The sequence below is a fragment of the Meles meles genome, chromosome 14 (genome assembly GCF_922984935.1).
Source record: "Meles meles chromosome 14, mMelMel3.1 paternal haplotype, whole genome shotgun sequence".
Taxonomy (NCBI): Eukaryota; Metazoa; Chordata; class Mammalia; order Carnivora; family Mustelidae; genus Meles; species Meles meles.
In genome coordinates, this window is record NC_060079.1 from 82,459,557 (window position 1) to 83,612,989 (window position 1,153,433).

General features: G+C 47.3%; 4 protein-coding genes, 1 long non-coding RNA gene and 1 other non-coding gene across 13 annotated transcripts; 2 read left to right on the plus strand and 4 right to left on the minus strand.

Moving 5' to 3' along the window:
• The first annotated feature begins 2,404 nt into the window (after positions 1-2,404).
• MYO16 (myosin XVI) lies at positions 2,405-599,356 on the plus strand. Of its 4 annotated transcripts, none has more exons than XM_045978501.1 (36): positions 2,405-2,449; positions 147,902-148,165; positions 198,638-198,708; positions 211,580-211,723; positions 239,071-239,179; positions 246,545-246,669; positions 255,762-255,887; positions 268,828-268,903; positions 271,486-271,639; positions 286,647-286,797; positions 296,079-296,189; positions 304,077-304,142; positions 314,985-315,112; positions 321,020-321,125; positions 329,066-329,183; positions 342,868-343,015; positions 380,852-380,963; positions 383,921-384,038; positions 384,871-384,942; positions 387,596-387,737; positions 416,592-416,664; positions 430,939-431,091; positions 434,851-435,051; positions 456,084-456,159; positions 460,803-460,978; positions 463,457-463,537; positions 463,829-464,034; positions 502,315-502,417; positions 518,982-519,078; positions 523,599-523,845; positions 525,778-526,049; positions 535,863-536,915; positions 555,598-555,756; positions 570,289-570,380; positions 596,628-597,875; positions 598,560-599,356. In XM_045978501.1, exons 2-35 carry the CDS (start codon positions 147,940-147,942, stop codon positions 596,853-596,855), a joined length of 5,520 nt encoding a protein of 1,839 aa, XP_045834457.1. In that variant the 5' UTR covers positions 2,405-2,449; positions 147,902-147,939; the 3' UTR covers positions 596,856-597,875; positions 598,560-599,356. The 4 variants fall into 4 exon arrangements, with proteins under 4 accessions (XP_045834457.1, XP_045834456.1, XP_045834455.1 ...); XM_045978500.1 differs by lacking the exon at positions 2,405-2,449 and adding an exon at positions 5,217-5,275; XM_045978499.1 differs by lacking the exon at positions 2,405-2,449 and adding an exon at positions 117,973-118,349.
• On the minus strand, positions 29,922-30,027 carry LOC123925358. The gene has a single exon (XR_006814965.1). It is a non-coding gene; the product is annotated as a U6 spliceosomal RNA (small nuclear RNA).
• A 189,981-nt stretch (positions 599,357-789,337) lies between the features above and the next one.
• Positions 789,338-814,389, minus strand: LOC123956102. The gene is made up of 5 exons (XM_046028335.1): positions 813,937-814,389; positions 807,424-807,604; positions 795,799-795,990; positions 792,372-792,407; positions 789,338-789,367 (listed from the first exon to the last, which is right to left on the minus strand). The coding sequence occupies exons 1-5, from the start codon at positions 814,209-814,211 to the stop codon at positions 789,338-789,340; spliced, it is 714 nt and encodes a 237-aa protein (XP_045884291.1). The 5' UTR covers positions 814,212-814,389.
• Positions 814,390-848,546: 34,157 nt separating this feature from the next.
• On the plus strand, positions 848,547-861,924 carry LOC123925000. 4 transcript variants are annotated; one of them, XR_006814887.1, is made up of 5 exons: positions 848,547-849,540; positions 852,590-852,785; positions 858,541-858,729; positions 858,851-858,949; positions 859,275-861,924. It is a non-coding gene; the product is annotated as an uncharacterized LOC123925000 (long non-coding RNA). The 4 variants fall into 4 exon arrangements; XR_006814885.1 differs by having other exon boundaries at positions 848,548-849,540; positions 858,541-858,949; positions 859,275-859,480; positions 860,019-861,924; XR_006814884.1 differs by having other exon boundaries at positions 848,548-849,540; positions 858,541-858,949.
• Positions 861,925-978,818: 116,894 nt separating this feature from the next.
• Positions 978,819-1,007,197, minus strand: IRS2 (insulin receptor substrate 2). Of its 2 annotated transcripts, none has more exons than XM_046028193.1 (2): positions 1,003,084-1,007,197; positions 978,819-981,284 (listed from the first exon to the last, which is right to left on the minus strand). In XM_046028193.1, exons 1-2 carry the CDS (start codon positions 1,007,063-1,007,065, stop codon positions 981,280-981,282), a joined length of 3,987 nt encoding a protein of 1,328 aa, XP_045884149.1. In that variant the 5' UTR covers positions 1,007,066-1,007,197; the 3' UTR covers positions 978,819-981,279. The 2 variants fall into 2 exon arrangements, with proteins under 2 accessions (XP_045884149.1, XP_045884150.1); XM_046028194.1 differs by lacking the exon at positions 978,819-981,284 and adding an exon at positions 1,000,914-1,000,990.
• On the minus strand, positions 1,007,076-1,008,355 carry LOC123956103 (proline-rich protein 2-like). Its single transcript, XM_046028336.1, has 2 exons — positions 1,008,041-1,008,355; positions 1,007,076-1,007,555 (listed from the first exon to the last, which is right to left on the minus strand). The coding sequence occupies exons 1-2, from the start codon at positions 1,008,353-1,008,355 to the stop codon at positions 1,007,076-1,007,078; spliced, it is 795 nt and encodes a 264-aa protein (XP_045884292.1).
• Between the last annotated feature and the right edge of the window lie 145,078 nt (positions 1,008,356-1,153,433).

The window sequence follows — 1,153,433 nt, forward strand, 5'->3', positions numbered from 1 at the left end:
TTACTATTTCAGTGCCAGACATCTCCATGTAAACAGAGCGCTCGCCAACGGCTGACCAGCATTTATATCTGACTTTAAGAGAAAAGTTACCTTCGGGAACTGAACCAATATTGACATTCCTAATAATGTATTGCCTCTCTGCTTGGACAGCAGAATTATTTTTTAAAACCTTATCAAAGTCAGTTGTGTATTTGAAGTCACCATGGTAACTGATGAGGCAGAATGTGATGGGGAGAGCTAGAATCCAAACAGATCGTTCACGATTGATGGGTTTCTCTCTACATACTTCTCTTTTACTTCCTTCTTCTAAGATGCTATCACAGACATTTAAATCTATAACAGAGAGAAACCCATATCAAGTACATAACCACTATTTCAGAAACATAAGCACTTCTGTGATACCAACATAAACTCTCCTGCTGAATCCATATTACTCTATTAGCCAATGCCTCTTGTTTGATGTCTATCGAGTTTTAACTGCTGGTTACCGGGGTGCGATACTGGTTTGCCTCAGGTCATGATCCCAGGGTGATCTCATGATGCTGGGATTGAGCCCCGCATCAGACTCTCAGGATGGAGTCTACTTGAGATTCTCTCCCTCTCCCTTCCTCTCTCTCCTCTCTTTCTAAAATAAATAAGTAAAATCTTAAAAAAAAAAAAAAAAAGTACTGGTGACCAGAGCTAACTTTTGGTAGACTAAATTTGTGCAAGTATCTTCTACTATAGAAATCTTACAATATACAGAAAAATGGGATGGTTTCACATAAAATGCAACACAATAAATACAGAAATGGGTAATCAGCGCATTGCTGTTTCTTAGTGCCAGTGTATAAGACGTCCAGATAACAATGAGGTGTTGGAATATATTACTTTTAATTCAGAACCATTCTCACTAGTCCATATTATCCTTAGTCCTATTGTTGAATTGCTTTGATAAATTCAATGGCCCTATACATTATTTTTATAAGAATTAAATCTGACTTGGGTCTATACGTCTGTCACATTTTGTATGGAAAACATCTCCATATCATCTCATAATATGCAAGGTAAGCTGATTCCTTGAACTGATCCGTCCTAACATTCACAAAATGTCTCTCAACTCACAGAAACATATGAAATGTAAATGAAAATTAATATAGGATCTCAGAATTACCATTTAATCCATTCCTGAACGTGCAGTGTTTAACGTCATTTAAGTAGGAAATTTTGCATTTCATGCAGAGAACTCCAGATTCTCTATTTTTCATATACCCGTGCATCACATGTTTTATTTAGAAGGCAATAATCTGAATAATTAATATGATTATAAACTCATTTGAATAAAGTTATTGCGTGTGTTACATGCAAGGCCCTTTGCACACACGCACACTTTTTAATATAGAACAGCAAAGGTCCTTGTATATACACACACAATAACTTTATTCAAACAAGCCCAGAATTAATAGAACCGAGAGCTCTCACGGCAAAACGTGGACAGTGGAACATGTTTACAGGGCAAACAGGAGCAAAATTTGGGGGGGTGGGTGAGTGTGGGATTCTATTCTGGCATGTAAATTGCAACAGAGAGCAGATCCCTAGAGAAAGGGAGCTCGCCCGTGCTTCTCTTGTCCCACGCAAAAATTCATATTTTGGAGAATTAGGACAATTCAGAAGCTCTCAAGTGCCAGGGCAGGAAGGACTGTATGGCCTCTGTGTCTTTAAAAGGGTCACTGGTCTCATCTGGTGACAACTGCCACAGTCCCCGCGATGGCCTTTGTTCTGGTCGGACTGCCCAAGGGACATGCCCGCTCCAAGTCACAACTCCGGGCCAGAGGGAAGAGGACCCGCGGCTCGGCCACCTCCTTCCCCTCCAGCTCCCCCGCTCCTCGCACGAGTCAGGAAGGAAAAGTTGGACGAGTGAGCCCCATTCTTAGGCTGTCAGCAAAGCGAGAGGCGGGAGAAGCCGCAGGGGAGGATCTGAGGAGCAGGAAGAGGAGAGGAGAGGCGCGGTCTCCGCGCGTGAAAGCGTGGGAAGGAGGGAGGCAGGAGACCTGGAGCGACCACCCCGGGCCGCCGCGGAGGGAGGCGGCTCCGCATCCCGGCCAAGGCAGGAACCGCGGGACAGCCGGAGGCAGAGCGTGGTGGGGGGCAGGCGCCGCCCCCGAGTCCTAGAGCCGAGCCGGGCGGCCCGCGGGGCGCGCGGGGAGGGGCGAGTGTGGACGCGGGTCCCGGAGGCGGGCCGAGCGAGCACAACCCACCGGACTCCCAGCGGCCGCGGCCAGCCTCCCGCCCGCCCGGCTGCGCGCACCGCGCCCGCCCCGAGCGCGCCGAGGCCCGGGGCGCAGGGGACCCGCGCCCCCCCCGCCCCCGCGCCCAGCCGCCCCCGCTCGCCCGCAGCGGCGCACCCGGAGCAGATCCCCCCGTTCGCGCCGCCGGCTGCACGCCGCTCCCGCGGCGCCTTCTCAGGCAGGTAGGGCGGCGGCGGGGCACGGGGCGCGCTCTCCAGCGCGGGGCGGTTGGCCGAGCTGCCTCGCCCCGGGTGCAGAGGTCGGCGGGGGCGCAGATGCCCCCCCTGCCCCGCGGCGCTGGCGACTCCGGGAGGGTGCGGGGTGCTCGCACCTATGTCGCGCGGGTCCCCAGCCCGAGTCCCGACGTGGAGAGGGGGGCGTGGAGAGGACGCTGGCGGTCCTTCCCCGGGAAGGGGACGCGGGGAGGTGTGTGAACGCGGGCCGAGAGCAGAAAGCCTCTGAACTCTGGACCTGGCCGAGGAGAGGCGACACTGGCAGTTTAGAGGGACCGGGGAGCCTGTCGTTGCTGCGGGAGATGGGAGGAGCCGCGCAGTCACCCACCGGGCCACTCCGGGGGGCCGCAGGGGGCCGTCTTCCTTCTCGTCCTCCTCTGGGGATGAAAAATAGCGACTACTCCAGAGAACAAAGATGTAGGGGCGAAGGTGGGCTTCCTGGCTGTGGCCTCTTCCCCCGATCCCACTGACCCCTGACCGCGACCCCCGCCGGCCCGTGTCCGCTCCATTGTCTTGGAGGCCCGGCCGCCACCCTGCGGGCCAAGTCGGCGGGGCAGCTGGGTACCCATCCGGGGCTGCTCGCGGCTCCTGCTCCGCGCGGCCTCCGCCCACCTCCCCCGGCTGGTAAAACCCACCGCTCCGTGGAGGCGCTGGGTTTAACTGGCACCTTGTACGCCCCAGAGGGAATGGAGATTGTCATCAAGTTCTCTCGGCGTGTCTGTCATTACTGAGAAGCTGTAGCGGCTCGCTCGGGCTCCGATCTCTGCTTTGGGGAGTGAGCCAATGCGTTCAAATGGTGTTACTCGTTTGGCACCTGGTAGAATTCTCTAGCCCTTGGAAGAGAAAGGATGGTGTTTTGCTCAGCAGGGCCAAGGAAAACTTAGCCGTTCTGAACCGGCCAAAGGAGTCAGGGAGCAGAAAGGCAGGCGCAAAGGCGGTCTTTATTCTGCCCCGCGCAGAAGCTCCCGGGGAGCACCGACCCTGTCTGGCTTTCTCCGAGGGTCTGGGGAAATGTTTGAAGTCTCTGTTCCGAGAAGGTTAAAATGCCTGGCGCATGTTTGCCATGGGCTCTTGGGGTGCTTACGAAGCTCCCGCAGTCTATCCATGCGTCTGCTAGTGATTTTCACCCAGAATGAAGAATGAGAACGAGAGACCCCAAGTCGTCCCGGAGCTCGGGGCATCAGAGCCGCACAGCTGAGGACAGGGCGCCAGCAGACCTACGTGAACCATCAAGTGTCCTTTTGCTGTGCTCTTGATGTTCTAGAAGCTTCTGAAGGTAATTTGTCAGCCGTGAGTTTAGGGTCCTCTGAAGCATGTCAAGTTGTCCGTTTCAAGTTTAGTTTATTAAAATGATGCAAGCGTATGTAATATGGGCTAAACATGAACAGCTGTGGTCCCTTGCCATAGGTAACCTACCTGTGTGAGCCTGTGAGGTTTATATTTGATGGGCTTTTTGGAAACCAGAATATATGACCTTGCTTTAGAGATAGCGTTAACATGCTCCAGGGACGTTTTACTTGTGATACAAATAGTCCATGTTGCGATGTTTACTTACAAAAGGAAAAATGAGTTTAACCAGGAAATTTTCATGTAGAGGGCACAATATTATGGTTTAGTTTATCTGTGTCCTTTGAGAACTGGGAGAGTGAAGTTTGCTCAGCACGTACTAAAATAGCTATTCTATGTTGAATGTGAAATAACCTTGTAAAGATTTTCCCACCCTTTGGTCTGAGAATGCTTGAAGACACAAGTTACGGTAGATACTGTGGCCGGCCATTCATGTGATCTGTGGGTAAGTCCGTGCTCCTGCACATAAAGGAGGATGTCCAGCAGATGGGAACCCACTGCAGGTCTCGAATGTTCTTTGAGAATAGGAACACTTCTTTCTCCTTAAGAAATCAGAAGATAAAAGGTGTTGAGTAAAAACATAATAACATATAATGCATATGGGACCCTAATATATATATGTGGACATACATGGGTGTATGTAACTTGCAGGTCATTTAATGTGTTAAAACCTTTGCGTGAGTGAGAAAATATATTTCCCTGGAATCAGGATATTTAAGAACAGTAGGAGGGTATGTGCTATGGTGAGTGCTGTGAATTGTGTAAAATTGATAAATCACAGACCTGTACCCCTGAAACAAATAATACATTAAATGTTAATTTTTTAAAAAATTAAAAGATAGTTCTGTATATTTGACCTGTGGTGAGTGGAGCACCTCAAATATGTACCTGCCTCTTTGGTCTTTCTACCAAACAGGAGCATTGGACAGGTGGGAAGGTAGAGGGTTTGACCATTATCCCCCTGAGAGGGAGACACATGGGGCAAAACACGGGGAGATGGTATTTTTAACAGCAGTGATCAGTCTCTTTTTCTCTCCTCACCCCTTTCTCCTGCGGTTCTCCTTCCCCCAACTCTGGGGCCATTCCTCTGTTCTGGGCTCTTCTCTGTACTCGAAGTAACACATTGTTCTATTCGAGTTTCAAAGAGCAGAGGATGAGCATGTCAAGAGAACAGGAAACCTTTCAATGAAAATTATTTAGTTAGTTTAATGATGCATATAATTTATCTTATGGGTTAAAGAAAAAAGGGCCAGGTAGTGAAAAAAGATGATTTTCATCCCAGGTGCATTGAGGGGAGGAAGCAGGCATGGGAAGACGAGTGTGTTTACCCTCAGAGATCTGAGAAGCTCACAGTAGCAACACTGGGCCACTTCTGAAGTCGTTTTCTCACCTGAGCTCTCACCTGAGCCTCTCAGCTGCCGCTGGAAGGTGAGGGTGGACGTGGCCACTCCTTCCACTCTCCCAGTTTCGCTTCCCCAACTCTGTTCCTGCTCCCTGTGGAGATCCAGGCAAAGTTCTGTGCCCTTCCAGAGCTCTCCTGCTGGTGGGTGATTGTCACATTGTGCTCTGTCTCAGGTCTTTTCACAGTGCCCTTGCAATCTCCTGCCTGGGGTGTGAACCTCCATAGGAATCTGGTTTATGCTTTCAGAATATTGAGCCCCGGGGTGCCTGGGTGGTTCAGTTAGTTAAGTGGCTGCTTCAGCTCAGGTCACGATCCTAGGGTCCTGGGATGGAGCTCCACATTGGCTCCCTGCTCAGCGGGAAGCCTGCCCCCTCTCCCCTCAACCTCTTCCCCAATGAAATCAAGAACTTCTACTCATTGGCCTCTTTAAGCAGGGACTTTTTTTTTTTTTTTTTTTCAGAGAAATGTGTGAATGATTTTTAGACCATGAGAAGTGATAAAAATGCATGAACAGTCCTGTCATGACATTTCCTGGGATGAACAGTCATTCAAGTACACAGAGAGTCAGGTGTGTGCTCCCTGGGCTGCCTAATTGAGATCCACCTGTATCCCCCCAAACCCCCACCCCCCCTCCGCCAGGAGCCTGGTAAGAGTGGATTTCCTGAGCCCTTCCTAGACCTATGGAATCAGAGTCTGGGGTGGGACAGAGGACTGTCCCTCCAGCCAGCCCTGAGTGACTTCCATGAACACTGCCTCTTAGAGCCACTGTGCCAAGGGCACTCCAGGGTTCACATTTTGCCTCCTCCCAACCAGCTAGAATCGCTTGTCCTTTCCAATGCAGACAGCAGCCTGCAGAGATTTCCCTCCTTGGTTGTTCTTGGGTTTGATTCCATCAAGGAGGAAGACCTCCCAGTAAATCAGGCCATTGGTTCTAGGAAAGCGTAGATTCACATTATCTAACTGTGGCTAAAAGGATACAAAGTGTTGCTGTTTTTTAACAAATTGTAAATTTCAAGTGGCAGGATCCTCTCAACAGATACATTTGATAGTCCAGGCTGGATTACAATGCTTTCTGTGTAATTGTGTTACAAAGAGCAGTTACAAATGACACGGACTTTAGAATTCCTGCAGTGCTTGTTTCTGTGGATATGGCGGAAGCTGGTTAGAGTCGTGGATACTACTCGCCTTCACTAGAGTTTCTCCTCCCGCCATCCAGCTGCCATTCAGACCCTGTTACAGAAACTCACCTGCACCCTTATCCCTCTGTCCCAAGGGTCGTTGATAGCAGACTCTCAGCGCTTAGCCATTCTTGGTTCCTTTGTCTCCCTCTCTGGCACTTTTCCCCTCCCACCCCCCTAACGTGGCTCCTTATCCTGTCCCTGGTGGCCCCCCTTCTCCCCGTCCATGTTGCATGAGGGCTTCTCTGCACTATCAGCCTGCATGCAGCCTCACCCCAGCAGGTCCTTGGTCTGCATACTTTCTGGTCTGAATCTGCATGCGGGACCACTTACCTGGATGTCCCCTGCCTGCCTGGCTTCAGTGCTCCAAGGGGAATTCAGGATACCTGTTCCTCTCAAGGGTTCAGCACCCCCAAGGGAGTTCAGGACACCTTTTCCTCTCAGGTGTTCAGTGCCCTAAAGGGAGTTCAGGACACCTGTTCCTCTCAGGGGTTCAGAGCTCCAAGGGGAGTTCAGGACACCTGTTCCTCTCGGGGTTCAGTGCTCCAAGGGGAGTTCAGGACATCTGTTCCTCTCTCCAGGTGGCCTCTCTCATTCCTGAACGTCACCCTCAACGCAGGGGTAGAAGCCCCATGGCAGGCCCTCCCATCCACTCTTCCCCTCCCAATCCCCAGGAGGTCTCAGTTTATCAGGTAGACATGGCTCACCATAGTCGTCTTCTTCACTCCGATCTTTCATGCGGAGGCTTGGTCAGTGTTCATCTCCTGCCAGGGCTCAGGGTTCAGTTCCTAACTTGGTGTTCCAGGCTGTCCCCTCAGATCTCGTCACAGGTGCCAGACTGATTGATCTTAAACGCCAGTTTGGCCACGAGGCCTCCTGCCACAAGCAATTTATTGTTACCCGCAGCTCCCCACACGCTCCTCCGCACAGCCTGCGTGGCCCTTCTTGACCCCTCCTGCCCACCCCGCAGCCTCCTCTCCTCTGTCCTGACTCTGATCTGCTACCTTGGACGACACCGAGTTGTAGGTAGTTTCCCCCCCAGAAGTTAGCATTTCTTGCTGCACAGACTTGATCCATTCTCTGGTGCGCTGGGAACGTGCTTCTTAGTCTGTTCAGTGGGGGTCAGATGCCACACATCTCTCCCCAGTCACCCCCATCCCATAGCTGTCCCTCTTTCAGCCTGTCCTTACCGCCTACACACCATGCGCTCCTCCTTAGGCTTCCTGCTCTGTTCGAACTCGAATGTCTGACTTCTGCACATCCTGGAGCATCTGCGTGTGTGTGTGTGTGTGTGTATGTGTGTGTAGCTCTCTGGATGTTATAGGAATGGATTTGATGTAAGCTCTGCAGAAACCAAGCTGCTGGGAGCCCTGGAAATGCCCTCTGGACATTCCGGCTGACCCTGCCCTGTGCTCGGAACACACAGAGCCCCGTCTCACATTTTACTGTGGCTCTCGTCTCTGCCACCATCCCAGACCCTGCCCCACAGATCCCTGTGACTGTGTCCTTCTCTTTCCCATGAAAATCATCTGTTCATCCTAGAAACCCGGAGAGATAGAGTAATTTATTCCGAGTTACACTGCGAGCTCGGGATAGATGAGGACTTGCGTAAAGGTCTGGTTATAAAACCTGTGCTCTTGTTACTAAGCAGAAGTTCAGTGTTTATGAGAGGACCAGACAGCTGTAGGCTGTGGACGAGAGAGAACCTGTAGCTTGTGGGGTTGCAGCCTGGGAGCTACACGTTTTATTCGTAAAGGAGAACAGAAACAAGACGATACAACACCACACACCGCAACAAAGCTGAGTGCTGCTGAGACCCTGCGGCCCTCCTAGCCCCCAATACTTGCTGTCTTGCTCTTTGCAGAAGATGGCTGCTGCGCGTGATCCAGAGGAGCAGCGGCATGAAGGTCATGCTCAGTGTAATTTATGTAGAAACTGACTTTATTGAATAATCATCATCCCCCCACCCCCAAAACTGGACATTTAAAAAGTAAGTTGTAGATTTGCTGCATTTTAAGAAGAAAACAATGAAGGTGGAACCCACATTGCATTCACTGAATGAATTGTGTTCATGGCTTGTTTCATGTCTCCTTTACCCACAAACGATTACCGTGGCAGGCTTCATCACAACCAGCAGTTTAAGTAAATTAAATCGGTTACAGCCCCCCAAAACTACGAAGGGCATTTTGGTTAAAAAATATGATTGAAGGAAACAACGTGTGTTGGAGAGGATGTGGAGAAAGGGGAACCCTCCTACACTGTTGGTGGGAATGCAAGTTGGTGCAGCCACTTTGGAGAACAGTGTGGAGATTCCTGAAGAAATTAAGAATAGAGCTTCCCTATGACCCTGCAATTGCACTGCTGGGTATTTACCCCAAAGATACAGATTAGTGAAAAGAAGGGCCATCTGTACCCCAATGTTTATAGCAGCAATGGCCACGGTCGCCAAACTGTGGAAAGAACCAAGATGCCCTTCAACGGACGAATGGATAAGGAAGATGTGGTCCATATACACAATGGAGTATTATGCCTCCATCAGAAAGGACGAATACCCAACTTTTGTAGCAACATGGACGGGACTGGAAGAGATTATGCTGAGCGAAATAAGTCAAGCAGAGAGAGTCAAGTATCATATGGTTTCACTTATTTGTGGAGCATAACAAAGAACACGGTGGACATGGGGAGATGGAGAGGAGAAGGGAGTTGAGGGAAATCGGAGGGGGAGATGAACCATGAGAGACTATGGACTCTGAAAAACAACCAGAGGGTTTTGAAGGGGCGGGGGGGGGGTGGGAGGTTGAGGAACCAGGTGTTGGGTATTAGGGAGGGCACGTATTGCATGGAGCACTGGGTGTAGAGCAAAAACAATGAATACTGTTACGCTGAAAATAAATTTAAAAAAAATACAAGAAAAAAGGTGTGGATAAAGGTGAGTTTGATGTTCAAATTCTCATAAGCTAAATTGAATTATGCATAAAAATAGGCATTTGGATATATTCTTTTTCTATAACTGAAATGTTGAATGCCTTCCTTTCACTTTTATTACTAGAATTAGTGTTTTAAAAATAAACCTGGTAGGTTAAAGCCTCAAGCATGTGGCACTGTATGCATTTAACGAACACATTTGAAATATTAAATAATTCCTTTAAGAATGATAAAGTCTTATTCAGGCATGCTCATTTTCTTTCTAATTTAGATTCTTGGTTAGAAGCAGCTGAGTTATGTGTGGTTGAGAGTCCCTGGGTAGAAATCATTTGATGAGCTCTCAAATCTTCTTTTAAAAAGTCTATTAATATGCCTTTTATCTTTATGATTTGGGACAGCGAGTCATTAGCTTTACATTTATTTCCAGTGATTTAAAACTAAATGCAAGAGCAAGACAAAAGAACTTTGGGATAAGAAATGAAGGAATTTTGTAGAACAGAATACCGAGAAAGATATTTTATATAGGCTGGCGGTGGCTGTGCTCATCTTATAGGGTGTAGAAGGAGACAAGTAACAGTTTTCTGGAGTGAAACAAAGACATTTCTCAGGAAGGGGTTTGCTGAAGCAGCACAACCAGGAGAATTCAAATAAGGATGGTAGATAGAGTTTTCCTAATATAGATAGACAAAAGAATCATCGAGGCAAGGAAATTACAGCCATAAGACACAGCACGAAGGCACAGTGCAGTAAGTGGTCAATAAGGGGGGAACTTGAGGTGGACCAGCATATGCTGAGATTCCAGATCTGCTTCTCACCCCTTGGGCACCATGAATAAGTGGGAAAAACTTTCTCGACCTCATCTGAAATGGGGTGAACAGAGTGGCTCTCTTGTAGGGTAAAATGCCAGATTGAATGAGATGCAGTTTCCTGCACAGGCTTAGCTCAGGGCCAATCACTGAGCAGAAGCTCTTTCAGTTCAGGTGGGGTTATCCTGCCTGGGGAAGACAGCAGTGCGCTCGGACTTGGGCTGAAGTTCCATTCTCAGAACGTCTAGGTGACAGAAGCAAATTGCAGTACTTTGTAAGAGCGTATCATTCAAGTGCTATGACAGACTTGAAGCTACTTACTAAGTAAGAACCTGTTGGTGACATCAACAGGGTGAAACCATTGGAGACAAAGATCCCACTAGCTTGTTGAAATAGTCTCGTGCCTGGTGGATCTTAAGAGAGTGGATTTTGAAATGCTGGGAGGAAGGACCCCAGGGGACGGACAGAGACTGTAAAATCAGATGTGGAGTGAAGACACTCCAAAGCAGCATCGCGGCTCTGCAGTCCCCTATGGTCATTATGAGGAAACAAAAGAAGTCACGTAGGAAAGGGACATCACACCCTAGTGTCTACCTGTGAGGTGACATTTGGTGAGGACGTGCGTGGGAGGTGGAGAGGGAGCAGAGTAAAAGAGTAACATGAACCCATAAGAAGAATGTCAGGATGGGACCTCATCATGACTGTGGGTTTGGAAAAAGTGCTAAAGACAATAGACAGGTTTTTGCAATGTTGGGAGTAAGAAGAGCAAGGCTGTGAATGGCCTCTGGGACTAGTGGTGTAAAAAGTAGAGATCATGGAAAGATGGATCTCCTCATTGTCATTTTGGTCCCCATTCTCTAAGTCAAAGAGAATGAGCTTAAACAAGGAAAACAAATGAGAATGTTGGACTAAAGCCCAAGGTAGATGAGGGTAATAAAACAAAAATTCGTGTATTGTAAGTGAATTCAGGTGACACTCAGGTGCATCGAATGCTGGGGAACAGACAGACCTGCAGGGATGTCCCTCGGGGTGTTCTTGGCAATCATGGGACGTGATGGAGAATGACCAAAATCATAGAGAGCCAGGCAGGTCAGATGTCCTGAGCTTCATAGAACATCCTAGAATCTATGTACCTATAGACTTGTGTCTTGATTCGCATCAAAAATAACACATTATTATATTATGTACACACACTTATTCACAAATAATTTTTAAACCATTACAAAAACACAAGGAACCAGAATAGTTCACAGAAGTCAGTCATTACAGACTCACCTGACTACTTACTTGAAAAGATAGTTACAATGAATGCTTCGCTTTGCTCCTCTGTAAAATTAGGTGAATTAATTTCTAAGGTTCCTATTTATAAGAATTTATGTTGGAGTTCAGTTTTGGGTTTGTTTTTGTTTTTGTTTTTGAGATTTACGTGCATCAAGTATTTTTTTTTCCTAGTGGCAAAACAGGAATAACAAAGTTTATGACCATAACCATTTTTAAGTCCACAGCAGTATTAATTGTTGTGCAGTAGATCTCCAGAAGGTTTTCTTGCAGCACCACTGAAATCCTGTATTCATTGAAGAGCAGTTTCCAATTTCCCTCCCCTGCCTGCGACCCTTGCAACCACACCCCACTTTCTGCCTGTACTTTGGACTACTTTAAATACCTCATATAAACAGAATCATGCCACATTTATCTTCTTGTGACTGGTTTATTTCACTGGGCGGAGTGTCCTCAAGGTTCATCTGTTTTGTAGCATTTGACAAGATTTCCTTTTTCTTCTTAAGGCTGAATAATATTCTGTTGTTTGTGTGCACCCCATTTTGTTTACCCGTTCTGCCGTCAATGGACAGTTGGGTTTCTTCTCCTTTTGGCAGCTGTCAATACTGCTGCAGTGAATGTTGGTGTGCAAATATCTCTTTGAGATTCTGCTTTCTGTTCTCTTTGTGATACATATATATCTTGAAATGAGATTGCTGAATCTTATGATTCCATTTTTATTTTTTCCAGCTTTATTGAGATGTAATTGACATATACAATTATGTAAATTTAAGGTACCCAGCAAAGTGATTTTATGTGTCTATATTGCAAAATGATCATCGCAGTGTCGTTACACATCTGTCACTCGTGTTGTTAGAACTGTGTGTGTGTGTGTGTTGAGCACTTTAAAAATCTACCTCTTATTTGTAAATGATAGTACATTCTTATTACTTATATAGAATATAGTAGGGTTAACTGTAGTCGCCATGCTGTACATTACATCCCCTTTGCTGTGTGGAAATTTTAAAGTTTGCTTTAGTCTCATTTGTTTATGTTTGCTTTTGTTGTCTGTGTTTTTACTGTTATATTCAAGACATCACTGCCATATCCAAAGTCATGAGGCTTATCTTGTTTTCTTCTAGGAGATTTATAATTCCAAGGCTGTGTTTTGGTTTTAAAACTATTTGGAGTTGGTTTTTGTGTATGGTATAGAATAAGGATCCTGCTTCATTCTTTTACATGTAGGCATCTGGTTTTCCCAGGACCAGTTGCTCCAGAGACTATCTTTCCCTTATTAGGTTGTCTTGGCACCCTCATTGAAGATCATTTAGCATTGCACATGAGGATTTATTTTTGGGTTCTGTATTCTGTTCTATTGACCTATTCCTCTGTCTTTATGCCAGTACTATGCTGTTTTGATCATGTAGGTTTGTAATACATTCTGAAATCAGAAGAATGAGATTTCCAATCTCTTCTTTGTCGGGATTGGTTTTGCTCTATGGGGTCTTTTTGGATCCTGTGAATTTTAGGATAGTCTTTTTATTTATGCAAAAATACTATTGAGGGGGGCATCTGGGTGGCTTAGTGAGTTAACTGCCTTTAGCTCAGGTCATGATGCCAGGGTCCTGGGATCAAGCCGCATGTCTGGCTCCTTGCTCAGCAGGGAGCCTGCTTCTCCCCCCCCCTTTGTCCTTCAGCCTGCTTTTGCTCGTTCTCTCTCTTTCTCTGTCAATTAAATAAATAAAATCTTGAAAAAATGCCATTGAGATTTTTATAGAGACTGTATTAAGTCTGTAGATCACTTTGGGTAATAAGGACATTTTATAATATTAAGTCTTCCAATCCATCATCACTGGTTGTCTTTCCATTTATTTATGTCTTCTCCAATTTTTTTCAACAATATTTTACAGTTTTCAAAGGACAGGTCTTTCACTCTCTTGGTTAAGTTTATTCCTAAGTGTTTTATTCCTTTTGATGCTATTGCAAATGGTATTATTTCCTTAATTTTCTTTTAAAATTCTTCACTTCTAGTGTATGAAAACATAACTGCTTTTTGTTTGTTGATTCTGTATCCTGAAAATTTGTTGTATTGGTTTATTACTTCTAATTCTTTTTTTTTTTTTGTTTTTTTTTGTGGAATCTTTAAGGCTATCTACATTGAAGAGAATATTGTCTGTGAACAGAGATAATTTAACTTCTTCCTTTCCAGTTTGGATGTTTTTCATTTCTTTTTCTTGTGTAATTGCTCTGACTAGGACTTCTAGTACCCTGTTGAATAGAAGTGGTTAGAAGGGTCATCCTTACCTTTTTTCTGGTCTTAGAGAAGACGCTTTCAGTTTTTCTTCATGGCATATTATGTTAGCTATAGTCTTTTCATGTATGACTTTGAAAAAAATATTGTGGGAATTTCCTCCTATCCCTAGTTTGTTGAGCATTTTTATTATAAAATGGTGTTGAATTTTGCCAGATGCTTTTTCTGTCATTTGAGATGATCATGTGGAATTTTGCCCTGTGTTCTACTAATGGGGTGAATTATTTTAATAGATTTTCAAATAGTAAAATGTTCTTGCATCCCAGGAGTAAATCCCACTTGGTTGTGGTGTATATTGATTTTAATGTGCTGTTGAATTTAGTTTGCTAGTATTTTTTTGAGGATTTTCCATCAATATTTACCATGGATATTGGTCTATAGTTTTCTTTTTATGTGGTATCTTTGGCTTGGTATCAGGGTAGCCTCATAAAATGAGATTGGAAATGTTTCTTCCTCTTCAGCTTTTTGGAAGAATTTGAGAAGGATTGGCACTAATTCATCTTTAAATGCTGAATAGAATTCTCCAGTGAAGCCATCTGGCCCTGGGCTTTTCTTTGTTTGGAGGTTATGATTACTAATTTGAGTTCCTTACTGGGTATAGTTCAGCTCAGATTTTTTACTTCTTCTGGGTTTAGGGTTGGTGTGTTTTGTATTTTAGCAATTTGTCCATTTCTGCTAGGTTATCTACTGCTGGCCTGCAATTGTTCATAGTAGTCTTTTAGAATCCTTTTCATTTCTGTGCCATCGATTTTATATATATATTATATATATAATATATATATAAATATAATATAATATATAAATATATATAATTTTATAATTATATATAATTATATATATAATTATATATAATATATATAATTTTATAATTATATATAATATAATATATAAATATATTATATTATATATAATATAATTTTATATTATATATAATATAATTTTATATTATATATAATATAAATATAATATATAATATTAATATAATATAATTTAATATAAATATTAAAAAAGAAAAAAATATATATTTTTTCTTTTAAAATATTTTTTATTTATTTGTTTTGTTTTTGAAATTTTTTTATAAAGTATATATATTTATATACATAAAATAAAAAATATATATGTATATATATATTAGACTGGTGACTAGAAGAGAGTCACCCACTTAATCTTGGGATATTTTGGTCTTTTAGAAGAAACTACCTCTCAAAATTTTAAAGAATGAAAAACATATATAAGGGTAAACACAATGAAGGGATGGGATATGCCTATAAAGATGAGAAAAAAAATTTTAATTTCTAAAAAAGGAGTTGATAAAAGTTGGTTGGGAGAATAAAGAAAAACAAAGTGGAGAGAATTTGCTCGGGTTGGAGGCTAGAACAAGCCCGGAGCTAGATTCAGGGTATATTTTGATCTACTAGGAGAAGTTGTACCTGAAATTTTTTAGAAGAAAATACCCTATGTGTATACAAAAAATAAAGTTAGATACAATGAAGGATAAAATATGACTATAATAATGAAGTTTCAAAAAAGATTATTATTATTATTATTATTATTATTATTGAAAGGTATTGTTAAGATAAACTAGTTAAAAAAACGTTAAAAGAGGAAAGGGTAAAAGTTAAAAAAATTAGCAGAAGAAAAAAAAATTAACCGCAAGACTAAAGAATCATGGGCAGAAAGACATGAATTCCATGCTTTGCTTTCTCCTCCTCTGGAATTCTGCTGTTCTCCTCTGTAAGTGAACTTGGTCTTGGCTGGGTTTCTTGTTGATTCTCTGGGGGAGGGGTCTGTTGTAGTGATTCTCAAGTGTCTTTGCCTGAGGCGGAATTGCACCGCCCTTACCGGGGGCGGACTAAGTAATCTGCCCGGGTTCGCTTTCGGGAGCTTTTGTTCCCTGAACGCTTTCCGTAGAGTTCCGGAGGACGGGAATGAAAATGGCGGCTGCCCAATCTCTGGCCCAGAGGAGCTGAGAGCTCAGGCTCCGCTCCTCAGTGTGCCCTCAGAAAAAAGCACTCAGTTGCTCCCGTCTCCTTGGCTTCTGGCCGTGCTCCGAGCTCACCCAGCCTGCAACCAATTCAAGGTAACCCCGAGCTGAGAGCTCACTCCTCGGCTCTGTCTCTGTAGCCGGCTTCCCTGCTCTAATACCTGCGAGCTCTGTGACACTCAGACACCCCGATCCTTCTGTGACCCCGTGGGACCTGGGGCCACGCTGACTCCATGTGGGCTTTACCCTGTTAGCCTCTGGAGTGATGTCCCTCAGTGGAGCAGACTTTTAAAAAGTCCTAATTTTGTGCTCTGCTGCTCCGCCGCTTGCTGGGCACCAGCCCCACTCCCCTGCGGTCTGTCTTCCCGTCACTTTGGATTCATTTCTCTGCCAGCCCTACCTTTCAGAAAGTGGTTGATTTTCTTTTTCTCTTCGATCTCCTGATGGATTTGTAGGTGTTTGCAATGGTTTGATAAGCTATCTAGCTGATCTCCTGCCACCTGATGTAGTCTCAGCCTGCTGCTTCTCTGCCATCTTGACCTCTTAATTTTTTTTTTAATATTCTCAAATTTTTAAACTCATTTTGTGGTCTAATATGTCCTAATATGTGATCCATCCTTAAGAATCTTCCATGTACGTTTGAGAAGAGTGTGTATTCTACTGTTGTTGGGTAGAATGTTCCTTGTGTCTGCTAGGATAAATAGGTCAGTTCTTCTCTTTGTATTGATATTCCATCTGGTTGTTTAGTCATTATTGAAAGTGGGGTTGTAGTAGTCAGAGTTAAAAAAAAGCCTGTAGCCTATGTGTGTCTTTACATCTTAAAACGAATCTGTTTTTTTAAAATCTATTCAACTACTTTATGTTTTTGTTTGGGGATTTTAAACAATTTACATATAAAATAATTATTAACAGGGAAGGACTTACTATTAACATTTTGTTAAGTGTTTTCTGTATTTAATATAGTTGTTTTGTTCTTATTTGTCCTTTTTTGCTGCCTTTCTTTATGTTTTGTTGATCTTTTGTAGTGATATACTTAGTTTCCTTTGTTATTTTCTTTTGTATATTTTCTATTTTTTTTTCTTTGTGGTTTCCATGAGGATTACGTAAAATGTCTTATTGTTACATAAAAAAGAACCAAACAGAGATGAAGAATACAGCAAGTGAAATTAATAATACACTTGATGGAATAGACGGCAAGCTGGTAGAAGCAGAGGAATGAATTAATGAATCAGAAGTCAGAGTAATGGAAAGTAGTCAACTGAACAAATGAGAGAAAAAAGAATTATGCAAAATGGGAATAGAATTAGGGAACTTAGTGATTCCATCAAGTGTAGTAACATTTGTTTTACAGGAGTCCCAGATGGAGAAGAGAGAGAAAATAGGGCAAAGAATTTATCTGAGGAAATAATAACTGAAAACATCCCTAATTTAGGGAAGGAAACAGATATCTAGATCCAGAAGGCACAGAGACCCCTCCCCCACAAAATCAACCCAAGGAGGTTCACATTAACACACATAGTAATCAAAATGGCAAAAAAAGGAGTGATAAAATTAAAATCAGCAATAGAAAAGAAGGCAGTTACATACAAGGGAATCCCCATAAGGCTATAAGTAGGTTTTTCAGCAGAAACTGCATGACAGAAGGGAATGGCTAGATATAGTCAAGGTGCTAGAAGGGAAAAATATATAGCTAAGAATAATCTATTTAGCAAGGCTGTCATTCAGAATAGAAGGAGAGATAAGGGAACTCCTGGCTGGCTCAGTCAGTAGAGCATACAACCCTTGATCTCAGGATTGTGAATTTGAGCCCCATACCGGGTGTAGCAACTATTTAAAAATAAAAAACTTTAAAAAGTGTAGGAGAGATAAGGAGCTTCTCAGACAAACAAAAACTAAAGGAGTTCATGAGCACTAAACCAGCCCAATAATAAAGAGGACTATTTGAGTGGAAAGAAAAAACCGTGAGAGTATGGAAAGCAGAAAATGGGGCACCTGGGTGGCTCAGTGGGTTAAAGCCTCTGCCTTTAGCTGGGGTCATGATCTCAGGGTCCTGGGATCGAGCCGCACATTGGGCTATCTGCTAGCAGGGAGCCTGCTTCCTCCTGTCTCTCTCTCTTTCTCTGCCTGCCTGCCTACTTGTGATCTCTGTCTGTCAAATAAATAAACAAAATCTTTTAAAAAAAGCAGAAAACACAAAAGCAGTAAAAAATAAGTATTTCTATAAAAGAACAGTCAAGAGACTCACAAAATAAAAAGGTGTACAGTATGACACTATATACCTCAAATGTTGCAGGGAGAGGAGTAAAGAATGGGTTTAAACTTATGTGACTATCAACTTTATATAGACTGCTATATGCATGCTATGTCATACACAAACCTAATGGTAACCAAAAATCAAACCACTAATATGCAAAGAATAGAGAAAGGAATTCAGGTATATCACTAAAGAAAACCAACACGCCATGAAAGAAAATAAGAGAGGAAAGAATCCAAGAAAAACTACAAAATAACCACAAACCAGGTAAAATGGCAATACATATCTATATCTATCAATAGTTAATTTTTTAAAGATTTTATTTATTTATTTGACAGATAGAGTTCACAAGTAGGGAGAGAGGCAGGCAGAGAGAGAGAGAGAGGAGGAAGCAAGCTCCCTGCCAAGCAGAGAGCCCAATGCGGGGCTCGATCCCAGGACCCTGGGATCATGACCTGAGCGAAAGGCAGGGGCTTTAACCCACTGAGCCACCCAGGCACCCCAATAGTTAATTTTAATATAAATGGATTAAAAGCCCCAAACAAAAGACACAGGAGGACACAGTGGATAAAAAACAAGACCCATTCATATGCTGCCAATAAGAGAGTGATTTCAGACCTAAACACATCTCCAGATTGAAAGTGATGGGATGGAGAAATATTTATCATGCAACTGGATATCAAAAGAAAGCAGAAGTAGCATTGCTTATTTCAGACAAAAAAAAAAACAACAACAACAAAAAACAGACTTTAAAACAAACACTGTAACAAGAGACAAAGAAGGACACAATAGAATAATAAAGGAGACCCTCCAGCCAGAAATAACGATTGTAAATTTATGCACCCAACATGGGAGCACTCAAATACACAAAACTGTTAATAACAGACTTAAAGGAACTAATCAATAGTAATATAATATTAGGGACCTCAACAAACCATGTATATTGATGGAAAGATCATCCAAACAGAAAATAAACAAAACAGTGGCTTTGAATGACATGCTGGACCAGATGGATTTAATAGATATATTCAGAGCATTCCATCCTTAAACAGTAGAATATGCATTCTTTTCAAGTGTGCACGGAACTTTCTCCAGAATAAGTCACATCTTAGGCCACAAAACAAGCCTCAACTAATTCAAAAAGATTGAATCATACCATAATTTTTTCCTGACTACAACACTATGAAACTAGAAATGATGGAAAAATTCTGGAGACAACACAAATGCATGGATGTTAACTAACATGCTATTAAACAATGAGTGGGTCAACCAAGAAATCAAAGACGTCAAAAAGTATATGGAAAATAATGAAAATGAAAACACAAAGGTCCAAAACCTTTGGGATGCAGCAGAAGTGGTTCAAGAAGGAAGTGTATAACAATACAGGCCAACCTCAAGAAGCTAGAAGAATCTCAATTAAGCAACTTGTCCTACAGAAATACAACAAGCAAAACCCAAAAGCAGCAGAAGGAAGGAAACGATAAAGATTAGAGAAGAAACAAATGATATAGAAACAAAACAAAACAAAGAAAAAAAAAGATCAGTGAAACCAGAATCTGTTTCTTTGAGAAGATCAACACAATTGATAAAACTCTAGCCATACTCATTAAAAAAAAAAAAAGGAGAAAGGACTTGAATAAAATCACAAACAAAAGAGGAGAGATAACAAAACAACAATACAAAAATACAAGTTTAAGAGAGTATTTTGAAAAACTATATGCCAACAGATTAAACAACCTAGATGAAATGGATAAATTCCTGCAAATGTAAAACCTACCAAAACTGAAGAAGAAAGAAACAGAAAATTTGAACAGACTGATTACTAGCAAAGAAGAGTGAATTAGTAATATAAAAGCTCCCAACAAACAAAGTCCAGGACTAGATGGCGTCACAGGAAATTTCTACCAAACAATTTAAGAAGAGTTAATACCTGTTCTTCTCCAGGAAGAACAAGGTAGGAACAAGAACAAGGAAGGAAAACTTCCAAATTCATTCTATGAGGCCAGCATTACCGTGATGCCAAAATCAGATAAAGACATCACACACAAAAAGAAGAGCTACAGACCAATATCCCTAATGAACACAGATACAGAAATCCTCAACAGAATACTAGCAACTCATACCCAACAATACATTAAAAAAAATTCACCACAATCAAGTGGGATTTATTCCTGGGATGCAGGAGTGGTTTAAAATTTGCAAATCAGTGTGATCCATTACATCAATAACAGAAAGCATAAAAACCATCTGATCATTGCAAGAGACACAGAAAAAAACATTTGACAAAGTACAGCATTAATTCATGATGAAAGCCCTCAACGAAGTAGGTTTAGATCGACCATATCTCAACATAATGAAGGTTATTTATGAAAAACCCATAGCTAACATCATCCTCAATGGGGAAAAACTGGCAGCTTTCCCCGTAAGGTCAGGAACAAGGCAAGGATGTCCAGTCTCACCACGTTTACTTAACATGAAAGTACTGGAAGTATTGGAAGTCCTACCCACAGCCATCAGACAACAAAAAGAGAGAAAAGGCATTCAAATTGGTAAGGAAGAAGTAATTTTTTCACTGTTTTCAGATGGCACAATACTGCATATAGAAAACGCAAGAGATTTCACCAAAAAACTAATGGAGCTGGTAAATGAATTCAGCAAAATCTCAGAACACAAAATCAATGCACATAAATCTGTTGCATTTCTTTACACCAATAATGAAGCAATAGAAAGAAAAATTAAGAAAATAACTTCATTTAAAATTGCACCAAAAAAAGTAAAATTATCTAGGAATAAACCTAACCAAAGAGGTGAGAGACATGTACTCTGAAAACTATAATACACTGGTCAAAAAAGTTGAAAATGACACAAAGAAATAGAAAGACATTCCATTCTCATGAATTGGAAGAAAAATTTCTTTTTTTTTTTAAAAGATTTTATTTATTTATTCGACAGAGAGAGATCACAAGTAGGCAGAGAGGCAGGCAGAGAGAGAGAGAGGGAAGCAGGCTCCCTGCCAAGCAGAGAGCCCGATGCGGGACTCGATCCCAGGACCCCGAGATCATGACCTGAGCCGAAGGCAGCGGCTGAAACCACTGAGCCACCCAGGTGCCCGGAAGAAAAATTTCTTAAAATGCCTATGCTACCCAAAGCAATCCACAGATTTAATGCCATCCCTGTCAAAATAGCAATGGCATTTGTCACAGAGCTAGAATAAACAAAAATCCTAACATTTATATGGAACCACAGAAGACCCCTAATAGCCAAAGCAATCTCGAAAAAGAAAAGCAAGCTTGGGGGTGTCACAATTCCAGATTTCACGTTATATTACAAAACCGTAGTAATCAAAACAGTGTGGTACTGGCATAGAAATAGGCCCATAGATCAATGGAACAGAATAGAAATCGCAGAAACAAATGCATAATTATATGGTAAATTCATCTTTAACAAAGGCAAAAGATTATTCAATGAGAAAAATACTGTCTCTTCAACAAATGGTTTTGGGGAAAGTTAGCTACATGTAAAACAATGAAACTGGACACTTTCTGTATACCCCAAAATATACTATATCTATATATATATATATATAATATATCTACTATACCCAAAAATAAACTCAAAATGGATTAAAGACCTAAATGTGAAACCTGAAACCATAAAAATACTAGAAGAGAGCACAGACAGTAATTTGACATTGGCCGTAACAATGTTTGTTTACATATGTTTTCTGAGGCAAGGGAAATAAAAGCAAAGATAAACTATTGGGACTACATCAAAATAATCTTCTGCACAATGCAGGAAACAATCAACAAAACTAAAAGGCAACCTACAGAATGGTAGAAGATACTTGCAAATAATATATCTCATAAAGGGTTAGCACCCCAAATACATAAAGAGCTTATACAACTCAGCACTCAGAAAACAAATGATCCAAATAAAAATGGGCAGAAGATATGAACAGACATTTCTGCAAAGAAGATATCCAGATGGCCAACAGACACAGGAACAGAAGCTCAACATCTTTCATCACCACGGAAATGTAAATGAAAAGTACAATGAGATATCACTTCACTCCTGTCAGAATGGATAAAATCAAAAACAAATAAACAGCAGGTATTAACAAGGATGTGGAGGAAACGGATTTGCCTTGCCTCATTGATTGGTAGGAATACCACCTATTCCATCCATCTTGGAAAACAGTATGGAGCTTCCTCAAAAAATTAAAAATAGATCTACCCTATCATCTAGTAATTGCACTACTGGGTATTTATCCCCAAAATACAAAAATACTAATCCAAAGGGACATATACACCCCCATGTTGATTGAAGCATTATTACAATAGCCAAATTATGAAAGCAGCCCAAATGCCCACTGGTAGATGAATGGATAAAGAAGAGGTAGTATATATGTAATGGAATATATATATAATAGAATTTTATCCAGCCATAGAAAGAATGAAATATTGTCCTTTGCAATGACATGGATGGAGCTACAGAGTATAATGCTAAGTGAAATACCATATGATTTCACTTTTATGTGGAATTTAAGAAAACAAACAAATGAGCAAAGGGAAAAAAAGAAAGTGACAAGATTCTTTTTTTTTTTTAATTTGTTTATTTACAGCATAACAGTGTTCATTGTTTTGGCATCACACCCAGTGCTCCATGCAGTACGTGCCCTCCCTATTACCCACCACCTGAAACAGATTCTTAACTATAGAGAACAAACTGATGGTTACGAGAGGAGGTTGGTGGGAGGTATGAGGGATATAGGTGATGGGGATTAAGGAGTGCCCTTGTGATGAACACTGGGTGATGTATGGTATTGTTAAATCAGTGTATTATACAACTTAAACTAATATAACACTCTGTGTTAACTACTCTGAGGTTAAAAAAAAACTATTTTGGGATTTTTTTTTAAACCTGTTTTAAGCTGATAATAACTTAATATAAGACCTCTAGTCTTTTATATCTGCCCCCCCCATTTTATGTTCTTGATGTCACAAATTAAATTTTTATGCTGTGTAACATTAACAGAATTTTATAGTTCTTTTTTATGCTTTGGTCTTCTGAGTTTTATACCAAAATTAAAAGTGATTTATGCACCATTACAGTGTTATAGGATTCTGTGTTTGAGTACATACTTGCCTTTATCAGAGAGTTTTATATTTTTGTATAAATATATATGCTTACATATATATTTCCTTTTTATGTTAACATATGTCATTTTAAATTTGAGGGACATCTGTTAACATTTCTTATAATGCAGTTCTTATAATGTAGAGTGGTAGTGCATCTCTTATCTTTTGTTTATCTGGGAAGGTCTATTTCTTTTTCATATTTGCAGGTTACTTTTGTTGGGTATATTCTTAATCGGCAGGTGTTTTTTTTTTTTCTTGTACTACTTTGAATATATTATCTTGCTCCTTCCAGAAATGTGAGATTTATCCCAGGAAATCTGATAAGAGCTCTCTAGTACATGATGAGTCATTTCCTCTCACTATTTTCAGGATTCTCTTTTCATCTTTGACTTTTGACAGTTTGTTCCTTTGTCTCAGTGTGGGTCTTCTGGCCTCATCCTAGTAGGGACCATTGAGCTTCTTGGATTTGATGTCCATTTCCTTTCTTAGACTTGGGAAAGTTTTAGCCAGTATTTCTTTGGGATTCTTAGAAGAAAGACAAAGAAAAAAATGGAACCAGTTAGAGGCTCTCTCTCCCTTTCTCTCTTTGACTTTCTTCTAGGAATCTCATATGAACATATTGCTTTCCTTATAATGCCTCCTATATCTCTTAGAGTTTTTTTCATTTTTCTTCTTTTTTTCCCCCCCGACTCAAATATCATATTACCAATTTTTGAGTTTTCCGATTCTTTCTTGTGCTTGACCAAGCCAGATGTTGAACCTCTGTAGTGAATTTTCTATTCGGTTATTATATTCTTCAGCTCCATAATTTCAGTTTGGTTTTGTTTTTAAGTTTCTGCCTTTTGATAATGTTTTCATTCATCATCTTCCTGATTTTGTTTAGCTGTCTCTTTTTGTTCTCATTAAGCTCATTGAACTTCTTTAATGGGGCTATTCTGAATTCGATATCAGATATTTCATTGATTTTCCTTTCTTTAAGATCGGTTTCTAGAGATTTTTTCCTTTGATTCATCTTTTCCTTTCTTTTCTTCTTCTCTCCCCCCCCCCCCCCGGGACTTAGGTTTATGATTACACAGCCATCTCTCTAGTCTTCATAGTCTGGCTTTGTACAGACTTCACCAACCAACCTAGTTGGAGATTCTGGGAGTCCCCCAAATCATTGTGAGGACACATCTTCTCTGCATGATCTTCCAATTACAGAGGGCTACCTGTTTCTTTTTAAAGAGCTTATAACCTCTTCGTCCAACTGCTGTCTGCTTGTGGTGCTGCAGAGATAGAAGGGATGCATTGGGAATTTTCTTTCAGTCTTGAGGGGCTGTGCCAACTTGCAGGCAGGGAAAATGTGGGTAGAGATCAAAGACTTTTCTTACTCATGTCATTATAGCTATTCTCGGGATTGTGCTTCCCTGGTCTACTGTAATTATGAGGCGTTTTGATCTATTTATTATTTTTGTCAAGTCAGTGTATCTGTGGGAGAACAAGGGATGGGCTTCCTCTTCCATCATTTTGCTGATGTCCGTCCATAGGCTGGAGTTCAGTTTAATTTTAACAAGGCATTCTGCACACTTTTTTGGATTTGACAGAACGCATCATTGCCTTGATCAGCGGTTACCCATACTGTGGACAGAAGACCCCAGGTGAGGCGTGAGAGTTCGACTGAACCAGATTGTCTTAAGGGCGTAGTGTCCGTTTATTGACTAGTGTCAGTCTTGAACAATCAAAGATGAAATTTAATGAGACAGAGTTGAAAGAACAGGCAGGGGAAAAAAAAGTGAAAACAGGCAGAGAGGTGTGAAAACTATAGGAAGAAATGTAAGTAGGGGATTTATCGAGGTCAAATCATTGGGGAGCAGGATCTCAGTGAAATGGGATCCCAGGTAACCATGAAGACCAGTAAGGTACATATACAACTGAAAAGTACTTTGTGAGTAGAAGTTGAACTCAGCACAAACTAGAGATAAGGTATTGATTGGCATAGAAACATTGCAAAGTGCATGCAAACTGAAAGAAAAAAGTGTCATAATTCATGTTCCCACTACTCTGTGGCAATATACTCTTTACACGTTAGTGTATAGCCCTTACAACAGTGTCTCTATGTATGAGTGTGTATGATTATGTATACATGTATGTGCACATGTGAATGGGTATTAACCACCATTCATTTTACTGTTTTTCCTGTTGCTTAGTGTTCATGTGGTCTGGGTGAAATTGAACCAAATCAAATTTGGCAATGGACTGTGATTGGGCTTAGGTTTATCAGCGTAATATTATGCTTCTTGCTCTGGTGATTCTTCAGGGTTAAGAATATGGTCCCAATGAATGTGATCAGAACTTTTCTTCTATTACTGAGTCAGTATCCATCCATCCATCCACCCCTCCCTCACACCCTTTCTCCCTCTTTACATCATCTTGCTGCAGCCATATTGCTTTTATGACAGAAACTGGCCTCTGAAGACAACCACGAGGGGATACAGTAGAAGTAGAATGAAAAGAGAAAGGGGCTCACACTCTAATCAGACTGTACATGACACATTCCCCCACCACCCACCCCACACAAACTACTTCTGACTTAGGATTTTTGCAGGTTGTAGAAGGACGGTCATTCTAATTAATTCTTTTAATTTAATATTGGTCTTTTTTATTGACAACTATAGCACTCACAAGGGAGAAAATGCATATGACACAACCATTCTCTTTAACAATTATTGTAAGGTAAACACATGTATCAAGAAATCAACTATTGTAAGCAACTCCACTACTGACTGTCTTTACTTTTATAGCATTTCTTTCTTTGGCTTTTCTGTACACTGTGATCTTTGCATCCCTGAGCACTGTGGTTTTGTCCAGACTGATTGTGAACTGTGTGCGAATGGAATCATGGAGTATTTGCTTCATGAGTGGTAGGTTACTCAGTTTCACTGATGGGTGTATCTCTTCTTCTGCACAGACCAGAATGAATTTATCCTTTCTACTGTTGTTGGGGAGTGGGCTTGGTTTTGCAGTTTGGCTCTGTTACAAATAATGCTACTCTGTCAAGTTTGGCTTGCTTCTAAACATATGCATGTATGTGTGTATGGTGTATACCTGGAAGGGAAGGGCTGGGTTATGAAAATGAACACTTTAGTTGATTTAGGTCAACATTTTTTTTTTTTTTGGGTAGTTTCTTTTTTTTTAATTTATTTCTTTACAGTGTAACAGAATTCATTTTTTATGCACCACACCCAGTGCCCCACGCAATACATGCCCTCCATAACACCCACCACCACCTGGCTCCCCCAACCTCCCACCCCCCACTCCTTCAAAACCCTCAGATTGTTTTTCATAGTCCATAGTCTCTCATGGTTCATTAGATCAACATTTTAAAGACCTTGATAGGCTGATATCTAGGTCTAAGAATCATGGGAGAATTTATTAGGGAGAATTTTAAGTTTTGCTGGCTGATTCAAAGTATTAATGGCACAAGTTCAGAGTGTCAAAGACATGCCTTGATAATAGAGCACTTGGAATAGATTTGTAGTATTAGTTGACTAATGCTTAGCACAATGAGCCCAATGTCACCATCACAAATATAGCTACGCTATCACTCATGCAACCTAGCATCTAATATCCTATGGAGGTGAATTCACATTTAGAGTAGTGTATTCATTTTGGAGAGTCCTATATAATTAAGGATTTGACGAACTGGAGTGTAGACACAGAAAATAAGCTAGAATAGTTAAAGTCTGGAAAGAACAACGTGAAAAGTTTCTCCCTGGGAGGTTTACCCTGGAAAAGGTAGAGAGAATGTTGTACCTTTCATGTAGAAAAATAATTACATCTATTTTGTCATCTCTGTATGGTTGACCTGGGACCGACAAGTGGGGTGGGAGAAGACTGTATGAAGGAATGCTTCATTTGCCTCATATTTTAATATAAACATGACTCTAGTAATTCCAAGAGAAGGAAAGAATGATCTTAAAACGTAAAGAGCTCACTATCAAAGAAGTTTCAAACAGAAAAGGGAAAAAGATATTCCTGAGATGTGTAGATGTCCTGACTCTAGGTGATGATGTGTTAGTCTTCTCCGTGTATCTCCCTTGTAGGCAAGGCAGGAAAGATCCACAGCACCAATGAGGGAAATCCTGGATAACCTTAAATATCCTGTGGAAAGCATTTCTCCGCATCCTGAACAGAGAGGCATTTCATGGTCCTAATTATAGCTTCCACTTACCGTGTGTAATGTGACTTAGACAATCGCACTTGTTTTTGATACCAATAATTACTACTTGAAAAAGGGATAAAGTCAAAATAAAGGCACAAGTAACCCCTAAGAGTAGATATGTAAAAAACTGTGCGAAACCACATTCCATCGTGATTAACCTTATATGGGGTCTTCTGTAAAGTTCTGGCTTACTTATTACAGAGCAATCTTGATTTATAGAAGCAAGAATTCCAGCAGAGGGATTTCTCATTGAGAAAAAAGAATGTCAGAATTCAAAATGCTCTAGAAAGTCAATGATGATTTGAATTTTCTAAACTAATTTAATAGAACTAAAAATGGATGTCAGGCTAAATGATAGACAAAAATTCAGTGATGTGACCTCAAATCGATGCACTGAAAGAAAGAAGCCAAATTCCTGAGCATCTTGGAAGAGATGCTGTTTTTAAAGTGTTGAAGAAAATTGAAAAATAAATCCCACTGCTTCGACGACTTTGTTTCTCGAGAGATCAGTGGCATAATACATTTCTTAAATCTGCATGAAAATCATTTTACCAGAGGCAAGAAGTCCAGATTTCACTCAGGTGAGTACAGAATAGTTCATCTTGCCTAGCAGATGTCTCTAGGTCAGTGGCCAATAACAATTTGTAACACACCAATGATACTGCAAGGCAGCCGGCTCGCTCCTGGAAGTGCAGCCTGCTTTATAAAAACGAGACGGGCTGGTGACTTTTTCTGTAGCATCGAGATCTACCCTCCTCCCACTCCCCCACATTTCCTATCCTCTTTCTTCCAAATTATGGACTTAACTGGGCTTAGCTGTTCCCTTGTGTGTGGAAAAGTACATATATAAGCAAATTTTAGGTCCTTATATAGAGATCATATACAAATTCAAACAATGTAAATAAAAATAAGATTTACTTGACCGAAATCGTTCATGTGAAAAATATCACACCCATGCATGCATACACGTACACCAGGAAAAATTCCGAGTTTCGTCCACCATCCATATGTTTTCGTGAGAGTTTGCAGAAGCTATCTCAGAAGCTGACATCATGTAAACATACAGTGGGAGGACGTTCGTGGGATTCAGAGTAAATATGCTGCCACTTCTTCCCCTGAAAAGAAGGAACCGGAGTGACTGGAGTTGTATAAATAAACTGACGATAGGAGTTTTGAAAAGTTCGGCATGTGTACATTTTTGTGTTGTATCTGTTTTCATAAGGAATTTGACTTAGTAAAGCCACATTGAGAGGGCGTCTGCCTTTCGTCTTTGGGGCGGTGACTCTGGGATCATCCATGTACAAGGTGGCCACTGACTAGAATTTTAAGTATATTGTCATCGAGGAAATGAGAAAGTTGACAATAGGGTCATCTTCTCTGGCTTCCCGTGGCTCTCTCCTTCCCTCTCTCCTTTCTCCCCGTACTCCTCCTCCTCCATGACCTGCCTCAAGTCATGTGAGACCATGTGGGACAGTGTCCGAATAACACAGCCTGCGTCATGAGGTCCTTTGGGTCCGTTCCAGATTTAATAAGACAGAAACCAAAGCGACGCTTATGGGAGTCCTTTTCAAAACCGTAACATGCCCTCTGCCCACACAGAACTATAATCTGTCAGTCAGTCAGTCAGTCAATCTATGATATCTCTGTAGGCAGGAATAGGAAATTACTACCATGATGAAACCGCAGATCGTTCTACATGAAAACAAACTCAGTTCGTATGTGCGCCAGATCGCGCCAGACTGTTTCTGCTATATGGATATTAGAGATTTTATGTCAGCATTGTGAATTCAGGTTTCTCGTTTTTGTTTTTTTGTTTTTTTAAGCTTTGCAAATAACTACTCATTTGGGGGAGTTTCTGATCTTTGTACCTTGAATTAGTAAAATATGGCACATTGAAGAAAATTGGTGCCTGCCAAGAAGAAAATTGCCTGGTAAAGATCTATGGACAATCTGATACATTTTCCACACTGTATTAAATTATAATACATGCTGAGATTCTCATCACTGTCAGATGCATGTGAGGCCCAAAGCTTTTCACATTCGCTGTGGTGTGGATACGGACAATTTAAAAGCCTTTTGTGAGTGTGTGTCATTGGCAACAAAGCTGTCACAGTGGCCCTGAGCCCCCTTCTTCCCTGCGATGGTTCCAGCAGGTCTCCCCTCTTTCAGGAGCAGAGGGTTCATCCAAGAACTCAGGTTACTCCGTGTGATGGGCAAGGCCCATCTTGCATAGGTCCTCTCCCTCGTCCCTCCTCTTCCTCCCTCCGTCTCTCCTGTCTTCCCTCCTCTCCTGTCTCTCCATTCATCCTCCAGTTTCTCTCGTCCCTTCCCTTTCTCCTTGAACCCACCCTCTGTAGCCTTGTTGTGCCAGGTGCAAGACAGAAACATCACCAGACATGTCCTCTGACATTACGGGTTCTGCCATCCTGCTGGAGACAGGCAATGAGCACAGAAACCGGGCAGGGCAGGGTAAGGCCAGGGTCTGTCTGTCTCTGCCAGAGGGGAGGGGACAGGCAGCAAGTGCCAGCCACGCTCGGATGGAAGGCCAGTTAGTAAGTCTAGAACACATGGGGAGACTGTGTGGACACGTTGTGGTGCTTGCTGGATATGTGCAGGACAGACACGATGATGGTCTGTGGACAATTTGTGTGTCATCCTTGTGCAGGGGCCATGCGAATCTTCTCTGTATCATTCCAATTTTAGTATATATGTGTCTCTGGACAATTAAGTAAGGGTTATATGATAAGGTATTGTCATTTATTATTGATATTTTGCAATTCAGTGGGCGATCAAACAGTGTTTTTAAAATGGATTCCAACTTAGTTTAGTTATCTACAATGTCTGTTTCTAACACAAATGTCTGTTAGAGGAGGAGAGTCTTGCTTTTCGGTTCCTTCTTCCTCAAACAGAATTGGTTGTAACAGGAATATATTAGGGGTGGCGTGATGCTTCCCCCGCTCACCTCTGAGTAGCTGCATGGTAAATAGGGCCATTCAAACTGATAACTGTTCTCTTTATGTCTGGTAACCTACCTCTGAGCCTGGTGTTTGGGACCTTAAGTCGTTTTGCCTGTAAATGTAATCATATTTAATGATCTGTTTTGTGAATACAATGGTTTTTCTTTCTGCGGGTAGCCAGCTGAGTCTGAATGTGGAAAAACTAAAGGAATGTGAGCAGTATACATTTCAGAAAATACAGCTGTTCTCGTGTACGTTTTATACTTTGTTCTAGGTTTATGCTCAGCGTAATTGCATTACTATGAATTTCAGACAACATAAAGAGCATGCAGATTTATATCAAGGTTCCTTCGCAATTTTTGCAAGAGTTCTTAATATAATACATCCAGCATTGTGTATGAAGGGTGCTATGTGGTTATCAGTTATTTTCCAAATTTAGTCATGAAGGGAAAAAGAAGAGAAACCTGAGTGGGGACTGTTTTGTATAGGAATGAATGATGTTCTGGGAAACATAGTCTGTTTAATGGGCTCTGTCACAGCTCAGACCTGGGCCAGAAGTGTGGAAATACACATTCTTCCCTATTCGGAAAGTAAGGACTTCTGTAAGTTCTGTGATCCAAATAACGTGCCAGAAAGCAAATCTCCGGGAAGTGTATTCCTATTCAACTCTTTTTTTTTTAAGATTTTATTTATTTATCTGACAGACAGAGATCACATGTAGGCAGAGAGGCAGGCAGAGAGAGAAGAAGGGAAGCAGGCTCCCTGCCGAGCAGAGAGCCCGATGCGGGGCTCGATCCCAGTACCCTGGGATCATGACCTGAGCCGAAGGCAGAGGCTTTAACCCACTGAGCCATCCAGGCACCCACCTATTCAACTCTTGAATGAATAACCAAATGATTATATAAATGAATCAGATTGTTTTCCTCATGGATTTAAAATTGTATTTCAGAAGAATCTAGTTCTGGAATGCCGTAATTCCCAAGAACATGCCAGTATCTAACTCTCCATGAGTCTATCGGTTCGGTGGCTGCCACCGCCGACATTCACTGTCTCACAGCTCCGGAGCTGGGAGTTCAGGATCAGGGTGGCTGCAGGGTCGGTTCCTCTGAGGGAGGTGAGGGAGAATCCATGCCATACTTCTCTGCTACCTTCTAGGGTTAGCCTGTCATCTTGGGCATGCTAACGGATTACATCTGCAATGACCCCATTTCCAAATAAGGTCAAATTCAGAGATGCTGGAAGTTAGGACTTCAGCATACATATTTGTGGGGTGGGGCAAAGTGGGACAGAATTCAACCCATCACAGAATGTCAAAGGAAGGCCTCAATCCTTTCTACATAGGTGGTACCTAGGCAGAGAATAAGATTAAATAGAGACTGTGGGTTGGAACAGACTCAGTTTGAGGAATACAAGGATGAGAAGAGCCCTCAGGCACAGCGGCGATCGTGGGACACCATCGTCAGGTCTGGTTGCACTAAGGGAAGTCTTCACAGAGGAGATGGAGTTTGTGAGTGGATGGATGTGTAGACGTTTGTCTGGTGAACGTGAACCCCAGATTTAATTCAACATGAAGCAGACTCAATTTTCTAACTATACTTGGTCCTTCTCTTGAATGGGTTGAATTGGATGAGTTCTATCAATGGAGCTGGTGGAATCGGGGTCTTCTCTTTCCTCCATTGCATCTGTTTCGGTCATGAATGTTATCCCTTCTCTCCTCACAGAATCACTCTATCCTTTCCCTCTGTTATATCTTGATTGCCGTTGCCCGACATCAGAGCTTCCTTCCAGAATGCCAAGGATGTGGCTGACAGTTTTCTGTGATATCCTTGAGTTTTCGTCTTCCCTTCAGCATCCGTCCTGCACATCACCACCGCAGTTCACTTCCTTAGTACCAACTGGGGCATGACCCTGTAGGCCCTAGACCTTCACTATCTTCTACCTGCCTGCCAATCTTAATCAAGCTACCCCATATCTTCTCACAGCCTACATTTTCAACCGACACTCCTCACATCAACATTCAGCTGAGTTTAAGAATCCGATCTTGAGAATGGATTTTAGAAATCATCTGGTTGATGTGTCCACCATATGCACGAATCCCTCAGCAACATCCCAGCCACATGGTCACATGTTATGTCTGGCCCCAGTTCCAAGAACTTTGCCTGTCACCCTGCTCACCTGTGGTCATAACCATTTTGAGCTCGTGGGTGTGTCTCTCACTTCTGAGTCTTTGTTTGCGCCACTGTTATGTCATGTTCTTCTGAGACATCTTTGTCCTCACCCGCTTCCCCCCATCATTCAAGACCTGGCGCGCATGCTACCTTTGCTATGACAAATTGCTGTGACGTTCAGATGACACCCGACCCAAGGACTGTGCTGTGATGACAGGGGTCAATGACAAATAGGATGAATTGATGAAATAAAGACTGAGGTGGAAGTAGAACGAGTACAGGAGAAAAGGAGACATGAGTGGAATTTGGGCATAAAGGTTTTTGTTAAAGGTTTTGGTAAAGATTGTCCTTCTTATAAAATTTATTTTTGAAACTACAAAGATGACATTTAAAGTCAACTTGCCTAGTTAACATTATTTCTGATGTCAAGTTAAAATGATTGCCCCATGGCTTATATTTTTAAAACCGAAGGAAAAAAATCAGACTCCTTTGAGGTGGCTGGTCCATGTCCAGTGTGTGAAGACTGAGGGTCCACACATAACGGGCACAGGGATTACCTCTGGGTCCCCAGGGGAACCTTGATCAGAATCAGCTTAGGGCATCATTAGGCAAGGTGTGACGGAGCACGGATGGTACAAGGGAGGCTGCCTCTCTTCACCTGCTTCTCCCATGGATGTACTGTTCAGTGGGACTCTACTGCCTCAGAACTAACATCACTTAACCTGTACTTTAGGAGGCAAAATGATGGCTAAATTATTTGGATCCACCAACTTTGAAGCGGTCATCTGCTGTTAGGCACTTTTAATTTATAATAGAAATAATGAAATTAAGGAGATAATGAATACCATTTCCCAAATCCTGTGAAAGTTATGCTCTGTTCACACTCCTTGGACCACAGGGGGACGTTGCCTCATTTAATAATTTCATTTGAATGGGCGTTTGGATGTCCCTGTTTCACAGTAGCCTTTGATGGTTTGTACTTCCCATCTGAAGAGCCGGGCACTTCGAGAGACGTGAGTTCTGGTTCCCCAGGCTCCGGGAGTGGCCGGCAGGTGGCCGGCTGTGTAATATTGAGCCACATCCTGATACAGCTGGTGTATTCTGATTCTTCTGAAGCATCACCAGAGAAATTAAAGTAGTAACTTCACAGGTGTGTAGATATCTAGATCGGGGTTTCTCAACCTCAGCGCTGTTGACATTTTGGACCCAGTCATTCTTTTTTGGGGGGTATCCAGTGCCTTGTAGGGTGTTAGCTACATCCATGACCTCTGTCCTCTGTGCTAGAAGCGCATCCCTCCCACACACGGTCTTAACAACTAAAAACATCTCCAGACATTGTTGAAATGTTTAGGGAGCAGAATCACCACCAGGTGAACACTGCTGATCTAGGTGTTAGGACCAACGCCATGACCGTAGTTCTCATTACATCGAGGGGCCATGTGCTTGCTGGAGGACACCTTACTCTGGGAGTCCCTGCATAATTGCTGAGCATGACAGGCAGGACTGTTGTCTTCTTAAAGGGGCTTTAACGAAAAGCCTGAAACTAACACCATACATTTATGATTCCTTCAATGGGTAGACTGCATGTAGCTGAAATGATATGCAGTTAATTGCTTTTACTCATTTTACACATTTCTCATGAGTATTACTTGAGCAAATGATGCCAGTTTTTTTTTCCTTAAGTCTGGCAACAGACGCTGCTCTTCATCTCCCTATGTGTGTGTTTGGGTGGGGGGGGGGGGAGCAAGACTGATACCAGCTGGTGAATTCAGAATTAATTATAGATTGCTTCCCTCAAAAAAGACACACTAACCTCTAATGATTTTTGGCAGATGTTTTGGCACTATTAATATTACTAGTAACTGGACAGACACTCTACTCCTCTTCTTGGAAGTGTATGTTGCAATTTTGGGGGATTTGGACACCATGAGCTTTGTTAAAGATGCCACATCCAATGATAGTTTAAGACCATACAAGGCATTGACTCAGAAATCCATTATGTAATTTACTAATTCACAAACTTTTTGGTAATCTGTGACTTTTTGTTAAATACTAATGTACAAATAAATTTCCAAAAACTACAGGCTCAGAATTAAAGGAGATATGTCTTAAAAGTGGAGGACTTCCAGCTAAGTGAAGAATGATCTCTCTTCTTAAATTGGATGGGAAAAAGAATGATTTCAACATCATTTAAATGATCCTTAAAATGTGTTACGTTCATGGCAACAATTTCGGGAGCGACGTTTTCCCCTCCCAAGCCCTGATAAGTTAATGGTTTAATTGCATTGAAATAGACTCTCCAAAAAAAAAAAAAAAAATCAGGGTTGTTATGCAACTAATATTGCTGTTTTAATAAATCTTATAAGTGAAATCACTTTAAATTATATGGTTGAAAGGAAGGCTCCTCGTCTCTTAAATAGAGTCTACACATGGTTTCCAACATCTTGCTTCCCCTTTACTCCTCAATCCACTACATTTGAATTTAGGTCAAAGTGTTTCTTTAACTGGCCTGTTGGATATTCTACCTCTGTTCTGCCTTTCTTCCCTGGGCATCAGATGCTGCTGATGCCACTGGTAATATTTCTGGCCATCACTTGCTTTTATGAAGAAGCAGCGTAATGTCAGTGCGAAAGCCCGAGCTTACTGCCCACCCACCTGGGTTCGAATCTTTGTTCCACATTTGGCCGACACGGAGAAAGCAACTACAAGGTGCCATCTTGTTATTTCTCTGTCAATTAAGGTCAGCTTATTAAATTTGGATGAAGTTACAAAATACTGAGCTCACAGATGGTGAGTTAATTATCATGAGGTTGGTGGATAAAACCAACCTTCTATACAGAATGGTTTGTAACTTCAAGTGAGTGAGCAGTTTCCAAAGACACATTTCTAGCCAATGTAGCTTCTTAAAACACATGATCGTAAGTATGGCCCTTAGAACATTTAAATTATTTAAATGTATCTTTGAGTACTTACAGAATTTTTTTTCACATTACAAAGAAACTGAATTTTCATATATTTCAAGTTTACAGTAAGATACAGATTAAGGGTAGAGCCGACTTGAGTTTGATGATAGCTAGTAAGTGAATTTTGACATACATTTTCTATTTGTGAATAAGATATAAGATAAATGCATGCTTTAATTCATCAAATTCTTATGTTAATAGTCTCTTGATCCTTTTCATGCTTCCTTATTAGACTGTTAATTAAAGTTTATAGCCTGTGGCTTCTGTTAGAGTTTTGAGTAAAGATTGAATCAAAGAGTATGGGGCTTATAATTTCTCATGTTCATACACACTCATTAAAGAAATCATTTAGCACAGATTCCTGGGGTGCTCCAACTTGCGTGGCAGTTTGAATTGTATTGTACATGAGTTGTCATTGTGTGTGGAATGGCTATTCTCATAACTCTGAGGTAACAGTGTATGCCAGTAAAGGATTCTTCAATTTGAGAGGGTGGTTTCACAACTTTCTCCTTTCTTTCTTTCTTTCTTTCTCTCTTAAAGAAAGAAAGTTATTTATTTATTTTAGAGAGAGAGAGAGAGAGAGAGAGACCATGAGCTTGGAGGGGGATAGCAGAGAGAAGGAGAAAAGCAGACTCCATCCTGAGCTCAGAGCCTTACACAGGACTTGATCCCACGTCGCTGAGATCATGACCTGAGGACCTAAGCAGAAATCAAGAGTCAGGTGCTTAAATGACTGAGCCACCCAGAGGGAGCCACATTGCACCTTCTTCGTTTTTTCTGTAAGGATTATTGACATAGGAATCCTAATTCTCATGTTTGTTTTGCCTACTTTGTTTTTTTTTAGAAAATTCTTTTTAAGTTGGCTCTTCTAACATCTCTGTGTTCATAGGTAGGCTAATGAGAGAATTCTTCAAAACTGAGGGTGTTACAATACACCCTATAAGAATTTTCCTATAATATTCCTATAATAGTTTTCTGAAATAATTATTCATGGACTTCCAAAGGAATACTATGCAGCCATCAAAAGAAATGAAATCTTGCCATTTGCGACGACGTGGATGGAACTAGAGCGTATCATGCTTATGAAATAAGTCAATCGGAGAAAGACAACTATCATATGATCTCCCTGATATGAGGACATGGAGAAGCAACATGGGGGGGTAGGGGGATAGGAGAAGAATAAATGAAACAAGATGGGATTGGGAGGGAGACAAACCATAAATGACTCTTAATCTCACAAAACAAACTGGGGGTTGCTGGGGGGAGGTGGGATTGGGAGAGGGGGAGCGGGCTATGGACATTGGGGAGGGGAGGTGAACCATAAGAGACTATGGACTCTGAAAAACAACCTGAGGGTTTTGAAGGGTCAGGGGTGGGAGGTTGGGGGAACAGGTGGTGGGTAATGGGGAGGGCACGTTTTGCATGGAGCACTGGGTGTTGTGCAAAAAGAATGAATACTGTTACGCTGAAAAAATAAATAAAAAAAAAAAGAAAAAAAAAACGTGCTCCTTGTTTTAGGATTCCCTCTTATCTCCTGTGTCTGGGGGTACGCGCCTCACTGCAGTGTTAGGTCACTGCCTGGAACCTGACTGAACACTTGGGACATTGAGAACCGTAGGATCCCTGAGCATCCCCCGAGGTATGAGGAAGAAAGATTACAGTCAACAAGACAAGTGGAAAAAAGTGACAAGCATGTACAGATGTGAAGCGTTAAGTATTTACGGGGAACTAATGCTTCATGGAACCAATTAGTACACTTACCACATTGGACAGCTTTTTCTTTATATGCTATTTTGCTTCAAAGGAAAGCATTGTGAATGGGATGTAGGGCAAAATACCATAAAGGCACAGACCCTACAAATAGTTAACCTCTTGGCCAGATGGCACACTTGAGGCTATTTGTCAAGACCTGAGGATAGAATTTGGGACAAGAAACTTTAGGTCCAATGCCAAGAAGAAGACAGGAAACTAAAGTGAGGAGACATGGCTTTATCCCACTTAAATAAATAGAGCAATTTTTAAGTGCAGTTCCTTGTATTAACTAGATCAACCTAGTTCCTTTAGTCCTTAAATTACATTCCATGGTTGGGAGGAGTAGGGGCAGAGGACGGGAATTGGGCAAGAGGAAAGATACGTTTTGGAGACAGTGTTGGGTATTTCTGTTTAATTTTATTTATTTTCCCTTCTTTTCCTCTTCTTTTCCTCTCCTTCCCTTTCTTCCTACCTTCCTTCCTCCCTTCTTATCTTCCTCCCTCCTTCCCTTCCTTCCTTCCTTCCTTCTTCTCTAGACTTTCTTCTAAGAAGATGTGGGATGGAAAGGAATGAGGGTACCTTAACCAAAGGACAAGATGGTAAGGTAAAGAGGGAAGAGGACAGGTCATGGGTTCAAATCAGTCTAGGTACCAGGTTGGGAGAGAGAGTTCAATAGTAGTGTCTCAAGTCCAAGAGAACTCCGAGACCAAAGAGCAGATCAACGAAGCAGAAGCAGAGAATTATGCTTCAGATGCTGGCTGGGCCCATGCCTCCTCTCGAGCACCGTGGCAGGTTGGGTAAAGCCTTGGTCTGGGAGAACGGCTGTAATTCCGGGTGTGCTCACCAGCTGCACAAGGAATGATCTTGACTAGTCTCAGTCTGTGTTTCCTTGATTTAAAACACAGGGATTGGATTTGCTTCACAGAAAGTGTTGTTTCTTTTGTTCCCAAAGAGGCCACCATATTTTTAACAATCTCTTTATATTTTTCTCTTTATCTTTACAAATCTTTCAAAACTTAAATACTTCAAACCATCATGACTTAAATGCTATTTCCCCAGAAAACCTTTCTTACTAATTCACCCAAATTTGAGATGACCTTCTCACTGCCAAACCCTGATATCAGCCACCAATGATACCTACAGTTTAACTGCCAAATAATTAAGTATTGTATTATATTTATTTCGTGGGTCTATTTTCTCATGTATTTTGTTCTGAGTTCTGGTCTTTGATTCTAGGTCACTAAGACTACTAGGGTATTTGGGGCATAGAGAGTTTCTTTCTTTCTTTCTTTCTTTCTTCCTTTCTTATCATTACTCAGCACTACCATGATCCTTGGAGAGAGTATGTTTGTCATTAAATACTTTACTTTTTCATTTGTTGAACTGTCAATCTGGAAACCTTACATATTTCCACATTAAACTCATTTTCATAACTTAATCAAGTGCCCTCTTTTGGAAGCTCACAGATATTCTACTGGAGAGGAAAAATAATCTCTCTAGTTTGGATTTTTATTTCCTCTATGAAAACCCTATCAGACTCAGGTCCTTGCCCAGTAGAGTGAGCGATGTTTCCTATGCACCTGGACCAAAAACCTTGAGTAAAACCAAATGGCTCATCAGGGACATCAGGGACAGGCTATGCACCTCAGTAAGGTCATTGTCAAGGCTTTTTATTTTTTTCCTTGAACCTCATACCCATTTGTGGAGCACATTACTGAATTGGCAGAGTGAGTTACAACCGATTCTGAAAACAAAACAAATACAACTTCATCCTGAATCATGCTTATTTAATAAATGCTCATTTGGTTAACCTCCAGGGTTCTCCTTTATAACTCTGCAGGAATACCAAACACCTCTTGATCCTTGATGCACCAGCCCCCATCTTACGATGGTCGCATGCTCCCTGCTTGACCTGTGGTGCCGTGTCCCTGCAGGACCCAGAACAGTAACTGCAGGGAAGGCTGAGCCTTTGCTTTCTCTCTTACCAGGATTTTCTGGATCCCCACATCTCTCCCAACATTTTTCCACTGTCCCCACAATAAGCTCGATGTTCCCAGTTCCTAGTCCCTGAAGAAAGTTTAGCCCCAGATAACCCGCTGCGAGTTCTGTCCCTGCCCATTCCCAGTCACTTCCAAGTTTTAGGGAGGGATATACCTGGGAGAAAGAAGAGCCAGAAGACGAGAGCCCATTCTTTGACAATAACCACATCTAGCGGGCTAGTAGGAGGAGACTTAGCTGAGAGGGTCCAGAAAAACAGATGTGCTGGAAAAAAAACAGATTAAGAAGGAAGGGAGGTGGTTTAAAAGATGCAGAGCAGAATGGGAGGATGAATATTTCATTGTGTGGTGTGATGGGATGACAGCACGAGCTCTTCCCTCCAGCATTGTTTCTTTCAGAAAAATTAGGTTTGCATAGGTCAGATGTCCAGCTGCTTCTTAATTTAATCGTGGGACCCTGATTTTCAAAAACAGATTCTCAGTTTCATTGTACCATGAGCGCTTTAATTATATATGATTATTGGGTCAATAAATCTCCACTTTGCTGGAGTATAGCCTCTGCAGAGGCAAGAGCATATCTGTTTGATTATCGCCGAATCCTTAATATGAGCCAGGCGCCCAGCTCAAGGCACAAAGGGAACTTTTAGGGTTTATCTTCAAATCCTAATGAAACATTGTATCACATGCTTGTACGGTACTTCCAGTTACTAGCAAGGTGTGACCTTTTTAAGGACTGTTAATCATGATGCTTCCTTTTGGAAAATTGTCTCTACCCAGCTACCATTTGGGTCTTACTTTTTTTTTATTTATCTCTATGCTATTGATTTTTTTTTCTGGAATGTTGTCAGAATTTTCTAGATTTTTTTTAAAACTTTTGTCTATGATGTCTTTTCAAAATGGAGATATTTTAATCTGATGACCTTCATAGTTCTGGATCTTCTCTTTCCGGGTCTCCTTCCCTGTTTCAGGTGTCGAGGGTACTCAGCGATCCAAACACCAGCCTTGCCGGGAGAGGGGGAGTGCTGGTGCGGGGCCAGAGCTGTGCCCCAAGGGCGCCCTCACTAGCCCTTACAGAAGTGGGGGGCTCTAGGGTGGCCCCGTGGGGCAGAAGAGAGGAGGGAGTGTGTTTTAGGGATCCATTTTAGAGCTCAAACACACAGGACTTGGGGGTAGCCCTGAGGTGGGATTAGAATAGGAGTAATCAATTAGGGTGCAGGCAGGGTCAGAGACGCGAAGGAAGGCTGGTTCTACACTTGGAAGAACCCCTACTTTAGAGATCAGAAAAACAGAGGCATTTTGGGATGAAAAAGTAAGAGGAAGCTTGAAAGAATGTTTTTATGGAAACCAGAAGAAGGATTTACTTCAAGAAGGGGGGTAATTATCTGTATAGAATTCCACTAAGTAGTTGGGTCTGGTGAGGACCAGCACCCTGGAATTTACTGGTGATCTTAAAAAGAGCTGTTGGCCAGGGTGCCTGGGTGGTGCCGTCCAGCTCTTGGTTCTGTCTCAGGTAGTGATCTCAGAGTCATAAGATTGAGACCCCTGTCGGCTCTGAGCTCAGTGTGGAGTCTGTCTGAGACCCTCCCCAACTCTTGGTCCTCCAGCTTGTGTTCTCTCTGTTTCTTTCCTGTGTGTGTGTGTGTGTGTGTGTGTGTGTGTGTATTTTTTAAAAGAAATGTGGGTCGTAGTGATGATGTCAGGATGAAAGCTGGCATGGATTGAAGACCGTGCTGGGCCAGGAAGAAATCACCTCCTTGTGTTCTCGAGGAAAGCGGGGGTGTCTCCAAGGAGAGGAGGGAGAACATTGTCACGAGTGTTTGGATGTGAGAGGATGGGCCCAATGGGAGGGAATAGATTGAAGATGCAAGATAACAGGAACTAGTCCAGAAAGTGAGATTTTCCCTGGAAAAGTGGAAGCAAGCAGGGTCCGGAGCAAGAGAGGACAGAGCAGTGGGCTTTTGCTTCACCATAAATGGAAGGAGAAGGAAACAAAAGACAGTATGGATGCAGGGGGTTTGCAGATTTGTTGGTGGAAAGATGAAAGGGGCTAGGGGATTCTGTTTAATGACTTCTGTTTCTCTTTTAAATGATGAAGTGTGTTAGCTGGTGACATCATTGAAAGTGCTGGTGAGGGGGGGGGGGGTCAGGTCGTAGAGGGGAGAGGGCCCTTCACAGCAGGTTAAGGGAGCTGATGCAGAATGAGCAGCCTGGATAGTAAAAAAAATTGGCTTCAACCAAAGAGAGATCTGGGCTTTTTCCTGGATCCTGGGAGGTAAACTATTAAACTGCTGGAGTTTCCCAAATGATACTTGGGAGCACCTTTGTTACATTGTCCCTCATGGGCTTTGAGAAATATACCTGATGGGTTATGCTAGTGAGTGAACCAGGATGTGGCTCACCACACCCGGTGGACTTGGGGTGGGGGCTGCCCATGCCAGAAAGACCATCCTATGGTTTGTGGCCGTGCTTTTGGTTATTGGTACACCTAGAGACTGACTTTGACTATATGGGCAGTAATCATCAATCATGACACTAGTAAGGAAGCCTTCGTAAAGCTCTTGAACACCAAAGCTTGGATGAACTCTGCTGGGCCCACAGTGATTCTGGGAGTATAAGGAGTTCCTGAGGACAGTGGCAGTTTGCATTGGAACCCTCCCAGGGTCTGCTGTGTGCGTCTCTTCCTTCGGGTGCTTCTGATTTGTAGATTTCCTTCTAATAAATACAACCAGGAGTAGAATACATTTCTATCAGTTCTTGCAGTGAACTTTCAAATGTAAGAGTGGTTTTGGGAAAACCCCGTGGACCTGCAGTCAGTGTCTCATGTGAGGACGGTCTCGTGTGGACTCTTCTGACTTTGGAGTTGGATCTTGCCTCCTTACAGTAAAAGTCAGAAGCCTTGTGCAGACGTGGCTGCCTCTAGGAATTGTGTTTCTGGCCTCGTAGTTTGGCTGCTTCTGTGTACTACCCATATACTCTTTGGGGGAGATTAGTTTTTTTTGTTTTTTGTTTTTTGGGGTTTTTTTTGGCCTTCATTAATAGCAACAATGTCTTGTAGTTTTCAGAGTATAATTTTCACACTTCTTTTGTTGTTTATTCCTAAGTATTTTACTCTTTTTGATTCTATTGTAACAGAATTGTTTCCTTTTCTTTTTAATTTAATTTTATTTTTTCAGTGTTTCAAGATTCATTGTTCATGCACCACATCCAGTGCTCCATGCAATACATACCCTCCTTAGTACCCACCACCAGGCTCACTTAACCCCCCACTCCCCTCCCCTCCAAAACCTGTTTGTTTCTCAGAGTCCACAGTCTCTCATGGTTTGTCTCCTCCTCTGATTTCCCCCAATTCACTTTTCCTTTCCTTCTCCTAATGTCCTCTGTGTTTTCTTAATTTCATCTTTAGATTGTTCATTCATTGCAATTGTATTGAAATACAATAGATTTTTTAATGTTGATTTCATGTCTGCAATCTTGTTGAACTCATTTCTTCCGAGTAATTCTTGATATGATCAGAACTATTCCTTGAGAAACTGAATCAGTTGTGGGTCAGATGAATGGTGGGGTCTGGACTATTGGAGTCAAGGACAATGGACAGCTGGCTGTTACAGCTTCCCCCCATTGTGCCACTTGGGTGGTCCACTTGTCCAAAAAGAAGGGGGATCCAGATGTAGAGAGATTTCAGAGACAAAGCTGATAAAACCCAAGGAATGAGTTTGGAGGCATTGGTTCATCATAGCTTTTCTCTCCCAAGCACACATGAGGCCAAATCAAGCCCTATTTGTAACAGCAACTCATCTCTGGAATGGTCACAGTGCATCAGTCACTGTCATGGGTGGGATGGGCTGGTGGCAGGGCACGGGTCACTGTAGTGTGGGTCAGAATAGCTGTGTAGTGAACACCCCTGAAAATGTCTAGCAGGTGTTTCTGGTTTGTCTGTCTGGGAAATGTGCCCCTCTCCCAACATGGAAAATGAGTGGTTTAAGAAATCATGTCAGTAAACAGAATTTACATAAAAGAAAAACTTTCTGTGGCACAGGACGTGACAAGTGAGGCAGCTGTGTGATGAGTTTCTCTGGGGCAGGCGCCGAGCCCCCAGAATATCATCGCAGGCAAGCCCTTCCATCCTTGGGGTCCTTGCCGTGCTTGAGAGTGCAGAACGTTTTCTGATGAATACCAATTAATCAGGAAAAACAAAGGTTTCCATTTGGGGTGACATTCTGTTTCCCATAGAAATGAATCCGTATTTCCTTGAATTAAAATTTGCCTCCGATAAAAAGATGCAAAAAATGTTAGGGTAGTGATTTCAATTGCACGTATCCCACTGAATATGGACAGCACCTTGAACATGATTCTCCAATTTTAGTACTGGGACTTGTATTTTACTGGTGATCTCACGCGGCTTTCTTCCACCTCCTATTTTTATGCAGCTATAGAAGCTTATTTCATTTATGTTTGCTCAAATGGGCTGGATATCCCTGAAAGTGTTAGAACTCAGACTAATTACCATAATCATCATCAATAACAGAAACATTGCCTGTTCTGATTTTAAGGGGTTCTCTTCTTGCGTATCCGCTCTGGCTCTACATTTCATTTGTCTGTGCACTGTGCATGGGTCTAATCGTGGTAGCTCCTGTTTCGGCTGTGCTAATGGGGACACTGGGAGAGGGCCCCCAAACTAGAATGCTATCTCAGTGTTACCGTTTTGGGTTATAATCGGCTACCATTTATCTCCCTTGGGCCACCATTTGTAAGTGTGGCTAAAAGTGATGGTTTCGTGCTGACTCTCCTGTTGCTTCTGGGGAAAGAGTTCTGTATTACTGAAGTAATATGCATCATCTCCAGAGGTGCATCCCACACTCACTACTCACTGGACTGTTCTTGGAGCTGTATGGTGTCTGGCGATGATTTGTAATGGCAACATAAGGCAACAAGAAGGATGGGTCCTGCTGCCATCCAAGGAGGGGACCTCAGGTTCCTCCCTTCATTGTCCCATGTGAGGTTCTTAGCTCTTTGTGTAGGAAACACTCATTTTTTCCAGTTTCTCTACTTGATCTGCTTCTGGGTGATGGCTTCTGGAAGCAGAAGCCTTTAATCCACACCAGGTCATGAATGGCAGCCAACAAATCTCAGCAGGTAACGTGAGCAACTGCACTTGGCGGTTCTTAACTTTTGCTTATTTCTTTAGCAAAGAGGGGACAGGAAGTGGGGGAAAGAACTCCACAAGCATCAAGAGATCTCAATTACCTTCACTTGTATTGCTGAAGCATAGGCTGAGCTCCAGTAACAACAACATCCCAAATCACAGTGACCTGGCTAATAGAGATATTTGCTGTCCTCGCTAATCTGTTGGCATACACAACCTGGGCCTGGCATGGTGGCCCCACAGTTGTCAGGGACCAGGAGAAAAGCCAGTGTTAACATTGGCAAGTCATCTTTGGTGAGAAGTGAGCAGCATCGTTATTTTCGTAGTAAATCGTTTATTGGTGACTTTGGTGTGAGAATTTTGACCAGAGGCATATGTTCGTGGGCTGGGGCAGTGGGAGCCTAGAGGCACCCATGGGAGTGAATGACTGTGATGATGGGGAGACAGCAGATAGAGGTTGTGGCTCATGGAAGCTCTACTCTGGGTGGAAGAAAATATCAGGACCTGGAGATCCTCCAGTGGGATTTTCCAAGGAAGCCTATCCTTATGGTTCTAAGTGTTGGAGAGATCCTGCTAAGGTCAATTCTTATTGGACATATTTGGCTCTGCACAACCCCAGTCCAAGGTCTTACGGGAGAGGTTTTTTTCTCTTATCTCTTTGTCCCTAGTGCTTAGCTCTGCGGCTAGAACACTTACAATCTCTTTGTGGAACAAATAAGTAAGTCTCCCATGGCGCTCCAGGATCCAGCCAGCTTCTGTGCTAGCCTGGATGCTAGTCCTGAACTTAGGTCTGCTCTCCACTGTCCGTAAGAGTATTTGATCTGAATTCTAAACAGAATGGACCTAAGTTTCATTTTCTTGTTTTCTCAGCTGAGAAGGGCACACTGTGGCAGTCCTCTCTCCTTGCTTCTGTCTACGCCTTGTGCCCCCTGCCTTCACCCTGCTGTTTTTCCAAGCCTGGGTGCATCACTTCCAGCTGTCTGGCTACATGGCCAGATTTAAAGACATCCTACACAGAGTGGTTATTTATCAGAAAAATTGCTTGCCTGTGTTTTGTGTTCTGTGCTTGAGTTAAGAGAAATGGATTTGATCAGTGTTTGCAAAAGCCTTTTTCTAAGAAAACGTCCTTCTTCACATCAGTAATTTCCTTGACACCCAAATAACGTTCAATATCTGTTTTGTAGATGCATAAAATGTTTTATGAGTCTATGACCCTGCCAGTGTCCATTGCAAAGCAGAACAGGACCACGTTTCTGGGATTGGCCCAAGAGCAAGCTGCAAGGACCCGTCCTCTTTCAGTTTTCAGTTTTGAGAGAGCTGGCCTTTTATCATTTGAGCAAATGAATGATGAATGACGTAAAACGTGTATTAAACTTCACGGTTTGTCTAGGAAACCAGGGCAAGGAACTAAATTGATGATCGGCCTCCCTGTGGGTCAAATAACTTATGATCTGTCAGGCAGTGAATGAAACGCTGTGGTTAAGAAAGAATATTATGGTGGTTATGTGCAGATGTTTCGTACATTGAAAAATGGGTTTATTAATGACATGCTTATGAAGAAAGTTCTAATCAGGGATTCTGTTACCGTATTTAATTAACCAGTCAGCTGTTGAAGATCCATGAAGCTCAGATCCAGAGTGAGTGATAATCAATTTTTAGTTTTGCTCTGTCCACAGCTAAGAAGAAGATGGTAGCAGATCTTAGAAAGCTCAATCAAAGATAGATCAATATTTTATTTTGTCTTTGGTCATTGATAATCTAATGAGAGGAAACACACACATGTCTTCCTTGATTCCTGTTTGGCTCTACACTTGTATGAATTTCAAGAGAGTGCAGAAGACGTGTGAGATGGAAAAAGAGAATTAGATGATTTGGTCGTTGCAAGGTGATGCAACCACTAAGCTTCAGATTAATGGCTCTGTAACCGGATTGTATATCATCAACACACTTCAGAAAAAGATATGAACGTTTAGGGACAATGATCAACTTATTTCTATAATTATTGAACTCACTTCATCCCTTTTCCGATAAAACTTGAATTAGAGGCTACATAAACCGGACTGTCATGAGGACACAGGTGGGAGAATATTTGATGTCATATTAACATACATGCAGGTGTGTGGTGGCCAGAGTAACCGCAGGAATGCCAAGGGGTATGCACAATGAACTTTATTTTATTTTAATTTTTTTAATTTAAATTCAATCAGTTAACATTAATGCTCTATTAGTTTCAGAGGTAGAGGTCAGGGATTCCTCAGTCTTATGTAAGCAATATGAATTTTAAATACCTTATTTTTATGGATTTCCCTTTGTGGCAAAGCCGGTATTTTGTAGAACAGTTAAATGACAATAGCTTTTGTGTGAAATGAAAATATTGGAAGATTTTTCTTTTGTCCATTTGGGAAAAGCCTTTATTTTGTAAATGATGGCATTTGAAGGTGTCATTCAAAGGAAATGGGCCTGGGATGAACCAGGAGCACCTTGAAGGACCCAGGTGGATAGTGTAAGGGACAGTTCTTCTCTACAAGACATTATTTAGAACTTGTGCAATTCTACACTGTTACATTCAGTGCCTCATTTCTATTAACAGTTGGAAAATTGGGGATTTTTTTGCTACTCACAGAAAGAGACCCACATTAATTTTGGTGTTGCAGTATACCTTCTTGGGAATGTACCACCCCGGTTTCTGGCCCCATTTCCATATTCAAATCAGCTTCCAAGGAGCTACCCTTAGAAACCACAGTGGAATGGCTTAGTTAGATTACAAGTACAAAGCTTTATATTTTTCCAGAAGCAGAAGTATTCTAAGACCGTGGCCTCAACGTCAATTAGACAAGAAAGAGAACTGTACTTACAAAGTTACAGCAAAGTTTTAATTTTCACATGTTATAATTATAAAGCTTGAGTGTATTACTCAGAACACACATGATAAGTAGACATTTGAAGATTGGGGACAATTTTAGATAAATATCGTGATTGCATGGGTGTTGTTTTCACTTGACATGGCCTGAGATTGGACTCGCTAAGACGACCCCAAAGACCAGTTGACATGATTGAATGCTCATCCCCAAGAATTCCTCAGCACCCTTGGGTGACCCCTTACTGTTGGCTGTTTGTCACAGTATTATTCAAATCAAATAAAATAATCACATAATAGTCAAATAAAAAATAAAATAATCAAATAATTAAATTTTAAAAATCAAATAAAATAAGCATTTACATGTTTCTTACCTGTGACTTTAAAGATTTCTGCTATGTGTATCTTCTCATCATACATCTTTATATACATCTGTGAAAATATTAAAATGAAGCCAGATATACGTACATAACTATATAAGGAATGCATCTTTTGATACACTGTAACTTTCAATAGACGATTGATCTAACCACAAGACTGTTATATTCCATACTTTTCATTTTATGCTTTTAAGGTCATGAGTTCAAACTGTTCTTTCTTCTTTTTTTTGAACATTTTACCTGAAAAATTTCCAACCTACTGGAAATAGAGATAGGAGTACAGTAAGCCATCAGATAACATTTTAACATTTATTTCTTTTATTTATTAACATTTATTTCTTGACAGAATTTTTTGGGTTTTTGGTCCTGTGACTTTCTTCAGTGTCTCAAATCCTACAGTATTTCTTTCTTGAAAGGAGTTAAATATGTACATTTAACAATGGGATGTCTTTGTTTCGATATCTTATCTATAAATTCCCAGAAAGTAGTAGCACACTGGAGTTCATATAAATATTACTATCGGTAGTTTGACTAGGTATTGGAATTTTTAATAATACTACTTTTTAAAAAATTTGTATTCCATTAGCCAACATAGGGTACTTTTTTAAAGATTTTATTTATTTATTTGACAGAGAAAGAGAGAGAGATCACAATTAGGCAGAGAGGCAGGCAGAGAGAGAGGAGGAAGCAGTTTCCCTGCTGAGCAGAGAGCTGATGCGGGGCTCGATCCCAGGACCCTGAGATCATGACCTGAGCTGAAGGCAGAGGCTTAACCCACTGAGGTACCCAGGCGCCCCCCAACATAAAGTATCCTTAAGAAACAGTTTTCTATATCTGGAACAAAGATGGAGTCAGGGAAAATTATTATGAAGCTCATCTACACTTTATGCCAGTGTTGATTTTAAAATAATTTTAAAATAATTAATAATAAATAAATAATCAGTAATTAATTAATAATTTAAAATAATTGTTACATTAAGATTATATTGTGTGCAACAGATGTAATGTTTTCTTTACCCATACGTCAACACCAACCTGAAGATGGGTGTGAACAGATAAAGCATTGTTTTGTATTCTGCAGAAGTCCCACATTTGATTTCATTTAAGTGATCATGCTTGCTTGTTTTAGGAAAAAACATTCTTCAATATCACAAGCCTCTCTTTGTGGAAGGTATCAAATGGATATTTGGAAAGATAAGAAAATTTATTATTGAGGGAATAAAGATGATTCCTTGGAAAGCTTGGCTTGAAGAAAGAAATTTACGGTTTATTTTTTATTTATTTTTAAAAAATATTTTAAAAATTTATTTATATGACACAGAGAAAGAGACAGAGAGAGAGAGAACACACCCAGGGGAACAGCAGAGGGAGGAGGGGCAGCGGGCTCTCCTCTGAGCAGGGAGCCTGACCCACGGGGCTCAATCCCAGGACCCTGGGATCATGACCTGAGCCAAAGGCAGACGCTTAACCAGCTGAGCCGGATGATTAATTATAATCATCTACACTTATTGTGACTGTAAAATGCACAATAGTAAATGCTTCCACCTTATTGTAAGGTTTAATATATGTTAATGAAATAAGGGCTTACTTTAGCAAAACGGATTCCCTAATTTTCTTATTTGACCAAGGTAAATGTACCAGGTGAACTGATTGCTTTTAATTAATGCTTTTGATCATACACTTAATGATAATTTCCTTAGTTTTTTTTTTCATCTCATACTATCATATACCATGTTAGATTTTAATGGTTTTTAGGCACTGTGTATTCATGGGTTTAAATTAATATTCTAATTCATGATGTAACTTACTACAGGAAGAATGTGGAGATCAGACCTCCGTGTGGGGGGCAAATCATAGGCTTCTTAATCATGTAAAACTCTAGATATTAGGTGACAGAAAAAAAGATGTGTTGAGTCACATTTTAGATAACAGGAGCAGTGGAAGACGGTGGAGTCTGGTTTATACCCTGGGTCATGCTCAGCGGTGACCACGACCTGGACACCTTGAGGCAGAACTGGGTATGATGCCTGGTTTTTGCCACTTTGTGGGTGCTTGGATGACCTTCCTCACTTCCATGAAACGGAGATATTTACCTCCAAGTTTCCATGAGGACCACACGTAACCATGTGGGATAGCATCTGCCATATGATAAACTCCTAATATGCACTAGGATTTGGTGGTAAAGGCTGCCATGATATTGAGATTGTGACCCTTGACCATGATGGTCTAACCTCTTTCTAGCTGTGTTGTGCTGCTGGTTTTTTACATAAGCGCAGATTCACATGGTTATAAACTACCCAGGTCTGACCGTGTTCTGTGTGTGAAAATGGTGGTGCAGACCTTAGCGAGGCCAGGGGCTAGCTGGACATGACCCAGAGTAACAGCATTTGGATGACAGAGAATTCTGGAAGCAGCAATGGTTGCTTCTGGCCAGAAGTCCTCATGGCTGCATCCTGAGCTCGCCTATCCATCTTTTGTTGTGTTTCTTGTTACAAGAAAACTGAAACTGCCCTCTTTGGGGGCTCTTCTGAAAATGGACTTTTCTCGGGCAGTTAGTTTTACAGTCTTGAAATGTATTAAAAGGACCTCGAAGGGGCATCTAAGAACTTTAAAGTGTATAATGTGTCTGGGGCACAGATTTATCTCAAAGAAATCTCTGTCTCTCTCTCTCTCTCTCACATACACACACACACACACACAGCCCCAAATGTAGTTTATTATAAAACTTGGCTGGCACTTTACCAGTGCTAAATGTTTATTTTCCTCATTTGCTTTCTGAAAGTTAACTGAGAAAATATTCACTGCGATACCATTGGACTGGTAACTAAGTCCCAGAAAGCTTAATTAGGCAAACATCATGGTCTCCACTGCTCCCACTTACAACACTGACACAACACAAATTATGCCCCCCATGGAGGTGGGGCTTATGTCTTCACTTCTCACCTCGTCTTTGTTTCTCAGTATAATCAAAATAATGGGATTTTGTATTTGTAGAACACATTTCAGAACTGACTTTCCGATCACTCAAGAAAGAGCCTCACGTGAGGTTGGTAAGTGGTAACTGTTATCCCTCGTCTAGGATGAAGTTAGACAATGGAAATCAGAGCTGGCTCAGAGTCACTTAGTAAGCTTGTGTTAGGGCCCAGAACAGAATGCAGGACTGGTGAATACTTGTCTACCCCGCCGGGTCTGCAAGCAGTCGTGTGTGTGATGTTACCAGTTGGCTCTTGTCAGGGGAGAGGGAGCCCTGATAGTAGCGTTTTCTAGTTTCTAAAGTATGCACACTTCCACCAAGGCTGGTTTCAAGCTCCTGATGTGGTGTTACTGAACGCAGAGTTGAGAAGAGACGTGGACCATTGACTCTCCAGGGCTGTTGCAATATGGCTGCTACCTACTCTTCCTCTCAGCCAGGAGAAAAGCTTTCTGGATTTCAGGCAGTCCTTTACAGAATCTTCGTTAGGTTATTTCCAAGAGCAACATGGTGGACTGCCGCAGTTAAACACAAGTAGGATATACAGTGTCTGCCATCCAAGAGGTTGTCCATAAAATTGGTAGACGGTGAGTGTGAAGGTGCACCATGTTTTGGAAGGCATTGGTTGCCCTGCCGTGGGGATCTTAGCCAGATCTCTTCAGGCTGGACGAGCAGGCTTGGGCTAATAGGTGGAATTTAAATAAGTGGAAATCTTCAGTGTGTGGACCGAGTCCTGAGGGCACTTGTCTCTTCCTTTTCTACTCTGGATCGTTCTTTTGAACTTGTCACTGCCCCTTCTAGTTCAGGTACTCCCTCATTTATACTTTGCAAGAGACGGTGTGGTTTTGCAGAAAGACCATGGAGGCATCAGAAGGTCTGGGTGGAAGAGCTGATTCGTTGCCTTTGAGTGGAAAGTGTTGGGCGAGTTCCACAGGTTTTCACTTACCTGAGTCTAAGCTTTCTTCCATATGAACTTATATGGAGTCCTTTAGAAAAATAGTGACTTCCTTGCAAGCATTTTTTTTTTTTTTGAGAAACAGTGTATTCCAAGGCTAAAAGTCAGTTTGCTAGCATACCATGCCATCATGCTGTTGCTGACGTGATGGTGTTGGTGGGGGTGACGGTGTGGGTGATGGTGGAGATGGGGAATCTGATGGTGGTGATGGCATGCTGGTGTGGATGATTCGGGCAGTGCTCCTGGGTGTGCTGGAGGTGAAGACCATCCACTCTTACTTCCAACTGTCCACTGTGGTCTTTAAGCTTCAACACTAGCAAATGGAGTTTCTTGGAAACTCATTAATTATTGTCACTAGTTGCACTAGTATGAGTGTTTCTTGGAAACTCATTAATTATTGTAACTAGTTGCACTAGTATGAGTTAGTGAAACAACATGGCCGAAGGATCCCACCCACGTGTGTCCCTCCTTGTGAGCAGTTTCCAAGGTCCTGCTCCCACCATGAGGAGGCGCTGATGGTAGCGGGCCAGCCGTAGTAGCATTTCATACAGAAATCGGAGATTGACGATCGCACTGTACCAGTCTCTCTTCCCCTTGGCCATCTTGTGCGTGTTATAACACTTTCCTGTGGTGAAAAAGAAAGAAAAGGAACTTAGCAGAGAAGAGATTCTGTTCTATCCAGAAAAAAATATGGCTTTGCAGGAAAGAAAAGTGACCTAATATTTACATGTTTTGCTTCCACCCTCTCTAAGGTGGTTTCATGCCTGATATAAGCAATATTCAATCAATGGAACCCAGGTGAGAGTCTGAGATTGAGGCTCTGTGTCTCTGTAGAGCCGTACAGGCCTTTCTTACCACATGAGAAATTTGTTTACGCTTTATTTTCATACCCTGTTGCAATCTCACTTAAAAATGAGAAAAACCTAAAAATTCTCTCTTTTTTCATGAAAAATCTAAAAAGACTGAATTATATTCTTGTTATTTCCACAAGCGAATGCTGGGTTTGTGGGAGATGTGTGTGTACGATGTTTGTGTGTCTGCCTGTGTGTGTGCACGTGTGCGTATGCTCACATACATACATCTTATCAACAACAACTTGTTTCATGTAGGAGGAAACGGTAAAGAGGGTCATCAGTCAGAATAACTCTTACACCGTGACAGGGCGTCCGAATGCCGTGTGCACAGTATAATAGAAGCCCGGGTTTTAAATGGCTGTTTGTTGGCTGGGAATGGTCTGGAATATCTGTCTTTTTTCTCTCACAAAGATTAAATGATAAGATATGATGATTACGCACTGGTTCCAATTTATTTGCTGTCAACTGGTTTTTGTTGGGTCCGCTTTTACGTTCTCCTCACGCAGAGTTCCGGGCTTGCCGGTGAATTCAGATCTCATTTTCACAGATTAATATTGTCTAACATATTGCTTGCAAAGTTTTTTTATTTATGTTTTGAGGCATAAGATAACGCCCGTCGAATTATGTTTTATATAATATTTTGATATAATAATACTTTATCTTATTTTATATAATTTATAGGATGTAAGCCTCTACTCTTAGGCTTTTTTAAAATTCTATTTTAATGCTAGAGAGTACTTACAATACTAAAGTTCCTGGAACATGGCCTGCGTCCCCATCTGTTCGGGGTTACTTTGCTGTCTCCCTGGAGTGTGTTACAGTTTTCCTCATATAGGTTTTGGAGATTGGTTGTCTTTTTATATATAGACATGCGTTCACACCTTTGAAACAGTTTTTTTTTTTTTTTTCTAGTAGTGAAACACATTACCTTTCTTTGTTTATCATATGCTTCTCTCCATGACAATTACATTCTGAGAAGAGAGTTTGTTTCATTCTGGGTTGATCCCCAGCGCTGTTCAGAGCCCATGGCGCATAATAAATGCTGAAAATGTACTTGTTGCATAAATGAAATGAGATCCACACCGGCTTCTTCCCTCTCCCTGCCCTTCCCTTCCAAGCCCATCTCTGCTATCTTCAGGCAAGGTCTTGGATGTTTTCATGATTGGTCTTTACTTATATTTAAATGAAGTTTATTACAGTTAACACTGAGCAAATAAATTCTAGGCACAAATTGCAAACTGGTAACTTAGGGCAAATTTAGCAGGCATCTTTGTTCCTTCCCTGACAAAGTGTAATGAGCTTCGTTTCTCGTGAGGTGGCACCCACAGGAACCCCGTGACTTGGCTGGCGTGCCCGGGTACACGGGCAGAGCTGGTGGTCCTGAGACTGGACAGGTCTATGTGGGTGACCTGTGTGGCTCCCTGTGGATGACCCAGGCGTGTCCCAGCCACAAAGCCTACTCTCCTTTGACCTTTCACCTGGATTCTTGTATGAATCGTTCATCACTTCTGCCTCAGAAAGTATTTTTGTTTTCTGTCTGAATCTCATGAGTTTGGTGTTGGCACCAAACAAGGAGGACCCGGCTTGAACCGAGAGCCTGCGAGGGGTTCGATGATCCTCTGCTTCTTACCTTAGTTGATTCTCCCAGTGACCCAAGAGCACAGGCGTCTAGTCCCTGCGTTTCTGCTAAAACAACCACAACACAAAACACAACACAGCAAAACCTGGACCCGCTCACCGGACGTATTTCTGTATTTCCACAGTTCCTCTTCCTGCCTAGTAGTGGCTTAATAATCTGGGGGAGCGTGATTTATCGTATCACCTATAAAGTTAGCGCATGGTCTGGCTTCTGAAAATCTTGTAGGTTAATTCTTGAATATCACCCATCGCCCCAGAAAAATTTATTTCTAGGGCCTCTTTTTAACCTCAGTACCTCTAGTAGTTCCCTCCGCACGGTGCATGCTCAATAAAGACTTGTTAATGGTTATTCTGGGTTAAGAGAGGAAGATACCGGAAACGTTTTAAGTCTGAAGAGTTGTCTGGACAGAGACAAGACGCGGTGACGGCCCAGGTGGGAAGCCCAGAGAAGCCAGGTTGGAATTTAACCTCACACAAGTGGGTCCGGCAAGTTTTGCACGGGACCAGAGTCTTCCTGGGCATCTGGGAAAAGGGCTTCCCTGTCGTGTGTCTGATGTGTGTCTCCTCACTTGAGCAGCACTGCCCACCCCGACGTCAGACCTTTATCTTGGGCCTGGGCATGCCGCGGCCCCCAGCTGGCTCTTCCGTCTTGGCTTCACTGCCTCCCCACCCAGCTGGTGCACGGATCTCCTTTAAGGAGGCCCGAGTCTTCCGCTTCTCTTCATTTCCTTCGGTCCCACCTTCATTACACTGTGGTGAAAAGAACCAGCCTCTAGCCACTGCCCAGTCCTCTGCTGGCTTCTCTCTCCTCGTCCTGTCCCTGTCATCCATCCTCAGCCCGTTCCTGTCCGACTCTTTATGCCCTTGATTATCGTTCACTCATTGACAGTTCGCTTACCCAACGTTCTAGAAAGATCTGACTACCTGCCACTGTTCTTTCCAGCTTAAACTGTGTGCTTCACTCTCATGATTCTGAAAAAATCCTGCAAGACACACACTAACATCTATCACAATATTATTACCTTTTTTAAAAAAGATTTTATTTTTTTATTTGACAGAGAGGGAGGAAGAGAGAGAGAGCAAGCATAAGCAGGAGGAGTGTCAGGCAGAGAGAGAAGCAGGCTCCCCATGTAGCAAGAAGCCAGATAGGGGATTCGATCCCCAGACCCTGAACTGAACATGACCTGAACTGAAGGCAGTTGCCCAACTGACTGAATCACCCAAGCATTCCTCACAGCAATATCTTCTAACTGGACTGCAATATTCTTGAAGACAGAAATCTGGAAAGTGCCTTACTGATGGCTATAGATTCCCATACGTGACAAGCAGAAAAATGCTCCCCCACAGGTATCGCAGGCTTAACGCCAGAACCTATGAATATGTCATATGGCCAAGGGAACTTTGCAGGTGTGATTAAATGGAAGATCTTGAGCAGGAAGATGATCTAGGATTATCTGGGTGGTTCCAATAAGACCAAAGGTCCTTATAAAAAGCAGGAGTGTTAGAGAGAGGGAGAGAATAGAAGATGTCACTGGCTGTGGAAATGGGAAAGAAGCCAGAAATCAAGAAATGCAGACAGCCTCTAGAAGCTGGAAAAACAAGGGGACAGATTCTCCTTGGGCCGTTTAGACTGAACACGTACTACTGGCAGTTGGATTCTTTCCCCCAGTGAAACCCATCTTCAACTTCTCAGTACCGGAACTATTCAATAATACATTCTTGTTGTGCATTTGTAATAGTTTGTTATAGCAGCAATGAGAAACTATGTAGAGGAGAGAGTAAGTATTTGACGTGTAAGCAGTATCTGGTAGAATGGAGCGTGTGATGGGACATATTAAGCTTTACGTCTAAGGTACAAGAGGACATCAGTTTTAGGAAGAGAAAGAACGTTGTATTGGCACATGGTGGGTGTGGGGAGAGGGGGGTCTGATGCTGGTTCATGTCTGGGATCAAGAGCTTTCAGAATATTGAATTAATGGAAATAATGTAAAAAATCATGGGGAAAAACCCAATACAACTCCCACTATGCAAGCAGACACTGAAAATGGTTAAAGTTCAGCAAACAGCACAGGGAGCAACAGGAACTCTAATTCACTGCGGGTGAGAATGCAAAATGGTGCAGCCTTCTCAGGAGGCATTTTAGTGGTTTCTTACAAAACTAGACATTCTCTTACCATAGCATCTGCCATTGTTCTCCTTGCTACTTACTCAAAGGCGTTAAAATTTTATGTCTACACAAAAACCTGTACCTGGACATTTATAGCAGCTTTATTCATAATCATCAAAAATTGGAAACAACCAAGATGTCCTTTGGTACGTAAATGGAGAAATAAACTGTGGTACATCCAGACAATGGATCATTATGCAGCGCTAAAAAGAAACGAGCTACGAATTTATGAAAACATATGGGGGAATCTTAAATGCATAGAACCAAGTGAAAGAAGCCAATGAGAAAAGGTCACATACTATATGGTTCCAGCTCTGTGACATCCTGGAAAAGGCAAAACTATGGAGAAAGTCAGAAGATCGATAGTTGCTAAGGGTTTGAGGTTGGGGGGGAGGGGATAAATAAGCAGATCATGGAGGATTTTTAGGGCAGTGAAATGACTCTGTTTGACTGTATTGGTGAACATAGGTCATTATACATTTGTCCAAACCCACAGAACGCACAGCACCAAGAGTGAACCCTAATGTCAACTATGGACTCTGCGTGTCCGCGCACGGTCATTGGTTGCAACAAATGTCCCACTGTGGAAGGGGATGTTGATAATGGGGGAGTCTATGTGTTGTGGGGGGGGGGAGGGGAATATGGGAGATCTCATTCCTTCCCCTCATTTTACTGTGAACCTAAAACCGCTCTAAAAAATGTCTTAATTAAAAACAAACAACAAGCAAAAAAAATTTTTTTTGTCCTAAAAAAAATTTAGGACAGAGGCAATTTTGGTAATAATGCAAAGTAGAAGGAATAACAGTGAGCCCATATTCCCTGCAGGCTCTCTGGCCCATCCCTGGGCAAGATCCTCTGGGCTTCTGTCTTGGGTGATCTCCCATGTAGTTGGAACGGAATCCAGCTCTGTTCCATGTCCATGGCCTTGATGGGGCCAGCTGGCGGGCAGACCATCTCACTGTCTCTGTGCACCCACAGCCTGGATGGCTGACGGGCAGGAAGAAGTGAAGCATGTGAACAATGAGGAGGGACAGCTGGCCTCGGGGGCAGTTAGCCCTGGCGACACCATCCCTCCCCCATCTGCTGTGTGATAGAGCTGCTGGGCTGCTCCTTGCAGTGGCGTCAGCCCTTTGGCAGCTGTGTCCAGGGTTCTTGGAAAGAACAAAGTCTTTGCCGTTGCCTGGTAGTCTGGCCCCACTGAACCCTTGAGCTTTTAGCTCAAAAATCACTTGTGGGTAAAGACGCTGAGCATGTGTGCTCAGTAATGTCAGAAAATCATCCTTCAAGCGACGTCGGCGCTTAGACTTAACACCTTGTACCTAAATATGGAGTCTTTTATTCCTTAAAGAAAGTATAAAAATAGTTCTCCTCTCACCTGCTAGAGTACAAACAGAGTTTAAAATAGAAAAGCAAGCTGGCAATGTGAGATTTGCCATTTGTATTCGGTCATGACTTTTAACTAAGGCAAGCGGTATTGAGTCACTTACGGCACTTGGAGATCATTCGAGTGCTGTGTCTGTGGGTCTGTAATAGAAATGGACTAAACTCAAAGAAGGGGGTAATGATTATTGTTCGTCTCTACTTTATTATACTTACCAGAGCTATCCTTCTCTTCTAAATTTGCTTTTTCAATTAAGAACACATTCACTGAACCCTGCTCATGCTTCGAAAATGAAATTACTGCACTTGGGAGAAAGCATTGCATAGTTTTTCTCTTTCCCTCTTCGTCAGCAATGTTAACTTGTTCTTTGAGGAGGCACCTCCAACAGAAATACTTTATCCACAGGAACTGTGCATGCTTGAAAATGCACTTAATGTTTTATGCATTTAAGAGCTGATTATGCTTTGTATTACAGAGCCCTGTGCCTGTGTCTTTTCATGAAGTTTCTTTCTTGCCTTTTGTAAGACCAATATAGCTCCATCACCCTGATGGGCAGTTCCTCCTCGCGCTCCTTCACGTGCTCATTTTTATCCATTCTCTTCTTAAATATTAGCAAGACAGGAAACAACATGTGTTGGAGAGGATGTGGAGAAAGGGAATCCTCTTACTTTGTTAGTGGGAATGCAAGTTGCTACAGCCGCTTTGGAGAACAGTGTGGAGATTCCTCAAGAAATTAAGAATAGAGCTTCCCTATGACCCTGCAATTGCACTACTGGGTATTTACCCCAAAGATACAGATGTAGTGTAAAGAAGAGCCATCTGTACCCCAGTGTTTATAGCAGCAATGGCCACGGTTGCCAAACTGGGGAAAGAACCAAGATGCCCTTCAACGGATGAATGGATAAGGAAGATGTGGTCCATATACACGATGGAGAATTATGCCTCCATCAGAAAGGATGAATACCCAACTTTTGTAGCAACATGGACGGGACTGGAAGAGATTATGCTGAGCGAAATAAGTCAAGCAGAGAGAGTCAAATATCATATGGTCTCACTTATTTGTGGAGCATAACAAAGAACATGGAGGACATGGGGAGATGGAGAGAAGGGAGTTGAGGGAAATTGGAAGGGGAGGTGAACCATGAGAGACTCTGAAAAACAACCTGAGGGTCTAGAGGGGGCGGGGGGTGGGAGGTTGGGGGAACCAGGTGGTGGGTAATAGGGAGGGCACGGATTGCATGGAGCACTGGGTGTGGTGCAAAAACAATGAATACTGTTACGCTGAAAAGAAATTGAAAAAAATTTAAAAAAATATTGGGGTTCCAAAGAATCCAAACGTGTTCTCAGATCCATTCTTTTCTTAAATATTGGGGGTCCATCTTTATCTGTTTTCACATAGCAGGATCCCCTGGGTAATTTCATCTTTTGGCTTCATCTTGCAACTATACCTGGAAACTTCCTTGCCTAGGTCTTCAACATCATCTGTCTCCTCTTTTAGGCTCCTCTACCCACCCGTGCAGTAGAGCCCTTTCTGTGACTGGCTCCCCGGGCCCGAGGCTGGACTCGCTGCCTGCCCCTCCCTCCAGATGCTCTTCTGCTGCTTTGTCCCACGTTCGAACAGCTGCCCACCTGCCTGTGGTTCCAATGTCTAATTCTCGATTCTCTCATCTCTGGTCTTGCCCGCTTGTCCTCTCTTGACTGTGGTTCCTCCTTGTCAGTCCTACAGTTAAGACTCTCCTTAATGTTCCTTATTTCCCACCACAGTTGGTCAGTACCATCTTAACCCCTAATCCAGCCTCCCCCCACGCCATGCATTCTTTATAGTTCATCCAGAACTTTCCCACACGTCGTCCTATTTTTGCTCTGTAAAATCTTTCCACGGTTCTGCGTTGCCTAGCGGAGGACTTCTTCACCCTTATGCTTTGTGAGAAAGGCCTTTTATGATCTGACCCCCCCGACTATTTTTCTGAGCTGATCTCTCATCATTCCACAGTAATGCTGTCATTCTAGGCGCACTACCTTTTCTGGGTTTTCCTCATGGGTACCATTGTGCGGGGAGTGGTCCCGACGCAAGGGAGCTTCCAGGTGCACCACCAGCAGCCTGTCCCAGAGGTTGCAGAACGGAAAGGCTCCCGTCACCGAATTAAAATGCCTAAATCATTCTGTTGATTAACTTCACTTGAAACATACAGGAAGAACAAAGGGAGAGAACAGAGGGTTGATGTCTATAGGACAGAAATCCAGGAGGCAGATGCCCACACTGGGGTAGTCCGAGGACACTGATGGTGATGAGGGGGTTTTCAGCTCCAAACTGAGGCTCAGTCCAGTGGCCCGTGGATAGAAGGTGCCCTGGGTCAATGTCATGTGCTTTCTGTACTGGGTTGCAGGTTCACCTGGCTGCTGTCAGACGTGGGATTTCTCTGCTTTCCTTGGGTGGAGGATGCGTGGGGCCAGTATTGCATGTCACCCAAGGATGACAGAGCTGTCACCCCAGAAGTGACAAGGCAATGGCTTGGTTCTGCCGTGGTTACCATCCAGACCCACACTCTTGTTCGGGGAAGGAGGTTTTACTTGTATTTATTCCATCTGTCTTTGGCCTGTCTCACAGCTCCCTCACTCTCTTCTCGCTTCTGCCTGGGCCCTTCCCAACCCAGGACTCATCGCTGCTGGATCTGGGGTGTGTTGCGGTGTGTTGCCAGCTACCAGCGTCCCTGCAGTTGACATCGGACACTGCTGGTGTATGTGTCCTGATCGTAGAAGGAACTGTCACGAAGCAAGCTCTCAAGTGCATCTGGCCTACTGCACGCACGTGTGGCGGCCGTGAACTGTGTGTGCCCCGCGGCCCAGCCCTCCCTCTCGCCCCATCTGCCCACCTGCCCCTCACTAGGCTGATTTTCCTCCACCTTCAGGCTCTAGCCCTCGCTTCTCCTCCCCAGGAAGCGTCCATGGGCCCGCCAGTCTGGATCGGAAGCCCTGTCTACACTGGTCCCCGTACTTAAGGGTAGTTTACCCCAAGTTCATGCTGACAGATCTGGGTGCTCTCATTGCACTGGGAACGGCATCAGCAGAAATGTGTGTTCCAGCTGTCGGATTCCCGAGTCGTCCCAGGCTGTACTGCTCCTGCGGTGGGAACGGGGCTGGTGGTGCTGACGGCCAGCGGCACTGCTGTGAGTTGTTTTCCTCGTCTCCCCTACCCTCTGCCCCCCGCCCCAGCAGATACTGTTCAGGGCTGCACCTCAGCCAGTGTTTAAGGGATCCCTGGCAGGTGTCTCGCGTGCTCATCGCCCTGACCTCTCAGTGGCCCCCAGGGGCGTTCCGCGGCCCTTCTGTGCTCCCTTCCTTCCTCTGCTGCTGGCGGTCCTGGTGCTCCGGGGACGAACAAAAGACATGCTTTCAGTCAGCCCCAGGCTGAAGACCCTTGCGGCTGCAGCGCCGACGGGCAGTCCCACCATCCCAGATGCACTGCCCTGTCCCGAAGCCCCAGCTTTCCCCTCGAGTCACGGCGGCACTGCGTTTCCTCCATGGGCTCTGAAGCTCCTTGGCGGTCTCTGCATGTGGGTGCACAGAATCGATTTGATACTCTGCTCCTGGACCCAACAGGTCAGCAAGGGCTGTGTGGACGCGCCAACAAGTGACAGAAATGGTACACTATGGTCATACCTGGGTTTCTTGCAGTTTTTCTAGTCTGATTTCTTTTTCTTTTTTTTTTAAATTTATTTATTTGACAGAGAGAGAGAGAGAGAGAGAAAGAAAGAGCACAAGCAAGGGAAGTAGCAGGCAGAGGGAAAGAGAGAAGCAGGCCACACTCCCCCCGGAGCAGTGAGCCCCATGGGGGGCTCTATCCCAGGACCCTGGGATCCTGACCTGAGCCGAAGGTGGACGCTTAACCTACTGAGCCACCCAGGTGCCCCACTGGTCTGACTTCTGTGGTTCGGCCCTATCTTGAGACTCTGACCATCTTCACTTTTCTTTTTCTTTTTCCTTTTTTTTTTCCCCGCTTCTTTCCCTGCGTCTTTGCTTTTGCTGTTCTTCAACTAACGGCAGAAATCTGAGGTCAGCGCCCACCTCACAGACTTTTCTGTCAACTCCTGTCTCCAAGTGTCCTTCCTTCTTTTGCCTTGAGTTGCTCTGTTCACGGTGTTAGCTCACGTGTTAGCTCACCAGTCTGAGCTACTGTTTTGCCATCATAACTGAGCACCAGTTACGGTCTTCATCTCTGCTTGGTGCTGGTTGTGGGGCAGGGGTGGGGGCAAAGTTAATGTGCTCCAGACTGTACCGGCTGCTCAAACCCAATCTCTGTTTACCATCTTTTATCCCACACCTCAGTGCCCTCTACTCTTCTGCTGAGGGTCTCCCCTGAACGTGGAAGAGAGCTGGGTGTTATCTAATAAGTGCAAACTTCTCAGACTGTACAGAAATCTAACTTCCGTATTTGTTCTTATTAGCTAATGTTGAACACCTAGCAGGTGTTTAATAGTCGCTGTTGACTATCCGGGTCTCCTCAGAACAGGGTCATTAGACGTTTGGACCCATGTGTGTCCCTCAGCCGATTGCTCATCATTTCAGCCACGTCTTCCACAAGTTCTCATCAAGGGCTCGTGAGCTGTCACTCTGTAGGACAGTGAATGAAGTCAGGGACACACGCATTAGCTGAACTCACTGACATTTGACAGTGCTCAGGCAGAATGGGAGAGGTCCCTGAAGGCAAGTGGCTTTCAGATTTTTTTAAATCACAAAGCACGTTAACTATTACATTTCACTCTGTGCCAAATATATTTATACACACACACACACACACACGAGTACACACTTGTAACTGAAACAGAAGTGTAAATTTTAATTGAAGCAGGAGTTTCACAAACAATGCTTGTTACCATATGGGAGAGAGTCTGATATTTTCGAGTCTGGAAATAATGCCGGTTGTTCCTCGTTCAGCCCATATCAAAAGCACAGTTTGAACAAGACCACTGTGGTTTACTTGAAACTGGGGACAATTGCCATTGATTTCTAGCTCAAAGTGGGAAATGGTATGTTTACTCTCAAACCTTAGAAGAAAAATGTTCAATTGTATAAACAGAATGGATGAAAATCGGTAAATGAACTATTGAAAGGGAAGGGTTGAAATGCCAGCTCAGCACTTACAAAGGCAAAAGGGATTATGCAAACAGAAACTGAAGGACTGCACATGCGTTTTCTCTAATTTTATTCTTATGTGGTGATTAAAAAAAAAGCATTTTAAATACATTTTAGTGGGTACAAATCAAATACTTAAAAACTCTTAAGCATTAGATTTTCAGGAGCGCCTGGGTGGCACAGTCGTTAAGCGTCTGCAGCTCAGGTCATGATCCCAGGATCCTGGGATCGAGTCCCGCATCAGGCTCCCTGCTCAGCAGAGGGTCTGCTTCTCCTTCTCCCTCTACCCCTCCATGCTTCCTCCCTCCCTCTCTCTCAAATAAATACAATCTTAAAAAAAAAAAAAACCAGATTTGAAGCTGTGGAGAGGAAGGCACAGTGGGGGCTCTGTAAGGTGTTTGCAGATGAAGTCCCTGTAAAAGGACATGGGTCGCAAGCAGCTTGAGACAGTGAAGAGGGGAAGGGGGCATTCATTCTTGTGCAGACAGGGCTGTTACACCCACCCAGCTTCCCCTGAGGGATGCTAAATGCAGATGTCCCCCGGGGAGTTTCTCAGCATCCTGGCAGAGCTGGCTTCTCCCTCTGCTCCTGCTGCCCCCCCCCCCCAGGGATGGGAGCCCACAGGAATACGCTAGAGTGAAGGGATGAGGGACAGAGCAGCACCAACTCCCTGTCACAGCCCGTCCCTTGGGACGTGCAAAACTACCGCTCTTCAGAGCACACTGTGTGACCTGTCAGTCCATCCCCACGGGCCAAGGAAGCAGTGCACTCATGAGACCTTAGATTTTTCTTCCTTTTGTACAAATATTCTCCCAATAGCATGACTGTGGGTTGAATTGTGCCCCTTCCCCCAAATCTCTGTTGAAGTCCTAAACCGCCCCCCCTCATCCACCTGTAACCCCTGAAGGTGACGTTGTCTGGAAATAGGGTCTTTGCAGAAGTCATTAGTTAAGATCAGGTCTTAGAGCAGCCAGACTCCGGTGTGACCAGCGTCCTTACCCGAGACACAGACTGGGACATGGGCACAGAGAGAAGATGGCTCCGTGAAGCCAGAGACAGAGACACAGAGACACAGGAAGCACGTGTACAAACCAGAGACCCCCGATGCCAGGTGGTAGCCCCTGGGAGCTGAGAGGAAGACATAGACTGTCCCCTGGGGAGCAGCCCTGTCCAGACCCTGATTCCGGACTCCTGGCCTCCAGAAGTCTAAGAACAGTTTTGTGTGCTTTGAAACCATGGAATTTGTGGCACTTTGTCTTGCAAACCTAAGAAACAAGGGCAGACACATCACTCTACCAGGAAGGTTGTGGAAGGAATACCGCAGTGTAGTACCACCCGATGTCTCATGATGATCAGTCAAAAATGAATCTTAGATTGGATTTTTAGTGTTGAATTATCATTCATTGGAATGAAAATACCAACGTTAAAATCCCAGGCTCAGAATGAGCGGAGAGGCCCCTCTGTAAGGGCGCGGTGTTGCTATTTGCATGAGCCAGTGCACCATACACCCAGACCTGAACCACAGCGCCCAGCGGCCTGTTACCATGTTGCACAGTTGCTATGGCAACATCAAACCAATGAATGGACCACCTCCCGGAGACAGGGAGGTGAGTAAGTGTGAAATTGATTCAGTTGTACGCAGGAATACACTCAAGCCAAATTTGTCAGGATACAATTTCTGGTAGGAAACTGCATTTTTAATTACATAGACATGATGACTATCATATTAAATATTTACTTTGGAGATTCTAGTAAAACGGTATTCAAAAACTAACTGTGCTGGGCAATTTTATGCTTTTTGTGCATGTTTTGCACTTAATTTCACATTAACACTGATTTTTGTTGCCATTCATTGAAATTTGGGTATCTAAAGTGTAATTTTTACATCGAGATGAATATTTTAATTTTTGTGCCCCTGATGTTAAACTGCTTTTATTTGCTCATTTTACATGAACATATTTAGCAAATGACTTTTTAGAATAAACAAATGAAAGTTGTTACATACATATATATATTTTTTATTTTTAGATAACATTTAAAAATTGTGTTTTGCATCGAGTGGTACAAAATATCACAAGTAGTATGAATCAGTCAAAATTTAAGCAAGTTTTAAATAATTTAGTAATTAAGCAACCTACAATCAGGCTTCATAAAAATTAGTCACATGACTTACTACTTCATTGTATTCAGAACTCATTCTTAGCCTGCAGTTAGTACACAGTGTTACTCTCAGTATGAAATCTTGATTGATGTAATGCTTTATAATAAATGGTTTATTTAGAGTAATCTGATAAAATGGTAAAATGAATAGATTTGCTTCCTTTCTTGTCTTACTTGTAATGCATACACTAGGCTTTGTCTATCCCATGAGGTTGCTGGAAACACTAGAGAGAGGAGAAGGATCTCTCTGTGATGTGGTAATTACTGTCTGGTGTGAAATGCAGTTCCTGTTAACAAAATATATTTATCAGGCATCATCAGTTTGAAGGGAGAACGTATCTCATCTGGGGGACATGCCCATGCTAAGGATTGTCTACCTCCCCATTAGTTCAACTTGTAGCACAGAAGAGCATGACTTGTTTACATAACAGAAACCAATATTTGCTCTCCCTTATTCTCTTGGCATAGACGTCCAAGGACAATGTTTGCCAGATCCTGGCAAAATGCTTGCCGACGATGCATTCCTCCGTGGGAGAAGAAACAGAGCTTTTATGGCTTTCTAAGAGTTGTATGCGGACCCCTCGATGTTTCGTATCGACTGAAACCAGGGTTGGTTATTATGAAATGAGTTTCCTTTTGTTTCGTGACCTGGAACGGTGATCATAGCCTGATATCTCCTGGGAGTCCTCAGCACACTGACATGATGCTGTCAATCAGATGGCCTTCTGTACTCGATCACATCCATTCCTGGCCAGTTGTCATTATCACGTGCACACCCACGTAGAGCCGTGGGCACCCACATTCGGGAGAATCGTGTATTTGAAATACTAACTAAGACAAGCCACTCAAGCAGGCAAGCCAAACAATCTGGCACGGAGTCACTTCTGGAATAATGGTACATTGTCTGGTATGAGAGTAATAAGCCTATTCAAAACGGGATCTCAGGAGACAAGGGAAATGTTTCTAAATAAAACCTGACTCCTTCAGTGTGTTCCTAGCACCCCTGAATCGGGACTGTCATCATCTGGACCTTCGAGTTTCCCCTGCCTGAGGAAGGTTTTCAGAATAGGCACCCAGCTATGAGAGGACATAAGAAAAGGCAGGAAGAAGAGAAAAGGGGTTTACACATCTTGAAATCCCTGCCACAGTGCACACCAGGGTATCATTTAATGTTGATTTTAAGGGTGTAACAATTTATTGATGAGTTCCGTTTTTAGGAAACTTACTACGGAAGTGCTGAGGGTCCTAGCATTTAAAATCATCTTCATAGACAATCATGATGTGATTCTGACAGGCTTGTGTGGACCAGGGCTGTTCTGTGAATTTCTGTGTGACTGGTCTGTAAGAAGCAGAGGCAACGACAGAATGTGCTTTGAAGTATTTGGACTAATATGACGTTGCCACGACATGGATTGCCTGATTAGGAGACTCATGGCATTAGCTTACAGCAGATCGGGTATGACTGATCCTAGGTGGTGTGTTGTAGGTGGTGGCGTGTGCTTCCCACTTGGGCAGAATCGCACCTTTTTTTTAGCACATTTTTTAATTGACGTGTGAAAAGCTGTAGATAATCAACATATATAACTCAGTGAGTTTGCAGAGAAGTGTACCCCTATGAAACTATCACCGAAATCAAGGCTGCCAATATATGCGTCTCCCCCGAAGTTTCCTCCTTCCCCTTATTATTATTGTTGATATTCTTTGTGTGTGTGTGTGTGTGTGTGTGTGTGTGTGTGTGTAGTAAGAACCTTTAATATAAGATGTACCCTCACGGCAAATTTTAAGTATAGAAGACAGCATTGTCTACTACAGGCAGTGTGCTGTGCACTAGATCTCCACAACTTATTTATCTCGCAGAATTGAAACTTGGTACCCTTGGACCTTCTGCTCCCTGCTCTCCCTACCCGCAACCCCTGGCAGCCACCATTCTGATCTCTATTCTCTGATTTTGACGATTTTAGATTCCACACGTAAGTGAAATCCTATAGTATTTCTCTTTGTGTTTGGTTTATTTCATTTAGCATAACGTCCTCAAGGTCCATCCTTCTATGTTCTTGCAAATGGCGGGACGTCCTTCTTTTTGAAGTCTGAGTGATAGCCCATGCTTTTTTCCCAATTCATTCCTCTGTTGATGGGCACTTAAGTTGTCTCTGTATCTTGGGTGCTTACAAACATGGGAGGGCACATGTCTCTTCCAAGTCCTGATTTCAATCACAGTACCACACATATATTGATAATTCATTTTTTTACAGTTTATTCACACAAATAATATAAGAAACACTGCATAGACTAAGGGCTTACTTATTTCAAAAGAGCTAATGCTCTTTTGATATTATTTTGATCATATTTTGATAAATATGAACTGTAACATATATAATCCAAAATATATGCATTTTAAAGATTTTATTTACTTATTTTAGAGAGAGAAAGAGGAAGAGAGAGTGTGAGTCAGGAGAGGAGGCGAGGGAGAGGAAGGGGGAAAGAATCTCCAGCAGATTCCCAAGCCAAGTGTGGAGCCTGATGCAGAGCTCAATCTCACAACACTGAGATCATGACCTAGGCTGAAATCAAGAGTCTGACGCCTATCCAATCGAGCCGCCCAGGTGCCCCTGGAATAGAAAATAATTCCGACGATGATAAACAATAAGAATAAATACAATGAAAAACTGCCAACTGCTGAGTACTGAACATGTTTTGGGTAACATGGAGAGATTTCCACCCAAGTTATATTACTTAATTCTTAAGAAAACCTCTAAAGTAGGTCATACTATTTTCATTTTAGAGAGGACAAAATAAAAATATGGGGTGGTTTTGTTACTTGTCTGAACTTTTATCACAAATGGTAGATCCGGGATTCAATAGTTTTCTCTAAATCTAGAGTTCTCCTCCCCAAACTGATGAGAAAGAAATATTTAAGTGAATGGACATTTAACTTGATAAAAAAATAGATGAGTGGAGGCAGTGGAAGGAGAAATTTCAAAGCAGAAGCAGAATGTGTGTATAAGTAAGGGGTTGAAGGCTGTCAGGTCTGTTTCCAGGTGGGAATTAGAGCAGCTTGATCAGGGTAGAAAACTAGTCAGTGCGGAATACGAGAAATAACATGGGGAGGTGGGATGTGGCCAGTATATGGATGCATTTAAATGCCAAAGATTGCACTTAACAATGAGGAAATAATATTTTTTTAGCCCCAGAAAATTGCACAGAGAAAGATATTTTTAGTCATTCATTTTAATATGAGTTAGGTGAGGAGAAACAATGGGTAGGAGAAAGAGTAAGGAGAGGGTTTGGAATAGTCTGACCTTGAGATTATGAGACAAAATGTCAGGATGGTGACAGAAGTAGAAAGGGGAGGACAGTGAGGAGAGGGATCGGGAGGACGGACTTAGGTGATGAGTAGGTATGAAGGGAGAGAGGAACTGCAGATACCCACTGCAGTTCTTGGAGCCAGGACCCCCGGAGGAAAGAAGATTCCTTGACGGCTCGTGGGCAGTTGATGAAGGAGAGTAGCTTTATCAGCCCCAGGCAATAAAATTGATTATCTGTATTGAGATACAGCAAAAACTGCAAAAAAATAGTAGCCAATAGACATTTGAAAATGTGAAGACAAAATCTGGACATGGAAAAAATGTCTTATAATTACCTGAATACCACTAAGATAACTGCAAAGGAGGTTAGTTTTGGTGCCGACAAGCTTTACAGAGTAACATAAAGAGATCTGGGTAGATGAAACAAGGATTATGAATTTGTGGGGTTTTTGTTTTTGGATTTTTTAATTTATTTTAGGGGGGGGGAAACTGGGGAGAGAGGCAGAGAGAAAGTGAGAGAGAGAATCTTAAGCAGGCTCCAACCCCAGCATGGAGCCTGGCTTGGGGCTCCGTCTTAAGACCCCAAGGTCCAACACCTGAGCTAAATCAAGAGTGGGACTCCTAACCGACTGAGCCACCCAGGTGACCCATGAATTTATGTTACAGATGGCAGTAAATCATGAACAGACATGACTAAATCAACTCTTAACATCTCCATCAAGATATAATTGACAAACCGGAAGATTCAGCCCTTCAAAGTGTATAATTCAACCATTCTGCAACCATCACCACAATTAATTTTAGAGAACTTTCATCACCTCCCCCCAAATATCCCCACACCCATTAGGAGTCATTTCCCTTTCCATCCCACCTAACCCAGGCAACGACTGAGACACTTTCCTGTCTTTATAAATTTCTTCTTATACTGGACATTTGGTATAAATGGAATCATGTATGTGTGGCCTTTTGCGACCAGCTTCATTCACTGAGCATAATGTTGTAATGTCACCTGTTTCAAAACTTTGTCTTTCACACTGACTAGTATTACTTTGTATGGCGATAACCACATCTTATTTTTCCTTTTATCGTTGATAGGCATTTCTGTTGTTTCCACTTTTTGCCTCTTAAAAATAATGTTGCTATAAGCAGTCACGAACACGTTTTTTGAGGGTGCAGGTTTTCATTTCCTTCGGGTGTACACCGAGGGGCATAAATGCTGTGTCATATGGTAACTCCAATTTTAACATCTGAGGAGCTGCCAAATCGCTTTCTAAAGTGACAGCAGCATTTTAATATCCCACCAGCGATGTAAAAAGATTCCAATATCTTCATATCCTTGCCAACACTTACTGTTTTCTGAATTTTGATTATAGCCATCTGAGTGGGTGTGATGTTGTATTTCACTGTGGTTGTAATTTGCATTTCCCTAACGACTAATGGCATTCAGCATAGATTTCTTGTGCTTATTGGCTATTTGTATAGCTTCTTTGGAGACATGTCTCTTCACATCCCTTGCCCATGATTTACTTGGGTTGTCTTTTTACTGAGTTGTAAATGTTCTTTATATTCTGAATACCAGTCCCTTAAAGCATATGTTTTTCAAATACTTTTCCCTCATATAGTTGTCTTTTCACTTGGATCGTGGTAGCACCTGCATGAAAAATGTTGAAAAGTTTGCTGTCATCCAAATAATCTTTTTTTTTTTCCCCACTTGTTCTTTCGGTTTCGTGTCTAAAAAAACATTATCTAATCCAGGGCCACAAAGCATATCCCTGCATTTTCTTCTAAGACTTTTATAGTTTTCTGTCTTACATTTAGGTCTGTGATCCATCTTGCGATAATTTTTGTGTCTGGGATACAGAAGGGTCCAGCCTTATTCTCTTGCGCGTGGATACCAGGTTGTTCCAGCATCCTTTGTTCGAAAGCTGTTCTCTCCCTTATTTGCGACTTGTCAAAATTCAATTGACCATCAACGTAAAGGTTTTTTAATGGACCATTTTTTTTTTTAAAGGAAGAGAGTCAAACCAAGAAAGAGACTCTTTTTTTTTTTTTTTAATTTTTTATTTCTTTGACAGAGAGAAATCACAACTAGGCAGAGAGGCACGCAGAGAGAGAGGAGGAAGCAGGCTCCCTGCCAAGCAGAGAGCCCGATGCGGGGCTCGATCCCAGGACCCTGGGACCATGACCTGAGCTGAAGGCAGAGGCTTTAACCCACTGAGCCACCCAGGCGCCCCTAATGGACCATTTTTTAATGGTTTTTTAATGGAGTTCTACTCCATTGACCTATATATGTCTGTTTGTGCCTGTACTACATTATCTTGATTACTGTAGCTGTTCTGTAAGGTTTGAAATTGGAAAATGGAAGCCCTCTGATATGGTCCTTCCTTTCAGGATTGTTTTCGCTACTTGGGGTCCCTTGCCTGTTCACGTACATGTTATGATCAGCTTGTCAATTTCTTCACCAATCCAGTTAGAATGTTGACAGTGTTTGTGTTGAATTCATACATCATTCTGGAGAATATTGCAGTCTTAGCAGTATGCTGGGTTCTTACCCATGAATGTGAAATGTCTTCCCATTTACTTCAATCTTTAATTTTTTAACAATGTTTTGTAGGTTTCTATGTACAAATCTTGGGCTTTTATTAAATTTATTCCTAAGTATTTGCATTATTTTGTTGCTATTTTAAATGGAAATTTATTCTTTTTCAAAAAATATTTATCTATCTATCTATTTATTTATTTGAGAGAGAGCATAGGCATTCATGCATGTGCCAGCAAGGAGGGAGGAAGGGTAGAGGGGAGAGGGAAAGGAAGCTGGAAAGAATCTCAAACAGACTCCATGTTGAGCAGGTTGCCTGACATGGGGCTTGATCTCAGTACCGTGAGATCATGACCAGAGCTGAGATCAATAGCTAAATGCTTAACTGACCAAGTCACCTAGGCACCCCTATAAATAGAATTTTAAAATTTGGTTTATTCATAATGATTGTACATAAATACAACGGATTTTTGTATGCTGCTCTTGTATTCAGCAAACTTGTCAGACTCCATTGCTAGATCTAATAGATTTTTGAGTATGAGTTCCTTGGGTTTTCTATATGCAAGATCATGTCTTTGTCAAAAGAGATAGTTTTGCTTCTTATTTCCAATATGGATGGCTTTTGTTTTTGTTTACTGTCTCATTGTCCGTGCTAGAACCTTGATTGCAATGCTGGGTAGAGGTGGTGAGAACAGGCCTCCTCGTCTTGTTCAGATCTTTGAGGGAAAATTTTCCATTTTTCACTATTAAGTGTGCAACTAGTTCGGGGTTTTGTAGATGCCCTGAATCAGGTTGAGGAAGTTCCTTTGTCTTCCTATTTTGGTGAGTGTTTCTGGCAACGAATGTTGTTGGATTTTATCAGATGTTTTTCTCTGTCTCTTGAAGTGATCACATGGTTTTTGGTCCTTTCTGCCCTCACTATGGTGTTGTATTGGTTGCTTTTCATATGTTAAACTGGTTTGTATTTCTGATAAAACTTCTACTTGGTCATGGTGTATAATCCCTTTTGTAAGTTTCTGGATTTCATTTGCTTGTATTTTGTTGGGCATTTTTGCATCTATATTCATGAAACACCTGTCTATAGGTGTTTGTTTGTTTGTTTGTTTTTATGATATCCACCTGGTTTTGGTAATACCAGCTTCACATAACAGAGAGGGAAGCACTTCCTCTTCTTCCATTTTAAAAAAGTATTTGTGAAGAATTGACATTAATTCCACATGAAATGTTTTCTGTAGCTTCCAGTAAAACCAAATGGGCCTGGGAAGTTAACATTGAAAACTGGTCTACTAGTTTGTCTAGTCTGGGCACAAGAGTCTGAAATACTTTGTAGGTCCCATCAAATCCATGAGTCTAGCTGAGGCAATCATAAAACGAAAGCTTATTTAATTCAAGACTTTATGAAAATTAGAAATAACATACTGTGAATGACTAAATCTGCTCATGATTTTAAATGGCACAGTTGTGGCTAACTGCGTTGCCTCTTCTCTGGTCTAGATATCTATTACTCTGTTTTCCAGTATGCTCTTCAGTAATTCTCTACTGAGATTGGGGCTTTCCTTTGAGATCATCATTTTTTTGGATTAAAACATCTCTTGGGACTGTTATGCACTTGCTTGAAGTTAGCTTGATGGACACAACACTTACGAGAAAGATTCTAAGGAGGGCTGAGGTGACACGGACTAAGCCATTGTAATTTCGGATTTTGGTGTAATGAAGTATGAGTAAGCCCAGATCTGATTGTGTGAGGGTTTTGTATTCCTAAGGCACAGGGAAGAAAAGATACAAAAGGGCAAAGAGTTTGCGCTGCATTTCCCATTCTTTCTTTCTTCAGGCTCCAAGAAAATGCTTGGTTGATGACTGGATCTCCTTGAACTGTGTAAGTCTGGGGAGCTGGCCCACCGATTAAGGATAAGCGGATCCAGTGGGGATGAAAACAGGGGATCAGAGGATAGCTCAGAGCTGAGAATTAGCGCCCGGAGGAAGAAAAGACAATATCGTCAAGGCTGGGGAACTATTGACAGTAGAAAAAAATAAAACAAGTGCCAGAGGTGGGAAGGACTGCAGATGTTTGCCATGATAATGAAACTGATTTGAGAAATTGCTAAAATAATGAAAGGCCGACACAGCTATTGTAGCTATTAGGAGTTAAGGTTTTCATTAATTGTATCCTGAGAGCAAGAAGTCTCAAGAGAAATTTCAAATGTGCAGGACGTGGAAGAAGTGAGAAGGTGCTCAGTGGTCAGTTTGTGTTCTTGAAAACAAAGTTGGTTACTGGCAAATTCCTGTATATTTATTTCTAAGTCTTTTCATTATCCTTGGTGCTATTAAAAATATAATTTTTTCTTAATCTTACTTTGATTTGCTCATGACGAGTGTATAAAACTACAGTTCATTTCTGTATATTGACCTTGTGTTCTGCAAACTTGCTGAAGTCTATTGCTAGTTCTAATAGATTTTTGTGTATGCATTCCTTAGGTTTTCTATATATGAGGTCATGTCCTTGTCAATAGAGATAGTTTTGCTTCTTCCTTTCCATCCTGGATGCCTTTTGTTTCTCTTTACTGTTTCAAAGTCTGGGCTAGAACCTCCCCTGCGGTGTTGGGTCAGAGTGGTGAGAGCAGGCCTCCTCGTCTTGTTCAGATCTTTGAGAGAAAGCCTTCTGGTGTCACCATAAAGTGGTATGCTAGCTCAGGATTTTGTAGATGCCCTGAGTCAGGTTGGGAAGTTCCCTTGTCTTCCTATTTTGCTGAGTGTTCCTGGCAAAGAACTTTGTTGGGTTTTATCAAATGTTCTTCTGTGTCTATTGAAATGGTCCCATGGTCTATTGTCCTTTCTTCTCTTACATGGTGTGTTGCATTGATTGCTTTCATGTGTTAAACCCATTTGCATTTCTGGTATAAATTCTACTTGGTCATGGCATATAATTCCTTGTATATGTCTCTGGACTTGATCTTCTCCTGTTTTCCTGGGGCTTTCTGCATCTATTCTCTAGTTTTCCCCTCCCACGAGCCAGAGGAGGTTGTTGCTGTAAGCGTCAAGGACCCCCGTGGTCCCAGTGTTCTACCAAACACGCATGTTCTTTGATGGGGAATCATGAAATAGACATGAAGGTAAACTTTATCCCCCATGAACCATCAAGCCTGCTCAGCGATGACGTTTCCTCAACCACTCCATGAAAATTCAGACAGGCCTGATGACTCTTCTCCTAAAACGCTTACATGGCAGAAAGGCCCGTAGCATAATGTTTTAGTTCAGGAACTTAAAATGTCCAGTGCCAGAAAATCAGAACTATTTTCAAACTGATTGAAGTTTCTTTTTTTCTCCCTTTCTGCAGCTAGGGCCCTGATAATTACTCCTGAGAGAAAAATCAAGAAGGGGAGGTTCTTTCTCTACCAAGAACTCCTCTCTTACCAGCTTCTGAATCACAACAGATGCTGTGTCTGTGACTAGACAGGTTTGACTCAAGAACTAAAATATGAGAAATGCTACCTCTAACTGTCATTTGAAAAGTGAGAACTGGACACTGAGAAGCTTGTTTATATAACAGACTTTGTTATTGGAATGCATTTCATAGTATAGAATTAAATAAGAATTTTTTTAAGATTTCATTTATTTATTTGACAGAGAGAGAGAGAGCACAAGCAGGGTGAATGTCAGGCAGAGGGAGAAGCAGGCTCCCCAGTGAGAAGGGAGCGTGATGTGGGACTCTATCCCAGGACCCTGCGATCATGACCTAAGCAGAAGGCAGATGCTTAACCAACTGAGCCACCCAGGTGCCCCTTAAATGGGAATTGTTATACAAACTATAGTAACAAGGGAGCTTCCTGGACCGCACCCATCCTTGAAGACTTTAAGACTGGAAATGACCACACTGAGCTTGTCCCAAAGGCAGTGTTGACTTATAGGAAGACTCCAAGAGACCTAGGCAAACGATACAAGCCTCATCCACATCCATAAGGATAAGCAGTCCTAAGTACAAATAAAAACTTCTGTAGAGTGTGGGTTATCTCTGGTTCCCAGGTCTCCACCAGATGCCCAGCAGCCAGTGACCATCCCCTAGTGTCTTCCTCCCCTTTCATCTTTAGTGGGTGTTGGTATATCCACTCGTGCTTTTCCGTGGCTTCTTGACTCCCACTATCAACTATTCTCCCATTATCACGAGTCTCTACCCACTGCTTCCCAAATACAAGTTTCTGGGGGAAGAATGACCTCCAGCACCTTCCTGAAGGTTTCCTCATATTTGAGAACATTAACCCTCAATTTCCTGGTGTTGTAGCTCTTCACACATGGTAGCACAAGGTTTCCTCCCATCGCTCGACCATGTTTGACTCAAGCCTTGGCTTTGATGATGTTCTTATAGGGGATTCCCTTAACTTATTAGCACATCGCCTCTGATCTAACCCTGCTATAAACCTTCCAGGTCTGTGTAACTCAGCCCCTGTTGAAACATCCTGACCTTTCTCCTCTGCCCCAGCCCAGAGGTAAGGGCAGGAGAATTTGCCATCAAGCATCCCTTGAACCTCATGATGGAAATGGAGAGGATAGGAAGGGTGGGTGTGTCAGAGCCTGCCGGGAGACAGAGATACACCAGTTGGTGTATCAAAAGAATTAGATATTAAGAATTGATAATTAGATGTCCGAACACTGAAAAGACACAAAGGAAATACCAAGGTATAAAAGAGAGGTAGGGACTGTAAGATGCAGCCATGAGACTTAGATTTGGGGTAGAAACTTGGTAAAGCTTACATTTCTAGAGGTGGGGATGGAATTTTCCAAGTTAACGGAAGACCAGCCTTGTGGGCAGTGCGTGCCCAGGGGGTCACTGAAGTGGATCAGGATGGAGGGCATCCATGAAGGAAGATGAATTAAAACTTCTCCTAGGCAAGCCACTTGTTTTAAACGATTTAGCAACCCAGAAAATAACATATAAATATGTTTAACATTGAGACTGCAAGATAGTCTAAGAATATTGAGAAAAATAAATGTGTGTGGATGGTCTTATAAGACTTTAACACACATTGCTTTCTGCAATAAAGTTTTAAATTCCTTTTTGCCTGTATGGCAGAAGGTGAGTGCTATTTTAATTAAATTAACTTTATATTCGATGGATCTATGCTGTGTGGAGGCATTTAATTAATACAATAAATGTAAACATTTTAGGGCTTCATTTTTGGAGGATTTTAGGTGAGTGAAAGGAGATAGAGGAGCTCGGATGATTCGCTAAAATCATAATAGCAAAAGGGTAGAGTGTGTGTGTTATCTAATATAAATTTCTAAATGTAGAATCTCACCCTAGTAATGTGAATACTGTTAGAGATTCTAGCTGGATCAGAATCCTAAATCTTATAGAGATGTTATACACACACAATATGTAAGCTAAATTGAACAAAATATTCAAACGTAATTCGTCTCACGTTCTTGCTTGAAGGTGGTTTCAGTAATTGAGGTGCACTTTTCTCCCCTCCCTGTAAACCTCCAGCATTCTTCTAGCTGTTTAGTTACACTTCCTGTGTTTCTGGTCATCATGGTCCCACTGGGGTTTACTGCCTGCTGTTTTCCAAAGGGCAGCTCTGGGCAGTGTTACAAGCAGGCAGGGTATGTCAAGAGTGTTATGATAAGGTGAAGCTGGTCGGGTTCTTCCAGTATTCCCAGTGAGTTTGTGAAACGAATGCACGTTCATTGTTTCCATTTGACAGAGTATGGATTATTTAAGTTCATTCGATGATGAATTTTCTGCATGTCATTAAAGCCATTTTAGGGTAAGCCAAAAACTTGTAATATTTGCTCTTTTTTTTTTCCATTTTATTTATTTTTTCAGCGTAACAGTATTCATTCTTTTTGCACAACACCCAGTGCTCCATTCAAAACGTGCCCTCCCCATTACCCACCACCTGTTCCCCCAACCTCCCACCCCTGACCCTTCAAAACCCTCAGGTTGTTTTTCAGAGTCCATAGTCTCTTATGGTTCGCCTCCCCTCCCCAATGTCCATAGCCCGCTCCCCCTCTCCCAATCCCATCTCCCCCCAACAACCCCCAGTTTGTTTTGTGAGATTAAGAGTCATTTATGGTTTGTCTCCCTCCCAATCCCATCTTGTTTCATTTATTCTTCTCCTATCCCCCTACCCCCCCATGTTGCTTCTCCATGTCCTCATATCAGGGAGATCATATGATAGTTGTCTTTCTCCGATTGACTTATTTCACTAAGCATGATACGCTCTAGTTCCATCCACGTCGTCGCAAATGGCAAGATTTCATTTCTTTTGATGGCTGCATAGTATTCCATTGTGTATATATACCACATCTTCTTTATTCATTCATCTGTTGATGGACATCTAGGTTCTTTCCATAGTCTGGCTATTGTAGACATTGCTGCTATAAACATTCGGGTACACGTGCCCCTTCGGATCACTATGTTTGTATCTTTAGGGTAAATACCCAGTAGTGCAATTGCTGGGTCATAGGGTAGTTCTATTTTCAACATTTTGAGGAACCTCCATGCTGTTTTCCAGAGTGGTTGGACCAGCTTGCATTCCCACCAACAGTGGAGGAGGGTTCCCCTTTCTCCACATCCTCTCCAGCATCTGTCATTTCCTGACTTGTTAATTTTAGCCATTCTGACTGGTGTGAGGTGATATCTCATTGTGGTTTTGATTTGTATTTCCCTGATGCCGAGGGACGTGGAGCACTTTTTCATGTGTCTGTTGGCCATCTGGATGTCTTCTTTGCAGAAATGTCTGTTCATGTCCTCTGCCCATTTCTTGATTGGATTGTTTGTTCTTTGGGTGTTGAGTTTGCTAAGTTCCTTATAGATTTTGGATACTAGCCCTTTATCTGATATGTTGTTTGCAAATATCTTCTCCCATTCTGTCAGCTGTCTTTTGGTTTTGTTAACTGTTTCCTTTGCTGTGCAAAAGCTTTTGATATTGATGAAATCCCAATAGTTCATTTTTGCCCTTGCTTCCCTTGCCTTTGCCGTTGTTCCTAGGAAGATGTTGCTACGGCTGAGGTCAAAGAGGTTGCTGCCTGCATTCTCCTCAAGGATTTTGATGGATTCCTTTCTCACATTGAGGTCCTTCATCCATTTGGAGTCTATTTTCGTGTGTGGTGTAAGGAAGTGGTCCAATTTCATTTTTCTGCATGTGGCTGTCCAATTTTCCCAGCACCATTTATTGAAGAGGCTGTCTTTTTTCCATTGGACATTCTTTCCTGCTTTGTCGAAGATGAGTTGGCCATAGAGTTGAGGGTCGATTTCTGGGCTCTCTATTCTGTTCCACTGATCTATGTGTCTGTTTTTGTGCCAGTACCATGCTGTCTTGAAGCTGGAAAGAACCCAAATATTTGCTCATTTTAAAACATTTTTTAAATGTAACTTAGTCAGGTTCCCCAGCCCTTTTCGTAAGGATGAGTGCACTTTCAGGACCTTCTCTTGATGGTGACTATTTCTGATTCAAAGAGGTGAGGGAATGCAGAGGAACTATATTAAGCTCAGAGAGAAAGCACCACAGAAAATTTGTTCTTTACTCTTGACCTCACATCTCAGTCCTTTCTGTCTGGTTCCACATTGATATGTTCAGTCTATCCTTCAGACACCGGGAGCACAAAATGAAATGCTCATGTTTCTAAACTTGTGGATCTTCAAGGAGGGGAATATTCTGACCAGGGCACCCCTTCCCAGCACCCAGCATCCCAAAACCCAGCCAGGGCAATGAGGAAGATATATAAGCAGAAAACCTTGATTCATAAAGTAAATATTAGAAAATAGTGTGGGGACAGACAGCAGGGATGATCGGCAAACCAATTTGGAGATGGCTTCTATGTCCCGTGAAGACTGAGTTGCATCTTGGGGGATTGGCCAAATAAATGGTGTGTGTGTAGGGGGAGGATAGGGCTAAGGCTTTAAGGTGCCGATGAGGTCCTTTCCTACAAAAAGGAGGAGCAGCTTGCATTAAGCAACATTATGGGCACATGGAGCCATCGCCTCAATGTTTATAAATGATTTTAACATGTGAGGAGTGACCTCCTGGGATTTTTAGGGTCATCCACTTCAAATAGGATCATATATATTAAAGCATTTAAAAAATTTTCAAATCGTAAAAAGTTTTAGAGTACTAAACTTTAATGTTTTGCGGAAACGTTGTAGGGCCAATCCATGCGTAAATATTGTCATGTTAATGAAAGCTTTCGAAGAGCAATAATGTTGAGGACTTGTAAAATTGTGTGTTGTGGGTTTTGGCTGTTACATTCTAAGCACCATGATAGGGGCACTCATGATTTCTTGTTTTCATATCTGTTTTTTTTTTTTTTTAAATGTATGGAGGATTTGTCTTTTGGACACATTTGTTATCATCATATTTTCAATCAAAGAAGTTATGCAGAATGTAATATAAGAACTACTTTTAGGAGCACATCCGTAAATCATCCTGGGATGGAGAAAGGACCATACATCAAGTTGACAGCTTTGATGGCATTATTCACTCGGAATTCCTGTACTCAGATGCAAAGGATTCTAGAAGAGCGTTTACTTAGGATCACTTTACTGATGCATGATTATAATATCCTTTTGGGTTACCAAAACTTAAAGTGCCTTATAGATTTCAACCTCAGATTTCAGTAAGAACATTACACATAAGCATTGTGGACTTAAAATATTATATTAGGAGGACTTCCCATTACACCTGACTCTATTTCTAAAACACCAAGCTATTATAACTATACAATCAAACAATGTTCTAAAAATAGCTTGAAGCCATAACATATTTGTAAGCAGAGATTAATATTGGGACCATAAATCAACCTTCTCGAGAATGACAAATACATATGAACACAGCCAGGACCTGAAGCACATGAACATTTTTTTTCTAAAATAGCAATTTGAATAAATATAAGTATGCTGCAAAGTATTAGAAAAAAAATCTAAAGAAGGAAATATGTATTTTTTTAAACGGCCTGCAATACCATTACTAAGGAACAGCAACCTTGGAAATCCTTTTTCAGAGCTCCTACATTATATACACATATCAAGTTTACACAGTAGTGATCATCCCGGAGGTGGGATTTTGTGCCCTCTCTGCTTCCCCGAGTGCTGAATGCGATCTACTCAAATGTCCATGTCTCGAAGGGAAGACTACCTGTGTCTTACAATACCTGCTTTGCCTGTGTGCGAAAAGGAGTTTGCCTCATTTACACTTGGAGAAATACAGCTATTTTCCAGAATGTTCTGATAATGGAGTTTGTGCAGAGACACGCGTCATTGCTTGCATAGCGTTAAGGAGAGGAGTTAGTACAGAAAGCAGCGTATGTAGAGTGTGGTTCGTCCTGCAGCACGGTTCTGGTGGGACCATCTGGATAGACACGGATTAGAAAGTCATGAAAACAACACAAAGCAAGGCAGAAATCAGACAGAAGAATATGCTGAAGAAAAAAGAGTAACAGTGGACCCCCTCCCTTCCAAGGCTACCTCCCACACCGAAGAGATCTGGAAGGGTCTTTATAACCAGAGCGAGGTTGGAGAAGATGCTGGGATAGGAAGGCGTTTTTATGGTAGTCATGAATTATATTTGCAAACTGTTCCAGTTGGCCTCTCTCACACCCACGGTGGGACTGCACTTTCCAGGTGTGTGTGGTTGGGTGGCACCGTGTGATGGAGTTTGGCCAAATGAGGTGTGAGAAGGTGCTCTGTGTCCTTTCCAAGCATGCCGCTCACTTGTTGGTGTGAGGCCTTGGGCTCCTTCCTCCGGAGCGTGATTGGCAATGTTCAAGCTGAAGGTGAAGAGTCACCCCCTGCCTCCCTCTGATGGGCATGCAGCGTGGAAGATGAAGAAACTCTGGCCGTTTTCAGCCTCTGAGATTTGGGGTTGATTTTGCCATGGTGTGATTTAACTCGTTCTTACTCATAAAATGGTTTGGCATTAGTGGACTTTGTGTGCAACGTTTTGGAATAGCACAAACATTTGGAATTGACTACATGTGCACTCTTTCATATTTGATCATGGAAAAGACACTTGGAAGATGTTTCGCGGCTAAGGCAGTGCAGGTGAACGGAGTCCAAGAATCAACTGCAGTTACCACAGTTCTGAGGCTTTGGGGACGGTCCCTGTTTACACCTGTCATCCTGGTGTAGTTATCGATAGTCACTTCTTTCCCTCCTAAGGGTCCTGGTTTCGATGATAAGTTATGTTGGAACTCTACAAAAACAACACGTTGACCTCCTTCTTCTTACCTTTTTCTACAGAACAGATGACTTGTATGACTTGTAATTGTCAACCTGTTTATAGATCTGATACACTTCCACACTTCTTGTGTTTACTTCTTCTGTCTCATTGTACTAGATTTCTTGATGGACTTGCTCCAGGTGTCTTCATGACTATAGTACGTATTTTCCTCTGTCTTACAACACACCAGTATTTCCTTAGCTCCTTCCTTTTCATCAACTTGTAATAAACACAAGGAAGTTTATTATTTCGTCAACTTGTAACTGCTTATACAGTAATTACTCTAAGAGCAAAGCAAATGCCAATACAGAATTATCATCAACTCAAAAGGAAAGTGATGCCCAACATTACTCATTTAAGCTTTATCAATGTATTTTCTAGGGCTCCGGTCTGACTATATGTATTGAAGACCTCGTTCTTTTCTTTTTTCTTTTTGACCAGAAATTACATCTACCTATTTAAAAAATTCAGAAACCATTCCAAGTGTTTTCTGAAATCACGACTCTGGAAAATCTGTGAGCAAGAGAAGAGTCCAAGCAGAATCCATTACCATAGTCCTTTGGTGCAAAACTATGTAACATGTGAGAAAGACTTGAAAACAGTGGTGAAATCTCCAGCTCATTGAGATTAACTTCCCAAGTTCAAGTTTCTTGGGTTTCATTCTCTCACATGAACTTTCTTCCTTAACCTTGACCTTTATTTCTAAATATCTGTAATGGCTATAGTTCAGAGTAACTATTTTGTGATCCATATTATGCCCGCCTTGAGGAAGTAATCACATGCACAATCATATTGATGAGAAACCTTTGGGTTCTTGATGAGCATTGTCAAAAAGGCCTCTGTTTTCTAAACAGCATATTTTTAGTGTAGGCTAAATTACTGGTGCATTTTTCTCCAATTCATGCTAAGAAAAAGAAAAAACTGCAAACATTCCATTTTAAAGCATTATACATTTTTACAAAAAGCTGTCAAATCTGTCTTATGAAGTGGTTTTCAACCCTTGCCGTGCCCCAGAACTATCTGAATTTTTAAAGAAGAGTAATGCTTGGCTTCACCCTTACAGGGTCCAATTTATTTATTTATTTTTTTTTTTTCAGCAGGTTTTTTTTTTTTTTTCCATTTTATTTATTTTTTCAGCGTAACAGTATTCATTCTTTTTGCACAACACCCAGTGCTCCATGCAAAACGTGCCCTCCCCATTACCCACCACCTGTTCCCCCAACCTCCCACCCCTGACCCTTCAAAACCCTCAGGTTGTTTTTTCAGAGTCCATAGTCTCTTATGGTTCGCCTCCCCTCCCCAATGTCCAATTTAATTAGCTGGAACCTAGCATTGCTATGATTTTGAAAGTTCTACAGGAATTCTAATGAGTAATCAATGTGGAGAAACACAGTTTCAGTAGATCTTAAACTTTGGTGTGCACACATTTTGGGCTGAATTGTGTCCCCAAGAGGATATGTTGAAGTCATAGTCCTGGTAACTCTGAATGTGGCCTTATTTGGAAGTAGGGTTTTTGCAGATGTGATTGGTTAAAATGAGGTCAGCCTGCAGCAGGGTGGCCCTAACCTTATGATTGGTGTCCCTATAAGAAGGGGGAAATGTGGACACAAGACACACAGAGAGGGGAATGCCATGTGAGGATATAAAGACAGAGGGTATGCAAAGGATAGAAGGCTATGTGGGGATGGAGTGGAGATGAAGAAACATATCTACCCTCCAGGGACCAAGGACTGTCCACCACACAAAAGGCAGAAGAGATGAGGGAGTGCTGTTCTCTGGAGTTTTTCAGAGATAGCATAACCTGCCAGCACCATGATTTTGCTGGGTTTCTAGCTTCCAGCACTGGGGGGGATGTATTTCTGTGCTTGTAGACCACCCATCCACGTCCTTGATTCCAGCAACCCTAGGATACTGACAGAGTGTGTTATGGTCATTTGTTGAACTCGTTAGAAATCAAGAGTTTCAGTTCCTGCTATGTAAGTACTTACATCGAAATCAGGATGTGGGTCATGGGTTGCTGAATTTTTGCTTAGTTCTGTAGACCCTTGCAGTCCATGGGCCAGCCGTGGTGACATCACCTGGAGCTTGTTGGAAAAGCACTCACAGGTCCTGAGCCAGACCTCCTGAACCCAACCTGCATTTGAACCAGACCCCATGTGATTCATGTGTATGTTCCAGTTTGAGAAGCCTCCAGAGACTCATGAGATGCCCCAAGGCATGAGCTTGGTTGCTGTAGCCAAGAAATAATTTTTAAGATGAAGAAGAGCTTCAGTCTTTAATGCAGTTTGGTTAGTTGTAAAGAACAGAAGTTATTTCCTAAACATAAAGGAAGAACACCCAGTATTTGCAAACATAGTTGAAAATTAAGTTCAACAGAAAATATCGATTTCCTTGTTTTTTAAAAGAAAGAATAATCTGGCTCTCAGGTTCATAAATGGTTAATGTCTGCATCCTTTCATTCAGAGTGCTGAGCTACTTTTTTTTTTCCTTTTTCATTTTTAGCTTACAGTGAGTGGCCTTTCATAATGATTGGAAGGAAACATTACAACAAAAGCCAATTTCATGACTTATTCTTCCTGACAATACAGATGATGTGCTTTAGAAGAAAAAGTATTTGTATTTGAGTTTTACTGTTGTTGAGCTTTCGTTTGTGTGTTAACGGCTTTCTCTTTCTTCTTCCTTGTCCTTTCCACTGTGTAATGACCTACTTTGAAGTTTCAAATAAAAAGAAGTTAAATAGGCTTTTATTTGGCTCTTGATTCTGTCTTTTTCTAGCAAATTTGGAAAAGGTCCTGACTTTGAGTATAACATGGCTGAGTGTAGAGAGAAAAGAAAGGGCTTATCCTGTTTTCCCGCTTTCTACTGGTTCACTCCCAGGACTTTTCCAGTTCGGAGGGAGAGCAGCAGACTCACCAGTATTTGTAGTCCATGAATAGAAACATTTGAGTTAAAAACAACAACAAAAAAATTAAGAGGTAAAAGATGTCCACCCACTTTTTGAGATGTGACAGCTCTGTAAGGTAGCATATCATGTATGTGGTATAGTGTAGTTAGCTACTGTAGGGATAGAAAATAATTTTCCCTCTACCCTTCTGAGCTCTTAGGGGAGACTTCCGTAACTCAGGCAGATTAACAAGAGAAAAGCAAGGAGAAGTTTATGAATATGTATACCTCATTCATGCATAGAGGATACACAGTAGAAAATGAGTAACTCCAAGAGGTGGTTTAGAATTCAGGATTAAAGACCATCTAATTAGGGAAAGTGGAGGAGGAAATGGGGAGGGGATGGGGGAGAGGAAATGATCTTTAGGAAAGGTGAAGGGTCCTTTAGAACACATGGGAGGTATGACTTTTTGTGACAAAGTTTCTCTGGGTGTGGAGTAATGTTGCAGTCTCCTGGCCTGTGACAGGAGTCTGTCTTCCCGGTTGATAAAGCTCTTGGTAAGGGGATTTATCACAACTGAGTTCTTTCGTCCTTGGGCAGGAACAGGTGCTCAGAGAAGGGCTCTCCCTGCAGGTGTCTACAGCTCAAAACAACATAATAAAGTGTCATATTTTGGGCTGGGATATTCTGCTACCCTTCATTCCGTAGAGTTTATTTTATCTTAAATGCTTACTACCAGTGTAGGGTCATTCTTAATAGGATTTGATAACAAAAGGGTTTTTTTTTTTAATTAAAATAAACAAAGTATGCTATTGTTGAAATGGAAGACTTTTTAATTTTTAATGTAGTTGACTTTGTAAACCGTGGTACCGTTTCCAAAGGAAATAGTAATAGAGGGGCACCTGGGTGGCTCAACCAGTAAGGCATCTGATTCCTGAATTCAGCGCAGATCATAATCTCAGGGTTCTGAGATCGACCCCTGTGCCAGGCTCTGCACTGGGCATGGATTCTGCTTAAGATTCTCTCTCTCCCTCTGTCCTTCCCCCACCCCAGCGGTCTCTTAACGAAAAAAGAAATAAAGAAGGAAAGAAAGAAAGGAAGGAAGGAAGGAAGAAAAAATGAAAAGTATCAGCGAAGAGATGGCTCAGCCAGTTAAGCCTCTGCCTTCGGCTCAGGTTGTGATCCCAGGGTCCTGGGATCAAGCCCCACATCGGACTCCCTGTCAGCGGGAAGTCTCCTTCTCCCTCTCTCTCTGCTGTTCTGCCTGCTTGTGCTCTATTTCTCTGTTAGATAAATAAATAAAATCTCAAAAAAAAATAGTATCTTTAGTTCCCTCAAAATAAAATAGCTCCTTTTCTATAGAGTTATACTTAAACTGAACTCTTTAGACAATACCTCTGTTGTTAGTTCTGGTGAACATGGATGGAAATGCAACATCTCCAAAAAGGAGGGTGTGCGATGAACTCAATCCTCTCCCATCAGTAGACAACGTGTACACCGACGTATGCCGGAACCTGGAGGTACCTCCCTAAAGAGCTAACAGCAGAAATAAATGCCCTGCTACTGGGGAAACTAGGTGAACCCACCATGGGTGAGAGATCACAGGTTTTTACCATGAGCCCCTCGGTGTCATTCAGGTTATTTTAACTGTGTGTTCTACTTGGATATAAATGCGTTCTTGAGGGAGTAACAAACGTGCCTGAGGAGTGTGTTACAGGTGTCTGATGAGACAATCGTACAAAGGTCCAACAGTGCCTGGCATACAGGAAGCATTAACGAATGGAAGCTATTACTTCTTTAAAAAGCCATTGCCAAGGTTGGGAAATTCAGATAATCAAATACTACGATCCTACAAAAAATACGCCGTTTTGTGAAAGTGAAGAAAGATGTGTGTGGTTCTAAGTGTATTATATACATTATAGAGGCATTTAAAATGTTGATGGGCTCTTGAAGAAAAGTGTCTTTCTTCCACTATCCAGTATAGGCTTCAATTTTAGGTTACACACAAGAACTTGCTACAGCGTGTAGAACTGAGAAAATCACCTTCTTTCCCTTTTTGTCTTTCAGAACTTTGCCAGTATTTCCTTTGTTTAATGTATGATTTCCTCAGGAAGACTTTCAGAATTTAGATTTATTTTAGTTTGTTTTAATTAGAACTATGAATTTAAAAGAGGATTACATTACACCAAGCTGAATCTTTCAGAATGCACAGGCCAAAACAGAACCAAAAACAAAAATGGAGAAAATAAAATAAAAACAAAGAAACAAAGTTTGATAGTGAAACATACAGATGCTAAGGTTAAAATCAGATAAATAAGATTAGCTCGTGGGAAATGCAGGGTTAATTCTGCATGGGGTTTTCCCTCCTCCTAAAAGGAAGAGTGAACGGGAGCTGACCCACTTACCACAGTGTGGATGAGAGGCTCCGACCAGAAGGAAAAATACAACCTTTGGAAATCCCTTCCCTGCATTTTTAGTCTCTGCCTGCAGCTCTGATCCACACTGGGTATCTGAGACATCCCTCTCCTGCCCCTGCTGCTTCCCCCACCCCCAGGCAAATGATGGGGATTCTAGTAAGTCAAAACCTGACTCTTTTCAGAAAGTCATTCTAGAAAACAAAGAAGCTCAGGTTGACCTAAGGGCAGCCCCACATTCAGCTTCACAGCGTTTGGCTCTGTTCTTTTGTGACTCCAGTACAGATCTTTAATGAACAAGGAGGGAAGTCTTAAGCCTGTGCAAGGTAAGGAGGAAAAACAAAACAAAACACTAAAGACTTGAATTTGTAAAGAGCTCTGACTTGTGCACTCCTCTTTACCTCTAGAAACACTCAAAGAGCCAGCATGATGAACGTCAAAGTCAATGCAATAAGTTAAAGGTTTACCAGTAAGACACACCAGACAGAATGAAGTGGAGAGAGTCGGGGGAGGGAGGAGGAGATGTGACAATCAGCAGCTTTATTTATTGGAGGGATCAGAGGCTGTGCAGGGCCAAGTCCTCCTTTCGTGTCAAAACACCCCAGCAGGTGGAGCAGGGCTTTGACGGCATAGTGATTAGAGAGACCAGAGGCTGGCAGAGTCCAGGACCCGGTGGCTGGGCTGAGAAGAGGTGGATTAGCCCTCTGCTAAAAACACATCACCACCTGAACTGCAGTCTGTTTAATCACTTGCAGACACAGCCTTGGGGGCTTGGTATTTAAGCCTCTCTTGGAGGGAACTCAAAGAAAGAAAAAAAAACAGAAAACAAAAACAAACAAACAACAAAAAAAACCACACAGCTCAAGTGTGAGCTCTGAATCAGGCCCCTTATAACACGTGTCAGATCCAAACTTTTTTCTAGTTGCGTTGGGATGGGTAGATTTGACCTGATTCCATTACTCCATTTAATGCTGGGGAATGAATTAAACAAGCCTGATACTCCTATAAAGATCAATACAGGCAATGTCAAGGTGGTTTTCTGATGTGACAGCCCAGGCTTCTGCAACTGGTCACTTGTTATATAACAAGTGAATTGTCTTTCTGCGACTGAAAAAATATTTCTCGAAGGCTGCCATTAAAGTGATAATTTGAGGCTTTTTCTATATTATTTTATTTTTTTGAAAGTGTTCCTGTCTTATAAGAGTTGAAAGTATCCATTTTTTGGTTGCTGTTTCATGAAATGCTTTTAACGGCAAAATAGGAATGGGCCAGTAAGTGTTAATTTCTTATGTGATTACTTACTGGAACCAAAAGCAGTATTGCTGGCCGGGCATGTCCTCAGCCCTGAGAGCAAAATCAGTGTGTGTGAACAATGGGAACATTGAACAAAGTTACCTGTCGTTTAATTGCTCCTCATGTTGGCATTTCCTTTTTACAGATATCATGGGAAAATAACAAGCGTTGTCCTTAATTAGGCAGTGGATTTTTTTTTTAAGATTTTATTTATCTGACAGAGACAGTGAGAGAGGGAACACAAACAGAGGGAGAAGCAGAGGGAGAGGGAGAAGCAGACTTCCTGCCGAGCAGGGAGCCCGATGAGGGGCTCGATTCCAGGATCCTGGGATCATGACTTGAGCTGAAGGTGGACGCTTAACTGACTGAGCCCCCCAGGAGCCCGTAGGAGGTGAAATTGCAACCCAGGTGCCATCATAGACCACGGTGTGCTTCTGTCTACAGCTGAGATCCTTCACATACAAGCATGTCTAACACACAGTCCGTGCCCCATAAATACATTTGGAATCAGTGAGTGGAGTTAACTGAAACCCTACTCAAGGACCTTCCTTGAAATTCCAGGGGGTTTCAAGGCTATGGCTCCTCCTGGCTCGTGACTGCTTTATACTAGTTACAAGAACGTTAGGATTGTCCCACACAACTGTCCATGCTCTTCCCAGCATGGTGCCGAGACTGTTCAGAAATGAAATGGGGCTTGTTCTTTGATTTTCACTCATCATACTTGAAGGAGGGTGAGAACAGAAGATCCATTTGTGATTACACCCGACTTTATTCAACATTTGGAAAATGTTCTCAGTCTTTATGTGCAGTGACTTGGCCGTCCTCCTGCAGACTCTCCTCTACCTGGACACACCCCCAAGACCTATTTCCAGAAACAAAATTATCTAGCCGAGCAAAGCCAGCTCTGCTCTAATGACTGCTGTTCACCCCAACTCTTGACTTTTTAAGGCTACATTTTCTAGTACTCTGATTTTAATGCAAAATATTTGGCTGAATTGCCCAAAAAAAGCATGAGTCGGGGGTTGATGGCGTCAAAGGGAACCGGCTTTGCGTTTTGGCTCTGATATCTGCTCATCTTGGATGTTGGCTCATTTGCCAAACTTCCCTAAGCTTCGACTTCCTCCCCGTGTAGTGTGCGTGAGTGTCACATAACACTTTCCCTGCTTCAGAGTCGTAAGCACAGTGTGAACAAGGTGCATGAGCAGGGCCCAGCCCCCGGTGGGCAGCCAGGGGCGCTCTTGTGTCGATACCGGATGAGTAATTCCTCTACTGCGGACCCTTCCACACCTAGAGGGCTTCATGTGGGTGGAAGTTCTGTCAATCATCTTCAGAAATTTTTCTACTACAAAACTTAGTACATTTAGGTGTGCCTGGGTGGCTCAGTCGGTTAGGCATCTGTCTTCAGCTCAGGTTACGATCTGGAGTCCTGGGATGGAGCCCTGCTCATTGGCTCCCTGCTCAGTGGGGAGCCTGCTTCTCTCTCTCTCTCTCTCTCTGCCCCTCACCCCCGCTCTCTCTCTCAAACAAATAAAGTCTTAAAACAAAACAAAACAAAGCACCTTAGTACGGTTAAAAATAGTTTGCTACAAGGGAATTAAGCAGCAATAATGAAATACCGCAGGAGAAGTTAGCGGGAAGAAATGGTACATTAGACTTTCTGTCATGACCAGGCCATTTGACTTTCTATTAGACAATTCTAGTACTTTGAAGTGAAAATACTTTGAAACTTAGCAACCAGGATATCAACTGCAGCACCTTTTTCTTCCTTTGTTTCACTCTCGCTCTGGGGCATTTAGTCCGGGAAACCCTTCACAGGCCTCTGATGGTGAATTCAGTCTTGCCTGAACTGATGTCACTGGGGTTTTTATAAGTAAATTAGTTTTCTCAACCTTATATTTTTCCAGCAGGTCCTATTAAAAAAGCAGATATTTTTGACTCCTGGGGAGATATCAGAGGCACATTTTTCACCATGAGGATTTTTTTTTTTCTTTAGAGAAAGAAATATGGAGAGAGAGAAAAAATGTAATCCGAGGTTCCTTTTACTTGAGCGGCGCTTAGCTGACTTTGAACTCGGTGTGTAGAGTGTTTTGACCCATATACAAACCTTAAAAAAGAGCCCGCGTTTCTGAGAAGAAGGTCAGAGCCGGCTGTGACTGTGGGCTCCATTCAGCACACTATGTCCTTTGGAGATGTGCGTCCCATGAGCGTGGAAATACAAGCTTTGAAACTAGTATTTGATGGACTTTGGGCTGTGTTGTGGACAAGTGGAAAATTAGAAAGCTTCCTAAAACCCACGTTAGAGAATTTTCTGCTGTTTATTGTAGCTATACTCCATCGTAAGAGGAAATTGTTGAAATGTTCTGTAGGTTCCATCCCAGGAGACTTTTTTTTTCTTTTTTAATAAGCGGGAACACATTTTTTGGTCACACATATAGGAAACAAAGGGAAAAAAAGTAAATCTTCCCTCTTTAGAGAGCCATAAATGTACACTGGGCTAGAACTCTGTTTCTGGACTAGTTGTATTGATTTGTTCATAATTGTAATAGGAGTCCATTTTTTTCAAGTTTCAAGATGATCCCAAACTCTTTTGTATAGTGTGAATTTGGAGATTGTGTGTGGGAGAAATCATGAGATCATCCCAAAGACCCATGGGCACAGAGCACATGCTCATGCATCCCCCCTCCCCTGGGCTGCCTTGGTCTATCCTCGCATCTCCCACACCATGTAGAACAACCCAAGCAGGGAGCGTCTGGGTGGCCCAGTCCACTGAGGCTCTGATTCTTGATTTCAGCTCAGGTCATGATCTCGGGGTTGTGATCAAGCCCTGCGTCTGGCTCTGCACTCAACCCAGCATCTGCTGGAGCTTCTCTCTCTCTCTCCGCCTTCCCCACCGCCGCCCCAACCAGGCATTCACTGTCTCTCAAATAAGTAAATAAATCCCATCAAAAAATAATAATAACCTAAGCAGGAACTAGGTTTATGATACTAAGTATTTGGTTAACTGACCTTTAAGTAATTTTGAGGAAGTGTGTTCCTGTCTTTTCTTTCCATCCTCTCTCCTTCCCTCCCTTCCTTCCTTCCTTTTCTCTCTTTTTTTAAAGAGTTTATTTTCAAAGAGCTGGAGCAAATAATCCTAAAATTTGTATGGAATCAGAAGAGACCCCGAATTGCTAAGGAAATGTTGAAAAACAAAAACAAAACTGGCGGCATCACGTTACCCGATTTCAAGCTTTACTACAAAGCTGTGATCACCAAGACAGCGTGGTACTGGCATAAAAACAGACACATAGACCAGTGGAACAGAGTGGAGAGCCCAGATATGGATCCTCAACTCTATGGTCAAATAATCTTCGACAAAACAGGAAAAAATATACAATGGAAAAAAGACAGTCTCTTCAATAAATGGTGCTGGGAAAACTGGACAGCGATATGTAGAAGAATGAAACTCGACCATTCTCTTACACTGTACACAAAGATAAACTCGAAATGGATAAAAGACCTCAACGTGAGACAGGAATCCATCAGAATCCTAGAGGAGAACATAGGCAGTAACCTCTTCGATATCAGCCACAGCAACTTCTTTTAAGATATGTCTCCAAAGGCCAAGGAAACAAAAGCGAAAATGAGCTTTTGGGACTTCATCAAGATCAAAACCTTCTGCACAGAAATGGAAACAGTCAACAAAACAAAAAGGCAACCCACGGAATGGGAGAAGATATTTGCAAATGACAGTACAGACAAAAGGTTGATATCCAGGATCTATAAAGAACTTCTCAAACTCAACACACACAAAACAGATAATCATATCAAAAAATGGGCAGAAGATATGAACAGACACTTCTCCAATGAAGACATACAAATGGCTATCAGACACATGAAAAAATGTTCATCATCACTAGCCATCAGGGAGATTCAAATTAAAACCACATTGAGATACCACCTTACACCAGTTAGAATGGCCAAAATTAGCAAGACAGGAAACAACGTGTGTTGGAGAGGATGTGGAGAAAGGGGAACCCTCTTACACTGTTGGTGGAAATGCAAGTTAGTACAGCCACTTTGGAGAACAGTGTGGAGATTCCTGAAGAAATTAAGAATAGAGCTTCCCTATGACCCTGCAATTACACTGCTGGGTATTTACCCCAAAGATACAGATGTAGTGAAAAGAAGGGCCATCTGTACCCCAATGTTTATTGCAGCAATGGCTACTGTCGCCAAACTGTGGAAAGAAGCAAGATGCCCTTCAACGGATGAACGGATAAGGAAGATGTGGTACATATACACAATGGAGTATTATGTCTCTATCAGAAAGGATGAATACCCAACTTTTGTAGCAACATGGACGGGACTGGAAGAGATTATGCTGAGCGAAATAAGTCAAGCAGAGAGAGTCAAGTATCATATGGTCTCACTTATTTGTGGAGCATAACAAATAACATGGAGGACATGGGGAGATGGAGAGGAGAGGGAGTTGAGGGAAAATGGAAGGGGAGATGAACCATGAGAGACTATGGACTCTGAAAAACAACCAGAGGGTTTTGAAGGGGCGGGAGGGTGGGAGGTTGAGGAACCAGGTGGTGGGTAATAGGGAGGGCAGGTACTGCATGGAGCACTGGGTGTGATGCCAAAACAATGAACACTGTTATGCTGTAAATAAACAAATAAAAAAAAGAGTTTATTTATTTGATGGAGAGAGAGAGCACAAGCAGGGGGAGCTGCAGAGGGAGAGGGAAATGCAGACATCCTGCTAAGCAGGGAACCTGATGTGGGGCTCAATCCCAGGGGGATTGCACCTGAGCCAAAGGCAGATGCTTAACTCACTGAGCCACTCACCCGTGCGAAGGGTGTGGTCTTTTCATTGATGGTCTTGACTCCTCCTAACCACACAGGCACAGGACATTTGATCGGTAACTTTCCAGGGGTTTGCACTTCTTGGGTCTTTCCTGTCTGTGTGTATACATTCGATCTCTCATCTCTGATATACTTTTTGGTAGTCATTTTACATATAATTGCAATCCTGCAGCACCACGTTTAGATTTTAAGATATTGGTAGGAGTTTTTGTGAAATGTCAGGAAACATCTTCCTAAAGACTAGCTGGGATGTTTGGAGTTGGCGTGTGTCATGTCTGTGTTGAGAATAAAGGGGTCAGGGAAACAGCCAGTTCTACTATGCAGAAAATCCTAGACATATGCACGTCATCCTTAAATGTTGTGATCAATCTGTCAATCTTTAAGTGGGCTACTTTTCCTAATAGGGATAGTGCGTGTGTTCTGAATTGCTAATTGGCACTGAGATTAGTTATATCTTGCTTCTAAACTGAGCCAAAGGTGGTAAAAATTTTTGAACTTAATAAAAAAATTTAATTTTTTTACTTGGTATAAAACTTTGGGGTTTATTTGGTGAATTGGGATCTTGAACCTTTGCTATGAATTATTTGAATTGTTAACAGTAACTTTTACTAATGTTTAAATTGGTCAGTGTTTTTTTAATTTTAATTTAAATTTTAACTTAAAACTACTTATTCTTTGCCTTTAAATTATGCTATTAACTTCTTCAGATTAATTTGTTAATTTTGTGTGACTAAGTCCATTTTAATGCCTTATTTTTCACAGCTCTGAGCTATATTTAGCTGTATTTATCTGTTCTGTGGTTGTGATTGTACCAGATAAAAGGGACAAAAGCAGTTAATCAACTAAATTTGACATATGTTCTTATGTTATTTCCTTGGTTTTTTCTTTTCTTTTCTTCTCTCTCTCTCTTGTTTTTTTTTTTTTTTTTTTTTTTTTTTTTTAGGGAGAAAGAGAGCATGGGGGTGGGAAGAAGCAAGGGAGATGGAGAAAGAGAATTTCTTTTGTAAAGATGTTATTTAATTATTTGTCAGAGACAGAGACAGTGCACAAGCAGGAGTAGGGGCAGAGAGAGAAGCAGGTTTCCCACTAAGCATTCCCACTAAGTCCCATCAGGACTCAATCCCGGGGCTCCAGGATCATGACCTGAGATGAAGGCAGATGCTTAACCAATGGAGCCACCCAGGCATCCTGAGAGAGAGAATCTTAAGCACACCCCAGGGAGCCTGATGCAGGGCTCGATCCCAAGACCCTGAGATTATGACCTGAGCTGAAATCAGCAGCTGGATGCTCAACCCACTTTGCCACCCAGGTGCCACGTTATCTTCATTTTGAAGGACAGACTCAATGGCACAGTACAGACTCCCATGAACGAATCATACCTGGAGCTAAATATGGCCACAAGCTCCAAGAACAGATGTTTCTAAGGAGCCTATATTAGTAACATATCTAGGAATGTTTCCTTTTGTTTAACAGGGATACTCCTCATTGGCCTATTCTATGTGAAGAAGAAAAATCCTCTCAAATGTTCTAATGCTCCACAATTTTCTAATGCCTCATGATCTTCTAATGTTCCATGATGTCCTAATGTTCCCACAAAATTCTAATACCCCACGAAGTTCTAATCCCCACCCCATGTCCTCATGCCCCACTGTGTTCTCATGCCCTATGTTCTGATTCCCCACCGTGCTCTCATGCCCCACCATGTTCTAAATCTCCGCCATGTTCTCACGCCCAACCATGTTTTCATGCCCCACAGCATTCTAACATTTCTCTGAGGAAGGTCTGGTCCTCAGAATCCCAGACAGTTGGTGTTGGTATGGAAAGAAGGGAATCTGCCTGTTCTTATGCCCCCGTGGAACATTTTGGGATGGAAGCCAGCATGCTGGGGTGTGTCCACCTCTGGTCAGTAATGCATGGCTGCCATGCACCTTGCTGGGAGCTTGTCCCCCTGGCTTGATATTGCTGCCAAACTTGAGCTCCTGGCTCTTGGCATGGGGGTTTCACCCTCTTCTCTCCGCTTTCCCCCACGGTTCCCGATCCTACAGTGCTCTTCCTCAGCTCAACTGCAGCGTGTCTAAAAATGGCCCATTTTAAAGAGGCCACGTAAACATCATTAAGCTTTCTGAGATTTTCTTAGCTAGTCAGGATAGCTTTCCCACAGCACTTTGTGCCTCTAACGATCGATAATTACCACTTTCGGCTGTGCAGATTTTTGGAAATTCTGATGTTAGCTTCCCTCCCTGTTTTGGAAGGTTCCAATTAATGTTTCCATCATGCAGACCAAGGCAGTGTTTAGCTGTGACCTGTGTTTACTGAGATGCGTTGGATGCCCCCTTCACACATTAGCTGCTGCTCTCCGCACCCCCACACCCTCTCCCACCGCTGCCACCGTGCTTTTGCAGCTCACCGATTTGTCATTTGCCATTGTCCTTGCTGTACCAGGGGCATGAGCAGCCGGAGCCTCACACCCCGGCTGGGAACTCCCTGTGATCACGCGTGAACCACCTTAAATCCATCTCTCCTCTGAACCCCTTAACAAAGTCACACTTCTAGTTTTTGTTTTTCTTTCATACTGTCATATTCCTCCTGATTTCCCTCGTATTGCTCACGAATTTTATCTACATTCCTACATGTCCGCGCCTCACCCAAGTACATTCTGAACCCGTGTGCCCACTCTGTGCAGGGCTTGAGATTTCAAAAATTATGTCCCCCTATCCAGAATCAACATGAGGAATGTGATCAGCGCAAGAAATTCTTTATCTTCATGGACGGGAGGCCAGTGAGAGGGGGCCAGTGTGTGGTGCACAGTGACACGCCTTACAAGCTCTTTTCTTCATGGCTGGCTTTTTCCCGGCTTCCCCAGAAAGCCGTCTCACTTTCCCAGGAAGCCACACACCTTGGCCTTGGCCCTGAGCTCTGCCCGTCTTCTCCCACGTCTGGCCCAGTCAGATGGCCTCTGCCTCCTGGGCTCTTCTCTGTTCCTTCTTTGCAACACAGGACAGAGCCACTGGAGAGAGCCCTCCTCCCTCCTGCTGTGTCCTTCTCCAGGTGCTTTGTACTACCCCCCTCCAAACTCCTGAGGGCCCTAATGCCTGTCACATGGGGAGACCTTGGCCTCCTGAGGCAGGGGTCCCTTCCGTGTCACTCCCAGCCCCCACTGCGGGGCTGAGCCCACAGTGGGTGCCCTGCTGGGGTGCCAGCTGCCCCCAGAAGTGAAGAAGCCCTTGTGGGAGCATCCCTGGGCTGCGGAGAGGAGAGTGTGCAGTACTAAGCCGGGGACACTAGAGGGAGACGGCGGGTGAACAGAAGGGCTTCAGCTGTGTTTGCTACGTGGAAACTTCACTTCTCCCTCCTTGTCTCAAATTTAAAAAAAAAAAAGAAGAAAGAAAGAAAAAGAAAAAATATGGTGTAAAATCTGAACTGAGTCGGCTACAAATGCTTCCTCTGTTTTTAGTACAGGCCATGATGGCCCCAGCCATCTGTAGAAAAAAGTGTCACGATGCTGGGAGACGTTCCGAGATACTCCTCTGAGTAGAACATGAAATTACACTGTATCATTAAGCAGATGGGCTGGGATGAACACCACTAATAGAAAATCTGAAACGATAAATAAGAGACCCGAGAAGGAATGCTGGGCGTGGAGGGGACGTGCTTGAGGGGAGAGTGTTGCCCGCCAGAAAGCTGTGTTATCACGTGAAAGGATGCACCTATGTTCTCACAGTCCCTCAGGAACGTAATTCGTCCCCTATAGGGAGACGTAGGGCAGGACCTCATCTGAGCAGAAGAGAGGTCACGGGACCCTCTAGGACAGACGGCTCTGCCTGACTCCCAGGGCTTCCCTTCTGTATGACCTTGAGCGATAACCTCTGCCAGCCTGGTCTCATCAGTAAAATGGAGGTAACGATGGTCTGTGTTTCACAGGGATTTGGGGACGTTTAAAGGAAAGAAGGCACATCAGGGGACAGGGACCTGCCTCGGAGGCGTGTAAGGCACATGCTGGCACTTGGGTATACCCGGTAGAGACCTTTAGGTCCCTGGGCCGGATTTCCTCACAGGTTGCTGCTTCATCATTCCTCTCATTGGCCTCTCTTCGAAGGATCGTGCTGTCCTGGAATGTTTTCCTTGGACCCTTCCTCAAAGTGCTGGGGACCCTGCGTGTTGGGTGGGGAAGAGCCGTCTTCTATGATATTTTTTTGTGAGCCTTCTGCATGTTGGTGCCTCTGGTGGGAGGACAGATGAGGCCTTGGGTGGGAGGGAACTCAGGGTCTGGTGCTCCGAGGAAGATGGCTGCTGGGCACGGGTTGATGCGGAGGGAAGGGCTCGGTGATGAAATCCTGTGAGTGTTTCCCCTTCTGCTGCATTCACACTGCGTTCCTAATAAAGCCTCCTCTTTGTATTTGCTTCCCTCTTGGCTTCTGTATTGTTGACTCTGGCAGGAGGCTCTGATAAGCAAATGGCAGAGCACAGCCCACAGGGGGACGGGTGACCTTGAGGATGAGGAAGGGGGAAAACTGACAGGACCGAGCAGGGAGAACTGGGGAAGGTGGACAAAGGAGTGTTTGCCTTTTCTGTCACCTTGGGTGTACCCGAGTTTTGTTTTGTTTTGTTCTCCCCACTGGATAAATAAAGGTCTGCTGGAAGTTCATTTCCAGATGCTTAGTGAAGAATTAAGTTTAATAAAATGATGATGGGAAAGCCCTCCGTGCCACAAAGGCTGTATGTTTGGTGTGATGAATTCTTACACGAGCTTTAAAAATTAAAGATACCATTAGGTATCACATATATCATTTTGAAAATAATGTCCCACCTCCGTCGAAAGTGGAAAGAACTTACCACTTCAGTGATCTGAAAGTCCATATAATTTAGCCTTCCGTAAATAAGAGAAAGTCAGCATAAAATGCAAGGACATGGTGCCAGTGGGATATCTCGGAGTCTTCTCGTTTCGAAGACTGGCTGTTGAACCTTGTCTTTTGTCTTCCTCTGTAAATTGCATTAAATTACAGGAAAGAGAGCAAAAAAGAAAAAAAAAAGACCTCGAAAAAGCACCTATTCAATGAATCAAATTAATCATTTAAAAAATTCCGAGTTGGAAGTTACACTGAAACCAATGAGAAGGGAATTAATTTGGAACCACCAGAAAACTGACACGGAGCCAGTATTGGATTCCATTCAATTTAAAATCAGAACAACTTTTATGTTTTACCATCTGCCTCCCCAAGGGCCTGATAAAATTTGAATACTACAAACTTTAGAGATTCCCATATGAGGACGGCTTTTTAAAGGGCCTTTAAAGAACACATAAACCCCAGAATAAATAAAGCTGGTGTTCATGTGGGCATCAAGTTAGTAATTAGTGATTACTGAAGGTGAAGTGCCTCTGTGATTTAGGGACTCAGATCGCATTAGAGGGTCTGCCCTCCGCAAAATCTCACAGAAGCCCAGCAGCAGGTCTCCTGCTCCATGTAAGAGATGAGTTCATGGAAGCCCGTGGAAGGCAAGCCCCTGGGTCATATTCACCTCACCTGCAAATGGTGCAGAGCTGGAACGGAACCCGCAGCTCTAAACTTCTGCTTTTAGGCATAACATTACTAAGCAAACTAGGCAGGAGGCATGACACAGAAATTATGTCTGCCTGCCAGATTCTCCTGTTCTGGTTGTATAATCAGGTGAGCTAGCTAGCTAGAAAGCAGGTGATAGGACATGCTTTGCCTTTTCCTTACACACATGCATGGGTGTGCCTCTTTGTAGAGATTTCGATCAACTGCAAGCATTAGTTTACAGATGAGTTATGAACGGCGTGATGTTTAAATCGCCCATTTCGTGGATGCTGGTGAAGCTACCGGCAGATGCAGACCACAGTCCTGCGTCTTAGACCTACCTGTTCACTGAGTGAGGGAGCACCTAAGGAGAGAGTAGTCTTCAAGAAGACAAAGGAAAACAAGGATAAGGTGCTGATATGAGAAAAGAAGTGGCGGTATGCTTGAATCAAGGTTTTACCAGAGCCAGTGATTATAATAAAAGATTCTATGTGAGTCGGCATACTTGGGCAGTAGACGCTCATGAGAAAATCTAGTTAATATCTGCACACTCTGGACAGATAAGTACCTTCACTTTTAAGAGTTCAAGTTCACTTTTTACTGATGGAACATTCTACATGTGCCATGTGACTGGGTTAGGATGTCAAATAAGACATGGTTCTTGCCCAGAAGGAGAGCACAGAAGACATCTAAGCAAATGGATAAGTGGAGTATCAAGTGGTAGATGCTAATAAGATCATGCCTCCATCACATCCAGGGAGATCATGCCCCATGATGTCCAGGGAAATCATGCCCCATCACATCCAAGGAGATCATGCCTCCATCACGTCCAGGGACATCATGCCCCATCATGTCCAGGGAGATCATGCCTTCATCACGTCCAGGGGAGCTCAGAGGAAGGGGTGCTATTGGGTGTGAGGCAGCGAGCTCAGTCAGGTAAGAACCGAGGTGGTAGGGGTTGACCTCAGACACTTCTTTGTCTACTGTGTGCTCACCTCCTCCTTTCAGACTGTGGGTGCTGTAATGCTGGTCACCACAAGTCATATGCATTTTATGGTCTTGCTTCTCTGCAAATCATGCCTTTCCTGCTGAACAAGAATAGAAATGAAAAGCTTAGCTCTTATTTGAACTAGAACTTGAAATCAAACCAGGATGTAATGTGTGCAGAAGTAGCAAAGATGAGGACAGGGGATTATGTGAAGACAGACTTTGAAGCAAGAAATAGCACTGCCCGTCCGAATGTGAGAGAGTATATAGGTCATGGAGACCCAGATGAAAGGGACAAGAAGGAACCTTGACTGAAGTTCAAAAGTCATGTTTCCAGCTTGGGAAGGGGGCGCTGATTGTGGCCATGTGTCAAGGTCAAGAAAGCAATTCGGACACATTGTCTGAGGATGGCTAACATTCAATTAAATGTGGTGAAAATACTTGTGTTCAGCTTTTTCTGGATATAGCAGGACACATTTCAGTGTCTGGGAAAATCGACATAATCTTTCTGGATTTGACATTCTGCCTGTAAAAACTGCGAATGTGTGAATGAGGGATTGAGTCCAGATGTGCTCTTATTTCTGGACATGCTTGAGACATTCCAAGATTTATCTTCACTCCTCCCCTCTTTAACTCTTCACACCCAACTAGCATGCCTGCTGATTATGCTCATGTAAATTTGCTTTACTGTGTGGCAAACACCCTCAAAACTTAGTGTCAAGATGGAAGAGGAAGGACTATTTCCCAAATCATTCTATGCAGCCAGTGTTTCCCTGATACTAAAACCAGACAAAGACTTTCCAAGAAAATGAAACACAAATGCCATTTGTGAATATAAAAGCAAAAGATTGGATAAAATACTCAAAATCCACATCCAGAAAATTATGACACATTTATATAGCAGGACCAAGTGGAATTTATCCTAGGAATGCAAGGTTGGTTTAACATATGAAAATCAGGGGCACGTGGGTGGCTCAGTGGGTTAAAGCCTCTGCCTTTGGCCTGTGTCATGATCTCAGGGTCCTGGGATTGAGCCCCACATTGCACTCTCTGCTCAGCAGGGAGCCCGTTTCCTCCTCTCTCTCTGCCTGCCTCTCCACCTCCTTGTGATGTCTGTCTGTCAAATAAATAAATAAAATTTTTTTTTAAAAAAAAGAAAACAGTTCCACTTACAAGTAGCATCAAAAAGAGTAAAATACTTAGGAATAAATTTAACAAAAGAAATGCAAGATTTGTACATTGAAACCTACAAAGCATTGTTAAGAGAAGTGAATGAAGTCCTAGGTAAATGTTTATGGGTTGGAAGACTTGATGCTGGAAAGAGTTCAGTGCCCCTCAAACTGGGCTATGGATTAAATGTGATTCTTATTAGCATTACAGCTGGTCTTTTCAAATACATTGACAGTCTGAGCTTAAAATCAATGTGTAAGTTCAAAGAATCCATACTAGCCAAAACAGTCTCTTTCTTCTTCCTTTTTTTTTTAAGGATTTTGTTTATTAATTTGAGAGAGACAGAGAGGGAGCAAGCACAAATCAGGGGCAGGGGGAGAGGGAGAAGCAGGGTCCCATCCAAGCAGGGTGTCTTGTACACGGGGCTCAATTCCAGGACCTGGGATCTCAACCTGAGCCAAACACAGATGCTTGATGAACTCAGCCACCCACATGCCCCAAAACAGTCTCGATGATGAACCAAATTATAGGACTGACGCTTCCTAATTTCAAAATTACTCCAAAACCACAGCAGTCAAGATAGTCGATAACGGTGTAAGGCCAGATATCTAGACTAATGTAATAGAATACGAGTCTAGAAATAATCCCTTACTTACATGTGTAATCAAGCAATTTTTGACAAAGTTGTCAAGACCATCCAATGGGGAATGAGCAGCCTTTTCAGCAAATGGTGCAAAGACAACTGAACTCTGTATGCAGAAGAATGACGTTGGGCTCATATTTCATACCATATACAAACTGAACTTAAACTGGATCACAGGCCCAGATCAAAGGGCTGAGACACCAACACTTTCAGCAGGAAGCACAGGAGTAAATCTTTTTTTTTTTTTTTAAGGTACAGGGAAAATAAATTTTAATTTCTTTTTCCCCCTCAAGCTTTATTGAGGTATAATTGACAAATAAAATCATGTGTATTTAAGGTGTGCTAATGGGATGACTGACCCATGCATGTGTTGTGAAATAGGTAAGCTCATCGCTATATCTCTCCCCTTGCTTAGGTTCCTTGTTATCTATTTATTAATTGTGGCGAGAATGGTGAAGACTTACTTTTAGGAAATTTCAGGTGCACAGTATAACATTATTAACTGTAGTCACCATACTATCCCTTAGATCCCCAGATCTTACTCATCTTACAACTTAAAGTCTGTACCCTTGACCAGCATCTTCTCATTTCCTCCTCCCCCAGCAACAACATATCTACTCTCTGCTTCTCTGAGTTGTACTTTCTAGATTCCCATAGGAATGAGATCATACAGTACTTGTCTTTCTGTGTCTGGCTTGCATAGGAGTAAATATTTATGACCTTGGATTAGGCAATGAGTTCTTAGGACACCAAAATCACTAGTGCAAACAAAGGGTAAACTGCATCAAGATTGATATCTATGTGGTAAGAAGGGATACAGTCAAGGAAATAAAAATACAACCCATGGAATGGGGCAGAATATTTGGAAATTATATATCTAATGAGAGACTTTCTTTCCAGAATATATAAAGTAATTAATTGACAACTCAACAATAAAAAGACAAATAACTCAGTTAAAAAATGGGCAAAGAACTTGAATAGTTCTTCTTCTCCAAAAAAGATATATAGATGACTAATAAGCAAAGAAAAGATGCTTAACATCATTAGTAATTAAGGGAATGCAACTCAAAACTACAGTGAGCTATACTGCATATCGACTAGGGAAGTTAAAATAAAAATGTCAGTCAGATGGTATCCTGTGGTTGCGAGGATGTGAAGAAATCAGAAGTCTGGTGTGCTGCTGATAGAATTACAGAATTCCACCACTCTGGAAAACAGGGGGTAGCTGTGCAGAATTGTAAACACAGAGTTATTCCTCAGCCCAGAAATTCCACTTCTAGGTATATAAGAGGAGAATTTAAAACCTATGTCCATAAAAAAGCCTGTATGTAAATACTCATAGCAGCAATTATAATAACAAAAATGTGACAAGAACCCAAATACCATCAATTGAAATAGATAAACAAAATGTGGTATATCCATTCAGTATTATATCATCCCACCACAGAAAAAGAATGAAATGTTGATCTGTGCTGCAAAATGTATGAACCATGAAAACATTATGCTGAGTGAAAAGAAACCAGACACAGAAGGCCACATATGGTTCGATCCCATTTACGAAATGTCCAGAATCGGTCAATCCAAAAGACAGAAGTCGATGTGTGGTTGCCAGAAGCATTCAGATTAGCGTAGGTTTAGTTTCCAAACAACCTAAATTTACCATGTTCTCCCTCCATGCTACACCATCTCCTCTTACCCAGATAAGGCACGCACTCCCCTCTTTCCTGACCTGACCACACCATTCTCCAATCTGCATTTACTATTCCTCACTCAGCTCAAATGCAGTCCCTTATATCCCAAATTAGAGTGAGTCACTCTCTCTTCAGTGCCCCGTAGCGACACATACCACTCTTGGTTATGCCAAACTTAGCCAATGACCTTCACGCCCACCCTTCTTTCCCCACCAAGCTGTATGTCCCCCAAGGACAGGTCCCATGATTTTTGTCGGTCATCTTGTCCAAATTAGCCTTCAGGGAAAGGGTTTTGCACATGGTGGTCTTTCAATAACTATTATTAAATCGAACATTTGAAGAGTAACATATTCCAATGAAAACTGAATATGTAATAGACATTAAAGAGAAAAATCTGTTCCCTTGTTCTGTATTTTATGCCCAAGTAACCAAAACCGTGAGCAGGCATTCAAAACAAAAGGACATGTTTTGAATTAACTGTAATCTCGGTTTGTTGGGAGGATTCTAGAATCTTCATGTTACAGTATGTGCTTCTGATATTTGAGAAAACAGGGGACAGCACCTCTGCCATTTTCTCCTCCAGTTCAGTCTTACCCTTTTCGTGAGGGGTCACAGGATGGTCATGACTTGGGATTCTGTCCTTAGTCAGCTGGTTTTTTTTTTCCTTTGTGTGTAAAGCCGTCTCTGGGCGAGTTAAGCTGGAGAGTCTCCTCTCTGCCCCTGAAGCCTTGTGTGGTTCTAGGGAACTATCAAGTTCTTCCTGTGGGAGCTGAACTCCTTACTTCCTGCACCTAGCAGATTAAATGCCATATTATTTTTGGAACTTTTTTGGAGACGTGTATCAGAATCTTTCAGTAACTCAGAGCAGGAGACCAAATGCAGAGGAGAAAGAGCTGTTGGAATCTGATCAGTTCTTTCCGTAACACTGGAATGTGGGAACACAGGAAAGCAGCATGGCAAAGATAAAGAATTGTTTGAGTAAAATTTTATTACTAAAAGCACCACTTTTATTGTATCCTAACTGTATACACTGTATGTTGTTATTTTTTGTTTGTTTTGGGTTTTTTTAGTGTGTTGATTAGACAACCCTGTATGTGCTGGGCTGTGAGGATTCAAAGATAAATCAGGCTAGGTTTGTGTTCATAGTTTAGTGGAGGAAAAACAAGAAATGTAGAACTTACAATGCACAGAATATGTGATCTATTATAAGCAGACCAACCAATCAAGCACAGGGCCGATATCTCTCCATCCCTACATCTTTCTTGCTCTATATTATTTCCTCCTGTTTGTGTATGGTATTTCCATTTCTAGGGTCGATGCTAGGGTGTTTTTTCTCAGATTTTCCTTTCCTAGTGATCTTCCCACTCCCATGGCTTTCGTGTCTATGATTTATAAGAAATACATTTGGCCCTGTAGGAAACTGACCCCCTCCCGCCAAAGAGTTGAAAATCTGTATATAACATTTGACTCCCCCAAACTGAACCAACAACAGCCTACTGTTGACTGGAAGCCTTATCAATAACATAGTCGATTGGTATATATTTATATGCTTTGTTATTATATGCTGTATTCTTGCAATAAAATAAGAGAAAAGAAAATGCTATTAAGAAAGTCATAGGGAGGGGCACCTGGGTGGCTCAGTGGGTTACGCCACTGCCTTCGGCTGGGGTCATGATCTTGGGGTCCTGGGATCGAGTCCCGCATTGGGCTCTCTGCTGAGCAGAGCCTGCTTCTCTCTCTCTCTGCCTGCCTCTCTGCCTACTTGTGATCCCTCTCTGTCAAATAAATAAAATCTTTAAAAAAAAAAAAAATAAAGTCATAGGGAAGAGAAAATACACTTTCAGAACTGAATTGTAAAAGTTCCACGTGTGAGAGGACCAGCAGAGATCAAGCCCACATTGCTCAGGGTCAACTGTATATACTTGGTCTCCATTCCTGTTTCTGGGATAAGAGTACTAAAACCCTTGGAATTTCCTAACTGGTGAGAGCCACAAAGATGTCTTTGGTTGTATTTTTAAGGCGGCCTTTAGAGAGCACCCAAGGATGGGGGCTGCCTGCCAAGAGAACCAACCACAGGATTGGAAGGTTGTAAATTTCAGTCTCCCCCCTGACCTTAGGGGAGGGGAGAGGGGCTGGAGTTTGGATTCATCAGAATGACGCCTCCGTAAAAACCTGGAAGGATAGAATTCCTAGAGTTTCTGAGTTGGTGAACTCACGGAGATGTGGGGACAGAGCAGTGCCCCATTGGGGGGTTTAGAAGCTTCTCACCTCTTTCTTATACCTCGTCCTACATCTCTTCCATCCAGCTGCTCCTGAGTTCTATCCTTTCATAATGAGTTGGCGACCTATGTACAGTGTTTCTCTGAGTCTGGTGAGCTGCTCTAGCAAATCAGGAGGGTGTCCCTGGAAGCTCTGATTCTGAGCCAGTGGCTGAGATGTATAGGGAACACCTGGGCTTGGGACTGCCATCTGAAGTGGGACTAGTGTCTGGGTGGAGGGTGGGAGGAGGCAGTCTTGTGGGACTGAGCCCTTAACCTGTGGCTCCTCTACTGTCTCCAGGTGGTGAGTGTCAGGACTGAGCTGACTTGGGTTGAACAGTAGGACAGCAGTGGGCATCCAGAGAGTTGCTTGGTGTTGAATGAGAAGCACACTCTCCCCACCCCCACGTTGAAACGGGTCCAGGAACCCAAAGAATGTCTGTTAACTATAGATTTCAAATGCCCATTGCCAATCCATTCCCTGCCTAAGAGCTATGTAGACCCAAATAACTCATTCTCCTGGAACATTTCCCTGACGTTGAAGAAGCAACCCCAACTTACTGTGTCTGGAACTGAGCTCATCTCGATGCCTGTTGTCTCCACGTTGCTTCTCCATGTCATGGGCAGACCTGGCGATCTTGTCCTCTGCAGTCTTTCAAACCCTGCTCATGCGTTTACCCCAAATTCTGTAAAATCTATCTCAATAGATTTGAGACTGCCTGGGTGAATCAGTTGGCTAAACAACTGCCTTCGGCTCAGGTCATGATCCTGGGGTCCTGGGATCGAATCCTGTGTCAGGCTCCTTGCTCAGCAGGGAGTCTATTTCTCCCTCTCCCTCTGCCTCCACCCCTTCTTGGGCTCTCTCTCCTCTCTCTATTGTCAAAATAAATAAATAAATAAATTCTTAAAAGAAAGAAAGATATGATATAGTGTTTCTTGATTCACTGATTGCATATAACACCAAGTGCTCCATGCAATACGTGCCCTTTTTAATACCCATCGCTGGGCTACATCAAAAACTAGTGATGTACTTTATGGTGACTAATACAACATAATAATAAAACAAATTTGAGACTAACGTCCTCCTTTTTATTTTATCTTTTGATTATGAATTTTTAAAAATCCAGAAAAGCATATGGTTTTGTTTCCTCTGTCTGAAAGGTAATGATGGGTTGGGGCTTTATTTGTGCCATGTTGTTCCTCTGGACTTGGTACCCTGCCCTTTAGGATAGATCCCATTACAATGGTTACTCAGGGATAAATAAAAGGAGAGCTGAATGGAGACCAGAACCCATATTTCCTGCACCCCGTGTTCTCTCCAGCACCAGCCCAGGCCTTGTGAGTGGCAGAAACACTATAAATATTTGGTGAATTGACAAATGATGGTTTTATAGGGACTGAAGGTGAAGACATTTTGAACAGCTCCTATATGTAATTTTTTATTCTATTGTGGGCAAGACTTGGACTTTCCATCTGCAAAGAATGCCTTCTTGCCTTTTCCCAAACCAGCCCTTCCTTCTCTACTCCTCCACCACTCTGAGGACCTCACCAAACACACAAGCACCTAGGAACTGGGGGCCCATCTTACCTCCCGTCTCTTGTGCTGCATCCCACCTCCCATCCTGGCAAACTCAGTCATTGCTTCCTGAGAATTAATCCAGTCTGCTCTGTCCCCACTGCTATGGCTCCATTTCAAGGCTTTATTATGTCTTCTTTGGACTTTTATAAGAGCTTCTAATTTAGCTTACCTCCCTGTCATCTGTTTTTCACAGAGTCTCGCGGTTTAACTTATTTGTCTAAAATCTGCTAACCAGTCTTCCTCAACTTCAGGAAAGGTCTTCATTGGGTCAGGGTCTCTTTGAAAAGCTATGCCTGCTCTCAAGACTGTCTGTGGAAGTTTGTGGGAGTCCAGATTAAATAAAGCTGCCCGAGATGATGAGGGTCTTTGTGCCATATGCAGCCTCTCCTGCCTGTCTCTTCAAGTTAACTCCAACCACGACTCCATCCTCTGTGCGCATGTCCCCGAAATCCAGCTGGCCTATAGCAGTCTTAAGCCACGGTGCCTTGGCTTGATGCCCTCTTCCGGAAACAGCCTTTCTGACCTCTCATGAGCACCCTTCTTCCTGACGGACACAGTGCTGTGGTCCCCGTTGTCCTGTTGACAGCTTACCTTTGCGTCGACCGTGTTATAATCACCCATTTACCGAGCTGGGAAATCATTCCAAGGGCTGTAACTCTTCTGTGTCTGTAAGGAGGCATCGCGTCATCGGTGCAGCCTGTCAGTCAGTGATTGTTGAAATCATAAATGTACGATGAACTACCTTTGTTTTACACCCTTCAGAAATCTTTCTTTTACTCTACCTCTCCCTGCTGTTGGAAACTGTGTTACTTTTTGTGGCACTTAAAAAATTTTTTTAGATATAATGTGGATATAGTAAAGTGCACAAACCCATAGTTCAATAAAGCTTTGTATATCTTTATATCTCTCTGTGTTGATATTTGCATCAAAAGATGCCTGATCAGAATAGGAAACATTTCCATCATTCCAGCGCCCTGTTCCCATCGATAGTCCACTTTTGAAACTTCTGTCATTGTGAATTAGCATTTTACCTGCTCTTAAACTTCATGTAAATGAAAAGTTATATCTTCGACACCCTCAAAATATCCCGTCAGGTTCGTGTGCGACTTTTATTTCAGTGATATTTCTTCACACCCATCACATTACGTCCTTCCTTCAACCACTTAATTAACACCTCCGTATTGGGGTCTAGGATGAGTATCAACCTTCTCTGTGCTCTGAAAATAATCGTATAATTTTAAGAGACTACCTATGATTGCTAGCAGCTATAATATGTTAAATTGGAAGATGAGTCTGTTAAAGTTGTTACAGCGTAGCCACTTCATGAGAATCTCAAATTCTATTCCTCTCTCCCTCTTAAATTCTGTGCATAAAAATGTATCCTTCTTCCCTCTAGGAAGTCCTACCTGTGATCTGCACATCTTTCTCTCAGCACTTCCCTTCTCTTCGCATGTCTGCTTGAGTGGCCCTGCACACCACTAGGCTGCCATGATGGATAGTCTTCGGTGTAAGCATAAACATCATTGTATTAGCATCATATTAGCATTTTGAGAGGAAGCCCACATAGGACATAAATAATCCATAATAGGATGCAGAATCAGAAGGCCTGGCAGCCATGAATAACCGTAGCTCACCTAAGCAAAGGACAAAGGGGTGGGGAACAGGGAGGGAATGGAGTCTCGCCCACCTTGGGTCCCCCAGGGCTTATTTTCTACCTCCTTTGACTCACCTTCTTCCTTTTTTTGCCTTTTTCTGTCAGTAGGTCTTTACTGTGTGCAACTTCCCTCTCTCTCTCTTCTCCCTCTATATGTCCACGATATGTAGGACTGAGTTAATCAGACAAAAGAGGTTGGGATGAGAAAGGCAGTGAAGAATGTTCCGGACAGAAGGAGAAGTGTGTGGTTAGGGTGGAGTATTGCCGTCATGCTCTAGAACCTAAAAGAAAAGGCTTGATCCCAGAGCTGGAGGGGTGTGTAGTGAATACGGGTGTGGGGGTGTGGCGTGTGCTGTGGGTGGGAACGTTTCTGTGATCCCGTATGTGCTTTCACTGTCCTGTGATTTTGACGTCTGGCTTCGTCTTTGTGACTCAGTTTTCTCTTCTGTTAAAACATAACAAAACAAAACCAAACCAACAATGATAGTACCAACGCTGGAGGGTCTGTTGGGAGGATTAGGTGAGTCGGTGCACACGCAGTAATTAGCACAGTGCCTGGCCTGTGATCAGCACCTGTCACTCGTTTGCTGTACAAAATCAGGCCTTAAGAAAAATTTGAAGCCACTTCCTAAAACCACTCAGTGAGAAGCTTACTCATAATTTACTTACTTTGTGCAGCTGGTGTGAATGTTTACTCTGGAAGTGCCAAAGGGAATGACACCACATGTATTTATGTTTTTGATACTGGAGTTTCAGCATGGTTCCGACATTTGAGACCCGAGGCACACCGCAGGTAAGGGAGGAGGACTAAAACGCAGGAGGAGGATTAATGCAAGTGACTTTTTCCCACGCCCCAGACTCTCTTCGGAAGCCAGCTCCAACAGTGACCCCTGTGGAGTCTGGGCTTCTAGAGGAGAGATGTTTGTAGGACTGGTGACATGAGGTACAGGACAATGGCGCATTAGGTCAGATCACATCTGCCCTTCTGGGGGCGGGGTGGGGGAGGGCTGGATGGCGGAAAAGAGGGGCTTCTAAAGAAGAAGGCAGATGTAGGGAGGAGATTTTGACGTAGGTGGTGGAGGGACTTACAGGTCGGTTGGGGAAGGATGCGCCATCCGCTCTCCCCACTGCCTGCTTTCCCTGCACAGCTGCCCGTGGAGACAGCCCTCCTTGTCTTCTGCTGCTGTTGCCCGCAGCTGCACAGGGGTTCCCGTGAGGCCCACCGCTACTCACCCCTTTCGGTGCCAGTTCTCCCCTGTCTCCATATGTCACATGGGAAGGTGTAGAGTCGCCTCCCCAGTTGTCCCCACCCTGGCCCCTGATGACTTCTGGAGGCTCACTGCTCACTTGGCCGCTCTGGGAACTTCGCCTTTCATCGTGCCCAGCTGTTTGTCATCTGGAACATCCCCCTGTCTCCTTCTCCACCCACCTTCTTTACCAGATGTTTTTCCACTCATGCTCCACTGTCTGCTCGGCACCCCTTCTTAGGAATACACTCTGGCCCTCATGCTTTGGGGATCTGCCTCATAAGACCACACGTTCGGGGCGCTGTGTGGAATCTTCCAGTCACTCTTACCTCCTGGTCTGTCATCTCTGCAGAGCTTCACAGGGCAGGGTCTAGGTCCGACGTGTAACTGTCACATGAGCCATGAATATGCGTATTTCCAGGGCTGATGGAATTCTCTCGAGTTGAGCTATGTGTCTAGCACTGGGCTCATAATAAGCCCAGGGTAAATGTTTACTGAGATGGGTTTTGCTAGTCATGGTTGCCTGCAAGACTGTACCAAAGGGCGGTGATGTGTACAGGACACTTCATATCATAAATATCTTTGCTAATATAAAGATCGTGCTAGGTCAGTAAAACATCAGGGCTGCGCACATTGTTTTTAAAATAATTGCTGGGAATGTGCTTGTCAGGTACTTGGCCTGTGCGTGAGAATTCCGGGTAGCGCCTATCATTATCTCCAAGTTTTCATCCGAGGAACTGGAACCCCAGGGGGGTGGTCTGACTTTTAAGGAGTGGCTGAGGCAGGATTCCTATCTAAGCATGCTCCCTGATGTGAAAGAAGGGGTCACCCACCGGAGGAGGCTTGGTGATGGACAGGGCTTGCAGTCCTCTTAGCACTTCATTAGTCTTATCCGGTGCCTATAGAACTTCCCTGCATTTACAGCTTCACTCTGAGGATTTCCTCCAGTTATACTGCGATGGAAAAGGGGGCTGTGCGCAGAGAAAGAGAGAGGGAGAGAGGAACATGCACATAAATCTTTTCCAGAGAAGACAAGAAAGTCTCCAGCTACATCCCCTGAAGTACAATGATGTATCATATTATAATAATATATTATAAATAAATGAGTCTAGGGAGATGACTTTCCCATTCATCCCAGAGCTACACACTCCCTTTAGCTTCCAAGGCAGGTTTGTGTCCTCAGGCATGTTAGTCATTAAACCAAGGTTGCTGGTGTTCTGCTCTGACAGCACCCCCGTGAAGACCACTGTGGAGAGTGGCCCCCAACAACGAATGCTATCACAACTTTTCCAAAAAGCATTGGCCGCTGAGTTTGGGGAAATAATTTGATGCCATTTGTGAACCTGAATTATTTCACTGTACATTTTTTTTTCCAAATATCCACACTTTACTATGCTGTTAAATATTCTCCTGCAAATAGAGACCACACTTTATCTTTCTTAGTCCAAAGTGGAATTTGCAACCAGGGGTTTCATTTATTTTTATTTTTTTTTAATTTTTGGCGGAATTCATTTAGAGAAAAGAAGTCATCAGTGTTTAAACTTGCCTGCTTATCTGCTTATCTGCTATCTTTAAATTCATAAGGAATATTGAAAAGGCAAATAAAGTGTCTCCTTGGGCCTCCATGCCCACGTGGAGGAGGGTGTGTCCTCCACTCCATCTCTCTGCTCTGCTCCTCTCTCTCAAGTCTAGTAAATTATGTTTTCCCAATTTAATAAATCTTTAATAAAATATTGCCACAGACATTATGCGTCATGACCCAGAAGATGCTTTGTAGCAATTCTAATTCTTGGGTTCTTCCTTTGGTGACCCTCGAGTATTCATTGAAGTTTTGGACTTTGTACGAAACAAGCAAAAGTAGTAGGTGTGTAGTTCAAATAACAATTATTTAAGTATGAAGAAACTTCCCAGGTGATGTAATTAAAGAAAAATACAGAGCCTTGGGTTACCAGGTTCTGGATTGACTAGAAAAGTGACTAGAGGGTGGGTGACGTCTAGGACTAATTTAGGCCAAAGTATATGGAGAAGAGTTTGTAGGTTATATGGGCTCAAGGTGAATTTCAGTGGATGCAGAGAAATTGAGCAAATATCTTAGTGTGTGGGGGTATGGAGAAGATTCAAATGAAGATGCTTTTATTTTTTAAAGATTTTATTTATTTGACCGAGAGAGAGGGGAAGCGGCCATGCGTGCATGAGTGGGGGAAGGGACAGAGGGAGAGAGAGAATCCCAAGCAGACTCCTCAGTGAGCATGGAGCCCAGTTTGGCCCAGTTTGATCTCACCACCCTGAGATCATGACCTGAGCCAAAACCAAGAATCAGATGTTAAAACAATGGAGCCACCCAGGTGCTCTGAGAATTTTTTTTTTAATTTTTTTAAAAGATTTTATTTATTTATTTGACAGACAGAGATTTCAAGTAGGCAGGGAGGCAGGCAGAGAGAGAGGGGAGGAAGCAGGCTCCCTGCTGAGCAGAGAGCCCGATGCGGGGCTCGATCCCAGGACCCTGGGATCATGACCTGAGCCGAAGGCAGAGGCTTTAACCCACTGAGCCACCCAGGTGCCCCAAGAGAAATTTTTTTTTTTTAAGAGGAATGCACTATCAGTTGGGGAACTAGGTAGGAGAGGTTCCAGATTTAATCCCCTCCAAATTCCTTTCTTCTCTTTCAGAAAAATTGAGATGAGCTTTTACGTCGTCAGAATACTTCACTGATGCTGTTTCTTTAGTGACAATTGTGTGTAGACCTGCCACCTAGTTGACCTTGCCAGTCAGGCCATCACTCCTCTCTACAGTCTCCTTCCTTGTCATTCAAAGTCCATTTGTACAGGGCACCTGGGTGGCTCAGTCAGTTAAGCGCCTGCCTTTGGTGCAGGTCATGATTTTGGGGAGCTGGCATGGAGCCCTGGGTTGGGCTCCATACTTGGCGGGGAGTCTGCTTCTCCCTTTCCCTGGGCCCCTCCCCCCTGGTCATGTTCTCTGTCTCTCTCAAATAAATAAGTAAATAAATAATCTTTAAAAAAGAAAAAAGTCGGGACTCCTGGGTGGCTCAGTTGGTTAAGTGTTCTCAGGTCATGATCCCAGGGTCCTGGGATCGAGTCCCACATTGGGATCCCTGCTCAGCAGGGAGACTGCTTCTCCATCTCCCTCTGACCCTGCTCTCTGCTTGTGCTCTCTCTCACTCTCAAATACATAAAATAAAATAAAAGAATATTTTAAAAAATTTAAATAAAGGAAAGAAGAAAAAAGTCCAGTTGTTTGCTCCCCACTTACAGAAAGCCACGCACCCCAACAAACGGATTGAAGAACAAGGCAGAGAACACTACTCTTTCGCTTACCATACCCGTGGAATCGCACACGCATGCACACAAACCCAGATGCTGTCCTGCAGACATAAGCACTGTCCCCGTCTCATTTCCAGTTAGTATGTCCATTGTCCACTTTGGTGAGTTGGAGCAGTATCTGGAAGCAGGGAGGTCGTCCTCGATAGTTGTAACACGTCCACTGGAGAGATTTCAAAATGATCTTAACATGCAGGTGAATACATTTGCAGAAGTTTACAAATTTCCTTTCCTTCCTAGCTACTGTAATTGCCGCACATTAGATTCCAAAGTATTTCATTTTCATTAGGGAGAAAAAATCACAAAGGGAATGTGGGGAACCAGACGCCTTGATGGAGCAATTCGAGCATCTGAGATAGCCTGTGTGTGTGTGTGTGTGTGTGTGCACATCTATAAATGCGTGTATGTATATCCATATCCATGCACATATGTGCGTACGTTATATTACTCTATACTGCATTACGTAACGTGCATCTTCAATCAATACGTGGAGTGATTTTAAAAGTGCAATTTTTTTTAACTTTACATTGCTATTCTATGAAAATGCTAGTGCTGAGGCTGATGAGAATTTTCTAGCCGTTACGTTGCATGTCCACACTTAAGCATGAAAAACAGGGCTCAGCTGCACAGAAAGGGTGGTCCAGTTGACCTTGCTAGTAACCTCTCCTTTCTTTCCAGCTGTGCAGGCCTATACTGTAAATTCCTTCCTCTGTCTGCTCCACGATTGCCTACATCTAAGTCAGATGGCTGCTGGTTCTGGAAAGAGATCTGTGTGATGGCTTGAGGGTAGGGAGGCCTGAATCTGATAGCCAGCAGTGCAACAGACTGGCTGAAATCAAGATCAGTCCCAACTGGAGGCAGATTATGGAAAGGGAGCTGGCTGGAGAGGTGGGGGTTTGATTGGTCAGGCAAGGTGGGCTTGATCCTGGTCCTGAGGCACCTGTGGGATGACCAGTGAGCCTGATTTTCCAACAAGTACTGAGTTTAGTGGTGCCTCTTTCTTCTTGACAACCCACATCTTTCCTTCTCTGTGAGCTTCAGAAAAGGGTCCCTTAAGTCTTACAGGGCCCCAGCGGACCAAACAGAGAGACAAGATGGCGGCTCCATCTCCACTGCAGCATTCAGTGATTGTGAGAGATCACACTATACATTTAATCCCCAGCCATTTTGGGGTATGAAGTGTGAGCTAAGACCCATGTGTGATTTGGTTCATCCAAGCCAGTATTTATAAGCTCAGCCTGTTCCCAGAGCAGAGGCAAAGATGGCTACTTCCTAGAGCTTGAGTTTGGATCACAAACAAAGTGTCCGTGTGATTTATGGCCTCACTCAGAATTTTTATAGCAATCTACTGTGTATATGAACCCTACCGGAACTAGCAATGTTTGTAAACTTGAATTTTAATTCCATCGTTTAACAAAGTGTGAAAAAAGTGTGGAACTATGAGAATTAGAAATTATCTAGGAGGGACATCTGGGTGGCTCAGTTCGTTAAGCGGCTGCCTTTGGCCCAGGTCATGATCGCAGCGTTCTGGGATCGAGTCCCACATCCAACTCCTTGCTTGGCAGGGAGCCTGCTTCTCTCTCTGACTTTGCCTGCCACTCTGTCTGCCTGTGCTTGCTCTTTCTCTCTCTCTGACAAATAAATAAATAAAATCTTTAAAAAAAAAAGAAATTATCTAGGAAAAGACTGGCCTAACAGATCTGTCCAAAAAGAGGTCTAAGGGGAGTAGTGTTTCATCGGTGAGCTTTCACTGGAAAACCGATCTTGAAGCTATGTATCACGCACATTCCATTTTGAAAGATATTTAATAAGTTAGTGCATAATTTTAAAATGCTCGTCTGTCACTAGAATCATTCCAGTTTTATATTTTTTATTTTGGCCAGGAAATCATTTGAAAAAAAATCTGGTGTATAATGATACTAACATTTGGAAGGAAGAAATCATGTGTTTTTATCAGAAATACTGTGAATAGTGAGCAGCTGTTTGGTGTATAAAAGAGAGAAAGGAATTTCTTTATTGTTCCAAAATGCTTTTGAAACATTATGTGTGACATTCAGAGGAGACAGCAGTTGGTCATTGTAATAACCCTGAAATAAAATAATAAGACACTTGTGCTTTATGAGTGTGTAAGTTTTGTTGTAGTAAGAAATAGCTTCTTTTTTTTTAAAGATTTTATTTATTTATTTGACAGATAGAGATCACAAGTAGGCAGAGAGGCAGGCAGAGAGAAAGGAGGAAGCAGGCTGTCCGCAGAGCAGAGAGCCCGATGTGGGGCTCGATCCCAGGACCCTGGGATCATGACCTGAGCCGATGGCAGAGGCTTTAACCCACTGAGCCACCCAGGCACCCCGAAATAACTTCTTTTAATGCATGATTGTATTTTTTTAAAGATTTAATTATTTGAGGGAGTGAGAGAGAGTGAGCATGAGCAGAAGGGAAAGAGAGAGAGGGAAAGAGAATCCCAAGCTGATTCCACACTGAGCACAGAGCCTGACGTGGGGCTTGATCTCAAGACTCTGAGATCACAACCTGAAACAAAACCAAGAGTTGGACATGCTACAGACTGTGCCCTTTCATGATTACATTTTGTCTTAGTGATCACAGTCTGTAAAACAGATAAATTACTAAGAATATAGCTAATCCGATCTAAGTCTTTCCTAACTACTACCATGGGCAACTCTGATATTATGTTTACTACATCAGAGTCACAGAATCCTGAAATGATCAATCTGATCTCCTAATACTGAGTTGAATTTCACAGGGGTGGGCAGAGATCAAGAAATTCTAACCACTTATAAATTAACATTATTTTTCTACTTTATAAAGGGAGTGACATTAATAAGGCCAAAATTATTTTCTCTCTGTATTCATCCTGCACAATTTTTTTTTGTTTGATAATAAAGAGAAACATAAAGCTGTATTTCTTGGTGGTCAGACCTAGTTCTACTAGTGTTTAGAGCACAAGTATGTGGTTTCCAGAGGAAAATAAGATGAGAGAACTTTTTAATCTGAGTGAATTATACAGCTTCTGCATAAAAGTAGACCCTAAGTATTATAATAAAGGTAGAATACATCTCTTAGGTTAGCCTCCTTCAACTCTAAAGTGGATTGGACATCGCTCCTTTAAGCTGCTTCAGAGATGTACACTCCTACTTGTAATTTCTTGCCCACTACCCTGCACGGCCTTTCATGACTGTCAGTATTTCTCCGGACGACAAGCCCTTTGAGGGGAGGGATGACGCCAGCTTTCCTGTGTGTCTCAGTGTACTATGATGTACCGAATGTCTGTGGAATACGTGAGCCAGAGAATAATAAACGCATTTGGTCATGAGCCCCCCAAGTATGGCGGGCGGTGTTATTGCTCACAGGGGACTTTTTTCAGAGTCCTTAAATGGGGGGAGGGAGTTAGTTCATAAGCAACTAGTTCATAATTTGTTTGTGGCCCAAATTAATAGCATAGTATCTTTACCAAACACACATCATGCTTTATCTGAGTCTCATATGTTTATTTTTTCCCTTCAAAGAGTAAATGGAGTCACAGAGCTCAGTGGTCTTATGACGTCTGTTGAGTGTTAATGTGGAGGTGTGCAGTTTTCAGGTAACTAAGAAATTTGCATATGTAAGGAAGGTATGCAGACAATATACCTTTGTGTTGAGAGGAGAGCATAGGGATATCTCAATGGCTAACATTTCCCCAAAGAGATGCTGGACAGCATTCACATAAGCTCATAATTACCATACGTATCTACAGAGACTTGCCGTGAGGTGAGAGACAGCCTTGCTCTCTGTCGGAAAACAGACATACATAGTTTTCTCTTACAGTCTTATGGGGAAACATTTGACACATACGGACATCTTAAATAGTAGACTCTATCTTCCTTGTATATAAAGGCATTTTTTTTTTTACTCCTGAGAAGTCCTTAAAATGGTGACTTGTGGGGCACCTGGGTGACTCAGTGGGTTGAGCCTCTGCCTTCGGCTCAGGTCATGATCCCAGAGTCCTGGGATCAAGCCCTGCATTGGTCTTTCTGCTCAGTGGGGAGCCTGCTTCTCCCTCTCTCTCTCTGCCTGCTTGTGATCTCTCTTTCTCTGTCAAATAAGTAAATAAATAAAATATTTTTTTTTAAAAAATGGTGACTTGGGGCACCTGGGTGGCTCAGTGGGTTAGGGCCTCTGCCTTCGGCTCAGGTAAAGATCCCGGGGTCCTGGGATCGAGCCCCGCATCGGGCTCTCTGCTTTGTGGGGAGCCTGCCTCCCCCCTCTCTCTCTGCCTACTTGTGATCTCTGTCTGTCAAATAAATAAAAATAAATAAATAAATAAATAAAAATAAAAATAAAAAATGGTGACTTGTGTAACACAGACTCTCAATAATTATTCGGGGAAGGAACAAATTAGTGAAGAATATGTACTACTGATAACAGCTGAAAATCCTCATTCTGATTCCTAAAATTTGAAGTATGCATTGCAGTCTTTAGCATATAGCTGACTGTTGTTTCCTTGTTAAGCTGATGACATTTCAGGGCAGACCAGCAGTATAAACTAGAATTAGGATAGGCGTTTTTCTAACCTTCGGAGCAAGGGTTAGGAATTGAACTTGCCATATGTAGGTGAGGCAGCTCCGGCTCTAGGAGGTAAAATGACTTGTTCAAGTTGATACTCTGGTAAGTGTTAGTATCTGGATTTGAACTCAGGCCCTCCTGACCAAACCTTGAACTTGGTCTTCTACATAGTACTACTAAAATGATTAGAACAATTTCTCATTGAAAACTTAAGTCATGACCTTTGTTGCATAGGTTTGAATTTTATAATCTCTGTGCTTCGTAAAGATGCTGCTCTTGGAGTTTTGCTTAATAAGGGAATCCCAGACGTAGGCTTCAACCGCAGAAGGACATACATGTTTAACATATTGTTCCTATTTGTCTCTCCGATGCCCGCGAATCCAAAACACACATTCTAGACTGTGCCAACTCACTTGCAGAGACCATCATTCAGTTTGCAAGAATAATTAGTTGCTTTTGTAAGTGACTTAAACACGACCTTTATCTTTAGCCCACATGGCTAGTGCGCGAGGGGCGTGATATTTATTTTTATTGCAAGAACTCTCGAAGACCATACATTTCTTCCTTTCTGATTCCAGTTCAGTCAGACTTATTTCATCCGGTTGTACAGTGAAATCCATTGCAGTCTGCAGAGGTAGCAGACTCCTAAATTTGTAAAGCTATGCAAACCAGAAGCTTTGGGGGGAATAATTTAAGTTTCACATTCTGCAGAGAAAACCAAAAAGATGGGTTGCGGCATGTAATGTGATTTCGTCGTTAGGCGAGGCGGACCAAACGACCTCTCATCCAAGGAGGTGGCATTCTGAGGTCCTGCTCTCCATTTCCCGTCCACACACAGCAACTGGTGGCAACTAAAAATAATGAGCTCTGCCACCAGCTGAGAATCTGGTCACAGTTGGCTCGTGGACAGCGTGCACAAATAAGATTGAGGATGCCTCGTTCGGTTTCCTCCCTTCAGCCCACTCACCAGCTCGTTTGCTGCCATTTGGAAGCTATTGCAAAGCCATTAACAGGCAGGACCGAGAGAGCCGCAGTGCAGCACGGCTCTGTGTGGACAGAATGTGGCCGCGTGTGAGCACCAATGGGAGTGGACCGTTCCCAGGACCGGGGCCCCAGGAGCCCTGTCAGTCAGCCTCCTTACAATAGCACGTGCAGCCGCCAGGGCTCCGGATCCACCGGGAGGCTGCGCTGAACTCCAGCTGCTGAATGAGAATGAGTTTGAAGCTTTTTGCCTGATCATGGAACCGAGCCTCTGTTCAGTAATGCATCCTGAGGTAAACTGTCACCTGAGTCAGGTTCTAAATAATGCATTTCCTGGGGACCACGGTTGTAGCAGAAGAGAATGCCAGAACCCGTAGCAAGATTGCTGTCTGAGATGGAAAGATGTCTCACTATCATTTCATCAAGTGCTGTAAGTAAGCTGCATATTTTACTCATGCCGTTGTCTTCTTGAAATAGGACATAGGCAGATGCCAAAATTCAGGCGGGTCTTCTGGTATACCACGTCCAGATGAGCAACATAGGACGGTGACTCGGAAAGATGTTTTACATGCTTAAACATGTTTCCTCTTAATTTCCGGTGCTGCAGTTACTTCTGTGTGATCCAAAAGCTGATAGTGTAGAAATCTTTAAAACTTGATCTTTTTAAGAAAAAAAATACATATATGCAGTAATAAAAAATAGCAATTGTTAAAAAGGAATGTGAGAAGGATATTTCTGGGTATCAGCATACATGGATACAGTGCCTGTATAAAAACTTAGCTCGTGAATGTACGGCTGAGACCATTTTAGTTGCTATTTTACTCTCAAGTTTGAAGGCTTCTGCCTGCATCCGGTGCTCAACTTATAAGCTTAATCCTTCCGAATATCCTTGACGGTAAACTTTTGTCCTTGTGTCATTCACCTTGAAGTGTTCAAGGACTCGAGTGGCATCTGTACCAGATGCTGTGTGCTGATGCTGGTAGGATGAAAAATAGTTTGTCATTGGCTTTCTGATGAGTCCATAAAGGCTTTCTTCAATGCCTGCTTTTTAACAATTTTCCGAACTAGATAAAAGCTGCCTCTGAACCTTCTCCAGATGGCAATCATGAAGAAGGAGACATATTTATAGCAAAAGTGGCTTGCTAGATATACATGCGGTACTTCTGAAAACTTCTGTACATGTATGTCATTGTCTTAAAGTGACAGATGACATTAGTAGAAAATGCTTTCCTCTTAGGGTGAGGGTTTTGTTGGCCAAGGGCATTACGATGTTCCATTTAAAGTAACATTGTGAAGGGGGCATGTTTGAATGGATCTTGAGTTTGGCACTAAAGGAGAGTGAAAAGATCATGATAATAGAGAAGGAGAAATCTTTTCATTTCTTTTGTCTTTTGTGGGAGGATGTACATAGGAGTGAAACATCTATGATGAATGAAAATGAAAATGCCTTACACTTCACCATGCACTGAGCGTGCGGGACAATGTTAATTCCAAAAGGAATTCGTTGATCAGTTTGTAAGTTGGAAAATTGACCCTTTAACAAAAATTGGGAGTGTGCAGCATATTCAGGAATTGTGACAAAAGGGTTTTTGTTTGTTTAATCCCTGAAATCTTGGGGTTATTATCTTGGTGAAATGTCTGTAGGAGGGCACTCTTGGCAGGCTTCCATGTTGCCCCTCCTGTCTAACTGCACCAGCAGAATGTCATTATTTCTCCTTCCTGTGCCTCTGCAGGGGTGGTTCCCGAAGCCCTCTGCACCATTTCTACAAGGAACCTGGGTGCTCGTTAAGAGAGGACACACCTGCTGGATGGCAGCCACAGAGCCTGGGCAGATCACAGAGGGACAGAGTGAAAGGACTCAGGGAGGATGGGGGAGCAGCTGGGCACTAAAGAGAACATGAGCCTGCCCTTAGCTACCTTACACTCCTTCTGCTCCAGCTGAATGATCTGAGTTCAAATTTGGGGAAGTTCAAAGAAGTCATGATGTCTGCTCCAGTGGAAGCATTTGAGTTAAATCTTGCAGTTCGGGTGAAATATAAAATTAATGAATAGTGAAATATTCATAGTGAAATGAAATAGTGCAATAGTGTTTCAAATACCTGGAAAAAAGTGTTCCTGATGAATTTATCCAAGTAATCACACATACTTACAAAAGATCCAATTACATTCTATGCCTGGCGTTTGGTCATGTCTCTAAAATGGCAAGGAAGCATGGAAGTGTCAGAAACTATCTTCCATGGCAGAAGGGGACAATGGGCTAAAGGAGTTCAGAAATTATATTTCACTGTGAGCTACTAGTCAGGGGATGTCTCAGAGTCGAGCTGGATCCTGAAGGATGGGGAGAGTCCAGAAGGAAAAGTTGGGCTTGTGTAGAATCAGAGGGTTTGTTGATAAGGATCAAAATCCACAGCTTTACTGTTCTCGATGCATCATTGTTTCCATACTGTGTTCCATTGTCCCTCATATGGGGGCGATCTCTTGGCAAGGCTCACGGGCCCGTTTTCTTCATGCTGTTTCTCTCTCACTTGAGCCTCCACATGCCTGTCCTGTCATCCTGCCCCGGTTCATCCCTGCACCGTGTCCACCTCCCAGCCGGGCAGCAAGATAGGGAGGGTTCGGATCCAAGAGCATGAGCTAGAGCTCTGAAAACCAGCAAGAGCAGACCCCCATGGCATCCCAGGAGGGGAGCCTTAGGTCTGGACTTGGGGAGACCAAGAAAGAATGCTTACAAGGAACTTTAAATATCACCTAGGGAAATACGCATTATTTAACGATAAAGCATGTATATACTGAAAGGTCTAAACTCGGATTCTAGCAGTGGTTGACTCTGGCTTATGGAGTAATCAGTTTTTGTGGTTCCATGTAGTATACGGAATTCTGTGAGTTATCATTATAAGTAATTGTTATATATAAATATAAAATATAAGTATTCACACATGAATTATGACTAACTTCAGAATAGAATTGTATAATGAATTTTAATTATGGGATTATCTGTTACTTTCATAAATTCACCTGTATTTTTCACAAAATTGTCTATAGTGGGCGTGTTTTCCTTTGACCGTCAGAAAAACAAACTTGAAGACCACGTTAGAGAGAGAGTATATGGAGGAAGAAATGGCTGAGACCTACAACTCCACCTACACTCCTTTCTGACTCCATGGGTTCTGGTCTAATTCGACATGTTCCATGTATCTGACATAGAAAGGTTAAAAACTAGAGTCTAAAAATGTAGCGTGGAAGCAAGATGTAGCAGAAAAGTGGAGGGGCATCGCTGCCAAGAAGTGCTGATGCTTCCCGGACCTCTGTGACCACGAGATGTCTTTGGATGGGGGTGACTCTGTCCAAGTCGTGCCTGGTGAGGTGGCGGGAAGTGAGGAGGGCAGATGCTTCAACTGAGGCACAAGAGCAAGGGGAGGGGGGTGAGCAGTCACAGCCTGTTAGGGCCATGGGACCCCGTGGAGCTATTGTTCTGGCTTGCTGCTAACGATGGGCAGAGAGGCATGAGCTCTGCCCTATTAAATCCTCTTTGATGCCTCGGGAGTCAGACCTCTGCCTGGGCTGTATCTCTCCCAGTTTACTTCTCTAAGTGTATGGGGTCAGACAGCCCTGTTTGCAATAGGAAGTGAGCTAAACTTATTTAAAATGAATGGACTCCAGACCTGTTAGTTCATTCACAACAACCAAGGATGAATCTTACCATCAAGGCTGCTATTTTGCATACTAAAACATTTCCCAGTACCAAGGTCACCTTATTTTTCCTCTCATCATGGGTTTTCATGAACACTACTCCTGCCGACATGCCGTCCCTGATCTTCCACTGACCATGCCTGCTGTTCACGAGTTAGAGCCCCGTGATGCTCAGGCTCACCGAGACGTCAGCACGCTGGTCCCTCCTTGGCTCGCCCTCTGCCCAGGTCAGGTCTGTGGTCCTTCATGGAAGCCTCCCACACCCTAGCCCTGATCTCCGCCTTGCACTGAAGTCAGAGATGCCAAGCCCAGCTTGAACCCAAGTGTCCATCTGTCTGTCCTTCCACCAGCACAGCTGGATGGTCACTGAGGCTGCAGCCAAAGCAGACTTGTTTCATGTCCGTTTCAGACTGCAACACTCTCCCTCCCTCGTGCTGTGCGTCCCCAGGAGGCACAGCGGCTCAGACCTAGAGAATCCTGACATTTCCACCCCTGAGAGGACGGAAGCCAACAGATGGAGGGTGCATCTTCCTACTGGTAAAACTGCAAAGGCACTGGTGTGCGAATTTCTCTTTGTCCACTCTCTTCTGTGATGGCGAATCGTTCCTCCTCATGTCCAAAGCCTGTTCTGGACTCTATCCCCTCTCGCCTCCCTCCTTCTGTTCCCTTCCTCTCCGCACCCTCACTCTCCTCCACTGAAGCATGTCCGCTCACATTCACACCTGGCCCGACAGGCCATCTTCAGATAATCAGACAGACCCCTTGACCTCATGTTCCTTTCTGGCCACCAACTAATTTCTTTATTTTCATGGTCATTCTTGGAAAAATTACCTATACACATGATTGCTGACCCTTGTCCCCTTTTCTACTCTACAAATAATTCCACTGAATCCCCTTAGTTAAACCTTCTTTACAGGGGCAAAATCCAGTGGATACTAGTCCTTCCTTGTGTTAGTTAATTTTTCACTTGACCTCTACCTCTTCTTTTACAGCTCCTGGGAGAGCTGGGATTTTCTCCTAGTTCACTGGGATTTTTCTCCTAGTTCACTGGGATTTTTCTCCTAGTTCACTGGCAACTCTTGATTTGTCTCCTTGCTGGCTTTCCTCGGTAGAGGTTGGCCCGACACTTAACAGTCTCTGGTTTACCTCGTCTCTCCCCGGGGCATTAAACCTCACTTGGATTTTCCCTGGTTTGTACCTCTGACTCCAACATCTCCTTTTCTCTCTCAACAACATGGGCATCTTTTCTGGTCAGTGAACATATGTCTTCCCAATATTCTTGTTTTGATTGCTAGGTCATATCCCATAACCTTTATTAAACCATTTATTATTCATTAATAAACTTCCCTTTGTGATAAGCTTTAAAACATTATATTTTAGCGTTTTGGCTTCTATTACTAAAGTATTGATTCACAAAGGCTGTGTTGTTGAATCAAATGGCGTGTGTCATTTCAAGTGTGATAGAAACTGCCAGATTTCTTTCTGCTAGGCTGGAGCACTTCAAGTTCCCCCATTGGTGGAGAACACCCATCCCTGCTTTTTTCCCAGCTTCGGGTACTGTCCTTGTCCAGATGTCGTCAGTACCTCCGTTGAAATACAGTTTCTCAAAGGTCCAGTTTTAGTCTACTAATAATTAAGGAGATTCACTCATTTCTTCTTGGCCCTATCTCTTCATATCTGTTCTCATTCTTATTTTGGACGGTTTCTTTTTTAAGATTTTTAAATTTATTTATTTGACAGAGAGAGAGAGATCACAAGTAGGCAGAGAGGCAGGTAGAGAGACAGGAGGAAGTAGGCTCCCTGCTGAGCAGAGAGCCCCATGCGGGGCTCGATCCCAGGACCCTGAGATCATGACCTGAGCCGAAGGCAGCGGCTTAACCCACTGAGCCACCCAGGTGCCCCTGGACGGTTTCTTCTTTTTCTTATCAATTTTATGTAATCTTTTATATTAAGAAATATCAGTATTTCTCTGAATGTGTGTTAAAGATAGGTCTCCAATTTTTTCTCTCTTGTTTTTGTTTTGGGTATTTGTTGGCATCTAAGTTTTTAGTAACTTATGGGAACAAGGTCTTATGGGTTTCAGTTTTATTATTACTTATTTATTACTTTTATTTATTTATTACTTCGGTTGTTCTATTTTAAAACTAAATGGTCTTCATCTTATTACAGCTTTTATGTTTATATTTTAAATTCTAGTTCTCGTAAAATTAAGTGTATGTGTGGTCACACTGCACTGCCTTCTTTTGCTACATGCACTGTGTCCACTGAGTTTTAATTCCATATTTTAATTCCAAAATACACTTGCATCTGTTTCTGCTTTCTATTCAGTTACACCAATTTCTTTGCCTTGCTCACAGCCATACTGTTTTAGTTACTGTGGCTTTATAGTAACTTTAATATGTGATAATGCAAATCCCTTCCGATTTTTCAAATATTTTTATTAGATATTCTTAAATATTTATGTTTCCATTAAATACTAAATTGTTCAACTAGTCTTTTTTTCAAGTATATTTTATTTTATTTTTATCATTTTTTTTTAATTTTATTTTTCAGTGTTCTAAGATTCATTGTTTATGCAACACACCCAGTGCTCCATGCAATACGTACCTTCTTTAATACCCGCTAATCTTAAAAGAACAAAATTCTCAACTGGGTTTAAAATAAATTTACCTTGTAATTTAAATTTAATAATATTAGAATAAGATATGTAGATTGGTAGTACCTGTAATTCCACTAAAAGTTAGTTTTAATACATTGCCTGATGTTCCAAATTGATACTTATCTTTATAACAGTACATTGATAATTATATGAATAATTATTTATATGTTTATGAGAATTAAAAGAATAATTTAATATCTTACAAACACTGTTTTATTGAATATTATTAAAATATAAGAAAAAATAAATAAAATGTTCATATTAGTGATAAGTCTAGGACTCATAAATCTAACACAATTAAGAAAAAGACAGAAATCATTAAATGTGCTGTTAAAGATAAATAAATCTTTAATGTTGGATGTCTGCGTATGACTCCAAATCTAATCTCTCTAAAAATGTACGTTCTTTGTATATTTATATTTGTATGTCTTTTATATCTATATCTGTTTTCCTGTGGTATCAGTTGGGAAGTGAGGAAACAGTTGAAGAATACATATAAAATGATAGAACTGTTACAGTGTATGTCCATCATTCAACATTTGACTGCCTTGTTCACACATTTCACGTTTATACAGACCCTTAGGAATGTCGTGGCTCCTTGTTTCCCAGTGGTCCGTCCAATGATGTATTTTTGTGTATTGATTCAGTGTTGCCATTGCATTATTAAAGTCTTGTTGTTATAGATAGAGGGCTCCACACCCCTGGCCTCACTTGACATCTGTTACTCTAATGTGATACCCTTTCTTTCTGTAGATTGTGCAGTGAATGAAAGGGGGCTCTTTATGCTTCCCGTGGATGGCTCACACTTCGTGACACTTTAGGGACAGAGACATGCCATGGTAACTTAACTGTTGAGTAGAATTGAATGGATTAAGTCGATCACATTTTCCTCTATCCCATTCATTCATTTATCCATTCATGTATCTATTAATTAATTTAGTAAATATAATCGAGTTCCTATTCTTTTCCAAGTACCAGTCTAAGGGCTAAGAATATCCAGCCAGTCAACATCACTCCCATCTTGAAATCCTGTGACTATGCTGAGACAAAGTAACAAGTAAACGCACTACTATGGATAAAAATTTTTGATAGCAACTGATGCAGAGAAAATAAGAAGTTTATAGATTTAATAAGTGACCTGGCAGCAGAATGCAATGAGAGTTGATTCTGAATAGGTTGTGAAGGGCTGACCTCCAAGTGATTGAATGGAATGAGAGAACCAGGATGTATCTTTGGGAAGGTTTTGTTAGGCAGTGTGGAGAGCAAGTGCAAAGGGCCTGGGGCAGGGATGGGCTTGTTTCACTTTTTGATTTGAAGAATCTAGGCTCCCTGAAGTTAACTTTTCCTTAACACTTCATCAATAGTTCCCAAACTCATAAATAAATAGTACATTTTATTTCAGTGCTTTTAGCTGTTCAGGCTAATAACCTATAGCTTAACCTTCACTTTTGAACTTCTTTAAACTGTTATTTATAGATGGCCCTCAAATGCCTTTCTGCCCAGGGACTGCATGTTAGCTCCCACTTCATTATCGCATTGAGACCTCAAGATCCCTTTTTTGTTCCTCATTTACCTCAAATATTTCCTTACTTTGACTCAGTGATCATCTCTAATTTCTTAACCTTTTGCTTTCCTGGAAAAGTGTTCATGTGACTCGTTGACTTATTCTGCTCTTCCGGGTTCCTCCCTTGGTCTCTCCATTCTCACCTGGTGATTTCAGATGTTTCCATCAATCACTCACACTTGACATGATGCAGTGTGCTCAGCTTCTGTGAGTGGAGAGTGTTCTTTCCTGTAAGAAAATCAGTCTAGAGAGGAGTCTGGGGACAGTGAACAAACACTGTCAGCACATTACTGTAAGTGGGTGGGCGGTGGGGAGAAAGCAGCGCAGGGTTGTGCTACAGGGAACACGAGTGAGGAAAGGGTCCATCTCCTCAAAGTGAGCGAGCAGGCATTGAAAGATGAGGGGGCATTTGCTGATGATGGATGGGTCAGAGACATGGGCAGAGGAGAAGGCCTGTATGAAACCCGGCATTGTGAGTGCATGGTGCATTCAAAGAACAACCCACAGGAGTTCCATGTGGTAGAGGAAGGAGCAATGTGCAATGTTTGGACAAAGATGATGCATTTTTATGGGGTTCATCGTAGGAGAGAGTTCGTGGAGTAGTCTTGAAGAGTAAGGGATATGATAGGCTTTGTATTTAGAACTGTCACTCTGGTCTCAATATAGTGGATGTATTAAAAGAGAGATTGGAAAGGGAAACAAGATAAGAAAATAGGCCAGATGACAGCCTCAGTCAGAGTGGGGGCAACAGGGCTGATGAAACGTGGTTTGATTTAAGCTTTATTTATAAGAAAGAACTAACAGAGCTTACTGTCTGATTATGAAAATGTCTGTGCTTTGCCCTCTTTTTCCTTATACCTGTCCTGTTAGGATTATTCATCTCCAGCATTTTGGTGGATAGATTCCAGTAAAATCTCCCTGACTGTGCTTTCGTCAGACTCTCTTGGTACATGTGGTCACAACCCAAGAAACCCGCTGTATCTTACCAGCTCTTCAGACTCACAGTGCAACTTCAGTCCATATTCTTCCTTCCTAAACATGAATGTGGAGATGGAGAAGGCCCTGTATGCTGTGTAAGCATGTTTAGACCTTTCCTAAGAGTAACTGGAATCCATTAAAATCTTTCACCCATTAGAGTGAAGAGCAAAGATTTGTGTTAGTGGGGACGAATATGGAGAATGAGTGGAGGGGAATAGCAATGGAGTAGGGGAGGCCGGTGGGGAGGCTCTCATGGTAATCTGAGCCCAGATGGAGGGAAAGCCATCTTTGTGAGTGACCTGAGGATGGAGAAGAGTGGATGAAACTGAATGATACTTGAGTACTAAGGAATCTTGGGCTATAGGACTGATTTAGGAGTCACAAAAGATGAAATAAGGGGAATATTCAAGACTGGCACTTATGGATTTGCTTGAATGACTGAGTGTGTGATGTTTCCATTAAGCTCCAGATGTGCACAATAGAAAGAGAGATAGGCCAGAACGCACTGGGCCCCATGATGTCCGAGGAGGGTTGTCTCGTTCACAGCTGTATGTACAGGTCTGACGTCAGGCCAAAGACATCTATTTAGAGACATGGGGTCATTACCATACTGGTTTCCTTTAAGCCCTGGTGCAGGAGGAAGGAGCCAATGGGGAAATAGTTGGCTCAGGTTACATACTTCCGAGAAGCAGATAGAGAAAAAGATGTTCACAAAGAAAGGAGGAGGTCTTCAGTCAAGAATAGGAGCATCATGGTGCCAGGAGGCAGGGTCTGCTGAACAGTCTGGTGCTATGAGATGAGATTAGGGCACAGGTTTGGTGAGGCTCCGCTGGGACAACAGATGGGGAGCAGTGTCAGTGGAGAAGAGGGAGTGAACTTTCAACTGCCATGTCTTGAGCCATCTCTGGAGTTATGTGTTTCTATTTCTAGAAGGAAGAGGAGAGAACGGTCAGTTGGTGGGCAGAGATGTGGTTCTCAACAAAGTTTTTCTGTTTTTAAGACAGGAAATACTTGAGTTTTTAATTTGCTGTGTCTCTTCCATGTCTTTGGAAACTCAACCCCGTGCTTGCTGTCATTAAAGTCTATGTGTTGAAACTTTAGAAAAAAAAAAATCTTTGAGCATCATTCAATCACTTGAGAAATTAAAATAATGATAAAGCAGGACAATAACCATGATGCCATTGAAGATTCAGAAGAGCCTTGGCATAAAGGCAACTTTGGTTTTCACCAATTGTCACAAATAAACTCATGCTAGTGTTGTGTTTTAAAAGTGATCGTTACATGGGCGTGACCCTCTTGGGCTACACTTTGAAAACCTCTGTTCCAGCCCACAGCAGAATTATATTTTCCTTTCTAAGGAGTAAGTCTCCTATGCGTGCAGAGTCTGTTTGAATAATCCTTAAACTATTTGGCTTTAAATTATGTCATATCTTCAGAAAACTATGTAGAGGTCATTGTGGACAGTTCCATAAACACGTCATCTCTGCAGATGGTAGTTGCTAAAAAAGCTGATTGGGAGCTGTGCTCCCCCTAAAGACAGGAGATGACACGATGCAGAATGGAAACTATGACATTGCTTGAGTCTGTGGCGCGTTCTAAATATGCTTCCATTTTGTTTCGCTCAGCATAAAAAGGTCTTTGGCTCATAGGAAGCGATCAAGGGAGGAATGACTAAAAGGCAGAAAGCTTCAGGGTCTTTTGAGTAAGGAATGAGAAGAGGCTTGAATTATTTGTTATCTGGAGAGGAGGAGTGATGGCAGAGACAGACATAAATGAATGAATGGTTTTGTGGAAATCAATTGGCTATTTTTTTTCATTCAGGCTTTTATCAGAGAAAGAGGAAGACACTTGTCTTGGTGGCTGAAAATATGTATGAAGTGGATGGATGCGGGATATGGCTCTTGGTGCCTCGTATTTTGAGCACATAAAAGCCAATTCTGCAGAGTATCATTGAGAGGAGAGAACCATTTGAGGGTTGAATTGTTTCCTAAATTTCTGGTTTGTTATGCTTTATTTGGAGCAATTTTACCTATGAGGCTCAGCCCCGGGGACTGACTTAAACCTTTTCTGTTGGTGGCCCACTGTAGGCCACACATTGTTTAACCATTTCTATTCTTCTGAGATCCTAGACAAGTCTTTTTTTTTTTAAATACTTAAAAAAAAACCTTCTGGTGTAATTAACATACAGGGTTATACTGATCCTAGTCAAGGGCTGACCCCTTCCTATTCCCACCAGTGATCCAGGAGGGCATCACCTGTGCTGGGCCAGTAAACTCAGTGGAAGTTGGGCCCAGCACAGTGTGTTGTGACGTTCTCTGTCCAGGGGAACCGTGCTCACAGGTGTGGCTGGCGTGGATGATGGAGGCAACACATGTCGTCCACAACCACCCATTACTTATGAGACCTCTTGGGCCAGTCCTGGACTGTTTTAACTACTGTCCGGATTTTTCATTTTAATCTTTAATATATCGCTTAATTTCTTTAGGGCTTGGTTCTCGATGTCCTCATTTGAAAAGTGTAGCTGATAGTGTCATCCTTCTTTATTTCACTGATGTCTGAAAGTCAGCCCGTTCGTTACTCTTGCCTTCCCTCGTTCCCTCCCTTTGCCCACCAGGCATTCATCCATGTCTGTGGTCAGCACAGGCTCGTCCATGGATCCGCTGCTTATGGTGGGGCCCTTGGGGGCCAGATCTGGGCAGGGGCTGCAGGCCCGCAGGCCAAGAAGGATCATGCAACGAAGCTGGTTTGGTGTTAAAACCCAACTTAGGTTAGTAATATTGGACACATATTAATGACACAATAACAGTTGATAAATGAAAATGAGTTATCAATAGTAATTAGTTTACGTAATGATGGTCGTTAATATTCCTTAATGAAGCCATCTTCCCTGGCCTCTACCACAATTTTCAGGGTGGAAAATGACCTCTAAACCTTGTAAGGTTTAGTACGTATGATTTTTCTTTGTACCTTTTGAAGGCCCCAGTGTGTTTCTCGACTTCCAGAAATATCACCCTTGCCCAGACCTCCTTGCCTCGCTGTTCCCATGAGACCATCTACAGAGTAGGCAGCACTGTGTCTCTTTCCTGCACGGATTCTGGGGACGGTCTCCGTAGCAGTTCCTACCAGCAGTGACGATGGTGCACAGAGGCCAAGCTACAAAAAAACAATACGGACTCGCATGGATGGGCCACGGGGAGGAGTAGGTCAGGAGGCTGGGGCCAGATGGGCTGCAGAGGCCGACACCCTTGTCTTTCCCCTTTTCCTCTGAGCTTCCTTGTGTGCATCTGCAGGGATCAATGCCAAGATGCTTGGGGAGAGTAGATCTTGTGACTCCTGGTTGCATCGTTCAGACTGAACAAGAAGCCCTTGCCGGGGCAGGGAGGTTAGGATTCAAGAGTGGGGTGGGAGGCCCTTCTCCTGAATGTTCTCCAGGTCAGGCACTTACTCCTGGCCACTCAGCAGCCCTGCCAGGGATTCAAGTTGACCATGTGTGCAGGTCCACCAGGACTCCACATTTCCCCGAACCCTGCTTGTGATCCCGAGTCTGCATGAGGAGACGGTGGTGGTTCTGCGAAAGGAAAGAACAGAGTCAGAAAGAACAGGGACTTTTTCTGTTTTGGGTAGCACACGTGTCTGTGTTTTATCATATGTGCTTACTATAGCGTTTAGTATTCTTGCCTTTCTTAATTTTGCATACATGTCCAAATATTTCAGAGGCAAACAGACAAGTCCTATAACTCCGTTTTACTTTTAGAAGACATTGTTGTTCTATTCTGATTCCAAACCAGCCATGAAAGTGTTGTATTATAGGATGACATTAAAAGTCATAGAAATAAAATCCACTGTACATTAGGGCAAGTCCTTATTCTTTCCCTTAATTCTGGTGTTTATAAGTTGGCATGAAGTTATGATGGGCCATTGTCTTATTAAAATGTTCTGAGATTGATATAATCTGTGAAAAAGAGACAATGTTGGTAATTTTGATATTATTTAGAAATAACTGAATGTGTGCCTTTCCAAATCACTTACAATTTCCCCCCATTTTTCATAAAGTTTAAAAAAATATGTAGTAATTAATGATAGTGCGACTTGAGGCTTATCAACATAAACCTATATCTGATTTAAAAACATTAAATACGGGGGCGCCTGGGTGGCTCAGTGAATTAAGCCGCTACCTTCGGCTCAGGTCATGATCTCAGGGTCCTGGGATTGAGCCCCGCGTCGGGCTTTCTGCTCCACAGAGAGCCTGCTTCCTCCTCTCTCTCTGCCTACCTCTCTGCCTACTTGTGATCTCTCTCTCTGTCAAATAAATAAAATAAAATCTTTAAAAAAAAAACCATTAAATACAGCTGCTATCTGTGAGGTGCTCCAGGGTCCAGGGGGAGACCTGGGGGGGAGAGTTGCTCCCCGGCACAGCTGTAGTTAACCTCTCTTGCATGTGGACTGCTGCGTGGCCACGGGTTAGCTGGCGGGCGTGAATCACGGTTCCACATTGGTCTGTTTGCTCTCTTCCAAAGTCAGTGGTGTGGCCTCTCTCGCCAAGGGCATCTCCTCTGTCTGGCCACCACAGCTTGGAAGCTCAGAGGCAACTATTATTCCACGTTGTCTCCACTGTCTACGTCCCACCTGCCTGGTGTCAGTTCCCACCTCTGTAAAATTCTCTCCATGCGCTTGCCTCCTGCGCTGTCCATGGTTCTGCTCTGGTGGGGCTGGGACCTTGACGCCTCAACTCTGAGAAAGCATCCTGGTGGAGCCTCCCCACCCCATCTCCCCTAGAAGATCTGGAGCTGCTCCCAATTTTTCACAGATCCCACTGTTGTGATGGGAACGCTGAAGACTTGTTGTCAGAGGCTCCCTGTGGCAGAGTTGAAAGTGTAAGAGTTTTTCTTCCCTCAGAAATGTTCTGATTCTAGTCGTTTTACTCTCATTTCTGATTTTTCACCTTTATGTGTCTTTCCATCTCTCCAGCTGACCCCCACAAATGCTTTCAATTTTTCTAAGATTGTTGCCTTTCTTCTATTTTTGTTCCCCAGTTTGAAATGAGAATTTTTTTTTCTTGTCTTTGAATTTCCAAATTTTACCTGATGTCAAAATTCAGGTCAAATGCCATGAAGTTGTACTTGACCTCCAAGTACTCAATTCTCTTTTTATTTGAGTTAACTGAGCACTTCATCCGTTTTTTCCTTGACACTAGATATATTTAGGTGACTGTCCTCTTTATCTTAGTCAAGAAGCAATATGAGCTCATCACAGTGACTGATTAAACTTATAACCATCAAATGTGTAAATACTCAGCTTTGCACACAGCAGGTTCTTAATAGCATGTTTGAACAAGTGAGATGGAGATTGAATCCTATACATGGCAGGCCCCTTGCTATGCTCTATGGATGCACCCGTGAGCAAAACTAGAGATGGGCCTTCCCTAAAGGGGTGTGAGGTCTATGGGGGAAAGGGAAGGGAAGGATATTGGCTGAAGTGTCTACTGAATTGTGAGAATAGAGTTTTATGGTAGGAAAACTGCTTCATATCATTGTGTCATGTGCACGGAGATAGAAAAATTAAAGTGCAAGAATTGGGCCCATTGGTCTATGCCTGCATGAAGAGGGTTAAACTGAATTTTCGTGCTCGAGGCCACTGGTCCTGCAGGTCAGCATGCTCTGGGGACAGTTAGGGATGCAGGCATTTGCCCTGTGAGAAGCACGGAATCCTGGTTATCATTGTGCCTGAACTTTTCCTTATGCCGATGAACTCTCAGTGGTGTGGTTGTACCTTTGTGACCAGGGGCTTCAGCTTCTACCTCTTTGCATCTCGGTTCATAGCCATGTGCACCGAGGGCATTCAGGGGCTACTTTGTTTACTGAGGAGTGACTGACTAGAGGGAATTTTTGTCTCCATCTAAAGCACAGCACACAAGAAACACGTGTGGGAAGCTTTCTGAAATTTAGAAATGGGTTATTTTAAAATAAATAATATAAAATCAATATTCAATATCGTAGGAGAGTTTAAACCTTTTTTCTCATAATGGAAATAAACTACACATCGATGGCAGAAGATAAGAGATGTCGTGCTCTAAAGGGACGTATCCTTTAGGGGGAAGAAAAACTTGTATGTTGTATATGAGTCACTTGGTTGCCGTTGGCAGAAAATCAACTTGTAAGGGTTCAAGCACAGAATGGAATTTACTGGCTTTCATGTGTGGAAAACGGCCCTTCTACCTGGGAAGTCCAATTCAGTTGGCTTCAGATACTCCTAAATATGGGGTCTGGGGATTTATCTGATATTATTTTTTCTGTCTGTTTCTCCCTTTTTCCTCTCTCTGTTCCTCTATTTCTCTCTTTCTCTGAGTCAGAAGATGTAAGTCTCGTTAGCACATACATACATCCCAGTGGGGTGATAATAACAAGTAAGAGAGGGACTTTTTGTTGTTGCTGCTCCTCATGTCCACCTATCAAATCTCAGGGCAGGGTCCTGAATTGTCCCCACTAGGGTCAGATCCCTGCACAAGGACAGTTCATCAGTCTCCAGTGTACAGGCCATTGTGATGGACTCACCTAAGTCATGTTTCCAGCTTTCCACACTGTTGAGTTGGGAGGGCTTTGTAATAACCCCACTTGAACCACGTGAAGAGAGAGAGGAGTGGTGATTTCCAGAAGGAGGGTGCTCCTAGAAGAAATAATGGGGCTCACCAGATAGGTAATGGTAGTTTCAGATACCATATGATGGAGTAGCAGGAATACAGGAAGGAAGATGGAAGGTATGTAAAGACTGGATGGTTTGTATGGTGCCTTAATTCGTAATAATCTTCTGTGGGCGAGGTGGAGCCCATGGATGATGGGCTTGAACACTATGACTAGTTTTATTGCTTACACCCATTATTTTAGGTTAACATTAAGACAAACTTCCTCTCTCTCTCTCTCTCTTTTTATTGAAAAGTCTGTCCAGGAGAGCACAGTAGTAATATACTGAAGCCAAGTGTGTTCAATGCAATAATTAAGACTTGAGGGGCACCCGGGTGGCACAGTCAATGGGTGTCCAACTGTTGGTTTCAGGTCAGGTTGTGAGATGTGAGTTCAAGCCCCAAGTCAGGCTCTGTGTTGAGCATGGAGTCTCCTTGTTAGGGTCCATAATCAAAGGAGTGAGACTGATACAAAGCAAAGGTCAAGCAAAGCTTTATTTCACGCCAAGCATCGAGAATCAAACTGACTGGTCAGGGCTGTCTCTTGCAAAGAGGCAACCCCTCCCAGCCTCACAGACTAACTTTTATAGAGGTAGTTTTGCTGGGCTATACACAGGTGGCCAATAAGATTGCAATGCACAGAGAAAACTGCACAGTCATGTTAGGTCACACACGGGCGGCCAATTGAATTACAATTCACCCTAGTAGATATATGCGTGCCCCACTGATTGGATGTCTCTACCTGGCCTGATCCACCCTTGTGTCTGGGCTTTGCAAGTTAAGTTCCTCTGGGAGGGGCGGAGTCAATCTAAGTTTACTGCATAAACAACAAAATGGCTCCCTCTGATTAAGTAGGCCCTTACATGCTTGAGATTCTCTCTCCTTTTCTCTCTGCCCCTCTTGCTTGTGCTCTATCTCCCTAAACAAAATGAATTAATTAAAAAAAAAAAGACGTGAGACAAAGAATGCCCTTATGTTGGATAAGGGGATGTTTATCTGTGAATCATACTCTCTGTTTTGACATTGCATTTTGAATTGACCGTGAGGGTACCTGAGTGACTCAGTCGGTTAAGCAGCTGCCTTCAGCTCAGATCATGATCCTAGGGTCCTAGAATCAAGCCCCCCATCAGGCTCCTCACTCAGCAGGGAACCTGCTTCTCCCTCTGCCTGCTCTGCCTCCTGTTCCCCCAGCTTGTGCTCTCTCTCTCTCTCTGTTAAAAAGGTAAATAAAATCTTTAAAAAAATAAAATAAATTGGCCTTGAAGAATTTCTCTTATCTGAATGTATCTTATAAATTGATGTGAAAGACAATGGAAATTATTTAAAAACACAAATGATAACCTAGAAATTATCTTAGCCTAGAAGGGATCATAGAAATTTTAGCATATGATTTTTCTCTAAATTTTTCCTATTTAAAAGAAAGAGGGGGAAAAAAGACTCTCTAAACCCAAAATTAAATATTAGATGTGAAATTCAGTTTTGTTTCAGCCCATTACAGAACTGAGAACATTTTATAACATAATAGTGTCAAATATCAAATATATATCAAATTACCATTTTAAATTAAAAAAAAAAACCTTTGCAAGACTTAGGAGAATGATGGAATAAAAAATTATTTATAGCCATGAAATTACAGTTGCATCGACACATACACACAAGCTTTCAAATCGAAAAAATACATTTAAAGAGGAGCTGTCAATGTACAGCCCATGCTCATTGGTCTTTTACTTGCCATTTGCGATGCTCATTTTACAGTGTTGCTTCAGGACTCAGACCAAAGGCATCCAGGAAGTTGCATGATTGACTGATGAGGTCATAGGGCTAGTCAGGGCTATGTTTCCTAAAGAGGAGCCAATGTGTTGACAGGGGCAGGTATCCCGTTCTGAGACGGCCTGGAACACCAGGGAATTTGTCTGTTAAAAACACTGTGAGGAAAAAAAAAAAAAAAAAAAAAAAAAAAACACTGTGAGGCAGGAATGGAGTGAGCTGAGTCTCTCTCCTCCAGAATCGAAGATGTCGGCTAAAGGTGAATTGTGCAGATGTGGGTGATGAACAGATGTTATTTCAAGTCTGGGGGGCCAAACCTGTGTATTTGAGGGAGAGGGTCTAAATCCGTTTTCTTCTGAATGAACCCAAAGAGGGCTTCTCTTTTGAGCTACCCGGAATTCAAGTCTGTCTTGAGACTTTAATTCCAGAGCTCCGCCGCCTGTTGGAAAGGACTGGACAGCAATCACAGCAACCTTGGAGAGACCAAAGACTGGGACCATGGTGTTCAGAGAGGCAGGGCATTCAGGAAAATTAATATTAATTATTAATTGTTAATTAATAATTAAATAAGTAATGATAATTAATAATTAATTCAGGATTTAATTTTAGCGAGATGGCATGCTATAGGAAGCATCTGAGAGCAGCCATGAGTAGGCAGTTCTGATCTTAAAGGGTCTAGACTTCCCCAGACAAGTTCTTATTGAAAGTGTATCTCATAAGGTCGTAGCTAGTTGATATTTTGATGTGGGGCTTCAAATTACCCAACTCTGTGGGTCCTGAATGTAGCTGGGCTGTCTTCTGAGAAGGAGCCTGGTCTTTCAGTGCTCTGTGTATCCGGGTAAATCTGTGTAGGGTCATTAGCACGCGGACATGATTCTGGAAACATCTATAACCAGGGAAGAGTTTTCACCACATTATACCCTCTATCAACCATAGATTTGATAAGACACGAGAGTCCACTTGAATAATGAACCGAGAACATTGCCTCAGGGTGACAATCTTCAGTTTTATTGTTATCCTGAAACAAACTCCAGAAAGAATTATAACTATAAATTTGTATCCCCCAAAAAGCTATTTATAGTAATCAAATCACTTGTCTTTAAGGAAATTTTAAATGTGCAAAACTATAGGTCAGTGTGTAAAAGCATAAATATACTCCAGAGTCTGTAGTAATTTTTATGTCCTGCGTATTTGCTTTATTCCTATTTTAATTTAAAGAATGTTTGGGGCACCTGGGTGGTTCAGTGGGTTAAGCCTCTGCCTTTGGCTCAGGTCATGATCTTAGGGTCCTGGGATCAAGCCCCACATCGGGCTCTCTGCTCGGTGGGGAGCCTGCTTCTCCCTCTCTGCCTGCATCTCTGTCTACTTGTGATTTCTCTCTCTGTCAAATAAATAAAGTAAAATCTTTTAAAAAAATAAAGAGAGAATGTTCTTCACATTCTCTCCTTAGAAAAGCATGTCGTAATTATTGGATAGAAACCAAACAAGTGATCACTTGATATATAAATTTAAAAATTTAAAGGCAGTAAGTAGGGAGATGAAAAATATTGTAGATTTTCTTGAGAAGAATTTAAATTATTTAGGTTTACCTCTCCATCATTCAGAGAAGTGTTTCAGGGAAAGATTTCATGAAACAGGCGTGGTGGACCTACATTTTGAGATATTTTAAGGCATAACATCTATATCTTCTTCCCCAGTGCAACTTCTTTGTACTATTTTCGCTCTGTAAAGAGGGTTACAAACCTGCAGTTTGATTACAAAGATGTTAAAAAATCGAGCCCTTTTTAAAGACTTCCATGCTTCAGTAGAGTTTTGTGTTTTTTTACGGCTCTGGGGGAGTATGTTGAAACTGATTATCCTCTTGTCTTTGAAAATCCTCACTGTTTCTTTGTTTCATCGTCATTTTGTACGCAGTAAAAATAACTCTGGAAGCGTGTTCTAACAATGGATTCTGCCAATAAAGCTTCTGCTAGGACGGTTTTGGGGGGTGCCTAGATACGAGAGTGTGTGTGCACCCACACACGTGGGCGTGCTCAGCACCTGTGCGTGAGTGTGCTAATTTCCTTCCCCAACAACTGCCTCCTGCCTCTCAGACTTCAGAGCAAACATTTTTATAAGGTGGGCTGAGCAATCAAGTTTGCAACTACATTTTTCATGAACTACTTACACTATGTGTATATATTTTAAGAACTCCTGTGAAATAGCCTCTTGTGTCTTCTCTCTTTTTTCCCCACTTTTTTTTTTAGGGTGGTGAAACGCATGAAATAACATTGACTATCTCAGCCATTTTAAGTGTGTTATCAGCACTTAAGTACACTCACGCTGTTGTGACACGGCGCTCTAGAAGTTTTTCGTCTTTAAAATCTGATACTCTCTGCTCATTAAACAGCGACTCCCACCTTCTCCTTCTTTCCAGTCCCTGGTAATCACCATTCCAGTTTGTTTCTATCGAGTGGAATCAGACAGGAAATGTCATTTTGTGACTGGCTTATTTCATTAGGCATGTCCTCAAGGTTCATCCGTTTTGTAGCACATGATAGGATTCCCTTCCTTTTTTAAGGCTGAATAATATTCCAATGTGCAGAGAAACCACACTGTGTTTATCCACTCACCACCGGTGGCATCTGCCTCTACCTCTTGGCCACTGTGAATGCGGCTGCAGTGAACATAGATGTGTGAATGTGTCCTCTGAGATCCTGCTCTCCGTCTTTCAGATACACACCCAGAAGTGAGACCGCTGGATCCTATGGCAGTTCTATTTCTGATTTATTGTGGAGACGTCACACAGTTTTCCAGAGAGGAAACCATTTTGCAATCCCACCAACAGTGTCCAAGGGTTTCAGTCTCTCCACATCTTTGCCAACACTTATTTTCTGTTTTCTTTTGGGGGGAGGGTAAAAGCCACCCCCTAGAGGGTGTAAGGCGATGGCTTGCTATAGCTGGATTTTCATTTCACTGAGAATTTTGAGCATTTTAAAATATGCTTTTGCATATCACCGTTGGAAAAATGTCTAAGTCCTTTGCCTGTTTTTAAATTTGGTTGTATTTTTCACTGTTGAGTTGTAAGAGGTCTTTTTAAAAATATTTTAGATAGTAACCCCTTATCACATATATATAATTTGCAGGTATCTCCTTTCCTTCTTAGGTTGCCTTTTCACTGTGTTCATTGTGTTCTTTGATGAGTGAATGTTCGCAAGCTGGTTGGGTTTGCCAGTGTTGGCTTCTGTTGCCTGTGCTTGTGGTGTCCTATCTGAGAAGTCATTGCCAAGTCCAGCATCATGAGACTGCTGGTTCCTTCCACGAGTTTTATGCTTTTAGGTCTTATGTTTAAGGCTTTAATACATATTCACTGATTTTTGCCTATGATAGAACATAAGAGCCCCACTTCGTTCTTTTGCATGTGTGTCTTATTATCTCTTCTGCTGTTATTACTTTCAGTTTTTGAAAACCTATGTCATTAGGTATGTTCGATCTGTATCAATTTTGCATCTACAAAAAAAAAATCCTTCCCTTTGGTGTAAACCATGAAATTTAACAGAAAATGAAGGTAAATGTATATAATCTTACATGTATTAGGTTGTGTTTCCTAGAAGCAGAGTCTTGAGACAATATATAGAAGGAATATTCATTAGGGAAATCCTGTGGGATTTCAAGGAATTGAACAGAAAGAAGCAGCAAAGCAAGGTAGACTTAGCTAAAAGTCTTCAACCTCCCAGTTCACTTTGCCGTGGGGTGTAAATCACGCCATAGAGTCATCTCCTCTTACGTGAAGGGGACGTGTTTCCATACTTCTGTGGGTAGAGTCATCCACTCCCTGGAAGACTGAGTCTGGCAGACCATTCTCCAGAGGAGGGAGGAGCTCTGAATCCTCCCTAGCCAATACTCAGAGCAGTTGGGAAGGGTGTACCAGCCAGTAAAGGGGATCTGAGCAGGACATCAAGGTCACCTACCCTAATATGAAATATTTGAGGTCTTTGATGGGAAGCATCCCCAAAGTCACGAATGTAAGCTGATGGAATTGAAATGCAGTTCATACTCATAAATCAGATAAATACACATTCTTGCTTATAAATGATAAAATGTATTTGCTTTCTTTTCACAGGGAAAATTATAGGGCTATTTTTTTTAGAGATTTTATTTATTTATTAGAGAGAGAGAGAGAACACTAGAGGGTGGGGAGGAGGAGAGGAAGAGGAAGAAGTAGGTTCCCCGCTGAGCTGGGATCCCGATGTGGGACTCAATCCCAGGACCCTGAGATCATGACCTGAGCTGAAGGCAGACACTTCACTAACTGAGCCACCCAAGTGCCCTGAAAATTATAGCACTGTTTGTATTTCATCTGACAATTCATTTTTCTTGTAGGAAAACTAGGGTAATAAGCTATTTCTAATCATGCCCAAATCCACTCCATTCTCAGCCTTCTGAGGTCAGCTCCTGGAGGACAGAAACATATCTACCAATATTTAGTTTAATAATAATAGTAGTAGTAGTAGTAGTAATAAATCAGTCAAGCTAAGTAGCCACATTTGCTAACTTTCTTGCCTTGTTTCCGCGTTGGTGCCCTGTGGGGGCAGGGCTCAGCACCAGACAGGAGGAAGACAATGTTACAAGAGGAAGCCATTCTTTTTGTTTGTTTGTTTCAAGTTTTTATTTAGAATCCGGTTAATTCTCATACAGTGCAATTTGGTTTTGGTATAGAATTCAGGGGTCCATCACCTACATATGTAAATACATATATGTATGAATGTATGTTATATGTATAACACCCGGCACTCATCCCACCCCATGCCCTCCTTCGTCCCCTTCCCCACCCCTCCCGTGCCTAGTTCACCCCCCACCCCCCTCCCTCCGTCAACCCTCAGTTTGTTCTCTGTCCTTGAGAGTCTCTTTTATGGGTTGCCTCCTCTCTCTCTTTCTTTGTTTCCCTTCCCCATGTTCCTCTGTTTTGTTTCTTAAATTCCACGTATCAGGGGAATCGTACACCATTTGTCTTTCTCTGACTTATTTTGCTTAGCATAACACACTCGAGTTCCCTCCATCTCCGAGGTAGCTGTTCTTGTGAGTGCTTCTGGAGTTTGTGACTTGCCTTGGCCTCAGCATGGTGGAAACCATCCAGAGTGGGACATACTCTCACCTAGAACCATTGCTGTGGAGTGTCGTTATTTAAAGAAAATGCCAGACTGTTTTCCTGTGTGGCTGTCCTGTTTTACATTTGCAACAGCAATGTTGAGACATCCTGTTTCTCCATATCCTCGCCAGCACTGGGTATTGTCACTAATTTTATTTCATTTTTTAAAAGATTTATTTATTTACTTTAGAGAGACAGAGAGAGCACAGGGGTAGGGAGGAGCAGAGGGAGAGGAAGAGAAAGTCGTGGAGTCAAGCGGGAATGGGGAGTCAAGCAGACTCCCCATTAAGCATGGCGCCTGACCTGGGACTCAGCCTCATGACCCTGAGATCTACACCACCACTAATTTTATTTTATTTTATTTTATTTATTTTATTTATTTATTTTATTTATTTTATTTATTTTTTATTTTATTTTATTTTATTTTATTACCCACCACTAATTTTATTTCTGTCTTAGCTCTTCTGATGGGTGTATAGTGATGAGTCATCACGCTTCTAATGAGCATTCCCCGATGACCAGTGCCATCAAACGTCTTCTCATGTGTCTGCTTGTCATCGTCCATCTGTGTCAGTGAAAAACGTCTTTCACGTCTTCTCCCATTTTCCAGTTCGATCATTTGTCTTTTTGCTGTTGGATGTTAAGGGTTTTACTTGTTCTTGATGGGAGTCTTTGTGGGACAGGTGCTTACAAGGACCTTCCCCCGCTCTGTAGCTAGTCTCTTCATGCTCTCAGCTTGGCTTTGACACAGGGGTGCTTTCAGTTTCCATGAAACCGTGTCCATCAGCTCATTTTTCATTCATGGACTGTGTTTTGGTGTCAAGTCTAAGAAAACCAGGTCTCCATGATCTCCTTCTACGGTCTTCCAAGTGGGTTATAGGATTCCTTGTGGATTCATTTCAATATACGGTGCGAGGTCTGGGTGGAGACCCATTTACTCCCTATGGCTGACCCCAGGCCCCGCCCTCGCTCATTGGCAACACTCTCCTCACCGACTGGCATTTGCACGTTGTCACAAACCGTGGGCTGCCTGTGTGCAGAAGTGTTTCCAGGTTCTCTTCTTCAGGGTCTGCTGATCTAGGTGTGTCATCCACCAGTACCAGTAACAGACAATATTAAAGGGTGCACAGAGGGGGCAAAACAGATTTTTTCCCTTTGAACCTCAGGGAGGGGATTACTTAGAAAACTGGCTTTTTTTTACTCCTCACCCTTTTCACTGAATGCTGGATTATTTTGTATTTGTTTATTTTTACCTGCAACATATTTCAGAAGGTTTCTAGAGTACTTACCATGGTTGTAGGAGAGAGACACATGCTCGGTTCAATAATGTGGCTCCAATTTTTCTGTAATACTGACGGGACAATGTTGTCAGTCACGTGAGTATGAAATGGTATGTTTTAAAACTTTTCTAGACATGAGTAAGGCCGTACATCTATATTGGGTTTGAAAATGTAACTTTCTTCTTGTGTGTATATACTGACTTGTGTTGAGCAAAATTCTGGCCTATCGGTGCCTAATGGCTGAGTCATAGAATGCGTTTGGCTTCCTGTGAGGATAAGTGTTTACAATGATGACTGGCTTTCCCTTCTTTTACTCATATTAGGGTCTTATTTCTTTTCCTTTTGTTGTCTATGCTGATGGAAACCTTCATTTTAAGGTATAATAAAAGAAAAGATAGAGGGCCTTCCTTTTCTAAATTTGGAATAGAATTGAAAGGTAGTGACAGACATTCATAGATGTTCTAAAATTAGCCATCCTTTCATTCCACTGAAAACATATGCACGTGGGCTGTTTACACATGTATGTGTAGACAAGATTGATCTGTGACTCTTTTTTTTTTTTTTTTGAGACATTCTCATTTGGGTTTTGGTATCAAGCTTATGCTAGTCTCAGAAAACGAGTTGAGGCCTTTTCCTTTTTTTTCTAGTCTCTAGAAAAATTGGGGGAAAACACAGGTTATCCATTCCTTAAAGGCCAGTGATATCATTTGGGCCATGCTTTTGTATATTAGTTTCCTTTTTTTGTAATTGGATTTTTAACAATTAATTTAATTAATGTAATGATTGTAAACCTATTCAAGTTATTTCTTTGTTCTTGAGTCATTTTTGGTAAGATACTTTTTTTCTGGATATTGCCCATTTCTCATGCCTGTCTTCATCTTTGCTCATCCTTTATTTCCTTTCTATCCATTTGGGCCCTCATTTCATTTTCTTCTTCCTTTTTTGGACTTCCCTTTCTTGTCCTCTCCTACAAGGATGGTGTGTCACTGGTTCTAAGATGAGATTCTCTTCTAACAGGTACATTGAAAGCTGTAGATTTATTTCTGTGCAGTGTTTTAGTTTCATCTGTGAAATTTTGATGAGATTTTCCTTGATGGTTTGTGCTGAAAAAGTATTATTTCCATTAGTTTTCTTCCTTAGATCTGCTTTATTTAGGATCAGCGTTGTGAGTTTCTGAGCATATTGGGAGATGTGGCTTCACCTCTGGAGTTGATGTTCTATTCTCAAGTATGCTAAGAAAGTACCTGTGTAATTTAAGTTCTTTGGCATCTTTTGAATTTGTTTTTCTTTGTGGCCTAAGACATAGCCAACTTCATCAATCATCCATGAATGCCTGTTCCCCTGAAAATTGGGTGCAAGTGTCTGTAAATGTCCTTGAGATCAAATCATCTGTGCTTTAACCAATTTTTATTTCCCCTTTGATCTGGCAGTCATGGAAAGAGATGCAAGAAACCTCCCACAATGAGGGGCGCCTGGGTGGCTCAGTGGGTTAAGCCTCTGCCTTTGGCTTAGGTCATGATCCCAGGGTTCTGGGATTAAGCCCCACATCGGGATCTCTGCTCAGCAGGGAGCCTGCTTCCCCCCTCTCTCTGCCTGCCTCTCTGCCTACTTGTGATCTTTCCTTCTCAAATAAATAAATAAATAAATAAATAAATAAATAAATCTTTTAAAAAAAAGAAAAGAAAAGAAAAGAAAAGAAACCTCCTACAATGAGTGCACCATGGCCCCATGAAGGTTTTGGTTGAAGGAATTTCTGGTAGTTGTACAGCAGAATAATTTCAGGAGATCATTTTCTGAGTTTCTTTTTTGTTAACTTTAGTCTTTATATTTTTGGTTTGCTACAATAAGGCATCCTGATATCATGGTACATTGGGTAGGGCCCTCCAAGACCAAAGCATGGAGTTCCTCATTTTTTAACTAGATGTTCTATAATTAAGATCTTTGCTTTTCCTTGATATATTTTATTTGCTGGCTCAATAATTTTGTTATATAGAGATGCATGTTTGTTGAGCAAGGATTTCTGGCTATGGTAAATGTCTCTAAATTTTTATCTAGAATTGCAGCATATAGCTTTCCCCACAAACAGAATAATATGGTAGATCAAGAACTCCATTACTATCATAAACTTGGCTACACTGAGGCAGTCCAGATTTAGTGAGGAAGAGCAATTAGGTGAAAAGTACGGTGCTGTTGTGCATTTTGGGAAGAGCAGAACTAATAAACATCCATTACTACTATATGTTGAATGCTAAGTCAAGTTTTTGCCATACATATGGTATTTCTGCCAGCAATTTAATTAAACAGTTTCAAGAACAACATCAACAAAAATATCCCATATCTACTATTCCAGATGCTGAGAATAAGCAGTGGATAAAATTGTCCAAGTTCCTGCTTTTTGGAGGACTTACAGATAAAAAAGAAAATACGTGGTGTATTTTAGTAAACAGCATTAGTATGAGTATAAGATACATTCTAAGTATAATGATTGATATTGTAGAAATATAATTCAGGGTGATCAATACTAAGGAGAAAAATAAAGCAAAAAATAGGAATATACATATATATTCAGGAATTCCTGAATATTTGTTGATTCTGGTGCATGTGAAGCCGTGGTCCTCCACGGTGGGCTTGATGCAATGGTTGTTCTGAAGTCGACCCTCCCTGCCTTGCGGAGAGGACCTCTTTCCATCTCTTTGTTTAGAGATGTGACTTTGGTGGCTTGAGACTGACTGACATTTGCACCATGGTAATAGGCAGACCAACAAATTAAAGATTCCATTCCCACTGCACCAGAGATGAGTGTCAAAAGTTTGCTAGAACCCCACTTGGTAGGTAGTAATGGTGTAGTCTTACCATTCAAAATTCTACAAAATATTCAAAATGTTGAATGTTCCCTGATCACCCCTCAACACTGTGAAGACAAAAAAAAAAAAAAAGATTTCTAGTTAGGGTGATGTTAATTTTTTAAGAGTTAAGACCCCTTTAAAAATATCAGTGCCTAATTGCAGTAGAAATTCGTTTCTTTCTCAGGTACAGAGTTAAGGGAAGGGCTGTTTGGTGTAGGTTGCTCCAGGCAGCAGTGGGGACACTGAGTGGCAAGACCATGGCCGTCCTTGCTGCCATGCCACCATGTTCACAGGCAGCAAGCTGTAGGTGGCTAGAACATGATAAAATGCATGTGAACATTTTTTGGTGCCAGCCCTGTGGAGCTCAAAAATGACACCTACTCACGTAAGGAGAAAAGACAACTGGTCTCCCTTTTCAGTCTCTGCCACAATAATGCAAATATGCTCTTTTAATATAAATGTGTCCTGCATGCTAATGAGCTGATACATTATTGTGAGAATGTGAGAATGAGGTTCATATATTGTTGAAGTTGTGTTAGTTCATGTGTGGCTTTTTCTGGGCCAAGAGAGCCAAAATAGCAGGAAAGAATTACAGGCAATTCCAGGGAAGAGCCCTCAGTTCAGGAGCATGGCAGGCAGAACCCTGTGAACTCTCCTCCAGGTCAGCTGGAAGAGAGTTCCTGCCCAGGACCCCTATCCCAGGGGTGCAGACCAGCCTTGCCCAGCTCAGTCTCCTGTACTTCCTCTTTATCCTTAAACATCTGCCTGCCTGGCCTGGCCTTTCCAGATTGTCACCTGAGGTATTAATGACTATTATTCTCAGTGCCTCGGTGACCAAGTTTCACAGGTTTTGGGTAGATGCCTCAAAACTAAGTTTCCTGTAACTACATTATCTTCGGGTGATATCTTACAGCTTGACAGCAACTCAGATGTGTGACACAGCTGCTCCGCCCCTAATTAGACAAAAAGAAAGTCACGGCACCTGTTATGTGTTTAGAATGTAAAATAAGTGAAAGTTTAGACCATTTAAAAATCAAAGCAGGGGGAATTATTGAACAAGAAAGTATGTTAAAAATTAATATTTTATCCGTGTAGGGATCTGAAATTTAACAGCCGTGGCTTCTGATTTTCCAAATCATAAGGGAATTAACTTATGAACATTCCTCAGTGCTCGTTTTGACAGACTGAGTGGGTTGCTCTATGGATCAGGGGCTGTCAATGCAGACTCCTTCAAGGTTAACTGAAAATTTCGCAATACGGTTTTTCATACAAGCCAAATCCCAGAGAGGACTGTCGTGTTTATTAGGTTGTCCTCTACCTTGGACCGAGTGCTCCTCGGCAGGGACATGCTGTGACGTCCTAGGCTTTACTTCTTTGGGTTTTCCAGTGGTTCCGCTGACCCTCTCGGCACTTGCTCATGCACCAGGAAAGTCATGGCAGCCCCCGGGTCCTGGGAACCCAAGTGCTGTTTTCTGAACAGATTGGAAGGCAGAAGTATTTCCTGCCATTATTAATGAGCTCTCACAGATGATCTGCTTGTGATCACGGCTTTTATCACACAGACAGACTTGAGAGTGATTTGTTGATGTCACGACCGCCGCTGTGTCTTTGTGTTTAGGTCACTGGAAAGGGAACATTTTATATGGAGTTAGCTGATGCTTCTCACATCACTCTGACAAATACTTGTAAAGATCTTGATGAAAATATAGGATTCTACAACGTCGTCAAATGCTAACGAAAAACCAGAGTAAAACTTCCCTGCTCTGCTTCCTTCCCTCCTCCCTGCTCCACCTTACATCTATTAAATATCTGGCTGTAGAGAGTCGCTTTCTCTTATTCTGTGTTTTTCTTGAGCCTTTATGGAACATTTGTGACTGTCATATAATCATCTCTTTGGCCCTGGACAAGTCATAGGCTCTCTCAACTCTGTTTCCTTTTCTTACAAAAGAGAGATGGTCTGCCCCAGTGGTTGTGAGAATAACACTTTGAAAAGTATCACATGATCCAGAAATGGAAACTGCCTGGTCACAATTCTGTGTCCTTTCAAAGGACTTGGACACCTCCCCGAAGATGAAGCAGCCATGCCCTTTCTGAGTGATCTTTCCATACACGGCATATCATCAACCACATTTGTGGGGTTACATAGTTCCTTTGACTTGCTGGAGACTTCCACCATAAATACCTGAAGAGAAGAACATCCAGACACTTCTGAACCTGTGAGTTTGATTCTCGAATTCTCAGTGTTCTAGTGTTCATTTTCTGCCAATAGTAAAATTTGAATCTAGTGGTAGATATATGAGCTTGTACGTTTCTTTTTTTTAAAATTTTTTTAAGATTTTTATTTATTTATTTATTTGACAGATAGAGATCACAAGTAGGGAGAGAGGCAGGCAGAGAGAGAGAGAGAGGAGGAAGCAGGCTCCCTGCCAAGCAGAGAGCCCGATGCGGGGCTCGATCCCAGGACCCTGGGATCATGACCTGAGCGAAAGGCAGAGGCTTAACCCAGTACGTTTATATTACAAGGGTTTTGGGTAGTGTTTATAAGGAATATCAGGTGGAAAGAAAGTGAATATTGTTTCAGTTTCAGGACAGAAAATTCAGTCCCTTAATCACTGTATTAATAAGACAGAGACCACAACAGCAAGAGTTCTATCCATGGTTCTGAACTGCAAAGAGAAAAATGTTTCACTGTTCAGCCATTATTTTGTCTCTTAGAAATGGATGTTACCAATCCCTAGGAAATGTGTTTAGCAATATATGGGTGGAAATAATCACTGCGTCACATAAACAGCTGATAACCTACATAGGTTCTGTTACATTAGATAAATAGAGTCATCGGGATAAACATTTTATTAGGTTGTGCTGAAGGACTCAGAATGGCTTTCTGCCTAGATGTAACACAGAAAGTTTAGTTGGTGTTATTCAATGATGGAACTTTAATGCATTTGTAGAACTTTTAGGCCTCTGGTGCGGGTTTAAGAAAAATAAGAAAAGATGGTGTTCACTAATATTAAGTTGTGCAAAACCACACATCTCGCTCTATGTATATGATTTATATTATTACTGTGCGATGTTGAGTAGGACATCAACTCTCTTTGCTTCTTTCCCAATCTGTGAACTGGCCTTTGCCATTTGCACGCCAAGTTCAAAAAGGAATGATTAAGTTTCTGACTTCCGTGCCGGTGCAAGAGGGAGTCAAGTGAGCTCCGTCGTGCTCCTGTATCGTTGGAGTAAGGGTCTGGCGAGCCCCATTGTGCTATTGTATCGTTGGAGTAAGGGTCTGGTGAGCTCCATCATGCTCCTGTATCATTGGAGTAAGGGTCTGGTGAGCCCTATTGTGCTACTGTATTGTTGGAGTAAGGGTCTGGTGACGTTCCCACTGTATTTCTTGCAGGTTGCTTTCAGCTATGTAACGTTTTCCGAACCCATGAAATGGAAATTGACCAGTGCTTGCTGGAGTCCCTTCCCCTCGGTCAGCGGCAGCGGCTGGTGAAGCGCATGCGCTGTGAGCAGATCAAAGCCTACTATGAAAGAGAGAAGGCTTTTCAGAAGCAGGAAGGATTCCTGAAAAAGCTGAAGCATGGGAAGAGTCAGAAAGTCCACTTTAACCTTGCTGACATGATACAGGATGCAATTATCCACCACGATGACAAAGAAGGTATGTGACACAGAAGTTTTCCAATGTGGGTTTTCATGGTTTCTGTTTGTTGTTTCCTAGTGGAGAGATGAAGGATGGTATTTCTTTTAAATGTTAGAGGTCTTTAAAAAAAAATCTGAGATAGTAAAGGAAATACCCTCTTTCGAAAGAACATAGTTAAAACTTCCAAGTCTAGTACAAGTGAACGAAATGCAAAATTTTGGTAAAATTATTGTAATATTTTTAAAAGAATTACCTACCTGGAAAGCGTGTGATTTCCTCGTAAATTGTGCATTCAAATATTTAATGAAATTTTTTTCCCAATGAAATTGTTTCCTTTGATGATGAGATTATGTTGCAAAATTCATTATTATCTCATTTTGAATTCATGGATAGAAATAGGAATAGGAATTGGCTACCATTTTATTATTCTCTTCCTACTTGGAGCTCTTCATTTCATAGCCATCCTCTCTACGGAGCTGTAAGTACCTTCAGGGGAAGCGATGCTCTCAGCCCATTTCACAGCTCCCTCCTCCCCCTCCCAACACCTTCCAGCAGTGTTGAGTGAGAGAGGGAAGCAATTTGTCCATGCTCACCAGGCCGTACTGTTGGAACATGTCTAAATTAAATTGCAGGAAGACATAAGCCCTGTATCGATTTAAAAGTCACACAACCACAAAGAGATTGTTTGCCAAGTTTTTAAATATCTTATGTAAAATATCGACAGGACAAATAATGCCTGAATTAGGGTTAAAAATTTAAGAATAATAAAATCATAAATCCAGAGACCAAGAGAAACTTTAATCTATGTACAATATATTATGTGTGTATTAATATAGAGTCTGTGTTATAACATTTGGTGAGGACACTGAAGTCATAAAATCAGAATTAATCCTGATGTAGGCATATGTCACTTGGGCAATCAAGAACCCAAGATAGGAGTCCTGCCTTCAGAAAACCTCAAATCTAAGTAGAGGGGGAAAATGCTCCTAAGAAAGTAGAAAACAATAGAAACGAAGTCTAGTATGAACGGGAAGAGCTGGGCAGTAGAATGTGATCTCTGAGGGGTTCCGGAGGGAGCTGTCTATAAAGAAGAAACCACACTTAGACAGTGTGGAGAACAGCTGCCCCGCGTGAGTGCTGGCGGGGAGGCCTGCCTGTCGGGAGTGGGAGTGAGGAGTGGGCTGCTAAGCTCTACTGGGGAAATAGGATGATTGTGAATACTTCAAGCCCTACTTTTGAAGCAGAGTGCAGTGGGATCCACTGTATGTTCCTCAGAAGAAAATGCATGTGCCACAAATAGTGTTCAGCAAAGATTAATCAGGGATGTATATCTGTAGGAGAGATGGAAGCATTAGGATAAGAGCAAGAAGCAAAGACACCAACTAAAAATCCAACGATGGAATTTCCATGTTAGATGGAGCTGGCTTGAGATAGTAGCCATGGGGATTGGATGAAAGCATGAACCCAGCAGCCATATTCCATAGGAAAAATGGCTTAATTCATCAAATATGTATTGTGCTTTTATTATGGGCCGGGCAGCTGTGAGTGAAGGAAACCACATCTCTGTCTCTGTGATGCCCCACTGTCTGGTGTGTGACCATAAAAATTAAGATAAAGTTGGGTACGTAGTATGGAGGGTAATGGAAGGAAGGAAGGAAGGTGGGAGACTCTGCAGGGAGGTGTGGGGAGTTAGTCAAAAGGATATCTGAGGAGGAGCCTTTCAGGTGAGTCCACAGCTGGGAGGGAACGTCCCAGCCTGTGGGAGGAGCCAGTGTGAATAAATCGGGAGGACGGAAGGCAAGAAGCCAGCATGGCGGGACTGGAAGGGTCATGGGAAGGATTCCGGCTTTTGTGCTCAGTGAGTCCTGAAACCATTGTGGGGGCTGGAGTGAAAGAGAGAGCTCGTATCACTTGTGACTTCATAAGACGAGCTTGGCTGCTGCACTGTGACTTGAATGAAGAATTGTGAGGACAGAGGAGAGAGGCTCTGTCAGGAAGTTTGGCACAAAATGATGGTGGCATAGACCAAGGTGGAGTGAGCATGTGGTGAGAAACTGTCAATTGGGGCATATACTTTCAGGATAGAGCTAATAGGAAATGCTGATGGGTGGATGATGGGGAGTGTATCAGTTTGTACTGCTGCCGTAATGAATGGCTGCTCCTTTAGTGTGTAGTTGCAAAGGGTAGGAGTATATCCTCTTATAGTTGTGGTCAGAAGTCTGGGGTGGGTCCCACTGGCCTGAAATCCAGGTATCATCAGGCTGCGATGCTTTCTGGAGGTTCTAGGTGAGGATTGCTTTCCTCAACTTGTCCATTTTCTGGAGGCCATAATTTCCCCTCAACCCTAGCGCCTCCTCCGTCTTCAGAGCCGGCAAGTGTTGATGAAGTGTCCCTCTCATGCTTGGAATTTCTTCCGCTCCTTTTTCTGTCCTTGTGTCTCTCTGAACAAATCTTTTGCCTCCTTCTTCCACCTTCAAGGTCCATGTGATGTAGGGGCAAAGAGCTCACTTGGATCATCTTGGATAATCTCCCTTTTTTAAGGTCAGCTCACGAGCCACCTTAACTCCTTTCCCCAGGTACTGTAACATAATTCAGAGGCATGACACCCAACGGCAAAATTATGGAGCCCAGATCCTACAGACTCAAGGATCATACTGACTCTGTTCTGTATTCAGAGGCATGACACCCAAGGGCAAAATTATGGAGCCCAGATCCTACAGACTCAAGGATCATACTGACTCTGTTCTGGCCCGAACAACCAGGAGAATGACATGTTATTAGCAGAGATAGGGATGCTGCTAGGAGGGCAGATCAGGACAGGGCATCATGTTGTTTGGAGATAAAAATTGGAGACAGATGGGCATCAAAAGCTGAAACACTATATATCACTTAGGGAATGAGAGTAGATAAAAATACAAAAAGCTCAAGAATGGAGCCCTAGGGAGCTCCAATATTAAGAATTCAGAAATGAGGTGGATCCACCAGGAGCAATGAAGAAAGGTGGAACATGAGGTGGGGAGCTGTCCTGGGAGCTGAGTGATGAGCACTTTTCAAGGAGGAGAGTGATTGACTGTCAAACACTGCTTCTCAGTCTTGGGGTGGAGACAGAATTAAACCTTTGCATTTAGAAATATGGAAAGTATAGTTTTGGTGAATTGTTGGGAGCAAAAATGAAGTGGATAAGAATGGAGATAGAGTGGGCAAAAAGGAATGGACAGTGGGAATATGGAGACCTCTTGAAGGGAGTTTTAGGTAGAGGGGAGAAATGGTGAGGTAGGTATTGAGGGAAAAGGAGGGAACTTTGGTTCATGAGAGATCATGGGAGAAATATGGGATTTCTGGGAGAAATAGTATCATGGGATAAATAATAGCGTGTATGTAGTGGAAACAAATCATGTATCTGGGCAGGAAGAACTGCTGGCACAGAAGTCAGGAAGGAAAGTCGCTGGAGCAAGGGCTTTGAGCACACACACATGATGAGATCTGGTCCTCAGCTGAGCACACACACCTGATGAGATCTAGTCCTCAGCTAGAGGGTTTGGTCTTGCTAATATTAATTTAGTTGAGGACCTCCCACGGGGGTGATGGGAGAAGAGATGCAGCCAAACGGGAGCGGGTGTGGGAATGGGAACTTAGTGGCGGCTCTCTGACTGCCTCCAGCACTTACTGATGAGGGAACCTTGGCTGTCAAAGAAGAGGGAGGATGGGGAGGAGGGCTTGCAGCCTCCAGGACAGAGGAAAACATGTACACGTGGGAGAATAAGTGGACTGGGGCGATCTGGTATGAAAAAAAGGATTTACCAACAGAATGGGGTATAAAAAACAGAAACAGAAGGACCACGTGTGACTCAAAGTTTTTCAAAGTGGATTGGGGCTCAGTGGGGAGCCTTCATCTCCCTCTCCCTCTGTCTGCTGCTCCCCCTGCTTGTACTCTTTCTGTCAGATAAATAAATAAGCATCTTTAAAAAAAAAGTGGGTTAGCATGGCTTCTCCACACATGGGTCCTTATTCTTAACTATTTGCTTTTCTACCCTAAAATTTTACTCTAGCTTTTAGAGTTCAGTTTGTCCCAACTTTACCTTCACAATTCCATACATATACACAGATGCAATTTTATATGGAATATAGTACCACCTCAGCAACAGGCACTCGGGTTTCTCGCCGACTTGCAGTCTCTTGTTAGCTCAACACCTCTTTCCAGTGGGGTCCGTAATGGTGCGGATGTACTGCGGGTCATTTGTGTGTGGGAGTTAATGTAAAGACCCCGGAATCTAAGCAAGCAGTCAGATTTGAGTTTTCCACCCAGAAGAAGCAAGGAGTAAGTGTTTTGTTTGAATAGACCATGATTAACTATGAGTAGGGTTTAATTTTTAAATTTTTTTTAATATTTCTAAAGAGTTATTTATTTATTTATTTTGTTTAGAGAGCACTCACAAGTGGAAGGGGAGGGGTGGAGGGAGAGGGAAAGAGAAAATCTCAAGCAGACTCCTTGCTGAGCACAGAACCCGACATGGGGCATGATCTCTGGACCCTGGGATCATGACCTGAGAAATCAAGACTCAGACCCGTAACCGACTGAGCCAACCAGGCACCCCTTGTTTTACTGAAGAAATTTCTTTTGGAATTGCAATGGAGAGAATGAACTGGTCAGTAAAGTTACCCATTTTGCTTGGTGTAATGACCAATAGAAGGTGTTTAAAGTGATATTAAAGTGATAGGGACAACAGGAAACTTCAGAAGAAAATTGCACACATTCACTCACAATGTTCATTACACTCTTGCTTTGCACAACAGACTATAGCAAACCTTTGCTATATACGATCTGGTTTATTCTTTATGACAGAAATTAAACAAAAAAATTCAAAAGATTCTTAGAGAAAATGTCTTCAGAAAGACACTTTCTGGGGTGCCTGGTGGCTCAGTCATTAAGCGTCTGCCTTTAGCCCAGGTCATGATCCCAGCGTCCTGGGATGGAGTCCCACACTGGGCTCCCTGTGCAGTGGGAAGCCTGGTTCTCTCTCTCCCATAACCCCTGCTTGTGTTCCCTCTCTCTCTCTGTCTCTCTTTCTCTGTCAAATAAATAAATCTTAAAAAGAAAGGAAGGACACCTCATATAATTTTCTTACTCCTAGGAAATAGTTTCTATTGCTAATGGAAGCAAAGACAATGTTCAGTAACTGAGATCAGCATTAGCATCAGATGATGAAGAAATAATTCAGTGACTCTTAAAACTCAACACAAGAGTTTGAATTTCTAATCAATTATTTCTTTAAAGATTTTTTTTTTTATTTGAGAGAGAGAGAGCACACGAACAAGTGAGGAGGAGCAGCAGGCGGAGGCAGAGGGAGAATCCATTGCTTGACCTGTCTTAACAAAGTACTATAGACTGGGGACTTCAAAAACAGACATTTATTTCTCAGGGTTCTGGAATTTAGATATCCAAGATCAAGATGTCACCAGATTCGGCTGTTAGTGAGAGAACTCTTCCTGGCCACCTCCTAGTAGATGGCCACCGTCTCCTTGTATCCTCACATGGTGGAGAGAGGAAGCTCTGGTCTCTTCTTCTTCTTGTAAAGGTACCAATCCCATCATGGAGGCTACACCCTGGTGATTTCATGTAGTCCTAATTTCCTCCCAAAGACCCCAACTCCTGATATCATCACACCGAGGTGCAGGGCTTCAATATATAGATTTGGGAGGGGCACAAAATCAGTCAATAGAAGATCACATACTATTTCTATAATTACAGCTGACCCTAGTATACACAAATGAAATATTACTTTTTTTTGAGTCTCTCATCTACTTTGGAAACTACCATGGGAGTACCAATAGACCTCACTGTTTCAGAGGAAAAGCTTTAATTTCTTGCTAATTTAAAATTTTAATTGGATTGAAAAGGCAAGCAGGCTCTTTAGAGATATTATACTCCTTTAGCCAATGTTTAACTTCTGGAAAAGTATCCAGGAAAATGTGTTTATTTCATTATGGTAATCATACTTTCATTTATCTTTTAACTACTCAAATACTGAAATGTACATGTTTATTATGTTTATAAAATTGAGATGGTAAAACATATTGCCATAAGAACAGCCTTTTTCCATTTAAATTATTGTTGCAAACTTTGTAGGTTCTATTTTTGTGTAAAGCATTTCATTTTCTCTCTTATTTCCAAGTACTTTCTTGGCTGAGTCTAGAGAATCAAATACACTTTTTCAAAGGACAACATATTATTCATGCTGATGTTTGTAACGTATCATTGAGAAGCAATTCAGAATTGTTTAATTTTATGAATGTTGCATTTTCATAATTATACATTTAGTATCTTTAGTGCTTTATTTTTCTCTTCTGGGACTTAGTGATATTTTAGATTTAATGTGCCATGTTAATATACTACATCATTTTAAAATGTGATTTCCTGGGTGGCTCAGTTGGTTGAGCAACCGTCTTCAGCTCAGGTCATGATCCTGGAGTCCCAGGATAAGTCCCACATCGGGCTCCCTGCTCCGTGAGGAGTCTGGTTATCCCTCTGGCCCTCCCCCCTTCTGTTCTTTCTCTCTCTCTCTCTCTCTCAAATACATAAAATAAAATATCTTAAAAAATAAAATAAATAAATAAAAAGTGTTCATTCTTTTCCATCTATAAAATTTTGTTCTAAATTTTGTTTTAGGGCTTTTAATTCACTTATTTTTCACCTCCCCAAATTTCCTTCACTCCCTTAAATTAAAAAAAAATATATATATACATATATATTTTTCTTTTGTGGTGAGAGATTCAACACATCGCCTCTCAGCTTGGCCCTTGGCGGTAAGTGAGCTAAACTACCAATCCCATGAGCTGATTTCCCTTCCCTGGACTTTGCTGTTTTTTCCTCCTCTCCTCTGGTTGAGTTCTGCTCACTGTCAAAGGGACGGCCAGAGTGGGGGACAGGCATTCTTTAGGCTGTGACCCTTTCCCTCTCTCTGCTCAGACCCTTCCTCCCCTTTTTTTGGCTAGAGTTTAGGAGGACTTATTTATTAACCTACGTGCATAATATTTTCTAAGAGTCTGTTCAATTCCAGTCACACAAAGAACTTTCTAAATGTTGTTACAGACCTATAATGTCCAACTTCACATATATCAGAAGTCAGCTCTTAGGGAAAAGGGGAAAAATCAAATTATAACAATGTGGAACTCTGTTTCCTTCTCTTGCCTCTCAGACCACTGACCCCAGTTTCTTTGGAGGGCTAAGGTTAAGAGCTGTGGACTAAGGCTCTGACCCTAACCCTTTCCAATTCCTGCTTGTCCTCCCGGAAGGCCTCACCTTTTCCCTTCGCATTCCTTGTCCCCTGCCCCAGGGATTCCCAAATGTGTGCATTCAGACTCCTCTTTTCAGCACCACACCTGCCTTTCCTAACTTGTGACATTCACAGTGAATATCCATCCCTATCTCCTTCCAAACCAAAAATGTTTCTTCCCTTCTCTACTTCACCTTCTTCCACTTCTTGCCCAGAAATCATGAGGTTGTGCTGATTTAGATACAAATTTGTAAGACTTGATGGTTGTCCCTCCCCTGAATAACTCGCAGGAAGTATTAACTGCTCATGTACTAGTGGGAGCCCTCTTAAGAATATACCTGGAGTGCAACAGATCCTTTTCTCCAGTATGTAGCAGATTCTCTATTAATGGGCAGAACATCTCCCCCTTAGAGACTTACAAGTAAATTATTGGGAGCACGTTTTCTGTTCCCTACCCACCCCACTCCCAGTGAGTAGTTTTGGGTCAGAGAATATATCTCACATATTCCTTAAGTGTTTCACACATGACACATGAAAGGACGCTTCTCGGTGACTTAGCCAGTGGGGTTACTTAGCTGAGCCCTCTCCTTGCCTTTACTGGGCTGGCATGGAGGTTAAAACGGTGATGGAGGGGGTGACCACGTAAATGTATTTTTTTAAATTTATTTTTTATTTTTGTTTGAGTATCTATAGAGGTAAAAAAAAAAAAAAGGTGCCAATTACGGTGTTTTCTTGCTGCCATCTGTGTTTATGAAGATGATCCGTCTGCCAGGGCACGTTTCCCGCTGGTGGTTGTGGATTTCTACTGAATGCAGCCTCTTTCTGTCCCCCTCACCTCCCCATAACCAGGTGCATAAGTAGGCAATTAGAAAATGTGGCAGCCAGTAAGTACGTTTAACTTGACCCTTAGAGAAATTGAACCAAGTCTCTGCCACCTTTAGAGCTCAGACCCACCGAGCAATTACCCAGTCCTGGTTCCCTACACCCATTTATGATGAACATAGTTGAGTGTGATGTGTGTTCACTACCCATCAAGGATGCATATTTCTAGAACTCAAAATTAGGGGTATATCCTTGATGTGAAGTGTAGATAGACCCTCCCCAAAAGAGTTGGATTCAACCAATGTGAATGTCTTATGTATTGGATACTTGGGGTTGGAAAGCAAATAGAAAGCATCATTCTGTCTTTAAGGAAGAATTGGGGAAGAGAACATTCCCAGTGAAAAGACCAGCGATGTCCTGCTGTCTGCATCTTCCGTGTTTTAGAGCAGTACCAAACCTGGGCGGAGCAAGGGAGATGGCAGCTTTCCCAGAACCACTCCGATCTTGTTGACTTCTCAGTGATGAGGACAGAAACAGAATGGGTCTGTGCTTCTCAGTGGGCACAGGAGGGTGAGGATTTGGGACAGACACCAGAACGAAAGGACCGCTTCTAGATTTTAGAGAAAAGGATGAGCTTTTTGGCGTCAGACACATGTTCACATCAGAAATCTGGAAGGCTAAGTGAATATTGCTCATAGACGTGCTGAATCCAGTGGCTCAGGGCATGTTTGAATTTCACAGAGAATTTTACAGACCTGTCTTTAGTGGACTGGTGCTTTCAATGAACAGGTAGCAGTTGCTAGGTAATTAAGGGTACCTATTTCAAAACCAGGTATAGAAACATGAACAGTTGGAAATTAAGCGCTTCTAAGTTCTGAGGGATTCTGTGCAAATTTAATGAGGAGCTCAGTATTTCACCAACACCAGATTCATATTCCTGACAAGTAGTAATTATTTTAACTGCTTGCTGTATAGTCATGACTTTACCAGGTACTGTGAAAATAACTGAAAAAAAAAAAGGAGAGAGAGAGAAAAGTGTGCTTTATAGGCATTTATGCAAATGGAAAGATACGCTGTTTTTTTTTTTTCAAAGATTTTATGTATTTATTTGACAGAGAGATACAAGTAGGCAGAGACGCAGGCAGAGAGAGTGAGAGGGAAGCAGGCTCCCTGCCGAGCAGAGAGCCCGATGCGGGACTCGATCCCAGGACCCTGAGATCATGACCTGAGCCGAAGGCAGCGGCTTAAACCACTGAGCCACCCAGGCGTCCCGATACGCTGTTTTTTTAACAAGCAAACAAACCAACTAGAAATGGATCCATTTAAAAGGAATCACAGCGGGCATTCACTAGGGTGAGGTGGGCATGAGATGAATTTGCAAGTCTGCTCTGTGGGAAAATTTCACTTTGGCAGGACTGTTTGGTCCCTACTGCCATGCACCTGAACCTTGGGAGCCTGGCCAGTGCACCTTCTGGGCCTCTCCTTCATCCCCTGCCGATGAGGGTGAGGGGTAGAGTGACCCACTCTCAGAGGTGGCTGTGAGGGTCAGTCACAGAACTTCAGATGACCCCTGTCATGTCTTACTCCATGCAGTCAGTGCTCTGAAGGGAATCAGGAGGCAGTGTTGGAACAGTTGACAGTGGCAGGTGAGGACCCTGACTGGCGTGGGGTTCGCAGACGATGGCAGTGGGTGTTGATATGTAGGAATGAACACGGAGTGTTAGAGGACTATGGAGAAATCCTATTATAAATCATGAAGAAATAGAGAAAAGACAAGACAGACAGGTGAGCTTAGCGTGTGGACATGAACCCGAGATCACGAGAAACAGCAGTGGGAGTGTACCTTTGGAAATGGGACTGAAAGGGGAAAATTCACGTTATTAAGCTGACTGAGCATTTCCTTCACTCTTCTCTGCTAAGGCAATGCATATTTTATATATGGTCAATGTTACGTGTAATGTGTTTTTCTATACACACACTCGTATTGTACGCGTATAGAGTTTCATATACTTGGTGTAGCATGTGACCATCATCTCTCTAAGCCCTTTGTATGCCTTGTCTCATTTAACCCCAAACACCCCTGTGAGGCCCTGTACGGAGTGACTCAGTGTCCTCCTTTATTCCAGGGCACCTGGCACCTCATTTGAAAACAGTCTTTGCACAACCACTGCAGGGATGATGATGTCGCTCTTGATGAGAGTGGGTCTTCAGCCAAGGGCTGGAGCTCTTAGAGAAGGAGGGAGTTTGGGCCCAGAAACACACATGGGGAAGGAGGCCAGGAGAACAGAAGACAGAGATGGGACTCCGGAGATGACTGGCGGCTCTGAGAAGCTAGGAGACAGGCCTGGAGGGGCCTCCCCTCAGGGCCTCGGAGCGGGGGAGGCCTTCCTGACCCCTGGACTTCAGACTTCAGCTTCCAGGGCTGTGAGAGAATAAATCCCTGTTTTCTGACCCCTCCATGCCCCCAGTTTGTAGGACTTTGAGTAGCGGCCTTTGGAAACAAATGCGGGTACACACAAATCCTGCCCCATTTTGTGGATTAGATACAAGGGTTTAAGGAAGTTAAACAGAGTTCTCAGGCGATGGGCTGCTCCTTAGGGACAGAGTAAGATTCAGACCCGCTTCTGTCTGGCCCAAACGTCCACGCTGCCTGCCCCTGCCTTCTGGGGCCTCTGGTGTCACTCCCACCTGTCCCGAGGGTGGCTCCGGGCTCGTCCTGGGTCCCTGCATGTGAGCTCATTTACCTCCGTGGTTCTGTACCTCGGAGCTGTTCCAGGCAGTCACAATCACCTGGCAGTTGCCACTATGGCAAGGCACGTTCCCGGAGCAGCACGAGAATCCAGGAGCTCAGGCCAGCAGAGAGCTGGCTGTGAGCCACAGAGATTCAAGGTTACTGGCCACCTTCTCCCTCCATCCGTCTGACTCCCATTCTTGCGGTGGGACCTCTGCCCCTCTGTTTCCTCTGGTACTCACAGTGCCACTCGGTAGATGTTTCTGGGGCCATTGGCATTCTACTCGTTCTGCACGGCTGGCCAGAGTGAACTGGTAAGGCTCACTCCCTCTTCCTCTCGCCTAGTACTGCCCACCCCCTCCCACTCCAGGCCCTCTGGATGACACTCCCTTCCCCACAGCTACTCCACACAATTCCGTTGACCTCTCCCACAGCCCCGTGGTCCTAATATCCAGGCCTCAGGAGAAGGGGAGGATTGGGTCATGTTAGAAGACATTGGGAAAGCAGCTAGTCCCACATCCTCAGGTTGGAACCTCTCATCTAGAATTTAAGTGTTTTTTTTTTAAAGATTTTATTTATTTATTTGACAGACAGATATCACAAGTAGGCAGAGAGGCAGGCAGAGAGAAAGAGGAGGAAGCAGGCTCCCCGTGGAGCAGAGATCCCGATGTGGGGCTCGATCCCAAGACCCTGGGATCATGACCTGAGCCGAAGGCAGAGGCTTTAACCCACTGAGCCACCCAGGCGCCCCATAGAATTTAAGTGTTTTAAGAAGAAGCAGTTTCTTCTTTGCCTGTACCAAGGCCATTTTGCCTCTCTGGTGGCTAGGAGGAAAGCTGTCTCTTTCCTCATTAATTCTGCCTTCACTGCTCGTGTTCTGCCATAGGCCAGCTGCTTTCCATTGATTGATCCCGGGGGAACATAGGGGAGAGAACAAACTGATACAAATGCATGTGGGCTCTGCCTGGTCCGTGGTCTACAATACCAAGGATGGGAAACACTCTACTGCTGTGTCCTTGGGATCTTTGTTTAAGCTTAATCCTCTGCCCAGAACATTCTCCCACCTTTCTCTTCCAAATGAACCTCTCTTCTCTGAACGTTGGAGAAGCATGTTCTGTGACATTCTTAGGCAACACTAATCCTTTCCTCCTTTGTGTTGCTAGTGCTGATTCCTTGAGGTTATAACCCCTTCCTTACACATTGGTATCTCCCAGTGGAATGGGTACCATACAAGAAAAGGATCATTCCTTGTTCCCCATACTTTCATTTTTAGTGAACATTCATGGAACCCCTGCCATCTGCCTTGCACTGTGCTGGGCACTGGAAAGATATAGGAAAGGCAGAAGGGGTTCTGGGCAGAAAGAAAAGATGGAGCAGAGGCATGATGAGAAAGTATGTTTTCTTTTACTATCCTAATAGATATCATGATATCTCCATCCCTGTTCCTAGCACAGAGACTTTGTGTGTTAGTCAAGGTTCTTGAGAGAAATTGGCCTGAGAGAATACACACGCACACACACACATACACACACACACACACAGAGGGTGGGGGAGATTTATTTTGAGGAGTTGGCCCGCACAATTGTGGTGGCTGGCAAGTTGGAAATCTGTGGGCTGGTAGGCTGAAAATGCAAGGAGGAGTCAGAGTTGCAGTCTCAAGTCTGAAATCTGCAGGCTGGAGACTCAGGCAGGGCTTTGGCACTACAGACTTGAGGCAGAACTCCTTTTCCTCTTGGAAACCTCAGTCTTTGCTCTTAAGGTCTTCATCTGATGAGATGAGGCCCACCCACATGTGGAGGGCAATCTGCTTTAATCAGAGTCAACTGATTGAAGCATGAGTCACATCTAAAAAATACCTTCAGGACAACATAGAGGGGTGTTTGACCAAATAGCTGGGCACTGTCGCTTAGTTAGGTTGACAGATAAAATTAACAAGCATAGACTTTAACAGGGGACTAATAAGAGTTAAATTAACTGAGTATTTATGAAGGTCCAGGCACTGTTCTAAGTGCTTAAAATCTATTAACTCCTTGTCTGCTGACTGTGGTCCTGGGATCTCAGAAAGACTTAAACACAGGCTTTGACCTATGAAAGGACTTGTCACAGTGCACACAGCTATTGTGGTAGACCAGGACTAAAGCCAAGGCAGGGCAGCTCTGGAGCCTCTTGACAAATAAAAACAAATCTGCATTTAAGTAATAAGACTTTATTTGAAAAGATTGTTGTGATGGGGGAACACTGAACTTAGCATTGGCGAGCATCTCAGAATCAAGCAGGAAGAGGCTTGCCTTTTCTAGGGAGGGGCTGGCAGGACCAGTGGGAAGTGTGGAGAGAAGGGCCAGGAAGTGGGGCAAGCCGAGAGCATGATTGGGTGGGTTAATAGGGCATTTTTCTCTCTGTGGATGACTTTGCTTTGGAGAATCAGCCATTTAAGGAAGATGTTCAGCCCTCAAGGCTTGCTTCAACATGAAGCAGACTGAATCCAGGGCCCTGGGGGGTGGATCTTTGTCAAGCCAAGTCAATGAGTAGGTAGCGGGCAGTTGTGAACTCTCAGTCACAATGATGCTTGTAAAACCTCAACTATCTGGGAGGTCAGTATGAGTGCTGGGAATTAATTAGCTGAAGAGCAAAATATTTGGGTGGCTTGGGTGTGTCAGATGGTTAAGCGCCTGCCTTTGGCTTAGATCATGATCTCCAGGTCCTGGTATTGAGCCCCATGTTGGCTCCAAGCTCAGCAGGGAGTCTGCTTCTCCTTCTCCCTCTACCCCTCACTTGCTTGTGCTCTCTCTCTCTCTCAAATGAATTTAAAAAAATGTTTAAAAAAAAGAGCAAAATATTCTTCCCGATGATATTGTATGGTATTATATGTAAAAAGTCAGGACATTTTTCATATTGTTGAAACTAGTATTCATTTACTTTAGCCTCTTCATATTCAGTGAGTAGCATTCTACTTCTCCTGGTTTTTACAAGTAGATTCTGATAGCACCTAGCGAGTGGTGATATGAGCACATCAATGCTGAACACATGCATTCCTTCCTTTGGAATTAAGGGCTCATGTTGTCACCCGTGTCCACCAGTGGGCTAGGTACTGGGAATACCAGGAGAAATTGTGCTTGCTCTCTGCAACCTGGCAGAAGGAGGGCAGCTACTGCAAACAAAGGCTGACACCATTCACCTCCTGTAGGAGAAGGTAGATGGGCAGTGGGGACAGCAGGTGAGAGTGGAGTGGGAGGTGACAATGACTATGGAAATGGTATTTCTCGGCTCTTCCAAGTCAGGAAACTATGCCAAAGCTAACGTTGGTCAAAGGCCAGAGGTCCCAGAAAGATATAATGTTCAAGAATTGCAAACACTAGGATATGATTGGGGTTGGGGGAGGTTGGCATTGGTCTTTGAAGACCTTGCGTGCCATGAAGGCAGCTTAGGAGTTGGAATATAGGAGAGGATATTGATTTTGCCCAAATATATTCAGTCGCAGTTGAGCATTGTAGACAGTTATGAATCTTCATATTCTCAGCATGGATGTTGCTACCCCTAACCTATCCAGGACGGTGATTTAAGGCTTCTTGTGGTTTTCCAAAGGAGTGACAACATGGTGGCAAGAATATAAAGGCAGAAATGAGCCTATAGGAGTCATTCCTGATTTTTCTCTCTGCTGTTTTACATGAATGTAAGAAGTGTGGGAGAGCATCATTGGGCTAAAAAAGCACATTAAAAAATTTTAACCTACTAGTTTTCATACTTCAGGGAGGAGGAGGGCAGATGGTGTGTTCTGTCGTGTACAATCACATATTGTCTCAAAGTTTTGTAGTTACACTCCTCTGTGTTTGTTTCTTGCTCCATATGACGTTACTTCTTAGGCCTGCTTTCTTCAGACATAAATGTCGAATGAGAATGCCCAGCAGAACATGTAAACTGCACATTCTAACTGTCCACACTTTCAAGTTTTGACTAAATTGAAATAAAAAAAAAAAAGAAGCATTTTAGTTCACTAGATTGATGCCACAGCCAGGGTCTCTGATCCATCAAATTTAAGACTGCATTGCTGCTGCTGGTGTAAATCAAGGGTTTTCTGATTCTATATGTTCAGAACAGCCTCTGAAAATAAGAGGAAAAAAGGACTCACAATTTTCAGAGGAAAAAGGCACAATCTGTCCGAGGCCCAGACTGCAGCTTGATGCATTTGCCTCGGACTGTATGATGACGGTACACTCCGCCTGAAAAGGTTCCACAGGCAAAACGTAGATTTGCATTTCTAAGATCAAACAAGTCATTTCGTGCAAGAATGGATGGAGCAGAATATACCATCAGAGTTTTTTCTGAGGGTTTTCAACACACACACCATTTCTAGGAAACTGACATTTATAAGGTCTGTTTTGTAAAACAGCCTAATGGCACCAAGGTCAAACTCATCCACTGGACCCTGACCCTCTGTCCTTCCCAAGACCACTGCTTTTCCAGCTGCCCCATCACCATGCACCACGCAGGATCGTGCCGTGGGAGAATAGGGCTTCATGTTGTCCAAAGTGGACAGGAAAGAACACTAAACTAAATGAATCCATCTCCCCTTCATTTCACTGATCCCTTATGACCAGAGCTCCTTGGGAGAAGAGCCTGTACTCACTGCCCCCCAGTTTCTCTCCTCTGTTGTCTCCTTGAAAACACCACCACCAGGCTGTCCTCCAGCTCTTCTGCCCCGTGCCTCCTGCACTTGCCATTGGTCTCCTTCCCTCAGTCCCCATCACAGTGAGCTGGAAGCCGCATCCTCTGCTATGTCTCCTGCTCAGTTGGCTTCTGGACGTGTCCTCTCTCCTGAGTCCCCTGTCTGCCTTGCTGTCCCCGCGTCTCAGTCTTCTGGGCAGGGTCCTCCTCAGCCTCCCCACTTTGACACCACAGCATCCCGAGACTTCAGCGCTCCTCCCTGTCTACCCTCCACCTCTTAGAAACCACATGCCAGGCCACATGGATGCCACGAATCCAGTCTTCATGCCCAGCCAGGACCTTCCCCTTGGACGTCGGACCTCACCGCAGCATCACACCCGCCCAGCTGCACGCCGGGCCCCCCCCACGACACCGGCTCCTCCGCGTCTTCCCCACGCGGTGAGTCCCTTCGTGCCACCAGGTGTTCACGCCAGACGTCTCGGAGGCTTTCTGGACTCCCCACTCTCTCTCCCACCCCCGGTGTGATGAGGCGCACATCTGTTCGTTCTGCCTCTGGAGGGCGCTCACGTTCTGACCACCGCCGCCCGCTTCCGTGGCCACCGCCCTCGTCGCCATCTCGCTGCTGCCCCGTCTGGCTTGGACCTTCCAGCCGCCTCCCCCCACACTCCAGTGCTTCCCTTCCAGTGGCCCCGTCCGCCACACAGTTTCAGTGGCTTTGAGGCTCCCCAAGAGTGGCACCTTTGTCCTTGCCAGGGTTAAGACGACCCCATGATGTCTGCCCCTGTCCTGCCCCACTCCAGCCAATGTACTGAGCTCGTGCTCTCCCATTTCCCCCCACACTCCTCGTCAGGCGCTCTGGCCTTCTTGCCTTTTCTCAAACAGGCCACGCCTGCTGCTGCCTCAGGGCCTTTGCACTTTGGGACACAGATGCTGCAGGGCTTTCATCCACCCGCCTGCGCCCTCCGCTGGAATGTCCCCTGATCAGAGAGGCTTTCTCCGACTCCTGGCCGAGTCCTCTTCTCCTGGGCGCTCTCCCCTCCACCCTCCCTGCTTTCCTATTTTCGCAGCCCTTCTCGCGGTGCAGCCTATCCCTCCTTAGTGTGTGTGTGCGTGTGGGCACGTGGGTGTGTGGTGTCCCGGGAGAATGCAGGTCTACGAGACCAACATCTTTCTTTGTTTCATTCCCCCCGTGGCCTCAGCTTCTACAATAATGGCTTGCAGGACAGAGGTGACAGCAACAATTGTCCAGTGAGTACGTAAGGGAAGGGAGTCTCTTCCTAAACGTGTTTTGAATGCATCCCCCTTGCCAGTCCCCACTGCCACCGCCTGCCTGTGGCCTCCGTCGTCTGCGGTCTGGGCTGGTTCCCATGTCCCTGAACTGATCACCTCCCTCCAGTTTTGTCCCCCCGCAGCTCAGTCAGCACGTGCTAAACATCGCAAGCTTTCCAAAGCACAAATAGAAATGTTCTCCCCTCTACTCAGAACTCCTGCTAATGACGCTGTAGTTTTCAGACTCCTTTTCCAGGGACTCAGCCATGCTGATCTTTCCAGAGCGATTCTTTGATGCCGCTGATGCGGCCTGTCTCCTCCTGTGCCCCCAGCCTCCTCCTGTACCACTGCGTCGCTAGAACCTCACGCACTCCCCAGCCCTTTCCGGCTGGATGCTCCCTCTTCACCCTTGGGTCTCCTGCTATCGTATAGAGCTCCAGACCTGGGGCGTCCACACAGAGAAGCCAGTCCTGTGTCTCCACACCGGCTCCCAGAGCGCCCTGAGGTGCCCCTGTTACAGTGGGTGTCACCCTGTGTATGACAACATGGCCTCTTTGCTTCTCTGTGTCCAGACCCAGCCACGGACTCTGCGGGGGCAGAACCCGCTCTCGTTCTTCACGGTCTGGATCCCAGCACCTAACTCAGTGTCGGTGCTCAGACATTGCCTGTCACGGTTAGCATGTTTATTTTGCAAATTAACATCAAATATCTCCACGCAGCTATAAATCATTTCCTCCATGTAAAGAGCTCAACAGTTCTTCCGACCTAACTGACAAGTCCCCTGTCTTCTGTCTAGTATTTATCTACCCAAACATCGAAGGTCAGTCTGTGGTCTCTGCATTAACTCATCGACTCTCTGGACTGTAGGCTTTGCAGAAACTTGCACCTGTTTGTTTCTTTATGTGGGTAGAAGGAAAGCAAAATTCCTGCTAAGAGTGCAGTCAAAATTACATATTTTTAATGCCTTGAAGGACTTCTTTTTTTAATTTTTTTTTTCATTTTATTTATTTTTTCAACGTAACAGTATTCATTCTTTTTGCACAACACCCAGTGCTCCATGCAAAACGTGCCCTCCCCATTACCCACCACCTGTTCCCCCAACCTCCCAGCCCTGACCCTTCAAAACCCTCAGGTTGTTTTTCAGAGTCCATAGTCTCTTATGGTTCGCCTCCCCTTCCAAATTTTTTTTTTTTTAATAAACATATAATGTATTTTTATCCCCAGGGGTACAGGTCTGTGAATCGCCAGGTTTACACACTTCACAGCACTCACGATAGCACTTACCCTCCCCATTGTCCATAGCCCCCTCGTCCTCTCCCAATCCCACCTCCCCCCAGCAACCCCCAGTTTGTTTTGTGAGATTAAGAGTCATTTATGTTTTGTCTCCCTCCCAATCCCATCTTGTTTCATTTATTCTTCTCCTAGCCTCCTACCCCCCCATGTTGCTTCTCCATGTCCTCATATCAGGGAGATCATATGATAGTTGTCTTTCTCCGATTGACTTATTTCACTAAGCATGATACGCTCTAGTTCCATCCACGTCGTCGCAAATGGCATGATTTCATTTCTTTTGATGGCTGCATAGTATTCCATTGTGTATATATACCACATCTTCTTTATCCATTCATCTGTTGATGGACATCTAGGTTCTTTCCATAGTTTGGCTATTGTAGACATTGCTGCTATAAACATTCGGGTACACGTGCCCCTTCGGATCACTATGTTTGTATCTTTAGGGTAAATACCCAGTAGTGCAATTGCTGGGTCATAGGGTAGATCTATTTTCAACATTTTGAGGAACCTCCATGCTGTTTTCCAGAGTGGTTGCACCAGCTTGCATTCCCACCAACAGTGGAGGAGGGTTCCCCTTTCTCCACATCCTCTCCAGCATCTGTCATTTCCTGACTTGTTAATTTTAGCCATTCTGACTGGTGTGAGGTGATATCTCATTGTGGTTTTGATTTGTATTTCCCTGATGCCGAGGGATGTGGAGCACTTTTTCATGTGTCTGTTGGCCATCTGGATGTCTTCTTTGCAGAAATGTCTGTTCATGTCCTCTGCCCATTTCTTGATTGGATTGTTTGTTCTTTGGGTGTTGAGTTTGCTAAGTTCCTTATAGATTTTGGATACTAGCCCTTTATCTGATATGTCGTTTGCAAATATCTTCTCCCATTCTGTCAGTTGTCTTTTGGTTTTGTTAACTGTTTCCTTTGCTGTGCAAAAGCTTTTGATCTTGATGAAATCCCAATAGTTCATTTTTGCCCTTGCTTCCCTTGCCTTTGCCGTTGTTCCTAGGAAGATGTTGCTACGGCTGAGGTCGAAGAGGTTGCTGCCTGCATTCTCCTCAAGGATTTTGATGGATTCCTTTCTCACATTGAGGTCCTTCATCCATTTGGAGTCTATTTTCGTGTGTGGTGTAAGGAAGTGGTCCAATTTCATTTTTCTGCATGTGGCTATCCAGTTTTCCCAGCACCATTTATTGAAGAGGCTGTCTTTTTTCCATTGGATATTCTTTCCTGCTTTGTCGAAGATTAGTTGACCATAGAGTTGAGGGTCGATTTCTGGGCTCTCTATTCTGTTCCACTGATCTATGTGTCTGTTTTTGTGCCAGTACCATGCTGTCTTGATGATGACAGCTTTGTAATAGAGCTTGAAGTCCGGAATTGTGATGCCACCAACTTTGGCTTTCTTTTTCAATATTCCTTTGGCTATTCGAGGTCTTTTCTGGTTCCATATAAATTTTAGGATTATTTGTTCCATTTCTTTGAAAAAAATGGATGGTATTTTGATAGGGATTGCATTAAATGTGTAGATTGCTTTAGGTAGCATAGACATTTTCACAATATTTATTCTTCCAATCCAGGAGCATGGAACATTTTTCCATTTTTTTGTGTCTTCCTCAATTTCTTTCATGAGTACTTTATAATTTTCTGTGTATAGATTCTTAGTCTCTTTGGTTAGGTTTATTCCTAGGTATCTTATAGTTTTGGGTACAATTGTAAATGGGATTGACTCCTTAATTTCTCTTTCTTCAGTCTTGTTGTTGGTGTACAGAAATGCAACTGATTTCTGTGCATTGATTTTATATCCTGACACTTTACTGAATTCCTGTACAAGTTCTAGCAGTTTTGGAGTGGAGTCTTTTGGGTTTTCCACATATAGTATCATATCATCTGCGAAGAGTGATAGTTTGACTTCTTCTTTACCAATTTGGATGCCTTTAATTTCTTTTTGTTGTCTGATTGCTGAGGCTAGGACTTCTAGTACTATGTTGAATAGCAGTGGTGATAATGGACATCCCTGCCGGGTTCCTGACCTTAACGGAAAAGCTTTCAGTTTTTCTCCATTGAGAATGATATTTGCGGTGGGTTTTTCATAGATGGCTTTGATAATATTGAGGTATGGGCCCTCTATCCCCACACTTTGAAGAGTTTTGATCAGGAAGGGATGCTGTACTTTGTCAAATGCTTTTTCAGCATCTGTTGAGAGTATCATATGGTTCTTGTTCTTTCTTTTATTAATGTGTTCTATCACATTGATTGATTTGCGGATGTTGAACCAACCCTGCAGCCCTGGAATAAATCCCACTTGATCGTGGTGAATAATCCTTTTAATGTACTGTTGAATCCTATTGGCTAGTATTTTGGCGAGAATTTTTGCATCTGTGTTCATCAAGGATATTGGTCTGTAGTTCTCTTTTTTGGTGGGATCCTTGTCTAGTTTTGGGATCAAGGTGATGCTGGCCTCATAAAATGAGTTTGGAAGTTTTCCTTCCATTTCTATTTTTTGGAACAGTTTCAGGAGAATAGGAATTAGTTCTTCTTTAAATGTTTGGTAGAATTCCCCTGGGAAGCTGTCTGGCCCTGGGCTTTTGTTTGTTTGGAGATTTTTGATGACTGTTTCAATCTCCTTACTGGTTATGGGCCTGTTCAGGTTTTCTATTTCTTCCTGGTTCAGTTGTGGTAGTTTATATGTCTCTAGGAATGCATCCATTTCTTCCAGATTGTCCAATTTGTTGGCGTAGAGTTGCTCATAGTATGTTCTTATAATTGTCTGTATTTCTTTGGTGTTAGTTGTGATCTCTCCTCTTTCATTCATGATTTTATTGATTTGGGTCCTTTCTCTTTTCTTTTTGATGAGTCTGGCCAGGGGTTTATCAATCTTATTGATTCTTTCAAAGAACCAGCTCCTAGTTTCATTGATTTTTTCTATTGTTTTTTTTGGTTTCTATTTCATTGATTTCTGCTCTGATCTTTATGATTTCTCTTCTCCTGCTGGGTTTAGGGTTTCTTTCTTGTTCTTTCTCCAGCTCCTTTAGGTGTAGGGTTAGGTTGTGTACTTGAGACCTTTCTTGTTTCTTGAGAAAGTCTTGTACCGCTATATATTTTCCTCTCAGGACTGCCTTTGCTGTGTCCCACAGATTTTGAACTGTTGTGTTTTCATTATCATTTGTTTCCATGAATTTTTTCAATTCTTCTTTAATTTCCTGGTTAACCCATTCATTCTTTAGAAGGATGCTGTTTAGTCTCCATGTATTTGGGTTCTTTCCAGCTTTCCTCTTATGATTGAGTTCTAGCTTCAGAGCATTGTGGTCTGAAAATATGCAGGGAATAATCCTAATCTTTTGATACCGGTTGAGACCTGATTTGTGACCCAAGATGTGATCTATTCTGGAGAAGGTTCCATGTGCACTAGAGAAGAATGTGTATTCTGTTGCTTTGGGATGAAATGTTCTGAATATATCTGTGATGTCCATCTGGTCCAGTGTGTCATTGAAGGCCTTTATTTCCTTGTTGATCTTTGGCTTGGATGATCTGTCCATTTCAGTGAGGGGAGTGTTCAAGTCCCCTACTATTATTGTATTATTATTGATGTGTTTCTTTGATTTTGTTATTAATTGGTTGATATAGTTGGCTGCTCCCATGTTAGGGGCATAGATATTTAAAATTGTTAGATCTTCTTGTTGGACAGACCCTTTGAGTAGGATATAGTGTCCTTCCTCATCTCTTATTATAGTCTTTGGCTTGAAATCCAATTGATCTGATATAAGGATTGCCACCCCAGCTTTCTTCTGATGCCCATTAGCATGGTAAATTGTTTTCCACCCCCTCACTTTAAATCTGGAGGTGTCTTCGCGTCTAAAATGAGTTTCTTGTAGGCAACATACTGATGGGTTTTGTTTTTTTATCCATTCTGATACCCTGTGTCTTTTGATTGGGGCATTTAGCCCATTAACATTCAGGGTAACTATTGAGAGATATGAATTTAGTGCCATTAGTAGCCTGTAAGGTGACTGTTACTGTATATTGTCTCTGTACCTTTCTGATCTACTACTTTTAGGCTCTCTCTTTGCTTAGAGGACCCCTTTCAATATTTCCTGGAGAGCTGGTTTGGTGTTTGCAAATTCTTTCAGTTTTTGTTTGTCCTGGAAGCTTTTGATCTCTCCTTCTATTTTCAATGATAGCCTAGCTGGATAGAGTATTCTTGGCTGCATGTTTTTCTTGTTGAGTGCTCTGAATATATCATGCCAGCTCTTTCTGGCCTGCCAGGTCTCTGTGGATAAGTCTGCCGCCAATCTAATATTTTTACCATTGTATGTTACAGACTTCTTTTCTCGGGCTGCTTTCAGGATTTTCTCTTTGTCACTAAGACTTGTAAATTTTACTATTAGGTGACGGGGTGTGGACCTATTCTTGTTGACTTTGAGGGGGGTTCTCTGCATCTCCTGGATTTTGATGCTTGTTCCCTTTGCCATATTAGGGAAATTCTCTCCAATGATTCCCTCCAATAGACCTTCTGCTCCCCTCTCTGTTTCTTCTTCTTCTGGAATCCCAATTATTCTAATGTTGTTTCGTCTTATGGTGTCACTTATCTCTCGAATTCTCCCCTCATGGTCCAGTAGCTGTTTGTCCCTCTTTTGCTCGACTTCCTTATTCTCTGTCATTTGGTCTTCTATATCACTAATTCTTTCTTCTGCCTCATTGATCCTAGCAGTGAGAGCCTCCATTTTTGATTGCACCTCATTAATAGCTTTTTTGATTTCAACTTGGTTAGATTTTAGTTCTTTAATTTCTCCAGAAAGGGCTTTAATATCTCCAGAGAGGGTTTCTCTAATATCTTCCATGCCTTTTTCGAGCCCGGCTAGAATGTTCAGAATCCTCATTCTGAACTCTTGATCTGACATATTACCAATGTCTGTGTTGATTAGGTCCCTAGCCTTCGGTACTGTCTCTTGTTCTTTTGTTTGTGGTGATTTTTTCCACCTTGTCATTTTGTCCAGATAAGAGGATATGAAAGAGCAAATAAACTACTAAAAGGGTGGCAAAGACCCCAGAAAAATGCGCTGTAACCAAATCAGAAGAGACCCCAAATTGTGGGGGGGAGAAAGGGGATAAAAACAGGTTCTGAAAAAAAAAGAAAAAAAAAAAAGAAAAAGAAAAAAATTTAAAAAATAAAACAAATAAAAAAATATAAAAAAGAAAGAAAAAATATATATATTTAGATGAACTAGTCAAAAAACTTTAAAGAAGAAAAGGGTAAAAGTTTTAAAAAATTTAGCAGAAGAAGAAAAAAGAAAAAAGAAAAAAAATTGAAAAAAGAAAAAAAAATTGAAAAAAGAAAAAAAAAATTGAAGTAGCTGCAAGACTAAAGAATCATGGGGAGAAAGCCATGATTTCCGTGCTTTGCTTTCTCCTCCTCTGGAATTGCTCTGCTGTCTTAGGAATTGAACCTGCTTTCTCCTTGATAGATGAACTTCGTCCTGGCTGGATATTTTGTTGATCTTCTGGGGGAGGGGCCTGTTGTAGTGACTCTCAAGTGTCTTTGCCCGAGGCGGGATTGCACCGCCCTTACCGGCGGCCGGACTAAGTAATCGGCTCGGGTTCGCTTTTGGGAGCTTCTGTTCCCTGAACGCTTTCCATAGAGTTCCGGAGGACGGGAATGAAAATGGCGGCCTCCCAGTCTCCGGCCCGGAGGAGCCGAGAGCCTGGGGCCCCACTCCTCAGTGCGCCCCCAGAGGACAGCACCCAATCACTCCCGTATCCCCAGCCTCTAGCCGCGCTCTGAGCTCACCCAGCCCGCGACCAGTTCAAGGTAACCCCGAGCTGAGAGTTCAGTCCTCGGCTCTGTCTCTGCAGCCGGCTTCTCCGTTCTAATACCTGCGAGCTCTCCAACACTCCGACACCCCCGATCCTTCTGTGACCCGGCGGGGACTGGGGCCACGCTGACCCCGCGTGGGCTTCACCCCGGTTTGGCCTCTGGAGCAATGTCCCTCAGTGGAACAGACTTTTTTTTTTTTTTAATATTTTATTTATTTGACAGAGAGAAATCACAACTAGGCAGAGAGGCAGACAGAGAGAGAGGAAGAAGCAGGCTCCCTGCAGAACAGAGAGCCCGATGCGGGGCTCGATCCCAGGACCCTGGGATCATGACCTGAGCTGAAGGCAGAGGCTTTAACCAACTGAGCCACCCAGGCACCCCCAGTGGAACAGACTTTTAAAAGTCCTGATTTTGTGCTCCGTTGCTCCGCCGCTTGCCGGGAGCCGGCCCCTCCCCCCGCGGTCTATCTTCCCGTCGTTTTAGATTCACTTCTCCGCCAGTCCTACCTTTCAGAAAGTGGTTGATTTTCTGTTTCTAGAGTTGCTGTTCTTCTTCTCTTCGCTCTCCCATTGGATTTGTAGGTGTTTGCAATGTTTAGATAAGCTATCGAGCTGATCTCCTGCTACCTGATGTAGTCTCAGCCTGCTACTTCTCCGCCATCTTGACTCCTCCTGCCTTGAAGGACTTCTTAATCCAACTTTTGCAATTCCAGTAATTTTATATACATATAGGGAACTGGATTTACTGTGATGACGTAGGAGGGGAAGGCATAGTTTTGGGAAAACCCCGAGCAATTCCGTTACACACCCCTCCCAGCATTGTGGACGGGATCTCACACGGGACAGAGGGTTCGCCCCGCACAGGGTACCCTGACCCATGGCATGGGGGGTTCATGGCTTCCTTAGGCCCCAGGTGACGTATGGGTGATGGTGTCGTCGCTTAGGTTGCACATTTGCATAGTGATATCTCGTCACATTCCGTGATAACAGTGATTTTATTAAAAGGTCCCTGATTTGGGGCACCTGCATGGCTCCGTGGGTTAGGCCTCTGCCTTCGGCTCAGGTCATGATCTCAGGGTCCTGGGATCGAGACCCACATCGGGCTCTCTGCTCAGCAGGGATCCTGCTTCCCCCTCTCTCTCTGCCTGCCTCTCTGCCTACTTGTGATCTCTGTCTCTGTCAAATAAATAAATGAAATCCTTAAAAAAAAATAAAATCTCCCTGATTTGATAAGAAGAGTATTTGTCAACGTGATTTTGGAGCCAAAAATGTCCAATGTCTTTCTCATGGCCTTGGTCTCTTTCTTTTTTTCATTTTCTTTTTTTTTTTCTTTTAAGATTTTATTTATTCGAGAAAAGCAAATGAGAGAGAGAGAGCATGTGAAGGAGGAGGGTCAGAGAGAGAAGCAGACGCCCCGCTGAGCAGGGAGCCCGAGGCCAGACTCAATCCCGGGTCTCCAGGATTGTGACCTGAGCCGGAGGCAGACGCTTCACCAGGGGACCCTCCCCCCCCCCCCCCCCCCGGCGCCCAGCCTTGGTCTCTCTCACAGGGCGATTTCCAAATTTGACTTCCAGAGTTCAGGCACTGCTCTAATATTCCTCTTGTATGTTTAGTCAAACGCCACACGGTGTCTGCTACTGTGCCTGAAGCTCCGTTTTTCCACAGCCCCGGTCGCTTTTCTTTACAGAAATGTGCCTTCCCCCACATGCTCATTGGTCAATACATGGTGATGTTGTTGTTGTTTTCCTCAGAAACTCCAGTTTCAAACTTAGCAGTTATTTTTGATATTTTCTCTCACCTGAACATGGGCCTTTAACCTTGCAGATCCCACCAGTGAGTTTGGGTAACTGGTCTGATCCCCACCCTGCATTTTGCCCGCTGTTGCCGGAAAGGCTGTTTGGACCTTCTGCATGGCAAACCCCTTGTCTCTTGCTGCTTCACTTTTTTTTTTTTTTAAAGATTTATTCATTTTAGGCAGAGAGAGAGAAGGAGAGAGCATGAGTGGGAGGGGCGGAGGAAGGGAGAGAGAGAAAAAAACTCAGGCACATTCTGCAGTGAGCACAGAGCCAGACGTGGGGCTCGATCTCATGACCTGGAGATTAAGACCTGAGCCAAAACCAAGAGTCGTCGGACGTGTAACTGACTGAGCCACCCAGGTGCCCTGTCTCTTCACTTCTGATGTCATTCACTTTGGGACTCCCCCCAGATGTGGTTTCCTGGCATATTTGTGCCAAGGAGGGCGTTGGTGCAAGGGAGGTTAATGGTGAGCAGAAGCAGGTGTGGTCCGTGGTTGCGGCCCCTTACAGTCAAGGATGAGAGTCCCCCCACCGCCTTGGTCTGCTTCGTCTGTTCTTCCTGGGCTCTCTGCTTCTCTCACAGGGAACGTGAACTTGAGCTCCCTGGTCTTACTTGGCTGGCAGAGGGATTGCTGCTGCACAGGGAGAGGGGATACACACCTGGCTTGTTTTCTCATGAGACAATTCCTAAGGCCATCCAGGTGCTTTCTTTCTGCCTCTCTCTCTCTTTCTGTCTTGAATGCAATAGTAGGGATGTGATGAGGCATTTGTCTTCAGAGACTTCCTTCTTATAACCCAGTTGCCACTCACGGCCACTCTCTGTGTCTCTGTTCCATGCACCGGAGACACGCCACCCCGGGGAAGAGCATCCACACCTGGGATACCTGCTGCCTCACCTCCCTCCCCTGGGAGCCTCTTAGGGATGCAGATTCCCTGTCCCCATCCTGGACCTGCTGCGTCAGAAACCGGGAAGGAGGCAGGGATCTGTGTTTTAATAAGCCTTCCAGGTGACTCTGAAGCTTCAGTTGGATTCTAAAGATTCTCAACGGAGCATGTTTGTCAAACTTAACTGGGGATGAACTGAAGTTCTCTGTCCAGGGGATGGAGGTGCTGAACATTGCGTGACCTGTGGGGCCGCGACAAAGAAGAATGACTGCCCCGTCTCAGGGGACCCCTTCCTCCTTACGGACAACAGGACGAATCTGGTCTAACAGAGCTGTTGCCCTGCTTTGCCCAGAAGGGCTGACTTCCTGCCCTTCTGTGTTTCCTCCTTCTATTTCTTGCTCTGATTTCTGTCTCGACTTGTCTGGGTTCTCTTCGTGGGCTGAGACCTGCATTGAGTAATGCCTCCTGCAGGGCCCATTCTGGACTTCCTCGGCTGAAAGAATAAAACTTCTCTGTACACCCATAGGCATTTTATCCACGAGTCTAGAACTCTCTCATTGGCATCTGCCTTCTAATGTCATTCTTGAAAGAAATGTCTTCTCTTCCAACTCTGCACTGCTCCGGATGGGGTGGTGGCTTCTCTTTGTCCCCAGCGAGTTGCCGGCCTGGGAGGGGCTCATAGCAGGGACAGCGTCTCCCCCACCTGCTCCCGGCACGGTAGTAGTTCTAAGCACCAGAAACACAGCACACTGCGGTTCGACTGCGCGGTGTGCTGAAATACGAGAAAAGGAAAAAAGGAAATGCCTGCCCATTCCGGTCCATGGCCACACTCTCACCAGGAAGCTGAAGAAATCTGCCGCTGATAAATGAGCCCGTTTGTGCGCGATTGTGCATGATCGGAGAAGCTGTAATTCCCACTTGCTCCAGCTGCAGGAGTCTGGAAGTCATTTTTTAATACCCCGGGGCAACATAGACTTGACAATTGCCTCCATTTCCTTCCCAATTGAAAATTATTCTAGAACAAAACACAATTACCATCTTGTTCTAATAAAATTTGTGAAGATCACAAACAGAGTTTCAGGTCCAACGTGAATTTAGGAAGATAAGGCTCGAAGCACAACCGGAGAATCCCAGGCAAAAGCGGTCTGAGTTCCCCTGTCACGTGGGGACCATGGGAGAGGGTAACGTGCCCGTGTCTAGAACCCCTGGGAAAGTCAGCTTGGGTTGGGGTCCTGAGAAATGCAGGAGTGTGAACTGGGAGGCTACGGGGCGTGACCCACAGGGGAAACTGATCTTTTCCACCGTGGGATTGTCTTAGGCAGGAAAAGGTTGTGTTTGTCTGTTTGGACTACCATAGAAATAGTGCCACAGACCGGGTGGTCTGAGCACCAGAAATTAATTTTCTCACTCTTCTAGAGTCCAGAAGGCTTCAGTTGAGGTACGGCAATGCCAGTTGGTGGCTCATGCTGGCTTCATGAATTAACCACCTTCACGGCCCCATCTCCAAGGACAGTCGCACCAGGTGTCCAGGCTTCAACATAAATTTTGCAAAAAGTCAGTTCTGTTCCTAAGAGCTGTATTCCTAAGAGTTCTTCTTTCTGTTCGTAAGAGTTCTTCTTTCAAGAAGACTGCGTGAGTTTGAGATCCTTTGAAAAGCAGGCATCAAGGTGAGATGAGATGTGCAAGAGACCTGGGGGAAACACCAGCAAGGGACAAGAGGGAAGGGCGCAGAGGAGTCTGGGAGAGACTTGCGAAGGCGATGCACGCGTGACCCAGGTTGTGTTAGTTTCTAGGGCTGACGTCACAAAGCACCTCAGGCTGGGGGGCCTACACGACACGAACTGACTTCCTCACGGTTCCAGCAGCTAGGAGACCAGGATCAAGGCGTTAGCACTCTAGGTGTCTTCTGAGGCCTCTCTCCTTGGCTTGCAGATGGTCAACCCACGGTCCATGTGTGTCTGTGACCTAACCTTCGCTTCTTTCAAGGACACCAGTAAGACTGGATCAGGTCTCCCTCCCCGCCTGCCCCTGTAATGACCCTGTTTGATCTTAATTATATCTTTAAAGACCCTGTCTTCCAATACAATACAGTCACCATCTGCGGTACTGGAGGGTTAGGACTACAACATACGAATTTGGGGAGACACCATACAACCCACAACACCAGTGAAGAAGAGAAGGAAGCAGGGAGTGGAAGGAGAAGTTTCAGAAGGCAGCAGCGTTCTGAGAAGTTCTCTGCTAGGCTGAACAGGCAGTTCTCCAGAATGGTCTGTCAGAGCCCAGGTCTCTCAGGAATGGAGCTGCCTTAGTGCCCTTGCTGCGCTCTGCCATTTGGGCTGGGAGCAGCTTGTAGAAGGCATGGCTGTGGCGTGGTTTGGGCACAGCAGGCGAGGCTGTCCGTCTGTTGTGTTTTTTGCTCCAGGCGGTCTGAGCAGGCATCTCTGGACACAGCAAAGCCTTTTTGTCACATGGCTAAGAGAACAGAGATTTTAAAGAGAAAAGCCTATAAATCTGGTCTCAAGAATAGAGATTCACGTCGGACTGTACAGGTAGGAACTACACTCAGGGCAGAAGGCCAGACACGGTGAGATGGCAAATACTGTCCCCACAGACTCACTCTGAATCACAAGGTGCCAGATTCCGACTATTATAATTGGAGCTGGAAAAGAAGGAATGCTGTTGTTACCAAAATTAGCAGAAGGTCTAACCCAAACAGAACCAATGCAAAGATACTATGAGATCTTTGCCCCAAAATCATCCCCTAAGCTTTTTTTTTCATTTACGTGAAATGAAAATATTTCCATTTACGTAAAATGAAAATATTCCCCAAATATTTAAAGTCAATCTGAAAGTTATCAAGATGACAGTGGCCAATTTGCCTTGGATGATTTGGATAGTCACGTGCGGTGACCGTGGTATTAGGAGGCGTGGTCATCACTGGGGGCTGGAATTGCATCCAAGATTGGAGTTGATCTGCTCCGAGGGAAGCGGAGCCATATGTATGGGTGAAGAGACAGACAAGAGTGTCCAAGGCCACATGCCGTCCTGTAAAGTGGCTGCTTACCCACCTGCCCACCCCAGTCGCCATGATCTTCCGTATGGATCTCACGGCCACCGTTAAAGGTTGACCCTCAGACATTCCCGTACTCAACCAGGTTTGACCAAGAATGGTTACCAAGTTTATATGGCCTAAGTTTGGGTTAGTTGTTTAGCCTCACATTTTATCTTATTTTTCTAGTATTTGTTGGACACAGTTGGCACACAATGATGTATTAGTTTTAGGCGTGCATCATAGTGATTTGACGTTCTATAGCCCACGCTGTGCTCACTGCAAGTGTAACTACCGCTTGTTACTGTACATGCTAGTACACTGCCCTTGACTGCACTCCCTATGCTGTGCCTTTCATTCCCTTCATTTATTCCTTCCGTAACTGGAAGCCTGTATCTCCTACTCCCATTCACCGTTTTGCTCATCCCAACACACCCCTTCCCTCTGGCAACTGTCAGTTTGTTCTCTGTACTTATAGATCTGATTCTGCTTTTTGTCTGTTTATTCATTTGTTTGGTTTTTTGACTATACCTATGAGCAAAATCATATGGTATTTATCTTTCTCAGTCCAACCTGCTTCACTTAGGATAATACCCTGTGGGTGCATCCATGTTGCTGCACATGGCAAGATCTCATCCTTTTCTGTGGTGGAGAAATCTCCCACTCTGTTTGTGTACAGCACATCTTCATCCATTCACCTATGTATGGACATTTTGGTTGCTTCTGTTATCTTGGCTATTGTAAATAATACTGGAATAAACGTAGGGGAGCATACATCTTTTCAGATTCATATTTTCATTTTCTTTGACTAAATACCCAGTAGTGGAATTACTGGATTATATGGTAGTTCTGTTTTTAATTTTTTGAGGACCCTCCATACTGTTTTCCAGAGAAGCTGCACCAGTTGCATTCCCACCAACAGCGCACGAGGGGTCCTTTTTCTCCACATCCTCACCAACACTTGTTTCTTGTGTTTTTGATTCTAGTCATTCTGACAGGAGCAAGATGATATCTCATTGTGGTTTAGATTTCCATCTCCCTGATGATTAGTGACGTTGAGCAGCTTTTCATGTATCTATTGGCCATGTATATGTCTTCTTTAGAGAAATGTGTTTTCAGGTCCTCTGCCTATTTTTTAATTGTTTTGTTTGGTTTGGTTTGGTTTGGTGTGGTGTTGAGTTGTGTAAGTTCTTTGTATATTTTTGATATTACCCCTTTTAAAGTATTTTTTTATTTTAATTTTTTTCAGGTGTTCCAGAACTCATTTTTTATGCACCATACCCAGTGCTCCATACAATACGTGCCCTCCTTAATACCCACCACCAGGCTCACTCAATCCCCCACCCCCTTACCCTCCAAAACCCTCAATTTGTTCTCTTGTCTGAGGAGACATATCTAGGAGAATGTTTCTGTGCCCATGTCCAAGAAATTACTGTTTCAGTTTTCTTCTAGGAGTTTCATGGTTTGGGGTCTCATCTTTGGATCTTTAATCTGTTTTGAAGTTCTTTTGTTATGGTGTGAGAAAGTGGTCCAGTTTCATTCTTTTGCATGTGGCTGTCCAGTTTTCCCGGCATCTTTTCCTCATTGTATATTCTTGCCTCTTTTGTCATAAATCGACCATAGACTTGTGGGTTTATTTCTGGGTTTTCTGTTCTGTTCTGTTGATCTGTGTATCTGTTTTTGTGCCAGTACCAAACTGTTTTGACTGCTGCAACTCTGAAGTATATCTTGAAACCTAGGATGTGATCTCTCCAGCTTTGTTCTTCTTCCTCAATTGCTTTGGCTCTTCAGGGTCTCTTGTGGTTCCCTATACATTTCAGTATTATTCGTCCTAGTTCTGAGAAAATTGTTCTTTGCGTTTCAGTAAGGATTGATTTCAGTCTGTAGATTGCTTTGGGTAGTGTGGGCATTTTAACAATATCTGTTCTTCCCATCCATGAGCATGGGCTGTCTTTCCATTCATTTGTGTCATTTTCCCTTTCTTTCTTTCTTTCTTTCTTTAATAGTTTTCACACAACAGGTCCTTCACCTCCTTGGTTAAGTTGATTCCTGGGTATTTTATTCTTTTGGTGCAATTGTAAGCGGAATGGTAAAAGGAGCCATATCTCTTTGCACTTTGCCCCCAACACAGATTCGATTTATAATGAGCGGTTCTACACTCTGGAAGAGTGCTGTGCAATGAACTAAGGAGTTACCGTGAGTACAGATGTGTACACAGCAAGGTGTAAGTAGAACATAAACCCACTTCCTCTGTGGGTTAGTAGACTAACTGTAATGTCCTATTCCTAAGGGTTTGGTAACAGTTACAGCGAAGGTAGTTATGGGCAGGCTCTGGGGTCAGGTCTTTAGTGTCCTGGATCATTATGATCCTACAGATTCTTCTCTGTGTTCTGTGCTGATGTTTTCTTCACAATGAACCACACTAGACTGGTCACGTCTCTCAGAGCTGATCCCCCAAATGCCGAAAACCACAGTCTTTAGGCTCAGAGTTCCTGCTGCCTCTGGCATTTTGCTTTTTGCCCTTTTGAAGCCAATTATTGGTGGATGCATGCATTTCCTAAATTTGTAGCTGGGACGAGATGAAAATACATTGAATGTAGAAAGAGAATCTGAAAAGAACTTTAGGGATTCAGACAGTGTACTTAATCTGCTAACAGAAGAATTAATAGGGACAAACGTAAACTCCAAAATATCAATGACTTCTTTGGGATATTGGTGCTCGCCTTTCCCCAGTTAATAAAATCAGAGGCTGCATTAATAGAAGTGCAGTTTCTAAACCAGGAAAGGCAAAAAGTCCAAGTGTCACATAAATTAATATGGGGGCCTTGGTGCATTTAAATACAGAGAATCTCATCAGAACTATGAAAACAGTGAGAGGCCTGAACCCATTTTTACGGAGGAAGAGGCAATGGGCCAAGGGTGTTTGGCTCAGGAAAGAGAAGGCTCACCCAGGGCAGAACGTCTCTGAGCACTTGAAGTATCGCCTGTGGAACTTGTTCCTGTAGCTTATTAATTTTTTTTTCTTATGACTTACACTTGTTCTCGTTGGAATCAGATTGGGTAGAGAAAGCCAGGGGTTTGAAGTTATACGGAAACAGAATTTAGCTTTGTGTAAAGAAGCCATTTTACAGGTTTGAAACAGTCTGCCTTGGGACATGGTGAACAAGGTAAGCAAATTAATGGAACTTCCATGTCTGGTTTGCTCATCTAAAATAATAATGCCTACTCCATAAACATATGAATATGAACTTGCAGTTTTGTACATATAAGTTAAAATTCCCACTAGTATTATTTTATTATTATTTTGTACATATTTGGATTGCTTGATTTTTATAATCTCTGCATATTATCATAGTGTGATTCTCCAGGTTCGTTACACCAAAATAATTGCATGCTCAACTCACAACCATACGCGGCGATAGAATTGCTCTAGAATTCTTGGAAAGCTCAGGATCAGATTTCTCATGAGGTTTAACTTCAAGTATAAGTTATTTTCAGTGCAAAAGTAGAAATCGATGTAGACAGAGCACAGCCTCCTAACAAATTCCTCTCCTGCCTCCCACATGTTCTGAGCAGGTAGGCACTTGAAGGGCCTGAGGGTAGGGGATGTGAAATTGAATAACTTCATCAAAGCCCTTCATGAAAACATTTTTTAGCAAAGATGGTAAGTTTTGAGATCAGCAGCATGTGTGCTGATAATTTGATTTTTAAAATTTTATGTTATTCCACAATTTTTATCACAAAGAACCTTTAAAAATACAGTGTTGGGGTGCCTTAGTGCCTCAGTGGGTTAAGCCTCTGCCTTTGGCTCAGGTCATGGTCTCAAGGTCCTGGGATGGAGCCCCACATCGGGCGCTCTGCTCAGCAGGGAGCCCACTTCCCCCTCTGCCTCTGCCTGCCTCTCTGCCTACTTGTGATCTCTCTCTCTCATTTTATCAAATAAATAAATAAATCTTAAAAAACATATACTGGTGAGAATAAATTTAGTTATCTTAATGTGTGTGTGTGTATATATATATATATATATATATATATATATATTTGACTTTAAATGTCACAGTCAAACATTTTATAAAATCACAGTAGCTAATTAAATGGATAATTTTAAAGAGCTCAAACTGTTTATCGTAAGACTGTATCATACTGGTTAAAATCAACTGTTTTACTCGAATGACCCACAAAGATCTCTCAATGATCAGTAGACATGACGGTTTTTGCAACGATCATATTTGGTAAGAACTAGCTGCACTTTCATTGTCAAGACTTAGCTAACTTAAACCCAGACAAATAACCTACTTTCTTGCCTATTCTCTTTTTATTAGCTATTTCTTAAAAAGTGAATGAATGTTCAAGTTCAGAGAGTCTTTAAAACATAAGAATAGCCACAGAGTAGCCAAAGCAGAAAAACTCAGGCAATACCAAACTGAACTTGTAAACCACTACAGCCAGCATACTTCTAGGTACTTCATTTCTAATGGAAAAGAACCAATTAACTGAGGAACAGAGAGAATGGTTTAATACAGAAACAGCCTTCAAAATGAGATCCTGTGTCTAACACCCTGCTGTGGGGACTGAAGATGCACCTGTACTCTCTGGGAATATAGTGGATTCTGTACATGCCTCCATCATTTACCAGCTCACTTCCCACTTCTCTCTCCAAGACTTGTTTCCAACCCTCACTTTTCAGCCTAGTCAGTTCAGCGCCTTCCATAAGATAGGCTCAAATCCTTTTAATGTAAAGGTGTGGTTTGGGGCCACCTAAGGTGGAGACAAAGCAACACAAAGGGAAAATACATCACGTTGAGCCTCTGTGAGTGCTTCAGGCTCTCTCCAGGCAAGGCTTGGGAGATGGAGGGTGTCATCTCTCTGTGTCTTCTGTCTCTCCCTCATTCTTCCTTCTTTTCTCTCCTTTCTGCTCTTTTGCAGTGATTAAAATAAAACCCCCGCTATTTCATTTTCCAAGGGAATCATAAAAGAACATGAACACCAGAAAGGGAAGATTATGGGGTCACCCTAGGTTATGCCCACTGCCCATTCTGTTCTGTCATTTTTGTGACTGGAACCTGGTGATAAATACTTGTGTTCAGATCTCTCTCTCCACTTTGTATTGCACACGCACACACACTTATGCACGTTGACCTCTGTTGATCATCTGAATTCCACATCCTTAAAGAGGTAAGTTATTTCAAAATTTATATTGTTCATCTCAACTTTCTGTTTAATATAAAGTTTTGAAAATTTGTTTCGTTATAAATGGCCTTAACCACGAAATAGTTGTCAAGGACTTTGTAGAAGTCAGTGAATTAAATATCATTCGGAGCACTTAAATTCTTTTTATAAATTGTTTACAGTGTCAACCTTGAAGGAAAGTTCTCGTGCCTATATATACCACCCCCAAAGTGCAAAATCATGCTCTTCACTGCATAAATTTTTTCTTATTTTAGTAGTGCATGTAGTTTGAAAAATTAAAATTAGACAACTCAGCTCATCACAAAGGATTTACAAATATGTTTTTTTAATCCATGCTTTGAGCTATAGTCTTATTTCACAAATGTATTTTAGGTAAATAATTCTTTCAGGGTTGATTACCCATCACCATTCTATTTTTTGTATCTTTATTATAAAACCAAAGGAAAAAGGTAGGTCTACTGAAAGTTGCCATGAGAAGATTCTCTTTGTGTAAGCTAGATTAAACAAAAACTCCTTTGGAAGAAAAAAAGAAAACTTGAAAAAAATATTTTGAAGGATAGGCAAGTTAGATGAGACTAGAATAGTACACGTCGATGCCAACTGTCACTTTAACACGAAAGATATGGAACCAGTTAGTAGATCTGTATAATAGAAGAGTTTTGTTCTACTAATTTTTTTCTACATATATTCTATAAACTCTGTTCTATATAATTACACTGATTTCTTAATTAAACTGCTTGAACTGATTGCTCTGATAATCAGGAGTGATTGTAATCAGTGAAATTAAGATAATCACATTAGCACAAAATGCCAGATTTTTACACACGCACACACACTCACACACATACTCACACTCATGTAACCATGCTCTAAAATACTACGCCTCTTTGGGCTTTTGTGCATGGGAGGTTTTATTTCCAGAGTGTTCCTTCATTTCTGCCCATGGCCGCCTGTGTTTGGACGTGCTGATGGGATGTCCAGTTTGTCAACTTCTCCGCAGTTCTAAGACGGGCTCAACGGCTGTACCATTTTACACCCTCTCTATCTCTGTATCTCATTGCTTCCCTGATGTCTGAGTCATTTAATTCTGTAGGGATGTCACTCGTCTGTTCTCTTTCATCCCTTCATCTTCTGGCTAGCTGCTTATCTTTACTGTCAGCTCTGCTCCAGACCGTGGCTTCCAGTGCGTTAAAGACTTCAAAGGGGCTAAGTCTTTTTGATCCAACCAAAATAAAAATCTATTTTTTTCTTAGTTTGGGGCTTCAATGTTTTTTATTACTCATAGAGGAACCCTAGAGAAATGTTTACTATAAATCCTTTTCTCCTAACCTTAGGTATGTGATAATAATCTAAATTTTCTTTGATGCTTAGAAAATACAAGATCCTAGTCTAGTACAAAAATGAAACCAGTCAAAACTTAAGCAGCTCAAGTGTGAATGTGGCAGGCAAAAATTGGACATCACAATGAGCGATCTATGGGCAAGGCCAAAAGTCTGAACATTATTTAAATAACTGTTATAAAATGGTGCTGGAACTGATTATATATGATAAAGAACTTACAATCTAAGGAAAAGGGGATAGGATTATTTAACAAATGGGCTGGATAATGGGTTAATTTGGAATCAATGAATCAATGCGTAACATTAGTTTTTGCATCCCTTGAGGCTGGGAAAGGGGGACAGGTCTTTTGCAAAGCTTGCATCTCCTCCAGCTGTTGGACTTTGTGTGTGGTGTCACACGAGGCATGGCACCAGCAGGAAGAGCTTAGAGGCCACAGGGAATTTCATTTCATGCCATGGACTGCTGGATTCATAAGCTTAATGTAAAAATATACATTTGAATACAGTTTGGTGTTCAACTGATCTCTAGTCTCCCTAAACAGATCAAGTTCCACGTATTCGCTTTATGTAATTTCTTATCTTGGAGTTGGCCATGGATCTCAGATTTCCATGACTGTTTGTCTCCAGTCCTGTGCTGGGGAACACAACACCAGCATGGCCAGATGTCAACTCACTGCACTTTTGTGTTAATAAAAAATTAATGTTTGTGATATGTGGCATTTCTGAAAAGATTGAAAACTTCTCTTGGAATTCTTTTTTTTTTCTTGCATTTTTTTTTATTTCTTTTCAGCATAACAGTGTTCATTGTTTTTGCACCACACCCAGTGCTCCGTGTAACACGTGCCCTCACTAATACCCACCACCTTGTTCCCCCAACCTCCCCCCGCTGCCCCTTCTAGACCCTCAGGTTGTTTTTCAGAGTCCATAGTCTCTCATGGTTCATCTCCCCTTCCAGTTTCCCTCAACTCCCTTCTCCTCTCCATCTCCCCATGTCCTCCATGTTCTTAGTTATGTTCCACAAATAAGTGAGACCATATGATACTTGACTCTCTCTGCTTGACTTATTTCGCTCAGCATAATCTCTTCCAGTCCCATCCATGTTGCTACAAAAGTTGGGTATTCATCCTTTCTGATGGAGGCATAATACTCCATTGTGTATATGTACCACATCTTCCTTATCCATTCATCCGTTGAAGGGCATCTTGGTTCTTTCCACAGTTTGGCGACCGTAGCCATTGCTGCAATAAACATTGGGGTACAGATGGCCCTTCTTTTCACTACATCACACCTCTCTGAAAAGGTGTCTTTGGGTATTCTATTGTTTGTTACATAGCATTTCCTTGAAAGAAAAAGAAAAAAAACCCAGGGATGAATCCCACCTGATCATGGTGGATAATCTTTTTAATGTACTATTGGATCCTGTTTTCTAGGATCTTGTTGAGAATCTGAGCATACATATTCATCAGTGATATTGGTCTGAAATTCTCCTTTTTGGTAGGGTCTTTGCTTGGTTTGGGGATCAGGGTAATGCTGGCTTCATAAAAAGAGTCAGTCAAGTATCATATGGTTTCACTTATTTGTGGAGCATAACAAATAACATGGAGGACATGGTGAGATGGAGAGGAGAAGGGAGTTGAGGGATGAGGGGCATTTCAGTTCCAACACCTGCTCTTCATGTCGCTGAGGATATGGTCTCTGCTCTACTCTAGCACAACTCAACATTGTTCTATGTCCTCAGTCCCCATTCTCTCATTTGTAAATGATTCTTACTGTTCTTGTAAGTTTTTGTTAATTATGTCCCCTAAATGAGTGTGAGAAAGTGTTTGACTCGACTTCATTGATTTCTTTCAGAAAGGGTCCATTTTGTATGTGGTCTGCCAATTTTTTGCCTATTCGGTTATGGTTTCAATAATGGAAGGAAAACCAGAAGACAAGCATGGTCTGGTTGGGTAGTACAGAAAAGTGGAGGGAGACAGAGAGAGAGAGAGGAGAAGAGAGAGGGAGAGCGAGGGAGAGAGAAATCATTTGGGTTTTGCTGTTTGTTTTTTATAAGGATTATTTCATCTTGGGTCCTGAGTGATGAAGGATTGACTGACTCAGGAATTCCTGTCCTTTACTTCGTCATTCCCGTTTCTAGCTAAACTGAAGTCTTGTTGTGCTGGGGAGTCTTTGGTTGAATGCAGGTGAATTTTGTGGCCCACCCTAATAGTTGGTTTTATATTTGATGAACGTACATAGGCAGGAAACAGACCCAAGGCACGTACCACTGTCACATAGGTGAACTTTCAGGAAAGCATGGCCCTAGAGCTGGGTTTAGAGGCTGACCAGGTGACCCTTCCAGGGCAAAAGCAGATTTATCTCTATGTCTCTCCATTGATTGAAAGGTGATGGAAAGGTACAAACTCCAGTGACAACATTTTGAAATATCCCTGAAACTTAATTCCCTTTACCCTTGCTCTGACTTTTTTGACCTTCTCTTCACATTTAATAATGAATTTTAAAGAAGATTTATTTATTTGGGAGAGTGAGAGAGAGTTGGGAGAGGGACAAGCAAACTCCTCACTGAGTGTAAAGCCCAACTCGGGGTTCTATCTTATGACCTGAGATCATAAGCCAAAATCAAGAGTTGGATGTTTAACAGACTGAGCCATCCAGGTGCCCCAGCATCGAATAATGAATTTTTAAACAAAGAACATCGTGAATCATATGTAAATGTCCAACACAGTATTAAGTGGATGCCAGGAAAGGTTCCTCTTTTGTGCCTGCTCTTTGAGGAACGATTTCTATCACGCATGCCTCATATTTTCTTGATTTTTCACGAAACGGCAATGTCCTCGACATAGCCCCTGAGACTAGCCAAGGCACTTGCTATTCATCAATGTAACTTGTCGGTGTACATGATATTGGATTTCTAAAAATGTTTAAGACACAGACTGAAAATTTGTTGATCAAGAATAACATATTCCGCATGTGGGGACATTAAATACCGATTTTGCGTGGATGGGGCCGTTCTTCGGTGTGAAGACCTAACAGCGGTAGACACATTTGTCCGATGGCTTTTGTGGTGGCGGGCACCCTGGGAGGGGGCGGGCTCACTCGATTTTGTTGAACGCTGAAGCCTCTGGCAAGTCCTGAAATTGGAATTGATAATTTCCTGGGAGGCAGCATTAATCTCTCTTCCTTAATGTGTCACATGGCACATATTTTTCTACATGAGCTTCTCTGGGGACAACTGTTATAAATGCTTAATGGGGCATGTGTCTGAGTATAAAAAAGGAAAATGTAGTGATTAATGAGACTCAGAAAGAAAGTAAGCGGTTGAAGTAGGAACGTGGGAAGTAGCACCGTGGGTCAGGGAACAGGGACAAGCCTGTGGTTTGAGGCTCCATTGAAGACCGTTAGAACCAGTGTCCATGGCGTTGACCAGACTTGAACTAGCTCCGTGTGACCAGAAACTAACCTGTGGATCAAAACTATTCCCCATATGAGGGCTAAATGTGCCCAAATTCAGCTCCTCGGAGAAAAAAGGTTCTACGTGATCATTATGCAGACAAGAAGGCTTAATTCGTACCCCAAAGCTGTTCCCTCTCTACCTCAGAATTATTGAAAAACACAAACAGGATTTATATAAATAAAATCACTTGACATTAGGTTCTCTGTTAATATAGTTTTATAAAATGTAATCATGCCTAAATATGTGTGGGGGCGCCTGGGTGCTCAGTTGTGTAAGCATCACACTATTGGCGTTGGCGCAGTTCGTGATCTCAGGGTCGTGAGATCGAGACTTGCTGTTGGCTCCACACTTGGTACAGAGTCTGTTTGGGATTTTTCTCCCTCTGCTCCTCCTCCCCCACATCCTGGGCTCTCATGGCTCCTTCTCTCTTTCTCAAATAAATCAATTAATTAAATCTTTAAAAAGTATATGGTTTAAGAAGTTTATAATGTTCAAGACATCATAACCGGGGGATTTGGGCTTTTAATTGTAGTAAAATACATCAAAAATAAAACACACCATTTTAACTATTTAAAGTATTCGGTTCAGTGGCAGTTAACACATTCACAACATGGTACATCGGTTACCAGCATAAGCAGGGGGAGCAGAGGAAGGAGAGGGAGAAGCAGGCTCCCCGCTGAGCAGAGAGCCTGATGCAGGGCTTGATCCCAGAACCCTGGGATCATGACCTGAGACTAAGGCAGACGCTGCACTGACTGAGCCCCCCAGGTGCCCCTGTTTTGATTACTGAAACTGCAGTAAGGTTTGAAATCAGAAAGTGAGGCATCCCAACTTTGTTTTCTTTCTTTCTTTTTCAAGATTGTTTTGGCTTTTCAGGGTCCCCTGTAATGCCATATAAATTCTGGGATCAGCTTTTTCATTTTTGCAAAAAAGGGCATTGGGGTTTTGATAGGGATATATCATAGCTTTGTTGAAATGCAAAATGTCCTGAGAAATGACGGAGCAGTGGGCCAACTCTTATCTCCTTTGCTCTCTTGGATAGGCATTTTTGTTCCTACTGGTGTCAGCTGTAGTAGGTTGATTTACCAAGGAATAGTTATTATATAATAACCAGGGGTTTGAAATATTAGTACTCATTATTTCTGTAATCATATAGCACATTTTTCACTGTGTTATCTTTTGGAATGAAATAAAAGACATGATAAAACTGGCAATAAATGTGCAATGATGATTTATTGAAAGTGAACTTCAGGGGCGCCTGGGTGGCTCAGCGGGTTAAAGCCTCTGCCTTCAGCTCGGGTCATGATCCCAGGGTCCTGGGATCGAGCCCCGCGTCGGGCTCTCTGCTTGGCTGGGAGCCTGCTTCCTCCTCTCTCTCTCTCTGCCTGCCTCTCTGCCTGCTTGTGATCTCTATCTGTCAAATAAATAAATCTTTAAAAAAAAAAAAAAAAAAAAGAAAGTGAACTTCATGTAATCACCACTGAGCAAACAAAGTAGACCATTGCCTGAGCCCCAAGAATGCAGGGTTGCTGTATCATTTGAAAAGTACTGGGATTTTCTACCAAATAGTGGGAGACAGGAGCCATATGCAATAGTTAGAGAACTTCCGTAAACCAAGAAGAAAAAATAATGAAATATACTATAAAATATTGGGTAAAAGACTGGGATTAGCACCACGGAAGAGAAAATCCCAAAGACTAGTAAATTTACCTAAAGATTCTCAACGTTAGAACTCATCACGGTGCTGGGAATTACCCATAAGCATGCTTACCCATAAGCATGGTTCCACTGAACAGCCAGTGCTGGTGAGAAGGTGGACAGCCCCAATTCTAGTATGTTGCTGGTGGGAATATAAAGTGGTACAGCCGCCTTTGAAAACTCTGACAATTTCTAAGAAATTCAGATTTATGCATCATCTGCCTTCTGGCAACCCCACTTCTAGGTACATGCCTTATAAAAATGAATGTATTATGTTACAAAACGACTTGTGCAGGAATGTTGGTAACAGCTATATTCATAATTGACAAAACCTGGAAACCAATCCTGTGGTAGACTCTTTGTTCTTTCTTCTGTTGTCTGCTGTTGGACCAATGCTGGAGGGTTTTAGTTGTGATAGCTTTGGTGCATCTGATACCTCTCTGTGTAACTCTTGGCTCTATTTTTAGCTCACTGAAGAATTAAAGCATTAAAAATAGTTGTTCAGACTTTCTGGTTATCTTCAGGGAGTGAGTTACTCCAAAACGTCTCGTCTGACAGAGCAACCTTTGCTCCTACGAAATTTCACCTTCCCCCTGCCCCCCCATTTCTTTTTTTTTTTTTTTTAAATTAGGGCATGGAGCCCAATGTGGGGCTTGAACTCACAACCCTGAGACCAAGACCTGAGGTGAGATCAAGAGTCGGATACTTAACTGACTGAGCCACCCAGGCTCCCCTGAAATTTCACTTTTAAAATGAGCTAAAAGTTGGGGCACCTGGGTGGCTCAGATGTCTGCCTTCATCTCAGGTCATGCTCCCAGGGTCCTGAGGATCGAGTCCCGCATCTGGCTCCCCATTCAGCCGAGAACCTGCTTCTCCCTCTCCCTCTGCCTGCCACTCCCCCTGCTCCTGCTCTCTCACTGTCTCTGTCAAATTAATAAAATCTTTTAAAAAACAAAATAAAATGAGTTTAAAATAATGCGTATCTGTGATACCTTTGGAATTCATGAAATATCGTGTCCTCTGTGTTCTGTCAACGAGTTTACCTAGGGAAGACTGGAGGGGAAATATGAAAGGATGAGAGACCACATCACCATAACGACTGATACATCAATAAGTATCCAATGATACTCTCCATTCCTGTCTTCTGAGTTTATCCTTAGGTACTGATCAATGACAGAAATACTCGAATAGTTCTCTCCCCTATTTTTTTTTTTTTTTTGAGATGTAATTTTTTTAACAACTGAGTTGGGTTACTTTTTTTAAAAAAATTTTTAATTCACGTGAAATTAACATAAGTCACAATTCTATACGTTACTCCGTGGTCATTGGTAAGGTTGTCCTAACCGGTCTCGCTCATCCCCCCATCCCGCTTTGCCTGACTTTTAAAAGCGGGTAAATAGTCGTTTTACCTTTTATTTCAAATACATCACGTTTTAATAACTTTGAGGAATGTTTGTATTATTCTGTTTCTGTTTTTGTTTTTACTGGGCTCAGACATAAACAGTATTCTGTATTAGCAATGTCAATGGGGTACTGCATTTTATCATTTTTTGAAAGTGCATCAGTGTTTTGAAGCTAAGACCCCTTCTAAAATTTGAAATATGATAAATCACCTTACAGTTCTCTAAGATGAATGGACAGTGGATTATAGAGGAGAGAGGAATGGGCCACATGCATTTATACTGTGTGCATTCTGGATTTACAGTTCCTACATGGAGGGCTGAAGAAATAAGACGCAGTTAAATCTGTGTTGCTATAAAACTGTCACTTCGGGTCTGTTCTGGAATATTTAGAGAGTTAATGATTTAGATCTGGTTTAGGTACACAGGCCACTCCTGATTCCTGCCAGGCGTATACATCACAATAATATACGTTAGAAATTCTGTAGAACAGGCGATTGAGGGGTACCTGGGTGGCTCAGTGGGTTAACGCCTCTGCCTTTGGCTCAGGTCATGATCCTGGGGTCCTGGGATCGAGCCCTGTATCGGGGTATCAGGCTGTCTAATCAGCAAGGAGCCTGTTTCCTCCTGTCTCTCTGCCTGCCTGTCTGCCTCCTTGTGATCTCTGTCTGTCAAATAAATAAATAAAATATTTTAAAAAAAGAACAGGTGAATTTGTTAGAAGTTCTTTTGTGAATATCTTGTTCAGCTCCCTGCCCGCGATGGCCTTGAAGGGAGAGGGAAGAAAAATGGGTTACAAGCAACATTGGAAGAGAGAAATGACCGATAATTTTGCAAAAAGAGTCAGGATATCCAGGCACCGATTTGAAAAGATCTACAGACCGCTCTGCTGTGTGATAACTTCTTGTCTGTCTTCTGTCTTCACCTGCTGGTGCCCATGGGATTTTAAACTGTATGAAGGCAGGATTTTTTTTTCCTATTTTTTTCTCTGGTGTAGTGCCAACTCCTAAAGCAGCGCTTAGCCCAGAAAAGGCACTTGCTGAATGTCTGTTGCCTCAATCACAGCGGCCCAAGCGGGTTGGGTGGGGATCTGAGTTAGCTCGGTGACAGTCTTGGACCGCAGTCTCAACAACTTCCAGATCTCAGGCAGAACCTCACGCGAGCTTCAAAACCTGTGAGACCCTCTACAGGTGGTCGCTGACCAGCCCTTTGGTCACTGATTTCCACTGCTTTCCACGTCTCAGTATTATAATCAAGGTGCTTTGACCTGCAAAACATATGGACAGTTGGGCACATTCTTGACTGATTTTAAGATCTGGTGACAGAACAGGTTATTTATGTATTTTTAAGTTTTAGTATTCCAAGCATAATGGGAGTTGAGAATTCATGCCCAGCCCAGTCTCTGTCCCCACCTGAGGACACCCCAACCACGCAGACCTTGACTCCTTCTTCTGAGATATCCCTGCTAAACCAAGATTCTGCTCAGGCAGGTTTGGCTAAATATGTATTTACTGAGAATAAATTGTGTGTTCTGAGGGATACTGTTGTTCATACAGCATTAGTGGTCAACTTGTCAATGGCAAATTCATGAGAAAGGATGGGCCGTGAAGACTTAAATTTGGCACTCTTTCTCTTACTCCAAGTGAGACATTTGAAGGTAATTTTCTGAGATTGTAAAATTCTAGCACATTTTCTCAAAATGAATTTAGGTGGCCATGTGCCCCAGACTCTCCTGGAATGTCTGTGTAAAATGCATGATCATCGATCCCATCCCGGAACGCTTGAATCATAGTATCTGGACATGGGACTAGGGCTTGATTCTTAAGGGGAGAGAAATGGCCCCCCAAGGTGAGCAGTCTTTTAGGGGGAGAAAAGTGTTACCCATGATTTGCTGTCCTTTCTAGGGCCATCTAGGAGACGGACAGAGCATCTGTGGCATTACAATTTTATGGCGGAGGTTGATGGGGAAAGGTGATAATGAAAAATAGGTTGAGAATCACTGAACTAGAAAAACCTGTTTTGGGGGCACCTGGGTGGCTCAGTGCATAAGTGTCTGCCTTCAGTTCAGGTCATGATCCCAGGGTCCTGGGATGGGGCCCCATGGCGGGCTCCCTCCTCAGTGGGGGGGTCTGCTTCTCTGCCTCTCCCTGTCCCTCTGCCCCTGCCCCTACTCCTGTTTTCTCTCTCTCTCTCTCTCTCACTCTCAAGTAAATAAATAAAATCTTGAAAAGGAATCTATTTAAAAAAAAAATCCTCCTGTCCTTTTCAGGCATCCTAAAATGTGGGTTCAACCTAGGCAGGAAATCTGTGTGTTAAGCAGCATTGCGGTGCAGATCTTAGGTGCTGTGGTGTTAATAACATAATCTCTACTTTCCTGCTTTCTGCCTCCTTTCCTGATTAGCATATTGATAAGATAAACCTTTCAAAGTGGTTCTTAGAAGACTATCAGTTGTTATGGAAATTCCCACATCTGTGTTTTTTGGAAATCTTTCCATTGATGTTTCTATTACCCCTTGGGGAGAAAGGACTCTGCCTTGATTTTTTGTTGTTATTCATTTTCACTTTTTATTGGGAAATTAAACCAAACGTGAGCCAACAAAACAAAGAACTTTGTACCTCCTTCAGCCAGCCTTACTGTTTGCTAAAGTTTTACCACATACAAATGATCTTTTCCTCTATCTAAAAAGGCCTGTGCGTGGCTTAAAACGGGGCCAAGATTGAGAAGCCCTGGTTCAGTTGTGTTTCCCTTGTCCTTCCCTCCGCTGATGTTTTAAATGTAAAATCTTTGTGAATAGGGACTTGAGGTCATGTGAGAATCACGTGAGTATCACGGAACACCGTGTAGCCAGATACCCACATGGGCTCCTAGAATTCTCAAAGCAGTTATGGTCCCCAGGTTGCTGTCCAGGTCCTGTCCTCCGTGTGCTGCTGGCGTGTCATCCACACAGATAAATCGTGGTACTATCTGGAGACTTGGAGTAAGTGCCGATTCCCAGCCAGACTCTTGGCTTTGGTTATGTTGGTGCTGGTGGGGACATTCCGTGGTGACAGCTGATTCTATTAGAGCTCCTTAGCACATTTTCTGATATGTTTACATCCATTTTTCTACCGCAGCAGCTGAAGTTTTAGAGACTGAATGTTTCTTTTTAAATATCAAACCATGCCCCCCACACAGACTTCTCGGTGGCGCTCCGGGCAACTTGATGACGAAGCCACAAGTATACAGGACATGCTGAATCAGTTCCAAGCTGCCCCACTCTAAGAGACAGCTTCCGCTCCATTATTCTGTTTGGTCCCCAGATGGCTGCTTCTCCTCTGGCTGTGTTCCTGCAGTTTTATTGTTGCGGAAAGACCCACAGGGGCCAGGCCATTTGACTTGACTGGCAATCTGCCCCTTGTTTTTAAAATGGATCTTGATTCCTGTTGTGATTTCTTTTCCCTATTGTCATTTTGAAATTTCTCTACCCCATGCTGTTCTTGTTGAGAATCCTTGGAATCATGCTGCCCACGCTGAGTGCTAGGTCCAGCAGGTTACCGGGGGGCCTTGGGGGCATCACAAGATCGGAGTCCCTGTGTCCTTAGTGAAACAATTCTAGATCTGCATCATGAACTTGAGAGAATTAAAGTAATTCTTATACTCATGGTCTTACAGTCAAAGTACTTAGAAAAGTGCTCAGTGTGTGTTAGTATTGAAAAATGTTCCTGGCGTAGGAAGTGTTGGGGTTTGAAGCCCACAGCCAAGAAAGAATTCTTGAGACATCTTTGGTGGAGAAAGGTGGTTTTATTGAAGCAGGGGGACAAAACCGTGAGCAGAAAGGACTGTGCTGGGGATGTGAGGGGTGACTGATTATAGACTTTCAAGTTGGGAATGGTTTAGGGATAACATAAGTCTCTAAGGAACTTTGGAAGCAAGGTTTCCAGGACCTTGATGGGACTAGCTATTGTTACAAAAAGGCCATTTATTACTGTCTACTAAAACTTTAGTCATGAGACCCTTCGGATGTGTAACGGTGAGCCATATGCTTGGGGGACGACTGCTGACATGCATCTTGGGGGGGGGTGGTTAATGGATAAAGGAACTTTCCAAAGGAATTTTTATATTTAAAGTAGACCCACAGCGCCCTGGGTTGGGCTAAGAGAGCCTTTGGCCCTTGGCAAAGTGCCAACATCCAGGCAGCTGAGCTCCTAGAGGAAAGTCCCTCTGTCTGTTTCAAGGACCTGTCGATGAGCTGTAAGTAGTAAGGAAATTTAATGTTTCTTTTGCCTTTGTTTCCCCATCACATCCTCTTCTTTTTCAGAATTCTCTGTTATGAATCAATTATTGTGGAAATGGCATTTTCTTCATTCCTTCTTTATACATGGGTACTTCACAGTGTCCAGTTTTCAGACATAGCAGACATAGGATTTAGCTCACTCTACAACTTGTGTGCATGTTTATATGAAAAATATTTCTTTATTTTGTCAACGGCTGATTTGCTCCGTTCTTCAGGCCCCACCGTGGCACCCAGGGGCAACCCAGACAGCACGTCTTCTGAATTTCCAGCTTAGTTCTGTCTGGTAATGTAAACAGCCCTTTTGGAAAACAGCCCCTCCATCTGGGGAAAAGACAGGCTCAAATTGTCCCCATTTCTTTTCTCCTTGGGCTGAGGTGTGGCCCAGTGAGAGGGGTGGGACTTACTCATGGGTCACTATGGCAAGAAGTTCTGGAATTCCTGGGTGTACTGTCCTTGTCATCCGTGGACATTCTTGGGCCCATTCCTCAAGGGCCTCGGGCTGTCCCTGGTAGCACACTGAGCTTGCCCTTCTGGCCCCGGAGAACCAGTTGTTAAAATTTCAGGAATTCGTCATTCGGTTCTAGAGCAGTTAAAGCCTACAGTAAAAATTAAAGTAGATAAACTCACAATTAAGTTGATTGTAATAAAGAGTAATACTCCAGGGGTGCCTGGGTGGCTCAGTCAGTCAAGTGTCTGCCTTTGACTTGGGTCATGAACTTGGGGTCCTGGGATGAACCCTGGACAACAAATTGTTTACAAATAACTAAATACATAGTACTCAGGGCTGACTGGAGGGCATTTGTTGCCCACAGAATGGTGTCTGAGTCCTGTAGCGTGATGTGCCGTATCCTCACTGACCCCGTCCTCTGAACTCTGCGTGGTGGTCCCCTCCCCCCACACGCTCATCTCTCCTAACTGCCTCCCATGTAGTCCTCCTCACTGCTCTCGTGCTGGATCAATTACACACTCGTCCTTCAGGAGACTGTTGCTAAATCCGCATTGCTAATATTCTACGCTCCCATTCAGTGTTTAAAAGTTGGAAGGTTTTGAGAAAATTTAGAATAAACCTTAAGTTACGGATTCTAGATACGTTGTTATGGGGTTTTGTGACGTAGAGTGATTATAAGAGTAGGAATCATTTGGAGATCGGTACCCAGCGCCGGGAGGCATGATATACTGGCCGCTCGTTGGCTCTTTCACTTCTGCCAGTTCCCCCAGGACGTGATGTCAACGGACAGGAAACTGAGGCCCCGAGAATCGGCAGCTCGCCCCAGTGGGGCCAGGCCTCACAGCCAGTCTATGGAAGCCCCAAGGTCAGTGTCTCACAGACTCCTGTTATGTGTCGTTCACTACACAGGTTCATGGTGGATTCTACTTGGAAATCAGACAGCAGGGGTGTTTGGCTTGCACAGTCGGTTGGGTATCGGGCTCTTGGTTTCAGCTCAGGTCCTGGTTTCAGGGTCGTGAGATAGAGCCCTGCGCCGGGTTCCTTGCTCTGTGCAAAAGCTGCTTGGGACTCCCTCTCCCTCTGTCCTTCCCCCTGCTTTCTCTCCCTCTCTCAAACAAATAAATCTTTTAAAAAATATCTGACAACATTTTATGAATGTTTTTCTAATAAAATCTGCCTCATACTGTATTTGTCGTGTATGCGCTTTGCTATGAAAACTTGAAAGCACTGTGTTGATATTAGTTAATTGAAGATGAACAATTCATTTGCTAAAATAATAAACATTTGGGGGAAAGTGCTGTTTATCTTCTGGGAAAACCATTGGTAAATGTATTTAATTACCTGTCTGCTGTTGTCAATGAACTGTTCAAAATTTAGGGCTAGAAGGGTTCTCGGGGTGGGGACAGGAAGTGAGTCCGTTTATCGTTCCTGTGCATAGGGAGAGCCAGGAACGGGAGGGAGAAAGGACACCTGCGGACCGTGCCACAGGGCCACTCCCAGAAATGCAGCAAGGACAAGAAGGGCCAAGGACTCACCTTCCTGAATGTTTTGATGGCTGAAGAGGGAGATGCCCAAGAGAGCAAATGGGCATCCCACGCCGTGTCAGGTTACACTTGATCCTGTAGGATTGCGGTCTTTGAGAAATTCTTTGGTCACAAAGTACCAATGTTAGGAGAATCTGGGTTGTGAGAAGAGTTCAATTCTTAATTGGAGAAAGAACATATTCAAGGGGAAGCCCCTTGGCAGGTGTACAGATGTGGACAGACTCCTACTGAGGACAGCTTTCAGGGGGAGGACGGAAGTGAAAGGGTGCGGGCCCTTGGAGCCAAGTGTTGTCACTGTTCAGAGGACACTGGGGCGTGTCTGACTTTGCTGGGGAGAGAGATTTGGACAAAAGGCCTTCTGACTTCAGGAAGGGCTGTCTGGAGGCCACACTGGGCTGGGTGTGGGTTGTCTCTGCTGTCCCCACGTCACCCCCATTTTGGAGGGACTCTTCAGTGTCCCTTTTCACCCCCCCTGCACATGACATCAACGCGATGGCCTTCCTCAAGAGGGGACGGCAGGAGTAGCCACGTCCAGCGGGACCGTTAGTGTCCCTCGTGACATGTGGTTAGCTCTGGGGAAGAGGGTGACACGCTAGATATTGGGACACATAAAGGATTGGGGGTACCAGAGAATCAAAGGGATATTCGAGTGACACTCCAGACTACAGAGAAACTTCATGGAAAGACAGTATGTTCAGTGAGGTATGCGTTTGAATCCGAGCCGTTTAGTAATGGATTGTGGTATAATGGGGGGAAAAAAAATTCACTGTTGCTTTAATTATAGTTTTTATGGAAAATGCATTAATGGCTTTTCATCAAGTCCGTGATACTGCTATTAACTGTGGAAACCACGATGGCGCTTTGGGGAGCTGATGAGATTTCCGTGAGGCTGGTCCTAGAGCCCATTGTCAGAAGCAGAGACCAGAACATTCTCCCCATGCCTATGGCATACCTTGTACTAATGAACTCACCCTTGCCGTTCAGAGGGAAACAAGGTCACCTTCCAGCTGTGCATTTGTTCTGGTAATTGGCGTCTATCTTGACCTATTTGGCATTCTTCATCTGGTGGCTTTGTCCCACCGTCCTTTTTGGGAACGGCAGACACACTCCCAAGAGGCCATCGTAGGAAGAGAAGTTTAATGTCCAGAGTATAAACTTTGTTTTAAGCCAATGGGCCCTAATGAGATAAAAAAAATAAAAGTTACATGAACCAGTGCCCCCATGAGCCTAGTGAAGTAATTTCTTTTTATTATCTTGCCCTGTAAAGGGTATACAAACGAGGCACTCGGAAACAACAAACTGTAAGAACATGTTCCCCTTTCTGAATACTTTGGGTGGCTGTAATAGAAAATCACGTTGACAGACCAGGGAAAAAGTCTGAATGTGAAGACAAAGGCCACCGATCCTACCTATATTAAGGAGGGCCAGAGGGCAGTGAATGTGCCTGTCTGGACTTTTATGGATGTTAGCATTTGAGATAATAGTGCAACACTCCACTGTTGGTTCACGGTGTGGACGGAGCATGCGCACTAACTGCCTACTCTTTCCATTTTCCAGCACTCCGGCTCCTGAAGGAGGGCGCGGATCCACACACTGCCGTTTCCTCGGGAGGGTCCCTGCTGCATCTGGTGAGAACCCTTTGACCGGGACACGTGGGGGTCAACGCAGGGAGGAGAATTAGTTGTGGGTTCAAAATCCAATAGCCAAATGTACATCTTTTTTTTTTTTTTTCCAAAACTATTTATTTAAGAGAGGGTGCAGAGAGCATGAGCAGGGGGTGGGGGGAGGAAGAAGCAGACTCCTCACTGAGCAGGGAGCCCCATTCAGGGCTCGAACCCAGAACCCTGGGATCACGACCTGAGCCAAAGGCAGAAGCTTAACGATGGAGCCTGCAGGCCGTCCTCCAAATGTATGTCTGACAGATGATCCTCAAAACGTGACACTTTCAATGATCAGGCATGGATAATGAGCTGCAGTATTTCCTAATTACTGCATTGGAGTTTGTAATTAACCTTTAACAAATGGAGTTAGACCTTCTGTCCTAAAGGAGATACTTTTGAAAATAAAGCAGATACATTGTATCTACTATAGACTGTTAGGCAGTCAGTCTACTGTATCCACTGCAGACTGTTAGGAAATCACGTTGTCTTTCTGGCTGTAGTGGATTTCCTCTATTCTCTGCTTGTGACCAGGCACATATAAATGTGAATAAAGCTCACCTACATTCTTTTGGAGACAAAGCCGTGGATGGCTAAGTGAATCAGCTAACGAATGATCGCATAAACAAGAAAATATTATGTTAGGATCATGTGCCAGAAATTTTTACTGGTTCACTTAAAAATTCAATGGAAGGATCAGTTAAGTAGTCTTAGGACTGATGTAATGATTAAGACTTAATTTTGAAAAATATCAAAATTAACATAACATTAAAGACCTAACTCAGGGCACCCAGGCCAGGGGTGAGCTGTATTTCTTTGCCGTACATTGAACTCTGTTAAAGAAGTTCGCGCTTCAAACAGCCCCAAGCTCTGGAACATGCCCCCAGCTCTCAGCCTTGATTTCACGTTGGAATCACCCAGGAGCCATAAAATGTGGACGCCTGCCTCCCAACCCCAGCCGGGTCCCTGGAGATTCTGACATCTTTCTGGGATGTGACGATTCAGAGCTCCCCCAGCTGACTCTGATTTACAGCCTAGGCTGAGAACCACCGCAGACAAGAGAAACAGGTACCAACCAAAGGCTCAAGATATCTGGGGGACACGGGCAATCACATTATGCAGTCGGCAGAATAGAAAAACAACTCAGAATAGTGATAGGAGACAGTCTGTAGAAGAAATGTCAACTGTTTCTCTCCAGCTTTGATTGAGATGGAAAGAGAGATTTCTAGATGACTTTTTCCTTGTCTGGAGGGTTTTGGTTTTGAAACCTCTCCATTTTGGACTCTGGTCATTACGTGACTTACATGAAACTGCAAAGGATCTATGCCTCCTAAGCTCCTAGATCCCGGGTCTAATGGTGATAAGAAATGCTAGCTAGACTAGGGACATGCTGCTAACAGCTTCCCACAAACAAACATTTTCCTCTTGGTCGATGTGGTTATCTCCCTAACAGGAAGTCCAGTGATCATCGTGTTCAGAAGGAGATGAGGCCAGGCCCTGCTTTGTTTTCTTGGGAGTGTCTACACCAGCCTCTGTGTCCCCTGTTAGAAGAGGATCAGGAGAGAATTCGATCCCATGCCAGTGGCTTTTGATCTTTTCTTTTCATATGTAACTTCATGTACATTTACCCCTTTCATGAAGTTTGAGAAGATGCTTAAGCTCACTGAGACTCATTTTTCCCATCTGTGAAATAGGCATATTATCTGGGCCATTGTGTTCAGAGTATTTACTGTGATGAATACACATCACAGCTGCATTGTGATGGTCAGAGAAATAGGAAAAGAACTGTTAAGCCATAAAGTGTCTTTGATATGTTAGATCAACATGTACATTACAGTGTATTATTTAGGATGCGTTTTCATATGAATTTTTTATTCACTGTAGCTCTGTGTGCCTGGGAATATGCCTGTGTGACTTTCCTCTGACAGAATATGCCTCTGACTGGAGACACAGACACACACACACACACACACACACACATGTTCTTGCCACATCTGTTCCCCAGTGATACCTAAAGGGGCTCATTTCAGTTTTCCGAGAACACACGGTCCTTCTAATTCAGCTACTGGAAGACAGACCTTCTCTGTAAACAAACGATGTGAATTCATTGTTAATATTGCCAACAGTATTATTACTGAGCATGCGTGTGTGTGTGTGTGTGTGTGTGAGAGAGAGAGAGAGAGAGAGAGAGAGAGAAAGAGAGAGAAAGACACCCGCAACTCTATATACAAAATGCATTTGCCTATAACGAACATATAAAATACCTCCTAGTAGTAGTCAAGCCAGTGGTTGCTTTCTGGCCTTCTGACCTACACCAGATGCCACTCTGTCCCTTCCCCTGGACCGCTGCCACCCTCTCTTAAAGCCTCATCCCCTTCCCAGGATAAGCAAGAGCCGCTCATCTCCCGGTCCCATCTTTGCCTACCCTGCAGGGTGTTGGCACACAGAAGTCAGATCAACCTCTCTGCTTCATCAGAATACCGCAGAAACTTCCCTTTCCACTTGAAGAAAAACCCAAAGTCCTGCATAGAGGCATATCATGACCTGCCCTGGCCGTGGCCCCACCCCGGTTCTTCCCGTCTTGTTCTCGGAGCTCCTACTGGGCCTGGCCACTGTACTCCCTCCAGGTGCATCCCCCACCCCCCGTCTTTTCCACTTGGAACATTGCTCTGCACGTGTCCACAAAGCTTATGCCCTCACTCCTTTGGGGTCTCCGGTTGGAAGTCATCTAACAGAGCAGCCTTCCCTGGCTTGCCCTGTAGGAAAGAGCAGCCTATGACCACCGTTGCACAATCAACTTGACTTTCGTCTGGCAGCGAGTTTCCCCGTAGCGTGCAGGTGCCACCAAACAGATTACAGACCCATGTGATTACATCCTAGTTCTTAGACTGTCCTCCCCGTGAGAGCAAGAACTGGGCATAGTCTCAGCCTGTTGTATCCCCAACGCCTGGGGGAGCGCCCAGTGCTTGGTACCTGCTCAGTAGACTTTTTGGGTAGGAAAGTCAATGCATTAACTACTTAATTAATTAATGTCTGAGGCCATGGTCACTCTCAGGGATGCAGAGATTCAGAACACATTCTCTGCTCATATGGAGTTTAGTTTTCCCAGGGAGGGAGAAGAGAAAAGCACTGGTTATGGCACAGCTGGGAGGGGGTAAACAGGAGATCCTGGCAGAGGACCATGAAGAGGCCATCCTGCACTGGGAGGAGAGTCCTGACACTTTCTCTGACCTTCCTGATCAGACACGATGACTCTTTCATCCAGGCTCTCCGAGCGCACGATCCTTGCTTCGCTGCAGATCTTGTCATCTTGGGCCGTGATAAATGGGCGATGTGTCTTCTCTCTCTGCTAGACTGCATTTTCAAAAACTGTGACTGTCTTAGGTACTCTTATATCCTTGGCCTGTCACGTGCAGGAAATACTCACTAGGGTGTCCATGAATGAACGGATGAACCAATGGGCCCCAGGACCTAAGGGCGTCTTAGTTAGTTAGTTAGATGTCAGTTATTCGAGGCCCAGATCACAGAGTAGGAAGACTCAGAAATGGTGGAATCAGAAGGAAAACGAAATGAGCATTCAAGGGAGAAGGCGGAGGGAAACACATTCTTAACCCTCCGTTCGGGGCGGCTGTGTTGCATTTTCATACCATCAGGCATGGGCTGCGAGCCTCAGACAAAAGGAAGGCGGGGTTGGGGTGCACGTGAGAGAGCCTGGGGATGGCCAAGGGACCCCAGGATCAGCACCGAGTCTTCCTTTCCTGGGGTTCCTGAGTAAATAAAACCAAATGAAAAATTGCGAGTTGCCAGAGAGACAAAATTACAGGGTTTCGACATGCCTTAGGTGCCGAAAAAGGCAATTTAGCCATCTGAAACGTCAAGGGCGAGGATCTGGGCTGTTAGCCCACCTTTGGGGCCTCCTGCGTTAGGAATCCTGATGCGTTACCAGTGCTGAAGCTCTAATTATGGATGCTGAGATCGACGCCTTTGAGAAAAAGGCAGCATCTGTTTGTGTGGGCCACCGAGAAAAAGCGGTGCAGATTGTTGAGATTTCTCAAGTTTTGTTGATTTCACTCAATTCTTCTTCACTGAGTTCCTGATTCCAAGAGTAGATTTCAGTGCATTTCTCTTAGAAGTACCAGGAGAACTTTGATGTTGGAGATTAACAATTCCCATCCCGTACAGGGATTTTATTTTCTTTCAAAAATTTCAACAAATACCTCCAGATCTGCTTGTTTGCCACCCTTCTGTAAATAATTCATGTATCGAACCTGCGGGAGGCATCAAGTCCTGTGATAGGCAGAGGGGAAGCCACGGCAGCAGGTAACAGTACACACGAACACTCAGAGTTAAGTCTCGGGAAGACATTATATTTGTGGATTTGGAAACAGAATCACACAGGTTTTGCTAAACCGCTGTGGGGGGTTTTATGGTAAGACTTCTAATGAATAAGTTCTTGAGAAGGAGCTTCCAGTAGTGACCAAACCCTCGCGAATGGAGCACGAAACGCAGATGCTTTTCGTGTTGTCTTGTGACAGCAGCAGAACAGTGAGGCTTAAATGGAATGTGTTAGAAATAGGAATTACTCTTTCTTTGACCTGGTGACGAGATGAGAGAGAAAGGGGGACATTCTTTGCAAAAACAGAGAAAATCTCCAAGGCTAGACCAGAGATTTTTAACAGTGGCTCAGGCTGGGGAAAGGAGGCAAAGTCTCTTCATTTTTACATGTATGTTGCATGCAATAAAAGAAATTAATAAACTTAGTTAAGACTGCATTTTTGTTAGAGGCTTAACACTACCTGTTTTAATCACTTCCTGCTCTTCCAAGAAGGTCTGGTGTCTGAATTGGCTGCTCCTTGGGCTTCCCTCTCCGCATCTTTCAAGCTTTAGGATCTGGAAGAAGCAGGGATAATTAGCAAATTACTACAATGGCAGCTGTTCCACACCTTTGTATCTTTTTGATGGAGGAGAGAATATTATATTTTGAAAAGAGTCAGAGTATTAGGACTGTGGAGGAAATGTCTCAAGAAAGATCTAATTTTAAAACTGGTCTAGGTGTTGGAGAGCAAAAGTGGTCAGTAGATACGTGGACGTTGTCCAAAGCATCTGGGCATTGACCCAGGGTATTACTATGTCCCCTTCCTTTGTTCTCCCAGAAAGTAAGGGCGGAAAGCTGTGAGGGTAAGTGCTGGTGAGAAAATGCATCATTGCAGAAGAAAATGTGCCCTCTCCAGGGGCCGTTCCTGGGAGTTTCTTGGGTGATGAGGATTGGGGGACATCCGTACAGGATGGGGCAACAGGAAGTGAGGAGGCAAGTGAAGGAGCAAGACAGACGTGAAAGGAAAATGCCAATGAGCAGGAGAACCCAACCATTCTGATGTCTGAGGATGATGCCGGAAAGGGCTGGGAAGCAAGAAGCAGTTTCCGTGGCCTGGAAATAGTGACTCCTTTAAATTTTTTCCAAGGAAGTGATTAAGTTTCAAATTTCTGGCTGGACTTTACTTTTTAACGTCCAGCATCTCTTTGGTCCATGAGAATCATGGCATCCGTAACTGGAAAGCCCGAGTCCAGGATCTTTGATCATGAGTACAGCATCCATCTGAATCTTGAATGAAAACCCTGACCTTGTTCTGTGTGGTGGGCATATTTTTATCTGGACTGCCCAGGTGCGTGACTTAGGGGTAAGAAGGCAACAAAAGTGCATTTCTCAGAATGCCACCAGGGACTGAGGGGAGTGAATTTTCCATTTTTTAGTAAATATATCACACAGGACTGGTTCATTCAATAGCAAATTCTAAAAGATTCTTTAGTAAAGTTACCAGTGAGATTTGTGTTTTGTTTCACTTTGTCTTTGCAACCATAGAACCCCATTTATAAAGAATTAGAATCCTTCACGACAGGGTGAAGGCAGGTGGGGAAGGAAATTTTTACAGATGTCTTTGAACTGTGAGCTCTGAGAAAAATCCAGTCGACTTGCACTGAGAGCACTGGTACAGAACCTTTCTTCAGGGAAGCTGGATGTCTCAGCCAGAAGGGTTTTCCCTGAGGGCTCAGTCTGAAACTGACCCTCTCAGAAAGACCTTCCATGAAGATGACATAGAATTCCTCAAACAGCCATTTCATTCCTCCTCCAGATTGTTATGCTGTTTCCTACTTTGGGGTGCTCCTCTGAGATGGCCCCATAGCTCACTGAACCTGTCCATCGTACTTCTCTTTGATTGCATGGCCCTCTTGAATTTTGAGGCTATTGACTGGGGACAGTATCTAGTCCATGATACCAACTCTTTGACTTGGCACAGCACTAAGCACAATGGTAGGGCTTCAGCGAATTCTTAATGGATTAGGAATATCTCAACCCCTACCCCTTCCACCGAGTCCTTCAAGACCTGTGTTGAGAGTGTCCCATACTGGGGTGTCCAATTCTATCAGACTGTTAGGTACCCACCCACTGTGAATCTAGAGTTCTCTGAACACCCTCAATCTCATTCAACTGGATTGTCTGTTTCCCAAGGGTATTACTATGTCCTTAAACTTGACCTGTATATTGCCAAGTGCAGCGCTGGAAGGGAGCATTGCCTGATAAAATCTTGGTGATTCAAATCGAGGCAAACCCGACGTTGCAGTTGAAGGTGCAGAGTTTGCGGTCACTTAAAAGGATAGAAGTTCTATTAGGATTTTAAAATTTCTGGTACATCTGAATCTCTTTAGTAATAGCTGGTTTTCTAATTTGAATTTAGTTCAATCAGTTGGAAGATACCTGCGCTTGGAATGCAGGTGGAAATAAGAGCTGTGATTCAGCTCAGAGGGTTCTGGGTAGATTAGGTATAGACAGGTAATTTGTAGGACAAGTATTTGCCAGAGAGAAGAAACACATCTTATTTGGCTCATGTCTGGATAAACCATGTATGTTGAAAGTATCATTAGGTCAAAATGCATTTAATACATCTAACCAACCAAACATTGTAGTTAGCTTGGCTAAGCCAACATTAGCCTACAGCTGGGCAAAATCATTGAACACAAAGCCCATTTTCTAATGAAGTGCTGAATATCTCATGTAATTTATTGCATTCTCTACTGATAGTGATACCACAGAATGGTTGCATGGGTACAGAGTGGTTGGCAGGGTACCACTTGTCTTCGTTCGCGACAACATGGCTGCCTGGGAGCCGCGGCTGCTGTCCAGCATCCTGAGAGGGGCTCGAACCGCATGTCGCCAGCCCCGGACATGATCCAAATTCAGAATTCTTTCACACCTTCATAACGTCAAAAACTCATAAACTGAACCATTGTAAGTCGGAGACCATCTGTACATGAAAAGCAAAAATGATGAGAAGTATGTTCAAGATGACATTATAATGAGTGCGATCCTTCAGTGTGATATAGTGGCAGAGAAGTGAAAGTGATTTTGTGCAGATCTCGGCACTGGCTGAAAGAGGTGGCTGGTAGGGATTGATGTTCAGTACAAGGGGCCATATGGAAGTTCTAGAGAGATTTCAAAGATTTTTAAAAATTGCAGCAAATTCAAATTCATTTTCCTACTGAAACAAATCTCCATGTGTGTGTGTGTCTCTCTCTTTGTGTATCTCTGTCTCTTCTCCATCTGTCTCTGGTTGTAGGACAGATGATTAATCATGGATTAATCATGGACAATGATTAATCCAAATTGATGCATAAGTCATGTTTCCTCCCCTCTCCCCACCACTTCCAGAGAGTTCAGAGAGAATTTTTTTTTTGTTTAATAATGGAACTGTGCTTAGCACGTGATACCCACTCGATAACTGATATCTGGATCATACTGAATGTTGTTCTGGTAACTCCTTGCTAATCTCTAACACCCTGGTGGCTTTGAAATCAGCGCAGAGGAGCAAAAAAGGGAAGTGTGCCCTGAAAATATATAGACATTGAGAAAGCTAATGTGACAGGTTTGACCCATGTTTTAAAAAAGAAAACCAAAAACTTGCAAAAGATAACTTCCATGTGTGAACAAGGAATTTAATGTGGGAATTCAGCGTTTGTAGAGAACATTGAGTTTTCTGAGTGATACATTTCAGGGTTGTTCAGGATATGGTTGTTAGCCAACCAGAAAACTAAAATACATAAAAGATCCCTTATGACAAGACGTAGGGAAAAGACAAAACGTTTAGAGTTTAAAATTGTATCTGTTATTTGGTTTCTATGGTTTTCGGGTCTTTTCCTCTGAATCAATAAGATGCATTGTATTGAGTTTGTACATCGAGAGACATTAATTACCTTTCTTTACAAACAATTCCAAACGGTGAAAGAATGCATTCCCTGAGAAGCTGTGGACTGCTGGTTAGTGCGGAGGGTGTTCGTTCTCACTAATCCTAGCAACTCAATAAACGGTGTTGGAGGAAAGAGCTGTTTGTGGTGTTGCTCTTTAAGTATGCGTTAGGAGGCAGAATGGAATGTTTTGATCACGATTGGGATATTGGGATTTAGTAATTTAGCGTGGAGCCAGTCTTCAGGGCGGCAAGCCAGGGGATGGTAACTACCGTATAATGTGGTGGAGGTTTCTAGGGGCCTAGAGGGAAGACATTCTACACTTTGAGAGAGGGTGTGTAACCCAGCGTTGCTGACGGGCTCACTGCGGACGACTGTGATTGTTGTCCCTAACTTTGATGAAAGGGGAGAGCGACCTTTTTGGGAGAAGAGGGCGAGGATGTAAGGATAGAGTGACTCTTAGAAATTAGCACATTAAGGTGAATGAATAGTGAATCCATCAGAATCGGTAAGCTGAAGGGCATCCGACTGGCTCCGTTAATGGAGCATGGGGCTCTTGATCTCCCGGTTGTGAGTTCAAGCCCCACGCTGGGGTGTAAAGCTTACTTAAAAATTAAAATTTAAGGGGCGCCTGGGTGGCTCAGTGGGTTAAGCTGCTGCCTTCAGCTCAGGTCATGATCTCGGGGTCCTGGGATCGAGTCCTGCATCGGCTCTCTGCTCAGCAGAGAGCCTGCTTCCCTCTCTCTCTGCCTGCCTCTCTGTCTGCTTGTGATCTCTCTCTCTGTCAATCAAATAAATAAAAAATCTTTAAAAAAAATTAAAATTAAAAAAAAATCAATAAGCTCAGAAAGTGGCTACGCTTTTTCAGGGACAGATGGAAGAAGAATTTTACCTGCTCCATGGAGAAGGCTGCGGGAGAGATGGTGTTTCCACAGAAATAGATTTAGGTTCTATGGACATTTCTAGGTGAGGAGGGTTTATTTGAAAGGGACTAGGTTCCAGGGGTTCGCTGAAAGAAAGTGCAGTGTATGGACTTGAGGGACCCAGTGGGGGGGGTGGATGAAGAGATCTGGCAGTTTAAGGACAGCTTCACGGGCACGGGGTCCACGTGGTCGCTTCAGGCTTTGGGCTCCACCGAGCCTATGTTTGGTTCCATGCTCTGCTCTCACCCTCTTAAAATTCTTAGTCATTTTTTAAAAAGATGTATTTATTTATTTGAGAGAGCAAGAGACAGAGCGAGCATGGGGGAAGGGCAGGGGGAAGAGAAAAATCTTAACCAGACTCCATGCTCAGCTCGGAGCCCGACGTGGGGCTCTATCTCATGACCCGAGATCATGACTTCAGCTAAAATCAAGAGTCAGATGCTCAACCAACCAGGTTGCCCCTAAATTCTTGGTAATTTTTTTAAAAAGGGGCTCCATTTTTTCATTTTGCCCTGGGCCCCACTAGTTATGTAGTTTGTCCTGCCTGGACCTTGGAGACACAGAGGATGGTGACAGGAGGATCGAGGGGAGACGACTGCTGGTTTCAGGGCTCTCTGAAGATGACCTAGTGGCAGGCAGTTCAGCCACTTTCTTGCTGCAGTAAACTGTTGCCAGAAATTGATTGAAATGATGAAGAACAACCTAAATCACGAGAAAGATTTGCTAGCTGGAAGAAAATCCTTTCCAGTGAGAATGAGGTTTACTATCTAACAATAATGTTGTAAGAACATTGTAACAGCAATGTGCAACTATCGTAATCTTTTCAGACAAGTGTGATTAGAAGGTATTTATTGCTGTCAAATTATTATTCATGATCCTTTGAAATGTGAGTCTAAAAATTACATTACTTGAGAGAGGCTGATACCATTTTCCACACTGTATCTGATTAACTCTTTTTTGGTAAAAGACAGGGAAGATCCAAACCATAGGTATCTTTGAATTGTAAATGTAGATTCCTGAGGTGGGGGCTGAGGGGGTCTTGACAGACAGGGAAGGAGGAGGTCCCATCACTGTTGATTATGCAGTGAGTTATCTAAAAGATAAAGACAGCAGAATACAGGCATGTGAATTTCCTGAAGGAAATTGGATCCAGGCCCTAATTCTAAAACCTATTTATTGAGCCTTTAGACTCTGTTCCTCATCTTATTAGTCACTGGACCCAAACCTGCAGCTCCCGTGGATGAGACTTGGGTTCTTAGGATCTTTGTTACTGTTACACAGGACGCAGTACTTCACAAAGGCAAATGTCATGTTTCAAAACCGAAACTAATCCCTCCAAGTTCACGTGTGCCATTGCCCCAGGTACTTGCATGCATCCCATACAGATGCCTGCGCATCTTCCTTCATATGGAACCTGAACCGTGATTTTGCACCATGCTCACCATACGGTCTTGAGACCGCCAGGTACTGGAGGAAGATAGGAATGTTCTTCCACGTCTGCATCATGATTGGGAAGCACAATTCATGTGTCTTTTTTCTTCTCTGGTGAAATACCAGTTCAAACCTTGTGCCTAATTTTAAAAATTGGCTATCTTGTAATTACTAATTTTAATGCAAATTAAATAATATGAAAATATAAATCAATTCCCGTAAACCCCATTTCCGGTACTATCAGTCTATTTGGTTACTGTCTGGAGATTGTCCATGTTTCACCGATGCTTGGTTCATTTATTCAAAGTCATTGATTGCTCTGTCCTACTTTGTGTAATCTATGTTACCGTCTTCAGGTTCACCAGTCTTATCTTCTGCAACAGCCAGTCTGTTGTTGATTCCATCCATTGGTGTATTTTTCATCTCCGCCCAGGTAGTTCTCATCACCAGGAGTTAAATTTGAGTCTCTTTGCTGTCTCCCATATCTCTGCTTACCATGTTCAACAGTTTCCCAGTTTTTTGAACACATGGAATGTAGTTATTGTAACAGTTTTAACATGCAGATTTGCTCATTCTAACAAGTGTATCGCTTCTGAGTTGGCTCCCGTTGGTCCCTCTCTCTCCTCTTTGTGGGTCCTATTTGCTTGTTGTCTTGTATATCTGGTCATTTTTTTCCTGGATGCTGCCATAGTGAACTTTGCCTTGTTGGGTACTGAATATTTTCATAGTTTTGTAAATAACCTTGAGCTCTCTTTGGGGGTATTGAATTATTTGGAAGCAGTTTGAGCCCTTCAGAACTTGAGTTTAGTATTTCTAGGTGGGGGCAGAAGACCTTTGAAGTCCCCTTTCTCTCTGCAGCCCTGTTCTCTCTGTGACTCTGTCCTGTATCCCGGCCAGCTTAGTCTCTGGACTTTCAGTTCAGTCTCCTCTTCAGTGACCCTGGGTGCCTGGGGTTCTCCTCACTGTGCTGCAGCTTGGAAAGTCCTTCAAGCCAGGGAGCTGGAATAATAGCAGCAGTAGGACTGCTTTGTTTCTTCGCAGCTCTTGGAAGTCATATTTTGTCTGAGTGCTTTTGCTTTCATTGCAGTTAATTTGGGCAGGAATGCCAGTCTGGGCCCTCAAAAGAGAAAGCCCTCCCATGATTTATTTTTAATTGTCTGGTCCAGGAATAGTTGATACATTGACATGATGGTATTTCCAATGATGGCATTGATTACTGCTTCTCTGTGGGAGGGGAACCTGTTGGATGCATCCAAATACTATGGGAAACATGTATCTCTCAACCCATAAATTTTGCTAATTGGTAGTTAGCTTATGTAGCTTAGGTCTTTTTTAAAATATTAATTTAGCTAATATGCATTGGAACTGATGCAGCTTATAGATATAAAATATCAGACTTATACTAGGACAGGATAATTGATAAGGTCCAGGGCAAATGAATATGTGAGACTCTTCAATAATTATTGAAAATTCTTGATGATGACGGTGGAGCCTTAAACCAAATGCAGGAACCGCCTAAGCACAACTATGGAGGTTGTGTACCCTTGGAGCCAGCCCTGAGTTTGAATGTTTTTATAAATTTTACCTATAAATAATAAATAGAAAATAAGAGCAAAACAAGTTCCTGGAGAGTTTGATTTAGTAGGCTATGAAATTTCTATAAAACACAATGATTAAAATTCATGTTGGAAGATTCTGAAATTACTAATAGTTAACTGTTCCAAGAAGGCACCATGGAGTACTTACTTGTCTTTTGCAGCTAGGCTGAAGGCTGCATTTGGATGATGGGGGATGAGTTTGGAAGGACCATGATGGGTCTTATCTGTCTTGGATGTAATAAGGGGGTAAAACTTTATTCGTCAACAAAATTGAATGACAAAGTATGTACATTTTAGAGCAGAAGGCTCATATGATCAGATCTGTATTTCAGAAAGATAATTCTGGCAAGCGGTCCGAGATTTTCTGGTAATCTTTTGTACAAATGATGAGGACCCAAAGACTGAAATTTTTTCCTCCTTCTTAATTTCTGTCCCTATATTCTCATTTTTATTTCTACTCTCTATGGATGCCATTTCCCTTTGAATCCTCCAACCCCCATGTGCCCCTTAGCTTGTAGGTTAGCTGGAACATCGTTAGCCCCATCTCTCAACCTCTAAATTGGCATTGAAGTCTTTATCTGTGGACATTTTCAATAAACCTTATCATAGTCTGAAATACATTTCTTCCTTTTTTTTTTTTCTTTCTTTCAGTGTGCTCGGTATGATAATGCCTTCATTGCAGAGATCCTGATTGACAGAGGGGTCAATGTCAACCACCAGGATGAAGACTTTTGGACACCAATGCACATTGCCTGCGCTTGTGATAACCCTGATATTGTCCTGCTGCTTGTATTAGTAAGTAAAGCAATTTAGTTTTTTACCATTTGAAGATTTGACAGCATATCAAAGGCTATATATTTAACTATTTATATTTCACAGTATGTAATACTTTGGTTGATAAAAAAATATGTATGTATGTTATCCTTTATTTTCCTGGAGTTACAAGATAATTAGAGACTCAGGCTGTGGGTCACAGAGTTCATAAAACAGATTGTGTAGATGTTGTGTGGAGCTCTACTCTGCTGGCTTTTTTTCTGGGAAATTATATGCCTTAATACTTTGCAAGTGAATCCTGACTAAAATGGTTTCATACGTGGTGTTTCTTTCAATCCATTCTCTTAATTTTTAGCCAACTAGGCATACAGTAATGAGATAGGGCATCTGTTGAATCTTATTTTCTTGCTCCTATCTAGTAAACCAGTGTCTACAGCATTTCTTTACAAGAAAATGAAAACTTTAAGTATAAAACTCTACTAGAGTATTTGTTGCTGTTGATTCCGATTATAGCTTAGATCCTAGCATTTGTCCTCATAATATACTTTAATTATTTCGGAATTGAGAGTTGGGATTTTTTTTTCTGGTGAATTTATCTCTAACAAAGATCCTTAAGAAATTATGCAGGAGTTTTAGAAAATATGCACATCTCAGGGTCTGATTACATTGCTTTTCTTTGGCAGACAGAATTGAGAAATTGAAGCTGGTTTTATTTCACGTGTGATCATAGAGTTAAATCTATAGTCTCCAAATTAACATGTTCATGGTTCTGCAGTGACCCTTTTCTCACATCAGGTACAAAGTTGTGTTTCTGACAGTTACATTCTGCAGTGATCTTCACTTACTGATCATTGAATTAATATTTATTGATTACTATTTTTACATAATTCCTGCCCTCGGGGAACTTACAGTTTATTTGTCATTCACATATTTATTGAATAACCCCTATGTTCTAGGTGCTACCCAGCAAACAAAAAGACAGTTTATGTTAGAGAGAATGGCAAGAACAAACAAGAGCAAGTCAAGTAAGGGCACCATAGAGAGATTTGATTAGTGGACTAAGCAAGTCTGAGCGGTCTCCTTGCCACCATGGAATAGCCAGCCCAGGCATCTACCCACAGGAATAATTCACTTTCAAATAAATATGGATGAAACCCACTGGCACAAAAATTGTAGCAGGAATGTGTTCCTGTCCACAACCTCAAAAGGGAGATTTATTTTACTTCCAGGATTAAGTGCCACTGTACTTGGTGTTAGTGCTGCATGTCCAATATTCTTCCCATTTTCCAAAGATTACTGATGAGTAAGTGACTGCATAAGTATTTAGTGTGTTCTGGTCTTTACGAAGAGGGTCAACCATGAACATAAAAAACACAAATCCCTGCCTCTTGGAACTTGCATTCTCCTAGGGAGAAGCCGGAAAGAACAAATACACAAATGAGTGAAATACACAGTTATGTCAACTACAGAGAACTGTGGGAAGGACAGGAGGAGAAGAGTGGAAAGTATTAAGGGGTGGCCTCATGGAGAAGGGGACACGTGAGTGAGTCGTGATTGGATTTCCCCGTGTTCTTTCACCCCAGGTGAATCAGGGATCCTTGGGAGAGTTTTGGTGGAGAAGTGACATGATCGGACTTCTGTTGGAGAAGATCCCTCTGGCTGCTCTGTTGAAAGCAGACAAGGAGGGGCAGGATGGGGGAGCCATCTGTTGTCGGTCCCCAGGCTAGACGTTGTGGTGGTGGTGGTGGGAGGTGACTCGCATCTAGATGTTTGAAGGTCAAGTTGTCCGTATTTGGTGTGGGATTGGGTGTAGGGCTTGAGGGAAAGACCACAGATCACAGATGACTCCCACTTGTTGGCCTGAGGAATAGAGGCTTAGCATTTGTGTTAAATGTGTGGAATCATCTTTTTCAAGTCTCTTAGAAAATCATAATAAGAACAATTTCAGTGAGGTGAGAGATAATTATGTGTTATGAGCTTTGGTGGAGTCGAGATGTGTGTGGATGTGTGTGTTGTTATCAGATACCACGCAGCACTAGAACGTTGCTCTTTTAATTGGGTTGCAGAAGGTGTGTGTTCATGGAGTAGGCTCAGGGACTGTGAATGTTGTCCGTACTCTTGCCAAACGATCTACAAAACTCCGAGAGATACTAATAAGTGACTTTAGCACAACCCTTTCTATGTGTCTGATATTCCTACATGTGCTTTATAGTGATAAATTGACTTAGCCCTCCTGAAACCCCACTGCGTAGATGCTAGCTTTCTCTGCCTTTTAGGGGTGAGGGACAGAGGCCAGAGAGGCCAGGCTCTGTGCTGAAGGCCCCAGAGTAAGGCGGGGACAGATTTGGTGTCATAACCTGAACCCCCTGGTCTGCTGTCCTCTTGCCAATGACAGACTTCCTACAGAACAGCATGTCCCCAGAGTGGACAGATGACACCCTGATTCTCACCGTGATATCATACATTCATTCCCCTTTAAAAACACTGATTTCAAACTGATAGTTAGAATTTGGGAAGACAGTTAAGAAACATACACTCGATTCTTGTTATTTGTGGTAGTTATGTTCTCTAAGGTCACCGCGAACATGGCATTAGTGAATGCTGAACCACGGCTCCTGGGGAAGTGCAGCATTTGGTTCCCGCGAGCCTCTGGTCATGACGTAGTCGTCAGCTGGTCTGTGTGAACTTTGTTTTATCTGTCGTTCCCCTTAAAGACACCTTTTAAAATATATACTGTCGATTCGTAAACATTGAACTCATGGCCAAGAATGCTGTATTTCATGCCCGATGGAAGCCTAGCCACACATGTGTTCTCTCCATAAGGCTTCTTGCTCCAGGAAGCAGTAGAGAACATCTCAGTATCATGCTCGGGGATCATTTGAAATGACAAAATCACCAACAAAAGGACAGAAATATGAAAGACACACTAAATGGACCACAACAGAGACTTCCGTTTGCTCTATGAAAGTTGAACAAGAAGGCACGGCCTTGTCATGTGGGATCTCCATTGCAAACATGCGCACTGGCTGGCCAGACTTGTCCCCACTCCGTGCTTGTGCACGAACGACGGTGGGTGTGGAGCCTGAGGAGACCTTGTGGTATAACGGAAAAGGTCAGCCAACAGGCAAATCTGCAAATGTGGAGTCTATGAATAGTGAGGCCCCACTGTGTTTATTAAGCAAAACAATACACACTTTCTTAGAATTTTAAGTGTGAAATAAAAATCATCTAAACCCAATACATTTTAGGAATTGGGTGGATCAAAAAATGTTGATTTCTGCAATACTTTTCAAAATTTATACAGAAAAAATTGCAGTATTTTTACAAATTCCAGCATGTAGTTGGATAGGGTTTTGGAGTTTCCTGAAATTTTATAGATTTCTACTGGAAAGTGTAAAGCATTCCCATGATGTGAGCAGTACATTTAATATATAATCCTTATTTTTATATAAAGAAATCTATTAATATACATATCTCAAATCTAAATGCCTTGCTCCCCCAAAATAAAATTTTAAAGCACTGTAATTTTTATATTTATATCTAATTATACATGTATTTAATTATATGTAATGTAAATTATAATTACAATTTGTCCACTGAGAATTTTCTTTTCCTCACTTTACTTTATTGTTGAGCATCTCACATATATACATTTTGATTTTTCATTCTACATTATCCTAATTTTAAAAATATTTTCTAAAAAAATTTTTTTTTAATTTGCTCTGTATTCAAACACTTAAGTTCTATAACTCAGAATTATCTCTAGTTTTAAAAAAAAATTTCAAGGTACACGCCATGTCCCAGATTTTAACAAGCTCTTCTATTCCTCAGGATTGAATCATAAAGGCTGATAAGTGATGAACTCAAATCATGTCACGTCTTTTTCTCTAGAAAATCTTGATTTCATATGTATTTCAACATGTTTGTGTACGTGTATTTCTTTTTTTTTTTAAGATTTTATTTATGTATTTGACAGATAGAGATCACAAGTAGGCAGAGAGGCAGGCAGAGAGAGAGGAGGAAGCAGGCTCCCTGCGGAGCAGAGAGCCCAGTGCTGGGCTCGATCCCAGGACCCTGAGATCATGACCTGAGCCGAAGGCAGCGGCTTAATCCACTGAGCCACCCAGGCACCCCCCTGTGTAAGTGTATTTCTGACGTGTTGTACCCGTGCATCTGTATCTTGAGGAACGGATACACTCAGAATCTGCGCAATCCCGTCTGTGCAGGGAGGGACGGTAGCCTTGTCTTTGCTGTCTCGTGCCCTGGGACTTCGCCGGAAACCGTTTCTGAGGAGACTTGCTCAGTTCTCCCATCTTTTCTCATATGACTTTGGGTAAAAGAAACGCATTTATTGCAGAGTTCTGAATTTTCACATCTGATTTTGCACCGTGGCCGCAGGTGCTACATTACTCTGCCCCATGATTGGTTCCAAACTGGGTCAAATCTGCACTTTTCAACAGTCCGGTGTGTTTGGAACCATCGGAAACACGTCCCTTGAATTTGGTACTAATTATTTTAGGAAAATAATTTAATTGAATAAAAGACTGGAGGTTGCTTCTACTCGAGAAAATGATGTACCTGTGTTACTGATAAATCATCTTAGACTTCTTGTCTTTCCTACTGAAAATCTTGGGAGGATATAATTTGATATTCTGTGTCCTAGGGTTATTTAATAAACCTTACTCCACAAAGGGCATCTATTAAACATGGTTACAAAAAATGAGTAATGGACAACAGAAGGCTAAAATGTCATTTTAATTACTTTTATTAACAAAATGGTGAATTAATTCTGTTACCTACTACTAGGAGACCTTTCAAGGTGTTTTTACTCTTTGAAATCGGAAGGCATGGGAAAATATTAGCAGGTGGGTAGTCATGGACTAAGCGAGGCACAGCGATGGCTTTATCATTGTTTCACTTCAGTAACAGGGGGATGATTACTGGAAATTGCACTGAATGTTTTTTCGGTCCTTGGCCTTTTGCATTTGAACATCTGACGTTCGTCATTTTTGTGCCTGTTGGATGCAGTGTGTCATGGGCCGTGTCTAATGGGTCCTATGGGACAGGATCATTTTAGCGGGTGGGGCTGGTAATGTGAGAAACCAACAATCCTTTTATAACTGAGGTAGGAAATGATATTTCAAAAACATTGCTTACTTTGTGTTAGGCGGCTTAAACTGGTAGATCAAAATTAACTCATTCCCAAACATTGCTCATTCATTGTTTTGTGGTTAAATACTGCTATACAACTTCCATATTGTTTAGTTATCATATATCCTTCCCGTTGCTTTGATCTGCTAAATAGTAGGACATGGGGTACCCTGCTATTTAAGGAGGTGATCTTCCTCCCTAGAAAATGCGCTATAAATCCAGAGGGTTCAAGGTACATCTGATTTTCCAAAAAGAGCTAGCAGAGGGCCTGGCATCGTTATCGAGTCTTTACGTAAATGACCCCATCCTCAATACTGAATCTCTCTTAGCAGTTCTCTTGCTGTCAGTTTCACTGACAAAGTAAGTTTCCAGGCTTGAATGGCTTCAGCTTCCACCTAACAGGCAAAATCAACAACAAACCGTTGACATTTTTTCCGATCTAGGCACAGCTTTTGTTACATCCGGAAAATGCGTCTGTTTCCCTCCCAAAGCTAAATTCTCCTCCTTCCTCTCTATACTCTACTAACTGCCACCTGTCAAAGGACTTTTGCCTCACGTTTCCATCCACCGTTTCCAACGTCTTTCTGTTGGGTTCCTTCTTTAGATTCATAGTTCTGTCGCAGGATCTTCCAGTAATTAAAAACTAAGGAAAAGCCCAATTAAATGTCTTTCCTGTCATTGTCACCATGGCGTCCCTCTCATTTTTATTTTTTTATTTTTTGACTGAGAGAGAGATCACAAGCACGAAGAGAGGCAGGCAGAGAGAGAGAGAGGAGGGAAGCAGGCTCCCCGCTGAGCAGAGAGCCCGATGTGGGACTCGATCCCAGGACCCTGAGATCATGACCTGAGCTGAGGGCAGAGGTTTAACCCACGGAGCCAGCCAGGCGCCCCTGTCCCTCTCATTTTTATAGTCAGGCTTCCCTGAAGAGCAGCTTGCTTTTGGACCCACTTACCACCTCCCAGCCACGCCTCAGTGTGGCCAGGCTGCCTGCTGTCCACGTGGGAACCCCAGAGTGTCCTTGCCCAGAACGCTTTTGACATGGCTGTGATGGCTTTCATTGTTTCTCCTAGTTCATTTGTCTCACAAAATCTAAAGGCAAGTGGGTCAAAGAAGGAAATCTAGCAGACATCCAGGTTTTTTTACTCGAGGTTCTATTTTTTGGGTTAATCAGAGTAAGAATTTGAAAGGAGCTACGTTGGCTTCTCAGCCCTGTTGGTGGCCATTAAACTTAGTGATTCTTGGCAAATAAGATGGTCTATTAAGTGTACAACATGATGAGTTGATGTAAGCGTACTTTGTGAAACAATGACGGTAGGTGGGTTATTGACACACCATCATTTCACATGGTGACCAGTGATTCTTACTCTGTTGTGGTAAGAATGCTTCCGAGTCACTGTCTTGGCGAAACTCCAGTGGACAAAACAGTATTAATAGTTAGAGTCGTCATGCTCTGTGTCCGGTCCTCAGAGCCGCTCCATCTAGAACCGGAGGCTTGTGCTCTGACCAGCAGCTCCCGTCTCCCCCACCCCAGCTCTTGGGAACCACCTTTCTACTGTCCGTTTCCGTGAGTCTGACTTTTGTTGTTCTTACGTTATATTTTTGTAAACCTATCATTACCTAAACCTTCCCATCGCTAAAATCTATGGTGAAAATTCCTCCTGACCTATGGTGAAAATTCTCACTCAATACTCATAGTGATTAAGACCATAAGAGTGATTTCAGAAAATAAACAATGGTGTGTGCTTCGTGATAAATCTATAACTTGTCATACAATTTTTTGAAGAACAGAGAAATACATTATACACCTTTTATAGGAATCTGACAGAAACGTGAGCACCTGAGGTTTTCCCCGGGCGTGGCAAGTTTGAGAAGCACACATTTCCACGTCTAAGGGAAACTTCCTTAGGTTTCCCTGTTCGTTTATTTAAGCTGCCATTTTTAGTAAATTATATTGCCTCTTCAAAAGTGCTTTTCATGACAAACATTTTTCCTCTATATTTAAGACAATTAAAATTTTAATAATTTGCATTAATATTGCAAAACATTTAATTTCTGAATATCCTTTTAGTAAGATGCTTTATTTTTCTAATTATAGAAGCAATTCACATTTATTTTAGAAACATTGGAAAATATAGAAGAACCAAAAGAACATAAAGTCACCCACAATCCTACTGGTCGGAGAAAGTCAATGTTAACATTTAATACATGCCCTCCTGGTTCTAATTGTGTGGGCGAGTGTAATACACATGTAATACTTGAATTTGTGTTATATACATATTGTCTATTTTATTTTATTTTAAGATTTTGTTTATTTATTTGACAGACAGAGATCACAAGTAGGCAGAGAGGCAGGCAGAGAGAGAGGAGGAAGCAGGCTCCCCGCCGAGCAGAGAGCCCGATGCGGGGCTCGATCCCAGGACCCTGAGATCATGACCTGAGCTGAAGGCAGCGGCTTTAACCCACTGAGCCACCCAGGCGCCCCCCCCTTTTTTTTCATTTTTAAAGATTTTATTTATTTGTTTGTTTGTTTGTTTGGGGGGGCAGAGAGAGCAAGCAGAGGGAGAGGGAGAGACAGAATCTCAAGCAGACTCTGCACCAAGACTGGAGCCCCACCATCGGGCTCGATCCCAGGACCCCGAGATTATGACCTGAGCCAAAATCAAGATTCAGACCCTCAACCCACTGAGCCACCCAGGTGCCCCACATATTGTCTCTTAAAGTCACAGAATTTTTCCGTGTTTCTAAATATTTCGTCCAAACATCTATTTAGTGGCTGCACAGTGTTCCAGAGTTTAGAGGCTATGACAATTTTGGGTAACTCCAGCTGTTTCCAGTTCTCACACGTTACAACCATGAGTAGTTCTGTAGTTTAAGAGAGCGGTTATTTATAGAGGAACGTGGCTATCGGTTGCATTCCTCCTGGAGTGGGGTGGAATGAGCTGAGCTACAGAGAGCTCTGAGGGTCTGTGTGGACATGTGGACGTCTGAGTCTTTCTAAACTAGACGCGCTCAGCTGAGAGGTTTTCTAGCTACTACCGACTGCGTTTCAGCAAAGGAGTTATGACGGGATGCTCTGCTCTAAGAGGCCCCTCTAATGGCTGGCCTATACCTCTGGAATGTTCCGAATGATGCGGGCCTTGGAAGACTGACAAACAGTTGCGGCCAGAGCCCCTGTTGCGAAAGGCTGGGCCATCGTGGCCCCTCAGCCACTTCACACGGGGCCTGGGCTCCGGCTGTCGGGTCAGAGACACCCGGCCATGTTTACCGACTGAGCAACACCACATAGCATTTCTGCTCGCTTCCTTCCCCGCTCTGACCTTGCCCTCTCTGTTAGGGCTCAAGAACGTCTTTGGAATGATGAAGTGTCGCCCCTTCGAGGGTATCACAGCGTGGGGAGTCCTTAAACAGTATGACTGACTGTCAGTCTGGACCAGGCCGTCTGTGTCGAGGGCACCGGGCTGGATGCAGGACTGTGAAAGGAGAGACCGGGAAAGGGATCTCTGTGTTGGAGGCTGTCAGTGGAGGTGAAGGCCACGTGCACGAGCGATACATGGCGCTGGGTGAGAAGATGTAATGAGAAGGGAGTGAGAGATGGACAGAGCCTCCTTTCCATGTAGGCAGAGCTGACCGTTTTAAATGCAAGAGTCAGTCTGTGGGTCAAATGTGGAACTCAGAGGAGGAGGGTTCTGGCTAGAACCTGGGACAACCCGGTTGGGACTAGTGGCACAGGTAGAAAGTACATTCATGACACTGACAGGAGGACCCACGTCCTCTGCGTTTGGCGATGGCCTGCATAAGGCTTATGGTTCAGGATGGTGAGTGGCAGATGGTGCTCAAGGTTTGTCCTGGCTGAGTGGCTGTTGTGGAATCCCAGCAGAAGAGCAATTAGCCTCTAAATCGGTAGTTATCTTGAATGGCGGGAAATAATGACGCTGTTATCTGTGAGATGGTCTCTATGAATGGAGGCTAAAGTGGGAGAAGAGGGATGGGCTTTACCCAGTCCCTGGTGTGGGGAGACAAGGGCATGTGCTAGACAGAAGGGTTGGGAAGACCGTCCCCCAGGAGCTGGTCACCAAGCTGAGATCTGAAGGGGGAGCCAAGTGCGTCCATCAGGCGGAGGGGAGGACAGAACATCTCAGAACCTTGAGCAGCTTGTGTACAGACTCCTTGATGAGATGAGAAAGGGCGGGTCAGAGAGTCTTTTCGGCGAAGGGGAAGAGAAAAGGATCAAGTCACTTCCACTAGCACGAGCAGATGGAGAGATGTTGGTCTTTTGATTCCAGTCATTAGGACTCCCTCTTGGACTCGGCCTTTGGAAGAGCAGACTTGCCGGTCACACTAGCTGTTTGATGTGGGTGACGGAGTATTTTTTACTTAATTCAGAACTCATCCCGGGGACTTGGGTATAGTGTTTATTACTAAATAAAGCTCCACAAAATCAGAAATGCCTTCAAAGTCAAATACAAAGAAACATACAATCTTTAAACCATGTTTAGAAAAGTACATTATTATACCAGGATCGTGCAAACTACTCCCTCTTTTGGGGTGATTCATAAGACCCCGAACAGTGCATATTTCTGAGTGCTGCTTTAATGTAGTATCTTTACTGCCCTTCCTGATTCTTGATGCCCTTATTTCTTTTTCAATATTATATCTGTTACAGCAACCAGATCTGGGTATTTTAATATTAATAAAAATAGGATGTTAGGTAACTTATACTTTAATTTTTTCATAGTCAGTGATGATATTATGAGATCTATACTTCTATGTGTGTATTATAATTTAATAAAGAAAGCTTGAGCCAGGGCTTGCCAAATGAAAATCACTCCTTGACAGGTTTGGTAGGCTATGCTCTCTTAATGGTTGAGTCTGTTTTAAAAAAATGAATAAATAACCTGAGGGTTTTGAAGGGTCAGGGGTGGGAGGTTGGGGGAACAGGTGGTGGGTAATGGGGAGGGCACGTTTTGCATGGAGCACTGGGTGTTGTGCAAAAAGAATGAATACTGTTACGCTGAAAAAATAAATAAAATGAAAAAAAAAGAAAAAAAAATGAATAAATAACATCTCAGCCTTCTGAAGATTTTTAGTTGAAGAACTGTATAATCTGCAGATAGTACAGCAGAATTTCAAGATTCTCTGTTGAAGACTGAAGAGCCATTAGTGGTGTCTGTGTAGATGTCACGGAACACACGCCTTGTCTCCCTGTGTCTACGACCGTTCACGTATTTTTGCCATTTTGTCTGGTGGGCGGCTGTTATCTAGCACTGTTTATCAAGTCTCCGGCTATTTGGGACTGAGGAGAAATGCAGTGATCCGTGTGTCCTGGGACCTGGGGAGGAGGTTGAGGGAGCGTCCTGTGAAAGATGCGACCAGGGAAAGGTGGCAAGTCAAACTAAGATGCATTTGAACTTAGGTCCTTCCAATCCCCCGGGGGGCATGTGGCGAATACAGGGAAACCTGGTGCGGTAAGGGAACCCTCTGGCCAGTGCTTCTCATTGTAATTGAGGACTTGTAGTAGTAAAAACTTTGGGTTAGAATCTCTGAAAACCAGAAATGAGGTGGACGTGTAGATGGGAGTAAAGAGTACATCTAGTGCAAGATAAGACAACTTTTTTGGCTCGAGGAAAATAGAAAAAAGAAGAAGAAAGATTGAACCTAAATGATGCCAATAGAAAATCCAGTTACCATTCCGTGTTTTCAGTTCGCCTAGGAGCAGCAGAATGGACTGAATCGGAAAGTTTAATTTCTTGATAGAACCAAGAGAGGCATTTGATGGTGGCCTGTGCATGACGCTACGACTGGGGACAGAACGAAGGGGACTCTACCGGGACAGACAAGGCAGGCCCGCTGTGACAGCTGGGAGGTTGTGCAGCGCGGGGCTTCCTCATAGGGGCCGTGTGAAGTAGGTCCAGCGGCCCCTGCTGCTTTCCTCTCTCGCTGGTTCTCAGAGTCAGCAAACGTGGGTTCTAGAATTGCATTGTTGGTCCTGCCGCTTGCCTGTCCTGCTGTCCTCAGCTGTGCAAGAGCTGCACGCTCTTACCGCCTGCGTCCATTCTCAAATCATGAAAGTGGCGAATAAAGGGGTGATCGTAGGAAAGGGTTTGGGCATCCCCTGTCCAGGGGCATCCTGAGGAGGCTTTTACAGGCCTTGCCTGGAACTGAATCGTCTAGCTCAGCAGGGCCCAGAGCAGAGCCCTTGCATCCAGGGTCTCCCTCTCACTCGGATCCTTCTAGCTTACGGGGGCTTCATAGTGCTCTGAGCCAGTGTGGGGTTCTAAGAGGAACAGAGTGTCACCAGGGACCAGAGGCAGCTTAGAAAATCTCTCTTACAACAAGACTGGGCCGTGAAATGCAGGTAAAAGCTGAGGATGCTTTTCAGGGGAGCAGGAGGAGAGAAAGGACACTCCGCCCACCGCTGGGAGTTGGCCCCACCCAGGATCCAGGGTCTCCCTTCTCTGTGACTCCTCTGAGTGGAGGTCAGTTGGCAGCGTAAACACTGGAGGGCAGAACGTTGGAGATCAGGGAGAGTTCATTGGAAGGTCACGGATGATGAGAAAATCTCAACAATGGGTTATTTTGAGACTTCGCTTCTTCTTTTTTTAAATTGTTAGCCAGCATATTCGTACTTCGTCAGGTTCAGGTGTAGAGGTCAGTGACATACCAGTTGTGTAGAACAGCCGGTGTCCATCACGCCCCGCGCCCTCCCCCCTGCCCACCACCAGTTCCATCTCATCTGCGAGTGAGACGATGCTTGATCTTAACGACGTCACTGCCTGGGTTTGCATAGTTGGTAACGCTGCCCGGCAGGGACTCGCCGGGGTTTGTCTGTTTCTGAAGTTCACGTCCATCCCCATCTCTGACACCTCTCTGTATCTACTGTCTTCCTTGCGCTTTGATGCCATGTGATTATTTGGTACATTTAACTGGACTCCTTAAATTGTAAACACCTCGAAGGTAGATTCTTTGCCTTAGAGTTTTTCTACCGTGTCTTCAGCCTCCGCTGAGAACGGCAGCTACTAAAATGCAAAGGGAGACCTCAGCACCTGGAACAGAATTATGGGATTTCAGAGTTTGGCAGGGACTCATCATCATCAAAGTACCTCATCAAAAGTACCTCATCAAAAGAGGTTCTTAAAACTATCGCAGGTGTAACGATGGTCTGGGGCTGGGTTTAGAGAAGAAGCCACCTCTCTACCTTGCAGAACACCATTGGCAGATCTGCTCCGTGGTCCTTGAATCCAGATGGGTGTCCCCTTTTCCTACGGCCGTCAGACTTACCTGCTTCTCACAGGAACTATTCTCTGAATTAGTGTAAATTCGAATGACTATTTTAGAACGAGAAAGCCATCTTCAATAAGCTCTAAGCTATCATTCTTCCTCTCAAACTCAGGATGAAAATGGAAACACTATATTCAGAAATAGTTCTGGTTAACTGACGATGTGAATTCATCCGTTCATTCGTTCATCAAGTACATTTTTTATTGAGAATCTGCTCTGTGCCCAGGGCTATGCTTGCTCCTAAGGATACATGAGCAACAAGAAAAACAGGCTCTTTGGCCATAACCATTGATACTCCGGTGTAGGAGAGAAAGTAAAAGGTGAGCATAAATGCTAATTTGTTTCTTAGTGTATAATCATTAACATATTTACATCAATGATTTTATGCATGCCGTGTGTCAAATCTCAGCTTCGGGTGACGGCTGTAATGGGAAAAATAGAATTTTGTCCTCAGGGCTCTGGGCACACGTAGACTAAGACTAAGGGATCCTCGCTGAAGGCAGAGAAGATCACTTGAAATGCTGGTAAGTCGCTATGGGTGTAGGGTATAGCGATGAGAGTGAAGGAAATATCGATGATATATGTTGAAGGTGAAATCAACAGTAATGCAGGGGTTTCGTGGTTTTTGTTTTTTGTTTTTTCTTTTTTTAATGTTAAAGAGGGAGAGAGGATTTAAACGTGACTCCAGGCCTTCTGTGTTTGGGAAATTGGAAGGGATGGTGAAACACCGGTGGAGAAATACTTTTCTGTGGGATGGCCATGCATTCCTGGTCGAACGTGTCACAGTCAGGATCCATGGAAGACGTACATGGAGAAATCCAGGAGGCAGTTGGTCCTGGGAGCTGAGACAGAGAAAGAGAAGAGAGAGAGAATCTTATTTGCATCCACGGGAACAGAAGCCCTGGAGTAAATGAGATCAGCCTGTCAAAATGTGAAGTCCAAAAAAAGAAACATTTAAAAGAGGGTCCGAAGTAAGCCAATTAGAGGACTGTTAGAGAAACAGGAATCTGCAGAGAAGACTGGAAAAAAGAAGCCAGATTTGGAAGGCAAACCAGAAATGGGTACTGTTGTGAAGTCCAGGGGAAACGTGCCGGCCACATTTCCTTGTGGAGGGGGGACCCGAAATTAACCCGAGAAGCTCGTTATTCAGACATGGGAACAGACAGGCTAGGAAGGTTGCGGACTGCATCCCTAGCTCAAATGCAAGGACACATAAACCCTGTGAGGTCTCCCCTCCATATGTGTGTAGACACTGTGGTGTGGAACAGCACAACTATAGTAGAATATTCTAGAAAAAAAAAAGAAAGAATAAGAAAAAAGAGAAGCTGATACTATGAGGCATCAGACATAAATCGCACATGGAGACCATTGGGGCAAGGTGTTTAGGAACTGAAAATATCAACTATATTCACAGTTTGCTGGTCAACAGACCTGGAAAAGACTGTATTTTCTCAGAACAAAGTATGGAATGTTCAGATGAACAACATATGATTTTTTTTTTTCCTAAAGATTCATTTGTTTATTTGAGAGGGCATGCCCAGGAGTGGGAGGAGGGGCAGAAGGAAAGACTCTTCACACAGACGCCCTGCTGCACACCGAGCCCGGCTGGGCTGGAGCAGGATCTCGGGACCCATGAGATCGTGACCTGAGCCGAAACCAAGAGTCAGACACTTAGCCAAGTGAGCCACTCAGGCGCCCCCAAAATATGTTTTTTTGAGAAAGCAGAGTACCCTGACTGGTATTGGAGAATAATTACATGAGTCATCAATGGGGTGGGAAGACGCTGGCTCATTTCATGCAGGTCTTAGTGAACGAATATTGTGTGGTTCACACAAAACCATAATACGAAGGCAAATGTGCAGCTTAGCAGGGCATGGAATATGAGTGACTTGCCCAATACTTTGAAATTATGTTCCATTTACCCTAACCACAGAGGGGCTCTTTACTAACATGGAACCCATGATTTCTTGTCCTAGCTTTTTCTTGGAAACACTTATTCAGTATGCTTGCTTATGAAATTATATCTTTTAATTGGATAGTTGACTGTTATTTATATGGTAGCCATTCATTGATTCAAACGTCACTCAGGCTCGCTCACCAGACAATCGTCGACGTGTCTCAAGTTTCCCTCCTCACCTTCGACTTCAGTATCTTTGAAATCTTCCGTGAACCCAAGAGAATGGTCATGTGTTTTCACTTCCTGTCATAGTTTTGTTCATTGTTTATTCTGAAAAATATTTTTCTCAGTATAAATATCACACATTTATTGTAGAAAATTGAAAGAAATCCATAACTGTAAAGAAGAAAATTAATAATCACTACTAATTTGATCACATAGAGATAATCACTGAGTGTGTTTTGATGTGTTTTGTTATCAGTCTTTCCTCTTCCCCACATTTTAGAATTTATACAGAATTTATCTGATACTGTGTGTATGTATTGGTAGCCTGTCTTTTTTTTTTTTTTTGGTGCAAAATAGTGGTTTTATTAAAGCATTGGGATAGGACCTTTGGGAAGAAAGAGCTGTAGCAGTGGGGTTTCTGAGGGGTGGCTGATTATACACTTGAGAGTTGGGGAGGTAAGGAAGAGGCAGGTATTCAACAGAACCTTCATATGCTAATGAGGACCTAGAAGGGATGGTGGCCTTGCCAATGTCAAGTTCAGGTTGTTCTTCCCTCTAGTAACAATGCTGGAGAAAGTCATTAAGAAAAGCCAATGAATAGAAAGGAGAACTGGATAGGGTTCGGCCAACATTTCCTTCCTTTGAGGAAAGGGGGATTGACCACAGCTTTCTCCAGAAGCCTGTCACCTGAGACTTCAGACCAGTGGCCGAGCTACTTGTCTTTAAGTGGCCAACAGGTGCCTGGTTTTAGTGCTTATGAGAAGAGTTCGTCTAAGAGGGACATCTCCCAGGAAGGAAAAGAAGAGTCCCTTTTACTCACCCTTTGGAGGAAGTGTTCCCGGGTTTCGGCACCAAAATGGTGCCAGAGAGCGAAGTTCTTGTCTCACAGAGTGGAAGAATGAGTCTGGAGAACAAAGGGGAGTGAGTGAAGACTTTAGGGTTTGAAGCCAAAGGCCAAGAAGGAATTGACATTAGGTGGAAAAGACATTAGGGTTTGAAGCCAAAGGCCAAGAAGTAATTCTTGGGGCGTGATTGGTGCAAAATGGTGGAGGGGGGGACAGGACCCCTAGGCAGAAAGAGGTGCTGCCCTGGGGTCAGGAGGGGTGGCTGACTATACACTTGGGAGTTGGGGGAGGTAAGGAAAAGTGAAGGTTTCAAAAGGATTTTCTTATGTTAAAGAAGACTCACGGGATACCTGAGGCCTTGCCATTGTCAAGTTAAGGTTGTTTTTCCCTCTAGGAAGGCATTACCAGATAGTTGGGAGCCTCCTGGAGGAACATTAAGTTCTGTATCTGCCTGGGAGAGGGGGAGGTTTGAAAGGACATTTCATTGTATCTACATTTCCTTCTGGAAGCTAGGTTGGTTATTGATGGAAATGCTTTGTTCTCGTAGATTGCTAAGACATTTGTAAATGAGTGAGACTCCTGTCTTGCAGGATTGTGATCTCTACGAGTTAATTACTTGTTTTTCCTATCCTTAGCTTTAGAGCAGCTCACAGTACAGGAGGAAAGTCACTTATATCTCGTGGTGGGGGGTGGAGGGTTGTGGGGTGTCAGCTTCTGCTTTTCTCCTAAGCTTGGCTTCTGTTCCTCATCAAAGGAATATTTCCATTAAATGAAGATACAGAAAAAGCTCTCAAGATTGAGAGGGGTCCCAACAAGGTTGCCACTGAGGGCTTTTAGGGGTGGTCTTTTACAGAAAGCTAGCCAGAGAACTTAAATCCTTGTAAGATCTCTATTGATATCACCGTAGAGCAAGGATTAGTGATAATGCCTTCAGTGGCTTACTTCCTTTAGAGGGTCGGAAGCAGCTGTTACAAGACCCGGGTGTCTGACACCTAGGACCGATGGTCTGGTTTGTTACCTTTTCTCTGGTTTTTTGAATTTTGCAAGCCTGATCCCTTGGCTCGCTACCTCTCTCTCCCTACCTAGCCCCGCCCACCCCTTACTGAGTAAGGCCCTAACATTAAGACAATTGGGAGCTTCCATGAGGAAAGTCACACATACCCCACCCTGGAGTGGGGGGCCTGGGGAGGTGGGTGTAGGGTGTCCTCTTGTGCTTTGTCCACAGCTTACCTTCTGCTCCCTCATCATTTCCCTCCTGAACAATTTTGACCCGTAAATCTTTAAGGCTGTTGAAGGTGGACAGTCCCATCTTCTGTAACATCTTCCTGCTGGATAGGGGTGTGGAGATATCCCTACCTATGGGTCAAACTGGGTAGTTGGGGAAAATACAGGGACGTGACCAAAGGGGGAGGCGGCTGAATCCAACACAGACGACACGGATGACCCTCGTGCAGTAGAAAGTCTCATCTGTCGGCGGGATGTCGCGGCTGGGAAGGAGTTGTGGCGCTAGGCGGGGAGACACAGGAAATAATAAAATAAGGCTAGTGTTATAATGAGAAAGAGATACGAGAATAAAAGACCTCTGATTGTTGACCTTCGATAATGTTCCTCCTGTCCAGGAGTTTGAGGCAGCCACTAAAGGAAAGAGAGATTCTTAAAAGCACCAATTTGAGTATTTATGTCAGTTAGAAACCCGGAAGTGGGGCGCCTGGGTGGCTCAGCCGGTTGTGTCTGCCTTCAGCGCAGGTCGTGATCCCAGGGGATCGAGTCCTACGTCCGGCTTCTTGCTCAGCGGGGAGCCTGCTTCTCCCTCTACCTGCTGCTCCCCTGGCTTGTCCTCTCTCTCTCTCTCTCCGGCAAATAAATAAAATCTTAAAAAAAAAAAAAAAAAAAAGAAAAGAAAAGAAGAGAAGAGAAGAGAAAGAAAAGAAAAGAAACAAAACCCAGAAGTATTTTGGTGGTAATCTGGAATGCATACCCAGCTTTCTGTTTTTATGATCGTGCAAGTTCTACCTTGTACAACACTTAAACGGCATCGAATGCCATTCTATCACACGGAACCGCTTCACGTATTTACTTTGGTATTTAATAGAGAAATGTTATTTGTATTTGTTTAGTAGTTGATAGAGAAATGGTACTTTGAGTGTCAGTTAGGGCTTCGACCATGTGCCTGTTAAGAGCTGCCACGGACTAAACAGCATCGTCCAGTCTCAAAGAGGGAAAAAAGGGGGGTGCTGGGTGGTCACCCCAGTGTAACACAAAACGTGTCCACCATCGTTTTAAATGTGGAAGCCTGGCCGGGTTGGCGGTAGTTCAATAAGGCGTCCATCTTTTCGTATACACATGCTTGCATCTCTGGGTCTTAGGAGTTTCTTCTACGACATGGTGTAGTGATATGTGGCTGGTTCCTACAAATGGCCTTAGTTAAGTGTTCTCCTATTTTAGACATTTTACACACATTTTCATTCCCTTTTCTATGCTTGTGGCACTGTTATTACATCATTTCATGATCCTGGCAATACGCGTTTCATGGCATAGATTATTTCATGTATGCCATTGTTTTCACTTCCGGTTTGTGTCTGTCATTCAAACCGATAGCTGGAAGCCAGATAGTTCTACGGGACTTGTTGGAAGGCTTGTCTCATTAGCCGTGTCTGTCCCTTCACGTTTTTCTTCCCGGATACAGTCCCTATGGACTCTTCTGGATGGTTCCTCCGGTTTTTATATCTATTTCATGTCAAATAACTGTGTTTATGTCCCTACACGTTGACTTTCCATCTTTGGTCTGGAAGATGCGGATTGAGGCAGTGGTCCCACGAGCCCAGGCGCCATGCCGTCTGCCCACTGCTACGTACCCATGAAACTCTGGTCATTTGTAGAAACACGTCCGGGTTTCTTTAGTATGGCTGTAAATGCTATCCACACCCGTTCACTTGGAATTCTCCAATTATCCTTTCGTTCTGACATATTTTGTTTTCTTGACATGGTTTGTTACTTAGCACGGCAGCAGGGCTGCCGATAAATATTTGCACGCTCCCAAAGTAGTAATTACTGACCTCAGGATGTTTACAGACTGAGCTGTAAAAATCTCCTCCAATGTATTGTCGACTGTTATAAAATTTAAATGGTGGTCCTACAGGTTTTAAAACTTTTATTACCAGAAAACTTCATAATCATTAATCTCAAAGTACATTTTAATTATAATAAGGGGCTTAATGCATAGTTCTTAATGAATGAAAGGATTCCCCAGTGGTATTGCTTCCTACATTATCTGCTAACAGTGTAGAAGCAGGAGGAAATTTGCATGCTTTTAGTTTTCCCTCTATGCTTCAACCATGCAAACCCACAGGAAAGTCTCTGCTCGAGACCAGGGATGAATGGATCTTCTGCCTCTGTTCCCTGAGTTTCCAAGATTGTGAGCAGATGGAAGCTCAGGAATCCTCTGGGTGTTCTGACTCAAGTACAAGAGAGATGGCCTGAGGTAGGAAGATGGTTTCTTCCTTCTCAGCCCCATTCACTGGTGCTCATCAGGATTAATTCTTACAGGTTTCTAACTGGTGCATACTGTAACTCTTACAGGTTTCTGCTGGTGCATACCCTACCTGACACCCTCCCTTCCTGATGGCCATGGGGCTTTCAACTGGAATGTCTCAGTAGAGCCTTGGGGAAAGAGGTGGCAATTCAGTGTCTCCAGGTTTTAAGGTTTAACAGTTTCTTCACCTGTTCCTTTTGGTGGCATGAATATTTCAGAATGAGAGAGGTTGCTTTCTGAATGTAACTTGTAAAATACCATTTCTGCTAATCACCCAATTCAATGGCAATAAGTGAAAAGGGATGCAGGGTACAGAGAATAGGTAGTTCCAAGAACACGAGCCTCTGTCTTTCCTGGTGGTATTTGTGGCTCTTTGGGTCAGAGCCTGTTATTCTTTTTGTTCAGTGATTTTAGGTTTCATTTTTGGGGGAGTCTTAGGCATTTTGCTTGTCTTTGTATAAAAGGAGTTTGCTGTTTTTGTTCTGATTTATTTGAAGCTTTTGTGGTTCTTTGGAGTTTGTCCTTGAAGATAGGGTTGCTAGAAAGTTTTGTTTCATTCTCAAATAATTGGTTGTAAGCAATAGTGAAGGGTCTACACAGTTTCCCTGGGTCACTGGCTGGAAGACACATGTTCAAAAACCCAAGTAGTAAATTACCAGGAAATAAATGGATCAGACAGATTTTTGGGAGATCTCTTCCAGAAGTACCTGTAAGTTTTTATTTAATCTTTCAAAAGGTGTTTTGTTGCATGTCGGTTCATTTTAAGGAACAGATTTACAAAGAGTTCCCTCATATGTCTCAGAGCACAGTGCATTTTTGTCAATAGCAGAATAGAGGGCATTCAGATATTGTCTTTTCTAGTTTGCATTAGATGCTGCACTTGAAACTTTTAACATCGCTGGACCTGTGTATTCTGGGCATGACATTTTTTTTTAAAGATTTTATTTATTTATTTGACAGAGATCTCAAGTAGGCAGAGAGGCAGGCAGAGAGAGAGGAGGAAGCAGCCTCCCTGCTGAGCAGAGAGCCCGATGCGGGGCTCGATCCCAGGACCCTGGGATCATGGCCTGAGCCAAAGGCAGAGGCTTTAACCCACTGAGCCACCCAGGCACCCCTGGGCATGACATTTTAAAAGTATTTCTCACCTTTGACTGAAATCATTTTGCTTTCTCATTGCTGGCTTTGTCAAATACATTGTTCAGTAAGAGTGAGGGGAAGGAGGGAAGCAACCAAACCAAATACACCACCTCAGCGTTCAAGGAGCTTGGACTCAACTTCCTTCTCTCTCTCTTGCTGTTTCATTCTGCCCACGCTTTTTGGAACTTGAGTTCAGGACCCAGTGAACACCTGTGTGTCAGGAAAGATGGGTGATTTAATATAGCATAGCTCATGCTCATCTTTACAAAGACCACATTTAATAAGGTATTCTTTCTTTGCTGATTGCTTTTATTAGAGAGCTGTGGTTCACTGAGTGCCTACTATATATCAGCACTGTGCTGGGCTTAGACTGAGGCAAACTGGCATCTCCATTAACTAGTAAGAGTTGGTTGTCATTTGCAGACTAAGGGGCTGAATTAGGTGTATTGCCCGTGGTCATGAAACCGGCAAGCAGCAACCCAGCACTTGGCATGGCGTCTCTGATGCCAAGCCTCATTACGTTGTGCCAGAATTCCCATCCCCTTTCCTGCTTTCTGCAAGCTCTAAGTCAAACACCCTTGACGGTCATGTCCGTGTTTTGCAGCTCCCTGAGTTCTGATGTCCCACTTTCTATCTCTGAACAGCCTGGTCTAACTTACCTCCTCAACGAATGTAAGATACCAGAAACACACAATTAAACTTCCATAGATTTCTAACTCAGAAGCCCCATGCAGACGTCTTCTCATCAAAATATGTTTCTTTCTCTTGAATGTGCATTTCTTATAGGATAGCAACTTGTATTGTTTAGTTAATACGGGATGCCACGAAGAGTTCAGCAGTGAATATTGTCGTGCTTCCCAAATGTTCTATTTTTGCTCAAGTGAATTTAAAAAGTCTGGAGATGATCTTTAACAGGTTGGGGTCCAGAGGACGTGGACACCTGAAGCCGTGGGGTAGAGTGGAGGTGATCCCTCTGGTCCCACAGTGCAGTTCCCAGTATCCTTAAACTAAAAGCTTGCAGAATGCTATCAGCATGCGTTCTGAACCGAAATAATTGCCCGTGCATTATACATTCATTTGGGACAACCTCCGTTTTTTCCTGCTAGCACATAATGCAAAATTTTTACAGAAAGAAGGGAAACCATCTGCAGTTCAAAAGCACGAAACATCCGCTCCCAGAATATTCTATTTTCCTTATCATGTTAGACGCCAACATTTTTATATTTAAGTGGAATATTTTGCGGCAGGATATTTGAGGACTGTGTAAATATTCTATTCCTCATCAAACTTTCCTTCAAACTTCCGCCTTTCCGGCGCCCAGGAACATAGTGTTAACATCCCTCGGTGATTTTCATCTGAATCGATTATGACTGGAGCGAATGCCAGGTTCTAACCTTGTCACGCTTCCTGCGTGTGTGAGTTGGGATCTGTTGGAAGGAGGAGGCTTTTCTTCTCCCCTCCATTTGGGTGTTGATGTGTTTGTTGATATCAGCGGGCGCTCATGGGCTCCCAGCTGTGGTTCTGCAGTGCAGAAACCTGGCTCACCTCAGCTCTGCCAGCGACCAAGGTTAACGTCTTCAGTGATGGGACCAAGGGACAGCACACACCCGTCCGATGGGGTACGATGGGACAAACGTGCTGTTCCCTCTGTGATTTGCCTGCCAAAAACCTTGTAAGGTCATGTGAGAGAAGGCCTTGAAAAGACAGGGGCTGGGTGTCTGAGTGGCTCACTTGGTTCAGCCACACACTGCCTTCAGCTTGGGTCATGATCCTGGAGTCCCAAGATCGAGTCCTGTATCGGGATCCCTGCTCTTCAGGGAGTCTGCTTCTCCCTCTGACCTCTTCCTTTCATGCTCTCTTGCTCTCATTCTCTCTCTCTCTCAAAAAAAAATATAAAATAAATAAAATATTTTTTTAAATGAAAAGACAGGGTCTGTTCCAAATGGGAGAGGATGAAAAAGAAAGGACAACTACATGCACGGGGGACCGTGGGTTACCTCCTGAGCTGGGGAGACACCTATCAATAATATGCTTGGAAAAATTAATGACATTTGGATGTGCATGGTGGTTTCTATAATAGTGTTTGGTAATGCTGGATGTTGTGATGCAACAACTTTTATGCACAAGAATTACCATCATTCTTATGAAATACGTACTAAAATATTAGGATCAACAGAGGTGGTGCCTGTGATTCACTTCCAAGAGATTCAGGAGGGACATCTGGGTGGCTCAGGCAGTTGAGCTTCTGACTCTTGGTTTTGGTTCCTGATCTCAAGGCTGTGGGATCGAGCCCCTCCTCAGGCTCCGTGCGCAGTTCTGAGTCTATGCAGGATTCTCTCGCTCCCTCTGCCCCTCCCCCTGCTCTTGTGCCCGCACGTGCTCCCTCTCCCTCTTTCTCACATAAATAAATCGATCTTTAAAAAGAGAGACTCAGGAAAAATAGAGAGAGAGTGCAAAAATAGAGGGAAAGTATAAATTGGTGAATTGGGGTAAAGGGCAGAGTATAAGTTTCCTAAGGTTGCTATAATGAAATACCACAAACTAAAGGGCTTAAAGCAACAGAAGTTTACTGTCTCATAGTTCTGGAGGCCAAGACTCTGAACAAGGTGTCAGGAAGGCCATGACCCCTCTGTAGCTTCTAGAAAGGCTCCTACCTTATCTGGCCCAGCTCTCGGGGCCACCTGGTTTTCCTCGGCCGTTGGCTGCATGGTCCCCATCCCGGCCTCTGTCTTCACGTGGCCACCTTTCCTCTTTGTGTGTGTCCCCGGGGCTCCTCATCTTAACTCAGCTAGTTACGTCTGCACCCACCCTGTTCCCAAGGAAGTCCCACCTTCACGGCTACTAGGGATTAAGGTTTCAGTGTTTCTGCCGGTGGGGGGGGGGGGGGCAGGAGGGGATGCCATTCAGCCCCAGCAGGTACACAGGACCTCTTTGTACTGTTCTTGCGACTTGAATTAAGCGTGAAACTGCATCAAAATAGAGTTACCAGAAAATGTTCGCCTGTAAAAAGTGGCATTTGCTTATTAAGACGCCATCACGTGCCTCTCATTAAAATTCCGGTATTCATGTGTTAGAGGATTATTACTGAATGAAAGACGTGGTGAGTATATCCACTGACATTAAATTGTAACACAAAGCAACCGATACAGTGTTTATTTACAGGAAAGGTGCCCTTATGGGTTCGTATGTCATCGGATAGGCAGTAAATAAGATTCTTATCCAGCGGGTGGCGGAGTGATATATTTGAGTTCCGTTTCCAATACCGAGGACCAGAGGTTAGGACAGGCTGGAGGTTGGGTGGCCTTCCTTAGAGAAAATGCACCCAGGGCTTCCTGTAGGAACTGTCCAGTCCTCAACTGAAGGAAGCATTTGAGGAGCGGGATTTGCATAGAGAACATTGAATACTTTCATTTCCCTTATGAATATCCCTCACGATGTGATTGATTGTCTTGAGGCCAAACTGAAGGACTTACCTCACGGTCTGCACTGTACAAGGATAACGTTTTGGTTGAGCTGTTCTCACTAACGCAAGTTTTTCTTAACGTGGGCGTTCTTTGAGTAAGACAAAGGACAGTGACGACAGTCCGTATAAGAAATGGGACCACCTGGTGATCGGGTGTGGGAAAGTAGAACTAGGAAGAGGCTTTGCACACACACAAACGCGTGCCTGCGTGCACACACATGCTTCCCAGGGCTCGGGGTGCTCCCGGGCCCTGGATACAAATGAGAAAGAATGTGTGCCTACCATCTCTTCTCACTCTCGCCATCCTTTTTACACAGTCAGTTCCTAAACCATCTGTTTTGATAAAGTACAGCATTCAGTTATTTTAGAAAATATTGTTTGAGCTTCGGAAAGCATGTCGTGATGGCTTAGCCAGTTGTTCTCATATAACAGAGTAGGTATAACCTTGGACATCTTTGTCCTGTGTTTGAAAATCTAGCCTAAAGCCCTGGCCTCGTCCTGCTTCTCTTGTCCTGGAACGAAAGTGTGGTGTGCGCTGTGAAAGGCACACACCGGCACACGGGGAAATGGAAGTTCATGTTAGCTGACGGCGCCCACATTCTGTACTGAAAATAGGGGGCCCCGTATCCACGGAAACGCTGTAATTAATCTGCGGCGCAGTTCAGAGCCCTTCTCCCTGGCTTTGATACGCGGTGCTGAAAAACCGTTTAGTGGACTCTTAGCACCCGTGGAATGAAATTTGAAATGTAACAAGAATTTTTTTTTAAAGAAATATTTAAGAATATTATGTCTGGAAGGGAAAAATATTTTAGAATATATATGTATTTTTATACTTTTTCAAATTTCATATTTAAAAGGGACAATGTGAAGGGGGTATTTTTAGCAAATGACTTATTGGTCTCACTTTGCAAAACTGAAAAGATTCATCTTACTGAGTGGCTCAAAACAAGTACTGGCACAATGTGTTATAAATGTCACTAATTCCCAACCCCATGAGCCATTTCCTTTCTGCTTGCTGGAAACCAGACCATGCTGACGGTCTTGAGGCAGGTCTCTGACATTCTGAGGAGAAGTCTTACTTTGCAAGCCCTCAGCCCCTCAGTTCCAGTGGGATCCATTAACAACTAAAAGTGCATATTAATGCTTGAGCCAGTCATGCTAAGAATGATAACCAGTCGCGAACCTTATCATTGGTGATTTTTCCCGTTTTTGTTTTCTTTAATAGGCACACAATATCGGAAGTGTGATTCCTGACACACAGCTTCTCAGGGGATCCATGGGGACCAATGTTCTTACTGCGCGTGGCTCAGCCTGTCTGGGGCCCTTTCCCAAGACCAAATGGTCAGGGGGGAGGGGGGCCAGCACCAGGACCCCCTGCACTTGGGACGCTCTCACCCTGTCCAGTGGTGGAAGAAAGAAGAGGGGGAGAGGAGGGAGGGAGAGAGAGAGAGGGAGGGAAGGAAGGATGGAGGGGAAGAAGGAAGGCAGGAAGGAAGGCGGGAAGGAAGAAACAGCAGGAGAGAGGAAGGAAGGCAGGAGGGAAGGGAAGGTCACAAATATCCACCTGAAAGAGCAAAGGCAGGAAATGTACGTATGCATGTAGTGATTTTGTAATTTTATGCAAGAACCCATAAAATAAAGGTCAGGAAATTTAGTTCAAAATGATGAAAATTATAGTTCTCTGCCTTAATTTTTAATAATTAGTCTAAGTTCATTTTTGCCTCCTCCCCCCCCCCCCCCAACCAGCAAACCTTCTTTAGTGTCTAACATGGGCCAGGCCCAATAGTAGGCAGGGGGCGGTAACGGGGACTAAGTTGTGGTCTTTGATGAGGGAAGTTTCCCACCCCAGGGAGGACTCCCTTCAGTACGGGGGAAACGGCAGGTGGCTGAGCAGCACAGACCGGTGAGTGGTGAATGGGCTGGAATTGCCGTGAGCAGCCCAGCTGAAATAGCGAGCAGCAGGTGTCTGTCTCAGACTTGTTTGAAGGAGCCTCGTTACTTCTGAGGAGAGTAGGAAGCCTTCTTTCTCTCCAAGTGCGCCATCCTCAACACCAGGCTGTCCTCCTCCTTCTTTTTGTTGTTCCTGATGATACGTGACTCTTCTGGTCACCAGGTACAGTCACTGTTGCCTTGTATGCAGATGTTTGGCGGAGATAAGAGTCTAGCGGGAACATCGATGCACTGGGGAAAAGGCGAATGACGTGACTGACTTCTGCTTGTGAGGGCTGAGGTGGATGAGGACACCGTGCAGTTCGCTCTCTCCTCATTGGTTCATTAACACGTGACACTTGAGTAGTTACGCAAAGTTGTCCTCTCCTGCGCGCACGATAGAGGAGGGGGCTCGTCAGCAGAGTCTGCTGAACCGTATTGCCTCAAGTGACTACTTTTCAAACTCTGAATAACTTCAAAAAATTCAATGCACCAAGAAGATTGTTTGAAGTCTTAAGGACCTTAAACTTCCTTGCTTCCTTAGCCAAGGAATATATATAACCTGCATTATAGAACTTAGTATGTTCAAACACAGGGGTCTCTTCATCTGACTACAGAAAATGGGATGCGGCGTCCTCTGGGTGGGGTGGTGAATGGCATAGCTCTCTGCAGGCAAGGCAGCGAGGCAGACTTGGTTTTTCCCCTTGAGTCTACTTTCAGCTCTGTCTTCACAGGATCCTTAGAGCCGTCCTTTGCAAACGCTGTGTGGACCCGGTAAGGTATAGGAAAGCTGGTTTTTTAATTCAGGTCTTGAATAACAGAAGGCGAAAATCCCCCATTTCCGCGTAAAAGATTATGAGAGTCACACGCCTTTTCATGTCACGTTAGGAATTCGGAGAGTATGTGAACTCCAATAACATCGCAGCACAGACTTGTATTCGGTAAAAGGAATAAGGAAAGACTTTCATTTCCCTGACCCGAGTTCCGTGACTCGTGAGGTGAACGGGGAGCCTTGGTCAGTGCGGACGTGGTCCCGCCATGCCCTTGAAGACAAGATGCAAAGCAGGCCTGGTAAATCGTATGGAGCTCATTAAAGATGTATGTGAGCAAATTCTTTTTCAAAGGACAAGTGCCTCTGTCATTGGATATGGGTGGCGGGGGTCGGGGGACAGGCATCCTCCGAGGCACCTGACGAAGGCTGCTTTGAAGCTGAACGAAGTGTCATGGACGTATTCAATACACTTCATCCACTGACACCTACAGATGGGGCTTTTTTCAGAAAGCAGGTTCTGGAAGGAGGGAAAGAAAGAAAAGAAAAGAAAAGAAAAGAAAAGGAAAAGAAAAGAAAAGAAAAGAAAAGAAAAGAAAAGAAAAGAAAAGAAAAAGACAAACAGCCAGAAGCCATTAATCCAAGCCTTTGGTTAAAACATGGTAGGGTGAGAAAAGCTCTCAGATGACTTTCCACAGAGAGCAAGGGCCTTGAGGCGCTTATAGGATGGTCTGGGGGAGATGGGTTGAAGTCATAGAAGAGTCCTCCGCGGAGACTCTGCAGGCACGGGGAGTTTTGCTGCGTCAGAAACAAAGCAAATGACAAGGGGGGGTTGGCTTCGCGGTCATGGGCTGGATATTCGGGGTTTGGCGAGAGGGGGCTGGGGACAGTGGTCGGGACTAAGGCCTTTGCAAAGGTCAATTGAACGGTTTTAGCCTTATTGGAGTTTCCCACAGAGTAACTGTGTTTGTCTTTTTTGTATTTGTCTTGCAACGTAATGACGGTTTCCGGCAATCCTTTGGGGTTGTATCTACCACAGACTCCCTGCGCCTGCTCCCGACTAACCCAGAAGTGAGAGTTTGGATCTGCTTCCTCCGCTAACAGCATAGGTCACGTTCTGTTTGTTCTTCTTCACTCACAGGCTGGAGCCGACGTCCTTCTCCAGGATGTCAATGGAAATATCCCGTTGGATTACGCCATAGAGGGGACAGAATCCAGCTTCATCCTGCTGACCTATCTGGATGAACATGGTAGGCGGGTGTTGAGACGCCCTAGAAAGATCGAAGGGCCGCTGGTAGAATTGCCAGTGCGTGTTTAATTTTTAGGCGTGCTTGCGTGGCTGCCGATGGACGAGCTTTCCCCAGATCGCGTGACGTGAATTCTTTCTTTCCATGGAACCTTTCGCTGTTCCCACCGTGATCGTTGTTGACTTAGTCAATGCCGTTTTGCAAGGCTGCAGAAATCTGGAGGGCAGCCGTGAAGGGACGTTTTAACAAGCATCTGAAGCCCGTGATGAGTGGGACTGGGTTTGTCATTATAATCTGTTCTCCCCTGGGAGGGGGACGGAAGTGAACCCGCACAATTGAATGTTGAGTTAATGAGAGGCAGGTCATCTGAAGTGTGTTGTCTTAGGAGCCCGTGGTCCTTGCAAGAAGCACACACCCGTGAGCAAGGGCTTAAGTCGAGGGCAGCGGGCACAGCCTCCCAGCGCCACTGTTGGTGACTTGGGAGTACCGTGTTGCAGGCAGGTGCCTCGGTGGCGGTGCTAGCCTGAAGAGATGAGCCCAAGCTCCCAGCTATGTCCCCTGACAAAGAATGTTTAATTGCACAGACTAAACGTATAATTTCATGAGTAAGTTCAGCATGAGCAAAGTGGGAGGTATCTGAAATCCTGAACCCAATATGGCATCAAGCTGGAGAAGTCTGCCCCTTTCTGTTTTTTCTTTCCCCCTTTCTGTTTAGGTATAAATAACAATAAAGAAACGCCAGTCCTTTCAAGGATGATCTTTTGTCAGCAAAAAAGTTTAAAAATGTTAAGAGCCACACAGTGCTTCTGACGCTGTCCTTGCTTCTAAGAAAAGCCCTCGCATCTGTCTCTTTGTTCCCTGCCCTTTCTGCCTCCTCCAGATCGCTTGTATCAAAAGGTTTATTCCAAGGATGGCTTAGAATAATAATAATAATTAGTACGTAGCAGCCAGCGAGTTCTTGAAAAATTATCTCATTAATTCTGGAAGCGGGATGAATACCATTATCTTCATTAGGGACAGCGTGAGCCAGGCTGTCCTAGGGAAGGTCACAGAGTCTCTGGGCTGGGATGACAGAGGTGGCGTGGGGGGAGGGGTGCGGCTCCATGATCTTGTCCTCACTCCTTGTACCTGCTCCTTACCGGAGGGTCACAGTCAGGTCTTTCATCCCCTTGTCAGTGGTGACTCGTTGGGGACAGTTTCCGTCTCTGGTGAGGGGAGGGAAGCTTGACGTCCTGCACATCCCACGGCTGTGAAGTTTATTTTTGGACCTTTGCACACCCCAGGCTGGCGGTGCCCGATTCTGACTTCGCGTGCAGAGCTCGGCCACGCGTTACTCACGGGGCTGGTGCCTTTCCACCCTTCAGCTCTTCTTCTGAGGTTTTGATAGCCACTGCGGCAGACATTTCTCTTTGAAAACTAAAACAAGCATCTTTCTTTGCAAAAGAACTCACCTGTCTGGTAAGCCTTTCCAGCGCCTCCAAGGATTTTGTTTGATAAAAAATTTTTAGTATTTGCTGGGCACCTGGGTGGCTCAGTTGGCTAAGTAACTGCCTTCGGCTCAGGTCATGATCCCAGAGTTCCAGGATCGAGTCCTGCATCGGGCTCCCAGCTCCACCGGGAGTCGGCTTCTCCCTCTGACCTTCTCTCCTCTCATGCTGTCTCTCTCTCTCTCAAATAAATAAATAAAATCTTTAAAAAAATTTAAAAAAGAAATTCTTATATTTGCAAAGGCAGTATTATCTATCTTCTATCAAGAAAAATAAGTGTATTTCTTTGGGAGGTTGATTTTATTTTTTATTTTTCATTTCTTTAGAGAGAGAAAGAGCACGAGCAGGGGTGGGGGAGCAGAGGCAGAGGATGAGAGAGAGAGAGAGAGAGTCCCAGCAGACTCCCCCTGAGCACAGAGCCTGACACGGGGCTCGATCCCACAGCCCCAAGACCACGACACCAGCTGAAACCAAGAACCAGATGCCCCACCAGCTGAGCCACCCAGGTGCCCCACGAGGTTGATTTTACATGTGATTAAGGGAGAAGGAGAGGGGGGAGGCATTGACTCTGAAGGGTTAGGAGAAAATCCATGATGACACGGGCAGTCACAGTCAGTTTGTAACATACACGTTTGCTGGAACAAATTCCATTTAATATCTCCTCCGTTTTAAATTCTGTGTTCCTTTTGTCCCTGCCGTTGCGCCGGCCTGTGCCTCCCGTCCATCTGCCCCTCCCTCAGGTCATTCAGTCTGCTCCCCGTTCCTGCCGGGGTCCCTCCTAGTGTCTCTATCGGCTGCCACGCTTGCCGCGAATACTGTCTCAGTCGATTTATTCCTGGGCCCCCTCATCGGTGTGCTTGTAGAGTTATCTGCTGTGATAGCGTGGGCCGATAGCCTCGGACACTTCCAATATCCCACGATGAGATGGTCCTTATTGCTCAGCTCTCAGTGTTTCCGCACTGCATTCTTAATAGCTGGGTGGCTGCAAGTCCTTGAATTTTCGGTGTGTGTCCCCTGGTTTCCAGGCTGAAACCTGAAACCCAGGAAACCCAGACTGAAACCCCCCGTTTTGGTGGGTGTCCCCCGGTTTCGGTCCCATCGGGATGCGTGTGGCTGAAGGCAGGTGAGGTCGGGAGCGAGCTGATTACATGGAAGACCACTCACTGGTCCCAAGTTCTGATTGTACAGTGGCCGCTGACCCCACTGTCCCCTCCGGGGCACAGCAGCTAACCGTGGCTCAGGGCCTGAGCTCCCCGGGCTGGAAAGCAAGAGGCAGAGCGCTGCTCGAAGGCATGATGCATATGGGCTCTGCAGTGCAAGGCCAACCCATTGGGTTTCGCAGAAGGCAAAGGTTATAAAATGCTCCCGCAAGGGAAGAAAGCCCTGCGGGGGGCGGGGGGGGGGGGGGAGACAGGGTGGCCCTCGACGGACGCATGGCACAGGGAAGACTGTCTGCTTTCCACCCGTTTCATCAGCCAGCTCCCTCTCTCCTTCCTTGGAAATCCATCCTTTCAGAGAAGGTCCCCGGAGCTCCTGGTCTCCTCTCCGGAGCCACCGCAGTGCAGCTTCTGCCGCTGCTGGAAGTGTCCGTGCAGAGATGGCCGCTGCCTTCTTGACAGGTCTCAATTCTGTTCTGTGCTCCCCGTGCCTCTGGGTGACCTGCGCGCCACTGCTCTCTGCAGCCGCGCTCCCCTGCGGTGACAGTGTTCGCTCCTACTCTTCTCCACACTCCCTGAGCTTTCCCTTCGTCTCTTTTGGACGTACCGCTTGCACACGCAGACGCCAAAGTGTGGGTGGCTGCCAGAGCTACTGTCTCGGAGTCTCTTCTCGTGTCCCGCCGCCTGCTATGTCGGGCTTAGGTCACCCCGTTCCTTGTGTTGTGCCCACCTGCCTGCCTGATCCCAGGAATTACTCCCCCGCCCCAGCTCAGAGATCTCCGAAGACCTTCTGCTTGGCACTGCACAATGTTTAAGAACACTAAAGTATCAGACAGCTTGAAAGAACACCTGCCCAGTATGGACGTTATCACTCTCCTTGTGTGCCCTGTCCATGTTCTATTTTGCCCTTTAGCCAAGAATCCAACATCTGAACATCACTTTTCTTTTCTAAATCTCTCACATGGAATTGTCACCAAATAGATTCTGCTTCCCTGATGTCCCTCTGATATGTCCACGTCCCTTATTGGTTACGCTGTTTCTGCCTTAGTTAAAACCCTGGGCTTTCTGGTTTTGGAACAGCCTCAGAAACTCCTTACCCCCGTGAGGGTTCTTCAGAGGACTCCCAGCTCGATCAGCGTGCAGCGACCTTGTGTATTTCTTCTTCCTGATAGAGTTCATTCAGAATGCTGTCCCCACACTGCCGTCCTGTCCTGGGATCACCCATCGCTGGGGTGGCGGTGCGCTCCAGGGGGCCCAGGACCGTCCCACGTGATGCCTCTTGTCAGGATGGAGGAAAAGGGGTCAGGTGCAGGGTTCAAACCCCTTTTGGGCTCGAACATATCTCTTTCTCTTTGCCAGAACCAGCTTCCTTCAGTTGCCTGCCCACAGCGTCCTTCGACTCTTGGATTTAGCGAGCTTAGGAAGTGGATGGTGGAGATAAAGCTGAGAGTTAGGAACTTTAGGGGCTGGGAGAAGCCAGGTCTCCATCACCGGGCAGTGGTTCAATAGTTCCCTGGGCTCGCAGGGAGCCCCAGGGAAGAAGAGATAGCGGAGAAAAGGAAAAGCGGAATGGTCACAGAAGCAATGTTGCCGTCGGGCAGACAGTCAGGGGGTGAGTTAGCACGGGGTCTGGACTGACTGGACGTGTCAGTGTGATTGCGGTTGTGGGCAAACGCCTTCTGATGGCTTCAAAGCCGAGCAGGGGGACAGTAATTAGTATCACGTGGAATCACTTGTGAATTTCGGGACAAATGATGTTTTTCTTATTTCCTAAATGAGAAGATTTTCCACAATTCTTGTCAAAATGGGAAATCTAATCAGGACTTCTATTAATGTTTTTCAGAAAACGGGGTGGAAGTGAGACTTGATTTCTTTGGAAAAGAGACAGGCTTGGCTCATTGCCCATTACAGAATAGACTTATTGTGCCCATAATAGGTCTTGGTTGTTTTTCTCATGGAGCAGCTTGAGAACTTTGCTTGACCAAGAAAAGAGGGAATTTCTGTTCTGTTGTCTTACTGAAAATAGACTTCTGCATGTTTCATAATGAGAATATGAAATGACAGTTTACTTGGTATCATATTTGAAGCAAAATTAAGTTTTAAATAATAAGACAAAAGGTCATAACAGTCCCCTCTGATTCCTTCACAACCACTGCTAGACAAGATGGCTTTCTCGTGATACATCGTAAGTCAGCTGAAGTGAGTGATCTCTACTCTGTTTCTAATTGTCTTTTTTTTTTTTTAATTTATTTGACACAGAGAGAGAGAGAGGTCACAAGCAGGCAGAGAGGCAGGCAGAGAGGCAGGCAGAGAGAGAGAGGGGGAAGCAGGCTCCCCTCTGAGCAGAGAGCCCAATGTGGGGCTCGATCCCAGGACCCTGGGATCATGACCTGAGCCAAAGGCAGAGGATTAACCCACTGAGCCACCCAGGCGTCCCTTCTAATTGTCTTTCATCTTTGAGCCCTGTTCTTCTATCATTCTGTTTTAACCCTGTGTTTCAATAATCCTCTGAAAGATACACACCACTCCCATAAGCAGGGCCACGTTATAAAAGTTAGAATAATGTAACCATCAGATTCCCCTGCTGCTTCCAAATGTGCAAAATTGAACACTGACATTTGAGGAATAATATTTTCCAAAATTAACTCACATGTTCACTTCCATCATCCTAAAAATAAGAAGAGAGTGATCGTTGTAGTTGGTTCTTAACAAACCTCAAAGCAGCTCTTAAGGGAAATCTGTTCATGCTTCCAGCATGGCAGGTGGAGATTCCAAAGCTGGTCATTGGTGGCCCTTCGTGTCTCTGCTTTGGACGCAGGATTCGAAACAACCCACATTACTCAAACAGTGCATTTTGCTTTATTTTGTTTATTTTGTTTGGTTCTTGCCTGACTCTTTATGACGAAGAAAAACACCACAAAATGAATGGCCCATAATCCCTGCAGCGGAAAGCTGAGTAGGAATGACCCCTCCCACCTACTGAATGCTGCCCACGAGCCAAGTGCTTTCCGTGTTGTTGGTAACGCATCCTCATGACAACCAGTTGAAACCAGAATTATCAGCCCCATTTTGCAGGTGGAGAAAGTGAGGCTGAGGATAAGTCACCTTCTCCCATTGGCACTAGAATTAGGTACAAGACACAACACTAAAGCCTAAGCAGCCCGACCCCTGAGGCAGGCTCTGGGCGAGAGCTGTGCCACGAGGAGGAGCTGCTGGGCTCTGAGAGGAAAAGGATGGCAGGTGTGCCGCAGGCTGGATGCTCTCTGCCCTGTGGACAGATCCAGTAAATCCTGCTGGTAGCTTCGCTCCCGTGGGACACATGTTATGATCCGAAGGACTGCGGATGTGGACGGTCAGGCAGGTTAAACTCCTTTCCCGGAGTTGCCCCCAGAGAGGTTGGCCGCAGAGGAGCATGACCAGAGGGACCGCTGCAGTGCATTGGTGCCCTGGTCCCCGGTGTCTTGCCCACCCCCACGTTTGCCATGAGGACTCAGTCATGTGGAAGAGAGAGAGAAAGAGAGAGAGAGACAGAGCTCAGAAGAGCGGCTGGTTCATAGCCACCACTGGCTGACCAACCATCATCACCATCATGATTACCTTCCCTAAGAAGAAGGTGGATCCTTTCCCCTTAGTAAACACCTGTTACGTCCAGGAACCGGTGCTGGGAATGGGAGGCGTAAACACAGAGGTAGGAGCTATGTGGAGATTCAGGATTCTGAAATCTCAGGTTAAAAATAAAGGCTTCGGGGTGCCTGGGTGGCTCAGTGGGTTAAAGCCTCTGCCTTTCGCTCAGGTCATGATCTCAGGGTCCTGGGATCGAGCCCTGCATCGGGCTCTCTGCTTGGCAGGGAGCCTGCTTCCTCCTTTCTCTCTCTGCCTGCCTCTCTCCCTACTTGTGATCTCTCTCTGTCAAATAAATAAATAAAATCTTTTAAAATAAATAAATAAATAAAGGCTGCGCCGAGGTAGGGACCGGCAGTGAGCAGGCCTGAGCCCTCAGGGGCCCATCGCCCCCTCGGTCAAGCTGGTGGACGCCTCTTCACTCCGCTTCACTAGCTTCCTCTGTATTAACACGAAGAGTCATGACATGCTTGATTGGAGCATCTCTTGAAATCTGTTTGGAAAGTTTTGGAGATAGATGGGGACATTGTGGAAATAGCTAAGGGGGACCCCATATCCCCTTCACCCGGTCCGCACATCCACAGTCCACACAGCCGTGCTGTGTTGATCTAACTAGGGCGTTAGCATGGGTACAATACTATTCACCAAACCATAGATGTATGTAGATGTTCCCAGTTCTCCCAGCAAAGGCAGTTTTCTGCTGCAGGAGACGGCCTCTCTTTTGGAAACAACTCTTTTGGCCAGGAAATGATCGAGAATAAAAAACTGTATTTTTTAACTCCAGTTCAATTCAAACAGTTTAAAATACTCTGGGCAATGCCCCTTGGGGATTTACATACGGAAACAGAGAGCCTGCCGTGGATAAGGCAGCATGTCCCATCTTTGGCGTATAATAAGAGGAAAATTATTCAAGACTGTCTTCTAGCTGAGAATAGAAGGCGTGCGGAGCAAAACAATTATACAGACTCTGAGTGAGAATTCAGAGGGGGAAGAGGGGCTTCAAAGAGGAACGCGTTGAAAGAACAGGAAGTTAAATTCAGAGCTGACCCCCAGAGGCTGAGAAGCATCTTCGCCTTTGGTTTGAAAGGCTGTTTCCCCCCCAGGAGTGGACCTGACGTCGCTGAGACAGATGAAGCTTCAGAGACCACTGGCCATGCTAACAGATGTCAAACACTTCTTATCAGGCGGTGGAAATGTTGACGAGAAGAACGAGGAAGGAGTGACTCTGGTAAGTTTGTATAAGCGCCTCAGAAATCCTGCTTAAATAGAGAATTTCAGCTGATTCCTCTGGCGTAGAATTAGGTACTATTAACTTGTAAAAATGGCTTTTTTTCCTGATCATGAAAAAACTACCTATTTATTGTAAAAGTCTGGAAAACACCTAAGTGTGCAAAGAGGAGAACAGAAATCACATATGCCACTGTTCCTCGAAAACCAGGGGTTCTGGGTGGACTTGTTTTGTTCAGGCCGTCCTTCCGTGTATTTTAAAAATTGAGAATGATTTGTATGTGTTACTTTGTCAGTGTGATATTTGAACTGGAACTTACAGGAGGATGTTTTCATTTTAATCTTAACAAACACAAATTATGCGTCACTCTGGTGAATGAATTTCTAAATCCAAGCAAAATCATGCCATTACTTTTTTTTTTTTTTTTAATAGCTGTTGGGCATAGTGGCAGTATGTGAAAACCGTACAATTAAGTTTGGGTTAATTCTGATATCAGCGTAATGTCTACCCATGAGAATAAAAAACATTTGAGCTATTGACCCACAAAATGTGCTTGAACTGGGCGTGCTAGTGTTGAAGTTAATTGCGGTAGGAAGTAAATGTATTGAGGCTCGAGGGAAAAAATTGAGAGGAATTAAGCTAACAGACAGGAGTATGGTGCTTGAAGCATGGGTTGTGTAGAAGCGTCTGGAACCAGCGACTCAGTTTCTGCCACAGAAAAAATAAGGTGTGAGGTTGAAAACGGTGATGAGAGAAGTGATTTGTCTAAATGGATAAAATGGTGTGAAACCTGATACAATTTTAGATTTATTAAATGCAGATCAAGCACCTTGAGACCTTTAGATAGAATAATCTTCCTTGATACTGATCTTGGACTTTGGAATATAAATTCCAAAAGACCATCAAAAAAATAACACCAAGTTACAAGCAAAGAAAACAAAGCATGTTCAGAATTTATTGAAAAATCACACATTCAAATGGAAAAATATTGTGATTAATCTATTGGGATATTAACCACCTCCTGTGAACAAAATAATAATGAACAAAACCACAAAAGTCCTTTTGTTTTGGGCTTACATTGCATTGGGGGAAGATCCATAATACACAATATAAATGAGCTAAATACACAACATATTAACAATGGCAGATGCAAAGGAGAAAATAATAAAATGAGACAGGGAAGTGCTGGGTGTGTGTTGACATGTTGGAGGCACACATGTAAGGTCTCACTGACAAGGAATTTTGAGTAATGACCTGAGAGAGGTCTGCACACACTGCAGGTGTGCATAGGAGCATTCAAGACTGAACGGTGGTAGGTGCAAAGGCCCTGAGGCAGGAGTGGGTGTGTTGTGATTTAGAAACAGCACAGGGGCCTGTGAGGCTAAGTAGAGTAAAGGGAAGGAGGGAGGCAGCTGGCCCAGATCACATGGGGTCTGTGAAACTGTGTGAGGACCATGGAGTTACTCTGAGTGCAATGGGAGAACATTGGAGGGCTCTGAGGAGAGCTAGACATGGTCCTATTTTAGTTCTAAAATCATCACTTGCTCTGACTGCTGTTAAGGACAGGCGGTTGAAGAGCAAGGCTGATGCCAGGAGTTCAGGTAAGAGAGTAACCCAGTGGTTGGTGGTGTGGCTCAGATCAAGCTGCAGGAAGCTGGGGGGTGAGAAGGGGCTAACTTCCACCTGCATGGGAAGAAGATCCACTGGGACTTCCTGATAGCCAAGTGGTGGGAGAGAAAGGATGACTGTGGAGTGATTTCAAGTACTTTTAGCTTGGGCAACTGGAGTGATGGGGTTGACATCCAATGAGACGGAAGGTGGAGGATAAAATGAGCTTAGGGCAGGGACAGTTTGGGGAACAGAGAGCTACGGCTGCCTCTGAACCATCTTCATGGAGGTGTTGGGTTTGTGGTTGGTTGCTAGAGTCTGGAATTCAGGAGCTGTCTGGACTGCAGACTCAGTTTGGGGAACACTAGCATAGAAACATGACACTGAAAGCCTTGAGCCTAGGTGAAATCAAAGATCTGATACAGAAGGAAAGAGAATTTGGGACCGAGCCATGGAGCTTAGGAAGAAGAGAAAGATCCAGAAATGAGATCCGGGGTGGGGAGCATGGGGGGCGGGGGAACAGGGAGAAGCTCCCAAGGTAGGAGGAGAACCAAAAGAATGAGATGTCACAGGAGCCAAAGAAAGGAAGTATGAAGAGGAGGGGGAGGAAGCTGTGAACTATTAGATACCATCGAGAGACCAAGTGACTGGAGATGGTGAATTGGCCATTGGACTTAGTAGCATGGAGGTCACTGGTCTTCTCAGCTAGGGCACTTTCTTTGGAGTGCGAGCCTTGAAATCCTGACTGGAGCAGGTAATGATTCTTTGAACACATGGCATGCACTAATGCCTAGCTCAGAAACCCAATAGATCTTTGCTTCTTTGTTTGGCACAAGACATTACAGCTTTTGATTTCTTTAAAAAAAAAAAAAAAACTCTGCTAAATTAAAATGGCATCCGTGTTTCAAATGCCACTGAACAGAAGGGCCCACCTACTTCAGTAGTGAAGCTGTTGCAAGAATCGATACAGAGCAATACATTGCTATCCTGTTCAGACATCTTCAATTTTGACATTCTTTGTGACTTTTTTTAGTTGAACAGAGAGCACAAATGTTGCAAACAATTTGTTGTGTAATAACTAAACGATCATCTCTGAGCTTTTCATGAGGAAAGTAACGGCGGTTGGGAGGCTAGGAGTTGTCCCTCGAAGATGGCTCGCAGCGTTGAGCAAGTGGAGGGTGAGATTGATTTCTTATGTCTGAATTGGTTAGTCTATCTTGTTAATGACTGCTACCCCACGCTGGCCTCCGGACAGTGCGTTCCTGTCTGTTGTTGGTGGGAACCATAAGACACTCGTCCACAGATTTCTGTATCCTGAGTAGGGATGCCTGTTGTGGCTTAAAATTAGGCATCATTTCCCACACTTACGTTGTGCAATAAAGGTAAAACTATCAAGAAAAGATGCAATGCTGCTAAACTTCTAGTATGCTGCCTTTTTCTCCTCTTGCAATAAAGTAACCAAACGTAATGTTGCTCTTTGAAAAAGATCTCTTAGTTTACACAGATAATTCTTCTTAGAAGAAAGCAAAGCCTCCAAAAAGGACACAATTCCAAAAAAAAAAAAAAAAAAAGTCATTACGAGCATATGGAAATGCATTCCTGAGTTCAAGTGCATAGATGCTCTTTGAAAATTTGACTGTAATGACTTTCAGATCCATTAGGAAGATGCTGGTTCTTTTCTCTTTTGTCACAGAATTTGGTATATAACATCTGGCCTTGGGACGTATTCACTGGGTTTGTTGGAAAAGAATTATTCATGAGATGCAAACATCAAGCAATTTTATTTTTGTCTCCCTTTGTCTTTTCAGTAGCGCTGGTTTACCCTTACTTCTGGATGAAGACTTACCCATTGCCATCAGCTTTCTGGCCGTTTTTAGGGAATAGAGTTTTTGTGGTTACTTTATATTACAAACCATAGCCTCAGTTTAGAGATTAGAGTGTCTGGTCCTATATAACCATGAAAAGTCCCAGCTTGCGTGAAATCAGGGTTCACTGATCTTTTTTATGCCATGTTACCCTCTAAACCTCGATGTAGCTGTGGGTTCCTTGTCAGACTTGTGTTTAATGTAGTAACAATGATGCCTGTATTACAGAGAAAGCCAGTTACATGGGAACATCATAATCCTACTATCAAAATTAAATTCGTGATATGTAACGCATGCGCTTCTTTATGAAGGCACTGAGTGACGGATGTAATCATTGCCAGGATGTTAGGGTAGATTTGAATATGGGGGATATTTGGAGATGTCTGCTTTGACAGCAATGTGTAGGGACATATCGCTTTCATTGATAGCATCCTAGGTGTGTAGCCGAGGTTCACCATTCAAGAAGTGGCCAAATTTCATTTGGGGTTAGAAAAAAAAAATAAAACTAACCATTTTCCCATCCAAGTTTGCAAAGTCTCTGAATCACTCCGAGATCCTGAGGGGGCTGGTGGGTTCAGGTGTTGAGGACCTGATCTCAGTGAAATCTTGAAGTCACTGCTGGTGTCCTGTTGCATCAGATTAGGGAGTCCATGGAAGGGAGGGTGGCCGTGGTCATCTGTTTCCCCTCTCATCACCGTCTCCTCTAATGTGTCAGTGACGTGGAGGAGGGGGTGCAGATGGGCAGGAGGAGACACATGGAGCTGGAAGGTTTTGGCTTGATGTTCCCTGATAGGATGTCCTGCTCTTGCTCTCTGGGCAAGAAGCTGACCCCTTCCCTAGTGAGGATGTGGGGGTTCTTCGGATATGTCACGCCCATCACTGGGATCTCCGGAGGGTCCTTCACACCTGCCTCTGCTCTGGGGAGTCAGGGGTACCCCCCAGCCTGTCTCTCCTGGCATCTCCCTGAAACAGAATGGAAAACAGACATGGCTGTCCTCCCTGTGTTTGTCTTTGCCGGTGCAACCTCATGAGTGCGGGCAGACGCCAGCATATCCGTGACTCCCCTTCGCTGCCCACGGAAGCAGAGAGCCAGGCTGTCTCTTGCCCTTTACTTTTTCTGTCAGGAATCGAAACCAGTAACCGTGTCTCCGCCAGACTCCCGAGGCCACATGGCTTCTGTTGGTGACCACTGAAGCCAAGCTCTGCCGACATGATTTAGGGAGGGACACAGGCCCCAAGACCACAGAAAAATTTTCCATGTGTCCTGTCTCCATTTCTCTCTCATTTGGACCTACCATACCCTCAGTTTAGAGGTAGAGGTCAAAGGAAATCTAGGCTGGGCACCTGGCTGGCTCAGTCAGTAGAGTGTGTGGTTTTGATCTTGGGGCTGTGAGTTCGAACCCCACCCTGGGTGCAGGTGTAGAGATAAAACATTAAAAATGTAATTAGGCAGTTTTTCCTCAACTATTTTCAGATATCCACATTTGGTCTCACTTTGAGTTGTGATACGTATTATCTTCTTATGCAGTCAAAACTACAGTAGGAAAAAATCCTCTGTTAATATTTTTTTAGAGATTTTATTTATTTGACAGAGAAAGAGAGAGTGAGAGAGGAAGCACAAGCAGGGAGAGTGGGAGAGGGAGAAGCAGGCTTCCCACCGAACAGGGAGCACAATGTGGGGCTCCATCCCAGAACCCTGGGGATCATGACCTGAGCTGAAGACAGATACTTTATGACTGAGCCACCCAGGCTCCCCCTTCTGTTAATATTCTGATAGAAATCTAGAATTGGAGAAAATTTGCCATTATTCATTCAAAATCTGGACTAATTCCCTTAGCTGCTTGAATATTTATCCCTCAAGATTGATTTTCATTTACTCCTAAGGTAATTTTCATCAAAATTTGACATTAGCCTCCTAGTGGCATGCCCGCTCTAGAGTGGGAAGCATCACAGACCTCAAATAAGACGACATTCAATGGGAATATATTTTAAATTTCACACACAGATTTCTTTTTTAAATGAGATTCACAAATAGAAGACCGAGTAAGTAACTTACCAATGAACGCCCAGTTTCCACGTTACACAGTAAAAAGGAGTTACGTCTGGGTGGTGAAAGCCCTTCCAATGTCCAAATGGGAGAGAAAGCACAAGAGGAAATGCTGAGATCATTGACTATGACAAAAATTAAAATGAACATTTGTGCATTAAATAATGAGGGAAATTAAGAGGCAGATAACAAACTAGGAATATAATACTTGGGACAGGTCTTTCAAAGTGTTGACAGTTTTAAAATCTGCAGCATTCATAGAAATGAAGGTAAAGATCTTCTCCGGTAGGAAAACAAATTGCAGTGAGAGTCAGTACCCAAAAGAAAATACAACTACCCTACAGACATATCAAAAGAGACCCATTTTTGGGAATGCAGTACATTGAATTTATTTATAGTCATTTTAGAAATACATAATGGTGAAACCCCAAAGGCCGAGGGTCTGTGAGGAAGAGCCCCTCCACACACCGCTGGAGGGCGTGGGATTGTACCAACATCGTGGAACTCAGCGTGGGCAAATACATTGAAAATTTTTTCATTATTTTAGGATTGCAATTCTGTATCTGGGAACGCGTCAGAAGCACATAGTCAGGCACAAATATAGTGATTACCAACAAAGCGATCTTCTATAAAATAAAAAATACAGCAAATGTATAAAAGCCCAGTAATGAGGAGCTGGTCAGGGGGATGATGATGCAGGACTGTGCGCTGTGCTCTCCTGGAGAACAATCAGAACAATCAGTTTGCAGAAGCACGTCCTGGTGAGGAGACAGGACAGTCCTCAGGTGGAGCCCCCTCACTGCCCGGGGTGGCTTTTGTAGGTTGATCATTCTCTGTCTTGACCCCAGAACCACACACCACCTGTGCGAGGAGGAGGCTGCCTCAGAGATGACTGCACTCCTGTGGACTTCTAATGGGGTCTGAGACTCATGTGTCTTCATCGCTGAGGGGTGCAGGACCCAGCGATGGTTTTGATCAGTGTGAGGAGGCTACCTGCCACGTTTAACACACGTCTGAGCCTCCACAGGTGGTGGGCTGGGGGAAAGGGGCAGCAAGGGTGTAAATGGTGGGCATCTCCCAGAGATAAACATTTTAATACAAGACGAGGATGTTGGGGAAGGGGCTGTATGGGAAGAAGAAAAATGCTGTGTTTAGACCAATACATTATGGAACGCACACAAGGATTGTTAGGAGCACTGACAAATTGTGGTTGTTAGGAGCACTGTGAATCGTGTGTTACCCTGGTGGCCTGGCCGACTCGAGTATTCATGCCCATTTGCCATTTCAGAGCGGCCATGCTGGAGAACAGAGAAGAACGTGGCTTCAGCCTATAGGGGCCGTGCTCTCCTGGGCTGGTCGCCTAAATTAACTCATCCCCAGCTTTTGCCTCTGTAATACCAGGACAAAGGTCATTGCCTCATGGGTCATACAGATGAGAAGGAATAACTGATAACTTTTATGAGCAGTATTTATGAAGCCGCTCTGAGATCTTGTCCTGCACTGTAACTGTGTGGATGATTTCCAACCTGCCATAATTTTCCAGGACTGTCCTTTTGCAATCATCCTTCCAAGAAGCTGCTGCTCATCATTTACAGAAACAACAGCTGTCTCTGTCTTTCTCCCAAGACCCCATAAAGTAGCAGGAGAAGAGTATTCTGAGATGCTGTAGGAATAGACACGTTCACATTTTGGCACCTGACATCTTCCAGCAATTGTCAGGACAAGGGAGGGAGGTAACGTCCATTTCAGAAATAGACATTTTAATGTCTATTAAATAGACAAGGTCTATAAAATAGACATTTAACTTAGTGATGAGAATGGTCCCTTCGGAGGGGGGGTCTGGAGGCTTGCTTACGGATTCAGAACTTGATTGCTGGCAGAATCAGGGTAGAGCCTCTAAGCTCTTACTGATTTACTATGATGAATTTTTAAAATTCTGTTGTCTCTTGTAAGGAAGTAGAAATACTCAAAGTCAGGAGTTTTTGCCTTCATTTTGAAATTGTCTCAGATTAAATTTGTCGGCTTTCAGAGATGTCGCTGGGAGCTCATGCTTTTGATAGCTTTTCTCCCAAGTGAGCCAAGACTTTCCTTCTGGTCTTTTCCTTGAGAGCAATGCCTGAGATGGCTGGGAGCTGGACTGAGTTTGGAATGGAAGAACCCAGTTTTTGCCCCGTGGAAAGCAAATCTTCTCATTAAGGAATTCATCCTTAATGACAAGTGAACTTGACTTCTCTAGTCTCAGGTGCTAACCAACAAATGGACAGTGAAAACCTTCTCAGATCCCGATGTTGGTGCTCACACTTCGGAGGAACCTTAGAATCAACTGATTAGTGTGATGTAGAATCAGTTGAGGAGCAGGTGTAAGGCAGGTTTTGCAGAAGAACAAGTATATAAAATCGTCCTTCTCTGAAATACTTGTGGATAGTTTGTTCTTGGGACTGTTTGCCAGAATACTGGCGAGGTAAATTCTATGTATAACCAAGTATGGGAGGAGTGATGTGAAACTTAATCTCTTTCTGTTTATGCCTTAAATTGGTTAAATATATTTGGGGTTTTTTTTGTTGTTGTTGCAATTAACTAGGAGAAATAAGCATGTATGTACACGGTGTACATGAACGAGCACAGTGAAGTCCAAGGGCAGAAAAGCAAATGTTTTTGCTGGATTTTGTTAATATATATGTACACGTATTTAATAAGCCTTTTGACTTTATTGTAATTTTATCTTTTTAATAAAAACAGACAGAAAGCTACAAAATTCCATGCTACAAGACCAAGAAGAAATCACTGGTTTTACTACTTTTATATTTTTTTCCTTCCATGTACTTTCATATTATTATGCTCATGAAATCAAGCACCAAGTGACTTAAGACGCAGTTTAAGTAGGACATGATGACAGTTCGCCTACAAATCCAGGCTGCTGTGTTGGAAGCGGGAATTGCCCTACCTGAAAAGTCTGAATTGTTCTCTAAACCCTGACCTCCTGGTTGTAGCCCCTGAGGCCTCCTTCCTGAGCTAAGCTTGCATTCATAAGCTAACCTGGGAGCATGCTCAAACGAGAACTACGTAATCATTTTAAGGTCTGTCAGGATTAACTGTCCTTTCCAGTGTATCTGCCCCTTTCTCCTGTTCCTAAGCACCAAGATGATCACATTTCCTGCTGTCAAATATGTCCTCGAATCTCCTCCAGTCACACAATTACAGGCCTAGAATTTCAGGGCCGGTCACTACGTGTTTGACTTTCAGGTGAGAAGAGGGTAAAGCATTCAGTTATTGCATTTTGTATGCAAAAGTGCTCAGATTATGGTACAGAGAACACTAAAGAGGGAAATGGAATTGCATGAAAAATCGCACGTTGTCTGGGTCAGAAGGGAAATAATAATTAAGCCATAAGCCTTTGTTCCAAGAAGGATACTGTCCACTTACATCAAATAAGTAAAACTGCAGGTTTGTTCTTCTTTTTAAAGGTATTTTATATTTGATAATTTATTAGCTCTCATTAAACCACTGAACAAGCTGTCCTGATGTCACTGCTTCTTTTTTAAAGTCCTTGAACAAAATATCTCCTCTCGCAGTTACATATGGCATGTGCCAGCGGCTATAAGGAGGTGGTAACCCTTCTCCTGGAGCACGGCGGGGACCTGAATATCGCAGATAATCAGCACTGGACCCCGCTCCATCTGGCGGCGAAGTATGGCCAGGTAAAGTCATCTCCTAAATTCTCATTTCTTTAAACTTCATTCTATAATAACATCATTTAAATTTTTAAATTTTAAAATTGTGTACAGTCAGGATGAAACTGGGTTTTCAATGGCATCCCATGTTGCCATTATTTTTATGGTTGAAAGAAAGCATCATCTTTTTTTTTTATTTTGTATTTTATTTTTATTTTTTCCATCTTTTTTAATGTATTATTAGCCCCAGGGGTACAGGTCTGTGAATCGCCAGGTTTACACACTTCACAGCACTCACCATAGCACATACCCTCCCCAATGTCCATAACCCACCCACCCTCTCCTGACCCCCCTCCCCCCAGCAACCCTAAGTTTGTTTTGTGAGATTAAGAGTCTCTTGTGGTTTGTTTCCCTCCTGATCCCATCTTGTTTCATTTTTTCATTTCCTATTATTGTTTTCCTACCTCCCAACCCCCCCACGTTGCCTCTCAACTTCCTCACATCAGGGAGATCACAAAGGATAATTGTCTTTCTCTGATTGACTTATTTTGCTCAGAATAATACCCTCTAGTTCCATCCACGTTGTTGCAAATGGCAAGATTGCATTTCTTTCGATGGCTGCATAGTATTCCATTGTATATATGTACCCAATCTTCCTTAGCCATTCATCTGTCGATGGACATCTAGGTTCTTTCCATAGTTTGGCTATTGTGGACATTGCTGCTAGAAAGCATCATCTTTTGCAAGGATGCATAAAACATACCGTCCTCAGGATTCTGCATATTGTCGTCAAAATTTTTGGTGAGATAAGACAAAATCAAAAACATTTTTCATAGGATGGGCTTATTATATTCTTAACATTACGTAGTCCTTATGTAGTTCATATTTTCATGAATCGTTAGTAATTCTATTTGTTCTCTATACTTTGTAGAAGTAAAGCAGGATTCCATTTTATGCTTTAGTTTTTCACTATAAATTATATTTCATCTTAAGGAACAAAGAATGAAGAGCAGATTTTTTTTTTTTCTGTGAATAGACTTTTGGTCATAGCTGATACAACTTGAGTTACTATTGCACAAATTACTTTCTCACCTGCTACCATGACATCATTAGGAAGAAACAAAATGACTTTTAAATGATTTTATGTGGGTGAATGTGACTACAGTGTTCATAATAATTAATTTTGAAATCTATTTATACAATATACAATATTTTGTGTTGGAGAAAGCCTGAGTAGTTCTGTTTTGGAAGAGAATTCATCGTTACGTAAATATGGAGATTTAGGTTAAACTTGTTGATTCTCAAACATTGGTCTAGGGTAACAGGTCATGCTCCTTAGGTTCATAGTAAGTCAAGTCTCTTAGGTACTAATGGGTATGGAAATATCCATCATAAAATCTGAACACAGCTGTTGTTAAAATAATGCATACCATTTGCATTTCACGTAATTTAGAGAAAACACATTGCTTAGGGGATGTCTTTCAAAATAATAAAAACATTATTTGCTTTGACAACATTTCCTTTATGAAAAGTATCATTTGTTAATAAGTTATTTCCAACAGACTCTTTATTAAGTACCCCAAACTCTGTATTTAGCAAATGAATGTTTGTAAAAGTAAATGGATGGCTCAAGGGAGGAGATGACAGAGAGCTGGAGTCACTTGTCCTAGGGGTTAGGGGTCCCAGGTCCCCCCAGTAGATCATGGGAGCAGTGGGGGTCAATAATCCCTGTGCACCATGAACACATCAGTGCTGCATTTCTAGCACCATAGCACACCGGGAGACACTGGGTGTCAGGTTTTGTCTTTAGTAAAAAGTACAGAAACAAACACAGAAGCAAGTTTGGCTTCCTTGAGTACAACCTGTTGGCCCATGGAGAAGAAATGGTAACCAGTGAATTATCAGAACATGCTCCTTGTAGTCAGGGATCCCTCTGGAAGGAGCTACATCTGCAAGTGAGTGAGAGCTTAATAAAATGTGACAGAATACTGCTTACTACAGTTAAATTAATAAAGGCTTTCATTTTACCCATTTTTTTCCATTTTTCTGACTGGACTTTTAGAGTTCAGATTGGGTTCATTTCAAAGAATACCAAATTGGTTCCCTTTAACCACTTTCATATGCTAATGGGAGAATAGGACTATTTTTAACAAGTTTTTTTTAAAGACATGCCTGGGGGGGATGGGGTGCCTGGATGGTTCAGTGGGTTGTTTCTGCCTTTGGCTCAGGCCATGATCCTTGTTCCTGGGATCGAGCCCCACATCAGTCTCCTGCTCAGCAGGGAGTCTGCTTCTCCCTCTCCCTTTGCCCTGTCTCCTGCTTGTGCTCATTCTCTGTCTGTCAAATACATAAATAAAGTATTTAAAAAAAAAACAGACATGCCTTGGACTAAATGCATCACTACAGCTGTTATTAGACATTTAAATAATTTTTTTTCAGAAGCCAGTGTGTGGTTTTTGTTTGATTTGGTTGCAGGTCAAATGAAATACTTGGTAGGACTTGTATTTTACTTGTTATTGTATTTTTTGGTTCTATGATTTCCATTTGGTTTGTATTGTACCTTCTATGTCTTTGATGGAATCTCCTCTTTTTTCATTTGTTTCAAGAGGATTTGTAGTTGCTTGTTGAAGCATTCTCATGAGATCTGCTTTACCCTCATCTTCAGATGATTGCGGCCTGATTCATCTTGTTGTCACTTCTTCATCTTTTCTCATTCAAGTTGTGATTTCCTGATCTTGGTATGACAAGTGATTTTTAATTATATTTTTGGACACTTCAGCTATTTTGTTCAGAGATTCTCAGTTCTGTATAAATATTCTAGGTTAGTCCTCCTGTTTACGTTTGATATGCAGACCTGGTCTTCTTCAGTGGGTTGTAGTTCCAGTAGCAGTTTAATTTTCTACCCTTTGTGGGGTTGTTTTGGTCTACGTGGCCCATCGGGTGCTCCTGGGGTCCTCACTGCTTCTTCCAGTGTCCCAAAGGGGTGGAAGAAGAGGTTTTCCCAAGCCAGGTTACCCTGTGTTAAGGTAGGGGGTAATCTGCAGGGACAAAAGACTTTTGGGGCTAGGCGCCCATTGGGGTATGCTCCCTCTTACAGGGGGCCCCCCTCCCCGCTACCCTTGCCTCTTATCAGGGAGGAGATCTCGGCTCAGTAGGAAAAGAGTGCTTTCCCTGGTACTTCGTGTGAACAGATCGTGGTGCTGGACTCACCTGATGTCCGAGGGACACGTCTGCAATGTGGGAGGGATGCTCAAACCAGGCCATCTTCTGTCCTTAAGATGGGCTGGGAAACACTAGGTCTGGGCTGGACTTCAGAGTTCTTCTTGGGTTCATTGTAATTAGCAGGGAAGATAGGAAAGAACCAGTCTAGGTTGGAATGCTTTAAAACAACTGCTGTTTCAAAAGAATTACTGACTTCTGAAAGCCTCCTGAAGCTTCATAGAGAGCAATGAAAGGAAGGTAACTTATGATTATTTTCACAAGAAACCCATCTGTGGCAGAAGAGAAACAAAGATGCTTTTGTATAACTTTCTTGTAACATGTCTACTGGGATCTTTGATTCTGCATGTTGAACGTGTCTCCATGTGACCAATTCTTCCTGACCCATATTTTGAAAAATGTCTAGATGTTTCTGTTCCACTGCCTGGAAGCTATCTGATTAAGGCAGTAAGAGTGAGTGGCTTTCAGCAATTACATCGTGCAGGCAATCAAACGGAGCTCCCAGTCCTTTTCCCAATGGTTGTCTGCCATGTCAGAGGCCAAGAGTTCCGTGTGAACCCCTTCCAGGGGTCCACAGGAAAACCTACCCTGCAGAGATGGGAAGTTCTGTTCAAGAGACTACATTTTTAAAGTGCCTTCAGTTGAGCTTTATTATAGGATAAGTATTAAAAAACAGGATCAGAGTCTGATAAAATTTGTATCAGGGAAAGAAACCTGTTTTATAGAACCATGACACAAGACTAATGAATGTATTAAACTAATAAAACAGGTTAGCTATATGGTTAAAAAAAAAAAAGGCATTTGGTTTTAGTAATGAAAGTAGATATTTTTAAAAGATTTTATTTATTTTAGAGTGAGAGAGAGAGCCTCCTTGTGCAAGCGGTGGGAGGGATAGAGGCAGAGGGAGAAGCAGACTCAACCCTGACCAGGGACCCCAACTCGGGGCTTGATCCCAGGACCCTGAGATCATGACCTGAGTTGGAGGCAGAGACTTAACCAACTGAGCCACCCAGGCACCCCATGAAAGTAGATTTTTTAACAATTTTATTTTACAGTTATATTTAACAACAAAAAAATAATGATTGACATATATACTGAGCACGATACCTGCTGTGATGTACGGACCATAAGCCCAGAATGATGGCCACCTCCTTCCTAAAGCTTCCCGGAAATCCCCATCACACACGGGTTGTATGATGCAGGAATGATGGATGAATAAGGCAAGGAGAATCCATGGATAACAGTATTCTCATGCCTCTACCTACCATCTTTGAACACTTTCTCAAACTTTGGGATCTCTGTGCCTATGTTTTCAGCCCAGGGAGAGTTCTGAACTTACATGGGAAATGGTATCCAAAACTACATTGACTTTGCAAGATGCAGAGCAATTAAGATTGATTTTACAACGACTTCTCTGGTGTGCCAGTTACGTGTCTAACCCTCATCACTTATTAATGATAAGGGAATTAAGAAACCCTTTCCAATTGCTCCATTAACTCTTTCAAGACCTGCTGGAAAATGTTTGGCCCCAACGTTTTTTTTTTTTTTTTAAGATTTTATTTATTTATTTGACAGAGAGAGATCATAAGTAGGCAGAGAGGCAGACAGAGAGAGTGAGAGGGAAGCAGGCTCCCTGCTGAGCAGAGAGCCCGACGTGGGACTTGATCCCAGGATTCTGAGATCATGACCTGAGCTGAAGGCAGCAGCTTAAACCACTGAGCCACCCAGGCGCCCCTGGCCCCAACTTTTAAAAACCGATGTCTTTGTTTTTTTATTCTTCCTTGTGTTTCCCAGACCCTCCCTACACAGACACCTGTATCTCATTCTGCCCAGCCGAGTGACAAAACCAGGTTTGTTCTGAGGAACACGCCTGCTCACGGGCTCTGAACAGGGGCTGAGCAGACCCAACAAGCCTCCCTAGTCCTCCTTCCAGGGAGTCTGGCGCCAGGGTCTTCACTCAATTCAATCAGTCAATTAATCAATTTTTACATAGTCCGGGGGTTCTAGGGAGTGATGATGGCAAGCATGCTGAGCACCACTTGGTGTGTGTCCTGGTCATTGACCCAGTTGTGAGATTTGCACAGACGATCTCTGATGCAGGGTTTCCAGAAATGGCCACGTGTAGTGTTCAAATGAGGCAGCTTTAAAAACCAATGTCACTTTATCCTCCGCTTCTCTCAAAAATGACTAGCCATCAGCTCGGTATTTTCTAATTCCTTACACGTTTATGTACCAAGGAGAGGTGAAGATCTCACCTGTCGTCTCCATTCTGCTCCATCAACACTGTTCAGCGGGGTTACCAGAATGTAAGCTCCCAGCCACGAGGACAGTTTGCTTGCCTCCTGTGCTCGGTGCCCTGCAGAGTAACCAAAGAGACTGAGGGGGCAGATCCATCAACCAAGAACTCAAAGCAAAGCCCTAATATCCAGAAGCAGAAGGGGGCTTCTCTGGTGGAATATATGACCAAACCCAAACTACGGTTCTTCAATTCAGACTAAGAGGACAACTAACAGATTCATGTTAATAGATTTTGAATCAATTGTATCTCGATTATTTTGTCAGGAAAAAACCATACAATATATAGAATCATATTTTAAAATTATTCCCCTGTAAAAATGCTATTTAGTATTCATTTTGGAAATAATAATTTAGAAATAGTTGTATGCATGGGAGATTTATAACTCTCTGAAGAAATTTACTGTAAATAAGTATATCTCAGTTTAGAAAAAAAGTTTTAGAAATGCTAACATTTTAAAAGACTAATGGCATTTTGGGAGACATTCATAGCAATTTCACTTTCTTATAAATATCTTCCAAATACAAATACCTTTACGGGGAAGGTAGTTCATAATTCTTAGCGGTTTTCTTTATTGACACTTATACTGGGATGGCATATATGTTTTAACATTCCCCTTTATAAATATGTTAACTTTCCAGCGAGGAAAAGGAGATGCTTGTTCTTGTGTAAAACTGCGGACTGAATAATTTATGTGACTGATGTCTTTTGGTTTCATAGTTCTTTCATGAGTCGTACATAAAATTTGATTCTAGCCTTCTACGTATTTCTGGCGTTTCTGATAGGATTGGTCACGCTACAACAGAAGATAGGAAAGTAACTACAGCTGCTGAAGCCTAAACACCCTTCCCTTCAAGAGCATTTTCTGTCACACAGCCTGCATATCTTCACGTTCAAAGGCGTCATTTGCATTCATTCTCAAAAACATTTTTGCCCAAGTTCATAAGAACTGAGAAATCTTAAGAGGTTTTATTTGTTTGTTTTGTTTTTTTTTAATTTCTTCTTCTCTTTGGGAGAACATGAAGACACTGGTTTCCAGCCATGCCTCTGAGCACACGCTGTTGACAGGCTCAGCGCTCTGGGGGGTTCCCTCTCTTCTCAGTGTTTACTCCTCTTTAGGGAATCCCCACCCTGCAGCCTCCAGTCCCCTCCGTGCTCCTGGCTCCCAAAGTTGCCTCTTGTTTCCCTGTCACGTTGCAGGCCCCTGAGGACCACTGCCCGGTAGGTGAGCTCTACCTGCCAGCCCTCCAGCTGCTCTCATGGACAAAGGGAGTGGTCAGCTCATTTCCCAGCCCCCCAGGGTGCTGCCTTTTCCATGTGTCATTTACTCACCACAACACTGAGCATCACCGTCCTCCTAGCTCTCCCCCATCTTCCAGTACGTCACAACCCCCGAGTCTATGAGCTTCCAAGTAGGAATTGCCTGGGGCTCTGTGAGGTAAAACCATGGCCCCGTCCAGTCCAGCAGCCTCCCTTCCCGGGAGCCACCCACCCGCCGGCCCTGTCCCCACTCCCGCACACCTAAGCTTTGTCAGCCTGGTGTCATCACAGGGTCTCCACACAACACCCTTCGCACCGCTGGGACAGGAAACACGCACTCCGTGACACAGTGTGCCCTGCCGCGGGGCTTCTGCTTCCTTCTCCAGCTGCCTTCCCCGGCCGCCCCCATCAGACTGGCACTCAGTGGTTCAGTCTTAACGTGGAGGACCACGCGGAGATACCACTTAAGTGGTCCCTCTCCCAGTTGCTCGAATTCCAGGGAGGACGCTCCCCCGTGCATCCGATGTGGCCCCCGTGTCTTTGTACCTCGTCACTTATCACCGCCAGCTGCACCTGCCTTCGTCTGCCTGCGCTGCCCTCTGGTCTGTAAGGACCCAGTGCGGACAAGGCCCTTTCTTATCAGTGTGGGGTCCCACCCAGGACACACAGTTCTGTTCTCAAACAAGGGAGCCTGCGTCTGCCCTAGAGTTGCAGGTGCCCATCGGTCCAGCCGACTGAGGCTACTCCTGTGCAGTGGGCTGTGAGCCCACAAGCTCACAACGCAGGCTGCCCAGAGGGAGGGACGGTTCCCAGGTGCACAGGTCTGTCCCTGGTGCCCCAGACAAAAGGCATGTGGGCCAAGGGACTCCAGCCAAGGGTGAGCAGTACAGGCAACACCTGCTGGGTAGCATGAGAGGTAATCAAGGAGGCTGACCAGGAGGGGATGCAGGGGGAGGAGGCTGCCACCTGGGCGAGAGGAGGGGCTGACTCTGGAAGGACCAGCAGGTACTGGCGGGATTGGAGGGCTTGTGTTCTCAGCAATGGAGGCAGGACTCTTGGGTCTAATGTGAAATCACAGTTGGGCCACAAATAGGGATAATAGTAACTTACTAGGTGGTTTTGTATTTTACATCTGAAATCCTTCACGGGCAGGAAGCACACGTTGTGAGTTCTGGGACCCTAACACTTCAGTTTCTTGTTACTAGATGAAGGGAACAGTCTCCTCTAGCATCTGAGCTAGAAACGAACTACGTCCAGATGCTCATCGTCATGGTTCAACTCTTTAAAGAGGTCATTTAAATGACCATCAAGGAAATAATTTTGCTAAATTCATCCACACTGAAGGACAACTCTCCAAAGAATGAACAAGCCCGTGTCCAGTGAAACTTGTGTGGATTTAAATTTCAGCTTAAGTGCATGCTCATCAGCCTGCAGGGTCTTTGTTTCCACGCTCACCACCCCAGCACACACACACACACACACACACACACACACACACACACGCATGCACGCACACACACACACAAACACACACAGTCGCCTCATCCTCTGGAGCCTTCGGTGAGTGTAGCAGTCTTGTACTGGTGGTGATGAATTCTTACTGGGTTACACACCCGACCTATTCACAATTGAAGCAATTTACCTAATGGTCTTTTGAGAGGGTAAAGCAAATGTTCCGGAGGAGAGTAATTGAAATTAGCACGGGCCTGTTTAATTTAGTTCTGTGACGGGCCTCGCTGATTTCTGATCGGAAGCACATGGGGAAAACTGGCTCTAAAAAAAGAAAGGAATTCCCCAAATGAGAGCGGCTTCCTCCTTCCACACATGAATGCCTCTTTTTATGGGCCTGAAATAAAATGGAGTTGCTTTTATTGCTAAAGATTTTCCTGGAGGAAACATTTTGCTTTTGTTACTGAAATGCTGTCTGGGGTTCCAGGAGAGGCTGCGGAGAGAAGTGGTTTTCTGAGAGATGGCACATTTCTCTTTGGAGGCCTGGACACCCTGAATTGGATTTACAATTGGCAAGTAATTGTTAGGTGTGTGTCTGACATTTTTGCAGAGATATAAAAGCATTTAGATTTATTATTATTCTTTCAAATTTGGGAAAGCCAAAGGCAATCTGAGCTCACTTTTGGCTTTTTTTTTTTTTCTTTTCTTCTTCCTTTCCTTCTTTTATCCTTCCCTCCCTCCACCTGTCCATCTTTCGTTTCCTTCTTCCCTTTCATGTGGTTTAAATGCAAACACATCACTCTCATCTTTAATATAAAACAAAGCTCTTTCCTGTACCTATTTCAATGTCCTGGGAAACTGCTCTCTATATTTTATCTTTTATATTTCAATAGAATGTCTCCCTTTAATAAACTCTATATTTGCAAATAAAATTTGTTGCAAAGAAATTTGTTGCACAAATTTCTATATATAAGCACTGTAATATAATTTAAATGTTACTGATATAATCCGTGTTTTGCAAAATCAAACACCGATTTTTGAATGGGCTTTGGGAAAGCTAACAAGGAGCAGACTGTTTGAAATCTAATTAATTTTTTAATGAGAATACCAACCAGAACAATGATTGGTGGGTAGGGAGATGTCTTGTGTGCCTGGATGCAAAGCTCTGTGTGTGGGGAGAGCCTTGGGTGTTACAAAAGCAAAACCTAAGATTGGAAAAGCCAGTCTCATTCTTATCAATATAATAAAGCAAGAACAGAAACAAAGGACAAATTTTGAAAAGGAGAAAGGAGGATAAGAATGCCAAAGGAATCCACAAAAAGTGGAAAGACTAGACTCATTAAGTGCATTTATCAAGTTGTTTACAGTAGCAATAAAAATGTAAAATATATAACAATATACTTAACAGAATATTTTAACGGAAGATTTCTGCAGTGAAAACTATGGAACACTGTGGTGAGGAATTAAAGAAGACCCGAATAAACGGAGGAGGAAGCCATAATCATGTGCTTTGACAGTGAATATTTTTAAGGTATCTGTGGAAGGCTGAAAAGTGGCCCCTAGAGATGTCCACACCCTGAACCTCAAAGCCTGTCAATATGCTTGTTCCCTGAAAAGACTAAAGAACTTTGCAATTGTGATTGGTTATGGATTTTGAAATGGGAAGATTTTCCTGGATTACCCAGATGGGCCCAATCTCATCACATAGATCCTTAAAAGCAGAGAGCCATTCCTGGCTCAGGGTCCCTGGGTGGGGCAGCTATGCAAAAATGGGGGATATTGTTATTCCAAGTTGGGGTATGGTCATGTAAATGAGGCCTTTGCATGTGAATAGGGAGTGTGTTTATGAAAAAAGGGCAGACACCTGCAACATGGTTGGCTTGAAATTGAGGGAAGGAGCTAGGAGCCAAGGAACATGAGTTGCCTCTAGAAGCTAGGAAAGTCAAGAAACAGATTTTCCTTGAGAGCCAGAGGGAACATAGTGCTGCTAACACCCCAATTTTAACCCAGTGAGACCTGTGTCAGACTGCTGACCTACAGAATTGTAAGATAATTTTTCTTATTTAACCCACTGAATTTGTGATATTTTTAAAAGCCATATAAAATTAATATGGTATTCACTTAAAGCAATTCCAATAAAAATCCTAAGCCTTTTCTTTTAGAAATTGAAAAGTTCATTCTAAAATTTATGTGGAGCTACAAAGTATCTAAATAGACAAAATTGTCTTAAAAAATAGGAAAATTACATATGGTTTCACTTATTTGTGGAGCATAACAAAGAACATGGAGGACATGGGGAGATGGAGAGGAGAAGGAAGTTGAGGGAAATTGGAAGGGGAGGCGAACCATAAGAGACTGTGGACTCTGAAAAACAGCCTGAGGGTTTTGAAGGGGTGGGGGGGGAGGTTGGGGGAACCAGGTGGTGGGTAATAGGGAGGGCACGTATTGCATGGAGCACTGGGTGTTGTGCAAAAACAATGAATACTAATACGCTGAAAAAAATAATTATTTAAAAAAATAGGAAAATTACAGACTTTTTTCAAGACTTACCATAAGTCTTTCACTTATAAGATTTCAATACTGGCTACAAGCTGCACTAATCAAAGTGGTCAGGAAGTGCAGTAAGGATAGACAGATCAATGAAACAGGCAGGAACATATATAGTCAATTAATTTTCAACAAAGGTACCAAAGCAATTCAGTGAGAGGAAAAAAAAGTATTTTCAAGAAATAGTGCAGAAAAATGAATCGGTGTTGGACCAAAATACGTTTGAGATTTTCTCTGTCATTTGCAAAAAAACTCACTTGAGATGGACCATGCATATAAAAGTTAAAATTATACAGCCTTTAGGAGAAAATATAGTATCGTGTTGTCATGGCCTCTGAGTGGACAGTTATTTTGAAAATAAAGAGTGTTGACCACTAGAGAAAACAATACAAATGTTACACTTTCACAAAAGCAGAACAAAGTTAAAATATTCTTCTGTTTTTTTAAAAAAAACACAAAAACATTTTCAAGAGTATGAATGGGGACGCCACAGAATGGGAAGAAGTATTTGTGATACACGTATCTGACAAATGTGTCTACAACATATGAAGAACACAGGTCGCTAATGCAAAGATAAACACTCCAGTAATAAACGGGCAAGAAGTCTTGAAGAGACACTTGCCCAAAGGAAGCCGAGGAGGGCCACTCAGCACGTGGAAAGGTGCTTGGTATCCTTTGTCATCACAGAAATAAGCTAAACCAGACTGAAATATTGCTTCATTCCTGGTATGAGAGCTAAATTTCTAAAAATGACCATATTAAGTGTTGGAGAGAATGCAAATTTAGCGATAGGCAAAAGCACAATAGCAAAGTTGTTGAGTAGAGTGCAGAGCAGCAGGACATCTTGGGGCTGGGGCGGGCGTTTGAGCTCTTTGGAAAACAGCTAGAGCTATCTAAGCCATGTTGATGGTGTCCAGACCTTTCTCCCAGCAATTTCAGTCCACATGCTTGTGTCCTGAAGAGACGTTGGCACGCGTGCACCAAGATAAATGAGAACACTTGTAGCAACGTTACTTGTAGGAATAAATGACTGCAAACGGCTTGAAAGTCCCGGGAGGAAGGCACGTAAATTATGATATATTTGTACGGTGCAGTTATACTGTAGCTGACAAAATGAATGAATCTTGTTTCAGTCCATCACCTTTGATGACTCTCAGAATGCAGGGTTAAGCCCCGAAAGCAAGGTGTCGATGAGTTTGCATGTACGGACTTCACTTCTCTAAGTGTCACACGCAGACTGAGCCATGTGTTGTTCGGGAGGTACTTCTGTACATCAGGGTGAAATGTGTGAAGAAATCATAGTGTTCTGTACATCAGGGTGAAATGTGTGAAGAAATCATAGTGATAGCTCAAAATTCATGAGAGTGGTCGACTCTGAGAAATACGGAGAAGGATAATTTTGGGAAGAAACACAGAAAGATACCATGAATAAATGACCTATTTTAAAAAGTTGGGGGTGCCTGGGTAGCTCAGTTGGTTGAGTGTCTGACTCTTGATTTCTGTTCAGGTCATAATCTCAGGGTGCTGAGAGTGAGCCCCACATTGGGCTCTGCCCTAAGTGGGAAGTCTGCTTGGGATTCCATCTCTCCCCTTCCTTCTGCTCTTCCCCTCCGTCCTCTCCCTCACTAAAATAAATAAATCTTTTAAAAAATGTTGGATACCCTGGAAATCATTTCATACTTCTCTTTCAGTGGCTCATTCACATATATATAAACTCCTTGAATTTATAATTTGTAATAAGATTTAAAGAATATATTAACCTCTCATCAGGTTGCCTTCTTCTTTTCTTACAGTGCAAGGGTTAAGTTTTCCTAACCCCCCCTGTGGCTTTTGTTCATATTGTCTGTGGGGCTCCAGTGATGGGACGGGACCAATGAGACATTAATGAGTCGCTCAATTAAAACAAAACACATATAAGGTGTAATTCCTCCCACCGGATGCCCTAAATTAAGTCAGGAAGGTGTTAAGTGAGCATTTTCAAATCCACAGCAATTTATCCCTCCTTTGATAAGTAATTCTTGGTTTGAATGTCTTTCACTTTTTTAAAAGGAGCTGGGAAAACTGGAAGTGGAGAGAGAAACGTTCAGGGTGGGATGTGCTCATGTCTTCCCCCTCCAGCAGGCTGGAAACCCCTGGAGACCACCCCCGTGTGCCTCTCCCTGGGGAATCTTATTTCAGTGAACTTTACTGTTTCAGACAAACCTGGTGAAGCTTCTTCTGATGCATCAGGCAAACCCAAACCTTCTGAACTGCAATGAAGAGAAGCCCTCAGGTAGGTTATGCGCATCCTGGGACCACTGAGCGGTTACAGACTCCTTCCTGTCCTACCAGAACTTGTTGTCCATCACAAGCATGGCCGCCAAGTGAGGCCGCCTCCCCTGGAAGCTCTGTGGCCATGCTCCATCCAAGCCCTGTTCCCGAAGCCCCTTGCCCAGCTCCTTCACAGGAGGGGCTTACACGGTGGTTCCCATCATCGGGACCCTTGTACTTCCCTGCAAGTTGCTTCTGGGGCTTTCAACTTCCCACGCAGTGATGCCTTCAATGGCAATTACTGTTGAATATATTTTTGCTGTTATTTAACTGGTTTCTTGTCATTTCAAATATACACCTATTCATTAGGGTAATTTTAAATAATATATTTTTTTCTGCACAGACAGGTATAATGCAAGAAATTGAGACTGACACCCTCCAGCTAATTTTAAACTTTCACAATCTTAATTTAATGTTACCATTTTTGATAAGTATCTTTTGAACATTTCTAGAGTTCTTTTTACCACTGTTCTTTCATAATGGTCATCTACTAATTTAAGAACAGGGATGCTGCATTCATTTTCTAGCTTTTACAATTTGACAACAAATGTACTCATGAGTTTTTTGTTTATTAAAAATAAGAATTCTAAGTAACCGAAAAGTATAGCACAGGTCATACATTACTATAAAAATCTTGAAGGTAATAAGTGAGCACTTTATGACTGAGATTTCTCATTGGATATATTTGTAGGAGTATAATGACATGATAAACCTCCAGCTTAAGACAGGGTGAGAGATTTGCTCTATTTTTTGTTTTTTGGGTTTTTTTTTTGAAGTTAAATAGTGTTTAATGTTTATTCATCTTACCTGCTAAAATAAACTGAAGATTTAACAAATGAAACTCTAAGATAGTGTGAAAGTTTCAAACTTTGGATGCAGGCTGATGTTAATAAGAGTGCAGTAATCTTGGTATTAATGACAAAGTCATGTCTTGTGATAAATATTAAAAGAGAAAGTAGAAATTTGTGGATTTTTCTATTTAATGTATTTATTGTGAAACATGTCACATTTAATATTCGTCACATTCGTCAAAGTCACTTCCCTGGCTTCTTTCCAGAGAAGAGAAGATACAATTGACCCTTGACCATGTGGACTCCAGTGTGTCCCACTCCCCCCTTTTAGGTCTAGTGTGGTAGACCTAAATGTGCCGAAATGGACACCCAAGGCAACCCACAGTCCTAGAGGCCAGGGCGTGACTAAATGTCTGGTCTAGCCTCAGCCCTGGCCACCTTAGGATAGGATGGCTGTCGTAGACGGTTTGCCTGTGTTGGCCATGCCTAGTCTACCATCAATGTAATCCATTTTCCATGCCTCGTTGGTCAAGAGAGACACAGTGATGGGCTGGCAGAAGTCTTGTGACAATCATTTGTTGATTGAAGGAAAATATTTCTTTCACACACCAGGGACAAAGAGCTATAATGCAGCGAGGGTTCCGAGTAAATGCAGGAGGGACCAACGTCTAATCCAGCCGCACGAATAATGAACCAGATAAAATAATAGCACAGAGGACAGGAAAGTAGACACCCAGATTATGACCGAGCAGAAGAAAATCGTCGCAGTATTATATTCGAATCTTGCCATTTTGTGTTTCTCGAATTTGGAGTGGATACGGAAAAAATTATCTGGGAAACAGAAGCAGTTTGGGGTGTAGGCATTAGGTAGGACAGACATAATCACCCAAGTTGAGGAAGACGGACTCCCTCCTCTTTGTTACTGGATATGATTTAACCTAGAGCAGATGGTGGTAAAATCTTGGCATAAACATCTCGTGGTGGCTGAATTAACTCATCCAGCCCATCAAGCCACATAACTCAAATCTGTAGACACAGTGGTCATGTACTTCAGTCACAAGGACAGAAAAGGAGCAGTTGTGTCCATTAAGTTCCCAATTCTTACTAAGGTGAATTTTTCTTCAAGATTTTTTGACTTCCAGGTTCAGTTGTAGTAAGTGTTCATTTGAGAACGCACGTCTGTGTTGCTGCCCAGGTATATTCAGATGTCACTGTTAACATGTGCTATGTCATACATAAGGAGGTACAACTATATTTCAGATCGAAACAACTGATCACAGAGTCTAGACTCACAGTTTTCGACATTCAACTATTTATTGGTACGTCTACAAATGGACGCTTATAGAATGCCTACTACAAGTTTTATAGTAAGCCAGTCCTGGGGAATGTGTAACCATTTTCATCATTTTGATTCTTATTCATCAAGACAGAGGAGAGTTGCACTGAGAATGAAATGACGTCACGTTCTTTCAAGCTTAGCTTCTCTGGGATTTTACATTTTACACATCGCCACTCGGTGAACATTATTTCTCTATTTTTGCATTTCATTTGTAATTAAATATGCCAGTGATCTAAAACAAGACCGCCTTTTAAAACGGTGGTACTGCAGCTTCATTCCTACCATAAACTCTTCATGTTTTTCGTTTTGCTCTGATCAATTTTCACGTTTTGAGCATGCCCGGATTACGGAAAGGGAACCGTTTTCTGTGACCTCAGCACCCACTTTTCCTGATGTTCCTCTTGCCTCTTGTAGATATCGCCGCATCTGAGTTTATTGAGGAAATGCTGTTGAAAGCCGAGGTTGCCTGGGAAGAAAGGGTAAAAGAGCGTTTATCTGTTCCTGCCTTGGCCTCCGAGGAGCCCTATGAAGAGATCCTCCACGACCTCCCCGCTCTCTCGAGCAAGCTGTAAGTGCCTTCCCTGTAGAGTGCCGACATCAGAGCTCTTGCTCATGGAGATTATTTTCTCTGCCATCCCTGCCAACCATTTTATAGTCCGTATGAAGACAGAGTTCATAACTGAATTGAAGCCGAAGGTTACTGTCTTTACCAACAAGTACTTGTGGACAGTGATGAGCTTAGCTTCATTTCCTGAAAAATCCTCTGGTTCTTTCAAACATGATTTTAGTTATAGATCAAGTGTGTCACCATGAGCCCAAAGATGATACTTTAAATGTATTCCATGTTTTTAAGTCCATGGATTTGTAAGATTTCCAGTGACCCTATGGTAATGGCTAAACTCCTAAAGTAGGAAATACAAGTATCCACTTTTTTCTCTCTGAAGTATAAAACTTAATGACTTCTGGTTGCCTAAAACATCTCCTCAATACTGATACGTACAACAGCAAGCATGAACCTCAACTTTATGCTGAGTGAGTGAAGGCAGACATCAAGGGCCATACGTTGTATCAGCCTCTTTGCATGAGATGTCCAGCGTGGGCAAATCCACAGAAAGAGAAGTGTATTAGTGGCTGCCAGTAGTGGGGACAGGGCAATGGGAAATGACTCTTACTGGATAGGGGTTTCTTTTGGGGATGATGACAACGTTCTAGAAGCAAATGTGATGCCTACACAAATTTGTGAATTTGCTTTAAAAAGAAAAAAGCATTCAATTGTACACTTTAAAAGTGCGAATTTTGGGCTGTGGGGATCCTATCTCAATAAAAGAAGGAAATACGTAAGGAAAAAATATTTCAGGTTGAAAAGAACATTTTTAACACACTGTTCTCTATTTTTGAAGATTTATTTATTTATTTGAGAGAGAGAAAGAGCAGAACAGGAGGGAGAGGCAGAGGGAGTAGGAGAGGATCTCAAGGAGACTCCACGATGAGCTGAGAGCCTGAGGAAGGGCTCGATCTCAGACTCTGAGATCATGACCTGAGCCAAAACCAAGAGCTGGACGTTCAACTGACTGAGCCACCCAGGCGCCCCTAACACATTGTCCTTTCAATAGAGAAAATAGATGAAATGAGTCAGAGCTTTGGCAGGATTAACATAAAACGTGCAGGTATTTCTTTCACAGATCTCTTGTGGCTAACTTACCAAACAGCATTTTTTTTTTAAATTAATTATTTATTTATTTATTTTTTGCTGTAGTCCATGGTTTAGCCCTGGTGTTCAGGAAGGTTTTGTCTTCTGTCTCTCTCCTCACTTCAGCATTGCTGACTTTTCTCCAAACCATTTCTATCCTTTGCCTCTGTCAGAATAAACAAATGCTCTTGTTCTGTGAAAATCCAAGTTGCCCTCCTTCAAGCCAAGTGCCTTCTTGAATGGTTTGATAACCTGGATTTTTTAATGCGAATCCTGCCCTTCAGCTCTTTCTAGAAGTTCCTCTGCTTGAAGGAATTAGAACAAAATAGAACTCCAGGAAGAAGTGGAAAGAGCAAGGGGTCTTGCCTCATTGGCCAGTTTCCCTGCTCCAGGCAGGGCCAGGCATTCCCATGAAGCTCGCTGCTTGTTTCATCTCATTATTTTGCCCAAGAAAGAATAGTGCATGTTCATCGGTATGAGAAGTGTATGATTTGGAAGAACTTACTCAGCCTTCTCTTCTTCTCGGTGCAGTCTGTGCTTATCTCCAGAAAGTTTCTTTGCCCACCTTTCATCAGCAACCCTCTTTCTGAGGACGTAACCCGCATTACCTCATCTGGATTATCATCGCCTGTCTTTCACTTTTCAATCCAACTTCCTATTCCCTTCCCTTCTACAGTTGACTCGCTCCTTTTACATTTTCCTAGGATATATTTTGTTAAAATTTTAATGAACAGTTGAGTGGTTTCTAATACCTCAACATACAAGTCAAATTCCCTTCTTCAGTATCAACTTGCGTTGATCGTCCTGTGAGGATTTGTGCACTAAATCTTGAGTGAGTTAGGACAGGAGCATCACTCCTGCTATGCTCCACCGCCAGCAGTCATCCTGTCTGTGGCTAAACATTTAATCAGGAGGAAATTCCTGCATGATTGAATTATTTCATATTCCATGTTTCTAAGGTATCATCTATTGAGAGAACATCATTAAGCAGTCTATGTGTTACCTCATTTTCTTGGTTCATGTCTCCAAATGAGCAGGTTAAACAACTCCAGAGCCCTCCCAGAGACAATCTCCCCCTTCAGGCTTCTTGTCATACTTGCCTGCGACTCCCCGCTCTGTCCTTTCTTGCCTTCTTGCCTCCTCCCCATGCTCTCTCTCATGTCGTGATGTAGATCCCGGTGTCATGGGTGCGGTGATCACCGCTAGTGAGACAGCTGTGGTGGCACATGCCCTGTGGTGTTAGAACATGGAAATGCTCTCCCAGGATCTGTCACCCTTGAGAAGTTTGATGTGGGTCACGTTTGCTGCGAGTACTCTATTTCATGGGTCCTGGAGTTGGAAGCCACAGTAGTTCCACGTTCCTGGTGGGGTGGAGTCATTGGCCAAACACTCATGGGTGCTCAGTGATTCACCGCAAGAGTTGACGGTTCCTGTGCCCTGACCAGACACCAGGATTTGTGCAGTGTTTACGGGGGTCATTGCCTTGAATCTGCAGAACAACACAAGTACACTCCCTCTTTCATTTTTGTTGTTGTTGTTGTTAATTTTTTTAATTTGAGTATCATTGACGCAAAATGGTGTATTAGTTCCAGGGGTACAATGTCTCTATCTGCCGTGCTCGCCACAAGGGCAGCTACCGTGCATCACCAGATGCCATCACAGTACACCCACTATATTCCCTATGCTGCGTCTTTTATTCATATGATGTTTTTTGTCTTTACTTATAATTTTTTTCAGTTTGGATATGTAGATACACACAACACAAGGACTTCTTTTTAAAAATTTTTTAAATTTACATCCAATTTAATTAACATATGGTGTATTATTAGATTCAGGGTAGCACAAATGCTTTCTGTTCTATCCCATGTTCTCTATCCCTCCCCCATCCCCCAAGACTCAGAACTCGAGTAACTTGACTCCTGTCATGCACATGTTGCCACTCCCCTGTTGTTTCAGTGAGGAGGTCATTTTTTTCTCCTTTTTTTTTTTAATTTCTTTTCAGCATAACAGTGTTCATTGTTTTTGCACCACACCCAGTGCTCCATGCAACACGTGCCCTCCCTATTACCCACCACCTGGTTCCCCAACCTCCCACCCCCCAACCCTTCTAGACCCTCAGGTTGTTTTTCAGAGTCCATAGTCTCTCATGGTTCATCTCCCCTTCCAATTTCCCTCAACTCCCTACTCCTCTCCATCTCCCCATGTCCTCCATGTTCTTTGTTATGCTCCACAAATAAGTGAGACCATATGATACTTGACTCTCTCTGCTTGACTTATTTCACTCAGCATCATCTCTTCCAGTCCCGTCCATGTTGCTATAAAAGTTGGGTATTCATCCTTTCTGATGGAGGCATAATACTCCATCGTGTATATGGACCACATCTTCCTTATCCATTCGTCCGTTGAAGGGCATCTTGGTTCTTTCCACAGTTTGGCGGCCGTGGCCATTGCTGCTATAAACATTGGGGTACAGATGGCCCTTCTTTTCACTACATCTGTATCTTTGGGGTAAATACCCAGTAGTGCAATTGCAGGGTCATAGGGAAGCTCTATTTTTAATTTCTTCAGGAATCTCCACACTGTTCTCCAAAGTGGCTGCACCAACTTGCTTTCCCACCAACAGTATAAGAGGGTTCCCCTTTCTCCACATCCTCTCCAACACACGTTGTTTCCTGTCTTGCTAATTTTGGCCATTCTAACTGGTGTAAGGTGGTAACTCAATGTGGTTTTAATTTGAATGTCCCTGATGGCTAGTGATGATGAGCATTTTTTCATGTGTCTGATAGCCATTTGTATGTCTTCGTTGGAGAAGTGTCTGTTCATATCTTCTGCCCATTTTTTGATATGATTACCTGTTTTGTGTGTGTTGAGTTTGAGGAGTTCTTTATAGATCCTAGATATCAACCTTCTGTCTGTTCTGTCATTTGCAAATATCTTCCCCATTCCATGGGTTGCCTTTTTGTTTTATTGACTTGTTTCCTTTTCTGTGCAGAAGCTTTTGATCTTGATGAAGTCCCAAAAGTTCGCTTTCGCTTTTGTTTCCTTTGCCTTTGGAGACATATCTTGAAAGAAGTTGCTGTGGCTGATATCGAAGAGGTTACTGCCTATGTTCTCCTCTAGGATTCTTTTTTCTTTTTTGAATAAAAGGAAGTTTTATTGATACAAGGGAAGTGTGTAAACATATTGACAAAAATGTGTTTGTACAGAAATGTGTAAACATATTGATATGCATTTTTTGTATATCTTTTTTTTTAATTTGTTTATTTACAGCATAACATTGTTCATTGTTTTGGCATCACACCCAGTGCTCCTCTAGGATTCTGATGGATTGCTGCCTCAGTTTGAGGTCTTTTATCCATTTCGAGTTTATCTTTGTGTATGGTGTAAGAGAGTGGTCAAGGAGGTCATTTTTATTTGCAATTCAAAAACTTCTAATTTGGCTTGAAAGAGGAAATGGGTGATCTAAGTTTCCCTACTACGGTCAGTCAGCTTCAGGCATGGGATAGTGTCAGTTTAGCCTAAGTGCTTCTTCATACGACAACTGAAGAAGATAGTCTGTCATCAGAAAGACATTTCCCTTCTGCAGGAATGAGGAGCACGAAGGCTCCTTGCAGTAGTCGAGCACTGATCTGCTTTTAAGCTGAAGCTCTAGTCAAAGAGGACAACATGGGACCATTATTTCCCCTCTGTCTTCCATGTTCCAGACCCTTGGTCTGGCTTGCTCTGAGTGTCTACGCTCACTCCCTGAGTGACGTGTGAGGCCATGTACTGTGGTCCTTATGGACGGAGACCCAACACCACACATTCCAGTTCAGATCCTGGCTCTGACCAGTGGCCTCTGTGACTTCGACAATTTAGTCAGAGTCGTTGCCGTATGTTGCCTCCAGTGTAGACTGTGGGCGCCATCTAGTAAAGAGTTTTCCCAGGCCTTTCTCACTGCTTCCTGGAAGGGGAGAAGCTCAGCCCTTGGAATTCCCAACCCATAGGTCTGCCTCTGCTGTCCAGGATCCATGGGGTCATACTTGGATTTAGGCTAATAAGGCACCTCATGGTAGGGGGCTGATCATGCCAGAAAATCCAGTGCTGGGATGGAAGAACTGAGCAGTGAGTCAGCCTGGCCTCCAGGAGAGGGGGAGGACCGGAGCCTGAGATCGGTGACAGAATCCATCATATCTACGGAACTAAACCTCCAGGAAGACTGCGTAAGCCCAGTGGAGCGTCCTGGTGGGTGGCCACCTCTGTGTGCGTAGGGGGGCAATGTTCCCTGATTCCCACACTTGACCCTGAAGGTCTCTGTGCATGGATGATCCCAATTCATACCCTTCCTAAGAAAGCTGTGAGAGTGAGTATAGTGCCTTCCTGATCTCTGCGAGTTGTTCTAGTGGGTTATCAAGCTGGAGAGAGTTGTGGGAGCCCCTGGGCTGGTAGTTCATTGGTCAGAAGTGTGGGTGAGCATGAGACTCCCAAACTTGTGACTGTGTCTGAAGTGGGGGCAGCCTTGCCCGTAACTTGTAGGCTCCGTGCTACAGGTACTCAGTGTCAAGAGTTGAGCTGCGGTACCATGGGTAATGACGATGGTCAGAAGTGTCTCATGAGGTGGTTCTTGATGGCTCCGTGACTTAGTATTTTTGAAACACAGCAGTCTCTGGCTCAATGTGAGACCACGTCAGCGCTTGAGAAATGACAAAACGCAGGCAGATGCTCTTCATGCATCTGTGAATTGTCAGCCTAATCATCTGATGAAAGAAGGCCTTAGAGCTAGAGCTCTAAGCGAAGACAAGAGAATGAAGCATCCAGTTTGGTGCTTTCAAACTGAAAATGACCATATAGAGAAAAGCTTATTTTCTAAGCAGCTGATAGGAAAAATCCAATGTCAGAGATGACCAGCTTTGAGTGACTGGCGTGGGGCTGGCTCTCCAGGGCTTCTGAGTCACATAGCACCTGGGATGGAGAGACGTTGTGACTGGGAGAAGTCTGGAAAGAGGCAGACCTGAGCAGGTCTGAGGACACAAGGATAAGGGGCTTGGGGTGGGTGGGTCCCAGGATGCACAGGCCAAGTGGCCGTTGATGAGGAGAAATACCTTGTGGGAATCTGTAAGAGGCAGAGTGTGAGTTTTGCAGTGTGTCCTTCTGGACCTCAGTGAAACCTGAAACTCCCGGCAGGCCTGGAGTTGGTGTTACGCAAAGCCTTCAAGGGGCCACATTTTATGAAACAAGCCCAACACGCATTTACTTAAAAGCAAGCCAACTGTCTGTGACTTCACAAAGATTTCTTCTATGGCCTTTGTTGCACAATGAAAAGAAATATGATTTGCCTAGCACTGCGGTTTCAGTCATCATTTCCACCAATCTTCCTTTAAACTGCATGACTTAGGGGGGATACACATCATGATCTACATTTCACTTATGGAGAAACAGAAACCCAGGGGTGTGACAGACCCATGGGGATAGTGAGTGAGTAGCAGCCGTGATCAGAACAACAGTCTTTGAATCCTTTGTTCATGCTCTCCAGCCTGAGGTGGCAGTAGGTTCAGGAAGATTGTCTCGAGTCTCTCCCCAGGCTCACAGCGTGCACAATCCTGTCATACAAATTAAAAATAAATAAATAAATAAATACAAACATATATATAAATATATATATATTTATATATATATATGAAGTTGCAATGAGGGACATAGCCTTTAACCCATGCCTCAACACCATACCTGGGGGCTTTTTTTTTTTTTAATATTTTATTTATTTGACAGAGAGAGAAATCACAAGTAGGCAGAGAGGCAGGCAGAGAGAGAGGAGGAAGCAGGCTCCCCGCGGAGCAGAGAGCCCGACGAGGGGCTTGATCCCAGGACCCTGAGATCATGACCCGAGCCGAAGGCAGAGGCTTTAACCCACTGATCCACCCAGGCGCCCCACCTGGGGGCTTTCTTGACAGAAATTGTCTCCTAGTAATTTAGTCCAGGGCGCTTGGATAAGCAATCCTGGAAAGTGCATTTTTACTTGTGGAGCCTGAGGCACAGTTGTGCTTGGACATTAATTTCCCAGCTCGTGGTGGTTGAACACCACCTCTCTGGTTATTCCTGGGAGGCGTTGTTCTCGTGCATTTACTCCTGACGCTGAGGGACCTGACCATTTTCAAAATCAGTGCCGCTTCCGTGACCATTTCACAGTAAAATGACATCACCTGAGGCAAAGTCGGACCAGACTCCCAGCCCAGGATTCCTCAGAGTCTTTGGAAGGAGCTTTGTGTTACAAACTGACCAGAAAGCTGTCTGTCGGTTCCATGTGAAGTTAGGAATGAATTCTGTAGCCCAGATGGGGACAGAGAGAAATGTCACATGATACAAGGAGAATTATCTGAGAATTATCTCATCTGGTTTCTAATTTTAAACCATCTGCTCTGTCCCTCAAGCATGGTTGAGTAACTAGTTGGTCTTCCAAAGTTGGTTGAGAACTAGACTTGGCTTAAGAGGAAGGTAGAGTCCGATAATGAAGATTATTAAAGATTTCCTTGACTGAGATGAATGATGATAATATTGTTTTATATAATTATCATTCATCAAATACCTCTTCAGCAACACTACTGTGTACTAGACAGTCACTGCTCACAGTACAACCTACCATCTGCAGAAACTCTCTTCATGTACTCACAGAGCTGCTGCACTCAACTAATTTTAATTTAGACTTTTAAAATTTCTTTGCAGATACCTGTTGAAAACTATTGGATGAGTATAAACTGTCTTAAAAACAGGGTCATTTCCAATTCAACTGTAAGAAACACATTGGCTTTTTTTTTTTAAGATTTTATTTATTTACTTGGCAGAGAGATCACAAGTAGGCAGAGAGGCAGGCAGAGAGAGAGGAAGGGAAGCAGGCTCCCTGCTGAGCAGAGAGCCCAATGTGGGGCTCAATCCCAGGACTCTGGGATCATGACCTGAGCCGAAGGCAGAGGCTTTAACCCACTGAGCCACCCAGGCGCCACCCCCCCCCTTTTTAAAGTAGGAGCCATACCTAGCATGGGGCCCAACATGGGGCTTTTGAATTCAGAACCCTGAGATCAAGACTTAAATCAAAGTCAAGAGTCATAGGCTTAACCGACTGAGCCTCCCAGGCACCTGACATTTTGTTTTTTAAATACAAGTTATATTTTTTCAAAGTGTTTTTTTTTTAATGTATTTTTTTTTTATTACAAAAACTAAAGTCATTTGTGGGGGGGCAAAGATACCAATTAACTCAAAGCTCTCCAAGAGCTGTTTCATTCAGAAGTGAGCTTTGGATCATTATTTTGTAGATGCAGAAAAACCCAAATGCCTTATAGTGTGTAATTTATGCAGCTGTGTTCTTAGGATTAAAATTGAGAACTATCCATTCAGTTCATGACTTCACCACCAAAATAACGGAGTCTCATATGCCATTTCTACACAATTGTTTCGGTTTCAGTTTTTTCTTTGTTGGCCTAATATAGCCCAATATAGTCAATTTTGCTTGTTTTCTAAATTTCCTAGAGTCCTAATGGGCAATAATTGTCGCTTTTGTTAGTTTTATTTTATTACATTCCTGTTTCCATTTTCAGAAATAAAATCTCAGTTCCTACAGGCACATTTGCTCTGCATGAAATGCCTTTTATGTTTATAGAAATCAGTAAGTCTTGAATAAATCCAGCAGAGTTCAGAATTGATTGTCTACTGGTATAGTACCATGCAGTTTTGTCCACAGTCGGGTTAAAACGGTCTATCCCCAGTTGACCTGAACTGTCCTTGGATGGTTGCTTTTCATTTTATTTATGTTTAGGGAATCTGTCTACCAAAGCCTTTCTTCAGAAAGTACACTCTTTTCAATCCTATTTTTTTCTGTTTCTCAAAGATAAATTTCTATTTCTAATACTTCTTTTTAAATGTAATCAAAATAAAATTTTCTCATGGAGGAAAATTTGGAAAATGCAGAAAAACACAGAAGCATTAAAAAACTCACTCATTAATATCAAAGAAAAATTATACCAGAGACGTTGAAGGTGAAAGGAAGACTTCATTCAAGATTATTGCAATACCAAGAGAGAGAGTGAACTTGACTCAGAGAGCTTTCAAATGCTGGGATGAGCTTGTGGTAAAGCCTGGGAGCTCTTAGCAGGAAGGGGGCGGTCCTTGTGAGGAGGCCCCCCAGAGTATGCTAGTTGGTGTTTATGGAAGTGAGGCTCCTTCCCTCCCACAGAGACCAGGAAACTGGGGCTCCTGCTATCAATCTAGATGGTTACATTCCAACAGAAAGTCTCCTGGGTCCTTGAGAAAGACATTGTGGAATTGTGGAATATTTGCATCTCAGAAGGACAAATGGAGAATTTACAATGGCAGTTCTCTAAAGTAAACACTCTAAGAAAAGAGAGGGCAGCCGTCTCAAGCTGGGGAGAAGACTGTCCAGAGTTTAGCTAAGAAGAGGGGACTGTGAAGTCCATTTACATCAGTAGTCTATGTTTTTGATGAAACTACTATTAATTTGGTCTATATCTTCTTATCCTTTATGGGTTTCTTTTTCTTTATTGAGTTCTTGTTCTTGCGATATAAGTACATCTTATTTTTTTTTAAATCTGATATCAAATATTTTGTCATAGTTGATAAATGTTTAATGAGTCTTGAAATAAATAGCAATGATTACTTAAAAATTATTTTTTTTCTAGAAAAATGACATTTTAATACATGTTCATAGTGTACAAATGGATAATTGGTGAAAATTTAAATACGTAGAAGTTATCTTGGGTGAATGCTGTTAATCACAATGATTATGGATAAAATGTATTTCATTTTGAAAGTGGGAAGAAGCGTAAAGAAGTGTTGTTCCATAAATCTTTAAAACAGTATCTCATGCCATCAGCCAAAGTACCTGATTTGTATTTTCTTACAGAAAATACGTGTATGACAAATATGTTGTCATTCGATCCAATTGTATTATTTAGAGTCATTTTTTCTTATATGAATGAGGGTATTTTTAACTAGTTACTCACAATTATTGTTAGTAAAAGTTCTATCATTATGTATGATATTATTGAGTGTGTAAGTGATTTTCAAAGATGTGGGTGAGATAAAGTATAACGAGGGATTCGGTCAGAACAGCATAGACCTGTATAGATCTACGTGGCTCTGTCATAGACCTGTAGGGCTTGGCGTACACTAAGACACTGCCTCATCTAACCCCTGCATGTGCAAAGCCAAAATGTGGCCCAAAGATTTTGAAGGCTTACAGGGTCAGGTTATTTCCAACTTGAAGTAAAAACTGACTTAGGGGCACCTGAGTGGCTCAGTGGGGTAAGTGTCTAACTCATGATTTTGGCTCAGATTGTGATCTCAGAGTCATGAGATCAAGCCTGGCGTTGGGCTCCATGCTGGGCATCGAGCCTGCCCAAGATTCTCTCTGCCTCTCCCTCTGCCCTTCCTCACCCTCTCTCTCTCCCTCTCTTAAAACAAAGCAAAACAAAACAAAGCAAAACCTGACTTAGCGTGAGGTCCCTGTATTCCTGGATCAATCTTCTTTCCAAGTGTACCTCTCAGTTGGAAATAGAATTGATCCTGCTGTTAATGCTGTGTTTAGGTTTGAGATAGGAAAGGAGCATTTTAGCTTTTAGTAAACTCACTTTTTCTTCCTTTTGGAAATCTTTTTTAATTGGTGACTTTATGTAGTTTCTACCTGACTGTCAAACCGCTGCTTTCTTCATCGCTTTATATTCAAAACACTGAGACAGTATATGTAAAACCTCTCTAGTTTTTCTTTGAAGACATTCTGACAAAGCTGAAAAAAAGAGGTGATTGACATTCAGGGGGATAAGTAAGGAGATAATTTGGTGGGTATGAAGGTGGATTATGATGTGGGCAGTGTGACTGGTGGTTAAGAATACAAACTCTGGGGGCTCCTGGGTGACTCAAGATCATGATCCTAGGGTCCTAAGATCGAGCCCCACGTAGGGCTCCCTGCTCCCACTCCCCCTGCTTGTGTTCCCTCTGTGTCTGTCTCTCTTTCTCTGTCAAAAAAAAAAAAAAATACAAGTTTTGGATCTCAAGTCCCACCTCCACTCCTGCCTCACTGTGTGTCCACAGCCCGTTCTTCTCTTTCTTTCCCAGTGTACTCACCTATAAAATAGGCAGAAAAGTAGATATTCCTTATACTGCTGTTCATATGAGTTAATATGTCTGGGTACTTAGAATGGAGATTATCATGCATTAAATTCCATCTAATTATTACAATGTGTTAATGGTGGTCCACTCACATTCTAGAAAATATAGAGAAAGTGCAGTGGTCTTCAAATATTTGAAGGGTTCTCATGTCAGCAAAGCAGAGGACACACCCTGGGAGCCCCAGGAGTGGTGACTACAAGTGAGGACAGCAGGCACTGTTTCACAGTTGCTCATGGAAGAAATAGGGCGTCTTTGAAGTCATGAATACCTTATCACTCAGTGGGATTCCCGCAGATCTGGATGTGAATTTTTTATAAACATTTAAATCATTCTCATTTTATAGTGACTTTCTTAAGATTAACAATCACACTATTGGGAGGGACAGTCTGCCAGGGCCCCCTCTCCATTGTTGCCCGGCGTGTCAGACTGCAAAGCATGTGTGCTTAGTCATGCAGGCCACCAGGCAGCTCAAAGGGACCACGGAGCAAACACCAGGGGAAGAGCACTGGCTTTTCTGCTGCTTGGGGCAGCGTTTGCTTCTTGTTCGAAAGAACACTTGACTCCTGACCAGGTTTCTCTCCTGCAATACAACCACGGCACGTGTAAGCGTCCGCGTAGTTTCCCCCGAGCTGGCTCTTCTGACCTACCACCATGGGACACTGTCACACATGAACCTCTGGGTTCCGTGTGTGCCATGAGTCACGAAGTCTTAGATCTCAGATCCAGGAATCTCTTGTCTTCTACGCCTCTCCATGAAATGGTGACTAGCTAACCTGTTAGTTTGTAAACACAGCAAAATCCTTGAAGCTTCACAGTGCTAAGCCCTTCGTGTGTCTCATGCTAGAAATCCCTCAGTAGAGGCTTTTCTCATGGACTGGTCTCAGAGAATGCATCTGTAACGCACTCTGTCTCTCATCAGTAGGGCTTCTCACCTACTTCAAAATTTCCCATTGGGTAAAACTTTATCATCCAGACCTCAAGACTTCACATTTCTGTAAATATGTTCTTTAGCTATCCCTCAGGCCTTTCCCTCAAACCCCGCACTCATGTAGCCCATTCACTGGTCTGATTTTATCCACACTTTTCTCGACTCTGTGGTGCGGCTGGAAGATAAGGCCCAGGGATGGCCACAAACAGTGAAACCTTGTGGTTACTGGAAGAAACCCTTCATTCCTCTCTTCCTCCCCTATGAATGTTAGTCTACCCAATCATTTGCATTTCTATAGACAGCAACAGGAAGTTGAAATAAAAAATTCATTTGTCATGACATAAAAACATCAAAATAAATCTAACAAATTATTTGCAGGACTTTAATGCCAAAAGTTACAAAATACTGATAGAGATTAATGATCAAAATAAATGGAGAGATGTGCTGTGCTTATGGATGACAGAATTCAACATTGTTCGTATGTAAATTCTCCCCACGTTGATTTATCAGTTGAGCAGAATGCTAATTAAAGTCCCAGTAGGCATGTTTACAAAAACTGACAAGTAGATTTTAAAATCTATATGAAAATGCTAATGATCCTGAATAGCTAAAACAAAAGAAGACCAAACTGGAGGAGTCAAAGTACTTGATTTCAAGCCTTAACTGTGCAGGTGCGTTAATCAAGACGATGTAATATTGGTGTAAGACTAGACTGTTGTATCAATGAAACACAATGGAACATCCCCAGATATCCCCACACTTGTATCATCAGTTGAATCTTAACAAAGGTATCCTAGATAAATGGCTGGGGAAAGGTGTTCTTTTCAAAAATGATGCTGAGACATTTGGATGGCCATATGAAAACAGAACAGACCCGACTTGTCCACAGCACCAAATGCAAAAACCCGCTCACAGTGCATCGTAGACCCAAATGTAAAGCACACAACTATGAAATTTCTGGAATAAAATCTAGGAGAAAACCTTTTTGACCTTGGGTTAGGAAACCTCTTTGGTTTTTTCCTGTTAGGAAAAGAATTTTTAGATAAGACACAAGAAGCCCAAGGCATAGGCAAAAATAATAATAAATAAATAAATCTTTGAAACACATTGTAAAGAAGATAAAAAGGTAATACAGAGACAGGGAGAAGATATTTGCCACATATGTACCTGACGAAGGACTTGAAACCAGAATATATGAAGTCAATATTCTGGCAATGAAGGTTTGAGCTCACATTTTACCAGAGAAGAGATTCTCCTGTTGGATAAGCACATTAAAATGCAAATTTGAAACCACTAACATCCCTACTAGAACGGGTGTAAGAGGAGAGAGAGGTGTTGGTAAGAACGGGAAGCCAGGGGAATGCCCACGCGCTGCTGGTGGGAACGCCACTTTGGAGACAGCTTGGAGCTTCTTCTAGGTTTCTAACCAAGCTCAAGGAAAGCAGGTGTGTGCTCAAACACCTGCATGCAAATGCGACAGACGCTTCATTCATGCTTGACAGGAACTGGACAAGCCCAAACGTTCGGTGAATGGAGAGCCCAAGCGTAGTGTGTCCCCCAGGAGACCACCACTCAGCGCTGAAAACCAAACCGTTGTGTATAAGGCAGTGTGAATGTGCTAGAAAGCATGTATTAAGTCAGTGAAGGCAGATGGAAACAGAAGCTCTCTATATGATCCCCTAAACGACAGTTTAGGAAAAGCAAAACTACAGTGAAAGAAGTAATAATCAGTGGTTGCAAGGAGCAGGAGGCTGGTGGAGACAGTGGGTTCCCCGGAGCAGGCAAGCGGAGATGGTCGGGAGTGATAGAAATCCTGTATATTCCTGGTGTCGTGGGATACACACGCACATATTTAACCGCGTGTAACTGTGTGTACGTACAGCACGGCCATCCCCACACAGTGGATTTTACGCTATGTGGATAATACCTTAATACACCTGAATTTTTTTTAAACCAAAAAGTACATTTAAGCATTAATTAGAATCACAAGTGCTATTATAGAATACATGAAATAATTATGTTTATGCGTATTTCGCTTGATTAAATGTGTATGTATTTCTGCCCGTATGGTAACATTTAGGGAAATGCTTTTTTAAATCTTACTATCATAAAGTGTTACAATGCAAATTAAACTTCTAGATTGTGCTTATTTTTTATGGACGTTACATAATAATGGCTTTCTTTTGGCCATGATGTCTACGGAACAACAACAAAAAATGAAGTACCTTGTATTTTTTTGCCTAGTTTGAGCTGTAGTGAATGAAGTAATGAGTTATTGTTTGCAGTATTGCAACATTGCAGTATTGGAATCCTTGAGCACATCATTCCTCTCTAATGCCCCTGTTACTATTTCGTTACAAACTCTAAATGTTGCCCATGATTCATAACATATTTTAAGTTGTATATGAGCAATATTTTAATTAATGGTATAATTTGTGGCTTCGTTTGTTTGCAACTCCCTTTCACATCTAAATGTCCTGCTTAGTTCAGTCATGTGTTCAACCTCAGCTTATAAATTGCTTATTGATTTGTCTCCTACAGTCCTATATACATTCGTAAGCATTTTCTTCTCAAGTTGAAGTGAATATATTTTTCTTTTAAAGTTGAAGTTGAATGGAAGTTAGAACAAATAGAAAAGTTGACAGATTCCCCATTGATTGTTTTCTCCCCCTCCATGTTGAGAAATGATTTCTTATCTGAATAAAACAACTTTCTATAGCCCAACTGTCCTGTTGCAGTCCCTCTTGATTAATGTGGCAATGTTTGTGGAAGTCTAATTACAGTATTGATTATTTCCTGCAGCAGTCCCCTGGTGTTGCCAATTGCCAAGCAAGACAGTATGTTGGAGAAAGACATTATGTTCAAAGATGCCACGAAAGGTCTATGCAAACGACAGTCTCAAGACAGCATCCCTGAAAATGCCACCGTGAATGGCCCCACAAAACCCGAGCCGGTAAGTATACCTTTACTCCATGCCTGTTTATTCCATCATGCTCTAAAATCCAACATTTTGAAACCGAACACCCAACAATATCCATTCAAAGAAAGATTCACGAATGCAAAGGTTAATAGTTTTTTTAATTCACATATATAAGCTGTGACATTATACTGACCATTAACAAACACAACTGCTTTTGTGCTGTACAAGGATTTGAATTGTATAGACACCTTGACTTACATATCAGGAATGTAAGCTTGGCTGGTACGCTAATTCCCGAGTATTTCCGATTATGTCTTTAGTCCTCCTTTTGATTATTATGTAGAGTATGGTTTTTGAAAGTATCTCTTGGTGTGTACTCTGTGTGTGTGTGTTGGGGAGGGGTAATGTGTGTGCCGCAGTGCCCAGGTTATGGGAGATCAGTCTGATGAGCTTGGAGCTATAGAAAATAGTACGTTTCCCTAGAGAAATAAATGATCTTTAAATGCTTCATGTTTTATAAATGACAGAGTAATTTTATAAATGTCAGAGTAATCCTCGAAACTGGTTTGTTTCACGGTATCTAATTTTGAATATATTAAAGACATTTTAGCTAGATTTTTCTAAGACCATCTTTTCAAGATTTACTTTCATTAATGTTTGTTATTTCAACAATAACTGATAAACATGTTTTGTAATTTTGAGATACTTTAAAATGTCAGCAGGTGTATTTGTCGTCTTAGGCTACTGTAACAAATACTACACACTGGGTACCTTAGGCAGCAGAAGCTCATTTTTCACAGTTCTGGAGACTTGAATTACAAGGTCAAGGTGCCAGCTGGTAAGGTTTCTGATGAACATCCCCTTCCTGGCTGCTTTCTCTCTGTGTCCTCGCAGGGGGGTTGAGTAGGGGAGGAAACAGAGAGAGGAAGGAATTGTCTGGTGTCTCAGAAGTGTGCCAATCTGATGGGACCAGGGCCCCACCCCTACGACCTCCTCTAACCTTCATTGGCTCCTTAAGACCCCATCTCCAAAGGGCCACATTGAGAGCCTCCACACATGAATTTGCAGGAAAGCAGCTCAGTCTGCAGCAAATTAAATGTTAGGTAAGATGGAAAGCAAAGTTCTTTCTTAACTTTCTCAAGGGTCCTATGAACTTACTATAACCTTAAATGCATGTTACTGAGTGAAAGAAGCTGCTCTGAAAAGGGTATACAGCGTATGATTCTAGTAATTGATGTTCTGGAAAAGGCCAAACCGTGGAGACAGTACAAGGATCACAGGTTGCCTGGGCTGGTGTGGGGAAGGGTGGAGAGGTGGAGCCCAGAGGGGTTTTAGGGCATTGAAGCTGCTCTGTATGATTTTACGGGGATGAGTGTGTGTCATTCCACATGCGTCTAAACCCCCAGAACGTACAACACCCAGAGTGAGCCCCGATGTACCCCACGGACTTGGGTGATGGTGACGTGTCCGTGGAGGTTCAGCTGTAACAAATGTCATCATTCTGGCGGGGAGCGTTGATGGTGGAGAAGGCTGTGAGCACGTGGGAACAGGGGTGCGTGGGAAATCTCTGTCCCTTCCTCTCAGGTTGCTGTGACTCTAAAACTGCTCTGAAAACTTAAGATCTTAGGGGCGCCTGAGTGGCTCAATCGGTTAAGTGTTCAACTCTTGGTTTCGGTTCAGGTCATGACCCCCGGGTCTTGAGACTGACTGAGCCCTTCATGGGGCTCTGTGCTCAGTGGGGAGTTTGCTTGAGAGTCTCTCTCTCCCTCTGCCCCTCCCCCAGTCACACCACACGTTCTCTCTCCCTCCCAAATAAATAAAATCTTAATTAATTGATTAGTTAATTAAAATCTTAAAAAAAGAGAAGACACTCACAACATGATGTCAAGTGTAACCCTTATAGAATGGCCTCTCTGATTTTAATGTAAGCTCTTTATAATTATACAATTTATAGTTGCATCCTAGACCTTAAAGGCAGCTGCAGTCATGTTCGGTTTGGCTGGCACCGAAGAGGGAGCGGCTGTTATTCAGGTTTCGTGTTTGTACGTTATCGATGGAACATTCATTGGTTCTCGTTGCCCTCCGTGGGCACCGTGGCCTCTCTCCTTGGCCGTGAGCTGCGTCGGTGATTTTCTCCCAAGGAAGACCAACATTATGACTAACCGGGTTATCCTTTAAGAGCGTTTTAGAAAAGGCTCGTCAAAACAAGAACATTCTGATGAACATCTTAGGGGGCAGTATGTAATGGAGACACTTTTTTTTTAAATTGAAAGAAAACTGACAGAATCTCTCCTTCCAGATTTTTATAAAATGTAGATTTTATCCAATGGTTACTGTGTGAGTGAATATTTCAAGGCTTGATTTAAACTTTTTTGGGTTTTGATAATCACCAAAATCACATAATATCTCTGAGATGACAGAATTTTTCTTCCGTTGCCTCAAAGTGTACAAGACATTCTTCCTTTGATTTCCTTTCCACTCTCCCTGTCCTTCCTTGTCTCCTCCCGGCATTCTTCCTTCATTCTAATTGTCTGACTTCTTTCCCCCCTCCCTTCCTTCATTCCTTCCTTTGTGAATATATTTCTTTAAATTTCGTTCACACTTGAAATTCCAGTTTTTATGCCACTGAGTGAAGGCACATTAGCCTAGGAGTTCAGAGAAAGGCAGATGCTTTGGTTACGTCTGCTGCTGAAAGTCTATGACTCAGAGGTTCCTTGACCTCATCAGCTCCATCTATGAAATGGGTACATGGTATAGGTCTCACAGGGTTGCTAGAAAGCTGACAGAAATGAGGGCTTAAGGTTATCACACATTTACCAAGAACAGAGCAAAAATGCAGTAAGATGTATTTATATTTTCATTGTTATTGATATAGACTGACTGTATGGTAGCTTTGGCCAGAGCGGCTGAATTTATCTGCTCTTGATGAAATTCCAGTCAGCGCATCCACAGAGTTTATTTTTATCAATGCAAGTGTAGGTGACTTCAAACACTAATAATACAGAATTATACTTTATGTGAACATTGCAACGCTTAAACATGTATTCGCCTGCATTGTCTTCATCCTCAAAATACCACTGTGGGCATGTTATTATCCCTCCTCATCGCTTAACTTATATTCAATTTACAGATTAAGATTTTTTTTTAAAGATTTACTTACTCATCTGGGAGAAACAGTGCATTTGCATGTGTGCAAGCAGGAGAGGGGCAGAGGAGGAGGGAGAGCAGCTCCCCGCCGAGGGCAGAGTCCCCTGTACAGGGCTCTGTCCCACGACCCTGAGATCATGACCTGAGCCGAAAACCAAGAGTGGGATGCCTAACCAACGGAGCCACCTAGGCGCCCCATAAATTACAAAATGACCAAACTTCAGAACTTTAAGCAAATGGCTGAGAATCACAAGTGTTTCTTTTACTCTGGGTCCTGTTCTGTGTCAGGGGGCACGGCAGGAGAGCCCGTGGACCTGTGATGGTTGTATGAACAGGAGAGGGGTTCACGGCTGCATGTGGGTACGGGGGTTTTGAAGATTGGCAAGGATTCTCTTTCTGTGGTCCACAGACACACCTATCTCCATGCACACGGAAGTATCAATCCTTGGCCAGTCAAAGCACTAGTAAGTGGAAGGACCTTTTAGGTTTTACGGTGGTAGAAACATCTAGCAGGTTAACAAGAGCAGGAGGGAATAGCTAAAAGGCTGTCTGGCCATGGTGATGAGCTTAAGTTTGGGAAAACTTAGTATTTGTCAGATGATTACCCTATTCTCTGCTAAGACCACCCAGGTCAGCTAGTTTTTCCCCTGACTTCCTCTTTCCTCCTAATTCATGAATATTCAGTTCTTTCCTCTCCTCAAGATACTCTGCTCTTCTCCCATTTGTCAGACCACAGCTTTTATCTGCCAGAACTGTCGTCTCTGCACATAGACTGCGCATCTCCCAGAGGGAAAAGCCCCAAACAAACAAAACAGTACAGGGGACGGCTCTCCGCGCCGTGTGGACCAGGGGAGACCAGGAATTGGGGAAGTCAGAATATTCCCAAACGTTAAACTCCCTTTAGATCTCAAAACATGTCTCCAAGTGTTTCTCTGAAGTTTGTCCTGACTTTCTGTCCTGAACTATATCTAGTTTATGTTCTAGATATCTCCTCTTACAGAGATAGACAGAGATACGTATCTCCATAGAAATCATAGTGGTCAGTCCTACAGGGAGGGTGTTAATCCTTTTTACATATTTATCCCATCTCTGTTTTGCCTTGTGTTGTCTTTGTTAGGTGGACGTGGGCAGTAGACATTACAGATATTAGGACATAAAGATACTCAGAGGTGACTTTTTCTTATCCTTTCCACTTGCTAGCAGGTGTCCCAGGGCTTCTGAATCTTCATACGCATACGCATCGTGAGTGGTTTTTGCGAATGGTGCTATGTACGAGTCGGGGTCTGTTCTGTTTTCACATGGCTCTCGCACTACATGTCACATTTCTTTAGTGCACACAGACTAGGGTGTCTTCTCATGTTGGCTGTCCGCTTCACAGTTCCCCTAACCCAGGGAACAGCTGTGACCCTGTGGCTGGAAATCCTTAAGAACCCCGACTAGATGTCTGCAAGAACTCTTTCGGGCTTGTCGGAATGAATGCCGGATTTCTGTTAGTACTCTTCATGCTTTTTCTAAACAGAACCCCAGAAATTTGCACTGAGCTTGTTAGAGCGGTGGTTATAAAAGGAAATTTATTATCGAAGAAATGTAAACCATTTCTTCTAAAGAAAAACATCTTGCTCTTGATTTGTCTCCTTTTTATGATGCTTTGGGAGGTGAACATGTATGCTCCTCGATGAAGCCTCTTGTCTTATTTTGGCATTGTTCAAAGCTATTGCAATCCACTATTGGCTTGTACCATATCATGGACATGCATGAACGTGTGTATATATATACGTGTACTAACGTGTGTGTATAATATGCATAGATATACATATGCACATCCACATCTGTTTTCTGGGGTGCATATTGTGTGCAGGGAGATGTGTACATTTTTGTACGTTCAGGAAATGCTTGCAAAGACACTGGGAAAAAAAGATATTTACATGCGTCTCTAAATTGATAATGAAAATTTCCTTTTATGTCTCTCTCCCTATAAAGACTTCTGCCAGTAGATTTTTTATTTCTTGGAAATATATCCTTACCCATTGGTACTTATTTTCTGAATTCCTTTCCTGTCTAAGGGCACACACTTGTGTCTATGATCCCAGGTACAGTGCGGTTGCATCAATATAAGTAAAGCTTCGACCTCGTCTCTGCCGGTCCTGAGTAGTAAATGCAGCGTAATCCCCGTCCACGCGAGCCTGGCAGCTGCCCCGGCTGTCCTCCCGCGCATCTCTCTCCCCCTCCACCGCCACCTGCCCTATTTCTTCCCGCTCTGCAGCTCACAGGACCTCATGGCCCTTACTGCTTTCTCCCCCTCCCTGCGCGCCTTCTCCTGCAGCCCGCAGGCGGCCTCACAGCGTTAGGTTCTTTTTTTTTTTTTTAAAGATTTTATTTATTTATCTGACAGAGAGAGATCACAAGTAGATAGAGAGGCAGGCAGAGAGAGAGAGGGAAGCAGGCTCCCTGCTGAGCAGAGAGCCCGATGTGGGACTCGATCCCAGGACCCTGAGATCATGACCTGAGCCGAAGGCAGCGGCTTAACCCACTGAGCCACCCAGGCGCCCCTCGCAGCGTTAGGTTCTTATGCAGCTTGCTGTGACCTCATGGGAGGCGACTTCTCAGACCCCCCCAGCAGGAGGGCACTCTCACCTTTCAGAACACCGTCCTGTCTTCCCTCGTTACACTTTTTATGACTGCAGTTTCTTACTTAAGTCCTTACTTCTCCCCCAGCAGACTGTAAACGGGTGTAAGACCTCCCCCTTTGCTCCCTGTCTGTTCTCAACTCTAGCACAGTGCCCGGCAAAGAGCCTGTGAGCGAGAAGCAGACGTGCGAAGGACTGAATATGTTGTCGGGTTATCCGTTATCTGCTAGACTTTCTCCACTGTTCCCTGATGGAGATGGTTCCAGCTTCCCCTTCTGACCTAGCCGCTGTGTGACCCAGGAAAACTGTGCAACCTCTCTGGGCGTTAAGTTCTGCATCTCCTAGTTAAGGAGGTTGGAACTATATCCATGAATTTCAAAATTTTTAAAATTACTACTTCACAGCAGATCCTTTCCCAAAAAAGGGATCTGTGAACGTGAATTCTGGGTTTTAGAGCAGATGAGAGCTGAGGGTGTCCGCTGAGAGCTGCGGACCCTGGCCGGGGTCGTTGGCAGAAGTCCATCTCCTCCTTTCTCCAAAGGCAGTTCTCAGGGAAATTGGCAGAAAGTTTCCCTCTGGTGCTCACGACCCTCTGCAGCTGTCTCTCTAGGTAACGACGCATCACTGCACACTTATCTACAGAGCAGACACCTGGCCAGGCCTCCATGCAAACTCACCCTCACGGCCTCCCGCAAGGGACACACCATCGTCTTTTATATCATAAGTGACAACGGAAAGTGACTTAGTAACGTTCGGGAAGAGAAAGGCTCAGGGCCCCCCAGCCGGGAAGGTATACCACTGAGATTGAAACACATTCACCCCTATTAGTACAAAAAGAATCGGTGCCTGAGACGTGCTTCCATTTCCAGCATTTTTAGGTGAGAAAGCTCGATTTGGTGTGTAAGAGGTTTTTTTTTTATATTTTATTTATTTGACAGAGAGAAATCACAACTAGGCAGAGAGGCAGGCAGAGAGAGGAGGAAGCAGGCTCCCTGCTGAGCAGAGAGCCCGATGCGGGGCTGGATCCCAGGACCCTGAGATCATGACCTGAGCCGAAGGCAGAGGCTTTAACCCACTGAGCCACCCAGGCGCCCCTGGTGTGTAAGATTTTTTACCCAGATCAGCGTGACTGATGGAACACGCGGTGCCGAACGCTGCCTGGGTGGTGCGGACTGCTGGTCACTTTCCCCCAAAGCATTCTGGGCCTCCGAGACTCTTGAGTAGAGCTAAGTGTTCAGTGTGGGAAAAAGAACAACACATACCGCACGATGCCAAGGCTGATTCTGACCAGCCGGGAGGGTATCAGGAGAGGCGGGACGCGCTGACTTCCATTTCCATCAGCCCTGAGTACCAACTTTCAGATTCAACTCTTGACTAGTTAGTCGATATTTCTGACAGCGTCCAGGTCCTCCAGCTATCCCTGTGGCTAATTAAAATGCCTAGTTAGCTAATGGTGATGAGACTCTGTGCTGTGCTCCATACAGGTTAATTCTGAGCCATAGGTTGAGGCCTATTTCTTTAAAATGTACGAAAGCAAAGAAAATGAACTCGGGGTGTTAGCTGAGTGTGTGTACGGCATGGGGAGAAGAGGGGCTTGTTCCTGACCTTAATGCAGTCTGGAGTGATTTACAAATAGATTTTTTTATTTGTTTATTTTACTTCTGCCATAGTCTTTTATTATTTTTTTTATATTTAAATTTTATTTTATTTTTTCAATGTTCCAAGATACATTGTTTGTGCACCACACCCAGTGCTCCATGCAATACATGCCCTCCTTAGTACCCACCACCAGGCTCACCCAACTCCCCACCCCACCTCCCATCCAAAACCCTCAGTTTGTTTCTCAGAGTCCACAGTCTCTCATGGTTCGTCTCGCCCTCCAGTTCCCCCAACTTCCTTCTCCTCTCCATCTCCCAATGTCCTCCATGTTATTCCTTATGCTCCACAAGTAAGTGAAACCATATGATACTTGACTCTCTCTGCTTGACTTACTTTACTCAGCATCATCTCCTCCAATCCCGTCCATATTGATACAAAAGTTGGGTGTTCATCCTTTCTGATGGAGACATAATACTCCATAGTGTATATGGACCACATCTTCCTTATCCATTCGTCTGTTGAAGGGCATATTGGCTCTTTCTACAGTTTGGCAACTGTGGCCATTGCTCTATGAACATTGAGGTACAAACTGATGTTTAATACACAAACAACTTTCTCTTGGAATATGGTGTTAGCCACTTACCCAAATGGTGATATTTCCCATATTAGAGCCCACTGGGTGATACCCTTCTAACTGGGAAACAGGACAAACCACTCTTCTGACCACCTGAGATTCCCAGGAAAGAATCTGAGGTTCCATTATGAGTACATTAGGATTAGAAGAAGCCTGGGAGCGCACTGACTTGAATTTACGAACTCCTGAGAAAGATTCCATTTTGTAAATCCATCGCTCACAGCAAAGAGATCACCCTACATTTAGATTTTTTTTAATGCACAGTATCTGTCAATGCCATAAACACTTAGCTGATAAACAGTAATATTTAAGTCCAAATTCTTTAACAGTGATACATACGAGGATAAGATGGGTAGTGCAAATACAAGTACAAAAGGGGAACGTTGATACAGAATACAGACATGAACACAATGATACAAAATAAACTTGCTGTTGCTAAAAATTCACCGTGAGCACCGAGGAACTCGCCTAGGCATGGATAAGCGTAGTCTTCGTTTTGGCTCCTCTCTGACAAAAGAAAACCAAGGCTGTCCTCACAGATCAAGGGTCTGCTTTGCACAACCTACCTTGTGTAGGTAAAATTAAACATGGTCCATTCCAAACTTGCAAATGATAGGTTTTCACCCAATTAATTCATCCAAATTCATCTTTTTTTAGTTGAAATATTTGGCAGTTTTATAACTCTGTCACAGGGAATCATGTTTTTCTTTACGACAGAATTATCTGAATCTCACAGCTACTTTCATTGTAAGAGTCATGTAGAGAAGAATAAAAATCCCGAGCCAAAATTCTAGAGTCTTCTTTCAAAATCTGGCCTCCTCCCCCATGTATGCGGAAGCTGCATTCCAGGCACACCGGCTCCTTCAGCACGCCAACAACAGTAATAGGAGAAGTTCTGCTTTCGCTTTGGAAACACTGCAGACGTGAGCTTTTCAGCTGCCGGCCAGAGAGACGCAGGGAAGCTCAGAGCTGTCTACGTTTTGAGTGGGGACTAGGAAAGTCAACGTGCTGGAATGATTCTGGCAGACGGATGCCTTTGCAGGACAGAAGGGGGTTTGGGGGTTAGCGTGTGAGTGGGCACCCGTGCACGGTCGTGGGCACAGGACAGAAATTCTCACGTGAAGACATTTCTCTGCAGCTTCGGAATTTTTTTGTTCCTTCTAAGTGAACCATCTCGTCTTTTAATAATGGTTTCAAACTCACGTGGTCTTTAAGCGTCTGACATGGAATTGGAATTGGAACATCCAGCTGTGAAGAGAGTTGATTGGAAAGCAATTAGAATTGATCTTTTTATTTGTCTTCCCCAGGTCAAGCTGATGCTTCCCGCTCCCAGCGATGACCTGGCGACGCTCAGTGAGCTGAACGACGGCACCCTGCTTTACGAGATTCAGAAGCGCTTTGGGAACAATCAGATTTATGTAAGTGCCCTTGAGCCTGCCCTGTGTGCTGCTTTGTCTTGCTGCCAATGACCCCTCCGTGCTGCAGATGTCCCAAGGAGAGGGCTTACGGTTGTGTCTGGTCTTGCTGATAGCGTAAGGTCGATTTCTCAGCGTTCAGCTTCCTTCTGATTCAGTTCTAAAGCAAGTTCAGCAAAGATCCAAATTTCAGAGCTGTTAAGTGAAAGTTAATACCCTGCAGGTTGACGGGTTTCCTGTTGTCGAGGTTGCTGTGGAAGATCTTGCCAGAAACAGGAGGATCTGCAAGTCACTTCTAAAACTGCTGTTTGTTTCCTGTACTTTACTTAGCCTGCTAGATCTGGAAGAGGAAGCTGAAGAGGGAGAGTTCACTGCGCTTGGAGGGTGTTGTCTCTATCTGTATGAAAGGAGAGTCTATGGTCCCTTTAAGTTATCAGGAAATGCTTTGTCAAGTACATAATTTATATACCAATCTCTGATAGCAGGATATGAATGTATGACTCAGATGACAAATAACACAAAGACTCAATCTGCTGTGGTTCTGGCCCTGGTTTATATGTGTTATTTCATCCAACATGCAGAACGATTTAGACACCGTGTCGTCTCAGTCTCCATCTCTGTCGGTCAGTCTGTCTGTCTCCCTCTGCTTGATTTTTTGATATTCAGCTGAGAGCAATTCAATCAGAACGTCTATAGAGAAATCTGATTATGCCCACGTGTGCTATTCCTTTTTGGGAACACTCTTTTTCCCCTAGTCTACTGAGAAATTGATTAAGTAATTTTCATGTCAATGCTAAGTCCGAGATTTGCTTATAAGTAATAAATCGTCAGGTGCTGATTAGCCTATGAAAATTCAGTGCAGCATCTTAATGCTTGGATAAATTGCCTGCCACCATAGATACACTTAAAATTAAATGCTTCTATCAAAATGAATGGGACTGAGTCATTGGCATCAAGTGGTGAAAGCTGGTAACTCCGCTCTCTGGGATGGCCCCGTTATTTGTGTGTTAGTTTTATTCTGTCTTCTCACCTTTGCCAACATGGTGCTGATCCTTCTTCTCCTCCACGTCCTCCTCCTCCTCCTCCTCCCTACCTTCTTACCAAGTTGCCAGAAGACTATTGCTTGAATTGTGTTTCATTTCTTTATTTCCTTCATGCTTCTCCAGTACCTCTGTCTCCCCAACATCCACTTGATCTACCCTTCACCTCGGTGGTCGCTGTCCTCATCAAGGCCTTTGCCATCTCTTTTCAACAGCCTCCTAACCATGCCGAGGAGAGCTTGTTCCCTTTCAGTCTGATCTCACCGGGAGCTAGAGTCATTCTTACCATGAACAAACGTGATCTTGACACTCCCAGTCTTAAAGCATCTCTGTGGCATGTCACTTCTCATGGGAACATGGCCGCAATCTTCATACACGATCTGGGCCCTAGATACAAGCTGATACTCTCAACCCCCCGGTGACAGCCCTCTTGCCTGTGTCAGGATTTTCCTTGGGCTGTTTTTCTTCCCCATAAGCTTTTCTTTCTACCCCATGGAATAAACACTTAGCTTTATAAACTCCCACTGGGAGTTCTTCAGTCTTTAAGTAAACCTCCCAGCCCTTTCTGATGAAGTCACGATGGATCCTCTCACGGCTCGTGATGGTCTCTCTCACTGGTGATTTGATGGTGTCCGGTTCTGTGCTAGACTCTGGCTCAGTGACGATCCATCCATACTGGGTTTGCTCACTGGGAGGCCTGGTCAAGCACTTTCCAATCTCAAGGGACAAGTACTTCCTATCTGTTTATCAGAATCACGGCTCCAACTCCTCCCCACACTGGGCCATCTTCTTAGGTCCTTTCTGCCCGCTGGGTTTCTCTTTCTTTCCAGATCATGCTTTGCTAAAGTTCACATCAAATGCACATTTGCCACTGCAGGAGACATGCTTTTCCTCTCTCCCACACCTGAAATATGGAAGAGCTTAATTGTCTCGGATCAATTTTGTGATGAGTGCTCTAAGTCAGGTGATTTGAACTCGCCTTTAATGGATAGGCAAGCCACTTAAACATTATTGATTGAATAATAACAAGCGATTCTTAAAGTGTAACCTGTGGACCACTAGAAGTATGAGGTTTTTATTACCATTCTGCTGTGGGAGTGAGCATTTAGAACCTCTTATGACAAGTTGGCGGTTTCATTGCTGTCTGTTGAGTCTAATAAGAATCCAGGTTTGCATTTTGTAGGTCTTTGTCTTTTTCAATGCCATGTTTACGGGAATTCACTTTTATCACATTTTACAAAAGTATCAGTTCATGATGCATTGGAAACAGAAGTGTTCCTTCCCACAAATACGAAAGCACTGGTTTCAGTGGCTGTTGTGTTCAGAGATGGTCACTGACCTCCGCACCCACTCCCCCTACATGTCCCTCCTGCCCCTCTTACCCTTATCCCAGGTTCAGGCTGAAGTTCCTGGTTTGAAGTCGGGACTGATCCCTTTTTAGTGTCCCACATTTACTCTCCTGCAAATCTCAGCAGCCCTCCTTTCAGAATGTACGCAGAATGGCCCTCCACCGCTGCCATCAACCCATCAGGGCCAACATAACACATGTCCGCTAAAGTAATGTCTAACCGGCATTTTCATCTCTTTTTGCTGTAATCTGACTAGTTAATGAGATGATCTTTCGAAAAGGTCTGCAAGTTGCCCTTTCCTTTCCTCCCCTGTCCCTTTTCTTCCCTTCCCTTCCCTTTCCTTTTCCCTTTCCCTTTCCCTTTCCTTGCCAAAACCCAGGAGCAAACATAACTTGCCCTTTTCTCTAAGTCTATATATATTATTTCATTTGGATATCAGATTGCAAAGGTTCCACATAGCCCGTAGCAGAAGGATGAGCCCAAACCATCAAACAAAATGAATTGTAAGAGTTGAGATGTTTGCTTGCTAAATAATGGAGAGAATAAAGGCATTTCTTTCTCTGAATAATCACTGTCACATAGGACAGCAGGAACAGAATATGCAATCAAATTTCTTTCGAACGGCAGATAAACGTGGAGATAATATTCTTTTTATAACCACAACTGGTAGGACTCAACACTCATAAAGAAAGAAACCCCCCCAACACAGGCTCCTGTTATATCTGTTTGGCTAGGTAGGCAGCTTGGCTCGGCTGAGCCACTTACCAAGTGAGCAGTCCCCCTCCAGGGGCCCCACTGGGGTATAGTGGGTCTTTTTTGTAGGGGCAGCTCAGGAGGCTAAGTCGACCAGCTTGTGTCAGAAGCTGAAGTCTCTCTCACTTGGAGGCTATTTGAAATGAGGAGGACAGACGCATTTTCCCCCAGATGACACTGCCCCCTAGCCTGGAATCCCAAGACATACCCGCCACATGCAATACCTATCACGCCATTCCCTGTCATTCCGCTCAAGCTTATAGACCCTTGGGAGCTCTTAACATGTACAAGCTATTAACAGTAAAACAGCGATAGTTTAGAAAGATGAGGAAAAGGAAATATGTAGTTTTCTAAATTAAAAAAAAATTCTTTCTCTGCAAAACATTTACAGCATTACCTTTCATCAAAGCAGCCTCCTGAGAATGTGGCATAAACCTGCATAAACTCATATGTTAGCAGTCCATGGTCAACACGCAGATCACACTTTTCTAGACTATTTTTTGTTGTTGTTCATCACAAAATACATTTGCAAAGACAGTCTCAGATTCCTTCAGTAATTAGATCAAAATAGAAATTATATCTCAATAGAAAAGTGCAATTTAGAAGCATATTTGGATTTTTATTTGGAAGCTCCTCATTTTTCCTTCCTTAGCAGATTTCTCCTTTCTCCCTCAGTCTACTTTTTTTCTTCATTTTTCTGAGTAATTTTCAGATAATTCACGGAAAGGTCCCCATTTGGTTCAATCATTTTACTTTTCTTTTCTCCTTTACTTGGCTATAGAATCCTGCCAGTCCTTCTTTGAAGTCAATGTTGTCTTGAATCACAACATGTAAAGAGAGTCACACACCACTCACGGGTGTACGGTTTCATGAATTTTCATTTGGCGAACATGCCTAGGTAACCAGCAGCTTCATAAAGAAATGGAATATTAAGAAGCCCCTTCCCCAGTTTACCCTACCCATCACAAAAGATTTTGGCATATATACGTACAGATTTGTTTGTTTGTTTTTTTTTCTGGACTTCATATAAAAGGACTCACCCAATGTGTTCTCTTTTGTGTCTGCCTGCCTGCTTGCTTGCTTGCTTGCTTGCTTTCTTCCTTTCTTCCTTTTTTTAAGATTTTGTTCATTTATTTGAGAGAGAGCACAAGCGAGAGAGCAGGAGAGGGAGAGGGAGAAGCAGACTCCCCACTGAGCAGGGAACCCGATGTGGGGCTCAATCCCAGGACCCTGGGATTATGACCTGAGCCAAAGGCAGTCCTTTAAGCAACTGAGCCACCCAGGCACCCTTGCCCGCTTTGATTCTTTGCTGTGTTTCTGATAACTGCCTATCCTGTTCCTTGCAGCAACAGCTGATTTTTACTCCTCTAAAATCAGCTGCTGTGTGGATATATCCTCATTTATTTACTCTACAGTGGAAGAACACTCGAGTTGTCTCCACTGTTTGGTGATTGAATTCTGCTGTTACAATTATGTGAATTATGTGGGTGATACTGTTATAAACCATCTTGGGCCCTTTTTGGCAACATGTGTATGCAAGTATTTCCATAGGACAGCATACAGCTGTTTTCGTGGGGCGTGACCGGAGTCTTGGAACGCCAGCATTGCAGGTACCTCCAGCCTGAGTAAATACAGTCAAACACTTTCTCATAGTGGATACACTCCTACCACAGACCTTGGTCTTTTTTTTTTTAAAGATTTTATTTATTTATTTGACAGACAGAGATCACAAGTAGGCAGAGAGGCAGGCAGAGAGATGAGGAAGCAGGCTCCCTGCTGAGCAGAGAGCCCGATGCGGGGCTCGATCCCAGGACCCTGAGACCATGACCTGAGCTGAAGGCAGAGGCTTAACCCACTGAGCCACCCAGGTGCCCCAACAGACCTTGGTCTTAATGTTTCCCCATGTAAACTCCCACTGCCACATTGCCATGGCGCCTCTGTGGTGACCAGATGACCCTGGCAAGTGGTCTGTCACTAGAACCTGTCTTCTGTTGTATGGATTTGTTTGTGCCTAAACCAGTACTGAGATATCTTAATCACTAAAGCAGCATAATAAATCTTGATCTAGAGAAGTCCTCTTTATATCAGGGAGAGTTAATATCCCTCCTTTGGCCACGTTTACTTTCTCTGGAACATTTTAAAATTTTCGGTGTAGAAGTCTTGACCATTTGTATTAGATCTGTTTCTAAGCCTCTTTCAAGCGCCGATGCTGTAAGAAATGTTATCTTCTTACTGAAAATAACAAGCAAATTTCATTTTCTTATGGTGTATTGCAAATATAGGGATATAATGACATTGGAAAATTCATGTTTTATCTGCCCAACTTGCTAAGTTCATATGTAATATTAATTTAATTGGGAATTCTTTTGGAGGCTCTGCATATACTGCATATAGTATGTCGCTAATGACTTATTTTTTCTTTTAAATCTTGGCAGTTTTGTTACTCTTGTTTTATTTCACAGGATGGCCCTCTCAATAAAAAGATGATGGGAAGTAACAATAAGCTAAGATAGGCATCCCTACCTCATTTTGGATCTCAGGGAAGATCTTTCGATGTTTTATCATTAAGCAAGTTGTTTGTAGTACCTCTGCTGTAGTTGTGGTTAAATTTCATTAATTGAGGGAGTTCCTTATATTTATAGTTTTCAAAGTTATTATTTTTAATCAAGAGTAGGCACTGAATGCCATGAAAAGTTTTTTGACTTTTGAGTCTATTTTGAGATGATCATATGGCTTTTTTTCTTCACTTTTTAGTATGATAAATTACAAGAGTTGACTTAGTAATATGAAGCCAACCATACGTTACTAGAACAAATCCTAGTTGGTTGAAGCAGATTATCTGTTGAATGTATTACTGGATTTAATTTGCCAATAGTTTGTCAGGATTTTTGCATATACTTTATGGAAGAGAAGTGCCTGTAATCTTCCTTTCTTTCGATATACTACTTAGGTGTTTTCTCTACTGTTATTTTCTGGAGCAATGTATATTTGCTCATTTTGCTTTTTTTGTTCATGAATGTTGGGAAGAATTCACCAGTGAAGTTTAAATTTTCTTTATGGAAAGGTTTTTAAACATAGATTCAAATTTCTTTTACAGAAAAAAAAATAACTAGTCAGATGTTCTGTATCTTACTGTGTTGGTTTGGTAAGATGATGGTTGTCGTCCACATTATCTAAATATCCATCGTGGCTAAAATGTGATTCCCAGTATCTCTTCAGCTGTTTTCATGTCTGTGTTGTCTGTAGTAATGTCATATTTAGGATACCAGTAGTTTGTGCAATTTGTCTTGTTTTCTCAATCTTGTTAGGGTACTCACCATTTTATTACACTGTTCAAAAGACCACCTTTTGACTTTTGTTTCTAGTCCATTAATTTCTGCTGTTATACTAATTTTATTTCTTTATATTTTGATGTAATTTGATGAGCTCTTCAAAAAGTATACTTAGATCATAATTTCCAGCCTTCCTTCTTTTTTAACATTATAAATAGCATTTAGATAATAATTTCTATACCAAGTATATGTTTGGTGGCATCTCACAAATTATGATATGTTATAATCAAAATATCTTCTCATTTGCATTGCAGCTCCTTTATTGGCTCATAGGTTATTTGCAGATGAATTGTATAATTCCCAAACATTTGGTGATTTTCTAGATATCCATTATTATAATTCTGGCATGATCAGAGTACCTACCCTATGTGATTCATGTCCTTTAAATGTAATGAAACTGACCTGTGTTCAATTTCAAAGAATGTATATTCTGCAATTGTTTGGTAACAGTGCTGTATATGAGTCAATGAGTCACTTGGTAATTATTTATTTCAAAATTTTATCTGCTTATTCCATGAGTTACTAAGAAAAAAATTGTTTAAAATCCCCCAAATTGTGAATTAATCTTTCTCCTTACAGCTGTTTTTGCTTCATATATTTTGTGCTTGATTTTAGTCTCATAGAAATTTTAAATGTTATATCTTCCTGGTTGATTTAACATTTTATCATTGTGAAATGTCTGTTTATATCCCTTTTATTTTGTGTGTGTGAAGTGAGTATTGCTAAACCACATTTTTCCTATTCTTATTGTTTGCAGGTGTATCTTGCTTTATATTTTACTTGCAAATTTTCTTAATCTATAGAGAGCACTTTAATATAGTTCATAATCTTTATCCTTCAGAATATTTAGTAGCTTTACATTTGATGTAATTTCTGATTTGGGGATCTTTAAATCTATTATTTTATTATTTGATTTCTATTTATTCCATCTGTTCTTTGTGCTTTTATATCTCATTACTTGCCCTTTTTTAAATTACAAAAGTATTTTTACTTGCTTCCTGTGCTCTATTCATTTTTCAATTGTGCATTTTATTTTTATTCTGTAGCAGCATAGAACTCATTACCACATTTATTTCCTTCAGTATATTTTGCCACATGTTTTAATTTTATATTTTTTGTTCAGTCTGATTCTCACAAAACCCCTTTAAGAAAAGCAATTCTTAGAATCCTGTCATTTCACTTGTTACATGTTTAATGGAACAAGCATATATGTTTTATTTTATTTGAATTTGACTTTTCTATTTCTTTATTTACAAACTTTATTTACAAACTTTTAAAATAACTTGCAAAATGTTAAAGTATGGCTTTTATTTATTTTCTATATTATGTACTGTGATTTTAAAGTTATATCATTTTTAATTTTAAGTGTTCTCTTTATACAGTCCCCCAACTATTTCTATCCTTTTCTTTTAACAGACTTTTATTGGAGATATCCTCTTGCTTGTTAACCCATTCAAAGAGCTTCCAATTTATTCCACGATGGTAAGTATGAAATTTAAAATATCATTTAAAAATTTGGAGTAATGGGGGGCGCCTGGGTGGCTCAGTGGGTTAAAGCCTCTGCCTTCGGCTCAGGTCATGATCCCAGGGTCCTGGGATCGAGCCCCACATCGGGCTCTCTGCTCTGCGGGGAGCCTGCTTCCTCCTCTCTCTCTGCCTGCCTCTCTGCCTAGTTGTGATTTCTCTCTGTCAAATAAAAAAGAAAGAAAAAGTTAAAAAAAAAAAATTTGGAGTAATGCTCACCAGACATACCTATTCGCATCAAATGATCAGTTAAGAAGAAACCCCAAAACAATAAGTAAAGTCAAACTTCTCAGAAAATTCTAAATTGATATTTGCATAATAATGACTTTCATTTGTTCTGAGACAAAAATGGAAAAGAATATGATCTTATCAAAAGATGCCTTTGCACTTATAATGTGTCATTTTTCTCCAATTGTAGTTACTAGACAAACTTCTAAAATTAAATAATACATTACTCTACTTTCCATACCTTCTTGACTAATTCAAGATCAGTTGACTTGCAGTCCTTATTTCAATATCATCACCTCTTTCAGAAAAGTTTTATGATGTTAAAACAATGAAAATGAGAAGGGACACTATAAAATTTTATGCATTTTTCCAAATGACTTTCCACTTTCAATTATGAGACTCCCAAAATTAAAAGAGAAATTTCTTTTGGAAAATTATTCCAGATAACTGAAAACACGACATAATTTTTGAGTAGTAATAGATTAAGAACATCATTATGCAGCTCTCTTTGTTTTTTTATTTATTTTTTTATTTTTGTAAGCACAAGCTGGTTCCAGTGAAAGCAGAATCTGTAATAGGGAGCAAGAGCATGACAAAGAGACGAGGGGAGCAGACTTGTGTTCCTGAAGCAGAGACATGCTCTTAGGTGTTGGAGGGGAAGGTGGCAGGAGAGGTTGGAGGAGAAGGGAGAGAGAACACCTTCTTTAAGCTCCCAAGGAATCAGTGAAGAATTCTTAAGAAACCTCTCCTGAGACAGAGTGCCCACTCACTATCCCAGCCACAGTCCTTCTTTCCAAAGTCACTTGAACTGTTGCTTTAAAACTGCTGCACCTTGCCAGGTGTCCTCACTCCACTCAGGCCGATCCCAGCCTTAGTCTTGGGCCCCCTGAGTGTGTGGTCACCTGTTGGGGCAACGCAAGAGCAGTCACTGGCAGTCATCTCAGGAATTCTATCAGAGGAGTTCAACCTGACCTGTGATGATGACATAGACTGCACTGTTTGTATTTTTATTTCTTTTTATGTCAGTTCTTAATAGTTTTGTTTTACAAGGATTCAGTTCATTGTATTTAATCTTCCAAAGTTTGAGGCATATCATTATTCATGAGTCCTATTTATTTTTTTAATGTTTGTAGAATTTTGAGTGATTTCTTTCCGTTCCCAATGTTGGTCAGGTATGCCTTCTCTGACTTTTTAAAATCAATTTGCTAGGAATTTCTTGATTGTATTAATCTTTTCCAAGAAAACATTTCCTTACTTAATTTTTTCCTACTATATATTTATTCTCTATGTGTTTGATCTCTGCTTTTTCTTTTTATTGTCTCCTTCTTTCTAAGTTCTTGGAGTTTCATTTGATAGTCATTTAAGTTATATAGTTATATTGCCAATTTTCTGCCTTGTATAAATAAGTATTGGGGGCTTTTAATTTTGCTTTAACCACAGTTTTCTGCATCTTTTTTTATTAAGATTTTATTTATTTATTTATTTGAGAGAGAGCGATAGCAAGAGAAAGCATGAGCAGAGGGCAGAGGAAGAGGGAGAAGCAGGTCCTTGATGAGCAGAGAGCCCGATGCGGGACTCCATCCCAGGACCCTGACATCATGACCTGAGCTGAAGGCAGACACTTAACTGACTGAGCCACCCAGGTGCCTGAGCTTTCTGCGTCTCTAATGCTTTCCATGTTCATTATTTTTCAGTTTAAGAGAGAGAGAGCGATAGAAAGAGAGAGAACCCCTGCTATTTCAAAATGCCTATTAATGTGTTGTTTTTGGCTTCTAGCTATGGTATTACATTGGATCATAGAATCAAAAAGAATCTTATGTTGAGACAAAAACCAATTTTAGATAATTGCATAAAATATATACATATATAACTATTATATAAATGCTTCTATAGATCTAGTGACCAAATTCTAAGGATTAAGGAAAACGTAACATAATGAATTCTTTTAGTACAATATTACTTGTCATGTCATATTCTATTTCAAATGGAAAAGATTGATTTTCTGGTTTCTTCATTTTTAGGGTATTAATAGTGTAACAGTTTTCTGACTTCAAGTAATGTGTTGTATTTGCAGGTTTTTCAGGAATACTTGTTAATAGAAAAAAGGAGAGACATTAAGAGACATATTTCCTTATTAATAGGAATAAAACATGATGCAATGAGATTTTTGCATGAACAGTTCATTAAAACTTAAAATAGTGAATGCGACATATAACTTATATGTATCATCCTTTATATCCGTCAATTCCAGTGGACTCTGGCATAGAATGTAAGAGGAAAATAATTATATTTGGGTAAAATAATGCATCAATGAAAAACTTACAAAACTGCCCACTTTTTATAGGTCATAATGAGATTTTACTGTGTTTGGTGCTTTTGGAATTCACTTCCATTTTGTAGAATCAAATAGTTTGCACTTTCCTGGTCTACAAGTAGTAACTTGTAATATAAGTATAGATATTGGCTGGCTATAAGGACTTCATTCTTAGGCTGAATTGGTGAGCATCCTCTGTAGCATTCTTAGTACCTTGTGATTTTATGTCAGTTACTCACATACTGAACCACATCAAGTTATCTCGCTGTCCTATGGACAGACAAGAGAAATTTTCACTTGTTTTTATGCTCACAGGTTATATAATCAAGTATATGCTTATTATCTTAAATGACAAATTCTGTTCAGATAGTTTAGTTTCTTCCCTCATTAGTTAAATAAAAGAAGAAACTGAAACATTGAATATGATTATATCTGTAAAGATTACGTAGACCAAGAGAGTGACTTCTGTGTTTTATGTTGAAAAACAAATCCATATGCATCATCTGTAGCTCACTTTAATTTTGTTACCAGTAACTGTGTTCTGTTAAGCTTTGCATAACATTCATTTCATAGGAGGCCATTAATCATGGATGCACAGCCTCTGCATTGAACTGCATTTTGAGACTAATTCAAACACATGGCAGGAAGCAGCCCTCTCCCAGAGGTGGTTTATAGCCGCAAGCAATGTTGATGTGATGCGAACAGTCACTGGGGGGAGTGGCACCCAGGGGGCCAGTAGGCAGACAGTTGTAAATGAAGTATAACCAGCAGGGAGGGGGGTCACTGTTGTGCTCCCCATTTATGTTGAAGGCGAGGCGAGTGACTTTGCTTATTTTAAACATGTAAGAGGTAGGGGAGAAGGAGAAAAGAGAAAAGTAGCCATATCTTTCTGAACAGGCTTTGCAAAAGAAGCAGTGTTATGATCAGGAACAAGAATGCTTCAGCAAACCAAGAAACATTTATCGAGTCCATTAAACACAGTATGTTATGTTAGATATTTGGGGATGCTAAGTAAGCTTCTCCTCATCCTTAAAAACTGAATGGACATTCTAGACATAATGCATAAATAATGGTAAAAATAATCAGATTTCCCTTGTAAATGAGGACAGTAAGATAGCTGTATTGAAAATGTACACTATTAACTGACGAGTCAGGAAGTTGGGAGGAAGGAGGTCTTCCCAAGTTGAGAAAGGCATTACTTGGAAAAGCAATGGGATTGTTGCAGATCCTAAGGAATGAGTAAGATTATGGTAAGGGGGAGGAAGTATACTTTGGAGAATTGTCTAGAGTCACATTATGGGGACCAAAAATATAGGATCATTGAGAAGAAGGCACAGACTAATCTTATAAGGCAAGAAGTTCAAAAAGTTAAGGAACTGAAAATCTGGTTTGGATCTAGACTATAAAGCTAAGTTAGAGAGTTTGGGTTTTAATTTTAGGAAATAAAGACTCGCTGGAAACAAACAAGTTCAATACAAATAGTGTTTATAAGTCTTTTGCCATCAGTTTGAGAACAAGAGACATTTAGGCAGGAAGAATAATTAGCAGGCACGGAAATAATTCAAGAACAAGCCTAGTATGGGGACTCTGGTGGTAGTGGGCAGAAGTTGAGTGAGTTTCTGAAAAGACACTAAGAACCTGCAGAGAATTTCATTTGAGGAACAAATAAGAGAAAAGGCATCCCTTGAGATACAGGTTTTGAATTTGTGAGTCTAAGAGAATCTATAAAAAAAAGAGAAGAAAAATTGATGAGGAAAAACCAGGTTCAGGTGAATGTACAGTTTTTGGAGGTTAAATTGAAATGTGAGGTTCTCCCTTGGATGCAAGATTAGGAATAATTCACATAGATATTTCATTTTATAAGATTTCTAGGAGTCACACCAAGTTTAAGAATGAGGTAGAAAAATAATAGAAGGCAAGGAAGGAGGAGGAAGAAGAGGATAGGGAAAGAGGCAGGGGGAGATGAAGGGAAGAGGGATGGGGAGACCACAATGACAGGGTAGATGGCTGACATTAAAGAACCGGGTCTAGAGACACCTGGGTGGCTCAGTTGGTTGAGTGGACTTTGGCGCAGGTCTTGATCCCAGGATCCTGGAATCCAGCCTCGCACTCCGGGTCCCTTTCCTCCCCCCTATCCCCCAGGTTAAGGTGCAGGCTCTCTCTCTGTCAAATAAGTAAAATCCTTAAAAAACAAACAAACAAACAAACAAACAAAAACAAAAAACAAAAAAAACAGGTCCAATGCATTGTTGAGGCAGTAATTAGAAAGGACAAACATCTTGGTGTTTGTGCCATTGTGGAACCCAGTGAAGACGTGAATGTCATGAGAGTGGACACATCAGCCATAGGTGTGCATTGGCCCTCAAACATCCATGTCAGACTGGCCTCAGATATTTCTCACTGTTCCTTTTACTATGGATTTCACAAACCAAAGACGTATCACTTGGAAATCTCAATGTGCGAAATAATGACGCCATTCCAGATAGAAGACCTGGAGATAATTTCTCAAGATTCCATTTACAAGTACACAAGGACACAGAAATGCTCAGAACCCATTTTCTCAAGGTACACAAGGACAGAGAAATGCTCAGAACCCACGTCCTCTATTGGTGGTGAGATGAAGCTCTCCCACTGTGTGAAATGGCGTCTAGTGTAGGGTGTCAGGCTTAGGGCTTCATTAAATTTCAGATCCCGCTTGCTCTTGGTCTCCTAATATTCCCACTGCATGTCTGAGTTTGGCAAGCAGCTGGGATGACTGCGTGGAGCGTATTACCTCTGGACGAGTGGGGCTGGAAAGAGGACCTGACGTTGTCTAGGGCTTATCACGCGGTAGGTCTGCTGCAAAGAGTTCTGGGTATGTCATCATATCTGCTTACGAAAGGCAGTGCAATCAGTATAAGAATTAGCATTTCCACTTTGGAGGTGAAAACACCAAGCCTTCAGCAGAATTAACAAATTTTCTAAAGTCTTCCATGAGCGGGAGGGACAAAATTTAAAACCCTTCAGCAGAATTAACAAATTTTCTAAAGTCTTCCATGGGCGGGAGGGACAAAATTTAAAACGAGGTCATGTAACCTCAGAGTAAATGTGTGATGAGCTCCCCTCAGCATCACAAACGTAGAGCCCAGAGGCAATTTTGATTATCACTATACATGATTCTTTGTAAAAAACAAAACAAAACAAACAAAAAAACACAAGTATTTTTTTTTTACAGAATATGTCCTCTATGTAGGTAGTTATATAGATAATGAGTAGGTAATCCTATCAGGCAAGTAGAGGGATGTATTTTTACAATGGCGTGAAGCCAACCACCTCTTAACGTCAGGGAGGTTCCACAGGTTAGGGGACCTGGACAGCTGGGGAGCCCCCTCATCCATTGTGGGACTGCATGGTGGCTTCAGGATTCAGAGCAAGGTAGGATTCTGCCACCTCCCAGCAGTTTGCTGAGAGGTGTCATGCATGAAAGTAGGAGAAAGGTGATTCGTAAAAACAAAACAAACAAAAAATCATTGAAAAACAAACCCTTATTCATTAGAAGCAGAGAGTCCAGCCAAGGGACAAAAGGAGGCACCCATGAATGAGGTTGGAACGCATGTGGGAACGGAATGGCGGTTGCTGTAGTTGCTGGACCCAACGAGAACATGCGGTAATATTAATAATGAAAATGACGGTGGTGATGATATCCAATCTGAAAGTTATGTGGCTTGTCAGAAGACTGAAACTGTGTAAATGAAAATCTTCAAGCTTCAAGAGAAATAATTAAGTAGAATTGATTATTATCTTAATTAAATGCACTATTATATTAAAATGATTATTTTGTATTTATACCCCTTATGAAGCCAAGTATTGGCATTTGGCAGAATTACCAACTATTACCAGGTATTACCTGGTAATTGAGTCAGGTATTACCAGGTTATAGCAATGGAATATTCTACAACGGAAACTGTGACACCGTGTAGAAAAGAGAGGGCTTTTAAGAGAAGGGATCTGAGAAGTGTTTGATTATCATAGTTTGATCATATTATAGTGTGATTATCATGAAAAAACATAGATAACCAAGATCCCTTATATGTCTAATGTCCAGTAAAACTTGGCATTAAAAGTAGATGTGACCCTGAGGATGTGAAGAAACAGAGTAGGAGTCATATATGCTCCTGGCTGTCTTCTGTCTCGCCTTGTTTGTAACATCTAATGAAATTCTCTGCAGGATTTTACAGATGGATCTTAAAAGCATTCAGTTAAAATTTGATTAGGCCCATGTTGGGCTTGGGACGTGAGATAGTGTTAGTGCAAGTGTTCAAAAGGAACAGAAATTTGTCCTGCAAGAAAATAGAGCTGGGCTAGAACTTCCTGGTTGGTTTATGAGTTACAATGTATACATCACTATTATTCATTCTTTTGATATCCGTTTTAAGTTCTGGAATATTTAAAAAATACAAAAATCTGAGAACTATTTCAAATAAGGAAGTCTTATTGGCTTGCATACACTCCTGAGATTGGGACACAGCTATAATGATGTGCTAAGAACACTTCATATCCTACTTCAATTGTAACATTTGTTTCCTGCGTAGAACAGAAAATAAAGCTTTGTTTTAATGATATGGTGTCTTAGATTAGTTTGTGTGGTATGCTATGAACACAGGCAGATTCCTTTTCATAAGCAATGACAACCACTCTCCAGAAGCTATTACCCTTTCGTCAAGTCACTTTTGTAAAAAAGATTTTATTTTTTAATTATTTGAGAGAGAGAACATGCATGTGCAGGGAAAGAGGCAGAGGGAGGGGAGAAGACTCCCTGCTGAGCAGGGAGCCCAATGCAGGACTGGATCCCAGGACCAGGAGATCACGATGGCTGCCATTAAAGAACTGAGCCCTCCAGGTGCCACTCGTCCAGCCTTCTATACGTTCACTATACATAGGAACATAACGGTTGTCCCGCTTACCTGGGGTTTCGCTCTCCGTGGTCTCAGTTACCTGCGGTCAGGGGTCACCACGGGACTGATCCTACTTCTGACATAGCATCAGAAGGTCAGCAGTAGCCTGGCGCTGCGTCACGTGTCTGCGTCACTCACTGCCCATGATCATCTTCCGTCATCCCAAGAAGAGGGTGTACATGGGACAAAGAGGTATTTTGAGCCTGGATGGCTCAGTCAGTGAAGCACCTGCCTTTGGCTCAGGTCATGATATAATAAATAAAATCTTTAAAATAAATAAATAAATAAGGTATTTTGAGAAAGACAGAGAGAGACCACACCTGTAAAACTACAGTATATTGTTGTAAGTGTTCTATTTCATTATTAGTTATCATTGGTAATCTCTTACTGTGCCCAACTTATAAATTAAACTTTATCATAGTTAGGTATATATAGGAAAACACATAATGTATATAGGGTTTGGCACTCTCTGTGGTTTCGGGCACCCCCAGGGGGTCCTGGAATATAGGCCATATGGGTAAAGGCAGGTGAGGGACACTGTACATGTGCAGAAAAACCCTGCAAAAACCATTATATTTCCATTTTAATTCTCTCAGATATATTGCTGATACATTCAGATTTATTAACTCTGCCCTTTTACAAAACAAATCTTCATTAGCCTTTGTGCTTTTTTTATGTTGATAGTTTCAGTTCTCAAAAATGTGTTCTAAATGTCCTATAGTATTTTATCGTATTAAAACACAATCCAATATTTTCATCCATTAAACCCTATATTGGCATGTTTTCTGCTCTTACAGAGAGTGCTAAGAACCATTTCATGTGTGCTTTTTGTGAATGTCCGAGAGTTTCTTCAGGGAGATTCCTGGTCAAGCCCCCCTTACATTTAGAAGTTGTTATCAAATCTCTGTTGCGACTGAACAACTAACTCTCCACAGTGCAGTGCGTGTTTCTAGTGCTGGAGAAAACTGCCTTTTGAAACCAAGCATCACCACTAATGAGCTGTGTGACCTGTGACCAGTTACTAACTCTTTGCTTTAATTTCCCCACTCTTAAAAAGGAAGATATTCTCCTACCCAAGGCATAGATTTCTAAGCCAATTGGATGGATACCAAGTGCTTAGCACAGCAGCAAGCACATAGCCAGTGTAAGCCATGACTATTATTACGAGACCATTGATAAAGTTATCAGTATTTTCTATCTGTCACCTTCCTGTTTGAAATGTCATTTCTCTGGTTACCAGAGAGTTTCTGCTTCTTTTCTCTTATTTATTGGTTATCCTTTTCTGTTTGTATTCTTTGTCAAATTTTCTATTTTCTTTCCAGTCTTATTTATTTGTAGGAGTTGTTTATAAGACACAGCTTAATTGCCTGTCTTTGGTTTTTATTGTATTACTGTGTGTGTGATGTTTGTGGTGGAACAGCAATTGTCAAATACACGATTTTGACATAGCTTCATCCTTCCCATTAGAATTCACGTTTGGGAACCCTAGTTCCTTATTCCAAAATCATGCAAGTATTATTCTGTTTCCTTGTATAAATGTTTTATGCTTTGCTGTTTATATTGAGACTTAAGTTCATCTGGAATTCATTTTCACACCTGGCATGAGATAGAGATCAGCATTCATTTCCTTTACTAATCAAACCATTCCTTTTTTTTTTTTTTTTAGATTTTATTCATTCATCAGATAGAGATCACAAGTAGGCAGAGAGGCAGGCAGAGAGAGAGGAAGGAGAGCAGGCTCGCCGCTGAGCAGAGAGCCTGATGCGGGGCTCGATCCCAGGACCCTGATATCATGACCTGAGCCGAAGGCAGAGGCTTTAACCCACTGAGCCACCCAGGTGCCCCTAATCAGCCCATTCTTAACGCCTAATGCATACAACAGTCCCTTTACGTACCCCAAGCCCACACCCATGTGTGGGCGTAGGTTGAGTTCTCTACTTTGTCCGGGTGATCTCTTCTTCTGGTGTCTGCACCAGAACCACGGTCTTTGTGGATTTTGGCTTTCTGGAGTTTTTATTGAGCTACAGTGAACATGGGTTTCTCAGTGCCCTGATGGGTAGATTTTCACGAGCCCTCAGATCCAGAGCATTTCCCGCTCTCCAGAAGGCCTGCTCTTGTCCCTCTGTGATCACCGGCACCTTGGCCAAGACACCACCGACCCGAATTCTACGGTGTAGCTTCGTTTTACCTGGTTTTGTACTTTATCTTATAGAATGTTCTCTCACGTGTCTGAAAGATGCCACCCAACATTATGCTCATGAGATTCACCTAATCATTTTTTATAGCTGTAGGTCATTTATTCTATTTAAAAAAAATTATTTCCCCTATGATTTTAAATGACTTCAAACATATGAACAATTTGCAGATAAATAGCACAAACAACTTTTTTTCCAACCATTTTCAAATGATTTGCTGGTATGCCGTCCCATCAACCTTAATACACGTGTTGTGCATTTCCTGCAAACAAAAGCATTCATTCCCTGTGAAACCTCTGTACCATCCCTGGAATCAGGAAATTCCTCCTCATGCACTGTGATCATCCGGTCAAAACATCCCATTCAGGTCTTTCCCGTTGCCCCCGTAATGTCCACACAGCCAAAGACCCAGGCCGCCATGACAGGGTGGGCGGACTTTCACCTTGTCTGGACACTTTCCTCCATCTTCTGATGAGGTTCCCACTCTCAACGGCCTTGAAGCAACAGGCCAGTTACTTTGTAAAAGAAAAATTAAGTTTGTCTGATACTTCTTCATGACTCAGACACCTCCGTATCATTCTGTGTTTCTTCTAAAATAACAGAATTTACGGGTGTTCAAAAGGACTAAACGTACCGACACCATGGCAATCTTCGTAAGTCACTATGTCCCTGAGATGAAGTTCTTTTTTGTTTTTTCTGAGAAGTTTGTAAGTTCTTCCGTGTTTCAGCGGCAGGTGCTTTCTACTCGGGTTGAAACACTTTCTAGCTCACGTTACGGAGACGAAATGTTGCCGAGAGATGCTGGGTGTGATGCCAGTCCCCACAGGTTCAGCTTCCTTCACAGGTTCCTGTCAAACTGGGTGTGCGTGAGTTGGTCTGCTTGAGGACAGCAGAAGAATTTCAAGCCTGCGAACCATGTCATGAAGGATCATTCACGTGCCTCTCTTTGATCATTGTAAATGCTTAAAACATGCTGAAAATGCATAATTTCCCAGACGTTTTGGAGTTATAGACGAGTTTCAGCTGTGGAGCTTCCCTGGCGTTTGGATCTTGGGAGTGAGTCAGCTGTGTCCTGAGGTGGAGAAGCCCGCACCTTCTCACGATGTCTGTCTCCCGCTCTGCCCGGCAGGTGTCTCAGCTCTACCTCAGCAGCACGGGGCAGCCCTGCTCCTCCTTGCCTCCTCACATCTTCTCCTGCGCCGAGAGAGCCTTTCACCAGCTTTTCCAGGAGCAGCGGCCCCAGTGCTTCATTCTCAGGTGAGGCCGCCCCTCATCCACCCTCCCACGTCACACTGATGCGCTGAGGGCTCGGCTGTGAGTTTCTCCTCCTTCCCTCTGGTTCACGTTCATTGACTTCCTCAGCCCCTGGTGGTCTCACGTATCTTTCCAATAAGTAATGTGACTCGTTACCGAGGAGAAACATCTCTGTTCTTAGAAATAGCCCCAAGTGTGGTAGAATCAATATCAACACATTTAACCTGAAACTCAATTCATTTTTAAGATTTACTACTTGGGACCAGAGCGGTTTGGCTTTCAATACAGATGATTACCCTGCAATTGTGGGTTTTCTTACCCACTTCTCGCTATTTACCTATGCTCATCTTTTACCAAGTATACACCGGAAGTATTTATACTGAAATATCATGGTAACATTAGCTCCTAAATAGCAAGATGCCCAGGACGATGATTTACATGGAAGCAAAAATACACACACACACACACACACACACGAACCGCAGGACATGGAGGTAAGTGAGATCAGGTATTGATAAAGGATTAAAGTACTATTTAGGTATTAAAATAAGATATGCATTGAGAATTACATTTCATATTAGGAGCAGCCTCTACCAGAGAGGACTTCTGTAAATCCTCAGGTTTTGACCAAGTTACAATAAGTAGTGTTGGCTGGTGGCTGAATGTATCAATAAACCTTTGCCCAACTCATCAAGTGAAATGAGAGATAGGAAATGTGAACACCTGGATAGAATGCAAAAGACATTTAAATACTTAAGTAAGCACTTATTTATACACTTTTAAGTTACTAATTTGATCAGAAGTTCGAGAGAGGGTCAGATGGATGGCTTGCAAAACATCCTTGCTCTGGTTTTCAAAATAACACACAAGTGGTTGTGTTCACCCTTGTTCTGAAGTGCCCCGGCCCCCACAGGAGAAGCCCTGGGGACAGGGTGGCCCCGGCCATTCTTGAATCAAGCAACTGTGTTCTCATCTACTTTATCTGTCTAATTGTCTAGTCTAACTTTGACCAGAAAGGGGAACACTTTTTTAAAAATCGTGAGATTGTGGGGTGTATATATATATACTAGTGTGGTCATTAATAACAACTGATGTTTATTGAGAACTTAGTAAGTGCCAGACCCTTCACGAGGAGCTTTCCACGTGTTCCCTTATCCATTGCTTTAGCAGTCTTCCAAGATATGTATTATATGTGTGTGTGTGTATGTGTGTGTGTGTGTGTGTGTTCCAAAATTCATTGATTATGCACCACACCCAGTACTCCATGCAATACGTGCTCTCCTTAGTACCCACCACCAGGCTCACCCAATCCCCCACCCCCTCCCACCCCCTTCCCCTCCAAAACCCTCAGTTTGTTTCTCAGAGTCTACATTCTCTCGTGGTTCATGTCCCCCTCCGATTTTCCCCAACTCACTTCTTCTCTCCAACTCCCCATGTCCTCCGTGTTATTCCTTATGCTCTACAAATAAGAGAAACCATCTGATAACTGACTCTCTCTGCTTGACTTATTCGACTCAGCATGCTCTCTTCCAGTCCCGTCCATGTTGATACAAAAGTTGGGTATTCATCCTTTCTGATGGAGGCATAATACTCCATCGTGTATATGGACCACATCTTCCTTATCCATTCGTCCGTTGAAGGGCATCTTGGTTCTTTCCACAGTTTGGCGACTGTGGCCATTGCTGCTATAAACGTTGGGGTACAGATGGTCCTTCTTTTCACTACATCTGTATCTTTGGTGTAAATACCCAGTAGTGTAATTACAGGGTCATAGGGAAGCTCTATTTTTAATTACTTAAGGAATCTCCACACTGTTTTCCCAAATGGCTACACTAACTTGCATGCCCACCAACAGTGTAAGAGGGTTCCGCTTTCTCCAATTCCTCTCCAACACACGTTTCCTGTCTTGCTAATTTTGGCCATTCTAACTGGTGTCAGGTGGCATCTCAATGTGGTTTTGATTTGAATCTCCTGATGGCTAATGATGATGAACATTTTTTCATGTGTCTGATAGTGATTTGTATGTCGTCTTTGGAGAAGTATCTGTTCATGTCTTCTGCGCACTTTTTGACATGATTACCTGTTTTATGTGTGTTGAGTTTAAGGAGTTCTTTATAGATCCTGACTATCAACCCTTTGTAGTATCATTTACAAATATCTTCTATCATTCTGCCGGTTGCCTCTTTGTTTTGTTGACTGTTTCCTTTGCTGTGCAGAACCAAGATATGAATTATTATTAGTATCATGATTTTAACTGTCAGGTGACTGTGTATTAGGAGGAGTAACTCATTAGTCTAGGGTGTCCAATTAGTAAATAGTGAATCTGGGATGTGAGCCGAATAGTGTGAATTGGTGAATGGTGATTAATTAGTGTAGGGCATAGTGGATGCCATATGTGGGATGGGAGCCCCATCATCTGGCTTCTGGGCCTGAGTGAAGCTTATCGACTAGTGCATGGCCAGACCCCTGCGGTCACCCCAACAAGGTTTCCAGCAGCCCACCCCATGCTTCCCTAAAATGAGGGCCACATATCCATGGATTTTCCCAAATTCTAACTGAATCCACTGAATTCTTTTGAAAGACATTGGTCCATAGCAAAGTTCTGAGTTGCCAGTGAATTGTATCCTTTGGGGATCTGCCTGTTAGAGATTTCACAGTACCTAGCAAGTGTTTTCAATAAATAAAGCTATTGATCTCTAACCCAGTGCTTTCTACATGAATTTGCTCATGGAATTGTTTTTCCAGTAGGACCTGTTAATATTATACAGAAGCAGTATTTCTTTGGGACATTTTTAGAGGCTAATAATACCATGTTTCAACCAGTTTCTCTTAAAAAAAAAAAAGATTCTTCGTTCAGGTTTTAAGCAAGATGTTTTTATGTGGCTTCTCTATCTCCTTGATTGTCTTGCCTAAGATAAAGGCTTTCTGCACTTATTATACTAATTCATTAGAATTAGTAAATTTAGAAGTCAGCTAAATACATGATTTAAAGATCATTTTTGAGAGTCTATTGTGTCTTTAAAAGATTCATTTATTTGAGAGAGAGAGTGGGAGGGAGAGACTTGGGGAAAGGAAAAGAGTCTTTCTTGAGCACACTCCTCAGGGAGCGCAGAGACCTAAGTGAGGCTCGATCTCATGACCCTGAGATCATAACCTGAACCAAAACCAAGAGCTGGATGCTTAACTGACTGAGCCACACAGGTGGCCCAAGAGAGTCTATTATATCTTACAAAAAGCATTTACAAAGGATAATTTCAGATTTGGGGTTCAAAACACAAATATTCCTGAAATAGCCATCCTATAACTTAGGACTAGGGTGGGACTTTTTAAGTTTTATTTTCAAAAATTCAGTTTGATTTTTCAATCAATTTGTTGATAATTGTAGGTACCAAATAGCACACTTGGCTTCATCTTGAGGAACAGTTTTTCATAATGTTCAGATCTTGATCCTGGGTTATAACAGAGTTTGGTGTTCACCATCATCTATCTTATCTTTAATTTTCTGAAGGCCCGGATAGATGGTTTTAATTAATTGTCAGAGCACATGTGACAAAAATCCATTATCCAAAGAGTGTGTGGAGCAGATCTAAATTAATGTTACATGCTGAACATACAAGTGACTTGTGAAATACACGGTATAGGGTCTCCCTCCATCATGTGCCAATTTGGCAAACAAGGCTATTCAGGTAAGCTTTAAAATTCTTATGGGCCCCTGATTGGCACCACCCACAATCTCTGGTCAAGTCTAATGGAATCACAGACTGGATTTGCAGATCAAGGAATGTTTCTTGAACACACTAGGGTAGGACTTTTAGTTTTAATTTGATCACCTATAGACTCAACTCTATCCTATCCCATATTATTTTTTTTTCTTTTATTTCCTTGTATTTTACTCAGTTTAAATGGAATATGGCCATTTTGGGATTTTATGAGATGGTTAAAATCCATGGGATTTTAGCCAGCTAAGAGAACTGATGATCATTTTCTCTACTCTTACCTGTTGTGATACAGTAAGCCTAGTGGTGGGGGGAGGGGAGGCAGCTCAGCCACATTCCCTCATAGGTGTCTGAGGTCTTCATGTCTGCAGACTGCGGGCCTCATCCACCTTGTAGACTCACTTGCTGTTTCGGGTTGCATAGTACATGCTTGGGAAGTACCAGTTGAGAATTTCTTGCTGAACAGTGGCTGCCTTCCACGCTATTCCTTCTCCGAGAATCAGTCCACCACCCACCTCATGCGGAAGTCTTCCCTGGTTTCTTCCACTTCTGGGCACACCGCTCCTTATTCACCTGTGGGAAGCTTGTTCCCTGTGAACAGAATCTCTACAACAACAAGATTTGTGAAACAGCCAATTATTTTGCTAAGTAAGAGAATATTTATAATAGTGAATACAAATGTAGAAGTTAAATTTCCATCATGAAAGAGCTAAATTATTTCATCTCTGAAATGAGAAGGTTAAAAGCAAATGTCTTTGAACCCAGAAAAGGAGCTCCTTCTCCTGTGCAGGTCTCTGTCCCCTGTGCCCCAAGGTGGTTATTCCAAACATCATTAAACTATGTATGGTCAGCGTGGATGAGAGGAATAGAAGCGTTTGTTAACAAGGGGAGGCTGGAATAAAAGAAGTAAATTTCAACTTCTTCTTTTCCAAAAACATCCTTTAAGCAAATTCATTAGTATGAAAGATGAAGGGAGAAGCTTGAGAAATCAGCACTAGTAAAGAGCTTTATACAGATATTTAATTTTTAAGCTCTCAGTTGAATAAAGACTCTTTTCCTGAATAAAGACTGTTTTCATGAGCATTCTATCTGGAAACAGTAAGTACTTCATTTTAAATCAATAATTACTGTATTGGATTTTTATGTTAATCTTCTATTGCCTCATGTCAGAAATGTAATATAGTTTATTTATAGAAATTAGATGAGTTATGGGGGTCTGGGGGCCTCAGTGGGTTAAGCATCTGACTCTTGGTTTTGGCTTAGGTCATGATCTCCGGCTCCTGAGGTCGATCCCCAGGTCAGGCTCCACACTCGGCAAGGAGCCTGCTTGAGATTCTCTCCCTCTGCCCTGCCCTGCTTGGGCACGCACGCACATTCTCTCTCTCTCAAATGAATAAATGAAAATCTTTTAAAAAAGGAATTTGATGAGTTATGAAGTATGCCTAAGAAATAGGAAAAATATTGTCTTATTAATAACAAGTGTGGCGAGGGTCCATTTGTTCCAGACACGCAGAACGTCCAACTGACAGCAGCCTCAAGGGGCAGTTGGCCATCTGAGGGTCCACCTTACTCCCCTGGTCACTCTGATCATCTTAACAACTTAGTTTCAGGAGCTGCTGGCTGTGTGTTCATTTTGGAGAGAAGGCAAGGGAAGCGTAGACAGATCCCATGGGTCTCCAGAGGAAGACGGAATGTCTTTCCTGGAAGGCTCAGAAAGATTCAGCAAGGTCATGTAGTGGAGCTCTAGGACACGCGTTCCCACTGTAGAGACTGCCCCTGGGGGCCACCTCACTTACCTTCATTTACAAAGCTGAGGACAAGTCGTCATTGTCTTTCTTTTCAGCTTGGCCTCCGTCTGCTGTAATTCACCTACACGTGTGGTTCTACCCTGTGAGACAATGGATGGCAGACTTGCCTCCCACTGATATGAGGCTCCAGCATCTAGAGACGTTGGGGTTAAATTCATATGGCGTCCCAGCGTCTAGAACACCACAGGGCATGTGATATAGCTCGTGTGTACTAACTATTTTGGATGAACAAATCAAAGAGAAGAGTTAAATGATACCATACATGCGTCAAAGAGCCAGTCACTCCCTCACCATCTTTGCATCTGAGGATCCTCTCTGCCCATTGGATCATTTACTACATTCTCCAAAACAGTAAACTCGGGTCTTCTCTCTCTGCTTTCTTTCAGTGGAGAAAGAGGGTCGGGCAAGTCCGAAGCCAGCAAACAAATAATGAGACACCTCTCCTGCAGATCTGGCCCGCGCAGGCCCATGTTGGACTCCAAATTTAAACACGTAAGTTTCTTGTTTGGGTTGGAGAATACGTTGAGCCAAAAACCCTGCAGTTTACCAATAAAAGGGAACATCATGATAAGACTGCAATTTGGCCATAAATTGGCCCAAGTTTGTAGAAAGAAAGGAAAAAAGAAGATGGTGCAAATTAATGCTGCTCAAGTGAGGGTTCATTTTCTTGTCTTCAAATATTTTGAACGTACTCTTCTTATGTTTGCTCAGAACAGTTAGATTGAAACATGTAATAGACTTAGAGATTGTTGTTGCTTGCCTGGAAAGTGCCACTTTGGTGTGTCACTACCTCTGAGGGGTTTGGCCTGACAAGCACCTTTTTGGGGGGGAATCACGGAGAGCTGGTAATAAAGTGTCCGTGTATATAAAAGAATTGATAACAGGAAATGTTGATGACACTGATGGGCAGGTAATAAACCTTCATCCCAATATTGTTTTTTTGGACATACAACGTTGTGTTCGTCTTAGGCATGCAACACAGTGATTGGATGTGTGTGTAGATGGCAAAATGATCACCACGATAAGTTTAATTAGCATACATCACTGTACATCATTAAATTCTTCTGTGTGTGTGTGTGTGTGTGTGTGCGTGTGTTGAGAACCTTCGAGTTTTGCTAGCTCCACAGCTTTCAAACATCTGGAGCGCTGCCGCTCGCCGTAGTTGTCAAATGTGCGTGAGATCTGCAGGACTTTCCTGTCTTATAACTGGGACTTTGTGCCTTTTGACTCCCATCACCCCATTTAGAACTGATTTCAAGTTATATTCAGTAACACCTGCTTTTACATGAAGACCCCTCATCGAGCTCCTTCATCCAGTAAAGTATTAGCAAGATTCAAGGAGGAACCAGAAAGGCCTCCAAGCAGCTCTGGTAAAGGTCAGAGAAACTCAGAGATTTTACCCAAGAACACACCTGCATGTGCTTGGCTCTTGTTCTCACGCGGTTCCGGTCGGTTCTGTTAGCAGTAGAGTGGAGGTACGAGCTTGGGAGCTGCAGAAGGATCCTGCAATGTGCATGTGTGGGAGTGGGAGCCCCTAGGGAGTGGTAGCACAGAGACGATCAATAACCGATCAGGAAAATGATCAGAACTCAAAAGTGTGCTGCTCCGGGAGTCTCCACCTGCAGGGCTAATCCTCCAATTTCATACTGTTCTAGGAAATAATTCCAGTATAACCTGTGATGATTATTCTCTTACATGTCCCCCATTACTTGAGGGGCTGTGGGGTCCTGCAGTCTGCCCTCCCGTGTGCTCAGTGGTCCCAGGACTTGGTCCCTTCCGTGTGCTGTCACACCCTGTCCTAACCCCCTGATCGGCTTCTTACTGTGCAGACACCTGCCCAGCAGCCTTCCTGGACATCCCACAGTGTGCCCCTAAGACATGGCCAGAGCGGAATGCACAGACTCCCACATTTCTCCTGCATTTCCTCCCAGGTCACCCATCAAATAAATGGCACAATCACTTTCTCATTTCCACACTGGAAACAGGCTTTCGCTTTGACGCCAGCCCCTCCCTGCTTCCCCCACGATCACAGTATCCCATCTGTCATACCTACTAGCGTTTTCTTCTCCAGCCTCCTGGAGGTTCCCTGTTCCCTTACTCTTGCTGAAGCCCCCTTTGAACACACATCTCCCCAAACTGGGTCATTGTGCCTCTGTCACTTAGTCATTTATCCAGCGACCCAGGTGGCTGCGTGTCCATTTTTCCCTTGAATTCAGAGATGCCTGCCGCATAGGAGAGGCTCAATTTCTATGTAGCATACGAATGAAACCAGGCAGAAGATATCTGTAAGTATTCCTGGCACACCTAAGGTACAGTTAGTTATTCAGAGTTACATTAATCAATTCCTTGAAAATGAGTTTAACGTGGATACACCATTTGTAGGTCGTCAGGACCCTATAAATTTGGCTGTGTGTGTGTGAGGGTACACACCACCGGCCGTACTGCACCGGCCCCTCTCTCGGTGTGCGTGTCACTGGGAGGCTGGGCAGGTGCACGCCTTGCCCCCCTAGAATCTCTCCTACATAAAGCTTGCTGTGCACACTTCTGCAGAATGACACCTGCATTTCAGTCACCAACTTGATACTTGAAAGTATCTGGTGACATAGGAATAGAAACAGTTGCTGTTAGCTCAGATCATTCCCTCAAATGGTGCTCCCTGAACGTTCAGACGTTGAGGATCTAGAAACCCATCGCCCGGAGAGAATTGTGCTATTTGTGTTTGGTTTTCTGTCCCTGCCCTTTGGACCCGCAGCTGCAGGCCAGGGTTATTTCTGCCATGGTGATGTTCACAAGGGACTATTCTGGACATTTTAGGGTGTGACGCCTCATTTAGGAACGAGAGGGACTTCTATTTAATCGAAAGATCAATGTAATGTCCTCATATTTTCTACGTTGGAAAAAGAAGTTACAAATTTCAGTCTGCTCTTCTAGACCCCCAAACTCGTGCCTGATTCGGGAGATTCTCCTCTTGGTGAAGAATGTTCCATGAATCAGTTCTGCAGCGCACCTCGGGTGACATATGTGATCACTAATGCCTCTAATTCATAACCGTTCATTACGTTCAAACTATATACTGAGAATCCGCATGATTCTACCACCACACAGCTTGAAATCATTTAACGTTTCCATCGAGCTGGGTGGAATAGCATGAGTGATCTTTGTTCAGATATTGTCAGCTTCTGACTACCGACACGTAAGAATTGGGGGATTTATAGAACAACATGGCTATAAAATAGACTTAGGTTAACTAATAGAATGATGGGATCTGTTGGCCTAATCATACTGACAAGGAACCGTAGGCTCCAATGTAAATTATAGACTAAAGCCATCATTTATTAACATCATCCTTTGTGAAAGAGCAGGCTGTGTAATTTCTAAGCGGCATTCTAGATGACTTTATGTAAATTGGCTTGCAGTTCAGCTTAAGTGAGCACAGACTAAGTGGCATTTCTTTAGACAGCTATAACTCTTCCAAATCAGTTAGCACCTGGGAATCAACACTATGATATCCATGCAAATTTCAAGTACAACTATTTCCAATCCATGCGTTTGTTTTACTCATAAATCATACAATAAGTGATTTTCTGGTCTTGTGAAATAATATTGCCCAAGGTTGACTACGGCTTGAATTCACATCAGTTATGCTTTTTTTTTTTTTCATCTGTTTCTCTCTCATTTACAATCCACATGAATATCAATTGGTGTCCAAAGTGTTTCTGAAAATTACCCAGTCCATCTTGGGGCAACGCCCAAGTGTATGTGTGGGAATTAAATACGAACGTTGGCTAAACTTCTGAATTGCCTGGAGATCTTTGTAACATCATAGGGGTTTAGTGAAATTCTGCACATTCCAGAGATGCACCTGTACTTCCTGCACGAAAGAAAAATCTGATTAAGGAGATGAGTGCGTAAGAGCGTCCTTGATGGTGAAGTTCAGTGCCCGGGGCGGGGGGAAGCTTTGTCAGGTGACCCCCCAAAAGGAGAGAAGTGGGTGAGCTGACTAGGAAAGCTGTTCAGCCAGACCCGATGGTGCAACATCGCTGAGACTCCACGCCAGCAGCCACGGTGTGCGATGCCGCCCCATGGGGCCACGTGCGTGACAGACACGCACAGGACGTTTCCACTGGGGATGCTGGCTGTGTCTAGCCCATGCAGTTTTGCCCTGGATCTTAGGATACTGCAAGAGAAAAGCAGTCATTGGAGGTTATTCTGATCAGCAGTTTCTGAAGAAGAGTCAAGAAAGGGTGGGGTCGTCGTGGTGTGGCCGTCAGCAGACAATCATGCACGTGGAGGAGCAGAGAGAATTTTCCTTGGGGTTTCCGCCAATGACTTAATTAAAGATCGTTACCTGGAGTGTGGGGAGCACAAGAACAAAGTGAAGGGGTTTGGGGTAAAGCTGGCCATTGCTAATCCCTGCTGAACCATAAGCAGCGCTCTCCACGAGGGCAGGGAGGGGAAGAGCCAGATCTGGGTGGGGTCTGGACGGCCAGAGGGAGCCAGGCTCCCAGCCCCAGACATGACCTGCCGTACTTTCATGCAGGCCACACACGTGTTATCAAGAGACACTCAGCCGTCACATCCCTGAATCTTGATCTTGTACTTCAGCTGTCTTGCCCTAAAAGTCTACGGATGTTTGCATTCTGCCCTTGCAGTGGGCTTCCGAGTTGAGTGGGTTTGAGCTCCATCACCCTGGAGACGGCTTTTGCTGCTCTGTACAGTTTCCAAACAGCTAAGATCAGTGAAGAAGGCTGTTGTTTTCAATCCCCAAATTTGAATTTCAAGGTGGAGAAGCAGGGAACTTTCTGTGGCATTAGGGTTATTGGGACATAAAAACCAGGTGTTGGGGGAAGAGAAAACTGCCTGGGACTTTTCACTCATTCCAGCCCAGATGACTTTCAGCTTTCAGGACCATTCAGATCCATTTAAATTGCTTAACTAAACATTTATTGAGTAACTGCTTTTACAGAGTGAAGGGATGGGGTCTGCTTGGTTAAGCCACGGTTTTTTATTGAGGAAGCCACAGATTTTTGCTCTTAAAAAATACCGTACATTTTGGTGGTGGTTACCACCAAAATAGGAGTGCATAGCTTTTAGAGGCACAGCTATGGAAACTTTAGAGGAAAAAACCATACTGTTGCAAATAGAAAAAAAAAAAAAAAAAAAACAAACAAACTTACCAATGAAATTTGAATACTTAGGAAATATTTACTTACTTCCCTTTGCTACGTTTTTGTTTAAAGTTTTGCTCTCGTACAACAGTCTCATTATTTTCTTTCGAAGTTAAGGTGGGCAATGGACCAATACCGGTTTTGCATCTTCTTCCTTTTTTTTTTTTTTTTCTTTTTGGCATTTCTCTTAACACATTTGTTTAGCGCCACCTATTGGCCAAGCAGATAATCAAAGATGAAAAAACGTTACTTTGGTGTAACCCAGATCTGAAGCTTGAATTCTTCAATCAGGGAAAAGAGCCCAGTGGAAGACTGCCCTATGAGCTCTTGCATTTTGCTCAATGGGTTTAGCTTCCTACAGTTGGAAGCCCTCTATGTCCTTATTGTGGTTCTAGCAGTCACTGTCCATGACACAGTAAGGAAACACACCCTATTGCAGAGAGATGGCCTGGGTTCAAACCCCAGCTCCACTATTAACAAGCTCTGAACCTTGGGGAAGTTACATAATCTCTCAATTTCCTTTTCTACAAAATGGAGACACTAGAAAGAAAATAAATATGTAATTAAGAAATATATACTTAATATAATAAAAAAATAAAACAAATATATGTATAAATGTACTTACCCATGTATATCTACGTGCGTGTAGAGTATACATAATTTTTTAAAATTTTTTATTCATTTCTTATTTTTTTTATAAACATATAATGTATTTTTATCCCCAGGGCTACAGGTCTGTGAATCGCCAGGTTTACACACTTCACAGCACTCACCATAGCACATACCCTCCCCAATGTCCATAACCCCACTCCCCCTCTCCCAACCCTACCTCCCCCCAGCAACCCTCAGTTTGCTTTGTGAGATTAAGAGTCACTTATGGGGGGCACCTGGGTGGCTCAGCGGGTTAAAGCCTCTGCATTCGGCTCAGGTCATGATCCCAGGGTCCTGGGATCAAGCCCCGCATCAGGCTCTCTGCTTGGCTGGGAGCCTGCTTCCTCCTCTCTCTCTCTCTGCCTGCCTCTCTGCCTACTTGTAATCTCTATCTGTCAAAAAAATAAATCTTAAAAAAAAAAAAAAGAGTCACTTATGGTTTGTCTCCCTCCCAATCCCATCTTGTTTCATTTATTCTTCTCCTACCCCCCTAACCCTCCATGTTGCATCTCCACGTCCTCATATCAGGGAGATCATATGAGAGTTGTCTTTCTCTGATTGACTTATTTCACTAAGCATGATACCCTCTAGTTCCATCCACGTTGTCGCAAATGGCAAGATTTCATTTCTTTTGATGGCTGCATAGTATTCCATTGTGTATATATACCACATCTTCTTTATCCATTCATCTGTTGATGGACATCTAGGTTCTTTCCATTGTTTGGCTATTGTGGACATTGCTGCTATAAACATTCGGGTGCACGTGCCCCTTCGGATCACTACGTTTGTGTCTTTAGGGTAATAGAGTATACATAATTTTATGTGTCACTTCATTTATATTATGTGTTATATACGTAGAAAAACTTTAGTGTAATGCTTGACACAAAATACATTTTGCTACTATTCTTATCAAAAATACAATGAATACTTGTTATGTGTTGGATGCTTACCATGGGCCGTGCACCAGGCGGAGAGCTTCGCACAGCAGACGCTGAGGAAGGAGCTATTCCTGTGTCAACTAAAGGAGAAGGTGGTTCGGGGAACTCATGCACCTGGCTTAGTGTGATGTAATTTGTTACTAGCACCGCTGGAATGTGGGGGCAGCTGCTTTTCCCTCCAAAGTACACGCTTTGAAATGTTACCCTATATTTCCTGTTTGGGCACGTTATTCATTATCTTTTATGTCTCTTTTCTATAATAACAAGCCAGTTTATTTTCAGATACAGCACCAAGATAGCTAGAAGCCAGAATACTTTAAAAAATCCATTCTAATCCTTGTTATGAATTTTTAAATGATTATTAAGTGTAATATACATGTTGAAAGTGTGATTTACTTACACAGTTAATTCCACAATATACTTATGTAATTGAAGTATTGGAGAAGAAGCAAAAATCAGGACCTTTAAAAATACTATTTCAAATTATTTTTCAGAATATATTTCTGCCATCACTACTCCCAATTCACTGTTATGATCTTTAAAACTAGGTTATTACAAAGAGATCTAAATTCTGAGCTTTCTGTAAAAATTCAACATGTTTCCTCCAAAATTTCAAAAGTTCAAAAACCAATCTTTTGGTATATTTTGCAAATACCACCAGTTTTAGCACTTGGGATGGTGTTTAGAATCGAAATATTATGTTGTCATCTTTCAAGATATAAAATACTTCCAGGTGAACTGAATGCCTTCATAGATCAGTATCCAGAAGGTTAAAAAGCAGCAGCAAAGTGGTTGTTTTTTCTTTTAACTTAGAATAAAATTCTCAAAGTCTACTACCACCAGAAATTAAAAAGAACCCATTGTATCAATAAGGTAATGGGTTTGTGTCCTCTCCCTTGTGGCAGATGAAGGAACTGCATTACGCTGCGGTGACTTGAAAAAGACCAAAACATACCTTTGAACTTTCCAGGTTTTCATACTTTCTGGAGAGTTGTTTGGTCATCATCATCATCATCACAGACACGATCGACTGTGATAAGAAATGGTGTTTTCTCTATAGTCAACGTTTAAGGAACCATGTCAGGAAAGAATTTCAGATGCCAGGGTTGATACGAAGATCTTCGTTAGCAACGTTTTAAAGCCCTACTTCCCCACCTCCGGAAGAGAACACCAAGTAAAACAGCTTCATCTAGAACTCTCGTTCCTGGTTCTGGGGGAGAGAACATAGTGTAGGGGCTCGGGGTTGAAAGAGTGTGTGTCTGTCCCGGTTCAAAAGAAGGTTAGAAGCAAATGTTTAAGTTCATTTGTTTGTTTCAAAAGAAATTCTCACTGTTGCCTCTATGAAATCTAATTCCTTCCCTCCAAAACCACAAAAGCATTTCTTCGGTCCTATTAAGTTTAAAAGCCTAAATAACATGTGTTGAGTTGTTTGTGTTCGTGTAAAGAGAGAGCAAAGCCAAGTGAAGCCCTCTGTGTGTCGTTATCTTATTATGCTTGAGGCAGAGGCTGCTCGTAGTTTGCCGTTGAAGAAAGAGCCACCGTACAAATTCAACACGGAATCATACAAACAACGGGGACCCTCCTGCCTCAGGGGATAGTTCTGTATCTTTGCTATTATTCCCCAGTTTTATTTTTAAAAACGAGGAGCTCAATGACTGTTTCCATCTTGCCACAGGTCATGTGCATCTTGGAGGCCTTTGGACATGCCAAGACAACGCTTAATGACCTGTCCAGTTGCTTCATAAAGTATTTCGAACTACAGTTCTGCGAGAGGAAGAAACACTTAACTGGAGGTAAGTATAAAATGAACAAAGGCAGATCTCAAGAGCTGCCAGGAGAGAGCAGAAGAACCCCAGACACAGCGACCATGGGCCTGCGCTCCTGTGTGTGTGTGTGTGTGTGTGTGTGTGTGTGTGTGTGTGTGTGTGTGTGTGAGAGAGAGAGAGAGAGATTGAGAGAGAGATCGCATGCGTGCACCCCTGAGATGCCAGGTCAGGGCTTCTAAAATTATTGTGAATTGAAAAATACTCAGAAATGTGGGGTGAACCTTTTCAAGATGATTATTGTATAAACTATATCATATGGAACCAAACCAAACATAGCTGAAATGAATCCTAGTTATTGAATGAAGAAATGACTCACATACTGCCTTAAAGTAAATGAGAACTTGAGTACCTAGTGCCTTATTGCTACAGACATTGAAATCTATTTTAAATAGAGCTGAATCTATGTTTTAAAAACGATTGAATTTAAAAAAACTAAACTAAAATAAAAATGATTGAATTAAAACAAATCAAAACAGCAAATAACCACCCAGCGAAAGCCCAACAGAACTTTGTTGTTCTGTTTAAGTAGTTAATGTGCACTTTATGAAAAGCCCTTATTTAAAATTCAACTAAGTTAAGGGTTCCTGGGTGGCTCAGTTGGTTGAGCCTCTGACTCTTGATTCCGGCTCAGGTCAGGATCTCAGGAATCATGAGATCAAGTCCCGCTTCAGGCTCTGCTCGAGGGAAGTTTCGGGGAGATTCCTCCCTCCCTCTCCCTCTGCCTCTCCCCCTGCGCATGCTCTCTCCCTCCTTTCTCCCTTTCTCTCTCTAAACTAAGGAAATACGTCTTTAATTTTTTTATTAAAATTCAACTGATTTAGAATTCACTTGGGATTTTACATCTTTCTAATCAAAACAGATTATCCATGCAAATGAATGATCTGGACGGCATTGTAGGTGGTGTGCCCCTGCACTGGGAGGAACCGAGTGCTGTGGAAACTGTAGTAACAGCCGTCAGCACACAAACAATGGCTCAGCGGAGCAGTTTTAGAAGAGATCAGTCTTTGTTGGTGTCTTGGAGTGCTCTTCAGGAAACAGAAGTTAGCTCTGACCATGCTTTAGAAAAAAAAAGCCTGCATTTTGCAGTTAAGTGTTTGTCAAAATCCATTACTACGAGGTGAAACTGGGTAAGAAAATGCAGGAAAGAGTCAGAGGAGACAACTGTCGACCTTAGGGAAGCAGCTTGAATTCTGCAACAGGACAGTCGTGTTTTAAAGATCGCGACTGCAGGCCGGGCGGGGAGACTCGTGGTGCTAGGGAGACCCAGAGCGGAGCGGTCTTGAGCCTCCGACTCTGGTTTCCGGGTCTGGGTTTTCTAACCTGCCCTGGGAATGTCCCCCCGTGGGAGAACCACAGCCTGACCTCTCCAGCTCCGGCACAACTCCCCTTGCGCTTTCAGGGCGTGGCGGGCCGAGCCCCAAGGCGGGTGGTCGTGCTGCAGCCCCTGCTGCTCCTGTGGGTGACTCAAGATGAGCCCTCACAGCACCCTGGGGAGCTTGTTGGAGATGCAGCCCTGCGGAGTGGGACTCTGTTCCCCAGGACTCCCGGTGCCTCATGGGGTCACCGGGGCTGCAGGGGCACCGGCCAGTCCATGCAGAGCCCGTCCCCGTGCTTTGCACATGTGGCGTGGGGAAGAACTCTGCTCGCGTGACTTGATGCGCTGGGGATTCCATGTTCCCTTTTCCAAGATGAAGACTTGATCACGGGCTTCTGCAGGCCTTGCCCGTTACCGACTTTGTGGACTTTCTTCCCAGACAGAATTTAGCATGTTGGTCTCAAAAGTCACGGTCTGCAAGTCGGCGGCAGAGCCGGAGCACAAGGCCGCGAGCTGCTCCTCCTGCTCCCAGGACGTCCCGGCCGACGCGCGGCTGCCCACAGGGTTCTCCAGCTTGTCCTCTCTGGGTTAGCGGCTTTGATTCCCTTCCTAGAGCCCAGGCTTGCTGGTTTGGTGACTTCCCGCTGCGTTCTTTTAAAAATCTGGCAGTGATTTTGTGGTGGTTCTACGCCCCCCGCCCAAAACTTTAAGAGCAAAACCCATATTACCAAGCCGGCCAGTGCTGGTTGGGACTCCCTTGCTGGGAGCAGGGAAGCCCGAAGTGTCCCAGGGGGCTCTGCTTTCCATGGGGAAGGGGACCGGCGAGCGTGTGTGCAGAGAAAGTGCACAGGAGCGGGAGCCTGCTCTGGATGCACCGGCAAGGACACGGCATGAAGGACACGGAAAAGCAGAGTGTCGAGGGACACATGGCACATGCCTTCACTTATTTGTGACCACGTGGAGAGGACTTGAGAACGAAGGTCTGTATGTGAGCTCTGCCCAGATGTTCCAGAGAGAAACTGTCCTCCCTGATCTCAAGGCCTTCCCAGCGACTTCCTGGGGAAGCCCCCACCATGCCCTCTCCCCAGGCCCGGGCCACCCCAGCGGGGCCAAGGTGCGGACCCCTCGTGCACCCATAACAGTCCCCGCAGGACTTCGGCTGCATAGTTCTGGAGAAGCGGTTGAAGGCTCCGAGTTCCCCAAGTCCACCCAGGAAGCTCCTGGTAACTGGTGACTGGAGTTCCTATGCCCAGTAGAGGGACCGGATGGCATGGATTGTCCCCGAGAAGACAGACCCCACATGGGAATTCTATAGAGTGTGGGAGCATGCGAGACCCACTCTGACAAAACGCTACAAGCTCAGTAGCTTGGAGCAGAAGTCCGGATCAGCAGGATGGCGCTGTCCTGGATGGCCTCTCGCAGCCTCGAATGGGTGCTGCCAAGTTTGGGGCTTGTTGGCTGTTAACAGTAATGCTCAGGTCTCAGCCTCACTTGTCACGGGGTCTGTCCCTGTGTCTCCCTCCCGACAAACACTGGTCACATAGGACCTGTCCTGCTCCGGCGTGACTACTTCTTTTCTGAAAAAGCCCGTTTTGTGTTTCACCGGACACTTACACGCTCATCCTGTTGTGTGAAGGATTAGCTCAACCGTGCATTGGACTGGGTCCCACCCTTAAAGGCTTGCCGTATAGTCGGGGAGCTGGACCTCGTCTGTCTGCATCTACTTGTCTGTCTGCGTCTCTTCATCACCAAAGGGCAGGTGAGGGTCTCGCACAATGTCGGGCAGAGTCAATGTTCAGTGTCAAGTGAGAAAGTGAGTAAGGGCCAGTTGTCCTGTGGGAGTCGCTCTAACAGAGGGTGAGAAGTAGGCAGGACCATAGAGGAACCTCAGATTCTGCACAGAGCTCAGACTCCAGAAGTCCTAAGTCTGAGGTCCAACCCATGCACCCATGACCATGGGTCATTTTGACCCCATGATCAAACCATGGGGACTAAGGTTGATTTGTAAAATGGAAAGGGGAAACCACAGAGAGCAGCCGACTGGGTGAATGAGTGAAGTAGGGTGTGTGCGGGGGGGGGACTGTGCCGATCTAGAAGCTCTTGCCCTACAGCGTGGCCTCATCCTACTGTGAGAGTACACCTGCTGCTTCCCTGCTCCATCACGGTCGCGTCCCTGGGTCCTCAGGTTGGCACTTAGTCATGTCATTTGTGGAACACATATGGGGGTTCCATAGAGAATAAGGGGGATCTGTTGCATTATCGTGACATCTCAAACTGAGATGTCAGTTTGGAACTTCTTTGTTACCCCCCAAAAAGAGGCACTGGACACTAGAGGAGGCCTGGGGCAGGTGGATACCTTTGATAATCTCAGCTGATCTCCAGGCTCCGTTTGTGAAGGAAAAACAAAAGAGATAATCGCTTAAACTACTTCACACAAATTTTCAGGAGAGCCAAGTTATCCAAACGGGTCCCCTGGAAGAGGCTTCTGAATTTTAAGTGTTCCCTAAAATAGTAAACCAAACTTGAGTAAGGTTTTTACACCTCAAACCAGGTCAAGTGAATGTAGGTTACAGGTTGATTTTGTACTTCATGGTGGTCTAGAGGTTCCCTTAAATTATCCACTTTTCTAAAACAGTGGCGACGCGTGTCTCGGACAGAATATGCTCTTACTAATTTTAAGGTTGAGAGAGGTTGCATGTTCCCTTTATAGATACTGGTGCTCCTACGGTTATAACTTAATGCCAGCTCCCTAATCAGGGACGTAGCCATGAGTTATGATAGGAAATGTGAGGCTCAGTTTTATGAAATAACGACGATAGAAAAGTGGGGACTGTTTCTTATTTTGAAGAAAATTTAATTAGTAAAGAACGTTCTAGTCTGGCTTTCAGCCCAATATGACCCCATCTGATTACTCATTTAACCATGTCCTTGTTCTGAGTTCCCCGGTGTCTGTGCCGGCACCGTCAGGACGGACTGACGTCTAGAACCTCTTACCATAGCCCCATCGGTGAGTCTGTAGTGTGCGAGTGGTAGGACGCCTCTGCCGACAGTGATGTGCTTGCACTCAGCCTGTGCCTTTTGCTCGGGACTCCGAGGTAACTTGCAGATTTGAATCCCTGATGACTCATACTTTTCATCTAAGAGTGTAGAGGGTTTTCAGGGCTTAGGTGCACTTAGGAAATTAATGGTGGGGATCAAGATCCTATCTGGTCTTTTTAAGGTCCTTTAATGTATGAAGGTTATGAGTATGTACAATGCTTTGACATAAGATAGAGAAGTATCTTTTCAGTCTTTTCCCTAGGGGACCATTTTGTTGTTTCTAAACATTCAGATATATGTGGTAGAGACCTCTGCAGTGTTTGGAACCCCAGGTCCCTCCTCACAAACCATCCTTTAGCAAGGACACTTGGCGCAGCACAGAGGGGCTCCCAGGCTGGATCTCTGTGTGGACGTTGGGCAAATGTCCCTCACCCTCTTCTCCCAACAAGAAAATTTGACACCAGACCATGCTCTCGCATATTCCTTTCAGTCTTGTTTCGCTTCACTGGGGAGAAGCTACTTTTGAAGATTTACAGGGGAGGCTGTGAAGGGCTTGCTGTATGCCCCTTACCGTGGAGAGGGCGAGCAGAGCTGCGACGGTGGTTGGGAACCCCTGGTGTGTACGCCACCCCTCACCCCTGCGCTCAGCTCAGCGAGCAGGATGGGCAGGTGACCCTTTGCAGGTGGCGGGGTGAGGCGCAGACCTCCTGTGGCAACGAGACATTCAAAACCAGAACGTTCCCCGATCCCGGATAAACCCGGCTCCCCACCGGATACTTTGTTGGGTCATAATGTTGTCTCCTCTTCTGGGACGTTGATGGAACTTTCCTAACAGCTTGACTGTGGGATTGTACGCCCATAACAATAACAAAATGAGCTGTGGTTTTGGAAGTACCAGCTGTCTGATATGAGGACTATGAGCTAAAACTTCAAAACTTTGGAAGCTGCTGTCCTGAAGTCTTTGCAGACTGAGGCTACTTTTTTTTTTAATTCTTTAATCTTTATTATATTCTTTATTATTGTTATCTTTATTCTTTAATTCTTTAATCTTTATTATATGGACACAAAGTCAAATTATTTTCCTGTTATGATTTCTTCGGAAATAAGCTTTTATGTATTTCTAATGCTTTCTTCTGCAGGGTCCATACAAATATGTTCTTTACAATGTACTCTTTGGTTTCACGTTGACGTATTTCAGTCCCCCTTAAAGTCGACTTCTTCTCATTTTGCCGATAGTCCCAACTGTCCCAACTGTCTTCCCCGACCAGTCATTGGTCACTTATATCCCTGCATAAACCGACGTGACTGTTTGCATGTTGGCTTGCGTCTGGGCTCTCCCAGGGCTCGCCAGCCTGTGGGCTCAGGTAGTCGCTATAAGACAAGTCGGATATGCCGACCCATTCCTGCCTCACCCCATTTCTTTTCTTTTCTCTCTTTTTTAGAAGGTTCAGTTAGCCAGTGTGGAGCATCATAAGTTTTTGTTGTAATTGTGCGTAACACGCAGTGCTCAACCCAACACGTGTCCTCCTTAATACCCATCACCCGGTCACCCCATCCTCCCACCCCCCTCCCTTCTGTGACCCTCAGTTTGGTTCCCAGAGTCCAGAGTCTCTCGTGGTTTGTCTCCCTCTCTGATTCCTTCCGGTTTAGTCTTCCCTCCCTTCCCTGTGGTCCTCTGCTCTTCCATACGGTTTCTCTCATATGAGAGAAACCGTATGACAATTGTCTTTCTCTTCTTAACTTGCTTCACTCAGCATACTCCCCTCCAGCGCCATCCACGTCGGTGCAAAGGGTGGATATCCCTCCCCTCTGATGGCTGCGCCTTCCTCCGTTGTACGGATGGACCACATCTTCTTTATCCCTTATCTGTTGAAGGGCATCTCGGCTCCTTCCACAGTTTGGCGACTGTGGACATTGTGGACATTCACCCCGTTTCTGACGTCCCCCTTGGGATTCCTGGCTGTGTCAGGACCGGGCGCTGCTGCCCAGTTGTCCTGATTGGAGCCCTTGGCTGGCTCACCAGCCAGAATGTCCTCTGCATCGGTGAGCGGACGGCAGCCCTTCTGCTCCGGCTCCTGTGGCCTTGAAGGCCCCCTGAGGTCCTGCGGTCCCATGTTTTGTGCATTTAGCCTTGTTTGGAACACCCTTCCCTCCAAAAGACAAACCGAGCCATTTTGTGGTATTCAGACTAGTTCTTTTTCCTAAGTCATCGCCTCATTTGCATTCATGAATGTTAATTAAGAAGGTAGCATGCTTTGTAGCTCTGTGGAAATGGAAATCAGCCACTGCCCTCAGGCTATGATTATGCCTCCGCTGTTCCCCCTCTCAATCCACAGAGCCCTTCCCGGCCCTCATCAGTCTGTCAAGCCCAGGACCAGTTCCCTGTTTTTTCACACTGTAGCCCTCACAGCCCCCTGTGCCCACGTCCTCCTCGACCTCCCCTGTCCCCCGCCCCACCTGGTCCATGTTCTCCAGCCTCACCAGACTTTTTAAGTTCCTTGCTTATATGAGGCCAAGGCTTGGTTTTCGCTCTCCGCTGCCTGGAGGAGGCTTACCTCTTCTCCTGGAACGGACAGGCGGCTCACACTGTCCTGGGTTCAGTGCAGGTCACTTCTTCAGAGAAACCTCTCTTTCTTCCCCAAACTCATTCGAAGGTGACCCTGGATCCCCAGATCCGTCTCCTTACTTATTTCTTCTATAACACTTGTCAAAATCCGAACGTGTCCTTTTCATGATTTGTTGGGTCGGTTGCGTCTGTGTCTCCTATTGGGGTATAAGCCTGTTGATGGTGCCGATCTGGTCTGCCCGGTGCAGAGTAGACCGAGGCCTTGTTAAGTATTTGTAGGATCAGTGAGGCTAAGGAAGGCATGTGACGCATCAGTACGATGAGGCCACCTTTCTTCATGTCAGGGAGGAAATTGTGTAAAGCCATCATGGACTCACTCATGTCCACAAAGAACACAAATTACTGAGAGTGTAAATAGATCAGGAAAGCTATCAATATTTAACTCTGGGCTTTTTTTTTTTTTAATTCGAGCCGATTCCTCTTCGTAATAACAGACTGTATATGGCAAGAATAGAACCATATTGTGCATCTTAGTGCCACTCTGTTCCGTGGGGTTTGGTAACGTGGCCGTGTGTGGAAGGTCTGCGGAGGGAGGCGGGCACAGAGCCCGCATGTGGGGAGGGAGGGTACTGGGCTTCTGGCTCACCCGTGCCCGGGGATGCCCACGTCTGTTTACGCGGAAACTGAAATTTACTAACAATCAGAAATGCCTCCCAATGCGTATGCCAGGGCTCTGTTATCTACTTAGGAAACTTAACCCACAGTTACAGCACACGGGATGGAAAATCTGTTAGGGCTTTTGCTTGTGGGTTTTTTTAGATAATCGTCTTCATCTCAATTATTAGCATCATCAGTTCTACTTAGTTTTGTACTCTCGATCGGACATTTTTTAGAAGTTCCACAGTGCTTTAACTGACCTCATCTCCTTTGAGGAGCAGCTTCTTTTAGTGGCGATAAGCCAGTTGGGTTTCAACATGAAAAGGCTGACAACAGAACTTAAAGGAGGCCAACATCCGAGCACCCCGGCTCAGGGCCTGGTACATGCCAGTGCATTGAATGGTGGTCCCTCCCTCTTGGAGGCCAGAGGAAGCCTGGGACCCTTCTGTCTCTCCATCCCCACGTTAGTGTGGGGACATCGAAGTTCAGGGAAGGTGGAGATTGGCAATGTCAGATTCAGGACCAGGAGCCACCCTTGGGATCCTCCTTGAGGCACCTTCCCTCATACGACCCCTTGTGTTAGTTTGGGATAATGAAGTCAAAAGAAATACGTAAGAGTGAAAGAGAGACTATTTGGATATACTAATTAAGCAATAGTATGCTTTTGGGTGACGGCTAATTGAAGATATGATGGGGCTCTGGGAAGAGACCCCAACAGGCCGTGATTTATAAGTGGGGGGGGCAGTGACAGTGAGTGCTGGAAATTTCTGGAAGGCAAAGGGAAGGGCCATGAGGGTAGGTATTTGTCTTTCTTGAAGGAGAGGAAATTTAATTTCTTCCATTTTCTTTTATAATTGAAGAAAAATTAACATGTCTGTAAAATACTTTTACTGCATATTATGTCCTAGATAATCTGAAAACATGTATGTCTTTACAGTGTCGGAACTTTCTGAGCAACATACTCATATGTAGATTTCCAGAAAGATAGAGGATCACAGATCTATTTCTGGTCAGGAATATTCCTGAAATAAGATATCTTTTAAAGCATACAGGAGGTCTTGAGAAGTCAAAAATCCCAGTTAGCCGTTTCCTTCTGTGTGGACATTTACATGAATGAGTCAAACCTCCTTAACCTATCATTTTTTATAAACTGATAATTTTATAAACATTTTTTTATAAAATGATAAAAACCTGTCATTTTTATAACCTCCATACCTATCATTTTCCTTTATTTCAGTGTCATTTCAGACACAGCAGAAAGGCTGGTATTTTCTCCATTTGGGAGAATATTAGAGTCTCACAGAAATTTGAATTTTTCATTGTTTTGTGTTTTCTTCTAGCTAAAAGCTCCTTTAAGATTTTTTTTTTTTTCTTTTCAAAATCCTACTGATCAGAATCCCGCTAACCCACAGTAATTTTATTCACTGCAGGAGATGAGCTGACTGGGATGATTACTAATTACACTGTTTTTGAATTTAGATTAAAGGTATTGAAGTCACTCTAGGATGTGGAATTTGATTAGATTTGAATGCTGTTCTAAATGAAGGTTGGACTTTGGCTGGGACAAAGGGGTGTGGGATCAGCCTTTTCTCTGAATACAGAGCGTGATGGTCAGGAGACAACGGTTCAGCTCTCCATTCCCTCTCAGTACTTCCGTGGTTGATGGCTGCAAAATAGTGCATAGGAACAACCATTGCAGTTCATTTCCAATGTGACTTTAGGAGACATTCTCTTCAACAGGGTTTATGTTATTAATGCTACATGGAAAATGTTTTCAGCAAATAATTTGCTTAAGAAAGAAAAAAAGAGAGGAAAGAAAGTGTAGTAATTAAGACCTCTCCTTGAAATTCTCACCTGATTTCATACTCAAGGAGAGATGGGAAAGAAACTATAATACCCTGTTCTAATTTAAGCATCAGCTTTGGGCAACTTATTAAAGGGATTATTTTGAAAGAGACTGTTTATGCGCTTACAACAACTTTTCTAAAAGGTTTTTAGTAAGACAACTTTTCTTAATAGTATTAATTTTGAGGTTTTGTGTTTTCGGGGGGGTTCTTTTGGCACTGATAATCATTATGACGGTCTGAACTGACCACTTTATGAATTTTACCAGAGGGAAGCACATATTAGTGGGTCCATGTTTTCCGGTAGATTTGCTATATGAAACCAGCACTGGGAGACCTCACATTTTTGCTTTTCGAGGCAGGACTTGAGAATAGTTATCGGCAGACTCACTACACAAGGTGACTTTCTAGTTCAAATGTAGGCTATCATTTTGTCCATTTGACTTCCAAGGAACTGCCACCTTTTGATCAAAAATTATTTATTTATTGACGATGGATCCTTACTTCAGAGAGGGAAACTACAGAAATTCACAGTTGCATTTGAAATTGGAATCCGTAATCATTTACTGTTTTACAAGTAAAAAAATACTCCAGAAAAACTAAAATTTTTAGCCTTTCAAGCGTTTAACCATAAATGTTGATTGACAGTAATTTCTGTCTTCCTAGTCCTACCTCAGAAGCAAAATCAGGCTTGTGATTCCCATTCTTTATCCTTTTGTCATTGTTCCGCTTCTATGAAATAAAAGGTCAATAACATGTTCTCATGACATGGGTTATTTTTGTTTGTATTTTTGTAATGTTTAAAGATGGAAACCTCAAATACTGAATATTAGGTGTTCTGCCGCAGTGTATGTGAGTTCACAAAAACCACAAGATGCCACACACTGCTCACCCTGGGATGTGCTACTTTATAAACATGTCACCAGGCACCTGGGGGACTCGGTTAAGCGACTGCCTTCGGATCAGGTCATGATTCTGGAGTCCCAGGATTGAGTCCCTCACTGGGCTCCCTGCTTAGAAGGGAGTCTGCTTCTCCTTCTAACCCTCTCCCCCTTCTCATGCTCTCTCTCTCTCATTCTCTCTCTCTCTCAAATAAATAAATAAAATCTTTAAAAAAGTAAATAAACACATCATCTGTCTTATTCATTAGTTAGGATGTAAACCTTATTATCAAAGCATCTGTTTCATTATCTACCGTCAGGCTATAAGCCATGACTTGGCTCCTTTTTATGATTTCAGTATAGGTCTTGAAATTTTCCCAATATACCTCCTATATATTAAATTGTGTCTGCATAAATTCAAGTCATGTTTGCCTTTCCTGCAGTGGGTTGCTTCCAGTGTTTGCAACAGTGAGAGACTATTGTCTATGTTTTTGGTCTTTCTATAATGTGGCCCTATACACTTCTGATCTGGTCAATAGTAATACTTGCTGGGGTCTACAGCAGAACATTTTGTAATTATACACACACACACACACACACACACACACACACACACACACATATATAAAATCACACACACATATATATACACACACACACATATATACACACGCACACACACACATATATATAATCACACACACATATATACACACACACATATATATACACACACACACATATACACACACACACATATATATAATCACACACACATATATACACACACACACACACACACACACACATATATATATATATAATCACACACACACACACCCCATAACTATATGACTTGTGCTTTCAAATTACACGAAATGAAGAAAATTCTAAAACTTTTTTGGGTGCCTTTGTTGTTATACCCAAGGACATGTTTTGTGTCAGATTATGTTTGCACACAAAAGTTCCATGCTGGGTCAAGAACAAGGTAAGGCTGTCTCTCTCACCACTTATTTTCAGCATTGTACTAGAAGTCCTAGCTAATGCAGTAAGACAAGAAAAAAATATGTATATATACAGATTGGGAAGAAAGAAATAAAACTGTCTTTGTTCACAGACAGCATGATTATCTCTGTAGAGATTTGGAAAGAATCACAACTACAAAAATGTCCTAGAACTAGTAAGCCAGCAACTCAGGATACATGATTAATATGCAAAAGTCAATTGCTTTCCTATATATCAGCAATGAATGATTGGAATTTGACATTAAAAACAGTATTATTTCCACTACCACCAAAAAATGAACTATTTAGGTACAAATCTAACAAAATATTTATAAGATCTTTATAAGGAAAACTATAAAACTCTGGTTAAAAAAAATCAAAGAAAATCTAAACAGATGGAGAAATATTCAATGTTCATGGATAAGAAGGCTCCATATCATTAAGATATCCATTTTTCTCAATTCGATCTAGAAGTTCAACACAATCCTAATAGAAATCCCAGCAAGTTATTTTGTGGGTATTGATATAATGTTTATATGGAGAGTTAAAAGATCCAGAATAGGCAACACAACTTCAATTTAAAGAGGAGAAAAACGTTGAAGGGCTGGTGCTACCCAACTTCAAGACTTACTACTGTTGGGATCAGGACATTGTGGAGCTGGTCAAAGAACAGGTGTTAGAAAAATGGGACAGAACAGAGATCTCAGAAATAGACATACATGCATGCAGTTAACTGGTCTTTAGCAAAGAAACAAAGGTAATTCAATGGAGAGATGATGATCATTTCAACAGTTTGTCTTTAGCAAAGAAACAAAGGTAATTCAATGGAGAGATGATGATCATTTCAACAGTTTATGCTAGAACAGCACGACATCTACATGCAAAAAAAAAAAAAAAAGACTCGAAATGGATCGTAAATCTAAGTGCAAAAACAAAACTGTAAAACTTCTTAAAAGTTAAGATAAATTTTTGTTGGGTGACCTTGTGTTTGGCAATGACTTTTTAATATACACTAAAAACACAACCCATGAAAGAGATAATTGATAAGCTGGACTTCATTAAGTTAAAAATGAGTGTTCTGTGCAGGACACTGTGAAGAGAATTAAATGATGAACCGCAGGTAAGGAGAAAATATTGGCAAAACCACAACGGATAAGGGACTGTTAGCCCAAAGTTATGATGAGCTCTTAGTACTCAGCAGCAGGAAAGCAAACAGCCCACTTTAAAAAAAAATGGTCAAAATATCTAGACACCTCACCAAAGAAGATACACAAAGGAATATAAATAAGCATGTGAAAAGATGGTCCCCATTATAGGTGATCTAGGAAATGCGAGTTAGGACAAAAAGGAAATACCACTGCAAACATATTAGAATGTCTGGAATACAGAACGCGTACAGCACTCATTACTGACTGGAGGGCGTGGAGCAACAGGAACCCTGGTTGATTGCTGGTGGGAGTGCAAAATGGTGCGGCCACATCGGAAGACAGTTTGGTGGTATTTACAAAGCTAAACATAGTCTTCCCAGATGATCCAGGAATCACATGCCCTCGGTATTTACCCAACTGAGGGGAAAACTTATGTCCACACATCATGTGGACACAAATGTTTATAGCAGCTTTATTCATAATTGCAAAAAAACTGTAAGCAACCAGGATGTCCTTTAATAGGTGAGTAGATAAATGAGCCGTAGTGTGTGCATATGAAGTAAATGATCAAGCCGTGAAAAGACAAGGAAGACCTTAAATACATATTCTTGAGCGAAAGAAACGGAAATGATGACAACCTGCACAGTTCACATGTGCATGGTTCTAAATGTACAACGTTCTGGGAAAGGTCCATTGACGGACACATGGAAGAAGAGCAATGGGCATCCGGAGTTAGGGAAGCAGGAAGGGAGGATAGTGGAGCCTGGGATTTCTAGGGCAACGAAATAAGTCGGTATGGGATATGTGGTATTCCGGATTTCTTAAAACCCATGGAGTGTACAACGCAAAGAGGGAGCACCAACATACTTTCACAGACTGTGGTTAGTAATGAAGTAAGAGTGTTGGGTCCTCAGTTTTCACAAATTTACTGCACTCATGCAAGATGTCGCTAAAGGGGAAACCGTGCATTGGCGAGGAGAGACCGGGTACGTTCGAGCTCTCGGGATTCTCTGCTAAATTTTTCTGCAAACCTAAAAACTGCTCTAAAAAATAGAGCCTAATGATATTTTTCAAAAGTCCTGTGTTTGAAAATGGCTGTTTTATCATCTCTTGCAATTAATTAGTTTGTGTAAATGCATGGAAATGGAACTAGTAATGCCATTTAACGGGATCACTTTTTATTTTTTCTTTAACCAGCCAGAATTTATACATATATGCTCGAGAAATCCAGACTGGTTTCACAACCACTTGGCCAGAGCAATTTCCTCATTTTCTACTTGTTGATGGATGGGCTATCTGCAGAAGAAAAATACGGACTTCACCTGAGTAATTTACGTGCGCACCGGTAAGTGACTGCGTGTTTTCTATGTAGTAATTCTGTCTTCGGGTTGTGATGGCATTTTAGCAGTCTTAAATTTTCTTCTTATTTTTCGGAGAAGCAGTGGTGAGTCAAAGGGAATAATTGGGTGCTGTTCAGCTATAACCTTCGGTGTAACAAGATTGTAACAGTGTATTACTGAATGCTGGGGCTTGAGCATGTGTCTGTCTGTGTGTATGAAGTTATGTTTCTGTTTCCCTAGTTGTCGAATCAGATTTAAATGATTAGTGCATTATAAGCTTCCATATTCCTTCGGGTATTTAGGATAGAACGTGAGTTATGCATTCCTAACCTTCGGTAGTCTTGCAATAATGGGAAGTATTATTTGGCAATCGTTATTCATTGGTAACCGATGAAATTGTGTGAAGGATGAAGACACATAAACGGGAGAGCTCGTTTTCTGCTCCGGAGGCAGAAAGCATTGGCTCGGATGCAGGTGCCTCGGTCATGGGATGGGATGGGGAGGAGGAAGTCGTGAAGGGGGTGAGCTGTGGGATGCCTTTGCGTTCTGTGCGTTTCTGCCACCTGCCCTATCCGATGCATCTCCCCCAGAAGATGGGTCCAGATTTGGATCGGAAGGAGGACACAGTGAGGAGAGTCAGCCCCATTCGGGAGAGAAGCAAGTGGGAGACGGGAGCAAGAGGGCACTGGGTGCGCTGACCGGAGCTCCCTGGTAGATGTGGCTGGGTGGAGAATGCGTGTTGCTGGTTAAGACGTCAAGGTAGAGGAGTTTATGGGGCTGTAGAGTGGATATGCCCAATGTGAGAGGTGAGGGGTTTTGAGGGGTGACAGGGTCTCAAGGGCGCTGAGCTCCTGGAATGGGGTGGAGAGGCAACGGGGCGGCCTCCAGGCTGGCCGTTGCTGTGAGGTGGGACTGCCGGTGGGGCACAGGGCTGGGCAAAAGGATGAATTTGCCGTTTGCTAACTGACCATGACATTCTTAACTACTCCCATCCCGTTTCTCTGAAGGCATTATATCCTGGAGTGTAGGTGCAGTGTGTCATGTTGAATGGGGAGGAGTAGTCAAGAGATTAAGACCTTATCAAAATCGTGTCTTATTTAGAGTGAAGGACTTTGGGGTCTATTCTGCTCCCAGACAACAGAAATTCAGAAGAAAAACGCCAGGACTGGAGCATGGGAGCTCAGTTAAAAGTCATAAAAAAAAAAGAAAACAAAAAAAGAGATGGAAATTTTAAGTTCTTAGGGCACCAGAAATTTTTTTTAAATCAAATCCTCTCATTTCATAAAGGAGGAAATCAAACCCAGAACCATAAAGAAGCTTGTGCCAAAGGGAATATGGCCTCTAACAGCGGCGCTACAAACCCATTCCCTGGAATTAGCCTTTGTTTCGCTACACAGAGCATCTTTGGTGGGAGACGTTCTCCCTGGGAGGAAAAGCATCAGATCAGAACCCCTGGGTCAGGGGTTCAAGAGAAGGCTCGAGGGAGAAAAGTCTGGTGGCTTTCTGCGTTCTGAATCTTGCTTCCAAACAACAACTCCACGTCGGTAGCAGATAATTGGTTTAGGGAGTGTGTCTGTGTGTATTTGCACACGTGTGCTTAGTATGTCAACATAGACCCCTGAAGAGTAAAGGACCAGAGTCTAATCTGCCAGGGAAGAAAGAGCTGAACTTCTGGTTCTGAGGTTTGGCCCCGCCACTCCAAGTGTGTGAGCGTGGGGGAGAAAACAAGCTTTTCTTTCTTAAGGTCCAGTTCTAGCCTTCATCTCTCTTTGCTAAAGAGAGTTTGGAATCACTTGGGCTATTTAGAAAGTCAAACAGTCAGGGGTTGCTTTGTGAGAAGCTCCAACAGGAAAGAACTCAGAAAATCATGAATCATTCAAGTCCCTTGAACAAAGAGGTTATTTTATTGAAATGTATTCTAAATATCTAATGGGAACAAAACAACATTCCTCAATAAAAAACACACACCACAACCCCAGATTCATAAAAATATCAATTGGAACATTTGTACAATGAGAATTTCTCAGGCATAATGTCCTTTCATAATAAAACAAGCTGTTTTGCAAGTTACAAGGCATTGTAAGTCACGGTGCTTGTGCTGTGTGGGTCTTCTCTTTGCAGGGTGCAGAGAAGTCTCGAGGAGTTCGTATTTGTCTGATAGATGAGCTGGGGTTGGGGTCTAATCTTCATTGGGTAATGATGTGCCTTAAGGACCGTAGTTTTTGAAATCATTTGGCTTGTTTGCAGTCAGTAGTACGAATCTCAAGTTGCTACCTTTCTAACTTCACAAATCGGTGGTCCTTTGAGTTTCCTCCTTAAAATCAGCATTCAGTAGCTCTGGGGAAGATCACCGTCTGGACACATATTATTGTGAAGAGACTGTTGCTACCGTCACACCTACTGCTCTGATTTTCTTTAAAAAGGTGTCGCTGTATCTGTTAAACAGACCGTCAGAACATGCCTTTCTTTATCAATGCGCACGGCACAGGGCAGCTCGTGCGGTGATGTCCATGAAGTATGTTGGGTCTTAAGGCAGTTGCTGCAAAGACTTGCGAGCCTGCTTCCTCCAGATGCTCCTTTCTCCTCTCCGTGAAGACCCGCTCACCATCTGCAGGACACACGGAGAGCGCATGCAGCAGTGAGGGGAGCTGGCAGCGTGCGCCAGGTCCATCCTCGTGCTCTCCTCCTCGAACTCCAAGGGGAAGGGAACATTGAAGGTGACGCTTTAGAGTTAAAGCTACAAAAGTGGCTTTTTTTTTAAACTTTGACTCTGTTTTTGGAACTAAAAGTTTTCAAAGTCTCACATGAAAATGTATGGAGGTTTATTTCCGTGAAAAATGCACCTAAAAATACTTTGCGGCTTGTGGAGTCCAACTAGGGTACCTAGACCAAGCAGATAGCACTCTTGCTTAACTGGGGAACGTACATGGTACAGACGTGAGGTCCCATAGCTGAGCTGCATGGGAACAGTATTTATAACACTTTGCCTAAGGATCCTCCCGGGCAGATTTTTAGAACAACAACAATGGTAACAAGGAAAAAGTCTTAAATGGGAAGCGGTGGAAATACGATTGCATTTTTCAGGAATTCCCACTAGATGGCGCACTCTCCACAGGGTCGGGAGTGGGAGAAAAAAAAGAAAAAAGGTTTCTTTTTTTGTTTATGGTTCCTCCTATGATTTACTTCTTTTCCTGGCTGTTTGTTTTTCACGTTCTATTTTGAATTCCTTTGTACAGAATAATATAGTCGGTGTTCATGAGAATGGAGCTTTGATCAAAGTCAGAAAGAGTCATTCATTGCTGATCTTCAACCTCCTTGAAACAGCTTTTATGGGTTTAGTCCCAGATCTGCTGCACTCTGAAATGCAGACCGGTTATTCCTAATCTTCCCTCCTCCTGATGAGCGATGGAAGGGATTGTGATGCTGCATAGTAGCATTTTCAGAAAAGGTCAGATTTTGAATTATAAGCTGAAAGCAGTCGTTGACTCAGAGCGTGTGACCTGGTTCTAACCTTGTGTGTTAGTGAAAGGAAACTCTGACTCATCGAGTATTTGAACTTGTGATTGCTGCCTGAGAGCACACCTGTCACAGGAGACGCTGTGGCAATGAACTCTCGGGGAGAGTTCTTGTGTTTTTTTTTTTTTTTGGCTGAGGATTTATTATGCACATTTAACTTCCTCTGAGAAAGTCTCGCATAACTAAAACATAGGTGAGGGTCAACTTAAATATTCTTTGAGGATGACTCTTCTGGGTTTTGCAATACAGTAAAAGATTTATTTGGCCACATAGTTTGGGCAAGCAAATCTTGAAGGCGCTCCCAAGACAAAGTTTTAGGTAAAAGGAACCAAAATTGATTTCTACTGGACTCTATTATTAGTTACCTTTTTTTAAAAAGATTTTATTTATTTATTTGAGAGAGAGAGTGAGTGAGTGAGAGAAGGAGACAGAGATAACGAGCAGGAGAGGGAGAAGCAGACTCTCCCCTTGAGCAGGGAGCCCGATGCGGGGCTCGATCCCAGGATCCGGGGACCATGACCTGAACCAAGGGCAGACGCTTAACCGATTGAGCCACCCAGTTGCCCCTATTATTAGTTACCTTAGTCGTAATCACCACTGTTGTACATACAGCTTAAGGAGCAGCACCAGTCATGTTCTAGACCTTGTCCTAGCGTCATCTTCCTTGTGCCTTTGAATCCTCACCCGGAACTGAGCAGAGGGTACAGGACCACATGCTCACGGGACAGACCCCGCCATGAAGACTCACAGGTCTGCCAGGAGCCAGATGTGAGTCCGCGTCCTACTGACTCTAGACTTCACCCTGTATTGTGTTCAGGGCAGTGTTGCCTATAAATTGGCAAGCGCTGCCTTTGCAACTTTGTGTCAAGGACATCGTTAAGGAAAATACAAGTGAAAGCACAAGGTCAGTGTTTGGTACTTTTTTTTAAATTTAAAGTAAGTTAAGCAAAACTAACTTCGGACATTGTAGACTTTGTAGCCTCTACCTTAGAAAGCAATTTGGGGTTACTTCTTCGTCAGGTAGCATAATGAAAATTTTAAGCCATAAGAGATTGCATTATCCTTGCAGAAGGTTATAATATGGGGAATGTAGAAAGGGTTGGGTCACCTCTGGGAATGGTCAGGTAAACGCCACTTGTGGAAAGCCAGTAGCACGGAGTCAAGGGCAGGGCCTTCGTCCTTGTTTTTATTCTTGAGTGATATGTACCCAGAAGAGGAGTGAGAGGGGAGGACAAAAACAAACAAACAAACAAACAAAAACCACACGGTTATCAGGTACCATGCTCTCGCTCTTGAGTGTTCAGAACCCTGCGGAAAGTATTCTAAACTGTTTTTTTTTTTTTTTTTTTTTTTTTTTTTTTTTTTTTTTAAATATTTTATTTATTTGACAGAGAGAAATCACAATTAGGCAGAGAGGCAGGCAGAGAGAGAGGAGGAAGAAGGCTCCCCGCGGAGCAGAGAGCCCGATGTGGGGCTCAATCCAAGGACCCTGGGATCATGACCCGACCGAAGGCAGAGGCTTTAACCCACTGAGCCACCCAGGCGCCCCTTCTAAACTGTTTTTATAATAAGTCTGAAGCACGGATGTGTGACTGACTCAAAGACATTTAGCTCGTAAGTCTAGTGGACAGAGTCGGGTGTGTGCGGCCTCGGACGTGCTGCTCACTAGAACTCCTCAGCAGCGTCAGATACAAACCCCGACAAGTTTAAGAAAGAAACAAGAAAAGAAAAGAAGAAGAGGAGATTGGAAGGGTGGCCTCACTCACTGAAAAAGAAAGGACCAGCCTTCCCTCGGCCATAACTACCTCCTTTCTCAGCCTCTGCCTCCTTCTTCCTCCCACACCTGTTTGTCTGCATGTTTCCCAGCATGGAGAAGGTCACGCACACAGCCCTCGCCTTCCACGTTTCAGGAACCCTGGAGAGGAAGCTAAAGCTTTCTTTTCTGTGTCCAAGTGGCCACCTTGGCAGCCTGGTTCAAGTCTCAGGATGACTCGGGCCCCAGAGTCAAGGGGAAAGGGTGGAGGACGGGGGCTGTTTAATGGCAGAAGAAAACGAGGGATCTGGGCACCAGGGAAGAGCCACACGAAGCCTGTTCCCTTGACTCTGTGATGCTCCAGCTGCCCCTGGAGGAGGGTCCGCCCCAGCTGTCAGGAACCCCGGGCGGCAGGCAGAGCTCTGCCCCGCGGAGGAACTGTGGGTTTTCCTAACAAGCTGTTCCAGATAGCTACCCATATACAAGACCGTGAGTAATGCAGACGTATCTCGAGGGGCCTGCAAGTGAAAACTGTAAGGCTTTGCCATATAATTTCTGTTTTATGCATGTTCCCCCCCAAATAGTTTTGGGAGTTAAAACTTAAAACAATACTATGAAGGGCACCTGGATGTCTCAGTTGTTCGAGTATCTGACTCTTGGTTTCCAGTCGGGTCGTGATCTTGGGGTTGTGGGATCAAACCCTGTGCTGGGCTCAGGGCTCTGCTTGACGCTGTCTCTCACTCTCCCTTTACCCCTCCCCCACCTGTGCTCGCTCTCTAAAGTAAAATACATTTAAAGAATCTTTAAAAAACCCCAAATATTATGACCCACTAACCCACAATATTATTAGGTAGCTTGTATATGACAATTTTGATATCTGAGTATACCTCAAAAATTCAGATCTACTTGAAGTCATTGATGGTGTTACATGGTGACATCATTTGTTTTTTAATTGATGGTAGCCTGATGGTTGCCACTGTGATCCTTCCAAAACTAACAAAAGCCATCACTGACTGAACACTTCCCACAGACCTTTCTCTTTGTCTGCTCCTGATAATTCTGGAAGGTCATAACCGATCTCCCCATGTCATGGATGGGGTGCCTGAGGGCTGTGGTTCCTTGGTCACCCAGTGTGGAGCAGAGGTGGTATTTGAACTCTGGTCTGTTCAGTTATCCATTAGTTTATAAATGGTTTAGAAATTATTTGATATGTGAGCTTGCATCCCAGATGACTTTTAGCACCTCTCCTAGAGCTAGAAAATCATTTGCTAAATTCAACTTTATAATTCTTTTCTCTTCAGATCTTTGACACTAATAGCACAGTCAGAATTTTAAGGGTGCACTATACATATGAATAAACATGGATACATTTATGAACAGGCATAAAAACCAACAAGAAGCTACTTGTAAGACTGTGTTAAATGTTTCACTGACAGCAAGTCCCAGACACAGTGCTCGGTAATTACTTATATTAGTTCGTTTAATTCTTTTAGCAGTTCTGTGATGTAGATATTGATATTGTTCCTGTTTTATTGATGAGCACACTGAGATCTGCAGGATATCCAACTGTCCAGGGCAGAGTGGGAAGGAACTGGGGACTTCAGACGCTCAGACGTGCTGGTCCATCTCCAGAACCCAAGTGATGAACAGCTTACCACTGACCACTGTTTGTCCGTTTGGGGAGAGCGATAGCCAGCCTAAGCACTTAGGAATGGATGGTCTGTTCTGATACAGAAACATTAATTCCATAGTCTGCACCCTCATGATGTGAAGAAAATGGATGAAAGCCTACCTTTTCTCAGCATAACCAGACTCTTACACTCTTTTCAGAGTTTTGTTTCTGTTCCTTGAAATGCCAGTTGGATTGTGTTCACTTTCCTAGTCGCCAGCATAAAAAGAAGATACCTAATCCCCAAATAGTCTCACACCTGTGTTCTTTATTTGATTTCATTTATTTACTTTTGAGGGAGAGAGAGAGAGAGAGAGAAAAGGTGCACTCAGGGGCTCAGGAAGGAGTGTGAGTGAGGGTGGGAGAGAGAGAATCCCAGGGGGCTCCATGCTCAATGCTGAGCCTGATGCAGGGCTTAATCTGACGACCTTGAGATCACGACCTGAACCAAAATCAAGAGCTGGATGCTTGACTGACTGAGCCACTCGGGCGCCCCCCATCTTTCTTCTTTAAATGCAACACCATGTGCTGACCGTTTTGATATCCTGTCTCTTCCCCGGCTGGCCTGGCCTCCCCGCCGTCCTGTCTGCACAGACTCTTATTTCCCTGCCCTTTCTTTTTTTTTTTTTTAATAATTTATTTATTTGACAGAGAGAAATCACAACTAGGCAGAGAGGCAGGCAGAGAGAGAGGAGGAAGCAGGCTCCCCAAGGAGCAGAGAGCCCGATGCGGGGCTCGATCCCAGGATCCCGGGATCATGACCTGAGCCAAAGGCAGAGGCTTTAACCCACTGAGCCACCCAGGTGCCCCTTCCCTGCCCTTTCAATCTCACACTTCACACTCATGTCCGATGAGTATTTGGTAAATACCCATTTAACTATAAAACCTGCTAGCTCAGAAATATTTCATAGATATTGCTTTTCTGTCCTATCAAATAAAGTCTTCTCGGTGATCCAAGGAAACAGGGCTGGTGAGGCCATAAGGAATTTGAAGGAAGAGATTGTTAACCCGTTCTTTGAGATTCTCTCTACTCTTGTCTCAGTCAAGGAGAGATTTAGTTTTGTACTAAAAGTTTTGTACTAAAAGAAGAAATAAACTCCGTCGACGTTAGATGGTTAGTCACCGTGCTTATCTTTCAGTTAAGAAAAAGGAAATCCAGGCGCCTGGGTGGCTCCGGTGGCCAAGCAACTGCCTTCAGCTCAGGTCATGGTCTCAGGGTCCCAGGACTGAGTCCTGCATCAGGCTCCCTGCTCAGCGGGGGGTCTGCTTCTCCCTCTGACCCTCACCCCTCTCACACTCGCTCGCTCTCATCCTCTCTCTCTCAAATAAATAAATAAAAAAGAAAGAAAGGAAAGGAAATCCACTCTCATATTAGGAAAGTTAAATGCTCTGTCTCTTGCTTTCCTAGTCAGTAAATTAAATGTAAAAATGTGTAGTAGAGAGCTTTGATGGATGCTTCGTAGTTCCCAACTACAAACTGTCCTGAAAACCAGGACTGCATTTGTGATTCACGTGCTGGTGGAAAGACTAACCACGTGAGCTCGTTTGAAGCAGAATCCAAGCGTGAATTGACACGAGTGTGTTTATAATCTTCATGCATTTCTCACCTGTTGGGGATACCCGTACGGTTCCTCCCAGTTAAAATATCTGATGAAAGCGCACTGCCAACCTTATTGGCAATATAAACATCACATTAATTTATCTAAAAAATGTGACTAATAGAACATCTTTATCTTCAGAAGTTTGGGATAACGAGTTGTGGCTTGTGTCCTCTGGTCTGTGTGGGTGTGGGACCACGGCAGTGATGTTTACCGGGACTGCCGGGCAAACCCTCATTGGAAGTGACCTCTGCGTGTGCCTTAGTGTCTGACACAGACTCCCACTCCCGAGAGCCTCCGTCCCTCTCGGCCTCCCGTCGTCTCTCTCATCTCTGTCTCTCTCCATTTAGAATTATTTCCGCCTCACAAATAAGAATTGTTTTATTGCCTTCAAAATCATGAAGAACTCTGTCAAGATGGCGGACGGGCATGGGTCCGGAGGGCCATCACTGCGCCCACGGGGCTGCTGTCCTCTGTAGGTGTGACGCTGGCCGGCTGAGGAAGCTTGTGGGGAAGGGCCACAGAGGGCACTCAGGTGTTTGCTTGGTGACTCCCTGTTACTTTACAGGGACTCCGTCCCAGTCCTGCGTGTGAGAGAGAGAGAATCTGTTTCCTCTTTTAAAACCTACCCATGCGACTAGCAAACAGCCTCCTACACTCAGGTGTGACCTGCCTCCCAACCACCACGCACCTCGGGCCAAGGCAGTAGGTGTCCCGTTATCGCTCCCATCCCGGCTTGGCCGTGTCGCCTGCTGTTGGCACCTGGCGGTCCCATACTGGCCTGCTCTGCGTCAGAGGTGGAGTGACCATCTCCATGGGACAGGTGAGCCCAGGTGAGCTGTCCCTCCCATTCCAGCCACATCTGCTCGGGGCCGGCATCCTCCCTTACTGAGTCGGTGACCACACCACGTAAAATCTCTCCACACGCACTCTCCCCAGAGGTCTTCCGGGTGCCCTTTGTAGTTCGCAGGAAGCACGGGGCAGCCACAGCCTGGTGGAAGGCAAGATGCTGTTCCTTGTCCGACTGATGGAACCACATTGCCGAAATCAATACGCATGAGGAAAGGTTAGCAAAATCCCACGCCGACGTGGCCTCTGAAGTCCCGTCCTGCCCTTGCTGACATTCAGGGGGATTGTTTGCTCGCAAGGGGGTGTCTGTGTTTTGCACTTGGTAAATAGTGTCAAAGCATCAGACGCCCCTGCCTTGGCAGTCTGGGGGAATTGTGCAGGCTGCTGTGCCTGCCCATGCTCTCCTGCGAAGGAAGGCCGGCCTCCACGGGGCGGTGCACACGTGTGGCCTGTGGGGGCTGCCGCAGGAGCCCGCAGAGCAGGGCCAGCCCTCGCCAGTGCGCGGGGAGGACCTGTGACAGTGTCCTGTGTGAACCTGAAGGAGTCATTGCTTTGCAAGAGCTCACAGGTTTGCATGAGAGCTTGGGCTCCCTCAGAAGGACTGGGGCCTTGGGAAGTCTTCTCCCCGCGTGTGTGTGGGACCTGAATTCCCGGCGTGCGTCACGTCTGCAGGCTGGTTGGCCCTCACTCAGACATATTTCAGTCGTGAAAGTTAGGTGCATTTTTTTCCCACATTTTTAAAAAGATTTTATTTCTTTATTTGACAGACAGAGATCACAAGCAGGCAGAGAGGCAGGCAAAGAGAAAGGAGGAAAGCAGGCTCCTGCCTGAGCAGAGAGCCCGATGCGGGGCTCGATTCCTAGACCTTGGGACCATGACCTGAGCCGAAGGCAGAGACTTTAACCCACGGAGCCACCCGGGCATCGGAACATGCACATTTTCTCTAGCTCCAAAGCTCCAAAGCTCTGTCAGACCCAAATGCAGCTTCATTAATGAGTCAGTGTTTTTAACTCCGTTTCGTCGAGGAATACGACTGTAGTTTCAGGTGGCTCAGGAGCTAAGTACAGATTCACAACAAACTGGGAAGACGAATCTTATATTGAAACAGATATTAAAAAGACAACACTCTAAGTCTTGGGAAAATTAAGGATATCCTCCTTAGGTGCATTTTTTGACGACAATCGGCCCAGCGTTCGGAAGAAGGGAGGGAGACTGAGAGCAGGTGTGGAGGTGAGGGGGAGGCGGGGGGGCGGCGGGGGCGGCGGGGTCAGGCCCCGCGAAGCTGTGGTTCCCACCAGCGACAGAAGGGGCCGCTCCACTGTCCCCCCCCCTTACAGCAGGGAGAGCAGAGCGTGTCCTGTTACGACCTAACACAGAACCCAAACACTCTGGAAAACGTCCCATCTCACATTTTCCCTGGGGCAGTAAAACAATTTGGATGCTTCAAATGCTTTGTCATTCTGTATCAGCTGGAGTCAGGAGAAAGATTCCTTCAAGCCCGAACGCCTGCACGTATTTAATCCTGGAGGTGACGACCTCGTAGGACTCGGGCACGCGTGCTTGGTCAGCGATCGGGGGTCTCCTCCGGCAGATCGCGTGAGGGTCCAAGCAGGCGTGCGCTGGGCCCGTGACGGGGTGGGGTTTGAATGGGGACCGTGATGTGGATGCTCGCGTAGACCCCGTGAAAACTCGTGCACGTGTGCGTGAGTGTGCGCCGCACATCTGACGTTACCTTCTGGCGCAGACGGGAAGGGGCTCTTCGAAGCGAACGGTGCTTGGGCTGCAAACCCCCCCGCCGAGTCCGCAGGCACATGGGACGGATCATGAAAACCACGAGTGACCCCACACTTGCGTGTGCGGAGAACCTGATGTGCCTGTCATCACACTCATCCCACGGCGCCGCCGGACACAAGACAACGCTGACGGGATCATCCAATGTCCCGTGGCGTTGCCCAGGCCTCCCTTAAATACGTCACATTTCCGCCTTTCAAACCCTGATCCCCAAACAGCGGGTGAGCGGTTTCAGGCAGGGACTGAAGAAGAGCCCCACGAGGTTTGCAGCCCCCGGAGAGACGCTGTCTGGCGCATCAGCAGCGGCCGGAAAGCAGCGGCCCCCAGGGCACCGGCGACCGGTGTCCCTCTTCCTGGTACGATTGCGGTGTGGTGAGGGCGGACAGGCGTGGACGGGAGACAGAAGCTTGACCTCTGGCCGGTCCCTCTCCCTGGGCCCCCAAAGGCTCCCTTCGTCCCCACCCCACCGCCCTGCCCCCACCGTGACCCCAAGCCTCCCCACTTTCACTTCCCCTTCGGCTCACCCACTTCTCTGCCCCCTCTGCCCTCCCAGTCCTGCTTTCTTGCAGATTCAGAATTTTCAGGTTTCAGGCCGGGCACACCGGGGCTTGTTTTTTGCTTGTTTGGGGAGTCCGCCAGGGCAGGACTTTCTGTGAACCGCACCACGCGTGGACGCGCAGAGCCCTGGTATGTTACAGGACTGACTCCTAAGCCGGTCCTTCCCGGCCTGCAGGTGGAGACTGGGCTCGGCCCCAAGGTGTGGGCCCTGACCTGCGGGCTGTTATGTGACATTTTGTTCGCTTGGTTCTGACCATGGTGTCTCTTCTGGGTGAGCTCTCGGCAGCAGGAGGACCCCCCCCACACACAGCGACTGCACCTTCCTCGGCCAGCGGTCAAGGCCTGGGTTGCCGTCCGGGAATCAGCGTGTCAAAACGTGTGCGCCCTGGGAGGAGCACGTGGAGCAAATGCTTGCAAGAAGGTGCTTCTGCGAGGCCCCCTGAGCCCTGGGCGATCTGCCAGCGCTCTCCAGCGGAGCATGACCCGGTCTGCGCTCCTGGAGAGTCCTCCCAAACCTCTGCACCCCCTTCCCCCGGCTACTCCAGCCTTCCACGCCCCTGCCTGAAGCTCCCTGAGCTTCACGGATCCTCATGACCCCTCAGGCTGGTTCTGTTCCCCGTGCACGGCACGGCTGCTGCCCGGGGCAGTCACGCCACCAGCTCCCCACATCTCCGTTTCGAGGTACCCGACTGCAATCCCCACGACACCCCACATTGTGACCTGTGGGTCCGGCTGGGAAGATCGAGACAGCCAGCATCCTACCTGGACCAAGTTCTGTGTATATAAACCCAGAGCTTATAGGGTGTATTTCAACAAAGGTTTTGACTTGACGGCCCTAAATGACCAGTGGCAGGCAGCAGAAAGGCTGGCTTCCTCCAGGATTCCATAAGAAGGCTCTCGCTGACAGAGTTCAGTAACAAAGAGACCTCAGTGTCAGAGCAGATAACAGCAGCCAACTCCGAAAGCAAACATCCCGAGAGCCACGCTGGAAAGCCCCAGTTTGTGGGAAATGAACCCAAACAAGGAGAGACATGACATCACTCTGGACGTCTTTATCTGGAGCCCAAGCAGTATTTCTGGGGACAAGAATACGTAGCCCAGAGCGGACATGTGCATACTCAGACCCTCTTCGGTGCCGAGAGCTCTTCCAGTCTTTGCCAATTTACCAGTGACTGAGACAGGCAGGCGTCCGCGCCCTCTTGGAGCTCAAGTTCCCACAGAGGGACCCACGAGGGGCGGTGGGTGCCACGAGCGAGAGCACGCCGGGTGCTCGGTGCTGCGGAAGGAAGCAGGCAGGGCGTGCGGACAGGGACTGGGAACGCGGGGTCCGGGGTGGTGGGGGGAGGTTCTGAGGGGTGGCCACTGAGCCGGCCGGTGTCAGCGAGCTCCGAGGACGCCAGGAAGTTAGCCAAGGTGGAATCGGAGAAAGAACGACCCGGGAAGGAAGAGGGAGCGGCTGGAGCAAACCGGGGATGGGGCGGTGCGGAGCCTTCAAGGAGCTGCGGGAGTCCTCCGTGGCCGAGGGAGGAGCCAGAGGACGGGAAGGGAGGTCAGCGCCCACAGGGACCAGAGCAGACAGGGCCCAGGGCTGTCCGTGTCTTGCTACCCGAGGGAAGACTGGCTCTGACTGTTGCACTGAGGCCTGGTCACTTACAAAGGGGCTCTGGGAGGATGGCGTCCCCCCCCTCGGTGCGACACGGCGTGGGTGCGCATCGGTGGGCCGTCCCGGGCGACACGGCCCGGCGTGTGGCATGATCCCGATCTCACACCTTCTGCCCTGAGTGCAGGTTGCTGGACCGTGGTCAGTGCCCCTAGTCTGTACCAATCCACATGTCCCACGCCGCGGGGTTCAGCCTCACTTTTTCCTGTTCTCTCCTCTTAGCAAGTAAGTGATGGCTCAGGTCTGGTGCTCTGAACGCGACCTCTCTGTCCTCGACTCCCGGCGGCTAAGAAAGCTCCTGTGTGTCCAGCAAGGGGGCTGGAGTCCTGGGGTGTCCAGGACGCGCTGAATGAAGGGCACAGGTCGTCCTTCTGGAGGCTTAGCTGAACGTCAGCCTCAGGGTCCCCCGATGGCAGGGATGGGGAGCGCAGGACGAACGGGGGGGCATGTTTCAGTCTGGAATGCCAGTGCTCCCGCCGGTCCCGGCTTTTCTGGGGCACCTTCTCAGGGCTTTGACTTACCTTTAAACCCATGAAGTTCTTGCAGGATGTTCGTTTTCAGGAGTCACAATGCAGCAGGGAGAGTGGGCTGGAGAGACGCACCAGGAGTAAGACATTCGCCAGCTGGGAGGCGCGCCACAGGTTGTCGGGGGCTCTCAGAACCTGCGGTGTTGACCTTCACTCTGCTCCCTTCTGCGCCTGTCTGTGGGCCAGTCCCCGCCGTGCCCCCTACCTGCATAGCAGACCGGCTCCCTCTCCCCATCTTCCCACTGCAGTCCGGGCTTGTGCCCAGCCTCGCCTACCTGAAGCTCTTCAAGCCTTCCTTTTGGGCTTCCTCACGCTGACTGGCCCCACCACGCTCAACCCCCTGGCTCTGCGGTCAGGTGCTCTTTCTAAAGCAGAATCCACATCCTCCTGCCCACCCTACTTAGACACCCCAGCAGGCAAAGCAGACCTCCATCTCTTGGCCTCGCCTACGGGGCCTCTAGTGGGTCCCTGCTGCCGTGGCTGGACCGTGGCAGCTGCGGTGGCTTGAAGCCCACACACAGTCACCCTCCCAGATGGCTCAAGCCTCAGTCCTCCTTGTTACCTAGGCCTGCACTCCAGCAGCGCCCGGTTGGGCTCTTCCAAGCTGAAATGGGCAGAGGTGTCCCAGCGGCCTCCGGGGCAGAGGGCAGGGAGCCCAGAATGCCCGCCACCCAGAGGCTGCAGGCAGCCGGTCCCAGGAAACTCAGGTCTCCCCTCGTCTTTCCCTCACTCGTTCAAAAGGAAGCATCGTCTCCGGGGCCCCAGGCACAGCACTCGTTTGCGAGGTGGCAGGAAAGGACATGATCACTACTCGGAGGCCGCTCAGAGCACTCAAAATCCAGGCCATCGGCAGGTGCCTTCTCAGGGACAGTGTGAGGAGTGTCGTGAGCATCTGACTGAGGGCTCCGGGGGCAGGTGAGGAGGCTGTGCCGGCTGCGGGGCGCAGGAAGCAGGAGCTGTGAGCCCGCAGATGGACGCAAGGAGCCCAGGAGGGCGAAGGCATCAGAAACAGAGAAGCAGACATGCCAGCCGAGGGGGAAGGTTTGTGGGGACACGTGGGACCCATGGGACAGGTGTCTGGAGACCAACAGCCGTGCAGAAGGGAAACAGGGGTTGTGTTTTCTAATGCCCTTTCTGGAGAGAAGTAGCCACTGTTCCACAAACAAACACTGATGGGGGCTCACTTCAGACGGGTCCCGCCCGTCCCTGGAGAGCACAGGCTGCACCGTGATGCCTGACGCTTGGCGAACATGCCGGAGGCATTCCTAAGTGAGGAGGGAGGGACGATGAGTTATATTTGCATTTTACCATCTTTTCCCTCTCGTGCCTTACTTTGGAGGGAGGCAGGAGAACTCTGTCTGATTCAGCGACGTCTCACGCCCCTTGGGGACTTGCCAGAGATTCTGGGATCTTGGGACCGGGTATGGCCCGGGTGCTGGGACTCACGGCTGCAGGATTCGGACACTCTCTAAGGAGAACCACCGTCTCGGGTGTTCGGTGCTGCACCGACCTTCCCAGGCTCCCCGAGAGCCCTGTAAAGCCCAAGCTTGTTGAGTTGATTCTCAGGTAAGACCTTCTGACCTGGAAGTTCCCTCTGAGACCAGGTAAAGTCAAGCAGGGCAAACAATTTGCTGTGTGGAAACGAACCCAAAGGACAGCAGGACTCTCGGGACCATGGGGGGAGCGTGTTGGACACATCACGGACATTAAACCCCACAAGGCTACCTTTCCCACCATTTCCACTGATAAGGAAGTGTAAAGAATGCAGAGAAGACTGAGTTCTGGAATGTCCAAAGGCAAGACCTCCGTCCGGCTCAGAACCCAGCGAGCTCTCAATGCTGTGCCATCTTTCCCCATCAAGGTCTTTCCACCAGACACACTTGCGGGGCAGTGGCCAGGACTAGCCCAGGAGGGGCTGTCTCTGAAACAACTCTGCGAGATTTCCAGAACTTTCCATCCTCCCACGTCTGTGATTTTAGAAAGCCCATCTCTTCTGGGCAGCTCCTCCAGACAAGCATGGTGAGCTCGGCTCCAGGCTGCCTCCTCTCCCCGGTCTCGGAGGGGAGGACTGCCAGCGAGACAGGGACGAGAAGCTCGCGAAAGAGAGGGAATGAGGAAAGTGAGGACGGCATAGGACCAACCTGGAGGAGAGGGAAGAGAGGAGGGTAAAGGGCAAAGGGGCCCATGCGAGTGCCGACCCTCCCTCGTGCCGCATCGGTGACGGCGGTGATGTCGTGATCGAGAGCAAACTGTGCTGTTGTAGGATTATACCGTGTTCTACATGACATGCCATTTCTTTACGGATGTTACATAAAGTGCTATATATATTGTTTCATATCCTGTATTATTAAAATATCTAACCCCACGTCTTTTATGCCTGAGCAGCCGTGTGGCGTTCGTCTAGAAGTAGGGAAAGTGTAGTATGTGGAAGGTCACCTTGAGTAGATGTTAACGTGTGTGAGAAAAACTTGTGATACATAGAAAGTCTTGAATATATGAATAATTGAAAGGAAGAATGGAGTCGTTTGTTGGGTAAAAGGAGGGTGTGAGGGCAGATCCGCAGATTTAAGGTCATGTGAGGGCCCACATAAATAGCAGTACCATGAAATAAATCTCAGAGAAAGTGAATGGGCCTGAAGCTGCATTTGCTTTGGAGTTTAAATTGCCTGAAAGTAGAATAAAGAGCGAAGACATATCGGGCAAGCAAATGATAGCTTTTCACATCAATACTGTGTTTTAGACACTTACTAAAAAATCAATCATATCTAAAAATAAACTCAAAATGGATTAAAGACCTAAATATGAGACCTGAAACCATAAAAATCCTAGAAGAGAGCACACAGGCAGTCTTCTCTCTGACATCAGCTGTGGTAACATTTTTCTAGACATGTCTCCTGAGGCAAGGGAGATAAAGCAAAAAGAAGATATTGGGACTTCATCAAAATAAAAAGTTTCTGCACAACGGAGGAGACAATCCACAAAACCAACAGGCAGCCTTCTGAATGGGAGAAGATACTTGCAAATGACATACCCGATAAAAGGTTAGTATCCAAAGTATATAAAGAACTCATTCAACTCAACACCAAAAAAACAAATAATTCAATTAAAAATGGGCAGAAGACAGGAACAGATATTTCTCCAAAGGAGATGGCCACCAGACACATGAAAAGATGCTCAACATCACTCATCGTTAGGGAAATGGAAATGAAAAGTACACGAGATATCCTCTCACACCTGTCAGAATGGCTGGAATCAAAAACCCAAGAAACAACAAGTGTTGGGAGAATGTGGAGAAAAAGGAACCGTCATGCTCTGTTGCTGGGAATGCAGACTGGTCCAGCCACTGTGGAAAATAGTACGGAATTTTCTCAAAAAATTAAAAATTGAACTACCCCACAATCCAAGAAGTACACTACTGGGCATTTACCCTAAAAATGCAAAAACCCTAATTCAAAGAAATACATGTACCTCTGTCCATTGCTGCATTATCTACAATAGTCAAATTGTGGAAGCAGCCCAAGTGTCCATCGATAGACGAAGAGATAAAAAGTAGTGTGTGTGTGTGTGTGTGTGTGTGTACACACATGTATGTGTACACACACATACAATGGAATATTACTCAGCCATAAAAAAGTGAAATCTTTCCATTTGCCCCAACACGGATAGACTAGAGAGTTAATGCTAACTGAAATAAGTCAGTCAAATACTGTATGATTCTCATTTGTGGAATTTAGGAAACAAATGAGTGAAGGGAAAAAAAGAGAGAGAGAAGCCAAAAAACAGACTCTTAACTATAGAGAACAAACTACTGCTCACCAGAGGGGAGGTAAGTTGGTGGGGGGGGGCAGAGGTTAAGGAGCGCACTTACCATGATGAAATAAATAATGAATAAATAAAATGATAAAAAGTTTAATCATCTCTTAGGCCGTAGTGTAAAGGTGAATAAGGTCCCAAATTAAGAAAATGTATAGGGCATATTCTTTGTATGCAATGGAATAAAATTAGAAACTAAATCCAGAAGTGAAGGCAAACGAAAACCTCACTAGAAAACTAAGTATTGACCCCTGGTGTTAGAAACCAGGGTATGTAAACCACACTAAATGAATAAGAATCCTTCGTGTAAATATGAAATTGTCTCTCGAAGAAATGAAAAGTCAAGTGAGATGAATAACCACAAAAGAACCAGGACAGTTCCCAAATACAGGAGGAGCCGCACGCAGGAAATTCCTAAGCATGCACTTCCAAACCTTCAAAGCACAGAAAATTGTTTAAATCCTTGTAAAAATTAAAGAATGAGCAAACTCCTCTGTTCCTTTTTCAGAAGTCAGCGTATTCAGAAGAGAAACCCCAGATTTGCAGTAAACCTACAGAAAGACGTGCGTTCGCACAAGTAATTAAGGAAATGCAAACGGAACGCATAGCTAGATACCATTTCAAAATGAGAACATTGGCAACAATAAGAAAAATCAGGAACACAAAGAGCTAGCCACTCAGACACTCCAGAGGGTTTAAACCAGTAAGACCAATTTGACGAACCGTTTTGTAATAGATGGTAAAGTTGGACATGTACACAATCATCGTAGGTTGATACGAATCACAGGGGCCGTTGGCAGTATCTGGACACAATTTTGGTGGTCACACTTGGGGTCATTGCTACCGGCATCTTCTGAGGAGAGTCCCTATGCTCCACAGGTTGGCCCCACAATAAAGAATTATGAGACCTGACCTGAAATGTCAGCAGTCCCAAAGCCAAGAAACTGTGGCTTAGGGAAACCCACATGTATGTGCATTAAAGAGGAGGAAGCAGGAGAAGCAGGAGAAGCAGAAGCAGAAGAAAAAGAAAGAAAGAGAGAGAGAAAGGAAGAAGGAAGGAAGGAGGAAGAGGAGGAGGAGAAGGAAAAGACGACGACGAGGAGGAGGAAAGAAAAACATGTACATGGTCTTCACTGACACATTTCCAAAACTGGCAAATGATTAGAAAAGAAAGTAAATTACTGCATGTAGGAAACAAAGAAATCAGTCAGGTCTGGTTATGGTAGAGTAAGAGTCCAGGAAAAGGAACCCAACTACATGTAGGCATAGAGCTTACTTATTTACAGTTGAGTTTACAAAGCAATTTGCTGAATGGTGCAAGGTAAGTCACATTTATATAATGTTAGGTAATAACATTATATAGTTTACATATTTTATAGAGGTATATGTTTATAATTCAAAAAAATTAAGATAGGGTGAAAAGAGAGACACGAAATTCGTCATGTTTATTTCATTTGATAAGGAGGTAAAATAACGTGTCCACACGGGGATGTTACAAATTTCTGCGAAATTGGCTGAAAACAATGATCTGAAGTAAATAAGTCACAAAGTTGCTTTTTTCACATTGGAGGGTGATGCTTTTTCTGTCTCTGTATTCTTCTTTTAAAACTGTTCTCATTGTCAAAATTTATAGAAAATTTAAAAATCCACATATCTATGCTGGTAACACATCAAAAGATATGCCCATACAAGAATGCATAGACAGGGGCGCCTGGGTGGCTCAGTGGGTTAAGCCGCTGCCTTCGGCTCAGGTCATGATCCCAGGGTCCTGGGATCGAGCCCCGCATCGGGCTCTCTGCTCCGCAGGGAGCCTGCTTCCTCCTCTCTCTCTGCCTGCCTCTCTGCCTACTTGTGATCTCTGTCTCTCTCTGTGTCAAATAAATAAATAAAATATTTAAAAAAAAAAAAAAAAAGAATGCATAGACAGTTATCTGACTTGTAGATAGAGAGGCATAAATAAAACATTAGCAAATACAGTCCATTAAAAGAGATTAAGTAATCAATATCAGCAACCTTAATTATTCGTATATGTCACATCAACAAGAAAAAAGAGAGAAATCAATTGGCCATTTTAGAAGGTGCCAAAAGACAATGACAGTCAACTCCAAATCTGTTTTTGTGTTTGTTTTTGTTTTAAAGATTTTATTTCTTTATTTGAGAGAGAGCATGAGCTGCGGGAGAGGGAGCTGTGAGGGAGGGAGAGGCAGACTTTCTGTCAAGCAGCGAGCTGGACTTGGGGCTCAATCCGAGGACCCGGGATCATGACCTGAGCTGACGGCAGATGCTTAACCAACTGAGCCACCCAGGTGCCCCCAAAATCTGTTTTTTATAGTAGTGAAAGGAATCTTTCATATGAACATACACACACACATAATTATCTTAAGTGGACATCACATTTGGTTGTGAAATAGATTCAGACGTTTTTAAACATTGTGTTAAAGGAAGGAAATAGAAAGCAATAAACATTATCAAGAAGGATTAGACAAAATCACCATTATTCATACCTCAGGTGATGGTCCACCTGGAAAATCCAATCAATCAATGGTGAAGTATTTTTCAATAGTGTATTTCAGTAAAGTTTTGAATTACAAACAAATTATGCAAAAGTCAGATGGCATGTACGCCCCCCACAACCACTTAGACAAATGGAGACACCACCGTTCTTGGAACAGCGCTGCTCACGTAGGAAATGCCGGTGCCCTGAGATGGAACTAACTAACAAAGACATCTGCAAGCAGAATGCAATCTTGAGAGCAGGGATTTCTGGCTCCCAACGCCTCACTGTTTTACCTGTTTTATGTACTGGAATTATTGAGATTCAGAGTTTCCATGGTGGAAAAAATTCTAAAGCCTAAAGCCATTGCTCTCAGGCATTCAGCCTGCCTATAGCAATGATGTATCCGTATGTCTGGCTTCTCCGGTCCAGGCCAACCTGCGACCTGTTCCCACCCAGTCTTCTGTGCTCCAGTAAGAGCACGTGTCATGCATCTGCGCAAGCACATTGAATGAGTAGAAGAATGAATGAGCGCCTTCACGGCCTTCCATTTGCATGGACCCTCCTCCACCTAGAAGACCTTTCCGTTCCAGATATCTCTTAGAGTCCTTTGACGCTGTCCCTGATGTCTGCTTCTGTCCTTCGTGGTCAATGGGAGGTAACCTTCCCAACTTCCCACCTGCAGGGGCTCCGTGCACACCTCTGCTGTGGGATCCCTCGTGAGCCAGGTGGTGTTTCTGTGCGGGGCTGTCTTCATGTCTTCATGCTGGCTTCAAGCCAGCACCCGAGGATTGGAGACCATGACCTACTCAGCCTGATGCCCTAGACCTTGGCACCATCAGTAGCACATAGGAGTCGTGAGATAAAATGGGTAAATCAATAAGCATTGGCGTATGTGGGAACCCATGCGCATGTGTGTGTCTAGATTTCTAGATTTGCTACAGTGATTATGCATATGAATTTCATTTCACTTATTCTATTTGAGACTTTCGCTTGTAAGTCATCAGATGCATTTATTTTACCAAACTTGAAAAACTATTTGAAATCTGAAAAATTATTGGCCATCATCCCTGCAAATGTTCCCTCTTCCTTTTTTTTTTTTGGTCCCCTTTTCTTTTTTCCTGGAACTTGTTTCCATGCCTGCTGTCCCTTCTCTGTTTCCTCCCCCAGTTTCTCTTTTATATTTTCCATCTCAGTCTCTCGGTGGTTCATTCTGGACGACTTCTCTGCTGCTTTCTTACAGTTTACTAACCCGTTTCCGAGCTCTGATGAATGTGATGTTTAACGCATGCATTGCACTGTCATTTCAATGATCTTTTTTCCATTTCTAAGAGTTCTTTGTTCAGGGAGCCCATTTCCAGTAAGCAGCAGCCAGGAGGGGAGGCCACTGGGACTCGACACACAGGGGGTCGGACCCAGGGATGGACTGAAACCACACCTTGCACTTGAATCCCCGCTCCCTGTCCCTCCCCGTTCAGGAAGAGTCCAGGGGAGAAGCGTCCTGCCAGGTGTGATCGAATGACCTTGAAAAGATGAGCCACGAACATGCAGGAAAGGGCGAGGAGCCAGACATGTGGCCATTTGTTCTTTTGTCTTCTTAAAGAATGTTCTCCCAACCGTGGTTCATGGAGAGAAAGGTCCTTCCTTTCTGGTATCAGTAGGAAAACTCACCGCAGCAAAGGAAGTTCAAATTACTTCGGATTTGACATTGTCATGTTTTACAACTTTGGGTGCTACAAGCACATTCCCCTCCTGCTTGCAAAGAAAATTAATTTTGTTTAATTAACTATGAATATTTTGAAAGATCTAGAAGCCGTTTAATTATGCATACTGACAACCATCTATTTTATGGCTTAATTGGCCGGAATCCGCCATGTTTTGAGTTTCTGCTAGGCCCAGCTCTGTACCTCCCCAGAACCCCAGAAAGCCCAGTGGGTCTGCCTTTTGTGGAAGGCACTTTATTGATTAGAGATTGGGTTTTTAATTCTAATTTATTGTTTCAAGCAGTAACTCTGTTATTTGATTATCATTTCTCTGTCTTGCATGCCGTCATTATCATTACAGGTGCGTTTCCTCTAAGTATCTACATTACTTCTGAGTTCACCTCCCTTAGACAGGGATTTGTGTGATGTTTGAAGAATCCCCCAGATCGCAAATCCTCTTAGACAATATGCTGATGAGAGCGAGTGCACTTACAGAATTGTTAACACGTTTTTCTATGAGTCATTGAAATGCATGTCTAGGGTTCCTGATGAAGCCAGTTGGTTGAAACAGGCACCGGCATTTTAGTATTTAAAAAAAAAAAAAAAAAAAAAGACCTCTTAAAATATCAGTTTGCTTTCTCAGAATTAATAATTAGATATTCGATGTTATAATATGTATTAGTTTCTATGTAATATATAATAGAGTGAGTTCTCATAGTACTATAATTTTGTCTTAACACATCTATCTCCTCTGGAATAAATACTGTGTCTCATTTGTCTTGGAACCCTCAGTGATCACAATTCTTGCCACATGTAGAAACTCAGTATTTCTGAGTGAAACCTCCCTATCTTATACTAGCAGTTGATTAAAAAAAAAAAAGAAACAAAAACCAAACAAAAACGTGACATGCCTTCTCTCATGAACATACAGTTTGTTCAAATCTGTCTTTACACAGCTTCTGCGAGTCACTCATGTGGACCTCGTGTGACATGGTCACGTCTCTTGGAACCATTTGCAGAGTCTATATTTTTGTTTAAAGGCTTCCCTGTTCATGAGTAACGAGAGGGTGGGAACCCTGCTTTTTGAGGCCTGGGGCCCGTGTGGGGAACCATGGTTGGCATTAAATTAAGCATTTTGAGATACAGTGAAGGAATTGATCAACGAAGGACATTTGCTTTATTTGCTATGAGGATAAGAATGTTCATCCAATGAAAGAAACAAATATTCTGGCCCCAAAGAGGAAAAATTCAGAAACATGTTTGTGAGTCCCGGTGGCTCAAACATGAACACAGTATTCTTGGCCCCCTCGCCTGGCAAATGCTGATTGCTACAGTGTTTCCTTCAGTATCTGCTTTACCAACAAGAATGTTATTTACTGGGCGCCTGGGTGGCTCAGTGGGTTAAAGCCTCTGCCTTCAGCTCAGGTCATGATCCCAGAGTCCTGGGATTGAGCCCCACTTTGCGCTCTCTGCTCAGCGGGGAGCTTGCTTCCCTTACTCTCTCTCTGCCTACTTGTGATCTCTGTCTGTCAAATAAATAAAGAAAATCTTAGAAAAAAAAAAGAATGTTATTTACTAGGCTCGTACGGTAACATGGGCCAGTTGCTGAAATGCAAAATAACTTACATACAGCAACTTTCCAGGTCTAGAACCTGATACAGATGTAGTACAGGTGTTTCAATATAAGATTGGGCACCTTCTAAGTGCCCTACATTATCTGACATTTTCAAAGGGATCTTGTAAAAAGAAAATTAATAAAATGGATCTTGTGTTTTTCTTTGGCTAAGATGTGTGATTGATTCCATTCAGGAGGTATTTTCAGTTTCAGCAGGAAGAGATTTTCTATGTGAGAAGGGAAGTCCGAGGCAATGCAAAAGGGCATTTGGAGTGGCCAGTGTTAGGATTCCAGCAGCTTGAACTCTGAGCCCAGGTAACCCACAGAAAGCCCAGCCCAGGAGGCAGTGTAATCCTGTCTGCCTTCCCTTCTCTGGGCTAGGCCTGCTCTGCGTCTCTGCTCCCTCCCCCGTGACCCCACTGGGCTCCTGCCTGTGCCAGTGCTCCCAGTGAAAACACCATGCCCAGGAGAGGACAGGCAAGGGGCCAGCCCTCACCCCCTCCGAAATAAAACTTTCCCCAGCTTCCCGAGATCATCATAAGCCTGAGCCAGAAAGGAAGAGGAAATATGGTGCGAGCAGTACTTTTTTTCATAATGAGGACTGTGTTTTGTTTTGTGTTTTTTTTAAGATTTTATTTATTTATTTGTCAGAGAGGGAGAGCGAGCGCACAAACAGGCAGAGAGGCAGGCAGAGGCAGAGAGAGAAGCAGGCTCTGTGCTGGGCAAAGAGCCTGCTGTAGGACCCCATTCCAGGTCTCTGGGATCTTGACCTGAGCCGAAGGCAGCGGCTTAAACGACTGAGCCACCAGGCGCCCCACGACTGTAGTTTTTAACTTGATATTTGTTTGTATTATTTAGTTCTGAGCTTGGGATTCCCTAACAAATCAGAAGGAAATACCTAATGATTTTAATCTTTCTAATTTAAGGAGCTTTTCTTTTCACCCAAGTTGAGATTCAGGGTTAACTCTTTGAAGTGTTTCATGCCGTAAATATAAATACCAGAGTCCCTAGAAGCTGCAGCTTGGGTGGAAGAAGCTACCAGGGGGATTTCTGTGAAGTCCAGGGAACCCACAGCAGCCCCCCCCAAAAAAATCCACTTAAGTTCATTAAATTATTTATTTTTTTGACAGTGGAGTTGCCTCTGAGCTTCACCATATTTGCCCTTATAATTTATTTCATGAACATTTCTAGTAAATGTAATTGGCTAGGAAAGCTAGGAAGATATTTCTGTACAGAATAATGTTGTGATAATGGTAGCGACGTTGGTCAAAGAGTGACCTGATCCTACCAGGTCGGAATATCCCTTCACTGTCTCTGGATCGGAAGGAAAGTTAAGGCGGAACACTAACTCTCGGGATTGACAAGCATATTAAGCCCAGAAGACTGATGCCTGCCGGTCTTGGAGGTTTCAGAACCCACCTTGGGAAAAACTAGTCTTTTTATCGGTTTAGTACTTTCCTAGATAAGCAATTGCTTTCTATTAGCCTTGGGTAATTTACTTGCATTTCTCATATGAACTTCTCACAGTTAGAATCGTATTTAGAGCAAAAGCACATCGTTCAAATTTTAATCCGGTTTCAGATTTTTTTTTGATTTTTGGTTAATTTTTTTAAATGTCTAGCTATCATGACTTTTAGGTGACATGCTTGGGTCTTTTCTGCAAATGTTCTTTTATGTGGAAGCGTTTTGACCTAAAAACACAATATGGTATGATCAGGGACTGCTTGTAGGATTAACCTATCATTTGCATGGCATACAATTATTTCGTGATACATTATTTCATGAGAAGTGTTTCCTTGTTACTATAAGTAGCTTAATTCTAGCGCGGAGGAGTGGATCCTGGAGTAGTTCAAAGTTCAGAACCAAACCAAGAAGAAGCAGAGCTTTTTCTGAGTGTTAATGAACTCCATCATTGCTCTTTCAGATTACTTCTGCTCTATTTTTAAAAATCCTGCATTGTACTATCACCTATGGATGATGTTTTTGTATGATATATGATTTTTTTTGAGAGGGGGGAGCTTGCACACAGGCAGGAGGGGTGGGCGAGCAGGGAGGCCCAGAGAGAGAGGGACAGACAGAATCTCGAGCAGGTCTGCTCCCAGCACAGAGCCTGATGCAGGGCTTGATCTCATGACCCCGAGATCATGACCTGAGCTGAAATCAAAAGTTAGAGGTTAACTGAGGAGCCCTGTGTTCTGAGTTTTCCTAAGATTTATAAATTTTTTTAGAGAGAGGGAGAGCGTGTGAGCAAGCACAAATTGGGGGAGGGGCAGAGGGAGAGAGAGCATCACAAGCAGACTCGCCGCTGAGTTTGCAGCCCGATGGGAGGGCTTGACCCCATCCAAGATCATGACCCCAGTCAAACCAAGGGTTGGCTGCTTGACCGGCTGAACCTCGCAGGCAGCCCTGTATGACAGATAATTTTATTGAACATGGGCAGTGTATTCAGAATGACAGCGGCAAGTCGGCGGCCCTACTTATTAGAAATTATTAGGAAATGGGAGCGAAAAGAGGTGCAGTGGAGAGAAGGTCTTGGCGTGGAGCCCACACGTTCCATCCCTTTCTTCTTGATTTTATTCGGATCAATTATGGGCAAAGAAGTATTCTTCTATGTGCTAACATCATCATTTTATTCAGGTTTTAAATGAGAACTGATACTTAGCAAAAGGGGAAATAAGGTATTTACTCTAATTTATGAACATACCCTGAAATAACCAGTTCTTAGGCTCCATTTCTGACATCAGAATCCTGGTCTTGGGCTAGATTTCTTGATGAGGGACAATCTACATTACTTGGGGTGGCAGGGGGATTTTCCTTAATTTATTTTTAAAATCTTTTAAAAATCATGTAATACATTTTTATGTTACTCATCTCGAGTTCTCTATAAAAATCACCATTTGTTGAAACGGAGGTGCCGATGTTTCTTATTCACATGATGGACACATTTTTGCATAACTTGGGTGCTGTCAGGATGCTGGGCCTTGAACTTTCGTTCCCGGGGTGTGTGTCTTTGCAAAGGGTGTGGACATGCCGAGTTTTTGCAGAAGGTTCAGTTTACCATCTGACTCATTATCTTCTCAGGAAAGGCCATGAAACTAATTAAGTGAACTATTCATATTTATTTTTTAAAAGTTGTTTTATTATTTCCTCACTCCTGTCTCCCTTCCATGTTGTCCCGCTTCTTTCCTACGACTTCTGCAAAGACGCAGGGCAGGTTTATCCCTCTGATAAGTCACGGCATGTTTGTTCCTCATACTAACCTGTCCTCACTGAATTCCTCACTGTAGTATTTAAATACTGTAGTATTATAAATTCTGTAGTATTTATGGGTTATGGTTTACTTTGCCAAAGAATGGCTGATTTTGGTGACATTGATCTCTGATTTACTCCCGCCAGTCTTTGAACGAGTAGAACTTGTGTTCACTACTTCCAAACCAACCAGCCACACTTGACACCTTCCAGGTCTGCTGAGAACCTCCCAGCTCTCCCTGGAACGGACCGGGTGTGTACGGAAACGTTGAGACGTACGTGGAAGCTTTTCGGGTGTTTATAAAACCTACTGCATGCTCGGTAACGGCTTCGATTCTGTGGGAATCCATGAGAGACTGGAGGACACGCTCTCTTTCCAAGAACAATCACATGGGTTACATTGAATGTCTATATATCGGATAAGAACAGTAAATATATATATATATTTTTAAAGATTTTATTTATTTATTTGACAGAGAGATCACAAGTAGGCAGAGAGGCAGGCAGAGAGAGAGGGAAGCAGGCTCCCTGCTGAGCAGAGAGCCCGATGCGGGACTCGATCCCAGGACCCCGAGATCATGACCTGAGCCGAAGGCAGCGGCTTAACCCACTGAGCCACCCAGGCGCCCAAGAACAGTAAATATTTTAATGTGTGGAAGGATGAATTGGAGGAAGGAGAGTGTATTGGTTAGGATTCTCGCGAGAAAACCAATAGGAGGGATAGAGATATACAGACACGATATAAATGTACTTGTGTGTATACAGAATTGGCTCCCATGGTTATGGTGGCTGAGAAGTCCTCGGATCTGTACTCCACAAGCCGGACAGGGAAGCTGCTTCTGGCCTGGCCCCTGGGTCTGGCTGGTCAGGAAGAGAATCCTGGTGAGAAAGTGGCACAGAGCAGGGTGAGTCCATATTGAATCACATGGTGGCCAAGTGCAGTGCGGGGGGAGGGCGGACAGTGTGTGCAAAATACAGCAAACTAAGAATGGTCTGGCGGGGAAGAGACTTGCCCGTGTTGGGAGGAGTCACAGAAAACTTGGAAGAGAATTTATGATGTAGGTGAAATGTTTATGAGTCGAACACGGACACGAGGCCAGTGTATCTGGGGAAGATTAATCGGAGAGAGGCTTGTGCACACACACATTTCCTTCACTCCAGAATGACACCTACCTGTCAAGGCTGGCCTTGCTTTTTCCTGGGGATCGTGGCCAAGAGATTTGCATCGAGTCGATAAAACACTGCTGCGGAGGAAATGCACTGCTTGGGGGGTTCGTGCAAAGGACATCCCAGAGAAAATGGGCCGCAGGGAACAATGGAACTTATCCAGAATGTTCTGTGGGGCTTGGGTATGTGTGGGTTATGTTTCCAGTGGAGAAAGCAAAGTGAGTTTGGGCCCAGAGATGGACGAGAGTGAGGTCTGTCTGGGGGACCAAGGGAAGTTCTGTGCGGCACGAGCTCAGAGGACACGGAGAGGCTGGAGGGACAGAACACATGGCCCCTGGTCGTGCAGGGCTGTGATGAGCCACACCGGGCAGTTAGGATCAAAGGGTTTAGGACCTGGGAAGTGAGTTCACCAGATCCACATTCCGAAAAGAGAATGTCGCAGAGACTAGTTCGGAGGTGGGCAGGAACGGGTTTCCGGAGACCCGGCTCCTGCAGCGCTCTGGGGGAGACTGAACAAGCCCCTGTTCTGCGCTGAGATGCTGGGTCCGCTGCGGCTGCAGGGAACCTGCAGGAAGGTCCCCGCTTGGGTTCACGGCGCGTGAAGAACGGAGCCGGCTAGGGGCCCTTCCACGCGGTGTCGGAGGAGAAGCAAGTGCGGCTGCTGGGAATTTCTTACCTGTCAGACTGAGAGAGTGAAGTGCGCGTCATAGAAATCAGTCATTGGACACAAAAGTAGAAGTCCCTTTTAGGACGACTGAGTGAGCCCTGCCGAGACACTTGGGGCGAGTTCCTGAGCCCACGGGCGGTCCCAGAGGAGAGCAGGATGAGGCGCGATCCCCAGATGTTCACGGTGGTAGATGGTTCTGGGTCTACGTCGCAATGTCTGTTGTGTTGACCTACTGCAAGGGTTCCAGGACAGGTGCCTACCTCAGGATTTAAACCTCAGAGGGTGATGAAGTCCATCCTTCACAACAGCGTTAGGGACATGACCTTGCACAACGCTTTTTTTTTTTTTTTTTTTTTTTTTTTTTTTTTTTTAAAGATTTATTTATTTGACAGATAGAGATTACAAGTAGGCAGAGAGGCAGGCAGAGAGAGAGAGAGGAGGAAGCAGGTTCTGCGCTAAGCAGAGAGCCCGATGCGGGGCTCGATCCCAGGACCCTGGGATCATGACCTGAGCTGAAGGCAGAGGCTTTAACCCGCTGAGCCACCCAGGCGCCCCGCACAACGCTTTTTCATAACGATCTTCCCCAGGGAGGATTTCAGTACCTGTTGAACCTTGCCGGGAGATATTTATGTATTTATTTCTATCCACCAACCGAACCATCTCTGCCCATGCACAGAGCTGGGGCCGGGCTCGGGGTGACTCGGGATGAACTACTGTGAGCTCTTCCTTCACCCCTGCAAATACAGCCCCTCTGACCATGGCTTCTTAGACAGGTGCATGATGGCCAGACCAAGCCACACATTCTGAGTAAAAACTTGTCTCCCTCCCCATCGCACTCATTGAAATATTGATCATTCTCTGGGTGTACGTCTGTGAAAAGAAAGGGAAGGGACTCCTTCCTCTGGGAGAAGGAGGGTCACCATGCTGGACACAGGGCTCGGGGCCTGGTTGCAGACTGGGGTTTGGGCCCCCCAGACACTGGCCCTAGGTCTTTGTGCTAAGACGCACCCACTGCGTTCTTGGACCTCCTCGCCCAGCTCTTGGAAACCAGTTAGCTGACTGTAAGCACTCCCTATCTGAAGGATGGTAAGAGTTTAGAATTTGTTTCACCAGATGTTTTGAAGAAATATTTTAACTGATGAAAAAAATATGGACAAACTATTCTGGGAATGTCACAAGACCCAAAGTCTTTCTGAATGCATAATTTATTAAATGGATTCTGGTTTTTTCCTGAAGACCACTGGCAGGGTTTTCCTCTTTCCAAACAAAATAGTTTGCAGCTAATATATTAATATTTTCATTGGTGGAGATTTATGTACCCAAACCTGTGGATAATAAAAACCTTATTCATATCCCATTGGGGGGGATTTAAAATGCGTTAATACTTTCCAGAGAGTTTAAAAACAATAAAGAAAAGAATTTCCTTTTGAGGGGCAAGGTTGGGGTGGCTGGGCAAGAAGGGGGCCAGTTAAGCACCTTCCTCAGTTAACTAGTAAACAGTGCTCTCTGTGTTGATGCCAACTGTTTGCCTTTGCCTTATCTGGTTTCTGTTTACATATTAAACATCCCCAAGTAGAAGGCAGCTTTGCCCACAATAGAGAAGACATTGTTCTTCTGTATTTATAAGGGGCAGGCAGAACCCTGCGGGATGCGTCATGTTTATAGTCTGTGAGCGTCTGACTTGGTGAATGGGCCACGCACGAGGCTTTAATTCGTAATGTCTTTTCTTTGTGTTCGAGCCCTGGTTCCCAGAGTGTCCTGGGCACGGGGTTGGTTTGGGCCTGGTGAATGGTGCTGCCCAGCGAGCACAGGCAGGGAAGCTGATTTTTGTTTGTTCTTTAATTCATTTTATGTGGGGAAGTAGTGGACGCACAACAGTGGGCAAAGCTGAAGGTGTATGACGTGTTGGTGTGTTGTCATACCGCTCTCCGGTCGCATAATTATTATTTCTTTTTTCGTGGTGAGAACAATGAGCATCTAGTCTCTTAGCAACTGTGACGTTTTGAAGATATGTTGACCGTATTCACTGTGCTGTCCCTCACGTCTTCAGAATGCATTCATTTGCTAGTTGTCTGTCTATTATTTTAATGTTCCTGGGACTGCTGGGAGACGGGGACCGCTGGCACCTGGAGGGGACACAGGCCCTTGACGTTCCACGGTGGAGCTTTTTTTTGCAAACAGTCATTGTTTGTATTTGATAGTCAGATCATTTCACCACTACCTCGAATTTCCAGCCCTCATGTCAGGGGGATGCCATCAACCGTTTTCTGTAGAAATATAAAGGCAAAGCTGCCGTATGGCCGAGCTCTTGCACTCCTCGGCATTTGTCCTAGAAAAACAAAGACTTCCATTACCCCCAGACTGGCATGTGAATGCTCGTGGCAGCTTTATTCATACTAGTCCCAAAGTAGAAACAATCTAGATGTTCCTCCAGTGTTCACACGGTGGGACAAACTGTGGTACCTTCTGACTGGGGAACGCGGCTCAGCAATAAAATGAAACAAGTTGCTGAGACACACAACACACTGAAATTCAAAGTTGTGTAGACATTTTTTTCCTGGTGATACATAATAGTCATTGATTCTTGGAAAATTGGAGAACATGGAACAAAAAGAAGAAGAAGAAGGAGAAAGAGGAAAAATGTACCTCCAGTCAGCCATCTATTCCTCTGTCTTTCCACTTTGGTTTCTGGAAACTTTTTGAAATCACCCGTGGAGAGAGAGAGAAAATAGCACAGCTTGGTGATTCAAAGTTATCCAAGGGACAGTGAACCACACATCAGTCATTAGAGTTGTGGAACGTGCAATGGCGCTGGGGTCTGGATGCTGAGCTCTGTGAAGACGAACCCCGGGGTTGGTTGGTTTTCTATCCCAAGCCCATGGATTCACCTCTGTTTTTAAATACCAGTTTAGTGGAAACGTTATTAAGTGATGCATTTCACATCAGTTAGGACTTTGGAGTGATTCATCCATTTAGAAACCTAGAAAGTTACTTTTCCTAGAATTTGCCTCAAGAGGGATTGACCATGCTCAATATTTGGAGAGAAGAAATGAACAGGGACATTAGGAACTGGTTGAGACAAGGTCGGCTGAGAAGTAATATTTAGCAAATCTCCTTTTGGTGACCAATTCAGCCAACACTTATCATAGAGAATCTTCACTCTTTAAAAATATAACTTTATATCGTTGATAGTAGTGTTATCAAAACTTCTACAAAATTGGACTCCCTAATTTCCAGTGTTTTTGTCCTTCTGTGTTAACGAAACCTAAGTAAGAGCTTTTAGTCAAGACTGACCTTTTTGGAGGAAGAACAGCATGACCTCCAGGGCGTCTTCAGAATAATGTGAGGACTTGGATCTGTTCCTGGAGTATTTCTACTGTTCCCAGAAATCAGGATGGACATAACTTTCCCGCCATAGAACTTTATTTTCTACCTTTGGATAGAATTAACCTCCTAAATCAGCTTGTCCTGTTTCACAGACAATGGACTTATAAATAATCCACACTTAAGCTCATGATAAACACAAGGATATGCTCCTCTTCCTCATTGGATATCTCATGCCACATTTCCCTTCACCGTTGACCAGAGGAACCAGCACGCAGTTATACGCAGTCAAGACTCGTATTGAAACAAACCTCTGACTTTGGCTCCTTTAATTTACTTCAGTGCAGATTATTTGCTTTTTTAAAAAAAAAAAGATTTTATTTACTTATTTGATAGACAGAGATTACAAGTAGGCAGAGAGGCAGGCAGAGAGAGAGGAGGAAGCAGGCTCCCCGCTGAGCAGAGAGCCCGATGTGGGACTCAATCCCAGGACCCAGGGACCATGACCGGAGCCGAAGGCAGAGGCTTTAACCCACTGAGCCACCCAGGCGCCCCGATTATTTGCTTCTTGATAGGACTGTAAACAGCGTTATCTGCGGTCCGATTGAGAACGACTGTGTTGTTATGACCACAGAGATTTAATATGTACTAATGACGTTTCATGAAGTCAAGTTAAATATGGCTTAGGCCCACGCACGTGTGTGTCTGCACGGCATGCCCGGAGTAGAAGCCGAAAGAGTTGAATCACACACTCGGGCGTTTCTTGGTGCGAAGTGACACAATGTCTTACTATGGTGACATAGCTTAGAGCATGAGTGCGGCCGTGCAGCCGCAATAAAGGTCGTCTAACACAACCTGACTCCGATGCTTGAATTTCTTGTTCAGCAAACCCAGTGAGATGGGTTCAGAGCCTCGACTGACCTCCGAACGGCAGGGATCTTACGACCTCAGAGGCAGTGCATGGCTGTCTAGGAAGTTTGTTGATTAGAAATACTTCCTGACGTTGCACTGAAACGCGCTTCCGTCTAGGTTCTCATCGCAAACTTGGATTTATGCCAAAGCCCTATTATGGAGCAACTTTTAATGAAAAACTAATATTATAGTGATGGGCTGATGACAATGGCTGTATCTGCAGATTTAGCGTGAATGTAGCCTAAATTTACATCTTGCCTTTGGTCAGATTACTGTTTGTAGCAATTGAATCCTTGGGACTATACTCACTCATGCTAAGCCCGTCTTAGTAGTGCAGTGTGAATTTGGGGTTAAGATGTATGTTTGGGTCTCTCTGACCTAGACCATCACAATTCCTTACCTTACCTCACCACCCAATGCAATGGCTTTCCCTTTGATTTTCACCACCCCTGAATTCCATTATAACATCAAAGGTGCTTCAGCCTGGCCTCCCTGGAGGCCTCCCCACAGGGGCAGAGACCCCTACACAGAGGCAGCATGAGCCCAGCAGCACTTCCCAGGTGCTCCCCTGAGCTGGGAGCTACTCTGTGTCTGGCCCACAGTGCAACCTTAGGGCTGGTCTTCCCTGCAGGAAACTTGTAACTGAGCTTGGGGAGCCCTGGGGGCTCCAAACCAGGTGCGTGTTGGTCACCACTTACAGCTGGGAGGCATTCCAGAAATTCAGCTCCCTTAGACCTTACATGGGTGCACTGATACGTCCTTTCTTCAAGGTCAACGTGAAGGTGAATGGGAGCAGTGCTTCTAAAAGATACAGTCGAGAATGATTAGTACCCCCCTGCCCCCTGCCTTTCCCTTTGCATAGAATTAGTGGAACAGGGTTAATCCATCTACAGTTTTTAACATTATACAACCCACACGTTCCTCTTCTGCTCCCTGGTAGAAGTTTCGTCTGGGACATTCCCCCGATCTGCCGAGCTCGTCAAAACAAAATAGCAAAGATTCTTGGTTTAACAAATGATAATGTCTGATGCTTCTGACACAGGACTCTGTGATACGTGTGTGTTGCCGAACATTACTGTTCCAAGTTATGTACGGGGTAGAAAGAGAGAATTAAAAAAAAAAAGATTATCTGAGTAGTAAGTGTATTCTTTTGAGTCATAAAAGAGACGCTGTAAAACTCATGGAGTTCTGAGATTTTAGTACTGGGAATTGTGGGACCATTAATTGTTAGGTGACAAGTAGGAAACACTTGCACAAATTCATCCCTGGTGGTTCTCAGCCACTGTGTTGAGATGATGGGAGGAGTTCGGTGGAGTACGGCTGTCCCGGGGGCGTCGGTCCTCCATAACCCACCATCGTTGGGAGCTCTTTCCCAGTGTTAGAAACATCTGGAAATACCATGGTATTATTGCACATGCGGTCATTAACCTCGCGTTCTGCTTAATTTATCACCAAAAATCACCAGGAAGTGAGAACCACGATCTATTCCTTTCATCTCTTTCATCTGTAGAAGAACAGAAAAACATATTTTAGAGTGTAAAATTCTCTGTACTGCCAATAACATTTGTTACAATTTCTCAAAATGTTCCTTGATTTGAATTAGTTACTCATTTGATTAAGAGCTTCATTAATGAAGAGCATGCAGACTAAAAGCTGCCCGTATGGATGAGATACAGTATTCCCGGGAAACCTGCTCTCCATGCTCCCTGCAGTGGGAGTGTAGAAACCATACCCCCACCGTATCTTATTTGATTCTCATAAAACCATTGTGAACTAGAAGCGGAGAATTTTTTAGTCAATTTTTAATCTACTTAAACTCCATTTTACAGTAAGAAAATAAAGGCTTAAAATGTCATCAGGAAGGGGCAAATCAGACCTAACTCCAAGTCTCCAGCTTCCTGGTTGTAATATTTTCTGGGCATATTTTTCGAGTATTTCCCTGTCCTTGTGTGTGGTTTCATTAATAAATATGTCAAAAGGAAAGTGAGTACTTTCAATCTCCAAAAAACAAACATAATTTTTTTTTTCTGATACTAACCTTTCCATTTTAGGATGCAATTTTGCAGATAGTGAAAAACTGTACTTCTAGGGATGATTTTAAACATTATTGAATAGTGGGAGAAAGTTTAAGTTTACATGGAAGACATTGAGTTCTATTTTGGCGGGGGGGGGGGGGTCATTTTCATGCCAACAAGTTTTCTGGCCACAGAGGAAAATGCTGCCGATTTTCAAACGTCGTTCCTCCACCAGGCAGACTGTCCTCTGAAAGTCTCGATTGTGCGTGGGTTTCTCCTGGACCATTGCATACTTAACGACCCCGTCTGCAACCACTAGGGTTAATGTCACATGGTTTCCTCCATCCGGAATGTTAACGGAAGCCACAGTGCGGGTTCTCGTGGCTGCATGCCGCAGGTCTTAGCTGCTGGAAATTCTCTACCATAAGGACACAAGACATGGGGAATGGGGACGCCGAACTGTTTGAAATGGCCAATCAGTGAAGGGCTTCTTAATTGAGGACTTTTTATTATTGTAAAAGAAACTGGTATTTTGCCCGTGTGACTCTGCGATGTTCACAGGAGCCCCTTGTCCTTTGCAAGGGGTTTGGTGATGTCTCTTGACAGGATACTGACCAAGGCCATGGGCTGCAAGTAAGTGGGAAAGAAAAGGTGGCGTCGGGGAGTCGGAAAACTCCTGTGGGAAGCAGGAGAGTTGAAAGAGGTTGCGATTTCCTATCTTTAAGATTTTTGAGTCACTGGGGCGCCTGGGTGGCTCAGCGGGTTAAAGCCTCTGCCTTCGTCTCAGGTCATGATCTCAGGGTCCTGGGATCGAGCCCCGCATCGGGCTCTCTGCTCCGCAGGGAACCTGCTTCCTCCTCTCTCTCTGCTGCCTCTCTGCCTACTTGTGATCTCTCTCTGTCAAATAAATAAATAAAATCTTAAAAAAAAAAAGACTTTGGAGTCACTAAAATTTGGTAAATTTTAGGCAGAATGACCACCATGACCCAGGTTCTCGCTGATACTGCTGCCCATCCCCCAACTCATAATCCAACTTCGGACCCCTAGAAGCACGTTAGCGTCCGAGCGCCTGCTTTGAGAGTCTGGCCGCCTCCGGACCGTATTTGTCCCCTTCCCCGGCAGGTCCGAGAGGCCGAGTCCCCCTGCAGTGCAAGGTCCGTCCTCCACTGTACCCCGGTCCAGACCCTCTTCCCTCCTCGTGACTTTCTGCTCCTCAGAAACCCCACAGCTCCCTTCCTGTCAGCCTTTTATCCTGACTCCGTGCACTTCCAACTCAGCACGTGACTGTTTCGAAGACCCTCCTGGTCCACACCCAAGGGGCTGGCTGTGTCACTTGTGGGCTTGGGATCTGGGGCTGAGGGAGGAGACACCTGCTCACAGCCCCACCTGCCCCACACCAACCCCGTCCCTGTCCTCCCCACAACACCACGCATTTCCTTATTTCTGTTGTCTCTCTTCTGTCCCCATCCAGCCGTCTTAAAAAACTGTTAGCCTTTTGTTTTGATGACTCTGGCTTATTGCGATGTTCCTCCTCCCTTCCTGAACATTCAGTTCTTTCTTCATCCTTAGAACCTGAGTGTCTGTTTTGGGGTGAGCTCACCCGGTCACATGGGTTTAGTCATCTGCACGTTGATGACTTCCAGATCTTGTTTTCTAGGGTTTTCTGAATTTCAGGTCCTTCCAGCCAATTATTTTTTGGAATTCTACTCGAACTCCTCGAGTAGTTCAAAGTCGACATGGCTCATACAAACAGGAGATTCTCTCTCAACCACACACCCCTCCTTCTGGAAAGGCTGTGGCTGAATGAGCCCACTCTGCAGTCTGTTCCCCGACATGTCACTTTGAAAAGCATCATCGATCCTCTTCCTTCTCCTTCGTCTCCATCCAGTCTGTCCCCACATCCAGCCAGGTCTGCCTCCGTGACACCCCATGCCCCTCTTCTTTTCTTAGCCAATGCTGGCCTCACCGGCTCCCCCAGCCCTCAGTAGCCCTGCCCGTTCCAGGTAATCTTTCATTGGCCTCTCAGAATACTCTTTTTCACACACCAGTCTGATCCTGCCCTTTCTTTTTTTCAAGACCCTTGGGATTACCCGTCGTTTCTAAGACATAACGGGAGCTCTTTTGTAAGAGAGACAAAACTCTGACTACATCTCCAGCCTCATCAAGTCTGGCTTCTCTCACTGTAGGCTCCAATTTTGCTGAAATACCGGTGTCCCTGTGTACATCATGCATGGTCAAGGTCGTGTGTCCTTGTGGACGTTGCTGAGTCTTCTGGGGCACCCTTACGACCTGGATTTGCTTGGAAAATTCTTATTCAAGTGTCTGTTCTTGGAAGGGAAGACTTGTCCTGTCTCACAGGTTTTTCTCATCACCCACTCTGGGTTTGGTCCCCTCCCTGAGTATCTACAAACCCCTCTCGTCCATCTCTGCTCTCCAACTTCCCTGCTCTACATCCGTGCGATGAGCCTTTGTCCTTATAACCTCAGCTGCTAGTCCTCTATGTTTGGGAAGTGATTCCCATGTGATTGTTGCACGAGAGGAATAAATCAACAGATTAATCAACCATCGCATAATTAAGAGATGTGGACAAGAAGAAATAATAAATTACTCTAAACTACAAATCTTTTATAAAAGTATTAATTACAAAGCGTAGGACAGGACCCAGCAGATTCCTACATGAACTACATAAAACCTCTGTGACCTTCTCCTTTAGGTAGGAAGGGTACAGCTCAGGTGAGAACCAAGTGAAACAGGGTCATTAGGTTCTGGTACAACAAGAACTTTTTTTTTCCTTCCTGAAACATCATATGCTATTATGTATCAAAGCCTTGTAAACACAGGGTACGCAGTGTCCAGGTGATCGCTATTATTCCGGAGACCAAAGATGGCGGAAGTGACTTTCAACCGCCAGAGCTTGACCACAAGCCAAGCCATAAGGCTGTCTGCTTTCTGTCCTCACAGGTATTTGAACCAGACCCGACCAGAAGATGTCTCAACAGCAGAGCTTTCTCTGAACAGGGAGAAATTCACTCTTTTGAAACAAGCCCTGAATGTCATTGGCTTCAGTCATTTGGTGAGTCATACCGTAAATATTCCACTGAGAAAACCAACCTTCTACTAACGTACAGATGTTATTCATTCAACGGCATTGACCGAGTCCCTATCATATTTCGGATATGGGTGGGAATACTCGTGATTTGGCCCAGAAAAAGCCTCACAGTGTCTGCCTCCTAGAGTTTTCGTTCCCGTGGGGGAGGTCGACAACACGGTGCCCCGGAGCCCAGGTCCCATGAGGACAAACAGTGACCAGAGGAGGGGCATCTCTGTTCAAGGGGGCGATCCAGGAGACCTTTTCCCCAAATGAACCGTGTGAGCAAACAGGTGAAAAACCGTGCAGTGACCGACTCCAGACAACCGGCGGATCTAAGGGAACAGTTGGCGGCCAAGAATCGCTTTGAAAAGGAAACTGATGACTGATACAGTATCTTTCTGTGCAACCTAACATGTACTTTTTACTCTTAAAGAATTACCAACTACCTGCAGGCATCGTGAGGTAGAAAAATGCGATTTAAAATGCTTAAACCCCTCCTCTGCAGTAGAAGTTTCTGTAATCACGGGAATGTTCTCAATCTGGGTAGGTCCATGCTAGAGCAGGCATTTAAAATGTGGCGAGTGCGAATGCGGGCATGGATTTTTAATTTTTCTTAGTTTTAAATTTAGGCAGCCTCGTGTGGCCAGTGGTTAATGAACCAGCACAGGCCTAGTGGGCAGGAGATCTGAAATGAGCTCAGTGTGGAGACCCCTCACCAGCCCTCGGATTTCTCTTCCCCTCACACAGTAGCTTTTCCTGGTACCTTTGGAATGCCAGTAGCTTAGCAACCCAGATGTAGCCATAGATTTACAGATCTTCTTTTTCTTATAGCCCGTTGACGGGTTTGGGTCTTTGCTTTTATTTTTTTTTTTCCCTAGCCCACATAGATACAGCTCACGGGGCAGCAAGGTGTGGGAAGGCTGAGGAGATCGGACTCACCCTAAATGAAACAGCTCTGGGCACTTCCCTGTCACCGCATTCGGAGACGGGAGTTCTAGGGCCGTGAAATCATATGGTATCTTATTTTTTCTCTTTCTCACTCTCTCTAATGATCCGATCTCTACATTTCTGTCTTTTAGTGACTCCCACCCATTTGCACTTTTCTGTCCTTGCATTTGCAACTGTTGTACTTTTTTGTTATTTTTTCCCCCTTCTTCTGTGCCTAAAATTTCTGCTTCCTTCTAGGAAACTGGGATATAGAGACGGGTAAGGAATCATTCTACCAAAGTACCCGTTGCCTGGAAACAGGGCTTTAAAAATCCATGATTGATTCTCAAAGGCAGGGCCACCAAAATATGCTTTTCCCCTAAGGTCGCTAATACGAGAATCGAACAACCCTTCTGGTAAAAGAAATACGTGCATTTTAACAAAAGACATGAAGGTAATCCTTGCGCTGTGACGCTTGAGGTTGACGGCTCTGGGGACATTTCAGTGCACTTAGGAGGGGTGGCTCGTGTCCAGGAAGGCTAGAAGAAGGTATTTCTGGGCTGGGGAGGCCCTTGAAGAAGACTCGCTCATCAAGGTGTGTGTCTCCTGTGTCCAGAGGGGCAGCAGCGACCGTCACGCGCTCTCCACGGACACAACGTGGCAGCCGTCGTCTCCCAGGGCACAGTATTCAGCATGCTGTGATTCGTAGTGCGGCCGGTCTTACTCTGTCTCCACTGCTAAACTCTCGGATCCTTGAGGTCCCAACAAAGCCTTCTTCGTGACCCTGTCCTAGAGTGCCTGCCTCGCGGTGCACTGGAAAGATCCACCGAGGAGTGACTGTATTTATTACAAAGGGGGGAGAGCAGTTGTCAGGGAGCGTGAGGAGGAAAGGGTTATTCAAAGCAGCATCACTGACTAAAATTTGAGACCATAACCTGAGATGGGCGGGTGCCAAAACCATTTGTAAGTAATGCCACGGTCCTAGAGTATCAGCCCTAAACATTACTTAGAGACTGTCCTTGGCAGCATTCTCATTTTGAAGATAATAGAGTTGTACTTTGTGGTGAAAACTAGAAATTCTAGAGGGAGTCAGAGGTACATGGCCCCACTTATATATTCATAAAGCAAGTACAAGTTTTGCTCTTAGTAAATTGTCACGGAGAGCAGCTTTTTATTTCACAAATTGCAGGTTGGGGAAATGAGAACTTAAAAGATTAAGTCACTTGCCCGGCACGGAACTTCCCTGGTGTCACTCTCAATACCATGACACTGAGAGATTGTTCTAGAGAAGTGTTTCTCGGTTCCAGCTTTTTCTTGATTTTTCGTTGTTGCCACAAAATGACTGTCCATAATCCAAATTTAAGGTCTGATTTCTTTCTTTATGCAGAGTTCCAGATTCTCAGATCTGCTCCTGCAGCAGACAGTGTCTTATTTCCTTCTCCCTTCTGCTCAAAGATAGCTCTTGCCAACACCCATTTCTTTCTCTTTTCCTTAAAATACCTTAAAAAACAATTAGCATTTTTTAATCTAGGCATAGATGTTTGTATCTTGCCTTCCTGAATTTCCCGGCAGAAGTGAGAAGTCCTATAATCACACCATCAGTTGAGCTCAGACGGGACAGCACAGGGAGACGGACAGCAGCGCCCGAGGCCTCCCGGGTCGCAGCCTCGGCACGGGGCCCTGCGTCAGCCCCGGGAGGCCGCGTGCGACCCATCAGGGTGCAGTGATTCATGTCTCAGGATGAGATTTATCTAGAAACTGTCCGTTTATGTCAGTCACTTCCTCTTTTAAGGAGCAGAGACATTGATTAGAGGAAATGTGCACTCAAGTGATTTTGTTTTCCAGCTGGAGATGGGCCGTCCTCTGACCAGACACTCCAGATCTGAAAAGGCTCAGCCCCACCAATGGGGCCTGCATCAATTTTCCTTAAGCTCTTAGGTTTTTAAAGGATTTGTCTTTTCATCTTTCTTCTAAGCAACTCTGCTCGTTTTCTGTCTTTGTAAAACGCATAGGAGGTAGAGAACCTGTTTGTGATCCTGGCGGCGATATTACACATTGGAGACATTCGATTCACGGCTCTGACCGAGGCCAACTCTGCCTTTGTCTCTGACCTCCAGCTTCTGGAACAAGGTCAGTGGAACGGAGCTCCCATTAACCTCGCGGGTGTGCAGCTTTGCAGACCAGCCGGTAGATGGAGACAGAGTACAGAAAAGCCCTGGGGAAGGCGCCCTTTCGGCAGAGTAGAATTCAGAAGGGTAAAAAAATGTATTAATAATAAAAACGATAATGAAAGAGCTGTATCCACTTTGCTCTTCTCTCTTACGAATGGTTTGGGAGATGAATAAGAGTGCGGACGTGATGTGCTCGTGCTTCCCGCACTGACCGAGTCAGTTCTTAGGCGCGTACTTGGGTTTATTTATGTTGTGCTGGATACCCTCCGCCCACCCTGCCCCCGGTGTATTCGGGGCTGCGCTGTTAGCCCAGCATTTTAAACAATATAATTACTTCCTTTCAAAGGTCTTGCCAAGACCCTCTCTCTCCCCTTTGAAGTTGCCTTGTTAGTCACTCCCAGATTTTTTCAAAATACCGTCAAGCCACAGATTGTCCACGAGCGCCCCGTCTTCACCTCCTACCCAAGTAGTTCAGCGGGGGGCTGGGAGGAACATCCAGGGCTGTCTGCGAGGGCAAGGAGGGAAGAAACATGCAGATTTCAGGCAGGAGCCCACGGGCTCATTAGTGCTGTCCCTCCCAGAAGCGGTGTCTCCAGTTCCCTTTGGTACTTAGAGCGCTCGTTTGGAGTCCTGTAATCTACGTGGTTCCTGATGGGTCTGTATCATAAACTTGCCATAACTTGGTCACTCTCGAGAGGACAGGCACTGTGCCATAATAACCATAATGTGTAATGTCCTCGCCATCCAAAAATACATACTGACCGATGCTTTCAATGCTGCTTCACCTTTAGTGGCTGGATTGTTGCAAGTTTCAACCGATGAGTTGCTGTCTGCTCTAACCACCGACATCCAGTATTTGAAAGGTAAGCGTTACTCTGCTCTGATGCTGACCTTTGGGCAGTTTGTGGTCTTCTCCAAGATGCGGAGAGCAAATGCAGCCTTCCTTTCCCCACCCCGCGGAACTGCTTCTGTGAGCTGAATGCCGAGCGAGAGAAGCATCATGAGCCCGTCGGGTCACTTGCTAGGACTCTGTGTTGGAACCCTCGAAGGTCTTGAGAAACCGTGTTGATGAACCTTCTCTCGCTCATCTGTCATTTGAGGCCAATCAGGCCATCAGTCCAAGAGGATGTACTCAGTTGATTGGAACCATTCGTGGCGCCTGTGCCCCCCATCAGCGAGGCATGTCCTGTCTCCTCTAGGGCGTGATTCGGAAGAGGAGTTGCCATTTCTTGGTCACTCTCGAGAGGACAGGCACTGTGCCAAGTGCGAGAAATGCTGGAATTTTAACATTCTAACAGATCACTAGGAAGTGGGCATCACGTTTTCTTTTTAACAGGTGAGAGGATGAAGACTCCAAGAGACTAAGTAACGTTGCCCATCAGACCGCTAGCAGGGGCGTGTTTGGAACTAGAATGTAGTGCTGTCCGCCTCCCGCTGAGGCTCTCCACACGCCACGTGCATCCGTCTCCCTGCAGTGGACGCGGAGAGTGGTTTTCCCACCCGCGCCTCGGCGGAAACCGTCTCTTCTTGAGATACTGACCGAAACCGCTGCCCTACCAACCTCCCTCTTAGTGAAAGTTTGAGAACGCAGCCTCTCTCTGATCTGTTTTCTCGAAATCACCACCGTCCGACCTGCTGCTTCTCTTCCCTGCCTGCGGACGTTTAGGGACGTGGCTGATCATTCCTGCCCCCAGTTCCAGAAGGTTCCCCTCCATGTTCCAGAACGTTACGAGTCTCCCCATCATCCAGGCGGTTGTGCAGAAGTCATTTTGATGCCGCCGCCTCCTTCTCCGCGCGTAGACCAGACACACATCAGCTCTCCTCCGCGGCTCTCTCTGATTCTCACTGCGCAGCTCTCCCTGAATCTCACTCTCTTCTCTTCGTTTCGTCGCCACGGTCTTCAGGCGTCCTTCCTTCCCTCCGTCACGGAACGACCTCCTCTTGAATCTTTTATCTGGCCTCATCTCGTGCTGTCTCCCTTCTCCACTGCTTCCCGAATAGTCTTTCTGAATCACATTCTGCAAATGTGACTTTCATCTGTGGCCCACAGCCGTTCAAAGATGCGTGCACCTCTTTCCGAGTAGACCTCACCTTTAGGGCGGCCCCGCACGCCCTTCACGTTCAGGCCAACCTCACTCTTATGCCTTATTCTGAGCCATTTTCCCACCAGCCCTCACATCTAATTATTTCATTTCTTGAACGTCTCCAAAATCATCACGTCTCATGACTTTTTAACGAAAAATGTGAACTCACCATTAACATCTAGAATTTCCTAAATGCCCATTTTTCTGCTTACACCGTCCTCATGTCTTTACTCACCCGCCATGTTGGCGACCCGACACCCTCCATGTGGGGACCTGGAGACCTGAACTCTATCATGTCATAAGTGGCACACCTGTGTTCATGGTCACCTTGTCTCTTGATCTCCATGGCCTTGAACTTATAGGTCTCTGAGTCTTCCTTATCTGCTGATTGTTTGTTTGTTTGTTTGTTTTTCATCTGCCTATCTCAGAAGGAGCTCTCCTGCACTGGTTGACGCTCGTGCAACCATTACTTCGCACGGTCATTGTCAACTACTGAACCCCCTGCTCGGCCGCGTGGCCCAGGCTCGCCGGCTGACCACGTGATGCAGTATGAGTGCTAGACTCCCCCTCCTCCCCGTCCCTAGCAGCAGAACGATCACAGGCTCACTCCAAATCACCCACACTTGTTTCCCCCCTCCCCTGGTTTCTTCTCTCGTCTTTTGTAAAAACCTTATCACTCGGGATGCCTGGGTGGCTCAGTTGGTTAAGCAGCTGCCTTCGGCTCAGGTCATGATCCCACCATCCTGGGATCGAGTCCCACATCGGGCTCCTTGCTCGGCGGGGAGCCTGCTTCTCCCTCTGACTCTGCCTGCCACTCTGTCTGCCTGTGATCCCTCTCTCCCTCTCTCTCTCTCTGACAAATAAAAAATAAAATCTTTAAAAAAAAACAAACAAAACAAAACAAAACAAAAACCTTATCACTCAAAATTTTAGTCACCATCTCTTAGAGAATGACATAAACATTTCTACCTGAAGGTCTCAACCTGTTCCCAAACTCCACACTCCCGTTTTGGTTAGCTGGACCATGTCTCTGAAAATACTTAAAATATGACTAATTTTCTGGGTGGCCAGGTTTCTGAGGGCCTTGGGGACAATTCATATTCAAGCCAGGGAGCAGCTACTGGAAAGCTGGTTAAGAGGGCCCCCGTGCCCAGAGCTGATTCCCTAACAGAAAAGAAATGATACAGCTTGCCTCGAGATCCAAAGCTGGGCTCAGTGTCAGGAGCAAGTTGGACTTCAGCATATGTGGTTGTCACTGTGGGAAACATTTTAAGGAACAACTGGCAGAGACCTCCTTTCTCAGCCTTGTCGCATCACTGTGACATCTTCTGGTGTGGGGGGATGGGTATGGGATAGAATGGCTGTGAGCGGTCTTGTCTGCTTTTACGTGACGGGAGCCATGACCTCCCTCCTCTCCTTTCTGCTGCTGCAGGGGACACCATCATACGGCGACATACTGTGGAGATGGCTGAATTTTACCGGGATCTCTTGGCCAAGTCCCTGTTCGGTCGTCTGTTTAGCTTCTTGGTGAATACCATAAACGGTTGCCTCCACAGTCAAGATGAGCACAGCAGGTAGGACTGGCGGACACTGGTCTGTGGCGATACTCCCGTGGGAGCCAACTTAAAGGGCTCCCCTCCTGCAATTATGCTGTTGTGAAAAAATCTCATTTTAACAAGTGGTTTTACTGAACAGATTTAATTGACTTTTTCGTAGGGATTTAACCCCCTTCCCTCATCCCCACATGCCCATGAATTAGTCAAATCCTATCTCAGGCATGGAGATGCGTTTGCATTCTCTCTGGACTGCAGGTCTATGTGGCTTCTGAGCACCAAGGAATGTAAAAAATATATAAACCTGGGAAGAAGACTGTTTAAGAACAGCTAAAGTACGTAATGTTCGTTGAGGAGTCCATCCTCTCTTAGGACCAACTGGGTGATGTGTTTCTGGTGAGGACGTCTTCCTCTCTCCTTCCCTTACTTGTAGATTATTGGATGAAAGGTCTCCGTGGTAATCATTTAGACTCATAGCCTTTATCACCTTTAAAACAGTAGCTTTTCAGGATTATTTGATCATCTAAAAATTACAGACCTCCACGGCATCTCCTCAATGGAAAACTGTGTGGCTATTCTTGTCACGGATAATGACCTTGAGTGGGTCGCTGAAGACAGAAGTGCACCCAGAAGTCTTCACACGTAGGCTTGTCTTTGGTGTCCACATAGAGTTCTTCAATAAATTCTTAAAAATTGCTGCCTTTGGAAGTTTCTTGGAAAATGCTAGAAGTAACATGTATTAATGGACAGTTCTAGAGAAATGTGGACATCTCAAAAGACATCAAGGACAAAGGAATAGTGACGGCCTCACTGGAATGTGCACATAGGAATTGCACAGCAGGTCGATGAGTCACAGTGCGGCCTGGGCTTTGAGATCTGGGTGTGGTATTATCGATATTTTAGCAGCTATGACTTAGAGTTTGGTCTGGTGAGGATTCGTGGATTTAGAACTGTTTATTGTCAGTGAATTTGTCATTTTCCTTTAAATATGAAGATAACCCACAGAATGGTATTAATATGCTAAGTCTTGCAAATTAATCTTGTATAAAATTATTGGCTGTGCTGCTGAAATTGACATTGAAAAAAATTAATGTTATAAATCCATCTGCGCATAGAAACTTCTAGAAAATTTCCATTTGACACATTTCTTTTTAAAGATTGATTGATTGATTTTAGAGACACAGAAAGACACAGAGTGAGAGAGAGAGAGAGAGAGAACTGGGGTAGGGGGAAAGGCCGGGGGGAGAGAGAGAATTTTAAGCAGACTCCATGCTGAGCATGGGGCCCAGAGCTGGGTTTGCTTGATCTCATGACCTGAGATCATGACCTGAGTTGAAATCAAGAGTCAGATGCTCAACCGACTGAGTCACCCAGACACCCCTCCATTTGGCATTTAAATTTTGCAGAACCCTAAATTGCATACGTACATAGTACATAGCCTCCATGTTTGACTACACACACAGGGAAAAATATACAAATACAATCCTTGGGAAGCATAGTATTTCCCTCTCAGTGGGAATATCGCCACTGTGTCAATATGTAAATTGATGGTGTTAGTGCGGTCTTTTTAAAAAATTCTTTACTAAGCAAATGAATGAGGACAGAGATTAGGACACTCCAGAAATCAAAACACGCCAGAACTTTACTTATTAGGCTCAGGTGACAATGATTTGATCCAAGTAGGCAAAAAGGAATATTAATGAAAATAGCAACAGAACCAACACTTACAATGTGTTGTATATACAATGTGTTGTATCATGTGCACTACTATATATAATGTATTATATGTAGCATATATTACTGTATCATATATCATAGCCCTATACATACTATACTATAATATATATGCACGTTCTATATAATATATAGAATATCATGATAGAGTATCATAATATATAATATAATAATGGATTATATATAACATGTAATATATATGTATTATAGACATATACAATAATATATAATATACAATATAATTATGTACATGTATAGTAATAGAAATTATTAATTATATACATGTACGTATATAATAGTGTGTATGTAATATATAATATCCATAGCATATAATAACATATATGATACATATAATAATTTGATGCCTTTATTTATTTAAAACAGTAGTGTGGGCACTAAAAAGCGCGTGCATATAAACTAGCTTCAGAAGAAATCCCGTTAAACAGCCAAGAACGACACAAGGCATCGTGGGAGCAATGGTGGCTCTGGGAAATTGTGGCGCAGATGTCCTGCTTCTTTATCCCCCCTCCTGATGAACCTCCTTTTGAGAATCCCTACACAAATCAGCGCTGTGGCTTGTTTACCACTTTCTGGGACATTTCTTTCTCTGAACTGGCACTTTGGCCTCTGAAGTGAAGGGTACACAGGGTTACTTCGGAGTTCCGTGATGCCAGCTCGCTCCTCCTCCTGGCCCGGTGGTGACCTCGGGTATTCCGACCGCGGCCCGGGCCTCCGTGGCTCCTCTGGCACGTCTGGCCAGCACCTGCTCATGGGCTTGCTGCCGCTTCCTGTCCTCGCACGTCCACGCGCACACATGCTTTCACGGCATTATCCGTCCGTGCGCGTCTTCATGTCTGACTCTTAAAAGTGGAGAAATATTCAGTGGAGTAAGGCGTGAGGAGCCAGGACACGGGTTCTGTGGGTTCTGGGAGGGAGACAGCAGAGCCGAGAGGTGCTCCCGAGTGGGGTCAGCGCTTCTGACCTCTGCTGGCAGGCAGGCTGGCTAGCCCGTGGGCCCTGCCAGCATTCGGGGTGGGGGGGCGGCCCCAGGCAGGAGAGCGCCCGGCCTCGCACCAGGGCCGCCTCCTGCACACGCCAATGGGGAAGGACCTCCCACAGGGGTGGGAGAGTTACAGCTTCTCTCCCTGGAAGGAAACCCCAGGACCAGGGCAAGGATCTCCACTTAACAAGAAGGGAGCGCTAATTTAAGAGTTGATTGGCTTGAGGGGCGCCTTGGAGGGCTCAGTTGGTTGGGCATCTGCCTTTGGTTCAGGTCGTGATCCAAGGATCGAGCCCTGCATCGGGCTCCTTGCTCAGGCTCTCCCTCTGCTGCTCCCCCTGCTTGTGCTCTTTCCTCTCTCTGTGTGGAATAAATAAATAAAATCTTAAAGGAAAAAAAAAAGGGTCGATTGGCTTGAAAGAGCCAAGGCCTATCTGATGCAAGAAAGCAGGTAGGCTCCAGGACTCCTGTACTGTGTGGTTTGGGTCTTTCTGTCCATTATTTTCAAAAGGATACAGATGAACCTACCTGTCTTCAGGTGTGACAGTCCTCCCATTTGACAGTTCTCAAGATGTGGTCACTCGATATGCAGGAGACCCCTGTGGTCTGGGAGTCCTTGGCCTCAACTCCCCTCTACATGTCAGTGACACCCCATGACCAGTGTTGGCGTAGAGATCCCATGTTTGAACCACGCGGACGTCCATGTGTAGATTCTTGTAACCTCATGTAGGAAATTGGCCACTGTGAAGCCCACAGGAGATGCTGCCTTGATTCCATTCATCCCTGCCCATCCGAAGCTAGGTAGGAGCTCCTTCCCGGGGACACAGCCCTTCTTCTCCCCCAGGAGAAATCTTCCGTCGGACGCTTCATTAATCACAGACCAAATCCTCCTGCTTACTCTTCTCAGGAGGCCTTGAGATGATTCCCAGGTCCCTTTTCCGCAGGGAGTTGCTTCCCTGATCAGGAAACCACAGTACCCTACAGCCTCCTGATCCCCTGCGTCCCGAGTGCGCTGCCCCGTAAGAGCAGCTGTGATGTGCGAACGCTTGGGGACGGTCCCCTCCCGTGCTCCTGTCTGTGCGTCTTCCTGTAGCTCTACCTAGGTTCCTCTCCAGGTCCACCCTCTGTGTTCCAGAACATCACCTCAAGCGTCCCCCCACCTGTGGGACATAGAGAGGATTCCGGATAAACTTCCTCCATCTCTCCTTCCGCCATGAATTATTTTGCCTCATCATTGTAGAAAGCCTTCTCCGGTTCGTGATACGGGTTGGCTGTTTCTAGTGGAACATTCCAAAAGGAAAGGCTTGCTCTTAAGTATCTCCCGTTCCTTTACTTAATAAAATCACAAGCCTTTTGAAAAGTTAGTAGGGAGACACATTAATTTATCTTTCGTCTGAAAAGGCCACCTACGGACAGTGTTATGTTTGCCCACTAGAAAGTATTTCTTTTATTGTGTCAACATAAGTAAAATTGTCCCCAGCCCCTGTGGTATTATTACTTATCTTGGCGTAACAACTTTGTTACAATGTGCAATTTGTGGTGTTGGGAAAACACAGGTCCTTCTCTTGCCTCACCTTCCCTTAAAGAGTGTCGTGTCAGGAGAATACATCACCGCCCCGGGAAGAACGGCGGTAGGTCCCAAGACGTTTCTGCTCGCAAGTCACATTTCTGAGAATCCTCTAAGTTCCCAAACACCCATCTGGAACAGAAATTAAAAGCATCTCAAGAGGAGAGTGCTCTCTCCTGCCGGCTGGACTGGGGTGGTAGTGGGCTGCCTTCCAGGAGGGGTGTGACGGGGCCTGGGAGACGGGGACAGGGACCAGGAAGTGAGGGACATCTTAGCTTTCTGAAAGCCGGAGGATGGTTATCCCTGACCCTCTCTGGCTCCTCACACATTCCCACTCTGGACCTCTCCTTTCACAGAACCCGGGGGTGAGGAAGGTGTTCAGTCTTTCATTCCGCATGTGTCCCCCACACTTGGGGCAGTCCCTTCGACACAGGCCCCACACACAGGGACCTGGCCCCCCACGGCTTCCCAGCTGTGATTCTTGGGCAGGCTTTCTCTGGGTCGAAGGCAGAGATGGACTCGAGAATGGGACAGTGCCCTGAGGACTTGCAGACGCTTTCATTACTCACTTTCTATCATTTTTAAACAAGACACAGGCTCTAAACAGCACCTCATTTCTGTACAGCAATCATCCATGTGATTCTGAAATGAGCTAAATGCTGGCGATTCTAGCTGAAGGAGAATGAATAATAAATACCTTGATTTAAAGAAAATGATAAAGTGATTTTTGCAGCTCCTAAATGTGGACCTGCTTCATAATGCGACACTTGAGATTGAACGTGAGATTGAATGCGCGACGTTAAATTTACTGGGACAGCTTGTTCCTAACGTGGCTCCTTCACCAGAGTTTCGGTGCGGACTCGGCGGCTTGCAGACGTTCTTGAACAGCGGAGGGGGTGGGGACCTTTGGGACGGGTCCCCAAATGTCTCGGATGCTGAAACCTGCTGTTGATTTCACTCGCTTCATCACGCCTTCTGAATGGAGCGGTTTGCGTTCCTGGCGCCAACGGAGAAACAGAACCCGTGGACGGTAATCCTTTTCACCGTTCGACACACCCTGAGGAAACACAGATGGAGAGGGAAAGGTTGGCCGGTGGAGGGGAAGAGGCTGGGCCGTGTGGTGTGGACGGCACACTTTGTTTATTTACCCTCTCACTGATTTGTTCATGCCTTCATTTGTTCGTTCATTCATTCGTTTGCATCTGCTTGTTCTGAAATCCACACTTCTGGGCAGCACAATTTGGCATGCAAATATATGCGGTAGATAAACGGAGTTTTGAGCATACATATGGAGATTTGGGGGTTTGTACTGAGCGTTCAGTTTCTTAAATATGCTTATGCTGTATTGCGTTCTTACAATATTTTAGTTGAGCTAAACATAAACATTTAAAGACTTTATGATTAGTTACTTTCGGCTTCAGTGACTTATAGAAACTTTGGAAGAGCTCCCCCCACATGTCTCCAGACGCCCAAACCAACATTTGACTCATTATCATCCTGAGTCCTTGAGTATCCAGGCTTGCTCCTCCTGATTCCACCAGGAACTTTGGTTGGCGTCCAGGGTCGTCTGAGGATAACGAGAGGACACCATGTTGTCCATGCAGTGCCTGACACAGCAGGAATGGCTGCTTGGCTAAAATCCCCCAAAGCCCGGTGGGTGTGGCTGGGTGGAAGGCTTCCTGGCTGATGGCGATTTGTCTGTGGAGATGGAGGGTTCAGAAGAGGTGCAGATAGCATGTTGGAAGCCGGGATATGGTCCAGTCTCCGTCGTTGAATTTTGGTTCGGTGACCTTGTGTGTTCTGAAGAGTGGCAAATAGAGGAAATATGTTGTTCCTTAGAAATAGGAACGTTGCCCTTCATGTACGCTTCCAGACCTGAGAGGGGTTTTCTCTTTGCTCAGAGGCTTTGCAATAAGTGGGTGACCGTGGATTCGCATCAATCGGTCTCTATCCTCTGTCCCTTCTTGTGCTGATACGTCCGAGACTCACCTGCAGAGAGCCTGACTAGTTGAGAGTGTCGTGTTGCTCCTTGATGGTTGCAAAAATGAGGTCCCCATGGCTTAGACACCATATTTCCCAGGAAGTAGGGGTTCCTTGAGGAAAAACTCACATGGAGGACGCCAGCTCTGTGGACAGGTGAGTGTGCGGTGGCTGGATGGGTTCTGGCTATGAGGAGGATTGCATTGGTGAGCAGAGAGCTGGTGCTCTCAGCGGGGAAAGGGGCAGACAAGGGGGACAGGTGGGAGAGTGGGGTGAAATTGGAACGAAGGCTTTAGGCTTTAAAAATGAAAGCCATCTTATCTTTCACTGGAAGGTAAGGGGTCGCCACTCTGGGAAATGCCAGAGTCTGTCCTTCCATCCATAGATTGAGTATGGAGAGAGAAAAGAAGGTTGTTGAGAAGGAATCGGTTGGAAAATTTCTCGCACTATCAAATGTCCCCTTTCCCACCCAGGACATGTGTAGTGTGGGTTTGAATTACACACAGAGGTGTTGCACAGATACACCAGTGAGAGAAGAAGCTAGACTATTTTAGAGAGAAGTTGAAATTTTCTTTAGCATTATTCTCTTTTTCTTTTCCTTTGAATTCACATATCAGTTCGATGGTTTGGTTCCCAAAATCATCAGTAGTATATTTTCTGCATCTCACCCTGCTTCTAAATTCACACATTTTGATAGTAAGGAAAAAGCATTTTGTAAGGCAGCATGGGACATGCTAGATGTCCAGAAAGATTTCCATCAGCACGGTCACCAAATGCCTGTGTGCTTCCCAGCGGTCTGGCGGGGGTCACTGCAGAGGATGCCGGTGTCGCTTGTGGGGGTGGCTCCCCCGAGTGTCACCGCTGACAACACGCTCTCTGAAATGAGAAGAGAGGAGCAGGTCTAGTGGGGCATAAATGCGAGGTGCTGTTGTGATGCCTGGTGATCGCCGGTGGGTCCTTTCCGCTCCAGCACCAGGACGTCAGTGTCTCAAGGAACACAGAAAATCTGCAGTACGATCGTAACAAGCAAGTTCACGTTCATCATCAGAAACACTGAGCTCCTTCATTAGATGAGACGTGCTGTTCTTCCTTAATTAGAGAGAACAAATATTTCCTGTAGGGAAAATATTATTATAGCTTCGGAGAGTTCTGCAGGCTGGCTTAAAAAAGAAACCCATGTCAGCATTTTGGATAATCTGTACTGGGTCTGAAGACTGCCTCGTGAGTGGCAGAGGAGGCCGATCTCTACCTTCATGCTCTGAGATGGGAATCTGGTGGATTGAAGGGGTGAACCGGATATACGGCTTACATTTATTGGGGGATTCTCCTGAGATTTGTTCTGCTAAGGATTCAGTGCATGTACTATTAATTTTGAGTATTTATTCATGCATATGCACATGTTTGTTGGATTTCCAAGGATTTGTAGTAGAAAGTAATATTTTTCCCGTTTATATAGAATTTGTAGGCACGTTTGCTGTGATTACCATTTATCTCTCTGATCCAATCAGGTAGCACTTAATGTACCCATGAAATGTTATGTGACTTTTTGTAGGTCAGAGTCTCACTTGAGAATCCAGTGAATGGTGTAAACACATAAACACACACACATACACACACCCAGAGTCCCTCACGTAATTTCTGGTGATTAATAGACCACACCCAGCAAAACAAAATCCGTGTGCCTGGGCTGGAATAATTCCTTAATTTGTTGACTAAAGAAATAAAAAAATTCTGAATTAATGCTTTCAGTGTGCTTCCCAATCTACCAGGAGTTCTTGAGGATTTTTAAGTTCAATTTTTTGGGGTAACGATTTTGTTGAGATTTTTTTAATTAAAAATTGTCTTTTAAAATTTTAGATGAAATGTGTGATTAAAAAAAAAATACCCTGAGGTACCTTCTAATAGATGAGTAACAATTCTTCAAACACTAGTATGATAGTGAGCATGGGACTGTTCTGGAAGGTTAGACATCACAGAGTCGATGTTTCACTGTAACCGCATATTTGTCAAGGGTCTCTCGTCCCTCAGGGACAGGGAGTCAGAAAGTTGGTTTACAAGGAGCTAAGGAGCCTGAACATAGCTGAGAGCAGAGTGTCTTTCTGCTGCTCTGCAGACCAGCCGTTTGCATTACAGTTCATGCCTGCACTGTTTGCCCGAGTATCTACTTTCCCTACCATCCCATGACCAGTTCCAGATCCCAACTCTAGGTCGTTTGTTTGCTGCCGTATGTGGGGTTTGTCATGACTTCCGCACCTCCTCCTTCTGATCCACGTGAGGCATAAACCTAAATTCCAATCAGGGATGTGTGTAACAATATCATTCTACCTCGTTCTTAAACTATTTAACCAGAAGACTTTTTTTTTCCTTTAAATGTCAGGTGCAACCTATGACTTTTTAAAAAAGACTTTTAAAAGGCCATGGATGTAGCCATAGTATTTACCAATGGTTCTTAGGGAAGTTTAATTTGTTTTCTCTTTTGCAAGGAAACACGGTCAGTTTGGGGAGGGTGAGTCTTTGAGCTACAAGCTGGTAGAGTAGTCTTCTCCAGAGTAACAGCCATTGGGAGCAACCTGGGTGAGGAGAATTGCACATCCTGGGGACCTGAAAATCTCCAAAGGCTCCAGCAGGGTCATGACCATGCCATGCTACCTACAGAAAGCTCTCCTCTGCTTTACCTGAGGGCTGGCCATCATTCCCTCCAACTGGAAGCTTACAGTAGGCTGTGCTTTCCTCCTTCCTGAGTCCAATGAGTAGGAAAGATTTTATTGAAAATAAGGGACAGATTTTTCAAAATATCTGCACCCCCCCAAGTATGGAAGAGAACTTGTTCAATTATCACCTATCTCCAGATTTAAATGTATTCTGCTCTTTGGGACTATCCATTTCACTAACTAGAGGATCTGTAGTGATTCTCAACAGTGTGGAGATGGGACAGGGCTCAATGACCATTGCAGAGCAAAGCAGTATGAAAAATAATTTAAATCTCTTTGCCAAACCACATACATCTTCCACATAATGCTCAAGGGATCCTAGGGAAAGTTTGAAATGCCCTCTGTTGTCGTTGCGGTTGTGGTGGTGGTTGTGGTTTGGTTCTGTTTCATTTGGTTTTTTGTTTTGTTTTGTTTGTTGTTGTTGTTTTAGGCTAGAATAAGTGAAGAAACAATCTACATGGTGATAGAAAAGTGGAATAAGAAGAAAATGCCTAGCAAGTCAATGTTTTTTCACTGTTATTTTGACAAATTAGTAATTTCCCCAAGAAAACATCTGACCGAATGATCTATTGAAACTAACTCGAGAATCCTAAGTAAAATCTCATCCTCTCTCTCTTTCTCTCTTTCTCATTTGTTACGTATTTTATAAATCCCTGTTAAAAGTTCAAAAAAGGTCATAGAGATTAGCTGTCCTCCTTTACAGACACAAAACTGGGAACAAAGTGGAACTTGCTTCTGAACTAAGGATTGAAAGTGTAAATGAATTGATTAAAAACCAGATGTTCACTTATCAGTTTCAGTTTTTTCCCTTAACAATTTATTGAAATGATTATAAAGATTTAAAGCCTTTGATGGATATTACAAATCAAAAAAGATGTCTGCGAGAAAGATAATCTAAATTTCTAGACCATCAGTTGATCAGCAATTAAGAGTTGGTACAATGATATTTTGTATATTACTTTATCAATTATAATGTAAAGTACTTAATTCTTAAAAATGAATTTACATTATTAATTCCCAAATGTCTCACAGAAATACTCAAACACCTGCTGTGCATTTATGGGAAAATGAAAATAGACTTACCCTGTTTTTTTCTTCCCCACTTAACGTATGTTATCTTTCTTCATTAATGGTCTTTTTTTTGGAGATGGTAGATGTATTAATCAAGAAAAGTACAGAGGGGTAGAGCCAAGTCCCTCACTTACCTACTATCTAGAATTAACACTGCTAACATTTGCCACTTCTGTTTCAGATTTTTATTCACATGGAAGAAAGAGGAAATTGCAGCTAAAAGCTGAAGTTCCTTATGTTTACCAACACAGATCCGTTCCTGCCCTTCTGCCCCAGAGATGACAATGTCATCAAGTTTGTGTAAATTTCCCACAATTTGTTTTTTTTATTTGTTTAGATGTTGGTTTTTTATTACAAATCTATAACACCATGAGCCATTAAGAACTGAAGAAATGCTATCATACAGTACGTTTATGCTGCACTTCCCTTTTTAAATCCACACGGCTTGTGAGAGTTATCTGTATTGATACATAAAGAGCTAATTCAGTCTTTTTAACCGTTGCATTTATTCCCTTCCATGAAAAAAAGCGCAATGTTCTCATCTACTTCTCTTCCGAGGGACACTGAAGTATCTTTTCATTTTTTTCTCTCAGTGATACAGTGTTGCATCCTTGTGCATGTCTCCTGAGATTCATGTTTATTATTTTCCTCCCCGTACATATTTAGTGGCAGGATGGCAGGAGAGCATTAATTTGCATTTCCCTGATGATGCACGAGGCTGACCATGGCAGGTTCTGCACCGTCCCCTGGTGATGTACCCGGAGAGATGTGCAGTGGGATTGGTTCAGGGATGCTCAGTTGTCTGACTCTAGGGCCCTATCAATGATGTCCTTCTAATTCAAAGTCCTCTTACATTTTTTTCCTAAAACCCTTCGATTTCAATACATCAGGAACTTGTTTATAGGAAGAACTAACATAATGTTATATTTTTAGTCAAATGTTCCATGGTTCCTACTCCCAGTTATCCCCCATTAGTTAGAAATGTTTCTTCACCCTCCTGATTTTTAATCTATTTCACTGAAACTGTATCAATAATATATTGTTTTAATAAGTAAGTTCTCATAATAACTTTAATTTTCTTACGTGGTTTGTTTATCGCTGGATCTTTATTTTTGCATATGAATTTTATAATCACTTTGACTCAGTCCATAAAAAAGTTCTTTGGGGATTTTGACTAGAAATACATGTATAGATTAATATGAGGAGAATTGGTCTCTTTAGATTATTAATTCTTTCATTCCATAAATATGATCTATATTTTTATTCATTTTTTTCTTAAATAGTGTTTGTATTTTTTACCAATTTCTTGAATATCTTTATTTGATTTTTTAATGTACTTTTGACTTTTTGTTGTTCTTTTTCTATTACATTTTAATTTGTTTATTGGGACTCTCAATCTTACATTTCATATGTTGATCTTCTATCTAGAAACCCTGCTGACTTTTCTTATTAGTTCTAATAATTTTCCTGTGGAATATCTTACTATTTTATAAAGTAAATGATCATAATTACTTTTTTTTCTCTTGTCTCTCATGTCTCTTATTTCTTTGTCTTCTTTTATTGCTTTGGCTAGCACTGCCATACAACATTGATAATTTGTGATGATAGCAGATATTCTTCTCTTATTTCCAAATTAATGTAATATCTCTAAATATTTGCCATCAGGTAATCTGCTTACTTCGGGTTCCAGGAGATAATCTTTCCTGATTGTTTTCAATCAAGGATGCTAAGTTTTATATGTTTTTCCTCTGTAGATTAAGATTACTATTACTCTCTCCTATTTTTTTGCTTATGTGCCAATTAAAGTGATGTGTATTTTTTATGTTGAATAATTCATTTATAATGTGAACTCTGGTCATGTCTTAGATTCAACTTTCTAGTCTTTATTAAGAATGTTTAGATTTATTTTCATTAGTGAGAAGAGATTCTATTTTTTTTCCTTCTTATACAGTCCTTTGCTGTCCGGTTTATGTGAAAGAGTAAATTGGGTAGCTTCCTCTGGTTCCTCCCCTCTACAGTGGTTTGTGCTAAATGAGGATGGTAGGCACCTTGAATGTCTGGGGCAAGTCTTTCTAAAATCTTTTGGGGAGATGGAGGATGGATTGCCTTTTGAATGCTAATTATTTTAAAGTTTTTAGGTCTAACTGGATTGTTTTGTTCCTTTTTTGAGTCATTTATCTTTTACAGAAAATTGCCCATTTTAATATTTTAGATGTATTCACCAACTAAATCATAACTTTGTTTTATAATCCTTCAGTCTCTCTGGTAGCTGTAGTTTGACAATACTGACATTCCTCATATTGATGTCTTTGCCCCAGTATCACTGATGAATCATATTTGAAGCTCGCCTGTAAGAATTATTTATCTCAAAAAATCAATTTCTTTTCATTTCTCAAGTTAATGTTACTTCTTTTACTATTTTATATCCCTATTTCAACTTTCTTAGAATTTTGCTCTTTTTTTTCCCCTGACTTCCTGAATGGAATGTATATCTCTTACCTTTCGATTATTTTGCTGACCCTGAGTCTATAAAGATCCCCTAAGGACCTAGTACCTTCCAGACGCTTACCATGTAATGCTCGCTTTGTTGTTTATTTCTAAATATTTTGTCTTTATGCTGTTTCCCAGATAAAATAACAAACAGTTTGTCAGAAAAATAAATTTGACACACCATGTTTTTCCCTTCCTCATCCTAACTGGGAAGTTTTTTTTTCCCCATTAAATAATGAGATTTCTTTGATTCTTATGAATATAGTATGAGTGACTTCTATTTCTGTAAAAACTTATTTAAATCATGGTGCTATTGCCATGACAACTGAAACTACACAATTTAGCAAAATATCTGAGACAAACCTGCTTTCTAAATAATTCTCCTTCTGCTCCATTTCCTTACCAAAACACCCATATGTATAATGATTTCCTGAAGAGCTATGAACCTTTTCTCTGTAATTGTACACTTGTTTTTCATTATTTTTTGAGATCTTTTTTTTTTAAATAGAAGGATCAAGAGGAATGAAAAATACTCAAGTTTTACCAAGGCATCATGTATATTACAATGCTCAGAAAATAATTATAAATTACCACATAATAAATACAAAATAGTCATTAAAATTTTACCACCCTTGTTATAAAAATTACCATAGACTACAGACATAATAATGGTTGAGTTTAAATATTAATCATGATAATGTGATGAATTGTTTCAAGAACAGTGCCCCTTATTGAACCAGTAAATAACTGTGTACTTTTCCCTTAAGTACATGTTTTCAGGAGATGGAAGAAAAAAGAGATTTGTCATAACTATGAGAATATGACATTTTTAGTATCAAACAGGGTTTTCCTTTTTGATAATGACTGTCGTATGATTTCCAAATATTATTGGAGACCCAAATAGATTCCCCAAAATGTGTAAGGAATTCAGTGATTTATAAGGCTAATGAAAAAAACGTTCCAGCATTCTACTTCTCGAGCTCTTCCTTGAGCCCAGATTGCAGAGGCTAAAGCTTGTCTATTTTGGACAAAGATAAAATTCATTGTGTCGCTAGCCATGCCTGCTCCCTTGTTTCAATTCTAACTGGGGAGATGCACTTGGCCTCTTTTCAGCCCTCTGGTAACCTGTCCTGCTGAAGAGATTTAACCAAATCTGTATTTATTATGTTCCTCCTTGCCTGCCATCAGAGCATCGTGGCAGGTCTGCCAGAATGAATAATGCTGTAGTGTTCGGAAACGAGAGCAGAATGTCCCATTCTGGCTCCCAGCGACCCGGCCTCCCCCTGCAGGAAACACCAGGGAGGAAATGACAGCACACCACCATGTAAAGATCGTTGGCCTTTTTCTGTAATAATTTTCGAGTTGAGGAGGATGTGCATTTTGCCATTTTTAGTTTTTGTCGGCTCCGTGCTTTTAACTTTTCTCACTTCACACACCATCTTATGAAAAATACACTTCCAAGCCCAACTTCTGCATGAATGTGATACGTGATAAAGGTACACTTATTTTTTTTTTTAAAAAGACACGATTATTGAGGTAATCATGTATGGGCTATTACCTATAAATGAGCCGGGCTTTAAGCTGAGGTTTATTGAAGTTCATACTGACATTAGCCACGAGGTAGGTAGAGTGGTCTCCCTGTTTCAGATAAAGAAACTGGAATTCAGAGAGGTTTAGTAAGTGTCCTTTGTCACACAGCCGGGAAATGATGGACTTGATGTATGAAGTCCAGTACGTCAGGATCAAAACCTGAGTTTTTTCCAGAAGGTCTCCCACATTGAAGACTGTCAGAAGAGTGATAAGAAAGTACAATTTTAAAACTTAATTTTTAAATTAACCCTTTGAAATACAGATGATTTCTTTATTTCTAATAAAATTATGGAAGTTTAAAATATCCATGTATGGACATGTTCCCAAAAGCCAGACTGTTCACTCCCTTTCTGTATCTGGGCTTCTAGAATCCTGCACAGTGCTTTGCAAAAGGGGGTGTTGTGTATATATTCACTGAAAAGTGAATGAACTAGTAAACGAATTTATTAGAAGTCACTCTTGAGAGAAGAGACTTTGGTAAATAGCAAGATGGCCCCACTTCTTTATTTTCCTCTGTGTGTCCCTGACTTTCAACACTTCTCCTACCCAGGGTCAAGTCCATTTCCCCTCCATTTGAATTTGAGCTCTGCTTGTGATTGCTCTAGCCCAGAGAACACAGTAAAAATGACAGTACACCGATTCTGAGCCCTGATCCGAGTCTATGTTCTCAGATCCTGGTCCCCACCATGTGCTTGAGTCTGGGCTCACGTGCGGTGTGGGACACTCTGTCACCCAGCCAAGGACTGGCCAAACCCCGGCCCTTGGGGGAGTTCATCCCACACCTGACGGAAGGCCTTGGCGACCAGAATAAGTACTTGCTGGTTTTAGTAACTGAGTTTCCGGGCAGTCAGTTATCAAGCAACGTCTGCTTGCTACCAATCACTGTCCAATTAATTCAGTTGTTGGGGGTCCTCCTTTGAACCACAGACATGGAGGACCCACACTGGAGGGCAGTCATTGGAAAGGCCGCTCTCCATCTCAGGGGTGACTGTAGAAATGCTGAGATGCCGCCCACTTCCCAGGGTTCCCAAACGCTCGATCCCCTCACCTTCTTGGCCCCCAAATCCCCAACCTTTGGGTAAGGAAGACTTAGTTTCTCAGAACTTCCTATTGCATTGCAAAAACATCCCGAAGTGCTCTTAGCAACCCAAAGTAGCCAGAACCTCATAAGAAGGAAGGTAGGGGTGCCGAAAAGTCACTAGGAAGGGAGAGATGACTATGTGAGAAGAATGTGAGTCTGTTGCCCACATGGGTCAAATTAGCACGTGGCCCCATTGCGCCCACCATGTCGTGAGTCTGTTACAGCTCAGTGCAGCTGGGGAGATGGAAAAGCATGGTAAGGAGAAAACAGAGCAATACTTTGCCCTGTGGCCTCTAGCTACTTGGTTGAAATGCTACGTTGATTATAGTAATTTTATTGGTTGTCTGGGTTTTAACTTTTTAAAAAGTGTAATAGGTATTATTTCTTCTTTGAAGGTTTGGTAAAAGGTTTGGTTTTGGCAGGTTTTTGATCACTGCTTCAATCTTGTTACTAGATATCGGTCTACTCAGGTTGTCAATTTCTTCCTGATTCAGTATTGGAAGTTTGTAATTTCCGGGAATGCATCCATTTCATCTAGGTTGCTTAACTTATTGGCATATAACTGTTGATAATAATTTCTGATGATTGTTTCTATTTCCTTGGTGTTAGTTGTGATCTCTCCCTTTTATTCATAATTTTATTAATTTGGGTCTTCTCCCTTTTCTTTTGGATTAGTGTGGCCAGTGGTTTATCAATCTTATTGATTCTCAAAAAACCAGCTTCTAGTTTCATTGATACGTTCTACTGTATCTCTGGTTTCTACCTCATTGATCTCTGCTCTAATCTTGATTATTTCCCTTCTTGCGTGTGGAGTTGGTTTGATTTGTTGTTGATTCTCCAGTTCTTTAAGGTGTAGAGACAGCTGGTGTATTCTGGATTTTTAAATTTTTTTGAGGGAGGCTTGAATGGCTATGTATTTCCCCTTAGGACCGTCTTTGCTGTATCCCATAGGTTTTGGACCAAAGTGTCTTCATTCTCATTGGTTTCCATGAATTGTTTAAGTTCTTCTTTGATTTCCTGGTTGATCCAAGCATTTTTAAGCAAGGTGGTCTTTAGCTTTCAGGTGTTTGAATTCCTTCCTAACTTTTTCTTGTGGCTGAGCTCCAGTTTCAAAGCATTGTGGTCCGAGAATACACAGGGAATAATCTCAATCTTTTGGTATTGGTTGAGTCCTGATTTGTAACCCAGTATGTGGTCTGTTCTGGAGAAGGTTCCATGTGCACTCTAGAAGAATGAGTATTCTGTTGTTTTAGGGTGGAATGTTCTGTATATATCTATGAGGTCCATCTGGTCCAATGTGTCATTCAATGCTCTTGTTTCTTTATTGATTTTCTGCTTGGATGATCTGTCTATTACTGAGAGTGGCATGTTAAAATCTCCTACTATTAAAGTATCCATATCAGTATGACTCTTTATCTTGATTAACAGTTTTCTTATGTAATAGGCTGCTCCCATATTGGGGGCATAAATATTTACAATTGTTAGATCTTCTTGGTGGATAGACCCTTTAAGAATGATGTAGTATCTCTGACTACAGTCTTTAGTTTAAAATCTAAATTATCTGATATGAGAATCGCTACCCCAGCCTTCTGAGGCCCACTGGCATGAAAGATGCTTCTCCATCCCTTCAATAAATGGTGCTGGGAAAACTGGACAGCAATATGTAGAAGAATGAAACTCGACCATTCTCTTACACCATACACAAAGATAAACTCGAAATGGATAAAAGACCTCAACGTGAGACAGGAATCCATCAGAATCCTAGAGGAGAACATAGGCAGAAACCTCTTCGACATCGACCACAGCAACTTCTTTCAAGATATGTCTCCAAAGGCAAAAGAAACAAAAGTGAAAATGAATTTTTGGGACTTCGTAAAGATCAAAAGCTTGTGCACAGCAAAGGAAACAGTCAAGAAAACAAAGAGGAGCCCCACGGAATGGGAGAAGATATTCGCAAATGACAGTGCAGACAAAAGGCTGATATCCAGGATCTATAAAGAACTCCTCAAACTCAACACACACAAAACAGATAACCATGTCAAAAAATTGACAAAAGTCATGAACAGACACTTCTTGAATGAAGACATACAAATGGCTAACAGACACATGAAAAAATGTTCATCATCACTACCCATCAGGGAGATTCAAATTAAAACCACATTGAGATATCACCTTACACCAGTTAGAATGGCCAAAATTAGCAAGACAGGAAACAACGTGTGTTGGAGAGGATGTGGAGAAAGGGGAAACTTTCTGTTGGTGGGAATGCAAGTTGGTGCAGCCACTTTGGAGAACAGTGTGGAGATTCCTTAAGAAATTAAAAATAGAAGATATGAACAGACACTTCTCCAATGAAGACATACAAATGGCTATCAGACACATGAAAAAATGTTCATCATCACTAGCCATCAAGGAGATTCAAATTAAAACCACATTGAGATACCACCTGACACCAGTTAGAATGGCCAAAATTAGCAAGACAGGAAACAACGAGTGTTGGAGAGGATGTGGAGAAAGGGGAACCCTCTTACACTGTAGGTGGGAATGCAAGTTAGTGCAGCCACTTTGGAGAACAGTGTGGAGAGTCCTGAAGAAATTAAGAATAGAGCCTCCCTATGACCCTGCAATTGCACTGCTGGGTATTTACCCCAAAGATACAGATGTAGTGAAAAGAAGGGCCATCTGTACCCCAATGTTTATTGCAGCAATGGCTACAGTCGCCAAACTGTGGAAAGAACCAAGATGCCCTTCAACGGATGAATGGATAAGGAAGATGTGGTCCATATACACAATGGAGTATTATGCCTCCATCAGAAAGGATGAATACCCAACTTTTGTAGCAACATGGACAGGACTGGAAGAGATTATGCTGAGCGAAATAAGTCAAGCAGAGAGAGTCAAGTATCATATGGTCTCACTTATTTGTGGAGCATAACAAAGAACATGGAGGACATGGGGAGTTGGAGAGGAGAGGGAGTTGAGGGAAACTGGAAGGGGTGATGAACCATGAGAGACTATGGACTCTGAAAAACAACCAGAGGGTTTTGAAGGGGCGGGGGGGGGTGGGAGGTTGAGGAACCAGGTGGTGGGTAATAGGGAGGGCACGTACTGCATGGAGCACTGGGTGTGATGCCAAAACAATGAACACTGTTATGCTGTAAATAAACAAATAAAAAGAAATTAAAAATAGAGCTTCCCTATGACCCTGCAATTGCACTACTGGGTATTTACCCCAAAGATACAGATGTAGTGAAAAGAAGGGTCATCTGTACCCCAATGTTTAGCAGCAATGGCCAAACCTTGGAAAGAACCAAGATGCCCTTCAATGGACGAATGGATAGGGAAGATGTGGTCCATGTATACAATGGAGTATTACGCCTCCATCAGAAAGGATGAATACCCAACTTTCATAGCAACATGGATGGGACTGGAAGAGATTATGCTGAGTGAAATAAGTCAAGCAGAGAGAGTCAATTATCATATGGTTTCGCTTATTTGTGGAGCATAAGGAATAACACAGAGACATGGGGAGTTGGAGAGGAGAAGGGAGTTGGGAAAAATCGGAGGGGGAGATGAGCCATGAGAGACTGTGGACTCTGAGAAACTGAGGGTTTTGGAGGGGAGGGTAGGAGAGTTGGGTGAGCCTGGTGGTGGGTATTACGGAGTGCATGTATTGCATGGAGAACTGGGTGTGGTGCATAAACAATGAATTCTGGAACACTGAAAAGAAATTTAAAAAATAAACAAATTTTTTTTTAAAAGTGCAACAGGATGCAAGAGATCTGGATTCCTATTCTGAGCCTGACACTTAACACTGAAGGAGTATTTAGTGAAAACTGTCATGACTTGTGAAACTGAATTTTATCAGTCCCTAAAATTGTAATGACTCTATTTCATGTGCCAACAAATGGAGGTTTGGCCTCCGTGTGTCTCTGGCTTGTTTCTGGTTTTAGGACCTGGGAGTCTCTGATTCCCAGTCAGGGTAAGTGGGGAAACAACAGGGATACCCAAATATTTGGTAGCTATTAGAATGTATTTTGCTGGACAGATTGGATCTGTTGGTAAGTTGTGGATCCCAGGACACGGTCAGGGTGGCTAATGTTGAAATGATTTTATGTTACATGTTTTTATTTTTGTTGGTGTTTTGTTTGTTTCTTTGTTCATGTGTTTTAATTTTTTAAAAATTTTTTCAGTGTTCCAAGATTCATTGTTTATGTACCACACCCCATGCTCCATGCAATACATGCCGTCCGTAATGCCCACCACCTGGCTCACCCAACTCTCCTCCCCTCCCCTCCCAAACCTTCAGTGTGTTTCTCAGAGTCCACAGTCTCTCATGCTTCGTCTCCCCCTCCGATTTCCCCCCAATTCACTTTTCCTTTCCTTCTAATGTCCTCCATGTTATTCCTTATGCTCCACAAGTAAGTGAAACCATATGATAATTGACTCTCTCTGCTTGACTTATTTCACTCAGCGTAATCTCTTCCAGTCCCGTCCATGTTGCTACAAAAGTTAGGTATTCATCCTTTCTGATGGCTGCGTAATATTCTATTATAGATATGGACCACAGGTTATTTGATTTTTGTTTTGACAAATTAAAAAACCCTTTTCTATTGATATTCTACAGATTTCCAGTAATAGATGCATTTATTAAAAATCAAAAATAAGTACATCTCAATGCCAAAGACTAAATCAGAACAATTATAATTACCAAAATTGTCGTGACTTAGCCTGGTTTGAAGGATGGAAACAAACACAAAATATGCTGTTGACTTTTTTCTCTGTCCTCCCCTCTTTCCCCTCGTCTCCCTTGTCACTCTATCTTCTGTCTCTCCCTGAGCCTTGGGTCAGAAGGAATCAGGAAATTCCCACTAGGATGGTGTTTCCCAGAGAATGTTCTTTAGAATAGTAGTCCAAGAGGCTCATAAAACAAATAAAAGGTTTCCAGAAAGGGTTTTTATGTGGTCGGGAAAGAGTTGTGTATTCTCTTGGACAAGCACAAAGCACAGTGTTCTGAGGAGCTTTGGGCCAGAGCAAAGAGAATCTTGGTTTAGTTGATCATGGGACAGAGGACACACCTGAGAAACTCATCAGTAGCCAATTTAAAAAACTGAAGTAGCCCAAGAGCACAAAGCTCCCTGTCTCCATACTCTCAGGTCTCCTTCAAGTGTTAGTATGCCAAGAACTCAGTGTTCCTAAAATGGAGGCTGACTTCTCCCAACCCTTTGCTTCCCAAGTCCACTGCCAGCTCCCCAAGTCCACACCGTGGTGTCCCCCATCTCTGATGGCTGGCAGGACGACACGCATGGTGAGATGTCGCTCCACGGTCCAGTTACAGATTGAAATGGTGAGGAGCTAGCCACAGACCTCTCTTCGACTCGCCAAGTGGTGTTGCGAGTCCTTCGTTACCTCTCCTTGCCGAGAGTTGACAGGACTGTCTAGAGCGTTCTTACTGCACTGACCGAACGTCAAGGGACAGGAGAGTAGGGTTCATCAGCCAGGAGGGCTAGTTGCTCTAGGAATTCACCTAAACACCCACAAAGTTGAACAGCCAGTCCTTAAGACTTAGTGGGCAGCTCCGCAGGCAGCATCATGTGATGCTTAATCACAGAAGCTGTCCCTGCATTTGCACGTTCACTGCTTGGCACCGTGATGGGTGAGCTCGGAATCGGCCCTCACCTACACAAATGAGGCTAAAATGTGTCAAATTCAGTGGATCCTTGAGTCTTACTAGAACTGGGAGTACCGTCATCGAGAGCTGAATTTTAAAAGCTGCAGATTCCTGGCACCTGTAAATACTCGTGCTCCTGACCTGGGTGAGCTCACCTCCTCCAGGAGCTCTACTCTAACACGTCCAAGCCCCAGAGCAGGGCTAGGTCCCCAGGGACAGTCTAGACTGGCAGTGTGCACCTTCTAGCAGTTGTCCATCCATTCGTGTAGGACAGTCCACACTCGGGGGGACCCCTTTCCCACAGTTAGTCATCGTACCTCTTCTTTGAAGATCACGAACACTGCAGATGAAGGAGTTGGTGGCATCCAAACTACTCCCACCCGACCCCCCGGGATTACCCACCCCTACTAGGAATCCTGACTTGACTCTGCCTTCCAGACCTGACACGCCTCTTGGGTTTCCCTGCATTTCATCCAGAGCACCCTCTGACTGCTCTTGGGCGTGTTATCAGACACCATCGCCCCTGTGAACCTCAGGGTTGTCAAAAGCCAACACGAATGCTGCAAACACACCACCAGAGCTCTCTCTTGTTCCAAGCCTGTCCTCTCTCTGATGGGCATGGTGTGCATCTCCTGAACCCACTGGGTCACAATCTCCAACCAACGGACGCGGACTGAAAGGGAAGGAGAGTTATTCATCTTCTTGCTGTAAGACCGGAGGAAACGTTTCCTTGAAAAGACAAATCAGCTACAGAATTTCTGCATCCTCAAGAGGGATTTTATTTTGCTACTTGCCAATTTACAAAAGATGGTCCAAATCCAATGATATGGGAGCCCAGTTTGGAGTCAAATGGCTATAACACTTCTCGTTATTGTGTGACCTAGATGATGATGTCCTTGTTCACTGACTCTGACAGCATAAACCCAAGGAACGTGTAGCTGTGCTGATTTCATCTTTAGTTGTTTCATTTTCTTCTTCAGAAAGCTTTGGGCATGGTGTGCATCCCTGGTGGAATGTGTGCGCGGAAGGAAATCGTTCAGCCCTCCTCATGCCAACGTGCATCCACAGTGAGGAGATTTCCCGAGATTGTCTCTGACTCAGTTATTTAGATAATCAGTATTTTTGTTGGAGGGGCTAAAGTCATTGGTTTGAAAGCATCCCCAAGGGGGCGCCTGGGTGGCTCAGTGGGTTGGAGCCTCTGCCTTCGGCTCAGGTCATGATCCCAAGAGTCCTAGAATCGAGCCCCGCATCGGGCTCTCTGCTCCACGGGGAGCCTGCTTCCTCCTCTCTCTCTGCCTGCCTCTCTGCCTAGTTGTGATTTCTGTCAAATAAATAAAATATTAAAAAAAAACAAAAAGAAAGAAAGCATCCCCAAGAAATGCAGCTCAGCTTTCAAAGAGCAGAGGTCATTGCCCAAAGAGGCAACAGGTAAGGGAGGAAGATATTAACCTCAAATATAAATGAAAACAATAATGGGATAAATATGACTAATTATATTCAACGGCTTGAAGAGTATGTATTTCCATCTCTTCCTTAACCTGTGGGCCACCCAAGCCTTTGTAATTATCTTCCCACCGATGTCTTTATATTCATACATGGGACCTGAGCCTCCTCGGAGCAGGCAGAGTCTACCAGGAGAAGGGGCACTGTTCTAACTTCTTGTTAGCTCTGGCAGGACCACAGAAAACGTACATTTGAACACTGCTCGTCTGACAGACATTCACCAGGTAATCTCTCTGTCCTCACACGTAGTCACGATCCTCATGCACACACTTCTTCCCTGTCCTGTTGAAGCAGAATGCAGCCAAAGTGTCCATATTCTACATACAGCTCGGTAGGTGGGACTCGTGCGGCGTGTCCATGCGACCTCCACACGGACGGGTGCATGGGTCTCCGCAGCACTCTGGCAGTTGTCCGTCATGCCCTCCTCCTGTTCTGTTGTGTTTTATTTTCTCCTCGGTGTCAGGTAGTAGAAGGACATCCACAGTGTGGAGTACGCGGTGGTACCTCCTCCTTCTATCCCGGAGGCGTATTTCTCCGTAAGCATACGTGTGGACAGAGCCCTCATGACTTACTTGTTCTACGGTTGGTGGGCACTTGCGGTGTCTCTAGTTTTTGACTCCGTGAATAAAGCAGCCATGAACATTCTTGTGCAAGTCTTTAAGTGGACACACGCCTTCGTCCCCCCGATAGGCACCCACGGGAGGAATTGTGGGTAGCTCAATGGGCTTGTGTTTAGCTGTAATAGGCGAAGCCAAACCACATTCCGGGTTTCAAACGTAAGCTACGCCCAGCCGCGTCTGAGGTCCTAGTTTCTCCACAGTCAGTACACATCGTTTCTATCTGGCTCCTTTCATTACGTTGGCTCTCTATCCATATTTCTATCTTTCCTAACCTTTTAAGAACCGTTGGCCCCGTGGAATAGCGATGCCATAATTTGCTTAAATCGTCTGCTGCTGTTCTGATACAAGGGTTGTTTTGGACTAGGAATATGAAAGTTCCTATGAGCTGAATATTACTTACGGTCTTAAGTAAATTATAGGGGGTTGATCTGGGTTTCGAATGATGCTCCTGGTAACAAGTCATCTGTGTCACGGTCACAAGGGCAGCTTATAAAGAAGGACCTGTGTTCATTAACAGTAGCAAGTGGTGAAGCTTTTCAGCCCTAAGTGGTAGCTGTTGCTGAAGAGGGTTGTGTTATTTCTACTCTTATTACACTAGGGGAGGTTTCCTTTCCTGGCTCCCGGAGGCTGGAATTAGACTTGCTTAGAGGACCAGCCACTCACTGGAGGTTTAGGTGGTGATCCACGGGGCTTGCTGCACGGGGCTGATGTTAGCCTGACTTCCAGTCCTGGGTCCGTCTAACGCCGTTCTGCGCCTTTGGGCGACTTAAACCTTCACTATCCTGGCTCAATGTTCCCCTCCGTGAAATGGGGTGGATCACTGCACGTACCTCATGGGGTGTTGTTAAGGCTACATGAAATAAGACATTTCAGATGTTCTAATGGTGCTCGGCACACAGTTCTCCATAGGACAGTAGCCCCAAGCTTTCCCCTCACCCCAAGACTTGGTTGTGTATCCAGTCTAATTAACTGCATTTTCACCTCAAGGGTCTCGGATTTTACTTCCCAGCTTCTGTTTCCAGTGGGAAGGAGCGCCAAGAAGGGCTGCATTTCAGAGACACAGTGTGTGGTGTGTGTGGCATCACTAGGCGAGAGGAGGTCGACAGTTGCTTTGATAACGTCACCAGATGGGTGATGGGTGGGGTGATGTTACCTTGCTCAGCTTGTCAGCAACCGCAAACTCTTTCCCTAATTTCTGACATGTTTGCAAGAAATGATAAGCCTCGGGTACTTTTCTTCGGTCAAAGACCAAAAGGGACAAACTCTCGAAACCGTGCATCCTGGAGGCCTCCCTCTGTGTCTTCTCAGACTCGAAAAAACCCTGCAAGATTCAGATTAGCTACCGCGCTGGCGGAATCAGCCCTTAGATGCGGCACCTTGCCGATTATGTTCAGTAAATTCTTCAGCGTGTTGGTGCTGGACTTGGTGGAGGCCGTCTCAGGGCTAACATCTCCGGGGATGTCACACCAGCTCCCTCCCAGACAGCGCCTCTCAGCCCGAGGGCAGGGCGTCTGGACCGCGGGATGCTCTAGCGCGATCTGCTTCCAGGCTTGCCCCATCTGGGCTCTGGCAGGTCAACCGTCCACGGAAGAGGCCGATTCATGTCTGGCTCAGTCTAAGCCTGGGGTGCCCGGCAGGATCAACTCTTTCCTAAACTGACTGAATATTTAGGCAGCTCTCTAGTTCATCTCCTTGCCTAGGGTTGAGGGAGGACAAAAGCTGACAGGCACATCCCCACGGACTTCTCTGCCCCCATAAAATTAGCACATCCGTGCTTCAAGCTAGACATTCTCTTTCCCTGGGTCCTTCCTCCCTTCCCATTCTAACACACATCGAGGGCAAAAACAAAACCAGACAATTGCCATGGCGTTTAATGTTTGGTCTGATACAATGTGTTGCATTTTACGAATAAGTAAATGCAAGTGAGCCAGATTTGTGAACCATCAGGAAAGCCCTCAGTGGAATTCTAAGGCAGAATATGAACAGACCATCTCATTAATATGTTAATTTTGCCGGTGGGATTGAATCCCAGTGGATCTGATGACCTCTGTCTGCTCTTCCTTGCTAGAAATCGGATGTTGGGTTGAACGCCTGTGTGATGCAGGTCCAGCCTCACTGGGAGATGACAGCAATCCTGGGTGATAGTCAGAGCGGGCCTTCTGCGGGCTACGAGTCCGTGTGACCATCCGTGACAACCCGGACGTTGTAATAACAGACACGAGCCTCATTCAATCCTAGATGACCAAAGATTGTTGAAAAAAATATTAAAAAAAAAAAAACTATCTGCTGATAGTTGCAAAATTCTTACAATGCATTTGTTTTTCCCCGACATTGGCTTTTCCTTTCTTCCCCCCCTTCTTCTTTAATAATGTCTTTATTTTGTAACCATGTGTAGTTTGGAATCCAGCGTCTGGGAAATATGGGGAAAAATCACTAAACAGGAGTGACCCCCCACCATTGATGCTCTCCTGAATTGCCCATTAATCATCAACTCGCCCCAGTCTGAACCGGAATCTTAACACGGGCTGCTCACCAGACAGGCCTGGGGGGCCCAGCATCCTCCGTCCCTTGTGGCTCGGAAAGTCACCACCACGTGAGAGGGGGAAGGACCGGGTAGTGTGACATCGTGTCCCCCTTTGCTCTTGGCCTTTTTCCTAACTTCCTGCCACGTGATGTTCCGAACGTATGGGGCCAATGTTGCCCAGGCGGGGGGGTGGGGGGTCAGGCAAGGCGTCAAGGTCAGAGTGGGAGGTTCTGGTAGAAATTGACAGGAAACATCCATACGCGCCATCACCATGTGGCCCTCCTGCCACAGCCCTGCTCTCTGCCCTCAGCCCCACGGTCCCTGCTGCTCCTGGTCCACCAGCTCCTGGAAAACCAGAGGCCCTTCTCTGCCCTCCTTGCTGTCCTCTCTTTGGCCTGAGGTCATTGTTGTCCCTTTCCCTGCCATCTCAGAAAATGTCCAGAAGGTGTTCCCTCATATATAATTTTAAATAAAAGTTAATGGTAAAGAGTAATACCCAGGATAGAACATTATAAAATTAAGAAATCACCTCTAGATCTAACATTCAATACCTCTCCTGCCAACATGGGCTATACTTTCTCTGTGCCATGAATTTATTTGTTAACATGGGTGTAGCTGTACTATGTAACCGCAAGTATACAAATGGCATACATGTTGTTTCCAGCTTTGTTTTTCGGTTTTGGTTGCTCAAGAATATTTCCCATACCTTCATAGTTGTTTAACCAACATCGTTTAAATACTTACTGGTAATAAAAATACAGAAACCTGGGGCGCCTGGGTGGCTCAGTGGGTTAAGCCTCTGCCTTCGGCTCAGGTCATGATCTCAGGGTCCTGTGATGGAGACCCGCATCGGGCTCTCTGCTCAGCAGGGAACATGCTTCCTCCTCTCTCTCTGCCTGATTCTCTGCCTAATTGTGACTTCTTTGTCTGTCAAATAAATAAATTAAAAAAAATACAGAAAGCTTAGAAAAAGCAGGCCAGTAAAAAGAAGTAAGAAAAAGCATTTCTATTTCCTTTTCTTGAGCTGACTATACCCCTTTTGAAGTCTTCTGCATATATAATTGGGGTTATTCTTTATATAGAACTTATGTGTTATGTTCTATTAACTTGATTCACTAAACCAACCCATTACAGGATGCATGCTATTTAATTAACCACGTCTTTGGTGCGGGGCATCGGCTGTTTCTTTTTGTTGTTGTTATTATAATTAAGATAAGGATGAACATCCTTCTTTGTAAGTTGTTTCTCATCATCGTTTAGTATAGATTCCCGGAAATGGAAATACTCGTTCAAATGATACGATCTTTTCAAAGCTTTATGCTGCATAACCAAATTATTTTTTAAGAAGACTCCAATTTTATTATTTATTTATTTAGTTAGTTAGTTAGTTAGACTCTACCCCTCCCCGCCAGCATGGGGCTCGAACTCATGACATGAGATGAGGAGTCACATGCATTACAGACCGAGCCAGCCAGGCACACCCAGACTCTTCCCGTTTAAACTCCCAATGAAAGGGCATAGGAATATCTTTCTCATCCTAGTTTTTAAAATTTTATTTCTTTAGTAACTGTAATCAGGTTGACATTTATAATCTGCCCAAGCAACTTGCAGGGGCACCTGGGGGCTCCGTCGTTCGAGCATCTGACTCTCGACGCTCTTAGGCTCAGCTCCGATCTCAGGGTTGTGGGCTGAAGCCCCCCGTTGGGCTCTATGTTCAGTGGCGAGTGTGCTGGTGATTCTCTCCCTCTCCTGCCCCGCTTCTCTGAAATAAGTAATTAAATAAAAATTTTTAGGAGAAGGAGAAGCAACTGTCTACCAGCGATGGTCCTAGCCCTGTATGTGCATCTCTTCTAATACAGCAGCCACCCAGGGGGACAAATATTACTTGTTGTCTCAGTTTATAGATGAGGAAACTGCAGCACAGAAAATTAAAGTAACTTGCCCCAAATTGTCCACCTAAAAATTGTGTGAACCAGGATTCCTACCCTGAGACTGTGCACCTCCAAAACCTGACAAGCTTTGTCACCCAGCCCCTACAGGGGAAACAGTGCAACTCATTACGTGGAAAACAGGTGCACATACGTGCACGCGTGCACGCACACACACACACACACACACAACACCTCAGCCCCGTCACCACTGAGTGACGAGCACCCGCCGGGCACCACCTTGGGCATCTTGTGAGGTCACCATGGAGGAAGGGGGCACATGTGGGCCCATAGATTGGGGGAAAAAAAAAACTATGAAAATGAATGTGAAAACACATTTTAAATAATACTCACCTCTAATAGTGTTTAGTTTTATTTATACAACTTAATCCTGGAAAGAACTGGTGTTGTATCATCAGACTTTGCAACATTTTCTTTTGATTTTTCTCAGACCTGAAAGCAGGAGAAAATGACCACATTTGTTTTCTTGTACATTTTAATAGTTTCTTGTGCCAACATTTTATCTCTGGGATCTGTGTTGGGTTCGTGTGGGCACACGGGGGGAGGGGCAGAGCTCACTATTTTTTTGTCTAGAAAATTGAATCAATTACCTCGATGCCTCCGCCGCTCTGCATTCCTTGCCGTGTGAGTTGTGTAAGAAGGACTTCTGAAATGCTCTCCTTCCTGCTGAGGAAGCTCGTATGTGTACCATCTACAAGAATTAATCTCAGAGACAGGATATCATAGAATCGTTACCTTTTTTAAAGAAGAAACTGGTTATTTAGGTGACATAGTACAGTCCCTAAAATATTATGGTTCTGCACTGCGAGGGAATGCCCAATACAGGTACAGAAAGAGAGAGTTGGTTGTCAGTTGCGCAGCTGGGACCAAGCGAGTGGGGAGCAAACCACGGAAGTGGCTGCATCACCCAGGCTGGCGGCATGGAAGCAGTCCGCAGTGACAGTGACCATCACCCCCACCTGCAGAAAATCGGGACAGCCGTCAGCTCCCACTGGGGCTCTAGAGCCATCATGTGAGAGGGCTGGGTGTGTGCCTTCCGGGGGACCAGCATTCCAGAATCATCCGGGGCTTTCTTTGTAAGAAGCCCCTCATGCCCTCTCCCTAGCGTACTGCAGAATCCAGGCTGGTTTTCCGCCACCTGTCCTCACTTGCCCTGGGGGTCCTCATCTGGCCGGACCTCCCAAGACCGCAGCAGAGGGTAGGAGAGATCGTTTATGTGAAAGCAGGAGTATCACGAGGTACTCCCATTGCTTGCTTGCAAGTTGACACCCAAGTATTGCGTTCTTCTTTCTCCTGTATTTGCAAGAATTTCCTTAGGAAGGTCGTAGCATAATTTTTGCAGGTCAAAGTACACTTAACTCACGGATTTTTTCTTTCCTTTCAGCCCACAGACTTTGGATATTGGAATACTGGACATCTTCGGTTTTGAGGAATTTCAAAAGAATGAATTTGAACAAGTGAGTGGGTTATTATTATTTTTTTGGAAACTTTATTATAAACTTAAATGTGTTTTTTTCAACTAATAAGTGAACTCTTTAATTCAATAAAGACTGTTTGCATAATTACTTGCAAATATGCAATTCAATTAAGTATTTTGTTATCCTGTTGTAAAATATGTCCCCCTGGTTCATGGAGATATTCATCCTTATTATGACATCTGTACACAAGGAACATAATCATTAAAAACAAACAAACCAGAAGCACTTGTTTTAAAAGATAGAGGATGCGATTTCAACGAGGTCAGAGAGACAGAAGGCGTCGCTGTGTGCAATCAGGGCAAAGGTCCTGAGAACGTCGGCCAAAAATCAGAATGGAAACACTCCATTATGCTAAGATTGTCATCTGTGGGATCGTCTCCATGTGACGTCCGTACCTGTGATTATCGGAAACTTGTAAAAATAGATTCAAGAGGCACTGGTTATTTTTAATCCATTTACAGTTTAGGGCACTCTGAAAAATGCTAGTTCTTTTTTTAAGGATCTCCATAGTAATGTATGAATCATTTAATCGAAGTCAGTATATCTAAAAATTAAGTGTTGAAGAAGAGAGTAGAAATAGAACTTGCCCCAGCCGGCAGAGAAGGAGAGGCGAGCCTGTGCAGGGGTGGGGTGGGGGGAGAGAAAACCCGGCAGTGTTACAACATGGGAACCGCCCCAACTGTGCCCTGGTTAGGGAGCACTCTTTATAATCTCTTGTTCGACTTTGGTTTTTTTGTTCTGTTTGGTTTTGAAGTTTTTATTTATTTGTTTGACAGAGATCACAAGTAGGCGGAGGGGCAGGCAGAGAGAGAGGAGGAAGCAGGCTCCCCGCTGAGCAGAGAGCCTGATGTGGGGCTCGATCCCAGGACCCTGAGACCACAACCCAAGCTGAAGGCAGAGGCTTAACCCTCTGAGCCACCCAGGCGCCCCTTGGCTTTGGTTTTCTAAGGGAGATCGCATGGTGGTGAATGACAGTAGATGGGAGTTTGAAGCCCCAGTCCCGTGACTTTCACGAGCAGGGCTGTCTCGGTCCTGAGCAAACACCCCTAACGATCCTGGGCTTCCTAGTCTATAAAGTCGGGATCCCGAGAGAGCTGCAGAGCTGTGGGATTTAACGAGATGTCTGTCCTGAGGGTTCCCGTGTCATTTTCGAGCTCCCGTCCGCGTGGGAGAAACAGTGCTGAGCCAGTGTGCTGCTGTTGGAAATGAGGACACTCGGAAACCTTCGAAAATTCAGCCTTTTTTTCCCCTTAAAAGTGGTGCAGCACCTTGTGAGTAAATCTAAATCATGCTGACTCACCTAATCCAGGGTGCGTCAGCATGAATCATGCTCTTCACAGAACTTTCGAAAAGTCTGGTATGAAATCAGACGAGGAGGACCACAGAGTTCTGCTCCTTTCAGACTTCTGTATCCGTGGGCGCGTGGGAGCAGGAGAACTGGGGCTCTATTTATTCATCACCTACTCTCAGGAAACTGCTGGGGAACAGAGGCAGAGGGTGGTCAGAGGACTGACGGGTGAAAAGGCACCAACAGACGTGGTCTGCCAGCCCTGACCGAGATGCAGCTCTCCCACGAGAACTGGAAGGTCGTCTGGCCAGCAGTATTGATCTCTGACATGTTTGCATAGAAACATACAGGCCCTCCTGTCCCTAATGAGACTCCATGGTTTGTCCGTCTCCTGGCAAGCGATGTGTAGAAACCGCCGGTGCAGTGAGGGCCTGTCTCAGCCTCTCCAAAGCCAGGCTCCCAACACCTGCTCCGCACCCCACTCCCTGATCTGTCCAGCCTGAGCTGATGGTTGGAATGGACAAAACCTGTGTGGTGTTTCCTTCTTAAAACCTACTTCTTTTACTATAATTACCATAACCTTCCTTCTTTCTTTTGGCTAAATATTTGAATTATGTTTTTTAGAATATAGATTTTTATACTCTCACAAATATATACTATACATAATATAGTATGTACTATACATACATAATGTATATAGTAATATATAATATGTATTATACATAATATAGAGTATGTATAATTATATACATAATAATATATACTCTCTCAGGCTGAGAATATCACAGAACAAGGAATGGCCTGTTTTCAGATCTAGACAATGAGTCTCTATTAAATACCAAAAGGTAATTTTAGACGCTTCTGAGTAAAATCTCGAGACCAATTCTTAGGTTTAAGTGATGAAAAAAAAAATATTGTAAAAAAAACCCTGTACCTTTTTCTTAGGTTGGTTTAGCTGTTGTATACAATGGTAACTAAGAGCCATTTAGAAGAATGAAATTATTTTCTCTGTGATGAGTCCAAATCTGAGTTTACAGTGAGATTAGCAAATTTCTAGATTTGCGTGTGAAGTTGCACAGAGGTTTGGTTTGAATGTGGCCTCTTAAGTTCTTGACTCGCTCATAGGAAGTGAACGTCTTCATTTTATATTCCACTGCAAACTTTCAGCAAAATGTTTAACCAATCAATCTTGAGTTCTGAATCAAACCCAGGAGGATATTTGTGCCTTCATAAGTATTGACTTTATTCGGTTTTGAGCTCTTAGACGCATCTGTCAGCTCTTTGCTGGAACGGAACTCCTGCTGTGCTGAGCTGTGTCTGGTACAGCATTTTGTATACAATAGATGCGTAACAAATACGGTTTCAGTTGAAAGCTCGAGCATGAGTTCATAAGAAAACGTCTTCATAGTGGATCTCCTCGTGATTTCCTTGCTCAGGAATAAACGTATGTGTTCCAACTGTTCCTGCATAGGAAGCCTGACAAAATGTTTAGAACAGGGACAGTGGGAAGAGATATGAAGAAGGACTTCAAAATCTCAGCTTCTCCAACCTCAGTGTCCCCGGGTAGCTCTAAAAAGATTAGACGGAATTCTGTGGTTCTTTAGAGGAGAATTTAAGTCAGCTAAGAGAAATGCTAATCCTGTTTTCATTGACTTTTAATGATTCGTTTCTATTTACAGCTACTTTACATATTATAATAAAGACCATATTTAGAGTAAAATATATAACTAACTGTGTATATATATACATATATATATAGTTGTACTAGACTATATATAGTTGAATGGTTCGGGGGGGGGTCATCCTAAGTAACTGGAGTCTAATATGTCTAATACGGAAGGCTGTGAATCTACCACCCTCATTATTTAAATAATTACATTATTACCAGCTCACGCTCTGCTATGTAGTACCTGCATTTTATGAACCCTATTTCCTTCACCACGTGGAGTTTATCTCTAGCTCTGTAAAAATATCTCCTAACGCATCCGGAGAGAAGCTCTCCAGCCGACCCTCAGGCATCAAGCAGGCGGCAAATTCCAAGTCTGTAATGCTTAGGAAGCAGAAAGATAGTGAACGAGATGGGGGTATCCCTTTCACATCACAGCACCGATAATGCCACAAAGGAGAGAGCGATCGGCACCAGGAACTGGGAGAGAGCTCCAGATGTGATGATGTATTTGGAAAAGCGAGAAGAGTGAATAAGACGTCACGGTGAATAATGAGAGGACTTGAGAGGGAAGCTGGATGTGGCCTGAGCACACAAAACCAGTTACTTCTCTAGAGTTTAAAAATAGCACGTCAGAGGCATGACGGGAGCGAAGACAGACTGAAGTAGGTAGCCTCAGTGAGGGACTGTGTAGAGGGCTCCCACAAGTCACACGCTTAGACAGAAGGGCTCAGTGTGTGGAGTTGCCCGTCTTCCCTGAGCCACCACATGGGTCGCTTGGGGTGGTCCCTCGACAAATAACTGAAGAACGGAGGGCAGACTTAGGGCTGCTCCATCCTGCCGATCTTGATAAGGACGGAGTCCAGGCAGGAGTATCAGTGACTGCTAACATGGCTAACAGAGACACACACAGGATGCTTGTGAAGTGTTCTTGCCAAGAAAGAAAGAAGGGTGGGGAGGGAGGGAAGGAAGAGAGAAAACCTGAATATAATGGAGTTTCTTGAGCTAACTACTATGTAATAGGGACTGAGGACAGAGGAACATGATGCCAGAAACCATGAGGATGCTCTCTGCAAATCCCAGTGCACAGGAAACCATTCAGGACAAATGACCTGATCTCTGCAAATGCAAGGGTAAAAACATAGAAGCAGGTGGGTAGCCTATAGATTCAAAGACTCTAAGAGATCAAGAAGTCAGTTAAATATATGGACCTTATGTAGATCCTTAATTGTTGAAGTATAAAATCTATGAGTGAACAAATTTAATGTAAAATCTAGATATTTGATGAAGTGAAGGAATTATTGTTGATAGAAATTATGGAGTCCAAGGTACTGTGGATGGTTTTCTAAATCCTCATATCTTAGAGAACTATGCTAAAATACTTGCCAATATTTCAATGCGTGCCTAAGAATTCCTTCAGCTGAGTCCAGTGTTGAGGGGAGCAGGAAGGTGGGTAAAACAGAATTGGCCATGAGCTGATAATTCTTGAGGTTTGTTCATGGCAGGTGAGGGTTCATTTTCTTTCACTGTGAAATATGCTTAAAACTGCCCTTAATATACAATTTTAAGTAAATTGAGAATATTTTGAGATTACATAAATACCATTTGAATAAATGCTGGAATACTTCCACACCTAACCAGTGGGTTGCAAAGCCCTACGTGCTACACATCTTGACCAAAGACACAAAGGATAAAGTCATGGAAACTAATGATTTAACATTCAATAATTTTCCTAAATTTCCCACCATACACATAAAATGCAACTATGTATAATGAAATTCTTGGAGCTCAGAGTTTAGTAAATTGCATATCAACAACCTTCTGTAAGAATAGAGTGAGTTTGAAGAGAGACTACATTTGTTCAAACTTACAGCTTCTGTTGCAGAAGATAAACTTGTGATATATGATCTATCCTCAAACCAGGCTTCATGCTAAGCTGGTTTTGGCAGTGTTGTCAAGGATTTGAGACGTTTCCCTGCTTACAAACTCTTTTCTAAAAAGTGAGATTTATTGGAAAGTGGAGATGAACAGTAATTCAATGAGGCTTGAGCTAAGTGTTTAAACACTGAAAAAGCCAGATACCTTGACGTCTCAAATTTTATGAAATGAGATCATATATTTTGGCAACCTCAACCTCAAAAAAAAAAAAAAAATACCATAAAATCCTTAGTTGTGAAAACGCTGTCCTGGAAATGATACACAGATCAATCATCACCCTTCATGTGGAGTAGCCCATTTTACAGACGGGAAAATGGAGGGCTACAATCTCTGCTCTGGGACAGAGAGTCTTATTAGCAGTACTGGAAAGATATGCTTTTCTGGCTCATTTGCATCAGGGCAGTCTATGGTGCATTCATTCAACAAACATGATTTGCATATGTATGAAGTTCCAGGTCCCCATTCCATGTGCTAAGAAATGCATAGGCATTGGGGTGTGGTCTGTAGGATGCAAATGGAAGAAGGACCAATTCTAATTGGACACCGACGGAAGAAGGACAGGAAAGCCTTCAAGAGGAAAATGTTGCCATTTTGGCTCCAAGGATGGTAGGACCCATGCTGTTTTCAACATAATTAATATTCTGACAACTATTAGGTTTCAGTATTTATCCGGGGTACCTGGGTGGCTCTGTGGGTTAAGCTTCCAGCTGTTGCTCTCAGGGTTATGAGTTCAAGCCCCTCATTGGGCTCCACACCAGGCTTGGAACCTACTTTAAAAAAAATAGGTTTTAGTATTGATTCGCTTACCACTCAATCAGTTGAGCTATGAAAAAAAAATATTTTATTGTTAAGTCACCTCATGTTTAGATTCCAAAATTGTACATACATTAAATATCCAACTCAGTTTAAGAAAAATTTGAATGAGAAAATTTAGTTTCTTTACATAGCAGAACACTAGCTAGTGCTACTCAGGTGCTATAGAGAACCAGTAATTAAATAATGAGGCGCTATTTTAATGTACCTGCAATAACATTGGGTTCTAGTTTCAAAATACAGTATGCCTGGCAGTCTTCTTGGGTAGGGGTCCCGGCGGGCTCAGTTAGTGTAGCGCAAAACTCCTTCTCAAGGTCATGAGTTCAGGCCTCCCGTTGGCTGTAGACCCTATTAAAAAATACATACATACATATATACATACATAAATATAAGATAAAAGTTAAAAAAATGTCTTCAGGTAACAGTTTTTGAAAAGCTAATTTTGAGGAAATAAAAATAAAATGAGGCAGGGTAAAGCAATTTGAACTGTACATTTACTGACATTTTCCCTTCCAAACTGTATAACTTAAAAAAAAAAAAAAAGCTACCATTTTGGTGTTAAGGAAAGCAAGGCCCAGATAATTTAAGTCACAGAAGGACCCAGCACAAGACTCTGAATTCACCATGGTGCGTGGTCTCTCCCCAGTTCTGCAGGTACTTTGAAACAGACTTAAATGTGGATTATTACTATACACTTTTTAAACAGCTGCCTGATGGTGGTGTTTGTTTGTATTTCTCTTAGGACACAACATTATTTATTCTATTAAATGTAGAAATAAATAACTTAATAAATTTTACTCGACATCATTTTTTCCCCCATCGTGGAGTGTTTCAGCAAATCTTTTTACTAAGTGTAAATAAATTAGAGAAAGTAGGTGTATCTTCTTTATTACAGAATACCAGAAGGATTAAAAGAAAATGTTACAGGACATCAAAAGAAGAATGAGTGGATTCCAAAATATGCATCGGGTCACTTTAGACAGGAATGGATTGAATTCTTGTAGTCATGACTAACCTAGGAAAAGCCTACACTTACCATAGTGACTGCTCAGATCGAAAGCTCAAACGTGCTGACCAGAAATAGAACTCATGTAGTTTTCTGTAATAATCAATATGGTTATAAGCGCTCGAGCCCCCACTATGGCCCAGATGCATTTTCTGGATGATCTCCGACTCCCACGGCAACCCTCTGGGGAAGCCTTGGCCACCACCACCCTGAAGAGCCTAGTTATTCAGTCCTCTTAGCTTTGCATCTAATCCTGGGGAATGACAGCTATTTTACAAAGAACAGATATTTCAGTAGAAATTATATATTAATTACTGCTTTTAGGCCTACATTAACAAGTGAATGTGAGAAGAGAAGGCATATTGATTAAGCTGAGAGGTTGCTGAACACACGCACGCACGCACACACACACACACACACACACACACACACACACTTATTTTTTGTTGAAAAGTGATGAAAAGTAGAGTGTCCGAAGCTTTAAAATATGAGAATTTTGACCAAAAGTTATGTTTCCAACAACTGGGCATGGCTTCTCTATAAATAGAAGGATATGTATGTTTTATGGACAATGTATCATACAAAATATCTAAAAATACTTTCTTTTTCATTTGTAGTTTCCAATTCTGATATTAGTAGATTATTATACAGAAGATGGCAACCAGCTTAGCCAGTGGGGTTTCTTGTTGACTGATGCCTTCAGTTAATCCCTTAAATCCCAGAGTAGTGATTACTCCTCATTAGAGGAGAACACAAGTATGAATCAGGCCCATTGGAATGCTGAATTTATTTCATGAGCCTGTGTTGCTCTAAATAAGAGAATCAGAAAGGAAATGTTGAGAAAGTGGTTTTTGCCTGAATAAAAACAATTCTTTTTTAAAGATTTATTTATTTATTGCGAGTGTTAGCAAGGGGATGAGCAGAGGGAGGGAAACAGTCTGGAACAGACTCCTTGCAGGGAGCAGAGGGCGGAGCCCAACTGGGGGACGATCCCACGCCCCTGAGCTCCTGACCCGAAACCAAGAGCTGGGGCACTTGGCTGAAGGACCCACCCAGGTGCCCCTGAATAGAAACAATGTTGTTATGCCTGTGATATAACTATATTTGCTTAAAACCTGTTCTGCAGGTTTGATTTTGAAATTTCGAAGGGAACCCAGAGGATGTTTGTAAGGAAGTTTGCAAGGACGTGCGGTTTGTTTAGGAAAAAATCCACCGAAGAGGAGTGGAAGGGCAGGGAGATGAGAAAGGGTGAAAACCAAACAAATCCAGGGAAGACACCAAAGCAGCAGCAGGGGGGCTGGCGTGGGTGGGCGCTCGGCCGCAACCGGCTGACCAAGGCTCCCGGGGCGGGAGATGAGGCCTGGCGCAGGGTCTGCGCGGTGCCCTAAGCCTCTACTCCTACATGACATCGGAGTGCTGGCAAAGGAACCGTGGTCCCTCTATCAGGTCGAGACAGATGGTGCTAAGAGAAAGTAAATAGGCCTCCCCAAACAAGGACAGAGAGAAGAAAGGCCACTGCCATAATAGGACATTCAAAGAAGGCAAAATCAATTGGAGGATTTAAAAGCTGAAACAAATCAGAGAGGTGCCATTCCCTCACCAGCCCCTGCACCTGCTGTTTTATAGATAATGTGTCAAAACTGGGGATGATTGATCTGTTGCGGAAAGAACATAGAGCAATCTGGCGAGCCCCGAGGCATGCTTTGAAAAAGTAAGGTGGAGATTCACAGGATTGTCAGCACAGGAAAGGCCCTGAGAAGTCCTGCAGAGAAGCCCATTAACTTAGCTCACTTCAGTGTTTCTCCAGTGGGTTTCTGATTTAGTGTGGGTTTTTTGTTTGTTTGTTTATTTGTTTTTTTAGGCAGTATCAACTGAGATCTCATTGAATTAATGTTCTGCTAAACACATGCCGAAATTACAGACTGTCTGAAATCTGACATCATTCCTGCACAACCTAACAATATTCTACCAGTGCATTATATATACATATTGTATTAATTGAGACAAAATCCCTTAATGGATTGTGTATGCTCTGTGCTATGCTTTGGTGTGCTCACCATGTCTACATATTCAAATCACTTGGAAAGCTTTTAAACTGTATCAGTGTCTGGGTCTCACTCTGGCTTGATTGGTTTGGGGGCAGGTCGAGACATCAGCATTCTGTAAGAGCTCCGAGGCAATCGCTGTCTAATGCCTGGGCTTCTGCCTTCACCTGGAGTCGGCTTTCATTAACCTCCTACTTTAATTCTGTGATGTAAATGTCATGCTCTATTATATCTTTGCTTCAGAGATATTTCACTGAGTAATAAAAATAAAGGGAGAACAGTTGGTGAAAATTTACTCAAGAAATTAAGTTTGTCATTAATACAAATGATAGACCATCTGGATAAGCAATAATGTTCTGTTACTAAAGAGGGTTTCCAAGGGGTGCATCATTTTTATTATTAAACCAGTTAGCAACGGTACTTAATGTACGAAGCATGTATTTGGATCAGAGAAGGGTGCGTGCTAATTACGCAGTACTTAGGACTGTCTCATTTTCATCTGTGAATACTCACCTTCTCTTGCATCCAGGCCGCTCGGAGGAATACCCAGAGATTCAGTGGCACCCGGTTATGATTCTGATGGACGATGTCAGAAAGTAAAAACGGTTGCTTTGCAGTGAAGTCAATCATATTCTCAGTTTTCAGTGCAGATTGATGCTTCTAGATATGTAAACTAATTTGCCTGGAAACATGTCTCCCTGTGTCTTTTTCTCGTTGCGTTTAATACACACCCACGTATGCACCTGCAACACAGCAGTGAAGCCGTATCAGGAATAAGTAGGTTCTGGCCATGAGTGGGGCCATCATTTTGTTGATAGGATCCATTTTTCCCCCCATTTTCAGCCAGGTATCTGACATACCCTGATGTTTTCCTATTAGCCACGTTTACTGGCAGGTTCCAAGTTCATGTTGCAGTGCTCTTCGTAGATTTTAATTTTGGGTCCAACAGTGGGTGCTGTAAACAATATAGAATAGGGAATGGCAAACTGTTTCTGCAGAAAATTGTAATGTGCACGTTACTTCAGCATGAATTTGGAAACCATTCTACTTGGAACTGTATACGCTCCCCGTGATTTCCCTTCCCACCCAGCGTTGGTCTTCTCTGTCAAAAACACAAAAACATTCCGGTCTCAGACAGTACCAGTGTAACCAGGCTGCAAGTCAAAAACCACTCCCCAGCCTACTCAGTGTTACCCATCAAGCTGGCATTTTCCCTATGGGATTTTAATAAATGACTTCTTTTTTTCCCCCTCCAAGTACAAAGAACGTGATGTACAATACAACGTTCTGATCACCCGATGTCACAAAATGCCATCCGATGTTGCAGCTGAAAAATGTCAAGGCTTAGTAGAGAAGCTGGATGTTTTACAAATCATCTTGACCAGGAGAGTAAGAAATCGAATTGTATCCAGACGCACAGCCAGATCCATTTCCTGTTAGCCAAAGTTTGGCAGATTCTTTAGGTCTTCCTAGGGGAAAAAAAGGTGGGGGGGGTGTGTACCCTGACCCCCTTCAGCTCTTTCTAATTTTGCTGTGGCTTTGGCCACATTCCCACTTGGTGCCTCCATTTCCCTGGAAACAGTGGATCAGTTCAACGAAGCCAAGACTCAGTTCAATAAAATATTAAACAGTAACAATTGAATTGTCTGTCTGTATTATAAAAAAGCCTAAGTTGGTCAGACCAGCCACGGGTATAGGGAGATTCTCAGCTATGAGGTGCTCAAGGGCGAGAGGATTCGGGCGGGTTGTCATGGAAAGTAATTTTTGCAACAACAGACCTGCCATCCATTGTGAATATGAAATGATAAGAAAATTCTGTTCTGTGTGTTTGGAACATCCACATCCAAGTACCTTCAATGAGAGACTCTCAAACTGAGGGGCGAGATCTATGTCCTGTGATTCAGGTATTTCTTGTACACCAGAGAATCAGCCAAGGAAATTCTCATTTTGGAATGCTTCATTAGACTATAACATAGTAACCGACAGTAACATATCAGACGTTACAGAGCATCAGACATCTCCTTATTTCTCATGGCTCCCGCCTTTATCTCCTGCGCGATCCATTTCCTAAAATACATTCCATTCAGGTGCACTCTCCATAACCACTTTAAGACTACTTCTTCCGTAGAAGCTCGGACTGCTGAGGTATAGAACGTATTTATGTTTTCTTAAATGATTTAATGTATTTTTAACATCAAAAATTTTGAAAAATGACAGTGGTGTTTGTCATATAATTAAAGAGTATTTTCCAGCAGTTTCATTCCATAATGGAGTCATTCATTTTCTGTAAATATTTCACCCCAAATTTTAACAGTCTTTTATAGCATTAATTCATCTTTAATAACAAAATTACTTAGGTATTAAAGGAATGTAACAACTGGGTAGATTGGGGGACCATCTCAAAATATGATTTTTTTAAACAGAGTGAAATTATTTTTAATATTTCCATTTTTCTTCCCCAACAACAATTTTCAGACATTTCTGTTTTTTGTTTATGATGAAATGAAAGCAACAAGTAAATGTATTACTTTCCTGGTGGGGCTGCTCCTATGAACAGAGTCGACACTGTTTTGGGGAAAGGGTTTGTCTTTCCAGAATCACTTCTGGAAATTTATACTCCGGAGACTAAAGAAAGCAGGGATCTTTGTCAGCTGGTCTCACTTCGTTTTGACAGAACAAAGCAAGTGGATGAATGTGAAGCTAGACTGTAACAGTTGCAAGAAGGAAATATCTTTTTGTATGATATTTAAATAGTGAGTTCCATCTCTTTGTTTGCCGGCTGTCATGTGCTGACCTTACTTGGTTGTGTTTGCCATAACAACCAAGCAGGCATGTTAAATGTCCTACATGACGTATTGTCACCTGAAGTGACGAGGGTCATGATATTTTTATATTCAGAGAATACATGAGTGAAAGTGAGGGTTTGTGTAAGAAACTTTTGGTTTAAATATACAGAACTTCCAATTTTGCCTCTACCTCATGAATTCTGGTTGTCAAGAGGCAGAGAGGAGACGTTCTAACAACTGCTGGCCGAACTGGATAGAAGAAAGAAAATTCAAGTAATCCCAGTGACTGTGGCTGGAGTAGCAGGAGGAAGGAGATGAGGTGAAGAATGATGCTAAGTTTAAATGAATTGTCTCCAATTCTTTAGGTTTTAAAGTTAATTTCTAAGACAGCAGCAATGTGGCAGAGTTCTTATTTTAGTTTTAACTTAGATCTTATTTTGCAATAGAATGCAATAGGAAAGCTTTTTCAGTCTTAAGACATTCGTTTTATCACCAGATTTACAAAAACTTTTTTTTTTCACCTGTGAAGTCAGAGATACAAAACCAACTATGGGAGATAGGGCAATGTTAGACCATCATTTTCTGATCCGGAGCTAGTAAGAATTGCTTTTGTTTTTCTTTGTCCAGATAGGGTATTCAGATCTTATTTTTTTGAATATAGTTATTATTTAGGCATGTTGTTCGGCATACTTCTCCATCAATTATTCTCCATCTATTGCATTAGTAACAAAATATCGATGTACATGCATCACTGAGATAACTTGACTGGATGAGGTCATCTGAGCCTCTACCTTTTCAGCTCTCCAGTCATGCTTTGATCCAGGTAACTCCATGCCCACAATCCTGTCACTATGTCACCTTTTCTGTAGACATTTGAGATGTGTCTACTCACAGAACTCTGGCCCTGGTAAGACGTAAAGAATGGAACCCGGTATTACACCATCGGTCTCAGGACAAACTCTGTGTGCTGGCCAGTGCCCTGCACTGATGAGTTTCTTTCTTCCCTGAAACCTTTCCCTCTGAGACTTCATTTCTGTAGAATCCCATCAACTCCCATGCCCCCACATAGCTGGATCTATGAGAAAATGTCTCTTTCTTTCATTGCACACGTTGTTCTTCAATCATGAACAGCCCTACTCTTAAGGTGCAGGCAGCGGCACCTCTATGGAGAACTAAGGCATTCCTGGTGCTGGTCATTTACAAAAGTGGCTTGGCCTGCTGATTGGAAGCGGGAACATAAGGGGTGCTCTTATGTGTCCAAGAGAGAAACCACGAGCTCCCGGTAGAGGGACAGGAATATCTAGGAAGAGCTCCCACTTAACAGGTGTTTTAAGGACACGAGACGTGGAGAAGAATTTGGATATGTGCAAAAGAGAAACCTAGGGTGGTCCCTCTTTTCTCCGGTGACTATTTCAGTCCGTGTGATTTACAAAATCTTTGGCATTTTCATTGTCTAACTATAACACATTCATATTACACATAATCCTAGATATTGTTTCCTTTGCAGGTGTGATCCGGTTTTCTTTGAAAAGCTTTTTATCCGTTATTTTGATTTATATAAATGGTTCATCTTAAACTATTTTCAGTGAGTTACTGAATTCTAAATAGTTCTAAGCGATTTGTCAGTTTTCACCATTTGAGGTTTCACCATGGATTTTATCTGATGTAATATAGTGGCTCGCTTACACGTGGCCTGGGAGACAGAGTGAGCTCATGAAGGACGTAGGTGTAGGTGGAGAGGCCCATGAGGCAGGAGGCCACAAGCACATGGTGTCCTGGAAGACAGTGGAGGCAGCTTTCCAGGAAAGCAGAGGAATCACCGTGAGATAGTGTGGGGAGTCAAGGAAAACGAACACCAAGGGTTGAACACTGGGTTTAGGAATGCATCTGTCATTGGTGACTCCCACCAAAGTGATTCTTGTGGGAACACTGAGGGGGCAAAAGTTTATTGGAGTGGCTTCAACACTGGAGAGGAGGATCATTTGAGATAATAGGGAAAGACAACTCCTTTGAGGTTTTCTTGTTAGAAAAAAGAGCAGCAAAGTGAGAAGGTAGCCTACAGAGGAAGTAAGACTTCGTTTTTGTTAGATTTGGGGTATTTGTTTTTTAGTATTTAAAGATAATTTTTAGGATTAAGAAATAACATATTTGTTTCCAGGTGGGAAGAAAAAAGTTGACAGAGGAATATAAAATATTTTCTGATAAAAAAATTTCTACAACAGAATGCTTAAAGCAGGTATTCTTTCTGAAAGAAACCCACATTTTCTTGCCATCATGGATATATAACACAAGTGAGGAGGAAGTACATGTTTATTTTGTCCCTGGGCTTTCATGTAAACCCATCCTTTATCCTCAGTTGTTGACAAAGCCCTGATATAATTTCTTTTTGGAAATGTTTTTTTACTCAACTATATTTTCAACCCCAATGTTGTAATTATCCTTCTTGTTTGTGAGTTAATGTTGTAATTATACTTCTTGTTTTTAACATACTCACTTTAAATTGAGTAATCAGACAAAATGAAGTCAACAGTATCAGGTGAAACTCTTCTCTTTGACTTCTCAAGCAATACTGTAGTGCTTTATCTCAATAGACTAATTGGTGTGGAAGGTTCTTGAGTCAATATGTCGCCCATCTGAAATGGTCATAGAACGAGTGGATCTGCATGGCCATAATTACCTTGTGAAATGTTTTTCTTTCTCCCCTGCAATAGCTTTGTGTCAACATGACCAATGAGAAGATGCACCACTACATCAATGAAGTGCTTTTTCTACATGAGCAAACAGAATGTGTACAAGAGGGAGTTACCATGGAAACAGCTTATTCTCCTGGGAACCAGACTGGAGTTTTGGATTTTTTTTTCCAGGTATTCATATAATATAATTAGATACTTTACAGGATTTAAATATACTGGAGACAAAGAATTTCCTTTCAAGAGGCCTTCATTGTGAGATGGCTTTATATCTGAGACTTCACTGTATTAATTTTTTCAGAAATTAATTTTTTTCAGAATTGATTTGGGAGCACAAAGTACCCTTTTCCTGCAGGGACATTTGAAGGATCATCAATTCATTGGAAGGGACTAGAAATACCAGATCATTTTGTTATAAAAATATTCAACATTGGTTATGTCAATAAAACTCCCCCTTTGGCACTGTTACAAATGCTCAATGTACAAAATTAATATTTTATAAAACAATACTAAGACTAACAAGCTCATAGAACAAATTCAACAAGATCTTTTTAATTTATCTTTGAAGTTTGTAAATTGAAATATGGAAAAACATTGGCAGAAAAATATGTTTATGTACAAATAATCTTAGGATCTCTGCCAATGTCAATCTTTACCTTTTTTTATTTCTACCTTATAATGCAAAAAACTTTGCCTCATATCTCTATCATAAAAACAAAAATCTGCCACACAAACAGCAATCCCTCTGAACTAATGTATGAAGACATGGTATACATGTATTGATACTATCTCTGAAACACTTGGGCATTGTTTAAAACTGATACTTTTCAGCCACTGGAGAAATAGACTGTAATTTTCCACCCTTTATTTCTATAGATGAAGACTTGTCAATTTACTTTATACCTTTACCAAGTATGTGAAATATTCTTGTTCTTCTTACAAACTTGTCAACCTTCTTTATTTTAATGACAGAAGAAGCCGTCTTCCTCCAGAAAGCCATCCCTCATCATGACACACATGGTATATAACTTCTTTATACAAGGTTTGAAAATATCTTCAAACCAACAGCAGTACATAGTGAACTGTGTATGGGAAACCTCAGAAACCTGCTGCCCTCATTCTCGCTGGCTGCTGTATCCTTGACTGCTAACCACTGGCCAGCCAAATGATGTTCTTTCTATGTCTTCAATGGCCATGACGTTCTTTCTTTGTCTTTGATGGTCATGATGTTCTATGTCTTTGATGGCTGTGAAGTTCTTTCTCTGTCTTTGATGGCCATGACATTCTTTCTGTCTCTTTGATGGCCATGATGTTCTTTCTCTCTCTTCGATGGCCATCCTTGAGATTTCACCATGGAGTCATGATTATCTCAGTAGCAGGACCCTCATCAGAATGAGTTTGAAATGAGAGTGGGTGTTTCCCACTGTTGCTTCTCTTTGATACCCATAAAAATGAAAAGATGTACCAAGTATAGGGTGAAGCTTGAGTATTTACCTACAAATCTGCAAGTCTGTGTACCTGACAGACATACCCTATAATACAAAGAAAGCATATTGTTTCCTTCCTAGTACCTATAATCCACTACTGCTCACAAACATCTGTGATTTTTACTTAAGCCACATTCATATTTCAACAAATATGTATTAGTCTTATGTCCATGAATGGAGGGCGTGGATCTAGATTCTTACCTGACTCTCCGTGTGTCTAGTGCACTTAGTTACCCTGTTGGTCCTCAATGCTTTCTGCTGTCAAGGCGAAATGACATACATTTTGTAGAACAGTCTCTCCTAAACCCTCACTTCTGAAGGAATTGGACGCCATTTTTTATGACTTCTCCATGTTCTATTTTCCTCTTCAGACATGTCAGCAAGTTTCCAACTCTTTAAGTTTCATTACTACCATTCTTTGTTTTTATATCAAACATCCAGAAACATAATACATACAAATTTTAAAACTTTTGGAGACAATACAAATTATAGTGTTTTAAAAAAAAAAATTTTGAGTTACTGAAACACCCATTAAAGCTCTAAATTCGAGCCTCTTAAGAGGTGACAGCCCCCCAAACATGGATGCATTTGCAATGTCCTTGACCAGCCCATTCACCCTTCCACTGCATGTCTGTGTGTGCCCGTGTGTGTGTGTGTGAGGGACTAATTGCAACAGTATCTGGAGGAGTGTCATGGTCTGATGCTCAAAGGCATGGGTAAAGGAGCAACTGCTGATCTGCTGTATCAACAGCTTACTCTTCAGCAAATAGGTTGCTACACACTGAAATGAAGAATCTGTTCTTTCAGCACTTCCCAGGCAAGACCAGCCCTCTTCCAGCTCCTCACTGAATTTTCTTTTAGGGCCTCTCTCCATCCATTGTGGGTACCTACGCTTCGTTTTTTTACGTCTGACTCTTTATAGGGTCCTTTGTTATCTGAGATTGTACCATCCAGTGGACTTCCTTCTCCACATCCCTTTATCAGATACATTTCTGTGACGGTAACACAAGTCTCTGGAGGTGTTAGTGACCGAGGTCATTTGCTGAGGTGGGTCAACTTGCTTCTGCTGAGGTGGAAAAGCTTGCTTCTTATAGGCCTACCCAGTTCCTTCCTCGTGCTCCTTCCCCCTTTATCCACCCATCTTCTCCTTCCTTCCCAGGGAGGCTGTCTGCTCATTCCAGAGGTGCTCCTTTAGATGCCAAATGTCTCCCAAAGGGCTCCCCCGGTACGTGAGCCCCCACCAGGCATAAGTCCTTCCCCTGGCCGCCATTTTCAACCTTTCTTCTCTACGGGTGGCACTGGAAGGATCTCAACATTTACAGCCCTGAGACAACTGTATCTAGTCTGCATTTTCTTTACCATGAGCAGGAAACCCGAAAGGCCTAAAACAACTGAAGTATTTCAGCCACAGAGAGACAACTTTCTACTTGCCAAACGAATAAGATGAAAGGCCTGTGGTGGTGGGTTTGGTGACCTCGGAGCAAAATGCAAACTGAGTCACCAGAGGGGTCAATATGTCTCTTCACCTCCTGAGGAGAATTATTTTATGGTATTCACACTTCCAAAAGCACACTGGGTTGATGCGAAGAATTCAGCTATATGACAGAATGAGGTAAATAAATAACATAAATTACCTGATTTTTGAAGGTAGTTTTGACATGTCAACAGAAGAACTTTTCTAGGGAAGAAAAGATACACAGCAGTGCGTCAACGTTATTCACCTGGCGCGTAAACCGGGTGGGCGCCGTGGTGTTCTCCATGCGGGGAGCGAACTGTCAGGGCAAACTGAGAAGTTCTTTCAAGCCGCATTTTCCTTCACATGAGATTAATTTTAAGTGGTTGCTTATATATGACTTTAGGTTCTGTGTTTGACAGCTATAAATGAGCTGACTTCCAATTTGGATTTTATAAGTGATAGCTTCCAACTGTATTTCTTCTAGTTCCTAATATTGGAATATTATAGTCTCTTCTACTTCCAGTTCAGTAGGGTCTTTCTACAATTTTTATGACTCAGCATGATTGTAAGTTCTGTTTTTGGAGAAGTGACTTGACCCGTCATAACTATAAAGAGTTTGATATGGGTTAGAGGTCAAGAAAAATTATACTTCTCCTTTAGTTGGAAATTCCATTTTTCTTTTTGAGATGAGAATATACTTTTTTAATAACTCCAGCATTTGAATGACATTAAAACACACTCTTTAATTTATTTACTCACTATCAATTATTAATCAACTGATACTTTTGGGGTCTACATTACATCAGAGTTTTGCTAGGTGTTGGGGATACAGTAGTGTCAAACACAGATGTGTATTAAAAGTAGACTGATTCATTTTTTGAGTGCTTATGTGAAGATAGTGAAAATGCAAATGAACATACATGTACAATAATAACAAAACCATCAAACTGAGTAATGGAAGAAAAAATACTATCTCTTTTTGATTTTCAGAAACCATCTGGATTTCTCTCTTTATTGGATGAAGAAAGTCAGATGATTTGGTCAATGGAACCAAATCTTCCCAAAAAGCTACAAAGTCTCCTTGAATCATCAAACACAAATGCAGTCTATTCACCCATGAAGGATGGGAACGGGAACATGGCGCTCAAAGACCAGGGCACGGCCTTCACCACTATGCACTATGCAGGAAGGGTAAGTTGGACGAGCAACGTGGTATGGCATGTACGCTGAGGGACCAAACCTCTTCAGGACAAGCTTTCAAGTTTCAGATATTTTAGAGTTGATTATTTCAATGAATAGAAGTTGGGTGAAGAACCCACACCATATTACTTTCCTAAGCTCTTTTAATTCAACCTGAGAAGAACTTTGCATCTTCAGAATGTGAGTGATGAAACAGGTGGTCAAATCCTTCCATAATGTTCCCCAGATTATAACATCATCTGAGCAAGAGGGCCTTGGCTTTAACAAAGACAGCTCTGCTCTGAATTTCGGGATCCTTTCATTAGCCAAAGAGGTATTGGTCTTCTGACTTGACTTGCCTTCAGTGTCGTTTTTAGTATTACATTATTTTTCTTAGAGCATGTCAACCTGAGTAAAGAGAGCTACTCTCTACCCTCTCTCAGTTCCCTAAACAGCTTAGTAAAACGTGCTTCTTCCTTAAACACCTTCAAGGACCTCCTCTTAACTGTCTATAAAAACCTCACACCCCTTAGGCCAGCTAATGTCCTATGTTCTCTGAGCTGATGCCAGTCATTTTAGCCGTGACTTCTGTGTCACACACCCCCCGGGGCAAAACCCACACCCTCCGGGCTTCCACTCCTCCTAATCAAGCTTGAAATACCCTCCTCTTCTTCACGAGGTCCCATCGTCACCAACTTTTGATGCTCGAATCCCCATTCCACTTACCTTCCATCCAGGCCCATCTGCGGTGACCACCGCCCACCTTTGAATCTGTGGCCCCTGGGTTGCCCCCCTCGGCCCTGAGCAGCGGTTACCTATCAGAGGGCAAAGCCTCCAGTCCACGTATTCCAGGTCGTTTCAGTCCATGTTCACTGAGACTCTACTGGATGCCAAGTCCGAGCATTAGCGAAAAAAAGATGGAGAAGCCATATTTCTTGTCCTCAAGACCTCACTGTCGACAAGTAAGGAAAAGGCAAATTAACAAATAATTATGATGTACTTTGCTTATAGTAATGTAGGTAACATTAACAAAGTTCTGCATTACCTGGAGAACGAAGTCATCATTTGGCTCCCAAAGAAAGTGTAGAAATGTTTTCTGGAGGAGGTCAGGTGTGGCTGAGGCCTCTGGGGATGAGCTAGAGCTCAGGAAGGATAAAAGGAAGGAGCATTCTGGTGGAGACATGGACGTTTGAATGGCATCGCCAACCCCCAGGACTCCATTGCATGGGACAGAATCCACTTTAGTTGTTCATCTGGAAAATAATTTGGTATAGGGAAATACTTACCAGGAGACCCTATGTTGAACATTCAGGAATGACTCAAAAGCACACCACAGAATGGGGCTTCCAACATACCTGTGGCCTTGTCTTTGATCTGGAAGCTTCCAGCCAGATGGAGAAGCTGCTGCTCCAGGCAGTGACTCTCAGTTCCTGCCACCCACCGCTGACACCAGGAATGTGCCCCTCCCTGGTCTTCAGCATGGAGAGGCCAGTGAGCCAGTGACCAGGCCGGGAGGTCTCCATTGCCAGAGAAGTCAAAGCGTCTTCATGACATGCTTATGAGACATGCAAGAGACGCAGCAGAAGCTCCCCCACGCCTACCTTCAGGATCCTGAGCAGGAGTGCCAGACGGGTGGAAGCTGAAGAGCATCAGATGCGAGCGGCAAGGAGGCCTGGGAATGTTTCCACCTTCTGATGAGCGGTGCGAGAAGGCGGCTGTTCCTGAGAGCGCCGTGGGCCCTTCTGCCATGTCCACCCACCCTGTATTTGGGAAATGGTACAAGAAGTACAGTTAAGTCTCTAGAGATTGGCTGGAGATAAGTCTTAAAAAAAAAAAAAGCTTTTTGGACCAAAGCATGAATAAATATACATGGACTAGTCAGGGCTTTGTCCTCTTGACGGAGTGAACTCCCCACGCGTTTTCAGGCAGTGCGGGGGATGAAGTAAGGAAGACAGGGGACACGGTAGAGGATGGATTGGGGGAAAGTGGAAGGGGGCTCTGGGAACACGCAAAAGAGAACCCTTTGGGCCACAGCAGAAGATCGCAAGGTGGCGTGTTCTCGAGACGAGGCTGCCGTGCTGACAGACGGCATGTCCCGAGGAGAGGAGGAACCGCAGCTTGAAATGACAGGAGTCTCTCTCTCCACCACGGACGGAGGGTGCCAGCACCAGCCACTAGAGGAATCCTGGAGAAGAGGCAGTCTGGACGGAAAGACAATCAGTGTAGATGTTTTGATTTTGAGATTTTTAACAGAAACTTCAATAGGATATGACAAATAAAAGGGTTTTTTTTTTTTAGAAACATAGGCATATTTGTGGAAATGTGTGTCTTGATCATTTCCCTCATGAAGAGCATGGAGAAGACGGAGAAAAGGAGTAGGAGAGACAATCATGAAAACCAAGAGAAAAGAAGGAAGAAGGGGGTCCCCAGGAGATACACCCCAGGGCCAGGAGCATCCTGGGGGATCCTGTGGTACCACGGCGCCGTGGGATGGGCTGAGCCATGAATCGCTGTGCAGAGGGCCTCCGTGTCAGATTTTACACACACACACTCTGGGCCCGTTATTAACTTATCCACTACCTTTTATATAGGAGAGATTCAGCATTTAAATTTTTTTATAATGTAGCCAACCTTCTAGTCCTGTATTCACATTTTTAAATCTATATTTTCCTTATATTGAGCAGTTATGAGTTCATAGGATTTAGTTGAAATATTACAGTAAAACATAAGTAGTGATTTTAGAAAACGACTTCCCTATTTTCCTTTAAGTTTCATGGAAGCTGTCTTCAGACCATCTCTACCTGACCCGCCTCACAAGTCTGTTTGTATCGAATCTTGGAGACGTGTCAGGTTGTTCAATAAATGCTAATTGCATTAAACAGAATGGGACCAAGCTTTGGAATAATGTTTTGTTTGTTAATTATTTTCTGTTTGCTTCTAAAAATTATTCCACAGCCACTTAATAGAATTTCAATTTCAGTTTTTGTTGTTTTTTCTGTTGTTGTTTAATTTGGGTAAGATCAGTGAACAGTGTGAATAAATACAATTATTTCCTGAGCTCTGATAGCAGGAAAGCAGAGTAGAGCCTGTCCATTGATTAGCTGCCACAGAGCCAAGTCCCATGGAATTATGAATTTTTCTCTAAAAGTGCCTTTATGTTTTAAGCAGGATTTTCCATAATTGGAGTCAATTTTGTGGTTTTAGAAAAATCTTTCGTTTCCCTGAGATCTGCTAATGAGTCTTAGCCCAAGGACTCCCGAAGGACTCATTCACATGTTACAGTATAGATTATATGTAATTTGTGGCAATATGTCAAGCCATATGCCTTTCTAATATGAGATGTAGCTGCATATATTTAATCTTGAGCTACTGCATTTTCAAGGAAAGCAGCATATTCTGCATTTGATAAACCAAGACACAGAGCAGACAGCCAGTTGGTTTAGCAACAGCACGCACGATCTCTCGGACCGTCGTCTGAGCATTCCTGCGGGGCTCTTTGGTGATAAAGCTGGTCCCAGAGAAGAAGCTCAGTGGCTCTCGGGTTCCTGGGCTGCTTTGCGTCCTCTTCTTTGGCCAGATGGATGGGCTGGAATGTCGCTCAGATCACCCCGGCTCTTCTGTGATGGGGTTACCTGGTTTTGTGAGGGAAAACTCCCCTCTCCTGGGAAGGCTGACCACTGTGGCTGGTGATGATGCTGACCTCCAGCCCCCCAAGGAGGGACCGTTCTGCTCTGACTACAAGACCCCGCCGTGCTTCTGAATCTGGTTTGGAGCAGAGGCTCCTAGGTCCTTTTAGAAATGTTTAAGCAACATTATTTGAATTATAGCTGAAGATCTTTCCTAAACACCTTTGAATTTTTCATTACTCATAGGAGCCTGGTGTATTTTCCAATCTCCATTACAGAAATATTTTAAAGTAAATGGGGGAGAGGCTGTGCATGAAATATTAACAAGGTCTCGTTAATGAGCACGGATGTGGATTAAAGAAGGCTGAAGGGTTTTGGTTGTTTTTATTTGTTTTAGCAAATTTTAAATCATATATGGATTAGCTGTTTTAGGAATTGCTCTTAAACTTCCAGTGGTGATTTAAGTGATGGGTACACATTAAATCCAGAAGTGTGTCTAATTTTACTGGCTTTTAAAATTAAGAATCTTGAAAGAAAGAAGAATTATGATTTAGAAAAAGACATTGGCTCCCAGGAAATCTGAATTTCCATCAAGGTGGTTCTGAGCTGACTCTAATAGGAAATAGTACTTGGAAGGTCCTAAATTTTAATGTGAGCAAAGTGAATAGATTAGGAGATACGAAAGTGATCAGAAGTAATAAAAATGAAATTAATGAAAATACAGGTCAGAGTAATGGTTACAAAATATATGATGCTCGCCTATCTGACCCGTCGTCTGCTCATAAGGTCTGTGTTTGAAAATTGTTTATTGCGATCGTTTGTTGTGACACAAAATGATGCTCTTTGGATCCGATGAGTGTCCTGTATGACTGGCCTGGTTTATACAAATCAAGTTGGTGATATTGTTCTTGCCTGAGATCCTGTGTCTATGTTTCAGCCTCGTTCTCTCCCCAAACCCTTAAATGTTGCAGTGGACTGAATGGTGGCCCCCAAAAAAGGTATGGCCACGTGCTCACCCCTCGACCCTCAGAATGGAATCTTATGTGGAAAGGGGTCTTTGCTTACGTAATAAAGTCCAGGATCTCGAGGTGAGGAGATCACCCTGGATGATCGGGGGGTGCTCTAAATCCAAGGGCAAGTGCCCTTCTGAGAAGGAAGCAGAGGGAGATTCACGAGATAAAGGGAGACCACACAAGCAAGGAGGCAGGAACAGGAGAGATGCAGCCACGGGCAAGGTGTTCCAGGGCCCCCAGGAGCTAGAAAAAGGCAGGAAGGCATGTCCTCTAGAGCCTCCGGGTGCATAAAGATATGCCCGATGTCCGAGTTCTGGCCTCCAGAACTGTGAAAGAACAAAATTCTCTTGTTCTGGGCCAGCCGTTTGCGGTCATTTGTTGCAACAACCCTCCGGAAGTAATACACGTGTCCACTGGGTCGGCATTCACAGATCAGGAGAGACGGGAGTGGTTTTAACTCATAACATTATGGAATTTCTTTACCTCTTTTGATTCGTTCGAAAGGGACCCTGACATTTCTCCACCTCTATTGGTTTTCTTCACCCGAAATACCATTTTTCTGTCTTTCCAGACCTTCGCCATCTTAGGAGTAGCTTCTTGGCCTAATCCACATCTCACTGAGCTCTCCCTTCCCTCATCAGTAGTGGTGTCTGGCGCTGGCGTGGCCTTTTCCGGTTCACCAAGTGCTTTCTGAGGCCTCGTGTACAAACGCTGCCGTGTCAGTGTTCCAGTCAAGTCGGCCTTCGGGAAGCTCAGCGGTCCGTCAGAGACGGCACAGCTAGCCCGAGTCTCCTGGGGGTGACTTAACCAGGTTCCAGCCGCGCCGCTGGAAATAGCAGAAATTTATCCCCACATTTCCAGAGGCCAGAATCCAAAATCAGGTGTCAGCAGGGTTGGCTCGTTGAGCGGAGTCTGAGAAAATCTGTCCCAAGCTTCTCCCCCAGCTTCCGGTGGTTGCCAGCTGTCCACGACGTTCGGCTTGTAGACACGACTCCCGACCTCTGTTTCTGTCTTCACAGCTCTCTGTCCCCTCCTCTTCTTGGAAGACATCCAGTTGAATTCGGACCCTCCCTCTCCCCTGTGACCTCATCTTACTCATATCATGACATCTTTGAAAGATCTTATTTCCAAACTAGGTCACATTCTGTGGTTCTGGGTGGACATGGAATTGAGGGTACGCTACTGAGCCCACCACAGGGTAATAGGTCACAATACCGTATTTCACTTTCCCTTCCGAGGACCACATATTTCCCATCTCCACCGTGTCGGGTGTGAAGTTCTTCAAGCGTTTGTTGTCTGCAGTCATAGAATCCTCGTGGTACGGCAGGGAGGCTCTTCCTCGTCGGGACGTTGAGGGGGACACTGACCTTCAGTGGCCACATGCGTGAAGTTTGCAATTCAGGAGAATATATTGTGAACCTCATGAACTTGTTCTGAAGGTCACAATTGGCAAGAAATCACGTCACATCTGAGTCTCTTGAGATGTTCCATCAAACATGAGTCATCTTTCCCCCAACAATAGCTGAAGGTCTGTCTGTGCAGAAGTACCACTGTCCTTGGCAGGATTTTGAACTCACTGATAACAAGTAGTGACGACTGAAAAATATTTCAGGGATCATCTACCAACTGGCCATATTTTTAGGTGAGCACATTAAGGGCCCAATTGACTTGCTTGAATTGTTAGTGATAAAATGCCCTTCATTACTTAAAAAATAGGTTTGTTAATCTTTGTATCTTATTACTGCGCCCCATGCCTGAAGCAAAGCTCTGTAAGTCACATTAGAATGTTTATTTTTATTTCTCATAATTAACGTCACTTCAGCAGGTGATGAGGAAATGTAACCACCGAAGTTATATTACAGTATTTTCTTGCTATCATGCTTGGAAAACTTGAGTGGAAGCTGCAGAAATAGAGGTATTTTTCTATCTGTGAGAATTGTAATAATAGAAGAAAAAACATTTACATAATGTTTTAACTTATGTTAATGTTTCTCACTGAATATACAGGTTGTTTTCATGTTAAGTAGCTCTACCTTGATCTAAGAGAATTTTTGTGAAAAATTATGTTCTTTGCCATTTAGTTTTATGACTACTATTTTAATGGTGCAAAGAGGTGTGTGGAATTTTACTGCAGATTTTAGAAGATCCTTTCCATTACGGTTTGCCTCAAGGAAATGAAAGCATTCTCTGCAATTTCCATACTACATATTCTGAAACGTAATTTTATGACAGTTTGAAAATGTAGAGCCTCTTTGTATAATGTGCTTTAGAGATGTCTTTCTGTGGGTGGATTTTGATCGTTTTCACCAGGATTCCTTTCTCCAACCCCTAAACCACATCCCCGCAGAGCACTCTGTAATCCCAGACACGTAGGCCTTGGTCATTAGTGTCCCTGTCCCTGATGTCCCCACACACTTATGAGGACCGTATTACTAAAACATCACTGATAGAAACCATGTGGGGGAAGAATGATGTTACTGATTTGTGGCCCGTCTATAAAACATCTGATTTTCCCCCTCCTCCTTGAATAAGATCTACCCCTGTTGCTGGAGGAACTAAGTTGGAAATATATCGTTTGAGATTGGTGCTGTTACTCAGATCTGAGAAGCAGAGGCGTTACCATGGATTCTGGGTGATGCCCTGATGCCAGCAAGCCTCTTTGCCCCTCGGACGTGTTTACATTACGCGTGTGCAGGGGAAATGGTGGCTTGTTCAATTTCCCCAGTTCTATTTGCCCCAGAAACGCCTTGTAGCTTGTCGACTGGCCTTCACCCCGGAAACCTGTGGGAGACACGATGTGCCCAAGAAGACTCAGAAAGTGAACCTTTAAATCAAAAGAAAAAGGAGATGAACTAATCAATAAGGAGCCTTTCATTTATTTCTCTTTCTTTTCTCCAGGCAGAATCCCCAGACATAACAATGAAATCTGTCTGGTCTAAGCCAAATGGATACCATTAAAGGTTATTTGACAAAGATATCTTGACCCACACAGAATGAGTTTAATTTACATCCATATTTGCTGACTTCTTGGGCAGACTCCTAGAAAAATAAAAATTAACTCCACCCAGGCCCCTGGTGCTCTGTTGTTCTATCAATTTTGCCTCTGGTGTAAATTTCTGTGGGAGACCTGATAAACGTTTCCTCATTCGGGGTTTTGCTTGGAAAAGAAAATGCAGGCTCTCATTCAGGGAATCTCACTGTTTCTTCAGGGATTTAATAGGTTCTGTTATCTTCGGGGACTGACAGAAAGTTGTAAATAAGGAACTTTGGGTTTCCTAGAATATTGATACCTTGTTAGTTGATTGGTTTTTTTTTTTCCCTTTAAAGGAACCAGTGAGGCATATTCATAAATTTCAGACATGGCAATTTCAAGGAAATGTCTATATTCAGATGTTAGGTAAGGACACTTATAATAATGCTGTGTGTGCTCCTAACTTTCTTTGTTTATCAGTATTTGTAACGTAAAGTGAATGAGAATGAAAGCAAGCAATAATGTTAGATACAATCGCTTAATAGAAAAGTAAAAAGTAGAAGCTTCTACCTATAAATATTGATGGCGGCAGAGGGATCAATTTACGACTACTCTTGAAATTGAAACTCTTTTTAGCAAACCTCAGACAGAAAGCTGAAACCATGCATGAAGAATTACCAGACTCATTTGTATTTGCCTGAAAAGGATCTTTCATTTCTTTTCCTAAAATCCAGTTTTTACCTACATTCCGATGCGATGTGTCGCAGTCAAGAGGAGATTCCAAAGTTTAGAGTTGTTCTCACCTGGTGATCCCAACCACCTCTTTTCTAGAGATCATATTTGCCCCACATGAAAGGGATGATAAATTTGATAAGTGAATTTACTTCCATTCCACAAATACCGATGTTTCCCAGGAGAGTATTTTATGTCTCCTGCTGGGACTTTATATGCCCTCAAGAGTCCCTCTCCTGCATGACATGAGCCCCGAAACGCCTCTCTGTGTCTGTGGGCTTCGCGCCTGCACATGTGCGTGTTAAGACCTCTCCTTGGCCAGCGTCTCTGGCTCTTGGCAGATCCAGAAGCGAACCGCCTTCAGTTCCCAAACCACCTCCCACGCTCTCTCTCCCCCTCATCTCCCTTCAAAAAAAAGTAAAGCAGTGAAACCGATTTCCCGTATTTGTCCCACTTTTCAACTCAGGGTAAAATCAGAAACCCAGTTAATTGCCAAATACCAGCCCCTCTCCCCTCCCTACTCCTGAATCCGAATGCTCCCTTCTTGCCCCGGGACCCTCGTTCCTGGCCCCTCGCTCACGGCTCTTGACGCCGACTGGCTCTAGTTACCAATTAAGGAATGAATGAACAGTTTTACTTAAAAGTGTAGGAGCTGCCTCTGCTCTCTTGGTCTTTCTGTTTCCCCAGTGACACTGCTCAAAGTTAAAGGTAATTATCCTGTCCCGCTTGCTAACCACGGACACGCTCCTGGCCACACCGGCTGCTGTCCTCGTCAGCGGCTCATCAATGCTCTTTTAAGCAATTTCGCTACTGACCCCTGTCTCCCCGGTAGCAGAGTGAAATCCCCTCTCCCTTCTGGAGACCAGATCCTCCAGACCGTTCCTGCACTCTCGTTCTTCATGTACCTGAGAGCTGAACAAGCAACTCTGGGGATGTAATCAGATTCGGTTTTATTTTTGGCTCACGCTGCTTTTTAAAATGTGTTCCTCAGAGACAGTCCTTTCCTTGGAACCAGCTAAAAACGCAGGCAGCTCCAGTGATATTTCTGGTCTCTGTCCAGTAATAGGACGTCCTTCCCTGGCTTTCTCTGGTGCTCACAGACTCAATTCCATAATAAAGAAATTCTAGTCCTTGTTAATAATCGTCATTACAAATGTACCTGAAAGGTGAGGCCCCTCCTGCCTCCGCCACAGAGGATGTTCTCTGTACAGCGACCTCGGGGGTCCTGTTTTCTCTCTTTTCTTGAGCTGCGTGGTCTCACTGTGCCTCAGTGGTTTCCCACAAACAATGCCTTTCAGCGTCCAGGGCTCGCTCTGTCTAAGGGCTCTCGTGTGTCACTGAGACACCCCACCCCTGCCTGCCCTGACCCTTTGGGCTGGCTGCCCCCCATGGCCCTGGCAGCCGGGTTCATTCGCACAGACTCTCTGCACTGGGCTCCTTCCCTGCCAGCCCTGCCTCCCGCCCTGTTGGCAAGGATGTCACAGAACTCGGACTTAGGGACCACTTAAGGGAACCTCCCCATGGCCTTTGTAGATCATGGGGAACCTGAGCTGTTCTGTGCTCTGCTCAGAAGCTGACAGGGGCGTCAGCACGGGCTGTGCCTGTCCCCTGTCCCCGTCACCTGCCCACATCTGAGTTTGTGCTTCTTGGTGGAGTTAAACACCAGCTTGCCGTCGCCCTGAGTGGTGGGGCGATGTCAACATACGAGAGGGGTCCCATGAAGCCCCCTTCCCACTGGCTCAGTGGGTGCGCGAGAGAGGCTGTGGAAAAGCATTTATGGCCACATTTGCATATCGTGTACCGGAACTAGGCACGGGAGAAGTAGACCTACAGAGGTGGACATTGACAGAGAAACCAGTTTCAGTAGATGAAGTAAACACACGCACACCCCGTGCTGCCGGAAGCTCTGTGTTACCATCCAGGAGATCCTAAAATGCCATTTATTATTTGACAGAGAGAGAGAGAGCACGCACGCACAAGCAGGGGGAGCAGCAGGAAGAGAGACAGGGAGAAGCAGACTTCCTGCTGAGCAGGGAGCCTGATGTGGGCTCGATCCCGGGACCCCGGGATCATGGCCTGAGCTGAAGGCAGACGCTTCACTGACTGAGCTATCCAGACGCCCCCGAAGGTGGCTTCCTTGTAGAAACGTTGACTTTGAGCACTTCACCTGTGGAAATACAGATTTCCATATTAAAAGCACATGTATATGTGATAATTAACAGTTCAGTTTGTCTTTAACTCACTGCCGAGTGAGGTAGAATGTGCCTGGGTTCTGTTGGAAACCCCATCGTTCTAATGCCGTGTTTGTAGTGTGGAAAGTCTCTGGATAAGTTCGATCAGCGTGAGAACAGAGGGGAGTGACGGCATTTACAGTAAAGAGTGAATCTCTTTCTCATGGAGGCGTCACACTCCATCGTGTATATGGACCACATCTTCCTTGTCCATTCGTCCGTTCAAGGGCATCTTGGTTCTTTCCAAGGTTTGGCGACCGTGGCCATTGCTGCTATGAACTTTGGGGTACAGACAGCCCTTCTTTTCACTACATCTGTATCTTTGGGGTAAATACCCAGCAGTGCAATTGCAGGGTCATAGGGAAGCTCTATTCTTAATTTCTTCAGGAGTCTCCACACTGTTCTCCAAAGTGGCTGCACTAACTTGCATTCCCACCAACAGTGGAAGAGGGTTCCCCTTTCTCCACATCCTCTCCAACACACGTTGTTTCCTGTCTTGCCAATTTTGGCCATTCTAACTGGTGTCAGGTGATATCTCAATGTGGTTTTAATTTGAATCTCCCTGATGGCTAGTGATGATGAACATTTTTTCATGTGTCTGTTAGTCATTTGTATGCCTTCTTTGGAGAAGTATCTGCATAAACAATGAATTCTGTTATGCTGGAAAAAAAATTAAAAAAAAAAAAAGTGAATCTCTGAGTAAGGCCATTAAAAGTCCCTGGAGAATATCCCATCTTGGTTTGGCCCTTGGGTCCTTCTCTGTTCGCTTCCCGGTTCTGCCCGGAGGAAGACGGAGAGCTGTCCGCGTGGTGTTTCCAGCCCACATGGCAGGGCTCTGCTGTCCTCCTGTCTCCTCTCTCCAGCCCGTGAGGCTGGGCATCGCCGCCGTGTGCTGAGACCAATTCCGCACGTTCCACGTGACTCATTTTATGGGCATAGATGAGCTCTCCTAGTACACTCGCTGCTTCTAGTATGAACGGCTTCTCATTGCTTCATCTGCCATCCTCCATCAGTCCCTTCAAGGCCCCGCGTCACTCTCTGTGCTTTCTTCCCCCCATTCCTTCAAGAGCTTCCTTCTCTTTCTCTCGGTGTTTTGAGCAGTGATGAGCACGTGGTGGCCCTCCCTGTCCTTTGCTGAGCTGCAGGGACGTGGGAGCATCTGAGCTGTCAGGACGAGACTGGAAGAGACAAAGCAGGCAACCAGGGACAGTGGAGGTCGGTCAGGATGCAGACTGGACAGGAGGCCAGGTTTTCAAGGAGGAGGAAAGCTGTACAGGGAATGGGTTCCACAGGAGAAGTTGAGGAGGTAGACGGGGACATTGAGGTGACCCAGAGAGGCATCCCAGTGGAAGCACCCACCTCCTCTGAGGCAGGAGAAAGGAAGGGAAGAGGAAGTAGCTCTGGGTGAGAATGCACACATGTGTTGGAGAGGCAAAGACTCTGCAAGGGTCCTCCCCTCCAAGACCCTCTGGTCTTCTGCCCACGGCCCCCACCACAGCTCCGTTGGAGGGTTGGGTCCAAGCACCGCTGGGCATTCAACGGGAGGGACCCTCCAGCCAGCAGACAGAGCATGTAAATAGGACAGGACATGGCTAAGCACAATGTGCGACCAGTCCTTTTTAAAAATTTTTTACAGGGCATATTTAGACGAAGATAGATTTGACAGATGATAGATTATTGTTGGCTCTCTCTGAGAAAAGGACTTACCAGTAATTTTTACTTTATTACTTTTATTGTTTTCCCAATTGTATAAATACACGTGCATTATATTTTATGAGGTTTCTGTAAAGTGTAAAAGGTTATAAAAAGATTTGCCCTAGCCAATTTTCTTGATTTTTTTTCTGGATATACTCTTTGAACCCCAACGACACCCTCAGTCTGATGCAGATGATACTTAGTGACCTTGACTATGAGCCACACCAGAAGCAGCTCCAAGGTCTAAGCAGATGACACCCACCCGTGCCCATTTCCCGAGTTCGTAGGGAGCGTCTTCCCCTTCCCTTGAAATAACCTTGTGTCTTGTGGGCTGTTCTGGCAAAGTCACCAGATTTAGTGGGTACTGACCTCGGTGAACTTTACCTTGAAAAAATAAGAAACTAACTTCCAGAGAAGACGCTGCTGTCGTGCCCTCAGCTGAGGTCACCGTCCGCGTCCTGTAAGTGTGTTTCCAGTTGGCGGGTGGAAACTAGAACAGGAAGGCTTCTTTACAGCTCTGGGTGCATTTCCCTCCTTCTGCAGCACACGTTTATTCATTTTCTGTCTCCCAACTGCCAGCACGGTTCATGGCTTACCCAGGGGACCCCAGCAGTCACGGCTGTTTGAAAAATACAGGGTTCTCTTGCTGCCGTCTCAGATAAAAATATTTGAAAATGCTTTCTGGACAGCTTTTTAGAAATGCCGACCCCCAAAGGAAAAAGTTGGCAGTGAGTATAATTACAGTGTCGTCTCGTCTTGAACTTACCAGCGATTTTTAACTAAGCCGCTATCTCCTCTCATCATTGTACTGTATCTCGAAGTACAGGAGACGTTTCTCTGCAGACCCCAGGCCTGGGCTCCCTTGCTCCCTGCCAGCGTCCCCCGGGGAGAACGGAGTTCCTGGGGCGGCCTACACCGCTGGTGCCTGAGCCGTCATTCTCATCCTTGCGTGCGCGCCAGGATCAACTGCGCAGCCAGTTAGAAATGCAGATTCCTTGGTTGCACGCCTGGCCATGATGATTAAAGAGGGCCGGGGGAGGGCTAAGGTGTGCGCGTGTGTGCCGAGCCCCAGAGGACGCGCTCCTGGAGCTAAACTGTGAAGCCTGTTTTTAGGAGTGCCGGAGGTATTTGCGCACAGCAGGTGCTCAGGTGAGCACACATTCCACCATGTCGCAGGGCCGGGCACCCGCAGGGGGGCCGCACTGTGGGGAAAAGGGCCCAGGAGCCCGGCTCTGCGACCGGGCACCTTCCTTCTCAAAGGGCAGTAACACACCTGCCCTTGCTCTCAGCGCAGAGCGAAAGCCCCGACTGCAGAGGAAGCTCTCTCGCCTCTGGCTTCCGTGTCCTTAGCGATCAGCCCAGCCCCAGCCTGCCAGCCCCCAGTGAGGAGGAGAATGCGTGCGGCTGGCATTTGGTAACTTTTCGTTGTGGACCCAGGAAACGAGGCAGCTTGATAAAGTGTGATTCATACCCACGGGGAAAGCTTGAGTCTCCCTTTTACATAGACAGCTGAGCTGATCTATCTTGTGATTGTGTGTCCTGCGGTCCCGGGGTGTTAGGCGAGGACTTCGGGAGAACAGCAACCCCACTCCCTGGGTCGCCCACACTCCTCGTCCACGAACCCCGAGGCGGAAGCACTGGTGTGAGTCTTGCTAACTGCTGAAACACAAGCAAAATGCTAAGTTTCCTTTGGAGTCTTTTCATTGAACAGACTCATTCCAGAGGACTCTGGCTACGGAGACAGCCCCCTGAAGCACCGGCATCGGGCTCCATGCACGTAAATGTCTCCATTACATGCTTGAGGGACCTTGCCACTTCGCACGTGAACCCTATCTTCCAGTCCTTAAGAGGACTGGAAAAAAAAACCTAAAGTCTGAAGTCCAGTTACGTGAAGGCAAAGGGAAGAGAGGAAAAAGGTAGTTGAAAGCATAGATGGGGCCTCTATCTTGTGCTACTTTTGTGTTTTTCTCCTTTCATCCCCGAATAATAAACCAGCGAGGACTAGCAAGGCAGAGCAGCGAGACAGCTGACCCGAGTGACCGAGAAAGGCCTCCGCCTCCCCCTGCTTCCTGCAGCTCCCACCGCGCCGTCCACCAGTCCCTCCTCCTCGGGGGACACGGCTGAGAGGACAGGCCCGGCTCTGTTGTCCTGATGGCACAGACTCACAAAGCCGGGCGCTATTTCTAGGGTGCACGGAGCCTCTCCTTGGTTGTTTCCCTCCCGTAGAAGGTTCTCCGTCCAGTCCACTAGGCTCTGAGTCCCACCTCCCTTGGGACACCCAGGAACCAGGGACGTTCGTCCCACGGAGTTTTGTGGCTTCTGTGGTTTCTTTTCTGTGCGGTCGTTGCCTCCTCTGCCTCCTAGAGGCTGTTGCTGTCGGCGAGGTCCTGACGATGCCAAGGGGGAGAGGGCAGCGGGCGTCAGGTGGCCCTACCCCTCCCGGGGGACCCGCTCTGTTCGGAGGCAGTTCCTTTGGAGAGTGACACAGGTTTCTGACCGACATAGACACACCGCAAGAGAGGCAGCCTTCCTGGCCGCCTCAGCACAGAGGACCTCGAGGACGTCGTGTGTCCTTCTCAGGTCAGTGCTGTAAAAAACTTCTGGAACAGGTCAGAGAAGACGGTAGAGGCAAGCGCTAGAAGCAGGTGTGGGGCGTTGCCTAGAAAACCAGGTACTGTGCGGAGCTGAGGGCTAACAGCCTTGTTCATTGATGTTCAAAATCCGCTTGAGAGAGGCTGGCAGGCGGACAGACGGGGGGAGAGACAGAGAGAGGCCGACGTGCCCTCCCTTGTCCTGGAGACGAGAAGGCAGAGTGTCTTGACGTGTTTACCACCAGGCTCCGTGGCTGGTCGAAGCTGGAGCCCAGAAGGTGTGTCCCCCACCCCGCACCCCGCCCAGCTGCTGCTTCTCCCCCTGCAGCTTCAGGACCCCCCAGAGCACGGGGTCTGCAGAGCAGACTCGGCCTTGGTGTCTGGAGGAGCTGGGGCTAAGAGCGAAGGCCGGGCAGCCGTCAAGGGACAGATTGGGCTGCAGAGTGGCCGGGAGTGAGGAGGAAGGCAGCGTGCAAACGTGCCTGGTGTGGAAGGATCGTGTGGACATCGCTCTGTAGGTGGAGACTTACTGGGGATCCGACGGGTGTGCTCGTTGACTTAATGCTCTTCCGTTCCATCCTTTTCTCGAAATTAACTTCAAGATCTTGCATCCTTTTTGGATAAAAAATTAAAGTGTGTTATTTTAGTCTAGATTATGTTAATTATATTAATAATAATCATTAATTATTATTAACATAGTTATATGTTATATATAATAATATAAATATTAATAATTATTAATATAGATTAATAATTAGATTAATATTATATTAAGCTGTGGCCACTTTGTTTTCTATCCTTTTTTTTTAAAGCAAAAACAAACACAACCCTTTAGGCACACTCATTAAAATGTAGTTTTCCTCTTCGGGCATGTAATTTGGAATTAGGCCATTTCAGATTTTTGTGCTAAGTTTCTGAATTTGTATTGTACCCCCACCTCCCCACTGCAGCAGAGAATGTTAGAGGAGGCCTAGTGGGGGGCTGGGACGTTGGGCACACCCCAGAGATAATGCAGCCACAGCTCCCCTCTCCCCATACCCCCCCAGTGGTGGCTTTGTAGGAAGCCATGAAGACGCATGCCAGCCCCTTCCTCCTGCTCACCCCACAGCCAGGGGCATATGTTGGGGGGGGGGCGTGGGAGACCAGAACGCCTCTCTGCCCAGCAGAGATGAAAGAGCCCGCTTCTACATCAGTGGTGGTTGCGTGGGGAGCCGGCTTCTCCCCAGTGCCAGTGACGAGGCTGGGCCTCTCTCGTCCTGCTGAGTGGCATCAGAGGAAGCAGCTGAAACACAAGTTTACACTGGAGACATTGACCCCGGCTCTGGGCATGTGGTGGGACATCTCTAAGGATCTCCACAAGGACACACTAAAACTCTACACCACCGCTAACCTACAGGACCAACTCATTTACCGGGCGCTCAAACCAGTGAAAAGAGAATACACATGCTTCTTGAGCCCCAGTGTGGTATGGCTCAAGAAAGACCACCTGCTGGGCAAAAATCGAAACTAAAGAAGTTCAGAAAGATTAGAATTCTATGGAGTCGGCTTACCTCCCACAAAGCAACCAAACCAAAAATCAATACCGGAAAGATAGCAGGCAGATTTCCAAATAGCTGGAAACTAAATGGTGCCCTTCTATATATTCCATGGATCAAAAAGGAAGTTTCGACGTAATTAGAAAGATGCAAATGGAAATAGTATGTACCTAATTTGTGAGACACAGCAAAAACAGTGCAGACAGGAAAATGTCTATCACTGAACATGTATGTTAGAAGAGAGGAAGGTCTCAGTTGATGGTCTAAGTTCCTACCTCAAGAACCTGGAAAAAGGAGAGCAAAATAACACCAAAGAAAACAAACAGAAATCAGTGAAGTTGAAAAAAGTAAAGGAAATCCATGAAACAGAGGGCTGGCTGGTTGCCAATAACCCAAAATGACACATCTGTAGAAAGGAGGACAAAAAAGAGAACAGACACCAACTGCTCTCTATCAAGAGTAAAACGGGATTTCACCAGAGACTGTGCAGGCACCAGAAAGATCGAGAGGGAAACTAACTGTCGCAAACACCAGCTTAGGTGAAATGGACCAATTCCTCAAAAAGCACAAACTGCCTCAATTTACCCGATAAAATACATAACTGAATCAAGGAAATGAACTTAGAATTTAAATCTCCTCAAAAAGAAAATTCCCGTTCCCAGTGGTTTCACTGGAGTATTCTATCAAATGTTCAAAAGAAAATTAACACTAAACTTATAAACTCTTACCTAGAAAATAGAGGTGAGAGCACTTCCCACTTCATTTTATGAAGCTAGTATTACCCAGTGTGAAAACCAGACACAGAACACACACACACACACATGCGCGTGCGCGCGGACTGAAGACCAGTATCCCTCATGAACGAAAACGCAAAAAGACCTTTAATATTAGCAACTGTAATTATGCAGTATGTAAAAAGAATTATGTACCATGAATAATTTGTTGTTTTGTTTTGTTTTTCTGGAGATGCAAAGCTGGTACGAGAATTTGAAAATCAGTCAAGATTAATCCACCATGTTAACAGGCTAAAGAAGAAAAAAAAAATCACATGATCGTACCAACTGATGCAGAAAAGGCATTTGATAATTCAACATTCATTCATGATGAAAACACTCAGAAAAATATTGTTAGAGGAGACATCCTCAATTTGACAAAGAGCATAGACAAAAATCCTGCAGTTAACATAATATTTAATGGTGAAAAAATGAGTGTTTGCTCACGAGGTCAGAAAGAAGGCAAGGATGTCTGTTCTCACCATTCTTATTAAACATAATGCTGGAAGTTCTAGAAAGGGCACTAAGAAAAGAAATGAAATTAAAGCCAGATATATTGGAAAGGAAGAAACAAAATTGATCCTTTTGTAGATGATGCGATTGACTACATGTAAAATCCCAAGGAATCTACTAAAAAAAAGGGGGGGGGAAGCCTCGTAGAACTAATAAATGAGTTCATTGAGGTCACAAGATACAACATAAATGTAAAAACAATCAACTGCATTTCTATATACTAGTAAAGCGCACCAAAATTAAAAATACAATAACATTTACAACTGCTTATAAAAAATGCTGATAGGTAAAAGTCTAACAGAAACGGGGAAAATCTGTATGCTGAAACCCGCAAAACCACGAGGAAAGCACGCAGAGAGCTGCCTAGGAGACACATAACATTTGTGGGTAAGAACACGGCAGGGTCAGTAGCCTCATGGACAATCAGCATCATAATACTTCTCCCCAAATCGCTATGCAGGTGTAATGCAATTCCTATCAAAATCATAGCAAAATTTTTTTTAGATATAGAGCTATCAATAGACAACATTGCTCTAAAATTTATTTGGAATAGTGAATAAATTAGAAGAGTTAAAACAATTTTTAAAAAGAGTTATTTATTTATTTTAGAGGGGGGAGGGCAGAGGGAAACAGAGAATCTCAAGCAGAATCCATGTTGAGCTCAGAGCCCCACACTGGGCTCCATCTCACGACCCTGAGATCATGACGGGAGCCAAAACCAAGAGTCAGATACTTAACTGACTGAGCCACCCAGGAATCCAAAACAATTTTTATAAGGAGAATAATGTGGGAAGAATTCATCCATTTAACTTAATGTCTTATTGTAAAGCTTCAGTAATCAAGACAGAGATGAGGAGATAGATACGTAGATCATGGAACAGAGTAAAGAGCCCAGAAGCAGACTCTTACCAACAGGGTTGACGGCTATGGTCGTTCTGCAGGACGTTACCGTTGAAGGAACTGGGTAAAGGGTCCACGGGGTCTGTCTGTAGTGCCCCGTACAATTGCCCATGAACCTGCAATGATCTTAAAATCAAAAGCTTAATTCAGAAATATTTCAAGGCAATGGTAGCAGATTATATACAGACATAATAAATGGACATGAGTGGATATCATTTATTTAGATTTTCAAATCACCTTGGACAAGGTCAATATTAAACTTCATTGACTTGAAGAAATTGTCATGGTTGAAAGACCAAATTTGGAATCAGATTGTATTTTATTTTTAAAATTAAAAAAAAATTAAAACCCCTCACATAGGTGTTTGGTATGTGTTGTGTATTTCTTGGCTCCATTCACTGAAAACGTAAATATTGACTAGCCCACCGACAATGTGCTGTGTGCATATTTTAGGGCCTGGGGGTGGGGGTTGGTCTCTCATTTTGATTTTCCCCTCAAGTATGCAAGGACTTCTTGAGGAAAGACTTCGTTCCAGATTTGGGGCCGGGGAGGGGGGGATAAAAAATTGTTTGGAACCCTGTGTTAACATTCCACTAATGTCAATTTCATGTAAAACGTTCTCAGTCATTTGCATTATTATATTGTGATGATGCAATCACCAACTGTTGTGGGCAGTGTCTAAAACCTGCGCTGAGCTGTGAACTCAAATCCTGTCAATACTGGGGCCGTCCATATCTTTTTTTTTTTTAAAGATTTTATTTATTTATCTGACAGACAGAGATCACAAGTAGGCAGAGAGGCAGGCAGAGAGAGAGGAGGAAGCAGGCTCCCTGCAGAGCAGAGAGCCCGATGCGGGGCTCGATCCCAGGACCCTGAGATCATGACCTGAGCTGAAGGCAGTGGCTTAATCCACTGAGCCACCCAGGAGCCCGGGGGCCGTCCATATCTTATGAGTAAGGTCAGAAGCTCCCAGGCTTGGAGTGCCCTTCAGACTATTAGTTAACACGGGAAAGAGAGTATCATAGTTTGCCCATTATCACAAAGACAATTACACTTGCATGCTTCAAGGTTTGTTAATTTGATACAAAGTAGAAACGGGTGCTGAGCTCCATGCTTCCTGCCAGCATCCAACTGCCCTGGTTGAGCCTTTGCCCTTAGATGTGTGTGGGAGATGCAGTTTCCTAGGTATGTGGCTGGAGTCTCCCGCTGGGAAGATCTGGACTTGAGTTCAGTGGGAGAACTTTAGCTTTTTCTCCGCATTGCCTGGTACAGGTGCCACTCATGAGAACTTCCCAACGCACAATCCAAAAAACACGAGCTCCAAAGCATGATCTTGTGATAATGAAAGACTCATCAGCACAGTCTTTAATGAAGTGGACAGCACAGGGTTTTGCTGTATTTGGTCATAATTACCAAAACCTTTAAGTTCATGTCAGCGGATATTTATTGAATGTGGCCAATGGACAGGCGTTCTGTTACTTGCTGCAGGGAGACGGAGGTGAACGATTTGTAGTCACTGTGCTCCAGCTACGGCAGGAATTTTCCTGTGGGTTGGGTAGGAATGGCTGTACAAAACGAGACCATAACAAGAGCAAAGACAAGAAATGTTTTTACAGGGGCGCCTGGGTGGCTCAGTGGGTTAAGCCGCTGCCTTCAGCTCAGGTCATGATCTCAGGGTCCTGGGATCGAGTCCCGCATCTGGCTCTCTGCTCAGCGGAGACCCTGCTTCCCTTCCTCTCTCTCTGCCTGACTCTCTTGTGATTTCTCTCTGTCAAATAAATAAATAAAATCTTAAAAAAAAATTTAAAAAAAAGAAATGTTTTTAGAGAAAGTCAGGTAGTCCAATTTGTGTGTGTGTGTGTCTGTGTCTGTCTGTGCTCTGCATCTATGTGTTTAATTCAGTATCATCTTTTCTTCATTTTTTTCAAGATCTTATTTTTAAGTACTGTCTGTACCCAGGACGGGGCTCAAACTCATAACCATGAGGTCGGGAGTCTCGCGCTCTACCGACTGAGCCAGGCCCCCATCATGTTTTCTTCATTTTAAACATTAACTGTTTAAATGATCCAAAAGGAATCTTTCAATAAAGAGACCGCTGAATTTCTCCAACTGAAATCACGCCCTCTTCCCCAGGCGTAGCAGCGTCCCCCTGCCCGGTTTAGTGAGTTTTCTGGGAAGGCGAGGGTCTTCGGGAATGAAGGGGGGCTGCAAGAATGCGAGTCACCACCATTTTCTCTTAAACTCACAGTCAGAGGGGGACTTGGAAATTAGAACAGGAGAGGTGTCCCTTGTTTGATATGCAGAAAGGAGCTTTGACCTTGGGTGTAAGATGAACTTCAAAGACCGGAAACACCTCTCTGGTGAATAGTTGGAAACTTCCTCTGAGTCAGATTATTCTGTAAAGGAGATTATTTTTGTGGCCATATTTAAACATTAGTAATCACGCCGTTTTCTTTTATTACAGGTAATGTATGAGATTGTTGGAGCAATTGAAAAAAATAAAGACACCCTCTCACAGAATCTTCTATTTGTAATGAAAAGTAAGTTTTCCCCCCTATGGTTAAAATGCCATACACTCTTTCTTTCCCCATCTCTGAACACTGTTCTCTGCACTATGCCACCAGCAACAGGGGAATTGAAATATCTTTTACATTCTAAAGCCCAGAATAATAAAGAATGGATCTTGCCACAATGTACATTGGCTACAATCTAATTTGGAGTCTAGTAGAAACCATAATTTAGCTAAGCTTTTAGCAGATAGAAATATAAAATACCTTTGCCACTCTAGTGGTATGAATATAAAAAAGCTCTTTTGTGAAGACTAATGAAGATTAATATAGCTTCCAAAATTATTTAGGCTGCAGCAGGGTGAATTTCATTACTGAAGTTGAGGTCTGGAGCATACCTAACGGTGGTATTTTATTCTCATACTTTCTGTTATAAAGAATTAATGCCCACGAAGTAGAGGGAGGGCACAAATTCATATGTGCACGCACACATGCTTATCTGTATATATCAACTGACAGCCTCTATCTAGTTAGGGAATCTCAGCCCTTTATGTACTTGTATCTATTTCTATACAACAGGGGACTAAGTACATACTACACTTATATGTATCAATATGTATACTTCTGCCGACTCTAGTCATTCTTTCTCCATACCGGTTCCGTAGCCCTTGGTTCTCATTTCCCTAACAACCTTTTGAGTGAATTAAAATGTATCATCTTTGATGCTTTAAGTTGCTAGCCATGAGCTGAGTCATTTATCTTTCCTGGAAAAAAGAAGCCTGTGATCGCCCTTCATGAGACAAATTGAGGGCTTTGAGCTGGAAATAATCACCACTGGCTTGAGGACCGTATTTACCTTAAATCATGCGGTACGGATGCCATAGATCGTTTTTCAGGGGGACTTACTGAGCTTGTCTCTCAGAACTTACAGCGATTGAGTTCTCTTAAAACTGAGACTAGCTGGAGGAGCGTGGGATTGGAATGATAGCATGTAGAAGAAAAGAACGGAAATAACTGACCCTGTTGATTATCACTGGAAATATCCTCCTTCTAGTTTTCACTTATTTGAGTTTCCATTGATAGTGTTCTGCCGTCTAAGTCATACCTTGTTTGAAGATCTAATATATAGCGTGGTTTTGAAGTTGGCACAATGCCTTTTTCTTTATTTTTGTATTTCAGGTGATAGAATATGTATTTAGAGAGAGAAAGTGATAGTTAGTGATATTGTCATTCTCCTTACCTTAACAGAGTCCCTTTAAAGTCATTCTTTTGTGTATACTTGCTATTAAGTTCCAAGAGAACACAAGTGAGTCTTGTTCTGTTCTAAATTCTTTTGGCATCTGAGAAAGCAGACAAAATTTATAATAGATTCTTATATGTTTATACAGGAAGTGGCAGGTGTTTTCTATAAAGGTCCAGAGAATAAACACTTCAGGCTTTGCAAGCCATAAGGTCTCTGTTGCAACTTTTCAGCTCTACTGTTAAAATGACAGAGCAGGTGTAGACAATACAAACGGACATGCCTGTGTTCCAATAAAAATTTGTTTACAGAAACAGGCAGTGGGCCAGATTTGGCACACAGGCCATAGCTCCTCACCCATTCTGTCATATAAGAAAAAGATGCATGGTTGTGATAGTATTTTATGAATTCGCAAAATTGTTTGATGCTGTAAATAGTTGTTAAAAGCAAGTGTAACTTACACATTTTTAAAAAATTTTTGAGTACCTTGCTAGGTACTTGTTTATAGTTTCTAATTGAATCTTCCTATTATCAACAATCTCCCAGCTGAGAAAGGTTGTAGGGTCTGTTATGGGACCGTGAGCCAGCTGGCCAAAGGGAGGCAGGTAGCTTGGAGACACAGTGAGTGCTCACACCTGTGCCTGAGATGTGCCATAAAGTCTACTTGGCTCAGAAAGAGGCAAAGGAGTCAAAATCCAGAGTATTAAGTATGCTTAGAAAAATAAGAAAATTTAAGATTTACTGTCAATAAGGTTAATGGCTCTCAAGTCTATTGTCTCCCAGTGCCTTGCACTTGCTTGTAAACCGTTCTTCTAAGTTCACTTATCCCGGTGGACTGGCAGGGAAACACTGGATACAATGTTTACAGACCTCCTGTGGGGGACACTTCCCATTTCAACGTCAACATGAACTATTGATGTTGAAATGATTTCAAGTTGAAGTTACAAAATTCGTACCAAGAAGTCCCATAAACCCTTTTCCCCAGTTCATTTTCCTCATTTCCCTTCTTTTGTTCTGTCTTCTCCGTCCCATTCACCCCGCCTTCCACTCCCCACCATCCTTCCCTCTGCGTGCAAGTGTACGCACGCATGTGCGTATGGACATACATGTGTGCACGTGTGTGTGCATGACATGTATGTTCTGAATCATTTGAGACCCAGCACAGGCCTCTTCGGGATACATCCTGAGCTAAAGGACATTATCTTACAGAACAACGGTCTGAGTATTGAACATTGACGCTGTGCCAACATCTAGACCCGAGTCCTATCCCTTTGCTGCTCACTCCCGCAACGTCTTTCATAATGATTTCCCCCAGATTCAGGGCCAGCTGCTGCATTTAGCGGTCATATCTCTTCAGTCTTCTTTAATTTGGGGCATTCTCTCTGCTTATCTTTTTCTTTTCATGACTGACATTTTAAAACCTAAAGGCCAGTTACTTTGAAGACGGTCCCTCAATCTGGGCTTATTTGCTGTTGGCTCCCATTGACGTCCGCGCACCCCTTCTGGGCAGAAACCCTGCAGAAGGGTCCTCCCAACCCAGTCATAGGATGCACTGACTATTTGAAACACCATGGGTGACATAGCCGTGTTAAGGTGACACCCTTTGGGTTTCTGTAATTGAAGGCTGCTGTTTTACTCCATCACCTCGTAAGGAAGGTGAGGCAATCAACGTTCTCTTCCACATCAGACTTTCACCTGCTGGCTCGCACGTATGATTGATTCTCGCCCAAATCAGCAATTTCTCTGATGGTTGCAAAATCATGATTTTCTAACCCCCCATTTTCCCATCAATTGGGACATTCAAATATAAGAACTCCCCTTTCTCATTAATTAACTAATTAAATTATTAGTAGTATGGGCTCGTAGATTCTTATTTTATTAAGTGACTCACAATCTATTACTTATCGTTATTTTGATACTAACATTGTTCAAGATACGGGCAGTAAGAAACCCTTCAAGCCAGCTCCTAGGTTCTTTCTGAGGTTCTCATGATCTTGTTTAGCACACCCTTGTATTCCAGCCTTCCAGAATGTTCCGTGATTATCAGCTCTGCCTCCAAATCAGCCCTGTGCCCAAGAAGCCTAGATTTATTTTAGAGAAGAATGGTATTAAGAAACACTGCGGTTGGGGCGCCTGGGTGGCTCAGTGGGTTAAAGCCTCTGCCTTCGGCTCAGGTCATGATCCCAGGGTCCTGGGATCGAGCCCCGCATCGGGCTTTCTGCTTGGCAGGGAGCCTGCTTCCGTTCCTCTTTCTCTGCCTGCCTCTCTGCCTACTTCTGATCTCTGTCTGTCAAGTAAATAAATAAAATCTTAAAAAAAAAAAAAAAAAGAAACACTGCGGTCTGGGGCTTGACGAGCTCATCTCTAACTGTGTTGTCTTCGTTTTGAGGCCCCTTCAGAACGAGACAACCGAAGATACGTAGATAAAATATGGGTGTGTAGCTCTGTATGAAAAATCAGGAATTTATCCTGCTAGCCCTAACTTGTATCCAACACCGCAGGGCTCCATTTTGCCTTCCTGTTCCCCAATTGTTCTTCCCTTTTCTGACACTTCTGCCTAGTTTGTTTATTATGTAATGACTTTCCTTTACATGCCTTGTCACTAAATATGTTAGTCTGCGCAAGCAAAGTAATCTGGGTGTGGGAAAGGTAGAAAAATGGCTTTGCCGCTCAAAAGAGCTAACTAGCTGATGGGTCCACAAGATCTTAAACAATGTGCACACGACTTTACATTCTAACCCTGTATCATCCTCAAACTAGGTATGTCGTGGTCATTTTGTAGGAAAGGAAACCAAACTGTGAGGATTGTGTAAATAAAAATGTAGGTAACACGAGAAAGGTGTCTTAGAGAGCTCTAACCGCTGTATGTGGTTTTCACTACACTATTCCAAATTTAATAGAATTTGTATAACCTCACATGTAAAAGACATTGGCTTTTTATCTTTGTAGCTGAACTGTTTTTCCTAACAACTGGTACAAACAAATGAAACAGGGTCCCCACAGATGTTTACACACACCCGGAGATGGGTTAGACCCCGGGACATGTGTTTCTGGGGTGGGAAGCTGCTGGCAGAAACCCAAATGTCTTCATGACTTGGCCAAGAGAATTGAAGCTCTGTAGACCCAAGCAGGCAAGTTGGGTTCCCAAGGCTAGGAGAGTCACAAGTCCTACAGAGGGCCAAGGGCCAGTGCTGAGGTAGAGGACAGGGACACGGATTAGGACTCCTGGTCAGGACATGGGAAGGTCGGAATTCATCAAGTGCTAGGATTAATGGTGGGAAGACAGAACAGGGCCAAAGGGAAAGATGGACCTCTCGCTTATGTCTGGCCCTGAGAATGTCTAGTGCTTAACAGCCTTGGAATGAGGAGTATGTTTAAAGCTCGGGGACATAACGGTTTGAATGCCACTCACAATATCCCTTTATTTCTTTCCTAGCTAGTGAAAATGTCGTGATACATCATTTGTTCCAGTCGAAACTGTCACAGACAGGATCCCTCGTGTCCTCCTATCCTTCTTTTAAGTTCAGAGGACAGAAATCCACCCTGCTCAGTAAGAAAACAGCAGCTTCTTCAATTATTGGAGAAAACAGGAATTATCTAGAACTCAGTAAGGTAGGAGTTTCTCTGATTCTTGTTTGGTTGTTCTTAAGTCCGCTTAGTACCTTTACTTTTTTTTTTCTTTAAATGCAATTCTGAAAACCGATGGAAACAAACTGATATTTTAATTTTAAAAAGTAACGAAAAGGATCCTGGCTGAAGTATAACCTTAAGAGAGAGGGGACGGTAGAGGAGAGTGCAGTGGAGTGAAAATTCAGTAGCAAATAGGACATTAGTGATTTTATTGGTTGTCTCTGCAACATCCTATTTGTGCCTTGTCTCGTTGACTGTCCTTTTGATGAATGGGAAGTAACTGCAGGGACAGTAGCTTTCCAGGGAATAAACTTCGCTACCTTATTCTGTCGACATTAATCACTTCAGAGGTTTTAGGTCTCTAAACAATAAATTGTAGTTTCTCTTATAGACAGTGTGTATGGTTTCTGGGGCTGGAATATTTTTACTGGATAGCATGTGGATTTTAAGCTTACTTTTGTATTATACTAATTTAAATGTGTACTTGTCCGACACAAGTGTGGTTATACTTAAAACATAAAGGTTCTATTTATAAAACAGAACTACAGATTCAGTGGAGTTGTCTCAAACCAATAGAAAATAGGTAGGAAACGTGTTAACGTTAAGGATTCAGTGCCTGATGGTAGCCTGGTTTGCTCTGCCTGCCACCAAAACTACAGAGATGAGAAATATGTTTGGGAAGGTGTCCAGGACAATCAATTTTAGAAATTCAGTTGTTATAGCTTGTTGGAATGCATTTGAGCTTACCAATTAAAATAAAAGCATAATTAAAATCAGCTCTATTTTGGAAGAGTGGCAAGATGTAGATAACATATTAGAAATGAGTGAGTATGTGTGCTCGTGTGTGTGTGTGTGTGTGTGTATGGTTGTGTGTGTGTAGCCAATGGACCCTACAATTAGGGCTCCTTTGATGGAGTCATTCCTGGACTGTCTGGTCACAGGAATTCAATCTCACTGAATACAAAGCAGCATTTTTTACATAAAAAAAGATAAAGAGTTACCCTTTGTAAGGAAGATCTCTACTCCTGAGGGTTTCACTGAACCTCCTGGCCCTTCCTTTCTCGATCATCCTGGAAATCAAGAGCACAGAATCACCACACACCTCTAAACTGTAATTTTTAGCCTTAATTATTAAACATTACCAGGCATAGAGGCCGTTAGTCTTTTCCCTAAAGGACTGCAAAAGGAAGATCATTCACAGTGGTTCCTCCGCCCAGAAAGGGAAATTGAGTGTTCCATTTCCAGGGATGGAGATTTATTTATTACGATGATTCCGTAAGTGTTTCATTCCTCCCTTCTGTGCACGCTGCCCTCATCCGTGCATGTCCATGCCTGTGACCAGCAGGACGGGGTTCTCCCCACTCTAGCCAAGCGTCGCACTTGGCTTGCGTCCGTAGAAAACCCGTCGATCTTGGACCAGTCGCCCCTTTCATGTTCCCTTGTCAGTTAGGATTGATCACTCCAGCTTGACAGTTCATGTCCGTGGAAGGAAATGAGCTGCTTCCATGCTAGCAAGAGTGCCATATTGACAAGAAGGTTTCATCTGACGTTTTTCTCCTATCAGGACCTCTTTATTGTAATGTAGATGATTTTGGATCAATAGGTATGTTGGTCTGAGTCTGTGTGATTTTTGTGAAAGGCAATACAGTACGTTTGTGGCTGGGGCTCCTTTTAACCCCTGGTGGGATTTAATTAATTACCTTCTGCCCGCCCTTTCTTTTCCCATTGGCTTCATTTCCACAGACTTCTTTTATCTCCATTATCCTTTAATCTCTACTATGTATGATTTTTTTTTTCTTTTAAGAGCTGTATGCAATGACTTATGGAAGAAAACTCAGAGTCTTGCCATTTTTCAGATAGGTAATCTACTACTCCTTTGAGTAGTTAAAAAAAAAAAAAAAAGAAGAGGAAGGGCAAGAAAAATAGAATGGGAAGAAATTGATTGTGGTTAACTTAAGGGAACAAACCAGTGATTGCTAGAACGTCAGGTTTTGTAACACACACGACTATCTGTTTGCCGGGCGGGAAGCTACCACTTCCAGACAAACGCGTGTGACGGCAGCACGAGGCACCAGCGTGCGCTTGTTCCTGCTGAACGAGTCAGCTCTTGGCCTCAGGATTCAGATGGCCTAGGACGCAGCTTCAGTGTACTCGAGAGGCTGGCAGCCGTGGTATTGTTTAACAAGTAGCTGCCCATGTCCCCAGTTTAGAGTACCATCGCCGGGAACCCTTTGGTACTGAATGTTACAGTCTGCTGTAGATCTGGGCCATTCTGTGAGTGAATTTACCTGGGTGGGAGGCTGAATTATTTTCTTCTACGTGGACTTTAGGAAAATACTACGAAAATCACTGTGTGGTACGCTTGAAACGAGTGTCAATGATACTTCAATTAAAAATAAAGGACTACATACTTTAATAAGTAAATTGCTCTTGCTTTGTTTCCTTTTATTTTCATGACAGTTATTAAAGAAGAAAGGAGCCTCTACATTCCTTCAGCGACTGGAACGGGGAGGTCCCATCACCATTGCATCGCAACTCAGGGTTAGTTGGTTTTGTGGTTTTCCAGAATCTTCCAAAAGTGAGATTTTGATTATATCAACTGTAGAGGGTACATGTGTATTTTCCCCCATTTTTGACCACTTGAGTACCCTCAGATCAAAGTAAGCACTCAACGGGCACGCACACACACACGTACACACACGGACTCATGCCACAGAGACTTCATAATAAAAGAGTTACGGATCAAAGATAAACATTTTTATTGAAAAGCTCTTTATATCTGCCATCAATGTCGTCTTTGGAGAATCAGCTGAGCTTTGCTTCTCTCCTTAGAAGTCTCTGACGGATATTATCGGAAAACTTCAGAAGCGGACCCCACACTTTATTCATTGCATCAAGCCCAATAACTCAAGGCTGCCAGATACGTTTGATAATTTTTACGTGTCCGCTCAGCTACAGTATATTGGGGTCCTGGACATGGTGAAGACCATCCGATACGGTTACCCTGTTCGCCTTTCCTTCTCGGACTTCCTGTCAAGGTAAATCCTGCTCTTGAAACATTATGTATGTGCTCGGTGTGACATCCTGCTGATGTGCTAGCAAGGGTCTCCAGTTTTGTTCTTTGTTTCAGGCCTTGGTTTTACTGTGTATACAGTTGACTCTTTGAACCATAGGGGAGGTTGGGGCACCTGCCCCCGCACACACAGTGGGAAATCAGTGTGTAACTTCTGATCCCTTCACAGCTTAACTACTAACAACCTGCAGTTGACCAGAAGCCCTACTGATAACACAAACAGTGGATTAACATACATTCTCTGTGTTATACATATTATATACCGTATTCTTACAATACAGTGAGTCAGAGAAAAGAAGATATTATTGTGAAAATCCTAAGGGAGAGAAAATACATCTACAGTGCTGTACTATATTTATATATGATAATCTCTGTATAAGTGGGACCGTACAGTTCAAACCTGTATTGTTCAAGGTTCAAGTACGTTCTTCTAAGCCCAGTAAACAAAATACTCTGGAAACAATGAAATGCACTGAGCAAGCTTTTTGTAAAAAGTTACTGAACTTTGATACCTTGGAAACCGTTCTCATGTTACTTTATGTGAGTAAATTTTCTTTGATTTAAATATTTCTAAGATTATTGCATATAATGGTCACTTAAAATTTTTTATTTAAAAGAATATAGGGGCCCCTGGCTGCCTCAGTCGGTAGGACATCCGACTCCTGATTTCAGCTCAGGTCATGATCTCAGGGTTGTGAGATCAAGCACCACGTCAGGCTCCACACTAGGCATGGAGCCTGCTAAGGGTCCCTGTCTCCCCACACTGCCCTAAAAAAAAAAAAAAAAAAAAGGAGATTCTCTCCCTCTGCCCCCCACAAAAATAAAAATAGAAGAACGTATATATGTGATTATTTTCTCCCTTATGTCCGTGAACAAAATATTTTTCTAGATCAGGGAAACTACTCTCATTGGCCAAATCCAGCCCCCACCCCTATTTTTGTAAATAAATTTTTATTGCAACATAGGCACTGGTGAAAATAACAATGTTTGCTCTTAGGCAATTACAAAATAATAGGGAAGTAAGCAAAAAAAAAAGAAAGAAAGAAAAGAAAAAAGTATTTAGTAATGCTGTATAAAAAAAGATAAAGTTTTAAAATAATATGGATATAAAATATTATCAATATTACAAGAATAAAATGTAGCATTTATGGTTCAAACTAACTGTACAACTAGTATGGAAAATCTATTTGACAAACCATTTATTTAAGAAAAGAGATTTGGTGGCGCCTGGGTGGCTCAGTGGGTTAAAGCCTCTGCCTTCGGCTCAGGTCATGATCTCAGGGTCCTGGGATCGAGCCCCGCATCAGGCTCTCTGCTCGGCAGGGAGCCTGCTTCCTCCTCTCTCTCTGCCTGCCTCTCTGCCCACTTGTGATATCTGTCTGTCAAATAAATAAATAAAAATCTTTTTTTAAGAAAAGAAAAGAGTTAAATTTAACACTTGGATGACCAGAAGTTCCACTTGAGCCCCTAGCATGAGGAAGCTGCTAACTGAAAACAAGTTATTTGAATTGCCCTATTCCCCCAGCAGAGGACGGTGAACATGGCTGTGTGTGCCCACGTGTGTATCTATATTACATATCACAATGATTAGGAAATGCTTTCTGCCTTGTTGTTGGTTTTTTCCCCCCCTAAGTCTACTTTGACACTCAACCAGGACCTCTAGGAAAAGAGTGTATGGGATAATGTCTTTTAAAACTAAGTACAGCATTTCACATATACGCATCTCTTGTCTACCATGACCTCTCGGCAGGGGCCATGTCTTACTCAATAACAATTTCTGTGCATTGTGTTTAACCAGCGCTTTCAGAATGAACCTGTCCTTGCAGATTATTCTTTATTCAACTTAAAGAAATATTTCTATATAACAGAGACTATAACCATGGTTTGTTTCAAAGAGTAGCAGGGATGAGAAATGATATTTTTTGGTAAATCTTTGCATTGTTTTCACCAGCCCCTTATTTAAAAGAAGATATGATTTCTACTTATCCTTATTCTCAGTGGCATGTCAATGGAGATGGAGTTATTCATTTACATCAGTGGAAATTTGCCACCATTTTTTTTTTTAAGTAGGCTCCGTGCCCAGCATGGAGCCCAATGTGGAGCTTGAACTCCCCACCCTGAGATTAAGACCTGAGCTAAAATCAAGAGTTGGAGTCTTAACCGACTGAGCCACCCAGGCATCTTGCCACCATCTTCCTTAAATGAAGGATGGCAGAGCGGGCTATTGTCACAGAAAACACTGATCCATACAGAGATGATCCATCTCTATAGAACTTGAATAAAATGTAATTCACATACTGTCATGTCAGGAAATAACATAATTTTTGTATTTGAGTATAGTTGACGCACAGTGTTACCTAAGTTTCAGGTGTATAGCATAGTGATTCCACTATAATTTAATATTTATTTAGGAAGCTCATCAGAACTTTGACATTGCCCCAGACAATCAAGCATCATTATATAAACAAAGATTAAAGGTGCAGTTTGATAGGAAGTTTCGTTTGCCAAAACTTCCTATTACATTGATAACTGATAACAGATGTATTGTTCCTATGTGAAATACTTATTTTCTCTTCCTATCACCTTGTCCTAATTGTCAGAGAGTAAAACCCTTTGAAAACAAATTACTTCGTTTAGTACACAAAAAGGAATACGATCGCCACAAACATATCAGACTGAGAAGCAAAAGATGTCCTGGTGTGAAGCAAGCACCTACTTATCTGAGTGGCATTCATTTTTCCTGAACCCCAGCAGACACTCCGTGGGGATAATGACATCCCTGTGGAATCTGCAGGTAGATGTGATGATATTGCAAATTTGCTTTGTGGTATTTCGGCTTTAACAACTGTCGATCGTTCTGAGACTTCCTAACTAGACTGGAGAATCGCATTAGCCTAGCGGATCCAGTTTTGATTAAATGTAGAGGTATGCCTGCTAAGCGTTGGCCTAATAGCATCAGTCGCTTCCCGGGGGATGATAAAGATGTAAGGTCCTTTCTCCCACAACAAAAGACTCCGCAAGTTTGGACATACGAGAAAAAGGAAAGGAGCGTCATGATCCATAACGGGTTTCCTGTTGCTATGAGCTAAGTCGTATATCGCTCAAAATTCGTAGGCGGAAGCTCTAACCCCCACTGTACGTGCACTTGGAGATGGGGCTTGTGGGAGGGAATCCGCGTGGAATGAGCTCATGGGCTGGAGCCCTGATCCGACATCATTAGTACAAGAGTCATCAGAGAGAAGGTGCGTGCTCCCTCTCTGTGTGCTGTGTGAGGACACAGAGAGAAGGTGGCTGTCAGCAAGGCAGGAGGCAGGAGGAGACCTCCATGGAAACTAAATTGGCCGGCGCCTTGACCTTGGACTTCCCAGACTCCAGAACTGTGAGAAAATAAACTCCTGTTGTTAAGCTGCCCGGTCGGTGGTATTTTGTGAGGGCAGTGGCGACTGGCAAGGATACCTGCATTTGTAGGGTGTGTTTCCATGGTGTCCATGGTAGCCAAGCTGGACGGATTACGCTGGGAAATTTTGGGTGCTTGTTCTTGCTATGAAATGCTCTTGTGTTAATGAAGGAAACAGAGTTTAGGTGCACATGTTCTGTGGCTCCAAAAATTCTCTCATCTTTCTTGCCTTTGTGTCCGTTTACTCAGCAGTATTTACTTGATATTCAAGATTCACGTGGGCATTCCCTCCTTTGGAAAATCTTTCATAGATTCCTAAATTGCTTGGTGTCTCTCCTCGATGCTTCAGAAAATGCTTGAGTAAGACAGTTGTTGTGTGCTCCCTGGAAATAGCCTTTCACGGCCTACCTCAACCACTGGACCAGAGGTGAGCAGACCACAGCCCATGGGCGAGATCTGGCCTGTCACCTACTTTCATATGGCCTGAGAGCTAAAAATGTCTCATGCGTATTTAAATTGTTATATTTTAAATGGTTAGCTACATACTTCATAATGTCCTCAATGTTGTCTCCTGGCACGCAAAAGGCTGAAACGTGGACTCTCACCCCTTCCAGAACATATTTGCTGCCCCACAGGAGGCCATAGGCTGCTTGCATGAGGGACAGGTCCTACTGCACGCCTGGACTCTAGCAGAACACCTGTCACCCTTCGTGCTTCTCGAGTCTGCTCAGTGACACTGAACGGACGGTTCTCTTCTGTCTCATGACTTTCTCTAACGTCGGTCTGGCTTGTGCAATTTTTCAGATTACTTTGTAAATGACAACTCTCAGCAGTTGCTTCTGCAGAAGATAAAATCCCACGTCCATGGCCTGTGATAACAAAACTTTCTCTCTTAGACTCATTTCTGTGATTTGGAAGTAGTAGAGCAAAGCTCAGCCCAGCTCTGATATGGGAGTCTTTTCCATGACGGTCCCAGGAAGAGCTGCAACGTGGGACGTGCCCTTTCTGTGTCAGAGGGAGAGGAGAAATGGCCGGAATTCTTGTTACAACATCTGCCGAGCTGTGGCACTTGTCACTTGCTTATATTCCATTGCCTAAAGGCAATCCATTGGCCAAGGCCATCATGAATAGGGTGGGAAAATGTTTTACTCCTCGGAGAAACTATACAACACACAACCAACTTCTGGCTCCATTCGTCAGCACAAAACTTCATGACATAAAACAATGTATTATTTCTCCTGGTTCTGTGGGTTCACTGGGCTCAGGTGGGCAATTCTTGCTTGGGGTCTTCCAAAAGTTACAGCCAGATAGCCGAAGACACTCGTGTTAGCTGGGCTGGATGTGTACAATGGCTTCTTCACTCGTGCACCTCGGTGTTCCTCAGCAGAACAGTCTGGAACTCTTCCCTGGCAGCTCCCAGTCCTTGGGGCAAGAAGGGAAACTTGCAGTCCTAGAAGCTGGGCCTGGAACTGGGCCATCATGGCTGCCCTTGTGTTTTCTTGGTCAAACAGTTGCAGACCAACCCATGTCTACCCCCTGGAAGAAGCAATGGATTGTGGCCAATGTCAGAATCAGCTACCGTATCCCCTTGAAGGGAGAACATGCAAGTAATTGGGAACAATAAGAAAAATCGTCCACAGCTGTCCCTATGTGTAAGGATTCCTGTTATTTCATCTCTTCCCAATAAGTGTATGTGACTTCAATGTGTTGAATAATATAACAGCATCATGGTTTTGTTTTTGTTTGTTTTTGTTTTCCAATTCTAGAATTGAGGGAAGTATAATATGAGGCAATGCTAAGGAAATTTTTTTAAGATTTTATTTATTTGACACAGATAGAGCATGAGCAGGGGAAGTAGCAAAGGGAGAGGGAGAAGCAGACCCCCTGTTGATCAGGGAGCCCGATACGGGGCTCGACCCCAAGACCCTGAGATCATGTCCTGAGCCAGGACTGACTGAGCCACCCAGGCTCCCTTAGGGAAATTATTTTGAGAAGTCCTTCAAGGAATGGTACCATGCATTTTACCTTGTAAGGTGCGGTACCATCATTTTCTAGAACTTTCTTTCAGTTCTGGGCTTGTGACATCGTAAAGAACGCCACTTCCCAGGGGGAAGCCAGCCCATGGCAGCTCTCACTCCCATAAGTCTCTGCTTTGCTCAGAGCATGAGCCCCTCGCGTTTTCTCTTCTTCCAGAAACACAGGGAAATCTTTTGGAATCTACCTCTGGATGCTGGGGGACGAGCTTGGGGCTCATGCCCACCGTTCATCTATGGACTGACTGACAGTTGGCAGGGGAGAGCAGGACAACATCACTCCAGAATTCACCCTTTGGGGCTGCGACCTTATTTGGAAAAGACTGAAAGACGTGCCCTTGAGAAGCACCCCCGGTAGTGGCATTATGTTTGGCGTGGTGAGGGAGAATGATCTGTCCTCTGAGCCTGTCACTGGATGAGATCCCTCTTAGAAATAGTCTGAGCCATTGAGGTTGTTTCAATGACACAGTTGTTGCCGAAAGGTCAGGCTGTGGAAGCACATAGCCCTGATAGGAAATTGGGTGCGGGGAGACAGAGGAAAGAAGCCACTCTTCGGTTTTTTGGACTCAGCCCGTGGGGAAGGCAGCTGCCCAGTGAACCAGCATTACCAGAGCCCTAGGTCTGAGCTGGAATCTTCTAGAAGTTCTCCTTGTGACATGGACAGGCTGCCAGGTGCTGTCAATGTGTCCTTAATAGAAACGTGGATTAGTAAGTTCAGGAGCTATTAAATGTCCTAAAACTTTAATTGGCAAAAAGATCTGTTTCCTTTGGTGTGGTCGTGCCACGGCTGACCGTGTTCTTCCCACTACAACTCATCTCAGGGCTGGTTCTGTGAAGTTGGGGAGGAGAGGACTGGTGACTTTTCAGTGAAATATGAAAATGGAAAGAGAAGGGTCAGGGGATAGGCTCTAGAAGCCATTTCAGTGGAAGCATCATTCTGTCTTTATTGGGAACCTGTTTGGGGGCTCAGTGGGTTGTGAATCATCATTTCCCCCATAATCTACTCAGGGCATGTGTGAGCTTTTTCTAGAAAAGGCCACATGGTCGTGGTTGTCAGCTGCAGGCCACGAGGTCACTCCTGCCCATACCCGGCTCCGCGTGGGGCCCGGCTCAGCTGCCAGCGGCATGTGGGGGAAAGACCCACAGGAGCAGAGAGCAGGTGGTTTGAGGCACAGGGCAGCGGACCCCTTATCTAGGTCCATCCTCCCTTTCCAGTGGAGCTGGGGAACCGTGTCTGTAGAAAGGCGGCAGAGGGAAAGGTGACTGATGATTGCTTCTGCGTCTCCGTGACCTGGCTCGGGGTGTCCGTTCCCGGGGTTGGCATCCCTTGTCCCTTTCTGCCTGCCACGCCCGTCCCTCATCTCTTCGTGGAGCGCTCTGCTGACTCAGATGCCACTTGGGTGGGAGGTCCTCCCCGTGCGCCGAGGCCCGCTGCGGGTCACGCCCCAGATCGCCGCTGCAGGCGCATTACTCTGGTGCTCAGAATAACTTCCCACATAACGACTCTCATTACCCAGATACGAGTTGTTAGGTCCTTACGGGTTGCCAGCTTTGACTGAAATATGCCTCAGGCGCGTTCATCAGCGTGGCGGGGGCCGGGCACTGTGCTGCATTGTCCCCAAGGGTCACTCATTTCACCCTCACTTCCCCCCTGGGCTGCCGTTACTGCTGCATTTGTTTGCCCGAGGAGCAAACTCCCGTCTCCAGGGACTTGGGTACCAACTCACACCTCTCACCTCTGAGGGTGTCCAACCCATCCACCGTGCTGGTGCGGTGTTGACATTGGCCTATTCCCACGTCCTCACGTTCCCCACGTCCTCTTCCTGCTGGAAGCGCGGGAACCCCAGAGCAGCACCCTGACCTCCATGGGGAAAAGAAATCCCTGGAGATGTCTCCAGAGGCAGACCTGGGCCCTTCATTCTGCATTTCCTTTGCTCTGCTTCCTGAAAAACAGCCCAGTTAGCTTCGTGGGGCTCACGGCCACTGGGGTCCCTGTCCTCGCCAGTGACCTTGCGTGGTCACGCAGCGGCAACGGGGCCGCTGGCTGATGGAGAATGGGCTGATGAATTGTGACTTCTGGAAGGTGAGCTCCAAGTGAGTAAGAAAGGTGATCCTTGCAGACGGAGAACTGCACGATTTCATGTAAAATAACAAAAAATGTGAACGCAAAAATGTTTTACAATTTTCTTTTTTTATTATTATGTTTTTTATTATGTTAGTCACCATAGAGTACATCATTAGTTTTTGATGTAGGGTTCCGAAATTCATGGCTTACACACCGCACCCAGTGCTCCACGCAGTCCGAGCCCTCCACAACACCCACCACCAGGCTCTCCCCAACCCCCATCCCCCGCCCCTGCAAAACCCCGGTTTGTTTCTCCTAGTCCACAGTCTCTCATGGTTCATCTCCCTCTCTTGTTCCCCGCCTTCGTTTTTCCCTTCCTCCCCCTAATGTCCTCATGCAACTCCTTATGTTCCACAAGTAAGTGAAACCATCTGATAATTGACTTTCTCTGCTTGAGAAACTTCTAACAGTTCCTTGGAGACATACTGCACACTGACCAGTCTAAAATAATTTACTAAATAATTCCACTCCAGTAAGCATCCAATATGAAACGAATGAAATCAGGGTGATTATGCTGTTCCAGGAAAATAGACAGGAAGCTACAGGAATTCAGTATTTTAACAATTAATGCTATTGTATTTCTAAAACAGTTTTATAAGAACGTTAAAAATTCAGTCCCAGAATTCCGAATCTTATTATTCATGACTTGATTGGTATGGGCTTCCCCACGCCCTCTCCACTGATACATCACCATGTTTTTAATTATAAGTTATGTTTGGCAAAACATGATCACAAAATGATCTTGCTTTTAGGGCCAAACCAGCTTTAAATACTTACCCATAAGTTACTTGTTTCATGACTTACACATTATTTAATTCTGTTTATAGAACAACAGTGGTTTTTAACGTGACCCTTAGCTGGTGGTTTTCACTGATTCTATCTGAATGATCTCAATAATTCAGGAGTCGACAAAGAACCTCGGGTTGTTATTGGGGTCTTCGAAGAGACCTAATCAATACCATCTTTATCCTTTTTCAATTTTTGACCGAAGTGGGAAGACAAAATGATCAAATGTCACCTTTAGAGACATCACTTGGCTTAAGAGCCGACGGTTCCTGCTAATAGCGTCCACCCTCAGACCGGTCCGCCTGACCCTCAGTTACAGACAGCGCGGACCCAGCAAGACTTTCCCACGAGGGGAGGCTGTTCGGGGAAGGCTTGGAGCCTGGAGAAACTGAGGAAGACCACCGTGAACCAGGGGCAGTTGTTTATTATTAGCAGCTGAGAAGGCTCTGTGTTTTTCTCACCAAAATTGCCAGTCACATTGGTCCACCACCACACCCTCCCTTACGAAGTGGCCGGGATTAGAGGAGAGTGTAGTCTGCCTGCGTCTCTAAGGAAACAGCTGAAAGGAAGAGGAAGGTCCTTGGTGAATCTTCGCGGTGTTTTGTGTTCTGGGGTGTTGGACTCCACCAGTAAACCTGTCAGCAACCTTGGGGTGTGGCCAGTCCCCTGAGGGGACGTGCTGTCCTTCATGAACACCCCACTGCATCTTTGGGTACCTTCTGGGACCACTGACAAGCAATATAGATTTTGCACCCAAAGTCTCTGAAGTGGCCCAACACTGCATTACTTTAACGGGTTTCAAGGCCACTCTGTATTCATGGCTAAGTGCGTTTTATTTCCAGTTGCAAACCCTGTCTAGACAGGGTCCAGCTGAGTCTGTCAGAGATTCTGCAATCCCAAATAAATGGAAATATTCAAATAAAACAAAAGAGCAACTCAGATATTAAAATCCCAGTAGCCTAGATGTTCCCCAAATTTGACTATACATCTTCTTCCACTATTAAGATCCCCGGGAGAAATGAAAGTTCAAAGATTAATACGTCTTGTAAATGAAAGTCCTGAAATGTTCAGTTCCAAAGGAATTAAAGTCCCAAATCTGATTATCTTGCCTTGTTGAGTTAAATGTCCAGAATTCCATGCACATAAGTTAAATTTCTATTTCTGAATCATTCTCTCTGGCTTCTCCCTCAGCTCCAATGAGCTAGAGAAGTTCCAGATATCCTGGCTGAGCTGGGGACCCTAGCATGACCGTGCAAGCCATCAGTCGCTGTGTCCGTCACAAAACACTACAGACTCATGCCTTAAACAACAGATAGTTATTTTCTCCCAGTCCTGGAGACTGGAAGTCCAAGACCAAGAGGCCAGCAGGGCTGGCGTCTGGTGGGGGCTCTCCCCTTAGACTGTAGACAGCTGCTTTCTTGCCATGAACCACCACTGCCTTTCCCGGAAGCGTGAACACCAAGAGAACGAGAGAGTGAGATCAGAGACCAAGAAGCAGACAGAGAGACAGAGCAAGAATGCACGCAAAATCCTACTGAATTAGGACTCCATCCTTAGGACCTCTTGTAACCTAAATTTTCTTTTACAAGAAGACCCCATTGACAAATTCGGTCACCAAATACTGGGTGTCAGAGCAACAATCACTCAGTCCATCGTAGTCGTCCTTCCCAATGAGACTAATTCTACATTACGTGTTGTGTTGACTCAGTGCCCGTCCCTGATCACCTCCATGTTGAGAGTCCCGGGACTAAACAGTGGAAGTGAGCTTCTTCACACACTAACTTCGTCATACACACTAAATGTAGGAACCTGTCCCTAGTAGATTTCTCTCTAGAGAGAGCAGGGTACCACAGGCAGAATGTTCTAGAATCTAACACTGTTGGTCGCCAGTGACCAGGCTGACTCTAATATATCGACCAAACCAGGACACGTTTTATAGCAAAATGGCAAAACCTTAATTAATTTTGACAGGAATGCAGGTATCAACTGGGACCACCCCTGGCAAACCAGGACATTGGCCACCCTATCCACCCTGCCCGCACTGCTCAGGAGTCTTGGCACATTGCCAAGAATCTTTAATCTCCTCCATCCCTGGTAGACACAAGCTCTCTTAAGGAAACCTTCTCCTCTGTGCACGTAATAGGTGTCTAGCCAGTATTTGTTGGAGGAACTAAGGCACGAATTAGGAATGGTTTATTTTCTGTACAGTTTCATAGCTGAGCTCTAAATTTGGTGTCCAAGATGGAGTATTCATTGATATCCTCTTTAAGATTCATTAGTGCCCAAAGAATTGTCCATATCTAACCAGCTTAAAATGTTTGCTCGAATTATGCCAAGATATTTCCATTTCTGGACATCCCTGTAGACTTGAGCACGAGACAATGGTCCCAGGTTTGCCTTTGCCACAGTTTAATAATATTCTCACTCCCCTCCAAAATACTGTGAGTCATTCCCTGAAATTTCTAGGCATATAACTATCCAACCGTCCTGGATGTGTACTCCCATGTTGGTTTAAGAAATAGCTTCATTTTATGACTTTTCTCCTCTGTTCTTTGAAATGCTCAGTTAACGAAAGGCAGTTTCTGTGGTACCACAGGGATGGAGGACCAATTTATGCAGTAGAAATGTATTTAGGAATAAAAACACCAAATCACAGTAGACTCTACTGATGACCTATGTTTAGGGAGATGCTATTCTAACTGAGTAATTTACAGTTAGAGCTGACCCACGTTGTGCTCTTCCCACAATGTGCTCACTTGAACCCTCTATCCAACTCTCTTGTTGTGAAACCCTATCACAAAGCCTGAAAACTTACTTCTGTGGCAGTTTAATAAGTAAATATTTATATTAAATGAAATAAGGACTTCTACATTGAGCAGAATGTATTCAACTTCAGAATAAAGGCAATTCGTCTTATTGTTAGGAAGCCCATCATTTCTAGAAAATCGTAGTTTTAAAAATATGGTGATGATAACGTAGTTTTAAGCTTTAGTATTCTTTCAAATCTCTCCCAACGTGTTTCTGTGTAGGGCCTCAGTTACTTTCTGTAGAGCTGGAGAAATGGGATATCTGATATTAGGCAGGAACTTATAAAATATTCAAAACAATGAAATCTGCAGAAAAATGAATCTTACAGAGTGATCTGAAAATTGTCAATGCACATAGTGAGGGACTCCAGAGGAAAGTACTTTAATAGGAATAATATGAACTATCTCAACTGACAGATGGTTAGAGATAGGGGCAGTGTGACTTTTTTCCAGTTCTGATCATCATGACACAGAAAAATCAGAGTCCCATTCAGGAAGTCGAATACCAAATGTGGCATTCATCGTATTCATGCGCTCCCTTTTTTGAAGAAAATTCTTTCAGGTCTCTGCAAAGCTACCAAATGGAAGACATCATTTATACATTAAATTCAGTAAGGCAGTAATTATTTAACAAGACAGAAAACAAGAAAGTTGTATCCATACATTTTGCATTAAAGATACACACATCATTTCAAGACTGACTTTTACAGAATTATCAGGAAAAAGCTTTTTATTGATTGATTTGTTTAGAGAGAGAACGTGCATGAGCCAGTGGGGGAGGGGGAGAGAGAGAGACAGAGAGAACCTTACGAGGACTCCATGCCCAGCATGGAGCCCAGTGCAGGGCCCAGTCTGATGATCTTGATGACCCTGAGATCTGGAACTTTCTACAAGAAAAGAGTGTCAGGGATCATGACCAGAGCTGAAACCAAGAGTCAGAAACCAAGTCAGCTTACCCGACTGAGTCACACAGGCTCCCGGGAAAAAACTTTAAAAGGTATCATTATTACCACGGGCTGTTAAAAAATCGACAGGTCCTGTCCCAGTGAAGAGTCTATTTGGAGAAAATGCAGATACAGGGAAATCGGTTTTCTATGCCCAGTACACTCCCATGTCAAGACCAGCATCAATGCCGTAACCATCGTCCCACGCCAGAGTTTAACAGCTCAACCCTGCTTAACTGGACACTTTGATACGTTGATTTCTAATTCTTTATGACGCTTTGACCATTGCTACAGATGAAGCATGTCCACGTTCTGATACAGGACACGCATCGTCCCCAGCACCAGTCCAGTGCCCTTATGCGATGGTTGATTGAAGATCTATGTTCCAGTCAGGTTTCCTGGGTCCTGGTCACTCTAGCCTCCCAGGACAGGGTGGATGCTCTTAGTCAATACTATCTTGATGCAGTCCACCAAGGACGGTTAATTTCAACATGCCATCCTGTAATGCACGTTAGAAACGGGGTGTTAATGGTAATTTTCCCATTCTAGCTCTTTATTATTGGAATAGAAAGATTTGGAATAAAGAAAGTTTCCTCTTATTTAGACACAGCCTTAGTGTTCCACGCTGGTCTCTTATTTTAGATCGTGTCCACAGCACCTGACGCAGGGCCCGATACAAGTTTGGTGACTAATAACCGCGTTGCTATTAACAAAATGTTCAGGCTGTCACTGGGAATTTTCCAGGGAATGCTCATGTTCCTTGCATCTCTGTACATGTTTGTAAAACCTGTTACTAAACACACAATGTGTGTGCGCATGCATGAGCACACACACACCATACACACACACACCCCAAGCATTCTTAGGAGCAAATTTTTTAAATCAGTGCCCCTCAACCATACTGGCTAAGTAAACTCACTAAGTTAAAATATATATAATATTTAACTTAGTGAGTTTACTTAGCCAGTATGGTTGAGGGGCACTGATTTATATATGTATATATACACACACATATATGTATATATATATTTACACACACACATATTTATATATATATTTTATATATATATATTTATATATATGGATAACCTTCTAGAAAGTTCCAGATCATCTTCTATGTATAAGGGATTCTTAGCTGCATGAGCTTATTGAGGACTTTTGCAATTCTTGTAGACTAGGCTACTCGAATCCATTATTTGTATAAGATACGCCTCCATTTTGTATTTGTTTTGCCATTCACAATTGCTGAATATTGAGTAAGAATATTGGGTAAAAGGATGTGACATCTTTATATCATACTATGGTGTCTAAATTTGGTGATCTCTACTCGACTTATTTAAAAATACTAGGAAAAATTAAATCATTTAACTTGGCATACATTTCAGCCTGTGTCCTATCATTCCAAGATACAGGGTCATCCACTTGACCCTAAAGAAAATATGGAGATCCATAGTTCCTTATACAGACGCGTATTTCCATATACTTTCAACACAACTTCAGGCGTATACGGAAGTGTGGCCGTTGAGGATGTGAAAAGGTCATTAAGATTCTCAGTAGCTGACTAAACTGTATCATAACCAAATTACACTGAAAAAGCTACACATATGAAAAAACTAACATTTTTTTTCTACCCTTCAGTATATGCTGTTGAGAATAATCCTGATCCATTAAATACACTCAGACATCAAAAATGCAACACCAAATACGGGTGACTGGCATTTGACAGTTCCGCTGTTGACCAGACACATCAGAACATGTGCTCGTATCTCCCAGCAGTTCAGCGAGCTTCCTGTGCTTTTCACCAACATCCCAGACTCGTCACTTCCCGGGCACCCATTTTCCTTGCTGTTCTCCGTCCTGGCGCAAACACTCTTCTGTGTTTACGTAACATGCCAGCTAACATCAGAAGGAGCGGGGACTTTGGTTTCTATCATAGGCATCCAGAACAGATTTTTTTTGCTTAGTTTCTCTGAATTCTTTTTATGAATGCTAATTTAATTTATTTCTAAAATTTTAACAGTTTTAATAAAATAGAATTGACATGCAATAAACTGCATCTGTTTTTAGGTTTTAATAAATGACAAGTTTGGATAGAAACCTACGTCCTAGAAACCATTCCACAAATCACAGTGGTGCACGTACCCATCATCCCACGAAAGATTCCCGGTATCCCTTGGTATTCCTGCCTTCTCACCCAGCCCTGCTTCTCCCTCCCCAACCAAGCATCAGTACAGTTTTGCTCATGATAAATTAGTTTCAATTCCTGAAATACCATACAAATGAAATCATCAAGTGTGTACTTGTTTTGCCTGGCTTTTTTTCACTCAGCCAGTAATGTTGACATTCACACGTACAGTCATGTGTTTCAGGAGCTCACTGAGTCATACTCCTTTTCCATGTTACTCACACGTTACAGATCATTATTTGTCCCCAGAATTTGGTGATTACAAGTAGAGCCAGTATGACCATTCATGTGCAAGGCTTCAGTGGACATGGTTTCATCTTGGGAGTGGAGTTAAGGGTAAAAATAGAGGCGTGGAGTGGCTGAGACATATAGCTTGTACACATTTAACTTTTTAAAAAAATTCCCAAAGTGCTTTCCAAAGTGGGCATACTGTTCTGTACTCCTACCAGGAGGGTATGAGAACTCCGCTGTTCACACCATCTTCAACGCTTGGTTTGACCAGCCATCTTGTTTTGGCCATTCTAATGGGATGTGTGTTAGTATCTCACTGTGATTCACTTTGCTTTTTTCTAATGACTAAGGACGTTGAGCGTCCCTCCATGGACTCTTCTGTATGTCGTTTTTGGTGGATTTCCTGTTTGTTGCCTAACTTTTCATCAGGTCTATTAATTTTTAGAGTTCTTTGTAGATTCTGGAGACACATATGAGTTAAATATTTAATTGGCAAACATTTTTCCCAAGAGTGTGGCTTGTCCTCTATGCTGTGGAAAAGATTGTGTAGAATTGGTGTTAATTTTTCTTTCAATATTTGGTAGATTTGCTAAGGTGACAGCGTTTGGGTGTGGAGAATTCTTATTTGGAGGGACGTTAAGTATAAATCCAATTTTTTTAAATAATTCTAGGGATATTCATGTTACTTACTTTATCCTGGTTAGATTTTAGTAATTTGTGTTTTTTGAAAATTGCTCTGTTTCGCCCAAATTGGCACATTTATCTACATGGAGTTGTTTATATCCTTCCCTTATTATCCTTTTAATATCTACAGTGTTAGTGACAACATCTTTTCTTTGCTTCTGCTACTGATAATTTTGTTTTCTGTTTCCTTTTTTACCAGTCGAGGGTGTTATCAATTTTGCTAGAGTTTTATCAATTTTGTTTATTTATTCAAAGAATGAGTGTTTGATTTCAATTATCCTTATTGTCTTATGTTCAAATAATTTCATTGATTTCCGTTCTTATTTTTATTTTGTCTTTCTTTCTGCGTGCTTTAGATTTACTTCGTTGTTCTTTTTCCAACCTTATGTGGTTTGGATTAACAATAAGAAGGCTTTATTTCTTCTTCTTTTCTTTTTAAAGATTATTTATTTATTTATTTGACAGAGAAAGCAAGAGAGCAGGCATGGGGGAGGGGCAGAGGGAAAGGGGGAAGCAGACTCCCCACTGAGCAGGGACCCTGGTGTTGGGCTTGATTCCAGGACCCTGGGATCATGACCTGAGCTAAAGGCAGAGGCTTAACTCACTGAGCCACCCAGGCATTCCAGGAAGCCTTTATTTCTGTTTTAATAAAGGCAATTAATAAAACTCACCTTTGTTTAGTTAAGTAGCACCTTTGAGTTGATGGTGAGTTTACCATTTTTCTGCAGGATCCCCCGGCCTGGAATCCAGGCATCTCTAAACTCAGAAGCTGGTGCAAGCAAACAGCTCCAGAAGAAGCCCCCTACTTCAGCCTCAAGACACAGGATATGAAACTCGTAAAGTTCCAAGTGTGTGGAAATACACTGTTTTTTTAATTTCCTCCCTTCTCTCATGTGCCAGCGGCTCACAGGCACCTCTCCTCTGAGGAAGGGGAGCCTTCCTCCCCAGTCAGAAGAATGGTGGTCCCAAAAGTGTGGGGTGAACCCCTATCTTTCTTGGCAGCCTAGATCTCAGTCCCAGATGCAGAGGCACTCAGTACAGGGCAAGAGGGGTAAATAAAGCCAGAGACATCAGGCTAGAGGACAGGAAAGGGATATCCAGGCAACAGGAAAGTGCTCATGAGCCTGGGCAGGAGGAGGAGCTCTGGAAAGTGTCACAATAAAGCTTTTCATGAATCCATGGCTCACCTCCAAGCTATATGTACATGGATCATATACAAATGTCACCTTCCTTTTTTTTTAGTTCAATTTCTAAAAATTTTTATACATCATACTTTAGAGCACTTTTAATTTCACAGCAAAACTGATTCAAAGATGGAGAGATCGCCCCCCACACCTCTGCCCCCACAAATGCACAGCCTCCCCCACATCCACACCCCCAGCAGAATTTTGTTAAATCTCTCTGGATGTTTTTACGAGTGTGAAGATAAGTTATTTACGTGGTTATCATCCCGTCGGTGAACCTGCACTGACCTCCATCATCACACACTGTCCGTGGTTTACAATACAGTTCCATCCTGGTGCGCATTCTCGCCTTCCTTTACGAAAGACATTTATATAAGGTGAAATATCGTAGGTTGTCGTGTTTTTCCTGCTGGTGTTTTAAAGGTACTACTTCTCTGGGCTCTGCTCTTTCCAAGAAGAAGTTGGCTGTCATTCTTTGCTCTTCTGTGTAAGATTTGTCTATTTCCTTCCTGTGTGCTTTTACGATTTTCTCTTTTTGACTGCTTTTGAGTAATCTGAGAATGATGCAATTCGGTGTGATTTTTTCCTTGTTGCTTGTGCTTTGGGCTCATCAAGCTGCTTCGATCTGTGGGTTTCTAGGACCTCTGAGTTTCCAGGTCTCATAAAATCTGGAAAACTTTTGTCCATAATTTCATCAAATATTTTTTCTATCTACCCTTTTATTTCCTCTAAGTTAGATGGTACAGTTCCCTGTGTGTCAGATCTGTGGGTTTGTCCCACAGACTCTCATCACTGATTCGTGCAAGTCACAGATGTTCATCAGTTTTTAGCCTTGATTCTGTTTCGTTTTGGATAGTTTCTGTTATTATATCTTCAGGTTCACTAATCTTTTCTTCTGAGATGTCTAATCCACACTTAATCCAACCCAGTGCATCTTTTGGTTCAGATATTGTAATTTTCGTCTTTAATTCACTTTGGATTTTTCAAAAACCCTTCATGTCTTTCGCATTTTATCTTAGTATCTAACTAATTCCACTGTTCCATTTCTGGGTCAATGTCAATTGATTAATTTTTCTCTTTCTTATAGATAAGATTGTTCTGCTTCTTTGCATGCCTGGTAGGTTTTGATTCAATACCAGACATTACATGAGTTTTACTTTTTCAGGTGGTACATATTTTTGTATTTCTATAAATATTTTTTAGTTTGGTCCAGAAAACAATTAAGCCGCTTGGAAACAGTTTCTTGTTTTGAGGTTTTGCTCTTATGTTTTGCTGGGTAGAACCAGAGCAGTATGTAGTCTGGGGTTCATTATGCCATACTAATTATACAAGATAATTATCTTCTTTATCCAGTGCCCCATAAATTGTGGATTTTTTCACTCTGGCTGATGGGAACAGCCTTCCTTGTGTCTCATCTTTGCCTTGGGATGGTATTCTCTCCTCCATTTAGGTAGATCTTCTCTGGGACTTAGGTAGTTTATCCACATGTGGGAACAATATTCTACTAGAGACTTGAGTGGGGCTCTGAAGCTCTCTGGAACCTTCTCTTGGTGCGCTGTCTTTTCTCAGGCTATCTTCTCTGTGAACTGAAGCTACCTTGGCATCCTTCATCTTCCAGGGCCATACCCTCAACTCAGGGAAAGCCCTGGGCTTCACTTGGGATCCCTCTTTGGACCACAGTCTAGAATCTTCCCTCATGAAGTAAACAGGGAGGTCTTAGGACTTACCTTATGTGCTCTCAGGGATCACTACCTTCCCTGACTGGTGTTCAGTGCGTACCCAGAGAACCATTGCCTCACATACGCTGTCCAGTTTTCAGTTGTTTGAGGATGGAGGGTAAGACCAGTCACTCTTGTCCCATCTTGACTTGAAAACAGAAGTCTGTGAACTTATTTTTAATATTGTTTCCTACTGGATGGGTACTTTATCTATTACATTGTTCCTGGACTTTCTTGTGAGCACCTATAATCTGTCCTTAAAACAGAGAACTTCTGAAAATGAGAGTATTATTTGAAAATGTGTATTTAAGATAATTTTGATAGTTCAGATAATGGTACACTTTTCTCCTTTGATTATTCAGATTATGTATACTAATTTTTCCTAAACAGACTTGTATTTCTGTATAAAAATTAACATAGAGCAGCTGGTATTTTATGAAATGATGATGCTAGACAAGAGTTTGGGATAGGAAGTGGAGGCGAATACTATATTTGTTTGAATGTGCATGGGATTTTAATTAAACTAAAATTAAGCACGTTAGAAATTGTCCAGGAAGCTGATGACTTTCCTTCTTATTCTTAGGGAATTCATGGGTTGGACGTCTCTAAGACCAAAATGGTCAGAAATGCATATTTATGTACAGGATTCTAAACAGGCTTATGAGCATTCTGCCCCCCATCCCATGCCAAAAAAAATGCTTTGGCTCAAGAATAAAAAAGCGCCACCTGCTAGGTCAACAGTAGAATTTCAAGACTTAGCAGGAGATCTCCTATTCTCTTATTGATTATTGACCAGTACTTTACGCAGGTAAACCCTGAGACATCAACAAATTCTTAAGACATTCCAAAAATTAATAAGTAATGAGATTTGGAGGATATGCCTTTTTTAAAAGTAACTTTATCTCAGAAACCTTTAGAGCAACCATTACTCTGCAAATACTGCTGTAACCATTTATCTGACAGGATAGGAAGAAGGCTCAGAAAATTAAGATTTAAGGACATACCTCTGGCCTTTACTATATTTCACTGTCATTCCTTTACAGTGGTCAGGGAAATTATAGATACAGATGTAGATACAGAGCTATGTTTCAATAATTTATCTGTTTCAAAGAAACAAATGTCCTGATGAAGACAGACCTTGAAAGATGAACTATAAGTATGATTTTTTTTTTTTTTTTTTTTTTTTTTAAAGATTCTATTTATCCATTTGACAGAGAGAGACCACAAGTAGGCAGAGAGGCAGGCAGAGAGAGTGAGAGGGAAGCAGGCTCCCCGCGGAGCAGAGAGCCAGATGCGGGACCCGATCCCAGGACCCCGAGACCACGACCCGAGCCGAAGGCAGCGGCCCAAACCACTGAGCCACCCAGTCTCTCAGAATTCCCTTACTTCATTTATTGAAGTATTTAAAATTAAGAAAATAATAAATAAGATCTAACAAAGTAAAATGTTATATAACACAGGTATTTTATTTTCTTCAAAAAATTTTTTTTATTTCTTGCCCTAAATCTTACCCAAGTGCTCTTCAAAGACCCAGAAGATTGAAAGCTCAAAGACATTGCTATAAAAGTTATTAATTCAATTTGATACTGAGTTCCTGCAGACTCTCTGTGGCCATTCTGAGTGCCGGGGATATGAAGATGGGAACGTCTTGCTCAGGTCTAGAGTACCTCCCAGTTGAGTTGGAGACATAGACTCACCAGAGGATTGTAGTTCATTATTGGATCCTGGGAGTAAAGCCTGTTACCTCGCCAGATGGAAGCAATCATAAGGAATTCCTAGAGGAGTCTTGAGTAGTGATGAGAAATAAAGTTATTGAAGGAGATGATAACAGAAACCTCAGACTTAGAGGAAGACCCAGGCTGGATAAGATTAATATCATTAAAGGGAAGAGGTGAGGAGCATCCTAAGGTACAGGGAAAGACCTTCTTCCTGCAGTAACCTAAGAATGAGCACAGAAGAATAAAAGGAAGCAAAGAAAAGGACATCAGGGAGAAAGGCAAGGCCTGTGTATTTTAGGATGTAGGGAATTTATCCTGTTGAAATAAGCATTAAGCGTTTAGAAACAGGAAAATAATGTAGTTTTGTGTTCCTTTAAGTAAGATAAGGGGACAGCATACTATGGCTCACAGGCCAAAACTCTTTTAACAGCCTGTTGATTAAATACAGTTTCTCTGGCACCAAGCATGTCTATTTGTTTCTGCATTGTCCTTGGTCACTTTGGTGTTACCAAGGTGGAGCAGAGTAGTTGTGATGCAGAATATGGCCCACAAACCCTAAGTATTTACTACCTGCTCTTTATAGAGAAAGGTTGCTAACCCCTGAGCTGGATCTCCCTGTCATAGAGTTTTTCAACCTTGCCCCTTGACGTTTTGGGCCATGTATTGTTGTAGTGAGTTGGCCTGTGCATTATAGAGTGTGGAAGCATACCCAGACTGTACCCACCAGAGTCCAGGAGCCCTCTCCCTATCTGCATCCCTATCAGGATATCGAGAAATGTCCCCATACCCTCCAAAGGTTCCCCAGGAGGGAAGACTCACCTCTGGTTAAGAACGACTTCTGGCAGCTAAGTGGAGTTTGGTTTTAAGTAAACATGAGCAGAGCTAAAGTTAAAACACTGGAAACCTGAACAGACCTAAAAGACACAGATGAAAACCAAAGTATTTTGAACATGAAAGCAGTATCATTTAGTGACTGTGAACATGGGGCTTCAGACAGGTGAGGATTGAGGGTGGGCTTCTGAGGTCTGGCTTGCATTACAGCCTGGTCATGGTGCCCATGACAGAGAGGAGTAACAGCAGAGGGGAAGCAGGTGTGGAGGGTTGAGAAGGAGGCCAATTTGGATGCAGTGGGTTGGGGTACCACTGGCTAATGGCTACTGAATATGTATATTTGAAGTCAGTAGATGATAGCTAGTGTTGTAGAAGAAAACCAAAGAGCACCGTGTCTGAAAAGCGACAGGGATATGAAGCCTCTGGAAACTGTGACCAGAAGGGTTCGTGTGGTGGAGTGAACCAGACATATGGAGTACAGATTGTCCGCCACATCTTTAAATTGGGGAATGACTCACTGAGGGAACCAGAAAAAAGAAACGCCGTGTGGATCAACGCGTGCATGATAGTGAAGAACTTTTGAAAGACAGAATGAGATGAGGGAAAAGGAAAGAGAAGAGATTGCGGTGAGGCATTCCATGCCATCAAGGGAACACTGTGAAGAGAGTCACCACTTAAAACTGGCCACAGCCATGTTTAAGAACAGTGCAGGCCAGCAGGATGCTTAGCTCCAATGGTTCGCAAGGGCGGGTTTCCTAGGAACCTTGCCCATGTATGGACGTTGCACTTGGTAGGTGGTGATTATGGCAGCTGCAGAGGGTTTCCAGGACCACCGGCATTGCAACAAATCCTTGCATCAATCTGTGGGAGAGGTGGGGGTCTGGGATTGAATTCATGAGGCTGTAGCCTGCGTCTTTTCCTTCCGTAATGGAGATCCGTGCTCACACGTGGGATACACCGTTCCGAGCAGCACACATCGTAGGCATTACATAGAGATGTAGGCATTACATAGAGATGTAGGCTTCAAGTTGGTCTGTTCTGTCACTTTCACTGAAGTTCATCTACTCGGCAGTCCTGTTTTTAGACAGTTTAAAGTGGTTTTAAATAAATTGGCCACAGACTTCTTTTAATACCAGTCAGTCTGGACGTGTAGAAGCAGCAGCAGCATCTGAGGGAAAGGGGTACTTGAGAAACTTACAGCAGGGAAGAAGAGGAGGAGAGCACTGTGAGGGCACCTCCAGCAGGAACCGCAACTTGGGGAAGGACCCTCTGCAGAGCAGACCCCTCCCCGTGACCGGCTCCTTCTCTCCCGGCGGCCACCGCCAACCCAGCCCTGCCTCCTCCCTGCCTTTCCGGGGGTCAGCGAGAAACCCGCCAGTCACACCCAGCTGGAGAGGACGAAAAGGCAGACAAAAGCCGTCAAACCCCTTAATATGTTAGAAATAAAAATAGGGAGATGACTGGCTCTGGAATTCTGCCTTCACCTTGGTGACTATTAAAATACGCCACGTAATAGTGCAGTCACTGGTTTTTAGACATTGGTGTGAGGGGGTGGTCACCGGAAAGGCAATATCCTTTCATTATCATTAAAATAATACCAAATATTTTAAAAAATATCTAATGATATTTGGCTTGTAAATAAAGATGCTTACTTATACGAGACTGATAGATTTCATTACATTAAAATAACAGTTAAATAATCATTAAAATTGTATTTTCTCCCACTTCCTCATTTCTCTTTTCTCCTCCTTGCTTTGCCTGCTCACTTAAGGATACTTTGTTGGATGTTTTCCACATGTCCAATACTGTGAGCTACTTTAGGGATGAAAATATGGAATGTCTAGAGCATTCCGTCTCAGAAGCCAGGGAAATGACAAAGACCACGTGGGCAGTGCGTTGCGGATAGCGTCTGCACCAGGCGGTGGGGGAATCCAGGGAGGGGACCCCCAAGATTTCTTGGAGTCATTGACATGGAGCTGAGGTTTGAAAATGTTTGCCGTCGTCCATGCAAGCATGTTGGGAAGCACATCAATGAAGAGAATGGGGGTTTAATACGTCTCAGTGTGGCGGAAGTGGGGGACCCTCACGGCTAGGAGGTGTTTAAGCAGGAAAAGGCACGGTAAGGATGTCACCACTAAGGACCCCACAGCGTGTGTGTCCCGGATGGTGAGTCCCTGCAGGGTGTTGACGAAACAGTGTGAAAAACTGAGCGGACAGGGTAAGGCAGGGATATTCAGGGCCTGGTTGATGATGGAACTAAGAAGGCGGTGAGGCTTTATGGAGAGAATTTAAGCAAGATGAAGGAGGGCTCAGCCACGTCAGAGCCGGACGTGGAGGAGCAGGTCTCGGCGGACTCCAGGATGCACGTGGGGAGGTGGACCCGTGGCAGGGCCCGTGGAGCAGGATCAATGGGGAATGTGTGGCAGGAGGGCGGCGTGGGACCCTCTGGGCTCCCGGCGTGGTCGGGAGACCCGCCCTGTGCCCTCTGGCAGGCCAATTACCATACTGGTGTGCAGTTCAGGCAGGTGCTGATGGTGTTTAGGGGCACAGGAACTTCCCATCATTAGTTCATAAATGCTAGCGGCAGCCGTAGTGCGTCTGAGGCCACTCGGGGAAGACATCCCAGGACGGCCGGAAGCAAGTGCAAGAAAGCACGTGCGCATGGTAGCAGGACAGAGGGGCTGGCCGGGAAGGGAGACCGGGATGCGATGGCCCCGTGGGAGGGAAGCCTTGGGATGGCAGGACCCCAGGGGAAGCCGTGTCAAGGAGGGAGAAATGGTGATATTGGGTGCTGCAGAGCGATCAGGTTATACGGAAACAGAGAAATGCAGCGGGAGGAGAGAACCCTGAAATGCAGTTACTGGATCTGACGTATAAAATGGTTGCTATCTTGACACCTGGGGTCTCGACAAAGGAGTGTGTCTGGAAACGGAGCCCGAGTGCAAGGTCGGAGACCATCCCGGGACAGAGAAGTGATTGGGCTTTGATCGTGGCTGGAACGCAAACCCGCCCCTGCCGAAATCCACAACCCCCACACCGGACTGCACTTAAGTGTCATTTTTCAAAAAGGTAAAATCAAGGCTCGCGTACCAAGATCAGGCATCGCAAGGATTTTATTCAGCTCCTTCGGAAAAGAGGGAACTAATCAGGCGTTAAGCCAGTCCAAGTGAAACTCTGATTTATGCAGATTCATCTTCTCTACTGACAGAATTGCTTTGCACGGCCAAGGCAAATGTCAACTGCGTGGCTTTGGATAGGAATTACCGGTGTTCTTCTCAGTTTCTTGCGGCTTATGTTCTAGCCCTGCAGAGCTGCAACATAGCTTAGTCGAAAGCAATGACTCATCACACCTCTATGAATCTCAGTAATTTCCCGGAGTCCCCTCGACAATGCCCGGGATTCAACGGAGAGGACACCCAAGAACGACACGGTGTCTTGTTCACCATTGCTTCCGGTACTGAACTATTGCACAATTGTGTTAATTTTAATTTATAATCCTCAAAGGAAGTAATGTAAGAGGTGAAACTCAGGCAAACCAGCTTTCTTTTTTTTTTTCTTTTTAAAATTTTTACTTTTTCATTGTTTATGCACCACACCCAGTGCTCCATGCAATACGTGTCTTCCTTAGTACCCACCACCTGGTTCATGCACCCCCCCCAACCCCCTCTCCTCCCAAACCTTCAGATTGTTTCTCAGAGTCCACCGTCTCTCCTGGTTCATCTCTGCCTCCAATTTACCCCAATTCAGTTTTCCTTTACCTCTCCTAATGTTCTCCATGTTATTCCTTATGCGCCACAAGTAACTTAAACCATACAATAATTGACTTTCTCCGCTTGACTTATTTCACTCAGCACAATCTCCTCCAGGCCCGTCCATGTTGATACAAAAGTTGGGTATTCATCCTTTCTTCTGGCTGTGTAATATTCCATTGTACATATGGACCATATCCTCTTTATCCATTCATCTGTTGAAGGGCATCTTGGCTCTTTCAAAGGTTTGGCGATTGTATCATTGCTGCTATGAATGGTGGGGTCCATATGGCCCTTCTTTTCACTACATCTGTATCTTTGGGGTAAATAGTAGTGCAATTGCAGGGTCATAAGGTAGCTCTATTTTTAATTTTTTTGAGGAATCTCCACAGTGTTTTCCAAAGCGGCTGCACCAACTTGCATTCTCACCAACAGTGTAAGAGGGTTCCCCTTTCTCCACATCCTCTCCAAGACTTGTTTCCTATCCTGTTGATTTTGGCCATTCTGACTGGTGTAAGTGGGATCTCCATGTGATTTTGACTTGAATTACCCTGATGGCTAATGATGATGAACATTTTTTGATGTGTCTGTTAGCCATTTGTATTCATTCTTTGGGTAAGAGTCTGTTCATGCCTTCTGCCATTTCCTGATGTGATTATCTGTTTTTTTTTTCAGTGTTGAGTTTGAGGAGTTCTTTATAGATCTTGGATATCAGCCTTTTGTCTATACTGTCATTTGAAAATATCTTCTCCCATTTAGGGGGTTGCCTTTTTGTTTTGTTGATTCTTTCTTTTGCTGTGCAGATACTTTTTATCTTGAAGTCTCAATTTTTGCTTTTGTTTCCTTTGCCTTTGGAGACATATCTTGAAAGAAGTTGCTGTGGTCAATTTCAAAGAGGTTAGTGCCTATGTTCTCCTCTAGGATTCTGATAGATTCCTGTCTCACATTGAGGTCTTTCATCCATTTGAGTTTATCTTTGTGCAAACCAGCTTTCTAAGGGTGTGTACGTCATAGCTGTGGTGTGTTAGTGGACATAAAGAGACCGCTCATTTGTTAATGCCTATTTTAATCACGTCTTTTTTTGAAGATTTTATTTATTTGAGAGAGAGACGGAGAGTGCACGTGTATACACACACAAGCGTGAGGTGGGGGAGGGAGAGGGTCAGGGAGAATCTAAAACAGGCTCCACACCCAGCACAGAGCCCAACGTGGGGCTCAATCTCACGGATCTCACGACCCTGAGATCATGACCTGAGCTGAAACCAAGAGTTGGACCCTTAACCGACTGAGCCACCCAGGCACCCCATTCACATCTTTTCTTAAATTAAAACTTTAATTAAATATATCAGTACCTATTGGTGATAGGTAAATTAAATTAAAATTTCTGTGCAGTATTTACATATGATGAGATATTAATTCAGCTTAAAAGTGAAGGAACTGCACCGTTTATAAGAACACGGATGAACCTGGAGTTTCACAGAAACACAAAAAAGACAAATGCAGAAAGGCAAGTACTGTATGAGCTCACTTCCATGTGGAATCCAAAGCAGTCCGGCTTGTCAAGGCAGAGAGTGCGCTGCTGGGGTTAGAGGGAATGGGGAGACAACAAACGGCACAAAGTTTCAGTTCTGCAAGGCGAGTCCGTCCTGGAGACCGGCACACCAGCATGCCTGCAGCTGACAATGCTGTATTCTTTTTTTTTTTTAATATTTTATTTGTTCATTTGACAGAGATCACAAGTAGGCAGAGAGGCAGGCAGAGAGAGAGAGGAGGAGGAAACAGGCTCTCTGCTGAGCAGAGCGCGCGATGCGAGGCTCGATCCCAGGACCCTGAGATCATGACCTGAGCTGAAGGCAGAGGCTTAACCCACTGAGCCACCCAGGCGCCCCGACAATGCTGTATTCTATACTTAAATTTTTTTTCTAAGAGGGTAGATCTTATATTGCATATTCCATTCACCAATAAAGACACACACAGACCTGAAGAGGGTGGCGGGAACTTTCAGAGGGGACGGGTACGTTGATGTCATAGATGGCCGTAGTGGCGTCCCAGATTTATCCTCATTTCCAAACGGATCCTGTTAAATACAGTAAAACCGTACAGCTTTTTGTCAGCCCTACCTCAGCAACGTGGTTCTAAAAATCGTAACTACGGTTGACCTTGAACGCGTTCAGTGTGGGAGTCAGGGGCGCTCAAGTCCATGCCGTCAAAAATCTGAGTGTAACTTTCAACTCCCCCAACCTTGACTACCTGCAGCTTACTGTTGACTGCAAGCCCTACCAACACCATGACGGGTCGGTTCGCACGTGTCTTCTGTACGTATCATATAATGTATTCTTAGAAGGAAGCAAGCTAGAGAAAAATGTTGTTAAGAAAATCAGAAGGCAGGGCACCTGGGTGGCTCAGTGGGTTAAGTCTCTGCCTTCGGCTCAGGTCATGATCTCAGGGTCCTGGGATCGAGCCCCATATCGGGCTCTCTGCTCCGCGGGAAGCCTGCTTCTGCCTACTTCTGCCTGCTTTTCTGCCTACTTGTCATCTCACTCTCTCTGTCAAATAAATAAAATCTTTTTTTAAAAAAAATAAAGTTTCTTTAAAAAAAAGAAAAAGAGGGCTCCTGGGTGGCTCAGTGGGTTAGGCCGCTGCCTTCGGCTCGGGTCATGGTCTCAGGATCCTGGGATCGGGTCCCGCATCGGGCTCTCTGCTCGGCAGGGAGCCTGCTTCCCTTCCTCTCTCTCTGCCTGCCTCTCTTGTGATTTCTCTCTGTCAAATGAATAAATAAAATCTTAAAAAAAAAAAGAAAAAGAAAAAGAAAGAAAATCAGCGTTTTCACATTTATAGTGGCACACTATAAAAAAAATCTGTGTGTCAGTGGACCCACTCAGTTCAAACCCGTGTTGTTCAGAGATCACTGTGAACCTGTCTGAAATTAACCGACATAATTAGGTGCAGACACTGATCTCTAAGTCGTCATTCAAGCCTGTCACAGACTCTCAAAGTGGATGTTGAAGAGACAGTTTCATTGTTGCTGGAACAGTGTGATCTCGGCGCAGGTCCAGGCTGTTCTGGTGAGGAGCAGAGCCATTCTCCTTTGTGCTCTGCTAACGAGGCATAATGACAGTGACATTCTGAACAGCAGGTTCACAGGGTAGTAAGTAACGCATTCGATGTCTGAAATAGGCATAAACTTATTGGAATAATAAAACTGGTGTTAGCTACCAATCTCCATAAAATGTTCTAGCCACGTCCACGCAAAAGGATCGCCCGCTGTTTGATAGGGAGAGAAAACAGTGGAGTAACAAACCTTTCTAGCCGACAAACTGACCTGCCTTGGTTTCCTGTCCCTACTCAAAAAATAGATGGTCACGCTGACCCTGGTAGGTCTTTGAAAGGAGGAAATTGCTTTAAAAATGGGATAATTTTACCCAAATTGCAGAGCTTAAAGTGGTCTCTCATTTAAAGGCTTGAACAACCAATGAACACCTGTTCTTTCAGTTTAACTCAACGAGCTGTTCTTGTACCTGATAAAAACAGGCTGTGTCCCCGCCAGTAATTCTGCAAAGCACAGAGGAGGAAGGACACAAGCCCGTCCGATCAGTGCAGGCCGACCGTGCTCAGGGACCTCCCGCTGTGGGTCACAAGCCCAGGAGCTACAGCAGTAGGGTCTCTGACCGTAACGTTATCTCAGCCCCATCACAACTTCCGTGCCCTTTCAGTGCCACCATGGGAGATGGCTCTGGAGTGCCGGCGTGCCCGGGTGGGGTTTCTGTGTAGGAAAACACTCATGGGCTCTATCTGGCGCGAACCCAAACCTGGCTGAGGTCGGTGGTAGGCTTGCAAAGGCTGCTTAGGAAACGGAGCTCCGTGTACGTTCCCCACGGGGACTTTCTCATTCGGTGTGTCCCTTTCATCCCTTTTCTGAATACATAGAACGCCCGTGACGTCGCGCAATTCAAATGAAAGGGAGGGACCAGACGTGACAAGAGAACTTGAGAGCCTTGTCCTGTAAATTCTCAGCAGATGTTCTGAATTCGTTTTTTGTCGGCACAGAAGTAGGCTGATCCCAGGAGCCCAGGTCTAGTCTAGCATTTAAAAAAAATTTTTTTTTTAAAATTCACCTCCCCCGTTGTCTGGGGTGGGAACCCTGGCTTGATGACACAGATGCGTGAGTGAGTGCCCTGGGACAAGGCCGCATCTATAGGCGGCCGGGCTGCTTGGGCACAGGCTCAGGCTCCAGATGCTTCCCGGGAGGGAGGCTATTGAGGGGATGGGCGCATCTCCAATCCCGGCCGCATTCACAGCCGCCGCCCTCGCCCCACTGGCCAGCCGTGTGTCCCACCAGCCGGTACAGCAGCCGCTGAAACACAAGCAAACCCCACACCTTCCCCAGAGCTCACAGAGGGCCAGCGGCACGCAGCACGGGGACTTCCCGGTGACTGGGAAGGGCTTGGCCAAGCCTCTCGGGGACTGCAGGGTGCCCTCACCCCTCCGTGCCACCTTCCTCCTCGTGGGACTCTCTCCGCGGTGGTGTGCGAGCCAGACTTTGAGTGTGAATGCTGGGTGCTGTGTTTTAGTCTTAACTGATAAATGCTTAACAGTGGTGGCTGTGAGGACCTCGAAGTCCTACTGTAATGTTACTAACATCGTAGTAACAGAAGCAGCTCTCACCCCCACGATGAGGGTGAGAGAGAGGGAGAGACAGAGGGAGGGAGAGAGTGGGAAGGATGGAAGGAAGAGAGAAAGGGACTAACCCCAAAGCTGAAGACGGGGAGCATAAGGGACGACCATGGAGTCAGGCTTTTCCAGGTTGTGTCTTAGTGATATTCTTCACTTATATATTATTCCGCATGATGGTCCCCTCTGTCCTCTCAAGCCCCAAAGCAACAGAGGCAAGGTCTCATTTCACCTCATCTCCCACGTACCTTAGTAGAAGCCAGATTAGCCCCAAGCCCTGCTCTAAACTACCTGAAGGTGTCGCACAGCTTCCTGGGGTGGTGAGAATTCCGTGCCGATGTGCGGAAGCCTGGCACGGCACCTGGAACCTGTAGGCTTGTTGTTACTCTCCCTCGGTCCATCTCTCCTGCTCCCTGCTTCCTTTCCAACCCCGGAGACCCGCCCACGGCAGGTGGGGGCGCGAGGCCCCTAGCTCCGCCAGCAGATGGCCCGGTGTGGGCTGTAGGGTGACAGGGCGGGGCAGGGGTGCGGCTCTTCCCAGCACCTCCCCACTCTTCCCGAGGACTGTCCTCCCTGGGGTTCTCGCACCGGGAGGCACATGGGAATGTGAAATGCCACCGTGTCTTTGCATGGTGCATCCGTGTTTCTAAAGATGACGGCAGCCTATTTGCCATAACTTGGAAAGAGCTGGGAAGTCAGTCTCGACCAGCGGCCTCAGCAGGAGGCCTGGGACTGTCCTAGTGCCTTTTTCCTCGAAGAGTCATACGCAGTTCCTGGTGAACACGGAGAGGCTTAATGTGGATCCCAGTAGATGTGAAAATAAACTCACGTCCAGATTCCAGGCCTGCACCGTCCAGGAGGCCCCAGAGCTGTAGCAGCCTGCAGCTCGTGTCCCCTTCCTGTCCTTCCAGTAAGTATCCGGGGGGGTCGTGGGTAGGCGGACACAGGAGATGCACCAGGACGTGGATCAAGCTGCTGAGCCCCAGGCAGAGGGTGCAGCAGGTGCAAAGAAATGTGGGAAGGTCGGACGTGGAGCTGTGGGAAGCTGGGAGACCCGGCCCAGTGATGGGCGGGTGCACCAGGTGAAGGCTCCGCGTGGGTGGTCGAGGGGAGCAGGCCCGGCCCTCTGCAGGACGGAGAGTTCAGGGGACGAATGCAGGACCAGCTGCCACGGGAGGTGGAGTCCTTAATCCCAAGTCATGGGAAGGAGAGAGAGAATGTGCACACTTAGGGAACACGATGCATTTTTGTGTGAATGATGATTTTTAGCAACTTTCTCCCTTTGCTTTCACGTCGTCTTTAAAAGAAAAAAAAAAGTGCTCTTCTTTAGTTGAAAGGCACTTCTGCGAAGCCTGTCTCTCTCTGCCTCGTTTCTCTTCCTTCTCCGCTCCCCCCACGTCGAAATAGATTTTATTTCTCCCCCAAGCCCTCTGTGCTCCTTTTCCTTCCTACTTCTCACTATTTTCATGATGTATGTCAGTCCCGTTGCTAGGCAGCTGTTCCACTCAACCCACCACTCAGCTTTCTGAATGCTGGAAATTAGCCCCAAATAGCTAGAAAATCACCCCTCCGCACCTGCACTGTGTTTGCTGTGAGAGCAGGCATAGGACCAGCAAAACAAGCCGTCCCGGCAAGTCCGCACAGCAAGGGAGATGCAACCTCGTTCCACTGCAGACACACAGCCTCGTTTCTGGCAAGGTGGAAAGCCCCGCAGTGCCCTGTGGGGAAGTCTCAAGGAGATGGTTCCAGAAGAAACCCTGTCCTTGTCCTATCAGAGCTAACAGGAATGAACCCAATAATCTGGAGAAAAACAGCAGTATTCCCAAATAAGCATGAGTAGAACATAGGTTTTGTGTATTTCTATAAATGTGGACTATGGGCTCCCTGGTTCTTCCCCGACCCTGAAGAAGAAAACACCCCAAACACTTTGCTTGGTTGTACCTGCCTCTCGAGCTGTCGACCTTTTCTTTCATCGATGCTACGAGTCACCAGAGCCCCAAGCTTGTGCCCCACCCTCTGTGGAGGTCTCGGTGCCATCCCCTGCCCTTCCCCTCCCTCCTCTGCCTTTCCTGGATGCCTCCCCATCCTAACCTCCCTTCTAGAGCTCCAGCAACACCCCCTCTCTCTCTGTGTATTAGCCAGTCCCGTTCCTGAGGGATGAGATTAACGGTGCTCCCTAAACTTCATTTTGTTGTTCCTGACTAAATAAAATAGGGCCCTTATAAGAAAATTTCATGAGGTCTTGAATTAAGAAAACCACATCTTTTCTGAGATACAATTTTGACCAAAAAAGTCATCCATGAGCATAGGCAGTCAAATGAGAGGGTCGCTTTGCCCATCCTGGTAAGCTGTGCACGTCTTGGCAGGCTACCTTGTTCGTAATTGGTGCTTAATCAATATTTGCCGACTAGAATTAAATTTTGAGGGGTTTAGGGACCAAAACTTTCACAACAAAATTGTGCTCGAGTGTGAAGAGACGAAGCCAATATTCAGCACACAAACCATGTCAGAGAAATTGCTCTGAGGTGGGGTTTGTTGTTGTTTTCAGTGGTTTTGTTGTGTTTTGTTTGTAAACATGAGCTCAATACACATACCTTGTGTTTTTCTAAGGAAGTGACTCTGCGGTTCCATGGTGGGCTTCTTACAGGAGTCAGCTGAGTCTCTGCTTTGTTTAGCCTGCCTCTGTGGTCACCCCGTAAGCTCTGTTTTGTCTCTAAGCTCACGAGAAATAGTGCATCTGAGTTCTCCTTGAAGCTAGAAGGAACGATCACTTTGGAAAAGACAAATCCTTACCACGTCCCTTCGGTTCCCCTGCACACGTCTCAGTCATCAGCTTCGCCCTTCCTCTTCCACTTCGGCCGGCCCCGCTCAGACTGCAGAGACCCCGAGTGAGCACCGCGGACGATGGGTCCTTCCACCCGTGATTTCTGCCGAGGACCGGGATGTCTGTTACAACTCCCGAGTCACCCTGTGCCTGGTGGTGGGTGTGAGTTGAGGAGAGTTTTCGTATTTGAACCCTTGGTGTGCAGAGGGCACTTACCGACTAGCCTGCAGGTTAGAGAGTTTTCCGGAACTGAGCTGGAACTCGCCGCCCAGCCCCAGCGCTCATCCAGTATCGGCCATCGGGGCCAAGAGCGTCTGGGGGAAGGAAGTCGAAAGTCGGCAGACACGTTCCCAAGGGAAGCCAGACCCAGGGTTCGGTTTCGGCCTCAGGGACCCCCGAGGACTCAGCCCGAGGAGGCGTCTTCTGGACGCTGGGCACCGTCCTGGCCAGGAGGCAGTGGCTGGTGACAGGCGAAAGGGGCCCCAGCGGAGCGCCTGGCAACAGGCAGCAGAGATGTCTCGGGGCGTCGGCTGACTTCAGGGACCCCCGTGACTTCCTGTGTCCTCCTCTGTGGCATTGACCGCCACCTCCCAGTGTGAAGCGGCCGCTGTCCCCGGGGCGCTCCATCTCCACGAATGTCACTTCTGCCCTCCAGCTTCACAGGGACCCCTCCCTTCCCTCCCGCATCCGCGTCCCTCCCTCAGGAAAGCCTCCTGTTTGCCGCCGGCCTTGGGCTGCGCACACCCAACTCCTCCCGCGGACGCCGCCTCCCGGGCTGCAGGGAGGGCCTCTGGGGAGACCCCTGGGCTGTCCGCTGTACATGCCCACGCCCGGCCGCCGGCTCCTGGGGACCCTTCTGGAGTCCCAGGGTAGGACTCATCTGCTCAAACCGCTGTGTCCTGGGGCTCTCAGGGTCAGAACCGAGGGCTTAGAGTCACCTGCAAGGTCACCTCCTTCCTGTGAATCTGCCCCTGGACCTTTCCTCGGCCTGCTCCGCTCCAGCCGCGGCCACCACCCCGGGATTGCTCACACGGGCGCACAGGACCCCGCTCAGGGCTTGTGGGTTTGCTGTTCCCTCCGCCGGGGTTCCCATTCCCCGGAGGGCCCCACAGCTCCCTTCCCTGCCGGCAGACACCTGCTCTCAGTGAAAACTCTCCTGCCCCATTTTTCTTCGTGTCTCTTGTATCTGACGTGGCTCCTCGTCTGTGTTTCCGGTCTCCCGTCTCCATCACAGGCTGTCAGGGTCTGCCTTGGACGCGTTCCGTGTGCGTATCCTGTGCTCAGCCTGTGCTGCCGTTCGTGTCGGCTAATTGACTGAATGAGCCCAAAAGAACGAGCCCGGGACCCGGGTTCTGGACCTGGAATTAGATCCCAATGATTCCCTCCAACCCAAACCAGGACGAGGCAACAGTGAGCTGTTGACATCTTCGAGTCAGCTGATCTGTCTCAGACACGGGCAGGTACCAGTCTGAACACAGAGCTCTTCAGTGGGTCGAGGTGACCTCGTCTCAGATGACAGAGGCTGAGAGGGTGTAGGGAATGGAAGCTTCGGAGTCCCATGTCCAGTCACACCTGCGCTCAGCACCCACACGCTGTCCCAGACTCATTCCTAACCCCCTGGTCGTGGGTTGGAGTTTCTGCGAGATTCTGTTTTAGCTCAGTGATCGACCTGGGACACCACCCAGAGATGACACGCACGTTCCAAATAGCAAGATGTTTTTAATTACACTAAAAGAGAGGCCCTCACTCGGGATGATGTGTTTGTCGTTTCGGTTGAAATGTCAGAATTATACCATTTTAGATGTCACAAGAACAATATAAAGTGGGGAAAAAAGCCCCCCATGTAAGATCTTTGTTCTGACTTGTTCATACTGTCTTCAGATACTCGAATTACGTCAGTTCAGTTCTCCGTGATAATGAGCAGAGCTCCAGAATGAGACAATTGTAAGAGAATAAAAAGATAATTTGAGTGATTTCATTTCATTGTGTGACTCTGGCTAAATGGTAGGAACGTGCTGGCTTTCCTGAGCGCTTGAATGAGTCTGTATTTCATTCTGAGCTGAGTTTTCCGTCAGAGGCCCAGTCACCCAAAGGTCGGAGAACCTGGAAATCGTTTCTCTGCAAGTCCAGTGTGCTGCTGATGCTGAGTGCTAACCTCTTCTGTTTCTCATGTCCCAGCCCTTTCCTTTCTGCTCTAGAACCATCTGGGGCCATCTAGACCGCCGTGGGAGTCACGTGGGAGTCACGTGGTCCTGGGCTCAGCTCCCTGCTCAGCTGCTGTTTCCACCTCTTGGTGGAAAGGCCCAGGCTTGTCCTAACAAAACACCCCAAACCAGGGGGCTTAAAACCACAGAAATGCACTCTTTCGAATTTCTTAAGCCTGGGAGTCCCCAACGAAGTGTCATCGAGGCTGTGCCCCTCTGAGACTCTGAGTGGAGTATTTGGGCGCCTCTGTCCCACTTCCGGTGTGGTCGGTCACCCTTGGTGCTCCTATGCTCGAAGTCCAGTCCCTCCAACCTCTGTCTCCCTCGCCACACGGCGTTCTCCTTGTGCATCCCTGTCTGTCCGTGGCATTCGCCTCTTCCTGGACGGACTCCGACCATGTCGAACCACGGCCCACCTGAACGAGCTCATCTTAACTGCATGACATCGGCAAGGACACTATTTTCAAAGAGAGTCATATCCACTTATCTTTTGGGGGAGACACAATTCAACCCATAAAATCGCCTGTGTGAACCTGGGCAAGTGCCTTGATTTCTGTGACCGTGTACTTTCTGGCTGTCGAAAGAAGATCACCATGCAGGCCTCCTGTATCTGGGAGGGGCACGGACAGCGCATGCTCCTGTTCAGTGCGTGACAAATGTCCCTTCCCACCTCGCCCCCGTTGCCCCAGCCCAGTGTCTGAGTCTCCCATCACTTACCAGTACTCATGGCTTGCAAAGGCAATCCAGCAGACTGTGGAATGCAGGAGATGGCCCAGCCCGGGGAAGCTAACCCACTGTGAGGTCCCATAGGAAATAGACTGGTGCTCTTAATACAATAAAGAATTCATGTCACATCCTGAAAATGCATGCAGGGGGAACGGAGGGGAGCATCCCGTGCAAAGTGGTCGACCAAAGGCCTCGAAACAATTCTCTGCAAAGTTAGACCCCCAGGCTGTGTTTAGGTCACCCACCGGCTTCTCCCAGATTCAGACCCATGGTGCAAGTCTGTCACATGTCACCTTTGAAGCACGGAGATGTTATACACCTAATCTGTGTCTGCTTACTGGTGTGTGCATGTCACGCGCCCACAATTCTGGAAGGCCCAACCCACTGCCCTCTGCACACAACACTCCCCGTCCTGGCCCTTCTCACCCACACGCACACGTGCACACACGCACACGCACACACCCCATTCCACGCATTGTGTCTGTTCTCTTCTACCCTGGAGACACCCTTCTCTCTCCTGCAACAACCACACACTAAGACCAGTACACGAGATAGACACCAACTCCAATGCCTACCGCATAGGAAATCCCATTCTTGCCTCTTATTAAAAAAAAAAGAAAAAAGTCACTGAATACTTCCATATTCCACAGATCCCTTCCGTCCGTGTGGTGTGATCCGAATGTGAGCGAGATTTTTCCCGTCCTTGCCTCTGGCACGCTCCTGTTCGCGTCCAGGCTCTGCTCCCTGCTCTGGTCACACCCTCCTGTGCCCTGAGTCCGATACAGGAGCAAAATTCCGTGTGTGAGAAGGAAGGGTTGTGGCTGACGTTGATGCATTTCATCTGACGTGCGGCTGTGGAGATTAGGATCGTTGTCGGCCTGGGTCGACTAACAGACTAAGGGCTCAGCGGTGATGCCAAGGACGGAAAAGGAAATAAATGTCTGCTACTGACAAATTCACAATAGTGTGCTTTCTCGAAGTGCTTTTTACGCCAGACCCACATGCTGGGCACCTCCCTGCGTGGGGACACTGACAGAACCCCAGAGGGGGACCACTCTGGGGTGGCGGTCGGGGGGCACACGTCCAGTGCTCTCCTGGCTGCTAAGAGGGAGCCCGGTGGATACTGGATACAGACGGGGAAGCGATGCACTTCTTTCCTTCCTTGCTCTAAGGAAGCAACAACTCGTTTTAGAAATTGCCAGATTTCAGATAAAGGGCTAGTATCCAAAATCTATAAGGAACTTAGCAAACTCAACACCCAAAGAACAAACAATCCAATCAAGAAATGGGCAGAGGACATGAACAGACATTTCTGCAAAGAAAACATCCAGATGGCCAACAGACACATGAAAAAGTGCTCCATGTCACTCGGCATCAGGGAAATACAAATCAAAACCACAATGAGATATCACCTCACACCAGTCAGAATGGCTAAAATGAACAAGTCAGGAAATGACAGATGCTGGCGAGGATGTGGAGAAAGGGGAACCCTCCTCCACTGTTGGTGGGAATGCAAGCTGGTGCAACCACTCTGGAAAACAGCATGGATGTTCCTCAAAATGTTGAAAATAGAACTACCCTATGACCCAGCAATTGCACTACTGGGTATTTACCCTAAAGATACAAACATAGTGATCCGAAGGGGCACGTGTACCCGAATGTTTATAGCAGCAATGTCTACAATAGCCAGACTATGGAAAGAACCTAGATGTCCATCAACAGATGAATGGATAAAGAAGATGTGGTATATATACACAATGGAATACTATGCAGCCATCAAAAGAAATGAAATCTTGCCATTTGTGACGACGTGGATGGAACTAGAGCGTATCATGCTTAGTGAAATAAGTCAATCGGAGAAAGACAACTATCATATGATCTCCCTGATATGAGGACATGGAGAAGCAACATGGGGGGGTAGGGGGATAGGAGAAGAATAAATGAAACAAGATGGGATTGGGAGGGAGACAAACCATAAATGACTCTTAATCTCACAAAACAAACTGGGGGTTGCTGGGGGGAGGTGGGATTGGGAGAGGGGGAGGGGGCTATGGACATTGGGGAGGGGAGGCGAACCATAAGAGACTATGGACTCTGAAAAACAACCTGAGGGTTTTGAAGGGTCAGGGGTGGGAGGTTGGGGCAACCTGAGGGTTTTGAAGGGTCAAGGGTGGGAGGTTGGGGGAACAGGTGGTGGGTAATGGGGAGGGCACGTTTTGCATGAAGCACTGGGTGTTGTGCAAAAAGAATGAATACTGTTACGCTGAAAAAAATAAATAAAAAAATGAAGTAAGGAAAAAAAAAAAAGAAAAAAAAAAGAAATTGCCAGATTTGCCGCAACAAACTTCAGATGGAAATCAAAGACATTTTACAGAAAGTCACAGAGAACTTAAATGATTTACCTTTGGGCATTAAATTCCCAAAGCAGCCCAACGTGGGAATCGTAAACACAGTCCAACTAAATGCAGTTACACGAATCCTTCCTGTTTCTTCTCTGCCCCTCCCCCTCCTCCCCCTCCTCCTCCTTCTCCTCCCCCTGCCCCTCCCCCTCCCCCTCCTCCTCTTCTCTTCTTCCTTCATCTTCTAACACGCTTTACCTCCACGCCAGGTTAAATACCGTGCAGGCAAGGGAAATTTTACATCGATTTTTTAAGTGGCTGGTAGAATTTTGAAAGGCATTTTAAAAAATCCATAAAAAACCATTATATTGCCATGGATTTCAGCTCAGGAATGTCAGTCATTCAGAGGAACTTTCAAATAAATAAATAAACAAACAAACAAATGTCCATCTGGAGGATTGATAATACCCTATAGGTAACATAATGGGCAGAGCCGCTCCAGATCCCCCTTGAGTAAAGCTTCCAGATGTTCTGATTTATATTATATATTTATATATATATAAATATATATATATATAATATATATATAAATAAATATATATATAAATAAATAAATATATATATAAATATTATATATTTATATATATTAATGTGATTATATATCACATTATAGAGTCTTACTACCTCTCGGTTCATTTCAAGTGGTCATAAGGAATTCTAAAATTTCTTAAAAGGCATATTTTTAAGAGCATTCTAAATATTTACATGAAAACTAGGAGTTTTCTTTCCTTCAGTTTCTTCGGTTAAATGGTTTCCGTCAGTCCTTGATAACAGTGTTAAACCTGCGTTAAAGGATTGAAACACATATTTGGCTCATTTTAAAAACTCATCGTCACGTGGCAGAAGGAGGTTATTTCGCAGTTGGAGGAGGTTCAGCACACGGCGGATGGAGACTTGGGGGCTCGGGGGATCAAGTGGGGTTTGGGGACGTTTTGAGAAAGAGTGTGACCGAGATGACCCTGCCGGACAAAAGAAGCATTTGCTTGACACACTCAGTCACGGCTTTCGTGTCCCCGCTGCTTTCCACAGGTACAAGCCGCTGGCCCATACGCTCCCGGGCGAGAAGCCGCCGCTGTCCGCGGAGGAGAAATGTCGTCTGGTTCTCCAGCGCTGCAAACTGCAAGGCTGGCAGGTGAGTGACCAGCGAGCGCCCTGGCATCGCGGCCCGGGATTCGAACGAACCACCCGGGTCCCCGTGGGTGCCGGCAGGCTCCATGGCAAAAAGGGGAACATGTTTGCGACGAGCCATTGGCGTGGTCCCTGGGAGCACGTGGGTCTTTCGGATTTTCCCGTTGTTGCATGTGGTGGCAGCCATGCAAGGGGGGCCCGCGGGCTCCCTCCACGGCAGATGAGAAGTTCGTGCTGCCTGTTGTTGGCCCAGGTGTCAGTCCCCCTGTCACTCAGGCTTTCTAAGGGAGTGAGCGGAGAGCGGATGAGGGGGTTGGTTTCTTGGCCCCTCGCCTGGATTCTGCCTTCTTCAGACCCACTCCCTGGCTCGTCCGGGGCTGGGGGCCCCTGCTTGCTACTTCTCAGCTGCCACACCGGGAAAGGTCACTGTCCCTTCTACCTCACTCCGTGGCAAAAGGTTCGTGCCTGGAAACATTTAGTCTTTCATGGGACCCCTTGGTTGGCCAGAGATGCAGGCTTCTCTTCTGATGGTTCGGAATCACTGGTTGTATGTGGCGGCGTCCACTGTGCGTCTAGGTGACATCAGGGGGACCGCGGGGCTGGCATTGGCCCTTGCTGCGTCTGTGGCAAAGGACACGGGACCTGGAATGTCAGACGGATGACTGCTGACTCCACTTTCTGTGCCGCCCTGTCTCTCTCTGTCCTCTTCGTTCCTTTCCCTTTGTTTTCAGCTAATAATGGGACGAGCTTTAAATAGTCTGAAGGCGGAGGCGCATGCGGTCTGGAGGAGTCGTGTAGTCAGAGGTTGGATTGGAAAGGGAGTGAGGGGGAGTCACTAACGTGGGACGGCGTCCGCTCACCGCTCTGGAGCCAGGGGCAGGAGAGGCGGGTTCGCACACGGAACGGTGACACAGACTCCAGGAAGTGGACGTCATCGTGACTGAGTCACTGCTGGGATTTAAAGTCCTTGGGCGGTAGTGGTTCCTGAACACATAACTCTGAGATTTTCTCGTATTTTTTCCCTTTAAAGTATAGTCCGAGGGATGCCTGGGTGGCACGGTTGGTCAAGGGTCTGACTCTTGGTTTCGGTTCAGGTTGTGATGTCAGGGTCCTGAGATGGAGCCCCGCGTCGGGCTCTGCTGAGCTCGGCGTCTGCTGGAGAGTCTCTCTCTCCCTCCTCCCCTCCTGCTCGTCCTCTTGCCCATTCTCTCTCTCTCAGAAAAAAAAGAAAAGAAAAGTAAGAAAGACGAAGAAGAAGAAAGACTCGCAGACAAGGGTAATGTGCTTCATTAATACTGAAAGGCGGCGTGGGTTGTGGAGGAAGGGTGAGGGCGTCTGGAGGGGTCGTTCCCCCAGCAGGTGGTAAGCCCGTGTACGACACACATCGGTCCTCTGATCGGGGTCCCACACAGGTGCCTCCTGACAGCCGTTCCTTCTGCACCATTGCGCGGGCTGGGACACTCGAAATCGCAGCTGGGGGAGGAATTATATCGCAACACGCATTGGAACTTTGAAGAAGTGCGTCAAAATAAAAAACGGGAACTGGTTCCCATTTCATTGCACTGGTCGCTTTTCCCCTCTCCTTCACTCCCCAAAAGGAGACTGAGCATACGGGACAAAAGAAGTACATGAACCCTATTATTCTCTGCGTGTTGGGTTGTGTGTTCTGTAGTGAGTTGGTAGGAAAGACGGTTTTCTTCAGCTTCTCCAAAACGTAACTTCTCGTGTACTTTCTACGGTAAGAGAGATCCTTGGCATCCTAGAGATAAAGCCTGTTCATGTACACTTTTATGCAGACAGAGAGCAAAAGAATTTGCAATTAAATAATTTATTTAGTTAGAAAGAGAGAGCGAGCGAGAAGGGCAGAGGAGAGGGACAGAGAATCTTCCACAGACCCCGTGCCCCCTGCAGAGCCCCAGGCCGGGCTCGATCTCGAGACCAGAACTGAAATCCAGAGCCCTGTGTCTGACGCACTGAGCCTCCCAGGTGACCCAGCAGAAGAATTTTTTTAAAAAAAAACATCATTTATTCCTGACCTGGAAAGTCAGACTCGTCAGTTCCAAAAGCACAGTGTGTGTCTGAAACGCGTCCTTCGCTGCCGGAGGAGTGGCTCTGACGGTGCACCAGGACAAGTCGACCGCGGAGCCCGGGAAGCCCCTGGAAGCCGCGGTGAGATCCTAACGGACGGCTGTCGTTTCATAGCACGATTCCCAAATCGCCGAGAGTCATGATGTGTGTTTCTATTAAGCAGTCAGTGTTCATCCTTGGGTCGGAATGGTTAGCGGGAATTAATAGTCACTCGTGCCCATATTTTTAAAAGCGGCGCTAGGAGCCAGCAGGGATCGGAGCCATCTTCACTGTGTGAAACTGCGCGGAGCGTTAGCTGGAAATTCAATTCTCTTCGCTAAAAGTACGATGAGCCTCTTACTGCCGCTCTGGTGGGTCTTGGAGGTGTTGGTAGTGGACGCTGCCGCTCTCCTTTACATAGATCAGACTCTGTGCAGGGAAGCCTTGGAGGCGTCAGCAGGGGGTCTGAGCCCCATCTTCTCCCACTTTGGTACATTGTAGCCACGCGTCTCCTTCTGTTTCAGAGGCAGAGAGAGACCTGCCCTGTTCAGTGCTGTTGGGTTTGTTTACTGATTTATTCTCCGGGGAGTTGTGGGTCTGGAGTCAGCGTGGGAGGCCCTGGAAATGTTAATATTTTATGCACGATGATTCCTCTCATCTGCAGAACGTGTTACAACTGTTCCGAGCTTTGGCCTTCTTTGATTTAAACCTAATAACAAGGGTACATGGAGAAAGGAAGGTCAGCTGGGTGAACAGTAATGACCTTGTTTGAGACAGGAGGCGATGGAGCCTTGCAGATGGGCGTGCTGATCAAGGTCCCAGGTGCGGTTAATGCTTGGTGTCGGCGCAAGGGCCGCTCTGCTGAGACCCGCATCTGTGTCTTGCTAGGCTGCGTTCTCTCCTCGGCATTTGACTGGATCTGTATCTTTTAACGTAACCATCTGAAGCGCTTCTATTCAGATGATGCAACTTGAAAGGCAAAGGTTCTGAGTCGCAGCGTGAGCTTTGATCAAAGGCACGTACGGATCTCTTTATGGCTCTGAGCAGATTGTGGTCCGTGTCTTCTTACACTGGTCACTCACCGGGTAGGTGAGGGAGAGTCACAGGGACGGCGGCCGGTGGCAGGTGGGTTCTGATCCCAGCCGTTCTCACCCAGACCGTCAGCCAGCGACCCCCACGTAGCACAGTGCTTCTGGACTCCCCTTCCTAACTGCATCTTGGGGAAAAAGGAGGAGAAGGAGAGAAGGGAGAGCAAGAGGAGAAAGAGAGGATGGAGAGGGAGAGCTGGAATCAAGCAAGGATTCTTGGGGGCATGGGGGGGTTCACTCCAATCCGTCGCAGACCGAGCCGCTGCTCCGGCCGTCCCCAGGCAGCCTCAGGGCGGGAGACAGTTCTGGGCGACACCCCTGGAAGCGGAGTCAAGGTGACAGTGGCTTCCAGCGCACGACTTGCGCGAGGGCAGTCTGAGAATAGTCGTCGCAAGCCGTTTCCGTAAATCCCCAGCCCGAGCCTGCCAGCCTGTCCCTCCCGTCTTCGGACCTCCCGGCACCCCAGCTCTCCGGAACGCTCCCTCCCTCCTCTCTGCTCTCTTCTCACCCCCAGGTCGCATACCTTCTCTAAGGTTGCCGATGCTCTGTCCGTCCCCGGGATTGGTGTGTGTCCAGACTGCTCCTGCGTCCCCAGGACAGGGGGCAAAGGGGAAGGAGGCGCGGTAGACGGTAATGGATAAGTCTTGGTCCCTAAGAAGTGGCCAAATCATACTATATATTTTACACGGATACACAGAGGTTTGAGACCGTTTACGATCTGGAATAATTCACCACCAAAACCTGAGAGTGGTAAAATCTAGGGCATTGTTTTGAGACGGCAGTCAGAAGTGCAGGCTATCTCTATGATTCAAAGATAATGTGTTCATAAATTACTTTCTGTAATTGAGAATTATTTTTAAAATTTGTTACCGCCCCATAAATACAATTTAAATAGAATATTATATAGGGTCAAATTAATTATCTTGATCATTTATGAAAAAGACGTGTTAGTCTCACTGACTCTGTTTTGCTCCAAAGCGTTTTCGCCTTCAAGTCCTAAGTAACCTGTTGTATTTTCCGCCTCACTTCTTTTTTTTTTTAAGATTTTATTTATTTATTTGACAGAGAGAGAGAGAGAGGGGGATCACAAGTAGGCAGAGAGGCAGGCAGAGAGAGGAAGGGAAACAGGCTCCCTGCTGAGCAGAGAGCCCGATGCGGGGCTCGATCCCAGGACCCTGGGATCATGACCTGAGCCGAAGGCAGAGGCTTTAACCCACTGAGCCATCCAGGGGCCCTACCGCCTCACTTCTTGAAGGACCCTTCTGCCTCCTGTCACGGGATTCCAACCGCTCACCACAACTGTTGGTAAACCTGCTCGTGCTGCTGTTCTCTTAACATTCTCAACGTCGTGGCTTTCACATCAAGTGCTGTTGTTTTGAACAAAAGTGAAAAATAACCAAGATGTAGTGGTGGTTGCCAAGGAGGCCTTCTTGCTGGTGGTTCCTTGTTCGTTAGACAATGAAATGGTATGATGTGTTTTTTAAAATATGGCGGCCTCGTCAGAGCCTCGGCCTTATTGGATGGTGGATTTACGCCAGTTGTTTGAGGAGGAATGGAAGGTTCTAGAAGTAAGCTGAGTAGACTCAAGATGACTGACTTCCAGTACTTTTGTGAGAGCCCCATGTTATCTCTTGCAGGATCTCTGTTTTCTCTGCCGCACCAGGTACAGTTCTCTTGATGAAACAGAGTCTTCAGATTACTTCACTTGTGGAAAAAATACAGAGAGCTTGAATTAAGTCACAGAGTGAAAACAAGTTGTGTGGATCCGCGAGTTATTAACCTTCCATTGTTTGTTTCTAACAATGATTATGATACGTGCTCTATCTAAATACGTCCATTTTTAGTTCAGTCCTACTTTCAGGCGCCTTTGAAAATAATCCTTCCGAAGCTATGCACACGGAATCAACCACTTTCTGCCCTGGTTTCCCCACGCCACGGAAAAGTGACTGGCAGGCACTTAGGCCCATGTGGAACATGCTTGTTTTGCTATGTTATGTCATTTATGTAAAGTGAAAACTTTTGAAACTACTAATTCTAAGTGGAAAAATAAATGGTATAATCTGATTTTCACACATTTTATATGAATCAACTGGTTATAGGATGATTTTTTCTGTGTAGTTATTTGAATGCTATATTCATTTTAAAGCCATCTGGTGGGATGACGAAGGGAGAAACAAATCTGTCGGAGTCCGTCCAAGCGCGGCTAGGGGCGCCATTTCCCAGCACAGAGGCTCGGAGCGCAGGGCAAGTCGGTGGTGGGGAATAGCTGGTCTGCATTGGGGAAAGCTTTCACGGTGGAGTTCCACTGTCCCTTCAGTCATGTTCTGAGGACTTTGGGAAGTTCTGTGGGAAGGCAGGGAGGAGAGTCCTGTGAAGGGAGGCTCCTCGAAGCAGGGGCACACGGTAACTGTTGCTGGAAACCGTGGAAGAAGTTGAGAGAATGTGACATGGCGTCAGGATGAGAAGACAGACCCAGGAAGACTTCCGGTGACTTAGTCACGACTGGTCAGGCAGGAAGTGGGAAACAGGATGGGAACGTCAGCTTCCTCCCAACTAGCCCCACGATACGATGGCTACTCTCACGCGTGTGGGCGTGTGAGTGTGAGAGAGAGAGAGGGACAGAGAGGGGCAGAGGGACAGAGATCCTGAGAGAAACAACCAGGGCTCTCCCAAAAGACAAACCCCAAATCCTAGTGAAATACGCTTTTCCTATTTGTGTTGGTTCACTAACAAAGAAATCGCAAGAATTATTTTCTTTACCGTCATCTTCTAGTGTAATTTTCACAGGGTGGCCTCGATTTCGTGGCACGTCCCCATAAAATATATGGTCTTTGAAGGAGCCCCTCTTACAGTGCTGAGCATTGCATGATTAACATTTTACCATAACATTAAATAAAATCAGTTGGATGAAGGATTTATTGTTTCATTAATCTAAAATAGTACAGTAGAGAAAAGATAATAAAAGTAAGAGCAAGAAACTGTTGAAGTTTTAAGCACCTTCCACTTTTTTTTACATCTTCTAAGACAAGACAATGGTATTAGAGCCCTTGGCTCTTATTAGCACAATAAATTAATGGTTTATAACCTTTGTTTTATTACTCAAGGAGCACTTCATAAATCAGCTGTAAGTACAGGCTAGAAAATAGCCTATAAAATTATTCTTTCTCTCACATCCCTTCCCTTTGTCTAGAATTATTAATGTTGAAAATAATAAACGTTAGGGATCTTAGAGTATCTCTTGGTACTATGTGCATTGTAAACTGAGAATTACTATACCCATGCACAATATTGATTTCCTTTTTTCTCTTATACTAGACACACACATATATATGAAGACATTTGTGTTATGAAAGTAGTGTTTATTCTTGATAAGGAATTTGAAAAATAGTGAAAATTAAAGAAAAAATACAGATCACCCATCATCGAACTACCCAGAGATACGTACTCCGAAGGTTGGCTGTGTATTCGCTGACTCAGCTTTTAAAAATAATATTACAAAGTCTGATTCCTGGGCAGTGTGTCTCTCTCCTCTTTGACTCTGAACTCCATTGAGGAAAACTCTCACATCTTTTTCAGATCTATCTCTGTAGATACATGCGATATTTATTGTCGTGTGTGTGTGTTTATGTGTGTGTGTGTGTGTTTCACTATTACATTCCCAACAGCGTCTGGCACACAGTAGATACCAAACATGTATTTGCTGAAGGAATGAATAAACGTACTGACTACCACATTTTTTCTTTGGAAATGAAGGTGTCTGTCCACCATCAAGCCTGCCCAATACGCGTGGTACCTTCTTCATAGCGTTCCTCTCGGCTTCCTTGCACAAAGGGCTCAGTGTAGTACCTGCACTTAATAACTGATCAGGGAAGCATAGTCGTGCCTGTTCCTCATCCAGCTCTCATCGCCTACAAGTCCAGTTCACTTCCTCTATCTCCTAGATCGTTGGCTGAGTCAACAAGCATCTTTTGAGCACCCCTGATGTCCCTGAAGCTACACGAGGAGACACGGTGCGTTGTAAAGGCGGAACGCCATGGCCCTCTTCCACAGGCTTGCAGGCTAGTGGGGTAGAGAGAGGGAGGGGAAACCACAGTCAACTAACAGAGAAGGACAGGTTGGGATCCATGCTGGGGAGGAACCCACAGGACCCTGGTTTTGAGAGGCAGTTGTTGTACAGAGCATCTCTACGATGAACATATGCGGGCTGAGATGTAAAGGTTGAGGAGCAGGAGGCAGGTCCAGGGCGGGAGCCAAGTGGCCACCCCCTGAGATAAGTTCAGCTGAGGACTGGGTGGGGGGCAAGGTGACCCCAGGAACTGGGAGACAGGGAAGAGAACGATGCCATGGGGCAGTGTTTCTCAACCTCATGCTTTCATTATCACAGCACTAGGGAGGAAAATTAATGAGAGAAATTACTAACAAATTGATTACTGGGAAGAGTAAAAAAAAATTCTTCACTCTGACAGTGACTTGTGGTCCTCCAGAGCTCAGTCCTCCCAGACGGTCATTAACAATTGCCTGACAGTTTCTAAAAAGTGGTGGTTCTGTCCGTGCCTTACCCAGTGCTCCATCTCGTGTGTATCAATCTAGAGTTATTTAGTCCTGCAGCAAGCCTTTATGAAGCACCTATTGGATGCCTCAAACCTTGTAATAGCCAAGGATTTTTTTGCCGATCAGGAACCAGGTTCACCTTTTGGGGACACCAAGTCACCACCTTGAGAAGGAGGCTTAGCGGTGAGCAGGGACCGAGCCCATGGGACCTTGGTTGCATCAAAACACCACGTTCTGTTTCAAGTTCACCGTGAAGCCATCAATAAGCTTCAAAGAGGATAGTAAGGTGACCTGATTTATGCTTTAAGCATGAACCAGTGTGTTGCCGGACGCAAGAACAGGGCTGGGAAGCCAGTGCACATGGCCTGCAGCAGCAGGGGTAGGAAGGGACAGTGGCCTTCGGTAGATGGGCCTATTAAATCCCTTGAAGAGTGAAATCTCCTTTAAAACCGACGTTATGAACAAGTGCGAGTCGGCCACACGAAATAGGGCGGATCTCGAGACGACACGAAGCCCTGGCTCTGGGAGTCAAAAGCAGAAGACGGTTCACGAACACACATGCAGGTGAGTCTCAGAGAAGATGTGAACACACCACGCTACAGATACTTGGAAAATTAGGAAACCGATGTAAGTATCTTTTTTAATATCTAAAAATGCTCTTTAGGACGAACGATATGAGAGCCGGGCGGCACGAGGAGCCCCAGTTTTAGAAGCAGAGCAAACCTCAGAAGGCATACGAGGCAGTGACTTGGCGGACGCTGGTGGGGGAGGGCCCCCTGCATGTATGTGTGTGTGCGCGCGTGTGTGTGTGCAGACCTCGGACAGGACAGAGGGCTGTGACTCTGTGTCCACTGCAGCTAATCATTTATAGCATGCATATTCCACGAGGCAGGTAATTTTTCATAGTATCGAGGCCATTTTGTTAAAAACAGAGACCGCTGTTGCTCCTTCAATGAGTGCATCCACCTCTCCGATGTCCCCTCCCCTCTGATTCTAAAGCCGACCAGCTTTGTGAGGCTCTGGCTTTGGTTTGCTTTTCCTGATGGGTGACTTTGAGCGGAAGAGCTTTGCTTTTGTCAGGCTCTTGACCACATCGATATGATTTCTGGAATGAAGCCATGTGTGGGATCACATAGGGAGTTACTCACCAGTCAGCTCAGAATAGGAGTTTTTGTTCATCTCTGTTTGCTGTGCAGGTCATACTGTTCTAGGTGAGAGTAATTCGTTTTCTTAACCTGTAATTATATGTAATTCGAGCCGAACCACCTTCCTCAAATACCTGAAGATGTGGTACTCTGTTCAATGTGTGTGGCTGTAATTATCTTCTCTGTGTTGAAGTTAAACTTCAAGAATAATCTATTTATAACAAAGAGAACTTGTATTTTAGTATAAATGTATCCTCTGAGGATGTTTAAAAATACATTTAGAGCCAGGCTGAACATTAGAATATTTCCATTTGGTAGTTTTTCAAAGCTACCATGAAAATGTGAAGTATTGAAATAATTACAATGAAATGTACACACATAAAATAATGTCCATCCTCAGAAACGCAGTGAATCCAAGAAGCAAATGGGGAAATATGTTAATTCAGCCTGAGGAAGATGAACTTTAGTTAAATGGTTATTTCTCTGAACTTCTTGAAAGGATAGGCCATATTCTATTCATCCTTGAGGTCCTAGAACCTGGTAAGGTGCTGGGTACCAGCCCCTGGCAAATGTTGGGATGGATGGATGGATGGACTATTGTATAGCTGGCTGGATAAATGGATGGATGGATGGATGGATGGACTGTTGTATAGTTGGCTGGATAAATGGATGGATGGATGGATAGATAGATGGATGGATGGATGGACAGACTGTTGTATAGTTGGTTGGATAAATGGATGGATGGATATATCAGTGGATGTGGGGATGAATAGAGAGATGGATGGAGGGGTGATTGGATAGAGGGAGGGATAGATGGAGCAGTGGATGGGTGGATGGAGGGATGGATGAATGACTAAACAGTTGGAGATGACAGACCACTGATAGGATAGATGGGTGAATAAATATGAGCCAGGAAAATCAGGAAAACTATAAGATACAATGCGCCCGAGAGTATGTGAAAATGACACAGAACCAGGAATAAGTGCAGGACTGTTCGTGGTGGGCATATGGAAGTCTTGGGATTTGGAGCTGTTTCTGTTTGGAAAAGGTTACCTAGTAGGCACAGAAAGTGCTTTGCATGGTAACAGTAGAAAGAACCGTGTTCTAAAGGAACACAATGACATTCTCGGATCAGCAGGAAGGAAAACAAGGCTGATGGGAGAGTGATGCAGACATCAAAACACATAAAAGAAAGACTGTATTGTTCAGAATCTTGTCAAGAAAGCTGTTTTAAAATTGGGAACAGACCTACTTTGGTAGGGCCCTTGACGAGATAGTGGGCATATTTTTGGAGAGCTTGTATCACAGTCAATGATGCAACTATGTATGCAACTTTTCGTGCAGCTGTAACATGAGATAGCGTGTCTTTAAATGAGAAGTCTTTCTTACAATAAAGCTAGTGCTTTTGAGTAAGGGATATTAACATTTTCAAGGATTACTTCATCAATAATAAGGAAAATAGAGCATTTTTGCAGCAAAAAAGAAAAAATAAGCATTCACCAGAAGGTATTATTAGGTGTATGGAGATCCTTAATAAAGATATTTCAGTGATAATAGGTATAGAGAAGGGCAGTATCTAACATCACACAGACAGCAACAACAACATTATTTAATGCAAATTCCATGCACAAGAATGCTGTCGTCCCTCGACAGTGTCTACAGAAGTCTTGCATCGGTTTTCTGCTCTCCTAGAGTGTGTGGGACGTTGAAGTAACAGTAAAAAACACCTATTTTAGAAGAGTCAAAGATGTGAGCTCTTTAGAGATGAACAAAAATCATATTGTGGAGGGCTTTGAATGCTGAATCCAAAGTTATACATGTAAACTGCTAGGCTACATGGAATCATGAAGGCTTCTGGAAGATTAATAAACCGGAGGCAAGGTGCGAGTCCAAGGCAGATAAAGAATTGGAGGGTGAAACTTGGGAAATCTGGGAAATTTGGTGGCCCCAGAAATATGCAAGGTTAATATTTTTGTTCCTTGCTCTTTTCCTTAGATGCGTTTTTGCAAAATGACCAAGTTCAAAGAGTTTAAACAGATTTCGTTTTTAAAATGTATGTAAGTGAACTATTTTTTAGTATCTGAGTTCATGTTATAGCTCGTGTCCTATAAAATCACTCTTGAAATTCTGCCTCCTTCATTTTGGTGTCCCGTCTACTGCCATCTTCTCCACCTTGATGGATGTTAACTTGAGAGCTTCATATTTGCCCGACATCATCCTAGCCCACGGTATGTCACAGTCGAGTTGAATATTCAGACGGGTATACAAATAATGACAAAAGACAGGAACTAGTGGTGTTCTGGAAGCATATACGAGGTGTGTTAGCGATGTGGGTAAGCTATTAAAATGAATTCATTATTTTGAGGTACACACTAGACTCAGAGTTCACCAAGCCATCTGTGTTTTAAAGGGTGGACAGGAGCTTCTCCAGTAGGTGATTTGGAGAAAGGTATATAGTACGTGTTCAGTCAGAGAAGAAAAGCAAGCTTCCCTTTTGGAATAGCAAGCAACATGATATAGTTAGAGAATAGATATATGAATGCACTGAATAAAGCCATAGTATAAAAAGTCTAATAAACATTTCCAAAGAGCTTGAACGTTATCCTGAAAATGGCCCGCTATTAAATCATGTTAGGCTTGTAAGTTACATGAGTTTGATGTTTAGAAAGATCACTCTGAAGATAGTTTTGCCCATGTCTCCCAGTCAGTGAATGGGGGACATACCTAAAAGGGCGAGGCCAGTAATAGGCTCCTCCTGCGGGCATCCTTGGGTTGCCATGGAAACCCATGGAAACCCGGAGTGTCTGTCCTTCTACCCCTCCACAGGAGGGCCACCTCTGCCAGCAAGCTTGCCCCCCCCACTTTGTCTACACCTCTGTGATCGGAGGCAGCCTTCAGTGATGGTGAGGAGGAAAAGGAGAGAAGAGAGAAGAGTGTCTTCACGGGTCCCTTTGATCTCTACCTAGGGCTGCCTCCAGGTTACCTGCGTGCCATCCATGTGCTCTCCAGCAGCTGTCTGTGCTCCCTCAGCCCCCCCAGAAAGATCCCCAAAACTGTAGCAGGAATTGAAGCTCTCGAAGTCATCAAGGACAATTTTGTTTAATCCTTTAAAATCTGTCACTTCAAAAAAAAAAAAAAACTAATGGTTTTCTAATAAAAATAGCAATGACTATAATTCACAGATGGTCTACTTTTACAGGAGTCGGAATGACATTAACATTTTAATCTCAGATCAGAACACTCTAGCCTCTAGGGAGGGCACAGGGAGAGGGCTCAGGAGGGGAACGTTTTAACCTCTCCTTCTCCTTCTCTCTGGTCGTGAGAAACATCATTTTATAAGAGAACACAACTGAAATTAAAAATGTGGGTGATTGGAACATTTGGTTGCATCCAAAGGAATCCTAATTTATTAGATTTGGTATAGCACACCACGGCAGAGATGATGGGAGTAACTTGACGTGAATTCATTCCATAGAAAAAATTAAAATGGCCAGCGTTTTTCTCCTGGTCAACATCGTTAATAGACAATAAAAATATAGAATCCTTATGATCTTGTCTGGGTTTCCTGGTTAAATAAGATTCCCAGATTTATGTCCTTAGCCTGAGGGATAACAGAGGACTTAAGACTACAGTGTGTTATTCAAAATAGTTTCTGATAAAGAAATCCAAAATACTACTAAATGATGAATTTCATTCTTCAAGGAAAGAAGAAGCATTTACTCTAAACGTGACATCTCTAAAAGACCAGCAAAGTCAAACAAATGTTAACATTTCCAATGAGTATTTCCAAATATTCCCAATCCACAAATAAATTGCACGGCAAAATGTATGTATGTGTAAAGAGTGAATGAAGGAATGAATGGGTAGGCCCACGGGGTAAGCACAACGTACGCCCAAGGAGCCGAATGAAGAGGTTTTTGGCCATCTGACTGTGACGGCGGCACGATACCCAGCCATGCCCACAGAGTCTCAGGCTGTGCCTTAGCGGGACACCTGTGTAGATTTGGGCTTCTGTCCCCTCTCCTCCCACTGAAACGGAAGCCCCGAAGCCTCCCTCATTACAGAACCTTTGGTTTTACCTCTGGGGAATTCTCCTGGGCACAACCACACCAGAGCCTCAGAAGGAGGCTGGCGAGCAGGTCCAGCCCTCTGGCTCCCAGAGGAGCATCTGCCTGTCTAGCACCGCACCCTCCCCCGCCAATGCCCATGTCTCACGTTCCCACCCAGCTCCGCCCTTGCCATTGTCCCAGTGCATGGATCTCAGGAAGGACGCCTTTTATCCCGCCTGCACGACAACCGGATCTGCTGTGTGAAGCATTCAGACCTGCCTCCGGGTCCTGTGAAATCTCTGAGACGCTGTGAAAAAACCCTACTGCCTTTGTATTTACTCCCCTTCTAATTTAGCCTCCATATGCGAACTGGAAAGTGGACGTTCCTGAAAATACTGTCAGGAGGTTTCACTTTTTCTCACTTCCTTTGTCTCAGTGGGGGAGTGGGGCTAGCTGACTCACTGCTCCCCAGCCTTCTGTCTTCCGTCTACACCACTTGTAGACCATCTTCACCCCACTTTTCTTTCCTCGCCCCCATTATTTGTCCTATCACCTACTGGCTGCCATGACTTCTTTCTGGTTTGCTGAATGACTTAGGGTCCGGCTCATGTTTTCAATGACCGTCATAACTTATTTTCATCCTTGAAGACATTATCATCCATTGCGATGACTCATCTCCTGTACGAGGACTTCACAATTCCTTATGTTCTGTTTCTAATCTGAATCCACCCTCCCCACATCCCCACCACTTGTGAAGCTCAAGAATATATCTTCATATTCTCCAGGAGAGATGTAAATGTATATGCATAATGGCAAGTATGCAATGCAATATAATAAATGAGGAATCATTCACAGGGTGCTCTGGGAACACAAGTGAAAGTCATCAAAGCCTACTAGAAGTGGATAAACGGCTCTCAAAAATCTAATAATGGGAGTGGGGCTTGAGCTCGGTAATGAAGGATGAATAAGAGTTGGCCAACACACAGGCAGCAGTGGTAGTTTCTTTCAGATCGAAATCATTGATGACATGATACTAACTCATTCACCAAGTACCTCCCAGAGCCAAGTCCAACAACCCATTCTTCAGATGGTTTTAAGAAGGAACTTTATAAATTTCAAATACAATTTCATGAGTCATTTTTAGGAAATTTAGCTGGGATCCTCTTTCAATCTTCCAGGGGATCCACGTTGCTCACAGAAGAATGTCCAGGTGGAATATTCTTCACGATGTGGCCACCGATTACGTGTGTGGACCCTTCCCGCATCACTGTTCACGCAGCTAGCCCCCAACATGGTTTTCTGCCCCTTGCTGTTCACAGGCTGCTTTTTCTGCCCCACATTCTTCTTCTCCCTCTATCCCTAGACACCCTGGAGAATTCCTGCCCATCCTTCAAGACTAATGGCTGAGGTAACTTGCTTCTCCGTGAATCCTACCTAACCCATCTCAATTCCTCTTCCTTAGATGTAACTCTGTCATTTTTGCTCACTGCTGATCGTCCCCAGGAAGCTTCTCTTTGAGGACGTTATCTTCCCTCATATCCCCAGCATCTCAAGATCTACCTACTCCCGTGTTTCGAATTGCTGTTAGAAATGTCACTCTTGGAGCTCTTTGTCATCCTGTCCAACTCCCTTCTCATCCAGCCAGGGTCCCCACTTAATTAAGAGAGTGGAACTGTAACCTAGTTGTCTTAATTCCATTCCATAGGTCTTTTCCCCATGTCGAGCGCCCCCCCCCCCCCAATGAGTTCCCCTAGTGATTGTCACCGACTCCACACATTGGGTCATATTGCCGGCTATCACTCTTCTGGACATGCCTTTTGGGACACAGGTTTGCATGCATTTTGCCTTTGCAATTCGGTTTCCCACAATGAGTTCCATACGACAGTCAGCGATGAACAGAAAGACGCCATGCTCCCTCCTTCCCGGTGCCTGTCTCACAGATTTGTTCCGCGGCGCTCACAGACAGTACCAACTGTTCTTCCTGTTGGCTGCCAAAATAAGTCAGCAGTTGGGAAGGGGGGAAGAAAAAGACTATGAATTATGGAAAATAACTCGGGAGAGGGAATGGCAATACAGTGAGAAAAAGTAACAACTCTCTGTAGCCCCCCGCCCAGGTGAGTGTCTCAGATCTCAGCAAACTACAAGAAACCTCAACAAAGAACAGCCTCCAGTCAAGCGGGAGCCTCTGAGACAGGACAGTTGTTGAGAACTTGCCCCCTTGATCTGACTCACCGGCCTGACCGCCACCATGGACGACTCAGGCCCCAGTCTCTTGCACAACCGTGTGTTTCATTAAGACAGCTGATCATGGCGAAGGGGGCAGCTCGATGGATGTGGCAGCTAGTGACAGCTCGAAGAGGCGTGACAACAACGTCTGGAATAAACTCAGTTTCCAAATAAAAAGCTTCATAAACTGCCTCTGGCCAGGCATTCTGGAGACAAGTCGGCCTATAAACCCTTCTAGTGCCTGACAGTGTGTGCCTCCACGCAAGCCGCAGGTGTCCTTGTGATGTGGGCTGGAGGGGGCGGGCGCTCCATCTTAAGGACCCAGCGCATGCTTGGGAGCCCACGTGTGAGTCTTCTCGTCGTGGTGGCATTTGTCTCAAGTCCTAAGAAGATGATCATGAACGTGTCACAAGGGGCGCTGGAGCAGTACTTTTCCTTCATCTAGCAGAACCTCACCTCCGAGCTCCCCCAGCATCTCGTGTCAGCATTTACCAGGCTCTCCGCAATTATTTACGCTTGCTATCCCCCAAAGCCTGCGAGAATTTACATTGCGAAGGGCATTCCTCACACCTGCCCAGTTCTGGGAATTCTTAGACAATACGCACAACACCCAAGAAAATTATTTTGAAAATGCATGGGTGTGGTTTATGGTTCTGTGGCTTAAGGACTTTGCTTTGGCAGCTGTCTTCCTCCGCAGCAGGGCGCCCGGGCCAGCTTGCACACCACCGCAGCTTTTGTGGACCTGCTTCGGTAACATGCTTCTCAAAAATGCTGCAGAAAAATAAATAAATAAGATAAAATAAAATAATTAAAATGCTGCAGAGAAATTCTCATTGTATTGTCATTTACAGAATCACCTTGATGGTTATTGCTCACACATGACTTTGTTAAGACTTTTTATTTGGGGCTGCAGCTTTGTAATGGTGGGTGTATGACCATTCGATGTATAATAACATACAATAATATGTAGTGGGAAAAAATGATGGAAATGACACAGTTATGTGTGTCTGCTTTGTGGGGGTCTGTTGGTCTTTTTGTTGTATCGTTTTCTTTCTCATAGACTCAATCTCTCTGCTTTGAGTTGAGGAAAGAAAAGAATCACAGAGGGAGGAGAAGGGGATGGTCTCGGCTCTCGGTGGGGTCAAGGCCTGTGTTTCTCCTTGGCCCTGCGTGGCGCGGTCACCACAACTCTCGTGTATGGACATTTGCAAACATTAATGACAGTGTGTGCACACAGCAAGCACCCTTATTAGAATAAAACCTTTGGGATTGCGTGTAGATGTAGTAGCGTTTGGAAAAGAAATTAAGGAAAATGTACGGGAATTAATTTTGTTGCTGCGTTTCTTCTAATCCTCTTCTGGAAAAATCTCTTGCCCGACTGTTCCCCCATCACCATGGTCGGCACCTTCATGCAGTAATGTCTCCTGCTGTTTGTGTTTTAGATGGGAGTCCGAAAAGTGTTTCTAAAATACTGGCATGCCGACCAGCTCAACGATCTGTGCCTGCGGCTCCAGAGAAAAATTATCATCTGCCAAAAAGGTAACAATCACGCCCTCACCTTTCTGAACCTGTCTGAGTTGTGAAATACACAATCTCGTAGGGCACCCCCGAATCGAAATGTCGGCGGGACCTGCTCCATGGTGGGCCCCTCCGTCCTTGTGATGACCCCACATGCGGGCAGAGCCTGGGGGCTGAGCCGGCTCTTCGCATAAATCAGCGGATGCCTGCTTGGCCCCCGCTGTGTCTGGTAGTCATTCCACCTGAACTTTCATATCTGAGGTTCACCCCCTCACAGTTTGGAAGAGGGACTATTCGTCTTTTATAATCTACGCAGCCACCACCTTGCAAATATTCACACTTGTTGATCACACTTGTTGATTCACACTTGCTGATTCACACTTGTGCAGAATGCACAGGCAGGAAGACATAGCTTTGAATCTTCACTGGGAACCGCCGCCGCCCCCCGTCACCACAACCAGGCACTGAGATGCCCGTAAGAACCGCATATAAGCCATTTCCATCAGGACCACCGGTGCGCTGGGATTTTACAGAACCCTCCACGTGCCCTGGGAAAATCCTTGACTCTTCCCTTTCCTTTATAAAGACAGTAATATCGGAGATAGCAGACAGCAGCATTTTCGTGCTGGGAGAGATCCCGTGCAGGATTTTTTCCCCTGCAAAAGCCCAAGTGACCATTGCAAATGGGCACATTAAAAAAAAAAATCTTAACTATGCCACCCATAAAATATATATAGACTTACTAACATTAATTTTTAATTTGCTTAATGATTTGATTATATTAGATATTATCAATGATATCTAAGGAGAGGTAAAAGGAGATATAGAGGCTAGTTTGGGCAGAACCTGTTATAATGAGCTTAGCTTTCTGATCCCTCCGGAAATGTTAAACACAAGCAGAGCTCGTGGGATGCAGAAATCGGTTGGATTCTGTTCAAGCCTCTGTCTATGGAGCCCCTGCGTGAAATCTTCAAGGGGGGGTCCCATCACTTTCTGATCGTTAAAAAACCCTGCTAGACGCTGGGGCCTCAAACCGTCTCCACAGAATTGTTCAGGCCCAGTCCGAGAAACGCTCAGAAGTCAGAACTACCTTCCAAGTTAAACCATCCCTCTTGGCCGCCGCAGGCCCTGCGAGGTGGGGTGGGGGGTCTGGGCGTGGGTATCGCCCTGTCTACACACCCCTGGGGCTGGCAACAGGGAGGGCACAGGGCAGCCCTTCTGCCTGAGTGGCCCCCGTGTGGGCTGGCCTTGGGGTTCTCTAACGTGGCTGCAGGTGTTCCAGGACGGCTCTTGGCTCTGCGGGAGCACGCCTGCGGGAGCACGCCTGCAGGAGCCTGGGTGCTGCTCACCTGAGAGTTGGCCTGACCTCTGCTGCAGACAGTCACCTGGACCTCTCCCCCGGCCGCTGGCCTGTGCCCTCAGTGCTCTCAAATAAGCCCCTTTCGATGACTCCCAGCAGTCGTCTCTTTCATAACATGGACACCTAGTGCCCGAGAAACACAGTAGGAGGCCCCGGCACAGTCCGCCGCGTCCTCCAGACTCCGCGGTCTCATGGCTGGTTCTCCGCCTGGGCTGCCGAAGCCGCTTGCAGCAGCCTGGAGGTCAGCAGTGGTGCAGGGAGCCTTGGGGATGGAGGCGGTCTGCCCCAACGCCAGGCAATCCCCGCTCCTCTCTGGGTTATGAGCGTCTGGCCCCTTTGTCCCTCATCCTCGGAAGGCGGGACGAGGCTGTGTCCCAGGTCAGTCTGCGCTGCCACCACTGCGGTTCTGTGCATGGGCTCAGCCGCTCGTCTGCTGTGCCCTGGGAGCACCACCTGGGAGCCAGTCAGAAATGCAGAGTCTCGGGCCCCCCACCCCTCCACATTCAGCATCTGCCCTTGCAGACTCAACGGGAGCTGGGATGGGGCCCCGTCGCCAAGACCAGTGCCCTCACCCCTGAGCTCTGGAGCCAACGGAGAATCCCATTTACTGTCATGGTGTCCGCACACAGAACGGGATCCCGAGTTCTCCTGGAAATGTCCCCTTCCATACAATGAGAAGAACGTGTGCCCCTTCTTCGCGCGGGGTGCTTGCTAGGAACATCTCTCCGATTTAACAGCAAACGTCCAGGTGACCCTACTGACCCGAAAGTGAAGAAATGAGCAGAACTCTAGGCATTCCTCCATGTTGAAAGATAAAAACTGAGGCAGGTCTTAAAAATGTGGCTTCACAATAAAATCCATAATTTCAGATTGCGTAAATGAAATAACGGAGGTAAAAGTATCTTTAGAACTACAGGCTCTTCAATGCAAAGCATTAATTATTGATTTTTATTTTTATATCTCTTGGAACAATCCCTTCAGTACTTTTCGCTGGGGTGAAATTTACTCAACATTTATACAATCTGGAGTTATTTCCGGTTTTTCAAGGGCTGTCATTTTTCCTTTGTACAGGGTGGGGTTGGGGGGAGAAAGCCTAAACCTTAAGCATTTTAAGATTCAGTGACTCCTAATGGAAGTTTCTTCCTGACCCTACATGTTCACTTGGTCCTGGCTGGAAGCGTCAGGAAAGCCAACTTTTCACTTGTCTGAGAGAGAACAAGTACTGGAGACCAATTGTGACAAATTATTTTTACTGGGTGGCTCGTACTGAGGAAGGCAGGTCTCAGCAGCTGGTATATCGTGTTAAAGACTCGTTAAGGACTGCCAGTAGCGAGGGTGAGAAGACAGAGTCCCCGGATGCGGGACAAGGGGCCCCCGGGGAGTGGCCGCGCGGTGAATAGCTCTTCTCTCACGGGGCCACACAACGTCCGCTGTGGCCACATTAATCTTCCCTTTATTCCAAAAGGTTAAACATCTTGAATATACCCTCACCTTCCCCCTTGCACAAAAGTCAACGTCTCCGTTTTTTTTTTACTGTAACAGGAACGAGCAAACGGACCCATCTGAGCGCTTCTGTTTTCTCTCAGGCCCACCGCTGGTTAACACTTCTCTCTTTCATGCTGCATTTTTCATTCCTGGGAGTCTGATCATACCTTTCACTGCGAAATCTTTTCCCCCTTTAGATGGGTTCGACATGACTGTTTCACAGTGAACTCAATACAGCTGCCTTCCAAAGTAACTGAACATTTAGTATTGCCACTGGCGGGGGGGACTTGAGCATTTTAGATGTCTGCATAGCACTTGCCTCCGGAGCCATAACTACGGAAAGTTGTGTTCGGCTTCCCACCTTCTAATCGAATAAAGGCATCACAATGAATATTCTAGATAAGCCGCACGTTTTACTTCTATCAGTGGAGAATAGTTTAAAGCACGTAATGTTTTACAGGCCTCCCCGCCCCCACACTATAAACAAAACAAAGTGTCTTTGCTACACACATCGGTTTTTCCCCCTGAGATTGTAGTTCTTCTTAGGATTCTAGCAAGTCCTTCTGACCTTAGAAACTTGGAATTGGAAGGGGCGGCGTCCTAAGGTCAAAAGGCGCAGCTGGAAATTTGCACCTGTTCACCGCACCCAGGAGAAGGGGCGGTTGAGCCTCTCAGACACGCTGACCCCCTCTCGCAGGAGCTGGCCCGACCTGTGTGCACACTCCGCTCATCGTTAGAAAGTTCTTCTTCATGTTGACGACAATATGCTTCCCTGGGATGTTCCCATTGGTGACCTGCTCTCTGGGGAGCTCAAGCACCATCTGCGTGGTCTGAGGAAAGGGAATGATTTGGGTGCATAAGCACGGAGATTTGAATCCTGGCTCTACCGTCCATTGGTTGTGCTTATGTGGAAGAACCTTCTTAGCTTAAGTAAGCTTCTCTTTCTCTGGGTGCACGACGGAGATAATGGTTTATGACCCATCCTTCATATGAAATGGGAATGGAACGATAGAGAGCCCGACACATGGAAATGCCTGTAAATGGTGGGCATTGTTATTTCTGTTTCAAGTCTTACCATTTGTTACTGACATATTAATGACTTCCAAGTGTGTTCAATCATTTGTTTCTCCTAATTCTTACACATTTTTCTAGCTAGCACCCCTTCCCTGGAGAGCAGGAAGGATGTCCTCAATTCACACATAATCTCTTTTCAGAGTCTTAAATGTGCTGCTCGTTTTTTTTTTTTTAAGGAGTTCAATCATAGTCTTATTAACAATACATGCGTGTTTTTGAAGACAACTTCCAGAAGCCTCAGCTGTTTTTGTTCTACTCGGATATAACGAGAGATGAGCGGTGCCCCCTAAAGTGGCCCAGTTACCATCACGCTGCAGAATTCTCTGTGGTTTAGACCTGGTTCCTCCCCACTGACCTTCTTTCTTTCATCTGGACCATCATGTCCAGCCTGTGTTCCAAAAACAAGTGTGGATGTCTCATTCCTTAGGTTACAGATTTCGCCTCTTAGGTGTTATCGTTGCTGAGTGCAGATCCCTTTCCAGACACGAGATGAGAAGGTTTTGTAAATCCCAGTTCTGAGTGAGATGTATCTGCCGAGGCATCCATGTGTTGGGACTCTGTGTGTGTCTGGATTTTGCTTCTGCTCCTCTCACTGACCCATGATTGTGTTCTTTTCTGGAAGTTGTAAGAGGGTTTCTAGCACGCCAGCACTTGCTTCAGAAAAGGAGCATCAGACAGCAAGAGGTCACGTCCATCAACAGCTTCCTGCAGATTACGGAAGACATGGGGTTGAAGACCTACGACGCCCTGGTCATTCAGAACGCTTCTGACATTGCGCGTGAAAATGACCGGCTGCGGAACGAAATGAATGCTACTTACCATAAAGCGAAGGTGGAGGCCAGACACAAGCCAGAGGAAGGAACCAAAAGGTAAAGGCAGATCGTATGCAACTTTAATTACCCTTATCATTGATCAGTGGAGTCAAGAAAATCCCAGTAGTCCTTAATGCAGGGTTCTGTCGAATATGACGGTGGTTACGGGAATGAGCATGGATGTGCGTGTGTGTGACTTGCTCTTTGAAACCTCCGAGCAATCTAAAAGGGTCCCTTCTCATGCTTTCTTTTCACGCAATGGCTGCCCTCTGCTAGTTTCTCCGTCTGAAGCGGCTATCGCTTCCCCTACAATGCTGCATCGCTTACCGTCTCAAGGCCACAGTTTTAAGAGAGCCCATATTTCTGTCTTAGCAAAAATATACAGCTCGGTTCTTGACATCTTTATACAAGTATTTTACATATATATATATATATATATATATATATATATATATATATATATGGTGACTCATAGAAACTTCTGGAAATCTGAACCAAACAACGAAGAAGCCACTCTGAACACAGAGAAGTGGAATCAATGCTCTGTAGGTATTATATTTCCCTTAGTAATTTGTCAGTTTCTTTGCCAACGGGAAAATTTGGGGGAAGCACTTTTCATTGTCAAGTTCGCTTTGGACGCTGAGCTTGGGATAGAAGTGTGGAGGCGACCTGGTGTGTCTCCGTCTTACCGGTCTTGCCTCTCCCTGAAGGACGGGGACACCCCTGATTCTCGGCCCCCCTCTCGGGAGGGCAGGGACCTGGGTCCTCCCTGGGCGTCAGGCAGGTGTTTGTTTTTCCATAGAAACTTGGCGTTAGCTGGTCGTTTCTCACGGAAAATGACTCCCCTTCGCCTCGGCTGCCTGTGTCAAATGATTTTTTATTAAAGATGAAATGGCGATGTGTCTCTCGCTAATTAGCTTCAAATATCTCCGTGATTAAATACTGAAAAACTTCCCTTTGTACGGAAAACTGTAATTAAACATTACAGGGAAAACAAATGATTCACTGAGTGCCCTGCTTTCATCTCCGGCTAGTTCATTTTCCACACGGGCGTCTGGCTCTGCCTCGTGGTGGCTTCCCCACCCCGGCTGGTGTGCTGCCGCACAAAGATATAATTACAAACACAAATGCTCGGAGACTCCTTGTGCGATAAAGGCATTGGCATCTCGTGGGTACATGATTACGTTGACGTGTGAAGCCAGAAGGGACTTTTTTTTTAAACCAGATAACTATTAATTTTATCTGACTTCCCGAATAATATTTATTATTTTCGCTGCTGGAACTCGACAGCCACCTCAATTTCCCCATTTGATTATGTATTCATTTTGCCTGATACAAATTAAGTGCAGAAGTCTTTCCTATTTATGTATTGACTACCAGCAGTTCGCTTGGCATCGTGCACACCGATGGGGGAACTGAACAAAAATAACAATTCTGCCCGTCATGAAACAATTGCTCGTGGAGTTTCAATGGCAAGGAGAAAGGGGGAGCGAGAGAGAGAGAGAAGCGTAAACCATTGACGGTTTTAAGTCAAGAGCATGCTCTTTGGCAATGGGAGACGGTGATGAACTCCCCGCATTTGATGCATCACTAACTCTCTATTAAGACGGATTTCCCAGAAATTATCATTCAGATTGAAATTCTGGTTTTTTGATTTGCTTAATAATCAGAGTGTGAAAAATTCATTCAGCGAGCGCCTGCTAGAAAGCGTGGCTGTCTGTAAGAAGTGCTGTGTTGGCGTGAGGTTCTTAGAGTCGCGTGATGGTCTGCACCGCGCTCATCCAGCGCGAGCGGGGCCCGGGAGGGGGGGCAGCGTTCCCTGGGTGCGGCCCGTCCCAGAGCACGAGACACGCATCCTTGGGCCGCGGCAGGGGAAGGCCGTTCACCGAAAAGCCGGGATCATGCTTGCTTGAGTGGGTTCACGGTGACGGTCTCAATAACGCATCTGGGCCACCCCGCGGGGTACCGCTTGTGTTCTGTTCCCCCCAGAGCCGAAGACAGGGCTGGACCCAGGCACGGCCACTACAGCTCCGTCCCGGTCCCCCTGGCGGTGGACGGCCTGATCCAGGCTCTGGCTGGCCCGTCCACCCGGTCTCCTTCTCTGCACTCGGTGTCCAGCCTGGATGAAGGCAGCGGCCTCCCCTCACCACGGAAACAGCCTCCGCCCAAGCCCAAGAGGGACCCCACCACGCGGCTGAGCGCCTCCTATGAGGCCGTGAGCGCCTGCCTGTGGGCGGCGGCCCGGGAGTCGGCCGGTGAAGGTCAGCAGGGGGAAGGGGGGGGCGCCTGGTCGGGGGCCCTGATGCTCTGCCTTCCGGTGTCTGAAGGCCCCGGCAGCATCACTGCCCTAATCTATTTTTAATAGAAATAAGTCCTGCTGTCAGCTCGCCAGCAGCTCTTTAATCATTAAATATAAGCCCTATGTACTCAGCTCTCCCGGGTGTTAGGGAAGAGCTACTTGTGTATCCTTTCCTCACTGTCCCTCCCCCATCAGCATTGTCAGTGCGCGCCTGGGGCCTCGGACCAGAGCACGTCAGGGTGTCTGTCCTTGTCCGGGGAAATGTTCACTGATTAAAAGCCTAAACTCTCATAGGGGCGCCTGGGTGGCTCAGGGGGTGAAGCCTCTGCCTTCTGCTCAGGTCATGATCTCAGGGTCCTGGGATCGAGCCCCGCGTCGGGCTCTCTGCTCAGCAGGGAGCCTGCTTCCTCCTCTCTCTCTGCCTGCCTCTCTGCCTACCTGTGATCTCTGTCTGTCCAATAAATAAATAAATAAAATCTTAAAAAAAAAAAAGCCTAAAATCTCACAATGACTAGTTCAGGTGACTGTCACCGCCTAATCACTCATTTTTCAAAGAGCGGAAACAGAGGCAGGACGTGTGGGCAGGGCAGGTACGTCAGCGCAGGATAACATCCTATCTGAAACAAACGGGATCATCTTTCCTTACGGGGTTTCCGTTCTCGTGTGGCAAGACAGATGCTCGACACAGTGAACAAGCCAATACATAAAGTATTTCAGCGTATCGCGGCTTCAGAGAAGCGTACACCAAGTAGGGGAGGAGGTACAGGATGGGGGTGAGACTCTACAAGGAATGGGGTGCAGGTTCCACTAGAGAAACTTCCACCTGGACACGGGATGGATCACGATTCCTTCCGTAAGCAGATGAGCCAAGAATACAAAATCATGCTGAAGCCGCGCACCCGTCTGGGGGAGGAGATGGTGATACCAGGGGACAGTGGAAAGACTGTGGCTCTGACGCCAGGAGCAGTGAGAGCCCCCGCTACCAGGAAAGAGGCTTCTTCATCATCACTTTCAGAAAGAATGGATTTTTTAAAGTTTTTTTTTAGAATTTTTTTCAAAGATTTTATTTATTTATCTGACAGAGAGATATCACAAGTAGGCAGAGAGGCAGGCAGAGGGAGAGGGAGCCCAATGCAGGGCTCAATCCCAAGACCCTGAGACCATGACCTGAGCTGAAGGCAGGTGCCCCAAAAGAATGGATTTTTAAGAGAATATTTAATTTTTTTTTTTAAAAAAAGGCCATCAGTATGGTAATGTATGAGTCATGTCATGATAATACAGAGATGTAGGAAATGTAGGAGAAATTCCTAAGCTTGGGGAGAGGCGTGCAAGTGTGTTTCTGAGGTCACGGCACCAAAAACAGCTACGAAAGTTGAAAGCTTCGACAGGGGAATCTCGGGAGGACAGGCTCAGGGGGATGTCAGTGCGAGCGCAGACCCAGCGTTAGAGCTGGAACGGTGGAGATGCGGGGCCTCCTCCAACGCCCCCGCGAACCACAAGAGGCTGTCGTCTAAACAGACCGTAAACCCGCTCCCGGGGCGAGGGGGTACATCCCATTCCCAGTCCTACTTTCAAACCTCTGCCCAGGATTTGTGGTATAGAGCTGAAAAAATTGCGCCGAAGGAAGCTCCCTTGGGTTTATTGGAAGAGGAAGAATGGCCTCCTGCAGGTGAACACTGATGCGATAAAGAAAATGTGGACTAGACCCAGGATAGCGTCAGAAGCTGGAAAAACACGAAACAAGACTGACCGTCACAGCCCACCCAAGGTGGCTCCCTGTCCTGACTCCAACGCCGCACACGGGCGCTACCGAGTTGAGGAGGTCGGCCCCAAAATGGTCCGTCCCATCTGAAAACCCCCGTGCGTGCCCATTCCAAAGCCGTCTGCCCTGGACTCGAGATTCTGCAGTATTCAGCTGGTGGCAACTAGTCGTGTCATCGGGAAGGGAGAGAAAGTATTGGGGATGACATCAAAACACGTCCATTAAGAAAAAGGGACCGGAGAACCACAGGAGAGAGAAATGCATATAAAAGCAGGTGACAGGACATTGCCACTCCTGTGAGGACGCACCGGGCAGCCTCGCCGTTCAAAATACATCATGGGATGCCATGAGGGTTGCAAGACTTTCAGGAGAAAGTTAAGTTCTTGGAACCTAGTTTCAGCTGGCTCGTGACCAAGGTCACCCGTCGGGGTCTCCCCCGCAGGTCGAACCCTGTGAACTCAGAATGTGGAGGCCAGCCCCGGAGGTGGTGTGTTGACTGCTGTCTGCGTGGTGTGTCCTTTCTAACAAGATTCCTCACGCGACTCTATGCCCACCCCCGCCTCTCCTGCCGCTGGAGACGAGTCCTCCCTCAAACCTGCTAATCCGATCAGGCAGGTGTGCCCGCTGGTTTCCGTAGCATCAGGAGTCAGGGGCCAGTGGGGATCTGGTCACCTGGGTTTCCAACCCATACGCCCTTCTGAGAGAAATCCACCATGCACAGGGGCTCTGGCCCCATTTATGCTTTTGCGACAGGAGTGGAGGTGTCCAGGACAGAGGCCACTAGCCATGTCTGGCTGTTGACATTTAACTTCAAATTAAGTGAAATTTAGAACTCAGTTCCTCAGTCATTACTATCACCGTGGGGTGTGGAAGCTCCAAACAGAGCAGAAAATCCTCTCAGACACCACTGCTTCTCCACGCTTGTACCCCGAGGACAGTGCTGGGCTTTTTGTATATGTCACAAAACTGTCCTTCTGGAGAAGACAGGAAGAAACTAGGATTGCTATTTAAAATGCTGTGTCAGCCTTGATTTCCTGAGAACAGGGACCGCAACCCAGTCAGTTTCTTACCTGATTCATTCCTTTTGGCTTCTGAAAAGACCGAGTTCAGACACTCTTCTTTTGCAGGGAAAGCTGCTGATTCATCTGCGAAGGTTATGTAGTGAAGGGAGGTCTGATGAGAGGAGAGCCAAAAAGCTTAGAGAAACCAAAGATTAGGTCACATTCAGCCTTTCCCATAGGTTTTCAACCAGTAAACACGGTCATAATAAAGACAGGCAATGGAGAGAGCTCTTTTATTTTTTCTCACCGTCTTTGTGCCTGAGAAGCATGAAGCAATTTTCTGAGCCAGTAAATTCTGACACTTGTGTGCCAACTATTAGCAAGTTAGGGCTGACTGCTTGCGAGTGGAGCTGACCCTGGAACAGCACCGGCTGGAGCTGCCTGGGTCCGGTGAGACGTGGATCGTTTCTCGATAGTGTACGACACCGTGAACACATTTTCTCTGATTTTCTGGGTAACAGTTTCTTTTCCCTCACTTACTTTGTTGTAAAGATACAGTATATAATACGCATGTAAATTACACATTCATAGACTGTTGCTTCTGCAACAGAACGCTACATCAGTAGGAGAATTTGGGGAGAGTCAAAAGTTACAGGCAGATTTTCAATGGCAAGAGCGGTGGGCACCCCAGCGCCTGCGCTGTTCAAGGATCAACTGTGCTATTGTTTAAAAGTCTAGGGTTGCTCATTGCCAAAGTGACTAGGGCAGGAAGAACGGGGCTGCTTCTTCTGTCTAGGGGGTTCCCAGCTCCCAGCTCGTGCACCCTTCTGGAGACTTGATTCTCTAAGCCCACAGTACAGACTTGTTCCCAGGTTTGGGGTAACTGGGTGGGGGATTGCAAGAGACCGGTTTTGCTGGAGTAGAGGCTGCCTTCACTGTTCACTCTCCTGTCATGTGATCTTCACACCCCCCATCCCTTCAGACAGCAGCAGCCCATTCCTTACAAATAATACTTGCAGAATCCGTAATTTTTAAAAGTAAATTGCTGTATAACTCCATTCCCAACAAGACCATGTATGTATTTATAAATGATACAAATATAAATTTGTAAGTTTATATTTATACAAGAATAGTTCATCTGTGTAGCTTCGTTTGGAAATGACATTCCATCTCTTTTTCACTGTCTGTGTTTATCTTTACTCAAGAATACCCCTTAGTACACAGCGGGCATTCAGGAAATATTTATGGAACAAATGCATGTTATAGGAATGTATTTCTTTGTATTACTTCCATTCACACAGAAGTTGATTCTTATCAGCAAATCAGAATGACCACAATTTGACCAGGTTTAAAATGTACCCTTGAGGGGTGCCTGGGTGGCTCAGGGGGTAAGCCTCTGCCTTCGGCTCAGGTCATGATCTCAGGGTCCTGGGATCGAGCCCCACATCAGGCTTTCTGCTCAGCAGGGAGCCTGCTTCCTCCTCTCTCTCTGCCTGCCTCTCTGCCTACTTGTGATCTCTGTGATCTATGTCAAATAAAATGTACCCTTGAGATTTGCTGGATTTGGCCTTCCAGTGCATTTTTCACAGAAGCCCCTTGACTATATTTTCCTATTAGCTAAAATTTGACAGAAATTAGATATTTGGTGAACACCATCCTGAGAATATGTTACTGAATAAAGAAGAATAAGAGTGCGTGTTTCACAACTTAGGACACATGAGTCCATTCGACACACAGTAATTCCTTGTACTCCATGAGGCCGCCTCCCCCCAGAGGGCCACAGAGACAGGGTTGGAGATAAATGGGTGAAGGAATTACAAGATAAGCAGACTAACGGCAGAGAGAGGACGTGGTGTGGAACACAGGGCAAGGGTGCTCACCCTTGTTGGAACCTGGGAAGGGGTTGGGAAGGACATTTCAGTGACTTTACCCATACGGGGTGAAGTCCGGTGGGTGTAGATGGGGTAACAGCAAATGTTATGGGCTCCTCCCACCAAAAATAATGTCATCAGGTCACAGTATGTCACGGCTCGGTGGAAGCACTTTTTTCCTCCCTTTTGTAGCTGGTTGTAGGTTGGTACTACGTTCACTCGTGTATGGGGCTGGTCCAGCGTCCAGCCAGCTGGCGTCTAGCTGAGCACTCTCTGTCCAGGGCCCTATGCTAAGCCTTAGGTTTGCTCTGAAACTAGGCAGAAGCACTCTGAAGGGATTGAATATGGTGGATATGCCCATGCCCAGTCAGAACTATCTTCTCGATGAACAAACTTCTCATTCATTTTCTCTTTCTTATAAATTAACTATGAAGGTCTACCTGTTTTTCAGGGAGAATAGGGCCAAATAACTTGTGTCCTACTCAAAAGGGTGCCTTAAAAGCCACCTGACATGCCTCAAGGAACCTTCAAAGGGCATGTATTCTGTATAAGAACATTTTATCTCCTAAAAGAACCTCAGCATGACGTTAATTCCCTAGATCGCTGCACGGTAGCGCAGATAAGAGACGAGGTTGAGAATGTTTGGTCTAACACTTAAGCTACTGTTACAACACCAGGCCTTGCCCTGAAGGTGTCCTGTGACCATGGAAATGAATGTCTGACCCCATCCGGATGGAGTCCTAGGTGTTGTACCCATCAATATTGGGAGTCAAAACATCGTTAAGAAAATTCTTTATTTTTTTAAAGAAAATTCTTAATATAAGTTCATTGTTCGTAGCCCTTCCATCCATATTTAAAATGAATTATTAGTATTTGTGTGAATGCACACATACAGAGAAACAGCCATAAAAGCAATGAGACTTTAATATTCTGTGGTTTTGTAATTGTATTTTATGAAGACTGAAGCTTCTAGTTCTCACGCCCAATGATTCAAATTCAGTCGTTGTGGGCCCCTCTGGGTGGTCCTCAGTCAAGGTCCTTCAAGAGGCTGCAGGTTGGTAGTTGGAATCATCTGAAGGTTGGCCCCACGCATGCTGGCTCGTCGGCCATGTGAGGACTGGGACGGCGTGGGCGTCTCTATCTCCAGATATTTCCTCTACATGGTTTATGCGGGGTGACAGCTTTGGTGGGGGCTGGACTTCATACACAGAGAAGCAGCAGCGTGTCGAAGGCACGTGCTCCGGGAGAGAGGACACCAGGCAGCCTCACGGTCACCACCTCCCTCCCATCTGCCAGGCGGTCCCAAGGGTGCACCCAGGTTTACAAAGGAGAAACAGACTCAACCTCTTAACAGGATTGGAAACACTATTGTGGCCGATTCTAGGAGAATACAATTCCAACCCACCCACTGGACAAAAACAACTCACACCCTTCCCACATATGAAATACAGTCACTCCTCTTCCAACTCCCCAAAGCTGCCTCTCCTCAGTCCACCAGGCCCAGACCCAAAGTCCCCATCTCATTGGGTTGGTCAGACGCAGGCTTCCTGGCAGCTCGGGTGCACAGCTCTTCCAGGATGCCCCATTTGGTCCAAAGACAGGCTCTACCCCTTGCGTGAGAAGATCCTGCAGGGATGGGTGCAGATGCCCTTGACCGGAGATGGGGCGCTTGGAAGGCACACAGCAGTTCTGAAGGACACCTGGGCACAGGTTGCCTGGGGCCTTGAGTAGGATTGAGTCCTGGTGCCTGGAAATGGTTTTCCATGGCTCTCAGGCCCATGTTCTGCAATCTTGGCTCACCTTTGAGTTATAATTCCTAATGCACAAGAGGCAACTTGTTTGGGGCTGATATCTCTCAGCCTGCTTTCTGCTCATAGCATCCTGAGACACCAGAACCTTGCCATTTGGTAATGACTCTGCCCTTTTTGGTGAACACTGATACAATTCCTTTAAAAGCTTAGTGAGTTTCTTGTGAGTCAATCTGTAATCCACTCCAGTGGTGAAAAGCCACAGACACTAACTTTTTGAGACAACGTCATCTCTACTCTGGGCTCTCTACAGGAGTTCTCTGGAACGATAATCTTGATATTCTCAGAAGTCCTAGGGTGTTGCTGCTTGGGAAGTATGCATGAGACACTGCTTCGAATCTTTATGAGGTCTTGAGAAAGGGTTTCAAAGTCATGACCTTGGCTTCATCTTTAGCTAGGTTTTCAGGGAAATGTCCCAGATTTCATCTCCGCCTGGAAGTCACATCTTCACTCCAGAATTATCTGCTGTCTGGACAGCCTGGCAGTGAGGAGCCGTGTTATTTTCAAAAGGGGGAGAGAGAGAGAGACTCCTTTATAGTTGATAGTTATGAAGGAGTCCTAGCTCCTTTATAGTCACTAGTTCCTTGTTTGCCTCATGTCTCTACTCTCACATTTACTAGAGGCAGCTAGAATAATCCAGAAGGCAGCGTTCCCACTCTGCCTGCAGCCCCCCTTCTCTAGGTCGTCCACCTCCATGAGCATCCCTGCAGGGGATACTCTTGTGAACCCCTCTGCGGTGGCGTATGAAGGGTTGCGTTTCCTCCGGCTTCCGGCATCTTCTTCACTTTCCTTGACGCCTCCCCAAGAGCCTTCTTGCGCATCACCACACTTCCACTCACACTGTCCTCAAGGCTCCTCTGATCTTCCAAAGCCCCTGCCATACTTATCGAGTCACTTTGCAGCAGCACCCGGCCGGTACCGATATCGGCATCAGTCCTCTGTCGCTGTGGAACAGTCCTCCGTCGCTGTGGAACAGACCTCGCCAAACTCGGCTCACAAGAACAGTAGTGATGATCCTCTGTCTCTCACAGTTCCAGCAGCTGGCTGGGCTGAGCCAGAGCTGTGGTCAGACAGTGGCTGGTGCCAGGACCGTTGAAGACTCGGTTCACTATGTATTTCTGGTGTCTGGGCTGGAGACACCCGGACTGGTGAGGCCTGGAGCAGATGGGGTCTCCTGGCATCTCTCACTTCCATGGCCTTTCCACGTGTTCTCCACAGTGGGGCTGCTCCAGGGTAGACAGACTTTGTGCATAGAGAACAGAGCCCCCAGGACGCATCCCAGGGGAGCAGGAGCCAAATGAAGCCATGGTGCCCACCACCAGCCTCAGAAGGCAGGTGACTTCTCCTTTGTCACAGTTGATTCATCAGGGCTCAGTCACAGAGGCCCTGCCGGTTTCAAGGTTATGGAAGAACATGTGGGATTGGAAAATATTATTGAAGCCAGTTTTGGAAAATACGGTCTGCCACAAATCCTTTAAATTATTCAAATCTTCAGAACAATTCGATAATACTAATGTTAAAAATTAGTGTGGTTCATTAACTTTCCAGAAGCTTATGAGCGGCTGTGTCTTAGCACATTGAAAGCCTTTGGAATAATGCTTATGAGTTACAGAATTCTGCATTTTTGGTATTTTCCATTCTTAGAAGTTGGCTGCTTTGGCGAACCCTGTAGGACACTGGCTTACAAAGATGTCCAGTGGGCTAGAAAATTAGCTGTGTTCTTTTTCTTTCTCTCTTGCATATCTCCCATTTGACTCACGTTTGCAATGTACCAGAGCAGGAGCTGAGCACTTCTCTCCCTTTTACTCCTCTGGGATAATGACCACTATCACCATTTTGCGTGTGACCATACTGGAACTTAGAGAGATTTTCCCAACACCCCTTTTCTTCACCGCCCTGGGACCCCCTTCCTGTGGCCTGCTGTTCCTGGTCCTCGTGGTGTGTATCACGTTCCAACATGCGAGAGAATTTACTCATCTGCTTTATTTACTTGCTGTTATCGTCTGACACCTCCCACTAGAGCAGAAGAAGGAAGGGAACATTCTGTGTTCATGAATGTGTCGCAGTTAAACACGACTTGAATGCATGCCCAAGTGAATGATGGCACGAGTGAATGATCACTCTGGGATATGAATCCAGAGCTGATTCCAAAGTCCTTACTGTTAGCCACAAGACCCCACAGGAGCCCCACAACGAGAGACAGAGATCGCTGTCAGACATGCACAGTGACCGAAAAACCCGGCTGCCTGAAACAACTCAGGAACTCAGCAAAATTAGCCGCGCTTACATACCTTCCTTCAGATTAGTAAAATACCAAATTAATAAAACAGTTCAAGATTTTCTAGAAGTTTTGCTGCTTCAGCAAATTTTACGCAGTTTTCTGACATGAACATCTCAGTTTCCAGATAAATTATAGTTAATAAGAATACTATGACAATTTATGGTAAAAATACATTAGAAAAAAGAAGTCTCTTGGAATCTGGGAGGGGATTTTTTAACCAACCTTTAATAAGTGTTTTAGAGTCGTATTTAAGTGGTTCTTCACCCTCTTTCATCGTTTTTCTGAGTATCTCCCCTGTTTCGGCCTAACAAGTTTCTGTCTTTGAAGTTTTTTGTTGTTTTGTTTTGTATTTTAAATAATCTCTGTGCCCAAGGTGGGGCTCAAATTCTCCACCCTGAGATCAAGAGTCACATACCCCCTGAGCCAGCAGGGCGCCCCTCCCCCTTAGAAGTTCTCCATGAATCACCGCCCTCTTGATTTCCCTGTTAAATACATGTTTCTCTTAAGGATTCAAATCTGTCGTAAAACTCAAGGTGAGCGTCGTGTTCATCAAGTTCTTTTCTAAGAAAATCTCTCCGTGCACGTTGGTGTTTTTGTTGTTTTGTTCACTGTGTACCCCTTACAGTGAGCCTAGGTATTTCCTTCTGGAAGCATCCATATGCCACTAACTAGCTCATGGGCTTGCTGGCCCCAGTCTTTATTTTCTGGCCTCCAAAGTCGGGAGGATCGGTTCAGCCAACACTTTCTCCACAGCGGCCTCAGGCCCCGAGCGCACACGTGCTGGGTTCCCGCAGCAGAGCCGGAGGCGGGTCCCAGGGCTTTCCCAGGCCTTCCCCTTCGCGGGTGGTTGGCCATGCCTGCCCCCCCCCCCCCGAGGCCCACAGGACGCCTTCCCCAATGGCGAGCTCTGGTCCCCTGCTCCAAGATCCCGATAGGTTTTCTCGTTGGCAGCCTGAGGCTCTGGAAGGTGGAGGGAGGGAGGCACATAGGGGCTGGAGGTGGGACCCCGGGGACCTGGCTAACCCCTGGTGCCTCCCCTGCTCCCCCCGCAGGGCTCACCCGACCCCGACCTCACAGCGACGACTACAGCACCATGAAGAAGATTCCGCCTCGCAAACCCAAGCGCAGCCCCAACACCAAGCTCAGCGGCTCCTCCGAGGAGATCGCGGGTGCGCGGCGCAGAGGGGGCCCGCAGCGCGCGCCCGGGGTCCCCGCGCCCCCCGCGCCCCCCACGCGCGCCCCGCCTGAGCCGGAGCCCGAGCCCGTCTACATCGAGATGGTGGGCCGCGCCGGCAGCCCCGAGCAGGCGGAGGCCGTGTACGAGGAGATGAAGTACTTCGCGCCGCCCGAGGTGTCTGCGTCCCCCCCTCTGCTGAGTGACACTCGGAACCGCGTCACCTGCGAGGATGGCGAGGGGGGCGGCCAGGCCACCGCCGGGCCCTGCAAAGACGCGTGCGACATCCCGGCCCCCTTCCCCAACCTGCTCCCTCACCGTCCCCCGCTCCTGGTGTTCCCCCCGACCCCGGTCACCTGCTCCCCGGCGTCCGACGAGTCGCCCTTGACGCCGCTGGAGGTGAAGAAGCTGCCCGTGCTGGAGACCAACCTCAAGTACCCGGTGCAGGCCGAAGGCTCCAGCCCCCTGTCTCCACAGCACGCCAAGAACCAAAAAGGCGATGGGGACAGGCCCGCGTCCCCCTGCCCGCTGGCAGCGAGCGGGTCCCCTGCTACGCCCCCTCCCCCGCCCGCGCCCCCGGCTCCCCCGGCTCCCAGGCCGCCCACGCACTTCGCCTTCCCCCCGGAACCCCTGGGGAACGCAGGCCGGGCGGCGTGCCCCAGCCCCGACGTGCCCAAAGCGCCCCAGCCGCCCCACTCCGCACCCGCGGGGGGCCCGTGCGGCTCCTTCTCCAAGGCCCCCTACTCCCCCGGGAGGGCAGCCAGGGCCGAGCACAGGAAGGCCAGCGCCAGCCCCTCCTCCCCGGTGCCCTACAGCCCCCCGAACTGCAGGGCGCTCGGCAGCCCCCTGGACGAACTGACCAGCCTCTTCAGCTCTGGAAGGAGCGTGCTTCGGAGGTCCGCCGCGGGCAGGAGGATCAGGGAGCCCGAAGGTAGGGGAACCAGCGCCCGGCTCTGCGCGGTGAGATGGACGCCCATCTCCGCCCCGATGCGCGCACTTATACCACACTGCAGGGGGTCGGGGGGGCCGTTCCGAGCAGATGGCAGCTTGAAAAATCGAAGGCAGCCCATGTGGTCTGGTAGGTGGGAAGGCCTGTGTCCATTTCGCACCAAAAGGCTCCTGATCTAAAGACACGTAGTGCCTAAGCTGGGTGCAGTACGTTTTCATGACGTGTAAGTATTAGAGCAAGATTAAATTTGGGCTCCCGGTCTCTTTTCTCGGGTAATGCTCCCTTCCGACACGGAAGTGGTATTTTTGTGGCGTTATATGGCCGATTCTCATTTGATTCGGGGTTCACCATGAATGCCTGAGTGTCCTTCTGTCTGGCTGTCCATCTCCTTTCCGGGCGGGTGTCAGGCAGAGAGAGAGGGAAAAGCAGGCTCCCCGTTGAGCAGAGAGCCCGATGTGGGGCTCGATCCCAGAACCCTGGGATCGTGACCTGAGCCGAAAGCAGAGGCCTAACCCACTGAGCCACCCAGGCGCCCCGCTAATAATTTCTTAAATATAGATCCATTAATATATGAAGTTGTCTTTGTAAGTAGAAGAATGTTTGAATTTCACAAGTCATATCTTGTATTTTTTTTGAAGATTTTATTTATTTACTTGGCAGACAGAGATCACAAGCAGGCAGAGAGGCAGGCAGAGAGAGGGGGAAGCAGGCTCCCCGCTGAGCAGAGAGCCCGATGCCGGGCTTGATCCCAGGGCCTTGCGATCATGACCCGAGCTGAAGGCAGAGGCTTAACCCACTGAGCCACCCAGGTGCCTCTATATGTTGTATTTGAAGGAACAAAATGGAATCTATGAGAAAAGTATAAGATGAACAAATTAATATTTGCTTTTAGAACGAAAAGTTAATTAAAACCTCATGAAGCTCATTTTACCGTAGTTAGGAATTGGGTGAATTCTTCTTGACTTTGCTCGGGAAAGCGAAGTGAATGGATTTCTGGATGCATCGCGTCATCTGGAAATCCCTTAGCTGAGGACTCAGTGTAGTGAGGAATATAGCGGGGCCTCCGGGCGTGGTGTGTGAATTTGCTAATTATATTTCCCTGTGGTGGCATTAGCCAGCATTTGAGAACACATATCGAAACCTCGAGTACAACACTGTTAGTTCACATCTACGATGATAAACTATTTTCCTACTGTGGAATTTTACAAAACACTGATTTGAAAAACTTGGCTTGAACCACATATGACTTTCTCGGTGTAAGTCCATGAATTAGCAACTTCTGCCCCAGCGGGGTATAGCTGTCATAACCGAAAATGGAACAGTAGGAGACCGGGTCGTCCCCGCACCCCAGATGACAGGAGTTCCAACCCCACGTTTGAGAGCTGGGTGATTCTTGATGGTCCGCCATGTGGGAAATAGGTTTGCGCGTTGGCATGTCATGTTCTCGTGGGATCTTACAGGTCATTCCTTTCGAAAAAAAGGGGCTAAAGATAAGACGTGGGAGAAAAGCGGTTTCGCGCTGAAGCTAATCACCAGAGCCGCTCTCTGATGATTAAGATTTACACAGTTGGATCCCAAAGTCAGTAATCCGTTTTCTTCTGAATGACTTGAATGGCCCTTATTAATGATTTACTGTAGTCTTGGGATTTCTTCCCTTTAAGGTTTTAAATCGTCTACTTTACCCTCTTTATGTTTAAAGATATTCTTATTTTCACCTGAAATGGCTTTCTTACCAAGTAATCCAGTGGGCGGCAAACTCACCCTCCGGGCACCTGAATTAATTACAGCTCACTTCGCGCAGTTGTGGTCTGGGGAAATTGTTCTGCAAATTTTGCGGAAGCGTTCCAAATACCCCCTTGCTTCTTTGGCAAGTGACCTTGAGGAGATGGCGCTGCTCACTGTCACCCTGCTGGGGGCATTTCCAGTCAAGTACAAAGGACGATGAGTCGTGTGTAGCAATGCAGCCCTTGGGTGTGTAATTCTGCTCCCTCACTTCCGCGGACTTGGAGGATTTCACAAATATTACCTTCCCCCAAACGGGTGATTTGCTGTTGACTTGAGGGCGTGCGACCTGAGGCATATGAAGTCCCTCAGATTCTAAGAGTTCAGGACGCGTGGCATGCACACAGAAGGCCGTGGACGGCGACCGGCCCGCAGCCCCAGAGGAACAGTGGTGGCGGACAATGGCCATAGAGCTCACAGTTACTGTTTTCATGACCCATCCAGTTCTCTCAAGACGAGAAGCTGTCTGTGACGATTATGCCCCTCTCACAGATGGGAAAAATGAGGCCCAGAGAGGACCCCCGGGCCCTCAGTGCCATCCTAGTGTGTGAGACGTCGAGTGCCTCGAGCGCCATGACTTATCTCCCTGCATGGGGGGCCTCGGGCAGCGGGGGACAGAGGACAAGGGTTGAGTCGTTTGCATTGGAGTCCTAGAGTTGGGGGAGAGAAAAGGGTTTCACAAATTTGAAAATGCCAAACATGTGCCTGACAGCTCCGGAGTGCGTGTCCGGTTTTGGAATACCGTATGTGGGCCGCTTGGCCCTTAGCATCTAGAATGACTAAATGTTTAATGATCTATGCGGCAGTTATCCCTTTCATTCACAAAATGTGCTTCATCTGATGTTATAGCATGACTAATATTAGTATGCCAAAGATTTCTAGTTGCTTAGTTTCAAAAATCACGAGACCGAACGCGAAGGGAAGGAGAGATCCATTGGCTCGTGTAGACCACTAGGGTGCTCCATTGCTCCAGACGGCGTCCCGCAGTCCGGCTGAGTTTATCCGGAACAGAAACAAAATGAGCAGACCAGGATGATAGGACTTTGACAAAAATGTGGCACAGCCCCGAGATCTGGAGTAAGAAGGAGGAGAGCCCCACTGAACTAAGGAAAAGTCTGACGTGCTGACTATTTTTGCCAAAATTGTCTTGTGACTTTTGATACTGTGCATCCATAGTTTATAAGATATAAGTAGGTGGTTTAAAGTGATGTAAATGACAACAGAAAATGTACAGCTTTTCTTTGCATAGAGTAGGTGTTTATTAAATACCTATTTTATGAAAAACTACCTGAAAAAAAAGCAGTTTGCCATATGACCATATTTACTAGACCCAGCCCTTGAGCCATTTTTGCTTAAAGAGACTCACCTAAGCCAAAGGGAAATCACTGTTCATTTCATTTTATCCTTTTGCATTTACATTGGCATTTGCATTTATTTTATGGCATAAACATTCTGAGTAAGAATATGTTGGGTTTTAAATCAGTGTTCTATCGCTGAATTTTCACAGTTCAGTATTTTATCCCATAGGGCCATTTGTTTAAAAGGGAGTTCTTTTTTTAAAGCTGGCCTTATGGAAAATTTCAGGCATTCGCAGAAGTCGAGGGACTGGATGAATGAACTCTCCCCGTGGCCTGTCCTGCTTCATCCCCGGGCTTGTCCAGCCCTCTCCTTCCCCACTGGATTGATTTGAAGTGCATTCCAATGTCCAATCATTTATCAATAAATATTTACAAATTATTTTAAAAGTCCTTTAGAAAACAATAGAAGATTTACTCCTACATCACTTCAATCTGTCCAGACCTGTGGATCCATTTCAGCCTTCCCTGACCTGAGAGAAACCTGCTTCTGGAAACTGGCATATCAGTTTTCACAATCGAGACTAGATGATTCTCGAGTGAGCTTTCTCCCAAAAGAACACTGAAGCCAGTGAGGCGGGCAGTGGGCGCCGGCAGCCCCTTGTACCACCATGAAAAATAAAATAAAATTAGGAAGGGTGGTCTCTAAATATGACACCCAAACAGGACCGAGAGTAAAAAGCCAACGTTCCAAAAAACATACAATCACTTCTGAAATCAACATTTTATAAGGTTTAGATGCCTCCATGCCAAATTAAGTAGTTACTTATTCATTGTTTAGCAACAAGAAGCGTGCTTTAAAATCACTGAAATGTCATGAAATCACTGGCAGAAGTCTGACTTGCTGGAGGGCGATGTCTGGAAGCTGCCGTTCTCTCCCTGCGTTGGAAGCACAAGTTTGGACATCGTCTCTGCTCGGTGTCTGGCGCGTTCTAGTGAGATCACAGCAGAAGAAACTGCCGTGCCTCATGCAAGTCTCAGCCTCCCAGAGCAGGACGCAGAGGCTGGCATCCCCACGGCTTCCTGCCTCTCCTCGGCTTCTCCCAGCGCTTTGTCCCGTGCGGGGCCGGTCATCTTCCTCCCTCCCTGCACCGTTTCTCTCCGTCATGATTTATTTTGGGGGGGTGGAGGGCAAGAGGTAGAGGGGTGGCCTGAGGCATCTTGAAAATCATGAAGGGTGTGGACAGACAGACAGACACATAGTTCCCTGATGTGTCGCGGTCCGCCTTCCCGCCTCACCCGAGAGCCTGCCTCACATGACAGCAAGGCATTCCTCCGCATTCTGGAACGATCTGGAGTCAACACTCAATGCCCCTTATTTTCCAAATGAGTAAAGACGAGCTTAACATCTCAGGCAGTCAGGTTCTCCATTTCTCACCAAGTGGCTCGGAGGTAAGTCTGTGCCGTTCGGCTTGCCCTGGGCCAGGGAGCCTGAGAAGGAGACGGTGCCTCTCGTGAGAAGCCTTTTGTTCGCCGAGCTCTTGTCCCTCTGCAGGAACCAGGAGCCTCTGTGTTCGGGGTGTGTTTTCAGGATTTCTGGTTTCCCAAATCTTACTTAGCCCATCTCCACCTAGAAATAAGCTTTCAATTCTGATTAACCGATCCGTAGCCCAACTAACCTATGTTGAGAGCACAAAGCCCTTTGTCTTTGATATGAATCAGACAGTTGTTTTTAAACGTCTGATGTTTGTTGTGAGTGTTTGTGACATTCTTTTCCCAACTTCCAGCACCTTCTCTTTAGAAAGGCCCAAGAATTCACACAGGGCCGTTGTGCAACCGGGGGCGCGCGCGTAGGGCACTTGCATGAACTTGCAGGGCTCGTCCCCTAACATTTACTGCGTGGAAGCCCAGGGCTTGCTACTGGGAATCCAGAAATGGAGAAATCCACGTTGCCCCTGCCCTCTCACAGACTGTAGGAGGCAGACGGGTCCGTCCGGTTTCAGTGAGTGAAATCCTAGTGGAGCAGGGAGGCTTTTTAGCCTGTGGGTCACAAACTACTTGTGGGTCCATAACTGAGCTCTGAGTGGCCCGTGAGTCCCAGTGCTAGGCTTGTTCCTGATCTGGTGGGGGGCATCCCGGGCTCCATCGGATTGTCACAAAGTGTGTGTGGCCGGGGAGAAGCACAGGGCCACGGCGGTGAGGGTGCTGGTCACAGTGTGCTTAGCGCGGGGCTGCTGGAGGAGTGGGGGAGAGCCTCCTGCCCGGGATGCCCCGTGAGCAGGGCGAGGGCCATCGGTGTGGAGAGGATGGAGTTCTCCAGGTGCACAAGCAGGACGACAGGCACGGCAGCCAGAACCCGTGTGCACGGGGACCTGTGGGCTCAGGGTACACGGTCCCATTAGAGCCCAGGTGTGAAGGCTGCAGAAAAGGCAGAGGGAGAACAGAGGGCACTACTTGCCTTGCATGGGATCAGAGCAGGACAAGCTTTCTACCTGGAAGCTGCAGGACAGGGCTCTGAATGCCCTCCATTGTGTCTCCTCGTCACGTGGGAAGTCGGCAGGATCTTCGGATCTTGCCCACAAAGACTGCAAAGAGCCCGAGGAGGGGATGACCCAGAGGGCTAGTGGCAGTTCTGAGTACGCACACGTGACCTCCTGTAATGGAAAATACTCAGAAACGCGATGGAACGTTTGCTAATGGTGTTCTGTCAATGACACTAATAGCCGGCGTCTGCGAGTGGTTCTTTCCTGTTGGCCAAGCAGGCCGATGTCTTCGGTCCCCACCTCCTTGGCTCTGTGTGAGGCCACTGAAGCGCGTGTTGGCCCCCCCATTTGCTAATGAGAGATCTGAGAGTTTAAGAGATTAAGTGACTCTCGCATAATGACGGGCATGAACTGGTCCTAGCGTCAGGAATGAGACACGGTTCCTTTCTCTGAAACTCGGAAGAAATGTCTATTTCTGTTCTGTGAGGCCAGTCACAGTCTCCACAAACAATTAAAAATTTTAACTGAGGGATGCCTGGGTGGCTCAGTTGGTTGGGCGGCTGCCTTCGGCTTAGGTCATGATTCCAGCGTCCTGGGATCGAGTCCCATATCGGGCTCCTTGCTCAGCAGGGAGCCTACTTCCTCCTCTCTCTCTGCCTGCCTCTCTGCCTACTTGTGATCTCTCTCTCTCTAACAAATAAATAAAATCTTTAAAAAAAATTTTTAACTGATACAAAGTCAATGTCTGAGAGAATCATCCCTTTCTGAAGTGAAATGGAAACTCATGACCAGGAAAAAATGTGGGAAGAGGGCATTTTTTTTTCTTCTCTTTTCAGTGATTTTCAACAGCCCCCGTGATTGGGATAGGAGAAAGACATTCAAAAAAGCTTCCATCATTCGCCTCTTGGTGACATTCTAGATGGAAAGCAAACAGTAACAATTTGTTAGTTTCTGAATCATGTCAATCCGGAAGCAGAGACACAGGTAACGGCGAAGGTAGAAACGTGTCTGGACAGAAGACTCGTGGGGCCTCCGGTCCCTGCCCCTCAATCAGGACTTGCTGGGAAAATACGCAGCCCACAGGTCTCATGACCTTGGACATCCACTGGACCATGCTGCTCCATGACCGCCTGAAACCCAGGAGCAAAACCAAGCAGAGGACACTGACAATTAACTATGTCGATCAACCTGATCAAGAAGTGACCTTTGAGTCACGTGAATTCACTTGGGAAATTACCTGAACGTATTGGCCATGCCTCTGTGGCCACCACATGGCAGTCTTACCAGAGATACGCGTCTTGCACAAACGGCTCGTCCCTTCTGCACTGAGCCCGGCACAGCCGAGGGCCCGTCACAACCGGGATGTTCTAGGATGCGCCGTCGGCCGGAGAAGCAGCTATTGTACCTGGGATTGGGAAGAAGAAAAAAAAGAGGCAGTCTTTTCAGAAGTGGATTTTCTTTCATAACCAGTAGATATTTTCATGCTATCAACCCGTTCAAGCAAGCAGCTGCTGTGTATTGTGGGTCTCTATACGGGATCGTGAATGAAACTCCCACGGGGGGCTCCAGAGAGAAGCCCAGTGCTCGTCTCGTCAGGCATCAGCAGCTCTCCTTAAGCAAGTTCATATAGACCTTCCTGACAACCTGCATCTCATTATTGCCACATAATACAACATCCTGGGGTTCTCTTCCTTTTGTAAAGAAATGCTTAAAAGCGACACGGTGCATGGAAAGTTTTCCTAAAGATGGGCTGGATCGGTGCCAAGTTCTTGTTCTCCCTAAGACTCTTGGTGGAGGAAAACGGATTTCTTAATTACCTACCAGCGTTCAGGTCCTTTATGCCGACTTGAATCATTTTTATGATTAATCCGCAGATTAGCCTAGAAAAGCTCACACTACCCGAGAGTTAGCTCTCCGCAGTACCACTTTATCCAGCGCTCCGTTCCCTGAGCCCCTGGTGGTCACCAGCCTCCACGTGTGTGTGAAGCTTTGCAGGCTTTTTTCTACTCTGGCTTTTACTTCCGTCTTTTTCTCGTTTCTCCTTGAAATCTGCAATGTTCGTACCCACATACGGAGCGTTTGCAATGACTGGCCTGTTGCAATCCCACAAGTTCATTGTGATAAGACTGTAAACAGCAGCCTCGTTCCTTGTGCTCCCCGCTCAGGTAACTAGGTCCTAGAAAGTGCAGCGTCCAGACGACGCAGGCATGGGCTAGACCTGACCTTACACAGATTGACATCAGAGCACTCACTGTCCTGCGATGCCTGAGAATTTGTGCGTTACCCAGAATTGCCGAAAAACCCACAAGAGAGCTTCTTCGCACCCCAAAATCTGGCTCATCATCAAACCCAATTTTTCAAAGAAAAATGTCCTTTTAAAGAATGAAAGAAGGGCCACGTACACACTGGGTACATGGGGTTGTTTCCTAGGCAAACATGCACGTTTGGGATTTGGGTTTAGTTATTCTTTGATGTGGAAAGATGGACAATCCACAGAGAAGTTGAGAGAGAAGACGTGGCCAAAGCAGTGGGGGAAAGCTGTGCTCCCTACAAAGGCATTTCCATGTAACTGAAATGTGAATCAAAGCTCCCAGCTATTAAATTACCTTCTGACATCACCTCTGTTTGCTGGAGCTGCATTTGCTTAACCTGTTCTCAGATGAGATCACCAGCCGAAGGGCCGGGCTGGTCTTCACAGCAGAATGGAGGGGACACATCAAAGCACAAACACTTGATTTGAAGCTGGGGAGCCCTCCCCCTGGACGCTTTTACTAGCTCGCACGCCCTTTCTTAGGGATACAACCACTGCCCAGCCCCAGAACCTCTAGAGCAAAGGGGCATTTATGTATGTATTTTATTTTCATGAGAATTGGATGGACTCGATTTCATTTCTTGATATTCAACAGCCTTTCTATATAGTTAGTAAGAGAGTCCTCCTTGGATTTTTAATAGATAAGCTGCTTTAAAAATAACTCCTGAAACATGTAACCTACCTTGCTCCATTTTGGGGACATTAGCTTGCATTCCACGCTTCCCGTGTTGTTCTGCTGTGTTCTGGCCCCCCCTGATCTCCTCTGCATACACCAAGCACAACTAGAGGTTTATTGAATCGCTTATGTGTCAATCTAAGACAGTAAAGCTCGAATCGCTGACATTAATTCACCGGTGTCGCTGCGGTGTGCACGGAGAGGGTCTTCTCCGTGTACTTCCGGAGGCTAGGAGTCATGTCTAATTTCCAGAGGCTGAGGAGTGACACAGGACAGAGGCACCGGGCTCATGTCTGGTGGTAAGAGATCATAAAAATGCCTTTCTGATCTGATGATCATTAGAAAACCCAGCAACTCTATTTTGTGGTTCAGCTGTCAATCAGAGACATTTTCACTGCTGTGAGGATTGAATCCATCCTAGGAACCGTCTGCAATGACTGCAGGAGAAATGTTCTTTTTTTTTTTTTTTCCAGACAATAAAATCATTCTATGAATGGCCCCAAAATGTGCAGTTCTTCTCAGGACTTAAGAAAAAGTAGAGGTTAACTCCAGGCAAGACAGTGGAACTGGCAATCGTATTTTGTCCTGCTGTTTGCCTCATGTTTTCAAAGAAGTTTGGAAAAATCACCCAGTAAGAAGGGCAGGCTTCACTCATTTTGTTTGTTTATTTATTCGAAAAACACACCAAGGACTCTATTTTGTGCCAGGCATTGTACTAAGTGGTATGGATTTTTTTTTCCATAAAATGTGGGGTCTGTCCAGAAGCAACTCACAGCGAGGAGACCTGAAAACTCCAGCGTATCCAGGCGGTGCGAGACGGTTTGTGTGAAGACACGATTTGGGTGTCACAAAACACTGCTTACTCTCAAAGCTTGTGAAATGCAGCATTTTTATTCATTTGGTTCTACTCTCCTTCATCTCTAAATGCTTATCATGACCCACTAAATTGATTTCCCAGCCTGTAAATATGTCCTTCGGAACACTGGTCTAGAAGGTGGGATTTATATGGAGGGACAGGAGGGATTTGAGACCAAACTCGAGGAGAGAAAGACCCGGAGCTGAAGGACCCCAGCCCCCCAGCTAGGGGCCAGTTTGTGTTCTGATCCTATGCTGGGATTATAGGGTTTTGTGCAAGAAATGGAGACCTAATCAGGTTGTGTTTTGGAGTAACTCCATTAAGGTATGTGGAAAGGACAGATGTCTCTCTCTGACTTTTTCTACATCCGTTTAAATGGAAAAATACACTTTAACAACAATGAGTGAGAGATGCTTAGTTGCGGGACAAGTGGTAATGGGATACCCCAGCTTCCGACTGGAAGGTTGGTGGTTTCTGTAGTGGATGAAATGAGCCTGTGAGATGTAGGTTCAGCCTCGCCCCCCAGGGTCCCAGGGGCTCCTCCCTTCCGTGTGTCTGACATCAGCTCTGTGATATGTCACGGCAGCGGCTCCGGGGAAATGTGCTCACAGGCACTTAGGACTCAGAGGCATATGGAACCAGGAGCGCCAACCCTCCCACCTTTCGTAAAGGACACAATCCCAGGAGCCACCTAAAACATGGTCCATGTGGCTCATCGCGGATCTTGACAAGAATTTTAATCTCTATAGATACTTTTATTTTGTATTTTATTCTTTTAAAAGGTGTTTTGTTTTTTTTTTTTTAATTTTTTAGAGAGGGAGGGAGCACGAATGGGGGGAGAGAGACAACCAGACCCAGCGCTGAGCAGGGACCCTGATGCGGGACTCGATCCCATGACCCTGAGATTGTGACCAGAGCTGAAACTGAGAGTCACCCAGGTGCCCCTGTATAGATATTTTTAATTCATTCCTGAAGGTCTCAGAGCTGCGGTCTCATCGCGCATCTCCTTGAGAGATGAGCGGGACCATCCTATTGTTAAAATATTAAAATGTCTCTGTAGCCACTGGACATGATGGCTAACTGGGGCCTGCCAGATTCCCGAGCACAGCCACCCCCCACCTGGGGGTCCTGGCCCCAGGCCTGTCCAGGTTCTCCCCGGTTAGATGTTGGCACAAAAGTCTTAAGATGCATGGTTGGGCCTCTTCCGTTGGCTTTGGCCTGTGCCCTTGTGGTTATTAGTATTTAGGTGGGTAAACTGTGATTCCTCCTGAAAAGGACTTTGAGAAGATCCCGCATACGTCACTGCATTTTTTTTTTAACTGTTGACGACTTCCCTGGTTCTCTCTCACCTGCTGCAACCACACCAGTGAAATCAGTGTTCACAGCTAGAGCTTCCCTGCCCCATGGGACCCGTCCGTGAACCCGTAAGCCTCCGGTTGTGGGAAGGTGTGTATGCGGCGGAGATCGGGGCTGGCCAGCAGGGACTAGGACTTCGTGGTTAAGGCAGAACGCAAGCTAATATCCCTGAAATGAGGCAACAGAGATTCAGTTTTTCTCAAGGACCAAAGTAGTTATTCTGGAAGCAGATCATCTGTTAAACGTGCAGGAGGGACTCAATGACCAGCTCTACAGAGAAGTGACCAGAGGCCGGGAGACAAAACAGACTCCATACGATTCTCATTAAAAAGATAAATAAATGCTCCTTGAGGTTCTGTAAGATCTGCGGGGTGGGCAGCGGCTATCCGCGTAAGGAAGGATGCGGCCGCCGGTGGAGGTGCACGGGGCTCCTCTGTGTTCCCTTGAGACGCCGGCCCCACTAGCTCGCCGTCCGTGACGCCACGCAGGTATCCCAGGCCCCACACCTTCCCAATCAAAGAGTGGAAGATCATCCTCTTCCCCTTGGCTTTCTGGAGAAAGCGAGGAGGACCCCTTCACCCTAACCAGGGCTGCCCGGGCCGACGGAGCTCTCTTTGCAGGCGCTGCGTTCCCCGACTCCTGGATGTACGTTAGCACCTGGCACTCGGGAAATGTAAAAATAACCACGTATAAATAACCGCACGACCTCTGAAATTATACATGAGGAGTGGGTCTCCGGGCCAGGCGAGCGTGGTGTTTAGATGTTCATGTTCAGCTAATTATAGGACGGGCAAGCTACCCGAGTCCGCGGAGAGGGAAGGGATTGGCGCGATTTGTTTCCCATCCCGGCAGGGACAGAAGAGATCCAGTTAGTTAAATTTAAAGGAAAATTGGCACAACATAATTTTCTGTGCATTTTTGGGTTCTAAAAACCTTATTTATACTGACAGTCACTTTTTAGCTTTACTATCAATATATTCTTCCCCGGCTCGGCACATATGTTGTTGAAGATATCACTCTATTTCCTGATTCAGCTGGCGTTGCCTGCGCAAACCCTCTCCTTGCACTTGGCAGGAGCTGGGAGTAGGGACAAGGAAGCATCTCCATTCTACCCCGCTTAACCCGGAGGAGGCGTGTTGGGGGCACTGTCTGCCGCAGAAGAAATGCCTAAAACACGACTCCAGAGGAATTTTGATCTACTCAAGAGTAACGATTTCTGAAGGGTCCTTAAAAAGTGGGAAGGTGTGCCGGGGGCTGGCGCTAGCCTTTGAAGGTCAGTAGCCTTGGACAGTTGTGTTTTCTCAACCTGTCCAACCTTTGCAATGGCTAGGGTGCTCTATTTTTTCTGCCTTGTAAGGTAATGGGTTCCTGTAGGAATGCAAGTGAATAACGGCACATGGGTGTGTCATAAAGGTGATCGCACGGAAGCCCCGTGCTCTGTCCCCAGGCTCCCCCCTTACTGTTAGAGACTGAAGCCTGCTCTTGACACATTTCTGCAACTCTCAGCAAAGGGACGACGAGGTCCGATTCACATGGCTTGGGGTCAGTTAGAGCTGTACAAGACGTACAGAGACGCGGCGTGCCAGAGGACACACCGCAGGAAGACCCGCTCGGCTCCCATCTCTGTCTCGTGGCGCAAGCCCACACCGGGGGTGGCGTGGTCTGTCTGCATGTTTGAGGCTTGGATCCAACACAGTCTAGATGTGTCCTTACACTGGACGTTTGTCCTCCTCGGAGGCAGCAGGCCCTGTGTTTGGGTTATGTTAGCATGTATTTTTCAAAAAGTTTAATTTGCTCCCTAGAAGCTTGTTATAGCAGAGTGCAGGGCAACGTGAGGGTGCTCAGTCCTTACTTATAGTTCTTACCTGTGGTAATAGACGATGCTACAAAAATCAGAGGCGAAAGAGACATTATTCCTCGTAACTCACACACTAGAGGCCGATCTGGGGTCTAAGTGATCCCATCCACACTGAGTTAGTTACGCACCATCTATGTGTGTCCGTGAGCACAGTCGAGCTGGAACGCCCGGGTTTTAGGAACGAGAACTTGAGAAGTAGAAGGACTATGCCAGCCACATCTCTCAGTGTTTGTACCTTTCCTTAATGCCAAAGAGGAAAAAACAAGCGCATTCCCTCCGTGCAGTAGCCTTTCTGGAGAGGAATTTTCCTATAGAGTTGCGGAATGAATTAGAGCCAGCGTGAGTAATGAGTTTAAAATGTATTTGCACATTTTTTCTGCCTTGCATAGCACTCTCGGTATTAAATCAGTCAAACAGCAATAGTTTGTTTTTCTCCTGCGTTACTGAAACCTGGATCCTGTCTCCTATGTTTCCAAAATATACTCTAAAATTATCTCAAGTTAAGGTAACCAAGAAAGAAATGATGTGTTTAAGCATTCTTCTCAAAGAAACACTCTCTTGCTCACTCCTGACTCATTCTCTGCGACCTTTCTGTGGCACACATTGCCGTCAGCCTTTCTCTGCTCTCCACTGCCCCTCCCCCCTCTCCAAGTCCACACCTGCCTGCTGGTGTCCACTCTCACCATGCCTCGCCTTCCGCTGCCCCTCTCTACACGATCTCTGCAAGAGATCTCCCTACTAAGAGATGCTTGAGTCTTTCTTGCACATTTTCTTTTCAGTCCTAATGAATGCTGTGACTCAGATAATTGCCACTCAGTTTCACCCTTGGGCGTGTGCCTGTCACTTGAAGGTCAACAGGTCCTGTGTCCAGGCACTTCGCTGGTGCTGACTTCCTCTGGTCCCTAAGCTCCAAGAGACCTGTAAGGCGGACTGTCCTGACCACCCAGCCCTGCCTCGTCCCTAGTCTAAATGCTCCCAGCCCCTGTCTCTGACCTGTCCTCCAGCCCCATCCAGCTGGACTCATTTCTGCCAGAGTAGTAGCATTTAAAAAATGCAGTTTATGTTCTGCCCTTGCCTAAGTACTGGCTGGGCCCCTGCTCTGGTGACGGTGCGTAAGTGACAGATGTGCCCCAGAGTGTGCAGAACCAGACTCCCTCTCCTCTCCTCTCCCCTCCCCTGCCCTCCTCCTCTCTCCCCTCCCCTCTTCTCTTCCTTCCCCTCCTTTCCCCTCTGTCCTCTCCTCCCCTTCCCTCTCTTCTGAGCAAAAAGGCTTTCCAGACCATTGTATTTTCCAAACCACAGGGCAGGGGTGGGGTGTCTTTAAGAAAGGTAATTACAATGACAAACATTTAGGGAGTGAATGGAGCATTTGTTTAAAACGGGAAAATAAGCAAAGCATACATTGGCCAAAGCTGTCTTCTGCGACCTTTAACTGGGCACGCATTGACTGACCGACTGGCGCTTGGGCCTTGGACATGGCCTTGGCAGGTGAGGGAGGGGTCCACGACCATCATCCTGTAGACTCCTGGTCGACCCACGCCTCCTGTCTCTAGGCACCAAGACTCCAGAGCCAAGACTTGTCAAACCGATGGCAGTTTTCTGAGATTACAGGTCGCAAAGCCGTGTACAGTTAAGATTTTTAAACACTGAGCAGGCATGAACCTCCCATATCCGTGGGACAAGGAGGACATACTCATCAGTGATAACTGGTAGTGAAACCCTGAATGCACACTGCAGGTCAGGAACAGATTTCAGATGTCCCAGCGTCCGTCCTTCCCCTCATGTTAATGCTCAGGTGGAAAGCAAATGGCTCTGGCCCTTGGAATACATAGATTTTCACCTTGCTCAATGAGAAGTTTCCTTACCTCATCATTGTAAAGAAGCAGAGATTAGAAGCTCAAAGGTATGTTCACGGTGAAAGTCCTTTCATGTTGTCAGTAATCTCGTGTGAGTGAGGACAAACACTTACCAAGATTTTCCCATAATCATTCCCACGGATTCCATAGTAAGTAACTTGGTCAACTGTTTTCATTGCAGAACATGGAGTTTCCTTCTAGAAAAGAAGAATTTCTCCAGCAGTTTGGTGGTGATCATTCACTTATTTTTTCCTGTTTTCCCCAAGTGAAACAGAAACCAGTGGAGAGACCTGAGTGGGCACATAGCAGAGTCTGACTTAGCATTCAGAACGAGGTGGTCAGCCTCAGGCCAGCCGGCCTCCTGGGTGGGAACTCCTCTTGGCAGGGGCTGGCTGCCCTTGGCTGGGGCTTCACGGCACCCCTGGCCTCTGCTCACTGGACACCAGTAACTGCCCCTCCTCCGGGGTGGGGACCAGCAAGGTCTCCAGTCATGCCCAGATACTCCGGGGGACAATATCACCTTCTATGGAAAACCAGTTTTCCAAGGATAACACACACCCAGAGTGATAGTTTAGTTATATACATTTTAAAAACAACCAAAAACAACAACAAACAAAGAAAAAACGAACACAGCGAAGCTGAGATTTTTTCCTGCCTCCTCATTTGCAGATTCGCTAGAACTCTCCCACTCAATTAAGATTTAAGCAACCCGTGGCCACACTGCGTGCTCGTAGTTAACAGTCTTATCCTGGGGTAAAGGCCAACGTTTTCTCTTTGAGTCAGATCCCAGGGTGATTCACTTCTCTCGTACCTGTGCAAACAGCACCGGGCAGGGGTCACAGAGAAGTCCTGTTTACAGGCTCAGAGGGACAGCCCCGGTGTGCAGACGGAGCGGCGTCATGGTTGCCGTGAGCTCCACAAACCACTGAGCACACAAGACGCGGGAACACACAGCAACTCAGACTCGCCTTCAGTCTTTCTGTGGGATTTCACCGCACACGCTCCCTCCCTGTTGGCTTAGCGCACTCAGAGCCTCAAATATTTTCTTTTGGTGTGACTGTGACTGACTGTTCTTCACCCCAAAAATCCCAGTGGCCGCTGCTTGGAGGCATGACGAGGCCTCACGACTTTGTTGGCTCTGGATCATTCCTTGCAGGGCCCTCCCTGCAGTACAGACCTTGTGTACATGCCCTTGTAACTGGGACTGCTCCCGACTCAATCCCAGGGTCCTTGGGCTCCTCCTGTGCCCGAGTGCAGGGTCACGGGCATCCTCTCGATGAGGAATATGGCAGCTGCTCGCTAAACACACCTTTTGGAGCAAAATCAAACCGCGGAGGGTTTCTGCCTTCGCTCTTCATTGTGACTGAAACTAGGCATTAGCAAGTTGGGGCACAGGCGCTTGGACATGTCTGGATTTCCCTCCGAGCCAGGGTGTTTATGAGCAGAGGCTGACACAGAATTTAGGACGCCAAGAACCACCCCCACAATTAATATTCATGAAGAAGGATAACCCTAGAGGGGAGACGTTGGTATAGATGTTGCAAGTCCAGTTCGTGGCTGGAGGACAGTGTTCAGCCTGCAGTTCCCGGTTCATTACCACCAAGGCACGGGGGATCCAGGGAAGCCACAGAGAAGCAGCCGCCATTCCCTTTAGATCAGCAGATGCAATGACGGGAGGCTTTACACAGAAGGGCCAAGCGTAGGAATGGGTGTGGGTGGATGGCAGAGCCCGAGTGCCTCCGTCCGAACCCGGCTGACTCTGAAATGTTTGCAAGTTGGTTAACCTCCCCGAGCCTCTGGGACCTCATCTTGAAAATGGGTGTGAAAGGGACAGCTCTTCAGAAGCAGGAAAACCAGGGCAAAATCAGATGTCGCGTCTGGTGGGGGATTGGCACATCCTAAACCCTCAGGAGCTGGTGATTATCATCAGAACAAGGTGAATAATTATTGTTCGATTGGCCATCGATTCTTACGTTTTGCTTGAAGGACTTCTTTCCTTATTCCAACCCAGAGCTATCCCCGAATAGACCTACGCTTTTAAGATAGAAACACAAAGAACATTTTAGAGGTAATGTAAGAATCACCACCTGACTCATACGGCATGTTGAAAACCAGTCTTTGGCTGTAGTGTAAGCTGCTGATGAGAAATATTTTTAAAACCTTAATAGGAAAATTGGAGGTTTTGACTATAAAAAGATGGATTGTTTAGGAGCCAGAAATTGGTGAAGACGGATGCTAACATCTTGTTTACAGCAAGAGTCTACGCAGTGCATCCGAGTACTGAGTTCTGTCCCCATTCACCCAGGGAGGGACACCCTGGTTCCCAGGATTGGGTAGACTCCCTTTGCACCAGCACAGAACCTCAACTCCTGGCGCGATGGCCGTCCGTTTGTCATGGTCGTTATGGCACATGGGGTACATGAACACTGCGAACACATCGTAGGAATTCAATAAACAACCGAATCAAAGAGCGAGAAAAGGACCTTGAAGAGAGGCTGACGAGCATCTGTGTCTTGAGACGACTTCAAATCCAAACCGTGTTGCTAACTTGCAGATTTCTCTGAAAGGCAAGCGAGAGTCGGCCGAAAGAAACAGGTGGTCCGAGAACTCCGACGGTCCTGCCCGATCACTGCTCTCAGGCTCACACCCGTTCTTCGCACGCTGGCTGAGCCAAAGCTTTTCTGCTTGTTTCCAAGTGCAGGGATCCAAGAGCCCCCGTGGTTTTCAAAGACCTGTCCATTTTGCCTCCATTCTATCCCTCCAGCATCGCCTGCTCTAGCAGCAGCTCGCTTTCCTGCGGGCCAGACCTCCCGCACCCTCCACTTCTAAGTGACAGGTCCCTGGGGCTCGTCCGACCACGAGCCCCACTGGTGAGGACAGGAGCCGCCCCAGCTGGTGGGAGTGCCTATGGCAAAGCAGGGAACATGGGTCCGTGTGGAGCGTCTGCATACGGGACCGTTGCCTGTCGTGCTGTTGGAGGGTAAGGCTCGAGGGCAAGGGGAGATCAGCATAAAGGCAAGAGGTAGAAAGGATCCTGCCAAGTCCAGCCTGGAGAGACAAGCTCTGAGGGCCAGGCTTCTCCCCTTTTTCCCTCCCTCTCTCCCTATACTCTTCCTTCCTCCTCTCCCCTCCATCCATCCTTCAGGATCACTGGAGATAAACCATTCTGCCACATGTAAAGTATAATAAAGCAAATGAGGCGTTTTATCCCTTTCGAATAATCTGTGAGCCTTAAACTTTGGAAAGCCCTAACCAGAAGGCAGTCAGCATCCACTCTGTACCACCGAAGACCAGAAGCAGCACCCACATCGTCCATATTGAACGAGGATCCTCCACAACATCCCTTGGGAAGCAAGCGCCAGTCACAGGCTCCCCTGGCCAGCCCCAGAGAGGGACCGTGACTCCAGGTGGGGGGAGGGGCGGCGGGGACCACACCTGACACCCTGGTGGACAGTTGTCCTTCCTTTGCTCCCTCTGGCCGTTCGTAGACCCTGCCTCAGGCAGATGCCGCAGACTGTGCTCCAAAGCCTGGCATTTGTTACAGTTTACTTCATTATTTCTACATAGTTAGAAAAAAAAATCATCATTTGGCTCTTCAGCCTAACTTGGGGGACGGCTTCTTGTACTCATTGATCCCTGAGCACTCAACATGGGACACGCAGTGAACAATTAGGTAACGTTAGGGTTCAGAATGCAGAGGTAGGGTTTTGAGGTTTAATAGTCCTCCATGGATAATAATAAAGTTGGTAAGATGCTGTAAGTGTATTTCTTATTTTTTCAAACCTGTAGGGATTGTCTCAGCTCTACTTAATTTAGTAATGGAGAAAACTTGTGAAACATGAATTTATTTCCACGCTTCTTTTAGGAAATAGCGTTCTCAAGACAGACGGCACTCTAGTGACAAGTTATTAGGCACTGACACCAAAAATTCTGTACAGACATGTTTGAAAAGAGCAAATTATGTAATTCATTAACACCGCTAAATATTCCCCATTACGTTGGAGACTGCCGTGACAAAATTTGGTGGACATTTTGTAGGTCATAAATTTAATGAAGGATGAGTATTGATTTACTATTTAAAATACAATTAGTGTTTCATTTGATGAGTTGTATTATTTTCTTCTACTATTTTATTAAATTAGTGGGTGCATTTTATCCCAAAAGAGTAACCCTTTCTAAAATTTATTTTAGGTTTTGAGACTAACATGAACTTCACTGGCCGAGAGGATGCTGGTAGATCAGAAATTGCATCTGAGACTCAAGATAGAAATGCAAATAACCGTGGAATTCAATTATCTAATTCACTCTCGAGTGCTATCGCTGCTGAAAATGGGAATTCCGTCTCAAATGGTAAGTGCTTTTTAAACTCGGAAGTAAATAGATGAAAGTATTAAGTTCTGTCAACTTTCTAGGGAGAATGGATTTGAAACGTAAAATGAAGTAGGCTTAAAAGCTGGAACATAGATCATAAACTTTGCTGGAGGGTATATTGTAGCATTTTATGGGTTGGGTTAAAGAATGATAGTTGTGTTCAGTGTTAGCTGACTTTTCAAAGATTGTTGTGGAGTATTTGCTACGTTGGAACCGATATAAAATGAGATTATACAGAACAGAAGGAGGAGATGGGGTTGTTCTAATGGTACTTTTAATTTAAAAAAAAAAATACCTTTTTCCAGGTGGTGGCTAATAGGGAGGGCACGTACTGCATGGAGCACTGGGTGTGGTGCAAAAACAATGAACACTGTTATGCTGAAAATAAACAAATTAAAAAAAAAAAGACAAAAAAAATAAATAAAAAAGATGAATGCCTTGTGAAAAAAAAAATTTTTTTTCTTCTCGTACCTGAGTAGTGTGAGAGAAAATAATACTGAAGTTATGGTGAACACCAAACTGGACTTAAGTATTTAGCTGGTGTGTATGAAGGAATGTATCATCTAGAAATTGGCTAGACTGTGTTTATCCAAAAATCACCTGATAGTAGCTTAAACAAATAACTTATTTCTCTCACACATAAAAGCAGCCCATGGCTGTTGGGATGATTTTCCTGAGGACATCCAGAAAAGCTGGCCAAAATTTCCATTGTTGTTTAATCTGATTAAAGGCACTAGAAAACCATTACGACCTTGAGATCCAGGGAAGAGATGGAAGAAGGGGGTTTAGAATGCAGGGAGGACCACGCAAGGAAGCCTACATTCTAGGCTCTTCTGCAACGGACATTCAAGCCCTCTCCCAGTCCACAGACGCCAGCTTGGAAGCCGGACTGGATTTCTGACAGCCTCCTGGACTGTGGGGACAGACTAAGTCCAGGGTCTGCCAAGGCCATGCGTCAGAGCCTCGAGGTGTCCCTCCTAAGGGCTGGATGTTCCCAATCTAGAAACCACAGCTCAGCTCTGAATCGTCTCAATCCCAGCTGTTTGACGGACGTCCTTCAGGACCGACAGGGCCCACACATACCTGGGAGGAAATGTGTGTGGATGTCTATGTCTCAAAGGACATCGATGGCATCCGAGGCTTCAACATGACGTAACAAACCATGTTTCAAATCAGTGTTTAACACACAGTCAAAAACCAGACACATGATGACACAAGACAAGATCACAAATGCACAAGCAGAAATGGCCATCCACTGCGGCCATCCCTGGGAGCCCAGAAGACGGGAGTTCAGAAGCACGTGCTTTAAGCTAAGTGTGTTTACTATGCCCAGGGAGATGAAAGAATGAGAATCAGCAGAAATGGGAAACTATAAAAACGTGTCAAATGGAAATTCTGAAATTGAGAAATAGTCATAAAATTAAGTACAATAGAGGATGAGTTTCGAGCTAATTAGACACAGTCATTAAAAAAAAAAATCCTGAGGAACGGGAAGATCAGTGAGAACATTACAGAAGGAGACACAAAGAAGCAAGAGCAGATCGGGGATTCCAGGACATGGTTTGGAGGCAGGAAGGGTGGGGTAAGAAAGTGGCTGCAATTCTGGAGAGAAAGAAGACAAGACTACACGGAAGCAGGAAGACTGTGCCCATGAGGAGACCCATGTGCGAGGGTTTATTGGGCCATCACTGACCATCATCCAAAATGGACGCCCTTGGACCGGTCACTGGATCACTTGGTTGTCTCCTGCTCTGTAAAGCACCCGCCCACCGCCCCCGGAACTTAGAGAAGATGGTGACTTCACATGTCCCGTGGGTCAGGAGTCTGGCTGAGGCTGGCCCGAGTGCCCTGGTTTCAAGGTCCCTCGTGAGGCAGCTCAACTGTTGGCCAAGATTCTAGTCCTCTTGAGGTGTGAGTGCCCCGTGGAGTGCTCCCCGGGGCCATTTTACAGGCTGACTAGCACATGGATAAATGGTGCAAAATACAAAGCGGGGGGCACTACCCTTCTGTGCAACGAAACGGTGACTCTCGAGCACGTCGCGTGAATGAGGGAAGAGTCAAAGCCGACAGGTACGATCCGTGCACGTGATGTTTCGGAAAAAGCAAGCCTAGAGGCACAGAAAACCAATGCGTGGTTGCCCGAGGCTGGGTTTGTGGTCTGGGATGGACTGCGGTCCTGCTCCGTTGGGGCTGCTGTAACAAAATACCAGCCTGGTGGCTTCGGAAGGGCGGAAACACGCTGTGCGGGTTCGGGATGTCCGAGCAGCGTCCGCAAGCTCTGCTCCCAGGCGGCCCGCCTCCCGGCGCAGGCTGCCGGACTCCCGCTGTGTCCTCCCAAGCTGGAAGGACAGAGCCAGAACTCCGGGGCGCCCCCGTAGCGGCACTAACCCCAGTCCTGAGGGTTCCACCCTCGGGACCTAATCTCCTCCCAGAGGCGCCGGCTCCTACAACCACCACCTTGGGGGTTAGGATTCGAACGTATGAATGGGGTGGGGGACGCAAACACTCAGACCATAGCAGACAGCAGGGGGCCCGGATCACTACCCACCAGCAGGTATGCGCGTTTTCCTGGAAATGTATACGCGTGCACGGCTTTCTGTCTGTAGATGTGACTTTTGTTCAAACCAAACCAAACCAAAGCCTGCTTAGCACAAATAAAAAGAAAATTGCCCTGAGGCATCTCATAGTGAAACACTGATAACTAAGAGTGAATATTAAAAGCAGCCAGAAGTAAAAAAAAAAAAAAAAAAAAGACAAATTCTAAGGAACGGCAATTCAAAGACAATTCAAAAACAATGAAATAACATATTTAACATGCTCAAAGAGCTGTCAGTCTAGGTTTTCATAAATAGTAAAAAAAAAAAAAAAAAACTTCTTAAAAGATGCAAAGGAGTTAAGGCAGTTTTAGAAAGAAAAAAAAAAACTGGAAGAATTCAAGGCAGGGCAGACCCAAAATGCTCAGAGATACAAGCAGGAAAAACGAAGAGTAAACAATGCCGGTGAAATCAGGAGAGCGTGAAGCAGGGTTTACCGTCGCAGGCGGGTAACTCAGACTCGCAGGCTGTAATTTCAAAGGCAACCACTGAAGGAGTAATAGTGAGTATGTAATTTCTAAACCAGTTGAGAGAGGAAAACAGAATAATAAAAGTCAGTCCATTCAAAAGGTGACAAAAAAAAGAGGTGAACCGGAGTGACCTGGAAAACAAGACAGGGCACCCCGGTGGCTCAGTGGTTGAGCATCTGCCTTCAGCTCAGATCAGGATCCCAGAGTCCCGGGTTCAAGTCCCGCATTGGGCTCCCTGCTCAGCGGGAAAGCCTGTTGCTCCCTCTGCCAGCCTCCCCTCCCCCCTGCTGCTTGTGCTTTCTCTCTCTCTGTCAAATAAATAAATAAAGTTTTTTAAAAAAAACGCACACACAAGACCAATAGGAAGGCCGTAGATGCAGGCATAAAATCACCTCTGAAAATAACTAAACTTGAACTTAGTTCAAGTCTGTATTTCAAGCCATGAAAGTTTAAGAGACTCATTTAGTGTGAATTCACATTAGAGATAAATCCATTAATAAAATATTTTAAAGCCTAAGATTTCTGGAAAGCATATAAAACATGAGGATGCTAAAAATTTAAATGTGAAGGAACGGAACCAGGAAAGGTATGCCATGCAAATATTAAAAACAGTTTTCTCATCTTTCTGGGAGTTCTAAATTACGTCTCTAAGGGATCAGTAGACTCGGGAAGAGATCACAAAAAAGCAGAACTTTATAACAAATGACAATGAAAATATGACAGAACTTGTGGGACGCTGCTAATGTCTTCATCAGGGGAAATTTATGTCTTTTAACGTCTGTTTTGTAAAAGAAGGAAGGCCAAAAATCGGTTTTTCAAATGTCAACAAGTCAGAAACAGCAACAATTAAACACCAAGGAAGTGGAAGAAAGGATACAGTAAGGGTAAGAAATAAGTTATTGAAATTTATAACAAATAGCAAAACCAGAAGTCCGTTCTTTGAAAAAAAAAATCTTTGAAACATGAATAAAATGGAAAACTGTCTTGCAAGGATAGTAGAGAAATAAAGAAGGCGGCACAGGGGACGAGCTCTAGGATGCCGAGGGGATGCACCCCAGACGTTCTAGAGCTTGGAAAATAGGCGTATATTTGTATATGTATATTATGAACAGTTTATGCCAAAATAAGCTTATGAATTTAGATGAACAGACACACTTCTCAAAGAAAAGAAAAAAAAAACACACACACACACACAAAATTCCTGGTGGTGGGTGTTAAGGAGGGCACGTATTGCATGGAGCCCTGGGTATGGTGCATCAACAATGAATCTTGGATCACTGAAAAAATAAAATAAAATAAAAAATTAAAACAAACAAAAAACTACAACGAACCAAAATGGACCCCCAAAATAGGAAAGCTAAATAGTAACATAAATATTAAATCAATTAGAGTTGAAATTGAGTACTTTTCCCTGAGGAAAACCCAAATGACTTTCCCAGCAAGTTGTCTCAAAATTTTCAGGATGAAGAATGTGAGTGTTACATAAACTCTTCCAGAGACTAGGAATACAGAAGGGGAAGGAAAAAAACCTTCCCAGCTTGCATACATAACTGCTTAATTTATGACAAACTTGGCATTGCAGGGCGCTGGGGGAAGGGTGATCAATGACTATCCGTGAGAGGAAAAAAAATGGACTTGACCCTTCGTGCTGCACACACAAGAGACTTCGGGTAGATTATAGATCTAAGTGTCAAATATAAAATAATCAATTGTGTTGAAGAAAATACAGGATTTTTTAACCTCAGCGATAGCAAAAGAAAGGAGAACGTCTTAAGCCACAAAAGAGTGTTAACCATAAAGGAAAACAATTTTATGTATAGACGTATATATACCGGAATTATTTTCAACACACTTGACTAACGAAGGGTCATATTCAGAGTTTGCTTAAGATCAAAATGAAAGGCTATTGAATAGAAAATTGGACAGGGGACATGAATAAGCATGTAAGCATTTTTCAGAGCCCACCTTCACCGGGAATTAGAGAAAAACACAGGAAGGACACAGGAAATACTACTTTTCACACACCTGCAGGAGGGCAGCACGGACCAACGAGGAGGGACTTGGGCGAAGAGGGACACTGGGAGGGGACGGCTGCCCGGGATAGGACAGGGTCTCCCTGGAGGAGGAGGAGCCCATGGGGATTAGGAGAGATGATGACAGCGGCTCCTGGGTAACTGACACAGACCTGTGCTCGTTGCAATTCCACCAGTTAAAAAGATAAAGAGAAAAGACAGGAGGGAGAGAGAATGGGCGGGGAATCGAGGGGGCACGGAGAGTCCGTGTCACGCATCAGGATGGTGGCCGGTCCACACCCTGTCTCAGGCTTCCTTCAAGATCCGAGGGACCCCGGGGAGGCTGGCACCATAGCTTCTCAGCTCAGTATGTTCCTCACCCTCACGTGGTCACAGAGGAGAAGGGGATGGGAGGAAAACCAGGCAGGGGCCGAGGTTGCAGGGAGGGGGGTGGGGGCAGGTAGTTGGTCTGGGCAGCGTTTATTCAGGCTTAGCAGGAAGGTCTCCAGAGCAGATGGGAATTCTCTGTCGGCACTCAGAAGAAAGGTTGTTTGAATCACACGCACGGGGAAAAACTCAGGTGTGTTTATGGATCTCGCCCCCCCCATATTAAGCAAGGGTAACAAATAATGATCAGAAGGATCATCACAGGGGCGCCGGGGTGGCTCAGTCAGTCAAGCCTCTAACTCTTGATTTCAACTTAGGTCATGACCTCAGGGTCCTGAGATTGAGCCCCTGGTCAGGCTGCATTCTCAGTGGGGAGTCTGCTAGGGGTTCTGCCTCTGCCTCACCTTCTGCCCCTCCCCCCACATGTGCACACATACACTCTTCTCCAAGTAAATCTATCTTAAAAAAAAAAAAAGAAGGATGCAGGTCATAAAACAGAGGCTTTTTGGTGCAATGGTGGGAGGGGGGAGTGACATCCATTAGAGACAAAAGGATTTTTCTGCCAGCAACAAAGACTTCTAGAAAAAGAAACGGCCCTTACCAAATTCTGTTACCGCTGCAAGGAGACAGAAGTTCGGCCAAGAATGAAACAGGCTCCCCGACCCCAACGCACCAGCTTTCCTTCACATTTCCTCCTGACTGAAGTTCGCAGCTTCTAAAAACAATATCGTAATCAGATGACATTTATAATTTTATGCATTCTAAAAATTAATCGTGTTTCAGAAAGCAGAGAGAAGAGTAAAGAAAAGAATAAAAACGATCAATTCTGTTACCTAGAAATACTTGAAATACATCTCATATCCCACTGGGTCAAATTGTACGTTTTCATACAGTTGTTACGTGTGTGGTTACGTCATGTTTGGCTTATTTTTATAAAGTTTGAGTTTTACGATTCTGTTGCTGTCCCCACCTTAGGAATATTGTGTGGTGTGTCTCCACGCTCCCCAAGTTCAGATCTGCTTGTCTTAGAGCTAGCCACTAAGCACGCTCAGTGAAGGGCACCCCATCTTATTGGACGATGACTGAGCCCTGTGTGTTGGAAAGCAAAATTACACCTCAATTTCCCACCCTGAAAACAACACTGTTAGGGTGTCACTCCAACTCGATTTAAATAGGCATTTTGTCAAACTCTCCGTGTTAATGTTTGATGTTCAGTCTTACGTGACTCTGTTTAGCTAGAAATAGAGAGATTCAGTCTTTCTCTTAAGATGGTTACTTTCTGAAAGCTCTGATGCTAACCTTTTGGAGGAGGTAAAGGTCATGAAAACACTGTATACCCTTATGTGGAAATTAAGTATTCCTAAAATAATAAAAATGGAATTTAAGTGACAGCTGTAGCCAGCAGATATGTGATAGAATGATATTTCACAAGGGCTAGGAAGAAAGTAACGGATTCCTGTTCTACTTGCAATTTTGGAGTATTCAAAGATGGCCACACAAAAAAAGGAAATTTAAATATGTCCAAATGATAAAAACTGAATACATGAATATGTAAGAAAGATGACCATATACTCATTCACTTTTGCTAAAATTTCAGCCCATGCTTCTCCCTAGCTTGCCTTGGACAACATTTAACCTTACCACAAAGAAAAAGAAAAGAGAAACTTCCTGTCACCAAATTATTTAATTTGTCCATGTCTTGACTCAAAAACCAAAAGCTATGGGTTGGACAATGGTCCTGGAAAAGCCTAGTTAAAAACAAACAAACAAACAAACAAACAATTAAAAAGCATAGTTCAAACAAACAAACACCTGTGAGTTTACTCTAAAAATCAAAGTTAAAACCAAAAACCAATGGAACAAAGAAAAAAAAATTCCTTTAAACCAAAACGGAAATTTTTGTGGACTACATTGCCTGAAATTAATAATATCAAATTAAATATTTAGGACTTTCAGACTTCTAAACTTCAGCATGTAACAAACGTTTGAGCCCTGGAAGACAGGTATATGTACATTACCCCTTAAAATCTTATAGGGACCAGATTTTAAAATAAAACAAGTTCTATGTTGTCATTAATTGACAATCACTCAGAAATCTCAGGAGTTACAGGCACGAAAGGAAAATTATTTCAACTGGGATTTCAGTCTTTCAAAGCTACTCGACATGTTGATGTTGGTCTGCTTTCGTGAACACCATGGAAGTCTGGGTTCCCCAGATTACTAGCATGTCGGGCACAGTACCCTGGATACTTCCCGCTGGGGAAGCACTTAGTAGATTGGAACAATGTTGCACGTTACCGAAGAACCAGTGAGTTTTGTGCAGGGTGCAGAGTTAGAAAATTTCTCCTTGTCGGTATGATACAAACCGAACAAATGTTACCCACGTGCAGAATGTGATATATAGGTGATCATTGTAATTCTGAAAGCAGTTACTAGTCCTCATTCCTAATTCACAACATATAGCCAACATGCTTTCTAAATAAAGGCACAAGATGGAAATAAATGTTTAGAAGAACTTGAAATTCTTTTTTTTTTAATTTATTTATTTATTTTTATTTTTTTATTTACAGCATAACAGTGTTCATTGTTTTGGCATCACACCCAGTGCTCCATGCAGTACGTGCCCTCCCTATTACCCATAACTTGAAATTCTAATTGAACCAGAAATAGTGTTATTTTCTAGGAAATGATTTCTCCTGAATGCCAGTATCTGCATCCTACCTCTGCTTCCCAGAAATAATTATCTGTTTGTTCATTTGCTGAAATATAGTTATGTGTGGGTAATTATAGCTACCACTTATTTTAATTGCCAGGCTTTTTACTGATGTGAACACAGACTTAGATCTTTTTCTGGTGTACTTAATTATTCCCCGGACTTGTGGTTATTTATCATTAGATTAAAGAACAGTTTTTCGTGTTAGGACGTTTTAGTCACATCACACAAAATGTTGTGTGTATAAAGATGTTCATTTTGTGGGAAAATAAAGATAGGAAACATTCCAGCTAGACCCTTTTACGTCCAGTGTGATTTTCTTCTTGCTGCTCAGTGAATATGCATGATCTTGCTGGGCAAAAGGAAACAAGCGGCAGTTAAGGAACACAGTCGTTACATTTGGTCTGACATGTATCATTCCATGCCGGTGGTCTCCCTTCCTCGTCTGTTATGTTTCTCCTCCGTGCGCAGTGAGGGGTATCTGTGGCGTAAAGGGCTTTCCGCAGGGGAGGACTAGGTGAGACCCTCTGGAGGACAGAGGAACTCTGCGTTCTTTGCACGGCCTCCGGCCTCCAGTACCATTCTGAAGCCACCCCCATCGGAGCTCCAAACCGCAGTGGTTCTGGAAACATCTAAAAGTGGCTTTCGTCAGCCCCGCTCGAGAGAGATCCAGAATGCCGGCAGAGGATCCTCTCGTTTGAGGCCGTGAAAAACATTCAAGTGTGCGTTTTACAACATCGCTTTGCTTATGGGGATTGTATAGATTCTTTGGAATGCATCCTGTTGTCTGATTCAAAGGCTAGTAACTGCCAGAGGAAGCAAGCCTTCACTTGAAAATCTGGAATATTGTGCAATTATCTATTTTCAGCGGCAGAAGGGAGCTTTGCAAAGGAAGCCAGCCCCTTGGGCCTTTAGAAAGCCCTGCCCCGCTCCTTCTGGCTAAAAATATTTTCAAGTCATCTTAAATAATTGCTAATTTGGACTTCATTTAATTGAATTTCCTCCGCTGTGCTTGAAAAGTCAGGATTCAAAATGGCTGGCCTGAAATGCTGACTCTGTTTTTCCCCGGATCTGTCGCATTATTTCCGAATGTCCGTGTTCAGACCCCGGCTCTGATGCTTACAAACTCCATGCCTGGGAGTAAATTACTTAACCTGTCCAGTTCTCAGTTTTCTCATCTTAAAAATGGGGACAGTTAAAGGACCTGCCTTAGGATTGTTATGAGGGTTTTGCTGTGGGGCTAGCACAAGTCAGTGCTCAATAAACATTACCTATCGCCAGATACCATAAAAGCTTAGATATCTGGGGACTAGAAGATCGCTGAAAATGCATCCAGTAAAAGCAAAAAGGCATGCTGTAGAGGAGGTATGAGGCAGTGAATGAATTCATCCCAGACCATACAGACTTTAATGCTAAAATCAATGCCTTATGACCCAGTCCACACGCGTGTATGGTCAAACATGTGTATCGTTTGGTGGCCTGCGCTGGCATTCAATATGCTGACCGACGTCATCGTCGGGAGCATCCGGGATGAACGGAGATTGGGATAGACGGTGGAGTTCTGAGGAAGCTCTGTTTTGCCCCTCGGAGGGTTAGAGGTTTCAAAATAATAAAAAGGACAGATTGATGGGAAGAAGCGTAGAGAAGGGCAGGTGCACATCAGCCCATCAAAGCACTTATTAAGCACCCACTGCATGCAGACCTTGTGCAATGTGTGTGGAGCCATAGGAAATCTAAGCAAGTCAGATCTGCGCTGTGTGAGAAGACAGCGCACACAGAACGTTCAAAGAGGAGGTTTGTTCTGGGGCTTGGACTTGAACTTCAAGTGCTAAGAGGGACTTCTGGCTGTAGACAGTTGTTCCATAAACAATGCTTATAGTCTGGAAGTTTAAGGGGAGCTCAAGGATGGGAAGATAGAAGAGGCAGCATTTTCAAGGAAGTTGGAGAAGTGGGGATCCTTTATGGCATCAGAGGAAAAGATTTAGAGGGAAATGAGGGGACGTCTGATGGTAAAACCATGCAGAGTGCCAAGCTTGGAGAACTATCGCTTGAGAAGGGCAGACGTAGAGATGCAGAATAAACGGTCAGAGACGGAGGAACACTGATGTCCGATTTCACCAGCACCGGGAGAGGCATCATGTAAAGAGTTGGGGGTACTTGGTGAGCTGGGAGGACACGAAAGGAGAACCAAACCCCATTGCTGTTGACTAAACAAACTTGGGTTTGGGCAGAATTCCAGGGACTATGACCAGCAGGTGCCAACTGGTTCATTACATGATTTGCAGAGGGACTCCACTGTCTACAGCCTGCATCATGCTTCTTTCCTTGGAAGACTTTACATAAACCCTTAGAGTTTTATGGGCAAACGTCACCAACAGAGGCTCTCCCTTTTCAGCATCCCCTTACAAATCTCAAGGACGTCCAAGGTCTAGGTCCACACACACGTGATGGGGAGAATGTCCCAAATGCTACACAACCCCCACCCCCAGCACCCTGGGGAAGGATTCATGACCAAGCACCCACTACCCAAGGAGAGGGGGAGCCCAGAGCCTCCCCCTCCTACCTGTGCTCTCCGTCGGTGCTGATGAGTCCCCGACTCTCCCACTGCCCAGCCCCAATGCAGAGCAGCCTGTCTTCTAGAACACCACTCTCTACTACGTAGATTGCCTTCCCCAAGCCTGCCCGCTTTCTTTGAACAGAAGAGCGCAGTCTCAGGCGGGGAAGGGCAGGATGGGGACAGTTCCAGAAGACCTTAGCATCGGGACAAGCTAGACCTGCCATCATCCGGACAAGCCTGGCTCCTGAGAACGACGGTCTCAGCAAGTGGACATGCTTCCATCGGACCCACAGTTGCCACCACGGAACCCACGTGTGGAGGACACAGAACCGCAGCCACGGGGGCGATCGCCTCAGAATGCGGTCTGGGGAGAAGGCCGTGGCCACAAGAAGACGCGAGCGTGTTCGTGAAAACGCGCGAGCCGTCTCCAGGGATCAAAGCCTTCGTGGACGTCAGCAGAGAAACGTTCCAGTTCACTCAGATGTTCCCCCCGCCGCGGGTCAGGAACCTTCCGCTCGGTAGGAACATGGTGGAATTCTCTACCCCGAGACTTGGGGGCTTTCCGGGGGGGCCTTTGCACAGCACAGTGTCCCTGTACGAGGAAGCCCCTGGCCTGCAGGAGGACCTGTGCTCAGGAACTGGCACGTGAGATGACCCAGTTTCTAGGTCTTTTATTTTTTTTTCTTTAAGATAATGAGAAGTAAATGAAACAAGATTGAAATAATGCACATCCAGCTTGGCGATGGGCTCACGGAGTTTCACTACATTTTCTCTCTTCTTTCATGCGTGTGAGATCTCTGTAATGAAAAGTCTTGTCACGCTTGTTGTCTCGGTAAATAACATGGGTAAGTTGTTGTACGTCTACATGCCTTTCTTGGCATATTTATCCACTGATTGCTTATTTGTAGGTTTATTACCTGGTGCTCATTTCCTCGCTCTCCTCTCTGGACGTAGTCTTTGCCCGTGTTTTAAAATGTGACAGCCGGTCCTTTATTTTACTGTGTCGGGTGTTTTAAGGATAATAGAGCCTTTTATTCATTGCATTTCAATGTTCTGTATTGTTGTTTCTTAGTTTTCATTTTATCTTTACGATGTTTTCGTTTATATTTATTTTTAAATGTTCAAATAGAGGTACTCGTCCATTTGTTCTTTCACGGGCTTTCTCTTTTTCTTGTGGTGTCCTGTTTAGATCATTTGCCTTTAAAATGCGCTGCTTCTGAAATGGCAACAAGATAAAATATTTTATTCGTCCAAAACAGTACAAAACAAAGCTCTGCCTTGTACCGTTCCTGGTGCTTCCCGGCTGTTAGCCCAACCCCCGGCTCCCACTCCCTCGGCTCACCGGCCTGAGTGAGCTTCTCGCACCTGTTGGCCACAAGCAGCAGGGGTTCTGCACCCCAGGCCGGTGGTCTCCGTGCCCCCCCACCTGCTGCTTCGTGACGGGGAGGAGGTGGCCCACAGGCCATGAGCGCCTCTTCCTTCTCCCTCGCCGTCCCTCTTTGTCCCCACGCCTTCGCCTGCCCCACGCTGACACCATCTGCCCCCTCCCTGCTGACCCTGGCGCAGGTTCTGGGATCTGGGATTTCTTTGGCCGACAGCGAAGAAAGGCCTCGTAACACAGCGCTCGGGTAAAATGGCATCTCATCCCAGGCCCCTCGGCCTCCTCTGCCTCCCGGCACGTCCCGCAGGGTCCCCGCCTGCCGCACCCTCTCAGAGGCCCTTCTGCTGGGCGTGGAGCATCTGGAAGGTCATCGCCTCCCCCGGGGGTCTCCACGCACCCCCCTGCACCTGCTTCACCAGTCAGAGCTTCTCCCGGGAGGCTCAGATGTGTGGCGTCTCCACCGCCGCCGCCCTCCAGCCCCTCCCTCAGAATCCATCCGTGCTCTCCAGGATCCCGCTCAAGGTCACCCGTCCCCTGCCTGGCCCGTGACACCACTCATTCACTCCGACCCTGGCTGAGGGCGCTGGTCTCGTCGCCATGGCGTTCCCCAGCGCCCTGTTCAGAGGGGGACCGGGAGGGATTCTTAGCTTCCCTTAAAGGCCACCGTCCACAGCCCATTTGTGCTACTGACTCGGCTCCGAGTCTGTCTCCTCCGTGAGCCAAGTTTCTGTTTTTATTCGGGGAGTAAACGTCTGACTTAGAATCCAGTTTTTAAAAATGGGCCGCCACGTTCTTCCCTTTTGTCAGATTCCTGGTCTTCGGGAGATGTCCGTCGGAGGGTTTTCTAGCCGTGGGCGTTTGTTGTGCTTGTCGGTCCGCACTCTGCTCCCCCCACGAGCACCCACACTTCCACAGCCCCCTCCACGCGGACCCCGGGCTCTGCGCGGCGCTCTGCAGCGTGGACGCCCGTCTCACCGCCGACCCTCTGCCGACCGCTGGCCTGGAGCTCCGGCTTGTGACCAGCTCAGAGTCCCATGTTCCCTTCCCCTGGGTTTAGATCCCAGACCTCCCTGCTCCTTGATGACCGCCACCCCCCGCACCTGTTACTCCGGTCTCCCCCACGTGGCTCCCCAGCCCGTCGGACTTGACTGCTGCCTCCGGCCAGGCCCGTCTTCCCCGTAACCCCCGCCGCCGGCCCATCACGTTCCGGGGCGGGGGGAGGGGGGCAGTCTGCCCAGTCCGGACGGAGCGAACCACTTCCATGCCAAGGCATTCGTGTATGTAACAGGAAGACGGATCGGGGCCTTGTGGTGTGTGGAAGGGTCCTGCGGACCCCTCTGAGGAACTCACTCACGCCTGCGCGTGCAGAAGCGGGCAGCGACTCGCCGACGCTCCTCCGTGCAGGAAGCCTGCGGACGGTCAGTCGCTTACACCGTCCCGGGCAGTTACAGTTTTAGGTTAGAGCAGCAACCGCTTCGGGGCTTCAGGTCTCTGGCTTGAGCTCGTGCCATCAGGTGACCCTCCTCTCTTCAAGTGTTCGTTTTTATTAGCAAATCACTTGTAACGCCGTTTGGCCCCTCTCTGCCCTGGGCCGCAGTCAGGACTGATCTTGCCTCCGGGGCAGTCACAGCTGCTGGGGGGCTGCTAGCCGCTAAGGTAGAGACCAGGGACCCTACACAGGGCGGCCCCATGGCTGACAGGGAGGCGGCCCAGAGTGTCTGCGGTGCGGAGGTCGGGAAACCCGGCTTCCAACTTGAGCGATCCTCAGCAAAAGCCTTTGGCGCCTGGGAGGTGTTTCTGTGTTATTTTGGTGGGGGACATAACTGTCCCCACGGTGGCTGTTTCTCCTCCGGGCTCGGTTAGGAGCTGGCGTGCTGGGAATGTGCGGCCGTCCCGACCTCTCCCGCGTGGACCTCCCTGTCCCTTCCTCCCTCGGTGTGTGCGGCAAGCGCACGTGGACAGGCTCATGCAGCGTCTACACATCCAGAATCCCCGCCCCGCCTCCCTGCGGCCCCACAGAGGATGCCAGGTTCCCTCCGTGGCCGTTCAGGGACCCGTTCACTCTGTCGTCCACGTGCTTCTCCCTCCACCGTCGCTGCTTCCCCGAACCATCCTCAGCCTCTAGAAGCCCCTACCACGCCCGGCCGCATGCCAGCTCGGAACAGTTCCTTGTTACTCCCTTTATTGCTGTTTCCCGCGTGTTTCCTCTTTTATGACACGGAATCACAACAGTAGTTTGTGTTTCCCGCCCCCTTGGGAGATTTATTCTTGAGGGGCATTTACTGACCACCCCGTCAGTCCACGAACTGTGATGACTGGCGCTTACCACGGCCTGTACGCAGCTTGTCTCGTCGGGGCGGGACACACTCACCTGCTTCTTGGTGTTGACCTCCGCAGGTTTACCTGAAGAAGATGGACTCTGCGGGTTGTCTGTGAGCAGCTCCACGACCTCCTCGTTTCAGAGACCGAGAGAGAGCCACACCACTCAGGTAAGGACCCCTGCGTGGGCGCAGTGACAGCAGCGGCGGGAACGAAGCCACGAGCACGCACTCGTGAAGGTGGGACCAAGGGCATGTGTCCCCCCGGACTGGAGAACTCGCTTGTTCTCACTCTGGCCCCAGGTGTCTTCGGCTCCACATCCTTCTCTCTCCTCCTCTGTCTCAGAGACGCCAGCTTCCTGCTGGTTAGAAAGAGAAGAAGGAGAAGAATGTCCAAAACAAACACAATTAATAAATACTTCTAAGTGGGATATTGCAGACGTAATTTACGCTGTGGCATTTCAAAGTCACCATCACAGGAAGATGGCATTATGCTAACGCGTTCTCTGCACTTGACCCAGGACTGGGTGCCGGCGGTGGGGGAACACAATGCTTGAGCCACCTGTGGCTTTATGCCACCAAATCTCAGTGACCAGCTCTGAATTCCATGGAACCCTGACTGATTTATAATGTAGCATATGGGGCACCCAGGAGAGCACGTGGCTCTTGATCATGGGATGGGGAGTTCAGGCCCCGGTGCTGGGCGCAGTGCTTACCTCAAAAAAGGAGGTAAAGAAAAGAAAAGAAAATACAGCAAATGATCGGAATGCTATAAAATCAAAATGAGGTCACAGCTCACCAAACTGTTTTTGGTGGGTTTCAGCAATTTTTGTGTATAAGCTTCATGTGTCTGGCCTTAAAAAATTCACCAAATAAAGATGATCACTTTGAGGAAACAAAACACTAGGGTTTTTAGAAAGAGAAAGGATTTCTGTCATATACTCTAGTGTTCTTTTTATGCTGAAGTTTTAAATATGCTTTGAGTCATCCTCTTCGAAAAGATGAGTTTGCAGTCCAGGTGACAGAGTCAACAATGTCCCCAGAAGCTGGTTACCGGCATATTCAGGATGACTGCTTCAGCGACGGGGCTCTTACTTTGCATGAAGCTATGGTACTGCTTTCGGAACGTCAAATATCTAGAAATCTTTAAAAAGGGGGGCCTGGGTGGCTCAGTCAGTTAAGCCTCTGCCTTCGGCTCAGGTCATGATCCCCGGGTCTTGGGATCGAGCCCCGGGTCTGGCTCCCTGCTCAGCGGGGAGTCTGCTGCTCCCTCTGCTCCTGCCCCTCTCCCTTGCTTGTGTGCCTGCTCTCTCTCGCTCTCTCTCTCTCTCAAATAAATAATAAATAAGATCTTTAAAAAAAAAACTTAAAAAATACAGTCAGCCGCCTATCTGGCTGTTGCCATAAAATCAGTAGTCCACCCAGTGCCGCGTTTTCCTCTGAATATTTGGCCTTCTGCAGACAGGTCCCTTGTTATCAGCTGAGATTTTTTCTAAATAACACTGATGAGGGAGTGAGAAAAATCAATAACTTCAATCTTCAAACTAAATCTTGCGGTAGGCAGTCCGCTGAGATCATTCACAGTGACATACAGGTGCTGGAAAAGAAGAAAACGTGGCTGGGCGCGGTAAGAGCCTCTAATCTCCCCTCTGTTCCTCGAGATGCATTTGCTTTCCTCTGCAAACCTCACAGATGCTTCATCTCAGGCCGCTCCCAGAGGGCACCTACTTGTAATGAACACAGGTTTGGTTTTTATTATCATAAGACTGATTCCGGAGCCTTAGAGCCCAGCGGTCAGCCCCCTCCAGGGCTCCCGCTGCCATGGGGCTCATAGAGAAAAGGGTGATTTTGCAAGAAAGTGCATAAGGTGTGCGTCTCTTTTGTGGATTTGGCTAAGAAGCAAAGAGAGATGGGAATGAGCCTCGGGAATAAGTTGCCATTCCTCGTTGTCAGTGCGGGCGTTTTGCTCAGGTGCAAACTCTCTGCCTTCAGTTACCTCGTGGGGCCTTTTTTCAAGGAAGCAGGAAACCAGGCTCGTTGTCTTCCCTGCAAAAGTGCACACATCCTCATGGGAGGACGCATTTGTCATTGCTGAGAAGCGCTAAGACTTACGTCTCATGTGGCGTTTCTGCAGGAAATGTGGACACCTTTAGATACATTACCTTTCAGATTTTCTACTGATGCAACTAGGTAAGGATTCTATAAAGTCAGCCCTGGACTGAGTGGGTATGTAGCAATAAAACTAAATGTTGACTACAAATGGGATTGCTCGTTGCAGACGTCTATAGCCTAATTAGCCTCATCCGTGATTTTAGTGAAATCTCTTTCAGAAAGACAAAATGCACGGGTGTTATCGTACGTAGAGAAAACAGGAAATCGATTCGGTAACTTGCCGAAGATCATGACGAAAACTCAGCGTGCATGCTTGGAATGGATGCCAGGGTCCTCTGTCCTGTTTCTGAGAACGAATTTACCAACACCCATTAACAAGAATGGAAGAGTCATCCGACGTGTTCATAAAATTTGAATTGTCGGCCAAGACAAAAATCAGAGTAGCTGTGGCAGACATTTGTGACTCGGCTTTTTCGCCGTCAGTCACATGCTAAGTTTTCTCACAATGAAAATGTAAGGGGAGAGACTCACCCTGCTTCCATCCCTTGAGAGTAAGACAAAAACCGGTGAGGTGGGCTCGGTCGGTCTTTTGGATTATGGAGTGAGAGACATATGATGGGAAGCACGGGAAGAGTAGATGTCACAAGGGGGTGACATGTGGCCGAGGTGGCTCCCTTCTGTCACAGGTGTTAGGCGGCATAGGACCACAGCCAGTCCCTGAACCCGCCTTGGCCCTGCCCCCTCTATGCCGCGCCATTCCTTCTCAATGTATGCCTTTCCGTCACCTTCCAATACTCCACCTGTTCAGGTGTCTGGAGTTTTTGTTGCTTGCAAGTAAGAATTTTGACCGATACTGATAGAGATATAAAACATTTTCTGATGAAGGTCGCTCCTTAATAAATATTTGTTGTTGCTTTCCACGAGGTGCGGCGTAGAGACAATGCAGTTAATGTCCTATTCCATTATACAGGTTTTACAAATCTGTAACACAGAATGACCTTAAATAAAAGTAGTAAAAATAGGGGCGCCTGGGTGGCTCAGTGGGTTAAGCCTCTGCCTTTGGCTCAGGTCATGATCCCAGGGTCGTGGGATCGAGTCCGCACCGTGGTCCCTGCAGGGAGGCTGCTTCTCCCTCTGCCTGTTGCTCCCCTGCTTGCTCTTACGCTCTCTCTGACAAATAAATACATAAAATCTTTTCTTTAAAAAAGTAGTAAAAATAAATTTCACTAGAAATATTTGAAAAGCGTGAGAGCTGGACATTCCCCCATCTTGAATGTGGCTGAGTTCCTGCATGCTCCTCCTAGGGAAGGCTTGGCAGGTCGTTGCTGTGAGCAGAACAGCACAGTCACGACCTTGCAGGGCACTCGGTGCGGGGACACCCAGCCGGGAGTGTGCCATACCAGGCGTTCCTATGTGCTGGCCCTGCCATGGGGTGCGGGGCCCAGGGGACTTGGCGGCACTTTCCACCACTCAGCTCTGGAATTTCATAGGCTGTAAAAGTCACTTCAGGTCGGGTTTGAAATTAGATGGTATTTATAAAAATCATATGCCATTTATCCACTTGCTATTTTGGGAGATGTAAAATCAGTTTTTTACAAAAAGTGCGTGCCATTTTCGCCAGGAGACCCCTCCGAAGTAGCTCGGTGGGAAGGGACCGGCAGGGAGTGAAACACTGAGAACACCTTCCAACCCAGGGTGACTCGGCATTTTTTGCCCTGCTTGCCATCCGCAGACGGCCGGTAACCTGACGCAGGATCCCCACGGGTTATAAATAGAGCAAACGTGAAGCATGCGGCGGGCGGGGGCCCAAAGGCAGGAGGGTCCAAGGAGGGGATGGAGAGAATAAAATGCTGGTTCTTGCCCTCGGCCTGAGGTTGCCGGATCTGCCTCAGCTCAGGGCTCTGTGCTGCACATGGACGAGCCCTTTTCTCCCGTCGCGTGAACATACCTTATTGGTTTTTGTTTGTTGGTTAGTTTATATGGAATATCTTGTGATTGGGGGGAGTCTGGATTTCAGCATGTAGCTTCTTTGTTATTATTACTAACGTGCAGTGTGTTATTTGTTTTAGGGGTGCAGGGTGTGATTGATCGGTCTTACAGGATTCACAGCACACACCCATTATTCGTTTTTACGTCCGCCTTTTCGCTTTTCCAGCTGGTACTTCACGCCATTTACTCCCCTCAGGTGTCTGTCCTCTGCAGCGATACTGCGTGGTGTAGGATCTTTGATTTTCATTGTGGGCATTTATGGTATTCCTTACCGAACTTTGTGTTATAATTTTTTAAAGAGCATAAAACTTATTATTAATATCCGTCATACCTAAATACTCCTTGTCAGAAACCACAGATGCTCTCTGATGAAACAGTGAGTCTAGCCCCCGAGAGCTTAACAAATAGGCAGCCCGCTCCCAACAAAGCCACCGAAGGAAGCCGTACCATAATCAATGTACAATTGATTCACAATCAAGAGACAAATTTTATGCGTTTTGTTTTACTGAACCGTCCAAGAAACCCTTCGGTAACGTCACATATCAGCAAAATGAAGTGTTGCGGGCTCTAAATCAAGCCCGCGCCTTCCTGGCATATCCATTGTATCTGTCACGTGCACTGCCTGAGATGTGTCCTGGCAGGGAAGAGAAACAGTGTGCTAGAAAAATAACAAAACGTAGACACATTTAGTTCAGTCATCAAGGGATCATTCTAAAGCACGTGGTAGGAATTAGAAATTAGATAAGCACTCCGAAAGGAAACGTATGTATTTCTTTTGTAAGCTACAAACAGAAGCCAATCTAGCATGGACAGAAAGCCCTTCCAGGCAGTGGAGGTTTGGGGGAATCAGTATGCACCCCTCGTGACTTCCATATTACATGCGAAAAATGAAGGCAGTAAATTAATTTGATAGTATGAGTTGAATAGCAGCATTTTCAACAGAGAAGGGACAAATCCTGCCTAGATTCATAGAAACTTGGAAAATAAAAAAACAAAACCAGGTCTTATATTTTGTATTTTTCCCTCATAAGATTGCATCCTACGTAGTTCCAAAATGTATTCAAATGCACAGTGTTTCTCTAGGGAACATGTTGACTATTGCCAATGAGGAGATCTTTCAATTTTAAGAAATATTAAAAGAATGAGAAATGAAAAGGTCTTGTGACACATTGGCACACTCACCTCTGGGTGGGGAAGCTGCCGCGTGCCCACACTAGGGCACAGGAGAGAGAGTGAAACAATGGAGAGGACGTGGTTGAAGACAAATTCCATTTGACTCAAGAATTTCTGTGTTCATTTCATTAACTAAGTTTAATTTTGAAAATTAAAGAAAGGAAAAGAAAAACCAAGAACAGAGTATGAGTCCCATAACTGTTATTGAACTTGCGGGTAGAGAAAGTAGCGAGTATTTTTCAGATTGATTCAGGAAAATCTATATAATCTGACAAGCCTGCCCTCCAGTATAACAAATGCTTAAAAACAGTGTTTGCCGTATTATCTTGATATTCTTCCCCCCTCCCCCCACTGAGTCAGTATTCTGAACTTCAGTTCTGATTCTAACATAGTAGATGCTATCTAAAATATGCGGGAGATGAGACAGAGGGCAGCCCCTCCCCCACCCCACACTCATCGGAGATTTGGTCAAAACGGGGCAAGTATGTGATTTTCAGAATATTTTGTGGCTGAGTATTATAAACTTCGGGGAAAGAAGCACAGTGAGAGTGAAACACCCAACGTCAGTAAATCTGAATATTTCCCCATATTTGCTCTGGCACCAGATATTTTGGGGACCGTGAATTTTCGGGAAATCTATGACCCAGTTCCTAATCCCCCACCCCTGTCCTGGAGTTGGTGCACAACCCTCCAAGCCTGTTTACGTCTTCACTGATAGGGATGTAGCCGTAAATTACATCGTGCCCGTAGATCTTAATGGATGCTTGGCATGCTTTTAAAATGGTGTATCCCTCTGAACAGATCACTCCAGATTGTCTTGCTGTTGTACTTGTCAAGGTGTTTGCCCCCCACTTTGATACATGTTGCTTTCCTTTGCTGTTTTATTCCGGGTTAGCTCCGGGTTAAATGTAAGGGTCTGAAGGTGGGGTGTCCCAGGGAAGCAATAGGAAGGGAGATGACCGTGGACACACTCTTCATTGCCTTCAAGTTCCCTCAGCGGACTCAGCAAGGAGCAAGTCTATTGGAAGAGAAGAAGCCAAAGGAATGCACCACCACCTGGGGCAGAGCAGGGCAGGGCAGGGCAGGTCTCACCCTGCTACCACCTCTGGCCCCAGGGGATAACTGTGTCCCTTGCAGCCCCATTGTCTTCCTCCAGATTTTCACAAGGTGGTCAGAGGTGTCTCTCGGGATCCTGAGAAACCCAATCCAGCGAATTCCTTGGGAGATGCTGGGAAATGACACTGAATGCCCAGGGACAATATGGCAGCACGACTTCCCCACCCAAACATTTACCACAGGAATCTAATCAGGGCATTAGCACGGATTCTCACTGGTGCCTCAGAAGCTCTCTTGCAACACCTTCAAACAAAAGTTGTATTACTCACTTTTTAGGTGCAAACATGCCTCCTCCACTTTCAACTTTTCTCAGAATCAGGTTTCACACACATATATTCATGACATTTCTTAAGAAAAACAGATTTGCAATTTGACCAAGGGGAGTGGAAACTTGATCACAGCTAAGTTTCCAAATGATGACTGTTATAAACAATGCTACAGTGAGGATCATGGAGTACACCTCTAACTCGTCAGTAGGGACAAATATCCAAAGTTTTCTGCTGCATTTCTGGAGATGCATGTTTTCAACATGGAAGTTCCTGCTAATTATTCTCCAAAACTGTCATACTGAGTTATACAGCTCTAAAAGGGAATATTTCACATTTCTGTTTTGGTAATCTCTTGCTTTAATGAATCATATATATATATTTTTTTACCAATGTGATTAACTGTAAAACAGATCTTATTATGGTTTTGTTGTGCATTTCCCTGGTTGCTATGGAGTGTTTTCATATGTTCTGACCATACCAGGTCAGACCTGGTAGCCCGAAGAAGACATCCTTTTCTTATTTCTGAACTGGTTTGCATGAGTTTCTTGATGATTTGCAGGAATTCTTTACATATCCTGGATAATATTCCTTGTCAGTTGCAGGCATGGCTAACACTTCGCTTATAGTGTTTTCTTCTTAGTCAACCACAAGTTTGTCAACTGTATTGATCTTTTAAAAATAACTTTTGACTATTGATATATTCTTATTATTCTTCTGTTTCATTGATTTCTGTGCTCTTTAGTATTTTCTTCCTTTTGCTTGCTCTGGGTTTATTTGTTCTATTTCTAAGTTTCTTAAATAGCAAGCTTAGATCATTGATCTGATGCCTTCTTTTTTGCCTAATAGTATTTAATGCAATAAATTTCCACCTCTCTCTGTATTACCTGCATTCAGAACATTCTGATATGTTTTGCTTTTATTTTCTATCAATTCAAAATGTTTTCTGCTTTCCTGTAGGACTTCCTCTTTGACTACTGTTTTTACCTTCCAAATATTTAGAGACATTCCAGATATCTTTCTGCTTTTTATTTCTAGTTTAATTGCATTATGATCTCATAATATGCTTTGTTTAATTTCAGTTCTCTCCAATTTATCAGGAATTACTTTATGGCTCAGGATATCTTTGTGGGATTTCCATATGCACTTGAGAAGAAGGAGTCATCTGCTATTGTTGGATAGTGATCTGGAAATGTCTGTTGGGTCAGGTTGCCTGACAGTGTTATTGAGTGCTTCTCTATCTTGGCTGATTTTCTGTCCACTTCTTTTATTGAATTCTGAAAGAACAGCATCCAAGTCTCCAGCTATAATTGAGATTTTGTCTCCTCTTCCTTCCATTTCACAGTTTTTGCCTCACATCTTTGTAAGTTCTGTTGTTAGATATGTGATCCATTAAGATTATTACATCTTCTTGATAACTATATTTATTTATCATTATGCCTTTTTTTCTTTTTTCTCTCTGATGATATTCCTTCTTCGGAGGTCTACTTTGTCTGAAGTTAATATAGCCACTTCATCATTCTGTTGGTGTGTTTTTTCCATCCCTTTAATTATTTTTAGACAACTTTATTAAGATATAATTCACATATCATACAATCTACACCTTTAAAATATACAACTCAGGATTCCTTAGTACGTCCTCAGGGTTGTGCAGCTCTTACCAATCTTATTTTAGAGTGTTTTCATTCCCTCCACATCCCAAAGAGAATCCATCTCTTTACTTTTAACCTAATTATGTCTCCGTATTTAACTCGTGATTTTTATAGGAAAAAAAATGGATGAATCATGTTTATTTTTATCCAGTCTGATGGTCTTTGTATTTTAGTTGGTGTGTTCTGACCATTTACATTTAGTGTAATTATTAATGTGATTGGCCTTAGGTCTGTCCCTTTTCTCTCATGCTCTTTCTCTCCACCATTTTTGTGCTTTTTTTGGGATTATTTGAGTATTTTTTAGGACTCTGTTTTAATTTCTCTTTTGGTAGTTCAACTGTGTTTGTTCATATGTATTTTTTTCATAGCTGATTAGCAGTTGTAATGTATACACACCTAACTTCCAGTCTATTTGCAGTCAACCATATATTGTTCCTTTTAACCTCCTTTATTGACCTTTACTTTACAGTCACCCCACACATTCCATCTACAGTTGCAAATGTGTTACATCTACGTTCTTTATAGTTGTGCCATATGTTACATCTATTTTATAGTTGTCCCATACAGTACACCCACATACATTGAATATCTCCTCCCAGGCAATGCTGTAACTTTTGCCTTCAAATGTTATGCATGCATCAGACAACTTCAGGGGAGAAAAATCTCCTTTTTATTATCCCAGTACTTACCGTTTCTGCAGCTCTCCTTCACTCCTGAAGTTCTGAGTTGCCTTCTACTGTTTCCTTGAGCAGGTCATTCACAGCTGATCGAAGAATGTTCCTAGTTTTCCTTAATCTGAGTGTGTTTTTCTTCTGCCTTTATTCTCCAAGTTCTGATTCCCCCCCGCCCACAATTCACATGTTTTTGTTTACCTTTCTGGTCCTCAGGTAGATGTGTATGTTGTCCAAAATTTAGTTATAATTACTGAGAGAGATGGGCTGCTGTGGACTTACTTCACTGTGGCCCAGCTGATGTATTTATCCCACAGAAATGTATAATGTTAATGTAGTCAAATTAACCCTCATCTTTATAGGTTATGCTTTTTTGTACTGTTTAAAATTTGTTTTTCTTTTCAAAAAGTCAAAGAAAAAATCTCTCTTACCTTGCTGTCATAAAGATCTATCTCTCTATATTTCAAAGTTTAGGGTTTGGGGTTTTTTGTTTGTTGGTGGCTGGTTTTTGTTTTTGTTTTTTACATTAAGGAGTTCATACTTCCTGTACTTTATTTGTGAGAATAGTGTAAATTTACAATATAGTTTGACATTTCTCTGCTCCAATAACAATTGCCCCATGCCTTTTATAACATAGGACCATGCTTCCAATTTCCTTCCAATGCTGAGAGCATTGCCTGAAATGGACTGTTCTCTGCATTTATCTGTACCTTCTAGATTTTTCTTTAATGTTACTTTCTTCTTGTTGGCCTTCCTTGAGCATCCCTTCTAATCAAACTGGTTATTTGCCTCTATAAATTGGTTTCTGTAACTCTAGAATTCATATATCCTTTTATATAACCTATTTTTCCGTATTATAATGACGTGCATGTGTGTATACCCTGCAGACTTTTGAGCACACAGAGAATGCACTGAATGCATCATAATCAGCTTTGCATTCCAAACACAAGCACTCAATAAATTGCCGACTCAGTGCAACTGTCATCTGGTAGTGGCTTCAGATGAATTAAGAGAAGCAAACTGGTAGGATATTTCCTAAATTTGTTCAAATATTTAAACTCAGTCTCATGTTAAAAACATACCAATAAACTTGGTAAACAAAATCATAGGCAGTTGCATTACCGGTTGGAAGATATTAAAGTCACATTTTATTTGGTGATTAAGTTCTAAAGTTGGCATGATATGTGAAAGTCACATACAACAGGAGAGACTCTGAACATCCCTTATATTGCCTGTGAAAAAACAGTGGGCTTTTACATGTCTTACATATAAAACAGTATGCTTTTAATGTCTACAACTCCATACAATTATATAAAACAACTTAAAGCATTAATAGCTTTTGAATTCTAAGAAACTGAATTGCACAGAATTGAATTTTCAGAGGTTCATTCATTCATTCATTCATTCATTCATTCAACAAATATTCCGTGTGGACCAACTTGTGCTAGGCACTGATCTAGGCACCTTGGTCTACAAAACCAACATCCTTGCCCTCATGGGACTTAAATTCTAACTTTGAAAAGCAAACAATAAAAAATATTTAAATGAGTGCATAATATACTAAAAGGAAATAAAATACATTAAGAAAAGTAATCGGGATAAGCAGACCTGGGAGTGACAAGAGTGGGTGTGGAGGGAGGTGAATTGAGTAGCGACTTTAAGAAAGAGGATCAGCAGAAGCTTCATTGAGCAAAGACAGAGGAAGGAAGTCAGGGAATGAGCCATGCTGATGTCAGGGAGAATGCTCCAGTTGGGGGAACAGCAAAGATCCTGAGACAGCTGCATGCCTGTGTTGCAAGGTGGCCAGTGTGGCCAATGGAGCACTAACACCATGAATTACTAGATGTTTAGATGAAGACAAGTTGGAGTTAACATTCATTCTAAGTGTTAATCCTAGAAAAGGGAGGCTTTTGCATTATAAATGATAGTGGGAGGCTAAATGTAAAATACGAATTATGAATGTACTCTTCTGTCTTTTTTCGAAACCATTTACCAGGTTTGGAAACTCTGGTCTGCTCAGAATATAAGTGAAAGTGATTGTTTGCCTTTTCTGTGAGTGGAAAATATAGATGAACAGAGCTCTGTTCTTGCTCCAGATAAGGGAACTGGGAGCGAGGCCCCTGGGAAGCTAGGCTGCATACTCCCTGCCGAGTTAGCTGTGGAGCTCCAGACACGGATGTGATGCTTGTGAATGCACAGTTCTGGAAGGAATGGATACTTTGCCTTGTGCTGAAATTGTGAGTAGTTAATTAGGATGAAAAGATTTATTTTATACAAAATATAAGAAGAAGGGTTTATTTTCTCACCTTAGTAGACCTCGAAGACAGGATTCTTTTCCGATCTCTCTGATTACATTATTATTTGAAACTGTCATTTTGTATTCATGACTCTGTCAGAAATAGGTTCTAGAACAGCTGAACTGTGATATTGGGAAGAAGTGTCATGAACTCAATGATATAAAAAGCCTAGATTTTTGAAGCCCAAGTGGATTTAAATTAATTTTATACACATCCAGGTGATTTTTATTATCTATTTCTGGAAAGAACCCTTGATTAAAAAGATTTGCTCTCATGTGTTGCCTACTTTGGCAAAATCTTGTCTCTTCTCCTTCCCAACCCTTCCTGCTATCTGTTTTCCCCTGCCCTATGTTGTCTAGCATTTGTACCTGTGGGATTTGCCATGACTATGTCTCAAAGACACTGTAATGGACCTCAGAGTCACGGGGACTGCCACCGTGCCCATCAAACCCATTTCTCCTTAGACACAGAGCTGCCCGAGTTTCCCAGATTCCCTCATGGTGCAGAGCAGACCTGTCATTGACACCAACTCAGGGGAGCAGGAACCATAGTGAGCTGATCCACTTCCAAGCGTGGCCCATACAAACCCCCCTTTGCCTAGTGTTCCATGTCCTTCCCCATCTAAAAGCTGGGTACATGGTCCCAGAAGGAGCAGAGCACACTCACAACAACACGGAAGGCCAGCCACTGCTCAAAAACACCTGTTTCATCCTTCATCCCAACAACGTACTTCTTTCCTCCCGAGCCAGTGCTGTTTACGGCTTGTCTGTTGTAACAGCTAACTAATACCTCTCATCATTTACTTAGTTTAATGGCCTACATGTGCAGCTAAGCGGGATTGTTCTTAGTTATCTAAGTTCAACTTCCATTTTGTAGTAAAAATTATTTAAGATATCAAAAATCATACTTGCTAATGATACCATCATGAAAATATTAGAATACCACTTATTAGACACTGTAATACAAAGTAGTGATCAGTGGTGTGTATATAAAAATATATATATATAATTGTATATGTATATGTATATAATTGTATATATGTATATGTATATGTGTATATAATTGTATATTTATATATATAAACAAATATAATTGTATATATGTAATTATATATATAATTGTATATTTATATATATTGTATATATTGTATATTTATATATTGTATATATGATTGTATATATATTGTATATATATAATGTATATATTGTATATATATACAATCATATATACAATAGTATATAATAAATATACAATTATATATATTATTATATATAATTATATGATATGTATATTTATAAATTGTATATTTATATATAATTGTATATACAATATACATATACTATATATTTATATAAACATATATAAATATATAAATATATATTTAAATTGTTAATAATTATAGTAATCATTATATCATTAATATAATATAAATATCTATATATAAATATAGAGATACGTTATGAATTTTTAATTATAAATAATTATAAATAATATAAATACAATATGTCTTTGATTCTTTTTATTCTTTTCTGATATATGTATATCAGAAAAGAATCTGATATATATATCAGAAAAGAATCTGATATATATATATATCAGAAAAGAATCCTATCTTTGAGGTCTACTAGGTCAGAAAATAAATCCTTCTTCTTTAATTTTGTATAAAATAAATCTTTTCACCATGATTAACTGTTCACAATTTCAGCACAGGGGAAATTATATATATAGAACCAAAGCTTATAAGTCTTAACAAATGGTCTATCAGAAATTCCTCAAAACCAACAGACTTAATTTTCCTCAAGGATAAAATTAATCTCCTGTAACAAGTTGAACACCCTGAGAAATGTTTTCACACTTTTAGGAACTTCTTGCCGCATTCATGATTGTAAAGGAATGCCTTGCTTACCTCCCGTTCTCACTTGGATGCCTGCAACTGGTAACTAAAATTTGGAGGGAAAAGTCAAAGTTGAAGATAGAGAAGATGCCCTCTCTGGTGCTGTGACTTCCACAGCCAAGGGAGTTGATAAACTGTGTCCCGCTCCTCATTAGAGCTGTTTTTTAAAAATCTCCTTGGATTAGGTTATTTTATTAACATCTAGTTTCTTAAGGTGTTTGGGTTTTTTTCTCTTTCTTATTTCATTATATCTAATGCCACAACATACAGATTGTGGTGGTTTCCAGAAAAAAAATATGATGAGATTGTTAATAAATTACAGATAAACTGTGTCCTTCACAGCAGTGCAGGTCGCGGCCAGCTGAACGAGTCGGGGAAGGGATCCTCTGCAACCTCTCTGTGCTCCAGAGCTGTGGAATATTCTACTACCATGAACACCATTCCCTTTAGGACTCAACCCAAATGTCCTTGCCTCTTTTTGTATCCCACGCACCGTTTTACTCCAAATCAAGTACCCCATCCCAGTACGAATTTCTTGGCCAATATATCACTTTGAAATGAGTCGTGTCTCCTCTGTAGTCCAACGACAGTAATTATGCATACGCTGTTAGTTTATGCTGTGTTCCTCATGACATGTTTATGGTTCTGTGACGTTTAAGCGTCTCTATTCATCTGACTCTTTCTGCTTTTACGTTTTGTTGCTCAATTTGCATGGCAGCCCTTTGAGGAAGCAGGTCATACTGTGTGGTTCGCAGTCCTGTAGAATGCGTTCTAGAATGTAGAATGCGTGACTCTACAGTCACGGGAAGAACACGTGTTCCCTGATCGGCGCACCAGGAAGACTTCTTGGAGGCCAAAGTCATTGACTAGTACCCCGGAAGGCTGACTGAACTTGGTGTACTTGAATTTGTGTTCTGACTACACCACTTACTAGCCAAGCGAGCTTGGGCTTTAAAGATGAATTTTAGCATCTGTGAAATGAGGCTAATACTACAGAGCCTGCTTATTATTTTACATGATTATGAGAAAGTACTAGAATAGTAACGTGGGAAAATGCTTGAAGAATATAAAGCAATATCATGAAGATGAGGTTAGAAATACGCCTCCAAGATCTCAGAGGAATCTGTGTGTGAGCATACGAACTGGGACTGATGCAGAGAGAGAGCGAATTCTAGAATTCTAGGATGTGGCTTTGTCTGGTGGGACAGACATAGAGACTGTGAGGACGTATGGTAATGACATTGGACTAATCAGCGTGGCCAGAAAATACAGGACTTTCTGTAACCTCCTGAAGTGTGTAGACTTGCTTACTTAGGCCAGGCAAAGGGGTTGCATTGAAGATTTTAAAACACACAGATTATGTGAATAGATCTTTTCTTTGGAGACAGAAAATCTAGTAGATTAATTGTCCTCAATAATACCCTCCTGCTGTTTGCACTGAGTCCCCTATAAAATCCCGAGAAAAATGGTTTAGAAGAAATCATAATGCTATTACTTTCAGTATTTCCAATATAGTAGATTTATGTTTTTTTGTATATTCCATGGATTTGACCCCCATTACTGTAATACGCCATTATTATAAACATACCCTAAATATATGTTATCAGTTTTGTTAAAATCTAGTCACTTTTACTGATACTGTCATGTTTTCTTAAGTGAATTGAGGTAAAAGACCAGAACTCATACAAAATCCATAACCCGGAGTATCATAAATTAATTACATTGCATGATGTATAGTACAATCATAAATTTCTATTTTATAACTTTCCATTAATAGGAAGAAATATACATTCACTCATCAGAGTCCATTTTTATTCAAAGCTATTAACCTAAAATCAGCCACAAAATGCAAATAAATGTCCCTTTATATGATATTAAATGCATTCCAATATAATATTACTTATGAAAGTTAAGAACGGTTACTATCTTTTTTAAGAAATCAAAGTGTACAGACAACGTGAAAAGCTAAAATCCTCTCTCCCCCTCTTCACTGCCTGGTATCCAGAGCTCTACTCTTGCTTACAAGAGGATTTGTAAAGTGCCTTTGAAGTAATATTTTTCCCTTTATCGAACCCTTTGGTAATAAAGGAAACAAAATGGCAACAAGAGAAACAAAATAACAAGATGAACTTAATTGAATCACTGTATCAATAGCTATTTCTGAATTAGAAAGGATCAGCTCTTTGCCTAAACCAGAAATTCTGCTTTCACATTCAGTCATTTTCTCAAGATTTTTTAGAAGTATGAAAATATACAACCCTTTAATCAAAGACTTTTTTGAATCACATGTTACTCTATGCCCCTTCTCTAGGATCTATTGAGGCAGACTTTGGCTTTACATACTGTGATTTTCGAATTTCACTTTTTAACGTTTTTTTTTTCCTCCAACATCTTGTTAGCATCAAGTAGAAATGGGATTTGCATTTGAAACACTAATGTTCACCATTCAGTGAGCCAAGAAGATTCCTTTTTTTAATTTCCATAAATGTCAGTAAATGCCTCTTTTCACCTTTGGGTTGATTAGTCAATAGAAAAATCAACTCTGTGACAAATGAACAGCAACATGATTTTACGTATGAATTATTTAACAAAGTCTATTTTTATCCTGGAAGGGAAAGACTTAGGGTAAAAAATCAGCAGCAAATTATTAATTTACATGTATTAATATTATTCACAGAAATGCATATCCACAGGAAGTAAAGAAATTCATATCTCATTTTTAATTAGTTCATCTTGTAGAACTCTATTAATGACACCATAGATAACTATCGAAAATTAATAAGAAGACATATAATAACCTCATGAAGCCTTCACATCACAATGGGTTTCCCTTTGGGTTGTGAGAGATTCGGTGGATTTTGACCTGGAAAGTGAGCAAACTAATGATAAGTGTCCCCCTTGAGATGTAGAACTTTCAGGAACTCAGTTTTTATGTTCCTTCATCAGATTCTTTTCTTCATGTCCGCCTATACCTCTGGACATTAGAAGGCACAAAATAACTTTCCAAGTCCAGGTGGGGAAAGGGACACTAAGATTCATATCTTGAACTTCTAAGTATCAAAACGGCACGATTTTCTCAAACAAAACCCTTTAGAAAGAAAGAAAGAAAGAAAGAGAGAGAGAGAGAGAGAAAGAAAGAAAGAAAGAGAAAGAAAGAAAGAAAGAAAGAAAGAAAGAAAGAAAGAAAGAAAGAAAGGAAGGAAGGAAGGAAGAAAGGAGACCCACAGTGAGTTGTCGAGGTGGTAATAGCCAGTGTTTGTAAGTGGCCCTATTTTCTCAGGATTGCTGCATCGATGAAGTCTTCTTGTTAAGACCCCGCTGAAAGGAGAGGATATTGTTGGGGGATGAGTACTCCAGCCCACGGGGACATTTCTGGACCCTGGTCATTGATGTGTCTGCTCACACCGGCTGGGAGCTTGAATCAGGGGGATCGGAGGCACCTGTTTATTGAGTGTGGATGGCGTGGCTTCCCCTTCTCTGATCTTTGCTTGAGAGCAGAAGGGAGGACACGAGGCTGTGGGTTGGAGGGTCTGAGCTGACAGGAGGCTGTCGACGGCAGGCGCTCTCTGTCCCTCTCCGGGGCAGCACACATGGGGTGACTCCGGGGACGCTGCCTGCCCTCGAGGGGCTGAGCAGGGCCTCCCACCTGTCAGTTCCTTTGAGGGGTCTGGGTGTCCCAGCTCCCAGGGGACTGTGACTTTCTGCTCTCCCATACCAAATCGCCAAGCGGCTCCTAAGCTTTGAAGCTTTCGTACTTGTTTCGAATGTCAAATTTAAAAATAAAAATCACAGAATAATTTCCAGGTATATTATTAGATTCTCCACTGATACTGGTTTCAAAGGCATTGAAGCTGACAGATGGTCTGCACCCTTTTCTAGAAGCCTGGGGTTTGTACCTGTTATACAATAGTATCATTTTTTTCTCCCATGCCATCCAAAAATAATAATTCTGGGCATGGGACGTCTTAGTCTGTTCGGGCTTCTGTAAGAAATGCCACAGACCGTGTGGCTTATCAATGACAGAAATGTCTTTCTCAGGGTTCTGGAGGCTGCAAGCCCAAGATCGGGGTGCCGGCGTGGTTGGGGAGGGGCCCTTCGGAGCTGCAGATGTCTCTCCGCGTCCTCACGGGTGGAAAGGGTGAGGCAGCTTTGCGAGAGCTTTAATAAAACCACTGATCCCATTCACGGGGTCCACCCTCGTGACCTAATCGCCTCCCAGAGGCCGCAACCACGAACACCACCACACTGGGGGAGAGGATTCTGACATGTGAATTTGGGGGGGCACCGACATTCGGGCATGGGATAAACTTGTTGGAGTGTCAGAGGCATCGCGTGCGTCGCTCACCCGAAGGCTGGGGTGACGGTCCCGCTGTGTTTCAGGGGCCTCGATCACTAGCCATTCAAAGCCATCCAGAGTAACTAGTGGGCCTGGACCACCCACTCCTCATGTGATTTCAGGGCAACAGAACATTTTGAGTGAGTTCCCAGGGTTTTATGGTGTTTGAAAGGACCGTATCTGAATCCGTGACGGGAGTACTACCTCTCAGGTGTAAGATTCTGCTCGGGGTCCGTCTGGCATTACTTGAAGGATCTCTCTCCCTTTCCTTCCCTGTCCTGGATGGCGGCGAGCTGACCAGGGCCCCTAAATTTATTTTTTGAACAATGAAAACAGAAATCTAATAGACTGTGTAAGAGGAGATTTCAATACAGAGCAAGCAAACGCAGTCAAAAGAGTCTTTTTAAAAATAGCATCGGGAGGCCACAAGGGAGGAGGAATTTATGCATGTCCTCCTGGGAGGAGCCTGACTTGCTGCCTGCTGCATGCCCTCTGCCTGCACCTGAGTCCTTCCTCACCAGGACACCAGGAAGGTCCTTTGCTTTCTTCAGTTCAAGAGGAACCAGCTTTCAAAAGTTTCTATAACCCTACTATGTATATGAACCCAACCAACCCCAGTAAAGCCAGTCTTTATCCCTGTTGTAAATGGAGGACCTGACTGAGAACAGCACTCGTGACCTTCACCTTTATAACTCTGTCCTGTCTTCTCGGAGCATGGGAGTCAGGTTCGGCCTGAATCCTTCTCCCAAGCTGCAATTCCAGTGGCTCAAATCAATGCCTGTTTGCTTAAATTTTCAGCCAATTCTTTCTTGTTGACGACTGTGATACACTTTCTCCCTTCTCCCAAGCATATCCCTGGGCATTCGTACACGACCTCTGTTTCAGCTCTCCAGGTGCCCTGGGCACCAGCGCTGGGTCGAGATTAATTTACTCACTTTGCACTCGAAAGGACACCCCTGGTCTGAGCAAGAAACACGTTCTACCTGCAGGGACTTCTGCCCACATGGATCCACATTTTCCTACATACATATCTTACATGACCTCTTTTAAATTTTTTTTTGAAGATATTATTTATTTAGTTGAGAGAGCAGAAGGTGAGAGAGAAGCCGGCTCCCCGCTGAGCAGGGACCCCCCCCCCCAAACATGGGGGCCTTTCCCAGGGTCCTGGAATCATGAACTTAGCAGAAGGCAGACGCTTAACTGACTGAGCCACCCAGGCGCCCCATATGACCTTTTTTTTTTAAAGACTTTATTTATTTATTTGACAGACAGAGATCACAAGTAGGCAGAGAGGCAGGCAGAGAGAGAGAGGGAAGCAGGCTCCCCGCTGAGCAGAGAGACCGATGTAGGGCTCGATCCCAGGACCCTGAGATCATGTCCTGAGCCGAAGGCAGAGGCTTTAACCCACTGAGCCACCCAGGCGCCCCTATATGACCCTTTTTAAAATAGAAGCAAGATTCCCCTTAACCCTGAACATTTCTTAAGTTAATTTATTATAATTGTAAGACACACATTGTTACATAACATCTCTGTAGCCTTTCACCTCTCATTGCAGCTGTAAAACCAAAGCAAACTTACAAATTCAATACGACAAAAGCTTACAGAAACAAAAAATTGAAGTTTACAACATTCGTGTTAGGTATGATTTTGTTCAGCTGAAATGAAATGACTGATGACGAAGTGAAGGTGGTCCAGACTCAGATTCCATGAACCTGGGATCCTGTCTACCATCCCGAGCCCTTGGTGACCTCAAGCTTCTACTGCTTCTCTGGGCTTGAACTGCGGGGCAACTGCCCACCTCACCCAGGCTGCGGTGTCACTTCGCTCTTTATCAGAGGAGAGTGCCTCATTTGCATATTAAACGCATCTACCCTTTCCTCATTCATCTGCAGCGATATCAGTAATATTATTCCCTGTGTCGTCCTGCTTGTAAATAAAATACGAAGTCAGAGAATAAAGTCTTGCTGAGCACTAGCTTAAAAAGTAGGTATTCAAATGTTCCAAAACATGATTATAGTGCTTTTGAAAAGCTATTTTGTAAAGAAAAATGCAGAAAATACTAAATTATCCAAGAGTGGGAGGACCTCTGAAAATAACATATACAAATACCTATTTCAGAAATATTAAACAGCTGTTTAATGTATTCACTAATATCTGTTTATCTTACTCCTGAAATTCAAAGAAACTCTGGGCCTTTCATTTCTTCCTGTATAACTTTCTTTAGTTTTAAATTTATATGTGTGTATATATATAATATAAAATAATATATATTATTATATTATTACAATATATAATATAAAATAATGTATTTATATTTAATAACATATAAGTATAATTTATTTTATGATTAATAAAATATATTATTTTATTAAATATACATTTAATAATATATAAGTATATATTTATGTGTATAGAATACATCCAGTGGGTTGCTCAGTATATGAGAGCTCGTTGTTGATAAGGAAGAGACTATGTTATGTTATGTAGGGCCTCAAATTGTGAGAAGTGTTCTCACGTAATGTTATCTGTTTGACTCATCAGGATAATCATAATTCAGTAATGTTTAGGGTTTTTCTCAAGTCCAAGAGCAAACAATGACAAAACCATGAGACCCTGCATTTATAGGGCACTGGCTGCTTCTTTAACGTGCGCTTTTAAGTGGCCTGTGCACGTTACTCCTGTAAACCATCGTGTTTTGTTGAGGTGGACTGTTACTGCGAGCCCACCACACAGATGAGGAAGCTGACGGGCTTGTTCGCAAATGCAGGACTCTGGCCTGCGCCCCAGTTGCCAGGGACTAGGTTTTAGACCACGCTGCATCTCCTCGAGTGAGTCCTGGGGCGCTCGTGGACCAGTGACGCTTTGGGAAAGGAGGAAGTCCCGTGTCCCTCTTGGCCTGTCTACATTGAGTCCTATGGAAACGCTTCTTCTCACCTCTTCCTTCCCCTTTCCAATGGTGGCACCCTCCTTTTTCAGCATTCAGAGCATACCTCCCCTGCGGAGTTTCTCCAGACCCTTCTCTATAAGCCCGTTTCCCAGGGAGATCGGGGGAGGGGAGATCAACAAGTTAAGACAGTTGTGTGTTTTGCATGCTCCGGAGTTCCTTTAAAGGCAGGATATTTGCCACATTCACGGAGCACAAGGATGGGACAGCGTGGACAGCCAAGGGATCATAGGTAGGGGACAATTTTTACATTTCCAGTCGTTAACACTTGCTTTTTGGTTCTGAAAGATGACGATTTTGTGTCCGAACACTGTAATATAAAACACAGTGTTTTCTTTCCAGAAAAGAAAATAAGTGAGTGGCTAGCTGTCTGCAGGGACACACGGTGGAGATAAATCTTTGGAGCAAGGTAAACAAGCTTCAAGTTACAAGATCCCAGTAGGACACCTGTAGCCAAGGAAGAAATCAGGATAAATGGGGGGTGAGGGGGTACGAAGGCGCTCGTTTCCAGCTGTATCCTTGATCCCAGCATCACTTCCTCTCTTTCTGAAAAGAAATGGTTCCGTTTCAATATCAAAACTGATTTAAAAAAAATTTTTTTTTTCATCCTGTGAAGTCCTCGTCCCCTACTTCCCCCATCCCCCACCCACCTCCCCTCTGGTGACCAGACGTGTGTTGTCAGTCGTCACAAGTCTATTTCCCAAACCAAAATTTTTGTTTCAAAGTCATTCTTGCCTTCTTAATGATCATACGTAATTTATCATGAAGCATGAAATAGTGGTAGAGGAAGCTGTGAGGGTTTTGTTATTACCGACAGGACTCGAAACTTACAGAATGCAGAAACAAAGACTGTGATGTTTGCGGAGCGCTGGGTAACATTGTGAACACTTTGTAGTGCTCGTGTATTACTTGACCATCATTTAAATAATAGCTATAGTTGCCATTGTTTGCTATCCTAAAATATTAAAGCTTTTATGGCTTTTGAGCGATGTGATTTTTGTGCCTCACAATCTAATAAATTCAATAAATCTAAATAAAGCAGATTAAACATCGTTCAGGGCATACCTGTTCTTGTCTTCTGATCTTCTAATCACTGTCTCATGGATCATAATTTTAAAATCCCCTCTGAACTTCTCTATGTTGCAAGTAGTGACCTATGATTTATCCTTACACAGAATTTTAACTCTCATTTAAGGAATAACCTGTGAAAATTCTTTGTTTTTCTTTCTTTAAAGGAAAATCAATAATGTTAGTATGTTACCCTCTCATTTAGACCATTCTGGCAACTACCTTTAGGTACCTATTAGATTTTACTCAACACCTATTAATCTCCGTAATAGACAATAAAGTTCCGTGGGATCTCTCAATGAAGGGTTTATTCTTAGCATTCGTTGATTACTGCAAACATCAGTCACGTTTCTGCTTATCAAGGAAGCATGGAAAGCTCCTGGTTGTTGATTGGAAGATGGGGTTCTTCTTTACTTACTACATTATTCAAGACATCAATAGCCTCATTAAGAAAATGCTTTCTAGTGGATTGGGTATATAAGTCTCACCTTTTACAGTGTACTTGGGAATTCAGATATTTTTAGTAAACACTGAGAAGGTTTGAAAGGGTAGAGAGCATTTTTTTTTCCCCCAGTGAAGCAGTAACTCAGGGGATTTGGGACATTTTCCATCAAAAGCCCTCTCTGCCAGCCACCGTCAGATCAGCAGCCGGACAGTGGCTCTATCTGGAAGTGCGTCCCTGTTAGGAAGGGCTTGGCGGAGGGTCCCACCTCATGCACGGTTTTGGTCATTACGAAGGGCTGCGGAAAACAGTCCGGGATTGAGAAGAGACCCAGAATGGATGTGCTCTGTGCTTGGCGTGGGGCAGAGCTGTGTGGTTGTCCGGTGCCCCAGCATGAACAGAAATACAGTCCGTGCATCCAGCCATGGAAAAGCAAAGCCAGCTGCTCGGCGGAGATGTGCATTCTGCTGGTCCAGTCTTTATGCTTTACTCTGTCTTGTTAGACCTGCCTCCATTTCCATATGACTTCTGTATCCTTCTTGTTCTCTTTTAGATTAATGGAGTATTTATTATTTCACATTTTCTGTATGTAATTTCACGTGTAATTACATGTTCTCTCCCTGCGTGTTCTACGGTTTGACTAGAGGAGAAAGCGTGCATTTTCTACTTACTGCCTCTTAAGGGACTTTTGTTACTTTGACCATTTTCCTAGTGCTGCTAGAAGCCTACCACCTCTAAACTCCCTGCAACTGCTCCTGGCTTTCGCAGGTCGTCATTGGTGTGCATTCCGGTTCTACAGATAATGTATGGTCCGTAAGATATCCCAACAGCTAACTTCTATTTACCCTTGGATTTAATTCTGGTGTCCATGAATTAAGAAACTTAATTAAGAATTAAGAAATTAAAAAACTTAATTCTCTCTTAAGTTTCAATTTTTTTCCATCTGGGATCATTTTCCTTCACCTTAAAAAAAAATGAGAGACTTCTGATGGCAAATTTTCCCCTTTTTATTGTCTAAAAGTATCTCTATTTTACCTTTTGAGGGTTATTTTTATTGAGAGTAGAGTTTTAGGTTGAATTACTTTCTTCTGGTACTTTAACTCACTATTTTCTGGCTTCTGCTTAGAAGTCAGCTTTCCCTCTCATTGTTGTTCCTTTGAAGGGAATGTGTGTCTTTCCTGTAGATTTTAAAGCTTTTTCCTTTGTCTTTGTTTTAAGAGGATCTACCTTGTGCTTGCTCACTGCTGGCGGGGGCCTGTGTGTGTTTGCCTTTTGTGTGGTTTCGCTGAGCCTCTTGGGTGTGTGGATTGATGCCCTTTGGAGGTTTGGAACTTATCTCTTTGAGGACTGCCCTGTCACATTCTTTGCGTATCTCTTCCCTCTGGAATTCCTTTTATGTGTGTCTGTTCTGCATCTTGGTTTGTCCATCATTTCCTCTCTCCTAAGCATGTCATCATCACAGGTATTTTAAAGTCTCTATCGACGAACCCTACCTAAATCAGGATCATCTGTGAATCTGTTTCACCCTCTGGTTTTTAGTGAATTTCCTTATCTCTCTGCATGTCATTTCTGATCGCGCAGTAAGCGTCATGGGTCAACAAACTATAGATGCTGCCGAGGCTGGGCACTACCAGGGAGAGACGCCACCATCACATTAGGGGGCAAAAGCAAGGGCAGGAGTCCTCTGTCCAATCCCGGACTGAGCCGCAGCTCTGCCTCTCACCCGCAGGCAGCACCCGCCTGAGCTTTGGCCTGTGGGTCTTTTTGTTCCTTAGCTCTGGAAGAGCCCAGATGCACTCCAGCTGTGCATTTCAGAGGTCCTGCCCCCCTCTCCAGGCTGTGCAAAAGTCTGCAAGTCTCGAAGATGAGACTAGTCAGGCGCTTGAAGCTATTCTCTCCCCCCCATCCCACCCTCTTCTGAAGCACCTCAAACACCCCAGGGATTTCACTCTGGTTTTTTGTAAGCCTTTGGCCTAAGGCACCACTCGCGCATACGGCTGGAGAACTTAACAAATGTCTCTTGGGGAAAATGGTCCTCAGCTGAGGGTCTGCAAATTCCCAATCTGTGTCTCTCTTCTCTTACAACCGCAACATATTGTACAGTTTCTCTGTCTTCTAGAAAGGGCTCTCTGGACCTACAGAAGAGCTCAGAATTGGCAAATGTCCCAGGAGAGGGGAAAAAAAAGAAAACAGCTGGTCATTATCTGTTCAGAAAGATTCAGAATTTCAGTTTCTCTGGTTCTCCGTTTGCCAGAGCTCTCTGATGCTCTAAATATATGATTTTGGTAATTTGTCTCTTTTCTTTTTCATCTTTACAATGGGAGCAGTAACCTGACATGAACTTAAAATCCCTATGCAGGTGGGAAGTTTTCCTGTTTTGTTTCTAATTAGATCAGCGTAAAGTTACGTTCCTGAACAAAAACGATACCTCAAGGAAGTTGGGGGGGAAATCAGTTCAGATGGTAAAAATATTCTTCCATCAATTACATACACTCTCTTAAGAATAAATCCCGTGAGAGTGTTTTCCGCAGATTGCGCTATGTGCTGAACGTGGGCCAAGGACTGTGGAGGGACAGGCGCGCGGTACCCACAGCGTGAACGAGCTGGCAGCTGATAGTAGCCACCGGGTATCCACGACGGAGTTGAAGCGCTAAAACCCAATCGCGAAGGAGGCACCCGGATTCCACTGAATCCCATGTAGGGAGAGGAGAGAGAGAGCCTGGCAAAGGGACGCTGGTCTTTAGCGTGTCGGCTCCTGGACAGCCATGTAGAGTGATAACCTCAGAAGGCAGACTCTGGAGGCTGACTGGCTGGTTCCACCATTTCCCATGTGAGTTTGGGCTAATTGCTTTACCTCCTGGTGCCCCGATACCCTCATGGGCTCAGGGCGACCTGGCAGGGGTGGCGAGCTCTCAGGAGGATGGCTGAGTTAATATTTCTAAGGTGTTTCGAAAAGTAGCTGGTGCAGCGCGAGCACTGTGAAGTGCTTATGAAAAGTGTATTTTTTCCACCCTCCCCTTCTCAGCTCCCTTCCCTGAGCGTGGACTCCGTCTGGCTTCCAGGGGAGCCGTTCCTGCAGGGGAAGTCTCAGTTTCTCAGTTCCAGGTCATGTTGGTGCAGTCCCGGGAGAGGAGGAAAATATACTCCAGGGAGCGGCGGGGGGCTGCTTTAACCTCAATTCCCGGAGGTCCTCTCGGGGACAGGACAGTCACGGTCCTGTTTTCCATGCTTACGGTCTGTTTCCGGCTGTCTGTAGATTCAGCATGGGGCGTCCTTCTGCCAACAGCCGGCTGCGGTAACCCGGCTCTGCACTGAGGAACGGGCTTGGCTTGAGGCTTCTGCGGCTTCCCGCCCCCGTCGGACATCCCCCCCACCCACTGGAGTGTAGCTTCAGGTTCTCCCTGTGCAGCTAGAGGTAGCCTCAGGGGTCCGGATCGAAGTGCTGGTTCTAGAACTGGACCACTGATGAACCGCACTGCTTTCGAGTGACCGCTTTCCCAGAGGACCCGACGGTTCCAGCCCACTTCCGTTCACTCCCATTCGTTCTGCTGTGGAGGCTGGGAGTGGCAGGACAGCAAAGCAGGAGGGACTTTGGAGGTGGGCTGGGGCGTCTAGTTTCTTCTGAATTCTCCCCGGGATCCCCGCTGTGAAGTCTGCACCCTCACTTGAGGATGCCCAGAGAAACGGTGTCCTAGGGAAGCGAGAGGAAGAAACCTGTGCAATCACATCAGGATGCTGTCCTGCAAAGGTCCGACAAGTTCCGTCTATCTGGGCCCAAGGTCAGCGAGCACCCAGCTGCTGGTTCAGATCGCTGCTCTGATTTGCCGCCGCACCCTAGAGTGTGTGCTCAGGCCCCAGTGAGGTTGCAAGTGTTTTCAAGGACCTATAACTCGTTCCCTGCTGCAGGGTGGGCTGTCCTTGGCCTCACTTTGCTCCTGGAGACCGTGTCTGTATCGGTGCAGTTCCCTGTTAACACTGACCGTGGATGGGCTCTCTCGAGCAGCCCCATCCCTGGGCTGATGCCTCGTAGTCGGGAGTAGGGTCACGCTCCCTGTACAGATGTGGACTAGTAGTGCCTAGATGGGGGGGGGGCTAGAATCAGGGGAACCTCGAGAAACCCGAAAAGCTCTATGACACAGCCTCTCAGTTGTGATAAATGAGGGGGAGGAATGGGATGTCCTAAGAAGGTGTATCGTCATAGAGGGCGAAGGGCCCACCGACAAGGGCCCGCTCCTGGAATCCCCTGGATGTTTCTGTCCTCAGCCGGTGTTCCTGTCCTCCCTCCTCTGCTGTGTTGGCCGCCTGCACCTGGCAGCTTCCAACCCCGGGGTGGGGGCGGTTTCCCCAGGCAGCAGCGCCTGGAGGCTTGGAAGCCAGCTCAGAGCAGCCCCTGGGTGGCCCTCCCCCTCCCGTTCCTTCGCACCTGCTGCTCCAAGTCTCCCCTCTTCGCCCCCGCAGGTCATCCAGCAGCTGCGGCTCTCCCAGAACGAAAGCGCGGCCCTGCAGGAGCTCCTGGACTGGCGGCGGAAGCTGTGCGAGGGGCGGGAAGACTGGCAGCGCCTCCTGCACCCCCCAGAGCCCAGGGCGCCTCCGCCTCCTCCCTGCAAGAAGCCCACGCTGGTGAAGAAGCCCGAGGGCGCGTCCTGCGGCCGGCTGCCCTCCGAGCTGTGGGACTCCGGCCTGTGAGGGGCCGCGCGCTCAAGTGCCCGCCGCATCCCGGCCGGGGCCTCTGGCACGCGTCTACACGGAGTGGCGCGGACCCCGGACAGAGGCGGCCGGACTCGGCGCGTGTGCGTGTGCGCCCGTGTGCCCGTGCGTGTGTGTGTGCGTGTGCACGAGTGCGTGTTCCTTCTCGCCCGTGGGGGGCACGCGCTCCGCTTCTCGGGCCGTGACCCCCCGGCGGAGCAGGCGCTGGGCAAGCGCAGGGCAGCGCCAATGGGACCGGGCGGAGCCGTGGAGGGTCGCGCTCAGACTCTGGGGTCGGGGTCCGCGATGCTCCTGGCCCCCAGCCGCTCGCCGCCAGCACACCCTCCGCGACGGACGCCTGGTGTCTTCGTCGGCTGCGTCGTTTGGCCATCACGAACCTGATGGTGACCGACCGGTTTCTGACCCGTTTTCTAACTTTCTGCAGTTGGTGGTGCTCCCTTCAAACCAAGTGTGAAAACTCGTGTCTGCGATTCTCTCTCCCCCCGCGCCTTTTTTAAACCTGAAGGACCGAACCCCCTCCACACTGTGTCATTGCTTTAGCCCATGTCAAGCCTGTGCGCGCGCGGACTGGGTCCCGGGGTTCTGCGCGGGGCCGCCTGGGGAGGCCCGTCCCCCCGGGGCCGCGACTCTGCGGACGCGCACGGCCAGCTCCTACCGGACATCTCCTGTCCCCGCGTCACCCTCGGCCGCGGGAGCTCAGTGGAGCACGGGGGGCTCCCGGCTCACAGCTGGCCGCGTGACAGGGTCACCCCGGGGGTCTGCCCAGTCCAAAGGAGTTCGCGGGGCCCCGCTGCACCGGGCGGTGACACCGCCTCCCAGGGTGGCCGTCCCCTCGGAGCTGTGCCGCCGGCTCCCGCGCTCCTGTCCTCAGCCCTCCCGTACCGGAACCGCCCGTTTACCCGTGTGCTTCTGCGGAGGTCGGGATGCCTCCAGCGGCGCCCACCGACCGCGGTTCTCGCTGCTTGGAACGCCGTGTTCGTCCCACCGTCCCAATAAAAGGTGCAGCTACAGTCTTGGGCGGTGGTGTTTATTTGGGGTTGTTGCTGTGTCCCTGGCCGGAGAGCAGGGGCAGTGAAGCCCTCCTGTCCCCGCGGCCTGCCGTCCTCTGCGCTTGCAGCCCCCTGCAGGCTTGGGGCACTAAGGGTTTATTTGAGAATAAAGGTTTTATGAATATTCAGGTATAGCGGCCATGCAGGCAAATGTCAGTGTTGAGAATAATATGTTTGTCATTTAGAAATAATGAGGCTGCCAGGTCCACAGATGATTTCCCTTAAAAGGGTAGTTTCTTAAGGTGCCAGGCAAGGCAGCCTGGGTCAGCCAGGGGGCGACAGGCCAGGGAACCCATGGGCCCAAGCCTAGATCGCCAGGTGCTTGGGAAGGATGGGGAGAGGCAGGGTTTTCAGGTCTAGAATTGGTGAGTTTGAAAAATTTCAGGGGCTCCAGGTGGGAGGTTGTCCCTGGTTGTCTGGTCCGTGGCCCTGGGCCATGGGATGGGGGCAGGGTCACCACCGGCTGAAGAGGGACCCACCCATGAAATGGGTGCTTGAGTGTGGGCTCCGGAGTGGTTGGTGATGTTTACTGTATGTAGGAGATGGGGAAGGCTGTGAAAGCATGAAAATAGAGAAAATGGAAAGGCACAGTAAATACAGGGTCAACGACAACATTCCTGATGCCATCTAACAGGGAGGCCTTCTGGGTCACCTCCCGCTTCACGCCACACACTGCCACTCTCCGCCCTCTCCCTGATGCCTGACTTCCGCACCTCAGCCACCAGCAATGGAAGAAGCCGGCTTTCCTCCACCTACATGGCTTCCTACGTGGCTGGCCTTGCACACTGTGGCTGCCTAGTGATCGTGGACCGTAAGTCTGACCTGATCTCCACCTGCCTCCAGCACACACCGTGTATTGATTCGGACCAGGGTGAAAAGCAAAGTGCTCCAGCATCGTGCCTTTTGAGAATTTGTTTCCATTGCGCGCGGAACACTGGCTATGACCGTGCGGGCGCTTTGCAAACGTTATTCCTAACGCAGACCTCCCTGGAAATGACCATCGACACACTCATCCTGGAATTAAAGCCTTAAGTAGGCTGTCAGATCATAAACCCCCATCTTTATGGTTCCAAAGCCCATGTCACATTAACTTGATATGCAGAAATGTTCTACTCATTATATCAAAATATATCTTTAAAAATCTTCAAACTAAATGACTCTTGGGGGATACAGTGTTGAGTGAAAAATGGGAGGTAAGACTTACCTGGAAAGATTACGTGGAGTGGGCTGTCCCCAGCACGTGTGTGTCCAAACGGCACCATCCCCTGTTCTGTTAACCTGGTCACGGTTTTGGGCTCCTGTAGGTGTAGGCTGACCTGTCTGTCACCTGCTAGAGGTATCAAGGGCATCCGGGAGAGTTTATATGGGCTGAGTCTAGGAATCCCTTTGTCTCATCTAATGTTTGTTGACCTTGCAGAGGCAGATAACAAACCCTTTGAGGGCGTTCTAGTCCACATTCAGGTGTGTGTTTACTAGAACCATGTCATCGTGCCTGTTCTGATGTGACGGGACAGGCAGCGGACTGGAAAGCATGAATTAAGAGTAGTAAGAGTCCTAATAATAAGAGATAAAGTCCAATTCTGTGTGTAGGTATTAAAGGTACTCCCGGAATGGTCTTCTAATGATTACGACACTGTCAACAAAATGAACAGAGGTACTATTCTGCTTAATAAAGCACGGAATGTTATTCCACGTAAGCAAGATTTCAACAATTATGTATGTTGGCAATATACTTAGTGATGGTATTTTAATTGCTATCAGACCATAAGGTATGAATTATGATATATTATTGGGCCTGAGACCTTATGTTTAGCAATATAATTGGTATGAATTATTACCCCGTGTTCAAACACTGGCCAACCTTATTGCTTTTTTAAAAAATGCTTTATGAGTGGTCTCTAAAAACTACTATCAAAATGTTTATAGTGGGTTAAATGATTTAAAGTGTATTTTCTAGAGTGGAAAAATATATTACTATTCTTAAATTGCGGTACCTAATTTAGTAGAATTATGCTTACATAAATCTACCCCATAAAAGCAACAACCAATTAAAATCTTAGATTTGTAAATGAACATCCCATATAAACATTACATAAGTTGGACAAAAAGTATGTTATGAATTCCACAGTCTAGGAGGACAGAAAAATTTCTATCAAAATTCTATTGCTGTCAATTTCCAGCGAGACATCTAACCCGGCTCCTGTCACGATAAAGGGCATAAGGCTATTATATAATAACATTCTGCAGTGGAACACATTTCACTCCCGGCCATCACTCTGCACTGCCAATTTTTTTCAAGCTTTTAAATGTATATATTTAGCTAGAAGTTAATAGGATTTATTTTTATGCTTATTCTCATCCGAAAATTTTCAAAAAAAAACAAAAACCCATTAAATTAGCTGGAAAAAAACAACCACTGTGTTCCGAGTAACAGTTCAGTGTAATTTCATTACATTTTTCAAATTGTTTTTAGCTGCACATAAAAAAGCCATGTAATGCCGATGAAAGCAATTATATTTCTATTTATGGTGCAATGGTAAATTCTCTGCAATGCTCATGGTTTCCCAAAACAGTAGCACTGCTTTCAAAAAACTAAAAATACATTCTCTCCCCCCATTCCACTTCCCTTACGTCTTATTCATAAGCAATGACTTTATCAAACGGATTCTACTACAATGTTCCAGCCATGTGAGTTACAGACTACGCATATAGCACGGGGCTGTAGCATGCTGAGTTACCGATGGCAAAGAATTACCTTTGTAGTCCGCTTACTTTCCCTAAGTCCTGGCGACCCCTGGGCAGCTCCATTATTGTGTTTCCAGTAAGTTTCTCTAAAATCCAGCATGCTTTGTCAAACTTTAAAGATGAGTTTTTTAAAGGCTAAGTCTTATTAGCTGCCTATAATACATACCTATTACCCGCTCTAATTTGTCCCGTCACTTTTCAGATTAAAAAAAAAAAAATCTATTTATACCTAAAATATTTTGTATGCTTTGACAGCAGTACAATGTAATCTGGATATATGTAGTTTACCCGATCGTCACAATAGCAGAAGAACGCCTTGATGTCTTCTCAGAGAAAATATTAAAGGTGAATAAATCTATGCATTCATTTCCATTGTTGCTTCACAAAAGGAATGCATCGAATGTGTCTTTGCTTTGCTTTGAATTAGTCACCGGCAGATAGCCGGCGTATCTGCTGGCTTGCCTTGCCCGACAGCCCCGGGGGACACGTGCGGCTTCAAAGCAAGGTGTGAGCTTACCCACATGACATTTTCCTGATGTCACCACTTAGCTTCTAACGTCTAAAGGGAATGAAAGAGAATGAAACCATGGATAAATCCCAAGGGAGGGATCAAAGTTCTAAAGAAAAAGGAAATAAAACCAAATTCAATTTGAGGTTTTGATCTTTTAAGATTTCAGCAAACAAAGGGGCTGGAGGTCCATGATCTCAAACAATTGACTGAAAAGTGTATGAATTCTGCCACATTCTGAAGAAAGGTTTTCTTTACCGGACCTATTTTTGGGAATCTGTTCAACTGAATTTAATCAAACTGGGTCTTGAGTGGTAACAAGAGAAACAGTGCTACCCAACAGAGTCCCTATTATGGTTCATCAACATGACCATTGAATAAAATTACCAATCTTCACATCACAAGAGGAACGTTCTGATGCCGTTTTATGTAAGTCGGTTGTACATGTGCGTGGGTTGTGGGGGAAATAGCTCTTCAGAAAACTTTGCAATTGGTGAACTGCTGTCGTTCCCTTGGGTGTAGAAGCTGTTATAAAAAGATAACATTCTATATTTTAAAAAGCAAGAAAAATTCCCTGGCAGAAGAGAAGAGACGCCACGGGAAATCCACGTAGAGATTGCTTCAGTGCCTAAAGACTGTCAAGGGTTGGGAAGGAGGGAATTCGAGGGGACCCTGTCTCATTACTGATCTCCAGGAACATTTGCCTGTCAGCCCCGCATGAAAACCAACCCTACAAAGACAGAAGATTTAGTGCCAAGAGCATTCATAAGCCAAAAGTTTATCCACAGTGACTCAAAGAAAAACTCATTAAAGGTACAAGTTGCTACGTCTCCCTGTTCTACTCCCAGTAGTTGGCGTCTAGCCCTGGTGAGTCTCCAACCCGACCTATGTTTGCTCTCAGGTAGGCTAACTCTTTCAACCAACCACCACAGAAGCTAGGGGTTCCACACAGTAGGCTCTTCTAGATTTCTCCGTTACCTCACAGTCTGACACATGTTGACCCCAAGAAGTCATCCCGAGACCAAGGGTCCTTCTTCCCTCTCAGGTCTCCAACCTCCTCATGGCCTGTGGAGGGCTCCTCGGTCAGCCAGTGGGTGGAGGGGAACACACAGGGCTGGCCCTGGGGGAGTCGCAGCCTGCGAGAGGCGCATGTCACTTCTGCTCATAGTCCATCGGCCACAGCCCCGTTGTGTGATGACTCAACTGGAAGGCGAGACAGGAAGTGGCCCTGCTTTCTAACCCAGAGGAAGGGAAAATCATTTGTCCCATTCGTTAGGATCCGTCGTGCTATGTGAGGTCGGGAACTCCTAGCACGAATACCTAAAATCTATTTTCTATTTCCTTGTGTGTTCAGACGTCACCTAGGGCCATTTACCTTCCACCAACCATGAGTGCAGGACCTCCCTCCACCCAGCCACCCGCCACCCACCTTTCCCCATGTCCCCCCAATAATCTGTCCTTGGCCAGCCTGGAGGCTCTTGCATGAGGATGGGCAGGAGATGAAAGGAGACATGGGACCATTCTCACTTGCCTGCAGGCTCCGGCTCTGGGTCTGGTGGTGGAACAGCTGCTCCTCTTGTGGGAGACTCCCTGCAGGTCTTTTCTCTCACATCCGGGCACGTCGATGCCATTCTGTGTCCACTGCTGCCCGCAACACCTCCCGAGCCCTCGGGCATCGGGAGAAACGCCTCTCCTCCCTGAGGTGTCCCTCATCTCCATAGGAGACTCCATCGGGTGGTGCACTTGGCCTCTCCAAGTGTTCGTCTAAGGACCAGCAGAAATGACATCACCAGGAGCCCCCCCCGCCCAGACCTGCTGAATCAGAGTGTGCATTTTAACGAGACCCGCAGGTGATTTGAGTGCTCGGGAAAGACTGAGCAACACGCCATGGACTCGTCCATGCTGGCTCCCTGGTGGGACCATCTCCATCTCGCTCATTCTGAAGCTAAGGAAATCGTGACTCATGCTTGTCAAGCCATCTTCTATACTCTTTGGCAGAATGATGTCACCAAAGGTTTCCTCCAGGTAAAAACCAAGTGCTGAGAGTTGTAGTTTGCCCTAGACCAGGAACCTGGTCACTCACTCCCTCTGCTGTCCTAGGAAGCCCTCCGTTCTTAACTCCAGATGTCTTCAGAGGTGCAAGTACCCACCAACACTTTCTACAAACGTGCTCACTCAGTCTGGCTTCAGAGAGGGTCAGCAATGGGAAGACAGGTTCCAAACTGCTTGTTTGTTGCAGGAGCATTTCAAGCAGTCCCTGTCTTCTGTCTCTTGTGCTCACACTTCTGCTCCAATCTGGGACACCATGATACCCTCACAGGTGACTTTTAAGTATGTCACTAGTTTTTGGTTTCAGCACAACCTCGGTATCTAAAGAGCAGAGATGATGCTTGAATGAGGGGGTTAAGGGTGCCCATCCCTGTACACAGTTGAAAACCCACATATATTTTTGACTCCCCCAAAAACTTACCCACTAATGGCCTACTGCTGACTAGAAGCTTTACTGATAAGAGTCAATTAACATATTCGGTATGGTATATGTATCGTATACTATATTCTTACAATAAAGTAAGTAAAGAAAATCGTAAGAGAGGATGTATTTATAGTACTGCACGTTCTTTATCAAAAAATATCTGGGGGCGCCTGGGTGGCTCAGTTGGTTACGTGTCCAGCTCTGGTCGTGATCTCAGGGTCGTGAGTTCAAGCCCTGCACTGGGCTCTGTGTTGCGTGTGGATCGTACTTAAACAAACAAGCAAGAAAACATCCGCACACAAGGCGACCTGTGTTGTTCAAGGGGCAACTACAGTTTGCCTTATGCTCTAAGTCCCACTGATATTTTCATTTGTGACTATTCCCGGTTCAAAATTTCAGTCTTCCATTTGTTTACAGATTTTTACGTTATACTTAACGCTGAATTGGTTTGGATTTCCATCTCTTAAATCAGGGATAAGCCTTACCGTGACTCCTGCCCGGCCATTAATGCCAGGTGAAATGAAGCGAAAACCAATTTGCTCTCGACGAATTGACGTGTGGTCTGTGCTTTTCAGTATCATCTCTTAGTAAGAAGACATAATGGGATCTTTTAGCCCGAGAAGCACGCCGCTGGAAAACAAGTCAGTGTGAGAAATGCTCCAAAATTTTACCAGTGCCCTTCTAAAGAACAGACCCTTTCAAATTGTGCTTCTTGCTGCTTTCTCATAGCCTAGGTTGTCCTTCTTTACCTCCTTCTAGGACCCCTTTGTAGTCTCCCCACTTTACTGTCTTTACAAGAGTCCAAGTCTCATGTCCAGACCGTGGACCGGGTAGTTCATTTGGCAGCAGTGGCAGTGATGGGTGGCGATGGTGTCCCCCTCCCCTACCATGCGGCCGTGTCAGACCTGCCTGGGACCTGCTTGACGTTGGGGAGCTGGGCAAGAGTCGAGGCTCCGGGTTCCCCTCTTCAGCGGGTGAGTTGGGGGGCAGCGACCTGTGGAAAGGGACTGTCACTGCATTCTTGTCCTGGCTTAGTTGTGAGCATGAGAACGACACAGAGAAGTGAATACGCTCCACCGACATTTTCACGTGTGAAGCTGCACTTGTATTTTGGAACCAAAATCGTAGAGAAGCCCATTGAGATGAAGACGCTTTGAATTTATGTATGGTTTCCTGAAGCAAGTTCATTTACTGGAAATTAAACATTTTTCTGAAGCTCCTCCTCCGCATATTTGGCCCTGAATGTGTGATCCTGTTCACACAGATACGTTCCCGCTCCTACGAGGTTACAGTTGGGGGGGAAACCCCGGAGACCAATAATTCCGTGTATAACTATTTGAAATCAGTGTCACCAAGTGTTGTGAAGGCCAGGTGCAGGGTATGGCACAACTGTAAAGGAAAATCCAATTTACCTAAAGGAGTGACAGAAGTGTTTCCTAAAACGTATTTCTATTGGAACGTGAAAGGGCAGCTATGGGAAGAGAAGAAGAGTCTGTCACTTAGAGGCCATGCGGAAAGTAGAAAACCGCGGGAGCGGGAGAGAAAGCAGATGTAGGCATTCTGGGAAATGACCCCCCCGCCCCGCCCAAGCGCTCACGGTCCCCCGCCTCTCCCTCACTACGGCACCTGCAGGTCGGTGTCCTAATCTCCCATCTTCCCACTAAGTCGCGTGGATTTAAAAGAGCCTGGGGTTCCTCAGACCCCAGTCTTTGGTACAGCGGATGAAGCAGCCACGACTGAGGGAGGAGCACACGGAATGATGCATAAATGACTAAACCCCAGGGAGACTCTTTTCACGGTAGAAGACCGTAGCCCCTGATGTCCTTCTGCTCCTTCCCAAATCCCTAAAAAAAATATAAAGGCATTTTAATACTTAAATCATGATATAGGGCTTTTTTTTTTACATTTTTTTAATTTGTTTATTTTCAGCGTAACAGTATTCATTGTTTTTGCTCCACACCCAGTGCTCCATGCAGTACGTGCCCTCCCTATTACCCACCACCTGTTCCCCAACCTCCCACCCCCTGCCCCTTCAAAACCCTCTGGTTGTTTTTCAGAGTCCGTAGTCTCTCATGGTTCATCTCCCCTTCCAGTTTCCCTCAACTCCCTCTCCTCTCCATCTCCCCATGTCCTCCATGTTCTTTGTTATGCTCCACAAATAAATGAGACCATATGATACTTGACTCTCTCTGCTTGACTTATTTCACTCAGCATAATCTCCTCCAGTCCCGTCCATGTTGCTACAAAAGTTGGGTATTCATCCTTTCTGACAGAGGCATAATACTCCATTGTGTATATGGACCACATCTTCCTTATTCATTCATCCGTTGAAGGGCATCTTGGTTCTTTCCACAGTTTGGCGACTGTAGCCATTGCTGCAATAAACATTGGGGTACAGATGGCTCTTCTTTTCACTACATCTGTATCTTTGGGGTAAATACCCAGCAGTGCAATTGCAGGGTCATAGGGAAGCTCTATTCTTAATTTCTTGAGGAATCTCCACACTGTTCTCCAAAGTGGCTGCACCAACTTGCATTCCCACCAACAGTGTAAGAGGGTTCCCCTTTCTCCACATCCTCTCCAACACACGTTATTTCCTGTCTTGCTGATTTTGGCCATTCTAACTGGTGTCAGGTGGTATCTCAATGTGGTTTTAATTTGAATCTCCCTGATGGCTAGTGATGATGAACATTTTTTCATGTGTCTGATAGCCATTTGTATGTCTTCGTTGGAGAAGTGTCTGTTCATGTCTTCTGCCCATTTTATAGGGCTTTTGATGAACTGGAAAGTGGGAGAAATTCTTAAAATGTAGAATGGAATTTGGGAAGGAAACCGCAACCTCAAGTGGGTGAGATAGGATGTGGCTTCAGAACATGTTGCGTCCCCGTGGATGGGTCCTGGGACAGGAACACTGCCGTCACCTGCCATGAGCTCAATGCGCTCCAGGATGAAGGGTGAGGAATGTTTACTTCTACCACGTACAGTCGGTATCCAGTGAAACGGTCCGTGTGGACGCAGTGTGCGAACCGCGCAGACCTTGGTTATCCGGAGTTATTGCTTTGTTACTTAACCCTCCATGGATCTTTAAAGAACAAAAGAATACTTAACTTCTGCTTTTCTTAGATGATCTCAGACAGTCCTGAGGTAAAGGAAGAAAAAGAAGAAATGCATGTCCTGTTTGTTACTCTATTTTACCTCAGGAAAGACAGAACTAATGGCCAGTCCCTCTGATGCGCAGAGAGTAGGAGTTTGGGATCCACTCATTCACACAGAGCTCTAGACGGGGCTAGAGGGGTCCAGGTTCTGTGCTGGCTGCGTGGGTTAGCCTGCCTTTTCTTTTCTTTCTTTTCTTTTCTCTCTCTAATGTAAGATGTGTTTGAGCCTGTGTGCACACCTGTGTGCGTGTGTGTGTGTGTGTTGGGGACAGGGAAGGGAGAGGGGAGGAATCTAGTAAATTCCGAAGTGATTATTTTCAAATGCTATAAGTCTTCTCATAAGGTAATTGACATTTAAAAAAAAGAACGAGAGAGATGGAAGAGCTGAGATTGTTTTGTCCAGAGCAGGACGTATAAAAGTGATGGTCGACCCCAGATGTGTCAGACAGGAGAATGCGCCTCATTCGAGGCAACAAAATCAATGTTAAGAATATATACCTACATTAAAAAAACAAACAAACAAACAAACAAGAACATTAGGATTCATGTTCAAGGATTCAAGGATTAACCGTATTAGACACGTGAGCCCACCGTCTTCAGAGTGGCCATTGACACTTAACCCCCAGACGTGGCATTTCCTTTTAAGTGATGAAAATAAAAATCATTTGGAATTGGTAATCCAGCCCCTCCTTACCCATGTGACAGTGTTAGACCTTGCCTCGGGCGAGCCCAAGGAAAAAAAGACAAAGAAACACAAGGAATTCAGAGTGCCAAAGCTTATCAAAGTCAAAACGGTATCTTTTTAAAATGGCAAGGAGGGTTGAGAAGATGATTTCATGGGAAAGAACATCTAACCTGACCAAGCGGGGAATTCAGAAGAAAAGGGGAAGCTCCAAAGCGTGCCCTGCTTTCACACCTGTGAGGCTGCCAGCAGGCCCGTGGAAACCTAAAATCGTGGCAGGAACGGTAAAGTGGGTACTTAAAGAATTAGAGTGTGAGCGTGCATAAAATCTGGGAGGATCCTGAACTTGAAGCAGATGAGAAGGCCCAGAGCTGCCGTCCCATTGCACATGTTAAATACAGAGAACATTATTAAAACTGACACCAAACTACACAGACAGTACACCTTGTTTTTTTTTTAAGGTAATTTATGGTATGTTTTTTTCGTCTATAGTGATCTTCCCCCTGATTATCCTGAGGGGGTAGAAAACCAGAGTGAAGGAGTTCCTAGGTACGATTTCCAAAGGGAATACATTAGCTCATTGAAACAGCCAATCAGTACTTTTGAGCACTTGCTAAGCGTAATGCTTACAGTGGTCCCAGGTTTACAGAAACAATACAAGAAGTCCAGAGCCCCAGGTCTCAAGTGTCTAAGAATCCGGACCATGGAATAAAAGAAACAGCAGCAGTCACGCCGAAAGCGTGAAAACCCAGCCGTTCTGAGAATAGGGGAGGAGAGGATGGAAATTCATTATAAAACATGGAGGAGAGGCGCCTGGGTGGCTCAGTGGGTTGAGCCGCTGCCTTCAGCTCAGGTCATGATCTCAGGATCCTGGGATCGAGCCCTGCATCCGACTCTCTGCTCGGCCCCTCTCTCTGCCTGCCTCTCTGCCTACCTGTGATCTCTGTCTGTCAAATAAATAATAAATAAAATCTTAAAAAAAAAAGGGGGGGGAGAGGAGGATGCCTCCCCACTTGGCCTTATACCGTCAAAACAGGGAAAGAGCAGGAATAAGTGAAGGCTGATGAGATGGGTCGGTGTAGAAAGCCTCGCAGGAGGCCTGCAAATACTCTGAGATTTTGTGTGGCAGATGTCAAATACTGTCCCTGGGCATCAGCAACTGAGGAAATGCACCAACATGGAACAAAGGAGCCAATGATTTGATGTCATCTCGGGGGTTTTGTGTTTTACTGTGACCTGCGGTAGTTCCTTTCGCTCCTTCATTTCACCCCACCAGGGCACCAGCTGGGCTTCTCTGGGTTCCCAGGTAGCCACAAAAATGCTCTTTCTGACCAGGTGGGAGTCCGAGACCAGCAGAGGAAGGGACAGGCATCACAGCCGCTGTGGATCAGCCTTGCATGAGGGGAGCCGGGTCACCCCTGCGCCTCGCTGCGGGCACCAGACGGTGGTCCCCGGGTGGACACCTTACTTTGAATCAGCTCTGGGTCCCCACCAGCCTGTTTCCATGAGGTCATTTCTTCTTCATCATCCACAAAGATGTCTGCCCACAAGCCGTGGTCAAAGCACCAAGGACAGAAAGCCCTCAAAAGGAGAAAATAAAACACATCAGAGCCAGCCCGCATAGTTTCCATGTCACCATCCCCACAGCCTGACATTCCGTTCTCGTCGATGAGGAAACAATATAATGTACATTCCTGTCACCATGGCTATTAATAACTTGGATGACTTCCAGAACCACACGGGTCCAAGGGAATATTCCGTCCTCAGTAATCACATCACTGTTTGGATGTTTTCTTTCTGAGACCGTGCCTCTATGTCTCCTGCCTACCACGTGTGAAGGTTCTAATTTTCCAGTCACACATAAGCCCTGATTCGTGGTGATAAGGCAGTAAGTGGGACCGAATTTTTTTGAAGCGACTTCAAAAACCACAAAGGACGCCGAGTCCCAAAACACTCTATGAGCACTTTCCAGTCCTATTTTAGAAAAACCAATGGGAAAAATGTAAGATGGGGTGGGTTGGGAAGGTTTTCATCAAAGCGTAGCTGTAATTTTAAGTAGGAGTTTTGTATTTAAACCCCCTAACGGCAAGCATGATTAAGAGAAGCTTGGCTCTACTGTTTACAGCAGACTCTAATTAAATACAGACAAGCTAATGGAATGAGAGAGAGAGAGAAAGAGAGAGAGAGAGAGATCCCTTATAGAACGTCCTGCCGTCCTTCCTCAGAAGAACCGTCCCAGAGGGACAACAGAAGGAAGCACAGAGCTGGCCATCTGCCTCTCCCCGTCCCTCCAATTTTCCTCCATTCTAGGTCTGTCTGGCCAATTTGCCTGCTCTAACCTATCTTTTGAGTTTTGGCTTTTCAAAAAAAAGGTACACACGAACCTCCATTATATTCAGCATCGATCGCTGTGGACCTTCTGAATGCCAAGGAATAAGACCCATGATTGCACTGTGACCCCCTGAGAGGTTTTTTTGAAGCAAGGAAGTCTGGGTCTGCATTTTCCTCGGGACCATTGACACCAGGCAGCTGGGAGCTTGGGGGTCGGACGGCGGGGAGTGGCGTCAGGTGGTCACGTACTCTTAGGGGCTCCTTTCCCAGCTCTTCCCCTGGCTCCCTTCTGTCCCCGCTTCTAGAAAAGGAGTGAGCCCACGGCACGCATCACATCAACCAGCAGCAGAAAAACAAGAAGAATTCATCTGTCGAAGGAAAAAGAGAAAGCATTATGGCTACGGGAGAGCTCCAGCCAAGTGAGGAAGGAGAGGGAGGTGGGCAGTCATGGGACCTTGTTTCAGACGGTCTGATTCTGAGCCCAGGAAAGAGGTGCAGAGGGTTTGAGAGGCAGAGCGTGATGGGGAGCATAAGGGACGCCCCTGTCGGCAGCCCCTGACAGGTGGCATTTGGGGATAAGCCCAGGCAAGCAGACAGGTAAGGCTAAGGGAGGCGAAGTCTTTTCACAACTTTTCACAACGCGGAGAATTGGGAAAGCTGGTTCTGACAGAAAACAGTTCTTACAGTTAAGAAGGAGGTTCATGAGTGTGTGCGAGGATGGGCTGCAGATTTCCCCTCCTCGGCCCTCTCCGTCGTCTTCCCCCTGCTCGCCTCCTCTCCCTCCTCCTCCAGACGGCATGAGGTAAGAGTTAGGTGTTGTCACCTACTGCGAACATCTATTCAAAATGATCTTTCTGGGGCCCCTGGGTGGCTCAGCTGGTTTCAGCTCAGGTCATGATCTCAGGGTTGTGGGATCGAGCCCCACCTCGGTCCCCACATCGATCCCCACCCTGGGGCTCTGCACTCAGCACGGAGTCTGCTTGGGATTTGTTCCCTCTCCCTTTGCCCCTCCCCCTGCTCGCTCTCTCTCTCTGTCCCTCAAATAAATAAACAAAACCTTAAAAAATAATGAACTTTCTAATTTCAAGAATTTAAATGAAATGAATGAATTACATGAAAAGTAATAACATATACTACAATGAGATGTTAATAGGTTTACCAATGTAATTAACATATCATATATAATGTGTGAGAATAAAATAATGATAAAATAATCAGTTATTAATTACTTGAATTAATTCATATTGAATTAAAGTGAACTGTCTCCTCTGCCCTTCCTTTTTACCCGACAAAGGTGCCAGGCCATACGTGACTGCTTCTTTGCAGGTGTGCCACTGTGAGACCTTGTAGCACGTGTGAGGTGGCCTTAGACCATGGACATTTTGCTCGAAGGTTAAAACGTATGCCTTATACCCTAAAGAAACCAGTAAAATAACAAATTAGTCATAAATGTTACAGCCAATAAGCCACCATAAGAGATAAAATGGAATTATTAAAAAATACTCAGATCACAAGAAAGCAGGCAAAAAGGAGAAATGAATAAAAAGAACAGATGAACAGAAAACAAGTTGAGGGATGGCTAACTTAAACCTTACCATATCAATAATCATAGTTCATGGAAATGCTCTAAACACCTCAATGAAAAGATGGAGATTGTCAGTTTATGCACGGAGCAATAGAGATTACAAAAATGCAAGAGTTACGAATCACATTTTGATAAAGGATGCATGTCCAGGGTGTTTGAGCAACTTTCTATACACAGAAATCAGAAATCAATACCAAAGAAATGAGCAAAAACTATTTAAACAGACACTATACCAAAGAAGGCATACGAATGACCAATAAGTATGTGAAAACACACTCCACACCTTTAGCCATTTGGAAAAGTAAAACCACGATTTGATGATGCTCCTACATACCAATTTCTGTGGCTAAAATGACAGATTGATAATATGAAGTGTTGGCAGGGATGTGGATGAGCTTGAACTTTCATGCACTGCTGTTGGTCATGTAAAACATCATAACCAGTTTGGAAAACAATTTGGAATTTCCTGGAAAATGGGAATGTACATTTCTCATGTGATCCAGTCATTCCACTGCTCTGTATTTCCTCAGGAGAAATGAAAGAGGACATCCGTACAGAGACATAGATGGCTATTCACGGTAGCTTTATTTGTAACAGACCCAGACTGGAAACCGTCCACATGCCCATCGACTGGTGAACAGATAAAGAAATGAAGTGAGTCTGTACAAAGAAATACTGCCCAACCCTAAGAAGGGTGAAGGAGACACACACCACCACATGGGTGACTCTCAACGTAATTTGGTTTCACAGCCAGTATTCCTCTCCTTATTTGTCTCTCTCACTGGAGCTCCTCAAATATTCAAGCTTGTAGTCCTGTGACTGTCACAGGACAATTGCTCCCTTAATTCTTCTGACTGACTGGTCAGCCAAACCAATCAAAGCTTAGTCTCCAGTGGTCTCCACAGTCATGAGACAATGCCAGGTGGAGGGCAAATGCAGGGTTGTGAGCAAACCGGTGGATCCGATGAGTCTCCCTTTGGTCAAGGAAGCAGAGTCACTAGGATATAATAAACCATCATATATAACAGAGGATTTATTTTAGATATTTAACCTCGGGCAACTGTAGGCACTGGGAAAACCCTCAGTGGAAGCCATTTCCCGGCGTTGTGGGGCTGCAGCTTGGAGTCAGCGAGCAGATGGGAAAGGAAATGATGTGGGGACAGCAGGACCTCCTGAACCAGCTGGGTGGGAGGCCCCACAAGGACAGACTAGAATCTTTCCCTTTCCCATGGCCTCCAATTCTCCACCTTCAATGATGGAGATGTCCTTCAGGAGAAATTCACCCCTTTGTCATGTAAAAACAAAAATACGGCGCCTGGGTGGCTCATCTGGTCAGTGTCTGACTCTTGGTGTGATCTCAGGGCCCTGAGCTCGAGCCTCACATCTGGCTCTGCACTAAGTGTGGAGCCTGCCTGAGATTCTCTCCCTCTCCCTCCATACCTCCCACTCGCGCGCTCTCTCTCAAATGAATACATAAATGAATAAGTGATAGAGACGGTCTTAATCACACATTCACCTTGGTTTCACTTGCAAAGTTATATATATATATATATATAAATGCCCTCAGCAATCAAGAGTTCTGTCTCATTACTGCCCAGCACGTATCTTACACTCCTTTTCTCATCACTGATTTTTCTCGACTCTTCCAAAGGTCGACTCTCAGGCTCCCAGAGCATACAAGGAGCCAAGTACAGTATAATGATTTTGTAATTTTTTATATCTATGTAGTAATGTTTATGGTCCTGTGGGGCTAGAACTATGTGTTTTACTTCCAGTCTTTATTTAGAAGGTGAAAACTCAGTAGACACTTTCTGTGTGACTGATTGGCCAAAGGTTCTGAAAATTCTAGTTGGGTTTACACAGCAATCTTCTTTCCTATTGTCATTTGAGCAATTGCCAAATTTAGTTTGACGTCCGCATCTATGGAACCAATGGGATTTATTTAAACTAATATAGGTTGTTTTCTAGATCAATATTGCTAAGTGTTCATTATCAAGAATTCCCTGGACACCACCTGTAAGTCTGAACTGTTGAGCTGAGGAAGCTAATTGGTTTCTTCCAAGGTCCTTGAATCCATACTGACGTTTTCCAAGTGAAACTCCAACCTTAACATTCACAAAGGCATTTTATGAGCTCATTACACAACGTCGAATAAATGCACCACATCAGAGGTCATTTAGATGTAAGGGTGTGACAAGAAAAGCCAGGACCTTTGAATGACTGGATCATGGAGGATTTTCTACTCTGACAACAGGTTTACCAAAAAAGTCCGATTGAAGATACAGTGGAAAACCAACTAGAAAGGACTGAAGACTGAGAGACATATTCTCTATTCTGAAGTGTTGTCACAACAGTTCTTATCATATTAAAAGTGTAATTTGCATTTCAGTTAAAGGGCCTGAAATAGGATACATGGTTAGGTGCTCTTTAGCAGGACCCTAACCAGATTGAAGAGGAATCCAGTTCTTCAGCTTGGAAGGGAAAACCGTGGCGTTTGGTCTGATTTAAAGTAGGAACTGTTACTTTATAAATTTTTTCCCTCATTCACTACAAGTGCTACAAAAGAAGCTTTATTTCTTTGATAAAGAATGCGGAAGATGAGAGAAAGGAAAGAAGGAAGGAAGGAAGGAAGGAAAAGAAAGAAAGAAAGAAAGAAAGAAAGAAAGAAAGAAAGAAAGAAAAAATAAAATGGGGAAGGAAGGAAGGAAGGAAGAGGGAGGGAGGAGGAAGGAAGGAAGGAAGAAAGAAGGAAAGAAAAGAAAGAAGGAAAGAAAGGCGGGCAATGTTGTTTCTCTAGAAAGTTGATAGTTGGTCTTTACTGCGACCACAGAGCTTACTCTCGAGATCTTTGAATCCTGTACTGAGAATGTTCTAGGCAGTAATCCGTAGCTAAGTCTCAAGAGCTTTGGGATTAGAAGCAAGATCCAAAACACCTGGGGAAGACTGTTTCTCTTTATGACCGAGTTGGCACAGTTTGTTAGGTCTGGAATAAAGGGGATTTTGTTTGCTTAATTTTTGGTACAGAGATTCTGTCGAGTTGGCTAAGCTGAAATATTGAGTACTCTCTCCAGAATAGGACCCTTCGTTCTTAAGGGACGTAATCTTTCTCAGGCGATCGTGACCGTTCAAGGAGGGTGCTGAGGAGGTGATTCTTTCAGCAGCCGCTCCTCTGAACACATCAGGGCATCGACTCACACGCGACCTTCACGCTCCGAGGCGCCTGGACAACATCCACCCGAGGCCGGGCCGTTCTGCACCATGTCTAGCTCTCTACCCAGATTATGAAAGAGGACTCTGAGGGGACCACAGCCGATGTAAATGAGTGAGCATTTTTTTAAAACCAGAAAAGTAAGCAGGAAAGGGAAATCTCGATATTAAAAAAAGAAGCAATGAATCAAAAGCGAAAAATCAATCCCTTAGATAAAATATTATGTAATGGGAAGTTGTTTTATAGTTTTTATTGTGAGAAATTATATACATAAACAAAGTAGACAGAATGATAAAATAAATCCTCAGGTACCCAGAACCGAGCTTCAAAAATCACCAACCCAAGGTTAGCTTGGTTTTATCCCTACCCCATTCACTCTCCTCCCTTATTATTTTGAGAAAGCCCTAGGCATTTCATCATTTAAGTTTTAAATATTTCAGTGTGTATCTCTAAAATATATGAAACCATATTTAAATGAAAGAATCACTGTATCCTTGTGACACCTAGAAATGAATAATTTCTAATGGTTCAAATACGTAGTTAGTATACAAACTACTAAATATCTCATAAATGTCCCATTTTTAATAGTTTGTTTGAATCACAATCCAAATAAGGGTCACAACAGCAACTGTTGATATATCACCTAAGAATTCATGTTTCACTTCTCCATCTGCGTCATGTGCTTCTGAAGTCTTCTCTAGTCTGAAACAAAACCTTTTTCTGAAGTAGCACACCCAAAGAAAAATCGATGTTGGTGTCCTCTACTGAATTACAGGATTCAGATCTCTTTATTTGAGTTCACACACAGTAAATATCTAGGAACAATTTTCTTTGTCATTGAAAAAATTGGGGGGGATATTCTTGTCATCCTATTAGACAATTTCAATCTTTTGCTTTCCTTGGTTTTGAGGTGTGGGGAGAAGGTGTATTCATCTGTTTTCTCAAGAGAAGGAAGTATCATTCCAAAATCAAAGAAGGAATTGTGGCAGACGCAATTTGTATCTTCACCGAAGCCCATCTCATGACCATAAAGACTTGTGCACATTTTTCTGTGCCCTCTTTACCACGTATTTAAAATGGCAGAATCTTGGGGCGCCTGGGTGGCTCAGTGGATTAAGCCGCTGCCTTCGGCTCAGGTCATGATCTCGGGATCCTGGGATCGAGCCCCGCATCGGGCTCTCTGCTCCGCAGGGAGCCTGCTTCCTCCTCTCTCTGCCTGCCTCTCTGCCTACTTGTGATCTTCTCTCTGTCAAATAAATAAATAAAATCTTTAAAAATAAATAAATAAAATAAAATAAAATGGCAGAATCCTGAGACGTCTGGGGGGCTCAGTTGGCTACGTGTCTGCTTTTGGCTCAGGTCATATCTCAGGGTCCTGGGATCGAGCCCCGGGTGGGGCTCCCTGCTCAGCTGGGAGCATGTCTCTTCCTCTGCTCATGCGTTCTCTCTCTCTCTCTGATAAATAAATAAAATATTGAGAAAAGAAAAATTTAAAAATAAAGAGTAAATTTAAAAAATAATAAAATGGCAGAATCCTGGGTGCCTCATACACACTTGGAAGACAGTTGCCAGACCCACATCAGGCGGGGACGGACGTGTCACACCAACTGAGATTTAAGGGGTTTGTCACTGGAGCACAGTCTAGCTGCATCTGTCCTAACCGAATGTGGGGACCCAAATGTGAGTGCGGGCGCACCTTGTTTTATTGTATGCCACTTGATTCTGTGCACAGATACTATGTGGGGTTTTTGTTTTTGTTTTTGTTTTTTTACAAATGGAAGGTTTGTGGCAACTCTGAGCCGAGCAAGCATACCAATGCCATTTTCCCAACAGTCTCTGCTCATTGTGTGTCTCTGTGTCCCATTGTGGTAATTCTCACAATATTTAAAACTTCTTCGCCGTGGTGATGTTTGCTATGGTGCTCTCTGATCAGTGATTATGACCCTCTGAAACCTCAAGGGGTGGTTAGCGTTTTTTAGCAGTCAAGTATTGCCTAGTTAAGGAACGTGCATTGCTTTTGTAGACATAATGCTGGTGCGTGCTACTAGCCTACGGTTTAGTGGAAACGCAACTTTTCTATGCGGGAAACCAAATAAAGAATTTGACTTGCTTTATTGTGATGTTCACTTCACCACCGCCGTCTGGTACGAACCCTGCAATGTGTCTCAGGCGTGCCTGCACACCGTTGACGGTTAGACGAGAAAGGTATGAAACCCCTGTTGAAGTAAGACTCCCACTTTCATAATAAATTTACTTATTGATTCATATATTTACCAAATAAATTAAATGAAGCCTATTTTGAAATTGAACAGTAGATAGAGGCTATAGGGCTACATATTTTTAATTTTTATTTATTTATTTATTTTTTAAAAAGATCTTATTTATTTATTTGACACACAGAGAAAGAAATCAAAAGTAGGCAGAGAGAGAGGGGGAAGCAGGTTCTCCGCTGAGCAGAGAGCCCAATGCGGGACTCAGTCCCAGGACCCTGACATCATGACCTGAAGGCAGAGGCTTAACCCACTGAGCCATCCAGGTGCCCAGGGCTACATATTTTTTTAAAGAAAACAGTAAAATACGTAAACATTTCCAATCGTACTTACTTTAAAATCTACATGTGCATTAGCCGTCAATAGATGGAAAGGAAATAAAATGGCTACAGGGAAGGGGGGCCGCCACTCCTTTGGCGGATGCCAAATCAGCATAGAAGAAAACAGCACAGCTAAATGTTTGATTTGAAAGCAATGATTTTTCAGCATTCAGAGGCATTTTCAGCCCAATGGTCTATTACTACTCTGACACAAGCAGCTAAAACCAACTTTCTGTTACACAAGTTCTTCCCCAAATCCCAGAGAACTTACTGAATCCGTGCTGGTGGAGTCGTAGAGGGGACGGGCAGCACCTGTGGGACAAGGGCCCGTCTGTCATCTCCCACCGGGTTCTCTGGGACAGGTGGTGGTCTCTTTGGGGCCACCGGTAGAAGTCAGCCCTCATGCCTGCCAGGAACCAACCCCCGTAAACCTTTCTATATCATTTAATCAAAATCTATTTTTATTCTCTCTTCTCGATTATGAAGTAGACAAGCCATAGTGATTGAAAGACAACATGCATTTTAGTCAAATGATACGATACAGAATCACAGAAATGGAGCAGTGGGAGAGCACGAAGATTGTTAGCTAAGTCCTTTATCACGCTGAAGAAGGACCTGAACCACCGAACCCCCAAGAGGCTTACACAAGCCCAGAACACAGGCGGCTGTGCCCACTCCGGCTCCAGACCCAATTTTCTGATTGCTGGCCCAGAGCCCCTTTTGTCTGCCTTTGAGTGGAACCTCATCTTAATACAATTTGCATATTCTAAAGAAACTGACTTATTACAAATCTGATTTAAATATGTATGGGACTTAGAATAAGCACTCTTGTCACTAATGAACATGGGGAACCATCTTTTTTTTTAATGTAGAATAAGCTAATAAGAGGCAGATTATTAAAATATAGAATGAATTTTGAAGGTTTTGTTCAAATCTCATCTCTTCGGCTTCAGCTTTCTCCCTTTCTGACTTTAGATAAGTTACTGACGTTCTATGAACCTCAGTTTCCTTGATTATCAAATGGGGTCATAACAAAGCCTTACTGAGCTCCTGGGGCAGCTACGGGTCCTTAGCACTGAGCAGGCTCTAAGGTCCTTACCGTGCGGCAGAACCAAGTTTCTGTGCATGCTGGTGCTGCTGGAGGTCTTGCAAAACCTTCATTTAAGATCTGGGGCTCACGTAGTGCTATTTTATTACGGCTTCAACTTCAAATTTTGTGCATCCTGGCAAACAGTCCCACGATACTCTATTTATTAAACCACTGATGGGAATACATTTTCCAGTGAAATCAACACTGTATGTTTTCTAGAAACACAAGTCAACCAAACCCTATCTTGCTTTCATGCCAATTTAATTGCCACAGCTAGCTGACGATTCCATTTTAAACCTAATTGCTTCAAGGTGGCAAGAAACATATAGAACTTTATTTGTTTAGGTTATTTGAGAGAGGAAATACAGCCTGTCACCAAGCACATTGTATTGATGTGGTAAAGCACATTGGGAAAACAGAAACACTTAAAATTGTGTAGCATTAAGCATAGCCCTGGTACCATGAAGTAGGAGACAAATGTGACACAGAACTTGAAAACCAGTAGAAACCCACAGTTCCAGTGCAGTGAGATGTCCGTAGGATGTGGCCCATGGGTCAAAGAGCTTCTGAAAAGACACTCCAAACTCTCTTTCTCCAACCCTTCCTTAATCGTCACTTTCACTTTCTAGTCGCAAGTATGTATTTTTCATATAGAAAGAAAGATACAAAGTTACAAAATACTCTTTCATTCCCCCACCATATGCCCCGGGCACTAACGCATAAACTGTGTAGCATTTTAAAATGCTAATACCTATAAATAGGAAATCTGTTTCCTCTTTGAAAACAACACAAGTTGGACTTCGTTATGATGCAGAGTTTAGGTAGGCGATCATAGGCGTAACGTGGAAGCGTATAAAAGACAAGTGTTAGAGTTGAACGTGTAACGGAGGCGCTGATTTAAGATACTGCTCTGGGATCGTTTTAGAAAAAGTTTTGCTTCATACTTCCACATTTTGAATGGTAAAACAGTTCCAGACTGAAAAGAGCTTCAGTGGAAATTTAGTTTTCTCAGATTTTTTTTTTTAAATTTGTGTGCTTGTGTTTCAGTTTTTGTTGCTGAGTGTGTGTGTGTGCATGCATGCAGGCACATGTACATGGAAGGTGAGGGACGGGATGCTTGTTCCCTGAGGACCACTGAGTTTGACCCCTACTTGACTGTGCTAAGGCAAACTGAGAAAAGTCCAAATGTGTCCCACCGCTTGACTTTCCAGGTCAGCTATGAACCAGATACTACGGGGTTCCATCAAGGAGCATATTAGAGATGCCTGGGTTAGGGAAGAAATGCGTGTGGCATTCCGGAAAGCCACGATGGGGCTTGAACTATAGAAGGAAGCTATCATCACCATTGACAGATGCTTGTTGTGTAAGTAACCAGACTCCCTAGAAAGAAACTGACTACCGATTTAAATAAAAATGGAAGCGACCCAAGCAAGACCAGGGACTGCAGCCACTCTGGTGGTTCCTGCCTGTTTCCATGCAGATAAGAATCATCTCTAATGAAACCAACAGCTCCACTGACACATAACTCCATGACAGGACATGTGAGCACGAATACTTGGAATTGCTCAGAGGGAGAAAGTCAAAAGTGCATTGTGCAACCCGACTCTTTGGAATGTCAGTGTGATGCATGAATCACCTGAGAGGCTTTGCCTCAGTCCATTTAAAGACATTATTCAAAGGAAATCTGTCTACACATCACTGCCCAAAAAGGAGACTTTTCTCTTTCAAAATTAAATGAAATCCTCAGCTAATTTCTCAGCAGCAGGTGTCCTGACTACTGAATATGAGCTCATCTACCATGTGTTTAGCCTTTGTGGGATCTGAAACTTAGACTCTAGGAAACTCAGATCTGTAAAGAGCACGGTCAAAGAGCAGGAATCCTAGATCCTAGATTGTGCCAAACCACTTCCCAGACAGATGACCTTGAGCTAGTGCCTTAATCTCACTGAGCTTTCATTTCCTTCTTTGTTAAGGATTGCCCAAACCTCTCATCACGCTGGAGTTGTGCGACAGTCACAAGACAATAGTGACTGTAAGGTTTGATATTGGAGTAAATGAAACTGTCCGAGAATACTCACAGGGCCAGTCAGAAAGAGGCAAAGGGAATAAAAGCCAAGAGGAAGACTAACACTGAGGAAGAAGACCTGTCCACGAGCAGGAGGAGAGCAAGTAGGGTTACTGAGAGTGGTGCTAACAGACATGTCTCATTTATAGAAGAAACAGACCCAGAGAGGTGGTCACAGGCATCACACAACCCGAGGGCAAGTAGGAAGATCATCACTGCATTGAAATCTTTAGGTTTGATCATTGGGAAGGCACAGCCTTATATCTATGAAGGGAGTTTTCTTCCGGTCAAGGACCACCTGTCTAGTGATTTTAACCAGACACTTGACATCATCCATGTTGGTCTGGATTCCTGCCTTTCTCCCAGAGCACTGGGCTTTCTTCTGGAAGGTTGTGAATTTACGTGAGCATCAGCTTGACCCTTATAATTCTTTGGTGGGATGTTTTTATGCTTCATTAGAATGGATTTACAGAAAGGCTAGTTTAGCCTTACTCCTGTGGTATGGCCTTTCTAGAGGCTCTACTGAAAGCCCTGGTTATTCAACAAGGTCTCTCCACAAAAGCTAAATGGAGGGCAAATATCTCCCACCTCTATGGGAACCTCAGTAGTTTTTTGGGGGGTTTTTTGTTTTGTTTTGTTTTTTTTAGCTTGTACTCCCCTGATAGTTACCTTCCCTTACTAGTTGTTTTTTATCCTACTATTAGCTCAGAAGAATGTTCTAACAGAGACCCAAGGGAAACTCACAGTAGACTCTGGACTTCTTTCTCTGTATGGCCCCTTGCTCTCCAGTACTCTGCCCCACAAATTCCAGATATGCATTCCCTGTGAATTCACCTTTGAGCCAGAAATCTCAGCCTCCCTGAATTCTGATCTCTATCACCCCATCTCAGTGAGGTCACATGCTCTGCTCGGGCCCCCCCTTCCTGGACCATAATGCAGAAGAATCATCCAGGCAGAAAGCCAAGACATCAAGCAGTCACCTCATTCGTGGCTTTCCTCTCATGGATTGTGTTCCCATACTTTCTTTTGCCTGATAGCCACAAAACACACATCTTGTACCATTTTTCTAGCTGTTTATGGCTTGAGGGCTAGTATAGTACAGCTACTACATTTTGGGCTGAGTCAGAAGTCCCATGAGGGTGCCTAGAAAAAGTACGTTCAGTAACAGCAGAGGAAGCAGAACTGAGTTTTCAGAGGATTGGGGGCATAAATGGAAAAACGAATGAGTCAGTACATATAAGAGACTAGCAAGGAAGATGAAAATGGAATCATGACCTGAGAAGACATATTAATCTTCCTTACTACTATTCAGTTACCTATAATTTAATTTGGACAGTATTTCTAAGAGTTAATGTTTGTAAGTCCTTAAAAGAGTGCCAGACTCCTCTGCTAGTATAAATTTCTGAGTACAGAGCCCTGGAAGATTCAAGGTCAGCACGACTTATCACAATTGTAAAAAAAATTACTGTGTATTTTCTCTTTAATGAACCTCTTCCCCCTCAGATCATAAGCCCTATGTAGGAAGGAACTGTGTTTACTTTTTTAACTCAGTCTCTCTACCCATTAACAAAATACCCACAACGTGGGCCCATAACAGTGCCTGGATGAATGAAGGCATTAATAAACCCTGTAGGATTGAACCCCTTCCATGTGGGATCAGAGCCTTTCTCCCGGTAGTGTCAGAATGGAGCAGATGTCAGAAGGACACCCAGTCAACGTCTGTTGCCAAGTTGGAGAACTGGCCGGTCTGTGGGGAAAATCTTCACATCTGGTCACAGGTGTGCTCACGGTGAGCAGTGGAGAAGAGAAAAAAAAAAAAGTAGTGTGTTCCACACAATGAACTTCAAAACCAGTACCTGCAGAGTCATAGAAGTAATATGGAGAAGATAGCTTCCCTTAAAATGCTTATTTTGTAAATTTGACCAAAAGCCCATGTAAATAGCTAATGTAATCTCAAACAAAACTAACTTTAGATTTTTTTAAAAAGCAAAAGCAAAATAAAAATAATGAATCTAACTGTTTAACACATGAGTGGCATAACCACAGGGAGAGGAAAACTTCCATGTAATTGTAAGAAATATTAATGAGCTATACTTTCCTAGTGGCTTGATGCTAAAACAAAACTGGAGAACAATATTATGCTCTTTTCAATAATCATATTGTTAGTGAGAGTATTGAGATAACCATCCTGAGACAATACTACTACCCTGTGTGTGTAATGAGTAATTGGTGTGAGATTAATCAAATGAGCAATTATGGTGTTGTCATTGAAAAGAGGAATTTTCAACATGGGAAAAGATACAGATGTAAGGTGGTGACTTTGAGCCCCACATTGGGTACAGAGATTACTTTAAAATATAAGATCTTTAAAAAAAAAAAAAAAGCTGCAAGGAAAACACCTGAAGCCACATATTTATTAAGAATGATTTAAGAGACAAGTCAATGAATTACAGTATATGGACCTTTATGAAATTCCTGAATTAAGCAAACTATAAGAAAGGAGAAGATTAGAAAAATGTAACACTGGATGGATATTTAGTAACAGTAAAAAATTATTGATAATTTTTTTTTAGTGTGATAATGGTGTTGAGGTTACCTTTCTAAAGAATCCTAACCTTTCAGAGATGCATTGAAATATTTATGGGAGAAATGAAATTGTGGCAAACCACCCTCTGTGCTTCAGAACCAAAATGTACCAGGAAGTCAGAGCTTGGGACAAAGAGGAACACTTGGTTTTATCACCTTGCCAGGCAGGCTGTGGTCTCCAGAAACCAGAAGCCCATGCAGAGGAAGGGGCTGTGGGGCTTTACGGGGAAATACAGAATGTCGCTGGTTTGGGCAGGACTTGTGTCCGAGCTGCCAGCCTGGTTCATCACCTTCCCAGGGTGGAACCGGGTTCCTGAGAGAAAAGGCCAAGAAGGAAGGAAGAGAGGTTTGCTGAAGAGAGGAAAATGGTTACTTTAAAATGCAGCTTCATGGAAGCATTCGTGCTCCCATTTTGATTCTCGTTCAACTTCCTGCTTTAAAAGGGTTTCAGGATGACGGATGGGGTTTGCTTCAATGCTACCAGGGAGGGGAGTGCAAGGTAGGAGTACCGATGAAGCAAGACTGTCTCAGGTTAACTTTTCAAGCTGGGCGATCAGTACACCAACTTACGTCATCCTCTTTCTCTACTTCTTATAGGCTTGAAATTTCCACAATACAAAATGCAAAGTAATGTCTTTAAAGGTGCCATGCTGTGGATATTAGTTTAAATAAAAGACATTTTGAAATCTGTAGAAATATAATAGATCTAATGATAATAAAAAGAGAGTCCAAAGTTAATATTCCTTAAATTCCAGGGAGAAGAAGGGACAGAAGGAAGGAGGGAAGCCAGGAAGGAAGAAGGGAAGAAAGAGAGGAGGGAAGGAGTGAAGAAAAGAAAGAAGGAAGAAAGGAAGGAGGAAAAGAGGGGGAGAAGAAGGAAGGAAGGAAGGAGGGAAGGAAGAAAGGGAAGGAAGGGAGGGAAGGAGAAGGAAGGAAGGAAGGAAGGAAGGAAGGAAGGAAGGAAGGAAAAAAGAATGAAGGAAGAAGGAAGGAAAAACCAGGGCCGATACACAAACTTTTCCAGTATTTGTATAGTTTTAAAAAGGTGAAAGTTGTAAATCTTGGTCACCCAAAATTACTCTGAGGTAAGGTCAATTTTAAGGCATTTTTACTTAGAGCGGCATAAGCAAGAAATCACATGTGGCAGAGTGGATGATCCACTGAACATGCCACGGGATCCTTGCCACCATGCAGCCACAACCAGCAAGGGCAGGCCACTGGTCCGTGGGGTGTGGCCTGGGAGGTGGGAAGCTCTGGCCTGACAACCTTCAGCTGGGAGCAGATTCAGGGCTGAGGCCCCCAGGGGTGAGTGCAGACAGCTGCCCCGGCCTCATCCCGGTGGGACAGGGTACACAGACACAGTAGATCAGCGGCGTACTTCTTACAACATTTCCCAGGATAGGGCTGTGGTCTCATTTCCTAGCAAAATCCTTCAACCTTGTCATATTCTAACCAAATCCAGATCCCCTCTGATGCAGCGGGGCCACAGTGGACCACCTCCCCCCCAAGCATCCCCAGCACCCCGGAGCACCACTGAAGTCCTGTCAGGGACCCCTGTCACTCCTTCAACTTGTCACATCCTGTTACCCCTGGGCTTGGCTTTGCTAGTACGCAAGAGTGGGTCGTCCTTGAACGTCTCACAATTCTCCATCTCTGCATCTCTTCACTGAAAACGTCATGGACCTTCTTTTCTCCCTCTCTTCCTACTTTCCTGTTTTCCTCTTAAATCTCAAAAAAAAAAACTGGAAAACTTAAACCTGGAGGCTCGTTCTTGGGTTTGACACACAAGACAAATGAACGGTTTCCCACCGATGAATCACCTTTCCGGCCCCTCGGAAATACAGGTTAGTTACGCGAGAGGAGGTCTGCCCTTCCGGACACGAGGCCGTCGTTCAGGTACCGGGAGCCCCGGGTGACTAGGCCATCGGCTGCAGGAATCCCGCTGCATAAAATCAGGGCCGCGTGTGAGCTGTCACAGGCCAACCTCCTGAACGCACTTCGGGAGAAGCAACACGCCACCATCACTCATGTTAGTGCCTCTTCGGGCAACGATGTTGTTTGAAATAATCGACCAATTCATCAAAGGCAACGTCGGACTTGGGGTGGGGTGGGGCGGGGAAGAAGGTGCTTTTTCAGGACTAGTGAAAGCAACGACATTTCTGTTTACCATTTGTCAGCTTTAAACAGTCAGTTCGTGTTTGCAACGACTTCCAGATTTTGGGGTGCGATTTCACTTATAAGGATATGCAATTTTAAGATTTATGGAGAAGGTGTTTCTTCCGCAAACACTCAGCTTTGATAATTATCAGGAGAAAGATTCGTTCTGTCTCGGAAGTTAAGTGCATGATAAATGGAATGCCTCTTAGGGCTTGCAATTTCCAAAATGTAAAGAATGCCCATTTCTTTGATCATCACCTCAAATCCATTCATGATAGCTGTAAGCATTTCGGGGCAGCAGCTTGGTTATAACGGTGCATTTGGAATAGTATGATGTCTACAGTAATTTCTTTTTCTTCATTCTCAAAGCAGATGTCACAAAACCCAGAATCATTTCCGTGTTTCCTGCAACCCTCTCCAGACACTCCAGGCGGGTAACAGCTCCTGGGGTCAGCAAGCTCTCCCCTCTGCCATCCTGAAACCCAGCGTGAATCTGGAATCCGAAGAATGTGTTTGCATTATCCAAGAACTCTGGCTTTACCACGAGGTCCACGCTGGGATTCCATTCTAGTGACTTGACCGAAGGCATCTCTCGTGACTCATTACTCAGTTCCCACAATCCGTTTGAGAACTTGTTTATGTTACCGAGAGCGTGGGGAGCCCACTTAGTAGTCTCTGACAACCGGCCATCAAAACTAAGATAAACACGTCTGGCGTGATCACACCGTCCCCGGACATTTGAGCTGCAGGGAATCAAGAGATCAGCAAGGCCTTTCGGATTTTCCAAATAAGCCCATGGGAAAGGTCACCCCCAAGTCACTCTGGGAAATGTGCCTGCCTATGATCCCATTCACAGCTTCTGGAACCAGCTCGTCCTGCCCCGGTGCTTCTTGAAGCCTGGTGCCCTTGAAAGAACATGTCTTGGGTGGACACCCTTTCCTGTGACCTATCTCATTCCAGAAGCGCACAGACCTGTACTTCAGCCCTTCTGTGTGTTTCTTCCTCCGGCCAGAGCACAACCATGACCACGCACCTGTCCTGGTCCCCAGACACCTGTTCCCTGGGACCCACTGGCTCCTGTGAGTGACTCTTCTTTTGTGGAGACTTACTTGAAAATGGGGTCTAAAAGCCCCCCTGTAAGACATATCCCCCAAATGAACCATGTTTTGGTCCCTTTCCCAACTGTGTGACGGCCACCAGCCCGTGTGTCTGGGTAGTCATTCATTCTGATGCAGGGAGGCTTGGCTGTGTTGACTCATTTTCTAGCAAAAGGATGAAACTGTGTTGTCTAGGAAACGGGATAGGAGTAGAGGGGTTTGGGAAGTGGGAATTTTATTCTTGCTCCGATGCTAATTCTCCTGCGACCTCAGCCAAGCCCTATGAATTGTTACTATCTGCAGAGTGAAGATAATGGACAGGCCCTCCCCTCCCCCAAGAGAGTCCTGGAGATTAATTAGGCAGCTCATTTGAGATTCAAAGCGCTGGCAGCCCACAGGAAAAGTGACTGGAGAACAAAGGGGGCTCACACTTCTGCTAGTAGCCGGGGACCACACCAAAGACACTCTCAGGAATCCATTTGGTGGCACACCCGTATTTGTTAATTAACTGGGATGAGGAAGTCATTATGGCCAGGAGGGGTTAATGGAAAGCTTGAACTTGCTCAAATCGCCCCATAGAGGTGTAAATCGAGGGCTCCTTTGTTCTGAAAGAGGGCGGGGCCCTCCAGCCTCCAGCTAACCAGGAGCGCTTCTGGCCCTTCCAGCACTTTCTAGGAACCCCAAGGAAGTCCTTAGGAGCTTGAGCAGTTTTCCAATGAAAGGCGAAATCCAGTTCTCCCCTTCAGGAAGGAAAACTCTTCTTAAAATACATAAAAGGAAGAGAACAAGCTAATGAGTAGTCCTCCCACCACCCTTGCACGGAAACGTTCCCTCTGGCCCTCAAACTGCGGCCCAGTGGGAGCCCCCGCTCACACGCACACACTCAGGCTTGCACAACCACGTGCACACCCATACTTATGCACTCTCACACACCCCCAATCACATTCACACTAACGCACTGACAAGTACAGGCACTCACACATACATGCCCATGCTCACACTCATGCAGTACACACGCGTGCTCGCAAGTGCACACTCACACGCACACATGCTCGCTCACACTTATGAACACTCAAACACATTCGCACACTCACACCCATACTCACACATGCTCACGTGTTCACACGCATGCACACTTATACACTCACGGTACACGCACTCACATGCCCAGTCACGACTCACACGCACATGCTCACATGCTCACACTCACACCTGTTTGCACTCACGCTCACACACACAAACTCACACGGATGTGCTCACGCACACAGCATGCTCACACTTAGACGCAGTGCACGGACATGCTCACACAGTCACACACACGCACTCATTCACACACACTCAAATAAGGAGTCTAGCCAGAAACCAGAAGGACACACTGGGAGGGTCCCCAAGAAGCCCTCAGCCAGCCTGGGGCGGGGGCGGAGGGACAAATGTGAAGGCTGGAGGCCGCGGCCAGAAGAGTGAAATCCATCTGGAATTTGTGGAGCGGGTCAGCTTTGCAAGAGAAGCTGGGAGGAATCCACACCAGTTGGGAAAGTCACGGACTTTGATGTTTGTCTTTCTGTTGAAGGCAGGTATCTTTGCAGGGCCAATTTTGGGAGGATTACTAGGGGAGGGGGACTGATAAAGACCCAGAGGACAGCATTCCTGGGCTAGCTTCCACCCCCACCCTACCCCCGGGAGCCCAGAGCCCAGGGTGGGTCAGAGGCACTTACAACTCCTCTAACCAGCTCCTCTAACCAGCTCCTCTAACCAGCTCCTCTAACCAGCTCCTCTAACCAGCTCCTACCGAGGCGCCTGTCTGAGTGGCGCTCAGTACAGACAGCCAGTGTGAAAACTATGTTCGCGGACCCTTCAGGGCCCTGCACTCCCACTTGCCCCCTCCCAGGAGCCAGCAAGAGGCATCAGAGAGCGGCAAGGCCAGCTGACTCCGAAGCAGGATGGAAATGTGTGGGGAGAAGCCCGTTCCAGGAGGAGAAAAAGCGTGTCCTTCTCCATCGTTCCTCTGGCTTCTCTGGTCCCAGAAGGCAGCACCAGCATCCTCACTAGAAGACGCACACCGGCTAATCACGCAGACAGCTCTGGTCCCGAGGCCGCTTTCACCCAGGGGACGTTTTCTGTCTACACCAGAGAGCTCAGCTCCCAGAGAGGAAAGACTGTTTTCAGAATTACTGCCACCGGCAGAAGGACACAGAGCCCGGGGTGTTGCACACTGTCTCTGGTCTTGGAATTTCTGAGTCGGGAGCAGCCAGAGCCTGTCAGGTGTTGGGGTGTAAACACGCACCTGCCTGTTTAGGGTAAATGAGATATTGCTGGACCAGCTCTGTGTCTCAGGACAGGAAGGCCCCTGGGCAGAGATCCTTGGGGAAGGCTGACTTTCCGAGAGAGGATCACAGGAAGCCACATTTCAGGGCTCCCTCTGTCCTTCCAGCTCAGCCAGACCAGAGAATGCAAATGTAAAGACTTAGAGAAAACAGATCTCTAGAGGAAGGGGTACCCCGTGGGACAGCACGATTTGTGCAAGCCTGAACACGGAAGCCATCTAACTCTAGAAAGTGGTCAGGTCCTCCCAGGGTCTCAGGATCCCACCCCCGCTGCCCCCCTGCTGGCTTGCTTCATCTATCTCTTCTGTTTCATCCTTGGCCCTTGGATCAGCAGCCATGGGAAAGGGGAACAGAATCCTCCTACATCCAAGCCCAAATGCAGCCCCAAGGGGTACTGAAGGAGGCTGACAAAAGGGCAGAAGCAGGCGGCCCATCGGACCTCCCCCCACCCAGCCCAGAGCAGGTGCAGACCCTCCCCATTCCCGAGCAACCACACATCCTTACTGTCCTTAACTCAGAAGACACGGGGGCCCCAGAGAATGGGAACCAGCTAAGGCTACTCGTGCCCCTCTCACCCTGGACCTGTCCTGTTCGTCCACCACCGCCCCACGCCTCGTCCAGCCATGGTCAAAGCTCACCGTCTCCCTTCTCTCACCTACGTAATACGGAACTCGTATCACTCATATTCAATGAACATGTGTGCTTTTCCCTGTGAGCCTGTCTCTTCAGCCTGGGCCCCCGAGAGTGGTGAGGACAACATTTTCTTGTTCTGCCCCTGCCACGGGTACGAGCCGCTCCCTCTCGGACCCCCCGGGCTCCTTATGTCCCTCAACATGGGAAGCTCAGGGCTCCGCAGGCCCTCGCCTTCCGGGTGCGGCCTGCCCTCCAGAGAGAGGCCTGGGCGGGGGGGGGGGGGGGGGGGGGGGGGTTCACTGTGTCTGAGTCAGCCTCATGGGACCCGGGACCAGACTCCGTACCCTTGGCTGCCCGACTCTGGATGCTGTGCCGGAGGACCCTCCCCCTCCCCCACGTCCTTTGCCAGCTCTTCCCGCACGGCTCTGTAAGTCAAGGAAGGACTGAGAGCCACTTTTCCAGAAGAACATTAAGAACAACACCGTAGCCCTCCCATGAAGTTTTCTCTCCTCCAGAAGTGTTCAGGCAGGTGACTTGGAGGCCCAATGGCTGCACCCAGTGCCCAAGACTTGCTACGGACCCCAGGAAGCTCTGTGCGGGTCAGCATGTTCGCCTGTACACCTGCGGGGGTATGAGCACCTCCTTCCTACGGCTGCTGTGCCTACAAAAACGGGAAGTACCCACAGACCCGAACTGCCGTCCTTCACCCCACCCCCCAGGTAACAGGGGAGTGCAAGGGCAGAACGTCAGAGAAGCAGTCATGGACGATGTCCCAGGACTTTGATCTCTGACATTTTAGGATTAGCATCAGTTTTTCATTCTGCAAACACGGGCGACTGTAATACTGGATCTTAGTCCCTTTTCCTCTTATGTTAGTATTTTGACATGGAGCTGTCAACCTCGCGAGGCGGGACTGAGGCAGGAGGTCGGGTAGAGAAGGCACAGTGACGCAGCAGACGGCTGTGTCCCCCAGATGTGGTAATACAGGGACAGCCTGTCTTCAGCCACATCAGACGGAACGAGGTCCTGACCTCTCAAAGGAATTTACGAAGGGTCTGAGCTTTGTTCTGTTGCTGTGACCAGAGTGGAGGGGATGGGCATTGAGGGGTGACAAGGGACAGGTGGCTTCACCAGACGGGGATGCAGCTGAGAGCCAGGGCCCCGCCAGTGGAGGAGAGAGCAGGGCTTAGATAACCCGTGGAGGGAAGGGGATGGCCCCTCCTGTCAGTGCTGCTGGATAAAACGGGGGCAGCGGGGTAAGCTGAGTGTCAGATACACAGCCAGCAGGGGCTGGTGGAAGTACGTCCGAGGTGACATGTTGTGCACCTACCCCATCCAGTCGGTTCTGCTTCTCCAGAGAATCATTAACCCTGAGAGCCTGCGAGACTGTGGGGCTCTCATGTCCAGCGTCTGCTGCTGTCTAGGGGGCTGGAGACCCACCGAACTGCTGATGTTGCTGTTTGAGTCCAAATGCTGTCTGCCGGCAGAATTCCCGCCTCCTGGTTTTTTCTCTCAGAACCTTCATCTGATTAGATGAGGCCCACCCGCATGGAGGAAGATAAGCTGTTTTATTCAAAGTCTACTGATTTAAATGCTAATCTCATCTTAAAAATACGCTCACAGAGACATCTAGAATAATGCCGGGCCAGAGGTCTGGGCACTGTAGCACAGCTTAGTTGACACATGGAATTCATTATCACGTTAGGAAAGACAGCTCGCGGAGCCCCGTGTTTGAAAACCTCGTGACTTCGCAGCGATTTGCAGCACATTCGTGGGAATCTAACCCCAGGCATGTTGAGTCATAAAGAGAAACAGCAAACCTACGGTGCAGCTATCAGAAGTGCTCCGGGCATTTGCCTCGTGGATGAGGAAATCTGTTCTTTTAAAGAATTGGTCACCTAGAGATGTTTTGTTTTGCTTTGCTTTTTCCTTCTTCTTCTTCTTTGTTTGAAAGGGCAGAGCTTTCTGGAGCCAGCCGAAGTTTGAAGTCTCTGGATCGCGACAGACAAAACAAGTCAGTGCAGCCAACTCGTTCGGCCACGGAGGCACTTGGGGCCTCCCATTCCAAGGCTAAGTTGAGCTCAGCCGTCTCCCCTGTGCAAAGGTGACAGCTCGGTCCAGGTGGACCTCTGGGGACTGTTCACGACAAGAGATGTCCTGCTGAAGGTACCGAAGCATTAGGATGTTGCAATCTGGAGCCCCGAGAAGCTCTCTGTGTGCAGAGGGGAAGCCTCCTGCACATTGAACGGAGGGACTCTGCTTGCTGGGGGCCGGGCAGACCATGAAGTCCCCGCACTCACTTCTGCTCCTCTCCTGTGCCCACGTAGCTCGCAGCCCCCCGCGCAAGCTGTCCTTGGAATCGGCCTATCGCACAGTAAATCCATTCAGGAGAAGACAGTGAAAACCCCAAAGCAAAGCTGTTTCCTCTAAAAAATCCTCAGCGAGAAAGGGGAAGTTCGAACAGTTAGCACGGAGAGCATCTGCTCTGCCCCAGGCTTTGTTTTTTTCCGCCTTCTTTGGAGACTGAGAAAAACTTTGTCCTTAGCTTCCAGAGGGAGACAATGGGGCCTTATTTCCCAGAGCCGCGGGTGGGGAAACGGGAGTGTTTGAATCCAACCAGCGCTGGCTCTAAGAAACCTTCCCAGTGGACGACGTGCGCTCCATCCCAAATAACCCACGTGAGGAAATTTCCCGGACCATCTCCATTCTGGTCTTACGCGACCAGAAAGGCTTCTGTCTAAATGGCTTTAGACAAATGACCCTCCCCCTGGGTTCTCACCGTCTTCCCAGGCACGCTCGCCAATAACAGTGAACCTGGCAGGAAGCGTTTTATTCTCACTTCTCCAGTGTTCACCGTGGGCCGAACACTGCCGGAGAAACCGGCACATGCCAACTTCTTCAATCCTCACGAGAACCCCACGATGTAGGCCCCCACATGGCATCCGGCCCCAGAACTCACTCTATTTCCCACGGGAAAGCATTGTTTGGGGACATTTCAAAACGACAACTGACATACAAAACAAAATGTCCTAGGACTCTTGAAAAAGAGTGTCTTCACAGAACTCATCGCATTTTCCTGCCATTACTGCCAGTGAGCTAAAGCGTCCCTTTCCTTCGTCCCATCTGGGGGAAGGAGGAGGGAGAGCAGCCTGGAAGAGGTGGGGGTCAGAAATCCGGTCCCCGCTTAGCGTCCAAGTCTTCCCAGACTCACACAAACCAAACAGCAATCCATCACCTTCCCCCGGAAACCCACCTCGTCAGTGATGACCATTCGCCTGCTGGTCTCCCAGTCTCAAAACCTAACCATCGGCTTTGGTCACCTCTCTCCTTCTCCCTCTTGCCTCTTGCCTCAGTGTGTCCTCTGGAAGGCACGTGTGCAACGGGGAAATGGCGATCCCCCAGCAGGACCGCACAGTGATGGGAAGAGCACCGTGGCCCAGAGGTCATGGTTTTGTCATCTCATGGGGGGATGCAGCCAGGACATGGATCGTGATGAGTCAGGGTAACAGATGACAGGGACACGAGAGAGGGAAGGCATCTCAGACCCTCACTGGATGTGGTGAGGCATTCCGGAGCAGGACACGCTCACCTCCGTGCGGCCGAGACGGAGAAGCGGGCAAATGGGGAGCTGCAACCGAGCCCCTAAGAAGGCACAGAAAAGGAGGCAGGGCTGGGGCTCAGAAGGGACGGGGCAGGGGACAGCAGTGAAGGGTCCCTTCTGGCGGATGTTTAGGGGGCAATGATGAGATTAGAAGAAGGAAGTCTTAAAGCTGAAACTTCCTAAAATCCCATACTTCTTCCTCTCCGGCTGCGGTGGGATCACGCCGGCCAAGGCTCTTTTCACCTGCTGCTTGCTGGACCGCCCTGGCTGCCCCGCCAACCACGAAACCCACGGGCCTCCCCTCTGCAGAGCGCTGCGGGCAGCCTCACGCATCCCTTCCCGTGGGGGCACTCATCATTCACCCATGGCTGTATGCCTTGCTCCCACTCCCTCCTTCCCTGTTTCCAGAAGAGCCTTTCTACTGAAGTTAAAGCCACCTGCCTCCCCGTGCTTTGGAGCCCCTCTCGACACACCCACATAGAACCCCCCCCCCCACTATTTCCCTGTGACCATCATGCCCCGAACAGTTTATTTGGAATCGGTTTGATGTCACGGGAAGCCCAAGGTTGACTCGGTGGCTACGAGACGCCGAGATGGCTGCGGGCGGTTCCATCTTGCTGCGATGCCCTTCTTAGCAGGTCACTGTATCTTGGGACGGTCACAAGATGGTTGTTCCTCTGTCAGATAGCCTTCTGACAGCGCAAAAGGGACAAAGGCCAAGTGTGATCTTTCAAATCCCCCAAAAGAGTCTGGAGGCCAGGGAGCCCCTTCAACCAGGCCTCATGTCAGGTGGCCACTGCAGTCGGGCGACCTGACGCCCACCCGGACGAAAGTGGGTTCTCTTGGGAAGGACCCAGAAGATGACCGTAGACGGCGTATTTCTGCTCTTACCACGATCTCTGCTCTCCCAGCACCGACCACCTCAGATGCCATCCAACGGGGCTTCTCGGAAGCCTCCTCTCTTCTTGAATTACCTTCTGGTGGCTTCCGGCACGGCACACGCTGCTGTGAGTTCTTACGTTTCTGTTCCTCCTCCATCTCTTCCACAGGCTTGTCCTCCGCTGCCTGACCCTGTGGTCGCCTTTCCCGTGTTCCTGCACCCAGGGCAGGGCGCTGGCTCCCCTCTGCTCCTGCAAGGCCGACCCCATGCTTCGAGCAACAGCACCACAGGTCACCAGCTGCCCCAGAAAGGGAATAGGTGGAGACGGGTAGTTACAGACCTTGGTGTGGAGGCTCAGAGGGACCGCGGCCAAGAGGTCTCCAGCGTCCTTGGCCTCCCCTTCCCAGTGTCAAGATGACTCTTGCCACCGCGGAGAGAGCGACCAATGTCTGTACGCCTCAGCTTGGATTTCAACGTCCTCCTGATTTGCCTTCATTCTTCTGAGTTGATCCTTCCTTTATACACTGCTTGTACCCTCCCCGGTCCTGAGCAGGGGTCACTGAGCCATGCCTGGCTGATGCTTCATCGTCACGGTGCAGGGGGACGTGAGGGCATTGCCGTCCCTCCCATGTCCACTCCAGCCCCCGGAGTGCTTCCTGCAGCCCTTTTTGGAAACGACCCTTCTCCTCAGCACAAATCTGCTCCTGTCATCCCTGAGGGTATGAACACCTTTCCTTCACGCCAGGGGAGGACTAAAACGGTGACCTTGTTCCACGGACCCTACCTTCCTCTCTGAATTCTCCCAGAGCGCCCGTGGCATCTCCACCACCCGCACCCCCGGTCCCAGACACCCCCCCGCCCCCGCCGCCCTGTCATCTCCTCCGCCCCCGCCCCACTTGTCACCGTCTCCTCTCTGCAGCACACGTCTCCTCCGAAGCACAAGGCCCATCCACGGGAACATTGCTTTTCTCCTCGGTGTCTTTTACTCGATCTGTTGGTTTTAGGCAGACGCTGAGCCCCAGCAGGAGGAAGTGTGTCCCGTCTGCCCCAGCCCGAGCGTGGGGCTCTTTGCGGTCACCCGCGGCTGCTCCGGCTGCGGCGGGCGCGGCGGCGGACGGGGAGCGTCTGTCCGGTTCCAGGCGCGGCCTCGGCCGCCTGCGTGCTGCGGGGTGAGGCCCGGGGCTCCCGCCGTGGCTCCGGCCGTGCGTTCCCTCCCGGAGTGCGCGCGCCGAGGACGCGTGGTTTTTCAGACGTCCACATGTCCAAGCTGCACTTCCCAGTGGCCTTTCACTCGGCGGCGGCTTGTGCTGACACCAGGCCCAGCTCCGCCTCCAGCGGGGAATCAGGGCGCGTCTCGCGGTCTGTAAAACCTTCGACTGGACGAACCGGATCCGTGCGCTTGGGCGAACCCCTTGACCTTGCGCGGCCCTCGCTGTTGGTCCGCGCCGCGTGCGACTCGCCAGGCTGCCGCGCCGGGGGTAAACCAGGAAGGACGACTGCGGGGGGCACGTCTGCCTCCGGCTCGGTTCGGGTCCTGATCCGGGGTCGGGGATGGAGCCCCCGTCGGGCTCCCCGCAGCGCGGGACCCTTCTTTCTCCCTCTGCCCCCGGCGGCCTGCGGCAGCACAGCGCGCCCTCCGCTCCTGGGGCTGGAATTGTCTGCCTCTCCGATGACCTTCTGGGCGTAGGAATCAACATTCAAGTGCCCCAGGTTTTGACCCAGCAGACTCACTGGCAGAAATTGATGTAAGGAAATGAAGAGATACACGGATACACGTGACGTGCTCTCAGCATTGCTTTCCAATACGATATGTCAGAAGCTTAATTACCACACAGACGGGTGTGTCCATTCGGGAGGATAAAACCTTACCATGCATCCTTTCAAAAATCACACGCACAAATACACAAACATGGAGAAAATTCTGGGAATAAAATATAGATAAATATATAAAATACAAAATAAATATAAAAAATTAGAACTGCTTTTCCCCAAAGGATTACTAGGATTTTTCCTTCTTTGTCATTATAATAGCATATGTTTCTGTTCCCACCATGGTCATGGTATCACTTGTACAACGAAATAATCTCTTGGTCTTGGAAAACTCATGATCTACCTTTCATGGTGCCTCCCCAGTCCTGCACTTATCACCCAGTTGGGCGAGGTCCGGAGAGATCCTGGTAGTCCCAGGTCCCAGAGCCAATGTCCTACTATTGATTTGTCCTAAGGGAAGGCATCCGTGTCATCATTTGAAAAGGAAGGAGCAGAGACAAGAGGAAGAGCGAGTGGGTGAACAAAGGAGGGGCCCTCTCTGCTGGTGACGTTCAGCCTGTTTGCCTCTTAAATTGAATGTGAATCGTTCCTATAAGTAACACCAATAGCACCAATAGTCTAAATTCACACAGGGAAGCGTATAGTGAGAAAGCCCACTCACACCTCTGGGAAGCTGAGGTTTTCCTGGGACTAGGGTGACGGATGCGTGGCTGCCCCGCCCCCACCCCTAAAGACCGGGCTCATTCTGAAAACCACTTGGGGCACCTTCGCCACTGCGGTCTCAACAGACCCCAGTGTGCCCAGTTCTTTCCGACATGAGTGGAAGGGGTGATTGATTTCTGGCCGGCTTTCTCACGCTCTTTGCAAAATCTATTCCGGATCAGGTTCTGGATGTGCCTGGTTTCCAGGGCAAAGGCTCAGAGAAAAACCCAGGATCCTTTCTCAGATTCTGCCTGTTCCCATCTCCTACTGCCGATGGGACCCTGAGGGCGCCCCGTGTCCCCGAGGAAAGTTGCTCTGCCCCCAGAGCTGTGACGGCGGGAAGGGAAGGACCCGCTTCCTCCCTGCATTCCAGCCTGTGACGATGGCGACCCCACTCTGAGAGGGACAGCTGTGTGTCCAGCACGAGCCAGAAAGCCTAGTGTCTCGAGCTATTCGCAGGCCTGCCTCCCGGACACATCTGGCCGGCTGTTTGTCTTTGTTAGAAGGACCAACTGGTCATTTTGCCAGGGGACTCTCTACCACCCTCTGTCACCAACATCTGCACGGAACAGGAGGCTTTGGAGGCTCGGATGACAAAACAGTCCCTCCGAAGGGGCCGGGAAAGATGGTAGTGTTTCTGTGCGAAGCAACAGACTGTGTAAGAGAAAGTGCCAACCGAGCCGCAGCCGTGAGCCGCTGTGAGGTCCGTGCTTGAGCAGAAGAGGGGTCTGAGGCTGCTAACAAAGATGGGGGGACGCGACGCGACCTTGAGCCCGGGTGCCACCCGCATCTGCCCCACAGAACACAGTGCCATTCTGCGGCCTCTGTCGCCTCTCGTGTGCCAGGCCCTGAAAGGGGACTTCACCGTGTTGTTGACCTTGTTTGCGATTTGTCTCTTTTCTCCTGTGGGAAGCTCCGGGAAACACAGGCGTACGTCTCGTATACGCAACCCTGTGTACACTGGGTTTGCCGCCCAGCAGACGCTACACCAAGAGCTGAAGGAAGGAGGAGAGAGAGGGGAAAGGCAGGGGAGAGGGAGGCAGGGAGAGGGAGGGAGGAATGTGCGTCCTGGTCCAGTGATGCTGCCCGCACCTCCCACACCTGACTGGCTGCCAGGCGAAGGACCGTGCCCCACGACCGTGCCCCACGACCGTGCCCCAGCGCTGCACCTCAAGGCCTGCCTGGCAGCGAGCGACGTCATCAGTAAACATCTGTTGGATGGGATATGGTCGTCAGCGTTTATTGGATTAGCAGGAGATTAAATTTGATACTAGAGCAAAAAAAAAAAGAAGGATGTTAGTGTAACCATGCTCATAAATAAATACTTTAAATGAATGGGTTTTATAAAAAGGGCATTTCCCTAGCCATTCTGGTAGCTAATTATTTTTGTCACTAAACATTCTAAATTCCAGGCACATGTAGGAGACAGAAGCAAGGGACCAGCGCCCGCCCCCAACTCCCGGGGGCAGTCAGCTCCTTGCAGGAGGTGGGCAGCCTTGATGTGTCATGAGGCAGGTCAGTTCTGGGGCCATTTGCAGGGCTAGCTCCTGGGGCTTAGCCAAGATGATCCCACCACTCAGTCGTCTTGCGACATGAAGATGAGCATGTGGTCAGAGTGGCAGTGGCCTGTTCACATCACGCCCGCCCAGGATGACAGGCATATGCTGCAATGCTCTGGAGGAAGGAAGACAGGAAACCCATGCGAGATCCTACCCTATCCGCAGCGCTAGATCTCGACCATTCAGTTTGCTCCCTGGGCTGTTTATGATTGAAAGCACTACGGGTTCGAGTCCCAGCTTTGGCCCTTAGGTGGCTGATTTGGGTGAGCCAAGGGACGTTTCTCAGTTTTCTAATCTGTAGAATGGGAATAAATAATGTCTGTCTTGATAGTACTTATTGCCAAGATCGAATAAAGGCGGTCATTGACATGAGTTGGTAAAGCGTGAATTACTACGCGACGTATCGCTACTGGTGAAAATATCCGCTGGTTAGTTAGCCCCGATGGTGTGTGAGTGTCTTGCTGAACACCACACTGCCACAGCAGTTAAAACTCAGAACTACCCCATAAGGAAGCTAGTCGTGGGAGTGGCGCTATGGTCATTTGTCCACCGGAAACTTACACAGACGTGGGTGACAGCGTGCACCGGACAATGAAGGAGACAAGTTCATCCAGGCCATGGTGACAGGGAGGACCGCCGCTGATCAGTGACACCTCAGAGAAAAGGGAGGGACTTGAGGTTTCATAGAAGCAGGGGGACAAGGACAAGTGGACCGCAGGGTCGCCCGTGGGTCTGTGGGAGCAGAAGAAGGTCTTATTAGGTCCCTGAGGCAGTGTGAAGGAGAGTCTTATCCTGGAATGGTAAGAATGGGTGGTCTCTCCTGGTTAGCTGGTTTCTGGAACAAAAAATGGATGGTGGGCGTGGGGGAGCTGACCATCGCTGTTTACTCGGAACACAGGATGGGGTGAAATTTCACAGCGTCACAGGCTCGAGCACATGCCCAGGAACCCACAGAGAGCGGGCCCGCTGTCCCAGCGGCACTAAGACTAACAAGGGTCCCGCCAAGGGTCCCGGCGCGCACTCACTCAAATCCTCAAGGGCATTCCAACCCAATAATTACAAACAGAAATTCTATTCCTCTTCCCCAGTTTACAGATCAGAAGGCCCCCAATGCTTCTACTTCAGAGACCCGAGAACCCGTGCAGGCTCCGAACGGCTCTGGAGGGAGGAAGTGTGGCTTTGCTGCTGGGCTCTGGCCCCCCACACGGGCCACCCAGCACAGCAGGGAAGCACTTCCCCATCTGAGAAGGCTTCGTAACACCAAACACCCGCATCTGGCGAGGACAGTAGAAAATTAGTCCTTGCCGTGAGCCTGCATTCTCTCTTTCCTATACGGCTTTTAAACCGCATCCAACCATCCCCTTAGATTCTGCAGCCATAAGGGATAACCTGCCACATACTGACGGTTTCTAAATTTAAGAGAATTGGGATATTAACTCGAAAAGTGGGCTAGGAAAGAGAGCTGGGGAAAAGCAGCATGAAAGACATCTTTACATCAAATCGCCAATGCTTGCCTGTCAGTGTGTGTACGGACTGACGCCCCAGGACGCGTGAACGCCCTCTTGAAGGTACCGTCTCCGAGAGGTAAACCAATGAATGAGGTTAAGATTGTCCGTGAAGGTGGAATTATAAACCGACCGGATGACTGTGGGGCACTCTAAGAAAATGGAGGGGCTCACAGGTTAACTTTATACTCCGCAGACTTCCTGGAAAGAGTTAGGTTATCTGGGGTGGCTCAGCCGGTCCAGTGCCCAGCTCGGTTTCAGTTCACGTCATGATCTCAGGGTTGTGAGATCGAGCCCCGTGCTGGTCTCCACGCTCAGTGTGAAGTCTGCCTGGGATTCTCCCTCTGCCTCTCCTTCTGCTCCTCCCCCCGCCACCCAGAAAGGAAGTAAAAGACTTCCTTTTTTGTAAAGAAAAAGAAAAAGAAGCCTTCGCTTCTTTTTCTAATTATGTGCTCACCAGGCCAGTCTAAGATACTCAAACGGAATCCTACTGTCCTCTGAGATTGGGACCAGTGGCTGCTTAACAGAAAAAAGAAGATTAAGGCCCAGAATTATACACGTGACTCCTGCACCCTTTAAATATTTGGTTGACATGTCAACGCTCCTTCATTCATGTGGACGTCTCTGCCGATGGCCCCACTAACTGGCTTGCCGTGGCATTTCTTGCATTAACACGCGCAGATAATAATTAACGGATCACAGCGGACTCCTGCTTCTGCTTCCTGAGGGCAGAGCAAGAACTTACCGGCCCCCGTGCAACAATTCCATCCAGAAAACTTGGCTCTAGAAGCTTCTCCTCAGCATCGACAGCGCCTCATCTACAGCAGTGCGGGAAAGTGATCGAAAACAAGATGAAACAGGTTGCTTTTATCAAATTCTTCCCTATAAGTTGGCTTCGGTTTTTATAGAAATGATGAACTATGGACACTCTTGTTCCACTGGGTTGGATCTCACAAGAGTCCATTAAGGTACGCGGTTCCCCTGAAAGCACACGGACGCAGGGCGCTGGCGGAAACACCTGATTCCTGGCCGGGACACACAGGAGCACTCACGTGTCCACTGCTAGGTGGACGCCAGCCCCGCATCGACCCCAGCATACACCAGGCAGCGTGTCTGAGAGGGAGGAGGATGTGTGAGGGGACGTGGCTCAGGAGGTGTCTCCCGTCCCCTGACCCTCTGGGGACACACATGGGGTGTCCCGACCATGGCCGGTGTCTGGTCCTTGCACTGTTTCTCCTGCTGAAGCATTAGCTAGATTTCGTGCCACACCCTGGTCTCTTTGCTGGACCCGCTTTCCTTGACTCACGTAGTCATCCCATTAGTTATTTGTAAAATAGGTAATTAACCCACAAAGTGCCAAAATCTGAAAAGCGAGCAATTTTCTCTTTGCACGTCTTCCGACCAACAAGTGCCGACTCCCCGGGGCACGTGGCCTTCCGCTCTCTGAAAACAGCAGGCGTCCTCGGCGGGCAGGGATCCCCGGAGGGGAACGTCTCACGTCTCACTGTCGTGGGGTCAAGGGCGCCCACCCCAGGACGCCCCAACCTCATACCACGCCCGCCAGGTCTCCCATTCATGCTCGTCTTAGCCTTTTCGCGCGTAGCGTGTAGGAGACAACGCATTACACATTACATTAAACTGTTCGGTGTGAGACTATCAGCCGCTATATTTGGAATTTTGTTGGAAAACTAACTCCAGCAGGCCAGTGTTAACGATGTGAAGGAGGACATTGTTGCGATAACATGGCGCATTGTTAGGACAACATTCCACTCCTAAAGCAACCTGCATTGACCACTGCCAAGAAGGGCACCCGGACAGGCCATCCGAAATGTGCCTCCTGGGCTTATGGATTACTTTAAGCTAAAGACAGAGGCACAGAAAGCTCTTTATTCCTGCTAACTGCCTGAAAATAGAGAATAAGTTTCCCCTTTCGTAAAGGAAATTCCCATTGGCAAAGATGTCTCTGTAGGAGGAAGAAAGTCACTCTGGGAAACAAGCCTCAGGACGCGAGAGGATGCTTATTTACCACGCCTCGCCTCCCTCAGCTGCCCAGGACTCGCTTTCCCTCCTAGAAGCTCAAAACTCCTTTTTCTTCGTGTGGCTTAACCTGCCCACAGGCCCCGATCACCCGGTACCGCACCGAGTCGGAGTCTTTGTGAAGACTCTTGCTCTTACTTCCCTGACTTAGTTTTTCCTCCATTCAGTCTTTTCAGCAGTTTGATTCGTGGGCCCCGGCCACTGCCCAAACCCTACTGGTCAGGTCACACGTGTAGTAAAGCAACTGTTCTCTGCTTCCTAGAGTTTACGTGAGGTCAGCCTACAACTATACGCCAAGACAAGAGGCAGGATGGTGGGCTCAGCGTTCTCACCACCCCGGGATAAGCATGCTGAGCCGGGAAGTACCGAGAATCCCCGCGAGTGAGCAGCACCTCCGCTGGGGGCAGGCAGCTGCAGTTCTGCCTCGGGCCCCACACCTCGGAGCATCTCGTGGATCCTTTTCCCACACACACGCGCGTGCACACGCGCATGAAAGGAAATTATTTAAGAGTACGTGGGTCTCTCGGTCACATGAGACCCAGCGCCCTGTGCGGGGGTACACTTTCCATGACCTTAAGCATCGTTCTCGGGACAAAGGTCCACAGACCAAACCAACATGTCACCATAGCTCTTTCCCCAACTTCTTTAAAACAAGAAGCTACTACGTCCGAATGCAAAGATCTGGGGTGGAGCCATTGTGGTATAAGTGACGGGCTCCGCGGAATGGCAGGACAGTTTACGTGGCCCCTAGGTAAGAGAAAAGACAAGTTAGCACCCGCCTGGCCCTCTCTTGGAGCGAGGATGGAATCGCCTGGGCGTGGCCCTCTCCCCTTTCCCCGGAGGGCAGGCCCCCAGTTCTCTTGCCCCTTCCCTAGGCACTTGGGGGGTCTGAAATCCTTGCCAGGCAGCTTGGCACGCCTCAACGGGCGCAGAAGACGAGTGTGCGATGTGAAAGACTTAGCATCCCGCTCAGTTGTCACGTCACGTGCTTGTGTGTGTTACTCACCCGAATATTGCTGTCCGTGAAGAGAACACCCCACGCCCAATATTAGTTACCTCCTCTTTCGTAACATACAGGTGTTCTGTATTTAGACCCCAAATTTGCACAGGCCGTCTATTTCGTCATTACACAGGTACATTTGGGAGGGTAGCAGGGATGGGACGTTTTTTATCGGATGGAATTCTGTTCCATGACTTGATGATACTGCGACGTGGGAAACCTGGGTCCCACTGGTATGTTTGCCTTGTGCGGACGGTGGTGTTTATGAATATGGCTTTCCCACCGCTCAGCCTCCAGGGTGGGCCGCCAGAAGCTCTCAGCTTGCTCTTACCATGAACACAGCTGTTGATGACGACCTTATTACCCGTCAAGATTATTCTCTTTGTTAGCGAGGGACGATCCTTCAGAGTGCTGAAGCAGACGTCCTAAGTAGACGACCACCTGATCAAACGCAGCTGGCCCACAGGGGAAGCCTGGCCCTTTCCTCGTGGAGAGAAACCAAGAAGGCATGATCTTTCCAAATTAGGCATTTGCACCCTAGTTCCCCAAAATGAGATCAAAACGCCAGGGCCTGCATTTCTTCAAGTCACCATGGACAGGGGCTGCGTTCCAGTAGCCTCTATCAGCCACCAAGTCTGCCGTTCCTCAAGGACTCCACTGCTCCCTTCTCCCGGAGCCCGAGGCAGCTGCCGCCATGGCCTTTCCTTTCCCACTGTTCTTCGAAGGCGGGGTTAGTCACCTCTGCCTGCCCAGGACACCCACGTTTGTCCACGCAGACTGTAGACAAGGAGCCACCTGGTGGGAGCCTGGCCCCTGGGCAGCCTGGCCTCGGAGCCTGGGGTCGTCCAGCTGGCGTCTGTGACCTGGGTGGTGATGATTCACTTGCGTAGACAGCGCGTGCGTAAGTTCTCAGACATGGGGATGGATCCCGGCAGAGTTCATCAGACTGAACCACAACAAGCACACGGGTGACTGAATATATTTTCGAAACCTGAACTCAGGTCCCATCAAGCACAGGGTCGACTCCAACAACACGAATAAAATGACTCAGAACGGATTGCTCACTCCGGGGTGTTATGGGGAGACCTGGCTGCTACGGTCTCAGCATCGAACCACACTTAGAAACAGGCCCCTGGGTCCCTCCCATATCTGGTGTAGACATTGGCATTTTATTCATTTTCCAATTAACCGTCAAGCCGTCTTCGGGTTCTCTGTTTGTAAAGGCCGGATATCACTTATTCTTCTCACTGACGAAATGCATTCCTACTGTTGAGGGCACGCGTCTGAGGTCTGGAGGGGCAGGAGTTCTGCTTGTGCGCCGGCATCTGGAGAGTGAATCGGAGCTTCTCTTAGACGTGATGACCCTCATTAGCGGATGGACTTTCAGCCCGCCTCTGGGGTATTTGTCATGAGCAGGATTGTGAGGGGCTTGGGAGGGAGAATAACGGATCCTTATTTGAGTCATCGGAATGAAGAAGGAACAACGCAGGGTACTTCACCGACCCAGGACGATAAATGGGTGAGAAATTCAAGCTGAAGCCGCTGTGTGAGGTTATCGGTTGTGACTTTGCAGAGCGTGTGATCCGCCCTGCATTAATTAAACAACGGAAGTGGACCAGGTGCTGATCGTCCGTGGGAGTCCGCAACCTTCCGTCCAGGGGTCTAATCCCGCCACCGTGGGCTTTTGTGAGTGAAGTCCCACGGCGATGCCTCGGCTGTGGCCAAGACCTTGCCCACTGCAAAAGCGAGTGTCTGGCACTTTCCAGACACGTCTTACTGACCCCTGCTCTCTGAGCTCAAAATCCCAAAGATTTGAAATAATTGGTTGTTGGGCAGCGTAGCTGTGGTCAGGAACACATGTATACGTTGGAGGTGGATGAACCCAGATTTAAAATCTGAGCCGTGTACTCATTCAACAAACATCAGAAGGGTCTTCACTCTGTCAGGTTCTGCATGAGGATGGACAGGGCAGGGCCTCCTCTCTCTAGGACCTAAGACCCTAGTGGGCCCATCGATTAAAGGCGGAAACTCAAGGGATGTTGTTTTTCTGAGGCGGGTCAGTTTTCTGAGCAAGAGAGAGTCAGGGGTCTGTAATGTGTAGAGTTACTGTGGAGATTACAGGAGAGACTAGAGTGAAGTACTCATCACGTACCTGACACAAAGAGCTCAGTAAACGCTCAGCATTACGACCTTACCATCAATGAACAGGTGGATGAAACATTGTTTTTGCCATCTCGGGGTCAACGCACTCAACAACAAGTTTAATTTGCAGTCCTGTTGCGGCCTGGCCAATGGTGTCGTGTGGGCGAATCTTGGGAAGTGAGGCAGGCACGGGGTGGTCGAGGCTGCCCATGGCAATGGTGATGGGTCTACCAGGACGCTCGGACGTCCCAGATGAGGACCTGGGGCGGGATCTGAGGGAAACTCTAATGATGATCTGATGATAACCAGACCCAGGGTTTAGAGAGAGCATTCTAGCACATGCTTGGATGATGGGTTTGGCTGGATAGTCCTCATTTTATAAGAGACAAATGGCACACCTATAAAACGGTGCCCACTGAATAATAAGACCTGAACTGTTAGTGTAGTAGCCAGTAGCCACGAGAGGATATTTAAATTTAAATAAATTAAAATTAAGTTAAATATAAGTGGTTCCTCAGCCATCTCGCCATGTTTGAGGCAGTCAACACCCACCTGTGGCCAGTCGTTGCCAGGCCGAATGATGCAGACGCAGGGTAACCCCTTGTCACCGAAGCTTCTACTGGATGATGCTGATTGTACTTTGGGAAACATACGGTTTAAGAATATTCTGTACTTGGTGCCAAAGCATCTTACTCAATGGATCTAAATATTGGACAGTTTCTCAGGAGGGAATGAGGACAGCTGTTGGATTAGAAAGGATGGAAATCCATCATCTCCACGAGACCTGAGACTTTGGGCTGGACAGTACCGCCCGGAGTGGTCTGGAGTGGATCCCGCCGAGGGGTTTTGGCGCTGACCTGTGCACTCAAGACCGGGCGTGAGGGCTCCCCCCAGCTCACGCAGCTGCTGTGGGCACTAGCTGGCCCCTCTAGAGGCAGCTGCGTGAGCTGGGTGTCATCTAGGACATAGGATCCAGGACAACAGAGGTGGAGATGCCAGGCCTTGGTTTGGCTCATCTGAGCTGGGAATGAATTCTTGCGATCAACATGGTAATAAGGACAAGTGTTGGTCCCCTACCACAGTGGGACACAGCGGCTCCCGGCCCTGTGGCTACGCATAGCCGAACAGCAGTCCCCAAGTCATCGATCCCCAAGGCAAGCCACAGGTGACAGAGGAGAAGCTGGAGGGGAAGACCGGGCACTGCTTCTGGACAGCGAGTCTCAAAACCTTGCAAAGATAGCTGGGAAGCGCTTTGAAATGAGCTAACGTCTACCAAATGGGTGGGTGATGTTGTACGCTACAAACACTGGGATACGAAAGTCTGTGATTTTATAGCCAAAGCTTGGGGACGTCTGGCATATGTAAGTTGTCATTTACTGTTTTCCAGCAAAAACAGTCCATTTGAAGGCCTTTTTACACTACTAAAGTTAACAATTCATTATTCTCTTTACAATATATTAAAAGTTGCTCAGTTGAAATGGATCACCCTTTGCAGAACAGCCTTAAAGGACCCAACCATCACTAGTAGCTCTGTCTGTCTCTGTCTGTCTGTCTGTCTCTGTCTGCCTGCCTCTTCTGTCTGTCTCTGTTTCTCCATCCATCTCTGTTCACCTCTCCCTCTTTCTTTTTATTTCTCTTTCTTCCTTTCTTCTCTTTTCTTATCCCTTTTTAAATTTCTTGAATAAGGAAAAGAAACTTGGTCATTCTGCCCACTTCTTCATCATTTCTCTGATGGACAATTACAGATTTTTTTAAAAGTTGTATTTATTTAGTGGGCCTTTCTGAATAGATCCTGGGGCTCCATGCTGGATGAAGGAAAGCTGTCCTGTCCTTACGTATGCAAGAACACATGGGCGACCAGGCCCCTAGTTTGTAGAGGTTCATCAGAGGATGTGGGGTGCAGCCGGGGCTGGGAATTGCCATTGAGTAGCCCGGGGATGGGCTGGAGAATTGTGGGGGATCAGGTCGCCTCTCAGATGCACTGTTGAATGTTTATTCTCTCGGGAGTATGGAGGAAAGAGCAGAGCCGGTGGACGCCTCTGACCTGCCTGCACTTGTCCGAAGAGCGTGAAGCACATTCACCAGAGGCTGCACCAGTCCTGGGCAGAGCATGTGGTCCATGGGGAGGGACGAGAGCTGCGGCCTGTCCCAGGAGCTGGAACTTGCTGGGCTTAGCCCAGGTGAGAACAGAGTGAGTGCGAGTGAGTGCCGGCTTCCTTCCTCATGCGGGAAGGGCTAGCTGGAGGGACCCGTAGGTGAGTTGCTAGGGGGTGGCCACAAAGCTCTGAGCTCCCCCGTTTTCTGAAAATAGCATCTGTGCTTGCCTTTAAGTGGGAAGGAGAAGTTCCTTCACAGAACACCCATTTTTGGTGCCTAGGCCTTGGCTTCGTAGAAAGAAGTGTGTGTGTCTACCCAGAAGATACACAAAAGTGCCCCCAAATCCAAACAAGATGGAGACAGGACCCCGGAAACCAGGCTTTGGATTCCAGCACATCTGGGTCCTGGGACTGGAGAGCTTGTCCTGTGAGGCCCCTCCCTACTTGGGGGGGAAAGGATGGTGTGTGTCCCCAAGGGGGCACCTTGCAGCCGTCCACAGTCACTTTGGGGAGTCAAGAAGGGCATGTTTGTGATCTGAGCCTCGTATCTGGATATGAGAATCATCAGATGCTTGAGTCGGAAATGACCATCTGGGCCGCCATCTTGCAGCCATCTGGGGCTGAAAGAGGTAATCCCAACCAGACATGAGATCCAGACTTGCAGTGAGCGCTTCCGTTTTGAACCAATGAATCCTCCAGACCACCAACAGGAAGTTAGCTGACCGTCTGTGTTCCTCACATGGCCACTTTGAGCCAAAGATGGCATAGGTGTGCTCTGAGATGTTAGCCAAGTACATGGGTCCCCAAGCCCCGGGAAGAGATGTGCCCAAAACTTGGGTCCCCCTGAGAGTCCCAGGCCTCCACACCTGCACAGGTGTATTTTCTGTGCATGTCTGCTTTGGCTTGGATCTGACAACACTCCCATTGGGCTTTGTCATGGAGGGTGTAAGGTGAGTCGGAGTCCCTAGGAGAGAGATAGGGGTGGTACAGAAATTCCGCTGTAGAAAGACATCCACATATCCGACAGCTGTATTTCTACATTAGCATGTCTCAATTTACAAAAATAATGGAGACCCATACGTTCTTTGTAGGAACAGCATCTTTAGCCGACGAAGACCCACAGAAATTCAGATTATCTTCTGCACTTAGCCTGCTTTCTTTCCATCACAGTTCTTTCCAAAAGTATACATATAACCAAATATGCATTTTATTATTTTCACACAGACCGTTAAACTCTCATGATGTATTAAACTGTTGCTGAGTCCTAAAATTTTTTAAATGCAATTTTTTCAGCTAAGATAAAAGCGAGGTTAGATGCACCAAGGGGATGAATATTTATGAAATATAATTTTTTATAATAAAGTTTTAAAAATATTTTGAGTATGTCTTCCTCTTCTTTTTGGTCTAGTTAGGTGGGGAAAATTACTATCCTTGGCATCTTAATTAAAATAATATTATAATGTTAGCAAAAAGGAAAAATGATTTGACATATTCGTGTGGTAATTACATTAAAAAAAAGATTACTCTCCATTAGTCTTCCTGATTGTACTAAGCCATCTGTGCTTGTAAAAATAATAATAAACAATGAAATGAATTTCATATGCCATATGTACTTTGCCGCTTAATAGTAATTAAGCAGTAATCCCAAAGCAATCACTTGTTAACTGTGATAATTGCTCAAAGGTAATTATTTTGTAATAAATGATAATCAATTATTTATAATGTTAACAATAGTTTTCTTATTTTTTCTACCGTTAGAAATTGCTGGTGGTTGTAGATGATCTCAGCAGCTGTGCTGGAAAATCACTCATCTGTTGTGTTAAGAACAGATTTTCCACAAGTCAAAATTCTGGTTATGGTCTATTAGATTTGTAATATGTGTTTATAGTATTTTTAAAATGAAACAGCTATAAATATCTCACCTATCTTATTATTACAAGTAAATGACTTTAATAAAACTTCTAGTACCGTGTAAACTACGGAATGATGGAATGATCGATATTTACAAAGCCCAGCATGAATGTGAAAATAATAGAACGTATGGCCTAAGTCAGAACAGGTGGACAGAAAACAAAGTTTGATTTAAGGGGGGAAATCATAAAATATAACCACTTATCCCCAATTGTATCCTTTTCCCAAGACACCACACCCAGTTTTAGCTCTAGACAGCCTACGGCCTCTTCAGGAAATGATACGTAATATTGAATTATGGCATTCCTTGTAGCAGAGACGTGACATAATCATACATATTTAAGCAATAAAACAATTTAGAATATTTATGATTCGCAACAAGTGTTTCATCTTATTTTTTAATATAGCAACGAAGAATGTATTAGGCTGAAACTATTCTTTCTGAATTTCACATCCAAGGAATAAAACCCATGGTTCTGTCTCTGGATTCCTAACATGGCATGGAAATACACAGAAGAATGCGTCCCCTGCCTCTGAATCAGTGGCTCTCTTGCCCTACGGGGACTTGTGACTGCCTGGGGATGTGCTGGTCCTCACACGCGGGGCTGGGGGCTGCTGGTCCCTGTGGGTAGAAGGTGGGGATGCTGAAGGTAGGTTCCATGACACACGACAACACCCGGCAGAGAATGACCCAGCCCACCGTGTCTATGGTGCCAAGGTTGAGAAACCCCGGCCCGGATGACTCTTTGCAGCCAAATCATTTATAAAGGACATCAAGCGTTTCGACTTTAAAAGTTCCAAGTGGGAATTAAGAGACCAAGTGACCAGGAACTCAAGTCCCCTCCTCTTCCAGCCCCACAAACAGGGAGTATCGCAGAAACCAAAGCTCCTCCCTCCAGATGTGGTCCTCGCCTGCCAAAGCCAAGTCCCACACTGGCTGTGTGAAGCCCAAAAGAAAGATTAATATGAAAGAAAATTAGGTAGCTCAAAAAATCATTGTGGGACAGCCCTGAGCTTCCCATGTCTAATGCGACCGATGTCACAGGGGTCCCTGGTGCAGAAAGTCAGCTCGTGCAGGCTGCGACGCCACGGTGTCTGTGGCCGGGGAGGTGACCTCTGTCACCACCCTTCTCCCTGTGCAGGCCTGAAGAGCAGGTCTCCGGTAGCTCCGTCTCATGGATGACACGGCACACACGGGCACACACGGGCACTCTGTGACACCGGCGGCTCCGAAGAGACACATGCCCTTCCAGAAGACAGGACTGGGGACACAGGGAGCCACCAAGACCTAGGGGACTGTGCAGGCATGGTTTGTGGCATAAACGGTGCTTGTGCTTCACGTCTGATCTTGGGATCACAAGTGCCCCCTTGTTCTTGGAAATAATAGGCTTGAGTCACGGAAGCCCCCTATTTGGGGGCGGGAGGAGGCGGGAGGTGTTATCTGCTTTGGCCACACCCCTTCTCGCCGTTTTCAGTCCACGTCTCTTGCTTTGTGTCTTCCTCCCTTCTTTCTCTCTTACCAAATGTCTTTCTTCTCTTACCAAATGTCTGCTTTGTGCCAGGGGCCATTCGAGAAGACCCTGCCATGAGTAGAACAAGCAAATTCCATGCTTTTATGTCCAGATTTGGGGAGAGAAATCAACAAAATGAATACCTAACCTTAATAAGTATCTTTGGCTATTCCAAACCCAGAGCTGCACACACACAGGTAAATATTTGGACAAATATCTTGTTACCCAAATTCTCATTTGCTGGCTATCTGAAATTCAGGCGCCAAATAAATTCAGATAATGCGTTATCTCTTGCTATTAAAACTCAGCACCCCAACTCACGAGTGAAGGCAAATTTAGACAATTGGTCAGATGGTGATAAAGGCCGGGGAGAAAAGCAACACAGGGAGAGTGCAGCAACAACCCTGCCGGGGAGGGATTGCAACGCTGATGGGCATAGAGAGCCTCACTGGAGAGGTGCTATTTGGAGGAAGCTCCAGACAGAGACTAGTGCGGAAGCTTCCAGAGGGAGCTTTCCGCTGAGTCTGAGAACCTGCAAGGACCCTGGTGGGGTTGGACATGCTCGAGGGAGACACAGACGATCGGACCAATGGAGAGGCCATGTGAGGAAGGTGATGCGATGTGGGATACCCAGAAAAGAAGGATGAGAAGTAGGAGAGAAGCTGGAAGGTCTTCCTCCACTGTGGGCTCATAAAGTGTGTCAGGCACGGCTGAAAACGGGACCACTTCGTTGGTGGTGAGCAGCGGCAGGAAGCCGCGGTGGGTGGTGGGCAAGAGCCCCACTGCACGGGGCTCAAGGGAGAACCAAGGGGCCACGGGACAGACAGCATAGAACGTGCAGGAAGAAGAAGGACCCAGAGGCCGGAGAGAAGACGCGCGTGTCTGGTAGGTGGTAAGGCTGATCCCGTGGAGAACATGAAATGACGTAGGAACACAAGCTTCCAGTGAATGACGGGAAGGTCCGAGGAGCAGGCCCACATCTTGAAAAGTCCCAGAGCCCCTGCCCCGTGATACCAGCATCTTTCCAGTTCTGGCCCTGACCTTCTGTGCTGAACCCACAAGCTCTGACGTGGAAGCTCCGTTTCGTTTTCTAGATTCTCAAATTGCATTTCCGCGCTATGTCATCACTGCCAAAAGCATGACCAAACCCCAAACTGCTCTGATTCAGGATTATCTAAAATTAATTCGTATGCTCGCTTTACCCAATATCCGCTCTCGTGGCTTCTACTCACATTTCTCTAGACGTTCCCTCTCTCTGGGCCATCCACAGCCCATCATCATGAAGAACTTTCTGGAAGCTCTGTAGCATAGGGTGCAGGGGAGGGAGCTGCAGGTGTTGGGAAGTTTCACCAGGAGAACGTGACATATGGCTTTTGTGGAGACACAGGCATATCATCGCTCCTGGACCATCTCGGCGAAGGCTGAGGTTGCTGACCCTTTGATTTTCTGAATACACCTGCCTTTCCAGGAAAATTCAGACATAGTTTCTTCCACTCTCTGTTATGATCAACCCGCCATGCCCTTATACTCAATAAGAGGACAAGAACATTTCCTGGGGCTCCGGCACTTGGATACATGGCCCATCTGAGAAGGAGCTAGCCCGGGCCTCCGCAGGGCTGGGGTCAGGGTGGTGCTGGTTGAAATCGTGTGGCAGGAGGCAGGCAAGAAGTGCCTCACTGAGACCTCTTTGTCTGTATCCAGCTCTACACGGTCCTATGGCAAGCGTCTGAAGCATGGCTCGAGATTGGGAAATACCTGTGTTCCTCTGGGGGTTCCCAGAGCACAACCAAGTTCTAGACTTCCTGGATGCTAAATTAGTATTATTTGATATTCCTGAGGACCAGTGTGGACGGCCAAAGGTTAGAACCTGGAGCCCAGGGAAGTGAATGGACATGCAGAAGAGGGAGGCAACCAGGCAAATAGAATCTGTGAAGGAAATGAGATAAACTTGGAAGACTGGAGGAGTTTGGGAATTTGATGTCGACCATGATTTTTATTGAAAAGAGGAAAAGGTATGTTAGGAAAATTGGGGGAAACCCAGGTCAGATGTGCTTTCCTTATTCATTTATCCGTGGCTAAGTGCCATAACAATAATCAGTGTTGTGCAAATACGTGTTTAGCAAATGGTTCTCCAGAGAAAGCAAGAATCTCTGGTTTTAGTGGCGGTTGATTTCTTTGGTGTAACGATTCCCACCGCAGCTGGTCTCAGGCTACCAACATGACTTCCTTAGATGAAGAATTGAGACAACGGGTGCACAGTAGCTCTTGTAAGCTCAGAAAGGCCAGCTCCAGCATACCCCTGGAGCAAGGAATACTTCTTACGAGTATAGGTCTTAGGTCAAGTTCTTGCAGAATCAACCCTGAGTCCAGGATTTGGACGCAAGGGATTTATGAAGGGCACACTCCCATGAGAGCAGGACAGGGCTGGAGAAGGAGTAAGCAGGGCTGCGAGCATAGAAAAACCCGCACTGGGCTGTTGAGCCAGGTCCCAGGAGGGAGTCTGGAGTACAAGACATGGCCCCATGTTGTTATAGCTCTCAGAAACCAGTGCTCTGTCATGGGGTGGGGGGATATTTTTGCTTTGGTGGTGGCGATTTATGCACCTGTTGCCTTTTCGAGTTCAAGATTCAGAGGAAAGGGCAACTCTTTAAAAAATATATATTTCATTTATTTATTTATTTATTTATTTGAGAGAGAACACAAAAGCAGAGTGAGGGTGAGAAAGAGAAGCCGGCTCCCCACTGAGCAGGGAACCCAATATGGGGCTCCATTCCAGGACCCTGAGATCGTGACCTGAGCTGAAGGCAGACACCTAACCGACTGAGCCACCCAGGCATCCCAAGAGTGACTCTTTTCACTAGCAGTTTGGATGATGGAAAGAGCAAAGACTTTACTATGAAAATTAACCCAGTGAAGAGCTTTGAAGGGTCAGCAGGGGTTCGCCTCCAAAACAAAACTATGATAGAGAGAATTTGACACCAAGAACACAGCTTGTCTAAACAGTGTGGTCCAACTGTGGCTGCCCATTAGACTCATCCAGAAGCCCTGAGAAGATGCACTTCTGGGACCCCAGCACCCAAATCCAGGGTTTGATTGTTTCAGACAGTGGTAATTGTTCAGCTTCTTGGTGATTTATCAGGTGGTCAAGGTTATGGATCAGTACAATAAAACTTCAAAGCAACCTGCCAGGGTTTTTTTGAGGATGCACAGTTTAGTGTTGTTGGAGCACGGAAGGCTGGTGTGTGTATGTGTAACAATGTAGCCCCTGGCACAGTTGTTTGTGTTACATTCTGCTGCATTTTGTTTATAAGTAACTTTGGGACAAGCGACAGGCATGTATATATTAGATGTTAAAGACAGATGTCTCCTTGCCAAAAATTAATATATACGGAATAAAAGCATTTCAAATCCAGTTCAGCCTTGCCTTCTTTTACAAAGGCTGTTCTTTTATTCAGCACTCGTTACAACACCACTTCTCATCAATCTGGTGTCTTCACAGCCAGCTAACTGCACGAGTACCTGCTAAATTGTGTTATTCTCTAATTACTTCTTGCCCATAAATCTTCTCATCTAGGCTTAAGGTCCTTCCAGAGAAGTACAAGGCGGCCTTATTTTCTTGTATTCTCCACAGCTTGTCCCCCACTGACAGAGGGAGAGGCTTGTCTTCTGGGCGCTCAGGGAACGGGTTAACAGGTGCAGATCCCCGTGAGATTGCACAGTCCCCATCCAGGTCTCTAATTCAAGGTATCACAGCCAATAAGGTATCTCAACATTTTAGAAAAAGAGGGCAGCGATTTGATAGTTGGGCTCTTCTGCCTGACAATAATTCAGAGGTTAGGTGAAAAGCTGGAGGTCTTGGTGGCTTTTCTGTAATACATAGAAAATCCTGCTTGTAGGGTCATCGACAGTAAAGACAGAGCTGTCGCCGTGGTCATCAAGGTGCTCTCCGGAAGCTTCACACTGACCTGGGTTATGATCAGCTGTGTGCCCCGCACTCTGGGACTGTGTGTATGTGGAACCGAGATAAGTGAAGGTTGGGCAAGCACTTGGATCATATAATCAATAAAAATCGTCAATGCTGTCATGTGTGGGTAGCATTTTCAGGAAATTTCACTTGTTTTTAGCAGAAGAAAATAATCGAGGCTTTAGCACAGTGCCGGGCACAATTGGGAGAAAAATGCGTAGGTGTGGAACAGCACTCTGGAAACAATCAGGCAGACACATGAGGCACTGAGACAGTGTCCCTATAAACCTCCACATACCACGCGAGAAGACGTGGATCCCCACCATCTCCTCGCGTGCTAGACCTGCTCTCGGAAGAGCTAACATTTATCTTGCCTGTTTTGAGTTTGGCTCAGTAGGAGATCTCACTGACGGAACAGGCAAATAGCACAACTCCCCCTGATAAGGTAAATATTGTGTTGAGATAATTGTTAACTTTGGAATGAGCCCCACTGTTGGGCATGTTTAACCACTAGCCAAAATTGCACACATCTCTCTAATTAAGCAAACCTCCCTTTCCTTGCAACATGGGCCTGTTGAGAACAAAATAAGTGGGAATGAGCCCAGAGACGACAGGAGAGAAAAAGCTCTGCATCATCCTTAGAATGAAATATGGGAAATTCGCTTATGTTCCACCCCGTCTCTTCCCAGTATTTTGAAGAATATTTAATTAGTGGCTGCAACCATTAATTGAAGACTTGGGCTGTGCCAGGGCTGTGGTTTATGAATGTCTTACATCTCCCTTGTGTCTCACAACCATCACCCACCAGGAGGGGCTGCTCCTCCAAGAAGCACCCCCCCCCCCATTGCAGAATGGAAGTAGGTCGTCCCTTCCGACTCCTCCGTCTCCAACCCTTTGCACCTCCCTGCCCCGAGAACGTGTCTGTCACATTATCTCCCTCCTGTGCCACAACAATTCGTAATTTTGTAATTGAAACTCCAGGGAACAAGTGACTGTGCCTTTTCGGGGCCAGACACTACATCTTGAGTCTGCCTAGAGACTGTCAGGAATTGCCCTGTATACACTTAATAGATCCATACACCACCTAGCCCATTAAATGAGAATCAGACCATAGGGTCACAAATTTGGAATCATGGCTTTTGTTGTTTGCTTATGTGGCAGGAAGAAAGGAGCTGACCCGAGCCACATGGAGAGGGTTCTCACACCTCAGCTCTTCAAGTCTGAGCACACTGGGTTTGCCAGGTCTCTTGATAACTTGGGTAGGACCCAAGACCTCAACCTACACTTATCTTTCCAGGAATTACCATAGGATTACAGGGGAGGAAGACCCTCCCACACACAAGTAGGCAAAGATGGATAATATTCCTTTAATAAATGACTGGACCATACATTTTGAAACACGGAGAAAAAACTATAAGCAAAATAAAATATATATTTGAAAAGAAGTTCAGATATACATTTTGGAAAATAAGCTTAGCATGAGAAACCAGGTGACAGCTATGTCTGAAAGGAGAAATAGAAATGCATTTTCAAAGAAAGCATATTTGCTTAGAACAAAGAGGAATATGTGACCGAGGGAGTAAAATAACGAGGCTTTCCCATTGGTACCTGTTACCATACCACTAAGTTCTGCCTCTTGTGGGAGGGCTGGTTTCCCCCTCAGCACTTTCTCTAAGCAAGACAACTGAGTATTGCACACTCCTGACCACAGTGATTACTCAGGGATAGGAACTGTCTCCCTGTGCAATAAATCTATTTAATTCTGGAAGTCCTAGGACATTTCCCTTGCTATGCCAAGAAAAATCAAACATGGATTTTTGGAACTTTGAATCCATCCAACATGGATGTTGGAAAGCCAACATACAAAAGGGAGGCCCAGTGACCTTAATCAAGCTTCTTGATCCAGCCATTCCTGAAGAATTTACAATGAGAGAAACAGAATACTTCTTTTGCTTGAGCCAGTCTGAGTTGTACTGATTGATTAAAATTTGTTTAGTTTTTCTTACCCAAGAACTAAGTGTCTGGCACATTATGGGTGCTGAAAAATATGCTCTTAAATCAGCTGGTTGACTTCAACGTGCCCCTTAGAGTCAGCCACCTACAGAACTCACTTTAGTTGGTTCAGTATTTCCTTGATTCCAAATAAATGAAAACTGGGTGGGAAGTGACACTTGGGAGACCATATCTCCAAATAATAATAGTTACCCAATCATATAAATCTCTACTCCATAACAACAGTAAACCCCCATGGGTCAGAAACAGACAGCGGGGGCGCCTGGGTGGCCCAGTCAGGTAAGTGTCTGACTCTCAGCTTTGGCTCAGGTAATGATCTCTTGGTCCTGGGATAGAGCCCCACATCAGGGTCCCTACTCAGTGGAGAGTCTGCTTGAAGATCCCCTCCCTCTGCCCCTCCCATCCCTCCACTTGCATGCACTTTCTCTCTCTCTCTCAAATAAATAAACAAATATTAAAAAGAAATACACAGTGGTAAGGAGGAAACCAAGGCTGTTCTTCCCATAGAAGCTAGACTTAGAACGGAACACTGGGGGCTGGAGTTTCAATGCCACGCAAGAATTGATGACAAGCATTGCTCAAGAGCAGAAACAAGCCCCTTGTGTGAAGTCAGAGGGTGTGAAATAAGTTCAATCAGAGTGAATTGGGATGAAACAGCTCTGCTTGTCTATCTGACATTATAGATAGAAACTTGATATTGCCTATGTCTCATGAGAAAAATGAGACAACTGCACAAGAAAGGGAACTAAGTAGCCTTGCACATGGGCGTGGAAACGTGCAATTGGTTGAGAATCCCTAAAAGAAGAAATGATTATGTACAATAAGAAGGAGGTACATGAGGAGGAGAATAGGACATGAACAGGAAAAATCTGCTGTGCAAAAGATCTCAAACAAAATTTGCAAAGAGCACAAAGAAACCCATTGTCATGAAAGTCGTCATCAGACTTGATAAATGGGATAGTTCACCCCAAAGAAAATAGAATAATGGATCAATCTAAGAAATTCTAAATCAGTGTATAAAATGCTATAAGAGATAGGGGAGGGAATATTGTTAGGACAAGAACCAGAAGTTGTTAAATAAAAATAGGTACCTTAAAATTAATAAAGAAGATGTGGTCCATATATACAATGGAATATTACTCAGCCATCAGAAAGGATGAATACCCAACTTTTGTATCAACGTGGATGGGACTGGAGGAGATTATGCTGAGTGAAATAAGTCAAGCAGAAAAACTCAATTATCATATGGTTTCACTTACTTTTGGATCATAAGGAATAGCATGGAGGACATTAGGGGAAGGAAGGGAAAAATGAAGCAGGGGGCGGGGAATCAGAGGAGAAGAACCATGAGAGACTGTGGACTCTGAGAAACAAACTGAAGGTTTTGGAGGGGAGAGGGTGGGGGAATGGGTGAGCCTGATGGTGGGTATTAAGGAGGGCACAGATTGCATGGAGTGCTGGGTGTTATACATAAACAATGAATCTTGGAACCCTACATCAAAAACTAATGATATACTGTATGGTGACTAACATAACATAATAAAAATAATAATAAAAAAATAACTGAAGGGAAATACAGTCATCATATGAAAAGTCCAGTAGAGGAGAGGAGTAGTAGGAGTAGACTCTGGTGAAAAGAGAATTGGTAAAATGGATAGTAGAATTGGAAAAAAAATTACCCAGAACACAGAACAACAAAAATGCTGAAATTGTGGAGGGTATATTAAAAATTCCAGCATTAAGTACAATAAAACAGTTTTCCAGCCTTGAAGAAAAATCTTCATATTTAAAAGCTAAAAAGAGCCAAGAAAAGTACATTATATGAAGAAAAATTTTAGAAATGCACATATCCAAATAGTCATAATTTAAGCACTAGAAGACTAATTTCGATATGAAAATTAGGGTCTCTTTCTTTACTACTTAAAACAGGAAAACAATGCTGTCTTGCATTTCTGGCGCAGTTGCAGAGGTTAGTTCCATGATCAAGGATTTGAAAGAGGTAGGAGTGATAATTCCTTCCAGATCTTTATTCAACTCACTTCTTGGGCCTGTGCCTATCGTGGAAAATGACAACAGAATATCACAATCTAAGTCAAATGTGACTGCACCACAACGGCTGCTCCAGGTGTGGTTTCGTTGTTGGGTCAAATCACCACATCCAGGGCATTTAGTATGTAGCTATTGATAACACTGATGCATTTTCTCCTCTGTAAACCTTTAGGTAAAACATCACTGAAGGTTTACTCTTAGGCAGTAGGGTGGCAATCTGCCTTCTCTTGCATACTTGAGAACTACATTCATATTCTGGTCAGAGCACTTGGTCACCTTTGCCCCCTATAGGACATCATGCTGGGCACTGATGGTACTGTCTTATTGGTCTAGTCAGCAGGAAGAGCTAACTCCCCCAAACCCCTTAGGAAGACACATCTCATAAAATTCAGAAGCCTGACATCATGGAATTTCTAGGGCACCAGTGGTCTGGGGCACGTTGGAGTATCCCTTTCGCAGTGAAGGACAGGTTACTGCATCTGATCCCTTTCCATCTAAGACAGCAAGAAAATGCCTACTGATCCTCTTTGGATTTTTGAGGCAACACATAACTCATTTGACATGATACTCCAACCCATCTACTAATCATGCAAAATGCAACCAATGTTTAGTAGGGCTCAGAAAATGACTCTCCAAATGATCCTGGAGTATGAAGATATTTGTATCCATGTGAATGCTGAACAAAGAGCAATGTTAGAAGAAGAAGAGGTCTTTAGTAAGCAGGTGGAGAGACAATGTGAACCATCCAAGTATATCAGTCAATCCCTCTCCCCAGCTACCCTCTCTCTTACTCAATAGACTCATGAACAAAGTGACCATGACAGCAGGGATGAAGATTATACATGGGCTCAGCTATGACTTTCATTCACGGGGATTAATCCGACTTCAGCCACTGCTGACTGCCCACTCTGCCAACAGACCAATTCTGAGTCCCTAGTTCCTGGTGGAACCATTTCCTAAGGAATCAGACATGCATTTTATGGAAAGTTGATTAAAATAAGACTGTTCCTTCATGGAAGGGAAACCACTTTGTCATTATGGCCTGTAATGCTCTGCCAAAAATATTGTCCAATAGGTCTTACAAAATGCATTCTCCATTCTCATGGGGTGTCACTCAACATTTGCTTCTGATTAAGAAGCTCATTTTATCACAAAGTGCAGGGATTTTCTCTTGTTTATGGAATTCCTTTGTCTTATCATGTACCTCATCATCTTGAAGTAGTTGACCTGATAAGACAGATGAATAGCTTGTGGTGCGACTAGGTGGTCATTCCGTGTGAGGCTGGGCTCATGTCTCACAGAACGTGGCCTACGCTCTCTGAGTCAGCAAATAAGACATCATGGTATTTCTCTTTAGCCAGGACTTGGGTCTGGGAATCAAGGTGGAGTTGATCCCCTGATTTTCTGTCTCTCACTAATACCTAACTGATAAAACTTTACCTTTTTGACTTTGCAAGTTTGGACTCTGATGGTTTATAGGTCTTAGTTTCCAAAGAGAAATGCCTTCACTGGGGACCAGTGGTTCCAAAAACAGATGGTGAGACTAGCTCTGGTTGCTTTCACTTCTCATGCCAGTGAACCAATAGTCAAAGGAGGGGGTTACCGGATTGGCTAGAGTGATCATTCTTGATGATTAAGGGGAATTGGGTTGTATTTACCGAGATGGGGGTACAAGGAAGAGTGTATCTGAGATATTTCTGACTTCTCTCATGTCTTGTGGTGAAAATCAATGCAAAACTTCACGTCTACTTCAGGTAGGACTTCTAGTGCCCTGGACCCTTCAGGAAAGTGTCCAGTACTTCCCACCAGGAGATGATAAGCTGAGGTTCTTGCTGAGAACTAGACACTGGGTGTCAGGCTGTGGATCCTAGCACAGCTGGGTCCTGGGGACATGAGAGTTCCTCTTGTGCAGCCCCTCCCCATGTGGTGGTGGGACGCAGGATGTGTGACCCCCAGGGGAAACTCAGCATCTCTTCCGAATCTGCCTGAGGAGTCATGGAAGATGTATTGGGATGGTCCTCCTCTCAGGAGATGACAAGACTGATGTATCTGGAATCAGCAATAACCACATGGGCATCTCTGCCCTGGGTCTTCAGCCTGCCAGCCCACCCTACGGATTCTGAACTTGAACTTCCACAATCATATGAGTCAATCCCTTCAAATAAATCCCTCCCACATGAATAAGAACTTTCTCTCTCAGTACATCAAGTGGCTATTTTGTTGTTCTTAAAGTTCATAATGGATAATAACAGTTGAGATGCTTCTTGAGTAGCAAGGGAACAGAGTGATAAATATTAATTCTTGGTAGTTATGGTGAACGGGTGGTCTCTGTAGAATGTGAAAACTTTTGGCTAATTCAGGGCAAAATTCAGTAAATTTGAGAAAACAGTGGATCAGACCAACTATTTAGAGTCACGTAGAATCAAGAGGTTATCCCGGTAAAGAAATTTTTCATTTGGTGCTTCTTTCTCCTACCTGGTGTAGACACAACCAGCGTCCTTGGTTGTTCTTCATACCCACCCCTGAGGACAACATTTCAACATTTCTGAGGACAAAGCAACAAAGAAGGTCAAAATAAGCTATCCTGGGACTATGCCACTAATGGCTAATAAAAGGGAATAAAACATGAAAACTCCTCTATCTGGTAGATCCCAATGTTCCGAAAGCAAGATGGAAAATCAAAGGTACGAGTTATTCCATGTCAGAACACTATGGTTTGTCTGGAGAGATTTGCTGAAAACTCATTTGCTGTGGTGGAGATGTATTCTAGTGGACTGTCACGTACCCAGAAGCCCTTCATTCCTTACCAAAAAGAAGACGTTTGCTTGGGGTCAGGGGGTGGGGAAGTGTCCATCCATTCCATTCATCAGGTTCTATTTCAGTGTACTGGGGGCTATTCACCAAGAACATTCTTATAAAACAAGGTGCCAGCTACGGCTGAGGAGGGAGGAATAGCAGAACCGCTTAACAGGTGAACGACCCTGACACCCCTCCCAGACTGGTATTACCACTGGAAGTCGTTGCATGTGAGTTCGAGGGGGAGGCAAGGCAAGGAGCTGTTAATGATGTCTTATCCTTTGGTCATGTTCAAATAGAAAAAAAAATCTATAGAGAACAAACTGAGAGTGGCTGGAGGGGAGGTGGTTGGGGGGTGTGCTAGATGGAGGATGGGCATTGAGGAGGGCGCTTGTTGCGAGGAGCACTGGGTGACGTATGTAAGTGATGAATCCCTCACTTCCACTCCAGAAAACCATCATCAACCTCCATGTTCAATAACCAGAACTTGAACAAAAACCTGGGGGTGGGAGAAGAAAAAAAAAATTAACTAAACTGGAAATATTTAAAAATGAAGGAAATTGTGACGTACTCAGCCATCTGTGATTTGTCAGTTTGCGTGTGTGTGTACAGTGTGTGTGTGTGTACAGTGTGTGTACAGTGTGGCACGGAGAGAGAAGGAGGAAGGGAGAGGTTAAAACTGGGGTATATCTGTGCGGCATATGCTGTTAGCAAAAGGCAGAGAAGTCAAGTTTCTATACGTTTGAAAACCATTATCTCTGTAGATCATAATTTAAATAACAGAGCAAAAAGTGGTTGTCAGGTGGAGGCTGGTTCCAGGCTATACAGATGGCTGAGGTGACCTAAATTATCAGCCCCGAGATGACAACCCCCTCCCCGCTGAGCTTGGTGTGAGCCATGCTCTGTGGCTGCCCAACTGCTTGCACAGAGAAGTCGGACTTCAAGAGACGTCCAGCATTTACAGACGGCCGCCTGCACAGCCGCCTCTGGAGATGCGGGCCGCCACGTTTCCTCCCAGCAGCTGCCTGGCTCGCCCTCCCTGGGGTTGCTCTTCGCATCACTAAACGTGATTTTAAATCACTAATGTATTTGAGTGAGAAAAGGCCGTGTCGTCTCAACCTCAACTCCAGTTAGACTCGGGGAAGAGGGCCCGGGTGGCCGGTTGTCAACGTGCACACAAAGGAAAGTCGCTCTCTCGCTGATGGTTGTGTCTTCGCTTCCAAAATGTAGCAGAAACTTGAGGAGTGAGTCCCTTCCCCAAATACACAAAAACTGTCACATAAAATTCAACTATTCAGAAAGCAAAATTCAAAACAATTTTTATTATCCACTTTGGATCTGTGCAAAGAATTTGATTCTGTATCCTATCCCCAAACCCTAACAACCAATCATTGTTTGGGGTTTTTTGGAAGGTCTTCGGTTACTCTGTATTTATTTGTGTTTCGTAGGCATTAAGTGTCGACCAGCAAGCTCTCTTGGTGAGTAACAAACTTGCCTCTCAAATTTCAGAAGAATTCATTTTGTTTCTCTAGTGAGTTGGTCAAATCAGAACTGATCATTAACTGGATGTTTCCCCTTTGAGTGGGAACGACTAAAAGGTGCTTGGGCTTCATGGTGTCCTTTGTGGGATTTGGGAGTTTAGGATAACAGAGCCCCGCAGAGTCCCATGGAACCTGCCCCCCGCCACGTGTGACTCCTCAGCACCAGTCTCCTCACTGTCCCATCTGGAACCTTCTTCCGGGGCACAGGCTTTGTCTTACGGGATTATCTCAGGAGAAAATGAAAATAGACACATGTCCCTGCATATGGGACCGGGATCCAGAGCGCGTTAAGGTAACAGTACTTTCCCCGGGCTGGTCGGAGTGGTTCCCACTGTAGTGTGGCAGAGCTGGTCATCATTCCCATTGGGGATGTTTGAAGATGCCCGTTAGGGAGAGCTAAAGTGAGTCAGACGCAATGACTTCGGAGAAAATAATATGCCACTGATGGTCACTAACAAGAAGAGTCACGCAGGCTATTATTTTTGAGAACTGCTTGGGATGAGTCTCCACCACTCCAGCCTTTGGGAAGGACATTAACTTCCCACGCCCGGGTCTGTATTTTGCCCTTCGGAACCCTGGCAGAAATCTGCTTGTGTGCGTATTAAGAATTCCCCATTGATTTGTAAGTTGATGAGAAGTGCCCAGCACCCCGGGGAAAGAAAACACGGTAAGAATGTGGCTCGAGCATATTAGCTCCCTGTGCGCACCTGCAAATTCCGGTACAGAGTAAGATGGTGTGGGTTTTGGTTCAGTATCTGTGTGTTTAAAGGGAGCCTCTCTGTCTGGCTCACAGCAGAGGGTTTTGGTCTGTCCCTCTCCCTCATCAGCTCTAATAAACCATTTGTTTGCAAAAGGGATCAGATAAGCGTGTCTTCTCCCAGTTACGCCCTTCCCCCGAAGGAAAGTACCCGGTCCTAGCCGGCAGTATCAGGGCTGGACACCCACAGAAACCTTCAGAAAAGTGAGGTCTGCAAGGGGGGGTGGCTTTCTCATGCCCATGTAGGGTCAGGTCACCGTACAAGTCCTAGGAAAGCCACCAATTGCATCCCAGGGAGCCCAGATCCCAGACCTGCTGTGCTGGGCCGCCTCGGGCAGACGCTAGTGCTTTCTGAGGCTCGGCGGTTGCCTGGCCTGTAAAATGAGGATTAATGCTCCTGTCTCAGCACGTTGTGAGGGTTCAGTAACCCCATGAAGCTCTTAATTTGATGCCGAGCCCATAGGAGCCACTCAGGAAACGCTTCCATCCATCTGGACACTTGGAGGAACCCCACAGAAAATGTCTAAGTTTTATCCTTGATGCGTAGAAAGAAAAGCCCTGAATTCTTCCTTCCAAACAAGTTCATCAGAGAACTGGCTGCAGGAAGGGAAGCCGCCTTACAGAAAGGAGATGCGGGGGAACCATCGCCAGCACGAGAAGGATTTTCTAGCACATACCGAAAACCGTGAAAAGCACAGGTCGGGGCCCAGGCCAATCTGGAATACAACATGCCAGTGGAACTCATACAGGCCTTGGACATCGAGGTCAGCCGTCGTCCTAAGGTCTCATGTGTGCTTCTCATGTGACATGGTCTTGAAGAAAAATTCACTGTGAAAGCGAAGAAACCAGACCTTGAGCTGTATGCTCTCTTGTAGACATTAAATTGTTTTAAAAACCAAAAGTCTCCGGCTTGTAATCAGCTTTCCTGAGGAGCCGCTATCAAAGGTCTCGCCAAAAAGGCAGAAATTCCTGCCGAGAGAGGAGAGGGGATGAGAGTGAAGGTATTGACCGTGTGGGAGACTTTCCTGGGACACAGCATCGCCGGTGGCTCTGCGGCAAGCGGCAGCTCGGGCCCGTGAGGCTGGTTTCTGCCTCTGTCCACCACAGGCTGGGCGGGGTTGGTGGGGGAGGGTCTCTGCTCCTGCCGGTCCCATCGGCAGCTGCAGCTCAGAGCAGAGGGACGCGGTGCTTGTGACCGAGGGAAGGGTGTGTCCCTCTGGGTGTTTCTTAACAGCTGCTGGATGCTTGGCCTGATGAGGACATGGACCACTGCTCAGAAGTCACTGCCCACAGCCTTCTGTGACTCTGGCTCCACCTCAGGGATCCTTCCAGGTGCCCAGAGGTGGGGGACAGGGGAGATCGGGTAAACAGCCCAACGACTTTTCAGCCCCTGACCTAAGCACATGTGTGCAGGCCTAGAAGCCAGCCCTGCAAGCAGGTGGGAGTGCACGAGCACAGGGATCTTGGCCGGAACATCAGGCAGAGTCTCCACCCGCTTTGGATTGAGACTTGAGAAATCGTGAAGCCAAGTCCCGTGTACGGACAGGTCCTGGGCGTCGTAGGAAAGACCTGCAGGTTCTACAGGTGTGGCTGGGGGATGTCTCCTTTCTGGAGGCCGTGACTGCAGAGAGGCAAGGGGGAGACCAAAGTGACCCTGGGGCCTTGCACCCATCGCAGACACACTGGGTGCGGACAAAAGTCCTAACAAACTCAGAGCGTAGAAATCACCGTGGTACGCATATCAGTCAAAACCGTTTACATGTCATACATTAAGATGTGTATTTTTGTGCAGAGATCCTGATGGTCTGGTCCCCAGGCAGCAGCAACCGGGCTGCTCAGACCCTCAGGCAGAGGGCAGATTGCCAGGCCCGCACCCCAGCCTGCAGAGCCCAAATGCCGAGGGGGCGGCCCAAGCACCCCCGGTCTGGGCTGTGGATGATTCTGAACACACACGTCGCGTGAGAACCGCTGCCCTAGAACACATTATTCCAGGATTCACAGAGTGTTTAAGAGTTTATCTCGTATAGTTCTAAATCCTGGGTGAAATTAGAAATATCCGGAAACACACGTGCCCTTGTCCCACTCCGGAAGACTCTGGGAGACTCCAGTCCAGGGGTCCTGGACAGGATGCCAGCATCGTGTTCCTAACGATGCTCTCCGGCTGCCTGTGTTGTGCCGCAGAGGCCGAGAATCACCGAAGCCTGCCCCCTCCCTGTCCTGATGCGCGGGAGGCGGCAGGAGAGGCTGAGGGGTGCCCGCCCCCGCCCGTCAGCCCCACGCAGGCTCCATGTGGGGGAAACGTGGGCCGTGTTATCATTTAAAACCAAATAGTCAGTGCGTAGTTTCAAGAGTCATAATCTGTTTTTGGCCCAGATGAGTCATAAGCACGCATCTCTGTTATTGCTCCAACCCGTAATTAATAACCCCTTTGCTTTCACAAACATCCCAGATCTTCTTTAATATCCAAAATTGTTCATCTTGGAAGATGACAAGCTGTTGCTGTAATGATGATGTCAGCAGCAGACAAAGAGGTCACCATTTGCACATTCAATTGAATCAAGGTCCTTTCCTGGCTGTGATGCACACGTCGGCTGTCACGGCATCAATATTATGTTTCAAGGACAGTGTTTGTGGTCTTTGAAAATCAAAGAATGGATCTATTTCAGAACCAGATGATTCAGCCATCAAGTGTGGTGTTCCTACATTTTCTGAGTCCATCTGATTTTGCAAGAAGTGCTGTGTCCCTTTTCCTCTGATCTCCACGTCCGTGGTGGTAGGGACATGCTCACGGGGGACCAGGACACCCCTAGTGCCCACACCTGTCCCCTTTCCTGCCCGCTCCCCGGGATTCCCAGCCAAGGCCTGGGTCCCAGCTGCTGGACCAGCTGCTGCCGGCGTGGCTGTTTTCCTGCACACGCAGGACAGGGCCACGGAGAAGGCCGATGGGAAACGAAGGCTGTGTTTTCCAGGCACTCGACCGATCTCCCCACCTAAACATAAAAGAAGGATTTCCTGGACTCTTTCTTCTTCCCGACGTTCACAGGGTAGGGTACTAGCTGTGAAGAATACAGAAATGACTCGGGGCCTCAGGGAGACAGAGCGGAACTGGAACAGGATTGTCTGATGACGTCGGGAGCCGATATTTGCAAACCCGGGCCATGCTGTGCTGCTGCCGGGGAATCGGGCATTCCTTTTGGGAGATGGGAAGTTGGACAGCGGCGCTGGCCTTGCAACCTGACCCCTTCTCCACTGTCCTTCTCCGAGAACCTGCAGCCTGTCAGAAAGCCGGCTGGAGGTTACCATAGCAACGCTACCCAAACCCCCGCCAAAGGAGGCTTGTGGGCTTGGGAACCGCTGTCATTTCCGCGCCGACTTTCAGGGTTTGGAACAGGTCTCTAAACCCACGTATCAGAACACAAGGCTCTGCATTTCAGAAGGGCGCGGAGCTCGTTGTGAGGTTTCCGGATGCTGCTTGGAGGCCGCAGTGTCCATCAGCTCTGGTCGGAGGGCGCACTGGCCCGTTTCTACAGCTGTTAAAATCTGTAGGATGGGTGTCTGGCTTCAGCTTCCCCAGCCTCTTGGAAGCACAGGCTGGAGGAGGTCAGGAGGCACCGCCCAGGACAGGTCCGGTCGAGGGGTCCTGCGCTGTGCCAGGCCCCTGAGGACAGCCAGCAGGGCAGCAGGCCTGCTCACCTCCCCACTCTGGCCACAGAGCCTCACTGTTCTCGGGGACTGTCTGCAGCCGACCTGTCACTCTTCTGTCTTCGCTGGCCACCCCGCTCCTCCGTCTGCGACTTTCCTCTGAGACTCTTATTAGAATCTTCGACGGCAGCCTTTCAAGTGTCCACGGTCCATCTTCATGCCGCGCTTACCGTATCCCTGGTGCACTGGGGGACGTGGGGGGAGCGGGGAGGAGCGTGGGCCCCTCCCGGGCCGAGGCCTTGCCCTGTGCAGACTGGCACCTGAGCTAGCTCCCCAGGGTCCCTTTCCTTGGCTGGAATGACACCCACCTTGCCAGACTTGTAAGGATCAAGTCAGAGAGGGACTTGGGGGCAGAGCTGTTCCTACAGTCAAGCTTATTAGACCCCAACCAGGATGACTGGCCACTTGGTTGTCCCTTTTAGGCCTGGGCAAGGGAGGTCCCCATCATGGGCCTGTTGTGTTACTTGCTCCCTCCTGGTTGCCCCCCTAGCCTTGCCCTCCTAAAGGAACAAGATGCTTCATGGCCAAGGGGACCTGGCCCCCTGGAGCCATGCTTCCTTGGCTAGTCCCAGGAGATGGGATAGCCTAAGGAAGTTGTCCGTCTAGAGTTCCCTTCCAAGGACTGTGAGCACACTCCCGTCTGTCCTCCTGGAGGGTTCCACAGCCCAGGCAGCCGACAGGTGGCTGTTTGTGGGGAGTGGCTGGAAACTGGACATGCGGGCTGGACCCCCCCCATACCCCCCAGAGAGGTGAGCAGCTTGGGCTGGTCCCTGTCCTCCTGGCTCTGGTGCTGAAATGGGAGTCAGAATTCCCAGCGCAAACCTGGCCTTTCCAGACAGTAGCTCAGTGTGTGTGTCCAAGTAGGCAGACAGACTATATCTTAATTCACTGCTTGCTGGCTCGATCTGTGACTTCACAATATCTACACAAATGGCATGAAGTCTCCATTTGGTGTTGAGTGGGATCCCAGGGACGTCCGTGGCAGACCCCACACGCACGGAGAACGCACAGACCCACAGCCTGTACGTTAACACCGAGACACTCTTCTCTGCAACAGCCGCTTTGTGGCTTTTTTTCCTAAGTTTTTTTTTTTCTTTTTCCAACGGTGCAGTGATTGGTCAGGCTACACTGGGATGGCTGTGTTAAACACACAACAATAACATTGGGAAATGGGTCAGAAAGGAGGGGGACAGAGTGAAAATTCGGTTCTGATTCCAGTTTCCTTCTCCCTAGGAGAGCAAAACCCGGAACTAAATATCCACGTTCAACAAGAACAGGAAGGCAGGCTAGTGTGGGGGTAGATGTTCTCTTGTATATTACAATGCATTTGAACTGTTTTCCTCACCCTGACCTGAGATTGTCTATGTGTGACACGGATCCTCCCCGCAGAGACGAATGATTTGACAGGAAGAGCAGCTGGTTGCCAAGGGCAGCACAACGTTTCCTGAGTCTAGGACGGGAGGGTCTGTGAGCGGTGAGGGGGTGGGTGCTTTTGTGGTTCTTTCTCCCCATCTTGCCTAGGGCAGCGAATTCCCAGCACCACCCTAGGGCCTAGGAGGCAGAGCATTTGAATATATTTACATCCCTAATTGTAACGGGGGAGGAGGAGAGGAGAGCATTTGTTTACTATCTCCCCTCACTTCTGATGAGGGTTTAACTTTTGGTCTCTATCCCCACGGCGGCTCCTGTGACATCTCATGGCTGGGAGAGATGACGGCAAGCCAGGCCTTTATGTAGGTGACATGAAGGTCACATCAGGGGTGTACCAAGGCAGGCAGACCAGAGGGACAGCTGGCACTCCTGCCCGCACCCCTTTTCTTCTGTGCCCCTCTCCGGAGAGTGTGCACGTGTCCTAACAATACGGTCGAGCTCCTGAAGCTGGTCCAAATCTGCACCTGGTTACCGCAGCTGCCGACACCATCTGCACAGGTTATCACACTGGTTCAGGTCGTCCCATCTCGCGGGAGCCTCGGGGAGAGGGAGCGATGGAGCGCTCCCTCCCAGCAGACCGGCCTCCTCCTCAGCGCTCATTCACTTTGTGATGGAAATTACTCCCGCGTTGTAGGAACTAGACTGCAATGCTTAGCACGTGCCTGCCATACCCGGGACGGAATGATCCAGAATGGACTCCGTTCCAGACTTGATTCTGTGTTGTGTCTGGTACGAGTGAAACGATCCCCTGAAAGTCAGATTCACCGTAACCACCCTGAGCCTGCAGGGGACAGGCAGACACGCTGCTCGGAGGAGTCCCGAGGCTTGGGCACTTGCTGAAAAGTAACGCATTGTAGGAAGTGCCAGGCGCAAGTATCCGAAATTAGCCATGATCCTTGGGACAGTTGCTGGAGACAGTGGAAGGCCACAAGAGAAAGCTTCTGAGTGGAGGCGCTGTGGGGGTACGTTCACAGCTCGTGCCCTTCGTGTCTGCAGAGGGATGCCCTGTGGAAGGTGAAGGGGACGCTCTTGGTCCATCACAGGAAGCACAGCTATTAAAAGAGTGGCTTTCAGCCAAGGAGATGACGGCAAGAAGGAATGTGGGGAAAAGAAGGAAGGTGGAACGAACAACTGCGCGATTCTTCTTAGATGCCCGGGGTGGGGAAAAGCCTTCTGTAACGGGAATTCAAGCTTGCCATCCTTGCAAACCAAGCCCTTCCCAAGTCAGCAAAAGATTTTTCCTCTTTCTTTCTAAGGCAATTTTCACCATTTTCTGAGGCGTGGGATATTTGTCTAACAAAGGTGTTCTGCACCTAGAGCCCAGGGGACCTGTTCTGTCCGGACATCACACAATGCACCGTAACTGGGAACTCAGCATGCGCGTCAGTGGGAGAAAAGAAACCAACCTAACCCAGGTGAATAAGCTTTTCTAATGCAACATCATGGCTGACTTTTCCTGAGAAAATTCACTTAAGCCTAAAGGTTCGGGGAAAAGCTGTCAGCAGTGGAAAAGCCCAAACGGATCCGAGAGATGACCAGGCCAAGACTGCAGGCCTGTGTTGGAGCCTGAGGTCTGAGGCTTCAGGGGACACTCTGGGGCCTTGAGTCAACAGCAAAGGTACTATGACTGCAGACTGGTCTCCACGCAGAGAAGGAGAGATGAGCAAACCGTGGAGACCAACAGCAGTGCTTAAAAATAAAAGCATTTTGCTGCAATAAAAAAGGTAAAGAGCCCACAACATAAAGTGGTAATTTATGTGCCCTCACGAGATGAATACAGTATCTTTAAACCTCTGTGAAATATGCCCTTTCTCTGTGGTGCTTCAGAGGCAGCGCTCAAGTCCAGGAGCTTTGCAAACAGAGGAAGCTCAAGAGTAGCTTTCATTTATTTCTGTGAACAAGAAAACGCAGGGCAAAAAGCAACCTGTCCGAGTGGCTTTGCCTTCACCAGAGGCTGGTCACGACTACGCACCTTGCCTGGCACTTTTTAGTGGCAGTCCCTAAGGCAACCAATCAAAGGTGGGGGATATTACCAAGTGAGAAGGAAAACGGGGTTTTCAGTTTTGACTGTAAAAATGTCTATGGCCTCTCTCTACCTGCCTCTCTGCCTAGTTGTGATTTCTCTCTGTCAAATAAATAAAATATTTAAAAAAAAAATGGGGCGCCTGGGTGGCTCAGTGAGTTAAAGCCTCTGCCTTGGGCTCAGGTCATGATCCCAGGGTCCTGGGATCAAGCCCCACATCGGGCTCTCTGCTCCGAAGGGAGCCTGCTTCCTCCTCTCTCTCTACCGGCCTCTCTGCCTAGTTGTGATTTCTCTCTGTCAAATAAATAAAATATTTTTAAAAAAAATATCTATAGCGACCTGGAGAGTGAAGGATGACATAATCAAATCCTCCCCAGGAAAAAGCAAATCATGGCGCTGGTTGCTTGAACACGCCTGTTGAATTTAAGGCTATGCTAGGTCGGCCTTGAAGGGGAACCAGCTTATGGGCTGGAAGGCCAGACCACATTCTAGCCATTAGGTTCACACACGCGCCTCCTCGGTCTGTCTCTCCTCGTTTCCAATTCCAGTCGCAGCCCATCTGTTCTTAGAATTCAAATTCATAAAACATTACACTCTTGACCACAGGATTTTTATCCTCTGTTTTGCTTATCACTGGATAGAGGAAAAATAAAGAAGCTAAACAATTCAGGCTCTCAGATTTCCTACCTGTGTCAGCCTTGGGAATTCACGAGCAGTAAAGAAAACACAAAATAATTTGCCAAGGTGTCAGGAAACTTTATTGCCAAAAGTCTTCCTTTCATGTGAACCCTCCCTCACGCTCAGTATCTCCATAGTGACATGCTGCCTTCTCAGATCATTGCATTCTGAAGAGAGGCATGACAATTGGCGAGGCTTGTTGGGTAGGAGGTCCGTTGAGACGATCCCAGAATAAAGGTCTTGAGAATGACTGTGAGAGCTGGCCACCCCTGGCAGAAGGGTCCTGGGATACCAGCTTCCGTTCTGACTTGAATGCTGTCTGCTTACTATCTGTGCTAACCTCTGCGGGATCACTTTTATCTTTATACATAACGGAGAAGGGAAGATGGGGAGCAACAGGGTCATTGCTCTCCAAAGTGTGCCCATGGGCACACAAGTTCTGGAAGCCCGCTTTTGAAAAAAAGATTCACATTTCTTAAATTAGGAAATGTTATTCATTGTATTTTCTTAATGATTTTCAGTGACTCTTTCCCAATGAAAAGATTTGAGATGTTTTCAGTTAAAAATTAGTTTAAGTCTGCCTTCGGTTCAGGTCATGATGTCAGGGTTCTGGGCTCGAGTCCCACACCGGGCCCCCTGCTCGGTGGGAAGCCTGCTTCTCCCTCTCCCACTTCCCCTGCTTGTGTTTCCTCTCTCTGTGTCAAATATATAGATAAAGTATTTTTTAAAAATTATTTTAAGTCATATTTCTTCTCTATCTTTATAGATATGGAAAAGCCTTTAACGAAATTCAACACCTACTCATGATAAAAATTACTCAAGAAAATGGAATGTTTTCTTAATAAGAATATACATACCATATGCACACACAATCCAGACACAGATAAATAGAGTCTCCAATCCACCATAATTTATTTTGTTTTATTTTATTTCAGTGTAGTTAACACACAGTGTTATATTAGCTTCAGGTGTACAGTATAGTGATTCAACAGTTCTGTACATTAGCCAGTGCTCATCATGACAAGTGATCTCCATAATCACCCACCACGTTGTTTAATAGGGGAAATTCTAGAGGTACTGGAGACATATCCCTGAGGATCGGGAGCAAAGCAAGGATGCCGACTATGTCTGTGGCTGCTCAACATCTAGTAGAGGCATTCGCCAATTCGATCATGTAAGACAAATCAATCAGGCATGAGTAAAAAAACAGGATTTTCTCTATTTACAGATGGCAAGATAATCTATTGTAAAACCTCAACAACAAAAGAATTTTGTGATGTCATAGAATATAAAATTAACACAAACATCAGTACCTTTCAATGTACAGATGACAAACAGAGACAGCGCCACTCGTTCAGCAATAAGAATTTAATCCTTAGACATACACATCGCAAGAACTGCAGAAAAATCGTAGGAGGAAAATTTGAAAGTTAGTGCAAGTTGGAAAAGTCACCTTGACTAAATGGAAAATCAGTTCTGTTTTTTTGTATATGAAGACACAGCATCATAGAGATGATCTACAAAATCAATGTCGTCTCAATAAATACACCAATAAACCACACTGTAGTGTTAGAAAGCTTGATGAAATTCATAGGAAAAACTAACGTGGAAATGTACTCAGGAGAAGTCTGGAAGACAAAAACCAAGGAGGGGACTCACTGTACCAGGTATGAAGACACACAGTACAACTTCTAGAATGCAGACTGTGGGACTGACATAAGCATAAACAGACCGGTGGGAAAAAATACAGGAGGTATAGAAATCGGCCCAGGTACATATGGAAATTCGCATATTTACAATGACAGTTTCTTGAGCCCCTGGGGGGGAAAAATGCTGTTCTTAATAAATAGCGCTGGAGAGAACACAGGGAGCAACCTCTTCGACCTCAGCCGCAGCAACATCTTCCTAGGAACAACGCCAAAGGCAAGGGAAGCAAGGGCAAAAATGAACTATTGGGATTTCATCAAGATCAAAAGCTTTTGCACAGCAAAGGAAACAGTTAACAAAACCAAAAGACAACTGACAGAATGGGAGAAGATATTTGCAAACGACATATCAGATAAAGGGCTAGTGTCCAAAATCTATAAGGAACTTAGCAAACTCAACACCCAAAGAACAAACAATCCAATCAAGAAATGGGCAGAGGACATGAACAGACATTTCTGCAAAGAAGACCTCCAGATGGCCAACAGACACATGAAAAAGTGCTCCATGTCACTCGGCATCAGGGAAATACAAATCAAAACCACAATGAGATACCACCTCACACCAGTCAGAATGGCTAAAATTAACCAGTCAGGAAACGACAGATGCTGGCGAGGATGGGGAGAAAGGGGAACCCTCCTACACTGTTGGTGGGAATGCAAGCTGGTGCAACCACTCTGGAAAACAGCATGGAGGTTCCTCAAAATGTTGAAAATAGAACTACCCTATGACCCAGCAATTGCACTACTGGGTATTTACCCTAAAGATACAAACATAGTGATCCGAAGGGGCACGTGTACCCAAATGTTTATAGCAGCAATGTCTACAATAGCCAAACTATGGAAAGAACCTAGATGTCCATCAACAGATGAATGGATAAAGAAGATGTGGTATATATACACAATGGAATACTATGCAGCCATCAAAAGAAATGAAATCTTGCCATTTGTGATGACGTGGATGGAACTAGAGGGTATCATGTTTAGTGAAATAAGTCAATCGGAGAAAGACAACTATCATATGATCTCCCTGATATGAGGACATGGAGAAGCAACATGGGGGGTTAGTGCGATAGGAGAAGAATAAATGAAACAAGATGGGATTGGGAGGGAGACAAACCATAAATGACTCTTAATCTCACAAAACAAACTGGGGGTTGTGGGGGGGAGGTGGGGTTGGAAGAGGGGGAGGGGGTTATGGACATTGGGGTGGGTAAGTGCTATCGTGAGTGCTGTGAAGTGTGTAAACCTGGCGATTCACAGACCTGTACCCCTGGGGATAAAAATACATTATATGTTTATAAAAAAAAAAAAAATTTGGAAGGGGAGGCGAACCATAAGAGACTATGGACTCTGAAAAACAACCTGAGGGTTTTGAAGGGTCAGGGGTGGGAGGTTGGGGGAACAGGTGGTGGGTAATAGGGAGGGCACGTTTTGCACGGAGCACTGGGTGTTGTGCAAAAACAATGAATACTGTTATGCTGAAAAAAATAAATAAATAAATAATCTTGCTTCACGCTTTCCCGCTTTAAAAAAAAAAAAAATAGCGCTGGAACAGATGAGTGACCATTCAGGAAAAGATAAACTTAGATTCTTATCTCATTCTATACTTAATAATACACTCTACCTTGATTAGGGAACTAAACGTAATGAAATCCTACAACTACTAGATGAAAAACGGTCAAATTCTCTTTAAACTTGGTATAGAAGAAAGATTTTTAACTATGCTCAGAATTCAGATGCAATAAAAGAAAAGATTGACAAACTGGACAACACAAAGTATATAAAAATTGTCTGTCAGAAAGTCAGAAGCAAAAGGTGCCTGAAACTGGGAGAAAATACATAAAACAAATAACTCAGAGAGCTGATATCCCTCACATATAAATGTCTCTTAAAACTGAGACAAAAGGAAAAATATCACAGATATATGTAAAGAAGGTACAAACAGACCTCTCTCCCTCTCTCTGTATTAATCTAGGTGGAAGACTGCCAATGATCTTTATCTTTACAAAAAAACGGCTTTTATTACAATGATCATTTTTTTAAAATCTCTTGTTCTTTTGTGCGTTTTATGGACTTGTGTTCTTTCTTTTCCCTTACTTCTTCTATTTTGGTTTTTTATTCGATCTTCTTCCTGTGGTCTTAGGGTGGAAGTTTCAATCACTGATTCTGAAACTTTCTTCCCCTCTTATGTAGCCTTTTAAAGCTAAGAATTCCCTCTAAGCATTGTTTTAGCTGCATCTCATAGGCTCTGTAGGTCATCTATTTTTCCCCATCCCCCTAATTTTAATCAATGTTATATATGTAACCACTTTAGAAACACAGAATTGAGAAGATACCGGAAAGAGCTCCCATAGAGTGGCATGCCCAGCTTCCCTTGGTAACAACACCTGTGACGGTAGGGGACACTAATTATAACTGATGGACTGTGCCGATTCTTTCTCATTAGACTATGACCATCGCTTATTCCGATCTCCTTAGTTTCACTTAATGCCTTTTTCCACTCGGGGATCCCACCCAGGATCCCACATCACATTTCCCTGCCATGTCTCCTTAGGCTCCTCTTGGTTGTTTCGGTTTCTAGGACTTTCCTTGCATTTGACAATTATGAGGTCTGGTCAGGTATTCTGCAGAAAGCCTCAGCATGGAATTTGTCTGATGTTTTTCTCATGATTAGACCTGAGTTATGGGTTTGTAGGAGGACCATACCAGAGATAAAGTGCCATTTTCATCAGTCTGTATCGGGGTACTTACTTACCCACAGGACTTAACACTGTCCGTGCTGACCTTGGTCGTCGGGTTCCAGTTGTGTTGGAAGGTGGGGAGCAATGTTCCTCCAAGGTGAAGAATCCTCATAACTTATTTGGAATTCTTCTGCATGGAAAGTTTGTCTGTTTTCCCTTATTTATTTATTTATATCAGTTTGGACTAATGGGTATTTTGATAATAGATATTTATATAATAATACTTCTACATTATGGTTTTCGCATCCTCTTGTCATTAGAATATATATCTAGAAGTGCAAATGCTAGATCGAAGCTTATATACATTCAAATTTTGATAAATGGCCAAACTGCCCTCCATATTTATATGTTGTTCTCATTTTTACTCCCCCATCAGGTGTGAAAGCAACTACTTCAGGACACTCTTGCTGGCACAATGCATTACAAGATGTATTGAACTTTGCCAAAAACAGAATCTTTTGATGGTTTTAATGTGTTTGCTATTTATCCATTCGTTCTAACTCATTGCAATGTGTCTTTTGTGGTCCTTCTCTTGGGGATGCCCTTTGGGGAAGCACTTCATTCCCATCTTGAGACTGTGAGGTTAGAGCTGGTCCTCTAGGTTGCCACTGAATTTCAAAAACTGGACTCTGTTGACCTTTTCTAGGATCTAAGACCTCAGGGGTCCACATTCCCCATCGTCCATGTTTGGTGCTCAGTGCTTTAACAGACTCTTCTCCTATTCTTTTTCTTTCCTTCCTTCCTTCATTCTTCCCTCCTTCCCCCCCTCCTCCTTTCCTCCTTTCTGTCCTCCTTTCCTCCCTTCCTCCTTCCTTCCTCCCTTCCCGCCTCCCTTCCTTCCCTCCTTCTTTCCGTTTTTTTTCCTTCCTTCTTTCCTTCTTCCTTCCCTCCCTCCCTCCCTCCCTCTTCTTTTTGTTTGTTTCATCAGAGCTGAGATCTATTTTTTTCCATTTCGTTTCCTTTGGAGTAACCTTTAGTAGAGGAATGTCAGCCTTACTTCACCACGGTCAAAGCAGAAATCCTTACTCACTTTGAGTTGATGGCTGTCTACCTCATTCTGAAGGATTTCTGTGAAGATCTTTCTGACATTTTGTTGTAGCTTCACAGGGGCATGTCTGTATTCTCTGAATCTTCATGTACTCACCTGCTGTCGTAGACTTATCCCCCTTCCCCATCGTTAGATTTTCGCTAATTTGAGAAGCATGTTTTCTCTGTCCTTGAGTAAGTGAATGGTAAAAGCATTTGACTGGATTTAATCATATCAGAACCTTTGGGCTTGCTGCTAATAACTTCCTTTCAGGTTGATATCAGTACATTTATCGCCACTTTTATTTTTTGTACGGTTATTTGCTACTTTACATTGCATCCCATTTTACCATCAGTTGGCTCATGTCATCCTCTTGTTTCCACGAACACTTTAAAAAAGGTTCTGTCACGAGCTTTGATGAGACCCAGATCCTCCACGTCCTGTCATCCCGTCTGCCAGTCTTATAACAGCATCAGAGAGCAAACGAAGTATGACTTTCTGGCAGTGAACCCTGCTGACTCCTCAAAATTATTACTTCTTTTTCTAAAGGGCTTGTAAATCTATTGCCTAATCACTCTGCCATCCGCTCCCCAACCGTACCAGGAACTGCCGTGTCATCGAGTAAGGACATTGGAAGTTTCTGGCACTCGTGGCTTTGCCTTCTCACTTTCTTTGTGATTCTCCAAAGAGCTGAAATTGGTTTTGTAATCACACATTTACGGTCCGCACGCCTTGGGATGAAAGGCAGGGGGACGTAGACACTCAGTCAAGGAGCCGCCGCCCTCTTATCTGCTCGGCTGTGTGGGACTCCACGTCCCACAGCTCCCGTGGGCTCTCCGGGCTTCATCAGGAAGACTGATCTCGCTAGCAGAGAAGGCTGGAGGAAAAGCAACCGGGGAGCAGTTCCGCCTTCTGCCTCCTATTTTTTTTTTAAACATATATCACTTTATTTTTTTTTCTTTTCAGCATAACAGTGTTCATTGTTTTTGCACCACACCCAGTGCTCCATGCAGTACGTGCCCTCCCTATTACCCACCACCTGGATCCTCAACCTCCCACCCCCCTCCCTCCCGCCCCTTCAAAACCCTCAGGTTGTTTTTCAGAGTCCATAGTCTCTCATGGTTCATCTCCCCTTCCAGTTTCCCTCAACTCCCTCTCCTCTCCATCTCCCCATGTCCACCGTGTTCTTTGTTATGCTCCACAAATAAGTGAGACCATATGATACTTGACTCTCTCTGCTTGACTTATTTCGCTCAGCATAATTTCTTCCAGTCCCGTCCATGTTGCTACAAAAGTTGGGTGTTCATCCTTTCTGATGGAGGCATAATACTCCATCGTGCATATGGACCACATCTTCCTTATCCATTCGTCCGCTGAAGGGCATCTTGGTTCTTTCCACAGTTTGGCGACCGTGGCCATTGCTGCTATAAACATTGGGATGCAGATGGCTCTTCTTTTCACTCCATCTGTATCTTTGGGGTAAATACCCAGCAGTGCAATTGCAGGGTCATAGCTTCTGCCTCCTATTAACCTTGAACTGAGACTGTGAGCTCACACAGTGCCCGAGAGCACATCTTGTTCTAAACGTTCTCACAAAGATTCTCTGGCTGTTGGTCCTTTGGCGAATCATTTTTCCTTCTAAAATGGAAAGAATCACAGCACTGCCTGAGAGTGCTCGTGCAGGACGGGATTATCCACTGCGCGTGCCTAGAACCGTGACTGTCTGCGGCCCGGCATCAGGGTCAGCGGACTCATTGCCGTTGTCATCATCCATGTTCTAATGGGCAAAGGCACTTGACATCAGCTTTCCTCTCCTCGCAGAAGAGCTGTTGGCTGCGTTTCCAGAAGTTCTCGATTGTGTGTTGTTCTTGTGGCCGACTTTAAAAATCTGGACTCTTTAGAAAGAGATTTTTATGACCAGCCTTCCCAGTTTTCTTTCTCACCAAGCTCATCAGTGATATAATAAGGATTTTTTACATTATTTATTTGTCTCAAATGGTCGCTTCTTTTAGAGTCTCTGACACGGTGGTTCGTTTTCTCCGTGTATCACATAGAACTACTAATCCCTGCTGATCTGACCTTCATAAAGCTGCTGGTCCCTCCTCCTTCTCTTCATCTCTCTTCTTTCACCTTTCACTATGTCTTGGCATTTCTCCTCATAGCAAGTTCTCTCTTCTTTCACCTTTCACTATGTCTTGGCATTTCTCCTCATAGCAAGTTCCACATGTTTTCTGCCAGTTTCCCGATGTTAGATCTGCCCTCTGCATCCAGGTGGATATTTCTAAGACATTAATTTAATTGTGACACCAGCTTGCTAAAGACTTTTTTAAAAAATATTGAAACCTCTTCCAAACCAATGATCAACAGACGAGAACACCAATAAAACACACACAAAAAAAAAACACAGCAAAGACTGTGTTGATGCATATCGCATTCAGATTTGTCTCTCATGTCAGTACTAAATACACAAAAATGAAAAATTTGGCAAGACCATTCCTCCAAAAGCTTTACCTACTTGTTCTCAACTAATTTAAGAGCTGTGGAGGATAATGAGCCTAGTCACTAATTATTACAAACCTGCAGAAAGGGAACAGATTCGTTACCTCTTAATGTTTCTTGGAGTTGCCTTAATCTCTGAGTGTTGATCGATGTGATTGTCTGCAGATGGGATTTCTTCTCGATGCCAACCCTTCAAAACGTCTAACAGAGCTGTGCTGGTTCATCCTTGGGAGCAGCAAAGACAGTACCTCACACGGGCAACGAAATATGCGGGAGAAGAAAAATGCTAAATAGAACTATTGGGCATTGGCATTTACTCATTCTACCAACAAAGTTTTTTTGTTTGTTTGTTTAAGATTGCATTTATTTATCTGACAAAGCAAGCAAGGGGAGTGGGAGAGGGAGAAGCAGGCTTCCCATCGAGCGGGGAGCCTCATGCAGGGCTGGATCCCAGGACCCTAGGATCACCACCAGAGTCGAAGGCAGACACTTAATGACCAAGCCATCCAGATGTCCCCAACAAAGATGTCCCCAACAAAGTCTTTAAGAGTGCTTACTTTCATTGGAATCAAATCAGCTACATGAAGAAAAAAAATGCATCTTTTTCCAAAGAAGTTTTTTTAAAATTGAGAAAAATTGCCACTTGTGACACAGTGAAAGCTCCGAATAATTCAGAGGATCACAACTGGTTTTTTGTTCCAAGCAAATGGATGGAGAGTTCCATAGAGATGTAGATCCTGGTAGATACATAGATATACAGATAAACTATGTTATCTCCAAGTAACAATAGAAATGAATGCCAAAGCTACTGAAATGTATTCTAACTCCCAAAGATTTTATTTATAGCACATTTGAGAGACACTGTTCTCAACGCTGTTACCTTCTCATTGTTGTTGTATTTTCATTCACGTAGAAAATACTTTACAATCATTAGGAGAAAGACTTTAATTCTTGACTAAGTGTAGAGACACGGTGCTTAGTAGACAATAGATCCTCAGATGAATTCTGGCTAAGTAATAATTTCTGTGAATGGAAGAAACCAAGTACCTCCTAGAATTAACGTTTTCCAGAACTGTTTAGAAGCTGATCTCACGCTTTCCCTGACAGCATCCCCGTTGTACACATTGGTCTCAGAACTCTTAAAAATTCAACTTCTGATGTGAAAATGAACCAGGAAAAAGTCAAGGAAGAAAAGAGAAAAAGTCTTGATGACTTTTTAAACAAAGGTCTTGCCTCAGTCAGAATGGCTAAGAAACAGACTCAGAAATCAATGGAAGTTATACAAAGGAAAAACAACAACAACAACAACAACACCAGAAAGATCCCATATGTCCCTGTAGCACAGAAGAAGGGAGGGAAGAGGGGCGGGGCTTCCAGAGAAAGGAGCTAGGGAAAGTGCTGAGCTCTGACTGGAGGGATGAGCAGAACATTCTACCAGCACAAAGGGTCTGGACAGGGTCTCGGACCCTGAGAACAGCAGGTGCAAAGGCCAGAAGCAGCGAGAGGACAGGCTGCCCAGCAAACTGCAGCCATTTGGAAGTGATGGATGGCAGCGACTAGAAGGGAGGATTAAAGCTAGCTGTCCCTCAGGAAAAATAAGAATGCATCACATCTGGCAGGGAAGGTTATTTCAGTCAAGCCTATGGGACACATTAGGGCTCTCCTCAAAAAGGGACAGAAATTCTAAGGTTAAAAATTGCCTTAAGCCAATAAATATATATTCATATGTACAAATACACACTAAACCCTGAATGGGTAAATATTGCATCCAGAATGGGAAGGGACTGTGCAGCAAAAAAAAAAAAAAAAAAAAGGGGGGGGGGGGATTGAGAGCACACAAAAAAATTGTACTCTCTCTCTCTCTTCTCCTGGGCTATGACCTGAATTCTGTCTCTGCCATCGAGACCCGCACCTGACCAGACAAAAGCCATACTTCTCGTGTTCTCGTATCTCCTATTCATCGTTCTCGTATTTTCTGTAGGTCACGGAACCCTCTGCAGAAACAAAGCGTAATGATGGTAAACTTGGAAATATTGTTTAAGCGCTAAGCACATAATTACCATTTCTCTAAAGATCCTTGCAAACAGGAGTAACTCCCCAAATATTGGCAAATCTGGATGGTTCTGCAGCTTCTAACGATGAGGCGTACTCGACATCACACTCGGGACGTTGAAGGGCCAGCAAGGGAATCATCAGGACGAAGTTTAAAACACACCCCCATGGTGAGCCATCAATGCCAGTCTTCCATTCAGTCACTATCGGATCATGGCTGGAGAATACGCTGGCACAGAAAGGCTTGTGACCAAAAGTTACAAGACGTGGGATTAAATCCTAGCTGGTTGTCTTCTAGAGAGTAACCATTAAGTGACCAGTGCTGGTTCTTGATGTCCCCAAATCAAGGTGGCTGAATGAAACCTTGCCATCACCAGGTACAACTGGGGACTTGGAGTCATGTCCAACATGCCTGAAAAATCCCAAGAAACAGCTGATTATCCCTGGGACCTCCATAATTCAAGCGTATGAGAGCGGAGAGGAGAAATTTTAATACATTTCTACAAGATACTTGATTTGGAAAAAACAGTTGGCAAGAATTTGGTAGGCTGAGCCCTAGCAGTGGGAGAGCAGGCACAGTCCTTGGACTATAGGACCCGGGACATCTGTATCGAATTCAGGAAGAGTGGCCCAGGATCCAGAGCTGGGATGTGTGGAGTCACTGATTACAATGATTGTCACAGGCTTTCGGGGGGAGGGGGAATGGGGAGGGGGTGGTGTGTCAGGATGCGGCCAGGGGCATATAAGAACTTTCTGTTTACTGTTGTTGTGAACCTGAACCTTCCCTCAAAAAAAAAAAAAAATATATATATATATATATAAAGTCTATTTGAAAAAGCCCCAAGGTAGGTACTAGGATCATCCCTACTTTACAGATGAGAAAAAGTCACAAAAAAATAAAAAACTAAGTTGGATTTAGATGGAAATTAAGATTGGTACAATTTTTTTTTTTACTTTTTATGAACATATTTTCAGAAAGTTGACTAATTAAAAGTACAATAAAGAGGCACCTGGATAGCTCAGTCCATTGAGCTATCTGCCTTCATTTCTGGTCATGATCCCCAGGGTCCTGGGATCGAGCCCTTCACAGGCTCCCGGCTCAACAGGGAGTCTGCTTCTCCCTCTCCCGCTGCTGCTCCCCCAGCTTGTGCTCTCTCTCTGTCTCTCTCCTTCTCTCTCTTTCTGTCAAACAAATATAATCTTTTAAAAAAGACCGCTACAGTTTTTAAAAGACAGTACAAACAAAAATACTATAAAAACTTCATTTTCCCGTTTTAAATAGTTTAATTTCCACGTGCAACTTAAATAAACAGTGAGAAATGATTTGTCTCCACATGCGGAAATTTTCTTTTGTTTTCCCCCCGCTCCAGCCTTCCGCCCATGCAGGTATTTCTAACGAACCGATGCCATTTTGACTAGTGAAGTTCTTCCCTCACGCATTCAGCTAAGTCTTACCTTTAAAGCACAAAAGTTTGCATTTGAGTGATGAAATACATTCACCTTTTAGCAAAGTAAGATTTAACAGCTGTGAGGTATATAACCTAGAGAAACATAGTTGCATATAATATTTTCTCTAAAGAAGTTAAAGTTAAATTGCAAACAGCTTTTTAAATCATCCTTCAGTATCTCCAGGAAGAATCAGAGCAAACTATTTTCGCAGGAGGAATGACATTGCCCTGTGTGGACGACACCAGCCGCATCAGTCTGTTGGGCTCTTGAAATGTGGGTAGTGATACACCATGGGTACGGAATATGAAAAGAGACAGAAAAACTGGTTATTTACAATTTTTATGTTGATTATGTGCTGGCAATAATATTTCGGGTCTATTGCCTTAAATTAAGCATTGAAACTAATTTCATATATTTCTTTTTATTTTTTAACATGTGGCTACTAGACCATTCAAAATTGCCTATGTGGCTCCCATTTTATTTCTATTGGGCATCGTTTTCAAGACAGTCATTTCTAGGAAGATAGTACTCCAATAAAGGGTTGGAATTACGTTTTTCACACACACACACACACACACACACACACACACACACACACCCTTGGTTTTTCTGACATATGTTAGCACAGGAGTTCCCTCCATCCGATAACAAGAAACAACGGACTAATTTGTAGTATTCCAAACGGGGGAAAAAAACCCAAGAACAGAAAAAAGGAGAAAAACACAATTAGATTTTAATTCGTCTCAATTATTTTTAATATGGGATTTTAAAAACATGTCACACAAACGTCTCAGCTTTCCACTTTTGGTGGAAAAATTGATTTGAGGGAAGGATTGATCCCTCCCCCACCGACATGACAAGTCCAAAAATAAACAGATTATCCGTATCAGCTAATAAGAATGCAGGGACATGGAGCTCTGGGGCAGGTGTTCTCTTCTGTGCCATGTTGATAGAAAAACTGACAAGGGACATTTAAAATTCATTGCTCGGAGACTCCATATTATAATGAATCTCATTAATAGTAATTAGGGTTTTTTTTCTTCCCCAGCTTCCACGGCTGATACCCTTGCGTTTATGGGTCAAAAAAGCTTAAATACTGGCCAGCCCCCCTAACAACGGACGACATCATTTGGTTCCTCAAGAATATGTCATAGGCTTCAATTGACTTCGAAGCAGGAAATGTTCATGTTCTTGCCTGAGAGTCACAGGCTTGTCACAAAACCACCAATGACTTAATCACAATTATAGGCAGGCAATAGGTCAAAGCAACCACTTTGCTTCCCTGGTCTAAAGAGTTCTCTTGGAATTCATTATGGAAAATCATGACCCTCACCCTGGGGACCTCGTCTGGGAATAGCGGGGTGTGTCTCCATGTCAATGGCCAGAGGAACTGTGTTCTTGCCCTGAGATCGGCCTGAAAGAGTGTAATCTAATTACTCTGCGTTTCACTGACACGTGCAGACAGGGAGGGCTGCTTCTTTCTCCTGGCGGGAGCTGCAAAGTGCACCGCTCCCGTCTGCACGGGGGTGGTAACAGGACTCCTGGACTGTGTGGGGATGGGGAGGGGGGCCAACTGAGGCCAAGCCATTAGGTAAGTGTTTCTGCCACATTACCCCCACAGCCTGCCCTTCACACGCGTCCCGGCCATTGTGGCACCGAGCAGCACAGCTATCAAACGTTGATGCCAACCTAATTATATATTTTGGCTTCTGTTTTTGCAATAGACTGTACTTAAGCAAAATGTAGTGCCATCTTCTGTGTTCCTACCGCTGGATAATTGCAAGGCCCTTCAGTTTTTAGAGCAGGAAATTAATGATACAAAGATCAGGAGCTATTTAAAGACAGTAGGCTCTGTGCTCCCAGGGACCCACTCCTGGAAAGCGTGTGGAACTCTGCGAAGGTAGTCCCGAGGCGGGATTCATTCAGCTTCAGAGTCAAACGGGTTTTGATGCTTTGGGTCAGTGTATTGTCAAAGGCAGGATCTACAAAAACATGTCTTTCTTGTAATACTTCCGCCTACTTCCCGTCTAATAAATGCTCTTAGATGGGGGCTGGCTAGGGAAGGTGTTGGCAAAACCAAAAGCTAGAAAAACAGGACTCCAGGTCTTCAAAGCCCCCTGATTAGTGGAACAGAAATATAAAGCATGAAGGCTGGAAGAAAACCCTAGAAAGCATCCAGTCAAGGGGTCCTGAAAAGCGTTCTTTTGAACTACAGACACATGTAAGCAGAGGTGAGCTATAAACCCGGTTACGCGGGGACTGGCTAGCCCCCGGGCGCTCCCTCCCCGCTGCGGTGGGAAAGCTTCCAACCAGTAGACTCAGCTCCGCCGCAGGAGAGAGAATCGCTTTGCTGATACAATCGTATTTCCAATGTTACCCGGTACTGAAGCCTAATGTCTTCACTGAAGACCCTTAGGTAATGCCCACCCCAGGAGGAAAAAGAGCTACTTGGAGTCCCAGACCACACTGTCCCCTATAATTCTCTCCCCAGGGGGCCCCTGACCCGGGCCGCTTTGCCTTGGTGCTGAGTCTTCAGACAATGGGACCCCTTCGTCTTGCAAATATTTTAAACTTCACAGGTTGGAGTCAGGATCATTAACTATTTCGCATGGAGTTGGTTAAAACGTTCTGGAAGAAAGTATGTATTAGGCAAAGTCAAGTCATTATGTTAATTAAAAAAAAGAGGGGGGTCCTTGAAGAGACCAAAGGCAGGAGAAGGCATTGATGTCTTAGAGGAGTTATCCTTCCTTCTTCCAGGAGAAGAGGTTTGTGGCCTTCTGTCGTTTGGCCTTTGGCCCTGACAAATACAGGAGCAGAAATACCGTCATCATCGCAACTCGTGAAGCAATAAAAGGAAGCCTGACCCCTGGCAGAGAACAGAACCCAGTGGCAGTCTCCTTGGTCTTTCTGCTGTTCGGACAACAGTCCTCCAAAGCTGTCCCTTCTTCTCTGTTTCCAAGAGCTTCCTTTCCTTCTCTCGTTCTCTCTCTCTTCAGAGAATTGTGTGTTCAGATGTGTGTGTGTGCGTGTGGTTGCGGGTGTTTATGGGGGAGTGTTTGGCTGTGTGTGAGTCGGTCTGCGGGCACCCAGTCTGTCAGGTGGAACATGGGATGTTGGGCCTCAGGGATCTGAATTCAAATCTCCCGTCCATCCCTCCTGGGACGGTTAGCAGTGCTCACACCTGATCACTATCAGCGTCCACTAGAGATCCTGCTAAGCTCAGAGCGCTGGGTTCACCCGCAGACTTTCTGGTTCACTTGGTCGGGACGGGCCTGGGAAGTTGAACTCCCAGCAGCTTCCCTGACGAGGCTAACTCGGTGCTCCCAGACAATCAGAAATTCTGGTATCTCTGTGCTGGGAGACTAGAGACTCTACCAGGGCAGTTGTAAGGTATCAAGTTTGTAAATGGCCTAGCATCTGGCCGAAAATGACAAGGAGCTTAGGGGAGAGAAGCCCCCACGGTGCGGCGCACTATCCAAGACTGAGTGCACCGCTAGCGCATCTGAAGGAATACGGGGAAAATGAACACCGTTTTGAAGACTCCCACATCATGCACCATGGGGAAGCCATACTCGGAAATTCTGAATTTTATTACAAACCAAAGAAGTTGTTTCAAAAATAATTTTGGGAGCTCCTGGCTGGAGCGGTCAGTAGAGCACGGGCTCCCGATCTTGGGGCTGTGAATGTGAGCCCCATGTTGGGTCCAGACGTTGTTTAAATACTCTTAAAAATAAATAAACAAATAAATACATAAATAACATCAATTTTAGGTCTTCACTCTGGCTATGGTGGTGACATTGTTTTGATATATACACATACTTATACTTCAGATGGTAATAGTGTATCATTTGCTGGAAATTCACAGGATATTTCGTTTCCTTTTACAATCGGGTCTCATAATCTGTGTACCACTTCTGGGTCCAGGATGAAAAGATGCCTCTAGATGTCTTTGGCCTTTTCAGGTGTCGATTTGGTGGCCTGATTACAGTGATTCCATCTTTAATATCTCTTTGTTACAGGGATGACTAGTCTTTCCCTGGTGAGTGTTTATCAAGTGACTTTCTGAAAGGCAATGGAGACACGGATTGTCGTGTTTCCCCGTCACCTGATCGTGGGTTCTCTCCCACCAAGACCATGACTACAGGCCCTAACCTGGAAAGCTACCACACAGTGAGTCTGGCGCAGGGCTCTGGGCATGTCTATCATGTCTCAGGGCCTTCTACTCAATCTAGCCTCACTCTGATATTTTGGCTTTGAAACAATTCCGAAACAAAGCTGATATTAAGGCAATCATTGTAATCAACATCTTTCTCTTTCTTTTGGCCGGTGGCAGCAGGAGGCATCGGTTTAAAGATGTAGAAGAAGGAAGTCAGGAAATGAGCGACGGACCCCTTTGCTCTTCAACCACCGTTTGGAAAACGTCTTCACATTTAAGCTGAAGATTTCCAATCACGTGAACTCAATATTCTAAGCGGCATCTAAGGTCTTTTAAATATTTCAATAGTATTGGTTTAATACCCAATGTAAGTATGGGTCTTTTCTTGTACTTTAAAAAAAAAAAAAAACCACACAATATTTCAAAGTAATGGCCTCGCAAGCATGAAATAGCGTACCCTTGATTCAAGGTCGTAGCCCCTGATTAAACAAGAGCTGTGAAATGCGACTGTGTCCCCGGCTGGCAGCAGAGAGGTTGTTACCACATCTGTCCCGTTTCTGTGTTTAGGATGTCCACAGCCCCCCGTCTACTCGGAGGTAGATAAATGAGGAACAGCGTCACAGCCGTATAACATAAGGGTGTCAAGAAAACTAGAAAGAGAAATTCAATGACTTCCTTAATCCTTCTTACATTTCTACTTTACATCATTCCTCGTCATTACAAGAGGCCCCTGGTTCTTTAATGCACTTTTCATTATAGACTGTCCTGTCATATGCTCCAATCCAAACTGCTTACCTGGTCACAACGTTCTAATATACTTTCAGTTAGGAGCTTTGGATCTTGCTATCTCCGTAATTAATGTATCCCATACCTGCCCGACCTTTCCTCTGTATTTGTAGATCTAATTTGTTTCACCATAAGAAACTACGCTAGCCATGCCCAGTAGGCAATCCTGCTAAAGGCACAGACACCAAGGCTTTCACACCTGCACATCCTCTGGGAATGGACTATTGACGCACAGGTGAAGAGTAAACAGGATACGGGATCCTCTGTCCTCCCAATCATTCGGGACGTGTTGACGTAGAGACATGTTCCCTCCAGGCTGCATGACAGAGAGACACAGTCGCAGAAGAAAGAGCAGCTTTGACATCTTGTAATGACGGATGAAACTGAAGCTTAGCATTAGTTATGAAATATCCCCCATCGTGTCAGATACTTATTAAGAGTGATTCTCCTGTGGCCTTGTCGCTGATCCCTGTTTGAGTTGTTAACACACCTGGACCAGGTCTCCTGTTTCTGCCGGGACCCACGAAGTCAGTATTTCACACAAAGTGGTCTAAGGACAAGACCGATATTACAAGGACAGTCTGGCATCCACAATCTGCCAAGCACACTAGACACAAGGCCGGTGGTTGCAAGATTAAATCAATCCACTCGCAGCCTAGAATGGGAGACCAGGTCTGGTGCTTCCAGCGGGAGACTAAAGACAGGTGCAGGAGACAGTCCGGTAACGGGAACACTGGGCGCAAAAGGGGTTCAGCACAGAAAAGCAGAAATGAAAGATGACTCGGCGTGAAGGGAGGTCACGGTCTCCCCACGCTTTTCCTATTTTGATCTGTGTTTCCCACTGAGAAGGCCCCCGTAAGAGAAAACAAGTCATAAAATCTGTCCACGCTGGAGGAAACAGAGGGAAGAATCAAATCACAACTTTGCAACCTTCCTCCAAGGGAAGAGCGTCGGCCACGTCCTGCCCTGTCTTGCTCCTCCTGCCCTCAGGGGAAGGTTTCCACAGCCCCTCTCCCATCCGAGTGCAAGTCCATCTTTCCCGTAACAGACACACACATGGCTTCCTGGGGTCCTCTGTGCCGGCTCGCCTTGCTATGTACCAACTGTGCTGACGAAGAGATGGTTCATTGAGGTGAATTTTCAACCTCCTGGACCGTCAATGAGGTTGTCTTCTGGAGACCAGGAGCCCATGAGAGATCCCTGCTTGGCACGTTTGCTGCCAGACCGGTCCCCGCCCTGACTTGGCAAACGTGTGAGCTGTCGCTGTGTGGCACAGGACGGCAGGTCCCAAAGACAATCCAGAGACATCGACCTGCAGCTCGTGGCGTCATGGAAAGAGCAGATGAAGTCCAGGACGGGGGACGGGCCGTCCAGGTCGGCCTCTCCAGTTCCTGAAAGAGACACCTGGGAGAAGTCAGGGGGTCAGGAGGTCTTGTTATTGAAATGACCAACCACATATAGAAAGAAAGAGAGAGAGAGAGAAAGAAAGAAAGAAAGAAAAGAAGACAAAGAAAAAAAGACGGGACGGTGGGTGGGAGGGAAGAAGGAAGGGGGGAGGGAGGGAAGGAGGAAGGAAGGAAAAGAAAAAAAGAAAAAGGGGAGAAAAGACAATTATTTTAGAATGAAGTTATATTATAAACTACATGGTATCATACCAATACAAAGTAACATTTGGTTAATTAGTTGAGCACTGAAGGAAAACACGTATGAAAGAGCGACCCCGGATTTGAACTTGAATTTGGAGGAATTCAAACCGTCCTTGAGACAGAACTCGCAATGATGAGCCTTCCCTGGTGTTGCTTGACAGAGCCCGCCGGAGCGCGGACCCGCAGTCGCAGAACTCCGCATGCCGCCTGCGTTCCCACACAGAGACTGCTGTGTGACCGGCCGCCAGTCGATCAGACTGATGGTAGCCTGCAGACGGAGGAAACTGAGAACATCTTCAAAACACACCCGCCGGGACCCCTGAGTGGCTCAGTGGGTTGAAGCCTCTGCCTTCGGCTCGGGTCATGATCCCAGGGTCCTGGGATCGAGCCCCGCGCCGGGCTCTCTGCTTGGCAGGGAGCCTGCTTCCTCCTCTCTCTCTGCCTGCCTCTCTGCCTGCTTGTGATCTCTCTGTCAAATAAATAAATAAAATCTTTAAAAAAAAAAACAAAACAAACAAACAACAACAACAAAAAGAACCACACCCGCCCTCGCCGTCCCTACCCGTAAGTCACACACAGCAGACTGCAAGATTCACTGTTTGTATTAAGCCACGATCAGTTTGTCATTCCCAGAAATCGCTGGGAAAACAAAAGAACAAAATTGATGAAATAAATAAATGGAATAACCCGAGTCCCACGGTATTAGAAAGATACATCTTCATACGCGAGTCCCGAAAATTTATCGCCCTTCCAGCACGGAGTCGTCGCATCACCATATATTATCTCTAGTGTCGTGTCGTGTCTGTGCCGGGGCACCCTGCTCGGAATGCATAGAACGTGTGTCCGTGTGCTGACAGTAAGCTGCCTCCAGTGCGTGCTGGAAGTAGGCAGGACATCAGTCAAAATCAGTGACATACGGAGGAGCCATGGCATCTTTGTGTGGCGAATGAAGACGAGTGGCGCTGGTGTCCCTGCGTCAGTTTTAAAGAGGAGAGAACCGAGTGCAGCTCCGGGCCGAACAGTCCCCAGGGTCACCCTATCCCTGTTGAAGAGAAAAAGTGCCCGGGCTTTAACAATGAAATACAGCGTCGTCTCTGCGTTAACTTAATGAAGGTCTTGCAAAAATCTTCATGACTTTTCTCCATAAGTGTCCCAGATCTCATGTCCATTTTTGAGAGGTGGAGCTTGAGGCTTAGAGAAGTCAGGAGACTCACTGTCTGGGTGTGGCTTAGAACAGCAGAAATTTCTTCTCTGTCGGGTGTGGAGGCTAGAAGTCCCCAGTCAAGGTGTCAGCAGGGTCAGGTTCCCACTACCACCAGGAGTGGGGGGACACTTTGTCTCTTGCTCCTCCCAGAGCCCCCGGCACTCCCTGGTCGGTGGCTGCCTGTCCCCGGACCTGCCTTTGTCTTCACGTGGCTTCTGTGTCTGTCTCTGCACAGACACCGTCTTGTCAGTCAGGCTGGGTTGGAGGTCACCCTACTCCAGGGTGACCTCGTCTTCCCTTGACTAATTGTATCTACAACAACGTTGTGTCCAGCTACAGTCACCCTTGGAAGTGAGGAGGGTTAGCCCTTCAGCCTGTCTTTTGGCGGGAAACAGAATTCGACCCACAGCACTTCCTCTAAAGCCATCAAGCTACTCATGGCCTGTTGCGATCACAAGTGGATCTCCCACCTTACCCTTCCTACATCCTTTCCCCAGAAAAGGTATCGGGGACGAGGGATGTGGGAGAGGGATGGCGGGCATATCCACGCATCGTACAGCCCCTGCCAACCACAGGCCCGTGCAAGCAGCTCAGGCGTTGTTCAGGCGAGGGAGCGACAACGTAAACCAGCGAGAGCGACAGTGGCTCCGATATCCGTAGGTGGCATTTTCCTGGCCACGGTCGCCAACAAAACAGACAGCTAACCCATTAGACGAGAAAAAAAAATACGGATTAATAGAGGCATGTTGGTCCATGATAAGTACGATGTAGAGAAGTAACAGTGTCCGTGGATGGGGCACGTCTCCCGGCTCCTCGAGGGGGGAGTCCAGGCACAGAGAACGTGGTTGGGCTCACTGAGGTCCCTTCAGCAGCGGGCCTGCACTGTCACAGTTTACAGGTAGAAGGTGGCATGACCACTCAGTTACAGAAGCCCCGCCACGACCTCAGGATCACACTATGGTGGGCTCCATGTTGAGAATCCTCTCTGTGCCAACGATGCCCACCCAAGCTTGTGAGCCTTTGGGCTACGGTCCAATCCCCCCGTGCCACATTCTGCTACAGAAACTGTGACTCTGCTCCAGGCCCATTGCTGGATTACATGTTTGGAAAACTAACAACTGAACTCAACATCACCTAAATCTGGGTGTTTTTCATGGAATGGAGACGAAGCAGGACCGGCTACGACCTGCTGTTCACCCACCATCCCTCCATTTGTGATGTCTCTGCTCTCCTGCTTCCTCCATTCCAAGCTGGTCATGCCTCCTGCTCTATGCCTTAGCCTTCTTCATCTCTTCCAAGTTCTTGCTTTGCTGGTGGTCCCCCCACACAAATCCGGTCTCTCGCTATCCAGCAAATTGAGTTCGCAGGCGTGCGCATATGCGACCTTCCAGAAATCATTGCCCCTGATAAGCGTGTCCCCCTGGGTTAGTCAGGTAAGGCAAATTAAAAACAAGGATAACGTCAGCTTGAAGAACCTAGGAAACATTATTGCCTTCATAGGTATTCTCCATGATATGGGAATTAAGTAATATCCTGGGCCCAGACTGGCTCAGAGAGAGAGGCTCCCCAGGATTTTATAAAAATCAAAATTCTAAGAAATTCTAAAGTCTGTCTTTTCTAACTCACCCTCCTCTCTGGCATACAAGTTCTATGACCCCACACTCACAGGTCTGGTGAGGCTCGGGGGGGGGGACTTGCTGAAGAGAGTTTGCCCTCCGAGGTCTCTTTTCTGTGTGTAAATCCGATCTCTTCATGCCCCCTGTGGAACCCCAGTACTTTCTCGACTGTGGGCTCGTTAGCAGTCAACATCTGATAGCACCCTTAACGGAGATATTCTAGATCAATTAAGAAGGAAGACAATGTTCAGAGAGACCAGTATGCAGTTGTCTGGACATTGAAGACCCAACTAACTCCAAGAAATTTCTAGCATCAGATGAGGAAGGAGTCAAATAAGAAAGGGTCCGCACACCGGAATTTACCACAGGATGAGCTCACCATTGCCCCATTTTCCCTTCACTTCACATCAGACGTCTCGAGGAAGGGCTCATGACCATCACTTCCTCACTTCTCCCCACACTGGACAGGAACCTCGTATCTGTTCTCATTAAACCACTGACACTTGTCACTTCCTCAAACCCATCATTGACATGATAGTTCTACTGTCTCTGGCAGTAAACATTTCTCCAACCTCTAAAAACTCTTTGATTAGGGACAATATTAATTTTGCTCCTGCCACTTAACGGCTCTTTCTCAATTTCTCTCCTGATTTTTCCTTTCTCTGGCCTCTTAGACTTTGGTGTACTCCAAGGACCTCTTCTCTTCTCACCTTGCAGACCGCGGTGTGAGACTTGGCCACTGTGGGTTGAGCTGTGCGGCCGTGGACAACTGACTTAACCTCTCTCAGCCAACACATATCCCATTACAACGTGGAGATGATGCCAGAACCAACCTCAGTGGGCTGCCACGCGGGTCAAGGGCTGCCACGCGGGTCAAAGCGGCAAAACCCATGGAGCGTGGGGCGAGCAGCGACGTTCCCTCTGGTGTCCACACTGTCCTTCTTCATAACTGTCTTCCCTCCCTACCCTCATCAGCCTGTGGGACTTCTCATCCTTCACGTGTCCCCTCAGCCACTGTTCCTCAGAGAGGTGGGGTGCCATTCCCCTCTTCCTCCTCCGTGGCAGAAGGTGCCCCCCACCCAAATCTCCACCTCCCCTTTGCCCCTCTTTCCCGTAATGTGGCCACTTCTTGTTGCTGAGCTCTTTGCTTTGTTCTCCTTCCTGCTCTCCCTTCATAGACTGTGAGATTCTTAAGGCCCAGAGATTTGATCTTCTCCTATCTTGCTCGCAGCCCAGAGTGATAGGAATCCCACATGTGGGGGCGCCTGGGTGGCTCAGTGGGTTAAGCCTCTGCTTTCGGCTCAGGTCATGATCTCAGGGTCCTGGGACAGAGCCCCGCCTTGGGCTCCCTGCTCAGCAGGGAGCCTGCTTCTACCCGCCCCCCCCGCCTCTCTGCCTACTTGTGATCTCTGTCTGTCAAATAAATAAAATCTTTTTAAAAAAATAGGAATCCCACATGTGTCAAGGATTGCGTTATTTCTCTGTTGCTGAAGAACAAACAATCCCCACGTTTAGCAGCAGGTATCGGTCAGCTCAGGCTTCCATAACAAAGTGCCAAAGACTAGGGGTTGCGTCTTCCAGCTCTGGAGGCCGGAAATCCCAGATCGAGGTGTGGGCAGGAGTGCTCTCACCGGAGGTCTCTCTCCTTGGCTTGTAGGTGGCCGCTTTCTTCCTGTGTGCTTGCATGGCCTTCCTCTGCACAGCTGTAGCTCTGGGGTCCCTCTTCTCACAAGGACGCCAGTCCTCTGGGCCAGCCTCTGCCTTATGACCTCGCTTCACCTTGATCACTTCCTAAAAGGAACCATCTCCAAATACAGTAGCATCAGGGTCAAGGCCTCAAACTATGAACTTGGTATTCATAGTTTGGGGTGGGGGGAAGACATAACTCAGTCTTGAGCACACTTGAACAGCATTTGTTACTCTGAGTTCGGCTGGTCCTCTGGCTCAGGTTCTCGGAGGCTGTGACCAAGATGTCATCATCCAGGGAAGCAGTTATCCTGAACTCCACTGAGAAGCCCTCGGCTGAGCTCACTCTCGGGGAGAGGGATCGAGGGCCTCGGTTCCCTGCAGGCGTGGGTTGGGGGTACCCTCAGGACCTGTCCTCTGGACCCCTCTGGCTTTATCAGAGCAGGAACTTGAGGAGGGGGCAAGGAGAGATGGGCAGCACTCAGAGTCACTGCCCCGCCACCCGATCGCAAGGGTGGCCTGCTGCCCCCCTATTGCACCTGCTCTGCTCATTAGGAAGAATGACCAAGTCCAGCCAGGGTCAGGGTTGGGGTATGGGGGCTACAGAAGGCCAGAATCCAAGGGCGGGGCCACCGCGGCCCGTGACGAGAGCTGCACACTGCTGTCCGCCCTCTAGCCGGGGGCAGGGGACGGGCTACACCAGGACAGGAGCAGGTAAGGCTTTGAGGGCTGGACAACGTGATCCCAGGGATGACCATAATGAGGATAACATCACTGCTTCCCCCATGGCTCTGTCTGCGGTGCACAGAGAACTTTCTGAAAGATCATTTCTCAGAAACCGGACTTCTGGCAGAACATAGCGTGTCAATCACAAGAGCCCGGGATAAAATGAAAAATCGTGAGGCGGCTTGGACGAGCAGTGCTGACATCTGGCTGAGGCGGCCCTGGGCCCGTCCTTCCTTTCTCCTCGCAGGTGGGCAGGCCTGACTAGCACGCTCGAAGGCGGCTCTCGGGAAGGCCAGGGACTCTGTGCTGAGCCGCAAAGGGCAGAGGTCAGCCTCTCCAGGTGAGATGAAAGCGACCGGCCCATCTGCTTCCGGAAGCCTTTGGATCACTGACGCTCCGTGAACCCAGAATTGTACATGCCATGGGCCGCAATGATACGTAGTTATTAAATATTTGTTACTAAATATTTAATATTTGCTAAGGTTGTTTTTTCATGCAAACTAATTGTGTGCAGGGCCTTTTATTGCCAAGAACTACAGGCTGGTGAAACTAATTAGCATCACAATTACTACCCCTCATCTGAGGAGGGTTGTGCGAGATCAGAATAGGTATTTCATTTTAATGCTGTTCGGAAGCTTTTCCCGATTGGACAGGAAGCTCTACCCAGGGGCATTAGATGCTCCTTGACAGCAAGTAATGGCACAAAGCAGGACCCTAAGTCCAAGGGGGCGTTGGCTGAGTTTTTGTTGGCACCTGTTATGCGTTGAATTGTGTCCCCCACAGAAGAGACGCGATGAAGTCCTCTAACTCCCAAAACACAGAAAGTAATCTTAGTGGAAGGTAGTGGAGTTTAGACGAGGTCACTGGGGTGCGCCCTAATCCAACAGGACTGACATTCGGAAGGGGGACTTGTGGACCCAGACGTCCATGCAGGAGAGCCCCACAGAGACCTCCGGGCAGCCCCCACAGGCAAGAAGGTGGCGTGAGGAGGGCCGAGTTCTCCTCACAGGCTTGGGAAGAACCGCACCTGCCCTCCCCCGGCCTCAGACTTCCATCTTCCAGAACTGGAAGAGAACAAACTTCCGTTGTGTGGGGTCTGCTGTCCGGTCTGCGGTCCCTAGAGCAGGCACGTGGCGCCTCCGCTGACCAGTCAAAGCCCGAGTCTCTAGAATCGAGGTTCAGACTCATTTTGATCAAAGCCTTTCCACTCTGACTCCCTCTTGGTGTTGGAAGCCGCCCAGACCCTGTCTGCAGACCCCGGTGTGAACTGCCCTCTCGTCGTGCTGTTTCGCTCCCGGAATTAAGGAGAGGAGCTCTCCCAGGATTTGGCCTCCAGATGGGCCCTTCTCACCACCTGCCGGCTGCATAATTTTCCCTTCAACGTCTTCCTTAGACTCTGAACATAGTAAATAAAATCAGAAGGGCTCGAGAGAAGAGATTTACAGCAGCAGTAGGTCTTCCCCGGCTGTGCCCGAGGTGACACGAGGACCCAGGGAAGAAGAAAACCTCTAGAGGTGTTGCAGCTGGTCGCAAGAGACCAGCTGGACTGAAAACGGAAGGGACAAGAACATGCAACGAGCTGTACGCGCTTCTTTAGCCACTCCCCTGAGGCGCGCGCTCTCGCCACCTGTTTCTGGGCAGGTATCGTGCTCGGTATCGAGGGCAGGAAAAAAAGACAAATTCTCAGTTGAGTACTTCTGATCTGCGACGTCTCCTCCGTCGTGATTTCCCAGAAGCTTCGGACGCAGAGCAGTTCCCCTGGGATGGGAAAGGTGCTGGGATCCCCTCCCTCCGGCCGGCTGCTCAGACCAGGGAGGCCACCTGCCTCGCCTGAGGAAGAGAACCTTCCCGGGGTGATGCTGGGCTGAGCCCGAGGCTAGGGTGCATCCTACTGAACGATGACCTTGGCTCCTGCCCACTTGGTGAAATCCACCGGAGAACGTCTCAGTTTTCCACCCGCTTGGCCTGTTCTAAGCTTTGCTGTGCAGTGTTTACATCCCACCTCTCCGTCCAGTGCATGTTAACAGTCGCCGCTACAGGGGAAAAGCCCCCCGGGTGTGTGCGCGTGTGTATGTCCTTGCACACCCGTCCTGTATACAAAAGCTCAACGGCCGAAGTCGCACGGCCAGAGGCAGGCTAAGTTTTCAGAGATCACTAAAATAGAAACACGGCGCCAGAATGCTAACGTGTAGTAAGTCCTCGCGCCGCCTCGTGACGCCCCGTGACGTCATGGAGCCGGCAGGCGGGGAAGCGCAGCTCACTGCGCCCCGTGTGCTCCCTCCTTTGTTCCCGCTCCACCGCCGCCTGATCTGAGCAGCCTCGGCCCGGGGTGCTGTTCCCTCCCCATCCAGGCAGCAGGGATGTAAGAACGCACCGAAAATGCTAGCATCTGCCAGCGGCGGCAGAGGCAAAAATAGAAAAATCCATTCAAAGCATGTGGGTCAGCCGGGTCAGCATCCCCGAACTGGAGTCGGCTGGAGGGACAGACGCAGGCGAAGCGCTGTGGCCTTCTCCTCATGGCGCCTCCAGTTCCATCTGTGGGCCCGGGGCCCCGAGCTGGCCTTGCCATGCCGCCTCATCCGGGAGGGGCTCCCATCCCTTCCAGGCACCCGAACCCCAGACGGGAGCCCCTGATGCACAGGACAGGCCAGCCCAGAGAAGGTCTTCCCAGGGCTCCCTGCTCTTCTCCAGACCCCGAGGGAAAGCTCACACTCTTCCTTGCTCCTCCGGCCCCACTTGGCGTCCTGGACACGAACAGCACTTGGTCTTGCCCAGTCGGCTCTGCTGAAATGACACGCGAGCCTGTGAGTCAGAGGCTGCCTCAGGACACCTCCGTCCTCTCTTTAAAGAGGGGCCACCTGGACAGGAGGGGAAAGCAGCCACCCATGCAGGGCAGAGACGCCGTGGTCCCATGGGGACGCCCCGAGGGAAGGATGGCGACCTCTCATGTACCTGGTACCGGCTCATGGCCGTCCCTCCCTCCCCCTTCCCTCGAGCGTGGGCGGCAGCCTCTCCCGGCTCCTGTGGCTGCTCTTGTAAGCCAGCGCCCTCACCCCACTGTGTCCTGACAATTATGGCCAACACGATGGGAGGCCAAGACCGAAAGCAGCTTCCCACCCGCCACCCAGAAAACGGGGGCTCAAGCTAAAATAAGACATTTGAAATCTGTAATTAAATGCAGGTTCGGTCTTAAAAGTCCATAATACTCTTTTTGTCATTGATTTCTGCAGTAGCTTCTTTGTGAACTGCTCTGCCTCGGCTCACTAGTCTAGCTTTCCTAAGTAATGATCTCCAGAAACAACTACTTGATCAAGTGCTTTCGGACTGCTTTTCCAGTTTTCTTCTTTTTTTTTAAAGATTTATTTATTTACTTGACAGACAGAGATCACAGGTAGGCAGAGAGGCAGGCAGAGAGAGAGAGAGGAGGAAGCAGGCTCCCTGCTGAGCAGAGAGACCGATGTGGGGCTCGATCCCAGGACCCTGAGATCATGACCTGAGCCGAAGGCAGAGGCTTTAACCCACTGAGCCACCCAGGCGCCCCACCAGTTTTCTTAATTGGAATATGTGAACACATGACTTGACTTTAACCTATTTTCCTTGCGCTCAAAACAAAAGCATATAACATTATTTACATATTGTGCACTTGTTTATTTTCAATCCTGGTTCATTAATGTGCAGGTTAAGCAAAATGGGAAAAGACTATTAGCATCCTTTACTGAACCGAAAGTCAGTGGTGCAACAAAATAAACACGGGGCAGTGATATTTTGGGTAGTGTTCTCTTTCCTGACTGGTTGATCACAGTCGTCTTTTGGACAAAGGCAGTTCACTCAAAATATCGTGCTGAAAACTTGTCACAGCACAGGGACACTGGTCACTAGTAGGGATTATATTCCCTAAAGGCACTGTGAGTGCAGAATACAGAGATGCTGAACCATGGTTCCGAGGGGAGAGACAGGGTCAGGTACCTCCAAGCTCTGGTTATGACATTTTCCCAAACCCATCAATTCTTACTTTTGTCGTATGCGTGTCTCTGTTCGAAGATGTCTGGAAGGAGCGAAGCTCATCAGCCCGAGGCTCATCCCACCTTCTCGCTCTTGGGAGCAGCTCCAGGCTCTGTAGCACGGCACACGGGGCTGTTTCCAGCAGTGAAATTACCAAAGCACGGCACAGAGTACCACAGAGCTGACCCTTGCCACCGTCTGAGCGCTGAGACAGGGAGGGCGAGCACACATGGGGGCAATGAAAGTTTGGGACCACCCGGGGCGTCCCCATGCATGACAGAGAAAGCTCTGTGAGTATTGATTTGGGGGGTTACAAATACGTTTTGACGAGTAGGTGAATTTGCAGATATGGGATCTGTAAATGACGCGGGTTGACCGCACGTCTGGAAGAATTGCTGAAAACATCTGTATCTTGTACCAGATCCTTTTGCCGATACTGATTCCGTCATGTCTGAATATTGCCAGCATTCTCTGCTTAGCTTTCTCTTCTCAGAAAATCTTTTGGAAAGACACAAATTCTCACCCTCCACCTCCCCGCCCCCCCGTTATTACCGTCCGCACCACCTCTAATTCACGAAGGATCGTGCTTGCTGCCTGCGTGCCGTTAGCATGAGGAGTCGCTGATGGAAAGGGAAGCACCTCTAGCCTCGTGCCCTCGGTCTCCAAGCTCTACCTGCCGCGGTGCACCAGGCCTCCTGGTCTGTCTGCCTGAGAGCATTGTGTGTGGAGGAATGTGCCAGAACAGAGGACAGATGGCAAGTGAGGCAGAGCGCCCTGGGCCCCCACAGCGGGGGGCTTCCCAGCGGCTTCCCAGGACTGTGCCCGGGGGCCCGCAGCACCCCCTGCACTGACATCCACCCTACCTTTCCTGCCTCCGCGCCCCACCTGTCGACGGCTTCCCCTGTTAACCACCCTTCTGTGCACCCTTGGTTCAGGTCCTGTTTCGCTGGTAACTCACACTAAGGTAGAAACAGTGTTCTCTGGGAGCCTCGATAAGACAGCGTGAGTTTCTGCAGAACTGTTTGAGCTCGGGCTTGGAGATACAGCACGGCCTCCCGGAGCGGGGTCCTGCGGACACGGCCCCGCTCTGCCACTCTCGGGTTCCTCGGCGCTGGCTTCCTACGGCTGCTGTGACAGGTGACTGCAAACCGGGTCACTTAAAACAGCAGAAGTGACTGAAGTGTAACCTGGAGGCCAGGAATCTGAAATCCAGGTGTCAGCAGAGCCACGCCCCCGAAGGCTCTAAGGGACAGTCGGTGGTGGGGCTTTCTCGCATTCCCAGTGTGGCTGGCAGCCTCTGGCACGATGTCTATTTCCGTCTTCTTACACAGACACGGATCACTGGCTTCGGGCACACTCTGTAATCCCATCTTAACTGCCTTCCATCCGCAAAGACCTCATCTACGTAAGATTACACACGCGGGGGGTGGGACGCGGATATACCGCGTTGGGGACACAACTCAACCCACAGCCGTGACAGTTACTGTACTTGTCACTGTTCTTTCTCTCTTTAGTCTCTAACCTCCCGTCACCGCCACAGTAGAAACCCGGCAATGGTTCCCCTCAAGAGAGAAACACACACCCGTGCACATTGAAATACAGATAAAGTAAAGCATAAATCACACCGATGTCTCTTAAAACAATTACATTCTCAACCTCAAGCATTTAACGTCGAACATTCTAACTCAACCTAAGATCCTCATTCAGCACTTGTGAAATGTTTGGAAGCACAGGTGCAGGTCACAGGTGACAGCGGCCTGGGTTTTCTCAAGGACCAAGGGCCACGCATTCTAGACTTAGGCCGTTCAGGTACAATCAAACAACAACAACAACAACAAGGCGGATGTCCGAATTCTGTCCGCCCAGCACCAGACGTGGGCTTGCCAACGTCGGGGTCTCCTCTGCGCGGTCCGATCGCTCCTGCTAGGGCACGGCATTAGCAGAGCCGGCGGTGTTTCAGGTCTCTTCAAGCTCTGATGTATTCCACACAACCCCGTACTGCCACCGCAAATGAAAACAACCGATGTGAATCATATCATTTAGCTCGAGGAGCGAAGCTTTAAAAGGACCGCTCTCCTCCAAGGTTGCTTTGTTCCTGATGGCTAGTTTTGTAAGATTTTTCTCTCTCTCTTTCTTTCTTTCTATTTGAATGTTCTGTTTCTGTTCCAGTAGCCAATGGAAATGAAAGCAAACCTCCCTGGAGGGAGGCTCCTGGGTGTTCAAAGCGCGGGCCCCCACTGAAAGGCAGCAGGTGCCGAGGGGAACAGAGCTGGGCCCGTGGGCCGGACCCCGGCGAAGTCTGAGGGGCTTGAGTGACAGGAAGTCACATGCGGTGTCGTTTTCACCTGCAGAGAGAGACAGATACAGCCGGACCAGCCTCACCGTCTCGTTCCAAAGACACATTGTCATCCGAGCCGGCGTTTTCAGCTGCAGGGAACAACACGCTCTTTCATGGCCTTGGAACCGGCAGGAGCCTCCGGGTCTCTTCTCTCTTCTCGGTCAGCGGTCAGCGGGGTGCGTAATGCTGCTCAGCAGGCGATCCGGATCCTTCTGGGGGACGACCTCCTTCGGCTAAGCGACATTAAGGTCAGGTTGGCCTGATTAAGTTGCCGGTTAGTGTGAGTGTTGTCTGCGGTCTGTGTTGCCGATGGCAGGAATCCCCCTCCGGACCCTTTCCAACTTTAGAGAAGAGGGATCAGCCCTGTGTTGCCCATGCTGGTGAGCGCGTGGACACCCCTGGGCCATCGTGCACGGCGCACTCTGAACGCACGTGCAAGAAGTTTCTGCAGGTGCACAAGGGAATGGGAGCCCTCTGAGGTCCAGGAGGAGGGCTGGAGGCTGGGGCTCAGCTCGGGGAGTCGCCGGGGCACCCGCAGAGGAGTCAACTGCTCTACGTTGCAAGCACAAGAGAGAGGGGTTTTGTTTTTCTCTTTACCTTCACAGGGTACTTGGTGCCATGTTCCCCCTGGTCCTGGGGATGAGCACGGCCAGAGGCTGCGACAGAAAGAGCTTGTGCAGCATCCCTGTGTGTGCCTGGCAGCCGCCAGCAGGAGCAGGAGCAGGACGGTCCACGACTGTCCTGGTCCCTCCTGTATTTCTTCAGGTGCTGGGAAGAGCTCTTATTGCCACGTGCCTGGGAAGCAGGACGTAGCAAGTCCTTTTGCATATACACGTGCATTTTAAGACCTGGAGGTTACATGACGTCGCTGAGCTCATCCCAGGACAGGAACAGTGGAGAATGTGGCTGTGTCCCCAGGGGTGCCACTGGGTCTCCTGGACACACAACTCAGCGAAAAGCTGAGGTCACAATGCAGCTAGATTCAGAGAGGCGACAGCTGGCTCCTGGAGTGGCCCAGCCCCAGAACCCAAAATACACAGGCTTTCTTGGTGCAACTGAACCCTTCCATCACTCCCATTGTGTTCCTAATAGGTGTCTTCTCATTACCTACGGACCCTGCTGACTTGTTTGGGTGAGAACCAGCTCAGAAGGGCGAAACCATCAGAAAACATTGCGAGCCCCATCAATACTCTGTGTGCTGTGTTAATGGCTTGGAGTGCCTCTCTCCCAGGCTCATCAGTGGAGCGCGGAATGCTCATTATCACCCTGTTTCCATTTTCCTATAAGACGAATCTGGTACCAGAAAACAGGCCAACCGTTTATTTAATAAGTAATAAAAACACATTTTTAAGGACTGACTTTGAATAGTTCACGCTTTCCAACCTGAACTGGAAAATGGGCTTCTCTCCAGCACCTGCTAATAACTCCCGAAAGCCTAAGGTCCCAGTGAGCAGACACGGCCAGGACAGAAATTTGGGTGCCCATTAAAATATCTTAAATTCCCCAAATCTGGAGTTTAATCATTTACGCATTCTCATATCCCATCGTCTGCCCAGTGATTTCTTCTTCTGAGAGCCGTTAAATGTTAATTAATTAGATAATGCGTTCTGTTTGTACTTTAAGTCCAGCTCACAATTGCATCTGGCATATGGTACCAGGGGAGTCTGTCCCAAGACGCCGCAGAAGCGCACAGAGCGGCGTGGAGGAGACCTGCCCACGTGGCCGCGGCCCCTGCAGGAATTAGCGGGAGCACAGAGGGAGCGCTGTCTAGAAAGGAAGGACGCCAAGCGCGCCTGCGAGCTCGGGAGAGACTTTACAAAGGGAGAAAACATGTTTTTCATCTTTCATAATCAGCCTTGGTAAATATGTAAGAAGTTGTTTCATTCTGCTTGGGGGAAAAAACCAAAACAACAAAAGCAAGCCTGCTGTTAATTGGTTCATTCGCTCGTCCAGGAAACCAACATAAACGGATGGGACGGGGGCCGGAGATCCTGCTGGCAGCGGGAGCCCCAGGTGAGGACGAATGGCCCGCCTGCCTCGGCCAGAGCCTAGGGAGAAAGACGGCCGGGGAGCATCTGCAGAGGGCGTTTTGGTGTAACAGACCCGGTATCAGGAGACGTCTGGGTCCTGGAGGCCACGGGGAGTCTCCGCCTGGGATCACCCCCGCTGAAGCGGGCTGCTCTGACCCACGGTCGCCCTCCCTGTGGCCGCCTCCGCCTTAGTCCATTTCCGCGGCTCTAACAAAGCTGCCATCGACTGGGGGTTAAGGAGCAAACGTTTTATTTCTCATACGTACTGAAAGTGAGTCCAAGATCCGGAGGCCAGTGTGATGGGGTTCTGGGGAGGACCCTCTTCTGGCCGACTTGTTACTGTGTCCTCACATGAGGACAGAGGATGAGTCAACTCTCTGGGGTGGCCTCTGAGAGGGGCACCGAAACGGGGGGCTCCTCTCGGGACCCAGTCCCTCCCCGAGGGAGCTGAGGGAGGGCTCACACCATCTCACTGAGGGTTAGGGCTTCAGCGTGTGAATGTGGGGGGACACATTCTGTCCAGGAGCGTAGAAAGTCTCAGCCCCCCGGGGCCTTCACTCCCAGCACCCGTCGGGGGCATCCTGGGCCCCAGCTCCGCGTCAGCTCCGTGGCACGGCTCACCGCCGCGTGGCCGTTCAGCTCCCGCGCCCAACTGTTTCTTGGCCCCCTAGGGCTGCCCTTCCCAACACACTTCCTGCAGACACACGCATGGCTCCGAGTCGGCTTCCTGGGAACTTGACCTATAAGAGCAGAGGGCAAGGGCAGGCCGCCATGAAAGCCATCCCACCGTGAAGGCCGTCCGCCACGGAGGCCATCCTGTCGTGGAGGCTAACCTGCCACGAAGGCCGCTCTGCCCGGCTGCAGTGAGGGCGGAAGGGAGCTCACAGGTGGAGACGCGCCAGGGAGAGGCAATGATGAGTGACATGGAATTCAGGTGTCTTGTTTTATTTTTAAGATTTTATTTATTTATTTGTCAGAGAGAGGCAGAGAGCACAAGAAGTGAGAGCAGAGGCAGAGGGAGAAGCAGGCTCCCCGCTGAGCAAGGAGCCAGATGTGGGACTCGATCCCAGGACCCCGGGATCACGACCTGAGCCGAAAGCAGACGCTTCACTGACTGAGCCACCAGGTGTCCCCAGGTCTCTTGTTGAGGGCTTTCCCTGCCTTAGAGCAGTGGACCTCACCCGGGGATCTTTTGCTCCCCAGAGGGTAAGTGGTCGGGTTGTCACAACGGGGTGGGGGGGTGGGGGGAGGAGTTGCTCTGCCTGACGTTTGCTGGTTTGAGTCCCCGTGGGCGGCGAACCGTCCCATGGTACAAAAGTCAGTCCCCCAGACAAAGAGCGGTCCGGTCTCAGACGTCAACAGTGCCCAACACCCTGCTTTAGAGAGAAATAACGAAAGGCCAGAGTGATGCGCTGGAGACACGTGCGGGAGTCAGGGGCCTCTGTTATGAGCTGAATGTTTGTGTCTCCGCAGGTTCACGTGCAGAAGCCCGAACCCCCAGTGGGAGGGAATTGGCAGGCGGGGCCTTTGGGAGGGGATCAGATTTAGAATAAGTCCTGAATGCGGACCCGCGGTGGGAGTCACAGCCTTGTAACAGCAGGAAGACACACGGAGTGTGGATGCAGGGAGAGGGTGGCCGTCTGCCGGGCGGCCGGCGGGTTCTCACCAGCTGCTGATTCTGCCCCACCTTGAGGGGGGACTTTCCCACTCCCAGAACGGTGAGAACGAGATGCCCGTTGTTTAAGCCCCCCCCCCCCCCCCGTCTGTTGGCACAGCAAGCCTGAGCTGACACAGAGAAATCACCAAATCACCCTCTTCTCCAGCAGGAGGGCAGAAGCTGAGAATTGGGAAGCAGCTAGCTCTTCGTTGTCTGTAGGGTTGGGGGCCCCAGAGACGGCCATTCTCAACCCCGGTGAATTTGCTGTACTGTCCTCGGGACTCTGATTCCAAAATAGTGGGGCCCCGAACACTGGGTTGATGAATTTGCGAATCTTGAATCCCTAGGCGCCTGTCACCCTCCACACCTGCAGAGGGGCCCATGCATCCCTGTTAAAGGGGAGCACTCTTGCCTTGCGCCAAGACTGCGTGGTATTCTCCGCATGGCACACACGCCCTGTGCAAATGCTCAGAAGCTTTCCCCACCTGTCCTCCACCCCGAAGCACCGCCCAGCTCGGGGAGGGCTGCCTCTGCCAAGGGAAGAAAGGCACTGTGCATGGGATCTCGGCCACATTTCCAGCAGAAGCCAGGAGACTGTGTGGGCTGGATTCCAGGGGTCCTCGTCATGGTGGGGCAGATGCTGAACAGGAGAAGGGAGCAAACATGCTGCTAGGAGACCCCATAACATACGACTTAAGGCTTCAGCCAGGACTGTGGGACATGGTGGAAAGGCCATGAGCGCTCTAGGGCGCTTGCAGAAAGTCGTGGCTCAGGCTGAGTGAGCTCAACATGTTGGAAGGCCCATGACAGGTGAAAGGAGAAGCAAGAAGTTCAGAGACAGCTCTGCTGTCCGGGAACCAGAAGTAGGAGGGACGGGCATCCTACCGTGACCCCGCTGAGCCCTGGGGAGCTTGTGTGTTCTGTGCCTATGACTCAGCGCCACGAGACTGGACACTCTTGACCTCAGAAGGAGTGTTTCTGCTCCACGATGGTCCCATATTCAGTTTCATCTGTTTAGCTTCCCGTGCCAAGATGCCAGGGCAAGGGGGTCACCGTGCTGGCGGGGACGACGTCCCAGGTGTTCAGTGACGGGCCCCCAGAGCAGACTCGGGTGTGCAGGAGACCTGAGGCGGGTGGGTGCTCCTTGGCCCGGGACTCAGCAGTCCCGGAGGGGCTGGCGCGGGTGAGGCGGTGATGACAGGGGAAGTCATCCGGTCACCACACAATGAGCGCTTTTCACCAGTTCTTTTTAAGATTTTATTTACTTATTCGACAGAGAGAGATCACAAGTAGGCAGAGAGGCAGGCAGAGAGAGTGAGAGGGAAACAGGCTCCCCGCTGAGCAGAGAGCCCAATGCGGGACTCGATCCCAGGACCCTGGGATCATGACCTGAGCCGAAAGGCAGCGGCTTAACCCACTGAGCCACCCAGGCGCCCCTTTTCACCAATTTTTTAACAAATATTTCGATTCCAACCTGGGGTAGGAATGAAGGCACAGATGAGGCACAAAGTAAAAATTCTACAGGTGGGCAAACATCTCTGATGATATTCAGGCCCATGTGGTGAATAAATGAAAACAAAACCACAGTAACTTTTTTTTTTCATTTATCAAATGGCCAAAATTTTTTGAATGTGATAGTGATAGTTTTGTGAAATAGATTTCTCACCATTCGTGGGGTATGATGGGCACAATTCTAGATAGCGATTAAGTCGCCATGTCGTTTGGTCCAAAAGTTACTTTTCTGGGAATGTGTCCTTAGGAAAAAGAAGCTTGATGAAGAAGCGTGTTTAATGGAGCCATCTCTACGAAAAGGGGAAAAAAGTGGGGGAACAGTTATAAACACAACTATTTAACCATCCAGCCGAATACCATGCTGTTTGTTTAACGGTCATGGAAACCTCACAATAATATGTAACTACAGGTAGAATAATATTGAAATAATATGGTCAATGCTTGGAGTGCAATACCAAATGTAAACGGTAATACCTCCCAGAAACAGTGGTTAAATATATACAAAATATTTGCTGAAAAATGGGAAACTTGAATCAAACTAGGCACTTTCCTGTTACGCTGGAATGTTGGGATGGTTTTATGTGAACACTGGTTCGATATGCCTTACATACAACTGACTCAATAAAACACTGTTTCTAAAATATTTTTCATAATAAACTCGGAGTGTAAATCAGCGAGTTCACTACCTCTAGTCACATACGTGGTTTCTACAGTCATACACCCTGCCTGCCCCTGACATCCAGCCCAGGGGCTGGGGGGCATCTGATTCTAGTTCCTCCTGCCCAGAGAAGGGAGTAGATGGGCACAGGAGCTCTGGGAAGGAGCACAGAGAGGGATTCAGGCTGATGCCCACCAAGGGGATAGCCCTGCCTTTATTTGCTTCACAAAGGAATTCCACAGATGGAGTGATTTGACCCCTACTTCTAGAGGACTTGTCAAGTCAGATAGGTCAGCATCTTCTGGACGTGGGGCTTGGGTAACTAAGTTTCTGTAAAATGGGGGTGTGTAACGTGCTCAGCACAGGGCAGAGGGCAGCCTTCCCAGGTGGCGCTTTTCATCTCTTCTACCCCCACATTTGCAGCCAAGGTCCTGCTTTCCTGGACCGGCCCTTGGGCTCTGGCGCACAGAGGCTGGGGCGGAGGCTGGGAAGCTGCTGCTGTGTCTCCTCCCAGGGGCCGTGACCCCGAGAGCAGGAGCAGAAAGAGACACGGAGACGAACAGGAAGCAGGGGTGTGGAGGCCGCACCTTGGGGAAAGAAGGAAAGGCGACTGCAGACACAGCTCCGACTGCTCTCTGGCCGCCTGCGAGGGACCCAGCAGGGCAGGGGGGACGCGGTCAGGGTGAGGACTGGGAAACAATGCTTATGGCACGTGTAGGCACCTGGCACCCGGCAGGTGCTCCACGCAGGTGCTCCGCATCCTCCATTCTCCTCCGAGGACGCGAGGAGGATGCGGGGAGGGCGGCGGTCTCTGCTGAACCGGGTGGGGCCACACACTTTTTAGATTTCGTCTAGTTAGAGAACTTACGAGCAGAGGCGTTGTTATCTCAGTTCCCCAAGTTGAGAAAAATGAGTACTGTTGTTTCAAAGAGTGAGTTTTCTTACTGACTCACCAGGGAGAACATCCCTGCTGTCTGGAAGGTCTGAAAACGCGCACGAGTTTTGAGATGCTTCAGATTGAGGCTCTGGCAGCCGGTTTTGTTTTTGTTCTTGTTTTTGTTGTTGTTGTTTCTAAAATATTCATAAAGACTTCCTCTCCAGAAGGCACTGCACGTTTGTGCGGGATTCCAGATTGCTTGGGTGGTAAGAGATACGTGTGGGTTTTCAAGGATGCCCATGCGAGTGGAAGAATGTGGCCTTTGTTAGAGCTTCCCTCTGTAAACTGAAACCTGTCTGGTCCCTGGAAGAGGAGCCCGACTGGCCACACACTGGCCTGTCTTTTGCACCCAAATGCCCCCAGCGCCTGACTGCAGCCCCAGCCGCCTGCAGGCCCTTTCCCCGCTTTGAGTCAAAGTTACTCCAACACAGGCTTGCATTTTCCTGCTCAGAACAATGCAAGGGGACAATGCAAGGCAGATGGACTGGGTTGGGCTGAATGCCTTCCGGATGCTGTGAAACGCTGGGGCGTCACCGTGGCCTCCAGGGCAGAGCTGTGACAATGGAAATCACTTAGTGCTTCTGTGGACAAAGAAAGAGACAACAAGTGTCCAGCAATAGCTGCCATGAGTGGAGATCTGATTAACACATCCATGAGAAAAGGGAAATCCAAGAGAGGACGGCAAGGAACAGGAGAGCTGGAAGAGATTTTGGTGTGTGGCCTGGACTCTGCCTCCCACGGCTACTATGGACTCAGATTTCATGGAAATGTTTTAAGGAGCAACTATGGGGGCTCCAGTCACCCGTAACAGGGTATTTTGTAAGGTCCTTACAGAATAGATGAAATTTTAAAGTAAAACCTTTTATTAAAGATTTATTTATTTATTTTAGGGGGAAGGGACAGAGGGACAAGGAAAGAGAGAGAATAAAAATCAGACTTCCCACTGAGCATGGAGCCCAAGGAGGGGCTCCATCCCAGGACCCTGAGATCATGATTGGAGCATTAATCAAGAGTCAGACGCTCAACCAACTGAGCCACTCACCCAGGCACCCCTAAAATAAAACATTTTGACAAACATCTTACTCAACCAATATTATTTTTAAACAGCTGCCTTGTGCCTGACACTCTGCTTAGTGTGAGGGATACAAAGATGGGAAAACATGGCTCCTCCTGACGGGAACGAGGCTCTGGCTCAGAGAAGAGAACAGGGACAAGTTCAACAGCCACAGCCGGAGATCCCTGATGAATAAACTGGTGTCAGTATGGAGGGACGTGTGTGGTCTTCTGGCATTTGTATCAATGACTCCGTGCAAGATGGAAGACATTTCATCGAATCCGCAAGTCCCAAAGGAATGGCAGCGACGGAGGATGGCAGGGTCAGAATCCAAACGAACTTCTAAATGTCCCCCAGGCTAAAACTACAGTTTAGTGGGAGTGGATGTGATGCCCAGTCTTGAGCAGAAGACCTGGGAGGGTGCCTGGCAGCTACCAGTTGGGGACAGGTGCCATTGGCTCTCCTGGCTCTTTAGCCTGTGGGTCTGCACTGCTCGGCGCCGTCTCTAACCAGACAGGACATGCCACCCTGCTGCTGGAGCCCCGCTGGGGCGCAGGATTTGGCCGTCTGAAAACAGGAAGGGGTGGACGGAGGACTGGTCCTGGGATAGGAAGTGACAGGTACACTCAGAAGGCTAATAGGAAGATGGGAAGTTAGACTAGGCACACATTTCACAGCTCTGAGGTCTAACTTAGATGGGTGGGAGCTCCAGGCATGCAGATAAGACAAAATAAATCAAACCAGCACAACTACAGGGAGAACTTCTGGGCCTCCTCAGCTTTCCAAATACGGAAATGTCTGTTCTCAGTGCTGGTGAATTCGGGACTCAGTGGTGAAGATAAGAAGTCTGGATAATTAGCAAGGACCTGCTGGCCGGGATCTGAGCCTCAGATGTTGCTTCCAGTGTTGCTTCCATGGGGCCGGTCCTTGCACAGATCAGACCTGGGAGTTTCCCATGCACTCCCTAACCAGGGCCTCCCAGGTCTGCAGGTCAGCTCCTAGTCCGTTTCTGCCAAGCACCGTTTTGGGGACGCCGTGCAACCATCCGTGATTGTGACACTAACGCCATGCATGTTCTCAAAGGCAGACTGAAAGGTCGCATTTTTGTTTCTGTCCTCACAAAACCAATTTTGCAAAGACCCTCTAAGTCCTGATCCTCCTGCGTTAGAGAGATCCTCCAAATTAATGGCATTGGTCTGCATCCGAGAGTGTCAGGAGGGGTCAGATGCTTTGTGTAGCCCCTTCTCCTCTCCTGAGCTATATTCTCTGGGCCAGATTTCTCCAAAACCGTTCCTCTATTTTCACTGTAATTGGACCCAGAGGTGTGTTCCAGGGGATTTCATAAAACTGAAACTTCTATCAGCCTCCCATTTTCTGGTTCACAGCTGGGAGTGTGGTGTCTCTAATACAGTTTCCTAGGTGCTTCCTGAGAGCCTGTGCACACCACCAGATGCCGCCTTGATAAGGGAAAGAGCCACAGTGTGAAACTGAAGAGGCATAGTATAGTTTGTGGGGAAATCCTGCAACAAAAAGCACGCCCCTACACATCCACTCTATGGCACAGGGGCAGACCCAGAGTATTTTGTAAAGGCCAGCTCTTAGCTCCCACCACCTCCTGCCAGTGTGGCTCCATCCTTGAAGTGGCTATCCCTGTGGGTGCTGCTCCCGTGGCCGGAGGAACGTGCATCTCTAGGCTGAGGTTATGCTGGGGGGACAGCTCACCTGTGCTGTGTTCCACGTTCCTCCCAGGCTGAGCAAGATGGGAAAGACAGACAGGAAAGTGAAAATGAGGAAGTGGGAGCCATATAGCCAGGAGCACCTCCGTCCCCCTCACGGAGACGAGGGCTTCTCTGACATCGCTGTTCTGTATTATAGAGAGCAATGCTGCTTATGAGAGGACTCACTGTACACTCAGTGGATAAATGCTTTGTCTTTCCCACATGTTCCAGCAAACCAAGCGACCCAGAATGCTGAGTGTATGTGCCCACAGCAGGGTCTAGGGACAGCACGTGGGGGCATGGCAGAGGAGCACCAGGACACTTTGGGGGAACAGGTGTGTGCATCCCCTTTGCCCTGTGGGTTGTGGGTGTGCACATGTGCCAGACTTGGAAATGGTACCTTTATATATGAGCCCTTTCTTACTGCCAATCATCCCTCAATAAAGCTGCTAAAATGAAATCTACAGATTTTCTTCTCCTAGAATGAGTTGAGTTTTGATATGCACTGTGTGAATACTTCACCAAATATGCAAAATATTTTCCCAAATCCAAAATCTTGCCAGCGTTCTCCCATCACTTCATTACCAGGTTACAGTAAATTTCCCAATACTTAGCCTTGTACCTATCAGGCTTTATAAATCATTTAACCCTTTTCTTCTTCCTTGTCCCTACACAAGCTTGATTCAGGGGTCAGGAATATATTCTCAGTTTTGCTTCACTAACTTAGGTGCATTTTTATAAGCATAAAGTGGGATACAATGATCCAAATGTTTTTGTTTTTATTTTAGCTTTCCTAATCAAGAACTATCTAATTTCCTGCTGTTTGACTTCCCACGTGGAGACTTATTTTGCAACGCTGTGTCTGCACCAAGTTTAACCATTCCTATATTAAGCCCTGCAGTCCTTACTTTCAAGGAAGAGAGGAAGCGAAGGAAGATGATGTTGTCTGCAATTTACTAAGCCAGGGACTCTATGTGTGGCCCCAAATTGGTTCTCTGCACAGAAGGTGCTCATGATGTTTCAAAGTGTGAGTACGTCAGACGGGCACCTTGGACACTGACCAAATGTGGGTAGTCAGGACAGTGGGCACTCTCTGATCTGTCCTACTTTTCATGGGGAATTGGAATTAACCAGAACAGGATTAGAAGCAAATATCCAATTGATGAAGAACTCCAATCCCCCAGCTTGTTCATTTAAGAAGAAGTCCAAATAATTAACTGATTTTCAGTCCTTCAACAAGACAAATCTGGTCAAAGTAGAATATCTCTGGTTATAAAAATTCCCTTTTAAAAAATACGATGTCTAGAAAATGTTCCAAGATTTTGACCCAGCATTTCCCTCCTGGGAGTCAGTCTTCATGCTGTAGTCAAAAACGCATCTGAGGATTTATATCAAGGTGCGACTGTTATAATTTTATTGTCATAGTATCTGCAATAAATCATGGTAAGTGGAAGTATTGGCATAATTTACATTAATGAAAATTGGAAAGACCCAATTTTTGAGCTCTATAAACCGGTTGATTGATACATCCATCTTATAAAATGTGCAGATGTTAAAAACACATTTATTAAGAATTTTTAGCGATAAGGGAAAGAATCTACAGTAGAATATTTTAAAAGCTACAATAAAAATTAGCACAATTTGTGCAGAATGAGAAGAATGAATCAGCCGATGGCTGTTCCCTACACATGACGGCACTCACGGTCGGTGTACGACAGTGCTCAGCCTTGCCTCAGCAAACACACACCCGGACATGGGACGAAGAGCCAGGATGCGGTGCTCGGCCTCCAGAATCAGGTTCCGGGGAATATCATTCTTTACGTCCCGATGAATCTTCTAAATTGCATGCAGTGACTTTCTGACCTACTTAGAACAGAATTATTTATAGAAAGGAGGGAAACCTCAACCCCACAGTCATACCTCTTGTAAAAATCAGCAGATTGAATTCTGATATTCACAAAATTAGATGGAGGACTGAAGCCAGTGAGTGGGGAAAATAAAACCTGTAGTTTAACCTCCAAATCGACCTTTTCTCTCAGGAGTAGTTGTTATTGGTTTTATGGAATGGCTTAATACTGATAATTTTTGAGTGATTTCCATCTGCTGATCAATAACTGGCAGTTTAATGGTTAAGAGAGCTTTGTCTTTCCAAAATGCATTTTTTGAGAGAGTGTGTGTGTGTGTTAGAGAGAGAGAGAGAGAGTGTGTGTGTGTGTTAGAGAGTGTGTGTGTGTGTGTTAGAGAGAGAGAGTGTGAGTGTGTGTGTTAGAGAGAGAGTGTGTGTGTTAGAGAGAGAGTGTGTGTGTTAGAGAGTGTGTGTGTTAGAGAGAGAGTGTGTGTGTGTGTGTTAGAGAGAGTGTGAGTGTGTGTGTTAGAGAGAGAGTGTGTGTGTTAGAGAGTGTGTGTGTTAGAGAGAGAGAGTGTGTGTGTATTAGAGAGAGAGTGTGTGTGTGTGTGTGTGTGTGTGTGTTAGAGAGAGAGAGAGAGCTGGTGAGCATGAGCACACCTGTACATTTTCTTTTCAAATCATGTATTTTGCCTCGTCTAGGATTTTAGGACAAATGGATTGGTGACGGTCTGTCAACAGCCCCACTGAAGTGGCAACTCAAGGGCCCTGCGGGGAAGACACAGTCCCCCCACCTCTCCGGAGACCGGCTGCTGTGATGTTCAGCCCTCCCACGCCCGAGCTCTCCGTGTGAAGCTGGACGTCTTGCGCACGTCCTCGAGCTGCCGTGCCCCTGCCCGGGGCTCACGGGCTCTTCCCACCCCTGGTCGGAGGAGTCAGTAAGAACAGCACCGTTCAAATGGCCTGACAAGCTCTTACAATCAGGAATAACCTGCAGTCTTTGAAGCACCATTGTTTTCAGCAGCCCCTGTAACTGTGACCTGGGTGCATTCCTGTTTTCACTTGTCACACAGTCCCTGCTGACGTAAGCGCCTTCGTGGCCTTCTGAGCGTGCCACTGTCTCACCCCGGGCTTCTGAGCGGCCGTGGAATGCTTCCCGCTGAAATGAGGGCACAGCTGGGGAACGGCGTTGCTAAGCACAGAACATGTGTGGCTCTGCCTGGAACCGATTCCCAGAATGCACGTGGCGTTGCTTTTCTGTTTCTGGACTCACTTTCTGATGCTTACAAAGAGCATCAAAACAATTGATAAACCACCCGTAATAAGTAACCAGACATCGTGAGATCATTTGTTCCTCAAACCTACGATATGACAAAGGAGAAAAAGCCACCGGCCTCCTACAGTTATTGCCACATGATTGCAAAAGAGCGGTGTGTTGAAGTCGTATTTTAGTTTTCTCCGGAAACTCTGTTTGCCAGGGACATAGGTTGCACCATCCCTGCTGCTCACGCTGATAATTCCATAATATGGGCTGTTTTCATAGGCAAATGAATTTGCAAAATCAGAGCTAGTCTTCCAGATTATGCTGCCTTAGTTACAAATATCAACAAAGTCAGCAAATAAACAAGTCTCAAAGGAGATTTCTAGCAAGTTCGGCTAGCATCACTGGATTCTTTCGGGAAGGGTTATACAACCATTGTTTATTCACTCACCTGTTAACTAGATCAGTAAATACCTATTGCAAACCTACTGTGAGCAAGGCTCTTTTAAGGATCTGTGCTGGGTGGGGAGAAGATACGGGGAGACATAAATAAAATACAGCCAGGAGCGTAGTAGAGCGGTAAATCACATGCGCAGAGAGCTACAACATAACATTCCCATCTCAGGGAAACCCAGGCAAAGCCAGAAACCCCATCCTCTCCCTGACCCTCCATATTCTGTCCCGCGCCTGACGCTGGCTCCTTGCCCTCCTCCTCTAGGGAGCGAATGGCACCACGCCAACCTCCGACGTGGCCACTTGGGACCAACCCTTTTCCCCTCCTCGAAATTGTTCCTCCTGCAATAAGCCCCGATCTCATCATTAAAATTTCCGCACAAAACCTTAAATAGCTTCCTGTTTCATTTTAGGATAAAGGCTGAAATTTTCACCATGGCCCACACAGTCATCGGTGTTAGCATGGACAGCTGGCCTGTCCACCTGTCCAGGCTTGTGCTGAGTCACAGTTCCCCTTGTGCTCTGCTACAGGCACAGTCTTTGGCTCTGTGAATGTGCTGCCTCGGCCTCTGTTCTAGAATCTTCGTGACACTGCGCCCCCCCCACCAGGAATCCTGTCTTCCACAGTGTACTAACACCCAAACCTTCCTGCTGACCTCAACTCCAATTCCAGCACCCCTTCCTGTAAAACACTAGGCTGGATTATATCATATGTTCATAGAGCATCCTGCATTTTTTGGTTATTAGCCCTTGTTTTAATTAGACACAATTGTGTTTGACAGAAGACAGGAAACACCAATGACTTAAAACTTCTTACTTGACAAGTATGGCACTGAATAGAGCCAAATGAAGCTCTGAATGTCTCAGGGGCCCAGGGTCCTTCTAGGCCCTTACCCTAATCAAGCTCAACATTTCACTTCTGCCATATTGCCCACGTCAGCCCGTCAAGCTCCTGAATCAAAACTGTGTTCCAAGCGTTATAATGAGGAAACAGGAAAGGAAGAGCCATGCCCCCTTACTTTAAGAATACATTCCATAAACCATACTTCAGTTTACAAACTACTGCCTAGGACTTATTCATAAGCCACACCTAGCTGCAAGGAAGCCTAAAAATTTAGTCAAAAGTGGATGGTCATTGCCCAGTTAATAATAAGGGTATAAAAGGAATAAGGCTGCTCACATTATCTTCTTGGTCATGGCCCATTTTCTAGATTGTAAACTCCATGAAGACAAGATCAGATCAATTTACTCACTGCTGCATTCCTGGAGCCTCCCTGACATGCTATCAGTACATTGTAGATGATCCATAAATACTGTTGAATGGGTGGCTGGGTGGATGGATGGGTGGATGGATGGAGACATTGGAGGGTGGATGGATGGATGGATGGATGGAGAGAGTGGAGGGATAAAGTGGATGGGTGCATGGATGGATGGATGGATGGAGAGATAGATTGGAGGGGTGGATGGATGGATGGATGGTTGGAGAGATTGGAGGGATGGATGGATGGATGAAGTTCTATGGGTGTCCAGAGATAGAACTCACCCCTTTTAGATTGGCGGGGAGAAAGCGAGGTGATTGGGAATTGTCATCTTGAAGGTATGATTTGAACTAGAATAAAAGGCAGGCATAAAGTCATCTTAGAGCATACAGGTCACAGATCAAAACCATCCCTCTTGGACCTCCACCATGTGGCATCCTCCTAAACCCTGCGCTGCTGATCTTGCTCCACACTTCATCAAGAAGACAGAGGGGCAGGAGAGGAGCTCACTGCCTCCTGGTCTGGCAGCCACTCAGCGCAGCCTTCCCATCTCTCTGCTTCTTCCTCACTTTCAGGTGATGAGGCGTCCTTTTCCCTGTGACGGACCATCTCCTCCCCTTCTCACACTCCCCTGGCCGCACGGTCACTTTCTCCTCGCTAGCTCATTGCTATCTGCATACACGGGTGTTCTGACTTCTTTTATTACAAGATTGTTTTTTTTTTAAAGATTTTATTTATCTACTTGACAGACAGAGATCACAAGTAGACAGAGAGGCAGGCAGAGAGAGAGGAAGGGAAGCAGGCTCCCTGCTGAGCAGAGAGCCCGATGCGGGGCTCGATCCCAGGACCCCGAGACCATGACCTGAGCCGAAGGCAGAGGCTTTAACCCACTGAGCCACCCAGGCGCCCCTACAAGATTGTTTTTATTGAAAGATTGATTTCCACCCAATAAAATCCCAGGTCTTTGCTCCCTTAGACAATGAAGCTTCCTAAAAGGACGTGAGCCCTTGTCTTTACTTCTTGGCCTCTCACCCCACCCAGACTCTCTCCCCTCCCTCTGGGCTTCTGGCTGCTTCCCAGAGGCAGTCCTTTCTCAGAGGACTGTTGGTGGCCATGCTGCCAGCCCTGAGTTCTCACCCCTCCTGCCGCTCCAGGCTTCTGAGCACACAGAAATATGCTTCATCTCTTGAAACACGTCTTCTCGTGGCTTCCAGGGCCCAGTCCATGTTTGCCCCACATCACAGGCCCCTTAGCTGGGACTGTAAGTGCCCAGTCTGGGTGGGACTCCTTCACCGTCCTTTCTTTCCAGATTATCCCATTCTGCCCAGCAGCTTTGAACAATCTGCCTACCAGTGGCTCTCTGGCTCTGTTCTGGGATCTTGTTCATGACGAGAAAAGGTGAGTCTAAATTAAATGCCTCCTGAATCAGTCTTTCCCTGGGACAGAGATACCTAGAAGACAGATGTACTGTCTGAGAGAAGTAATGACTCTATGAGTAAAGAGACTAGTAATTTTCATTTTGATGCTTTTGCTCTCCAGCGTGAGAGGAGGGACAACTGATAATGACCACAGCACCGCAGGTAGAGAACCGGGACCGTGCTGGGCACCACGGAAAGTTCAGGCAGGGAAACTGAAAATGGTGTTAGTAAAGAAAAGAAAGAGGAGGATACGGAGAAACATCTTGAAACAATGTCACAGTGCAGGAGCTCGTGGACAAACATGAGCGTGTAGCAGACTAAAACACGTTGAAACAAAGATGCTCTAAGAACATATGTGAAACCCAGAAGAAGGCGGCCAGCATGGAGAACTGTAAGCACCTCTGCAAATAGACGGTGCTGTAAACACAGGACAGAGGAACCAACAGCCAGTTGCATGGGTTCTCACAGGAACCAGAGCAGGTTCCGAGGACTTCACGGAACAGACCCGGAGCGTTGCTCTCAGCGCGAGGGGCTCACACACAGGTGAACGACAGGGTAGGGTGGAGGGCACGCAGCCTCACCGTGGGAAATTCTTTCCAGACCTTAATCCTCAGTACATCTTGAGACAATATTCAGCAACAACTTGTTTTCTGATTATTCACTTAAGTCCACTCAGGTAGAACAAAACAGACTGCTTACAAAGATATGGATCACAGCCGACGGGAGGGGAAGTCTCATGAACAAGGGATCGATGATTGATGATAGGAAATTGCAAAGCAAATGTAGAGGTCGTACGGCATCCTGCACACAGCTAAGGGGGGTGGCTGAGTTCTAATTCCGTCCTGCCGTCCTCCGCTCTATTGATTCTCCTCCTCCTGAAACACGAAAACTGAAGAAAGGCCAAGGGAAGGACTCCAACAGCTTTTCCTTCTCATCTTCGGATTGAGTGAAACCCATTAGAGCACATCCCTCTTGATACACCCGTGAACGCACGGTCCTTCCGCGGGATCACAAAGAGAAGTTATGCCTGCGTCGCTTCCTTTGTGCTCTGGAAAACCGCACTCCTTTGAGCTCTGAAATGGGATTTCCGGAGAAAGCTCGGGGAGGGTACAGCAGAGAAGGGCCCTCTCCCCACTGCCACCCTGGGGCCGCACACTGCAGCGGGACCCCAGCAAACCTCCCTCCCGGAGCCCTCGGCTGGCTCAGGTCAGCACTGGACAGGGCCCTTCCCAAGTGTTCTTTAGGAAAATGGCAATTTTCTCCCACAAATAACATGACATTCAATTTCACCCAATACCCACACCTGGCCTTTGAAGGTCAAAGAAGTGGCTGTGTGTTTTATTTTATTAATGTGACAAAGAACCATCAGGAATGTGGGAGAATGCTATTAAGCCTGCTCCGGGATGTGCACCGTGACTTAGAGGAGCCGAAGGAAAAATGTCAAACGGAAGGTATTTAAGGCAAGGCAAAGCGGAGATAATCTCTGTTGAGTGGAATTGTCTTAATCGTATTATACACCCTGGTCAACCAGCAATATCAGGGTTACTATTTTACTTCCCAAATTTAAGCCTGAACTAAATTTCTTGGAAATATTCCTCTGAAATGATGCAAACATGAGACTATTAGGCTACTTCATGTTTCTAAATGTATTTGATTATTTTCATCCTTCTTGTGTTATTTCCTAAAGGCTTTCAAACTTATAAACATAATTCTGAGAAAATGAATGTCATCAAAATATGGGCAAATCATGGCTCAACATGGGGCATTAAGGATAACAGACCCTTTCCATGGTTTTTCTGCTGTTTCCTAAATTTCTGCACAGCACCATGCTCTGGGAAGCCCCATCTCGCTTGACTCTGCTGGGCATTCCAGCATCACTCGGCAAAGAGGCAGAGAATGGCCTCGCTTCATCCCAGGCAGCCCTGCAGAGTCATGTGCTAATTCTACAGGGACCCTTGGAGCAGAGGCAAGCAGGAAATGACAATGTGGACCAAGACTTCAGCCACTGACTACCAAGCAAGTGCCCCAGACCCATCATTGCTTAGTGCCTTCCAGCGATTGCCTAAAAAAGCATTTTTTCGAGAAAAGATTCACGAATGGACAATGCATGAGCCTGATATCTTCATATACTGAGACGAGATCAAACCTAAGGCCATGCCATAAGCAGAACAAATACATAGTCATATTTTCGAGACCTGTAGAAAATGGGAATGTACGACCTGCTTTTTCACGCGTCACGCTGACCCTTCTCTAAGCTGATTCCAAATTCTTGATGTTGCCGGAGATTCCACAGTTACACAGAACAGGCGAGGAAAATTCTCACCGGTATTAAAGAAATAAGACGAACCTCCAGAGGGGTAATCAATAAAATAAGAGGTCTGTAATTTATTTATTTATACACAACTTTGTGTGCTTGAGCATACCTTCTTTTCCAATATCCACACCAGTTTTCTTCCACACAAATAGCAGATAATGAGCTATTTTGAATTTGTTCTCTTTACTTTTCTTCTCTAAATGAGTTATCCTTGGAAACATTATTAAGTACCTTTGAAAGTATAATTTCAGTAGCAGCAATATAATTCATTATAATTAAAAAATTCAAGTACTTGTTATTTCTATATTTTTACTAAAATCACTAATACTGCAACAAATATCTTTATAATAACTCTTTGCTTCAAGATCAGTTATAAGATAAATTACTATTTTTTTTTTTTAATTCCTGTTTTTAGACCCTGATCGACTGCGAGTTCTTCAGGTTGGGAACTCTGTCTTACATCACAACCATATCATATAAAGTTCGTATTATCCGATCAGCGATAAGTTGTAGTCTGTAATGAGTGCCTCTCAGGAAAGTGCCTATCAGAACTGGGACATTACAAATTGAGATTTATTTTGGCGAATCCAGCTATGAAATAAACACAGAGCAGGGATAGAAAATCAACTTAGACCAACAGAACAACTCTCATGTCTATGAAACTTAACTTCAGCACAGCAGAAGAAATTTTCATGGCTGAAGAAAACCATCATCAGGCGGTTACAAGGGGAGGGTCAGGGCCATGAACACACTAATGAAATTATAGCAACTGACAGGAAGGTAGACATTCCTTATCCAGTGTTTACAGAATCGAAGTCTTATTCAAATATTTCAAAGTGTTCTTTTTCCCCCATGAGCAAAACCATCTCATTTAAAGAATTAACGCCAATCCTTCTCAAACTCTTCCAAAAAACTGAAGAGGAAGGAATACATCCAAATCCATTTTAGGAGGCCTACATCACCCTGATACCAGAGACAGATAAGGACACTAGATAAAAGGAAAGCTATAGACTCATATCCCTGATGAACAGAGATGCAAAGTTCTCATCAAAATATTAGGAAACCAAATTCAAAAACACATGAAAAGGATCAGACGCCATGACCCAGTGGGGTTCACCCCTAGGATGCAAAGATAGTGCGGCAGGCACAAATCCATCCTTGTGGTGCATCTCGTTAATAGAAGAAAAGATTAAAAAAAGATCCTCTAAATAGATGCAGAAAAGACATTTGACAAAGTGCAACATCCTTTCCTAATAAAATCCCTCAGAAAGTTGGGTAGAGAACGGACATAGCCCACCCTAACAAAGGCCATACGTGAAAAGCCCACAGCATCATACTTGGTGGCGAGAGGCTGGACGCTTTTCCTCCAAGACCAGGAATGAGACAAGGGTGCCCATTATCTCCTCTCCGATTCAACACAGACTGGGACAACCCAGCCAGAGCCGCCAGGGAAGACGAAGAAACGAAATGCAACCAGATCGGAAAGGGAGAAGTACGATCGTCATTGTTTGCAGATGATATGACTTTTATGTAGAAGATCCTGGAGACTGTTGGCATTGGTGGGTGAGGTCGTAAAGGAGCAGAACACGAAGCCACAGACCGAGGTTGGTTGCATTTCTGTCTGCTAACACAGAAATACCAGAAAAACAAACAAACCCTCCCAACCCTGTCATCAGACGTCATCCCTCAGCCTGGGCCTCTAAATACAAAGTTTTCCTAACTTGTTTGTGTCTTCCAGGCTTCTGAGCTGATTTGATTTTCCATGTGGGTCCCGGGGAGAGGAAACTTGGCTGTTCCCCTCCTGGACCTTCAGAAGTTATTTCTCATTGAAAGTAAGACACAGGATTTTGTCACCAATTAGTAAGCACTTGGTGCCCAACAGGTCTATGCCAGGCCTGGGGGACATAGGGACACACAAACCACGTGCATTACCCGCAGGGCGCTCACTCTTGGAGGGAGACCTGACAGGGTCAGTAGAGGCCACCGCAGTCTGGCATGACGCTGTGATAATTCCTGTGATGTCCTTAGTCCACGGGCCACGGGTGTCCATGGGAGGGGCCTCCAGCCGGGCCAGAGGGCAGGTGAGCATCAGGGAGCATTTCTGTGACGACAGCAAATCTGGATGGAAACGTGGGGGAGAAGTTAGGAAGGCAACGGGCGGGGGGGGGGGGGGGGGGGGGGGGGGGGGGAGAGACACATGAGGCAGGCGTGGCTTCCAGGTAGAGAAAAACGCACAAGTTGTTCTGTAGTCAGGAAGCCACGAGGCGCCGTGAGCGGCGGAGCTCCCGCGCACGGAGAGGAGGCTGAGCACGGCATGAAGACCTCACTAAGTGTCTGCATCGTTCACTCCGTGCGTCCTGCGCGGCGGGATTACAAAGACACACGTCGTGCTGCAAGGTGGGGGCTGTTACCCTCATTTTCCTGCTACCCTCGTGGCCCTTGCCCCAAGTCCCCACGGGGCTGGCACCCTGGCGAGGTCTCCCTGAACCCAGAATCTTCCCCTTGCACAAGCTTGCTGACTGCCAAGCTCGGACCCCGCGGCGGGACCCGGGTGTGGGCGGAACCCGCCTGTGACCGGAGCCGCTCCTTGCCGGAGACCACGCTCTGGGGCCTCCCAATCCAGGTCGACAATGACAATATTAAGTGACGCTGGGTTCAAGGCCACTCACGGCCCACGACTATTGGTAAGAACCTGTAGGTCTAAATTGATCTGTTTTTAACGATCGGGCGTCAGCTGCAGCCTCCAGCAGACGCGGAGATGAAAGTGCATCTGGTCAAGGCCATGGGCAAACCACAGCCCGGGCTTTGTCTGCAGAGGGGAGGCTTTGGAAGTGTCCTGAAGAGTATTTAATGGCAGAAGGCAGGGCTCTGGATACACTGTTGCGTGAGGAGAGCAGGCTGAAAATCTGAAATGCTGTATGTTGGTTACTACATTCTACACACTTGCAGCTGCATTCACGCACACGCACACACACACACACACACACACACACACTGTAAGACTCGAAGGGAAAACACCGCAAGAGAATATGCCAAAACACAGCAGAGACACACAGAGTAGCCGATTTAGAGAAAACTTCAATTTCTCTCTATTTCCAAATTCTCAATAATGAACACGCATTGCATTTTACACTCAAGAACTGTTTCCGGGGCGCCTGGCTGGCTCAGTCTGGAGAGCGTGAGACTCTTGATCCCAGGATCATGAGTTCAAATCCCACATTAGGGATACATTTTCCTTTAAAAAAAAAAAGAATTATTTTCTTCAAGATGTTATCACAAGAAGTCATCACAAGACAGAAATACCTTTTTTTAATTGAAGTCTAGACCAATAAAAGTGCACGAATCACAAAGGTAAGCTCCTTGAGTTCCCTGCGTACACACCTCTAGGTAACCAGCATTCTGATCAAAGAAGAGACCATTAGCAGCATCTCCAGAAGCTGCTCCCAGGCCCCTCCAATCATAACCTCCTTTCAGACATAAATTCTAGCACCACAAAAGGGATGTTGCTTTTCCAGTTTTATGTATACGGAGTGGAGTGTATTTGCTTATTTAGATCAACGCTGTGCTCGTGAGACCCCAGCCATGCTCCCGTGCATGGCCATGGTTTCCCAGCCTCGTTGCCACGTCAGGTTCAGCGTGCGGACGTGCTGCCTGAGCGCATTTCCACGCTGGAGCTGCGAGGGGCCGTGCTGCTCTGAACACCCTGTGCAGATCTTTGGTAAACAGGTGTGCACGTTTCTCTGGGTCCATCTTTGGAAAGGGACTTGCTGGGCCATGCACAGGCTCTATCTACTTCACTGTGTCTTCCAGAGTCTTTCCAGGTGATCGCGCCTCCTGCCCTCTCCCCACCTGAAGGCACCACGTCCTTCCTCCGGTGGAAGCGTGCCGTGATTGTACCTGCCCATTCCCCCATGAATCATGGAGGTGTGTGCCTTCTCAGGTCTCCTCCAGCCAGCTGGAGGTCCTCTTTGGTGAGGTGACTTGTCCAGCTTTTTAAACCACCTTCCCCTTGCCTGATTTGTCTGTGTCTTATTGATTTATGGGAGTTGTTTGCCTCTCCCATGTTTTACCTTTCACGTTTCAAACACTCTCCGTGTTTTACCTTTCACGTTTCAATGTGTTATGCAACAGGAATTGATTTTTATGTATAATGAGAGGTACAGGTCAAGATTTGCTTGGCTACTTTTTTTATTTTTAAAAGATTTTATTTATTTATTTGACAGACAGAGATCACAAGTAGGCAGAGAGGCAGGCAGAGAGAGAGGAAAGGAGGCTCCTGTGGAGCAGAGATCCCAATGCGGGGCTCGATCCCAGGATTCTGAGACATGACCTGAGCCGAAGGCAGAGGCTTAACCCACGGAGCCACCCAGGCGCCCCTGCTTGGCTACTTTTTAAGATCCCCAGAAATTTACCAAAAAATAATTTTAAAAATCCATACTTCCACCCCTCTTCCCAAAGACGATGATTCTTTCTGAGAAAACAACAGGGAGCTGGACCGTGCCCTCACTCGGGGAAGACGCGCGGCGGCTGTCAGGTTGTGCGGGGATCGTATACATGATGCAAACTTGTTACTCACAGCAACTCTGCAAGCTGGGTGCATTTATTCCTCCTCCGGAGACGGCAGTAAGAAGAGAAATAAACCGACGTACCCACGGTCACACGTGGAATCAACTCAGCAGACTGGACTCAAATTCATGTTTTATCGACCAAAACCCTCCTGGGGCACAACATTAAGAACCACACCCGAGATCACTCCCTGGGATTCCAGCGCACGGCCTGCCTCCACCAAGAGGATGAGAGGCACGTCTGTGGGTCGCACTCCACGAGTGAGCTCTGGGTTTCCAACCCTCCGGATCACTAGGCTGGCCACCGACTGGATCGACGCCATTCAGTTTGATTCATTCTCTAACATGGCTTGGTCGCTGCGTGGTTTCTGCTGTGGTCCAGTTTCCGAGGAAAAGATACTCCCTAGGATGGAATCAGGGCACCCACGTGGATAAAGAAATTAACACTGCGTTGGTCGCTAACACCACTTGCATCTGAATGAATTCTCAGACCTCTCCTGGGAAGAAAAGAAGATCCTGGAAGTTGCTCAGCTCTGGGATGCTTCAGCACCTCACTTCCAGGAGTCATTTATTTGGAAGTGACCCCAGTGAAAAGCATAGCTTGCCTAATTGTTGGGAAAATCAGAGCTTTATCTTGTGGTTTCCTAAACTCTCTTTCCACAAATGCATTATGAGGCAATTGCTGCCTTATGGTCTCCATCATCTGAGAGGAAGGCAGGCAGGCTAAAGCTACTCAGCCTTTGCATGAGGACATCCTGTTACCTGGACACGTGCAGCAACGCTGAGATGAGTGGCTCTTAGAGACACGCGGTAGATCGGGCCGATGCCTGGCATTGGGAGGCTTCCCTCTCCCTCCTCTCATCCTCCCTGTTCCTTCTCCTCCCCCTCTCTCTCCTGCTCTCCTCCCTGTCCCCCCTTTCATCCCCTCCCCTGCCCCCCCTTGCCGCCCTCCCCCTTTTCTCTCCTCCTCCCCCTCCCACTCTCCTCCTCCCTCTTCAATGCAACATGTCACATGCATCCGATGGGATGCGTTTTCTCTTCTCATGACGTTAATATTCTAAACAAACAGACGTACTACATCAATCTAATCAATGCGCTCTGAAACTCACGACCATCCGAGTTATGGAAATGTATTTTGTACATCTTCAGTGTTCAGCTGAAAATCAATAAAAATCCATTATCTAATATTTCAACTGCCGCCCACTTGAGACATAGTTAAAAATAAATCTCTCCAAAGAAAAAGATTAAACTGTCTTATGCCATTACTAATTATTGATATTCACTTCTTATAATAGTATACCTGGTAGGCAATTATTGGTAATTAAGTGTGCAATAGATCAGTCTCAGAGGAAAAGAAATGCTAAATTGTTAGATTGAGGTATTTCAGATTTTTTTGTGACCATTTCAGTGAACATTAACATTTTAAGAGATACACACCGGTTCAGTATTATTGGTTACTGTTTCTAAACATTGATCTAGTTTCAAAATGTATACCTAGGAATCGCAGATCACTAGCATGGCGTTTAGGCTGCTTTAAGAAGAGCCTAAAACTGCCGGATTTCAGGAAAAGGCAAGAGAAACACAAAGATGTCTCGCTGTCTGGAGACCGGCATCCGGCATCCTCCACGAAGCAGAGCCTGGAGCAGAGGCTGAGAACGGACACAGTGTGCTGAGAAGGAGACAGCCTTGGGCTGAGAGTCGTTACCATCGGACGTGGATTTCCTTAGCGCATTCCTCACCCTCACCCCAGAGAGGCACATAAACTTTCCAGACAAGCCCCACGGAGACTTTGGGCCGCGAGACTAGAGTCCCCGGCCCAGGCCGCTGGCACACGAGCCCAGGCTCCGCTGCCTTCACGGCGTTGGGCGGCATCCCTGTCCAGCAGCTCCGAGATCCAAGTGCATTTCCCAGTCCCTGTTAGCTCACACCCGCGATGCTCAAGGACAGGATGAGCGCTTGGACGACAAAATGTCAGCCAAGAGACACGTATCCTGCACGTCCCCACGAGGAATCCTATCTGGCACCTTCGTGGCTCCAACATGTACTTATGCATAGTCCTCAACACTCGCTGAGAGGGCTCCCCCCGGCCCTTCCCCCACAGACATGAGACCCACCATGAGACCCACACGTGCCAGGCACCGTACAGGACACAGGGGACACCACGCCTGTCTCACAGGGAGCTCAGAGCACAGAGCGGAGAACAGTGCCTGAGGCAGACAGGCACAAAGTGATCAAGTCGGGATAGGTTTGCAGTGCCCCTGGGGAGTCTTCCCGGAGGAGGTGACCAGAATCCGAATTTGAAATAAGAGGCGGGACGTTCGTCCAGGCAGTTCATGGGAGCAGGGCCTTCTGGGAAACAATGGCCACATGCTCATTGTCGGGGACCCTTGAAAAAATGGGGCTCCTGAGAGAAATAGCCAGTGTGTTTGGGTTAGGAGATGAGTCAGCGGATTACGGACCTGCGGGCTGGGACCGTCACGTCTGGACCGACCTCCAGGCCATCTGGAGCCTTTGAAGGATCCAAAGCAGAGGAATGAAGTGAACAGATTTGGTTGGAAAAACAAAGTCACTCTGGCAGCCACGAGAGAAGATGGCGAAGTCGGAAAACCAACGCAGAGGCTCTTGGTGGTGGCACGGTGAGGAAGGCCAGCGCTGGACACGCACCCAGCCTGTCAGAACCGAGGCCACTGCATGTGACCAAGGCACAAGGAAGACCAAGAAAGCCTTAGGACGCCTGTCCCAACCGGCTGCGGCCCCAGAGCAGATGGGGATGCAGATGAGGGGTAGGCAGGGTCCAGGGGTCCAGCTTCAGAGGCTGGGGCGAGGATGTTTACATGGCATGCCGGGGGACTGCCCGGAGGAGGTGACTAGGATCTGGGGCTGGCTTTCAGCTGTGGAAGCAATCAGAGCATGGCTGAGAAGTCAGGGGGAGAGAACGCCGCGCACTCGGATGCAGGGCAGAACAGGAAGAAGCCAAAGGGTGAACCCAGAGAACGGCCCCCACTGGGCTGCAGAGAAGGGATCTGAAAAGGAGCGGCCGGCAGGGAGGGCTGCTAGGTCTGTTCGTTTCCTTCAGCAAGTGCTCTGATTATTTTCAAATTATCACGGTTTGTTGTTTAAACCTTGGAAACTATAAAAGTTCATAGATGCGAAAATATGGTTTGCCTACAATCCCATCCCTCCAGATAACCATGTCCCCCCTTTTCCCCACGTCTCAATTTAGTATGTCACTAAGTGAATGCCCCTTTAGGAAAACACATAAAAAGGTCAAAAGGTCCAAGTGAAGAAAGAATTCGCTTTTTGGTTTTTGCAGTTGACTTCTCTACCTTGATATTGAATGAACTACACTCTTACTTGGAGGCAAATGCATTTATTATTTTAATATCAAATATAGAAAACGGATCAACATCTCCACAGACCTTCCGTAGAGATGAGTTGTTTCCTACCTGTAGAAAATTATTCTTACAGGGAGCGAAAGATTTTAAAATCACCTTCTCAAATATATAGACCCCAAAAATAAAGTTTAAAATTTTGTAGACCAGAATTCAAAGAAACCAAATTTCAGGTTTTCTACACCAGGTAAAACCTTTCTATACCTTTCCAACCTGTATTTGGAGGATGGATTCCAGTGCGATCGCTTCTGCGTGTGGCGTGTGGAATGCCGCTCTGACCAGGAGGGACGTTCCCTTGCTTTTTTCACTTTGCTTATGTGTGTGTTTTTCTCTATTCTGGTGACCTACCCTTAGGCATTTTCTCAGGAATAATTTTGGAGCGTACATTAGGCGTACAGTGAAGCGTGGGCCCATGCACCCTGAGTCTACAGAGTAGACGAACGGGAACCCTGAGCCGTCCGTCCACCTGCAGCCAGGGAGCCGTCCGCGCGTCTGTCTGCGAGCAAGCCAGTTCTCGGCTCCTCTTTGGCCAGACGCCGAAGAGAGGACACAAGGACCCTATGGGCAGGCGAGCAGCCGCGATACCCAGGAAACCACCGATCGCTACGCAGGCAGGAGAGGAGGAGCAGCAAAGATGGGGCCGGGAGGATGACTGTCCTTGGGACTAAGGAAGAGACGAGGCAGCTCCGTGGGAACGTGGGGCGGACTCTGCTCACCTCCCCCAGAACCTAGAGCCGCCCGCTCAGCACTGGGCTCAAGTCTGCGGCCCCTCAGCTCTCCAGCGTCGGTGCTCAGTTTCTCCCTGTGCGCTGCACGGCCCAGGCTCACCTGGAGGGGATTCCAGGACCGCGCGCGGGACAGCCTTCCCAGCTCCCGTCCATGCGCACACAGCCCGGAGCAGCCCCACAGCCAACAGAACAACTCCTTTACGCAAGGACGAGTCCTGAAGGATTTCCTCTGACGTCTCTTTCGGAAGATTCACCTTCCCCAGGGAGTTTAAAAATTTAATTTAAAAATTAAAAACCTTGAATTACAAGTGGCAGGAACACATCCGTCCATCCGTTTGGAAATTCTGCGACGTTGCGAGCGATGCCGGGAATGTCATTGAGACTCTGGCCATCGCTTCGTCTGACGTGGTGTGTCTCAGATCTGCGTCATCTCTACACAAAGGCGATTCGTTGCACTGGTATGTGAGCTGAGGAAGTGATTGTCATCGTTTAGCAGGTACGGGTCGGAATGCAGCCCGAAATTCACGGTGCCTTCCTGCCCCCACGTCCAGATCAGCACAGAGTACTCATTGCTCAAAGCCAAGTACATTTTGCTGTGTTCCTTGAAGCACAAAATATTAGAAGAGGGAGTAAATCGCTCTTCTCTGTTGTCGTCAGTGAGGGATGCATCGAAGGGCAAAGTAAGGTCCTCGAGATTGAAATGTACCCCAGAGTCACCCAGACTTTTGTCTTGGATCTCCTGACCTCCAAGAGCCACTTGGAATGACAAATGGGTACCCATGTCGCATGAGAAACAGGGCAGGCCCACTGGGGGGCCAGGTGATCACTATCACTTCCAGCTCTGTGAACCTGGGTGTAAAACTGAAGAGAAGTGGTTCTTCAAAGTGAGAAACTTATCAAGGTTTAAAAATGCATACCTTCCCCCATACAATTTCCCTGAGTCATTTTTCTTTTCAGCACAAAATCCAAGGAAACCTAGTTGTCGCCTGCAGAATGGTTTGAATCCTGAGATTTTTTTTTTTTAATTCCGGGTTTGAAAACCGATTTGAAAATAAAAATACCAAAAACAAAATTTTGTTTTCCTTTACAAGCAATCTCGGGCTCCAAATAATTTACTCTCTGCAGTTACATCGTTAAAAAATCCACGTGGCTTGCTTCTGCATCCGGCTGGTGTCTAAATTTGTGTATAATAACACAAGCTTCCCACAGAGATACACACACGCACACACACACACACACACACACACACGGCACAAGCCGCTGTGAGCCGGGTCCTGCTGATCATGCAGCAGACCCCGCGATTGGTTTCCTGTTTTGCTCGCTCCTCCCGGCCAGCGTGGTGCGCTCAGCCCCGAGGTGGTGCCTGGACTGTCTGGCCTGCGGAGACCTTTCTGTCTGGGACAGTACCATTCCATCCAGACAGGGAGAGACCGTATGTCCAGGGTGTTATTCTCAACACCAAAAGCCACCCCAAACAACTCTGTGCTGGGGCTGCCTTTAAAAACGTTTGAATTCCAAAGCGCCTTTCCAGAAAGTGCTGGTGGGTCTCGCTCTGACTCGGGGCATCCCATCCGCCCCCGAGTGCAGAGAGCAGGTTACCCTCTCCCGTGGTGAGCTGCCCGCGGCCAGCGAGGCTCTTGCAGCCACAGTGGTGATCTGTGAAAGAGAGCAGTTTGCTTGCAAATGATGAGCCCTGCGTCCCTTGCTGGGAAGGAGAGGGGAAGCCGCCTGGCCAGAAAGACAGCCGGTTTCAAAGGCTGCTGCTCCTCGCGCAGCCCCCAATTAGGGCCTCGCTATAAAGGCACCAGCTTTAACCTCAAAAGTCAGAATCTTGGACGTGCGCAGCGATTCCAAGAAACATGAAACATCAAATAGGAATATTATAATCCACGTGAAGCCGTCACTGCGCAGGTGTTAACCCGGCATTTCAAAGTGGCTTCTCCTGGTTAACGAAGGGAATTAGCTCCATAAAAGTTTATGTGCGGCGTGGTTCTCCACATTGTGTGCGCATTCGCGCTGTTACGTGTTATTCTACAGGCTATAATGAAATCTTCAAAGAACTCAAGTGCCCTGGGGCTAACAGACTTTCCAGATCAGACACCGTGGGACAAATAACTTGCATTTTTTGATTATACCTAGTCAAAGAGGTTTTATTTTGTTTTTCATTGCACTTGGACAAAAATCCAGAATTCCATTTCTCAGGCTTTTTAAAGCCTCTCTCAGGAAAAAGAAACTATAGCCTGCTCACTTTGAACTAATCATAAATTCCCATTTCAAAGAGCTAACTAATATTCCCAGAAAGGTACTTTTTGAAGACGTGTTTTGCATAAGAAGTCTTATGGTAGCTCGTAGAGAACTAAAAATAAAACCCTAGTACTGTACATAGAACTCATGTATTTTCTTGGAAGATAAATTTTAAAAAGATTTTTTTTTTCTTTGAGAAAAGAGCCAACTATATTCTTCTATGTGAACAGAGTATAAAAAGCATGGCCCAATGTGACCTTAGTATATCTAATTTCTTATCTACATTTGCCAAATTAGTTTGAAAAAATCAGACTGGCTTTGCTAAGCGTTCCCATGGATACATTTTCATCTCCTTACCCAGCCCCCGTCGTGGGACACGCACCCGCTCTGAAGCTGACCCTCTAAGGTTCTCATCTGTCACTTTCCCCTAGACTCAGGACGTCTGTCACCCTAGATTTGACCGAAGAGTCCACATCTATTAAATATTTGATCCTTGCAGACACAAAAGCGAACTCATGTGACATTTGGCTTCTATCTGTCTGATGTTAATAATAATATTGCAGAGAGATACATGGCTAGGACTGGAGATCAGGCCTGTTAGGAATAATGAGAAAATATTTAAGTGTTTTGTTCAGACCCTGAACTTACACATCCCAGTTTTTATCAAATCTGAATGACAGACGTATTAAATAGTATCATTCCTACCCTGAATAGTACCTTGCCCTTCACTGGCATTAAAGTGTGTGTGTGTGTGTGTGTGAGAGAGAAGAGAGAGAGAGAGAGAGAGAGAGCTGGAAAGAAGGGGGGAAGGAGAGAGAGAGGGAGGAAGGAAGGCAGGAAGGAAGAATATTTAACAATTGTTGGCCGGGACACCCAGTTCCTCCGAGTAGTAAATTCCTGGGTGGTTGCTATAATTTCTGTCTGTTAAAATGAAAACTCAAGGATCTACAGAGAAGTTTCTTACAGAAACAGCCTTTTAATTTGGCACCTGTTATGGTAACTTTAAAGAAAATATCAATTTAACTGACAGTTTTTGAAAGAAAGTGGATATCATAATATTTCAAGATTTCCAAATATTGGCTCATGCTTGGCTGTTTAGAACAGGTACTCACGCTAATCCTACATCGTGAGAAACTGAGGCCAAAAGTGAGCTCAAATTCTTTGGAGGAAAGCAAGAAAACTTAAAAAAAGAAATCACCTTCCCAGAATTCCTGGGTTGGAGGGCATCTGATCTCTTAATCATGCTTTTACCACCATAATTTTCATAGTTTATCCTGAGATTTCTTTTCTTCCTCTGGTTTTAATCATAAATTTCCCAGGAAATTGCCCTGTAACTGCCACATAAGGAAGACAGATGTTCCAGAGAAAGGGGCAATTTTATTTTACAAGGTATCTTTTAACATACGCACGTGAAGTATCATAAATTGTCAAAGAATAGCAACATTGGGTAAAAAGGGAGGCTAAAATAGAATTTGGAAAAGCGATTCTGCGAAAAGCTGATACGATACAATTATGTGTGCCTTTAAAGATCAAAATTTATCAGAGAGAAGACTTGTGAGACCTGCAGAAGTGGGGTGTGGACGGGCTCCGGCCTCTGGCTTCCACCTGTTTCACAGCCCTCAGACGTAACCTCGGTAACTCCGTGCTCCGTCAACCATGTGACGCTCATCGCTTTGGAAAAGGGTGAGATCTCCCCCCGCCGAGTATCAAAGTAAATAATATTCCTTGTGAAAATTTTGGAAACAAATAGAAGGAGTAAAAAAGAAAGAATTTTTCACCATGGTATTTCCTGGGCAGAACCAATATTAATTTGTCATATTTTCTTCTAGTTTGTTTTTTCCCCTATGTGAAGGAAATAGGACTAGTTTGAAAATATACAAATACAAATGTGTCGGGGATCTTTCATTTTTTATTTCGGAGATGGTGCTTGCATAGTCCAAGTACTGCGGAGTAGGATTTCCTACCAGAAACGCCCGGAGAAGATCCAGCCTCTTATATTCAAAGTGGGAACTTTCTGCCCTAAGCCATGGCTGGGAGAGACGAGGATTTTGAGTTTTCATCTCAGGCTCAGAGGGGTCCATGGCTCACCCTTCCAGGTTTATGGGACATTTTTGTGTTGTTCTGCCCTGAGAAAGGGTTTTCTAAGTTCTACCGTTTCCTCCTTCGACAGGTCCAGGGTACAGCTTGACCCTGGATGGAGCTCGGGATCATCAGGAAAGAATCAGTGGCGGCTGTCTTTTCTGGTGGGAGGGGGGAGCGTGAAAAATCCAAAGGTTAAGAAAGAAGAGGAGGCTTCAGCTGGACACTTCCTCCCCCACCGTCCCCAGGGCCGGGGCAGCAGGAAAGGACAGTGGGGTCAAGAGGCACCCCACCTGCCTACTGATCTCTGAGATTGGGGCATCCCTGCCCCACACACCGCTGCTCCCATCGTCTTCTTAGAGTATTCTTCTCAGGTGCTGGGCACCCTCCCTCCTCTTAGCCCATCAGCCTAGCAACCGTAAATGTTCTCTGTGTTGCCAGCCCCAGAACGGCTTGTCCACCCTTGGGCTAGTTCTCCAGATCAATTTGCTTCATGCCTCATGTTTGGAAAAACTCACTCTATTAAACTCTGCTCAACTTAGTAACATTTGAGCAAGCCATTTGTTTCTTGAGGGAGATATTGACCTACACAGAATAGACATTTGGTTCCCAATTCCCCACACAAAATGTGAATTCTTAAGAGGGGCCAAGGTCGTAGGAACGTGGGGGACATCGAAGGTAGACAGACCCTACTTACCTTCTTGAACGAACCTCTTAGAGGAGACCTGTGTGCAGAAAGCCCATGGTGAACATAATCTAGTTAAGGAGTCAAAGAATTGGACTCACACCACCGTAAGAATTAGTTTTTGCTCCCAAGCTTTCCTGGATCTCCCATCCCTGCTGTCTCTATATATCAATCAATTTCTCTGTCATCTTTCTATCCTTCTCTTTGTACATCCATGCACAATTTGTAAGTACATTGTATATTGTAACGTGTACTGGTAACATGTAACTTTTCCAAGTGGTTCAATTGCTTGGACCACAGAGTCATGGACAGGAATGTACTTTGTTAAGAGGTTATTTGTACAGAGGTTTTTGGGGTGTGTGTGTGTGTGTGTGTGTGTGTGTGTGTGTTACATCTGTCTTCAGAACCTTTGGGGAAGTTCTAGAAGCTCTGAAAGACCCAGAGAGTCACCATGATGTCTGTGTAATTTCTTCTCTCTTCCAGGTATGTAAATATTTTTGAAAGTGACAAGACTCATCTGAACACATCAACTTCAAAGCACGTCTGTTTAATAATGAAATATATCAGAACGCCTTCAACTAATTCTTATCTTTGGATGGGTGTTCTTTGGGGGATTTTGGTGAGGTTTGGCATTTCCTGAGCTATAAAACCTCCACCAAGCTTTCAAATACCATGCCATCAGATAATATTTAAATGGATGTTTTGTTGCTTCTACAGCACTCTTTATATAAATATATGACATATATATAAAAATTAAAATGTTATGAAAGATTTTGCATTTACTTTTTTTAGTTAAAAAAACCTGCATCTCTGCTTATTTCTTTGGGATTGTTATCCAGAAGTACAAAGTGGGGAATGGTGACATGGTGTCTTGAAATGTATCAATAAATGGTTTTCAGAGTCCAGAGTGCTAACTCAATAAATGGTTTTCACAAAGGCCACAGGATTGAAGAGCCCCACCCACAATATGCATCCTTTTCCTCTTTACTTTTTTGTTTGTTTCTGACTTTTCATTTAGAAAAAAGATTATTGACTTCAAACGTAGCAAAAATACTATGAAGAATTCCTGCATATCCTCCACCCCAACCTCCCTGATGGTCACATCTCGAGTACCATAGCACGGACATAAAAGTTAGGAAGGAAAGAACACTGGCACAGTACTGTTATCTAACTTGTGTATCTCATTCAGATTTCACCGATTGTCCTAATGACTTGCATTTTCTGGTCCAGGATGTCACTGGAGACCACACCATGGTTGTTGGTTGCGCTTGCTGCCGTGTTTTGTTAACTTCCTTTAATCTGGATTACCATCACCCTGTGCCGTAAGAGCCCTACACTCGGGAGAACTACTGGCCAGTTACTTTATATAACGTCCTTCCATTTTGAGTTGTCTGGTATTTCCTCATAACTATATTCCAGTTTCCAGTTCTGACAGGAGAGATGTTAGGTTCTTGGTGTATCAGACCAAGAAACACAAGACGATTTGCGGCATTGATGATGACGTCAACTTGGATCATGTGGTTAGTGTGGCTTCTGCCTGGTTTCTCCACTGATAGAAAAATCTGTCTTCACAGTAGAATCCCAATTAATACGTGTTGAAGGAAAGATAGAAATAGAAAATCACCATTTGGTAGACACCATAGGTGGTGGTGTCTGCCAGGTCTCCCCACCAATGGAGGAACCCGACCTTCAGGAGCATTCCAATTAATAAGCATAGAAAGAATGATGAACACAGAAAATCCCCATTTGGCAAACACCTTTGTAAACATTGCTTCAGGCAAAAATCGTCACTGGATGCTAAAAGTAGTGCCCAAAATATGATGAGAAACAAGGTTTTTACATAATCTCACGCTCACTCTCTATGTGATACTCATTCATTACTGAGAGAAAATAATAACTTCATGATGGAAAAATCCAGGCTACCACGACAAGATTTCATAAGCATTCTCACAGAAAAAAAAATGTCGTTAATACGATATTAGACTGTTGTTTAATTTGAAAGGAAAGATAATCTGTTGTGACAGGTGCTGGCTATAGGCTTTTTCTTCAGTAAACTGCTCTCATTCTCGGCAAACTTCTCCCCTTGTTGCAACACTGTCTCCTCTATTGATTTGTGCCTGTTTTTATGCGTGAAGGACATTAATCTATTGTCTGCTCTATTTGGTGCCGTTTTTCCTCTGTTGTCATTCACCTTTTAATATTATTTATGCTGATTTGTGAAACAGCGAAGCTTTCTGTGCGGTGGACAGCATCGATTGCTCCCATCACACTCTCTTCCATCACCTCGTGGTTACGAAATCGTCACCATCTTGAAAACAGAAAAATATTCTCTTGCATTTTCTACCATATGTGATGATAGACTCTGATGTGTTTTTGTTGTTTTTTTTTCCTCAAAGAATAATACATTGTTTCATAAAAATGTAATACAGAGTCCTTCTGTTTTTCATAACTTCGTGATGCTCTTAGTATTATTTACTGTTTTTGCAATATGTCAGTGTGTTTCTAATTTGTCTACTTAACCCATCGATCCATTCCCCAGGACTGGAGTGATTTGTCTATCAAGTCTTTATGTCCATTAAAGAAGAGGCCTCTCATTACTTTTATTTATCAAAATTCCACTCTTCAGTTTCTTCTAAGTGACATGCCTGAAAATCTTCCGAATGACTGGGCCTAACTTTCCACCCCCAAAAATTTCTTATGGGGATTTTGATTGGAATTGCACTGGATGTACCATCTAAGCTAATTTTGAAATAGGAAAAAAAAAAAAGATGTTTATTCAGTTTCCTGAATTTTTAGCTCTTATTTATTTATTTTTATGAACCATTTGGGGAAAATGGTGATTTTATGATACTAAAAAGTTTAACAACTATTGTGAAAATATAAGTATGTATGACTCAATCTGTGGGCCAAACAGTAAAAATAACCTTCTTTGTGCATTAACCAATTGAATTAAACTACACGTATTTTTAAATGTTTACCATGTGATACGTGCAATGTAGCTTTCTCTAAAATCATCGTAGGAACTTGCAAATTATTTGTGGATTGTTTAGAAACTGTTTCTGCGATACTTTTGACATTGCTGTCACCATCGACATGGGACGGCCACAGGCAGCTGCCTCAGAGTCTTCCAAGGGTGACTCCACTGAGCGTCGCTAGATAACTTGCAGTCCCATCAAGTAGACAATTTACATCGTCAGCCACTGGTTTTATCATCATCATCATCATCATTATTATTTATATTTTTGATAGAGAGAGAGAATGAGCAGAGGGAACGCAGTAGAGGGAGATGGAGAAGCAGGTTCCCTGCAGAGCAGGAAGCTGACACAGGACTCCGTCCCAGGACCCTGGAATCATGACCTGAGCTGAAGGCAGATACCTAATGACTGAGCCCCCCCAGGAGCCCCATCTGCACCCACATTTTCAGCCTGTTCTTGAATGAACTCTTTTGCGCCAATAGCAGTTAAACTTCAAATAGTTTCTAGCTCTATAGTTTCCCTGTTGTCCAGGTCACAAACACCATTCATTGTCTGTCCTCTTTATCTGTTGAATTAACTTTATCAATGAGATCACTTTCGACTGGAGAAGGTTCTCAGACAACAGATCGGCAGCCTCACTAAGGCAAGACTTGTTCTATCGTCAGGCCAAGGAGAGTAACAACAATTTCAGAATGAGTTTCATTGAAGTCAGATTCTAAAGGACTCATTTTCTAATGTTTACCTATTTCCACATTCAATTCCTGTTCAAGTCCATGTGCAAATTTTGATGTACTTTTCAAACCGTTTTTGTATCTCCAACACTGGGCTGCAAGCGACAGCAGTCTTCCAGTTTTCTTTAAGTGAATCCCTATCCTTTCAGATACATTGTATCATTTCTCTGGTGTTTATTTGGTGCCCAGTTAAGGATGGAGATTACCTGATTTAGCAGTGAAGTGCTTACTTAATTTGTATCTTTTATAACACAGGGGAAGTAGTTACGCTAGTAGTTATATTATCTTGGCTTTGATGTTGCAGATTTGAAATTGTATAAATGTTTCTAAATTTTGACTACAAATTCAGATTTTTCTCCATAGGTTAATCCTGATAGCATCTGTACAAAATCCAGTAAGATTTCATTGTAAATATTTCTGCCTAAAATACTGTCCCATGAACCAAGAATGAGGTTTGTCTTTTTTTTTTCTTTCAGGTGACATTCCTCACAGCTTCCTAGGATCACCAGGAAACATCACTTTGATGATTGAACTTTGAATTTAAAGTTCAAAATTATTGAATTTCACAAGAAGTTATTCAAACAGTTTTGCACGAAACCTTTTTCATCAATAATAATTGAAATCTTACTACCTTGATGTTGACGTTTTTCCAAAAATGTCCTGCCTTATTTGAATAGGAAAAAGTGTTGTGGTGACAGGCCTCATAATTGTAATTTACAATGAGACACTCTCATTGAAATTAATTTTTTATTAAGTTTTATTTTACATTTAGCATCCAAAATACTCAAATAAGGTCTAATTTAAATGATGCTAAAAATTCTGGTAGTTCATTCTAAATATTTTCATTTCCTTTATCACCACTTTTGGTGAAATGATTCATTATTATTCTTCATTTAGATGTCTTGCTTTACTGGGAGCTTTTAGATGGCAAATAAGAGTAAAGGGTCTCTTCTGAGGGAAGGACGGGCACGAAGCATCTCCAATCTCAGATTTCATTCACGTTTCCACAGCAGGGACGATTAGCAGACACTTTCCATAATTTTAGAGATATTACAGCCTCACATCTCTTGTGTGCCCACGTTTGATGCTATTTGGATTTATTTCTGTTGAATAAATCCCCTCCCCCCCAACACCCATGAAAAAGTCAAATGGTTTGTTAATTATCAAACTGTGAAAGGATCCCCACCAAGAAGCTCAGAATTCTGAACGTGGCCCTGCTCTGATACCCACTTCCTGTACGACGTTTATTGAGGTCTGGTTACCACACCCTGACTGCCACTCTCTGACCTGTACCATTTGTGGTTCTTAGTAAAGTCACAAGCTTGTGCGACACAAACCGCTGCTCCCAGTCATCACCGGGGAAGGACATCCAGGACCATCCCCACCCACTCCGCGCCCCCTCTCTTCAGCTCCTGGCCACTGCTGGTATACTTTCGTCCATGCATTCGCGACTTGGGACCTCTCATATAAATGGCTTCTGCATTATGTGGTCTTTCGTGACTGGAGTGTTTCACTCAGCATCACATTTTCCGGGCTCCTCTAGGCGGTGATGTGTATTAGTACCCCATTCCCTCTTGTGACCTAGCTTCTTGCTGCATTTGAGAGAATGAGAGAGAGAGAGAGAGAGAGAGCACAAGACGGGGGATGGTCAGAGGGGAAGCTGACTCCCACTGAGCAGGGGGCTGGATGCGGGACTCGATCCCAGGACCCCAGGATCATGACCTGAGCCAAAGGCAGACGTTTCACTGACGGAACCACCCAAGTGCCGCCAAACACAGGGGAGGTTGGGGAGCTCGAGGAGGGTGTCATGGACCCATGAGTGCTGACTGGTCTCCCCACGGACCTCTGGTCAACGTCGCAGTAATCATGCAGATCATCAGAAGCTGAGAGCACCTAGCCTGCCGTCTCGCCTTGCCTACACCAAAACGCAATTCCCAATCCCGTGCTCTCATTTGTTGCATTCAAATAGTCGACATTGAACAAAAAAGCCGTAAGTAGCAGCAGACACTGAGCGAGTGTTTCTTACATACGTGACTTTCGGACACAGCCCACGTGGATGAAAGTAAACCGCCTTGGTAGGAAGCAGGGGCTGCTGCTATCTGTACCCCGCAGCCGAGGACGATGAGGCTTAGCCATTTGCCCGAAGTCAGCTAGAACCTAGCAGAGTCGGAATCCAGACCCCCCTGCCACAGACTCTGCCTGAGGAGCTGAAGTCGGGGGGAGGAAAGCGGGGCAGGAGACAGAGCAGAAGGAAAGGTCTAGACCCGCTCATGGCTGTGTTCATCATCAGTTCATGGTGCGGGGTCTTTTCCACATTCTAGCATGACGGGGACAGGCAGTCCCTCAGCCTCCTCACAGACAAATACCTCTTCTAGAACAAAGGCGATTTTTTTCTTTTTCTTTTTCTTTTTTTTCCCAGTCTCTTCACAAGCCCTAACATGACCCTCTCCTCCGTGCAGGTAAACACATGCTGTTGAGAAACACCCCAGGGAAAAGCTCCAAATGCACACGTGGAGGCTCCGGGGTGCTCTAGTAGGAACAAAAACCACACCGGGGTGAAATGCTCAGGCATTTAAAACAATATTCTGGAATTTACGGGTTGGTGCTTAAAGGTAATGGCTCCAAAATGCCTCAAAATATGCGTGCACCAAACAGAATCTCCCTCTGTATTTATTGTGGATAATAAAAATGGGCAGAAAAGGGTTTGATGGTGAAACAGTCTTATTAAAACCTACGAGGCGTGCATCCAGCTACAGTGCAGCATTGGGCCACAAAATGAGCACCGGCTGTAATCCTGTCCAGGAGGGCACATGAACAGCCCGGCCGGGCTTCGAGGCATATCTGCAATGGTAACTCAGCCTTATTGTTTGTAAATACAACGTCAGGTGAGACTGCGGAGGGGGCCCGTCGTACTATGACCTCTCAGAAGCGAAACGGAACGCGGAATTCGGTAGCTTTTCTTCAGAGAAGGAAAAGACACACGAACCACGGAAGAGGTGAGAGGCGCAGGCTGCTGGGCAGGCAGAACGAGGCAGAGAAATTCTCTTTGAGGGAAATAGACAAACAATACAAAACTGTGAGCATTAGAAAAGATTAGCTCTGACACAGGGTAGGGGAGTGTTTCTTTGTCGTTGCTCAGAGCTGAATAGCAATAAGGTTGTAAACGGCAGGGCTGCCTGATAGGATGAGACCCCTTGTATAATGAGGTTCGTTGTGAATGACATGCATAATTCCGACCCTGTTCTGCGGATTCCGGCTCCTGTCGCTGCGACAGTCTGCTTGTGTGGGCCCGAGCAGCCACGCCGCGCTTCAAACACGCTCAGAAGTATTCTGCGGGAGTGTTTGTTTTCTCTCCTTGGTCGGTAGGTCCGGGTACACGTTAGACGGAGATACCCGCTGAATGCACTGTCTTTGTGTAATAAAGCATATTTCATTCAGCACGCTATTTAAAAATTCTCGAGTGATGAGAAGTGCACAAGCAAACATTGCCTGGTGAGTTAATTTCATCGGTTACCAACCAAAATATGCAAACGACATCGGGAAATTGATTAGCGCGCATTTTCCAGGCTGAGTATTTACGCCTGCCAGCCAGCCCCCAGCGCTCCCATGTTTGAGGAAATCAACCCGGGTGAGAGCTAGCATGGAAACAAAGACAATGCAGGGGAACAACACATGTGGTCACCCGACCACAGGTCTCAAAACGCCACGAAGTGAAAGCAGGACACAGACAGGTAACCCCGGTGCAGAAAGGCCCCCTGCACCCTGTCCAGCCACCCCACTCTCCTCTCGCACCACAACACCCCCTTCACACACGGCTCTGCAGAGGAGCTCTGTGGGACCCGGAGCAGCACGGTCCTAGGCATCCAGCATCTGGAATAAGACATCTAGGAGGTCCTACTCCTGCTCCAAGCTGTTGATCTCCCTGCCAGGTTGTCTCCTGTGCCCTTTGGTTGGACAGATGCAAAGAGCAAACTCTCCGGGCTTCAGAAGTTCTTCCAGACGGTGCTGCATCTGCCCTAGGGCGTCCTGGATTTGCCTGTGCGTCCCCCATGTGCTTGCCTACCCCTAAGGGCCAGCCAGAGAACCCCGTGGTTTGCAAGGCTCCTGCTCGATTGTTCTGAAATCTGGCAAGTTCAGTCGAGGCAAAGGCTACCAACCGTCTTAGATGATACGCACTCCGTCCTCTGCAATGACACTAGGTGTTTGCCTGAGTAGTTACTGGGAAGGTGCTACATCACAGCCACTCAGAGTCAATGAACAGGGTCAGAGAGTCCGCGGAGAAACCGTCATCGTCGCCCGCCATTTGCCCATGCTCCGTTTTGTTTTGTTTCGTTTCTATGCTCATCGCTGAAAAAGAGCCCTCTCTCAGATTCCTTCCTTCTCTGTGAAATGTAGAGCCATGCTGGGGAGAAGGCTGCCATTTACCAAATGTCTCCTAAAAGGGAGTCCGAGGGTGGAGGCAGGATGGCGGGACGCCAGGGTCTCAGGCTCGGCCTGCGATGTCGGCAGATGAGGCAAACCCGGGAATGCAGCAGCAGCTCTATAATTAGAATCCTACAAATGAGACATGAAAGAGACCTACTAGTTCATCTCAATCATCCCTAAAGGGACCGGCCTGAGACTGTTCCCTGCAGAACATTCTCTATCCTTCGCTTATATCATTTTTATGAGGCTGGTAGGGTGACGGGCTGTCTTTAACTGCATGCACAGGGGCTGGTAGGGTGACGGGCTGTCTTTAACAGCATGCACAGGGGCTTCGCGATGCTTCAGTAACAAGGAATCTTTGATCGGAGCAGTTTGAGCACTGAAACTGTAATACAGAGTTGATGCTTGCGAGGCGCGTGTGAAAAACAGAGTGCCCGGCTGCCTTTCACTCCAAGCACACTTGCCGCTCTCCCACACAGTCGCGTCACACGCCCACGCACATGGGGACCCTCGCTCTATTCTCAGGAACCCCAAAATCAATAGACCCAGGAAATCATCTCTTATCTGGGAGAAGGCGAAAACCGGGGCCGGCTGGGAGATGGCTGCTTATCGATCCCGGGACCCATGAGAAAGAACGGAAGAGGCAGCCTGGGGAAAGGGAGGACCCGGCATCTCCTCCTGAAGACCCAGCACCTGACCCACCAGGTTTCCAAGGACCCTCTGGAGAGCGCATGCATCTCCCATAATCACCGGAGTTGGAGGGTGGAGAGGAGATTCTGGACGAAGCCTTAAACCCAGTTCTGCACAGGGCAGGTAGTGAGCCTGCAGACAGGAAGCCATCATGCCTGGACGTCCAGCACCCAGCGGGGGCCAGCACCCAGCGGGGGCCGGCAAACCCGAGCAGAGCTCGGAGCTGGGGACAGACACCTGCTCTTTACGGAGCGGCTGGGAGACCGCTGGCAAGTGACTGCATCTCTCTACAGCGAGTCCTTTCATTCGCAAAGTCAGTCGTTTATCCTTTGGACAAATGTTCCGTAAACACCTGCTGGGGGCCAGGCCTCCCCCAGGTAAGGGGCTGTGCACGCCGCCCACAGGCGCTCCCCTCCAAGCCGGGCCGCCGGGGGCTCTCGCTGGCCCTCTGTGGGGGGCGTATTGCCCCGAGCGTGGCCAGTGCCCAGCCAGCGGGCCTGCGCTTCACCCCGGGTCTTGAAATAGTGTTGGGGTTGGGTCAGGCACTGGCATAGGGTTTCTCGATGCTTCTCTCTGAGCCCACGATGGAGGACGATGGACTGCAGGATAACCTATTTGGGAGAAATCGTATCTTGACACTTTTGCTTTCTGAAATAATCACACTCTCAGAAAGTGATTTTCGTGTCTCTAATTCCTTCTTCCCAGCCTTCACTTCCTCAGCCACGCTGGTGTGGGTTCTCTTACGCTGCGAAGTCCCGGACTTTTCCAGAACACTCATGTGCCTCTGCGTGCCAGTGCTGGGGGACCCGGCCAGGGAGCCCTGGGAAGGGATGAGCGCAGGTGCATCAGGCAGAGGGGCGGCCGTCCAGGAAGAAGAAGGACCCCGCGGAGATGGGCTGGATCGAGACAGGAGCGCAGGAGGCCAAGACTGGGTGGCAGAGCAAGGAGGGGCTTCCAGTGGGGGAGGGAGTCAGGCGGGTCCTGTAGGGTCCAAGCGGTCAGGTGACAGTCGTGATGGGTGAGAGGATAGAGGCTCGAGAGCTTAGAACAACGTTTCTGCCTGTGGCCGGGGGTGTCCCCCTGGCAGGTTGAACAGGTGCCTCCCATTGCTGGTGCTGAGATGCGTGGCGGCTTCCTGATGGGGAGCTCACTCCTTCCCAGCTGGCCTCCCTCCCTCTCCACCCCGTTTCTGTTGCTTTTTCTTTCTATCCCTACCTCTGACCGCTCCTTCTTTAACTCCTTCCCTCCTTCCCAGACTTTCCTTTCCTCTGACTGTGAATGTTTCCTCTTGGGTGTTTCTCGAGCTTGGTTGGGTTTCCAGGACCGGCGCTCTTCTCTCCTTGGAGCTCGTATTTTCCCAAGAGATTGTGCCCAGCACATATGCGACACCTGCTCAAGCATTTCTTTTTCTGTCTTGAAACTTGGCCGAGCTCCATCCACGGTTTCTTCTGTGTCTGTGCACGTGTGCCCACGTGTATGGACGCATGCCTGCGTTCATCCTGCAGCTCTGTGTGGAGCACCGACTCGGGGGTAGGCAACCGAGAAGGTCGACAAGCTCCCCACGGCTGTGGAGCCCCCATTCTAGAGGGAAGAGACCGAAGCGAGTGTATCAATAGAACTTTTCCTTTAATCAGGGGCATGCAGGAGAGAGATGTGATAGATGCCGTCCGTCTCTCTCCCCAGGACCTTCAAACACCTTTAAAGTCAGTTTTCAGGCATTCAGCAGGCATCAAGCTCCAGCTGGGCACGGGGAATTCCAAGAGGATGAGCTGCATCCGCGCCTGGTCCCAGGCTGCCGTGCTCTGCTGAAGAGCCCCCCCCGCTTTGGCCTGTAGCTCTTCCCAGACACCTGAGCATTGTCCTAAAGGCGGCCTTCTCCCTAGAGCTTGCCTGGAATCCTAACTTTGTGGGTTCTGCTGCTTTTGCAAATACACACTTTTGTAAATACAGCCATTGCTTTTTAGTCTCTACGGACATATCGGCATTTCAGACACGCCGTCTCTCCTCTGCTGTCAGGACTCACGAGTGACGCTAGTCTCTCTCTGTCCAGGGTTCTCCCCCTCGGCACTACTTACAGTTGGGGCTGGATAAGTGCTCATTGACAGGGTGTTCTCTGCATGTTAGGATGGTTATTGGCATCCTCAGGGTCTGTCCCCTAGCTCTAAGCCCCCATTCTCTTTTACGATGAGCAAAAACGTCAGCAGACAGAGTCAAAGTCCCCTTGGGGAGAAAATCATGCCCAATTAAGAACCATGGTGATGCTCCTCCCAAGGCGCACACGTGCTCCGTCCCCTGCCTCCCTTGGGTGTTCTGTGAAATGTCACAGGGTTGGGGAGGCTGTGCCTAGCCATCTGACTCCAGTCCCACCACCTGCCTCATTCTGGGCCCCCAGAAGCTTCTCCAGCTCCCATGTCTCCCTTGTTTTTCCCCCTAGCACTGACCTCTCCTGCTTGTTCAGCATCCGTCTGTCCTCCCCAGTAAAAGAAAAAAAAAAAATAGTAAGCCCCATTGGTTTCTCTGGTTTTGGTGATTTATCCATATCATGCTTCCTTAATAATCTCTTGGCTTTCATATGGTGTCCCATCTCCCTTTCTCCCCATCCCAACTCCCAGATGCTGAACCGTCTCCAGCCATCGTTCCACCGTGAAGACGACAGAGCGCTGTCCTGCTTCCAATGTTCTCATCACACCCAGCATCCCCAGATGCTAGTCTGAAACCTGGCAGGTCAGCTTTCCTGCCACGTCACCCCTGTTGACATTTTCAGCCTGGGCTGCTGCCTCTCCCTCTCTGGACTCAAGCTGTGATCCCAGAACACATCCCTCCCCTTTCTTACGACTCCTGACTTCCCAGCGTCTTTTCCTCCCCACCCCAAATGCCGTCTTCCCATCTTTCCAACAGGCAGATGTCCTGCCCACTCTTTATGTCTCTTCCCAAGTGTTGTCTTTTTGATAAATCTCTTCTTGATTCTCATGCAGACGGTGGTTCTCTTTTTCCTATGTTCCCAATGCATTTTTCACATACCTTCATAAACATAAAAATTCCACTGAATTTTCGATTATGCAGATGGTTGTTTTCTCAGTGATCTCCAGGGTTCTACAATGAGGAACTATGCATCTTAACATCCCGGCTGCTAGGACAGCCTCGGGCGCACCAGCGCTCTGTAGGTCCTTGTTGAATGAGTGAAGGAATCCTACTTTATACATTATCTTGTATCACGTATTTTGATGACTACGTATACTATCCTAGAGCCCTTGTTCTTAAGCTCCATGCCGAGATGCCCCTGGGGAGCCATAGGAAACAGGGGGACACGGGATGGTTTGCACATTTGAGGGACACACGGCCATGACCCCGTCTGTCGACCATCTCATGGACCATCAGCTCCAAGTGGTTCAATCGCTCAATCAACTCATGCTACTCTTCATTTGATGACATCATATCTCAGTAGAGTCAGAATTTGGACTACTGCGATATTAAAAAGCAAGTTACGTGGGTACATCCATGTGAGCAGGAAAGAAGGGTGTTGCGTTGCATCCAGTCCAAGATGAAACATGTTGCGTGGAGGCCGACAGGTGTGCGCGTCCCTCGCAAAGTGACTGTGCCTGTTGGAGAGTGAAAGCCACGGTTTTGCTTTCACTAGATCTCGATCATTTTTTCAAATGACGACTAAATTATTAGGATATCAATACTCACTGTTTGAACCTGTTGGATAAATTTTAAGTACACATATGTATTTAGTAAACATATGCCGTGAGATATTTCCTGTGGTCTCAGCATGTGATGAAAAACACTGAGGAGTTTAGGGGGCCATGAACAGAGAGTTTGGGAAACTCTTCCCTGGAGAGAATTACTGGTTGGAGTCCTTCCTTGTAAATACTAGAAACTGGTTCCCTGTTTATGTCTATAAAGTAAATGAATTTAGTGAGAGCTTATTGCAGAATTTGCAGACCCAATGAAATAGTTTCATCCCAGGCTTGGCATGAAGCTCCCAGGAACAACTTCTCAAAATAGGCCTTCCACTGTGGGCCAGGAGAGCAGCTCCAACCGAGTTCCCTTTGCTGCAAACTCGGTGTTGCCTCTCCAGAGAGAGGCAGAGACAGAGAGAGGAAGGGAGATACCGAGGAAGGGGCAAGGACACACAGAGAGCACCTCCCATCTCTGCTCCCAGGTCAGACCCCAGGCAGCCACACCAGGTTGGCAGAGACAAAAATCACATGCACGTCTTTGCCCACCTACAGTGGAAGTAGAGAGGGGGGTCTCCTGCATCGAACCTTCTATGGAGGCATGTTCAGATTACAGACTAACCTGTCTCAGGGGAATTTTGAATCCTTCCAAGGACAGAGAGGAAGGAATCAGGAAAGATGAAATGCCAAATATTTTGAGAGTTGTCTCAGCCCCATGAGTCCTCTGAAGTGGAAGCAGGTTGAGCACGTGTCCTACGGCCACACAGGCACAAAAATGGACACCGGGAGGGAGATGGGAGTTCGGGACAGGAAGAAGACCCCGGGCCAGGCTGTCTGAGGCTCCTGTCCCTGCCTGGGTGGGGGTGCAGCCAGGGTGACCGGGGAGTGCCAGAGAGGGGTCCTGGGGGGTGGGGGGTTCCCTGACTCCCGGGCCAGCGGCTCTGAGTCCCAAGATCACAGAGGTGTGGATGCATGATCGTATTGCAAAGTGGGCTGAAGAGTTGAGACGGGATTGGTGAACGGCTTTTCCAGAACCACACTCAGTTTTTCACTCTCTGCGGCTACTAACACACTCTCACTGGTGACCAATGAAGCATCAGTTTTTTTAAGATTTTATGTATTTATTTGGCGGAGAGGGAGAGAGGGAAGGGAGGGGCAGAGAGGATGAATCCTGAAAAACTGTAAGTGAAAAAGCAAGCAGTTCAGGTACTACTCGCACCATGTGACCCAAGAGAAGCTCCGGCGCTACTTATTTCCTGCTGGACTTTGTTCTCTGGTTTTATTCTCAGAGCTGTGACCCCATTTTATTGCTTTTTTCAAGTGTCCTGCTGCAGTGGACCATTATATCACCCTGGAGCGTACTGGGCAAATTGGTATAAATATTTCATCGATAGACTGTCTTATTTTCTTTAGAGAGTGAACACTGGGTTATCATAGAGCTACTAGGACTTGAAGTCCTGTCAAGTCGCGTCACGAACCAGATTCTTGCTACAGTAAAATAGACATTTTAAAGGACTTCGATACCGACTACAAAAATAAATTTAAAGCATTTGTAAAACAGAAGAGGAACAGAATTTGATCTTCAGCCCTAGGAGTGACATGGAGAGAAAAGCACAATGAATGAGCCAATGCATTTCTGTAGATGATGAAAATGATGGGATTCTTAAAAGATGAAAAGACGGAGCTTGAAAGCAATAGGCACTCCTTTCCGAGGCAACGGTGTTGGCTGCTGGAGCTCTTCACGGAAACTGCCTCGGGGGGCACCTGGGTGGCTCAGTGGGTTAAGCCGCTGCCTTCGGCTCAGGTCATGATCTCAGGGTCCTAGGATCGAGTCCCGCGTCGGGCTCTCTGCTCAGCAGGGAGATTCCCCTTCTCTCTCAGCTTGCCTCTCTATCTACTTGTGATCTCTCTCTGTCAAGTAAATAAATAAAAATCTAAAAACAAACAAACAAAACTGCCTCGAGAAGGAGCGCCCTGTCCAGTGGAGATGACTTTCATGCGTCCAAGGGCTCCTTCTAAACTGTGTTGAACAAAATAACAAATCAAGTAAGAACTGACGTCCGGTGAGCTGGGAATAAAAATGTGTTTTCAGGGAAAGAATGGCCCCAGCATGCATCCGTTTAAGTCTGCTGCCCCGGGAGGAGTCGGGCTGGAGGTAACTGGCAGATATGGAAAGACCTGGAATGACGGCCGAGTTAGGGCTGCTGGTGGGAGGGCTTGGGGAAGCACTTTCATGATGGGAGAACATGAGCATCCGTTATTCCTGACGGACACCTGTTGCCAGGTCACCAGCTGAGACCGTGTGGCTTGTGGAGTGCTTGGAGCAGAGAACGAGCCAGAAACCTGCTTTTGTGTTGTGAATTCCTCCCAGTCTGGGAGCAGCAAGCCTTTGGGCAAGTGTGCCAAGTTTTCTGTGTCTGCACATCCTGTTAGAGGGCACCCCACAGCTTCCAATCACCCATCCCAGTTTCTGCACACTGACATGCTCCAGTGGGGACACTCTCCTGTCAGGTGTGGGATGGCATATTCATCCTCCCTAAGGCCATGTGTCCCAGGGTTGTAGGTGGACAAAGCCTCCGTCTGTCCTGCAGGCGTCTGCAGTTTGCCTGTGTCCTGCTTGTGAATGCTTCCATGCCTCGGACATCAGTGATGCCCAGACAAGATAAGCATTTCTTGCCATTGGAACATTTACATTTTCCTCAGTGTATTGTCTATTTATCTGCCACAAGTTAGAATGTAGAGGCCCCAACCCAATCGCTTTGGCCATTGTCGCAAGCAATACCCATCACCCTCGCCCTAACTCAGCTGCGTAAAACTGAGTCGTGTCGATTTTCTTGGAGCTGGAAGACATTCTGCATCTTTGCAATGAGGCACCAGGTTCTTGAGACTCACCTGGGCGCCCTCTTTAAGGAGCAGGTTCGCCCCAACCAGTGACCAGCTCTGCAGCACCGAGTCCCACTGCAGGGTCTGCCGGAGGAGTGTGAACGCCCCGGTCCCGAAAGCCAGGCTCGGACGGGGGGTCAGATGCCTGCTGGCCCTGTCTCCTTAAAACAGCTCTCCATCGCCCTGTGCCTCAGTGTTCTGCCTGGAAAACAAACCCGGTGTTTCCTATGCTTTCCTCTCAGTGAGCGGTGAGAATTTTAAAACCTTTGGATTCTTAGGTATTGCCTTTTTTGGTCACACCTTCTGACACTCTCAGTCTTATTTATCTGATACGATTTCTAATTTTCTTTTCATTCTGTGTTCTTCTTTTCAGCCTGACTATTACTTCCTTTTTAATGCTGTGTGATACGTTCCTAGTGGCATTGCCCTTAGTTGGTGAGTTATAAGTAACAAATAAATTGGCACCTGCCTTATCTTCCAAACCGAGCATTTGGAAAAAAATAAAAAACAAGCAGTGTATGCGAGAATATTTGGGAATTGTAAAGCGCATTATATACGCAGCTCTATATAAGGCATATATGTTATAGAAGCACAACACGTGGACCTGTGTATGTGCGCGTGCGCCCAGAGAGAGAACGCGAGCGATTACCAGTGAAAGTCCAGAAGAGACAACAGAAGCACCGCAGTCATCCTGTATCTCTGTTCTGGGCTGGGGTCCTCCCCCTCTGCGTGCAGTGCAACCCTCCCCGCAAGCAGAGGGCACAGGGCGCGCGGCCGGAGCAGCAGGGTCGGCGGGCGCCGGGCTTCACGCCCGAGGGCACACGGGGAGGTCTCCGTGCTTGGCTCCCACCAGCTTATCTGCTACCGCCGTACCCCCCCTTCTGTTTCACCCGAGAAGCAGACGGAGGACGGCCGACCGGCCCCTCCGCTCAGCGCCACATCGGCCTTCATTTCTCAAGTCGCTTTACCTGTTTTAAGTTAAATCTGTGACTACGGAGAATAATAGGGTTTATTGGCGAGATGCATACCAGATGGCCTTTTCTGACCTTTTTTGTTGTCGTTGCAGGGGACGCTAGTGTCTTGCCTGTTGGATTCCTTTAATTTTCTGCTGTTTGGTGGTTTGTGTTCCAGTGGTTTTTGGCCTTCGTGGAGGAATGCTTTAAAAAGTGAGCATCTCAGAATGTGCTCTGTCTGATTCTGTAACTGTGGGGAGGTCCCGACCGTACCTCCACACTCACACGCATGCATGCCCGGGTGCACACACACGCACACTCACGCTTGCACAACCACGCCTGCACTCTCACGCTCATGCAGGAAGACGGCGACGTCAGTTCCTCTTTCTTCCATCCATTCTACCCAAACACGATTCCTACAAGTGAGCCGCAGGGAGACTGCAACCTTGACCTCGTCACAGCGTTCACGCCGTCGGAATTTGTGTGGACAAATAATTCTTCATCTTAGTTTAACACGTGACTTAAGGACAAAAGAAGTACAGGTTCTAACATCTGTTTTTCTACCTTCAACACACCTATTCCTTCTAGCTTGGATCTGGACCATCGTAAGGACCACGTTTTGAAGCTGTCCCACACCGAGTCCCAGGCACTGGAATCATATATCCCAGTGGGGTTTCGTCGTGGTCAGTCAGACAGACTCTAGGCCCAGAAGTTCCCACATACTGCCAGGTGATGTTGGAAAACGTTGATTCGGCCTGAGGAGCCTGTCATGAGCTGAGATAAGCCTCGAGTCAAAAGCTACCCCCCAGACCCCATGCATAGCACCGTGGATCCCCAAGGATTCTGTAGGACCAGCAAGGGTCAAGAGGGCTTATTCGCCTGGACCCACAGCTGTGAACGGATAAAGCAGGAGTTGGTCAGCCACAGGCTTCGGTACAGGTAGAGGTCATGTGGAGCACAATTGACGTCTCTGCAGAAGCCAGAGGGACAGGAGACAGGGTGAAGACAGCACCTTCCTGACCGAGCACGAGTCAGTAAGCACCAGCATCAACAAGGGGAAGGGGACGGAATCTGGAGGGCTCAGTCATTGCTCACAACGGGCTAATTTCAGTTTCTCAAAGAATGATTACTGAACGCCAAAGATGTACCAGACACTGTTCTGGGGACACGGGGTGGCCCAGAAAGGCCGGCCAAATCCTACTGAGTACAACAAATCGGAGGACACCCATCACCCCGTATCCCAGGTCAGAAGAGCTTGTGAGGAAGGCAGGCGGGCTAGAGCTCCGGACGCTGCTGCACTGTCTGCGCTGCGGGTTCATCCCTCACGTGCCCCACCCCGGTACCAGCTTCGCTCTCTTCTCTCCTCCTTCAATCGCTGGAAAACCACGTGCCGTGTGGGTATAACCTGCCAGCGGTGCAGCGCGGCCCAAGGGCACACGGTGGTGGTCAAGAGAGACCCCCAGACTCAGACTAACGAGGGTGGGGAGGGACTCAGACCCTGAACACATCACGGCAGGGTTAGCAACAGGGAGCAGCGTTGCGGGGGTTAAATGCCCCGAGCAGGGCGGAGAACAGCGTTGTGGACAGGCAGGGCTGGGGGCCTGTCCCGCAGGGCTCCGGCTGCGGATCACCGAGGCTGGGCGTTGGAAGGCTGCAGAGGAACCAGTCCTGGGAGCCCACATTGTCAGGCCACCATTTCTCAAGAACTAAGGCAGGAGAGGAGGCTTTCGGAGAATTCGGACATGTCCTTCTAGGAAAGGAGGGCACAGGCAGTATTAGCAGCGTTCGGCACACCCTCCCAGACCTCACAGAAGAGCGCACCTGTTTCCTGTAATGCCGCGCGGAGAACATGGCCGTGTGCGGCTGAGTGTTCTCCTCCAACGTGAACCGAGCGGCCACAAGAGCGTGCTCGAAGGGATAGACCGTGATTGATACAACCACACCCCTGCGGCTGGATATTTAAACTGCCTCTGAGTTTTTGCTCTTATAAATAGTTCCCTACAGGACAGTCTCGTTATCCCTCAGACACATTTCTAAACATGAATTTGCTGATTCGAAGAGAATCCAAACTTGGCTTGCAGACGTGGTATGATATTGAAAGAGTTTCCTTATTTAAACCCTGGCTTGTGCCATCCTGCGGTGGGCAACTCATATTCAGTTGAACACTTTCAGACTGGGTGTGTGTACGTGGTAAACAACCTTAGTAGTGCAAGAAGCCAGATAATAGCAAACCCGAGAGCCCCCAGCCCTCCAGGTCCCCGAGTTCCCCCACCCCGGAGGCTGACGGGGTCCGGGTGCCGATGTGGATTCCCACCGTTTCCAGGTCCGGGTGGTTACGGATGCCGCTTTCATAAATATTTTTGTATAAATCTAACTGTGGTCATTGGCTTCCTTTCTTTGGGGACTAGACTGGTTGGTTTACCCCATACATGTATGTTCCACTTTTAAGAAACTACCAAGTCCTTTTTCCACGATTTTATGCTCCCTCCAGCAACATATGAATTTTCAGGAGTCAAATGCTCACGATTACTTGACAGACTTCTAAATGAGCTTTTCTACTGGGTGTGAGATGGTATCTCACTGTGGTTTTAATATCATTGTCGAATGACTAATGAGGACACAGTCGTCCGGGCAGAAGAAATAACATTTGTGAAGACCCCAAAGGAGACAAGAGGTGCTTTCTGGAAAATTCCTGAGCACGATCTTAGAGAACCTACAGACAGAAACATTGTCGGCATTTCAAGTTATTTATTTCCAGATCCCCCTGTCATGCGCGTGTGCACACAAACACACACACACACACGCACGCACGCATTTTATTTACTTAATACGGTGAATATCCGTCGTTAAATATGTCCTCTCAAAGTTAGTGCGCAGAAGCCCTGCGTCCCAGTGTGACCGTGTGGGGAGTGAGGCCCGTGGGGGGCGACCGGAGTTAGAGGAGGTCCTGGGGGCAGAGCGCAGTGAGGAGAGTCAGGCCCTTGTCAAAAGAGGATGAGACAGGAACCCCTTTCTCTGCTTGCACGCACCGAGGAAAGGCCACCTGAGGACAGAACCTGACCGGGCTGGCACCCTGGCCTCAGCCTTCCAGCTTCCAAAACCAGGAGAAGGAAGTGTTTGCTGTTCAAGCCACCCAACCCGTGGGACTTTCATAGGGAGGCCCAAGCCAACTAAGACAGCGTCTTCCACTCAATAGTCTTCTCCAGCATCACTATTTCCACACGCTGCGTAGCACATGGCGTCCACAGCCCACTCGGGTGGGGTCCTTTCGAGGTTCGCTTTGCGATCTGCGGGGCAGGACAAGCACAGCTGTCTTCCAAGACGCGGCCTTTCCTGGGTGGTGACCGATTGCCCCAATCTCCCGAGGGGCACCTTCTCTCCTTCTGCAGCTCACAGCTTCCAGGGTTGCCGTTTCCTGGGCCGCGGGGTCCCAGCTGCCGCGGCCTGGCGTCGTACACGCCCACAGCTGTGCAAGGACCCGCACGCTCGCTGGCGCTCTCAGCAGCACACATTCCTGCTCTCCTGCATCCCGTCCACAAACCTCAGCCTGCGGGCAGCCCCCGACCCTGCTTCCCTCAGGCTCCTCGTCCCCGCCTTTGGTCCACGAAAGCTGGGTTGGCCCAGGACTACCACGTCTCTCTTCTCGGGGAACCCAGTCCTACACAGCAGAAAATAGTTGCTTCTTCGATTCTCTCCAGTCCTGTAGGGTTATGCCAGTCCCAGTTACTTCATGGTGGCCAAAAGTCATTGTCTTGTTTTATTTATAAAATTGTTGTGCTATTACAAATAAATCTTCGGTGGGCATGTGTATAGTTTTCTATATACAGACACCCTGGATACTTTTATTTGGCTACTTATTATGAAGTAACACTAAGTGATATATAAGGCTTTTGAGATTTGTCTCCTACTCCCTGGTATGCTTCATCAGTAAATGGGTAACTTTAATTAGTTTAACAATTAACAGAAACACATGTATATTGTATTCTTCTCCCCTGAGTCAAGTAGAACTACAACAATAAATCAAGCTTTTTTTTTTTTTTTTTCCATTCATTATCTTTGGAAGAAACCAGCACTGACAGTTTCTTATGTATCTTTCAGAAGTTTCCAGGTTGTGCACACTTACAAATATATTTTCTTTTCTTTGTCTTACGGTAGAGATCAGAATGTATTCCTTGCCTTGTTGTGTGTCTTTTACCAAATTAAAACATACCTTGAATAAATTTCCATATTTGCATAGATTTAGCTATCTTATTTTTTTTTATTTGTTTATTTACAGCATAACAGTGTTCATTGTTTTTGCACCACACCCAGTGCTCCATGCAGTACGTGCCCTCCCTATTACCCACCACCTGGTTCCTCAACCTCCCACACCCCCCCCCCCCCGCCCCTTCAAAACCCTCTGGTTGTTTTTCAGAGTCCATAGTCTCTCATGGTTCATCTCCCCTTCCAGTTTCCCTCAACTCCCTCTCCTCTCCATCTCCCCATGTCCTCCATGTTCTTTGTTATGCTCCACAAATAAGTGAGACCATATGATACTTGACTCTCTCTGCTTGACTTATTTCGCTCAGCATAATTTCTTCCAGTCCCGTCCATGTTGCTACAAAAGTTGGGTATTCATCCTTTCTGATGGAGGCATAATACTCCATCGTGTATATGGACCACATCTTCCTTATCCATTCATCCGTTGAAGGGCATCTTGGTTCTTTCCACAGTTTGGCGACTGTGGCCATTGCTACAATAAACATTGGGGTACAGATGGCCCTTCTTTTCACTACATCTGTATCTTTGGGGTAAATACCCAGCAGTGCAATTGCAGGGTCATAGGGAAGCTCTATTCTTAATTTCTTCAGGAATCTCCACACTATTCTCCAAAGTGGCTGCACTAACTTGCATTCCCACCAACAGTGTAAGAGGGTTCCCCTTTCTCCACATCCTCTCCAACACACGTTGTTTCCTGTCTTGCTAATTTTGGCCATTCTAACTGGTGTCAGGTGGTATTTCAATGTTGCTTTAATTTGAATCTCCCTGATGGCTAGTGATGATGAACATTTTTTCATGTGTCTGATAGCCATTTGTATGTCTTCGTTGGAGAAGTGTCTGTTCATATCTTCTGCCCATTTTTTGATATGATTATCTGTTTTGTGTGTGTTGAGTTTGAGAAGTTCTTTATAGATCCTGGATATCAACCTTTTGTCTGTACTGTCATTTGCAAATATCTTCTCCCATTCCGTGGGTTGCCTTTTTGTTTTGTTGACTGTTTCCTTTGCTGTGCAGAAGCTTTGGATCTTGATGAAGTCCCAAAAGTTCATTTCCACTTTTGTTTCCTTGGCCTTTGGAGACATATCTTGAAAGAAGTTGCTGGGGCTGATATCGAAGAGGTTACTGCCTATGTTCTCCTCTAGGATTCTGATGGATTCCTGTCTCACGTTGAGGTCTTTTATCCATTTCGAGTTTATCTTTGTGTACGGTGTAAGAGAATGGTCGAGTTTCATTCTTCTACATATCGCTGTCCAGTTTTCCCAGCACCATTTATTGAAGAGACTGTCTTTTTTCCACTGAATATTTTTTCCTGTTTTGTTGAAGATTATTTCACCATAGGGTTGAGGGTCCATATCTGGGCTCCCCACTCTGTTCCACTGGTCTATGTGTCTGTTTTTATGCCAGTACCATGCTGTCTTGGTGATTTACTACAGCTTTGTAGTAAAGCTTGAAATTGGGTAACGTGATGCTGCCAGTTTTGTTTTTGTTTTTCAACATTTCCTTAGCAATTTGGGGTCTCTTCTGATTCCATACAAATTTTAGGATTATTTGCTCCAGCTCTTTGAAAAATACTGGTGGAATTTTGATCGGAATGGCATTAAAAGTATAGAGTGCTCTAGGCAGTATAGACATTTTAACAATGTTTATTCTTCCAATCCAAACTTTCAAAGAAGAAATAACACCAATTCTCCTGAAGCTGTTCCAAAAAAATTGAAGCAGAAGGATAACTTCCAGACTCTTTTTATGAAGCCAGCATTACCCTGATCCCCAAACCAGGCAAAGACCCTACCAAAAAGGAGAATTTCAAACCAATATCACTGATGAATATGGATGCAAAGATTCTCAACAAGATCCTAGCAAACAGGATCCAGCAGCACATTAAAAAGATTATCCACCATGACCAGGTGGGATTCATCCCTGGGTTGCAAGGTTGGTTCAACGTTCGCAAATCCATCAATGTGATAGAACAAATCAGTAAGAGAAGAGAGAAGAACCACATGGTCCTCTCAATTGATGCAGAAAAAGCATTTGACAAAATCCAGCATCCGTTCCTGATGAAAACGCTTCAAAGTATAGGGATGGAGGGAACATTCCTGAACTTCATAAACTCTATCTATGAAAGACCCACAGCAAATACCATCCTCAATGGGAAAAAGCTTGCAGCCTTCCCGTTGAGATCAGGAACACGACAAGGATGCCCACTCTCACCACTCTTGTTCAACATAGTATTAGAAGTCCTAGCAACGGCAATCAGAAAACAAAGAGAAATAAAAGGTATCCAAATTGGCACGGAAGAAGTCAAACTCTCTCTCTTCGCAGATGACATGATTCTTTATATGGAAAACCCCAAAGACTTCACCCCCAAACTACTAGAACTCATACAGCAATTCAGTAACGTGGCAGGATACAAAGTCAATGTACAGAAATCAGTGGCTTTCTTATACACTAACAATGAAAAAACAGAAAGGGAAATTAGAGAATCAATTCCATTTACTATAGCACCAAGAACCATAAGATACCTTCGAATAAACCTAACCAAAGAGGTAAAGGACCTGTACTCGAGGAACTACAGAACACTCATGAAAGAAATTGAAGAAGACCAAAAAGATAGAAGACTCTTCCATGCTCTTAGCTATCTTATTTTTTAAAAATAGCTCTGCTTTCTAGATGTACCATAATTTAATTAATCAATTCCCTATTGATGGAAATTTATAGAGTTTGCAGGGCTATCATTTCAAACAATGCTACAACGTAAATCTTTCACGCAGACGTGAGAATAAACAAGGTCCCAAGGTGAAACTGGCAGGTCGGAGTAAATACATCTTTTGTTTTGTGGGATATTCCCGAGATACTCTCCAGAGAGTCTCTGCCCGTCTTCACTCCTGCCAAGAGCAGATAAGACATCCATTGTCCAACATCCATATACATTGTGAGATATTGACTTTTCAGTCCCCGCCAGTCTGAAAGACTGAAACAAAATAGCAACCCATTTCTACATGTCATTACTTCATTATAAGTCAGGTGTTGCTTACTTCCCTTTCTTCATATTGTTAATTTATTTAAACTGCTTTTTTATGTCCTTTGAATAATAAACTCCAGTGAGGTCAAGCTGGGTCAGGTAGCTACTGCTCGTTTTATGGAACTGTATGAATGAATCTCATGAGCCCTGGGATTTACCCTCAAGAAGACATTTCAAAAATTGTATGACTCTCTGCCATTTATGACAGCTTTATTTTAATGAATTTCATACTCTAAATTCTTAATCCACATCACTTTTCTTTGTACTGTTTGATAACACCCAGGTTTTCCCTTACCATTATGTACAAAACGGGGGTTAAGTTCTCCTTGACAAGTCTGGTTTTAAGAAAAACAAAACTTTTGCATCAGATGTAGACCCCTGGGTCTTTCTTGAACCCTGTTGTCATCCTACTGGTCTAGGGCAGCCTCCTCTCCATGCCTGGGAGGGGTCAGGTGGATGTTGGCACTGCAAAGGAAGTTGGGTGCCCCATTAGGATGGACCAAATATGAAGGATCTTGGAGCAAATGGTATTTGTGTGTCTTGTTAGGAGCTCAGTTCCATCTCTTGTGGGACTGGAGCAAAGCTGACCTGAGGCACTTGTTTCTTGGGGCCTGACCGTGGCTTCCTCAGGAGCTGCCTAACCAGGCTGTGACGTGGTGAGGACCATACTTGAACTTGTGTAGGTCAAACCTCAGACAGAGGCTACCTCCTATGTCTCTGGGCTACGGCAGCTCCGTTATGTACCAGCATAGTTCACCTACCCATGGTTTCCCAGGCAGGACAAAACGTTATCAAAGTCAGGCAGCGTCTCCAAGCCTGCAGAATTAGAGCTGGTATGGTTGCCAAGATCTGTTGACCAAAAGAAGGTCCACCGTAGAGCAGACCAAATGGAACAGCAGGTGTAACCACTTGCCTAACTCCAGGAGCCCGCATCTCGTTCATCCAGTGATCCGGACATCAGACCTTACTGCCTCCTGGGAATAGGCTTTTTTTGGGTAAATTCTTAAATAGCCTCTTAGCCTCCATTGTGGTTTCATAATTGTGACCTTATAACAGTTACCATGGAAAGAATTCCTAGATTATAAATAATGACAATGTGAGTTTCCTAGTTACCAAGTGTATTTATAAAATGAATTCCAAAGGTACATGACATTTCATTCCAGCTTATTTTTAGAAATCAAAAGATAATAAAGGAACATACCTTTTTTTCCTCCAGAAAGGAAGAATTGTACTATTTCTCCAAATCTAGTTATACAGCAGTACATCTGTATGACTATTAGAAAAAATGGAGGGTTTTTGGTAACAGTCTATTCTTGGGGGTTTAAGAAAAACAATTTGCAATCACATAGATTTTAGGGTTAAATCAAGTTACTATGACCCTGTATCAGAATTGGGTTTATAAAAGTTATCCTGCATTTAAAAAGATGTCGTGCCCCACAGTTTTCTCACCAGACACAACACTGGGAGAACTGATATGACTTCTACTTTGCAAAATACTTTTGTGACTGAAAACCACTATTTCTTATGCAGAGCTCTTAAAGGCCAAGGCTCACCTGGTGGAAAGAGCTGTGACCAGGAAAGTCAATGAGGCTTCCTGAGGAACACGGCACAGAAGAAAAGTCACTCCATAGGGACAATTGGCTGGCTCAGTCGGTTAAGCATCTGCCTTCAGCTCAGGTCCTGATCCTGGGGTCTTGGGATCGAGCCCTGCATCCTGCTCCCTGTTCAGTGGGGAACCTTCTTCTCCCTCTACCTCTCCCCCTGCTTGTGCTCCTATAGTCTCTCTTTCTCTCTCTCTCTCAAAAATAAATCACTAAAATCTTTTTTAAAAATTTAAAATAAGAAAACCCACCTGATGGGCTTCAGGCCACTTTCTCATGTGCCATAGTAACACAAGTTCGAAGAAGATACAAAAGTGATGGGAATGAAGAAATTTTATGCCCTGTCTACTACTGTGTCTTTTCCGAACACTATTCCAGGAGATGCTTCATGGAAATTGGTTCTTTAGCCTGACTGCAGTGTCTCCTAATTCGGACATTTTCTCCCTTCAGAATCTTAAATCCAGAACGTTCATCTTCTACCCTGAAACAAGATGTTCCGGAACTTATCCCCTGGAACCTCCTGCATTAAAATTCTCCTCTCTCCGTGTACGTGTCATGGATCCTACATTTGCGAGTTGTTTTGGTTTTGTTTCGATACATATTTATCAAGCACTGTATTCTGGGGCACCTGGGTGGCTCAGTGGGTTAAGCCTCTGCCTGTGGCTCAGGTCATGATCTCAGGGTCCTGGTATTGAGCCCCCCTTGGGGCTTTCTGCTCAGTGGAGAGCCTGCTTCTCCCTCTCTCTCTGCCTGCCTCTCTGCCTACTTGCAATCTTTGTCTGTCAAATAAATAAATAAATAAATACATACATACATAAATAAAATCTTTTAAAAAAAACCACTACTCATTTTCTGCAGCTATTATAGCAAACTTGGGGACTTAAAAGAACATTAACTTATGATCTAACTGTCCCAAAAGTCAGGAGTGTGATGGGGACACCCTGGGCTGAAATTAGGGTCTTAGCAAGGCTGTGCTCCCCAGGACGCTCAAGGAGAGAACAGTCTTCTCATCTCTGCTGCTTCCAGGGGCTCCCACACCCTCGGGTTCGTGATTCCCTTCCTCCACTTTCAAAACAACGTGGTGAATTCGGTCCCTCTTGCATCGCACTCTGACCTCTCCCCCTTGGGATTACATTGGGCCCCCTAGTTGACCCATTATAATCTCTCCATTTCAGGGTCCTTAATTTAATCACATCTGCAAAGCCTCTTTTGCCACAGAAGGTAACAACCCACAGGTCCCAGAGACTGGGACATGGACATCTTCGGAGGGGTGGGTGACAATTCTGCCTGCCGCTAGCATTGGTTTATTCTTTCCTAAAAAATGATCCTTGAATACCTACTGGATGTTCAGTACAGCTGAGCAGATGAACACAATGATAGTAGATCCCAATACTGAAATAACTAATCATGGTCGACATTGTCATAACCCAAGCAAATACTCTCTAGCTCAGATAAGACACAGAGACCTGGGGCGCCTGGGTGGCTCAGTGGGTTAAAGCCTCTGCATTGAGCTCTGGTCATGATTCCAGGGTCCTGGGATCGAGCCCCGCATCGGGCTCTCTGCTCAGCAGGAAGCCTACTTCCTCCTCTCTCTCTCTCTGCCTGCCTCTCTGCCACTTGAGATCTCTCTCTGTCAAATAAATAAAACTAAAAAAAAAAAAAAAAAAAAAAGACACAGAGACGTTCCCTGAAATTCGGTCTGTCCCATCCCCATTCTTCCAATGCTGGTTGCGCTTCTTCCTTCTCGTGTCTGTTGTAGTCTTGGACCTTCTCCACCAACGTGGATTTCTCCGGTTACACGCCACGGTGGGGAGGTGGCAGCCTGCCGTGGGGAGCACAGACAGGGAGTTCCCTAGCGTTTCCGCCTAAGACTCGGGATGGATTCAGCACCAGCGTGTGGGGCCTCTCATTCTCCCTTTGTGTTTTTTTATATGTGTTAATCATTTTGTTCCCTCTTTTTTTCTAAATCTATAGGAAGTCACAGTGTCATAAAATTAAAGTGTTTTTAACTGAGTCTAATAATCACAGTAATTCGTTTAATTAATGGCAGGTAGCTTCTCCAAAGTACAGCTCAATATTAATTTCATAGCTGGGATAAATGAATATGAATTTTATAATGATGCCAGAGCCAAGTCAAGTCTACCTCGAAGGAGGCAGCTGCTGGCGATGGTATACTCTCCTTCCCGCCGAGAGTTGTCACATTTGAGGTCGCCGAGAATGTTTGAGATAGAGTTGGGACAGGTCTGGAGGTTAAACTTCAGTTAAAGAAAAGAAAAATCATCACGGTATTCTGAGCCCTCAAGTGAAACCAAGTCAATTACCAAAACTCCTACAGGTTTTGGGTGCCTGGGTGGCTCAATCTGTCAATCATCCCATCCAACTCCTGGTTTCAGCTCAAGTGATGATCTCATTTAGGGCCCCAGGAGCCCCGCATCCAGCTTCAAGCCACATGGAGTCTGCTTGAGATTCTCTCTCCCTCTCCCTTTGTCCCTCCCCCACCCCACTGTTCTCTCTCTCTCTCTCAAATAAATAAATACATCTTAAAAAAAAAAAAAAAACACCTCTTGTAGGTCTTGGAGTTAAAAGACACAGAAGTGGGGTGCTTGGCTGACTCAATGGGTTAAGTCTCTGCCTCCAGCTCAGGTCATGATCTCGGGGTCCTGGGATCAAGCCCCGGATCAGGCTCTCTGCTCAGTGGGGAACCTGCTTCCTCCTCTCTCTCTGCTTGCCTCTCTGCCTGCTTGTGATCTCTTTCTCTCTGTGTCAAATAAATAAATAAAATCTTTTAAAAAAACCACACACAGAAGTGACTCTTCTATGTTGGAATAATGACACACTGGGTTCTATGAATGATGAGGAGATAAGATAAAATCCAACCAGTGTCCCCCAAAGTGTAGCAGGCTCTAACGCCAGCATCTTTTCCACCAGTAACAGTGGTACCTGGAGAATGTAGACTTGGAAGTCAGATCAGCACACTCTGGTCCTAGACAGCAGTAGGCAGCCATGAAAACTTGGACAAGTGTCTTAATCTTGGTATTAATGTTTTTTTGTTAAATGAGGATTTTAAGCTACTATGAATGACCTCTAAGATTTTTTTTTCATTTAAAAATATATGTCTGGTCTGCAATATTCAAATATTTTGGTCTCAAGACACCTTTACACCCTTAAAAAATTATTGAGAATTCCAAAAAGCTCTCGTTTATGTCTACTTTATCTGCTGGTATTTGCTGTGTTAGAAATGAGGGCTTAGAAAAAGGTTTTAAATATTTATTAACTTATTTACAATTAATGAGACATCTATTACATGATAACGTAAATAACATATGCCTATGAAAATTAACTCAAAACACAACATTTCAAGGTAAGATGGCCATTGACATTCTTGAAAATTTTTTCAGTGGCTGGCTGAAGACAAAGCAATCTGATTCTCACATCTGCTCCTGCGTTTAGTCTGTTGTGACAGCAAAGTCATGGAAACTTCGGAAAACACTTTCTATATATACCTTTATGAGACAAAGAGAGCAAAAGGCAAATAACATGTTAGTGTTGTGACGGTGACCTTGTAGCCTCAGAAGCCCTCGCAGGATCTTGGGGACCCCCAGGATGTTTTGTCGTCAGGGCTCAGTGGTGCCTCCCCACTCTTGAAGTGGGGTCCGGCAAAGGGTGGTTCATTGATCTGCACCATTGACTCTCACTTTCGATACGAAAACCGTAGCTCAACAGTCCCGTGAGTTCTTCAAGGTCAAAAGGACACAGTTGTTTTCCCTGTTCTTGCATCTCCCTCTTGGGTTTTTCCCATCCTTTGTTTTGTTCCTCATCCCCAAATGCCCGTGGTTGCAAGGGGGCTGTCATGAGTCCTAGCATCGCAGCTTGATGACAATTGCCCTCTACTTCCTTGAGGGGTTTTGTGAAAAACCAGTCGTTGCCAAATTCCCAGCAAGCCTGCTCTTGGACATCGCTCCTTGGCTGCGGTGGCACCTTTCTTGCACTCGGTTCTAGAGAGAGGACTCGGCCCCGCAGGGTGGCTTTAGGGAAGCAAGAGCCACCCCCAGGAAATGGCAGGTGGACCCACGTTGCCCTAAAACCTGGCCACGTTACAGAGAGGCTGTGCCTTCTTGAGAAGGAGAGCTGGATTCAGCAAAGAGACGGATGACCCACAGCTTCGGCCACAAGGGACTCAGGAGGTATCGGGCAGGAAGGGGTCAAGGAACCATGACCGGAAGAGCCTTCGAAGAGCCTCGGGGATGACGTGACCAGGTCCTGCATCACATCGCTGTTTCTCTTTGCATGATTTAAAAACCATCTCTTTCATATTTGCTTTGCACAACATTTGACAGAATTTAGTACTATTTCAAGTGTAAGTTACAGTTCATTAAAAACAGTGTTAGAAAAGCGCCAGGACCTCCTTCCCACAGCTCACTCGTTCAGCATGCGCCAAATGGACCCGTTCAGCTAGAAGCCAGAACTTCAAATAAAGAAATCTCCGTTTCACACTAGTTTATTTATTTATTTTTCTGTTCGGCGTATTTTTGGATCTACGTTCGAATTTATGCCGACTTTTCTACATATGTTTATTAAACTCTGTAGTTCTTTGTCACTTTTATTTGAAGGGTGAGCGGTGTACTCCCGCCGTTAGCTCTTTAAGGCAAAAAGGCAATTGCGACTTGAGAAAGCAAAGGCAAATCGTTTCTGAGGCTTATTAGTGTTTTACTGCGGGCATAATTCTTCTTTCCGATCTACACTGTGATTACCTATTCAGAGGAAGCACTTAGTCTCCACTTAGAACGTAGGAAGACTTTCCATTAACATCAACTGGAGGATTCTAAGCGCAGCAACAGGACACTTTGTAAGCACGAAACGGATGCCCTAAAGCAAAACGGAAGATGCCACAACCCCCACGCCCCCCAAAAACATTGCATGTGAAAACCTGCTTTTTTCTTCTGAATAATCAATCACAAAAGTAATTTTTCCATGATGAAAATGTGAGTAGCTGAGTGAAAAGTTAAAAAAAAAAAAAAAAAAAACAAGCAAAACAAAACACAGAAACCTCCCCTGCCATTTAGGCTAAAAATAGCAACTTCCGTGCCCAGGTACATGCGTGTGTTTACTTGTAATGAATCTTTAACAGATGGCGCAGCGATCAGAGCCCAGGCGCACCTTCTGAAGTCCGCAAAACCCAGGGCATCAACCTTCCCCAGTCACAGGATGCCTGGATCGGCTCTCAGGAAGAGAAAGTCGGGCAGGACGCAGTAAATTTCTTATATTCATGCAGAGCAGATGGGAGTTTACACAAGGAATTCAGGGAAAGCTAGGCATCTTTCAGAAATTAAGTGAATATTTTGTGCTAATATTGCCTATCACCACCGGGAAAAGTATGGTACTAGGTGATACCTCCCATGATTCTGAGAAAGTCTTTCCTGAAATCTTCCATTTGCTGAAAGGACATCTTGTGGCCCCTGCTTGATTTCTTGGCCAGAATAAGAAAGCGTTGCCGTAATCTGCAAAGCATCGGTGGGTCTGTGTTTGACACCTGACTGCAGCATGGCTGTTCCTTCTGGTCTCCATCCAGGCGCAAGCCAGCGAAAAGAGGTCCTACCACACCACACTGATGTGGTTGCCATGGAAACGCACCACTCAGACATCCTGCTGCAGGACCATAAAAGGCTGGGGCTCCAGCGGCTGCCTTCTGTGCCCACAACCACAGTCCTCTCCCACAGGCTATGCACGAGATAACCACCAAGCAGTCTCTCTTCCCATGACATGGGACACTCGGCCACCAGCTAGACTAGTTCAAGACTTCGTACTGCCCTGGCCCACCCTCTCTTGGAAGGGTCTGCCCTGTGGTCTGAGACCCTCCAACCCAGACCCTCCTCTCTTCCTCCTTCTTGTCCCCCTTCCATGGGTGTCAGACCCAAACATGGTGCACAGGCCACCCCATCGCACCGGCACCCTGTGGGGTCAATCCCATGCGTGTGCAGTCCTGTCTCGGTGTCTGCCTCTGGGCAGATCTGGATGAACTCACTCTTCTTCCTCTAGGTTCACGAGGAGGCACCACACTTGAACAGAGCGTGAGGTCTCTGTTGAATAACAAACACTAAGATACGTTCAACGTAGAATAGCAGAATTTCCGAGGAGTAAAATTTTATCATAGCCCAAGAAATGCACAACAATGAGGTTAACAAAGAATTGGCCAACAAAGCACCTTTCTAACTAAACATTAAAAGCATGTAAATGTCCTATAACTTGTTCTGGCAAATGGGTCAACTCAGTCCATGGGTGCACGTTGACAATGAACGGCTCCAAGACTGCGGTCCCATCAGGCTGGCACTGGGAGTCTGTGGCGAGGGGAAATCCTCCCAATGGGCAGCTTCAGGGGTTCTACCTGGTTACCCATATTGTATATTGTACAGAAAGAGAAGCGAGCAAGGCAAAGGCTTACAAGGACTCAGGGGCAGTGGCAGATGGCTTGGCTACTTGGTCAAAGGCCAATGATTCAAAGGTTGGAATATTGTGTACAAGGAGATCCGGGGACCCTGAAAGAAGATATACCTCTGGGACGGTCACAAGGTGATCAAAGCTTCCTCTCACACATTAGTGCCCACCAGAGACCATCCACCATGGACTAGCATCCACCAGAGGCCATCCACCGTGGAGGAAGTACTGAGTAGCCATGGAAATGGAAAGGCTAAGACAGGGGATGCCAGCTGGCATCTGTCCTCGGTTACCTTGCTCTGGTACCATGAGCACCTCTGTGCAGCACCATGGTGTTGGGCTCAGCAGCAACATTCCCCCTTCTCCGTGACTAGTTTACTACCACTGCGGCAGAGTACCCAACCTGAAAGCAGTGAAGACCGGTGTTGTGCGCCACGGGAATGGTGCCGGCCCTGGAGGGGGCCATCGAGCCTCTTGGTAGCAAGCTGATTCCTCTGGAATAGACACAACTTATCTTGCCTGGCCTGGACACGTATTTCCACCCATAGGTTTGCCTTTCCTCCCTTGCAGGACCTCAGCCAACACCACTCTCCAAAAGTGCAGTCCTGGGTCCCCTGCCACACAAAGCTGCTGAGGAGTGAGCACAGACCATGGGATCAGGAATCCTACCACAACCCGCACCACCCACAAGGCGACTGACCCAGCAGGCCAGAGGGGTGGGCTCTTGAAGGCAGAGCTAAGGCACGTGCTTGGAGGTGATGCCAGAGGGTAACGGGGCAGCGTTCTCTGTGACGTATCGTATGCCCCAAATCAACAGTCAGGCTAGTGCTACAAAATACAGATCTATAAATGCACTGCTATGGAGTGCCATGACTCCGATGGGTAGAATATGCAGGTTCAAGAACAAAGGTGTGGAAGTTAGAGCGGCCCCGTTTTCTCTTACCCTCCAGCGACTTGCTTAGGGAATTTGCTCCTTTTGTCCGCAAAATTCTAGGCTCCGTGGGTTTAGAGGTGAAATGTTTCCATCATGATACACACAAAGTATCCCATCATGATACACACAAAGTATCCCATTAAACTCCCAGCTATGCGTCCTGCCCGGCGGCTTCAAGCTCCTGTGCCAAGAGACCAGCCCAGAAAGAGAAGAGCCACATCTTCACAAATACAACGGATCTTACTCAGCAGGAGGAACTAGGGCCCCTGTCACAAATAGAGTCAGGGAAACAGTAGACTTGGTAGCCAGGTGACCCCCTGGGCATCTCTCTATAGGCCCCATATCCAGTGTAGATGGTCTTTAACACACGCAGCAGTCACTGAGCAGGGAATGGGGACCAGGGGCTGTGGTTCCTTAGGGAGCATGAATGGGTCCACAGGTCACCCGCATGGGCCAGCAGAGACGCCGGCCGGAGAGAAGGGGACCTAAAGTGAGTTGTGTAAGGAATGGAGTGATTTGAATCCCTTGAAGCCCTATGACCAGCTATAGTGAATGATCTGTATTTCGTAACACTAGCCTGACAGTTGATAGATTCCCAGAACTTGGAGAGACCATTCCCTATGGGGCAAGGGGAGAGGCAAGGAGCACAGATGGGGTGAGCCGGCGCGGGCTCTGTGGGGGATGCAGCGTGCCTCCAGTCCTCCGCCCCCCGGGCAGGCTGCCCTTTCCCCGGCTGCCAGCACTGTCCCTGGCCAAGTTCCTCTCTGGGAAACGGTCTTGGCTGAGGGTCAGTGAGAGAGGAGAACGAGGTTCCCTACAAACTGTAGACCTGTTTCCAGGCTGGGCAGCTTTAGGAGAGATTACATAAGGAATTCTGGGATCTTGAAAGTGAGTTTTTTAAGAACTTCCCATTTGCCTCCAAATGAGACACTCAGAAACTTTATGTGCCTCCCAGAGTATTTGTACTTCAGTATTAAGACCACCTGTCACCATCATGTCTCACCTGGATCGCAGCATGGTCCTCCTGGTGTCCTGGTGGACACTTTGCTCCCTGCCTCCTTGCCCCCAGTATTGTGGTCATTGCAGCCCGAGGGGCATTTTATTAACTGAAGTCATGCCTCTTCTCCGCTAATCCTCTCCAGCTGGATTCCCATTGTTCTTGGGATAAAGGAGCAAATTCTCAGCACCGCTTCCTGGCCTCGCAGGACCCACATGCTCTGGACTCTGCAGTCTCCCCTGCATTCACCATGGAGGAGCATACAGGACCTGTAGCTCCCTCCCTTCTAATTCGGTGTCTCTCTCACCGCCTTCCTTCCAGAATGTTCTTTCCTCTTTCCCTTCTTGCCTGCTAAATGTTGCTTTTTCCGCTAAATGTTGCTTTCTTGGGAAAACCGTCCAGACCCCAGAGAGGTTAAATGCTCTGCAACAAAGGTGACCACGTGTCCTGACTCACCTAGACAATCCAAGTTACTGCATCCTCTCGTGCACCGATTTCATCTGCCCCCAACCTGTAACGCTCTCAGTGACGGCTACTTGTGTTTCATCGGAAGTACCCCAACTACCGAAAACAGGTATTATTTTACTTTCAATACCTGTTTCCTTAGAGCAACTGTAACAATATGAGCACAGTAATTTGTCTATCACGTCCATGATTGAATTCCCAACATATAGTAGAATCACTGGCACATAGTAGATGCTCAACAAACATTTCTTGAATGAATGAGAGTGATGGAAAAACTCATAGCATTAGAACATCATCAAACCGCTCTCACCAAGAAAAAACCGGATCAGTTTATATGGCCACCTACTATTTGTGAAAATATTCCCACAGGCAGAAGACTGTAGAATGGTAGCCTTTAACAAATATTAGCAGGGGGGCCTGGGTGGCTTAGTGGGTTAAAGCCTCTACCTTCACCTCGGGTCATGATCCCAGGATCCTGGGATCGAGCCCCACATCGGGCTCTCTGCTCAGCGGGGAGCCTGCTTCCTCCTCTCTCTCTGCCTGCCTCTCTGCCTACTTGTGATCTCTGTCTGTCAAATAAATAAATAAAATCTTTAAAAAAATATATTAGCAGGGATACAATGGTTGCAAGTCTTGCTTTAATTTGCATGTCTTTGATCATGAGGAAGATAGACATTTTATCCCTACTATTTATATTCCATTGTAAATCTTCCATTCATTTCCTAGGCTTTTTCATTTATTACAGTCCTTGTAATGTTATTGTATCTGTGAACAATTTTATTTATTATAGGTATTACTTCTCTTAAATGGTTTATTTGAGGCAAATTTCTTCCCTATTATTGTTTTCATAATTCTTTCATTTCGTCTGCTTTTTATCTTTTATATGATTAACATTTTTATGGTAAAAACCTGTCAACCATTTTTTCATAGTTTCATTTCTCATCTGGCATACTTTTTCCAAAATTGGAATAAGGGTATTTTTCATATCTTTCCTTGTTTTTCAGAAATTCTTGGTTGATTTTTTAGCTCTTGGCCAAATTTTCTTTTGATATATATGATCTATGGTGTGGATATAATTTTCTCTCTGTAATCTTTGCTTCATAATAACTTTAAAAATAACCAGTTACAGATAAACCCCAGTCCAGCTCCTTCTAATTCACAACTGCTGCACACACACGGATACTGAGGGGCTATTTGGTGTGCAGACAGTATCGTGAGGTCAGTTCCTAGGGAGGGATGTCTGATCTAGGAAGCTGGGCACATGCCCATCTCATGAATTACGGTGCGTGCATGAACATTTATGGACCTCAGTGGTCCCTTTTCATGTGAGGCTGCATAAAGACTTCTAAATCAAAGTGTTCCTTAGGATAGCAAGAAAGTATAGCACGGGATTTCTGTGAATGATATACGGCATTGGGCAGCTTTTCCCTGGACGCACGACAGTCATCCTACTAAATGGTGCGTAATAAGGAGCATGACCCCTAAGGACGTGATTTGTCCATAGTCATTGATGGAGAAAGGCTCAGTCTGGTGAAGGCATAGGGGAGGCATGTGGGAGAGGAAAATGGACACGCTAAAATGGAGGCTTTCTTTCCTATTAGGCTTCAGAAGGAAGTCGAAGATGAAAATAGTAGTTTAACGTTCATTTAAGTCAAGTCTTTTCATGCGTGATCTTCTGGATATTTGCTGATTGCTACTTCCTGGGCTTGCATACTCAGCCTTGCGAGGACGCACATGCATTTGGAGGAAGGTGGATGGGACCGGGTGCAGTCTGCGCGTAGAGTCCCGAGGAGTGTCTCCCTGTCTTCATAGCAGCCCATGCAACGGAACCAAAGTGGCAGCTCAGAGAGTCCAGGAAAAACAGACGCAGTGGGGACCGGCAAAGCCACCCACGGCTGAAACGACACACATTCTCACTGGGTGTGCCACTCGTTCAAATCTTTGCAGCGAAAGTACATCGTTTCAGGCCAGGTTGAAACTTAGCAAAAGACCGAGATCCCGCTAAAGCCGCTGACAGACCCCGTGTCATCAGAGCGCCTCCCCACCGCTAACTTTCCATCGTCAGCTTCCAAAGGCCTCATAATATACCGCATTTGCATTCTTGCTTTTTTTCAGAGACCTAAGTAGATTTCAGACCATTTCTTTTCATTCATTTGAAATAAAGATTAGGATTCTCATTTGTTTTATGGCTTTAATTTTTGAAAGAAAAAAATGAATGCACCCAAGCCTTTTTTTAGCAAAGAATGAAGATAGGAATGCCCCATTAGCCACAATATAGCCATTGTATTTCTCTCTTTTTAGTTATTTGGATTAAAATTTGCTTTTATGGCTATGATTATTGCTATTTCCTTTTTACGATCATTGTCATGTTGTTTTCTCCATTCATCTGACCTTGCCCGTTTCATGTGACGGTAACTCCATTCAGGTGGTATTCCGAAACGCCAAACTTGAACATGAAAATAGAGATTGTAAAAGCATCAGTTTTTGTTTCCTTAAAAAAAAAAAAAAAAGATTTAAGGAGAATATCTTCAGTAATTAATGCATTGTTAACCTGAAGGTCAGACTCAGGCAATACCGAATCCTGCTTTTAAAAAAAATGTCCCCCAAGGCTTGCTTGCCCTCTTGTAAAATGCATATCATCCATTCAACAAATCTTTATTGATTATGCCAGTCACCATAATAGGTTTTGGCATCGCAGCACTAAACACAACAGACAGAAATCCCTGTCCCTTTGTCTGAGTTCTGGGCACTCAGCAGATGGGATCCGCCACATACAACCATCCGGTGTTCTGTTTTCGTAGCCTGCAGTATTCTGGGACCTTATTTTCCTCCGCTCAGCCTTGTTGGGGAGAACTTTAATGGTGCATAAAATTGAAACAGGGTGAAAAGAGGTTTTGAGACCAAGACTGTTTCCCCAAAAATGTTACAGCATTTAAAATCCAGCTAAGCTGGTAACCGCTGGTACCATAGCGGAGGCTCATGGCCCCATGGCGCCCTTCATATTTCCATAAAAGGGAAGAAAGATGTTGCTTTTGGATCTCCAAGTCACAGTTTGGTCTCAAGCAAACATCTTTTTTTTTTTTTTTTTAATCATCTTTGATAATCTGGCATCTACAGCAGGTCAAATGTTGCCATAGCAGCATTTAAATTTTTGAGGGATTAACCAAGTTGTACTCAGAAGTAAATAAATAAATAAATAAATAAGACAACGAGGGCAAGGACAGTCCCTCTGGGCTCCAAAGAACCAGAAGGACAAAAGCCTTGGACATGTTGTTCCTGCCTAAGTGAAAGACTTTCTCACGGGTTCTGCGTGGCACTTCAGACCCCAGACCTGACACAGCTAAAGACCATTTCAAACCGCAATTTCGGTGGGGCAAAAGCTAATACCCAGCCGGTGGGGCAAAAGCTAATACCAGTCATGGGTTCTGAACCTGAAGAGAGACGTTTTCAGTGTACTCGGTACTTGTTGGCAGTCAGTGAAGTCAGCCGAAGCCGGGAAAGGACGGTCAGCGTGGAGCTCAGATCTCCAGAAACCTGACTCCCTCCAGGAGACAGGGGGTGCGATGCCCAGAGCCCATCTAGCCAAAACGGAGTGGGGGCGGCTGTTGGCGGGGTCCTCACGCATCCACCATGTCCGGGCTGGAAATGGCCCGTTCACCCAAGGAGCTCCCAGGACAGGGGTGTTTGGGTGTAAAATCATAGGGAGAATGACAAAAACAGCAGGGAGGGATGCTGGAGCTTGGGACAGTTTTTCTTAAGCTGTTCTTGGCAGGGAGGTCAGTGTATTTCCGAGGCGGGGGGCTCGGGGATGAAGGGAAGTCCCGCTGGTCGAAAGTTCGGGGGAAGATCCAGCACTGCGCCCCGTGAGTCCTCAGGACGCTGTTCTCCTTCGCTGCTTGTGTCTGCCACAACCTCTCCCTTGCAGACACCTCTTCTACCGCGACTGAGCGGATTTTAAAACATTAAAGTACATGAAGATAGATTTTAGTTATCTTAGACTGAGCTATTTACAATTATTATAATTAGACGTGCGCTGTGTTATGGGAAAGCAAGAAGAGAAATCACTAAGGTACCAACTTAATGCCGCGGTCCGGCCGTAGAACAGTTGGAGCCGCCGGGCTGCCACTTTCCTACCCACACCTGGAAAACCTCTTAAATAACGTGAAACCCTTTCAGGAATGTGTGCTTTCAGCCCAGAAAGGCACGATCTTGCTCAAGTTCTTTTCTCTTTGCCTATCTTTGCAGAAGCCAGAGCAGCCTGGAGTGGGGGGATTTCTTCCCGGTCTCCATCGCGAAGGAGCCTCTCACGCGGGTTGAAGGCAGCAGGAGACCGCGGGACGATCTCCACTCTTGTGGGATTTGAACGGTGCTCCTGGCCCCACGCGTGTCATCTACATTGTCACCGAGCGACGGGGTCTTGTTGCAAGTACTCCCCGCCGGGATGCGGAGCAAGGATGCCCTTCGGGCGTTTCCTCTGTCTCACCCTCAAGCCCAAGCGCGGCGCTAGCACCTGGAAGTAGTGTGCACCTGTTCCCTACCCCTCCCGCACTCTGTCCCAAGCAAGCAGCTTGTCCTCCCCGAAGAGCCACACACCGCGGGACACAGATGACCAGGTCAGCGCGACGTTCAGAGACAGAGACATCTGGGGCACGGCTGCCGTCTCTCATGCCTCCATCGCTCCGGTGACAGAATGACGTGAGAAACACCCAAATTCAGCGTGCTTGGCTCAAGCAGAAGACAGGAAGTTCGGGCAAAGGGAGCAAGGCAGCGGCGTAGTCCATGACCAGACCTTGGCTGTTTACGTAAACTTCCCGTTCTCAACCTCAGCCACAAAAACCCAGAGATACAAGTGAAGGACAGTTCTGAGCTCCCGGCAGCCCGCGTCATTTCAAGAGGTTGACAATAAAAAACAGACAGGAAGTGTTCGCTGTGAAACAGTAGTACTGCTTTGTGCACGAATGCAACATAAAATGATTTCGTTCAGTTCAGGGCTGTGTGCACGGGCCTCCCCTCTTTCTGACTGAGCCAACAGCCACGTCTGGCTTTGTATCAGAAGGGATCGTTGCAACAAGGAGCCACCGTGCTCACGGGGGAATATTCACCTCTGGTGATTCTGATTTCACCTGCGAGATCAGGTTCTCCCTGGGAACCCTGAGCAGGAACGTTTGGTAACCGAGTTTAAACAACACACAGGGGTGTTGTCTCAAAGCCCATCTGTTGATCTGTTCTCTTCATTCGCTGCCTTAGCAGACGCCTGTTGTGCCAAGCCCCGAGCTGTGGGGGGAGAACTTGGAGGGCAGGTCCTCCGGCTGCAAAAGCGCAGTCAGCTGAGCCCCCCGCTCCCCAGACAGCGGGATTTGCTCCAGTTTGTCTTCTGTGAGCTGGAGAGGCCGTCCCTGTCTGTGGTCTCGGCACAGAGCTGTTGATTACCAGTTTTACCCTTTTATTTGCTCGTTTCATGGCCTTCAGCCACAGAATCCCTCAATTTCTACATCTGTAGAACTTGGGAAAATAGTCCCAAACTCGCAGGGCTTAACCAATTAGGGATTTCAGAGGATCTGGAAATCTCTTTCATGGTCTTTCTGTGTTATTTTACTGGGAGTCATGAATGTGCTTCATTCGTGGCAGTTTTGTAAATTATAAGTAATAAGCGATTTTTCCTGTTACATTCACCACTGTTGATCTTTATTCCTGATTAAATTTATAGTTAAATGGACCCCTTTTCACTTGGGGTTTTCCTTTTTGCCCCAAAGAATTCCTCAGCATGGGGAGGGCTGTGAATTCACATGTCTGCTTCCAAAATGAATTGGTTTTGTGCTTTTGAAGTTATGTAATGTTTGACATCATTTCACTACAGAGGAGGGAAAATTTGAGAGAGAGAGAGAGGGAAGGAAGGAAGGAAGGAGAGGGAGGGAGGGAAAGAAGGAAGGAGGAAAGAGAGGGAGGGAGGAATGAAGAAAGAAAGGAGGAAAGGAGAAGGAAAGAGGGAGGGAGGGAAGGAGGAAGGGAGGGACGGACGGAAGGAAGGAGGGGGAAGGAAAGAGGGAAGGAAGGAAGGAGCAAGCACATTTCCAAGGTCCTCACAGAAAATGAGCGGCTCAAGAGCACCCTGGCTGAACCTATAAAGTTCTCTCCGTGTGTTTCTACATGTTGAAGCCAAGAGACCAGAACTGATGAATAAAATATTCTAATAAAGTTTATGAAGCCGAAGAGTTATCTAGAGCTCTGTCCAGGAGCACAGGAGTGGGATGAGAATATTCCTAAACTGTATCGTTAAGTCATGAGTTACACGACTGAGTTATTTTTAAAGTAGTACTTTGTTTATAATAATGTCTTTTCATAACCCTAACTTCTAATTAGTGTAAAATAAATCACCCACCCAGCACACTGTCAATTCCAGATTACCTGCACCTTAGAAGAGAATCCCTCTTTATTGCATTTTTAAGTCACGAGCATTTCTCTCACTGACGGTATTTTCCTAAGTTCACTAATAGCACATATTTTTCTGTATGTCCTAACGACTAACATTTATTTTTATACAAAACCTTGATTCCTTCATGGCACCACGAAAAGGGTATTTTGCTCTTTTTTTTAGACCCAAACATGCTCTTTTTTTATCCAAGAATTTCATGGCTCTTCCATTTAACTCATAAACACATTCATTCTGTTATATAGTGTGTCCTGGGAATAACTCCAGGAAAAACAAGTCCTATCCCTGCCTTTTCATTTTTAAAACAACCGTATTTACTCCTAAAATCCTCCAAGATACAGGCGGCAGGGCGGCCCCCGGGGGTCCCGATCCCCCCACGGCTGAGGGTCTCCCAAGGTTACCACCAACCGGGTCCGGGGCTGCCCTGACCATAAGCAGTTTCCAGTCCAGCTTCTGGGGGGCACAGAGGGCGGTGCTATCGGCTATCGGGCACGGGCTGCAGGCACCGTGGTCACACCGGGAGGCAGCCTTCTCCCTGACCTTCCCGGTCCCTACTCTGCTTCTCATAGACCAGAAGGCAGAGGAAAGAGACCTTCCATCCAAGCTGGCGCCCCCAGAAGAGGGGATGCGGGAGTCAGGAGAGAAACAGTGCTGCGGTGGATGTTGCCAGTGGGCCCCAAGAGCTGTCGGGGGGCTGGTTTAGCCAAGGCTGGACAAATGGGCAGCCCACGAGCCTGAGAAGGGCACAGGGCACTGTTTCTGGGTGTGGGAACAGCAGACGCCAAGGCCCCCTATGCAATGGCACCTGTCCTGTCCAAGCGGCAGAAACGTGATCTCTCAGTGCAGCGAAGGAGAATTCAGAGCGCTCAAGGTCTACCGGCAGCCAGGAGAAGAAACGAGTCAGCCGGGAGCCCCGGGGAGAAGGGCACAGCTACCTGGAATCTGGCAGAAGCAAGGGCCCGCCTTGGGGTGCAGAGTTTCAGAATTCTGTGTGCAGGAGATAAACAGAGCTGGTCCGAGGTGCCCCAGGCAGGAGAGGAAGGCCAAGAAGAGAAAGAGGGATGCCGTGGGCAGCCCTGGCCCTCCCAGGGAAGCCCCAAGAGCCTGGAGAGACCCAGGGCATGTCTGGGGGCAGCTGGTGTTCAGCCCACGGGCACTGAAGACAATGACTGACCCTGCAGGCCCCATGGTGGGACCTGCCACAGCCCTTTGCGATGCACCCCGACAAACAGACACCCAGCTCCCTCTGGGGAGCCGACTCCAAACACCTCTTTGCCATCGTGCGACGCCTTTGAAAGATGAGCTAAGAAAGCAAGTTCTGGGGCCATTGTCTTATGATGGGCCTCGATGTCATTTTCCTTCTGCATTTTTGTTCTCGGGGTGCTCGAGCTCCCTGGAGCGGCGATTTTACAGGTTTCACCGAATTGGGGAAATTTTCGCACAAGACTTTTTCAGAGTCTGCTGCTCCTCTCTCCCTCAGGCGAGGCCGCTGGAGGCTGTCAGGCCGATGGGGAGCGCTCTGCTCATTCTTTGTCGGTCGCGTCTCCGCTCTGGGTCTCACTTACGTGGTGTAAATTTCTCCCGCTGTGGGTTCAGGCTCGCTGACCTTTCCATTTGCGGGATCCGCCCCCATCGGTTACGTTTTCCTCCTCGGCCGGGCTTTCCACCACTAGACGTTCACTTTGACTCACCCTTCCGTCTTCCGGGGCTGCCTCCCAACACGCCACACATCTTGCAGGGTCTTGAAAACCGTCCCCGCCACCGCCGAATGTCTAGGCTCGTTCCGTGTCGTTTTCAGATCTTATTTTGGGTCTGTTTCTGTCTGCTTCTTTTCATACTGGTGCTCTTTTTATTGAACGGCAGACATTCTGCATTTTCTGTGTGATGGATGCTTTTACGTCCCTATAGAGAGCCTTGGGCTGTGTTCTAGGACAGAGTTCGGTGACTCTGGGATGGTTTGATCTCGTCAGGTCTTGCGCTCAGGGAGACCCACGCCATCTTTGGTCCCGGGCTCAGCGTACTCCCTGCTCAGACAAGACCCTTCTCATACCCCTGCGGATATGCCATGAATGAGAGGTGCCTTCCCCTCCTGCTGGTGGTCCTACACTCTGTTGCTGGCCTTCTGTAAACTCCCCAGACTGTTCCCTTGACCCTTCTGGGCCATCCTTGTCCCGGCCAGGGGGAGGTCCCTTGAGAGCACGCAGTGACCCTCCACCAAAGCCCTAAGGTGACCCCTCTGCTAATCTGGAGAGCTTTCTCTCTCTCTCTCTCTGCAGCTGTCCTCTCTCTCATACCCGATGGGGAGAACAGCAGCTCCTCTGGCCTGTGTGGACCCTAAGCTCCATGTCCTCTGCACAGGGAAAGAGCTGGTCTCCTGGCGCCCTGTCTTCCCGCCGAGACATGAGTGACGCAATCACAGACTCACCCGTTGGGTTTCTGTCGGCCTCTCTGTGCTGTGCTGCTGACGTCCAACGTCAGAAAACCCGTGCCTCGTGGGTGTTACTCTTTGTTCTGTTGTCGCAGGTAGGACAGACGTCCATTCCCCGTAACTTCATCTCGGTTGGAAACAGAATCAAAAACAAACAAGATCTATTCTTCTGACGTTATAAAAGGTCAGTGCGTGGAGGAGACGGATGGAGCAGGGGTCATCCAAGACTGTGTCAGATAATGACAGAATTAAATAAACTAACCCGGAGAGAATAATTTGTCTACGGTGATTTACAATGATTTCTTTCTCATCCAGTATCAATCCACTGGTTATTTATCTAATAATGTGTTATTAATTCATTAACAGCTTTCTGACTGCCACTCTCCACTCTAATACTGATAGGAATTATCTCATTTATTACCCAAAATAATCTTTTCAGGAAGGCACTTTCAAAACTCCCATTCTAGGGACTTGACAGCTAACACAGAGATACGAAGTAAATCACTCTGGGCTTCGCTTGGACTCTAATCGTGCAGAAAAACTCAAAACTACTCAGAACCAGAAAGCACCCAAGACCTTAGAGAAGAAGGAGAAGATGGTCTCTGCTCGGCTTTGGTAGAGACCGAGTATCAGTATCACCATAACCTGTTAGTCACATCTGTTTCTTTTCTCAAGGCTGGTGCAGTAGGGAAGCAAGGCTGGGCACCATCACGAAACCCTGCGTTCCTGCGCTGTCTCCAGTCCTGCGCGTGCATGTCCTCGACCCCTCTGAGACCACCATCCGGGACCCTTCAGCCGTGGCTCTACATCCTGACACTGTGGACGGCAACGAGACACTCCCTCGTTCCATGCACGTCACACATTGTGCTCAGTGCACCTGTCGAAATCCTGGACTTCACGACCCTCACGCATATCAGCATCGTATGTCCAGGAATCCCATAGAGCAGCTCAGTTAGGGATCTGTTTTTTAACTGGTCGATGTTCACAATTGTCCTCGGTCCGTGTCTGGCACCTTGAACTGACGTGCGGAGGTCACAGGATGCCCGTGCAATACTGTCTGTGCATTTCACTCCCCGTTCCCTGTCTTTTCAGCTTTTTAAGAACAGATTGATTGATTGATCTTAGAGAGAGAAAGAGACAGCCAGAGGTGGGGGGAGGGACAGCCAGAGAGAGAAACTCAGAGAGAGAAACTCAGGCAGACTCCATGCAGAGCAGGGAGTCTGACACGGGGCTCGATCTCATGAACTCAGGATCATGACCTGAGCTGAACTCTTCACCGACTGGGCCACCCAGATCCTCCTACTTATCTTTCCAGCTTCGGTGTGAATTCATAGAGGCCACAGAAGTGGTTGGAATGTCAACCTGGGTCGAATGCAGAGGGACAAACCATTTGTGGCCTCTGGAGTCGCTCTCTGGGACACTGTGATCTTGACGTGCAGGGGAAGGCAGTGAGGAGGGACCGAGAGCTTCTAAAGACAACGCGTGTCCCTTCCTCTCACTTTCCAGCAGCTGCACAAGTGACTTGCGCTCGGCACGGTGGGCTGGGCTCGCCGTCCTCCCAAACCTTCTCCCTAAAGGAGCCCGAGCCGTTCCACCGCCACGCCTGAGATCTATGCGCAGAGAAATAGCACGTCCCCAGGGAAGGAAAAGGAATATTTTGAATAACAAGTTCTACCCCAAAGAGGACGGGCTTTCCCTGTTGACTTCAAGGACTCAGCCTCGCCTTTTCCCAGTGATAGCAGAGCTGCAAATTGCAAGGAGCTGAGCACCACTGCAGACCACTCCGGCACACACAGAAACACAACATCGGTGCTGAGACACAAAGCCGTTGCTCCCATCAGGGTGCGGACCCACGAGAGAGACGACTAACCCAAAGCGTGTGGGACCCTCCTGCTCTGGCAATTATCACGTGGGTCTCAACTATTCAGACCGGGCCCCGCGGGGCAGAGTTCAACCCCTGCCCTGTCTGGTCCGTGTAACGCAGGCATGAAAAATTCAGAACACAGATATCAGTCAATAAAGAGGAGAAAAGTCTATCAGGAGCTTGAACAAAGATGTTCTCTCTGTGTAAGGCCCTCACCGCCCTAGGGAAACAAGGTAAAATGGAGTTTAATTGTCTCATTTAAGAAACTGAGATTATTTTATTCACATAAAAGTGCCTTAGATAAAAAAAATATAATTGCAGAGGCCATAGACAACACCCAGGAGAGGAGCTCTCTGAATCCATAGCAAGCTTTAAAAGCTTCATTTCCCTCTTCCGAACGTGGCGCGGCAGATGAATTTAGCTCTAGAATTAGGAGTCACAAGCAGCACGGAAAATTGCACGGCGGAGCCTGCAGGAACAGGCTGGCTTGGAGAAGATCTCTGGACGGTGCGAGGAATTTCAAAAGCTGGACATGCAGCATGGAAATGCATTGTGACTGTCCTGCGCAAGCCCTGCAGACACCAGGCTGGTCCCCAAGAAGCTCCCAGCACAGGGTGTCAGGCTATCAGGCAGAGCCTCGGGCTGCCTGGCCGTCAGCTCTGGAAACCGTCACTTCCCGGAGAGCCTTCCCTGACGGGGCTTGTGTGCTGCCCCAGCAGCTGCGTTCCTGTGCCTCGCCCCAGATCGAGTGCAGGAGGCACGTCTGCCGTGCAAAGCGGGCTCCCCACCTCGTGTGTTACACCGACAGGCAAGTATCAGCAAGTCTCTCTCCTTCTGTCTCACGTTACACGTCAACGTGTATAGGTCATCAACGTCGCAATTATGAATTCTGTAACTATACAAACTCACGGCCACGTGCGTGCACTATGCCCGTCTGTGGTGTGACGTCCGCGAGCAGAAAGCTGTGCTAAGCAGGAGAAGACGGACAGCATCACCGACATGGAGCGCTTCCAACACCCCAGTCCACGGAGCGCGCTGGACCCCATCGATCCCAGACCTGGTTGGTGCACTAGGAGGAGGGCAGGGCCCTGCCCTGAGATCATGGATGGGCAGAGGAGAGAGCAAAGGAAATGCGGAAACACCAACTAGGGAAACCAGAGTCTGGTCGGGAAGGAGGAGTTTGTCAAGCATCAAATGAAAGAGGATTGAAAACGTGCCTGAAGCCTTCAGGCACCTTCCAGGAGTGATCTGAGCAGAGTGGTGGCCCACGTCCACTGGCAGCCCATGGACAGGCCAGCCCCCGTCTGCCCCACCAGTGTGCACGGGTCCCAGAGGGGTGGGGCCTGGGGCTGCCCCCGTGACTTCCTGCCCCATGACCCACCGGAGGAGAGCGTCTCCCGCCGCAGAGCCGCATGCGTGTGCACCCAGTGCCCCTCAACACACGCACACACACACACACACACAACCCTGAGAGGGAAGTCTGAGTAGCATCTGTCTTCACCGGTGTGTCGAACCCTGGCTCTTTATTCTATTCCACTAAATCCTTAAGGATCATGACCAACTAAAATGACTCCACAGTCCCTGGCGGGCGGCCTGGTGTTTGAGCAGCGGCAGACACGGGTGCGGCGTGAAGGGTAGAGGCCAACAGCCTGTGGAAACCCCCCTCGGGGGGCTTTTGGCCGGAGCTGGGCCAGGGAGTGTGTCCTCCGGGAGCGGGAGGCCTGGCGGCGCCAGGAGCCCAGGCAGTGAGCTCTCCGGTGCAGAAACTGCAGCTCTCAAGGGGAACCATGAGGCGAAGCCAGGAGAGAAGCAGTTCAAGGTCCGGGAAGGAGCCACTGTCCCGTGACACAGCCAAGGGATGGGGGAGACGGGGATCTCCACCCCAAGGTTTTCTCCTTTCCGAGCCCTCCGCTCCATTCTCTGGCATTAACTGGAGCCTCAAGCCATCATTGATTCTTCGAGGATGGAGTGATTGTAGCCCAGGGCCCCCAGGAGGCTGTGGAAATGGGGGAGCAGTGAACCCACTTCCCGACCCTCCCCTGCCCCGTGCTACCTTCATTCTGCCTTAGGAGCACGCCCCGATCTGTGACCCTGTACCTCTCCGGGTGCCATGGGCAGAGGTTGGAAAAGCCGTGCTCCTCCCGGACCTGACCCAGAGGCAGAGGAAGCACGTGCGGTGTTGACCGTGAGCAGCTTCTCTGTCCACCGCTCTTCTGGGCGTGGAGGCCGTGGAGGCCGTCTGCTCGCGGCGCTCTCGGCCCCTTGGCCGAGTCCTGTTGTTCCCTGGGAGGCGGCCACGTCCGCCCTGCACTTAGGGGGTGACCACCGGGTGCTCGAGGGGACGGGGCATTTCTTCATCTCACGGAGGCTACATCCTGCTCGACCCAAGTCTAAAAACGAACGCACCCGGAGCTAAATATAGCGAACTGGGAAATCCGTCACAGTCCGAGGGCTCGGCAGGGCCCCGGGGTGAGATCACTCTCCTCCTCCTGCCCCGGGGCACACGCACGCACGCTCACACCCTCGCTGGCACGTGTCCACTCGGCCCCGCCCGTGTTCCAAGTGCCACACTTTCCAGCTCCGTTATTCTCTGGGCTTCTTTTTTCCTCTCCTGTGTCCAGCTGACCTGGCAGTCAACCGAACCAGGCTGGATCCTCAGGCGGCATTCTGGTTAGTGTCCCATCCTCGTGCTCTCCAGGGTCACTCGGCTCCTGGTGGAGAAGTTTCTGGGGAAAGAGAAGCCCCGGGGAGACGGGGGCACCGCGGGAAGGATGAGGACAAGCAGACACCTCCCAGCACGACCTTGCCAGAACCGAGGCCTTCTCCCTCAAAGTGTGCAGACGCGAGTAAAGCTATTTCATTCGGCAGGCCAGCCACACCCTCTACGTCAGATGGAGCCCGGGATTCGTCACTTCCCCAACTTTTCTCGAAGTAGGTGGTTCCTAGAACACTTTACTACGATCACAGACCGAGTCTCAAATAGAAGTTAGACAGGTCTTGGAACACTGAAAAAATAAAATTAAATTTTAAAAAAAAAGAAGAAGTTAGGCTCAAATATGCTGTCGCTTCTATATATGTAAGTAAATTCTAGAAAGTAAAACCTCAACCCACTATTAGTGCAACGTAAATATCCATCCTGGGGCGAAATCATGACGCTGAACATAGAATCTCTCGTGATAGGTCACTTCTACCCAGCGTTTACGTCCCAGTCCGAGAGGGATGTTCTTAGCCCCGCTGCGTTGCGAAGAAACTGACAGTCTCTGAGACCACCTAACCTGTCTGCAAACACGCCCGCCGAGGGGTAGATCCGAGATCCAAGCCCAGGTCACCTCGCCGGTGTGCGCGTCTCACTGCAGAAACAGAGCCTTTCGGCCTTGAACACCCGCTCCGAGGAGCTGGGAAAATACCGGGTATTGTTGGTCATCGTTGTCCCACAATGTCGCTTTGTAGGCGTGATGTAATGAGCTGAGGGCTGTGGGGTCAGAAACGACCCGATGCGATCTACTTAGGAAGAAAGAACAGAGACAATCATCTAAATGGAGTCCCCAAGCTGAGGGTTAAAACCAGCATCCCCGACGGCTTAGGAGAAAAAAGAAAGCTTCGTCCATTAACAAGCGTAGACAGAGACGGGCCCTGCTGCTCTGTTTTGTGGAAACCTCCCTCCTGGGGGAACACGGTTGCGGACTCTGAAACCATTCTTCCCTCCGGGTGGCACGCTACCAGTCTACCTTCACGGCCACCAGGGGGTTTGCTGGGGGCAAAAGAAAACTCATTTGATTTTCCTATTTATTGGCGAATATAAGGGATTAAGTGGGAATAAGCTACAGGTGTCTTAATGGAGGGCAGGGGAAAACAATGTAGGCTCTGGCTGTTATCCCCTGGCTTTATCTCTTCTCTCACCTGGAAACTTTGATGTTGGAAATATTCTCAATTTCCAGACAGTTCTGATAACCAAGCAACACAGACTTGAAGGATTCAGTTTATAAGAAATAGATACATAACCTTTCTCTGGAGAAAAAAAAACCACTCTGATTTCGCTGGGATTAGACAGTCAGCATACACCACGGTTGCTTAGAAACTTTCCTTTTTCACACACAAGTGCAACATAAAATAGCTTCCCACAAAGGAATGGAGTGTTGCTAAATAAAGACGTCTTCCCAATGACCAAATCCCTCGCCAAAGGTGACACGTCCTTTAAGATCTGTTTGCAAAGACAGCCTTTTGTCTTCTGTCATGGATACAAGCCGGACTGTGCACAGGTTTTAGTTTTGCTGTTTGTCTTAAAAGCGCCCCAAAGTGTTCTGCTTTCCAATTCCTAACACAAGTGTGTAAGGCATCTCGATTTGATTCGAGGCTCTTCTACAAAGTTTCCTTTCTGCCAGTGCTCTTAGGAGATGTTCTGGCCAGACTTGTGGCTGTTTGACACCTTCTGCTACATTTTAATTTGAGATTTGACCAGTCAAAGCCCAGTGGGACACAGGCTTGGAGCAGCGCCCCTTTGTGGGCCCGGCCTCGTGGGAGGATGGGTTTGGAGCTGGTTTCATTAGCCTGCTAATGAGGATTCTTTCTTTTGGGTTTTTGTTCCAGGCACGCGCATCTTTGAGTGCTTTACCTCTACTTTGACATCGGTTGGAATTCTGAGCAAGATTCTGAAAACCATTTTACTGTGTGATCGCGGGTTTCTGAAATTTCCCAGGCTTTCATCTCTCTGTCCTCCTTGGCTCCCTTTGGACACAATTCAGTGTGGAGCCGGGGGCCAGAAGATTCAAAGCGCTCTTCATGGACTTGCTGCATAGATACAGGGATGAACACAAGTTACATTTCCTAGTAAATTTTCTTTTAGTTTTGCATTGTAGATTTTTTTATTATTATTATTATTTTGTTGTAGGGGCACCTGGGTGGCTCAGTCGGGGAGGCATCTGCCTTCCGCTTAGGTCATGATCCTGGGGTCCTGGGATGGAGTCCCACATCAGGCTCCCTGCTCAGCGGGAAGCCTGCTTCTCCCTCTCCTTCAGCCCCTCCCCCCACCTTGACAAACTCTTGGGTGCTCTCTCTCTCTCTCGAATAAATAAAATCTTTTAAAAATTTTTAACTATAAAATAAAGCCTATATGCAGAAAAATACCCAGAACAAAGATAGAGCTTAGTGAACTATTTATAAGGCACCTACCGCCATTAACAGACAGAACAGACCTTCCATGGGGGCTGTCCCTCTCAAAGACTCCTTCTCTTCCCCGAATTTTCCAGGAACGACTTCCTTGCCTTTCCTGAGGTTTAGTCATCCAGGTGCTTCCCCACTTGCCATTATTGAGCTTTGCCCATCAAAAAAGGAATTTATCTTTTTAAAGGTCTCTTTCTAGTCACACTGCCTTGCTCATCTTTTATTTCCCTGAAGCCAGACGGTTCAGAAGATCTGGGCTACGATATTTGGCATGTAGGGACTCTCACTGTCTGGATTTTGCCAGTTGCGTTTTCTTTGTGCAGCCCAGCATGCTCGTCTGTCCTTCGCATTCCCTGCAAACGCACGGCTAAACCAGTCCAGCGCCTGTAGCAGGAGCACGGTGATGCCACACTGCTTCCTCAGAAGGCACAAGATCCCTGAAACGTCCTCCATTTCTGGTGGCAGCTCTTCCTTCTACTTAGGGGTGCAAAAGGATGATATTTCAATTCTATTGTTTGAAAAATCATTTGGAATCATTTTAAAGCAAGAAACATTTTCTCATCTCTTGATTATCCAGTGCTACATTTTATATTTTGAAAAACCAGGACAAACACCTGTTTCTTCTCTCACACGAATCCAGTTTCAAAGACATCTCCAAAATGCAATTGATTATTTTTTTTTATATCACCACAAAACTAAGACTTTATTTGATGGGTTTCAATTCATTGAATTTTGATTCTTTTTGAAGTTCAGTTTTCCTATTTTGGTCTGTAGAAACCTCTTGAAATTGGGTCTTGAATCTCTTGAACTGGTCCTACAGAGCCTGACAGCTTCCTTGTTGCCTGGTACTCAAGGTGTTCGATGCCGCACTGGTCTCCTACCGCAGATCTGGGATCCGCCGCTTCTTCAAGAAGCCTGGTTTTATTTCATGAGAAATGGCAGCACAAGGCCACAGTCTTGGCATCAGGAGTGTTCATTGCACCCTTATGGGCCTTTGTTTTTAAGTCTTTTCAGAAGAAAGAGTTTAAAAGTACACACTTGATAGATGATTTAATCATCTATTTAATCATAAACTATTTCTTGAATGCATGTCAACGTTTTCAATTTAAATTCAGGTTGAAAGAGTTTGTATTTGACCTGTTCTATATTAAATATCTGTTTGCTTCTTCCAGGCCAAGAATCCTGGCTCTGAAAGATGCAGATGATGAGAAACTTAGAACATCCCGCAACCACTCGTTGCTTTCCCATGTCGCAGAAACAATGGTCTCAGAATAGCAATACTAAGCTGCCTGTCCCAATTTTAATGAGGAAGCAGTTAAAATTTATACATGTATCCAAATGCTCTCTCCAACATTTGCCCTGTCCTTTCTGGTCCTTCACGCTGCCCTTGTCAGGCCCCGTAAGCGTTTCGTGACAGGCTCTCTGATTCTCACTTAGTCTGATTTCCTTTAGTGACTACACGCTCAGTGGTCGCTACTCCATCTTACCTCAGATTTTCTGGAGTCACGTTGGTTGCCTGAAACATGTTCTTTAGTTGATTCTTTAGGAAGAGCTTAGGGAAGAAATTTCTCCACATTTGTCAATGTTGTATTTATAACATTGGCATAGTTATAAGTCTGTCAACTTAGGAAGACCTCCTTCTTGTGCTGATTTGTAGAGTTTTCTAGAACATGGCAGCTTCCTTTCTGGACCCTATGTCCTCCTCTGTCCCTCTCCCTCATCTTGATCTGGACCTGCCCCCTTCCTTCTTCTCTATAGTTATTACTAACGTCAACTATGCTTTCTCCCGAGGTTGCTCCTCTGTATGGGGCCTTCCCTGGAAGACCTCATGGGAATTCATTTCTAAGGCTTCCTGGAATCTAGATCCTGTCTTGAGATCTGACCACAGACCCTTTGCACCTCATCGGGACAAACACCTCCCGATCAACACCGCTCACCCCCTCTATTGGCCCATCGAGGGCTTCTTCTGGCCACAGTCCATATTGCTGCTTCTGTCACTTCCCCCGTGGATGCTGGGAGGATGTGGACCAGGGACTTGTGTTCAGGCTTAGTAGTGGCACCTTGTCATTTCATTTCATTGTAGACATTGTCAATGGATGTTCTTCTTTGACCATTTAACTGCTGCTTTTATCTGGGCATTTGGGGGGGTTCAAAACTATGTTGGGACCATCGACGCCATGACTGGTGATCATTCTTTCAAAGTCTTCTAATTGTCTCATGTGGTTATTTTTTTGCTTCAATGTCATTCTCGATTCTTTTAGGGGAAAGGACCTCAACACAAGCCTTTGGTTCTGTGTGCTAGAGTAAGCCTGTGTGTATGGTTCATACCTGTGAATTATAAAATGCATTAAGTGAGTAGAAATTTAAAGGGGGACTAAACTGAGAGGTCAACTAGTCTGATGTTTTAAATTTCCAACACTGGAATTTGTCTTCCTCTTTTTTTTTTCCGAAATATGTCATTAGTCTATTTGTTGATGTTTTCATTAATGAAGGGCTCTGAAAAGTACAATGTAACAAGTTTATCCATCCATTCTTTCAGTTTTCTGAGTTTTTCATGTTCTTAAAAAAGCTTCCTCCTTCCGAATAATTGTGACAGAGTCTTTATGGGAACCTGTATTATTTGTGTGTTCATCTGGGTTTATTTTTGTTATTGATTTTAACAACCTTTGACTCCAGCTGAACGTTATCTTGATGTTGGCAATGAGGAAGGGAATCTCAGTTCATTGTTTTTTCCTGAAGATGGAGATTCAATTGTTCCAATACCATTTGTTAAATAATAATCAAATTTTTTTCCCAAAAGACTACAAATACCATCCTTATTAGTTATTAAATTCATAGGTGTAGTGTATATTGAATCTGTCTATGAATTAACTTTTGCCCCTTCTTCCCTAAATTTGCACCTCTCGTTCCTTCCTCTTACCTGACAATGCAGCTAGTTTCTCCCAGGGGTACACGGGGTAGGCACAGCGAACGTCGCCGCTGGTGGCCGATGTTAACAAAAGTGCTCCTCGGGTTTGCATTTTAAGCATGATACCGCCCTGGCATTTGGGTTGATATATAGAAATATTCGCATCTATTTATTTTTCTGTTTATTCCTATTTTGATAATACATTTTGTTCAATTAAGAATAGAGGCTAAGTTTTCATTTAATTTTAATTTCATTTAATTTTAAAATTTTAAAATTAAAAAATTAATTTTAATTTTAAGAAGTGCCTTTTCAACTTCAATGGAGGTAAGCTCATGATTGTTTTCTTTTACTACTTTCGTATAGAACTTGCATTGATAGGTTTTCTAGTATTGAATCATTTTTCTTAAAATAGATCCCCCTACTTCTTCATAGGGTGTTTTTTGATATAAATTTGGATTCTGTAAGCTAATATTTGGTTTAGTGTTTCCGCTTCTTTATTCCTCAGTGAGATGGACCTGTGGCTTCTCTTTCTTTCCTTTCTTGCTATCCATGTCAGCATTAAACGAAGAATGCAGAATTATCGTCTATGCTCTGAAGCAATTTAAAGGGTACATAGGTTATCCGAATGTTGAAAGATTGCCAGAAATCCCCAAGGAATCTCTCTGCTATGTTTGAAGATGTATGATTTGTCAACTGTTGGTTTTTTTCTCCTTTGATAGTCTGCTCTGGGGTCAGTTCTGTTAGAGTTTCCAAATCATACATTTATCCTGATTTGTGTGCATAGATTGGATCAAAATAGTCTCTTTTATAATTGATGTGATCTTTTTTGTACGTCCATCTTCCCTCCAGGAATCCTCGAAAAACACGTGTATTTGTGTTTTAGCCCATTGGTCTCCATGAATAAGTTAGTTAGGAGTGAATCCAGTTTAAAATTTTTTTGAAGATCCTTGTTTTTGAACAATTGCTTCAACTAGTTTTTCTCCGCCGACTCATACGTTTCTATTTGCATATTTATTGGTGCTCTCCATATGCTACATAAGGTGAGCTGCAGTGTTCTTTTCTGATTTGTAGGATTTCATGCTGATTTATATGACTTACACACCCTGTTTGTTAATACGAATAAATGCTTAAGCCTATCAATTGTCCTTTGAATATTGTTTAAGCTGCGTGGCACAGATTTTCATAGATTTCATTTTATTATCATTATTTCCTATGCAGTATACAGTTTGGGTTTTTATTTTTTTATCCCAGAATTTAGTTTTTTGGGGGGGGGGCAAAAATACTAGTAATTGTAGAGAGGAGTGTTTTACCGTTTTCTACCTTTAAAAGAATTTGTGGTTTAGTTTCTTTGTGGCCAGGGCAGAAATACAAACCTGCCCCTGCCAGCTCTGGACACAGTTCGTGACAAGTGGGAGCACCTGTCCTAAGCCCCCATGTCCCCTTTCCTGAATTATCTCTTTCCGTCTCCAAAGTAAACACTTAAATAATTGTCCATTGCAGACCGCAATGCTTTAAAACAGAGTAGCCTCTTATCTGAAACATTTGTTCTTATTTGAAACATTTGTACAAAATACAAAAAAAAAAAAGACAATTATTTACTAGGTATCAAATCTGATGGATTTACAGAGTTTGGTTGTGAAATGTTCAATTAGCAGCAGTAAGTGGTCCCTAGACTTGGAGTTGTGTCCTTGCAGGAGCGCCAAACCGCGATCTTTGTGATGACCGAGTCTGCTTTTTCTCCTTTGAGGACTGCGAATCCAGCGAAGTTGTCTTCCCATCTCTCGATAGTGCAGAGCACCTGTGGATTGAAAATGGTGGCGACAGAATGAATTCCAATGACCATTTTCTTCCACTAAGATCAGCGGTTGGACATGGACACTGCTTCACGGTGTAATTTCTGTCGATGGGCCCGTGGCCGACCCAACATGCTCTGAAGACACACTTCTGGCTGATATGAGATGGACACGCACACAACATGTCGCGCAGATTTGGTCATGGGGCCGTGTTGTGCGGACGGATCCTAGAGCCTCAGGATGGCCCGGGAGGCCCACAAGGTGGACTCAGCGGAATATCGATTTCGAGCGAGGCGCATCTCTCTTCTAGAAATCTCAGGTAAGGCTTCTCACCACAGCCATGATCTGGGTCAGCAGAGTGGGGCTGACGGAGCCCGACTCTGACACAGCACAGGCACCGCCTTCTTTCCAGTTCACAGAAACGGAGCCTGTTCACCTCGCTCTTCCAGCCAAGGGTTACGGAGCCTGATCTAGCCCTTCCCTGCACATTTCACGTGGTTCCCACAACTGCCCTGCGAGGTGGGCCTTGTTGTTGTCCTCATCCCACAGCCAAGAAAGGAAGCACGTATGTTTTGTGCTAAGCACTTTAAAATGCACAAACTCATCACTTCCTCTAGCAGCCCTGACAGACCAGTCGTCCTATCGTCCACATTTCTCAGACGAAGATGCGATCTGGAGACAGTCCCTCGTCCGGTTTCGTGGCAGGTGGGTCTCAGCCAGTCTTCCCGCTCAGGGCGAACGGCCCCTAGAGGATGGGCTTGCAAGCCTCCAGCCTTCAACCCCGATGAACATCCCTGCCCTGGGGTCCGCCCCGCTGTGAACAACCCGATCTCACAAGGGTCGCCGGTGAAGGGTCACAAAGCACAGGAAGCTTTATTCAAGCTGTTGTCTTCCTTGGGTGAAGCAGCGTCCACCGCAACGCAGCGGGCAAGGAACGTGCGCCTCATCAAAGCCATTTTGAAGGGTCAGGCCCATGTTGGTGTCCTAGAGATTGACTGAATTTCAGAAGAACTTCCTTGTCCGAAATGTTTTCTGCCATTAGGATTGCATATTTCTGATGACCCGCATCGAGTCTGCAGTGCGGACTGGGCTGGCGGACGTCGCAGGGCGGGCGGGGATGGCCCGGCCGGGGCAGCACCTGGACTAGGACTGCGGGTTCACCTGAAGCCAGAGCTGGCCGAGGGACGGAGCCGTGGGAAGAAGGCAGGCAGTACTCGAGTCTCATCTCTGCTTTATGCTTCTGTAATGTGGAAACTGTCTTTGCGGGATCTTCAAGGCTAACTTTAACCACAATTAAAGAGATAATAAAATGAAGTTCTATGATTCTCAGCAATCAGTGTCTTCAGTTTAATTCACAGAGATTTTGTTACATATTGAGGGATGGCCCTCGGGGGCATGAAGGTCAGACGCAGGTCCCAGCAGGTCGTGGCGTATCCATGGGACCGTGGGCTCTCTCCCTTTATTGTTTCCACACTCTGGTCTCTGGAGGTAACATGGGGGCTTATACCTGATGATCTCTGGTCCTTTTCCCATCCGATTGGAAAGAGCTTGGTATTAAAGATCCCCAGGCCCCTGGGATCTGACCGGCCGACTTGCCCTCGGTACGTGTAGTATAGCAGTGTTAAAGACATTGTTCCCTTCTCTTTGCACTCAGGAAGTCTGTACACAGGTGCTCCCCTCCACGACACAATCCTCACTCTCTCCCTTTCAAAGGCGAAGCAAGGGTAGACACAGACAGGAAGAACTTAGACCCTAAAAATTTGGTAGAACTTCATTTTACTTCCCGACGGAGGCGGCTTGGGGTCCCAGACAGCAGGACGGACCACAGCCCTGGCTCCTGAGACATTTGCCCCTGTCTGGGAAACGACGTGTTCCCATCGTGCTGGAGTCTCTCCTCTCCCGAAGATGTCATCCAATGCCATGATGTACACATATCGGTTTGCCAGGGATCGCTTAGCAACAGGACCCTGTGTTCTGCCAACTTTCTCTTCACGCTGACAGCCTAGATTTCACAGAAATTGTGTTTTCTAGAAGGCTTGAGGGACCGGGAAGGGTGACGAAGGGATGCCTCATTGCAAACACAGACCGATATTGGTGCTGGCTGACCCTGTTGATGATTTCTGGGGATATTTTAGGTGTTATTTTAACGGCATGCCGTTCAACAATTTATTTCTAATCACTGGTTATTAATCAGCTGCCGACTGACGTCAGTTACCATATAAAGCTGATGACGTAGTGTTGTGTTTGTGCAGAAATATACACTTGATTTTAGCCACAAACATTAAAAGCCAGCATAGAGCGAACGCACTGCCAAGGGGACGTTACCACGTTAGTGATGTCTACTCACCTTGCAGAAAACAAGCCCACGATGTCTTACACATTCATGGTAAGATCTGGGACTCGTCTGGGACTGGGTGAAGGATGAAGTACCGGTCATTTCACCCTAGTCCTTCTGCTTCTCCTGACTCATGCCCTACGGGAAAAGGGGACGGCGTCGCAGATACCTTACTAGGAAGAATAGTATTACCTGTGTTTGAGCGTAGCAAATGCTCCTCCGTTTAATGGCAGGCCCTCGTGTAGTGACGTGATCTACGATTTATTTTAAAAGAGTATCTCGTCACGGGAATGACAAAGCACACAATGGGCAGAATAACGTTATTCCTTCTAAGGGAGTCCCCGTTTCTCACTCAGTATGCTGCTCACCTTTGTACAGATGCTCTATAGAGTTTAATGATTTTTCCTCCTATTTCTTCATGAGGTTATTATCTGATGCTAAGAAAGAAGATGATATTATTCTTTTTTATAGAAGTCGTACCTAAATGTGGGTCTGAATTTATCACAGGAGAATTGGTGTAACATTATCCAATGATTTTCTGGAATTCCTTACGTACCCCGCTACCGCGAGGGAATGGAGGTCTCGGCAGGTAAGTTTCCAGACCCAGGAAACGTTTTTTACACTTTTAAGATATATAGGACTAAATTATTATGTGGGTTCCTTTACAGCCAGGCTGTAAAAGGCAGAAATTGATGAAAGGATGGCAGTTCAACAGCAAGTCGGTGGGCAAGACCGACTCCAACTTCCCCTCCAGTGTTCACGCTAGGACAGGCCTCTCTTCGATGTGTCTCTTCTGCCAGATGTGTGTTTGCTTGCGGTGATCATTCATTCCACTCAGCTGCATCTGAGCTTCCGTTCCACACTCTCACACAGACGCTCACATCCACACACGTGCACACTCACACAGAGGCACACACTCACACAGACGGGCACTCACACACGTGTGCACACTCACACAGACGGGCACACTCACACGTAGGCACACTCACTCACACACAGCCACAAGCAGACATGCACACACACAACTTCACAGACTTCAGGCCGTCAGTCAGGCTGAAATGTTCAAATAATGACTGTAGGACAATATTTTCAGTTTCTCATGTGGGAGGCTGGTGACATCCTGGCACTAGCCCAGGGGAGGTGTCGTCCCCGGGAAGAAAGCTACTGTACTTCCTTCCAACATTGCAGAGGAGGTGGGTGGTTTACGGAGTATGCTTTGGAATTAGATGAGGTTTAAAATCTTGTTCTGATGTCCCCTCTGTGTCACCCTGGCCATCTACCTAACCCGCCGAAACGTCGGCGTCATCACACATAATCCGTAAGGGCAGCGATTCCCACCAGACAGGGCTAGGGACACAATTACACCCCTGAAAAAGCCATGTGAGGGACGGGAGGATCTGGGGGGACAAATACTGGTGTAGGGACAAAGGACAAAGGACAGTTGACTCTTCATGATGGTCTAGACAAGCTTGAGTTGTGCTGCTCCTAAGGGAAACTCAGGGTTAGGTTCCTGCGAGGCTCTGGCCACCGTTTTCTCATCAGCGGATCAATGCATAGCTTTGATGTATGTGTTTTTCTCTTTAAAGATGCCTTATTTTGTGTAGTATTGATCCATTAACACTGAATTCAGGGCCAACAGCCCTGCAGCTCTTGCCTGCAGAAACTCAGTTGCCACCTGTGTTTTCCCCAGTAGACAGCTCTTCAGCACGACAGCTGGACCATTGCGCAGCAGTGAAATCACACACAGAAATGTGAAAAACGTGGCACTAAGTAGACTGCAAAAGGTAGGCTCGTTCACGCTATGAGAGCTGAAACAGGAAGCAAAGGGCCCTCTGCTTGGCCTCCACTGGGAACATGCACCATGAGCAACTCAAACGTTCGGCCGTGTCTGCTAATGACCACAAGAGCTCTGCGGGTGTAGAGTTGGGGGTCACCAAAAAACCTAGTGTATAGGCTAATTTGCAAATACAGAGTCTGTGGACGAGGGGGACTTACTGTACCTGACTCTCAAGCCATGGTCTCCAACAGGTGAAGGTCATGAAAGCCTGGGAATGGCCATAATGCAGTTGAAAAAGCTTGTTTCCATTTATAAAAATGGGCAATCAGGAAGGCCTGTGGACGCACAGAATCAGAGTCTAAGTTCCCAAGGGTCAATGACCCTCAGTCCGTTGGGAACGGTGAAGACACACCATTTCAGCAGGATCCACCTAATTTTCGTGGAGCATCTCCTTGTAAATGGCAAGGAAAGTGACAGTTTCGGATCACTTTGTCCATTATTCTGGAAATACTAATTAAATGTAGGCATTTGCAGGGTTTCTACTCATTTAGGACGTGCTACAGCAGCCAACAGGATAAACAGAACAACTACCCTTATTGCACTTTAAGTATAGTCCATATTCTATATTAGTGTCCCGAGGGCTGGGGCTCCGGAACAACCCAGGATAGCGGTCCAGGCCCTGGTGAGTCAAGAGTCAGTGGTTCTCAGAGGGAGGGGCCGTGACACCCTGTCCTGTCCATGCTGTGTGGGCAGGCGGTATGCACCATAGGGAAATGCCGGGCAGCGAGATGGGGACTTTCCCAGGCTCTGGACTCCAAAGCATCTTATCTCTGCTTATTATATGATACTGCCCCCTTGGGCTCTCTGATGCTAGTTCTTAGAGGTGCCTCAGTGGATGCCGGACCAAGATGGAAAGAAGGTTTGACAGGGCTGGTGCGGTATCCTGCTCTGAGACAGTGAAATTTAACTCTTCTCTTGAGTCTTTAAAATCCTGATTGTTTGTATCCAAGATAGAACGGCCCAGCTTAGCAGCCGTTGGCATCAAACAACCCAGCGCTTTCACGTGCAGTAAGCTGAGGCCAGCTTACAGGGGCTGTGTCCTCGACAGTCTGATGTGGACTGAAAGACACGGAGAGCAGAGTTCTGCTTGTTCCTGCAGGAAAGCCACCGTGGGGTGTGGATAAAGGACTCAAACCACACAATGTGAGTCACAGTGGGAAGACTTGGGGAGTGTGCTCCGAAAGACTGAAGAAGATGAATTAATTGGAAATATTCCATTGATTGCCGCATGAGAAAACAATTCATCGGCATTTCTTTCTGGGTGGAAGGAAAAGGGGACTCGTGGCTGTGCTCAGCGGATCTCACCAGGGTGGCCGGCTTCAGAGGCGACAACTTCCCACCCTGCAAGGATCAGACGAGAACCACGCCAACGGTCTCGGCTTAGTCTTCCAAGATAACGCCTCGGAGTTTCCGGACTCCAAGTGAGGTCTGTCCGTCACCAAAGTAAGAGAAATGGCTATGGTGTCTCTCTGAGGCTGGGCAAGCCCTCTCCTTTTCTGCGAGATCCTACGGATACATGGGAGAAGGCAGCTGTTTCTTGCAGAGGCGATGGGCCACAGGTGGGACGAGAAGCTCCTGAATGGGAGTGTCAGGCCGCAGGGCAGTGTCAAGGTCATGGGTCAGAATTGCGGATAGCTGCCCCGTGGCACCCACACATGTCACAGGAGAGGAGCAGCGTCCCAGCGTGACTTTTAAATATCAGCATATGGAGGAGTCAACAAGAAAAAATTAATGAATTATGTTTCATTTTCACTTGTTTATATTTTACCTCTGTTGCCTTCTTCAAAGAGATTTCATAAATTAAGTCAATTGTTTTATTTGGATACAGGTGGCATGGGGGGGGGAAATAATCTTGACAGAAGTAGTCTTAGGGGCACCTGGGTGGCTCAGTGGGTTAAGCCTCTGCCTTCGGCTCAGGTCATGGTCTCAGGGTTCAAGGATCAAGTCCCGTATCGGGTTCTCTGCTCGGCAGGGAACCTGCTTCCCCTCTCTCTCTCTGCCTGCCTCTCTGCCTACTTGTGATCTCTGTTTGTCAAATAAATAAATAAAATCTTAAAAAAAAAAAAAAGAAATAGTCTTGTAGATGTGGCAGTGACAGGACTCCTCAGGCCATGACTTTTTAGTGATGCTCAATGTCAAACATAGACCTTTCCTTTTAAAATATGCATTCAATCCTAATTTGTGAAGGAAGATTCCAAGTATACAGTCCTGCCCTTTTTCCATCCAGGTCTCTGACCATAAGTCCTGGTAGATGCAAGGAAAACGGGGGTACAGATTTTGACTATCAAAATTACAAAAAGGAAAAAAAGCTATGCAACCTTTGACAAGAGTAGACCTTGAGCCAGGAATTAGCAACCCTGAGACTTCGTGGGAGGACAGATTGCCAGCCAGTAGCAGAAACACTAAAAATGGTGTATATCCTATCCAGCGAGTACGTTCAGAAAACGAACAAGAGCGTTCACAAAGACTTAGCTCTGCCGGTGGCGTGGAACATGAAGAAACTGGACACCACATCCAAGAGGGGTGGTGTATCCATTTGTTGCCATTAAAAGTCATGTTGCGTTCATTTAGTAACCAAAAAAAAAAAAGGACTATTTTCTGTATCCATTTGTTGCCATTAAAAGTCATGTTGTATTTAGTAATAACAACAACAAAAAAAAAGACTATTTTCAGGAAAATAAATTAAATAATAAAACAGTATACTTCTTATTATAAAAGAACACATATCCATATGTGTATATGTGTGGATAGAAAAAGAAAAGAAATATACATAAAATGATCAAAAGGTTTTATTAGGGGAAATTCGTATGATACACCGAGCAGAGAGACTAATAGGATACGTTTCACTGACCCTTAGCTCAGCCGGGCCTGTTCCATTTATTTACATCCCCGGTTCTACTTCCCCACCCCTGCGGACACCAGCCGGTTATTTCAGACCACGTCGCTTGTGGATATTTTACTATAAATGGCTGAGAACTGATGACCTGAAAAATCAAATAATAGCGATATGACTTTTATATAAAAATAGAAATAGTAACTTATTTATACTAAGTGTCAATATTTTAATGTCCCCAATTATCTGTCTTCTTAAATCAGAATCCAAGACAAAACACACACCTCAAAGACTGACTATGTCTTTTAAGATGCTTAACTTTTAGGTTATTTATCGCTTTTGTTTGTTTGTTTGTTGCAATTTACTTATTAAAAATCCGGCAGGGTGCCTGGGTGGCTCAGTGGATTAAGCCGCTGCCTTCGGCTCAGGTCATGATCTCGGGGTCCTGGGATCGAGCCCCGCATCGGGCTCTCTGCTCCGCAGGGAGCCTGTTTCTCCCTCTCTCTCTGCCTGCCCTTCTGCCTACTTGTGATCTCTCTCTCTGTCAAATAAATAAATAAAATCTTTAAAAAAAAAAATCCTGCAGAGTGCAATCCTCGATATCCTCTAAGGTGTTTTCCTGCCGCCTGTATTTGTTAGAAACCGACGGCACCTGCGATGTCAACTAATAATGTTAACCTTTATTCCACTGGGAGTGGTAAATGGTGATATTCTGAAGATGTCATTAATTTTCTCAGCCAAAAGCAGAATACCTCCATAAAATGAAACTTCCCTTATCAATCCTCTGATCACTGTGTTCACTTAGGAAAAGCAGAATAAATGCTGGCGTTTCCCCCTTTACTCAAGCTTTCCCCAAAAGTTAGCTGTTTCTCTAGCATCTTTTAAATAAGCAAGAAGGCCGGTGAGGCTTTTTAAACATCATGTGAACCAGGAGACTGGAACACGTGATGTGTTTCAATGCCATTACTATTACCGATGCGTATCTTGTCCATTGGCCAATGGGGATGATTTCGGGTGGACCCCATCCTTCCTGCATTAACAGTGATCTCTGATAGCTGCCCTGCTGTCCCTGGCGACCCCCTCCCCGCCACGGTGCCAGGTGGCACCTGACCGCAACCACCAGGGGCTCTCAGCCCAGCTGTCCCACTGCGTCCTCCCCCGCTGACCCACAGAATTTCTGAATCCCAGAAACCGAGGTGTTCACATGATTGTCATGAGTTTCAACTCATTCAGTCTTTGGACAGGAATAATCAGTAATTCTGGGCTTTTAACCAAATAAATACGATTAACCAAACCAAATTTAACCAATAAATAACCAAATGGAACCCATTAAACACACGTGTGTGTCTGAGACACCTATGTCTGTAGGTACAGAGAGAAAGTAGTACAAGATCAAGAGGACAGCAGCAGAATGTCTCTGTCTACACCGTATTTTGTAGATTTAATTGGGAACTATGCAAATGTGTTACATAATTATACGTGATTTTACGAAGCAGTACCTGAACCCTAAAACACAGCGGGGTAGATGAGCACGTGCATTGGGGAGATGACAGACACAGCCACACAGAAAAGAGTTATCTCAACGACTTCTAGAGCAGTAATTTCACTGGGGCTTCTCAGTGCAGAAATGCAAGGACGGAAAGAACCAACCACTAAAAACAATACATGAAAACGTGAAGCTCTGTCCAAAATCATCTGGTTACTAACAATGCTGCTATCATTTTATGGACAAGAATTACGACATAATGTCCAGTAAAGCAAATAAGTAATTATGTCATCTTCTTGAAAGATCAAAACTGACATCACATCAAAGAAAAACACATATAAAAATCCAAGAAGTCTGCTTGTTGCCTGGAACCCTAGAACCGCATCTTCCACATGAAATTCACGAATCCTGACTCTGGAGCTGCCGCTTGGGGGGTGACGTCCGTTCCCCAGCGCACCGCACAAAGGAGAAGCGGAGGAGTGGGGGAGCCAGAAGACACTCGCCCTGGCTCTGGAGTGCGCTCGAGGGACGAGGGTCCTGTCCTTCTCCTTCAGCGTTCTAGAGTGACCGTGGTGGGGATGAATGGGAACATGTGTGTGGCCGGGCTGGGGGCATGAGGAGCACCGGGAGAGGGAGAGCAAGGTGGAGGGAGGGAAGGGCAGGAGGGGAGGAAAAACAACATGTGAGAAAGAAAAATGGACAAAGTCCTATATAATTGGCTCTTTTTTGACTCGTATCAACCTGAAGCACTTAATTGCATGAAGGGACACGCGTCATCACACATGTACGGTTCTGTCCACATCTCAGAGCTGCAAATACTTTTGAGAGAGCAGGAGCCATTCTCATCCTCCTCCCAGAGACTCGGCTGAGGCTCAGCCGACACCTGCCCGTGATAACACACCTGCGAGGCTCTAAGGTGTCTGATGGCTGGACACGGGCCCTGGGGATGCATCCAGCTCGACCTTCCGTGGTGGCCCTTCAGCCCTCAGGTTACATGCCTAAATAATCCCTCGTGATTTCAGTTCCTATTTTAACAAAGCATGACATCAGCTCCCGCCTTGAAATGAAACATGAGACTTTCTAGAACCTTCCACTCTTAGGATTGGTTTGTGTTCACAATCCCTTTGCTGCCCAGGGTTGACCCTCGTATGAGCTGGGTGCCACGGGCTCCCTCTACCACGGGGCCGAATCCCAGGGCCGCCTTCTCCGGGGTGACCGATGCTCTCTGTGGACTCACGTGAGTCAGGGGGTCACCAGGCTCGTCATTTCCCAATAACCCGAGTGGAGAAGCTGATGTTTTCTACCATCGACCTACCCAGGATTTGAGGGGCAGCGAGCACGGTGGCTGAAAGGCAGCGTTATGCCCAGGCCTGAGGGTTATCACAGCTCCTGTTCCGAAGAGTCGGGATGTACCAGGCCCAATCCCGTGTTCAGCATCTTGAGAATCTGAGTCCGGCACCAAGGAACCGTAGCAGCAAACAGACGCAGATCTGGGATACGTGTTCTGAGCAGGGAGCAACGCCCAGCCTCGCTCACCAGGTTGTTTTCTATTACCTTCCGGAACCTTCGGCGATTGTCCCCTAGGTCTCTGAACAGATTTCTGTGGGACTGGCTGAAATGTGCCTGTCTCTGGAGAAGGGGGAGGGTTCCAGATGGTAACAGGAGGAGAGCCGCCAGAGGGGCCGAGTGCCAGAGATGGGGAAAACGTGAGCTCGCTCGCGGCCCCAGATCCCCCCCACGCAACCTCCACATTCCACAGACCCGACCTGGGGCCGCCTGGTGCCAGAAGATCACCTGAGAACTTTATTGGTCTCTTAGTGCGAATACTTCAGAGGTAACCGAGGAAGCTTGTGGCCCCGTTACAATACCCTCTTCTCTGATGAAAGACCTGTTCACGCCATCTTGGGCAGAGCCAGGCCTCTCCATATCCTATTTTTGAAAAGATAGGTGGACCTACTCCAGCTTGTTTCCTGGACTGGGGCTTCGATGATCTTTGTTACTGTTGAGTAAATATGACTTCTTTCCCTGACTATGCAAACACCGTTTAGTATTCACAACATTCTGGGACACCCTTTCTGAACCCCACGCTTGGACTTTCTAGAACCTTCCATTCTCATGAAATAGACATTAAAGATTACTTTTCCAGCCAAATGAATACCTGTAGCATATGTCCTAGCATCTTGTGAGATCTGGAAAGAGAAAGTAGTGTAATAATTAGCATTGCAAAAATTCCTATTCTCGTTCCTATTTATTAAGCAAATGTTCTTGGAAAGGCCCTTAAATTATAATTTATATGTTGCATATACATACGTATATTCTTGGAACTTTACTCAGATTTTTTTCTGCGTGATTTTTAATGCCTTAAAGTGCTTACATTTGCATTCAGCCACTCTTCTGAAGATTAATAGAACCAGCAAAAATAATCAAATTATGAACAATTTAAAAATAGGATTTTGAACATACATGCCCATTTTTTTTTCCTTTTCATCTTTCGCAGCTATCGTTTGGCCCGAAGCCTCAAAGAGTTGAGGAAAGGGAAACAAAATCTAAATTACAAAACAGTTTATATCTTAGATTTTTATCTCTTCTTTGTCCCTGTAGAATATAGACTCTGTTCTGGGCTACCCTGCCTCCGCGGTAGCACCCATGGCCAAGGGCAGCCTCTGCCGGCCTCTGCAGAAGGAAGGAGCAGGGACGCCCTGCTTCCCAAGGGATGCCACCAGTCCCCATGGGACTGCCATCGGTGGGATAAGGAGCTCTGCCGGACAGAGCAGACAAGCGTCTTTACTGGAGCATTCACACTGAGCGAGATCTTGCTTCTGCCTTTAGTCCTCGAGGAGCCTGCCCTGTCTCAGTGAGCAAGAATGCCAGTGTCCTGGAGCCTCTGTTTGATGATGAATAATCGCACAGGGAGCGCAGTCATTCTGAACCCACACAGGACGGTATCACATCCAGGCCGGGCTCGCTCTAAGGGGGATCTCGGAGCCAACTCCATCAGTGCAGCCTGGAGAGAGAGTCCAGAGTTCCCTAAAAAGCGGTAAGTCAGAATCCGTGGGGATGAGAACTGCATTGTAACACATCCTCCTCATTCTGAAGCCACTGGACAACAGCTCCACGTAACACAGCAGCGTGAGCTTACGCTCCTAGAGCACAAGGAAAGTACGGTGCAAGGACACCGCGGTGCAAGGGGCGGGGTTGACACCGCAGCCGCAGCAATCGTGGTGTGGACACGGGTTCTGTGACTTCGCACCCACTCCTGATCATCGGGGCAAGCCGGCCAGTGATGGTGGAAAGCTTTTCTGCTGTAAAACCAGGTGCCAAAGACCCTGGCGTGGGGACTGGCACGTTAGCGGTTCTCCGTAGCATGGTGTCCCTCTGATCGTATGCGGATCGTATGTTTTCTCTCTGATGGCCGATTCTCTTCTCGCCTCGGAACCCAAAGAGCTGCACGGGGAAGAAGTGGGAAACAACGGCACAGGGAGGAAGCGAAGGCATCAGGGCATCGAAAGTTCCGACTTGGAAGGAGAGTGGTGGGGTTGGCCGCAGCCTCCTCCAATGTCTCATGACCCACCATTACCTGCACCACTTGAACTGGGCTGAGAACAGCCCCACTGACGTTCCAGGGCACGTGCATGCCTGGTCCGGCACGAGTCCTTCAGCTCGCTAGTTGCTATCCAAAATCAACCTGTAGCACCCCCTCCTTCCTGGAGCATGCTTCTCTGTGCTCTCCACAACGCTGCGTCTCCCTGCCTTTCCTTCTGCTTCTCTGGGGCTCCTTCTTCCTCTGTGGTCCACATCCCAAGTGTGGGAGCTCCTGGATCCTGAACTCTGTGCTCTGTTCTCTGTACGCTTTCAAGGCTGCCAACGACAGCCCATGGGGTCTAAACTCCCATCTGCACACAGATGCCTTGGAACTTCCAGTCTTTACCCATGGCTCAACTCTGGGTCACAGACCTGTGTTTCGCACTCGAGGTCCTTACTTGGCTGAACAATGTCTTACCCTCTCTACACCTCACCCCCATCTTGGTCCTTCTCTGCTGTTTCTTGCTGGTGAATGGTCCTTCCACCTTCCATCTGCCCATCCCCCAGGCCTTTGTTTTCAATACATGTCACACCTACCCTTCAAGCTCAGTGGTTACCTTCCAAATCTCAGCACCCTCTCCCCATCTCGCTCTGCCCATCTCCAACCCCACCTGCCTGGTCCAGGCTGCAGGCATTGCTCATCCGGATTACTGCCATGGTCTCCTAATTACTTCTCCACGCTCCTTGTCCTCACACCATAGTCATAAACAGCTTTAGAAAAAGACTAACTTGGCTGTGTCCTCCTTCCCTTAGAGAACGCAAGTCTTGAGTTCAAGCCCACTCTGGCTTGGGGGCCGCTGGACCTGGTTGACGGAGCCCTGCTCCTCCCTCTTCTTCACCGGATTCCAGATCTTCAGGTCACCTGCTCCCTCCCACGTGCGGCACCTGGACAGATGTTCCCTCCTCCCACATCCATCTCTTCCTCTATTTGACTAGCCAATCCTTCACACATCTTTAAGTCTCCAATCAAGGATCGCCGCCTGAGCGTGGCCTTCATTAACCACAAGGCAAAGCCAGACTCCCCATTGCATAGCTTCCTCGCACCCTGTGACTGCATTTTCTTCCTTCTTCCCAGAGTTGGCGCATTCGTGTTTATTCTTGTGGATATATGACTTACGTCTGTCTTTCCAAGGAGACCAGCAGCTCCACAAAGATAGGCACCAAGGCTAAGGATCAAGGCAAACCAACCCACCTCCCGCTGGTTCTCAGCGAAGCTTCAGGAACGCAGGACAAAGGCAGGAGCCCACAGCGCAGAGTCCATCTTCACAATCCCCAGGATCTGGCCCCGTCTGTCTTTCTTCTTCCAGCTCCCCAGGGTCGCTCACAGGGATGCCTCACGTCTGCCAGGATCTCCTCCCCTCACGCAGAAAGTGAGCAGAGAGGTGATGGCGGGGAAGCCTGGGGTGCAGGCGTGCAGTGGGCTGCGGCGATGAGGAGGGGTGGCCCGACCCGCCGTTGCCGCCATCACGGCTGCTGTCACGGCCCGAAGTCGCCTCTGTTCCTCAAAGATATCTATCCTTAAGTTTCATTTTTCATTCTTTGCTTGTTTCATCTTGACATCAAGAATGAGCAGAAGATCTGCAAAGAAGACATCCAGATGGCCAACAGACACATGAAAAAGTGCTCCATGACACTCGGCATCAGGGAAATACAAATCAAAACCACAATGAGATATCACCTCACACCAGTCAGAATGGCTAAAATTAACAAGTCAGGAAACGACAGATGCTGGCGAGGATGCAGAGAAAGGGGAACCCTCCTCCACTGTTGGTGGGAATGCAAGCTGGTGCAGCCACTCTGGAAAACAGCATGGAGGTTCCTCAAAATGTTGAAAATAGAACTACCCTATGACCCAGCAATTGCACTACTGGGTATTTACCCTAAAGATACAAACGCAGTGATCCGAAGGGGCACGTGTACCCGAATGTTTATAGCAGCAATGTCTACAATAGCCAAACTATGGAAAGAACCTAGATGTCCATCAACAGATGAATGGATACAGAAGATGTGGTATATATACACAATGGAATACTATGCAGCCATCAAAAGAAATGAAATCTTGCCATTTGTGATGACGTGGATGGAACTAGAGGGTATCATGTTTAGTGAAATAAGTCAATCGGAGAAAGACAACTATCATATGATCTCCCTGATATGAGGACGTGGAGATGAAACATGGGGGGTTAGGGGGATAGGAGAAGAATAAATGAAACAAGATGGGATTGGGAGGGAGACAAACCATAAATGACTCTTAATCTCACAAAACAAACTGGGGGTAGCGGGGGGGAAGTGGGGTTGAGAGAGGGGGAGGGGGTTATGGACATTGGGGAGGGTATGTGCTATTGTGAGTGCTGTGAAGTGTGAAAACCTGGCGATTCACAGACCTGTACCCCTGGGGATAAAAATACATTATATGTTTATTAAAAAAAAAAATTTGGAAGGGGAGGCGAACCATAAGAGACTATGGACTTTGAAAAACAACCTGAGGGTTTTGAAGGGTCAGGGGTGGGAGGTTGGGGGAACAAGTGGTGGGCAATAGGGAGGGCACATTTTGCATGGAGCACTGGGTGTTGTGCAAAAACAATGAATACTGTTACGCTGAAAAAATAAATAAATAAATAATTTTAAAAAAATAAAATACATATATGTATTTGTAAATAAAAAAAAAAGAAAGAAAGAAAAGAAAAAAAATAGGTCTGGTCCAGAATGAAACAATTTTTTTTTGTTTTTATTTTGGGGTTTCTTGCAAGTGTCCATATATACTTTACTCACACAAAGTATTGTCTTCTTCTTCATATGTTGAGGAAGAAGTTGTCTCATATGTTGAGACAACTTGAGTCTCTGTGTTTAAGCAAAAGTATGTGGTCAGGCCATCTGCACTGCACCTCAAGACCACCCAACTGAGGACATTCTTCCAAGGGACACTCAGGCTTTGGCAGAGCTGGGCTTTTTGTTTTAATAAGTAAATAAGTAAATATTCAATAATAAGTAATAAGTAAAAATGTATACTAAGTTTTACTATAAAACTTATGCCAGTAACACAAAAACAGACACATAGATCAATGGAACAGAATAGAGAGCCCAGAAATAGACCCTCAACTCTATGGTCAACTAATCTTCGACAAAGCAGGAAAGAATATCCAATGGAAAAAAGACAGCCTCTTCAATAAATGGTGCTGGGAAAATTGGACAGCCACATGCAGAAAAATGAAATTGGACCACTTCCTTACACCACACACGAAAATAGACTCCAAATGGATGAAGGACCTCAATATGAGAAAGGAATCCATCAAAATTCTTGAGGAGAACACAGGCAGCAACCTCTTCGACCTCAGCTGCAGCAACATCTTCCTAGGAACATCGGCAAAGGCAAGGGAAGCAAGGGCAAAAATGAACTATTGGGATTTCATCAAGATCAAAAGATTTTGCACAGCAAAGGAAACAGTTAACAAACCAAAAGACAACTGACAGAATGGGAGAAGATATTTGCAAACGACATATCAGATAAAGGGCTAGTATCCAAAATCTATAAGGAACTTAGCAACCTCAACACCCAAAGAACAAACAATCCAATCAAGAAATGGGCAGAGGACATGAACAGACATTTCTGCAAAGAAGACATCCAGATGGCCAACAGACACATGAAAAAGTGCTCCATGTCACTCGGCATCAGGGAAATACAAATCAAAACCACAATGAGATACCACCTCACACCAGTCAGAATGGCTAAAATTAACAAGTCAGGAAATGAGAGATGCTGGCGAGGATGCGGAGAAAGGGGAACCCTCCTCCACTGTTGGTGGGAATGCAAGCTGGTGCAACCACTCTGGAAAACAGCATGGAGGTTCCTCAAAATGTTGAAAATAGAACTACCCTATGACCCAGCAATTGCACTACTGGGTATTTACCCTAAAGATACAAACGCAGTGATCCGAAAGGGCACGTGTACCCGAATGTTTATAGCAGCAATGTCTACAATAGCCAAACTATGGAAAGAACCTAGATGTCCATCAACAGATGAATGGATAAAGAAGATGGGGTATATATACACAATGGAATACTATGCAGCCATCAAAAGAAATGAAATCTTGCCATTTGCGACGACGTGGATGGAACTAGAGGGTATCATGCTTAGTGAAATAAGTCAATCGGAGAAAGACAACTATCATATGATCTCCCTGATATGAGGACATGGAGAAGCAACATGGGGGGGTAGGGGGATAGGAGAAGAGTAAATGAAACAAGATGGGATTGGGAGGGAGACAAACCATAAATGACTCTTAATCTCACAAAACAAACTGGGGGTTGCTGGGGGGAGGTGGGGTTGGGAGAGGGGGAGGGGGTTATGGACATTGGGGAGGGTATGTGCTATCGTGAGTGCTGTGAAGTGTGTAAACCTGGCGATTCACAGACCTGTACCCCTGGGGATAAAAATACATTATATGTTTATTTAAAAAAAGGATGAATACCCAACTTTTGTAGCAACATGGACGGGACTGCGGGTGATTGTGCTGAGTGAAATAAGTCAAGCAGAGGGAGTCAAGTATCATATGGTTTCACTTATTTGTGGAGCATAACAAATGACATGGAGGACATTGGGAGATGGAGGGGAGAAGGAAGTTGGGGGAAATTGGAAGGGGAGGCAAACCATGAGAAACTATGGACTCTGAGAAACAACCTGGGGGTTTTGAAGGGGTGGGGGTGGGAGGTTGGGGGAACTAGGTGGTGGGTAGTAGAGAGGGCACGTATTGCATAGAGTACTGGGTGTTGTGCAAAAACCATGAATACTGTTACGCTGAAAAAATAAATTAATTAATTTAAAAAAAAAAGAATGAGCGGAAGAAATTTCTTTCGCTTTTTTTTTATTTTCAAGAAGAGTTTGTAAATGTTCATAACTGCATTTTCTCCAGAAATCTGGGAGAATTTACCTATAAATTTGCATAGGGCTGTTGTTTTCTCTGAGGAAAGATTTTTAAATACTTATTCAATTTGTCTGATGCTTATGAGGTTGTTCGAGCCTTCTAATTAGAATAGAGAGAGTCTCAGATTTTTCAAACACCAATTTCAGTGTATTTCTAGGAATTTGTCCATTTTGGTTAGATTTTCACAATTAAAAAATTTTTTAAATCTCTACTTGGGCTCCCCTCTGAGGCCCTATTGTTGACCATTCCTGCCCCCCCCGCCCCGCCCCCCTTGATCTTGATCAATCTCGTGGGAGGTTTACTCGCCCTTGTTTCTGAGAACCAGTTTTTGAGCTTGTGGACCCTGCCTATTCCATGTTTTTTTTTTTTTTAAAGATTTTATTTATTTATTTGACAGACAGAGATCACAAGTAGGCAGAGAGGCAGACAGAGAGAGAGGAGGAAGCAGGCTCCCTGCTGAGCAGAGAGCCCGACCCGGGGCTCGATCCCAGGATCCTGGGATCATGACCCGAGCTGAAGGCAGAGGCTTCAACCCACTGAGCCACCCAGGCGCCCCCTATTCCGTGTTTTTGACCTTGTGGACCCTGCCTATTCCATGTCCTTCTTCTCACCTTTACCTTGTCCTTCCGTCTACTTTATAGACTTCTGTTGCTTTGCTTTTCCTAAATCCGTGCATGGCAAGCTGAGCTCACTGCCCTCTCATCCGTCTTCTGCTCTGACAGCGTCGTGGACTCCCCTGGGACCCACCGGGCCGCCCCACACCCCGCCTGCACAACACCTGCGGATCTCATCCTTGCTCACTCTCGTCCTCCGTTTGCATTCTGGCTTCTCTTTCATGGATGCTTGACCTGTGAACTACACGTTTGAAAAGTCTCTCGGTAGAATCCATTTCCTCCTCGCTTCTGTGACTTAGGAGCCGGGGGCACGGTAATCCGGGAATGGGGTGGCTTGTTCCTACTCTGGAACGGACGGAGGCTTCTGCTTCGCCACACACGGTGACTGAGATTCGTGCGAGCGTTCTTGGTCCGAGCGAGAACAACGGTGTCCTCAAACTGTTGAGCAGTTTTCATGACTGGCCGTGGCCTCCAGCGTGTCAGTCATGTTGCTGGGAGCTCCCTGAGCTGCGGGTTTCCCCCCGACCCAGTGGGCGCTCACCCGGTCCCGCGGGCGCCTCCCCGTTGGCCGGCGCCGCTGTTCTCGTCTCCCCGAACTCTGTCCGTTGTCTGTGTTCATATGGGCCGCTCTCCCATCACAGCCATAAATAGTTCAAATTTGCACGCCCTCCCGAGCAGCTCAAACTTAAATTAAGATATAACGACCCTCTCCATCTTTAATAATGGTTTTTGCCTTTTAGCCTTGTTTTCTGATATTAATATGACTCTGTCTGATTTCCTTTGGCGGTTATCTGCCTGGCGCCCAGGTTTCGGCTAATAACCTGAGCAATTCTGATGTTCTTGTGCTTTAGGCTTATCTCTTGCTAAGGGCATATAATTTGATTCTTAAAATCCCATCTGGAAATTTCTGTCTTGTACTTCCCAAATGTATTCTTTGTGATTACTAATATCCTTGGATTTATTTCCACCACTGCACTGTATGATTTCTAGTTAGTCTTCTGCTTTCTGTATCACTTTATTTTTCTCTTTTCACTTATGTTTCATGTATATGACAGAATATTTTATTTATTATATCTATAATTTATATGTATTATAGATTTCCATTTAAAATAGCACACCTAATGTTAACTCAGTGTATGTACTGTTCTCACGAGCGAGACAAAGACCTGGGGTCTCTCCTAGCACCCTCCGTGGGGCTCACCTGCTACTGTTGGCCATCGGATCTTAGTATTGATTTTATCACGATAAATTAGACATTTCAGTTATCGTCCTGTAAGCCAGCGTTGACTAACCTTTCCCGCCTGCTCCCAGGCCACTTGCTCGCACACTATTTTGGGAGTGATTTGATTCTCTCTAAAGCTGTTCTTGCCAAGGCTCCTTTAGGAAGTATCTGGGGCTATAAAATCTTTCCGTTTTCAGTTTCCTAAAGAATCTCCTTATTTCACTCTTGATCTTGAGAGATAATTTTATCATGTATAGGAATCTAGACTGACATTCATTTTTCTCATTCTTTTAAGGACATAGTTCTACTTTCTTCTGATTTCATAAATTTTAATCACTTCTGAAAAATTCTCAGTTATCAGCTTTTCTTGATTCTCTCCCTCATATTCCATTTTCTTGGTCATTTTACATTTCAAATCTGATCCTTACAGTGCGTGAAGACTTACAGAACGGAAACAGGTCACTTGGGGTTTTGTAGAGACTTGTTTCCTTACTGTGCGGTGATTTCTTTTTTATCGTGAGCCAGGGCTTGGCCAAGTGTAACGTACAGAAATCCGTAGGGAACAGAATTGAGGATTATTTGCTTCCGAGGAGATTTGCCCTACAATATACTGGATGTCACCTGCCTGGAGAAGGTTCATAGGGTGCCTCAGCCTGAAGGTTCCCTGAACAGAGGGTTATTACCATTAAACTCCAGACCCACAGGACCCCGAGCTCATGACCCCGTATTCTTTTTTTTTTTTTTTTTTTTTTTTTTATGACCCCGTATTCTGAGAGGACACTGTTTCCTTTGGAAAAGAACGGAGTTAGTGGTGTTTTTTCAGGGTTTTCTTGCAAGCAGGCAATCAGGAATTTCTCACCACCATTTCTCTGAACTTCCAGTTGCTTCTATCCTAGCTCTGTGTAGCGGCTTGAATTCAATGAGGCTGCTTTGTAAACACACTCAAAGCCCAGTCTCTTCCCACTAAAGGGCCCCATTAACCACCAGAACTAGGGTGCCACTACGGGCATTTGTCCCCAAACTTTGTCACAGTGACTGCTATGCTTACCCTTACTCAGCTCTCGTCTCTTTTTACTCAGAATTTTTTCCAGCCCTTAAAGAGTTCTGGGGTGTGTGTGCGCACGCGCACGTGAGGGCACGAGGGCATATGCGCAGTGAGTAACAGGTTTTTTTTTCATAACTTATTCAGGACAAGGATATTCTAGAAAACCTGCTCTTCTATAAAAGAGGGGTTTTGACAGTTGGATTCCCTTAAGTTTCTAGTTTCTGCAGAATGTCTGAAGCCCGGTTAGGACTAGATACGACGGCACGTCTGTCTTTAAAGCAGAGACTGGGTTCAGCTAATTGAGACATGTTTTCCCCTAATTTCCTCTCTGTCCCACCAGGGAAGAGATTCGGGTGAGTAAGAGTGACCCGTAATTCCCGCTCTGGCCAAGGACCTTCCGCTTCCTTCTATCTCATTGTTCACACGGACACAATCATTTCCATACCCAGGCCCTAACTCCAGTGTGTGTATTAAGCGTCCTTGGATACAAATGTGTCCTTGGAAGACGCACAGTGCCGATGTGATTTTAAACCACACAAATAATTCTGTGGTACAGATCCCGTTTTGCTTTTCCACCCAATGCTATGCTTTCAAGATCTCGCTTGCTTCACGCTCTGGCCTCAGAGGCAGCCATACGCTTTCATCGTGCTTACCTGTTCCCCAAGGGATGGGCACCTGGGTTTCTTCCAAACGCGCTTCCCACAAACCACACGGCGCACTTCTCCGATTCCTGACTCGCGGATGCTTGCCTCTGAGAAATACTGCGGGAAACTCTCCAGGGTGAGCGAAGCCGATTCCTCTCCCGATAACTGGTCGGGGGGCTCGCTTGATACTCTGCAGTTAGTGGAAGGAATAGGGCTCAGGACCGGACCAAGCACCAGTGGCGAAATGGTAAGAAACAAGAGTATGGCTGTATTTTGAGAGCGGACCTCTGAAGATTTTCTGGTGGAACCAATTTGGGGTGTGAGGGCAAAGGGGGGCAGGGAAACTCCAAGGAAACAAAGCAGAGTCCCCGGAGTTGTTGGCGCTGGGAAAGCTGTGTGAGAAGCAGGCGTGGGGAGGAAGGCGAGACCAGGAACGCAGCAGGAAACAGCCCAGGAGCTGAGTGAAGAGCCGGTGGAGTCGGCCACCCAGGAGACAAGAAGAACGTATGTCAGCGAGGGCTGTGCGATTGCTGAATGCGGTTTGCTGAACGCGTGTGGAAGGCCGCACGAGCGCGGGAAGACCGCGGACGACTGCAGCAGCAAGACGGAGCCCGCCGGTGGCTGGGGGAGGGGAGGCGTAGGGTGCCAAGATCGTAGGACTGGGTTCAAGTGGGAATGAGAGTGAATCTTGACCATGTTTTCAAGGATCCTTACTTTTAAAGCCACATCTACGGGCTTATAGATAGAGAGATCTCAGTGTTTTGTGTTATTTCCTAAGTGGGAACGCTTGTAACATGGGTGTGGTTTTAGATCCAGTCCAGGCAAGGGACCGCTCAGGGGCATGGGAAGGAGGAGGAGTGTCTGGGATGGTGTCCGGGAGATCCAGCGAACATGCAGGGGAGGGGGGGGGGTGGTGGCCTTAGCTGGGGGGCAGGAGGGTGACAGGTAGGAGGGCGGGGCATTTCATACGGATGTTTGCATGGGGAGAGAAGCAATTAGTGGAAGTCCGTTAACAGACTCGCTTAATCCCGGCAAGATGGAGAGGGAGAAGGGGACACCTGTTGGTTTTCAGGAGTGAAGGCAAAGTGAGAAGCAGTCATCGCGGTGAGTGAACCCTCGGTGAACCGCAGAAATACAGTACAAATGCAAGAAGCACCAAGGGCCCCTTGAGGTCCGTGACCTTTAACAAGAGACCGGAAGGATGGTCGGCTCTTCTCCACCAAACTTTAGGCTGAATTGAAGTGAGCAAGGACTAGGCAGAAAGTTCTAGTTTATCTGTGATTTTGACGAGTATCCTGAAGCAAGAAAGGGGCCAGGGGCTGAAATGTACTCCTGGGCTTGGTAGTTATGGTCAGCCAGGGAACTTACACAGGATAATGAGGACACAGGGGGTCTCTGTGGACAAAGGATGATGAAAATGAGGGCAGTGGCGAGTGGAGCCTGAGGACCACTTGGTGGTCAGGGAACCAAGGAGAGGGGTCTGGAAAGAGGGGAGATGGGGGTCCGGGTGTAGCAGGCACAAACTTGAGATGAAGGCGGAATGGCATTTGTTGGCAATGACAAAGCTTTGACCCTCAAGTCAAAGTCTATGGCAAGAGGGGCACGCGATCAGTGGTGGGTGTGTAAGACACCTCGACTCCTTTCATGGTCGGCGGGTGCCCTTGCCCTCAGCTCTCCTGACCTCCTGAACATTGGGGTCCCCTCGGGAGGACAAGAGCTGTTTTGAGACTTGAATAAAACTCAGTTTATTCAAACAATAATTTTTTCACCTGGGGAAGGCTTTGATTATTTTAATTTCTTCAGTGGTTACCTGTGTACTCCATTTCTCTATTAGTTCAGATCATTTTGACAGTTAGTGATTTTTTCCAGAAATTCACCCTTTCAACTAGTTTTATTCTTTCTCTTTTTACATCAGTTGTCTTGCTATTATTTCTCTTTTTTCTTTCAATATTATTTTTAAATGTTCTTTTGCCAGGGCTTATTTTTTTAACTAACACTTCAGAGGAACAAATTTTGTTCATATTTACGTTATTGACTGTTTCTGAGTTTTATTGATTTTGTACATTTTTGTCCTCTTCCTACTTCCTTGTACTTGCTTTTATTTTTTTCTAACTTTTCGATTTGCAGGCTGATCTCTCCAGTTTTTCTGCTGTTGTTGTTGTTGTCGTCCTTTTTTTTGTCTAATAAATGTGATCACAGGTATAGGCCTCCTCGCGCACATTAACAATTTCCCACAAAAACTGGCGTGCTGTGCGCCACTGTGACTCACGTGTAACCGTTCCCCAGATTCATTCCCTGTTTGCTTTAACACCAGGCTTATATAATATATTTTTGTTTGTTTCTTCATATATGGAATTTTGAAACTCTTCTTTTTTTTAACTGGGTTACAATGTTAATGAGTCGTGGGCAGAGAATTAGGCCAGAGGAAGTTGAGAATTCAGAGGTCGTATTTGTAGTGGAAGTCAGGGCCCCCACGATGCTTTCCCCACGCCCCGCCCCCCCGCCCCCATGTCCTCCAAAGCGTGTGTTCTGTCCGCCCAACCCTGTGTGGGCCCAGGGTTGCTGTTACCTACATTGTCAAATCAAGTGTCCCCTTTGGGTCCTTTGTAACGAGTTTGCCTTGAATTCTGCTTTGCCTACTGACAATATCAGTATCTTAAGTTTCCTCTTGGTTTCTGCGTGATAGTTTATCATTCTTCTATTCCTTCATTTTCAAAAATGTGGCATATATTTGTTTTCAGTGTCTCTTCATAAGAACTAATTCCTGGATCTGTTCATTTCTTTGCTTTTCCTTCACCCAGCGGATCTACGAAGGTCGTCTCAGGGTGCGCTTTACCCTCACGGACATCACTGATACCTGCTGCTTTGTTTTCTTTGCTGAATTCTATTTTTATTTATTTATTCTATTTATTTTTCTCCTTGTTATTTCTAACTTGATAGGTTTTCTCTGGTGGCTTGGAACATGCTTTATCTACCTTTAGACTTTCTATGTTTCTCCTTATTTGATGATGACCTATAATTTTGCTTGTCTTACCGATTTCTTCCGTAAATCAATTTCTACACCTCTCCCTGGAACAAGATGTTTCCCTTCTGAGCATGACCTTTCCTCTAACCATCCCTTAGCTGTCCCTCCAGCCACCTGGGCCTCCGATGGGCCCCAAACCAAGCCGCTATCACCTGTAGCTGGGGCTTAGGTTTCTGCCCGCGTGTGTCTCCCTCCTGTTGTTGCTACTGATGTTGTCTTGGGTTTGGTCCCAATTTCCTGAGAAGACAATAGAATGTACTACTTTATTTACGTACCCTTGCTGCTTGCACATCACAGTGTGCATGACTTCCCTCCTCTCCTTAGACGTTCACAGCCCAAGTGTGTTTTCAAAGAGGAATTAGCGTGCCAAACACCCCGCGGCCCTTTATACCAGGGAGTCCCTATTCAGGCTCATGGTTAGGTGAAGTTGTACTTGTATGGAACCAGCCTGACCCCGAGCCCCCCGCCTCCCCAGCTCTGACACCTGGAAATCCAACTGTGTGGCCTTCCTGTGTTCCGTTTGCCAGGCGAGTCTCACACCAGCCTCTCTTCTCAGCAGGTGCCATGTTATTCTCTCCGCCAATGTTCTCTGTTCTTCCTGTCCTCCGATGCCTTCAAACATATGCAGGTGTGGGTTTTCTCTCATCTACCCCGCTTGGTGCCCTACGTGTCCTTTCCACCTTGGCCCTTGGGTCTTTATTTAATATTGCGAGGTTTCCGTCATTGTCTAATAACGTATTTCATCTTCTCCATTCACGAATTTTTTTCCTCCTTATGCATCTACGTGAGAGTTTTGCTACATCAGCTTCTTTCCTCATTTCTCTTAACTTCGTTGTTTTAATTATTTCATTTTCCGGGGCACCTGGGTGGCTCAGTGGGTCGAGCCTCTGCCTTTGGCTCAGGTCATGATCCCAGGGTCCTGGGATCAAGCCTTGCATGAGGCTCTCTGCTCCGCAGGAAGCCTGCTTCCTCCCCACCCCCCTGCCTGCCTCTCTGCCTACTTGTAATTTCTGTCTGTCAAATAAATAAGCAAAATTTTTTAAATAATTATTTTTTATACAGAATATTTCCATTTGCTTTCCATGGTGATGACCTTTTCCCACCTTAGGCTTCCAGTATGTTTCCCTCATCCCCAGATTAGTCGACGGGCCCTGGACCTGGACTTGGGGGTCTCAATTGAACGCTGCCTCCTGTGCTGTGTGATTTTTAGCAAGATGCTAAACTGTTCTGGTCTTGGCTTTAAGACGGAGATATGCACTGACCTCACGGAGCTACCGGAGAGAGTAAAAGAGGTAAAAAGAGTGAGACAACTGCTTAGAACAGCTCTTGACATGGTTAGCTGCCCGATAAACGCAAGCAACTGTTATTTTAGGTTGTTACGTAAACTCCAGGACAGCTAACCAACCGCGCGGTCTTAGTTTCTGGTGTACAGTATAGTGACGACGCTTCCGAACATCATTCATCACGACAGGGGCGCTCCTTCCTCCCCATCCCCCGTCTAAGCCACCCCCTCCCACCTTCCCCTTTGGTGACTGTCAGTGCATTCGCTGTCTTTAAGGGTCTGTTTCTTGATTTGTCTCTCTCTTTTTTTAATCTCTTGGCTTCTTTGTTTTGTTTCTTAAATTCCACATAGGAGTGAGATCCTACGGTATTTGTCTTTCTCTGACTGTCTTATTCCACTCCGCATAATACACTCTAGCTCCATCTAGATCATTGCAAATGGCCAGACTTCACTCTCTGTACGGATGAGTAATATTCTGTTGTACGGACACACCGCCTCTTCTCTATCCATTCAATGGACACTTGGCACTTCCGTAATTTGGCTATTGTAAATAATGTTGCCATGAATATTGGAATGAGTGTATCCCTCTGAATTAGTGTTTTTGTAAAAAGATTTTATTTATTTGAGGGGGGGAAGTATAAGTGGTGGGAAGAGGCAGAGGGAGAGGGAGGGCAGACTCCCTGATGAGCAGGGAACCCCACATGGGACTCGATCCCAGGACCCTGAGATCATGACCTGAGCCAAAGGCAGACGCTTAACCAGCTCAGCCAGCCAGGCGCCCCTGAATGAGTGTCCTTGCATTCTTCGGGTAAGTACCCAGTAGTGCAATTGCTGGGTCATCGGGTAGCTCGATTTTTAACGTTCTGAGGACCCCCCATACCTGTTCCCCATGTGACTACACCAGTCCACATTCCCACCAACAGTGCAGGAGGGCTCCCCTTTCTCTGCATCTTCCCAATTATTCTTATTTTAAATTGACCTCTGTATCGTCCTCTAATTCTACTCTCCCTGCAAAAAGTTAGTCAGTCCCTGCTCCTTCCCCCACTAGATGCCAGAGGTCAGACACCTCTTGACTTTCTTCCATGAACACACGTCCGACGGACACACGATCAGCTTCGGAACCACCGGGGCTTGCTCAGCTCATGAGTTCCCATTTTCATTAAGTCTCTTACTTTTCTGCTAGGGCCCAGGCTGGATTCAGAGACAGTGTCTCAAGTCAATTACTCTTCTTTTCTTCTAAGGCATCTATCGATCTTTATTGTCCTGTGTCAACGATTGATCTGAGTAAAAAGAGGAAAGGGAGAATGTGGGATTCTGGAATCATGGGCCGGGAGGTGGCGCAGGATGGAATGGTGCAGATCTGGAACGGTGGGAAACGTTGCCGGCCTCAGCCTCCCCAGGTCTCCCACTTCCCTTCTCAGCTTCCTCTGCCCACCTTTGCCCTGAGGTGAACGTTCTCCCCGTGAGCACTTGCAGGACGGTCGCAGGAAAGGGGACCAGGGTGAGGAGACAGGAAGGGAAGATGAACACCCTCTTAGAGACAGCAGCACCCGAGTCCTCGTGCAGGGAGATGGCTTTGCGGGAAAGAAAGGCGCCCTCCCCGCGGGACGGCGAAGCTTATCCAGAGAGCGTGAGGGAGTCGGGGGTGTCGCTCTCGCAGACTCCAAGTGCAAGGGCACCTCCCAGCTGGGGCTGCGTATTCTCAGTCGTGCTTGTTGTCTCCCCATAATTATCAGTACCACTTTCTTTCGCTCCCCGGACACCGTCCTGCTTTGCACGACAAACTTTATCCCCACGCCGGTGGTGACTTCCCAAGCCATAAGGAAGAGCCCAGACCCCCTTAAACGTGCAGCCTTTCAAGACGGTGCTGTCCGGGTCCTGCAGCTACAGCAGCGAGCGGCCCAGACGCTGCCGTTTAGAAGACAAGAGCCGCTCATCAAACATGCCTGCAGAGGTCAAAAGCCCCAAACGGTCTCACCGGGCTCCAGTCGAGACACGGGCAGCGCTGGTTCCTTCTGGAGGCTCCAAGGAGAATCCCTTCCCTTGTCTTCCCAGCTTCTAGAGGCTGCCGTGTTCCTCAGCTCACGGCCCCCTCCCCCTCTTTGAAAGCCAGCAGTCGCTAGTGGGGGTTTCGCACATTGGACCCCTCCCTCCCTCTTCTGCTCCTCAGGACCCCTGCGATGAGAGTGGGCCCATTCAGATAATCCAAACTCACCTGCCCACCTGAAGATCCAGGATGTTCACGTGGCTTTGCTGCGTTGGGTCACCCATTCGCGGGTTCTGGGGATTGGGACGTGGGTTTTCATGCCGTGGAGAGAGGATGTCGTTCTGTCCAGCACAAGGAAGTGCAGAGACAACCAGCAGTGAGAACGAGGTCCACCTGCTTCTCTCAGAGACGAGGTTAGCAGAGTCCGGCGAGCAGGGCAAAGGCAGGCACGGAAGGCTCTGGTGAGCTGGTCCAGGGCTGGGGTGCAGGGAAGGGGGGCACATGTCTTTTCAAAGTCCTGGGGAAATAACATAGCGACGGCATCATCCGCAGCACAAACAAAGCCTTCCGTGGGGAACTGATGGCAGGGTAAGCGCGGGGCGGGGGCTCGGCGGGGAGCATCCAGAGCCCGGAACAGGCCCCGTGAGTCACCAGCACCCACTCCCGGTGCATGAATAAGCATGGAACACAGCGCTAGAAAAGGTTACACATGAATATTCAGGGGGTTATTATACTCGAGAAGGAGCTGAAAAAAATCAGTGCTTTACACTGCCAAGTGCTTTCCGCCCCAGTCCGGCTCAGAACGGCCTGGCTTTTCCCTCTTCTGCTGTGTTTCAGCCCGCACTCAACGTGTGGGAAACTGGTGCCCGGAGGCCCAGGCATCTGGGAGAGCCCGGGGGGCGGGGGAGAGGGAGGAAGAACACGGACTTCCAGAGTGCTGCGGCCAGAGCGAGGGAGGGATGGCCCTGCGGGGGGGAAGCGGGGGGGCAGATTTCAGCAGCTTGTGCTGGTTGGACCCCCAGGGACCGGCCACTCTGTGGGGCTCTCCAGACACGTCGATGTGAGTTGTAGGGGAGCAGGGTCCTCTGAGCTCCGGTCTTGTCGTGGAATCCTGATGCCCCGTCCCGCTGGTACCACTGGACCCTTCTTACTGTTCTCCCTCCTGGGCTGGGAAGAGCCAGGATAAATTTTTTCCAGTTATACATTTTATATATTTATATAAATTGCCTTTCTTTGGGGTTCCTGGGTGGCTCAGTGAGTGAAGCGTCTGCCTTCGGCTCAGGTCATGATCTTGGGGTCCTGGAATCGAGCCCCACGTTGGGCTCCTGGCTTAGCAAGGAGTCTGCTTCTCTCTCTGCCACTCCCCCTGCTCATGCGTGCTCTCTCTCTCTCAAATAAATATATAAAATCTTTAAATAAATAAATGGCCTTTCTTGGGAGGGAGGGTATGGCCCCTGGAAGTTACTGATTAAACAGAGTACAAAAGGGGCACCAGCACGTAGCAGGAGCGCACGGTCGCTCCAGCAGAGACCCTCTGGGGAGAGCCCAATTATAGGATGAAAGCATCAAAACGCAAAACAGGAGGGGGGAAGAGGAATTTCAAACTAGATTCAGGAGTAAGGCACTTAGCCACATAATCAACAATAAAATAAGAGTGTATTTAATATGTTGGACACCCTTCTAAGAATTGTTCCCTTATTATCTCATTGGATGCTAATAAACTATAAATAGGCTTGATTATTTCCGCTTACATGAGATAAAATGGGAGCACAGCCGTGATAAATCCCTTTTCCAAGGGCATTCTTGTTAATAAGTGACCGATTTCAGAACATATATTAACACTTAAATGTCCTCTTCCCTTGTACAGAGGGGAAAAAGCGGATGGCAGTTAGAAGTGGAAACTTTCCAGAAAACCTGAAGCTGAATATTGTCTTTTCTCTCCTCACCAACAGGAACCCTTCGAAGGAGCTGAAATCAGTGTGCTTTACCGATTCCGTCTCTGTAAGCGTTTTCAAACGTGACGAGAAAATCAGTGTCACGTTTGCATTTGTGGTTCCAACGATTGCGTCTGATTCGGAGGGACGTTTCCTAGGACTCCAGTTCACGAGGTAGTCCTGGCACACACGGGGAGGTTTACCAGCTCCCTGGGGCTCCCGCAACAACACACCACAAATCCAGTAGCTGGAAAACAGCAGAAATCTGGCCTCTCCCCTCTGTGGGGGCACACGTCAGCGAGGCACCCTCTCTCTGAGCCCCTGAGTAGAATCCTTCCTCGCCTCCCAGGCTGGTGGTGTTCCTCACCACCCTCACCATCCCCCTGTTATAACTGCATCCCTCCGTTGTCTGCGTCTGTCTCCTCGGGATCTTCTCCCTGTGGGTCTATCCTCACGTGGTGCTTTCTCTTCCCATAACGACACCAGTCACATTGGACCAGGTCCCCCAAGGACCTCCTCTTCACTCGATTATATTTTAACAACCCTCCGACAAATAAGGTCCCCTCCACAGGGGCGAGACGTTAGCATTTCAACAGTCTTTCCGGGAAACATCATTCAGCCTGTCATAGAAGGCTAGAAGTCCTCCAAGGGCAGTGATGGCTGCATCACATTTATGAATTTATTTACACATATTTGAATGCCTAGTATATACAGTCCTTGGCTAGATGTGGGGAACTCAGTGGGGAGTAAAATCAATACCTGCCTCGTGGTGATTTCAGCAGAGCCAGAAAGACAAATACATAACCACCCATGTTTGCGTATAACTAGGTTGTCACAGTGGACGGAGCACCTGCCAGCTGGTTGAATCTCAGTCCAGGAAGACTGGTCAGGGAAGGCATCCTGGGGGGAGACAGATGAGCTGTCTTTAAAGGTGACTACAGTTCACAACAACTGAATCATCCCAATGGGAGGGATTAGAGGTGCCAAGTCTGAGGTGAGAAGGACCGTCAACAGCCAATGACCAAGGCTGCCGGCCAGAGGAGGGGCTAAGATGACAGAAGGACTGGGAAAGACGAGAGGGTCAGCCATGGTCTCCAGGCCTCCAAGCCACCCAGATGCTCAGCAGAGAATAGACATCCAGGGTCACCTCCGTTCATCGCGCCGGTCCTCCCGTTGATTCTGTGAAACCTTCTCATCTACCTCATTAATTTTAGGGTCGTTGGGATGCCATGGAAGAGCTTTCCATCAGGGCATAAAAATGAGACAGCTTTCTGGATCCTGTTGGAGCCACCTCCCTGAGTGGGGAGAGCTGACCCATGTCTCCGTGCAGCACCGGGGACCCTTGTCTGTCCTGGTCCCCAGCCCTTGTAAGAGCACTCCCATCAGGCCTTGTCCTCCTCGGATCTCCGGGCCAGAAGTCCTTACGTAGTGTGTAACCGGCCCTGGACAGAATCAGCGGAATCTCCCACACCCCCTGCAAAGATGAGAGTGGATTCCTGCTCTGCGCCTCGGACAGGAAGACAGCGCAAACTTGAGCCAGATCACCCTCCACCCCACAGACACTGGGGCTGCCCTGCCGGGCGTCTTGGCTGCTGTTTCTTCCTGCCGCCATGTTGCTCCCCAGGGGCCGGACCCAGTGCGGTGACGCTCATCTGCCATCATGGAAGAGCCTGGCCTGCTTGTCCCCTCTGTCCCACAGGACCCCGTCTTCCTGCACGGAAAACCGACACAGCACCCCGAGCTCTGCTCCCTTCAGAGCGGTGTGTGTGCGCGTGTGGCCAACTGCAGCGCCGGGAGCTGGGGGTGGGTGGCAAACTGATGGCACCACCGTGCCTACGTTTTCACCTTTTACGACTGCGTCACTGCCACGCTCCCCTCACTGGTGTTGCTCTGCTCTCCCCATGTGAGTCATCCCAACCTGCTTCGCCCTCCGTCTTCCTGATGGAAACTGTGTCCCTGCGCCCATGGGATCCCTGTGTAGACACCGTCTACCAGTCGGTGGGATACGTCCACAGTGATCAAGCGGTCCCCAAAAGACCCCGTACGGAAGGCTACATGGTCTCTCAGAACAACCAGCACTGGTCCCCACGAGAGTCTCCAGAACATTTCTCTCTCTCTCTCTCTTGTTTAATTTTATTTATTTATTTAGAGAGACAGCACATGGAGGGGAGGGGCAAGGGAAGAGGGAGAGAACATCAAGCAGACCCCGAGCTGAGCACAGAACCCAACACGGAGCTCGATCCCACAACTCCGAGATCGTGACGTGAGCCAAAATCAAGGGTGGGACGTTCAGCCGAATGAGCCACCCAGGTGCCATTCCTGAACATTCCTAAGTTCTGTGGTCTCATAAGCTAATGAAGATTTTGGCTCCATTCTATTTTTTCATACAAACCTCTTTGCTTGTCCTGGCCCTGGGTGACCCTCCCGGGAACACAGGCAGACGCTGCATGGAGATCCGCCAAGCTGGGTGGCCACCATCAGAGACAGTCCCGCGAGCAACACAACCAAAGCCGGAAGCATGGCACCTGATGTCTGACAGCGTGGGGGCCAGTTACCGTGAACCGTGCAGTAGGTCGCTGTCATCGGGCAGGACTGGAGGCAGCAAGCCAAGGTTTCTGATATTCAGAATGTCTACGACATCTCATCTCCCTGTTACAGTCCCACGTCTCAAATCTGCTTTCTTTTTCACATGCTCCTTGAATTCTACCCTGGCTGAACAAGCGTATGCCATTCCCTTCCTTCTCCTCCCTTCCTCCTGCCTGCTTCTGCCTGTTTTCCCAGGTATGTGGTTTCCATTGATCTATTTTTAGACTTCGTGGCATATGGTCGGAGTTTGCTTTTCTGTATATGTAAAATCCGAGATGGTTTATCTTGTAATAGGGTATTTTAAACCACTCCTGTTAGCTGACTATCTGCCGTGCCGATTATCCTGTTTTCTGTACCCCTTCTTACGTTCTTCCTCGTCTTCTCCATTCCCGAATCTCACCACCCCCTCCTGCCCCGCCTCTTCCTGCCTGTACGACTCTGTTCCCTGCATGAAGGCCATGTCTCCCTCCTGCCCCTGGCCCCTCCCCTCCCTCGTCCTCCCTCCCTACCTTGGCTGGAGCTCGCACCCATCTTTGAGGCTCACCTCCAGTGGTTTCGCTCCGGGAGACCTTCCCTAGCCCTTGGCGCCCTGCATCCCATGTGTCAGGGCCGGATGGGATTACACGCCCGGTTGGGTTTCTTCATGACCCGATAGGCTCCACAAGGTTAGGGGTGATTTCGACCCAAGCACCCAGTGTGGCCCCAGGACAAAGTGGACTCATACATCACTGTGGAAGCCCGAGTGCAGAGTTAATCAGTGCGTTACGGGAGACTGGGAAAGGGAGCGCTAGCCTCTCCACGGCAGGAGCTTCACCCCTGCTGAGCCTGCCCCGCCCTGTGCCTGCAGTCAGCTTGTGGTCAGTCTCCAAGCCCATGTCTGGGCGGCCCCTGTGGAACACGCTCCCGGGGAGAGACATGACCGCGGGTAGAGCCCCTCTGTAGCTGTGGGGTGGGCTCCGAGCGAGTCAGGGCCTCTGAGCCCTACATGCTCTGGCTGCATGGCTCTCAGAGCCAAACTCACAACCACCAGGCGAAGAGGGACCGGAGAGGACCTGTCGACCCCTCCCTGATGTGCTGGGGAGTCTGCAGCTTTCGTGGTCCGCTTGGATCCAGGCTCCACTGGAGGGCTCTGGACACGGCCCACATGGCTTTGATTTCTTAGCGGAGCTGCACGGATGGAGCTGAAGAACCACCCCCCAAACCCGAGTCACGTAATGTGCGAATTTCCGTCATTTCCCACACGCCGTCGCTGAGGGCCCAGAAACGTCCCACTGCTGCATTAACTGAGGAAGACGCGTTGCACCTGCCAGGCTGTTTGCTGAGTTTCATCTCATCACACTAGGAGCCGTTCGTGCACCTTTGCTCCGGCTGCTCCGGGGCTCAGAGCACGAGGCCCAGCTCCCTCCCTGCACGTCGCGGAATGTGTGCGAGTCTGCGTGCTCGTCTTCCCTGCTTCAGTGTCTCCCTTCACCCTCCTCACCGTACGTATCGATTTTACCCAATTTGTGTTGTAAGGATTTTTCTAAACCTTTTAAAAAAAATAAATCAGGGCCCCTGGGTGGCTCAGTCGGTTAAGTACCTGCCTTCAGCTCAGGGTCCTGAGATCGAGTCCCACATCGGGCTCAGTAAGTCTCTGCTCCTCCCTCTCCCCCTGCCCCACTCATGCTCTCTCTCACTCTCTGTCTCAAATAAATATATAAAATCTGTAAAATAAATAAATGAATAAATAAATAAATAAAATTTTAAAAATAGATGCACTCTTGATGCTTAGATTCTCACTCTCTATGTCTTCCCATCACCATGATCCACAAAGAACTGACTGAACTTCCCCTGAAGTTTTCATGTTCACACCATCCATTACCATCATGATTATAATCTGTTACTCAGCGGAACTAAAGACTTCCTCCCTTCCTTCCTCCCTTCCTTCCTTCCTCCCTTCCTTCCTTCCTCCCTTCCTTCCTTCCTTCCTTCCTTTCTCCCTTCCTTCCTTCCTTGTTTACGGGGTCTTCTGTGTATGACACAACTTTCTCTGTTCTAACATCAATGTTACATACTCAGAGCTGTGCCCCGTCACTGTGGCTGGACCAGGAGGCCACATGCGCACAAAGCCCAGAGATGCAGAGAAAAACATGGCAGAAGTAGGGACACTGTCAGGACAGGCGCTGTGAAACCTCTGCTCGTTATTCCTCGCCAGCTGCCACCTGCAATTTGTGTTCTCCTTCCTCCCTTGCAGCAATCACACCCGACTTTGTGCAGACCATTAGTGCATACAAGAGCTTTCAGGGCGCCCTCGGCAAACACGGTGAGGCTGCACGGTTGCTGTTTTCACGCTAGCTTTTTCACACGAAGAAGGTAAGACTCAGGAAACTCTGAGATGCTTTATTTGTCCAAGGGCAGGCGATGGGCTTGAGACCCTCACCCCAGAGCAGGTGAGAGCAGGATTCCGCCGTGTCCCCCGTCACGGTGGCAGTAAGGACAGATCACGGGTGACCCAGCATTAGAGGTGTCGTAAAGCCGAAAGAGTTTGTCGGTGCATAAAGCTGGAGTTCAGGGCCTGAAACACCACCGAGAGGTGGGGGTTTGTGTAAAAAGATAAATAAAACACTGAATTTGAATCTGGGGCTTCAGCTTCCAGACCCAGGATCCCTTTCCACGAAAAGCACATTCTCAGTCTAGAAGATGGTCAAGAGAGCTTTGCGAGATGAGTGGGGGAGACCCAAAGGTGAGTGACGAGACACGAAACAGGAGGCAAGTCAGGGGACCCCATGCGGGCAGGGAGTAAATGACCCCATTCTGTGTCCACAGACGGAACCTCTGATCCGGGGACGTCTCATGTGAACCGCTGGCTGGCCCAGTGCGTTCCAGAGAGAAAGCACCTGCCTTCCTGGGGGCCAATACCCAATACCCGAAGACCGGTATTTCAGACCCAAACTAGGCAGCTGGCACACAGAGAAGGACACTGGGCTGTGACCCTCAGAGACTTGCTGTCTGCATACCACACACCAGCCAGGCAGGGCAGGTCTAGAAAACTTTCAAAACACTACTGTGAGCCTTGGTGGGAGAAAAGAGTAGAATAGGCATGACTAAGACCTTGAGGTCCCGAGCGGCCCAGAAGAAAGACTCACTTGGCAAAGCTCTCACTGAGGGATCGGGTCGGCCTCTCCCAGCAAGGGTTCAGCGCAATCCGGGGCCCAAACAAATCCTTCCGTTGCATGTGGGCCGAGTAGAAAACCTCCACCCGTCAGTAACGTCTGCCACGAGCCCCATATGGGGGACGATGCCGGAACGTGTGCAGTCCTTGGCCTGGGGATGAAGTTCCCCCATCCTCCCGCCTGTTGAGTGAGCGAGTCGTCGCCGGGGACCGGGGAGAGAACCACGTCCTCCTGGCCCCTGCTCCCTCCCACTAAGTAACACGGTGAAACTGAAGTCATGATCCGTGAGACGGCGTTAGGATCTCGGAAGGCATAATATTGCTACAGCTTTCCCAATAATCCAAGGCCCTGAGCTGTGCAGAGTGACTCTCACTGGGGATAAAACATTTGCTTCAGGAGGTTCTAAAGGTGAGAGCAAAATAATTTGTATTTGTTGAAAACATAATGTCATCCATAATGAACGAGGTAACTGACTCAGTTGGGCTTGAAACTACTGTGTGCCTTTGAAGCTGTAGTTCTAGTTCTTGAGATGACGAATAAATTCCCCCCGCAATCTTGTGTTTTATTTTTTTCCTGGAAAAGGTGATTTCCCGTGATTGAACATTTGGTGTCTTTTTAGTATGTTTTGGATGAGGGTTATTTGCAACTGAGCAGGAAAAGCAAGACCAGTTACCAGAATCTGCTTTCAAGCAGTAGCGGCGAAACGAGGGGGTGTTAATGTGGGTTATCACAAGCTCTTTCTGTCCCTTTAAACTCTTGATTCAGGTTTTAAAAAGAAAGGCGTTGTTGTTGTTGCTTGTTTGCTTGTTTGTCTTGTGGCTAGGCTCCAGACCCAGGAAGGAGCTCCATGGGAAACACTCCAGACCCCAAGATCAAGACCTGAGCTCAAGTCAACCAACTGAGCCACACAGGCGCCGCTAAAAAAGGAAGTTTTTACAGTTAAAAAGTGTTTCTTTCCTATCTTGAAATGCATCTTAAAACAATGAAAGCTTCCATTTTGTAAATCAGTTCCAGAAAAATCTGAATCTTTGCAATATTAAGGAAAACTACTCCTCAACACAGCCTCCCAAATGCACGACAAGATGACACAGCAGGACCGAATTCCCTGCAGGGTCTCCTCCCTGAGAGCAGGGGCGCAGGAGGTCTGCCTTTCTCCTTCACTTCATCTCTCTTTCCCAAACGTCTCCCTCTGTGGCCGGTGTTCTGTCGCACGCTTTGGCCTCATCCCTCCGGGGGAGGCCACCTGGAGAAGCCCAGGAACAGTCCCATCTTGGGAGGAGGCCTCGAGGGACCGAAAGCAATGTGGGTTGTAGATCCGGGGTCCGCAGGAGGATGGGGATTAGGAGAGGCACATGGAGGAGGCGGGCGGCCGTGGTGTGGTTGAAAAGGTGGTGGAATTTTGACAAAAATGGATGAGAAGAGAAAAAGGTATCCAGGTAGGGAAATGCTCGGTGAAAAAAAAAACCAAAAAACCACAATTGCTTCTGACCAGCGAGGGAAATGGTGCCCGGTCCACCTGCCCAGGTGGCCTTCTGCTCCCTCACTTGGGCGTTTGCAAACAGGCCCAAGCTTCTCTTTTTTGTTTAACGTTCTTCTCCACCTAGAGTTTCCGGCATCAGTGAAACACAATGGAAGTACACTGATGACGTTCCACAGGCCGGTCCTGTCTACTTCATTTTGAGTAAATCCTTCAGCTTCTCTCTATGTCTGTCTTCCTGCTTGGTGCCTTTCAGATGCGTGATTCAGTGACCATCTCCCTTCCTCCAGGAAGCCTTCTTTGATTTGTCCAGTAGCCTATGTTCTGTCATCCAGTTTCTTCTCAGTGTTGTTTAGGCCATTTCTATACAATCCCCTGAGGCCGACACAATGTGCCCAGGGCACAGAGAAAACCTCTTGTACACAGTAGGTTTCCCACAAGAGCAAACTGCTGAATTAATGCAAGAAGCAAATACTAAGGGAAAATTCCGTGAGTCTCTAGTAATACATAAACCCTGGTGCGGGAAGGAACGTTCTCCTGGCATTTTCATCTCCATTTGGAGGGCAAAGAGTAGAAATTCGGCAGATGTCTATTGACAGTCGGATAGTAGCAAAGCGTGTTCAAAAACTGAAAAGAAATGATATTTAAATATTTGCAGTGTGCGAATCTTCCTAATAGGGTAGTGTTTTACATGACTTAAAATAATTCATGAGGCATCCGTTCTAAGAAGCTGAGAAAAGTGCTGCCCTCTTTTTCCTTGTAGGAAGAAAAACACTTTCTTCAGCTTCACCCCCAAGATTCTTCTGGAATATAAAATCCTCAAGAACTTTCTGAATGGAAGCCAGGCTTGGACCACATCAGGCATTTTTCCATATGAGCCTTCCTAGTCGCCGGGCAGTGTGTCGTAAGGAGGGAGTGCTTTCCGTAAGATGCACGTCGGCAGACGGTGCAGTAGAGGAGGTTTGGCTGATGGTCAGGCTTTGTGAGTGGTCAGACTGAAAGCAGACCTGCCGGGCAGGTGTGGCCAGATGGTCTCCCACAGGCCCGCTGAACCATCGGAACAAAGCCTCTATTTCCAGGACTCCTCACCTGGGGAAAGACACCAGGCCAGTCACCGTCACTCTCCTTCCGACTCACTGTCCCCCAGAAGCAGGAAGCTGATGAGAACCTTCCCGCTTCACAGCCTGCGAACAGGGGTAGAGAAGGGCAAAGCCGCTCTTTCTGGAAACCGAAACCAAGCTGTGCTTATTTCCCACTCTTGGTTTCCAGAACATGCTCTGGTCTTTAGAGAGCCTGCCTGTGCCTGTGACTCTCTCTTGGCCCCTCACGCAACTCTCTGAGAGGGACGGGGTTTTCACCCCATCCCAGGCTACGTGATGCGTCTCGGTCCCTAACTCCCCACTCTCTTCTTGATTCGACTGATACTGTGGAGCTCCCAGAAACCCTTCCAAGGCCTCCCTTGCCCTCCTCCAGCAGAGAACAGCTCCATTCAACGGTTCATCACTCAATCCTTTTATCCATCTAACGAGGGCACACGCACAACTCCTATTTCAACAGCTAAATCCACGTTTCCCTATTGTATTCCCTACCTTAGTGCTCATTCTGACGCTGACGAGAGCCCTTTTTGACCTGTTATGCTCTGGGCACTGTCTTAGTTTCTTGGGATAAATACCACCGAACTCCACGCCCTCACAGAGCTGACCTTCTGTCCAAAGGCAGACAGTAAGTACCAAACACAATGGATAATTAAATGATAGAGCATGTTATAAAGTGTTAATTAACATGGTAGGGAAAAAAAAAACAGAGAGCAGGATAAAAGAGATCAGAAGTAACAGCAAGGCAGAATCTTACATAACTTATCTGAACCTTACCTGGAGCAGGTAAGCTTTGGGAAGGAAATCCAGGGGGAGGAATATTGGAGTATCCAGGATTGGAGGAAATTTGAAGGAAATCCAGGGGAAGGAGTATCTGGACAGGAGAGCCAGGCAGTGCAAAGGCCCCGAGGCACGTAGTTCTGGGTATGTTTAAAGAACAGGGAGGAAGCCAGTGCAGATGGAACAGTGCCGCAGGAGGGAGAGGTTGAAAATGAAGCCAGATTTAGGGTCTTGTGGGCATTATAAGAACTCTGGTTTCTGTCCTAATTAAAACAGCAAGCCTCTGTTGGTTTTGAGCAATCGAAGGGCTTAACATGTCTTGTGTTTTCAGAAGGCCGTCCTAGGTAGCAGGTTGAGAATAAAGAGAACAAGGGGAAATGAAGTCAGAGCAGTTAGGAGGCCGTTACAGTCATCGGGCAGGAGTGTACGAGGGCTCAGAGCCAAGGAAAGCAGTGGACCGGGAGAAGTGGCTGGACATCAGATGTAAAGGCCTCTGAGGCCAGAACCCAAAGCATTTTCTAACAGATGGTTTTGTGGCCTGAGCCACAGGAAAAACGTTGCTGCCACCCACTAGAGGCGGGGAAGGCTGTGGGGCAGCTTACGGAGGACGGGTCAGAGGGCAGTGCGGGCTACGCTGAGCTCGAGGTGCTTCGAGCGGCACCTGGAGATGCTGGGAGGTGCGGTGGTCGGGCAACGAGGGCCGCGGAACGAGGCCCGAGCCAGAGTGGCCCAAGTGCGAGTCTCACGCCGGCTGACGGTTCGGATTTGAAGCCTCGAGATGGGGGAGGAGGCTGGGGGAGGGGGCGGCGGGGTTTGGGCGCTCAGGAGGGCACGTGACTCAGCACGGGGTATTGTGAAGACCGATGAAGCACTGGCCTCTACCTCGGAAGCTAATACAACACTATCTGCTCATTAGTTTACGCAATTAAGTAAATAAACACAGTGAATGACTCAATCGAGACTCGAGACTGGAGGGGAGTCGGCGGGAGAATCCACAGTGGCCCAGGAGAGAAGAAGGTCGAGACATCGGTCCTTGGACACTCAGACACTAGAAAGTCCAGGAGAAGAGAAACTGCCACCAGAGAGAGGGGACAGGGACAAGCAGCGTCCCTCAAAGAGAGACGAGAGGGTGTGGCGTCCTGGGACCCCCGAGGTGGACGGAACAGCATCCCCAGGTCAGGTGAGCGGAGGGCTGAGAAGGGGCAGGTGCTGGGGGCCTTGCGGAGAGCAGCCCCGTGCCGAAGGGCATGAAAGTCTGACCCCGGGGCGCAGGGAGAGGACGGGGTTGGGGGGGAGAATTTAGAAGGAGGGCGGAGGCAGCTCTTCTGCAGACAAAAGCTGGGGAGATGGAGTCAGAGCAGGTCGGTCTGAGAAGGGGAGATGGCCAGTTTCCATGGCGATGGGATCCGCACAGAGGAGAGGAGGAAGACGATGATGGAGACAGTGGGAAGCTGCTGGAGAGACGCCCCCGAGAAGAAGGGGGAATGGGACGGAGAGCACAGGAGACGAGGAGCCTGGGAGGGAGGCGGCCGCCGTCTGACGCAGCCCCTCCCGTGTGTCCGTGCTCCCCCTTCCCAGTGCATTTGCCGAATCTTGTCATTCCTGAAGATGCCTCCTTGCTGTCTTCTGCCGAGCCGGGGTGGGCCGGCGGTCTGGGCGAGGCGTGCACTGGGTGCGGGAGACGGTCGGGAGTCCGGGCAGGAGCGCCCACGCCAGAGCCGTTTCCAAGTCCTTGTGCTGCACAGAGTCTCCTTCCTTCGACTGGAAAGGGCCCCCCAGGTCCCCCTTGGACCATAATCACCCCCTCACGTTTGCCAACCTTGTCTCCCGCTGTACCAGAGGGTCACATGCACATCCCTGACTGGACGGACCCTGGGCTGGGAGGGAAAACCCTTCTGGACCTGTGGCCGCCGGAGGACACACCCAGGAAGCCGAAGCAGGAGGCGCGGGGACAGTCCCCCGATGTTAGCAGGAGGCACACACACTGTGGCCCCCGTGCGGACCTGTGCCTGCCAACCCTCCTTCGGACGGACCCAGAAGCAGCATGGCTGTCCCAGGAGAATGTTCTGTTGAATTTCAAAACCCAGCAGACGCCTCCTGCCCTGAGGGAGCCCACGGTCGCAAGCGGGCTTGACCTTGGAGATCGGCTCGTCCTCATGGAATGTGCGACGCTCCCTTTACAGGAAAACACCTCAACTCCACGTTCTAGTGAAACCGCGCTCAGGACAAGTACAGCCCAACACCTGTTACGATGGAGAGTTCAGCCACGCAGCTGGGAGACGTGGGGAAATGCTCGTTTTCCACATTAGTGCGTGAGGAAACACGTTCTATCCAGGGTTCCTCCGGGAGCCGTGAGAGCAGAAGCAGCCGGAGAAGCAGCTCGGCCGGCCTTGCCCTCAGGTGGTGCCCGTTTCCCCTTTGCACAGAACACGCGCTGGGCCGCCTCCAGACAACCAGAGTGGCCCGAAAGGCCAGACGGTGCCTTCCGTGCCCACTTCACCATAAACGTGGACAGGAGGCCTGGGAGCTGCCCTCCCACTGCTGTATCCCGGGGGTAACATCGCTGGGGAGAAGACCTCAGCCTGGTCCTTCCCAGGTCTGGTCACTGCAGGAACCGGATGAGCGTGAGCACCCACAGCAGCTTAAAATCGCTCATGTGGGTCCACACGTCCACACGGATAGGCAGACCACCCCCCCCCATCAGGACAGGCTCATGGCCCGGGGCCCCTCGCTGCCCTGTCCCCCCTCACGGGACAAGCCATACCCCCGCACTGTGCTTCTTGTCAGCGGAGCTTCTGGTCCCGTAGAAGTTTCCGTTTCCTTCGATAGTGCCCTCCCGGTCCCCCAGGTCCGCCCCCCAAAACTCCCCATCACTAAACAGACGCCCACAATAAGGTGTTTCTCCCATGAGGGTAAAAGCAAAACAAACCCATCAGCCTTCTTCACTGGGGGGGGGGGGGGAGGGACTCAGAGAGACTGCCCAGGGGTCTTCTGTGTCAAACCCATTTGCATGCCTCATTGTCACAATAAGGAATTTACAGGCGCGCCTGGGTGGCTCCCTCCGTTGAGCTTCCGACTCCTGGTTTCCACTCAGGTCATGATCTCAGTGTCGTGAGATCGAGCCCTGTGACAGGCTGAGCTCTGGGCGGGCGGTCCGCTTGCGATTCTCTCTCTCTCTCTCTCTCACTCTCTGTCCCTTCCCCTCTCTCTCTCTTAAAAAACATGTATTTACAAAAGGAAGTATTAAAATATGATGAGAATTTGAGCTTTCCCCTTTTACAGAACCTTCTTGGAAGGAGACACCACACGGTCCTCCTGGGTGGGAGGCACCGAAAGCGATGGTGGGGGAGGAAGGATGCGGGGACCATTTGAGGGGACTCCCTCCTGTGCCCACCGGCTCGACGAGGCTGCTGGTCCCCTCCCGGAGCATTGGACCCTTGCCCTGGGGTGTTTACCGACACCGAGCAATCACCAGCTCGGCTGCAAAGTCCGGAAAACCCCGAGGGAACAAGAGGAAACCGGCGGGAAGCCCTTCCAAAGGAAGGAGCGCATGTGCCCTTCACCGTCCCTCCCATACACACATGGGTGGTCCGGGGTGAGGTGTTTGCCTCCCATCTGAGAAGGCACCAGCTCGATGCGGCAAAGCGGGTGTCCTTGTCTCCGTGCAGCTGGAAGACCTTCCAAGCTGTGGCAGAGCCTGACAGAAACACCCACCCAGCGCCCGTGCTCTCTCTGTAATCAGGACTTTCCAGTCCGCGAATACTCAGCAAATCCCAGTGTCTGCCGCTGTGGGAGAGGAGCGGCTCATCGGGACGGTTCCCAGCCTTGCAGAGTCGACGGTCCAGCGGGAGAGACTGGCTCTGCCAACACAGGGTCATCCAGAGGCTTTCCTTTGCTTTATAAAATAAAAGCCGCAATCCCCTGGTGGCCGCGGAGGCTCTGTGCGCAGGCCTGTCGTTGCGCCGGCCTTCCTCCTGCGGTTCCTGTCTGTCTGGAGCGCCGGCCGCCTCCTCCCTCTGCTTGGAGGCATCCAAACCACCCTCTGGATGTTAGCCTCGTGGTGACTCCCAAAAACAAGGATCCCCGTGATGTGAACCTAATGAGACGCTCGAGCTCACCACCCCGCGTGCGCCCCATTCCCAACACGCTTGTCTCTGGGTTTGGGTCCATGGCCGGTCCGCGCCTCGCCTGTCCCCCGGCGCTCCGTGGGAGGGAAAGAAGACCTGTCGTGCTCACTCTCCCACCTCAGCTCGCCTTTCCCTGGCCCCTGCCCACACTCTGTACGTGGTCTGATCCACAAACAAATGCACTTTAAAATGTGTGTTTCACCATCCACCTGAACGTCCTCGAAATGCTCGCTACACGGGACACGCGGGACCATTCCCAGCGTGTCCAGACGGAGACCAGGCCGAGGGAAGTCTGCGATTTCTGGAAGATGAAGGAACTGCGTTCTGCAAAAGTGTTTTTTTCCAGAGCATGGAAGAAATAAGAGTCTTTCCCCCTGACATGCCTGGAGCCCGAGGCAGGGAGGCGTGGAGGAGGGTTGACAGCGATGGGATGGGTGCGGCTTCCGGGAGCCACCTGTCTGTCCTTCGTCCCTGCAGCGGGACTTGGAGGTGGCAGACGAGAGCACCGTGGCGGCTCTCCAGATGACCTTCTAGGGTTTCTTCTCGTCTGTGAGACGACAATGCGGACGGTCCCCGTGGTGGTGGGATGCCGACGGGCCGCGGAGGAGAGCCAGGACCCTTCAGGCCATGCACATTGCTGTGAAGCTAGGACAGTCCCAGGGCTGTTCCTGGGGTCTTGGCAATGGACAAGGATCGTGGCTGTGGGACCCCCAGCCCCCGCTGTCGTAGGACAGGACTAGGTCTGTGCAGGCTCTAGGGCGTCAGCGGCTACTTGCCTGGAGCAGAACAAGAAGCCCCGCCTCTGAAGGGCAGTCACGTCCCCCTTCAAGTCTGAGCCTTCCAGGGCTTGGGCTCTTGTTATTTTGGCTTTTCTGTTTCTAGCTGCACCTTCAAGAAGTAAAGGGATCAAGAACAAGGGAGGTGGTCATCACTCGTGCAGTGGGTGACCTGATGGCACCGCTTCTCGGGGACAGAGCGTGACATGGGGGAGGGGGGCATTTGGGGCAGGCCTGTTCCCCGCTTGCTTCTGTAAAAGCTGAGTTTTTGCCTGGAAGCCAGGAAGAAGTGCCTCCTGTGAACGGATCAGGCCACCTGGTCATCGTCACGACTTCGTGACACCAGAATCAAAAAGGATTTCTTGAATGGCTAGTTCAGAAGCTGAGCATTTCCTATGGCTTGGGACGCGCCCATCTACAACACCACACTCCCTTTGTCTGCTGAAACTGAATCCTTCCAGCAGATTTTAGTGAAATTCTGGCCTCCGGAACCAGACACCTGCTCCGCGTTGCTGTCCTCTCCCACCCGTCTGGAAGGCCAATGTGTGTTATTAGCCGTCAGCTCTGCTGAGAAGCGCGGCTCCCATCCCAACTGTAAGCTCCCTGACCGCAAGACAGCGCGTCGAGAGCAATCTGTTCTCCTGTTTATCTCCATGCCTTCACCCTTGGCCACAGTGTGACTTGAGGTGAGGGCTCTTACTCAGGGCCTACTGAAAGGAGGGAGGAACCCTGGCTCAAATCTGTCTCTCCCTACGGCACCCATGCATGCACACACACGTATACACACACGCACACACACACCCCTCCGGGCCACCCTACCACCTGCCGCTGTTGGAGGAAACCTACCCTGCGGGTTTGACCCCAGGGCGGGGTGGGGGGGTGGTTGCTGGGTCTGCTAGTGGGCGGGTCTACAGCTCCTAATTAGCAGGACCCAGCCCCTCCCCTCTTCTCTTCTGTAAAGTCACGTCAGCAGGTGGCCTGATGGCACCGCGGTTAAGGACAGGCAGGCCCTCCCTAAGCAGACAGAGCCTGACCTCTCTGCCCCAGCTTGCTGTGGTGCCCCAGGCGGCAGTGGCTGGGCAGAGCCTGCCGTCATGGGGGAAGGAGTGGGAAGCAAAAGGCCTTGCTTACGTCCCGGAACTTTGCTTAATCACTAACCCAAACTGTCGAATTTTGCAGGCCCTAGACAGACACCCGGGAGAACCACGGCCGTGCCCGCGGTGGGTAAAGCGGTGTTTGTTCCGCGTCGGGTGTAGACATTTGGGAGTGTAACAACCCCAGCAGGGAACCTCCCGGGGAAGAGCACAAGAAGGAAACCTGCCTCCGAGGCGCCGCCGAAGCTGCCGGAATCTTCCGCGTGGTCAGTACGGTTGACACGAAGATCCGTTTTACAAGGACCAAGATGGGAAAACAGCGTGCGCGGCGGACGGGTCTGGAGGCGCCTGTGTCTGAAGATGCGCCATCGTCCCGTCTCCCTGACACGGCGGCTCGGCGGTCTTCTGGTGTCGGCCTGCGCGTCCCCCGCTCCAGGAGGGGCGGCAGGTCTGATAAACACGAACCCGTTCTTCCGGGTCAAGTGCCACGAAACGGATCCTCTCCGCGGGTGTGAGCCAAGCCGGTGCTCTCCCTTCAGGGCCAGGACGCTTCTGCGTTTGTCCGTTAGCAGACCCGTCCCCTCGTCTCTCGACGTCTGTGACCCATGTCACCCCGGCTTGTAGCTGGGGTCTCTCTCTCTCTCAGCTGCCAGCTCTCAGGAAGCCGGACTCGTGACCGACGCCCTCCCGAAAAGCCCGACATCCGTCCCAGTGCAGAAACACGGTGACGTGAACGAACGGACCAGGAACGGCCACCGAAGCCTCCCTCACACACGCACCCGCCAAATCAAACAGTTTAATTTCAAATAACCTGTGCCTCATGTAACACATTGTTACAGTTTTTTCTAAGTCCTTCCCTCTTCCTTTCCCCGTGTCACCAGTGATGCGTACAACAAGCAGGTTTCTGGATGGGGACTTGGAGACGTTTCCATGGACTTTTCTTTCCTCTCGGTCGTCTGTCCAAGCACTTGCTGTAAGGCACCGTCATCCAGAATGTAGAGATTCGGGGCGCCTGGCGGCTCCGCCGGGAAGCATCTAACTCCCAGTTTCCGCTCGGGTCGTGATGCTCGGGTCGTGATCTTCGCGTCGTGGCCCAAGCGCCGGATCGGGTTCCAAGCTCGGTAGAGAGGCTGCCGGGGATTCACCCTCTGCCCCTGCCCCGCTCCCCCTCACACGTGCTCTCTCTCAAACAAATAAATACACGAAACAATTAGAGATTTGTCCCCCCAGCATGCGTTCGCGGATGAACTCCGACCAGTCCCTGTCTCTGCAGCCTCGGTGGCCCTACAACCAACCGGGGCTCAGACGGTGCCCGGGGAGGGAGGTGGCCACCGTCCAGGTGAGTGCACCCAGTGGACACTGTCGTTCGTGAAGGTCTCTCCCCCTCGTCCCACTCACTCTCTCTGCGGCCACACTGCGTGCACGTTTGGGAACTGACAAAGCAAATCACCAAATATAAAACGAAGGATAAGGGCCAAAGACGGTAATGCCTTATTCCAGAGGCGGAAGCAATGGAGGAGAAACGGGCCTTTGTTTCTAGAAGGATCTCAGACGTTAGAGACGTTCTGCTCTGAACAAGGAAAACATCCGACATTTTCAATTCAAAGACGCAGCCGTGCACCGGCTCTGGACTTTGCGATGCGCCTACGCTCGATTACTTATACCTGCAGCAAGAATGTTGTGGGGAAAGCTCTGTGTTCAGGTTCTCACTGAGCAGATCGTGATTTCTTTTTCTGACAGATGTCTGTGTTTGCGTTTTGCACCTCGGGCGGGTGCAAAAAATCCAGGAGAGGCGCTCTCAGTTGGAGAATATGCGGCAGCCGCACTAAGCTTTAGATGTCCTCCATTTCCCCCTTTTTGGCTCATGGAAGAACTCGTCTTGTGGGGATTTTCGTGTGGTGCAGGTGCCCCGGAGGCTGACCCCCGGAGCAGTGGTCACAGGGCAGGTTGTCCCGCCCAAGGATCCCTCACTTCACCTCCGGACCGAGGGCGGGCCAACGCTTTTCCACCAAAGCTCAAGGAAAGACGATCCAATCTTGTGAGCACTAGGGAGCTAGTAGTGAGTTAAAAATTATTAATGGGCTTCTTGTCTGCCCGGGGCTCCTGCCTCGGCCCGTCCCGCTGCCGAGATGCTCTCCAGGACAGCCCCGTCTCCTGCCACTTCACCGCAAGTTTTCAGATCTGCTTTGTTTTCTCACTGGACCATTCCAGCCCATTCCTACCCAGCTGTGGGAGTCAGCTTCTAAGGTGCGAACACAATTATTTTACTGAGGAATCTTCTAGGAACCCAGGCTAAAGTACCAGAACCCCAAGGTTTGCAAGCGGCACCCCCTTCCCCATCCTGTGAGCACCTGTTCTTGCCTTGCACGAGCCCCCTGTGCACCTGCCCCAGCCACACGGAGCTGCCTGCAGACGCCAGAGGACATGCTCTGTCTCCTGGTCCCTTCTTCTTCTGCCTGTCACGCGTTCACGGATGCCCTGTCCCCCTCGCTGGAGCCCTGCGCTCTCTCTCTGCACGCGGTGACCACACTGACCCCGCAGCTTTGCTCTCCTCAAGACGGGTCAGCATCCGGTGTCCCAAAGGCAGGTGTCCCCAAGGCGGCTCCCCACTGACGGCCGGCCGAGAGACCACAGCTTGAGGAGCGAGGCTGTGAGGCCCGGGAACCCTCACGGTGACGGTCCAGGGAGGACTAGCAGGCTGAAAAAGCCGGGTGGATGTGAGCATCGAGGGACGGCTGTGGGCCGATGTGGAGTCTGCCCAGAGCCACAGCCGGTCATGCTCCCTGCCGGTTCCTGGGCCGGGGCGCCTGTCTGTCTGCATGGGGGGTGGGGGGGGGGAGTGCTGTGGCCACAGGGACAGGAAGGGAAGCCAGGGCAGAGGAAGGACCAAAGGAAACCGTGCTGGAGAATTTCACGCGCATCCAAGATCACGAGCGGGGCTGGCGGTCACCTTGCCCATGGCTGAGGACCAGAGGTGGCGGTGAAACTGAGGCCCACAGGCCCACAGGGGACGGGCAGGAACACGTGGGCCGTGGCACAGAGACCCCAGTGGGGGGTGTGCTCCCAGCCAGCGGCACAGGAAGGCACCGGTGAGAGGGCATGAGCGAGAAAGACGAAAACCAATGGGGGAGAATGGAGAGTAGCGAGTACCCTGGTGTTTCGTCTCCTAAATTCCCAGGGCACGCTGTCTGCAGAGAGCGCTCGGGATGCAGGTGGCAAGGCCGGCGGGGGGGGGGGGGGGCATTTGCCATGGTCTCCGTCCTCCAGTGAGCCCCCTCAGCCTCTGCTCCTGATTGCGCACGTTCCCGTGGCCACGTCCAGGGAAGACCCTTGAAGCCTCCCCAAAGATTTTTTTTTTAAATAAACTGTTTTATAAAAACAAGGTTGTGAGTGTGTGTGTGTGTGTGTGTGTGTGCGTGCGTGTGGTGTAACAAGGGCTTTGTAGGAATAATCTCCCCAGTCTGCCCCCCTTCCTACCCCCCAAAAATGGGAAAAGTTTTTATTTGATTGAAAGGGTTGGAGATCTCCAAGGACAGCGACGCTGCTTGGAGACCTTTATGCAATTCTACGTCGAGTCAGTCACAAACCCTTGCAATAAACGATTTCTCATAACCATAATCCCCGTCCTGGGAGGCTTTCCTTTCTCTGAAATCCATGAGCTGTACCTCAGGAAAAATAAAACATAGAACCTACCGTTTCTGAATCATCAGACAAACCTCTAAAAATCCATCTCAAGCCAACTCGCAGTTGAGGTCAGACCGGAGTGTAAGGGCTGCCGTAAAAACCCCTTCCTGGAATTGTTTTAAACACCTGCCTCCATGGGTTCACAACAAAGTCAAGATGGTTGACTCGGGTGTCCATTTCTGGATGCTTGACCGGATGGATCTCAAGGAACTTCGTTAGTTTATTTTGCATGTGTTGAATCTGAACACATCGGCTCTCCCTGCTTTGACTTCAAACCATTTCTACAAGCTCTATCAATGGAAGATGTCGATGTTCTTAAAAGGGAGTATTCTCCATCTTGCATTTTCTCCAGCAAAAAGGGAAGGATGGGAGTGTGGGTTTCTATCCACAGCGACAACTGCCCTTCCCCTCCAAGCGAATTTCCATTCCTTACAAAGAATCAGACACAAAAGGAATGCATCCCGCTTGTTGAAACAGAATCCCTTGAAGGTGGTCTCCAGTCTGGTTTAGAGCTACCCTGACTGCTTTCCCTTCTCCCCCTCCGCGGTGGCGATCGACGCCCGTGCCCTGGCTGCCTTTGGAATAATGCACGGGGCTCCCAGAGCTTCCGAAGGATTTCTAAGAGCAGAGCGTCGATGTGGCTTCCCCGGGAGAACAGAGGGGTCATCGTCTCTGATAATCGGGGCCTCCCTCGACCCCGGGGTGCAGGAATCAGTCACTTCCTGAACAGAGCATCCCCGTCACACTGCTCGGCTCAAAGCTTCCGGGGCTCATAAATATGCACATACAAACGCATCCGAAGCGGGGAAAGCATAAATCCCTCTCAACTGTCGCGACGGAGAAAGTACACGGTGCAGTGTTTGCCACGAAGACCGACTCACTTCTCCTTCTCCGGTGAACACGATTTAACCTGTGTTCTGAGTCCAAGATCCCGTCTCCCCCTTTCCCATTTGATCTTGTGACCTCGAGCATCTCTCCCAGCGACAATGCTTTGTAGCCTGCGTCTGTCCGTGTTCCCCGAATCACAGTCTGTTCACTGGCATCGGTTTGTGCCTCGGTCTACAATACTCATGCAAACGTCCCACACAAGGCAGGCTCCCCGCGTTACTTCCAGGGGCCGCTGAAAACACCTGCGCCCTGCAAAGCCTTACGACGGGGTTTCTGCGAGTTGTAATGACCAGGCGAGGGATCACGCCTTTTCTCAACTGCAGGGATGAAAGAGACGTGCAAAGTGTGTTGCAAACAACATCCATGACCACCACCAGCAAAAAAGTGATGGGGAGAAACGAGCCAGCGTCCTTCCTCCATCCCGTCCCAGAGGCCTGCCCCTCCCCCTTGCCGCCATCTGTGCTGACTCTCACCCTAGATTTCTCTACGAACAAAGCCCTGCCTATTGATTCTCCTTGAATTCACTACCCTGACTCCCCTCCCTCTCCTCGTGCCCCCCGAAGACACAAGTCCTAATGGTGATCGCTTTGTCTGTGGAGTTCGGGTCTGAAAAGTCATGTCCACCCCCTTCCTGGGCTGGGTTTCCAACGTCATGGGGTTTCAAAGGTTCACTCAGGTTACAAACCGGGAGGAAAAATTCAGTGTCTGCCCTTTCCGATTTTCTTCCAATGGTTTCTAGAACCCACGTAAGAAAGAATCTGACTCAGGTTGCGTGTCGCCCAGGAAAATCAGGACACCCTTGCCAGCGAGTCCCGGGATGGTTAGAAACACTACTTCATCACACAATCAGCATTTTATTAAAAAATTAATGCCTGTGAAATGAGTTTTTGATACAAAACTGGGTAGCTGTGACTTTTTTTTGTGGGGGGGATTTAAAAACATTCATCTCTTCAATAATTCATCTTTTATTTCTTTAGCCTTCCTAAATATTAAACAGATGAAAGTTAAATATTTGAAAACCTGGTGCAGCCCAGGCAGCTTTGAGAAGGCACACGGTGGGCACTCCGGCACGCCTGCCCCCTGGTCGCCTTCCTCAAGGCATGGCGACCGCGGCTGTTGGTGGCTGTGGGTCAGGTGTTTTCCTCACTTGGCTCTTACCTGTGGGGCAGGACAGGTCCCCACATGAGCTCTTTGCCTCAGAGCTGCAGCCAGCATCCCAGAGGGTTACCTGTGATTGACCGCAGAAACGAGGATTCCAGAACATTGGTGGACAAGCACCCATTATCAGCAGCTGGGCCCTCCCAGCTCAGCAGTGAGAGGGCGAGCAGCGATGCCTTGACCGTGGTCCTTGGTTGGCTCTGCAGCCTGGCCGGCTTATCAGCAAACCACCCCCCCGGCTCTCGTTCACTCGCCCTTACGATTTGGTGGTCACCACCTCCCCAGTCTGGCTCACGGAGACAATGGCGGCGTCCCTTTCCTGCTGAATAATCGACATGATTTCACCTGAGTTGATCTGAGCTCAGAGAATGCAAATTCCTTTCCTCTCTGGCCCCCTGATAACACACACCTTTTAATTATTAGGAGTATTAGTTTCCAGTAGACTGAGAAATTAATCTTAGAATGAGTGCTTGGGACATAGCTTCCAGAGTAATTTTTCTCCGGTGATTTCCACGCGGGCTATCAGCATGGCTGTGTTTCTGGGATGCCTTGTTAAGACCGATGACACTTACTATGCTCTCGATGTTTAAAAAATGTCTTTGCCTTACAGATAGTACGTGCATAGCGACTGGGAGGTAAGGGGATGCTTTAAAGGAAGTGTCCTTGGTTTTCAATGCCCAGAGTAACAGAAACAAATGCTTACTCTATTTTTTTATTTTATTTTATTTTACTTTTTCGGTGTTCCAAAATTCATTATTTATGCACCACACCCAGTGCTCCCTGCCATCCGTGCCCTCCTTCATACCCACCACCAGGCTCCCCCAACCTCCCACCCATCCACCTCCCCTCCAAAACCCTCAGTTTGTAAGGTCAACCAGAAATCTCCGTCCCAACACAGAAGACTCGCATCTCCTGTTCAGAGCAAACACCAGAGAACAAATCTGTGAAGGTCAAACCACGCTGTGCCGATGGCTCTAAATCCAGCCCCAAACGCTATTTCCACCTACTAGAAGAGAGTGAACTTGACCACAGCTCAGTTGGACCTTCTGATTCAAGAGCCTCCGAGCCTCCGCCTCTGTAAAGAAGCCCGGAGTGTGGTCCCCGGGGGAGCAGGGAGCAGGGAGCCCGGCTCTGTGGAGAGTGTGGGTCCTGGGACAGTGCTGGTGGCAGGGACTCCACCCCAGGCTCCCCTCCCCCTCTCCCCTTCCTCATCCTAGACCCCACCATCTCGGGTACCAGACTTTCTGTGGCTCTACGGCATCGGCATCGGGGCTTCTGGTGGCGGCAACAAAGCTTTTCAGGAGGTGGAGAAAGCTGCAGGCACAGACTGGACTGGAAACACAATGGAAATGCTAATAGGGGACTCAGATCCCGCTTTCATGTTTTATTAATGACATCTGCACCATATTTGTAAAATAATTTGCATAATATGTTAATTCACCGCGCGAGGGGGGAATGGGAGCTCATAATAGCGTCGGAAATCAGCACTTTCCCCCACTGTACCGGGGCCTCGTCATGCTTCAGATTGTGTTTGTTTAAAACAGAGACCCTTCTTGGGCTTAGGTTACATTTAAAAGTCAGTCAGGATTAAAGTTTTAAATCTGCTTGTGGGGATATAGACTCATTAGTAAATGTTCGTCGTGGCTTCAGACCCCGTATCACAGTTTTGTTTTAAAGACGTAGGAAAGATTCATCAGCCACTGAGCCAGCCGCCTGGGAAATGAGATGCCAGAAGGCTCGGAGCTCACAAAGGCACCGGCAGTCTGGCCCTGGGACCTGCAGGAGGCTTCCCAGAGTCCTACCCTTTTTACTCGTCAACTCCCTCCTCTGGCGTTTCTTTTCATGTAACATGGAATGCCGCACGACGGCTCCTTTCTTAGGTAGAGGGATCTGTCGCAATTGTTCTAGAACTTTCTAGGGAGGCAATGAAAATGCCGGGCAAAGGAACCCGTTGAAGGAAAAAGACTTCAGGGCAGCCAGGTGCCCTCGCGCACATGACAAAGCCCAGAGATGCTGGTGCAGGGGCTTCGGGAAGGGCAGCGAGGCTTCGATTCTAAAGAAGCTGGTTTTATTCTCAAGACGCTGGGTTGCGACTCTGTGGACAGTCCCTGTGCCCAGCTGAGCTTTGCCTTTGTAACGTTTAACAAGTTAGCCTTTATTAACACGAGTGAGCGCTGGTCACCCAAGTGGGCCCATTTTGAGGTTTTTGAAAAATAAACTTTGAATTCTCATTCCCCATCCACTGGAGATTCATATGTTAGCAAAGCACATCTGTAGACGACCTTGTGACTTACAAGCCGGAATGCTGGGTGGGATCCTCGTGACCGGAAACCTGCGGAGGAAGCTGTCCAAAGCGCCTTCCTCAGACCCAGAAACGCTTAGTCACCGGAAATGCTGGGCAGATTTTCCTCCGCCTCCATGGCCATAAACTGATGAGGGTCAAACAGAACATGGAGCTCCCTCTCTTTTTGCCTTTGACTTCCGGAAGATGCTACGTACAGAATCGAGGCAGGATTTAAATGTGGCCGCATGGGTAGGGGAGACAACCAAAGACTCAAAGAAGGTACAGAAAAAAGGAAGAAAGAATTTTTTTGGTGCTTTGCTTTCGTCCTCCTGTGTTTCACGAGCGTGATGCTAATCCAGGACCAGCACCTGCTGGGAGGAGAAGGTTGGATTCCTCAACGTTGGTCCGAATGAAACCCTTGTCACGTAGTCCCTCTGAGAGATGCCAAATTGCCCCAAGTACACGGCTTCTTGCTTCACCTTTAACATCACGTGAATTTCAAGCTCTCTTCGGGATTTAGTTATTGGAGTCACTGAGTGAGGCTACACACACATGAGTAAATTCCGCCGTTCCTTTCTTCCTTCACTGGACCAGAGCTCCTATGAGCGCAGACACCGTGATCGGGGTTGGAGAGGGCTCCTCTCTGAAGCCCAGGGAAATGTCTCTGTCCCTCCATTACTTCTCAGGGTCAAGTTTCTGAGGCTGAATTGCTAAGTGGGGCTTGCCTTCGACAGTCTGACTTCTTTCTATGGAAACGGGGAGGTAAAGAGGGGTGTTCAGTATTTTGACTCCATTTCTGGGGTAATAATTGTCTAGCTGAATGTTGGCTGGGTTCATCTGCGTGCGGAAACAGCTGCAAACTTACCAAGACAGAACGGACTGCGGCACCAAGAAGCGACCGTGAAGACGGTGGGAACCAGCAATGCTGTGGGCAACGGGATGAAATCCTCCACCGCAAGTTTCGACTGACTTGTGGGTCCTTCAGACACCTTTCCTGATGATTTCGCCCAAAACGGGCCAAAGACTGACGCCAACGTCAGTGCTGGGGGAAGGCTGTACATTCACCCAGCTCACCCCTGACATTGGACGCCGCTCTGAGCGTGTGCCCCAAATTCACATGTTGGAGTCTGAACCCCGAAGATGAGAGCATTAAAAGGTGAGATTTTGGGAGGTGATCGGGTCATCAGGGCACAGCCCTCTTACTTGGGATTAGTATCCTTATAAAAGAGACCCCACGGAGATCCTGTACCCCTTCCGCCGCGTGAGGACACAGCGAGAAGTCTGCGGCCAGAAGTGACCTCTCACTTGTCCACCCAGTCTCAGATTTCCAGCTCCCAGAACGGCAATCAATTTCTGCTGTTGATAAGTAGCCCTGCCTGTGGTATGTGGTCACAGCAGCCCAAACGGACCAGACACTAACAAACTGCTAAGTAAAATGGGATCTATCCTCTACCCTGACAAAGAGATCTTTGTAATTACAGAGTAAGTTAAGCGTGCATAGGTCTAGCTGTTCTGATGATGGGGTAGACATGTTTGGGGGTGGTAATAAATAGTCACATACAAAATTAATACATTATTTTATATGTATTTCATACAATCTTCCCTGCCTTTATTTGAGAAAAAAGTCACTACTTATGGGGCTATAATGGAGAGGTTTTTCACATTGTTGGTGTTCTACTGATGATAATAGCATGTTAAGCAATGTTTCTTGGGCCATCATAGTTTTAAGATTTTTGTAGACACTGTTTGTTATTTTAATTTGGAAAGATGCCACATGGCTGAAGCAGTGGAAACTGAAATTATAAATAAAATTCTTAAGGTAATGCATAGATTTGGGAATAAACCATGAGTTCTACAAATCACATTTGAATAATATAATGTGGTTGTATGGGATGTGTCATTATTATTGCAGAAAACACAAAAATATTTTAATTTTATCCTATAAATCACTATTATTTACATCACAATTTTCACTTGAATTTTCACTTGTAGCTGCATCTACCAAAGTATTTCTTTAGTCCTTTCCAATTTTTTGCTGGGGAGAAAGTTTTAATAAAACCTAAAATAGAAAAATGTCATTCGTGGTCAGAACAGCCTCCTTAGAAATTCATTTCAGGATTATGTACCCAGGAATTTTCCTCACGATACTTGTGCAAAATATAAACCACAAATTAATGAGTGGCAAGAGAACGCATCAGAATTTTCAAGCAAGTTGAACCGAGCTTTTGGAAATATCATAAAACCCGTATTAACTCCTTTTATTAAAATAATGCGCAACTTGGCGTTCAACATCCATTGCGTTCCCACGTGAAAAATGAGCATCCTGTTCTGATCTTGTAACCGCTAGACCTACATATACAAACTGAAGAGTAACTTGACTGACTGGATGTTGCAAAGTGTTCCTGTATACATTGTATCCCTGGTTCCCGCAGCAGGTCGGGGCTCACCCGTTGTGACATCCGCACTAATTCGCAAACATCTCGGAAACAAAAATCGGTACCTGATGAGAAGCAAGGTCTGGACACTCCGCGTTCGTGGGGAACGGCCCTTCATTATGCAAGAGTCTGTGGCATCTGTGCTGAGAAGGATTTGACAAGCTAATTAATTTGTCTTTTCTTTTCCCTCAGTCTTTCTGCCTCGAAGCCCCTCTGCGCTGAGACACAGCCTCTCCACTTTCTGTGCCGCTGACTCAACACTAACCTTCGTGCTTTTAGCTGTGGTTTCAGTCGAGGACGGAGTGGTGGTGTGGAGGAGGCATTCCTGCGGAGTGCTTCGTGCTACGTGATGAGCTCCGGGGGGTTCTGGGTCGCCCCAAGGCCACACTGACAGCCCCGCAGCTGGACAGGAGCTGGGAACCCTGCAGACTAAGGTGAGGGCTCTGGGACCGACTGGCTGGCCGTGCCTTTCCGTGTCCGCGGATGACCACGCCTGCCTGGCCCCTGGATGAAAGAATGAGGAAGTCTGAAGAAAGGAAGAGAAAGCCATATTTGCCACGGGGGCAAACAGGGGACCCACCATTTTGTGACAGTCTGGGGAAGCGTACTGGGCGTGCGCAGAACCGGAGAGAGGGAGGCAAGAACCTTGCAGAGAAGGCGCGCTCCCCGGCCTGCACCGGACCGTCAGACGTGCCTGCACAGGAAGCGGCGGTTCCCTCAGCCGGTCGGGGCTCAGCCAGCCCCTATTGCATCATGAGAACCAACCCGTCCCAACGATGGTCAGCCCTGTGCTCGCTTCGGCAGCACATATACCAACGATGGTCAGCCTTTAAACACGTGGCGAACAGTCTGGGGCTTTGCCTCAATGCTGAGATCACAGTGCTGCCCCTGCAAACTCAGAGAAGTTCCAGAATCCGGCCGGAAAATGAGGCCGTGCCTCCAGTATTCGCACACCCCGCAGAAACCCGACGCCCGGGTAGGAGTCTCGTTGGTCCCGCTTGCACCCTCGTCTCCCGCCTGGAGCTGTCCCAGGTTCCAAAGCAGCTCCGGGCTCCATGCAAGCCCCTGACTCTGGAGGCGGGACACGCGAGGGCAGAGGAGAGAAGGCAAAATAAGGTCGAGGACCAGCCTCGATCCATGAGCAGAAAACCAACACGAGTCTCTGGTGCCAACCAGTGGGATTCCATGAAGCTGTGTATCGATCGCTTTGGCATGAGCTCACCCGCTTCTGCTGCCCGGTCCTGGGCTCCGTGAGGAAAGAACGTCGAGGCCGTTCATCTTCGAATTCTCGGGGCTTCGTGCCGGGCTGGGAAGCAGCAGGTGCGGCGGCGCTGTCTGCTGTCCGCGGAGTCGCTGCAGCCCGTGAGCTGCCCCTGCCACAGACTCCGCAGCAAGCTCTCGCGACACCCGCCCTGTCCCGGGGCTTCGCTGTTGTCCCTCGCATCCTCCTCTCCTTATACCAAACACGCAGAGTTTCGGGAAGATTCATCTAGTGAAGTTCACCTCTCCCAAGACGCCAGTTCTGTGACATAGGTTGGGCTTGGGCTCCCGGTTTTGGATTTTTTTTTTTAATAATACAGCCTATGTTGGGGCGCCTGGGTGGCTCAGTGGGTTAAGCCGCTGCCTTCGGCTCAGTCATGATCTCAGGGTCCTGGGATCGAGTTCCGCATCGGGCTCTCTGCTCAGCAGGGAGCCTGCTTCCCTCTCTCTCTCTCTGCCTGCCTCTCTATCTACTTGTGATCTCTCTCTGTCAAATAAATAAATAAAATCTTTAAAAAAAAATAATAATACAGCCTATGTTATGTTAAGGTCTTTGAACCAGACCTTAAAACAGAAACAGGGCAGAGTTGTATTGTCGTGGACCAGGAATGGTTACAAAAGACAAATAAATGGTCTTTCTACCCATTTCAGAAAGGTGGGAGGAACACTGAGCGCACCAGAGCAATGATGTCCGTGGTGGGTGTTCTCCCACGTTGAAGTGAGAAGCTCCCCAAGCCCCCACAGACCAGGGTATTCCCGGGCCTTCTGGGGCCTCAGGCACTGTTAGACCTTCTGTCCGTCTCTGAGCCTGAGCCCCTTAGGCAGGGCTCAAATACAGTAGTTGCTCAATAAGAGCACGGGGAAGAAAGCAGTGGAACCGTGGAGGAAAGCAGAGGGGTGGGAATCGGGCATGCGCGGAGAGGGGCTGCTCCCTGCCCCCCCGTAGGTGCCAGGACCAGCTCTCACACCGTGTTCAAGCTCTGACCTTTGCGGGCATAGCTACAGAACTTCAGAACATCTGTGCCTAGTGGGGAGCGCGTCAACCCCACGGGCCTGAGTCTTCAGGTCGCCTGCTGTCAATATTCCTATCTGACAGGTCCGGAGTGGGGTCCAGGAGCCTTCACTCCTCACAGGACACAGGTGCCAGTGATGGGGGTGGCCCGGGGATGGACACCACAGAATTGTCGCTCTGTAACAGGAAACAGAGCTCCCAATGGCACTGAGGTCCACACTCTGGGACAGACTCCGGCCTGATTTCTGAGAAAGACCGTGTGTGGCTTCAAGTTCAGTTGCCCCACAGCCCACCTCAGTGCCTAGTGGGGTAGCCTTCCCGTCGGGTTCTCTAGCATTTTAAGGGAAGAATTAACTCGACCCCCGGTTATCTGCCCACCGAGGTTTATGAGTCTGTCCCCAACCAGTAATGACGGCCATCTGCTTCCAAGCTCACGGTTGTCATCGTTGTCCCCTGCCGCCCAGCTGCCGGCCAGAGCCCGCTGTCCATGCAGTCCTGTCGAGGGGGATCCTCGAAGGGGTGCCCTGGCACAGACAGCCCAAGCTCCGGACACAACGACTAGAGACAATTAACACTTTGGTGAAATCAAACCTCAGTATTACGTCTGATGCTGATGGAAAGTTGCCTCGAGCTCTCTGTGAATGAAAGCTGTGTGTGGCTTGTCCTGGGATCGTGGCGATCAGGCCGTCCAGTGAGGTGCAAGTCTCCCCGGGCAAGAGAGGGCATGAGGACAGCGGTCCTCCCTCCTCAGAGCGGTGGGACGCTCCCACCTCCCAAGGGAAAGGCCCTGCCGCATGGGCTTCCTGAAATCTCCCAGGGCCACCACAAAGCTCACAATCTGGGTCTACTTCAGGCGCTCCGCCGCATCACCTACCAGGTTCCCGTGCACTGGGTCTTCTCTCTGGTGCTTGTTTGCTTGTTTTCTTCCATTTCGTTTGCAAGGTGCCTTTGCTCCGGAAAGAGGAAAGGTAGGCATTCCTGGAAAGTCAAAGTTTTATGGTGATAAAGGGCAAAATCATGCCCCGTCATCTTACTACCAATTAGCAATATGACACATCAGACAGGGAACAGTCCTCCTGGTGAGTAGGAACAAGTCTCAGTCGTGGACCTCACAGCACGCAGGAGAGGCCCAGCAAGGCCAGACCCCCGCTGTCAGGCTTGTCCTGCTTCTACCTGTCTTTCCCTCCCCTCCCGCTTGTCAAAGGGGACCTGGAAGGCTCCTTCTGCCGGAATCCCGTGTTTATCCTTCATGGAGTTCTGAGCTGCCTCTTCCAACCTCATCCCACTTTGCTCCTCCTTGGCTTCCCCTGCCTCCAAGCTCATGCATCCCAGCCCAAACGTCCAGCTGCAGAATGTCTTCAGGTTAGCCCACAGTTTCCACCCGCTACTCGAAAGCTCCATTCCATGAGCAAATAGACTGCAGGTTGCAAAGCCCCGTGTCTTCTCAGGCACCGGATAGGGAGGCTCTATGAGAGGGACATACACCTATAACATAGAGTCTCGTATGTTCCTGTAGGATGCCCCGGTGTTCCACGTTCCACTAGGATGCGAAGAAAAACTGTGCCCATTAAAAGTGACACAAGGCTCTCTTCATTTCAAATTTCTGATTTCTGCTTGTTAAGGTTTTCAGGATCTTAGGAAGGCATAATTGACATGCAATAAATTGCCTATCTTGAAAGTACACAGTTTCACCTGTCACATACGGGTTTATCGGCGAAGTCATCGCCTCTACCGAGAAAGTGAACTCACCCACCACCCCCAGATGCCTCCTCCTGCCCCTTCGTGATTCCGCCCTGGCTGCCTTCCCTTCCACACGCCCCCAGGGAAAGGCTGATCTGGTTCCCATCTCTACAGATCAGTTTTCCAGAACCTCCTTATCTGGAATTGTGCAGTCCCTCTTTCTGACTGCCTCCTCGTGGCTTCGCTGCGGTAAGGTCAGTCCGTCCGCATGCATGTGCGCGTCTCCTCTTCACAAGTTCTTGCTGAGCACTGGGCTGTCCCGCGAACAGGCCAGTTTGTTCTTCCGCTCACCCTGGGTTCGGCTTTGGGCTGTTTCCACTGTTTGGATATTATGAAGTCACTCGCTGTAAACAGTCCTGCACATTCTTACATGAAAATATGCTTTCATTTCGTTTTGTGACCAAACATATAGTGTCTCTTGGTAAATATCCCATGTGCACTTGAAAAGGCTCTGTATTCTGCTTGGTCCTTAAGTGCCCGTTAGGTCAAGTTGGTTGGCAGTGTTGTGCAATCTTCTCTGTCCTTGCCAATTTTCCATCTTTTTGCATCAATTCTTGAAAGATAGGTATTAACATCTCTGGCTGTGGATTTTTCCTGTTTCATGTATTCATATGTTCTCTTGGGTTCATAAACCTCCAGGATTGTTGTTTTCTCTTGGTGAGTTGTTTCCCTCATCATGATCACATGAGCTTTCTTATCCTTCAAGTGTTTGGTTGACGGAACTATCGAGGGTTTTTGCCGCCCCATCATGCTGCAGGAATAGAGCTAAGCCATGTGTGATTCGGGCAGGAGCAGCCTGGCTGTCGGGGCCGGGCAGGTGCCCGGGAACCCCGGAGACGCTGTAGCCTGGAACAGCAGTGTGAGCAGCGTGCGCGTGGAACGGATGACACATGGACATTATTCCAGGTTTGCGACACTGACCACTTTTGATGGAAATCTTCCAGGAACATTCTCCGGCAAGTCTTTCATTCCCCTCGGGTTACTGTCTGTTTGGACGGTGGAAACTCTTCTTAGCGGTGCTACGGAGTGACGTGGGAAATGGGAAATGTCAGCGTGGGCTCAGTGTGTCACAGATGGGGAGTGGGGTTTGTGCTTCTCCCTGAAGGGACGAAGGTGACGAAGTCCTGGGCTCCGGCTGCCCTCCCCGCGTGGATGCCTTCCTGCCCGCGCCCGCCCGGAGGGCTCTGCGTTCATCTTGTTGACGATGTCCTTCCTCTCGTGACTGTGCCTGCATTCTGCCATCTCTGCGCGGGGGTCCGAGTACCGCCCACGGAAGATGCCCCGAATGAAACCACTGTCTTTCCCGCAGACCCCGCTCCCCGGCGCCCACGCTTGTTCTCGGGTAGTGAAGACGAGCGTGGACACGACACATGCATGCACGTGCACCCGCACGTGCGCACACACACTCACACAATGCCCCGCATTCACTCTGTCCTCGACGGTCTTCCCCAAGCTCCCCGGGGAGTGTCGTCTCTCGTGTTTCCCCTCCCTCCTCCTCCCCTTTCCCACGGAACCCCGTTGCTCCCGCCCCCCTGAAATTCTCGTTATGCTCAGGCGTGCGTTTTCCTTTCATCGACCTGTGCCAAGAATACACTTAACTTTCACATTCACACCCAGAAAAGCATTTCTCCTCCACTCCGGCAGAACTCAACTTGTTTGCCTCTGCAGACCTTTCCTGCAGTCCCGGGGCCTCCCGGCCCGTCCCTGTGAGCTGCCCCCACTCTCCATCCGCGCCTGCACCGAGGCTCCAACCGCCAGCCTGGCTCCTTCTCCCAGCTGCGTCCTGGGGAAACAACCTGTTCCCATAACGGCTCTTTCTCCACTCGCTCACACACCCCAGCATGTAAACTGGCACGTGCAGGTGTGAGGGCGTCCTGCCCTACCCGTCCCTCCTTACAGACCCTGTCCTCCATCCCGGCTTTCCTCTCCACACTCTGCCAGGTGAACCCAGCAACCCGCTGGTGGCTAGCACCAAGCTGTGCGCGCGGCTCCGTCTGCGCACCTGTCTGGTGCCCTGCCTGCCCTCAGTCCTCCTCGTGACAGGTTCGTGCCTCAGCTGTGAACCCTCAACTTGCCCTTGGGTGTGTGCCTGTCGTTCCCGGGTTATCTTATTAACTCTCCATATAATGGGAGGGGATATTTATCTACCCTTTGGAAGAGCATTATTTCTGGGAAATAAGCCTGAATTCCTGGCCAAGCCTAACCAGGAGGACCATTGCCCTGTAAACAAAATCGCATCCGTACTGCACCTACACAGTGTGTTCAAAAGGACTGCGTGCCTGCCAGCCAGCCCCAGCCAGGGCAGGGCACAAGCATTCCGCAAATGTTTGCTAGAACCCTGGCCCCGGCTCTCTAGAACATTCTAGGTTCTCAAGGGTAGAAAGCAAAAGTCAGAACTTCCCTGTGCCTGCGCTGGCAGATCAAGACAAAAACTAGTAAAAACAACTTTGAAAACAGCATGTACAGAACTAAGATGCCATTTTCATGACCTTGACCTTGAATCACAGCCATGTATGAGAATGGGAAGCAACACTGATACACTATTTTGTAAATCAGTACAAAAAGAAAAAAAAAAAAGAACAGAAAGAAAATTACAGATTGTCAAAGCAGAGAATTCATCCTTTTTATACTCGATTCATCCGGTCCTCGTCAAGTATCGGTCGGTTCCTCTGCCAGAGGAAAGGAACAGAGAGCCTGACTCAGGGATTTCCAAAACAATTGAAGTGCTGTGGTTTTTAATGTATTATCCCAAGGTGGGAAACTTTTATTAATCTGCTCATTTTAAAACTTGGGAAAATCTTCTCGGTTTTGCTTGTGGAATAATTTGCCTAATGCCTAAGCTGATATTTTATTTTTGCTTGAACGTTTGCAAACTCAGCCAGCTTTTACAAACCGACAAAGATCTCCCAAGCACCGCGCAGGTATAAACAGTAACTGTGCTCTTTAGGCTTACTCCCCGGATCCTAACGTTAAAGATAAATTTTAAGTAGTTTTTAGGAAGTCTAAACAGACATGTCCACATCCCAAGTGGTCATATACATTTTATGCAGATGCCCCAAGCTTTCCCAATACATCCGTTAATGTCCTGAAAACAATTTTTACTGTATTGCCTTAAAGTATTTGGATTTTTAAATTTAATATAGTTTGCTTTCCCATTCACAAGAGCATGACCATCCTCCAGTAAAGAAAGGAATACAATTCAGAGGATTTCTTTCAACTACATAATTTTCAATAATTCATAATGCCTTAGGGTTTATTTTAAAAGAAGCAAGTCATCACCAGGTCGCTTACATTAATTCCTGTAAAGCCACATTCAAAATTCATTTTGGGCCTCTGACAAAGCTTTTATATTAAGGATTTTTTTTTCATTTATTTAATTCACTTATGTGAGCCTTAACAAAAGCTGTTTACTTGAAGACTTAAACAGGCTATAATGTTTTCAGTGTGTTGAAAAATGTGTGTTATCTTTGTCTTTCAATTGTTAAAGGAAAAAAGAAAGAACAAACTCTCCAGCCGGTCCGCTCGCTCTCGGATGATTCCGGTTTATTTCTGGCTCCTGCATTGCTGGTCTGTGCCCCCACATCCAGCATAGATGTCTTCAAAAGCAGTTTCTGCTCTAACAAAACAAGAGTTTATGATTCACTTTCAGACTTTGTTCTTTCAACGGACTTGTTTGTCCAGGAAAACAGATTTGCGAGACTTGCGCACACAGCAGGATCTTTGTGCCCCTGTTTTCAGTCCTCTGTTGCTGGGATGACACGACTTTTGGCTCATGAAACATGCATGAGAGATAAGTGGAGAAAAACACGATAATCTTGAGAGGTTCCTTCCCCCAGTGATGTACCATCCGTAGCCAAGGAGAAGGACTGGCTTGTAAAATGACCCACAACAAGGAACCGAAACGCTTAAAATCCCCCAGCCTGCGGGGTGATGAGGAGGTGTTGGGAAGGAGTCTCTTCCCTGTGAGTCTGGCATGCCTAGACCTGCCGGCGTGTTACATTTTGATACATTTATCCAAGCTGCTTGTATCCTTTTTCTATTTTCTTCCAGGCTGCTCCCCACTCGGCCTCAAGTCCTTCCTGGCTCCCTGCTTGGCGTCTCCACCTTCTGTTGCCACTGGTGGAAATCACTGTCCCCGGATCTCCCTGGATCTCCCCCGATCTCCCAGCCTGCCACCTACTCTGAGGCCGAAAGGCAGGTGTTTAGGTCTTCAAGTTCAATTACAAGAAACTGCTTCCTTCATTTCTACTTGGAGGAAAACCACCGCGGTGGAGGGCGTGCCATGCAAATCAGCCGGAGGTAGAAGGCACGGTCTTGCATCTCCAAGCAGGGAGCAGGGAGATAAGGGCAGGTGAGTTTAAACACTTCTCCCTTCAGGCATAACAAAGAAAAAGCAGGTACTACAGGCGAGTGATAACCACAGCCACCAAGGTCCTACTGTGACATTCGGCTCCCCGCAGCCTCGAGGTGTACTGACGTCATGGGGACCCGCCACCCCTGTGTGAGCCTGGCTGCTGTCCTCATGCAGGGACAGCACCCACAGGCTTTGGTCCCCTGGGGTCTGCCAACTCCCTGGGAAGGAAGTTCTAGGCCCAGGGTCTGACTGGAAGGGTAGCAGTGTCCCCAGTTAGGCCAGAGAAGGAAAATAAAGAAGCCACCAGGGTGTCTGACTTGTGCTTTGAGTCCGGAGGTCCCTCCCAGGACCACGCAGGTGCAGACCAGGGAGCGTGAGCTGCCAGTGTGGCCGAGGGCCTGGGCTGCTGTGCTCACACCCTCCTGCGTGGCCCTTGGGACTCACCTGCATGGGGTTGGGACATCCCCATGGGCAAAGACCCTGTCTGACTTCCCGCCCCCTCACGCTGACCACTCGGAACCTCAGAGTCCTCTTTGGGGAGGACGCCACTGCTCCCCACCCTTGGCAGGCTGATGAAAAAGCACTTGGTGAAACTCTGCAAGAATTGCCCGTGGTTCTTCCACGCTTTGCGAGTCCATTTCTTCTAGATCTTTCTCCAGCCCGCATCCTCTTCCAGTTGCTTCTCTCAGACTCCCCTGTGCCACCCTCACAAGTAATGCCTTTGCTGACTTCGGTCTCTCCGTAGACTGGCTTTCCTTCCTCTGTCCCCATTTCACGTTTCTCTTTCTCCGTTCTCTGTACCAGCGAATTCAGAAAATGCCCACAGAAGCCTCCCGTACCGACTTACCCTCTGGCAGGAGAAGGGGGGTTGGAGCCACATGACTCGAAATCAGAAACGGTCCAACCTCTGCCTAATCCCGCTCGCCAGAGAATGGAGGCCAAGACCGTATTTCCGCGATGACTTTGCTAATAGATGAGAGAATTGTGTACGATTTTCCAGTGAAAGTTACCAGTCTAAAATACGTTTATCCTAAGAAGGTAGATTCAAGTGTTGTTAATACACCAACTACAAAAGGGGTGTGTGTGTGTGTGTGTGTGTGTGTGTGTGTGTGTGAGAGAGAGAGAGAGAGAAAATAGTTCTCCATGTACTACTGTTGGCTAAGAAAAGACTTGCAGGCCACCATGGCAGAACAGACATAGTTTAGAAACTGTTTTCACATTCTTACAGTAAGAACTGAAAGTGAACGTGGTGGAGAAGAGAAACACAAGGGACAGGGAGAGAAGAGTGTGGGAAGGACAGGGGCGAGAAACAGGAAATTCTACCTAAGTGTAAACACTTGGTGCATAATGTAGGTAGTTCCCAAAATTCCATTCGTAAAACGCGTGGCCAAGGAAAGCTTCCTGTTGATTTTAAATCCCCATCTTCTGCCGCCACCGCACGTTTTCTGGTCTGGGGACGGGGCTGGCATCCTGGAGCCGACGCCTGCTGGCATGCACCCCAGGGACTGTGTCCACAGTTAAGTACGATTGTCCCAGATCCATGGCTCATGTTAGATTCCTTCTGGGCGCTTGGAAAATAAGGATCCTGGTTGCTGGAGGGGGTCCGGGCATCTGTCTTCGTAAACTCTTCCTCAATGGTCCCCAGACTCAGCCAATGTCCAGAGCGATTGTCCGAAGCTTATTAGCTTTGGGCTCAGAAAACTTAGGGTTATGGTCACACCTCCCACACCCCGCTGTGTGACTCTGCACACATGTCTAAACCCCTCTGGGCTTCTGTATTCGCCTCTGAAAATTAGGGGACACTCATTCCCACCACGGGGATTAGAGCCGTGGTTCCTGACCTGGGCAGCATATCCCGACCGTCTGGGAGGCTTTCACGGGGTCAGGCCCCACCGCCGACCTGAATCAGAATGTGGGAGACCAAACTCGGGCTGCAGGGTTTGCCAAGATGCCCTCATGCTTGCGGACCTGTACGTTGGAGATTAAGTGAGATACTGGTGTTGCGGTCGATGCTCTACTCCTAATAAGGGAGCTCACAGGGGACGTATGCTGTGTCCTCTCTGACGGGAAGGACGGTGCTAGCCCACCGTCCGCGGTGCCTTTGTCCACCCTCGGCATCCCCGCAAGGTGGATTCGTGCTTTTGTAGACATCCCCCGTAGTCACCAGCTGCTGGTAAGTGTTTCCTTTCCCAGTGTAGACAGAAAAGGGGGCAGTGTGTCCAAGGAAAGCACGGCCTCTGGTTCCCTGGTAGCAGTGCCCGGGGACCTGTGGGCAGCCCGGGCCGCTGGCGCTCGCTAGCCGCAGGTAAGCAATCATCTGTGGGAAGCAGACAAGCGTCCAAGTGGAAGAGAATGTTCAGGAGAGAGACAAACGAAAGGTTTCCTCGGGTCTCTGACAAGATAGGAGGAACTGAAAAGATTGTATTTGACATCGATTAGCAAAAACTTTGGTTGAAACCTGTTGCCACGTTTTGTGTCTTGGATTGAGGACTTGGTGCCGGGACGTCTCAAATTCTCCTCTTGGTCCTTGAATTCTCACCTGTTCTCTCCCCAGGGGGCTGGGGTGTGGGGGGTGAAGCTCTCAGTCTTTCCATCTGTGAAATGGGAACTCCTTTGGTATCCACCTGACCTGACAGTCAGCGTGATAGGAGCGATCATAGCGCGTACGCCCAGTGGAGGGGGAAAAAAAAGAGGAAAAAGACAGAAGGTGTGTTTTCTCCACACAACTCACGTAAAGACCTCACTTTCTGTGTCTTTTTACAAAGAAGGCTCCATGTAAATTTCATGGTCGTTACCCACTATCATAATTTAGGGACTAAAAGCTATCTGGAAGATTATTTTCTCCGGGAGTCAGAACAGTGATAATGAAACAGGGCCGTAATCTCACTTTAATGAAATGGGGACTCCGACCACTCCATCAGAGAAAGCAGTAACATGTGTTCCCATACCAATAAACCTCGCTTCTGTGTGTTCCTATTGTGGAGGCCGTACGCCGTGCTTCCTGGAGAAGACGGTGCTCGTCCAATGCAGGTTTCGGTTTTTTCAGGAGCGTCTCACAGCTGACTTCAGACGCGCTTGGTGAATAAACAGCTCTGTTGATGAGAAGTCTGCTCACCACACCACTAGGCTGCCTCTACGGCATTTTCACCGGTAAAACAATTCACACGGCCCATGGATGCTTCCAGGAAATCGGGAAAATGGTAGAACTTCATGCATCAAGGCAAGAAATTAGTCTAAAACTGGTGGGTGCTCAGGCCACACTTTCTAGTCATCCTCCCAAATCTGCTTTTCATCTAGAAAGCTGTTATTTTAAAACTGATTTAAAGAGTCAATAGTCATTAAATATGCAGAGACATTTGCGTGCTCCCTATGCTCCCAAATGAAATGACATTTGTATTTCATTCCAAATTAGGCTCTCCGTGTTTTGCCCGTGGGGGTGTCTGCTGTTCTATAGGGGACAGGGTGGTGTTGAAATCAATTACTCTGGGTTCCCAAACACGGATGGGTGGTTTCCACGCCTTCCCCGCGGAGGTGACATGACCTCAAAGCAGAAACTTCTCTTTCCTTGAGGACCTAATGAAGTGAAGGCGCCCTGTGGCCGACCTCGTCCCCAGCTGCCCCAGCCCGCGGGGTGCAGGACGGCCTCCGGGGGGTCGCACGCCCTGCTGCCGGCTGCCCGTTCCTCCGTCTCGAGCGGATCTCTGCGGGCCTCCTCCCACCTTGACAGTTTGACACACAGGCAAGCGCCCGGAATTTTCCCTACGTTCATTTTCCTGAGCTTCTCCCTGCCCCCATGGATCTGGAAGGCTGGTTTTTTTCTGAGTGAGGTGACCCCTGTTTAAGGGCACGTCCTGAGGCCGCTCGTAGTGACCCCGCCCTGGCCAGGACACACCAGGTACAGAATATAACTTCTCGGTATTTGGCCTCCAGAGTCACTCATTCATTACACAGAGTCTTTATCTTTGTGCACATCCTGGAACAATACTCTTAAATAAACACTCCCCGAAGCATTTTACTCCATGGTTATTTGCTTTGCATTTCCATGATCTCAATGGAACACAGAAAGGGAGGAGATAGAAGGCTTGGCAAACAATAATTTGCCACCATCTACGCACAAGGGGACAACTGTAAGGGACATTGTTTTGTTTTAAAAGAAAGACACGTCATTGACTTGACAGAGTGCAGCTCTGTGCGAACCAGTCACTTAGGAAATTCCACTTGACACAGCCTGCTGGATGACCTGTGTCCCAGGAGCACAGGGCACGTGGCTTCGAAGAGAGATGGCCCCGTGCCTCCCGCAGCCCTACCCCTCGGCCTCGAGAGCCTGGGCAAGCCCTTGACATTTTGAGTCTCAGTTGCGTTTTTCGGTCAAGGACTCACGATGAGGTCCTTGGAACTGCTCTGGGTCTAAAATGCGGCACCGTCCCAAGTGCACGGGGTCTGAGAATCCAAGGGAAGCGATGCAGAGGCGTGGGTTAGCAGCCCACCCGCTTCCAAAGCGACTGCCCTGAGACCGGGCACCGTGGTCGCCAACACGATCATCACCCGATTCCTGTTAGCAGGTTTCTTTAAAGCCTCGTGAGATGAAGAATTATTTTTGAAAGGCCTTCAAGTCCACCCATAAAAAAAAAAAAAAAATCAAACTTTGTTTGAGACGCGCCCACGTTTGTCAATGAAACCTTTGCTGCCCCATTTACGTGCCTCTTCCTCCTTCTTATCCTTTTCAATTAACTACGAACACAAAGATCTGCCCTCAACAAATAAACACAGATTCCCATGAAAACGTGCCAAAAGGAAAAACAAAAGAGGAAGAGGATATAGCATTTCTCAAGGTTCACTGCCTTTGTTCCTGCTTAAGCCGGGCTGACTTCATTCATAGCCTTGTGAAAGTGCGCGCTGGTCTCCCGGTGACGGCCACAGGCAGGCCGTGCCAGAGGCCACGGATCGGCGTTTCCTTTTGTTGATGCACACGGGGGACGATCTAGGCTTTCGGACTCGGACCTGGACTCTGTGGTGGCTCGTGGCAGCACAGGTTGGAGAAGGTCAGGTGGGTCCAGTCAGGACCGACTCATCAAGATCCGAGAGATGGCGGGGGACGTGCACATCTCTAGACGCTGGTTGGCAGCTGGCTTCTCCTCACGTCCCTCGGACCCGGCCCTACAGATGGGATATCTGTCTGCGAAATCCAAACACGGGAGCTGGGACGCCTTCCGCCCCGTTGCCCAACGGCTCCGAGACGAGCTGCAAGGCCATGCTTGTAACTCATTTTCATTCTTCTTTCGTTCAAAACATTCTAGGGCCTCATCTTTTAAAATGTCTCCTAAGAGGTTGCAGCATTCCTGAGTAGCCTGAGGGAGGGAAACCCCCAAACTCTGAGGGAGGCTGGCTCCGGGGACACAGTAAATGTTCTGAAACCTCTTCAGTAGACGGGATCAGTGCTGAAGCTGGACTGCGCTGCTTGCAACAGTAAAGGGAGTAGAATACACATAAAGGGGTTTCCTTCGGAAACGACTGGAAGATGTCTCTGAACAGAGACCGCCTTCGTGATAGCGGCATCCCCGGAGGACGGCGGGGCTTCCCGGAGTAACTCTCCCGACAGGCAGCCGCGCGGCTCTTTCGCTCCGTGGCCGTCTTGCGTTTCATTGACGGCGATGGCGATCCTTCCGAGACCGGTTCTCAACGAAACAGCATCTTCCCCATCCCCCACCGCCAGGTTCACAGCACGCAGAGAATCTGTACTGAGTTGCAGAGGAATGAAGGGGACACACTCGTAACTAAGCAAAGCAATTGCTTACACCCACCCAGGGGAGGAATCCCGAGGGTGCTAAGAGCTGAACGAGGAAGAAACGGGGCCCAGAACAGCCATCCTCTTTCCACACCTTTGGACCCCATGGGGGGATAGTGTCTCATGAAGGACTATGGCCCTGGTGTTAAGGAAAATCATACCAGTACATCATAAAAATTACTTCAAGCGATGAATGACTTCGCACTTGAATATGATACTAAAATGTTCGTTTGGGAGTCTGGCTGATGTCTGTAAAGCCGAGCTTTCTTTCAGATTTCCATTTCATTATCATTGGCAGCATTTATTTGGAATATCAGAGGGCACCCGAGAGCCGTTCGTGAAAAGGAGTCGTCCACACCAACCCCTGGAGCCTCGCTTCTGAGATGCAGCTTTCGGGAATAAATAAAAAGGCACCCGTGGAAACAGAGCCCCGTAAGAGTGCGGAGATAATCCTAGGCCATAAAACAAAAGACAAACTTTCATTGCATGAGAACAGGCTGTGCCGGCATCCCGAGAGCCAGCGGTGAGCGAGGGCTGGAGCTGGCCGTTCTCGTGGCCTGGACGGGGGCAAGTCACTGCCTCCAAGCCAGCTGGTGGCCAAGAGAGGCTCAGGGAGGAGGAAAATTTAGAAACCATTGAAATGACGAGAAGGAAGCACTTAGCCAATATCATCTCTGCACAAAAGAATTAATTTAAATTAGCACAATCCCGGGGGTATTTCCAATCCGCTACAGTGACGAGAAAAGAAATTGTCAAAATGGGACTGAGGACTTACTTTATCTAAAGAAAAAGGTTTGAGGTTTTGGTAGCAGTTCTAACTTTAAAATAGTCAAGCTATAGACTGCTGTAACTTTCAAGATGGGGGGCGGGAATTCTACTCTGTATGTGAGAGCAAGTCAGCCCCCCCAAAGCTGAGCCGGGAGCCTCACTTAAAAAGCCTATGGAAACTGACAGCTCCCAGAGATGTGCTGGAATTTGGGGTAAAGATAGAATCTCCCCTCAGGTTTGAAAAACAAGCTTTTATTCACATTTTCTATTTTCCCATTGACATGAAAATTGCCTGAGAAAAGAAGTCCCGGGAGGACCCGCTCTTCAACTCATGCCTTTCCCTTCGCTGCTCATTGCTTCGTTGCTCTGTATGTCTGTGTGTGTGTGCGCGCACGCACGCGTGTGGGCTTGGGTGTGTCCGTGTACGTGTGCGCGGGTGCGTGGGGTGTGTTTCTCCGTGCAAAGTCTCTCTTAAACGCAGGCTGTGACTTTCGCCAGCAGGAGGGTTGAATCCTACGTCCTCCCGAACTAGACCCGTCCTTCTTTGGGAACGTCTAGGGTCTATCTTGCGAAGCTGGACAGACGTTTGAGCGGCATGTAGACTGTCTTCCCCTCTGATGGTCACTCCCAGCAAGGAAAACTGGTCTGAGGAATAATTCCGTCACCACTTGGCTAACTGAGATGTTAGAATGAGCCCAAGGCTGTTTCAGGGAGAAACGTGTGCGTTCAGGTTGCGTGGAGACCTGTGTGGCAGCTTATGTGGAAAGGCAGGTCACATTTGATGGCTTGCGGGCGCTAGTGCGGAGAGCCCTGCCAAGCCCGTGGCCTCCTTGTCTGCTGTTACATACTTCATCCATCTCACACGACTGACTACCCCGGCTCACACTCCTGGACGGCTGGCGGCTGTCGCCCATCCCCTCACACAGCTAAGGGTCATAACCCTTGGGGGGGAACCCTCTATTTCAACCATTAAAATGTCTCCACGGGAGCGAGGAATCAGGGTAGAGGTGTGACGGTTAATTTTATTGTCAACCTGACTGGGCCAGAGAGACCCAGACCCTTGGCCAAACATGATTTGAGGGTGTGTGTGAGGGTGTTTGTGGGTGTTTGGACCCAGGAGAGTGAGTCCAGAGGGCCTCCCCCCGTTCAGGGCAGTCCCACTGCCCACCACAGGCACGACAGGATCAAGGGATGAGGAGGAAACAGGACACTGTCCTTTCAGAGACGGGCTCGTGAGGAATGTCAGAGAGATGCCAGAGAAAAGGGATTTTTCTCGGACTCGTCGTGTTCCAATCTCGGTGACAGACCGAAGTTGTGCAGGGAAAGACCATGTGTGTGCGCGCGTCTAGCAACGTCCGACGGGCAATCTCCTCTCCCGGGGTTTCCATACCCTTCTGAGGTGTTGCCCAGCCCCCCGGTAGGGCAGGCCATCAGAACCCACCAGGTTTGTGGGTCCCCCATCCTTTGTCAGAACATCCTTCTGACGGTCCCTGTCTGATGGGACCCTGGCAGGGAACCTCACGAGCCCCCAAGGAGCTTTGCCAGTTTCTGAGTGAAGCTTTTCCTCTTATTTATGAAAGCCGGTTCTTGCATAAGGAGGGAGTAAGGCTACGAAGAAAGTACATGGCAAAGAAAACACCAAGAAGCCCAGAGCAAGTCCACAGACAACACTCCAGAGCGGGAGATAAAGACTGGGGTGGGGTGGGGGTGGGAGGGGTTAGGTGGGGGGTGTGGGAAGGGGTGAGGGTGGAGTGGGCGTGGGAGTGGGGTGGAGTAGGGGTGGGGTGTGGGTAAAGGTGTAGATGGGGTGGGATGGGGGGTGTGTGGGTAGGGGTGAGGGTGGGTGGGGTGTGGGTAGGGGTGAGGGTACGGGTGGGGTATGGGTAGGGGTGCAGGTGGGATGGGTGTGGGTAGGGGTGAGTACGGGTGGGTAAGGGTGAGGGTGCGGGTGGGGTGTGGGTAGGGGTGAGGGTAGGATGGGTACGGGTAGGGGTGAGGGTGGGTGTGGGTAGGGGTGAGGGTGTGGGTGGGGTTGGGTAGGGTGAGGGTGGGGTGGGGTGTGGGTAGGGGTGAGGGTGCAGTTGGGGTGTGGGTAGGGGTGAGGGTGGGGTGGGGTGTGGGTAGGGTAGGGGTGAGGGTGGGTGGGGTGTGGGTAGGGTGAGGGTGAGTGGGGTGTGGGTAGGGGTGAAGGTGGGTGGGGTGTGGGTAGGGTAAGGGTGAGGGTGCAGGTGGGATGTGGGTAGGGGTGAGGGTGGGTGGGGTGTGGGTAGAGGTGAGGGTGGGTGGGTGTGGGTAGGGGTGGGGTGGGGGGAGTAGGGGCAGTACAGGGGGAGTGACTGGTGGTCCCAGACCAAACGCTCTGCTCCAGCAGGAAAGACGGTGTTGGCTGGTGATGGGGGTGAGTCGGCGGTTTGATGGTCGCAGCGTTTCTGTCCCTTCTGCAGAGCCCCCGTGTCTATATCTTGATGGCCGGTTTGGACTGAGACGCGCTCGGTCCTGTTCCCAACATGAGTGTCGGTCATCCATATGTCCGCCTCGTTCTAGAACCACACCACCAGGGCTGAGTAGCGTTGATTTTCACCGCAAACCTGAGACTCAGCGTCCCTGTGACCACCGAGACCTGTGAATACCAGGTCTGGCCATCACCCAGGACACGTGGTCAGCCGCACGCAGCGAGGGCTGCCAGGTGCCTTCCCCGACAGGCGCGGGTGACCTGGACCCCCGAGTTATTGGGGTCCGTGTGTCATCTTCCAGTGCTAGAAGAAGGGGACCCGCGAGCCTGACCGGGCAATGCCCGCAGACCCTCCTCCCCAGGACACTCGTACCGTCAGTATGTGGAACATCAAGGCAAAGGTAAGGCGTTTCTGACACCAGCTTCTTGACTTGGGGGGTCCTGGCTCCTTCCAGAGGTCACGTCCTGGGTACTCACGCCTGGAAACAGTCATTCGCCGTCATTCAGCACAGTGTGGGGTTGCTGCGTTGACCTACTTGGGATCAAAGAAGAGGTCTGTCCGCTCACAGAGCACATCAGACTCCCTTCAACCCTAACACGTGCTCGCCTCCCCCGGTCTCCGCAGGGACGGAGGTCCAGGCTGCCCACTGTGCAGGAACGACCTTCTCCGGCCCCAGACGAGTCAGCCCCGGTGAGCCTAATGCCATTTCCTCATCTGGTCCTCAGGTCTGTCCTCAGAGAGGCTGGCAGGAAGTCCTCCTGTAAACACAGAGCCGTGGGCATGTTTGCCGGGGAAAGAAATACCGTCCCGGTTTGTGTGATTGACCACATGGGAGGAGGATGGAAAGTCGCCCATCGTGTCCATCGCGGTAAAGGAGATGCTCCATGCTTTGTCCACATTGACGTTCTTAGAGGAGGGACGACGCATGAAGGTGACCCAGCAAGTGCCTGGAGATGGGGGTTTGATTGTTTGTAAGGAAGTGGGACTCCAGGGGCGTCTGAGTCTACCAGGGGTCAGCACACCAGATCCGTCACTGAGGACAGAAGGAAACCGAACGGGGAGGAGCAGAGGACTAATTTGTGGGGGGTGAAGGTTCTATCGTTTTGTTTTTTTTTTTTAATTGAGTGAAGGGACGAGAAGCCACGCTCTGAGGAGGTCCCCACTGGGCTGGAAACAGATGGTGCCCAGGACCGTTTTGGCATCAGGGAGGCGTGTGCGAGACCTCAGGCATCCCAGCCGTCCTCTGACCATCTCTCTGATCCCATCCGTCCTCTGACGTCTCTCTGAGCCAACCCTCTTCATGCACAGGGTCCCACGGCCGGTAGTACCAGACAGAATCCCGAGTCCCACGCCAGAACGGGACCACACACGTGTAAAGAACGAGAAATGACCACAAACTTTCCCTTTCGGACTCAGCCCCAAGCCGCGCCGTCTGGTGTTCACTCGTCCGTCTCGTCTTTCTTACGCAGACCCCGGTGCGAGTGCCCACACTTTCCTACGAGCCGAACCCGCGTCTCCTGCAGACTCAGGTCTCACCGGCTAACTCACTGGGCCGCGTAAATCCAGACCCAAAACCACGCGAGGCTGACAAGGAATCCTGGAGACCGTATTCCACTCCAGGGGGGCACCCTTCCTGGCTTTCCCTTCCCGCGGCCGAGGGTAATCTTGAGCGTGTGCAGGCCGCTGGTCAGCGGTGTGTTTCATTTCGCCGAAAGCTCATCTTCGCATTCTAGGCATTCAAGTGTCTGCACGGATTCCGCGTGGATATTCCGTGTGGGGACTGGAAGCCTCTGCTCCAAGCATGGGAGAAATGAGATACCATGCATTGTCAAGCACGCCGTGGGGACGGGAAAATGCAGAGGCAAACGGGGTCTCTGTCCCCCAACGCTCTTGTCCCATCTCCCCGGGACCCTCCTGCCTTCCCGCGCATGGTGGGAAAAAGCCAGTGCGGGTGTCCGGCTGTCCCCAGCAGCCGTGGGGGGGCAGCTTCTTCCATGCCGGTCATTCCTTCTCCTTGGAAAGGGGTTGCAGACAGCACTTTCCTCCTGGATTAGAGGAAGTGCTCTCCACGCACGTTGGAAGCCCAGAGGCGGGCCACTGGGTCTTGCTTGGCTTCAACGTCCTTCCCCATCAGAGATCAAACAGAGATGCCGCCAGGGGGACCATGATGACCAGAGGGGCAGCAGAGGGGCTGACCCGGCCCACAAAATCCCCCCAGCCTCTGGGGAGCCCCTGGGCTCCCACCTGCCCCTCTGCACGCTGCTCAGCTCCCTCTAGTCTCAGTTCTCCGTCTTCTCTCACAGATACGTCATGTGCATCGTAGCTTCTTTCCGTCCGCACTGTGATGACGGAAGTGTCCCTCATGGCCGGTCCCGCAGCTACAGAGTGGCGGGGCAGGGGGTGTCCACAAGCCCTTCTGTAAAGGGTCTTCCGTGACCCGGGCCCCTCCGCGCCGGCCCCATAGCGTGAACACACAATCCTGGCTGTGTTCTCACAAAGCTGGGTTGATGGGCGCTGAAGCTCCAATTCTGTACCTTTTCCCATGACGTGAAATGTTACTCTCATTTTTTTTCGAAGTATTTTACATTAGAAATGTAAAAATGATTCTCCGTCCGCAGGCGATAAGGAACAGACAAGGGTTCAGGTATGTATCTGTGTCTCAGGAACGTCTTTCCACATCCGACCCAGAACAAAAAGACACCGGTGAAAGCTGATGCACAGAAAAGCATCGGCAATGGTATCCCTATGGCTGAAAGAAAATGAGAGCCATTAATTTTGAGGGAAATTGTATATTTTAGGGGAAAAAACACTTTTTTATCAGCATCTAGTATCTTTCCAGCTACACAAAAGTCCCGTTTAGTAAATCCATAGAACTGCCTACAATTTCATTCTTCTATAATAAAATCTGTTTTATCCTAAGCACGGTGACTCCCTCCTCACCCCCCCTCCAGTCCCCCAATAGAGAGGAAAACTCTCAAATTTGTTTCTGTTCTAATCCTGGGCCAGGCATAGCACTGTTTTGTGACGTGTGACCATTTCATCCTCCTGGACTTCAAACCACTTACAGAACAGCAGTAATCTGGATCCAGCGATCTGGGATCCTGTTATAACCCCCAGTTTTTACAGTGTCTCTATGACAAAGTACTTTGAATTTTAGCATTCCTTTGACAAACGAACATCTAAAACACAGCTAATTTGAAAACTAGGGATTGCCTGTAAGGACTAATTCATTTAACAGTTTTTTCAAGCTATGTCCCATTGAAATCCAACAGATGATAAAGAGATAAGGTGGGAGATTAGGGGCAAGAAAGAATATCAGTATCCATCCATCCATCCATCCATCCGTCCATCCCCCCATCCGTCCATCCATCCATCCATCCCCCCATCCATCCATCCATCCATCCATCCACCCATCCATCCATCCATCCATCCGTCCATCCCCCCATCCATCCATCCATCCATCCATCCACCCATCCATCCATCCGTCCATCCCCCCATCCATCCATCCATCCCTCCATCCATCCATCCATCCATCCCCCCATCCGTCCATCCATCCATCCATCCCTCCATCCATCCATCCATCCATCCATCCATCCATCCCCCCATCCATCCGTCCATCCCCCCATCCATCCATCCATCCCTCCATCCATCCATCCATCCATCCCCCCATCCGTCCATCCATCCATCCATCCATCCATCCGTCCATCCCCCCATCCATCCATCCATCCATCCACCCATCCATCCATCCCTCCATCCACCCGTCCATCCATCCCCCCATCCGTCCGTCCATCCATCCACTGATATATCCAACAAGCACGTTGGGTGACTCCTGTGACCACACACCTGGCATGGTCCGATATGCCGCAGACCTTGACAAAGGTCACTCTAATCGGGGAAATAAACGCTTCTGAAGCAGGAGGAAATGATGCAAAATAGTGTATGATTAGGCGGCAAAGAGCCTCTTCAAGAAGCCGGAGGCGGGAGGCATCAGAGCAGACAGAGAAGGCGTCACGGAAAAGGTAAGAACTGAGCTTTGCTCTTGAAAATGGAGACAATGTGGGGGTGTGTTTTGCAGATGAGATGGTATCCTGGACAGAGGAAATAGTGTGATCCGTAGAAGGGGCGGGAGAACCCCGCAAGGCGGAGAATCAGAGGAAAACAATATTTGTTCTTTTGTTACCGGGTCACATGACGTCTTTTATAATGTGTACATCAACCGTTTGCAAATATTTTCCCTGATTCTGGACGTTACCTTTCACTTTTATTTTGCAACCGGGATCCTGGGGAACCGTCTGCCCACTCCTGTTCCATGGAGCTTATCCCCACGGCCACGACGTGGAGACACCCCAACGTCTGTCGACGGAGGAATGGATTTAAAAATGCGGCGTACACGTAGGATGGCATACTGTTCAACTGTTTGTGAGAGAGAAAGGAAATCGTACCCTTGGCAATATGGCTTTGACATAGACAGACCTGTAGGCTAGGTGAAACCAGCCAGACACAGACAGAGAGACTTTATGATCTCCCTTATGGGCAGAATCTAAAATGGTCAACCTCAGAGAACAGAGAGCAGAACGGTGGCCGCCAGGGGCAGGGGGCACGGAGAGGAAAGTACAAAGTTCCAGTTCTGCGAGATAAATAAGTCGTGGAGATCTAGTGCATGGCACACTGCCTGTAGAAAATGATGCTGTGTTCCGTACCTAAAATGTGCCGAGAGGGTACGTCTTGTATCAAGTGTTCTTACCACACACACACACACACACACACACACACACACACACACTAGTAACAATAAGAATAAAGGGAACAGAAGGGACATTTGGGAGTGATGTGTCTCTATCGCCCAGGTGGTGATAATGGCTTCACGGGCCTATGTTCACCCCCAAACCCCCAGAGTAGGAGACCTTACAGACGGACAGCTTTTCACATGTCAGTCAAACCTGGGCAGAGCGTTAACACAGGAAGACGGGAAGCGGCATCGCGTGCCGGTGCAGAGAGAGAGGAGAAAGGCAGACGGACGTCAGAGTTTGGTAGATTGTCAAGATCGGAGAGTAAAAAATTTCCAAAAGCAATACTTTAGGAATAACGAACCCAAAAGCCATGCCGTGGGTGAGGTGGGGAGAAAGACTGGAGGCAGATGCGTGAGTTCAAAGCCAAGAGTATAAACACGGGTGTGGAGAGAGAAACCCCGCCGCTGGGGGAATGGGAACACACAGACGTGGACGTAAGGCCGTGAGCAGAAAGGAGGGATCAAATGTTCAAGCCCATGGTGTCAAATGAGCACGCGTTGGAAAATGCTGCTGTCGTTGCCAGAAATAGGGAAATCTGGGGAAGGAGCTAATTTTAGTGGCAAAGGAGTTTGGTTTTTACTGTGTTAACTTAATCATCAATCCACAACGGTTTCATATTAGATAAAAGCTTTTCGATTTTCCAAAGGAAATTTTATAGTCTAAGGCCACGGGAGGCAGACGATCGCCTACAGGCAAATCCTGCAGGCCGCACGCTTTTATGAATAAAGTTTTATCAGAACATGGCTTGCCCGTTCATTTACACGTTGGTTCTGGCTGCTTTGCCTGACAGCCCAGATTTGAGCAGCTGTGACAGAGACCATAGGACCTGGGAGCCTGAAAGGGAAAACTTGCCGTTGGCTACTAATGGAAAAAGAGGAAGGAATAGGTAGGCTGGGGACAGCGACAAGAAGCAAAAGCTTTCTGAAGTCATGCACACAGCCATGGCACCAGCAAGGCACTTCGAAACTTTCAGAGGAAAGGTCAGGAGATCCCTGGAAAGGCCCAACCCACTGACAGGAAGGAAAGGGAACGTGCTTGACAGCACGAGGTTTGACTGGCTCGAGTCAGTCCCAGAGGCAATCCGCAGGCCCAGGTGCTTTGCTGTTCACGGACATAGTGGCAAAAGTTGGGCGTATAAACAAAGGTAAGGGTAGAGGAGAAAGGAGGAGCTCTGGAAATACTGCCACGAGGCTGAAGTTCCGAAGGGCAGGACGCACGAAGTGTGAACAGACCACGCAAGAGACCTTGTGGCCATACTCAGGACGCAAAGGAGAGCCAGAAGGGAGTGTGGGCTCTGGCCGGTCTGGCTTTGAACCTGGCCTTATCCTCCCCCGTAAGGTGAGGTGCGTTTGGACGGGTGTTGAGCCTGCACGCGAGGGACTTGACGGCGGGTCGCCCTGGGAAGCTGCCGGTGGGACGTGAGCTCGCCCAGAGGATGGACGCAGGGGAGAGTGCTGGCTATTCTGTGTGGCCTGTCACTTGTTACAGATTGGCTCCTATCACCGACACCCACGAGAGCAATTTCAAGTTTGGTTCCAGGGCCTTTAAGAAAGGGAAGCATGAAGTCATCAAAAAACATAATAATAAACAATAAAACAATATCACAGGACGAGGCATATGTCATTATTTCCCAGCCTTATGGACGTATTGTGGACAATTTGGAAATTGTACATACTGAAGGTTTACAACCCGATGCTCCGAGGTGCCTACACACTAACGTAGCCGTCGAGATGGTCACTTGCAAATACCTGGCCGGCAGGTGAAAGGAACTGGGACGTAATAGGTCACGTCTCAGGAAGGACCACTGAAAATAAGGCTGTTGGACTGCGGGAAAGGTGGGCATAGTGCAGGGCTCAAGGGTCATGCTGGGCTTGTAGGGTTGCAGCCCCGGCGTCAACAGGTGGAAGTTACAGGGGCGAGCTCCCGATCGGTGAGGCCCAGCCCTCAGTGCTCCCCGAGCTTGCTGAAGGAGGAACCATTCCCTGGAGTCCTAGCCCTGCACTGGACAAGCTCCATGGATGAGCTCCTTCCTGTTTCCATCCCTTTGGGGGTGGAGCTTTCTCTCCAACAGGAGAATTCCAAGGCACTGGAGGGCCTCTTGAAGGAATATTGTAAAGAGAATTTGGCAAGAAATGGTAATAAAGTCACAGAATGCATCCAATACCTCCAAAACCCATGGGCTTTGGTCTCCATGACCCAGCCATAGAGGGCAGAAGGGAACAAAGAGGCCTCACCTCACCAGTAGGGATCCCAGAGACTGGGGACACGTGCGGAGGCCAGTGCAGAAGGGGTGTACCTCCTGGGATGTGTCTGGGGGGACACACCCACTCAGGGCTCTTTCCTGTAGGAGGGGCCATGATATAAAGTGGAGAAAACATAAACCTTTGAGAAACCTAGTCATGGATCCTTCTGACCTGTCTTCTTGAGAGGAGAAGGAAGAGAATAAAGGTTCTAGAATTTAAAAAGACAGAGTTATTGGGACTCATAAAAGAATGTCTTTAGAAGACACCTGAGTTCAGTGTTCTGCCTCCCCTTTCCTTTCCACACTTTAACCAGACACTTCGCCCTTCGTGACCAAAAGGTTCTGGAATTCATGTGTTTTGTGGTCTTCATTGTTCGGTTTCACCGTCCATAGAAACGTGAGGTGTGGGCCAAGGTCCTGGGGAAGAGGGAGGCTTGGAGGGAGAAGGGAGATGGAGGAGGGTCTCGCTTCTCCTCCCGCAGAGGCCGAGAAGGCTCTGAAACCATTTCTGGAGCATTTCCTCTGATGCTCATGACCACACACTCAAAGCAGGATTATCACCAGAGCCCGCTTCTTCTGCATTTTCGTGATGATTCCCAGAAGTCCCCGAGACCTGCCCCACTTCTGGCTGGCCAGCATTTCTTTCCGCAGTCCTTTCTTTGCCAGCATCATGGGCTTTGTTCCCTCTCTTTGGGACCAAGAAAAGTGCTCATCCCACACTTGACACCCTCAGCTTATGTGACTTACAAAGTGAGTCTCAATATAATTTCTAAAAGTTAAACCCTTTTAAACCCTAGCCCTGTTCTGAGCTACAGCCGACTTCTGGGAAATTGGAAAATGTTGTGTGGTCTTCCAAGCAGGCCACCTGGGAGGGCCACCAGTGTTTGGCTCTACATGTCCCAGCACATCTGTGGAAAAACAATTGTTCATCTTTTACATAGAAATGGATATATGGTCCCTCTTTCATCCTTCGGCTATGCAGAGTTTGTGGCCGTGTTTCCTTTTGCTTTTTGTGGAATGGGCTTACAGACTTTCGGTCTCAGTGGTGTTGTGGTTGACAGCTCCCTCAAAACCAGGAGTGCAGGGAAAATATTGCCAAAAAAAAAGATGATATCCCCTTCCAGCACCTTCTGAGCAAGGATGTGCACAAAAACACCTGCTGAGTGGACAACAGGATGAAAGAAATATGAAAAAACGCTGAGAGGACAGTTTAATTATGAATGCATCATTATTACCCACCAACTTGGGGGTGCAGACACAGCCATCCTAGCCCAACTCAGAGCATTCGTGAAAACCCTCAAAAATACGCAAGCCCCCAAATGGAACGGAGACACCTGATGGCTAGCACTGAGTTTTGAAAGAAGTGACTTTCTTCCGTAGTCTTCCAGAAACCTGTTTATCAAATGTATGGAACACTTTTGTTTATGATAGCTTATGATTAATCATTCACCAAGGACACGGGGCCCTTTGTACCTATTATTGTCAAGCATTTGTTTGGACTGTGTGTGACCCTTTGTACCCGAGTGGTCTGTGTTGGAGCCGTTTGAAAACAGGCTACCTGGCTGCCCAGGCTTATGGCTCTTCCTGAAATCCCATGGCTCTGCTACTCTAACATACTGCTCTGTAAGAGAGCCCGAAAGCACGACTTCACTTACAAAATCAAATTTATTGTCACTCCAAGGTGAATGCACTCACCTTGGGTTACTCATAAGCATTCCGAAGTAATATTTTCCACACAGTTTTGCTGGGTGAATGGCCATGTTGTGACCCAAGGCTGCCTGTGAAGCATGTCTCTTTGCAAAGCACGGGAGCACCAGATCTGTCCTCGACTTTGCTTTGAGGGTGATGATCAAAGTCCTTTGCAAATACACCTCAAGGGAGGAAATCCAGTCATCTGACGACTTCGTGACCAGAGGATCCTACGCTCCCAACAGCAGCACAGGTCGGAGGAAGAACGGCAGGTGTCATTGCGATGGTGTCATCCTTCACCGGTTCGGTGTCTCTCAGATGAGACACTGCCAATGTTGTGAGCCCCCTCGCTCACTCATGCAGTCAACGACCATTTCTCACAAGGCTGCTGTGTGAAGTGCCTTGCAAAAACCAGCCAGGGTGGTCCATGGATTCCAAGAATGCATAATCTGCACTGGTCCTGCTGTACCCAAATTCACTGCAAACAGAGTTGTAAATGCGCGTACCACGTGTCTGATACGGATCACAGTTGATAAGCATTGGGAACAGGGTTATGTACTTGTAATCTTTTATCTTTTATTCATAGATCATTTGACGGAATAAATACATCTGGGGTGAAGGGATGGCCAGTAAGATTTTGAGGAGAGGAAAATGCGGGGGGAAGAAGGACAGGCAGTAAAGTCAAGGGGTCAAGAATCCATCCAGAGGGTCTGGCCAGACGGGGCGTCCCTGAACAGGGCCCGTGGGCGACGTGGGCACCAATCAATGTCATGGAGGCCTTTTGTTTTGTAGGAGTTATGAGAGCTGCCGAAGGATGGGAAGAAGGTGCCCCATTGTCCGGCAAAAACTAGAATAACTGTTCAAACTCTACAAGGAAGAGAGTTGGCTGACTGCATTGTGTTTTTCCATGCCAAGTCACTGTGATAGTGACTAATACTTTCATAGCATTTTCTTCTCCTTCTTTTCAAGATTTTATTTATTTTTTTTTATTTATGAGAGAGAAAGAGAGAGAGAGAAGGAGGAGGAGAGGGAGCAGAGCGAGAGAGACAAGCAGACTCCCCGCTGAGCATGGAGCCTGGCGTGGGGCTCGATCCTATGATGCTGAGATCATGATCCGAGCTGAAATCACGAGTCAGACGTCTCACTGACGGAGCCACCCACGAGCTCTCATAGCGCTGTCTTTAACGGGAGTATGTCCCCATGAGAATTCTGATGAACTTACCTCTTACCTGATCTCAAGAGTATGCCAGTGCATGGAAATAAATCAGTAAGGAATTCTCAAAATGTGTAAAAATCAATTGATTTGACTTGCCGTTTCTGTCCTCCTGGGTTGTGAGTTCTGACCCCCTAAGTGGATGTTGGCGGAAGCCACAGTATTCTGGCGAAAGTCCAGTGAAGACCTTGGTGTTTTTGCAATCAACAAATTATCAGATTCCAATAACTAGAAACCAATTCAATCACATGAGGGAAGACTGCTGAATTTTGCTTAAAAAAAAAAATTGAAATTTTCAAAAATGGCAGGTGACCCAAAGTATCAAAGGAATCTCCACAAAGCATGTGATGATATTCAGAAATACTATTGCCCTCGGTTCCCTTCACCCTTTCCAAACAGTTTGTTCCTAAACTGTTTTCTAGTGGGGACACTGAATGTGGGTACATCGCAGGCAATCGTGGTTTTCCTGGGCTCGGGAGGGGAAACACGAAGTCAAAGATGACAAGTCTGGTGTTGTCGCAACATTACTTTAACTCCTTCAAAGTATTTTGTGGTTACGTGATGTAAGTGACAACGAAGTTTCACTCCAAAATAATTACTTCTCGGGATACTTTGCAGGAAACGTTGTTCTCGTTGGGTTTGGAGGACTATGGTATGTTGCCACGTTTGAAGTCCTTAACGTGGCTGATTGTGTGGTTAGGAAACAGGAGAGCCCTCTGGGATGCACTCTTCACATAGACCAGGCCACAGATATTTTAGGGTCATTTCATTTCTTGAAAACACTCCAAAATTCCAAAGTTTTTATTGGAGGCGGAGGAAGACGCTAACTTTGGAAATGTAGTGGGGGCTCCATGAGGATGCCCACTAGTCCACATTCCGTATTTACCCATTTGTGCATTTACGGCTTCCTACCTTCTTTCACAAAACATTTATCCAGCATTCCAGGGTGGGCTCTTCTTGGAAACTGTATTATCTCTGAGATAAAAGGATATTTATTTTATCGCCGGCTGAAGGCGTCCCCTCCTAGAGGAACAACTATAAAATAATAAACCACTCCATCCTTCCCTCAACAAACACACACTCTGCACCCTGGAAAATACAAAGACAAGTGAGAAATGCTCCCTCTGAGAACTCTCTCTGTGGTCTAATCTCCCACCCAGTCTCAAAGTACGGAATGCTAGAAGCTTCTGTATTTATCATCACCCGGAATGTGTTTGAGTAGGACCATCTGTGAAAAGCATTGCAAAAACATATCTATTATCATTCTGATTCATTTTATGGATGATTCCCTTCAGATGTTTGAAAACATGAAAATCGAACACATGTGAGAAAAATAACTTCTTACTGCTTTGTTGTCTTTGTTTATCTTTAAAAAATGGTTTATTTCGTCTTCAGGCTATACGATGTCTCGAAGTAACAAGCCAAATCTTGACCATCTACAGGAACTCCAGGGACCTGGGCTTGGACTATCTACAGTGGCTAAAAAAGGTTTTTTTGGTAATAGCTTTATTGCAATATAATCCACAAACCACAAAATTCACTCGTTTAAAGGGTAGACTCCAGGGGTTTCTCATCTCTTTGCAGTCATGAAAGCATGGCTACCGTGTCGTTGCTGCAGCCCAGAAAAGCACGTCCAGGTGAATTAGCTTTTCTCTTCGAAGCCTCCCCCTTTCTCTCCGCCACCCCCAAAGCTTCTGCTGCCACTCCTCCCCTCCCTGTGGTTCTAGATTCGCCGGCCGTGGACATTTCGCATAAAGACCTCCCACAGTCTGTGACCTGTTCTTATTCCTTCCTTCACGTAGCGCAGCGCTCACCAGGGTCATCCATGCTGTACTGTATAAGCCCTTGGTTCTTCTCCGTAAAATATCAAGTATTCCACAATGTGAATATTCCACATTTTGTTACCCGTCCATCTGTTGATGAACATTTGGGTTATTTCCAATTTGTAGATTATGAAAAATGCCGATAAGAACATTGTGGACAAGGTTTTCTGTAGATGCAGGGTCTCAGTTCTTTTGGATGGACTCCTCGCGCTAGAGGAGGAGTCACAGGGTAAATCAATGTTTAAGATTCAGAGTGTCACAGGATTCGTGGCCCTGTAGAGCCCCAGTTCCAGGTCATGCTGCTTTGAAGAAGGCAGAGCTGGACGAGAGGAAGATGGTGGGCAGCGAGCACAGCTAGAGCAGGAGGACAAAGCTCCCGGAGAGGCAGGGGGACCCCAGGGGGTTGGTCCCAGAGTTTCTAAGTTTAGGGGGTTTTATGCGCTCTTTGGTGGAACTTTCTTAGGCAATCAGGGAGTGCTGAGGGATCCGACCGGGGCTTGGGTCACGTGTCCGTGTACCTGTTGGGTTAAGATCCACGTGCTGATGGTCTCTCTTTGCTGACAACAGGGGGCTTAGGTCTTAACCGGCCTTTGCCCGTGATGCTGACACACGCTTTGGTGGCTCATTGTCTTACTTAGGACCTTTTTCAGAAGTTGTTCAGAACTTCCGTGTGGTCCTGGCCAAGCTGCAGAACAGGGTGTCGGTGCTGTTCTATCCTAGCTGTCCTGACTCCATAGTTTCTTCTTGGGGACCCTGGCCTGACTACCTAATCGTCCAGCTCACTCCTAATGGGAGAAAGGGTCAAAGTGTTTTCAAAAATGATTGCAGCATTTTGCCTTCCACCAACAATGGATGAGAGTTCCAGTTTCTCCACATCCTCACCAGCTCTTGTTCCAGAAAGGTTTTTGTACTTGCGTGTGGGGTCACGTGTCTTCAAGCCTCAGATCTCCTTTCAAAGAATATGATGGAAGCACACCATAATGACCTTCTTTAGAGGAGGTGAGAAATGGTGTCCTTCGTGCATGCTGACCAGTTCCCCAGTCCCTGCGTCCTCCTGTGCCAGGACTCTGGGATGCTGAGAAGAGGACCCCTTGCCACCACTGGGTGCTGAGTGACTCAGCCGCTCTTTCTTACTCTTGTCCCCGGGGTAGGAAGGAGGATGCACCACACTGGGGCTTTCGGCAGATGTCCCCAGGGCAGACAGAGGACAGTGTGCGGGCTAAGAGCAGTCGAGGGACTTGGGCCTTCCGGGACTGTGAGGTTGAAGAGCTCATGGTTCGTCTCTCATTCCACTGAGATTATCTATATATTCCAGTTGGAACTTTTGACCTTTCTAATGATTACTATGTATCTTTTATGGAGCCTGTGCTCAGTCATCTGATGAAGGTTTCATACTGTCAACGGCTAAATGTTTCCCTTAGGCACATTCTTTAGGCAAAATTAAGATGCATGGCGCGGCCCGAGATGACAGCCAGGAGCAACCCATTCAGCGAGTCCTCGGGAGTTCATGACTTGACTAACACGTTCAAAGGACTCACCTTTTAAAAGTTAGAACAGATTGCCAGTGACGTACAAACACTTGAAATTCTATTAAAACACTATCCTCTGGAAATGTAGAGTGTGCTTTAGGAAGAGGTTGACCTTCCCTTTCACGGGACCAGTGCAAGTTAACAACTGAGGAATGTACTGACCTTAGACACAAGTGTGTATGTGAAAGCGAACTTGATCTTACCCAGGGAGGTGGAGGCTCTTGGGTGAATTCTCTCGGGACGCCGACATGACGTGTTGTTATTGGAGACTGTTGAGTCACACACAGACTCACGCAAGCATACACGGGCGTGTCCGCACACGCACATGTGGTCATTGGACAACACTGTCTGTGAGACCTTACTACCCAACACCGCTGTCGTGAAGGGCTTCGCAAACCGCCCCTGAAAAATGTGCAGAATTATTTAAAGCGGCTGCTAAAACCACTCGCTTATCCAATTCTCAAAAGTGTTCCTCTTCCTGTTACCCTTCATACTCCTCCTAACCTGGAAACTGAGTCCAAGTCAGGGGTGGCTGCTGACAGATTTTCTCACGAACAGAACACAAGCAACTGGGAGGAAGTTTCAGTCCATCCCAGAGACCCTTAATCTCTTCTGCTTTTAGCCGAAAGGCACCATCTCCATCCCTTCCTTCTGGTACTAAGATCTTCGTGTTAGAGGTAGACATCAACGTGCTGTCTTATTTGCTCAGGAAACCGTCATCAAGATGATTGCTCTGCTTGGAAACAGATCACAGCCAGAACCACTGTACCACCTCCCGCCCGTTCAGAACTTGGGCCACCTTTAGGCATGACTTCAACTTGCCCAGGGCACTTTGCAGGAACAGGCAACCCAGGAGTCGTGTGTGTTGAATGTTCTGGGAAGACCCCAGACAGAATGGTCTGCTCCATCCACCCACCTGGGCACCTCCGCTGCTCCGTGCCTGTCTATGTCTGGGTGGTACCCATCTCTCTCAAGAAGGCACACCATGGGGCAATGGGGGTCTTGGCCATTTTTGTGTCCCCACGATCTGTGGCATTTGGTAAACGTGCCCCCCCCCCCCGTGGGGTGGATCACTGTCATTGCAAGTCCTTTGCCTAAAGAAGTACTGCATTATCCCTTCCACCAGCCGCATCATCCCATTTGCCAGTATCAGGGAGGCAGGACTTCCTCTCTGCCATTGCAGGCCACTGTCTACACCTGAGCGTTTACTTGACCTGAGACAGGTGACGAGGGGAAGCGCGCACAGACATGTACGTGTCCGTGGGAGCCCTAGAGAAAAATGACGATCCAAGGACGTGGCAAAGCCATCTACTGGGTTGAACAAAGGCAGCCGAGGGAAAGTAACTAGACAATAAGGGAGACATCGGGAAGATAAAAGTTATTTTAACAAGGTCTGTTTGTACCGATTTTCCTCCACCTTCTCTCCAGTCCCTGGTGAGAAGAAGCGTTTTTTCCCTCCCAATTCAGGGAGGGAAGGTTCACAGGGCGGTTAGCTCTTGCTTTTTGGAACAAAGGGGAGGGACAAGCATCCTTCCCACACCTGCTGTTTTTCAAATGCTTCAGCTCAAAAGAATCATTGTGCCAATGATGTGGGCAAATTTCCACCAAATTCTAGGCCAATCTGACTCCATGATGTTATTTAAACAAATGTGAAAATTCAAACATGTTTACCTTGCACACAAACTCAAAAGACTTTGACTTAAGCTGAACGTCTAGTCTATAAAAATACATTATTCTTTTAGTTAGTAATCAAAGTCCAAACAAATCCAGAACGATGCTGTTCTAATTATTCTTTCGTCCTTCCCAGCCAGAGACATTAGCAGACCAGGGAGAAGAAGTTTCGCTCTGCAAAGTCTGCCTGTGACCGGGTTACATGTAATTACTTTATCTATGATCCAAGTATTTGTCTTGGGCTGTCGAAATTATAAGCTTCTTGACCATTTGCCTCATTCAATAGTGAGATGCGTAGCCTTCAGGCTCTCATTAGTCGAATGGGTGATTGAAAATAAACTTGTGTATCTTTCTCCTTAAATCCAAGCCTCTGCTAAGTTTGAACTTCTGTGATCATGGAATCACTTCCCATTTACCAAGGACAAAATGCAGTCACTGTTGAGTCACTTTTCATCTTCAATTCTTAACTTTGGTTTTGGTTTCCAACCACAAACATTACAGGTTTGATGTGATTTACATATTTAGCTAAAACGGACCGAGCATATCCCTAAATGTCTCTTTTCAAAAATCTTGAATTGTATCTGTTCGTTTAGCCTGGTTTTATTCAAATTATGTCTTCTCGGCTTTGCCCACACCAGGTGGCGGGTCAGTGAGATGGTGCTCCGTGCTGGGGGTTCAGCTCTGCACAAACACCAGAAACAGAGCTCAAAAGTAGTTGGCGAGACCTTGGTGCATTCTTAACTTCTCATCTCAAACTACCAGCCATTTAATGTCAAATCCTGCAACAAAAGACAGAAATCATGAACGTACAGGACGAGTGGCCTGTACAGAGCCCCCCGGGGTCCTCTGCAGGGGTGAAATCCATACCCACCGACCCCTACTTGAGGACCGTTTTCTCCTCGGTAGAAACTTCTTTTTTTCCATTTGGCTCGTTATCACGATTTTGCAAGCACAGAGAGCTCTATTTACTAAGAGCAAATTCATGTGTGGAAGAGTCGTATAGGGAAAAGCAGATCCAAAACTTCCAAAATTAATACATCAATAGAGGGCTCTAGCCAATTCTACATATGATAGACTAATCAAATGTGGCATCACGAACATTTATCGTAGGGAAAATCTCCAAGTAAACACATTTTACTTTTTCTCTTTTCACATCGAAGACAATTTAGGTAAAGGCAGCTGGTTGGCTCCGCAAATGGAGAGGGGAAATGAGATTTTCTTTTGGAGACCAAGGGAGAAAAGTGATTTTTTTTTTATTTGCATAATTTGAGGGGAAAAAAAAAAAACAACTTGACATTGGAAATGCTTTTCAGGCTCTTACCAGGCCCAGGCTCCAAATAAACGATTCCGACACAACAGTCCAGGTGATGGATAAATGACAGGTTCCACAGACGGAGCGTCCTGGAGAAAAGCTCGATGTATCACGCTGGATGCTCAGGCAGCCAGACAGCCAGACAGCCCTGCCCCATCGCATCCCGCACACTATTTATGTGTTTCCATTTGCATGAACCTTCTCTAAGGTTTTGCCCGGCTGATTTTTCAAGTTAATGATAGGGCACTTGGGGAAAGATTAATGTCAGGAATGCGAAGCTTCAGCAAACTGTTGAAGAGTTTCACCACACATTAGTCTCTCTCTTCCTCTGCTACAAAAGTGCAAGAAACGGATGCCGGAAGCTCGCGCAGGTCCATCCGTGAGGCTGGGCAATTCCGCTGTAAAACTGACAGCAAGATGGCTCTCTGCTCTCCGTCCTTCCTGCTGCTCTCCGTGCTCCCTTCCCTGCCAAGCGCCAGGGGCCTCAAGGCTGTTTCCCCTTCGTCTGACCCCTGGACGGTCCCCAAGGCAGGATGGGGAAAGGCAGGGGAGGCGGAAGCGGAGTTGCATCTCAATGAGGCAATGCCACATTCCCATCTCCCTGAGTGTCCCCTGATCAGTGTCCCTAATCAGTGTCCCCTGAGCCTCTCTATATTTCCAGCCTTATATTCATTTGACATAGGATGACTTAGGACGTCTCTCACTCTGCTGGTCTCAGAGACCAGTGAGAAGAAGGCAGGCCTCCCCCGAATCCCCATTAGCTCCTTACCTACTGGACTGTGGTTTTCCAGGGACTCCAGAGAAGAAGAGAGAACACGAGGACAATGCATGTGAAGGACACAGGATGACTGGGGACCATGCTTTGTCTCAATGGGAGGAAATCTGTCATCGGCTCTCACAGCACCTGCTGTCCTCTCATTCAGCCTCTTCCCTGACCCTACCCAGGGTTGGGCCCCATACATATCTCAGTCACAGGGTGACTCAAATATGTCACCTCTCCACGGAGCCAGTGGGGGATGATGGCAATCACACCCACGTTTGTCTCCACCCCAGGGGACTAGAACTTGCTTGCCCGCTGGACCTCCTAAACACAGGGGACGGGACAGTGCTTGGAGAGCCACAGGGGCCTTCCATACCCAGCTGTGCAGACCATCCTCATTCCCAACAATGTGCAGTGGGCCGTGGGCTACCAGCCTGGACGGTTGCCCAGTGGGATTTTTGGAGCCCAGTATGAACTTTGCATTTTGAAAGAAAAAAATTTTTCCTCTGAATTCAGGTACATAGTGATTTAGGAAGGAAAATTTAAAATGTAGAGGCGAAGCCACTTTGTTCCAAGATTGGCGGAGCTGAGGGAAAAGCAGGAGTGTCTGGAAAATGCTGGTGCCTGACTGGTGTCCCAAAAGAGGCAAAGATGGCGGCCGTCTGTGGGGAGACAAGGAAATGTCTGTCCCCTGCAGTGCGGTGACGGGGCTGCCTAGGCCTAGAAGAAGGAAAGTCATAGCTCTACCTTGGTGAAAACGAGCCCTCCCTGCCATTCATGATACATTGGCCTATTCGGCATTTGGACAAACATCCACCAAACATAGTTTGAGCACGTAACATCTCCCACGAATTAGAAGACTGCCCCCATCGTCACGGTGGAGGAACAGTTTGGGCCACTCTCCAGATTTCAGACCACCATCCGAGCTGATGTCTTTGATTCCTTTCGTCACCCGAGCTGAGATTTTGGTGAGACCAGTACTCGACTCAAATAAATCACAGTGACCAAATCGTGCTGAATTATGTCCAGTCCAAGGTGGGGTGCCGCCCATTTACGACTCTGTCTGGGGGGCGCTCAGCGCAGGGATGAATTCTCCTGCCGGCTGCCACCACGTCAGCGCCTCAGTGAGCAGGTGGCGCCCTCCAGGGTCCCCTGCCTCAGACCACCCACGGGCTGGCAGACTGCCTCGGCCGTGGACTTCCGTCATCTGTGTGTGTTTATGTCTGTGCCCGTGTGCGTAAGTCAGAAGAGAGGACTTGGTCGGGGGGAGGAGTCCCTGAAAAGACCCTTCATGCCCCTGCTACCTTCACAGTCTGCAAAGAAAGAGAATTCAAAAGCCTCTTTATTCCTGGAGGAAGAAAAAGGCGTCCGTGAAAGATGGGGTCGTTCCTTTCCCTTCGCCCTCCCGCTCTCTGCTTGTGTTTGTGGTTAAGAGATGACTCATGCGTCACCCCACACTCTGGGTTCAGGGTGTGCCTCAGAGGACATCAGTTACACTCCAGTGAAGGAGGACAGGGTCAGACACGATATGGCCTGGATGTTCTCCTGTCCATGAAAGTAGCCTCCTAGGGTCTCCGGGAGGAAGCGTCCTCAGTACCTTGTTCATCCAGCCACGGTTACAGGCAGACCTGAGCTCTGCGACGTGACCACATCCCAACGGCCATGCCTTGTTTTGGTAGAGCTTGGAAGGCGCAGGGCTCCAGGTTGATCATCTCAGGAATCCTGGGAGGCACCAACATCATTGTCTTAGGAACTTGGGACTTGGAGCAAAGAGGTTGAGCAAAGAGCAGCCCATCTGGGTGGGAGCTAAGGAAGCCTCTACACCCCACTAAGTAGGGCCGGTCCCTCCTTTCTGCGGGATCCCATGACAACAGATGGGACAAGGAGTGAGAAAGTATGGTTAGTTACAGAAATAGAGCCTTGCACCTCTGGCCTGTCACACTCACTGAATTTAGGGATGGTAAGTGCCTCCTTATAACGATACAACAATGGTGAAGAAGCCCACAGGCACCCATGTCCAAGAGCGCCATTCCTCCCCTCCTCCTAGCATGCTCCCTGTTGGAGGACAGCCCTGACCCTGATGCTCTGGGAGAAGGATGGAAAGTCCCCCGTCAAGGTGTGTGACCCATCGGGGCACTGGAGCAGGGACCTGCCTGATCCCAACAGAGGAAACCAGAGTCTTTCTCCCCCAGCCTGGGGTCAAATCACAGAGGCCAAACGCAGCTAAACCTACAAAGTCATGGACAGTTGAACCTGGTTACTCACGAATCTGTACGTACAGCTGCCTACTGTACTGTACTGAAATCTACATGTAAGCCCAACATCGGTCACCGAGTTCTTTCATGTTGACGCACAGACGTGCCCAGGGCAGACCCCTGAGTGTCCTGACCCACACGAGTTCCAGCACAGCCACCCTTATTCCGTCTGTCTTCCTGTAAGTAAGGGCCTTTTGCGGTCTATGAAGTGCATGTGTTATGCCTTCTTGTGTGTTTTGTTAGTGATCCCACAGTTTAAACTGTCTCCCACGCGTCGTGCTGAAGTAATGCCTGGTGTTTCTAAGCCCAGCGAGTCTGGGACGCACCTTCCCGAGAAAACTCATGTTAGATCAACTTCTTTCCAGGCACGTGTTGTAGAGCTGAAGGCCAGGCACCCAATGTCAGTGAATCAACCATACACGTCAAATTAGGTGTCTTTAAGCAGAAACACACATGAAACAAGGTTGTGATCAGCTGATGAAAGTGTGACAAGAGGGCTCATAGGAACCTACCCTGTCCTTCCCTAGAGTGAAGAAATGTCCGTGTGGGCTAGTTCCATGTCTGTGGCAACTTCATAGGACGTAACTACTAAGAATCACATGGACCGACGATGAACCGGCACCAAGGTCATCAGTTCCTGACCAGGCCGGGTCAAAGCAAGGACATGGGGGTTGGGGGGCACACAGGGTGCAGGGAAGCAGCTGCTCGTGGAGGAAAGAGGTCTATGTGGACAGGAAACTTCCCGCTTCTCAGTCTTGCATCCCATGCACTCAAGCTGGGCGGCCTTCAGGCAGTTGCTCGAGATTCCCCACACCCAACGGTAAAAGTACATGAGCTCAAAGCAGCACGGATGCCTTTCTGTTTCTTACAGATACATTTGTGTAGACAGAAACTACCCAGCGTGACCTGTAAACTCTCATAATAAGATCTCCAAACTGAGTTATTCTCATCCTTGGCACTAACGAAATGGAAGAGAAATTTATCAGGTGAAGTGTTAGACCCTGATCCGTGACCTCAAATAGCCTGACATCCCAGTATTCCTGTACTCTGGAGTTCCCAGTCACCCTGCATTGCCGTGTGTTGAACAACGGAACAATGGAACAATTTCTACTTTTCTTTAAAAAAAAAAATCAAAACGTAGTTACTTAAATGTTCCCCCATCACCTTGTACTAAAGTAATATTTTCCCCCTTTCATGCTTGACCTTGGCCCAAAAACTGAAATCCTGATAGAAAGACAAGGCAGAGCATATTGATCTAGAAATCAGAGGTCTCTTGTCATCGGAGCGAATCTACAGCCTCTTGATGTGATGACCTCACAAGAAGAACAAACCTGTTCAGCTTGCAAACCTATTTCCATTTCTTTGCTGTTCAGGGTAATTTGTGCCTGGTGCTAAAGATCAAAGCGAAGCAGAAAAGACCCAGAAGTCTGACATCTTTCTCATTTATTTACCTGCCATGATAAAGAAAGTAGGGATGACTACAATGTCTGGAATGATCACTCTTTGCCAACTATTTCCTGTACATCAGAGATAGGGTCTTTAATGATCCTGCAAGGTCCTTCTCACGGCCGCCATTTTCCACAGCAGGGAGCTGAGGACTCACGCAGGTGGAGAGGAGCCCAACATCACACAGAGGCAAAACTAGGAGGAAAGCTCAGATCTACCTCACTTCAGAGTCATGCTGTTTTCACTTAATCCTGTTACTCATGAAGGACTGGGGTGAGGGAAGGTCGCGGAGAAGGGTTTCCATAGACTGGAGTTAGGGCAACCACAAGGCCACATTTCCTATCCCTCCGCAAGGATTTCTCAATCCAATGCAATCTGTGATGCCCGGAGGGCAGACATAGAATAAAACAAACTGGTCGACCCATTCTCAGGGGCATTAGTCACCGGGAGTTCTATTGGTGACACACGCAGTTTCCTCTTAAGAGCGGGAGACCCCATTTGCCAGCTGAGAGCGGCCTCCACACGAGGGAGAAGGCCTCCGAGCTCGGCCTGCCGTGCAGCTCCCCCCAGAAGACAGCCTGCATGCGCGCGGGGCTAGCGTTCCTGTAGGTGGGAAAGGCTGAACTGGGGCACCCCGTTTCACAATCTTTGACGTGCAGTTGGCTCACTGCACTTAGAGGAGCAGGTCCTACTTGCTTTTGAGAATAAACATTTTACACTTATACACACTGAAAAGCACATGCATTAAACTACGTGTAAAGCCCAGGCTGCGGGGTGCGTACAGCTGGAAAGATTTGGCCCCACAGTAAATGGAGCATATTTGGTCCAGAGAGTTTGTGTTATAAATATATGAAGTGTTTATGTGACCCACTGGTTGCCATTAGTGCGCCACGAAAACCCAACAAACGGCAGAGTTTTTGACACAACCTCACTGGCACCCACGCAGAAGATACGTCTTCGTGGTATCTCACCAACCCAGTGCTTCAGCAACTTGATCTCTGCCTTCAATTCATGGGCCACACGTGCACTCGGTGACCCATGTGGACATGAGATCAACGAAGTGCATCGTTCTACAAGACGGAAAGCAAATGAGACCAAATATATACATGTGAACTCCAGTTACCAACCTCCTCGGGGATTTCCTGCAACGTTTGACTTGCAAACACAGTCCCCAAATGTAAAAACAGCGTGACGAAGGACCCTGACTCACTTCGGCTCGTCAACGGACAGCGGGTCCTGGGCACACTCTGCCCCATCTTCAGAAGTTGATGCTGTGGGATACCTGAGCCCAGAGCAAAGCAGCTGTCCTTCCCTCTCGCCGGCTCTGGTGCCCAAGGACAAGAAGCTGCCTTGCCGGTGGATGAAGGCAACATCTCCCCAGCCCCAAGTTTCTTAGGAATCCTTGCAGTGTCCCCAGGGACCCCCTCACTCTCCTGGATCTTCCAACAAAATACAACGTCCTACAGCAAGTGTGTCGGTAGTTTTCAAGAACAGCTGTAACATTTGATCTTTAGCCTCTGAACATGGTACCTCAAACTTCATTTACTGGAGCAACTCAACCCTCTGTTCTTCAGTGTCCACGCACTTGATGGCAACGGCTACGTGCACATCTTGCTTACCGTTTCCCTCTCAAGCTAAAACTCTTCTGGCCACCTCTTTCCCTCTAGTTTTCTTTTCTTAGCTCTGAGCAGCTCCCTTATCATCGGTCAGGGAAAGAGTAGATGTACGCGGCTCGGAGGGTTCTGCCCCAGGGCGAGGGCAGCCAAGCTGGCCCCGTGGAACATTGTCTTTGCACAGCACCTTGATGCTCTTTACGGCTGGGACCGAGGGCCACGCACATCCCATGCTCATGGATACATTCCGGCCCAGGGATCATGTCCGTTACAGTATCTGGATGTGTCCCCACATAGCACCAGCTGGAGAAAGTGTCAAAAGAAAAGCAGAAACAAATGAAATGAGTGTATCGAGAGAAGCTTACAAGGATTGGTTTTGTGTGCACAGATAAGGTGGTTACTTACAACTTGATGGTTCCGGAAGGGCTTGGGGGGTGGGGGTCGAGCCTCAAAGGAAAGGACAGGCAAAGCTGTCTCTGACAAAAGCCAATTTCCACTGCCAGGGAAAATCATGGTTGGATCGTTGCACTTCAATCCATGCATTCCTTTGTTTTAGTTTCTTCATTTGTAAAATACAGTACCATCGTTCTACTTAATGGCATTATAAAATAATCAGTGAAACACGGTAAATTTGAATTATCTGCACACATCTTGAATCTCCAGTAAATAAAAGAGGGAGGAGAGGTGGTGATCTGAAAACATCCCTGGGATAATGGAGCCAGGAGCCATAATCAAGCAGGTGTTTTTGAGGAACAAATCATTCCACAGACAACTTGATTGCTTTTTTGATGGAATTACAAGATTTACAGATGAAAGCAACATACTTGATGTAATACGTCTAGAATGACAATTAAAGTACATTTGATACAGTATTGCACAAAATCCCACTTGCAAAATCCATTTGTGTATGTTGGGACTGTCGCTAGAAGAGAAAGCCAGGCAGAGACCACCAGCCAATGAGTGGGAACAGACAGTACTGTCTTCTCATTCCATACTTTAAACCCTAACTTACAGAAACAACAACAAAAATGACCTTTGCTTCTGAGTTGAAAATCTGTTTAAAAATCAACAGTCAAGGGGCGCCTGGGTGGCTCAGTGGGTTAAAGCCTCTGCATTCAGCTCAGGTCATGATCCCAGGGTCCTGGGATCGAGCCCCGCATCGGGCTCTCTGCTGGGAGCCTGCTTCCTCCTCTCTCTCTCTCTCTGCCTGCCTCTCTGCCTACTTGTAATCTCTATCTGTCAAAAAAAAAAAAATAAAAATCTTAAAAAAAAAAAAAAAATCAACAGTCAAAAGGTTGTCATACATATTGACCTTGTTGGATATCTGCAAGGTCAGAAATTGTGCCAAAAACTGATAGGACTTTGGATCATCAACCACAGTTTCTTGAGCAAAAACCAAGAGTCCAGTGATTTAAGGAAGCATGTGCCCTTGGAGCCCTCACAGAGGACAGCCTACCCAGCATGGTAGAGGCGTTGGCTACAAAGGGACTCACAGTGACATACAACGCCTGCTCGGAGGACGCGGGAAGAAACAGCCAAGAATTTCAGGGCACAGAGGAGTGTCAGAGAGAAACCCCCGTGTGAGTGGCTTACAAGGGGTCCCCGTGGCGGTGTGTGTCCAACAGGGCAAGGGCGTCTTCAGTGACCAAGCGCCTGCCGCACCCCATAGCACGCCTGTGCCCGCGCAGTCTAGCACGAGGTTAAAAACGGGACACACGCCCCGGAACAGAAATCAGAAAGCGCAGGCTTCCCACCTGCAGTGCAGGGGTGCCGGAGGGCAGGCGGCCACGTTTCCGACGTAGAACTGTAGCATCGGTCCAAGTACCAGGTGGCAGGGAAGAATAACGACCTTTCACGGCAATGTGAAGACCTGCGGGTAGAACTCAACGCGTGCGAGGGAAGAAATGAAGCTCGCATCCCCCGTTAGAAGGATGAATAAAGCAGGAAATGGAATGAAAACACAGCACGCAGGTCTGCAAAACAGCAAATGCACAATGTAAATAGGGCTTCCTACCCACCCAGGCACGAGGCACGGGACACGTGTCGGCATGAGAACGAGCCAGGCACGGGACACGTGTCGGCGTGGGAATGAGCCAGGCATGGGGACACGTGTCGGCGTGGGGATATGATAGATAAGGGGAGGGGCTGTTGTGGGAGCTCATTCATCACACCAGAAGGAAAACGATCGGACTTGAAATTAATAAATGATGACCATGGGTTTAACATATGGAGGAGATGGAGAAAACCAAAGCAGCAGAGCAACATCTGTGGGACTGGGAGCATTTCCACTCGGGGGGCGGGACTGGCGCACTGGGAGGGAGGAATGAGGAAGAGAGCTGCCGGGGATTGTCTACCTGTTTCCTCCTCCTGGATTTCGCTTAAATAGGCACGTATTATTTGAGGAACAATAAACATTTAGAGCAGACATCAAGGCCTACCTATGATAGAAAAGAACAGAGAGACAAAGACAGAAAAGAGAAAAAGGAAGGAGAGACAGACAGACAGAACGAAAACATCCCGTGGCCGAGGATGTATTGCTGAAAGAAAATGCTGCAGATGGTTTCAGTCCTGAAACCGAGACGCATCACAGGGCTGCAAGGCTGAAAATTCCAGATCCAGCCCTAGAAACTGATGGACAAAGAAGATAGAAACAATCTCGTCTTCAGAGTTTGGATTCTGGACTCCTGGGAAAATCCTGGAATCTGGGGAGCTTTGTTTCTATTTTTCCGCCTAAAACTCATACCTCTCAAGAGCCACTAGTAAAAATGAAAACAGTTATAATCCTGTGACTTCTGTGGCGTGCCTAGGGCTGATGGTTAACGATGTGGGCACTGCCCACGTGACCATCACGGAGGCAGGACACAGACGTGAGTTTGGTCCCACTGACAGCAAGATGCTGCCCCATGTGTGGTGGAAGCTTCCTTTCCCGCTGGCCGGCGACCACAGCTGAGAATGACCCAGGGCCGGGCCCTTCTCCTCAACTGCCCTCCTCCCGACAGGAGCCACGGGTTGTGCTCACCTCCTCCGCCTCCCAGGGTGCGGGCACTGCCGACCGGCACAGGAGGAGAAAGGCCAGTCTCGACCAATGCTCAACTGCAGGCCACTTTCCAGAGCTCCCGTGGGATCAGATGGTCATCGCACTAGCCGAGAATACAGCCTGCCCCAGAGCCTCCTTTGGCTTCCCTCCCTCCCTTTCTTCAGACGGTATCCCCCACGCGTCCAAACCCCATTCCAGGCTCTGCTTCTCGGAATCCTGCTCAGAGCGGAGTTCGCAGAGAAGGACACGGCAGAATGGCAAGGTCACTAAATCCTGCAATGGCCCAGCTCCAAAGTGACACAGCCTGAATTAAACCTGTGCTGTCCAGGGAGGAGCCTGAGAGCCGAGTGGGAACAAGGTCACCTGCAGAGAGAGCAGGGGTGAGAAGGTGCACCGAGGCGGTCCCAGCCCTGGGTCTCCTCGGCCTGTGGCTCCCCAGCCTCCTTGCCCTTAAAGGGGGTCAACCCCAGGAGGCCATCAACTGTCACTGGACTACGTCTGCCCCCATTGAGTTTCTGCCACTTGCAACAAAGAATCTAAGACAGCATCCTTAACATAAACAGGGAAGTTCAGGGGTGAATCGTTATCCTGTTGAAGAGACAAGATAATTAGCTTGTTCTTGGCCACATTCAGGTGGAGATGCCCAAGGAATGAAGAAATTGTGTAACAGCCCTTTGCTAAGAGAAAGAAGAATCAATGACATGAAACACAGGAATAAATCCTGGGCTGGCTACCGCGGCTTTCCATTGAGATGAAGTTGCAGGAGGCGTGTTCCCAGGGAATCGATCAGGCTCGGATGTTAATAGGGCTGCCAGATCCTATGACTAAAAAGAGAGGATACCTTGTTAAACCTGAATTTGCCCACAAACAGTGAACAGTATTTTAGTATGAGCTTATCCTGTGCAATATTTAGGGCAATCTATGCTAAAAATGTTTCGTTGTTGATCGGAATTCCAAATTTAACTGGCTAGCCTATATTTTTTCTAACAGCCCTGTTAGTAAGGCACCTTTGCAAGCTGAATTTCTGAAGCTGCTAGATACCATTTTTTTTTTAACCTTTAAAAAAAAACAATTGTGGGACTCCTGGGTTGCTCAGTGGGTTAAGCCTCTGCCTTCAGCTTAGGTCATGGTCTCAGGGTCCTGGGATGGAGCCCGGCATCAGGGTCTCTGCTCAGCAGGGAGCCTGCTTCACCCTTTCTCTCTGCCTGCCTCTCTGCCTCCTTGTGATCTCTCTCTCTCTCTCTCTCTCTGTTAAATAAATAAAATCTTTAAAAATAAAATAAAATAAAAAATTGCTTTTCTAAGATATCGAGTAGATAGAAGATGACTCTAAACTATACGCAGGTTACAATGAACAGGGCTGGAGTGAGCACTCTTGTGCCCACCAGCCACCAGTGTAAGAAAGAGAACACTCCCCACAACCTAGGGGCCCCACACACCTTCCCCATCTCCCCACAAGCTCCCCCAGCACACACCACCTAAGCTGTCTGCTCAACATCACTCTTTTAACTGCAATTTATCTTTTGCATGGTCTGCTACTGAAAACACACAATCACTATTAGAAATTATACAGAGAAACCTGTATAGCCACCGTCCAAAGCAGGAAGGTGATCAGAGCTAAGTCTCAGAAGGTGCTAGAATCTTCCCTTGTGGTATCTGGCTCCCTCCTTCTACTGACAAACACTGTCTAGGCTTCTCATGAAAATCATGTTCTTGCTTTTCTTTACAGTCTTAATTAACATTTTCTCATATATTCCTCAGCAATATAATTTCATTCTGCCTGCCCTTGACACTTACATAAATGGAATCCTTTAGTAAAAAGGGATATTCTGTATTAGTGCCGTTGAGTTGCTATACCACAGGTGTGAGACTTAACCAACAGAGCGTCCCCCCAACCCAGAGTTCTGGGGACTGGAAGTTGCAGGTGGATGGACTCCTGAGTCTGCTTCCTTCATCGTGTTGTCCAGAACTTCTCTATCCTTCTGTATTTGTCTGCTTGTTCCAACACAGTTACTGAGACACCTGTGTTAAAAGTCATCCACTGTGATTATCTGTTTCCTCCTGAAGGTTTGATTTCTCCTGGGGCTGCAGGTGGTCACCTCGGGTGTGATCCTCACATGGCCTTTTTTTCTGGCATTCCTGGGTGTCTCTTCCTCTTTTTGCAAGGACGCAAGCCATATGAGATTACGGTCCACCCCGTGTGAGTCTGTGTGTTCGTATGTATGTGTGTGTGTGTATACATACATACAAATGGTGGAATATTACTCAGCCATAAGAAAAGAATGAAATCCTGTCATTCCCAGGATTGGACCTGGAGGGCTTATGCTAAGTGAAATGAGTCAGACAAAGAAAGACAAATACAATATCATCTCACACGTGAAATCCAAAACACTGAACAAATAAGCAAACAACAAATGGAAACAGATTCATAAATACAAGGAATGAACTAGTGATCATTGGAAGGGAAAGGGGAGATGGATGGAAGAAACAGCCAAAGGAGATTAAGCGCTACAAACTTCCACTTATAACAATAAGTAAGTCATAGGGATGTAATGTGCAGTGGAGGAATTATGTTCAATAACATTGTAACAACTTTGCATGCTGATGGAGGGGAGCTATGCTTACAAAACTTACAAAGCTATGCCTTGTATCCTGCAAGTTTTGCTGTGCGGTAGTTTCATCATCATTAAGTTCAGAGTATTGTGTTTCCTATGATCCAGCTCAGATTTTATTTGACTCTTGAGTTCTTTGGTAATGTATTCCATAATTTCCAATTGTGCCTGAGTTTTCAGGTTATCATTCAGTTACTGGTTTTGAGCTTAATTGCATTCTGTTCAGGGAAGAGACCCTGTGTGATTTCAGTCATCTGTAATGTATTAAGATTTGCCTTACTGGCCTGGCATCTGATTCAGTGTTATCAATGTTTCATCCATATTCTGTGGCTAAAGGATGGACTCCTGAGCCTGGTTCCTTCATCATGTTGTTCAGAACTTCTCTATCGTTCCGTGTTTGTCTGCTTGTTCCAACAGTTACTGAGACACCTGTGTTAAAAGTCACCCACTGTGATTATCTGTTTCCTCTGTCAATTTTTTGCTTCATAGGTTTTAGTACATATGAATTGTTAGGCACATGCAGATCCTAGGTAGGTTTTTTGGGGGGTGGGGGGGGTGGAGAGCAGGTGTTTTTAACCTCTTATCACTACACGTAACCTCTGTGTTAATGCTTTTTGTTTTAAAATTTATCTCTTCTCCTATTAATATTGCTAGATCATTTTTCTTTGGTAAAATTTCACAAATTAACATTTTCTAACTTTTAACATTAATCTTTTGGAATGCTTCTATCTGTTGGATTTTTTTTTTTTTCATTCAGTTTGAAACCATCTTGGTTTAACCAGGCATTTCATCCCTTTGTAGTTAGTGGGATGGCTGATATGTTTCGATTTCTATTTATTATTTAAGTTTATGTTTACTACTTGTCCCAGGTTTGTGTATTTCTTCTTTCTCCCTTTTTAAAATTGATTACTTGTTCATTCCATCTTTTTCTCCATTTGTCTGGAATTATGTACTCTTTCTATTCTCTAGGGAACTCTAGAAATTGCACCAGACATGGCTTATTTACTCAAGTTCAAAGGTAACCAAAATATTCACCATCTGAGATCATATACAGACTCTAAACAGTGAGTTTGTTTCCCTCCATCCTAATGAGAACTGTTAATTTTTGGTTACGCAACTTCTCTTCATGTCTTTAACCCCATAAGAAACCATAATTATTATTTTATCTACACCCTCTTCATCTAGATTAATCCACACTTTTACCACTTTCTGCTCTTTATGTCTTCCTTAATCTCCGACCATCTGGAATACCTTTTCTTCTGCTTTAAGTGTATCTGTTGGAATTTCCCTTAATTAGAGTGTTTTGGAGTCAAAATCTTTCAGCATTTGTTTTTCTAAAAATATATTTATTTTGTCTTTATTATTTTAAGATATTTTGTTGGATTAGAATTATAGGCTGGCAGTATTTCTCCCCAAAGACACTGAAGATATTCCATTATCTTCCTTCCATTATGACTGCTGATATAACAGAAAATTCTTTCATTCCCCTGGATATAGATTTAGAACCTGAAGTCCAGGGTTATGCAATGTTTTTATACTGCCCTTTTGGTGAGGGCACTGTTGTTACTGCTTGGCCCTGGCATCATGGGAGGCAAATGATTTCAAACCCTGACCCTGGGAACCCTTCATGGGTCTCTGAGCCATTTTGTTGCTCAAATTCTTTTCTCACAGCATCTACCAAATCAAATGCTTTCGTTTAAATACAAGCTTCATTTCAGGGGTGCCCAGCTAACTCAGTCAGAAGAGCACCAAATCTTGATCTCAGGGTTGTGAGTTCAAGTTCCATGGCGGGGGGTGGTGTAGAGATTACTTAAATAAATGAAACTTGCAAATAAATAAATATATACATAAATAAATACTCTCGGATCCCAGTATTTACATGAAGATCCAGCTTCAACTACTGTCTAGACCACTCGTCTCTGTTAACAACTTACTCAGCACTCAAACTTTTCAATATAAGCTCTTATTCTAGAATCTTCTATTTAATTTTTGTTCTCCTTTTTACTCAGCATAGCTGGTATTTGTAATAGGAGGATTCTATGCCAGGTTTGCCAAACTTGCTGCTGGAACCAGGAGTCCTGGTACCGGCTATGTCTGTCTAGCCTGTATTTAAATTTTTCCAGAGCCTGGCAAAATATGAGAAGCTTCCCAATTAATTCAGTGACACTTCTATAAGCCTGATGTATTTTTAAAAAATTGTACTTACAAAACAGGAGGAGTTACCAGCCAATTTTCCTTATGAATAGAGATATTTTTAAAAATTAGCGAATGGAATCCAGTAGCATATTCCATCATAATCATCACCATCAAGTAAAATTTATTCCAAGAATACAAGAATTGCTTAATCTTAAGGTACATATCAATACTACTCAACACGTTTCAAAGAATGACAACCTGAAAATACCTCTAAATAATATTAATTTTAAAAATCAGGATAGTTAAAAAAATCAGGATATTAGCAGTCTCTGGAGAATAACCCCACATTTATGCAAAAAATAAATGTATCTCGTGCAGCCCCGTAAGAGGCCAAGATAAACCATACAGAAAGGCTTACAGTGCTTCCTCCCACCACCAAGAACTTGTTTTCTCCATAATATTTTCTTCAGCTTTCCAAATTCTCTGCAATAAGGTACGTATTACCTGTCAGAAAATACCTCCACAGTAAAGTTTCAGAGTCTCTTGTTAACCAGGAAGATCTAATCCCTCCCTCTGGCCGCAGGGACCAACCTCAGGTTGTAGGAATCTTCTAACAATTTTCCAAAAAAGGACCTCTCAAAGAAGTTCCGCCACATCCAGACATCATCCTTTATCTCTGAGCCCCTTTATTGCTCAAATTCTTTTCTCACAGCATCTACCAAATCAAATGTTTTTGTTTAAATCAAGCTTCATTCCAGGGGTGCCTGGCTAACTCAGTCAGAAGAGCACCAAATCTTGATCTCAGAGTCGTGAGTTCAAGCTCCATGATGGCGGGGTGGGGGGTGGGGGTAAGATATTACTTAAATAAATGAAACTTGCAAATAAATACATAGGTAGATAAATAAATAAATACTAGCCTCATCCTGTTCCCTGCAGTAGGACTCCTCCATCAAATACAATGTGGATTTCTTTCTTTTTGCCCCGGTCTCCATAGCCTTGAAGTCCCCTCACATGACTGGGTACTGAATTCAGTAATAATTTGTCTTATTTATTATAAGACAATAATTTGTCTTATAATTTTTCCTGGTGACTATTTGCACATCAATCCCAAACCAGCTTATGCATATCGAAAGCATAAACTTTTTCATTGTTTTCATATATTTTATGTTTTTCATTTATTTTACATCCCAGTTACCGGCACATTCCATAATTCAATATACAAAATCGATAAAACAGGTAGTTAGTCTGGCTCATTGGATATTAGAGAAGAAACAGCACTCTTGAGGGGAAAAAATATGAAAAAAAATAAAAAAAACAGCACATTTCTTTGGCTGTCTACTACAGCAAGACAAACAGCAAAAATAAAATTTAAAAGAGAAGTACACCGCAAAACTGTGTGTACTTTCGGTGAAAGTAATCTGATACTAACTTAAACAATCCAACTGTGAAATATTCAGTCTACTTCCCTTCCTCTGCTCTTCCCTCCTGCATCCCACTCTCCTTTCCTTCACTCTTCCAATAAAGACCTAATTGTTGAGTAACTGAGGCAGAGACGCTGAAGGGCTGGCTTGCAGTGGGCCGGGATAACGTGCGCACACGTCACATGAGCTGTAGGCTCACGCTGGACCCACAACCCACAGACACTGGGTCAACTAGACCAAAAATGAGTACAAGAATGTACGTAATTATTGAGAGGAATAAATCATTATATGTAGTGGAAGCCCGTCTCCAAAGGTGATTCAAAGGCTGAACATTATTTAATCAGCCACATGCTTCCTGAACAAAACAGAAACACGCAGCATAGACGGCCGCAGGAGAAGAGCGTGATTAACTCAGTTCACGGGCAGCCTGCGTTAGGATGTGTCTAGAGGGTCTAGCCCTCTGTTGGCATGAGATAATGTCGCAATCGCCCCCTACACGACCGTGTTGGGGTTGGGAAGCACGACGTGGGGTTTGTTCTTCCAATCATTCACTAGATACTCGCCCTGGGACGATAATTCAACGCTCCATGTTGCATCGTGTGCCCCTATTTGGAGGGGGACATCACAGCTGCACGGATGACTTCCAGACCTGGTGCTGAGGCTCGCGTATGTGAAAGGTTTTTTAAATGACCAGAGTTAGTAGGTTAGAAGTAAGCGGGGCTGAGACAACGGCAGCTGAGAGACTGCGTAGATGTAAATCTGATTCCGGCTTGCTTTATCTCCTACCAGGAGTGAGGCAGGTGACGGGCAGGGGTATTGGGACAGTGGGGAGGACAGCAGGCTCCAGCTCACAGCTCCCATCAGGAGTACGTGTGAAGACAACCCTTCCTAGAAGAGCTATGGACGCCGAACAGAGCGCCAGAAAGGAGGCAGCTGGAGGTCATTTGCGAGCACCCAAGGCAGCCGAGACCTGAGAACCTCGGGCTCCAGCAGGAAGCTCAGCCCCACGCAAGGCTTCACCCGGATGTTCTCCGCAATCTGTGGTCTCCGCTGGGACCAAGCGAACTGGCAGGGATCTGCGGCTCCAAAGGTTCAGGGTCTAGCGGGCCGCCTGCCACCCACACGTGTGAACACTGGGTTCCCGGGGGCACCCCCTGTGGGTCAGAGAAGCTCCCGGGCAGAAAACGAGAAGCATGTGACATCATGGGGGATCGAAATCCCTGCCAAATTCATGGCCCGCCACGACTCAGAATTTGACCCGATTTGGAAATAGCGTTTCTTGAGATGGATGGAGGGAAGATACAGATGCCGTCGCGCTGGGGACGGGGGCCGCCACCCGAGCATCCTTATGAGAAGAGGAGAGGACACAGACCCCCAGAGGGGACACTGCATGAAGACGGGGGCAGACCCCACGGCGAGACCTCCAGAGCACGGACCCCGGCCGCCCCCACACTGTACCACAGGAGACAGTGGCCAAGATTTCGGTCCTCCCCACCCCGGTTTGTGCTCCTCCGCTGCAGACGCCCTGGGACACTCACGGGCATGGCGGGCTGCGCACGGGGGCTGGGAGCTGGTGGCTGCAGGTTCTTGAAGCTGCCGGATACGGAGCAGAGCCGGTGGCTGCTGGAGAGAATTGGCCACAGCGTCCAAGGCTCTGGTGCCTGGGTCCAACCCCGTCCCCCACCAGTTTGGTTCAGTGCCTGTTCTCCAAGAGCAGATGCCTGTTGCCACCAACCGCGTGTGCTCTGGGCCGTCCCTGCTCTACCTTTCTCCTCTCTCCAGGATTCCGAATCGGCCATGTGAGGTTGTACCGCTTCCCAAAGCATTTGACAGCTCACTGCACTCTCCCGCTCCGAGACCATTCCTCTGACTTTAGACGAGAAGACACAGAACCCCACCCCCACAAAGCCAAAGGCTTGCCCAGGCTCAGCCGGGGGGGGAGAACAAGGGACCGCATTCCAACCCCAGACCCTCCTGCCCTCACCCATCCCTGCATCCCCGAGGCGGCCTCGGTCCCCTCTGGCTTTCTGTCTCTGACACGGTGAAAGCATCGTTTCCTGAGCGCGTTGTTTTCTGGAGACCAGAGCCATAATGGAACTCCTGCCTCTCCCTTGATCAGAGGGCGGGAATTAGATCTATTGTGCTTGCCACATGTCTATTATGAGGCAAAATTATATTTGATTGCTGGTGATTCATTCACAGCAGCAAGAGTGACCCCCTTGGACCTCTGAGTTGTCGCTGGGATGGTACACGTTATTGATTTAGACATTGACCCTAACGTCTATCAGGGCTCCTTCGTCCTAATGGTTTGTTTGGATTTATAGACCGATCATTCTGAGAGTTTTACTAGTACTAATAAACTTTTTCACATGGAGTGAAAACTGGCTGATCATGAAGGTGGCAGCCTGTGGACTGGATGAGAGCAGCTTGCAACATCCGATCGCGGGCGGTTACGGGGAAACTGGGCGCTTGATTCCGATTTGTAACAATTTCATAGCCTGCTGTTTGCACGGTTTCTATTGTTCCTGGCACTTAGGCAGAAAGCCATAATATATGGAGGAAATAATTAGAGTTTCTAGCCTTTTCAGCTTGGGGAGGGCTGGTTGGTGGCACGCTCTAAATTCAGACCCCTCCCCGCTGCACCCCACACCCCGCCAAGCGAGGTCTGCAGCTTCCACTCGCACTGAAACCCATCCAAGTCAAAGATTGCGAGAAGGTCGCATACTGCCCGTCCTCACTCCTCCTCTTCCTCTTCCTGCAAAGGCGTCTACTGGCCACTCCCTACAGTTGTACTCACAGGCCTTGATCATTTCACAGTGAGCGAGACCTCAGGTGAGTGTTTCTTAGCAAAGTCAAATACGTATTGTCAGGCTTCGATAGGTATCGATAGTGTTTCTTGTGAAAAAAGCCTATGAATCGCCTTTTCATCTCTTCCTGTTCATTTGTCGGTATCCTCTGAGTCCATTTGTCTGTCACTTCGATGGTATGACAACGCTGTCTTCCGTTCACAGAAGCTTTTCTTGAATCACTGTCTTCGAAACAACAACAAGATACTTCACAAAGATCATGGAGCATTTGCCAGGCCCGGTGCTTGCTGCCGAATGCGTGAGGGACAAAAAATTTGAAAACACAACCCCTGCCTTTGAGGAATTCGTAGTCTGGTGAGACAGCAAGCATAGGAGGAAAGAATTTGAATGTGCTATGTATCAGTTAGGAGTAGGTCCCTCTGCAAGCGACCTTGGCTTACTAAAATGGAAATTCCCTCTCTGTCCAGAGCGGATATGCTGGGTCTGCCACCAAAAACCTTAAGGACTCAACCTACTTCTAGCTCAGCCTTCATAATCTCTAGAGGGTGTCCCTTAGCCTCATGTTCCAAAAAGGTTGCTGGAGCTCCAGCAATCATAAGCACATTCCAGTGAAGAGGAGGGGTGAAGGACAACAGAGAAATAAAAAAGAGAGTGTAGACAAGTTTTCTAATAAGTAGTGTTCCTAGACACGGTCGGCCAACGCATGTACTTCCGTTGCGTTGGCTGAACTCAGTCATACGACCACACTTGGAAAATATCATCTTACTAATCAGCAGCCACTGGCCCAGATGTAATTAAGGATTCTACTTCTATTAAAGACACACACACACACACACTCACACACGTACACACACACGCACAGATACACAGACAATAAGGGAGAACCATTTGGTTAAACTGTTGCCATGGAGGTTCAGTGGTTGTTCCTGGGGGCAGAGACCAGGACACACAGGTCCTCGACTCTGAGAAGGTCCATGGTGTGGGGGACCACCACAGGCAGAACGAAGGAGGAAGGTGTTCCTGCGCCAGCAAGCGAGTGTCCTGGAAGACGATGTGAACTGGAATGGGTCTGCAGAGACGTGGTGAAGAGGGAGCCCCGGGAAGGCCCTGAGTCATGGTCAGGGGTCACGGTCAGGGGGTACCCAGGGAGAGGAAGGCCCCCGGGGGCACACAGAGGCAGAGGGAGAAGCAGGATCAGCCGCCCGCACACAGGCCTTCTTTGCTTATGGAAGAGAGGGAACGTTGCAGGTGCGTCGCGAGAGCCCGTTCGGGAAAGAGCGGAGGACGGAGCAGGGAGAGCTGGCAGGGACGGGTCCCGGAGGCGAGGGGGCCCACACGCTCTAGAAGGTGGATGCTCTGTAGCCCATCTGATTCGCTTAGACGTCTCTACACCATGCTCTCTCTCTCTCTCTCTTTCCCTCCCTCCCTCTCTGTTAATTTGTATTTTTAAATCGTGCACATAGATTGTGGCTGTATCAACATCGAACATTTAGACCAGTCCTGGGTGCTGCCCACCGGCTCAGTCCTTGCAGTCCATCCGGCAGATCTGCCGGGCAGCCAGCGGCCTCACAGAGGACAGGCCCAGGACGGAGGGCCAGCTGCTGTCCAACCGCCTGAGCGGGCACAGGGTCTCCATACCATCTGTGGCAGCGGTTAAGTGTGGCATCGGCCGTATTCAGCCTTTCATCTTATTGAACAGCCAAACGCCTCTTACTTCACCGCAGCTGTCTGGGGACATACGCAGGCGAAGACTGGTGCTTTGGCACAAATGCGGGAAAAGCACTGGTCCAGTAAAGGCTTTTACTCTAAATGCATGTGGTCTCACTCGCCAGACTAACCGGAATCTGTCACTGGCTCTGTGGGAAACCCGTGAGTGCTTTTATAAAAAGAAGACCATCTCCTCCTTATTAATACTTCATCGCAATGAGAAATAGCGGACTGTTTGGCTCTCCTCGACGGAATAACACATGGGGAGTGTTGTAAACAGCCGGAGTTTTAAGCTGTTCTCTGCTGTGTAAACAAACGTGTTGGCCGTCGTCTGTCCTGGGGTTACGCACACGCGTGTCTTAGACTCAGGGGATGGATGCCCATCCCCGCTCCCGTCCACCTGGGGTTTCTGTGTCCTTGTTGGGTGCACCCTCTGTCCCTGCTCCCGCCGTCTGCTTTGCTGGAGGACGCCCTGGGCCTCGGTCAGGAACACACAGAAGCCACCGTCGCCGCGTCTGCCCATGCGGGCCTCGCCCCTGCCCCGTCTAAAAGGGAGAGAAGGGAGCCCAGATGGACCCAACTGTGCCCCCTCGAAGTTCACGGCTGGAGCCCTAACGGCGCATTGGGCTGTGTCTGGAGACGGTGCCTTCCAGGCGGTGATCGGGCATAAATGAGGCTTCGCGTCCAGGGCTCTGATCTGATGGGACTGGATTCTAGAGACGAGAGACAAGCGGAGTCTGTGCGCACGGTGCCAGGGCTACGTGAGGACCAGCAAGAGGCCCTCAGTAGACGCGCCCCTGGCACCTGACCTCAGACTGCAGCTACAGCCCTCAGAGAACATGAATTTCTCCTGTTCAGGAGCCCCTGTCCGGGATGTCCTGTGACCGACATGACGCCAGCTTGCCCCTCACCCCGCCGGCCAGCGCACCACCGGCCTGCTCTCCTCTCTCGAAATCACCACCGCGGCAGTTAAGTGCCTTTCCGAAGTCACCGGAAGACAGAGGCCGCGGCCGGCGTGCATCGGCCCGGCCACTGTGTACAAATCCCATTTCTGACTGTCATGAAATGGACGCAGCATAACACGGACCCTGTTAACAATTCCCGAGTGTTCGGGTCAGTGGCATGGGGTGCACTGATGCTGTCTGTCTGTCTCCGCCATCTACCCCCAGCGTGCCTCGGCTCTGTCCTGCTCAGCCCTAACTCCCCGCATTCCCCTCCCCCTGCTCCAGGCGACCTCTGTTCCACCTGCTCTGTCTGGGAACTGGACGACTCCAGGGACCTCATACGGACGGAATTACGTGACATTCCCTTTAGCGGAAAGTCTTCAAGGCTCATCCACGTTGTAACGTGTATCAGAACGTCCTTTTTTAAAGTTGAATAATATTCCATTGTGTTGTGCATGTGTGTGTGCGCACGCACACACGCACACCATATTCCATTTACCCATTCAGCAAATCACGTGTGTTTCTTATCTCCCTTCTCTTATTTAGACGACTTCTTTGTAGGCTGTTTTTTTCTTGTTCCTGTTATCATCTCTCCCAGACGTCCTCAGCTGCGGGGCACACCCCCCTTCCCCACAGGGGACATGTGGTGACGTCTAGAGGCTTTCTCATCGTCGCAAGGGGGGGACACTGCTGCATCTGGTGGGCAGAGACCGGGGAAGCTGCCAAGCCTCCAATGAAGCGCAAGACAAGCCCCCAACACAGAGAACCATCTAGCCCAGACTGTCCTCGTGCAATGATGAGAAACCCTATTCAGAAGAGCCTAGATTTAAAGGAGATCATTTAGTGCCTCAACCCGCGTGTTCCTTTGCTTCGGGATTCTGCACACCCTTCTGAATACCCCACAAGAACCAGTGCACCCCTCACACCCCCGAACCCGCCCCCTCGCACACCACCGGTACCCGCCCTCCTCCACCTGTTCCCTGCCCCTTGCCTCCTGCCCCAGAGCCAATCTGTGCACCTGCGCCTTCCGTCACTCTCTGCCCAGCCCCCGCTGATAATCCTGGACTTCAGAATTGGTCCTGGTTAGACTCAATGATCAACTACTGCAACTTTGACCGACAAGACTTCTTTTGCCGTCCGAACCTCAGCCGGGTCTGCCTTCGGGTCGTCTTCGTTGCTGTCCTTCTCCCCTACCGGTGGGCTCCACGGCCACGTTCTCGCCAAGCTGCGAGGCCTCACTGCAGGTGTGCGTTCTCTTCTTCCAACTCCAGCCCTCGCTGCCACACCACCTCGATTTCCCGAGGGTTTCTAACCTTGGTGTTTCCCCCCGACTCCTAATATACAACGATCCTCCCACTTCTCTCTTCAAGCACCCCATGCTCCATGTCCCTTCGAGAGAAATCACCTCACCCCGATTTACAAAACAGGTCAAGAGGCATCTTCTTCTCCCTTCCCACATGTCTATCCCATGTCCTCCCACTCGTTACAACCATCGGGACCAGTGTCTCTGCCTCCACGCACAGAGCAGACGTCCCTACACTTCCCACCGCCCACGCGCTCCGTGATGACGACTGACTCATCCCCAAACCCAGGTGCAAACCTCCGGCCCTGCTGGTAGTTGCTGACCTCCCGGTAGCTGTCTTTGGTCCCCATCCCCAGGGAGGGACTGCACCGGCGAGCACCGGCGAGGTCCTCGCTCCCACACCACGTGTCTTCTCTCGTCACAGTGGCCTCTCGAGAACACTCGATGTGACCGACGTGCTTCTTTCTAAATTTGACTTCTGTGACCCTGAAATCACCTGGTTCCATTGCAACCTCTTTGGCTTTCTCTTTGCTTTTTGTTGGCTGTTCTCTCCCTCCCTCTTCTTTTTCTTACATGTTAACGTCTTCCTAAACGACTTCTTTGATCGTTCCTCTGTTTTCTTCTCTGACCAAATCACGCACTAGCAACATCTCTCATGATCAAACATTGAGAAAAAGTCCCATTTTTACTTCATTGTGGAGTTAAATCCAATGTGCCCTTCCCTGTGAGGTGCCCCTTCCGCTCCCCCACTTCTGCAAGTGGCGCCCACGACAAAAGCTCTCTAGTCCTCTTTGGCCCCTTCTCCCCGTCCCTTCGGGCCAAGAAGCCACCAAAGCTCCCATCTTTGTTCCCTTTCTCGTACCGCATATCTCTCCCTTCCTCCTCACTCCCCGACCCCCCTCCAGAGCCCAGGCCTTTCACCTCGTGCCACATCACTCCCGTCCTAACAAGCTTCCTGGCTACCACTTTTCACCTTCCGATATATTGTACACAAGAGCAAATGTAAGGCTCTTAACTCCCTGCTTTAAACCTCGTCTTCCTTGGCAGGTCTCGCCTGCTGAGAGCTCTGGGAGGCACTGGGTGGGCAAGGGCTGAGCCACGATTCCAGGCGGAGACAGAGAACGCGTTGGGTCTGCCCATCTCGCTATGGAAGCGTCAAGATTTGAGTTTCCTGGGGCACCTGGATGGCTCAGTGGGTTAAAGCCTCTGCCTTCGGCTCAGGTCATGGTCCCAGGGTCCTGGAATCGAGCCCCACATCGGGCTCTCTGCTCAGCGGGGAGCCTGCTTCCTCCTCTTCTCTCTCTGCCTGCCTCTCTATCTGCTTGTGATCTCTGTCTGTCAAATAAATAAATAAATCTTTAAAAAAAAAAAAGATTTGAGTTTCCTAGCAATAAGCACTTGGAAATGTGCATCCAGAGAGTCGAGTGGCGACCAGGAGATGTTCTGAAAGAGGGTCAAGGATGTGCGGAGCGTGCCTGCCGTTCACGCAGAAGTCCGGAGCTGCCCGAAACAGTCAGCGAGCAGGGGCGGACCAGCGGGTTCAGGCAGGTGGGCAGTGAGCTTTGGGGAGACACGGCCGGCAGACGCTGAGAGTTGATTCACGCACAGATGGGGGCTTGCTGGCAGAAAGCCCGAACTCCGGAGAGGCTGAGCTCTGTTGGGGTGGGCTGGAGACACAAAGTATGACACACGGCAGAGACTCGTTTGCCAGCCTCAGAGCAGGAACGAGAGCAGGACGGGACGGCGAGCTGGTGACCTACTGAGGTCAGACTTCCTCCACTCCCCCTGCCGGAACCGACGGCCGCCACTGGACAGCTGCCGTCTTGGGGACAGAAGACGGAAACCAAACCCCTTCAAAAACCGTCAGCCTCCATTCCTTTTCTATTGGATAATATCCAAGTCCCTTCATGTGCCAAAGGGAACTGCCCCTGCCCAGAGTGTAGACTCATTTCCCTTTTTAATCTAGGATCCCAGCCTCTGCCTTCACAGATACCCTGTCTTAGTCAGTCCTCGAGCCCTCACGTGTGCAGCTGACCTTTCCCACGGTCCTCACTCTCTCTGGCCTAACCCGATGCCGTCCGCCATCAAAATCCATCCCTACGCCCCTTCCCCAGTGAGGCCTTCCCTGAGCAAACGTGGCCCATCGTGTCTCCTCACCCGGACAACCTTTGCAGAACCTGTGCAATTATTTCTCAACGAAACACGCAGATGTTGCACCACGGCCATCATCGGCCTGTTGTTCTGAGCCTATCTCTAACTTCTCCGAGAGGACGCCTGCAGCCCCCGATTAGAAGGAAAGGACCCTGAGACCAGGAGACCCACCTCATGTTGGCCTCCGTGTCTCCCGCGACTCTCAAAATAGGGCTGTTTACCGACCCAGTAATCGCTAAATATTTTATTTAATTGTCACCATTTCCTTTAAAAACATTAAAGCCCAAGATCGAAAAACATTTTCCCGTCTTCCCGTTTTCAGCAGTACGTTTTGTGAGTTCCTCTCATTTCCAGCACCTTCCGATAAAAGCGTTTACCATAGTAACAGAATTTCCCGGGGATGCTCAGTCTTCAGTAATAAGCACAGACGCGGATTTCTCGGTGGAAGCTGGAATGCAGACACTGACAATTAAAAAGCCAATATGTGGAGGAAATATCCCAAATGATTATTTTTCTTTTGTTTTTCCTCTGAGTCTTTAAAGGTCCTTTCTGAAAGATAAATATTGTCACCCATTTAACTGGGTATTTCAAATCGCTTGAGTTTTGGGGCTTTGCTTTTTATGTTTTTCTTTATACAAATCCAAGAGCTGTGATAACTGAATCAGGGAGGTGTGGCTAGAATATCCTCAGATTGATAAAAATTTATTTTCCCTTCCTTCAAGATGCTCAGGAGGAGAGGGAATTGTAGGCAGAAGACAGACGAAGGTTATGTTTTTCTCTTAATGAACCCATGATGTGGGAGTTACGGTGCCCTGCCAGGTCTCTGTTCCCCAAACTCTCTGGGGAAACGCTAATTGTTGAATAGGGTACTTGGCCAGTAAGCGAGGGACCAGTCACAATGTTGCTTGAAAGAGAGTTTAAGAAGGTGTCCCGATCGCTGCTGGCCCGTGACCTCTGGCTGTGGACGGTCTCCCGTATTGGGCAGATTTCTGTTTTTCTGCTCCTCCCGATGGTGGGAGCCCGCTGCAGACCCCGCTGCCCCACAGGCTCCCTGGTGGCCAGGCTTCCGAGGCACTGCGGGAAGCCCATCTCATCACGCAGGGCTTGCTTTCACGCCCCTGCAAGGTCAGACAAGCCAAGTCATTCTGATTGTCCCTCAAGAAAGTGTGACTTCCCAAGGCTAAGCTTCCTGGGGGGACTCAATTATAAGAGGCAGCCCGTGTTCCTTTCGGCTTTTCAAAATCAGCTGCGCTCCTTGCTGGTGGAGAAAAACAAGAACGTATTGACGGATTGACTTCTTTTCACATACTGATTTCCATCATAAACAAAACGTCGGTGCTGTTCAGAGGCAGAGGCAGCACGGGAAACAGTGAGCCGCACTTCATCCTCGGATTTCCAGGGCACACGTCGCCTTCAGAAAGGACACACGCCTGGACCGGGGCTGGAGAGGGGGCTGCAGTCCGACCGTTTTCTCCCATTGCTGTATTTTTCACGTCGACAGGCATTCTTTCTTCTCACCTCTTGACTCTGTGGGACTGACTTCGACTTCCTTTCTCCTACGATTGCTCATTTTTTTTTCGTTAGTGGGAGGAATGAGCTCAGGGAGGTAGGACAAGAGCAGGAACTTGGCTGTGTCCGTGCCCTCGCCCTCCACCCACCCGGGCATCTTTATGTCCGGGGGCCTCCATGGCCAATTATGCGGTCGTTGCAATGAACGGGAGTCATGCTACAGGTTCCGACAAACAAAATGTTTTGTCTGTGTTTGTTGGGTTCCAGTGGTTTCGACTACGACCGCGGCCACCAGGCTCAACCCTTCTGAACACCGTTTACACAGCAGCTTATCCAAGTCCTTGTGAATGAACCTGGATCGGCCCTTCTCGGTTAGACAATGAGAAGACCCCTAATGTGGGGACATCCCAGGCTTCTTGCTCTCCATCGAAAATGACTGCTCCAAGAGGACCCTTGTCCTGTTAAAACTTCTGCGCTGTGTCGTACCAAAATGGAAACTGACAGCCAGCCACTTGAAGAACACCTTAGCACGAAAACGTTCCCATTTTTTTCAAGAGGAAGATTCCACAAAGATATTCTTTAAAAAATAGTTGTAAAATGTAGCTTCTTTTGCTTGACTTAATTTTATGTGGTCAATAAATTTCTGGAGAAAAATCCGTGTATTAGGAATCATAAATTCCCTTTATTGCCTCTCCACGGAGACCACAGTTGTGGCAAGAGAGCTGAAAGGTACTTGTCGGCATCAGGAAGATCCTGGAAGTGTCCTCCTGGCAGTTGCCTTCTCCCCTGAAATCCGCCCGTGACTAGCGGCAGCAGAAGCCGGACGGCCGGGCCCCACGGCACACCGTGAACTAGCAAGCAGGTCCCGGGTGCTCAGTCCAGCTACAGGCTGAGGTCAAGGTTCCCGAAGCACAGGGTGCTCAGTTGCTTGCACCCTGACGGCCCAGAGCACAGGCGGTCCCCCGGGGGAGGACTCGTTCTGGGACGGGGCTGACACCTCAGGGACGAAGGTGTTGGAATGCAGCCAGCAAGAGCCTTCCACAACCCCCCAAACAAGTGTCTGGTAGATGTGCCCAAGCTCTTGGAGACACAGAACTATGAAAAGCTAAGAAATTAAATAAAATGAAATCAACTGTGCGTCCCACTAAAAAGGCAGCGAGGAAAGGAACGAATCCCACTCAGAAAGGGGCACGGAGTCCGGGTGCCGGTGGGACGCAGACCCGGACCCATCTGCGACGCAGCAGGAGCAGGGGACAGGGCGTCCGCAGAAGTGACAAGGAGCGCGAGGAGGGGGGCAGGGCCTGGATGAGCCACGGGGCCCCGGCAGCGCGGGAGGGGCTGAACCAGGCGCCCACGGCCGACCCTGCCTTCCGCAGCGGGGTGTCTCACCCCCTGACCTGCGACTGACTTACTCCAGGGGGGTCTTCGGGGCGAAGAGACCCCGTTTCCCCCAGAGCTGGAAGCGCAAAGCCCAACGTCTGTCTCTAGAGCACGCGCAGGTGTGTCCTCCCCGCGGCTGATGACGTCAGGAAGGTGTTCCCCGGCCGGAAAAGCAAGTACGACATGTCAGAGGAGAACGTCGGACCGAAGAGAAAGCTACTTTCTCTAGTAGACGAGGAAAAAAAAAAAAGGAGAAAAGACAAAAAGCGAGACTGGAAAGGGAGAGAAGAGGGGGATAGGAAGGGAAACTCTGCTCCGACTTCGCGGACGCTGAAACCGAAGCCCAGAGCACGACTGTCCCTCCCTCCCCCCGGCCTCACCCCTTCCCCGTCTCAGCCCTTGGTGTCTGTCGCCCACGACCGAGGAGTGCTGCCCCTGGGGCTCACCCCTCTCAGCCCAGCAACGCCCCCCAACATCCAGGACCACCCCCCGCCCCATGCCCCGCGGGCCTGGCTGTCTCCTTCGGCCTGCTCTCCCCGGGCCCCCACCCAGTGTGTGTGAGAGAGAGAGAGAGAGAGAGCACGAGCCTGTCTCCACAGAAGGCCACGTTCTCAGGTCGAGGAGGGACAGCAAGTTCTGGGAAACGATTTCAACTGCACAAGCCCCCCCTCGCAGAGACGCGTCCAAACCTCCCCGAGCTCCGGGGTCCCCAGCGCCCTCCCCGCCATGCGCCCTGCCCCCCTCCACCTGCTGGCCACCCCCCCAGCCTCTGACTGAAAGGGCCCTTCCTCCTTCAGAGAGGCCTGTCAGTCGCCGGTGCAGGCCCTTCTGTGTTTCCTCCCGTAAGTCACATCTCGTCCCCGGTCCTTTTCCCAGTTGGGCTGTAACCTCCTTGGAGGGACGCTGGGGTCTGTCTCCTCCACCAGTGGGGCTCAGGGCCAGAGAGGAGGCGCTGCCAGGGTGCTGAGGGGACACGCCGACGTCCCCATGTCCCGCTCTGCCATCCCTGAAGAGAGAGAGGGGAAGCCACGGTGTCCCGGCAGCCATACCGGGTTCCAGCCTCCATGGGCCACCGTGTCCCCCTCCCCCCACACTGGGGACCCTCAAACTTGCTTCATTACCGGCCCTTCCGGAGCCTTTCCAGGCATTTCTTTCTGAATCCCTCCCCATAAACTGTTGCTGTCCCGGTCTGTGTGCGTGCGTGTCCCGCGGCCGGTTGAGGGCCCGCGGACGGCTGTCCTACCCTGGGGCTGGGGTCCCTGGGGACCCCTGTTGGCCTCCTGCAGAGGCTGTCTCTGGCCTGAGAATGCGTGGCTGCAGAGTCTGTGACTTCCCTCCCTCTTTTCAAAATGAGGTCCGGGGAGGGCAGCTTCGGCTTTTGAAATCCCGCGGGCTGTTTCCTAACCTGGACGGCCTGACCTGCCCACGGGCGACAGGCGTCCTGCGGCTGGAAGTGCCAGCCCTTCCCACGGAGGACTCGGGGGTCGGGAGTGTGCTGCCGGCTGGCCACCTTTCCTCCCGACGTTGTCGGGGACCGAGCCAGGCAGGCGACAGGGCAGCCGACGAGATGTGGACCGGGGACCCGGTGACGAGTGCCCACGGGCGTCCGCATCGTAGGCGGGAGAGGAAACGCAGTGCGCACGGCCCTGGGCGACGGTCACTTAACCATCTCGGGGCCAATGAGGAGTAAACGAAAAACACGCTATTTCTTATCACAAGCCGAAGGTGGGGAGCGCCCCGACAGCCGTCCCTCGGGGGAGGGGTTCCGGGAGAGGAAGCGGACCCCACTTGGCTCCCTGGCCTGGGGGCGATGCCAGCCGGCCAGGCGCAGCCCACCTCGCTCCGGTTGGTGCGTCTCGAGTCCACGCCTGGCGCCCGCCGGTGGGAGCCAGCCGGACACCAGTCCGGCAGATGGCTGCGACGACAAGCATATGTCCAGGGACAGGCACAGGCTCTGCCTCTGACCACTAATCCGGGGGGCAGACGCGGCCGTCAGAGCTCACCCTGCGAGAGGCGATCGGGCCCAGTAGGGCTAGAGGAAGGCTCAGCCTGCACACCCCCAGTGCCCCCCAGCAGAACGGCCCTTCCCAGCACGTTCCCCGCACAGGGGCGGTGGGGCTCCCGCACCCCCGCTGCTCCCGGGGGTGTGGACCCCCTCGGGCTCTCCCCAGCCTGCAGCAGCAGCAGCAGCGGGCGTCTCCTGGTGCGCAGTGGCTGCGCCCCACTCCCTTGGGTCGTGAAGGGGTGCGTCCTTCATTGGACAGTCCCAGTTCCCGTCCTGTCCACCGGCCACAGCTGGCTTCTCACTCAGAGCCCCACTCATCTGGTTGTATTTATTCTGGACAAAGATGAGCAGATCTGACAGGCCACGCCTTTCGTATGAGCGGGCTTTCCTCCCTGCGCGGACCCGCGCAAACCCCGTCCGTGGGGCAGCCCCATCCCGGTGCCGGGTCAGAAGAGTGGAGGCAACAAACCCTGGCCTGGCGGGCCTGGGCAGGAATGGGAAGCCACGCTCCACCGGCAGGGACCTGCCTTCAGCCTCTATCTCTGTTTCCAGCCCAGTGTTGGGAGCTGCCCACAGGGAAGGCGCTCAGGGGCCCTGCTGAACCACCGAATGAAGGAAGGAAGTCCCAAAGCCACCAGCGTCATCCCCAGGGAGCTCCAGGCCTGACACTTCCTAACTTTGTCTTTGCAAGAACTAGAGGTGGGAGCGTGGGGCACGGGCTAAGCCCAAGGGCGAGGAGTGAAGATCCGAAAGGATTCTCCCAGCCACTGCGTGAGGGAGGAAAGTACACGCTATACCTCGCTAGTATGAAATAAAGGGTGACCTTTGGGGTTTTATACATGCATTTACTCAACGGTGTGCTCAAGAATGGGGACGTAGGACCGGACCAGCCAGGCAAGATCTCTCTGAGCACCCAGGTCTGGGCTGGGGCAGGGATGAGGAGAGGCGGGTCAGGGCCTTGTTTCCACCCTGCGACTGAGAACTGTCTTCAGGTGAAAGCCTTGGGTCGCCTTCTGGGGGAGCAGGGAAGGTTCCCGGAGCGCCTTCTACAAGAATGCCAGCATCGTGTGATTTGGAGAATGTCTCGAATAGAGTTAATTATCGACATGTATTAACAAAGGCCATAAATCCCATTTTCCCAAAGGCCATTCCTATAGCCAGAGTCAGCCAACTTTTTAAAACAGGTCCTAATAGTAAATATTTCCAGTTTCGCAGGCCACACAACCTCTCTCCATTATCCACTCTGCTTTCGTAGCGTGAAAGCCGCTGTAAGTCATGTACAAACAAACGGCCGTGGCCATGTTCTAATAAAGTTTTATTTATAAAAACAGGGGACTGGCCTTGTTAGGCCCACAGACAGCAGGCAAAACCATCCTGGCCCACAGAGGGTTCACGCAGGAGATAGGATTCAGAAGAAGTTGTAGGATGTAGGCCTTTTTTTTTTTTTTTAAGATTTATTTATTTATTTGACAGACAGAGATCACAAGGAAGCAGAGAAGCAGGCAGAGAGAGAGGAGGAAGCAGGCTCCCCGCTGAGCAGACAGCCCAATGTGGGGCTCGATCCCAGGACCCTGAGACCATGACCTGAGCTAAAGGCAGAGGCTTAACCCACTGAGCCACCCAGGCGCCCCTGATGTAGGCCTTTTAAAGTGTAAGTTCCACAGTAACATATGAAACCGCGGGTTTTCATTCCGAGGTGCACAGAGTCTTTGAATCCCTTCAAAAGTATAAGCAGGCGCCTGGGTGGCTCCATCATTAAGCATCTGCCTTTGGCTCAGGCCATGGTCAGGATCATGCGGGATCGAGCCCCGCATCGGGCTCCCTGCTCGGCAGGAAGCCTGCTTCTCCCCTGCTTGTGTTCCCTCTCTCGCAGTGTCTCTCTCTGTCAAATAAATAAAATCTTCTAAAAAGAGAAAAAAGTATAAGCAAAATTTTGTGTAACTACTTTTCTAGAGACCCAGTTTGTAGCTGCCAGGACAACCCAAAGTGTTCCAAAAAATAATACTAATGAAGCCTAAAAACCATGGGTTTTCCTTTTAAAGGAAACATCAATCTTAAAATGGACAATTTCCTGTTTTCTTTCTGTTAACGACGATGTCAGTCACTCAGTCAAACACTCATCCGGGCGAGCGCATGTTGAACCATGAGTGACGCCATTTTCGAGTCTTTCCCAAATCACATTCCTGGACCCAAAACACTCCTCAGATGAGTCAGGGGAAGGGGAAAGCCAGCGGTCTTTCGTCCCAAAGCAAAGCTGTCAGTTCCTCCTTCCGTAACGCCAACTCTTTTCAGCTCTGCCCAAAAACCGCAATTCCCTCAGGGTCTCACGAAACCTGGGGGTAGTCCCAGGAGGATCAGTTCCCTTCAGACAGGCCAAGCAGGAAGTATGACCAGATTACTCATAGGTAGGGGAATGTTCTTAGAAATTCCTTTTTACTATTTGTTTTGCACTGAACATGCCAAAAACCACACCTTGTAACTCTGGGAAATTCATTTTCCTCAGCCACATAGATAAGTCTCTAATCCCCAAACGCAGCTTCTATGGACGATAACTAGGGCATTAAAATCCTACAGAACCAATTTTGCAAAAACAAAAAAGCAACCTTGTGCCCATGATTATGCCCAATGGGAAAAATGAAACAAAATCAAGGGCAAGTTGAATATCAAGGAGCCTCAGAAGAAATGGAAGCCTTAAGGCCTACAAGCAAAGATTTTCAAGGAATTTATATATAAAATCTTAATTAAAAGTTGTACGTATTTTGACTTGTCACAGAAACGGAGATGGAGTTGAAGAATCCATATCTCACAATCTTGTAAATTTTTTAAAAGACTAACAAATTCAAAAAGAACCACACACTATCAGGAAGAAAAGTTGGAAATACTAACTTCAAGACTCACCATAGAGTGCAGGAATCAAGCCCGTGTGGTCTTGGTGGGAGGACAGACAGATGGACAGAACAGAATGGAGAGCCCAGGAAGAGACCCACACACAGAGAGCCAGATGATCTTTGACAAAGAACAAGGCAAATCTGAAAATAAGGGTCGTTTTTTCAGCAAATAGTACTGAAACAACTGGACATCCACACATGAAAAAAAAAAAGAATCTAGACACTGACTTTATACCCTTCACCAAAATTAACTCACCAAAGACCACAGAACTCGGTACAAAAGGGAACACTGCATTGCTCCCGGAAGATGACACAGAAACACTCCCGATGACTTGGATTTAGTGATGACTGTTTACAGGACAAGCACAGTTTGTGAAAGAAATAATGGACAAGCTAGACTTCATTAAAGTCAAACTTTCCTGCTCTACAAAAGATGCTGTCAAGAGGATAAGACAAGCCACAGCAGATTGTGAGACAATATTTGCAAATGGCACATCAGACCAAGGACTGTTATCCACAATATACAAAGAACTCTTAAAAGTCAATGAGGAAGATGAACAACCCAACTAAAAAAATAATAATAATAATACTGGAGAGAAGATCTGAACAGAATCCTCAACGAAGAAGACACACACACACACACAGCTGGCAAATAAACACATGATGAGACATTCAACATCATACATCGTTTGGGCACCCTAACCCTAACCCTAACCTTCACCCTAAGAGAAAGCACTGCACACCCATCAGAATGGCCCAAACCCAGATCGTTGCCAACACTCAGTGCTGGCGAGGATGTGGAACAACAGGCAGTCGCCCTCCCGGCTGGTGGGGATACAAAATGGCACAGTCACTTTGGAAGACAGGTTGGTAGTGTCTTACAGACTAAACATGCTCTCACCCCATGGCCCAGCAATCACACTCCTTGGTATTTACTCAAATGACATGAAACCTTAGTCCACACAAGAACCCACACCCAGAGGTTTGCAACAGCTTTGTTCATAATTGCCCAAACTCGGAAGCTACCAAGGGGTCCTTCAGTAGGTGCGTGGGTTAACTGGTGCATCCAGACAATGGACTATTATTTGGTTCTTTAAAAAGAAAAAAAAAGTGCTCTGTGTCTAAAACACATGGAGGAGACTTAAATGCTCCTTACTTACTGAAAGAAGCCAATCTGAGAAGGCTACACCGTGGACGGTTCCCACCATGCGATTCTGGAAGAAGAGATCCGTGGTTGCCAGGGGTTGGGGAGTGTGGAGAGGGAGGGACAGGTGGAGCGCAGAGGAACTGTAGGACCGTGAAACTATTCTGTCTTATGGTATAATAATGGAGACATGCCATTATACATTTGTCCAAACCCCTAAAACGTACAGCACCAAGAGTGACCACTCGCGTAAAGTATGGACCTTCGGGTGATGACGATGTGTCAGGGCAGGTCCATCAGATATAACAAATAGATCATCTGGTGGGGATCTTGAAACAAGACCAGGGAGGCCAGTCGAGTGTGTGTGTGTGTGTATGTGTGTGTGTGGATATGAAGATTTATTATGAAGAAGCTGGTCGGGTGATTACGGAAGTTGACAAGCCCGGGACCTACAGTCTACACGCTAGAGACCCAGGCGAGCAAACAGCATACGTTCCAGTCCCACGGCTGCAGACTTGACACCCAGGAAAAGTCAGTCTCCCTATTCAAAAGCAGGCAGGCAGAGGGAATGGCTTCCTCCCTGGGGGAGGGTCAGTCTCTGTTCTAGTTAAGCCTTCAACTGACTGGATGAGGCCCACACATTATGGAGGGCAATCTACTTCACTTGCTGTACTGATTGTTCGTCTCATCCTAATACACCCCCACAGAAATACCCAAAATGACGTTTGGCCACATATCTGGACACTCTGCGGCCCAGTCAAGTTGACCCATAAAGTCAGCCGCCACATTGAGGTAATCTGTGTGTCCATGAGGGGGATATATGTGAAAATGCCTTGTGCCTTCTGCTCGTTTTTCTGTTCACCTAAAACTGCTCTAAAAAACAACATTCGTATTTTAAAAAGAGATGAACAACTCAGAACGACCGGCATACCTTTCAAAAGAGTAACCAGCGGCTGTAACTGTATGAAAGGGGAAGGAATCTCACGAAAACAAAGTTCATTCAAACAGAATTAATTGGCCAGATTTATCGGACGATTGTTCAAAAGGGGCCCCCAGAGCAGGTATTGACTCGTACCCTCATCCCATGATAATATTCCTAAATTAGTCATTTAAATGTCTACCGTGATTATTCTATGAGTATCGCAGATGGGGATTTCTGGGTATAGATCGAGTAGACGGAGAAATCGTCAGTCAAGACGATTCTCTACCTCCAGTGCAGACAACGGGAGGGGACTGTAGAGAGGCCCGAACCTCAGCCCGGAGTCCCCTTGCTCCAGGGCACACAAAGGCCAGAAAATCTTTGGTAACAATGAGAGAAAGCGGGCTTTAATTATCATTGCACCAGTTTGACGTTGGGTCACGGCTCCATAAAATCAGAGGCTGGCAAACTGTGGCCCAGGCTCCAATATGGCCCACCACGTGCTTCTGCCAATAAAGTATTATTGAAACAGTGTTATTGCCCATTTGTTTGCTTATAGCCTGTGGCTGCTTTTGCGTCACAGCCACAACCACGACACACAGCATCTGCACACAATCCTGTAAGATCTAACGTCTGACCCCGTGTAGGAGAACCCCGCCGACTCATCATTCGCTTTTTTTCCCTTAAACAAGGCAATCTGTGCTCTTTATGAGAAAAACTATACGACGTGTTCTAAATGCGGCGTGGTGTCGTTAATTGGACCCGGGACAGAAAGAGAACATCAACTGAAAAACAAGTAAAATCTGAATGAGGTCTGTGTCTCTGGGCTAAACATGATAGAACCGTGTTGATTTCAAGGTCATGGTTCCATAAGATGCTAACATCGGGAGCTCCTCTGCACAAGCCATGCAAATGTTCCGAAATTCTAAAAGTACTCCAGGATTTCACAAAAAAAAAAGAAAAGAAAAGAAAAAAAAGCTTATTTAAAGAAAAATTCTCAGCCAATAGGTATTTGAAATAAGCATTCAGAACTTAAAATTAAGTCTGTCTCCAATCCTGGCAGTGACGCGGCTGAGTCGTCCATTCACTTATTCAGTCAACATTTAAGAGCCCGGGGCAGCAACCAGAAACCTCTTTTACATAAATATACATAAACGCACTGTGCTTTTCTAATTTGGGTAATTTTATCCAAGCCGAATGTTGGAACCTGCAAAGATGTTTCTGATGCAGGTAATGATATCAAAGTCAAGGAAGAATGGAAGTTTCTTCCCAGGGCATCACAGACAGGTGAGTGGAGCTCCCGGACTCGCAGGCAACTCAGAGTCTGAGCAAATGAAGCCTTTCATTCTGAACCTTCCCAGAGGAAGGTTGAAAAAAAGAAGTATGAAATGAATACTTCCTTAAAGTATTTATGAGAGAAGGTAAAAAACATCTTTGCACGTCTGCTCCTTTTGCACGGGCTGTAGGTTTCCTGCCTTGGACGCCTTCCAGACCCCAGCACCAGGAAGGCATTAACCTCGAGTCAATCCAAATTACGGAGGCTCGGGGACCAGTCTGAGTTTAGGCTGCCTCGTGACAGCAGATCAGAGAGAACTTGTTTATACCCCGGACAGAAAGATCACGCTGCGTTCAGACACTGTTCTGGATGACTGGAAGCCAGACACTTCAAAAGGCCGAAGTGGGAATGAAACTATGCACCAGGGGCCGAGTGAACAGGGGCTCCCACCGGCCCTCCAGCCTCCAGCCGGTCAGACAAAGGCCATGGCCCCCGAACTTAGTGGCGAGCGCTTCCCTTTGGAGATCCTGCAAAGCCTTGAGATTTTATTTTTAGTTTATCAATTGCACAAAGAAGGATGATCCTCCTCCCCTTTTCTCGCTAAGGAAATGCCCAGGCTCCTGGCTTGAGCGTGTCAGGACGGAGCAGGTGCACGGCTGACCCAGCAAGGGGGTGTGCATTCCAAGGGTCCCCTGTTAGGAGGAGCCTGCCCCAAGCTCCCCTTCCCAGAGCCTGAGGCTATGTGGTAACCTCTGCTGTGACCACTCACGTCTGCCACCCGTCGGTCTCGGCTTCAGCCCCCTGCAAATGAAGGGGGGTTGGAATAACAACACTGAGCACTGTCGACTCTGAGATTTCAGGTAACACGGGGGGGTCTGATGACTTCTGGCATGCAGGTGCCCCTCCCCCAGACCCCGCTAGGCACTTCTCCTCCTCCAGAGGGTCCCATTCAGGCACTTGGGCAAGAGGACTCTGGGATTCCCTGTCCTGAAATGCCGGGGGTGCTGCTTGGAGTCTGGCCTCTGGAAGCCACTGCTCTGATTGTCCCTGCATTCAGGACAGGCCTGGCCTCAAAAAGCACAGGTGAGTTCAGGGGGGAAATGGTGTTCTCTTGGTTGTCTTTGCCGTCATTCAATGAGAGTCATGGTTTCCTCTCCCAAGCCAGAGACAAAGGCCTGAGACACAGGATCCGAAGTCCCAACACCGACACGAATCCAGAGTCACACGCGTCCCCCAGAAATTGGGACTGAGATGGATGTGGGGTTCATTCAGTGCCCTCATCCAACGCTGAGGTCTGGGCGTCCTCTGACCTATGGGATCCCGCGAGGGGGCCCGTTATCAGCCAACGGACCCATCTCAGGTCTACCAGATGATCGCAGATGACGCGCCCTCACGAGCAGCCAGCGTTGGAGAATGAGAGCTAGAAAGGGCTCGTAACTTCCAAGTCCCAAGGGAAACGCTCCTGAGATTTGGTGATGGAGCTAAGGCTAAAATCGAAACGTTTCCTCCTCACGTTAGAAACACAAAACTAAACATGGTTTCTATTTAACTGCAGGTATAGGCATCTGCTTATCTGTGGTTCTCCTTCTCTGCTCTTCTGGGTCTGGGATGCTCGTACTACATGGAATTTACAAAGTGTTTTTCCTGTGCAAGAGTATCTCTTGCCTTCTACGACCACATTGTGATGTTTTTATGAATGTCTTAAGAACCTAATAAAGTTCACTATCCTGCCATTTCTGAAATGCAAATCTCTCCTCAAATTATACCCTGTACTTTTGTACTTTCCTGCTTAGCTCTATGCTTACCTGTCCCACGGCCAGGGTTTGTAGTTAGACACATGCATTTGTTTAGAAAGTTTGGGCATTTATACATTCTTGTCTTTGAAACTTCTGTAGTTTAATTCATTAATAAATAGTTTTTCATTTTTTACGGGATGCTTCACAAATGTGCATGTCGTCCCGGCCCAGGGGCCATCTTCTGGGCTAACCTTCTCTGTTACCTAATTTTACCGTGGGTGCCGCTGAGGCAAGCTCTCAGACATTACATGTGGAAGTTGTACGCTTTGTCTTAAGGTAGTCGTCACAGTCTCACAATAAAGCCACACCAGAGGCTGCTTCTACCAGAAATGTCCAATCGTGTCAACTTATGTTGAAAAACGTATAAATGTATGTGTATAAAATGGTGATTTTATACAATTTCACCTCATTAATCCGGTTGAGCAAAAACCAGAAAACCCTGCAAATATTATCGTGATGCCAACGAGGGAGGAGAATGGATGTATCAGCGTCGCATTTTACGCATTCGCGCGGCCGTGTTTTTCTGAGAAGGTACTTAGCAAGGGACTGCGCACGGCGTCCTGAGCGTGAGGACTGAAAACCACAACTCGGTTGTGTACCGGGACCAGAGTGCTCACAGTCGAAGGAAGCGGTCTGATGACAGCCGTGTTGTAACACAGGCCGTGGTCAGATCTTTTAAGACACGGCGTTCTGTTCTTGTCACTTCCTGTTCATCTAAATGTTACTTTCGCAACGAGAACGAGATGGAGCAGCCATCTAAGAACATGGTCCTGAGAGAACACACGGGGCTCGCACGTGCCGAGGGAGACGAAGAACGCACCTTCTGAAAGACACGCTGGCTGAGTGTGCGAAGGAGCCCGGGGTTCTCTGTGTGTGTGTGTGTGTGTGTGTGTGTGTTCACGTGTGCGCCTGGGTGTGAGCCCCGGGTGGGCACATATTTCTGCATTTACAGACGATGAGCCAGAAAGTGCCCATTGATCTGAACTGAGCTGGCTTGAACTTGGACACACTGGAATTGCATGAAAGGCATCCCCAGAGGTTTTAGAGGAAATGAACCAAAACCTCTGTTTCCAGTTAGGGTAGAATTAACTCTGTAATTGAGTCTGGCCCCGTGCCCCTGCGAGTGGGGAATTCTGATAGATGGTGTTCCGTGAGCTGAGCCAGGCTGCAGTTTCAACATCAGGGACAGGCTTGTTTCCAGTTTCAGGGCAAGAGTTAAATTCTAGAGCAAGGATGTCTTCATTTCTCTTTCTCCTTCTCGTCCTCCTGACTTTAGAAATAAACTTCTCCGTGGCATCTCCCAAAGCCGTGCCAGCTAGCAGCAGCAGGAGGGAGGATGGGAGGGAGTCCCAGAGAGACCCTGCAGCAGCTCCCGGGGCGGTCATCAGGGCACCCCGGCTCAGCGATGCGGGCCTTCTCAGCCACCTTGTCGAAGGGCCACTCGCGCCTTCCTCCCTGGCTGCAGGCGGGGAGCCCCTGACCCCGGGTCACCCCACGGCCCGGAGACAGCTAGCATGGGCGCTGGGCGGGCCCTGGGGAGGCAGTTGGGGTTCTGGGGCAGGTATCCTGGGGCGCAGGCTTGATGCCGGGGAGCCCCTCTCCCGGAGTCAGGAGAGCCGTTCCCTCGCGTTCAGGGCGCTCCCTGGGCTCACACTGAGCTCTGCTCTTTGAGTCTTGGCTGCTCCCCTTTGAAGAGCTACAGAAATTTGGACTCTTCTGGACTTGCCTCATCTCTAAAAAGGAGAGAAACATAGCAGCTGTCGTGAGGAAAACCTAAGACATTCAGTGGAAAAGCTTAGGGAAGTGCCTGGCACGCACGCGTGCAGACAAGCGGCTTCACGTCACCTTGCGCTCCGTCCAAACTCTCAGAAGGAATGGGGGGCCCGGACGTCCTGTTGGCCTGGGGGGCTTGCAAGTCCCTGAGGGGAAGAAGAGAGGCAGCTGGATGGCAGGGAAGGCGTGTCCTCTGTGGGAAAGGGCGGGAGGTGACAGGTCACCATGGACGCCCCGAGCTCACCGGACCTCTCCAAACTCCAGAGAGAAGCGGGGAGAGGGCTGCTTGCCGCTCTCTCACACTTTCTCTTCTGTATTTTCTCTGAGACAGTGGAGAGACTTCTGCTCATCCAGACAACAGGAACAAGAAGTGGGTCTGGTGATAAATTCCCTTTGCCATTGGGTCCCGTTCTGTCTAGTTCTGATCTGATGATCCTGTCATCGGCAACAAGGAGGCGGCCCACGACGACGTGGACCATGTCCTCGGCCAGCTCGGCTGCCTCTTGTCTTACAAAGCCCTCCCTTCGATGTCACCGCCTCACCTGGCTGGTGTCCCACCACCCTTGAGCGGTTCCTCCCTGACACCCTTCTTCTCCCTCCTTCCACTATGCCGTCTCTGTTAGACCTGCACACAGGAGGATGGGCAGTCTGTTGGCTGGTGACAACGAGAAGGAACAAGCAAAGCCTTGGTCGTCCCGCGTGTCCGCTGGTGGCCATGGGGTCAAACAGCCAGGAGGTGAACGAGCCTCCGGACCGCGTGGCCCACGCCTCAGGCTGCCTCGCAGTCAGAATCCTAACCCTGCGTTTTCACAGGGTCCTGAGTCTCAGGTTTGCAAGGCTAAGCTTTGGTGTGTATTTTTAAAAGAACTGAGCCGTGCGGAAGCATTCATATTAAAGACGAAATTATTTCATTTGACAAAGGAACGAGTCTCGGGAGAGTCAGAGGGAAACAGGCAGAACTTGGCCCATTTCCTTCATTCTCTCTGATCTCAAGCCCCGCAGCACAGACTGTAAACAAAAGCTTTTCCTTTTGTATTTACGTGCACCTACCTAAGTTGGTGATACCAACACGCCCCACAAGAAACAGTATATATTTGCTTACTGGGATAGACTGGATTAAACTGTTCATCTCTCTGGATGGGCTCTCGCAAGCTGCAGAATCCGAAACCCTAAGAGCAAATCTTACCAGAGCAAACACATTTTCTCTCCAGCAGCGCTCTCATGGACGCTCTGGGACTGGTGCCCGCACATCTCAGCTATGGTTTTAGAACACCATTTTAAAACAAATATATACATATATATACACGCACACATATATGTGTGTGTGTGTGTGTGTACATGTATATATATAAAAATCCCTAAGTTCACTCCAGCTCAATTTTGATTTTGGTAATGGCTTGCCAACAGTAAGGAAAAAATTACAAGTGGATCTGGTATTTGTCCCTGATGAATGCTGGTGCAGATAAACACATCCGCTTTCGATGACGAGCTCGTGAAACCTCTCATCACTGCTCTGAAACCACAAGGGCCACCGCTCGGAGGCCCCCTGACTCGTCTCAGGAGACGGATCTCCAAAGCACACTTAAGTGTTTAACCTTTTCAGGAAAGGGCATGTTCAAAGGAGTCAAATTCCAGAGAAAATGGAGAGAATCTAGTAAGTATACAGAGATTTTTTTTCCAGGGCGATCAGTCCATTTTAGATATCAAATACCACCTTGCTTGTTGCAAAATGGACATCGCAGTTTTGAGCCTGCAGGCGGGGAGGGGGGTTGCAGTGGGTATAAAACATCGTGGGACCAGAAGGAGCAGTCACCCCGGGATTCATCCCATTCAAGTCCGTAAGCAAATTATGGGATACAAATACAGGAAGAATACCCAGTGCCTGTGTAGAGACGTCTACACACCCACAACCTGCCGCCTTTGTAGGGCTCGACCTCCAACAGGACTAACCTATAATTTTTTCAAATGCAACCTAATGCGTCTCTCTTTCTCTCTATATATACACACAGACCCAAATACAAAGGTCAAGAATTTACCAAAAATAAATAATAAAATAACAAGCCGGCTTGATCACTGGGTTGACCAGTTCGTTATCTACGGGCTGTCCTTCTGAAAACGCCCTTAAAGCGATTGTCAAGATCCATAAAGAAGGCAGGGATCGTGGGGAACTTACGGACTTGGAAAGAGAACACACCAGTTGTGCCGGAACACACTTTCAGGGAACCAGGCTCTCCCTGGCAGCGGCCTCTCCCCAGCTCCCTGCTGCCCCTTTGCTAGTAGGTCAGGGGCCCGGGCTCCTTCCGCTGGCTCCTGGCGGTTCCCGCGTGAACGTCCGCGCCACCCGCTGCGCACTGAGCGAGTCACAAGCAGACCCAAGTGCTCAGCAGATGCACACCCGGGGCCAGAATGAGCACGACCAGCACGGGGTGGGGGGCTCAGTCTCTAGATAGCGCCTCGTTCTGGAAGGCCACGGCAAGAACCCTGAGAGACCACCCCCTGGGCCCTAACCACACTCGGGCAGCTGCTGGCAGACCGCCTTTACCTGCCCAGGTGAACTTCCAGAATGACCTGATGGGTCGGCGAGAAAGGCAAGACAGGAGCCAGGGGACCGCTGGAGTACAGCAGAGCACATCCGGCTGCAGACCCTACCTGGAGACCCTACCTGGAGGCTCCCGGTAGGTCGCGGCCACTGGAGTTGCGACAAGCGGTAACTCCCCGCTCCCCTCCGTCCGCACTTGCGTCACCAGAGGCGTTGCGGATCAGTCATCAATATCCAGATCTGGGCGAGAAGGTCTCTTATTCTCACCAACCTTCACGCCTTTTAAGCCTCTGGGCATAATAGGTTGCGAGTTTATCAACACTATCCTGGAGATCAGCCCTTCACGCCTGTGTTCAGCACTTCTCTGTGCTACCCTTTCCTCCCCTGGAAAATCCCATCCTAAAGCCGCTGCGTGGGTCGGAGCGAGGTGGACGTCCACCCTGGGAGGAAGGAGCCCCAGGAGAGCCCGCGGGTGAGACAGAAGTCCGAGGGGTGTCCTGGAGTCCAGGTGTGCACAGGGGTGTCCGAGGGGTGCGGTGCCGCTGGAGCCCGGGAGGCTGGGATGGAGGAGAGAGGGCCGTCCAGGGGAGCACGGTACCATGGATGAGGACTGAGCTGGGGCGGGGTGGGGGTCTCTCTGGTCCTGGGAGCCTGACCAGAGCGAGGAGGTGGATGTGCGTGCAAGAAGGAGGCTCCAGACAGGGTGAGGAGGGGAACCGCGGGGACCAGCAGCTGGAAAACAGCATCCACGTGGGAGCCGCGGGCCGTGCCTGGAGGGCTTCCAGGCGGAGGCAGTCAAGACAGGGATGCCAGAGCATGGGCAGGTGGGAGGAAGCCCGCCAGAGGACGCAGTGTGGGGAGAGGCCAGCAGCATCTGGGGTCCCAACATAAGGCCATAGAAAGCAGCGAGGGAGGCTCGCTGCACGGCACGGAAGTCACAGACGCAGACGGGGTCAAAGTAAGGACTAGAACTGGGGACCCAGACAGGAACTCGTGGTTTTCGACATAAATAGACCTGTCTAGGTGTGGGCGTGGATGTGACTGTGTGTCTCACTCCCCTGAGATAGGGTGCCTGGCCACCAGACCTGCTTTCTAAATCCCGTTCTCCCTGCAGAGACAGGGCTCCTGGGAGCCTCGCGGAGGCGAGCCTGGAGGAGGGGATCCTGAAGGCTGCCACGGGCCCACAGACGAGGAAGGTGACATGCAGGTCAGCCTGAGGGGCTCCAAGCAGAGAACATTTGAGAAGCTTTGAGCCTCAGCAGAGGTGAGGATGGTCACGGGGGCCCGGGGGCCCTCCCGGCAGAGACAAGTACGGAAGTGCAGAGAGGAAGCGTTGGACCAGGACTTGCACAGCGGTGCCGGCGAAATGCTGATTACCAGGGAAGGAAGGGAGAAGCCGGCAGACGCCACCCCCATCCGGTGGCCGAGAGCATCCTCAGTAAAGGGACGGACGGCTTCCGCGTCCTTTCTGCCAAATACATGGCCGGACCCAGTCCTGGGCACCCGTCGCACTGAATTCCCACGGCGACAGTCCGGAAAGACGGAGCACCGTCTCCAGAACAGCTGCGTGCTGCCTGTGGCTCCAAAGAGGAGGCTGCTCCAGAGGGCGTTTGTAGGGCGATGGGATGGGGACGGAGGAGTGGGGCAGTGAGGCACCGGCGTTGTTTCTCTGCTCCTGCGGGCTCCGATGTGGCCGCCGGGAGGATGTCCGTGGGCTTCGACAACCCACGCGGGAGCATGCCGGGGTGATGGGGTGACCGGACAGCGTTGAGCACCTTGTTCTCAAAGGCCCTGGAAAGCATGTGTCTGTGCTGGGCTTGCCGTTGCCCCATAACCGGGGGGCAGACGTCGAGACGTCAGACGACCCGGCGGGGGGGGTGGGGGTTGCTCTGCAGGCAGCGGGGGGAGCGGGCGTCTGTGGGGCGGCAGGCCCACACCACATTCCTGACCCCCAGCCCCCCCCCCCCCGCTCGCTCCAACACCAGCCTGCAGGAGTGCCCAGGTCGCAGGACCGGCAGCCCCAGCGCCGCAGGCAGGCTCTGGAAGGCCAACGCGGCCAGCGTCCCCAGTAAAGGACAGAGAGACAGACAGGTGACACCGGGCGGCTGCCAACCCCGAGGACAAGGAAGGCTGAGCGGCTCCGGCCGAGAGGGCCAGGAAATGCGTGTCCTTGGAACCCAGTCCCACGAATGCCCCGTGGGAAGCTCTCAGGGGATCTGAGGACCAGGGACAATGAGGACGCTAAAAATAACGGGAGCTGCCTAGACGCCGGGTGCCAAAGCCTCTGCTCGCCCTGCCTCCTGCAGCCACGGCGGCGGCCCAGCAGGCGAGGCGGCCAGGCTCCCCCTCGGGCCGGCCGAGCCGACGTGACCTGTGTGGTCCCTTTGCCCACGCGCCCACAAATAGCAGATCTCTGTGCCACAGGCCTGGAACGTTCTGTGTCCGTTCCACCCCAACAAAAGCGTTCAAATAGAACTGAGAGAAGGAACAGATGCACAACGTGGAGAAGGTGACCGCAGTCCCAGGCGGGGACAGTTCTCCGGCTGCAGCAAGGAGGCTGAGCCCGCCAGGCTCCCAGACCCACCCACCCGAGCCCCGACCCCAAACGTCCTTGAGGGCCTGCAGTCAGGGACGTGCTCCTCCGGGACCTGCAGCCATGTGTCCGAGCACACCTTGCCACCGCGTAGTGTAAGTGGCCAGAGGCGGTGGGACCGGCTCCAGGCTTGCTCGGGGTGGGACTGGCAGGCCTGCTCTGCTCCTCCTGGCAGGGGACAGCCTCCCTCCTGTCTCCCACTGCGACCACCCTTCCTCAGCTCTCCTGACTCTGGAATGGCCCAGGCTAGCAGGCAGAGTCACACCTGCTCCTACAGTGGAACCTCGGACCAGAGGCTCCCGGCCGGGGCTTGCCTTGGACCTCCCTGTCTGACTGTGCGCGATGCCATACGCCTGGACCTGAAGAGGACTGGGGACCAGGGGACAGCCCCATCATGTCCTTCCATCGCCCACACATGCTGCGCAGGGAAGGAGGCAGGGGGCCGGGGCAGGGGGCCTCTGCATGGGGCTGTCTTCCCTCCCGTCAGGGCGCTGTTCCTGTGCCCATCCCAGGACAAGAACCAAAAGACTAGAACGGGAAGGGCCTTCCGGGTCCTCAGCCTCGGCACCTGGCGGGGAGCCAGAACTGAGTACTTGTGAGCCTGGAGCCTGGTCTGTCCCTTCCTTGCCAGCCCTGCCTTCGGTAAGGCCGTCTTGAGGGAGGAAAGCCACCCATCGCTGCTTGTCTCTTTCTGGGTGGCCCCGTGGAACCACGCTGGTTGCCCTGGGACGGGGACAGTGTCCTTCCACATTCATTTCTTTTCTGCTTTGTGTTTACGCTCCGGCGTTCGAAGTAGACAGGGACATCCAAGGAATAAAGAAGCTTTAAAGTACCGGAAAGACCTAAAGGCACGAATGTTAGTCTCTTAGTTACTCAGGAGCACGCGGTGGGATACGGAATCAGGAACAAAGTTTCTTCTTTTATCTCCCTATTAGCGGCTCCCAATAACCCTGTGCTGGTCCTTTCAGCCCCTTCTGGAAACTTCCGTCCTGCCAACCCGACAGAGGGCCCCTGGTAGGGAACCACACAGGGCCTCTGCTGATACCATCGCCGTGACGGCGACCGCAGCAAAGACTCGTGCGACCCCCATGAGATGACCCAGTACATAAGGGCACTTCCACTACCTGCCATTCCCAGCCCCTGACCCTTGCGAGAGTCTTACTGTCCTTAGCGGAAGCCACGGGTCCCTTCCCGCGTCTGAGCTCTTTACTGACCGGCGGTGGGCGGTCCTTCCCAGCCCCTGGGAAGGCCCACTAGGAACTCTCAGGAAATACAGACCCAAGGCAGGCCCCAGGGGATCCAATCCGGTCCTCCTAGGTACTTCGACTCCCCTCCGGGGCCCAAAGTTCCTCTGGCGGGTCCCCCTGCCCCGGCCTCCCTCCACCTGGGTCGCTGATATTTTTGGATCTTTAGGGAAGGCGCTGCTTCCCTTCACATTAGTGGCTCCCCTGCGGTTCTGGAACAACATTCTGCATTAGCCCGGGAGGTGGGCTCTGTGCGCACGGCGCGGACCGACGTGGCCAGGCAGTGTGCAGAGAGGCCGGAAGAGAAGCAACCACCCCGAGAAGCTCCAGGCTTCTCCGCCATGAAGGCCTTGGGATCTCTTTGAAGAACACATTCTGAATTTCCCCAGCTCCATCATTAGCAGCTCTGAGAAGCGATCCCACAGGTTACGCTGACTTTGGGCAACGTTCTCTCCTTTTAGTCCGCGTCTGTCCTTCTGGCTTGTAGACCACAACCAGACAGACACGGCTCAGCTTGTATTCAGTGCTCCTGGGCCTCCAGCTTTCCCATTTCCCTCCCTCCCCCATCACCTCGTCCCACTCCCTCCCCTCTCCATCCCTCCCTCCCCCTCCCCCCATCTCCCTTTCTCCCTCTCTCTCCCTACTCCTAAGTTAACAGCTTTGACTTGGAAATGAGAACCAAATTCTTTGATCAGCTCATTATGAAATTCACTCCTTTGTGATTGTTTTTTTTTTTAAAAAAACTGCCAAGCGCATCCACATTTCTTATGGAAGACCTCCGGTGCCCTGTTGATGGTGTGTGTGCGTAGGTCTTAGTCCCTAAATTTCGCTGTAACCTGGTCCATCTGGCTAGTTTCAAATGCCCAGCTCCCCTCCCCTTTGAAGGCGAGATCACTGCGGTGGCTCCTGTGGAGGGCTGCTGTTTATTTTCCAATCTTGGGCTCCCAGCTGCCCCACCGGAGACCAAGGTCACGGGGGGGGGGGGGGGGGGGGGGAGTCCCCCCCCCCCCAGTGCTTTGTGCAGCTCTGGGCTCAGGGCCACTCTCTTGCTCCACAGGAACCGCGGACGAGCTGTTCCGCCACCAAATCCATTTGGCTCCATTTAGGAACTAAGTACAGGAAGGTAGTTATTGTACAAGATTAGTTTCCTGTAGGCCGTAAATTGGCAGTAGCCGAAAAATACAGGATGAATTTATTAGCGTGCGAGGTCAGCCGAAAGGAAGAGCAGGCAGGCGACCCTGCTGTTTGCTTTCCTTCCCTGACCTCCCGAACTGCGGCAGCAGGAGCCCCTTTAACTGCTTAATTACTTCTTAATAGTTTTAAGCAAACTCAAAAGGCTGCCGGTCCAGGCGCCTGGAGGGCAGGGCTGCCAGAATAGTTAGTAATGCCTGTTAGTACCCAGAGGTTGTGACCGTCTCAGCTTTGCAGCGGTTTGTGTTTTGTGCCGTTTGTCCTGCCTTACATGGTGTTGGTGGGCTAGATCTGTACTTGAGAGCTGGAATTCTACATTTGGGAATATAAGAGCAGCTTTTCACAGTTAAGAAAAGCAGCGCACGCTTCCTTGAAAACACAGTTACCCTATGGTAGCAGAAAGGTGGGATGCAGTCCTTATAAGGACATTTATCCGTTCAAGAGAGAACCAGCCTGCCTTACCTGAGCCTTTCCCACGTTAGAAACGTAACCCTCCCTTTTTCCTTTCGCTATTTTTCTCAAATGGCTTAAAGCTGTAGGTAAAATTAGGCCCCGCTTGTAGGAGATGAAGTGTTTGGATCTGGTTTTCTAGGGCTTTTGCATGAAAGGTTGTAATTCAAATTTTAATTACATCCAAGATCTGCAGCAAGTTCTGGGAGACCCCCTCCTCCTCTGTGACTGCAAGGGCTTCCCCAGCCCTGCGCCCAGCGGGACAGGCAGGGGTTCAGGAACAAAGGCCCCTTCTCCCCACCCCTTCCCAGCAGAAAAGAACCTTGCTGGGAATGTGCTTTCCTAATCTCTTTGGGGAGTGCAACACGTTGCATAGGAAAAAGGCGTGGTGATCAGCATGTCCTCATGTAGAAAGAGCCCAACTGACTCTCACCGAGGGGGTGACTCCCCCCACCTCGGCTTGTTGCCCACTGTGCCCTAGGGCAGCCCCTGCTGGGGCCCATAAGCCTGGAGGGGAGCAGTCACAGCCCCCCCCCCCCCACACACAGAGGCTGGAGCAGACAGAGGTCCGGACTTCTGGGGTGCGGAAAGCCTGCCAGGGGCCGAGATGCCATTCCTCACGTCCCAGGGAGTTGGTGCTTCTCCACTGGGGCTGCTTGTCCGAGCTATGCTGCCCTTGCTGGAAGCCGTCAAGAACTCCCTCCTGAGGACAGATGGGAAACAGATGTTCTGGGTGGGCTCCGGGTGTCCTTCCCCCGAGCTCAGGTAAACGGCCACAGAGCAGGTGGGACAACCTCAACCTCGGAGCAGGGCCCTGCGGGGGGTGGGGGGGGGGTTGGGGGCCTAGAAACCCGAGCTGTATCTGGCTCCACCGGGGTCTCTGGGCCAGACTCTGCTCCCCGGGACCTTCCCCGAGCCCGCTGTCGCGGCAAACCCAGAAATGCAGGGGGAAGTTCACGGCCTCGGCCGTGCCAGAGAAAGTCTCCGCAAGGCTGCCTGTGGCCAAACACTAGCTGGCAGCTTCTCCACCGATCGGGGAGGCGCGTCTCTACGCAGCGCACACCCACGTTCCCGAAGGAGACAGCGTTCCCTGCCCGCGTGGTTCTGATAGGTTCCTGCCTCTTCCACCACCCTCTGCTCTTGTGCCCAGTGTCCTGTTTCGGGCTGCGTCACGAAAGCTGCGTGACCAGCTGTGGCATCGCTCTGGGGATGGAAAGTGGAGACCTTTGTTCCTCCGTAAACCCACGGAGGCTCCTGGCCTTGCCGCCCGTGATGACGCGTCCTCCCGCTGACGCGGGCTGCGAACTCCTGCTGGGGCACGCGCAGGGGCTTTGACCCGCCTGCCTCTTCCGACCCAACAGCACTGGGATGGTGCGCCAAGCGGGTCCCCTGGAGTCCCTAGTCACATCCCGGGGAGAAGCCCTCACCCTTACACGGGTCACAAGGGCACAGAGCCCACCAGATGCTCAGCCTCAGAACGGCGCGTGACAGTGAACCCGGCAGGCAGGAGCACAGACAGCAGCAAACGGAAGCTTCAGGACCACCGAGGGCCCCGGGTCTTGAAAGACTATCAGAAAGGACAGATTGATTCTTTTCACCTGCCCATCCCCCCAGCCCTTTGCACACACGGGCAGCTGGTCCTCGACTCAGGGAGACTGTGTGCTGCCCGAGTCCAGGAGTGAGCAAATGCTTCTCTCGGTGGCGAGCTCAGAAAATCCGTTTCCGCAGCTCACACAGCACATGTCAGGCAAAGCCCGGAAATAACCAGGAGCGGCCGGCCGCCGTCACTCATCACGAGGGCACGGTCAGCCATTTCCAAGCCAACAGGACAGACAGACCTGGGCAGTTTAGGACGCGGCAGTGTGGCATGGAGGGAGTGAATGAAGCGCCAAGAAACAGGCGCTCGATGGGCGAGTGCTGGGTGCTGCCGACCTAGTGCGTCGGAAAACACTGCGTAGTGTTGGTATATTTTAAAAAGATCTTCTTATCATAAAAATGAAGGAACAAAACGCAGTTTACTGTACCATGAAATATTACCCAGCCATTAAAAAAAAAAAAAGGAGAGGGGAGAGGAGATGGTGTCTAGATACAGACAACAGGGACGAGCCCGTGTGAAGGAGGCCACATCGAAAGGCCACATGAAGCATGATCGTGTTTATTTGAAACACCCCAGAATGCCCACATCAGTAGACACAGAAAGTCGTTCAGTGCCAGGGACTGAGGGCACAGAGGAGCGGGGAGGGGCCCAGTGGATACGGGGCTCCTCTTCGGGATGGTGGAGACGTGGTGGGATTAGGTATTGATGGGTGTACGATCCTGTGACCACACTGCAAACTGCTGACTCATCCAGCGTAAAAGCGTGGACGTTATAATATCGGAACGATCTATCAAAAGAAATAAAATTTTTTAAAAAGGCCAATGGCAGGTGGAAAGAGGAAGGACTCCCCTTGTCCGTTCCACCCGCACACAGACTTTCCACGTTGCAGCACTTTGAAGCAAGAATCCCTTCTGGGGCAAAGGACACCCATTCGGACCGGTCCCTAGTGTCCCAGGAACTTCTTAGACGACCCAGTCTGCCCCGCACCCTGGCCAACTCACGAGTCCTTTCTGAGTCTCAGTTTTAATGAACCTGCCGTGAAGAGGAATCCGGAAGGAACTGCCAACTTGGGCAAAAACTTAGTTGTTGGAAGAACTCGGGCCCGGAAACCACGCACGTCCGTCTGTCTCAATGAAATGTGTTCTCAGCTAGCTGGGGTCAGGGGATTTCATCCTGCTCTCTACAGAGCGGCCCTCCGCGCTTCTCCAGCCGGGTTCGTGGGCAAGCTGATTTCTCAACCAGGTGTGCTGACTCCCTGTTCCCTCATGCACATTCCCTACGCCCTGAGGGCAGCAGAGCCCCCTGGCTCCGATCCCCGGTTTCCACATCAGCCGATGTTGAGTAAGAAATCGTATTTCTTAAGCGCTTAGACTCCGAGGACAGACATACAGGGGAAATGGCACGGTGTTCCCACAGCCGCAGATCTGGAAGTGGACCCAAAGGAGATAAGCAGAGGTAGAGATCACAGGGACCCTAACCCCCCGGAGTCGTAGGCACTTCAGTGGGTCCATGGGACCCCCCGGACAGCGGCAGGTGGAGAAACAGAAACCACAGTTTCCAGGACCACCGCGCCCTGTTAGAATTCACCCAGATCCCGGTTCCACGCTATTCACCCAACCCTCTGCCGACTTCGCCCGGACGATCAGGGGGACACGCCCGTCTGCTTCCGGCCTGTGTCTCTCTCATCCTCACACCTGCTGCTCCTGACTGGTTCACCCCCAGCGTGCCTCCTGGGGAGCGGGTCCCCAGTGCTCAGACCCCCCGCGGAAAAAAACGAAGAATTTCTCCCACATCCTGCCTGGCTGGTGGTTGGCTGGTTGGTGGCGGGCGGCGGGCCGGTTGCCAGGGTCTCAGCCGTCGTCTCTGAGGGTCCGTTCCGGCCTCGCTGAGGTTCGAGGACCCAGAGACACCGCCTGTCACACAGTAGAAACGTCACGCGTGTGGGCCAGAGGAATGAATGGAGCTTAGCTGCATTTTATAGCTTGAATCTGAGACTTACGTAAAATCAAACTGTAGGCCCCAGAGTTTGTTAAAGGCTGAGGACTGTGATCCTGATGCCGGGGATCCTGCCACGATGGCGTGTGCTCGTCACGGGGAGGCAGGCCATCTGGGTTCGTGGCCTGGCGGCCTGGAATGGTGGCTCGCCCCAGCGGGGAAGGCTGAGCTCTCAGTCTGTAAGGGGTGGGGTCAGACAAGCAGAGGCAGGGCAGGCAAGGGATGCAGGGGTGAGTGTGCCAAGTTGGAAAGCAAACGAGAGGATGGAGGGGTGAGCTCTTCCCAAGGGTTAGGCTCCACGGGCAGGCCTCGTGGCGAGCTGGAGCTCTGACCGACTCCCCCCCGGAGCACAGAACCGCCCGCAAGCCGCGGGCTCTCCAGTGGGCTGAGCTTCCAGGACCGTCTGAGAAGGACAGAGTCCAAGTCCACTCCCTCAGCGTCAGACATCTCATGCTCAGACAACATTTTCTGTGGTCAGTGTTTCAGGGTTATGTGCCACGGAAAAGGTGAAGCCATTGCAGCATGAACAGAATTCACAGAAGCCCCAGAGCGTATGATCTAGCTATGGTTCCATACCGGAGCCTCCCCGAAGGAGGAATAATCCTCCCGATTATTTCCTGAAAGCTCACAGTGATATGGTAAAGACCATTAGCCATGGGTCCCCATTACAAAACTGCAAGTGACGCAGGGAGGGGCTCCTGGGGGCTCAGTCCTTAAGCACCTGCCATTGGCTCAGGTCATGATCCCAGGATCCTGGGATCGAGCCCCACATCCGGCTCCCTGCTCAGTGGGAAGCCTATGTCTCTCTCGGTCAAATAAAGACATAAAATCTTTTTTAAAAAGTGAAGAAGGGAATGCATCGTGACATTAAAAAACCAAAACCCCACGGCACTGCAAGGGCGCCACATAAACGGGTTCTATCCTCAGTGGAACAATAACCTCAACTGCTTTTGTAAAATTAAAAGCAAAATGTCTGAGTTTCCTTTCATTTTGTTTGTACTTTGCCAGGTGATTGAGTCTGTGTGATTGAAACCATGCGAGGATGATCCCCGGAAGCCAAGTATGGGCACAGCCGCCCCGCGGGCATCACCCCGCCGCTACTCCTCGCTGAGACACCTGTTCCCAGAGCCGGCGAGGTCCGGGACGGGCACTGCCCTCAGGTCTCCCGGTTCAAGCACCCCTCAAGTGAGCCACGGCCCCCAGAGTCCCAGGACAGCTGTCATACATGGCAAGGTAGGGGAAGTTTCTTTTCTTACACACTTAAGCATATTGAGGCTTTAATGCATTTAACAGAGTGAACAGCGAGGCTAACCCACGTCCCTGTGGGGGGCACCAGCATGGGCTCACGTCACCCTAGCGCTGCTGTTGATGACCTGGGTGGCCTCGGCCAAGTCCCTGGCCGCTCTGCCTTCGTGGTGTTCACCATGACATGGAGACACCACACCAGAGATTTGGAAGCCATCTGCCTGGAAATGAAGAGTGAGACCATAGGCACGGGTGTGACGTCTGGGAGAGAAAGACAGAGGGACAAGCCCAGGAGGACAGAGACTGGGAGGACGGGACGGGAAAGCCACCGGAAACAAGGAGCACAAAAAACCCAGGGAGCTCAGGGCAGCAGGAGCCGATGGGTCAGGGCCTTTCTGGAAGGGCAGAGCTGTCCCCGGGTCAAACGCTGCGCCCCTGCAGGAGGACAGTAGGGCTAAGGAGAGGACGTCGGCTCAGGCATCCGCGTGGTCTGGAGACACACTCGAGAGCACGGGGCAGTTACTCGGGGAGCAAGGCCAGTCAATGGTAAGAGACAGTCCACGGGTCTGTGGTTCCCAACTGCCGTGGTCCTAAAGGTATGGTCCCAGACCAACAGCATCAGCGGGACCTGGGAACCTGTTAGAAATGCAGAGGGGGAGGTTGGTGTGGATGTAAGTGCGGGGGGTTAGTGTGAGAGAAAGTGTTTGTGAGATGGGAAGGAGGCGTATTTCTGTTTGAAGGGAAAATCTCTGCGAGGGTATATCACAAGAAGCTGCGCTAACTCAGCAAAAGTGAGCAAATGGGGTTCCACGTCTAGCAGTCATGAGACCGTCTAGAGATGCTGGTGACTAGTATTCTCACACGCTGTGAGGGGGGGGTACAAACAAAATTGGGGGAATCTGAACACGGTCAGTGCATTGTGTCAACGCCGACATCCCGGTTGTGCATGTAGGTTTGCAAAGTGTCCCCCGGAGGAGCCGAGGGACAGGATGTTCTCCTGCAGGGTGTCCCCTTCCAGGGGCTGAAGTCCCAGTCCCAGGCTGGGGGTGTGGGGGTCCTCCCTTTGGGGAAGAACGACATAGCTTTGGTTTCCGTCTCTTTTCTGGCCGTGGCCAGCTCCTAGTTGGTTGGGTGTTCCCTGGAGGAAGGGTTTGGCACGCCTTCGAGACTAGAAACTACCAAGCAGGTTGATATGGTGACGCACGTCTTTGCTTGGGGTTTTCTTGGGGAACAGCTTTTCCTGTAATCATGCGTTGTGATTGCCATTGGCTGAACTCAGGGCCTTCCACAAACCGGTGATCTCGGTTCTTCTTCCTAGAAATCCAGGCTTATTCATCTTTTTTTTTTTTAAAGATTTTATTTATTTGATATATAGAGAGAGATCACAAGTAGATAGAGAGGCAAGTAGAGAGAGAGGGGGAAGCAGGCTCCCTGCTGAGCAGAGAGCCCGATGTGGGGCTCGATCCCAGGACCCTGAGATCATGACCTGACCCGAAGGCAGAGGCTTCAACCCACTGAGCCACCCAGGCGCCCCCAGGCTTATTCATCTTTTCCAGCCGATGAAAATGAAGTCCACGGCCGTGAGAGCGTGTCTAAGGTCCACAGCTGACAAGAGCAAGACTGTAGGGTTCCGACCTGTGAGCGCTTTCTAGAACAGGTCTAGTGCGTGCCCACGATCACGTTCGCACATAGGCACACACGCGCACACACGCACTGCCTGCAAAGTTCTGGATCCCAAGTAGTTCATTCTCAGTCTGCTTTTATTCCTTCCAAAGAGTTACTTTTTCTCCCCCAAAACAGTCATTTCAAGCACAGGGTTCTTCAGGATCAAGAGTCTATCTTTAGAACACAGCCTGACTCATACACTTCCAGTTTCCTCCTAGAATACCTATGAAAACACAGAAAAAGATAAAAACGCAGCACAGAAAAGCAGGTCGGCCCGCCAACCCGCTGCCAGGATCCGGGACGTGAGCCAGTGGAGAAGGACAGTCAGTCGCATGTTGAGCCACTGCCCAGAGCCGGTGCAGGCCAAGGCCTGGGAACCTGAACCGGGGCAGCCCGGACCAGGGGGAGGCCCGCTCCCCACTTGCGGCTCTGTCCCCTCACACGAGCTCCTCGTTGTGGGGAGACGTGGTCCCTAGGCCCTCAGAGCACAGCAGCTGGGGTTGGAGGAAAGTAGAGGATAAATAGCACAGAATCTGTTGTTTGTAAAGCAAAACGAGTTCTAAAACCAAGGCGAGCTCCAGAGATGTCCCCCCTCCCCAGCTGCGGGCACCCCGCTATCGCTGCCCACTGCTGCCCTCACCCGGGCCTCTGGAAAGGCCTCCCCGCTCTGCTGCCCCCCCCAATAAAACGCACGGGGATCCAGGCTCTTGACAAATGCCCGCTCGAACCTCCTTCTCAGGGACTCCCATGGTCAGAAGCTACACAGCCTGAGCTCCCCTGGGCGGCCTTCCCGCCCTCGGGGCCACCCCTCCTCCGGCGCGAACTCTGGAAGTCTCCTGCCGGTGTCTCTCCCCAGACACCTCACACCCTGAACGGGTTCTCAGTCTCTACTCACCCGGTTCTCTCCTCTCTCCGCCCAGAACATTCCTGCCCTGTGTCTTCTCCTACGTCTGACCCGTTCCTTGTCACCCACGAGCACGACGCGAGGAACTCTTCCCCCCCCCGCCAGACCGGGGAGGACTTTCGGGCCTGGGACCCCCTGGGGATGGTTGTCAGGACGCATCACAACCACAGGGCTGCTGCGATCTGGTCCTCCGGGGTCCTGCTCTGTCCCCTCCAGGGGGAACCACACCCACACGTTCTGGACACGCACGGCCCCCCCAGGCACGCGGCAGGGGGCGGGGCACAGCTTCCCGCCTCTTGCTGCCTGTGAATGAGCCATCCCGTAACCGGCAGCGTCGTTGTGGACAACGGTGGGCGCGCCATGGCTGTGGGTTTTTACTTTCTTCTCCCAGATCCAGCCTGGGTTTGACATAAACGTGCATCCCCGGGACATGGGTCTCCAGACCGAGTGTTGAGTAGAAACGCATGTGGAGAGCGTGCGGTGAAGGGTGTGTGTGTGGGGGGTGGGGGTGGACAGTGTGGAGAGCTGCGGGAACATCCAGCACCCACGGTGCACGGAAGGCCGGTTGAGGCTGGTTCTCGTGTGTCTCCTGCAGGAGTGAAGAGACAAGAGCAACAGAGGAGGGAGGTGGTGACCAGCCGATGGAGAAACTCCGTGAAGGGTTCCCGTCTGTCTGAGTCAGCGTGGGCTGCTAGGACAACCCCACCGGCCAGTGGCTTCTCCAGCAGCGATGTGTCTCTCCCAGTCCCGGGCCTGGAAGCTGGAGACCAGGAAGCCCGGGTCGGCTCTGGGAGGAACCTTCCTGGCTCCTCGCTGCGTCCTGCTTGGTGGACCGGAGGCCTGACGCCACTTCCTTCTCTTATGAAGACACTCACATCCCCCTCTGTCCCTTCCTCATGACCTAATGTGACCCTCGTTAGCCCCCCTCCCAATGCTATCACGTGGGGGGGCCTTGAGGGACGCAGACACTCAGTCCCTCACAGAGGACTAGCCTTCTCCCCCAAGAGCTTAGGAGAGGCGGGAACCAGTAGCGGTGGGTCTTGGGGACAGTGATCCACACAGGGGCTCTGTCCTGGTGGTTTCCGTCGCAGGTTTCCAATGACCCCGGAGAAGAAATGCCCCTTGCAGAGACACACAGAGGACCTGGCCCATGGCAGGACCAGCGCCCCGAAGCTTGGGCTCCATTAGTCACAGCCACGTCCCTTCAGGTAAGGGCCTGATCTCGGGGAAGACCCGTGCGTGCTCAGTGGGAGGGGACGACCAGAGAAATGGGGGAGATCCTCGGGGCAGAGCAGGGACGCCCAGACCCCAGCAGGTGCTTCTGTCCTGAGCACATGCAGAGCCGTGCAGGCCGCCGGGGTGTCTTGCGACAGACGGTAGGTGCTGTTGGCGCCCGGTGCCTACGTGATGCCGTTTGACTGTTTTGCTTCATAAAACAAAGAAGATTCGTGAGTTTCAGCTGTATAACTTCCAGCACGTATATAGGATAACGTGACCCTGTCCCCAGGACGCTGGAGCCTAACTCAGCCGCGTTCTTCTCGGATGTGTTCTTACTGACTGTCCAAGGACATCCTACTGCGTCTCACCGCGTAAGGAACCTGCCAGCACGCGGCTCTTGTCGCATTTCCAGTCCCCCCGGGGCTAATCCAGCTCCTGGTGAGGGAAACTCCAGGACAAACCTACAGTTGCCCCAAGATGTCGAGCCCTCCTGGCATGTATGGCGTCCCAGAGCAAGGACAGGTCTCAGAAGATCTGCTTTGCAAGACAGACATGTGGCCGAGACACAGCCAGTCCCTCGCTGGAAACCGGACGCGTGAGAATGGTCCTTCCCCTTGCTCTCCTCGCCTTGGGTTCCACAGAGTCCCAAACACAAACTGCCAGGCTCTTGGAGCCCCGCGGACGGAGGGTTCAGGTGTGGTCTCCGTGGGGCTCAGGCCGGCGGCCGCGGCCCCAGTACAGGCAGAGACGTTGCTCCTGTGTGAGAAGGAACTTGGCAGGCGGTCAAGTCTGAGTGTGTAACCGGAGTAGGAAGGGGCGGGTGTGTGTTCGGCAGCCAGCGGGTCGGCTGGGGGAAAGGTGATGTTTACTGCAGGGCGCTGGGGGTGCGTGGATTTTCTGCGGCTCCGGAGCGGGAAGAGCCGCACGTCCCACCGAGCCTCTGCCTCGCCAGGCCCAGCCCTGCTACCTTCAGGCCAAAGGGGAGAGTTAAGCAAGCATCTGAAGAAAGAGATTCGTATCTGGAGCCCACGAAGCCTGTGTCGACAGGAGGAAACGAAGGGAAGGGTTGAGAAAATAGGCTCAGCGAGCCGGCCCCAAAGTCCCTCCCGAGAAGGGGTCCCACTCCGCGGGGTCCACCCTCTGGGTTGGTTACATGGGCAGGAACCCCGCAGGGAATGACTCCGGGTGGCAGGGCCTCCTGACCTTGGGAGGAGGGGAGAGGGAAAGGGAAGGAGGGGCGGGAAGGGGAGGAGGGTGGGGGAGGAGCATGGGGGGATGGGGAGGCCGGGAAGGGGGGTAGGGGGGAGGCGTGGGGGGGCTGTAGGGATAAATCCAGGCCTCCCAAGCACCTCTCCTCTGTGCCGCTGATCTCTGCTGCTCGCTGAGTAATCACCGCCAGGTGTGGATGAGTCTCTTGGAGCAAACGGAGCCTTGTGAGGCCAAATATAGACGACACGGGCCGGAAGGCACCGGGGCAAGTCCTGACTTTCGTATTGGAAGGGTAATGTCCTAGCTGACATTTGACCATGGGACAGCCGTTGAGCAATCCTCTGGGGCCTTTGATCAATGGAAAGAGCAAATCCTCAACACACAGGGGGAAAAAACAAAGAAACAAACAAAATCAAGTAAAACCGATCCGTCCTCATTTTCAGTCACTCACAAACGGTTTGGGAAATGTGCCTCAATGCATGTTGGTGAGGACCCCACTGAGACGTGATCTCTAAACAGGGGTCCTTAAAATCACACGCGAAACATCGCAAGGTTATGAACTGTAGCAGAATGCCGCTATTTCACCTTGTCTTCCGAAGCAGGGTCTCGCTGGTGGCGCTTAAAGGTATGCAAGACCGAAAGCTCAGGAGAGAGTCAGCGCTGGCTATGGGACACGTCAAAGGGTCCTTGAAAATCCCGCGGTTCCGAGAGCCCGTCCTCTGTGTCCACGGTATTCTAGCGGCTCGTTACCGCTCCCACTTCCCTTATCGATTAAGTGCTTTCTGGCAAGTCGGTGCTAGAATGTGCCCAAGATTTAAGAAAAAGTTGTTGGGGAATTTTTGAAACTGAGAACGTTGTACCCATTCTCTCCGCCCTCTCTGTGCGGTGGAAATGTCCTTGTTTGCGTTCAACAGCAGAACTATGGCTGAGATGGTGGAATGTGCGCTGACCCCGAGAGCTCGGCCGGAGGCCCGTGGTCCCCAACATCGATCGTCCCCAGGTTCTGTCTTTGGCTACGTCAGAATGTACTTTTCAGACCCCAGACTCCGCGCTCTCCACCTGCAGGACGGAGGCTGTCCTGAGATCTCCCGGGGCTCTGATTTCATGGATCACCTCTTGCTGTCTTCCCAATACATTTCGTGAGATGTCACTTCTGAAAAGCTATAAACAAGAGAAAACGCAAACAGGAACACACGCCCCCCCCCACACCCCCCAAAAAAACAGACTTTGGTGTCCAGGAATCTAGAGTCTAAAATCTCAGCCCGGACCCTGACACAGCCTTCAGTTTTCAGCAAACTGTTCACGGGAGCTTCCTCCGTGGGCGCTCGAGGCCTCTCCAGGCCGGTGATACCGCAGGAGTTGATGTGTTCCCGTGGACCTGGCGTTCGGGAGGCGCAAACAGGAGACAGGTGGCCGGGCGGCAGCAAGGGCACCAGGGAATCAAGCAGGAGATCAGGGCTGGAGAAGGAGGTTTACATGGACGGTCAGGGAAGGCCTGGAGATAAGGGGACACTTAAACAGGGACTGAAAGAAAAGCTCAGGACAAAGCACGTGTGGCCCTGACAAGAGCCCTCAGGAAGGACCGGCAGGCGTCCCACTGGGGCAGCCCCTGCTCTTTAACCCCCGAGAAGGACGCGTCCACACACCTGTGAAGCTTTAGACACTTGAACCGCCTCCAAATGACCTCTTCTCCGAGAGGAGTGTAAAGTCGACGTCCTTAGGCTTGAACCCCTCTGTCTTTCCAGCATCCCCATCCTCCCGCCAGCAGACACGCCTCATCCTCCACTCCGGACGCAGGTGCCAAGCATTGCTGGGATGTTTCTACTCGCTGGCTTTCACCGCCTGGCGGGCATAAGTTTCGCCACGCTGGCAGGTGGCTCATCGGCTTCGAGAAGTTCACCGCGCTCCCGCTGGGGCTCGTCCCAGGAGCTCACTGACCAGTTCCAAGGGGGAGAAGCTCGCCCACCCTGCTCGGAGCTGGCTCTCAGCCTGGGGAGAGGACGGGCCTCGAGGACTCGAGGGCCCTCGCCCGTCGGGTGCTGTGTGCTCACGAACTGTTTACCGAGGTCACAAGTGGGTGGGATCGTTTCCGCTGCCGGCTCTGAGTGAGCGAACATGTGACGAAGTCATGCTCAGAGACACTGCGGGTCTGCTGGTGCACGGTGGACGCTTCCCAGCATCTTTTTTTTTTTAATATTTTATTTATTTATTTGACAGAGAGAGAGGTCACAAGTAGGCAGAGAGGCAGGCAGAGAGAGAGGGAGAAACAGGCTCCCCACTGAGTAGAGAGCCCGATGCGGGGCTCGATCCCAGGACCCTGAGATCATGACCTGAGCCGAAGGCAGCAACTTAAACCACTGAGCCACCCAGGCGCCCCGCTTCCCAGCGTCTTACTGTAACACGGTGAGGCAGGCAAGTGACTCAGGCTCCCGGGATGGTGGCCTGTTCGGTTGTTTCCTATTTAATTTTTTAAAGCGTATGCAAAATTCACAACCTGCCTTACGCTCTATTTATGTCGTGTTACAATTGCCGCTCAGTAAAATGCCTGGTTCTGGGAAAGTGATGCTTATTCCAGAGGTCAAGGACCCCATAACATTAGGCCATTATTGTCCTTCTCGGGGCTCTCCCTTTGTCTGAAGGACATTCCTGGGCATTCCATGCACTAGGACAAGTGTCCTGAGGACCCTTGAGTTGGTGGCTGCCAAGGGCTGGGCTGGGGTGCCATGGAGACGTGGGCAGTAAGTCCCGCGGGTGAGGATTTTAAAAAAATAGCCACGAAACCCACTGAGACTGGTCTGCTTTATGACCCTAAGCTAATCTCTGCAAACACGGTGATTGGACTCCCCATGCACATTAAAGCATCCGCTGGTCTCCGCTCTGAGCAGCCATCGCTCCACTGTAGCGCCGTGCGGGCGTGTGTGTGGAACTGTGTCCCCAGAACTTGCACCCGCGTCCTATAACCACTGCCGCCTGCGAACGCGACCTTACCCAGCATGCGCATCTCTGAAGATGCGGTCAGACGAGGCTGAGGTCTTCTGGAAGCATGGTGGGCCCCTCCCCTGAGACGGCCGGTGTCCTTCTGAGAACAGAAGAGAAGCAAACACAGAGGGAGAAGCCGCCTGGGGACGGAGGTGATTGTTGGAGCCACGCGCCCACCAGTCCGGAACCAGCCGGGAGCCGAGCCTGGAGCAGATTCTCGGCCGTGCCGCCCATGGAGCCCCGATCTCAGCCTTCTGGCACCCAGAGTGGGAGAGAGTCCGATCGCGCTGTCTCAGCCTCCCCGTCTGGCTTCGCGGTCACTGCAGCCCCAGGAACTGAGTGCAGGTAGGGAAACCCGGCTTGACGCATTTGGATTTCCCTCCGTTGAACGAACGTCACCGTCCGCAAGCAGCTGAAGCCAGAGCCCGGGCTCCACGTGGGCCCCGCTCCGGGCGCTGCCTCCCCAGCTTGGCTCTGCCGGAGGAGCGTGGCGCCCCCCAGCCCGGCCCTGGCGCGCTGCGTCCCCCCTAGCGGGACGGATCCTGGCGTTTGACCTCCCGTTCTGTGTAGGGAGCGACCGTCCGGTAACCAGGAGGACAAACAGCACTTGAATTATTTCCGTCCCGTCTTTCGAGGTGATGGTTCTGAGCTTGTATTATGGTTAAAGTCTAAAACAGGGAGACGGGCCCATGGCAAGGTGGACCAGCGTGTGTTTGGTAACCGCCAATTCCAGTCCGTAAGGCAGTTGAAGGAACTTACACTATCTCCCTGATGGTTTTGCGTTGTTTCAAGATGAAAGAGCAAATCAAGAATACACTGTTGCTACCGCTCATCGCATGATCCTCGCTAAACGACTCGCGTCGTGTGGGGGAGGGGAGCGTTAGGAATAAGCCGGCCGCGACAGTCTGGAGGCGCCCCTGGGGGCAGGCAGCCGCCCGCGTCCCCAGCACCACCCGCGGAGGACCAGCGCCTGTAAACCAGCACGGGGCGGCACGCAGACAGGCTGTGGGGATAAGCGGCTCCGAAAACACACACACGAAGTCTCTGTCTTCAGGCAGCTTGTCGTTTACGAGAGACGCTAACACGTGAATAGTCACGGGCACGGCTCGCAAACCGGCTGGTGCACCTGCCACAGACCCGACCTTTGCGTCCCCTCCCGAGTCTGGATGTGAAGCCGAGCCTGCCGCGTGCTGGTCTGAGGAAACGGGGGCCCTCGGGGGGGCGATTCGATCAGGAGACAGCGGCCCCCATGAAGGGATGAGTATCGTCATGAAAGAGGCCCAGAGAGGTTCCGTGTCCCTCCCACCAGGGGGGGACATGGGGAGAAGGAGCCTGGCCACCAGCCAGGAAGGGGTCCTCCCCACCGGACACCAAATCTGCGGGCATCTGTGTCTGAAACCTCCCGGCCTCCAGAGCGTAAGCAGGAAGCGCGTGTCGTTTAGAAACCACCGAGTCTGGGGCGTTTCTAGAGCAGCACGGACGACCGCGGTCACATCAGAATCCACCACCATCTTTCATGAAGTGACAGACAGCTGCTCTGGGGTATGGCTTGGTAGGTTCTTGGGACGTTAAACACGCCCTTATCGTATGACCCACCAATCCTCCCCTGGGCATTTGCGCTCAAGGACTAGCCATGCGTGTTCACACAAAACGCCGCCCGAAAATGTTCACGGCAGCCCCACTCCTCATTGCCCCAGACGCAGACAACAAGCGTCCCTCGACAGTGGTGAGCGAACAGGAATCCGGTCGGTGCGCGGACCGCGAGGCAGCCCCGGAAAGGAACAGATCTGACCTTCCCACCCACCGGGATGGACCTTAACGGCGCTGGGACGAGCGAACGGAGCTCCAAGCCGAAGGCCGTATTCTATAGGGTTAGGTTCGTAGGGCATTAATGAGAAGACAGACCTGAGATTCGGGGTGGCCCGCAGCGGGGTGGGGGGTGGGGAGGGAGGCTCGTCCTACAGGGCCAGCTGGAGGGAGCCAAGCATTGGGGCTGCGGCGTGGCCCACGGGAGTCCATACACGTAGCAAGACGGAGAGAACCACACACCCAGGAAAAATGTCATCCTCCCCCTACCGCGCAAGGTCCAAGTGGCAGAGAAGCAGGTGATGGCAGGACCGTGAAAAACTGCACGGAGGCTCTACACGAAGCTTGAAAGCAATGCGGAGACAGAAGATGTTTTAATCATGAGACGAGCTCCGCCAGGTCTGGGTTTTGTGGGATCGTTCTGCAGACAGGAGGAAAGAGCGATGGGAGAGGCTTACATTGAAGAGAAAGGAGTCAATTAGTATTCCATCGCAAGAGAGATCAGTTAAGGACAAGGGATAATGAATTCAGCTCTGGACATACTGAGCCGGAGACGTTGACAGGGCACTGAAGCGAAGATGTCTGTCTACACGGCACCGAATCTTTGTCTAAAGACCCAGAAAGAGCTCTGAGCTCATTGTGGCAAGTGAGAGTTGAATTTACAGGTGGCACGAAGTTGCCTTTGGTGAATCATACTTACGTTGTCCAGCCTTGGCTTTTCCACTCTCTTTCCCAAAATAGCCGGTCTTTACTGTCCCGCCAGGCTGTGGGATTTCCGACGGGTGGGGGTGACTTATCCAGGCCTTCCAATCGCTCCAAAACTACCACATGACGTTTGAAAACATCTTATACGTGTTTCAAAATGTGCGACGAATCTGCTATCCAACTGAAGTAATTGTTTCCAGAGGGTTAAATTGCTGTGCCTTAAAGCCTCAGACTTACAGCTGACTCGGTTCTTCCTAGGTCAATCTCAGCAAATGGAAAAAAATAAATAGATAAACAGCCAAACGCTTTCTGACTTATCAATTTATTAAGAATTGTATTTTGATTATCAAATTTGGAAGGAAGGAGAACGTTGCCCCCAGAATGCTGTAAAGGGATAGTTAGAAGTGAAGCCTTGGACATTTAAACGGAAGAAGTCGTGAGTTGGGAAAGTGGGGGGCGGGCTGGTCTGTTCTCATCGGAAACGAAGCTCATTCTTTAGGAAATCTGCTCTTCGTGGCTCTGCTTTGGTCATCCCTAAACCAGAAAAGAGTAATTTTCAGGGGTCCATTCTCACTGACTTCTAAATACTTGCTATTGGCTAACTTTGAACCACAAACATCTTTCTTTGAAAATGTAGCAACAATTGTTGTGAATTTGTTACAACTTAGGACCCAGGCTACACAGCTTCTTGGTGGATTCAAGTCCACTGTTCTGAGTCAAATGCAACTGTAGGAAATTCTAAACTGCTGCCCCTTCTGATCAGAATCCAGGGAGAATTCCACAGGGCGCACTGGACAGAGCTCTCTATTTTTCCTATTTCTTAAATTTCTGGGTTTCCTTTTTTTCCCCCCTAAGAAAAGCGTCCAACTCTTTTTTTTTTAAGATTTTATTTATTTGATATATAGAGAGAGATCACAAGTAGATAGAGAGGCAAGTAGAGAGAGAGGAGGAAGCAGGCTCCCTGCTGAGCAGAGAGCCCGATGTGGGACTCGATCCCAGGACCCTGAGATCGTGACCTGAGCCGAAGGCAGAGGCTTAACCCACTGAGCCACCCAGGCGCACCCCCCCCAAGAAAAGGATAGACATAAATCCATACATAAAAATGTAATAGCACTTGAAAAGTTGGGAGGAGCCACGGCAGAGACCCGTTCTGGAGTCCCCGGGTGAGTCTGGGGCAGGGGAGGCGCCGTTCCACACTCAAGGTCAAGAACACTGACCGTTTGCCCAGAGCCAAATATGGGGGACAGTCAATATATCCCCGATCGCCAAGTGACAGACGACACTTTCCTTCCAAAGGTAAAGCCCAAACCCTGCTTTCTAAAGGAAACAAATGTCCCAGGCAGGTTTCTGAGGCAAAAAAAAAAAAAAAAAAAGAGCAGATCAGAGCCAAGGGCCCCAGCCCCTCATGCCAGCGTGAGGGAGAAAGACAGCAGGGCGGCGGGAAGGGAAGTTTCTGGAGCTGTCACTAGATTGCACGCCAGGGCCCGGGACACTGAGGCATCGTCACGGGGCCTCAGTGGACTGTTTCCATTCTGGGGGGTGCTGCACCCCTCGGGGACAGCTCCCGGCTTCAAGGGCAACCCTGCACTCCTCTCCATGAGGCTCCTCTCTGCTGGGACGATAAAATCCAGGAACTTCTGGCAACCCAAGCGGAGCAGACAAGGTGGGAAAAGGTTCCTGAGCTGGTCCCCGAGGGGGAGACGACCTTGCACAGCTCCCAACAACCGCAGGCCGCCCGCCGCTCATCAGGGGCGCTCTTGGAGCACGAGGAGACATACTGTTTTCTCTCCTACTTTCTATGGACTCGTTTTTCGAGAAGGACATGAAGAGTTAATGGTCGCTGGCCCCAACTCCTTACGAAGAGGCTGCTAGGCTGGGCTGGGAGGAGGGACGGGGGACGCTACGGACCGTCACAGAGCCAAGAAAGGAGCCACACACGCATGAACCGAGAAGCTGGGCTACCCCGGCCCCCGGTTATCGGCTCTCAGGAACTGCCTCCCGGGTCTGGCGCCCGGCCCAGGAGGGGCGTGGGAAGGAGGAGTTCCCCCGGATGCCCCGTTCTTCCTGCTGTCCATACCTCCCCCACTTTCGGGGGCCTGGAGTCAGCCTTCAGGGAGGGGCCTGCTCAGGAAACAGATGTGGGCTCAGCAGAGGAAACCCACAGCCCGCGCCCGTGGAAACCAACCCAGGCCTTCATTCATAAAAGTCGTGCCCAGCCAGGGGCCACCCGGGGCGCAAGGAGGACGCTGGCTGGAGGCTCATGATGGTGACAGCCCGATAAAACAGCTCACCTCCGAGTAAACGGGAGGCATGACACCCAACAAGAATGTGCCAACGCGATTCTGAGAGACCGGAGAGGAGTTGGCACCCGCAAAATCAGAATCCGCTACCGTGACCAGAAGAAGTGGCAGGGGACGGCAGCGCAGAAAACAGCCCTGGGGACTAACAGAGGACGGCAACTGAAAGATTACTGAAACACCGGGCTGGTCCTCTAGGTGACCTTGACCCTGGATCACTCTTCGGCAACCGTCGAAGTGAGTGGCCTGGGACGGAGCTTCCTTCGGTGCCCGTTCAACCACATGCCTTGCGTTGAAGGCAACGAAACTCGCGTAATTAAGCAGCCGTGGGCTGACATGGGGGGACGTCCATAACGGGAAAGAAAAACGTGCTGAACAGGACACTAAACCCGCACGTGCACCCAGGGATGGGACAGAGAGACAACAGACACACAGACACGTTGATAAACACGAGTAAGGACACAAGGCACACGAGGGAGGGCGGGGGGACAGGGGGAGGGGGCGGGGAAGAGATGAAGCTGTTGGTTTTGGTCTTTACCAGTTGATACTCTTTCTTCTCTTTTGAGGAAGTACAGCTTACATTTGCAATTTTTCTACAAATGGAGATAAAACAATTAGGGTACCTTCTCTAGAATGAAAGCAGCAGAAGGCACATGGTAGATTATTAGTCAGTATAAAAGACCTCAACGTGAGACAGGAATCCATCAGAATCCTAGAGGAGAACATAGGCAGTAACCTCTTCGACATCAGCCACAGCAACTTCTTTCAAGATATGTCTCCAAAGGCCAAGGAAACAAAAGCAAAAATGAACTTTTGGGACTTCATCAAGATCAAAAGCGTCTGCACAGCAAAAGTATTTGTTAAACCAATGAGCGAATAAGACCGTATTTTCTACCGGCAGAAGCATACTGCTATAGGAATGCCTTTCGTGTCTCCCGGAGCATTGATAACTCAAGTTCCTCGCCTCTTCGAAGTGATATTTAGTGAAGATACTTTCCTAGAAATTTGTTCATTTCAGCTACATTTCAAAGTGTGTTATCACGTGGCCATGCATGCATTGTTTCACTTTTAGTGTCCGTATGTTTCGTTTGCTGAGCAAATACAAAGATTTTCTTTTAAGAATTCCCTTCTGAGGGGCACCTGGGTGGCTCAGTGGGTTAAAGCCCCTGTTTTCCGCTCAGGTCATGATCTCAGGGTCCTGGGATCGAGTCCCGCATCAGGTTCTCTGCTTAGCGGGGAGCCTGCTTCCTCCTCTCTTTCTCTGCCTGCCTCTCTGCCTACCTATGATTTCTGTCTGTCAAATTAAAAAAAAAAAAAAAAAAATTCCCTTCTGAGGACTTTCTGAATGGTGGCTGACCGTGAGGGCCGGGCTCTGAGGCACGAGAGTGTCAGGTGGCCTTCCCGTGTGGCGGGCAGGCAGCGGTCACCTCCCCGCCAAGCTCTCCTTTCCAGTGCCTGCCCCCGGCCCGCTCCCTCTCCTTCTCCTGGGACACATCCTGCCCAAGGTTTGCCAATGTTGAAATTTCATTTCAAAGAATCAGGTTTTGAGTTACTACATTTATTCTATAGTTTTTCAGATTTTGTTCATTAATTTCTACGGAGTGTTCTTTTGTGACTCAAGCCGGGTCGCGACACCTGTTTGTTCATTGTTCTTGACACTGTTTTGGTTCTGGAGTGGAATGGGTAGCTCATTTCCGTTCTTCCTTTTTTCTTGATAAAAATCCCTAGGACTTACAGCCCCCAACACGGGGCTCCATCCCAGGACCCCGAGATCACGACCGGAGCCAAAGGCAGGCGCTTCACTGACTGAGCCACCCAGGCGCCCCTACGTAACATATTATCAATGTACCCTAAGACTGCTTTGCCAGCTTCTTACTGTATTTTCTCAGCTTTTGTCTGGTATGTTTTGATGCGATTTCATTTGACTCATAAATATTCCTGGTTATTCTATTCTCCTAACAAGCTGGACTTTCCCAAACCCATGTTTAAAGCAGCTTCACCTCTTACTGTTGATTTTTCCTTCGTGTCTGATATTAGTTGAGCTATTGGGGCTCTATTTTTTCTTTGTCTTATGTTTCTTTGCTCATCAGTTCGTTTGTGTTTTTTCTGAGTCACTTTGTTTCGGAATATGTGTGTGTGTGCATAAATTTAACCGAAGATCTTCTGTTGCCGATGTTTAATCCGTTCTGCGTCCTTCGCACATGCGAGGACGGGTCTTCCTGGTTATGGTTCTGTTTCTTTTGTTTTGTTTTTTTCTGGTGTTCTTCCCGGGTCACAACCCGGATGTGCAACATTTGAAAAAAAAAATCACCCTGTTCCAGCTTGAAGCGTTACCTCCATTCCTTCCCACGCTCGTCTGCCACATCTGAGTCCATCCCCTGTGTGTGTGCACGTTGCGCTGGCCGGGGGCCGAGGGGGACACAGACCGGGACCTGCGGCTGCAGGTGGGGACTTACCCTCTTCCTCAGTTTCCCCAGCGCCTTCCTTGCACGAAACCCCAGGACAGAATGCACTTTGCCTAGTTTTGAATCTGTCAGAAGAGGAGAATCCAGCCAGGCCTGGGAGATCTTTCTCTCTCCGTGAAGTCCGACCTCCACACATTGCCTCTTTCTGTGTGCTCACGTGTCCTGGTTAGCACGCTGGAAGCCGCTGACCCTTAACACGTATGAATAAACGTGTTCTCGGCATCACTGCTCAGCACCATCCTCCCTCAGCGGCAGGGGGCTGCCCGGGCTGAGCAGGCAGGAGGCCAAATGCCAGGCAACGCAAAGCATCCCATCGGTGCATCTCAAAACTCTGTGCCCTATTTTGTAGCAGTTGAAGAAGTACACGGCATTGTGACATCGTACATCGGAGGATTGCCTGACCTGGGAGGACGAGGGAGAACGTTTCCTTAAGGAGGGAGTGTTCGAGGTGTGTTCTGAAGGACCCCCGGGAGTGGCCTGCTCACGGGGAAAATCAAGCGTTTCCAGCAAAGGGAACAGCACCTGAGAAGCAGCAGAGGCCGCAGGCCACAGTGCCGTCAAGCAAGTGAAGAAACTCCGCGCGCGGCTGGAGAACAGAGACTAGAGGTGAAGGGCGCCGCCGGCTGCCCCCAGCGGAGGCTGCAGCTCCAGGAGCTCAGGGGCACGGTGGCCTGCTCAGGTCAGAACGGAGCGGGGAAAGACGGAGGAGGCCAGGCCCTATGCAAGCCAGACCTGCAATCCTGGGGCCGGGCACGGAGCATTACTCCGTCCCCCACGACGTTTGCTCCATGACCCCATAGACTCGCCGATCGTCCCCAGATGGAGGAAGACCAGAACCTTCTCACTCAGGCTCACTCCGATCTCCCAGGCCCTCTGCCCCCTCCACCCAACATGGCACCACCCCAGCTGGGCAGCTAGGCTCTCGTGGACACACTCAGACGAAAGCAAGCACAGTGAAGGGCACAGTGAAGGTTGTTGTCCCCACACGGGTGTTCTCCTTCGCCACCCGTAACTCTCCCCCAGCTCCCCCTGTGTCTGAGATGCGGTCGAGAAGTGTCCTCAAGCACAGAGGAGACTCTGGACTGTCCTGGGAGAGCAGAGCCTCACGCGGAACCCCCAGTCCCACACTTCCCGGCCCTTCTGCCTCGGAAACGGCCCTCAGAGCCGGTGGGTTTGTGGCAGGGGATGGAAGGCATGCCAGCGACCCCCGCCCCCGAGGTTTCGGGACCGTGGCCTGGCTTCTCTGTCAGTGGCCGGCGGACACTCAGGGAAGGACACGGGGCTCATTTTATCTCAGTTATCCTTGCCCTAGAACTGTAGAACTGTGGGAGGGGCAGCTCGTGGCCTGTGATTTATTTGCTTACATTTGGGCATTTCTGAAGGTCAGAGAAGTTTAACCCCGCGAAAGCCTTCCCTAGACTGGCCCCGGCCTCCACAGTGGGACAGGTACAGTGTCTCTCTGTGGGGCGGCTCAGCTGGACCTCAGCCTCCAGGAGCCGCCCGGAGAGGGTTCCCTGCAGGGCCCGGCCCTTCACAAACCCCGCCTTGGCTTGCGCACCAGGGTCTTGCTAGGAAAAAAGGCAGTCCCATTGGGAGTTCAGGGCTCTTTTCTGAAATTGAATCAAAGTGCACCAGCAGATAAGAAAATCATGATAGAAAATAAAACACAAGTTAAGAAAATAACAGCATACATTCTTGGCAGGTAAGTTTTTTGTTCAAAACATCTGATCCCCAGAAAGTCGCTGACTTTTTAGCAAATGAGGACGGTCATCAATAAGACGTTAGTTCTGGAGGGAAGTTTTGCACTAGGTGGCCTTATGTTGATGGTATTTTAATCGCCCGTCCTTGGAACAGGGTGAACACAAAATCAAGTTGTGTACCGAACCCCGAATACTATTAAACACGCAGAATGGATTTCAAGGCTCAGAAAGCACGCGAGAACGAAGAATGTGTTTTTAATGCCCACGAGACCCGCAGAGGAGAAGGTAGGTCTGCAGAACGACCACTTAAAGCAGCGGGAGACGTTCGTCTATCGAAACCCAAGATCCCTTCACCCCGAGTCCCCTTTGTGTTGTTGAGCGCCTATTCCCTGGGGAAGAGACTTTGTTTTCGTTCGGCTTTCTGACATCATATGATGCAACCTGATGCAAAGAGATAGGCATCTTGTCACAGGAGAAGCTTCCAGAGGAGGGAGCAGACCTGCAGCTCGTGCGGAAATTCTCCAGAGACCCCGGGCAGTGGGAGCAGAGCAGAGGCAGAGCGAGGCAGGGTTCTTGAGGGAGCGAGGGGGACACATGCCGTTTCCAAAGGAAAATCAGGATCTAGTCATTACAGGAAAGATTGGAGGGGCGCCTGGGTGGCTCAGTCATTAAGCCTCTGCCTTCGGCTCAGGTCATGAGCTCAGGGTCCTGGGATCGAGTCCTGCATCGGGCTCTCTGCTCGGCAAGGGGTCTGCTGCTCCCTGTCCCTCCGCCACTCCCCCTGCTCATGCTCGCTCGCTCACTCTCTCCAATAAAAAAGAGACTGGAAATGGTTGCAAGCCAGGAAAGATGACACACATCTTTGGGAAAAGGCAGTGCTCAGCTCGGACCGTCTGTGTGAACGGTCCATGTGGGGCAGGCAGAGGCTGCCGGGTACTGAGAAAGAGGCCCTGCTCGGAGGGTACCAGAGGCCCTCACCGGCCCTCTCAGGACGGGGGACCCTGGAGGGTGGGGCGGGACTCTGCCCCGGGGAGCAAGGGCAGCCTGGTGAGCGTCACCCCAAGCCCGCTGGGAGAGGACCCACTCCATCTCCCACGCACGTGAGTTCCCGGCCCACGGCCCGGCCCACAGGCTGAGCCCCACTCAAGAACGAAGCGAGGTCCTTCGTGAAGGTGGTTTTAGTCAAGACCTTGCGGTCCAATGTCACGCCAGAGTAATTAAAGCGAGCACGACACCAGGGACGTGTGCCAGGTGCTAACGGAGGAGCGTCACAGGCGTGGAGGCCCCTGTGTTGCAGGGGACGATGCTAGCGAAGGCGGGGGACTCGGGCGGCAGGTGCGGATCAGAGCTCGTAGGCCCAAGGCTGGGACACCTGCCTGCAGGGCAAGGGGGCCGGTCTTGGCTCTCTGTGGCTCTGTGCAGCCCAAGGAGGCCGCCCCAGCTCCCAGAACCCTCTCTTCTCTTGGGGGTCACCTTCGCCTGCCACTCTGCCGTGTTCGGGTGACGCGTGGTCCAGATGTGTCCAAGCTTTCAGGCCACGGGGCTAACGGATTAGCTCCAGTTAACGTGCGGCGGCTCTGTTGCTGTTCTCCGTGCAGCACCACAGGGAGGGGCGCTCGACCCGATTTCCACGTTGCCAAACGTGAACCAACACCCGCCCTGGGAGGCGTCCTCGCTCCCTGCTCGTGTCAAAGCCCAGACACAACAGGATCCTTGAAAAAGCTTCAGATACCTTTCAGGGGCTCTGAACCCAAGGATGGCCCTCAGGTGGGTTTTGTTGTTGTTGTTGTTGTTGTTTTAAGATTTTATTTTAGTTAACACAGTTAATAAAAATTTTTTTTTTTAATTTGGAGAAATTTTTCCCCAATATGATTGTGAAAACATCATGAAACAAATTTTACATCCTTTAAGGAGTTCCCAGATGCCAAAACATCTGTAATTGTGGGTAATAGCCAGGATCTTGGGATACCTATGTTCATGATTCATAAAATCTTTAGCAGCAGATTAAGTAATTTTTTTTGAAAATGAGTACGTTTTGAGAAAACCCTAAAAACTGTAACTTTCACATGTTGAAAAGGGACTCCAGCTCACTGACGGTCTCCTGGGTGAGCCCCAGCCCGGGCGCCCTCCTCACACACCCAGGGAGAAGCAACACGGTGAGGCCTGGCCGAGGCGTCCGTGTGTCCCCACCTGTCACTCACGGACCACGACCCTGGGCCAGACATCGAGACTGCTCCGCGTTCAGGACTCGGCGATGAAAGGGGAAACTTCCTGTCTGCGAGCTTCCTGGAGGGAAGGGCGGTGTGAAGGAGCCCGAGGCAGGTGGAGGGCTTCCTGGGGCAACTGAAGACCTGGTTCCGGTGCGAGTGAGGAGAGAGGTGAGGCTGGGAAAACGCGGGGGGAGGGAGGCGCCCGAGGAGGACCCCGAGAAGGCCGGGAGCTTGTTGGCTCTGAAGGAGCAGTGGGAACCGGGTGCTCGGAGGGAAGCGGAGGGGACACCTCAGGGACGCAATGGCCAGGTGACCGCGATAGCAGGAATCCTTGCAGCCGGATAAAACGGTTTAGGAGGGAAAAAGTGGACGTCAGAAGATTCGGGTCGGAGTGTGGCGATTCTCATGTATGAAAGTCCGTGGTGTGGCCTATAAGTAATGAGGAGCGGTGAATGTTTGGGGAAAAACCATGAACAAAATAAATCATTAAAAGCATACTAGGAGGGGCTCCTGGGTGGCACAGTCGGTTGGGCCGGGACTCTTGATTCAGCCCAGGTCAGTGAGATCGAGCCCCACCTTGGGCTCCATGCCACCCCCCCAGCGTCTGCTTTGAGGTTCTCTTCATCTTGTCTCTTGCCCCATGCCCCATGCCCGTGCACGTGCTCGCTCTCTCTCTCAAATAAGAAATAAATAAATACAAGCATAGTAGGAGACTTGGAAGTGTCCCCAGAGAAGACCAAATCCCGACCCCAGCTGCTCTGGTTGGAGCCCCTTCCTGCCTAGAATGGTGATTCGTGTGCCCTTGCTCCCCACGGGGCCTGGAGGAAAGTAATTCACCAATACGCGTTTGGTTTAAAAGTGAAGGGAGCAGGAAAGTATGGCCCAAAGTGTAACGGGGTTAGTGGCTTGCCTGAGGTCCCCCTGCAGGGACCAGACCCCAGCTTCTCCGACGTCCATGACCAGAGCCCATTCTGGCTTCCTTCGTCATTAGCCCTCAACCAGCTGTGGTATCCCCACAAAGACAGCTGTCTGCATGCTCGAATCCAGAGACTCGACTACAGTCTTCTCTTTACGTACGGATATCTTGCAGATATATACCTACTAAGTCACTGAAGTTTAAAATGAAACACGAGCTATATTACCTACTCAAACAACAAGGGAATAAAACCCAAACCCTAAAACTACCCCTCCCCCAACACGCACTCATTGCTCCCTGGAACTATGAATTCTCCACTCTTCTCGGCCCTTCGCTCTATCTCTGCGCGGAGGGACACACGGGAAGCAAGCCCCAGGGTAAGTATGATCTCGGAGGGTAGGCAATGAGTACTTGACTACTCCTCCTGCCGTGCTCCCTAAGTTCATAAATTCTTTAAATATTTCTCATTCAAAAATGTTTTTTTGAATGAGAGTGAAAAAAATAATACCCCTTAAGAAAAAAATCAACGTGCCATCCAAGATCAGCTGATTGAGAAACGTTCAGAAGAAGACAATGAGAAGTGGAGTCCGGGTAAATGGGGCATCGTCAGAATTGTTCCTCGCACGTGGCCGCAGGTGTCCAGGAGCCGCCCCAGGTAATCTGGCAGCTGATCCCCCTGCCTAGAAGCGGGGGGAGACTTCGATACCTCCCACCCTGTTCCACAACTGCCTGCGAAACAGACAGCCGCCTCGTTTCCGGAAGAAAGCCTTTTTTTTTTCCACCCAAAAACAAAAGACAGTATTGTGATTCAGAAAAGATTAGAAGAATTCCCAGAGATGATCTGAAAACTAGATCCGTAGGAAGCTGCGCTGCAGTTTACAGACGCCGGAACTGATTTTCACTTCTGGTCCTACACGGGAGTCAGGCTTACGCCCGGGCCCAGATCACCGCGACCGCGGCCAGAGCGCGCTGTGAGCACCTTCCCTGGGGGCCTCGCACGAAGCCCGCGCGCACTGCCTGAACGTCTACAGTCCGGACGCCCCCACAAACATTAACTATACGAGGCAAAACCGACTCGCAGGTGCATTCTCGCGCCGCGGGCTGTGGTCCTGAGCCGGCCCCCACACGGAGTGGACAGTGGCGACTCTGCAGGCCCCGCAAACCCACAGCTGAACGCGGCTCCCGAGATCCTAAGCAGAGCTCAGTGTCTGGGTTTGATCGTTCACTCTTTCTGATAGATGATACCCAATGTTATAGGTGCCTTTCCAGTTGTGTATGATGGCTCCCATCCCCTGGCCATAGAAGGACTTTAGGAGTGTTTGCCCTTGAGCACAGAGATCAATTATTACAACTCTCCTTCCGAGAGAATAAGCTGGAAATACTGGTCCATCCCGCACGCATGGTAACAGACGTAGTTCTCCGTCGTCTGCACCTTGTGCGTGTGGGCATGAGCAAAAGATGACCACACGTGGGGAGGCGGCCTCAAACAGCCGGGAAAGCAGGGGCCTGGATTTGCGATTGCATTTCAGAGTCCGGGCACGGAGTACCCCACCGTGTTTATGAAAGCGTGCGGCGGGTGCGGGGTCCTGGAAATACGAATTACTTCGCTCACACACCGTTAACATGTTGTTTGGAATTCAATGGTTCACTGTTTCTGTTCTGGATGAGATCAGCCCAACTCAGCTACAATCTGCAGCTAAGACACAGGCGAGAAAAGGAGAGTTTAGACTGAAATGATTGTAACGTGATGCTTGAAAGGGAGGAAACGCCACTTGCAGTCGTGGGCTCTCGGATTCGGAGGGAATCAGGTGCAGGGGGTTCTTGCTGAACAGGGAGGTCAGCAGCCTGGGACTCCACCTGAGAGTGCGTAAAAAAATAACCAGGTTCTCCCTTCACTGGAAATACTGAAGTATTTTCTGTCTTGGAGGCCCCTGTTGAAATGCAACACTCCTGGGAGCGGTCACACCTTAAGTTATCGCTAACCCTCGCAGGGGTGCCGCAGACAGCGCTGGAGAGACAGAACCCGGCTCAGGAGGAGAGCCGGGGGTGGAGAGGGGGCTGGCCTGGGGAGGGAGGTTAACCTGTCAACGCACCGAGCGACAGACTCATTCGCCTACTGAGCGTTTGGGTCTAAGGTCGCGACTCCCACCCTGGACGCCGTCACTCCGACAAGAAGACTGATGACGGCTACTGGGTTGTTCAGCCATTTCCACACCATCCCTGTCCTATCTGGGAAGCAATTTGAATAAACTTGGGGGATGGGCGAGGGACCAGAGGACCTAATACCGTTGAAAACTGGACTTTCTACTTCCAGCGCGTTTAGACCATCCCCGAGGGGTGTTCCCGCCGTGAGGTCAGCCTTCAGCAAAGCCGTCAGTACGTTTTAAGGCAAGGGACACAGGTGAGAGAAGACCACGTCCCGATGACCGTCCCCACTGAACCCTCGTCCCACTTCCAGGTCCCGCTAAGACCCCTGCAAAAACCGCTGCTGAAGGAAAAACAAGCTTCTGTTCCGTTTCAGGAATCTTTGTTTTCCTTTTTCATGTAGTTACAAAAAGTTGGTTTTGCTCACGATGTGGCCTTTCTAGGATCTGCTCTCTTAGCAGCTTTCCGACATCGGGGCAGGGCTACGAACCCGAGTCACGGGGCAGCACGATGCACCCCACGCCCTGGGTGCCATCTGTCATGGTGCTCACTACTCTGGAGGCGGCGTCTGCCCTGACCTCCAGATTCCCGCTTCTACTGGTCAGTTTGGGGCAGGAGCCTGCCGCAATGCTTTCCTGGAGCAAAACCACACAGAAAAAGTAATTTGCCACGGGTTTTGCTTGTTTATGTTTTCCTTATACACGTCCCAGAGCAAGGGAGCTTAGCAAACTTCTCAAAATTTCACGGCCTCAGGGGTTTCAGAAGTAGCTCGGTTATGGGCACTGGAAATACGTGTTCTGCTAATATTACCTCTTCGTCGGTGATAATGGGGCGCACTGGAAACCCGGGGAGAAGATGGCCAAGTGACCTCCCAGCTCCGCTTTCCCCAGATTTATGTCTTCGGTGGCCGGGAAGCCCTCAGATCACTCGGAACGGAGCAGAACAGAGGTGGGTTTTGTTTCGTCTTCCTGATTTTCAACTGGAGGCGCCCGTCTTCGCAAGCAGTGGAAGGTCCCAAACTATTAGTGCTCTCCAAGGAGTGTTAGAATCATTTGAAAATAATCCTGAAGGGAAACCGTGTTTATTCTTAAAAGCTTTAATTGGGCAGACGTGGCCGAGCTCCTGCTGCCTGGCGGTGGCGGGGAACAAGATGGCAGCGGGTCCGCACAGCCCGTTGCCCTTCAAGATGGGGTCATGGGCCGTTGGCTGATGGGTCTCATTATGAAATAACCAGCGAATCCTGTCGGAAAACACTGAACGAATCATGATCAGGAGACGTGGTTCGGAGTCTCAGCACTGTCATGTCGTGGTTGTGGGGTCTCAGACACATCAGGGCCCCTCTCGTAGGTGTGTATCCCATAAAATGTGACATTGGGCCCCAGGGAAATGATTCCTTTTTGACCCAGAATTGTTTGATTCCACGGGAGGGTCCCATCCATTGAGGGGGAAAGCAGTTTACAGCCATTCAGCGCAGCTCGCTTGTCTGTGACAGAGACGCCCTCGGCTCTGGGCGTGCGTTTCCGACCACATTCCACAGCCTCCCGCCACCACCAGATGCTCCCTCTGCTCGAAGACCTCACGGTGCACCCCAGCGCCTGCGAAAGAAGGAGTCTTTCCAGTTCGAGTAAGTTCTATTCCAATTGGTATACGCCAATTGGTAGAACCAGCCCTTTTGAGGGGAAGAATGGAGGGGATTCAATGTCTCAGTATGTGAAAAATTTAAAATATTGAGCCAGGCAAGGGAAAGAAATGTGTCTTGAGGATCAACACAACTCTTGGTGTCACCATTCTACCCTGCTAGTACCAGAATTCCACAAAACCGAGAGGAATAATAATTCTATTGACCCGATTTGATTAAAGCCACTAAAAAGAAGAGGCAATCTCTCACTATAACATTTTGGGCCTCAGGGTGCCTGGGTGGCTCAGTCATCGAAGCATCCAGATCTTGCTTTCTGCAGGTCGTGATCTCAGGGTTGTGAGATCGAGCCCCACGTCAGGCTCCACACTAGACACTGAGTCTGCTTAGGGTTCCCTGCCTCCCCCTCCCTCTACCCCCTCCCCCAACTAAAAAAATAAAGATTCATTAACCATATAAATTCTACAAGTCAACTCTGATTTCCCTGAATCTCCATATCAAAATTTTTGTATGTAAGATCAGGAACTCTTACAAAAAGCAATAGACATTGAACAGATGAAAAAGTAAGCCAGGGAGATCCATTTGCACAGGACACAGTTCAGCCTTGAATGGGCGTCCTTGAAAGGTATGCTGCTAACCTGCGAGGATCAAGATTAAGATGCGGAATCTATAATGTCTGACATGAAAGCCTCACTCTCCTTCTGCCCCCAGGTCAAATTCTAGGCAGGTCTGCCAAGAGAAAAAGATCTTTTTCAGCTGCCTCCATGAGGGCTGAGGGCAGAAAGAGCCTGAACCACCTCCCCTCCCTCCTCCCCCCCCACCCCCCACCCCCCCCTACCCCCCCACCCTGAACCCTCCAGGATCTGCCCAGGGGACAGGAAGGCGGGCCGATTCTGAAGCAACACTGAGTCGAATGTTATAAACAGTGACCTATTCATAAACAGTCTCTACGATCGTGTCCCGGGCTAGCTTTTGTTCAGGACCAAAACCCTCTGTTGCCAGGAATAACAACCACCGTCCTCGCCCTTCGGTTCCAAGGTAATGGCTTACTAATGAGATTACCTTCTTCATTCTAACAGATTCTTCTGCTCTGTGGAGTCCGGGAATATGAGAACCCCTACTTAATTTAATGTCCCCTGAACATTAGTGATCTGAAAAAAATCATTGTTGTTTTGACGACACTGTTGACATTTGAGACAGAGGAGCGGTTCACGGTGGGGACACACGGGGCTCCGACCCAGCAAATTGGAGAGACTCCGTGAAGCCAGACAGAGGAGAGGGATCCGCCATGCTGGTCACAGGCGATGTTCTCGAATGCAAAGTGTGGGCTTGAACTGACCTCCCGCCCACAAGCCCTGTGGTCTTGGGCGAGTTTCCGGAACTCTGCATCTCACAGTCCCTGGGGACGTGAGATGGCAGGGGGCCTCACGAGATGCTGCGTTCGAAGCCTTTTGTCCCACACCTTGCACGCGGGGAAGGTACAGTCCGTGGCGGAGATGCGTGTGCCCATCCATACACGTCCCTGCGCACGTGTAACATTTTAGGGTCACCGCCGGTTTTATGACTCCGCTAGGACTGTCCTGTCAAAGGACCACAGATCGGGGCTTACACCCCAACAGCATGACCACGCACACTTCGAGCGCTCAGAGTCCAAGATCAAAGTGCTGGGTTGTTTGTCCTGAGGGCTGAGAGCCAGAGTGTGCCCCCTGCCTGTTCCTCGGCGTGTCCACAGCGGTCTTCTCCTGGCCGCCTCACATCGTGTGTCCTCTGTGCGTGCCTCCGTGTCCAAATGTCCCCTTTTCAAAAGCACACCTGTCGTATTGGATCAGAGCCCATCCCAAACCTCGTTTCACCTTCATTTCCTCCATGAAGACCCTAACTCCAAGTACGGTCACATTCCGAGGTTAGGACTCCAGCCTATCAAGTCGGAGAGAACACAGTTCAACCCCAACACTGTTGCTGTAGATAGTAGTAGTGATTGTTACTGTTACTCTAATTCCCGTGGTTGTTCTTGCGGCAGGGCTCAGTCATTGCAAGGAAGTGCCTGATGGCTTTGGAGGTAGCAGGTGACTTGCAGGGGTGAGGGGGGGTGTGTATGAGTGACCGGGTGGCAGGTGGGCAGGTTATGAGTCTTGTTAAGGACTCACATCCAGCAGGGCTGGGCCGACAGAGCCCCAGCCTCTCGGGGGATAACTCACGGACCTGAACAAGGAAACCCGTCAGGAGCCCCAGGCCATAGGAATGAGAGGACAAAGCAAGGACATCTGTCACAGAAGAATTAAGACCAGAAAGTTGCGGAGGCTGACCTGGGTTCCCTTCCCACCTCTCCCACGAGCCAGTTTAACCTCTTGGAAGCTCAAGGTTGGCCAAGGCTGACCTTTCTGGAAGGATTCGGTGGGTAACACACAGAAAGCAGTGGATTTCAGAGAAGTTCAGTTTCGCTTATGAGTATCAGACTATAAGCAAGGAGTGACCCAAGTCAAGCCAGCCTCACTCATCCTACGAGACAAGCTAAATTAAGCTTTGCCTATAGGACTGACCTGCTTTCATCTGCTCAGAGACTTTCCAAATTATCTCTATTTGTGTTCGATTTCAATAGACCGAAATGTATGTGTGTACATGGACACACATGCACTTATATAATAACACTTATACATAACAGTGTAATAAACACTCCCATAATATCACACGTCTGTATATACTTTGTATCACATATATACACTAAATATATATGACACGTACACTAACAAGTGTCTATAGCAAATCCATTTCGTGATTCTGTGATACCCTCCGCACCTAGCCACCATCCAATGGGGATATAGTATCCTGGTGTTAACCACCAGAGCTCTAAGACTATGCTTATATTAACCTTAAAGTTAACCTTTACACTTAGAATCTGACGCTGGTCTCTCATGCACAACCAGAATGGAGAATATCACAGTTTTCAACAGAACTTCATAAAAAATTGGTGAAAGAGGGAGACCACTGCTTTTGAACAAGAAGAAAATTAGTACTTTGCATGATAGTTGTAAGAACGTTGTTGGAATCCATTGCAAGAATTTGCCTTGAGAGTGAACGGGTGAATTGGCATTTGTAAATTTGTGTTAATAAAGTGTCGTTAACTCCTGGCCACACTCTATTTAAGGGTGTTTGGTAAGGAACAGCCACAGGATTTGGAAGGGTCCCTTGCCCTGATCAGGAAACCCCCAGTTCCCATGTGTCCACCATGTATAACGGATCCTGTTCTGGAGAACAGAACTTGGTAGGACCCAGAAGGGCTCCAACGAGGGTCAGACTCACTACACAATGCTTCCGGTCCTCAGAGATCAGCCCCGGGGTCCGAAACACACAGGAACCCAGAATGGAGTTCACATTCTCTGGAAACTGGCAGCAGGTACGATTCCGACAGCCTGTTCACCTTCGGCTAGTTGGCAAAAGGATCGAGTTTTACTACCTGAGGGAGATAGTCTAGGATCCTGTTCCAAACACCTGAATAGACTCTCAAAGCCTGAGTACAGTCACCTGCACAAGGTCCACAACCATCCACCAGGCAGTCACGATCGACTCAGCTCCGTGCTGGACGAAATGGAGGACAGAGACGGCCATCGAGTCCCCCCCCCACCCCCCACCGCTCCCTTTAGGGCAGATGGTGTGACGGAAACAATACACAAAACAGAACAGAGCTCATCAAAGTTGTTCTGGGGTTTGTTATTGCATTTTTCAGATACAAAGCCTGGATGGAACCAGCCTTGGACTCTCAAGCTATCAGTTAAGGAGAAAGAGCCAAACCAAGGGACATCGTGTCACAGCTACGTCGCGTCTTCATAGGGTTCAGAAATACAGAGAAGAGAGGGAGTCAGAAGCGCTGGGATGGCCAGGGGCGCGACCCAAAGACGAGAGGTCTCAGCAGGGCTTTGAAGAAGAAGTAAGGTCCATGTAGGCAGGTGAGGAGGGCTGACGTTCGGGGCCCCCCAAACCTGCAAACCCACCGTTCCCATTTTCTCATTTGTCAGCACCATTGACTCTTAAAATTCTGCGCAAATAAAAACATGAAAAGCAGTTCAGTGATGAAAGATAATTATTTCAGTGGAAGAGATTTTTGTTTCCATAATCTCCTCTTTGTGTAGAGCTGGCTCTTGGCTACGTCTGCAGCCCAGAGCCTTTGCTCTGTTTACTTTAAAAGAATAAGCCACTGTTTGATTGGGTTTCTCATCTTCAGCAAAGCCTGGTCTCTCGATTCTCGGTTCCAGGAAGGAGAAATGAAAGAACAAGGCTCTTTAAATATCCGAGCAGTGGCTGCTTCCATACAGACACACGCAGGTCCACATTCTGTAGAGGTGTGACTCCCGAGCGTGGGTGAGAATTTCCCAGCCCGCAGCCTCCATCCGGCAGGTGTTTCTCAATGGACCGAATCACGTTTTATTTGGCCATCGATTCGTTTGGTTTTTCTGGTCGCGTTGAGCCGGGGCGTGTGTTTAATGCAAAAGGTCATTCACCTATTCCACGGTTCAAAGGGACGGTTTTGTTCACTGCAAGCATCACTGCAGCGGGACGTGCAGACGTGGCGAAGGAAGGTGAGTTGGAATCGTGGGTGCAACTGGCAGGAAAACCTGGAAAGATCCAGCACAAAGCAGAAAAAAAAAAACAGAAATAAAATAAAAGCATCATTCACAGCGATGACATTTTTAAATTGATTTAATTTTATTTCATTAAACAAACAAATGGAGAACCTCCCCTCAGAAAAACATCCCAAAGCAAAGCAAAAGATCAAGCCCCAGCAAACGACATTCTTCTGCGGTAACTAGCCACTAAATCACTGCAACTGTGAATCCTTCTCTCGTTTATGTTCCTCGTCCTCTGCACTGACAGCATCTTCCAGTCCCCTGCTGGATCTAACTCATCAGGAGCAAATGAAAAGTCGGGATTTATAGAAATTTCATTTCATACATGGGTCATAATAGAGTGTCGATTTGCACTTTGGGGTTCGCTGGAGCGGATGAACCCGTTTCCCACCGGTCAGCCGGCTTCCGGGGAACCAAAACCAGGATGGCCCCAGAGTCCGTGTTCTATCCTGCAAAAGCCATTCTTATAGCCAGGACGAGGAAAAATGTTTCCAAAACACAGCAGGATTCTTTGATACGATGCCGTCTGATGGACACTCCTGGGCCAACAATGTGTCTATCTTCAGAGGGAAAATGGTTGCTGCTATTTGATTTTACCCTACCGAATAGTTGCTTCTCAGGAGGTTTTTGTAATTGCGCTACTGTGCTTTTTACCGATGTTTGGCCTGTAAAAATGTTGAAGTTGACAGTATATACCACCCTCTACCTGTGTCCACGCAGGCCTCGAGACAGAGAGCAGAGCCCCGCGGCAGCCGGGAAAGCTTCGAACAAACTCCACCCCCGTTTGTCATGGGACTTCCGGATCCCTGTTCTTTCCGGGTCTGACTTTCCTCAAAGGTGGAACTGGGGCAGGCATCGGATCTCCAGCAGGGCGCCCGTGACCACTGGCTGGGGAGAAGCACTTGGGCGAGGCCAACCAGCCCCTTCCTGGGGAGAAACCACCACCTTGCTCCAAGAGGCACATGCACTGACAAGGTGTGTGTCTAGACCCTTCCGGGGGCACCAGGGCTGGGAGCAGAGGTCAGGCGTCTTGGTCCCCGCATCTTTCTCACTGACTGACCCCGTCTCTCATTAGGTTCACCTGAAGATGCGGACGGAGGGCCCTGCTCTCCTCTGCAGCTCTCGAGGCAGGGTCGGGGATGTGAACCCCAGAGTGGCAGTGGGCTCCCATCCAGCCTTTCCTGTTTACACGCTCGGATAAACGTAGGTTGTGGCCACAAACACGGCACCAACTCCAGGGGCACGTACCAAACGGAACCTCAGACGCAAACCAGAACAAACTGCCCTGATTTGCTGAACCCCAAACAGAGCCCAATTCAAAGCTTTTATTTTTGAAACGATGAACAGAACCACAGTTTCAGAAACCCCAGGAAAATAGTCTCAACGAGACAGGACTGCAGGAAAGAGGTCCGCAGCGTCTTTTCAGGGAGAGAACACTGTGTCTTATTCCTCTTGCTAAAATCGCTCAATTTGTTATTCACACGATAATCTAAATAATGCGACGGACCCTGCATGGAGCCCCAGCCCGTCTTCCTGAAGTTCCCTCCGTCAAACGGGGATATGATCAGTGTTACCAATTTGGGTATTTCTATGGCGTCTATTCCGGTGACATATTAAATCTATGTCTCTACGAGAGCTGTGCATTGATTTTTTTACAGCAGGATTTTTTTCAGCTCCGAGAACAGCTGACGGCTGCAAAACGAGCAGATGGCCACACGGAAGAATCCGCTTGGTTGATGAGAGAGTTTAAAAGAAAAATCACCTTATCGCATCTCCTGAATAACGTCAAACTAGGTCACAAGCAATGTTCGACTGGACCGTCCAAAATACTTGACGTATCGAGGAAGCCCTCTAAGGAGAGGTCCTGACAGCCGGCGCACGTGTCCTTCATCCGTTGTTTGTTTCTGTTTGGGGCTTTTGTTGTTGCTGTTTGTTTGTTTTAGATTTTATTTATTTTGGAGAGAGAGAGAAAGAGGGAGGAGGAGCAGAGGGAGGGGGATGAGCAGACGCCAGCTGAGCGTGGAGCCTGATGCCGGGCTTGGTCTCAGGAGCCGAAGGAGGTCATGCCCTGAGCCAAAATCAAGAGTCAGATGCTCGAGCGACTGAGCCCCCCAGGGGCCCCCATCCCTTTGTCTAGAAAGCCTGGCCGGTGACCAGGACAAGCAGCCTGGGCAGCGAGCTGGCCCTTCCCGTCCGTTGCCACAGTGACCGCACGGTGGTCTTTATGACGATAGCGTGTCCGACCCAGTAACCCTCATAAAATGTGGACATCCCGGGATACAATGTGAGCACTCAGCCAGCCCCTGAGCCCGAACGCGCTGAAGTCCTTTTGCAGATCCTCAAAACACGTGACGTCCGGGGTTTATCAGAGAAAAAAGATTCTTCTCAGGAAAGAGATCATTTTCCCGATCTGAGAAAACAGCCTTCCAGACGGGCACGTCTCCTCTTTGAGGTGATGGGTGGCCTCCGCCTTGAACAGCAAACCCGCAGATTCGTGAAGATAGTAAAACACGGCCCGTCCTCCTGCTCCAGATGTAATGTTTTAGTCATAAAAGAGCTGCGTGAGCCTTGATTTATATGGACTTTCATTATTAGGCAAAATTCAGTCACAAGGTTTCCACTCCTCCCTCCAGGCCTCCTTGACTTCAACTCCCTGTCGAATGGGGATGGGCTTTCTCCCTGGTGAGGGATAATTCCCAAAAAGAAAACAGCCATAGTGCAAGGCGTGCCCAGTGCCCACCCCCACAGGGGACAGGGGACCATCATTGGAGGGGGGATGGGCTGCCTCCGTTGGGGGCGGTCAGAGGTCCAGAACTTCATGCTTTATGGACTCCTTCCAGTGCAAATGTGTTCCGGTCAGTCCCTGAACCTGTCTGAGACGTCAGGCTGCCCCGGATGGACGTTTGGTCCCTCCTGATCGTCCCTTTTGTTCTCCAGTGTTGGACTTGGTCAGGGTCACAACCATCATTCCTGCCTTCACTGGTTTCAGAGCCATACATGGAGCGAGACCAGAATTTCGGGGGGGGCCTAAAGTCACGTAGGGCCCCCCCAAAACACTAACTTTTCTGGAGCAGGATGTGTGTGTCAAGCACACGTCTGCACAGAGCGATCAGGACAGTGGGGCCGGGTGTCTTGGGATGGGAAGACGGGTATTCAATCTTCAGGCTCTCCCTGAGTTACGTGCTTGCCAACAGCATCGGATAGGACCCCCCTCCAGCCACGCCAGGGCACCTCCAGGCGGATCAGAGCAGAGTGGGGCTGGGCAGGGACCTGACCACTCCCCCACCCCACCGAGCCGCCCGCCGCCCCTCCCAAGAAAAACAGAGGGGTCGGCCGTGCCTTATGCAACTTCTGAAATTAATTTGGTGCTTAACATGGGAGGTGGACCGACACAGGGATTACCTGAGGTCGCCTTTGTGCGAACAAAGGCATCTCTTGAGCGTGGTGAATCGGGGCGATGGCCCTGGGCCCAGAGCGGGGATCTGAGAAAATCACCCGGGGCAACAGCTAGGCAGCGAGTCCTCCACGACTGCCAGGAGCTCCGGGAACATTGGAGGGAGAGGGAATTTATACGTCATCCCATTTAGAGCAACAACATCAACATCAACAACTCCGTGTTCCAAGGGCTGCACAGGAGAAACCCGCCTCAGGTCTGGAACGAGCTGGAGCCGGAGGCCAGCCCTCATGACCCCTTCCCGGGGCCCCTCAGAACGAGCTCCTGGCTCTCCAGCCCCACCGCTGCACCTAGCCAGGCGGGCCCCAAAGAAGAGGCGGCTTTCCCACCAAGCCTGGGCTTCCTTCTCTGGAACGGAGCATCTACCTCCTAGGCTTTGCAAGGATTTGACGCCAGCGCATAGTAGATGCTCAGTAAATAACACTCCCCATTATCCTCCCCCTCCAGGCTGCCATCTGCGCGAGAGGGGAGTCCATAGCTGAGAAGCAAAGGGCATGGGAAAAGGCGACTAAGCCCTCTCTCCAAACAGGGGGCCCCTGTGACCCGAGCGTAAGCCCCACGGAGGAGCTCTGTGGCTTGGAGCTCCGCGGAGAAGCCTGCCTTACCTCATCCCACAGCGTCCTTGGACACCCCGGAACATCTGAAAGCAGAGAGAAGCTTCAGGAGGGAGGGACATGGTGAGAGGCCCCTAACAATGCACCTAGCGGCCCCTCCGTGCCCCGGCATCTCTGGTGAAAGGGACGCAGACACCGGACGGGCACTGAAGGGCTGAGAGGTTCTCACGCACAGGCCTCCTTCTCTGGTGGGGAAGCTCTGCCTTTCATGCAGCCCAGACAGGGTCCGGTCCCTGCTCGCGGAGCTGGGGACGGCAAGGAACAGTGTGCGGGGTGGAGAGAGACGCGGCCGATTCCCGGGAGTATCGTGGGCCGCGAGTCCAGCAGGGCGGGCAGTCCCAAAAGGGGTTCCGGGTGCAGCCCGGCGGCCGCGCGTGGGACGTGGCTGGATCAGCAAATTCCTGGCCACCGCAGACTCCACTGGATTAGAAACTCCAGGCAGGACTCAGCCCCCGTCTTCCCGCGCCCTCCAGGGGAGACCAGTGCGGGCCCCTCTGGAAACCGCTGCTCTACATCCATCCAGGGAGCTCCGCTTCCTGAGCCCATGAACTCTTTGCCTAGACGTTGATTATAATAAGAAAAACAACACTAAGATAGTTTTGGGTTATTTTCATGATAAAAAAATGAACAGAGTCTTTTTGTAAATTGCACAAGAACGTAATGATTTTGTAATGATAAGCTTTTCCACACAAGGGTCCCTTTAAGGTTGTGTCTCATTTTGTTTTGTTCGCTTGGAGTGGAGGCAAGGCATCGCCTGGACGTTTGCAGGAAAAGAGGCCATCTGAGGCCTCGCAGATGAGGCCCGTCTCTGCCGGTGGGGGCAGCGCAGGGCTGGGCGCGGGGAGCTTGCCGTTCCCGTTCCTGACCCCGCCAACCAGAACGCGGCCCGCAAAGCGCCCAGGCCGCAGGAAGGTGGGCGGAACCAGACAGTGCAGGTCCGGCCCTCGGATAATTCCATCTTGGAAATGATGAGGCCATACTCCAGCCGAGAGAAAATTACAGAAACTGAAATCTTCGCAGAAGGGCTGGAAATGAGGTTCCTCCTCAGGTTGCCAAACAGGTTGGGAGTCAGGGGCCCTGAGATCAGCATGAAGGGGCAGGGGACAGGGGACCTGCTGGCTCACAAGGCGGTCAGCCATCCCAGAGAAGCAGGCTGTGGCCAGTGGCTTACAACGCGTCCCCCAGGTCAGAGGCTGTGGCTTACGAGAGTCCTTTGGATCCGCGGATCAAGAAGGCTGGTGAGCTTCCTGCGGAGCGTGGAGACCATCACCGGACTGAGCTGGAGAGTGACCACGGAGATGTCGCAAGCAGTGGTCCTGGGGTTGAGGGAGAACGTGGAGGGCAGGTGTGTCCTGCGGAGCCTGGGGCGGGGCTTGTCCTAGGACCTAGGGAGGAGTAAGTACAAAGCCGTGACTTGGGGTCACCTATGAGCCGACACCCTCGGAGAAGTGGGAAGTTCACGGTGCAGGGCTGTGTGTGTGAGACTCAGAGACAGAGACAGAGACAGAGGGAAACCGCGTGGCCCCGGGGCCGAGGGGAGCCGGAACCCCCGTCCTCTGACTCCCGGGCTCCATCCACGTCCCTCACACGTCTCTCCGGAGGCATCCATCTGTGAACACAACACATGCGTGAGGCGCCAGGCCTTGTCGCTGTCCCTGCACAGACAGAGGGGCAACTCCCTGGGGGTGTTGTTGGGGGCCGGAGCTGGGGCTGTGCCTCCCACGCAGTTAGGTCCACCAGCCCCTCAAGCCACGCAGATGCCCTCCCTGGGTCATCACCTCTCTGCGGGTCACAGTTCTCGTGGCAGAAATCGGGGGCTGGCACCGCCCTGGAGCTTCACTCACAAGGACACAGGGGACAGAACCTGGGATAGCAGAAGCTCCACGCCGAGTGGAGGAGACCCTCGGCCGGGACCGCACGGGCCGTGCTTGGGGAGGTGAGCCCAGGGGGCGCCCGGTGGTGGATACCCGGGACGTAAGGAAGGTCCCGGAGGACCTATGACCTCCATCATAGGAGCAAGGAGCGTCCCGGAGGGAGCGAGGGTGGTGTGAGCGTGAGGGACACGAGGAGCTGCGCCTTCTGAAGACGGCGGCAGGCATCCCGGCAGAAGCAGGAGGGCGCAGGGTCCGGAACACCCACAGCACTCGACTTGCCCAGAGCAAGACTCAAAGTCCCCCGGGACACGATGCTGAGCGGGCGATTGGGCTGCTCAGGCAGCCACGGGGTGCCCTGGGGAATGCGGAAACCCAACTCTGCCGGTGTGGGGACCGATGGGAAGGACCCCACGCTGGACACTGAGGGGTCACAGACAACCAGGCAGAGCAGGCGCGTGGAATCCCAAACAGAGGCAGTGAGGGGCAGTTTCTAGAGGCGACCCTTTCACCATGCCAGACACCAGAAGCAGACGCTGCTCCATTATCTGAGGCATGGAGAAGGCGGGCGTCAGGACTCCCCCGCCCCACGCACAGTCACAGGTCAGCAAGTCCTTATGCTCCTTTAGTTGGGTTAATGGTTCGAGCACTGAACGAAGCCATCTGAGTCCAACAGAGGGAAGACTCGTCCCTGCTCCATCACACGCCTCCCCTTGGGGGACCCTGGTCTCCGCCAGAGGCCGGTCCTGGCACAGGGAGCACGGGATGCAGCCTGCCCAGGCCAGGGTCAGGGACGTCAGCCCTGGAAATGAGCCTCCGTCCCACCCCAGGCCAGTGCCCAGCGGCCTCCGGAGCTGCAGGACACCGGCTCCCCGCATTGCAGAGGTAGCCTGCCCCAGAACAAAGGAAGCACCAGAAAGCCAGCCAGGCAGCAACACCCCGGTCTACACCGCTTTCGGCTGCTTTCAGCTGGCCCCGAACAAGAGTGGCCGGCTGGGAGCCCCCAGTGGGTTGCAAATTAAAAACCACAACCCGCCCGTCAGAGGCCCTGTTTCCAAGCGCAGGAGAGGACCGCCACGGTGGGGGGCAGATGAAAGGGCCTGCGAGCACCTTCCGAGCTGCCCCCAGACAAAAGCCCGTCTGTGCCTTTAAACAGGAGCTGCTGTAAGTGTCCCAGGGTTTCCTAACCCTAGAGCTGGGCAGTGATGTGGTTTGGAAATTAACCTTGCTTTTCTCCCCACTGCTGTTTTACATATTAATTAAAGTGTTTTCCTCGGATTCCGGAAGGCCTGCAGGCTGGCTGGGTGCTTCGAGGCTGGGTTCCCAGCCCCGCCCTCCCGGGCTGCACGGAGTTCAAGGGTGAGGATGGGCACGGGGGAGGGGTGCAAGTTTCCCTGCGGCCTGTAGAAAGGCAAGGCTGCTTCCCCGAGACTGTGCGACTGTGCCGCTGATCAGGGAGGCCGCCTCCTGGAAGAATCACTGACCAGGCGCCAGCATTCCTGCACCGCACTTACCTTCTTCAGGAGCCTGTTCCCTTCTCTCTTTCCTCCCCCAGCCCCCACTCCCAGCGGCGCTGGGAGATGGTGCTCACAACTCACAGGCTGTGAAAGAGTTTGCTGTAATTCATTCATTGTTGGAGAATCCTGACGGCCTCACGTTGAAGACCAGGAAAGGCCCAGCTGCCACCTTGTGAAATTCTTCAAGAATTCAGATGCGTGCGGGCAGCCTGTTCCCCGTCCGACTCTGTGTCCTGATCGGCAACTCCGAGCATCGTTTTTAAACACCAAAGAGTGCTAAGGCACTTAGGATATTCAATAACGCCAACATTAATTTTCTAGCTAAGTACACATGGTCAGGGGAGCTGAGACCCGGGAAAATAAAATTAAGTCCTAGTTATTTCTGTAGGTTTGGGTCACTTTAGTTCAACGCACGCTTTTCAATCTCAAATTATAATTTGGACGGTATCCACGAAGCCCTTGGATTATGCTAAATAAATGTATTTCTTGGGATTTTAGAGAACCTGTTTGTTTCCCATAAATTCAAGTGTATGGTGACTTAAACTATAAAATGCAAAATGATGGGACAATTGGTAATCTATATTGAAGGCAATTAAGTTTACATGCCAAAGGGCAGTTTATTCCAAAACTTACAAAACAGATTTTTTACGTGTGGAAGTACATTCCCGTGTAAATAAGTAAATCCAGCTGATCTGCTGAAAATAAGATGGAGTTACTCTATTTCCTGACTTGGCCCTGAATTGGAAAATCTATAAGGGACCCGTGAGGGTCGGATTCATTTTAAGGAGAGTTTCGCGTGCCAGGGAAGGTGGCCCGCAGCCCTGGTCATCCGAATCACCGGAAACGCCATCCTCGCCACTCCTTGGAACTATGTCTGCGGCCCACCCGTCCTGAGTGCCGTGTGTATGCAGCTAGGTTGGCAGGAATCCTGGATTGACCTCGTTCGGTGAGAGACTGCGGTGCTCCCTGTGACCGTGAGCCCCAGGGCAGAGCCTGCTTCAGGACTAGAGGGGTCAGGGCCCACCAGTGTTTCTGCACTGAGAAGGAAACGGGACTCATCCTCGCCGGGCCTCTTCCAGCTCCAAGATTCCAGAACGTCAGTGCTGTTTCTACAAGAGCACTGTCCCAGGTCGTCACGACAAACGACTCACAGAGGGTGTGCTGAGCGCCCGCCGTCCACACCAGGCACTCTTCAAGGGTCTGTGTCCCCTGGAGTGGCCACGTCACGTACATTCTGGGAGGAAAGACGGACAATACACAAGATGAACACGGCAAACCGCTGTGCTGCGATGAGAGGCGCATGTGGGAAAGAAACGAACAGGAAAGGCGTCTAGGAACTATTGAGACAATGGCTGGAGTGATTAGGTGGACAAGTAGCCAGGACAGGAACCTGCGTCTTACCACGCCCGGGACAGTTCCTGCAACAAGGACTTGGGCTCACCTGGGGGATTTGGGGAGGCAGCTTGAAGCCCAGGGGGCGAGCCCAGTGGGGAGGAGGAGGGGAATGCAGAGAGGGGCAGGGAAGGGCAGTGGGTAGCTGAGCCAGATGGGGCACCTGGGGAGGGGTCAGTGCCGGGAACTCAGCCCAGGGCTCCCCAGGACCGTGCATGGGGAGCCACCCTTGGGGATTGGGGGGCCTCTTCAGGACACAGTTAGAAGTTTGCTCTGAGCAAAGCCGGGACACATTGACCTCTTTGCTTCTGAACAGAGAATCAAGGTTAAGACAAAGGGCAGGACCCCTGTGAGGAAGGACAACAAAATCCAGGGAGGGAAGTGAGCCGGGGCCCCACGGGGCAGGTGTCACACCCGGGTGGGGAGCCTGGCTTCCGCGGTCGAGCAGGACCACCACCAACCTCTGCTGTCCCGAGCACCTGGGAGGACGGAGAGGCCATGCCGTGGGCTGGGGCAGCGGCAGGACGGTCCGGAGGAGGGGAGGGGCTCAGCCTGGAACGCAGTGAGCTTCCGGGGCTTGCCAGTCGCCTTTGCCAGGAGGCAGTGGGTAGTAGTGTTAGCCGGTGTGCACAGGCGGCGGTGTACCTGCCTTCCCAGGCTTGCAGAGGGAGGCTCTGAGGTGTTGTCGGTGAAGGGGCAAATCCCAGCAGACTAAGGACGGTGCGCAGAGATGAGACAGAGATGCTAACGAGTGCCTTCCGGAAATCAAGCGCAGACTTGTGTAAGGAGCAAAGGTGGGTGGTGTCGGGGGCGGCCAGCAGGTCAAAGCTACCTGACTGAGACATTGAATGGAGGGAGACACCTGGGAGGGAGATGAGATGGAGGGAGATGGAGAGAGATGGGGAGAAATGGAAAGAGGTGGGGAGAGGAGAGAGATGGGGAGAGATGGGAGAAGGGAGCGAAGAGGTAAAAGGAGGAGAGGAAGGACAAACGACTCTCTTGTTTGCCTGCTCATGGCTTTGCTTTTCTGACACCAAGTGGAACCTTACGCATGGGGTGGGAATGTGAGGCGTCGGCCTTCTTGGAACAAGGGTGTCTTTGTACCTGCTGCTGATGCCGGAGGCAGTGTGGCTTTGGGGGCTGATTTTCCTTCCCCTGAAGATGTCTTGGCCTTGGGGAGGGAAGGCTGGACCTACGTCCCACACATTAAACTGTCATTTTATCTCTTGTAAAGTCTTCGCATGTTCAGAACAATGCATGTGTGTCGCATGGAGTTCACAGAAGTTTCGGTGAATGAGGGAATGCAGGCAGAGGGCTTCTCAAAGTGCCCACGGCGTCCGTTGGTGAGATCTTCCGAAGATACATCCGGGCTGCCCTGATGAATAGGTTTGTTACACCCAAGAGGCCAGAAAAATGTGACCCACGCTTTTGACATATTTGCTGGTGTGGCCGTAATCACATTTTGGAAGAACAGAGCCGCCGAAACATACAGCACAGAGTATAGCTAGGTTCCCCAAACTGGCCCCAAAACTCGTTTATCAAATCCCAACTTCATTCCCTACAGTGCAGCCTTTTCATACCAACCCACAACTCCACACACAAATGACTTCGAAGACCCGAACGCCCGCATTCTTGGAGAGATCCTGCGGTGTTGGTACAAACAGTCTAATCAGCCACGGCCGCCGCCCCAGCAGCGTCCAGGCCCCCTGAAGCCGCGGGCTCCTTAGCAACCACATGGCGGGCCTCTCCAGGCTAGTCTCTTGGAGCCTTTGCGCGTTGCTGCGAGGATTATCCCCGAGTTCTAAAACCTTAGCTCCCACTGTGCTCACCATCGTAGCTTACTATTTCAAGGCCATGTTCTAAGTGATTACAATCCGTGAGAGTCGAGGCTCCTGGCAGATGGGACGGTCCCTCTTTCCTGCTCTCTGAGCAGAGGGATAAAAGAGGTGCCCTGATTCAGAGGCAAACGTGGGCTGAAGGAGTGCCACGTGTCAGTAATGGGTTCGAGGGCATCAGGGAAGCCTTTCTGGAGGAGGTGACGGTGGAGAAGAGCGGGGGAGGAGGGGCCAGCCAGCTTTTACCAGGCAGACAGGGGGAGTGGGGACCCAGGAGCCTGCAGACACGGGTTGTATCTGTGGCCAGCGGCTGTGGCTCAGGGACTGTGTGGAGCGGCCGTCGCTGATCGGGCTGCCACGGACTCTCAGGGCTGGGAACACCAGAAAGCGGATTTGGGACTCTGTTCCGGCATCAGGGGATCCACAGAAGGAGGTCAGCGGTGGAGACTGGCCACAGGACGGCCCGCGCAATAAGTGACGTGTTACCGGGGGAACGGCAGGGAAGAGGGGTCCCCTGCCATCTCCAAGACCCAACTCCACGGGCCGTGGGGCGGCCCCGAGCCTGAAGAAGCAGCCGCGCCTCTAAGTTCTGGCCTCACAGACTCGGAGAAAATGGTCGGGAGGTGGAAGTGGTCTCCAGGGAAGACAGCAACCCGTCTCCGGACCAGTGGAAGCCCGGACGCCCTCGGGAGCCCCAGATTCCTGCCTGCGGCACACACCTTCCCCGGGCAGAGGCGAGGCTTCCAGGAGGAAGAAGGAGCTCACGGGCCACCGGCGACAAGGGGTGAAGGATGAGGGCAGCTCAGCAAGGGGGCAGGGCTCTGCGTGGACAGGGCGCAACCACACAGACTGCGCTGCAAGCCTGGCCCCTGCCCTGCCCGGCCCCCAGCACCCCCTCCTCAGCCCCTCCCCCACGCACCCCTGCCCCTGCACCACCCCCTACGCACCCCTGTACCCGCTTAACCACGGTGCCCCCTTCTCCCCTGTCCCTGCCACCTTCTCACTCCCACGACCCTGTCCCTGCTCCACAACCCTGCCCCGCCCCTCCGTACCCCTGCCCCACCATGCCATGCCCCACCCTGCACCTCGCCCCTGCTCCACCACGGGGCCCCCCCTGCACCTCTGCTCCCCCCCCTGCACCCCTGCACCCCTGCCCTGCTCCACCCCCTTGACCCCCTCACCCTTGCCCCTACCCTGTCATGCCCCTTCACCCTGGGGTCCAGGAGCCGCTCTCTGGCTTCCCCTCCCGCATTAGCTGTGAGCTGTCTCGAGGGAGACACAGGATGCCAGGTGTTCGGGCAAGGCCTGGCTGGTGCTGGTGCTCAGGAGTCTCCCTGTGACTTCACCGAGCGGGGACCAGTCCCTTCCTCGGGAAAGGGAGCTGCTCTGGGGCTTGAGCTGCTGTCGATGGCCCGGAGGCCATCCCCACAGCCATGTCAGGGCCCAGGCCAGATGCAGAGGGGGAGAGAGTGTGGGGGCGGCCGCAGACGGAGGTGGGGCCTTCCCTCCTCCACCTGGAAAACGCCCTTCCTCACCCGCCAAGGGGCACCGGCTGCGCACGCCTCCCCGCCTCCCCGGACTCCTCACAACGGAATCAGCCGCTCCAGCCTCCGGTGTCTCCAGGGCCTTTGTTCTTTATGTGAGGTCCCGGGGACACAATCCAGTCATTGATTTGCTCCCGGGCTCCCGTGTCCCCCTCCCCGCCAGGAGGAGGCTGAGGGCCACGGGGGCAGGAAGATGTCCTCACCCGAGACAGGTGCGGACCTGTGCAGAGGAGCAGTGCAGGGCTGCGGAGGCAGAGGGGGAGGGGTGAGGCCAGGCCACGGCGTGGAGGTGGGGGCCGCTGCACAGAGCTGGGCTCCAGTGAGGACCCCCTGAGGCAAAGTGACCTACGGGGGGGGGGGGGGAGGGTGTGGAGAGGATGGGTTGGGGGGGGTGAAAACACCAGGATTTGCTGAAGGATGTAGTGTGGGGTGTGGACGGAGGTGGCCCTCAGCTTCTTGGCCTGCGTGTTTGGTGGGTGGGTGTGCCCCGTGGTGCGGGGAGCAGACCGACGAGCGGTGCCTTGTGGGTGCACGAGGGTGTCAGGGGAAGGGCGTCAAGGTAACAAGCAGTGGGACAGAGAGCATCGCGGATTTCTAGGACAGGGAGAGGAAAGGAGCGGTGTCACACAGACTTTATCCCCGAGGGAGGGTTGCCTCACCCCGCCCACCCCTACCCCTGGGTTAGTGTCCCTGTCCTCTCTTGCCAAACACGGGGATTCTGGTCCCAAAGCAACAAGAAACTAAGCAGAGCGGGTTTGATTTCGTGATCGCTCCTAAGGACCGTGGGGAGAATTCGCAGGAAGGTAGGGGAGCTGGGCTGGGTCGTGATCGAGTCGGAACCCAGGGGCCCCAGGGCGGAGAGCGGCTCTTCCCGCCACTTTGCCTGACTGCACGTGGCTTCTCATCGAAACTGCAGAAGCCGATGTTTGCGTAGACCCCTGTGACAACTGGGTGACAGACGGAGAGACTCCATGCCCTGGGTCGGGGTTTGACGGACATCATTCCCACGGCATGGTGGTCTGATGGGACGGTCTTGTGAGTCACACGGGAAGATCCAGGCCACCCTGCCTTGGAGGCTGCCCGGTGGGACCATGGCCCTCGGCACCTCCGTGTGTGGATAACCAGGTTCGGCTCCCGCATTCCCACGCCACGAGTTTACCTGGTCACTCGGCTCGGGCTCACTAGTCCTAGTCCTGGGCAAGGAAGTTTGCAGAAGAACAGAGAAGGTAGGACGCGGCGGTGCTTTGCGTCCTCTGCCCTTTGCTGCCCCAAGGACGGTCCCTACGGCATCAGCTGAAAACATTACCATATGCTATTCAATGACATCCACTTGGGTTTTGCCAAAGAAGAGCTTTCGAAGGAGCTAACCAGACTCCTCACCTTTCAGTGAAAGGCTCCCCTGACTTAGTCCACGCGTGCACCGCACCCCGGTGGGAAACCGGGCAGACAATCCCCTTAGTGGCTGATGCACTTGGCTCACCCTTCAAAGAGCACCTTTGGGCCCCTTCGCTGTGCTGTGGGTGCCGCAGGGGCCCCCAGAGCTCTTCCCCTCCTCCTACTGCTCAGGAAGGGGGTCGCACCCCTCAAAGCCGGCCAGCCGCCACCGCCACGCGCAAATTAATCTGGGGGCACACACACGTCCAGTCTATAACAACACATACAGATTAGAAGTTATTTGATGGGAAACAACACAGAAACTATTGCGACAGAGATTTTAAATTTATCTACATGGGCACTTTGGTGCCCATCAATGGTTACAAGGTCACACCTTGCTGCCTGACCTTGAATGCAAAGGAAAGATGGTGAAAAGTTTGCTTTTTTTCCTTGAGACGGTGCGTTAGAGAGCGTGAGATGGAGCACGGGCCTGCAGGCAGGGAGGGGGCATGAGACCCCCTTTCCGAGGAGCTGCTCTTAAGCCATCCAACGAAAGCGCGCCTTGCGGTCCGTCTGGCCTCGGTGTCCAGTCCAAGTCACCAAGGGAACAGCTGTGGGTCCCTGCGAGCACCCATGCCGCGGGCAGCCTGCCTTGCACTGCTGTGCGCGCCCCTTAGTGTGGACATTTACTTGGGGGCTGAGCGTAGTTCCAGGCACACCTGCATGCCTCCCGGTAATCAGGAGAAAACTCTTAGTGGAAGGGAAACAACATACCTTTGCATAATTGGAACGTGGGTGCAGAGGGAGGTAACTGCCCTCTTTGGAATGGAGCAGCTTTGTCTCCTGTGGGAAAGGAGGTAGACACAGTCGAAGGTTCTCGTCAGGGCTTCCTGCTGTATTCAATTAGCTTTCTAGAGGATGCTGGAAAGGAGGCTCCGCTACCAGAGCCGGGATTTAGGAGATCCTGGAGGAAACGCGTCCCCCTGCCCCGGGGGAGTGCCACCTTGTGATCGGGGTGGAACCGCAGGTGGGGAATGACATGATCTGTTGAACTGGATTCGGGGTGTCACCAGGGCCTGGGTCAGACACGCCGCCTTCCCCTGCAGTGTTCGGAAGGGCACTGACAGGAGTAACTTCTAGGGGACTGTGGTGAGAAGAGGGAGCACACGGCTCTCCGAAGGCTGAGTCCCCAGTCTCTGTGCGCTCGGCAGGGACGACGGCGCTGCCCATGTGGGACCGGCTCGGGCAGTGGGCTGGACCTCGTGGGTTCAGGCCGAGCATGGAAGCAGGAAGCAGTTAACTTCGAGCCAAGAGCTTCATGTTTTCAGAAAACGGACCAGACGGCAGGAAGGAGTGCGGGTTTGCTTTGAGAGCAGTAAACAAAGTCCGGGCCAGCTGCCAGGGAGGAGCGCGGACATCTCCAGCAGGTCCTAGAAAGCTCAGGCGGCGGGGGCGTGGGGGGGAGTGGCCAGTGCATATCCTGTCCCTTCCCGTGCCCCCTGCGGAGGAAGCCCCCAGGATGAGCCCCGTCCGGAGTCAACCTGACCTGGGGCCGCAGGATGGCGGAGCAGAGCCAGGCGGCACCGGCCCGGGCTCTCGCCGCAGGACGCTCCGGCCGGCCAGCAGCTCCTTGTCTGGGTTCCCTTATCCCTCATGCTTATTAGGGAGGGCCCGGCTCACTCTCAGCCTGAGGCTTCCCGCCCCCTCCGCAAGGACTCAGACAGGTGCAGAGAGAGGGCTCCAGACACGGACGCCCATGAATGCCATCCTACGCCACCGCAGGTTAACCCGCCTGTTTCTTTTTAGGGGAGACCTGCTCCCCGCGGACGCAGCTCGACGCACTTAAAAGCGAAGCCTCTAACCTTACAAAGCTGCTGTGGGAGTGATTGTTTCTGGACATCCTCCGGCATTGCTGGAGGGCAGAGCGAGGTGCCCTGTGAAACGATACAACCACATGGCCTGAGAGAGGGCACTATCGTAAAACCTCGTCTTTGCTTCTTTTGGCAGGACACGCCCATCTCCACCCCTCAGCAAGGCAGCGAGGGTCCCCTGTGTGAACGGGTGAGGTCGCCAGGATGTTTTGTGCTTTGCTTTCGGACAGCATGGACATTTTTAACCGAGGCCACGGATGGTGATAATACACAAGATCCCAAGAATGCGACAGCAGTAATCGCATCCGTGGGTAAAGGAACCGCCCAGCCCGGTAAGCTTGGATAATGCTGACTCATGAAATCAAGTCTCTGAAACTTGGGGCCATGGACCCAGCCCGTCAGCACGCCACTGGCGTGGGGCCTGCCTCATTTCTGCTCTGGACCTCAGGAAGCCCTCTGGTGACCGGCCAGCGACGACACGGTGCAGGTCTGTCCGGCAGCAGAGAGCAGCTCATGAGCACGCGTCCGGGTGACGGAGCTCGCCAGCCCCGACAGCCTCGGCTCCCACGCGCTGCCCTTGACCATGTCGGCAAGGGGGTCCCTGGCTCCTGGCCCTTTTGGTGCTTCTGCGGGCGTAGCCTCCGCTAGGAGACACACTGTTTCTGCTAATGTCCAGTCTGCCTCTGTCCTTCCCTTTCTCCTGGAATATATACTCACTGGGGATGAATAGCCCTTCAGAGCCAAGCTGAGCTTCTGTTTTTGCTTAATGCTCTTCGATCTCCTATTCTGCCCATTCTCTGTATTAGGCAGTAAATCAAAGCTCTTAACAACCATAATACACGTTGATAGATTATTTGTATAACTGGTTCTCATTTGAGCAAGAGATGAGTTCACTGAAAACCTGAAATGGCAGGGCAGGCACTGAGACTTCGTCCTCCTTGTTTCTCCAGTATGGCAAACAGGTTTCAGTTCCAGGGCCTTTGCACATGCTGGTCCCTTGGACTATGATGCTCTTCCTCTGAATCTCCACCCAGAGGAACCCCTCAGGGCTCTGTTCAAGGGTCACCTTCTAAGAGAGGCCTTTTCTGGCCACCACAGAAAGTAATGCTCCTGCCATTTCCCCCAAGCTAGCCTCTCTATACTGTTCCCTGTCCTGCTCGTCTTCAACTCTTGTTAGTGACTTGCTTGTCACCAGAAGTTCTGTGAGTGCTAGGATGCAGGTTTCCTCCCTGCACTGCGTCCAGTGCCTGGGAGAGCGCCCAGCACAGAGGAAGACACACGATGAACATCGCTGAAGACACAAACGGTGGAGAAAGGGAAGGTTCTCGGTGACATGTTTCACATTCGCAGGCGCATATAGTGACATGGCTTCTCAATTATTTGAAGACAAACACCTTCACTGTCAGACAGGGATGGTCGTGCTTTTCTACGTCTTCTGAGCAGGAAAAACTGAGTGAATTTCCTGGTCTAGTGATTCTTGTCATGAATTAGTGTCAAACGAATTTCCCCATTGCCTCCGGGTAGCTAAGTGAGTGAGGGACCAGAGCTAAGGGTCTCCCACCAGAATTGAGGTTCATGGGTCATCTCAGTCATTTTAAAGATTTTATTTTTTTTTATTTATTTGACAGAGAGAGAGATCACAAGTAGGCAGAGAGGCAGGCGGAGAGAGAGGAGGAAGCAGGTTCCCTGTGGAGCAGAGAGTCCAACGCGGGGCTCGATACGAGGACCCTGAGATCATGACCTGAGCTGAAGGCAGCGGCTTAATCCACTGAGCCACCCAGGCGCCCCCATCTCAGTCATTTTAAATGCATGCATTTTTCCCTGAGAGAGCGGAGGTGTTCTCACGACATAAGATCATACGTTGTTAATAGACCTGTCCCTGTGTGTATTTCCTTTCCAGCCCTGCATGGTCACAGTTAACACGTGTTAGTTAAACCATCACTCTGCTATGGGTGATGCTTTCGGTGCTTGTCCATGAGCACCACGACCCCTGGGATTAAGTCCTTCATTCAGTTTGGAACCACACCGAGTTTAAAAATCCTTGAGAGAAAAGGAAACCTAATAAAAGGTATATATTTTAAAAATCAAACCCCATGATCCTGTTAGACAAAGGAAGCAGGTGTTTTTGAAGTCAGATCTACATACACGATGTGTCTCCCTGCTTCCTTAGACTGAGAGCCCTGTCACATTTGGGGGTGTGATGCTCCCAGTTCCAAGTCTGTCCCACAGCTTCTCCTGCAGCTTCTACATCTGTCTAAAGTCTAGCCTGTGAGGCTCAACCAGAAGGTTCACTTACAAAGCAGCTAACTTCATGCCCTCTTCATCATTTTTGTTGGAAAAGCACGTGTGATGGCTGGAGCTGCAGAAGCCACATTGGGCCATGGAGAAAACCTGAAGACAGAAGACGTGCACTGGGGATGGCAAAACTTAATGAGAGAAGGAGCTGTGATCCTGGGAAACTTCATGAAATGTCCACATCGGGTCTCGTCTTACCTGAGAGAATAAACACTTTGTTTGAACCATTGTTGTTTTGTTTTTTTCTGGTCTAGGGAGCTATGTGTAATTCCTGCACATGTTACGTATTGAGGGAACACTGGGATTAAATATCAGTCACTTATTATAATTCAGATGTATTTTAATTCCCTGAGTAAGATTATGCACTCATAAAGCTAATAAACAAGGTAAATTTTGAGAAATAATGCACACATACAGTATAAGCATTCAAAACTGACGAGGTCACTTGGACTGGTACCGTTGGAAGTGTACAAGACAAAGGCAGTCATGCAGAATCTTCAGCAAACACTTGGTCAGCCTACTCCCTATCAGGTGGTGCGTGAGCTGTACTGAAGCACAGCGGCAAAGACCTGGCACCTGGAGCGAGAGCTCTGAGCGCCGACTCACTGTCTACGAGCTACGTGACCCTGAGCAAGCTGCGCCATCTCTCTGAGCGCTGGTGCTCTGGACCACACTTAGCCCTTGAGGGTTTGTGAACCCAGAGAAGTGAGTAACCAGCTCTGCTTAGGTGAGTTGAAAATAGGTTGCGTTGTCATTAAGACGGCTCACGCAATGTTTCTGGATCTCCGCCTTCTGGTCCACGGTGCTTCCCATCCCCTTCGAAGATGTGGACATAGCATGCGCTTGGGTCCATGAGAACTGAGCAGGAGTGATGACGTGCCTCACTTCAGACTGTAATTTTTAAGAAACGGTGGACAATTTGCATTGTTTCCTACCGTGCAGTGGTCCTGGGAGCAAATCTGTGTGCCTCCATCCACTCTGGTCTCTGGTGACCACCGTACGCTAGACCTCGCTCCTCCCTCCGCCCGCTCACGTTGGAGTTGTCATTATGAGAAATACACCTCTGAGATCCGAGGCTTGCTTCTCTCTGCGGCATCACCTCGCTTATCCTGACTGGTCCAGCTGACACTACCTGTCTTGAAGCCGGCGTACAGGTTTCCAGGAGGAGAAGGCACCCTCAACGCTCTAGGGCAAAGGGAACAGAGTGAAAGGGTCCACACGGGTCATGAGTTCACTGTAACTGTTCCCAGCACTAGGAGCGTGGGGCAGAGAAGCAGAAGCTGAGTCCGGTTCGGTGGATGGGGGCAGGGTGTATCGTCTGTGGCAACTTTCATGAGGCCAAGTCCCCAGAAATGATTCAAACTCGGAAACCATTCAGCCGAATCTCCGGATTCAATACATTAAGGGCTCTGAAATGAATCTGTAAAAGAAAAGTCAGAGTAAGATCAAAGCGGAATGAAGTCCGAAAGCAATGATTTAGGACCGAGCAACACTGATGTGGTACTAATGAATTAGAAGCATAAGGAGCAGGTTAGACACGGTTGGAGAGAATCACTGACGCAGAGGAGACTCTAACCATAGTGCATACGGACGTAAAATGGAGAACGGTATCAAGACATTTACAGAGAAGCTGATAACCAGCTTTGAAGAAGCATCAGAGGTAAAACCCACCCAATAATCATTGCCCCTAAAGTACAAAACTCAATAAATTTCAAAATAAGAAGTTTCCAAAGGTACAAGACAAGAACATTTTCAACATGATTTCAAGTCCAGCAGTCCTTACTGGTGTCATTCTGTCTCCACGTGGTGAGCTGGGGGTGGCTCCTGGACTTTGGCAAGACTCGGGCGCGGTGGAGCGGAAGGGGGGCCGAGGTGGGAGCCGCAATGGGCCCATCGAAAGCCATGGGCTGTGTTGACCAGGCTCAGGAAGTTGGACTCCCTGTAAGAAAATGGGCTGGGGGAGGGGCAGGAGATCTTTAACCAAGATGGAGAGATGGTCACGCGTGGCTTTTGTAAGGACCATTCAGTCACTTTGGCTGCACCAGGTTTTGTCATCTCTGGACGTTGTATTACTGGCGGTCACCTAGCAGCAGGACTTGATAGTGTGGGGGATGGTCAGGGCTGACGTAAGACCCTGATCTCGTCTTCAGGTTTTCAGACCTTTACTACCAATTCTTTCTCTTTTTTTAAAAAAAAAAAAAAAAAGATTTTATTATATTTGAGAGGTGGGGCGTAAGAAACAGAGCGCGAGAGTGGGGTGAGGGGCAGGGAGAGAAGCAGACTGTCCGCTGAGCAGGGAGCCGGACTCAGAACTCCATCCCAGGACCCCGGGATCATGACCTGAGCCAAAAGCCGACGCCTAACTGAGAGGGCCAGCCGGGCGCCCTTCACTGCGGATTCTTAAACACTTCCTGGCTACGCACTCGCATGACAAAGCAAACTGCGCGTAATCATTCTCTTGTTCCTGCGCAAATCCCATGCCGAGTGGAGCCCCCGTCTTCAGCGATGCCAGGACCAGAAACGGCAGCGGCTCCGTGAGCTTCCAGGCCGCGCTGCTCCAGGGGCATCTGGGACAGCCGCCTCTGGCTGCCGGAGCTGAGCAAAGCCGCAAGGGCTGGCGGAGTTCTCACGACCCGCCTGCCACTCTCCGTTCCCTTCCAAAACGTCCCGTTCCTTCAGGCTTCCAAGATGCAAACTACAGTCCTTTCAGCGTCAGTGTTGGCATTCAACAATCCTCGTTGTTATTGAGTTGCTCCTTGTGGAAGATGAACACGTTTCTCCCACTGCCTTTCGTCCCTTTCTCTGGTTCTGTCTTCTTTCAAGAAGGTCGGTGACAAATCTCTTTTCTAATCGTAGCCTCTAACGGCACTGATGGGAGTAAATCACGGCAACTCTCTCTCTTCCAACCCAAACAGTCCTTGCTTTTAGTGCTGCTGCAAAGGCCCAACTTTCCGTCCTTTGCATCCTGAGCGTTCACAACACAGCTTCCAGGGTGGTACGGAGTAACAGAGAAGCCCACACAAGACTGTGGTGCAGTGAGTCCAGGGTCTGGAAAACAACAATTCCGCAAACACGGGCTGGCATCACTACTATGTCTTTGATCAAGCTAAACTCACCACTTTATCCCACGGGTACGTTACTAGGAGCCCCCTTTCCGAAGCCGTCCAGAGATTGGGCGTGTGCACCTTGAACGTAGAGGGCCCCTTTGAGGTCTACTTGCAGTGGAAAGGGTTCTGATCATGGGTCCACTTTCTGCTGCCTGTGCAGCCGTGGCAGCCCCTCCCTGAGAGACCCCACGCCCTCTCCGAGCTTGTCATCAGCCTCCAACACCACGTGGTCCCTGGTGTGTCCCGGGATGCTGACGGCTCCCAGGCACAGCGGGCAAGCCTCGTTCAGTGCAAACCAGCTGCAGGGATCTCCCTCCCCAGGGAACAGCATCACGATGGTCAGGGACCTGGTTCTGGTCTGTGGGAGCGAGGGCTGGCTGCTCTGGGACCATTTGCATCCCTTCCAAAAGTACCCAAGGATGAGCGACTGTCTTTATTGGATATTTTGGATATTTTTGGATATTATATGCCCTATGGGGCCACTATGCCCATCTTATAAGCATGAGGGGACAGGTCTGAGAAAGAAAATCCAGGATGCTGAGTGTGGCTAAGTAGAAGGTGAGAAGGTCCTGGGCCCCTGATGAGGCCAGGTAGCTGCCTAAATAATCCAGCCCTGGACCCTTGTCACCGGAGATAACAAATCCCTTTACCGTTCGGTGGTTCTCAAAGTGCGGTCCCAGACCAGCCGCCCCAGCAGCCTCTGGGACGGTTGCTAGAAATGCAAATCCTTGAGCCCCAGCCCCCAGATGACTGAAAAGAAAGTCTGGGGACTGACCATACGGAGATCTGGTCTAACAAGCACACGGGGTGATTCTGATCCGCCCGCGTGCTGGAGAGCAGACGTCAGCCACTGCCCTGGGTTTTCTGTCGCCTGCAGCAAACTCTGCCTCGTGAATCCCTGCACGGTACTTCACACCCCCTTTCCTGGGAAATGCAATCAATTCGACGTTTTTGTTCTACGTGGGGGTCCCCAGGAATCGTGACGTCTGAGATGGGCAGGCTGCAGAGAGGGGTCTGGGGCCGCTCAGGCAGCGTTCTTGAGGTGTAAGGAATTTTGTGAAAATTTAGAGCTTTTAGAGTTCCCGTCCTCGGTGAAAGGAGTGCCTCTGAAAAAGACGGGAAACCAACCAACCAACCAACCAACCTGGGAGGCACAGCTCAGGTCAGAGGAGCCCAGAACTCTCTACACGTCAGGGCAAAGGCCATGAGTCACTCGAGGGCTGGGCGGATGCTAGGACGGTGTTCTAGCACGAAGTCAAGGAGGTGCTAAGGACAGGCAGGCAGGAATCTGCCCAACAGCTCAACGGCGTCCTTCGGAGAGGCGGGAGCGAGCTGCGGAGCAGGACAGAGCCAGGCTGAAGGAGAGAAACCCCGGCCAGATCCCGGAGGGATGGTCACGTTGCCCAGCTGTCGAGGGCACAAGGCCACACGGCCCTGTCTTCCGGATCGCTGCTAAGGCAAGAATCGGAGACTTCACATTCCGCCGAGTTGTATCCATCAAAGAAGCGCGGAGGGTGGCGCAGGGCGGCAGCGGTGGAGAAGACACAGGCACATTTCAAGGCACAGTTATCCCTCGTCCTTCAAGCGGGGCATCAAAGCGCCGCTACGATAGGTCCGTCATGCTGGCTTCACCCAATTGCTCGCACACCTCGTCTCCTCGGACCTCCCTGCACCCGCGGGCGGACAGCCTGCTCTGTACCGTCTGACCGGGGGCCCAGGTCCCGCAGGGCAGCTCGGATACCGGGCCTCCATGGAGGACGCCCGGCCGGGAGACCGGGAGCGAGATGCGTCTCCCAAGCTCACTACGGAGACCCTCCACGGTCAGAACCACGCTCCTCCCAGAATCAAAAGAGGGGGAGCTCCCCCCTTCACATCGTTCCGTCCTACAACATCCTTCTCCTCCGAGTTTCTAGATCACTTTCAAGCGAACGCTCCTGGCATTTGCAGATTTGGGCAGTGACTCCCCACGGCATTTGTGATGAGATCTTTTGAGTAAATGCATTTGCCGATTCCTACTTTATAAGACTCTTCCAGAATGGTAACCACAACCCGCTCTTTTCATTAAAGTAGATTTCGGAGGCATCAGACCTGGCAGGCCATCTTCCCCCTGTGGTGAACGGGAGCCCCCCACCCCCGCTGCGTCCCGGGGTCACCTGTCCCACCTCCATCCGGCCATCCTGCCATCTCCAAGTCCCCAGACACCCCTACACGGAGGACATCGTCTAGGACTTAAAAACCAACATTTAAAATCGTCTTCCCAACTGTTCCGGTTCTACTCGCTCAAAAGAGGGGACACCCATGTGTCATATTCTTGTGACGTGAGGGTAACGTGGAGGGGCAGGAAAATTATTTCCAACAAGGAGGTCAAGTTGTTCTTGTTAAAAATCAAGAGTCATCATTTTTATATTTTCTGACTCCTAAATTGCACCTGCCGGCCACCGCGGTGACCCTGCCTGGCGGCTTCGGGTCACCCCTCTGACGCGGGCATCCCAGGAGGCGGCAGGGCCAGGAGCATGAGCGTGCCCATCGGCCTGGACGCAGGCTCCTGGGCTCAGAGCTCCCGCACTCCCGCCGCATCATCCATAAAATGGGTCGGGGGCTCCGACCGCCATGGTGGTCAGGGACTACAAAGGACTTGGTGTGGGGACGGACTCTGAACAGCGGCAGTCAGCTCGCGGGGAGCAGTCTGTGTGTTTTGCGAAGTAAGTAACATCTTTGTTTTCCTAATACACTTCATTTTCATAAGTTCTATCATTTGGGGACTATTCTCAGGCTCCCAGGATGAAAACATTTAAATTACAAGGCATCAAAGTATTTGAAGAGCTTCGTGTTTACTTTTTCACTCTCGAACAGCAGGAGTGGCGTTACACGAAACTCAAGATCCACGCGGAAGAAGACATCCTCGAGGCACTCTTCATTTCATAAATAATGTATTTTATTTTATTGCATATGGCTGTTAAGGAGAGCATCCAGGATCAATACAGACTCAGTACAATGCACTACTCTAGGCCGTTATCGCCGTTTCCCGCAGTGTCTCATGGACGCTTTATGTACAGCGTGAACAGTGGAAGACAGAGCAAGTAAGTCTTTCGTCGTATCACAATAGCAAGAAATATATTTAACATCTTGATATCCAGAAACAATACGTAGCCAAAAAGAAAACACTGTTTAATAACTGTTAAAGTTTATATAGCAAAAAATATTTTAAATTTAAGGTAAGTCAGGCAAAATGTACAAAGACCCAATATACATTGTGAAGTTTTAGCAAACATAACATTTATACATTTTGGTTCCATTCTGTAAACTAAATTAAAAATGTAAATATTGCATATGCCTTTTTTTTTTCTTTTTTGAAATGTACAGGATAGAGGGAAATTTAGTATATTATCAACTTTTTATTCTGCTTGTTGTAAGCTGCGGTATGAACGGGAGCCACCGGAAGGTGCTAAGACCTACTGTAAGTGTAGAGCACGACTTACCCATGCCAGACGTGCGCACGCTGCGTCCAACAGGGTCCGCACGCAGTCCTACTGGACCGGGGGGGACTACCTAGCAAATACCACCCTCCGATCCCGAGTCCCCAAAACTAAATGCAAATTTCGGGATGTTTTATACATTTTCATAAAGTATATGTATCATACACTGAAACTGACCTTCGAGCTAACATCGTACGGTCCATACGCTGTTGCAATGTGTCATTTTAGAAAAGTAAAACTTTAAAAATGTTCTGGGGCATCACTTTACATTCAACTTTGTCTTGCAATACAATCCTCTGTTCTAGAAGTCAGCATGGAAGCAGGAAGACGTTTGCATTGCCATTAAATATTTTAAGACATTGAATTTTTTTGGTCTTCCTCTTAAAAAACCTCATTTTATTAATGCATTATTCTATACTGATATATATCTATATATTTATATATATTTTTTCTCCCCCCCCCAAAAAAGCTCCCATCTCCGATGAATTAGTGTAACCTCTACAGGACTATCCCCAGCACACAGGCACCGCAGACGTGCCATGGGAGGGGGCTCTGCAGCCTCCGTCCCGTGTCGAGGGGGCGGCGAGGTGACAGGACATTCTGCTGGTCAAGGTCAGCAGTTGTGGGTGACACCTGCGGAACTCAGAACACTGGGAACATATAATGAAGGTAGTCTTGTCGGGAACTTTCGACAAGTCAGATGTACCGTGAGGTTTTGGTCTCCTCCTTTATCTTCTTCCCTTAACCACACAGCTCCTCTACCAAGGTCTTTGCTTCCCTTGTCTTTTTTTGAGTTTGTGTGTGTGTGTGTGTGTTTAATTGTTGCTCAGGACAGCCTCATTGGCTGACACAACAGGATCGCGTAAAGACAACACACTGTTTTTTTCTTTTAACTCTGCCGAAGCCGTGACCACCCTGGGATCGCGAGCACGCCTACGTGCATTTTTGGTTAAAGAAATGCAAGCTCAAGGTGAAGCACAGCAGAGACATCTGAGCTTGTGAATGGGACCAAAGGCTTTTGCAGTCTGAAGTACCTACAGCAACATCTACAGAGAGAAGATTCGACAAGTCTGTTAAAGGTAAAAACAGATATTTACCCCCTGCCCCAACCCCTCCCCCCACGCCCCAATATAGTTGATGATTTTTTCCAAAGTAGGTTGCTTCAGTTACGTATCATTATCGTTATTTATGAATCCATCTTCGAAGTCCAATCCCAGACTGCCTCTCCGTCGAGAAACGTCAGTCCCACACTGGGCTCTGTCTGAGTAAACACGCAGGGACCTGGATTGGAGCCCACGAGGCAGATGCGTCCTGGGACCAGTTAATAAGGCTGAAGGGCCGTCCTGGAGCCGCGCTCGGCAGAGACGCGCAGAGGTCCGCCAGCCCCCCGCCGCACAAATCCGGCTTCACCTGGAACTGAGGTAGGACTGTGGTAGGTCTGAGTGCATGCCAGCAAATGCCAGAGTTCACCACCTCCGTGGGCATCGGTAGAACCTCCCAGCATGCCGAGGGATCAATTTGCTTTGCCAAAACGAAAGTAGGAAGAAATTAAGACACTGGCCATGATTTAGAAGGCCAATGGGAATATCCAATTTTCTTGAGAGTCACTTCTTCGGTGAATTTTGTCAACAAACAAACAAAACACAGCACAAACAGCAGAGTGATGACTGTCCCCTCCCCTGTCGCGGGAGCCAGGAGAGGGGCAGGCGTCCTCGTCTTCTTGGTTCAGAGTCTAATACGGTCGCAGATGTTCCCAAACCTTGTCATTGCTCAGATCCAAAAGAAAACTGTAAGCAGCTTCAGATTTAGAAACAGAACAAAAAAACCCCACGCTGAGCATCTTGTTTTGATGTCATTCTCTGATGTGTGATGTCATAGTGATCAAGCCAGACAGATCCTCACTCTGGAAGAGAAAGGAAAGAAGTCAGTGGTGACTGTCGCAGGAACAGAGCCATCCTGAGTGAGAAGAAGTCCCCTGACGACACGTGTCACCTGCAAGCGTGACGCATTCTGGGAAGAACCATCTCGTCGTATTTTCTAGGGTGGGTCACCCCCCACACACACTCCACGCCCCTGGAAGCGCAGCCCAGGGCCAGTGACTGGTGAGGGTCGTGCATGCTCTCTGGTGAGGCCAGGCTTGGACTGGACACAGAGACAGGACGCCGCCCTTGCCCTCGGGGACAGAAGCCGTGGAGCCAGTGGCCAGCCTGCCGCCCAGGGCCCGGCTCTTGGCAGGGGCTGCGGGGGAAAGCTCACGAGGGGGCAGACACCAGGGCCCGGGAGCACGTCCTGGAAATCATGCCATTGGGGGTTGGTGGGCACATGCGACAGGCAGTGAGTCTGCACCTGCTTCGGAAAACCATGCCCCTGGATCCTGTATCCCACTCTGAAAACGGCCAGGACCACACACGCTCCTGCAGGGACATGCTTGTCGTCCCACACACTCCTCATGGGCTTTGCCGCCCCGGGTCAGGTTAGGTCACTGACTCCCGGGGCCACTGATGACACGGCCGTGGGACCCCAACCCGCCCTAACAGCTTCCTGCCTTCCGGGCCCAAGCATCAAACTTCTTCAACCTGTTCCTAATTTCCATCGTTTCCGGCATGTTTTTAACTTTCTGTGTTCTTTAACGACAGACCGAGTGGGAGACTTTGCCATTTCATACCAAACTGCCTTTCTTTTTTAAACTTCTTGGCTTTTTTTTTTTTTTAGATTTTATTCATTTTGGGGGGGAGAGAAGGCACAATTACAAGAACGAGCAGGGTATGGGGGACAGAGGGGGAAGCAGGCTCCCCGCTGAGCAAGGAGCCCGATGCGGGACTCGATCCCAGGACCCTGAGACCATGACCCGAGCCAAAGGCAGACGCTGCACCCACTGAGCCACCCAGGTGCCCAAAGCTGCTTGGCTTTTTAATCAAACTGCCCAGTGGTCTGTTTGCATCACCCTCCGCTACCGCAACGTCGTCCCCGCGAGAGCCCATGTGACGGCCTAACCTGCAGGCTGGGACCCCTCCAACCGCGGGCGCTGCCGAATTCCACCTCAGACTCCCACCTCTCCCCAAACACGAGCTCACGTTTTGTCCTGAGGCTCTGAGCGGGAGGCAAGTCCCCGGCGGGCCCGAGCGGGTGATCGGGGCACTGGCCCCGCCAGCACGAAGGTCCGGGGTCGCGGCTGACTTTAATGACCAGCCAAACGCGGCGGACCTGTCTCTGCTAACCCCACACCCACCGCCTCGAGAACCGCTGAGCAAGCGCATCCCTCCGCCTCCCAAGCGGACACACAGTCCCAGAAACCCGCAGCAGCCGCTCCCGAGGACGTGCTCCCCGCTCGCACCAGCCGACTCGCGGGGGCCTGGTGGTCGTGCACACCGCAGGCGGACGGGAGGCTCCAGCCCGAGACCCAGCTCCCAGCCGGGACCTCCCGGAGCGCCCCTCCAGGGCACACGGGACTTTATCCCTCAAGTACGGCCACTGTTAAAACCTTCCCTTCTGTGCTTTGTCGCGGCGGAGGACGGGGGGGGGTGGGGGGTGAGGGGGGCTTTCATGTCTGCATTTGTACATGCGGTGACTCTGCAGGACAAGGGCCTCCCTGAGGCTGCGGGGTGCTGGCGGGGGGCGGGGAGTCCCTGGGCAGGGAGTGGAAGCAGCCGGAGCTCGGCTCCCCCACACGCTCGCCAGGGCCCACGGAAAGGGGCCGGGGCTTCGAGGGTCGAGAGGCAGCGGCCTCCCAGACACCAAACTCCAGATCGGCAGGCTGACCCCCCTCACCGCACTCTGCTCTGCTCCACTCCCCCCTCCCTGGAGCCTGGGAACCGAGCACACTTGCCTCTTCCTTTGTTTACTGACTTCTAGAGGACGTTAAATGATCTCTCCTCCTGAAAATTAATCTGCTTCATCCAGACTAGGAAAAAGTCTTCTAACACGACCAACCTGACATCGTCGCCTGTAAATGTGTGTGCTTTCCAAGGGTGATGGCGGCAAGCTTTCCGGGCTTTATTATCTACGTTAGTTCCAGTAGGAGCAAAGTACAAATTATAAATTTTATGATCATTCCACACGGAATATTCATCAGGACAGAAGACACCCCTTGAGCCCATTAGGTGTAGCGGCAAAACAAAAAAGAGACATCAAGAACCACACGTTGCTCGTGAATGTGATCACCAGGATACCTGGACGCTGTCCTGGGGGTATGCGTCTCCAAGTAATTTACACTTACTGGCATTCATTGAATTTGTCATATCATCACACACTGGGCTGGTCTGCAGCTTTGGAAAGAAACCCATTCACAGAAGCACAGCCCTAAAATTAGTTGATTAAAAAAAAAACAAAAACAAAACCTTGCATTAACAAGATCTAAGTTGTTCCACTGGACACGTCACCTGGCCCACTACTGCCCATCTCGTGACAAATGATGGCCGCAGGAAGGACATGTTTCCACGTGCCCAGCATCCTCATTCCTGGGAGGAGGGATAATCCCGGGACTTTTCCACTTAAGACAGCAATCAGAACGCAAATGAGCAAGGGCACCGTCATTAAAGACCCTGCCTTCAGTCCGCTCTGCTCTACAAAAAGAAGCAGAAATAGAAATCAGGTCACTGAAGACCTTGTCATGAAACAAGCGGGAAGGCGTCTTTGCCACGCACAGCACCGACGTCGAAACACGGACACGTGTGCCGTCGGTGCGCGGGGCTCCGGGATTCCCAACGCGGTGCGCTTCGGGTCTAGAATGTTCTAGAGATAAATCGGGGAAATCTGCACTGGCAACTTAATTCAAGCAGCATTTTCGATGCACATTTTGGCTCATGACGTTTCGTTTTGATTTCTCAGGAGTTTGTGGGTTCAGGTGGCTTCACGGTCCGTATTTCAGCCAGAATTCAGCGCTCAGCCCTGAGTGGTGGCGAGTCAGCCCAGGGAGGCCCTGGTTCCCTCTGCAGAGAGCCTTGTTCCCACCCACGTTCCACGTGCAGCCCCGGGGCAGGCAGGGTGGGGATGTGCGTGGGGCCCCATGCTGGCCCCCTCCGTGGGGCCCCGCGCAGACAGAGCCCCACACTCGACTCCACGGGGCGGGCCCCTCCCAGCACAGCGGCAGGGACCTGACCTGGACCCAACCCAACCGGACTTAACCCTTGCAGGCGCTTAGGAGAGCCGCAGAGGACGACTTACGTGACAAAGAAACAACATATTCTCAAAATGAAAACCTCTATTTCCCGCGGCAACTATGATTAGGAGGAAAGCAACCTGCAATGAGCCCAGACACGTCCTTTGGCCCATTTAAACCTTTGATGTTAAACACAGACTTACAGGAGAACAAAAACTTTTCAGTTACATGAGAAATTCCTAGAAAAATAACCCTGATAATACAGTATCTCCGCACTTGACTTAAGGCAAAGCTCTCTTGACTATACCAACAGGAAAAAAAAAAAAAAGTAAGGTGAAATGTGATAACAAATAAGCCAGAGATTCTGAGAAAACGGTTACTTGAACTTTTCATTTAAATAGGAGAAAAAAAAGAAAAACACACAACTTAAAAGGAAACTAGGGAAGACGCTCCCCCAGGACAAACGGGGGCAGTAAATTACTTCGCCAACCCTACTCGTGAGAGCCTTCCAACTGTCTGTCCTATGAGATTGCCCTTTCCACTGACAAGATCACTTCATCCTGACGGCTTGCTGCTGAAGAAATGTCCCAGCCCCACGTTGAACCTCGATGGAAATGACACAGCACAGACAGGGACGAGACAGTCTGGCCCTGGGAGGTGGCTGGGGGTCAGAAAGGGGGGCTTCTCCTCCTGTCCCTCCCGTTTAATGTTCAGGTGAGACCGTGTGTTAATCACCGCACACTCGAGCCCGAGGGGTTGCGGGCTGGGGGTCCCAGCAGACTCCCACCGCACGTGTGTGTTTCCTCCCTGTGCTTGTTGGTAAGAAGTCCAACGTGCCCTGCCTACAAGCTGCTCTATGGTGTGAGCATCCCTCTGCACGCGAGGCAGTGGCGGCCAACAGAGCAGGAGAAACAGGACGCTTGCCCGAGGGGCAGGTCCCCCTGAATTCCTGGGGGACCCTGCTCTTCAACCATGAAATGTCAGACCTTCCTAGGTACCAACCAGATGGCAGAGCGCCAGAGACTGGTCAGCAGTGAAGGACGGACTGTAACCGTCCCCCGGGCTCGCCTTCCTGCTCCGTGGGGGCGTCACTGTCCACTGTCACAACTAAGAAGACAGGAGCGGGGCTGGGGAGGGGGAGAGGGTCTGTAACTGGGACGGAGACCCTGGAGTTTACACTCTCTACACAGCCCCGAGGGCTCATTCCAGAACTCTCGCAGTGACACAAAACACTGCCCCGGCCACGGGCTGCGGCCGCACACACCGGTCTCCCCTGTGAGTGGAGCCCTCAAACCCTGCCTGCCCCAGCATCCCGCACAATGCTTGGTGGCCCTTCCTAAAGCTTCAATGAGTTACCTTGAAATAAACACCATGCGGTTTCTGCCATCTCTCACAGGCAGAAAAGCTTAAAAAAAAAAAAAAAAGGAAAAAAAAATTCTTCTAAAGGAGAACAAATATTTAGGACTGTCTAAGGCCCAACAGAAAAGAAAAACCTCTTCAGTTCACAAGACAGAGAGAGCGAGAGAGCAAGAGAGAGACAGAGGCATTCTAAGGCAGAGGTCCACAAAGTATGCCAAATATGACCTGTTGCCTGTTTGTGTAAATAAAGTTTTATTGGAACAGAGCAAACGCTCATTCATTTGCAGATGGCTGGTTCTGCACTCAACAGCAGAAGGCAGAGGTCCTGGAGACACTGCCTGCCCCTGGACAGGAGGAAAACTCTGAGGACAAAGAAGGCTGAAGCAGTCGAAATAACACCATATATTTCCACCTGTGCATTACACCCGGAGACTAACTGATTCTCCCTCTGGAGATTATCGGCAAGCTTCCGTCCTTTAGAAACGCAACACCAGGGACTAAAAACCATGCTATCTTGTTACAGGCCCTGCTGAAAAGGACGAAGCGAGTCACACACTCATTTATGAAGCCAGCACGCTTTGGGGATTAACTTCCCTTACCCATGGCTCCTCCGCTTGGTTCTCCATACACAACACTAAGTCCCAAGTGCGCATGCTTATCACGAAACACAACCCACCTTCAAGAGCGGTGAGCTCACAATATGTTCGTCCAAGTCTTTTCTCTTTCTGGGGCCATCTAAGAACAGGAATATGAGCATGAGCGTTATGCTTCTACCCTATGAAACAGTAAGAATGCTTGAGCCAAGTGACACCACGTGCATTAAAAGTGCACATGTCCGATGAACGGTGTAATTCTTTCCTCGGATTTAACACATTATTATGCTTACGCGTTTACGCTGATGTAAGGAATATGTATTTTATGTAGACTACAAAAGTGTTTGTTACACTGTTGATATCTGAAGTTCTCAAACCTAAATATTATGTGTTTCCTTCGAAATTAAGGCATGTACAGTAACAATTTATTCAAAATATATTCACCCCAAATATCCCGTTTCTGTATCTCATTTCAAATGCACCTTTCTTTCCTTCAAATATTTAAATACTTAAGAACTGCTCTGGGGGTTATTTTAGCTTTATGATTTCATCCCTTTTTTGTTTTTATTACTGAAATCGAAATAAGCATTTTTTGAAAGTCTGAAATTATGCCAAATACAACTCAGATCCCCTCTATAATATCACTGAATAGGAAACAGACTTAGGAGAGTAGTTAAAAAGGGACGGCCTCAGGATTCTAAAATATACTTTGGTTTTCACATTTAACAATAACACTGTAATTTGGAAATGTATTAAAAAAAAGAGAATAATCAGTAAAACACTCGTCTTTCATCACAGGAAAAAAGAAAGAAACATTTAATGGCAACAGGAAGATTCTGGAATCCACTGCTCCCCCACCCCTGGCCAGCCTCACCCCTGCCCAGTCACCTCCATTCTAGCCAGGAGCTTCCACGGGGCACCAACGCGCACAAACACGCCTGACAGCCTGAGCGTCCCGGGCTTCCCCGCTGACTCCCTCCCTGTCCCTAACGTGTTCATGATACGGGGTGTCATTGTTATCTCCCGGGGGCTCAGAACGGAGCTCATTTAAAGGCTCTGGTGTGAATGGGCAGCCAGCCCTCAGGGGCAGGGTCCCCCGGCAAAGTCAAGGCTGAGGGTCCTGCCCTGCTGCGCCCTGGCTCAGTCCCACCACCACTCATCTCCAAAGCATCCTGGGAGCTTAGGAGTGACTCAGGTCAAGCCATCCCCACCCCTTGGAGCCGAATGCCATTCCAGTGGCTCAGTACGACGTGGGAGTGGATGGCCACGGGTCCCACCGGAGTCAGGGTCCTGGGGCCCAGGATCTGGCACGGACCAATCCGTTCTTCTTCTGAAAACGGGGACCTTATTGTCCTGTGCGGAGTTCCTCCCTGGGCCACGGAGAAGCTACCAAACGAGACTTTACACGGCCGGTTACACATAAAGGAGTCAGCACAGGCCAGGATACACCTGAGTTGCTGCGTGTCGAGGACCCCATGCCACTGGCCTGACTTGCGCCTTGCAGCTGGGTCCCTTAGCTTTCTTCAAGCTCCTGTAAATGACATCTGCTTGTCACCACCTGTCCCTGCGAACTACAAAGAATTCTTAGCGAGATCCGCAGCCCTGGGCCACCGAGAAAGCCTGAGGCCTCCCACCGCGCTCCCCGGGCTCAGCCCCGCGGCGACCCCTTGGCCATCCCAGCACCTCCCTGCATTCGAAATCCCACCCAGGGATGACAGCACGAACTGGACCCGCAGGCCGCGACCAAACCGACGGACACGGAGACACAAGGGCAAGCGACTCCCGGAGCGACGTGAGTAAGCTTCGGGGTACCTACACAGAAGCGGAACAGAAGCCGAAATGCTTCTCGGGGTGGCTCCGGGCCAGTCACAGCTGCCTGCTCCCAGCGCTGCACGGACACCGGTGGCTCACTGCGGGACGCGCGGGACAGAACGCACAGATGGGGCTGGGGTCACGGGCGTCCCCCCGAGGGCAGGTCCCCTGCGGGGGCGCGCGAGGCAGGGCAGGCACCCACGCCTCTCCGGGTGCACGGTGAACCCCGCAAGCGCGTGGCTAGCTGGGCTCCAGCCGGCGGGGCCACCCGCACGAGCCTCTGCGTCTCCGGTTTACGCACAAAAGCGCAGCAAACCACGGATGAGCACTGAGGCTCAGCGGCATGCGAGAGAGACCCACACCCAAAGGAAGCACCATTTATTCAAGTTTCAGTAACGACAAATGCCAAGGCTAAGCTGCAAACCATCTTCGTCAAGTTCACTCACCGAAAAGTAACATCGCGTGAGACAGTGAGACAGCAGCTGCCCATGGCCAGGCCCTCCCGGGCGGAGGGGACGGGACAACAGTGGCTCCTGCCCCCCCCCCAGCCCGCGGGGGGCCCACCTCCACAACCCCCCTCCCAACCACACAGCACCTAGGGCAGGTGGGGGGCCGCACGCGCTCTCCGTCAGAGTGCCAGAGTGCCAGAGCCGGACCCCGCTCACGGCAGGTGCCTGCGCAGAGAAAGGGCTCTCCGCCTGCGCAGAACTCAGCGGCCCGACCCGGTGGGCATTTTCCACGCTGGCTTGCTGGGAGGGACTTCCCACAGGACGGGCTCTGGTCAGGGGCCCAGCCTGGGATTTCTCACGGCCTCTTGGGAGATTCGAAAGAGCAGGCAGGTTGAACACCTTGGCCCCGGGCGCCTGCTGGAGGCCAGGGCCACGGCTGACACGCCCAGAGCCAGCAGAGCACCTGCCGCGGCGCTCGGACGTGGGAGAGATTCCCGCCGGGATGGAGGCCCCAGCTCCGCCCACACGGCGGCACACTGGCAACAGGAGCCCACAGTCTCTCACCCTTCCCTCTCCTCTGGCGAGAAGAAAGCCCAGTGAAGGAGCAAAATGGCCGACCAGAGAAAGACACACCTTCCCGAACGGCTCAAAGCTTGGGGAGGGGACACAGGAAACTGGGTATGAAGACATCACTCCTTCTTCTGCAAGAAGGCTGGATGGTTCGCGCGGACCAGCCTGGTCACATCCCCGGTCCCTCCAAGCGGGACAGAATTCTCTAGAACTTTCATGGAGTTCATGGATTTAAAAGACACACGCCTTCCTGGCCACCTGTTTAGGGACCAAAGGGACAAAAATTCAACAGAGCAGACAGAAGCTTCCACAGGGCGGTTCCATCCCATACCGGAGCGCAGCCCGCCTGCCACAACCCTGCGCGATGGAAGTCATTTCCTCCAACTCACAGGTACCAGTGCAAGGATTTGGGGACACACAGTCCACAGGAGTTAAGAAAAAAATAATGGTGATTTTCATGATTTTCCTTAGAGAGCAACAAGCCATTCTGTAATTTCTACCTGTTGCACTGAACTGACCACGATCGGGCTTCGAAGTGGCCTAGCCCAAGAGGAATGAGAAGAAAATGGCCTCACTCCGAACATGGCCTGCGACAGCGAGACCCCCAGGGGCTGGGGTGTGAGACTCGGCCAGCCATCCGCCGTGGAGTCCACGGCACCTCAGCCACGCATCTCTGCGAAGGCCCTGGATGCGGGCCGACGGCCACTCAGGGACACGCTGCCTCCCACTCCCGCCCCTCGCCGCCGTGGGGCCTTCCGCAGCAAGTTCTCTGGAGTTTAGGCCCCGGAGAAATCAAGGAGACCCACACGCACAAACGTACTTTCTAGCACGCGCACTTGAGCACGAAAACTGAAATTTCCCATTTCTGGCCTGGACGAGGCAAGAGCATCCAGAGCAGAGGAGGACCTGCCCCCAGGGGCTCAAGCCATCGGGCGGAGAAGGGCGTCCGTCCCACTGAGACGGGAGAGCCGAACACGGTCTATGTCTGCTACCGTACTCTGTACACAGTTCACCGAAATTAAGTGAAACAAACCTAAATCCTGGCGACGGACCTCCACACTACGTCAAGTCTGAGAACCGCAGAAGCTACAAGTAACTGCACACAAATCCATGTGCAAAACGTGCATTTGCCTCCCACACAGGCTGGGACGGGCAGGTCCTCCCCGTGGCCGCGGGTCCCCCCCCCCCGGGGGGGCCACAGCTCCCAGCTCACTCCTGTCCTGCCAGGGGTTCTCACCAAGGAATGCAGGGAAGACTCGGCTCTCCATGGGCTGGAGGCCGGAGCGGGGCACTCCCTGGGACAAACAGGGCCTGCTGAGCCCCAGCTCGGGGGTCAGTCGTAAGCGGCACCACGAGGCCCTGACCCAGCTCCCGACTCAGCCACGGTCTGTCTTGTCGGGGTGACGGCCTCTCCCCCAACCCCAAAGAAGCCACTGCGTCAGCTGGAAGACCCAGACCCAGGCAGCAGCAAACCAACCAGGGCCACACCACCTCCCAGGCCCCGGGGGTCTCTCCAGCTTCGGGTTTTCCCTCTAAAACCAAGAACAACAAGAACCTCCCTCCAAGGAGGTCCTGAGCACTGGACCACGTTCAGAAATGTTTTGTAAGTTCTAAGGTGCTTGGCAGACGTTTGTGTAACCAAGCATGTGACTCCTCGCGTAGGCGGGGCTTGGCTGCTTTTCTCGGTTATCCGCACCCGTCGCATCTCAGTGCCTCAGCCCACTTGAAGGACTTCTACGATCTTCTCCGCTAATCTGGAGAAGCGAAGTCAGGAGCCGCCACCTCCCTCACCAGGCAAAAACCACAAGATGGAAGGATCAGATGACTCCGGCAGGAAGGTTTTTAAATGCTGTGTGTTGTTCCGAAGATTCTACAATGGCTGACCGGGCCCTACAGGTCACTGTCGCTGGTCACCTCTTTCATCGCCTGATAAGCTCTGCCTTTCTTTCTCCCTCATCAGTCACAAGGATCCACTTCTCCTTTCTCATTCAGGAATGTGGCAGCAATCTTCTGCCCCAGGGCCTTTGCATGGCTATTTGTTCCCTTTGCATACATGGATTCTCCCCCCAAATAACTATAAGACCTGCTTCCTCATCACCTTCAAGTCGTCCCTTTTCCCCTCTCTCCCCTCCCCACTTTATCTTCCGGAGCATCTATTACTACCTGATGCTTCGCCATCTGAACCCATTTCAAAATAGGATTTATTTCCTAGGTCTCAAATACAGACCTGAAGACCGAATACCTTTCGCTTTTCTTTTTAGCATGGAAACCAAACCAATTTCTTTTATCCCACACTTTAATATTTTTCGAGCGTGTGGAACATTTTAAGTGTTTAACAAGTAACAAGTGGCATCTTTGTAACGAAAAACTATTTGACAATTCGACTGAATCTGCAAGTTGAAGGCAGATCTGACCTTTCTGCCCCGTCCCTCCTACCCACTGCCCTTCCTTCGATCAAGCAGCCGCTATGTGAAATCCCCAACCCCCCAGTGAGCAATTAAAAGGTAAAAGCACAGGAAAGTTGCCTGGAACCCCCTCCCACATCAGCTTGACCGGCTGGTAACACAGAGCCGCCAAGCCGAAGGACTGCCCGCCTCCAGCCACAGTGGCCACCGTGGCAGAGGATGGGGCTCCAGCAGCAGCAGGTCCCGGAGCGGGAGTCTCTGTGAGCAGAGGGAGATGCGGGTGGCCATCGGGACCCTCCTCTGCACGGAGAGGGAGGGGCCTTCCCGGCTAGGTCACGAGGTCTGTAAAAGGACGGGATCTAGGCTTTCAAAAAGGGCTCCAGACCCACCTGCATACCATCAAAGGTGCGTTATAGCTGGGTCTTAAGCAAACACAGTCCTATTTGGAAATTATTAGGACAGTGGCTAAAAACTCTAGGTTCACTTTTCACCGAAGAGCACCCTGGCGCGCAAGCAGCCTCCGCAAACATTTCAAGCGTGAGCTTTCCACATGGGGTTGCGGAATAAAGGAGGAGCTCACAGGAAGAACTCCCACCAGCCCAACTGAAGAGAGCGCGTACTCTGTGAAGCAGCAGCGGAAGGTGGGCCGAGAAGAACCAGAAGACGCAGGAAAGGGAAGCCATTAACCTAGTGCGGGAAGTTTCTGGAAAACTCCCTCTGACAGCGAAGACTGGGCACAAAGATCCCGGGACAGTTCCAGGGCACGGGCTGGAGTGAGCTATACCCAGCAGCTCGGACCCCAGCAAAATCAAACCTATTGCTTCTGAGCAGAAAACCGATCTAGAATCTTGGGAGGTCCCCCCAGGGTGTGGGGGGAGGGGCCCTGCGCTGGAGATGCTCCCCCATCAGACCTTCAGCGAGGCCAGCCCCTGCGGAGGGTGGACACCCACCTCTCGGAGCACTGCGGGCAGTGCCCAGGGAACAGCCTGTGTGGGGAGCTCCGAGGGGCCAGAGGCTGGCGTCACATCGCCCCTGCGAGGACTCGGACATTGGGACGCACTGAACCTCAACCGAGTGACGGCTGAACCGTCTTCCACTCTAGGAAATGGCTTAAGACCGAAGAATTCTGAACATTCCAGCGGAACAGGACAGACTCCAGAGTGTGGAGATGAATGCTTATCACCCAGAGTTATTCTAGGAACTTAATTAAATGCTCCATGCCAGAGAAACTTGGGTATTTTACTGCTGGGGTTATTTCATTTGGAACGGAGGCTACTAATAAACCAGCCCTACTGATAAGCTAAACTGCAAATAATGATAAGAAGTAAAATGGAATTAAGGTGAGTCAGTTCTTCTGCGTCTTTAAAATTCTGGTAGGACCCCAGACACCAAAACGTCATTATATCTGGAAGCCACACAAACTTCAAACTTGAAAAGAAAGCACTCATTTGAAAAACTGTCAAAGTAAGGGAAAGCTAAAGAATGTTTTTAAATTCATTAACGTTTAGTAGTTTGTCAAGCTTTCATATCTAGTATTTCCACACCGTGCGTTATTTAAGTTTTCTTTTTTTTTTTTTAACTGAACCAGCTGAAGTTAGTTTTCTGATGCCAACTATAATGCAACCGTACCCTCCGGGTTTACAATATCCTAAAAAAGGAAGAAATGCAGCTTTTGCAGTGTTGCAACTAATATATTTTGCTAAATCCTGCCTAAATATTTTCAGTTGACTATACGTTTAGAAGTCTACTCAGCAAACGAATGAAACTCTTTGAAGACCTGTCCTCGAACTTACTTGATGTGTACAACCGGAAGAGGGTGAGAGTCGCTAATCGTTTTGTTTCCATTTCATCTGTGTACACAAAGCGCTATTTTCGGTCACGTTTATGCCACAAAACAATTTCTGAACACGCTACTGTCATGTAAGGATAAAACAGAAGCACCCACTGCCAGTCCCCTGAGTGATTTATCTTCTGAAACACGCGTCCAGGCTGCTGCGTAAGAAACTGACCGCTTTCTAGCAACCTTGCCCGCCCGAGGAGTCCAGGAGCTCCACAGTGCCCACAGGGTCCCGACGTCCTCCTGCCTCCGCTTCTCACCTTCCAACAAAATCAAGCTGCTCCACACACACTAACCCGTGCCTGGTCTAACCCTGCTTGTTGCTCGCAGTTTCTAAAGCATGATTTGCTGAGTTTTCAAACTTAGCAAGAACATCCTGGCCTATTTCCAAAACTACTTCCCCACCTCACAATTCCCCAACTCACCCACCCACCAAGTGCCCGAGACCCTGCTTGGGGACAGGAGAGGAGGTGCTGGTCAGACCCCTCAGTGGGGACAACTCCCCCCACACCACCCCGGGGGATGTGGGCGTGGCTTCTCCAACAGGCCTGGGAATTCCGGGGCTTCACGGGTTTGGAGGGAGACCTGCGGTCGGTCCCTACTTTGGCTGGCGTCCCCCGCACCCCACCCTGCGCACTTGGCAGGGCAGCCATGCCAGTTCCAGGGGTGCTCCATGGAAGGGATCCAAACCTCGCCCTGGAAAAGACGACTGGGCTTATCTCTGAAGACTCCCTACAGAAGGGCTCGCAAGGATCGTCATGGGTCGGCTTTTCTATTTATCCTGGTAAGTGCTCCCCAGACCCAGAACCAAAGAGACCGGGCACTCTGAACTCTGCTCTCCTTGCTCCCCAAAAGGCTGCACTGATGGGGAGGGCAAAGCAGTGCCCCCTGTTTCGCCAAGCCCCCCGCGGCAGGCAGCCCGGGGTCCCGCGCAGCTGGGTAGATTACCGGGTCTCCCTGTCTACCAGGCAGGCGCGTGGGCCCAAGGCTGCCATCTGCTCGGAAGGAAGTCGTCTCCGAGGATGCGCGGGACCAGTAGCTCATGCAAACAAAACCGAGTCACCCACAGCGGCACAAGCCCGCGGATCCCCACTACAGTTCTTAAAACTATGGACAGCTTCTGAGCTCAGGTTGGCGGACGTCTTCCCTTATGCCTCGGAAAGCGGGGTTACCGTTACATCATTAGGAAGGGAGAAAAACCACTTTTCTTGGTGTAAAACTTCAGTTACATGATAAAAAGAAACTCTTGAAAACAAGACAGGCACTCGTGAAAGTACCCAGTGCCCAGAAGACCACGACCTGCAAACAAGATGACTTATCGGTCCTCGGGCAAATTCTAAATGGTTAGTTTTCAAATACACTCATCATTAAAGAGGTTAATGACTCATTTCTTAGGAAACTGTTAATGGACTTATTCATAATGAGATTATGATATTTCACTTATAGAATGAATACATCATAAAGACGCCTCAAGCCGTGACCGGGACGACTGTGCAGGTTGAACCCGTCACAGAGATCAAGGACGTCTGTCTCCCCAGATGAAAGAGGCTTTTCCATTTGAATTATGCCAGGAATTTTCTTCTTTTTCTTTCTTTCTTTTTTTTTTTAAACAAGTAAGTATGTGATCTTGAATATCGGCCAAACCTCCGCTCTTGTGCCTCACAGTAAACACTGCCCACATGGCCGTGAGCGGGCTCGTTCCCAGACTCACAGCCCACGGCCTTGCGGCGGTGTGACCCCTACTTCTGGCGACCAGCAAACCTTTGAGTCCATGCGTGGAGCACAGTGTCCCCAAGTAAGACAGGCAGATAGCGCTGAGCTGTTCTGCAGCGAATGACAGCCCCGGGACACAGTTACTCATCAGTACACAAAGGACCCACAGAGACAGCGCACACTTGATTCTTTCTTGATACTATTTACAAACATTTCTACCAACTAATTAAATGGTGACCTTGGAGAAGATGTCTGACCTCCCTCAGCCTCCCCGTTCACAACCTTAAATGAGTTACATTATAGCAACACTTCCCAGCTCTTCTCCCTTCAAACAACTCCATTCCCTTTGGGTTCTCCCCGTCGCTTGGGGGAAGGAGTCTCGCTTGGGGGAAGGAGTCCGAATGCATTCGGGCCTGGGAGGGCAGGGAGGCATCTTCTCGAGTGTCAGGCACAGCCAGCTTTCCTCGCCCCAGACCCCCAGAACGCCGGGAAGCCAGCCTGGAAACCGCCAGAACCCGTCACCAACCAACCACCTGAGACGCCGCCGCCAGCGACACCGTAACGGCCATCAAAGTCCCATCAGATTGCAAGCTCTTCACACTGCCGGGCGTATCACTGGTTTAAAAAAGTTAGGGTGCTGTCCTCCCGTGTCCCACTTCCTGCTCACCTGCCCACGATTTCGTGGGGATGAATAAATATGCGGAAGGAAAAAAGAGAGAGAGAAATGAAGTAACTATGCCCAAGTGAGATAAAACACCACACGGTCCCTGGGAGAGTTGCCGGAGGCGGGTCCACGGTCAAGTCCGCACGTAACTACCAGCTGGGAGCTTCGGAAGCAGAGACCGGGAGACGATGGGACAGAATGAAAAGCGCACGAGGACGCAGAGCCCCAGGGCGCCACCACCGGACCGTTCGCTCCCAACAGTCCCCCTTTCGGCTCGGGGAACCTGGCAAGTCCCGGGGCCTCCCTCAGCGGCAGATTCCCGCAGCACTGGGTTTTGGGGTATTACGTGATACCACAGGTAGGAAAATGTCTCTCCACCACGAAGTGGGAAAACACACTTTCTGGATTGTAAACAATTCCTTTGACCTAAAGGGGATAGGGACGCACAATCATCTTTCAGTATTGATCAGGATAATGGTTACAATGTCACCATCTCCAGCTCCAGCTGCCCACCAAGCTCTGGGACTGTCAGTTACCACCACTGGAGGCGAAAGATGGACTGAAAATAGCTACTGATAAATCCGCGTGGAGAGAGCACGATCTCACACCCACAAACACGATAGGCTATGCATTAGGACGATGGAGAAGCAGCAATCCTTCCGATAAACACATGGATTCTAAGGTAGTTATGAAAATCACATAATATAATGAAATCTTCCACAATCCCCCTTCTTACACATTAAAAAAACTGAAATTTAATACTAGACTGTAATAATTCACACAACGACTTACACCAATACCAATAGTGGGGCTAGATTAAAGCACCAGTAAGACTTTAACTGTACTTGCGATTTTAAAGTTTTAACATGATTAGAGACTATGTCATTATTCAATATTTGAGTTTCAATTTAAAAAGAAATTCACATCAAGCCTCTTGGTGCATGACCAGATGAGACATGGAGGCCCTTACCCCTTAACACACACACAAAATATTTCTTTCTGGAAAATTTGATACTCAAAAATCAATACTAAAGGGGCCCCTGGGTTCAGTCATTTGAGCATCAGACTCTCGATTTGGGCGTAGGTCCCCATCTCAGGGTCGTGCGATCGGGCCGAGTGGGGCTCCGTGATCAGCACGAAGTCTGCTTGTCCCTCTGCCTCTGCTCCTCCCCCATCTCTAAAATAAATAAGTAAAACCTTAAAAATAAATAAATAAATAAAATCAATACTAACATAAAACCCAGTATTTATAAGATGCTATGAATCTTTAAAGTAGATCCACCACAAAGTTTGACCAAATATTCCAAATTTCAGTAAAAGCACAGCAGGCAGACTATTTCTTAAGTCTTTGCTTCTAGGCATCTACATTGTGTGACGTAAGCGAAGAGGGCAAACTGGAAGACGCATTCACCTGACGGGAGTTTTACGTCTCTGGACACGTAAAAGCAACTTTATGCAAACTTAGTATTATTCTAGTCCGATCGCCAAGAAATCAGAACCACTAACTTGCTGATTTTATCACTTGTAAACACGCAGCCTTTACATGGTAACCCAATTCTTTTTTTTTTTTTTAATATTTTTATTTATTTGACACAGAGAGAGAGAGGTCACAAGTAGGCAAGAGAGGCAGGCAGAGAGAGGGGGAGAAACAGACTCCTCACTGAGCAGAGAGCCCGATGCGGGGCTCGATCCCAGGACCCTGAGATCATGACCTGAGCCGAAGGCAGAGGCTTAAACCACTGAGCCACCCAGGCGCCCCTGGTAACCCAATTCTATTTCGGCGTTCCCATGCAAGGAATTCAACGAAGCATCGGGAACACCACGCCCAGAAGGATCCCGTATCGTTGGCTTCCACTGAGCAAGATGGTAGCGTACAAAGCCTATTCCAGTTCCCTCTCCCCAAACCTTCTGTGCCTTTCATTTTGCGCCCAGTTCAAGCAAGTCTCTGCGGCTATCGAGAAACAATCCGACGATCGCCGGCAATGTCCAGCCTCAGCATTCCCCTCCGTCCTGACGAGGACTCCCCCAGCTCCCCACTGAGCTCAGTCCGCAGGTAAAACTAACACAGAACCTCCCCCACTGAAATTCAGACAGTATGTTTTCAGAAAACCCACGACCTGATCAATAACATGCTTATAACTGATCACACGGGAAGGTCAGCACATTCTGTTTTCATTTGTTTACTAAAAAGCCAAATTAAGATGTGGTCCCCATCTTGTATAGAAATACACATCCTCCCTGCGTCTGTACTAGACAAAATCGGCAGCGAATTCCCCTATTATTAGTGGACTCCGGTGAAGAACCGGCTTTGGGCGGGGCCCTACTTCCCTCTGAGCTTTTCCCCACTCCACTTGGCAACGCAGATAAGAGTAAAGTTACATTTTCCCTTAAGTTTCTAAGGTGAAACGGGAACACTTGATTCTGCGCTACCCAAAAAAACAAAACAAAAAGAACCCTCTCCACGTGCCAAATCTGATACCAAAAGTTAACCAGCTCCTGGAACTATGCTTCTACAGAAAATGCCTTAGTGGGAATTTTAACAGAAAACCCATTATACCCATGCTGTTCGTTAAACTGCTGCACGTTCTCCTCTCCAGAAAAAAGAGAGATTCATTTAATCCACAGAGCTCCAGAGAAAATAAAACATTAATTATCTATGAGAATTCCTTTTGTGGGGAGGGGGCCTGCGGAAGAGCCAATGACTCCAGCAAACTTCGGAGGTTCCCCTACGGTGTCTGAGGACCACACAACCCCGAACTGCAGGAGGGGCGACCCTAATTGAACTAACCCAGGCCCAACACTGGATTCAGCAGCTCAAAGCTGAAGAGTTCTGGTTTCCTTTCAATACACCCCACGCTGAGAGCCAACACTATCCGTTAACAACAACAACAAAAAGATGTATATTCTAATTGCAAATTTTCATCTTGACAGTATCTTTTACATATAAACAAATCATAAAAGGTAATCAAAAGGGCAGTCTTAATACAGTTTCAGCATTAGGACGCTGTTTTCCTCAACTGTTATTTTCCTGTGTAATTTAACCACTGCTTCTCGGCAATGGATAATTATCTATGCACAACATCTCAAGTTAAGTAAAGGGAGGGAAAACATGGTTCTTCGAGACTGGAGTGGAACTAGCAAGGAAACAAAAAAGACACACGTTTCTTAAAAGGGTATTAGCTCCATTTTCAGATTGAGGTTTTCTGGTTTTTGTTAAGAACACTCATGGGCAAAAGTGACTTTCCTGTAAATACTCATGGCTTCAAGGCAGTAAGTATCAACGGCACCAGCGGGTTTAGGAGCAGGCCCTTTAGAAGGGCACTTTAACTGTTCTTGATTTTTATGATCTGCTGGACCGCCCAGCGGCCAAGGACACGGAAGGGAGAGAGTTATAATTACCCCATTTTACAGACAGAGAAAGTGGGGTTAAATGGTTTTCCTCTGTCCCACAATGACTCATTAAGATCAGCAACCAGAAACCTGGTTTCCTGATTCCTGGTTTAATGTTCCACATACTACGCTTCCTTCTACGAAGTACTATTTTTGTAAAGGTTTCTCTTTCAATAAAGGAAGTAGACCAAGTCACATGACTTTCATTCACGAAAGCCTCTGTGTTTTCATTAGCACCTGAGTCCTCTGTTCCTGGGAACAGGGCAGGAGCAGTCACCGTTATTATCTTATTACCACAGGAACTGGCCAACCAAAGCAGGAGACCTCGCACAACAGAAAAACAAAGGGCATGTGGTTTGTCAAGGGATCTCAACGGAGTTCTAAAAATATCCACATTTTTTGCTTTCAGATTTCCAATAGGCAATCCTTTCAAACGTAAATCGTGATTATATTGTTCCTTTGGAGACATTCCTCTTATCCCCAGACTCTCTGGCCATAGGACATGGATGAATAGTCCTTTTAGCAAACAGAATTTAAATACAGATGCTTTCAATGGTAACTCTCATCTAACCTGCCTTATACATACATGAAAACCAATTTTAGAATAAAATCCCATGACAGAGGAACAGAACACTGAGATAGCACCTTTTATGACATACAGCAACCTCCACTCATAGGACAAAATGCATACACTTAGTTTTCAAATGCTGCTTTAAAACAGAGTAGATCCATACTCTAGTTCCAGTTCTGAAACAACAATGCTCGGACAAATGGGTTGGATTTTTCTACACACACACACACGCGCGCGCGCGCAGAACACACAGTAAGACCCTTCCCTTGCTCCCAAGTAAGATGCGTAACTGAGAGTTCAATTTTTATTTGCTCTGGGTTAATATATATGTAACTATTGTATCACATATATTATTATACATTAATCCAGAGCGCGCGCGCGCGCGCGCGCGCACACACACACACACACACCCCTAAGGTGTACTAACTTGTTTCCTTTGCTAAGGCACAGAAATCCCACCATTCCCAATTCTATTGTAAACAACCATCGAGCCTTGCAGGAAACCAGTATCTTTGTTACCGCTTATGCAAATGCCAAACCCTACCCAAACAACCCCAAATTATTCGGCTTCAGCATAATTAATGACGTCTCCTCATGGGCGCCCAAGGAGCTCAGTGCGCACACCAAAGCCTCTTCTGAGCACCAGGCCAGCGCACGCAATGACCCAGGAAGTTCTTCTCCTATTTCATCTTCAAAGAAACACTTTCCAAGTCTTCCTCCCTATAAATCATTCTCTCAAAGGACGCTTATCTCCTGTGAACTTTTTATTTACGAGCACCACAAACCAACTTCTACACGCGCACGTGAGTTACATAAAAGTAGACGTTCCCTCTGAGTTCCTTTCTCCACAGACCACAACTCAGGTTCCTGTCCATAAAGACAACATCCCTGTCCTTCCTGTTCTCCGGCTCTCTGTGCTGCATCCCTTTCCCAGATCTATTCAGCATGTAGTCCTTTTAAAAAACTGGTTTGGGCACCACAGTGGATCACAGCTCTCTATCTGCTTAAAAAGAGTTGCTCTCCTCCTTACCGGGGGGCTAACCATAATGCCCACAGAGACCGGAAAAACAGCAGGCAAATCCAGCCTCATCCCTGCTCAGCCAGCACGCAGCCTGTGAACGGCTGTTTCGGTTTCAGAGTCCTGAATCCTATAGGTTGAAAGGAATTTTATACTGGTGGGAAAACCAACAAAACAAAGCGAAATCAGGTCTCCAACCAGACTCCTCCCTCGAGGTTTAAAATTTTCTCTAGTCTGCAAAGGACATTCTATCATACACAGTCACGCTCCCGAATGCATCTCCTTTATCAGGAAGGCCTTGAATCCTTGCAGGCTTGGCCACGAAAACCCCAGCGCACTCCTCGGCTGCTGCCAGAACCCGCTCCCGGGGCCTTGTGCAGTCCAGTCCAGGTTTTTGCTGCCTCCTTCCCCAAAAGGCGTAAAAGGTGTTATGTTCTCAGGCTGCTTTTCTGATTAGAATCAGATTTCAGCAAAATGTACTTGCACGTTCACTAGGGCATATACCCTATACACCCATCTGGGCAGACGAAAAGAACTTTTTGTGAGGATGCATCTTTCCCCCGACCCAGTTCCAGTTCTGCGGGGGCCGTTTCTCTGGTCTGTGTCCTGGCAGGCGGCTCTTCCTTCAACCCCGGGACACACACAAGCCACTTTTCAGAAGTACCTGCAAGGGCTTCACTTAACTCCAAGAGCAGTGACCTTCAGTGGAGAGTCGTTGGTTACGGAATACATTCCGACCAGTTCCACAGGATCTAATCAGATACCACAGCTCTCTGCTCCTGATCACTCCCTAGGACTCTCTCCTCTTTCACTCTATGGTTTAAATGAAGCCAAACAGCCCTTCCTCTGTCCTAACAGGACAACTGGCTGTTTACCCTATCGCTGTACTTCCCAACGCCAGGGCTAACCGTCCCAGCAAACTGCAAGCCCCCAACTGGACTCAGGTGGCATCCAGCTACTCTGTTCGTTTTAAGGACAAAAGGCACACATGGATGCCCAAGCCCCTGAGATCATCCCCTCGGACCCTCGGCAGCCTGCTGACCTCAGGCTAGCACAGAACTCAGGCTACGGGACGCCTCTCACCACTCTGCGTTTTGGGATTTGTCTTATGGTTCCCCCAGAGCCTCTCCCTGCCTAGCAGCCCACCCACCAGCACCAAAGAAAATGAGGAAATGAACACTTGCTCCCCCTTGTTCCCCTCCCCACCCCCACCCCCCAGCCATTCGAAGTCTGAGATCCTCAGAACACACCACCAGCCTAGCAAGCACACCCCTCCCTTCTCGTGGGTATTCGACGAGTCTGTGAACAACGCAGGGCACCCTCCCGCCCAGTTGCTCTGGAACAGACCCAGGAGATCGCCTTCCACTTGTTCTCCCTCAAGCACTGATACCAGACCCCGCTGCACGTTCCCATCACCTGGGCAAACCCTGAACGGCGCCGGGGCCTGAGGTCTGCCCACTGGAGGCTTTGCTTGCTTGCGTCTGGGCCAGGCCCCAGAGGTAACGTCCTCAGGTGAGCCTCACAGGGGACAGGGCACTCAGAGGACGCCCCCCAACCAGCAGCATCAACGCAGCCTTCTTAGGAAGGCGCACTCTGGGCCACACCCTGGACCTTGGGCATCAGAACCTCTGCAGCCCGGCCACCCAGGTTTAGCTCCGACCAGGTACGGCCAGGTAGACCTGGACTCTGCCGCTCTCCTGCCGTGCACGGGCACCGTCCCCATTTCAGACCCTCAGGAGAGAAAATGGTTCACTGTTCCCTGCAGCCACCAAAACGGACACTCATTTTCTAAATGACTTGCAGATCTGTTTTGACCACCTCTGAGCCGCCACACGGATCAGGCGGGACCGCGTTCCAGGAAAACAAAGCGAAAGGTGAAGCAGCTGTCAGACTTAAGGTCAAGAACCCGCAGCTGGCACCGTGGGGCGCTGACCTGGGAAGACACCGCCCTGGGAGCCCATGCAAGAGGGGGCTGGCCCGGAAAAACCAACCCGAGTCTCCCGAGTGGGAAACTTCTTCCACTCAAAGACCACCAACTGCTCCTGGTGTGTGGAGAAGAAGGAAGCCAGGGCAGGAGCCCCAGGGAGAACCAAACTATAAGGCTGGTCCCGCATTTTGGCGCTCAGGTCAAGGCACCAGAGAAGAGAAAGGCAGTGAAGCCAGAGCCCGCTCACGGACTTCCCCGCCCTCCCACCCACCAACCACAAGATCCAAGGGCCTCACCTTTCACAACGGTGGCCTCCTTCAGGTGATGGGACAAGAAGTCAATGCTGGCGTAGGTGTTGGCCGAGGGGAGGGCACCAGGGCCCGGCCCCCCGCACACCCCACTGCCGCCGCTGCCCCCCACAGCGCTGATGAGACCCCCGAGGCTGCGGGTCCGGCCCCAGGCGCTCTTGTCTCCAGGCTGGGGATGCGGATGCTGCTGGGGGGTCGGTGACAGCCCAGGCTCGTCCCTCACGTCGATGGCGATGTAGTTGAGGCCATTCTGGAAGCCAGCGGAGGTCTCCCTGCACATTGGAGAGCCACTGCCCCCAGGGCAGCCCACCAAGCCGCCCGGCTGACTCGGTACCCACGGGCGCGCCTGCTGGGGGGGCGGCGGCTGCAGCTGGCGGGGGGACACGGGGTGCTCGTCACCCCCACCCAGGATGCCGCTGCCGCCCCCTTCGCTGCTTTTCCTGAGAGAGACGTTTTCCACGGAGGCCGAGTTGTGGCGCTTCGGGTTATGGGCGAAGGACGGGGACACAGGGGTCACAGTGGTGGTCGAGGAGAAGGTCTCAGAACTGTGGCGCCGGCGGCCCCCCTGTGGGTCTGCGCGGATGACCTTGGCTCCCCGGTGCGGGTCTGGGGGCTGGCTGGCCTGCAGGAAGGCCTCAACTCCTGACACCTGATCCATGAGACTCAGCCTCTTCAAGCCAGACGTTGGACTGGTAACACGGGCACCTTCCGGCTTCGGGGGGGCCGCGATGGGTTGTGGCGGGGTGGCAGCCACGCCAAAGGCCATCTCGGTGTAGTCACCGTTGTCCCCAGTCTCCGAGGACGAAGAGGAGGCAGCGCTCGGGCCCTGGCAAGTGGATGCCTGGGGCAGGCGGTACAGCTCCCCTGGGGGAGGCGGCGGGGGATGCTGCGGCTGCAGCGAGGATGTGGGGGCCGCGGGGCGCGGGGGCAGCGGCGGGTAGGGGGACGAGGCCTCGGGGGACAGCAGGGCATCCAGGGAGCCCACGGGGTCCCCGCTCTGGGTACCCGGCTTGGGTGACTTGGGCGAGCTGAAGTCGAGGTTCATGTAGTCAGAGAGCGGGGAGCGCTGCCTGCTGTCGCTGCTCGTGCCCGGGGTGCCGGAGCCCAGGGACGAGGCTGGGCTGCTGGCGGACAGCAGTGAGGACGAAGAGGCCGCGGAGGCCAGCAGCCGTGGCGCGGGCGGAGACAGGCGAGCTCCGGCGTCGCCAAAATCAATGTTGATGTACTCGCCGGGGCTCTTGGGCTCGGGTGGCAGAGGGTACTCGTGCATGCTGGGCAGGGTCTGCAACCCCTCCAAGGACAGGCGTGTGGGCCGCACCAACCGGGCGCGCTGGTTCAGGAAGCCCTCTGGGCGGCTGCCGCTGCTGCCACTCGGCCTGCTGGGCGAAGGCACTACTGGGTGAGGAGGCTGGCTGTGGCCAGCTCCCGCCGCGAAGGCGCTGCTGGACGGCGTGGCCCCGGGGCTGGCCGGTGGTTCGAGCCTCTCCTCTTCCAGGATGCGCCCCACGGGGGAGCTCATGAGCACGTACTGGTCGTTGTCCCCATTGCACGTGTAGGGAGCCTTGTAGGAGCGGGGCAGGGAGCTATAGCAGTAGCCAGGGACTCCCCTGAGCATCTCCCCGCTGCCATGCAAGGCGGCCGAGAAGAAGTCGGGAGGGGTCCCCGAGGTTCCCGCGTCGCTGGGGGACATATTGAGGTAGTCCCCATTCGGGAGCAGCTTGGTGTCGGCGTTCTCCATGGACAGCTTGGAGCCACACCACATACGCATGTACCCACTGTCCTCGGGGGAGCTCTCGGCTGGGGAGCTCGTCTTGTAGCTGGCCCCGCTCGCTGGAAACGCCCTGCTGACCGTAGGGGTGGGAGCGGGCACCGTGGTTCCCGTGGGGGGCAGGGCTGCGGCGACAGCGGCGCGAGGCTGCAGGATCTGCTTCGGGGCGGACACGCTAGTGGGGCTCATGGGCATGTAGTCGTCACTCTTACAGCTGCCACTGCCCCCACCCAGGAGGGCCACGCCAGGGGTCATGGGCATGTAGCCATCGTCGGCACCCAGGTTACTGCTGGAGCTCCTGTGGGACCCGATCTCGATGTCGCCGTAGTCCTCGGGGTAGGGGTGGTACGCCACTTTGGGAGAGGACGCGGGACAGGTGGGGCAGAGGCGGCCGGAGCTGCCGGAGAAGGTGGCCCGCATCAGGGTGTACTCATCCAGGGACGCGGAGGAGGGCTGCGGCACCGGCCGCTGCCGGGCAGGCGTGGTCAGGGAGTAAGTCCTCTTCCTCAGCCCCCGGTCCAGGTCCTGGGCGCCGTCCCCGGACACTCTGCGGTAGGGGCGGCCGCAGTGGCTCAGCGGCCGGTCCATAGTCATGTACCCGTACAGCTCGCCCCCGCCGCCGTCCCTGGCCGGGGGAGTCTCGGCGATGGACTCGGGCGTGTTGCTCCTGTGGCTGCAGAAGGCTCTCAGGTCGCCGGGGCTGGAGCCGTACTCATCCAGCGACATGAAGCCGGGGTCGCTGGGGGAGCCCGAGGCCGAGGCGCTGCCGCTGGAGGGCCGCTGGCTGGCGGGCTGGTGCAGGGGGTGCTGCGGGTGCGGGTGCGGGCCGGGCGGCGGCGGGTAGGAGCCGGAGCCGTGCCCGCTGCTGGACGACAGGCTGCCGGGGCTGGTGGCGGCGGGCGGCGAGCGCGCCACGGGCATGGACAGGGACCGGCTGTGCTGCAGGGCGCCCCCTGCCGGCGCCGGCGCCCCCTTGCTCGCGCGGGCCCCGCAGCCGCCGCTCAGGGTGTGCGAGCGGCTCAGGGGCGCGCGCACCGGCCCGGGGCTCAGGGGACTCCCGGCCACCGACACGGGCCTGCCGCCCGCCGCCCCCGCGCCCGCCGCCGCGCCGCCGTCGCCCTCGCTGGCCGTGCGCACCCGACACGAGCTGCACTTGGCGGCCGGCGGGGTGGCGGCCAGGCTGTCCGTGCGCGAGCGGCGCACCAGGCCCGTCTGGCTCGGGGGCAGGTTGACCAGGTGGTGGTGGCGGCGCGCGCCGGGGACGCTGATGGGGTGCGTGGAGGACGAGCCCGACGACTGGCTCTTACTGCGCGGCCGGAACTCGAAGAGCTCCTTGAGGGCCTTCATGGCCTCCAGGATGGTCTCGTGGATGTTCTGCGCCACCACCGAGTCGTCGGCCTGCATCCACAGCTCGCCCGGGCCCGTGACGGCCGAGCGGCCCACCTCGATGAAGAAGAAGCTGTCCGAGTGGCCGCAGCGCCGGATGTTCATGAGCTGCAGCGTCACCGACGGCTGCTCGCAGTTGAGCTTCACGAAGCCGATGGTGCGCGCCGACAGGCACAGGCGGTACACGCCCGTCAGGTTCTTGCTCTGGCCCAGGCCCTTGGGCTTCAGGTTCACCTGCCACACCTCGCGGTAGGCGGCCGTGGCGGGCGCCACCAGCCCGTAGCTGTCATCGGCCGCGGCGGCGCCGGCCGAGCCGCCCAGGGCGCCGGGCAGGGACGCGCTGCAGGACGCGGCGGTGGCGGCGGCCGGGGGCGCGTCGCCGGCGCGGCCCTCGCTGACCAGGTCGGTGAGCGCGCGGTACCAGCCCTCCTGCTCCTGCTCGTTCTCGGCCGCCACCGCGAAGTACTCGTCCTTGGTGTAGAGCGCGATCAGGTACTTGTGCTTGGCGTCCGCGCGCTTGTTGATGTTCAGGCAGCAGTCGAGCGCGATGACCCGCTTCGGGGCGCCCGCCTTGCTCCGCCACTTCTTCTCGCTCTCGTAGTACTCGAGCCGCGGCGGCTGCGGCGCCGGCCCCCCGCCCGCCGCCGCCGCCTCGTCGCCGGGCCCGCGCAGCACGAAGAAGCGCTTGTGGCCGTGCTTCTGCTTGCGCAGGTAGCCGCACTTGCGCACGCTGTGGTTGTTGTTGTTGTTGTTGTTGAGGTTGGGGCCGTCGCCGCCCGCCGGCCCCGGGGCCCCGTGCAGCGGCGGGCTCGCCATCGCCGGCGTTTCAGGCCGCGCCGCCCGGCCGGGCGCGGAGGAGCTGGGGGCGCGCGGAGGGGGGCGGGGGCGCGGGCGGGGGCGGCTCCCTCCCCCCCCCTCCGGTTCGTCCGCCGGAGCCCGCGTCCCTCGGGCCCAGCGGTGGGGAAGGCTGGGGGAGGCCCGCGGGGGCCGGCCCCGAGCGGTGGCGCAGCGCCCTCCGCGCTCCCGGGCCCCGGAGGATGCCCGGCGCGGGCGGTGGCCGCCCCCCGGCCCTGCTGCCCGCGGCCGCTGCCTCCCGGGCGAGATCTGTCGGGCGGCGCCTGGGGACTCGCTGGCTGGGCCGAGAGTCGGGGTCCCCGCGCCGAGCGGCGGGGCCGAGCCTAAGGCGCGCGCAGCCGCACGGGTCCCGCCGCTGCGCCGCGCTCCGGGGTGCCGGGGTGCGCCCAGGCACTCGGGGTCCGCGCCGCCACCGGGGCTGCTGCTGCCGCTGCCGCTGCCGCTGCCGCTGCTGCCAACGGCGACCCGGGCTCGTCGCGGTCCCCGCCGCACAGTGAGTAACACATCGCGCACCGAGTGACTGAACTAAGAAGAGCAAAACAACATGTGACTCGGCGTTACGCAGGCACACACGGCGCGGCCGCCCCGCCCCGCCGCCCGCATTGGCGCCGCGCCCCCCGACGGACGGCCGGCGCAGCCAATGGGCGCGGGCCGCGGGGGGGGGCGGGCCGCGCGCCCCCGCCCCGCCCCCCTTTCTCCCGGGGCTGCGTTTCCCGCCGTCCCCTCCCCCTCCGCGGAGGCCGGGGCCCGGGCGGGGTGGGGGCCGGCCCGAGCCTCATTAATCAGAGGCTCGTTGTGGATGCCGGCGGAGGAGATGCCACCCAGGGCGGGAAAAGGGGCGCGCGGGAGGGGCGGGGGCCGGCTCGGCGCGTAGGGCCCGTCCCTCCCGCCTCGGACTCAGTTAATTGGGCTCGCAGCTTCCGCCGGGGAGGAGACCGGGGGAGGGGACGCCGCGCGGGGCGGGGGCCGGCGGAGATCAAGGGCCGGGACCGCCGGCCGGGGCTGGGCGCCGGGGACCGGGTGGGGGCCGGGGCCGCAGCGCCCTTCCTCGGGCCCCGCATCGCTGCCGCCGCCCTCGCGGGGGCCGGGAGGCCCTGAACTCGGCTGCCCTCTCCTCACCCCTCCCTCCATCACGCACTTGGGCGCGCGGATCTGGCGCCCAAACTCGGGGTGGGCGCGCGCCCGGCCGCCGCGGCGGGTGTGCGCCTGGGTGGTTCCCGGGAGCCCGGCCCGCGCCTTGTTTACGAGCATCCCATTAGTCACCGGAGCGCGCCGGGTCGGTGGCCGCGCGGGGCCCTTTCCCTGGGAGGAGGGGAGGGGCGCGGGCGGCGCCCCCGACCCCGGACCGCGCTCCCCTCGGGCGGCTCCCGGCGTCCCCCCCCACCCCAGCCCGGGGGCGCCCTTCCCCCGCACCCAGGTCGCGGGCTCTTCCGGGGCGTCATCAGCGCCATTCACTTGTCGGGCGCCCGGGAAGTTGCCGTCCCCGGCTCGGGATGTGGTCGGAGGAGGAGCGGCGGGACGAGCAGGCGCGCAAGAATGCGGTTTCCATAGCGCCGGGGAGAGGGCGGGTGCCGGCGGGGGCGCAGCCCGGGCCCGGGTCCCCGCGCCGAGGGCCCTCCCCGCCCGACCCTCGCGGTCCCGGGCGGGCGGCTCCAGACCTGCGCGCCCTTCGCGGGCGGCGACGGCCTCCTGGAAAATGCCCTTGAAGAAGCGCTTCTAGTGTTTTCCATCTACAGGGCTTTTGTGGTGGCTTTTGTGACTTTCGAAGTCGATCACAAATAAGCAGCCCTGCAGCCGCGTCTCCTAAATGTCACCGTGGGGGCAGCGGGGGGGAAGGGGGGGCGTCCCTGAGCGGAGAGCGGCGCGGGCTCCGGGCCCCTGCGGAAGCCGAGAAGGCTAACAAAACCAGCTCTTGTCTATTCTGTTCCTCTAATTTGTGTGTCTTCGTGAAATAATTGGAAACAATAATGTTGGTTATTTTCTATTAAGTCCTGGAAGTTTGCCTTTGAATGTCCTCTACAGTTTACAAAGGTCTTTATTTTAAATATAATGAGATCTTAAGTCTAAGGGTAATAACTTAAAATTGTGATTTTTGAAAGGGTAATAAATATTTTCACATATTTGTCCGCATGTGACTTAAGGATTCTGCCAGTTGGTCTTCTGTGCCAAAAAAGCCCTATTTACACAAAGATAACAAGGGTTTTAGCCCGAATACAGTTACGTTTCTTGGGAGTACCGTGAATTTGGGAGAACAGAGCTTGCCTCAAAGACGTGTATTTAAAGTCGATCTTCCATTTTAAGTCATGCTTTAAAAAACAATACCTTTTGGAACGTCGTATCAAGTGTGTGTGCCTGTATGTGTGCGCACGTGTGTGTGTGTATGTGTGTGTAAGATTGTGTGTCTGGCGCACCTTCATAGACTTGGTGGTTTTCTATTCTTTTTAGATCTTGTTGTCCTTTCTGTGTTAACAAACGTTGCCTAGCAATATGTCTACTCAGAAAAGAGAGATGACAGGATTCTTGGAATTTGAAAGAAATGTGGCCCAGTTTTGTCTGCTTTGTGATGATTTCCATCTCACTTTGTGAGGGATCCAAATGGGCCTGCCTATATGTTCCGCAACCCTGACTAGCCAAGGGTGATCCTGGGATAACCTCTTCTCAGCCTGGTGGGGCTACTGATCTCCTCCAGGAAAGTATCTCTTGCAATTGTTTCATTCTTTTGCTTTTGTCTCTGGCCTCTCCTACAAAATTAGATTTTCGCATATTCTCTGAATCCTTGTTTGCTGTGCCCCTCAGACGTTAGCAAGTGGCATCTCTGGAGTGTTTGTTTTTTTCCTTAGGGCTATTCTAGTGTTAAATGCCATATTCAAGTCAAGGTGTTAGAAACCCGAAGTCCGCACTTGGCGCTTTCCCCACGTGCTGCCTCCGTCACCAAGGGAGGAGGGTGACGAGCTCTCACCTACATCAGTGGCATTCTCATACCAGGAAGATCACAAATCTGGAGCAAAACTGCAAACTAATTGTCATTCTCAAGTCCTAGAACCTCTAAATACAAGTGTGGGAGGCACAATTTCCATTCTCATTAAGAAGTCAGCCCATGAAACCAACAGTAAGGAACTCTGTAATTAGAAGTACCCCTGTCTTCTTCCTCAACGAAGGAGCTCATTGTCTTTCTCCCTTTCTACTGCCAAATAAGCTATTTATTTATTTAAAGCTTGTCCGACACCTTGTGATTTTCCAACTGTTCTCCCGTACTTTTTCAGCAAAAGTCAGCTAATAACATCTGTCAAGCAGCTCTCCACGCAGGGCTGGGTGCTGTTTCGCATGGCCTGTTGCCAGCCAGCAGCCTGGATGAAATTTTTTCTCATGGTCCAAGATCCTTCCTTGGAAGTTCTCCTTGGTTTTACAGATAACTAAATGGTCATATCTTTTAGCCAGGACTGTTTTTTGTTTGTCCTTTCTGTTTTGTTTACATAGAATCCTACACAATGATTCTTTGATTAAAACAAATGTCCTTCCTGGGATCCTTTAATGACCTTTCACAAAGCAGTCAATTTCATAAAAAAGTAGACATTAAAAATGTATCACAAATCCATAATACAAATAATAATAATACAAATAAGAGTAAGCATCATTCTCTTCGCTGGTTCAGGGAAGGCAGACACACCTAGGAGGACAAAAGTAGATAACATTTTAATGCTTGGGAGGTTTGGGGGGGTTTTTTGTTTTGTTTTTTCCTTTGTAATTCTTTTTTTTTTTAAGATTTTATTTATCCATTTGACAGAGCTCACAAGCAGGCAGAGAGGCAGGCAGAGAGAGAGGAAGGGAAGCAGGCTCGCCACTGAGCAGAGAGCCCGATGCTGCATGCTGCGGGGCTCCATCCCAGGACCCCGAGATCATGACCTGAGACAAAGGCAGAGGCTTTAACCCACTAAGCCACCCAGGCGCCTCTCCTTTGTAATTCTTAACCCAGTAGTTTTGACGGTTTTTCCTATCTGGATGAGCTGTATCTAAAAACGGTCTGAGCAAATAGTTAAGTGGAGCACTATACAACCAGTTAGAATAGCTTCAATTTAAAATGTGCTTTGGGGGAAAAAAACAAAATAACATAACATAAAATATGCTTTAGGAAGAGGTATAGATTTGAACTTCAGAACCTTATGTCAGAGGACCTAGTTAGTCTTTAAAAAAAGTGGCAGCATTTTATCACAGTTTGCTTTGTTAAATAATGTATTTCAGTAGCTCATTTAATACAGTTCTCTTTCTCTGATGAATGAGCCGTGCAAAAACAGCCTTTTTCCTCATCTAGAATTCATAAGAGGACTTCCTGGACTTTCATAGCTGTTGTTTTTTTTTTTCCCACCAATATATTTGCTAATATGTTTCAACTGAAATTTCACAAGAATTTTGCAACATGCTAATTGTGTGCAACAGAATGATTGACATGAGAGAATGTAAGTACTATTTGGCTAGCTTACTATCTATGCATGGCATTCCAAATGTCTGAGGAGCCAGGGTTTGTTAATAGATCAGATTGGTTCCTTGGAAATTATAAAGGCTTCCCACTTAGGTATTTGTGTTGCTTGTTCATTAAGAATATGTACGTCTTTCTTAAATATTCATTAGCGAGGAGGGATTTTCTGAAAGAGGGATTTTCTAAAATAAATGACTTTCATGGGCGTATTTGGTGGAGCAGACTACTGTAACTTTTAATATAACTTGAAAATAAGAATTCTTCTGAAAAATGTATGCACTGAATTAACACTCTTTAGGAAAACACTCAGTTATGTTGTAGGAACAGGCAGAGCTCACCCAATACCGAAAACATTTCCATTTTAAATATAATTATGTTGAAGAAATTTAAACATATAAACCACCAATTACAAAGTGACTATAGTTAGTGACTTAACATTTTTATCAGTTCACCTCTGGATTTTGTTGTGTTAGAATTTTGAGAATATATTTCTAAATTGGAAAAAAACAACCACCTTTTTTCCCCCCATGGACTTTCCATGATCGAAATAAAAATTTTACATTAATGACTGTGTAACATTACTGTACTGTGAAAAAAAGAGGGGGTTCCTTCTTAGAATATCCCTCTTGGAATACTTGGCCCTGTAGCCTAATACACTCACATTTTGCGTGACCAGATTGGTGCCCTGGGTAGTGCTGGCTGTCAGTGTCCTAGCTGCTGGGTTAAAACATTGTTTGTTTGTTGTTATTGTGGCTTTCTGTCAGAGCAGAACAGAATTGTCTTCTTCTCAATCTGTAGATCATGAGCAGATGACATAAAAGAAAAAAAAAGTCTCTAAAATGACACAGCTCTATTTTGCAGGAGGGAGGGGGAAGGAGCAGTGAGGAGCGCTGTGTGTCCTTGAACAGAGCAAATGTTAGGAAGCAGAGATCAGCCCGCATTCAATTGATCCCACTGTTTGCTCTCCAGCGGGCTTTCACCCTGTTTGTAAACCCCTCGGGAGGTAAGTAGGACAGGAGTCACCCTGCTTTTTGCCAGATGCTCTGGGGTTTTGTGGAACTGGATTGTAGTCAGAAACCTTCTACTTTTCTGCAGTTCACGTGCTGTTTCTAGGCTCGCCTTTGAGTCTGTTCTCTAGAGTTGTTTTGAAATCCAACCTAAAGATAACAGCGAAATGTGACCCGGTCTTGTGAATGGTGCCACCAACTGGCAACGCTTTTTCCCAAGGCAGAGCAGGCTTTTTTTGCAAGACGTTGCAGTCAGAGTAGGGGCAGAAAGTTGGTTACAACCTAACATCCATTTGCTTTGCACAAATCTTTAAATAAGCTGCTAGAAACAATGAGAGAAAACAAAGAAATAATACGGGCAGTGAGCCACCCAAGGCATTATCAGGGGACAAAGGAATGGCTACACTGAGTTTAAAAACTTATTTTTTTTATGCCTGGGGAAGTATCAAGCTAATACATTCAAATTTAAAATCCATTTCCTATCTCAATTTGCATATGCATTTATCAAGAATAGTCAGTGGATAAAAAGTGCACATCAGTGTTCGTTTAAGAGCTTAGAAAGCCACCTAGCCAACAAAGTTAAAACAAACAAGGATCTAAACTCAGGACTATTCTGGAGTAAACGTGAGTTTACAATCAAGATTTGCTTGTCTTGCAAGTGAACTTTTTTTTTTAATCATATTTCTTCACTACATTGACCTACCAGTCTCACATTTTTTGAGAATAAATGCCGGTCATCTTCAAGGATGTTGAAAAGCAAAATTTGAAAAAGTATGGGTGGGAAAGAAAATATACCTTAAAAGCTAAGAAGAACAGAAACACTTTTAAACTATAAACAATAATGGCAGTTAATAAATGTCCAATGTGGCTATTTTTTATTGAAATAATTTGAACTTAAACACTTAACTTATTCATCAACTTTCAATGTATAAATTACATCTTCTTTTTAGTTGTTCTAATTCATCCTCAGGCAGTGCAAGTAATAGAGACGCTCAAGAGAGTAATGCCACTTAGAGGTAAGCTCTCTGTCTAAATGGAGCAAGATCGGAAGACTCAAGTTCTTTGCCACCACGCATGTTCTCCAGGTACATTGACCTGCGGAAGAAAAAAAATGCCGACATGGAAAAAGCGGTATTATAACTGGTAAGGGCTGTTTATCAGTACACGCATGTATGTTACGATTCTTGATTCTTACCGGCTTATGGGACCAGCGAAATATATGTAATTGTCCCATGATTCTGACCCCGTGTAAAGACATGATTCCAGTGCAAGTGGGAATGGAACCTCGATCTTTCAAACCCACTCACGTGGGCTATGGGCCCACGTACGACTGTAAGAACGATTAACTACTCACATAGTTACTATACTTTTGCCTTGTCTAGGACACTTAACAGCAAATGACATCGACTGAAACGGCTTGAGGAAATATGAGTTAGCGAGGTTCGTAAGAAAATAACAGCAATGCTCTTAGGGCCGTTTCCTGCTGGCTGTTGAGAGTTGGGTGGAAAGGTCAGTTCAAATAAGGTCGTTCTAAGAATGACCACTTTGAGTGTAAATACTGGCCAGAATTTCACCTTTGCTGGCTCTTTATTAAGATTTCAGCCTCTCGTCCTGTTAAAAGATGGGAAAAATGAGAATTCTATACAAAAGTTCTCTTAAAATTACATTTTATAGGGTGAGAATGCCTTTTTACGTGGTAAATAGAAGAACTAAAAAGCCGTATTTATCACTGCTACTGAAAAGCAAACAGAAAATGAAGCATATTGCTATTTTGAGAGCTGATGTTTTTCTGTTTTTATTTTGGTAAACTTGTACCTGATTTTAACATTTCTACACACCGAGAGTGTATTTCAATTTCAACATGACACCTATACACCTTATAGGATGAATTAAAAGGGAAATCAATATGCTTGTAGCCATTTGGCCCCATTGATTAAAGTCACACTGTTTTTTAATTACAGAATAATAGGACAGGAGGGATATCCTTTACTACTCAGGTGAATTTGGGTGTTCCTCAACCCAAAATATAAAAATCACTAAACATATGTTCAGTATTTGTCAAGCTTCAAATGTATTTTAGGAATTATCTAGAATGTAAGTCTTTGCCCTTTTGGTTTTCTATCTAAATAATAAGGCACTATTTCCTTAAATGATTGATGTTCAAGAAGTTTCTTTTTTCTCTACCTTTTATTTGATATTGTCTCATGATTTGGAAACAAAAATTATTATATGTTATCATGACCATCATCTGGCATGTTCTTAATTTGCTTAACAGTTGATATTAATTCCTAATATTACTATTTTATCCTCTTCTTGCCGATAATATATGGCAGAGAAAGTGATTTTCATCTCTGAGCACAGAGGTTTTACAAACCATCTCCAACATTCTTAGGCGAACTTGTCCCATTTTTTTTTTAAAGACTTTATTTATTATATTAGCGAGATGGAGAGAGATCACAAGTAGACAGAGCAGCAGGCAGAGGGAGAGGGAGAAGCAGGCTCCCTGCTGAGCAGAGAGTCCCATGTGGGGCTCCACCCCACAGCCCTGGGATCATGACCTGAGCCGAAGGCACCCGCTTAACCGACCAGGTGCCCCTTCCCTTTACATTCTTAATCCAGTTCCCTTTTCTGCCTTCTGAATGGTGTTTGCAATCTGCAGCTAATTCCATAGGGGGACAAGCCCTTTTTTTGTCTCCCAGCTTTCTTTACTGGATGGTGTTCCTGGTCATGACTGGATTACAGTTTCAAACATGACAATGCATCATTAAAACATTTTAGTGATAATAACCAAGTGCCCGTTTTATAAATAAGGCACATCCATTTAAAATAGATGAAGGGCACTTACACCCAGAGTCCCCCTTCCAAGTTACCGGCTGAACCCTTCCCAGGGAATGAAACTACTAAATACCGTCTCCAAATTTTGTTTCATGGAAATCAGTTTTAATTAGGCAAACATGACTGATTCTATTTAGTCCAGTGTTGGGTTAATTTTTTAAAAGCCCGTGTGCTGAGCCCGCCCCAGGCTCCAGGCTAAGGACCTATTCGCGTCCTGTGGAATGATGCGGGATACCTGGTTTCTGGTTATGTTATCTGGTGATAAATCCATAATAACCAATGAAATATTTGATTCTGGAAAGTTTATCAATATATTTCAAGCATTCACTTTGTGCTAGACACTGTGTGGGGTCCTCTGGGGACAAAAATGTAAACCCCCAACAACGCAAACCTACAGCCACCGCCCAGGGGGCCCTGCTGGGAGGGACGGTCTTCCCAGGCTCGCTCCTGCTCCCACGCCTCCTGCTGGGTTCCTGAATGAGTGGTAAACAGTGGCCACCCTTCACTTAAGCCTCTCTAGGGACTAGGGACGGGTTTGCAGACAACCGCCCTAACAGAGAAAGCGACAGCTCCTTCCCGGACAAACGGCAAACTTGCTTATTTCGGGCTACAAAGGAGGTGGGCTCTCCAAGCCCCCACGAGTCAGCTGGGACAACCTCAGCAGAAGCAGGTGCACTGGGTCTCTCCAGGCCACCCCCCTAAGGCTTGGGTGGAACAGAAGCAAAGCCCACCCCGAGTCCTGAGCCCAGATGTTCACGTCCTCGCCTGGCACGTGTGTCACGAGGCAGACTAACCAATGAGCTGGTAAAAAGATGGAATGAAATTTCCAGCCCTGGCAGCGCCCCCAGGAAGCTCACAGTCCGCTGGGAAGGAGGGGACGTGTATGCAAATAGCTGAATCGACGGAGCCCATCGTGCTGCATCCACAGCTGGAGAGACAGCCCGGAACCTGGTGCATTTCCCAAGTGGGCATTGTACTTCACCAGGGTAGAAGACAGGTTGTCACTAAACGGGGCTGGCATACCGGGACATAGATCTGAAGACTCGTTAAGCTTGCATGTCCGTCTGCTTTCACCGAAATGTCAGTTGAACCAAAGATTTCAATATTAAAACATGAAACCATAGAGTTTAAGAGAAAAATGAAAGAAATTTGGATGAATTCGACTTCCTAAACTAGAATTCTGTGAGGGGAGGTAATCACAGCTGTATCGCAGGTAATGCTTTAATTCTGTCTTTAGTCAGTACCTGAGGGGTCCCGTAAGACCGTAATAAAGAATCCAAAAATGGGCAACGGGACTGAACACAAACGTCACGATAAACTAAATAAGCACCAGAAAGTCTGGAACATACCAAAGTCTGCTTAACCTTTCCCGTAATAAGATAAATGCAAATTAAAACCACAAAGTGGTACAATCATTCACCTATCAGATTGGCTCAGACTAAGAAGTTTGATAGCTCAGTGTGTTTGCCAGAATGTCGGGAGGGGTTCCCACAGCGGGGCGCAGGAGCACCGACAAGAGCGCATGCGCCCAGCCCTTTCGCCAAAGCTACCCGAATGGCAAATGCCCACGGTCCTTGACCCACGGTTTAACTTCTAGGAATTACTCATGCGTACACGAGGCGATTTCTTTACAAGGGTGTTTATCGCATTAATGACTGCACTAGAAAGAAAATACGCCCGTGTGAAATCACATGTACGTATGCAAGTGTATTTGTTGCAGGCTTGCCTGGGATAGCAAAAACTTGGAAGCCAGTTGAATGCCAACAGTTTGGGACTGATCAAACGTTGTCTGTTCCTCTATGTATCTAGCCATCGATATTAGCTCGTGACAGATGGTGTCCCTAATCAAGACTGGATTATAATTTCAAATATAATCATAATGAAAATATTTTAATGATGAGAACCAAGTGCCCATTTCATAAGCAGGGCACATCCGCGTAAAACCTAGCTGGTGTCAGGTAGTATTAACGCATACCAGAATGTTCTGCGACGGGAACGGGGCAGCTCTGTCTACACTGACCGCAATCCCGTTTGAGAATACCGGCAAGGTGGGGATAGGCGTCACAGAACAGTGTGTTTAATGGCATGCTGCTGTTTTTATAAAAAGGAAATGCGTGTGTACACACACAGATGCTCTGGAACCGTACTCTCAAGGCTGGTGACAGTGCAGACCTGGGTTGGAGGGGGGAAGTGGGGTGAGGACCCCCATTGTACCAAATGACTTTTGGGGTTTTCTGGATTTTGTAACCCAAGAACCTATTAAATAACCAAAGATGTGAAAATAATTTTAGCTCTAACGAATGGCTCAGTTGCCCTTGGGTGTGCGGAAAGAGGGGGGAGTCAGCAATGGCTCATGGAAAGTCCTGCATGGTGACGGGGACCCGCAGTGCCCTCTCCTGAGAGAAGGTCAGGGAGGGAGCATGGAGTGAATAATTCTAGAAAGAGCGGTGGCACAGAGCTGTCAGCTGCCCCAGGGAAGAGGTCAGCAGACCTTGGGACGGACAGGTTTGGACAGGGGATCGGTTTGGGGGGCCGGGGCCCAGAGCTGCAGTTAGCTGGGGGCCGGGCTGGGAGGGTGGGTGAGAGGCGGTCACAGCTGCCCAGACCACGCCAGCACTCACAGGCGATGGGAGACGAACCCACAGAGGGTCCTGGGCAGGAGCAACCTTGGAAGTGGGAGGAAACCGGCCAGGGGAGGAGTCCCGGCAGTGAGCAGAGGGGAGTGTGGGGCAGCCGTGTTGATGGAGCACGGCCCGGGACAATGGTGGGGAATCGTCCCGTGAAGTGGGGCTTGACCTCCACAGCAAGAGCGCTTTCCCCCTGGGCATCGGCGGGGATGAGGAGGTTGGAGCGCAGCCCAGAGGCACATGGAAGACTGGCCAGGGTCCCTGCGGAGGAAATGCCATGGGTGCGGCACTTCCCTTCCCTGTGCCGCCAAAGCCCCGGGGGTCAGCGGGGACACCAGGAGCCAGAGAGCTGAGACGGAGAACATGCCGGTCCTGGGGGCAAAGGGCAGCAGCGTCCTCAGGATGGAACTGGGGTCCCCACAGGACACAGACTCAGGTGTACAGTGGGATGACACGTAGAAGAATGTACTAGAAGTGTTTGGGAAACAAAGGAGGAAAACGGGGCTGGTTGAAAGGCACGGACCGCTTAGCACAAGCGTGTGGGAGCAGGTGGCTGGCAGGAGGGGCTTTGCTGGGGGCGGGAGCCTGACGCCCACGGCAGGTTGGGTTACAGCGGCCGTGAAGGTGCCCACTGAGCTGAGGCCCTCACTGTTGCTGCGTTGGCATCCGCAGCTGGTGACCAGAGAGGCTCCAGCCAGGGGCTCCCTTGTGTGGGACAGGGACAGGGACAAGGAGAGGTCTACATGTGCCCCTGATCATTCTGGGGGAGTCCCTGGCACGGAGCTTCTGGGGGTCTCGGACATGTCCGGACACTGGGTCCCCACCATTCCTTTCAATCTCGCGGTTCTGCTTTGTTGTAAATCGTAGAGCCCCCATTCCCAACTTTCCCCCAAAGTGTCGTCTTGCTATCTCTCCTCTGCTTTTGCATTTTTGGAACACGGGTCAGAATCCCTTTCCTTGACTCTCCAGCTGACAGCTTGTTAGAACTTGCTCACATAGTACCCGGGGTAGATGCGACTTGTTTATACCAGCAGCTCCCTGCGACAGCTCAGGGCAAGAATTTCCAGACGCCGTGCCATTAGACGGCTGTCAGGTGCCACTGACCACGCGGGACGAGCATTGACGTCATTCTGGAACAGACAGAAACCGTGCCCGACCTTTCCTCCTGTTCTCAGTGCTGCAGGCTGGCGGGCTCTCCTCACGGCCCATCCTGAAAGAACTCCCTTCACAGCCCCTTGAACCCGCCTGGGCTTTGGCTGACGTGACGCACTTTCTTAAGGAACCCACCCCCTAGCAGGTGCTCAATCGTTCTTCTACCTTTCTGGATTGTGCTTGTATACTCTGTCCTCTAATTGGACATTCTCGTAATTACAGAAAAACTCAAGTAAAGCGATCTATTAAGGCTTTTCAATGATAAAGGGCCTGCACGTTGTAAATAGTCAATAAACGTTTGTTGTTACTATTTTGTGTTCTACGTCATACCTTCTGTGCGCCACAAGCCTGGAGACCTCGGGGCCCTTCTGTTCAGGGAGTGGGGGGCCAATGCCCGAGGATATACAGAGCCTTGTTTCTTGAGGTCGAGCTGTGGGAATTCCAGAGGGTACAACAAATGACCGGGAAGGAAGGGCAGAAGTGGGTGTTGGGTGCAGGGAGAAACGGGATGTGGGGGAGAAAGAGGGGATCCGGGAAACCGACACTGTGAGTGTGACCATGAGTTACAGAGCTCTGAGCGGTACAGGAGTTCACTGCCCTCAAGGTTTCTAGAAGAATCCATCCTCGTGCCTCCTGGGAAAGGGATCCAGTGAGGTAGGGAAATTGAGGTCTTTTGTGGGGGGAGTCAGACAAGGTTGACACCTAAAAAAAATGACTCTTCTTTGTGCTGAGTTGTGCATTCTGGAAGAATATCTATGAAGTGGATACATGGTATAAACTAGTAGATATTTAGTAACTATTTCTATATTTAATTCTAGAAACGCGATGGTTTGTTTGCTAACCATGGCTAGAGGCAAAAAATGAGTGAAGCCAATCAGAAAAAGCTACAGGTTTCTAGGGAGAAAAAAAAAAATGTCATTTTGGCAGGAAAGTGGATTAATGTATAAAATCTTAGTCATTTCTCCTGTGCTATTATGGTAATGTAGAACTTGTTTATTCTGATTTTTGATTCCAGGAACCTATCGGGATAAAGTGTATGTCTTCTTTACGTTTTTATTCATTTTCCAGTGTGTACTTTGTAGAGCTCGAGGGAAATCTGTGATCCGGGGGTGAACTGGAAGGGAGAGGCTCGCTCGCCCTGTCTCTGTACTGAAGTAGACGGATCCCCGGGTCTCTGTAGCTCGGTGCAAACACAGCTTTCATATTTTGAAATCTACTTTCCAAGATACATCCTTGGTAAGAATTGTACCATCCTGGTAAGTGACCATAGCAGTCGGGGAAGTCCCCACTTGCGGGCGTCCGGTCAGGAGGGGACAGTGGGCAGATCGCCACACCTGCCTCTCGGTGTTGCTGTGACCTTGACCCTGCTCCAAAACAAGAAGCCTAAAAATGTTCTCCACAAAACCTACCATGAGATAATATGAAAGGAAATAATTTAATGTGACTCTTTTGTACGATGTGAATTTTATTTCATAAAATCTGCCCCAGTTGAAGCATGTCACCTCGGCAGAAAGGACTCAAGGAACCTCATGGTTAAACTGTAGTAGACGCCCCAACGTGTCGTATTTATTCCAAAAGATGTTCCTATTTCCAAAAGCAGAGGAGTAGGAGAGCAGAAGAGGAGGATGGCAAACACAAAGGAAAAAGGGCAAGGCAAGGAAGAACACGCCGAACTCTGGAGGAGAGAGAAACGCACACGTCTGAAATCCCACTGGTGAAAAGAGATTGTCTGAAAACGTGAGACGCCTTCCGCCTGCAGGTGGTTTCCTGCAGGCAGGTGCGGGGCTGAGCGTTCACTTGGCCTCAGGTGGGATCCACTTGAAAAGACGGTGTAATGCTCATGCATTAAAAGTGTCGGGGAGAACGCTGGAATTTGATTGCCTAGAAAGGCTTTGAACCCCCCCAAAGGCTTTGAACCCCCCCATAATCATTTCATAACACGCGTACATTTCTCCTCCCCCCTGCTCTCCCGTGTCAGCTCGCGGCACCTGCGGCTTCCCAGGCGTCTCCCCAGCCCGGGTCCCTTCTCTGTCTCAACAGATGCTCGAAGAGACTGGCAACGATTCCAGTGGTGATGTTAAATGCCACATACATGTTCCGATTATTGAAGTCATCATCGCTAATTGTAGAACATTTTTAGACTCCAGGAAAAGTGAATAGAAGAGAATTTAAATGTGTTATCATTGTACCGCCCAGGGAGCGCCATTGCTAATACTGCTGGGTGTTCGGCCATCACTAAGTGTATATGAAAGATGACATATATACATATATATATTATCTTTTAGATATATAAAAGATATAAAAATATATGCATTATAGACAGATACAGAACTCCACAAATAATAGATATGTTATCGTGCGAAGTGGAAACCATAGTGCCTAGGCAGACTTTAATCCTCTTGTAAAATTTGAAATGTCTCCAGTGTCTTGAACTATCCATGTTTAAGCGTACCATGACTGTACTCTGTGCAAATGCACCATGATTCATTCAACTACTGTCTTACGCTTGCCTGTTTTTGTTGTTTCTCATCTCTTACTGTTAAACACTGAGCTGCAGTGACTGAACGTAATTTTGTGGTGGTCCTTATCTTGGCAAATGGGTCTCCACACTTTGGTTACGCGGCAGGAGACGGACGAGCAGGTCTAGGGTGCCCGCTCCCAGCCCGGCCAGGGCCGGGGCCGTCTACTCGCATGCAAAATATCCTGCAGACATGCCACTTTTTCCCACCAGCGCCCACCCCGTGCGCTCGCCTGGGTCTCGGTTTTCTGAGTTCCTCACGGGTCCAGTAATCACAGGGCAAGGCACTTGTTATCTCTTACTTGTCACACTTAGAAAGTAGATCCCGTTTTCCTCTTCCAACTTTTCTCACACGTTTTTGATGGGATTTTGTTTTGTTTACCTTAAGAAACAGTTTGTTGTTTGTTCTTTACATTATGCAACATAGTACTCACATGCCAAAGGACGTTTAATGTAGGTGCGATTGTAAGTAAAGGGACATCAGTGTACTCAGTCCCAGCCCTCACTGAGAGAGCAGATTCAATACGTGGACGTGTGGAGACTGGCCTTACCACCGTTCTAAATTGGGTTTTGTCGTTCTTTTACTGTCATTGGGATTTGTCTTTATGATAGGTCGTAAGCCTAAATAGTAAATTTCTGCATTGTGCGTATATTCAAGCATTCTAGAAACATCATCACATTATTTGCAGTCTTCTGTGACTTCTTTTTTTTTAAACAACATTCAATATCTTGAGATGTAATTCATATTCCATAAAAACGTGCAATTCAGAGGTTTTTAGCATGATCACGAGGTTGTGAAACAATCACCATTGTCTAAACCTGGAACATGTTCATGACTTTGAAGAGAAACCTCGTGCCCACAAAGACTCTCCCCTGACGTCCCTTCCCCAAGCTCAGTGAACCACTGATCCTTCCGTCTCTCATCAACAAGATGTCCTTGAGTCGTCTAACTTGGCCAGTGTAGCCATAACTCTTTCATTTTAACAGTGACATGTGTCTAATAATGTTTCATTTCTGCCAGTGGCCATTTTGACTATTTATAATTTTTTTGAAATTTTTATTTTGAAATTACTGCTTTAAAAAATCTAAGTTCAACAACTAAGTGATTCTTAGCCATTAAAGCACCATTTAGAAATCACACACACATGCACACATATTCTGACACACATTGGTCTGGACATAGGAATGGAATTTCTTTTTTTTTTTTTTTTAGATTTTCTTTCTTTATTCAACAGACAGAGATCACAAGCAGGCAGAGAGGCAGACAGAGAGGCAGGCAGAGAGAGAGGAAGGGAAGCAGACTCCCCGCTGAGCAGAGAGCCGGATGCGGGGCTCGATCCCAGGACCCTGACCTGGGATCATGACCTGAGCCGAAGGCAGAGGATTAAACCACTGAGCCATGCAGGCGCCCCAGGAATGGAATTTCTATTCTTAATTCTGCCCATCCTTAATTGTAACATATTTAACAATTATTTTCGCAAGTAAGTATGCAATAAAAAATTCCACTAGCAAGGTATCGTTGACTCTAAGTTTTCCTGCACGCAGGAAGGCAAAATGGCATCTCATGACTTGACTACGTGTTTCCTCGGTCACTCCCGATGCAGAGTGGCTCTTGGGAAGGTGGCGGGCCATTTGCCGTTCCTCCTCCGTGAACTGGGGATCAAGATCGCGCTCATTTCAGCCTCAGGGTTGTTGGTCCTTCCTCCCTGGTTTGTAGGAGTCGTTTACTGACTCCGTTCACTGGTCCTTTGCAAAAATGGATTTTCCTGATTTGTTCCCGTCTCCTCATTTTCTTTATGTTGCCTTCTGAATGAGCAGAAATTCTAAACTTTCATGGAGTCAAATGTATCAAACTTCCTTTTTGGTTTTGTGCTTTGCTTTTTTTTTTTTTAAATTCCCTACCCTAAAAGTCACAAGCCTTCCTTCCCTCTTTCTTTTCCTTTTTCACGTTGACATTTGTTCCCCTGCTCATGTATGGCATGTGCTGGAGGGTCCGTTCCGTTTTTCTTACCCTTCTGGAGGCATGTTTGGAATATTTGGCTTTCCCCACTGCTCGGATGAGCCGAGTCTCCTTGTCCGCACGGACAGATGAGCTCTCCTCTCTTCCTCTGGTCTGTTTACCTTGCCAGTGTCCCGCCATGGAAGTAGTCGCTCCTCTTACCACATCTCGCTGTCTGGTGAAACATTTACTTCTCCTTGCTCTACAGGAACATGTGAATACTTGTAACCCTACTCCTCACACATTGTAGAATCAGCTTGACAAGCTTAATGAACCACCTTGTTAAAAGGTAGGGAAGTTTGGGAAGATTGGACATCTTTAATACACTGAGTGCTTCCTTCCATGTCTACGGCGTCTCTCCCAATCTATTCAGGGGAGTTGAAAATCTCTTTTAATAAAGTTCTTTAATGTTTCCTGTAGATACCTTAAACATATTTGGTTACATTTATTCCTAGCACCTAGTATATTTTGTTGCTATTGTAAATAGCATCTGTATATAAAAATTCTGTTCTTGGGTATAGAAATCAAATTGATTTTTAATCCGTTATCTCATACCCAGATGTTATGTTAAAACCTTGTTATCAATCTGAAGGGAGATTCTTTGTAGACAGTGTTCAAGTTGTGGGAATTTGGGGTTTTCCTTTCAAATCCTCGTTCCCTCTATTTTTAACTCGCACTGAATTCTCTAGAACAAACAGATGTGGTACCAGGACAACACTGACTTCATGATTTTTGAAAAGGAACGTTTTAAGTTCTACCGTTTGGTATCGTGCTTTCTCGAAGCCTTCGGTAGATCCCATTTAAATCCCACTATGCTCATGGCTTTAAGCTGGCGGGATGGGACACTTATCAGATATTTTTCGGCATCTATTGCCATGATCTTTGGATTTTCTGGTTTAATCTACTCATATGGCAAACTCCACTAATTGATTTTCAGATGTTAGACCAAATCTCTGCTTCTGGAATGAATTCAACCTCGTCATTCTTTCACTTTGGGTCCCCCTGAACACAGACTTGGACGTTCTCTCTCTCTCGTTCTCTCTCTCTGCGTCTGACAGTCCCAGCTTCCGACTCTGTGTCTGTGTGTGTCCGAGTCACCACCAGTTTGCAGTCGGTGTCTGTGTCTGAGCTTCTCCCTTTGAAGGACAGACAGTTTCTCGTGTTCATCCTCTTGCTGAGTGTGGCTCTTGGAGTTTCTTGCTGCAGGAGGAGGTCCAGCCAGAGTCTAGCCTTCCCAGAGCCCTAGCTATTTTTCTTCTGCTTCTTTGTGGATTTTAAAACCAAAGCACAAGGTATGGGAACACAGGCATTTGCCTCCAGTGAGCCATTACTCACAGCTGGCTCACCACTAGGTTCCTGCGCCATTTTGTTTTATCCTTTGAGGATTTCTCTTACTTTCCTACAAAGCTGTTATGAACTTTAAAGATGTGGTTTTTATTTGATAACTTAAGAGTATTTTACAGCAGAAAATTTTCAAGGTATCAAGTCCATAAGTTTGCCCAAAAGGGAAAACCAAAGGCTTTCAAATGTTTTCATTCAATTTAGAAAACTTTCTTGTGGTTGATCTTTTTGTTTTTATACCAGAAAGAACTTCCAACTGTTTTTAACACATATTCTTTAGCAGCATTTGACTGCCTAGTGTATCACACCAATAGACTCCAGTACTGAATAAAATACATTCGGACAACATCACTTAACATTTTAAAGATATTGAACCCTAAAGGGATGAGTTATTTGAGTACATTGTATATGAATGGAAACTTACTTGCAACATAAATTATAATTTGTAATATAGGAAGACAAAGGGTAGAATAGAAGCCTTCATTCCCTTACAGATTTAAGCGAGGTGATACCCTGGAATGAGCTGGCCAAGAACCTTGCTTTGAACACCTCCTTTTACCAGTTCCTTCTGGTTGGTGGGGGCCACATGAAACCTTGGGGCCGTTGTGCCTTGAACACTGGTCCCTGGATTGGGGCAGAGTGGTGGTCTCGTGGCGGATGGATGACCTTCCTGAGCATCAGTTACTCCCGATGAAATGAGAACCACGATGGTAGGGGTCGTGCAGTGGACAGAGAGGGCAACCCACGTGCGATGACTACAAACAGTATTCCTACCACGGCGCACGTCCTTGAAGAACCCGCAGAACCGCTGCAAAGCCTGCCAGATCTTTGTCTCTGACTCAACTCTGTGAAGAACTTCAAGTGATGAAATCAAGTCGCGCCAACAGCCCGGTTCAAGCCACGGGCATGAGCAGTAAAGTGGGGTCGCCCCAGTTTCCTGCTCTTCCTTTTCATCTCACCGCGAGCTTTGAAGCCGTGTTTCTTCCCATTCTCTGTCTCCTGGGTGCCAAGAACGTTTCCCCAGCTCAACGCAATAGGAGATTGAAGAGAGAATTGCGGGAACAGAACCTACCTGATGCTTTGCTCTGATTCTCCCCCGAGCCGAGGAATAATGTCTAGCCATTTGCTGTGTTTGGTCCTACACTTAAAAAAAATTTTTTTATTGTGTTATATGAGTCACCCTACAGTACATCATTAGTTTTTGATGTAGTGTCCCATGATTCATTGTTTACGTGTAACGCCCAGTGCTCCATGCAATCCGTGTCCTCCTTAATACCTAAAACCCTCCCCTCCAAAACCCTCAGTTTGTTTCTCAGAGTCCACAGTCTCTCTTGCTTCCTCCCCCCCTCCGATTTCCCCTAATTCACTTTTCTTTTCCTTCTGATGTCCTCCTTGTTATTCCTTATGCTCCACAAGTAAGTGAAACCAGATGATACTTGACTCTCTTTGCTTGACTTATTTCGCTCAGCATCATCTCCTCCAGTCCCGTCCATGTTGCTACAAAAGTTGGGTATTCATCCTTTCTGATGGAGGCATAATACTCCATCGTGTATATGGACCACATATCCATTCGTCCGTTGAAGGGCATCTCGGCTCCTTCCACAGTCCGGGGATTGTGGCCATTGCTTCTGTGAACACTGGGGTGCGTGTGGTCTGACACTATCTTGTCTGTTTTGTAAGGACTTTAATTTGTCCGTTGATACTGACCATATCTCTGTCCGTCTCTTCCTGCCCCCCAGCAGGTGCGACCCACAAGCACTGCTCGCTGAGCTCAACCCGATGAACCCACAGCGGGCTTCACCGCCGGGGGAGCAGCAAGAGGCTTCCCCTCGTCAAGTGCAGGTAGCATGACCACCTCCCCCTGCTTCCCAGGCCAGCCCCACCCTCAACACCACCCTGGGTCGTCCTCGGTTCTGAGGACACCAGAGCGGTACTTCTCCAGTTCTGTGGCTTAAAGGCTCTGCAGCCCCCTCCGCGCGGGCTGGACGGCTGCTCCTGCTTGGGAGTGCGGTGGATAGACGTGGGGCCCCGCAGAGCACCTGCTGTCCCCAGTCTGTCCTGCCCCGTGAGGCTGCTCACGCAGGCCCCAAAGGTGCTACACATACGTTATTGTTTCTATCTTGCATTATTCCCAAGGGATGGATTCCTGAACGTAGAAATACAAGTTCAAAGGAAATGTTTTAAAGTTTTGTGTGACCAGTACTGAGCTGCTTCCTGGAGAAGCCGTCCCCGCTGTCGTAGCAGAAGCGCTCTCTGCTTTCTCTCCAACTCTCAGAGTTCAGACGGTGAAATACCTGTGCCCTGCGGTGTGTGAGAAGTGACGTCCCGTGTTTTCATTTGCTCTCTTTTGATGACTGGTAAGGTTAGAATGTTTTCAGGTTCCTTAAACACATGTCCTTTATCTTTTTATAAAAAACAGTTCTGTGAATTCTTTTCTTGGGTCGCTACGCTAATGTTTTTCTCACCAAATTTTATGTGAACTCTATGGACAGTAAGGTCATTAACCCTTTATGGTGTACTTGTTATGAATATTGTTCTGAAATACCATGTGAGTTGTACTTTACTTCGTGATGTGTCTCGATCCTCAGCGGTTTAAAATCGCCCTGTGCCCACACATTTTCTCTGTTCTCCATTGTGGCTTATTTAATAAATGTTCACGTTTAGGAATTCTTTCCTTGCCCAGACAGAAATATTGCTTATGTTTTCTTTTTTTTTTTTTAATATTTTATTTATTTGACAGAGAGAAATCACAAGTAGGCAGAGAGGCAGGCAGAGAGAGAGGAGGAAGCAGACTCCCTGCGGAGCAGAGAGCCCGATGTGGGGCTCGATCCTAGGACCCTGGGATCATGATCTGAGCCGAAGGCAGAGGCTTTAACCCACTGAGCCACCCAGGTGCCCCTTGCTTATGTTTTCTTATACTGTACTGTGGACCACATTATGGCTTTTTTTTTTTTATTTGTTTGATGCTTTCGTTTCGGTAAATGGCATGAATAAAAATAAAACTGGCATTTATCCATATGCAAGGACTGGTTCCCAAGACTGCATCCTTAATGATCTGTCCATTCCCTGTTGGTTTCTGTAGTTTCTTTTTCTACTGAAAATAATATTTTGATGAACTCTGTTGTCTACAAAGTTGTAATTATTTGAATTCTTCTATAGGCGTGGGTAAATACCCAGTGTAAGTCGGCCCTTAATTCCACCAAAACGCAGGCACAGGAACATTCCCGGCGGCTCTTTTAATAGCAAAGACCAGATAAACAGTAGCAGAGACTAGAGAGGAACTACACTTCCGTCAAGGTTATAATGGATCACAAATTGGGTTATATTCATACAGTTGAACTCTAGACAACAACGAGACAGAAGGAAGCACTGACCAGGTCGTGGCAAAAATGAATCTCATAAACAAAATGGGGAGTGGAAAAAAAGTTCATACGGTGTGATCCCGCACGTATACAAACCAAGACTGGTCTCGGGTAATAAAGTGTAGTAACTGGAAGGGGCATCCGGGGATCCTTCTGGGAGAGCTCACTGGTCCGGGTGTGCGCCCGGCGGTCTATGAAAGCAAAGATGCATCAGGCTATATGCTTAAAATGTTTGTACTTTCTACCTCAACAGAAGGGAAACGTGTTCCTGTATGGAATCGTTTAGAATTTGGATTCTGATGTTGTGTTGTTCTGTTCAGGGGTTGAGGTGAGCCTTTAAAATCGCACGGGAAGTACTGACAACTTCTTAGCTCGTGGAACGTCTCTAATAAGGCGTGTAGAACTTCAGAAAAGCTCGAGGGCTGAGGATAGAAATACGACTTCCAGGCTGGTCTCGGCCGCTGCCGGCGGTGAGGGTGGACGTCCAGCACGGCTCTGGCGCGCCGCAGAGGTTGGCGTGAAGGTGACGGTGTCGCCGCGTGCCGGGCGTCCTGCTCGAATTCTGTGCGTCTCATTTCACTCAGCGCTCACGTAGCACAAATAAATATGAGCGTGTCGCACAGGAGAGCCCCAAAACCTCCAGACTTCCGGACAACAGCCCGTTCTATGTCACGGCCCCGTCCGTAGGTACACGTCCTCGGCAGAAGAAGTTTCTTGAAGCCTACGGGCCACTGCCCGTGCTTTCTCTGCGCATCTCTCCTACTTATGGGACCAGCACTTCGTTTCTCTCCACACGTACGAACGGGCAGCAGTCCACAGCCTCATACGCTGGAGCAGCCTTCAAGGAAAACGGTGCATTCACCCAAGGACAGTGACACGGATTGTTAAATGTCTTGCATTTCTCCAAGAACATTAGAAGCAGGCTCCTGCTCCCGCAGCAGCAAAGGGGAGCACAGGCTCCCGTGTCTCTGCCACCCCCCAGCCCCATCCGCGTGGGTCCGCCTCTTCCCTCCTTCCTCTCTGGCGTCCCCGTTCCTCCTCTGCCGATATCTCTGGTTTGCTCAGGATTCGGGTCCGCACCTTTTCTGGGCGCACCTGCTCTCTCAGCCCTCGTGGACTTTCTCCACGTTTTGTAAGAAAAAAGTTTTGCCTGCACTCATGGGAGAGCACGGATGCAGCATCAAATACCCTACGGATCCACCAGGCCCCAAAGTGATCACATCCCATCCCTGTTCTCCCTTCCCCCGCTCTTAGCACACGGACCTCTGTAAGGGGCTGCATGTCCATGTTCAATTTCCCAGACTCCTCAGTGTGCACGTCGGCCCCACTGGAGTCGTGGCTCCCCAGGCCTGTCCAGCAGCCTGGCCCTGTCCTCTCCCGCCGGGGCTCTGTCCTGCACCCGGACAGCCTCGCACACACGGCTCAGCACCCAACCGTTGCCCCACCTTGGCAGCCAAGTCCAGGGTCTTTGGACTACACTTTTAGAAAGGTGGGTGGTGTGGATCTCAGGGTGGCCCTCTCAGCCCCAGTGAACCCTCGGTGGGCAGGGAGGCCCAGAAAGACTCCCCTGCAGGTTGTTGGGGCGGAGGGGGGAGTCTCGGAGCAGTGGCACGTGCTGCCTCCAGACTCCAGGGCATTCAGGGCATGGGTGATGAGGAGGGGAAGGATGAGGCCCCAGCCCAGGACCTTTGCGTGGGAGGACACACCTGCTCTGGGACGTCAGCGCCCTGGTCACCTCGTGGGGACAGAGGGAACGACTCTGGACCTTTGGGTATGTGGCCAATAAACTCTCCTTTCCTGACCTGGGCCACTTTGAACTAGCTGCTCTGACATCTGAACAAGCACGGGTCTCCCCCGAGAAGCCTCCCAGAAAATGACCGTGCGGCTCACGGGGCCACACGCCAGTTTCCCGTGGCGTCCCAACCCGTCTTCCCTTCAGGAAGGCAGCTGGAACTCTCTGGATGGCTTTTAAAGCCATGCTTCGTTTTCGTATTCTCTGATTATCCATGTAGTAAAGCAGATTCATTTGTCTTTCAGGACAGTGGAAGTGCGGAAGGAGGGAAGGCGCACTGGAAAGGCTCGATAAATTTCGGCTTTGGGCAGGCAGAAGGCGTCTGCGTAAGGAGCGAATAATACCGTTCCTCGGAGCCTGGAGCGGTCCCCTGCTGTCCCCGACGGTGGGCCCTTGACTCCCACACCTGCCCCCTCGTGCACGAGGACAACTCTGGGCCTCACGGACTTTGCAGCCACTTGGGTCCTTGTCGTACAACTTAACACTGAATCAGGCAACGTCTTGGTTCACCTGTGTTTTAGCACAGCCGTTAGGAGCCCGGCCTCCGCAGGCAGCCTGCCTGGGTTCAGACCCCAGCCACCTTCCCCTGCCGAGAGCTGTGTGACCTTAGGCAAGTGACTAGCCCTCTCTGTGCTTCGGTTTCTCTGTTTTGAAAATGGAGGTAAGGGTCATTCCTACCCCAGAGGTGAGGTTAAATAACTCACGTTCTTGACGCACAAGTCATGAAGAGCGTGCACACGAGGTCTGCCATGCATCGGCGTATGCCTATGTCGGTGTAAGCAGCCACATTTACTCGGGTAAAATGGTAGTAGAAAGGCTCAGGGACTCTACATGATAAACTCAAGTTAGAATCCTGGCTCCAACCCCCCTGCCTGACCATGGCGATGGCAGAAACCACGTGGTCCACAAACCCGCGGTATTTCCTACCCGGCAGTGCGGGCCGGTGAGAACGCGCGTGGAGCCCCAGACCAAGGCCCTAACACGGGCATGCAGAGCCCCTCCCGTCCCGCCGCCAAGCGTGCCGCCACCGCGCCGCGGGCTACTGGGACCACTGCCTCCACGTCATCCACAGCCCGGGAGCTGGCGGCTGGCCGGAGGGGCGGGGACGAGTCTGACCTTGGGATGTGGCCTTCAGGGACTTAGCGTTGCACAGCCGTGTGTTGACTAGCACGCACGGCCACTTGAATCTCTGGAATCCTGTTTCCGACCTCGGAGGGTCACTCAGAAGCCCCGTGGCAAAGATGCCGGCACCCTCCGGGTGACAGCGAGCGGCTGAGTACAGCTCCCAAGGCCCTCGGTGTGACTCCCAGGGACCCCGGGTCACCACGGCCAGGCGTGACCAGCATGTCCTGCCCTGGGTGGCATCAGGGACGGCCTCGGGCTCAGGCATCCTGCCATCGCCCCGAACGACTGTTCCCCTAAATAGAGAGCACTTGGGCCGCCCACAGCTCCCCCTTCTCTGAAAGGCCGACGGGCACAAGCGCACCGGCTCTTTCTGGTGTGGACTTTCTTTCTCCTCCGTGATCCCTTCCTCGATCCCAAAGCGCATCTCGGGGTCTGAAGGCGGCGAAGAGAATCATCAGCTTGTGTTCTTCGTTCAGAGGCATTGAAGTGTCAGGTTTGGGCTGTCCCAAAAGGAAGGTGGGGCACCCCGCCAACCCGCTGCCCGCTGCTGGCCCCCACTGGCCGTCCTGACGCCTGAGTCACCGGGGACCCCAGGAGGCCCTCCGAGCGTGGTTAAAAACGGGTGTGTTCGAAACGGGGATGCCGAGTCAGCATGGGACAGAGCCAACCACACAACCGTGAGTCACGGAAGGTCAGGATGAACCCCACAACAAGAGACCGGTGTGCTTGGCAAGGGGCCAGAAAGGCTTCACAGAGAAGTAGGCCGGGAGCCGTGCCTTCCTCAAATCCCCGTCCAGGCTCCGGGAAGGTCAGCGGGCGGCGGGCTGTCCAGGCTGCCCCCCGGAGCCACGTGTCCCCCACTCAGTGCGCCCCCAGCCCAGTCGCCGGCAGTTGGGGGCAGGAGAGCACGACCCCTGTGCCGTCTGCACCCTTTCTTGACTGAGGGACGTCCGGTAGGTGTTTAATCTCGCAGGGATTAAAGATGTTTTGAAACATTAAATCTTCAATCTTGGATCGTAAATCGCTCTAGACTTGAAGTCCTCCTGGTCCTTAACCACGACGGGATAACCTCCACTCGCGTGTGTGCGACGAGGCGCTGCGGCCGGCGGGAAGCACTCGCTAGCCGGCAGCTATCGCACTTCCACAGTCGTTCCGCAAACGACCGTGGGACACCCGCCGCGGACAGGAGCGGGGTCCAGACCGGGGGATGCCCCAGCGAGCGAAGGAGGGCATGCGGCCTCTGCTTAGTCTGAGGCTGCCGCGGAGTTAGTGCGTAAACGCACCTCGGTGTGGAATGTTCTATGCTAGGAGGGGCTGGGGACGGTCACGGGGGCAGAGCAGGAGCCCCTCACCGGGACTTAGGGGGCTGGAACTTGCTTCCTGGAGAGGTTTTGTGTACGCTGGGAAGAGAGGACAGATCTGTCAGAGCCGAGGGAGTGGAGACCCGCACTCCGGGCAGGAGAACCGTGCAAAGCTCAGACAGGAGGAGGGCCACACGCAGAGGGGAGGGACGCGGAGGGGCCCCCGAGGGAGGCAGCCCTGGGGACGGGAGGTGGAGAGCTCCCTGGCGTGGGCTGGAGGGGATCTGGGTCCCGGGACCAGATCAGTCACTCGGCTTGAGAAAGTGAGACTCACTTGGTACTCAGTTTGAATTTCGTCTATCAACTGTGTGCATGTGGGCCCGTGTGTAGACATGTGTGTGCGCATGCATGTGTGCGTGTGCGTGTTTGTGCGTGCACACATGCATGCTCCTTCCCGGGTGTAGCCGTCAGACCAGCCAGGTCACACGGTGGCCGTAAGTCGGTGACGATGGCGGAGCGCAGCCAGCGTGTTTCCTAGTGCACGCAGTGGGCTGGGGTGGGCTCTGCCGGAGAACCCTGCGTGCACGGGCTGCCCTGGCCTCCTGCTCCTGCCGGCAGAGAGGAGCGGAAGGTCCGGCACCGCAAGGACGCAGGCGCTGCCCACGCGCCTCCCACTCACCGCCCATGGCCTGGAACTCATGCCACGGCCCCGCTGACCTCCGCGCGTCTGGGAAGGCCAGCCTTCTGTGGGCACAAGGAAATCAGAGCCAGACTCCCGTGAGCACCACCGTGCACCGCAGACTTGACAGCTGGGTCCTCGAGCAGCAGGTGCAGAGACGGCCCATGGCCGGCGGGGACGGTGCGGCTCGGTCCTGGGCACCGAGCACTTGCTCAATGGCTCCCAGGACCCCGGAGGGAAATGAGACCCGTCACTTCCCTCAGGGACACAGAACTGAGCAAGGAAAACAGAAGGTGTCGCGGGAATTGTCCCAAATACTTCATGTGCGTCATAATTCACCCTCTATAGATGGTAGACCTGAGCCACAGAGAGGTGACTTTGCCTAAAGTCACAGGGCACCGTCCCAATGCGGGGACACGTGCCGCCGGCTGGCTAGCCCCGTTGCCAAGGATGTGCTTCCCTGCATCCCTGTATTTGCTAAGCAAATCTACACCACGGGGCCCACTGAGAGCAACGAGCGGGAATGGGTGCCATGAAGCTCGCCACGTGGACGCTGCGCTGGGGAATCTTGGTATAAAACTGGAAATAGACCAGGCCGGACGGGAACGGCTGCATTTACCAAGCCTTTATGATGTACCAGGGACTCAGGTCAGCACCCTGGGAAGCTCTGAATGGGGAAGTGCTCGCTGGGAGACAAAGGAAGGGGCCCTCGCTGGCCATCCTGAGGCCACCTTGTACCTTAAAATTCTTGAAGGACCCTGTTCGGTTGGAGGAGGGCTCTGAGTTTCAGAGAAAGACCGACCTGCTCTCCGGCCTGCAGAGCGACACCCAGAACCCCGGGAGCCCCAGACCTTAGCGGGCCTCTCCCACCCACAGAAGGCTGCTTGTCCCCGGTGAGAGGCTGCCGGCGAGAGGACAGGAGAAGCCTGTCCTCCATCTCGAATGTGATCGAAAACATGGACTCGAACGACCCTCCGTCGATCATCCAGTGTGCCCTGGAGCCAGTGCTGGGCTCGGGGTGGTGCCCGCCGGCGTGACCGAGCTAAGCAGGGTCCTGGAAGTAGCCAGCTGCAAATCTATTTGAAAAATCGGCAGAGGTATCCATGCAGGAGATTGCCCTGGCTATTGAAAAGAAAGAGTCCCAACTCCTCCGCGATGAAACCCCATCAGCAAACGAGAAGAGGGTTTCCATCCGCACGGATGCCCTGCACTCCCTTGGGCCGGCAGCCGGCAGTCCCCCGCCGCCCCTGCTGTCCTCCACGGTCCTCCAAGAGCGCTGTTGGTGACCACGGCTTCTCCCCACCTTGCTCCCACCGAGCGTCCTGACACCCCGTCCACCGATGACCATGCTCTGTTCCTCCTCCCTTCACGGGGGCTGGGGGCAGCTTGGGACCAGCTGGCTGGGCTCCCCAAGGTCGTTCCAATGTGCAGGTGAGTCCCTGAGTTCCAGCTGATGCAAAGGGACAGGCGTCCCTCTCCAGACACGCCACTCCAGGCAAGGGTACGCGCCCCCTGACTTCTGCAGGCTTTGGACGTGGACATGAAAGATTCGTGTTGGAGGGGGCAGGGCAGCCCTCCGGGTTCTGTACCAGGGACTTCTGGGTGGATATGGAGCCCACCTCCAGCCCCTGTTTTGGGTGCGTTTGCACAAAGCCTCCCAGCCTCCCAGCCGCCTCGCCTCTCCAGGCGCAGTGGGCTGACAGCACTTGGAGGCACGCGGCTCGTCTCTCGCTCTCTCCTGGGGCTCTTCACACGAAGTGTCTTCCCGACGCTCATGCCTGTGATCCTTGGCCGTTCGAGGGAGTTGGCACAGCGCGGGCCACGTGGCATTTCCCAAACGGGGGAGGGACGGAGCCATGTGTCTCCCTTTTATACCACAGCCTTGTTAGTAGAATGTCAGATGGGCCGACACGACGTGACCTGTGTCCTCACAGAAGAGAAGAGACCCAGAGACAGGCGTTCCCGGAGAGACGCAGCGAGGCAGCACGGGACGGCGAGGCAGAGGTTGGGGTGACCCTCGGCCGTGTCAGAAGCTAAGAGAACGGCACGCCATACGGGTCCCCTGGAGTCTTCAGAGAGAGCGTGGCCCTGCCAACATGCGACTCCAGACCTTGGACTCCAGAACTCAGGGGCGCCCGTTGCTCGGCGCCTCAGTCCGCGCGCTTCGCTCTCGAAACCCTGGGAGCCCAACGCGATCAGCCCGGGACAGTTTGTCGGGGCCGAAAGTGAAGGCGCAGCAAAGGACGACGCGGGCTTCTTTCAAAGGAGCTAAGGAAGCCAGCTGGACACTTTCCCGCCGGCCAGAAGGGTGCGGTTTGAGTTCCGGTGGGTGGAAAAGGCCAAGACTGACATGTCTCCCGCAGACTGACCTCCTCGCCGTTATGATGGGGCCTCAGCCAGCCAGACGCGTCGCTCTTTGCGGAGGCTGATTACTGAGCTCGTTATCGTAAACCCCAGTAAATGAAAGGAGGAACCAAGTACCTGTATGCTTCACTAACCCCCCAGGCCCACCGAACTGAAGATTAGATGACGGGGGAGGCCTTCGAAGAGGTTTAGTCCCGCCGACAAATGAAAACAAAATGATGCAGGAAGATAATCAGTTCCCATACCCCAAGCCTCTATGGATCAGAGTGCTTAAAAGCTGTTTTTGTCAAAAAGGAGTGAAAAACAACCTGAGGGTTTTAAAGGGGCGGAGGCTGGGATGTTGGGGGAACCAGGTGGTGGGTAATAGGGAGGGCACGTATTGCATGGAACACTGGGTGTGATGCAAAAACAATGAATACTGTTATGCTGAAAAAAATTTTTTAAAAAATTGGAAATACAAAAAAAAGGAGTGAAAATGAGACAGGAAGGGCCTCCTGACGAGGGCGCGTGCTGCTGCCTGTGGTCTTTTCCAAAGGACTCAGACCCGAACCCCATCGAACTTCGGATCTAAGAGCCCACGGAGGACACAGGGTCACCGCGCATGAGGTCAGCAGCGGCAAGACCTCGTCTCTGGGAAACACTGCCGGACAGACAGCCGCATCTTCAACAGACACACTGGAAGCAAAAGGGTGGGGTGTGGTGGTGGGGGGCACGTAGATTTTAGGACATATCAGGCTTGAAAGCAACAATTAAAATACTGCAACATAAGCGATTCCTGTAAAAGTCAGACTAGCGGTGGCTGTGACGTGGACAGGAGTCCACGGTGGGGTGAGGACGTTCCCCGGGCTCCCGGGGCAGCGGAGCTCCGTGCTTTGACCTGGCTGCTGTGATAATCGCTCTGGCTTTCTAGCGGCTCGCGAAGCTCTACGTTTGTTTCCTGCCCTCTGGTGTCTGCTTCGGGGGCTTGTCCCACAGGATGCTCCGACTTTCTTCTTCTTTTCCAGCTGCTGGACACTCATGGCCTTTCTTGGACCGTTCTCATCGCCCTGTGGACCACGTGATCGCCTTTACCTTTCTGTGTCTATAGGTCTTTGTAGAGACAGATGTGCACTCTTCTCGGTGGGCGGGAAAACGGTCCCCGCGCGGGAAGTAGTGAAGATGGGTCGTGAAGCTCCGGGTGGAAAATTACCGGCCTGTGCACCCCGGGCTGATGGCGGTGCCTGGATGTCTGTGTGGACTTGCCCGTTTACGTGCTCATCGAGCACTTGTTGCCAAGGAGTGGGAAAGAGAATATTCGGGACCTCTGTGTAAGCGGAGGGGAATTCCTGGGGGATGCCAAGTGGATGGGAGGGAATCGAAACACGGCGGTGATGAACCTGGCATCTACAGGGGCCTTCCGGGGCAGGAGCGAGTTTCTGTAAACAGTAGATCCCAAGGCCTCGGGAGTAAGTGAGAGACGGGACGTTGTACGCGTCAGGACAACTGTGCCTGCAGCCGACCCAACTCGCCTGAAGTCACGGTAACGGATTATTACACGGAACGTCCCCCGGGCCTCAGAGCCTCAGGACGACAGGGCAGGGTTGACGTCGTCGCTCGTGGGAAAACCACAGGACTTGGAGAACGTCCTCTCGGAGTCCCTGTGCCCGTCGCCCACTGCCGGCTGCTGCAAAAAAGAGGGAATTCAAGGGCTGGCGCTTGAGCTTGTCTTCCTTGAGGGAGCAGGTGATCCCGTCTGGGTTTCAGGGCTTCTGTTCTCCCCAGTCGAGTGACGGACGCCCAGGAGAATCTGTGAGCGACGGGACATGCTTTCAAGAAGGATCCTCTCTGGGAAAGCTCTGGAGACAGCCGCTAGCTGGACAAGCGCATGTCCCGGAAATCCTGCGGGCGTTGGTGGGCGGATCTGAGCAAAGAAACTGTCACGTCCTACCCCTAGAGGTGGGAAGGCAGAACGGCTAGAGCAGCCCGCGACGACAGGAGCAAAAGTCAGGTGGAAAGGAAGACCCTCACTCTTCCCGAACTTGGTGGGGGGAGGGGGAGGGTGCCAAGGTTCCTCATTCTCCAAGTGGAGGTCAGGACAGGTCCCGGAGCTGCGGCCCGGCTCAAAGACTTCTCCCAAGAGGGCTGCAGGGAAAAGGACGTGCAGGGAGATGGTCTTCCGCGGAGAGTGGGGCCCTGACTCCGGAATCCAGAGAGGACCGCCCAGCACCCAGACACTTGCCAGCAGAAGAGTAAGCAACCAGACTATGAACCTGTTCAAGGAGGACTTTCTCCCTCTCTTCTGAAGCAGCCAGACTGGCGAGGGGAAAGATGGACGCCCAGGAGGGGAGGGACAAAGACGGACCCAGGATTTTAGGGGTCCCTGAGCTAGGAAGTCAAGATGCTTGAACAGGAAAGTCGAGGAAGATTCTGATTTTTCATGTCTGAGAATGTGAGTCCTCCAGTCAGCAAGAGGGACCGGAAAAGGCGTGGGACCTGTGTGCGGCATCGTTAGGAGACAGAGACGGGAGAAGATGTAGGAGGCGCACGGAAGTCCAGCATCAGAACGAGCGGACGGAGCACACATTTGGGTCTGGAGCTCACGTGGCCTCACACAATCCCGGTCTCTCCCCCCCCACCCCTTCTTCCTTATTTCAGTTTCATTTTTCCGGTTGGCTCTCTTGTCTCCTGCTGCGAACAGGCTCTCTCCCAGTGCCAGGGAAGACGAGCTCTGGGCCACCCCCTCCCCCTGCCGCTAGCGATCCCAAGCCAGAGGGAGCCTCTCTCTTCCCACACGTGGGTCCGATGTCACAGAAGGACTCTCCCGGCCCTGCCTGGTGGTTGTCTCCGCTCCTTGAACCCGTCCTCACAGAGGGTAAATGAGACACCGGGATGGCCAGTCTCAGTCAGTGGCTGGGGACCCGTAGTCCCAGAGTTAACCATCCGGTGGAAAGAGACGTTTGGGGCCAATAATATAGCAAACGTGTCCTGTTGGGAGACCCCGTGGCTGAACCACAACTGGCAGAAGCCGCGCCCCGCAGGAGCCGTCAGGGAGGCTGACCCCGAGGGCTCTGGGTCCCCACGTTGCTGCCGTCTTCAGGGAACAGAAAGGAGGGCCCGTCTCTGAGGTCTGGTGGCCACGGTGCCTGGGGCTGAGATCCTCGGATATTCGGACTGGGGCAAGTAATAGGGGTGAGGCTACTGGGACGTTTACGAAAATAGGTAAATTGCCCAAGAAAACAGCATACTGCAGGCCGACATTAAACGCTCTCAGCCACGCTGGAAATCCCGGCCCGCTCCGAAGTACATATTCAAACACCGAATCGTGCATTCGCTGTGGCCAGTGGTGCAGACTTTCCCACTATTTGTCTGTCGGTGTGTGATCACATTTCAGTGCAAATGATCGCACGAGCTGCCGTCCTTCCCGCCACACCTGCCCCCCCCCGCTGGAGCCCACCCAACGATGCCGCGTTTGCGAACATTACCAGGAGCCAGGATCGTAAATTTGCTCTCCTGCTTTTTATGTGTAATTTAGAGGGCAAAGCAGACAGGTTAAGATAGGGCAGCGAGGGGCGCCTGGGGGGGCTCGGTGGGTTAAAACCTCTGCCTTCGGCTCAGGGTCCTGGGATGGAGCCCCGCATCGGGCTCTCTGCTCAGTGGGGAGCCTGCTTCCTCCCCTCTCTCTGCCTACTTGTTACCTCTGTCTGTCAAGTAAATAAATAAATAAATAAAATCTTTAAAAAAAAAAAGGTAGGACAGCGATATAATAATATGATTCCTTTTTATTCTAATACTATCTGGTTCTTAAGCTGTGTTCTGTAGAGCAAACCATCCTAACGACCAGTGAAGGGACAACATGTCCATCACGTGTGAGTGACGGATGTTGAGGTGAAGTGGGGACAGGGTGGCGGGAACAGCTCACGACGGGCAGCCCCCTGTCTGCTTCTAGGATCTAGCAGCCGTGTAGTTGCGGGCAGGACGCTGACCCGAAGTGTCTCTCCATCTAAACCCAGGTGCCTGTCTGGCTGGTTGCTTGTCAAGGCTTTTTCCGGGCCTAAAAATTCACATTTTTTCCATAGCCTGTAAACCCAGAGCTCTGATTTTGTGAGAAATACGGCTTTGGGGCTATTATACTCACCATTTCAGATTTACTGGACGAATATTTATGTGAGCCCCTATGTCAGGGGCTGGAAAAATGAAAACTAACTTAGTGGGGCGTAGAGTTCAGCACTTCTCCCAGGGCCTCTCGCCCTCTCAGGCCGTGGCTTCCGTCCCCAGCTGTCCTGCTGGGGTCAGCTCCTCGAGGGCACTCCCCGCCTTGCGTGTGCCCCTCCCGGGCCCGGAGCACCCCCACCGTGGCCGGCACGCGGTTCTCCACCATTGGGCAGCTCTCTGCAACAGTGGGCCAGAGAAAACACAGACCGCACGGCCTGGCCTTTCGTGAACGTCACGGTTACAGACAGCGAGGGATCCCGGGCGGCCGCGCCTGCTAACCGTCCTGTGTCCCCACGAACCGGAGCCCCGGAGGCTCTCCCCACCCCTCTGCCCACGCCCTGCAGCCCTCTGCCACCCTCCCTCTCAGATCACATGTGAGTTTCCCATGGCGGCTGTGACAATATGCCACAGTCCTGTTCTCTTGGAGTGTGTTCTCTTGGGGTCTAGAGGCCAGACGTCCGATCACGGTGCTGGCAGGGCCAGGACCCTCTGAAGGCTCCAGGGGACGATCCTTCCTGCCTTACTCTTGGTGTGAACACGGGTCCGTCCTCCGCCCCCGTTCCCACGTGACGTTCTTCCCACGTGTCTCTTCTCGCAGGGTCACTGGTCACACTGGATGGGGGTCCTCTGATGACTTCATCTTGTCCTGATCACATCTGCAAAGATCGCATTTCCAAATAAGGTCCTATTTGTAGGTCCTGGCATGTGGGACTTCCTCTGCCTTTTCGCGGGACACAGTTCAACCCCCACAGGCAGGCTTGTGCCTCTCGGCTGCTTCTGCAGAGAATATGTTCAGATCTGCACTTGGCTCTGTCCCTTATGCTGGGGACGAAAGCCAAGGGCTATTCCGCGGCCTGCAGGGATTCCCCCCCACCTCTCTCCTGACTCCGCCCCTGCCTGCTGCTGCTCCCTCAGCATGCTTGTGGTCTCTACATCAGCACGCTTGTGGTCTTCGCACCCTTGGGGCCGTGACCCGACCTTGCCAATTCTGCCCCGACGTCCTCCTGTCTCCTGTCTCCTACAAGGCTTCGCTGGAACGCCGCCGTAACTGGTTCTCTTTATCTTCTACTTTATTTTCCATAACATTGGTCACTTTGTAACTTGCAACATAATATACTCATTGATTATGTCTACTGCTTGTATTGCATCCCCGCTGTGAATAGAAACTCCGTGCCTGGGGACTCCTGGGGAGGCTCAGTTAGTTAAGCGTCTGCCTTCTGCTCAGGTCGTGATCTCAGGGTCCTGGGATCAAGTCCCGCATCAGGCTCCCTGCTCAGCGGGAGTCTGCTTCTCCCTCTGCCTGATGCTCCCCCTGCTTGAACGCGCGCCCTCTCTCTCTGACAAACAAATAAATAAAATCTGAAAAAAAGCGAGAGAAGAAACTCCATCTCTGTTGTGTTCACTGATTCCCACGTTGTCTAGAGCCCAGTAACGGTGTCATCGCTCAGGGCACGGCCACACCTTCGAGCAGTTCTTAGCCTCTGCCAAATACTCTGGAGGATGGGACCACCTGGGAAAAAATTACTGATTTCTGTTTTTGTTCAGAATGATACAATGAATCACAAATTAAGTATAGCAACTAAATACTTCAGGACAAGTAATACAAATGTCCAGAAGCCACGCTGGGTTCTGTGGGTCAAAAGTAGAGGACTTGGGACGCCTGGGTGGCTCAGTGGATTAGGCCGCTGCCTTCGGCTCAGGTCATGATCTCAGGGTCCTGGGATCGAGCCCCGCGTCGGGCTCTCTGCTCCACAGGGAGCCTGCTTCCTCCTCTCTCTCTGCCTGCCTCTCTGCCTACTTGTGATCTCTCTCTGTCAAATAAATAAAATCTTAAAAAAAAAAAAAGTAGAGGACTTGATAGATTTCATTAATAAAATCTGCAAGTGAAATATGGCGCTCTTCAAAAGTTTTAAAAGTACCTTTTATTCTCTCTTGGTCACTGGAAACAACACACAGAGCGGAGGGTTTTGTTGGGATTTCAATCAGTGAGGTCAGTGTGGGCTGTTGGTACTTAACTGAGCGAGCATTCACCAAATATTCACGCACCTCAAGACACTTTCTGGAAGATGTATGTATTTTTCAATCTGAGTGCCATAGAAACAGTATTCCTGTTTATTAAGAACATAGTTGAGAAAATTTCCATAACTCATTAAAATATACGAAGTGTCCACACATACTTGCCGGTCGAATTTCAAATGGGAAATATTACTTGGAAAAAGGAAAACCCTGGGCATCCATGTAGAATCATGTCACATAAAGGCATTTCCAGAGTAAGCGGATTCCTGTCGGGAAAGTCATCTCTTGTGGACCATTGGACACAAATAGTTGATTTAATAAATAAAGACGGTGGTTGCAAAAATAATTAGGAGTGACAGTTCCTTTTCAACGACCTTCCCTATGCAAAGTTTATCCAAATACCTTAAAATATTCCGATTTGAAATGATTGAACATAATTCGTAATAATGTGTGCGTGGATGTGGCTTTCAGTCTAGAAAACCTCACTCATGCGTAGGTGCAGACGGCAACGTTAGAAAGGCATTGACTGAAGAGACAAAATGTTGACCTCGAGTAAGAGCCAGATGGAGAACGTGTGTTTGGGTCACTCGTCTTTGTGGTTGTTGGGGGTCCTCCCAGCTCAACACTTGGTCCTGCGGTTAAAACAGTCTTGTCGAGTCACAGGTGGGATTAATCACGTACAATCCTGCTGCTGGGGTTGACGGGCATGGAGAGATTAGAGCTCCAGTTATGACACAGACGTCATCAGAGGTCGGGTGTTTCTGCTTGGTGTAAGTTTAAGAGCAACTTCTTCTATCTGTCCAATGCTGACAATGCAAAATTAGGTTCTGCCCAACAGAGACACGTAAAATCCTATCAGAAGTGCCAAGTTATATAACCCTGCATGTCCTCACAGAGCGATTGGAAGACAATGTGACCGTATCTTGAAATCCACAGGGAATTTCTTTTTCTTTTCCTTTTTTTAAGATTTTAAAGATTTTGTTATATTTATTTGAGAGAGAGAGAAAGAGCATGAGTGAGGGGAGGGGCCAAGGGAGAGGGGAAGCAGACTCCCTGCACAGTGCAGAGCCTGACATGGGGCTTGGCTCTGACTCACGACCCTGGGATCATGACCCGAGCCAAAAGCAAGAATCAGATGCTTCACGGACTGAGCCACCCAGGCGCCCCCACAGGAAATCTGGTGTTGAATCTTAGGGCATGTGGGAAGACTCGGCCATCATTTTCCTTGGAAAGGACCTTAGATTTGCGCACTTACACCATTTGATAGATAATACAGAAGGTGTCCATGAAGGGAAGTTTCAAGTCATCATTTGCTTCTTCACCCGAAGTCAGTTCCTTCAAAAGCACATTGCTCCCTGCGTTTTTCATCTGAGGCCTCCTGCATCTCGGAGTCACGTAGGAACACGTTATAAGCCAACGACAGGTTCGCCGACATGGCCAACGAACTATTTACATCATGCTTACATCCAGAATCTCTCATCGCGCCCAACCAAGTAAACAAAAGCTTCGGAATAAATGAGACAGGTGTGGTCTCATCAGCTGATGTGGCGACTGGAGGAACAACTGGCGTAGAGCCGAGCGTTATAATGGAACGACGGGCTTAGGATGGTGTTTCAGTCTGTGCCCAGCATGTGGTCTGGGGATGTGGGAGTCCGGGAGTCTAGGGTAATTTGCAAGGGCCCAGCGTGTCCTCCTCTTTCTAGCTCTGTGACCTTGAACAAGTTAATTAATCTCTCAAAGCCTCCATCCCTTCATCTGTAAAATAACCGTACTAATAGTGTACCTTTATAGTGCCAGTGCGTAACTGACCCAACGCTTGCCCCGTAAGTACTCAGTGAGTCCAAGCTGTTGTGATCTTACAGACTGAATCAACTCCCCTGCTCATCCCCGTATGCTGGTAATTTCAGAATTTTCAGATGCTGTTGTGATTCCTATAGTACACATACCCTTATGCGAGTCCTGATGACATATTTGTTTTGTGTCTTATTTCTGTCACATCAGTAGAGAACAAAGGTCACCCTATTTTTGTGTGGTGGTCTATATAGTTTCGTTATTATAAAAATGGTCCTCCAATACAAAAAGCTTGAAAATCACAATTCCACATTACGTGTGGGAGTCACAGACTAGAATCCGTAAGCCCAGAGAAGCTCCCACCAGTGATCAGCATTATGTCTGTTCTCAGATCAAAACCGGAAACTTATTTGTGGAGCATAACAAAGAACATGGAGGACATGGGGAGATGGAGAGGAGAAGGGAGTTGAGGGAAACTGGAAGGGGAGATGAACCATGAGAGACCATGGACTCTGAAAAACAACCAGAGGGTTTTGAAGGGGCGGCGGGGGGTGGGAGGTTGAGGAACCAGGTGGTGGGTAATAGGGAGGGCACCTGCTGCATGGAGCACTGGGTGTGATGCCAAAACAATGAACACTGTTATGCTGTAAATAAACAAATAAACAAATTTTAAAAAAAAACCGGAAACAGTGGTGTTGGTCTTATTTCTTTATTATAAGCATATCGCATGGGGTTACTGTGAGAGGAATTTTCAACTCGGACAATTAATTGTTAAATTGATATTTTAGCGATGGGGTCCATAGGGAGCCAATGAGATTCGTCAGAATAGCAATGCAATTTAACAAACTGATTTTGTTTGAATATAAGGCGGTATTATTGTTTTATCCTGGTTTCAACAGGGAAGATGTTTATGTTTATGTGTATTACTGAATTTTTTCAAAAGATTTCCCCCCATGACTTCATCAATTACAGCCTGAACTTCTAAGGCAGGAGACGAGGTACAGTTATGGCCCAAGTCAAATAAAATTTAATCATACTAGTCGAAAAACACTTTCATTATTGCCAGAACGCAATCGCTATAACACTGCTAAAAAGCCCATACATTACTTAAAACTGTGTGTTCTGCACTTTCCCCAAGAAACCTCCGCGGAAAGCACTGTAAATGGTGTGTCGCTTTTGATGGATTACGTCGCTCTCGATCCTAATGTAAGGTTGAGCTTCTCATTATTAAGTGGCCGTGCGCCGAGAGAGTTGGTGGCCTGGCGGTCAATTAAATTTCAAATGGGCTTCAAAGACCAGAATTAGTTATTTCCCTTCACTTTCCATTCTTTAATCATAATTTACTCAAATCCCCGAGAAAATTTTACACGTGCTTCATCTGCAGTAGGGGATTGAGAATTTTAACACCCTGTTTTCCAAAAACTGTTTGAAGACTGAGCCTTTCTCAATAGCACATGTGGCAATGCGAAAGCCGAACAGTGGCCACGCCAACAGGCCAGACCCGCCGTGTTTTCCTTGCACTGCGGACGACGCCCTCCCCTCCCTCAGCGGTGCTGACTTCCGGCCGCCCGCCGCAGAGGGGAGAGCTCCCCGTCACCCGGCGCATGGGCCCAGATCCCGTCAATGGGACCGCCGTCAACAAATAGCTCTCAAGCCATTAATATTTAGGAAAACACTTGAAAATTTCTGGTTGGGTTTTCCCATGGTCCTATGATGTTACTCACTTGACACAGGACTTTAGTGAGGGTGAAAAAGTACCTAAATTTCCTGCACCTCCGAGCAAAGAGACGAGGAAGAGCTACAGCCCACGCCCGTGGCCCCACCGTGAACCCAAGGAGCATTCTCGATCAGCTCTGTTTTCGTAACAGCGATTTGTGTCGCCCTGAGAAGTCCCTAGAAAGCCATGAGTTGTAGAAGTTAGTGTAAGTGGCCGCTGTAACGTAATCTCTGTTCAAAAAAAAAAAAAATCTCTAAAGACGTGTCGCATTCACACTTGAACGTGGGTTCTGGAGCGGCAGAAGGGGCCGTGACGTTCCTGGTGTCCTGGCCGTGTGGCCGGTGGGCGCGGAGAGCCTGCCTCTGGTGCCCCCAGGGAGGGGCCGAGGGAAGCGCCGGAGCCCTCGGCTTCTCCAGGCTCCGACGTGTCCCAGGCTGCTTTCCCCGGAGCTGGCGACGGCTGCCAGCCCACCTGGGCGGTGGAGGTGGGGTCCCCCGAGAGAGGTGAGGAGAAGGAGCAGGTCCCAACTAGAGGACTGCAGGGGTCTCTCTCTCTCTCTTTTTTTAAACTTGTCTCTTTTTTTGGACATAGTTGTAGAGTATCAAGATGTTGCAAAAATTATATGGACAGGTTTCTAATACCTGCATAGAAACTGGTAGGCCATGGGTTGGCTTGGGCATGGCACCCTGATTGGGGGGATGCTTCCTGGGGACGAGCAGGAGAGGCGGCAGTGGGGTGGTGGGGAGGAGACCAGGAAACTGGCCTTATTGTCGTTTGGGATTCCCAGGTCCTGAACAGTGTGCATCCGAACATGAAAAACAAGAGCAACGGGCTGCCTGGGTGGCTCAGTGGGTTAAAGCCTCTGCCTTCGGCTCAGGTCATGATCCCAGAGTCCTGGGATCGAGCCCCGAATCAGGCTCTCTGCTCAGCAGGGAGCCCGCTTCCGCACCCCCACCTGCCTCTCATCTCTGTCTGTCAAATAAATAAATAAAATGTAAAAAAAAAAAAACAAAACAAAACAAGAGCAAATCCTATTGTTATCAACGTATGGACCAAAATGCCCATTATCCGGCGTCTGTCAATGAAGTGTTCCCCTCCTGAGACTAACTCGGCTAAGGTAAGTAAAAGAATCCTTTAATATCTGGTGTATTAATTCGACCACTTAATGGAAAATTTTCTAAATTGAAATGTAGCTCTCACAGTCTCCTAAGCAATATCTCCAGGCTTCACTGAATGTCTTGTCGTCGTCGTTGATACACTATGTCCCCAAAAGAGTGTCAGGGAGTGAGTTGTTCAAAGGAATTGGATGTAGCAGCACGTCGACTTCCAATGAGCTGGAGAGCAAAACGGGGCTTCAGCCCTCTCCTGACGGCTGCTTTGTGGCCTAGAACCATCTAGAACGAGCTCCTCTGGGCTCCCCACCCAACCGCTGCTGTCACCAGAGGAGCCCCTCCTGTATCTTCACTGGGTTTGGTTTTGCTTTGCAGTGTTAGAGACCCGTCTAGTTTTGTTAGAGAGCAGCATCTGCCGATAAGGAGTATTTTGTAAACCCACGGACTGGACCATGCCTGTGAGCATGGGAATCCACTTGGCGGCAGGGCAGTGTCCCCACCAGAGCACTGAGGTGTCCTAGGCTTGTAAGGCTGTCCCGATAACCGCAGCTCGTCATTCTCCATGCCCTGTGCAGGGTTCCCGCGTTCAGGTGGGACTGTCCTGGCCCCGCCGGCGGATGACCCGTTGATTAGACAAGGAGCTGAGGTTCTAATCCGTGGAGACAAAATGGGAACGACGTGAAGGAACAGTCAGGAGGGATCCAAGATTGGGTTTTTGAAAAATCCCCCACATCGGCAGGCAGCAGAATGAGGAAATGTCACTGTGGGTCAGGGTGAGGAAACCCAACTGCCTTTCTGTAAGACTGATTAACAAACCAGCTGCCGACCGAACGTCCTTCCAATCGTCCTCTCCTTCTCCGGGACGGAGCCCCCACTCCATGGCCATCGGTGTCCCCCGAGTCACCAGCACCCTGCACATCATCGTCGGCTTCTCTCTTCCTTTTTTAACATCAGGAGTGCCTGGGTGGCTCAGTGGGTTAAAGCCTCTGTCTTTGGCTCAGGTCATGGTCGCAGGGTCCTGGGATCGAGCCCCAAATCAGGCTCTCTGCTCAGCGGGGAGCCTGCTTCCTCCTCTCCCTCTGCCTGCCTCTCTGCCTACTTGTGATCTCTGTCTGCCAAATAAATAAAAATCTTTTAAAAAAAATCAAATGAAAAGACGTGTGCCCCCCTTGTGGCTCAGTTGCCTTGTTTGCTGACACAGTGGAAACGAGCCATATGCCTAACGATTTAAAGAATATTTTTCAACTAGGCTTTTCGGGCAATTGACTCCAAAATCCCCACTTTTTCCCCCATTGTCATCAAAAGCACATCTCTTGAGGACAAAACACCAAAGCACAGTCTAATCCAGATTGTTCTGGGTGTCCTATGTTTCATAGAATCCCAGGCACATGTAATATTAAAAATTATGCCCCTGATGTTATAATGAGATTTAAAATCTGGCATGTTCCCTGGATAATGGATCATATGATTATAGGTCTTAGGAAAACTCTTTTGTGGTATTTCAGATTCCAAGTAACACCCCCAGCCAAAGAATAAATCAACGGGAAACTACTAACGGCCAAGAAAATGGGTAATGGCTCCGTTCTAAGAAACAGCCATACGATAGCTTTATTTTCACTGGGTAAGCCTTTGCTTCTGACGTGAGCTTTCACTGAAAGTGAAATTATGGTACAACCCGTCAGAAAAACAAATTGTCCATCTGTACTTTCTCTAGTCCTCAGTGCAAAATAGGTTAAGGGGAGACGTCTTGGGATGCTCTAAAAAGATTAACTTTCTAAACTCGGACGTTGCTGTTTTATGGCCTCTTGTAGACCAGTCAACACCTATAAGAGCAGAATTTTGCAAACTTACCTCCTTTTATGAGTATAGGAAGACTTTAGACATTTTACTGCAGTTCCTTCCATCTACTTTCCAAGCCCGTCTCTGGAGGATGGGCCTGGCTCTCTAGTCCAGTCTGAGGCCATGGAAGGATTTACAAAATTATATTTATCCTTTTCCTCCCCTAAATTATGAGGAGTGTCTGCAGCATTATACGGCGTTATTTCAGATTTATAAATGAGAAGTTCCATGAGTTCCGTGAGTCCCATCAAAGACATCCAGTCAGGGAAGGGTCATGATCAAATTTTGGGAAAAGCAGATTAAATCGTAATTTATGCAGAGGTGGCCGGGGGGCCTCACCATGGCCTCTGCCTTGTCATTGGAGCACACTGTTCTCTGAGCTCTACCCCATGGCCTTGTGCTGTGTGGGCTCCTGGTCAAGCAGCTTCTTGGGTTTTGGGCTTCTGCACAGTCACCGGGCTGCTCTAACCACATACCCAGCCTTTCTGGCCCATCACCCCAGCCTGTCCATCAAGTTTTTCCAAGCCTATCGTGTCCCTGGTACAGACCAAGGAAGAGACCGCACCTTGGGCCTGTAGCAGGCGGAGATAAGCTTTTATGGACTCAGGTTTCCTGCAAACACAAGACCAGGAACGGTCACAATGAAGAAATGAAAGTGAGAGCGATTTCTTGAGGTGAGAATGAATGATTGGCCAGAGCCATCAGTGACCTGTGCTTGAGATAGAGAAAGAGAGACAGAGACTGAGCACCACGGAGCCCAGTGCCGTGCCCCACGCCTCCGCCGTCTTCTCACCGGCATGACCGTCCTCACTCCGCCCCTCTCCCCACGCACCCCTTCCTTCCAGCTCAGGCTCCTGCTCTCACCCTGCTTCCCAGGACAGGGAAATTCATGCCATGTTCCCTCTCGTCCTTGCCGACTCTGACACGTGTCGGATGCTCGCCCTGGGCTAGGCAGGGGCGGGCGTGGTACCTCCGTCCCCTAACGGCGTCCTCACGCCCCCCTGGCGGAGCAGCACAGTTCGTGACCTGCCCTCGCCGAAGCGGAAGCAGAGCCTCCAGCCTGTGCACCATAGCCGTGGTCACAGACTCCAAATAAGGACGAGAACCAGCAGAGACCCACGTGGGTCCGACACCAGAGCTGGATTCCAAAGGGTCCCTCGGACGGCCCCTCCCCACCACCTCCGGGTCACCAGGGAGCCCAGATCCTCCGACCACCCTAGGCTCCAGCCCACCAGCGTGTTCTGCAGAACACAGATGAAGTGCACCCACTCTGCTTCCGTCTTTCCCCAGAAAGCCCAAAGACGCTCTGTTTCTCGGCAATTCTACGCGGTTAGTAAAAGTGATCGGTACGCCCTTTATAACCATACACTCAAGAACGTTATGAACGAATTGCCCATTTCCACCATTGGGTGACACACCCCTCCACATCTCTGCGCGCAGACTTCTTCATTTCACACGTCCACAGTGACAACACGCAGAAACACTAGTCCGCAGAAATGCAGAACTTGAACAACGAAAGCTAACCCTGCACGCGCTCAGTGAGCTGTTCTGAAACGTCCCCTCTGTCACCCTGCAGGGCTGGTGGCCCGTGTCGCAAACCCAGACCTGACAGCTCAGAGAACACGCTTGTTCTCAGGGCTTGTGGGATGGTACGTTCATCTCCCATCAGACTCCGTATCAGCGTGCAGAGGCACGTGATTATTTGCCCTTTTGCCGTCTTGTTTCAAAGACTTTGAGGAAATTAGAATTTCAGAACGAAAAGTTAATTTGCCTGTATTGCACGTTGTACGCACGGCGTGAAAGTCGCAAGGGCATCGGTGTGGGGGAGAACCTCAGGGATAGCTACGACCTCCCACCCGGCGGGTGATGCTGGTCTCGCTCCGCGGGGGGGCAGGCGGAGGCGTCTGGAATGCTCTTGGAGTTGGGACCTCTCTGGACCCTCCAACGTCTGACACGTGACCTGTCTGTGCTTTGTTGTGCTTTGCTCGTGGGACTATGCAAAGGGAACTCCAGAGAGAACGTAGCATTTCATTAAAAGCTTCATGAAGCTGTCAGCCTAGTATGGGTAAAATCATCAAAGAGTCATAAAATGCAAAAAGGCCCGAGAGGACCTCAAACTCCACTTATCTCTGCCTCCTCGTTAGCCCAGGACGTTGGCTTGCCGGAGAAGTACAGCCCTCTCCTCTCATCAGGGCATGGGACAGGGGAAGCATGGAGTTGGGGTGCATTCTGGGGACCTTGGTGTGCATTACAGGTGCCCTCTCTCTAGCTCGGGGGTCTCACTTCCCTGGAGCCAGCATTCGCATCTGTAGCGAAGAAGCTGTCTCTTTCACAGGCTTTAAACAGAATGCCGTAGGAAAAACACCAGGTTTGTAGATGGAGACGGTAGATTTTCTAATAGTCTGGAGACGTTATTGCCCACCTCTCTAAAGGTATCTCGAACTGGCAGGTATGATGGGGAAGTCCACCGAGCTTCAGGTCTCAGTCACCTTACAGTACCAACCAACCACTCATCCTTGCCTGTCACCCTCCCCGGACAGCCCCAGGGCTGTTCTGTGTGGTGAGTTCAGAGGTGGCAGCAGGGAACCCCCAGTGGGGACGCCAAGAGGCCATGGTTCAGCAGGAATCTGGGGCTACTCCTGGAGGGCTGAGCTCCCAGACTTCTCTGAATGGATGAGTTCTGCGCTCATGGTTGGCCATGGGAGTGGGTCCTCTGTGACTTGTCTGGTTACAGAATTTTGCTTGTCACCTTGCTGGGTTGGCAGCCATCACAAAGGCGTTTCTCACAATCTTGCCTCCTGAGCCAAACCCTCAAAGCACTTCTCAAGTTCTTGTCTTTCCCAAATCCAAGCTCACGGCCTTCTAACACCGATGACACCAGAGGTTTCCCATGCCCCTGGTGGGAATCTTCTGGTCTTTCTGCGAATCAGGGACCCCACAGTCAGGAGGATGGTCAAGGAAAAGGAGCGTTTACACCTTCTAAAATGCCAATGGTTTCTCTTCCTTGACACAAAGAAATTTCTGCTCATCAAAGAAAACTTCCCAATCCAGAGAAACATAAGGAAAGTTCAAATCAGTCATTAGCCTCCCAACCTGAAATAACTACTATTTTTTTCCACATTTGGGACCATAATGTAATAGAGAGTCTAACACACACACTTTTCCGTCAACTCTAGAAGGCCAGCTTTCTTCTATGCCACTAGGCCGTTTTCTACGTATCTCCCCTTAGTGGCTGGAGCATAACGTATCCATTTTGGGCAGGGACTACACTAAACTAAAACACGTTTTCCTGAAATCATGAGAGAGCGAAATAAAAATTCCTGCACTTGTTCTGAGTAAGTAAGGGAACTGTGGATCATTTCCCCCGAGCCAGTGGCCTGCAGTAGAACAGGAAACTCGGAGGGTACGGCAGGCCCAAGCTCCGTCACCGCTCCGTTTCGAGGAACACGGGCTGTATAGCTCGGACGCCGCACAGGCAAGATGCGAGCGAGTCTAAAGGCAGCCTCCCTTTGTAATCGAGAGAGTGAATATCAATAGAACAAAGACACAGGAAGCATCTAAAAAATGTAATTGGGGAAGACAAGAGGCATTGGAGAGGAAACAGGAAGCATGTTTAGGGACGATTAGTGAAGAGTGGAGGCAACGAAGCCGCCCTGGTGCGCGGGGTCCGCTTCCTGTGGTCTGGGAGTCGGAACCTCACGGGGGTCCCGGAGTCCGTGTGGGGCGGGTGCGGTTGTCCGTGCGGATGTCCTGCTAATGGCCCTCGGGCTCTTGTTCAGCTCAGAGGAACCTCTTGAAGCAAAGCATTTCTTGGACACCTCGAGGCGGCAGGCTGCCACAGGACTGGGGACACGGGGATGCAGGACCTGACTCTGCTCTCCGGGGCTCAGGTCAGGGGAACAGACACATCAGGGACGCTGGTGATGTCGCCATCCTGTATGAAGGTTTTTGGGCTCCCGGAGGAAAGGGCGTTCAGGGTATCTTAGGGACAGGGCGACTGCCCCACAGGTCTCATCCCACTGACCCATGGAACGGGCAGCACAGCTGGGCAAGCCGCGAGTGGCTGGTTTGGGGACAAAGTGCAGTGAGCCCCAAGTGATCCCACGTGCTGTGCTTGGCGCCCTCCCTGGAGCTCCGGAGAGCCTGAGCCTGGTCCCCCGGACCACCACACCACGTTCCCGCAGCTTGGCCACCCCCTTGCCCTACTTTCTTCTCAAAAATGTTGACGGTCCCCGTTTGGGAAGGCCTCATCGAGGCTGAAGAAGGGGGGTCAGCGAGCGCTTGAGGGACAAATGTGGTTGCACACCCACCGGCGTGCAAACCTGGCGTGAGCCTCTGTGGCGTGCGTGTAGGAGCGCGGGGAACAGAGAGCCCCGTTACCTCACCTTGTTCTCGCTCCGAGAAGAGTCCCTGCTTCCCCGGGGGGCAACGCTCACACGGCGGCCGCCGCATAGCGGCAGCACCAGACCAGTGCCGGCCGGGGAGCTCGGCCCAGCGCGGCCGCCTCCGTCCTGTCTCCCCCCGGCCTGCGCCTTCCTTCTGAACGTGACCAGAACGAGCACAGACAAAACCCAGAACCCGTGCACTTGGCTGCCAAACTCTCACAGCATTGATGGCAAGACGGACGTGCGCGCGCACACAGAGCGAGCTAGAGCTTCCCCTTTTCGTAGTTACAAAATTGGAATCTCAAAATTTACGTATTTTTAAGATCTTATTTATTTATTCATGAGAGACAGAGAGAGGGAGAAGCAGACTCCCCGCGGAGCAGGAAGCCTGATCTGGGGCTCGACCCCAGGAGCCCCGGAGCGTTACCTGAGCCGAAGGCAGACACTTGGCCCACAGAGCCCCAGGGGTCCCTACAGTTTGTATTTTGATACTACAGGGATTTTTTTTTCTTGGAGAAACCATTCAGATCTGTGCTTTTTAGACACTCCTGCATGAAGAGGTGGTCCTGCCCCCCCCCAAGCCCCGGCAGCGTCGATGACCAGTGTTTTCTCTCGGGTCTTCTCCTGCGCCAGCCGCACAGCGAAGTCTTTCGCGGTGTACCCAGGGCCGCGAGGCCCAAGAGAACCGGAAACGAATCAAACAGACAATGAGCAACAGGTAACGCCCAAGAGGTCAATCAAGGTAAGATAAGGCTTGCTTCTGTAGACGCGGCTCCCGGAGTGGGGGCACGACTGGGACTGGCCCCGGGGACTCAGGTCAGCAGCCCCGATCTCGTTGCTGAAGGGGCAGGGCTGGGGACCTTCCTACAGCCACTCCCCTGGGAAACGTCACCGACCAGGACCGGTCCCCCGCCTGCGCCCCCGGCTCAGGGACTTCGGCCACGAGGAAGCGCGGGCAGTATCCCGGGACAGGCCCGGCTCGTGTACGTGCGTGGGAACCCGCATGCTGGTCTCCAGCAGACCGTCACGCCCTTGACAGGAGAAGGACACCATGGCTCAAGGCTGAAGCTCCCAAAGGGGGTAAGAGCCCCGCCACACTGCCCCCTTCTTCGTGTCCTGCTTCTGAGAAATGTGTCAGCGGTGGGGGATCCCTTCCTGGGCTTCGCCTCCCCGGGCCTCCTTTCGTGGAGGAGCTGAAGATTTTCAGGGACTCCCTCCAGCTTCGATAGCCCGAGACGGAGCAGTTAGAGGTGTCAGAGCGACGCCCAGGCCGACTGTGTGCCGTGGGACTGCCCTGAAGGGCTTTGGAGAAGGTCCCTTGAAGCATCATCCATGTAAGGTCCCCGAGGGCAACGACCCAAAGCAGGGTCCTCGCCTACTGTGAATTGTCCCTGAGGTGCTGCCGGGGATGTGTGACCAGAGCTGGGAGCAGTGGGAATGCGGAGGCAGCTGCCTGGTGCCTTGAGGACTTTGGGGAGAGTGTCTGAGGGGCCGGTGCTGGGGGCTGATTCCTCCCACCCTCCCCGGGGGCCTGGCCCCCCACGCCCCTTCCTGCAGATGCCCTTGTCTGCATGGCCCATCCTGTGTCACCGGGACCATCCTTCCCCACAGTCTCCCAGGGTTAGTTCTCACCCCTCGTGGGTCCTCTCCCGGCCCAGCACAGGGCTCAGCACTGAGAAGACGGCCAGGAAATGCCCGCGGCCTGGGGCCCTGTCCACGTCCACTGGGCTCTGCCCCACCAGAGTGCTGGCCACGGGGGTGCTGGTCACGCCCCCCCCCCCCCCCCGCCAGGGCACACCACCATGTGGACACACTCGGTAGGAAAGACCCGGGCTTCGCGCTCATCCCGGACGAGTCATCTGGAAAAGAGAAACAGCCCATGTCCTGTTTAGCAGAGAATGTCGCTTTTTCACTAACGTCACCCAAAAGGACAGCGCTTCTCACTGGAAAGCCTAGTGGAGTGGGGGCTTGAAGCTTCCAGAGTGGGCTCGCGCCCCAGCCTCGTGGGCACCACGCCGGGCAATGGGTCACAGAGGAACAGAAGTGTCGCTGGTTCGTTGGGAGCGGCGGAGGCGGGGAGAGCAGCGGCAGGGAAAGGGCAGGGGTGGGGGGCGGGGACAGAAGCCCACGGGCCCAGGGGTTCCCTTTAGAGCCCAGAGGACAGTCTGAGAAGTTCCAAGTTGCCAACAGCTCTCTTCATTTAAAGAAAATGAACAGATTGTGTTTTTTTAGTGTGGTGCTTTGGTTTATAGAAAATTTGTCCGGGAAATGGCGAGTCCCCCAACCCCTGAAGCACCCCCATTCCTCGCTCTCCTCCCCACTGCTCACATCCTGGATGATTAGGACAATGGACGAGCCCATACCGGTCCTTGGCCACTAACCGCAGTCTGCCGGTGCGTGAGGTTCCTCTGAGGGTCGTGCCGTCTGTAGTCAGCAACACACGTGGATACAACACCTGTCCGCTGTTGAGGTCACCTGCGGCATCTTCCACAGCGACCTGCTCACCCCGTCCCCTCTCTCACCCCGGGCACCCCCGGTCTGTTTCCTCTGTGCAACATATCGCCTTTTCCTGAATGTCCCCTTGCTGGAATCACACGGCGTGTGACTTCTTTCACCAAGTGACGCGCATTGAAGGTCCCTCCATGTCCCTCTGTGCGTGGCTAGCTCCTGCCTTTTTGTCACCGAATAATATTCATGGTCGGGAGAGTAGCTTGCTTCTCTGTCTTCTCTTCTTAAATGGAGAGAATGACCCTTTGGAGGAAGGTGAAGAGAAAACGCTTTCTTCGTCCATTAATTTTCTTTCTTTCACGACACTTCTTTGCCATCCTGTCCCCCAAATAACACTCTGTTCTAGATGTTACTGAGACTGGAAGTTGGCCCATGGTGGGTCACCAAAGTGTAAGTTTGTTGGTTCCTGTTTCAATCAGGGGCCTGCCCCAAGGGACCATATAAATATTCTGTGACCTCATTTATTTAAAATAGCGCGGTGAGCTAGGTCCCAATTGCTGCCTTACGGGGATGGTTTGGAACACGGCCTGTCATTGCTGCATTGCATTTTGCAAAAATGCTCCAGGGTATGAATCACTGGACCGTTCTATTTACCACCCCCCCATCTTCCCAACAGTGGAAGGCCTGGCATCAGGCAGACATACCCAGGGTCCTTAAAGGACTCCGAGACACCAAAGTGTCCAGGGTGAGTCCTGGAGAAGACAAGCCCTCGGGAGGCAGCAAAGTCTTCACCTACCCAACCAGCCCCACCCTCTTTCGATCACATGTTAGGTTTTTATTTTAAAACACCCAATACTTTGGGGGCGCCTGGGTGGCTCAGTGGGTTAAAGCCTCTGCCTTCAGCTCAGGTCATGATTCCAAGGTCCTGGGATCGAGCCCCGCATCGGGCTCTCTGCTCCACAGGGAGCCTGCTTCCTCCTCTCTCTCTGTCTGCCTCTCTGCCTATTTGTGATTTCTCTCTGCCAAATAAATAAAATATTTAAAAAAAAAAACAACACCCAATACTTTGTTCTGTTGCTATAAATAAATAAATAAATAAATAAATAAATAAATTCAGGTCCTTTTGGAAAAGCTACTTGAATGCGATTCATCTCATGAGTGTTACGCAACTAGTTCATAAGAGCCAAAACCGGCCGCAGAACGTGCAAGTAAGAGCCTCTGTGAGCCCGCAGCGCTGCTCCAGGAGGAATTCAGCCTTCCCCGTGTTGGGGAAGGACTTGAGTTCTGTGTGGAGCCAAAGGAGAAACCACCGGGTGCTTAAGGTCCACCCCCACCACGCTCCGCTAGCTGACAGGCGTGAAACCCAAGACAGGAAGGGAGAAACTCTCTGCAGCCGGGAGACCGAGGCCAGCAGGTGGCGGGGCCAGGAACCTGGGGCGCGGGGGCAGGAGCCGCAGCAAGGAGAGCTGCTCCCTCCTCGGCCCGCTTGCTCCGAGCTGCTGGGTCCAGCTCTCCTCATGGGGGAGAGTGAGCCCAGGGTCCTATCGTCCAGCCCCCCAAGCCAGGTGCCACCCACCACATTCCTGGGCAAAAAGATTTTGAGTCAGGTGACATTCAACCAGAGAGTTAGGCAGGACCATTCAAGTATTAAAATAAATAAAGCCACAGCCCGCGTCCAGTTATCCACGGTAATAAGGTGGCAAGGCTGAGTGAAAACTCATGGGAGTGAGGAAGCCGAGCCCCCCCGAGTGCTTGCTGGACGCTCTTGGAGTCTCGTCCACAAATCAGCAGGCGGTTGTAGTCATCCGTGTTCTTTCAGAGACGGAGATCGCAGCTCAGAGAAGTCCACTCACCCACGCAGAGCTGCACAGCTGAAAACTGACGGAGTTGCAACTTCAACGCGGTTTGTCCGTCCACAACCCGCTCTCTTCTCATGCCCCACACAGCCTCGTGATGAAGCCTGTTGTGACCGTGGGTCTCACTTAGGACAAGTCTCTTAAAAAAAACAACGGGGCAGGACTGTAACTTTTTTTCCTATTGTTCTGAATGTTTAGTGAGAGGACAAAGCCATCTAAGGGACGGCAAACTCAGGCAGCAAAAGAAAACCAAGCAAAATTTTAAAACGGCACAAGTGTTTCCTAAAATACCAAGAATTCTTCGTGATCTAATTGCCTCTCCAGCACGCCAGCTGAGAACACTTTTCCGAGCACCTGTTCTCCCCTCTTGTTCGCCCTGCTTCCTGGTGGGTCGGAGCGGGTGTAGGACACGCCCGATGGAGGTTACGGGTTTATTTGTGACGGAAGCAGAAATCTCCTAGTAGATAAGCCCTGGTACTTACCGCACCCACCGCTAGCTGGCTGCGCTAAGAGTCGGCCACACGACACACCGGTCGCATTCCCGTGGTTACAAGGTTGGGATGAGTCTTCCGTGAGCAGAGTGCTGCCGTGCGGGGCCCGGTTTCGGTGTACGTCCTCCCGGAGGCAAAGACACGGCTCCACCATCTTCAGTAAAAACGGCCAGTGCTTACTGAAATGCCATCATTTACCTTGGGGGTAACAGAGGCATGAACCTGGATGTAACTTCCAGGACAAAAGTCATTCGCTGCATGGAGCACTGGGTGTTGTGCAAAAAGAATGAATACTGTTACGCTGAAAAAATTAATAAAAAGGGAAAAAAAAAAAGTCATTCGCTGCCTTTATTTGTGTGTTTTTATTGCAATGTCATTGACAGGCGACACTGCGTACGTTTCAGGGGTAGGAGCCCTGACTTGATGCGTTCGTGCATCACCTCCAGCCCTGGGAACCGGTGTCCGACTCTCTGTTTTTACAAGTTTAGCTCCTTGGGGTCCACATGTGAGATGGTGCCGTGTTTATGTTTCCCCGCCCGACGTCTCACTCAGCACCAGACCCGCAAGGTCCATCCGTGCTGACAGGAATGGCATCAGGAAAAAAAAAAAAAAAAAAAAGACTGAAATGTCCTGATTCACCCTGAAGGATACAGACCTGAATCAGAAACAGCTTTTTGAGACTCTTTTTTTCCAAGACTTTATTAATTTATTGGACACAGAGAGAGATCACAAGTAGGCAGAGAGGCAGGCAGAAAGAAAGAGGCAGGATCCCTGCTGAGCAGAGAGCCCGATGCAGGGCTCGATCCCAGGACCCTGAGATCATGACCTGAGCCGAAGGCAGAGGCTTAACCCACTGAGCCCCCCAGGCGCCCACTTTTCAAGACTCTTGATGGAGATACATCCAGCTACAAAGTAGCAGATGCCGTTGGTGGAGGAGAGGTGCGGCTTTGGGAATATGGTCTGTGAGAAGACCAGCAGAGTCGTCCTGGGGGTTAGACACCCCCCAGCTAGATGGACAGAGGTAAGATAGGAAAGCAGGCATTGGGCTATTCCTCTCCCTGGGTGTTCATGAAAAATTCTTCCTTATTCCCTATTGTTCTTCGATTTCCATAAAAGCAACATAAATCATTAGGATATTGCATATATTCCAGCAACTACCAACAAAGTTCAAAAGTTAAATTTAATATTTAATAATCAACATTAGTATATGACTTCAGGGCGATGTATCGTTTCTTCAGAAGCCATTTATGTTCTGTAGCATTGTAAGTCGCGGGGAGATTTTACACACCCTCTTTACCGAACACTTCCTCTGGGGTGGAGTTGCCATACCCTCCTGCTAATCCGCCGGCTTACCATGCCCTTTGTGGAACGCTACCTATAGGAATTCGGAGTTTGCTCACTTATTAGGTAACAAAGTAAACAACTTATTTCTTCAATCTTATTTTAAGTATAAAAAAGTTATTTCCTTTGTTAAGTCCCTTGCTTAAGGGAATTTTATACTTAAACATGCATATACTTAGACCTGATCTATTTTCTGATCTAAAGGTGGAAAACTTAATTTTCTATCATTTTCCATTGCCTTTAAAAGAACTATCAAACTCTCCTTACTGGTACATGTATCGTTTAATGCTGCACAGGGAGAGCTCACTGAGGGACCAGCTTCAGAACCAGAGAATTTAGCTGTTTTTAGAGATGCTGCTCCTCAAAGGAACTTTTCAAAAACATCCTCATATCTTATTTTTCACACCGGAAGATAATTTGCAATTCTGCATCCTGTTGGATCCTGTGGTTCTACTGGTTTCTCACTTGAAAGGGCGAGGGAACGTTCCCGAGTGCCCAGGGCGTGAGGCTGCGACCAGGAAATGGTATTATTTGTTACTGGAATATCACAATAGCCGTTACAAGAAAGGACGGTAGGTGTGAACATTATCGATTCCCTGAATCCGAGGACGTTTCCAAACAGAGAATAAATGTCAATAGTAATAAGCAAACACTTCAGCCCACGCAGTTTTGTTTTCTTTTAATTAAGGGGGGGAAATGGTCTTACCACTCAGCGGGGGCTGCCCGGGGAGCGTCTTAATTTATTGCCGTGGGAGACAGCTCATCTTACCGCGCTGCTGCCTCTCCTCTCCTGACTGGTCTTTGGACAAGGCTTTTGGAAAGAAAATGTGCTAAACGGGCGATACCCACTTCTTAGAGTGACTTATTTTCTGGAGGGAGGGTCTGGATGAATTCCTAAGTATAGAAACCACAGTAACCTTATGCTTCCACGATTCAAAACGAAGTCTAGTTTTGTGATTTTTATTCTCTTCATGGGATTTTTCCCCATGTCGCTCTTGTCAAATTCTAACGTTGTCCTCATACATAAGATCGGACACAGAGACAGTCCCGTGATCTCTTCCCGCCCCTTGCGCTGGTCCCGCTGGTGCCCCGTGCTCAGGAGTGCGGTGCCCATCTCTGTGGGCGGCTGGCTCTTTGCTCTTAGTCCAGGAAAGATGGACAGTGATGGTTTTTACCCTGTTGTTGCTTCCTTCTTTGGGAAATTCCGTGACACTTATTTTGAAACTCCTTTGCCTGTGGGCTACGTTTTCCCACCTTTTCCTGGATCCCTTCCTTGTGATGCCCAACTTTTCCTCCTTTCCACCTTCTGTGGAGTCCTGTATTGCTTCTCATTCGGATCTCATTTCTAAAATAACGTTTCTCTTAATTGCAATCCCTCCCTGAACGCTGTCACCACGCTCCTGAACTCCCGCCTTCTGACTTGTGTTGATCCTGAATGTCTTCTCTTACTTACTCGGTTTCTCTTAGTTCACGCTGAGGCGGGTGCGACGCGCTCCCAGTGGGTTTCCGGACACATCTTTCAGGTACAGCCTCATTAAAGCAGGAACATTATTCTGTTCCTTATTCTCCTTTTCCTGAGAATAACTCTGTACGGAATTAGACTGTCATCCTTTGCTGTTGCTTATTTTTACCCAAGATGAGTCTTCCTGAGTTTGGGGAGGGAGACAGGCTCCCAGAGCTTTCTCAGCTCGCTGGCTCTAGAGCTCCCTCTGTTGTCCTCCTGAGCCGCCAGGGTAGGGCTGGTCCCACGGAGACTCCCACCGGTTGTGTTCGCCACCTCCCCTTCTCGCTGGTTGTCTCTGTCCTGCTTGTTCTGGACTCAATCCCCAGCAGATGGTCCTCAATGTGGGACATTGTCCTGGAAGAGACCGAGACTGGCCAGTCTGAGAGTGGCCGCCTTACAAGAGCCTCCCTGCGTGCAGAGCTGTTCCCAGCCGCGCCCCAGCTTCCCCTGTGGACCACAGGCTTCGGTGGGCTGTTCCATTCTCTCTTCCCGTCTGCCGCCTGCTCCCTCCCTCCATCTCCTCCCTAAGAGACTTTGATTCCCACTCAGCTCCCGGGCTATCATCGGTCCCTCCCTCTCTGGCACTTTGAGGGTCATGGGCCTATCTTGTCTCGTTTGCGGCAAACTCTGTATAATTTCCATTATGTAGCACTAGTTGTACTGGGAGTTTTCCCCGGGGACTGGGTGGGAATCAGACGATTCTCTAACTACCGTCTTCCGAAAGAATTTGGAAATGTCTGGGAATACATGTGTGTGTATGTGTTTACATATACATTATACACATACATATTATGTGTACACACACACACACACACACACACACACCCCTTTGGACTGAGAAGCTGGGAAATATTTTTTCAGCCAACTGCTGGTTTTATTGGGGTAGATGATAATCTAGCAAAGTGATGATGCCAGACATAACATATTTTACCATTTGAAAGAGTCAAACCATAAAGGTATACAAAAATATGATGGAGAAGCAGTATCACACCTTGCAAAATTAAAGATGACTTTCATTGTGAGGTGAAACTTGCTTCTTGTTTGTTTGTTTTTACTTTCACTTGTTTGGGATTTTTGTTAATGGTTCTTACCATCAGTTCAATCTTATTCACGCTAAGCATCTGAAAACTCCCACGTTAAAAAAGGAGTGAAGTCAGGCTTCAGAGACAAAGTGAGTTTAACAAAGAGAATGCAAGACCGACACCCACATGCTCGTGCATACACTCACGCACACTCACACCTGACACACTCATGCACGCAGTCGCCCACGCACGCACACGCTTTAAGATTTTCTCTTCAATCTGGACAACAGCTATGTTTTATGATACATCGTGAAGACCACTATGTTACTCTCCTTTATTCTATTAATAGAGACCAATTAAGTTAATGCATCCGCTGGCCTGTCTTCATTCCTGGAAGATCATATTTTACTGGACTTCTTGCATTTGCTTTCATCTTCACGAAAGTGGAACGAAGTGAAATCCATTATGGATATTACAAGAAGGGCTGCCTTTGCAAAAGAGAGAATGTCCTCTTTCTCTCTCTCTCTTTTGTTTTTCCCCCAAATTGAGATGGCTGTTTGCTGGCAGGTGGGGTTTAAGATGTCACCAGCTGGAAGGCTATGGGAAGTGGCATGTCCTTGAAATTCAGGAACTCTGTCTGTTCCTGTTCTGGTTTTCATACTGCGGATGCTGGGAACACAGCATTCTGTGTTTCTGACTTATGGCAAGTCTGGAGCATAGACGCTTTGCTGTTTTAAATTTCCACAAGTGATTCTAATGTACAACCAGCCCTGAGAATCGCTGCTCTAGAACATAGACAAGGGGGACAAGTCTTGGGAAAATTACAGGCTTTAAATAGACAGTGAAGGACCATGAATGTCTTCCTTAGGAATCTGGACCTTGATTGGCAGGACCTAGGGAGACCCTGCATGTTTTTACTTAAGGGAATTGCAAGATTAGGTATAATTTTGAAAAACAAGAGGGAGCCACGGACGGCCTGGAGGCAAGAATGTGGTTGGTGAGAACAGAAGGGGACTCCGCACCAGAGCTCCCTGTCGGGCTCCAGGAGGGGAGGAGGGCACGAGGCTGGAAGCCGGGATGTCGGAAGACGGAGATTCGAAGGAGGGAGGCCGAGAGCAGAGCCCAGGAGGACACAAGGTATAGACGTGGGAAACAGCACCCAGAGTCGTAGGACACACAGAGATGTGTCCTAAGAGAACAGTGTTTGGAAACGCCCAGAGGCAAGATCGCTTCAAGAAAGAGATGGCTTCTAGTTACGGACTAAAATCCCACGCTCCCGACACTTCAGGGTGCGCAGAACAGGACCTGGGGTTCTGTACAAAGGCCCATCGCTGCACGGCACGGTGAGTGCCCTCACGGCCGCCCAGACGCACGCTCACAAACGGTGTGCGTTGCAAATATTATGTTATATACATTTTACTCCAACAAGAATAGTTTCAAAAAAAGGAAAGAATGCACAGAAAAAATACTCCTCTTGAAAAGAAAAATCGAGAAGCTCAGAAAGTCCCAGAGCCGCGACTGGCACGGGAGGGGCGGGGGCATGCAATGTTGGGGCACAGCTGCGCTGGGGTCTGCAGGCCCGAGGGAGACGTGGGGTCCTTGCGATCAGCCGGGAGATGACGCTTCTCGGGCCGCTGAAGAATTCACTCGGGAGGAGCACAGCGGCTTCGTGAGGACAGTCGGGGGCAGCTGCTGAGTAGACTTTGGATCCTGAAGGAAGTCTGAAGCTGGCTTGTGGACAAGGGAAATGAACTGTCTAAGGTGATCCCCGGTGGCCGGGCGGGCTGGAAGTCCGGGCACAGGGCCTGGCCACATGCCACCATGCCGCTGCAGCCCACAGCACGCCGGCGGGACGACTGCTCGGGTGTTCTTGTCAGGCGGCTGGAGGGAGTGAAAGCCCCAAGCAGTGCTGCCCCCCAGCCCCGCCCACAGACCACTGGGAGGGGTGGCCCCAGGCCACTTGCTGGCCAAGAGGGACAACGTGGGCCTCGGCGGTCACCTTGTAAAGGCAGAAATAATCTTAAAAAATAAGCCGTGACCTCTTTGCCCCTGGGAGGGTTCGCTGAGCAGAAGCAGGTGGGCTTCGGGGGAACCCCCGAGTTTCCATCACGTGGTTCTGGCCTCCCGGGCTGAGGTGAGAACCCCGCTGAACCCCGGGAAGAGGGTCGTGGGGCTGGGTCCTGCCTCAGTGCGCCTCCTGGCCTCCCGTACGGGGGTACTTCCCTCACTCTACTAAGCGCAGAGCTTCAGAAACGTTCTGTCTGAACAGCGGAAGCAGCACTGACCTCCAGCTAGCCTCTCCAGATCACCTGAGGGCGTCACGGGAGGGCGTACCTCTTTCCGCTGTGGCTGTAACAAACCATCGTCAACATGGTGTAAATACCCACTTCCGAACTCACTGCTCTTCAGGCTACAAGTCCCAAATGGGCTCAAATCAAGAAGCTGGCAGGGCTGCGTTCCCTGGCTGGTGGCACTGTGCTGAGCCGTCCTCAGGGGGCACCGCCAAGCTCTGAATTTCGAGTCCCTCTTTGGCTCATAGAGACACTGGGTTACCCTGGGCGCGCCTGGATACTGCCCCACAGTGTCCCCATCCGAAGGGCAGCTGATTTGTAGCCTTAATTCCATCTGCAACCTTGACACCCCTTGTCCTGAGATGTAAATCACCCCCGTGTTCCGGAGACAGAGATATTTTGCAGCCTACTGTTCTGCCTACTACAAAAAATATGTGATTTCCTAAGAAATTGGTCTTTCCAAACTTCCACACATCTCAAAAGCCATTTTAGTGTACTAATTTAGAGTAAAAGCCTATAGATTATTTTCATTGGCTAAAAACCCAAGGATGGGCTCTTTACTTATGATGAGAACTCAAAGTGAAATAAAGCTAGAGCTGTAAGAGAGGAATGGCGGACACTTTGGCGGAATTATTCACCAGCCAGACTGAAGTTCAGCCAAATCAGATAGGCTCCGAACATTTTCAGGAAAAGATGGGCAATAAAAAGGTAAACTTGGATATTCTAAGAATGGATCTTAACATGCCATTGTGGTTTTGACTTTTATCAGCTAGGTAATGAGTAAACAGAATATTGGGAATTTAGCTAAGAAGCGTAATCAGATAATTCACTTTCATATATGCGCACGTATGTTTACACAAACAATATAACTGCCATGGTAACATGGGCGTTCATTTAAAATCTGATCTTCTCAGTCTATTGTGAGTACATTCAAGTCTACAAAATCACGTGAAGCTCCTCATTAGGAGATAAGACTTTAGTCATCGTTACTTAGCACAGCATCTCCCAGAGGGAAAACGTCTAGGATCATACAAGTGTGGAAAATGTCAAATTAAATTCAGTTAATCATTTTTTCTTCCTGACGCCTTGCTTAGTGCTTTGATTTGCTGATGCTCATTGTAAATCTCAAAGAGAGCTTCCAAACTGTGTGGTTTCCAGACCTTCTTTGAAAGGGAATTCCTTCTTGCACAGTGAAAGTGATGCAGGATAAATCCGTCAGGATGCTTTACGGGCAGGAGTATGTGGGGGAAGCTTGAATATATACACATTGTCTCCATGTACTCCCCCACATGTGAAATATAATAGGTAGGTAGATAGATATACATGTTTATAGATGAATGGACATGTGTATATATACACAGGCTATTTTACCAAAAAAGAAAAAATGCAAATGGAAACATTTCTAGGACATAATTAAATGTGAGCTCTGATGACAGGATACTAACATGCCTCGTTTATATTTGTATCTTTGTATCTCCTGCTAGACTGTGGGCTTTTTGAGGGCAAGAATTTGCCTTATCTTTGCATCTCTAATGCCTATAAGTACTTGTTAGACTAAAGATGGCAAAAATATCTTTACAAAGTAGCCGCTTTTCATAGTATAAAGTTGCAGATTACAGGCAAACCCAGATGTGTTTATTGAACAGAAGGCTGTAAAGGGAGGCACGTGGTCTTGAAAAATATTCGTTAAGAAAATAGATCGATAAATGAACAAACGGAGATAAAATTTTAACTGAGGAGATCAACATAACCTACTTGAGAGATGCAGTAGTGGGGGCTTTCCCAAGAAACAGACCATCAGAATGATAGGTAGATGATGATAGATGGCTGATAGGTAGATAGATAACAAGATAGATAGATAGATAGATAGATGGATGGATAGATAGATGGATGGATGGATAGGTGGATGGATGAATGGTAAATTAGATGTTGATAGATAGATGGTAGATGATAGATTCATTACAAGGAACTAGCTCACGTGACTACAGAGGCTGAGAAGTCCCGAGATCCGCCATCCGCAAGCCGGAGACCCAGGGCAGTCCCGTGCGTAACGGTGTACAATGCGGCCCGATTCCTAAGGCTCGAGAGCCAGGGGAGCAGGTGGCATAAACCCCAGTCTGCGCAGAGGAGGGACCAGCGTCCCATCTGGAGGAGGCAGGCAGGCAGGGAAAGGAGGGATCCCTCCTCTCCCCAGTCTTGTTTGGTTCAGGCCTCTGGATGCCATGAGGCCCGCCCGCACAGAGGAGCACTGTCTGCTTTCCAGCGTCCGTCATCCAGATGCTAATCGTATCTGGAACGGCTCTCAGGGTCACGCCCAGAGACCATGCTTACCCTGGGTCCCCAGGACAGGTCAGATGAACCCGGCTGCGTGCTTGTCTCTGAGGAGCTGAGGCTAACCCCAAGGCGGAAGACTGGAGCGGAGAGGAGAGCTGAGCTTCCAGGGACGTGGGTGGCCTCGGAAGGCTGCAGAGTTGATGTGAGGGAACCTCTGCAGAGCAGGAGAGATAGAGCAAATTCAGGGCAAAAGTCAGGAGATCTTGGGGCGCCTGGGTGGCTCGGTCGGTTAAACATCTGACTCTTGATTTCAGCTCAGGTCGCGATCTCGGGGTCCTGGGATCAGTCTACTAGATCGTCATACCCATAGTGCCCACTGGGCTCTGTGTGCACAGATCGAATCCTCTAATAGTCACTATGCCTTTGTAAGGCGACATGATGACACCCACTCTACCTGTGAGGAAACAGGCAGGTAAAGGTCATGTAGGTGTCCCAGCCTGGAAGTGATGGAGCCAGACTCACTTTCAACCATTATGTCATGTGACCTCTGAACCAGATTTTGCGTCGAGGAGACAAGACTCGGATATGTAAGGTGGGCCCAGGTTACAGGTGAACTTGGCCGTCGGACAGAGGAAACGGAACATGCTTGCACGGGTGATGTGGACCCATTGTGGGCTCTTCAGAGCACAGTGACCCTATTAAACCCTAAATAAGGAAGATAACTATAGACACAGAGTGGCCCCAGGAGGAGAGTCGTGGACAGCAGGAGAACCAGGAGAAACCTGTGCAGGTGTGGAGAGTTAGAAGGGACAGGACGGAAAGGAAATATCTAGTCTGAGGTCTGTTTGGGGGGATGAAATAACAATAGTCGTTGGCGGAGAAAGAAGGCAATGAGAGACCAGTAGAATTGAAGCCAGAGTCAAGGTCTCTAACCTGGCTGTTTGGGCCTATGAGGAGCCCACTGAATTATGGCATACAATAGACTAGTTTCCTCCCTTTCCCTCCAGAAAGAGTTAAGGACATGACATAGAATCAGGGGAACTTTCTAAGTCCTTCTAGGCAATAATATTTCTCAGTAATTCTGTATTATCGAGATATTTCTCATAATTCCGTAACTCCCATTTCAAGCAACTCAAGCTACAGCTGATATAGTTGAACTCAGGACTCTAGAGGCAGTTTCGGACCCTGGCAGTCAAGAAGCAAAGCTTCTCAAGGAGAGGGGAGCGGGAACACCCTGACCATATCCTTTTATTTCCGGTGGTAGATTTATTTTTAATACACAGAAAGTGGAAATTCTAGTCTTCCGAGCTCGAAGGCCATCCATACCTCCCTTTCCACTTAATCTTGTTTATCCCCTACTCTGAGCTGCTGAATCCTTAATGCTTCCTGTCTAAGGCTTACTTGCAAAATATCACATTAATATAGGCTGACCTTCAAAGGACTCATTTCACATGAAAAACAGGTTCTAAGACGTGTGTACACTTCACAAGTTGCTATGAGACACTAGAGGGTTAACTCCACATTCACTAACTGAGCGAGTCTGCAAAGACCCACGTAAAAATACTGGTGGGGATGCCAACAGTGCTTTACACCCGGTATTTTAGAAACTGTCACTCAAGGGACTAAGGTAGAGAAAGATACAAGACATTGTGCATAGAGAAGAAACTAGAGCAGTAGAAACAAAATGAGATAGGATCTCAGAGAAGGGACAAAATGTGGGATTGTGGAGGATTTGGGAAAATATTCAGAAAGGATGAGAAGATTGAGCTGAAGCCTAAAGAATAAATAGGCTCTGGGAGAAGGGGCAAGGATTCCATGCTGGTGTAATAACGTAAAATCGCAAGAAGGCATGATCTAGATTGAGCATTTGGTGGCGAGGCGGAGCTGGGCCACACAGTGAGTGAGGAGACAAGGTAGGACATAAGGTCATGGGACATCAATGCCATGAAGACGTATTTCAAGTAGATTGAACAAAGCCATTGGAAGGAGTTAAGGATTGGGGTGATGTGGCCCCACCCGAATTTAAAGAACAATCTTATCTGTAGAGGTGAGAGATCAGAGGCAATGAGGCAAGTAGGAGTCTCCTGGTGTGGAGCTCTGGGGTCCTTTCTGAGAACAGCTGATGAGAGTCTGAACAAAGACTGTGAAGGCACAAGGGAAAGAGAGGAAGGTCTTTGGAATACAAGAAAGAAGCACACGTTTATAATACCCTAGAATCTTTCTGCACTCTTCCACAAAGAACAGCAAGTCTGTCTCAAAGTGCACACCCTTCAGCGATGTGAGAGATCTCCAGTGACCAGCAAAATCTGTCGTTCACAGATAGGGCTGCCACTCTGCCTGACTGACATCATGTCTTTGTGCTGATGGCTAGATCTGCTTTCAGAGCTCCAAACTTCTTTTCTTCTTCTCCAGGAAGCCAAAGGAGGGAACCAAGAAGCGCAGGTGTTTTTTTATTGTACCCCAAAATAAAGTAACAGTCACCAACCAACAAATGAGGACTAAGAGGGAAAGATTATTTTTTTAGCTTACCGAATATGAACGCTTACCAAACCTGAAAATGTGCCATGAAATGTGCCTCAGCAAACTGCAGAACACTGAAGTTGTGAGACTTATCTTTTGGGGCCATAATGGGAATAAGTTAGAAATAAGTAAAAAAATTAAACCAGGAGTTGCCATATATTGGGACTTCAGCAGCCTGCTTGTGGAAAACCTATGAGTTAAAGAAGCAATCTCAAAAGGAATTGGAAAATATTTTTGGCTAAATTATGATGAAAACACAACATAATAAAACTTGTGGGTTGAAGTGAAAGCTGTACTTAGAAGGAAACTTATACTCTTAAATCTATATATTATAAAGAAGAAAGGCTAAATATTAGATAATCTCTGTAAATTCTCAAGGAGTTTGAAACCCCAAACCAATTAATCCCCCCAAAAAAGAAAAGAAAAGATAATAATAAGAGTAGGAATTAGTGAATAAAATCCAAATATACAGTAAAGATGATAGATAAGTCAAAAGGTTGTTTTTTTTAATGAGGATAATAAGATTGCTAAGGTTTGTTTTGTTTTAGAGAGAGTGAGAGAGAGAATCTTAAGCAGGCTCCATGCTTAGCACATAGCCCAATACAGGGTTCCATCTTACTACCCCGGAATCATGACCCGAGCTGAAATCAAGAGTCAGACACTTAACTGACTGAGGCACCCAGGTGCCTCTAATCTTTTGAAAAGGTTGAGAGAATAGGAGAACAAGAAAAAGCGAAGCCTAATATTACCAAAATTAGGAATAAAGTAAGGAAAATCACTGTAGACCCTAGGGGCATTGGAAAGATTGTAAGAGATATTATGTAGAACTCTTTTGTCAGTAAATTTGAAAATCTATATAAAAATGATAAATTCCTTAAGGAACACAGCCTACAAAAATGAAGACAGAAATGAATAGAAAATTTGAGGAGCCCTATGTCTTACAAATAAATTTATTAATTAATTGAAAACCTTCTTCACCCATCCCCACCACACACACACACACACACACACACACACACACACACACATAAATCTGGGCCATGTAGCTTCACTGGTAAAACTGTTTAAATTTCTAAGGAAGGAAAAACACCGATCTTACACATACTTTCCCAGGTCATAGAAATACAGAGAGTACTTCTCCACTTTTTATGAAACCAACATAATCACAATACCAGATTTGGTGAGAACGTTAGGAAAAGGATAATTATAAGCCATTTTTTTCATATAGATGCAAAAATCCTGAATAAAATATTAGAGGACTGAATCAGTCAATATATGAAGTGTATAATCCATCAAACCAGGCTGAGATTTATTCATGGGATGTAAAGCTGATTTAACATTCAAAAATTGACCATTGTAATTCACTGTATTAAGAAAAATCAGATCATCTTAATAGACAAATAAATTGCTTAATGAAATCTAAACATATATATTTTTTAAAGTCACTAGAAATTAAAAAAAAAAAACCTTCTCTCATCTGATAAAAGTGATCTACAGCAAAATCTAGAGAAAGCCTCAAATTACACTGCAAAATACTGAACTATTTGTCCCAAGACCAGGAATGCGAAAGCATGTCTGCTATCACCATTTCTACTGAGTAATTCTGCTCAAGTTCCTAGTCACTGTTTTAAGAAAGGGAAAGGAATAAAATATATGAAGTTTAGAAAAGAAGAAATAAAACTTCATTTATTTACAGAAAACATGATTACACATGTAGAAAATCCAAACGGGTCCACAGACAAACTACTAAAGTAATATACCAGTTTAGCCTATCCACAGGTAACAAAGGTCACATACAAAACTCTGTCATGTTTCTATATACTGGAAACAAGCAAACAGGATGTGATATAAAATATAATAGCATTAAAAAACATCAACTAAGAGTTACTCTAGTAAAAGAAAGTAAATAAGTTAAAAATTTTATAGAAATAAAGAATAGCTAAGCAATTTAAAGGAATATACTATGTTCATGGATTGAGGATTGAATGTCATCTGTGGTTTGATCTGTAGATTCCACATATTGTCAATCAAAATACCATTAGATATTTCAAAAATATGAATACCCAAGACAATCTTGAAAAGAATTACAAAATTTGTAACTTGTGCAGGATATAAAATTAATATACCAAAATCTGTTAAGTTTCTATACACTAATACAAAAGAGCAGAGAGAGAAGTTAAGAAAATGATCCCACTTACAATTGCACCAAAAAGAGCAAGATACCTAGGAATAAATTTACCAAGGTGACAAAAGACCTATACTCCGTAAACTATGAAACATTGGTGAAAGAAATTGAAGATGACACAAATAAATGGAAAGGCATGCCATGCTCATTGATTGGAAGAATTAATTCTGTTAAAATGTCCATATTATTCAAAGCAATCTACAGATTAAATACAATCCTTATCAAAATACCAATACCATAGTTCACAAAACTAGAACAAATAATCTAAAAATTTGTATGGAGCCAGAAAAGACCTCAACTAGCCAAAGCAATCTTAAGAAAGAACAAAGCAGGCACCTGGGTGGTTCAGTAAGTTAAGAGTCTGACTTTTGATTTCGGCTCAGGTCATGATCTCACAGTTGTGAGATCAAGCCCTGTGTCTGACTATGTGCTCAGTGGGGAGTCTGCTTGAGATTCGCCCTCTCCCTCCATTACCCCCAAGTCTCTCTCTAAAAATAAGTAAATAAAATCTTAAAAAAAGTAAAGAAAGAACAAAGCAGGTTGTATCACAATCTCAGGTTTCAAGATATACTACAAAGCTATAGTAATCAAAACAGTATTGTACTGGCACAAAAACACAGATCTGTGGAACAGGAATAAACCCAGACCTGTATAATCAATTACTCTACAACAAAGGAGACAAGAATATACAATGGAGAAAAGACAATCTTTTCAAATAATGGTGTTGGGAAAACTGGAAATACATGTAAAACAATGAAACTAGACAATGTTCTTACACCATACACAAAACTAAACTCAAGATGGATTGAAGACCTAAGTGTGAGATCTGTAACCATAAACCTCCTAAAAGACAACATGGGCTGCAATCTCTTGGATATTGACTTTAGCAGCATATTTATGAATATTTTCTTCTCTGGCAAGGGAAACAAAAGCAAAAATAAACTATTGGGACTACACCAAAACATAAATGTTTTGCACAGTCAAGGAAATCATCAACAAAACAAAAAGGCTATTTAGTGAATAGGAGAAGATATTTGCAGGTGATATATCCAATAAGGGGTTAGTATCCAAAATAAACAGCTTATACAACTCAACACCAAAAAAACAAACAAACAAACAAATCAAAACAAAACCCACAGAAAACAAACAAACCCCAAACAATCTGATTTTAAAATGGGCAGAGTGCCTGAATAGACATTTTCCCAAAGAAGACATACAAATGTCTTTTTTTTTCTTCTTTTTCCAAAGAAGAAATACAGAGATGCTCAACATCACACATCATCAGGAAAATGCAAATCAAAACCACAGTAAGATATCACCTCGTACCCGTCAGAATGGCTAGTACTAAAAGGACAAGAAAAAATAAGCATTGGTGAGGATGTGGGGAAAAGGGAACCTTCATACACTGCTGGGGTGGGAATGTAAATGGGTGCCGCCACTGTGGAAAATGGTATGGGATTTCCTCAAAGAATTAGAAAGAGAAATACCATATGATCTGATAATTCTGCTGCTGGATATTTACCCAAAGAAAATGAGAGCACTAATAGGGTATATTCTTTCCTATGTTTATTATAGCATTTTTTACAATAGCCAAATTACAGAGGCAACCAGTCTGTAAATAGATGAGTGGATAAAAGTGTGACTTATATATACACAATGGAATATCATTCAGCCATAAAACAGTGAGATCTTGCCACTTGTGATAACATGAATGGACTCAGAGGGTATAGTGCTTTAATAAAATAAGGCAGAACGAGAAAGACACATACCATACAAGTCCACTTACACATGGAATCTAAAACACAGGACAAACAAACAAACACAAACAAGCAGAGAACTGTTGGTGATTGCCAAAGGGGAAGGGGTGGGGGGAATGGGTGAAACAGATGAAGGGGATCAAGAGGTACAAACTTCCAGTTATAATAAATCAATCACAGAGATAAAAAGTACAACATGGGAAATACAGTCAGTCATACTGTAATGACATTGTTTGATGTCAGAGGTGACTACACTTAACCATGACAAGCACTGAGTCGTAAATAGAATTGTCCCATCACTATACTGAACACCGGACACTAACGTAACACTGTACAGCAGTTATATGAAATGATGAAAAATTTGGAGAACTCCTAGAAGATATCAAGACCTGCTACACTCCAACTGTGAGCAGAGTGTGCTGCTGTCACAGGATGGACAAAATAGACCACTCATGTGCATCCATCAAGTATCGGAGTGATGAGGTGGTATGCAGGGAGAAAGGGTGGTCTTGTCAGTAAACGCTGAGAACCAGCCACCTGCCCATGTTTCACAAAGACATTTTGACTCCCATCTCATCTCATACTCCGAAGTCAATTCTAGATGGGTCGTAGATCAAAACATAAAATGTAAGGCATCTTTATGACCTTGGAGTAAACAAATATTTCTTAAACAGAATATAAAGTGTGCTGCCCAGAAGTGGAGGAGAAAAGATAAACTGTCCATTAAAAGGAAGAACCTCTTTCTGCTCATGGGTAAAGTAAAATGCACATAGCTAAGAAGGCACTTGTTCATGAAGAACTCTTGTATATCTGTAAGGAAAAATGATTTTAAAAAAAAACTTAAAAAAAAAAAAAGACAGGACTTGAAATGGTCCTTCATGGAAAAGTATGCCCAAGTAGCCAGGAGGCACATGAGAAGACACTCAGCAGAGAAATGAAAATAAAATGAAGTAAGATAATGACACTTACTCACTGGAGTGGCTACAGCTATAAAAACTAGAGAAGAAAGAAAGGAAAAGAGGCAGAGACTGGGAGGCCAGAAGGAAGCTAGTAAGCAAGGGGGGGAACAAGAGAACAGGTACATGGCGGGTTCAGTGTTGGGGGCATGTAGAACACTTGGCACTCTCATACAATAGGTAGTATTTTCTAATCCTTAACACTGCATACTCCACAATTCAGCAATTCCGCTCCTTATAGACATTCACCCAAAATGCGTAGGTATGCCCATCAAAGACTTCAATGAAAATATTTCTAGCACATATGTGGAGAAAGGGGAACCCTCTTACACTGTTGGTGGGAGTGCAAGTTGGTGCAGCCACTTTGGAGAACAGTGTGGAGATTCCTCAAGAAATTAAGAATAGAGCTTCCCTACGACCCTGCAATTGCACTACTGGGTATTTACCCCAAAGATACAGATGTAGTGAAAAGAAGGGCCATCTGTACCCCAGTGTTCATAGCAGCAATGGCCACAGTTGCCAAACTGTGGAAAGAACCAAGATGCCCTTCAACGGACGAATGGATAAGGAAGATATGGTCCATATACACGATGGAGTATTATGCCTCCATCAGAAAGGATGAATACCCAACTTTTGTAGCAACATGGACGGGACTGGAGGAGATTATGCTGAGCGAAATAAGTCAAGAAGAGAGAGTCAAGTATCATATGGTTTCACTTATTTGTGGAGCATAACAAATAACATGGAGGACATGGGGAGATGGAGAGGAGAGGGAGTTGAGAGAAACTGGAAGGGGAGATGAACCATGAGAGACTATGGACTCTGAAAAACAACCTGAAGGTTTTGAAGGGGCGGGGGTGGGAGGTTGAGGAACCAGGTGGTGGGTATTAGGGAGGGCACGTACTGCATGGAGCACTGGGTGTGGTGCAAAAACAATGAATACTGTTATGCTGAAAAGAAATTTTTTTAAAAAAAAAGAAAATATTTCTAGCAATATTGTTGGTAATAGTTCCAAACTGCAAACAACCACTATATCCTTCTAGAGTAAAATGATAAATACATTGTGATATATTCACACAATGGGATACTATGTCTCAATGAAAGTGAATGAAACGTAGCTACACTCAATGCCTTGGATGCATCGCATTCAAGGAGAAAATGTCAGGCACAAGTTGGTACACGTCATGTGATTCCATTTATACATTTCCAGATCAGTAAATTAATCTAATGTTGATAGAAATCAGGTTAGCAGTTATTTTTTTTATTTCTTTTCAGTGTTCCAGAATTTATTGTTTATGCACCACACCCAGCACTCCATGCAATCCGTGCCCTCCATAGTACCCACCACCAGGCTCACCCACCTCCCACCGCCCCCCGCCCCTCCAAAACCCTCAGATTGTTTTTCAGAGTCCACAGTCTCTCATGGTTCATCTCTTGAGGGACTGGGCATGTTCTGTTCCTCAGTCTGGATGTGAGGTGGGGGGAGCAGGTGTGTGCACTTGAGGAAATTTATCAACTATGTGTTTTTGATACGTGCACTTGTCTGAATGTACACTTACTTCAAGAAAAAAATATATATGTTAAAGCAGATAAGAAAAGGGCTGTGGATATAAAGATTGTTGCAAAATCTATCACTCAGCTATCATCTATCACCCTCCACCCCTTCACCCCTCTATCCCTCCATCACTCTACATCGCTCTATCCCATCATTCATCCATTTCTCACTCCTTCCATCCATCCATCCCTCCATCCTTCCATTCATCCATCCCTCCTCCATCCACCCATCCATCCCTCCATCCATCCCTCCCTCCTTCCATCATCTATAAATTTACATTTGTTTCCTAGAGCTACTGTAACAAAGTAGCACAGCCTGGCAGGCCGGGACAATAGAAATTGATCCTCTCACACTCTGGAAGCAGAAGTCTGAGAACCAGGTGTGGGCAGATTGGTTTCTTGTCCCTTTCCTCCAGCTTCTAGCAGCTTGCTGACGACTTGGGTACTTCTTGGCTTGTAGACACATCACGCTGGTTGCCGCATTCACCTCCACTTGGCTTTCTCAGTGTATGTGCTTCTGTGTCCAAATTTCCCCCTCTTTATAAGGACACAGTCCTACCGAATTAGAGCCCACCCTAATGATGTCATCTTGCCTTCACTCCATCTGTGAGACCGTATTTCCAAGTAAAGTCACATTCTGAGGTTCTGGGGCTCAGGGTTTCAATGTATGAATTAGGGGGAACATAATTCAGAATCCAGCCAGTGACACTCTCTCTTTAAGTCTACACACATACACACGTAGGCACACACATAAGAAGGGCTATAACGTATTTGCAGTCCTTTAATAAAATCCTGCCTTTTGATCAAAGCTTGTTCTTGGAAAATACAATTTTATTCCAACGCATACTGGCAAATTTTTACAGTTCAGTTCAGAATAGATATATATTTTGTGTTTAACACATAACTTGGGACAGTAAAAAAAATGCAGCTCTAATAATTTAGCTCTAGATGTATGACTTAAACATTGAAAATGGTCCAACATAATTCTAAAGTAGAATTATTGGTCCTTAATCAAAAATTACTCAGTGGAGGAAATGGTGTCCCTAGTAGAAGTTATAATTTGATTCCATCGCTGGTCAGACTCAGGTATACAGACACACGCCAGCGTTTTACCAAACATTAAGAAAACATTGTTAGAAGGGTCCGGGGCGGTGGAACGTCTGAGGTATGGCTGCAGGTCATTCTGGCACAGGGTCCTGAGTGAGTCTGTGCTGGCTGCCTTGCTGATGCTCACAGGGTCCGCAAGGACCCCCACGAGGGAGCGGGCGCTCGGCTGAGCCGCGCGAACTTGGTCCTGCTCCTGGCAGAGCCTCTTTGTCAGCTCGTACCGTGAACGGGGAGCCAGCGACGTGCTCCGAGGGGACCACAGTCGGTCACGTCTGCAGGTGCTTGGGAGGGAGCGAGGGTTTTCACACTGGGGGTTTGTTGTGGTCCCCAGATGCCCTTTGGATTTAGGAAGGCAGCTTAATGACCCTCCATGGAACTACACCGAGGAGACCGTTGAGTGGCTCACACGCCTCTGTGTCTGAGAGTCGGACTTGACGGCTCCTTCGCACGTGAGCCCTGTGCTTGCTGTAATGCAAGGGCTCCACATAGACGGCTTTCCTGACCGTGACCTTACAGAGACTCCCCAAGACCTTGCGGCTCCGAAAATTCCAAGAAAGAATGTGACCTTAGGACATCTGAGTTCAAACTTACCTCATATTGCCCCAAAATACCAAAAACAAGGAAGGCCTGGGTGACTCAATCAGTGAAGCGTCTGCCTTCGGCTCAGGTCATGCTTTCCCAGTCATGGGATCGAGCCCGGCATCAGGCTCCCTGCTCAGTGGGGAGTCTGCTTCTCCCTCTCCCTCTGCCGCTCCCACCGCTCATTTTCTCTCTATCTCTCAAATAAATAAAATATTTTTCAAAAAATACTAAAAACAATAATACTGGAGCAAAGGACTGAGAATCCTGAGAAGCCACAGGTCATTTCCACATAAGCAACCTTCTGGCTCTAGGCCGACCTCTGTCAACCCATTGGACAGGACGTGAGGGCCCTCAAAGACACAGAAAAAAATCCAGTTATACTCATAATCCCAGCTGAGGCTTCTCACAGGAGCACAGACACAGGTCCCTGCTCACGGGGCGTCCCGCATGCCAGGCAGGCTCCGGGCAGGACACAGAGCAGACCCCCAGCTCGAGGGCCCCCATCCCCAGATGCGAGGAAAATACCGTTCTTTCCCACCTCTCCTTCCCTGCCCTCCCAGAGGCGGAACCTGCAGCCTCTTTCAGATGGGAAGGAAAAAGGTCACGTTCCCAGAAACAACCTGGAACAGCCGCTTCAAAAATACTCAGGCGTGAGCCAGTTTATTCGTGCGGCACAGAGACCCAGGTGAAGAAAAAGCACGCGGGAGAGAGGAGGGCGCCAGGAGGCACTCTGCCATCTTTCTGGGCGAGCACACGCAGGACGCGGTCAACATCCCCACGACCTTGTAGAAGCCACGTAGCCTCTGGAACCAGTCTCCCCGACTGGACGGCCTATCCCACAGAACCACCCACCAGGGTGCTGGATGGCTAAACCGAACGCTGGTACCGATCGCTAGAGCACGCTTACGGTGAAGGAGGCCACCTGCCCGGCCTCAGGTCTGGGACCTGGACAAGTCAGCTGTAGAAAGTTCCTCCGGGAGACTCCGAAGGGAATGACTCCACAGGCCCTGAGTTCAGAACCTCTGGATCACGTCACCTGCCTGAGTCTCTCAGGCAGTGACCGTCGTAGAAGCAGGACTGTCCACCCCACGCCCCGCCAGGAAACTCTGCAACGTCCTTCCCCTCTGCCTCCTGCCTGCCCTCCACACCCACCTTCCTCTCTGGCTCAGGGGCCCGCAACGCACAGTGGAAGCCTCTTGGGGACCCTGGGGACAGTGAGTGACAGCTCAGTGTCTCTGCGTACATTGGTTTCCTGCCTGTGGAGCTGTTCTCTGCTCTTTGGGGGAAAACTCTAATTCATCCTCAAAACTCTGTGGTGCTTTGGGCGTGGACATCTCCAGCTCGGGGCTCACTGATTCCATCCCCTCCGCCTTCAAACGTGCGTGGGTTTTCTGCGTCGGGGGCACCCTGACATGGGCCGGTGGGGAGCAGGACAGCTCCCGTCTGTGAGGGCGGCGGGATGGGAATTCGGGCACGCCCCGGGCAAGCACATACGACACATGTGCACCATGAGGGCCAAGAGCAGAAGAACACCACTCCCGCGGGGGCAGCCAGGAAGGGCTTCCAAGAAGACACGGTGCTTCCGCCGAGACCGAGTTAAGGAGGGTCTGAGCGTGTGAGGGTGGAGGGGAGGCTTGGGGGGAGCCTGTGCACAGGCGGGTGTCCCCCACACCCCTGCCAGGACCCGGATCCCCTCAGCAGAGCCAGCCGAGCTCACCTGGTCTACCTCTCGGCACCTGGCAAGCGAGCTCAGGGACACGGGGGCAGGTCCCGACGGCATCGCTCTTCTTTTTCATTTTGTAGCTCAGATTCAAGGGTTCTTCTTGCAAAAGGGCTGAGAATGTGGATCACCAGCCCGTGGTGACACACACCAGCTCGCTCTCAGACGTCAGGGAGAAGGGATGGATCCACGTTCTCTCCACGGCGGGGAGGAATGGGGGGAGCAAAATCAACCTGCTGGTCAGTGTATGAGGTATGAAGGCAGCAGTCCTGTAAGCGACACCCATTTCATTCTATTTTTTTTTTAATTTATTTATTTGAGAGAGAGAGAGAGCTCTGGCGGGGGGCGGGGCGCAGAGGAGTAGGGGGAGAGAGAATCTCAAGTAGACTGTGCACTGAGCGTAGAGCCCGACACGGGGCTCGATCCCACGACCCTGAGATCACGGTCTGAGCCGAAATCAAGAGTCGGACGCTTAACCAACTGAGCCACCCAGGCGCTGCTGTGACACCCATTTTAAATGATAAAACACCTTGCAGAATAATTTTTTGTAGTTATATCCCAAGCTGCCCACACAGAGGGAGCATAAATATACAAACCCACTTTCCCTTCCTTTTTATTCTGAAGCCAGCAGTGGGGATCGTTGCTGTGCACGTGTAATTATATTTGCACACGACAGCCATATGCATAAATTAGCATCGCACCCGTGGACACGAGCATACCCCGAAGCGCGGCTCTGTCTAAGCGGTGACCAGGGAGGCCCCAGCCAACCCCATCACCTTCATCATCTCCGGTCCTTTGCTTTGGGAGCAGTCCCGTGGCACGCACGCCGGGCTCAGAGGCGAGTGCAAATCCAGCCACCGGGCTGGAGAGTGGACGATCTTCTCCACATGCAGTGTGACAGCTCGGTCACAGCCCAGCCAAAATCGTCTGGGACGGACGGTGCTGCCTGGTTTGGGGACATGCTGCTGAGAGGGGACATTATTTTTTTAAAGGCTTCTGGGGAAAGCTGGTGGTGTCTGTTCTCTTGAATACTCGCCTGAAGACCCTGGCAATGTTTCTGGGGCTACAGCCCCGAGGACACGAATTCCAGTCGAGGACAGGCAAGAAGCTGGAAAGGCACGTGACCCTGGGGGCTCTCACTGAGGCCGCCGGTCCAACAGCCAGCATCCTGCGCGAAGGGCACGACAAGGACCAGAGCAGGTCTCTGTTTGCAGCGCTCCCCACGCCCTGCCGCATCAGCATCCATCCATGTTCGCTTCTTCCTAGTAGAGAAGAGCTCGCCCGAAGGGAACAAGTCCCTGCAGGTCTTACAAAGGTTTCTGAGAAACAGTTATTCAAAGACCCCATTTTCCAGGGCTGCCCCCGATCAGTTCCGAGCCTACTTCTCTCATCAGGGCCTTTGTGGCAGCGCTGGAAACCCCACTCCCCCCACCGCACCCCTGCCCTGATTCGGACTCCCCAGGCACAGGAGATGGTGGCACCCCCCGGGGAGGGGCGACCTCTAGCCCGTGACCTTGGGACTTGGAGCATCCGTGGTGCCTGCAGATGGCAAACTTCAGGGATCCTCAGTTAGGAAAAAAAATTCCCGAAAGGAAGCTCTAGAGACACGGGGATTTTGCTGCTTTGTTTTGCTTCCTTTAGGAGGGAAGGGACTGCCGAGAGCCGTTGCTCGGTTACTCACAGGCTGACACCGACTGGGTGTTGGGGGGCACGGCATTCCCCGCCTGTCGGTGGCCAGACTCCGGCCTTCAGGGCCTGACCCCGGGAGCACCTGCCAGCGACTTGAACTTCCCGGAGCTTTCACGGCACCCAGAGGGGGCTGGAGGTCAGCGCGGCTGTGAGGTCACCCCTAGTCCCCGGCCCCCTGCGCCCCTGGAGCCACGACAGGAGCTGGCCGTGTGCAGGGACGAGCTTCGGGTCCCTGCAGAGGTCACTGTCCGTGGGGCCCGTGCCGCTGCTGGATTTCCACGTCAGCTATCCGCACACAAGCGCCTGTGTCCCTGGGTGCTCGGCGGAGCCCCATGCGGCGATGCCCTCCCGGCCTCCGCAGAACAGGGGACCAGACCCGCAGAGGGGCGACTCTGCTCGCAGCGCACAGCGGGGCCGGGGCGTCCTCATGGGGCGGCCTGAGCCACGGTCACGCTCACGGGGCACCGGGCCGTACGCCGCCCTGGACTCCACCTGCCCGGCCCGGCCCAGCCCGGCCTCAGGCGCCCTCCTCTGCCGTCTGCACCCCTTCCGCGGAGCACCCTTTCCCTCCTCACAGGTGACGGGTCCTCTTCCCCACCTGTGCGGGATTCACCCCCGTTGGGGTCAGCTCCCGCCTCACCTGCAGGCCGACCGCGGACGATGGGCACCAGGGAAACCTGACCTTCCACATCGTTGGGTCGCTCTGGTCCTGTGCGGGCGCGGGCAGGGGACCCTGTCCTCAGGGCTCAGCCATGCGGGGCACACCTGTGGGGCACGTGCTCCCACGGGGAGGACAACACTTTTCGCATTGCCCTGTGGCTTCCGCGGACCCCAGCTCACGGGTTTGTCTGTGTTTGTCTTTGCAGGGAAGGGGCTCTGTGGGTCACAGGCGTTCATCTGATTTCTCCGGAAGCGACGGCTGGCGACTCAGTCTGTCCCCTAGCTTTAATTCAACTCCCACCACGGACGTTGGCTTGAAGACAAGCTGAGGGGCACAGGCCGCCTTCCAGAACGAGAGGAAAATGCACCACAATGGGGAGGATGGCTTCTGCGTTTACACAGCAACGTGACCCGAAGGCGTCACTGCACATCCTCGCTTCTGTCCCCACGGTGTGGATGAGGTTTGGACGTCACGGGGGCGGCTGCGGGACCACCTGCATGGGACACCCTTGGCTCTTTCCCGGTTACAAGCTTACCAGGCAGCAAGAGGACTGGAGAGAAATAGGACAGATGCTCACATGGCTGACTTCGCGCCCCATTACTCAGCCGTGGCAAGAGTAGACCTGGATGAGCACAGGTAGACCCTTGTGTCCTGGGACCAAAAGCTGGAGGAGCAAAGGGGAGGGGGGCGGGCAGAGGGAGAGGTGGACATCACCAGGTCTAGAATTCTGTTGCTAACTTGCTTTTCGTTTCCAAGAATTTGCTCCATCTGTTACCCTCCTAACACTGTCTAGACAATTTCAGAGTATTACATAATTCATAGCGGCTGAATATTTTCCTGTTTACTACAGAGTTAGTCTACAAAGGTCACTGATAAAATAATCTTTTTAGCTGGTATGAAAAACATCTCAAAAATCCAAGAAGCTTAAGAGTCAACCGCACTAGTACTTTCTGATAGTGATTTGTGGATAAAATAAAACCACAGCAGGCCTGATCGTCCTTGGTTTCTGGCAAGGTTTTGACAGATGTCAAAAAACAAGAGAGCCCCGTTTGTCTCTGCACCGGTAAATGAAGACTATGATCCGTGGACAGCCTTTTCGTTTCTGCGGGGGCCTGCGGAGCAGAAACCTAATGCCAGTGGCATAGGACAGTCTGTCCTAGTTAGAGACCAGAGCCGAGTCAACGCGGGACCTGCAGCAAAGTCACATTTTTGGAATGCGTTTAATGGAGACATTGAGCACTTGGACCGAAAAGATAATAAAAAAGAGAAAAGGACACAAAGCAGAAAGACAGAGAGAGGAGGGTGGAGGGAAGGAGGCAGGGGGGAGGGAGCAAAGAAGGAAGGAAGGAGAGAAGGAAGGAGGGAGAAAGCAGGGAAGGAGGGAGAAAGAAAGAGAAGGGAGGAGAAGGGAAGGGAAGGGAAGGGAAGGGAAGGGGAGGGGAGGGGAGGGGAGGGGAGAAAAAAGCCGTGGAGATAAGGAAGTTTCCTACGCTCACGTCTTCACTTTGGGACCCGTGCCAGGGTTTGCCCAGTGAAAATCGACAGTTGGGTTTCCAACCAGCGCACTCCCCATTGGTCAGTTCTGAGCTCACTAGCTTTCACACATGCACATCTACTGTGGCGGTTACACTGTCCCACGTTCCCCAGAATTAGGGGCGCCGGGACACCTGCTGTAGGGACACCACGGTACAGAGCAGGAGGCCAGGACTCGGGGCCAAGCCGGGCTCTGTGAGTCTCCAGCCCCTCTCCCTCCCAAGCATTTAAGAGCTGGCAGAGCACGAACAGATCTTTCTCCGGTCAGGAACGCGTTTCTTACTTCATGCTGTCGGTTTTTATTGCACATGTGCGCAAGGAATTCCCGTGAGATTCGGGGAGGAGCCACATTCTGAGTAACGACCTAGCATCTCCTTCTCCGGGTCCGGGGCACTCGTCTGCGGAGCTCGGGGAAGCCCATCTCTGCCCATGGACTGGGACCCACCAGCCCGCGTCCACAAGAGGTCTCCTTTGTGGGGACACGGCACATAGCGGCTGCCACGCTGGGGCCTCTGCGCCAGGGTGAGTGAGCAGGACGCGTCTCCGTACCCCTTCTCAGGGTCCCCAGCTCCATTCCTCCCAGGACCCCAGGCTCTGACACAATCTTTAGGTGGAGAAATGAAGGAAACCAGCGCTCCCGAGCAGGATAAACAGCAAGACGCTGAACGAGCCCAAAACGGAATTGTGAGAGCATCTGGGACAGACGCTCTTTGTCTGCACATCTGTTGTGGCCGTGGCGCAGAAGTGAGCCCAGGCGTTAGTGGAGTGACCGCGGGACACGGCGGAGCACCGGCGCGCGAGGACGGCACAGGGCAGATCCGTGGCTCAGTCATACTTGAATCTGAAAATTCGTGCTGATTGGCTGCTTCAACTTCCATCAACGTCATTGTCTTAGAAGAACTAGAAATACTTTGCCATAAACCTAAGTAAAGTCGAATTTTGAGAGTTAGATTTCACAAAACAAGTAAACAAAAAAGCATACCTACAAGAATCGTCCACGTCCTCAGCTCCGTGGAGTCTCCGAATGTGTCCAAGAGCCAGATTCCACCAACGGCCCTCCCTGTGGGCACCATGTTTGCAAAGTTACTCTGAAGCAGCCGCGTGAGCGACCAGCGTCTGACCATGATCCGTGGCTTCAACTGACGTATGTGTCAGAATTCTCTGAGCTGAGTCTTAGGACACGTACGACATGTCAGTCTGTGTGACATGCATTACACTGGGTCACCGTTTGCTCAGCGATCACCTGGTTAACCTGCGTGTTTCACACGGGCACACACACACACACACACACGGGCTCGTGCGCTCTGATTTTACACGTCATGTATGTACACACATACCCCATCGAACGTACTTCACACAGATACCATACGCAACGTACGCACACTCCTATGTTTTACATCAAGTCCGGGTGACGCAAAACCCACACTGAACTCCGATTAAACGCGGACACACCTCTCCCAGCAACCACACAAGATTCACATTCGTCGGGTCGGAAGTTTTAGTCGATGACATGTGCAGCCATTCACCACGCAGATGCAAAGTAAGAACCAAGTTAGTTTATAGCAAAAGTATCAATAAGACAAGAGCTCCCTCCTACAAAATTATGTTTAAATTTTAAGATTTCTTAACGGTGTTTAAATATATACATATTTTAGCACTGGAATTACAGAATAAGCAGACTGTATATTTTTCCTAATCTCTGTGATGATCATGAGGGTAATATAATTTAAATACTCGGGATCTGTATATATTTCACATTTAATTATGGACAAATTACATTTACCTGTGATTTACATACTACAGGAAGGAACTTTGAAAGTCTGTGTACGTTATCTATTGCTATCTACAAATCACTACATTACATTACTCCAAAGTTAGGGGTTTGATATGACGATAGTCATTTATCCGCACACTTTCTGTGGCCAGGAATTCTGACAGAATGCGTGGAATGTGGCACGTCTTTGCCGCCTGGCACGCGGAGCTTATCCAGGACACCGCAAGGCCAGGAGCCGGGACCTCCGGGGACCCCCCTGAGATCTGCAGGACGCAGACCAGGAAGAGTCTTGCAGAGACCCCTCACCGCATAGAGACGGGCGCCCAGGGCAGCCACTGAGAGAAAGAAAGAGCAAGAGGCCGTATTTCGAATTCCCGTCTCACCTTGGAAGACACACAGCTTCACTTCTAGCACTTTCTACTGCTCACAGCAGCTACAAGCAGGGAGAAGATACCGGGCCCAAGTCTCAAGGGAAGGGGTCACCACGGCGCTGTGGGGCTTGGGTCACTCACCGGTGTGGCCGGGGTTGGAAAACACAGTGGACGAAGGAAGGTCTGGCTGTGCTCTTGATTTAACACACACGTAATGGCACTTCAAACACCTAATCATCTTAGTAATTTTTTTAATTAATCAGAATTTGAAATTTTTTTGACAGTATTTCCATTATTAAACCAGCTAGCATTTATGACATTTCCTAGTGTGCAAACTGTATTTCTATAAAGGTTAAGCACTCTTTTCGTCCAAGTTCAAAGTGAAACTCGTCCAGCAGATAACTCAAGAATACTTTCAAAGCCAGACAGTCAAAAAAGCATATGTATGGCGTGAATTTAGCCCCATTTCTTTTCTAAAGGAAAATGAGAAGAAATGGTTATGGGAATTTAACACGAATGGGGAAATCGATGGTTTGGAAAAGCTTTGAGAGGCATCTCGGAAAAACCTGCAGAGAGCTCTAGGATATTGCTGGAGAGGAAGGGGAAGGTTTTTGACAGGGATATAACAGATGCAGCAAGCTGGCGGTTTCCTACAGCCGGCGTTACTCGCAAGATTCCAGGAATTACGGGAAAAGGAGGCTGCCAGGGGCTTCAGGTCAAGTTCAGTAGAAGGGAAAATCTTTACCTCAAGCCCGCACTCCTCTGCAGGAAAGCAAAGGAAGCCCAGGGCACTTAGGAGAGGGTAGTGGTCTAGAGGGCGATGCACAGTTAGCGAGCACCTCCACACAAAGCCCGAGTGCTGAGTAAGGAGGCTGGCCCAGAGCCCTGCCCGGATGCAGCAGAGAACACCCTTTTCCGTGACTCATCAGCGTGAGTCAGAAGCGCCCTAAACTCACCAGGGGCTCCAGCACTGCCCTCGCAGCCAGGTAAGGGGCTACTCGACTGATCTGCCCAGCGAGGCCGCTGTGTGTTAGAGGCACAACGAGACTGGCTCGAAAATCACAGACACCAAGTCACGGGTGCAATCAATCCAGGTAGGCTCCCTTCGGTCACCGTCGCTCCCACGTCTCTCTGCTATGCGGTGTGGCTCGGACTCCAGAGTCTCCAGAACGAGAAGGTCTGAGCTGCAGTGTGGCCGTGACGACTAGAAGCCGAGTGGCCAGTGAAGGGAAGGGATCGTTAGACGGACCTGAGACACGCTCCCAGCTCGAACCTCAGGCCACCGGCCTCTTCCAGCTTAAGCAGAGCTGACAGCATCCGAAATGCTCACATGGAGAAGCCACGCCACGCAGGCAACCAAAGGGGGCAACCGCGACCCACGTCACGGTGCTGTCGACACCAGGCGAGGTGGATAGCGACTGCGTCCACGTGGGAAACGGGCCGGTGGTCCTGGCGAGCCACCGACAGGCGCCCGCCCGTCCCTCTGGGGTGGCGGGCACATGCCATGCCGGGGTCATGGAGGCGGCTCAGCCGTGAGGGCTCCTGGAGCTGTGAGTTACCCGGACGGCCATCAGGGTGCCCGGGGGGGGGGGGGCAGTTAGAAATCCAGGTCGGTCCCCCCTGTGCGCAGATGGTGGGAAAGCCCATCCACCGGGAGTGGGGCGTTTCAGTGATTGCGAACATGGACCCCAGGAAACATAGTGAGGTCGGCAATCTATCCCCTTTCCTAAAGGGCTTTAAAACAGGTGTGTGTGTCTTTATCTGACTCTGTGCTCACAACCCTGTGCCCCCACCGAGGCCAGTGTTTGGGGGCGCTGGGAAGAAAGCGCTGCTCCCCCATGGCTCAGGCCAGACGAACCTCAGCTCCCCCCACGCCGCAGAACTTGGGTCCTGGAGAGGCGCCTTCACACACAGCCCGGAGCCACTGCGGGGGAGACCCAGCCCCAGACGGCAGACCGGGAGACCGGTGAGGAGCCCCATGACAGGCCCCCGTAAGGGGCTGCACCACTTCAGCCCTCCCAGAGCTCAGTGGGTCTGACGTGCAAAAGACGAGTTAGACTTTGAGTGAGATTAGCTGAGTGCTTGTCTCTCCCAAATGCTCTCCCTGAGAAAGAGGAGCAGGTGTCCCGGGGCCCGACCCAAGGATGCGGGCAAATTAACACACCTGGGGTCTCCCTCCCGCGGCAGGAAGGGGCTGCCATGCCTGTGAAGAATGCAATTTTAGGTGTGTTTAGATACAATTCAAAATCATGGCTTCCATGTTTTCAGCATTTTAAGATCCGTCCCTTCTGGCCCAGCTCTCAGTCGTGCCCGGTAGCTCTTCCTCGCCCACACTGACCTGCCATTGGGCTCCGAACAGCATCTCCGTTAGGCAACCACTGACCTCCTGACCTCCCGTCGGGGATCATCTGCTGCGGGTGATCGCGGGTCACGGAGACCACGGAAAGCAAAGCCACAAACAAGGGGGGACGACTGTATGTCAACCCCCACGGGGCTCTACCTCCCTGGGGGACGGGCTGAGTTCGAGGACACATCAGCCCCCACACCCCGGGTGTCGCGTCTCGGCTGGGCCACCATGTGCAGAAGCCCCGCCAGCCGCCAGCGGGACCTACCCAGTCACGGACATGAGACCCTCTGAGGAAAACAGACACAAACCCACAGCTCGGGCGCCCGTGGGCTGAGCGTTAAAGGCAGTGGGAGCGAAGTAACGGAGTAATTCCAAAGCAGTATCACATGCAGTGGAAAGTAGCGTATCCTTGGTTGTTATTGTTTTTAAATTTATTATTTATCTGACAGAGACACGGCGAGAGAGGGAACACAAGCAGGGGAGTGGGAGAGGGAGAAGCAGGCTTCCCGCTGAGCAGGGAGCCCGATGCGGGACTCGATCCCAGGACCCTGGGAGCATGACCTGAGCCGAAGGCAAAGGCTTAACCCACGGAGCCACCCAGGTGCCCTAGCTGTTATTTTAACACACACGTGGGAGAACGTGCTCACATGTGTGTGTCTGTGTGTGCGCTGTGTCTGTGCGCGTGTTAGACAACCGAGGGCGGTGTGGTGTGCGACGGGGTGCAGACAGAGAGAAACGCAGACCTGTGGGTCGCGGATCGCAGAACTGGGTTCCGTGTCTGGGGAATTCGTGGCTGTGGAGGGCGGCAGGCGTGTTGTCGCTCCTTCCCTTCCGAGGGGGAACGGGCTGCTTCTCGTGCGGCGCAGGTCAGCACTGCAGGCGAGAGTCAGCTGGGAGCGGGACGGACACGCCAGGGCATTCGACAGTCGTGCTCTTTTCTGGAAACGTTGGGCGGCGTTACAGAAATGACTGCTCCGACGGGGGGACTCTGCGTCTCTCAGCGACTGGTGGGGGGCGTCCGAGGCGTGAGTAAGAGCTTCCCAAGTTGACTGTCCCCACGCCTTCCGGGGAGCCCGCTGTCTACCGAGCGCTCAGGGGCAGAGACCGTCGCGACCGGAGGGTGCCCCGCACAGTGCAGTGAAGGCTGCGGGGCTCGAGGAGAGCACGTCTCCGAGGGCAGTGGGTCGCGCGTCCCTGGGGTCTGCTCACACGCGGACCGATTCCGGGGGTCTGTGCGGGCTGACAGTTTCGGGGGAGGCGGACGCCCCCGGCCCCCGGCCACAGGTTGAGACGTAAGACCTGGAAAGGATTCTGGGCCCAGTGATCTAGAAGCAGATTGCACTCTCATCGTCCAGGGAGCCAAGGTCAGAGCCGCCACACGAGATCAACGAGACCTAGTTCCTGCCCTCGGGGGACGCGGAGTAAGCGGACGACGTGCGCGTCCGAGCTCAGTGCCGCCAGGAAGGCCCGCAGGGGTCGTGGTGGGAGCAGACGGAGAAGCTTGGCTGAGGTTTGGGTCAGTGTCGATCCAGCCAGAAAGGGAGAGGAGGCCTTGCCCTGCGGTGTTTGTGTTATGGGGGCACCCCGGGCTGGCCCAGACACCCCCGCAGCCTCGCATGGAAAGGAGAAGGCAGCCGAGGCCAGTGCTCCGTCCCTAAGAGGTTTCCAAATGTCACAGATAGGAAGTGGTGGGAAGCTGGAATAGAGACACTATTTATAGACAGTGTCCTCCTCACAGCACTGCTGGTTCATGTTGTTCCAAACAGATATTTAATTTTTTAAAAAAAGGATTCCAGCCTACACATCCTCCAACTCCTCAGGGTCTCGGAAACCGGGAAGCGGGGACATCTTCGCAGGCACACGATGACTCGCGGTCCCTCCCCCCGGCCATGCTTCCTTCCGGCCCTGCCCTCCCCGAGCTCTGTGCCTCCCCAGACAAAACACCCCGAAGGGTGACATTTCCACCCAGCACGACCCAGGGTCCGGCCCTTCACGATCCCACGACGCCTCTTTTTCACATACGTCTTCCAAGGCCAGCGTTTTCCCAAGTGATCATCGAACGCTTCTCAGTTTCTCGGTATTTTCCAGTTATTATTGTTAGATTTCCCAAGTAGGGGTCTCTTCTTTGCCTGTCGCATAATTTAGGTGGACACGTGAGCGCCAGGCCTGTCCCACACCGCGGGCAGGAAAACTGCAGGAATTCTACTGATTCTATACGAAGGGTGTTTTGTGTCTGAAAATATAGTGATGTAAACAAACCGAGTGCTTCTTCTTACAATTATAAATACCAATATTCTACCCTTTTAAAGAAAAATAAACCCTTGGAGTGGGTTCTCTTCTACTGACGATGGTTCAACTGAAATAACCAGCAAGACGACCTAGAAATGTGGAAAACTTCCCTCCTTGCTCATAAAAGACGTAACCTAAAATCCGCACAAAGCAGATGATACGGAGAAAAGGAAACCGTTAAAGACACGAGGCCCAGGAGTTCCGCCTGGTCAGGGGCTCCGCTGGGATGAGCCGTGCGGATTTCAACGCTCCTCTGCGGTACAAGCCACACGCGTCTTAGCGAGCTGCTGGGCGACGGGCTGGCACGGTCTCGGCGGCGGTTGGCGGGACCGCAGACTCCACGCCAACGTTGTTTGGAAACCTGTGCTCTCCCCCAGATCTGCTGCCTCCCCCCTGCACCCCGTGTGGCCCTCTGAGCCCTGTGAGGTGAGCCCAGCGCGGCCAGAGGACAGGGGCCCCCGGCCGCCCTGCGCCACCAGCTGTGGCCCTTTCCTTTGCTTAGTGTTCACACAGCCTAGATCCTTCCCCTCGGAGAGGGTCAAAGTAACCAGACACACTCATCCAGACTCATACAAATAATGTAATCACCTTAAGAAATCTACCTGCCCGGGGCGCCTGGGGGGCTCAGTGGATTAAGCCTCTGCCTTCGGCTCAGGTCATGATCTCAGGGTCCTGGGATCGAGCCCCACATCCAGCTTCTGCTCAGCGGGAAACCTGCTTTCCCTTTCTCTCTGCCTGCCTCTCTGTCTACTTGTGATCTCTCTCTGTCAAATAAATAAATAAAATCTTTTTAAAAAAAAGAAAGAAAGAAATCTACCTTCCCAAGGGAAATGCGCGTTACACAGGTCGCGGTGTCGGGATGCGGTTAAACCGTATCTTTCAGAGCAAACGTATTTGACGACAGACGGATGTGCATGACTCTGCGTATGTCGAAAGCAATCGTAACGGCAGTAAAGGCAACAAGAAATTCTAACCCCGCGGCTCCTACCCGTGTGCGGGTGCGAAGCCACGGGGCAGCTTCCTCAGTCCAGGCTGGAGCCCCCCGAGGAGCCCACGTGGGGAGAAGCTTCCCCGGGGACGAGCCCCCTGTGGGGCGTTGTGAACCCCAGAAGCAGAGCGGGCATCCGGCGGGAGCCCGGGCGGGCGGAACCGAGGACCGTGCCCCGCAGAGTAGGCGGGTGTGGTAGTCTTGCCTGAGCCGGGAGGACGAGGGCCTTCGCCTGGGGAAACTGAGGGCCGGGAGCCGCCTGATCTGGTTTTCCTCCTATGCAGAGCCGTGCGCAGCCCCGTTGGTCTGGAAGGAACACTTCCGTGCCCTTGGGCTCTGCTGGTGGAGAGGCTGAAGGTGACCCACAGCCTGTGTCCTGACCCAGCCGTGCGTGACCCGGGCACGCAGGTTGCGGCAGATCACAGAGAGGGTTTCATCATGATTTGGGGCGGGGGGTGGCCTCCAACACCTCTGAGCTCTGGTAATGCTAGCCAGCTAATTGCGTGCGTGAAACTCAAGCCTGGGACGCCTCCATGGGCATCTCCAGAGGTCCCCAACTCCTTCTACAAGAGGGATGGTCATTCCATTCCCACCGCAGAACACACGCATGTCCTGCTCGTGACGGTTTGTGAACAGTGAGCGACTCACCAGGAAAGCACAAAACTCGGGCTTCCAGAGGGCTGACTGGTGACAGGCGGAGCCCCAACGTCGCCCCCCAACAACCCTAGGGGAGGTGTCATTATTTCTAGGATCCCTGTTTTGCAGAAGGGAAAGCAGCCAGAGGGCAGCTTGTCAGGGCTTCTTGGCTGGTGAGAGGCGGTGGGATTGGCGTTCACGGGGCGGGGGGGGGGGTGCCCTGTGCCCACGACGGCTGCGGTCTCGAGCGCTGCTGAAGCAGGTAAGGCAACAAGAACGCAATGCCGTTGAAAAGGAAACCAGATTTTCCCTCTCGTGTTTCAGTGCTTTCCTTAATTATCCCAGAAACATAGGCTCCGTGATTCCTGCTTGAGAGCTGGCAAAACCTTAGTTCCCCTACACAGTAAAAATGACCCCGACTCTGACGGCTTGCCATACAGACGCACAGATGCACAGAACCGCTGGAAAAGTTTGATTCACATCCCACTTGGTCCCTCCCAGAGACGAAGGTTTCTGTGTCATCTCTCCGGGACTAGAGGATGACGTTTCACGGAGACCTCACGGCGTTGGTCTGTTTCATAAATTCACACTCAATTGTAATGGATTAAATACAATGTTCTTCCTGATAAGCAGGTAGTGCTACCCCTTGGAATATTTGAATTGAGACAGATTTTAGTGTCATCTTCTCGAATTTTACAGAACCAACTCGTTAGCACACATAAAATTGCATGGTTTCTTGTTTGCTTATGTTTTGTACAATGTGGCTCTTGGCGAGGAGTGGGACTTGGGGTTCTCGTGCATGACCCTCCCGATGAGCTGTGTGGCTCTGGGCAACCCCTTCGTCATCTCTGTCCCCTCCCTGCGGCCCGGGAATAGAGCGGACAATCTCACAGATCTCCAGCCCGCAGAGTCCATCTCCCACATCCAGAGAAGACCTGCCGATGATCACAAAAATTAAGCAACTTCAAAAACAAGGTTCTTGGGTTTTTTCTTTTCTTTTTTTTTTAATTTTTTATTTATTTATTTGAGAGAGAGAGATCACAAGTAGGCAGAGAGGCAGGCAGGGAGAGAGAGGGAAGCAGGCTCCCTGCTGAGCAGAGAGCCTGATGCGGGGCTCGATCCCAGGACCCTGAGATCATGACCTGAGCTGAAGGCAGTGGCTTAACCCACTGAGTCACCCAGGTGCCCCATCTTTTCTTTTTTTTTTAACCTTTAGATCACTTGCACAGTATCAATGGGTGGGTAGGTAATTAAAAGTAACAAGATAAAAAGTGTTGGAGAAAACAATCCTCTTGGAAGTAGGCAGGTGTCTCTCTCTCGTAGCTGGAAAGCACCAGGAGGCCATCCCTTACAAAAAATGCTCTTCCCAGGCTGGAAGTGAGGTGTGTAACATCAGTTCTTCTTGGCAGGATGACATATGGAACTAATTCACACTACCGTGTCAATGAATCGCCGAACACAGCATTTCTAATCGGAGGGCAGGGGCAGCACGAGAGAGACAACTGTGCCTCTGACAAAGGCAGCAGGAAGTGGGGAGGGGGCAGACCAAAGGCACAGCCACAGGCACTTTGTTTTCTCGGGACCACGCCTCCACGGCCCGAGAAACCAGGATCCGAACCGAGGGAATCCTCCTGAGCAGGTGGGGCAGACCGTGTGAGGCTGTCCCCTTCCATCCCTTCTCTAGACCCACACGCCCTGGGGCTGGGTGTGGCCGTGGGGCATGTTATGTGAATAAGGTGTGGATCAGTTGGAAGCCAACTGTGTGAGAGCCCTGCCTCATTCGTTTCCTCCAGTGTCCTGCCTGCAGTTTCCAGAGGCTGCGCGAGAAGGAGCGGGGCAGCTCCCAGCCTGACCACCGCGTCCACGCGCCGACTGTGGTGCTGAAGGGCCATCTGGACCACCGCGGGCTTGTCAGGAGTGGAAACAAGCGCGTGCGGCATCAGATGCATGGATTTTCAGGTGACTTATAGGCAGAACTTAGACCATCTGATTGGCACCCAGATGAAATCCGTGGCCATGCAGGACTGTGTCCTAGTGAGAGATGGACAACGGGATCAGCTAAGCATCGACTTGTTGTGACGGGATGACTTCAAGGAGAGCTTCATTGAAGAGGTCAGATGTCTAAGGAAAAACAAAGATGGTTCATGAGAAGATTGAATAAGGAGCATTCCAGGAAAGGAGAAGGCCAAGTGCGATCCCAGCAGCCGAATGAGCATGGTGGAGGAGGAAGAGGAGAGCCAGCAGGGAGCAAACCAAGGCAGGCAGGCCAAGCAGGACCCCGTTCTCTGATGGTGGAGATCCCTGGGGATCTGCAGTTGGTGAAAACCGTAGCAGGCTGCTGCGCGGGGAGTGGGGTGACCTGACTGTGTCATAGAGACGTCGGTCTGACCACTGCTGCATGGAGGACAGACAGCCGGAAAGCAAGAGCACACAGGAAGCCTGGGAGAACCTTCTGGGCATGGACAATGCCGTGAGCTAGGGGAGCAAAGTGGAGGCTGTGAGACGTGTCCAGTCTCCCTCTGTATTTTGAAATTGAAGCCAAAGCTTTGCTGGCAACTTTGCTCTGGGCCGTGTGAGAAAAAGAAAAGTCAACACCAACTTGGATTTTTGACGTAAGCAACTTGGCGAATGGAGTGTGATTTTTAAGGTAGGGAAGGCTCTGGACTGGAATAGGTTGGGGGTCTAGAGTTGGGGGTGAAATCAAGAGCTCTTCCTTGAATACACACCTGCTCTTAGATAGACCCACTGGGTAAAGCTTGAGTAGGTACCTGCGTACATGACTCGGGGCTGAAAGAAGTCAGGGCTGGAGACAGGCAGAAAAGATAAAAAATGAAGAGGAATGAAGAAAAGAGGACGGGGGTGGGGGGAGGGAGGGACGGTAGATAGGCAGTGAGATGGAGGAAGGGCAGACAGATTGGAGAACCTACTGCGTCTGAAACCACAGGCACGTGGGAGAAACCGACAAGGGGTGTAGACGGGGAGACGGGAGCTCCAAGCACTGACTCCTATGGCAGCGTGCAGGGCACTCGGACCTTTAGAGGAGGAGGCATCCTATAGGGCAGGCTGGACAGGAATAAACAGGATGGCGAGGGGAAGCCCAGGAGAGCAGGTTGTCTTGGAAGGAAGCGAAGGAAGCTCTCCAAGGTACAGAGTGTGTGACCCGCTGCTTCCTAGCTGGCTGAGAGGCAGAGTCGGACAAGTGTGAGGACCACCTTTGTTTTTTTAAGGCTTAATTTGTTTGTTTATTTGATGGTGGGGCAGAAGGAGGAGCAGAGAAGCGTCTTAAGCAGACTTCTTGCTGAGTGCAGAGCTGATGCAGGGATCGATCTCATGACCCTGAGATCATGACCTGAGCCAAAACCAAGACCTGGAGTGGATGTTTAACTGACTGAGCCCCCCCACCCGCTCCGCTCCCCGAGCACCCTGAAGACCACCCTTGAAGCCGGCAGCATGGAGGTCTTCAGTGTCCTCGGAAAGACTACTTCACCAGTGTTGGAGAGGAAACCTTGTTAGCTAGTTAGGACAGGTTGAATGTTGTTTGGTGAAAACATTTCAGTTGGCATCAGTCTAACCCCACGCCTTGGAAAACTGGGTTAACAGTGTGTGTAAGAGCTCCGAGCACACCTACCATGCGACCCGGATTCCACTCCCAGATGTTTATGCAACAGAAAGAAACACACGTGTCCTCACAAGTACTTGCACACACGTGCTCAGAGCAACCTCGTTTGTGTTCAATCTGAACTGGGGACGACCCAGGTGCGGACCAGCAGGACAGACAGACGTGTCCGTACGGTGGGCCGCTACATCCCAGTAAAACTACTGGCCGCGTGACGACATGGGTGGACGGCGGAATCACTTTGCCGAGCCAAAGAAACCAGGCACAAAGAGTGGAAGTGTAAGTTTATATAAAGTTTTGTAAAATGTAAGCGAACTTACATTAGTGACAGACACAAGATCAGTGGTTATTGGAGTAAATGGAGGGGTAGGTTGCAAAGAGTCCTAAAGAAACTGGGATTTTAGATGTACTGAGGCACGTATATTGGTGTCCCTTGTGGTTTTATTTATTTTTTTAAGATTTACTTATTTAGGAGGGTGGGAAGGACAGAGGAGAGAGAGTCTTAAGCAAACTCTTTGCTGAGGATGGAGACTGGCTCAGGGCTCGATCCCATGACCCTGAGATCTGGACTCGAGCCGAAACCAGGAGTCGGACACCTAACGAACAGTGCCGCCCAGGCAACCCTTCTTATGGTTTCAATCTGCACTTCCCAGCTGGCCAGTGGCATTGAGCATCTTTTCACGTGCTTACCAGTCCTCTGTCCATCTTTTATAAAGTGTTCCTGCAAATTTGTGGGGTTTTTTTGGGGGGGTGACTATCTTCTTAATATTAAGATGGAAATCATTGTATTATATATTTATACATTATAAATATACAGAAAATATATTCTTAAAGTAAAGATTTAAAGAGCTAAACCCAAAATACAAGCTCCACCTTCTGGAGTTCTTGCTGAGTAATTAAATGCTAGAGCATTGGGGGTGTCCCACGCCGGCCGTCACCTCCGACCCGCTACCTGGGGATAAATAGATAGATAGATACACAATATTTTAATTGAAATCTTTCTTTGTATTCCTGGCATATCAAGCTTGGTCACAGAGAATTATATTTTCCTTCCTTCTTCATGCTGTTTGCTATTATTTTAAGGAGGGTTTTCACGCTGGTATTTATGAATCAACCTAAATTTTTTAATTTGAATTAGTCTGAGGGTGTATGTGTGTCTGTGTGTGTTTGCGTGTGTGTGTGTGTGTGTAGGGTGATTTCTTCATCCCATCGTGATATTGTGGTATTGTTGACTTTATAAAAAGAAACTCATTTTTTTAAGATTTTATTTTATTTTAGAAAGAGGGAGTGTGAGTGGGGGGAGGGGTCAGAGGGAGAGGGAGAAGCAGGTGCCACACTGAGCAGAGAGCCCAATGTGGGGCTCAATCCCAAAACCCTGAGATCATGACCTGAGCTGAATGCAGATGCCCAACCCACAGAGCGACCCAAGTACCCCAAAAGGAACTCTTTTAAAAACCTGGTGATAATTTAAATAGCATTAGCTCGATCCTTGAAGTTTGGGAGGCATTTACTGGTGAAGCTGTCTGGACCTGGTACTTTTTCCACGGGGTACCACGTTTCTTAGAGACGATAATGTCACTCGCGTGTTGCTAGGAGGTTTCAGTGACAAAATAATGCCAGTAACGCCCGTGACACATCAGAAACTCCAGGTGAATGTCAGGGTCAATGTGTTCCAGTTTCAGATTTCCCTATCCTAGGAGCTACATTTTGCCTTGCAAATAATTAGGGAAGAAGGAAGGTTTAGAAGAATGTCATGTCACTAACCATTCGACCATTCTAGAAGTTTCCATGTGCCTTAAAATTTCTCAAGAATGGGCAAGGCTTTCCTTGGACAGTCCAGCCCTGGCCACTCCCCTTTGTCACTTTTCCAGGTCTCCACGCAGAGCTACTTTCTGTCGTTAGCCTCGGACAGAACATGAAATTAAACTGTATCCAACTAACTCTGGCAGCCTTCAGTGAGACAGCTGGACCTTTCTTTCTTTCTTTCTTTCCTTCTCTCTCTCTCTCTTTCTTTATTACAGCTGGATTTTTCGGAGCACGGTGATCCTATAAGGCTTCTCTCACAGCTCCCTTTCTTGGCTTCTCTCTCGGTTACTGGTGCTTAATATTTGGTCCCCCTTGTGTTGCTTTAAGTCATTACGTGTTTCTCATTGCTAAAGGCAAAGTCCCTGGCGTAGGAAGCCACCAACAGCCCGCTCTGATGCAGGTGTCATGGGCACTACCGTGTGCCCTTTCTATCAGCGTTACTGATATCATTTGCTGAAAATAGACTCAGACCTAATGAACAGAGAAACCGAATTAGCAACTGACTTACTTAGCACACATGGGCACACACACTCCCCTCATTCCTTCTAGAAAAAAAACGTTGGGTCATTAACCTGTGATCCAGAATAAGCGTTAGTGACCTCAGACAGTAAACAATTCCAGCACACGGCAGCGTGAGTGACCATCCGTGACTCTCGTATTTATAGTACTGGGAACAAGAGCCTGTCACACCATAATTGAAAATGCTTTCCCATTGGTCTTACTCATCACCGTGTTATTAAAATCTTTGTTAAAATATTATTAGCTTCTTGAAGCTTTGTCAAGTCTTACATAAACTCCAGAATTATATCTCATCGAACTGTCATGGAATATTTTCCCCCTTTCTAATGAACAATCATGTTCCAGGTGCCCTATGAATCCGTGGTAAACTAATTAACCTTTGTCTAATGATGTTAATTAGGATGGTATCAAGACCTGTGTCTTGCAAACGCTCTTGGGCCATGACTTACTCATGCGTCCTCAGGCTGATATAACCAGTTACCAGCTCACGCTCCTCCGTGAGAGCACTTTCTGACAAAAATGTTCACGTTGTAACTTTAAAGGTAATTATTTTTTTGGCAGGCAGGAAATACTGTGATTTTTGCGTGTTTCTTGTGAAAAGTCACAGGATCTCCTACAGAGACATCATCCTTCGTAATGTTCCGGGTTGATGACAATTTCAGGGCACGGCAGGATTATGGGCCAATTAAGCCACTTCCATAAAAATCAAACGGAACTCCCGAATCACAGATAGGACACTCCAGGGGATACGACTGACTCATTGGCCCAGAGTCATGATTTACCTGGGGTGAGAATGTTCCCGAAGGGGAAATGAGAGGGACATTTCAATATCAGGAAGACCTTCCAATGACGTCTCGGAGAAACTTCTGGACCGGTAGGATGTCTCTCAAATAGACAACATCCAGAGAACATCTGTGAAGCACGCAGGTGAAGGCTAGTTCAACGCCCCCTCTCTGCTGTCCCGTAAGTCTGGAATCAACAGCTGCAGGAACAAGGCGTGAAGCGGTAAGCAGCGGAAGCGTGCAAACCCACGTGGGGAGGTGAACTACAAACCTTTAAGGTTGTGGTGAAATAATGGCAGAGCATGATCGAAGTTAATGCAAAATAAATGCACTGTTTTGTGGAGGCAGAAGACGGGGGTACACAAAGGAACAGCGTGGAATTATTACGGAAATACGGAAAAGCCATGGGCTTTTGCCAGCTTTCCAGTGACTTTATAACCTGTGACGTTTATAAAAGGCATCATATGCCTTATGCTTCTAAATTTACGACAAAAACATCCATAAAACTGTCCGGATGGAAATTTGTATTCTGGCTATGGTTCTGAACCATAAAGTATTAGCATAGATGCACATAAAACCAAACACACGTGGCTTATTTTAATGTGGCATTTTCTTTTTAAATGAGGACCTTTACTTGCATTGATCTGCAGGTAGGGAACGCGCTGCTACTGGGTTTCATGTGTTTCTAATTATCTTGCAGATTTGGGAATCTAATTATTCTGCAGGACTGCTTCCTCCCTCCCCCGCTCTCCACTTTCCCCTCCCCACCTCCAACACCCTTCCACAAGCTCAGTCCCCCAGCCTAGCCCTGTTCCTGGGCACAGATCACAGCTGAGCGATTCTCTGACTTCCGGGCACTCGTTCTACAAAGCGTTGTCTCACGACGCGTCCACTAACCGTGCCATCGACCTGATGCCATCTGATAACTGGCACTCGGTCATACTAAGTGTGGTGAAAAGCACTTATAACAGGGACGTGGGATTTCCAGAAAATCTACTAGGATGCCTGTTATGAAGCCAGTAGTCTCTGAAACAGCCTTGAAGACAACGCTGAAGACGGCAAAGCCTAATGACATTTAGGACTTGTATCTTAGAAGAAAACCAAGTCCACGGGGGGCTTGTCAGAGACACTGAAGTGAGCATTGTACACATGTTCTCTTTCCTGCCCCAAACAGAGCCGCTTCCAGACAGACCCAGGGCTAAGGGGATGTTTCTCCCTCCTCCCTGCTCAGGGAACGGAAAACGTGGCTCCCAATCCTCTCCCAGAAATGGGGTTGTTCTGTAGGGACAGCGCTCCCCCCAAACCAGCACGACACCACAATCACTTTGCACATTCCCACCATGTCTGCATAAAAATAAGGGAAAGGAAGACACACCTTAATGTGGGAAGGACTGCGAGCTCTGACCAACACAGAAAATTCTGGGCAGTGTAGTTCTGATGAGTAGTGCATTCACGGAGGGGCAAGAGACACATGGTGGCACGCCCAGGGGGATCTGTGTGCCTCCTGTGGGCTCAAAGTGCCCGCCAGGCCCACCGAGGCGCTGAGAACCCCGTCTAAGACCATCTGAGCGGAAGCTCAGCCGCCACCCACAGAGAGGCCCAGGTCCAGCTCCCACGGGTGATGCTGAAGGCGTCTCTCCACACTCGGGCACCTGGACCCTGAGGGACTAGCAATCGGTCCACACGGCCATTTGGCCCCCACTGGGACTGAACACACTTCTCTCCAGGACGAGTCTGCGTCTTCACACAGGCCACACGGGAATAAGCTAACGGGCACGGCCGTGCGACGGCCCGGAAGCGTCAGAGCCGGCAGAGCCCTCTGAGCGGACTCACCAGCACCTCGATGGCGCTTCCTACACGGTCTGGTGACGTGCCTGGGAGGTGACAAAGGTCTCCACGAAGCCAACGGAAAAATCAGTAAGTCTTGCAAGAAACGGGAAGCAGACGAGCAACTTAAAAGTCAAAACGAGGCAATAGAAGCAGCACATCGGCCCAGGAAGAGCCGTTCGGGGGCGGCGGGCGGCTGTCGGAGAGGAGCGCGGGGCCAGCTTGAAAGACTCCAGAATGCGGGAGGAAAAGGCAACATCGTGAAGGAAAGCAACAATACTAGCGTATGCCGAGCAGGACGGGGAAACGCAACCGAAGAAGATGACTAGGAAACACAGACTGAGATGCACAATCAAAGGAAAATTTAAGGAAGAAAACATCAGGAAATGCCGAATTCTTACTGCAGTCATCCAGAAAATCGCCACCCGCGTGCAGGGCGTACGCACGTCATCTCAAAAGAAGCAAATATCGGGGGCGCCTGGGTGGCTCAGTGGTTTGGGCCACTGCCTTCGGCTCGGGTCGTGATCTCAGGGTCCTGGGATCGAGTCCCGCATCGGGCTCTCTGCTCGGCAGGGAGCCTGCTTCCCTCTCTCTCTCTCTGCCTGCCTCTCTGCCTACCTGTGATCTCTCTCTGTCAAATAAATAAATAAAATCTTTAAAAAAAATAAAAATAAAAAAAGAAGCAAATATCACATTACCCTTGAATCTCTCTCCTGCCGGGAGACGCATCGGAAGACAATAGAGCACGTCACATCCCATACGACCTGGAGGGCAAGAGAAGCACATTGTGCAAAAAATTAAGCAAATACAAACGAGAAAAGCATAACGTGGTGCAGCAACATAAATTGAGGAAATCCGAGGAAAAGATGGAATGGGGACGAGGTTAGTTAATGTGGGTAAAGGGATAATCCGGAAGAGGAAAAAGCTAGAACTTAATGCATCGAAAATATCAGGCCGGGACCCGCTATGATCCGCTAGAAATTCACGAAGGATGTAGTGTAGCCACGTGTGGATGTTCTGAACGTTCACACACGAGACACTATTAACCCAAGATTCCGTCTGAAACTCCAGCCTCCGAGGGTGCATCGCAACAGGGACTTGGAGCCACCGGCAGCCGCCGGAGTCGACGTGCGGACCCCACGGTCACGTTCATTGTTTCTGCGCATGCGGTCCCCAGAAAGACTCCCCCACGGTCACCGCAGGACAGTGTGACAGGTTCGTCACAGCAATGACGTGACAGGAAAGACGGGGAAGCAGCCCAAACGGGGCTCAACAGGGGAAGGCCACGCCAGGCAGAACAGGATGGGCTCCTCTAAAGAAACACAAAATTATATCCATGCATGAAATAGCGCATCCTAGCTCCTGCCGAGGAGCCCCGGGGCCGGGCGACAGGACCCGCAGGTGAGTAGCCGTCGGGAGAGAGCATAGCTCTGCCTGACGTATCTCCTTTTTCTTTCTCCGATGAAAAAGGTGCATGCCTGTCACATGGACAGTTACTTAAGATTCTGGGAAAATATTAAGCAATAGTCACGGCATCTGTTCTGAGTGATGGGAACCTGGGTGACGGCTTTCCTACACTTTGTGTTTCCTTTTCGTGATTTTCTCACTTTACTGAAACACAGGACTGGGGAATAAAAAGTTTAATAAATAGTGCTTAGGCCCAAAGGAAATAAAAGCTAGAGTTGCAGGTCATCTTAAGAATAAAGCACTGAGGGGCACCCGGGGGCTCAGTGGGTTAAGCATCTGACTCTCGGTTTTGGCTCAGGTCACGATCTCGGGGTCGTGGGATCCAGCCCCGCGTTGGCTCTGTGCTCAGTGCAGGGTCTGCTTGAGACGCTCTCCCCTGCCCGCCCCTGCCCCAGGCGCACCCACTTGCTCTCTCTCTCTCTCAAATAAATAAATAAAATGAAACATTGAAACCGCCACGCAGGAAAATTAAGGAGTGGTAGCAAAAGCCGTACCCAGGGCCGAGCATGTCATCCTTAAACATTTTCATTATTAAACATTAAAGAAGTAGAAATACACTTAGCGTTCAATCCAAGAACACGGAGAGGCAGCCCAAGGAAAGGAAAGCATGAATTTTCTATACGCCTTAGGACCGGACGCCCCCGATGTTACACGGGATGTGACGGAGGGGGCTGGCAGCGTTAGCCAGGACATGGTACCACGGGGGCATTGTTCCCTGGCGCTGTTTCCCCGGCTCGGAGGGGGACGCAGTGACACAGAGGGACGCGCTGAGGAGACGGTTCTCATCGGAAGCCCTGGCGACTCCAGGTCACTTTTGCAGGTGTGGGTGTCGGGTGGGGCTGGGGAGGGCTTTCGGGGACCATCACAGCAGCCATTTCGCCTAGAAAGAGGTAAACTTTTTGCAAGGAAGCTGCCTCCAAGGAAAATCTGCAGATGAATAGAAAGAACGAATTTTGCCGTGAACTGAGACAGCGAGAAGCAGAAGGTGAAAACTTGTCCCGAGTAACATTGGGAGAGCCCTAAACCTGCTTCATGTGTGGGGAAATTTGTCCCTGGAATTTCCTGCGGTGTCGAGATGGTGGGGAGAGAGAGACGGGGCACTTCGAGGTCTGGGCAGAATTTGAATTACTGCTGGTGAAGCGGAGCCCCGTGATTGCGAGGCAGAAAAGGCTTGTCTGCAGTTTCCATTCTCATGGATAACAGGCCCCGTATCTTCTCTCCCCGAGATGAAAACATTTTGTTCTGATTTTTACATGAACATTCATGCAATTTTCTTTGAAACAAAAAGCGTTTACGGTAGTTTTCTTTGAGCACAGACCCAGCATTGGTACACGCCTTCGAGGACTTCGCTTTTGCTTCGCTCTCTCTTGTTTTCCGAAACTGTCTTACAAATCTAAGCAGGCCTGGCATGACTTATTTAGAGGCTGTGGGATAGAAACTGAACCGGTAGGCTTGGAGGCCGTAGGATGAATTTTTAAATAAATTTTTCCTATGGAAACACTGAATCAAGAAAAAATGAAAAACACAAAAAAGAATTCTCCAACAAGAGGAAGGAAGGAAGGAAGGAAGGAAGGAAGGAAGGAAGGAAGACAGGCAAGAAGGAAGGAAGGAAGGGAGGGAGGAAGGGAAGGAGGAAGGAAAGGGAGCCCCCAGCAGACAGGCTCTCACGACAGCCCCGACGGTGTCTCACGGCACCTCGTCCCAACCTTGTGTAACAGGACGGCTACTTGAGGTGGGTCGTGGCAGATTCTCAACATGACCCCGCAGTATCTCCTGTCCCACGTGCTTCCACAGTGTCACAGTGCCAGTCCCCCGTCAACAGGCGTCATCTGATGACCCTTCCCTTGACTCCAGTAGCCTGTGGCTCGTCTCTCCCATGGAGCACGGTGGCAGGAAAGCTCCGAAACGTCCAAGGCCAGACCCGGAGAGGCAGCGCAGCCGCTGTCTTACTCACGGCGGCGCCCACGCCTGGACCCCGGAGCTGCCAGGTGAGAGGCGGCCGTGCCGGGAGGAAGGGCAGCACCCGGGAGGCCACTGCAGGCGCCTGGTCAGCAGTCCTCACCCGGGACCCCTCCCAGCCCAGGCAGCAGGTGTGGGAGTGGTCCAGACGCAGATGCTCTCCAGCCGTGGGAAGGAGAGGGCTGGTGAAGGCAGTGTCTTCACTCGGTGAGCATCTCAGAGAACAAGCAGGAAAAAGTCTCAACCATTATCAGCAAATGAACACAAAGACAGAAAAGGGGAAATGAATTGCACACCTTCGAAAGGGCATTTAACTTCCCCACAGCAGTACAATCATGACAAAAGGCGTCATGCCATCACAGATGGGGGGAATTCCACAGGAAGCCTGGCTAGGACTCCCCCGTCAAGGTCATGGAAAACAAGGAAAGACTGAGACACCCTCCCTGAGCAGAGGAGGCCAGGCAGACAGACGCGACGACGACGTGCAGTGAAGGGGCACCCTGGTGAGATCCGGGAACGGAAACGCGGTGCAGATGGGAGGACGCGGTAGCCCAGTAAAGCTGAGCTTAGCGAACACTTAGCGCCACGGCCAGTCTCGGGGTAGACCAGCTCGCTGAGGCAATGATGAGCTTCGCAGTGTGGTCTGCGGGGAGGGACCGGGTCAGGGATGTGGGGCGACTCTCCATACCGTCTCTGCAACTTTTCTCTAGATGTAAAATTCTTCCAAAATGCAAAGATTGTTTCCAAAGAAAAGTTAATGGTAGAGGAGTGAGCCAAGACCCAGGCTGCAGCGACCCAGAGAAGACAATGAGCTCCTTGGCGGAGTCTCAACAGTCACGGACTGAACACATCTGGGGGGCCAGAGAGTAGCGGGCACTGCGTGTTGACGATTTAAAAAAAAAAAAATGCCCCGTGCCTTCTTTTTAGCACACCCACAGGTTCTGCACTGACCGCAGGAGAGATGTGAGCTCTAAGCCCACAGGGCTCTGTGCCTGGGAATCCTCCAGAACCAAGCTCGGTATTAAGCCGCCACTGAGCGCAGGTGAGCAGGAAGCCACACTGCGTTCGGGGGTTCGGGAATGCAGGCGGAGATACAGACACACGCCCCGTGGCCCCTCGTACCCGGACCCCCAAATTCCTGGGCGTGGGGCCTTCTGACACGGCGGTTGTGTGATCCCTGGGGGGCTGACTGCGTTCACCCGGAAGGGCCTGGACCTGTAGTCCTGACCTGGCCAAGCCGGGGTGGGGGGCGGGTTCCTCCTCCAGGCCCAGGGGACGCAGAAGTTCGAGCATCCTGGATTCTCTCCTGGTTGTCGCGGTTGGGGCAGGGTCTCCCAGCAGCGAGGGAGAAGAGAACAACAGTCCCCGCGCGCACAGGGCAGCCCCCCAACAAGGCACCCGCACCACGTCAGCAGGGCTGAGGCTCTGAGCGCCGCCCCCCAGCAGCAGCGGCTCAGAACCCTCACCTTTCACCCAGCGCTGGGCCCGCAGGTCCGCAGAGAGCCCTGACCAGGGTCCCTCGCCAGCCTCCGCTCGCCCCTCACTGGAGACACGAGGTGGGGAAGGAAAGAGCTCTTGGGAGTCAGAAAAGCCGTCTTTGAGGCCTGGCCAGGTCTCGAGGTGTTCGTGAGTGACCCCCTTCCCTCACCTGGGATAAAACCATCTGTCCCCGGAGCCACGAGAAACACCTGCCCTTCCTCTCACTGTGACCCTTTTGGGATTTTAACCCGGCATCTCTGGTGTCTGAGGTTCGAACTACATTTTAATATAAAGGAGTTACTCCTAATCTTACGTATCCTATAGGATGCATTTAAAAGCAGGAGCCAATCGGCAAGGAGTCGAGGGCTTCCACGGCACAAAGGAGCTTAAGGACTCTGGGATGCCGGCAGGAATGTGTGCTGGGGTTTGTAAAAGCCAGTCCTAGGGGAGGACTTGGGAAGTCCTCACAGACCACCTCCTGGTCCCTGCGAGCCCAAACGACGGGCCCCCGCTGTGTCTCTGTTTCCGCGTCTCTGACCCCGTTGGGCACCACATCTCAGCTGATCCGCAGTGGGCTCCGCTCGTGGAAACAGTGTAGGCTGTCCCGGCTGAACCATCCAGGATGTTGGCATGCACCGCGGCTCCGGCCTGGGCACCCCCGGGCCTGCCCGGCCGAGCCGCACCTCCCGTCCCACGAGGCCCAGCGAGCGCACCCCGACGTGAGGCGAGCACACGGGGGTGCTCACTGTGCCTTCAGTCCCCCTGTGACGCCCGCTCGTTCCAGGGCACTGGGCCAGGCTTGACCCAGACTCTCAGCCAATTCCAGCCTACCCTCTGGGACCAAGCTTGGGGTGCTCTAGCTTAGTACTTCCTGTAAGCATTCCTGCTTGCGGGGACTCAAACTGGCGGAAACGGAGTCCTCGTCTAGAGAGTGACTCCTGCCGAAAATATCTCACCTGCTAGAGAACGACTAATAAACGACGTGTGTATTTGGGACCGAGGCGCAGCCAAACGTGGGTGGGGGAGAGAGTGAAAGCCAGGTTTGAGAAGGTGCCGACGACGGGGAAAGGGGCCTGTCCTCTGGGTGAGAAGGGGCCCCGGGCCCCTCCACGGCCGCCACAGAGAACCAAAGGCGGGATTGGCAGGGGGTGTTTCCTGGGGGCCCCGACACTCTTCTCCGGGAGCTGCTGGGCAAACCAGCTCCCCAGCGCTGGCCGCAGACAGGCCCCTCTGGGTCCCTCCCGAGCCCTGCACCGCCCATCCGCAGCCACTGCCCTGGACAGGCTGGAGGGGACGCCTGGGACTTCTTGATTTTTGCCTGACTGGCTTCCACCTGATCTTCCTCCCTGGCTCTGGCTGTGAGACCTGAGGCGTTTTCTGTTCTGCTGCAGCGGACTCTCTCGTCTGGTCCCTGGGAATTACCGGCTCTTCCCTCCATCGCTCGTGCGCGCTCCTATCTCGGGCAGAGCAGAGCTCAGCCAGCCCATAGCTCGGATGATAACCAGATTGGCCCATCCCTTCCTGCACTGAGATTATAAGCAAAATTTGCTCACTCTCAATGCGCTCTCGGATGGAGGTTTCCCACCCCGTTTGGCAGGTAACTAATTCGCTTGGAGCCCTTCCAGCACGTAATCCGCAGAGTCACTCTTGCATCCGACCAGCAAACTGCGGACGTTTTTAGGAAACCACGGGAGGCGCCCAAAAAACAAGGCAGTGTGAAATAGGAATTAAAAGTGTAGATTCTGAAGCTGGATTCTTGGGCTGGAATCCGCGCTGTGTGAACCCGACCAGACACGTCCCCTTCGTGGGGCTGGCCGGCTCTGTCTGCGGACCAGCCAGGGCCTGGGGCGGCGGCTCCATTCCAACGGCGCCTCTGCTTGGAGTCCGCTCTCCTCTACCCTCACGCGATGGTCAGCTGGCGGGAAGTGTGGGAGTGAGAAAAAACGTGCAATGGGAAACACCGTATTTGCAGACACACCCAGAAATATGAGAGTTGATTCATAACAAAATTTTCTCCTTCATCTTTACATGTGACTCAAGGTTAAGAAGATTGTTTAAATAGCAGATTTCTGAAGGGAGGCGAGGGCTTCTCTCCACATCGCGCGCTGCGGTCTGGACCGCGGAGGTGGAGCGATGGAGGGAAGCCCACCGTCTCCGGCCGAGGGCTTTGTCCTGTCTTCACAGTCCCGCTCTTGGCTGTGGTCCAGAAAGAGAAAACCCCGGGCACGAGAGCTCCGTGCACACTCATTAAATAGGATGCTGGTTTACGTTGACCGGTGGTGGCCGGCGTGTATTTCCACGGCTGGTGCGTGCCCCATGGTCCTTACAAGAAGTGCTCAGTGAATCCTGCTCATTTGCTGAAGCCGGGGGAGGAGCTGGGGGCCTGCGGGGTGATGCCAGCGGGTTGAACCCTGGTTACTCCTACACACTCAGCTTCCCAGGGACCTGATTGCGAGGGGCCTCTATGGGTCCCACGGGGCATTGCAGGAGGGCGGGGCCAGGCCGGAAGCTGGGGCTGCGAATGAGGAGGTCTGTGGGTTCGCCTCCCAGCCTGAGACGCTCACCGGGTGTTCTCAGTGTGCCCGCCGATGGACGCACGGCCACGAGCCTCCTTCTCCTCCCAGACCGCAGCACAGAATCTCCCCACAGCGACCCTCGAAAAGCCTAGGGAATATCGGCAGAGATCCAGCAGCATAAGCATTCTGAAGATGAGTGTGATCTCACTATCTGCGGTTCACTATCTCCTGGCCCTGCCAGGCATACGGGGTACGACCTGTGATTGCTTTGCTCCCCCCAAGACACAGGGTAAGGACCGCCCCACAGGATGGCGTGAGGGTGGCCTTCCCCTCAGTGTGCTCAGCTGGAAAGTGCCAACTCGTATGAAATGCATCTCCTGCTGGCAACCTGCTCGCTGCACCGTCTTGAGGGACACTGGAAGGGGAGATGAACCATGAGAGACTGTGGACTCTGAGAAACAACCTGAGGGTTTTGAAGGGGCGGGGGGTGGGAGGTTGGGGAACCAGGTAGAGGGTAATAGGGAGGGCACGTACTGCATGGAGCACTGGGTGTGATGCCAAAACAATGAACACTGTTATGCTGTAAATAAACAAACAAAAAAAATAAAATAAAATAATAGACCTTGTGTGTGTCAGTGTAAGACTATTCACTTTGGGGAAAGCGTGACCCTTACTTAGGAAAGTCTAGGACATGCGCTGACCCGTCATCCCGGCTCACCAAGGCAATTAGATAATAAAAGGGGAAGAAGGAGAAAGCTGCGGGATCGGCTCTTGTGGACTGATGGTCTCCAGGAGGACCCTCCGCCAAGAACCACAGCAAAGCAGGAGGAGGCTGGGACCAAGGCGGGAGACGTGCCTGTGACCTGTGTGTGTTTGTAAGTCATTAGCACGTGTGTGCCGGGCTCCGACGTGAACGATCACCCTTCAGTCGGTCTTCCCCCCTTTCCTCCGCAGGCTCACTCATGTCTGAGTGCAACCGCCTGTGTGGGCATTGTCTAGTGAGAAAGATGGAGTTATGACAAGCCAGCGAAAAAGTCGTGGGGACAGCAGCTTCACCCAGAAATCTGTGCCAGGCCCTTAACAGCCTAGAGTTTAGAGAACATCTCACAGGAGTCAGGAAGAAGGAAGAGGTACTTCCAACTTGCCCCGATCAGGAGTGTCTATCCTGGTTCCCAAGTCAATCGCACCTACAGTTCCAGGCAAGGAGATCATTTTATTGTTTTTGTTACAAAGGTAAAATTTGAAGTCACAAGGCCAGCCCCAGGAGAAACTGACAGTCGGTGTTTATTGTCCCAGGACACCTCTCTCTCTCCTGGTATCCCATCCTTGCTGCTTGCCTCCCACCTTTGTCCTTGTTCTTTCCTGAACACCAGCTCCTCACTCAAGCAAAAACCTGCTTTCAGAAAGGGCCTGATATCAGTCATGTGCACCTTAGTATAAATTTGCTGGCAGTTCATTTATTCAACAACAGACATTGAACAACTACTTTGATTCCTTCACTTCGACGTGTTTTCCGAGTGTTTAAAAGATTCCCGCTGCCATGCTGGAGGCACAAAGACCAAGCCCCAAGCTCTGACAGCTTGAGGAGCTCAGCGCCCACCGAGGGAGAGAAGCAAAGAACAGTGACAGCAGGTAGTGCTCCGAGTGCAGAGTCTGGGCTTACATTGTGTTCCCTCCGAGCTCACACATCGGAGACCTAACCCCCAGGACACAGCATGTGACCTTATAGGGAAATAGAGTCTTCACAGAGGAAATGAGGTCAAGATGAGGCTATTAGGGCATATCCAACGTGACTGTGTTCCTAGGAAAGGGACATCTGGATGCAGAGACGCACAGAGTAGAGCAAATGCGGCACCAGCTTACACTCATCCACAATGGGCCTGTCTCCCTTGCTCTGGGAAAGCCTGTCTGTGCCCTCGCAGGGCCGCGGGGCTCAGGCTGGTGTTCCTGGTGCCCTGCCGGCAGCCCGCAGGGGCCACCCTCTGTTTCCCGTTGTTCAGCGGACACTTGATGAGCCGACACCAGTTATTTCCTTGACCACTTTCGGGCTGGGTTTCCCTAGAAGCAGACGGGGTATGGGGTGGCCCTCCGGCTCTGATGGGGCTGAAGGGAAGGGCGCCAGGAGGGGGCGGGGCAGGGGAAGCAGCTGGTAAAGGTGCGATGTTGCATCCTTCCCTGCTGCGGGCAACTGAGACTCGCCCCCACCGGAAACTGGAACATGCGGAAAATCACCAGCTTCCGGATGAGCCGACCGAGGGCTGGTCTGTCGTTGAGCCCAAACGTCATTGTGACAGGGCCGGGGAGCAGCTAATTCTCCAGCCTGGGGTCAAGGCAGCCCTCCTCGAGCTCACAAGGGGTCAGGGAACAGGGAAGCAGACCCACAAGGAGGTCTGCAAGCTGCCAACCCCACTGCACCACCAGAACCCCAATTAGCTGCCAGGATGACCCCCAGGACTTGCCTTTAATACTTCCTTACCCAAAACCCACAGACACGGCCAGGTTTCTGATGCTCAGCTCCTAACGGCATTTGCAAACATATAAATAATAGCAGGGATGGACATGAGAACTGATAGAATATTTCTCCAAAGAACCAGAAGTCTCTTGTTCTCTGGCCATCGGAGCCCCATCCTCTCCCTGCTCGGGGTGACCTCTGCCGTCCCGAGTCCACGTGCAGACGTCCCGCTGTTACAGCACGTGCTGAAATCAACCAGCTCCAGAAAAAGCCACGGCTCTTCCCAAACTGATCTCCAAGTCCGCAGTTGGAGCTTTCCTCCAGCAACGATGGCGAAGAGATGCCGCTGGGTCCCCAGCCTCCGCCACAGGAACACCCCGTGCCTCCCAGCCGGTGGAGCAGTGCCTTCACCCAGGAAGGGTGTCAGTCTCCCACACCGTCACCCAGAGCAGCGGGGAAGCCAGCCCGCACACTTCCCGTCTGGTGTCCGTCACAGTTCTCGGCGCCCGGCAGGATGCACGGTAAATACGGGAGATGCCAAAATGCGTAACACCGGCTGCCTGCCTCCCCCTGACCCAGAGAGAAAACCACAAGGGCTTTCCGCAGTAAAATTCCAAGGCATTCCAAAGTATTTTGCTGAGGATGGAAATAATTTAGCAGGAATCTAACAAATGTGGGTACTGCTAAAATACTTCATTTCCCGTCTTTCGTCCCCTTTGGGGTTTTGGTTCCTGGATCAGCAGATGCAAACCAGCGCAGCAAGGAGCCGGCATCCGAGCGGGTTCGGGTGATTTGGCTCGTGGCGGTGTGGAGTGCAAGCCTGGGAGGGTACGGACTCATGCAGAAATGTTTGTTTCCATCTAGGACTGGGAGCTGCTATCCTTACGGATCCGTCTACACAGCCAGAGGCAGCAAGCCCGGCTGGCATCTCCCACACAAGGGGCAGCGTCTGGTCCCTCCGGCGAGATGGAGCCCAGGGCCACGGCCCCTCAGCGCGCTGCTCTGCCAGGCACAGCCTCACCGCTGGGCCCCGTTTTCTCACGTCTGAAGCAGCTCAAGTGCGGGCGTCTCGACCTTGGTGAGGTCAGGCAGTCGTTCAAGGACCAGTGTCCTCCGGAGAGACACATGCCAGAATCGCCCCTTCTCGCCTCACCCAGGAATGCCTCCTGGGCTTGTCCTCCCTGGGGCGGCCTCCTCCAGAAGCCCCCGCTCGCTCCTTCCTCTTCCCTCTTCCCTCTTCCCCTGCCTCGCGGGCCTGTGCCGCTGGACACACCAGCCAGCGGCCTGCCCTGCGGGTCTCCTGTCCCGCTGACAGTACAACCGCGGGAATGTGCGGCAGCCACGGGCGGTCCGGCACATCAGAGCCACTGCCCGGCACAGACCTACTCCCTCGACGGTCTGGATGTGGAAATAAGAGAAGAAAGCAACGAACCATGGGCTCTAAACCAGAAGATTCCACGAGATTGGGCTGGGGCCATCACAGGTCACCATAGGCTGAGGGGACGAGGGCCTCCAAGGGGACGAGGGAGACGCGCCCTCCAGAAGCCCTCGGGGCAGATGCTGGGAGCTCCGGGAGCCAGGGAGCACGGACAGACACCTGCAGACTCAGAAAGACGACGGAACCAAGCCGGGCACCCCGTGAAGGGGTACCCAGGGAGGCCCCTTGATAGCAGCGAAGGCTCCTGACGGACAAGTGTAACCCAGAGAGCCCCGTCCCCGCTCAGCCTCCAGGATCCCCCGGGCTGCCGCCTCCGCCTGCACCTGCCAGAACTCGGCCCCCCCACATGCAAAAATACGCTCAGCGCTGTTTTGTGAACACAGCTGAGCTGGGGGCTCAGGACACCTGACTGCCTCCTAAAGGTTTGTGATCTTCGAAAAAAATAAGGCTTGTGATCTTTTTGGTTTTATTTCTCCTCTGAAACCAATTTTAAGGGAAAAGAGTTGTATATAAAAGTACTGTACAAGTAAACTAATATTGTACTGTACGTTCTACTTTTTAACCCGTGTTCTGTCCACGGACAACACGGAGCTGTCTTTGTGGCTTTCAACACGTCTTCTGTTCGGCGAGAATCCCAAGCTTCTGTGTGGCCCTTCTGAGAACGGTGTTTTATTGCACGATGGCCGATGCAAGCAGGATAAAAGCCCCAGAGGAGAAATGTCTCCGTTGCCAGCAGCGATGCACACAGAAGAGAAACCGGGCGTAACCAATGGCCAAGAGCCTCCCCCGGAGTGTCCAGCCCCCGCAGGGCCAGCTCCGCGCAGTGGGACCCGCGGTATGCAGGCTCAGCTCCATCCAGCAGCTGTACCAGGCACACCAAGAAGGAAGCTCCGCCCAGAACATCCATGGACGCTGAGAAACCTCATCCCCACTGGGAGCCGCCCCCTCGTAATCCCCAAAGCTGCTGCTTTTCATCCGTCTTGCAGCGGACCCGGCCTCACCACTGACCCCGTGTGAGAGGCTTTTCCCAGGGGTGCCATCGTCTGAGTCTGCGTGTTCCCCAAAGCACACCCTTTCCACTCAGGCTTGGATCCCACATCCGCTCAGCAGCGTCTCTGTCTCCCCCGCTGCCCATTGACACCGCGTGCTAACCCCCATTGTAAGGCATTCTGCTAGTGCGGAGGGGCCATGAGTTTTTTCCCTCTGGGCCTGTCAGTCTTGCTGAGATAAGTGCTCCGTGGTCAGCTGGCGCTTGTGATTACCGTATTTACAGCCGAAGCCATCAGAAACCCACATCTCAGTGCAGCTTAGAGCCGTGACGCCCAGGAAGCTGGGCTGAGTCCCGGCAAAGGGACGAGTCTCCTTGAATAGCGTATCCTAACGTTTGCAGCGACGCCCACATCAGGGCTCTAGTCATTCATAAATGCATTCGGAAGCAACCCCATTATTCAGAAGGCGCCGCTGCAGACGGCTCCATGATTTGGAGGTGTGGTCTTTACAACACCCGGAAGGGGTAGAATTTGCATTCCTGATGTGGGCTGGGAATGTCGATGTGCTTAGGTCCCGCTTCTCACGGGAACACTGGGGACGGCCCCAAGATGAGCCAGGGAGGTTCCTGCCTGCCGCACAGCCCACGTGGATAACCACTCAAGGACGTGTTCGGTGTAAGCTCGTCTCTCGCGTAAGATGCCTCAGCTTGGCTCGCTGCCGAGTTCAGAGTGACAACAGGTCCTCGGGCGGTATTTCTGTTGCTGAGTTAGGGCATCAGCCGTGCCCCCTGGAACATTCCAACGGGAAACCTGGGAGTCACACTAAATCAGTTTCTTATATCCTTTCTCCAAACATCGTGCGTCGGGGCTTGTAATTAATATTATGTCTGCAAGATGCATAAGAGGAAACTTGTACATTATACCCCAACGTAGGAGAAGTAACTCTATTAAACTTCTTCTCTCAAAACACATATAAAAGCAAATATGAATTCCTAAGTCTCCACCGGAGAAAACGTGGGTTCTCCCTTGTGTTCAAACTAGCAGCCGATCGTATAAGAAGTGATTCACCCCCACTTGCAGGAGCACGTCCCTCCGTAAGGAACAGGACACACGGTGGGGAAGAGAGACATAACAGCCTTGCTCTGCCAGCTGGTCTGTGCCAAGGAGAGAAAAGTCTCCAGCGTAAGCCCCAGATTTAGCCAGTGAGAGACAATCGTCGCTCCACACGCCCAAATACCTAGTTGACAGAGACGGTGAGCACCGAGTGGAGGAAGCCCAGGGAACACACACATCACTCGGGAGAAACCCGGAACCAGCCCGTGTCTCTCTCGGGGAGGACCCCCAGAGACGTGACCCCAGCTGCCCCCTGGGACAGGAGCTGCAGTGCGGAAGGGGGCCCGGCGCCAAGGGTGTGGGACATGGGAGACAGCACCAGTCCTCCCATCCGGGGGCCACGCGTTCCGAGTTCGCCGTCTGGACCTCCCTTCCGAAGCCGGCACTGACCAGCAGGGACACCGCGGTCTCTCACTCCCCTTCCTCAGCTGAGGGCAAAAATCGGGCTGCGTATTCGAAGCGGGAAGCGGGCTCACACCCTGTGAGGGGACACCATCCTGCATTTTTAAGCCCAAGTTCCGCTGAGCTGCTTTCTCCGAGTCCATCGCACTCCGATGAACTGAGATCACAGACACATTATTTTCACATTTTGCCGGAATTTTTGTGTGACATCATGTGACAAACAGAAATAAATTGGGACGCCTCAGTGACTCCGTCGTTAAGCATCTGTCTCCGGCTCAGGTCATGATCCCGAGGTCCTGGGATTGAGCACCCCCGCCCCCCCCGCCGCCCCCGTGTGGGGTCCCTGCTCAGCGTGAGTCTGCTTCTCCCTCTGCCTGCCGCTGCCCTGCTCGCGTTCACTCTCTCGGGCAAATAAATAAATAAGAAAATATTAAAACACACACACATGCGCGCGCACACACACACACACACACACACACACACAAATGAAATGAATTCCATGTCTGCCCCTCGCCTGCAGGTTGATGTCAGGAAGGTGCAAACAGAGAGTCCTTCCCTGGGATCCGGCATCGGGGCTTTCATGCAGCCACGGTGTCAGCGGACAAGGCTTTCATTTTCATCCCAATTCTTTCAGGAATTAGAATATTACTCGGAAGGATCGCAAGAACTGGGTAAGATGTCTTATGCAGTCACCAGAATGTCACCGGGACAGGGGCCACCTGCCGGCTGGCGGGTGCTGGAAGGACCTAGAAGAACAGCCGCTGCTGTGTGGCAGCCGAGGAGGGTCCGGGACCGCTGGCCGCTGCTCTCCCGGGGACCCCAGACTCTGGCCGAGCGTTCCGCCCGCTCACTTCAGGACGCAGCGTTTTCTCACTCCGAACGGCCCAATTTAGCCGATGTGGCACGTTCCGGATGGATGGAGTTTCCGACGTGTGCGTCTGCGAGGGAGCTCTAGGCTCGGAGGACGACAGGACCCAGCCCAGCACCCAGATGCCGTCTCTCGGTTTGCCTTCCGGCTGCGTGGACCAGTGGAGAAGTGGAGAGCACAAACCCGACACCGCACGACAACACCTTCACGCAGGTGTTAGTCACCGAAACGAGAGGACAGTGAACCACGGCGACGGACGCAAAACCCCCAGCATCACCAGAGCGCTGCACCAAGACCCTCAGCCCTGCCCAGATCACTGGACTCGTAAACTGTGTCTGAGCCGCCTTCCAGGTACGCAGCCGGGGGGAGGGAGGGACACACACCTCCCCACGGACCACGAGCGACCGGCCTTCCATTATTTATTACAGGCGTTGGACTTTTTAAAAATCTGAACCTTTAAATATTGCCCGAACATTTGTATGATTTGGCCCATTCTCTAGTTTAACCCCTCTCGATAGACAACTACTATGATTTGGCCCATTCTCTAGTTTAACCCCTCTCGATAGACAACTACGACTACGTGGTAACAGTTGCAAATTACTCCCTGCACAGTGCCCACCGTCTCTGCTCAGTCAACGTTCGTTTTTCTTCCTTTCTCATTAGAGCTCATCCGGTCCTTAAAACAGGGGTCTGGGGGCCCCTGGGTGGCTCAGTTGATTGAGCAACTGCCTAACTGCCTTCAGCTCAGGTCATGATCCTCGAGTCCCGAGATGGAGTCCCACATGGAGCTCCCTGCTCAGCAGGGGGTCTGCTTCTCCCTCTGCCCCTCCCCCTGCTCATTCTCTCTCTCTCTCAAATAAATAAATAAAATCTTAAAAAATAAGTAAATGAATAAAATAAAACAGGGATCTGCACCCTGGCGTTTTCCCAAGTGATTTCCAAGGCGTGTGGGGCACAAACTGTGTTAAGCGTGTAGGTCTCCAGACAGCCTTCTTCGAGGAGCTCTTTCCCGAAGCCTCACACCCGCCGCTTGCTTTCCTTCTCTCTGTCTCACAGTTCACGGTCTTGCACTTGAGAGAAGACGGTTTCTCCTCTCTCCCCTGCCGACCCCCACCGGGGTGCATTTCCCGGCGCATAAACCCTACTTCCTACCAAACCGAAGCAAGAGAAGGGAAACGGCACCTTATGCTACTTTTTGTGGTCCGCGTGCGATAGATCTGATTTCACCCGAGAACCCAGGACCCAGTCTGAGCTTCCAAGCAGGGTATTTCAGCCCACGGTGAGATTTCTGAATTTTGACCTAGTATAGAGTTGAATGTGAAAGGGACAACTTTGGTTTGGTGGCATAAAGCCTCTTACTTCCTAAATTATTCTCTGACTTTTGCTCGCCCATGGGAGCCTACCAAGAGGACCCTGCAAAAACTGAGACAAAAGGGGCACCTAGACGGCTCCATCGGTTGAGCCTCTGACTTGATTCAGCTCAGGTCGTGATCTCAGGGTCACAGAATTGAGTCCCATGCCGGGATTTGCGCTCAGCACGGAGTCTGCTTGAGATCCTCCCTCTCCTTCTCCCTCTGCCCCTCCCCACACTCTTTCTCTCCCTCCCTCTCTCTCACCCTAAAGTAAATAAATCTTTAATGGAGACAAGAAATATCGAAGGCAGCGGACCGCAGGCACAAGGATGTTCCCTGCGCCTAGGACGAGAAGAGCCACGACCCGTCCCACGTGTGCTTGCGAAGATCAGCAAACGCGCTCTCTGCCTTCTCGGTTTTGGTGACGAGGAGCGCAGTGAATGACCGCATTCCCCTGCACCTCGGCTTATGACTCCAACTCCCACATTTTGATGAAAACATACTTAAAAATGTATGACACCGTAATCCCCTTTATGAAAAATATCCTGCATTGGTAAAGGTGTGTTGAAATTAATGATATTCCTGAATTCCTAAAGTTTTCCGGTATTTTGAGTTTTTAAAAAAATGGGTGCCTCCAAAGAGAAGAGTATCTGGTATGATGACAGTCATTTGCTGATTCTCGGTAAAGCGTTTGTGGTATAATATCCCGAAGTTTGCATGGCCTAAGACTCTAACGACCACGTAATAAATCACTTTGCAAGACAGCTCACTTCAGATTCTTTGCTGTCAAGTAAAACGAAGAAAGTCCTGATTGGGTTGGAGTCTGATCAATACTTTAAAATCCTCTTTTTTTTAAAAAAGATTTATTTTTATTTTTATTTATTTACTTGACAGAGAGAGAGAGATCACGGCAGGCAGAGAGGCAGGCAGAGAGAGAGAGGAGGAAGCAGGCTCCCTGCCGAGCAGAGAGCCCGATGTGCGAATCGATCCCAGGACCCTGAGATCATGACTGAGCCGAAGGCAGAGGCTTAACCCACTGAGCCACCCAGGTGCCCCTAAAATCCTCTTAATGATAGATCACTAGTAATTTTCTGCGTGTACAGTTTGAAATAAGTATAGGTAATTGAATGCTGTAGCAATAATGAAACCCCTTCCAATGCTAAGCACTGACGTATTGGAACAAGTTATTTTTGTTCTCAAAAGTATAGAAATAAAAATTAAGAGTTGAATTGATGGGGATCCCTGTCTCATTCTTTTAATAGTCATCTGTGATAAACACCCTAATTGACAGAAAGCCCCATTCCTATCAAGATACATTTCCAGTACAACTTTACTTTCTTGTGTTTAATAATGATGCCTGCAATTTTATAATATATCTGCTGTTTTGGCCCATTTTTTCAGTTAATACTTGTCATGACTCAATTGACAAGAAAAATGTAGTGGACTATGGTCATTAGAAATGAGCAGAGAGGGGCACGTGTACCCGAATGTTTATAGCAGCAATGTCTACAATAGCCAAACTATGGAAAGAACCTAGATGTCCATCAACAGATGAATGGATAAAGAAGATGTGGTATATATACACAATGGAATACTATGCAGCCATCAAAAGAAATGAAATCTTGCCATTTGCAACAACGTGGATGGAACTAGAGGTTATCATGCTTAGTGAAATAAGTCAATCAGAGAAAGACAACTATCATATGATCTCCCTGATATGAGATGAGATGAGATGGGATCCCAAGATGGGATTGGGAGGGAGACAAACCATAAATGACTCTTAATCCCACAAAACAAACTGGGGGTTGCTGGGGGGAGGTGGGGTTGGGAGAGGGGGAGGGGGTTATGGACATTGGGGAGGGTATGTGCTATCGTGAGTGCTGTGAAGTGTGTAAACCTGGCGATTCACAGACCTGCACCCCTGGGGATAAAAATACATTATATGTTTATAAAAAAAAAAATTGGAAGGGGAGGCGAACCATAAGAGACTATGGACTCTGAAAAACAACCTGAGGGTTTTGAAGGGTCAGGGGTGGGAGGTTGGGGAACGGGTGGTGGGTAATAGGGAGGGCACGTTTTGCATGGAGCACTGGGTGTTGTGCAAAAACAATGAATACTGTTACGCTGAAAAAATAAATAAAAAATAATAATAAATATTAAAAAATAATAAAGCTAGTATAATCAATGCAATTACAACCTTTATAAAGTACGTATTTGAGGGGCGCCTGGGTGGCTCAGTGGTTTAAGCCTCTGCCTTCAGCTCGGGTCATGATCTCAGGGTCCTGGGATCGAGCCCCACATCGGGCTCTCTGCTCAGCAGGGAGCCTGCTTCCTCCTCTCTCTCTGCCTGCCTCTCTGCCTACTTGTGATCTCTGTCTGTCAAATAAATAGATAAATTCTTTATTAAAAAAAAAAAAGAAATGAGCAGAGAATACAGAGTTTTCAAAGATGTTATATACAGCTTTTGAGAAAAGAATTATGTAAGTTGAACAGTAAAATACTACATAAACAAAACTCTGTGGGAATGTACAACTCAAAGAAAACAAGAGAAAATATTCTATCGTAAAAGAACTTGTTCACGTCCTTTTAAATGAGTGGTGATGGGTATCAAGATAGGAGGAAACTTAGATTCCACTGGGTTTTTTTTTTATAGTTTTCCAAACAATTATAACTTTATATTTTTTAAGATTTTATTTATTTATTTGTCAAAGAGCACAAGCAGGGGGAGCAGCAGGCGGAGGAGAAGCAGGCCCCACGCTGAGCAGGGATCCCGACGCGGGGCTCAATCCTACGACCCCGGGATCACAACCTGAGCCGAAGGCAGACGCCTGACCAACTGAGCCACCCGGGGGCCCCAGTTACAACTTCTACATAGAATCTTTAGCTATTGTCTTACAAAGGAGTAGGTAGTGCAGTTTTCCAAACATCTGCTGCGGCGGGCAAAAACACGCTAAGTCTGCTGCTTTGCCCTTTGTAGGTACAAAGTAAGACACTGGACATTTGCTAGGTCATCGGCTATGCCCGATGACACGTCGCACTTCAGCAAAGAAGGAGGTACGAGCGCGTCATTCTGTCACTACAACGGCAGAGGCAGACAACATTCGTTTTCTCCGAAAGAGATCCCCGGAGGAGAGGACTTCCATCTCCTCTTGTGGCGGTGTGGCCCTGACCTTGGTCTCGGGATTTGGCCCAGGCTCTGACCCACCCCGGGGCTCCTCACCTCCCCTTCCCATCCCCAGGAAGCACCCGCTTGGGACTAGCTCCTTGGAGAGCTGTATTCCGTGAGTGGGACTGAAGTGAGCATCGGGCTTTCTCCTCTCCTTCAATGAGTTGAGTAAGCTTTTCCCTGAAGTAATTTATCCATTTGATAAGTCATTTCCTGCAATTTAATTCAGAAGGAAAAAGAAGTTTTGAGGTGTAACGGGCCACCTTCCGTACGCAAAGGCTATACTCGGGGAGAGAACAAACATACACACACAAATGATTTGGGTGTTAATTTGCAACGAAACAATCTCTGCAGTGCAAAGAGAAATGCACGGGAAAGCCGATTAATAAAATACAAGGTGAGACAAGATGCAGCTTTGGTTGTCAGGCTGAAAAAGCCTGCTGTTGGGGACAGCCTGCCGACAGGCCTTCACCCTTCGGAGTTTCGATGAAAGTTCTATCAATCACCTCCCTGAGAAGGGAACGGATGTTTAGTGATTAATAACTGTGGGCTTTTTCCTCCAAAAGATGTTGACACCTTAAGGAACACTGTTAGGGACAGAAAAGGCATCTTTAAAAAACTTCGTGTTTCTGGACAGTGATTCAGAGCAGAAACCAGGAGTCAGATGAGCACCTCTTCACGTTCACAAACTCGAATGCTTCGAGACGGAAACAGATCCAAGTGCTTGTTATGGATAAACAAAAATGAAAATTTGCTTTTGCACGTTTCCAGTCTGGGTGCTCAGTTAGAGGATCATGCCATGCTAAGGGCCGAAGCAAGACATGACACACAGGGACAGAGAGTGACAGGAGACACCCCGAGAGGTGCTGACCAGGGAGGCTCTCTGACCAGAGAAGAAAACTAAGACATATATGATAAAATCACTTTCTGACTGGTGTGACAGCTCAAACAAGGTAAACAGAGGCAGAGTAGAACCGCTCACTGTAGAATTCTTCCAACTTTTCAGTATGTTTGGACATTTGCATAGGAATATGTGCCAAGGACATTAAAATAACACATTTTTGTCTTAAGACAGAGTATTAAATGAAAAAGTGCACTATTGTGTGTTTTACTTCCGCATACATGTGGCTGGGGCAGGGATATTGAGATGATGAAATGGCCCATCATCTGTGCTTAGGGTAGAAATATTATCTAGTTGCATGGAAAGCACCTGTAAAGCAAACAGCCATAAAGATTTTTGTATTAAATTCTGATAGGAATGTTAGAAGCCCTCATTCTTACATTTAATTCATTGCTTAAATCTGACAAAACCAGTAAGACCCAGTCAATGACTTCAATGTTGTCAACTGGGAGCATTCCTATTTCTTGCTCTAAAAGTCCCCAAAATACAGCAGCAGAATCATGTTCCTCTTCCAACAAGAGATAAAAAAGGCAAGGTTGTGCTTATTCTAGACTACCCAGAAGATCACACATTAGAAACAGAAACTTCCTAGCATCAGAGTGAGATGGTAGCTTTATAACTACTCTGACTAAAGCTAGTTTTTAGAAGAAATTTCCCTTAAATTTCCTTTCCAATTCTCTTAAATACAAATAAACAAATGATTTCAAAAGAAATGGGGCACAGAAATCTCCAGCTCTGCTGGACCAGAGGTGTAATTTCTAAGAATCAAAAGTTAAATGAGAACAGAGTTACAGTAACTTGACTGTGCACAGGCAAGTGAAGCAATTTCCACTCCCCGCCCCACCCCTTTCATGCTTAGTAGGGAAGAACATTCCCATCACATGGAGATTCTTTTCCAAGGTGTCTGGGATCATCTGGATCCTTTCCCTCCCACTACACTTCCATTTATTCAATTCCTTTCCGTTAGGCAAAAATGGCTTTTGGATAGCGCTTTCCATGTGGACCATGAAGCTGGCAGAACAAGGTGCTGAGTTTGGATGGACCATTGGAGCCATGGCTTTTGGAACTTGTACGTTGTTAGCTCATCATTTCTAGCAAAGGTGTTTTTCAGACTGTCCAAAAATAAATTCTCCACCCACTTAAGATGACTGGGCTGCAGGGACAGGAAAGCGCAGCTCACCAAAGCAAATCCATAGCAGGGGGATGTAGAGGGATGACGGATAAAAACCAGAGAGTTGCTCTAAGCAGTGAAAACATATTAATAAAAAATTTAGGGACCTTAAGATAAAGACAAATGGAATAGTATACAAACATTCTACTCTAGTTGGTGTATTTGTTTTTCACAGGGATGTGGCAGAGAGGTTCTGAAATTAGTTTTTGTGTGCTCCAAGACTGAAAAGCCAAGTATTTTTTAGGTAATGACAGCCAGGATTCCCATTACCAGAGTAATAAGTTACACATGAAGAAAAGGAAATGCTAGAATGAACTCCAGCATGTTGAGCTGGAATCAAAGGCATGAACGAATGAACACACACCCCCATGGCTAGATACTGAAGCAGGTGAAGATGTGTATGTGTGCATTTTCTTACAGATATACATATTTTTTGTCTGTCCATGAAGAAGTCCTAGACGCAATGAGTGGCACTAAAGAGCAGTGAACACAGTTAACACACATAACTTGGTCCCTAAATACCATCTTTAGGTGACAGCCAGAGCTCTTCAGAGGGATAGCTGTCCCAAGGCTGGGGTGAGGAAGATATAAGATGAGCCTGGAACATCGTGTGGCACCAAAGAGTCAGGAGGGGCTCCCCAAATGGTGGGGACATGTCAAAAAACACAATGGCCAACTTCAAAGAATTCCCAAATGTCAAAGTAGGCACAATTTCAACAATAACCTAAATCTAATCATTTCAATAATTACATTAAATAGAAATGGCCTAAAATAGCATAAATTAAAAGAAACTGACAGACTGAACTTTATGAAAAAATAATTACATGTCGTCTATAAGGAATCTACCACAAATATAATTATACAGGTAAATTAAAGGTAAATGGATAGTAAAACAACTTACCAAGCAAATACTAGTTGAAAAGTGGGTATAGCAATAACAGAAAAAGTAGACTTCAGAGGAAGCAAAATCATTAGGAATACAGACAGACCTTTCATTGCTATAAAAAAGTCATTAATCAAAAATAAATAATAATCCTAAATGTATATGCATCCAACAACAAAGTTCCAGGGTAATGACACAAAAACTGAAGAAACCCCAACAAATTCACAACTGTACTTTGAGATGTCAGGGGTCCTCTTGCCTGATGGTCAGACAAGCAGACAGAAAATTTCCAAGGAAATCAAGGACCTGCCACCAAGACCAAAAGCCTTACCTTGTGATGTTGCAGACTCCACATTCAATAAGCAAAATGCATACTGTTGTCCAAGTGTACATAGATATTCACCAAGATAAACCATATTCTGGGCCACAAAACAAAACTTAACAAAACTGAAGGAATTTAAATCAGGAAAAGTCATTCCCCCTGCCATACATAACCATAAACCAATAACAGAAAAATACTTCGAAAATGCACAAACATTAGGAAATTTAGCATCACACTTTTACAACCAAGGTTATGGAGGAAGTGTGAAGGGAAATTTGAAAATATTTTGAAATAATTTTAAAGGAAAGTGCAATATAACAAAATTTGTAGGACACAGCTATTTGATAGCTTAGAAAGAGATACACAACAGAAAATATTTGTGTTAGAAAAGAAATATCCTAAATCAAGTATCTATGCTTCCACTTTAAGAAATAATAAGAAGAAGAACAAATTAAACTCTAAGCTAGCAGAGGGAAAGCATTAAAAAGCAGAAACAATTGAAATTAAAAATAACAGGGGAAAAAAAACACTGAAAACAAGAGCTCGTTCTCTGAAAGACTGAGTAAATCGATAAACCTCTTGACAGACCGCTCCAGGTAAGAGAGAGAAGACGTGCATTACCAATATCAGAAAGGAGAGATTGTGTTACTGCTGACCTTATAGATATTAAAGGCATAATGAGTCACAGGGGAATATGCTACAAACAAGTCTGTCCGTGAATCTGACATCACAGAAAGTAGACCAATGCCTTTTAAGGTTTCAAAAATTCACTTAAAAAGAAATGGATGTATTGATTAGTCCTCTGTCTGTTAAAGAAGTTGGCTGCAGAGTTAAAACCTCCCAGTGAAGAATACCCCAGACCAAGACAGTTTCCACAATGAATTCTGCCAGATACTTGAGGATGAAATAATGTCAACTTTAATACAATCCCTTTGCAAAACAGAGGAGAACACTCCTCGTTCCATTCCATGTGGCAACCACTACTCTGATCCCAAAAGGAATCAAAGACTGTTGGCAAAGAAAATCACACAGCAATATTCCTCATGAACATAAGCCAAAGCATCTTCAGCAAAACAGTGGAAAATCAGATGCAGCAAAGGGTAAACGGGACAATGCCGGGGTACCTGGTAGCTCAGTCATTGAGCGTCTGCCTTCAGCTTGGGTCATGATCCCAGGGTCCTGGGATCGAGCCCCCATCAGGCTCCCTGCTTGACAGGAAGCTGCTTCTCCCTCTCCCACTGCTTGTGTTCCCTCTCATTGTGTGTGTGTGTCCCCAAAATCCAGGGCACAAACATTTATGTCAGTTTTATCTAAAACTGACAATAATTAGAAACAACCCGGATATTTTCACATGGTAAGTGGCTGAAGGGAGTGTGTCACATCGGTGCAAGGGCGCTATCTGCATCAGACAGAAGAAACGCTCGGAGAACAGAACAGCAAACCTTCAATTAACTCTGCTGCATGAAAGAAGCCCCACACAAAAGGTAGGTATCATAAGTTTCCATTTATAAGTCATTCTTGAGGATGCTATATGAGAAGTAAAACTATAAGTGAAATAAGTCAGTCAGAGAAAGACAAATACCATAAGATCTCACTCCCGTGAGGAATGTAAGCAAACAAACAAGCAAACAAAAACAGACTCTCAGATGCAGGGAAGAAACCGGTGGCTGCTGGGGGAGGGAGGGGAGTGGATGCTAAAAGGGACTGAGAGGTACAAATTTCCAGTGAGTCACCACATGGGAAATGTAGAAGAAAAGAAAAGGTGCCGCTCTAGAGATGGAGAACAGCTGGGTGTGTGATGGGTGTGGCTGGGGAAGGGCGGGGGAAAGAGCATAGGGAGCAGCTCGGAGGGAATTTGGAGGACATTAGGAGCTGTCCAGGGCTGCCGGGAGCCATGCATGCAGGACTCCACTCCCCTGTCAGACCTCCTAGACCTGCACATGATATAATTTTATTGCCTGTAAATGAAAACTAACAAAAATATATTAAAATCGATTACATGCAGCCCGAGTCAGAAATATGGTCTCAGAAACTGTGTCAATAGACATCAAAGACTAAACATAAAAGAATTATGCCTCAAGTCGAGGTGTTAGCAGGAGGTTAAAATATATGGAAGGAAGCTGGATAAAAGCATGAACTAGGAGAGTAGAACCACTGGAAAAACCCAGTTCCCTGCCATTTCAGACCAGTGGTGAGCCCTGAGTTGGTCCCGAGCAGAGAGCAGAGGGAATGAGAACATAAACACAAAGTTAAAAATGACAGAATTCATCCCTAAAACAGAGGACACTTGTCTGAAATAAGAAAAGACTGTTGGTGTCCTCAAGCATATTTTAAAAATTAGAAAGGTGGGACACCTGGGTGGCTCAATGGGTTAAGCCTCTACCTTTGGCTCAGGTCATGGTTCCAGGGTCCTGGGATCGAGCCCCACATCGGGCTCTCTGCTCAGCAGGGAGCCTGCTTCCCTCCCTCTCTCTCTGCCTGCCTCTCTGCCTACTTGTGATCTCTGCCTGTTAAATACATAAATAAAATCTTTTAAAAAATTAGAAAAGTGAGATAATTTCCCAAGAAGACCAAGCAGAGCAATTTCCAGGGGGAGAAGTCAAGAAAACTTTCATCCCTGAAACACCACCAATGGAAATCATTGTGGAGGAGACAGACCAGACCTCACACTTGCCCCTGCAGGGTGTGGTGGTTGCGAACAGTGGCCACAGGTCCCTGCATCTCCCTGTGGTGGGTCTGCACTGAACAGCACCGCTTCCTTTGGCTTTTCCAAACACTTAAATACATAGTATTTTTATTTTTTTAAAGATTTTATTTATTTATTTGACAGAAAGAAAGAGAGATCACAAGTAGGCAGAGAGGCAGGCAGAGAGAGAGGAGGAAGCAGGCTCCCCGCTGAGCAGAGAGCCCGATGCGGGACTCAATCCCAGGACCCTGGGACCATGACCTGAGCCGAAGACAGAGGCTTTAACCCACTGAGCCACCCAGACACCCCACACAGTATTTAAGAAAAAAAAAAAAAAAAAAACTGAAGGAAGAGAGGAAGCGCAAACACGCTGGAGTGGACAGAGGGGCAGAACGGCGGGTTTGGGGAGACGATGTGGGAAGTTTGCACAGGTGCTCAGTGCCAGAGACAATAAACCCATTACCGATGTCCACAGTGAGAACACGCTGTGCGCTAAATCGGAAGATTTCCTAAATTTTTAGGGGAATTTTAAAGTATTTTATGGCATAAGGTCATGATGTCTCCAAATTGCCTTAAGAGAACTCAGCACCGGGGACCTGGGTGGCTCGGTTGGTTATGCCTGGGGCTCTTGACTTGGCTCAACTCATGATCTCAGGGTCCTGAGAAGCAGGGTTCCCAACCCCCAACCCCCCACCCGCTGCCCCTACCCCAGAGGGGCTACACACCAGGGGGTCGGCTCGAGATTCTCGCTCTCCCTCTCCCTCTGCCCCTGCCTCTGCTCGTGCTCTCTCTCGCTCTCTGAAATCAGTCAATCCATCTTTAAAAATTTTTAAGAACAAAAGATTTCAGCACAAATGTGAAATAATAAAGATGTGAAAATAAAGATATGTATTTGTATTTCTTTGAGTTACATAAATATATCCTGGAAGTATACACAGGAAAGCCTGCTGACGACCCACAGTAGATTTGGTTTGATTTTATTTTATTTTATTTTATTTTATTTTATTTTATTCTTTGTGAGGGACTGAAGGGATAGAGAAAGAAAACATGAAAGGAAATGCCTAGATATAAACTTTTTGCTCTATTTTTATTCAATCAAGTACATATTTTTACTATCAGAAGAGTCCTCCACTCTTCAATAGATCAAGAATCAGAAAACAAAATAAATCTTTAGGGTGCCTGAATGATGATGACATTATAAGGGTAAATGAAATAATATATTTCTAATTTTGTTTCTTATAGAAACACGTGTATTCTGTTTAGGGATCCAAAAAGTATTTATAAAAATTGATTATGCATCAGACCACATATAAAACATCAGTGAATTTCAAGAGACAGGAGCTGTGCAGGCCAAGTGCTCTGACCACAGTGAAATAAGATGAAGCTGTGTTCAAAGAGAGATTTATATCCGCAAAAGCTTTTATTATTAAACAAGGAGAAATGAAAATAAATGAAAGCATTTAGTGGAAGTTAATATAAGGAAAACAAAGCCAGAGGAAGGAAGTAATTTTTAAAGAAGAAAATTGATGGCAGAAATAGAATAAAACCAGATTTGATATATACATCCAACAGCACATACTTTGAGGAAAAAACTAATTAAAATGCCAAACATCTGGCAATCTCTTAAAGAAAAATGAGACAATGTATACTTACAAAGTAAGGAACGAGAAGATAGCTGGGCGGAGAATTAAATTAACGATACAGTTACCCCTGTCGTAATAAAGTGGTTAATTTATGATAACAAATACGAAACTCTTGCAGAAACGGGTGATTATTTTAGGGAATGGTAACTTTCCAAAACCTATGGAAGACTGAGTGCGCCATCGAAATGCATAATGATCACGAAAGAACACCCAAGGATTATCAAAGCATCACTCCCAGGAAAGGTGCGGAGCCCAGACTTCTGGGGGCTGCGTTCTCCCCAGCCGTCAAGGAACAGATCGGTGCCGCGTTGATGCGCTGTGCTGCGGTGAGCGGGGGGTCACGGGACGCTTCCCAGCCCGCTGCCGGGAGCCGGCACAGCTCTGCTCCCAGCGCCTCACAGAAAGGCACCGAAACAGAACCGGCTGTGCGTGGGCTTCCTCGTGCTCGAGACAAACACCAGCAGTTCCCAGCACCCCCGTCCCTACAACACAGTAGCTCGTGGTCAGGAAAAAGTATTCAAGGAGCACGAGGGTATTTTGGTGCAACATGTCGTGTTAACAGCTGAAATAACCACGTGACCGTGTAAGACGGTGCCCCCAGAAAAAGGCATCTGTAAACAAATATATGATATCCATTTGGGGGTTAAAGAACAAGAAAAAAAGAAAGGGAAATCTTTAGGAAAGCAAGCTCAGCTACTTTTCTGATGCGTGTTTTCATTGAGGCTTTCTCACATTTTAGCCAACAAAGCGCTCACATTAGGACAGTCAGGATGCTCGTTTAGAAAGGAACAGGGATTCTTTGCTGTTGAGTGGCCGCCTGTCGCCGCAATAAAGCTGTGTGCCAATCCCACCCCCAAAACTGAGTGGCTTTCAGTCGTCAGCCTTTGTGTGGCTGCTGAAGGTCTGTGCCTGGGGTGTTCAGGGGAGCTGTTTCCTCTGGCCGTGGCGGGGCTCCCCGGGTCCAGCGCTCAGCTGTCTGTGGCTAGTGGCCTTGAGTCTCTGCTACTCACCCACTTCGTGGGGCCGGCAGAGATGCCGGGACCAAGAACAGCCACGAAAGCCCCATTTGGGGCTCTGCTGGTGTTGTACTTTCTAACACCCCATTGCTCAAAGCAAACCCAGTGTGAGGGGAAGGGCAAGCACCCCTCCCCCGCCGGAAGCCCACTCCCACTTCCAACGGGAAAGGTGCGGAGGAAGAGGGAAGAATCCCACGCCTCGTCTGTTTCCCAGATTTCCTGCAATTTTCATGCCTTTCTTATTTTTCAGATCTTTCTTATTAAAAAGAATAAAGATCACGAGTTTGAGATCCCCTAAACATGCACCGTAGGAGGAGACCCCGGCACGAGCCCTGCTTGGCGGGGGGTGGCGGGGACTTTGGGGGTGAAGATGGATTTCTCTGTTCATAACAGGGGAAAAGACTTGAAAGAACGATATGCTCGGAGTCACAGGCTTTGGGACGGCAGAGTGGGGGTCGGGAGTCAACCGTTAACTAGAATAACATTTTTTAAACTGTAATTTTCAATTCATTATTGGATCAAGATCCCAGTGTAGTGGGCCATGAACGCTTTTTTAATGAAGAAGAATCACATAGAAGGCATCCGGTTCATTGCCGAGCGGATCAGATGCCGTGTAGAGTCTGAGCAGGGTGGATGGCAGAGTGAGGACTTTCTTCTCCGAAAGGCGGCCTGTCCGCGAGCCTTCAAGTCCACTCCGGAAGGGCAGCTACGGACACGCTCCGGCCGTGGAACATACAGAAAGCGCGGCCACGTGTCCCAAGCCGAGTCTGGAGGATGATGGAGAGCATTCTTCTAATTCTTTCATTGTCCCCATTTGGACCATGATCGTATGATCATCCTAGAGGTTGTCGGCTGGATTCAGACAATGTCAGGAGGACCTGGTGCCCACAGACAAGGAGCAGAACCCCCCAAAAGTTTCCAAAGGACCCCAAGCAGGCCACCTTGTGGGGATCTGTAGCCCGTGCCGTAATGGTCAGGCCCATCGGTCCCCTTGGCCAGGGTCTGGTCCCCGGTGATTGAATCAAACACCAAACTAGCTCCCGCCGGGCAGGGGCTCACACCGACCATCTTTAAGGACTTGACGGAAAGTGGATCACGTGGGCGAACCTCGTCTATGGCCCCGTGAACTCCCCCAGTGTTTGCCTTAAGAGCAAACGTGGAGGTTTCCCGGCGTTTTCCTCCAGACTGTAGCCCCAGCCCTTGCCCGAGCCGGCAGCCTGCTCCTGGCCCCCCGCAGCCCACCGGCCCTCGCCATCAAGGGAGCCCTTCCTTGAAATAAATCTATACCCGGATCTACGCGTGTCTGTCTGTCCGTATGCCTATGCCTCTGCATATCTGTACCTGCGTGGAAACTGTATCCCTCGGCCGACGTGTCTGCATCCGTCTGTCCGTGGACCCATATTGTCTACGTCCCGTCTGTCTCCTGTTGGTTTTTTTTCTCTGGAGACCCTGGCAGATATGATGCAGCAAACCCAGGCACCAGCTATGAGAACGTCCCATCACGCTGGGATCCGCGTGGAAACATGGCCCTGCTCTGGCCGTGTGCAAGGCTAGAGAGCCGGGACTAGTTGAGGGTCGTGGCACAGGGCTACAGACAAGGTCTTGGACGGGAGACACGCATCAGTGGCCAAGCCTCGTGGTACTACTTACCTCTGCCAGGGTTGCGGGGACTCAGCAGATACTGCTCGGTTTCATGAAACGCGAAGTTCGTGGTTTCATATGGTTTGTCCTCTGCCATTTTCTTTTCTTTTCTTTTTTAATTTTAATTTTTTTTCAGCGTAACAGTATTCATTGTTTTTGCACCACACCCAGTGCTCCATGCAGTACGTGCCCTCCCCAGTACCCACCACCTGTTCCCCAACCTCCCATCCCCGCCCCTCCAAAACCCTCGGGTTGTTTTTCAGAGTCCATAGTCTCTCGTGGTTCATCTCCCCTTCCAGTTTCTCTCAACTCCCTTCTCCTCTCCATCTCCCCGTGTCCTCCATGTTCTTTGTTATGCTCCACAAATAAGTGAGACCATATGATACTTGACTCTCTCTGCTTGACTTATTTCGCTCAGCATCATCTCCTCCGGTCCCGTCCATGTTGCTACTGGGTATTTACCCCAAAGATACAGATGGAGTGAAAAGAAGGGCCATCTGTACCCCAATGTTTATAGCAGCAATGGCCATGGTCGCCAGACTGTGGAAAGAACCAAGATGCCCTTCAACGGACGAATGGATAAGGAAGATGTGGTCCGTATGCACGATGGAGTGTGACGCCTCCAGCAGAAAGGACGAAATGTCCTCCGCCGTTTTCTTACACCACAGTTACAATGTTGAAAACCCGAGGTGTGCTACGCGTGGCAAGTCAGCAGGGATGGGTGTCTGTTCTGGGTTCTCCAGGGAAACAGGAGAGGGGGATGATAGATTAGATGGATAGATGATACACGGATGGATAGATAATTGATGATAGACAGATAATAGATAAATGATAGATCGATCGATCAATCAATCGATCTACTTCAGGACGTATATTATGTATCTGTCTATCCACCTCCAGACCTAGCCAGAGAGGTGGCAGGATTCCTTCCCAGGGAGACCTCCGAGTCTGCTCTTCAGGTAACGTCAGCTGATTGCACGAGGCCCACCATATCCCGGAGGGTGATCTGCTTTACTCAAAGTCGACTCATTCTAGGTGTGAACCCCACCTATGACCGACCCTCACAGCAACGTCTAAACTGCAGTTTGCCAGAGCCTGACCACAGTCAACCGCGTCTGTGTCACATAGCTTTGGATCCAGAGGGAACCCCTCCTATCTTTGTAACAGGGCCGAGGGGCCACAGTCACAAGCTTCCACCATCCTGTCTTTAAAAAAAGAGAAAAGTAAAAATACCAGAACCGTTACGGGAAGAATTGCCTGCGTGCTGAGTGGGTGGGGCTTGTGTTACTCCCTACCGACCCCGCTGGGACTGGCGAAGCACTGGCCGGACCGGGGGTCCCGGGGAGACGCCGAGGGCCTGGGCGAAGCTGCTGGAGGAGACCATCCTCTCTGGCCCGAGGAGGCAGTGACACAGACCCGATCTGGAAGATGGGGTTCCTGCTGCGATGTACCCCTGGGAGCTGTCCCACTTGGTCACAATTCCACAGGCTCCGAAACAAGTGCCTGATACCATCAGAGGCCACCCGCTCCGCCAGCAAGAGAAGGGTGCCCTCGGCTGGGTCAGCTCAGGCCGCGCTCTGTCCCGCCCGCCCCCATCCCATCACCACACACAGCCTCCCGTTGTTCCACGGTGCCCGGCAGGACAGACTCCCATTCAAACCCTAGCTCCCTTCTAGGAACCCCCAGTCAACCGAGATGCAGTGTTTTCCTGGGAAAGTGGGTCTAGGGCCCAGATCCAGTTACCGAGGCTGGTGGGGAGGAAGACCACAGAAGTCAAACGGCAGCAAAATAATAAAACTCCCACCGCCCACCTCTGCCGACGAGCATCAGAACGCAGGCCCCGCTGAGGTCCTCGGGTGACACTGTGCCACACACGCCGGGAGGGGACGACGTGTTACCAGAGTCGGAGCCAACCTCAAGTGTGGGGACTGCACCCGTCCGAGCACACACAGCGGCCTCGCCCTCATGTCAGTGCTCTCACACGGCCACAAGCTCCCACCTGCCTGCACCTGAGAGGCCACTGCCCCCGTCCCCGGAGGGGACCCGACACGCTCGTCCCTCCACAGCCACGTTCAAAGGCTTTTCTTGGCTTCTGGCTTTCTGGATGCTTTGTGTGATTCCGGAGTCACGCAGAGCCCCTAACGGCGCCATCCCTCAGCCCCTGCCGGGGACAGCCCTAGAATCCTTGGTCTGCCCTGACGCTCCTCTCTCCTCTGGTCAGCGGAGCACAATTCTTGAAAAACCACACTGCAAAAAGAACTTGTGTTTTTTCTCAGAGATTTGAAACAGGATTATTACGGCTTGTTCTATTACATTAGAACACTTTTATTAAAACCACCTTTCTTGGGCCTTTTAAATAGGGAGGCGTGTCGGAAGCCTGGCCAACCCCAGAACACTTGTGTAATCCCGAACAGAAACACACGTGCCGCTGGGACGGGAACCGCGCCGCGCCATCGTTCAAACTCTATCTTTCTATATCTTGCGCTCTTGGCTTCAGGAGAAATTGGGCTTTGAACCAAACCGAGAGTTGTCATCTCAGGCACCCCTGGAACTCCCGCCACAAAGGGGAGGGTTGACTTAACAAGTGATTTCCCTCCTTCTGCTCTGGGTCCTCGTTTGCTTTATTAAGTCCTACGTCTGCAAGTTAGATGGTCAGCGCGGCGAACTCTAGCTCACCCGTGAATCGGGGTTTCGGACCGTGTCAGGGCTCTGACGACCCCAAACAGGGCCGGTGAGCGAGCTGGGTGTGCCCGTCTCGCCGGGATTTGGCTAAACTCACGCCTTAGTTTGTCAGCGTTTGTCCCTCGTGTGGTGCTCACAGGCTGGAGAGAGCGAAACTAGCGTGTGGGGCCAGTTTTGCACCAGCAGCGCTGAGTGAGGAACGGCCATCGGAAACTCAATGAAATACAGAATAAATGCTTAGTTAGCTCAGGGCCCCATGAGGTTCTGCGGATCTGGCCTTGCTCGGGCGGCTCTGAGGCTGGCATGCTCACGGGCCTCGTGTGTCAGTCTAGAGAGTTCCGCCGGCCCTCCCCCACGTGTCTGGAGCTCGGCTGGGTGTTGGCCTCAACGGACAGTGACGGTGACTCCTCTCGTTCCTCTGGGCGGCCAGCTCAGACCCGCTCTCGTGGCCACAGCACGGACCCAGGATGAAGGGACCCCCACCACCCGCCACGCTTGTCGTGTTTGCTGACATCCAAGGGCCAAGTCGCCAACAAGGAGGGGTGTTCGGCAAGGTGGGCTGGAGACTTGGGGTCATTCCTGCCACCTACCACAGTCGTCACGAAGGCGTCACTAGAGAACAAAGTGCTGTGAGGGTTCATGGCCATGAGAGGTACTCTTCTCACAGGAGTATCAGGGAGGGCTTCCCGGTGGAGGCCACAGAGTCCAACACACACTCTAACGTCAGAGATGCCAGCCGGAAACTGCTTGACTCAGAAATATGCAACGGCAGGACCCTCCAACCATATTTAAGCAGGTGTATTTAATAACCCTTATCCCTGATGGGTCAGTGCCCCGCCGGCCGCACACGGATCTGCACACGTCCCCTCCGCGAGGCAGGCTCACCACTGTCCTCTAGCCCCTTGGTCACCTTCTAGGTTGGCGAAGAAAAATCGAGACGCTTGGCAATGTACCGACTGCTACAAAGTCCTGCCCACTGCGAACAACTTCTGATGGCGTCCCCCTCCCTGTTCCTGCGCCCTCCCTCCCTCTCCCCTTCCCCTTCCTCCCTCCCATCTTCCTCTCCCTCCCACCTTGCAACCCCCTCCCTCCTTTTCACTCTCAGCAGCTCAGACCCTTCTCGAGAGTCTCCTGTGTCTCCGGAGAAACCCCTTCATCAATCATTCCATCTCTCCCTTCCACCACCAACTTCTCCTTCTTTTTCCCCTTCTCTTCCCCCCAGGCTGTGGACGGCCTCTCATCCTAAAACACGAGATAGACTAAAACAAAAAAGAAAGTCCCCATGTCTGGTCTCCCTCCCGGCGCCTCCTTCCTTCCTCCAGCAGCCAAGTGCTCCGAACCGTCCTCTGCCTTCTCTTTCCACTCAGTCATTTCCCGTCCGCTCTTCAAACCCTGTCATCTGGCGCGCGCGTCGCTGAAACTCCTGCTGCAAAGGCCGCCAATGACCTCATTATCCTCCCATCTAAGCGATGGTTTTTCCGATCTTATCTGTGGGTCGCACTTGCTGCCTTTACTCCTGGGTCCTTGAACTTTCCCTCTGCTTGAAAACCCGGGCTCCCTGCCATTCACTTCCGCCTGGTTGTTCTTTTCCTGCCCCTTTTGGGGTCCTTCTCTGCTGACCCACTCACCTGTGGCGTCCCCCAGCGTCTGGCTGTGGCTTATGCCTTTCAGGAAAGTTGCCAATACTACAGGGTTTTACCCTCATTTACACGTGGACGACATTCCCGCGGCTCCTTCTGGTTCCAACCCTCTTCCAGCGGTCATCACGTGCTCCCTTGCGCCGCTGGTTTTGTGTACACACGGAAGTGCGCAGGGTGTCCCAGGCCACATGCCCACCGCTGACCCCCCCACCCCGTCTCAGCTCTCTATGTCCCCTCCCCCTGTCGCTCGTCTCCCTTCTCTCGCTATCCCAGATCCTCCTTCCTTCTTCGCCTGCAGACAAAGCAGATGCGAATCCCATTCTCCTCTTTCAACCATGGAGTTTCATTCCAAAGGGGCGTGTTTTCTGAATAGAGAAGAAGAAATTTCAGTGATTGTGGAAGTTGAGGCTCCATCACTGGAACTTGCTGTACGTCTCTCCCAAGAAGTGAATCGATGTGATCCCGGGTGACGTGTCCCGTGTCACGGGCCATATGTCCACCAGTTAAATGAAACCTACTTTCTGCTGGCTGTAGGCTCACACCGAAGGTGAGACAGAGGAGCACTAGCTGCAGAATTAAATGGTGCGACACCAACATCGAACGAAATGGGGAGTTTTCGCTCCTATGATCGTTTCTGTGCTCGTCATTCTGTGTGGGCAGAAGCATAGGGGGAGTTTTATGACTTCGCCGGGCAGCCTCCTCACAAGAGACAGGAAGGACACGGCTCTCCCTTCACGCGATCATAAAGGATTTTAGGGGGTGCAGTGGACAGACCACTAGGCGACCCCAGCCACACGCTGCCTTCCGTTCACCCCTCCCCTGAGTGCGGGCAGAACGGGTAATGTGAGGCTAACCATGGAGTGTGGGACGTCACCCCTGTGACCCTCTGTGTCTGTCAGGCTCCTCTCGCAACTACCGGGAGCTCCCCAGGACAAGAAATGTGAGTGATCTCCAGGAGCCCAGGGTCTCGGCCCGTAGCTGTGAGGAACCGAATTCGCCAACAACTGGTGAGCTTGGAAAGACCCCCGAGCCTCTCGTGGAATTGCACCCTGGCCAACACTGATTTCAGCGTTGTGACTTGTGAGGTTATATATATATATATAAAACTTGCGGAGACCCAGTTAAGCCGTGCCTGGGGTCTCTGTGTGTGTAAGTGTGTGTGTGTGTGTGTGTGTGTCTGGAAACAAAACTCGGGCGAGGTTCTCATGCTGTAGTTTTGAGGCGGAATTCCTTTTTCTCTAGAAGACTCAGTTTTTGCTCTTAAGGTCTTCAACTGATTGGATGAGGCCCACCCACAGGTTGGGTCTTTTATTAAATCTCTTTTACTTAATCTCTTTTACTTAAAGTTAACCAATGGTTAATGCTAAGCATCACAACTATAAATAAAGATACATTCCAGATTGGTAGAAGATTTAAAAGCAAAAATACTCGTCAAAAGATAACTAGAATATAATAATGGAAGAATTTTTTTCTATACCTTTTGAGTGGGGAGTTTTATCTAACCAAGAATCAAACCTTAAGGAAGCAAGTAATTAATTGAATTAACTACAATTTTTCTCTCTTTTACTTTTACTTAATCTCTTTTACTTAAAGTTAACCAATGGTTAATGCTAAGCATCACAACTATAAACAAAGATACATTCCAGATTGGTAGAAGATTTAAAAGCAAAAATACTCATCAAAAGATAACTAGAATATAATAATGGAAGAATTTTTTTCTATACCTTTTGAGTGGGGAGTTTTATCTAACCAAGAATCAAACCTTAAGGAAGCAAGTAATTAATTGAATTAACTACAATTTTTCAGTGTGTATGGAAAACACATACATAATTCCTCCACAAAAAATGGCATATGCTGTTAAAATACTAGTGACACTTTCAAAATAAATATTTGCAAGATTTGTATCACAAAGGGCTAATTTCATAAACATATAAAAAGTTCCCACAAATCAATAAGATCAAGAGCACAGAACAGAAATGGAAAAGAGATATGAAAAGAGTTTGCTTGTTCATAAAATGATGAAAAAATACACTCATCCCATGCATAAAAAGGAAAATGTAAATTAAGTGTACATTGAGGAACCACATTTTTTTAAACTAGAAGATGAGCAAAGATTTAAAAATTTTGACGCGGCAGTGTGCTGAGAGACACAGCTAATCTCATACACCGTAGGCGGCAAGAGAAGGCAGACATTCTGAAGGAAGGTGGCCCGCCCTTGCTTACCGAACTAAGGAAGCATACGCCCTCCAACGCCTTCCAGAGTTTTCCTACAAATAGCCTCACATGGTGTGATGCCCTTCTGGGAAGTTGTAAGGAGGGATGGGCCGGGGCTCCCACCTCGTCTCTGCCGCTTCCTGGCACCGAGAGAGGAACGTCAATCCGCATTTCCTCCTGCAGAATGCACAGGGACAAGCCCTGAGACCCTGCAACCACCGCGCATTCTCTCCGCAGCATGCCTGCAAATGGCCCCGAGCACAAGCACCGTCCAGCTTTCCAGACCCGGCTCGCAGCAACCCCTGCCTCTTCTGTCCTCAGTCCAGCTTTTCCGGGTAGAAAATTAATTCAACACTTGAACGCTCAGACTCTGTTGGGATGAATAAATGCCGCAGAGAGCATCTCGGACGGTCCGATGGACCCCAGCGGTTCACCTCCCTCCTGCAGATGCTTCACCAAATCCTCTCCGAGTGCAGAGTGTGGCGCTGTGTGGGGACACCTGCTTCGGGGCTGTGCGGGAAGGGACACCTGCTTCGGGGCTGTGCGGGAAGGGACACCTGCTTCGGGGCTGTGCGGGAAGGGACACCTGCTTCGGGGCTGCGCGGGAAGGGACACCTGCTTCGGGGCTGTGCGGGAAGGGACACCTGCTTCGGGGCTGTGTGGGAAGGGACACCTGCTTCGGGGCTGTGCGGGAAGGGACACCTGCTTCGGGGCTGTGCGGGAAGGGACACCTGCTTCGGGGCTGCGCGGGAAGGGACACCTGCTTCGGGGCTGTGCGGGAAGGGACACCTGCTTCGGGGCTGTGTGGGAAGGGACACCTGCTTCGGGGCTGCGCGAGAAGGGACACCTGCTTCGGGGCTGTGCGGGAAGGGACACCTGCTTCGGGGCTGCGCGGGAAGGGGACACCTGCTTAAGAGGAGCAACGGCTTCAGCTCTCTCCTGGTCCCGGTGCTGCCCCACCCAGCGGCCCCGGCCCAAGAAGCTCTCGTCTGCACATCCTGCACCGCCGTCCACCGCGCCCCGCAGCAAGCGGTGACAGGGGTGAGCGCCGTGCTCCCCAGGGCGGGCAGGGGGCTCCAGCCCAGCCTGATGTGCGCGACCCCCAAGCATATATACATTGTTTCTTGTCTCAGAGTCACATTCGTGCACAAGCAGCAAACTATTTTTTTAAGGTCGAAGACGGTGATTAAACCTGATCAATGCACAGAAGGACCGTGTATCAGTATGTCACACTCAGGGTCAATGCTTCCAAAGAGCCCCCAAGCCGACATCCCGCTGACGGGATTCCACGGCTGGGGTCCTACTGAGGTCTCCAGGATGGAAGCTCAGAATAAGACACGTCCGGCACGAGACCTCACTGGGGCAGCTGTCTTAGGAGTCAAGGATGCCTGTGCACGTGGGTTTGATAACGAGGGACTTAGGTCAAGCTGTGAGAAGCATGGGTGCTGTGAAGAGTATAAAACCCTTCCCGAGGGGAAAAACAGCTCAGGCCCCTTGCCGTGGTGCGTGCCTTCCCAGAAGCCGCGCCTCGAGGGAGTGTTGACAGGCCACCGGCCATCTTCCCAGCATCTGCCAACCTCCGCGCCCTCCACGCTGGCCCTAAGAGACGGAAAATCTCCGTCTTTCACATTCACCATCCACAGTTCACGGTTCAAAAGTTCCTGGATGATATCTACGGAGGGAAAGCTGGAGGGCCCTGCGCCCCACTGGCCCATCGGCCGCTGCACTGAGGGGCTGGAGGCCGCCCACACCCCACCAACCCCCGGGGTCACGTTCAATCCGGGACTAAGGGGGAGAAAAGACAATAATTATGAGATAAGACCTGAACTATTGACAGAAATGAGGTTGGCTTTCTCTCCCCGGCTTGAAAGAAATGCACGTTTTGGAGTAAAATACCCTGATGGCCACCTTTACGCTGACAATTTCGGAAATGGTACTGTTTCAGTCTGGTTACCTACGCCCTGCCTCAAGTCCTGGAAGGCCAGGCCCCGGGGCCAGGGAGCAGAGGCCCTTACCTGGATCATTCAGAAGAAAAATAAAGATCTCCTTGGCTGCAAATTGCCCAAATCATGCAGGAGCAAGAGAAAGGCCTTGTCTGAAACTGCCAGGAAAACGACCCATATTTCTCTCCACCACTAGCCAGTACAGACCTGGTGAGAAGGGCCCAACCGCCGGTTTCTCGTCCTGGGTTAAACATAGAACAAATGGGCGCAACAGACCTCGCTGTCTGGGAACGGGGCGAGGTGCCGCCGTGTCTGCGTCTCGGGATGGGGACGTCACACTCTTCCTCCGACTCCGTCATCTCTGCGTGGGACACGCACACACTCACCATCTTGACGCGCATCGCAGTGCTTTCTCCTTGGTTTACGCCACCGCCTGGCCCAGGGTGGTCCTCCTGAAGCCACACCCGCGTGGGCCCGTGGGGACCTTCCTCTGCAAGCCCATCTTTCGGCACCGACCAAGCTCCCTGGGCCCCGGAGGCACTTCCGTCCCGTGAGACACACGACCCCCAACCGGAGCTACTTCGTTTGTTTGTTTGAATTTTCTCATTCAAGTTGTTTTTCCTTAAAACCAAACAACCTTTGCTATAAATAATACCTTCCACAAAAGGATATTGAAGTCGGTATCACTGACGGCAGCTTAGAATACGGACAGCAGAGACGCGCCATATGGATTCAGACGGAACTAGGAAGAGGTGCCCGGCTGCAGACCGACTCTGTAACGGGCCTCCGGGCCTCTGCAACCACAGAGAAGCGGCGGCACCGGGATGTCACCCACAACAGCTCTGTCACACGGACCCCATCTGTCTGACATGCCCTTTGCCTACACTGCGTGCTAAGTGGGTTATTCCTGGGACATATGACACAGTTGGGGCCATCACGTTGGCCTGGGGATGCACGGGGGACCCTGACAGCTGCAGGAGAAGTTCTCCTTGATCGTGATGTCCCAAACTCAGTGGGGGCTGCCCCCAGCGGGGAAAGCTACGCATAGGAGGCAGTCCTGGGACGGGGAGCTACTGGGAGACTCTGGGACCAGCAGCGGCCGCCTGCCACCCGCTCCTCGCCGAGGGCCATAGAGGGAAAGGAAATGTGCAGAAGCGGAACATGAGCTGTGTGTCCGTGCGACTTAAAGACCAGAGGCCACAAGGTGCTGTTGTTGGAGAAAGCGAGGTCACACTGGCCTTCCTGGGTATTCTGAAAGCGTGAGGAGACGCTGGGATTTGCGCATCGCACCTTGGAGCACAAAACGTGTCGCACGTGTAAACAAAGAAACACGTCGCCCTTGTGATTTCGCTTCCTTCTGCACTGGATTTGGGGTCAGCTCACCGCGCACAGCAAGGACGCAGCGGGAGGAGCTGGGCAGGAGCAAAGCGTGAGCCACGCGGAGGCCTGGAGCCACGGTGCTCCTCGAAAGGAAGACTTTCAGACATAAGGCATTTTAAGAATCCCTCACACTCTTCTCTAGCTCTTCTCCCCCCGCAAGAGCTAATGCAGATGAAAGCAAATCGTCCGCGTACCTCCTGCCCCCGCCTTGCTGCGCCCGGCGCTCCGGAAGCCATTTCACCCAGCTTCCCGGGAATTCGAGAAACCATCGCCACGTAACTCCGAGGGCTTTGTGCTGGCCTTGCTGACATGCCGGGCATCTCAAATCGCAGGACTATAAAATTCTAAAAGCCACTCGGCAATGGTGTTGGGCAGCTGAGGAAATGCACGTCCCATGCATGTCATTCTTTATTTGATCAGAGACGAAAGCTTCCAGGTTTGAAATGAAAGCGCATTAAAACATCTGCCTCGTGGGACGTGCAGAAGAGAGCAGAGTCTCGCAGAGATCAAGGGGAAAGACGTAGCCAGTCAAGTGGGGAAAACACTTTGTTTGGGGGGTAGGGGTGGAAATCAGGAAGGCTGCAAACGTACTGTGTCCTCCCCAGAGCGGGGAAGGCGTATGTGACCCCAGGTCTCAGTGCTGACGGGGCTGGGGTCGTCTGGGTCAAGCCCCATATTTACACACAGGGACAAGGCATCCAAAAAGCTAACAGAAGAGGTCGTGGACTTGAAAACCACATGCGTGGAGGGAGAAAACCCAGAAAACGATCGCTCCTGCGTGACTTGCTCTGACACACACATCTTTTCCTGCTTGTTCCGCAATGTGTGAGACCCCCTTTCCATAACCTTTGACTTGGAATCGTTTGGGATACTTGGAAAATTAATTGCGGATATACAGAATAACGTGAACATTAACCTACGTGGTGCCTGGGCTTAAAGTTCCTGTCTGTGTTCCTCAATAAAGTAATCGAGAGGAATGGCTTTCCCTGGCACACGATTTCAAAATCAATATGTACTAAAACTACAAAATAAATAAACCTAGATCTGCTTGCGCAATGTAGGTACTCAAAATGCAATCCTTTTTTTTCAGATTACAAAATGCTAAATTTCCAAGATAATCACTTATGTGTTTAGTTATGTCAAGGGGAAAGAATGAACAGGAGAGGCGCCGTGAACACATAAAGCCGTGCGAGACGGTTTTTCAACTCGAACCGAAACATGGGGTCAGAGAAATTGTTGTCACTGCGGGATACTTAGCCGCTCACCACACTTGGCCTACGAGATGCAGAGCAGCCTTCCATCCAGTGTGACAACCCGAAATAGGAATGTGTCCAGACACCCTTGAAAGTGTCCCTTGGAAGGGAGGGGTGAAGTCACCCCGGGTTGAGAGCCACTGCCGTACAGGAAGGGATATTTAGAAATCGGTGTGTTTAAGCAGGAACCAGAGAGGCAGTTCTTAAGGAAACAGCTTCAGCTCTAAGATCTTGTTTTATGGGAGGATGTGGACTGTGACACTGTAAGCCCAGCGGCACCTGGGGGGCTCAGTCGGCTGAGCACCGACGCTCGGTTTCGGTTCAGGTCACGATCTCAGGGTCCTGGCATCGAGACCCACGTTGGGCCCCGTGCTCAGCGGGGAGTCTGCTTCCGATTCTCTCAAGCGCTCCCTCTGCCCCTCCCCCTGCTCATACGTGTGTGCACATACTCTCTCTCTCACTCTCTAGAATAAGCAAATCTTCCAAAAATAAATTAATTAAACAGAATTAGCACAATCAGTCTGTGAGAGTGGTGTCACCATGATTCTGTCTCGGAGGGAATTCACATGAATCACGGCTGACCATCTGACGCTCTGCCCCAGCAGGGTCACTGAATCCTACCGATGGCCCTTGAAGGAGGGTGGTATTTTAACCCCCCACTTTCCAGATGAGGAGCAGCGGCTTCCCGGAAGGTAATACATAACTTCCCACACGTCTAGAGAATGGGGGATGCAGACCCCAGACTCAAGTCCCACGAACCACCCAATTCCTGTGCCTCGTCCGCCACCGTGGACTCCCTTCCGACCTCAGCCGGGGCCCCTCCCAGCCACGGCGGTCAGGGGCATAAAATGTCTCTGTCTGGACAGCTCTAGATCACGCTGTGATCTTGTCAGTTGGTGGCTATTACTCTGACCAGCAGGGATGACCTATTGTACCTTTTGGTTTCATCAGTCACTCTGTGACTCATGCAACAGGCATACTTAAGCAATGACAGGGGTCCAAGCAGTGCGGAGTTGTGTGTAGGCTGACGAAGAGGGGGACTCATTGACACTGGTCTTTCTAGAGTATCCCCAACAATGTCCGCCGTGAAGGGTGCACCTGTCAAAGGACAGTTAGAAGTTTCCTTTCATGCTTACTTTTAACAGAAATGAAAAAGAAACGTAACTCTATTAAAGTTAGAGGTAGTTTCTTGAATTGCCAAGACATCCGTGGGACAGTCTCATTAGATACCGTCTGGGCAAACATGCCGCGTCCCGCCCCGGACAGCCTGGTGTCCGCAAGGAAATCAGACATCTGGCTGTTCAGATCCATAACCGGCTTTTCGAGTGGCCTCACGGCTGATGAATAAACGTTAATACTATAAATGAATATCAGTGAATACTGTACGTGCTGATTAATCACATGACAACAAAAATAGCCGCAAGGCGCAGTTCTGGGTCAGACAATGTTGGAGATCGAAATAATAAAACAGACTTTCCATCGGAAACTGTTAGACCAACACTGACATAGAATCTTTCTCTTCTGTCTTTTTTCATTCATATTCTGGGAATTACAGAGGGGAAGCAGAGTGAGGGACTGAAAATGAGAACAGAAACATTTGACCTCATAATAGAGATCAATCCACGAACGTGACCGCAAGGTCACAGCCACCGACCCCTGACATCGTTCATTACAGCACAAACATCAAAGGGCATGTTTTCCCCACCACAAGGTGCCTGAGGTGGAAGTAAGCGCGTTTCAAATGTGGTCTTTGTCCTGGTGGAATTTGTAGTTTCGTGAGCAAGACAGTCAACAAACAGGTAAGTAAATCTTAGTCTCACGAAATTGTGGGATGTGCTTGGAGGAAACAGGACAGCCACAAAGAAGGATGCCTCCCGAGAAGCTGGATTAAACCCAGAAACCCAAGCAGCACCCAGCCGGGCCCCGGAGGAGGGAGATCCAGAGGAAACACAGCACCTGGCAGGTGCAGATCCGAGGTGGGAAGGAGCCAGCGAGGCTGCAGGAAGGCGGGTCCCGGGCAGAGAGCGTGCAGCCGCTCCTGAGAAGGTGAGAAGGAGCAGGGCACAGGGGGCCAGGGACGCTGGGGAAGCCACGCAGGGTCCTGGGCAGGGGAGGGAGCGGGCCCAGAGAGCTTCGTGGTCGGAGGGGAGGCTGAGAGCGGAAGGGGGGGGCAGGTCGGAAGCTCCTGGGGTGGCCGGGACCACACAGGAGTGCGGCTCAGGCAGGGGTGAGACAGAGGTGCTCAGAGATGCCGCACTGCCTGGGGAGGCCTGGGAAGGTCTTGCTGATGAGACAGGAGACAGGGATGCGAACAGGAAGCACAAGAACCCCAGGATTCTTTCGCAGGTGGCAGGTGGCCGGTCGTCGATGCAAAAGGAGAGACACGGGAGAAGAGGGGAGCGATGCATTGTGTTTCGGGTAAGTGCAGGTGCACGAGATCGGGATCCTGAACGAGCCTTCCAGGCTGGACACAGAGGCACGGCTTCTCGGGAGACTCGGGCTGGACCCACCCACCTGGGGTGTGAAGCCACGGGGAGGAGCAGGCTCACCTTCCAGACGCTGCGAGGAGGAGCCCGGCGAGGCCCAGACGCTGAGCGCGGCAGAGGGGAAGCGGTGCTGGCCCAGGAGACAGGAGGGAGAGCCCCGGGGATCCGCAGGGAACCCCAAGAGGGAAGCCTCACGTGGCCAAGTCACCCAGACTGTCTCCTGCTCTTCAACAAATGCGTTTGCCCCCCCCCGAGTGGGGCTCTTTCTCATGGCCAGTGACGCGATGGTCAGTGAGACAGACACGCTCCTTGCTCGCGGAGCTTCTGCTCCAGGAGATTGTGTGTCCGAGGCACGTGTGATCGGCCCGCGCTGAGTGACTCTGAGAGGCGAGGACAAAGAGGACACACAAGCACGATCTGGATTTGGCATCCATCCCGGAGACCCTTGGTGATGCCGACGGGAGCAGGCCCGGGCCTGAGTGCCCCCGTGGGTGTTCAGGTGGGGGCCAAGAGGCAGACTGATGTGCGACGGGTCCTCGGAAAAATCTGGCTGGGTGATGGGTGGGACGGGTGAGCTGGTCCGAAGAGGGGAGAAGCAGAGTCAGGGATGTGTTTGCGTAAGGACAGAAGCCCGTAGAGCATGGGGGACGCATGGTGGGAAAGACCGCTCAGAGAAGACGTAGGACAGGACAGAGGGGCCAATCCCCAGCCCCTGCTGGACAGGTGAGGTGCGGGAAGGCCAGAGCATGTGTGAAAACAGGGAGAGAAGCAGAGAGAGAGGCAGCGGGCCAGGGCAGGGGGACCGGTGCGGTGGGGTGAAGAGTTCTGTCTCGCAGATGGCTCCTGAGGTCTTCGTCTCGTGTCACCCGGCGGCTCAGGTCACCAGCCAGAGCGGGGACAGGAAGGAGGGCGCTGGGGGCTCAACATAGAGGAGAACAAACCCGATAGACTTCAGGCACAGTGGGGAAGGCTCTGTAAAGAAACAGAGGGGCCAGTGGAGTCACTGTCTCCAGTCATCACGCGAGTGTGAGGACAAGACGGCGGGAGTCACCCACGGCTAGAAGGTGCCGGGCCGGGGAGGCCGAGGAGGAGAGGTAGGGAAGTCTCAGAAGTCAAGGCATGTATAAGGGAGCGGTTATAAAATGGATCACGGGTGGTAAAGGGATAGGAAAGGAACACGGGGAGCACCTGGTACTGACAGAGAAGCCAAGACTCCGGGGCCATCGGACTTGAGAGCAGAACATCTACCCGTCTCGGAAGGACCTGGCCAGACTTCAGACTTGTGGGTCCTGTGGTAATATGACCTTCAGTGGCCCTCAAGTTGTCTCCCCACCATGGAGAGCTCAGGTGTCCAGCACCCGGGTTTCTGCTTGATGTCCCACTCTCCTTTTCATTGTCTTAGAACCGTGGTGCCCACGGTGGGTGGGCAGGATGGACGCCTTCCTTCAGCTCCCCCGGGGGTGCTGCCCACAGATCACATCCGAAGAAGCACACGCTCTAAGTTACCTGGGATTCGGACCTGCTGTGCACATCTACAGAAACAGACAATTTAGCGGCAATGAGACACCCGTGCCCCCGGAAGAAAATACACGTTAGGTTGCCCCCGCTTCAGTATGTTGCTGAGTTGAAAGGGGAGCGTGGCGGCTCAGGGAAATGGATTCAGCTCCGTTTTGCTGGGGACACGAGGGCAGGAGAGCACGTCTCCAGACAGCCGGGTAGAGCCGCCCGGGCAGCGGGACCGAGGCAGGGAGAGAGGGGATGACTAAGCCAGCTCCCGTCGCCTCGCCGTTCTCAGGAGCTCTTCGTCCAACCCCAACGCTATCTCCCAAAGCTGCTCGAAAAATGCAACCAAATGGAAATACTGTGTGCGTGTGGCGGGAACTGAGGTCTAAGACCGACAGCGTTTCTGGAAAGTCAGCATTGCTTTCGTAAATTATCTCCTTTATCCTCCCGGATGTTCATTTGCAAGTCATCAAATGCACACACGCCGTCGCAGCTCAAGGAACAGTGATGCCGCTGACAAGGAAAAGTGATAAACAGGAGGAAATTAAAAGAACCTGAATAAGACCCGGGAAACAAACAAACAAAAAAAAAATCTAACAGATTTAATCAGAAGAAATAGAACATTCTCCGGCCCTGTTACAAAGACCGCGGTGCCAAGAAAGCGTGGCAGCCACGGGGCAATTAAAACGGATGTGGGAAGGGACGACAGATACACACGACGAAGCAGGGATGAATCTGTACGGAACAGTAGCCCCGCAGAATTCAGAGGAGACATTCAAACCTCAAACAAGAGATGCGCCAAATGCAAGTCCGCGGCTGCGGTGCCAGGAAACCTACACGTCTCCCCGGCAGAGCCCGGGGCATCCAGGCGCCTTATTTTAGTCCGTCCCGGGCGCCTTCTGCCGGCACCAGGTCCGCTCGAGGAGGATGCTGAGGACGCGTCAAGCCTCCGGCGGCGATCGCTCACCTCGCAGACACACACAGCCGCCTCGCCGTCCCGGGCACACCGAGCCGATCGTTCCTGTAAGGCAGAAAGGGTTAGACAGTTCGACTTCGCTAGCAGAATACCTCTCGTGCTGCGTGATAGACGGGTTCCTGACCAAGAGCTCACGGCAGCGAGCAGTTAGCAACATCGCGAATGTCTGTGTCGGGGCGCAACAGCATCCTGGAGACAGTTACCGGCCGCCGACAGCTGCGTGACGGATGCCTCACCAAGGCCAGGGCAGGAAGGTGCTGGGGACGCCCTTCTCCTCCAGACGCACCCACAGAGGGCGGCCACGTTCGTGGAGTGCGTACTCGGTGCCTGATCTTCACACACGTTTTCTCTCGCTTATGAACAAGTACTGATACACAGTGTACTCCACCGAGCGCCAAAGGGAGCCAGGAGCAGACGGGCGGGGTCCCTGTCCTGGGGATCGACCAGTCCAGTGTGCCGGTCAGTCTGCCGACCACGTCTGCTGTTTGAACTGCGTCTCACCACCTCTGGTGTGTGCAGAAGGCAGGATTGTGCAACACAGCCTTGGGCGCGACGGAGACGTTCTAGACTTCGGCGGTGTCCAGTTGGCAGCCACCGGGTGCGCGTGGCTTTCGAGGGCTGGAAACGTGGCTAGTGCCGCCGAGCAACCGAGATTTTCATTTTATTTCACTTGGCCCGTAGCTACTCTGCGGGAGAGTACGGAAGACAGACCCATGGCCAAGGGACTCTGCCCACCCACAAGCGGCGATGTTAAAGGAAGGCCCCTCAGCAATGGGAGCTGGCAGGCGCTGGAGGCGGCCCCCTTCGCGAGGGGCCTGGTGGGCTCAGCTGGCCCACAGCCCAGTGGCCGCACCCGCCGCTTCTCACTGCAGAGCCAGGACCGCAGTCCTCTGAGATCAGGGCATCGCGGGACGATTTCGAATGTCCTAGGTCTTTGGGTCCACAAGCGCCTGATCTGTTTTATTTTTAAAGTACATCCTCACATCTTCACAAGTAGTCCCTGTTCGCTGTAGAAAACTCAGAATAAATAGAAAAGAAAAAGACAAAGTACCCGTAATGTCATGCCCTGTCTACACCTCGGTCAGCACATTGACGACGTCTCCGGCCGCCTTCCCAAGACGCTGACAGACTGGCACGCCCTCGTCGCTGTTTTAACTTCCTGAAAATGAGATCGCTCTCAAGGTGCGCTTCTCGGTCTGGTTTTTCTCACTTACAACCTCGCTATGCATGCCTTTGAGAATACACACTCATGTTAAGTACTTTCCCCACTTTTCAAAACCGATCTAGGAACATATACTTATTTGAAATTCCCGCCTGATGTTCTCTCCTCTCGGCGTGCCCTCGTTTATTCGGTCCCCTGTCTGGGGAAAGCTGGGTCGTCGCTAATATTTTGCTCTCACAAGGGATGGTGTAAGTGACTTCTGGGTACCTGAGCTTTGGACTATTTCCTTGGAAAAAGCTCTCCAATAAAACTGGTGGCTGAAAAAGGCGTACGCACTTTAGGACTCGGGGTCCCTTTCACTAAACCGTCCTCTAGAAAAACAAAGCATCCATTTACGCTCCGCTTCAGACCGCTACTCCGAGGTGCTCCCCACGTCGCGCCTGCACGTCGTTCTGGAATTCCCTCGTGTCGCAGCTCGGACACTCGCGGTCAGCCAGAACGCATCTCATGGCCGGCCGTCTGACAGCCTGTGGACATGTGAGGACAGCTAGCACGTCTCCCCCAAGTTTTGTCTTCACAGTCTAAGGAGTTCACGTCTTTAAATATTCCTCATATGAAACTGTTCCTAATCCAGTTTCTTTACGCCGCCACCGAAGTACTGTCCAGACTCAAATGACAAAATCTAGGCAGGAAAACCCATCCTTTAATGAGCCCTGACTGTGTGTGATTCTGTTCTAAATGGGACTGAACTGTGTTCCCTTGAAATCCTATGAGGAAGCCCTACCCCTCCCTCCACCGCCGGAACCACACACCCCCACCGCCCACGTGACTCTATTTGGAGATGTTGGAGACTGGCCGTCAGGAGGTCATCAAGGTTAGATGAGGTCATAAGGGAGGAGTCCTGATTCGGTAGGATTGGTGTCCTTACAAGAAGAGACAGCGGGGCTCCCTCTCTGCTGTGGAAGGACATAGTGAGGAGGTGACCCTTCGCATGCCAGGAAGAGAGATCTTACCAGAACCAGAGTGACCAGCACCTTGATCTGGGACTTCCAGCCTCCAGAAGTTTAATTTCTGTTGTTAAAAGCACCCAGGTTGTGGTTTTTTGTCATGGCAGCCAGAGAAGACTAAGACAGGCCCCTTGAACCCTCGAAGCAATCTCGAAAGTAGGCATTATAACCTCCATGCGACAGATAGGAAGCTGAAGAACAGAGAGTTAAGTAACCCGTTCAACGTTCTCACACAGCTAGGACGCAGCAGACGTGGGGTGTGAGCGCAGGCAGCTGGACTCTGGAACCCACGATTTTCAACTCCGTGTTACATGCAGGGCCCTGCTTCCCCAGAAGCAGCCCGTCCGGTCAAGATTAAAGATGAGTACCTCCCGTCGGTAGAGTTAATACCTTAATTAATGCAGCTTAAGTTATGTTAGCTTTTTTGGCAACCACATCACATCATAATATACCTAGTATTTCGTCTGCTAAAACCCCTAAATTCTGCTCTAAATAAGCTTTAGTTAAGACATGATTTCCCCATACCTGAAATGCAGTCGGGACTTTTGTTAGCGTATACACTTACGACAATTGGATTTTTTCCAATTAGAGAACTGCCCACACTCCCCCCATCGAGACCTTTGGAGATCCTGGTTCAAATCCCCCCGCCCCCACGCTTTGTGCTCTCCGTGCAGCAAACACGTTCGCGTTATGTAAAGGGCGTATGTCTGCAACCCGTGAAATGTTACGCGTGTTTGTCCTTGGCATTAAATATTTCCGTCTGAGCCACGGATCAATGCTTCTCACTCAGGGCCCACAAGGGAACCTGGGAAGTGAAAACCGAAAACTTCCTTCTGCGGAAGTGGTTTTGCAACTTTTAACACCCAAGCTTCCGTTTTGTTCACTGCTCCAAGGTCGTGCGCCCCCACGTCTCTCCTCATTAAAGTGAATCAGCATAACTGTCCGATGAAGGTACTTGTCTTTAAAAGAGGAAACTCCTGGTATGTATATGATGGTTGATAAATTGTACCTTCCTTGCATAATGCTCACGACATAAGACAAAGATTTTATTGCCTTCGCTTTCTATTTTTGCATCATGAAAACAGTTTGTACATGTTTTGGTTCCAGATATAAAGCAGCCACGCCTCCTCCTCCGGACGCCGGGGCTTCAGCTTACACAGGGGGTTTCCACCCTCTCGGGCCACCACATTCCTCCACGTGGGAGCCCCTCGAGTCAGAAAAGCACCTTGTAGACCGGACGTCAGCAGCCCCCGCACAAGCCCTCGGCAATAACACCAATGGTTGCCGCTGTCCCTTCGAGACCTCAGCACAGAGCCTGGCCCTGCGGGATGAGGAGTGAGCCGAAGAAGTGGGACGGTGATGTGCGGGGTCTGGACACCCTCTGGGAAGCGTGGGGTCCTTCCGCGGCCGCACAGGCCCTCCTGTTTCCTTCCAGAGCCACCTCCAAGAACACATGGGCGGCCGCCTCGTGGACCTGGGTCGGCGTGCGTGGAACGAGTCAAGGATTCCCAAGGGTGCTGTCGCTCCGGCCCCCACCATGGGGTCACTCTCCTTCCTTGCCATCCTCTGGCCTTCGGAGCAAGCAGAATTCTATCCTCTCTGAGCCCCGATCCGCCATCCTGCCTCCCGCTGCCCACAGCAAAGCCCTTCCGTGACCAGCAGATCCCCAGGGTCTGTCCCGAGACCCTCCGGGCACGTCTCTCTCTTCTGGCGCAAGGACCGGACTTGGAGCCTCTGCAGAGCAAATGATCTCTTCCCCTCAGTGCGGCTCTCCCCACTGTCTGTCTCTACGCGCCGAGGGCCAGTGTGGCTTTCCAGCAGGCCGGCCGCTACCACAGCCCCCAGGACACAGCCCACAGGCACCCGGCAGAGGGAGCGGCAGTAAGTGTTCACGCGACACCAGGTCTGGCCGGGAATGAACACCCGCCCCCGCCAGAGGAGCCGCGCCTGCCTCCTTCACGTCACCGGCCGCAGGCTGATCTGTGGGTTTGAAGGCACACGGCACGCCTGTGACTCCCGACGGGCTGGAAGCGGTTTCAGGAATCTGCAAGGTCGCAGCCGCGTACTGCCCCTCCCAGTGGGGACGACTGATTCCAGGAGCCGTATCAGGACGAGCTGCTGGCCCCTGGCACAGCCCAAGGGCTCCCCTTTTACTCCTTATTAGCCTTTTTACTCCTGCCGACTGTTAGGGGTTAAACTGTGTCCTCTTTAAATGCGTACGTTGAAATGTGAACCCCCAGGGCCACAGAATGGGACCATATGGGCAGGGAGTCTTTCCAGGGGTGGTCGAGTTACAGTGAGGTCATCAGGCGCTCATCTGATACGACTGATCCTTATGAGGACAGGAAATACGGACACAGGTTAATACACGGAGGGAGATGACACGAAGATGGGCAGCTCTAAGCCAAGGAGAGGGCCGGGACGGGATCCTTCCCTGTGGCCCTCGGCAGGAAACCGCCTGCCCTGCGGTGATCTCCGTCCCGCGTATGGGTCCGAGTCTGGCCGCTGCTGTGCGTGGAGGCCCGGGCTCACACACCTGTGTTCTCTTCAGGCTCTTGCATGTCCTTTGACTTTCTGTAGCTCTTCCTCGACGGGACGTTAGTGCCTGACAACTAGGGTTGTGATTCGAAATCACGCGGCAGCGCTGACCACTTGCATTGGAGGAGATACAGCTCCCAAAGCCAAAAATACGTACTATGTGGTCCTTTGTAGGGAAAATTTGCTGATTCCTATTTTAGAAGAAGCGTGATTCCCAATCCTACTTGGGGAGCAGAACCCCAGGGGCTCCCAGACCTGTGGATCCCCACCCTCCAGAGGATCCAAAAACTTTAAAGTGTCACTGAGCATCTCCCTTACAGTCCGCCCTGCATGGGGGAACCCCGGAACAGGGGAGGCTCCCCAGGCCATCCCAGCGCTAGGTAACTTGCCACTTTAGGCACGTCCCCAGCCCTGCCCACACACCCGTCTCCTCGGCAGGGACCAAGCTGACGGAAACACAGCATCTCCAACCCCCTGGGGCTGTGTCTGTGAGTCTGTGGTCTGTGCGTCTGTCACATCGGGACATTCAAAGGTGCAGCGCCCAGTGCCAGTCCGTGCCCCCACGAGGCGTGTTTGCTGCCTGCTAGCAATGGTGAGAATGATCTCGGGACTCCTGGGGGCTGAACCGTGTCCCCGTAGAATCCATATGCTGATGTCCTTACCCCCAGCACACCCAACTCGGACTGTATTTGGAGAAGGGGCAGTTAAGGTAAACTGAGGTTGTTAGTGTGAGCCCTGGCCCAGCACGACTGCGTCCTAATAAGAAGAGATTAGGACACAGACACCCCAGAGGGACGACCATGGGAAGACCCAGGGAGGAGACGGCCAGGACAGGGACCTCAGAAGAACCCCATGCTGCACACACCTGGACCTCAGACTTCCTCCTCCAAAACCATGAGAAATAAATTCCTGTTGTTTGAGCCCCTTCCAGTCTACAGTCCTTGGCTACGGTGGCCCTGGGAACTGGTGCTTTGAAGGGGGGTGTGGCCATATTTTATCTGATTGTGTGATTCAACAGAATTCACGCACAGTTTTGCACCTTCATGTCCCCTAGGTTCACATTAGCAATAGGAACGGGGGACACAAGCTTTTTTTGTCACCTCAGGACCTTTGATGATGATCTGAACAACTGAACTGCTTGGTCCAAGTGCCCAAGCAGGGGCAACGTCCTTCCTGAAAGGGGGTGGGGGCTTCCTGACATTTTCTACGTCCCCCCGCCCTTGCCCTCGGCGGGAATCCACACATAACAAAGGCAGGAGACCAGGAGCCGTTGCAGGGGGATCTCCAATGATCTATGGGCTAAAAATCCTAATTTGCCTCCTGCAACCCCAAGATCGTACGCGAGCGCACCCGTATGGCAGAGCCGCCATAGTGAAGAACCACGGACCGGGCGGCTCACGCAGCAGAAACCTACGGTCTCGTGGTCCGGAGGCCAAAAGCTCAAGCTGGAGCTGCTGCAGGGCTGTCCCCCCCGCGGCTGTGACACAGAATCTGCCCCAGGCTTCCTGTCCGGCATCTGGGGGTTTGCCGGGGACCTTTGCGCCCCCTCAGCCTGTCGACGACGCACCGCCCCAGCCGCTGCCTCTGCCTTCACACGGCATCTCCCTCGTGTGCATCTGCGTCCCGACGTCGCCTGCTTCTGAGGACACCAGTGTCCCTGGGTCAGGGCACACCCTACTGCAGTGTGGTCTCATCTTTACTAATCACATCCGCAGCAGCCCAGTTTCCAAATAAAGTCCTTCTGAGGCTCTGGGCTTAGGGCTCTGGCATCTGAACTTGGAGGGGACCCTCCAACCCCTAACAGCAAGTAATCCTCTAAAATAAATGAACACAGTTTGATCCTTACCTGCCATAAACCCTTCGCTCCGAGGAAGTGACGATTTACAAGCCAGAAGATGTCTAGTCTTACCGTCATTAGAACAGGAAACAGACCTCATGTCTTCGGAGCATGTAACAAGTTCCCAGGTTAGGGACCATTCTCGCGAGAACGATTTTTCTGGAAATGATGTGTGGAGAATTAGAAGCAGAAAATCGTTCTTCTTTAAAAAGAACAGACATTGGGAACACGTCTTCCTCATCAGGCCTCTGAAAGCCGACCAGGGAAATGTCTGAGTTTCTCCATCACCATGAAGTGTGCTGGGCTCAGAACAGAAGCCGCAGAAGGCTGGGGGCCGGGTATTTCCCCGCTGCCTCTGGGGGGACAGGCTTCTCCCCACCGCCTCCGGGGCCGCCGTGCCCGGCACACGGCTGGTGCACAGGCTTCAGGCTCCAACCCCGCAGGGGCTCACTCCTGTGTCAACCACACACTTCGTGCAAACTTATAAGGGGCCCATCTGAGTCTTTAAAGTTCTTTCTGATTTTTCTAGTTATATTTTCGAAACAAGTTTTGCTCAACCCAGTAAATGCAAAATGTCACACGCTATCACACAAAAGCTTGAAAATGCAGACCTACCGTTTCAGGTAAAGGATAACATGGTAAGCGGTCAAGTGAGAAGATCGTTCATCGAAAATGGAGGCTAATTCAAGCATCTTTTGTGACATGAAACCATATAAAATTGTCATCCTGCCCTGATAACATAGTATGAGCATGTAATGTGCAGGGTAGTACAATCATTTTGTACAGAATTTCAAGATAAATATTTGCCAATTTTTTAATTACGTGGCTTCGAGGAAGGACGGACTGAGTCATTAACTCGTGCGTGACACCGAATTGAGATCAACATTCTCTCCCTTTCTGATGGGGTCTCTTCCTCACTAATGCAAGCCAGGACAACAGTATTAGAATTCTTTCGAACTTTTATGCAGAAATGTGATTTCTATTACATTGTGGAGACTGTGCCTTATTTTTCTTTATACCAGGCCTGTTGAAGTTTGGTTTCCTTTCCTTTCCGTTTGCTTTTTAATTCAAAAAATATTTTATTTACTTCCCTTTGTTGAAGGAACGAGGTAAAGAACTGGAGATCCGAATGTGTGTGGCAAAACGAGAATATCCCCACCTACATAATCCGAGAAGCTTATGACGAATGTGTGGAGGATGGCCAGTCTCAACTCGAAGATGCGGCGGGACGGAGGGAGCCCTGCCCTCATCCTCCCGGGCAGAGAAGTTGTAGCAAACCGGAAACTCGTGACTTCCCTTGAGCCTTTCAGGGAACTGAGGTTGCCGGACTAACGAGGACTCCGGAGAAAGACTAGTACCTGTATGAAGAAGCTGAGACTTCAGTATTTGCTCACCTGGGGCAGAGAGGACGTCAGATGTCCTAGGAGTCTCTGCCATGGACGGAATGGTGTCGCCCAAACTCGCATGCTCAAGCCCTCAGCCCAACATGATGGCTTTCGGAGATGAGGGCCTCTGGGAGGTCATTGGTCTGTTGAGGTCATGCGGGTGGGGTCTCGTGGTGGCGTGAGTGCCCTTCCAAGAAGAGACACGAGAGAGCTTCTTTTCTCTTTCCACCCTGGAAGGACGTGGTGACAAGGAAGGCCAGAACTCAACCATGCCAACACCAGGACCTCAGACTTTCAGCCCCTAGAGCTGTGACTTTCAGCAGGCATAAAAGAATGATCTGTCACTGAAGAAATTATGCCCAGTCTCTATCCCAGGTGCTATCAGGTATTTACTGAGCATTTTAGCGAGTGGGCTGGCTGGGACAGGAGGATTTTGTTCTGTAACAACATCAAGACTTGCTCATGGAATGTCACCTCTGGACTTCATGGTGCAGCTGCGGTTGGGGCAGGCCTCTGGGGCTGGGTGACCCTAGAACTCCATTCAATCTCGAGCATTCTGCAGCCCAGCAGGAGATCTGGCTACGGTAATCCCAGATCTGAAGGCTCACTGCCTGAGCTAGCACGACGAGGTCTTAGGACAGGATGTGGAAAACACAGGAGGCTGGTGACGACCATCCATGAGGAATCTAGAATCAACGTAGGTCCAAGTCCCCCAGTCAATGGAATTTCAAGATTAAATTCTTCTGCCCCCATTATCTGTGGGTCTGAAGTATTATGGAGCTAGTT

What these genes read in the sequence shown, in the direction of transcription:
- MYO16 (XM_045978499.1), top strand. Translation starts at nt 118,322, where the DNA reads ATGTCTCACTATCATTTCATCAAGTGCT. An exon ending in TCATTGGCTTCAGTCATTTG is followed by an intron (nt 380,964 to 383,920) that starts GTGAGTCATACC and finishes TAAAACGCATAG; the next exon opens with GAGGTAGAGAACCTGTTTGT. An exon ending in AGTCAAGATGAGCACAGCAG is followed by an intron (nt 387,738 to 416,591) that starts GTAGGACTGGCG and finishes CTTTCCTTTCAG; the next exon opens with CCCACAGACTTTGGATATTG.
- IRS2 (XM_046028194.1), bottom strand. Translation starts at nt 1,007,065, where the DNA reads ATGGCGAGCCCGCCGCTGCACGGGGCCCCGGGGCCGGCGGGCGGCGAC. An exon ending in GGAGGCCACCGTTGTGAAAG is followed by an intron (nt 1,000,991 to 1,003,083) that starts GTGAGGCCCTTG and finishes TTCAACCTATAG; the next exon opens with GATTCAGGACTCTGAAACCG.
- LOC123956103 (XM_046028336.1), bottom strand. Translation starts at nt 1,008,355, where the DNA reads ATGCTCGTAAACAAGGCGCGGGCCGGGCTCCCGGGAACCACCCAGGCG. An exon ending in GCGCGGCGTCCCCTCCCCCG is followed by an intron (nt 1,007,556 to 1,008,040) that starts GTCTCCTCCCCG and finishes CGCCGTTGGCAG; the next exon opens with CAGCGGCAGCGGCAGCGGCA.
- LOC123956102 (XM_046028335.1), bottom strand. Translation starts at nt 814,211, where the DNA reads ATGTGCCCCCCTTCCCTGCACCCCAGCCCTGGACCAGCTCACCAGAGC. An exon ending in GCCCATCCCTTGGGGAACAG is followed by an intron (nt 795,991 to 807,423) that starts GTAAGCACGATG and finishes TCATGCCCCCAG; the next exon opens with CCCGGCCACACACATGTTCC. An exon ending in CCCCAAGCGGCAGCTCCAGA is followed by an intron (nt 792,408 to 795,798) that starts GTCAGGATTCGT and finishes TGATCCTTGCAG; the next exon opens with GGTGGGAAGTTGTCGCCTCT.